At 39.3% G+C, this 1,075,161-nt stretch overlaps 5 protein-coding genes across 7 annotated transcripts; 3 read left to right on the top strand and 2 right to left on the bottom strand.

Annotated features, from left to right (window-relative positions):
* The first annotated feature begins 21,008 nt into the window (after positions 1-21,008).
* Positions 21,009-39,041, top strand: LOC127444124 (heparan-alpha-glucosaminide N-acetyltransferase-like). Of its 2 annotated transcripts, none has more exons than XM_051703332.1 (18): positions 21,009-21,195; positions 23,553-23,668; positions 23,943-24,079; positions 24,663-24,781; positions 24,955-25,024; positions 25,994-26,063; positions 27,136-27,233; positions 27,646-27,722; positions 28,448-28,478; positions 30,865-31,025; positions 32,160-32,275; positions 32,729-32,850; positions 34,185-34,311; positions 34,476-34,562; positions 34,732-34,809; positions 36,152-36,222; positions 36,516-36,628; positions 36,992-39,041. In XM_051703332.1, exons 1-18 carry the CDS (start codon positions 21,102-21,104, stop codon positions 37,171-37,173), a joined length of 1,869 nt encoding a protein of 622 aa, XP_051559292.1. In that variant the 5' UTR covers positions 21,009-21,101; the 3' UTR covers positions 37,174-39,041. The 2 variants fall into 2 exon arrangements, with proteins under 2 accessions (XP_051559292.1, XP_051559293.1); XM_051703333.1 differs by lacking the exon at positions 21,009-21,195 and adding an exon at positions 21,441-23,262.
* Positions 39,042-40,392: 1,351 nt separating this feature from the next.
* Positions 40,393-67,872, top strand: LOC127444125 (phosphatidylinositol 4-kinase type 2-beta-like). The gene is made up of 10 exons (XM_051703334.1): positions 40,393-40,897; positions 53,568-53,719; positions 55,680-55,880; positions 56,031-56,162; positions 56,345-56,498; positions 58,798-58,862; positions 59,201-59,300; positions 60,760-60,893; positions 62,244-62,303; positions 67,049-67,872. Exons 1-10 carry the CDS (start codon positions 40,564-40,566, stop codon positions 67,220-67,222), a joined length of 1,506 nt encoding a protein of 501 aa, XP_051559294.1. The 5' UTR covers positions 40,393-40,563; the 3' UTR covers positions 67,223-67,872.
* A 5,542-nt stretch (positions 67,873-73,414) lies between these two features.
* On the bottom strand, positions 73,415-238,907 carry LOC127444116 (rho GTPase-activating protein 7-like). Of its 2 annotated transcripts, XM_051703316.1 has the most exons (18): positions 238,759-238,907; positions 235,399-237,007; positions 202,957-203,112; positions 202,606-202,746; positions 184,938-184,971; positions 101,074-101,145; positions 98,562-98,643; positions 97,367-97,430; positions 93,926-95,499; positions 93,086-93,265; positions 87,108-87,267; positions 84,591-84,798; positions 81,503-81,716; positions 79,701-79,815; positions 77,453-77,665; positions 76,799-77,016; positions 76,481-76,654; positions 73,415-75,259 (listed from the first exon to the last, which is right to left on the bottom strand). In XM_051703316.1, the coding sequence occupies exons 2-18, from the start codon at positions 236,929-236,931 to the stop codon at positions 75,163-75,165; spliced, it is 5,235 nt and encodes a 1,744-aa protein (XP_051559276.1). In that variant the 5' UTR covers positions 236,932-237,007; positions 238,759-238,907; the 3' UTR covers positions 73,415-75,162. The 2 variants fall into 2 exon arrangements, with proteins under 2 accessions (XP_051559276.1, XP_051559278.1); XM_051703318.1 differs by lacking the exons at positions 184,938-184,971; positions 202,606-202,746; positions 202,957-203,112; positions 235,399-237,007; positions 238,759-238,907 and adding an exon at positions 110,440-110,745.
* A 166,407-nt stretch (positions 238,908-405,314) lies between these two features.
* Positions 405,315-879,207, bottom strand: LOC127444132 (zeta-sarcoglycan-like). Its single transcript, XM_051703346.1, has 9 exons — positions 879,148-879,207; positions 629,655-629,849; positions 561,357-561,458; positions 515,859-515,946; positions 491,945-492,067; positions 488,008-488,080; positions 451,738-451,861; positions 406,144-406,346; positions 405,315-405,813 (listed from the first exon to the last, which is right to left on the bottom strand). Exons 1-8 carry the CDS (start codon positions 879,184-879,186, stop codon positions 406,149-406,151), a joined length of 942 nt encoding a protein of 313 aa, XP_051559306.1. The 5' UTR covers positions 879,187-879,207; the 3' UTR covers positions 405,315-405,813; positions 406,144-406,148.
* A 4,368-nt stretch (positions 879,208-883,575) lies between these two features.
* Positions 883,576-1,045,896, top strand: LOC127444131 (tumor suppressor candidate 3-like). The gene is made up of 10 exons (XM_051703345.1): positions 883,576-883,688; positions 937,018-937,187; positions 949,242-949,359; positions 958,391-958,531; positions 966,820-966,960; positions 967,658-967,747; positions 1,017,944-1,018,007; positions 1,019,930-1,020,004; positions 1,044,175-1,044,265; positions 1,045,762-1,045,896. Exons 1-10 carry the CDS (start codon positions 883,584-883,586, stop codon positions 1,045,775-1,045,777), a joined length of 1,011 nt encoding a protein of 336 aa, XP_051559305.1. The 5' UTR covers positions 883,576-883,583; the 3' UTR covers positions 1,045,778-1,045,896.
* Positions 1,045,897-1,075,161: the final 29,265 nt, after the last annotated feature.

The raw sequence follows: 1,075,161 nt of genomic DNA, 5'->3' as shown, positions 1-1,075,161 counted from the left end.
ATGTCCCAAAATAGTCACATCCATGTGTTTAGCTCCCAAGACTAAACACACATCTCAATTTTGATGTAAATCACACATTGCACACAGAAGATATGAGACACTTTCTGTTTCCCATTTTTCTGTTCACAATTTAGCATCTTCAGTGTCTTGGCATAATGTTGTCTAAATGTGGTGACAGTCTCATGAATCCCTTAGAAGGAATATTTAAAAGTTCAGAGACTGCAATATAAAATATATCCAAAATGGCCAACTTCCTGTTGGGCGGACCTAAGGACTATAATTATGAAAGTTCTCCCACTTGATGAGAACTATATGTGTACCAATTTTTATGACCGTAGGTGAAAATGGGGGTGCTACAGAGGCCGTCTTACACGCCCATTTTAAACCTGTTAACTGTCACTGGCCAACAGGTGGGCCATTTGAGTGTGGCTAAAAAAAAAAATGCTTTGTTTTATATCAAAAATGTCATCAGTGTTCACATACTTGGTATGAAATTACATTTAAAAACTCACTTGCATCTTCTGCAGTCAATTTTGCAATTAGAACATTACAGTGAAAACTTGTTAAAACTATTTTAAATTGTTAAAAGAGTGGATTTTTAAAACATGCGACATGTGAGCGACAGTAGGCTACTTATGTTTCACATACTCTGTTTATAATCCACTCCAATGAAAAATCCCATTTGTTTAAGCCAAAGAGCATTAAGCTGTGTCGTCAGCCAGTCATTTCCAATGTGCTTGCAGTTTGCTCAACTCAGAAAAAGCAACTGCAGCCACCATTTTTTGACATACGTCTTCATGACATCACAGCAAGTTGGACAGATTTCTAACCGGCATGCACCTGCCGGTAATCAGTTCTGCGCAGAACTTGCTCATCACAAACGAGCCTATTGAGTCTGTCCTTGCTGCAGCCTGTAGCGTGATGACGTACTGGATTAAATCTAGTGCATTTAAAATTAATCTTGTATCTATTTCACTTCCTTAGAAATAACATGAAACTTTTCAGGAGTAGTGATGTCACTCTCCACCCCATGTGGTCCAAATCGCTCCAAACCGTTGTCATTCGTTTGTGCTCGATTTGTGCCATTAAAAAAAACATCATAAAATATTCCTTTCTTTGTATTTAACAAGATAGCTTTTGGGAGCCATGAAATTGTGCAGGCTAGACCCCATGTCAGTCACTCTCACCTGTCTTCATCATTTGTGCTCCCTTCTGGTTTGTGCCATGTTTGATATCATTGAAGCATTAATTTTCACCAAAAAATAAATGGTTTGATAGAGGTATAGTTTTAGTCAGTCAGCTGTTTAACTCTCAGGGATACCTAATGACCTATGACAAATTTATTTTGCACTTTAATCTTCCTGTGACTCCCAGGGAATTCTCTCTTGTATTTTCTGCCATTAATTATTGGGTAATTTCTTTAAGTAGAGAAGTAATAAAGCTGGCTGATATGCCCATAATTAATCCAACTGATACAGTATGTGGTAAAATTAGTTTTTTACAATCCAAAAACAACAAATCTATTCATTCATTGTTTTTACAGGAGGATGCCACCAAGTCTTACACTACTGCTTATTGGGCCAAATTTGTTAATAACCTTCATTGGGAAAGTGTTTGGTTATTGTCTCACAAGTTTTATGTTACAATAAGGTAAAAGAAAATGATTTTAGGATAATGCACAAATTCTACCCTGTTAAACATTTTCTTTGTAAGTTTAAGAAAGACATTGATGTTAACTGCTCTTTTTTCTCTTTGTACTTGGAAACAGTACCCCACATTTTATGGCATTGTAGTTATGTGAAAAAGTTATGGAAAGATGTGTCTGTTTATTAATGAAAAGATATTTTAAATAACCAAAATTAAAGAGTATGACAGCAGTGTTAATAGTGAAGCTTATTTAATTAATCTGTTTATTTTATTAGTCAAATTTCACATTTATAAATGTAAGTTTTCTAACAAAAAGCCCCCTTTTTCAGTAGTTTTTAAAGAAATTGAGAATTATATTTCTACTATTCAAAATAGTACAAAAGCTATAAAAACTGTTCACCTGTGCTCTGTCTTCAAAATCTTTGTATAAATCAAAGGTCAAGTGTCTTTGTGAATGTATGTATCTTTTTTTTTCTTGCTCCCCTGGCACAAAAATGTATGTTGTATTGTAGTAGTGTTTTGTTGTACAAAGTACAAAAAAAAATACAAAAAAATACAAATTCTAAGGAAGGGAAATAGATACAAGATTAATTTTAACGGCACAAATCAGTCACAAATGAACGACACCGGTTTGGTGCGATTAGGATGACAGGGGGTAGAGAGTGATGTCACTGCTCCCAAAAAGTTTCTTGCTATAGGCCTATCCAAGGAAGTTAAATAGTTACAGTGTTTCTTTTAATGGCACAAATCGAGCACAAATGAATGGTAACGGTTTGGAGCGATTTGGACTACATGGGGTGGAAAGTGACGTCACACAGCCAAAAAAATTATGTCTAATATCTCAAACACCAAACCAGTACAAACGTAAATTTTTGCGGCACAAATGCAGCACAAACGAATGGTATAGATTTGGTAATGATTTCATTATATGGGATGCCAACTTCACATGTGGTTTGTTTCATACTGGCTATTTATACACCACTAAGCACGTTAAAAATGACAAAAAATTTTACACACATTAAATCTACTAATTGCTAATGAATTTAATCACAAAATACATCGTCAACATTTATTTTTAGAGCACATTTAAAAAACAGAGTTACACCAAAGTGCTGTACAGCAATATTTAAAACATATAAAAGAAAAAAATCCAGGAGCAAATACGCAAGTGACAACATTAATAAACAACATGCAGCATACAAAATATACAGCGCAATAAACAGAATATAGTCTGTATAACTAAAACAAAAACACTTAAGCTAAGAATTATCAAAAGACAGAGTATACAGATAAGATTTAAGATCAGATTTAAAACTAGCTAGACAAGGAGCAGACCTCACGTGAAAGGGCTGGCTGTTCCAAAGTTTGGGAGCTGCAGCAGAGAAGGCCCGACCACCCTTAGTTTTACAGCGACAACGAGGGACAAATAAGAGAAGTTGATTACATGACCCAAATGCTCTTTGGGGAGAGTAAGGAATCAAAAGGTCACTGATATACTTCAGTGCGACACCAGATAAAGTCTTGTACACATAGACAGCAATTTTTAAATCAATTCTATAATTTACAGGAAGCCAAAGTTGCTAAAATGGGAGAAATATGATCCCTCTTTATTGTGCTGGTAAGAAGTCTAGCTGCTGCATTTTGAACAATTTGAAGATGAGAAATAGCAGTTTGAGGCAGACCGATGTACAGAGAATTACAGTAATCCAAACGTGATGTTATAAGAGCATGGATTACAGTCTCCAGATCTTTTGGAGAAATACATTTTAATTTAGCAACAGATCTTAGATGAAAGAAACTACCTTTTACCACTGCACTGATTTGTTTGTCAAAAATGAATGACGAATCAAAAATAACCCCAAGATTTCTCACTTGTGATTGAACGCTGGAGGAAAAAGAACCCAACTGCAAGGCAGATGGAGGCCTCGGGGGGCCTAAAATAAAAATGTCACTTTTACTTTCATTTAATTGCAAAAAATTATTTGCCATCCAACATTTAATATCCTCAAAACAGTCACAAAGCACTTCAAAAGGACAACCTCTGTCCGTTTTAACCGGTAGATAAAATTGTGTGTCATCAGCGTAGCAATGGTAAGAAATCTTGTATTTCTGAAAAATAGCACCCAGGGGGAGCATGTATAGCGAAAAGAGAAGAGGGCCCAAAATGGACCCTTGAGGCACACCGCACGATAAGGGAGACAATGAAGAAGAATACTACCCAATGCTCACTGAGAAAGTTCTGTCTTTGAGGTAGGAGGCCAAGCACTGCAGGGCGACACCCCGAATGCCCACCACACTACCCAAACAATGTAACAGAATGTTATAATCAATTGTATCAAATGCTGTGCTGAGATCCAACAAGACAAGCACAACATGCGATCCAGTATCGAGGGATTGTAACAGGTCATTACTGACCTTCAGCAGTTCAGTTTCAGTACTGTGCAAAGATCTGAAACCAGACTGAAATGTACCTAAAATATTAAACGCTCTAAGATAAGAATTCAACTGACAATACACAACTCTCTCCAAGAACTTTGAGATAAAAGGTAGTTTAGAAACGGGTCTAAAATTACTAAGGACAGATGGGTCAAGATGAGGTTTCTTAAGCAGAGGGTGAACAACAGCATGTTTAAAACTGGCAGGTACAACTCTATTTACTAGAGACCTGTTAATAATAGCCTTTACAGATGGGCGCCAGGTTTCAAAAACTTCCTTAACAAGATGAGCTGGAATAACATCTGTCTCACAGCTGGAACATTTTGCCTTAAAAACAATATCAGCTAGCTGGGCAGAAGTGACTGGTTGAAAACAAGTTAACAAACCTGTTGGTGAACATATCATAGGGGGATCAAATTTTGATGGCTTAATAGAAGCCTTGATCTCCAGGATTTTGTTGTCAAAAATTTTGAGAAAGTTCTTACAGGTTTCCAGACAAGGATCAGGACAAGGAACTGATAGGGGATTTAGCACCAAGTCAATTGTCTTAAACAATACTCTAGGCCTGTTTGCATTTTCAGTGAAAAGTTTGGAGAGGAAATTTGACTTTGCCTCTTTCACTGAACTTTGATAACTGGTTAAGCATGCAATTAGTGATTCATATGAGACCTGGAGTTTATCCTTTTTCCACTTTCGCTCAGCCTTACGGCACTCTTGTCTGAGACAACGGGTATTATCATTTAACCACGGCTGAGCAATGTTCATTCCCTTAACTTTCCTGGGCTTAAGGGGAGCAACAGAGTCTAAAGAAACAGAACAAGATTTAATAAAAACCTCCACCATCTCTTCAGTGTCTATACCATTAAAAACAGTGTCTGCAAAATTAGCTTGATAATACTCTGAGTATAAACTGTCAGTGGAAGAGTGAATGAAACGAGAATAGCTCACAGGCTGAGAGCTGGTAGGGATGGGAGAAGAACAGACAGATTCAAACACAATTGGCAAATGGTCTGAAATAGCAGCATCATTCACCCTCAGGTTGGTTACAGGAAAACCATGTGAAAACACCAGATGTAGTGTATGCCCCAAATTGTGATTCGGGCTAGAAACTAATTGTGAAAAGTTCAGGGATTCAATGAGGCATAAAAAATCTTTCACCAAAGGTTTGGATGGACAACAAAGGTGAATATTAAAGTCCCCAAGAATCAACAGTCTATCACAACAAGACACAATATTAGAGAGGATCTCAGAAAATTGATGAATAAAGACCTTGTTAAATTTAGGAGGCCTATATATCAGTGCACATAGTACAGGACCCCCAGTATCAGTCTTCATTAGCTGTACCTCAAAACTGGAATACACATCTGTGTGTAATTTTTTTTTTTTAAAAAACAGTAGCAACACCACCACCATGTCCAGAAAGTCTTGGAGTGTTAAGGAAAGCACAATCTGGGGGGAAAGTTCACCCAGAGATGAAAAATCACCCAGTTTCAGCCATGTTTCTGTCACAAATAAAAAATAAAAAAAATCAAGTGAGTGCGAAATGAAAAAGTCATTTAAAATGAAAGGTTTATTTGAAAGTGACCTAGCATTCACTAGGGCCATCCTTACTGTCAGTGGCTCTGACTATTCAGCAGTGGGAGATGAAAACTTCATTGATCAGATATTTAACAGATTTACTGACCATTTCTCAGTGCCAGGATTTAAAAAAAGACAACGAGATGAAATTACTGGAATGTAGTCACTGTCCATTGATGGAATCTATGCACTTTTACAGATCGAGGATGGCATAGGATTTCCAGGGAGGCACAGTGATTATTAATATCCACAGAAAGACGATATGAAGAATTTAGTCTATGCAGATCCAAGGATGAGTAGATAAAAGCCATGTTGTGACAAATATAATATCCAGAGACCGAAGCAGCACAGCGTGATTCCAGGTGCAGGAGGCAGAGTGCAATAATAAGACTGCAACACACAAGTGCAAAGGGCAAAAGGCACTTCATCCTTAGATCTTTTGTCCACGTTTGCCAGCACGCCTGCAAGCAGACGTGGCAGCGATATAGCAGCCAGTCGAGAGCAGTTTAACCAAGCCGCTGCAGGCACAGCCGGCCACAAGCAAGCAAGTGCCGAGTTACTTGCAGGGTAAACAGGTGTATTAATGAATGAAAGGCAGGCAGGTAGTCAAGGCGCTCCACGCAACTAGCAACCAAACATCCAGATAGAGGTTGCTCCAGAGTAAACATATACGCAGCATAAAAATAAACAAAGCATAAAATCATAAAATCCAAATCCAAAAGATCCAGTTTAAAAGGATCAAGCCGGAGAGCAGTGCAGACAAACACGCCAGTCATTAATCCAGACATAAACAGAGACAATTTTACCAAACAAAGACAACATGAGCGCTAAAAACACATACAATAACAGTTCATCGATGCCATTGAGTTAGCTCTTGTGTGTTCAAACAATCATGACATCACCAAAATCCACTCCGGCGCATGCATTACAACATCCAGTACATATTTGATCTAATCCAGTATGTCATTGCACTACAGGCTGCAGTGAGGACCTCATGGAGCTTGGCTGTAATAGCTTCTCTTCCACTATTCAACAGCAACAACAAACTGCAACACTAGGTAACATTATTTTAGAGATGGAATCCAGCAAACGTGTGGCTCCCAGCACAACTCCTATACACACACACAAAAACATTTATCTACTGAATCCAATCTGGCTAAGCGGAAACGTGATTGTGGTTGAGAGAAAACTGAAGTGAACATCGGCAGGGCATTTGATTCTTGGAGGGACCTTCGTTTGGGACAACACCGACTCCTATACACACACACAAAAACATTTATCTACTGAATCCAATCTGGCTAAGCGGAAACGTGATTGTGGTTGAGAGAAAACTGAAGTGAACATCGGCAGGGCATTTGATTCTTGGAGGGACCTTCGTTCGGTTTTGGGGATCAAAACCGACCCTGAATTGGCATTCTTCTTATTGAACAGGTAAGATTACATAACTGCAAAGCATGTGGAATATAGTGCCATAAGGATTGATATGTGTAATTTTAGCTAATTGATCTTGCCTGCACAGTAACTGTCATAAACAATGTTAATCTGTAATTATTCAGCAAGGTAAGCTACAATAACACATGAAATGAATGCTTGACATTGCTCAAGATAATTCAAAAAGACTCATTCATTAGTGTAATGTAACTTGGTTATACAGAAAATATATACAATCCATCATTATAAAACAATAGAGCATCGATATATCAAAATGACAGTTGTGATGGAATCACATCAATACTGAATTGTGTCAACATATTTATAATGTACAGTCTATTTTATAAACAGCTACTGTCATCATCCACCAAATTTAGCTAACAACTATTGATAAAGCTGGCTAGCTTGCTAACGCCGACATCTATAAGGCTATCATATAAATGCAGTCAATGTATCATGCTAAGAAAAGTGATTACGTCAAACTACAGTCTCGCATAGTCAGACCTATATCCACACTTTGTTTTAGCCCTGTTCCAGCACTGGAGATTCAAATATAATATACAGTCTCAAAGTTTGTAGTAAAACAATCATGACTGTGTAATTTTAATTATTACCTCATCTGTCAGCATGATGCCGGTGAATCACGTTGTGTCTTTTTACGTTACATTATTGTTTTGGTCGATGCTCACATCCCTATAGAGTGTGTGCATGAGCACGAGCACAAGCAACAGGTAGCTGGATGCAGTTCACTTAACGGCCACAGGTGTCATTAATAACAAGGGTTTCTGAATCTTACATACTGCACCTTTAACATTTGACATGTTAGAAAAAAAAAAGATTGTGTGTTAAAAACAAGATTATAAAGACCACATTCCAATAGAAGTGTAACAGTCAAACCCCAAACTTCCCCCCGAATCAAACAAACAGAAAAAAGAAAAGCATGCGCATTAACCCCGCGCACGACAGTGCCAACCGGCGTCCATCCCTCTAAACTCAAACAGTCCATGTACGCCTACGAAAGCCCCCATGACAACTTTGCCATTGGATTGCTCAATTCTGGTGCTTCTATAAAAATTTTGTGAGACAGAATTACACAGCAAAAAATAATCTATAAAACAAACTCCAGCCAATAAGCGGAATAAACATAAAAAAACATGTAGATTCATCCACATAACTGTCCCAAAGGTGTGTTCTTCCACAGAACAAGCTCCAGCCACTAGCTGTTCAGTTCTTCGGGCAGTCAAACGAATGTTCAGTATACCGGCCCATTCGGCTGATACATGAGTGCATCAAAAACCCATTCACTCCAATGTCCTGCAAGAGATATTCCACAAAACAAACTCCAGGCCACAGGAGCATAAGCACCACAAACGTGCAGATTCATCCTCAAGCTGTCCCGAAGAAATGATATTACACAAAACAAACTCCAGCCGCTAGGTGGAACCAATACAAAAAGTAACGAAAAAGGTGCCCAGCTTCCTCAGACAGTCAAGTGTATGTTCAGTGAGTCTAGGCAGCAACGTGAAAATCACCAAATGGCTTACTCACTCCATTGTCTTTATGTAGGACAATGCTTGCTGTGGGCATGTAAATTCTCTATGGCCATCCTTAGTATCTATTCTCAGTTTGACCGGAAAACATCAGAGCAAAAGTGAACTTCCGTTGATGTAAGAGATTCTTGCATTCCTTGAATCGTTCACGTTTCTCTCGTCGAATTCACAAAGTCTGGGAACAAGAAAATTCTGTGGTTCTTCCAAGAAAGCTTTCCTTTACTCCTCGCCTCGTGTAACACGAGATCTTTATCAGATGATGTGGCAGCAGGGACGTGGTCGAGCGTCCGTCTGAAGAGAGAGTAAGCGGTAAGGGCGCTGACACCTGAGCTAAATTATGTCTAACACCTGTCTCTAATTCCAGTGAGCATGGGGAGAGCGGCATATAAGCGGCCACGCTACCAGCAGACAGAGAGAGAGAGTCTGGCACAAGAAAGGCAATAGTGCTCGAGAAGTTGTGTTTAACCTATTGTGTTTGTGAAGCTAATGTGTTTAAGTGACTACGTGCCTGTGAAGCTGATGAGTTTGTGAAGTTGTAAAGTATTGAAGTGGCCAATTAAAAAGTCTTACCTGAGCCTGGAACCCGCTTCCCTGCGTCCTCCTTCCCTTCTGCTGTGAAGTCGTGTTACAGATGATCTCAGAAATTTGGCAAGAATCGATCAGGGCCTGACTTCCTCAGTGGATCTCCGAACCAGAACTCTGTGAGCTCGCTCAATTTCCAGCTTATGGCCTGTTATGTCAAGCAGACTTGGGAAGAGCCCGTCTAGGAATTTTACCATATCTCGGCCTTCCTCATGCTCAGGAATTCCATCAATTCAGACATTGTTTTGTCAATTACGATTCTCCAAATCCTCCAGTTTTTCCCAAATGCATTGCAAATCCACCTTGATTGCTAGCGGGTTAGCAGCTAATTCCCTCTCCGATGACTGCAGATAATCAATCCATTTCTCGATGTCCCCCATTCTTATAACCATCTCACTGAATTTCGTCTCCATGGCCGTAATCGATCGACGTATTACAGCAAGATCCTCCAAGTCTGCAATGACCTTCGCCAGCATCACCGACATACTCGACAGTTGACGCTGGATCTCTCCCGCCGCACCGTCCAAACTGAGTCCCTGGTCTACGGCCCTGTCTGGTGTATCAGCTTGAGCACATAAGTGTCTTTTAATATTTCCAGAGCCAGAGGATTTTGAATTCTTTTACATATTGTCAACATAGAACAGTTAAGAATCAGGGTGTATAGAATCTCACTGGTTTATGACAAAAATTGTCATAAAACTAGCAAAGTGCGCAGAGCTTGCTGTTCACATGTTTGACCCTCGCATGGTGCCACACGACTCAGAACAGAACCAACTTTGATTTTCTAGTATTTTTACATTTCAGCTCCCATTACCAAACAGAATTTTCATCAAAATCATACAATGCACACAAAATATATATATTTTGTGCCCTTAATTTATTGTGTCGCCATGGCAACACCATTCAATATCAAAAATCAGTTTGCAATTTATCATCTTCAATGTCTTGGCATAATATTTCCTAAGTTTGGTGCCAGTCACATGAATCCCTTAGAAGGTGTATTCAAATGTTCAGGGCCTGCAATAAAAAAAAGAAAATGCACATTCAATCTAAAATGGCCGACTTCCTGTTGGGCAAAGACTACTGTAATTTTGAAAGTTGTCCAGCTTGATGAGAACAATATATGTAGCAAGTTTGGTGACCGTAGAAGAAACTGACCCCACCACTTTTGTCAAAAGGTGGTGCTACAGAGCTCCCCAGCCATGCCCATGTGTTAACTTTTTCCCAGGTCTAATGACCGACATCGCTGATGTGTGTGCAAAAGATCATGAAGATGTAAGCATGCCAATTACCTCAAAAACATGTGAATATACATAAAAAGGAATAATGACATTTAATGTGTTGCCATAGCAACACTGTTTAAGATATCAAGAATCCCTTCAGAATTTAAAATCTTGACATTATTCTAAAAAAAAAAAAAAAAATTGAAGCAATTCAGGTAAACATAAGAGGGATATTTCAAAGTCTGTTAAAATTTCCACATTTCCTTCCGCCAGTTGGTGCTGCTACAACTGTGACCCACAATAGCCACATCAATGTGATCAGCCCGCATGGCCAAACATATGGCTTAATTTTGATGTAAGTCATACGATGCACGCAGAAGATATGAGACACTTCCTTTTTCCCATTTTTTGACGTAACGTTACCATGTCGCATGTTCGCGATTTAGCATCTTCAAGGTCTTGGCATGATGTCACCCACATTTGGTACCTGTAACATAAAAATCCCTAGGAGGAGTATTTTAAATTCCAGAGCAATTCCGACTTCCTGTTGGGTGGAGCTTATGACTGTCAGCATAAAAGCTGTCCGGCTTGATGAGATTTATATGAGTTCAAAGTTTGATGATGGTAGCTCAAAAAGGATGTGCTACAGAGCCCCCCGAACATGCCCACCTTCAAGGTTCTACAGAACCCCCCCTGCAACTTTGCCCAGCCCTAATGGCTGACGATTCTTATGTGTGTGTGAAAACTCTTGAAAGTTTGCACATGTTAAGTACCCTAAAAGTACCAAAAACCTTGAAAAGAAGAAGAATCTTTAGTGCCTTAGAAGAACAATAGGGCCTCCGCATTTTCAATGCTTGGGCCCTAAATAATCCTTAAAAGAACAATAGGGCCTCCACACTTTCAGTGCTTGGGCCTTAATAATAATCCTTAGAAGAACAATAGGGTCTCCGCACTTTCAGTACTTAGTCTTTAATAATAATCCTTAGAAGAACAATAGGGTCTCCGCCATAATAATAATAATAATCCTTAGAAGAAAAATAGGGCCTCTGCACTTTCAGTGCTTGGGCCCTAACTATGCAAAATGTCCTATGCTGAGGTCTTCCGGGGCACTCCAGACTAATTCAGTGATTCTTTTACAGAGGAGTTTGACCTTGGTTTTGTAACATTCAGAATTTTAACAGTTACAAAGCAGCCATGGTAATGTGTTCTGGGGTGAAGCCAAAAGGATGTAATACACAGTATGTGAGTATCACAAATTACAGAAATGTCTGGATGCTGCCTCTTCATATTAGGTTTTTACAAATTTCTGGCCAGTTTTGTGTGACTTATCTAATTACATATGTTTATTCCTGAGTATATATATATATATATATTACTATCTTTACATTTTTGTAATTTGCAGTATTGCACAGGTGGGAGTGAATACTTTGTTTATAAGTCTGTGTGGGCGATTTTCACCAGCTATGGATAGCAGGGAAAAATAGATGGGGTGCAGCTAAAGAGCTTATAGAAGAACTCCAGTTCAGTAAGCTGGAGAAGTGGATCTTGTAACAGATGGATCAAAAGGGACAGGAACAGCTGATGGCTTGACAATGTACTTTATTCTGTAGAACACAAAGATGGATATTATTAGGCAGAATGTTATAAGGATAAGTCATACTGTTTTTTGTTTAAAAAAAAAAAAACTTCATCACAATGCCCTATGAAAAATTACAACATAGCTGTTTTCATCATCAGTAATGCAAACTTAATGTAGGCTATGTGTTATCTATTGTATCAAAGAAACAGAGGATGACTGAAAAATCAATGCTGATAATAAAAACAATGAAAAATTTTAATATAGCCTACTAGAAGATGCGGAATTAGCAGAGATGCCATGGATGGTGAAAGCAGGTGCTGAGAGGACAGAAAAAGACAGAGTATTGTTATTATAACAGTGAATAAGAGAAAGTGTATTGTTAGTGTATAAGTCTACAAAGTATTAAGGTATCATTAGTAGACAAATAGGCACAAACTATTATTTATTTTAGTCTCACTCTCATACTGTATCTTTTGCTAGTGTTCCTAAACTTCAACATGAAAATGATTCATGCACGTCAACATTTATTCATATATTGAGTGTTTCAAAATGAACATGCTGATCACAAAATTCTATCATAAATTAGAGTTCATATTTGGGATATTTGTACTATAGAGGTTGACCCATAGTGGATTCTGCCATTAGCTATAATTATGGTGGTGGAAAAGGCTGATAACCGATTAAAGGTCGATTAGTTTTTAAAAATATTTGTTAGACTTTCCTTACTGTGACGGGAACAGATATTGAGGCTACAATAGTGCAAAATAAATAAAATCCCAAATGCAGTTTATTGTTCAACCAAAATCACAATAATAAACAGAAAAAATTAAGATTTGGTGCATAACATGAGACTCTTTTCTCTTAGTGTCTGTAGCTACAGACAGGCACAAAAAACTGCCAGGTCAGCATATTTTAGCAAACTTAGAAAATAACCACAACAATCCTAGGTGTTTATTCAGTACTGTGGCTAAATTGGTTAGGAATAAAGCCTCAACTGAACCAGATATTATGTCGCAGCACAATAGTAATGACATCATGAATTTCTTTACTGATAAAATTGAAATAATCAGAAATAAAATTGAAATTATGCAATCATCTGTCACAGTACCTCGGAAAACAGTGTCTTATAATTTTCCTCATGTACAGCTTCAATCCTTCGCTGTCATAGGGCATGAAGGGTTAACAAAACTTATCGAAACATCAAAAGCCACAACATGTGTCTTAGATCCAATACCAACTAAGCTCTTAAAAGACGTGTTCCCTGTAATCTTAGAACTTCTTCTTAATATTATTAACTCCTCGCTATCCTTAGGACATGTCCAAAGAAATTTTAAAATGGCAGTTATCAAACCACTTATTATGAAGCCACAACTTGATCCTGGAGAACTGGCTAATTATAGACCAATTTCAAATCTCCTGTTTATGTCGAAAATACTAGAAAATGTAATGTCCTCCCAACTATGTTCATTTCTACAGAGAAATAGTATATATTAACAATTTCATTCAGGATATAGGCTCCGTCACAGTACAGAGACTGCACTTATCAGAGTTACAAATGACTTGCTTTTATCATCTGATCGCGGCTGCATTTCACATCTAGTGCTTTTAGATCTTAGTGCTGCCTTCAACACAATAGATCATGACATTCTCTTGAATAGGCTAGAGAATTATGTTGGCATTTGTGGACTTGCATTAGCATGGTTTAAGTCCTATTTAGCAGACCGCTACCACTTTGTCTATGTAAATGAGGAATTGTCAAACCAAACCAAAGTTAAGTATGGAGTGCCACAGGGTTCAGTTTTAGGGCATCTGCTTTTCTCCTTGTATATGCTTCCCCTGAGAGATATTATCAGGAATCGTGAAATATGTTTCCACTGTTATGCCGACGATACCCAACTTTATATTTCTTCAAATCCTGATGAAATTTCACAATTCTCCAAATTAGCAGAGTGTATCAATGAAATCAAAGATTGGATGGCCAGAAATTTCCTTCTACTCAATCCAGACAAAACAGAGGTACTAATTATTGGACCAAAAACCTCTAAAAACAAGCCACTAAAATATAATTTGACTATCGATGGATGTACTGTTACATCGTCTTCTACAGCGAAAAATTTAGTTGTCCTTTGAAAATCAAATTACCAATGTTTGTAGAGCAGCATTCTTTCAGTTAAGAAATATTGCTAAATTACGACATATGCTCTCTGTTGCGGATACCGAAAGATGCGTTCATGACCTCAAGAATAGATTATTGTAATGCATTACAGGGAGGATGTCCAGCAAGATCAATAAATAAACTTCAATTGGTTCAAAATGCAGCAGCCAGAGTGCTGACTTGAACCAAGAAATATGATCATATTAGCCCCATTGGCTATCTGTTAAATTTCGTATTAATTTTAAAATTCTGTTAACTACGTACAAAGCTTTGAATGGTTTAGCTCCGCAGTACTTAAGTGACCTATAAGTGATCTATTTGTATCCCTGTCTCAACCTCGGGACTACTATCTTGAGGTCACCAGAGCCGACTGGATCCAGCTCCATTCCTGCTTCGTGTTTGACTCCACTGCTACGTGTCTTTGAGTGATGACGACTAAATGCAGCCGGTGCCAGCCAAACATCACTTCAGTCTATTACAATGGACTTCAGAGGATGAACTGATACCAACTCCAACTCTAAGACATGGGATACATCATATGCCATTGTCTGAACCTTGGAACTAGGATAGACCTCACTGAAATTACCGGCAGTTTGAACTGCGATGCACCTCACTGATCTCTGCCTGCATCACCTCGGTCTAATGACTACACTCTTATAATAGAATACATAGACTATCAATTAATTGCCAACAAAAGCCTTCATCAGCCAACTAACAAAGGACAATGCATCTATGTGAACTTCTGCAGTTAATCCAGGATGAACTTCAAAGACATTAGTCATTAATTTTACAGTTCTTACAAAATCTTTGTTTAAACACTGACCCTTAACACTTAATTAGTTTAATAATTTTAAACTATAACTTTCATAACTTGCATTATACATAATTAATTAATATTGGCATTATATTCATGATGTTAGCCAGAGGGGAACTGGCCCCCACAGTGAGTCTGGTTTCTCCCAAGGTTATTTTTCTCCATTAACAACATCTTATGGAGTTTTGTGCTCCTTGCCACAGTTGCCTTCGGCTTGCTCACTGGGTTTCTAAATACAATTATTATTAATTACTTATTTTTTAACACAATTCACAATCATATTTTATTAAACTACACAATGATGATATATATATCAAATCAAATAACTTTTATTGTCACACAACCATATACACAAGTGCAATAGTGTGTGAAATTCTTGGGTGCAGTTCCGAGCAACATAGCAGTCGTGACAGTGATGAGACATATACCAATCTACAATAAACATCAAATTTACACAACACAATTTAAAATCTAATATACACATAATTACACACAACACAATATACAAATAATAACATACAATGTACATTATACAATACACACAATATAGAATACACATTATACAATCAAAAAAAAATAGTATATATAAAATGTACAGTAGGTTGTATTGTACTGTATTGACATTCAGGCTGTTGATTGATAGTCAGTTGCCAGTGTGTTGTTAAGAGAGTAAAAATTTATGACAGTCCAGTGTGTGATAATAAGATTAATAAAGTGCAGTGCTGATGTATATTGATCGTGAGAGATCAAGAGTTCAAAAGTCTGATTGCTTGGGGGAAGAAGCTGTCATGAAGTCGGCTGGTGTGGATCCTGATGCTGCGATACCGCCTGCCTGATGGTAGCAGTGAGAGCAGCCCATGGCTCGGGTGGCTGGAGTCTCTGATGATCCTCTGAGCTTTTTTCACACATCGCCTGGTGTATATGTCCTGGAGGGAGGGAAGCTCACCTCCGATGATGTGTCTGGCAGTTCGCACCACCCTTTGCAGGGCTTTTCGGTTGCCGTACCAGGCGGAGATGCTGCCAGTCAGAATGCTCTCTACAGTGCTGGTGTAGAACTGTGTGAGGATGTGGCGGTTCATTCCAAACTTCCTCAGCCGTCTCAGGAAGAAGAAGTGATGATGAGCCTTCTTCACAATGGCCTCAGTGTGGACAGACCATGTGAGTTCCTCAGTGATGTGGACACCCAGGAACTTGAAGCTGCTGACTCTCTCCACTGGTGCTCCATTGATGGTGATGGGGCGGTGTTCTCTTTCTCTTCTCCTGAAGTCCACCACAAGCTCATTTGTGTAACTGACGCTGAGGGAGAGGTTGTGCTCCTGACACCAGCGTGTTAGAGTGTGTACCTCCTTTCTGTAGGCTGTTTCGTCATTGTCAGTGATCAGACCTACCACCGTCGTATCATCAGCAAATTTAATGATGGCATTGGAGCTATGTGTTGCCACACAGTCATGTGTGTACAGGGAATACAGGAGTGGGCTGAGAACGCAGCCCTGTGGGGCTCCAGTGTTGAGGGTCAGTGATGAGGAGATGTTAATGCCGATTCTAACCATGGTTCGAGGGAACAGAGCGAAATATATATACAAATATATATACAATTGAAGTCAGAAGTTCGAAGTCAGAAGTTCACATACACTTAGGTTGAAGTCCTTAAAACTAATTTAACCACTCCACATATTTAATATTAGCAAACTATAGTTTTGGCAAGTCATTTAGGACATCTACTTTGTGCATGACGCGAGTAATTTTTCCAACAATTGTTTACATACAGACTGTTTCACTTTTAATTGACTATATCAAAATTCCAGTGGGAATTTACATAAGCGTTTACTTCGTTTACATACACTAAGTTAACAGTGCCTTTAAGCAGCTTGGACAATTCCAGAAAATTATGTCAAGCCTTCAGAAAATTAGCCAATTAATTTCTGATAGGAGGTGTACTGAATTGGAGGTGTACCTGTGGATGTATTTTAAGGCCTACCTTCAAACTCAGTGCTTCTTTGCTTGACATCATGGGAAATTCAAAAGAAATCAGCCAAGACCTCAGAAAAAAAAAAAAAAAAAGAAAAAAAAAACATTTGGACCTTCACAAGTCTGGTTCATCCTTGGGAGAAATTTCCAAATATCAGGAACTGTGAAAAACTGAGTTTAAATGTATTTGGCAAAGGTGTATGTAAACTTCTGACTTCAAATGTATATATACACTGGCTGCCAAAAGTTTGGAATAATGTACAGATTTAGCTATTTTGGAAGGAAATTGGTAATTTAATTTCACAAAAGTGGCATTCAACTGATCACAAAGTATAGTCGGGACATTACTGATGTAAAAAACAACACCATCACTATTTGTAAAAAGTCATTTTTGATCAAATATAGACAGGCCCCATTTCCAGCAGCCATCACTCCAACACCTTATCTTTGAGTAATCATGCTAAATTGCTAATTTGGTACTAGAAAAATCACTTGCCATTATATCAAACACAGCTGAAAGCTATTTGGTTCATTAAATGAAGCTTAACATTGTTTTTGTGTTTGTTTTGGAGTTGCCACAGTATGCAATAGACTGGCATGTCTTAAGGTCAATATTAGGTCAAAAATGGCAAAAAAGAAACAGCTTTCTCTAGAAAATCAATTCAGTTCTCAAATCAATCATTGTTATGAGGAATGAAGGCTATACAATGCTTTAAATTGCCAAAACACTGAAGATTTCATACAAAGGCGTACACTACAGTCATCAAAGACAAAGGACAACTGGCTCTAACAAGGACAGAAAGAGATGTGGAAGGCCCAGATACAACTAAACAAGAGGATAAGTACATCAGAGTCTCTAGTTTGAGAAATAGACACCTCACATGTCCTCAGCTGACAGCTTCATTGAATTCTACCTGCTCAACACCAGTTTCATGTACAACAGTAAAGAGAAGACACAGGAGTACAGGCCTTATGGGAAGAATTGCAAAGAAAATGCCACCTTTGAAACAGAAAAACAAAAAGAAAAGGTTAGAGTGGGCAAAGAAACACAGACATTGGACAACAGATAATTGGAAAAGAGTGTTATGGATCATAACCCCATTGAGCTTTTGTGGGATCAGCTAGACTGTAAGGTGCGTAAGAAGTGTCCGACAAGACAGCCACATCTATGGCAAGAGCTTCAGGAAGCGTGGGGTGAAATGTTACCCGAGTATCTGGACAAACTGACAGCTAGAATGCCAAGGATCTGCAAAGCTGTCATTGCTGCAGGTGGAGTATTTTTGATGAGAACTCTTTGAAGTTCTGAACATTTTTTTATTGTAATAGTAAATTTAAGTTATTAATGTCCTGACTATAAATTGTGATCAGTTGAATGCCACTTTGGTGAATAAAAGTACCAATTTCTTTCCAGAAGAGCAAAATCTGTACATTATTCCAAACTTTTGGCTGCCAATGTATATATAGTGCATTCAGAAAGTATTCAGACCCCTTCATTTTTTCACATTTTATGTTGCAGCCTTATTCTAAAATGCTTTCAATTATTTATTTATTTTTCACATCAATCTACACTACATACCCCATAATGTCAAAGCAAAAAACAGATTTTTGATAACTTTGCAAATTTATTAAAAAATAAAAGACTGAAATATCACATTGACATATGTATTCAGACCCTTTGCTATGACATTTGAAATTTAGCTCAGGTGCATCACATTTCTCTGGATCATCTTTGAGATGTTTCTACACTTTGATTGGAGTCCACCTGTGGCAAATTTAATTGATTAGACATGATTTGGAAAGGCACACACCTGTCTATATAAGGTTTCACAGTTGAAAATGCATATCAGAGCAAAAACCAAGCCATGAGGTCAAAAGAACTGCCTGCAGAGCTCAGAGACAAGTGTGAAAGAAATTATAATAGTTAGGCATACTAGAACATTATTATTTATGTTTAAAATACTTTAAGCTAGAAAATGCAGTGTTGGAGCAGCCCTGTGTTGTGCTGAGGAGTTGAAATGGATGACCAGTCTGGCAGAAGACAATATCTCTTTGTTCTTACTGCTAAGGGTCTGATTGTGTGACAAATTGTTTGTTCAAGTATATACAATACATCCCTAACAAACATTTTGCTGAGTTCTTATCACATGAGAAATCTGCTGAGGTCAAATCACATATAACTTGTTAACAACCTATATAAGCCTGCCATGTATGTGCGTTCAAGAGAAGCCACAGGAGCTTCTCGCCCCGGTCAGGTGGTATGAATAAAGCGCTGAGGAAAAGACTGCGCTGTGTCCTGTAATGTGTTTGGAACACTCTCACTCGTGTGAATTCCAGGTGGAGAATTTCCATGTCACAGGATTGTGTCATGGCACAGATCTCAGGAATGCTACAAAAAAATGTCGGATACATTGAAGGTTCCCAAGAGCACAGTGGCCTCCATAATTCTTAAATGTAAGAAGTTTGGAACAACCAGGACTCTTCCTAGAGCTGGCCGCCTGGCCAAACTGGGGAATCGGGGGAGAAAGCCCTTAAGAGAAGTGACCAAGAACCCAATGGTCACTCTAATTGAGCTCCAGAGATCATGTGTGGATATGGGAGAAACTTGCAGAAGGACAACCATCACTGCAACACTCCACCGATCTGGGCTTTATGGCAGAGTGTTCAGATGGAAGCCTCTCAGTGCAAAACACATGAAAGCCATGGGGGGCGGGGGCGGCCAGTTGCGGCATCCTCCACCGTATTCTCCATTGTCGATGTTCTCGGGAAGGTGTGCATGAAAACATGTTCTGTGGGAGATGCTGATGTAAACACAGAGAAGGTGCACAATGGTTAATTCCGTCCGTGTAGCGCATGGTGATTGAGTGTGAACGTCTCTAATGACCCTAAGCACACAGCCAAGACAACACGAGTGGCTTAGGGACAACTCTGTGAATGTCCTTGAGTGGCCCAGCTAGAGCCTGGACTTGAACCCAATTGAACATCTCTGGAGAGACCTGAAAATGGCTGTCAACGGAAGGTCCTCATTCAACCTGACAGAGCTTGAGAGGATCTGCAGAGAAGAATGGCAGAAAATCCCCAAATCCAGGTGTGCAAAGCTTGTCACATCATACCCAACAGGACTTGAGGCTGTAATCGCTGCCAAAGGTGCTTCAACCAAGTACTGAGTTAAAGGTTGAATACTTATGTCAATGTGATATTTCAGTTTTTTCTTTTTAATAAATTTGTAAAGTTGTCAAAAATCAGGTTTTTGCTTTGTCTTTATGGGTTATGGAGTGTAGATTGATGTGGAAAAATAATAATAATAATTTAAAGCATTTTAGCATAAGGCTGCAACATAAAATGTGAAAAAAATGAAGGGGTCTGAATACTTTCTGAATGCACTGTATATAATATATAAACAGATGCAATTTCACTTTCATTTTAAAGCCTATCTTCTACGAAATCTACGATTTTGAATCTAAAAATAGTTTTTGAGCAGTGTATAAGGTCACATGCGATTTAGAAATGAATGACAGTATGACAGTTTTTCAACACCTAAGATTTATATTTAATGTAGGATTTATATTTAACATTTAGATTTAGATATACCATTTATATTTAGATTAATATTAAAGATTTATTTTTGAGTTTTACATTTAGAGTTACATTAGATTTACATTTAGTTGTAACATTTACATTTAACATTTAGATTTAACATTTAGATTTGATATTTGTTTTTAAGTATTTATTACACAATAAATTGATAAAAAAAAAAAAAAGACGAAAAAAAAATATCAAACGCTTATTTACGTAAATCTGGCCAAATTGAGCAGATTTAGTTGTTAAGTCTGACAAAATTTTAACGTTTTATTTTACAAACGGCACCCCATACATAGGCACGCAGTTTGTTCCGCTTTATGGACTTTCGGAACGTCCCAAACGCGTCTACGATGCAGAAATGCAGTCTAGGCACTGTACTGTAGGCAGCTCATTTGATTTTGAGAGACAGCCCATGAGTCTGTAGTTTGACCCTCTTCTCCTCCACTATTTCGCTGCTAGGAGGGAGGAGGGGTCGGACCCGGAAGTATGTTGTGATTAAAAAAGGAGAAATCTTTAGATCTAAAGAGGATAGAAAGCAGGAGGCAGTGAATCTAATGTTATGGCATCTGAAGGGGAATATAGGTGGACGGTTTGGGCTGTGATTGTACTCATGTTAGCTGCATGTGCAGCTCATAAGACAGACCGACCAGCCTGTGAGTGTCATTTACCGCAACACCAATGTTGTTCTCATCTCATCTCATCTCATTAATATTAAATATTAAACACATTTCTTAATGTGGAGGTTCATTTTGTTTGATGATTTTCTTATGTTAGCCAGCCAGTCAGCTAGCATCACTGTTAGCTGTTTTTATTATATGCCAACTATCCTGTATATACAGTTGAAGTCAGTTTACATACACTTATTGACAGTTAACTCATTTTTTAACCACTCCACAGATTTAATATTAGCAAACTATGGTTTTGGCAAGTCGTTAAGGACATCTACTTTGTGCATGACATGAGTAATTTTTCCAAAAATTGTTTACAGACAGATTGTTTCACTTTTAATTGACTATATCACAATTACAGTGGGTTAGATGTTTACATACACTAAGTTAACAGTGCCTTTAAGAAGCTTGGACAATTCCAGAAAATGATGTCAAGACTTTAAACAATTAGCCAATTAATTTCTGATAGGAGGTGTACTGAATTGGAGGTGTACCTGTGGATATATTTTAAGGCCTACCTTCAAACTCAGTGCCTCTTTGCTTGACATCATGGGAAAAACAAACGAAATCAGCAAAGACCTCAATTTTTATTTATTTATTTATTTTTTAAATGTGGACCTCCACAAGTCTGGTTCAACATTGGTAGCAATTTTCAAATGCCTGAAGGTACCACGTTCATCTGTTCAAACAATAGTACGCAAGTATAAACACCATGGGATCATGCTGCCATCATACGGCTCAGAATTCTGTCTCCTAGAGATTAACTTAGTTTGGTGTGAAAAGTGCAAATCAATCCCAGAACAACAGCAAAGGATCTTGTGAAGATGCTGGAGGAAAAAGGTAGACAAATATATATATACACACAGTAAAACAAGTCCTATATCGGCATAACCTGAAAGGCTGCTCACCATGGGAGAAGCCACTGCTCCAAAACTGCCATAAAAAAGCAAGACTACAGTTTGCAAGTGCACATGGTGACAAAAATATTTTTTATATTTCTGGTCTGATGAAACAAAAATCAAACTGTTTGGCCATAATGACCATCATTATGTTTGGAAGAAAAACGATGAGGCTTGCAAGCCAAAGAACACCATCCCAGACGTGAAGCATGCGGGTGGCAGCATAATGTTGTGGGGTGCTTTGCTGCAGGAGGGACTGGTGCACGTCACAAAATAGATGGCATCATGAGGAAGGGAAATTATGTGGATATATTGAAGCAACATCTCAAGACATCAGCCAGGAAGTTAAAGCTCTGTCACAAATGGGTCTTCCAAATGGACATTGACCCCAAGCATACCTCCAAAGTTGTGGCAAAATGGCTTAAGGACAACAAAGTCAAGGTATTGGAGTGGCCACCACAAAGGCTTGACCTCAGTCCGACAGAAAATTTGTGGGCAGAACTGAAAAAGCATGTGTGAGCAAGGAGGCCTACAAACCTGACTCAATTACACCAGTTCTGTCTGGAGGAATGGGCCAAAATTCCAGCATCTTATTGTGAGAAGCTTGTGGAAGGCTACCCAAAACGTTTGACCCAAGTTAAAAATGTAAAGGCAATGCTACCAAATATTAACAAAGTGTATGTAAACTTCTGACCCACTGGGTATGTGATGAAAGAAATAAAAGCTGAAATAAATAATTCTCCCTACTATTATTCTGACATTTCACATTCTTAAAGTAGTGATGTTTACTGAAAGTTTTCTAAGATTAAATGTTTGTTTTGACTCTGATTTGTTCGTTGTCAGCTAGATTCTTGGTTTTACACAGTATGATTCTCCAACAGTATTTGCGCGCAAAAAGCCACAACAACAGCATTTTACAAAATACTAGAGGTTTCATGGTTTCAAATGTCCCTTCTGAGACAGATCTGGGCAGTTTTGTGATGTTTCTTGTGAGGCAGATTAGTGAAGGCATGTGACTGCAGGAGAGACAGAGTCACTATTGTAATGTTGCAGAGAGTAGAGAGCGCCAAAGCAGCTGACCCTTTAGTTTCATTTAGGAAACCTTCAGTTAGGTTGAATTGAATTAGAGGCAGACACTGAAGTTTACAGAGTGGTGAGTATATTTGGAAATTGATTCTTACTGTTTTTCATAGAGAAACTATTCTGTCATTGCATAGCTAGACAGCGTTTTTTGGGCATTAAATGTGCATGTGATGTCTAAAATGTGGTCTAGGTTGACAGCTTTTGAGTGCTTGTAGTTGCAGTCTCTGATCAAATAGGGAATTATATATACAGTAAATAAATTGCTCTAGATCTTGCTGCAAGGTTAAATATAATGTATTTGTGTGCATTGCAAATGCTTCATAATGGTGAACATCTAGTGTTTTTTTTCTTTTCTTTTAGCATCTCCCACTCACCGCAAGTCTTATGTGCTAAAAATGGACGAGGCAGCCCTTTCAGTCATAAATGAAATCGAGAATGAGATGATGCTCTTCGTGCTGTCTGATCACTGCTATCAGGTATCAGATATGTGTGTTCTATAGATAGGTGTGAGTAAACTGTGTACTCATTTATGTCATGCATCCACAGTATATGTCTGATCTTGAAATTATACATAATACAGTAATGATACTGTAATGATACAATGTAGTTTGCTGTATTAGTAATGATAAAGTAATACCAAAATCCTAATCTCATAGTATTTCTCTCTCTCTCTCTCTCTCTGTCTCTCTCTCTCTCTCTCTCTGTCTCTCTCTCTCTCTCTGTCTCTCTGTGTGTGTGTGTGTGTGGTAGTGTTTGCTCCAGCCATTAGGGATAGTACCTGCTGGCCTGGGTCCTGGGACTCCGACTACAGTGGGGTTTGTTGTAGGCACACAGCACCCTTTGACATTGCAGTTAAACAGCACCCCTGCCAACCTAGAGCTGTGCAAGTAAGTCATGCATTTATACATTTAGTTCACCCAAAAGAAAATTCTCTCATCATTTACTCACCCTTATGCCATCCCAAACTCGTATGACTTTCTTTCTTCTACTGAACTCAAACGAAGATATTTTGAAGAGTGTATGAGGTGTTTTTGCCTATACAATGTCAATGGAGTCCAAAACTATAGTGCATTAACTATAATTATAGTGAATAAGGACTTACATTTTACAAAGGGACTTACAAAGCGATCATAATGCTTCAGAAGACATGGATTAAATGGATTACTTTTATGCTGCCTTTGTCTTTTTGGAGTTGTATGGACAAAAACACCTCATACATTCTTCAAAATAACATTCTTTGTGTTCCGCAGAAGATTGTCATACGAGTTTGGGATGGGATGAGGTTGAGTAAATGATGAGTGAATTTTCTTTTTTGGGTGAATTATCCCTTTAATACAGAACAATGCTGTCATATTTAATGTAAACTAGTGTACATACTGCTGTATTGTTTCTGTGTATGCATGTATTTGAGGAAGATATAATTTTTTTTAAGCTTTTTGTTTTTTGGCCTTGATGGTTTTGTGTTTGCAGAGTTCACTTCCACTTTGGAGAGCAGGGCAACTATTCTCTGTGGGTGAAGAACCTGAACAAGCCGTCCCAGGTCAGCTGCACAATGGTGACTGATTCAGAGCCTGTCAACAACTACCTGCGTGAGTCTGATTTATGTCTTCCTCATTCCGTAACTCAAAGGTGCATTTGTACACAATATTGACAGCGCTAGATAAAATTGCTGTGGAAACTGATCCGTTTGTTTATTCCGCTAAAAAGATCCAATAATTTGTTAAAGATCTGACTGAATGGTTTTCTCTTTTTGTTTTTTCAGCCATTTTGTTTGCGTTTCTGGTATTAGCTGGATTGGCAGCGTTAGCTACGATTTGGAACACTGTTAAAAGGTACACACATCTTGATATATCTGCCTTTTTTTCTTAAAGACCCCATGAAATTGCTTCATGAGCCCAGTTTCCTTTTTGGTTTTTACATACTTCCTAATCAAACAGGAAATTGGTTTGAGACATATTGAAGGGCTTGTGCTATTTTTAAAGAGCACACACTGACAAAACCATAATTTGCTATTGCTAGTCAGAAGTTGGTTGTATTAGAGGGAGGTGATGTTCTCACTCTAGAGAGTATTTTATTGGACATAAATTAAATTGTTAAATTGGGGGGGGGTTTCCCTTTTTCTCCCAATTTGGAATGCCCAATTCCCAATGTGCTTTTAAGTCCTCGTGGTCACGTAGTAATTCGCCGCAGTCCGGGTGGCAGAGGACGAATCCCAGTTGCCTCCGCGTCTGAGACCATCAACCTGCGCATCTTATCACGTGGCTTGTTGAGCGCGTTGCCACGGAAACATAGCGCGTGTGGAGGCTTCACGCCATCCACCGCGGCAACCATGCTCAACTCACCACGCGCCCCACCAAGAACGCACCACATTATAGCGACCACGAGGAGTTTACCCCATGTGACTCTACTCTCCCTAGCAACCGGGCCAATTTGGTTGCTTAGGAGACCTGGCTGGAGTCACTCAGCACGCCCTGGCTAGCGAGCTAGCGAACTCCATGGGTGGTAGCCAGCGTATTTTACCACTGAGTCTACCCAGGCCCCCACAACATAAATTAAATATTGATTTTTGGTCCATTTTCCCAGAAGAGAAAGACTGTAAATTTTGAATGTGCTAAAATGTAATTTTGTTAACTTTAAGATACACACTAGCATAAAGATGATCCCAGAACATTGACTAAAAACACCAAAACTCCCATTTTGATTTGCTTTTAAGGTGGAATAATTTTTTGGGTGAACTATTCCTTAAAGCATTTTCAGTAATGTGATGTGATGAACATTTGTACATTTATAACATTTTTAAGGCTGGATGTTGTGAGAAATCTACTTCTTCGCTTGGGGAGCACAGTGGAGACAGAGAGACTGATAAACTCGGTAAGAGCTTGTCACTAACACCTTTGGTTTTGCTCTCTTGATATTGTGAGTTGTCTCTGCATGATTTTCACATAATTTAAAGCAGATCTTCAAAGCAACAAATATAGCGTCTTTGTAGCAGTTCAAATACGGCATCATCTCTTTTTAAAGGAATAGTTCACCCAAAAATGAAAATTCTCTCATCATTTACTCACCCTCATGCCATCCCGGATGTGTATGTCTTTCTTTCTTCTGCAGAACACAAAGATTTTTAGAAGATTATCTCAGCTCTGTAGGTCCATACAATGCAAGTGAATGGTGACCAAAAAGCACATAAGGCAGAATAAAATTAATCCATTAGACTCCAGTGGTTTAATCCATGTCTTCTGAAGCAATCCAATCGGTTTTAAGTGAGAACAGACCAAAATGTAACTCATTTTTTACTCTACATCTTGTCATTGCAGTCTCTAGGAACAATCATGATTTCTAGCTTGATTACACTAGTGCTGTACAAATCCGCAGAACACTAGATGGTGCTAGGAAATGTAATCAAGCTTGAAATCATGATCACCAAGGAGATTGCAGATGTCAAGATTTATAGTGAAAAATAAGTTACATATTGGTCTGTTCTCACCTAAAACCGATTGGATAGCTTCAGAAGACATGGATTAAACCACTGGAGACTCATGGATTACTTTTATTCTGCCTTTATATGCCTTTCAGAGCTTTTAAGTTTTGGTCACCATTCACTTGCATTGTATGGACATACAGAGCTGAGATATTCTTCTAAAAATCTTTGTGTTCTGCAGAAGAAAGAAAGTCATACACATCTGGGATGGCATGAGGTTGAGTAAATGATGAAAGAATTTTCATTTTTGGGTGGAACTAATCCTTTAATTTACTGATTCTATGCTGAGTGTTTTATGCAAGGAAGAGCCATGATATCCAAGTGGTAAAAAATCATTGCCATGGAAAGGAATCTTAATGATCTTTTCTCTTCACTCTCATTAATTTGCTCTCTCTCTCTCTCTCTCTCTCTCTCCCTCTCCCTCTCTCTCTCTCTCTCTCTCTCTCTCTCTTTCATTGTCTTTAGGAGCTTGGCACTCCAAACAGATTGGTAGATGCCTCCACGGAATCAATAATTCCATCCACCACTGGACGGAGGCTTCGGTCTTTGGACACTTTCCGTGGGTATGTTGCTCTTTCGCTAATTATCTTAAAGATTGAGAAATTGAGATGAATATTATTATGCACAGAAAGGAAACTGCCATTATGCAAAGTGTGAAGCTGGTAGTCCACAGGTCATTTGCATTTTAGTATGTGTGCTATACTGAAACAGAGTGATTAAACTGATTGATATTGAGGCAAGTATTATAATTTTTTGTTAAAACATTGCTGGTTTATGTTGTTTAACAAAGTTGAGAGGTTTGCCAGTTAATCTTATGTAACAACTGGTACGTGACTGCAGTTTGCCTAATTATTCTGAGGATAGTTCTGATGGTGAATATTTGTGTGTGAAAGAGTGTATTTTCCCTTAAATATGTGTACTGTAATGATACATTATTGAATCCAATGACACAAATTCCCTCTGTTGTCTCCACAGCTTAGCTCTTGTCATTATGGTGTTTGTGAACTATGGAGGTGGACGTTACTGGTTCTTCAGGCATGAGAGTTGGAATGGTAAACTCCTATCCAAAATCATCATTACGAATGATGGAACTTCTACCTTGTTTGTTACTTTAACCAGTCTCAGAACCTCTATTTATAACTTTGAAGATCATTTAAAAAGCCTTTACATTTAATGTATGTATTTTACGGGTGCCTGAGTAGCTCAGCGAGTAAAGACGCTGACGCAAGTTCAAATCCAGGGCGTGCTGAGTGACTCCAGCCAGGTCTCCTAAGCAACCAAATTGACCTGGTTGCTAGGGAGGGTAGAGTCACATGGGGTAACCTCCTCGTGGTCGCTATAACGTGGTTCACTCTCGGTTGGACGCGCGGCGAGTTGTGCGTGGATGCCGCGGAGAATAGTGTGAAGCCTCCACACGCGCTGTGTCTCCGTGGTATCACGCTCAACAAGCCACGTGATAAGATGCGCGGATTGACGGTCTCAGACATGGAGGCAACTGAGATTAATCCTCCGCCACCCAGATTGAGGTGAGTCACTATGCCACCACGAGGACTTAGAGCGTATTGGGAATTGGGCATTCCAAACTGGGGAGAAAAAGGGGAGGAAAAAAAATTAAAAATAAAAATTTTATGAATTTAATTTTTTTATTTATTTATTTTACTTGTATCTTCAACTCAAATTTAGTTGAATATGTCTAACAAGTACTTCTCATGAAGTTGAGGTAAATGTAATAGTAATATGACAACAGGTAGTTAAATATGTGTTCTTTCTCTTGCAGGTCTCACAGTGGCTGATCTTGTGTTTCCTTGGTAAGCCAATGCACATGACTGATTCTTCTCAACAATGCATAAAGATGCTCTCCTACACTCTGCTAAATTTGAGTTGTTCTTTTATAGGGTGGCATATTGGGCTGCAACAACTAATTGATAAAATCGATAATGAAAATAATCGACAACAAATTTCATTATCCATTGGTTTAATATATGCTGTGTGCATGGAGAAACTCATTCGGTGACCTCACTTTACAGCTGTGAAAAATGTGTTTGCATGATAACTCACACAGGAGTACTTTATACACTTCAAAGATGAGCAAAAACATACAGTTTAATGTGGACCGCTTGCTGCATCAGGTGCATTGACAGAGTGCTTGTGTTGTTTCATGCGCTTGAGAGTTCTTTCCGCATAACTAACATTTACATTAAAACTTTTTGTATTTACCACAAGCGAGTATCTGTTAAACTTCACTGAGCAAGCACTTCTGCATCAGTTCAACTGATCGCAACTGAGAAATCATTTTGATTAAAATGTGCTTTGCAATTTCATGCAACGTCATATTGTTGCATTAGTTTCAGTGTTATAAATTGTGCAGCCTTCATGGATATCAAATCGATGTCTCAGAGGTCAGAGTCTGCAGGGGGTTTTTTTCTCCCCTTTTCTCCCCAATTTGGAATGGCCAATTCCCAATGCGCTCTAAGTCCTCATGGTGGTGTAGTGACTCGCCTCAATCCAGGTGGCGGAGGATGAATCTCAGTTGCCTCCACGTCTGAGACTGCCAATCTGATCATGTGGCTTGTTGAGCGCGTTACTGCGGAGATGTAGCACACGTGGAGGCTTCACGCTATTCTCTGCGGCATCCACGCACCCCACAGAGAGCGAGAACCACACATTATAGCGACAACGAGGAGGTTACCCCATGTGACTCTACCCTCCCTAGCAACCAGGCCAATTTGGTTGCTTAGGAGACCTGGCTGGAGTCACTCAGCACGCCCTGGATTCGAACTTGCGACTCCAGGTGTGGTAGTCAGTGTCAATACTCGCTGAGCTACCCAGGCCCCAAGTCTGCAGGTTTTGAAGCATTTTAGATGGTTTCTCCTCAAGCGCATTTTGTTAGTGCGAGAGAACCAGTGCCCGCATTGAAAACGAGAGTTTATGAAAGTTTACAGATGAATATACTATATTAAACTACTGAATATGTACATTAGTATATTCATCTGCAAACTTTCATTTTCTCTCTTGCTTTCAACACGGGCAATGCTGAGTATAATGTATAATAATGCTATGGGGAAATATTTCATGGTCCTGATAATGCCAAATGTCTGATTTCACCAGTAAAGTTATATTATGGCAAAAAATATTTTACTGGATAAGCATATACTGCCATTAAAAATATATTTTTAAAAATAATAGTTTTGAAATATGTAATCAGTGACAATATTATTTGCAAGCATATGTATCTAACATCATTTTCTATTTTCAGTTGAGCAGAATTATTAATATTTCTATTCAGGTGTGACCATTACCCTGTGCTGGGCTGATATTAACTCACACAACATCCCTGGTGGATCATTTTGCACTTTAATTAACAGTCTTTTTGTTAAGTTAAGAAAATTAGCTGTTTCGCATATTATGTCCTTAAAAGAAATAATAATAATTAAAAAACAAAAAACAAATCATTATATCCTTAATCATTTATGTTTTTTAATAAATGCATTTGAATAAATTACAGGACATACAATTTCATAAAAATTTAAAATAAATTTAAAAAAATTAATCAAAGAAATAATCAAAGATTAATCGATTATCAAAGTAATCATTAGTAGCAGCCTTAGTGGTATAGTTGTGAAACATTTTATGAGACTTTCAATGTTTTTATTTGATCTGCAAGCCACATCAGTGCTGGCATAAGTAATGGTGTACCTGAGCCAGTTGAGTTTAAATGGGTGGTTATTACTGTGGCTAAAATGAAGTGGCATAGTAAAAGCTAAAGAGCATACTAAGGTGATGTTTCACATCAACAGCAAACCCAATAATCTTTATTTCTGCTGTGCAGCTGAAGCAAGCATCTACTGCAGTACTACTCAGTTTAACTTAAGTCATGAGGCCTTTAATCTCATTTCATCCAAATTCATCAAAAAAAGAAAATCATTTACTCACTCTTATGTTGTTCCAAACCTGTATGATCTTCTTTCTTGCATGGAACAAAAAGGATATATTTAACCATTAAATAAAGGTTAATGGTGACTACCCACTTTTATTGTGTTGAAATAGCAGCATGAGGGTGAGTAAAGGACCGAATGTTCATTTTTGGATGAACTATCCATTTAATCTGTTTGTTGGAAATCACCACAGAAAATGCAGCATCTTAAAACAGGAATCTGAATTTCTGTCTCCTTTCTTTCTGTCTCTTTCTCACAGGTTTGTGTTCATTATGGGAACATCCATTGGTCTGTCCTTGAGCGGGTCATTGCGTAGAGGCGTCAAACACACTCATCTTCTGTGGAAGGTTTTCTGGAGGAGCTTACAACTCTTTCTCATCGGCGTCATCATCATTAATCCTAACTACTGCCAAGGACCCTGTGAGCAATAACACATTTTTCCACTTTTTCTTTTTTTCCTCTGTGCTCACAAATTGTATACTATGTACTCATTTATGAATTGTGTAAACTGCAGTAAGCCACATAATTAGCTTGAAACATGAAAGAAATGAAGTTCCTGTTCATTAGATTACATGCATGTAATCAGTGGAACGTCCCATTTACACACTAAAAGGTCCCCATGAAATCAGAATGTGAGTTTTGTGGCTTTTAGTGTTGAGGTCATCTATATGTTATTGTTCTCTTACAAGTTGACATACAGATTTAAAATGTACAGTCTTTGGCAGGCTGTGACATAAACTAAAGGCTTTTGGCTCTCTATAAAAGCACAAGCCCTTTCAAATGTCCCACCCCAACTTTCAAAAGGAAAGACATCAACACAGGAAAGAAATTTGTGTTTGCTAAGAAATTTCATGGGGTCCTTAATATTGTCATTTCATTATACACTCACTTAGCACTTATGGTCCTAATAAAGTGCCTGACGTGGTCTTCTGCTGTTGTATCCCATCCGCCTCAAGGTTCGACGTGTTGTGCATTCTGAGATGCTATTCTGCTTACTACAATTGTACAGAGGGGTTATCTGAGTTACCGTAGCCTTTCTGTCAGCTCGAACCAGTCTGGCCATTCTCCGTTGACCTCTCTCATCAACAAGGCATTTCTGTCCACAGAAGTGCCGCTAAATGGATGTTTTTTTGTTTTTGGCACCATTCTGAGTAAAGTCTAGAGACTGTTGCGCGTGAAAATCCCAGAAGAGCAGCAGTTACAGAAATACTCAAACCAGCCTATCTGGCACCAACAATCATGCCACAGTCGAAATCACTGAGATCACATTTTTTCCTCATTCTGATGGTTGATGTGAACATTAACTGAAGCTCCTGACCCATATCTGCATGATGTTATGCATTGCAATGCTGCCACACGATTGGCTGTTGAGATAATCGCATGAATAATTAGGTGTAATATTTCTAATAAAGTTCTCAGTGAGTTTGTTAAAGTTTAAGCAATGTAGACAATATGAAGATAGATAATATTATAAAATGAAGTATTACAATGAAACCATGTATTTAGGTGCTGAAGTCAGAGGTGTTTTATGCATGCATACATGTATCTGTACAGTGTCTTGGGATTCCCTGCGTATTCCTGGTGTATTACAGCGTCTGGGCTTCACCTACCTTGTTGTGGCTGTTTTGGACCTTGCTGTGGCAAAGGACCGATTCCCCAACCTGTCAAGTGTGAGTGATGATATCTTCTCCAGTCCAAACATACTGTATGCACACACACACACTCACAAACAAACTTTTTACACACATGTGCATTTATACAAGCTCTACAGGCCTTTGACTCTTAACATGGTTCCCATAGTCATATAAAACATGGAAACATTTACAAAATTATATAAAAAAAACCAATGGAAATTAATAAATATTTCTAATAGTGCTCAGCATAGTTTATCGGCTACAATTTGCTCTTTTTGAGCACAATCGCTATAAATTAATTTTGAAACATTCTTATCCAGTATTCTTGAATGACTAGAAAGGTCATGGAAATTCCATGGTTAAAAAGTGTGGGAACCTGATTTTTAATCATTAAAAATGTTTGATGTAAATTTGTAAAGTATAATAATTTGTTATTTTATTTGTTATAATAGTCATAATTTCAAATGTCTATCATCTTTTTGTTCCTAGGAGACATGCTGGTACTCGGTACATGATGTCTGCCTCTACTGGCCTGCATGGCTGTGTGTGATTGCTTTGGAGACAGTGTGGTTGTGTTTGACCTTTCTTCTCCCAGTGCCAGGCTGCCCAACGTTAGTAAAATATTTCTCATAATCTGAATGTATTATATACCCAAATTTCAGTCTCCACATCCCTTGCCGTCTTTCACAGTCACAAAGAGACAATCAAACAACTCTTGGCAGAATCTACTGTTTTGTGCCTTGTTAAATTTACAGGGCATTTGCATAAATGAGTGTGTGAAAATAGATTTGAGTGGTATTTATAAATGGAAAAACTGATGCTTAGCTTTTAAACAAATCCTAGTAAATCAGAAATAAAATAAATAAATGCACTAGTTTTCCTAATATATATTTACTTAAAAATAAAACATTGCTAGTCACTTGTAATGTTTACATTTAATGCATGAGTTACACTGTACAATAAGGTGCTATAATAATTTTGGATAATGTTAATTTATAAATATACAATTATTAGTTCATAATATATTAAAGTAAAAGTTCACCCAAAAATGAAAATTCTCTCATAATTTCTTTAACCTTGTGCCATTCCAGATGTGTATGACTTACTTTCTTCTGCATAACACAAATGAAGATTTTTAAATATCTCAGCTCTGTAGGTCCATTCCTTACGATGCACGTGAATGGTGGTCATAGCTTTGAAGCTCCAAAAATCTCATAAAGGCACCATAAATGTAATCCATATGACTCCAGTGGTTTAATTCATGTCTTCAGAAGCGAAATGATAGGTGTTGGTGAGAAACAGGTTAATATTGAAGTCCTTTTTTACTATAAATCTCTACTTTCACTTTCAGAAAGTGAAAGTTAAAGTGGAGATTTATAGTAAAAAAGAACTTAAATATTGATCGGTTTCACACCCACACTTATCATATCACCTGAAGACATGGATTAAACCACCGAATTACTTATATGCTGCCCTTATGTGTATTTGTAGCTTCAAAGTTCTGGCCACAATTCATTTGCATTGTAAGGAGCTGAGATTTTCTTCTAAAAATCTTTGTTTGTGTTCTGCAGAAGAAAGTCATACACATGTGGGATGGCATGAGGGTGAGTAAATAATGAGATCATTTTCATTTTTGGGTGGACTATCCCATTAATGTTAATGTACATTACTTCTAATGTACACAATCTATTAGTATATGTAGAAATCAACATTAACCAAGATTTATAAATGCTTTAAAGTATTGTTCATTGTTAATTGCTAACTAATGTTAATGTAAATATATAATTGTAAAGTGTCACCAATGCATGGCTGCTGCATACATCAAAATGAAATGCAGTTGAATTGCATGGCTTATGTCCATCTATCGTACAGGATTGTATCTTGCTTATTAAATTCATGATGCATACAATGCTATTTTTTTTCTCCTGATGTCTCTCTCCTGCAGTGGTTATTTGGGTCCAGGGGGCATTGGTGACTTTGGCCAGTTCCTAAACTGCACTGGGGGGGCTGCGGGTCATATTGACCGCTGGCTGCTCGGAGAGACCCATATTTACCAGACGCCTTCATCACGGGTAAACAGATAAAACACAATAACTGAGAAACACTTTGTAACCAGACAGGAGCAAGTGTCTGCAAGTCAGGCCTATTTAGTCACAACTTGCAAAAACCACACACTCGTTGTACCACTACTGTACTAGCTGATGCAATTTATTGTGTGTGCATGCATGCATCGCAGGTTGTGTACCAGTCTATTGTGCCATTTGACCCTGAGGGTGTTTTGGGAAGCATTAACTCCATATTGATGGCATTTTTGGGTCTTCAGGTGAGTTCAGTAGAAAGACACTTCTATTCTTACACCTCTTTAGAAATTGCATGCTTTTATTTGATGCACACAGCAAGAGACTGTTTTTGTTTTTAGTGATCTGAAATCACATGATTAGAGATCACATCCATTGCATTCAATAATTGTCCAGATCTAATGTGTGTTCCAGGCAGGAAAAATTCTGCTACATTACAGGGACCAACACAGACAAATAATCACACGATTTCTCATTTGGGGATCCATTTTGGTATGTAAACCATTTTGTTATTGTTTTTGTAACTTTTTACATTTTAAAGGAGCACTCAGTAATTATTCCTCATTAAAAAAGTTGAACTCCTAAAGACATGAATTGTAATTTTGCAATATATGTAGGAAATCATGACCACTCACATTAAAATAAAGACTCCAGTCATATCAGTAACCTTATAAAAGCTGTTTTATTCTACATGGGGAGGGTTCACACTTGGGGACTGCCATTTCAGAATCACATGACCAGCCGAATACTACTCGCTTAATCCCAGTAACTGCCCTGTTATTTGACACTTTCACTCATTGATTAAAGTAATCATGGCTGACTCTGAATACTAAATTTCTACAATGGCATCTGAAACTGAAAACTATCGATTTTAAATGATGCTGCATCCAAGCCGCTAGGTGTCAGTGTAAGTCAAAGATGACACAAAGACAAGTTATTGAATGCACCTTTAAAGGAATAGTTTTGAAAATTCTATGATCATTTACTCACCCCCATGCCGTTTTTATTATGTATGACTTCGTTCTTCTGCAGAACACAAAAGATGAAATTTTCAAGTATGTCGCTGTCGCTTATTTCCATACAATATCAGTTAATGGTGACTCACTTGAAAGCTTAAAAAAAGGACTCAAATGTTTATGTGACTTGTACATCATATTCCAAGTCTTCCTAAGAAACAACCCAACATTTTAGTTATTTTACAGTTCAGATCTTGACTTCCGCATTAGCTCTCCGTTGTGGGTTCATGGGTCCATGAGAGAAGCTTACATTAAGAATATAAATATGATGCTTTATGGCATTTCTACCTATTTGATTGTACATTAACAAATGTATTATATTATGTAATGTACTATTACAAGCCTATCATATAAAAATTACAAATAAGGGATAATGCAGAGTCAGCCGGTCATCATCGCAATATAAACCAAGAAAGAGTGATTGCCCTGAAGCGAAGTGGACTGGCTGACTGTACATTTTCCCGCTTATTACGCAGCTACTTTCCAAGCATATAAATAAATGTACATGATATATTGAATTGAGTAGAATTTATGTGAGAAGAGACCACAGAGTGATACGAGAGACATGAAAATAGCACAGCTAGTTATTGACTGCAGAATGCCATGATTGACCAATCACAATGCAGTATTCCAGACAGCCATGGAATAATGTTTGTTAATGTTATTAGTGAAAGTTAAGTGTTTTTTGTATTTTTCTTTTTTTAAGTACTCCAGTAGATCAGTCAGTAGATTAGATTAGTAAAATCTTTTATTCAGAAGCTTTGTTTGAAGCTTCTGAGTAATTGCGAAAACTTCATGCTGCCTGTCTTTACATTAAGGGGATCATCTCAGCTGTGCTGACCAAGTGCTCCAGAAACAATGGCTTCATTCCGGTTAACAAAAACTTGTGGTAAACCCAGTCTCCCTATAGATATATCACTGTATTTTTTTATTTCAACATTAGATATTATTAATATTACCATTGACGTTGTTACCTTTTTTGGTTAAAACTGTTCAAGATTAGTGCTTAAGAATGAAGCATTTCAGGTTTTGTTCATGCATGAAAGTATGTAGCTCATTTAGGAGCAGGAAGTAGCATACCAAATTTGCTTCCCCATTAGAACAGGAATGTGTGGCTTGTGCTGTGACATGTTTGCTGTGCTGATTGTAGGATTCTATCCTGTGAATTTTGTTTGATTTCAGGTCATTGTCCTATGTGACGACTCTCAGCAGTTTTGCTTTTGTGGTTTTGGTGTTTTTTTACTATATGGTGGATGTGAAGAAGTGGTGGTCTGGAGCGCCCTTCTTTTACCCTGGTAAGCATTTTAAAGCTCCCATTTCACAAACAGAATGAACGTACCTTGACCAAAGAATGCACCCTCTTCCAGCATCAGTTTATTGGATGCTTGCATTCACAATTTGACTTTTACAGCTGATTGTAGGACTAAAAATATAATCTATCCAAAAGGAGATGCAAATATTTGACCAACGCATTGTAAGCCACAGTCCCATTGTACATAATGTGTGTTCATCATTGTACATCGCTTGAGTAGCTAGAAGCCGTTGTGTTCACATTCTTGCAGAAAGCATGTTTTGGGCCTTAATATTTACGTGAACATGACAGAAGTATAAATAAAACAGTAATGTGACTGGATTGTATTTTACTTTTAATTTGTCAGGTATGAATTCCATCTTGGTGTATGTGGGCCATGAGGTGTTTGAGGAATACTTCCCCTTCCGTTGGAAGATGGCGAACAGCCAATCACACACCGAGCATCTGGCTCAGAACCTCCTGGCCACTTCTATATGGGTGTTTATAGCCTTCCTGCTCTACAGAAAGAAGATCTTCTGGAAGATTTAAGGGTGTATCTCTCTCTCTTCTGCAGATTTTCAAAGGACCTGCACTACATTGTGAATTCAATCATTGGGATTATTTTGAAGATCTCATAACATTAGTACCTCGTTTGCCAGTCGCAAACAGAAACACATGGTCTAGGAATAGATCTTGGATAAAATATGAGAAGAGCAGAAGTAAGAAGAGCACATGTGGCAGTGCCAAGACCCCTCTGTGGACTCAGTCAGGTTCTCAGTGGAGGACAGTGAATGCCATAGGAAGATTCTGATAAATTATAATTCAATTTACAGGTTTGGACTAATGTTTATCCTTATGCACAAAGAGACATCGTGATTGAATAATGAAATTTCTAAATGGTTCCTTATATGGGAGAATTCCTAGAGTCTGAGATGAAACGCAGATTATGTACTAGGTTATGAAATTTAGGTTTGATTAAAGGATTAGTTCACCCAAAAATGAAAATTCTCATCATTTTCTCACCCTCATGCCATCCCAGATTTGTATGACTTTCTTCTGCTGAACACAAATGAAGATTTTTAGAAGAATATCTCAGCTATGTAGGTCCATACAATGCAAGTGAATGGTGACCAGAACTCCAAAAGCTCCAAAAAGATAGTCAGCATAAAAGTAATCCATAAGACTCCAGTGGTTTAATCCATGTCTTCTGAAGCGATCCAGTTGGTTTTGTGTGAGAACATACCAAAATGAAACTCCTCTTTTACTGTACATCTTGACATCAGCAGTCTCCTTGGCGATCATGATTTCAAGCTCGATTACACTTCTTATAGTGCCATCTAGCATTCTGCGCATGCGTCAAGAACTAGGAAGTGTAATTGAGCTTGAAATCATGATTGTGCCTAGAGACTGCAATGACAAGTTGAAAAAGGGGACACATTTTGGTCTGTTATCACACAAAACCAATTAGATCACTTCAGGAGACATGGATTAAACCACTGGATTACTTATGGATTACTTTTATGCTGCCTTTATGTGCTTTTTGGTCACCATTCACTTGCATTGTATGGATCTACAGAGCTGAGATATTCTTTTAAAAATCTTCGTTTGTGTTCTGCAGAAGAAAGAAAGTCATACACATCTGGGATGGCATGAAGGTGAGTAAATTATGAGAGAACTTTCATTTTTGGGTGAACTATTGCATTAAGGTCCTCATGTATGCCATCGTGAAACAGAGAGCAAATGAGAATGAGAGAAAACCTCACAATGACAAAACATGCGAAAAGGTCCTTAAAACCTGCAGAAATGATGCACTCAAAGTAAAGTAAAATAAAATTACAGTTTTAATTTGAATGTCATTAACACTCTGGGGCTGCTTTTATAGGTTTGTCTTTTCTTTTTTACTCTGTGGACTTTTTTTTTCTTTGGATACTGTTGTTTTATTCTTCGTACAGTAGGATGAAAGTATCATGATTAAAAGGATGTGTGTTTGTGAGAGAGGAAAAGATAGAGGGTCCTACCTTCTCAAAAACTCAGGAGATTTGCACAACTTGGAGTGCCAAATATAGTATGCTTTACAAATGCATGGTTTCTCTGATAAAACAATATATGTTTACTACAGTTTATTACAGTTTACCAGTAACATGTTACCTCTACCAAAGAAATCAAATTACAGAAAAAAAATAACACTTATTACTGACATATTTTCCTTACACATTGCTGCTTGTAAAATTATTGTTCCTAGAGAAGGGAAAATATTGTTGCCAATTCACAAAATCAATTCCATCTTTATTCCATTGTTTTTTTTAAGTTTTAATTAATATATTACAGATTTATTCAATTTGTATTACACGTCCACATGTATAACTTTGTTTTATACTTTACAACATGGGACATGGTAGGAATAAAAAAAATGTTTTACCACAAAATCTTTTTATCTTATTTCTCCCTGCTTCAATAGACCTTGTTTACAGCAGCACCATCTTAAATTTTTCACAGGACTGACAAAGAGGCTGTGAGGGATAGACATGCAGTCTTTTCAGTGGGTTGTACAGTTTTTTTTGTGTGTGTTTTTGGATAGTTTTGCTGATGAAACATTGAAAAAATATAATTCCAAGAAATTTCAGTAGACAGAAAACTCCAAACAACATCTTTTTGATAGCTTTATACAGTGCAGATCCATCCCTCACAGCCTTGTTTTCATTCCCATCAAAGATGATGCTACAGTGAATATGGTCTATTGCTGTTTACTGACAAATCAGGTTGTGATGGCTAAAAACAATTCACAGAGGCTAGAAACAGAGATTGAGAAAGGTTGTTGTCCTTGCACTAGACTTTAAGTTCTCACCGTTGCCGGTGATGAATCCCAAGATTAGTGCTTTTTTTTTTTATATATATATATATTTTTATATTTGCTGATACAATATGCAAGCTAAACAGTTAAGGCCCGGGTATACTTCATATTTCCGCATTTATGATTGGATCTTCTGAATATACTTTTCTGATAGCGAACGAATAGGAACGCATTCGAGGCATATGCACTACAACTGCTTTGTGACACTCTTAGTACAGTCAGTGGCCAGCGCATGTGCAGACAAGTCAAGAAAATCTAGGTGGCGTGCGGTCAAGCTGTGCAGCTGTGCTGATGACACAATTTGCAATACACATACCGTGCGCAGAGTGATCCACAACGCGGACACCCGAAGTATCCTTTGGCCTTTAGACTCAATACACAGCCCACAATAGTTTTGCTGAGTGAATAAACACACGACATTCTGAACGCCCAATGGATGTCAATAATTTCAGCGAAAAATGACGTAAAGGGGTTGTTTCTCACCATCGCCTGTCTTCAGAAGACTTGGAATATGAAGCATGAGCTGCATGGGCAACTTTTATTATTGTGCACTCTTTTAAGCTTTGAAGTGAGTCAATATCAGCTGCCATTGTATTAAATAGACAGACCGGGATATACATTAGGCTTTTTCTGAAATGACGGTGTAAATATGACAGAATTTTCCTTCAACAGTATTAAAGGAACATTTTGATAGTTACATTTAACTAATATACAAATAATAAAATGCTATTATTATCAAGGGGAGTGAAATTATATGTGACGCAATCTTGTAACGATTATTTTGTGAGCTAAAATTACATCAACAATAAAATTCCGTCAACTGTTCGTTGATTAATAGGCAAGCGTTACTGTACCTTTAAGAAAGCTGCCCGACGGCGTGGATAAGAAGTGCGCATGCGTGAGAATAGAGGAAGTAGGTTATGGTGACGAAAGATGTGGACTTGAAACGACTCAGAGCATTAGCTCGTCTTTACGGGAAAAATACTCTCCTAAAGACAGACACCCGGCTATGAAGCGGGTTTCATAAGAGCTCTATCCGAGGTGTTTGAGTTTCTCTAGACAGAGACAGAATTAAGCCACTGCCCAAGATGATGGCAGAGTGCGATCCCACCGACGGCGAGCCGGAGAAAGGCGGCGGAGATTTAACTACGGAGACGAACTTTCCCCCTTCAGAGCTGCCCGCAGTGCTGTTTGAAAAGACCCGGGCCGCACCGTCACTGGGGCTGTCGCTGAACCCCGGGGCAGCGGTCCGGATCTCGGACTCGACGGAAAGCGTGCTGACGGAGCTGGAAGCGGACGGGTCTGGGGAAGAGGCGCTTCTGTTACCGGGACCGGCCGGAATTCTCTCACCCCGGGCAGGCAGAGAAAAGAGGACGCGAAGAAACAGACATAGCTCGTCATCTGAAAATCTGGCGTCTCCAGGTGAGAAATGTGAGCCGGGTATCACCATATATATCTGATCTTCATGTTTTCAAATTAAACCGAGGTCTCTTAACCCAGAGGTCTCTCTATCCACACTGTTCTCTCACACACTATACAGCTTTCCTAACAAAGTACATGTTTTTGGTCCTATTGTTATTGTGTATGATATATAATATGTACATGGAATTATATTTTTTTCAATTCAGTTTTAGAAGTGAAACTACTTTATTGCATTTGCCTTTACAACATTATTAATATAATCATTCAGTCAATCTTAAAATAAAAGGGAGGAAATCAAAGTTCAAAGTAGTGATAAATTAAACAATGACTGACCACGCCTTTATTTAGAGGCAACCACGCCCCCTCCGTAATGGCAGATACGCTTTTCGTAATTTTGTTGTATAATTCAGCGTGGACTAGAGACCAGGATCCATTAGTTTCCATAGCAACCGCGAGTGTTCCGATTATGTTGCGCGCGGCATTCCAAAAAGATCGGCTAATATACCTTGGGGCTCTTTCAAAGGAGTACAAAAAAAAAAAAAAAAAAAATTATACAGACGGGAGTTTTTGTGTGCGTGTGTGGTCTCCTCTCCTACACATACTGAACAAGTTTGCATGTGAAAGAGTATTAAATGCTCTAAGTTCACTCCCACACGTCTTGCATCCTGTGCTATTACCCCATCTGCTTATCTCTTGACTTGGAAAAAAAGAACTTTTGTTATGCAACCATTTCCACAGTTCAGTTTACATGCTCTTTGAACTCGGGGCACATGTGCAGGTGACACCAGAGCAGCTCTTGATATACATGCCTGGTTGTTTCTTATGTGCATGTTTGCTTGTGTGTGTCTTTTTTTTTTTTTTTTTTCCCCTCTCCTTCTGCATCATCTCCACAAAGCATGCAAACACTAGATGTAGTCTGTCAAGGAATAGTTACAACCCCTTTGCTAAACTCAAACATTTTATCTACCTATGGTATATTGATCTTTGTTATATTTATTGATATTGATTCTGTATATATTGTTATAACCCTGTATATCTATTTTGCTAATATCCAAATGAATGTTATATGACCATAGGGCTGGGTATTAATACAGATGTCCTGATTTGATTCCAATTCGTAAGCTCTCGATTTGGATTATTCTGATTTCTATACAATATTATTCTATTCTGATTCATCCTTTGGGTGTATTTCAGTTATAATATCCATTTTTCTTACATATGAAAGACATTTTCTCAGCTAATGCTGTAAATTATACAGGGAACCTTCTAACTTCTTGCATTATGAAACAGTGCCCAAACTATTCAGTTCAACTGCTATTTATTTAACTGATATAATTATCAACACAACCAAAACTGAAGCAAACTTTAAAGTAAAAAAATTCTTTCGAGTTTTAAGAATCGACAAATGAAGATGGCAATCTATCAGAAAATGTATCTTTTTACATGAGTCAGATTCACTTTAAAGGAATAGCCTAGTTCACCCAAAAAATGAAAATTCTCTCATTCACTTACCCTGATGGCATCCCAGATGTATATGACCGTCTTTCTTCAGCAGAACACAAATGAAGATTTTTAGAAGAAGATAGAGCTCTGTCAGGTCCTTATAATGGAAGTACATGGGTGCCAGCACTTTGATGGTCCAAAAGTCACATTTAGGCAGCATAAAAGTAATCTATGCGACTCCTGTCGATCAATGAGTGTGATGTAAAAAACAGCACCATCACTATTTGAAATAAGTAATCATTGATCAAATCTAGACAGGCCTCATTTCCAGCAGCCATCACTCCAACACCTTATCTTTGAGTAATCATGCTAAATTGGTACTAGAAAATCACTTGCCATTATATCAAACACAGCTGAAAGCTATTTGGTTCATTAAATGAAGCTTAATACAAGACTCACACACAAATTTTTACTATCAGGAGAAAATTCACCAAAGTATTCATCTTGTCAGAATCCACTATCCATTAAACATATTTTACTGGACTGTAATACTTATACACATTTGAGGAACTTGTATTATTCTGTTGATACATTTCAAAAGTGAATTAATATTTAGTTTTTTAGAAAAAATTAATCTAGAACACCTTTTAGTTCTATTCTTTAATAACTAAACCTGGCTCTCGCCATGAATATAGCCATAGAAGCTGGCATGGCGTAAAAAAAGAAAGAAATTAAGCTTAACATTTGTCTTTTGTGTTTGTTTTTGAGTTGCCACAGTATGCAATAGACTGGCATGTCTTAAGGTCAATATTAGGTAAAAAATGGCAAAAACAAAAAAGAAACGGCTTTCTCTAGAAACTCGTTAGTCAATCATTGTTTTGAGGACTGAAGGTTATACAATGCTTGAAATTGCCAAAAAACTGAAGATTTCTTACAAAGGTGTACACTATAGTCTTCAAAGACAAAGGACAACTGGCTCTAACAAGCGAAAGAGATGTGGAAGGCCCAGATACAACTAAACAAGAGGATAAGTACATCAGAGTCTCTAGTTTGAGAAATAGACACCTCACATGTCCTCAGCTGACAGCTTCATTGAATTCTACCCGCTCAACACCAGTTTCATGTACAACAGTAAAGAGAAGACTCAGGTGTACAGGCCTTATGGGAAGAATTGCAAAGAAAAGTCACTTTTGAAATGGAAAAATAAAAAGAAAAGGTTAGAGTGGGCAAAGAAACACAGACATTGGACAACAGATAATAGGAAAAGAGTGTTATGGATCATAATCCCACTGAGCATTTGTGGGATCAGCTAGACTGTAAGGTGCATGAGAAGTGCCCGACAAGACAGCCACATCTATGGTAAGTGCTACAGGAAGCGTGGGGTGAAATGTCACCTGAGTATCTGGACAAGCTGACAGCTAGAATGACAAGGATCCACAAAGCTCTCATTGCTGCACGTGGAGGATTTTTTGATGAACTCTTTGAAGTAGTTTAAGAAGTTCTGAATAATTTATTTATTTATTTATTTTCAAATTGTAATGGTAATTTTTCACGTTATTAATGTCCTGACTATACATTGTGATCAGTTGAATGCCACTTTGGTGAAAAAAGTACCAATTTCTTTCCATAAGAGCAAAATATGTACATTATTCCAAACTTTCAGCCGCCAGTGTATATCTTTAAGAAACCAGATATTTGTTCTAGTTCTGTACATTCAACACCCAGGGATTTTGAGGCACGAAAATAAGTTCACAAAACCTTTCAGAGAATATGCAGTGGATGAGTACAAGAACTAAAAATTCTGAATTGAAATTTCATACACACTTTTAGCAAAAAATTCCCAAGTTTAGAACATAATAATAGAATATGAAATTCCACAAAACAATAATTTAATAATTGTATTAAAATAATTAAGTGCTACTATATCAAAAGTACCATGTAAAAACATTAGATTTCATAAAAACCCTTGCATAGATGCTGCAAGAGCCTATTTGTCAAATTCTTCCATATTTACAATGTTTGTTGAAGTTAAAATATTTCACAATGAATGATTGTCCCTTTTTAAATATTTATATGTACATATTTATTACACTTCCTACATTACTACATTTTGTTACATGTTTGTTTATATGAACTTGTACAAGTAATTGCATTGATATGTATAGCAAGCGCTAAAATGGTACTGTCTCTAAGAGAACCGGCAGCTCCGCAAGCAAACGTTTATGGTTGAATTGGCGCAGGGCACATTAAAGAGAGGGATGTTGCATGGTGGTTTTTGCCTCATCCGTGCAATGTATGATTAGGATTAATGTTTATTTTTTACTTTTTGATCACCAACTGACTACAAATAACAGAATGGATTTTAAGAGAGATATTAAATGAAAATGGAGTGGATCTCATCTTTGGACACAAAATACATGGAACGAGCCAAAAGTAAACTTTTACTTGCATAAAGTATACTGACTTGCATGTACAAATATTTATTGTACAAGTTCTCTCATTCAAATCTAAAAGCTTGAGTTTTGCAACAATTTTACCCTCTAACAGACATCCAACAGGTGCATTACTGGTCTGTAGAAATGCTGTAAAATGGAGAATGTTGAGAAAACCGTCTGTGGAAAAGTTTAAGCAAAATCAGAGTTGTTGTTGTTGTTGTTAAATGCAATGTAAATGTAACCATGGCATATCATGGCTCAACTTAAGCGATGGTAACCGCGCGATTGGGACCCACTGCAGCCAAATAAGGTCAATTTCCTTCAGAGTGCACGCTCATGAGACGCGCGTAAAAATCGAGGCTGAATCTAGCTTCAACGCCACAGTTTGAATCGCTGTGCTTAAGTTCTTCACCACTACACATCTCAATTACTGGTGAGTGAAACCAGAACATTTACTTGCCAGTGGATAACAACAGACTTACTTGTATGTTAGTCGCACTGCGTGGAATTTGGTCTCATATGTGAGTGATTTACATGCAATGAAGAGGACTTCCAGCTTCCAGTAAGTTCTGGTTCCAGAATTAGACACTGTATTTATAACTAGTCATTTTATTTCAGTGTGGAAGCAGATCTGATGTATTAATACCACTGTTCAAAGAAGAAAACAATAGTATTTTCATTGTCAAATGTCTTTTAGTGAGCCTAAAATAGCTCGAGGAACTGGAGTCTTTGTGAACATTTGTGCGAATCTGGCAGTATGAGCTAAATACATTAGCACTTACAGTTGTTATTCACTTATCAGACTCTTTCAGGTCTACTTCTACTATTCAGATTGCCTCATTGTTAAAGCACACATGTCTGTTTTAAAGAGTTATAAAGACTAGCATTAATGTATTGTTTTTATCAGACACACACCACACGGTCTTCACAAGATCAGCTACAGAAACATTCAGATCGGGGATGAATTTAGGATATCCACAAGGTTAGATCATAATTCCGCACTGATTCTTGATTGTTTGCTCCATAGACTTAAGTAAAAAGCATGCCATGTCTTATGATAAATGACACTGGCTCAGCGGGACATGCTTTCTGAGATGTGTTCGTATGGGTGTGTATGTGTATATAAGAAGGGGAAAGTGTACTTGTCTTCTAAATGTTTAATGAGCATCAGAGAGCCTAATGGACTCCCTTTCACCCAGGGAAAGCTGCCCAGGCCATCAGCGGAGTGTGTATACTTGCTTTACCTTTTAGACCCTATGTAGGCAACTTAGTTTGTTTTACAGCTGTGTACATTCAGTGTAGATAATTGTGCACCTCAAAATAGTGAATGTGAATATTGGGGAAATCCTTGATGAAATACTTCCCTCCATGGATAGGGGTATCATGTGATACAGAGTAGGAGCGGGCAAGTGTGCGTGCTTTTTTGAGCAAGTTGTGATTTTAGTGATACGTGTTAATAAGAGACATACAGATTCTATCTACTTGAGTTTGGATAATCTGATCGGATCGTCTGCCGTCTCTATGCGGATCGTGTGTGTGTGTGTCCATAATCGGGTCCAGATGGAATCTGCGCACTCAGATTGGCAACAACTGTCATTCATACAAGGTCTATCCCTACTCCTAACATGTTGTTCAGTAAATATTTTGGCTAATTTCATGATGCTTTTTGCTACCAATATGAATGTAGTACTCTCATCTCCATTTAGGCTAATGCATTTTACTGTTCAAATCTCTCAGATTTTACCTTAAAATCCGTGCAGAAAATGTGAAAATGGTCTGCAGATTCCATCTGGACCTATCTACAACTTGGCTACATATGAAACACTGATACAGGTCTGAGCATTAGAAATCAGAAATTAGTCATTAGAGGTTGTATCATTAGAAATTTAATTTTACATGGTCTTTTGAAATAGGAGTACTAAATGCTATGAACACACATTGTACTTTTTAGACCTCAAAACCTCCTAGCCAGTCCAGAATGGCCATTTATAGAAACTAAAAAAAAAACGGCTTATTGACATCCACAAATTTCTCACATCAGCTGTATGTATAAATGTGCATGTGACTGACCACATTGACACATTTAAACGCCTATTCTGTGTTCAGAAACGTGGCACGCTCAGTCATGATGAGGTGATAATGAAGTGGCATAGATTCCTAAATACCAGAAGACCCAGTGATGAGAGTAAAATGTTTGAGAGTCCACCAGAACTTGTTCTGGCTGTGTTTAGCACCTGCGGCTTTTGCATATCCTCCAAAATGATATGTCCGATTTAGGGATGCACCAATATGGAATTTCTGGGCCGATACCGATAATTCACAGCTCATTGTGGCAGATACCAATAACTGATTTTTAAAAAAGTTCTTATTTTTAATCCTTTAACCTGGAACTGCTAGCTAATTCATTAAAAGCTTCTCATTTGAAAAATGTATCATTTAAAAACTTGGAATTTGGACTTCCTGCTATTTAAGGTTTGGCAGAAATATGCCTATTACAGATGAATGCTGATTTGAATGAGAAATGAATGATTACGCTTGCATAAATTGTATGGTGCCCATTTTATATGAGTGTTTACGGTAATCCTGATGTCTCGCTAACAGAGAATAATGAACTTCTAACAGCTGTAATAATGCATTAAACCAAAATGAGGCGATAAACGGCATGTAACGAAAATTAAACAACAAAACACAATACAAACCCTAAACTTTGTATACATGGTGTAATATTTATGAGAGCAGCCAAACTGCGTGTGCAGCGGTGTTTTGTGTGTAATGGGTGCATATGCGCGTCTCATTCACTGACTCTTACAGTGCTATCTGTGACCGTTCACTGTATAATTTATGAAATGTGAACACCACAATCATAATGGGAATAGGTAACATTATACAGATCGAATAGTCACGAGTCACGTTAGAAACGTTTCAACCCGTAAAATACAACAAGCAGATCGTTTCACTCACAAACTAAAGTTTTTAGCCATTTCAAGCCACTCTGTGAAACTTCAGTATCTTTGAACCATGTTAGGTTGTTTTGGGGCTTGTTTTAATCTCAATGATGCTGCAAGTAACGATGTGCAATTTCCCACATTCTGTTTGTTTCATGAAGTAATAAGCGAAAATGATCGCCCCCAAGTAACATGTTTTGTTTATTGCCTCAGTATAAACAGAATATGGGAAACGGCATGTCTTATAGCAGATGATCCCGAATTAAAACCAGACCCAAAACAACGTAACAAGGTGCAGAGATGTTCAAAATAATATCAAAATAATGCTGATGGAAACGCAAATTATCGCTAAATTTTCACGTGTCGACGTAATGTTTTTCCATTTGACTCTAGCGCATAAACTCTGTCGATACTTCAGATGTCATGAAAAAATGGTTTGGAAACACTTTGTCGAGAAAATTGCCATTAACGCAAAAATGTAGTGTCACATGACAGGCTAACGATTGGGGTAAATTCTGTGTTAATCATGATGACAATGTAGGCTATACATCCTTGAAAGCCAATTTATTGTACGTGATTATGGATTGATCTTAACGGCATAGCACAGATCTGATACTGCAAATGACACTTCCAGGAGTGCCAACACAAATATCTCATATCATGCACCTGTCATCAAGTGCACGGAGAACAAATTAATGGCGACTTTGTGATTTAATTTAATTACGATATCCATCCGTTTATTTATTAAAGCTGCTTTTCCACACCGTTCAAAATAATAGACGGTAGACATGGAATTAGCCCACAATACAAAAAAAAAACATAAATTATATCATAAATTAAAAATAAATGCACAATACTAGGAGAAAAGCTTCAATGTGCTTTTTTGTAACATTAACATATAGCCCAATTCTATAACATTATTGTTTAGCTTTTGAAAAAAATGCCGGCAAAATTCCCTGTATTAAATTAAATTAAATAAATTAGCCTTCCAAATGAAAAGCATTAAATAAAAATTAATTACCAAATTTAAAAAATGTTTAGACCTATATATGCCTTTTCTTTACACAAACTTAAATTAGCCTTACCCTGTTCTGTAGATGGAAAAAAGTCTGCTGAATGACATTCTCAGAATGTTCTACACTTTTTTTCAAGACTATAAACTATCAGAACTATTTGTCCAATGCTGAGTTTACATTCAGAAAATGAGCTTTTGAACATTTTAAATCTAACTTAAATCTAAAACAGAAAATTTAAATTGCATTATGTATCTAAAATTAATTTTACATGACAAAGTTCAGTTGGTCGTTAAAAGTTGCTGGACAAATATGCGGGACTTAATGCAGTTGTGATGGCAGTGCTTTAGATGATTGTTCAAAATAGCCTATTGAATATCAGGGATGTATCATATGTAAACCCTGATATTACACAGCATCAATTTTTTCTTTAACTGTGCACAGCATATACACATCAATGGATGGTCCTTATACTAAGACTGAAAGTTTGCTCCACACTTTGTGCAAGTTGCCAGCTTGAACAGCGCCATGACGATTCTTTCGGGTCGGAACCGGTGGCAACCTGTGATAGGTGCAACATCAGGACCAATATTACAGTCCTATCAGAAGGGCAACAGCTCCATTTTGATTGCAATTCCTCCTCTTCTGATTGCTTTTATTTGTGAAATTAAGGGTGTGTTCACACTTGGCAGGTTTGGTTCGATTAAAACGAACACTGGTTCTGTTAGTGCGGTTCGTTTGAACAAGTGTGAATGCTGCCATCCAAACCTTGGTGCGCACCAAACAAGTGGACCTACACTGCCTGAATTGTGGGTCTCGGTCCACTTCCAAACGAACTCTGGTGCGGTTAGATTGATATATGAACGCAACATGGACCAAAGACATCTAAACGGAGCAAAAACAGGAAGTAATTTGCCTAATACTGACCTCAAGCATACCTGGTTCTTCTCATCATAGGAGCTATGTTGCCCATTACAGTTCGCAGCATATCTTCGTTTGTGTGTGCAACGGAGGAATTCCTGGTACTGTTTTGACTCCTTTTACACATTTTATTAGCTCTTCGTTTGTTCTCAACTGGTAAAAATACCACCATATATACATGTATAAATCTAACGAGCGCATTTCGCCCAGCAGCCAGCATTGTTTTGGATGTTCGGCAAGTTCCATTGCAAAATATACGTCATAAAAGCTGTCCAATCAGGTTGTGACTTTTTCCTGATGCCTTTTGTTTTCGTATATTTAGGTTCGGTGTTAAAAATGCCAGTGTGAACGTTAAGCGAACCAGGACTAAATGTATCATTTTCTTTTTTGGTCCGGACCAAGAGGAGGACCAAGAGAACCAAACTACAAGTGTGAACACACCCTAAAATGACAGTAAGCTGGCTAATTTCAGTGAATTGACTCAATACTCTCCCCATTTTACCAAAACTTCAGAGGAAAAAAAATTAGGGACATCTGGAAGGCGAAAGGTACGCAATTAGCGATAAACACTCATTTCTGTATGGAAACGGCTTAAGGGCAGGTTTCTTTTGTGATAAACCAAAACGTGTGATTTATTTATATTTTTTTTTAAGGCATGACGTCATCACGCACACCATTTTTATCGATTAAAAGGCCATTTGAATGGAAACAGGCAGAAGACGGCAAATTTCCCAACCTTTTTTTTTTTTTTTTTTACACATTTTTACATTGTCGATAACAAAACAGTGCAAAAAGTGGATGGAAACTAGGCTGACACGTTGTGTGTGCATGCGCACTGTCACTTGAGACTGCCTGAGTCCCCTGTCTGACGGAAACATGCCGCAGGCAGTCAGAGATTCTCAGCCACAAGCAAATGAACCATAACATATTATCGGCGAACATATCACCAGTAATTCGATTATCGGCGCAATAATATTTTGATTTTCCCGATTATAGGCCAATAATATATCTGCTGCCGATCATGCATCCCTAGTCAGATTGGCTGAAGTTTATTTTCTTTCAAATGAGCCCTCACACAAGGTAGTCCGATGCATAGAGCATTAGATAATCCACACGAAGCACAATGTTACATATTGCCACCAGGAGATGGCGCCAAGTAAATGACACTGACTCGATGCAGACTCATTGAGTCAAAAGGCACTCATTCTGTGAAATCTCATATCTAAAATCATGTCTGCATGCTATGCAAGCCTCAAGTCATTGTGTTTGCATGTGTAATTAGTTCTTATGTATTATTATGATGTTTTATTTGTTTGGAGAGGCTTTTGGACACATCAAGACGTTTTTGGACACTGATAAATTATTTTTGTAATGCTATAACTTTTTTTGATTGCTTTTGTCATGTCAACACAAAATTTTAAAGGGTCCCAATTCATCCCAATTATCATAAGGAATGTGCAAAACTACCAATTTTCATAATGGACTAGTTGGTTGTTTGAACAAATCAAATCAAATCACCTTTATTGTCACACAACCATATACACAAGTGCAATAGTGTGTGAAATTCTTGGGTGCAGTTCCGAGCAACATAGTAGTCGTGACAGTGATGAGACACATACCAATTTACAATAAACATCAGATTTACACAACACAATTTAAAATCTAATATACACAATTAGACACAGCACAATATACAAATAATAACATACAATGTACAGTATACAATACACACAATATAGAATACACATTATACAATAAAAATAGTATATATAGTGTGTATATATAAAATATACAGTAGTTTGTATTGTACTGTATTGACATTCAGGCTGTCGGTTGATAGGTAAGTTGCCAGTGTGTTGTTAAGAGAGAATATAATTTATGACAGTCCGGTGTGAAATAATAAGATTAATAAAGTGCAATGCTGATGTATTTTGATCGTGAGAGATCAAGAGTTCAAAAGTCTGATTGCTTGGGGGAAGAAGCTGTCATGAAGTCGGCTGGTGCGGGTCCTGATGATGCGATACCGCCTACCTGATGGAAGCAGTGAGAGCAGCCCATGGCTTGGTGGCTGGAGACTACAGTTAGTCTGTATTAAGGATAAAGTACAGTACTGTGCAAAATTATCTGGCACATAAGATGTTTCACACAAGCATTTGTCTTAAGATGGTTATTTATATCTTCAGCTTTAGTGTGTCAATAGGAAATATTAATGTTAGACTCTAAAACATTAGTTTTGCAAATAGAAAGGATTAGAATTGAAGAACAGGGAGCCCTGCAACATGTCATGGCTCCCACAAAGCCCCCCACTGAACATAGTGTTAGTCTGAGATTACATATAGAGACAGAAACAACTGAGACAGCCTAAATAGATAGAAGAACTCTGGTGAATTCTCCAAGAAGCTTGGATCATCCTATCTGCCAACAACCAAGAAAAACTGTGTCCAGGTGCAAGTAGGATAATTGGTGCTGTTTTAAAGGCAAAGGTTGTCACACCGAATATTGATTTTAGCTTTTAGGTTTACTGGACTTTATATGATGTTAATTGATTAATGAAAACTATTTTAAGTTTACTTTTTAAGAAATCCTCACTTTAAAAGTTTTTCACAAATGCCTAAGACTTTTGCACAGTACTGTATAATTAGGCTCTTATGTTCATGTGACCCTGATTAGACGCATTTCAGAGGGATATATGGACGCTAAGCTCAGCACTTCAACATGGTAACTAAAAGATATTCAACAAATGAATAGGCTAAATAGCTATTACATAATTTTGCACAAAACCATCAAAGTAAGAAATAAGAGAGGCTCCAACACAGAGTGGCATGAAACTGCTCATGCACATCCTGAATGCAGAATGATACTCTTCAACATAACCAGAGTGCTTCAGGGTGATCCTAGTTGCCCATTCAAAAGCGCAGAACTGTGCTGGACAGAATCAGCAAAAGACTTTGTCTCCACAACACCTCACAAAAACGGTAACATTACTCACAGCAGAGGGTTTGATGTCCGACAGTGATCATCTTGTAATGTATTGTTGATGTGGCACTTTGATTGCTGTAACAGCAACTCATATAAGGGCTAAACCTAAATCATTAAGGAGACAAAACTTTGCTGAGGGTTTTACCGTGCTGACTGTTATTCCCTGTTAAGCACAGCAAGTTATCATGCAAAAACGCTCCAAGAAGTTGTCTCTTAATTGATTTAAAAAAATGTGTCTCCCATTTAAAACCACCACTAAAAATATAAATGTTAGTAGCCAACCCCACTAATCCACTACTCGGTTGTTGGACAATTAGTTGATTAGTTGACTATCCCTAGTAGCTTTTTTTTTTTTTTTTTTTTTTTTTTTTTTTAGCTTGCATGTATCTTTGCAGTGGGTTACAAAATAAACTAAACAGTGGTCAGAGCCCATTTGTAAGCTGTCAGTACCAAGTAAAGAAAATTAAGAAGCTACATTTGCTGGTCTTTAGATGCTTTGCTTTGATATCAAACCTTTCATCTGAGGCTTATGCATTTGTAGCTTTTTGCACCCTGTGATCACAAATGCCCAGTGCACTTTTAATTTGTATCTTTTTTTTTTTTAACAGATAAAACAGGCAAGCAAATACCAATGAGAGCTCCAGCACAGATTCTCCTGGTTTTTAATGTTTGAATAAATTGCATGGTCACTAGTGATTCAGCTTTGAAGCTACAGTTTCTAAGAGTACGTTTAATTTTTGTTCCAGATATTTGGCCTTGAGCCTGAATTTCATTCAGTGATGGAAATTGTTAAAAGAAAAGCAGTCCCCAGTATGTTTGCTGTTTCACTGTGTGACCTTTTTGAGATGAGGTGACTCATAGGAATACAGATTTACAGGAGTCTAATAAATTCACTGCGCCATATGCTTAAGTCACTATATTTGTGTGTATATAGGTAATAGCAGTGGAGAATTCAACCATTTCCCAGAAGACCCAGAGTTTGGAGAGATTATTCAAAGGGCGGAGCAGGCGATTGAAAACGGCGTCTTTCCTGAACGTATCTCGCAGGGATCCAGCGGAAGCTACTTTGTGAAGGATCCCAAAGGGGTGAGTCTTTTTGCATTCTTACTGTTGAAGCTATGCCTAATAGTAACTGTATAAACAAGATACAATGCAATTGAATGAATTGCAGTCGCTTTAAAATAAAAAAATAAAACTTTGAAACGAGACCAATCCAAAAACAAGTTAACCATCAGAGCTGAAGATACCAATTTGTGTTACTGTTAAATCTTTTTTTTTTTTTTTTTTTTTTTTACTGAAATAAAAATGAATAATGTATTCCAACGAAGTTTTTGTGGCATAACTTGGATCTTAAGGGCACCAGTGCAAAGAACCTGCAGGGCCCCTCTTTGGGGGGGGCTCTGTAATTTTTCATTGCCCGTCAAGCCCGCAGTAGTTTTTATGGATCTTTTTGGTCTATCTTCGTGGGCCCCCTCTGATTCTGGGCTATAGGGCGGCTGCCCACCCTGCCCTCCCTGTAGTTGCGCCCCTGTGGTTGCGCCCCTGTGGTGGGCTATTTTGTAAAATTTTAGACTTTTATAACTCTGCTTGATTAAACATGAAAGTGCCACTAGATTTGGAATTCTGAAAAACAAATTAGGGATTAGTTGTAATGTTAGGCACGTGACTGTATTCGACAGTACGGTATATTACTGTAATTAACATGCACAATATTGTTATTCTGGGCACTTCAAAATACTGTAAATAATTCTAAACCTTTTAGATTTTTCTTATTGCAAAGTAGTTTATCAATTAATCAAAATTCACAACATGGCTGGCACATGTGCAGTCTGATGTAAACGAAACCAAAGTGGATGAAAAGTGTGGATGGAGGAATGTAGCCGACCATTTATCTGACTTCAAAAATGGTTAAGTTGGAAGTGTGGAAGTACTTTGGGTTCAATAAAAATGCAGAGGGATTGTTGGATGAAGATGGTTTCCCTTTGTGTAAAACATGTGGCAGAAAAGTGGCAGTGAAACACTAAGCAATCCAGTATGTTCACTCATCTGCGGGAGAATCGCCCCGTGCATTTCATCAAGATAAATGTAAAGTTGTGACCGTTTTTCCAAACTGTTTTTGCAAACTGAGAGAGAACATTCTTAAGAGACAACTAGCTAAGTGACCGCTAAGATGACAAAGTGAACTGTTGTTGCTGTTTGCAGATAATATGTAAGAGTAATTTGCTAAAACTCCGCTAGCTGCACAGTAATGTTTTCGTCTTGTAGTTACAACTAAAATACAGTTGTAATCAGCTAATACTAAGTCCTGTAATTAATAATGGAAATGTGGCACAATGATGATTTCAATGTTAAGTTCAAGTTGGAACGCAACGCAATCATACATTGCCATACAGTGTGAGTGAATTTGCAGGTGTTAAATTGGTAGCTAGCACCTAGCTATATATTAGCAACTGGCTTGCTATCAAGAAAAAAACGTGCATACTATTGTTGTAGTCAATTAGCTTTTTAATGTTCAAAGTTCTTTTGTTAATTTAAAATGTCATTTTGTTATTGAAAAAAATCTAATAAAACTAAAAGTTTCTTTCAACCAGGTTTTTAATGTAGTTCAATACCGTAATACTATACCTTGATAAAATGCTTCAATTAATGTGATGTGAAAATTTGACACTGTCACATGCCTATGTAATATATAGGTGGATGAAATACCATCTTTGTTTCTTACTACACTACAGTGAGTAGTAGTTTGAGCAGTGGATGGATGCAGTTCACGCCATTGGTCAGTTTGCATACAATGTCCTGCTGCATTCTTTAGCGTAGGGTTATGCATGCGTGATCACCTCTCTCGTGTGAGTTCATAAAAGATACATAATGCATGTTACGAATGTTTATGTTGTACTCTTTGGATCCATTGTCTCAGAAAAGCAATGTTAATTTAGTAATTTTTATTTTCCCTATTACATTTATGATCTGCAGTAGTTATATCCAAAACTATAATACAAGTTTCTGTTGTAGTTGAGTTATTTTTCTTGTATCTTCTTTCCTGCAGAAAATCATTGGTGTGTTTAAACCAAAATCAGAGGAGCCTTATGGTCACTTAAACCCTAAATGGACCAAATACTTCCATAAACTCTGCTGCCCGTGCTGTTTTGGCCGTGGCTGCCTCATCCCTAACCAGGGCTACCTCTCTGAGGCAGCTGCCTCGCTTGTGGACCAAAAACTGGGATTGGGGATTGTACCCAAAACGAAGGTGAGAATGGCAAGGTAACTTACAAACTATAAAAGCTTAGGTATAACTAGAACTTCATTTCCCTCATGTGCAAGTTTTGCTGGAAGTAGACTAGAAGAATGGAATTTATCAATACTTTTTCAAAAAAAAACATCTGCTTTGCCTCTACAGGTTGTATTTTTGACCAGCGAGACATTTCATTACAATGCGATTGACCGTGCCAAATCACGTGGTAAGAAATATGCACTGGAGAAAGTACCCAAAGTCGGTCGGCGGTTTCACAGAGTTGGCCTTCCTCCAAAGGTAACAATTTACCTCATTATAATTATATCCCAATGTCAAAACCGCCAATATCGGCTACAATTTTAGTGTGTATTAGAACAAGCAATGAAAAATTTAACAAACTGCTCAATTGTTTTTAATTGTTTCTGTCTGAAATCAATATGGTGTCTTCGAAAGGTGTCAGTGGTTGTTCTGTCATCTAGGTGGGCTCATTTCAGATGTTTGTGGAGGGCTACCATGAAGCAGACTACTGGCTGAGGAAGTTTGAGGCAGAGCCTCTTCCGGAGAACATGAGGAAACAGCTTCAGTTTCAGTTTGAGAGGCTAGTGGTGCTGGATTATGTCATCAGAAACACAGGTATTGGATGTTCATGATCTTTTCATTAACCTCCTGAGACCCGAGCATGACTGCTGTGTGCATTTTCCATTTCCCTTTTAGATTTGTAACTAGTAGCACCTAATAAATATGCAAAACAAAAAACAATCTAGAGCAAATAGTTTTCCTAAAAATTGATGTCAGTATATGTGGACGGCGGGACCTAAGTTTTACAAATTTTAAATAATACCAAGCTATAGAAAATCAGATTATTTTAGTCAAATTGTTTGTTTCCAGGAGTGTTGGTTATTCATGTTTTTAAGACGTTGCTCTGCCAAACATGTTGAGTGGTCTAAACATCATCTGCAGCCTGAAACTGAACTTTTTTGTCAGATTTTAGGAGTGAAGGCACTTATCCACACAACAGGGAGCATCCTGTAGCTCTCTATGCAGCTGAGTTAACCTCCAGTGTGCTTTTTGACTGCACTGGTCTCAGAACAGTTTGAAATGCATCCTAACTCCATATAAAGCCAACATTTTTCACCACTGATTCTCAATGTGATAATTCACAGTAAATCTAGGATTTCTAAGGAAAAAATGCGTTAAAGTACACATTAGTGTACATTGTGTTTAGCAGCGTGGAGCTTCATGATAAATCGCAAACACTTAAAAAATGGCATATTGGATTAAACTAAAAAACTATTTTTTCGACTCAAACAGTTTTCAATGTATAAACTTAATTGGGTTTATTACCAGATGTAGTTTTGGTGCCATATCTCCCAAAGACAAACTCCGCTGTGATCGGCTTTCTGTGACTTTCGACGTGCAGACCAGAGTCGCATTAAACTGAGATCAGTCGGTTTAAATTAATTTAAATTATGTATTGCATATAGCAGAGCCAAAATACAATGTCCACCCATGTTTACGCGGGGTAGCACAAGGTTAGATGCATTTCCTTTGGGTAGCAAGCAGACTTCCTGAACGTCTTTCCATACAAAGATATATCAGGTTAACCATAGTTGTTGTCAAATCACATAGTTGCTAATACATTTATCTTTTCTAAATTAAAACTAAGGTAACTTGATTTTAGACACCATTTCATAATAAAATAAATTAAAGACTAGGTTCAATATAAGGAAGTTTTAAAATGTATGATTTCCAGGCCTGGAAAAGTCAAGGAAGTATGTAAAATCTTACAGTTATAAGTATAATTGTTAAAATCTTTCAATTTAAAAGATTGGGACCTGACATAAGATAAAAAATGCCAAGAAATCACTTTTATAATGATAATGATAATAATAATAAAAATCCTTATCTAGTGTAATAAACATCTGGGAAGGTTATGGGAAAGTCAAGGAAATTCATTGGTCAAAAAGTGTGGGAACACTTTACAGAAAAAGTCTTGAAGCTTCTATCAATGTTTGGAGGAGATCCAATATTTTATTTATGGCTTTACATTATTAACTGCATCTATGGTATTTTGGAGGAAACTATAGTTACCATGGTACATTTTTATAAGGACTTTCTTAGTCTAACTCTTGTTTGGGGATTCTCACGAAACCAGTCAAGTAAATGTCCTGGTTCTATTTTACTCCAAGATCAAAGGAAACAAACCAGAAATTATATTTTATATATATAAAAAACTAAGCCCATTTTTAGAACCATTAAGTTTTTTAACATTGTGACATTTGACAGTTACACATATTTTAACCTCCAATTCTCATTACCGTAATGTGGAAAGATGATGATGATATTCTGATTACCCGCATTTGGGGGGAGGAGATATTTGATTTTAATGTAAAGAATTTACACTTCATATAGTAGTATTCTCTTGGTTCTGCCTACCTTTTTTTTATTAATTTATAAACAAAATTGGACGATCATATTACATCAGCATCCTTTTTTTACTGTAATGACAATCCTCATTGAAAACAGTAGGAACTGTAAAAGTACGTGACATGTTACGGTAAGGAGAATTGGGAGGTTAAATGTGCTTAGGTGTTTGAATATAATGTCCTTATGCAAAAAAATCCTATTGCTTCTAAATGTAGGCTTCATTTACTTGATGGAGAGTATAATTTTATATTTCTTTCCATCGATGTTGGCTTAAATAAGACCAAGAACGTTTCTTGACAGGTTTCTGGAGAATCACTTTTTTTTTTTTTTAACTGACAGTGTTTTTTCCTTGTAGTTTACAGACAGGCTTCTTTCAGTTATCTGTCTTACCTAATTTCCTCCTCCCTTTTCTCTTCTTTCTCTCATTCTGCCTGTATGGAAAAAATGCTGATTGTTTTCTGTGCCTTTTGAAAAGGAAATCTGATCTCCCTTTTGGCTTCTTCAGACAGGGGGAATGATAACTGGTTGATCAAGTATGAGAAGCTGGGCGATGGAGAGTTGGCAGACAAGGTGAGCTGGAGGATATTTATAGAGCTGCTCTGTTTGCAGTGCTGGCCGGCATAAAGAGAAATGCCATGACTGAGAACCATGTGCCTGCGGTAATGGAGTTATAATTTTAGTAAACACATACAGGCAAATGGTTTCTTCCTACATGTACAGTAAATCTCTTTAAGCATTACACCACGTCAAACATAAGATTGCTTCAGGATTCAAAAAGAGACTGTGTACTGGTTCCTTCCACATGCTGCCTCTTGATCAAATTGCTGCAGGGTTTGTTATATTGGTGTAATGAAGATTGCTTCCCAGTCACAAGCAAATGCTGAGTTTAGCTTTCTTTATGTTCTTAGGAATCGGAATGGACCAACCGGAAAGACTCGGCCATAAAGATTGCAGCCATAGATAATGGTTTGGCCTTCCCTTTTAAACACCCTGATGAGTGGAGAGCATGTAAGGACTTTATTTTTTTATGCAGGACATATACACTGCCGTTCAAAAGTTTGGGGTCACTTACTCGTTCTTTATTATTTTTTTCTTCACATTTTAGAATAATAGTGGAGTCATCAAAACTATGGAATAACAAATGGAATTATGTTGTGACTAAAATCCAAAATAAATAAATGTTATATTTTAGCATCTTCAAAGTAGCCACTCTTTGCCTAGAATTTGCAGACATGTACTCTTGACATTTTCTCAACCAACTTCTTGAGGTATCACCCTGGGATGCTTTTAAAACTGTATTAAAGGAGTTCCCATCTATGTTGGGCACTTATTGGTTGCTTTTCTTTATTCGGTCCAAGTCATCCATTTCAAACATTTTAAATACAATTTTAGTTTTTTAATGAAATAAATTAATATGTTGGCACAATTATATTTTTGTCTACAAAACTAATTTCAAACATTTAAGCATACACCTTCAGATCAAAAGATTTTTAAGATCATGAGAAACATTTCAGTCAAGTGACCCCAAACTTTTGAATGGCAGTGTACATTGTCTCACATTGACATTGAGTTATAGTTTTGAAAATGTCAGTAGTTTCATAAGTCATTTTAATTATGTTTGTCTTTTGGAGATTGACTAGTTTTCATTTACACCTTGCAGTCAAATGCATCTACACTGTGATCGGAGAGAGATATGATCGAAGTTACCTGTGCAAAATGGAAAACGCTACTTGCATATTACATCTGAGGCTGTGTTAACTGAAAATCCTCCATCTTTTAGCAAATTTGAAAAACTTTGGATAATTCAAATACTTTGCATCACTTTGACAGTCAGGGTTTTTCCTTCCTTCATTTTTCTATGTCTGCCAAAGTTAAATTCCGGGTAGCCGAAGCAAATGTAATTTATATATATTTTGAGTTCATTGCTTTGTAAGAGCTAAATATGCTTCTCATCTGAAACGCGTTAGTGATGCCTGGTTTCACGTGAGTTTTGCATGCTAGAAAACAGGAGAAAGATGCGAACGATGAGATTTTGTGCATTCCAATGGAATAATTTATGGAATATTGTTCAGGTAACAAAATTTCCCAACGGCAATGTCTGTTGTAACAGAAAAAGGCAAGAAACCACATTGCAGCACTTTAACAATGGATTACTGTAGTGTAACCATCACATAATTACTTGCATACAGTAGTTGTATCTGGATAACATAAATGCATTTGCACCTTTTTTGAATGTGGTCAGAATCTGCCCCAGACCACCTCTGAATGTGGATTTAGTGATCCAATCACAATGCGTCTGGGGTGCATTTACACCTGTCATTTAATGTGGTTAAGTGTAACCCGATAGCGATTCGATCACCGAAAATACATGTTATTGCAAGGTGTAAATGGGGCCTTACATCACCATTGTTTTAAATAGTTGTGTTCGTAGTCAGTTAAGAACCTAGTGTGACTTTTGTTTTTGTAGATCCGTTCCACTGGGCATGGTTGCCTCAGGCTAAAGTGACCTTCTCCCAGGAAACTAGAGACCTTGTGCTCTCACGCATCTCTGACATGAACTTTGTACAGGACCTCTGTGAGGACCTTTATGAGATGTTTATGGTAGGAGATCTTGCCATCAAAAATCATTTTCTCTCTAACCAGGGCTGTGCTGAATGCATACTTACCATTATGCTTTTAACTTGTACAATTGTAATAAGGAATGTGCAAAACTAAAGTTCACAGACAAATATTCAACAAATAAATAGGCTAAATCACTATAACCTTTATTGCACAAATCTACCATAGTCCTCAAAAACAAATGGAGATGTATATAATATGCATAATAATGGAACAATTACTCCAAGCTGCTGATTTGAAATCCAAGATTTGATATGAAATAATTCTCTTGAAATATATTGTTGAATTTGTTACATAAGCATTGGTTTGATGGCTGTAGCAGTGGTGTTTTAAAGGGATGAATTTGGAGATTAAACTTCTCAGACAGGGTTTTAGCGTGCTGCTGACAGTCTTGTTACTCTTCTGACTGTTAGCATCCTGTCAGTACGCTAAAACTCTCTGTGAGTAGTTGCGTCTCTAAATTAATCCCTGTTAAAGGGATAGTTCACCCAAAAATGAAAATTCTCTCATTTATCCCAGATGTGTATGACTTTCTTCAGCAGAACACAAACAAAGATTTTTTTTTAGAGGAATATCTCCGCTCTGTCGGTACATATAATGCAAGTGAATGGTGACCTGACCTTTTTGTAGCTCCAAAAATCATAAAAGTAATCCATATGACTCCAGTGGTTACTTCTATATCTTCAGAAGTGTTATGATAGGTGTGGGTGAGAAACAGAATGATATTCAAGTCCTTTTTTACTCCAAATCTCCACTTTCAGATGTAAACGTGAAACTAAACAGACACCTCACGTGACTTTCAGATGTAAAAGTGGAAGTGGAGATTTAGAGTAAAAAATAGTTAACCACTGGAATCCTATGGGTTACTTTTTTGTTTCCTTTGTGATTTTTGGAGCTACAAAGGTCTGGATACCAATCACTTGCATTGTATGGACCTACAGAGCTGAGATTTTGTTTTATAAAAATCTTTGTTTTCAGCAGAAGGAAAGTCATACACATTTGGGATGGCATGAGGGTACGGGATGGTGAACTATCCCTTTAAAGCTAAACAAAACTAAGGAAAAAAAATGTAAGTGAAATCACTAGTTGGCCTCTCTAGCCAACTAGTTGTTTGTTGGATGTCTAGTGGACAATCCTGTCCCATTCCTAATTGTAACTGGTCAACAACAACAACACTGTTTTCAATTAAATCTGTGTGACCTTGATCATTTGTTTGCAGTGCAATATGTTGATAAATCATTAATTGAGCTGAAATGCTAAATATGGCCCATGGATATTCTTATTAGATAGATATAAATCAGTTGTTACATTAACCACTGTATGTGTTTTCAGGCGGATAAAGGATTTGACAAAACCATGTTTGAGAAGCAGATGTCTGTAATGAGAGGACAGGTAAGTTTGAATGCTTTGAGATTATTTTGCCCTCTGCTTTCTCTGTGAGGTCCAGATATAGCAATGTGTAATCACGTTTTTCATTCTCACTAAATTATGGAGCTCTGTCGCTATAAATAATTCACAGCTAACGTAGATTAATACTCGCAGCCAGATGGCTATTTTCAGCCTATCGCAGCCAAGACATAGACCCGGATTTAGACAACACGTTTTGCAGCGTCAGCAAGTAAATGATCTTGTTTGTAGCATTATGAGGCAAAGAATGTGTTGTGCGATTTTGTATGACAAGCTAATGGCAACAGCTTAATAAAGCAATAAGCCACTCAAGGCAGTGTGGTCCCAGGGGTAAACGTGGTAAAATGGCTTCGAAGGCGGCTCATCTAATCATAATTGAGAGGCAGAACTATCGTTTTCTAATGATGTTTACCACTGTCTTGCTTGAAACTGAAAGGTTTACACCAGGTCAAAGTTCTTTTTAAACTAAATTATTTGCCCCTCTATGGGAGAAACATTCATTAATGTTGCAACCATATTTGTACCTTTTAGAACTCTATCAAATCTCATTTAAGCTAGTATTGGCTCAGTGTATATACTGTAGATATAACTTGAAAATTGGGCCTGGTTTGAGCTAGAGACGTGGCATTAATTTGTCAAGTTCTTGTTTACCTAGTGTGTTAACCATTCCTGCGATGTGGTCATTGTTAAATCCAATCCCCTCTAAGCTCTCCAACGTAAACAGTGCTTTTAGCTCTCTTTTTCTGGGAATTTTGGATTCAGTTTGTACAAACATTTAGACGTTGGTCACGCTGAATACCATGGCCAACTAATAATGATCTGAACTTGCTTGCATACAGTTTTACAAGCAAACTGACTGAATGAATGACATTAGGACAATCGTAATTTTATGCTGTGTTGTAGAACTGTGGTTCTTGCCTAGTTTTGCTTCAGGACCCATATTTTACATTGGGCATTAAGTGGCGACCCAACATTGATCGGTATTTATTGTTGCCTGGAATGTATTTCTTTTACCTTGCGTAGTGTGTACATTTTGGCATCTGCCTTATTTGGCTAGAGTTGACTAAGGGACAGATTTGCTTTTGACATGAACAACAAAACATTTAGAAAAGCGCTGTCTCCTCCCTTAGAAGTTGTTAACCCTGTATGGTATGCATTGTTCTAACGATGGAATATATATATATATATATTAGAAAAATTAAGAGAAATGTTGCCATATGGCAACCCAGTACCAAAATGTAAAATGGCCCAATGTTTTTATTTATTTATTTATTTTTTTTTTTCTCCTTGAATTAAAATAAAATGTCTTTGATATATTTATAAACTTGGAACACCAACTAAAATTGAGTAAATCATTGTCATATGTTCTTAAATATTAGCGATTATTTTCACTAAAGCTTCGCTCATCCTCACTGGTTTAAACCAGAAGAGCTAACTGTGCTCTCTTTTTGCCCTTTCCATAAAACATTGCCATGTTAGTTTTTGTCTGAAAAGAAAAACAAATCATTAATGTATTTATGCTTAAATATAATTTATATTATGGTAAACATTTCCAAATAAAAGAAGTAATGCAATAATATAATAGTGGCTATTCTATTGTAATAACATCTATCTATAAAAATTCCCAATGGAAAAATGCATTAGTGCAGTTCCACAGTACTGAGTTGCCATATAGCAACATTGATATTTTCTACATTTTTTTGTAAAACTCTGTTTAGATAAAGTTGATCAGTTAACATCTAAAAACATACTTATCAAAGATGCAGCAAAAATTAAATAAGTTACAAAAATCATTGTGTGGAACAAACGCACCAAAATGTGTTTTAATAGAGCAATTTGTAGAGCACCTCAGCAGGTGTCTCTACAGTAAGGGTGACCCCAGGAAAAATAAAACAAAAATGTCTTCAAGACCAAATCAAATGTCATGTGGCTTGAAAACATTATATTATTGGTTACTTTAAAGACTGCCCTTTAGAGGTAGAGGTGGGGTCAGGGCCTCAGTAGCCTGCTAAGAACAGTTCTAGCACCTCTCTGCAGTGGGCGAGCACAACTCCTAATGACATGTATCGGTACCACTGAATTCGAAGTTTCAAACTGTATTTAACTTGGCACCGCATCCTAAAAATGAAGCATTTATGCACAAGACAGTTAAAAATCAGTGAAATGCAGCGCAATCACAGTTAGGCTGTCCAAAAGCATCTGTCTGACGCATGTGTACATAGATCAACTAGAATATATTACAGACGGACACAAGATTCCTTAGGTTAATGATAGGTGTAGTTGGCTTCCACGTGACTCATTCGGGCCTTAACACTCCACTCATAAAATTTATTATTATTCCATAATTCTTTATTTGGGGCCATTCTCAGCAAAATATTGATATGCAACTAATTTAGTTTTATTGTATTAATCAGCTTCTCATTTAATTTGATTCGATTGACTGCCCTGATTGTTAAAGGGATAGTTCACCAAAAATTGAGATTCTCATTTACTCACCCTCATGCCATTCCATATGTGTTGACTTTCTTTCTTCTGCTGTACACAAACGAAGATTTTTAGAATATCTCCACTATGTATGTCCATAAAATGCAAATTAATGGTGACTAAACCCTTGAAGCTCCAAAAAAAAATCACAAAAAGGCAGCATAAAATTAATCCATATGACTCCAGTGCTTAAATCCATATCTTCAGAAGCGATATGATATGTGTGGGTGAGAAACAGATAAATATTTAAGTCCTTTTTTATTATAAATCTCCACTTTCACTTTCTGGAAGGATTGAAATATTGATCTGTTTCTCACCCAAAGTGGTTGCATCGCTTCAGAAGACGTACTGTATATTAAACCACTGGAGTCTTATGGATTACTTTTTATGCTGCCTTTACAGTTGAAGTCAAAGGATTATATACACTTATGTTGAAGTCATTACCACTCCACAGATTTAGCAAACTAATGTTTTGGTAAGTCGTTTAGGACTTTTAATCACAATTCCAGTGGGTCAGACGTTTACATACACTAAGTTAACTGTGCCTTTTAAGCAGCTTGGAAAATTCCAAAAAATTATGTCAAGCCTTTAGACAATTAGCCAGTTAGCTTCTGATAGGCTAATTGGCTAATTGGTTGTGTACCTGTGGATGTATTTCAAGGCCTATCTTCAAACTCTTTGTGCCTCTTTGCTTGACATCATGGGAAAATCAAAAGAAATCAGCCAAGACCTAAGGAAAACAAATTGTGGACCTCCAAGTCTGGTTCATCCTTGGGAGCAATTTCCAAGCGCCTGAAGTTACCACGTTCATCTGTTCAAACAATAGTATGCAAGGATAAACACCATGGGACCATGCAGCCATAATACCATTCAGGGAGGAGACGCATTCTGTCTCCTAGAGATGAATGTAGTTTGGTGTGAAAAGTGCAAATCAATCCCAGAACAACAGCATAGGACCTCGTGAAGATGCTGGAGGAAACCGGTAGACAAGTATCTATATCCACAGTAAAACATGTCCTATATATCAACATAGCCTGAAAGGCTGTTCAGCAAGGAAGAAGCCACTGCTCTAAAACTGCCATAAAAAAAGAAAAAACAGACTACAATTTGCAAGTGCACATGGGGACAAAGATCTTAGATTTTGGAGAAATGTCCTCTGGAGGAAAAAGGGTGAGGCTTGCAAGCCGAAGAACACCATCCCAACCGTGAAGCAGGGGGTGGCAGTATCATGTTGTGGGGGTGCTTTGCTGCAGGAGGGACTGGTGCACCTTCACAAAATAGGTGGCATCATGAGGAAGGAAAATTATGTGGATATATTGAAGTAACATCTCAAGACATCAGCCAGGAAGTTAAAGCTTGGTCACAAATGGGTCTTCCAAATGGACATTGACCCCAAGCATACCTCCAAAATTTTAGCAAAATGGCTTAAGGACAACAAAGTCAAGGTACTGGAGTGGCCTTCAGAAAGCCCTGACCGCAATCCAATAGAAAATTTGTGGGCAGAACTGAAAGCACGTGCGAGCAAGGAGGCCTACAAACCCGTTACACCAGTTCTGTCTGGAGGAATGGGCCAAAATTCCAGCAACTTATTGTGAAAAGCTTGTGGAAGGCTACCCAAAACGTTTGACCCAAGTTAAACCATTTAAAGGCAATGCTACCAAATACTAACAAAGTGTATGCAAACTTCTGACCCACTGGGTATGTGATGAAAGAAATAAAAGCTGAAATAAATTCTCTCTACTACAATTCTGAAATTTCACATTCTTAAAAGAGTGATCCTAACTGACCTAAGACAGGGAAAGTTTTCTACGATTAAATGTCAAGAATTGTGAGAAACTGAGTTTAAATGTGTTTGGCTAAGGTGTATGTAAACTTCTGACTTCAGCTGTGGTCACCCATACATAGCTGAGATATTCTAAAAATATTTGTGTTCAGAAGAAAGTCATACACATCTGGGAGGGCATGAAAGCGAGTACGTGATGTGAGAATTTTCTTTTTTGGGTGAACTATCTCTTTTTAATATTACTTATTTTTGCTATCCTATCTATGCACCTTCATATAATTAGTTGCATTTTACATTTGTGTTTTGCAATGTTGTCTGCAACCCTATTAGAAGAAACTTGCGACACATTTTTGGGATGTGACTCACCAGATGAGAACCACTTGTTGTAGGATCTACGTAAAGCCTACACACACCCATGTGTCCTGTATATCTAAAATCAGTCTCGTCTGTTCTTGCCGTATAGATCCTGAATCTGACCCAGGCTTTGAAGGACGGGAAGAGCCCCATCCAACTAGTGCAGCTGCCTCGTGTGGTGGTGGAGAGGAGCCGCGGGGGAGGCCAGGGCCGCGTGGTCCAACTGGGCAACGCTTTTACCCAGACCTTTCACTGCAAGCGACCTTTCTTCACCTCCTGGTAATGGGGTCACACTGAGAGGAGGAGGACTGGAGTGATGAAGGACAGTGGTCCTTCGAAGGGGTTTAAGACACTGGATGGAGAACTTTTTGATAAAGACTTCCAGGGTGAATGTAGCAATGGAAAGGACTTGAGAGGCCTTTTGGTTTTTTTTTTTGTTTTTTTTGTTTTCTGAGCCTTTTCCCAGAATTCTCCTCCTTAGCTCACTATGGGTAGAGCAGCACCAAGTGGGAATGTCAAAAGGGAATTTTTGTGTGGCAACAGCCTTGCTAAACTGCCAATTATTTTATAAATATACTGTATATACAGATAATGTATTCATATAAACTTGATATGCTTGAATGTAACTTGCAAGTTTACATTTTACACTTTTCTCTTAAAGACATTTCATCACCAAGGATTACTGGTGACCGTGGTATTTAATATGATGAATGTATTTGTTGATTATGTAACTGGATGCTGACAACAGTATATATACATTGTTAAAGGTGGGTAATTTTGTAGATCCCATTAAAGGAATAAATTCCAAAATGTGTTTTTCTTCTCTCTCTACTGTATGCTTCTTGGACTTTTTATTCCAGCTGGATGGTTAAAGTAGAGCTGTATATTTAAAATAAAATGGAGGAAAAAATAAAGTTTTGGGATTGGTAAAAATTGATTTTGTTGTTTTTGCTACATGACTACACAGAAGTCTACCTTACCGCCATAGATGTAACACATGCTCAGTACACTTCTATACATTTAATGATACAGGCTGAGTTTTGAATAGCATATTGCTATACTTTTACTATTTCTAACGTATACTGCAGAAATGTAGTGTAGCAGTATGCTATTCTTAATTTAGCAACCTTTTTTCAAATTTATTATATCATGCGATTTATGCAATATGATAATTTATTATGTAATGAATCTGTGGCAGTATGTTCAGTTTATACAGCCCATGTTACACAGGACATGGTAATCAATGCTTTAATGCAGAAGAAAATTCCTTAACAGGATACTCTTTGTGTGTGTGTGTGTGTATATATATATATATATACATACAAATTATATATATGTATATATGTGTGTGTGTGTGTATATGTGTGTGTGTATATATATATATATGTATGTAAATGTGTGTTATAAGCATTTATTACTAACTGATTTGGCAACTTTCTAGTTTGTTTTTGTACATTTTGTTCAAACGGGTTACATAACTGCTGCATGTTGCAGCTGTTTATCAGCCTGATTCAGTCACTAATATTAATGCAAATCTGTCAGTTGTTTTAGGTACTTTGTAGTGAGTTTGTGAAGCCAACGTCTAGTCTGATTTTAAAGTTGGTAAGTCTACTGTTAGATCAGGCTGGCCCGATTTAGACTTGCATGCCTTTACCTTTTCTGAAATAAATTTTAATGGCTCAGATTTGGTCTTGCTATTGCTGAAGAGAATGTCGTGGCATGAAGTACGTGTCGATGTCTTTCTTCTGTCATTGTGCTGCCACCCTGTGGACATTTTTAGAATTGACACTGTAGAGTCCTAATGAGAAAAAAAAACATACTGTACCTTGCTTTGCATTTGTAGGGCACATGGCATGTTTAAAGTGTTAGTTGTTTTGTTTCTATCAGTGAATTTGGCAAAGTAGGCTACATGGTTGAACTGAAGGCAGATTAGCTGTTGAAAAAGTATGGCCATTATTTTAAATTATCATAGTATAATTTGCAATATAGCAAAATTACATGAGGTGAACGTAGTTTTAGTAGAGATAATTTTGTTCACAAAATTCCGTTGAACAACGCTGGAAGTTCTCATAATGACCATTAGGTGTCACTGTTCACCCACATTAGAGCTCGATCTCAGTGCCTGAGACAGAATCCCATTAAGTTTTTCCACTGCTGTCTCTCTCAAGCCAAAACAAGTCTGTGAAATGTATTAATCACCCCTTGCAGCTGGATCATAACAAATACGTAATTTGCTAGTCTACCGTGTTCTGTCAAACACACACAAATTCAGTAATGAGGGCCACTTGTTAATCTTTTATTCTGTATATGTATAATGATGCTGGGGAATTGACTGAAATAAAATCTCTTGTAAACTTAAGAAAAAGAAGAGCATCAAATTAAAACAAAGTTTAGTTACTTTTGGCTAGATTCTACCAGGCAATAAATGAAGACCTCCATAGACTTAAGGGATAAGTCACCCAAAAATGAAAATTCAGTCATTGTTTACTCACCCTATTGTCATCCCAGATGTGTACGACTTTCTTCTGCTAAACAAAACGAACATTTTTAGAAGAATATCTCCACTCTGTAGGTCCATCCAATGCGAGTGAATGGTGGCCAGAACTTTAAAGGTCCAAAAAGCACACAAAGACAGCATAAAAGTAATCCACAAGACTCCAGTAGTTAAATCCATATCTTCAGAAGCGATATAATAGGTCTGGGTGAGAAACAAGATAATATTTAAGTAATTTCTTACTATGAATTATCTTCCCTGCCTAGTAGGTGGTGACATGTACAAAGAATGCAAATCGCCAAAAAACAAAAGAGGAATGTGAAAGTGAAAGCGGAGATTTCTAGTAAGAAAGAACTTCAATTTTGATCTGTTTCTCAATCACACTTATATCGCTTCTGAAGGTATGGATTTAACCACTGGAGTCATATGGATTACTTTTATGCTGCCTATAAATGCTCGAAGTTCTGGCCACTATTCACTTGCATTGTGAGGACCTATAGAGCTGAGAAATTTTTCTAAAAATCTTCCTTTGTTTTCAGCAGAAGAAAGTCATACACATCTGGGATGGCATGAAGGGTGAGTAAATGATGAGAGATTTTTCATTTTTGGGTGAACTATCCCTTTAAGAGAATTATGTCCCTACCTTTTAGTTAGAAGAGCATGGATACAGTTAACACACAAAGCATTTATTTTCAGGATGCTTCTTTGGAAATTACAATTGTGATATGAGAACAAATCTTTGGTTACACTTTCTATAAAGTCTGTATAAAACTTTATAAATGTATTCTTGATACATTATAATGTATTCATAATGCCTAATGCATGATGTAACACTCCAAGAAGGATTTTGCTTAGGGCCCCCATATACTTAGAAACAGCCCTGTACAAGAGCCTAGGAAAAATAGGTTTACTGAAAGAAAGAAATGACACATTCAATCATTTATTAATGTTTCATTAGCCATTTTAGGGCTATTTAATGGAACGATTTCATACATGCCACTCTGATTTTCCCCTACTCTCTTTGGTGCATAGTTATTTTCTTGTCAGACCGCTTGCATTAAGTGCCAAACCATGCACACGCACATCGGTGTAACACAATCTTGAGGAATCTGTTTTCCCTCTTACACATTAAAGCGCTAACATTTATCAATGTGGGAACTCTCCTCCAGTTCATTCTCAGAAGAGAAAGGGAAAACTTTGGAATGTTCTACCTCTCTCTCTCTCTCTCTCTCTCTTATACTTCCACCCCAACTCTCTGTCTCACACACATATCTTATCTATCCTTTCCTGGCTTGTTTTTCAGTTCCCAGAAGAGCATTCCAACTGTATTTGTATATAGGTGTGTTTTCTGCTGAAATGGTTCATAAATGTGACCACATAAGGGGGTTATTTACACTTCATGGAAAACAGATTGCAGGAAAAGTGTTTAAGAGCATGTGTGTGTGTTTGTGAGTAAGAGGTATTTGGGATGGATTGGTATGGCTTTTGGTATGATTATGTGTCTATGAGTGGCCTCAGCTTGCAGGCTTTGTAATCACAATTCCCTTTTTGTTTGAGTGCTATTAGATGCATTATGTAAGCAGATAGTGAGATCACCAGCTACACAGCTGTTTCACTCCCTGCAGACAAATATGTAATGTGCCATTTTTCATTTCTTTCAATTTAGAAACATTTTTGCTTTTTGTAATCATCTATTGCTACAAAGCCTTTGGTGAAGCATAAAATGCATTTATTTTATTAAGATGAAGTTGATAGTAGTAACAATAGTAATGTCAATTTTTAGGGATTTCTATAATCAAATTGTCATTTTAACAAATTATCAAATAATCGTAAAAAGTTAATAGACACCAGATACTATAGACATGTAGCCAGTTTTTAACTACAATTTATATAAATGCCTAAGCATCCTCACAAATGGACATATTGGTATTTTTATCTATTAATACATTTTCAGATCACTTTATTTTAATGCATTTATTTTTAGTATCATTAATAATGTACACGGAAAATCAAAAAATTATTTCTTGTAAAAGATTTAAACAAATGGTATAAATTGTTTATTTAAATATGCTTAACTTTACTATGTATAACAATTAGTTTATTAAATGCAAAAGCAAATGTAGTTGTTTTTCCAAGTTGTACTGTTTAAAATGTATACATTTTGAAATGTTTAGAAATCAAATTTATTCTGAATTCATGATATGTACACTATTTAAAGATGACTCAGTACAGTTTGATGGAAATTTGTCATACAGTTGAAATGTGTACATATTTAATATAGACTGAAATATTTTTTGAGTGTAAATAGAGTTGCAAGAAAAAGGATGTGAACCCTTTGGAATTACCTGCATTTATGTATAAATTTGTCTTAAAAACAAGTTTAATCGTCATCTAAGTTACAATAATGAACAAACACAATTTGTTTGAACTAATAACACACAAATTATTGTATTGTTCTTGTACATATTGAATACATAATTCAAACATTCACAGTGTAAGTTGGAAAAAGTATGTGAACTCCAAGGCTAATGATGTCAACAAAAGTTAATTAGAGTCAGGAGAAGGCAAACCGAGCATCCAATTAATGAAACAAGATTGGAAGTGTTGGTTAGAGCTACTTTTGACTTTGATTTACAAGAAGCATCTCCTGACGTGGACCATGCCTCGCAAAAAAGAGATCTCAGAAGACCTACGATCAAGAATTGTTGCTTTGCATAAAGCTGGAAAGGGTTACAAAGATTTCTCAAAGAGCTTAGATATTTATCTGTCCACATTTAGACAAATTGTCTATAAATGGAGACAATTTAGTACTGTGGCTACTCTCCCTAGAAGTGGCAATCAATGCTCAATAGGTAAAAAAAGAACCCTAGAGTGACAACTAAAGACTTGAAGGAATCATTGGAACTGGTTAACATCTCTGTTCATGAGTCTCCTATACGGAAAGCATTAAACAGGCATGGTGTCCATGTCAGGACACCATGCAGGAAGCAGCTGCTTTCCTACAAAAACATTGCTGCATGCCTGAAGTTTGCCAAAGACCACCTTGACACTCCACAGTGTTACTGGGAAAATGTTTTGAGGACTGATGAAACTAAGGTTGAATTGTTTGGGAAGAACACGCAGCACTACATAAGGTGTAAAAGGGCACTGCATACCAACATGAAAACATAATCACAACTGGAGGGATCATCATGATTTGGGGCTGCTTTGCTGCTTCGGGGCCTGGACCAATTGCCATCATCAAGGGAAAAATTAATTTCCAAGTTTATCAAGATATCCTACAGGATAATGTCAGGGTGGCTGTGCACCAACTGAAGCTCAGTAGAAGTTGGGTGATGCAGCAGGACAATGACCCTAAACATCGAAGTAAATCCACTACAGAATGGTTTCAAAAAAAGAAAATCCATCTTTTGGAGTGGCCCAGTCAGAGCCCAGTCCTTAACCCAAAAGAGATGCTGTGGAATGACCAAGAGAGCCGTACACACCAGACATCCTAAAATATGGCTGAGCTGAAGCAGTTCTGTAAGGAAGAATGGTCAAAAATTCCTTCTGAAGATTGAGCAGGTCTAATCCGCAGCTACCGGAAGTGCTTGGTTGAAGAGGATTGACCAGTTATTAAATCCAAGGGTTCAGTTACTTTTTCCACAACACTGTGAATGTTTAATGGCATGTGTTCAATAATTACATTAAAGATTATAATTGTTTGTGTTGTTAGCTTACGCACATTGTGTTTGTCTATACTTGTGATGTTGATAAAGATGAGATCACATTTTATGACCAATTAATGCAGAAAACCAACTAACTCTAAAGTGTTCACCTACTTTTTCTTGCCACTGTAATACTAAACACATTTGTGCAGAAATTAACCAACAGTTGATAGTTTAATTAATAAAATTATTTATGACAAAGAATCAACTGTCGATTAATCAATAACACCCCTAGTTGTAAAGCTCAAAGAAACTATAAACAAAAAGCCATTCATATTTTTTAATACATTTAATAGTGCATTTTGACCATGATTAATCTGTACAGATATAGCATTAATAAAAAAGATAAACAGCTTTCTCAGTTCTGTAACTTAGAGTGTAACATTTACAATAAAATAAGATACATACAAAACACGATATGAGTGATATAAATACAGGGAATTTTAAATTAACTGTCATTGTCATGCGTTATTCTCCATTTGGCAGCATACACTTAACTTACACACGTTTATGATACACCGCTGTGTACAGGCACGGTAAGTAGTAGTAAATCTAGTATGGACATCAAACCCAGGGCCCAGTCAAACAGCATGTCATAATAGGAGTGCTGGGCTCAAATAAAACATGTCTATCTCTTTCTTCTACGCTAGCTTCTATCCAGCCACTTTGAGAACTTGGCAGTGTGATACTGCAGATATTGCTGACTTTTATTTGACAAATTGTTCCTCATTTGTAAGTCAAGGAAATCTGTTTGATGATCACAGCATTCCTACTCTGTTCTGCTGTGTGGCTATAACCCTGTGTGTAGTTATGAGTGTATATGCAAACTTTGTTATTATTTTAGACTTTTACTTCATTTCTGGTTAACACTGACATACAAACACAAACTCATTACTCATACATTCTCAACCATCTTCTGATCAGACAAAATTGCTGCCCCTGGTAGCCTTTTTTCACTTCTATTTCTTAAAGTCAAACATGTTATATCCAACCTAAACAAAACGCTCCTGAATTCTTTTCCTGTCCTTTGAGTTTTTCATAACTCACACCTTTCACAGATTGATATATAAAAATGGTTGAGCTCCTTGACTAGTCCTTAAGTTCTAAATACTTTGATTAGTCGACATTTCATCCAATCACAGGCCTCTGTGAGTAAATCATATTTACATAATGTTTTGGAGTCTTGGAGCTGACTCCTCTATTTTACTCTAAATATTGAAGAATTGGTCCATCGTTGTATTGGTCTCTGCTTTGGTTTAGGTGCTGTTGTCTACATGCACTAGTCTTTTCCTCTATCAAACACTTCCTGTCCTTCTTTTCATAGGTGATCCAGCCACCACCATCTGTTCTCAGTGTAGACAAACATCTGTTTGTCCATCCATCCATCTGCCCATTCACTCAGACATAACAAACATAACAAAAGCACTGTACACAGCTTTGCAGACACTTATATAACTGTGTAACAGTGACACACACACACATACACACACAAACAGAATAGTTAACACTATATTGCAGCAGGTTGCCAGTGCATGGAATATGTCTCATTTGTCAATAATTCATGCATACGTCACAAATCATACATACTGTGCGCACAAAACGTGTCATACCTACTACATGTAACTTATAATATCAAACACATGCTCACTTTCACATAGTCATTCACAAATACACATATATATAAGCTTCTCAGAAGCAATAGCACCTCTGGTGTCATGTTGTCACACTACGACATAATCAGTAACAAGGTCAAACATTGCAATGTCAATGATGATGTCATAGCAGCAGGCACGCCATTTCTAGTCTTTCAGGCTTGTCATTTGATGTATTGCCATGACAATCAAAATGGCAAGACCTTTGACTTTTGTAGCTTGTAGGTTTAGGTACAGTCACTTTCTGTCCATATCATTTAAAGGGCTCAGACCGTATGTTGTTGAGGGAGTTTAAAATCTTCCTCTTAAGCATAAAAGTTTGTTGTGAGGAAAAATTAACGGTCAAAGCACACTCTAGGTATGTGCATGTTTATTTGTCCAGGCAGGTAAAGGAGTCTCGTATCCGCACCACCTCAGAAGCACACAAGTGTCCATACAGCTTATTGTACCATTCAGGGCAACGACCCCTAAAACAAAACAAAAAATTGTGAGTTATATCATTTATATTTAAATGTACTTTATGTAAATAAAAACAATGACATTTAAATAAATAAATAAAATAAATTAAATTGAATTAAAAATATATTTATTTAATGATAATTATTATTTAAAGATATACTATTGTTTTGTTAAATACAAATATTACATTTAATTACAAATAAAAAATAAACATTTACACATATATTCAAATGTAAATATACATATATATTTAAAATTCAGTACATAAATGTTATTTATAGTGCTGTTAATCGATTACAATTTTGAATCACAATTAATCGCATAATTTTTTGTAGATAATCGTGATATCTCGCAGATTTTGAAAATGCTGAAATTTGACACCATTTATACTTCTTTTCCTGTCAAAATGCATTTATTTGCATCTTAAGAAAGAAAACAAAACAATATGTAACAATATAATGCTCTATTAACATTTTCCAAACAAAGCCTTCCACAGTATAAAGATAGAAATGCACTAAAACAGCACCAATTCAAGTAACATTAAACGTTTCCTAAAGTCTAAGTGGGAGTTTGACTGACTGAAAGAACAAGTCTCCCCATAGGTTGCATATTCATTGCAATGGGAATTAAATCTCGTAAACTTTCATCCTCCACAATATTAATCTGCCAGTAGACTGTGGCTATGCACTTTTCTACAACAATTATGAAGCTGCATTAATGACTCACGTCAGAGCGTCAGCGCCAGCGTAAAACTCCGCTTTGAACTCAACGCTTGCAGACAAAAACATCTTATTATGCATTTCAGTGGTTGTTAAGACTTGGCATGCTTCTGTGGTAGTTAAAATGTGCCTTACATAGGTCCCATCTTGGTTTGTTTTGTACATCAAATAGAGCTTAGAGGTCATCTCTCCATCTTATCACTGACAGTGAAGCGCTCATGTGTCACATTACAAAGATTCCGCCCTCACAACAAGTGTTAATACTGGTTTATGTTATATTAACGGTAATCACGATTAAGAAAAATGAACGTGTTAAACTTTTTAAATTAATATCATGCATTAACGCAATAATTCTGACAGCTCTAGTTATTTATAATTAATTAAATAAAAAATAATTGCATTTATTTGTACATCAATATATTTGTCATCGAGTAATACATAAATTACATACAAAGTGCAATAAAACAAATACATCTGTGGCAGATCCTGAGATTAATGTGCAGCTCTTACCTGCAATCTATTCTTGAGCTGTGCGTGAGTCGACTCTTGTTAGGTCCACAAGGTTCAATGTAATAGCGAGAGGTCAGAACATTAGCACGAACGCCCAACACTGCTGCACTCTCATGATCCACCGACATGCACACCAAAGCACACACTCCTTTAGGCAAGTCCGTTACCCACGATCTAAAGCACAACACAAGAACACACTCTTAGGATTTTTACATTTATAGCCCATGAACACAAATGGAAGCTTCTGAAATTAAAGTTGTGGCCTAAGAACCTGCATAATTCGTCAGTAGGAAGACGTGCATGTGTGTTTGTATTCACCTGAGCACTACATGGTCTCTGGGTGGATGGGGCGCCATTGAGTTCCTGACGTACTGATAGACTTCCACATTATGATCCAGTGTCTCCACAACCCTGCAATCTATCAAGTCCTCATCCCAGCGTTCCTGCTCTCGAAGGATACGCTGCAAGACTTCCTCTGCCGACGCAGGCACCTCTACACACACTTTCCACTGCCGTAGAGATGATCCGTCCTGAACCTACCATGAGAGGAGTTGATGCTACAATCATTAACAGTTCTAGCACAATAATCTCAGTACTTATGTGCATGAGTGTCAACATGATACTACTGCGGTTGTAAACATGATTTCAAGTAAAGATCTGTGAAGTTCTCCACGGGTAGCTCAGAAGAATTTGTTGTGGGTGTGTAGTGCTAGAACAGGCGACAAATTGATGTCATGGTGGGCTGTAGGACAAAGCAGAGCTGGGAATGGCATGTAACTGGCCACTTTCGCACAAAACAACCCGAGAGAAAGAAAAAGTAATGTAGGGACAAAAAGACATGACTTTTCCATTACAAGTGAGAGAGAAAGAACAAATCATCAAAGGAAGGAAGAGAGAATGAACATGAAATGGACAAAATGGGAAGTGTCTGAGTTACTGGAGAAGAGTGGTGTACATGTACAAATCCCCCACCTTCTTATATGCAAGTTCAGCATTTTCAGGAGTTGAGCAGCTGTCGTAACCCTTGAACTTGTCCTTGGCTTCTTTCAGCAGGGCATCTAGACTGTCTTTGAGCAGATTCTGGTAGCTACGAGAACCACAGTCTTTCGTCAACCCTTCTATCCGCATTGGACTCAAGCCCTGCTCCATGTAAGAGTTTCTATAGCTTGACATCTCCTCCGGAATCTGAAAGAAAAAAGATAGCAATAAATAAAAACATAATCCCCCAAAAAATTACAGAACAATCTACAATGGCAGCTCAGCAGAAAAGGCAGCAGCTAGGCGCAGTATGAATTTCTAAGATTTTTTTGGCTGGCTCATGCTGGTTATTGCTGGGCAGGCTTGTAGACCAACAGAACTTGGATAGAGAGACCAGCACACAATGGTAGCCCCACTGAAAAAAACAGCTTAGACCAGTGTAAATTCCTTGTCTAGACTGGTTTATACTGGTTTGATGGTGGTCTGGCTGGTAGACCAGCATTCCACATTGGGAACTAGCATTGAAAACACAACATACGCTATTTCATCAGCAGGGAGCTATTACAAATTAATTAAGGGACAATCTGTTATTAAAGAGACTAGATAATAACATGTATATAAGCACATTAACATTAGCATAAATAAGCTCAACTCACCCTAAGGGAACAGCCAGCAATGAGTGCACATTATAGGAGCTCCACATTACATTACCCATGACAAATCATGGTAATTTGGTTCTGGTGCACTAGTTTTGTCAAGCTCTTACAATAAAAAAGACTGCAATAAATAGTAGATGATTTACACTAATTGTACTAAATCAGAACAAATGGTGAAACTGCTCTCGGCTTAAGTATAAGTGAAATTAATAGTAAGGGAAGAGAAGTGACAAGGGTGATTCATTCCCAACTGGAAGTGGCTCATCCTGTTTGTGTGTGTGTGTGTGTGTGTGTGTGTTTGCCTGTCCTTATCCACTGTTAGTGTTTTTGTCCGTGTCCTGTTCTGCTCTCTCTCCTTTTCCTGCCTGACTGACGATGTTTATCATGTCATGGTGCTTGTCTCTTTCCAGTGTTGGTCCAGATAAATGTGTTATTTGTGTTCGGCAAACAGCATTAGTCTGATGGATACAGTGGGACCAGACCTTCCTCATCAGATCTGGGATGGAAGACCTTTAAAAAAAAGATGCAATCTAGCCGATCCTCTTTGTGAATTATTAACTCTCTATAAATAGTCTACTAAGAAGAAATAATTGTTGCTAACAGCAAGAGGTTGAGTTCTTTTCTTAAGTAATGGCTCCACATAATTAGCTAAATCTAATAAAGGATCCGCTCAGGAAAAGCTGGGGCATATGATATAACACTAAGAGTGAGTTTGTGTGCATGTGTGTGTAGGTGAACATTTTTACAACACAATGCTGCTTTGTCAACCTTCCTTTAAGTAAGATGAATAATTGAATTTATGTTTTTTGGGGTTATGTAAGGGGTTTATGTTGACTTTCAATATTTTATTCTTATCCACTTAAGAATTTCCATTCATACCCCAGAAGAGGTACTAGAACACTAAGTGTTTTCCTATGTGTGTTTACACCCTAAAAAACGGTTTATTTATGGTAAACGTGCAGTTTGCGGCACACAATGGAATTAGAATGCAGTCCTGCTCACCAAAGCTTTATTACAAATGTGAATTTTCATGTGAAAATATGAGTTTGCAGTTCATTTATGCCAATATTTGCCAAATGTTTACCACAGGGGTTTGCTATAACATTCCTACCTAGCTCAAACATGTCTTTGCCACTCAAAAAGTTGTATAGAGCACATATAGTACCAAACTGCATGACAAGGCATCTGTAAAAACCATGAACTAATCCTGGTCCTGTGTATGCATGTTTATGTGTGTTTGCATGGGCAATTAGGATGGTGACAGTATGCATAATGTAACCTTTGTCCAGACACACTGATGTGTTGGAGTGAAAGTGTATGCACATGTGAAACCAACGTGCATTTGTCCCTGTACCTGAGCTGAGAGCCTATGCTCCTGTGCACATGATAGAGTTAGACATCTGGTGTGGAGTGATAAGACTGCAGCTTTAAACTCTTACTGTCACGGTTTTGATAATGTTGATGTGCGTGAGAGATTTAGGTATGGTCTGTTTTGTTAAACAGAAGTGAAATGTTTGTGTGTTTACACTGGGAGTTGTATAAATGCACAAACAGTGTCAAGTGAAGACATGCTGTGGTTTACTCACCAGGAAGAGTTTTCGGCACTCCTGTATCATGTGCGCCAAGCCATGTGTGGCCGCCAGGTTCTCGTTTAAGTCCCTTTGGTCTGGTTTCCCCAGGGTGTTCTTTCTATTCATAACCCTGCGATAAGGTAAAACACATGAAAGAAAGTTCATTAGTGAGAAATAAATGCTAACAAGTGTAAAAAATTATGTTTGATGCAAATACTACAGTACTGAGCACAAAGACTGTTTTCCATTTTTTTTAAATATCTAAACATCCTTAAAACACAATTGTAAAGAATTGCTTTTAGAAAATATATCTTGAATTAATCATATTTTTCTTACAATAAAGGCATTTTGGTATTATGATATTTTTTCTTCTTGTTGTTTTAAGCATAAACCTCATTAAATTGTGTGTATAGTTAAAACAAGAAAAAATATATAAGAATTTTTTCTTCCGTGGAACACACCAGGATATGTTATGCAGAATAAGAGCTACCATGAAGTGAGGATGTCAGTCACTAACATTTTGCCTAACACTTCCTTTTGTGTTCCATGGAGGAAAGAATGTCATACGGGTTTGAAACAACATGATGCTGAGTAAACGATGACAGAATTTTTATTTTTGGGTGAACTATCCCTTTATATAGTTTTGATTCTCATGTAAATGTATCTGATTTAAAGTGCACCTATTATGGTTTTTAAACATGCCTAATTTTGTTTTAAAGGTCTCATCCAATAGATTTACATGCATCCAAGGTCAAAAAACACTTTAATTTGCTCATAATTTAAATTGCAGCATTACCTTTTTTTCCCAGTGTCAAAAACGACTCCTTCAATGATCCGTTCTAAAGGATTCATTCTAAACTCCTCCTTTCAGACAGCCTACTCTGCTCTGATTGGTCAGATGTCCCAGTCTGTTGTGATTGGTCTACCGCTTACAGCGCTTGTTGGAAAGGAAACGCCCACTACCATATCCGAGTTTCAGCTCCGTCTGAAAAAATGTCTGTTTTACCTTACCAATTTGAGCCCGAGTCCGATAGTGATACATCGGAAGATAAACCCGAACCACCATCGCAAGCACGACGAGAACAGGACGTTTCTCAGTGGTAAGTTTATATGTAGTTTGACAATAACGTGAGTTAGCCGGTTAGCAGAGGCTAACAGCTAACAGGCTAACAGCGTGCACTGGCTGTACATGTAAACAGACCAGAGGTGGGTTTTTTGTTACCAAATTAATTAGGTTAGTACAGGAAGTATGTCTGGAATTACTAACGCTCGTTTCAGGTGTTCAGAATCGGTTCTTTCTTTTGTGTGTCAATAACTCCATATTCCATGCACTTTGATTATTGAAACTTTGCAGACTTTTTTACATTCACAAACAGCTATATAACATACTACATGAAAGGTAATATTTGAAAAACCATAATAAGTGCTCTTTAAAGGCTGTTTAGAACTTTTTTGGTAAAACAAGACAAAGAAACTGATTAAGAATTGTATTGTATTTTTGCAGTATAAACTAATCTTGATGTGACGATTTAAAATCTAAAGCGTTTTCAATTGCAGCTGGATTTCAAAGCCTTATGTAAGTCAGTCCTCTCCCCTCCCTTTCTCTATTCTTTCACCTACCCTTTCCTTTTGCCCTTATGCCTGCCAGCTTTCCTGTTTTGATAGGGTTGTTATTCAAGCGTGATAGAGTATAATTGCATGGTTTAAGGTTTTGAAGTAGTTGCATTCCAATTATGATAGCACCCCAAGCAGTTTGCAATTAAGTAGATGAGAGGGTGAAGTGTGTTAACAGATGATTCAATAGCGTGCACACACACCTGGGTGAGGAGCTCTCTCTCCGCACTGTGTTGAGGTGGAAGAGAGATGGAGCCAGACACACAGCCAGGTTGGTACAGGTCATCTGATTCTCATCCACGCTGGCCGTAACATCGCTCAGGAAGCACAGCAGAGTCTGCAGGGCCTCACGGTTCTCGTCGGGTAACAGCAAAATAGCAGCCCTCACCGCCTGCAGACGCTGCTCTTTGGGAACATCTGAGAAAGACAGCGATGTTTCAGTAGTTTGCTCCAAATAGTGTGTATGCAGAATGAGGATCCAAACAGAAACTGTGGTGGTACAGCGGCATTGATACATAGAGCAGTGATGGTATTAGATGGAAATACTATAGTACTTTGCAATATACCTGAATGGTAATCCAAGCTACTATAAACAATACCATGGTACATGTCCAAAAAGCCATTATATTACCTACAGTAATTTGTAAGTAACAAGGGGGTATTAAGTAATAATAATAATACTAATAACTTTATTTGTAAAGCATATTTAAGCAATTTAGCACAAAGTGCTTCACAAAACATAAAATCAAAACACACTCAGTAAAACACTAGGTAAAAATTAAAATTCACAAAGTAGTAAAAGCAAGTCTATTGAAATTTGTATTTAAACGGACACAGATTCAGCAGATCTAATATCCCAGGGCAGGCTGTTCCATAATTGTGGGGCCTTCACTACAAAATCTCTATCACCTTTAGTTTTGTATCTGGAACAGCCAACAGTTCACAACAAGAAGATCTAAGAGTTCTAACTGTTTCGTAAGGTCTTAAAAGTTCTGTTAAATGATCTGGCGCCAAACCATGTAATGCAATTAAAATCAACCCTAAAATGAATTGGTAACCAATGCAAAGAATCTAAAATGGGAGTAATATGATTAAAAGACCTCATTTGTGTCAAAAGTCTAGCTGCAACATTCTGCACTGACTGTATAGCCGTGCTGAATACACGATGAAATACAAGCATGTATAAGCTTCTCTGTATCCCTAAAACTCAAAACATATCTCACCTTGGAAATGTTCCTAAACTGATAAAAACAAGACTGAACTAATTTCCTAACATGATATTTAAAATAAAAATTTGTATCAGTATTTAACATTTACATTAACATTTAAATTAGTTAGATCTTTGTGATTCACTGACAAATATAACTGTAGGTCATCTGCATAGCAATGAAAATGTATGTTGTATTTTCGAATCACAAAACCAAGCGGCAACATACAGTATATACAGAAAACTAAATTGGGAACACCACAACTTATTGTTGAAGAGGAGGACATCTCATCTCCAACAGACACTTAAAATATCCAACTATTCGACAAATAGGAAACAAACCAGTCTAAAGCCACCCCAGATATTCCCACCATCTCTTCAATGAATCAATTAAAACTGGATGATCAGCTGTATCAAACGCTGCAGTTAAATCAAGCAACAATAAAATGGAGCACTTTTCAGCATCCTCCACTATCAATAAGCCATTTGTCACCCTAAGAAGGGCAGTTTCTGTACTGTTTTCTCTAAAACCTGACTGAAATTTCTCAAAAATATTGCTATCCTTCAATACTTCCAACAGTTGCTTAGCTACTGCTTTCTCTAATATTTATGAGATGAAAGGTAAGTACATTCACAACACTATTTTTTATTAAGCCATGTTTTCAGAGAAGAAAGGAAGGTAGTCTGCCCAGATCAGGGAGGGGCAAGCAAATGTAGGAATTAATCATATAAACCAACAAAAGTGATACAATGTTGTTTTGTTACATACGTTTTTGACACTAATTCACTTAAGGACTTTTTCTATGATCTCACCAAGCCTCTTTTAAACAGTAAAGAATGGATTGATTTGAATTGAAATGTCATGTATGCAAGTATGCGTGTATGGATGATATGATGAATATGAAGGACCCTGACTGAACACATATACACACACACCCTATTTGTCTGTGTGGAATGCCGGGACCTCCTATGCGGTTGAGGTCAGCTATAGTCCTTGGGAGAACATACTTGTTGTTTTCTTCATAATTTTGGTTGTGGTAACAGACTGTTTTAGTCAGGCAACATGTTCCTCAGAGACAGGAATTATAATTATGCTTGTGTTTTAGAGTCAATAAATTAATCTGCAGTACAAGAAATCTAATTTTTAGCTCTAAAATATATATTGGCATGTCCAAGTAATAACAATTTATTATAATGTTATAATATTAATATAACATCATGTTCTGTTGGAATAATGGAAGAATTACTGTGAACTTTCGTCACATGGCCAAAAGACCTCAGGAATCACATTACAGTGGTCTGTTAAATCATATTCTACTTAATTTCCTTTTCAAATCCAAATGACTGCATGGAACATTGATCAATTTAAAACAATTTCAAATTAAACAAATTAAATTCTTCCAAAACAGAAGAAATCTCATGAGCATAAATCTCATCTTTATACGGATTTCCGAGTTACTGATGATTTAGATTGAGGTGAGCAAACACACAGAGTATGTATGCACTATATGTTTGTGTGGTGTGAAATAGCTGTGGTACCTACACACAAGGCTGCTTTTGAGTTACAGCTTGGTGCTGGCTCTGATTCACATACTGACTTATTGATGCCAAAATGTCATTTGACAGCTATTTCTTGAATTTGTTTAGATTTCTTTGCCCTTTCAAAATGATTCATGCATCCAAGAACAAGCATTTACAGCTCATTTTTGAATTACTAACGGAGGCTTGGATGCATCATTTGGTTTGAACTAGCATCGGCAGATTCTGATCCGTCGCGTAAGAAAGTGGCTCTGATTCACATACTGATTCACATAGCTATTTCCTGAATTTGTTTAGATTTCTTTGCCCTTTCAAAATGATTCATGCATCCAAGAACAAGCATTTACAGCTCTTTGTGTAGTTGCCCTCTGGAAAAAGCCTTGTTCTTTTTAGATGTGAGCTGAATCTGTGTGTTCTTGTTTCAAAAGTCAAGATATCAGTGTTTGTGTGCACAGTTTGTGCTGGCATCTGTCAGTGCAAGTGTGTGGTCTTCAACAAAGCATATCAAAAGTGCATGCGTGTATAAATTGTATGCATGTTCTTACATTGATATATCTGCAGAAAGGTATCAGACAGCTTGCTGGTAAGCAGAGGCTCTGGAAGATCTCGGAAATACTGCTTTAGCATGTCAGCCACGTCATAAGCTGATTGGACCTCGTAGTTAACTCCGCCCCCACCAGCACCGCATGATTCATTCATTTGGCGAAGGGCTTGGATGCGTGATTTCACTCCAGATTTCCTGAAGAGCCCAACCTGTAAAGAAATGTGGTTAGACACTTTTGTATTTAAGCAATATCACACGAGCAAGAGTGCGATATGGCCCTACATCAGCACTGCAGTGATGCGGCCTTAGGTAATCACAGCAGTGCTGATTTAGGGCCATATAGCACGATTGCGAGTGTGATATTGCTTGTATAAAACAGTTCAATGAACAAGTACATTTAAAAAATTTGGAAAAACTGAGTACGGTCACAAAAAACGCATTTGTGCATGGAACTACTTTCTTACGCGACGGATCAGAATCTGCCGTTGCTAGTTCAAACCAAATGATGCGTCCAAGCCTCCGTTAGTAATTAAAAATGTCACTTTAGAACTAGTATCATGGCTTGAGCTGTTTCTAACAAGTTATTGGAGAAACAAGGATGTGTGTGTGTGAGAGAAGGAGGGAGAGAGAGAGAGAAAGAGAGAGAGAGAGAGATGGAGCATGTGCAATCACCTGTCTCTGTTGACACTCTAAAGCAGGGATGCTGTAGTGTGTTAGTCAGCTTTCTGAAAATAATGTCTGAATAAACATTTTGGTCAAATTCATCCTATTTTCTCAGTGGAAAAATAGCCGTCCAAGCGGGGGTATTCCTCCCTATTTCACGGTAGCGCAAGAGTCATTCACTATAGAAATCGCAATCTCCTCCACCATTTTGAACAGTATGTCCTCTCCGGTAAGAGGTAAGTGCCTTGAGTTTGTGTAATTAATCAGTCTGTTGTGTCTCTCAGCTGTGATGGGCCTTAATGCTGAAGTTGTTAGTTTAAAGCCATTTAAAGGTATTTCCTAGTTTTAGAAGTGTAGTAGTAATACAAGCGATCACGTAGCGCTAATGAATGAAAACACTGACTGACGGTGACTCACTTCACGTCACCTAACTGGCTTATATTACTGACAAAAATGGTCTTTTGCCACCACCTGCTGGCTAAAATATGTAATGTCACAAAATTAAATGTAAAGAGACACATATAGCTCTTAACACATATGCACTGTTCTTACACTTTAGTTTAGAATGGCACGAACACAAGCGGAGTGATACAAACAGTGAAGCGTTGGAGTGCTGATGGTGTGAAACCATCAGTACTCATAGAATGTCTCTCATCCAATCAGATCTGAGGACTGGAATTAACTGCTGTATATATTAAACTATGATGGAAATGAACTCATATGTTAAAAATAGTAAAACCACTCATTACATTTAAGTTGCAGGTCAACTGTGCAATGTACCAATGTCTTAAATTGTTCCATTTCTTTTTTCGGAACTATTTCCCCTTATTTCAGCAAGTGATTTATTCCTTTGCTCTCTCTCTTTTTCAAACTGACAGCTAAATAGATGGATCACCTATGAGACCGTGAGTTTTCCAAACACAGGAAAAAATGTCTTAAAGGCGTCTCTAGGAAAACTCCCTACCACTCTTTACATAACTTAGTCACAAAGTAGCAACTGTAATGTCTAAAATTGTAGCTATTATGTAATTTGTCAAGTAGTCTTTCCATCTGACACCAGAGAGAGAGAGAGTATTCGTCTATAGTCCATAGATCATTTGCTCTCTCATAAACACTCTTGGAATGGAATGTCAACCATGTGTGTAAGTGTGGTAATATGTAACTAGAGGATGCATCCAAACAGGAAAGACTTTCAGGCCTTTTGCAGTTATTTTGCTACATGCAAACTGCAATGTGCATGCACTGAGAATGTTGATCTCAGGTATGCATGTGGTGCTAAAACAACAGATGTTCTGTGCTTGAATTTGGGTCCTGCTACTTATAATGACACAATAGGGAATGTGCAACTAAACAGCTGTTCAAATAGGGATATTTTAACTAGGTTATTTTTTCCCTCTAAAGAACAGTTTTTCACTAACTAATAACCAGACTTTTGCTTTTCTATATAGATCTGACTGTATCACACAATACTCCAAAGTTAAAAGGTTAGTTCATCATTTACTCACCCTCATATGGTTCCAAACCCGTATGACTTTCTTCCACAGAACACAAAAGGCAGAATGTTAGAGACTGAAAGCCTCCATCACCATTCACTTTCATGGTATGGAAAAAAGATGCAATGAAAGTGAACGGTGACTGAGGCTCCCAAACATTCTGCCTAACATCTGCTTTTGTGTTCCACATAAGAAAGAAAATCTTGAGTAAATCATGACAAAATCATGATATTTTCATTTTTGGGTGAACAATCCATTTAAGTACATTATGACATGTTTGTGCACATTTCTGTAAGCTTTGAAGTATATGTTTGGACATGTGGGTACTTGCAGGTATTTTCTGTGTGTTCATCATCTCTCACCTGGTCGAGGCATTGGCTCCGCAGGTAACGCATGGCTTGCTGTATACTCTGAGGCAGAGGCTGCCCACTCCTCTGAACTATGACCTGCAGTGGAACTCCAAACACGCTCCTGTCCTTATAGTCTCGTACCTTGATCCGCTTCATGAACTTGGGAACAACCCTATCATACACACAAACAAAAACATATTTTTATAAATACCCTTGTTTGAATAACAGAACAATTAATTGTCTCTTATCTGTCCCTCTGATACACAGAATAAAGAGCCACATGTGGATTGGTAATGTGGCAGTTTTCTTATGCAATAACAATGCAGCGATGTGGGTTTTCATGTCAGATCCAATGTAGACAATTTCATTAAATCCTAAGTGTATTATGATGTAAGAACATAAAAATCCACAGAGCTCTACTCACAGAATAAATTCAGTGTATTCAAAGCACTAATTTAATGCTTTTCCATTCTCAATTCTTTTCACTCAAGTCATACGGAGCAAATAGTCCATAAATAAATAGCAACGATAGCTCTGATTATATCCAAGGTCTTGCAGCGTGAGCTGTTCAATATTAAATAGGTGTTGAGAGGCACAAATGGGTACATTTGAGAACCATGTGTTGACAGGATGCTTGTATGCAAGTGTATAAGTGTGTAGGTCATTGTGTACTTAACAGGAAAGCTGATGGGCCACTAAACGCTGTTTCCACCTTTATAGGCAAAAGCATAAACACACAGACAGCGGGCAATAGCTTGAAGTAGGGCTGGGCGATATATATCGTGGCGACGATATAAAGTGTCATTCGACAAAGATTTTGCTATATCGTGTATATCGCGATATGTAAATATCCATGTGTGCAGCGTGACCATATCTATCAGTGGGCACACTTCACGTGAAACTGAAACCTGGCTTGAGCGGGGAATGAATTCACCAGTTATTTGCATGCGATGGTTTAACGCCAGATTCACTAAAGGAATTATGCAGATCAGGCAACGTCGCAAACATGCCCACAAACTCATGGCTGATTCTTTGCTATTCTGATTTTACGGGCTGGTTCTGAGCGCTCTACAGTGGAGGATGCAGAAGTTTACCATGATCTGACTGACACATGCTGCTGCGACAGCGTCACTGAGTCCAGACACTTGGATCATCTCTTTAACATGCCGAGGTGCGCTTGACTACACCGCACATCTGTACGTCTCCATCATTTGATAAATTTTTGCTGATGTGATCAAAAGAAAAGTTAAGAAAATAAAGGGGAGCTTTTAATTAAAACAGGTGCGACATCTGGTTCACAAAAGCTGACACAGATTAGAAAAATTTAATCTGCAAACTGTCACGCGACGATAATCACTTGTGGTAATATGAACAATCTGTTTTAGCACTTTAAAATGAAGCATGCTAAAGAATATTATGAAAGCCAAAAGATGCGATCCGCATTAATTCTGTCTTTTTAATTATTTCTTTTTTTGCAAGTGTTTATAAATACATTTAAATTTTATTTTCTGCAAGACGTGTTATTTTCGTTGTGTGAAAATGTATAGTAATACTGGTCAACAACATATCAGACTGAAATGTGGCATAATGTGCAATTGAGTATTATTGTAAGGTTGATTTAAAACTGTGTTTATTTTATTTTTAACTTTGTTTGCCAAGTTCTAAATAAAGAAAAAATTATATAACAGGAAGTAGCTTTCATTTAAAAAGTATTTATTTCACTGACTAGAGCAGGGGTCAGGAACCTATGGCTCGCGAGCCACAAGTGACTCTTTGTTAAAAATCAAATGGCTCGCCGGGTGTCTCACCATTCACCAACACATGATCCTTTAAAACTTTCTAGAGAAAATTTTCCTGCAGAAAGTGTGGGTGCGATTGCAAAGTTTTGATTTCCTTTCTTCCGAATTTGTCATACAGCCTACTTCTGGTGAATAAGTTTTGAAATGCTGATGTACCAGCCACTGTGGAAGGCGACCAGTAAGACTTCTCGGAGTGATATATTACAAGAAATTAGACACAAAGATGCGTGTTTGACGAAACGTGATTATATTTTGAAGAACAGACGAAAGAAAAGCCGCCAATGAGCATCTGATTTTATATGTGCGCAGCGAGCTCCGCTGTTCACGAGTGCAATGAAAGTGCTTCTCCTAGACATGTACATGTATAGAGTTCTGGACCTCCTTTCCCAATAACTATTGATCTTAGCTGTTAAGAGCATTTTCTACGAGCGATTTTATGAACGTTTGTTATTTTTTATGTGCACCCAGGCTCAATCCAGTTCGTGAGCCCAAATGTATTTCATGTACGAGTAATTTTGCTCATCTACCCACAACAGGTGGGTGACCTGTAAGATATCTCGGAGTGACACATGACGAGAAATGCTGTTAGTCAAAAAGACGCGCTTGAAGAAACAAGCTTTATTATATTTTTAAGAACAGACAAAAGAAAAGCCGTCAGTGCTCGTGTCTGATCCGCTGTTTGTTCAGAGGCGTGCAACGGGACCCTGTCTCGTGGAACAAGCGCATGTAAAGAGTTATCACTCCTTTTTCTCTGCTTCATTCAACTGAAAACTGTTTGGAAGAATAATATAATCTATGAGAATGCTGCAAATGATCTCCGATCATCTCGTGAGGCACTGTGAGTTTCGCTTTATTTCCACAGAGCAGTTCGCTCTTACACATTGTGAACACAACTCTGCAGATTCAGTAATATATACAGGTATCTTTGTATTAAAGAAACATTATTAAACATAGATCAAACATAGATTAAATCATAAAGTAATACAAGACACGTTCACCTCGAACCTAAAATGTAGTTCTATTTTCCTTTCTTTAGGCAGCATTAACTGTATTATCAAAACGCAATACAAACACAATTTTGATAAGAACACACATTTGGCAGCATTTTTTGGGAACACAAGAGAATTTATTAGGCTTATTTATTATGATGATTATTATAATTATCTTTACATTTATAATTGTCTTTAGTTCTTAATTTGTATGCTGTTAGTAATTTTTCACCTGTTGCCGCATACTGATGTTTGAGTAATGGCAAATGGAGCCGTTGGAGATGGTAAATGTTTGGATTTGGGGAGGTGGTTAAATAAGATGTTTTAATCACTTCATTATTTTAATTGCTTTTTTCGTTTCGTTTAAAGTGCAATCTGAATTTAGAAATGTCTTTTAAGTTTTTCATGTTTCAATAAATTAATGTAATTTTTAAAGCAAAATCAATAAAGCATGACCATATAATCGGATATCGCGATATTTTAAATGCGATTATCATTAAAATATATTTTACATATCGCCCAGCCCAAAAGGGAAGCTACATTTTTCATGAACAATTGTAAAATGAAGTAATTTTATGGAGACCTGCACAAACACATGTACTCAATTCCATATTGCAACGTTACCTATTAATTTTTGCATATTTGTTTGTTTTTGAGTAGTCTATGGTAAGTATAAACATTTTATTTTATTGAAAAACTTATTCATTTGTTGTATGGCTCTTTCGAAAAAATGCATCAACCAAAAATTTAAAAATTGGCTCCTTAGTGAAAAAAGGTTCCCGATTCCTGGACTAGAGGCATTACAATATGGTTATTTATTATGTTAACTGATTTTTATTGGTTTTCCAGAAAAAAAATTACTATATCGCAGTATATATCGTTATCATGATATAAAATTCCTCATATCATGATATAAGATTTTGGTCATATCACCCACCCCTAGCTTGAAGCCAATGGAGGAAATGGACCAAATGCACATCTGTGTACATCCATATGGCAGGGTGTTTGTCTTTCGGACCGACAATGTGTATGTGTGCATATTTGTGTGTGTATGCCCCTATGGTGCCAAACAGCTGTCTTGCAACTTACATGATGTATAGTGGTTTCTTAAGCACACATATTAAAATCTCTGGTCTACATGTGGGGATGTGGGGATGTGCAGATGTGTGCACACACACACAAAACAAGGGAATTCATTGGACTGCAAAGGCACACAACAGCTTTGTGTTGTAGAGGTCTGACATACAGTGCATTCATAAAGTATTCAGACCCATTCATATTTTTCACATTTTGTTGTTGCAGCCTTATGCTAAAATGCTTTAAATTATTTTTTTCACATCAATCTACACTCCATACCCCATAATGACAAAGCAAAAAAAAAATTTTGATAGCTTTGCAAATTTATTAAAAACAAAAAACTGAAATATCACACTGACATAAGTATTCAGACCCTTTGTTATGACACTTGAAATTTAGCTCAGGTGCATCCCATTTCTCTGGATCATCTTTGAGATGTTTCTGTACTTTGATTGGAGTTCACCTGTGGCAAATTCAATTGATTGGACATGATTTGGAAAGGCACACAACTGTCTATAAGGTTTCACAGCTGGAAATTTATATCAGAGCAAAAACCAAGCCATGAGGTCAAAGGAAATGCCTGCAGAGCTCAGAGACAGAATTATGTGGAGGCACAGATCTGGGGAAGGCTACAAAAAAATTTGGCTGCATTGAAGGTTCCCAAGAGCACAGTGGCCTCCATAATTCTTAAATGGAAGATGTTTGGAACAACCAGGACTCTTCCTAGAGCTGGCTGCCTGGCCAAACTGAGCAATCAAGGGAAAAGGGCCTTGGTAAGAGAGGTGACCAAGAACTCGATGGTCACTCTGGTTGAGCTCCAGAGATCATGTGTGGAGGTGGGGAAACTTGCAGAAGGACAACCATCACTGCAACACTCCACCAATCTGGGCTTTATGGCAGAGTGGCCCGACGGAAGGCTCTCCTCCGTGCAAGATACATAAAAAAAACTCCTAAAGGACTCTCAGACTGTGAGAAACAAGATTCTCTGGTCTGATGAAACGAAGATTGAACTGTTTGGCCTCAATTCCAAGCGTCATGTCTGGAGGAAACCAGGCACTGCACATCACCTGCGCAATACCACCCCAACGGTGAAGCATGGTGGTGGAAGCATCATGCTGTGAGGGTGTTTTTCAGCGGCAGGGACTGGGGGAATGGTCAGGGTTGTAGGAAAGCTGAATGCAGCAAAATACAGAGATATCCTTAATGGAAACCTGGTCCAGTTCTCTCAGGACCTCAGACTGGGCCAAAGGTTAACTTTCCAACAGGACAATGAACCTAAGCACACAGCCAAGACAATGCAAGAGTGGTTTAGGGACAACTCTGTGAATGTCCTTGAGTGGCCCAGCCTGAGCCAGGACTTGAACCCAATCGAACATCTCTGGAGAGACCTGAAAATAGCTGTCCACCGACGGTCCCCATCCAACTTGACAGAGCTTGAGAGGATCTGCAGAGAAGAATGGCAAAAAAAAAAAATCCCCAAATCCAGGTGTGCAAAGCTTGTCACATCATACCCAAAAGGACTTGAGGCTGTAATCGCTGCCAAAGGTGCTTTAACTAAGTACTGAGTTAAGGGTTGAATACTTATGTCAATGTGATATTTCAGTTTTTCTTTTTAATAAATTTGCAAAGTTATCAAAAATCTGTTTTTGCTTTGTCATTATGGGGTATGGAGTGTAGATTGATGTGAAAAAAATAAATAATTTAAAGCATTTTAGCATAAGGCTGCAATGTAAAAAAAAAAAAAAACAGAAAAAAATTAAGGGGTCTGAATACATTATGAACACACTGTAACCAGCCCCCAAGGGAGATAATGGAAGAGGGGAAAAAGGGGCAAGTGGAAAAATGCACCACAGGCTCTGTGTGAAAGAGTTCATAACCTGTGAGGTCTGCCTGTATTTGCATAGCCAAGATCCTGAAGCTTATTGAAAACAAGAAAGATAGATAGATAGATAGATAGATAGATAGATAGATAGATAGATAGATAGAGTGGTAGAACGACAGAGAGAGAGAGAGAGAGAGAGGGAGAGAGAAAGAGAGAGAGAAAAAAGAGAAAATAATCTGTGCCTACTTACAGTTGTTCAGAAGGGTGGTAAAACTGTAAGTTTATTTGTGCATGTGTCCTCACCAGCTGAAGCCGTGTTTGTTGGTGGGTGTGTATCTCTCCAGTAGAGCAGTAAGTTTGAGCAGGCTGTACTTCTGAAGGAGGTTCATCTGCAGAACTGACTGACATCCAACTTGTAACACTTTTGACGACAGACTTGGCCTGTGGGAACGCTGAAAGCTTGGCCAGCGCAGCTTTTGAGGTCTATAACATTCACATTTTTACAAACATTACACATTATATAAACCTTTTTTTTGTGGAGCTCTTAAAATCTGGTTTACAACAACTCACAAATTTTTCTTGGTTGCACAAAAATGGACAGATTAATATCTACTAACATTTATATGCCATGATGTGAACCACAGACCCAAAATACACATCCAATGAATGATAACAAAAAACACAAACTCACAAAAACACAGTAAACCTTGAAAGCAGAAGTACCTTGACGAACAAATATTATGCATACACATAGACACACACACAGACACACACAAACACACACAATATAAACATACATACAAGCACACAATCTAAACAATCAGCTGCAGATAACTGGTATTAATAAAAAGGCCTCTATCACCAGGTGGGGGCTGTTTGAATTCCTGTGCTACATTCCACTGGGATTCTGTATCCTACACGTATCACATATTATGTAAGGAGAGTCGTTCTGACATGCTCTCTCTCTCTTAATTTACTGTGTCATATTGGCATGAATGTTTTCCATACAACATTGCCAAAGCTCTTAATCACAACTGGAACAGTTTTGGCAGGATGGGTAATAAGAAAACATTGGACATATCTCTATCTCACTCTCTCTAAGACAATGTTTTATTAGAATTTGTGTGTGTGCTAGAGTTTTACCTGTTGGCTTGTGTAAGTGATGCTCCCACACCAGAGTCGCTTCTCTCGCGTCCACTGAGTGTTTCGTCCCTTTCTATTAGCGGGTTTCCAGTGCTGTCCTGATCACTGCCATTCTCTGTTTCTTCTAAGCGATTCTGCAGTGGGGATGATGGACAGGGAGATGCAGAATCAAGGGCTGAATCTGAATCCCCTTCCTCTTCATCTTCTTCCTCTTCCCCAGTTCCTGTTTCTGACCAGGCATTGACCAGTTGCTGCAGGCCACTTATTCGCTCTAACACATCCTCCAGTTTTGGCTCGTCCTCTCCTTCTGCTTCATCCTCTTCATCTCCTATTTCTGAGAAAGGAACATTGTCATAGATACTCATTCGACTGTTTAGTGAGGCAGCAGAGCCTATCCGGGGTGGGCGCCGACTTATGTTATCAGCACTACGGTAGGATCCCCCATCTGCAAGTGCTTTCGGAAAAGTGCCAGGCTTGTGGCCTTCTGGCAAATAGAAGAAAATTACACCTCCTTCATCTTCCCTATTCTCCTCTTCATCCATTTGTCTAGTATCTGACCTCTGACGGTTCCGTCGGTTATTCTCAGCAGTTGTACTGGGCTCCATTGTCTTATTCTGGTTCTGGTGGTTCTGCTTTTCTTCCTGGTCTTCTGAAGGTTGCAGAACAACAAAATTAAATGGGTCAAAGCCTTCCAGGTACATCCCACCCCTCTTGGTGGATCCAGCTGCCGTGCTGTGACTACGTGCTCTTGAGACCGGACTGGGCGTACTTACAGCACTCCCACTGCTGGCCTCTGATTGGCTACTCCCTGCACTCCCACTGCTTGTCTGTGTTGAATAGGAGATGCTTCGGTTTCGGTTCACATTGCAATCCAGAGTTGTGATGTCCACACAGTTAAGGCGCCGAAGTTTGTCTTCATCAAGACCCTCCTTCAGCACTGGCCCGCTGATCTCCAGTCTGCCTTGCCCGGCTGCACCCTTCTTCTTGCGCTTTGAGGCTGCATTGCTGCTGGTGCGTAGCCGCAAGCTTTCCATGCGCTTCAAGAAGCTCTTTGCTCTCGAACGTGTGCTTTTTTCAGCGCCACTACTTATCAAGCTGGGTGTTACATCGAACGCAAAGGTACCACGTTCTAGTGGTGATGGAAGCCCATCAGACATGGAGTCTTCATTGGCGCCTGAAGTTCCAGAGGAACAAATGCTAGCAACTGAGCTTGCCCTGGTTGTGGTGGCTGTGTTAGCATTGGGGATGGTTGTAGCAGGACTGGATGGTACAGTAGTACTCAGGGATATGCTTCGACCTCCACTACCAGCGCTGTGCAAAGAGGCCACCTCTGGTTGCTCACTAAGATCTGTTAAGACACTCTCAGCACTGGCATTAACTCCCTCTTTTAGAAGGGGGCCTCTGGTAAAACAGTCATCTTGGGGACGAAAAAGAGGGAAGGAGCCAGTATCTCCAGCTGGGGGAGAGAACACATCCATGTCCAGTTGGTCCAGGCGAGACCAACGCTTGCTGTCCCGCTGGAAAGTCCAACGGCCACTTATAGCACATGGCTCATCCTCATCAGAGTCCTCACTCTGAGAAAAGAGGTAAGAGAGTTACAGGTGCACAGAGAAGACTGTTATCATCACAAAAGTGAAGACAAAAAAGAAAAAAGTTAGAAAGGCTAACTCAAGTCAGCAACCTTTGTTTTCCTTGCAGGATACTGTCACAGGTGATTTAGGATCAAAAGTAATTTGAGGTATTTCATTAATTCCACTGATTTAGCATTGAGTGCTATTAGTGCAGCCAGTTTGTTTAATCTTGCAAGCTTTTTGGCTTGATAAGGTGTCAAATGTATTCAAGACCAGGGTCCACTTAAGGAAAAAATAACGCTGTTATTGTGTTTGGCTTAGCCATGTCACCAAACAGTCACATGTTCACCAGTCCCTCTCTCTCCGCTTTACTCGGGTTAATCTATCTCCTCCCTGAGGGTTGTAGGGACGGCAGGAAGGGGGTGGTGGACAGAAAATTCCAGGCCAGCTCTCAAGGTTCACACCCCAGCATGAGAAGGCAGGTCTGGCCCCATCCCCCCACAATGTAATCACCTCAAGCAGGCCTGAAGAACCATGTCTTCTGTGATAACTCTACTGAACAAAGGGATCTGGAGGACAGGTGAAAATATTTAGGAGCTCCACGTTTGTCCTGCAATGCCAGATCTCTATCATCAGATGCAGCTACAGATTTCTCTCTAGTTAAAATGGTTTTAAATAATTACATAATTTCCTGAATAGATTGGGAAGTTCAGAGTTTTTTTTAAATTCTATTTAATTGGAACAGAATTCTACAACCCTTAGATGAGTTGCGTGTTGACTGCAGTTTAGCTGTAGAGCGGACTATGTTCTTAGAGGCTTGACTAATCAGCGAAAGCAAAATTAGCTGGCCGGTTAACAGGGGGTCGCAGGATCCAGACATGTCTCCTTCATGGTTCATAATAATGATGGCGATGAAAGTCCGTAAAACTGGGGTCATTATTTTATAGCCCCTCAGGGCAAGCCTTTGATCAGCAAGAACGAAGACCTAGGGTGCAACGTTCTTTCATAACCCCCCCCCCCAAAAAAACATCTGTCTTATTTTAGAGTGCGAGCGCAGCTATGAATTCTAGTGTACTTTTTCACTTATTAATAAACTTCACGGACAGGAAAATGAGGAACAGAGAAAAACCCTAAAGAGGCCACCTGAACAGATCAATGCATTCCAGGCATGGTTAGGGCTTGTATGGCTGAAAAGGGCAGATCACTTCCTAAAGTAATCTCGTGACCTCTACCTTTGACTCCATCAACACAAGATGACTCTAAAGGGTCATTAGCTTTCTTAGCAGAACATGCACTTGACAAGATGTCCATTGTTTGGAGCCACAAGTTTTAGGAGCAGAAAAAGAAGCTGTGATCAGACATGACGGTTACCTTCTTAAGCTCCCTGTAGTGATTACATAGTTAGATTGTTTGTTGTCATGAGTCATAGCTTTGGGGCAGACTTAGACTATACATGCCTGCTCTGAAACCACTCTGACAGAGTGACCAACAACGTAGTGTAGTGTGCATTCTCCTCTATTTATGGTATGGAGGGGGGTTTTAGGAAGTGTATGGTGAGAAACAAATGACAAACAGGAGTGAAGGAGAGCAGAAGGAGGAGAGAAGCAAACGAAAACCCTTCATTTAGACATAAAAGCCACTCTGCCCTTGGGACCTTGAAAATGATAAGAAAACAAAACCTTCCTTCTAATTAACCTACACGCAGACACATTAGCAAACACAAGTTACACACACTAAAAAAAAAAACAAGCAAGTAGAGAGAACATGGAAGAAAGAACAAAAGAGAGGGTGAAAGAAAGATTAAGTGAGAGTTAGCATATGAAATGACTAAGCAAGATAAAGAGAAAGGGATATTTGACTGGACACTTACTCTTTTTCTTTGAGGAGTGATCACTAATCTCATAAGAGCGCACTTGTTTAGGGTGTTCAGTCTTCTGCAATACACACACACACACACACACGCACACATACATACACATATATGAGTGAAACAGTTACAGGCATTGTCAAGCAGACACCTTGAAAAGAACCATGGGGCTGCAAACAAAGGCTAAATCCAGTCATTAGCCAACAAACAGACTTCTGCAGAGTCAGAAAGAGAGGAGGGGGCAAAGAGGGGGTAAGCAAGAGATAGAGACTGAGATAGATGGAGAGAGACAGAAAAAGACGAGAAAAGGATGAGAGGTGGGAGCCAAGCACGATAATGAGCTGCTGAGGGATAAACTTCAGATTAAGGAGGAAGACAGATGGACAGACACTAAAAAAAGCAGAAAAGGAAAAAAGAGGCAGAAATTTAGAGTGGCGACAACAATACAACAATACAACAAAAGAGACAGAAAGCTTATCCCAGAAGCCACCTGGTCGGTGTCATGTGACCCTGAGTTTGGGGGGGGGGGGGGTGATGTGTGTTTGTCTGCATTGGGGGGGCTGGCACCAGAAAATGTCTTCCAGATGTCTGTGACCTCCAGCTGGGTCCTGATGGACCTTTCTCTTAGTGAGGACACTGAATCTTCACTTTCTTTCTTTCTATCTTGCTTGCTTCTGGAGATTATTCAAAACCGAATAATGTGAGATTTTTAAATTATAAAGGCATTAGTAGCAAAGCCAAATCCTGTTTTGTTTTAACCATTAATGACCTTGCTCTGATAAAATAATTAGGCATAATCAGTATGATATTATGCATGCCAATGCACTCATTGACTTCACAACAACCATATTTTTGAGAAAGTTTTATTTCCGCATTTTGTATACCTAATGTGAGCATAATTATCAAAATAGTGGTTCACCAACAATCTTCCTTATGGGTTGTTGAGCTATCATCTCTCTATTGCTTTGTTTTCTGTCTGAATTGCAGCATTTACCACCAGTAAATGTAGCATGTGTCTGGAATAATCAAGAAGAAAGGCAATGGGAACTATGCTGTGATGACAAAAGACAGAGAAAGAGACATAGATATGAAACTTATCCAACTGGTTTAAGAAACAGAGGGAAAACAAGAATCAAGCAGAGATTATGTTTTTGCCAGGTCTAATTACATTTTTATTTTTCTATTGTTTGTGTCTCACCTGCACAATGCCTCAATGGCATCCTGATCCAGGAAGTCATGATCTCTGGTAACTGAGGAAATCTCAATCGGGAACTGACCATCTGAGAAACAGATAGAAGGAGCAAAGATAGAAGAATTAATGGAAAAGAAATGCAATATAAAAATGGAGACCCAATAAACTTGTTAGTGTATGTGTGTGTTGAAAAGGGGTGTTGGCAGCAAGTGCAATGTGTGTCTGCCCTCTATCCTACATACAAACACACACAGAGAGACTTCCCCCTCCTCCGTTGTTGAAAAGGTAGAGGAAGTACGTCTTAGCCAGCCAAATAAACACAGCTGCAATACTGCAAAGCTCACCAGTGGGAGGTGTGCATGGGAAGGGGTGTTGGAATCACAATAGGCACTCGGCATCCCTCAGAGAGCCCAGACTGTCTTTATTAACTGAGATTTTAATAACTCACACACTCATTAATTAGAGTTTTTGGGAAAGACACACCTCTACACTTCCCAAGGCCAAATGACTTTCCAAGTTGCCAATGTGTGTGTACATGAGTCTGTGACAGCGATAACAGATGGTTTTATTGTTTTCCTGAGGATGCAAGACCTTTCCCATAGTGTACTTGATCTCTGTTATCTATAGTGGAGCAATCAAGACAGCTCGGTCACATAATTCAGATTCCTGTAACCGATAACACACCTCAAATGAGCAGGTGATGTCACAGCAGCCAGAGTCAGTAGGTCAAAAGTGTGCGGTGTCACACACCTGAGGTGGTGGTGTTATCTGATTCTTACTCCTGTAGAACAAACTTTGCATGTGTATGAGCTGGATTTAACACAATCTCAAGTGTTTTTACTTATAAAAACTGAACAACAATTCAAGTGCGCAATTAGGCGGGTGGAAGTATGGTATCTGGGCTTCCACTTGGGTTGGAAGAAAGAGAGAGAGAGAGTCAGAGATATAAAGCTGAATTAGAGGTAATGATAATGATAAAATAGCCAACAAATACATTTCAAGCTAGAGGTATACCATGTAAAATTATATTTTCTATTTACACTGTAAAGTGCAGGAACAATTGGGACTTTTTAGTGTTGAAGTGCAAGGTAAAACACTACCAAAACTGCTCAGTTTCGTCTCTATATAGACATTTTCACATTTCCTCCCAAAGAAGGATGAGTATTATTGTCATGGTCAATATATTGATAAAAACTGGACTAGTTTAGCTATGTAAATAACAAAGTGTAATATTATACAGATCTGATCCTTGATAACCAACCGTAATTGATTTCACCCTTAAATGCATGGGAATTTCATCATACACTCTTATATATTCTGGTATTTAGAGACCCGGCACATATATCTATAAAAAAATGGATCTACAAAATGCCCAGAGAGTGTAAAATTTTCAACATATTTTCAAGACAATTAGAAAATAATACAATAAAATATATTTTTAAATATTTTGATGTTTTACATTTCATATATAAAAGAGATAATGCAACAAATCAGGACAAATAAAGAACAGGATTTATTACTTTCACACTGAAATTTCATGAGACGCAACTGGTTGTCAAAAACATATTGAGATACAAATAACACATAATCTACATATAAGATACGCATAAGCTACACATAAGTATTTTCCCAGGCACTTACTGAATCTAAATATATGCACAAATTACATAGATTCAAAAGTACACCCAAATGACAATAGTCATATCATACTGTTCATCTGTTCTACTTGCTATAGTTAACTTCGATGTTGTTTCTTCATCAAAAAGAAATGTCAAATGTAAATCAAGTCAAGCACTGAAACAACAGCGCCACCTTTCTCTTGTAATAAACAAAGAAATAGATATCCTTTTATAGTAAACTTATATAGATATGAAATAACCATAAAAAATAGAATTTATTGAAGAATATAATTTATGGAGAAACAAAATGACACTATTACATACCTATGGTCTCTAATGACCCTATACACTTTTGGTACTTAAACCAGTATAAACAATTTATTTATTTATTTACTTCTGTGTTACACTGTTTATAAGAGAGAAATCGAGAAATACTAAAGAGGTGTGGGCACAACTCCAAAAAATGGATGAGGAACAGGGGATGAAAGGAGGTCTCAGATCTCTAAAGACCTGAGAAATGCATTTAAGGGTTAATAGAGCTCAGATGTGTTAAGACGTAAGAGACAAAAAGCTCAGTACTCAGTAACTCAGTCATGGTCTACTGTTGTTCATAGATTACCAGGAAAAATCTCCTCAGTGACATTTTAGGGAAAGCAACTAAACCAATGCAAACAATGTATTTGCTAAGGAATTACTAGGCCAACAGAATCTGGAGACTTACATTTTTTTTTAATCATTTTTTGCACAGATTTTGGGGGGAAATATAAATATGATTAAATATGTGTATCTGAGAGTAGCATTAGAAAATATATAAAACAGAACTGAAAACTTGCCTATGTGGCATGAACAAAATTTATTTTGGTCAGGGATCGATGAGGGCAGAGCGAGAAGGGACCTACCTTCATAGAGTTGGGCGTACTGTGGAAATCCTGCAGCCCTCAGCCATGTACACGCCTCCTTTGCCTCAATCTCTGCAAGAGAGAAGTAAAGTGTTTGAATTTAAAACTTTGCTTTGGAAAAACTGTGTAATTGAACATTTTTATTAAAAAAATCATATTGGCTCAATCACAATCCTAAACAGGAATATGACAAAAACATAAGATGTTGGTTTGTATTCTTCTGTCCATAATAATTCCCTTCTGAGTGGTCATCTTAACTTTTTGATCTGGCACTATGGTGTAATATTTAAGGCAGCTGTGCCAGGGCTCCAGACCGTGACAAAAATGGTCCCAAATGCGACCAAAAATAATTGATTGCGACAATAATTTAAAATCAAGTCGCCAGTGGCAACAGTCGGGTTGTGTGCATTCATATGCAGTTTCATCAGATATTGTCTTGTGAGTTATTGAAAACATATTTAGAACGTGCACAACCACTGTGTCTCGCGCCGCTTTTCACCCGTTCTGTTGTGATGACCTCGCTTAACCGCACGCAACAACAAACCCAGCATGAGAGAACAAATTGTTCTTTTGAACCGGGTCTTTTTCATTAATCACCTGAAAAGAACTGTGGATTTGAACTCAGGAGCTCAGGTTAGCAGTTTGAATCAGATTCACTTTCTCAGTGAAACAGCCATCAGTGAGCTGACAATGGGGAGCGCAGACATTTCAAAATAAGAGTCCCATGTGTATTTTGGGCTTCTTTATAATTAAAAGTCCCGTATTGTGTACCACTTTTTTCTTCTTCTGGTAATTATTGATTGGTATTGGAGTAGCCCAATAAACTGCATCAGCGATTTCTTTCAATTTGCACTCTTGTAGTCTCTGTATCTGGGCCATCCAGTAACAGTAAAGAAAGACCATGGCAATATTTTAAAACAGTTTAACACAAGGTGCAAACATTCATTGATACTCAAGTAGACAACACACTACTATATGCATGTAAATATCTGTAATGTAGATTCTGAAGAGCAGTACTAAATAACAAAAAATGTTATCTGTTATATTGGTATAAATTATGAAAGGGGTGTGAACATTTGAGACAAAATGGAATGCGAACTCAACTATATATACTGTTATTAGACCTCTGATTAATGGGTTATCAGCTGTCTTCCTTTTCTTCTGCTTTCTATCTTGTTTCTGAACAGCAATCTAATTCGAGCAATTCTATGATTTGGCGAATAAAATCAGCCATTTGGCTCCTTAATGTTTCAGTAAAGGAGCCAATGGCTCCCAGGTCATTTTTTTAGTCTGGAGCCCTGAGTGCTAAGTGGCCGCCCACAGAGGTCAGAGCTGTTGTTAGGGTGGTGGAGAACCACCACAACCCTCACTATTAGATGTGAACGGCCCTTTAGATGCTATATGCCAAATGGCAAACACCATTCAAAGCATCTTGGCTCTTTCTGGAGACCAGTTTCACACAGTGTGGTGTCAGAATTAGGAGTTTAACTGCAATTCTGTCACCAGAGATGCTTCTCATACTAGTAACACTGGCTCAGTGTAAATACTTGCTTAAAAATGTTCATATGAAGCCAAGGTATGCTTTAAAGTTTGAAAATCAGAGACTATTCTTGAAAGCACTCAACAAAGTTAATATACCAACCCAATGGTTTAATTTTTTTGGTGTTTATTGCACCATGTCATAGTGAATGGGCAGATAAGGATCTTCGTGCAAACTCCAAGATTGCAGAAATGAACTCAAGCAGGCATGACACAGGAACTGGTGAACTACTGAGATCCCAATCTTTTCTGATAACCATTGAGCCCTTGAGCGAGGCATTTAACCTCAGGTTACTCCAGGGAGATTGTCCAATGTGGTTAATGTCAGCTAAGTTGCTTTGGATAAAAGCTTCAACCCCTTGGGATTGGCATTTAAGTGCTACTGAGTCCCTTCTAGTGCCCTCTATGGGTTGAAAACAGGTAAAGCGACTGCTTTCTTGGCCTATCTACAAAATCTCCACAATTACAGCTCACAATGGGTTGTAATCAGCAGAGAGGGACCTCTCAGCTAATTGTGCAAATTCCCGACTCTTTAAATCCTAATTATTCTAACTGCGATTATTGCAATGATGCAGTGCACAATTGACAGACCACCTGAGATAGGTTGCATGTCATTTCAACAGAAAGAAAGAGAAAAAGAAGCCCTCTCTTCCATTAGGATAGGGATTAGGAGGGGCTAAGGGAAAGAGACGTGAGAGAGAGAGAAGTGTGTAAAAAGATACAGCTGACTTTGCCCAGAGGAAAGGACACAGACTCTGTCTCTACTAGCAGGGATACGTGACTCCCCATTCAAACGAGTGTGAGAGCGACGGCACGCGTGACAACAACAAAGGCACATGATAAGGGAGGTCCTCTGCCAGTGGAGAGAGCAGAAAGTGGGAGATGAAGAGTGAATGAGGGAGAGGGAGTATTTCAAAACATGCTTTGACAGCAAGAACACCAATGCAAAAATAACAGAAACAATCGGACTCAACCACACATGTACAAGAGTATCTCGATTCCATCTCTAATATGCCTATGCACATGACAGGGTTCCTTTCAAGCGTTGGGTTCCTTTCAAGAAAATTTTGCCCACAAGCACTTATTAGGAGTTCGTGAACTTTGAAGAATGTGCTACACTTAAAATAATGACACACTTTTCTAGAATGGGCTATAATGAGTGCTGTTGTTTCCTGTGTGTGTGTTGGTTTACTTAGCCTAGCTATATTTTGGGGACAAACTGTCCCCAGAAGTTTGCAAATCTGACAAAAACCTCCTTTTTTATTTTATTAAAGCATTTAAAAAGCTTTCTTTTAAGAGTAGGTTTAGTCTGTAGTAATTATAATTAGCTTTATATAACAACAGTAGAGTTCTAAGGTTAGTAAAGATGTGTGTGTATGTGTGTGGGTATTTGCAGTGGCTAGAAAACCATACAACTGGTAGACAGAATGCATTTAAATGTTAATGATGGACACACTCAGGCTCCACGGCAGTGTCTAGCAGGCTGGTCTTTTCTTTCATCGCCAAGGTGTTCCCCCGCCTGGTCACAATGGGCCACTATCACACAGGTGCCTGTCTGACACCAACAGTAAATAATCATAAGGTATTCTAACCAGAGACAGCATACCAAACACTCCAAATCTCACCGTCATTCATGGAAAACCAGCCAAAGAATGTTGCCATTCAAAAAAACAGGTAACAAACCCAAGACAATATGCAAAAACCCAGAGAAAAAGATATTGCTCAGAACATGCTCTTGAGTTTTTTTTTTTTTTTTTAGTTTCAACTTTAATTGATGTCTTACATGTTTATTCTAAAATGACCTCCTAAACATATACACACGCTAGACAATTGTTGACATAGAGTAAGAGTATAGAGCTGTAAATTAATGGGGATAGCAAGCATAGCTCAGAAAATCTCTGAAATCTCTAGCTTTTGATTACAGACTTTGGTATCTGAGCACTGTGACCTTGTTGAGATCTCTTCTGAAACGATAGAAGAGACACATGTGGAATTCCATGGGTCTTTTTCTCAGGGGGAAATCTGAGAAACCGGGAACTTCAACAAGTCTCCATTTGATCTCCATTTAATCTCATTGCTGTCCAGGAGAAAAAACTGAGAGATCTCATTTATGATTTTTCTTTCCTACACGCAAATTACTCACAGCTCTAGATGATACATCTATCACAGCAATAAACCGACAACACACTTAAATATACTGTCTTTATGAAGATATATTAAACACACTTGAGAAGTTGTTTCATACTCTCTCTGTCTCACACATATACACATACTGCTGGATATCACGCAGATGAGCGCAGGCTGTTGACATGCTCTTTTCAGCAGCATGCCATTTCAGCACTTAAAGCAGTAAACAAATTCAAGCTTAATGTTCAAATATGGGCCGTAAGCATAGAGTTTGTGTTTGTGTGCACACGTCGCATCCTGTGTTTTCCCCGCAAGTCTGTCCGGATCCCTGCGCCAGGCGGCGACCTCACTTCCCCTGCTTTTCCTAGGCTGATAGGAAGCCAATAATGGTTACCATGGTCACTTTGGAGGACACACCTCCTTTTGTTCAAGGAGAGATAATGGAGGCCTTCAGCGCCAACACAAACACAGAGAACGCCTTACATCCTGTAACACACACACGGAATGTCGAAAATTCTACCTCAGAGACAGGGAAATAGATTGAACTGCCTCTGTACAGTAAACAACCTTATATTTTCTACAATTGTACAGTACATGCATTTACATTTAAAGAAGACTGTAAATTCAAGTTACAGAAACATCCACATTGTGTTAAAAGACAAAGTTACTATCATTTCACTGAGTTGGACACACTAACAGTTTTCCATCTTGAATATTATGTTTAGTATATTCTCCACATCCAACCATATCCCAAAAGGCCTACATATGCCATCATTTCATATATGCAATGTTTCCAACACGTAACCTATTACGCAAGGGTTTGTGAAATAACAGTTGACTAAAAAAGTGATGATGGAATTAAAAAGCTCAGATGACTTTATCAAGAGTTCTACTCTTTAAACTAGTGGTTGATTTTGCAATGTCCGAAAACCGATACTGATATTTCAAAAGCAATATTTCAATATACTGTATGTGTACAACAATTTAAAGACAGCAAATGAGATGTACACACAATTGCTAATCAAATTTAATGTGTTCACTAATTTTACACAATATTTACTAAAAAAGAAAAAGAAAACTGAAATTGTGTATTACTGAAGAGCAGTGTTGGGTGTAACGTATTACAAAGTAACACATTACTGTAATCTAATTACGTTTCACTGTAATGCAGTAATGTAACATGTTACTTTGAAAATGAAGTAATCTGATTACAATTACAGACATGAATAAAATGACATTACTTGGATTACACATTTATTGCTAAGACAATAATATTAATTAAGTAGAATGCATTTTAAAATGTATTATGTTCCAATGTTAGTACTTTTATGTGTGTTGCTGTGTCAGCTAATGAGCATGCGCTCAAACAAACCACCGTGGCATAGAGGACACGTATCGAGGCGACGACAGATGAGTGAGCGGCATTACTATGGACGCAGCGGAGTGTAGTTGTTTATTCAAATTGAAAACAAAAGTGAAGTGTTTCAAGTTTTCATGCGCTCACAATCAATCTCAGCGAGTGCGTGTCAGCGTGCTCCCAGCCCTGGCTGGAGGAGAGAGGCACGCAAGGCTGGGCCGGCAACAAATCCTCCTCAAATCTCTGCACTCTACCCCATCCTCGCGCGCCTCCCTCGTGTGTCCCACTGCAGCTGCTGCGGGAGGAGATGGGATCGGATTTGAGCGTATATGGAAAACAGCGCTTGTTCCTGTCTGACAGAGGGATATATCGCTAACAAGGTGGAAACATTTGCGGAACGGCGTAAAACATTTGATTAAACACAATTTGATCATAACATTTAATTAAAACATTTAACATGGAATCCAGAAAAATTAAAACAGAAAAGGCATCATTTTTATCTATAAGACTTGATGCAGTTGTTTTTGTCAATAATTTTCTGTGTAATTTCATAAAAAATATGATTTTTTTCTTTTTTTATTTGTTGCTTAAGTATCGAGTTAGTATCGATACCGAGGTACCAGGGCTGGTATCGTACCGAAGCCAAAATTTTGGTATTGGAGCAACCCTATACTGTACACAATAAAACACAAACACAATGCAATAGCATTACAGATGCGCAAGTGATAAAGGATGCTCAATTTGTCCGAGCACAAGCAGGGAAGTAGAAATAACCCTCCTTTTTTTCGCTGTAAAGTTGTGTAAACACACACATGCTGCACATGTACACACACAAACAGACATACTGTACATGTACACATACACATGCATAATGCAACACACAAGCAAACCTGTATATGCACACCGAAAAGAAACAAGCATTCAAATACACAATGGTTTTACTATCAAAGCTGTTTTCAAATGTGTTTTCAGAAATTTTTTCAGTTCCTTAGTATTCTTTTTCTGTCTTTCACACCAACACAAACACAAAAATGCCATACACAGCTAAGAAAGTTGTCGGTAGCGGACACACACATACACACGCACACAAACATACACCTGAACATACTACTACAGTATAACTTGAGATAAAAAAAGTTGCTGCATTTTTAGAAATGCACTGGATCTCTTTAGCCAAATTGTTGTCTTTGTCATGTTGCTGTAATTTTGTTATTGTTTTCAGTCAATATTAAAGTACTAAAAGAGCTATTAGTGTCACGTTTGTATTTTTCGCAGGTTTGATTGGTATTAGAAAGTAACTTCAAAGTAAAATAATTAGTAATCTGATTACTTTCCATGAAGTAATCAGTAAAGTAATACGATTACAATTTTAGAGAAGTAATCAGTAATCTGTAGTGGATTACTTTTAAAGAAAGTAATTTACCCAACACTGCTGACCAGGCTGTTGGTAGATTTTGGCAGTGACACGAGGGAAATATAAATTTAGCTAATTATAAGTGAGCACTCAGCTCTCAAAATGAAATGACCAAAAACAGGCTGATTAATCGGCTTCTTTAAATAGTTTTCATGTTTTTAACAAATTATATTTTGTAAAACACAGTACAAATTTAAGATGTTGAAAAGGTCAGATCCACTACAATCAAAGTTGCCAAATTTAGCATTGCTTTTCCTTTCTTTTTTCCCCTTTGGAAAGCATATTCTTTCATCAAATTATTTGATTCAGTTGGTCTTGGAACAGCACTAATAAAATGGTTACCAATAGCCACTAACGCACCCTCCTGTCTCTCTTCCTCTCTCTTAATCTACAATCCATCTGCTTCATATCTTGCATGGTGCCAGTCTCCTAGTGGATGTATGACCTGTGACCTCTGCCACAGTGACCTGAGTCAAGCACACAGGATGTCTGGGTGGTATCCGTCACAGAGACATATATGTGTCTTTGTCTCCATCATTCATCAAAGCATCAAATATTCACTCCACCTTATATTTCCATTTCTATCAAATGAATGAATCTTTGATATATATGCTCACAGGTCAGCTGCAAATACAAAAAAATTGAGAGACAGACAAGACAAAAGGAAAGACAGCAGTCTCCAGACCCACTGAAAGACTGACGGATGTAATCTCTTGGGAGAACTTCCTATAAACTTTGCCAAAGTTGAATTCCTGTTAGAACCTTTTTTGCCACTTCTAAAATTACAATTTATTCTTCCTCTTCTCCTCTCTCTTCCTCTTCCTCATTTTCCTGTTGCAGGAAGTTCTCACAATCACTGGCCGATGGTCCCTCAGCATGAGAGGGTGGAGGTGGAACCAACTTTGTGTGCATGAATGTGTGTTTAGGCGACCTCTCTGCTATGAAAGCAAAATCCATCCCACTACCTGAATTTCAAAGCCCTGTTTTCAGTGTGCATAATCAAGGGAAATCAAGGGGTGTGCAAGTATATTTGGATTAATTTTAATAATAAGGTCTTCTGAAGCTGAAAATGTGGTTATTTTAGTTACATAGATGTTGTTTGAAATGACCAGAGCACTAACATCAATATCTGTCTTTCAGCAAAACTAGATGGTCTTTATTAGCGATTCATGTGACTTGATGTCATATTTGATAAATCACATCAAAGACACTGAGCTCTTTATCTGTGCAGTGTCTTTCTTTAAATGTGCAAATCACGAGAAGTCATACATCATTTGCTGGGGATCACGCATATCATATTTTGGCATGGTTTTTTACAGACATATGGAGGAAGAGTATGAAAATGAGACAATTCTGAAAATCAGATGATCCCCTCCATCTGGCCCTACATGCAAACACATGGGATGATGGTGTTACCCCATGGTTCATTACAGTTACCCAACACCGCAATGCTAGCCACACAAACATGCACTCTCTTTGGCCAGATGGGTCCATTAAAGTGCTTCTCTGACTTTCTGACAGATTTAAACATTCGCTATCGCTGACCTGGAGCCAGCTTGGCCAAGTCTGGTGACTGGCCACTTTGTGTAACGCAAGACTGATCTCAGGTCAGATGATTAGATATGCTCCCTGATATGCCATTCTATCCATTCCATATGATCAAAAGATTACTTAGAGGGGAAAGAAGTAAAGAAAGACAGACTCTCCTCTATTATCACAGCAAGCTTCTTATTACAGTGTCGTCTGATCCTAAAGCAACCGTAATCACTGTAGTCAAATGTTTACCCTTTAAATATATTTAAAGACAGAAATACTGTTTTCAGATGGCAATGACGAAGATTCACTATTGTGGACCAAAATCGGCACACACTTCGGAAAATTCTAAATGGGTTTGAAACAGTGTGGGTTTTTTGAGTGAGAGAGAGTGAGTGAGTGAATGAGTGTGTGTGTGCTCCTGTCTCAAGGCTTCGTGCTTATGACTCTATCACACTCAAAACTATGACCTTAGATTATCAGGTGGTGCTTGTATTATATCAACATCAAAGTAACGTGTTTTAAGTATGACATTCTTTTGCTTGACACCTAACTGGCCTGCTTATCACCTGGAGTTAACATGACCCCAAGTTCATCAACCTCTACTTAGAAAAAGAGGGGAAAGTCTGATCGCGCAAGCAACATCCTGCAACAACAGCATACATACTTTCTTTGAAACACTGTAGTCTTTTTCGCGTGCAGGAAAAAAAAGAGGTCTCTATTCTGAGCAATGTCAAAAGGTTCGTGTTTGAAGCAAAAGATTGCAGAGACCTAACTCGCACCTTTACACGACCGGTTTCACGACAAGGCATCATACAAAATAGAAGACATAAAAAGAGAGACAACTGTTGAGAACAATTTCACAACTGAGTGAAATTCTCTTGTAGCGCCGAAATATATAGCTGTAGGGCGCGAGACGTGGAAAGATGCACGAACGCGCCCTCAGCGTCAAAGCGGACACTCATCGCTCTCTTTTGTAATGCCAGGATATCACAAAAACCTCAGTCAACTCTCTGCTTTTAGTCTGACTGGGAGAGAACAGTAGACCACCACTGACGAAGCGCACAACTCTTATCCCGGAATTATGTGAAATCTAACTAAAACCGATGGAGACGAGACACGAATTGGAGAGCGCGAGAGGAGATTACACAGCCTGGAGGTCCGGTAGAGCGTGAGGTCTCACGCGCCACCAAAATAATTGCGCTCTTAAACATTAAACATGAGACAGATATATATACATTTGTTTCCAAGGTATAAATAAAATAGCGGTATTACGATGGGAGCATTATAATCATTACATATAGCATTCCATATTCACTTTATAACATTACAAAACCTCATAACATAAAAACAAGAGTCAAAGTAATTTTGACGAAAAGTAAACATAGATACTTACGAGTAAGGATCATGTTTGTGTTTTCGGTCAAGATAGTCCTGCTGCGCTATGCTTCACGAGTCCTCTTCGTCTTATTCCAACATTACAGCGAAGCTCGTTTAGTATTCCAACACCGAATAAAGTTGAATTCGCAAATTACATTTAAAGTCATTCCGTACTAAATAATAATAACAATAATAATATTTACAGCAGCTCCAAAGACCAACACGCAAGAAATAAATCCATGACTGATTTATTTTCCTGTCTGCTCAAGGAACAGAATTTCCTCACTCCTCCGGAAAGAGCTGTGTTTGAAACTCCAGTGAACGGGCTGGCCCGTGAATGTGAATGAACACTGATTCACTGTTTAGGAATGGCCGGTAGAGGGAAGACTCCACCTCCCCGCCTAGGGCAGCATCAGGTGGACTATTGTTCGCTGCTCAAGACGGGGAGGTGGAGCTACCACGAACTACGCTACTTGGAGCTAGAGAATGTCAGGTCAAAAAAATGAAGAAGAAAAAAAAATAAAAAAATGAATGAATTTATATCTGACATGCTACAATAACCTGCAGAATATACATGGCTACAATTTTGCATTTTGCAACTTTCATATTAGCCTGTGAATCAGAATTAAATTCGAAAAATCACATTCCAATTGACTTTTTAATTGTAAGTAACATTTGCCACCGCGCGCGCGTAATACGCGCGCATCAAGCAACGGTAAATTTGGACTTCTTAAAGTCCAATAAAAGTTTTTTTCTCGGTCAAACTGCTAGCCTATCTTAATTTTCTGTCTTTGGTCATTTAGTTCAATCTGAAGTCTGTTCTTTATGTTTTTCACGTCAAGTCCGAATCATTCTAAAAGTGAGAGTGATTTTCTCGAATATACTACTGCTCATTTGGGTGCATTACATTGTATGGGACTTAACCACTTCAAACCGTAATTAAAACGGCGCGCCGTTAGCATATCATTAGAGGTCTTCATTAAGTAGAAGGGCTGTTTGAAAGCAGCTATTGTTGAACATGATGTTGTGAAAACGGAAGACAATGAGACCGTTCTGCAATGGTAATTCCAACAAGCCGCATGATCAGGCGTCCCTGATCCTCGCCTTTTACACACATACACACACACACGTACACGTACACACACGTACAACAGTGCAACTAGCGTTTTACACAGGGCAGGACTTTTTATTGTGTCAGGAGTTCTTATTGAGATCAAACAAGCTTATGGTCCTCTCTGAAGCTTCCTGCTTTAGAAGTCAAAAGAAAGGCACATTCACCTCCTTCAGTTCAATTAAAATGATGCCAAAGCCTAAATGGAAACCACTAGAAATTATGCATGTCTGTCAGAGGTCAGTAGATGTTTTATGACTATAATTTGGCTGTGTTCGGAATGGAATAGCTGACTGCATTGAAAAAATAAGTAAATTAAATAGTATGTGAAACAAAAGACATGGTGCAATCAAAGCTTAAAACTGTGGAATGCTACTTTGTTGTTACATGATACAGTATATGCACACAGTAAATGCATAATGTGCTCTGTATATATTGCTGTAAAAGAGTAGTATGGAAGTATGATATTCTGAACACAACCTAAGTTTGTAATTAGTCTTGTCTGGCTCTGTAAAATAGTGTAGTGTGTCTGACTCACAAGGGAAAACTTTAACAGGAAAAAAAAATTCATCATTGGGGGAAATTGCCTTTACTTTTGGAAACTCTCTGCCCTTTTTCCTCACTCTCCATAAACCCAGCAACTCAGCATGTCTCATATTTGGTGAAGCATTGCTATGGTAACATCCAGATGATGCATGTGTGAGAATGAGAAAGTTGACGTTCTACATGAAACAAAGAGTAATGAGGGTGAAATCCTGATTTATAGAAACTTTTGTTTCCATTGCTTCTTAATTCAGACATGCCAGAGAGAATGAGTGAGAGATGTACGTGTGGTTTTGAAACTGACTCAGAGATTTTTCATCACTCTTTTCCACTCTCACGTGTCATTGTTATGTCAGCCCATTCTATTCTTTCTCTCCTAAACACAAATTTTATCACCCAGTATATAGTCTACCTTTGTTTACAAACTTTCTTGTTAGTGTATTATAATAATTAGGCTATTATTTGTATTATTAACTTCAAATCTCAAACATATTCTGCGGACTTCATAAATTGCATTTGTATATTGACCTTTTCACATCTTATTTTTTTTCCCCCTCCTATTTGTAAATTAAGCTAATGGGTGTGTGTATTTGTGTTTATGTATGCGGATGTGAGCATGCAAGGCCATACTAAAGATGATGAAGTTTACCCTCTTAAACACACACCCCTAAACCACACCAACCCTGTCACAGCTCATCGACTTTGTATGTGTGTTTGAGTAAAAGAGTTTTAAAGTGTATGCACTGTGTATAGAGGATTGGTTTGCACAGATAGCCATTAAGTTCTCCAGCAATGCATGATGAGTGCTTTGACTTTTAAGTGCTTTGACTACATTCATGGACCAAGCCAGTTGTGATTTAAGAAAACATTATTTTTAGGAATTAAAAACACTTTAAAAATCTGTAATTTAAGCATTCAAAAGTGCAAAATGTTTATACCTAAGCTTGAGTCAGCATCACTTACCAGAAAGTTTAAAATTAGAGAGAATGATTTCTATAATTTGCATAAGCAAGCTCGTTGACTGAATACTGCTGTACTGTCAGGAGATGTTATGCATGGGCCAGTTCTCATGATCTGAGAAAATGCAGCTAATATTTCTGTGCACTCCAATGTTGGTTGCAAGGGTTGTTTTGTGTGCGCATTTGCCAGGACAATGCCTCACTAAGCTAAAAATTTCACTCATGTTTTTAGCAAAAATTCAGACTGTTAAAAAATATGGCTCACGATAAAGGACAGTGGATATGGCCTGAACCAAAATTATATTTTGTAGACATTATATTTAGCAGGTTGACATTGCAAATTAAAGGAGCATATAAGAGACGCCACCCTAGCACTGTCTAAAGTTCACTTGATCCTGAAACTTCTATATGCCCAAAATGCAGCAAAAGAAAGTGCCAAAAGAGTCTGGGTTTATGTGTGTACAACTGGCATACCTATATTGCTATATTAATTATGTCTGGATGTCCAATTTGATTTTGTGGTAAACAGGTTTATGAATATGTATGTGTGTCTGTGATCCACAATAGGCCACTAAAACCCAAAGTAAGACAAAGGGGAACAACAGAAGAATAGAACCGTTGTTATCAGCTATTTATAACCCAGAACAGTCTCCAAATAATCAGAAATAGAACTAAGCAGGTGAGGATGGGTGTATTTCTACATGCCACATTATTAAGCTGTTTAAGTAAGCTGATGTAATTTTGTTTGTGATTGCGCATGCAAAACATGATCATCAGACCACATACGCTGGACGTGTATATACAGAATGTGCCAGCTTTGATATCCAGAGGATAAAAACAGAAAACAGAAAAAAAAAAAAAGAAAAAACCCACACACTCTGTAGATCCATACAATGCAAGTGAATGGTGGCCAGAACTTTGAAGCTCCAAAAAGCACATAAAGGCATCGTAAAATATTCCATAAGACTCCAGTGGTTAAATCCATCTCTTCAAAAGCGATATGAGGGTGAGAAACAGATCAATATTTAAGTCAGTTTCTACCATAAACTCTCCTTCCTACCCAGCAGGTTGCGAAATGCAGGAAGAATGCCAACCAGCAAAAACAAAACAAGAAAAATTTGAAAGTGGAGATTTATAGTTAAAAAGGACTTAAATATTGATCTGTTTCTCACCAACATCTATCATATCGCTTCTGAAGATATGGATTTAACCACTGGAGTTGTATGGATTACTTTTATGCTGCCTTTATATACTTCCGCAGAAGAAAGAAAGTCTTACACATCTGGGATGGCATTAGGGTGAGTAAATGATGAGCTAATTTTCATTTTTGGGTGAACTATCCCTTTAATAAGGAAACGAATTAAACTTAATTAGTGGTTAAACTAAGGACACTTTATTAGTAGTGCCTGCCAAGGCACCATGCATGAATGTTATGTCAGATTGTGTGGATTATTGAGGAGGGGTGTGTTAGTATTTTTTCAAGAGAACTGACTTAATTTTTATTTAAAAAGTATTTTTTATTTTTATTTTTTTTTACGATTGACAACAGTTGAAAAATCCCATAGACTTACATAAGGAGACTTATGGTTGAACTCCAGTGAGCAGCCACCTGGCAACCACCCAGAACACTCTAGTAGCATCCTAGCAACCACTCATAGAACCTTGGTAAGCACTCATAACACCCTTGCATAGTGGTCGCAATTTTTGCACAGGCAAACATTACTGTAAAATGTAAAATCTAGTTTATTATTTATGTAACATTAATTCATTTCTATATTCTACTCTCATTTATTTATAAGGGCAGATAGGAACAGATATTTGAAAATGTAATAAAAACAGTAAGGCCAATTTTTATCATAAACATTTCCTGCCCATCATTTTGTACAGCTACTTGATGATAGAACTGCTGACTTTGCAGAATTTCTGCACATTTTTGAAAGGTAATGCAATTTATAACTGGCTAGTTTGAAATGCTTAGGCAGTTCCCCAGCTCATTCCTGATTTTTCCATTAGCTAAAGTTTACGTGTATCAGAGGCATTAGTGTACACAGCTGTTATGGAGATATATACACAGAGTGGAGATGGAGGACTTCTGGCTCTCCTCAGATGCTGTCCAGAATCCGAGAGGCCCTGAGGGAGATGATTGAGATAGACTCTCTCTGAAACATGGACTCAATGGATTTGACAAGTCTGAGATTCTGAATATTTGCCCATGAGAAGGTTGAAAAGGTGACTGTACATGCTAGTGTGCATGTGAAAGATGATTTATGTGTATGTATTGCAATGCCACATCCACATCCAGAAAAAAGCAAACATAGGTATAGCGGTAAATGTGGATGAATCTTGATCTTCACAGGTCACGGCCATCAAGAGATGAGTCAGGTATGGTGTTTACTCAAGAAACATGCACTGTATGTGTGTGAAAAAAAGTAACTTTAGGTCACTCACATGTTACTTACTATTTCAATGAAGTAAATAACTGGATGGAAGAAAATGCATGTGAAAATGTATGTGTGTATGTGTATGTGTTTCTGTTTGTAGGCTTGTAGGAGAAACACATTATTCAGTTTAACAATTCATATAGTTGAATTTGTGTTTGAACAATATATCTTGGCACATGAGTCTACAACACCTAAAAAAAAAAAAAAAAAAAAGGGTCTGCTGAAGATGATGAAATTGGCGGAATTTCATTGAAAATAGTTCACACACACATGTTGTGGGTAGTTTACGCTCTGGGGTTTACTTGTAAACAAACAAGTTATGTTTACATTCATTCTTGAGGTCTAACAAACTTGTGGAATGCATTTCATTCCCCTTTAATGGTATGAAATGTACTGTGTATTGTGATAAATATCAATACTGAATGATTTGAAAAAAATATTGTGATAATATTTTTGGCCATATCGCCCAGCCCTAATTAGGGATTGGTGTAGGTCCAACATGATTACACAAGAAATCGACATGTTTCTTCCGAATCTTCATGTACCCCAAAAATCAACCCCATTCTGCCAAATTACTGACAAATGCCTTGCATTACCCATCAGACATTTTTGCATCAATTCAAATGTGTTCACCTTTTCTTGTGATGCTACTGAAACACAGGTACTGGTTCCATGGAAACCAGGAAGCAATCAAGTTCACATAAACAAGGGTGAGCACAATTTCGAGGTTGCATTTTCACTGTAAAAAAAATAATTTTTACTCCACTGACATTTAGGTTTAGAGTTGGGGTTTGGGTTAGAGGGTAGGGTTAATAAAATATGTTGAATGTATTAAATTATTTTCAACTAAATACACTACTTAGTTTACTGGAGCTCACACAAGTCTACAACATTTCCAGCTTCAGCCAATGGGGGCATTGGTTCGAATTTCAGTAAGCCGAAGTAGACCAATTTCAGCAGCAGATTTTTCGACCAACTTCTGCCGCATTCATAGTAAGACCAGTCAACAAAGAATGTTGATCCAAGAACCATCTTGATCCATGTCCTGCTTGTGTAAATCACATTATGTGTTAAAGCAGGGCTTTGTAGAATAATCCCTCTACATGAAGACAGACCTACATAGACAAAAAAACCTCTTGAACCCTGAAGCCGTACATAAGAAAGCCTACAATTAGCCAAAAAAGTCTCAGGAAAGGTCTGACACATTCTCCCCTTGGCCAACTTGATTGAAGCTCATCTATACCTCACTGACAGATCTGTAGATCCCTTATGTTGTTTTCTTCTTTGACTGGCAGAGTCAAAATTAAGCTCCAACATCCCTGAACATGCACATTTACACGTTCCATCTGTGACACACTTTGGTTCTCTTTTTCATCTCTTGTTCTTGCATTCCTTACGATATAAGGCTGGGACTTGAGCAGTTTCAGCTGTCCCAACGGCATAGTTTTCCTACAATGAGACTGACAGGGCTATTTGAAACTACAATAAATGTGCTGCTTTATGGATGGAATGGATGTGAGGTACTGAAGTTAACAAATGTCTCATTATCCCCTAAAGACAGCCATAGGTCTGCCATATGACCTTCAGTCTAAGAAGAGGAACCTAATGTTAAACCAAACCACATGCGTGTCACGAATACAGAGGGAGGACCCAATAGCAGAGTTCAAAAAAGGGAATTTATTGAATACAAAAAATAAAGGTAACTCGCACAAGGGGGAAAAACAATAAACATAAACTAACCCGAAGGGGGAAAAAGGGTATCCAGGCTGGGGTAGGGAAAACAGGGCACAGGATACAGGACCGCCTAGACCGGGTAGGGATGGGATGATAAACAGGACCAGCACGAGACATGAAACAAGACCGATTAACAAGACCAAGGAACAGGACCGACTGGAATACACACAAGATGAACTGGCACTGGACAACACACACGAGCAGGCTAAAATAGGGAGAGAAATCAAACTGGTTAACAGGGTACAGGTGAGGCAAATTAACTAATAATAAGCAAACAAGGAGGCGTAAGACAGAGAGGCACGTGGCGATACAGAAAAAAACAAAGCCACGTGCTCTCACAAGACAAGAAAACACCCGAATGGCATGAGCGCACATCGCCATGACAATAATGCAATATATGCCCATACCAACCGACAAACAAGATGAGAGAATGCGTAGCAACGCCAAACAAAGGGATGCCACGCATTCTCACACTAAACGAAACCTGAGCATACATCGTGAGGCAAACGACACACGATGTACGCAACAAGCGATAAAAACAAGACAGGACACCAGTGCGAGAGTTTGGCCACACACACACCCAATACCTTAGACCGAAGTGACCGAACCTCATCACAACATGAAGACAGCTTGCAACCCAGGCGCGCAACGCGAGGCACACCCGTGTTCGCGAGAGACAGACAAACTATTGACGTGAGTGCGTGCTGCCAAGATGACATAAGCGCGATGCACCCACGTCAATAACAGACAGACATGGAGCATGAGTGTTCGGATCCTGACACAGAACGAAACCGAACCAGACAGGAAGTCAGGATCCAGACACCATGCTCCCGACATGAAACAAGACAGGCCGAAGAGCGCACGGCAGGGAATATAACCAAAACCGTGCGCTCACACAAAGACAGACAATGAAACACAAGATAGACATGGGACAATGATGCCACGGTCCTGTCAGACAAAAACCCAGACTGACAGAATGATAGGACTGCGACACTGAGTGCATTTTATTGCTCCTAAAATTCTAAAGTCTAAAATTCATGTAAAGTTTTTAAATACCCAAGGGTAGAAGTATGTGGTGAGCGAAGTTTTGAAATGCAAACAGTTCTGTGTTTATGTTGTGGCCGGAATTGAGTATTAGGGAAGTTCATGGATAACATGTCCATGCATAGGCACTGACATCAAGATTTTAAGTTAAAATGTATATGAATTTTTAAGGGAAAGTGTATGTCTGGTTAACATTTATTTTAAAAGGAAAGTTCACCCAAAAGTGAAAATTCTGTCATCATTTACTCTCCCTCATATTGTTACAAACACGGATGACTTTCTTTCTTCCTACTTTATTTGAAATATTCCACATACCTGTGGTATGAAAAATACATTTTTTACAAACATTTTATGAGGTCTTTCTTTCATGTTAAATACCCATTAGTACTTAGTCTTGGATAATTACTTTCAAACAAAATATTTTTCTTATAAGAGAATAAATCTAGTGCGTTTCACTTATGCTGCTGTTTTTTCTTTATGAATAATGCTACATAATGTACAATGTTACATAATTTACAAACCTAAAAATAAATGAACAAATGTGCAGACATTTGTGTGTGCTGAAACAAACACTTTCAAACACATGCACACGGTGGGTTCAAATCATTGCTCATATTTTTTCAATTAGTCACACATAAAGAGAGGAGATTACAGATGGTTTGCTTTAGACGGCAGACAGAGACAATCATGTATTTTGTGTGTGTGTGTGTGTGTGTGTGTGGGCAAGAGCGCATGGAAGAGGCTGAAAAGAGATCAAGAATAGAGTTCAACAAGAGAACAAGCAATGAAGTAGCCACAGTAATGTTTACTTTTCCTCAGTTTAATTGACTTAGTCTCCTTTTATTTAACTCATATTACCGAGGGCAGTTTTTGGATCTTGCCTCTCATTGCCCTTCCCTCTCTCTCTTGCTGGGCTTTTGTTATAATTCCAAAACTTGTCATCAATCTTTCTCACTGTAGATGTGTGATTCTGCCCTCGTATAGATTCTCATCAACACTTTCAGCTGCTTGAGTTACCTTCCAGTCTTCAGCAGGCATGGCTTATTTCAGATAATTGATGTTTAATGAAGAAATTTGGCTTTGGAGAATCAAAATGGGAGAGCCTGGTATACCTTTCCAACCACTGCTCGCCTCCCTGAGCCAAATCATTCTAAATATGATTTTGAATTTCCTAATGACTCTGAACAGATCCTCTAACCCGTAGATCGTAAGCCACGGTCAATTTAAAGTCAGCGTTCAAAAAACAAACTCCAGTGTGAACTATAATGGTTTTTAAAAGAGGACTTATTTTAAAAGTGAGCTGCTCTGTTTCAAAGCCATGGTTAAAAATACTACATTCAAGTCTAGTCAGGAAACCACTGGCATACTTCTGCATGACTAATAAAATAAATAAATAAAATGACTTCGAAGTTAACAAAAAGGAATATTTCGGGCTCTAGTGTAATCCTTGGAAAATTCCAAAGGCCTGCGGTCTCGTGTCTACAAAGCTGTACTGATATTCAGTAAAACAGCATGATTGTAAGTGTGATTTTTTTTAGTCATCAGTTATATAAACAAGAAGTTAATATCGAGTAACTTATGTTTCAGATTAAATTTGGTCAGTTGGTTTGCATATTTTTTCTCCATCGACAAAAATACTTTCAAATGAAACCATAGCACAAAGCTTTGAAAGTCACAAAGCAACACCCAGTCTGGAACAGAGTATGTGATTGGACTGAGGCAACAGCAGTTTAGATATTTTAACTGGAAAGAAGGAAAAAATACTATCAGTGCAAGACTCTTGGAACATAGCTAGTCTTATGAAAAAAATATTTTTTTTAATCGATTAAAAAACTTAACTAAACTAATGTATAATTACAAATATGGCATCACTTTATCATTTGACACCATTTTTTTATCCATACCACAAGGAATATGGGGCAAATGATTGACAATCTCATCCTAATGATGCGGCTAACAAGCAGAGATCTGGACATCCTGTTGTTTACAGAGTTGTTTACTCAAGACTACAATGATCTATCAGATAAAATTCAGCAGTATACTGCCTTGGTAAATTTTGTTAATGTCAGTGAGCCAACAAAACATAGATTCACAATCACAACATTAACAATCTGCAGTTTGTTTGGTCTACATAAGCCAAAATGTAGTCAGTTGTGAGTTGTATAAAGGAATGTATCATCTGATTTATCTTTGTCTAGATTTTGTGTGACTAATGCTCTTTTATGAGATAGCATTCAAAGCAGATGCCATGCTTTAGAAGTGTTATATGGCAGACTGACACCAAGACAGATGGTACGCCCATATGGGATGGCTGTGATTTGACTGGATTTTGGAATTATTGTGCAGATTCCTATCATTGGCACAATAATATATTGCTCCAGTTCTGTGTAAACTTGGCACAGGTATGAACGAGTTTGCCAAGCATGTTCCATTCAGCTTACTGCAATCATCAATTGGTCTATGTTGCCTCAGGTGCAGAAATCTTCGAATATTGCTTAAGCAAATATCCACAAAGTAGTATGCACATGCGGGTACAAATTTGCAGTCTTGGCTCAAAAGGGCAGCTGTAAGTACACAGTGAAGAGTAGGCAGTGTAGACTGCTCAACAGTAAATGTCAAACCTCTCTAGAGTCTTCGGAATATGAGTCACTTCCACTAATATTAAATATTTATACTTTTGTTTACCTTTATTGATAAAAATAAAAATCTGAGACCATCCTAGGATTGTTTGCTGGTCTCCTAGCCTAGTCAAGCTGGTGCTCTGCTGGTCTAACTGGTTAGCCCAAAGTGCACAAAACAAGCATCCTAAAGTGTCCAAAAACCCTTTAAAAACAGCCAACAAACCAGCCTGACCAAGCTGGGAGACTAGCCAAGACCAGCAAACCATCTTAGGTGGGTTTAAGCAGGGAAATTATCCAAGTGGTCAGAGAATTGTGAAATACAAGCTGAATTCCACTTTCTGGGAATTCTGGGAACTTTTGGTACAGCAGATGGCTAAAGCCCTTACAGGTGAGGCAGCATATGGTCTGAGTCTCTGCACTGACAGTCAATGGATTACACTGCACCAGCACCTAACTGTACCTTACCTTTGACCCTGCACTCAACTCTATCCTCAGATGAAACATATTGCGCCACCAGCAGCCATGTCCAAACCATGTGGACACAAGAAAAGTGCATTTCCTGACCAGTTTAGTCCGGTATGAATGTCCATGCTGGCCCAAGCTGGTTTATGCTGCTCTGGTTCATGGACCAGCGTAGTCATGATGTTCATCAGCAAAAAATGCTGGTAAACCAGCATAGCCTTGGTGATGAAGCTGGTTGAGCAAGGGAGGCTTCAACTTAGAACGAATCCTCTGAGCTGTGAAAGAGCAATCTCTGAGCAATACAGTTTTGCTCAGGATGGAGTGTCCAAGTTGAGAGAGACAAAATTACTAAAGGTCTTTGAACATAAAACAACCAAGACCACAGAAAGGAAGAAAAACCAGTTGTGATACCACAAACAATTTGGAAACTCAACTTTTAGTTTTAGAAACATGAACAGCACCTGATAATGCCTTGGATGTTAGTCTGGTGTGTCAGACTTCACTGGTTTCCTGTGTCTTTTCTGTGGTGGTTAATAGATAACAATGTGGAGCTTCAGGCAGATAACAATGTGGAGCTTCAGAGTTGACAAATTGCATGAGGTTAGGTGATAAAACATGTCTTGTGCTGCTAACAGAATCAGCTAATTTATTTTCCAACACCCCTGACCTAGTTCACTCCAAAATGCTCCAAAAGAGAGAGTGAGGGCACAGGAACTCCTTTAGCGTTATCAATAGGACATAGACAAGCGAGTTATTTTCCTTAAAGTCTGTGTGTGTGTGCACGTGGATATGTGTGTTTATGTGTGTTGGGGGTTTTAGCTTCCTTGAGGGCATATGAATGCTCCTCTTTAACTAGAAGTGAGAGTTGGGTGGGATCCTAAAGTTTGGGTATTTTTTGGATTTTCTTAAGGGGTGGGGTCTGCCAAGGGGCACAGAGGGAGTCATTGAAGATTTTTTTAGCACCGTGCCACACATATTTGACCTGACTCCTCGGACAATTCCCCTTTGGTTCATTTTATGCGCCGCTGTCCCTCTCTCTCTCTCTCTCTCTCTCTCTCTCTCTCTCTCTGCGGGAGGTGTATGTGGATCTTAATATTTTGCGGCCCACGCCGTGCTGAGGACTCTTGGAAAGGAATCTATGGAATCCTATTGACTAAGAAGAATAAACAAACACATTATGTGCAAGAGGATTTGATTAAAGAAGAATGACGCAAGTCGACGCAGGTGCTTCGGCCCACTCTTTGCATTCTCTGAAAAACGTTTCCTAAAACCGCTAGTTTGAAACTTTCTCTTTCTCTCACTTTGCCAATTAGAAGGTTTCTATATATGCCTGAATTAGCACACAATGTATTCCCTGTAACTGTTGCTTTGTATGAGTTTTTTTGGGGGGGGGGGGGCTGGATATATTAATGTCTAATATTTGCTTAGCCACATGAGCAGCTCGTGCTAAACAGAGCTGAACATAGCTGAACAGTAATGGTCAGTTATTTAAAGGAATAGTTCATATGAAAAACTAAAATTCTGTCTTGATCCACTCACTTTCATGATGAACCAAACCCACATCACATTCTTTCTTCCATGGAAACAAAATGTTAAGGAATGTTCACTATGCTCTTTTCCATACAATGAAAGGATATCGTGAACAGGGACTATAAAACTCCAATAAGTACAAAAATGGACCATAGAAGCATCATAAAATGATAGTCTATATCAGTGGTTCCCAAACTGGGTGATGCGGTGCCGAGGAATCTCTGCTCAGTTCAATATTTTAATAGTCACTGGCAGTACCGAGAACTGACTCAGTCTATAGCACTATTTGACTACAGTATTAAGTGAGTGAAGAGAAGCAGAGGAAGCAGAAATACAATCTTATATCTCAAATTATCGGATCTATGCGATGTGTATAATAATATAATAATCACAGAATAATAATTTAGGTAGTTTAATTTAGCATGAAATTACTTTTTCATGTTTATTAGACTGCCTTTTTTAATGCTTAATTGCTGCTGCTAAAACATAAAGCACTGTTTTCTCGGTTCTTTATTTTATTACTCTATTTCATTACTGGCTTTAGATTAATTACTTGGAAAACTTGAAGCAATGGTTACTTAAACACTTGAAGGCTACATTTTTATTTAATTTGTTTTTAGTATTATGTTGTGAAAAAGGGGGGTATCTCATACCTTCAACAGTTTTGTCAGATTTTAAAATATTTTGTTGCTTCGAATCAAAGTTTGTAATGATCATGTGATTCACCTCAGAGCTGGCTGGTTTGGTTAATGGCTTACAACTCTTTTGTGAAGGATTAATGGTATCTGCTCACAACACTTCAAGCAGAGCTGAGATTCTTAAAACAGTTGGATTATGATTAATATTATTAATTATTAGACTAACAAACCAGTGGGTGGACAGCTACTCCTTAGGTACACTGGCTTATTGTGGTATTTTCCCTCCTCTCCAGTCTAGCTTTAAAAATTAGATCTCACAGAGTGCTGACACTCTTTACATCATGGTCTGAGAGACACTGGGATTATTTAAAACAAATAGCTGTGTCTTATACAGAAAAATGGCCTGTCCAAATGCTATGTCTCACACCGAGAGTAGATAAAGATGTAACTTGATTTGTTACTATCTCAGAACTGTCTCCAGAGCAAAACAATAAAATATCAGTGAGTGAAATGTCCTTTTCATAATTCCAAAATGTCAGATAACATACCAAAGCAGTTCTGAAGCAGTCAAATCAATATCACCCCCATAAGCCATTTCAAAGACATGGTGTGGATAAACATTTGAGGGTCCTAGCTCCCCTGACCTCTTGTATTAGTGGGGGAGTTGGTGAGCAGTTGTTGTTTGACGTGGACCGGGAGATGAGAAGTGAAACCATCAGAAGGCTTCTGAAATTGTAAGCTAGTTGAGGACTGTGGGCTTAAAGTTCAAAAACTGCAGTTTTATGGAGACATATAAGACCAATTGAATGTGTGGAGATCTAGAAGTTCCTCCATTTAGTTGAATTCTAGACCCCGGAGTTAGGCTTAGTGCTAATACCATCCATCTGCAGTCTTGAAGCTATGACAACATCTTCTAGTGATCTAGACCCCCACTTAAGTTCCCAGCCCTCAAAAGATTGAATTCCAAGAACATCTGGAGTGACGGACCCCAAGCTAAGACATTAGAGCTGTGCAGTAACCACCGCAATGCATGATCAGCCACTCCCAAATAAAGAAAAAGAGACAGAGAGAAAGAGAGAAACATTGAGATAATTTTCTCCATCTTTTCAGTAGAGAGTAGATCAATGATATTGTCACTGATGCATCACAAAAAGTGGCACATGCTGGAAATTTTGAATTGGAGTTTTTTTTCTTTTTTTAATAGGACTTATCTTTTTCAATTAAAGGTGCACTTTTTAAATCATTTTTGATTATGTTTCACAGTTGCTACTTTATGTTGACTCCTATCCCATACGTGTCACCAATGATGACCAATGCTTTGGTTCAGAAACCAAAAGTGTCTGATAGGGTTACCAAGATAAATTGTGAAGTATTTAGCTGGTCATGTGATCTCAACATGGTAGCCACCATGAGGTGTGACCACCCTTATGTAGACTAAAACAGCCTTTTCTAGGCCACTGATATGACTGTCTTTAGCTCATATGAGTGTATATAATTTTACAGGAATAGTTGACACAAAAATGAAAATTCTGTCAAATTTCCTTTCCCTCACTTGTTCCAAACTCATTTGATTCAGTGCATTTTCACACCTGGCTCATTTGGAGCATTTATTTCAAAATCTGGTTCATTTTCTCGCTCAGTTCAGTTAGTTTAGGCATATATGAACACAGCAATTGCACTCGTATCCTCACCAAAACAATCTGTCTGAGACCGCTTGGATGAGATTGTCTCGGTCCGATTGCAAACGAACTCTGGAGTGGTTCACTTGTGGAAGAATGCGATCTGACTCAACAGACCAACAATATCTCTATAAAAACCATGAGCATACCTGATGGATCTGCAGAAAAGAAATCTGCAGGTCAGAATGTCAATATAATTCATAATCAAAATGTGGATATAGCTTTTAGTGATTATATTCAATTTGATTGCACGTTTAAAGTAGGAGTGGCTGAATAATTCCTGAGGCAATTTTAATACGATCGCTTCTCTCTTTTGGATAGCGGCAGAACAGACACAGACAGGATGGCATTAGAAACTTTTTGTCAGATAAAAACCATCTTTATGTGACTTCACACTTTCTGCTCATTGTATGTGTGTGTGCATGCAAAAGAGAGAGAAAGAGAGCTCTGTGACCTTGAAATATGCACTAATGATGAATAAAAATAACCATGATATAAAATGTACAACTCAATTTATCAATCCAAGTGATGGGTAATGTTTATTTGCAGCGCAACCTCTGAATTGAATGCGCATTCTGTACCACACAGATGACGTTTTGCATAATTGTGATATTAACAATGCTCGAATATCTTTTACAACTTTCTCATAGGTATCATTTTAACTGGTGTATTGATGTCTGAGCTAAATCCCAGAACAGAGCACAAACATTCTGTCCAATAAGGGGACAGTTTGTGCACATTTGACTTTTATTAACACAGTTTTGGTCCATTCTGAAATGTTGCCTTGTGAAAGCGAACCGAACAAAGAAGAAAATGCAACATTGTAACAATTTTAGCCTCCCTTCAGGCGACATAAAACATGAGCATTGTTCTATCATCCAGGTGGATGCTGCACACTGGTGGTGGTTGAGGAGAGTCTCCTGTTCACTGTGTAAAGCGCTTCGAGTGTAGTGTCAGAAAAGCACTATATAAATATTCCCAGCACAAGGTGGTCTGAACAAATGAAGAAAAATGGCTCTGCAACATTTATGTCTTTGTAGAGTAACTTTAAGACGTTCAAATGATTATGATGTAGAAACGCAGGTAACCATGGTGAACATAAACAAATAATAAAATAAACAAATAACAACATGCGAAAACTTTATTAATGACTTTTGACTTGTATGCCTTGTATTCACCCAAAAATTTGAATTCTTCCTCATTTATTCACCCTCATGTCATTCCAAACCTGTGTCACTTTTTTCTTCTTCTGTGGAACACAAAAGGTGCATTTTTGAATATCCTGGTCAATTTTTTCCATGTAATTAAAGTACATTTTGGTATGTTCTTCACACAAAGCTATCGTATGGCTCCAGAAGACTTGGAATATAGCATTTGAGTTAGATTTATGAAATGGCGCTTGACAACCCTGCCACTATATTGATCTGTTTCTCACTCACACCTATCATATTACTTCTGAAGACATAGATTTAACCACTGGAATATTATGGATTTCTTTTATGCTGCCTTTATATGCATTTTGAAGCTTTAAAATATTGGTACCCATTCACTTGCATTGTGAGGACCTAAAGAGCTAAGATATTCTTTTAAAAATCTTTGTGTTCTGCAGAAGAAAAAAAGTCACACATCTGGGATGGCATGATTCAATGATGAAAGAATTTTCATTTTTGGGTGAACTATCCTTTTAAGTCATCTGAAATTTTGGTAAAATAGTAAAAAGAGCTATGTGTGTGTTAAGAGACACAAAGTGTTTATGAGCAAGACACATTCTATAAATGGCTGAGATAAGATTGCACCTCACTGGCCGTGCCTGTTCTTCAGTAATGGTTTAGAAACCCCCATCTTTCCCCAACTCACACATGGCCATTATTGGCCAACAACATTCACACACACACATACCTACACAGACACACGTTAAATAGTGTCAGCACTACATTCGGTTGCTCCATCGCCCCTATTATTAACCCATCATTACAGCACCGTTGAGGTCACATGTCAAAGTTCACCTGATAGGGTTCACGTCTTGGGGGTGACATTGCGCTGCGGTGGCCCTCTGAGCTGCTTGTCAGGACAACACTTAGTCTATGACCTCAAGGTCAGAGGTTAAAGGTGATGGTGACACCGCCCTTATCAGAAAGATTCAGATGCTGAGAGTCCACCCTGAGGAGCAGAAGAACTGCACTCGGACAGTAAGCATGTGTGGAGAGAGAGAGAGAGAGAGAGAGAGAGAGAGAGAGAGAGAGAGAGAGAGAGAGAGAGAGAGAGAGAGAGCGAGAGAGAGAGAGCGCGTGCGCGCACGCGCGCGCTATACACGAGATCAGGCAAATGGAGGCCTTAGGCTACAAAGAGCCTTGCTTTGGCACATAAATCATATATCTTTTATCTTTCTTTTTCTTCCATCCTTTCTTCCCTTTCCCTCTTTCTTTGAAAATAACAAGTCAAGGCAAGGCCAGTTTGTCTCTATTTAATTTGTTTCTGCTTACCAACCCTGACTTCCTGTTTGCTCTCTTTCTAGTACCACTTAAAGCAATAGTTCACCCAAAAATGAAAATTCTATCATCATTTACCCACCCCATGTTGTTCCAAACCCTTTATGATTGTCTTTTTTTCAATTAAACACAAAAGGAGAAGCTTATCAGAATGCTGAGGCTGCTCTTCCCAATACTGACTAAGGGCTGTCAAGCTCAATAAATGACATAAAGCACCATACAAGTGATCCGTACTTAGTCCATACCAAGCCATTTGTTAGTTTTGTGTGAGAAAAGGCCAAAATTTATATCGTTATTCACTGATAATCTTTTTCTCCACTGAAGCTCTCAAATGTCATGCATGTTCGCGTATATTCAAATATGGCAGACCACGACATGTCATCAATGATTTTCATTTTGGGGTGAACTATTCCTTTAATATCTTTTAAGCTGTGCTTTTATATCCCTCTCTCATTCTCTCTCTGACTATCTAATATTTATATCAAAAGTATATCCTTTGCCTCTAACCTAGCAATCTGTGTTCTCTTTCAGTCTTTCTGAGAATAGCTGGCCTCTGACTGTATCTACTTCCTCTCTGCAGCTCATGATGGAGTAGGTCAGACCCATCTGAGTAAATTACAAATTATTCACTGAAAGGTTATATGAGAGTGTGCAAATACAGTATGAGTAGTGCGTTCCAGCACTGGAACTTTAGGTATTTCATACATCTTTGCTTTGACAAAAATGCTGGAACTCCCATAACATAGCAAATACAGATTTGCTTTCTACTCACTGTTCTTTAAGTTACATCTTTCATCAAACTCTCAGCATTTTCAACAAGTTTGAAGAAACTTCTGACCCAGAAAGCATTCCTGTGGCATACCAAGTCAAAGGATAATCTGATCACTTTTTTACTGCCTTGTTTTGGCACATATTTACATATTTTGGCCAAATTAATGGTATGGGTTTTGAGAAGATGGGTTGGGTGTGGCAATAATTTAAGGAACGTATTTCAAACTTGCATAGAATGATCATTACCTCATGATTTCTACATTGGATTGGGAGGCATTTGTCAAAGTAAATCTGGTATAGATGGGCGTCTGTTTAGCCATAGCATAAAATATAATTTATCTTGTTTACAGATAACGTCCTGGTTACTTGCGTAACCTCCATTCCCTGATGGAGGGAACGAGACGTTGTGTCGATCTAGTGACACTAGGGGTCACTCTTGGCCCGAAACACCTCTGGTCTTTGATAAAAGGCAAATGAAAATTGGCGAGTGGTATTTGCATACCACTCCCCCGGACATACTGGTATAAAAGGAGCTGGTATGCAACCACTCATTCAGGTTTTGTGCTGAGGAGCCGAGACAAGGTCCCGGCTGTTTCAGCGGGTAGTTCAGCGTTGTGGCAGGATAGACACAATGTCTCATTCCCTCCATCAGGGAGGGACTGATACTCACTCGATGTTGTGTCGATGTAGTGACAATAGGGGTCCCTATACGAAACGCCACAACTGGCTGAACTGTGTTACGTGAACTGGCGGTGTGTGATGGGCAGACCACTGTGTGCCTCATAGCCAGTGCACCAGGCCAACACGTAAGCTCCCCCAACGCTGTTATGAGTGTCGAATGGCCCTTTGGGAACAAGTTGACTGCCCAAAAGATAGAGACAGGCTAGCCCAGTCATGGCCTCTTATCCTCTTTTTTTTCCTCTTCCCCCCAAAAAAAGGAATTAACCAACTGGGGCCACCAGGTGGGGGGGGGGGGGTGTCCCTCCCAAGGGGAAGACACTGTGGAGACCACAGTGGGGGGTATTTTGAGTGGAAATATGTCACATGGTCTTGCTGAGCTTTGTCGGAAGTATGTCATGTGGAGAAGTCCCATGGTAGGTCCTACCCTACGGGGGAGGAGTTTCTACAAGTATGGTGACTAGGGCAGAGGGGCCTCTGCCCAAGGAAGACGCAGTTTACCAACAGGGAAACAAATTAGCGGAAGATAACATGGGGTTACCTATGGGGAACCAACACATGCGGAGCACCTACCCCAGTACAGGGCTTAGTTAGCACATGTACTGAGCCAGCAGTGAGTTTCTCTGCGAACTTGTCTGCCACAGGGCTCGGAGGAAATCATCCAGGGAACACAGTTTGTGAACACTACTGGGAGTCAATAGCGCACGTCTTCAGCTCAGGGGAGGTGAAAGGTGCTATGCGTAAGTGATACACCCGGCCAGCTGTCCCGGACTTACCTGCTTGTGCCTGCCACTACACGGGACGAAACCAGTTCCACCCGGAGATTGTAGAACCTCGCAAGGTTGTTGGGTGTTGCCCAGCCCGCTGCTCTGCAAATGTCTGTTAGAGAGGTGCCACTGGTCTAGGCCCAGGAGGCCGCTACACTCCTGGTAGAATGGGCTCGTAGCCCTGTCCTGGGCGTCCTGGGTCCTCCTACCCTCTTTTTAGAAGTGAGCGCAGTCAGGAGGGCAGTCTTCAAAGAGAGTGCCTTAAGCTCAGCTGACTGCAGGGGCTCAAAGGGGGGCTCTCCGTAGACCCTGAAGAATTACAGAGAGGTCCCATGAGGGAATGAGGCACAGTCTGAAGGGATTCTCCTGGTGCCTCTCGGGAACCTGATGATCAGGTCGTGCTTCCCTAAGGACTTACCATCCACTGTGTCGTGGTGTGCCGCTATAGCGGCTACATACACCTTCAAGGTGGATGGGGACAGCTGCCCTTCCAACCTCTCCTGCAAGAAGGAAAGCACCGATCGGACTGCGCATCTCCGGGTGGTCTTCGCGTCGGGAAGAACACCACTTAGCGAATAGACGCCACTTCAAGGCATACAGGTGCCTCGTAGAGGGGGCCCTAGCCTGAGTGATTGTGTCTACCACCGCGGGTGGTAGGCTGCTTAAGTCTTCCACATCCCGTCCAGGGGCCAGACATGGAGATTCCAGAGGTCTGGTCGCGGGTGCCAGAGAAAGAAGGTCCTTCCTCAGGGGAATTCACCGGGGGGGGGAGGGGCATCTATCGCGAGGAGCGTGAGGTCCGAGAACCATGTCTGGGTGGGCCAGTAGGGTGCTACCAGGATAACCTGCTCCTCGTCTTCCCTGACCTTGCACAGAGTCTGTGCAAGTAGGCTCACTGGGGGAAACGCATATTAGGGAAGTCCAGGGGGCCAGCTGTGTGCCAGCGCGTCTATACTGAGAGGTGCCTCGGTCAGGGTGTACCAGAGCGGGCAGTGGGAGGATTCTTGGGAAGCGAACAGGTCTACCTGTGCCTGCCCGAATCGACTCCAAATCAGCAGGACCACCTAAGGGTGGAGACTCCACTCTCCCCTGAGGGTAACCTGCCATGACAGCGTGTCCGCTGCAGTGTTGAGGTCACCCGGGATGTGAGTGGCTCGCAATGACTTGAGGTGCTGCTGACTCCAGAGGAGGAGACAGCAGGTGAGTTGTGACATACAACAGGAGCGTAGACCGCCTTGACAGTTGATATATGCTACTGTTGCCATGTTGTCTGTCCGAACTAACACTTGCTTGCCCTGGATCAACGGCCGAAACCTCCGCAGGGTGAGCAGAATTGCCAGCAACTCGAGGCAGTTGATGTGCCAACGTAGCCGTGGGCCCATTCAGGAGACTTTCTTTGGTACAATGAAGTAGGGGCTGTAAAACCCCTTCTTCATCTCAGCCGGAGGGACAGGCTCTATTGCACCCTTCCGTAGGAGGGTAGCGAACTCTGCACGCAAGGTAGCGGCGTTCTCGCCCTTCACCAAGGTGAAGTAGACGCTGTTGAACCTGGGCGGATGCCTGGTGAACTGAATCGCGTAGCCGAGTCGGACGGTCCGCACCAGCCATCGCGACAGGTTGGAAAGCGCAAGCCACGCGTCCAAGCTCCGAGCGAGGGGGACCAAGGGGACAATCTTGTCGGACGTACCGGCAGTTGGGGCCTCATGGCGGGGTGGAGCCTGAGGTGCCACGCCGTGTCGTGGCCGTGCTGACTTCAGGGACATCGAAGCACTTACCTGGCTCCTTGTAACCACCCCCGTATCAGCCTGGGATGGGGGAGGAAGAGGCCTGTCCTCGTGACCCATGGAGACTGTCACATCGGGGGCGGATTTGTGCCACAGCTGGGTGTGCAGGAGCGGGGAGACCGCTGCTGGAGCGATAAACCTGCCAAAATGGAATGGTGGATGGTGGTCGTGATGATGGCCGTGCACACCGGGTATGTGACCCAGGGAACAAGGAAACCGCTCTTTTGCTGAACTCTTGGGTACCGCAGCCACTTGGGCATGTGGCGAAAATAAATTAAAAGGCAACAAAATATTCTGCTCCCGGCCCTCCACCGGGGGATGGAGTGGTCTTCTTACCAGCTCAAGAGCAGTGGGTTGTCCGTCTCAGGGGCACTTTGAAGCTTTTTACAGGTTCTTGGCAGCCGGCTGTGAGACGGGTGGCGTCTGCTTCCTGCGGTGTGCTCCACGCCGGGGCCGGGCCGCAGGGGACGCCCTTGGCAACGAGCAGGCGGGGTGCGGGATCTTGAGCAGCGCTGGGGCAGGATGTGCCGGATAGCCTCCGTCTGCTGCTAGCCTTCATCGCCAAACAGGCCAACCTGGGAAATGGGGGCACCAAGGAACCGTGCCTTGTCGTCCTCTCCCATCTCGACCAGGTTGAGCCAAAGGTGGTGCTCCTGGACCACCAAGGTGGACATCGCCCACCCGAGAGACCGTGCAGTGACCTTCATCGCCCGGAGAGCAAGGTCGGGAGCCGAGCGCAGCTCCTGCATCAATCCCGGGGCAGAACTACCCTTGTGCAGTTCCTTTAGCGCCTTGGCTTGGTGGACTTGCAGGAGAGCCATGGCGTGCAGGGCGGAGGCTTCTTGTCCAGCAGCACTGTAGGCCTTGGCCGTCAGGGACGACGTAAACCTACAGGCCTTGGATGGGAGCTTTGGGCGCCTGCACCAGGTGGTGGTGCTCTGCGGGCTTAGGTGCACCACGAGCGCCTTATCCACCGGGGGATTGCCGAATAGCCCCTGGCCGCCCCACCATCGAGGGTAGTGAGGGCGGGGAAGCTGAAAGATCAGGACCGGGCAGTAAAATGTGCCTCCCATGACCTTGTCAGCTCCTCCCACGACCTTGTCAACGTTGCCATGGTCATGTTCTCTCAATGAGTTCATGATCCATCCACGAATGCTGTCTCCGCGTGGGTAGTGACCAGACACGAAAGACAGCGATCATGACCATCAGAAGGCGAGAGATAACGACCGCAACCAGGAATAACACACAAACGGAAAGGCATCTTTAAAAAGACGCGTCTTTAAAAAGACGTTCCGTGTGTGCCGCTCTTTTAGAGAAATAGACACTTTTATTTCTGCCGAAGTGCCCCAGGGCATTCTCTGCAGTGCACCAGTGCAGAGGAGGGAGAAGCCGCTGAAATGCACCATCAGATCCAGCAGAGGTGAATGAACAGTCGTGGAATTCAGCTCAGTGAACATCGACCGTTCGGCTCCGAAGAGAAAATCTGAATGAGTGGTTGCATACCAACTCCTTTTATACCCATAGGTCTGGGGGAGTGGTATGCAAATACAACTCGCCAATTTTCATTGGCCTTTTATCAAAGACCAGAGGTGTTTCGGGCTCCCAAGAGTGACCCCTAGTGTCACTACATCGACACAACGTCGAGTGAGTGACAGATAGGGAACACAAACTACTGCCATATCTGAAATATTTTAAATACATTAAGAGGTTTTGGAGGCTATAAATTCTCCACAACCATTGAACACTCAAAATCTCTGTGGAATTCCAGTTAATTAGAATATGTGTAAATATGCTTAAAGAGCAACAAAACAAAACAAAACATTAATTGCATTTGTTTCAAGCGGCAAGCTTTTGTCCAGTCCCTAATTTACTATAGGCAATATTTAAGGCAAATTTTTAGAGCATTTTATTTTTTAATCAGGAGCTCAAGGATGGGTTGTATATAACATTATGGGTTTCATTCACTAACAGTGCGTATTCACGTATTTGTGCGTTGCGTGTGCAAATGTTTTCATGCACAAATGATAATTCATTAATAATTTCGCACTTACATTTTTGCTACATTTAGGATACATTTTAGAACCAACTCAAAACATGTTATGTTGAAGTGTTAGAATAACTAAGTAACCTTACAATAAATCGTAATTATTTCAGAGAAACAATAATTATACGTTCTGGATAAAAATGCAGATCACGTGTAATCTAGGCCCATATAAAAAGTGTTTACTGTGTTTATCTGGTAGCAAAATAAGAGTATACACAAAGCTTTAAAACTGCATGTCGAGGAAAATGAAAGATTTAGCATAAAAAAAAAAAAGAGGCTAATCTCATGTTTCATCAGTCTTTCACCAAGAAATTGGACAGAAACAACAGCAGTCTGCCCTATCAGCAGCCAGTGTAAACTGACTGTCAGTCACATTTATGGACTAACAAACTTGCCTTGAGATGTCAGCCAATATCTGGTTGGCAATGATTATCTGGTGAAAGCCAAATAATCATTAACATCTACGTCAACTTTAATACAAGAAACAATGCAAGAAAACACATCTCAAAGCTACGAAGGGAGAAAATATTGAAAACTATTTCTTGCCAAATAGCTTTTTTTGGCTGAGTGTCAGCAACACAAGTTATCCCTAAAACGCTACTGGCGCTGTTATAATTTTGACAGGTGTCAGTGATAACATCTTAAACATCTGACAGCTGTAACATTAGCCAAATATGCTAATTGTCTGGTGTCTGATGTAAAGGCCAATAGAAATTATAGATGAAAGGTTGTAAAGAATTGCAGTTTCCCAGAAATGTGCTCGCAATTACCTTCCATTAACTGTCACTTAGAGAGTAAAAATCTAATGTTGAAGTAGGCCAGGTCATCACATCAGCGGTAGGGTTCATGACCCATAACCAGATACAGGATCAGGCATGGCATCAGATCACACTTACATATATACACACACATACACAAATGTTTAAAAGAAGGCACATCTTGAACAAAACACAATTTCATCTATTAGTCTATCTGATGTCTTTCTCTCTGCTGCATGCATGAATAGCGATATTAGATCGTTGTGGAGACTGGGTTGGACCACTCTCAGAACTATAAGTGTGGTATGCATTATAAGAAACAATCTAATAAAGGTCCTCCAGGTTAGCGCATATGCCTGTGACCAGGGTTGGGGAGTAACAAAATACATTTAACGGGAATATGTATGTAAAATACTAAATATAAGTAACTGTATTCCACTACAGTTACAGTTTAAATCATTGGTATTTAGAATACAGTTACATTCAAAAAGTATTTTGATTACTGAAGAGATTACTTTGCATTTTATTGTCATTTGTTTCATTTAATATTTAGTCCTTTCAGATGGAAAACATTTATACATATAAATGATGCGATCCAAAGTGCATTTGAACAGCGGTGAAACACTTTCTTATGATGTGTTACATTCATACGAGCAGACAGAGGAGTAAGTTTGGAGTAGAAGAAATAGAAATAAAGCTTGTGTAAATTGTCAGCTTTATGCCATTTTACATGCACATGTTACCAGGCACGATTATATTTTTTGATCAAGAAAATTCACATTGGATCATAATTTATTTTTTTCTAGCAAGACCTTTGATGTTAGGGCAAAAATCATATTCTTGATGCTAATTTTTGTATTGTTTTCCAGTAAAAATATCAATTAGATTTATTTTCACAACACTGCATAAGATATTTAGGTTTTTCAGGTTTGGCAGAGTTTTTATAGTCAAAACAAATGAAAAAATCTACCAGTGCTGAAGAAGTATTTCAAAGTATTTAGAATATGTTACTGACCTTGGGTAATCTAACGGAATATGTTACAAATTACATTTTACAGCATGTAATCTGTAGTGGAATACATTTCAAAAGTAACCCTCCCAACCATGCCTGTGACCTGTTGAAACATGGTGATCATGCAGGTGACACACATTTGATTCTGGCCTGCAATGTTTCCTGATTCCATTCCCCCTTTCTTTCCATTTTCACTATCTACAATAAAAAAATAAAAATAAAACATTACATTAAAAATACATAATTAGAAAAACCTACTGTGGTGGTAACATGGTACAGTGAGTGATACATACCATGGTACTAAATGATTACCATATTCATATGTCATAGTATTTCTATGGTAATTTGAATAGTACCATGGAAAGCTGATATAAAAAATGGCTAAAAAATAAATTCAAACCAAATAAACCTTTTCTAAAAAGTACAGTAGTGGTACCATGGTTCAGTAATAGTATTAGATGTCATTACCAAGGTACTTTGATATATGCAAAGGGTACTGAATGGTTACCATTTTCTTATACTATAGTATTTACAGGGTACTCTAAGGTACTTCAAATAATCCCATGCTATTATTACTATGGTGCAGATTCACCACAAACCACAATATTGCCATGGGACATTTTCTAAAAAAACATGGTATGTCCATGGTAAATATATATATATATATTAATAATAATAATAATAATAATAATAATAATCAAACTAGGTAATACCAGTATACTTTTTGGAATTGTTTTGTTAGTGAAGGGCATCCAGTTCAAATGCCCCCACAAACATAAGATAACATAACATAGTGTGCAGAGAAAGAGAGAGAGAGAGAGAGAGAAAGAGAGAAAGAGAGAGGAAAAGAATGCTGGTCAGACAACAGGTTTAAGGCCATGTCTTTTAAAAGCAGAACTAGTGCAGCTACAACAACCACCCTAAGATGAAATGAAGCATGAACCACTTTAACCAAAACGACAAAGTACAAGATTATGATGTCTTTGATGAACAATAGAACAAAAATAGAATTAAAAAGCAGTGTGCTTATTAAAATCCTCTCATTATTTATAATAAGCCTTAAAAAACATCCTACAGTATGTTCCTCCCAGGAACTTGAGCCAAATATTCAACTCTTCTAAATCGAATTGATGCAACACTACATCACATTATGTGCATTCCAGAGAAGTTATGACTCTTTTGGTGAAATGCATGAGTAGATTCCAAAGAGAATTAATTGGGGTTAAGAGAGACTTGGGGAATGCATGCTCAAATGCCACTAAATAAATCAAGAGTGTTTAGTTCTGTTCATGAGTGATTGTAATAAAGAATGAAGGGAATGTGGCTCTCTTACATAGCCAGGGACCCCTAACCAGGCAGGGGCCATTGAGTCAGCAAGACGGAGCCCCTGATAACTGACTGTGGAGCTCCCACAGCTCCAGCCATCACCACAGGCAAACAAACACACCAGAACAGATGAAGGACTAAAGATAAGAGTGGGGCATGTAGCGTGGGCTCAAATCTACACAAAAACACTCAGTATTTCACGGATATAAGAAAGCCTAGAGATGCTCTTTGTGTATTCTGAAATGGCTAGCACATGTGTGTGCTATACTGTGACCACTGATAGGCTTAATTACTAACTATTACTTGTGAAAATATACACAAAGGGGGCCTTAATCTATTTTTTTTTTTTTTTTTTTCATTTCTGTTGAAATCTGGGCTTTGGTTTGCTAAAAAAAATAAGGTTGTCCGATATTATAAAAATAATAAATCTTAAAAAAATAAAAATAAATAAATTCTAGCTTAAAAACATAAGTATCAATAGGCAGAAATGTAATTCATTTGTAGAAATTGGTAGCACTTTACAATAAGTTTCCATTTGTTAACAACATTAGTTAACATGAACTAACAATGAACAATAATTTTACAGCATTTTCTTATATTGGTTAATGTTAATTTCAACATATAATAATACATTTTTACAAATCAAAAGTTGTATATATTAACATTACCCAGATAGCAAATGTACATCTATGAGATGTCTCGTTTAGATCTTTTCATCTGGAAAGCATAATGATATAATTAACATCTGATAAACATCTTAAAAAGATCAGATTTATAAACATTCTAAATCATAAACATCTCAAAGACATCTGCTGAATGTCTTATTGACATCCACGACATACTTATTGACATATATCTTAAAGATGTATTGCAGATGAACAAACAACGTAAAAATACGTGTTCCAGATGTAAACTCACACATCAAATGGACGTCTGAGTGATGTACATGTGCTCTCGGGGTAGTTAATGCACTATGAGCTAACATGAACTAACAATGAACAATTGTATTTTTATTAACTAACATTAGCAAAGATTAATACATACTGTAAATATATATATATATATATATATATATATATATACAGGGTTTGGAGGGTTACTTTTGAAATGTATTCCAATACAGATTACAGAATACATGCTGTAAAATGTAATTTGTAATGCATTCCGTTAGATTACTGTAAGACAAAATACATGTTAAAAATACATTCTTTGAAAAACCAAAATATCTTATGCAGTGTTGTTTTTAAAATAAGATAAATCAAATTGACCCTAATATCAAAGGTCTTGCTAGAAAAAAAGAAATTATGATCCAACATGAATTTTCTTGATTAAAAAAATAAGATCGTGTCTGGTAACATGTGCATGTAAAATGGCTAGAAATAGCATTTTAGCATAGCGCAAAGCTGATAATTTACACAAGGTTTATTTCTATTTCTTCTACTCCAAACTTACTTCAAACTTACTTCTCTGTCTGCTCGTATGAATGTATCACATCATAAGAAAATGTTTCACCGCTGTTCAAATGCACTTTGGATCGCATCATTTATGTGTATAAATGTTTTCCATCTGAAAGGACTAAATATTAAATGAAACAAATGACAATAAAATGCAAAGTAATCTCTTCAGTAATCAAAATACTTTTTGAATGTAACTGTATTCTAAATACCAATGATTTAAACTGTAACTGTAGTGGAATACAGTTACTAATATTTTGTATTTTAAATATGTAATCCCATTCCATGTATTTCGTTACTCCCCAACCCTGTATGTATATATATATATATATACAGTACTGTGCAAAAGTCTTAGGCACATAAGGTGTTTCACAAAAGCATTTGTCTTAAGATGGTTATTTATATCTTCAGCTTTAGTGTGTCAATAGGAAATATAATAATGTTAGACTCCCAAATATTACTTTGCAAATAGAAATGATTAGAATAGAAGAACAGGGAGCCCTGCAACAGATGTCATGGCCCCCACAAAGCCCCCCACTGAACATCATGTCAGTCTGAGATTACATAAAGAGACAGAAGCAATTGAGATAGAAGAACTGTGTCAAATTCTCCAAGAAGCTTGGAACATCCTATCCGCCAACAACCAAGAACAACTGTGTCCAGGTGTACCTAGGATAATTGGTGCTGTTTTAAAGGCAAAGGTAGTCTCACCGAATATTGATTTAGCTTTTTTATGTTTACTGGACTTTGTATGACATTAAGTGATAAATGAAAACTATTTATGTCATTATTTTTGAAGACATCCTCACTATGCAACATTTTTCACAAGTGCCTAAAACTTTTGAACAGTACTGTATATATATATATATATATATATATATATATATATATATATATATATATATATATATATATATGTTCTTTGCTAGTTCATGGTACTTAATGCATTAACTAACGTTATCAAGTGGAATCTTATTGTAGTGTTAAATGTTGTTAGTAATGTTAGTTTCATACATTCTACACACACCCACACACACAAAAAAATTATATATATATATTGTTCTTTGCTAGTTCATGGTACTTAATGCATTAACTAACGTTATCAAGTGGAATCTTATTGTAGTGTTAAATGTTGTTAGTAATGTTAGTTTCATACATTCTACACACACCCACACACACAAAAAAATTTCAATTACTTATAAAAAATGTCATATAACCTTTAAGTGAAAGGTATTAAAATACTATCCTTGCTATTTTAATACACAAGTACACAACATAATCATTCATTTAAAAAAAGTTTTCAAACATATTTTTATCATGTATAATATATAGATTATAAAGATATTATGAGTTTTATTAGGGTTACTACATTTGACCTGAAATGTCAAAATATTTGATTTTTTTTTTAAATCACGAGGGTCTAAAGGGGTCCTCTCTGTTAAAGGTGCAATAAGTAACAATTTTATGTAATATTCGCCTTTTTTTTTTTCTTTTTCTTTTTTTTGCAAATGTGAGAACGACTTGTAATGCAACTTAAAAAATGAGCCCTTCCTGGACTTCCTTGGTTGCCTATTAAAGCCTGTAGACTGATTTTCATGCGAAGGGAGCGGGTCACTTTTGCCGGGAAAATCTAAAGCATGTGACGTTTATGCACGCTCCCGAGAGCCTTGCCTCAGACAGTAGCTTCTCTTCAGCTATTCAACAGCGACAACAGTCTGCAACACTAGGTAACATTTCATTAGAGATGGAATCCATCAAACTGCTGGCTCCCAGCACAACAATGACTCCTACACAAACTCCAATTAAGTTAAAAAAATAATAATAATTATCTACTGAATCCTGTCTGGCTAAGCGGGAATGTGATCGTGGTCGAGCGAAAACTAGAGTGAACATCGGCAGGGCATTTGATTCCTGGAAGGACCTACGTTTGGTTTTGGACATCAAAACCGGTTTTGGGGATCAAAATCCACCCTGAATTGGTGTTCTTCTTATTAGACAGGTAAGCTTACACTGTAAAGCATGTGAAATATAGTGCCATAAGGATCTGTGTAATTTTACATAACTTGATCTTGCCTGTTAACGCTGACGAATTGCAAGCTACCTTGCTTCGTAACTTTCATATAATTTCAACGATCTTCTCTTAATATTAAAAGTCAGGTATACAGGATCAATTTAAGCAAATACGCTGGTTTCTTATTCGTAGTACAACAGATGACATACAAAACATACAATAGTGCAACATAACTGCAGTGCAACAGTAAACTGTCTGGTATAGTTCGGTATTATGTAGCTGTATGTGTGTATCAGTATACTGTGTTAGCTGATAAGTAGTTTTAGTTTAGTCTCGAAGTTTGTAGTAAAACAATCATAACTGTAATTTTAATTATGCTACCTCATCTGTCAGCATGATGCCGGTGAATCATGTTCAGCCTCTTTGTACTTTACGTCATTGTTTTGGTCTATGCTAGCTCACTCGCGTCCCTATGGAGTGTGTGCGCGAGCGCGAGCAACAGGTAGCTGGCTGCAGTTCACTTAATGGCCACAGGTGTCATTAATAACAAGGCTATCTTAATCTTACATACTGCACCTTTAATTATTTTTCTTGTCACATGACAACAAGGTTACACCACCTGACTATGATTTGGAAGACAAAAGTTTTTCAAAAAAAAAAAAAAAAATATATATATATATATATATATATATATATATATATATATATATATATATTTTTTTTTTTTTAACAAAATCGCTTCATTGCTTATTTTTTTAAAGAAAGAATAATACAAATATTATAATACACTCATATTTTCAACATTTCTTTTTCAAGAATTTCAGGTTTGTAACTAAACTTTTTTTTTATTTTATATTATTGTTTCTGGATGGTGACACCACTTTACTGACTTTAAACCCTAAAATAAAAATATCAAAATGACTTTAAACTCAGTAATTCAAAACATTTTTATCATTGTAATGGTGTATTCAAGTAATTGTTTTGTGTGAATTGCATTTTTTTAAACTCTGAAGCATTTTTATAAGCATGCAGTTTTGGTTCTGTTCACCCCATCTCCCTCCAAATAGTCCTATTTAATTCCACTAGAATAATTTTTTTTGCCTCTATCACCTTCCGTCACAAAATGGCAATCTGAACTGTAGGTGGCGCAATAACACATTTTAGCCATTACAGATGTGTTCATCCATAGACATTCAGTCTAATTTTAAGTTCTTGCACCACCCCCATTGAGAGCCCTCCCTTTGCGATGATTATATCATAATAATATAGCCTACAACATATATTTCTGGTGATTTTAGCATGCTTTTTTGTTCTGGACATCTAAGATATAACATTGGATTATTCACACAATACAAGCTCAAAGACAAGTAAACAATGGCTAATTTTTTAGAGAAATTCCTAAGATAAAAGCAGATATAACGTTTTTAGCTATTTGGGGCTTACAGCAACAGTTATTGGTGCATAAATTACACATATTTCACTTTGTGATTCTTTTGAAAATCTTTTAAACTCTGGTATTAGTGCAACATACACAAACTCTTTTTTGCTTTAATTTGATATATGATATGGTATTTAAGACTTTTATATTCATATTAATATTTCTACCACATAACCACTAGGTGGCGCTTGTTTGCGACATGGATATTTTCAGGCCTTATTTTGTTATTTTAAGTAACATAAATGCAGAAGTGATGGTTATCTATGAAAAGTTAAGATTCAAAGCTTTCAAACGATACCACATACAGTATGCCTGACTTACACTACCGGTCAAGCGTTTTGAAACACTTGACTGAAATGTTTCACGTGATCTTTAAAATCTTTTGATCTGAAGGCGTATGCTTAAATGTTTGAAATTAGTTTTGTAGACAAAAATATAATTGTGCCAACATATTAATTTATTTCATTATAAAACTAACATTTAATAAAAAAAAAAAAAGTTTTTGAAATTGATGACTTGGACCAAATAATAAAGAAAAGCAGTCAATAAGTGCCCAACATAGATGGGAACTACTTCAGTACTGATTAAAAAGCATCCCAGGTTGATACCTCAAGAAGTTGGTTGAGAAAATGTCGAGTACATGTCTGCAAATTCTAGGTAAAGGGTGACTACTTTGAAGATGCTAAAATATAACAGAGTTTTGATTTATTTTGGATTTTGTTTAGCCACAACATAATTCCCATAGTTCCATTTATGTTATTCCATAGTTTTGATGACTTTATTATTATTCTAAAATGTGAAAAGAAAACAAAAATAATTATAATAAAGAATGAGTGTTTAAAAAAAAAAACGGTAGTGTATGTATATGGGAACTTGAGCATTTTAAGCGTAAACCTTTTTCACAGAGTTTAAGAATCTTTATAGATCCAGACAAAAAAATGAGCACCATGACATTGACCCAAATATGTACAATATTTCAAAATTTAAGAACTACATAATATCTTGAAAACGATTTACAAAGAAAATCCTTCAGCATAGTTCTGGTAACAATGCCAAACACATTCTATAAACCTATAAAATTACAATGCCATCAAAATGTAGAAACAATTTCAATATTTATTGAGGCAGTTTACATTAAAAGGTGCTTATACCCCTGGACATTTTCCCTTGGATTTGTTTGGTCAGTTCAGCTCTATAAAAGGGTGCCATACTGCTGAGTTGGACTTTTTAGATAGGATGTAAAATCAGACATTGTTCAATAAAAGCACCCAACACAGTTTCCAAATATTTGTACATACCACAGAAACTTTTTCTGCATGAAAACACATATATTGGTTCCTTTCAGACAGGACTGGTTCTGAGAGGCTCTGATTGGAGTATTTGCGATGACTCACTGCTGTCTAAATGGTCTGACTATGTCTGGCTTTGTCTGTTGACAGAGCTCATCACTGACCACTGATGTCACCTTACGACTTGCTGTATTGGGGCTATTAATAGACTGAAGCTTATTGTTATTACAGATTTCAGTCCCTTGTACACATTTGGGGACAAAATCTAAGGTCAATAATAGTCAGAAAGTAGAAGTCAGAAATAATGTTAACTAGGTCACTTGTAAACTAGGTCTCTCAATCTATCATAAAGAAATCAAGGTGTGAACAGGCATTTTTGAGATTGAGAAGAGAAAAGCCACGCAAAAAGCAACAATCGAAGAAAAAAATATTTCTTTGACAAAATCAGTTGGACAGTAACAAGAAAATTAAATTATAACATTATTTGAATCAGTTGTGAATGTTGCCTGTGCAGAGTTCTTCACCATAATTCTAGGATGTTTTGGGTGGTTTCCAGGGCGTTGCAGTGTGGTCGCTAGGATGTTTTGGGTGGGTATTAACTGGCCCAAGTCAAAAGAAAGTAATATCACACCCCTTCGCGGCAAGCCACATTATTTGAGCTATCATTCATGTCTGTAGTTAAAATGGTTTGGGTAAGGGGTCTGTTCAAATCCCAAACCCCAAGTATGTTTCATGAATAAAATGGATTTTAAATGGAATTTCAGATTCACTGAGTCTAACTGAGGACTCTTTTAAGAAACATCTCTCTACGTATAGACATTAAACATATAGGCATATATATATATATATATATATATATATATATATATATATATATATATATATTCATACCAAATGCACTAATGTAAATACGGAAACTTGTAGGACTCACTACAACTGTGGAAGTGTATTCTTCAGTGATTTAGTTGATACAAATCTCTATGGAAACATGACAGTCATGACCAAGTGTCAAAAGGTTTCCAAACACAGTGAAAGTGAAAGAGAGAAATGGAAAAGTAAAAAAAAAAAAGGAATGAAAGAAAAGCAAATAACTTTTGGTGTAAGTTTCAAGGAGTCACTGGGTTCAGGAAAACATTCCTCTCACTCATCTCTAAAGTGTTTGTGTGTGTGTGTGTGTGTGTGTGTGTGTGTGTGTGTGTGTGTGTAGAGAGAGAGAGAGAGAGAGAGAGAGAGAGAGAAAGAGAGAGTGAGAGAGAGAGAGAGAGACTAAATGCATTAGTGTAGAATTAGAGTAACACACTCACAGTACTCCCTCACATACCATACTCTTGTTTGCTCACACATAAAACACTATGTTTTTTAAAAACGTGCTACCTAACTTAACAGCAACTTTATTTGGACAAATTATCAGGCTGTCAAACTTTACAAGTTTAAAACCAGTTATAGCAGGTCAGGTAGGCAAATTTTCTAAAAAATAAATAAATAAATATTATAAAAATATGTAAGATAATTGAAGACTGTGAAAGGGTCTCCAAAGAACAAAATGTGTATTTGAAAACTGAAAATGCCACAATGAATATTTACACCGATCATCCACAACATTAAAACCACCCGCCTAATATTGTGTAGGGCCCCTTCATGCCGCTAAAACAAGGCGTTTCTGTCCGCAGAACTGCCGCTCACTGGATGTTTTTTGTTTCTGGCACCGTTCGGAGTAAATACTAGAGACTGTTATCTGTGAAAATCCCATGAGATCAGCAGTTACAGAAATACTCAAATCAGCCTGTCTGACACCAACAATAATCCATGCGATTATCTAATCAGCCAATTTTGTGCCAGCAGTGCAGTGCATAAAATCATTTAGATATGGGTCAGGAACTTCAGTAAGATTCAAGATTCAAGAGAGCTTTATTGTCACACCAGCCATCTACAAGTATACAGAGGGAAAATACTGTTTCTCTAAGACCCCGTGGTGCTATATACAAATTAGGACAACATGAGAAGACAGACTGCAACATTTAAAGCACAAGTGCCACAAGGTGCTAACAAAACAAAAACAAAAATAACAAATATACATAAGTGAAATGCAATGTGCAAGAGAGCATGTAGATATTCTGTCTTCATGTAAACTGGCCCATGTATGTATTGTAAATATTGTAAACATGGCAGTAGATGTTTAAAATTAATGTTCACATCAACCATCAGAATGGGGAAAAATGTGATCTCAGTGATTTGGACTGTGGCACGGTTGTTGGTGCCAGATGGGCTGGTTTGAGTATTTCTGTAACTGCTGATCTTCTGGGGTTTTCACGCACAACAGCTTCTAGAATTTACTCCAAATGGTGCCAAAAAAAAAAAAAAAAATCCAGTGAGCGGCAGTTCTGTGGATGGAAAGACTTGTTGATGAGAGAGGTCAGCATAGAATGGCCAGACTGGTTTGAACCGACAAAGTCTATGGTAACTCAGATAACCGCTCTGTACAGTTGTGGTGAGAAGAATAGTTCCTCAGAATGCTTTTGTGAGATGCGGGTTGGAGCTGTTTTGGCATCACAAGGGGGACCTACACAATATTAGGCAGGTGGTTTTAATATTGTGGCTAATCAGTGTATCTGCAAAAATGACCTGAGGCAAAAATTTCAGATTTTTTCCCCCTCCTTTGTTGTCAAAAAAAGGGGAAGGAAACTAATAATAATATTTTATCTTTCAGACACGATAAAACAGTTTGACATACTAGCGAAGGTATTTTGCAAAGTCAGTGTTTTGCAAAGTAGCAGCTGCAAATTTCTTACCATCGTTGACAGAGAACACAGAAAACAGGAAGGAATGTTTTAAACCAAGGGTAAGATAAGAGAACTGTGAATATCAGCACTGGTGAGGAGGTGTAAAGATAGTCAAACACATAAACACACGCAAACACATAGGCACACAGTGCATTCCTAGACACACTCGCGCACACACTAAAACTCCTTTGAGATTGTGGTCTAAACTTTATCTTCTCTCTCTCTCCACAGTTTTATGAGATGGGCGTGCAGAATGTGTTTGAAGATGCTACATTGCTCAAGGCTGAGGACATTCTGAACACAGTGTGCCACAAACACACACATATAGGGTTCTATTGAAGGGTTTATCCCTTCAATATGACACATATGAAGATATTAAATACTTTCCAAACTGTCATACAAACATGTACATACAATATATAGGAACTTCATGAAGAATCTATGTAGACCTGGTCATAGTCTAAAAGCAATAGTTCACCCAAAAAAGGAAAATGCTCTCTTTATTTACACACCCGATGTTGATTAAAACTTGCATGAATTTCTTTCTTGTGCACAACACAAAATAAGAGAATGACCCTTTCTTTCATTTTATGGAAAAAAAGATGCAATGAAAGTGAATGGTGACTGGAGCTAACATTCTGCCTGACATTTTATCTGTTCCACGAATAAAGAAAGTCAAACGGATTTGGAACAGTATGAGGGTGAGTATATGATGACATAATTTTCATTTTTGGGTGAACTATTTATTTAAGGCTAAGTATGAACAATAGTTATACTGATGCTTGCATTAGCAAAATAATTAAATAAATTCAATTCAGTTCAATCACAGACAGAAAAAAGAGAAAGAAACATCATGGTTACTTGTGTAACCTCCGTTCCCTGATGGAGGGAACGAGACGTTGTGTCGATGTAGTGACACTAGGGGTCACTCTTGGGAGCCCGAGACACCTCTGGTCTTTGATAAAAGGCCAATGAAAATTGGCAAGTGGTATTTGCATGCCACTCCCCCGGACATACGGGTATAAAAGGAGCTGGTAGGCAACCACTCATTCAGGTTTTATGCTGAGGAGCCGATATAAGGTCCGGCCATTTCAGCGGGTAGTTCAGCGTTGAGGCAGGAGGGACACAACGTCTCGTTCCCTCCATCAGGGAACGGAGGTTACACAAGTAACCATGACGTTCCCTATCTGTCACTCACTCGACGTTGTGTCGATGTAGTGACACTAGGGGTCCCTATACGAAACGCCACAATTGGCTGAACTGTGTTACATGAACTGGCGGTGTGTGGTGGGCAGACTACTATGTACCTCATAGCCAGCACACCAAGTCGACACGTAACCTCCCCCAACATAGTTATGAGTGTCAAACGGCCCTTTGGGGACAAGTTGACTACCCAAAAGATAGAGACAGGCTAACCCAGTCGTGGCCTCTTTTCCCCTTCTTTTTTCCACTCCCTAAAAAAGAAGGGGGATTATCCAACTGGGCCGCCAGGTCTAGTCAGGGGGTGTCCCTCCCAAGGGGAAGACACTGCGGAGACCACACCTCGCCCAAAGAGAGGGGGGGATATTTAAGTGGAAAAATACGTCACATGGTCTTTCCAACCATGTGGAGAGTCTTCAAGGTAGATCCTACCCAATGGGGGAGGAGTTACTACAAACATGGAGACTGGGGCAGAGGGGCTCTGCCCAAGGAAGATGCAGTTTGCCAACAGGGAAATGTACTTGCGGAAGATATATATCTCATGGGGTTAGCCTTACAAGGAACCACCACATGCGGAGCACCTATCCCAGAACAGGACTCTTAGTTAGCGAGTCTCTCCAAAAACTCGACTGCCACAGGGCTCGGAGGAAGTCAACCAGGGAAAAAAAGTTTGTGAACACTACTGGGAATTAATGGCGCACGTCTTCAGCTCAAAAGGAGGTGGAAGGTGCTATGTGCAAGCGATACACACGGCCGGCTATCCCGGGCTTATCCGCTTGTATTGCGTGCCACTACCTGGGATGAAACCGGTTCCACCCGGAGGTTGTAGAACCTTGCAAAGGTGTTGGGTGTTGCCCAGACTGCTGCAAATGTCTGTTGGAGAGGCACCCCTGGCCAGGTCCCAGGAGGCCGCTACACCCCTGGTAGAATGGGCTTGTAGCCCTACTGGGGGTGGCATGTCCTGGGCGTGATATGCCATAGTTATGGTGTCAATGAGCCAGTGGGCGATCCTCTGTTTGGAGACAGCGCTTCCTTTCTGCTGTGCACCAGGGCAGACAAAGAGCTGCTCAGAGATCCTAAAGCTCTGTGTGCGATCCCAATAGATGCATAAAGCATGCACCGGCCACAGCAACGACAGGGCTGGGTCTGCCTCCTCCTGGGGCAGCGCTTGCAGGTTCACCACCTGGTCCCTAAAAGGGGTCGTGGGAACCTTGGGCACATAGCCCGGTCGGGGTTTCAGGATCACGTGAGAGTAGCCCAGACTGAACTCCAGGCACGTTTCGCTGACAGAGAACACTTGCAGGTCTCCTACCCTGAGCAAAGGCTCAAAGGGGGCTCTCTGTAGACCCTGAAGAACTACAGAGAGGTCTGATAAGGCAACGAGGCATGGTCTTGGGGGATTCAGCCTCCTGGCACCTCTTAGGAACCTGATGATCAGTTCATGCTTCCCTAAGGACTTACCGTTGACTGCGTTGTGGTGTGCTGCTATGGCAGCAATGTACACCTTCAAGGTGGAAGGGGACAGTCTCCCTTCCAACCTCTCCTGCAGAAAGGAAAGCACTGATCCAACTGCGCATCTCTGGGGGTCTTCCCGTCAGGAAGAACACCACTTAGGGAACAGGTGCCACTTAAAGGCATACAGGCGCCTCGTAGAGGGGGCCCTAGCCTGAATGATTGTGTCTAAGACCGCTTAGGTCTTCCGGGTCCCATCCAGGGGACAGACATGGAGATTCCAGAGGTCTGGTCGCGGGTGCCAGATGGTGCCCCGTCCCTGAGAAAGAAGGTCCTTCCTCAGGGGAATTTGCCTGGTTGCTGTCGTGAGGAGCGTGAGGTCCGAGAACCATGCCTGGGTGGGCCAGTAGGGTGCTATCAGGACGACCTGCTCCTCATCCTCCCTGACCTTGCACAGGGTCTGTGCAAGTAGGCTCACTGGGGGAAACGCATATTTGCGCATGCCAGGGGGCCAGCTGTGTGCCAGCGTGTTTATGCTGAGGGGGGCCTCGGTCAGGTTGTACCAGAGCGGGCAGTGGGGAGGATTCTTGGGAGGCGAACAGGTGCACCTGTGCACCTGTGCCGTCGTCCCTGGGTCACCCGTCTCAAGGGCGCTTTGAAGCCTTTCACGGGTTCTGGGTGGCCGCGAGATGGGTGGCGTCTGCTTCCTGCGGTGGGCTCCACACCGGGGCCAGGCCAAAGGGGCGGTGCAGTCACCACAGGGGGACGCACTTGGTGACGAGTAGATGGGGTGCAGAATCTTGAGCCGCACCGGGGCAGGATATGCCGGATAGCCTCCGTCTACTGCTCCACCGTCGAGAACTGCTGGGCAAAGTCCTTGATGGTGTCACCGAATAGGCCAGCCTGGGTGATGGGGGCAGCATGGAATCGTGTCCTGTTGGCCTCACCCATCTCGACAAAGTTGAGCCAAAGTTGGCGCTCCTGGACCACTAATGTGGACATTGTCTGCCCGAGAGACCGCGCTGTGACCTCTGTTGCTCGGAGAGCGAGGGCGGTCGCCGAGTGCAGTTCCTGCATCAATCCCGTGGCGGAACTACCTTCGTGCAGTTCCTTTAGCGCCTTGGCGAACTTGCATGAGAGCCATGGCATGCAGGGCGGAGGCGGCTTGTCCAGCGGCACCATAGGCCTTGGCCTGTACCAGGTGGCGGCGCTCTGTGGGCATAGGTGCACCGCGAGCCCCTTTATCCACCGGGGGATTGCCAAATAGCCCTTGGCCGCCCCACCATCGAGGGTAGTGAGGGCGGAGAAGCTGAAAAGATCTGGACAAGGCAATAAAAAGTGCCTCCCATGACCTTGTCAGCTCTTCATGCACTTCCGGGAAGAAAGGAAAGGGGGCAGGGTATGGCTTTGAGTGGCGCCGCGAGCCCAGGAACCAGTCATCGAGCCGCGAGGGTTCAGGGAAGAGCAGAGGGTTCCACTCTAGCCGACGCTCGCGGCTGCCCGGGAAAGCATGTCATCATCTCCGCGTCAGCCTGTGACTGGGCAATCGTCCCCGAAGGGAGGAGCCCGGCTGTGGCTTCCACGTCTGACTGGACGAGCCCACTCTCTGATGCTGCGCTCGAGAGCTCATCACTTTCGCGGGCTCCGAATAAGAGGTCGAACTCGCCATGAGACGAGCCGGCGGACTCATCCAGAAGCCCGATCGGGGCAGACGAGTGTGCTGGGGAATGGGAGGTCCGCGGGAGGATACCCGGCGGAGGCGGTCCCATTGGGGTCCCCAAATCACCCCCAGTGCTAGCTGTGCTGGCCTCATACCCGTGGGTAAAAGGACCGAGGCGGGAAGCCTCTGGGGTGGCTTGCTTTCTTACGAAGGCGAGGACCTCACAATGAGAACATGACCATCCACGGACGCTATCTCCACGTGAGCAGTGCCCAGACACGAAAGACAGTGATCGTGACCGTCAGAAGGCAAGAGATAACGAGCACAACCAGGAATAACACACAATCGGAAAGGCATCTTTAAAAAGACGCGTCTTTAAAAAGACGTTCCGTGTGTGCCGCTCTTTTAGAGAAATATACTCTTTTAGAGAAATATTCTCTTATTTCTACCGAAGCGCCCAGGGGCATTCTCTGCATTGCACCAGTGCAGAGGGGGGAGAAGCCGCTGAAATGCGCCGTCAGATCCATCAGAGGTGAATGAACAGTCGTGGGAATTCAGCACAGTGAGCATGAACGTTTGGCTCCGAAGAGAAAATCTGAATGAGTGGTTGCATACCAGCTCCTTTTATGCCCGTATGTCCGGGGGAGTGGCATGCAAATACCACTCGCCAATTTTCATTGGCCTTTTATCAAAGACCAGAGGTGTCTCGGGCTCCCAAGAATGACCCCTAGTGTCACTACATCGACACAATGTCGAGTGAGTGACAGATAGGGAATGGGGAATTGTTGTGTGTTTGTGTGTGTGAATGCTGGTATTTGTAATTGTATAATGATGTGTGAAACATATCTTGAGGCCATAACCGATGCCATACACTCATAAACAAGTTCAGTTGAAGTTGATTAGGCACAAACTCTTTTCAGTTGAAGAAGACTTCACAGATGTGGTTGTTATTGTCTAGGAACAGGCAAACCACTGTGTTTTAAAATGGAACATTCATCTGATTCCATTATATTGCTTTACCCAACATTAATCAGAGGTTTCTCAACCTAATCCACTTGGACCCCAAACGATTCCATGGAGGTTTCAGAATCATCATCACTCATAGCTGTGACAGCATTTAGCTTCTGTATTACTGGATACTCAGGGTCGGTATGGGCTGCAAGCCAGATGGAGAGCAGGTGGAAGGGTAAGAAGATGACCTTGAAGATCAGGCCTTCAAATTGGATCTCTACAGTCATAGCCAGCTGTAGGAATCAACCACATGCCATGGGAATTTGCAGAAAGAAGCTCTGTTCCAAAACCTAGATAGCTGTCAGCCTAGACAGTATTTTAAGGCAGCATAGACACATTCCAGACCTAAAGGTATATACCTAAGTTTGGCCAAATTCTAAGGCAACATTACATATATAATTCACAAAAAAGGCAAAGCCCAAATGGCTTTTTCTAAATATTAGAAATATTAAAATATAACCTTATAAAAAGAGTTTAAGCTAAAGTGTGCAATTTCTGCGACATTATGTCAAATTGCAAAAATAAACATTGTTTAAAAAAAGATTTCTAAATACACCTTTCCCTGTGGTGTGAATAACTGAAATTCAGCCATGTAGCTCTATATGGTGCAAGCTGGTAGATTCTTTGAACTTGTTATCTGTTAGCCAATCATCACACTTACATGCCAATCGGCTTGCATGGTGTAAGTTGATTGGTCCTTTGACATACAGTATAATCGTGTAGTTAATCAACTCGTGTCTCTCTCTTTGTCTATCATTTAAATAGCTCAGTTTTGCAGATAAGCCGGTTTCACTGCAGTGCTCTGTGAGAGTTTTTCTCTGAAAATGCTTGGGTTGCTGGGGCTTTTTTCCACCAGCTTGCACGTTAAGGTCTGCTTTTGGCCATGACACATAGACGAGTGTTTTTAACAAGGTAAGCCTTAGCAAGATCTGGCCTGGCACACATCACTATATAAGGTCATTAGTTTAAATAAATCCACACATAGCTAGCCTAAGTCACTAGTTAAATAAGCTCTGGGCTTTCCAGGTCCAGGTACACATTATGAGTATGGTCACTAGCCATGGGGATTGCATGTATGTTTGTTTGTGCAGCAGCATGTCTTACAGTACATGCTTGATGCAACATGTCTTGAGTCTTGTCTAATTGTGCAGCAGCAGCATGTCCACACACTTAATTCAGTATGTCTGTGTATGTTCTAGCAGTAGCAAGCCTCCATACTTGCTCTGCAGAAGTAGAAGTAGCAGTGTAGCAGATCTAATCCACCAAAACCAATATACTATCAACATGTCATACCTACATTAACATGCTAAATCTTTCCGAGAGTTGGCATGACTAAACTACAGGCAGTGCAGGGTGTGTAGCCCGAAGTGAAATGTCCAACATGTCCAACCCGTCGCACCCATAAAATACGCCTATGCTTACAAGGCCTATCCATGGTTTCCCTGACTCATCCCTGGGCAGCGCCTTGATGACTAACTGGACTGTTTTCTGGTTCAGAAACTACAAGCGTTCCAGATGGAGAACAACAACCATTTTAAGTGTTAGTTGGAGCAAAAACGAGTTCAGGCTCAACTTGTGCTATTGTTGACTTTCATAACAATTCGAAGTAGTTAATGATAATAACATAACTAACCTTTGTTCATGGCTTCACATCATCCACCCACTCTTTAAACTTTTTCGAGTAAAGCACTGTCAAAAAACTATAAATGCCACTCTCTAAAGTATCAGCACTATGGAGTCACTTGATTTTTTTCCGAAAATTTTTACCAATGTAATACGCTAAACATCACGTTATTACGCTGATGCGGGTGTAAACACTGGAGACCGGAAAATACAAACAGGCATCCATTATGAATTGTAGAACACTTCTGTGTTCAGAAAAAGGCTGATTAGCAGTAGAGAGCATGTCAGCTAGCTAGGTTTTGGAACAGCACTAGTCAGGGGCAGACTGGGAAGAAAATTCGGCCCGGGATTTTACATAGAAACTGGCCCAAAAGTTGTTGAGCAGGGTGGGGGCCAGTCCACCACTGGCACTAGTGTGTGAGTGTGCACATGTGAGAGAGTGTGTCTTTGTGTGAATGACTGTGAGAGAAAGAGAGAGGAGGGAAATGTAAAGATCAACCCAAAACGACTAATTTGACACTTCCGTGTGGCTTTGTTATTCTTAGCACTTAACAACTTAAAGGAACAATACCACACCCCAAGTCTTCATCCTCCAGTGACTTGCAGGCATGAACACACTTTCTGGGCCTTAGCAGGCATGTACCCAGCAGGCGGAGAGGGGGCTTTGGTCTGAGGGTAAAAAGCATGGCAAGGACTCTTTAAACTGGACAAACCAACAAAGCTCCCCATTAGTGATCTTTTCACTTGGAAAACAAAAGACTGACACCCATAAGCAAAAGCAGCAAAGTCACACTGCATGACAGCAGATGTACAAATGAAGCTGTTGAACCTGACTGAGACTAATTGAGACTTTGTGAAGCGAACATCTCTGTATTCTTCTTTTATATTAATAGAGATGATGTTTGTTGAGAATTGATCTTTTTTCCTGCTAAAATCTCTTGCTAATTAAATTAGTGCCACAAATAATGATTATATTGATATATGATCAATCTTTTAATTATTTCTTAAATTGGAAAGCCACATTTTATTTCCTGTATTTTATTAAAAAAAAATTTAAAATATTTTAAAAGTATACATTTATGATTGTATGCTATGCAGTGTGTAGAAAAGACTTAACTTTTTTTATATTAAACTATATATATATATATATTACAATAATATGTGCATAAATATACAGTACTGTATACGGTAAATACACTATATGCTTATAATCTTTGAGGAGTTTAACATAAAGTACTCCTGTGCATTGGACAACTTCAGCTTGTTTCAGCCATTTTTCAAATAAGTTTTATCATGGAAACGCATTTATCACTACTGTAAAGTGACGTCACTGATGGAGATTTCCGATGCATGGCACACATACGTATACGACTAAAGATAATGAAATTCATTGTCAATTATTTTCATTCTTGATTAATATCGATTTTCGAGTTATTGCAGTACTAAATTTAACAGTCATCATTATTTCTTTAATTAGTTTGAAATTATAGTGAAAAGTTTACATAATTCATGTATTAATATCATGTATTCAAATATTTACTGCTATTCAGCTGATATTCAGGTTTTCAATGTGATTTTATCCAATAAAAATCTGAAAATAAGATCCAAATGTAAGAATAAAGGGTCTCTTTTTCTAATGGTTTTGTTCAGTCTTGTTCAGTCTTATAATGGAAAGCATGTGTCCTAACTGCCATTCATAAGATTTTTTACTCTAATGATTAATGTCAGACAAAGCCATTTATACAAGCAGGTTATGTAATTCCATTAGTGGGTAAGCGCAAAGACCCTTGATTGCAGAGTTTGTCCTCTGGTTGCCTGGAAGCAAGAGAGGCAGACGTCACATAAACAGAACTCTGCAGCTGCGCAGGTGACCTTTGACCTTAAGGCAATCTGAGCTTTCATCAGCTGTTAGCCTGCTGGGTTATGACGCTAAATGCTTCAGCTAATCCAGTTAAAATCTATCAGAGGAGAAAAAAGCTGAGAAAATGTAACTAAAGTAATGATTAGTCTGTGCAGATGTGCACACAATTTTGTTATGAAAAAGCAGCTGGAACTATGGGACCAGCTATGTGAGACATTTTGCTGTCCTCGCTCGAGTGTTTTCGGTGTACAGAATGTCCCAGTTAATACTTGGCAACCCTAAGTTTAGTCAACCCTGCGTTGTTGAGGTGTGGCATTTCATGATATGTTTGTTTAAAAATGCCTTTAAGTATAAAAAAATAGAAAAGTGCTTGTTAAGAATCTGTTCGAATTTTGTCCCCAGTGTGTTTTGTAGTGTGGTTATCAGGACTTTTTGCATGCAGTTTGCAGGACATAATATGACATTTTTGTGCGATGTGTCAGGGATTTTGAGGATTTGACTAGAGGAATAGTTCACTTAAAAATTAAGATTCTTTCATAATTTATTCACTTTTGTGTCATTCCAAACCCGTATGACTTTCTTTCTGATGCGGATCACAACAGACACTGTTTTAATGAATGCACTGATGAATGTGCAATGGACGTCTAGATTTTCACTGAATAATTACTTATATGACGGGTTGCATATGCCTATAGAAGACTTGGAATAGGACATATGAGACACATTGACTACATTAATGACACTTTTTAAGATACATTTTAAAGGGTAAATAATGACAGAATTTTTTTGTTCTTGTTTTGGTGAACTTTTCCTTTAAGTGTTTAAGAATCCTCTAGCTCATTTTTAATGTGATGGATGCAATGGAGTCTTTGCCATTCTCTTTAGACATTATGATCTCCTCAGCTTGTTTACACACATATACACTTTTAAACACATACAAACAGCTCATCTACCATGTCTACACCCACACTCTGTAATCCAGTCATTTCCGATTCATTTGTATTTAATTACAAACATCCTGCTTATTAAAGCCACAGCATTCTTGACATTGCTTGGAAAGAGGGAAGAGTGTAATGGGTGTGATGAGGAGACAAGAACATTTTGAAAAACCTTTCATTTTGGAAAGAACATTTGAAAAACCTTTCATGGGCTGCTGTGACCCACCTCTCAATCTCGCTTTCATCTCTAGATTCTGAGGCCGGGGAAGATACGTTCACACTCTGCAGAAAAAGGGCATGGGAAGGCTAACATCCATCACCCCAGACCTGTCCACTTTTCCTGGGGGAAGGAGAGGAGAAGGTAGGCCTCTGACCTGGAATCCTCACCCTAAGGCCCTCCAAAGCTGGAGAAAGAGGACTTCAAGAGAAGGCAAAGATCTCCATGGCTGGTTTATGGCTAATGTGAGGAGATTTGCTAAGAGAGGAAGGTCAGCTGGTGTGATTTATGAGCAGACAGTAAGGTAATGGAAAATAACGCACTTTGAGGTATAGAGTGAGAGACGGAAGAGAAGAGAAGAGAGCACGGCATGAAAAAAAGATGAGTAAGTGATAGACTGTTCAGAAACAGGTGATAGTGCTAAAGTGGGAATCTCTAATTCCCAACAAAATGAAAGACAAGTGAAGTTGCTCAAACTGTAAATAGATCAGAACATCAGAACAGCATCCCAGATCAGTTATCATCACTGAAAGTGTGCTTTAGTGTTAAAAGATCTAGTCTAGTAACCAAAATGTTTCATGTTTAAATCATTCAATGAAAAATCCAGCATGATGCCTTTGACTGAATAACTTCAAACAAATCTATTGAATGGCTTTTAAAAACTTAACTATTATCCATGATTCAAATGGACCACTTGTATGGTACAGCCAGGAGCAGCTTGGAAATTCTCCTAAAACATCTCTTTTCACTTTCCACAGAAGAAACAGGTTAGTTTCTTCTGGAAGTTACACAGGTTTGCAACTGTATGATGCAACCTATTCCTTTTTAGCCTAGTGTGACCCTGCGTACACATGCATGTACATTGTATTTTGGCTTCACTATAAGCAACGCATAATTTAAATTAATTTAAACCAACTGAATACTGTTCACAACACTTTAGACTGTCATTTAAAGGTTAAACTTCTGCTGCACCGAGTCACGTATCACAACAGATTTCCGTGAAGTGGTTCTATGGGCGTAGAGCCAACAAAAGTTCTTCTGGTTAGAAACCTCTTTAAGTTTTTTTCACTGAAATCTGCTTGGGTGTAAAGAGTAGCGTCTCTAGTTTAGTTTGATATGCCACTTTAAAAAAATCAGTAATTTTTCGCATGTCAGCGCAATGATAAACATGATGTACACATACGTGTATTGTGGGACATTATTCCCACAAAAGTAAAAAAACAAAAAAACAAATTGCTTTCAGAGGCATGGAGTTAGGATGAAAATAAAGTGCATTTCAAACTGTTCGGAAACCAGTGCAGACAGACAGCACATTAGAGGTTAAGCCATTCACTAAATAAAAAGCAAGGGAGCAAGGGGTCATTCTATAGCATTCTATGCATCTAAGTCCATTCACTCCTAAAATCCGACCAAAAGTTCAGTTTCTGGCTGCAGATGATGTTTGGACCACTCAACATGTTTGACAGACATGGGACAATGGTAATCAGTACATAGATTCAGAATTTATAATGCTAAATTTTATTTTAACATGGTTGACAGTGATTGGATGATGCTGGCCATTTGAATCAGAATTATTTATTCAGCTTTACAGAACATGAGCTGTAATGTCTGTAAAGTCTCAAAAACATGAATAAGCACCACTCCTGGAAACATAATAAACAATTTGATGAAAAAAAAAAAAAAAAAAGACTTTCAATAGCTTGGTATTATTTGAAATTTAACAACTTAGTCCCACTGTCCACATATGTGGACATAAATTATTAGGGAAACTAATTGCTCTAGAATTATTATTATTATTTTGCTTGTATATTAGGTGCTACTAGTTACAAATCAAAAATGGAAATGGAAAATGCTCACAGCAGTCATGCTCGGGTCTCAGGAGGATAGAAATAAGAATACAAGAGAACTTGTGCTTTTTTAGTGCTAAACAAAGCAAATTATTGCACAAGGATGCCAGCCATAGTGAATGAGTTTGTCTCGTAGCGCTGTTGAACACACAACTGATGTCAAAATTTCCACTGAAAAGTGACTTAACTTTTTAGGTTTGTTTCTCCCCATAATCATCATATGCCTTCGAAAGACTTGATTTGAATGTGACGCAGGAGTTGTATGGACTACTTTTATGATACTTTTAATATATTTTTTTATGCTTTAAAGTGAGGCACTATCCATTGCCATTGTATTGAAAAGATGTGATATTCATTAAAAGATCTCCTTTTGTATTCCACAAAAGAGAGAAAGAAAGATGGGTCTGGAACAACATGAGTGTCAGTAAAATATGACAGAATTTGTATTTGGTTACTCTAAGTCGCTTTGTATTTACTACTTACAGATGATTCTAAGCCTCCAGTTGGTATAGCAGCTATCAAATTCTGCCAACCTAAAAAACTTTACTAACTATACATTGACTATATGAGTGATTTATCACCTAAACAGCTTTTGAATGCAAATACCAAAGGTGATTAGCAATTCTGTTTGATGCCAGCTAGCTTGTTTGGGTATGTTTGTGTTCCTCAACAGAGACGGCTTGTACCTCAGCTGGGCAGAATCTGCACTGAACATTCTGTACACAGATGCTCCAGATCCTCTTATCACTCAAATGCACCAGAGAACAAGGGGAGCCACTACTTCAAATTATTTTCATGAGATGCAAACACTTAGATGACACAGGGTACACCAAACAGCATCTGACATTGGAAGAAATTGAGGACTATTTGGGTTTAGTTGGTTTTAGTTGCTGTTCCACCAGGCTTTGTTGTTCATCTACTATAAATGAACTGAGGTTAAGTAAGTTTCACAACAACAGCACATAGAATGGATTAGGCAGAGAGAGAATGTGCTATCTAAAATTAAAGAAAGGAAGCTTTTGTCCTCAGTCATTGCCCTGCTGAAAAAGCTAAGATTGCAAGCAAAACTGATTTTTAGCATGCATTTCAGACTGGTTTATGCTGTTCAGTGCTGTTTTGCTCTAGCTGTTAGACAAGCAGCCATGTGCAGGTTTCCCACTCTTTTCAAGGCACAGCTTTTCAGGACATATTATGTTCCCAACGCATGTAATATTTAAGCAAAAAACACATGAAAGGGCATGATGTATATTGTGGTTATTGAATGGTTAATTTTTCTGAATTCATTACACACATTCATTTTGAAGTGCACAGCATATGCAGATTATATATCAATTTAATTAGATTGCAGCCTTTTGCAGTTTAATAATCACACTAGGACATACCACAATTTTAATTTTAATTATTTGTGCATTCAAACATTCTTTCTCATCCCAAATATGTCAAATTCCGAGACATCCACGTTTTTATAGCTAATTGCATTTTAATGACTGGATTCAGTGAAAGGACCCTGCATGTGGTAACCACGGTATAAGCGAATTCGGATCGTTCATTTATTATTGAAAATTAATTCACATCCCGTGGTGTAAAGGCCACATCACCACGCTACCACCTCGATTTGTGAACTCATTTTCATACAAATATGACCGTCGACTGTTGTCTAAGGTTTACATCTCAAATGTATTTATAGTTAACACAACAGAAATGTAAAAAATCGTATTTCTCACTATATCAATACTTAAACTATTTCATCAGAGCAAAGCTGAGATAACAGCAGATGAGCAGAGAATGTACGTGACGTGACTTCATTCATGACAGTCAGCCGTTGATGTTGTTTCACAATGTGCAGCTGGAAGCAGTGACAAAACTATACTAATTTGTGTATTTGACACCTATCCTGAGTCCTGATCGTTGTAACAAAAAAGTTAGCCACACAGTCAAACCATTTTATTATACCTAAATATTTTCCAGGACAAATAATTATTTTCCAGGACATTTAACTATTTTTCTCATTTTCCATGACTCTTAAGATGTCTGGAAAATTGCATGGCAAAATTCCAGGTTTTCCATGTTTTCCATATTTTCCAGGACCGGTGGGAAACCTGCATGTGGTTTACAAGCAAAACTTGGTGAAGCTGGTCAACCAAGGTAATCTTGCTGGTTAAGCAGCAGGGAAATCAGAACATCAGCATCCCATGCTGGGGAACAACACCCCAGTGGTCACCATGATTTTTCCAAGTTGGTCAACATTTTGATGGTCTTGGATAAACATTCTTAACTCTATCCTTAACTAGGGATGGGAATCGTAAGGAATTTAACGATTCTGGTTCCAATTCTGATTCTTTTTAACGATTCTGGTTCCATTAAAGATTGTTTTAGTACATTTGAATAAGAAATATTTGGAAATTATAAATGCAATTCTTACTGGAATTACTGCCCTCTGCAGCCTATACCAAATGATGAGATCAATACATATTTTAACAAAATACATTCTTGCAAAATGTGTTTACACAGAATTTTTATTAAGATATGTCATTAATTCATTCCTTTTTATTTATTTATTTATTTATTATTATTATAAAATACCACTAATTCCAACAAAACTCATAATATGTATCCTTAACTAAACATCAACAACCATCCAGTAGTAACTCTAATTTATGTTTGATTTAATTCGCAATGTAGATTCAAAAGCACAGACTCATAAGCGTCATTCATTCAGGAACTGGACTACACTGATCGCACTTTTTGTTTCACACTGTAGATTCAAAAGAACCAGCTCATTAAGGCCCCAGCACACTTATGGAGAAGTTCTTCGTTGTTCAGAGGTAAAAATTAGTTCAAAATAGCTGAGCAACATCATACTGTTCGTGAACGTTCAGACACCAGTCACACCACTGTAGGAAGTGTTTAGTGGAGCATTTAAATATGAGGACGCTCAAATCTACATGTAAAACATTAACTAATGTGACATTAAAATGTGTTATCAATGCCTTCATGCCTCATTCAATGAGTAGAATTCACATGAGATCGATAAAAGATGCTTTTTTTAACCACTCGATGATGATTTAAAGTAATATACAGTATATGCAGTAGAAAACGCGTAATTTCTCTTGTTTACATTCTGAATCTGAATTCATGGTGCTAACACATTATACGCGGCCATAATATGTGCTGATTACACTCTGTTATTCTGATTAATGATGACACTGATACTACTGCAAAATAGGTGTATAAAAGAGTGTTAATGGGCAGAATACAGACAAAATAATGAAGGTAGGCATATCTTACTTTGGGCAGATGTGTGAATGGCTTCGGCTGCAGATGGCACATTAGTGAATGGGCACTTGAGAGTATTGTAGTAGATTTGATTCCTTTTGTATACTAATTAAAATGGTCTTGGAAAATATCTCTATGCGAATGAGCATAGGTAAGTTTGCACCAGCTCGCTAATAACTGCATGCCGGTGTGTTCATGCTGACCGATCTTAACTGACTGAACAGAAATTAGCTGTCGCCCTCAAAGTAGGTGGAGCTCCAATTCACACCTACCAAGGACGTGGTTCAATGGCAGTAAGAAAGTGTTTAGCAGACGGTAAACAGTTTTCCTGAAAGTTTGCCCTGGCGAGTTGTTACTAACCACTGAAATGAATGCAAAAACACCTTCGTTTTGGCCAGATTTTGTTCTAAATGATGTCATACATGATTGTTCTTCAATTTCGTGGGAAGTGTGCTGGGGCCTTCAAAGTCTTTCGTTATTAGGGGTGTAAATCAGACGTTTCATCACAATACGATCTTGATTCTGTTACAGTTAACTGGGATAAATGTTATGGGGCTTTTCCACTGCACGGTACAGCTTGACTCGACTCTACTCGCTTTTTGGGGGTTTTCCATTGTGGATAGTACCTTGTACCTGGTACTTTTTTTAGAACCACCTCGGTCGAGGTTCCAATCGAGCTGCGCCGATACTAAATGTGACGTCAAAACCCTGCAGATCACAAATTGCTCAGAGAGAATCATCACTACCAGCATCACTGGATTTGCGATACGGGACATCAACCTGCTAGTTTTAAAGTTAGCAACAGCGATAGCAATATCATTTGGTCACACGACTTTCGAATTGTAAAAAGAAATGGCTGTGCGCAAAACCACGCCGTTGTCAGTAAATGAGGTGCAGACATTCCTCTCGTTAGCGACGAACAAAATGACGCTAAAGAAAAAGGTCTTTCAGGAAGTGTCTACCAACAGTGTAGAGAAAAGTTAAAAAACTTAAAAGTGACAACAGAACCATCAAGAACCACAACAGCCGGAGTGGTTCAAGCAGAAGAAAGTGGAAGTGGTTCGACCAAATGGACGCTATCTATGGCAATAGACCGGCGAGCAATGGGAGGGAGAGAGCCCTGGACTCGGCCACGGCGTTGTTGGAGTCCACGATGGAGGATGGTACGTTTTGTTACGTTAACTCTATATTCTGCTTGAAAACTTCACTTTATTTAGTTGACCAGCTACTGGAAAGCTTGCTTCTAAAACAACCAGGCCAATTTAACTGTTACACTTGTGTAAAATCACCATGCAACAACTGCTTTATGCAGCACAATGAGCTAGTAGCTAACAGCTAGCGTTCATGTTATTGTTTATGGTCAGTAATGTTTGTGTCGCGTTTAAGATGATGTCACGGCAGTAGAGGCGGCACAACTATGACGATCAGCCTATAATCCCACCCACGCTGAGGATGCACTAAACTGCAGTGGAAAAGCAAGCTCAGAAAAGTAAAGCGAGCAGAGTCGAGTCGAGTCGAACCATGACGTGCAGTGGAAAAGTGCCATTAGTAAAGGTGTTGTTGTGTAGATGTGTAAAGTCTTATAACTGATGCTGGAGCTGAGCAGGTGTTTCTCTTTCCCTCAATAGTGCTGTTCAGAAAGTCGGCATTGTCAAGATGTTTCACATGGTTGAACTTCTCCATGGTACTTTAAAACAGCAAATTCTCATGTAAAATTAAAATGGGTCGCATGCGAAACGATATCAACAGAAGACCGAATTAATCGCTCACGTGATCCGCTCTGCGTATGTCACGAGAGCTCACATTTTAAGGAGTGCCCAGTTGATGAGCTCGCATGGATCCTGTCAAAGGAGCTTGCATTTCATGGGAAGCCCATTTGTCACGCGCACACGCTGCATGGATAGCAGATTACAATTTGGCTTCAAAGACCCCGCGCACATCCGTGTCCCACATGAAAAGCATATTTAGCACTCATAGAGTCAGACGAATGTAATAAGTTTGCTTCATCGCCTGACAGAAATGTGTATGGACGTGGCTGACATGAGAATATTAAAATAAAGGTACATCTTAAAAACATTTCCATATCGATATTTACACGTTGTATCGAACATTGGATTGTTGGCCATTGGACTAATGCATTGATTCAGATCGATGGATCGTTACACCCCTATTCGTTACGGAATCACATTACAATGGTCACTCTGTATATTTTGTGCTGTATATTTAAAAGAACTGTCTCATAAGTGTCATTCGTTCAGGAGCTGGACTACATTGATTGCGCTGTATATTTTGCACTGTAGAGTCAAAAGAACTTATAAGAGTAATTCGTTCAGGAATCGCATTACACTGGCTGCGCTTTATGTTTTAAGCTGTTGATTCAGTAGCGGGATAGTGCTTCCGTTGAGGGGTAGCGCAGGACACACTGTCAAGAGAATTTTAGCACAGTGTCCCGTCTGCATCGGCAAAAGATTGCACATTCAAGAACCGTTAATGGAACCGAAAGACATGAACATTATTCGGCTGCAGTATTTTTGTAAAAATTGTGTTTCAACCCTATTTCTAACAGTCCAAACCCATATCCCAACCCTAACCATAAACAGCCCCTAAAATTAAATAGAAATTGTAGGTTATTACGCTACTTTTGACCAGGGTAGTTGTCGACATCTTTTAAACAAATGTTTTATTGAATAGCTCTTAGGAAACAAGGATTTGTCTTCCACTGCTTGTGTGACAATGAAGTTGAGAGTGTTTGCTTGTGCAGACCTGCCATGTATAAATAAACCCATATCCATGTAGCTATAGGTTACAATGTGTAGTGTAAGCCTTCACTACTGAATAAACCATTAGGCCACCCTGGAGTTGGTCATGAAAATGTAAGTGTTTGCTACATTCAAGGTGGGTCTCCTTATTTGCAGCTTCTTCTTTTAAGATAGCTGTAGAACTGTAAGAATAATTTCCATCTTATAAGCTAATGGCTCACTGTCCCACATATTTAATTCATGAGAAAAGGGCAGTGGGTGCATTCTAGCAAAGTCTTGGGTTAGTATAATAGAGCAGACCTTAGAGACACACTACATCTAAAACCACATGGCTATCTCTCTCTATATATTCCTCCTTCCATCCCTCTATTTCTCTCTCACACACACTAACACACACACTTAACTCACAATAAAATGCTTATGGTAAATGATTCCCGGACTTCTTTGATAGAATGCGAACATGACACTGCACTTGCTTCACTATAGCAAGATATTCACCTAACCACACACACACACACACACACACACACACACACACACACACACACACACACACACACACGCACAAACACACAGAGTAGCACCATGTACTAAGCCCCAAAAGGGTTGCAAGTAGCTAACAAGCCCCAAATTCAAGTTATGACATTTGTAAGATAATCTGAACACTTGGATTTATAGCAGTTGTCAAGAGATTTGTGTAAATGCTTGCTATACTTACAAAAAGTGCAGTGGTATTGCCATTATTATTTGTACATGGTACTATGGTAATGGAATGTTTTTTGACATGTACCACAATAATACCATGGTGTTCTTTGAAGTACATACCTTGGACAGTAATTGAAAGACCATGGTAAATGAATATGATAATCATTCAGTACTATAGTATAAATCTAAGTACTACTGTATTACCATCTGATCATGTATATCATCAGTGGACCATGGTACCACCATGTTTTTTTTAGTATAAATCCATTTAAGGGTTAATGCATTCAAATTTGATAACAGTTGTAAATACAGTATGAAATAATTTCAAGCACCACTTCTAGCATCAATAATGAACAGAGGCCATATTCCCTCTCAGAAACACTTTAAGATATTTTAGTCAATGGTGACTGAGGCTACCATTCTGCCTGACATCTCCTTTTGTGTTCCACAGAACATACAGAGAGTCCTACAGGTTTGAAACAACTTGAAGGTGCCCGAATGATGACATAATTATCATAATTTTTATTTTGGTGTGAACTATCCTTTAAAGAAGCTGCCAAAAATGTTACCACCACATGCACATATCCACACTCATGCTCAGTCACACACTCACCTGTCAGCCCCTCATCTTGTGTGTTTTTGTTAAACAGATCCAGAGCCCGGCAGGTGGAGTATCTAATTTGTTCACTCAAAGATCTCTGCAGAAGCAGCAGACGCATGGACCGTGACATCTCCTCTAGAGCCGCTCCTCTGCCGTTTCGGTTCTGCTCAGTTCTAGATTCTCGCCTAGATTCTCTGTAGATTTTCTACCATCACGTCTCTCATGGGTCTGTCATTCTCTACTTAATGCATTTTCTACGTCCAGTTCTGCATGCACTGGTGCAGTGTGCATTAGGGAGTTCCCACCACAATGCTCTCACATTCAAGTCTGCGCTAGTGTGTGTGTATGTGTGTAAGAGAGAGTGCTTTCAGAATCAGGCCTCAGCACCTAAGCAATGTGAATATTTGAAAAAGCTACATTTGTGTTATTTAAGTGCAATCTCTCTCTTTCTCTTTGTGCATCCTTTGAGCTGCTACTTGTCTTCATGTTGTCAATTTACATTTGGAACATCTAAGTGGCTGTTCTGATGGAGCTAAAGCATACGTCATCTGAATTCATCTTAGCACATTTATTAATTCTGCTTGAGCGAGCATGTACTTCTACATGAGAGGAAGTCTGCCACAAACAACCATCCGGTGCTAAGACTACATACAGTATGAGACCAAAGCATGAAAATGCAGTAACTACTCAAACACTGAATCTGATAAAAATGGCTTTAAAGGTCTTGTCAAATGTAGATCATTCTGTTTTGTGTGAATCTCAACAGAACTGAGCCAATCCTGTCTGTCATTTGACAGATCATAGTCTAAGAGATCAAATTTTGGTCATAATTCAGTTTTACCTAGACAGCATAGATTTCTATTGTTTTTATATGAAGCTAATTATAATTATCATAGTCTAACACTAACAATAGGCCTAAAAGAAAACGTTTTTATTTTTAGAATAAAAAATAAATAAATAATAATAATAATAATAATAATAATAATAATAATATTATTATTATATATATATATATATATATATATATATATATATATATATATATATATATATATATATTAATCTTTTTCTTTTATAAACAAGGACATCCTAAAATGTCCTGAAAAGCAGGTTTTGTCTGATTTAGCTAACTTTTTTTTTTTTTAAATGTTGTTCCCAAAGTGTACATTTAAACACACACACACCTCTAGGCTACAGTGCACTACCAGGGGCCAAATAGAAGGTTTTAGTGTTATGCAACGAGTAATGCGTAAAGTAACCGGATTTGGCCATCAAACATTAGATGTCATTCCACACAGCTGAGCTGTTAATACACACATGTGGCCTTTGGAAAGGAAAAGTCTTTCTGTTAATGCAAAATTAAACACAATAAAATAATGTGCAAGCAAAATGGGTGTTTAGATTTAGCTATTACATCACACCTCAGTTTTAGCAGCAGCTTTTATTCATTAGCATTCTCATTTACACACACACACACACACACACACTCTCTCTCCATTTGTTTATGCATTTAGAACAACAAAACTGTCACTGTGATTTATTCCTAATGAAATACTTCTGATTTAAAATAACTCAGTTTTTTTACAGCTGTAAAACAATAAAACACAACATCGACTTCATACCTATTTTTCACTAAATATTAGCACCCTGTCTTATAGAGAGGGAAAAAAAGAAGAGCGTTGTTGAAAAACAAACATAAACCAGACTAGAATTAAATCTGATTCACACCATGTAACTTTCACTATTGATTCACTGAATCTATTTTAAAAACTGTATAGGTTATCATTATAAAATAATGCATACACACTTAAACTCACACACAATATAATATATATGCACAATTTGAATAAGTTGTTGATAAAACATTAGTCTTTGAAAAGTAATGAGTGGGTAATTGCTCACCCTGAAGTAAAGAATGCTACAGCCCTGTCTGTGCGTGTGTGTAAAGGTGTGTGTTGGGGTGTGAAACGATCTAGTTTATGAGCATTCAATGATGGGCAAACATAAAAGTAGCAACTGTGTGTTTAGAATACTTTGTCAAGAGGACATCAATTTGGGATTTGTGCTTTTGCATTCCCAGTAATGCACCACTGAAGCGAGCAATCAGGGCTAATTGGCCAGTTAAAGGATGCACTACAATGAACGCTCAAGAATAGCACAGAAATCACACAAGCAAACAGAGCTGCTAATTTAGAGCTGAGATAAAGTTAGAGGAGATAGGCTTCATTTCACCCAGCCTTAGCCTCTTAAACATCCAGACCAAAAAAACAAACAGGCTTAGTCTTTGAGACTTTAAAATAGTCCTATGGTAAAAATAAATGAAAGCACTTCTAAAGTACTGTTATTGCTGAAATTGATTTTTAAGCAGCGGGACATTTTTCCTCATCAAAATAAAAGTTATGCTGTTATTTGTTCATCTATAGTAATAATCTAAGAACTGAACTATGCAATGACAAGATAAGGTTCCAAAATGAACACAACTCTCTTAGGACTTGCATGATAGTGCATGGTTAAATTGCAATCTAAAGGCTCTCTCACACAAAATATTAATTGTTAGCACATTCATAGTAATACAATAGTTGCTGCTAAATGACAGTCAATTTTACTCTGGTACAGATTCAGCTGACACACCCTCTGCCTATCACAGAGGAGAAGAACAATCAAAACTCGCTTGCTCAATTGCACTTCATCTTGTGATTCACAAGATGAAGTGCAATTGAGCAAGCGAGTTCTACTCTAGTGAGCTGACTGAAAAAAGAACATCAGTGATCATGGATCTCTTTACAAGCAGCAGCAGCAGCAGCAGTGAGGACGATTTAAAGAAAAAGAAGAAGAGTTGAACATGGGGGTTCCATAGATTGATTCTGGAGTTGAAGTTGCATCATGAGAAATTTTATCAAAACTTCAGGATGTATTGTGGGTGAATTTGAGAGTTTGCTTCAGCTGGTGGCACCCTCGTTGACGCGATCTGAAACAAAATTTCGCAAATCGATCAACCCCGAGCAGCGGTTGGCCATTTGTTTATGGTGAGTTTTTGATACATCTTATTATCAGCTTGTATTGTACACATTTATTTCTATGGAACATATTTTCTCATGGTAGATGGTCTAACAATGTGCATTTGTTTTATTGTTTTTTACAGTTTCCTTAGAACTTGCGACTCGTACACTATAATTGCTTCCAGCTTTTTACTAGGCATCTCGACTGTGGCAGGGATAGTTGGTGAGACCTGTGATGCAATTTGGCCGTGTCTCAAGAACGAACACATGCCAGAGCCCACACAAGGAGTGTGGAGGAGCACCGCCATAAGGTTTCAAGAAAAATTTAACTTCTCAAATTGTTTGGGAGCTTTGAATGGGAAACAAATTCTTATTCAAGCCGCTTCAAATTCTGGGGAGTGGTTTTGCTAGCCCTAGTAGATGCAGATTGCCGCTTCTTAGCGGTTGATGTGGAATGCTATGGGAGTGACAGTGATGAGGACGTCTTCTCCCATTCAGAGCTTGGAAAAGCACTCAAAGATGGAACTTTGAATGTTCCTCCACCAACTGAGCTTCTAGGTGCTCCTGAGCTAGGAAAAGTAAACCACGTCATAGCGGTGGATAAAGCTTTCCCAATTAAAACATACCTTCTCCGGCCATACCCTGGACGGCATCTCCCATTGGATAAGATCATTTTTAATTATCACTTGTCTCGAGCACATCTCATTTCTGAAAATTGCTTTGGCACTCTAAGTCAGTGGCTCAAAGTTTTCCAGCACCGTTTACAGGTCAGCCCATCTATTGTCGTTGTCAAAGCTGCCTGTATCCTCTGCAATAACGTGCAGTCATCTGAACACTCACAGAATGAGCCCCCAGTGGATGACAGCCGAAACTGTCAGGGCAAGCAACAAGCTCTTGGATGTTGGCAGGGAAATCGGTCAACTGGAGAGGCCCAAAACACTTTCAAGACACTTTCAAAAGCTATTTCAATTCAACTTCTGGACAAGTTGACTGGCAATATGAACATGGACATCACAGTCTAGAGGGTGAATGGAATAGAATCTTTTTTAGAATCTGACTGACAAAACAAATGTTGTCAACTACTTGTGTAATTTACATTTGTTTAATTCTGCATGTGACAACATAATCAAAAAGCTTCAAGAAGCGATAAAAATACATATAAACCCAAGCTCAGCAATAATGATGCGAAAACCTATGTTTTTGGTATACAAAGGCACTTTGATGCAACGAAAATGATGCAAGTATGAAGTGCACAAATAGGTCACAGCACTAGTACATACGTATTAATATATTTGGTAATGAAAAGCAACATAAAATCTCAAAAGATGTGTTTTTATAGAAGTGATGCAAAAGCAAAAATGCCACAGTATAATTAATTTTGTGAGGAGAAGCCATGGAGATTAACATTTTACAATACGAATCCATTTGTTAACTACATTAGTTAACATGAACTAAAAATGAACTATACTTTTACAGCATTTATTAATCATAGTTGTGTTAATTTTTAACTTATACATTTTTTAAATCAAAAGTTCTATATGTTGTTAACATTAGTTAATGCACTATGAGCTAACAATGAACAATTGTATTTTTATTAACAAGCATTAACAAAGAATAATAAATGCTGTAAAAATATATTGTTTATTGTTCGTTCATGATACCTAATTCATTAACTAATGCTAACGAATGGAAACATTTTAAATTGTTACCGGGATGCAGAGGCTAACATTATGATATTACAAGGTGAATAATGATAATTACATGATGAAGAAATCCCAGAGAAGATACCGTAAGCTTTTCAAAGGGTGAGCAAACGTGTCACAATATTGTTTACATCATAAAGAGAATCAGTGTAAGATCAGAAAAGTTTTTTTTTTTTTTTTTTTTTTTTTAAAGCCATGAAAGGTGCATCATTTAAAAATATATATATTTTTTGCAAAGAGAAATTTGCTGCAATATCATTTACATTTGAAGAGAGAAGCATAAGAAAAGTTTTATTTTTATTTTTTATTTTTTTATTATGTAAATGTGGTGAAGGAATGTTGATGGGTGGAATCTGGTGTAGTTAAGATGGGGCGGGAGTGTAAATGGCAGAACAGAGACAAAAGAATATTGATGATAAAATATATTATTATATGTCTCAAAAAGGACAGACGTGTGAATGTTTGTTGAGTGGAAACAAAAACACAACATGGCTGGCATAGAGCAAATGTGAGATTATGTGTAGTCGAGCCAAGTGACTTTTTAGCCTTCAGTTTGAAATTTCACCAGAGATAATGTAAGAAAATGTTTTTGTATTTTCATTTTGTATTCTAAGACTTTGCAAGCAAAAAAATGGAGTTATTACAAACAGATACATTGTTCGAGAACCCAAGAACAATAGCACTCGGATTTGCAGCAAACGTACCCATATGAAAACCACCTATACAAGAAACCACCTACAAGAAAATAATCTAAATTTGACAAATTGCTTTTACAAAAGAAAAATTATATTTCTTACACTTTCTATCTAACCCCTATTGACCTGTTTCAGTAATGTCACTTTTCCCCCACAGCCACCATATTTGTGACCATCAGCGGGAGAAAACAATGCCGGTGAATGGAAAAACCTCCCTAAAACGATCCCAAGAAAAACATTAAAAAATGCAAATTTGACTTTCGTGTACATTTAAATATATTTTATCCACGATTTATCTCTGAGTCTGATGTGTGACCGGCGAGTGCACACGCCTACATCACCGTGAACATCTCTCATTCAGAAGTTACAAATGTTTGTGTTGTTTTCTGATCTGATCTGGTTAAAATATTACAAAACATCTGTGATGATCCCATTTGTATGAATGTAAGTACCTATATTGCTTTTAACTCATGAAGAATATACAGAAAACAACCGAGGCATATTAGTGTTTTACATTGTGGTCTGATGGTGAGAATAAATTATGTGCTTCATGAGCTTATGATATGTTGTTTACTGACTGGCATTAGGATATACACATTAAATATATACTATATATTCACATTATAGTGCTTTTTATTTATTACAATGTGTTACAATTATGATATACCTTTTATACCATCTGGGTGTTATGAATAGCATCATCCTATGTGCATTTCCAGTTCAATTGTATCCAGCTAGATTATGTTATAAATATAGTAGACATGTGTATAGATAACTGATATGTCTGAATAAATGAGCAATGACCATGGTCTCCACCTTCATCGTTGCTTGATTTTGGCGAAATTAGGTTGTGACACTTAAAAGATAAAACTTTGTTGAAAGGAAAATTACAAATTTGTCTCTGGTAATTAAAGAGCAGAATCACCTTTTCAAGATTTATAAATAGAAACAACATTTTCACTGGCTTTTACCACACCCCATAGCGCAGCACATTAAAGGTATATGGAATTTTGGTGACAAACATGGTGGCGCAGTCATGCAGTGACATCACATGAAACAGGTAAATATGTTTTTGAGAAGCTTCCAGACTTCTTATATTCATCTTTCCTGAACATTCCATTCCTAGAATGATTGTATCAATAACATGAAATGTTAATCTTGTTGGTGGTGAATGAGCAGCCTTTGTTGTCATCTGAGAGGAGGAAAAAAATATCTTGCTCTGGCTGGCACACTGTGAGGATAATTAATGTGTCTGTCTCTTTTTGTTTCTTTTTGTTTTTCACCTATGACTGTGTTACAGAACAGATTGTAGAATGATGCTATAAAGATAGAGAGAGAGAGAGAGATCCATAAAAAGGAAAAAGAAGCTGGTAGATAATGATGATATTGTTTAACTGCCAAGCCAAGATACTTGTCAGACTCATCCTGATACACTTTACAGAGGGTTACATGGGTACGCACAATGACCTACAAACATGAAACAATGGGGAAAGAGTTATGAGAGGTAAAGATATTTTTTTTTTAAATTCTCAACCCAAGCACACAGATACCCACACAAAAGCAAACAAGCCAACATTACGGTATTTCCTGTTATATCATAAGACTTCTACATAGTCTTGTGTTGTTGAGTCATGGGACTGCCCAAAGGCCCACATATGGATCTAAAAGGGTTCTAAATAGACATTTAAAAATATAATTTCCTGTTCCAAAAAAAAAACAAAAACAAAACAAAAAAAAAACCTAAAGCTTCTCATTCCATTTACTCAACAAATAATAAGTAGTTTCCTGTCCAGTATATCTTAGCAAAGCCTGGGAATGACCTTAGGCATCTGCAATGGACATAACCAGTGAAATCAGCTTTCAAACCAACGACATATGACAGAGCGATTTCAACCAAAATATGTTTCACCATAGGATTTGTTTTTTTAATTCTACAAAGAACTGCATATTCTCTCAAGATCTTTAGAAAACCATTAATATACTGGTGTTTTAAAGAATCTAGAAACGAATACACCGATCTGAAGAACCTGTAATCTAACATCAATAAATGTTTAATCAACAGAGGAACTATTCAGTAAATACAACTCAAGAACAGCATAAAGGGAAAATTTTGTTCTGTGTTGTGAATGCTGCAAAGAAAGACAGTCTAGAAAAATGCCTTTACATTGAGACATCTTTAAACAATCTGCAAACACATGTCAACCAAAAAGTAAAACACAAATGAATTAAGTGCCTGCTCTCCATATCTGAACAGCTCATTCGGCAAGAGTTGGTTTTAGCTCTTTAAACCAAGAATGAAAAAAGCAGTAAAAGGGAAAAGAATGCAAGTCATAGGACACAGTAGGATGTTGAGAGAGAGAATGAAAATATGGTGTAAGCGCTGGAAAGAGTGCTAGACAGATTTAAAGTGATGAAGGGGCCAAGAATGCACCCTTGTGCAAACCCTATGTCTCCTCACCAGTAAGTCAAAGGCAATAAAATTGTGTGGGAAATAAAAGGGTGGAATTGAGAGGGAATTAAACGCTTAGAATCAAATAAGCATGACAGACAATCCTAAGAACACATTAGCTCTGAAACTCAGACTTTCATTAATGCCATGCTGCTATGGCCTCTGGGAACGAAGTAGACAAACATGACATCGGGACAGGATCTGTGTAGAGAGGAAGGTTGCTTTGGGTCAGTTGGGTCATTCCATGTGAAACCTAACCAATTTGGGCATAACCGTCTCGGAGAATTGACTTGGAAATGTACTCTGAGGCAGAACTACTGGATAGATAGAGACTCTAGGGACTCTAAGGACTCTTAGGTTCTTTGAGGTGATTCAGTGAATTAGACTATGAAAAGATCTTGTAATGTGAATATGTATTTATTGGGTTTACTGCTGTGGCACACATGTCTCTCACATCACTGTGGACTATCTGCCTCAGATAACTATTCCTGCTTAAAAGACCAGCTTAGACCAGCATGGATTTTCAGTATAGCCATGCTGTGTAGAGGCCAGTAGTATCCATCTGCAGAGTCGCAGAGCCATACCTCACAGCAGTTTCCGGACAGCAGCGTCAGGCCAGCAGTCTCCGGATGGAGGTTGGGGCGAAGCTAATTACAACAAAAAATTAATGGCGGAGAGCATGTTGAGTTACTGTCTTTGTAATGTTTGGTGAACAATTAATTTACATATTAAGCTACACTATATTGCCAAAAGTATTCGCTCATCTGCCTTTAGACGCATATGAACTTAAGTGACATCCCATCCTTAATCCATAGGGTTTAATATGACATCGGCCCACCCTTTGCAGCTATAACAGCTCCAACTCTTCTGGGAAGGCTTTCCACAAGGTTTAGGAGTGTGTTTATGGGAATTTTTGACCATTCTTCCAGAAGCGCATTTGTGAGGTCAGACACTGATGTTGGACGAGAAGGCCTGGCTCGCAGTCTTCGCTCTAATTCATCCCAAAGGTGCTCTATCGGGTTGAGGTCAGGACTCTGTGCAGGCCAGTCAAGTTCTTCCACACCAAACTCGCTCATCCATGTCTTTATGGACCTTGCTTTGTGCACTGGTGCGCAGTCATGTTGGAACAGGAAGGGGCCATCCCCAAACTGTTCCCACAAAGTTGGGAGCATGGAATTGTCCAAAATCTCTTGGTATGCTGAAGCATTCAGAGTTCCTTTCACTGGAACTAAGGGGCCAAGCCCAGCTCCTGAAAAACAACCCCACACCAAACTTCACAATTGGCACAATGCAGTCAGACAAGTACCGTTCTCCTGGCAGAGACCCAAACCCAGGCTCGTCCATCAGATTGCCATATGGAGAAGCGTGATTCGTCACTCCAGAGAACGCGTCTCCACTGCTCTAGAGTCCAGTGGCGGCGTGCTTTACACCACTGCATCCGACGCTTTGCATTGCACTTGGTGATGTATGGCTTGGATGCAGCTGCTTGGCCATGGAAACCCATTCCATGAAGCTCTCTAAGCACTGTTCTTGAGCTAATCTGTAGGCCACATGAATTTTGGAGGTCTGTAGCGATTGACTCTGCAGAAAGTTGGTGACCTCTGTGCACTATGCGCCTCAGCATCCGCTGACCCCGCTCTGTCATTTTACGTGGCCTACCACTTCGTGGCTGAGTTGCTGTCATTCCCAATCGCTTCCACTTTGTTATAATACCACTGACAGTTGACTGTGGAATATTTAGTAGCAAGGAAATTTCACGACTGGACTTGTTGCACAGGTGGCATCCTATCACAGTACCATGCTGGAATTCACTGAGCTCCTGAGAGCAGCCCATTCTTTCACAAATGTTTGTAGAAGCAGTCTGCATGCCTAGGTGCTTCATTTTATACACCTGTGGCCATGGAAGTGATTGGAACACCTGAATTCAATTATTTGGATGGGTGAGCGAATACTTTTGGCAATATAGTGTAAGTGTTTATCTTCTAAATACTGATTCTGTATTTCTCATTATTCTTATTGAAAGGTAAGCAAATGTACGGTACTTCCTAGATTCAACCAATCCTTGTGGCCTAATGAATGATATGTGAAAGTTTTCAGGTTGCACAAACAAATATAGATGTGAACATGTTCAAGGTTAGCTGTTCAGGGCTCACTGTTCAAGGTTTGCCATTCAGAGTGTGCTGTTCAAGGGTTTAAGAGGCTTGCTTAATGGTTATTTGCATGATGTTCTGATTTTGCATGATGTGACAATTATTTTATGCTCTGAAATATAATTGTTTTAAAACCCAGTTACTGGGGGATACTGTGTTTTAGCACAGATTCAGAGTTTCATATTTTTTTGTTTGGCACAGTGGAACTTGTTATATGTTAACAAAATCTGTATTCATTATCTGTATGTTTTAGTTGCAGCAAGCTGTCACATGGAAGCTACTGAAAAATGAGGTTGGTTATAAAGGGTCCAAATCAATATTTATGTCTATTTTTACCATAAATCTCCACTTTCACATTCACTCACACTTTGAAAGTAAAAGTGGAAATTTATTGTAAAAAAGGACTTAAATATTTTCTCACCTATCATATTGCTTCTGAAGATATGGATTTAACTACTGGAGTCATATGGATTACTTTTATGTGGGCTTTATGTGATTTTTGGAGCTTCATAGGTCTGTTCATCATTCACTTACATTGTATGGACATACAGAGCTGAGGTATTCTATTAAAAATCTTTGTTTGTGTTCAGCCGAAGAAAGAAAGTCATGAGGGTGAGTAAATGAGAGAATTTTTATGTTTGGGTGAAATATCACTATTTCTGCCAAACCCTGTAACATAAGTTCATGCAATATGAACTAACAAAGAACAATTGTGTTTTATCTATTACATTAACCAAGATAAATAAATGCTATTTAAAAATTGTTCATTGTTAGTTCATGATACATATTGCATTAAGTAATGTTAACAAATGGAACCAAATGCAAAAGTGTTACCATTAAATGTTTAAGATAGTAATCAAACAGGTAAGAAATCATGCTCCAAAACTGTAGGTGGCGCAAGTCTAGCAAGACAGCACCGGCTCCACCCAAAACATTTGCCTGGAGACTGCTGGCCTGGCACTGCTGTCCGGAAACTGCTGTGGCTCTGCTGCTCTCCAGATGGACATATCTCATAGGCTGGTCAGTAAGCAAGGTCTGTCTGATGAAGCTGGTTAACCAATGGAGGCTTGTTGGTTAAGCCAGTTAAAGGAATAGTTCACCCAAAAATGAAAACTGTCAGAATTTACTCACACCTACCATACAAGGTAATAAAGGACCCAAAAGTATCATAAAAGTAGTCCATGCTACTTGTGGGGTCATATTCCTAGTCTTCTGCATAAATTTGGTCAGAAACAATCCAAAATTAAAATAATTTTTCAGTGAAAATCTTGATGGATGTTGCACATTCATGAGTGCTATGAGAAGCATGATTTAACAATGGAAAACAATTAACGCTAGCACAGTTAGATAACAAAGAACCAGTTCCAGCCTGGTGAGAGGAAATGCAGGTAGCTAATCAATGCATCTATACTGAGAAAGAAACTGCTTTCAGTAACAAGCAACAAAAATAAATTGTTCTTCTCAGAATGTGACTCAACTATTTCCTTTTTCCAGACACAATTATGGCCTCTCAAAATTGATGACACCACAGTAATATATCTTAATCTCCCAGACTTATGACAACAAATATTGAAACTACAGTATGCTTAAAACTTGATGACCAAAGTGGAGTTTCCCAGGGTCATATGCTGGAATCAGACAATGGTAAAACCCCAGGATCATAGGTCCAGTTAGTGCACTTTGTCTTGGGAATTTTTCGGGAAATACAACTAATAATGAGACAAAGTTTGATCAGACATACTAACCAATGGAACAGCAAAATTAACTTGAGATTCTTGTAAAGGTAGTATTTTGAAAGCCAACTCCTATACCCCAAAATATCTTTTATTCTCATTGTTTTAACAAGTGAGACAGATTAAAATATCCTCCATTCACTGTGAACAGCTTTACTGAGCTGGTCAAGTAAAATGTCAACCAGTATCATTTCTACTGGATGGATGCCAGGAATGAGTGCTATTGATGTTTTCCCCATTTAATATTTATAGACAAAGCAGACATCCTGCTCTGATGACCCTCCACACTTCAGGGCAATTTATGAAAATTACATTCCTTCTTCCTGAAGGGTTAGACTTGAAATTAAAGGTGGCTCTAAAGGTTATGAATGACCCACCAAGATTGTATCACCAGCCATTATTTTAATAAACGAATGTATAAGTAAATATAATATAAAGTTATGATTATCTGTCAAGAGTGAAAATGGCTGAACTACTAAAACTCTTTTCCATCCATTTTGAAAGGTCAGCTTAGCTTCAGGGGTGTGTTTCCCAAAAGCACTGTTAGCCAACTATGGTCGCATGTTCCATTGTTACTAACATACACTCATCAAGCACTTTATAAGTAACACTATGGTCCTAATAAAGTGCCCGATGTGGTCTTCTGCTGTTGTACCCCATCCACTTTAAGGTTCAACCTGTTGTGCATTCTGAGGTGCTATTCTGCTCACTACAATTGTACAGAGTGGTTATCTGAGTTACCGTAGCGTTTCTGTCAGTTCAAATGAGTCTGGCCATTCTCTGTTGACCTCTCTCAACAACAAGATGCTTCCATCCACAGAACTGCTGCTCGATGGATATTTTTTGTTTCGGGCACCATTCTGAGTAAACTCTACAGACTGTTGTGCATGAAAATCCCAGGAGATCAGCAGTCACAGAAATACTCAAACCAGCCCGTCTGACACCAACAATCATGCCACAGTCGAAATCACTGCGATCACATTTTTTCCTCATTCTGACAGTTGATAACTGACATTAACTAAAGTTCCTGACCTGTACCTGCATGATTTTATGCATTGCACTGATGCCACACAATAGGCTGATTAGATAATCGCATGAATAAGTAGGTGCACAGGTCTTCCTAATAAAGTGCTTGGTGAGTGTATTTTGGTGTTACCTGAAACCATAGTTCCAACTAACATTAGCAAACAGCATCACAAAGTTGTGTTGTTTAAACTACAGCTCTCAGCTGGTGGTTAGAAGCAAAGTTTCTGACTAGTTTCTGGTGTCTGTGTTTTTTGAGTAATAGCTGCACAGACTTTTTCTTGTCAACATTTGTGACAGTATTTTTAAACATTGAGAATAGCTGTTGTTTATGATTTTCTATCTCCTCCAAAAGCACTTGGTTCCAAAAGTTCAGTCTTTGTAATTTCATTTCTAGTCACGTGTCTTTAGCAAGAATTCTATGACAAGTGGACATAACAGATAATGCTCTTGAGAAAAAAACTAAACAAAACAGGTGCACAACAATAAATCAATCACCTTCTCTGCCTTTTTATTTAAATTACTTTTAAACCAAAACAAACTTTTTTTTATCATTTCTTTTGAAACAGTCATGACTAGCTATAGTTAGTCTCTCCAACATTGTACTATGGAAGTTAAGTAGTGAGAAACTTAATTGTAGGGGAAATGGGAAAGGAATTGAATCTATTCTCCATATTTGAACAGTTCAGTCTAAAATGTAATTTAATTTGTATTTTATTTTTATTTTTTTTTACAATACATATTGTTTAAAGCAGCTTTACAGAACATAGAAAAATAAGAAAAAATTGTGCATTAAAGAGAATTGGTTCTAGTTCTGAATGCCAAGAAAGGATCAAAGCAGTAAAATGGAAAAGTATGCAGGTCAGGAGGTGTACTTGGATTAAAAAAAAAGATAAAAATTTGACAGACGACAAAATAAAATGCTATCAGTTCAACAATCCAGGCCTGTATGTGCATGTGTTTGGTGCTTGTATAGCCATGGATCTGAAGAAGCCGCTTGCAGGAAGTAGCAGGCATGTGTGGCCAATCCCAGCTTTGACAGTTCCTCAAGACACTCCAATAATGTTTCATCCCTTTCCTTTCTTCTCCTCCCTTCCCAGAGTCTCTGTACGTGGACTGACCCCTACCCAGCCGAGTCTCAATCCCAGATGCAGGTGAGCAAGAGACATCAAGAGGGAGCAATAGGCCCATTGTTTTGCACCCAGAGTCTGAGCCATGACAGGAGGAATGGGTGCAATAGGGGCAGGAATGCTCTAGGCTGAACGCACATCAAAGAACTACAGGCAAAAGGCTGGGAGAGGGAGGAGGTTTTCAGGCATGATTATAGGTGCCAAACTCAGTGGACATAAGAAAGCATGAAAGGTTAATGTTACAGGAGCATGCCCGTGATCATTTTTGTAGTCATACTTAATAATGGCTGATGTTAGTCTGTGAGTGAGGAGGGCAGGTCCCACATCAGCATTAAGGGGATTTCAATCAAGATAATGTGAGGGAGGGCATGCTATGAAACCACCTACTGTGTCTTTCATTTCCTCCGTTGCCTTTCTCTCGCCTTCTGGGTACTAACCTCCTCCTCATCCAATCTATTTTATTTCACTCTTTCAGAGAAAATCAATTCTTGTCTGTTTTCTGAAGAAGAACATCCTGTGTGTAACAATCAGGCTTGACAGGAAGAGGAAGTGGGGGTATGTACTGGCTAAAAGTAGCGTGCATGACAATATAAAAGTCATAAATTTAATGTGATTGCATTTTCACTTACATTTCAAAATGCAATGACATGTGAGAGTGAAGTTCAAAAGAAAATTGCATCTAAAATGATATCCTTGTCCATTGTGAATATTCAGTGTAGCTATGTAGGAAGCTGTAATGAGCAATAGTGAGAACAAACAGACCCAAGAGCGGAGAAACAGTTCAAAGGATTTATTTACAACAAATATGAGCAGTCACTGGGTTGTGGAATGTCGAAGCTCCCGGCACCGGCTGCAGCAGCGGGAAGTGATCTCCGATAGCTTGTGCGCCATGGCCGCGCAAGGGGCAATCCATGAAGAGTGTGTTCGTAGGATGAGTGTGTGTGTTATGGAAGTCAGGAACAGATTCGTAGGATCCTCCATTGAGGCTTAGTGAGGTATAGAACAAGGCCCAGATGAGATGGGCGATCTTTCTCCCGACACGCGGGCAGAGACAAGGTATCCTCTGTGGAAGACCAGCTGACACGCAGCAAAACTGGAAGGCAAACACGCACCTCACATGCGGGCAACCAACAGATACACAAGACAGGATCAACTAGGCAAAGAGAGTGAAGTTAGTGCTCAACCTCAAACAACAAGGCTCAAAATTAAAAATTCAACATTTAACAATCAAGCAAAGGACATGACACATGAGGGGATTAAAATAGGCATGAACAAACAAGGAAGAGGTGTCGCTCGCCAACTGAAAGTTGGCATGAACAGCGTTCCCATGGAAACAATCAGGGTTCTCATGGAAACGCTGATTCTGTGTGCCAACGGCACCTGAAATACATGAGGAACAAAACATCAACATGCTTGGAACAAAACAAACAGGGAACAATGATGCCACGGTCCTCATCAGACAAAAAGCCAACCTGACAAGGTGACAGTACCGTGACATCACCGGAGAGCTCACGCCAGTATCTTGCACACGGCGGTCACTAACAACCGGACCTGCACACTCACACAAGGAATGTGCACGAGACACGAGACAGACAGGGGATGATAATGCCACGGTCCCGTCAGACAGAAACGCATCTTGAACATAAAAAAAAAAAAAAAGGAAAACAAGACAAACAAAATGAGAACTAACAAAGAACAGAAAACACAACAGAAAGTGAGGGAACTAGGGAGGGAGTTTAAGTAAAGGGGCTTGGTCCAGAGGCCTGGGAGGAGGCTTCAGGTAAGAGGCAGGGTCTGGTGGTCTGGGAGGCAGCCTCAGGACAGAGGGGACAGTGAGCTGGAAAGCAGAGGGTGGACAGGGTTCAGGGGGGAGGGGCTCAGGGGGTGAAGCCATGGACGGCTCAGGCGTGGGCGCTGGTCACTGTTGGGAAATGGCCTCCATAGCCATGGACAATGGCAGCAACAGGGGAACGGCCTCTGCAGCCGTGAACACTGGGAGCTGCAACTGGGGAGTGGCCTCTGTGGCCGTGGGCACCGACAGAGGCTGGGGAATGGCCTCTGTGGCTGTGAACACTGACAGAATGGGGAATGGCCTCCGTGGCTGTGAAGACTGACAAGCATTGGGGAACAGCCTCCATGGCTGTGAGCACAGGCAGTGGCCAGGAAACGACCTCCATTGTCGTGGGCACTGGCAGCAGCAGGGGAACGGCCTCCATGGCCATGGACGCTGGCAGCGGCAGGGAAAAGGCCTCCATGGCCATGGATGCTGGCAACAGCAGGGGATCGGCCTCAGTGAACGTGGGTGCTGGCAGCAGTGGGGGAACGGCCTCAGTGACCGTGGGTGCTGGCAGCGGCAGCTGTGGGTGCTGGCAGCAGCAGGGGAATGGCCTCAGTGGCCGAGGGTGCTGGCAGCGGCAGGGGAACGGTCCTCGTGGATGCTGGCCGTGGCAGGGAAACGGCCTCTGTGGCCACTGGCCTCCTCCGTGTGGTGATAGGTTCATCACACTGCAGCAGGGCTGGATCAAACACTCAGCAGAGCTCCATGGCGAATGCTAAGAACAATGACCAACTGAGATGGGCGATCTTACGTGGACAGAGATGAGGTATCCTCTGTGGAAGACCAGCTGACACACAGCAAAACTGGAAGGCAACATCACACCCGACATGTAGGCAACCAACAGATACATGAGACAGAACAAACTAGGCAGAGAGAGTGAGGTTAGTATTCAACATCAAACAACAAGACTCAAACACTCAGTCAACACTGAGCAACATAAAAAATTCAACATTTAACAATCCAGCAAAGGACATTTTACGAGGGGATTAAAATAGGCATGAACAAACAAGGAACAGGTGCTGCTCTCCAGCTGAAAGTTGGCATGATCAACGTTCCCATGGAAACAATCAGGGTTCCCATGGAAACGCTGATTCTGCGTGCCAGCGGCACCTGAAACACATGAGGAAGAAAACATCAACACGCTTGGAATAAAACAAACAGGGAACAATGATGCCACGGTCCTCGTCAGACAAAAACCCAACCTGACAAGGGGACAGGACTGTGACATCACCGGAGAACGCACGGCAGTAACTCATGCATGGAGGTCACTAACAACTGGACCCGTGCGCTCACACAAAGAACATACACGAGACATGAGACAGACAGGGGACGATAATGCCAAGGTCCTGTCAGACAGAAACCCAACCTAACAAGGTGACAGGACTGTGACAGAAGCACTGCCCACACAGATGTAACTGCCAAACCAACCAACTTCCTATTGGTCAAGGCGACAAATTCGCCTGTCGATGTCTACCAAACTAGAACTCCACTCGAAATCCGCGAGGGGAAATTATTCGGCATCAGAAGTCCATTGTGCAAAATTCACGATCAGTCAGATTCCATTGAGATGACTGTATTTTGTCAGCAGAATTTTGCCATTAGAAGGTAAATGTGGCCACGCCTTTAAAACAGTCAATCCATCTATCAACAGAAACAGTCATTCTGTCAATACCAAAACATTTCATTGAGGTTGAGGCCAGCACTAAGATACAGAGATTATGCATGTAATCATAACAATTACAAAGCTAGATGAGCCTACTTCACAGTCAAATCCCACAAAATAATTATATTTTATCCACACAATAACAGTGGTATGACTGCATCATCTCATGTATTCTGCAATAAATGAGAATCCTGCTGTCTGGACCTCCTCTGTATCTGTAGTAAGTACACAAGCTCAGTAGAACAGACCTTTCAAGTTCTGACTAAACTGTACCTTCTTTAAAATAAACATTATTATCTACAGTCCTCATAACATGTCCAATCTTACAGCTGTGAAGGCACTGATAGGCTTCTGAGGTTTTCAGGTTAGCTTACTCATGTGTTCTCCATCGCTAGCCAAAGACTGAACAAAGTAACTAAAGTGCTTCTAGGTGTGATATTTGGCCACCCAACATCAAGAAGAGATGGGTGGGGAATAACAATGTTGCCTTGCTTCTGTTTTTGTTTGTTCTCAAGTTTTTTGTCATTTTCAATGTTGCTTTAGTACATAACATTATGCTTGTTTATGCTTAACTGTCCAGACAAATCTCTACGGTGCCCAGTCTGGGAGGGGATGCAACAGTAACGGTTTCTAGATGGGCATCAATCTTCTTCTACAACTTTAATATGGTTTGCGCTGTCCTGTCACATAGCAGTGATGGCATACTTTCGAGGCATAACCAGAACATGGGATGAGAACATTAACAGAGAGGGAAATAGGGGTAAGCATCTGGTGATGCTACCCCAAAGTACATTGCCATAACAATCCGAAAATTAACTATGCATGCTCTAAGTCTTGGGGCAAGGTTTGCGTGATGTAACCGGACTGTGCACCCCACATTCCTGGCTTGATACAGAGAAGATTTTGTGTGCTTAGGAACAGGGGGCCCTTGTGCTGCCATAAGGCCTGTGTTTTATCATCCATCACACACCAGCATACCAAGCCACAGAGCCACAGGGGGTCATTACATAATGCAAGTCGCCCACACACTCATCCTGAACTCAACAGGATACAAAACATATAAAAATTCTGTGGGCTTGCAACGAATGTCAAGAAGATCAACACAACCGAAATGTAACCAACAGACAAATATGAAACAATGCTTGGAAAATGCGTAATTGATCATGTCATCCCTTTTTCTCTTTAGCACACACACTACTTGCTCAGACTAGAATAGAGAAGCTCCAAGTAGGTGATGGAGACAGACACACACTCGTGCTTTGTCTCCTAGATCCTGTTACTTTCTGGTGTGTCTTCTGATTCCAGGGAGACAAAAGGGGTCAATATTGAATGATATCCCATTGTTTACCTGATATCCGATCAAAATGAATACAACAGATGTGATCAGACGTCTACATGTTGTATTGATGTTAGGTTATCTTATAATGTTTAGGTTGCTAGGGTGGTGGAAGCCCAGTAATTAAACATCTAGGCTGCCATCAAAATGGCTGCAGGTTCTATCCCAAGCAAGAGGACCCAGAACTATTGGATAAAAATGTCTGCTAAATAATCATAATTTGGCTTGATATTTGGAAGCTGCTCTTAGATTAGAATCTTTTATTCAGTGTCAGTCTTTGGGAGAACTTCTGAAAGCTGAGAGTTGCACCATGAAATATTTTACTGACAAAGAGTGACATACCTTCTGAATTTCCAGGTTAGTTTATGGTAGTTAGCACTTGTTTTGTGGTTAGCAATTGTAATTGTTTATGATAGTTAGCACTTGTTTTGTGGTTAGCACTTGTAATTGTTTATGGTAGTTAGCACTTGTATTTCTCTTAGAATATCACAGAATGCTAAAATATTATTATTTTATTTCCAGCTGACAAGTTCAAATTTCAGTGGGTGATGGCTCATCACCATGGCAGCTTAAAATTTACTTGTGGGCCTTACTTGCAGGCTACCGTAAGTTCAGTGAATTGAAGCCGACAAACGACTTTTAGTAAACAAATGGTAATCAAACAAATTACAAAAAGGCCAACAATATGTATCTGATCGTTGATAGACAGGGGTTAGCAAACACCAAACAACAACAGAATAATAATAATAATAATAATAATAATAATAATAATAATAATAATAATAATAATAGCTGCTATGCTAAGTTTGTCCTTACCCTAAGGGTGAGACTTACAGCAGGATAAGACTATGCTGAAGAGTTTTGCTATGTCCCCAACAAAGAATGCCTTTCAGTCTACAAATGGTCATATATCCATAAGGGAATAAATAGGTTTGTTATAGATGTATATCACACTAATAATAATCTTCCATTTCCAATTACCTCTACAGCTCTCTGTTATGATATCAGCAGCCTGATCGTCCAACTGGGCAAAATCTGCTATAGTTTAAAATAGATTCAGTGCCAGCAGTTGACATACTTTGGCCGAAACCCAAGCTTGTATGTATGGTTTGACTAGATATTAGGTAGGATTTGCAAAACCTCATAAACGTCTTTCCTTTTCAGGGCACCATAGGTCATAAGATTTTGCAGTTTTGCTTTCTATACTGTATCAAGCCTCCACCTATTTATCGCTTAGTTATATGTATTTAATGACAATAAAACTTTAGAACATGTGAACCTACCTGCTCTGTTATTCTCAGAAAGTACTGCAGAGGCCTGAAAATAATAGAAAGACAATAAAAAAAGATTAATATTTAGCAAACCATCAGGAAAATACAGTAAAGTAATAAAACTAAAAAATAGCTAAATATATGGCATATTTTGATATCCCTAAAATAGTTATAATGTTTGAAAGTAAACTTAGATTTCACAAAGTTATTTTTATGTTCTAAAATGGAATTCTGAATATGCTTTATGAGTTCATATTTTACTTTTCTTCAGCATCCATGGAGGATTAAAATAATTGAGTTTCACAATGTAACTCTATAACCATAGTTTACATTTCAAACCAAGCCAGAACAAACTAGTCTACCACCTGTCCCTGGGAATAAAACTGTGTGTGTGTGTGTGTGTGTGTGTGTGTTTAGATATATATGGTTTACAGGGATTATTCACTAGCACTATTCTAGATTATACACATGTAATTATGCTATAAACATTGTTTATGAGGACACCTCAAGTGTCCTCATAAACCAAAAGGCTTAAAAAACATACAATGTTTTTTATATTTTATTTTATTTTATTTTTTTATGTAAAAATGCAGAAAGTTTTCTGTGAGGGTTAGGTTTAGGGGTAGGGTTAGGGGATAGAATATATAGTTTGTACAGTATAAAATACATTATGGCTATGGAGAGTCCTCGTAAACCACAAATACTAATGTGTGTGTGTGTGTGTGTGTGTGTGTGTGTGTGTGTGTGTGTGTGTGCGTGTGTGTGCCCACCAAGTGCAGCTGGTCAAGAAATAAAGCCATTTGTGTAGTCTCTGCAACCTTCATACCCTACATACCCTACCACACATATACATATACATGTACATATATGGGTAACACTTTATAATAACTACACAGTATAAAGTATTTGTAAAGCATTATTTTATAGTTAATTGATCATATATAAATGATTGTTCCTACATTAATATGCTACATAAAAATAGTTTGTTATTTGTTTATATTCACAGTAGCAAATGATTTATTATTGTTTAATAAGTTTATAGGCAGTTTGATAATGTTTTTTTTTTTTTAACATGAACAAGGCATGAATTCACAGGAAATGAAGAAATTACATATGTAATTAATTGGATTTACATTGAAACGTAATTAATGTATTTGTTATTGTTTTAATAACACTTACTATAAAAGCAGTTATTACTTAATATATAGGTCGTAATAATGCATTGACTAATTGCTAACTAAGCATTTTACGTGACCTAATCTAAAGTGAGCACTGCATATGCCTATTTAAACATTTATTAATGATCCATTACTCTGAAAACTTGGATGTGAAATAACCATCTCCACAGCATTTCAGTCATAGAGGCTCAATCTTAAAAAAAAAAAAAAAAAAAAAAAAAAAAACAGACACAACACAAAATATACAGGAATAATAGTGAGAGAGGAAAACCCATTTTATTAAAAGAGATCCTCTTATTGCTCAAACGCAACTTTCGCATGTTCCATCCTATTAAACTTTATGAGCAGACTTGTTCTCATTATTGCCAATTAAAATTCAGTTTAAACAGTGGACCTACTATAAATATTTCAGTAAATTTAATCCTATTCCAGAGGGAAAGTCCAAAAATCTCGCTACAGTCTGTGCGTGCACTCTGGAAACAGCCAGCACGTCACCATGGTCACATGACAGTGATGACATGAAAAATAAAATAAAAAATAAAAAAAAAATTGTAAAGAGCATGTACTGTTGTATTATTTATGTTGTTTAAATTATATTTTGCCAATTCAGTGCCTATTAAACTTAGTGAAATTTCCTTACTACCAATCATTGTAGTAAAATGATACAAGCACAGTATTTAATGTACAAATGTCTGCAGTATGACAAAAACATCCTAAGATTTGAATGCTGATTAACGAGGAATTCAGCTTTCAGGATTCAGGCTCTGAGGTGCCCCCTTCACGAAGACACATTTGTCTCTCATAGAATTTTTTTTTTTTTTTTTTTTTGCCAAATAACCACTTTGATGACAAGTTTCAATGAGCAAAACTAGATATTCAATACATCAACAACTTTTATTACTTCAAAGAAAATGCAAATGTTTAAGTTTTCAAGGTATAAAAAAATCGGTCCTGATGAAATATTTTTTTCCCCAATTCTGCTTTGTTTTCCCAAATTCTGTTTTCCATTTGATTTGTCTGAATTCCGTGTTTAAAAGATATATATATATATATAAATCAAAAACATGGCTAATCAAATGAATTCATTAAGAGTTCATCAAATTAAATTATTTTATCAAATAAACTGCTTCAATAACATCTTCACAGCTGAATCTAAAACAATTATTTTTTTACCAGCAATGTGAGCACAACAGAGAATCACTTTATAAATGAGAAACTTACAGTACATTCAGTATATCAGCACACTTGCTTGTGAAATTTGCTAAAATATAATTATTCCTGATATAAAAGTATTAATAATAATATTTATAATAATAATAATAATAATAATAATAACAATAATAATAATTATTAAAATGAATATAACATTTTTACTATGCAGTAGTAATATATTTTTTGTCATAATTTCTTCAATTTCACGCGTCCATTTAAACCAAACTTTTATTTTGATGGATCACTGTGTCAGTTTCTATGTCTGTTTGACTGAAGTTTCACATTTCTGGATAAGCAGTTCGCTACATGGTCGTTTGATTGTTACACCGTAAGAGGCTGCAATTTCATTAAATAAATAGTCTGGAATGTGCTGCACGTGTTGCATTAAACGAGCGCTTTGCTTTCTGTAATCTAATACACAGATTACAGAAGTCATAATGTTATGTTTTAGCAGGTCAACGCCTTCACACATCATTTTGAAGCATGCAACACAAAAGAACTGGATATTTCTTAAATGAAATTGCAGCCTGCTGTGGTTTAATAATCATGTACAACACATTTACAAGATCAACGGAAGATTTGGTGACGACTGAAACTCTCACACTGTCCCAGGCCAGCTGGGCATACTTACTGTTGAACCATGTTAATAAATGTTTAATTAGGCATATATAGATTTCACTTTAGGTTAGGTCACGCAAAAGCCATTAGTAAGTGCTTTATTACCACCTTTATTACGCATTAACTGATTTAAAAATAAGTGTACCTAAAACATTAATATACACATTTATTAAGCAGAAATGTGTATCCTATTCATTACGTATTTAATATCTTTATTATCTATGAATTTATACTTTCTTAATGTTCTCATAAACACTTCTTTACCACTGGTTTGGTATTATAAAGTGTTACCCATATATGCTTACATACACTTTAAATAGTGTGTTTTTTTTATGTGTGTGTGATTATACACACATTGTTAGATCATGTGTGTTATTGCTGATAAGTGTTATTAAAAAAAACATTTCGATAAGAAGGAGGGTGTGCAACCAAAAGAACCCACTGCATATTTTTAACATGTCGACACGTCTCAAACTTCACTGGACAGTTCATTTAGGAAAATACAAAAATGAAAAATACCAAAAAAAATGAATATTTTAGCTACAGCATTTTTTTCTTTTTTTCTGGAAAAATGATTAATCTACTTGGCCAAGGCATTGATAAGGCTCCCATATTTAGCACAATGGGTCTTGTTTCCTGAAGCAGAGAAATTACTGTTAATAACTTGCTTTGTTCGCTATTGTTTATCATTTGCTTGGGTTGATTTTTTTAAACAGGAATTTCTGTGGTTCTCTGTTTGGCACGCCTAAGGAATGTCGGGGTCTATGTCTGCGGATGGCCTTCATCCACAGAACTCCTGGTCTGTCCACTGATCTTTGACCTTGTGTAATCCAGAGGTCGCTGGAACAGCTCACTCTGACAGAAACATCTCAATCGTCTGCCTCTTAAACAAACAATGCATCCTATTATATGAAGAGTATGTCTTTCTCTCATGCCAGACTCTTCTTTAAAACATCAGAGTGTATTCGTCCTCTTTATCTCTCTTGTTCTTGTTTTTTTATCATGTTCTATCTCTCACCCCCAATTCCTTTATTACCCCACTGTTATTGCATTCTCTCATTTTATCTACCCCTGTTTTTTCCACATTCTTTTGCTTTTGTTAACATACCCTTATCCTTGTGTCCACCCATCCTCCCCTCATGAAGTCAATGCATGCTGGGAAGTATATTCATGTATGTGAGGGGTAAGAATGGTTTATCAAAAATGTGTGACTTGACAAGAGGTTTGAATATTTTAGATGTTTGCATGCTTCACACAAATGTGTGTAGATCAGTGAAAATTGGAGTATGCCTATGGCATTTTGGGCATTTATAACAAGATAGCTGAATGATGGTAATCTTAATGGACAAAGAGTACCTCAGATGTTCTAAGAACAGAAAGCACGAAAATACCAGCTTTTGGTTTTGTGTTAGTATCTAAGGCCTGTTTCTTATTGCACGCATAAGCACGTGTAAGCGAAGCGGCGGCATAATTGCAACAGCAGGCTCACATTGTGCTTTTATACTGACAGCTTTTCTGCTGAATAACAGAGCTGCGGTTCTACACACACACACACACACACACACACACACACACACACAAATTTACGTTAAAAAATATGCAGTAACATCTAAATCCAGTTCGATTGTTTGTTTGTTTGATTTTCACTTTATTTATTTTTTACAGAAAATAAAGTAATAAAGTGATAAAGTGATTCTAAGTTATTACATTGATAATTTCCTCCAATAAAGGCTATACATTAAAAAAAAAAAAAAAAAAATGGTTATCAGTAGTGGGTGAATCATTAGAAACTTGATTGTACATTTTATATAGGTTGAATCAGATTTGCAGAATACAAAGTGTGTGGAACTTGCCCAACAGACATGTTTTTTTTTTTTTTTTTTTTAAACAATGGGTGATTAGTTAATTCCATTATTTTCTTTTGCTTTATAAAAGCATATACTGCAAAAGTCTGGGTCAATAAAAGGGTTTATAGGGCATTGAGTTCAGCGTGCAATGCTGCAAAAATAGGCCCAGTGCCAAAACTCTTGCAGCTGTTAATACAACAATCTACAGCATTTGTGGCATAAAGTTGATTGCCACAAAAAATAATTTCGACTAGTCTCTTCTTTTCTTAAAAAATGTATTCCATTGTAACCACCTCACTGTAACCCAGATTTTTTCTTTTTCTTTTTTTTTTTTAAATTAAAGAAAAGGAGGGACAAATTAAAATAACCTTTTAACATTATGCCACAAATACTTTTGATTGAGCTTAACTTGTATTGAACCCAGAATATTTCTTTAATAGCATCAGAAAGACTGAATTCAGACTGAAGATTTTTTGCCTTCTTAAAACATAATCTTCCCTACAGCTCCATATCTCCATAGCTGAGGACAAATCCACCCATTACATTCCACTCCTTGTTGATGGTGCTGCCAGTGATGTATGAATAAAACGTTGTCTTGCACCCAATCTGTCTATGCAAGGGAAAACACACAGACAACACACAACACAGACAACACTGGTGGTTCTCAGATTTACATCTAAATAATTACCTTAGCAAAGTCAGCAAACAGCAAAAAAAAAAAAAAGCCCCATGTTGGAACACTGTGAGTTATCACCAGTAAATCTTCTGCACACACTCTTACTCACACATATATGCATGCCAACACCAACATGATTCTAAACTATTGCTTAAAATATACCTCAATTGACATTAAAAAGTCAAAATCAAGACCCAGGCCCCTTGACTCAGAATACAGGGCAGCAGTTATCCCGAATTCTGAATTAGCAGTCCACAAATACTATGAAATTTGATGCAGTAGCGAGTTAACCATATTACTGAAGCATGACTGTGTCCACCACAGTAACACAGTCTTCATTCCTTTGTGTGTAGGTCTGTTGTTTTCTTAAATTCACAGAAACATCTCAAGGCCACCAACAGTTAAATACTATTAATACTTATGAGAGCTTCTGGCATACTCAAAATAACTACATTTGAGTCACAGAACTGTTATCATGTGCTATTCCAAACACACCACCCACCACTATACAAGTGGGAAGAAGTAAAAAATGGGCTCAAAACAAAAGAAGAGAAAATAAGAAAGAAGAAAATGACAACAATTTAGTGTTAGAAAAAGAAAAGGACTGAGAATGAATGGAGAAATAGAAAGAAAATCAAGAGGATCATATGGTGCTTGCTACGGCAAGTATCACTATTACTATTGTTCATACTTAAGGTTAGGGATTTCAACAACCCTCTGACCTTAAGTATTACACTTAGTAGGTCATGCATTAATGTTGCCTTAAATCACTTGGGATCATGTGAGGATAGGTGTGCTATTACATTTTAAGCGGTAAATAAAAATAAAAAATAAAATAAAAATAAAAAAAACATAGATTTATACTGAAGGAGGGACCTGAGCCATATCTAGGGACCAGTATATAATAGAGACTTGAGTTCTTTGGACTTTGGACCAGTTAGCAACCACCAATAACATCGTATAACACCTTAGCAACCATATAGCAACATGTTAAAAACATCTCAGAACACCAAGCAACTGCACAGCAATGCCCTGGCCATAATCCTACCACACCTTATCATCATTGTGGGGAGTTATGCACAGGCAAGCATTCTCATTTTCTTCAGAAAATGTATTTAAAATTCTACCTACTTAAAACTGAGTGTGGACTGAGAGGAATTGGTTATAATTTGGTAATTCTAAGCAATGGTAAATCTGTCACACTTGCTGGGCAGCAGTGGACCACCCAAGAACACATGTCATATGTTACATTTCAGTAATGAGAGTGAGAGGTTTTTTCAGCATGTGTGTGTGTGTGTGTGTGTGTTTAAGTATGTGAGTATGCGAGTGTGTGTGCAAGTGAGTGTCTCCAGTAATTTTAGGGCAGGATTGGGTCACATTGTTAGGCCTGTAAGGTCCCTGGGCACAGGTTGTCACGGCATTAGGGATCAGAGGTCGTATCAGGTGTCCAACGAAAAACACAGCAGTGTAGAGCACTTAATTACTCATTTAGTGTGTGTGAGTGTGTGTAAGTTTGAGTGAGTGAGTGAGTGAGTGAGTTAGTGAGAAAGACTGGATAAACAGCAAGCCGAAACACTTTAAACCAGTTAGTGCAGGGCAGCCTTATGCAGATACTCATTGATAATCAGTGTCCACTTAAAATACTGGGAATATCTGTGGTCAAAAATGTGATACATATATTATAAATTACAAATCCAATACCTCAATCTGTCCAACTCACCAACTCAGTGCCAACTAACACAAAACACTGGCAAAAGGACAGAATGCGATGAGAAGTTCATACATAATGATGCCAAAATGTACCAAAACAACCTTTTTTATTGATGTTTGTGATGCATTGTGGCCTGGAAAATTTAGTATTATTTTTTAAATTTAATTAGTGGTGCAGCTAAGGCAAGGATCACTTTTACTAGTGCTGTTTTACTATTTTTCAAAACCCCAAAGCAAAGTGTTTGTGTGTGCGTGTGTGTGTGTGTGTGTGTGTGTGTGTGTGTGTGTGTGTGTGTGTATATGTGTGTGTGTGTGTGTGTGTGTAAGCTGCGCAGGTTGAAGTGCAGAATTTACTCCTAGTCTGCTTAAGAATGTGGAGCTGGTAGGGGTCAGACTGGCCCACCCAAAGTCTGAGTGGGCAAGGTGTGTGTGAGTGTGCTTCTGTGAGCATCTGTGTCACCTTCAACAAAGAACCATTCTTACTGCACCTTCTTTTGGCAATACAAATGTGTTTCTGAAAGATAAATGTAGCGATCAAGAGGCGTGTATGCATATTATGGGCTTGTACACACAAATCAGATGCTTTTAGCGTCCGTTTCAGGTCTCAGAGAGCGATCGTATTTATTTAATGTGTTTATACTGAACATACTGTAAAAATATGCAGTTTTATAGATTGGGTAGACACACACAGATTCTATCTACACCATCCGAACCTCAAACATTTTCCACAACTAATGATGACATTTCAGCACATGTGCCGAGAAATGTGGGGAAAAAACGACCCTTCTCTTTTTTTCTTTCTTTCAAGAACGTTCTGCTCCACAGAGAGAAAACTGCTTTTCACCTCATAATAACCTCCATGTGTTTTATGTGAGCTGTTTTGGCAGGAAGTGATGTAAGTGGTCCCCCAAGGCATGTTACATGGTGTAAACTGTATCCCTGTCTCAGTGATCACTGTTGACATTGCAAGCTACATTTCCAGAGACATCCCAACCTAATAACAACCAGTTGCATAAGGAAATGGGCCAGTCATTTTAATGAATATCTGAACATGCACACAAAAAACCTGAAAATTAAATGGACCTTTGTCAGAGTAGCATACAATTCAATATGGTGTACTAACATCCATATATCCAGGCCACTAACCCAGGAGTTTTCAAACTTTTCACTGCCATGTACCCCCAAATATAATGGTAACGCGAGGGACCCAATGACATGGTATTACCATCATGGCAGTGTCCAAAACTGCGGAGTTACCATGGTAAAATGTTAAGGAAAAATGGTATTACCATTGTACCATTACCAAGCTCTTGTGTCTAAAACAAATATGGTAATATGATGGTAAGTGTTATGGTCTGAACAATGTGATGGTTAGGGACCCACAGGATATAAAAGTAATGAAATGAACAATGAGGGTACTAAAAGTACTAATTACAACAACACAGTGTTCCAATTCGAAGGACGAAGGATGCAAGGACAATGAAGGACAGACTTCTCTGGGTTATATCATCATCAGTTGGTCTAGGCCAGTGTTTCTAAATTGGGTCGCATAGCCAAACATGTTGAGTCGTGACGTTTAATTATTTCCTTAGTAAAAGTAGTGGAAATTGTTAACAGCAAATGCGCTCTGTTCAGTGAACTCTTTCATGCTGTTGTGCTGGCCGTGACTGTTTTTTGGCTGTTTTCCACAATAATTTGATAGACTCACATCGCGATATCAAGCGAGGCAGAGGCGTGATCAGGTGGGGAGGTGATGCGGCCAACAGGTCACTCCACTTGACATCACGACACACCACTGTTACTGTGCACACTTGCCAAACAGAAAGATGACAAAATATCAGAAAGTGAGAGGAGCGCCAACAAAGCGTTATGTAGGCAAGTTCAAAGTTTTGAGTCGCTCTTAATAAGATGACATGTCCTCACGCAGCACCCGAGGTTGAGAGAAAGCCGGAACAAGACAAAAATTTCAAGTCAGAAAAATAGTTAAGAATTGATGTGAAGATAAGCAGAAATATGCAAGTACTGTCAATCAAAGTGGCATAAGTAAGTTGCTTACAAACAATCGCTCTGTACTATTGTGTGTCATGCAGTTTTTTCACAGTCCAATCCTTAATAAATAGAAAGACATCAGTTCAGTATGACAAATAATGGTCAGCTTGACACTAATGTATTGATCATATCTGTTCTGTGGTAACTATTATTCACAAATGTATGAACCTTTTACCATGGCAACCAATATTTTCTGCCAAAATACCATAGTTAGGCTAATGCAATTATTATTACTATAAAATTTGAAATTCATATGGTATCACTTTCAAACTGGAAAAGGAAAATGTCTTTTCCTGACTAAAAGTTCCCAACAGGTTTGTTTATCTTTTTTAATTTATTTTTTTTATTTTTTTATTAACAATACCTGTAGAAACTATGGTATTGTTTGGCAGAACTATGGTTGTCATGGTACATGTTTGTAAGGTTTACAAAATATGATGCTTTCCAGTTCAAAATGGATGCAATTGACTTTATCAATATCAACATAATTATTTCTTTATTTATACAGTTTGAGGGTGCACGTTTGTGTGCATGTTTAAATGTTTAATTTTTGAGTCTGTGAAAGAATAATAATGATTTCTGTAAGAGTCTGTCTATATCACAATTGTTTTAGTTATAAGAGTGGGTCCCTGGTAAACACAAAATTTCTAATTTGGGTCCTGGGCCAAAAATGTTTAAGAACCCCTGGTCTAGGCAAGATATCTAGGCAAAATGAGGAACTACCTCTCATTTCTGGAGAGTATCTTACTCTTAGAGTGATACACATTCCCATCAAAAGTCACATACCCTCACAATGGTTGGTATTTTCCCCTTTTTCCGGCCCTAATTGACTCTGTGGATTAGAGAAAGAGATTCAGGATGCTAACCCCTGTAATCCAGCATAATCCAGGCTCCAATAACGATGGGGGACACTGAATTAAGTAGATAGCACTTTGGGGAAACAAGAAATGAGGCTAACCTATCGAGCAGGATTAGGGTGCCATGCAGAGGGACAAGAGGAGAGGGCCAATTACTCTGCTGGGCACAGTAGTGTGTGTGTGTGTGTGTGTGTGTGTGTGTGTGTGTGTGGGCAGGTTAAGTAGTTTACGAGGACTTTTTTTTTAGGTTACAAACTGGTAATTACAAGCGTATTATGCTTTAAATGTGGTTGATGAGGACATTTCTAGTGTCCCCATAATTTAAATCGCTTAAAAAACATACTAAACAATGTTTTAATTAAAATGTAAAAATGCAGAAAGATTTTTGTGAGGGTTAGGTTTAGGGGTAGGGTTAGGGTTAGGGGATAGAATCTATAGTTTGTACAGTATAAAAATCATTATGTCTATGGAGAGTCCTCATAATGATAGCTGCACCAACGTGTGTGTGTGTGTGTGTGTGTGTGTGTGTGTGTGTGTGTCTGAAAAAGAGACACAAGAAAAAGATAAAAATCAATGATACATTTTCATATGAAACTGGCAGAGTGTTTAATCTAAAAACTTACTAAAATTCAAATCACTGCCACTTAGTGACCGAAGCTGCAACTGTTTTTGAACATACAGGCACGTGTGAGCTTCAGTTTCCAGGTAAAATGTCAACAAGGTGGCGGCAAAAGTATGGAGTTATATATGTGCCACAATTCTGCGTGCGCAAAATTATATTTTGAGCTCGCAAGATTTTATTTTGAACACACAAAAATGTTCTGCGCACGCAAGATGATATTTTGAGTGCATTAGAAGGTATTTTGTATGCGTGTGAACTCGAAGAAACAATGTATCTTCTTGCAAAGATTAATTAATTTTGAGCAAACAATAATCTATTTTGCACTTGAATAAAAGTTCTTTGAATGTGAATTTGCACATATTTCTGAAAATGATGTAACTCCACTGTTTTTTGCGTGTGCAAAATCTCACTCGCTCTCTCCTGCGTGCCTTCAAAGCTTTCACTGCTTGCTTGCTCAATACGTTTACAGCATTATAATGTGCCAGAATTTCAGCCAATCAGAGATGAGGTGGTAAATTTTGATTGGCTGACTAGATCACAGATCAAACTGCTAATAAAAACAAGAGGAAGAGGAGAAGGGAATAGTTTTATTTTTTATTTATTTTATTTTTTTAAGAAAGGAAATGAATAACACACTATGACCACATGAAAGCAGCTCTTTTGTTAACTTAACTATTTTTATTTAATCTTAATAAAATATATTTTTTAGTTTGTACACTGCCAATAGGCTTACTAGCTAGCTAACTATCTGGCTAGCTCTCTTAGTTTGGTCTATATTAGTTTTTGGTTCTCTTGGCTAGTATATGGTTATCTAGGTTACCAAATTACAGTTACGTAGCTACTAGCTTGGGCATGTTAGCTACCACTTTTATCTGAAATTATATTAAATATAATCTATCCCATGTGTAAAACTACATTGTAAAACGTAATAGTGTAGTTTTGGGGGAACTTAATTTGACCTCTGTCTATCCCAAAGGATAATCTGAGAGAGCAGTTTATTAAAATAAATGTGACCAGATTACAGTCCACCATGGATATGCAACAACTGAATCTTCTTATTTTTTGTTATTATTACATGAAATATTATTTAATTTAATAAACATGTTATTTTGTCCACATTCTTTAGTATGTCCTCTCCCATTTGTTTGTCAGCCTTTTGTATTCTAAATAATATGAATATTCTAAATATTGCCTAAATTAACATATTCTGTTCTTGATAATAACTTAGAAAAGCTTTAGGGTGAGGGTGAGTAAATAATGACTACATTTTCATTTTTGGGTGAACTATCCCTTTAATGAGTATGAGTAGCTGAGCACAGTATCAGATCCAATACTGATACCAATATCGTTATTGGTGCATTCCTAGTTATGTGGACAGAGAATGCCATTTTCTATTTGAACAAATCTCTTTCTCTTTTCTATCCTTATACATTTAACTGTACCCAGAATCACTTTACACATGTGTCAGCTGTACATAACACCTGTTTCCACTACTCTTTTACCTGTGCGTATTTACATATTTATTTATGATTTACATGATTTATAGTTATCGATGCATTCATACACAGAAGACCCTGACATGCACATCAACGAATGGCATTTTGCACCTTTAAATTTATAGTCAACAAATGACTGTGCTTCCCTTTGGCCGCCGTCCTCTGTTTGATATAAAAATATGATGGCAGTTTTGAAGGATGAAACCCCCTTTAGACAGATTCTAGGTTCTTAAATGGAGACATCAGGGGCCTCAGACAAATATACTGAGCTCTGCCGATGCTGGGCCAATGAGCTATCAACACCACGCTGCTAGCCAAATACACTAAAAATCTTGTGCTCCTGACAGGCTTGAGTTAAGGGATGAAAGTGGGCCGAAGCATTCAGGTATTTGGCTCATGTGAGGGGAGAGAGACACCACACACACACACACACACACACACACACACACACACACATACACACACACACACACACACACACATGTTGGTATTTGTGGTTTACGAGGACTCTCCATAGACATAATGATTTTTATACTGTACGAACTATAGATTCTGTCCCCTAACCCTAATCCTACCCCTAAACCTAACCCTCATTTTTACATTTTCCAAAAAACATAATTTAGTATGTTTTTTAAGCGATTTGAATTATGGGGACACTAGAAATGTCCTCATAAACCACATTTATAGCATAATACCCTTTCAATTACCAGTTTGTAACCTAAAACAAAGTCCTCGTAAACCATTTAAACCTGCCCACACACACACACACACACACACACACACACACACGTAAAGACAACGCACCACAGATGTACTGTATGAATCATGTTTAGACTGGTGATAGGGAGCTCCACTGAGATAAATAAATGTTATTAGTCACTGACTGCTGTGAATACTCTCATCAGACTCTGTGGAAAAAAAATGAGAAAGGTGTGTTTTTCATGTACACACACTGGTTTCCATGTTTTACGGGGACTTTCCATAGACATAATGGTTTTTATACTGTACAAACTATAGATTCTATCCCCTAACCCTAACCCTAACCCTACCCCTAAACCTAACCCTCACAGAAAACTTTCTGTATTTTTACATTTTCAAAAAAACATAGTTTAGTGTGATTTATAAGCTGTTTTCCTCATGGGGACCGACAAAATGTCCCCACAAAGTCACAAATGTCGGGTTTTACTATCCTTATGGGGACATTTGGTCCCTACAAAGTGATAAATACCCGCATACTGAATGAAGACATATTTATAAGGCAGCTCAGAAGTTTTCCATGACTGTTGGCATCCCAAAAACACAACTATCTCTTTCTTTTCAATCCTCTTACATAAACCAAAAGGCCACACAGGCCTTTGTGATGAGTCAAATCAATGATATCATTCCATTTATGGATCAAGTCTGCTTTCTTTCCTTTCCAAGTTATTTTCTCTGAAAAGGAGAGAGATATAGTGACAAGTCCTTGTTTTGGGCTCTTAGAAAGTCTGATACAGCACACCCGACCTTGAACATTTCAGAAAAGAAGTTGAATTTTCCATATCCTTTTCTGAAAACATTCGGTTTTGGTCATTCAGTCTCTTTCGCTTTCAAGGCTACTTTCACTCATTAACAGGCATAAAATAAATAAATTTAAAAAAACATTCCATAGTTATATTGTTTTTCAGCTTTAAATGAAGAGCATACTGTCATATGCCATCTAAAAAACAAAAATCCGATTATAGCTCAGCTTCGTCCAGCATATAAGTTAATCATATACTTCGAAAGACAGAAGTGATGCGCGATTTATATTTATCAGTTCCTCAGCTAGCGTCCTTCCTTCAAATATTTAATCACGCATTGTGTCAGATATACAAAACCTGCTTTACCTTTATTATAACTGTTCATGTTAAATGTTCTGACTGATAAATGAATAAATCTATGAATCATCAACAAAGCAAAAAAGTCTAAACAAAGAAAATCTAAATGTATATATCAAACTTACTAACACTTGAGAGTGAGTACAATGATTACTGCCTCACTATTCCAATTGTAAGCCTGTGTACATCACATAATCCATGCAACAGTCTCATGACAACTAATAAAAACAGTTAGTAATAATTCATATGAGATTGTGAAATTTCAAGATATTGTATGACTTGGCCCATATGAAAAGGTATGTCTTTTATTCACACAGTTTTATAGCCTTCTATACAACACTTTATTTTAATAAAGGAAATGTCAGTGAAAAAATGTATTAATAACCTGATATTTATTATAAACTGTAATACATTTCAGAACCCTGGTGTTTTCTTTCTTCCATGGTTAACAAAAGTTATTTTCCTATTAAATTGATGGTTAGGTTTAGGGTTTGTGTAAGACTTTAGGGTTAGACTTTATGGTTAGATTTAGGCTGTTTGTTGGTAGTCAATTTTTCTCTATGGGAGTAAAAGATGTATGTTTTTTATACAAACCAACTTGTACGAGTTTTTACAATGTCACCACCTTGTACTAATTATTACTACTTGTCATGAAAAACAGTGATGAAGAATTTTGTCATGCCACACTGCTACTTGAAATAATTGTACATACACTACTTTGAAAACAGAATGGTTAAACCACTGTCACATTATTGGTTAATTCAGCTAAATTAGTAGCATCACATGCAATGGAAGGTGACTAACACAATGTATTCAGAGGCAATCCACTTCAAACGAGCCCCTATGAGTCGAATGTCCTCATCCATTTGTGATTAACACAGCTTCTCTGTCTTTCTCTCCACATCTATTTAACTTTCTGTCATTAACATTCTGTCACTTTCTCTCTGCTCTTGAAGAATGATGAATAGGTGGCATGTACACAGCGAATACCATCCAAGTACCAAGTATGCCTTTGCTTTGATATTTCTGATGTGTTAAACTATTATTTCAACATATATAAGGAAAGCAAAACACAAAGTATGAATATACATTGCAACTTCATTTTGGTCATTCACTATCACTGTTAGCGTACATACATTAGCAGCGAAGGGTAGCCGTGGCCTCTTAGATTGCAGTTCTCCATCAGTGTATAACATACCTTAACAACACCAAAGCGGTTTGCGTGCAAATGCTGCATTCATGCTAGTAGGCTTTTTGTATCTCAATGTGTGTATGCAAGTGTGTGTGTGTGTGTGTGTATCAAAAGGACTAATCTTTCCATGTTTACCTGGTACACTTATGTAATCCTGTGAGGAATGGCAGGAACAAACAGAAAGGTGTGCGATTGGGCACTCGCTTATACACACACACACACACACACACACACACACACACACACACACACACACAAATGGTCGCAGACATTCAATAAGTGTCAGTGTAAACAGTGGTTACTTCTGTAAACAGGATTGACTATATCCATGCTTCTGTTTGATGTCACACATGCTCCATGCTATGATGTCTGTGGGTACTTGCTTAAACATGTAAACTTGCATTCCATTTGCCATACATTATAGTCTTTTAATGATCCTCTATCTCTCTGTCTCTCTATCTAACTGTCTCCATCTCTCGTCTCCTTGATCTCTCTCTAAGCACTCTGCAATGTTGACCCATTAATCAAGATTAAATGGATACAACCATTGACTGAGCTTCATCCCCCCCCCCCACCCCCCCATTACCTTAGTCAAGATGGTAACATACTGAAAGATAAGACAAAAAGGATCAAATTAAGATAAGAAAGAAATCTGTATTGAATTTACCAACTGTGTCTGATTTTCAAAGTGTCTGATTTTAGGCTTATTATTATATTATCTTATATATATATGATTCTTATTCATATTTTAAATATTTATTATTATTATTATTTACAGAAGTAATGAGGATTTAATTTGTACTCAATTTTTATTTTTATAAATGAATAATACATTTGTGATACTAAGTGAATAACATGTTTATTAGAATGTTATAACAAATGTCTCTGAATTTTTTTGTGCATGTCATCTTGGACTTACACTGACACCTGACATGGATGCAGCATCATTCAAACGAAATAGTTTTCAGTTACTGGATGTCATGGTTACCCCATGAGGGGACAATCTCCATGTAGAATAAAATAGTGTTCTTATTTTATACATACTATTATACATATATACTATTCATCTCTTTAGAAGTAAATAAATAAATAAAAATATAATGAGGAAAAAATGACTGAGTGCACCTTTAATATTTAAACTATTAACTAATACTAATACCTATAACTAACACATGGTTTGCAGTTTAAAGTCACGGTAGAGGGTTAGCTTTTTATTGGTTTGAGGAGCACCGTTGCATACCAATAATGCTTTCCTGTAACCATGGAATTGGTCAAATATGTCAATCATCTCTTATGCACATTAAAGTTCTTCATTTAGTTAGACTGTAGATGAAACAGATTTTGAAAATGCATGTTTGCTGAAAGACAACGTAAACACTAAATTAAAGTGGAGTCGTAGTGCCAGCAACCACTTGAAATTTTACTGAGGAGTCTCTCTCTCTCTCTCTCTCTCTGAGTGGATAAAGCTACTGGAACATAGTAATGACAACCTATACTGCTGCCAACTTTCACCAGCTAAAACACACTGTGGAACATTCCACGTGATTGTATACCCGGATGCATGCACATGTCTTGGTGTGTGTGAGAGAGGCAGACACTGTGCATTATGTGTGAGTTTGCATCCTGAGGTGAGTATAAGAATCTTATACAATAGCAATAAAAAACAATAACAAAACATTTGAGCATACTCTGTGTGCTTATAAATTAAAAGTTGTGCTTATGATTTTTTTTTAGTTCACTAACACCAGTGCGAACACCTAAAGTAAGCATACAGCCCTGATTATTTGCTTGCTTATCATTGCTCTTGAGTGACTTAAATTGTTATCAATATGTTATTGGTATGTGACTGACTATGCACAACAATAATAATAATAATAATAATAATAATAATAATAATAATAATAATAAAAGTATTCTGGAATGTTTTACATGAGGAACGTTTCATGTATAAATTTTACATTTGTACGGCCTTTAACTTAAAGATCTATTGTATGGAATGTATGGCTCCACATTGCAGGAATCAATTTTAATGTTTTTATTTATTTATTTATTTATTATTTAAGGTATGAACGAGAACCATCTTTTAGACTTCGTAGCTTTACCCACCATGCCATTTTTGTCGATGTCAGAAATCATGATGCCTCCAATGGATCAGTCAATGATAAAAATTAAAATAAAAACTCTTGAGTGGTCAGTTAAAGATGTAATAGCATGTGCCTGAATAAACCCCATGTAGCTAACATGTACAACATTACTCAAACTATATGAATCCAGAAAACATGGAAATGAATGGAGAGCCATTCGCTAACATGTTAATTCCAGTCTTTGGTTAAACTATAAATGTTAATGATTCAGAGGTTGGCTAACCTCATTTTTTGGTCTAGCCCCAGAGGTTCCTGAGGGTCCTGATGAAGACAGTGATGATGAGGAGCGATAAAGAGGGATGTTTAAGGACAGGGAGGAGGCTGAAAGACTTTCTGCTGAATCCATCATTTCCAAACCCATATCCTTTTGAAAAAAAAATTAAACTTCCCTTAAAAACAATCACATATCAACCTTTTATGTCACATATAAAGACCTATATTTTACATATCCAATAATTTTAATGGAGGTCTAAAATAGTTGGCATCCATTATTTCATTGCAAGTCATAAACATTTTATTTAGAATTTAATTATATGTGTGTTGTCATTTGAATTGAAGCTGCTGGGCCACTCACAAAAATGATGCGCCTTTTTAGGTTGGGAGTGCCATTGAGGGAGGGGGTGGAGCTTAGAGCGTTCTCAATCTCCTGGTCCAACTGATCCAGCTTCATTATTAACAGAACCATTGAGTCCAAACGTGACCTCTCTTTTTCTCTCTCCTCTCGTGAGCTCTAAGAAGAGAAAAACAGTTTAATTAGACTCCATCTAAGAAAAGTAATCTTAAAACCAACTCTAGCATTAATCTAAACTGTCACAATGACATTTCTTAAAACATACAGCGCATCCGGAAAGTATTTACAGCGCTTCACTTTTCCACATTTTGTTATGTTACAGCCTTATTCCAAAATGGATTAAATTCATTATTTTCCTCAAAATTCTACAAACAATACCCCATAATGACAACGTGAAAGAAGTTTGTTTGAAATCTTTACAAATTTATTAAAAATAAAAAAAGAAAAAAAAAAAGAAAAAAAAAATCACATGTACATAAGTATTCACAGCCTTTGCCATGACACTCAAAATTGAGCTCAGGTGCATCCTGTTTCCACTGATCATCCTTGAGATGTTTCTACAACTTGATTGGAGTCCACCTGTGGTAAATTCAGTTGATTGGACATGATTTGGAAAGGCACACACCTGTCTATATAAGGTCCCACAGTTAACAGTGCATGTCAGAGCACAAACCAAGCCATGAAGTCCAAGGAATTGTCTGTAGACCTCCAAGACAGGATTGTATCAAGGTACAGATCTGGGGAAGAGTACAGAAAAATTTGTGCAGCATTGAAGGTCCCAATGAGCACAGTGGCCTCCATCATCCATAAATGGAAGAAGTTTGGAACCACCAGGACTCTTCCTAGAGCTGGCCACCTGGCCAAACTGAGCGATCGGGGGAGAAGGGCCTTGGTCAGGGAGGTGACCAAGAACCCGATGGTCACTCTGACAGAGCTCCAGCATTTCTCTGTGAAGAGAGGAGAACCTTCCAGAAGAACAACCATCTCTGCAGCACTCCACCAATCAGGCCTGTATGGTAGAGTAGCCAGATGGAAGCCACTCCTCAGTAAAAGGCACGACAGCCTGCCTGGAGTTTGCCAAAAGGCACCTGAAGGACTCTCAGACCATGAGAAACAAAGATTGAACTCTTTGGCTTGAATGGCAAGCGTCATGTCTGGAGGAAATTCAGCACCGCTCATCACCTGGCCAATACCATCCCTACAATGAAGCATGGTGGTGGCAGCATCATGCTGTGGGGATGTTTTTCAGCGGCAGGAACTGGGAGACTAGTCAGGATCGAGGGAAAGATGAATGCAGCAATGTACAGAGACATCCTTGATGAAAACCTGCTCCAGAGCGCTCTGGACCTCAGACTGGGGCGAAGGACAACGACCCTAAGGGTCTTCCAACAGGACAACGACCCTAAGCGCACAGCCAAGATAACAAAGGGGTGGCTCTGGGACAACTCTGTGAATGTCCTTGAGTGGCCCTGCCAGAGTACAGACTTGAACCCGATTGAACATCTCTGGAGAGATCTGAAAATGGCTGTGCACCGACGCTCCCCATCCAACCTGATGGAGCTTGAGAGGTCCTGCAGAGAAGAATGGGAGAAACTGCCCAAAAATAGGTGTGCCAAGCTTGTAGCATCATACTCAAAAAGACTTGAGGCTGTAATTGGTGCCAAAGGTGCTGCAACAAAGTATTGAGCAAAGGCTGTGGATACTTATGTACATGTGATTTTTTTTTTCTTCGTTTTTTATTTTTAATAAATTTGCAAAGATTTCAAACAAACTACTTTCATGTTGTCACTATGGGGTATTGTTTGTAGAATTTTGAGGAAAATAATGAATTTAATCCATTTTGGAATAAGGCTGTAACATAACAAAATGTGGAAAAAGTGAAGCGCTGTGAATACTTTCCGGATGCACTGTTTGTCACTGTGGACCAGGCGCCGACTTTGATGAAGTCAGGACTTTTCCATACAAACTGAGGCAAAACTTCATTAGTCTCTCTTTTTTTTTTTCTAGTCTTAGTATTAGCTATATTAAACAAGTAGTTCATCAAAAAGAAAAACTCTGCATCATTTACTCACCCGCATGTCATTTCAAACTCGTATGACTTTCTTTCTTCCTTCCATGGAAATCAAAATAAGTTATTTTTCAGAATGTCCCAGCTATTCTTTTCAAATCAAGAAAGGTGACCACTAGATGACAAACTAAGTAAAGGGCAAAAATGTACCATAAAAATAGTCCATACGACTTATGTGCTATATTTCAAGTCTTCTAAAGCCATATCATAGCTTTGTGGGAGAAGCAGACCCGAAATGTTGTTATTTGCAGAAAAGTTTCCCTCTCAAATCCCATTTGTGTTTACACACTTGGCACTTCAAGATGCATCGGTCCAGCTTTGCCATCTTTATTTACAAAGACGTTACATACTGATGCGCAAGGGAAGATTGTCAACAAATAGCAATTTGGTTGTGGTCTGTTCCTCACACAGACTATGAATATAGTGCATAAGTCATATGGACCACTTTAATGGTGATTTTATGTACTTTTTGGAGCTTGTCAGCCACTGTTCATTGTTTACTTTTAATTGTATGGAAAGGAACAGTTTGGACATTCCACAAAATGTCCATGAGGATAAGAAAATGATGCCAGAATTTTCAGTTTTGGGTGAACTATCCCTTTAATGTCCAACATAGAAAGCAAATAAGAAAAATTAAAGTTTAGAATGGTATACTTTTATTATCTTCATTATTTTACTTAACGTCTTTCATACGCTGGCTTGTAAAATCACTTTCTATGCACAATGGTGCACAATGGCAGAATGAGTAAAGGACTAAACCAGAGCTACACAACCAGATCAGAGAGGAGAAAGAGAATGAGTGTGAGTGGGAGACAGAAGTTGTAATGCTACTCAAGCATAGAGGAATGATGCTGGCTGGCACTTGCCCTGTGTCTGAACCAGGCCTGTGCAAACAGCCCCACACAAAGCAGCGCAGTGTGTAGAGGGCTTGCATAGCTTGTTCTGGTATTTACCCTTAATACACGCTTGTCTATCACATGCAAACAGCAGACAGAGCGAGCGATAGTGAGAAAGACTCTGTTAATAATGAGCTCACCAGAATACAATCCATTGTCCAAAGCACACATTTTCAGACACCTTGAAGGCCTTTTTTTAAGAGTTTGTTTTAGTTACACTGCAGTATTTCAAGAGAGCGTACAGGTCATGAACAGAAGTCATTTGGCTGACAGGCCTCTGTCATGACAGAGGGTCTAACCTGGAAAGCACACAGGCTATAGTTTGTACTCTGAGAGCATCATTACGGTACTTCTAGGGTCATTTTGGTAAATATCAATGTCCTGCTTTAAAGAAACCACTTATATCCATAAATAGGTGTACATTCCTGTAAGATAGGCCTATGGTTAGTTGGAGGATACAAAGATTTAGTTAATTTATGTTAAATACATTCAGCATGGCATTATTCATTACTTTGAAGTGATTATTGTTAAACCTAGGCTAAACATAACACATATGAAAAGTTATTTAAAGAACCATCCAACACACTCTCACGGTGAAATCGTCAGGATTCGTACGACTTTTCTAAATTTGACTAATTCGTATGATATCGTGCGACTGCATTCGTTTGAATTCCTACGACTTTCACTACAACCAGTGATGTCGCTGGACATGATTTCCATCTAATAAGCGACAATTACTTGCTTCTGTCACACACAACAGCTTCCTATCATGTTTACACACTCTACTGATTGGTTAAGTTTAGATAAGGGGTTAGGGCATAATATTATTAAGTATGTCCTTAACGCCTCGTGGGCGAAACTCGCGCTTACTTCCGCATTAGACATCCATGAATTTGTACGAGTTTATGTGAACAACATCATGCGAGACCATAGGAAATAGCCAACTCTTAAATTACGTATGACTTTTCATGAGATCGGGTTGGAACCATCTCTGTTGATTATACAGTTAACTGAAGAGTTCTTTGGTAAGCAGAAGGTCGGGTCAGGTCATAATGCCCAGGGGAAAAAAAGACATAATTAAATTTACTAAATGGGAAAGGGACATGATTCCCTGAAGAGACAGCAAGGCTGTTAACACAAGACAGCTGTGAACAAACAAAAAATGGACAAAAAACACATTCTCTATTGGCTGTCAGTATGATGACAGCACATGTCTGAGTGGAGACTATCCACACCTGGAAGTCAGTCCAAAACTTATCTTCAAAAAATTGCAGAAAGCACCATAAAATTAGTGCACATGAATCATGCTGTATCCCAAGTCTTCAAAAGCAGCATTTCCCAACCTTTTTTCTGCCACGGCACACTTTTTACGGCGAAAACATTCTACGGCACACCACTATCCCACATAGGCTAACCATCGTAAATATTTTTCCTTTTCAAGAACTTGTCCATGTTTTCTGTCCGTCTTAGTACCGTGTTTACTTGTAATGTTTGAAATTCAGCTATACAAAAAAACAGTCACATAGGTAGGCTATGCTGTGTGAGGTCACAGGTGGCAAGAGCGCTAAATGGGTAATGAAAAAACAACAAATTTGCTTATTTTCTAATTTGTAGATTTGTTCTTGCAATGCCACAACAAATTACAGGGATGCAAACTCATGAGGGGTGAAAAAGGTAAGACAATCACTGGTCCACGAACATTTTTTCTTGGTATATAAAAGAATATTTAAAGAATAAGCTAAAAGCACCAATTCCAGCTATTTTAGTGATTCAAGTTTATTCAAGTTTACAACTGTGCAGAATTAGTTCCAAAATAAAGAGTATTTTGGTGAGGTTTGCTTCTGTTTCACAAATTTGTTCAATTTTATTAACTGATTAGTTCAGTGACCCCTTCTGGAAATGTCACTAGGTGGCGACAAATAAGCGTCTTATGTGCTATGAGTGAGTCAGTGAATAATTTTGAGTCATTCATGACCGAAATCTATACCAACAGACTTTATAGTGTTTAAGCATTAAAAGAACAAAGCAGATCTATAGTCTTCCTTCAGTCTGAGCATTATTTTTTATCCAAAAAGACAACAATAATAGTCTAATAAATGTGAGTTTCAGTAACGTCCTTACCTTCTCCTTTATTAAAACTAGCATGGCTACAAATCTACTGACTTTATTATAAGAATTATAAACACAAAGCAGATCTAGGGTATCATTTTCCTACAGTAGCCTATTGAAACTGCTGAGCATGGCTTTTATCAGAAAAGACCACAATAATAGACAAATAATAATAATTTTGATTTAAATAATGTTCTTTCGTCATTGTAAATCGCATTTCACATGAGTTGAGTCGAGGCGTCAACGCTCCGTTCAACACCAGCGTCAAGCGCCGCATTGCCCTCCACATGACAAGAGTTGCAGAAAGCGTCACAGAGGGGCGATTTTAAGAGTTTGCCACGTAACAAAGTGGGAGGTGTGCACAATAAACAGTGAAAACATGTATTTGGAAGAGAGAAAAAAGCTTGCAGTTGCTTTGATAGCAGAAAGTAATAAAAGGACTCATTCATGTTTAGGTCTAAGCGTTTTCTTGGTGAATTTAAATTAGATCAATAACTGGGCTCTCTGATATTCGTAAATGATAAGGTAATATTTAATTAAAAGAAATTATGAGACATTCAATGTCTCTTCACAAATTTGGACAGTTTTTGAATATTTCTTGTTGCTTAGTACTCTCAAAGACATTATTGGTGAAGCAAAAACGTGTGTGTGAAAAACACTTTGGTGTAGAGTGACGTCACTTCATAGACTTCAATGTATTCTGCAGCACTTACGCGAGTCATGTGAAAGACCCTTAATGTGTATAAATATCAGTCACTTTTGCACATTAATCACTGACTCTTCACAATCACAAAAGTGACCGTTTAAGGTTTCAAAATGGCGAATTTCTCAGAAAGGTAAGGAGTTTGAATCCCTGAAATTATTATTTTTTTCATGCATTTATTTATTTTGTGGAATCTGATAATTTTCCACGGCACACCTGACAATCTTTCACGGCACACTAGTGTGCCATGGCACAGTGGTTGGGAAACACTGTTCTAAAGCATATGATAGCTTTGTATCAAAAACAGACCAAAATTTTAAGTCGCTATACACTGAACATTTTCTCCTCTGCAACGCACTTCCACTTATTTAAACTTGGTGCTTTTTTTTTTGGCACCAAACCACATTTGCTTCCAATGTATGAAAAAGAGCAGCATGAACAATCTCCTTTTGTGTTCCATAGAAGAACGAAAGTCATACGGGTTTGGAATGACATGAGGGTGAGAAAATGACAAATGACAGAATTTGTATTTTTAGGCTGCCTCACACACATTAATTACAGGCACAAGGCCATTGAGTGCTACTGATTAGATGTGACTGGAACAGGTGTTGATAAATTTAGCAATCCATCCCAAAGCATAGTGTGTTGTGTGTGTTTGTGTGTGTGTTTTTGTTGTTGTTTCAGCTTTCTTAAATCTAATTTGTCTAGATTGGTTTATAATCAGTGTGAAGTGTTGTTTTTATGCACAAACAAGTTACCACTTCCACAAGTTACACATTTCAACCTACAGGCATACGGACATTCTGTGCTTTCATGTGTAAACTTCTTTTTCCCTTCTAAAATAATCAATTAGTGAAATTAGGTCAGAAGCTCACACAATCCTGTCACTCATGACACATCAGTTTACATCAGGGCCAGAGAACAGGAAAAAGTCACACATTAAATCTGCACATAGTCTTGCAAATGTGTGGGTGTGTGTCTCCTGTGCTAATTTAGAGTACCTATAGCTAAAGAGAATGTATGTTTTGGCCTGTAGCAGTCAGGCAGTGCTGATTCAGCTACATTATTTGTCATTTCTTATTTACTTTTGGATATACATCCACTCTAATAAATGGTTTGAAAAAAAAAAAGAAAGTTGGTCACAAAAATAAATATTTAACTCAAATCCAATCAAAATATTAACACAATATTATTGCAGTTTCCCTATATGAAGTTTTGGGTTACACCAGGGTTTCTCAACCTTTTTCCCACTGCGACCCACTTATTTTGAATGCCAGTCATCCATGAACTACTGGGACCCACTTTGGTGCTGCTGGCTGAAGTTTTCAGATGGTCCCTTACCACATCCTCCACAGTTTTAGCACATTTTAGCACAGTGTGAGGACTTTTCAGACAGTCCCTTACCCACTGAAGGCACAATGTCCAACGAATATCAAGGTTAAATTAATTATCTTGAATGATTTCACGGTTTGACGCCATCGGACCAGTTTAAATATGGGACAAATCATTTCATCTTTAAATACAGGACGATCCCGTACTTTATGGGACGGGTGGCAACCCTACTTGAAACTGCCGCTCTAAAATGATGATGTCCAGAGATTGGATTGCAGTCAGACTAGCACAGTAACGCATGGAGCTAGCGCAAGCCATGCAACGCTACATAAAGAGACCTTGTCCAAAAAGAACAATTCATAGTACTGATGGATTATTGTGATTGGTATACAGCTAATAATTATATAATAACAGCGTTCATTGGATCTTGACTTGAAACTTATCATGCTTCTCTGTACTGTATTCACATGAATCCTTTTTGGAAACTGTTACACTCGTTTAGGACAAAATCAACCATGTTTACATGAACACTTAAAGTTCATAAATACATTTGACCGCTCAGGTGTGCACCCAATATATTGCAAATGCTCATCACATAGCAAACATTAACAGAAATCACACGTCTTCCTTTGATCAGACAGCACGCAAGACTAAATTGATCTCTCTTTTGCAGCTTAATGCTTTCTTAATAACTCTTCAACATCAACCACATCCTGCTCTGTATTTTCATAGTCATTCATCGTTCTCAGATGTTGCAAACTTCAGGCGGTCTTGCCCACTGAAAGGGGCACTGATATGTCTGCAAATTTTACATAACGTAATCATTTATAACACTGGCATATATCGTCATATCGCCCAGCCCTAAAACTGCTCACTGTAAATTATAAGGCATTAAAACATGTAATGATGCTTCTTTGGCTGCTCATGTTGCCGATAATGGGCTTGACCCTGGTATTGCTGCTTGCAGCTATATTTACTGATTATTACTAATTAACAACATGTACTTTCTATAGGTTTTGGGTTATGGTAAGGGTTTGGTTTAGGGTTAGTTGCTTGTAATTATGCAAAATTTACTTATTACAATAGTCAATATATGTAATATGTCTAACAAAGGACAAAATAAAGTGTTACAAAGTTTTGTTAAGATATAGTGCTCTAAATGTAATGATTTTTCAAATGTATTTTTAAATACAGCTAATTAGTGTGGATTTATATGGGAAAGAACAAACACAAAATAGATTTCTTTAATATCTAAATTGTTTCTCCAAGACAGCAATGAGACTAAATGGAACAAATGGAGACTTCTGCTTAAGTCTCCAGCTTCTAAGATTTTTCTCCTGAGAAAAAAACAACAACAAAGTCCATGTATTGCCTATAGACTTTCAAAAGAGATCTAAACAAACACAAACTGTACTCAGATTTGCCAAGATACCAAAATCTGCAATCAAATGTCAGATATTTCAATACGAATACAAATATTTCTTATTAGATACTTCCAAGACCAAATTATCTGAACTATTCTCAGTTCATCCTACTGTATGCAAGTATATTATGGGAGAAACCTGTGAGACAAAATTTAATCTTAACTAAAAGACAACTGAAATCTCATTAAGTCTCCTGAGCTACAAAAGCGCAACCTTTGAGCAATAAAAATTTTCATCTGTATATGTCGGAATGTTTGCTCTTAAAAACTAAAACAAAGAAGAAGAAAAAAAAGCTGTCATTGCAAAATTCTTCAGATATTCTAACATTTATTGTAAACACAGATTTCAGTGTAACACCTGAAATCACATACTGATATCAAATTGCTGTTGAGAGTTTCAAAATGATTTGGCTGCAGAACAATTTATTGCCATCATTCTCGCCTCTTCTCTGTCTTGTGTGTGAAATCAGTTGTTGCACTGACCTCAGGTGGTGTGAAGTGAGTAAGACACATGGACATTCTTCAAGAAACACACACACACACACACACACACACACACACACACACACACACACACACACACACACACAAATACTTGCAAGGTTGTACATTTACTGTTTTAGGGGCTTCCCATTCACATTCTTTGTTCGTAAAACAAGCCACTTCTAATTACTATGGACTAACTCTAACCTTAAAAGCAGTGTTTTCCAATTGGTTTCAGTTTTAGACCCAATTTCACTTTGGACATCAAATGGCGACCCAACAAAGTATCAGAATTGTATAGCAATAGTAAACAAAACTAAACAAAAATGTCCATGATAACATACAATTGATTTATATTTATTTGAACTTGCATTGTTCTGTTTGCTTTTGAGAGTTTCAACTAAGAATTATGTCATGTCATGCAACCCTTCAGTGTTGGCATCTAGCTAATTTGAAATGCTTCTATCAAGTGTAAGATGAATTTGCACAAATTGCTGTAGAGTTTGATTGGACGCACAGCCATTTGCACAAATTGCTATAGAGTTTGATTGGATGCACAGCCTTTGAGGACAACAACAAAATATATGGGAGGCATTTACTCCTCTCTTTAAAAGCCAATTACATGATTAGTTACATTTTTATTATTTGCATTTAGCATTGTTTATCCTTGGTATCCACAACCCTAACAAAACAGACATGTAATCCACCAGTTACATTTTAAAAACACGTCCACGCACGAAAGCCAGAACTTGAAACGACACTTAATGCTCAAGCAAGCCTAATTTTAACTGCAGCATGACTGTTCTGTGAAATGAACGTTTCCCGAACAGACATTCAAAAATCATAATTTTTCATATAAATCTACCAAGGAGGTCTATAATACCTGGAAAATATATCTAATAATATTTGCGATTTAAATGTTGCTTGAATCTGACAATCTGACTTTAGTTTCCCATTCATTTGCAAATGAGTGGAAAGCGATTAAAAATACATAGGCAAAAAGGTGACTGAGAATGAAAGGATGAAAAATATGTATTTATTTGGCATGTTAGGCCAGCAGAGAAGGTGCTAAAGTGCTAAAGTTGTTTTATTTTCAGTGCATACTTTACTGGAAGCATTTGCTCAATCTGTTGAAGTTATTTATTGTTCTTAATAATGTAGCTTTAATTTTATTTACATTGCATGTCCATCAAATGGAGTCATTGCATCACACTTCCAACTGATTCTTTTCAAAATAAGAAAAACCTGGTTTCAGCTAATTAAATTCTCTCATCACATTACAATTACACTTGTTTTAATGAAATTTCATTGTACTGTTGAAAGAGAACTTGAAACAGAATAAGGTTCAAGTGCCTAACCAAAGATAATACTAATCACTATAATGGTAAAAAAAATAAAAAAAATAACACAAAATCAGCAACACTAAATTAAGCTAAAGCTTTATCTTTTGCACACATGAAAAAAAAAAAAAAAAAAAAAATCCCAAAGTTACTTATAATAATAGAACATGGCAATGTTGTATTTTGAGCATTTTCAAGTTTCTCCCATGAGATGAGACATTTAATTTGTTTTTTGATAAGAGCATTTTTTTATATGCAGTTGATGTACATATATATGTATAAAATGTAATTATTTTTACTGAGGCCAATTATTCTGCAATAATGCTAAAATTATTTCAGGAGGGGAAAGGGGGTATGAGTCATTGAGTTTATTCTCAGTATTTAGCCTGTTTAGTCCTTGGACAGCTGTTGTTTTCTATGTATATCAGCATCTCTCTGTACTTTTTCAAGAAGACCAGCTAATTCCATATTTTTTATCATTTGGCCTCCACCACTCTCTTTCTCTTTCCCTTATATTGCAGTCTGGAAGGCAAGGCATTTGAATACTCAGCTCATTCTGTTTGTAGTCATTTTATGAGTCTGTGATATAATTTTGTGTGTGTCATTCAAAACCTCGGTCTGTGTACATTGAACAAAAGGACGAATATACAGTACAATAAATGTGTCTGTAGCAAAGAGTTTTCACAGTGGAAAAAAATGTGTGAAAGTGGGTCATAATTTAGCAGTTTTGGACAAAAAAATAAAATAAAATAAAAATGCTTACATGTTTGCTTAACAAGGCCTTATAGTATATTGACCACAATAAAAAGAACATTAAAAAGATTTATGTGTATGTGTGTGTGTGTGTGTGTGTGTGTGTGTGTACAAACACATACCTTATTGTCTCTCTATTATTACTAATGTCTTGTGACTGCCTTCCCATTTATTTTCCATTTAGCACTGAATTAGCCTGTCAGAGTCAGTGCTTTGCTGTTGGATTTGCTGAGGTGAGCCAGAACTCTGTGAGCGTGTGTTTGTGACAACCAGTTGCATGAATGCCTAAGCTTTTCCATGATACACACTGACTCAGAAACACACATAAACACATCATATACACACAAAGGCCTCTGTTTTTACTTGCTTGTGCTCAGTATTGATCCAATTCTGACACAAGGGATGTCTGTGCACGTCTGTGCACTAAATTCTTGTTTTAAAAAGTCTCTTTTGTGTCTTCTGTGTGTCAGATTCCTACAACCCTCTTCCTGTTTTGAGATGACAGAATTCCCACACTGTGTAATCTCCAAGAATCCTCCTCTCTTCCTCTTTCTCAGATATCTCTAGGGAATGCGCTTATGACCAATTCAAATCTGTCCTCAGTGACCCTGCCGATCTTTTCTGAAGGCTTCAACGCACATCTGAAATGTGTTCAGCTGAGTGACACATTACTGGTTTGCCAACCAGCTGCCAATATTAAACAGAAGATGTCAGTAGCCAACTACACTCTATAATCCTTCAGTAGATAGACAGGATTAAAGAGAGAGCTGGGAATTAAGACACATGGTAAGAAAGGTCTAGATGCTATGTCACAGTTTTAGACCTCTTTTACACTGTACTTAATTTGCAGATTTGGATTGTATAACTTCAGGAAGATCAGACTATCTGTGCTTGCTGTGCAACTCCTTGTCCAGGCTCTTGTCATCTCTAGACTGGACTACTGCAATGCTCTTCAAGCATGCACAATAAAACTTCAGCAAATGGTCCAGAATGTATTGCATTTAGTTTGCAACGAGCCCAAAAGACGTAAATTAAACCTCTCGTTGTCTCACTTCATCGAGTTCAAGGCAGTGACACTTGCATATCCACAGTTTTCCTGACCAAACACAGGGCGCTGCCATGATGATTCTAATTCCGCTGGACTGGTTTCTGGTTCCAAACTCCTTAAGAAGCAATGTAAAAACTACAGGAGTCTTTGACTGGTGAATGGGCACAGTTTGTATAATACCAACGCAAAAAGGAGCAAAATCACTTTCACTTGGAATGATCTGCCCAACTCACAGCGGCAGGGGAACGGCCTCTGTAGCGTTCCTCACTATTTTCAATAAATGTCTAACACAACTTTTCCATTAGCACAACTGTTAATGCACTTCAGCCCATACAATATGGAAACATCACACACTGACCTCTTTTTTGCTATTTTTGATTTACTGTATTATTAATTAAATCCTTTTAATTTAGCATGCTCAAAGCCTAATGTGACCACCCCTTAACTTTTAAAACTAGGGCTTTCGATATAACACGTTAATTCTGTGCAATTAATTATACAAAAAATAATATGTTAAAAAAAATATGCAATTAATCATGTCCCCGGACCAAGCAATTCATGCTTGTAGTACCACCTGTTTTCTCAAGAGGATAGTAAGCGAAACTCCTGCTGGCAACGTGCAGCTTGCACAGACAGAGGCTTTGTTCCATTTCACTTTAAACATCCACTCGCTAACTTCCCTAAGCAATTCCCCTCGGGGGAATCCCAGCCTCCATTTTTTAATTCCACTGAATTAAGTGAGTGAGGGAAGTTTCTGCTGACGGACCCTCAACCCCTCGATTTTGGCTGAGGGACCTGCCTTAAGCATACATCTGTGTAGCTCACTCCCTCAGCCAAAACCCTAGGGGTTGAGCAATTCGATTGTGACTTCACAGCACAGATCGTGCTAAAACTACCCCACCCCGAAACAACTCTATTGTGTGATGAAAGTAAAGTTACAGTAGGTCGATTAAGCAGTTTAGAACAGTTAAACTGAGAGTTAACAGCATAATACTAGTAGCTACCTTAAACTGACTGTTTGTTACACAGCCATAGCCTATATGTTCATTGTATTGTTACCATTTTAATTTTTGTAAAACTTGATTAATCCTCCTTTCTAACAATTAATTCAAACAAATAAATATAAAAAAATCTTAACAAATAAGATTTATACATAAGCCTCTGAAATTACAACTAAACTTTCCCTGAATTTGTGATTGCTTCAATCTCTGAAAACTTTGTCTTCTCAGGTGCAAAAATCACTAAATAATTCCACAAATTGACATCAGCATTCAACATGTTCCAAGTGATCAAGGGCTTAGGGAGTACCAGTGAAACCCATTGTACGGGTTCCGCCAGTAGTGGGCACTCGCGCAACGTAAACAATGACGTACATCCGAGTCTACGAGATGGAGGGAAGTTGGGTTCCATTCAAGTCGGATGTGGGATATTTCTACTTGATATCTCCAATCTCCGACCATAAAAGCATTCCATTGCCAGATGCTAGGAAGATGACGTGTAAGGAAACAAAACTGCAATGCTCCCATTAGCTTATCAGGTATTTGACTAGAGGCGTTTCCTAGCAACCCATATGATAAACAATGCTGCAACGCTAGCATTTGTGCTATAGATGTAAGGTTATCAAAAGAGATTTTATTTTACTGTGTTTTGAACACCTGTCTCTGCAAACGTTGGTTAAAGTAGCTGTAATATCATGTAATGTAGGAACTTTAACTCATTTATCAATATTACTTAATAAAAGTGAATGTTTATCACTTATTTTGTATATCTCCCTGGGTGCCGACATGCTTGTGTGATGTCATGCGGCTGCATCTTGGAGAAATCAGAATTAAACATTTTCGCACAAGTTTTCCAGTTGGATTTCCGACTTCAAGTGGCATTCCATTGCACTTTTCCTACTAGGAAGCTAGAAAATCCGACTTTCTGTGTTGAATGGAACGCAGCTAGCAAGAGATGGGGATACAATTTTGAAGTAGAATGCAGCCAGAGAACAAATCGCACTTACCGAGGACTTTTGTCTGACAGGACCGTGGCATCATCGTCCCATGTCTGTCTTGTGTTTCATTGTCTGTCTTTGTGTGAGTGCACAGTTTCGGTTGTATTCCCTGCCGTGCGCTCTTCAGTCTGTCTTGTTTCATGTCTGGAGTATGGTGTCTGGGTCCTGACTTCCTGTCTGGTTAGGGTTCGGCCTGTGTCGGGATCCAGACACTCATGCACCATATCTGTCTGTTCTGTCTGTCATCTTGGCAGCATGCACTTTGCGTTGCATGCCCGGGTCGCGAGCTGTCTTCATGTTATGCTGAAGTTCGGTCACTTCGGTCTAAGGTGTCGGGTGTGTGGCCGAACTCTCGCACAGGTGTCCTGTCTTGTTTTTGTCACCTGTTCAGGTTTCACTTTGTGTGAGAATGCATGGCATCGCTTTGTTTGCCGTTGCTATGCATTCTCTTGTCTTGTAGGTTGGTTGGCATATTGCCTTATTTTTTGGTGATATGCGCTCATGCCATTTGGGCATTTTGTTGTCTTGTGAGAGCACGTGGCTTTGTTTTGTTTCTGTATCACCATGTGTCTTTCAGTCTTAAGTCATACCCTGCCTCCTTGTTTGCTTATTAGTAGTTAATTTGCCTCACCTGTCCCCTGTTAACCCATTTGATTTCTCTCTCTATTTTATTCTCCTCGTGTGTGCTGTCCGATGCCAGTTCGTCTTGTTTCCATTCTTGTGTGTATTCCAGTCAGTCCTGTTCATTGGTCTTGTTAATCGTCTTGTTTCCAGTCTTGTGTTTTCAGTCTTCTCTGTTGGTCCTGTTTCCCCCACCTGGTTCCTACCCGGTCCGGTCGGTCCTGTTCCGCACTGCCTTCTGCCCCAGCCCTGTATTACCTTTTTTCCCCACAGGGTAGTTTATGTTTTTTCATTCTGCATTTGGTCCTGCCTCTGACATTTTCTGACATTACGAACTGGCCAGAATGGACCAAGCAGAGTTTTTTTTTTTCAAACTGGCATCTAAGGAGACTTCGCAGGGTACGGCAGGAGGGCAAGTCTGTGTGGGGGTATGCCCTTGAGTTTATCAGACCTACCTAATCGATCTCTTTTGGGCCAGTCTGAATGAACATTTTAGATCTTGGGTCTCAGATTGGGTTGAGGATGGAGGTTTTCTCAAGGCAGTCAGGCAGGCTATGAAATGGGAGAAGTTTGTTTCAGCCTGCACCTCAGAGGACTTCCATTCCTCATCCCAACCCAAGGACGAGGGCACCCCCCAACCCCCCACCCCCACCCCCCCACAGAGGTGGACACCTCGGCCGAGCCCACTGCTGCTGACTGCCAGGAGGTGGAGGCTGTCACTGCAGCAGTACTTCCCTCTGCCTGGAAGAGGAGGAGGAGGGCACCCACTCCTCAGACGCTGGCCACGGATAAGGAGGCCATTCCCCTGCATCTGACAGCACCCACAGCCATAGAGGCCATTCCCCTTCTGTGCCCATGCCTGCCACGATCAACGAGCCAGTACCCACGCCTGCCACGGTCAACGAGCCAACGCCTATGCCTGCCACGGTCAACGAGCCAGTTCCTGAAGCCTCATCCATACCAGAGCCAGCACCTGAAGCCTCGTCTATCCCAGAGCCGGCATCTGAAGCCTCTTCCATCCCAGAGCCATTGTCTGAAGCCTCATCTGTCCCAGTCACTGCCAGCGCTCCCAGCCATGGAGGCCGTTCCCCAGTCGCTGCCAGCGCTCCCAGCCACAGAGGCTGTTCCCCAGTCGCTGCCAGCACTCCCTGCCACAGAGGCCATTCCTCAGTCACTGCCAGCGCTCCCGGCCACGGAGGCTGTTCCCCAGTCGCTGCCAGCACTCCTGGCCACAGAGTCCATTCCCCAGTCGCTGCCAGTGCTCCCAGCCACGGAGGCTGTTCCCCAGATGCTGCCTGTGATCACAGCCATTAAAGCTCTTTTGCTCGTGTTCCGTTGCACGCCCAGGTTGTGAGCTATCTTCATATTGTGCTGAGGTTCAGTCACTTTGGTCTAAGGTGGCGGGTTTGTGTGTCTGTGGCTGAACTCTCATACAGGTGTTTTTGTTGCCTGTTGTGTGCATCGCGTGGCATTTGTCTATGCTCAGGTTTTGTTTTGTGTGAGAATACGTGGCATCATTTTGTTTGCCGTTGCTATGCATTCTCTCATCTTGTTTGTCGGTTGGCATAGCCATATATTGCCTTATAGTCTTGGCAATGTGAGCTCATGCCATTCAAGCATTCAGAGCACGTGGCTTTGTTTTGTTTCTGTATCACTGTGTGTCTCTCTGTGTTACATCATACCCTGCCGTCTTGTTTGCTTTTTAGTTTATTTGCCTCACCTCTCCCCTGTTAACCCGTTTGCTTTCTCTCCCTATTTTAGTCTCCTTGTGTGTGCTGTCCGGTGCCATTTCTTCTTGTTTCCAGTCTTGTGTGTATTCCAGTCAGTCCTGTTCGTTGGTCTTGTTAATTGGTCTTGTTTCCAGTCTTGTATTTTCAGTCTTCCCTGTCAGTCCTGTTTCCCCCACCTGGTTCCTACCTGTTCTGGTCGGTCCTGTTCCCCGCTGCCTTCTGCCCCAGCCCTGGATTAACTTTTTCTGCTATGGGGTAGTTTATGTTTGTTTTTCCCACTTGTGGGAGTTTTGGTTTGTGTTTTGCCCTTGTTGTTAGTATATAAATTACCTTTATTTTTCAACTCTAACGTTTGGGTCCTGCCTCAGACATTTTATGACAATAACAATATATTGCATTCTAAAGCCACTTTTTGTATTGTCTTTTTAATACTTTAATTGTGTGCCAAAATAATGTAATGCATTTTAATGATCTGTATTATTATTATTTTTTAATAATATATATATATATATATATATATATATATATATATATATATATATATATATAGAATTTAAATATAACTATTTATTATTTTTTAATCATTAAATATTGAATTATTGTTACTTGAGGGTCTTTCAAATATTTATGTATGAGATTAATTGCGATTAATTCGATTAATTAATTGGCACTCCATGATGTCTCATTTAGTATCCAAAACAAGATTACTTGGGAAAAGTTAGCTTGCAGAGTAACAATTTTACCTATGATGAACCATCAAAAACAGAAACACACCCAGCTATACACGGATGAAAATTAATGTATGCACGATCTATGCAGTAAATTTGACAACTTTCTATTTTCCCCTTGATTAAAAAGGTATGATCACAATAGCCCAGAACCAACAACAGATTAAAAACAATACAACTAAAGTCTAAACTTATGTTTGCAAACACAAACATAACCTCATCAGAGATTTTCAGGAAATGGCATCCGATAAAAACATTCCTTAGGTAAATTAATTTACTTCAGTATCTGAACTATTTTGCTATGCATTTGGCCTAGGTCTTGGACATGACATTACTGCATCATGTGACTGGAGCAGATGTCCATGTGAAGTGGGCCAGAGAGTCTGAGTGCATTGAGTGCATTATGGGAAAAAGCCTCAGCATTTCCTTCCAATTATTAAGTAGGGTATTATAGAATAAGGTCAGTCAGAGATGGACTGTTGTGAGGCACACAGATAAATCCTTCAATCTGCTTTACCTCACTTCAGCTCTGTAGACACACCAGATGAAAAAAATAAACGTATAGTGGTCCAGGGACTGCAAGGTCCCTGGAGGTCTCGAATTCTACAAAATTTGGATAAACATGTACAGTGCATTCAGAAAGTATTCAGACCACTTCATTTTTTTTTAAACATTTTATGTTGCAGCCTTATGCTAAAATGCTTTAAATTGTGTTTTTTTCCCACATCAATCTACACTCCATACCCCATAATGATAAAGCAAAAAACAGATTTTTGATAACTTTGCAAATTTATTAAAAAGAAAAAACTGAAAATCACATTGACATAAGTATTCAGACCCTTTGCTATGACACTTGAAATTTAGCTCAGGTGAATCTCATTTCTCTGGATCATCTTTGATATGTTTATACACTTTGATTTGGAGTCCACCTGTGGCAAATTCATTTGATTGGTCATGATTTGAAAAGGCACACACCTGTCTATATTAGGTCTCACAGCTGAAAATTTACATCAGAGTATAAACCAAGCCATGAGGTCAAAGGAACTGCCTGCAGAGCTCAGAAACATGATTGTGTCGAGGCACAGATCTGGGGAAGGCTACTTAAAAAAATTAGTCATAATTCTTAAATGGAAGTTGTTTGGAACAATGAGGACTCTTCCTAGAGCTGGCCACCCAGCCAAACTGAGCAACTGGGGGAGAAGGGCCTTGGTAAGAGACCTCCGTGAAGTTGGCAACCCATATAATTAATCACCAAAACTATTTGTAACAGATCTCTTAGCTCAGGCAATGGAGGAGTCAGGAGACAACAAAGCAGGTTCAAGGTCAGTCCTTTTATTCTCTCTTAAACACAATCGACGGTAATAAAGAAAAATGTTTTAAATAAATGAAAAGCACTCTAGCTAACATTCTCTCAGTTCAGGGCTGTCATGCTTTCTGGTCACTATCTCTCTCTCTCTCTCTCTCTCTCTCTCTCTCTGATGCGCCGGTGTGCCTTTTCAAGTCTCCCTCTGCCATATCTATAATGAGAGACAGGTGTTAGATATAATTATGAACCAGGTGACAAGCCTTACCGCTCTCTCTCTCTCCTGCAGACCAACACATGACCACGCCCCCCATGCCACAAGCCCCCACCGCTGACTCAGGCCGGGGCATCATCCGGCCTACCTACTCTCCCCCCATTTTTGGAGAGAAAGTCATCCACAACCATCTGCGCCCCTGGTCTGTGGACCACCTTGAATTTAAAGGGCTGGAGAGCCAGGTACCAACGGGTGATCCGCGCATTAGTATTCTTCATGCGGTGGAGCCACTGCAGAGGAGCGTGATCGGAACAGAGGGTGAAGGCTTGCCCCAACAGGTAGTAGCGGAGGGTCAGAACAGCCCACTTAATTGCAAGACACTCCTTCTCGATGGTACTATATTTTGTCTCCCTGAAGGAGAGCTTACGACTAATAAATAGCACTGGCCGTTCCTCGCCTCCCACCTCCTGCAAGAGCACCACGCCCAGCCCCCTGTCAGATGCATCAGTCTGTAAAATAAAGGGGAGAGAGAAATCAGGTGCATGTAGAAGCGGCCCCCCACACAGTGCAGACTTTACCTTAAGGAAGGCCTGTTGGCACAACTCTCTCCACTGGACTGGATCGGGAGCCCCCTTTTTAGTAAGGTCAGTCAGTGGGCTGGTGACATCAGAATAACTAGGCATAAACCTTTGGTAGTAGCCAGCCAGCCCAAAAAACTGTCTTACCCCCTTTTTGGTCTTGGGCGCTGGGCAGGCTGCGATCGCTGCGGTTTTGTCAACCTGTGGATGCACCTGCACGTGATCCAAGTGGAACCCCAGATACCTAACTTCCACCCACCCAATTGCGCACTTCTTTGTGTTGGCCATGAGTTCTGCCTGTCTCAGCGCTCTCAGGACCGCCCTCAGATGTTGCATATGTTGCTGCCAATCATTACTGTAAATGATGATGTCATCTAGATATGCAGTGGTATATGCCATGTGCGTTCTGAGGACCTTGTCTATAAGGCGCTGAAACATGGCAGGAACTCCGAACAAACCGAATGGAAGAGTCACAAACTGGTGTAATCCGAACGGTGTGGAAAAATCCATCTTTTCTCGGGACATTGGCGTTAAAGGGATCTACCTATAACATTTCGTTAATCCAGCATCGAGTAAAATTGAGCCGCGCCCAACCGATCGAGTAACCCGTCAATTTGCGGCATTGGATAAGCGTCAAATTTGGACACCGTGTTCACTTTTCGGTAGTCAACACAGAAGCGGATCGAGCCGTCGCTCTTCGGTACCAAAACTACCGGGCTGGGCCAATCTCTGTGCGACTCTTTTATTACACTCATTTCAAGCATTGCCTCTAATTCTTCCTGAACAATCTTTTTCTCGTGTTCAGGAAGACGATGGGGCGACTATGAACCACCGCCCCTGGGGTGGTCTCAGTGTGGTGCTCTATGATGTTCGTGCGACCGGGTAGGGGTGAAAACACGTCTGCAAACTCCGCTTGCAACCGGGCAATATCTGTAAGCTGCGACAGTGAGAGGTGGTCTCTGTACGGGACCGGGGTGAATGAACTTGATTTAGGGAATACCTCTGGCCCGAGCTCCACCCTCTCCGGCACTACCATCGCCAAGGCTACAGGTACCGCCTCCCTCCATGGTTAGAGGAGGTTGAGGTGGTAGGTTTGACGTGCGAATCGACTTAATGCTTAATAATTCGTATAGTTCGCATAGTGTACGTGACATGAATGTTGTGCCTTGATCAGTGAGGATTTTCTTTGGAATCCCCACTCGGGAGATAATTTTGAAGAGTGCCTCCGCAACACTATGTGCTGAGATGTTGCTTAGAGGCACTGCTTCCGGTTATCACATTGCATAGTCCACTAGAACTAATACAAAGCGATGTCTGCATGCAGTCCGTTCTAATGGCCCAACGAGATCCATGGCAATTCTCTCTAAGGGGATCTCGATCAATGGCAACAGACGCAATGTCGCTTTTGGGGTGGCCGGTGGATTTACCAACTGACATTCACGGCACGCCACACACCACTTGCGAAAGTCCCCGTGAATGCCCAGCCAAAAGAAACGGACCATTATACGGTTCAAAGTCTTTTCATGACCTAAGTGGCCAGCCATTGGATTATAGTGAGCCGCCTGGAAAAGTGTTTCCCGATGGCTCTTTGGTACTAACAGCTGAGTTGTATTCACTTTGGTTTGAGTGTCCCGCGTCAATCGATACAACCGCTCTTTGATAATAGAAAAGTACGGGTATGTGAGTGCAACACTGGGCTGGAGCTGTTGACCATCAATTACTTTCACTTGGTCGAAGGCGTGCTTGAGGGACTCGTCACACGACTGCTCCAGAGGGAAATCCCCCTCAGGGAAGCCCCTGAGAACGGGAATTCCATCATCTGTGTCATCCTGACGCAGAGCCGCCTCACCAGCCATAGTATCACACATCACACCCCACGCCACTACTTTGCAGGACCCATCCACACATATTACCCTCAATAGATTTTTAAAACTGGGCCAATTGGTTCCCAGAATTAGTGGATGGGTGAGCCGGGGATTAACCATGGCCTCGACTCTATGCCTTTTTCCCCTGAATCGTATCTCAATGGTAACCACCAGATACCTGTGAACGTCACCATGCACACACCTCGCACAAAAACAAATGGGTGGCCGTCCTTCCCGATGCTCAACGAGGGGAAGAGTTGCCGACTGTGCTCTGGGGTCCGACCGACCCATTGCTGGATGGCCTTCTTCAGGTGATTTTAGTCCAGGAGGCTGGTGGCGGGGAGTTGTTATGCCACCAGTGGTGCCTCCCCGGAGAGCAGGGGCAACAGGCGGGCCACCCACTGATCGGTAGGCCAACTCCAAACCTCTGCAGTTTTCTCAAAGAGGTCAAGGAAGGCCTCCGGATCGTCGTTTGGCCCCATTTTCGTAAGGGCCACTGGTGGGACGGGCTCCGAGGAGGTCGCAGCACCAACCCCTTCCCTGGCGATTAAGCTCCGGAGCACCTGCCAGTCCTCCGATTGTGCTTGGAGTAGGACTTGGAAATGTTGTTCCTGCTCCCAGTGTATCTCCATGAGGGCATGGTGTTGTGACTGCTGGATGCTGGTGAGGGTCTTGAAGACTTCGCCCAGCGGTGAAGACTCCATAGCAGCGTTCTCCTCCAAAGTCAGGTTCTTGTCACCACTGTAACAGATCTCTTAGCTCAGGCAATGGAGGAGTCAGGAGACAACAAAGCAGGTTCAAGGTCAGTCCTTTTATTCTCTCTTAAACACAATCGACGTTAACCATCGATAATAAAGAAAAACGTTTTAAATAAATGAAAAGCACTCTAGCTAACACTCTCTCGGTTCAGGGCTGTCGTGCTTCTGGTCACTCTCTCTCTCCCTCTCTGATGCTCTGGCGTGCCTTTTCAAGTCTCCCTCCGCCATCACTATAATGAGAGACAGGTGTTAGAGATAATTATGAACCAGGTGACAAGCCTTAACGCTCTCTCTCTCCCGCAGACCGACACATGACCACGCCCCCCATGCCACACTATTCCATTCCTTTGTGCTGTGTCTGTGCTGATTTGTGCGGCATAAATGAACGTTTGTGCTGGTTTGGTGTTTGAGATATTTAGCATTCTTTTATGGGCTGTGTGACGTCACTCCCACCCCATCTTGCTCAAATCACTCCTAATCAGCGCTGTTCGTTTGTGTTCGGTTTGTGTTGTTAAAAAAAATGCTGTAACTATTTCCCTTCCTTAGATATAGCAAGAATGTTTTCGTGAGCGGTGACGTCATTCTCCACCTCATGTTGTCTAAATCACTCCAAACCGGTGTCATTCATTTGTGCTAGATTTGTGCTGTTGAAGAAAAAAACAATCTAACTAATTCCCTTGCATAGAAATAACTTAACTGGTCTGCCAGCCTTGTCTTTCGGCTGGCTTTAAAGGGGTTTGTGCACTTTTCAAATGGTCAGACTGGGAAACCAGGTTAAACCAGCTAAGACTAGAAAACCAGCATAGGTTGATTTCATATGGTTGGCATTTATTCATCAAACTTATTATTATTACTTTTGGCAGGTAACTAAAACAGGTTCCGGACCCATTGCTTTAAAATATTTGAAACATAATAAAACACACACCTCACCTGTCCTTGCTTCACTGTTTATGCAGGTTTCTCTGAGAACTGCAAGCAGAGACAACCCAAATTTGAAGATAAAAAGCTTCAACTGTCTCAATTTCTTATGAAACTGTTTATCCTATCCAATCATTCCATCATCATCGTTGCATAATGCAATAACCATTTTGAATATAAACTGCACTTATATCAAGATACATACTAACTAATCAAGCAAACCGTTATTATAATGCAGTGGCTACTTTTTTAGGTTACTTTTTACATTGAATAAACTCCTAAAACATAATGGTAATACACGAGATGCAATACTTGGTTCAGCGATGAACCAGAACACAAACAACATTATATTAAGTACCAATATACACGGTGGTGAATTAAAACAAGTGCCACACGCGCACAAATACAGGGCATATGTGATTTGGATTTGAAGCTTGAAGTTACTGCCAATGATCAAACTGTCAATATTAAAAGAAAAGAAAAAAAAACAATGACATCAACAGTAACAAACCTGCACCGAGCGAACACAAATGAACGAGTCAGAAAATGAGTGAATTGGACACGATGGGGTTAAATGCATGACTGACGTCACAGATCCGGGAGATAGAAATAATAAAATTATCTAAGGGAATTAGTTTTTTTTTTTTGTTTTTTTTTACAGCACAAATCGAGCACAAATGAATGGTACCGGTTTGGAAGGATTCGGACGACATGGGGTGGAAAGTGACGTCACAGCCCCGAATCATATTTTTAATTTCTAAAGAATGGAAATAGATAAAATGTTCATTTTAAAGGCACAAACCGGCACAATCGAGCACAAACGAATGACACCGGTTTGGAACGATTCGGACGACATGGGGTGGAGAATGACATCACCGCTCCCAAAAACTTTCTTGCTATATCTAAGGAAGGGGAAATAGTTACAACATTTGTTTTAACGGCACAAACCGAGCACAAATGAACGCCGCCGATTAGGAGCGATTTGAGTGAGATGGGATGGAGTGTGACGTCACACAACCCAAAAAAGAATGCTTAATATCTCAAACACCAAACCAGCACAAACGTTCATTTTTGCAGCACAAATCAGCACAGACACAGCACAAAGGAATGGTATATTTTTGGTGATTATTTAATTATATGGGGTGCCGACTTCATGGAGGTTGGTAAGAGTGGTGACCAAGAACCTGATGGTCACTCTGGTTGAGCTCCAGAAATGTGGAGATGGGAGAAACTTGCAGAAGGACAACCATCACTGCAACACTCCACCGATCTGGGCTTTATGGCAGAGTGGCCAGATGAAAGCCTCTCCTCAGTTCAAGACACATAAAAAAACAAGTTTCTCTGGTCTGATGAAACAAAGATTTTACTATTTGGCCTCAGTTTCAAGCATTATGTCTGTAGGAAACCAGGCACCGCTCATCACCTGTGCAATACCATCCCAGCTGTGAAGTATGGTGGTGGTAGCATCATGTTGTGGGGGTGTTTTTCAGCAGCAGGGACTGGGGGACTGGTCAGGGTTGAAGGAATGCTGAACACCGCAAAATACAGAGATATCCTTAATGAAAACCTGGTCCAGAGCGCTCAGGACCTCAGACTGGGCCGAAGGTTCACCTTCCAACAGGACAATGACCCTAAGCACACAGCCAAGACAACACAACAGTGGCTTAGGGACAACTCTGTGAATGTTCTTGAGTGGCCCAGCCAGAGCCCAGACTTTAACCCAATCGAACATCTCTAGACCTGAAAATGGCTGTCCACTGACAGTCCCCATACAACCTGACAGAGCTTGAGAGGATCTGCTGAGAAGAATGGCAGAAAATCCCCAAATCCAGGTGTGCAAAACTTGTCGCATCATACACAAAAAGACTTGAGTCTGTAATCGCTGCCAAAGGTGTTTCAACTAAGTACTGAGTTAAGGGTCTGAATATTTATGTCAATGTGATTACTTCAGATTTTTCTTTTTAATAAATTTGCAAAGTTAGCAAAAATCAGTTTTTTGCTTTGTCATTATGGGGTATGGAGTGTAAATTGTGATGTGAAAAGAAAAATAATTTAAAGCATTTTAGCATAAGGCTGCAACATAACAAAATGTGAAAAGGCGTCTGAATACTTTCTGAATGCACTGTACATCTAAAGCAAAGCATTTAAACCCATATATGTTCACTCTCCCCTCTGGCGGTACTACTGTACCAGATGGGTAATACCAGTGCCAAAAGTACAGTATTTTGGCACCTACTGTAACCTACACTTAAACGTCTTTGCATTATATAACAAAATAGCTAACCAAGGGGCATTCAATTCAAAGAAATATAGCATTAACATAATTTTCGATCAAAACTTTTTTTTAAAAAAGGGGGTTTGCTAGGTTTCAAATAATAAGATAATAGATATATAGATCTAAAAAAAGGCCTAGCCTCATTTATTTGCAAATGCAACTTGATTTGTTCGACTTTTTTTAATGCAACAAAATTAATATACATTTTAAAGTGTGACTAAACATGCTATTTACATGGTACTCCAGTGTATTTTAAATAATATTTCCATGGTACCATGTCCAAAACACATGACAATGCCACATAACTTGTTGGTGTCATGTCAGAGAACATATTCAACCAGACTCACTGTCTCTTCTGACTGAAAGCAGCAAGTGAAGAGCATCATAAGACACTGCCACACACAGAGATAAACACTGGTATGGTCAAATAAGAGAAGGCAGCACTACAATTAGAAGACTAAATTGCACTAAGTTTTTTTTTTTTTTTTTTCACATGCTGCTCCTGTGTCAAGTCACATGTCCTGTTTTAATAGCTGCCGGCACATATTTCTAAACTTGTACTGGCAGATATTTCTGAAATAAAGCTTTTCATAACAGAACAGAGTTCTGAACTCTTGGCCTAGTTTTGAGTTCCCACTTTAATCATTTATTGAGAGTTGTTGCGATTGAAAATAAAAGGCACAGGAACTAGAGTGAGGTACAAGGGGCATAGATGCTTTATGTACACAGCCTTTAGTAGAGTGTTTGACCTCTTCCACAGATGTTAAAACAGATGAGTTTGGCTCTGTTTAACATTACTGAGCTTGAGGGAAATGAACATGCTGAAATGCACCTTGCACCTTGATAAGGAGAGGAACGCAGGATAGATTACTGCTACATCTTCTGGTAGCAGTACACAAAAGCCGCCCATCTGCCCGACCCCAAAGCGGAGGGGTCTTGTATCACCCTGAAGGGGTTTATTTTGCAATAATAACCTGCTGACTGAACATTATCCCACTTATAACATGGCTACTAATAAAATAAATAAATACATGGACATAAAATATTGATTTGCATTGAAATTATGTAATTTGAGAAGAAATAAAATGCTGAACAGCTGAAATTAACCTCCAGTTTATGAGTTCTGTTGGTGTATATTTTGTGAAAATGGCCGACTGCCTCCTCAATATCAAGGCTATTATAAGACTACTTGCCAAATAAACAAATAAATGGACATGAAACATTGATTTGAGTTGAAAATATTTTATTACCTTACTTGAAGAGATCACACAGTGATCAAAGAAACGGGAGAGATGGCTCGCAAGGACCCAGATGAGCGGTCTGATATGTGGAGCTGCGGTTGTTAAAGAGCAATAACAGACCACTAGATGGCGCCATTTACCAATTAGAATAGAGGATTCCAGGCTGCCATGTAATAATAAGCTCTAACTGGTCTTGTCTCATTTAAGAATACTGCACAATCCAGAAACGTGCTGTGGGCTTTGAGACTGGGCAATAATTTTTAATACACATTATTAAACACTGTGCTCAAAACACATTATACGGGTGAGTGTAATGTTGCAGAAATGCCATTGATTTAAATTGAAAATTCAGGACAGTAATATTGCTCATGTCACACAAATTAAAGATTGTCATATATTGAGCCGACCATGTTTATGTCCATTAAATCATACAATGAACCATAGTGCCAGAAGAGCTTGTTTTGACATACAACAAAAAGAAAAAGAAAAGATTGCCAGTTACTAGCTAGCTATATGTTTCAACATTACAGGCCTAACACGTCACTCTTCCCACAGTTTAGATACACTGGAATGGACAGGGGCAATTAACTAATCTGATCACCTAAGACAACAATCTTAACCTGAATGCACAAGGCAAATGTAACATTGACACAGCAGTCTACATACCTCAATACATTTTTTCAAACAGACACTGCTCCCTAATGTTAGATCTATAAAACAGACAGAGCTTAACACAACAAGAACATGATTGCCAGATCACCACTTCATAGCCTCAGACTAAACAGAAACAATGACCTACCTAGTATCTATGACCTAGTATAAATAACACATATTTTTAATAAATATATTTACTTACCTTTAGTTGAACACAAAGTCCATGTGTCTCTCCTTGTGAATGAACATTTTGCACTTTGTTGTAACTGTCGCACGACTGCTGATAGTTTCCATAGCCTCTCAACTTTTCGTTTTCCCCGTAGGTCGCCGTTGCTTACACTACATCAGTTTTAGTGCTTAATAATGCATTAGTTATGTGAACTTGAACATGTCAGACTGAAGGAAGGAGCTTCTGACTGGCTTGCACATTTTGGTAAGCATGCTTACCTTGGCCATTCGTAGTAGCGGGCGTGATTCAATTTGAATGAACGTTCAGTTCTGAATGAAAGGGCGGTAAACTATGCTTTGAATCAGAGAAAGCATAACATTAAGTGCTTATACCTGAGGGTGGCGCCAAAGCGAATAAATTAATAACTGTCTGTGCTGCTCAACTGAGATGAAAGATGACAAATTTGAACGAAAACAGTCGTTTATATTAACAATTATATTTAAATATCTCATAGTGCCATTTTTCTATTCACCCTTCTGTTAAGTAAGCACTGCTTACCTTACTGATATAGATGGCACGTCCCTGACACAATCAGGTCTTTAAAGAATAATAATAATAATAATAAAAAAGCTTACCTGTGCTTTGACACCTCACATCATACGGCTTGTTAAAGAGATCTTTTCTATTACTTTTCTAAGAAGTCAGATTTATGGTTTTGGCATTGCAGACTATAAAACTGGTAAAAAAAATTTTTTTTTAAAAAAAACTCAGACTGATCGCACTGTGAATTCGGAAACAGTAGGTTGAAATGTCTGCAACTGAAATAGGGCTGTGCTTACTGAAACTTGCTTACTGGCTACTGCCCCCAGTAATCAAAGTTAGAAGTGTTGTTGAATGTATAGGCATGTGTAAGCTTCAGTTTCTGGGTGAAATGTCCTCATAGTGGTGCCAAAAGCAAGGCATATTTTTAGTTGTAAATTATGTCATACAGTCAACAGGAATGCATATTTTATTAACTCTACCCCCTAACCCAAACTCCAACCATAAACCTAACCGTCAGTGAAGTAAAATATTTATTTGACAGCAATCATGCAACCTCCTGATTGTCCATTTTTTATGTGAACTTAATTACTTCTTGGTTCCCACAGGACCAGAACCTGTGTTTCCATGTTTTCATCAGTAGTGCTAGAGAGAAAGGTGTTTGTATTGATGAAAAAAATGTCTGATGGGGGATACCTCCTATCAGTAATTCAGCAGAATGGGTTTGATTGCAGGGTACATGAACTTTTGGAAGCAAAATGTTGATTTACAGTGTGATCATGTTGGAAACATTACCATAGACTAACAATGAAGGAGGGACCCAAGCCCTAAAGGCTGAGGACCCAAGCATGTTGGCTCCAAAACATCAAACAGACTTGGTGGAGGGCACTTTTGACTTCGGCAAGTAAGCTTTTACCTATAGCGACCAACCAAGAACACCCTAGTAACTGCAACACAAGGTAGTAAAACCACTTAGAACACATTAAGAAATGCTAAGCCATATTCTGGTAACCATCTCATAGCATTTTGATGGCAATGAGCAAGCGTCACTCACCACTTTTCTTAAAAATTCTTAAATGGCATCCCCACCAAGTTTTTAGCTAGTCTTACCAGCAGGATTTCCTTGGTCAACCAGCTTCACCAGCTGGTGAACAGCATGGCTATGGTCGCCCTATACATTACCAACCCTGCTTAAAAACAAAAAACAAAAACAGCTTAGATCTGCAAGAATTTCCATGCTGATCCAGACTGGTTGATGCTGTTCTAGCTGGTGGACCAGTACAGCCATACAGTTCACCAGCAAAACTTGGCCAGTGAAGCTCTTCGATCAGAATGGTCATTTTGGTAAAGCTGGTTAACCAAGGAAGTATTGCTGGTTAAGTAAAGAAGTGTGGTGAGAATACCATCACACCAGCATCTAATGCTAGAGAACAGCAGACAAACTACAACATATACTGGTTGCAAAACATTCTTCATTCATATAGTAGATTGTTGGAACAAGTAGAATACTTTCTGTCCACATTCTAATTCTATGTCAAACATATTTTCCCACACTTAAGGACTTCCATTGCTCACTCTATCCTTGAACTCCTAATAGGTCACGTTTCCTTTTGCAGTAGAATAGAGTTGTTTAGGCCCTTAAATGGTTTACATTCACTCAACAAATACAAATCCCCACAAGAACTCCGGCAGCCACCAGCCCTGGATTTTAGCCTCACAAATAAGTGACAATTACACAGCATGGCTTGTTGTGCTTGGGCTCGTTCCTGACTAATGGATCTTGCTGTATAAATAATGACTGTGGTTTGGAAGACGCCTCCAGGGTCTTGTGGAACAGGGCAATTTTGAATAAACAGAGAATGCTATGAAAGACTTTACCTAAGGGACAGAGGGACTGAGGTTGGCAATGTGGGCTGCTGTCAATCATCCACAAACATGTACGTAAATAAAGATGAATATACATAAAAGCACTCCCACAACAGGTTACACACATAGATACACCTCTCACACATCAGCAAACATACAATAATATGCCCATAGAAATGGGCACACATTCTCACACTCTATTCATGCCCTTTTAGGTCTTGTGTGACGGCAGTTTCTTGGACTGTGGGACATTCCACAGATGCCTATGGCCAGAGATGTAAGATGGTGTTTGATGTCATTGTTTTCAAAAGAATGTGGCAGAAAGCTGGCATAATTATTTAGGATGTGGTTTTTGAAAAGCATAGAACTGTGTTTACAAGCAATCAAGAACATGGAGCAGAAAGAAAGGTAAGTGTCTGGAGAAAGAATATGCTCGATTTTCTTTTACCAATCTCTTTTTATATGGAAAAGAGCATGGTTGTGTGTGTGTGTTCAGGTATATATGGTTTACGAGGACTATTCACTAGCACTATTCTAGATTATACACATGTAATTATGCTATAAACATGATTTATGAGAACACCTCAAGTGTCCTCATAAACCAAAAGGCTTAAAAAAACATACTAAAATATGCTTTTTTGAAAATGTAAAAATGCAGAAAGTTTTCTGTGAGGGTTAGGTTTAGGGGTAGGGTTAAGGGATAGAATATATAGTTTTTACAGAATAAAATACATTATGGCTATGGAGAGTCCTCGTAAACCACAAATACCAACGCGCGCGCGTGTGAGTGTGTGTGTGTGTAAAAGCCAGCATGCGTACTGACAACTTATGAGGAGTTGTGCTATATTGAATGAGCATTTGCACAATAATGAGAAAGTTAATTTTTACATTTTAACCCACAAGTCTCTATGATTTTCTAGTCCCTAGGTATGGTTTGGGTCCTTCATTCATTGTAGGTCTAATGCCGCCTTTTTTACTCTCTCTGACACACGTATTTCTCCCCCTAGTGGCAGTCATAATAAACTGTCAATTTTCTTGCAATGGATTGCATTCGTTGCATGGGAGAAGGCACTCGTGAATTGCGATGTCAGAGCACCCAGACCCTAGAGACATATTGAAAGATAAACATTTTTAAATTAAGCTTTGAAGAAAGTTAGACTTTTTGTTTAAAATATTCAATCAGTATTTTTTATTATTGTTGTGGTTTATATATACAGTATTATGATGATAATTAATAATAGCCTAACAACAGCAATAATAATAATAATAATAATAGTAATAATAATAATAATAATAATAATTCAGCAAATATGGCGTAGAAATTCATAGATTTGATTTAAATATGAAGGATTTGCAAGTGCAGAAATAAATAACATGAACACATTTAATTAAAAATACCTTTTATGATACATTTGCAACGTGAATGATCATATTTGACATTTACATTAATAACCCTCCAATCTGCCAAAGCAGCAGGTGTTTAGAATAAAGTTTAGGACAAAAAAACTTTAGAGGGGTCAAGAATCACATTTTCCTTGATCTTTTGGCAAATAAGAGGTCATTGTACTATGAAGCAACACCAAAACCGACCATGTTAAAATAAAATTATACATTATAAATTCTGAATCTATGCACTGTTTACCATTGTCCCATGTCTGCCAAACATGTTGAGTGGTCCAAACATCATCTGCAGCCTGAAACTGAACTTTTGGTTGGATGTTAGGAGTGAATGCATAGGCAAGCTATAGTATGCTCCCTTGCTCCCTATTTAGTGATTGACTTAACCTCCAGTGTGCTGTCTGTCTGCACTGGTCTCAGAACAGTTCAAAATGCACCTTATTTTTTATCATAACTCCATATAAAGCCTCTGAAAGCAAAATTGTTTCCGTTTTTGGATGAACCCAGGATAATGCATTAGTTATGTGAATTAGGATTTCTAAGGAAAAAATATGCTAAAGTACACATTAGTGTGCATTGTGTTTAGCAGCATGGCGTTTTGTGATAAATCACTCACATTTTAAAAATGGCATATCGGATGAAACTAGAGACTCTTGAATCTTTTGAGTCAAACAGGTTTCAATATAAAAACTTTGTTAGGTTTCGTACCAGATGTAGTTTTGTTGCCGTTTCTCCCAAAGACAAACTCCGCTGTGATCAGTGCCATGTTGTTTTGTCACATGACTCAGTGTGCCAAAAGTTTATCCCTTTACTGACAGCACAGTCTTCTGAACTGAGATCAGTTGGTTTAAATTAATTTAAATTATGCTTTGTGTATAGTGAAGCCAAAATATAACGTCCATGCTGTCGCATGACGTTAGAGACTTTTTGCAAGGTTCTATCGAGAAAAAAAAAACAAAAACAAAACATAGGGCCCGGTTTACACCTGGTATTAAGATGCATTTTGGATGATATGATCACAAGTAGACAGGAGAGACATATTACTTGCCATTCAGTATGCTACTCTTTTGACCACTTGTGTTCAGATTTCTAGGGGAGGGTCTCTGATTTCATGACGACATACATGAATCACTTTATCACTGTATTACGGCATGATAATAAAGTTAAAAAGTAAAAGAAGTTGAAGTTGAAATCTAATACCGGAAACATTCTCGTGGGGAAAAGGATTTCTTCATATACTGTGTATATGTACCACATTTTTCATCTCTGTTCTCTTTTCTTTGAGTATAAATAAAACTGTGGACCAAAAAGTTATTAAACCCTGTCATAACACACTATTTTTCAAGATGTTGACTATTATAGGACAGTCAAAACAATACTTATTGATGTATTGATTACTGACAAACTGCCAGACTAGTTCATCGAAAACATCTTACCTTCCTTCTACGAAGTTTGACGAGGGAACCCTCAGCTTTTAGGACAATTTCAGGGTCTTTGGATGTATTTGTATTTTGATTTGTTTGATGTTCCTTGTAGAGTCCCTCAGGTTGAGAGCATCCTCTAGTTGAGCCTGGCTCTGCCCTGATTCCATGATTTGTTGAAGATGTTTCATTGGTCGATAGGTGTTCTACGGGTTTGGACCCATGTTCCATTCTTCTTGAGCTTTGATCCTCAGAATCCTCAGAATGGGTTGTCAGATTCTCACCAAACCTTGGGTTTCTTAACTCTGTAGATATTGTATGTTCTGGCATTTCTGCTGTGATCTTAGCAGAAGTATTATCTCCCGACTCAGGTAAGGATCCCTCATGGATGGTTTGGAGTTTTGAGGAGTAATTATGCCATGTTTCCACGGTGCCAGTTTTTTCATGTGTTTCCAAAAGAGAAGTTTCACCAACAGGTTGACCAAGGCTTCCATCCTTTAACATTTCATGATCAAAACTCTCAAAATGGCCATTAGCCTCTTGGTTTCCATTGTGTTTTAGACCCTGTGTGATATCATGAAGCTCCAAGGTTGGTTCTGGAATGTTAGTATCAGTACCTTGAGTAGTTGATGGTAAACCCACATTTGTACAGTTCTGGACCATAGTTTCATCTTTGTATGTGCATTCAACTTTGCTACTTATTAAACTATTCTGTTCAGAAGTTTCACATTTCCCTTGCACAATATTGTGTGGGTCAGCAGTTTTATGTTGTGAATCAGTGGTTGGAGGTTGATTCGTTATGTCTATGATCGGGCTTGTGACACTCATGTGTTCTTGTAATAACTTCTGACTACCCTCAGTGACCTTCACCATTGTTTCAGTGTTTTCAAGTAATTCTACAGAAGTTCCACTTTTGTAAGTTAGTTCAGAAGAGTCTTTAACATAGTTATTTAAAGATATATTGTCCTTAGTCTTCAACTCATTTGATAAATCCCCCATTTCCTCTATTTGAGCCAATACTGTGTTAGGAAGCATAAAAAGTGACAGTTTTGGGGAAGCAGACATATTATTCTTGTTTAGATCCATATTATCATGATCTTCATGGTGAGTTTGCAAATTTCCCAAAGCGGAATGTTGCAATTCATCATGATCTGCCACACTATCTAAAGATAGCTTGCCATCTTGGCCACTCTTGTGCCTTGCTGCCTCATTTAGACCATCTCCAGTGTTTCTCTCAGGCATCAATGGTCGGTCCTTTTCGCCTTCATTGTTATGGGGATTTCCATCCTTAAAATTATGTACTATTGTCTTAATCCTTCTTGTACCCTCTCCAACATCATCCTTGGGGCAGGTTAACATCCAAGGCTGGTGATGACCACACTCAGGCATTGAGACACACCTGACCCTACCACGCTGCCCAAAAGGTGTCTCTTTGTCCCCATAATTGGCATGGCAGCAGACCAAGTCTAGGTCATCATAACTGTACTGAAGTCCTGAACGAAGGGTCACATGGTCCTCCCAGCTTTTCTTACGTATGGCAACAGGCATGGCCAGATCCCTCTGCTAGCCCATAGAGTCTTATTACAACAGCCCACGAAAAGCACAAAACCAGACACAAGTCCTTCTGCAGCAAAGAGAGAGAGACAGAATATCTTTCTTTAATATCTCTCACTTGTGATTAATGATGTATCTTCACCAGTGACACAAACATAGAAAATAAACCTCTAAAGGCTAATGAATGCAACTGACATTGAGCCTCAAGTGCTCTTAAACTTGTTTACTCTGAAAAATCTGGTTTGTGTCATACTTAGTGTATATGATGCACGTTTGACAACTTATGATGCCACTAACCTCCTAAAGATAATAAATATACTTGTAGGTCTTGAAGTACAAAGTAAAAATTAACCAACATTGAATTGTCCATTGTCCACTGGTTTCGACATCAGTAATACTTAAAGAATTTGTTCACCAAAAAAAAAAAAAAAAAAGTATTTCATAATTTACATATGATCATATCATGACATGCCAAACCTGTATGCCTTTCTTTAATACGTGGAACACAAAAGGAGATTAATTCATATTAAAGCTTAAAAAGTACCCAAAATTATAATAAAGGTGACTTGTGTATCATATTTTCCAAGTCTTCTGAAGGCATATGAAACAACCCATAAATTACGTCAATATTCAATGAAAATCTTGATGTCTCTTACGCATTCATGAGTGCATGAGATAAGCTCATTCAGAGTGGCATGCATATTCATGCGAAAACCTGCATTGTTTTTAGCACTAAACAATGCAGGTTATTGCCTGAACATACAAACCACAGTAAACAGGCTTCTCTCATAGTACTCATGAATAGGCCACGGATGTCAAGATTTTCACTGAAAAGCCAGAAGTGGGGCACTATAGCCACTGACTTTGTATTGAAAAGAACAACCGTGATATTCAATTAAAACATCTCCTTTTCTGGTTCTGCATTATAAAGCATGTCATAAAGGTTTGGAATGACACGAAGGTGAGTATATTGTGACAGAAGTGTTATTTTTGATGGAACTATATTTATATTGGATTATACTTAGAGATTATTCCCGCAACATCAAGAAACATAAGACACATTATATAAAAGCAGATTTTAAAGGCAGTGCTTTCAAACACAGTTGTATAACTCAATTCTGCCACAAAAAAGAAATCACATTTAACCTTGCGCCAACCATTGAGTCATCCAAGCATTTCACCAGATCCTCCACCCACTCAAAAGTACATTAAGACTTCTACTTTTTGCCCAATACTATTCTTCAGTGATTAGCCACCAAGGGCTGACTTCTCTTTAAAATTAGACCAGAAGGAAAGTTCCAAAATGGAACGAAGTGCCATAATAAAAGTCAGTTGGGAAACCGCACAGCATGGTGAAATGTCAGAAGCTCTTATAGTCCCTTAGGTCTTATAGATCTTCTTGATGTCTATGTGAAGTTAGCGGTTAGTGGCTAGCTTTTAGAGAATGACCTTAACCAGGACATTCCTTACACATCTGGCCAGAAGTTACTCCCTCTGTGGAACATCTGGTCCTAGGGTCCAGAGAGAGAGAGAGACTGGACAGCTCAGTTTCCTTTGGCAGACTCTTTTCACAGATTATTTGTTTTTGATAAAGACACTTATCTTGTCTTAAAGTAAGATTATTATTAGTTGATTACGTCACTGACATCCTGAACTTGCTTTGTGCTTGTTTGGTAATGTTTGAGTCTGTTTATGTGCTGACATGAATATGTAGAGCTTATTAGAGTAACTAAATGTTAACTAATGTTAACATGACAGTATGTCATGCACAGGAAATTAAAAAGCATTAGCAGATGGTAAGTCTAAGCATTAGTACTGTACCTGGATGGTTCTCCTAATCTTGTCTTCTAAATCTTCCTCTCCACTCCTCCTGGCCTTTTGAGTGTGTCACTTGTGAGCTTGCACTGACGGTCTGTGGCGATGGAGCAACCAGTTACCCGCTTTCCCTGCCGTGCGGTGAGCTCACCCTCTGACACAGCTGGCTCTGTTCTCCAGTCAGCCAGGACATTGAGGTCATGTGTCTCCAGGGGTCAAAAACTTTTCTATGGTCACATGCAATTAAAGTCCAATAAATACAATCCCAGCATCCACAAGAAGGGAAATGTGGAAAGACAAGAAAATCTAAGAACACTAAGTACTAAATTATTCTCATAAGTGAGAAAAAAGCATGAATCCATGCTTGCACTGTCTTGATTGGCACTTCAGCACTGTTCTGTTAATAGATCAAGCGTTCGACAGCACTCCAATATAGTTACGATCCCTAATTGGTTTTGCTACTAATTTGCGTTTTTCTTCACTGAAGCAGCTGGACAGACCTAATGCAAGAGCTCCAGGGTTAGAGAGGAGGAAGCCGCTGTCTTCTCCCAATCTCTCCAGGGCAGACGTCTGGGGCGATCACTGATTCTGGTCATTTCCTGCTGGAGCTTTTTCCCCTTAGTAGAAATGAGGAGGAGGAGAAGGAAACAGAGAGATGAGCAGAGCTTGAAACGTGGAGAGCATGTCGCCTGTTGTCATGTTAATGGCATTCAAGGTCTTTCTCTGACGTAGAGTGGTCATGCCTAGAGGGATTACTGTCAATTTTTTTAATGTCTTGAGTCATTATTTCTCTTCTGCTCTCTTTTTGTTCATTTCTCAAGTCTCTGTTTAGAAACCAGGCTCTTCATACCATCTTTAATGTGCAATACTTCTTAAAGCTGACAGTTGTATACTTTTTTCGCTTCCTAGCCACTCTCTTTTTTCTTCTGGTTTTCTTTTTGCTCTCTCTTTTCCTACTGTTTCATTATGGTTAATTCTTCCTATAAAACCGGCATGCCACATTCCCTTTCCTCTCACTGACATTTACACATACACACTCTCTCTCTTTCCACGCCACTGCATGTGTGTGTGTGTGTGTGTGTGTGTGTGTGTGTGTGTGTATCAGTGTGTGTTAGATGGAAACAGTGCTCTCCAGTTGGTTTTGATTAGAAGCAGACAGAGTGCTGTGTAAAGGTTTAGGTCTGAGGGCCAAGTTAGATTACAATAATGCTTTGGCATACATTATTTTACTATTATTTTAAATGATTATTTTTTAAGAAATAACTTAATCTTGTTAATAGGAGAAAACAAATATATGCCATGGCCAGTGGCCAGTATGACTTGAGGGACATTTTTCTACACATCTTGGCAAAGGGCCATATCAGAACTCTTTGACAGTGGCTTGCTTGTTCTTGGGCAGCTTCAAAGGAAAACAAGGTATAGTGTAATTTTTGGTGTGTGAGCAGCCTATTCATTGCCTAATATAGACATGCTGCTTGACAGTCACCATCTCTCGCACTCTTACTTTCCATTGTTTAAAGGAAAAGGACCTAGAATCCTTACAGACTAAACAACAGAAAGTAACCAGTTGCAAAATTCTGCAGATGTTATAGGCAAATAATATGCATTATTATTATTATTATTATTTGTTAGTTTATGAAAAAAAATATTTATTAAGCTATTATTATTTATTTTTTTACTCTATCAATCTCCCTAGGACCTAGAATTAATAAGGTCTAAACAACAGGAATGAACCATTTGCAAAATTCTGCAGATGTTATAACCAAATAATAATAATAATAATAATAATAATTATTATTATTATTATTATTATCATTAAAATTATTATTATTATTATTATTATTATTATTATGCAATTTATATAATATATAATTAATATTTTTTATTAAGTTATTTATTGCTTTTTATCTTACTTTGTCTATATGCCTAGGACCTAGAATCCATACAAAGTAAACGACAGGAAGAACCCATTTGCAAAATTCTGCAGATGTTATAACCCATTATTGTTGTTGTTATTATTATTATTATTATTATTATTATTATTATTATTATTATTATTATATAATTAATGTTATTTATTACTTTTTTAGCTTTGTTTATCTCCCTAGGACATACAATCTTTATAGACTAAACGACAGGAAGGAATCAATCGAATGTTATAGGCAAATAATATTTATAATAATAATAATTATTATTATTATTATTATGCAATTTATATATATAATATAATTAACATTATTTATTAAGTTATTTATTACTTATTTATCTTTGTCTATCTCCCTAGGGCCTAGAATCCATACAAAGTAAACAATAGGAAGGAACCAATGGCACAGTTCTGCATATGTTATAACCAAATATTATTACTATTATTACTATTATTATTATTATTATTATTTTGTAAATGATATACAATATAATTAATGTTATTTAGTACTTTTCTTATCTTACGTTGTCTGTCTCACTAGGATATTATATAATCTATATAGACTAAATGACAGGAATGAACCAATCAAATGTTATAGGAAAATAATATTTCTAATAATAATAATAATAATAATAATAATAATAATACATATTATTTATTAAGTTATTTATTATTAAGTTATTTATTTGTCCACCACTCTCCTACATGTCTCTCTCTTTTCTCTATCACATTTTGTCTGTTTCAGAGAAATGTGAATAGATTTTTTTTTTTTATTAATAAAAAAGGCCAAATATGACATGAACTCAAGAAAACACACTGTAGGTTTAAATCGGACTGTTTTAACTGACCATTTAAAACCATATGGATTGTGTTTTAAAAAAAATAAAAATAAAATAAAATAAAAATGTTTCAGAAAGTTGATTTCTGATGTCCTCAATTGGAAAATGGATTAACAAATGCAAATACTTTTTACTGTGTATGTGTACTATTAAATGCAAAAAGTTATATTAAAATGCTAAATGTTTACCTTTAGGGTTGGTGTGTGGGCTAGGGTTAGTCTATATTATTTGTAATAAGCTTTATATAGAAACAATAGAACTCTATGGAATGTCCCCATTTTAGACAGCCATGTGAACAGTGTGTGTGTGTGTGGGGGGGGGGGGGGGGGGGCAGGTTTAAGTGGTTTATGAGGCCTTTTTTTTAGGTTACAAACTGGTAATTACAAGGGTATTATGCTATAAATGTTGTTAATGAGGACATTTCTAGTGTCCCCATAATTTAAATCACTTACTAAACGATGTTTTATTGAAAATGTAAAAATGCAGAACGTTTTTTGTGAGGGTTAGGTTTAGGGGTAGGGTTAGGGTTAGGGGATAGAATCTATAGTTTGTACAGTATAAAAATAATTATGTCTATGGAGAGTCCTCATAATGATAGCTGCACCAACATGTGTGTGTGTGTGTGTGTGTGTTTCAGGATTACTTACATTATAGGAACAAAATGTTGGAAAACCTGACATAAACTATACATTATGAGGATGTCCCCAATGGTCTACTAAACAATGTCTTAATAAAAATGTAAAAATGCAAGATGAAAAACCTTGTAAAGAAAGCAATACCAACAATTTCTCCACTTTCTCCAAAGTTTCTCCATTAATTACATTTACAGTGTTTAGCTTCACAGTGCAATTTTATGATCTTCTCAAAAAGAACTGCTAAATGAACAGCACAGGAGGTATTTTCATCTTTAATATAATATGCTCAAACATATCCACATACGTACGGGCCACCAAAATGGAAGCATGACCATTTAGGACCATGAGAGTTCCTCTCTCACATAACAGCATCATGTATCACGTCTCATGATGCTAAAGAATAAGCCAGTCATGAATTAGACAGAAGACCCATCTGGTTTGCCCTGTGCTCCATGAGCTTTGCTCAGAGAGTCCAGAGGAAGTGCTTACACATTCCTCTGTCGTATAGTTTATTATTGGCGGAAGACCAGTTTAAGTGGAGAGTGTGACGATGGCACACACGAGTAATTTTTGCTCACTTGATAGTGAGTTAAAAAGTAGTCAACTCCAAATCTGATGCAAATGTTAGACAAGAGCTTAGATAGAGGAAAGACAAACTGTTTATTTGAAAGTGAGAATAGGTACCTATATCAGGTACAAGTGCACTAAATCTTTTTTGTGCAAAAATGTTGCAGCCTTCAGTAAACTGATTACTGTTTGCTAAGCCAGACAAGGAAAGGAAAACTATGATATATAATGATATTATGCTACTTCATAATAAAGTGTCCTTGTATATCATTTCAATTCAGTACCAATAAGATAATTACCTTACAAAAAAAAAAAGTAATGTGGCAGTAACATGATACAGTGAACACAGCAGAAGGTAAAATTATGTTACTTTGCTGTTCACCATGCTGCTAAATGATTACCATGTTAAAAAAAAAAAAAAAAAAAAAAAAAAAAACATGGTATTTCCATGATACATTTTGGTACCTTTTTTTGGTAGTGTTTAAGCAAATAGATAAGACATTAATAAAAGACTGTTCCATGAAGACTCATATGAATTGACTTTATCTCATTGGTCAAGTTAGTTCATGATACCTAATACATTAATTAATTAACAGAACCTTATTGTTACCCTCTTATTATCTGAGTGTGTACTGTATCTGTGTGTTTTCCGGCAGGAGAGCTTGTATACAGTATATGTACAGTGATCTTTAACTGTCCAGTCAAGTTTGTTTAAGGTGTGTTTAATATGTTAAACTGCAAACTTACTATTTAATTAAGTGTGAAATCCTTCATTATATATACATCATTGAGCAGATGACAGTAAAGATTGGCCAGGGAGTGAAGCCAATCCCAGAGCTTAATAATATATTCTTCTGCAATATGGACCCCCTACATAAGCTTAAGACTGATAGAGCCTGGACATTAGGCCCAGAACTATATGCAATAACCGCTATTTCCCGTTCCCACGATCTCTAGTTACGCATGCCAAAACACATACATGGGTTTTTGATAAAGCACTTGGTTAAGCACTGACATTTTCTCTGCCTGTACTACTGCTATCATAGTGTAAATAGATGACAATCTATTGTCAAGTATTTGTAAGATGATGTTAAACATCACTTATATCTGAGTCATGCAAGGTTAATGGTGATTCTGCTTGACTTTTGGATGCTTAGAATTATTCCAGAGTTATACTCTCTTCTGTTCTGCCTGTGTGATAGATTTCAGTGCCCTCCCCTTACTGATTATGTGATCTTTTTTTCAAAACCATTACCAACTTTGATTAAATCACTCTGTCCTCTTTGATTAATTATGTTTTTAATGGAAATTTAAATTGAGTTAAAATTGTTCATCCCCTTGAATGTTTCTCATTATTCAGCTTTAATTATTTATTTTTTTTCAAGGTTTTTTTTTAAATTATTATTATTATTATTATTATTTTTTTTACTTTTTTGTACTTTGTTTTCTGTCTCCACCAATTTACATGATTATACTTTAATTTGCCTTCAAAACACTCTGTAGCTTTACAAATGCTTTACCAAATATGACAATCTATGTGCACACTGAACACAATTTTTGGTTGATTTATTCATCTACATTAGTATATTAGACTATTTGTTTCAATTTGAAATACATATAGATTCAGTCATAAAACTAAAGCCTGTACATAATAAAATGTTTTAAATCAAATCAAATATGAAATTATTGTTTTGTGTAATGCAAGGTTTTCAGAGTTTGATATAAAGTTATTGAGAAGGAACAGATTGAAGATGCCTCATTAATCATAAACCACAGACTTAATTTTTCATTTGAGATGGAATTTTGTAGAGGCCTTTTCTGTAAAGTAAAACCATCCAGAACACCACCCACAACATCCCCTTGCATCATGGTGGCGAGATCTGCACTGGCAAGAACAACTCACATTTCTTCAGACAATAATAATAATAATAATAATAATAATAATAATAATAATACGATTATCTCTAAAGTTGCTGAGGTTTGAACCTTTAGTTGGTGGAAGAGTCACTAAAATGTTCTCTACCATTTATCATCATTACTGCTTGAATGTTTGTGAGAAAGAAAGAGTGACATTGTGTGTGAGTGAGTGACTGATGTTATGGTGAGTGATGGAATGAGAGAGAGGAAAGAACATGTCAGTAAAATGTCAGTGTTTTCGTGCGTTGTGTGGAAAGGGGCATCATTGGTCATTAGATGTGGGCAGCTCTCCTCCAGCTCATTAACCACTATAACACCTCTAAAAGGTTCGTTTTTTTAAACAAGTTTGTTTCAAATAGGACTGGTCTTGTTTTTTAAACAAGTCTGTTTCAATTAGGACTGGTCTCTCTCTCTCTCTCTCTCTCTCTCTCTCTCTCTCTCTCTCTCTCTCTCTCTCTCTCTCTCTCTCATATATACATATACATACATATATATATATATATATATATATATATATATATATATATATATATATATATACACACACACTACCGGTCAAACGTTTTGAAACACTTACTCATTTTTTATTACATATATATATATATATATATATATATATATATATATATATATATATATATTATTTTTTTTCACATTTAGAATAATAGTAAAGTCATCAAAACTATGGAATAACATAAATGGAACTATGGGAATTATGTTGTGACTAAACAAATCAAAACTGTGTTATATTTTAGCATCTTCAAAGTAGTCACCCTTTGCCTAGAATTTGCAGACATGTACTCTTGACATTTTCTCAACCAACTTCTTGAGTTATCACCCTGGGATGCTTTTTAAACAGTATAGGAGTTCCCATCTATGTTGGGCACTTATTGGCTGCTTTTCTTTATTATTTGGTCCAAGTCATCAATTTCAAAAACTTTTTTTTATTTTATTTTTTTTTACATTTTAGTTTTATAATGAAATAAATTAATATGGTGGCACAATTATATTTTTGTCTACAAAACTAATTTCAAACATTTAAGCATATGCCTTCAGATCAAAAGATTTTTAAGATCATGTGAAACATTTCAGTCAAGTGTTTCAAAACTTTTGACCAGTAGTGTATATACTCAAAGATAAGGTGTTGGAGTGATGGCTGCTGGAAATGGGGCCTGTCTAGATTTGATAATTTTTTTTTTTTTACATCAGTAATGTCCTGACTACATATATATATATATATATATATATATATATATATATATGTGTGTGTGTGTGTGTGTGTGTGTGTGTGTGTGTGTGTACAGAATATATACACTGGTGGCCAAAAATTTGGAATAATGTACAGATTTTGCTGTTTTGGAAAGAAATTGGTACTTTAATTCACCAAAGTGGCATTCAACTGATCACAAAGTATAGTCAGGACATTACTGATGTAAAAAAGAGCACAATCACTGTTTGATAAAAAAGTAATTTTTGATCAAATCTAGACAGGCCCCATTTAAAGCAGCCATCACTCCAACAACTATCCTTGAGTAATCATGCTAAATTGATAATTTAGTACTAGAAAATCACTTGCCATTATATCAAACACAGTTGAAAGCTATTTGGTTCATTAAATGAAGCTTAACATTGTCTTTGTGATTGTTTTTGAGTTGCCACAGTAAGGTCAATATTAGGTCACAAATGGCAAACAAAGAAACAGCTTTCTCTAGAAACTCGTCAGTCAACCATTGTTTTGAGGAATGAAGGCTATACAATGCTTGAAATTGCAGATGTACAACTAAACAAGAGGATGAGTACATCAGAGTCTCTAGTTTGAGAAATAAATGCCTCACATGTCCTCAATTGACAGCTTCATTGAATTCTACCTGCTCAACACCAGTTTCATGTACAACAGTAAAGAGAAGACTCAGGGGTGCAGGCCTTATGGGAAAGAAAAATTGCAAAGGAAAAGCCACTTTTGAAACAGAAACACAAAAAGAAAAGGTTAGAGTGGGCAAAGAAACACAGACATTGGACAACAGATAATTGGAAAAGAGTTTTATGGATCTTAACCTCATTGAGCTTTTGTGGGATCAGCTAGACTGTAAGGTGCGTGAGAAGTGCCCGATAAGACAGCCACATCTATGGCAAGTGCTACAGGAAGCGTGGGGTATCTGAGTATCTGGACAAACTGACAGCTAGAATGCCAAGGATCTGCAAAGCTGTCATTGCTGCATGTGGAGGATTTTTGGATGAGAACACTTTGAAGTAGTTTAAGAAGTTCTGAAAATTGTTTTCAAATTGTAATAGTAATTTTTCATGTTATTAATGTCCTGACTATACATTGTGATTAGTTGAATGCCACTTTGGTGAAAAAAAGTACCAATTTCTTTCCATAAGAGCAAAATCTGTATTTTATTCCAAACTTCTGGCCGCCATTGTGTGTGTGTATATATATATATATATATATATATATATATATATATATATATATATATTTGTATCTTTAAAATAAGGCTGCATGAATATTATAGTTTAGAAAAAAATGCTATGCTATGGCAGAAATTTCTGTCTGTCTGTCTAAATAAATAAATGAATAAATAAATAAACTTAAACTAAATAATTTTTTCCCCCTTTGGTCATGGACTCCACTGTTGCCCCCTCAAAAAAAAAAAAAAAATAATAATAATAATAATAATAAAAATAATAATAATAATAATAATATAACTGTGTGTGTGTGTGTGTATATATATATATATATATATATATATGTATATAAGATGGCCACTTGAAGCTACCAGGATTAATTGACCCAGAGCAGAAGCAAGTGCCATGTTGTCTTTGCAGAAAAGGCTTTTAGATGCCCACAAACCTCGTCTGAATAATTGTGAAAGCACTGTGACAAACAGGTGCAGCACATAAATAAATATACATTTGTTTTCAGATTACAAAGCCTGACCAGCAAAAGGAAACTTTAATAGAATAATATATTAAGTCACAAAGTAACTGTCCTTGCATATGTTTTTCATGATCTGCTAACATTCAATTCTGACCTAAAAAGAAGAAAAACAAAAAAACAAATCTAGTTTGATGTAAGGTGTGGTCTGTGGCCTGTTGAGACAGGGCATGGAGCCTGGTCTGGTGAAAACATAGCATGGAGCGTGAGACCAGGGTGGAGCCCGTGGGGGGTGGAGCCATGAGAGGCTCGAGGGGTGAAACCATGGAGAAATGGATACTCGGAGAGTAGCCAATGACACGAAGTGCCAGGGTGGGACCAGAGGCAGGGAGGACCAAGGCGGCGCTGGAGGCTCGTAGGAGCAAGGTGGGGCTGGGGGATCGGAAGACTGAGGCGGAACAGGTGGAGCTGAGGACCAAGGTGGAGCCGTAGAGATGGAGGTCCCCGGTGGAGCTAAAGGATTGGAGAGACGAGGCGTAGCCAAAGGATCGGAGGTGTCCGACAGAACAAGGAGGAGTAGGAGGGAAGAGGGACCCCGGTAAAGCCAACAGTCTGAAGGACCACGGTGGAGCCGAGGGAACGCAGAGCTGAGGTGATGTCGAGGGATCAACAGGCCAAGGCAGAGTCCAGGGCTCGGAGGGTCTAGGCAGAGTTGGAGGTTCGAATGTTCTCCATGTCTGGGATATCTCAGAGGGCGATGATCGAGCCGGTGGCTTGGGGGGAACCGGCTGATCAGGAGAACTCAGGGTGGGCACATGGGCGGGAACCAATTCCAACTCAAATAGCCCAGTGAGAGATGGCTCTGGAATGGACGAGGCTGGCAACGCTGGCTCTGGGATGGACGAGGCTTGCAATGCTGGTTCATTGGCCGTGGCAGACGTGGGTGTTGGCTCATTGACCATGGCAGGCTTGGGCGTTGGCTCGTTGACCAGAGGTGAGCCTGAGACATTGCATAGAGCAGACTGGAGCTTGGCTGTGACATGGCGTGGAGCAAACTGAGGTTCGGCTGTGATATGGCGTGAAGCAGACTGAGGCGTTATTATGATGGGCTCAGGCGTTGCTGTGACATGGCATGGAGCAGGCTCAGGTGTGGCTGTGACAAGGCATGGAGCAGGCTCAGGCATAGCTGTGACATGGTATGGATCAGGCTCAGGCATGGCTGTGACACGGCATGGAGCAGGCTCAGGCGTGGCTGTGACATGGCATGGAGCAGGCTCAAGCGTGGCTGTGACATGGCATGGAGCAGAAACAAGCATGGCTGTGACATGGCATGGAGCAGGCTCAAGCGTGGCTGTGACATGGCATGGAGCAGGCTCAGGATCCACGACCATGACATGGAACTCTGGCTTGGCGGCCATGACGTGGAACTCTGGCTTGGCGGCCACCTCCCCCACAGTGAACGATGAACCACATATTAGTAGGGCAAGGTCGATATACTGAGCCAGGCTGTGGGTACTCTGACTGCCTGGCATCAAGGAAGAGATTGGCTCATTCAGTCCAAAGCGAAAACAGTCCTTGTGGGCAATCTCATTCAAATCGACCCTACAGGCCAGTGCACAAAAGTTCTCAACATATTCCTCAATGGAAACTTTTTCTTGGCGTAGGCGATGTAACTGAACCGCTGGGTTCATTTTGGTGGGTCGAGTATTCTGTAACGTTGGCTGGCAACAGGTAGACACAGAGACGATGAAGTGCGATGAACCCAAGTGCAGTTTAATAACAAAAGTGAGATCCAATAAACCCTAACTCCAAACGTGACTACAAAACATAAACATGAACGACTTAACTAAACTTGACTTGACTATGAAACAAGACTTGACTATCAAACAAGACTTGACTTGACTTGACCATAGAACCAACATTACACAAACAATACTCGACGATGGCAAACATGAGGGTTAAATACTTCGACTAGGGAGAACACATGACAATGAAAACCAATGAACACTAAGAACTCTAAACAAGATAACAAGACTGCTAGTAACCTAATGAAACAATGAACCAATGGGGGCAAGACACAAGAACATGGGAAACATATGACAAGATCAAATGACAAGGAAACAGGAACTAACATGGCATGCAACTAATTTAAAGTAAAAAACATGAACAAAAACACATACAATCCTGACACAAACCTAGACATGACATGTATTATAATGGGCTTGTGTGATGATTTTTACAGGTTTATTTAAATTCAGAGTTGTTAAAACATTGATAATGATCTGTAATCCTCATTAATAAATGATACCCTCATGAAAACTAACCATGGATTTACTGTAGTAATATTGTAGTAACCATGACTGTAGTACTGTATTTTATGACTGGAATTTATTTTTTATTTTTTATTTTTTTTATACAATGTACTATGGTTTTACTACAGCATTACTGTAGTATCCATATTGTAACTTGGTTTTAGTAATAGTAACCATATAATAATATCTATGGTTAATTATGTGGTTTTATATTTGGCTTATACTTACTAATTTTTAAAGAGTAAACAAAGAAGTCTAATAATTTTCTGTTTAGGCCTATAAATATATACAAAATGTAAGTAATAATTTAAGTTACTAATTTTATCCAAATAATTCGTAAAAATTCAATTTATTAAAGGTATCTGTATTGGTATCGATATCAGTGATACTGGCCTAAAAGTACTTGGTATCGGATCGAAAAGAAAATAAGTGATATCGCCCATCCCTAGAAAGCAATATATATAATGTGCCTCATGTACCTGTTCTCATCCTAAACTCAAGCTCCACTCTTCACCATAATGGTAACCACCAACACTCCAACATAACAGAAACTCTTCTAAATCTCAACATAACAAAACAAAACACTAACAAGTATCTTCCTTTCTATTGTATAATAACCTTGCAAAGTATGCTGGGTTCTTGAAATCCCCTGCCCAGTTTCAGTTAACCAAACAAAAAATATTAATGTTATTCAAACACAAATGTATCTAAGTAAACTTTTTTTCTATTGAAACAACTGAGTTAAATTAAAGGGATAATTCACCCAAAATGAAAATTATCTCATCATTTACTTAACCTCGTGCCATCAAAGATGTTTATGACTTTCTTCTGCTGAACACAAACAAAGATTTTTAGAAGAATATCTCGGCTCTGTAGGTCCATATAATGCAAGTGAATGGTGATCAGGCCTTTGAAGCTCCAAAAATCAGATATAGTCAGCATAAACATACAGGTGCATCTCAATAAATTAGAATGTCATGGAAAAGTTCATTTATTTCAGTAATTCAACTAAAATTGTGAAACTCGTGTATTAAACAAATTCAATGCACACAGGCTGAAGTAGTTTAAGTCTTTGGTTCTTTTAATTGTGATGATTTTGGCTCACATTTAACAAAAACCCACCAATTCACTATCTCAAAAAATTAGAATATGGTGACATGCCAATCAGCTAATCAACTCAAAACATCTGCAAAGGTTTCCTGAGCCTTCAAAATGGTCTCTCAGTTTGGTTCACTAGGCTACACAATCATGGGGAAAACTGCTGATCTGACAGTTGTCCAGAAGACAATCATTGACACCCTTCACAAGGAGGGTAAGCCACAAACATTCATTGCCAAAGAAGCTGGCTGTTCACAGAGTGCTGTATCCAAGCATGTTAACAGAAAGTTGAGTGGAAGTAAAAAGTGTGGAAGAAAAAGATGCACAACCAACCGAGAGAACCGCAGCCTTAAGATTGTCAAGCAAAATCGATTCAAGAATTTGGGTGAACTTCACAAGAAATGGACTGAGGCTGGGGTCAAGGCATCAAGAGCCACCACACACAGACATGTCAAGGAATTTGGCTACAGTTGTCGTATTCCTCTTGTTAAGCCACTCCTGAACCACAGACAACGTCAGAGGCGTCTTACCTGGGCTAAGGAGAAGAAGAACTGGACTGTTGCCCAGTGTTCCAAAGTCCTCTTTTCAGATGAGAGCAAGTTTTGTATTTAATTTGGAAACCAAGGTCCTAGAGTCTGGAGGAAGGGTGGAGAAGCTCATAGCCCAAGTTGCTTGAAGTCCAGTGTTAAGTTTCCACAGTCTGTGATGATTTGAGGTGCAATGTCATCTGCTGGTGTTGGTCCATTGTGTTTTTTGAAAACCAAAGTCACTGCACCCGTTTACCAAGAAATTTTGGAGCACTTCATGCTTCCTTCTGCTGACCAGCTTTTTAAAGATGCTGATTTCATTTTCCAGCAGGATTTGGCACCTGCCCACACTGCCAAAAGCACCAAAAGTTGGTTAAATGACCATGGTGTTGGTGTGCTTGACTGGCCAGCAAACTCACCAGACCTGAACCCCATAGAGAATCTATGGGGTATTGTCAAGAGGAAAATGAGAAACAAGAGACCAAAAAATGCAGATGAGCTGAAGGCCACTGTCAAAGAAACCTGGGCTTCCATACCACCTCGGCAGTGCCACAAACTGATCACCTCCATGCCACGCCAAATTAAGGCAGTAATTAAAGCAAAAGGAGCCCCTACCAAGTATTGAGTACATATACAGTAAATGAACATACTTTCCAGAAGGCCAACAATTCACTAAAAATGTTTTTTTTATTGGTCTTATGATGTATTATAATTTTTTGAGATAGTGAATTGGTGGGTTTTTGTTAAATGTGAGCTAAAATCATCACAATTAAAAGAACCAAAGACTTAAACTACTTTAGTCTGTGCGCATTGAATTTATTTAATACATGAGTTTCACAATTTGAGTTGAATTACTGAAATAAATGAACTTTTCCACGACATTCTAATTTATTGAGATGCACCTGTAATCCATCAGACTTCAATGTCTTCTGGAGTGAACCAGTTGGTTTTGGGTGAGGACAGACCAAAATATGCATTCTTTTTTCACTGTACATCATGACAGCAGTCTCCTTGGCGATCATGATTTCAAGCTTGAAATCATGATCATGCCTAAAGACTGCAATGGCAAGATGTACAGTGAAAAATGAGTTATATTTTGGTCTGTACTCACCCAAAATCAACTGGATCGCTTCAGGAGACATCGATTTAACCACTGGGGTCTTATGCATTACTTTTATTCTGACTTTATCTCCTTTTTGGAACTTCAAAGGCCTGTTCAACATTCACTTGCATTGTATGGACCTACAGAGTTAAGATATTCTTTTAAAAATCTTCGTTTGTGTTAAGCAGAAGAAATGAACTCACATCTTGTATGACATGGGGGTAAGTAAATGATGAGAGAATTTTCATTTTTGGGTGAACTATTCCTTTAAGTTTACTTGATAACATGCATTTTTGGAGTAATATGAACAAGGGAGGATTCTGTAAACCCAACAATAATGAAAGTTCATTTTTTGTGTGCATGTCAGTCGTGTGTTAATTTGTGTTACACATTGTGCTACACCCAAGTTTGCGTCTGTAGGAGGTTTCACTCAAAGGACACTAATTGGCTCTAGCTACAACATGAACATAACTTATTCAGGTGGCATGTGTAACGCTGTTGTATTTGTGCTCATCCACCTCCATGAACAGTACACCTGTCTGTCCAAGGATATATTCATCTGTAGTTCCGTCACTCTATTAATTCATTTTGTGTTCATCTCATTCACTCTTTCCATCCATTGCATTATATGAAACACAATTACCAGACACTCAAGCCTTCCAAAGTTCTTCTAAAAAGAGCCAAGGAGCTTGTGGTTGCTTATATTCCTCCCCAATATAGGCAGTAAGCTCCAGGATAGCAACTGATGAGCAGAACAAACCAACCAGATTGCTGCAAATCGTGACTGGCAGGAGTGGGCATGTGTTGCTGGACTGGGGCATATATCTGTAAGGAATCCTGCCTTCTAATAACTTACTCCACAAAATAAAGACAATAAGAAGAATACAATATGAAAACTGCAAAACAAAAAAAGCAATAAATAAATTAGAATACCAAAAATAAGTTGTTTATGATTAAGTCTGTCTGTACACACTATGTAGGTCAGTAGGAAGTCTGTTTGCCAACAGTGTGCCTCATTAACATGCTGTGGGTTTGTCTCTTAGACTGGTTGAACTCATTATATTCAACGGTAAGAGGGCCTTATGCTGTGAAAAACACAAAACAGATGGCTTGATCTGTTTGTGCTCGCTGGGTGCATATATAGTTATATACAGTACATACTGTATACAGGTTAGTCTAAAGTCTCTTTATTAGATACAGCATATTGAAAGGTATACTAGTAAAATATCTAAGTAAATGCAATATATCATCCTAAGTATGTAATGTTGTTATCTCCAACAGTAGAACAATATGTTCCAACTGTGCTACACATCACATTTTGTAGTATGTGCACAGTAATGGTCATTTACAGTGGCTAATAGATATTTATGACGAGAATTAAATGGGTCTGGCTTCACCTTAGTCATCCAGTAGGTGGCAGTGTGGTTTCTTTATTTTTAGTGCCTCCTGCTGAGGGTTAGCTCAGGTCAGTGCTGGCAGTATTGTTGCAGTGCTGTTGCCTCAGCGTGTGTATGGGTATGTTTAGTGGCTGGGTATATGAGTGTATGGAGACAGAAATAAAATAAGATTAGGCCTTTCTAACACAAATAGGTTAAAAATTACAGACATTAACAGTATAACAGACATTTAAAATAACCCTAATATGTCTTCACAGCAGGACATATCACATGATGTTTGTTGTTACTTTGCATCACATAATTCAATGAATATAATCTGCATGCCATTGTAAAACTGTTTGTATAAATAATACAAAGTTTCACATGATCTCTGTATTGTACAACATCTTGAAAAAAACATTTAAATTCACACCATACCTGAAGTATTGTTAGACCAATTTCCTTATTCATGAACGCAAAATATAAAACAAACTACTTTATCTTTTGGAATATTCAAAATTCAGCGCATTAATCAGCACACAGCCAAACATGTTCCACACCAAACACTTTCAAAACACTGCGGTGAAGCTCTGTGGATGCAAACCTACCAAACAAATCAAACTTAGAATAATGGTACACCAAAACAGATCCTGTCCAGCACATCTCCCCACAGCATGCATATCTTTCTATTGTTGCCACATTATTGCATCAGTGTTCTGGCTATCCGGGGTGCAGTCAGCGAAATTAAAGCCATCTGACCCACAGCCCAAATGAAATGCGATGAGTATGGAAGCATGAGAGCAGCAACAAGGGTGCTGTATGTGAGACAGAGACGGTAAAGAAGCTCTCAAGAGCCTTGAATCATGTTTATTTTTATAAAAGTCAAATTATCCACAAAAAAATAAAGAAAGAGCTTTATGTGTGTTACGGCTTATGAATGTTTTATCTTATTCACTAAAAAAGAAAGACTGATCCATCCCTCATCAAAATGGAGATTTGCAATGTCTATTTCATGGTTGAAAATACTTGTATATTTTTCCCAGACTGTAGTCATCCTTGGGTATTGTCATACTTCAGGCCAGATGGGCTATTGGACAGCCAGAGCATATGTAAGCGAGTGAGTGTATTCCTGGAAACTGTCAGCTTTGGCATGGTTGCCTCAGAACAGGTCCAAGCAACAGTGCTATCCCTAGATACGGTTGCCACAGCAGCATCAGAAGAAAGTAGCTCAAAGAAAGACTCCAGGCTGTGAACGTGAGGAGTGTGCATGAGATATTGAGTTAAATGAGAGCTTGTAAGGAGAGAGCAGTGTACACAAGTTCAACGGCCTACACAATGTTTCATTAGCTTCCACAACAAAGGAGTTTAGCCACAGTGGTAGCAGGTTTATGAAAATCATGTTCAAAGATCTCAATGCTTTGCATGAATACAAAGAAGACACATACTTTATGTAAATCACACAGACACACACACTTTCACAAAGACAAAAAAGATCTGCCATGGAAAGTAAACTCTTACACCGTGTCCTAACCAGGCACAACAGTTTTGTCACTATCCATAATGAAAGCGAAAATGCTGCGAGAACATTTTTTATGTTTTATATACACTTATGTGGAATGGGATTTTGGAGCACTGAGATTTCACAGAAGACAGAGTTACCTGGCATGACACCACAGAAATAGAAACAAAGCGATCAATAGAATGTCCTGTCGCTCATTGCTTGTCATGGTTAGGACAAAAACACATATTTACATGGAAGAGATTCATCGCTTGTTACTGTTTCACACCTCTATTTTCGTATCTGCATTAGCCATATCTCTTTGCGCTATGACTGTGCGCTATGTCTTTTCCAATTGTCGAGAGAGTGCTAAATCTAAGTACAATTTTAGTGCCAGTGCAAAGCTGTGCATGGGTGGGAGTGTTTGTACTATCTGTGGCCGTATGAACGCAAACAGTCAGCCTGGTCTCATGAAAATTATGTGACCATCGCTAATTTTCTGCCCAGTGGGGGGCACTAAAAGCAAGTGAAATGGTGTCATAATCAGACAAGGTTTTTAAGGTGAATATTAGATGGAGGTTTTAATGAGTAAATGTACCTCCCTAACTTAAAACTTTAATCAGAATCTAACCAATAGTGATCTAAAAATAAATGAGAGGTTGACACAAAAGATGCATCCTTACCCAAGCCTAAACCTAACCAAAAGTGTCCAAAAACAAAATGAGAATGAAAAAGCTGATTTTCTGAAGCAACCACATCATGTCCCTTCTATGACTCTCTCGTCTCACGTGTCAGCTTGTGTGCTTGACTAGTCTCGAACCGTGGTCTTCTGAGGTCAAAATCCAACACTTAATGAGGTGAGCTACCATGGAAGCAAATCACTTTGAATTAAGTGTGTAAATGTAAGTCTGTAATAAAAGCGTTAAAATGTAGAATTTTTCAAATGATGTGTTATAGAAAAAGTGTTTTGATATCATAATATAGCAGTGTGTGAGTAATTGTGCAAAAATTAAGTGTTTATAAAATCAAAATCAGCCTTTGTAGTTGTGATTTGTGTGAAAGTGAATAAAACGCACAGATGTTGTTGCACCACTAGTGTTAATTTCACCAGGAAACTGCAGTGAAACGTAGAACACGGCACATAGATGTCAGTTTGCAAAAATTTAGTTATATTAACATTCATTCTGTGAGACTAGGCTGCAAACAATGGGTGTATTTAGAAAAAAAAAAAAGTGAGGTCCATGTAAACAAAGTGGCGCAAAGCTTAATTTGTTATTTTTGTGAGAAATAAGTAACTGGGCTTGAAACATCTGAGAACCACGTCTAATCTCAGTATAAACTCAGGCTGTGCATTTGCAGTTTGGGGATTTGTCCAGCAGGTGTTATCAAGTGCATGTCTCTGGAATTACAGTGGAACATAAACGTATATCCCTGACAATTAAAGTTAATCCTTGCCTTGGTATTGTGTGTCAGTAGAGCAATATGATTAAATTTATGATGAGCACCACATTTTCCATCTTGTATAAAGAAAGTGTCATAGATGTATACCTGACATTTAAGAAGGATGTAGTATACTGTATGTTTCTGATTTCAGCAGGACAGAGAGTCGGTTTTTCCATAGTCTAATATATATGTCTGTGCTTTGTGTTTGATCGATTGCTGTTCATTTCCAGTGGTGCTGAAATGCTGCTCTTGATGACTTACTTCATCTTTACTCTCTCCTTCATTTATGTTTGCTGAAAACTGCAGATGCAGTGAGCTTTTTAATCTTAATTTTAAACTTTTTATTTCAGTCTGAATCCTCCTCCAGTCATAAAAAACTTTAAACTTCTTGCCACATTAAATATTATCCTTCATTAGTCATTAGGTATCGGATCCTGGTTCTTCTCGATGGTTCTTCCCACTTACTCCTAGACTTAGCGCATGCTTGCAGGAAAAAAAAAAAAAAAAAACAGACCTCCTTGGCCATACCCACTGACGTATCACATAACACTGCACATGTAGTGGTCTTAAAATAGTGCTCACAATGTTAGAAGTGGATTCTAACTGTGGTAATTTCATAATACTGGCTAAAAATTTATATCTCCTTGAGTTCTCCCACTCGAAATCAATGGTGTGTTTGGTGTAAGAGTGGGTGAATTAAACAAATGTTTTCCTCCTTTTTACAGGAAACAACACAGCACTCCAACCCACACAGGAAGTACAGGTCTACAGGAAAGAGACATAAGCTTTGTTCCAGAACATAGAGAGCTGCCCACTTAGAGAACATCATTAGGCATCATATTTGCTCCCAACTTGAAGGCTGTTAAAATAGGCTATAAGATACTAGTGCTACATGGAATAAACATAAATGCAACAGAAAATAGTTTAATGTACTACAGCCTATGCCCAACAGATCAGACAAAACTAAGGCTGTGGATTTAACACTTTAATTATGCAATTAATCATATAATTAATCATGATATGTAATACCGTATTTTCTTACCAGTGGAGCACTTCAAACTTCTAGTACCACCGTCATGTCTTTGCGACTTGAAGTCAGCTGGGGGCAGTCAGCACAACTCCAGCTGTACAGGTAATGTGCAGCTGTATACAATAGGCAATAAACTGATAGGTGTTCAAAGATAGCTGGACGGAGCACAGCAGAATGCAGGGGTCTCGAGACGCATTTTTTAATGTTTCAAACTACATTTAGCTTGGCACAGCGTCATGAAAACACACAGTTTGTGACGTGACGCGTGAGACATTGAAAACCACAGTAAGACCATTGACAATGCATCATGTGAAAACAACCCAAGTGGGACAGATCGACAAAACTCAATTGCAAAATGGATTGCTGTGGACTTTAGGCCAGTGAAAGTCTTATGTTCAATGATATAGAAATAATACAAACAACATACTGACTTTTAAAGCCACTCTTTGCATTGTCTAATCAATGCTTTACTCATCTTCCATAATAATGTAATGTCTTTGAATGATATCAATTATTATATTTATTATAGGCATATATATGGAGTTTTATAAACTAGGTTCGGGAGGAGCCAGGTCATTTAATCCGACCAATCACATCACCAGAGTATGCGTATATAAACAGCCGCTTACCTCTGGCATCGAGTCTTCTGGCATTCGGCTCCGCCCATTGCCCACGAACAGACCCAGGCAGTGACTCTGATCATTGGTTGCAACTCTGCTGCAAAGCATTCAGCTTCATCAGAACAGCTCTTCCATCCAAACAACCTCGTTATTCAACAGAAGCTGCCATGGCAGCCCATTTGTTTTTGCAATATTGACCGCTACACGTTAAGTGCTATATTTTTATTGTCTTTCTTTCTATGCTCCATTTGCCGAAGCAGTTTATAGCGTGAAGTTGCTTCAGCAAACTGGCTGCTTAGGCACTGTATACACGTGAAACAGCTCCCTACAACTGCTCATATGTTCTCCTATATGGCGGGAACTCCGTGCCTAAACGAAGTGTCCGACTGACCAACCGAACGCCTAATCGAATGTGTAACCGAACGTTTTGTGCTTTGAGCGTCTAACACAGCGGGTGACCCACGTGACGACCTGACGTGAAATCAACATCTTGAAATTAGCTTGTTTTTAACTAGGTATGGAGCCAAGCTGTTGTTTAAAGACTATAAATGGACAACACAGGCACTTGATATACATATTTTATACCTAAAACAATACTCAACCATTTTTCCTGCATCCTGCTGTACTTCCCTCAATAAGCATTCAAAGAAAGGTGTTGTAGGATATTCTAAGTCAATTTGAGTGATGAACTGATAGCTATAAAAAAGCTACCACCTGTCTATCATGACTTTCTCTGATAATTTTGAAAGAAATGTATCACTTAACACATTCCATGACAGAAGGATCTAAAGTTCTGTTTTCATTCTTCAAAGGCAATGTGGGTTTGTGAGTCTGTGTGTGCTTGTGAGTTACTTTGATGTTGTGAAGAAGTAATTGTCCATTGACTTTGCATGGTATAGTAACACTTGTTGAATTTGTGCTGGTCAGACAAAGTCAGACTGAGAATTGAGAAAGACGCAATTAAGATTATTCAATAAACTCTGCTCATTTTTACCATCACTTCGTCTCCTGCCTTCTGCTGTATTCCCCCTGCTGATTCTTGGGCTGGTAGGAGAGTTTGTTAACATAACAAGATGTTGATGTTGACTGGTTTTGTATATCAAACAGAACCCTGATATATGGATATTTTCTGAGAGAGAGAGAGAGAGAGAGAGAGAGAGAGGTCTTGTGAATATTGACTGTAACATACATTTTCACTGCCACATGTTTTCATATTCTAAGCATATCATTGCATACCGTGCATGGCATCACATCTCTGTCTATAGGCTATATACATAGGCGGTGGGTGAATTAATTGCAGGATAAGGGTACGTAAATAAAATTAAATAAATAAATAGATAACATTTAAAATGCAAATAAAATTTTCTCGTCTGAATCCATACATTAATTAATTTCAAGATTTTTAAATTGCAGGTTCTGCCTACTATACAATGTTCACACTCCATACTAAACACTCCAAATGAATACATTTTTGATTATTGTTATTTGCACAGACACCAGTATTCATATTGATAATTATACTTCTCAAATTGATGCCTATCAATCCATCATTCTTTATATAGTCAGTCTCGGTATCCCTCTTTCTAGGAAATCTAGAGAATCTCCAGATGATGTCATGTGCAGCTTTAAGAGAGCCTTTAGAGCCTTCTTTCACAGTTTCTTGGCCAGACAACCTTTCTTTCTCCTGGATCTCTTCTGAGCTTACAAAGTTTTGTCTGTAAAACATATTTACATATACCTCCATTTTCTGATGAATATTTCTGTTTTCTTCCCAATAATAAACGTTTCTGTCATTGTTTACATTTACAGTACTGTGCAAAAGGCACATTAGATGGTTCACAAAATCATTTGTCTTAAGATGGTTATTTTCTATCTTTTGCTTTAGTGTGTCAGTAGGAAATATTAATTTTAGATTTTAACATCCTTAGCACATAGAATTGAATAGAAGAAGAACAATAAACCATATTATAAATCTGGGATTATATGAAGAGAATGAAGGAATCAAGGCAACTAAATCCAAAGAAGAACTGTGTCAAGTTGTTCATTAATTTGGGAACAGCCTACTTGCCAACACTGTTGAAAAACTTTGTGCAAGTGTACCTAGGATAATTTATGTGGTTTTAAAGGCAAAGGATGGTCACAGCAAATATTGATTTAGCTTTTTAATGTTCACTGCACTTTGTATGAAGTTAATTAATAAATTAATTAATTGGTTATAACCAATTCACAACGTCGTCTTTACGTCCTCCTTATGTCCCAAGCTTACCCAGAATGGTCCAGTTACATAATGTATTTGTAATATTTGGGTAATTCTGTGACTTATTGGCAACGAAACTGCAATGTCATAGGTCAGTAATATAATTACCACTTCACCTTCCAATTTCAATTCCACTTTTTCCAATAAACAAAACAAAAAGAAGTCCAGTCACAACACAGGACAATTGCATTTCTATGACAGATTTGTGTTGTAGCAGTTTAATAATTGCTACTGTATCGTTCAAAGTTCAACAACCACATCAGATTGGTTAGGTAAAATAATTACATTCTAAGTTCTGTTAATATTTTTGCATCTGTGATTATTTGGCAGGCTTATTCACCTGAAATGTCCGCTAACATTATGCCAAATGTTTATAATGGAAGTGTCCAGGATAATGCTATTTGATGCTATTTGTATACATAATATAATATAAATGAATATATATACAGTATATATATATATATATATATATATACAATACTTTTTGCTAACATATTAATGTTTCTGATTTCCTCGGGACAGTCAATATATTTATAATAATATAAGTCAAATATATGTCTGTGTGTTTTGTTTGTTATAAATCTGTTGTTTATTTGTTGTGGTACTGAAATACATGCTTTTGACTAAATTTGCTGTGTCTTTACAGTGCCGGGTATAAACCATAGGCGATTCACAAACTTTCTTGTGAGTGTCAGGGCTTATTAAGTCAAGTCAAGTCATTTTTATTTGTTTAGTGCTTTTCACAATGTATTGTCTCAAAGCAGCTTTACAGAAAATTATGCTGTAACAACTGGAATTTTAATTTCAAAAAGTCTTAAAGTCATCTTTATGCTGTTTGGATAAATAGTGTCTTTCTACGTAGATTCTTCATTTTAATAAAAAGTTACTTGTCTTCAGGTCCCAAAAACATTAAATCTTCTTTTGAAATGCCTATGGAGAAAATTAATGGGGAATATCTCGTGCTTTTCCGTGGGTGCTTGTGCTTTTCCGTGGATGCTCAGTCATTCCTGTGGGTGTTTGAGCTGGGATGTCCGGAGTGCTCGTTGGTTCACTCATTCAGATCTCTTGAGCTTAGATGATAAAAATGTCCTGCCAGGACTTAATTTATGAGCAAATTAGCTGTCAAAGCAGTCCCATGGTTTGTTAATAAAGAAGCCGCATATGCAGTATTACACTTTTTATTACTTAAATAATACTACACATAAATTGTTAAATCAGCCACTGCAATAATCAAATGTGGACTACAGTTGAAGCATACAAAGTTAAATGAAGGTAAGAAAAACACAAACGTGTTACTACGTGTCTTCATATGTTGACAACACATTGGAAAGACAATTGGTTACTCACACTTCTGACCAGATGCCATAGGTACATGTTAGCAATGCATAAGCACATGTAGGAACATGTTGCATATGATTTTATTAAAAATATCTCTAATTTTGTTTTGGCTCATTGTTTGTTTGTCGCCAACATGAAAATTAATGAATATAATTTAGGATTTAATAAATGTTATAATATTAAGGATATTTTATTCTACAATTTACTTTTAGAGTTTTTAAAGCATGTGAAATTTTAAAGCAATTGCAATATTAATTAATGATAAAATTTAGCCTGTCTGTGCGCACACTCTTCTTGGTATAGAAATCAGATTCAGCTGATTGTAGGCCTAAATGTAAAATTAGAATGCTAAGAAAGAGTTGTTTTTAGTCAACTTTATCACTTTGGCATTCATGAGGTTCATTTGTGAAAGATTATGTTATATAGTAATTGTATTAAGATTCATTCGGTGTCAGTACTTCTCTTTAGTTCTTGAAATAAAAGATCATGCTTAGATTTATTCACTTTTTATTAGTTTGTAGTTATGTATTTGATATTATGTATTTATATGCTGTTATGTATTTTTATATATATATATATATATATATATATATATATATATATATATATATATATATATATATATATATATATTCATGAATAATGAGAAAAATGCAAGGAAGGCAATAATATAAGATTTGGTTTAATAGAAAGCTTCAAATATTTTCCTTATAAACTGACAAGTTTATAATATTTTATCTTATGATATTATAACATTTATGACTTACAAGTTTGCTGTAGTAGTTTACCTTAATTGAAATACTTATAATATAGTACCTTTGAGTGTCCAGAAGATGGTGTCAATTTGTTAATTTGTAGAATAATACTGAAACGGAGAACTAACCTTGAAAACTGGGCCTTTGTTGGTGAAACAAGATGCTTCCACATACAGGTTTTTTTTTTTTTTTTTTTTTTTGTAATCCCAAAAGATAAAAGTGTAAACAGTGTTTGGAATGCTTTAAACTGTTTATTATATACCTGTTTTAGAATATAAAAATATATACTTAGAATAGAAAAGTTTAACAGAAATGTAACCAATAATGGAAACATGTAGTAAACATAAATATACAACAGACAATGGGGGAATGTATGAATATTTTTTACAAACAAAACTTCGGAGGCTCAGAAGAAAGAGGTCCAGGAGAAGGAAAGGTTGTCTGGCCAATAAACTGTGAAAGAGGGCTATAAAGTCTCTCTTAAAGCTGTACATGACATCATCTGGAGAATCTCTAGATTTCCTGGAAACAGGGGTAAAGAGTACGGCTGTGCCAATACAATAAAATATCAATATATCCTACTATATTTTTCTCATGCTATTGAATCGATCACAGTATCAATATTTGTATTCACATTTTTTTTGTTTTTTTTTTTTTGTTTTTTTTGTGCATTTATATCATGTCCAACAGTTCAATAAAGATGAAGCAGATTGTCTAAATAAGAGTGGCATTCCTCATTTCTTTCATATTTGAGCAAATATGGACATTATAACTGAAATACACCCAAATTAATTGGAATTTAATCATAACTAAATTTAATCATGATATTGTGATGTATCGTGTTATATCGGATCGTGACATATGTATGGTGATACGCATCATATCGTAAGGTGCCTGGCGATACCCAGCCCTAATAAAGAGACTGAATATATAAAGAATGATGGATTGATAGGCATCAGTTTGAGATGTATAATTATCAATATGAATACTGGTGTCTGTGCAAATAACAATAATCAACAATTTATTAATTTGAAGTGCACAGTAAGCAGAACCTGCAATTTGAAAATCTTGAAATTAATGAATGGATTCAGATGGGAAAATTTTATTTGTATTTTAAATGTTATTTATTTATTGACTTAATTTGATTTTATGTACCCTTACCCTGCAATTCGTTCACCAACTGCCTATGTATATAGCCTATAGACAGAGATGCGATGCCATGTCCAGTATTCAGTGATATGCTTTGAATATGAAAACATGAGAGGCAGAGAAAATGCATGTTAGATCCAGTGTACACAAGAACTCTCTCTCTGTCAGATGATATCCATATAGCCATATAGTTCTGTCTGATATCCAAAACCAGTTAACATCAACAGCTTGTTATATTAACTCACTCTCCTACCAGCCCAAGAATCAGCAGGGGGAATGCAGCAGAAGGGAGGAGACGAAGTGATGGTAAAAATGAGCAGAGTTTATTGAATAATCTTAATTGTGTCTTTCTCAATTCTCAGTCTGACTTTGTCTGACCAGCACAAATTCAACAAGTGTTACTATACCATGCAAAGTCAATGGACAATTACTTCTTCACAACATCAAAGTAACTCACAAGCACACACAGACTCACAAACCCACATTGCCTTTGAAGAATGAAAACAGAACTTTAGATCCTTCTGTCATGGAATGTGTTAAGTGATACATTTCTTTCAAAATTATCAGAGAAAGTCATGATAGACAGGTGGTAGCTTTTTTATAGCTATCAGTTCATCACTCAAATTGACTTAGAATATCCTACAACACCTTTCTTTGAATGCTTATTGAGGGAAGTACAGCAGGATGCAGGAAAAATGGTTGAGTATTGTTTTAGGTATAAAATATGTATATCAAGTGCCTGTGTTGTCCATTTATAGTCTTTAAACAACAGCTTGGCTCCATACCTAGTTAAAAACAAGCTAATTTCAAGATGTTGATTTCACGTCAGGTCGTCACGTGGGTCACCCGCCGTGTTAGACGCTCAAAGCACAAAACGTTCGGTTACACATTCGATTAGGCGTTCGGTTGGTCAGTTACACTTCGTTTAGGCACGGAGTTCCCGCCATATAGGAGAACATATGAGCAGTTGTAGGGAGCTGTTTCACATGTATACAGTGCCTAAGCAGCCAGTTTGCTGAAGCAACTTCACGCTATAAACTGCTTCCGCGAATGGAGCATAGAAAGAAAGACAATAAAAATATAGCACTTAACGTGTAGCGGTCAATATTGCAAAAACAAATGGGCTGCCATGGCAGCTTCTGTTGAATAACGAGGTTGTTTGGATGGAAGAGCTGTTCTGATGAAGGTGAATGCTTTGCAGCAGAGTTGCAACCAATGATCGGAGTCACTGCCTGGGTCTGTTCGTGGGCAATGGGCGGAGCCGAATGCCAGAAGACTCGATGCCAGAGGTAAGCGGCTGTTTATATACGCATACTCTGGTGATGTGATTGGTCGGATTAAATGACCTGGCTCCTCCCGAACCTAGTTTATAAAACTCCATATATATGCCTATAATAAATATAATAATTGATATCATTCAAAGACATTACATTATTGTGGAAGATGAGTAAAGCATTGATTAGACAATGCAAAGAGTGGCTTTAAAAGTCAGTATGTTGTTTGTATTATTTCTATATCATTGAACATAAGACTTTCACTGGCCTAAAGTCCACAGCAATCCATTTTGCAATTGAGTTTTGTCGATCTGTCCCACTTGGGTTGTTTTCACATGATGCATTGTCAATGGTCTTACTGTGGTTTTCAATGTCTCACGCGTCACGTCACAAACTGTGTGTTTTCATGACGCTGTGCCAAGCTAAATGTAGTTCGAAACATTAAAAAATGCGTCTCGAGACCCCTGCATTCTGCTGTGCTCCGTCCAGCTGTCTTTGAACACCTATCAGTTTATTGCCTACTGTATACAGCTGCACATTACCTGTACAGCTGGAGATGTGCTGACTGCCCCCAGCTGACTTCAAGTCGCAAAGACATGACGGTGGTACTAGAAGTTTGAAGTGCTCCACTGGTAAGAAAATACGGTATTACATATCATGATTAATTATATGATTAATAGCGTAATTAAAGTGTTAAATCCACAGCCTTAGTTTTGTCTGATCTGTTGGGCATAGGCTGTAGTACATTAAACTATTTTCTGTTGCATTTATGTTTATTCCATGTAGCACTAGTATCTTATAGCCTATTTTAACAGCCTTCAAGTTGGGAGCAAATATGATGCCTAATGATGTTCTCTAAGTGGGCAGCTCTCTATGTTCTGGAACAAAGCTTATGTCTCTTTCCTGTAGACCTGTATTTCCTGTGTGGGTTGGAGTGCTGTGTTGTTTCCTGTAAAAAGGAGGAAAACATTTGTTTAATTCACCCACTCTTACACCAAACACACCATTGATTTCGAGTGGGAGAACTCAAGGAGATTTACATTTTTAGCCAGTATTATGAAATTACCCCAGTTAGAATCCACTTCTAACATTGTGAGCACTATTTTAAGACCACTACGTGTGCAGTGTTATGTGATACGAGTTTATTGAAGCACTAATTCAACAAGTGTTACTATACCATGCAAAGCCAATGGAAAATTACTTCTTCACAACATCGTCCCATGACATTGAAGACCTTGAAATTGAAACTCTTTTTCTCTAACCTGTGAGACAATATAGCACACAACATAAAATTAAACAATTTGACAAATAACAATGTGAAAAATGAGTTAAAAAATGATAATAAAAAATTATATGAAAAAATAGAAAGACATGAATTAAAACTTTGTATGTATGTATGTATGTAAGTGTGTACAGTATGTTTGCTTTCTTTAAGTAACACACTCTCAAGCACAAACACACACACACACACATACACACACACATGTTGCCTTTGAAAAATGAAAAGAAAACTTTAGATCCTTGTCATGGAATGTGGTATGTAAGTTTCTTTCAAAATTATCAGAGAAAGTCATGATAGACAGGTGGTAGCTTTTTTATAGCTATCAGTTCATCACTCAGAATGACTTAGAATAGCCTACAACACTTTTTTTCTGAATGCTTATTGAGGGAAGTACAGCAGGATGCAGGAAAAATGGTTGAGTATTGTTTTATGTATAACATATCTACATCTAATGCCTGTATTGTCCATTTATAGTCTTTTAACAACAGCTTGGCTCCTTACCTAGTTAAAAACAAGCTAATTTCAAGACTTTGACATCACGTGGGTCACCTGCTGTGTAAGACTCTCAAAGCACAAGACGTTCGGTTAGGCATTCAGTAGGTCGGACGCTTGGTTTTGGCACGGAGTTCCCGCCATACGCCATATTTCTATTTAAATTTCCCATCCGGAGCGGCCGACTATGTGAAGCAGCTTCTGCAAACTGGCTGCTTTGGCTCTGTATACATGTCAAACAGCTCTCTATGACTGCTCATATGTTCGATTCAGATGGGAAAAACGTATTTGTATTTTAAATGTTATTTTTTTAATTAGATTTTATGTACCCTTACCCTGCAATTTGTTCACCCACTGCCTATGTATATAGCCTATAGACAGAGATGCATTGCCCTGTCCAGTATTCAGTGATATGCTTAGAATATGAAAACATGAGAGGCAGTGAAAATGCATGTTAGATCCAGTGTACACAAGACCTCTCTGTCCATCAGAAGATATCCATATATCCATATAGTTCTGTCTGATATCCAAAACCAGTCAACATCAACAGCTTGTTATATTAACTCACTCTCCTACCAGCCCAAGAATCAGCAGGGGGAATGCAGCAGAAGGCAGGAGACGAAGTGATGGAAAAATGAGCAGAGTTTATTGAATAATCTTAATTGCGTCTTTCTCAATGCTCAGTCTGACTTTGTCTGACCAGCACTAATTTAACAAGTGTTACTATACCATGCAAAGCCAATGGACAATTACTTCTTCACAACATTGTCCCATGACATTGAAGACCTTGAAATTGAAACTCTTTATCTCTAACCTGTGAGATAATATAGCACACAACATAAAATTAAACAATTTGACAAATAACAATATGAAAAATGACTAAAAAAAAAAAAAAAAAAAAAGATTATATAAAAATGATATATTTGACAGTAAAAAAATATATGAAAAAATAGAAAGACATGAATTAAAACTTTGTATGTATGTATGTATGCATGTACAGTATGTTTGCTTTCTTTAAGTAACACTCTCAAGCACAAACACACACACACACACACACACACATATACACACGTTGCCTTTGAAAAACGAAAACAGAACTTTAGATCCTTGTCATGGAATGTGGTATGTAAGTTTCTTTCAAAATTATCAGAGAAAGTCATGATAGACAGTAGTAGCTTTTTTATAGCTATCAGTTCATCACTCAGAATGACTTAGAATAACCTACAACACCTTTCTCTGAATGCTTATTGAGGGAAGTATAGCAGGAAAAATGGTTGAGTATTGTTTTAGGTATAACATATCTACATCTAATGCCTGTATTGTCCATTTATAGTCTTTAAACAACAGCCTGGCTCCTTACCTAGTTAAAAACAAGCTAATTTAAAGATGTTGACGTCACATGGGTCACCCGCCGTGTAAGACACTCAAAGCACAAGATGTTCGGTTAGGCATTCGGTAGGTCAGACACTTGGTTTTGGCACAGAGTCCCCGCCATACTCCCATCTAAATTTCCCACCCGGAGTGGCCGACTGTGTGAAGCAGCTTCTGCAAACTGGCTGCTTTGGCTCTGTATACATATCAAACAGCTCTCTACGACTACTCATATGTTCTCTTATTTAAACTTTCCACACCTCTCAAGTTCTATTACAGCTTCATTTGAACGTGAGGGAAGCAAAAGATTAACTATTTAATTCAAGCATCATTCCAATGCTCCCCAGCGTTTTAATTTGGTTCCCTATCTGTCACTCACTTGACGTTGTGTCAATGTAGTGACACTAGGGGTCACTCTTGGGAGCCCCAAACACCTCTACTTTTTGAAAAAGGCCAGTGGGAATTGGCGAGTGGAATTTGCATGCCCACTCCCCCGGACATACGGATATAAAAGGAGCTGGTATGCAATCATTCAGATTTTCTCAGTGAGCTGAATTCATCCGCCGAGTTCATTCACCTCATCTGCTGGATTTACGGCACACACGGAATGTCTTTTTAAAGATGCCTTTCTGCTTGTGTGTTATTCCTGGTTGCGGTCGTTATCTCTCCACTTCTGATGGCCACGATCGCTGTCTTACATGTCTGGGCGCTGCCCACGCAGAGACTTCGTTCGTGGATTGGTCTTGTCCTCATTGCAAGAACATGACCATGGTAACGTTGCGGTTGCGGCTTGCCTTCGTAAGAAAGCAAGCCACCCCAGCAGCTCCCCACCTCAGTCCTTCTACCTACGGGCATGAGGCCACATCGGTTAGCACTGGGGGCGATTTGGGGACTCCAATGGGACCACCTCCGCCAGGTAACCCCCCACGGACCTCCCATTCCTCAGCACACTCGCTTGCCCCGGTCGGGCTCTCGTCTCAGGGCGAGTTCGACCTCTTCGGGCCTGTAGGTTTACATCGTCTCTGATGGCTAAGGAATATGGTGCCGCTGGACAAGCTGCCTCCGCCCTGCATGCCATGGCTCTCCTACAGGCTACCTTGCGTGCGGAGATCACTACCTTCTACGGAAGGGTGCGATAGAGCCTGTCCCTCCAGCCGAGATGAAGAAGGGGTTTTACAGCCCCTACTTCATTGTACCGAAGAAAGGTGCGAGTACGAACCGGGCCTTGCACAGACTCCCATTCAAGATGCTGATGCAAAAACACATTTTAGCGAGCGTCTGGCATCAAGATTGGTTCATGGTGGTGGACCTGAAGGATGCTTACTTCCACGTCTCGGTCTTACCTCAACACAGACTCTTCCTGCGGTTTGCTTTCGAGGGCCGGGCATACCAGTATAAGCTCCTCCCCTTTGGCCGGTCCTTGTCCCCTCGTGTCTTCACAAAGGTCGCAGAGGCAGCCCTTGCCCCGCTAAGGGAAGTGGGCGTCCGCACCCTTTCTCTCCTCTCCGTATACTCCTTCACCTCACAACTCAACAAAACCAAAAACCTTCACCCCGGTACTATTAAAGGTACCTAAGTAGCATCCATTTCTTCCACAAATTAATAAAAAAATAAATAAATTAAAAAAAAACATTCCCCCACAATAAGCCATTCCCAGATCTCACTCCTAGTCAAGGGCATTCACAATCCCAACCCACCAGAACCGATATTAGGCTACCCCTCACCATTGACCTGCTCATCCGATGTCAAAATACATTCTGCCAGGGCTACATATCTCCAAACACCTCAAAAACACTAGATGCAATGTTCATCCCTGCCTTTTTCGTCTTCCTCCGATGTTCAGAATTCACTACCATGGCAAAAATTTACCCAAGAATCCATCCCACCATTTGGACCTCCATATCATAGACCACAAGACAATTAGATACCTTATCAAACAGAGTAAAACAAATCAGACCAAAAGAGGGCATCCAATTTTCATTTGCATCCTGCCCACTCCCATCCAGCCCTTTATCAATCGCTAGAACTTTACCTTCACTACAGAGGTGCACAATAAAAAATCCCTCTCAACCCATTCTTCGTAGATGACAAAAAACAAGCAGTTTCCCGATTCTGGATCCAAAAACATCAAAAAAATCCGTTACAATTAAATCCGGCATCTCAGAAAAAACTATATTCAAGCCATTCTTTCCATATTGGCACCACAACCACCGCAGCCCAAAAAGGCCTGCCCGAGCTTAAAATTCATTTACTAGGCCGTTGGTCATCCAACGCTTACCTTAGCTACATTCGTACCAACCGTCTTCACATCAAAAACGCTCAACAAACCCTCATTAGCTAACCACAATTCATTCCCGATCAGGGTCAGGAGGACGTATGATTTATCCTTGTCAGACCACCTGGCCGCCCCACCATTTAGGCACTGCAGGGGCCTCTTCGGCCAGCCCGGGACCCCCCCCCCCCACCATCTCATATTGCTGGATAGGCCCACTTAAAAACTCAAGGGCTCTCCCTTCCACAGTGCAGCAGGGGGTTCTCCCGTTTCTAATGTGTGCAAACTAACTCATGTTTATTCATATCATGGGCTCCCCCTTCGAAGCACAGCGAGGACTCCACAGTTCCAGATGCAGTGAGGGCCCCCACATTGCGTCTGGAGGGGGGGCCAGGTCGCCTCCATTCGGAGCGATCCTGCCAGGGCGTTGCAGACCCCTCGAACACAATCATGCCAAGGGCTCTCCTCGTTCGATCTGCGGCAAGTGATCCCCTGTCCGAACGCAGCGTGAGCCTTTCACATTCATTTGTATCATGGGCTACCTCATTTGCGGCTCGGGATGATACTCCGGGGTGACTCTGCCCTTCTGCAGGGGTGTCCCCCACGTTAGGGTGTAATGATCCCTCCTGCACATTTCCCTGTGGCCAATACCACCACTGTCCTTTCAGTGCTTCAACCTGAATTCACTCTCCAATCTCCTCCTATCCTACACCTCCCAATTTTCTATCCCCGACGCGGACCCTAGCGCGAAGCTGCCTCAGCTAGCGGTCCCACTCAAGTCTATCTTCTTTGGCACATCTGCCCACCTAACACAGCATAAGCAAGCGAATAGTTTTTACACTCTTTTGGGGGGCACAAGAGACTTTGCAATATATTTCATCTCATCTCAAACACAAGGATCTGTAGACAACAGCTTGCTGTCCCATCTTGCTGGCATCTTTTGGGGGGTTTTCCAGCTCAGGTCAAGCCTCGAGCCTTTCACCCAGGACAGCAAGCCATACATGTTTACATTATCCTCTAAGCAGGATTACATTAACTTGCGAACTACTGAAATGGAGTTTTATAAACTAGGTTCGGGAGGAGCAAGGTAATTTAATCTGACCAATCACATCACCAGAGTAAACATATATAAACAGCCACTTACCTCTACATGGTGCAGAGTCTTCCGGCATCCCTTCACCTCCCCTTTCTCCTCCTATATATTTATTAATAACTAATCTAAGTCCAGGTGGGTATTTTAGCTCAGGTCAAGCCTCGAGCCTTAAGCAATTCGCCCAGTACAGCAAGCCACACACATTTACACTATCCTCTAAACAGGATTACATTAACTTGAGAACTACTGAAATAATTATATCATAAATAATTTATGATTATTTTGATTATAAGATATTGAATTATCTTTATTTGGGGGCCCATTTTCAGCAAATAATGATATATGCAATTAATTTAGATTAATTTGATTAATTGGCATTTCATGTTATTAATTTGATTAAAATTGATTGACAGCCCTTCAAAACACAAGAGGAAGTATGACAAGGTAAAGTATGACAGTGATCTTGAACAGAGTGGAAGTAAAACAAATTTGTAGTTTAATAGTGTAGTTTGTATTTACATCAGCCATTTGTATATTTATATAATTAGGTATCAGCTTTTTATTTTGTGCTAAATCATGTTTAAGGTACAGTATATGGCAGCCTAGGAGTGCCTATTAAAGATATAAGAGAATCAATGTATTACTTACTAATTTTTTTTGTTCTCCCAATTTGGAATGGCCAGTTCCCAATGTGCTTTTAAGTCCTCGTGGTCACGTAGTGATTCACCTCAGTCCGGGTGGCGGAGGACGAATCCCAGTTGCCTCCGCGTCTGAGATCGTCAACCTGTGTATCTTATCATGTGGCTTGTTGAGCGTGTTGCCACGGAGACATAGCATGCGTGGAGGCTTCATGCCACCCACCGCGGCATCCACGCTCAACTCAACACGCGCCCCACCGAGAACGAACCACATTATAGTGAACACGAGGAGGTTACCCCATGTGACTCTACCCTCCCTAGCAACCAGGCCAATTTTGGTTGCTTAGGAGACCTGGCTGGAGTCACTCAGCACACCCTGGGATTCAAACTAGCAAACTAGTGAACTCCAGGGGTGGTAGCCAGCATCTTTACCACTGAGCTACCCAGGCCCCCTATTACTAATTTAGACCAAAACATTTTGTAAGTAAATATTGTATACAAATAAATTGTATTCAAACAAAAGCTGTTTAGGCATGCGGTGGCTGGGCATGCAGGCTACATGGCCCAGCCAACGCAGCCTTGCCTTCTGGAGGAGCTCACCGATGGGACTTTGTCCAGATCTTTCAAAGATTTGTGAGCTCCTCACACAATCCAGCCTGGTTAAACCCAGGATGGATCGTAGGCAGGTCAGCCTAAATGTTTGAGAAGGGAGGGAACAACCGTGGCCGAGAAGACCTGAAGCTTCGTGCAGAGAGACAGACCAGGTAGCTTCCACACAGCATTATGCAACCGATGAAAAGATAATGCCACTCGACTGATTCGGAGTGAGACCTCCGCTGCTAAACCGGAGCCGGTCATGAGCACACTGCCCAGGTATGGGAAACTCTCCACTCTCTCCACAACTAATCTATCACCAATTGGGAGTTGGGGGGTGGAGTGTCCGATGGTACAAAATACCCAAGCAGGTGCTTAGTTTTGGTGGGGCTGATGGTAAGGCCCCACCTCTTAGTGGCAAGCTCCAGGTTCAGCAGCAGCACCCCCAACTCCTACTCTGAGTGAGCAGCAATTACCAGATCATCGGCATACATAACATGGTTGAGCAATAGGGAGACATCCCTTGACCGCACCCGGGCATCGATCAGCCACCCATTGTATCTGTACCAGATGGAAATTCCTCCGGTACAGCTATTGAAGGCTTCACAAACTACATGGTCAAAATAGATGTTAAATAATGTGGGAGCAAGAGGACATCCCTGTCGCACCCCAAGGTGTACAGGTAATGGCTCTGACTCCTGGCCACGTAGTTTTACCCAGGCCCGTTCACCATCATAAAGGTCCTTAATGATCATGAGCAGAGGGTCAGGGACTCCAAAAGCACGAAGAACAACCCAGAGCCCAGGCCTACTGATGGTATCATAGGCCTTGACCAGGTAAATAAAGCAGAGATGTAGGTCTTGTTGGAATTCCCTACACCTCTGCTGTAGCAGACGGACAGAAAATATGGCATCTGTGCAGGACCACCCTTTCCTGATGTTGGGCCTCATGTATTCAGATAGAAGACAAAGGCAGGCCTAACACAGCCGTAAAACCTAACTCAGGCCCCCACATAACTCATAAATCTTACTGATAAAAACTGCGCCAAAATCAAACAAAGGGAGTCCAAAACAGACTACAAATCCCATGAAGCCTTGCTCACTAAAGGATCGAACTCTCAACTCCTATTGGATGAGGCACACGACAGAACGCACCTCAATCATGACATCATCAGGAGTAGAAATACCTCTGAAATGCTTCTGGGATTTGCTTCCAGCAACTTTACTCGCCGTGTGTAGACGCAGCTCATCACTGCTCTCAGGTGCAGCCTCGTGGCACAAGGAAGTAACGTCCAACTTGAAACTGTGGCCATACAATCTCCATCTCGCTGGACGAGTTGAGATTACTCTGTGTTCCAACGAACACTCTAACGGATCCGAAGGAGACCACCGAGCAATCCGCATCTTCATCTGTTTGCCTGCAGAAGTGAAAAGATTTCTCTTCCCTCTTCAATCAAGTCAATGTCGCTGATTTTTCCGCCAGCCCGCCGAGAATCAGCAGCCGTACCGCCCGCCGACAGAGTGAGGAAACGGCCTCCCGTCATCACACGAGCCTCGAGGAACCGAGTCTGAGTTAAAGGATGGATGAACACACATTCTGCATCCTCATGCGATTCAAGTAAGAGGTTTACGTCTGGGCAGAGATAGAATATTATAGTGTGTTATTCTTGTGTATCAAGGTTATTGCTTGTACAGTTTACGGACCGCCATGTCTGCTCATTATTAATACTCAGGGTATTAATTATCACAAATTTGATTTGCTGTATTGTAGTCCAACCACATTGGGCTGTTGTGCATTTCCGCCATCGCGGGTGAGACCGGCAAACTGAGTTTATCCATTAAAGAATCAAAGAATGCGGGACGGTTTACGAGCCGTCCACTGCGTCTCTGAGTGATAAACTAACAACTGCTTTCTCTCCCACGATCGCGAAATCGGCTTTGGGGCCATCACTTAATCTCTCTCTCTCTCTCTCTCTCTCGTACTAACCACACACACATACACACACACACGCACGACCCCTCACAAACATTCTGGCACACATTTTTGGCTAGTAGATAGCTTTGTGGTAAAGCTCAGCTTTGTCCCTAAGCTACCATTGACTGATTTCTCTCCGCCCACATTCGTGGCCAAATTCCCTGGCTGGAAGTCTCGCGTGACATACTCTCCACGAGAGTCACCTCCGCCATTTTGTGCGTGTCCCTGATTACACACACACACACACTCTCACACACACACCTTATGTGTTATAGGATTATTTTAGTTTCCATATCTAATCATATAACTGTTTAGTTTGTAGTTGTAAGTCGGAAGTTTATTGACTGCATTGTATTAATTATTAATTGATATTACTGCATAAATAAACTTTGTTATATTACAAAGAGAAGTGTTTTGGTTTGTTTTGCATACACCTGTGTCATGCTGACGGGATGTCAGTGCTCAGATTCAAGCCTTCATTCATTGTTTTTTTCCCCGAAAATCGATATTCTTCGGATGTCGATTTTCCTAAGAAAACAATCTAATATTGAGACTGTTATACTATCTGGTTATTAGTCCCTGATTCCAGGGTGGTGCCCCGTCAATGTTAATCCTTATTAATATTCTATTGATTTTTGATAATTGATAATTATCTTTGACGATTGTTGATTTTGAAGGATCAATAAGCTAGTGTTAATTTTAATTAATGTATCATATATGTTAATGATTGATGATTATCTTTGATAATTGTTGATTTGAAGGATTACAAAAGCTAACATTGATTCTCATCAATGTTCTATTGATTTTAATAATTAATAATTATCTTTGATAATTATTAATTATTGCTGATAACCAAACCCGCTCCTAAACGTAGCACACTACATTTACTGGAGCCCCATATGAAGTTTTAATGAGTTAGATTCAATTAATTAAATTAAATTTTAATTAATAACTAAAGAAATAATTATTAATGATTTCTGATAGTAACACTGATCTAAACAACCAGTAAAGCCCTACACTGAAATCGCACTGGGGCTCCGCAAGCCTCTCCTCAGCGAGCCTAGCAAGGCGATATTGAATAATCCTTGCCAGGACCTTTCCTGGCACACTGAGGAGTGAGTTGCCCCTGTAGTTGTTACAGTCTGTGCGGTCCCCTTTCTTAAAGGGGGGGACCACCAGGGCATCCTTCCAATCCTGCAGAACCCGTCCAGTGGTCCAGACTTTTGATATGATGTCATGTAGGGCAGTCTGTGCACAAACGCCACCCTCCCTCAGCATTCTGCCTGGGAGATCTTCTCTGCCTTTCCCGGTCTCAGACTCTGGATCGCCTTCAGTACTTCCTCAACAGATGGCACCTCAGCCAACCACTCACAGGGGGTGACTTCTTCCTCCAATATTTGAGGCACCGCAGCCTCGGCAGTGTCATCCCCACTTTGTCCCATGTTGTTTTCCTGGTTGAGGGATTTCTCCTCCCCCAGGACCTCACAGAAATGTTCAGCAAATCTGAAAACCTGTTCCTGGGGGTCGAAGATTGGATCACTGTTCTTTTCCCTAATGATGGTAATAGGTGTGGCGCTGCAGGTTACTTTTTTAATGTAATTAAAGAGCGATTTGTGATCACGGGCCGCTGAGGCAGACTCCATCTCCTCAGCAACCCGTGACCACCACCCATCCTTGCAGCACCTCACGACTCTCTGAACCTCCGAGCGAAGGCTGCGGTAAGCCTCCTCATTCTCCGATGTGGGATGCTGTAGCCGATGAGAGTGGGCCTGTTGCTTTTTCTCAGCCAGCTTTAACACCTCCTCTGTCAGCCAGGGTCTCCGGGGAGGTCTGGACCATGTACCCAAAGCAGCCATTGCAGCTGTATGAGCCACAGTCCTAAACATCGCCCATTTCCCCTCGACATCTGGAGGATTGGGGGAAGATGCAAAACCCAGCCACAAGCAATGATGAAATTCTCGGTTGCAATTTTCATCAGCTAGCTGAGACCATGCCACTAAGTGTTTGAATAGGGACCTGGGTGTACACCCACCACCAGAGTGGAAGAATGGCAGGCACGTCTTACAGATGACAAGTCGATGGTCAGTGGTCAGATCAGCTCCACGCTAGGTCCTGGTGTCAAGGACATGTACCCGCAACCGCTGTTCTGTCACTATATAGTCCAGCAGATGTTCTTGCTTGGACCCGGCATGCATCCATGATGTAGTGTGGATGCGCCGATGCCGGAACAGCGTGTTGGTAATTACAAGCCCATGGGCTGCACAAAAATATAGCAGCCTCCTGCCGTTGTTATTGAGCTGATCTGGCCCATGCCTTCCAATCACTCCGGACCAGGTGCCACCCTGGCCAACTCAGGCATTGAAGTCACCCAACAAGATGAATCTATCCCGAGGGGCCACATTAGATAGCACCTGTGACAGGAGGTCATAGAAGGCATCTGACTCATCGGCCTTGCTTGCATCCCTCCATGGATGTTCGTCCTCAGTGGGGGCATAAGCAACCATGACCACCACTCCTCGCCTCTGGCTGATTGGAAGGCGAGCCCAAAGTATCCTGGGGCTTACAGCTTCCCACACCTTACTGCCATGCTCCCATGCCCCCTTCATTCGTTTGTTCAGAAGAAGAGCCACTCCACCGGACCTCCTGAATACCACAGAGATCCAGGCGGTACCGGTCCAGCTCCCGACAGAGGAGTGGCAGCCTCTCCTCCTCAGTGAGCGTTCTAACATTCCACGTGGCCATCCAAAGTGGTTTTTTGTTGTTTCTTGAGGAGCCCTGAGGGTAAGAATTCAGTCTTCTGGCTCCGCCTAATGGGGTTTGGCCAGGAGACGTTATAGACGCCTGTCCCCCCGGGGCCTCCGGCACAAGCTTAATGAGTTTTTTACATCGTAGTTTAGTGGTAGTTAATTGAAGATGGAGGGGTTACCAGCCCCTCGCACCCATCCAGAGCCCCCATTTGGCCGCTTTTGTGGTTACAAACGCCATGAGGGGAAAGGCCAATCGGAATTGGACCTCCCCCCACAGCATTGTCCACGACAGCGTTGCCCGTCCCGCACCACGAGGAGGTAGGGGGTTGTTTGAAAGAACACACACACACACACACACACACACACACACACACACACATGTTGGTGCGGCTATTCTTATGACGACTCTCCATAGACGTTATTATTTATATACTGTACGAACTATAGATTATGTCTCCTAACCCTATCCCTAAAGCTAACCCTTACAAAAAACTTTCTGCATTTTTACATAATCAAAAAAACATCTTTTAGTATGTTTTTTTAAGTGATTTGAATTATGGGGACACTAGAAATTTCCTCATTAACCACATTTATAGCACAATACCCTTGTAATTACCAGTTTGTAACCTAAAATATGTCCTCCTCAGCCACCCAAACCTGCACACAAAAACACAAAGACAGTTAAATAAATGTGTCTGTTAAAGAAAAGTTAAATCAGAATTGGAGTTGAGGCATTTAGTCCTGTACAACAAACCTACACTTACATACAATGGTGATTATTACCACAGAGAGAAGGTGTAAAACTCCTATATACGATCACAAGGACATGATGACATACTACAGAGAAGACTGCACACACAAACTTTGATTATATTCTTAAATAAATAAGGAAAGGAATCTCTTCAAACAGAAACACATTTCAGCAAAAGATGCACAGGCCCTTTAAATTGCATAGGACAAACACACATCAGGTCACAGTGCTCCAGGTGAATTGAACGGTTTCTCTCAGACAACCCCAATGGGTCTGGAGACATCACACCTGTCTGTCCTGGTTAATCCTGGAGATGCACACACACACACACACACACACACACACACACACACACACACACACACACACACAGAGACTTGTTTTTATATAATTGTGGGGACTCTCCATAGACTTCCATGCATTCTATGGATTTTATACAGACCTAATGATAATTTCTATCCCCTAACCCTACCCCTAAACCTAACCCTCACAGAAACCTTTTTGCATTTTACATTTTACAAAAAAATAAAAAATAAATAAAAAATAAATCATCGTTTAGTATGTTTACTAAGCCACTTCCCTCGTGGGGACTGCTGGCTGGGCCCCACAAGGTAGGTGATCTCAGGTTTTATTATCCTTGTGGGGACATTTGGTCCCCACAGTGTAGGACAAACATGTACACACATACACAGACACACATGGTGTTCTGCCCCACAGCACTTACCCAGATGAGAAGACCAGTCTCTGGGCCACTACACTTGGCTCAGGGCCAACAGGGAGGGAACAGTCTGACTGTGACTCACATACACACATACACACAAACAAACAATTACTTTTTTCTTCACTTACTATAGATGTATGAAATTAAAGGAATAGTTCACCCAAAAAGGAAAATTTGCTGATAATTTACTCACCCTCAGGCCAACCAAGATGTATCTGAGTTTATTTCTTCATCAAAACAGAATTTAAGACTTTTAGGATTTCATTTCAGGCCTCCTCTTTTAAACAATTCAAGTGAATGTACTCCATTTTTTGATGGTCCAAAATGCATATTTAGGGTGCATCAAAATAATCCACACGACTCCAGTTGACAAATAAAGTTCTTCTGAATCCAAATAATTGATTATTTTTAGAAACAAAACAATACTTATATACTTTTGAACTACAAATGTTCACTTCCATACATCTCTGTGATGCGCACTCATGAGAGGAATGACGTAAGCTCGTTGGTAAGGTCACGCGTCACGTGGAGGAGGAGGCAGGAAGACAACATTTTTATCCCTGATTCCTGAGCTCACGCCGAGTTGAATACATACCTTGGTTTCGATTTCCGCCCGACTAGATTTTCCACCATTTTGAATTTTAAGGAAACAAGTTTTTTCACTACTCCTCCTACAATTTGTTTCATTGATTTTTGTTTGAAATCGATCCTGAGAAATGGCTTCACGAAGTTGACAGTGAGCACGCCAAAATGGACTACATGCTGTATCTCCGCAACACTTTGATGGATTGTGACAAAACTTGGTATGTGTCATCGCCATCATGCCTTGAGGTCACCTGCAGCGTTTCGCCACACTGCCCCCTACTGGTCAGGAGATAGCAAAAACGGCTATTTTGGCTTATAACTCCAAAAATTATAAAACTGCTTTCTTTAGATTCAGTGAAACATTCTGAGTCAAACGGGCATCGGCCATTTTGAATTTTGTTGCAAAATGCTGTATTTTATGAACGCATTGGCGTATCATTACAAAACTTTGTTTGTGTCATCAGGACCATGCCCTGAAGGTGCCTGAGATGTTTGGGTCCAGTAGAAGTTTCCACCTAGTGGTGGAAAAATGAATTTATGTAACTTTGTGAGCTTATAACTTTTAGTGACGTTGGTCTACTTTCACAGGACTGGTCTCTTTAAGTTCCGGAGGACTTGCTGAGTGCAATGATACCATATTTGCTATGGTTCGACTTATGGCCTGTTGCCGAAAACTACTTTAGCGAATTGCTTCAAAGCCGTTCATCCGATCAGAACGAAACCACCAAAATAAGAAGCGTCATTAGCACATTTCTTAAAATAAAAGAGAACATGGCAAAATTTTGCTCATAAATGCCAACAACAGGCTGATACATTTTAAAAGTGGTCTCTATTTTTACATAAATTGATATAAGTCTTAAGTGAAATGAGATATTTTCACCAAACTTGACACACTTATATGAGGTCTAAACCTGAGAACACACAGAAAAAGATGCAAGGTTTGGCCATTTGGTGGCACTATAACAGGGAACAATATGAAAGTGGCTCTATATATAGAAACATTGGTCCGATTAATTAAAAAATGTGCATGCAGTGTCTGCATTCAGTGTCTTTGTGGGAGCTGCCATCATTGATCATAAGGACAGTTGCATATATTGTGAAACATGGCAGCCATTGACCAATCATCAACAAATTTGACATTGAGCAAACCAAAATGGACTTGAGGCTGTATGTTTGCATTTTTGTGAGACTGGTCTTGTTAGATTGTGTGGGTCATGCAGACAACAATGATACCATGGTTGGCCATGATTTGATTTTATGTAAATGTTTTGTTGTTGCTATTACTCCTAAAACATTTGTCCAATCAACATGAAATTGAAATCTGATGATTATCTGCAGACCATGCCTGAAAATATTAGCAAACAGATTTTTGTTGTTTAGAATTGTTTCACAAACAAATTTGAAAGTACCAAATTTATAAACAAATAAATAAAATACCAAAGAGGAATTAAGGCTGTTGCATTTGCTTAGTAAAATGAAAATATTTTAGGATCTTGCCCTGGGGGGTCATTGTGAATTCTGGATGCCCTGTAGTAAACAATGGCTAAATGTGCTTGCTTGAAATATTTCAATCAATTAAACAAATACATTTTTTTTTATTCTTTTCAATTAAAAAAAATAAATAAATAAAAATACAAGTGTCATGGAAATAATCAAAAAAAATTATTTATTTTTTTATTATTGGATTAAACTAAATATTGCATAGATGTCTATAAATGTATTGCATATAACTCTATGGATGTAAAAACTGACTTTCCACTTTGTGACTGACTGAATTTTTTCCAAAAAATCCTACAAAGTGCTTGAGAATACACAAAACAATGTATAGTATACAATGTTGCACTTAACACCCTCTGCACAACCTTGAGTAAATGCTCTTTATCAATGTACTAATAGCCAAAAGAGCAAGCACTTTTGTTCTACCGATGATAGAGATTTTAATGTGGAACTAGTACATGCAAATAGAACAGTAGTGCATCTTGAGAAACATGGACACACATGTTTATTTATTTATTTATTTATTTATTTATTTATCTTTAATGGACACACATGTTTATTTATTTATTTATTTATTTATTTATCTTTAACTCCTACAGCATTCATCAGAATTCTAACATAAAATGTGTCACGATGCTTCTTTCGCTGCTCATGCTGCTGATAATTGGCTTGACCCCGGTATTGCTGCTTGCAGCTATATTGTTTACTTATTTTCTTAAATGAAATATATTTCCCTATATTGAGCTATTGCTCTGCTGAATTAAATTAGTGGTAGATTAGAATTGTTCCACCCTCGCTTATCTTTTGCAGATAATATCTAGATTTATTCTTGCTACTTCATGTGATGAATGAAGTCTTATTGTGCTCCTGATGATTTATTATATCAGACTGTGAAGTCAGTGTCCTGTGATCGTCCCATTAATCACAGAACTGTGTACTTTCATTAGTTGGTTGCTGCTAATTAAGAAATATCTCACCAAAAATATTTGCACAGAAAAAGAAGAAAAAAACATATTTGTGCACACAGTATTTAGTGACCATTAACTGCATATTTGTCAAGTTGCAGGGCTTTAATTGTAAATGCTCAATTAGTATGTTTCCTAGACAAATGCAAATTAACACACACATCAAAGGTGAGGTGTGAAAAGTAATTATTCACTGCTTCATCAGATTAAAAAAATAAATAAATGAAAAGACAAATACAACCACAAGAGCTACTCATATGTGCATATTGACATATTTAAATATGTGTAATAGGCTGTGATGTTCTTTATACAGTAGTTGTGATGTTCTTTATAGCTTTTTGATGCTAAAATTATCTCCCATATTCCAGCTTAATATGTAAAGTCAACTATAAGTAAGTTGTTTGTAGGTTTATTTAACCTTACTGTGGTTCTGTGGCACTATTACAACATTCCTCAGTTTGTCTGAGCGGCCTTTCCAGCTTGACACAGCAAGGAGTTTTCTAGAATAAGTTTGAAAACAGGGATTATATTTTTAATTCCGTATGGTGATGCTAGTAGTGCAGAAATAAAATGTGTCTCAGAAAGGCATGGTTTTTTACCCAAAGAACCAATGCTGATGCCTCTAGCTGCTTTACCTGTTGTGTGTCTGTAAGTGTTAGTTTTAGGCATGCATATATTTTGCATAAATAGATTTGACCTTCAGATGTTTGTCTCTCTCTCCAACCCTCCCTGTTTCACACTATTATGTTTAATGATTTGGCCATGGTGATGGAGATTAGCCCGGAGAGAAAAAAAAGTCTCCATCTGAGCACTTCATAAAAGGATTACCACTATTATGTCTTTAGGCTGGGGAGCACATACACCAACTAAATGCACCTCTCCCACACACATATACACATAGTTTGCTATCCAATGACTCAAAAAGGCTTGGTGTTGAAAGAAAGTAATCACTCCAAGCATCAACACTGATCCTGCCCATTCATTAACTAAGATTAATAATTTAGGTATTGTAAAAACTGAGATGCATACAGTACACAGCTGTGGTATATAGACAGGTCTGAGTATAGTATGGAGTGGGTAATTCATTCTATTACTCCCAAAAATATTCAAATCGAGTCTATTTCATTCGGATAAAATAGGTTTTTGGAGTCAGTTGTGGCTTACTGTTGCCCTTTCAACATGATCACACAGGAAGTCGGCATGTTGTGTCAGAGACTTCCAGTACCCTAGGATCAGACACATTATGCCGACCTATTGACAAGCAGCATCTCCCATTAGACATTTTTGTATCGGTTCAAGTGTATTTGCGTTCCCTTGCAGTGTGACCAAAAGCATGTTGCGCAACAGCATGTGAGGCCCAGGTTAAGTTCCCATGTAAAAAAAAAAAAAAAAAAAAAAAAAGAAAGTAATGTGATCACATAATAAGCGACGAGCACAATTCGGAGGTTGCATTTTTACTCCACTGATTGTTAGATTTGGGTCTACGTTTTGGGTTGGGGGGTTCAGTTTATGAAATATACATTCCTCTTCAGTGGTGACATGCTCTTTTTTTCTGGTGGGGCACAAACGATCACTTTACACAAACATACAAATCACTTTAACAAACATGTCAGGGATTGCGTTAACCAATAATTATCTGTTACATCATACCGATTTTTAAAACATCGACAGATAATTCCAAATGTTATCCGTCATTTTGACAGATAAAAAAGAAACAAGAAAATTTATTTTAATCTAGTGCCAACACTCCCGATTTTCCAGGTTTCTCCCGTTTTCCACCCCTCCTCCGCTGTACTCCTAATTTATAATTTCTCCCGTAAAACTCACGAATTTCCGCATCCACACTTTGCTCATGAGAATGTTTTAGACCTCTAGGTAGAGTTGCCACCCATCCCGTAAAATACGGGATTGACCCGTATTTAAATATGAAATGATGCATCCCATATCGAATCAATACGGGATACGATTTGTATCATAAAGATACACGGCGAAATTGTTCCAGATTGTTAATTTAAATTGATATAAGTTGGAAATTTTTCATACGGTGGGGGGGGGGGGGGGTCATCTGAAAAGTCCACACATTGTGCTAAAACAGTGGATATTTTTATTGAAAAACAGAAGGTCATATGTTCAATAAGATTACACAGTACAGTACAAAATTACACAGATCCAACAATGAATGAATACAGTCACTGAGTCATAAAGACAAGAAGTACAGGTAAAGGAATAAAATAAAAACAAATGCACATAAAAATACATATAAACCAACACAGATGTATACATAAATAAGATAAATAATCAAAGAAATAAAAATCATTTTATTTTTTATATAATGGTCAGGAAAGTTCTCAGCATTTAAGAAAGGATATTGTCACAATCTGTCTCCCTCATGTTTTCCAAGGACTCTTATTTTGAAGTTTTCCCCCGGACTACATCTCCCATAGTTTACTGCCCTCATCACTTCCATCTGTTCATCATCATCCACACCTGCCTTCATTTCCCTCATTAGTTCCTTGTGTATATATACCCTCTAGTTTTGTTCATTCAATTGTCAGTCCTTGATGTGTTACATTGAGTTATGTTATGATGTTAAGCTTTATTGTTTGTTCCACTCCAGCAATTGTTATTAAAAGATTTAAATTATCTACTCCTGCGTCTCCTCTCTTCCACCCCTAGAACCCAGCATTACAGAAGGACTGACCTAACAAAGAATACAGATTCTCTGCGATTCCTCTCCACCTTATACTCCAGCGACCCCTCTAATCCTCCTCTCCTACACGTCCAGACCAACAAGAGTCATGCAGCTGACCAGTTCACTTTTATTTTGACAAGACCTTCCTCTCCTGGATTACACCATCAAGTTCTGCCAACTCATCACTTCCACCACTGCCTTGGACCCCTACCTCTGTGCCATTTATGGAATGGGCTTAAACTTCCCACAGCCCTTCCGCAAGTGGAGAATCTTCCCTTTTTAGAATATGTCTGAGCCACTCTGTCCCTATATCTCCTCTCCCCTCTACCGACCCACAAGGAAGACCCTCACCAAGTCACGGTGGTAGATCCCCCATACGCTGTGAATTATGGTGGGAACCCCGGGCCACAACCAGCGCCTGCGCCTGCCACGGTCAACGAGCCAACGCCCATGCCTGCCACGGTCAACGAGCCAGAGCCTGTAGCCTCGACCATCCCAGAGCCAGAGCCTGTAGCCTCGACCATCCCAGAGCCAGAGCCTGTAGCCTCGACCATCCCAAAGCCAGAGCCTGTAGCCTCGACCATCCCAAAGCCAGAGCCTGTAGCCTCGACCATCCCAAAGCCAGAGCCTGTAGCCTCGACCATCCCAAAGCCAGAGCCTGTAGCCTCGACCATCCCAAAGCCAGAGCCTGTAGCCTCGACCATCCCAAAGCCAGAGCCTGTAGCCTCGACCGTCCCAAAGCCAGAGCCTGTAGCCTCGACCGTCCCAGAGCCTGTAGCCTCGACCGTCCCAGAGCCTGTAGCCTCGACCGTCCCAGAGCCTGTAGCCTCGACCGTCCCAGAGCCAGAGCCTGTAGCCTCGACCGTCCCAGAGCCAGAGCCTGTAGCCTCGACCGTCCCAGAGCCAGAGCCTGTAGCCTCGACCGTCCCAGAGCCAGAGCCTGTAGCCTCGACCGTCCCAGAGCCAGAGCCTGTAGCCTCGACCGTCCCAGAGCCAGAGCCTGTAGCCTCGACCGTCCCAGAGCCAGAGCCTGTAGCCTCGACCGTCCCAGAGCCAGTAGCCTGTAGCCCCATCTGTCCCAGAGCCTGCTTACATGGAGCTTATTGTTCTAGATTCCATTCCCACCCATATGCCCACCCATTGTACTCATCCGCTGGCTCTACCCAACATCATGGACACACTAGTTCCATCCAGTACCCTGGTCCTTCCACCTCTGCTGGCTAAATAATACTTTTTTAAGAGTAAATAACAGAATTTTGATTTATGGGTGAACTATTCCTTTAAATGCACACATAACAAAGTTAATAGTTTAATATGACTTAAGAAAATACACTTTAACTTGATTTGTCTTTAACTTGATTTATGATCTAGTTCTTGTATTCGCTAAAACCATGTTTCCCTCTCTAAACCAAATTTGATCCAAAATCATATTCAAAGCTGAATTGTTTTCAGTTTATTCAAAAACCCTTCATGTTGTTTAATTGCATTGCAGAATTATGTGATTTATTGGTCTGATAAAGTGAATCTAATGAAAAGTTGTCTAGGCCTGGTTAAATCTGCTCCAAACTCTTTGCTATTACTGTAGGTGAAAGTTTCTAAACTTCGATGATCTGGCCTGCATGTCCCAACAGTGTTGCCATCCATGACCTCAACACCATACAGCCAACTGGGAACGTCAGATCAACAGCAACCCAGCTTAACTAATTGGGCTGCTGTGGGTAGAATGGGCAGCTTCGGGATTTTTATTGGCTCTCCAGGGGAGAACAACAGTCCTGATTTATTTAGCTGCCCATGGAAATGGCAGGGTGGCTTATAATGGGTGCATGGTGTGTCAAAGGAGAGGCTGGTGCAGACAAGAATTGTGGTAACAGCACAGAGTATTAGAGAGTGACAGAATATTAAAGATGTAACCATTCTTTCAGACCACATTTATATGTGGTTACAGGAAAGAAAAGTCCCCTCCACTCAGAACTGATGACTTTCTGTTGAGGATTCTCCAATTCACTATGGATTTGTAAAAAAAACAAACAAATAAATCTGGAAAGTAGGGCTGCACAATTAATCGAAATAAAAAAGGGCTGCAATTTAATTACTGTAAATAAATAAATAGTCTACTTGCTTTCAAATTTATGCACGCTGCTCAGTCCTGTCTGTATTGTGTTACAGTGCATTATTACAGTGTTTTCAGTGGTTACAGTGCGATTCTGTGCCACACAACTCTCTGAGCAAATCATTTTTAAGGTGTTCCAGATTCACTTTAATTTCACATTTGTGTAATTCCAAATATTTTTGGCCCTACAAGTTAATGTACAAATACAAATAATACACCCCATGGAACTGGGTATTTGTGGACACAGGGAGAAGATGTTAAAATGAGGAGCACAATATATATTTGTTGTGAATTCTGCTACACAGGAACTCTTAGAGCGCAAAGGTTTAGAACTGGCCCACATAGAAATTCCCTTTGCAAGTTAAGATTTTATTACAGAAATATATTACTATTGTATAATAATTATAAAAAAATGATGATGATGATAATAATAAATATAAATATAAATATAATATAATATTATAATATTTAAGTTAACTGGGTTCCAGAAAATAATGTTGATGAATAGTGGGCTGAGACCCTATAACAATGTGGACCAAAACCAGGTACACAGTGGACAGCTACAGTTGTGTTCAAATAAACAGCAGTGTGTTAATAGAAGTGAATAAAGTGCAAATATTTTTTAATAGCTTTTATTTTCATATTTCAAATGTAGTGGAAACATTATACATTCAATTCCAAATCAAAGCATTAACAAATTTGATCAAGTCTGCGTTATTCTTTTACAGGAAGCAAAGAAAAGGATATTAATCTGTTCAAAAAAATAGCAGTCGACATTTTACCATTGTTTTTGATAACTGTTGCGCATCTGCGTTGCATCGAGTCAACCAACTTCTAGCACCTAGAAACAGGTATTTCAGCCCAGGATGAACGAACTACATTCCACAGTTCCTGTGAATTTTTGGGTTTTGCTTCAGAAACTGCATTTTTAATGTCACCCCACAAGTTTTCAATGGGGTTGAGGTCAGGGGATTGAGCTGGACACTCCATTACCTCAATCCTTTTTGTCTGGAACCAAGATGTTGCTCGCTTACTCGTGTGTGTTTGGGGTCGTTGTCTTGTTGAAACATCCATTTCAGGGGCATTTCCTCTTCGGCATAGGGCAACATAATCTCTTCAAGTATTTTGATGTATTCAAACTGATCCATGATCCCTGGTATATGATAAATAGGCCCAACACTGTAGTATGAAAAACATCCCCATACCATGATTTTTGCACCACTATGCTTCACTGTCTTCACAGTGTACTGTGGCTTGAATTCAGTACCTGGAGGTCGCCTGACATACTGTCAACGACCACTAGACCCGAAAAAAAAAAAAACTATTTTACTTTCATCAGTCCACAGAATGTTACCCCATTTCTCTTTGGGCCAATCGATGTGTTCCTTGGCAAATTTTAACTGATTCTGCACATGCCATTTTTTCAACAATGGTGCTTTACGGGGTCTTCTTGCTGATAGCTTAGCTTCAATCAAACGTCTTCTGACTGTTACAGTACTTACAGGTAATTTTAGATCATCTTTGATCTTTCTGGAGCTGATGATTGGCTGAATATTTGCCATTCTGACTATTCTTCAATCCATTTTAACAGTAGTTGTTTGTTTTCTTCCATGTGTTTTGGGTTTTTGTAGCCATTTTAAAGCATTTGAGATTATTTTAGCTGAGAATCCTATAATTTGCTGCACTTCTTTATATGTTTCCCCTCTCCAATCAACTTTTGAATCAAATTACGTTGTTCCTCCAAACATTGTTTGGAATGGCCCATTTTACTTAGCAATTCAGAAAGAAATATATTTTATAACAATGTGTGAAACATTTGCTAATTAAACTCCACACTGCTATTATTTTGAACATGCCCCTTTCAGTGAATGAGTCAATTACTCAGAACAAGCAGCATGCCTGCCATGACAGCTGGGTCTGTTGTTTTTCTGTTACACTACTACATCTACAAGTAAATTATTTGCGTGCAGAAATATCACTACTACTAATAACACTGGTTCATCATGTTACTGATGTTGTACTGCTCTTTGTTTGAACAGAACTGTACAATGTGAATATGAAGAAAGCAGTGTTTCACTGTTTTATTTATTATTTGTTTGTTAGTTTGTGGCTGAAGTAAAAAATGTTAGGTTAAAATCCACGCCAGCAGCCTCCTAGATCTAGCCCCAAGTGTCCAGCATTAATAATTAAAAAAATATATAATTTATATTTTTAGGGGGCTCTTGGCTTCTGGTCACACAGGACCCCTCGAGGTGCTACCCCTCCCTGAACACCCAAAACACTCCTACAACACTAGAAGAAACTTTAACTGACAATACTTCCAAAAGGGGGCCCTGACAAACCAGAGTGAATGAGAGGGTGCCAGAAGGTAGTCTAGGTGTTACAATAGGAGGTCAGGGGTAATTATACAGAATTTGGTAGGAGGACAATTGGTGTATGTGGAGGGAGGCAGGCACAGTGCACTCTTATTTTACCATGTGGTAAACGTGTGGTGTCTGCAAGGCCAAAGGAGGAGATGTCAGCAGGTTTTAAATCACTTTCTTTGCATCCCTCCATTGGCAGTTAATTGTGGAATTGGAGATAATCTGCGGTTTGTGGAAGGTGGGGTACTGTTCGCTAGGTCTGCAGAGGGAAAGAGAGCTGTCTGACCAGACTTGGACACATGCTGACTGACGAAACCTGACCTGTCATTTAATGTATATTTATCTTCCCTGTAAAGACCAGTATGGATTTCCACTTTGGCACAGGTTGGTGTATGCTGGTTAGTGCTGATTTGGTGCAAATGGCCATGCTTTTGACCAGCAAAACTTTGTTGAGAAAGCTGGTTGACTAAAGTGATCTTGCATTAAGTAGCAATTTAGTTAACTTATTACCAGGACAAGCCATGAGTTTATGGGTAACTTCTTACAGGGCTTGAATCTGAAACCTATTGCTTACCAGCCTTAAACTTTAACCACTATGGTATAAACAGACAGGGTTGGGGAGTAACGGAATACATGTAATGGGATTACGTATTTAAAATACAAACTGTATTCCACTACAGTTACAACTGAAATAAATGGTAATTAGAATACAGTTACATTCAAAAAGTATTTTGATTACTGAAGAGATTACTTTGCATTTTATTGTCATTTGTTTCATTTTATATTTAGTCCTTTCAGATGGAAAACATTTATACATATAAATGATGCAATCCAATTTCTTATGACGTGTTACATTCATACGAGCAGACAGAGAAGTAAGTTTGAAGTTTGGAGCAGAAGAAATAGAAATAAACCTTGTGTAAATTGTCAGCTTTACGTTAAGCTAAAACGCTATTTCTAGCCATTTTACATGCACGTTACCAGGCACGATCATATTTTTTTATCAAGAAAATTCACGTTGGATCATAATTTCTTTTTTTCTAGTAAGACCTTTGATATTAGGGCAACAATCGTATGCTTGATAATAATAATTGTATTGTTTTCCTGTAAAAATATCAAAAAATCCTTAAAACAAGATCAATTTGATTTATCTTGTTTTAGAAACAACACTGCATAAGATAATTAAGTTTTTCAGAGAATGGATTTTTAACATGTGTATTTTGTCTTACTGTACTGGCAGAGTTTCTATAGTCAAAACAAGTGAAAAAAATCTACCAGTGTTGAAGAAGTAATCCAAAGTATTTAGAATACGTTACTGACCTTGAGTAATCTAACGGAATATGTTACAAATGACATTTTACAGCATGTATTCTGTAATCTGTAGTGGAATACATTTAAAAAGTAACCCTCCCAACCCTGTAAACAGGGGTGTAAAGTAACAAATTACAAATACTCATGTTACTGTAATTAAGTAGTTTTTCCCAGGAATTGTAATTTTTTTTAAGTAGTTTTAAAATTGTATACTTTTACTTGAGTATATTTTAAGTGCTGTAACTGTTCACTAGTTCCCTGTCCTGATTTTATTTTTATCTATCAACATGATTGGCTAGGGAGAGTCTTGTGACTCCCATCAAATCAAATCACACGTAAAAAACTTGAAAGGCAGCTGTAGATCAGGCTCCAACTGCTATGGATGTGGAGGATGCCTCAAACACATTTTCAACACCTGAACATCACGGCCACACCTAAAATGGCTTTTCGCAGTGAAAAAGGCCAATTGCTTGACTGTGTCATGTGAGTTTAACTTGCTCAAGCCAGATATCAGTATTAATCCTGCCTCTAATTTGAAAAAACATTTCGAGGTAAATTTCATATTTCTGTTTACTAGATTCTGTGTGTCTATAATGTAGCCTGTAAATTAGCTTTCTATCACTGAGATTATTGGGTTGATGTGAGAGATTAAGGCAATGTTATCAATAGGGCTGGGCGATAAAACAATTTTGATGTTTATCTTAAAAAAAAAAAGAAAAAGAAAAAAGAAGAGATGTCCTCGATATTGATGATAAAGTTTTTACTAATTTTCTATACTTAGCCTATGTTCTACAACTGGACCAGGGGTGTTCATTACATCGATTGCGGTTGCAAGACAACCACTTGTTTGATTGACAGGTGGCTAATGTTTGTACGCTTTACATGCAGGTGTGCTCCGAGAGCGCTATTGCGGGTATACGCGACTAAACGGTCAAATACACTTTATAATTCCGCCAATGCCCGTCTTGGTGAGGCATTAATGTAAACGCAGTCGGTTTGGTCTAAAGTGAACATAAACAGTGGGACAAAAAGCGTATTTGCATCAAAATGTTGGACTTGAAGTGTGTAACCGAATAGAGCACTGTCTAGTAGGCTATGTCATATAAAGGCTATTAATCAAACAACAATAACGAGGAAACAAGAAAACCACTCACTACTTTTGGCTGAATAACTTGAGTAGCTTTAAAATATTAATGTAACAGAATAAAACAGTGACATTTTTAATAATAATATTCATTATTACTTTTAATAATAATAATACTAAAATTAATTAATAATATTGTTAGTTTTTTTAATAATACCGGCCCCTGATTGTGTTAATTTGTATAATAAATTACAAGGAAAGTAGAGATGATAAAATAATTTATAATTATACTTAGCCTTTATCAAGTTTTTTTCTAATGCCTGATAGAAAAGTATCAACCTTTGTAGAGCAATACTTCAGGCAGAACATTCCACCAGTCACAAACTTCAGAAAATTGTGCATCATGCATTAGAATGAGAGCACAACTGGGCTTTAAATTGCTGGGCTTAAAAGATACAATAACTAAATCATTGTGGAACATTGTATCTCAAAAGGAGTACAATGTGGCCCCCCATGTGCTACTTAAAGAAATAGTTCACTCAAAAATGAAAATTCTCACATAATTTACTCACCCTCATGCCATCCCAGATGTGTATGACTCTCTTTCTTCAGAACACAAATTAAGATTTTCAGAAGAATATTTCAGCTCTCTAGGTCCATACAGTACAAGTCAATAGATGCCAAAATGTTGCCGCTCCAAAAAGCACACAAATGTAGAACAAAAGTAATCCAGATGGCTCCAGTGGTTAAATTCATGACTTCAGGAGTGATATGATAGGTGTGGGTGAGAAACAGATACATATTTAAGTCCATTTTTGCTAGAAATTCTTCTCCCTGCCCAGAAGATGGTGATATGCATGCAGAATAGCATTCATAACAATCTTCTCTGAAGCATGAGTAATGATGATTCAATGAAGAAGAACAGATGTGATTTCAATTGTTTTCCCTTGATCTCTATGCTACAATCAGTCATTCTTACGTAACAAGATATCAGACAGCAGAAGCCAATCCTGAGTCATCAAATTGTTGTGGCTCTCTTTAAAGAGATAAATTGCCATAACTAGGTTAAAGAAGCATGTCTGCCCTCTAAATGAAGCTTAGACCAGTGATGGCAGTGCAGAGGAAAGACACAATCAGGTGATTTAGCAGCCTAAATAAAGCAATCCTGATCAAAGGCCGCCTCGACTTTGGAGACTCAAGAATCCTTGCCATTGTGGTGCTACAGATGTAACAAATGAACTGTTTCCTGTGCTAATTTCCTTCATGGCAATTCTGCTCTGCATCATATACTCTAAATAGTGGTTGCCCGTTGACCTTGTTCTAAGACCAGATTTAGTCTTACCCATTTGAGAACGAAACTGCAAATCTTGCACTTCATTTACGCACAGTTAGCTCATGCATCTCGGGCATAAATACAGCCAAGATGCATTAAAGCACTCCGGACTGCAATCAGATTGCTCAAACTACATCAGGAGGTGGTTTGAAATGCATTATGGTAGAGGCATACAGTAAGTGGCTAATGGTAAATGGGGCCTTAGATACATTACAGGGCCAAAAATTTGTGCACACCTTAACAGCACATGTACTATATATGCACTTTAACTTCCAAATCCAGACTGATCACACTATGGGTGCTCCTCATTTCTGAAATTATGCATCCTCATTTCCTTTCCCTGTTTACTTTCCTTGCATCCTTTCTCCACCCTCTTAAGAAAGTATGCAAGGAAAGGAAACAAGGATGGATGAAGATGTATTTATAATATATCGAATGTCCTAGCTCATTCAAACGTCACTTCAGAGCGCTGTCTTTGTGCAGCTGCGTTATATGTGCAGCATCATTATCTGTATCTGGCCCAAAGCGGCCCACCAAACCCGGCCCACAACACACCACACCATAACACTAGCTCATTGATTTCATTTTCTGGCTCAATTTAAAAATTTTGTGTTGAAAAAAAAAAAAAAGAAGACATTTCTATTGACTGCTAGTCATGACAACGGGCCCCACCAGTGTAAAAATTTTCATAACTTTAAAACATATAAAACCACTGTAAATGTGATGAGTAGATTTTTTAGAGAAAGCACTAAAATAAGCACTTTATAGCAAACATGTCCGAAAACTTTTTCCCAACATACAGATGTTAGGTTAAAATGTACATTAAATTACAAGGGAAAGTGTGTATTTTAGGTGCTGTGACAAGTCAGCATTTCTTCAAAGTTTTTAAAGATCTTAAATCACCTTTAAATTTTTTTCTAGAAGTGCAAATAAACTGTCTTAATATGAGGTTGTGGAAACGTTTAGTATAAATCATAGTATACATTACCGGTCAAAAATTTTGAAACACTTCACTGAAATGTTTCTAATGATCTTAAAAATCTTTTGATCTGAAGGCATATGCCTAAATGTTTTAAATTAGTTTTGTAGACAAAAATATAATTGTGCTACCATATTAATTTATTTGATTATAAAACTAAAATGTAATTAAAAAAAAAAATAATTTTTGAAATTGATGACTTGGACCAAATATTAAAGAAAAGCAGCCAATAAAGTGCCCAACATAGATGGGAACTCCTTCAATACTGTTTAAAAGCATCTCAGGGTGATACCTCAAGAAGTTGGTTGAGAAAATGTCAAGAGAACATGTCTGCAAATTTTAGGCAAAGGGTAACTACTTTGAAGATGCTAAATAACACAGTTTTGATTTATTTTGGATTTTGTTTAGTCACAACATAATTCCCATAGTTCCATTTATGTTATTCCATAGTTTTGATGACTTTACTATTATTCTAAAATGTGAAAAATAAAAATAAATAAATAATAAAAAAAAAAAAATATATATATATATATAATAAAGAATGAGTAAGTTTTTCAAAACTTTTGACCGGTAGTGTATGTAAACTCAGCAAAAAAAGAAAAATCCTCTCACTTTCAACTGCTTTTATTTTCAGCAAACTTAACATGTGTAAATATTTGTATGAACATAAAAAGATTCAACAACTAAGACATAAACTGAACAAGTTTCACAGACATGTGACTAACAGAAATTGAATAATGTGTCCCTTAACAAAGGGCGGGGGGTGGGGGGGGGGCGTCAAAATCAAAAGTAACAGTCAGTATCTGGTGTGGCCACCAGCTGCATTAAGTACTGCAGTGCATCTCCTCCTCATGGACTGCACTAGATTTTCCAGTTCTTGCTGTGATATGGTACCCCACTCTTCCACCAATGCACTTGAAAGTTCCTGGACATTTCTGGGGGGGAATGGCCCTAGCCCTCACCCTCTGATCCAACAGGTCCCAGATGTGCTCAATGGGATTGAGATCCAGGCTCTTCACTGGCCATGGCAGAACACTGACATTCCTGTCTTGCAGGAAATCACGCACAGAACGAGCAGTATGGCTGGTGGCGTTGTCATGCTGGAGGGTCATGTCAGGATGAGCCTGCAGGAAGGGTACCACATGAGGGAGGAGGATGTCTTCCCTGTAACGCACAGCATTGAGGTTGCCTGCAATGACAACAAGCTCAGTCCGATGATGCTGTGACACACTGTCCCAGACCATGACGGACCCTCCACCTCCAAATCGATCCCGCTTCAGAGTACAGGCCTTGGTGTAATGCTCATTGCTTCGATGATAAACGTGAGTCCGACCATCACCCCTGGTGAGACAAAACCGTGACTCGTCAGTGAAGAGCACTTTTTTGCCAGTCCTGTCTGGTCCAGCGTAGGTGGGTTTGTGCCCATAGGCAACGTTGTTGCCAATGATGTCTGGTAAGGACCTGCCTTACATCAGGCCTACAAGCCCTCAGTCCAGCCTCTCTCAGCCTATTGTGGACAGTCTGAGCACTGATGGAGGGATTGTGCATTCCAGGTGTAACTTGGGCAGTTGTTGTTGCCATCCTGTACCTGTCCCGCAGGTGTGATATTCAGATGTACCGATCCTGTGCAGGTGTTGTTATACATGGTCTGCCACTGCGAGGACGATCAGCTGTCCTTCCTGTCTCCCTGTAGCGCTGTCTTAGGCATCTCATAGTACAGACATTGCAATTTATTGCCCTGGCCACATCTGCAGTCCTCATGCCTCCATGCAGCATGCCTATGACACGTTTATGCAGATGAGCAGGGACCCTAGGGATCTTTCTTTTGGTGTTTTTCAGAGTCAGTAGAAAGGTCTCTTTAGTGTCCGAAGTTTTTATAAATGTGACCTTAATTACTTGTAAGCTGTTAGTGTCTTAACGACCGTTCCACAGGTGCATGTTCATTAATTGTTTATGGTTCATTGAACAAGCATGGAAAACATTGATTAAACCCTTTACAATAAAGATCTGTAAAGTTATTTGGATTTTTACAAAATGATCTTTAAAATACAGTGTCCTGAAAAAGGGACGTTTCTTTTTTTGCTGAGTTTATATATAGCTATACAAGATCATAAAATGTTGTTTAAAATAGTTAGATGAAGAAAGTGTCACACAGCAGGACACTGATGACTATGCTTAAAATTTCATGTCAATAACTATATAGTCATAACTATGTGTAAATGTTTATTTAAAATAAAAAATAAAATAAAATATCAGTGAAAACAAAGTTGGCCAGAATATGTACATATGTACACTGAGGGCCAAAAGTTTGGAATAATGTACAGATTTTGCTGTTATGGAAAGAAATTGGTACTTTTATTCACCAAGTGGCATTCAGCTGATCACAATGTATAGTCAGGACATTAATAATGTGAAAATTACTATTACAATTTGAAAAAAAAATAAAAATTCAGAACTTCTTAAAATATTTCAAAGAGTTCTCATCAAAACATCCTCCACATGCAGCAATGACAGCTTTGCAGATCCTTGGCATTCTAGCTGTCAGTTTGTCCAGATACTCAGGTGACATTTCACCCCACACTTCCTGTAGCACTTGCCATAGATGTAGCTGGCTTGTCAGGCACTTCTCACACACCTTACAGTCTAGCTGATCCCACAAAACCTCAACGGGGTTAAGATCAGGCGACTGTGCTGGCCAATCCATCATCGTCAGTACTCCTGAGGACTGCTTCGTCCCCAATAACTTAGAAGTATGCTTATGATCATTATCCTGCTGCATTATGAAATTGGCCCCTATTAATTTCTGACCACAGGGGATGGCATGGCATTGGAGAATGGAACGATATCCATCCTTGTTTAGGGTTCCTTGCACTCTGTATAAATCTTCAACTTTTCCAGCACCAAAGCACCCCCATACCATTACATTTCCTCCACCATGCTTGACTGAAGGTGTTAAGCATTCCTACAACATCTTTTCGTGCACCCTTCGTCTCACATTCCTTGTCCTGTTTGAGCCAAAAACATCAAACTTAGATTCATCAGTCCATAACACTCTTTCCAATTATCTGTTGTCCAATGTCTGTGTTTCTTTGCCCACTCTAACCTTTTCTTTTTGTTTTTCTGTTTCAAAAGTGGCTTTTTCTTTGCAATTCTTCACATAAGGCCTGCACCCCTGAGTCTTCTCTTTACTGTTGTACATGAAATTGGTGTTGAGTGGGTGGATTTCAATGAAGCTGTCAGCTGAGGACATGTGAGGCGTCTATTCTCAAACTAGAGACTCTGATGTACTTATCCTCTTGTTAGTTGTACATCTGGGCCTTCCACATCTCTTTCGGTCCTTGTTCGAACCAGTTGTGCTTTGTCTTTGAAGACTGTAGTGTACACCTTTGTATGAAATCTTCAGTTTTTTGCCAATTTCAAGCATTGTATAGCCTTCATTCCTCAAAACAATGATTGGCTGATGAGTTTCTAGAGAAAGCTTTTTCTTTTTTGTAATTTTTGACCTAATATTGACCTTAAGACCTGCCAGTCTATTGCATACTGTGGCAACTTAAAAACAAACACAAAGACAATGTTAAGCATCATTTAACGAACCAAATATCTTTCAGCTGTGTTTGATATAATGGCAAGTGATTTCTAATACCAAATTAGCAATTTAGCATGATTATTCAAGGATAAGGAGTTGGATTGATGGCTGCTGGAAATGGGGCCTGTATAGATTTGATCAAAAATGACTTTTTTCAAATAGTGATGGTGCTGTTTTTTACATCAGTAATGCTCTGACTATACTTTGTGATCAGTGCCACTTTCGTGAATTAAAGTACCAATTTTCTTCTGAAACAGCAAAATCTGTACATTATCCCAAACCTTTGGCCCCCAGTGTAAATATAAACAAATATATATACATGTAATAATAGGTTCAGAGATATTGCGCAGATATGGAATGCTTTACGATGTGTAAGTAATTTCAAAATAAAAGTCTTTCCAGTTTTTCAAAATAAAAGCCATTGTTTTGGCTTTTATATTCATTCAATATTCATTCTGTAATAGAGTCCACATGGTCATGTTGAAGCCCAGGGCAGCTACCAATATCGCCTGTAGGATGGGCCGGTACTTGCGCAGCAATGGGCTGGCCCAATTACCCAGTGGCCCACAGGGAAAATGCCCGGTACTCCTGACAGCCAGTCCACCCCCGGAGTGCTTGCTGTTATGTTGTTGAAACTTGATTAATTCATATATTTATAATAAATACTAATTGAAGATGCACAAGATGTTGAAATCTGTGGGAATTTTTTTTTAATTTGAACTGAAAAGGTGAAACATGAGTTAAAACTGTTGTGCCAGACGTGAAGAGGGAGGAGAATTTATGTGTGTGTTAAGTGCTTCAATAAGAAAGACTTCCGCATAGGATCCCCCTGTGAATATTATAAAAAATGATTAGATAGAATACAGCATAGAGCTCTTAGGATATGTTTAGGAGCAGTTAAAACAACGCTGATTAATGCTCTACTGGTTGAGGAGAATGAAATACCGTTGAATGTGTGCAGAGTGAAACTGTCCCTGGTATACTGGACATCTATGAAGAGTTATGCTGAAATTCATATTGCTTCTGATGCATTAAATAACTGCTGGGAATATGTAAATAAAAAAGAAAGTGGATTTGGATGGAGCATAAGCTCCTTAACAGAAAGGTATCAGATTGCAGAGACTGATCTGTCACCTATATGGGGAGATGTAGCGTTTTGAACTTTACCTGATGTAGAAATTAATTGGGAGATAGTAGAGAAGATAAGGGAATGGGAGGAAATGGGTAAATCTAAATATAATTTAAATTAGCATATTCAGGGAAGATTTTATTCAAATACACAAGTATATTCAGCTGGATCGAAAGACCCAAATATAGGAATTACACGAGTGGAAATGTATATTCCAGATCTTGGTATAGCAATGTCAAAAAGATTAACATCTGAGTTATCAATATATTCTGTAGAAATTGTTGCCATTATAATAGGTTTAACATGGGTAGGGGAAATAAGACCTGACAGGGTAGTGATATGTTCTGATTCAGCATCCGCGTTAACAAAGTTATCTACCTGGAAGACATCCAGAGAGGATTTAATGAATGAGATATTCATGTTGTTGTACCGTATACAAAGAACAGGAGAGGCAGTAGGTTTCTGTTGGGTACCAGCGCAAATGAAGTTGCTGATGAGCTATCAAAAAAGGCTCTAAAAAGGAATAAAGTGGAAGTTAGGGTTCCTTTGGTTAAGGGTGAATTAAAATCTATTATTAAGAAAAATATTAAGAAAAAATGGCAAGATATTTGGAATGAGGATATTAAGGGTAGACATTTGTACAAAATTCAAAAACTGGTAGATGTGAAAAACAAAACAAAACTATTTGTGGCAGAAACAGGAAGGACGAAGTTATAATAACCAGATTAAGGCTTGGTCATTCAGGATTTAATTCATCATTGGCTTTAATATGAATTCTTGAAAATGTATTGTAAGGTTTATGTGAGTATTGTGGGGAAAAAGAAACTGTAGAGCATGTCATATTTTGTTGTAGAAGGTATGTTGGGGAGAGAAGGGAATTAATGCAGTGTCTAAATAAAAGTGGTCGCAAAGATAAGGATTTGGAGTATTTATTAGGAATGGAGTTTTATAGAGATCAGGTAGGATATAAGATTTTAATTCAATACATACTGCACATAGTACAGGTTTAAGTAGGATAATTTAAATGTATTATAGAACATATTTATGATGTATTCAATCTGGATCAAGAGGGACTCTGTGTGGAAGCTAGAGGTGCTGAACACGCAGCACCAGCTGAAGCCTGAGTCCTGATGGATCTAGACATTTTTTGATGGAAAAGGAAATAGTATAAAAGGATAAAGATTGCACAAGCAGCCCAGTAGGTGGCGACATGCACATGGAATGCGAGATGGCAAAAAACAAAAGAAGAAGAAGAAGATCCCCCTGTGCATTCTCTCTCAAGCCTCCTCATTAAGCTTCCACTGTCCTCCGTCCTTGCCTCCTCATGGTACATTTAGAGAATTGCTATGTCCTTAATGATGGCAGATCAGTTTCCAGATCACAGGCTCAAGGACAGAGGATCTAGGAAACAAGGATTCTCAATATAAGAAATGAGAAGCACCCTGTGAATTTGCCATTTCTGAATCACTTCCTCCCAGTTGGGGGGGGGGGGGGGGGGTGGGGGCTCCGTGCCGCCCTCGGCAGGCACCCATGCCTAAATCCGGCACTGGTTACCATGCACATCCCTAGCTCTCAGTTATTCTGATTCATCTCAATGGTGTGAAGTGGTTTCAAGTCTGGGCTTTGTGCAGGCCTGTCAAGCTCTTCTTCACCAGACTCAGTAAAACATTTCTTTATTGACCTATCTTTGTGTACAGGGGCATTGTCATGCTAGAATATAAATTGTACACCCCATTCTATTAAAAAAAGGAGATTGCATGTCTGTATGTTTGATTTTATGCACCTCCTAGTAATGGGTGTAGCTGAAATAGCTAAATCTGTTATTTAGACAGGGGTTTCCACATAATTTTGGCCACATCATGTAAGCGTAAAGGCAAAATGGCATCTGACATCTGAAAGTAGTAGTAGTCACAACCATAAGAGGGCAGTGTAGATACAGCACCACTTTCCAAAACAACTTAGAGAAGCCTTCCGGTGGAACTGTTGACACTGCCAGTGGGACCAATGGCGCTCAGAGGGAAATCCCTGGTAAACAGAACCTCTCTTCTCTTCTCTTCTCTTCTCTTCTCTTCTCTTCTCTTCTCTTCTCTTCTCTTCTCTTCTCTTCTTCCTTCCTCTTCTCTTTTCTTCTCTCCTCTTCTCTTCATTCCTTCCTTCCTACCTACCTACAGGTTTTGTGTTAATCAGACCTGTAAACATATTCTTATTGTCTCATTTCAGGGTCTTGAGCCTTTTATTCAGAGCTATTTAAAGAGAAAAAAATGAAATAAAAACACCCATGCCTGCTTGAGTCAAGTTGAGATGAGAGGTGATGGGGAGAGAAAAACTGAACAACCAACAAATTCTTAAAATAAGTGATTAAATTCTCATCAGCTTGAGGCATTCAGCGAGTTTATCAAGTTTTAAAACATATCATGTCCTTTTCTTGCTTAGGGTTTCTCCCTTTACAATGCCCCAATCCATTGTTTAGCTTCATACTGTTTGTGTGTGTATGTGGGGGTTTTGCCATGAGGGTGGGCCTGGTGATTTAAAGAGATGAGACAGACACTCTCAGACTCAGTGAAGATTGAAAGATTTGTGAATTTGTGTGCGTTTGTGTGCCACACAATACCCACTTGAGGAAAAATCCAAAGCACATTAACTATAGAGATCCATAAATCGAACTGTCTTCAGAAAAAGCTGTCAGAGCTGGTATATAACAAAAATAGATTCCTCTGATAGCAGGGCAGTCGATAATGAATGAGGTGTTCTCTTTGTGCTGGGACTCGAAATAGACACAAGCCACGTGAGTTACCTTTGCTTCAAGGGATAGTTCACCAAAAAAAAAAAAAAAAAAAGTTATTTTTAAGTTAATTTACATGCTGTTCCAATCACTTATGTCTTTCTATCTTGCATGTCATGCAAGAAAACTCCCATAATGGCATCTCACTGTATGCCAACTGGATGACCTGCTGTCACTTGTTAAAGGTGCAGTATGTAACAATTTTCATATAATATTTGCCTTTATTTTGCCAATGTGTGAACGGCCTGTAACGCAACTTAAAAAATGAGCCCTTCCCGGACTTCCTAGGTTGCCTATTAAAGCCTGTAGACTGATTTTCATGCAAAGGGAACAGGTCGGTTTTGCCGGGAAAATCCAAAGGATGTGACGTTTATGTGTGCTCCTGAGAGCCTTGCCTCTGCTTCTCTTCCGCTATTCAACAGCAACAACAAACTGCAACACTAGGTAACGTTATCTTAGAGATGAAACCCAGCAAACGGCCGGCTCCCAGCACAACACCAACTCCTACACAAACTCTGAGTAAGCCAAAAAAAAAAAAAAAAACATTTATCTACTGAATCCTGTCTGGCTAAGCGGGAACGTGATCACGGTTGAGCGAAAACTAGAGTGAACATCGGCAGGGCATTTGATTCCTGGAGGGAACTTAGTTCATTTTTGGGGATCAAAACCGACCCTGAATTGGCATTTTTCTTACTGAACAGGGAAGCTAACATAACTGCAAAGCTTGTAAAATATAGTGCCATAAGGATTGATCTGTGTAATTTTAGCTAACTGGATCTTGCCTGCTAACACTGACGAATTGCAAGCTACCTTGCTTCGCATCTTTCAAATAATTTCATCGATCTTCTCTTTATACTAAAAGTCAGGTATACAGGATCAGTTTATGTAAATACGCTGGTTTCTTATTCGTAGTACAACATATGACATACAAAACATACAATAGTGCAAAATAACAGTGCAGTGCAACAGTAAACTGTCTGGTATAGTTCGGTAGTATGTAGCTGTATGCTATGTTAGCTGATAAGTAGTTTTAGTTTAGTCTCAAAATTTGTAGAATAACAATCATAACTGTGTAATTTTAATTATGCTACCTCATCTGTCAGCATGATGCCGGCGAATCACGCTTAGTCTCTTTGTACATTACGTCATTGTTTTGGCCGATGCTAGCTCGCTCACATCCCTATGGTGTGTGTGCACGAGCGCGAGCACGAGCAACAGGTAGCTGGTTGCAGTTCACTTAATGGCCAAAGGTGTCATTAATAACAAGGGTTTCTGAATCTTACATACTGCACCTTTAAAAAAACAGAAATATACACACAATATCTCACTGATGAAAGGATTTCCTGTCATTAAAATATGTGAAACATATTTTTCATATGCAAAAGAATGTAAATGTGAGACAAGATGTTACAGTCTTAACAATAGACCCAACACTAATTAATGATAATTAATAATGAAGCTGTTTTTTTGGGTCTCCTCTGGAAACTGGCTGTCCTTCTTCTGCAACACTCGACGCTACACTGGCAATAAGTGGCTTAACATTTAGCCTTGCATGATTGTTGGTGAGGTGTGTTTTTGCTAAGTGTGTATAGCATATATTATGCTCTAAAACTGTGATTTACACACAAAAGATTAGGTTGTTGACGTGGGGAGAATTGCTAATAAAATCCAGCTAAACATATAATTGTGCATTAGGATAGCAAAATAGGTTTAACAACTTTTAAAAGGGAGAAACCACTTCCTATATCTTTTGACAATGACATAGTTGTTTGATGACAGACAGTACTGAACTTCCTAACACAGCAGCTGTACTGCAACAGGTTGATCTCACAAAAATTCCCAAGAGGAGGTTGAATGTTTTGTCTTCTAAAATCGGTGTATGCTTTCCATATGTCTGAACTGCCCCTCCCAGTGGCCGAAGATGGAACTACAGTTATGACGAACTGTGCAATAGTGATGGGCATTCCGGCTCTTTTCAGTGAGCCGGCTCGTTCGGCTCAACTCACCAAAAAGCGCCTGCTCTTTTGGCTCCCAAACGGCTCTTTAAAAACATTTTTTTATTTTTTATTTTTTTCAAGTCAAACAGTTTGCGATAGTTTGACTATTATTCGTGTTAAAATGATTCTAATTAAATTATTAAATGAAATCATACTCTACCTTAACCACAATGTATTTAATGGTTTGCATTTGCATTTAAAGTATAACTTTTTAATGTATGTAAACAAAGTGCAAATAAATCTAACCATTCAAAACTAATGCAATCTGAACAGCATAACAGAATATTGCACCATATCAAAGAAAAATAAATAACAATTTGCAAAACTTCAGCATCCTACAAATTGAACTAAATGTAAAAAAGAAGGATGCTATTACACATGTGCATTTAAAGTATAACTTTTTTAATGTATATAAACAAAGTACATATAAATGTAACAATTCAAAACGAATACAATCTGAACAACATAATAAGTTGCCTCTGCCTCTTTGGTTCATTGGTTGATACTGTGTGTCTGATGGGTGTGCGCTTGAGCATTTAGGCCTATATTATTTTATTTCTTTTTTCGTTCTTTGAATTCATTAATTCTATTCATTTAAATCTTTTGATTATTCATATCTTAATTTTTTTATATTTTTGTAAATAGTTTTGGCTCTTCTGATATGCGAGCTGGCTCCCAACGTTCACCTACAAGAGCCGGCTCTTAGAGCCGACTCGTTCGTGAACAACCCATCACTACTGTGCAAGTGCAATAACTTAATTCTTTGAATCTACATAATGTGAAAGGCATAGCTTGTACAATTTTCTTAAATACACTTAAAAATTAGCTCTTTGGCTGAATTTGATTCAGTCGTGGACAGTGGTTCCAGATGTTTGAAATGAGTTTCCTTAACTTAAAATTACTTTGTAATCTCAACACAAACACCTTGTGTAGACATAACCTAGTTCAATTGGGTAAACCCAACAAAATTAAATGTGTCAATGTAACTCATATAAATCTATTTTATGTCTTTATGTATTAGCTAGAGAAAGTGATTGTTAGCATGCTAAATACATGCTAGCTGGAAACAGTACAGAGTGAAGTTTAATAACTATGCCATGGTAAGCACAGCATATTCTCAACGAAGCAAAAAAAACAAAATAAATAAAATACAAAAAAAAATAAATAAAAAAAACAATGTTGTGCGATACCTACCTGTCCTTATCCAAGCTCCACTCTTCTTGATAATGGTAACCCTCAAAACTCCAACATAACAGAAACTATTCTAAATCTCAACACAACAAACATTAAACAGTAACAAGTATCTCCTTAATATTCATCTTGAACAAAAACACATAAAATAACACTTAATTTAAAAATGTTCTCTCCCTATTGATTCCCATGCAAAGCAAGATGAGAAATGGAAATCCTCTGCCTAGTTTCATCAATGCTACATTAAGACAAAAAGTATTTATGTAGTCCCAACTCAGATGGATTAAGTAAACTTCCATTTTACATATTAAAATGGATAGAATGCAATGTTTTGACAAAATGTTCTAGAATTGTGTTGCTTTAGTTAATTAAGTTGAACAAGCAGCAAAAATCCTTTTTTTACAAATGTTTTTTTTGTGTGTGTGTGTGTGTGTGTGTGTGTGTGTGTGTGTGTATTAAAGTAATTCAATTAATACTCTCCTAAACCTAACCCAAAAACTAAACCTAACCCAAACCATAACTGAGACCAAAACAGCATTCTTTCCGACCTGGTCCAGACTTCCTGTTACGGTTGCTGATGGCACACTGCACGAGTGTTTGTAGCCTGCTTAGCATTGCTTATTCTTATTCTCATACGTTGATCGTTTTATCCTTTAGCATTTTACCGCTTGTTTCAGGTTTTTCCACTTTTCTACTGTTTCATTTGTGTGTATTTTACCTGTTGCTGCTAGCGCCTAGCTCGAGTCTGTGTTTGTAGCCTGCTGACTTTTTTAGCATCACTTATCTATCTGGTTTCAGCTTTTAATCCTTAACATCTGCCATTTTTCAGCGTGCATCGGGTTTCCCCCCACATTATTATCTTATTGCGATTCAACTGCGTGCATCTTCCACATGCATCCGCTTTCTATTTTTATCACGATTAAACTGCGCACATTTTACAGCGTGCACCCGTTTTTCTCCTCTGTGTCACATGGATTATTGCATTGATCTCAAAGCACCGCTTATCAAGAACAACCATAACAACAAACAATTGCATGAGGGATTCACATCAATCTCAATCCCTCACCACTCAGCAACAACCAAAAACAACAACAATCAACTGTCATGGCAACCGCTCATGTTATTTGTTCCTGCATTGCATGTCACTTGTTTACTATAGCTTCTTCTGTCAGCAGTGAGGGATTCACATGTGATAAATGTAAGGAATTAGTCAGGCTGACGGAGAAGGTTAATGAGTCAGAGACACGCATCCGAACGCTAGTGGAGGTCAGTGAGAAAGAGAAGCCGGTAGACACTGTTTCAGATGCGGGTAGAACAGCGAGCAACACACACATTTTGGTTCCAGATCTAGAGCCCCCACAGCAGGGCATTTGGGTGACGTCTTGGGACATACTCGCTCAGCAAAGCAACACCACTCTCCCATTCTTGTTAGGGTTTCCAATCGATTATCCCCACTCAGTGATGCACCCACTGAGAATCATCTTGAAAGAGCCTGTAACACAGTTCAATGGAAAGGAGGAGGTGAGAACCGGCTTAACAATATAAATAATAGTTTAATAATAAACATAACCAAAAAGATACAAACATAAACTGGTGTTGGACAGCTGCCCGTAACTCTCTCTCTGTCGCACTACCGTCTCCGGTCGCCCTTATCCCTCTCAGGCTTAATAAGCCTAATTAGGGGCCGGGTGTGTGGAATCATGAACTGTCTCCGCCCTCCGCCCTGCCACAGAGCCCTAATAATTGGTGATTCTGTTGTCAGGAACGTGGAAATAGAGACTCCAGCCACTATTGTTAAATGCATTTCCAAGGCTCAGGCGTCTGATATCAGATAAAATTTACAAGTGCTGGCTAATGCTAAACGTAGATTTTCTAAAATTGTTATTCATGTCGACACTAATGATGTCCAGCTTCGCCAGTCGGAGATCACTAGAAATAATGTTAAAGAGGTGTGTGAACTTGAAAAAACGATGTCAGACACTGTAATATGCTCTGGCCCACCTCCCTGCTTGTCGTGGTGACTAGATTTATAGTAGATTAGTGTCACTGAATGGCTGGATGTCTGAGTGGTGTCTGGAGAATAGCATAGGATTTATAGACAATTGGAAGAGTTTTTGGGGCAGGCCTAACCTGCTAAAGAGAGACAGGCTCCATCCCTCCAGGTAAGGTGCTGCTCTCCTTTCAAGTAATTTGGCTCATAGTCTTAATAATGATAGTATTTGACTAACTGGGGCCCAGGTCAGGAAGAAGACAGACTGGCTAATCCGAACGTCTACTAGCTGTCTTGAGATGTCACACAGGTCACATAAACTACAACACATAGAGACTGTATCACCTAGATATCACATAGAGACTGTGTCTGTTCCCCGAACTACCAAACACAAAACTTTCATTAAATCATTTAGAATTTTTTTTTATTAAGGTCAAACTTGAAAAAAAAAAAAAATGAAAAAAATAAATAAATAAAGATAAACATCATATGAAGGTAAGCTACTAAACATTAGATCTCTTTCTACCAAAGCACTAATTGTAAATTAAATTGATCTATATAGTTTGGAAGTGCTCTACTGAAACCTGGCTTAAACCTGATGAATATATTAGTTTAAATGAATCTACTTCCCCAGGTTATTGTTATAAAAAAGAGCCTCATCTGAAGGGTCGAGGAGGAGGTGTTGCTACAATTTACAGTGAAGTTTTTGATGTTACTCAGAGGACAGGATAAGTTTAAGTCTTTTGAACTATTACTGCTTAATTTGGCACCGTCAGATATAAATAAAAAAAACTTTGTCATCTTTTGCCCTTGCTACAGTATATTAATCACTTGGGCCTTATTCTGATTTCCTTAGTGAATTAGCAAATTTTTTATCAGATCTTGTAGTTACTGTAGATAGAGCTTTAATTGTTGGTGACTTCAACATTCACATAGATAATGAAAATGACAAATTGGGATTAGCATTTATCGATATTCTCAACTCTCTTGGAGTCAGACAAAATGTGACAGGACCAACTCATCGCCATAATCATACACTAGATTTAATTCTGTCATATGGAGTTGATGTTGATACTATAGAAATTCTGCCGCAGAGCGATGACATCTCAGATCATTACCTCGTCTCTTGTATGCTGTGATCAGCTAATGTCACTCAATCTACACCATGCTATCGTTCAGGTAGAACTATTCTTTTGACCACTAAAGATAACTTCACTAATAATATTCCAGATCTATATCACACACTCAATAAGCCCCAAAGTCTAGAAGAACTTGATGAAATAACAGAAAATATAATACAGACTTCTCTAGCACTCTTGATAGTGTCGCCCCCCTTCGATTAAATAAAATTTAAGAAAAAAGCCCCACACCATGGTACAATGATCACACTCATGCTCTCAAGACAGCAGCTCTGAAAACAGAGCGCGAATGGAAGAATACAAAATTAGAGGTATTTCGTGGTGCATGGAAGGATAGTGTCTGTAGCTACAGACAGGCAATAAAAGCTGCCAGGTCAGCATATTTTAGCAAACTTATAGAAAATAACCACAACAATCCTAGGTGTTTATTCAGTACTGTGGCTAAATTGGTTCGGCATAAAGCCTCAACTGAACCAGATATTCCATCACAGCACAACTGCACAATTTGCTGTCATAGGTAATGAAAAGCAAACAAAACAAAACGAAACAAAACGAAACATCAAAAGCCACAACACGTATGTTAGATCCAATACCAACTAAAAGAGGTATTCCCTGTAATATCAGAACCTCTTCTTAACATTATTAACTCCTCTCTATCCTTAGGACATCTCAAGAAACTTTAAAATGGCAGTTATCAAACTGCTTATTAAGAAGCCACAACTTGATCCTGGAGAACTGGCTAATTATAGACCGATCTCCCATTTATGTTGAAAATACACGAAAGGTAGTGTCCTCCCAACTATGTTCATTTTTACAGAGAAATAGTATATATGAACAATTTCAGTCAGGATTTAGGCCCCATCACAGTACAGAGACTGCACTTATTAGAGTTACAAATGACTTGCTCTTATCATCTGATCACGGCTGCATTTCACTTCTAGTGCTTTTAGATCTTAGTGCTGCCTTCGACACGATAGATCACGACATTCTCTTGAATAGGCTAGAGAATTATGTTGGCATTTGTAGACTTGCATTAGCATGGTTTAGGTCCTATTAAGCAGACTGCTACCACTTTGTCTATGTAAATGAGGAATTGTCAAACCAAACAAAAGTTAAGTATGGAGTGCCACAGGGATCAGTTTTAGGGCTTCTGCTTTTCTCCTTGTATATGTTTCCCCTGGGAGATATTGTCAGGAATTATGGAATAAGTTTCCACTTTTATGCAGACGATACCCAATTTTATATTTCTTCAAAACCTGATGAAATTTCACAATTCTCCAAATTAGCAGAATGTATCAATGAAATCAAAGATTGGATGGCCAGAAATGTCCTTCTACTCAATTCCAACAAAACAGAGGTACTAATTATTGGAACAAAAACCTCTAAAAACAAGCCGCTAAAATATAATTTGACTATCGATGGATGTACTGTTACATCGTCTTCTTCAGCAAAGAACTTAGGTGTTATATTTGATACCAATCTGTCCTTTGAAAATAAAATTATCAATGTTTGTAGAACAGCATTCTTCCACCTAAGAAATATTGCTAAATTATGACACATGCTCTCTGTTGCTGATGCCGAATACTAATTCATGCATTCATGACCTCAAGACTAGATTATTGTAATGCATTACTAGAAGAATGTCCAGCAAGATCAATAAATGAACTTCAATTGGTTCAAAATGCAGCTGCCAGAGTGCTGACTAGAACCAAAAAATATGATTATATTAGCCCCATTTTATCGTCGTTACATTGGCTACCTGTTAAATTTCGAATTAGTTAACAGAATTTTAAAATTATGTACAACGCTTTGAATGGTCTAGCTCCGCAGTACTTAAGTGACCTTCTACCATGCTATATACCATCACGTTCATTACGATCGCAAAATTCTGGCCTGTTAATAGTTCCTAGAAAATCAAAATCCACAACAGGAGGTAGATCCTTTTCATATTTGGCTCCTAAACTATGGAAAAGTCTCCCTAACACTATTCGAGATGCAGACACACTCACTCAGTTTAAGTCTAGACTAAAGACTCATCTATTTAGCCAGACATACACCTAATTTATCCTTCAACTCACAATTAGACTGCTTTAGTTAGGTCTGCCGGAACCAGAAACCAGAAACATTGATCATGATCTATAACTCTGCAATATATTGAATGGCATCTATGCTAATATTATTCTATTTGTATCTCTGTCTCAACCTCAGGACTCCTATCTTGAGGTCACCAGAACCGGCGGGATCCAGCTCCATTCCTGCTTCGTGTTGGACTCCACTGCTACGTGTCTCTGAGTGATGACGACCAACTGCAGCCGGTGCCAGCTAAACATCACTTTAGTCTATTATGATGGGCTTCAGAGGATGAACTGATGCCAACTCCAACCATAAGACATGGGATACATCATAATGCCATTGCCTGAACCTTGGACTTCACCGAAATTACCAGCCGGATGAACTGCAATGCATCTCACTGATCTCTGCCTGCATCACCTCGGTCTAATGATGGACTACACTCTTATAATGGAATACACAGACTATCCATTAATTGCCAACAAAACCCTTCATCAGCCAACTAACAAAGGACAATGCATCTATGTGAACTTCTGCAGTTAATCCAGGATAAACTTCAAAGACATTAGTCATTAATCTTACAGTTCTTACAAAATCTTTGTTTAAACACTGACCCTTAACACTTACTTAGTTTAATAATTTTAAACCATGACTTGTACTATACATAATTAAGTAATATTGGCATTATATTCATGACGTTAGACAGAGGGGAACTGACCCCACAGTGAGCCTTGGTTTCTCCCAAGGTTATTTTTCTCCATTAAGCAACATCTTATGGAGTTTTGTGTTCCTTGCCACAGTCGCCTTTGGCTTGCTCACTGGGTTTCTAAATACAATTATTATTTAATTACTTATTTTTAAACACAATTCACAATCATATTTATCAAACTACACAATGATGAATCTAAGACATTATAGATATTACAGTTTCATTTTCTGTTAATGAATGATTTTCTGTAAAGCTGCTTTGAAACGATATGTGTTGTGAAAGGCGCTATACAAATAGAAATGACTTGACTTGGTCTCAGAGAATCAGGTTAATATACTGTACCTTACTTTTCACTCTGTTCCTGACACAATGCTATATTATGGCAACAGACAAAACATAATCATATGTTTAACAAAAGCATAACTTTTCAGGCGATACATTTTAACATTTGCAGAAAAAAATCTCAACTGACAATTAGCAGCACTCATAAGGTTAACCTCTGCACCCTTAGCTATAATCTATGCAAATATAAGAAAATCCATTACATTACGGACGTTCTAGGTGAGGAGAGGTGAAGGAGACAAAGACAGACATGCACTCATACATACACAAAATGTTTATACCTACATCTCTAGACAGAGACAGAATCAGAGAGAAAGGGAGACAGTAGTCTTTACTACAGGTGCTCCATTAGCCCACAGTTTGTGGAAAAGAGCCAAGGCCTCATTCCCCATCGCTGCCTAACACTGAAATAAGATAGATGATTTATGAGGGTACTCACGTAAACCATAAATTAAAAACTGCTTAAGATTAGAGGAGACATATTGTTAAAAATGTGATTATGAATTGTTTTGCATACTGAGATATTGAGCCAACAGAAGTGAAAACTTCAATTATGTGCTTAATCACTGTTTGTCCAGTGTTCTGGCTTGTAAAAATGGATGTCCTTTCTTTAAAGGAGTAAACAACTTCACTTCTCATTTATTTCTAAATAAGGTTAAATTTCAATATCTAACTTCCCTTGTATTTTTATATTTTCATAAGCTCTGTTCCAAAACCTAGGGAGCTGCCTTGTTGCCTACTGCCTACATAGGCAGCACCATAACCACCATGAAACTCATAAGTTACCGATTTGGAATGCACTTCAAAGACAGCAACTCCACACAAAGAGCGCTCAGCACAAGTGGGATACTTTAAAATGCATTAACATACACTATATTGCCAAAACTATTCGTTCATCTGCCTTTAGACGCATATGAACTTAAGTGACATCCCATTCTTAATCCATAGGGTTTAATATGACGTCGGCCCACCCTTTGCAGCTATAACAGCTTCAATTCTTCTAGGAAGGCTTTCCACAAGGTTTAGGAGTGTGTTTATGGGAATTTTTGATCATTCTTCCAGAAGCGCATTTGTGAGGTCAGACACTGATGTTGGACGAGAAGGCCTGGCTCGCAGTCTTCGCTCTAATTCATCCCAAAGGTGCTCTATCGGGTTGAGGTCAGGACTCTGTGCAGGCCAGTCAAGTTCCTCCACACCAAACTCGCTCATCCATGTCTTTATGGACCTTGCTTTGTGCACTGGTGCGCAGTCACGTTGGAACAGGAAGGGGCCATCCCCAAACTGTTCCCACAAAGTTGGGAGCATGGAATTGTCCAAAATCTCTTGGTATGCTGAAGCATTCAGGGTTCCTTTCACTGGAACTAAGGGGCCAAGCCCAGCTCCTGAAAAACAACCCCACACCATAATCCCCCCTCCACCAAACTTCACAGTTGACACAATGCAGTCAGACAAGTACCGTTCTCCTGGCAACCGCCAAACCCAGACTCATCCATCAGATTGCCAGATGGAGAAGCGTGATTCGTCACTCCAGAGAACACGTCTCCACTGCTCTAGAGTCCAGTGGCGACGTGCTTTACACCACTGCATCCGACGCTTTGCATTGCACTTGGTGATGTATGGCTTGGATGCAGCTGCTCGGCCATGGAAACCCATTCCATGAAGCTCTCTACGCACTGTTCTTGAGCTAATCTGAAGGCCACATGAACTTTGGAGGTCTGTAGCGATTGACTCTGCAGAAAGTTGGTGACCTCTGCGCACTATGCGCCTCAGCATCCGCTGACCCCGCTCTGTCATTTTATGTGGCCTACCACTCCGTGGCTGAGTTGCTGTCATTCCCAATCGCTTCCACTTTGTTATAATACCACTGACAGTTGACTGTGGAATATTTAGTAGCGAGGAAATTTCACGACTGGACCTGTTGCACAGGTGGCATCCTATCACAGTACCACGCTGGAATTCACTGAGCTCCTGAGAGCGGCCCATTCTTTTACAAATGTTTGTAGAAGCAGTCTGCATGCCTAGGTGCTTCATTTTATACACCTGTGGCCATGGAAGTGATTGGAACACCTGAATTCAATTATTTGGATGGGTAAGTGAATACTTTTGGCAATATAGTGTACATAGAACACACAAATATAGGGTACGATTGTTTTTTTTTTTTTTGTGTGTGTGTGTTTTTTTTTTAATAACTGTGCAATTTTTTTCCAAACCTATTAGTATTGGGTCTGAAATAATAAGTTTATACCAGTGGCGATTTTTCAGGGCCAGCAAAGCCTTCTCTGCTGGCATAACATGCATAATAAATACATATTTTTTCATCCTTTCATGTATTTTCAATCACTTTCCACTCCTAATTCATCTACAAACGAATAGCAAAAAACAAAAAGTTTATCCAATCAGAATTTATTCCTCGATGCTTACAAACAAAGTGTGACAACTATTTCACAATTTGCATGCCCAAAGCCATGCTCCTTAGCCAAAACAGCACGTGAGTCTGAGCTCCACCCTGTCAGGCCTTCAGAATTTTTCCAGTCCAGGCTTTCTAGCTGGCCTTGAGTGACGCAATCACACTTTAAGTGATGTACGTAATTTGAAAGCGAAGAGCACGAGATCTTGCTGATGAGTCGGCTGTCACTGCCACATCACCATTGAGAAAGAGATCCTTATGGATTTAAAAACCTGAGATGTTCTGCATGATCATGCGATTGATTAATTAAACAGGAAAGGAGGACTGATTTTCACTTCAAGCAAATTGGTAAGTGCTTTTTGCATTGTTATAGCAACATCAGGAGTTTTCTAAGAGTAAATTAGGCTGCTTGAGCATTCAGTGTTGGATCAAGTTTTGAAAAGTAACCGTGTACCCTGATGAAACAAAATTAATTGCAAGCAAAAATTAAATTTCAAATATTATTAGAGAGCTTTTTCTTGGTATTAGACCTCCTTGGTTCTGGCTTTCATGCGTGGACGTGTTTTTAAAATGTCAATTGGTATTATTAGTTGACTGCCACGTAATGTATGTTAGCATATGGTGTCTTATTCATTGTGAAACTGTGTTTTCTTAATGGCATGAATCACACTGAAGGCTTAAAATGCACGGGCATGGCTGGTTTATACTATAAGTTCCGTAGGCAGTTTACTTGGTTTTGAAATGTTTACTAGACCTACTTGACCAGTTCATCTCACAAACTATGAGGAACTGGTATGGTGTCATTTTTATATCACCAGAACTTGAATTTGAAAAAGCCTCCGAATTCATGATCTTGAAAAAAGACTGAATGTAATTTTATGTTATTTTTAAATATTTTAAAATATTTTGTGTGAATTCACCTAAAAAAAAATCAGGTTGTGAAATTCAAGTTTTTATTATTCAAGACGTGGATTTCAGGTCGTGAAATTCAGGTCTCAATATTCGGGTTGTTCAATACAGGTTGAGAAATTCAGGTGGCAAAATTCAAGGATGATATCTGGGAATGCAAGGAAGAGCAAACGAGCGTCACTGTAACACATCTCTCTCTTGGACAATTGCAAAACGATGGAAACAGCTCAAAAGTGATGAAAAACATATCTCCAAAAAACAAATTTTTCAAGAGCATGGAAAAACTATTTTTCTCACAAACAATCTTAAAGGATACTTGTTAAACATATTTTCATTGGTCATTTAGATGCACAATTCAAACAGTAGGAAGAGGTCATTTGGTGCATTCCATCTATAGTAAAAACTTTCCAAAAGTGGAGATTTGTGTTTTCCATCGGACAGTGACGATATATATATATATATATATATATATATATTCACACACAACAGTTAGTTCTGGTCCTCGAATCTAATTGGACAAGAGACGATCCATGAGTACTGATGGTCTCACACCATCATCACTCGGACGCTTCACTGTGTGTCACTCCGCTTGTGTTCGTGCCGTTCTAAACTAAAGTGTAAGAGCAGTGAAGATATGTTAAGAGCTACTCTATATGTGTCTCTTTACATGTAATTTTTTGACATTACATATGTTAGCCAGCAGGTGTTGGCAAAAGATCATTTTTGTGTGTAATATGAGCCAGTTAGCTGATGTGAAGCAAGTCAGGGTCAGTCAGGGTTTACATACAACAGCACTACGTGATCGCTCGTATTACTACTACATTACTAAAGCTAGGGAACGACTTTAAACAGCTTTTAATGAACAACTTCAGCATTATGGCTCATCACAGCTGAGAGACAGAACAGACTGATTAATTACACAAACTCAAGGTGCTTACTTCTTACCAGACTTTCCACATTGGAGAGGACATACTGTACAAAATGTTGGATGAAATTGCGGTTTCTATAGTGAATGACTCTTGCGCACCGGCTACCACAAAATAGGAAGAAATACCCCCCCTTGGACGGCTATTTTTCCACTGAGAAAGCTGATCTTCAGAGAGCTGACAGCATCTCTGCTTGGGAGTGGCAACTTGTGATAGCACACGCTCCATCTCTATCTCTTTCTCTCTCTCTCTCTCACACACACACACACACACACACACACATCCATCTATGTTTATCCAATAACTTGGTAGAAACAGCACAAGCCGTGATACTATTTCTGAAGTGACATTTTTTAATTACTAACGGAGGCATGGACGCATCATTTGGTTTGAACCAGCAACGGCAGATTCTGATCCGTTGTGTAAGAATGTAGTTCCATGCACAAATGTGTTTTTATGACCATACTCAGTTTTTCCTAATTTTTACAAATGTACTTGTTCATTGAACTGTTGTATATAAGTGTAGTGCAGTTAAAAAGAGGTAGTTTGATTATTCGTTTCCACTGGTAAATGTCTTTTGCCCATATCATTATGAAATAAGGTTCTTGATGAAACTTGCTGTTAGGTGAAGGATCCAATTTACTGATTAAGTTCTCTGATCTTTTCTTTAAAACACATTAATGAAACATTTAAATAAGTATCCCTAAAGTATACCTTTTTTGTTTTTTCACAATGTTGTTGTCACAGTTACTTTTGAGCTGTTTCCATCACTTTGCGATTGTCCAAGAGAGAGATGGATTACATCGACGCTCGTTTGCTCTTCCTGCTTTCCCGGATATCATCCTCAAATTTTGCTACCTGAATTTCTCAACCCATATTCAACAATCTGAATATTAAGACCTGAATTTCATGACCTGAAATCCACAACTTGAATAATTAAAACTTGAATTTTACAACCTGATTTTTTTTTTAGGTGAATTCACACAAAATGTTTTCAGATATTTAAAATTAACAGCAAAAGTTTTTGATAACATCAAATTATACAGTCTTTTTTCAAGATCATGAATTCTGAAGCTTTTTCAAATTCAAGTTCTGGTGATATAAAAATGACACCATAAACTTGACAAGAATTAAGACAGAGTGCACAAGAGTCTGAGTGAGTGTTTTTTTTATTCAAATGTATAGCAATGCTGCAAGCTGAATCATAGAGTATATATAAGAGCTAAGAAGAGATAACTAAATGAATTGCAAACATCCTTAAATTTAGCATCCGTACATTAGAATTGCAATGCACAACCACATTTTTATCTCTGACAACTGCAAAGAACCAGCCAAGATACACAATTACCATGAGTTTTTAACTGAATCAGTTCCAAGAAACTCTTCTTGGTGGAAAGATTGTGAACGGCAAATTTGTAGGACCTAATTTTTTTACATGCTTTCTGTGGCTGTGTTTTAAGGGCTCTGGGGTGTGAATGCTCTCTGGCTCCATGGTGATACAAGGGAAGACTCACACAGTGAGCTGATTAGTACCCGTGCATGAACGAAGTCTAATTAAACCCAAGAAACATCACGGACTGTTCCATAAGGCTCATTAAACCACAGACGCCCATATTAAATGCAACCACTCTTTTTATTTGATGGATATGTTTATCAAATTTTCAGATAAATTGGCCACAATACATCTTGGCGCAGAATTAAAGAATGTTAATTAAAGACTATGTTGCAGTTCCAATTATTCATCACAACACAGTGTTTGTTTTTAATCTCCTCTTGCCTGTCCAGAAGTTGTGTTGCTTGTCAATGTGCACCACCACAAAATCAATTAATATTACAAAGAATGGGCTATATGGGGATAACTCCATGGAATTAATATTTAGTTTGATGGGATATAATTATAAGAAAGTCTCTAAAGCATTTCATTTATTATGCATGAACTTTTAGGTATTTTACTCTTAATCAATAATTTTCATATAGGTGTGCACATAAATATGTATGTATTCCATGTAGGATACATTACTATGTTTTTAAGATGCACCCTTTTGGGTATGTATACTTTTATATAATTTTATATCATCATATAAATGGCTTATGGTTACATGTATTTTTATCTGCATCTGATAAGGATTTCCATTAATTAAAGTAACACGTTGCATTATTGAGTTACTTTTTAGGGTCCTGTGTAGGGCTCAGGGTTGGCTGAGTTACTCAAAAAAGTTATTCACTATAAATGACAATTTACTTAAAATTGTAATCATATTGCTGTACTGATTCCTTCATAAGAAAAGTAATCATTAATAATTACTTTAAAGGGATAATTCACCCCAAAATTAAAATTCTCTCATCATTTACTCACCTTCATACCATCCCAGATGTGTATGACTTTCTTTGTGTAAAACTTTTTTAGTGTGTATGACCAGATGTGTGACTTTATATATATGTCAATATATATATATATATATATATATATATAAAAATTGTTCGTTAATTTTTGCTAATCTGATAATGCTTTCAGCTAACAGTAAGAGTGTAGTAGGCTACTCTTAGCTCTCCCAAAAAATTCTGACCATATTGAAACACTGAAAATATATATGTAATTAAAGTGAATGGTGACTGAGGCAGTCAGTCCCTAACATTCTGCCAAACATCTCCTCAACAGAAGAAATGAAGTCAAAGGTGTTTGGAACAAAATGAGGGTGATGGAATTTTCATTTTGGGTGAACTTTCACTTTAACACATTTACCGTATTTACATCCATTATTTTCTCCCAAAATCAGCACAGAAAATGTGCCAAAAAGTCAGCATATTCCTACTGCTGGACCTCTGACCAACTGATGCTTAATGGGCAGAAACACTAACTTGTCCTCTTGGAACACAGTGTACATTTACTGAATGCAGTAACAGTCAACCCATATCCGGAGACATTGTTGGATGCAAGCATTTCCTGAAGGCTCTCAAGTGAACTATGAGGGCACCGTAAAGAATAATAAGCACTAACGATATGAGGATTCACTATTAAGAAGACACACAGTTATACACACTGCTATGTGCTGTCTACAGTATATGTGTGTATACTGTATGCAGTATGTATGTGTGTGTGTGTGTGTGTGTGTGTGTGTGTGTGTGTGTGTGTGTGTGTGTGCGTGTGTGCTGTCTATGTGCTGTCTACAGTATATGTGTGTGTCTGAATGTGTGTGTGTGTGTGTGTGTGTGTGTGTGTGTGTGTATAAGAGCTTTTCATGGTCTCTGACTAAACTATGTGAAGGTGAGAGAGATAAAAGATGGAAGGCTGCTGTTAACCACACTCACTATCTGTCAGCGCTGATAAGAGACAGAAGACTACTGTATCCACCTGAGCAGGGAGACAGGGAAAAGTGAAAGTTAGAGAGACATAGAGAGTCAGAAACGGAAAAATAAAAAAGCTTTGCTACACAGCAGAGTGGAATATTCCAGAAAGAATTTCTGCTGAGAGAATCCAGTGGATATGGGCAGCTCTCTAAATCTCATGCATTGCTTTGGTTACTAATAAACCCATCTACCCAACTCTCCACAATCTATAGCGATTTGACACAGCCCTCTCTCTTCCTGTATAGACTAAAAGTGTGATGTCAAGTCACAGAGGGATGTGATTAGTTATCATGTATGTTGTTATTCACTGGCACTGTCTTTGTCATTATTTACTTTTGTTTCTGATTTAAAAGAAAAAAAAAAAAAAAAATATGGGTATGCTATATTTGACTACACAGTAATAAGAGACATGGGCATGCTATCCTACTAAAATAAAGGCAGTAAAATGAAAAAATAAAGGCCAACAATTCAGTATCAGATATGCATATTTAAAATGCGTTATATTCACTTCTATACAAATAATATAGGGGTCAATGTTTCTCCATTAATGGCAATGTCAAAAGCAGACAGCAACATATAAATCGCACACACACACACAAAAAATAAAAAAAAAAATAAAGAAAGAAATAATTATATTTTAGATGTTTCACCAGTGACGAATATTTCGGAGGGCTATTAAAAGCATAAAAAGACTTATGTTTTTTCCTGTCTGCTGCATGGAGTGCTAATTAAGTAATATCACATGTGCAAGAGTGCTGTTGTGTGACAGCATGACTGTGATTCATCAGTAGGAAATGTTGAAACAACAGGAACACACAGGAAGTCGGCATGTTGTTTCCGAGAGTTCCAGTACCCTAGGATCGGACACATTTTGACAACTCACTGACAAGCGTATCTCCCATCAGACATTTTTGCATTGGCTCAAGCATGTTTACCTTCCCCTGTGGTGCAACCTGAAGTGTGTTGCATCAAGAGCATGGGAAACACTTACAGCTTTCACCACTGGGGGCAGTGTTTAGAATTTCGTGAAGCACAGACCAATTTTAGCTTAAAGTGATAGTTCACCCAAAAATGAAAATTCTCTGATAATTTACTCATCCTCATGCCATCTGAGATGTGTATGACTTTCTTTCTTCTGCAAAACACTTTTGAAGATTTGTAGAAAAAAAGATCAAGGCTCAGCATTTCCTTAGAATGAGAGAGAATGGTGATTAGGTACAGTATTTGTAGGTCCAAAAAGCACAGATAGTCAGCATAAAAGTAATACATCCTGTCTCCAGCAGTGACGTTAATGTCTTCTAAAGTAAACTGATCACTTTGTGTGCAAAAAAAAAAACAAACAAAAAAAATATTTAAGCATTTTTTTAACTATAAAAGTTCACTTCCAGTCAGGTGTTGACGAATGGCCGAATTTACCTGAGTGCTCCTGTGACGTAAGTGCGATGGCACGTGAACTGACGAGTGACAGACACAACCAGTGAGTCGAAGGAACATGTCAATGCGCTTGCGTCACAGGAGCACTCGGGTAAATTCAGCCATTCGTCAATGCCTGACTGGAAGCGATCTTTTATAGTTAAAAAGTGCTTAAATATCATTCTTTTTCACAAACAAAGTGATCGATTCGCTTTAGAAGACATTAATGTCACCGCTGGAAATAGGATGGATTTATTTTATGCTGACTATCTGTGCTTTTTGGACCTACAAATATCTAATCACAATCCTCTCCCTTTCTAAGGAACTGCTGAGCATGGATCTTTTTCTACAAATCTTCAAAAGTGTTTTGCAGAAGAAAGAAAGTCATACACATCTCAGATGGCATGAGGGTGAGTAAATTATCAGAGAATTAAAATTTTTGGGTAACTATCCCTTTAAGAAAAGTCAATCTACTGTTTTCGATTTCACTGAGAGATCAGTCTGGATGAAACTACAAATATTATTTACTAGTGCTGTTAAAAACTTGGAACACCACTTGGCCAATCAAATTTGAAGACTGGAACAAACTGTTGTATAATATAGAGTTTTCTATTCATCTGTTTCAGTCATGTGACATTTTCCTCACAGCCGCCATATTTATGACCATTCACAAAGGAAAGCATTAGCAAAAATGTGAATGGAAAAACACCCGAGATACAATATCAAGAAAAACAACAGTCGTTGCTTTTGGTCCATGACAAGTGTCAGGAAAATTTTATATAGACATGAGGTTTGCACAAATATTGCCAAATTTGCCATTTGCGGATATTTATAGAAATTTTTATCCAAGATTCATCTCTGTACACAGATGAGTCATCATAGCAAACATCTCTCTTTCAAAAGTTACGAGTGTTTTTGTGTGGTTTTCTCAGTACTGCCGCTTCCTATACACTGTCTGCGTAGGGCACCAGCTCCCTAGGGGGGCACCATCAAACCCTAGGGGGGTACCAGAAACTCCACCGGCTCTCGCACGTTGTATGTTATTCAAAGACCCAATATCAATTACGCAACACAGGCGATCACCTCACAGCTCGCACCACGCCTCGCAAAAGTTTTGTCACATCCCACAGCACAGCACATTAAAGCTATATGGGGTTTTGGTCACAATATGGTGGCATGGTCATACAGTGAATATACAGAATACTGGAATGCATGCACCAGCCGAGCAATTGCCATTGAGATAAATTGGAATACTAACAGATAGCTCTATCCATGTATATTGGAACTCCTTGGTTCTTAAACACACATACAGTACAAGGGAATGCCAATTGTAAGCGCTAAATTATATCTGTAATCAGCAAATTACCTAATCAGAAAACACTTTACTCTCACAGTCTAAATGTGCATTTGGATGTTTATTTACATCTGAGAATTTTAATGGGTCAGTTGTTTCTGTTTTTGCTAAATGCAAACATATGCTGATTACATTTACACAACCTAAACTTCTCATTCAATGCTAGTTCATTCATTTCTGTGGTTGGATGCATATTTGTGCTTTCGACTGTGTTTTCAAATGCCATCTCTCCAAGATGTGGACAACAGTCTGATGCAGGATGCATGTTAATTCATGGTTTAGCTCCACACCGTAATCCATCTCATACTCAGTAAGACATCTCTACACACAGAGATGAAGCGGAGGGGAGATAGAATTCTGCTTATTCCAAAATGTCTTGCTGTTAATTAACAAACTATTGCTAGGCTTGCAGAAAAGCAACCCTAAAAATAATTCTCAGGCATTAGTACAACAGTGTAGTTGCTTAGCCATACATCTTGTTCGCAAGAGGTGCATTCGTGGTTATAAATATAAAGAAAACGTGATGAACCTCTGAGCTGTTTTCCCACAGGCCTTTAAGGAATTCTTCAAGGTGACCTAGCAGATAGGGGAGTTAGCCTCTTAGTCAAAGCTAAAGTAAAAAGACCTAAGAAATCAACAAGATGCAACTCACTGACAGGCGAAAGAGACAGAAATCTGATGTCGGCCAGCAAAATCTGAAACACCCAGAGAGGATTTGTTTAAAGAGTGATTATTTCACACTTCCAGAATTGCAAAAATGAAGACATGTGGTGGAAGATAAGTGGACAATTGACCACAGTTTAAAATTATAAAGTGAAAGTACCGAGCATCATCACATGTCGATAAGCCGCAGGCCAGTTCACCTCTCCAGTGTGCCAGAACCCTTAAGGGAATGCACTAGACTCCAAAAGAATGGCCTGTCACTTCTATAATAACCTGAAATAAGTAGCAGGTTGGTTAAAACAGCACTAGCACCTGAACACTTCAGATTAGATGCTATATTGCCTTTGTCCTCACTCCATTTATGGCCATTTTTACTCATTTGTTAGTATAAATCAAGCTAAGGTCCTCTTTGTGTCCTCTGGAATGTAGAAGCTATGGGCACAGAATCATAATATTTAATACATTTTTGTCGGCCTTAGTTTGAGAAGTATTTTTCTTATTAATTTTCTTCATAGGCATTTTAAAAAAAATTGCTTCAATAAAGAGTTCTAAGCCATGAACCAAACCAACAAGCTCCAAGATGAATCACAACATTAATACAATTTATTTAAAACAATGAACTATTTGAAAATCAGAAAAAAAAGACTAAGGTTGAAGACTTACCCCATGAAGCATTGTAAATGGCAAAATCAAATAAAAATTACGGTACAATATACAGTGGCAAGAAAAAGTATGTGAACCTGTAGGATCTTATGGGCAGAAGAATTATCAATTTCCACACTCAGAGGCCAACAGGCACACCGAACATTCCTCAAAGTCATAAATTAAAGACTCTGCTCTGCTGGCGCCAAGGAGTCTAGCAAAAACCCGCATCTGGCTAACCTTAACTGTCTTGAGAACAAAGAGAGTTCTGTGGATACAACAAGATTCATTCTTGTCCAGAAGAGCACAGACCAGAAACCCCATGTAATAATCATTCACATGACTTAAAAGCCATCTTCTGAAGAAACCCCCATGGAAAGCTAAGACACTCCTTTGTCCTTTGATTTCACAAATTTGACACACTTAAAGTGAGCCATTTTCTGTGCCACATGCTAAAGTTCTGTACGAGATGAGAGAGCTTGAAAACGGTCTTACTGTCTTTGGAAGGATCCCTTTAAACTCTTTTAAAGACAAAGCCTCTCTCTTCTTCTGCTGCTTCTTCAGCTCTCTTCATGCTCTCTTCTTGTCTTCCTGGCTCTTAGCCTTCTCCTGCGCCCTTCTGTCTTCGCATGATGTAGAGTCCAGGAAAGTTCAGAACGCAAAGTTCCAAGGAAGCTTTTCTCTCTCTCTGCTCTACGACTCACACACATGTCGGGAGTCGCGAGTCTTCCTTGCTAAAGGCCTCGCTTCAAAGCTGCCTCATCATCCCAGCAACAAACTATCCACGATCTTAACAGAGGTCCAAAACATTGACAGAACAACTAGAACTTTCTACAAAGAGCCAAAGATCCAAAGCAATGCAAGGAAATGCAAGGAAATCTCCAGACTTAAAGTGCTGGTCTCTCTTTAATATAATTTGAGTTACCCAACTGCAAATCGAGTTAGACTAAAAGAAGTATTGAATGGTTCTCAAGGCATTGTTTATAGACACCATGAAGTTCAATTTCCTCTGTACCGATCATTTCCATTCACCTTCTGTTACAACTCACTTACCAACCTGTTTATGTTTGTCTATATTTGTTAGTTAGTGTTATGTTATATTAGCAATAAAGTCTTGTTTGTATTCAAAGCTAATTTTGACTGTGGTATATTTTGAAAAATAATCTCGTCACTTGATTTTTCAAAGATCTGCACTCTGAAGCTCGAACCATATCTAAACATATTTGTGATATTATTTTCAATAAGCCATAAGGATAATATTACTCCAATAAGTTAATTAATAATAATTCCCTTATTAAAGCTAATTTCTTACATAGAAATTGTGAGCAGATACAACGAGCTGTTTTATTACATTTTAAAGGTGGAGAATTTATTCAGATCTCTAATCTGATCATTTGTCATTTATCCTACAAATTATGGTGGAGGTACATGGGCACTTTAATCCATACCGTGTGCATTTATACTACCAAAATTCCTACAACCCTTTGGAATTACCTTCATAATGTGTAACATGTATACATTTGTTCTAATTTACAATAATGAACAAACACCATCTGCTTTAGCTAATAAAACACAAATTACTGTATTTTTCTTGTACATATTGAATACATCATTCAAACATTAACAGTGTAGTTTAGGAAAAGTATGTGAACCCCTAGGCTAATGATGTCAACAAAAGTTAATTAGAGTCAGGAGTTGGCAAACCTGGCATCCAATTAATGAAACGAGATCGGAGGTGTGTGTTACAGCAACTTTGACTTCTAAAAAGCACTCAAACATTTTTAGTGTGCTATTCACAAGAAGCATCTGCTGATGTGGACCATGCCTCGCAAAAAAGAGATCTCAGAAGACCTACGATCAAGAACTGTTGCTTTGCATGATGCTGGAAAGGGTTGCAAAGTTATTTCGAAGAGCTTAGATATTCATCTGTCCACAGTTAGACAAATTGTCTACAAATGGAGACAATTTAGTTCTGTGTCTACTCTCCCTTGAAGTGGCCGTTACTTTTGCAGTCTGATAAAATATGAAATACATAAAACCAATCACCAGCATGAAATTTCTCTTGACTGCATCAAGGTGCTAAACCTATGGTGATGGTCTACCTTTACAATTGTCATGCGCGATCAATTTTGTGAGCACACAAAGTAGTTTCCGGACTACTTTAAGAGTAAGCAGGCAAGATACATTAATCCCACAAGTTCAAACAACTCTCTACCGACACTTCAACATTATCAGGGTTTGTGTAGGTGAGTGAGAGGATCCAAATGCAGCTCTTTTAATGATCAACAAACAGAAGGAGATGACTCAACACAGAAGGTAAACATAAACTCAACAGCATTATGCTTGCTTACAACACTCTACATACAAACAAGAACAGACCCTTGAACAAGGAACAAGAGGATATATATATATATATATATACACACAACAGTTAGTTCCAGTCCTCGAATCTGATTGGACGAGAGACGTTCCATGAGTACTGATGGTCTCACAACATCAGCACTCGGATGCTTCACTGTGTGTATCACTCCGCTTGTGTTCGTGCCGTTCTAAACTAAAGTGTAAGAGCAGTGCATATGTGTTAAGAGCTACTGTATGTGTGTCTCTTTACACTTATTTTTTCTTTATATATTTTTTTTTTGAGCCAGCAGGTGGTGCAAAAGATCATTTTTATGTGTAATATGAGCCAGTTTGGTGACATGAAGTGAATCCGTGTCAGCCAGTGTTTACATACAACATCGCTTCATGATTGCTTGTATTAGTACTACACTACTAAAGCTAGGAAATAGCTTTAAACGGCTTTAAACGAACAACTTCAGCATTACGGCTCATCACAGCTGAGAGACAAAACAGACTGATTAATTAAACAACTCAAGGCGCTTACCTCTTACCGGACTTTCCACATTGGAGAGGACGTGCTGTATAAAATGGCGGAGGACATTGAGGTTTCTATAGTGAATGACTTTTGTGCACCGGCTACCGTGAAATAAGGAGAAATACCCCACTTGGACAGCTGTTTTTCCACTGAGAAAGCTGATATTCAGAAAGCTGACAGCATCTCTGCTTGGGAGTGGCAACAGGTGATCGCACATGCTCCATCTCTCTCTCTCTCTCTCTCTCTCTCTCTCTCTCACACACACACACACACAAACATACACACACACATCCATCCTTGTTTATCCAATAACTTGTTAGAAACAGCACAAGCCGTGATACTATTTCTGAAGAGACATTTTTGAATTACTAACGAAGGTTTGGACGCATCATTTGGTTTGAACCTGCAATAGCAGATTCTGATCCGTCACGTAAGAAAGTAGTTCCATGCACAAATGCATTTTTATGACCGTACTCAGTTTTTCCAATTTTTTTTTAATTGACTTGTTCATTGAATTGTTGTATAAACGCAATATCACACTCGTAATCGTGCTATATGGCCCTAAATCAGCACCGCTGTGATTACCTATGGCACTCAGCCTGCGGCCGAATCACAACAGTGCTGATGTAGGGCCATATCGCACTCTTGCTCATGTGATATTGCTTAAATATATATACATATATACTTGGGATAACAAAGAGACGAGGAACACCTGGGATACAATTAGGGCAAAGAACAGGAAGACAGACATAAGAGGAAGATGCAAAACTTCAAAATAAGAGTCTCTTCAAACTTTCAACATAAAAGTCCTTGGGGAAAACATAAGAATGATGTGATGTGACGTAACATGACAAACATAGAGTTCTGATGCAGTTTTGGAGGATGCAAGCACATCAGAGTCTCCCCCTCAGGTGCTCCCCTCCATCTCCGTTCTTTCTACATCCAGTACAGCCTAAATGCACTGTTCAAGTGAATGCTGCAGGAATCTTATAAGCTAATCAACTAATAATAAAGGTAATGTTGTTGTCTTTAATGAAATTGAAGAAAACTTGTGTCTCCTCATCAGTCCAAGTGTTCCTCTCCACTATGCTTTTTGTTGTGTGGACAGATGGGATGTAAATTCTGGCATGTGACACTACATTTTTTGCGTTAATGCCTTTTTTAACTAGTTTTTAACAAAACTTTTTTTCTTAAGTATGGTTTTATGTTTTCTTAGTCTACGTAATGTGTGATATGTCTGTCTCTGTATATGTGAAATGTAATGGTCTGGTGGGTTAAAATGATCGGGTCCCCCCTTGTTTTGATGCATTCCGTGATCTATGAAAGGAACACAAAACATTGAGAACCGAATTCAAACTTGCATCACCAACATGAGCACCACGGCATTAACTGCGAGGCCAGAGCTCCAATAGTCTCCTAAACATTTAAACATGTATTTATTCTCACATTCAACTCTATTTTTACTATGCAATCTTTGTTTTTCACAGCAGTTCATAGCCTAATGAGCTTTGCTGACACCTTCTAACCCCCTGATGATTAAAGAATCACTCGTAACGAGATAAATCACAAACCAAAACAGTTATGAAATGGGTTGAGTTTCAGATTGGACATCCTGATGTTGTGCCTATCGCAGGTTGCCACCGGTTCCGACCCGAAAGCGAATCGTCATGGCCCTGTTTAAGCTGGCAACCTGCACCAAGTAGTGGGGGAAACTTTCAGTCTTAGTATAAGGACCATCCATGAATGTGTATATGCTGTGTGCACAGCGATTAAAGAAAAAAATTGATGCTGTGTAATATCAGGGTTTACATATATGATACATTCCTGATATTCAATAGGCTATTTTGAACAATCATCTAATATAAAGCATTGCCATCACAACTGCATTATGTCCCGCATATTTGCAACTTTTATCCAGCAACTTTTAACGACCAACTGACCTTGAATGTCATCTAAAATGTATTTTAGTGTCATAATGCAATTTACATTTTATGAAGAAGCTCAGCAAATGCGATCTGAGGTAAAGAGGGTTAGCTTTAAAATACTTAACAGTTTTAAAATGTTCAAAAGCTAGTTTTCTGAAAGTGAACTCAGCATTAATAGTTCTGATCGTTTATAGTCTTGAAAAAAGTGTAGAACATTCTGAGAATGTCATTCAGACGACTTTTTTCATCTACAGAACAGGGTAAGGCTAATTTAAGTTTGTGTGAAGAAAAGGCAATTATATTGGCCTAACAGTATTATTTTTTCATTTGGTAATTAATTTTGTCAATTTAATGCTTTATTCATTTGGTAATTTTTAATTAAATACAGGGAATTTTGCCTGCATTTTTTCAAAAGTTATATATGGGCTATATGTTAGTGTTCTAAAAAAGCACACTGAAGCTTTTCTCCTAGTATTGTGTATTTATTTTTAATTTAAAACATATTTGTGCATGCACAGAAATTATATGTTTTTTTGTATTGTGTGGAAAAGCAACTTTAATAAATAAACAGATGGCTACCATGATTAAATTAATCGCAAAGAGAGGCCATTCATTTTTTTCTCTGTGCATTTGTCGGTGACAGGTGCATGATATGAGATATTTGTGTTGGCACTCCTGGAAGTGTCATGACGCAGATATGTTTGCAGCATTGGATCTGTGCAGGTATGCCGTTAAGACCGATCCATAACAGTGCAAGTAATGCAATAAATTGGCTTTCAAGGATGTATTCCTTGTCGTCATGATTAACACAGTCTAATGATTGGGGTAAATTCTGTCATGTCACAATTTTTACATCAATGCCAATTTTCTCAACAAAAAGTGTTTCCAAACCAGTTTTTTGCGACATTTGAAGTAGCAACATAGAGTTTATGTGCTAGGGTTAAACGGAAAAATATTATGTTGACACTTGTCAAATTTTAGCGATAATTTGCGTTTCCATCAGCTATATCGATAAACTTTTTGATGGGCTACACTTTTTGGAAAAGTGTATGTTTTATGGAAACGTAATTAGTGTGAGATAAAAAGCTTTTACAAACTGCCAGAGGGACTAGGGCATTAAATATGTATGTGTTAACACCAACACACTCTCACGGCAAAATAGTCAGGATTCGTACGACTTTTCTAAAGTTGGCTAATTTGTATGATATCGTGCGACTGCACTCGTTTGAATTCCTATGACTTTCACAACAGCCAATGACGTCACTGGACATCGTTTCCATCTAACACGCGACAATTACTTGTTTCTGTCACACACAACAGCTTCCTATCATGTATACACACTGTACTGATTGGTTAAGTTTAGATAAGGGATTAGGGTTAGGGCGTAATATTAATAAGTATGTCCTTAACGCCTCGTGCGTGGAACTCATGCTTACTTCCACATTAGACATCCAGGAATTTGCACGTGATGAAGTCGTACGAGTTTATGCGAACAACATCATGCGAGACCATACGAAATAGCCAACTCATAAATGATGTATGACTTTTCATGAGATCAGGTTGGTTAGCACATATTTCCAAACTAGTTCTCATTCCTCTAGCTCCAGTGCAACTGTTTGGACTTTTTTCGTCTGCTTCACTCCTACAAAAGTTTGGAATGAGTAGATGCTGAAAATAAGGTTGAGAAATTCTGGCTGCATTCAGCGCCAGCACACTATGAGGCCATGTAATGAGCTGCAGTTTCCAGAGTGCCATCACAACAAGAGGTAAATGGCATAATTTGGATTGGAAGTAATGCAAGTTTAAGGCCATTCTGAACTAAATGGGCATACACAAAGCAGAGGTAAAAAAGGAAAGGACGTGGGTAGGAAGGACAAACAACTGTTCACACTGGATTTGACAGGAGAATGTATAATAAAAACACAAAGCAAAGATGACCAGCATGTTTACAGCTCAGCAGGAGAGAGGCTGTAATTTCAGTCTTTTCTTTTGTTTTAATAGACCTGTAATCAGTCTAAATCCAGCTCCTTGGCTCTGCGGGCATCCTGCGGTCTATGTTTATGTGCTTTCGTCCATGTGCCTTTGTGTTGTAACAGACTATAGGATGCCACAGTTATGTTTAAGCACAGCAGGATGTAACTGCACTAATTTTCTCTCTTTGTCCATTCTTCTAAAAAGGTCTGCAGTTTTCTGCCTTTCTGTGTATGTTTACTTTGTTCTCTTTCTTTGTCCCCATCATTCTCCTCCTATCATCATTAGTGGATATATTTAGGGTAATGTGTCTATCATACTGAAGGTCAAAACCGGTGTTGGGGAAGCAGCTTTTAAGCTACAGCTTTTCATCCTAATTTTTTTTTTTTTTTTTTTTTTTTTTTTAAAGTCAGTAGTGTTGCTACTTTTAGTTATTCCCTAAAAGGGGTGGAAAGAGTACTGAAAAATCATACTCAAGTAAAAGTACTGTTACTTTACAAAAAAATGTAGTGTGAGTAGAGTAAAAATACCTGTTCTAAAAACTACTCAAGTAAGAGTAAAAGAGTAGCTCATTTAAAAGTACTAGAACAGTGAGCATTGAGTAGCAAAAGCTATGCTGCCTTATAATACACACAGTATGCTGCAATTTCAAAATGTGGCATACATACTGTAATTCACATTCCCTTTTATGGCTTTTTGTCAGAAAGTATGAAAAATATTGCTTAGCCTTATCAATAATAAACAACACTACATGTATCTGCATCCAGATAATAAAAGGGAGACATGATTACAGAGATGAAAAGGTTATTTTCAATACACTGATTTTAAATTGTAATGTATGAAACAATTACATTAAAGTCAGTTTATGTGTAGGATCTTAAAGGGATAGTTCACCCAAAAATGTACATTCTCATTTACAAACCCTTATGCCATTCCAGATGTGTATGACTTTCTTTCTTCTGCAGAACACATACAAATATTTTTAGAAGAATATTTAAGCTCTGTAGGTCCTTACAATGCAAGTGAATGGTGACCAGAACTTTGAAGCTCCAAAAAGGACATAAAGGCAGCATAAAAGTAATCCATAAGACTCCAGTGATTAAATCCATATCTTCAGAAGTGATATGATAGGTGTGGTTGAGAAACAGAACAATATTTAAGTCCTTTTTTTTCTTTAAATCTCCACTTTAACAGGCATTTTGGCAGAATTTTGAAGTGTCTTTGACCATTTAGGCGCATCTCCGCATTAAGGTGGTTTTACACGGTATGCGGTCACCGCACGTTCCCTGTTCATTTTCAGTGAGAGGCGGCAAATAATGCAATTTGGTTTAAACAGCAGGTAACACGTCTCCACAGTAGACTATGCTGTGAGATACGTGCGATTTTAAAGTAATTTTAAAGTTTTAACATATGAAGCTGCACTTATTACTGTAAAATACTTAATTTTGATGGAGTGTATTGTTGTAACGCTAAGTGATCATGTACACTGTGTGTGTGTGTGTGTGTGTGTGTGTTTTTTGCCTCGGGGCTTGCCGTAGGCGGATTGTAAATGCATGCGCGCCAGATACGTGGCGGGCAGTTCAGTTGAGAGTTGCAACGTGCAGCATCAAATAAATGCGGGAGAAGTTCTGTTCAAACTGTAACTTGTCTCAGTTTCTTATTTTATTACATAGAGTACAAGTGTTTAGGTGAACCTGATACGATCGCTCGGTTATATTAAATTTCTCGTCACGGAGGAGTCAAAACAAAAGGAAAAAAGTTAAGAATCAAATTAGATAACAACACATTTACTTAAAAATGATTTAATGTTGTTACATAAAGTATGTTGAGGCAAAATGCTTGTTAAATGAGCTGACTTATAAATGTATGATGAGCCATGTATTGCAAGTATACATTTTGTTAATACTAGACCTGCCATAAATCAATGATTACCTGCCACTTGAGTTGCAAGCAATATAATTTTGCTTGAATTTTATATTAATTTAGTCAAAGAGCTTAGTTGTGGACTTATTGATATAGCTGTTTGTTCTCTGTCATTTGGATTAATAATATGCTGTTCTTGTCTGTGTTTGTGTCAATGGTTTAGAAATGCAGATGTAAAAGAAACAGTGTATGTTGTACGTAGGAATGGGCAATAACACTCATTTTCTTTTTGATCCAATACCAAGTACTTTTAGGCCAATATCACAGATATCGATACCAATACCGATACCTCTATTAAATTGAATTTTCACAAATTCTTTGGATAAAATGAGTAACTTTATTGTTAATTATTTTATATATATATATATATATATATACAGTATTTATGGGCCTTAACAGAAAAATTATTATGGTTCTTTGTTTACCCTTTAAAAGTTAGTTAGTGTAAGCCATATATAAAACCTCAAAATTTACCATAGATATTATTATATGGTTACTATTACTAAAACCAAGTTACCATATGGATACTACAGTAATGCTGTAGTAAAACCATGGTTAATTGTATTAAAACCTTGCTTTCTGAAAAAAAAAAAAAAAAGAAAGAAAAGAAAAGAGGATTACAGATCATTATCAATGTTTTAACAATGTTTGACAAATATTGTCAAACAAGCCCATTATAATACATGTCACTTCTAGGTTTGTCATTACTTAGTGTGAATAACCCCAGATGCTGTTTTTCTCTCATTAAGTATGGAATAATGTTGCTCTTATGGAAAGAAATTGGTACTTTTATTCACCATAGCATTCAACTTATCACAATGTACAGTATAGTCAGGACATTAATAACTTGAAAAATTACTATTACAATCTTTTTTTTTTTTTTTTTTTTTTTTTTTTTCAGAACTTCCTAAACTACTCCAAAGAGTTCTCATCAAAAAATCCACCATGTACAGCAATGACAGCTTTGCAGATCTTTGGAATTCTAGCTGTCAGTTTGTCCAGATACTCAGGTGACATTTCACACCACGCTTCCTGTAACACTTGCCATAGATGTGGCAGTCTTGTTGGGCAATTCTCATGCACCTTACAGTCTAGCTGATCCACAAAAGCTCTATGGGGTTAAGATCCATAACTCTTTTTTCCAATTATCTGTTGTCCAATGTCTGTGTTTCTTTGCCCACTCTTACCTTACCTTTTGTTTTTGTTTTTCTGTTTCAAATGTGTCTCTTTCATAAGGCCTGCAACCATGAGTCTTCTCTTTATTGTTGTACATGAAACTGGTGTTGAGCGGGTAGATTTCAACGAAGCTGTCAGCTGAGGACATGTGAGGCATCTATTTCTCAAACTAGAGACTCAGATGTACTTATCCTCTTGTTTAGTTATACATCTGGCCTTCCACATCTCTTTCTGTCCTTGTTAGAGCCAGCTGTCCTTTGTCTTTGAAGACTGTAGTGTACACCTTTGTATGAAATCTTCAGTTTCTTTGGCAATTTCAAGCAATGTATAGCCTTCATTCATCGACTGATGAGTTTCTAGAGAAAGCTGTTTCTTTTTTGCCATTTTTGACCTAATATTGACCTTAAGACATGCCAGTCTATTGCATACTGTGGCAACTCAAAAACAAACACAAAGACAATGTTAAGCTTCATTTAACGAACCAAATAGCTTTCAACTGTGTTTGATATAATGGCAAGTGATTTTCTAGTACCAAATTAGCAATTTAGCATGATTACTCAAGGATAAGGTGTTGGAGTGATGGCTGCTGGAATGGGCCCTGTCTAGATTTTATCAAAGATGACTTTTTTCAAATAGTGATGGTGCTGTTTTTTACATCAGTAATGTCCTGACTATACTTTGTGATCAGTTGAATGCCACTTTGGTGAATTAAAGTACCAATTTCCTTCCGAAACAGCAAAATCTGTTCATTATTCCAAACTTTTGGCCGCCAGTGTATACCGCGTAACAAATAAAACATTTGTGAAGGCTGAACCGTGCGAGAGATGGATGCCGTTGGGGACCTGTAAGTGTAAGTACTTCTTTAATCTTTTTTAATAATTTTACATAAGCTATATTTGATGACGGACCAACACACCACTGTTTGTTGTGCATTCAATGGTCTGGAATCAATAATTTCGCTCATCCAAAGATTATCATATACATTTATTTTAGCACATCTTTCAGATTTTTTTTTCCCACGATGCTCTTTTCTTCAGGGTTTTACTAGAGTAACATTAATTGTACTATCCATGACTTTAGTGTCTTTTATTTTTTTTTTTTTTTGGCTGAAATTATTATTATTTTTTTACTATAGTAAAATTGTAACAACAATGATTTTACAGTAATACTGCAGTATCCTTATAGTAACCATGGTTTTAATAAAATAATATTGTAGTAACTATGACTGTAGTAATCATGGTTAATTTTGTGGTTCTGGTTTTACCTCAAATACCATGGTTTAAATATGCTAAGTAAAACCTTGGGTAGTTTTTGTAAATATATGATAGTGTTTGTCTTTTTTTTCTTTACTTTAATAAAACTTCTCAGTTTTGAATCCTGACTCCACTTCAAAGCTCAAAGAGAACTTGGTGCCTGTGTTTAAGGACTAGATCCTGCACTTTGCCGACAGAAAGAAGTGGCTCTTCATCTGCTTTCCAATGTGGAAACTATGACAGCAGGTATTGAGGATAAAGAACATTATCTGTATTTAAGAGAACAGCAAGACTGTGCTGTCATTCAGGTTTAACTATTTAAATAACATAAGGAAATAGTTTACCCCAAAATTAAAATTGTCATTACTTACACTCATGCCATTACACACAAAAAGAGAAACTGCATTTATGTCCATTTTGGTGGTTGACAGATTGGTCACTATGTCCTGACATCTTATGGAAAAAATAAATAAATAATAATAATAATTTGAAGAACATTCAAAATGTTTACATTTTTTGTTACATTGGAAAACGTTATGGTTACTTGTGTCGATGTAGTGACACTAGGGGTCACTCTTGGGAGCCCGAGACACCTCTGGTCTTTGATAAAAGGCCAATGAAAATTGGCGAGTGGTATTTGCATGCCACTCCCCCGAACATACGGGTATAAAAGGAGCTGGTATGCAACAACTCATTCAGGTTTTATGCTGAGGAGCCGAGACAAGGTCCCGGCCATTTCAGCGGGTAGTTCAGCGTTGTGGCAGGAGGGACACAACGCCTCGTTCCCTCCATCAGGGAACGGAGGTTACACAAGTAACCATGACGTTCCCTATCTGTCACTCACTCGACGTTGTGTTGATGTAGTGACACTAGGGGTCCCTATACAAAACGCTGCAACTGGCTGAACTGTGTTACGTGAACTGGCGGTGTGTGACGGGCAGACAACTGTGTGCCTCATAGCCAGGGCACCAGGCTGACACGTAACCTCCCACAACATAGTTATGAGTGTCGAACGGCCCTTTGGGGACAAGTCGACTATCCAAAAGATAGAGACAGGCTAGCCCAGTCGTGGCCTCTTTTCCTCTTCTTTTTTTTTCCCTCCCTAAAAAAAGGGGGATTAACCGACTGGGCCGACCAAGTCTAGTCGGGGGGTGTCCCTCCCAAGGGGAGGATACCGCGGAGACCAAACCTCGCCCAGAGAGAGGGGGAATACATCACATGGCCTTTCCGAGCTATGTCGGAAGTATGTCATGTCATGGTAGGTCCTACCCAACAGGGGAGGAGTTACTACAAACATGGAGACTGTGGCAGAGGGGCCTCTGCCCAAGGAAGACACAGTTTGCCAACAGGGAAATGAATTAGCGGAAAATATATATTGCATGGGGTTACCTAGAGGGAACCGCCACATGCGGAGCACCTACCCCAGAACAGGGCTTTTAGTTAGCATGTGTAATAGGCCGGCAGCGAGTCTCTCCGAACACTCGACTGCCACAGGGCTCGGAGGAAGTCAACCAGGGAACATAGTTTGTGAACACTACTGGGAGTTAATGGCGCACGTCTTCAGCTCAGAGGAGGTGAATGGCACTATATGCAAGCGATACACCGGCTATCCCGGACTTATCCGCTTGTATTGCGTGCCACTACATGGGACGAAACCGGTTCCACCCGGAGGTTGTAGAGCCTCGCAAAGGTGTGGGTGTTACCCAGCCTGCTGCTCTGCAAATGTCTGTTAGAGAGGCACCCCTGGCCAGGGCCCAGGAGGCTGCTACACCGCTGGTAGAATGGGCTCATAGCCCTACCGGGGGCGGCACATCCTGGGCTATGGCGTCAATGAGCCAGTAGGAGATCCTCTGCTTGGAGACAGTGCTTCCTTTCCGCTGTGCACCAAAGCAGACAAAGAGCTGCTCGGAGATCCTAAAGCTCTGTGTGCGATCCAAATAGATGCGTAAAGCGCGCACCAGACACAGCAACGACAGGGCTGGCTCTGCCTCCTCCTGGGTCAGCGCTTGCAGGTTCACCACCTGGTCCCTAAAAGGGGTCATGGGAACCTTGGGCACATAACCCGGTCGGGGTCTCAATATCACATGAGAGTAGCCCGGACCGAACTCCAGGCACGTTTCGCTGACAGAGAACGCTTGCAGGTCTCCTACCCTCTTGATGGAAGTGAGTGCAGTCAGGAGGGCAGTCTTCAAGGAGAGTGCCTTAAGCTCATCTGACTGAAAAGGCTCAAAGGGGGATCTCAGTAGACCCTGAAGAACTACAGAGAGGTCCCATGAGGGAATGAGGCGCGGTCTGGAGGGATTCAGCCTCCTGGCGCCTCTCAGGAACCTGATGATCAGGTCATGCTTCCCTAAGGACTTACCGTCCACTGTGTAGTACTGGTGTGCCGCTATAGCGGTTACATACACCTTCAAGGTGGAATGGGACAGCCGCCCTTCCCACCTCTCCTGCAGGAAGGAAAGCACCGTTCTGACTGCACATCTCTGGGGGACTTCCCATTGGGAAGAACACCACTTAGCGAACAGACGCCACTTAAAGGCATACAGGCGCATCGCAGAGGGGGCCCTAGCCTGAGTGATCATGTCTACCACCGCAGGTGGTAGACCGCTTAGGTCTTCCGTATCCCGTCCAGGGGCCAGACATAGAAATTCCAGAGGTCTGGTCACGGGTGCCAGATGGTGCCCCATCCCTGAGAAAGAAGGTCCTTCCTCAGGGGAATTCGCCGGGGGGGCTGTCACAAGGTGCGTGAGGTCTGAGAACCATGTCTGGGTGGGCCAGTAGGGTGCTACCAGGATGACCTGCTCCTCATCCTCCCTGACCTTGCACAGGGTGTGTGCAAGTAGGCTTACTGGGGGAAACGCATATTTGCGCAGTCCAGGGGGCCAGCTGTGTGCTAGCGCATCTATACCGAGAGGTGCCTCGGTCAGGGCGTACCAGAGCGGGCAGTGGGGGGATTCCTGGGAGGCGAACAGGTCTACCTGTGCCTATCCGAATCTACTCCAGATCAGCTGGACCACCTGAGGGTGGAGTCTCCACTCTCCCCTGAGTGTAACCTGCTGTGACAGTGCGTAAACCGCAGGAAGGGTGTGTGTCGAGGTAGAATCGAGACGTGGAAGTACATGTCCATCAGGTCTACCACCGCGAACCAATCTTGATGCTGGACGCTCGCTAGAGTGTGTCTTTGCGTCAGCATCTAGGACGGGAGTCTGTGTAAAGCCCGGTTCAGTACTCGCAGGTCCAAGATTGGCCGCAACCCACTGCCTTTTTTTGGTACAATGAAGTAGGGGCTGTAAAACCACTTCTTCATCTCAGCCAGAGGGACAATCTCGTCAAACGTACTGGCGGGTGGGGCCTCCTGGCGGGACATCGAAGTACTTACCTGGCTCCTTGTGACCACCCCCGGAGAGACCGCCGCTGGAGCGCCAAACCTGCCAAATAGAGTGGTGGACGGAGGTCGTGATGAAGGCCGTGCACACCGGATATGTGACCCAGGGAACAAGGAAACCGCTCTTGCTGAACTCTTGGGTACTGCAGCACAATTAAATGCAAAGGTAACAAAAGATTCTCCTCCCGGCCCTCGACCGGGAGATGGAGTGGTCTGCTTTCCAGCTCCAGAGCACCAGGTATCGTCATCCCTGGGTCACCCGTCTCAGGGGCGCTTTGAAGCTTTTCGTGGGTTCTTAGCGGCCGCGAGACGGGTGGCATCTGCCTCCTGCGGTGGGCTCCACGCTGGGGCCAGGCCGCAGGGGTGGGCTGCGGAGGAGCTGGTGCAGTCACCGCAGGGGGACGCCCTTGGCGATGAGCAGACAGGGTGCGGGATCTTGAGCCGCGCCGGGGCAGGATGTGCCGGATAACCTCCATCTGCTGCTTCACCACTGAGAACTGCTGGGCAAAGTCCTCGGTGTCGCCGGACTGACCAACTTGGGAAATGGGGGCAGCAAGGAACCGTGCCTTGTCGGCCTCTCCCATCTCGACCAGGTTGAGCCAAAGGTGGCGTTCCTGGACAACCAAGGTGGACATCACCAGCCTGAGAGTCCGCGCCGTGACCTTCGTCGCCCGGAGAGTGAGGTCGGTCACCGAACGCAGCTACTGCATCAATCCCAGGACGGAACTACCCTCGTGCTGTTCCTTTAGTGCCTTGGCGGACTTGCAGGAGAGCCATGGCGTGCAGGGTGGAGGCGGCTTGTCCAGTGGCACCATAGGCCTTGGCCGTCAGAGACGACATAAATCTACAGGCCTTGGACAGAAGCTTTGGGCGCCCGTGCCAGGTGGCGGCGCTCTGTGGGCAGAGGTGCACCGCGAGCGCCTTTATCCACTGGGGGGATTGCCGAATAGCCCTTGGCCGCCCCACCATCGAGGGTAGTGAGGGTGGGGAAGCTGAAAGATCAGGACCGGGCAGTAAAAAGTGCTTCCCACGACCTTGTCAGCTCTTCATGCACTTCCGGGAAGAAAGGAACGGGGGCGGGGCGTGGCTTTGAGTGGCGCCGCGAGCCCAGGAACCAATCATCGAGCCGCGAGTGTTCAGGGGAGAGTGGAGGGTTCGACTCTAGCCCGATGCTCGCGGCTGCCCGGGAAAGCATGTCGTCATCTCCGCGTCAGCCTGTGACTGGGTGACCGCACCCAAACGGAGGAGCCCAGCTGAGGCTTCCGATGCTACGCTCGAGAGCTCATCACCTTCGCGGGCTCCGAATAAGAGGTCGAACTCGCCGTGAGATAAGCCAGTGGACTCATCCGGGTGCTGGGGAATGGGAGGTCCGTGGGGGGATACCTGGTGGAGGTGGTCCCATTGGGGTCCCCAAATCGCCCCCAGTGCTAGCCGCGCTGGCCTCATACCCGTGGGTAGAAGGACCGAGGCGGGGAGCCTCTGGGGTGGCTTGCATTCTTACGAAGATAAGCCGCGACCGCATTGTTGCCATGGACATGTTGTCGCAATGAGTACATGACCCACCCACGAACGCTGTCCCAGATACGAAAGACAGTGATCGTGACCGTCAGAAGGCGAGAGATAACAAGCGCAACCAGGAATAACACACAAAGGAAAGGCATCTTTAAAAAGACGTTCCGTGTGTGCAACTCTTTTAGAGATATATACTCTTTTAGAGAAATATACTTTTTTAGAGAAATATACTCTTTTATTTCTGCCGAAGTGCCCAGGGGCATTCTCTGCAGTGCACCAGTGCAGAGGGGGGAGAAGCCGCTGAAATGCGCCATCAGATCCAGCAGAGGTGAATGAACAGTCGTGGGAATTCAGCTCAGTGAGCATGACTGTTCGGCTCTGAAGAGAAAATCTGAATGAGTGGTTGCATACCAGCTCCTTTTATACCCGTATGTTCGGGGGAGTGGCATGCAAATACCACTTGCCAATTTTCATTGTTTATTTATCAAAGACCAGAGGTGCCTCGGGCTCCCAAGTGTGACCCCTAGTGTCACTACATCGACACAACGTCGAGTGAGTGACAGATAGGGAAATAACAACATATGAGTTTAGTATAGCATGAGGTTAAAGTAAATAATAACTAATCAAGAGTAGGATTCATACAAAGAGTAAGTGATGATAGAATTTTCATTTTGGGGTGAACTATTCTTTAAGAAACTTTACATAAACTAATTTCACATCATACATCCAAATGTCATAGCAGTCAAATTTGCTTAAGACTTCAACTTTTTTAGATTACATTGAACAATTGTATGTTCTCCTTTTATTTTAGACAAACAAGTTGACATCGCGTTTCTGGTCCCTATTGTGCTTTCAACATTGATACACTTGACCCATCTGCAGAGCACTGTACATATACACTATTCATGTACACATGCTGTATAAATGACGAGAGAATTATAATTTTTTGGGTGAACGATTTTAACCACTGTGTGTTAACATTAATGCATTATGAAATAACAATGAACACATTTAATACATTTACATTAACCCAAAATATTGTTTATTGCTACTTTAATGTAGTTAAGTAATACAAAGTTATTGAAAAGTGTTACTGAAAATATTAAATACTTTAGAAGAAGCACTTGTAAGTCATGAGTACTGTGTCAGATGCATAATGATTTTACTGCTCCTAAAGATGTTTACTTTAAGGTTTTAAAGTTAGTCTTCATGTGTTGATGCACAGTCATTTCTGTTTTTACAGGTTGGTACCAGTGGCTGATTTCCTGCACCGTGCAAAAGATGCCATTTTTCCATACACACCAATGCTTGGAGAAAATAATCAGTGCTTTCAAGCATTTGTTGTCATTCACTGAGAAGCACGTCAACAAAATACAGCTGATGCAGATAGTTGCCTCAATTTTTTGGAGTAAAACCAGCACAATATATTTTACAGTGTACAAAGATGAAATAACAAAGTCTAATGCTTTAAGCACTAGTTAAAGTAAATGTTGAAATCACTTGAGACACGGAATACAATATTTGTTGTAATCGCCTCAGAGACGCAGTATCTTAGTGCTCGCTAGCATTGTTTGAACTGAAACAGTAGGGGGCATCAGTATGCTTGTGCTGGGGTGTTTCGCACCACCTTTCACGTAAATGAAAAACGCCTATACACACGGGAGGCAGCAAGATCGCAAACAAAGCCTGCCGCCCACCGCGTCCCATGTAAAACCTCCTTTAGTATGAGCGCTCTCGGAACACACGCGAATGTAAAGAACACACACCTGTCAGTCAAACAGCACACAGCTACAGAAGTGAGGAAATAAAAAGTAAATCTTTTAGATTTTATTGAGATCAACCAGTGGTTGTCTTGCTGTCGTGATCAATGAAATGAGCACCCCTGGTCTAGATGTATTATATAGGCTAAATATAGAAAATTACTCAAAATTTATCATCGATATCGAGGATTTTTTCCCCCCGATAAATATCGAGATTGTTTTATCACCCAGCCCTGTTGCTGACATTGCAGAAATCTCTTACAGAGGCACAATAATCTCAGTGATAGATAATTTACAGGCTACATTATAGTTACAGAGTATCTAGTAGCAGGAACATGAAATTTACCTCTATATGTTTCTTCAAATTAGAGGTAGAATTTATCTGATATCTCGACTGGCTAGAGCAAGCTAAACTTGCATGACACGATCAAGCAATTGTTCTTCTTCATCACGAAAAGCCCTTTCAGGTGGGGCCATATATGTTCAGGTGTTGAACTGCTGCTTGACACATCCTCTACAGCTGTTGCTGAAGTTTTCTATGCGTGATTTGATTTGACGGGAGTCACGAGACACTCGTAGCCAATCACATTGATAGATAGAAATAAAAATCAGGAAAGGGAAGTAGCGAACACAAACAGAGGGAAAATAGCACAGTAAAAGTACAGTTACAGCACTTAAAATGTACTCAAGTAAAAGTATAAAAAAAAACTAAAACTACTTAAAAAATTACAATTCCTGAGTAAAAAGTAATCAGTTATTGTAATGAGAGTATTTGGAATTCATTACTTTACACCCCTGCTCCCTAAAAACAGTCAACACTGCTCTTCAAATGTTCTCTCTCTGCTGCTCATTTTCTATCTCTTTCTACATATATGATATTTCATAAAATAATTTAATTACTGTTTATAGCAGTCTGATTAAACAGCTTTGTTATAATACAGTAAATGTACTCTGTTTTTGGCTCATTGTGCGTTATGTGACCTTTTATGAACAGACTAATTTTATTCTCAAGTTACTGTATGCAAGTGAATCATGTCTATGCCAGGACATGCCAAGTCATGTGGCCACACAGTGATTAATTAGAGCTTCAACTGCTGTTATAACCGGTAGCATGTTTATGGCAGTTCAGTGATAGAGGGTGCAAATAATAGCTAGACGTAGACACATCAGGACTTACAGCAGGCAGTAATCTTTCATTTCAGCTATGTGTTTTCAGTCTCAGCTATGGAAATTTCTCCTGAGATGATTGCTTATTGCTGTACAGTATGTCTTTTTTGGTTTAAAAGAAGGTTTTATTGCCAATTCTCTTGCCTTATCTCATCCCATGAATGTCAGATCCTTCGAAACGATAATAAAATGGAACATACAGAGTTTGATCAAGAATTAATGACAATCTCAAGAGTTATTTCAATAGCTATAAGCTGCCAGCTGAGATTGAAATCACAAATCATATAGTTTGCTGTTAATGTTGTTACATCCTCATGTGATGTTAATGTGTTGTTTCTTTTGGAGTGCTCTTTTATTCTTTCACTCTGGTTTCTGTCTTTCACTTTTATTTTCGCAGGTTTAACATTCTGGTTGGATTTCTCCACTGCCAATCATCCGGAGAAGTCCGACGTGATGACGTCACCGTGAGATCTACGCCCGTAACCGGAAGCCCGCGAAGATATAAAAAGGCACGCCAATGCCAACACCGGAAGCTCGCTCCACATTCTGATTTTTTGGTATGCTTAGATATTTTAAAGACTCGTTTTAATATCTTGTTTGGTTGTTTTTTTTTTTATATTCATCAAACTGTTTATCTTTGCCAGTGTGTCACTGTTTTGTTACATAATATTATCTTACTGTCCATTGTGTTCATTCCTTCACATCTCTGAATTATTGGATTATATCGTTGTGTTTGTGCTGGCTGGAGGAAAAGGGACAGGTAAGTTATGTCACGTGATATACATTATGTACACTTAGAACATTTTGCTGTATAAACACACTAGGTCAGGGGCAAGTGCCACCTGCTGTATTTTTTGTTTGGTTAGTAGTATAGTTTAGATACAACGTCACGGACGTTGAAGATTTTTGTTTCTACATTTTCTTTTTGCTTTAGGTAGGTTTATTAGATCAAAAAGATTAGGAAGATTGGATGTTTTGGTTTGATTAATTTCTTTGATTTGGCACTGTACAATTCCTCCTCGGCTTCAGTGTGGATGTACATGGTGTAAATATTTTATTGTAATTAATACTTATCTTTGGATTGTTTGGACACTTTTGGGTCACGGTTGTGAATTGTAAATAAACCCATGTATATATTTCACTACACTGTTTTCTGTCTGCCTCATTTCTCTCTCCCAGTGTGTAAACGGTGTGATTTGTACTTCAGGTGGACTAATGTTGCCCTCCCCACTCCCTAGACAACAATAAACAGGGGAGGGTTGTAACAATGTGAACCAGCCACGACCATCCGACACCCAAATCCTTACCTTGCTACTGTAAACTAAATATTATAGTCAGTTCACACATTTAAAAATAAAGGTTCCAGTTAAAACATTTCTTCTTTTTTACCAGTTGTATGGCCTGACACAATAGGCTAATTGTTTTAAAGAATATCTTCACCAACACATTGTCATTATTTATTCATCCTTGCTCGTCGTTCCAAACTCCAAACTTATTTGTATTATGAGAGAGGAGTGGACTCTAAAATAAATCTAATCAGGTTTGTGTTGCTTGTTTTATGACACACACAGCTCTGAACATTCTTCAAATACCCCCCATAATCTGTTGTAAACATTCACATGTTTAAAACAGCCCAACACTTTCAGTGACGTCACTACATGTTTCTGTTTGTAGCTTGCTAGTCTGTTTAGCATTGCTTATTCTTATTCTTATACATTCATAATTTCTCTTTTGCCATTTTACCGCGTGCTTCGGGTTTTCCACTTTTCTACTGTTTCATCTGTGTGTATTATACCGCTCGCACCGGTTCTCTCGTTTTCCTCTTTTTTCTGCTTGTCTACATCTCTTGTCTCGACTGCATGCATTCGTTTTCTCCACTGTGTTTTACATGGATTATAGCATCAATCTCAAACATCTGCTGATTAAGAACCACATCGATCTCAAACCCTCGCCGCTCAAGAACAACCATAACAACAATAACAACACACAATTGTGGGAAGTCATGGCATCTGCTCATGTTATTGCTTCCTGCATTACATGCCACATGTTTACTATAGCTTCTTCCGTCAGCAGTGAGGGATTCACATGTGATAAATGTAAGGAATTAGTCAGGCTGACGGAGAAGGTTAATGAGCTAGCTGCACGCATCTGAACATTAGTGGAGGTCAGTGAGAAAGAGAAGCCAGAAGATACTGTTTCGGATGCGGGTAGAACAGCGAGCAACACACACATTTTGATTCTGGCTCTAGAGCCCCCGCAGAAGGGCGATTGGGTGTCGTCTCGGCGGCATACTCGCTTAGCAAAACGACACCACTCTCCCATTCCAGTTAGGGTTTCCAATCAGTTCTCCCCACTCAGTGATGCACCCACTGAGGATCATGTTGAAAGAGCCCTAATAATTGGTGATTTTATTTTAAGGAACGTGAAAATAGAGACTCCAGCCAACACTGTTAAATGCATTTTGGGGGCTCGGGCATCTGACATCAGATCAAATTTACAAGTGCTGGCTAATGCTAAATGTAGATTTTCTAAAATTGATATTCACGTCGGCACTAATGATGTCCGGCTTTGCCAGTCAGAGATCATGAGATAATGTTAAAGAGGTGTGTGAACTTTCAAAAAACAATATCAGACACTGTGATATACACGGGCCCCCTCCTTACTCGTTGTGCTGATGAGGTTTATAGTAGATTAGTGTCACTGAACAGCTGGATGTCTGAGTGGTGTCTGGAGAATAGTATAGGATTTATAGATAATTGAAAGAGTTTTTGGGATAGACCTCACCTGCTACACAGAGAAGGACTCCATCCCTCCAGGGAAGGTGCCGCTCTCCTCTCTAGTAATTTGGCTCATAGTCTTAATAATGATAGTATTCGACTAACTGGAGCCCAGGTCAGGAAGCAGACAAACTGGTATATCCGAACATCTGCTAGCTGCCTTGAGAAGTCACATAGAGACTGTATCACTTAGATATCATATAGAGACTGTGTCTGTTCCCTGAACTATGAAACACAAAACTCTCAATAAATCATTTAGAAAAAAATTTGATTAAGGTCAAACTTGATGAACATCATATAAAGGTAGGGCTATTGAACATTAGATCTCTTCTACCAAAGCACTAATTGTAATGAAACTGATCTATATAGTTTGGATGTGCTCTACTGAAACCTGGCTTAAACCAGATGAATTTATTAGTTTAAATGAACCTACTCCCCCAGGTTATTGTTATAAAAAAGAGCCTCGTCTGAAGGGTCGAGGAGGAGGTGTTGCTACAATTTACAGTGAAGTTTTTGGTGTAACTCAGAGGACAGGATATAAGTTTAAGTCTTTTTAATTAATAATGCTTTATATGACACCATCATATATAAATAAAAAAAAATCTCTGTTGTCTTTTACATAGATCACACGGGCCTTACTCTGGTTTCCTTGGTTAATGTTGAAAATACTAGAAAAGTTTGTGTCCTCCCAACTATGTTCATTTCTACAGAGAAATGGAATTTATGAACAATTTCAGTCAGGATTTAGGCCCCATCACAGTTCAGAGACTGCACTTATCAGAGCTACAAATGACTTGCTCTTATCATCTGATCGTGGCTGCATTTCTCTTCTAGTGCTTTTAGATCTTAGTGCTGCCTTCGACATGATAGATTATGACATTCTCTTGAATAGGCTGGAGAATTATGTTGGCATTAGTGGACTTGCATTAGCATGGTTTAGGTCCTATTTATCAGACCGCTACCACTTTGTATGTGTAAACGAGCAATTGTCAAATCAAACAAAAGTTAAGTATGGAGTGCCATAGGGATCAGTATTAGGACCTCTGCTTTTCTCCTTATACATGCTTCCCCTGGGAGATATTATCAGGAATCATGGAAAAGGTTTCCACTGTTATGCCGACAATACCCAACTTTATATTTCTTTTAAACCCAATGAAAATTCACAATTCTCCAAATTAGCAGAGTGTATCAATGAAATCAAAGATTGGATGGCCAGAAATTTCATTCTACTCAATACTGACAAAACAGAGGTACTAATGATTGGACCAAAAACCTCTAAAAATAAGCCTTTAAAATATAATTTGACTATCGATGGATGTACTGTTATATCGTCTTCTTCAGCAAAGAACTTAGGTGTTATATTTGATACCAATCTGTCCTTTGAAAATCAAATTTCCAATGTTTGTAGAACAGCATTCTTCCACCTGAGACATTTGCTAAATTATGACACATGCTCTCTGTTGCTGATGTCGAAAAATTAATTCATGCGTTCATGACCTCAAGACTAGATTATTGTAATGCATTACTGGGAGGATGTCCAGCAAGTTCAATAAATAAACTTCAATTGGGTCAAAATGCAGCTGCCAGAGTGCTGACTAGAACTAAGTAATATGATCATATTAGCCCAATTTTATCGTCATTACATTGGCTACCTGTTAAATTTCGTATTCATTTTACAATTCTGTTAACTACATACAAAGCTTTGAATGGTCTAGCTCCACAGTACTTCTGACACGCTATATTCCGTCATGTCCATTATGATCACAAAATTCTGTCTGGTTAAGAAGTCCAAGAATACCAAAATCCACAAAAGAAGGTAGATCCTTTTCATACTTGGCTCCTAAACTATGGAATAGTCTCCCTAACACTGTTCGGGATGCAGACACACTCACTCAGTTTAAGTCTAGACTAAAGACTCATCTATTTAGCCAGGCATACACCTTATTTATACTTCAACTCACAATTAGGCTGCTTTAGCTAGGTCTGCCAGAACTAGAAACATCCATCATGATCTATAACTCTGCATAAAATTGAATGGCATCTAGGCTAATATTATTCTATCTGTTTCCATGCATCAGGTTACCAGAGCCTGCCAGATCCAGCTCCGTTCCTGCTTGTTGTCGGACTCCACTGCTAAGTGTCGCTGAGAGATGATTACGATCTACAGCCAGTGCTAGCCAGACATCACTTCAGTTTTTTGACTTCAGAGGATGAACTGATGCCAACTCCAACTGTAAGACATCGGATACTTCATATGCCACTGCCTGAACCTTGGATGGTTAGGATGGACCCCACCAAACCTCACCGAAATGACCTGCAGGTTGAACTGCATTGCAGCTTATCATTTATCTCTGCATGCATCACCTTTGTCTATTGATGGACTACACTCTTGAAATGGAATACATAGACTATAATTAATTGCCAACAAAAGACTTCATCAGCCAACTAACAAAGGACAATGCATCTATGTTGACTTCTGCAGTTAATCCAGGATGGACTTTAAAGACATTAGTCATCAATCTTAAAGTTCATAAAAAATATTTAATTTTTATTTTTTAAACACTGGACCTCAACATTTTAACAATTTAAAATCATGACTTGCACTGCACACAAAGAACTAATATTGGCAGTATATTCATGTTGTTTAGCCAGAGGGGAACTAGCCCCCACAGTGAGCCTGGTTTCTCCTAAGGTTATTTTTCTCCATTAACCAACATCTTATGGAGTTTTGTGTTCCTTGCCACAGTTACCTTCAGCTTGCTCATAGGGGTTCTAAATTCAATTATTATTCAATTATTTAATTTCTATACACCTTTTACAATCATATTTAATCAAACTACACAATAATGACATTATAGATATTACAGTTGTCAAAACGAGGTTCAATGTTTACATTTCCACACCCTGAATTTTCAAACAGGATGCCATTTCATGTCATGAATAATGTATACCATAAAACCACATACATCTGTTTTGGTAGTAAGCTTTTCTTTCCAGTTTGTTGATTCAGCAAGCTGGATCTCCTTTCATATCTAGGTTACAACGTAGTTCTTTTGTGAAAGCAAATCCCCATTATGTGTGTACTGACTGGCTTGCAGTTTAGCAGGTGTATACAAGCCTCTATATCACTATCCAACATCAGCTGAGGCTGTTAAACATGCTGAGCCTAGATAATCTGATCTCTCCAATGCTCCAAAAGCACATCCTAAATTTAAAACATCCTATGTGTGTAGAAGAGGAGGGGAAGTGGTATGTATTCCCTCTCTATCTTCCTCTGTAATGCTCTGGGCCATTCTGTTCTGATGCAATTTGTTTCCTTTCATATTAACAGGCCATCTGTGAGTATCTATTATGAAGTGGTGCAGGGGTTCCTCAATGGTTCTTTGCAGCAGCTTAGATTTAGCAATGAACTGAAAACCATTTTCCACTTAAGTTTTTATTTGGCTTTATGGTTCTATGGAGATTAAAAAGCTATTGATGTTATTGGTTCTTTATATCAGTATAATAGTTTATGGGTTCTAAAGCACCAGTATGTAGTTGCAACACCAAGGTTTTGGTTTAGATTCCCAGGGAACACACATACTGATAGAAAAATTACCTTAAATGCACCGTAAGTCACTTTGGATGAAAGCATCTGCTGAATGCATACACATTAATTTAAATTCTGTCATTCAAAAACCATATTGTTTTTCTTTCCTTTACCGAACACAAAATGAGCTATTTTGTAGAATACCTCATCTGCTCAAAGTAGTCTATCTATCTAGTAGTCTAGTGCAGGGGTTTTCAAACTGGGGTCCGTGTATCCCCAGGAGTGGCCCACAAGGGGGTGCTAGGGAGCCTGCATAAAATTTCAGGAAAAAAAAATAAAGCAAGGAAAAAAGCAGGTTATTGTCACAGTTTGTCACCTTTCTGTTCATAAGGACTCTTATTTTGACATAGTTATTGTCTTCTGTTGTTAGTTTGCCCCATACTACATTTATCATGTTGCACTTCCCTCATCATAGCCATCTGTTCCCCATCTTCCTCACCTGTTCCCTGTTCCCTCATCAATCATCTGTTTGTATATATACCCTCTAGTTTCACTCACTTATGGTCAGTTCTTATGTTTCCTGGTATGTTCTTGTGATCGTGTTCTTTATTTATGAATGTTACCATTTGCTTCTTTGCATTACTCCACGTCGTTTGTATCATCTTCATCATCTCCATTAAAAAGACTGCATTTAGATCCATCGTCTCTCATCTCTGCTTAATTGTTACAGAAGAACTGACCTCACAAATGGATCTAGTGGCTGTTCGAATTCTCCTCCTCACCCAAGGGGACCGGCCATTGGAAGATCATGTCCGTGAGTTCCTGCAGCTGGCAAATGTTGTGCATTATGATGACTGCGCTCTGATAGCCTTCTTCAGAGCCGGTCTGAATGGAGCATTGAAGGCACAGCTACCTCTGGTGGACCCTCACTGGACATTATGCGAGTTCGTGGAATTGGCTCTTAATCTAAGTGGCTCACCTTTTACTGTAGGGTAAGAGGAATAGGACGTTAATTCACCCCCCCACAGAGAATGCCACATGGCCTTCCACGGCTCCTTGCTCCTGGCCTTCCACGGCTCCTTGCTCCTGGCCTTCCACGGCTCCTTGCTCCTGGCCTTCCATGGCTCCTTGCTCCTGGCCTTCCATGGCTCCTTGCTCCAAGCCTTCCACGGCTCCTTGCTCAAGCCTCTCACGGCCAACAAGCCAGTGCCCACGCATGCTACGTCCAAGGAGCCAACGTTGCAAGCCTTGTCCGTCCCAGAGCCAGCTCTCGCTGAGCTATTAGACCTGGAGTTGTTTCCCGCCCTTGTGCCCACCCCAAGTACCCTTCCTCATCTGCTGGTTCTGTCCGGCATCATGGACTCCCTGGTTCCGTCCAGCACCCTAGCCCTTCCTCCTCTGCTAGTTCCGTTCAGCATGATGGCCCTTCCTCCTCCACTGGTTCTTTCCAGCACGATGGCCCTTTGTCCTCCTCTGGTTCCATCCAGCATGATGGCCCTTCCTCCTCCATTGGTTCCGCCCAGGACATTAGCTGCTCCTCCACCTCCTCCTCCTGATCAGCCGGTTCTCCCCAAGTCACCGGCTCGACCATTGCCCCCTGTGACATCACAGACGATGGGAACTTTCGACCCTCTGACTCCGCCTAGGCCCTCCGAGCCCTGGACTCCACCTTGGCCCTCCGATCCCTCGACATCACCTCGGCTGTATGACCCCTCGGCTCCACCATGGTCCTCCAGCCTATTGCCTTCACCAGGGTTCCTCATCGCTCCAGCTCCGCCTTGGTCTGTTGGTCACCTGGCTCTATCTTGGCTCTCCAATCCTCTGGCTACGCCTTGGCTCTCGGCTCCACTGGGGACCTCCATCCCTATGGCTCTGCCTTGGTCCTCAGTCCCACTGGCTCCACCTCAGTCCTCTGAGCCTCCGGCGCTGCCTTGGTCCTTCGAGCCTCCGGCTCCACCCTGGTCCTTCGAGCCTTCGGCTGCACTCCGTTCTCCATGTTCTCCAGTTCTGCCCCTCGAGCCTCTCATTGCTCTGCATTCCATGCCTCCGCCCTTGAGCCTCTCACGGCTCCACCTGCCTTCGTCGAGCTTCCCTCGGCTCCACCTGCCTTCATCGTGCCTTTCTCGGCTCCACCCTCAGAGTATTCCACGGCTCCGCCCTCACCCTGTCCCTGCCCTGTGGCCAGTCTCCCAGGCCTCCTGACCCTGTCCCTGCCCTGTGGCCATCTCCCAGGCCTCCTGACCCTGTCCCTGCCCTTTGGCCGCCTCCCAGGCCTTCTGACCCTGTCCCTGCCCTGTGGCCATCTCCCAGGCCCCCTGACCCTGTCCCTGCTCTGTGGCTGCCTCCCAGTCCTCCTGAAACAATCCCTGCCCTGAGGCCATCTCCCAGGCCCCCTGACAGAATCCCTGCCCTGAAGACTCCTCCCTGGCCACCTGATCATGTGCCAATTCCTCCTTGGCCTCATAATCGACCCCTGGAGGGGGGGGGTTCTGTCACAGTTTGTCACCTTTCTGTTCATAAGGACTCTTATTTTGACATGGTTATTGTTTTCTGTTGTTAATTTGCCCCATACTACAATTCCCATGTTGCACTGCCCTCATCACAGCCATCTGTTCCCCATCTTCCTCACCTGTTCCCTCATCAATCATCAGTTTGTATATACACCCTCTAGTTTCTCTCACTTATTGTCAGCTCTTATGTTTCCTGGTATGTTCCTGTGATCATTGTTCTTTATTTATGAATGTTACTATTTGGGTCCTTGCATTACTCCACTTTGTTTGTATCATCTTCATCATCTCCATTAAAAAGCCTGCGTTTAGATCCACCGTCTCTCATCTCATCTCTGCTTAGCGTGACAGTTATATAGGGCTTCACAATTAAACGTATTTGAACCGCGATCATGGTTTCTGCCTCTCACAGTTAATTAAGCATAACAGTTTGTGATATAAGTGAGCTAGCATACAGAAATGATCAGCCAGGTAAAGTTGCAAATTGTTAGTCATTTTTATAATAGGCTGTGTCTACGTATGACAAACCAAATCACAAGCTCTTTTGAACTCTATTTTAACTTAACAGACCTATCACGCTCACTTCAGAGGTTTGCCACTGACCAATCACTGGCTTACTTTTGAACACGCACTGAAATACGGAGTGGCAGAAGTTTGAGTATCATATGTCTTGTATGTGTGCCGCTTTGATTACACAATTCTTGCATCAGAAAGATGGAAAATGCTGCCTTCGGAGACTGTATACAGAGGTACGATGAAAATCAGGTGCCTTTCAAATTATTCTGAGAGCAGTTTCCTTAAGAGTTCCACTCATTCAACAACAAAGTCTGTTAAAAGCCCTTAAGATTAGGCAGCAAATAAGCTGAATAAACTTCAGTTGCAGCACGGTATTACAGTGGTTCTGTGCTCGATAAACATGAATTCCATCTCGTGCGGTCATATTATACACAGAAGTTCAGAACAGCTGTGCTCTGGTTCGGTTCATGTGCGTTGTTAACGTGTGCTGACTGCGTTAAAAAGCACTTCAGATTTAATTCAATTGCACATTTGCGTTATTTCAAGTATGTTTGGCCATTACAGTTGTCTAAAAAATCTAAAGTAAACCCATGGCACTGGGGTTTTGTGGGCCGATGAGGAGATGGGAGCATTTTACCATGTTTGGAAGGAACACCAGAGCCTGTAAAAGCTGTTGTCAACAGAAACACACACTTCCACTTTCAAAACATAGACAGATATCTGCACCCTGGTGCAAATAAAGATAGATGCTATTTACACCCCAGTGCAAATAGTGGCAGATACTATTTGGACCTAATTTAAATACCAACGTATATAGGGCCATCACTGCAGCAAGTTTATGGTGTTATTTATATGTGTTTATTGTATTTTGAGTCCCACAGAAACCCTAAACAAAACCCTACCCCAAAACCTAAACCTAACATTTTACCATATACATGGTATTTGTAGTAAAACCATAGTAACCACAACATTTACCATGGTTACTACATTAATGGTTACTACAATTTTACTTTAGTAAAACCATGGTTAATTTCAGTTAGGGCATATGTAACTGTAGAGGGTTTAGAATAGGAAGGACACGGAAGCGGGTTTCACAGTCCATGTGAGTCAACTTTTAATGCAGTTGTCTTCAGCTTCACAACAAAGTATTGGCTTTTTAGCTTCACAACAAAGTATTGGCTTTTTAGCTTCACAACAAAGTATTTATAAAAACACACATAGCATCTCTGGTCTCTCTCTGCCGGTCTGTCACTCCGGCAGCCTTTTAAAGCCCATCACCGTCATCACTGAAACAAGACTCAGGTGTTTAATGTTAACAATCACCAGGAATCACCGCTTCCTTTCTCCCCAGTGACAGACACATGACCACGTCCCGCTCCACAGTAACCCAGTCTAAATGTTCAAACTCATAAAAATATACAATAGTGAATGCAAATGCATAAAATTAAAAAGAGAAACACTAATATGACATTCTGGGCTACTAAACAAAGTTTAGTAAATTAAATTATTAAGTCTTTAATATAGTTGTAGCATAAATGAGAAAAAAAAGTGTGCTCAACGTATGTGTGAAGCACTCGCACAGGGCATAACAAATGCAAGGACTGTTCCTCATCCAAAATAAATGGAGGAGGGAAAAAGGCTTGAAGGTGAACCACCTGCACTCTAAAGGGCATGGTTAAAACCTTAGGCACATACAGTAGCCTTTTCTGGGTTTGACATTGGCTTTTGAAAGACCCGGACCAAACTCCAGACATGAATTGTCAACTGACAGTGCTTGCAAATCACCGACCCATTTTACTGAGGCCAAAGGCAGCAGTAATGCGGTCTTAAGAGAAAGCACATGCAAATCAACAGAGTCCAAAGGCTTGAAGGAGGGCCCCACAAGAGCTTTTAGGACCAAAGTTAGGTCCCAAGTTGGGACTGTAGCCGGGCGAGGGGGATTTAGCCACTTAGCGCTCTGGCCAGTAAAATGGTGTTCATAACCGACTGAGTCAATTCTGGCACGTTTAGCATGTTCTGTTCAGGGGCCACATATGCAGGTTTTACAGCTTGGGCTGGGGATGCCAGATTGTGCCCTGCGCTTGAGAGAGGAGATCCCTCTTCAGCGATATTTTCCATGGAAGGCCGTCCAGAATCTCTATCATTTCTGGAAACCAGGACTGATTGAGCAATCTGCATAACCAATAGAATAGTTTCCTTATCCTCTTGGACTTTGCATATGACAGAGTGAAAGAGGTACACCGGGGGAAGCATGTATTTACGTTTTACAGGCCATTTGTTGGCCATTGTGTCCACTCCTAGCAGAGCCTTGGACTTGGAGCACCAGAGGGTACAGTAGGCATTCTCCACAGAGTCAAATAGATCGATCTCCACTTTGCCGAATATTTCCCAAATCCTCAGGACAGTCTGAGGATGAAGTCTCCATTCACCCGGCATCGCTTCTTGGCATGATGATGGGTCCACACCGTAATTCAGACGGCCTGGGACATATGTCGCCTGCAGGGAGAAGTGATGGTGCTCACTCCACAGGAGGAGGCAACATGTAAGTCTCATCATTGGCAGGGAACGAATTCCGCCTAGGTGGTTTATGTACGCCACAACTGTCGTGTTGTCCAAGCGAATCAGAACATGATAATTCGCTATTTCAGACTGAAAAGCTTTCAAGGAAAGGAAAACATCCGACAGTTCCAAGCAGTTGATGTGCCACACCCTCCTGGCATCTGTCCCCAACCCCAACCTGCATTGGAAGCATCCGTGGTCACCACTTTCCACCTGAAAATCTGTCCCAGCCAGCATGACACATTGCTGGTAGAAGGCAGGAGCTGTCCAAGGTGCTAAAGCAGCTAGACAGCGGCAAGATATAATGATGTGCATGCGCCCTTGGTGCCAGGCATGTCGTGGCACAAGGTGCTTGAGCCAGTACTGAAGAGGTCTCATGTGTAAAAGACCTAATGGAATTATGGCGGATGCCGCTGCCATAAGCCCCAATGCTTTTTGAGCCAGTACTGACGAGGTCTCATGTGTAAAAGACCTAATGGAATTATGGCGGATGCCGCTGCCATAAGCCCCAGTGCTTTTTGAAACAGCTTCAGTGGAAGTGCTCTCCCCAGTTTGAACTGAGACAGACACTGGGGAATGGCCTGAACACACTCGCTCATGAGATGTGTATGCTCGCTCATGGAGTCAAGATGGACTCCCAAAAAGGAGATTTCTTGGCAGAGGGAGAGTGTGCTCTTCACCTAGTTGACATTGAGACCCAGGATGTTCAGATGTTGGAGCAATAAGTCCCTGTGCTGGCATAACAGAGCCTCTGATTGGGCCAGTAATTGCCAATCATTGAGGTAGATCAAAATGCACATGCCGCTCAGTTTCAGAGGGGCAAGTGCCGCATTGATGCACTTTGTGAACGTGTGAGGTCTAAACAATCTCTATCGAGTTTTCTGTGAAGAGATTATGAATTTTCTGCACACTGCATTATCACAGGCCATTTATAATGGGACTGTGGATGATAGGACACAACTGGTCAATATGACCCTTTTGGCATTCCATATTGGAGCATGTAGAAGAATATGTGTGCAACTCATGCAGTGAGTACTCTGCTCTTTTGTGAGAATGTTCTTATTGAATGCAATACACAGAAACAACATTTTGAGTAACATCCCGGTCCCGGAGAAAGGAAAATAATTAGGATGTCACAGACCACAAAGGGTGGTGATAGTATCCAATACGCACCTCAATTGTGATAAGTAATGATTAATTTACCTACTTAGTGAATTCGGGAGGGAAGATTAACATCAAACTGAAAGCAAGGTGGCCGGCGTTCGAACTGAATCGTGCAGTCGTGTCCGACTGTCTTTAAAGGGCTTCTAGACGAGAGAGATACTCGCAGTCTTGAAGGAAGAAAATTCTGAGGAATAGTGTTTGCACTCCCGCTTTTATACCGGACAGCTTCGTGCCTAAAAGGGTGGGGCTAAAACATTATAGCCAATCTTAGAATTTGTGTAATTGGGAGGCTCGAGGAAGGAAGGCAGAGCCATGGGAGGCTCGAGGGGCAGATCCATGGAAGGCTCGAGGGTCGAAGCCTTGGGTGGCTTGAGGGGCAGAGCCATGGAAGGCTCGAAGGGCAGAGCCATGGGATGTTAGAAGGGTGGAGCCATGGTGGACCCCCCCCCCCAGCTTGCAACGCTGTCTCTGGGATGGACGAGGCTTGCAACACTGCCTTTGGAACAGACGAGGCTTGCAACACTGGCTCTGGGATGGACGAGGCTTCAAGAACTAGCTCACTGGCCATGGCAGGCATGGGCGTTGGCTCGTTGGCCATGGCAGGCATGGTCGTTGGCTCGTTGGCCGTGGCAGGCATGGGCATTGGCTCATTGGCCATGGTAGGCTTGGTGCAAGGAGCCGAGAAAGGTTTGGAGCAAGGAGCCATGGAAGGCTTGGTGCAAGGAGCCGTGGAAGTGACGGCCACCCGGGAGGCATTCACTGTAGAGGGAGGATTAACCCTCTGGGGTCGACGGACGCACCGGCGCATCCTGCTGGATTTTTTCCACATAACAGCGGAAACAACATAAAATACTCCATCATTTTTGGGCATACAGATAAGTGTAAGACATCATTAGAAACCATAAAGGGTCTAATTTTATTTGTGTACACACAATAACAACAAAACCTTGTGCATTTGTAAAATAAAGAAAATAAACAAGGTGCGCTTTCAGCTGACTCTGTATCTATGAGTATCTTTCTGAAACACGTCACAAAAAGGAAGTGAAACTCCATGAATATTTATCACACAAACATGAAACATATGTCTAAAGAAAACTTAAAATGTCTACTTTTAAATAAAACCATTCAAATTTAAAACAAATATTCTCCTGCAATGTAATCTGTATGAAACAAAGCGATGTACAGTTTCTCCTGGCTCAGCTCATTATCTCTAATGAGATCACACCCACCAGCAGAGCGCACTATTCATACAGTAATGTGCTGAGGTGATCAATGCAAATGGTAAACGCCCCCAACAGTGCCTTAAAAAACATCAAATTCGTCATCAGATTCATTCACTTTCCTGCGCGTTTGGAAGATGGCACGCTACACAGGTGAGGAAGCTCTACAGATGGTCCTAGATAGTGATGAAGAGTTCACATTTTCCTCAGAAGAAGACTGGGACTCCAACGAGGAACGTTTGCATTTTGAAGAGCGTCTTGATCCAGCCGAGGATACAATTCTGGATGAGTAAGTCATTTAGTTTTACTTACATTAGTTGAAATGCTATTTTATATAAACATGTACATATTTTACTAGTTGGACTATTTCCAGACTTGCCAGCCAGTATTCAAAGTATTGACATTTGAAATATATCCTAATAGGCACGTTTTAGTTACATTTAAATGTTGTTTCGGCTAAAGCAGGTATTTAAATTGTATGCTGTATGATATTAATATGATATGTAATATGATATAAAAATAATATGAATGTTTAGATTATATTTTAACTAGTGTTTATGCTGCCTCATTATCATCAATGAAGCTTGTGCTTGCAAATATCTGTTTGGGTGTAAATATGTAAAATGTGCTGTAAATATGCCCTTATTAGAAAATCAGCATATTAGAATGATTTCTGAAGAATCATGTGACACTGAAGATTGCAGTAATGATGCTCAAAATTCAGCTTTGATCATAGGAATGAATTACATTTGACAATATTTTCAAATAGAAAAGTTATTTTAAATTGTAAAAATATTTCACAATATCATTTAAAAAATATCAAAAAAGCTGTATTTTGGATCAAATAAATGCAGCCTTGGTGAGCAGAAGAGACTTCTTTTAAAAACATTTAAAAAATCTTACAGATCTAAAACTTTTAAATGGTAGTGTAGGTCTAAAGTAAAGTCTTTATGTAAAGAAAATGTATAGTCAGATAATACATTCAATCATTAGGTCTCCTCACATTCATTCTCTCTCAGGGGAGGGGTCTTTGTCTCCTCAGGTGTGAATCACATCAATATTCATTATCATCCACGCCTCCTCGCATATGGCCTTTCTAACACTAAAATGTCTTACAAAAGTTAAATGACTATATTGTTTTGTATGAATGAGTGATCAGGATGGTTTTCACATCATTTTGTAGCAAAAACTCTAGGCTACAAGATCCAGTCCTCAAAAGTGAACAAATGTTTAGTATGTGTTATATGGCCTTATTTCAGTGACTTAAAAGTTTTGTTTTTTCAAAAACCACGCATAAACGTTATTTTCTCAAAATACAAACATATGCATACATGTTGCTCACATATTATTGTAGCCCTGTTTGTGCTGAATACAGTGTTATCTTTAGCTATTAATATGTTTTTAAACAACTGAAAAAAAGCACAAATGTCAAGGCATGCCAAAACTTCTCCAGGGCCCAAAACACCCTCAGACCCCAGAGAGCTAATGTCTTCTTCCTCTTCCCCTACTTTATATACATTTTTATTTTATTATGATAAGTAGAAATAAAGGAGAAATGGAGAGTGGAGACAGAAAACATGATGGGTAAGACTGGGACAAAAGGCGAATCTGAACTCGGTTGCTTGCGCATAAAAGCATATTCGTCTTTAATATCCACACCACTAAAGCATCTTCTACGGTGTACTTTGTTTTACATTTTGATGGTTCCACCAGACTGGTCTGCTGCTACAGTAATTAGACCTGGGTACAAGTAGTCACTGTGTAAAAAAGATCTGTACATTTATGTGTACACACACAGCGTATCTCCCCGTTTTACTTATGTGCTCAGACAAAATCCTCCTCAGGTGGACTAATCCATGATAAACTAATCCAGGACCTTTTATACAATCCCACTGCTGGGTCCAAAATCAGACAGGAGTGCAACTGCAGGTCCCTTTCTGAAAGTTTATTGTGTGGTGCATAGAGTCAACCTTTGATTTAAAAGTATGTGACTTGTGTGTTTCATGTGGCATATGAAAGTGTTTAGTGAGAAAAAATCCTAAATTTAAGTTAAACAAAATTATGTCTGTTACACATTCATGAGCGCTATGAAAATACTTTGTTCACAGTAGCACACGTGTTCACGCAAGAAATTGCGCTCTTGAACAGACATCAAGATTTTCACTGAAAAAAATTACTTAATTTGGGTTGTTTTTCATACAGTATGCCTTCAGAAGACTTGGAATATGACACAGGAGTCACATGGATAGTCTCAAACTATGACAGAATTTAAATGTTTGGGTGAACTATTCCTTCAACTAGGGTATGCATCGAATACAGAACATGCCTACTAGACCATTTAGCTAAAACTAGCAAGTTCAGGTGGTTGACAAGCTTGACTATGAGCTGCTGGGCCAGGGTTTACCTGGTTAGAGCTGGTAGACAACCTTGGGTGAGCAGGCTGGTTGAGTAGGGTAACTACGTTCTCAAACAGAGCTTGAATTGGTTGAGCAAAGTGTATACAAATAAAAGTGTATTTAAAAGCAGTTCCATAACTTGTTGCATATTAAATGTATTGGTAAAATCTATTACTCATTAGTTACAAATGTATTGCATGTAATTACATTGTAACAATAACACTAAGGTGTGACCCTCAAATATACTGGCTTTGACCAAACAGTTTCACAAAAGTGGAAATTAATTTAAGAGAAGTAGAAGGTAAAGTATCCTGGGAATCCAAACTAATAAGCATGTAAAACCCTTTAACCCTTGGTTACTGTTCTTTACAGGCTGACACCTTTACTGTTCCTGGTCAGATTTTACCAGCATATGGTAATCATATATCAGATTGATTTTTTTTTTTTTTTTTTTTTATAAAGGAAATAAAACTTGGCCCAGAACAGTAAGTGTATCAAAATGTTTTTGCAACCGCTTAGACTCATAAAATTGGTGTGTGTGTGTGTGTGTGTGTGTGTGTGTGTGTGTGTGTGTGTGTTTGTGTGTGTTTAGATGGCAAATAGAGAAAATGTCACCAAGCCTGCTCTAATGAAGGAAACCATTTTTAATTTTAAAAAGAAAAGTCAGATGGGTCAAAAATGACCCAAACAACAGCGGAGGGTTAAAATCAAAACAAATTCCAAGACAGTAGATATCAAACTTGCATAATCTTTCCTAATTAACCTATCAAGTCTCATAAGCTCTGTAGGTATATTGGAAGACATTCTGTTGAAATATATTTTAATAAAAAGAGAAATTCTGCAGCATCACTGCTGTTGAAATTTGTTTGATCACATGCCGTTGAAATGCTGTACAATGCCTCCTTCTGACTACTAAGCTCAAGATCTCTTCCTCTCTCTTTTATCTGGGATAAGAGAAGTTCTGGATGGGATCCCTGTTCCCGCTCCAGGAAAATTTATATCTATTTTCATAGGCATATAAAGCGCCTGAGGAATGCAGGCCTGTTCTTATTGGACTCAACGAGCAGCACTTTAGCATTGGGCAGGGGCGCAACTACACATTACTAAGCGGGTTTGCAAAACTACATTTTGTGCCCCATATATCTGTCAAGCAAGTGGGGGAGTGTCATCCATTATAAACATTGAGCAGGGGCCTGCACCACCTTTAGTGAGCCACTGGTGCCCCCCTTTACATGGTGCCCCTATGTAATGCATACCTTGCATACATGATTTTTGCACCTCTAGCATTGGGTAGAAGGTTGAAAGCATTTTTTCCTTGTTTATTTCAAGACACTCACTGGATCTGTCAATCTGTCTGGCTGTGCATTTCACAAGACGGTGAGAAAATTAAAGTTATAAAAGTAGAGTGGAGTTTGAGCCTGTATAATGGCTGTCAGAGCTACTACCACACACACACTACACACACACACACACACACACACACACACATATGTTGAAATATAGATCAAAGGTGAAAAATCTTGACACCATGCAGACTTTAATGTGGTCTCGATCCCTGAAGCACATCTGTCCAAGAATGACAGATTTCATAAGAGAAACCTCACTGTGTTCTGGAAAGAGACAGAGCTCGGTTAAAATGATGGTCTTGAACATTAATCATCATTATCATTATTATCATACCATCATTATCTGATAATAGTCATTGCTTTCACATATATTCACTAATGCACATTGAGAAGGGTGTCATCACATCGTTACCATTTCTGACAAATAGCATTTCATATGTGTCATCATTCCATCACTGTTATATGTTTCTGCCTGGTGATACTGGTCTTCAGCAGAAGATATATAAAGTACAAATTCATGAATCATTACCCTAATCCTGAAAACATTTAAACCACATCACAGTCAACAGCCACTGTTGAATATTTAATAAACAATCTGGAAGACTACATAAAAATAGTAAAATGTCACATTTTCAAAACAGTGTGTGGTGTGTTTAACTTTGCTGGTTGCTAAACATTAATCATTAACTACACCATATGGTTGATGTTGATCCAAACCCCTAAATCAGATGGATGACTGTTAATATCAGTATGACAAAAAAAGGGATAGCACCAAATGTTAAATAGAAGCACAATTCAGTATGCGCACAGATTCATGGTGAACAAAGAAAGCAGAGCTTTATGGATTCTTTTTTTACTCTGCCATGAATCTCTCTCTCCCCCTTCTGTTTCTCTGCTAAACAGAGGTAACATCAAAGAGAAGGGAACGGTAGCACCATCAAGTAATCTATATATAAACTAGAAATTTTAAGGCATATTTAATATGGTAAAAATCTGCAGTGAACATGTTTTTAAAGTCAACATTAAATCAAAATGTACCCTATTAACTTACTTAATACCTGTTCTTGGTCTTATTGTGTACAGTTCATTGGTGCACAATATTCCAAATAACAAATTATGTCTTTGGATTATTTTAATAAAATATAATAATATAAAATAAAAATGCCTGCCTTTGAAACTACTTTTTGGCAGATGTCCCAAATTCCCCTTACTCTTCAACCATACACTGTAAACAATGTCTGTAGTATTTTTACAGTCTTTTACCATTAAAATTACAGTTAATTGATTAACGAGTATTAACTGTAAAATATACAGTAATTTAAAAAAAGATATATACTTTAAAAGACAATACAGTAGTTTTTACAATAAAATGTTGTAAAAATTAAATTTTTTAGATGTAAAAAGTATGATTTTCCTGTATAATTAATGGTAAAAATTTACATTATGTTTAACAAGAGAGTACAAGTATTTTTTACAGTAAATTGTTAAAATTACAGTAAAAAAACAATAATCGGGCATTCCCACAAGTCCCTGCATGACCCATCATATTTCATTATATTTTATGGGAATAGTTATATTTCTTCTTATTTTTAATATCAGTTACATACATTGGGGTGATTTGTTTTATATTTAATGTAGTTTAGTTAATGTTTACTGCATTATTTAAATTTCCCATGTGTTACCCTGATGGTGTTTAGTGTTTGTGTGAGTGCAACTGAGCACTGACTCTGCATGATTATAGGTCATTGCTCCTGGAAGAGAAACCACTAATGATGAACTTCTTGTTATCATGTGCTCTTCTGTAATTTTTACAGTGAATAACAATACCTTATAAAGTAAAAAGCAGATATTTACAGTTTCTGAATGTTAATATAAAGTTTTTTTTTTTTTTTTTTTTTTTTTTACGCCAGCATGGTCATGTAAATTACAACAATTTTAAACTGTAAAATTTACAGGTTGTTCTGTAAAGTTGTTTACATTTTTACTGTATATTTTACATAATTATTCTGGCAACCACAGCTGCCAGTTTTTTTTTTTTTTTTAATTTTTTTTATTGGTCTATCAGGTATTTTATTTTATTTATTATTATTATTATTATTTTTAAATATCTGTGCAGTAGATTGATTTTTCCTCCTCCATCCACTGAAATATATATATATATATATATATATATATATATATATATATATATATATATATATATATTATTATTATTATTATTATTATATATTATTATATATAATAATAATAATAATAATAATAATAATAATAAAATACCTGATAGACCAATAAGTTATAAGCTTTTGGGTTAAGCATTTGCTTGGAACTATCACGGCATTAAATTGAGTGAAATTTGTCTTATCAGGTTTGCTTTTTGTATGGCTTGAATCTTAAGGTAAAGCAGATGAATGACTGCTCTTTAATTTTTCCTGAGATGAATCTGCCATTCACCAGCAATTAATTTAGGTTTTGTTTTGTTTTTGCTATGCATCGGTGTCAGTGAATTAGGCAAAAAATAATATGAGTCCATATTTCACATAGACACATGACAGGTTAAATTCTAGACCTTTATAAGTGTGAGAATCTTGGTAGATCTGTAACAAATAAGTTACCACTACTTACCGTCATGTAGGGTTAATTCAGGTAAATTGGGATAAATGGCAAAGGTGCTCCAATTTACCTGAATTCTCCTTAGCTTAGATGATTTTACTCAAATTGTAAATTTTAAGCATTTCTCTTAAGATATTCTCAAGCATTGTTGTTGCAATACAAGCATTGAACTAATAACTGTGCAATTAAAACATGTAATTAAATGCAGAGCAAAAATAACAATAAATTGGATTGACACGAAGAGGCCGGTGATTAGGTGTGTATAGCTGCATGAATATGAGCTTTCATAAACATTAATCTGACTTCTTTTCATTCCTAGGTTGTGTATTGAGAAAGGTAAAAGTATAAAAATTGTAAAGAGAAAGGTTGGAACTTATGTCACTTGGCCAAAAAAAAACCCAATCAGCATTGCTTTTGTGAACAGATTAGAGCAGCCCTAATTCATCATTTGTACTTTTGAGGAGAAACAAGTTGTTTCAAAAGCCTGTTCTCTGAACTGAATGAACCAATCAGAAATTTGATTTGATATAGAATGTTGCATATATGACAGAAATTGCACAAAGGCATGAATCAATACTGAAATAAACAGCAAGAGAATAATTCTGCTTTTATTACTCAGGCTTCTGAATCGCACTTTGTTCCACTTATCTAAGTGTTCGCATTTTACGTCTCTGTGATCTCTCTTTCTCTCTCTGCTCTTGGAGCTACAAGAGCTGTGAGTAAATTCAGGCCGGGTATGCAGCGTACCTGCACTTCAGATTGATTTAAAATCATAAGGGTTCGTCAAGTATTTCAGCTTAATAATGCAGGTAATTCAACCGGGACTGCCAGTCTAGAGACTGTTGCTTTTAAATGGGCTACTTAAAACAGCATTTTATGAATACAAATCCTCCAAATAATAAGCCTCCATCCCCTGTTATTCCTTCTTAAAACCCCAAAGGTACACGTAAAATAACAGCGCTATTTTCTAGTCAAAGCCTCCTAGACATTGCATGCTCTAACAACCATCTTTGTATAGCCTCCAAGATCCCTCACTTTATAAAAGAAAGGAGGAGAGAGTGAAAAAAGAGGGTGGACACACAATAGAAAAAAGGGATCTCATTAGTATTTGGGTGTTTGTACATACAGTGTGGTTGCAGCACACATCCATTTTCGTACGCTTTCGTAGACACTAAAATTTACAAAATCAACCTATTAATAGCGTCTAAAGCGTAAGCCCTTTTATATGAACACTTTTAGAGATGTTCAACTGTTTGAGGTTTAAAGAATATTGAATTCATGGAACTTATAAGTTCATTGTATTGTATTTATAATTAAATACATTAAAGGTCATCACAATTGTTTACAAAGTTAACACATTTACCTAATTTGACATTATAACCTTTTTATTTGGTTCTGTTTGATTTCTAAACATACGTTAATGTTACACTGTAACATCAACAGTGTTTCACTTAAATGATAAGATATCATCCGACTTTCTTCATATGAAAAGGTTCAATGTTTATTCCCATAGAGACCAATAAATCAACAAACACAATTTAAAATCAATACAACTCACTTATAACTAATATATAACAAATTTGGTCACTCAATCCATAATTATTAATGCAATGCAAACCACTGATGTCAATAACATGTATATGTTTTCTTCATCTCGTTCCAAACCCTGATGTTTTCTATCTTGTGTGGTACACAACAGTTATTTTCCTATTAAAATCATTGTTAGGTTAGGATTTGGGATAGGGGTTACTTAAAATTTATTTTTCTTAATGGGAGTAAAAGTCATACTTTTTTGTATGAGCCAACCCATCCGATTTCTTATGACTTTGCCATCTCTTAGTATTAATATGACTTGTCATGAGACCGGGTTGGTCCCATCGGGGCTTCATTTATAAATAAATTTGCCATTTAAAAAGGCCTTTCTTTGATAAGGTTTCTCTATAAATCAATGATAAATAAATGGATTGTACAGGATTGTGTCTGAATATTGACAGTCACATGCAGTGGTACTCAGAAAGGTTCTGAAAATTTCTGTTCAGACCAGCCATCAGAGGATCCGTAAAGATTTATAAAAGTCAAAAGTTTTACATTTGTGAAAGCATTTACATTTAAGATGCAGTCAATGCTTTGATATAGTACACTTGATATACAGTTCTTTCAGTGTCTATCCAAAGATACAAAATTGTGTTAATGTTTAATTCATCTACTTACAAATACTAAAGAGATCACCCTGAATAGAGAAGTTGAAAGAGAGGGAAAGGAAAATTAAGTGAACGAAGGTTGTGAAGGACTTGTCTTGGTATTGGTAATTAGAAAGAAAGGGTAATGAACCAGAATCAGAACACAGAACACAGATTAAATCATTTACCATCAGGTTATGAGGCCCCAATGTTCCCATCAGCTATTTCCAGGGAGTTTGGCTTGATAACAAACACATACGCACAATAATAGAGTTAATTTACTCCTCCCTAGCTCAATCACAGCAGCAAGGCGAGACAAGCAAACTCATTACAGTAGCCCTCAGTGAGATGGATCCATGGATGGAAGTGGGCAAGATGAACAGCGAGGGTATTAGGCCAGTAAAGGCAGGGTTAAACATTGCCTTAAAACCTTTAATACCTCCTCTCTCTGTTCATAAAATCTGAAAGAACTGTGTTCTGAAGGGCAACTTTTTTCCCTTCATGTACATGTCTCCATCAATGGAGCATGATGAAAGATGCAATGAAGGTTTGATTATCATTATTCAAAATCTCCCCAACAACCTCCAACCCCTCAACACCCCCCAGTGCAATAAACCTGCAGGAGCCCTTGATCCCTACAGCAAGAAATCATAAGGGCAATTTCAGGGACAGCAGATCATAATTCAATTTCCCCTAATCTTGCTTGATGCTGAGGTTGATGCATTCAGTTAGGTGATGATGAAAATTGCAGTCACTCAGTAGGATGAGCCACACACCTCCTTTATTTCTTCCAGGAAATAAAATAGCAACAACAATGGGTCGGTCGACTGGACTGGGGAACAGCTCAGCAAGAATGCAGGGTTGTTCTGAGAGAACATCAGCTGGACTGAATGTATTGAGCAGCAGTACACTGTGTTTAATTGACAATGCTGGGTTCATTCAAATGTAAATGAAAAAAACATGTAAATGGGTTTGAGAAATAAATGCAGTTTGTAGAGGTAATGCTAACAAGGTCTTGTTTGGCTTGCGCACAAGAGCTCAACGGTGTGTGGAAATTCTCTCGTGTTGCCACTGAAATGAATGCAGATTTGTAAGAGAAATCTCGAGACAAGAAATATTATAGTACACTATCACAGGTTAAAAAAATATTGCCACAGTCAAGGTCATTGGTAAAGCGGTTGCAAGCTTGGTAGTGATTAACTTGCTCAACTGCCTTTAGATGGGTCACTGCTTAGGTTTATACCATTAGTTCTCAAGCAACTGACTGATGTTTAACTGGATTTTGTGATAAAATCTCAATGTTGGAGTGATCATTTTGTCATCAGTCATTCTTCAGCTTGACAAAGGTCTGAGACCGAAACATTGCAAAGTCAGTATACAGTATATTGAGAATTCTTTACAAGTTACAGCAGTGAATGGGACCTTTTCTTGTTTGTTCTGAAATCAAACTGTTAAAAGGTTAGTTTACCCACAAATCAAAATTATTTTAAAATAATATTCATGGTTCCATTGAAGTTAAGCTTAATTGACAGCATATGTGGTATAATTTTTTTTTTACCACAAAAATGTAATTAGACTCATTCCTACTTTTCTGGGTTACAGTGATTCACTTACAATAGAAGTGTATGGGGCCAATCTGTAAACGTTAAAATACTCACTGTTTCAAAAGTAAACTCAAAAGACGTGAACGATATTAACATAATTTTCTGTGTAAAGTTATCCAATTTTACAACTTTTTTGCCATGACGATGTAATGCCGTAAACCCTGTAATCCCAGTAAATGACGATTTAAACAACTTTACAGCTCAAAAGTTTTACCAGAAGAATTAATGTTAAGACCTTTTATAAAATTATAAACTTCACATTTCTGCCTTTAAACTCTCCAAAACTGGCTAATTACATCAACAAAAACTAATTAGAATCAGGTGTTTCAACTAATGAAACAAGACTGGATGTGTGGGTTAGAGCTACTTTGACTTATAAAAAGCACTCAAACATTTTGAGTTTTCTATTCAAAAGAAGCATCTACTGACGTGGACCATGCCTTGCCAAAAAAAAATCTCAGAAGACCCATGATCAAGAATTGTTGCTTTGCATTAAGCTGAAAAGGGTTACAAAGTTGTCTCAAAGAGCTTAGATATTCACCTGTCCACAGTTAGACAAATTGTCTATAAATGGATACGATTTAGTACAGTGGCTACTCTCCCAAGAAGTGGTCATCCACCCAAGATGACTCAAAGGGCACACCGCAGAATTCTCAATGAAGTAAAAATAAAAAAAAAGAACCCTAGAGTGACAGCTAAAGACTTGAAGGAATCATTGAAACTGGTTAACATCTGAATCTACTATATGGAAAACATTATACAGGCATGGTGTCCATGGCAGTACACCACAAAGGAAACTGCTGCTTTCCAACAAAAACATTGCTTTGTGCCTGAAGTTTGCCAAAGACCACCATGACACTCCACAACACTACAGGGAAAACGTTTTGTGGACTGATGAAACTAAGGTTGAGTTGTTTGGGAAGAACACACAGCACTACTTATGGCATTTCTGAAGCCAATTTAAAGTCAAAATGTAAGTCAATATTCAATTGAAAATTCAATATTTCCCTTCGCTATAGTTCTTAAATCTCACTTTTGCATATTCGAGTTTGGCACACTGTGATAAGTAATGCGACATGCAAGAACCAATGGCATTTGGTGTCACTAGTCATGTTTCCATCCAAGTTATGAATTTAGCTTATGCGAAAAATTGGAATATAGCAAAAACAATTTGTGAATAAAGCAACGTTTCCATTAACACTTAATTGCATGGTAATTTTCCTACTCTTACATATTCTGGTCTTTAGAGACCCAGCACTTACAGTATATCTATAAAAAATGGATGTACAAAATGCCCAGATAGTGTACAATTTTTAACATATTTTCAAGACAATTAGAAAACAATAAAATAAAATATATTTTTATATATTTTGATGATTTTATTTTTCATAAATTAAAGAGATAATGCAACAAATCAGGACAAATCAAGAACAAGATACATAAGTTTTACACTGAAGGTTCATGAGATGCAGTTGGCTGTCAAATATATATTGAGCTACACATAACACAATCTACACAAGTGCAAGATATGTGTAACTGATGTGTAGCTTATGTGTATTTTCTCAGGCACTTGTTGAGTCTAAATAGATGCACAACTTACATTCTTTCAGTAGTACACCCAAATAACAATAGTCATATCATACCGTTTATGTGTTGTACTTGCTATAAGTTTACTTCAATGTTGTTTTTTCATCAATTAGCAATGTCAAATGTAAATCAAGTCAATCACTGACACATCAGTGCCACCTTGAGTAAGAAATAACATGTTGTAGAGCCGAGGAGGGCGGGGCCGGGTTGGAATGTCCCCAATCAGCCTGATGGGGCGCGCGAGGGATAAAGGCGGCTGGGGACGACAGTTCGAGAGAGAGAGAGAATTACAGACAGCTGTGCTGTGTTTTTGGTTGTGTGTTTTTGGTTGGGTTTTTGTTTAATAAATTGTTATTTAAGTTGTCAAGCCGGTTCTCGCCTCCTCCTTTCCTCTAAACCCCCTTACACATGTATATTATGTATGTGTATATGCATATAAAATACTGATAATTCACCATTGTTGATAGTTCATTGTTGCACAGAAAGTCAATGTGATATTGTATTTATTTGTATGAATATAGTACTAATTTCTCTTGTAATACACAAATAAATAAATATCCTGTGATAGTAAACTTAAATAGATATGAAATAATTATACAAATAGAATTTATGGAAGTTACAAATATATTTATTTATTTTTTGTTATTATTATTTTTTTTATTTTTTTGTTGCAATTTTGACTTTTTCTTTTTTATTTTATTTTTTTTTACACTATTTATAAGAGCTAGATTGAGGAATTCTAAAGAGAAGTGGGCACAACTCCAAAAAAATAAAATAAATGATGAGGTCCCTGGTCTCTAAAGACCCAAGGTACATATGTGTTAAGAGTAAATGTGTTTAAGAGAACAAAATCATCCCTTCTGGGGAAATTGATGCAAAATAGAAATACAAATGCAAGTTGAAGACACCGTCTGTTTTATTAATTTCCTACTTGCGGTTTGGAGCATACATGCAAAACACTCTGAGAAATTTCATGTTTGCTAGTGCGTAGCAGCAGATGTGTGCCTCATGCTTGGCAGCGAAAGGGTGTTCTGGGAGATAATAGTATCCAATCATTTTGATGACAGGCTTTGACATTTCAGTATAACTAGATCAACATTTGAGATGCTGAGCGATGATATTCTCTAAATAAATTCTGTATACACATGGCTTGTTGAGGAAAGTCACATGGCTTATCTATTTTTTTCTGTATACTTAAATTATATAGGAATATATCTGGTAAATGTGCTTCTATCATAGTTTATGCACATATCTTCTTATCAAATAAAAAATTCATCCTCCTCTAGCAAGCTTATACATTTTTTATGCACACTTTGGAAATTTTATTTGCATCTTGGTGTTCCCATCTAAAAAAAATAAATAACAAGAAATCCCAAAATTCACATATAAATATGTGGATGGAAACCCAGCTATTGATGTCAAACCTGATGCTAAGTGTCTTGATGCACCAAGTTTGAGTACTATTATGGTACTTTTTTGTAATTTGTAATTTTAGCGCTTGACAGCCCTTTTTCCCAATTACTTTAATTGTAAGGAAATGAGCAGCATGAACATTCTTCAAAACATCTCCTTTTGTGTGTCATCAAAGACAGAAAGTCATACGGGTTTGGAATGAGATGAGGGTGAGCAAATTATGACATCATTTTCATTTTTTGGAGCTTTGCTAGAATAGATTGATCAAGGTAAAAAGTAGGGCAAGCCAAAAACTGGTTCTGCAGAATCCTCTGTTTAAACAATCCCCATGTCAGGATGATGATGGAAATGATCAAAAGCCATACATCACTTCCTTCTGGATGTGATAATCCAACATAGATTTGAAACTGCACCATTTCTAAAGACTAACTGAGCTCAAAAGTTTTCGTTTCTCACTTCAAGAATTTTTTTATGTCAAGAACAAAAGCAAAAGAGAGCTGTTTTAGTAAAGATATTAAGCACATTGCAAAGTGCCAGTCAGTCTATAACACATGCCAACTTCATGCTGGGCACAACAAATATTGTCTGGTATTGAGCCTCCAATCTTTCAACTTGCAGGTAAGATTTTCTAATGGACTAAAACTTTCTGAGGGTAACACACTAAAAGTGCACTTAAAATGGTAATAAACTCAATATCAGCCAACTGATGAGGCAATGTTAGTGAGTTTAGTTAAAATAATTATCTCTAATCAGCAGACAAATGAGACTGTGAGGGACTCACAAATCTCCAAGACATCTTGTGCTATGTCTAAACTTGAAAATAGAAAGTGAATGAGAAAAGATTGCTTAAGGAACCTAAAGAAAATGAAGAAATAATAAGACAGAGTAACTTTCTCTTAGAGAAACATATTTGTTCTGTTTCAAACCTTTTTGTTATAACATTCATGTTTTATGAATGACTTTTATGTCTCTTTAATTAATTAATTAATTAATTTATTGTTAATTTCATCCGTTTTGTTGGCAAAAAGACTGACCTATTTATGGAAAATTAAGCAAAAGAATCTAGAATCTAGAAAATTGTTCTAGAATACAAACTAACAGGTTGGATGTACAGAGATGTTTACACAAAGTGTGTGTGTGTGTGTGTGTGTGTGTGTGTGTGTGTGTGTGTGTGTGTGTGTGTGTGTGTGTGTGTGCGGTATGTGTGCGGGTCAATGCATTACCCTGTTGGGTGTTTGGACAGAATGGGCATGGCAAGCTGACTCTTAAGGCATGTTTCAAAGCTTGTCTTTTGTGTAGAGATGAGAGAGAGAGAGAGAGTGTTATAACGCATTCTAAGAGTTAAAACTTTTCACATGTAGTTTACCACATAAAAACATTTGTACACTAGTAAATAATATATTCAAAATGAGATGGATTTGGACACATGGTAGTTTGATTTGACTTGGCTGCTTGACTTGGCTTAACGGTTTGACTTGACTTGACATGGTGGCTTGATTAGTGTAGGACATTAACAACTTTGTGGCAGCATATATTTACAACAGCCAGCATTCATCACCAATAATATGTAAGAATTGTATAATGGAATTAGTTTAGGAAAAGTTCAACCAACATTACGTGAAGGATAAATTACAAATGATCAGAATAGAAATCATAATAAAAATTCTCCATCATTAAAAATGTAATACAACAGGCTTGTTTTATCTGTTCACAATTTATATAAAAGGGATATTATCTCAAGAAGGGAATTATGATTAATTCTGGGAATATTGAAAGATTTAAGGTGTACGTCTAATCACTCTGCCATGCGGAGTTGATGTGTCACATCTGTTAACTCTTTAGAGTATTACTATTTTCATGGTCATTGAAAATAATATCACATATGTTGACATATTGTTCGAGCATGGAGCGCAGATCTTTTAAGAATCAATTGATGAGATTTTTTATCAAAATATACCACAGTCAAATTATCCTGGAATACAGACAAGACTTTATTGCTAATCTAAAACATCAAACTAAACTAACACAGACAAATATGAAAAACAGATGGGTGAGTGATCTGTAACAGAGAAAATTAAACTTTATGGAGTCTATAGACAATGCCTTGAGAACCATCGATACTTAATTTAGGATACCTCGATTTGCAATTGGGTTACTCAGATATTAAAGAAACACCAGTACTTTCAGCAAACATTTGGAGATGTACTTGCGTTTCCTTGCATTGATTTGGTTCTTTGGCTGGGTAAGTAGAAAGTTCTGGTTGTTCCGTCGATGTTTTGGACCTCTGTTAAGATCATGGATGCTGGATAGTTCGGTGCTGGAATGATGAGGTGGGGCTTTTAAGTGAGGCCTCCTACAAGGGAGACTCGCAACTCCCCATCATGTGTGTGAGTCGTAGCGCAGAGAGGAGGCCTCTTTTTGGAACTTTGTGTTCCGAGCTTTCCTGAACTCTACATGGTGCGGAACCTGGACAGAGGGGCACCGAAGTAAAGCGAAGCCATCCGAAGAAGGGCTAAGAGCCATGAGGGAAGAGAAGAGAGGAAGAGGCAAGAGAGTGAAGTGAGGGTTAGTCCTAGGAAGGGAGGTTTTGTTGAGTTGAGGTTGGCTGCACCCCAAAGGTGTCTTAACCCTCAGGGGTCGATGGATGCGCCGACACGTCCTGCTGGATTTTTCCTCATAACAGCGGACACAACTTAAAATACTCCCATCATTTTTGGGCATACAGATAAGTGTAAGACATCATTAGAGACTATAAAGGGTCTACTTTTATTTGTGTACACTCACAATAACAACAAAACCTTGTGTTTTGTAAAATAAAGAAAATAAACAGGGTGCACTTTCAGCCGTCTCTGTCTCCGCGAGCATCTTTCTGAAACATGTCACAAAAATGTGAAACTCAGCAAATACTTATCAGACAAACAAGAAACATGTCTAAAGAAAGCTTAAAATGTCTACTTAAAAAAAATAAATAATAATAAATATTCCTGCAATGTAATCTGTATTAAACTTAAGAGATGTACAGTTTCTCCTGGCTCAGCTAATTATCGCTAATGTGATCCCACCCACATGGAGAGGGCGCTATTCATACGGTATTGTGCTGAGACAATCTATGCAAATGGTAAATGCCCCCGGCAGTGCCTTAAAAGCATCAAGTTCATTCACTTTCCTGCGCATTTGGAAGATGGCACACTAAACGGGTGAGGAAGCTCCTGGATAGTGATGAAGAGTTCACATTTTCCTCAGAAGAAGAGCGGGAACGTTTGCATTTTGAAGAGCGAATTGATCCAGCCGAGGTTACAATTTCAGATGAGTAAGTCTTTACTTACATTAGTTGACATGCTATTTTATATAAACATGTACATATTTTACTAGATGGACTATTTCAAGACTTGACAGCCAGTATTCAGAGTATTGAAATTTGAAATATGTCCTAATAGTCGAGTTTTAGTTACATTTAAATGTTGTTTCGGCTAAAGCAGGTATTTAAATTGTATGCTGTATGATATAAATATGATATGTAATATAATATAAAAATAATATGAATGTTTAGTTTAGATTTTAACTAGTGTTTATGCTGCCTCATTATCATCAATGAAGCTTGTGCTTGCAAATATCTGTTTGGGTGTAAATATGTAAAATGTGCTGTAAATATGCCCTTATTAGAAAATCAGCATATTAGAATGATTTCTGAAGAATCATGTGACACTGAAGACTGCAGTAATGATGCTGAAAAATTCAGCTTTGATCACAGGAATAAATTGCATTTTACAATAAAGGTGCATCTCAATAAATTAGAATGTCGTGGAAAAGTTCATTTATTTCAGTAATTCAACTCAAATTGTGAAACTCATGTATTAAATAAATTCAATGCACACAGACTGAAGTAGTTTAAGTCTTTGGTTCTTTTAATTGTGATGATTTTGGCTCACATTTAACAAAAACCCACCAATTCACTATCTCAAAAAATTAGAATACATCATAAGACCAATAAAAAAAAACATTTTTAGTGAATTGTTGGCCTTCTGGAAAGTATGTTCATTTACTGTATATGTACTCAATACTTGGTAGGGGCTCCTTTTGCTTTAATTACTGCCTCAATTCGGCGTGGCATGGAGGTGATCAGTTTGTGGCACTGCCGAGGTGGTATGGAAGCCCAGGTTTCTTTGACAGTGGCCTTCAGCTCATCTGCATTTTTTGGTCTCTTGTTTCTCATTTTCCTCTTGACAATACCCCATAGATTCTCTATGGGGTTCAGGTCTGGTGAGTTTGCTGGCCAGTCAAGCACACCAACACCATGGTCATTTAACCAACTTTTGGTGCTTTTGGCAGTGTGGGCAGGTGCCAAATCCTGCTGGAAAATGAAATCAGCATCTTTAAAAAGCTGGTCAGCAGAAGGAAGCATGAAGTGCTCCAAAATTTCTTGGTAAACGGGTGCAGTGACTTTGGTTTTCAAAAAACACAATGGACCAACACCAGCAGATGACATTGCACCTCAAATCATCACAGACTGTGGAAACTTAACACTGGACTTCAAGCAACTTGGGCTATGAGCTTCTCCACCCTTCCTCCAGACTCTAGGACCTTGGTTTCCAAATTAAATACAAAACTTGCTCTCATCTGAAAAGAGGACTTTGGAACACTGGGCAACAGTCCAGTTCTTCTTCTCCTTAGCCCAGGTAAGACGCCTCTGACGTTGTCTGTGGTTCAGGAGTGGCTAAACAAGAGGAATACGACAACTGTAGCCAAATTCCTTGACACGTCTGTGTGTGGTGGCTCTTGATGCCTTGACCCCAGCCTCAGTCCATTCCTTGTGAAGTTCACCCAAATTCTTGAATCGATTTTGCTTGACAATCATAAGGCTGCGGTTCTCTTGGTTGGTTGTGCATCTTTTTCTTTCACACTTTTTCCTTCCACTCAACTTTCTGTTAACATGCTTGGATACAGCACTCTGTGAACAGCCAGCTTCTTTGGCAATGAATGTTTGTGGCTTACCCTCCTTGTGAAGGGTGTCAATGATTGTCTTCTGGACAACTGTCAGATCAGCAGTCTTCCCCATGATTGTGTAGCCTAGTGAACCAAACTGAGAGACCATTTTGAAGGCTCAGGAGACCTTTGCAGGTGTTTTGAGTTGATTAGCTGATTGGCATGTCACCATATTCTAATTTTTTGAGATAGTGAATTGGTAGGTTTTTGTTAAATGTGAGCCAAAATCATCACAATTAAAAGAACCAAAGACTTAAACTACTTCAGTCTGTGTGCATTGAATTTATTTAATACACGAGTTTCACAATTTGAGTTGAATTACTGAAATAAATGAACTTTTCCACGACATTCTAATTTATTGAGATGCACCTGTATATTCAAATAGAAAACAGTTATTTTAAATTGTAAAAATATTTCATGATATCACTGTTTTTGCTGTATTTTGGATCAAATAAATGCAGCCTTGGGGAGCAGAAGAGACTTATTTTAAAAACATTTAAAAATCTTACCAATCTATAACTTTTAAATGGTAGTGTAGGTATAAAATTTTTAAGTAAAGTCTTTATGTAAAGAAAATGTATAGTCAGATTACTCCTTTTAACTTGAACTTGATTTTGTGAATAAACTACAAACAATACATTCAATCATTAAGTCTCCTCACATTCATTCTCTCTCAGTCACATTCCTCATTGATAGGCCCAGGGGACCCCCTCAGATGTGAATCACATCAATATTCATGATCATCCACGCCTCCTCGCATATGGTCTTTCTAACACTAAAAGTGTCTTACAAAAGTTAAATGACTATATTGTTTTGTATGAATGAGTGATCAGGATGGTTTTCACATCATTTTATAGCAAAAACTCTAGGCTACAAGATCCAGTTCTCAAACGTCTTGTGAACAAATGTTTAGTATGTGTTATATGGCCTTATTTCAGTGACTTTTAAATTTTTGCTTTTTTTTTAAAACCACGCATAAACATTATTTTCTCAAAAATACAAACATGTACATACATGTTGCAAACATATTATTGTAGCCCTGTTTGTGCTGAATACAGTGTTATCAGACTTTAGCCATTAATATGTTTTTAAGCAACTGAAAAAAGCACAAATGTCAAGGCATGTCAAAACTTCTTCAGGGCCCAAAACACCCTCAGACCCCAGAGGGTTAAGCCAATCAGAAGTGTCTTTTGCTGGGTCACATTGTCATTTCTGTCCTCCCCTCAAGATAATTAATTTATGGCCTTTGTCTTAGAGTTTGTCAGTTTTCCCGCTCATAAATGTAACATTTTAATCATGAATTTCATAAGAAAATATATAACTGGTTTAACACCACCAACTCTAGAAGCATGTGGCAGGGAAATAATATCATCACGGACTTTAAAGGGAATAAAAACTCTGCCATGAACACTGCTGCCTCTCTCCCGGATGAGCTAAATACATTTTATGCTCGTTTCGAGGGAAATAACACCACCCTCGTGGAAGAGCTCTCGTGGCCGAAACTACAGAGTTTAGTTCGCTCTCCGTCTCTGTAGTGTATGTAACCCGATCCTTCTGACAGGTGAATATCCGTAAAGCCGCGGGTCCAGATGGCATTCCGGGCTGCGTCATCAGAGCACGCGCGAACCAACTGGCTGGTGTTTTTACGGACATTTTCAACCTTTCCCTCTCCTTGTCTGTGGTCCCCACATGCTTTAAAATGTCCACCATTGTGCCTGTACCATAGCAATCCAAAATCACTTGCTTAAATGACTGGCATCCTGTTGCTCTGACCCCCATCATCAGCAAATGCTTTGAGAGACTAATCAGAGATTACATCTGCTCTGTGCTGCCTCCATCACTGGTCCCTTTGCAGTTCGCATATCGCAACATCCACTCCACTGATGATGCCATTGCATCTACAATACACACTGCTCTCTCCCACCTGGAAAAAAGGAACACTTATGTGAGAATGCTGTTTGTAGACTACAGCTCAGCATTCAACACCATAGTGCCCTCCAAGCTTGATGAGGAGAAACATCTCCTCATCACTGACCCTCAACATTGGAGCCGCGCAGGGCTGTGTTATCAGCCCACTCCTGTATTCCCTGTACAAACATGACTGTGTGGCAACACATAACTCCAATGCCATCATTAAGTTTGCTGATGATACGACGGTAGTAGGTCTGATCACTGACAATGATGAAATGGCCTACAGTGAGGAGGTGCTCACTCTGACACTCTGATGTCAGGAACACAACCTCTCCCTCAACGTCAGCAAGACAAATGAGCTTATGGTGGACTTCAGGAGAAAAGACAGAGAACACAGTCCCATCACCATCAATGAAGCACCGGTGGAGAGAGTCAGCAGCTTCAAGTTCCTCGGTGTCCACATCACTGAGGAACTCACATGGTCCGTCCACACTGAGGCCATTGTGAAGAAGGCTCATCAGTGCCTCTTCTCCCTGAGATGGCTGAGGAAGTTTGGAATGAACTGCCACATCCTCACACGGTTCTACATCAGCACTGTAGAGAGCATCCTGACTGGCTGCATCACTGCCTGGTATGGCAATAGCACCACCCACAACCGCAAAGCCCTGCAAAGGGTGGTGCAAATTGCCAGACACATCATCGGAGGTGAGCTTCCCTCCCTCCAGGACATATATATCAGGAGGTGTATGAAAAAAGCTCGGAGGATCATCAGAGACTCCAGCCACCCAAGCCATGGGCTGCTCTCACTGCTACCATCAGGCAGGCGGTATTGCAGCATCAGGACCCGCACCAGCCGAATTCGTGACAGCTTCTTCCCCCAAGAAATCAGACTTCTGAACTCTTGATCTCTCACGATCAATATACATCAACACTGCACTTTATTAATCTTATTATCTCACACTGGAATGTCTTAAATTATATTCTCTCTTAACAACACACTGGCAACTGACTATCAACCAACAGCCTGAATGTCAATACAGTACAATACAACCTACTGTATATTTTATATATACTATATATACTTTTTTTAAATTGTATAATGTGTATTCTATATTGTGTGTATGTGTATTCTATATTGTGTGTATTGTATAGTGTACAATATTCTATATTGTGTGTATTGTATACTGTATATTGTATATTATTATTTGTATATTGTGTTGTGTGTAATTATGTGTGTATTAGATATGTAAATTGTGATGTGTAAATATGTTTATTGTAAATTGGTATATGTCTCATCTATGTCTCATCACTGTCACGACTGCTATGTTGATCGGAACTGCACCCAAGACTTTCACCCACTATTGCACTTGTGTATATGGTTGTGTGACAATAAAAGTGAAGTGAAGTGAACTGCAAATAACCTGAATATACTTCACAGCATCATTCTGGAATTTAAGGGACAATCAATTACATAGCAAACACTTGTACTTTCTTATTAGATTACAGTTATAATTCATTTATAATGCATGATAAAAATTCCTACTAATTAGTTTGTTAGTTAGTTTTAAGCACAAATAATACATAACACATTATTAAAAACATAATTGTCAAGGTTATTATCAGGTTAAACCTTGAATGAGAGTTCTAGGCACTTTGGAAGATTATGTGCAGGATAAAATTACAGTAAAGTACATTTTGCCATTGTGTCAAAATTCCTGGATTAAGATGAGATGTCTTGATATGTGTATACACTTGAAAAGTTCATTTTGTACATTTGAAGTTATAAGCAGCGCATTAGTTTTGTGTCCTGCAAAAAAGAGTTTTCAAAAGTTCGGATCCAGTAAGAGTCTTCGCATGTGAGGGTTATACTGATCATCTCCTCTGCCCTTTAGGGTGAGGTCTCCTTGCTGAGATGGCTGTAACAGTCATGTGACGACCATTAACATGAGGGTTTTCTGGTCTTACCACAGGAAATAGAAGGGGGTGTAAAAGGCAGCACTGTGCTATCCTGGACAAGTCTCCTTTGTCTGTTGACAGTTTTATTGGTCTGATGCAGGTCAGTTCAGACTCCTTGGTGCCAGTCTGCATTCCTGGCTTCTTAATGCTTAGAGGAATTTTTAGGGCCTCTCTGAGTCTTAGTTTTAATAACTTGGAAGGAAGTATCAGCGTAGCTCCTGGATTCAAGCGATTTCTTCTTAATTTCCTTTTGCCTGGTTAGTCAGATCCTAAATTAGACTAGGCTGGGCGGCTTGACTTGGCTTGATAGCTATACTTGGCTTGGATGCTTGGCTAGGTTTAGCAACTTGACTTGATGTGGTGACTTGACATAGCAACTTGACTTGGTGTGTCAGTTTGACTAGGCGTGATTGACCCTGGAGATAGATTACTGAATGAGCGGGATCAGGTGTCTATAGGATGGGAGTGAGGACAGGTGGCTCCAGGATGGGAGCAAGGACAGATGGCTCCAGGATGGAAGTGAGAACAGATGGCTGCAGGATGGGAGAGAGGACAGACAGCTCCAGGATGGAAGTGAGGATAGGCGGCTTCAGGACAGGAGTGAGGACAGACAGCTCCAGGACAGGAGCAAAATCAGACAGGGAAACGGCCTCTGTAGCCATGGGTGCTGGCAGCGGCAGGGGAATGGCCTCTGAGGCTGTGGGCACTGGCAGACACACGTGAACAGCCTCCGTGGCCATGGGCACTGGCAGCGACAGTGGAAAGGCCTCAGTGTTCGTGAGAACTGGCAGCGGCAGCAGAACAGCCTTCATGGCCATGGGCTCTGGCAGCGGCAGGGGACAGGCCTCAGTGGCCTTGAGTGCTGGCAGCTGCAGGAGAATGGCTTCCGTGAGCACTGGCAACAGAAGGGGAATGGCCTCCATGGCCATGGGAATGGCCTCCATGGCCATGGGTGCTGACAGCAACAGGGGAAAGGCCTCAGTGAAGATGAAGGCTATTCCATGCATTACTGTTTTTCTCATTCACGTATGTGCGAGGAACCGGATGGCAGGAAAAAAAAAATATGTTCAGTGAAAAGTCAAAAGAAGTTCACAATGTATGTAATTGTTACTATATCAGATATTATTACAGTTTTCCTCGATTGCTTAAACACTATAACCAGGCTTTTGAACTAAAATCAAAACCATAACGCCGTTTATCAAAAAGCACACTCATTTCCCTAAACTATAAGCACTATTCCCCTGTTTTGACACATGAGTCAGATTTGTTGAACTGTCACTTCAAAACTCTACACACAAATCCCTTCATTTCTCATTGCCTACACCATGTGGTCATTTAGAAAGCACTAGCATTCAATATTGTTCACTCAAGTCAGCACAGCTTGAGCTCAATTAGCACACAATTACCCAGGTCGAAACACTAAGAGTCAAAATTGATCACACACCAATCAGAACCTTCAATAGATAGATAAAAGGGCCCGAGTCAGTTCATTCAGTTTTGGAACAATGGATCCAGAGAAACGTGAAGGAAGAGGTCGAGGACACCAGAGAGGAGGAGGAGGAAGAGCAGTAGGGAGTGGAGGAAGAGGTGAAGGAAGAGGAAGAGTAGAAGATGGAGGAAGAGGAGGAGGAGGATGACAAGGAAGAGGAAGGGGAAGGGCAAGGGAAAGGAGACAAGCAGTCTCGGATGAAATTCGTGCCACTCTAGTTGACCATGTCCTTGTCCATGGTATGACTATGAGGGACGCTGGGCAACGAGTACAGCCAAACTTGAGTCGCTTCACCGTTGCCTCGATCCTAAGAACCTTCAGTGAGGAAAACAGGTAGGTGTACTTCAGACTGCTCTCTACTGTAACTTTTGAGTGCTGTACTCTGTGCTGTTACAACACATACATGTACTGTAGCTGTTGCTCTATACTAATAAAAAGAAATGCATCAAATTGCCTCACATACATATAGAGTTTATGTATGCTTCCATTTTGTAAAAAGGATGTGTTACAGTTACAGTAATCAGTACTTCTATTTTTGTAGGACACATAGATGACCACCTAGTGTAGGAAGGCTAAGGCTTTTGTTGGTGGAGCAAGAGAGGGAGCTGGTAAATATGGTCATTGCCAACAATGTAATCCGCCTGCGAGAGATTCAAAGGAGTGTGATTGAAGACAATCACCAATTTCAAGGGATAAATGCCATCAGCCTCTCCACAATTGATTGCATCCTCCGAAAGCACAGGTTCCGGATGAAACAGGCCTACCGCATCCCTTTCGAACGAAACTCTGGCAGAGTGAAAGACGAACATCTGGAATATGTTCAAGTATGAGTTTTTATATTGTATGAAGTATTGTGTACCGTCACAGTATAGCAGTACAGCAGTTTATACTGTAGCACAAAGTACATATGGTGGTCTGCCATTTGTGCCCTCTTGAACTGTGTTTCAGGGTAGTAATTTACTCTACTGTGTTTCATGTGTTTTGCAGAGAATCTTTGAGATTGAAGGCTGGCCTGTTCCCTATGAGCTTATCTTTGTTGATGAGGCTGGTTTGACACAGTTAAAACATTGCCTACCTTAAAAACAAGTGAAGTTTGATCAGTGGTTAAACATGTTCAGATGGTTCCCTCAAAACTGAATGAACTATTCCTTTCCAGAATAAAATGAAATATGTAGAAAATCACTGTATTACAGTTCTTGTATAGTGACAGGCAGGGGCATAGATTCCAGGGGGGATGGGGGGTAGGTACCCCAATAATCAAAACAAGCAAGCACAACCCTCCCAATATTTATACCATGATCAATGGAAACATGAAAATGCTTCACGCTGCAACCCCCAATGTTCAAGCCAAATCTACGCCCTTGGTGACAGGGTAGAAAGTCTTGGAGAAGCTAAAGAAGAGAGGACACCAGCGACAGTTTATGCAATCTGCTGCTGTGCTCATGATGCTGTGCCCTGTGGGCTTCCATCGTTCTGTGCACAGCATGTTTTAGTTTATAACAGATTTAGCACTTAGAACTTTCTTCTTCCCAAAAATCCAGAAATATTATGTATTTTTTTGTACTTTGTAATTGTGGTGAAAAATAATTGTAGTGAAGTTGAATTTTTCATTATTAATAAACTCAAGTAAAAGTACTATTATTTATTTATACTTAAAGTTGAAAAATGTGAAAAATTTACTCAAGTACTGTAACGAGAGTAGTTGTAATTCATTACAACTGAATGTCAATTCATTCAAGGACGGCAGTGGAGAGGGTCAACAGCTTTTAGCTCAATGGTTAACTCAAACCAAGGCTGTCATGAAGAAAGGACATCAGTGCCTCTTCTTGCTCAGATGGTTGAGGAAATTTGGACCGCATCCCCGCATCCTAAAATCCTTTTACACTTTTAGCTTGGAGAGCATCCTGACTGGCTGCATCACTGCCTAGTATGGAAACAGCACCACCCTTAATCGCAAAGCTCTGCAGAGGGTGGTGCTAATAGCCCAGCATTTCATTAGAGGTGAGCTTCTGTAAACCCTAAAGTTATCATTACTGGAAATGTCAAGTTGTCTTAAGTATTACTTGAAATGTCAGGTTTTGGGCTCTTAACTCAAATATTTAAGTTCATTGAATTTATTTATCTTAAAAATCCACAAAGATGAGATTTTAAGAGTTAATAACTGAAACTTTTGAAAACATAATTGAGGCATTGAGGAATACTCATAATGCTTCGCACTTGAATTATTTAATTATGTTTTCTTGTTCAAAGGGATGTTATGGGGGCATTTAAATAGTTGTAATTACACATTTACAGAGTTTAAGCTCATTTGGAGTATTATTTCTGTTGTTTTGTTGCAAATAGTTGTTTTGAGTGATTTAACCATTTGGGTGATCAGTGTCCCTTTTGTTCAAGCTGGACCCTGTTGACTAATTCTCTTTGTGCATGTGAAGTTAAAGTGCAGGTATATGTGCATTTATTTGAAGAATAAAGTTTATTTAATGACTGACCAATAATCAGTTATGATCTTTATTTGAGCTGTGCTATTGTTAGATCTAAAATTGAATCAATTCAATTAAAATTATTAACAACAGTAGAAACAACAATGTTTACTGTAAATACTCAAATCTGAGTTAAGTCTACTTGGATCTAGTTAATTTAACCTAAATAGTTAAGTTCACTCTATATGAACACCAAGCTAACTGAACTTAATTACATAAGTTTTTTATTTGATTTGAATTGGAATGCTAATATATCTCTCTAGATAGTATAGTCCTCCTAGGTTTTATATGGGAGAAGCAATCGTAAATCATCATAAATAATTCAGAATTTCAAAAGAAAAAAAATAAATAAAAAGAATTCCTAATAAATGTAATAGACCTGAAATGCTTCCTGTGGAACAAGTATTAGCCTCTGCTGCATACTGACAGCAGAGGCTAAAAAACTTCCTATAACAGTTAAAAAGGTAAATCTTGAAATGTACATTAGAGAGAATGGTAAGCGCAAGAACAGTGCATGATAAAGTAATTTGTATTACAATGGCAATGTCACAGTGATGAAGATGGAACATCAAAGACAAAGTAAATGCACATTTCAATCTGAAAGCACTCAGCAGAACATTATTTCTGAAACTCTTTTGCCCTTGAGCTTGCGTGCGGCTTTGTGATCTGATTTTTAAGTACCTTTGTTGCTATAAATGAACCAAGTAAACAGAACAAACTTAAAGAGAGTGACTTCTTTAAGCAAAAGACCGGAAAACCTTGATTAAGTGGCTGTTGGACATAATCAGAACATGACGGCTGACTTCAATAGTATACCATTTTAGATATCCATTGAACAATTCTCAATTGTTGTATAATGCCAAATTGCTGCTATTAACCATGTAGACAGTCTGAAATGTTACCCAGGAAACAGATTGTACACTGACAAATCCAAAAAAAAAAAAAAACCCCTAACGAAATTGTGTTAACTTTTTTTTTTGGTTTAAACATGATGAATGCCACTTGTCTACGTAATAATATTATGCCATTCTGACTTATCTTTAGTTACCATATGTGTTCACACACACACACATGACTGGCAAACACCCCAGAGGAGAACACTGTGGGTGTTAAAGGGACACCTGGGTGTTTTGACTGAGCAATATCAGATTCAGACCTTCAGCACGAAGGGATGAAAAGTTGGATGTTGACCCATACAAGCCTTTCTCTTTATTTCTTTCTCTTTAAACATAGAAATAGGTTTTTTAAAGGTAATTTTGCAAACTGCGTGCCTTCTGTGTCACTCATTAACATGTAATAATGATCTGGCTGACACCAACTTTTAATACGTGTTATTATGAGCATTTTTCTAAACATATGAACACAAATTCTGTAAAATTATTTTATTTTTAACTGTGTTATAGTATTTTAAAAGTCCTCAGCCATGTGCTTATGTACCTTATTTGGAAAGGCACGAATAATGGATTTATCCGAATAATATAACAAATAATTGTATTACTGATTATCCAAGAGGCAAAATTTCTAAGGTGTAAACCATATGAATGAAAATGCGCACGGTGTGATTTCAGGTCAGATGGGCGCAGTCTGAACTCCATTTGTGTTCTCTGTTACAGTTTTTTTTTTTTACAATTGCTAGGATCCATTTCTCAATACTTAGGTCACTTTTTCAAAACTCTTCACACAGTCGGCACAACAGCAGTCTATGTGGGCTAAACTGTGGATAATTGTTCATTGCTTTGGCACAAAATGCATTCAATGATCACATCTTTCAAATTACATGAATTCTTTTCTCACTCAGACACAACCACCACTAAAACTCTATGGACCTACAGGCCAATTTGCACAAGTTTACATACTCAAAACTGTTAAACTTAAGTTCAAATCCTAACATAACACAAAACTGAATGAGACAACAAATGAAAAAAATGAAATACTATCAAAACAATTAGACCAACCACAGCTGATTCCCATTGTAGCAGAACACCTACCCAAGTGTTAGTATTTCAGTTTCATTACCATATATACAAAAGGGGACATCTTAGGAATAATTTTGTACTGTAATGTAACAATCTACCAGCTAGAAACAGAGAAGTGGCTGACAGAGGAAGAAGAATGGCTGGGAGAGGGAGAGGAGTACGTATGCGTGGTGGAAGAAGACTGAGAGGGAGATCAAGAGCTGTAGTCTCAGATGAGATTAGGGCTACTATAATTGATCATGTAATAAATCATGGTCTATCAATGAGAGAGGCTGGTCTGAGAATGCAGCCAAATCTGCAGTGGCATCTATTGTTAGAAATATACCCGGCAAAACAACAGGTAAGATGTGCATTCTGCAAGGGCATCTGAGTGAACTGTATATTACAGAAGTAAATTTAGCAAAGCCTCCAAACCCACTTGTGTGTAATTATTTTTGTATTTCTGCTTAGGACCCACAGACGGGGAGAGGTAGGATTTTCACTGCTGTACCGGAAACTGCAATCGTTGATATGGTCATCAGAAACAATGGCATAAAACTCACAGAGATTTGGGACAGAGTGTTGACTGACAACATTACTGTGAAAGTTCCAAGTTCGGGAGCAATGGAGGAGTCGGGAGACAGTGAACAGTTGAGGTTGGTATTTATTTCCTTCACACACAAACAGATGAAAACAAAAAAACGGCTCTCAGTGGCCAACTCAAAATAGGGCTCATGGAACTGTGAGATGCAGTCTTTTCTATTGCTGCCAGTCCTCCAGACATTAGTTCCTTGCCATTCTCTCTCCTTCTCTGACGCTCTGGCGAGCCTTATCAGGTCTCCCTCTGCCATCACTATAATGAGAGACAGGTGTTAGAGTAATTACTACCCAGATGACGAGTCTTACTGCTTTCCCTCTCCCGCAGACAGACACATGACCACGCCCCCCCATGCCACAATTACATTTGGAAATATTCACAATTTAAGCATAACAACTATTTCTACAGTCCTGAAACAACATCAAATCAGGATGAAGCAGTTGTACACTGTCCCCTTTGAGAGGAGCTCTGAATGAGTCAAGCAACTCAGGAACCAAAATGTCCAGGTAAGATGACTATAAAATACAGAACTGGTTTTGAACAAAACCAAACCGGGCAGAGGCAGACAAAGGCACGTTTTAGGTATAATGTAAACTACCATAATAGCCTAACTCTTATGTTGCCTTGTGGATATATTTTACAGAGTCATGGAGATTGAAGCCAGGCAAACACCCCACGTATTCATCTTTGTGGATGAGGCTGGTTTCAACTTGGCCAAAACACGGCGGCGAGGAAGGGATGTGAGGCAAGCAGGGCGGGGCCGAGTGGTGTCTGGTCAGAGCGAGGCCAGGAAGATAAGTGGTGAATAAGCTCCACATGTGTGCCACACCAGTCTCATGTTCCAGTGAGGGGCGGCGGGAGTATTTGAAGAGAGGAGACGAGCGGCAGACGAGAGAGAGAGAGACACACATGAAGCTGTCTGTCTGTGTATCAGTGTTGTTAATGTAATGCTGAAAAGCAATATGTGTTGGAGCTGCTGAAAAGCAGCTGTGTTGTAGTGTTTAATGTCCACTGAAAAGTGTCAAATTAAAGTGTCTTACGTGTTAGTCAAGCTGGTCCCAGCTTCCTCCTTGCCCATCTTGTGTACTTTATTACACTGGTGCTGAAACCCAGGAAGGAGGAAGGATGCACTGTCAAGGAGTCCTCGCCGCTGACTGAGGATTGCGATGCCAAAGGAGTGCTCGATCCCGTTTTCGCTGGAGCTCTGCATCAACCGGCAACCAAAAGGGACAGCCGAGGAGTCCAGTGCCATTGACCGGTGTCACAGACAGAAGCACAACAGTAAACTGAGGGCCAGTCAATGGCCAGCAAGCCCATCTCTCTCTCCTCTCTCCTCTCTGCTTTCTCCTCTCTCTCTATATATATTCTCCCCCTCCCCCTCTCCTCTCCCTCGTCCCGTTCCCACTCCCAAGCACATGCGGGACGGATCTGGAGACCATCACGACACATCAATGCTCCCTCCCTAGAAATGGGGAGGAGGGAGTATGTCACAGGCCGGAGAATTCCCCGACTTTTTTTTTCTTCTTCTTTAAACTGTGCTACCTTTGGTAAGGCACAATATAAATTTAACATTATTATTATTATTATTTAACTAAATAATGGTGTCTTAATGTAAAAATTCCTGATAGACTTATGGGACTTTCACCTGTTTGTAGGCTATACTGATTTTATTTTCATTTCTTTTAATGTTTGAATTTGTATTTATTATTCACTGCAAAATGTGTGCTTTACATTTCACATTTTGCTTGACACCTCCTGCCTCCAGAATAATATGAATATTCTGTTTCATGCAGATATTAATATCAGAAATACCAGGAGAAATCACAGTTAACAACATACTCCACAGTTAATGTAGCCTACATATTCAGCTTCATCTGGTAAGATTTTTTTTTTTTTAATAATATTTTTTAAAAGAACTGTATTATAATAATAATAATAATAATAATAATAATAATAATAATAATAATAATAATATTCTTTTTATTAGGCTATTATTATGAAAGGCATATTTTATTATAGTTTTTCTGAATTGCTAAAACACTAAACCCCATTCTCTGAACCAAATGCTCAGTGGCCTAAACCCATTTGTTGAATCAATCTCTCTTTTGGCAAAACTCTAAACACATTCTCTCTCTCACTAAAACACATTTCACACTGTGAGCACTTGTGTTGCAAAAGGGTAAACAAGGGCAGTAAAAGTTAAACACAACTACAACACAGTTGTCATCGTTTACACACAACGACTCAAAATTGTTAACACTTGTTTCTAATGATGTGAAAACATGATGCTGAGGCAGAATGAATCTCTCATTGACTTTGATTTTGCAGTTGCACAACATTTTTGAGTGATTGTACTGTAATGTGTTTTTCATTTAGAGTGTTCTTTCGGGTTTTGCAGTTGGATTACTGAATTTGTACAGTATGCAAGTGCCGAATATACAGACATTCAATACTGTATTACTTGCAGTAATTACAGTATACAATATATTCACTATACTACTGTAAGTTGTGATTACTATACTTTTTTGACAGTAATTGCAAAATGCATTTACTGTATACATTAAACATTCTTTTTCTGTAACTACATGTCCTGTACGCTGTGTTATCTATTTTCTGATGTAGTGTCTAAAGAATGCTCTGTAGTGTTTATATATTGACTTGCTGTGTGTATGATCTGAAAGCATTGTTTGATTTTGAGCACAGATTTAATGGTTTTGAGGCAATTGTTTGATTTTGCCAGAAGAGTCAGGGGTTTTGTGAATGTAGTTTGAAGATTTGGTTTTGTGATTAAAGTTGTGAGAAATGGGTGAAGGATTCAATAAATGTGTTTTGGCAATTCAGAAAACTGTAATTCACATTCCATAAATCTAAAAAAAAAGAAAAGAAAAAAAAAAAGAAAACTTTCATTATGACATCATCATTCTTTTAGAAAGTGAACTCTGCAAATAAATAGTAAAATTGTCAAAACTGTTACGGTCAACTTAAGGGACAATTGTATAAAATCATAGCTTGAGATTGCACAATGCAATTAATTAATACTTACACTTTCTTTGTCATATAGAACATTACTGTAAAAATCTCCTTAAGGTAATGAAAAAGGCACTCTTTTCATGAAATGACCCTTAAAACTGTAGTCTTTGTACACCTTGAAAAAGTGAAAGAGAGCAAACTTTTAAACATGGAGAAAATTCATTATTTGACTCAATTAATCTTTCACACCCCTTTGGATTCAGCCCCCTCAGTTTAATCTCAGGACCCCAGGATAAATATGTTCTTATGGGGACTGCAATACTCTGGGAGAGTGGAAAATAGGATGATGGATGCATCAATACTTTGTTGACCTTATAATCTCTAATCAAATTGAAACTAAAGTCAAAAAGTTTAAAGCTGAAGTGAGTTCCATTTGCACCACCAAACAAAATTGCAAAAACAAACATTGTTTTCAAACAGTTTTCTGAAAACACTGGTAGAACTAACAAATAGTCCCACCCCAAACTTGAATGTTAAAAAATTAAATTAAAAGATAAAATAAAATAAAATAAAATAATAATAATAATAATAATAATAATAATAATAATAATAATAATAAAATGAATAAATAAATAAATAAATAAATACACAAATCAGATTTTATGCTTTAGTGTATATCTTTACCTTGTCTACCCATTTATTTATTTATTTTACGGAATATATGAGAATAGGCATATAGGCACATGGACACAAATACTTGTTTTTCTATGATAAGTTTCACAGAGAATGTAAGTATTTTGGCTAGCTTAAGGGAGCTTTTATTTGAATTCTATGGCTCCCTATCTGTCACTCACTCGACGTTGTGTCGATGTAGTGACACTAGGGGTCACTCTTGGGAGCCCCAAAAACCTCTGATCTTTGAGAAAAGGCCAATGGGAATTTGCATGCCACTCCCCCGGACTTACGGGTATAAAAGGTGCTGGCTCGCAACCACTTATTCAGATTTTCTCTTCGGAGCTGAGCGGTTGTATTTCAGCGAGCTGAATTCCTCCGCCAATCCATTCACCTCTACAAAAGCTGTTGGATTTACACCGCATCACAGCGGCTTCTCCCCCTCTTGCACCGATGGAGTGCAAAGAACACCCCTGGCCGCTTCAGCAGATTAAAAGAGTATATTCTTCCTCTGAAAGCGTATATTTTCCTTCTAAAAGAGTGGCACTCACGGAGAGCGTCTTTTTAAAGATGCCTTTCTGTTTGTGCATAATTCCTGGTTACGGTTGTTACCTCTCCACTTCCGATGGCCATGATCACTGCCTCACGTGCTTGGGCGCTGCCTACACGGAGGTGCCGTTCATGGACGGGTCATGTTCTCACATGACCATGGCAATGTTGCGGTCGCGGCTTTCCTTCCTCAGAGGGAAAGCCACCCCAGCGGCTTCCTGCTGCAGTCCTTCTACCTACAGGTTTGAGGCCGCGTCGGTTAGCACTGGGAGTGATTTGGGGATTCCAATGGGAGCCGCTCTGCCGGGTAACCCCCCACGGACCTCCCAATCCCCAGCACGCTCATTTGCCCCAGTCGAGTTCTACGATGGGATCGCCATCTCAGGGCGAGTTCACGATCTCTTTCGGGTGCGGTCGCCCCGTCGCAGGCCGACACGGAGATTACAATGCAACGGGTTTGAGGCCACGTTGGTTAGCACTAGGAGCGATTTGGGTTTTCCAATCTTATCATGTCATCACTGGTGACTAGGGCCTGCAGTGCCGCTGAACAGGCAGCCTCTGCCCTGCATGCCATGGCTCACCTGCAAGTGCACCAAGCCAAGGCACTGAAGAACTGCACGAGGCCCCACCCGCCAGTACGTCTGACGTGATAGTCTCCTTGGTCCCACTCGCCCGGAACTTGGGGGCGTGGCTTGTGCTCCCCAACCTGTCACGATGGCTGACCGGGACCGTCCGACTCGGCTATGCGATTCAGTTCGGCAGGCACCCGCCTGGGTTCAGCAGCATATGTTTTACCTCAAATGTAGGGCAAGAATGCCGCTGTCCTCCCCGTGGAGATCACGTCCCTTCTGCGGAAGGTCGCGGTAGAGCCTGTCCCTCCAGCCGAGATGAAGAAGGAGTTCTACAGCCCCTTCTTCATCGTACCAAGGAAAGGCAGTGGGTTGCGGCCAATCCCGGACCTGCGAGTTCTATACCGGGCATTGCACAGACTCCCATTCAAGATGCTGATGTGGAAACGCATTTTAGCGAGCATCCGGCATCAGGATTGGTTCACGGTGGTAGACCTGAAGGACGCGTACTCAACGTCTCGGCCCTTTCTTTGGTTCGCCTTCGAGGGTCAAGCGCACATCTGGCCCCGGGGGCCGCGCTAGTATGCGTTCCCCCCAGTGAGCCTACTTGCACAGACCCTGTGCAAGGTCAGGGAGGACAAGGAGCAGGTCATCCTAGTGGCACCCTACTGGCCCACCCAGACTTGGGTCTCAGACCTCACACTCCTCGTGACAGCCCCTCCCTGGTGAATTCCCCTGAGTAGGGTTCTCCTTTCTCAGGGATGGGGCACCATCTGGCACCCACGACCAGACCTCTGGAATGTTCATGTCTGGCCCTTGGACGGGACGCGGAAGACCTAAGTGGCCTACCACCCGCGGTGGTAGACATGATCACTCAGGCTAGGGCTCCCTCTATGAGGCGCCTGTATGCCTTGAAGTGGCATCTGTTCACCAAGTGGTGTTCTTCCTCACACGAAGACCCCCAGAGATGTGCAGTCGGTGCTTTCCTTCCTGCAGAAGAGGCTGGTGGGGTGGCTGTCCCCTTCCACCTTGAAGGCGCAGGTGGCCGTTATGGCGGCGCACCACAATGCAGTTGACAGTAAGTATTTAGGGAAGCATAACCTGATCATCAGTTTCCTTAGAGGCACGAGGAGGTTGAATCCTCCCAGACCGCACCTCATTCCCTCATGGGATCTCTCTGTGGTCCTACAGGGTCTACAGGGAGCACCGTTTGAGCCCCTGGAGTCAGTTGAGCTAAAGGCGGTCTCTATAAAGACTGCCCTCCTGACTGCACTCACGTCCATCAAGAGGGTAGGGGAATTGCAGGTGTTCTCTGTCAGCAACACGTGCCTAGAGTTCGGTCTGGAATACTCTCAAGTGGTCCTGAGACCCCGACCGGGCTATGTGCCTAAGGTTCCCACGACCCCATTTAGGGATCAGGTGGTGAACCTGCAAGCGCTGCTCCAGGAGGAGGCAGACCCAGCCTTGTCGTTGCTGTGTCCGGTGAGTACTTTACACATCTATTTGGATCACATGCAGAGCTTTAGATGCTCTGAGCAGCTCTTTGTCTGCTTTGGAGGACAGCGGAAAGGGAGCGCCCACTGGGTCCAAACAGAGGATTGCCCACTGGGTCATTGATGCCATCGCTTTGGCATATCACTCCCAGGATGTGCCGCCCCCCTTGGGGCTACGAGCACACTCTACTAGGAGTGTGACAGCCTCCTGTGCTCTGACCAATGGCGCCTCTTTAGCAGACTTCTGCAGAGCAGCGTGCTGGGCAACACCCAACACCTTTGCGAGGTTCTACAATCTCCGGGTTGAGCCGGTTTCGTCCCGTGTGTTGTCAGGTATGAACAGGTAAGTTTGCGGGACAAGTGGCCGGGTGTACTGCTTGCGCATAGTGCCTTCCCCCTCCTGGAGGCGGAGATGTGCACTTTTAACACCCCAGCCGTGTTCACAAAGTCGTGGAACCTGGATGTCCTTCCTCCTTACCCCTGTGGCAGGCAAGTTTGCAGAGAAACTCTATGCCAGCTCAGCACATGTGCAAATAGGCCCTGTGCTGGGGTAGGTGCTCCACATGTGCTGGTTGCCTGTATGTAACCCCGTGTGATGTATCTTCTGCAAGACGGTTTCCCCATTGGTAAACCCACGTCTTCTTGGGCAGAGGTCCCTCTGCCACCGGTCGCCGTTTTGTAGAGCTCCTCCCCTCTGGGTTTGATGTACCACGGGGACATCTCCACGTGCGACAATGACGACAAGCTCGGATGTATTTCCACACAATTACCTCCCCTTCGGGTAGGGTGTGGTCTTCGCGGTGTCTTCCCCTTGGGAAGGGACACCTCCCCGACATGGACATTTATGCCCCCCCCCCCAGCTGAACAAGATTTCCATTCTTTTTTGGTGAGAAAAAGAGAAGAGGCCATGGCTGGGGCAGCCTGTCCCCATTTTTTTTGGGCAGTCAACTTGTCCCCAGGATGCGGGGGACTGTACGGTGCTCGTAGGTGCATTGGGGGAGGTTACGTGATGGCCGAGTGTGCTGGCTACAAGGCACGCAAAAGCTTGCCCGTCTTGCACCGCCAGTCCATGTATCACAGTTCAGCTAGTTATGGCGTTTCGTATAGGGACCCCTAGTGTCACTACATCGACACAACATCGAGTGAGTGACAGATAGGGAACGTCTTGGTTACTTTCGTTCCCTGATGGAGGGAATGAGACATTGTGAACCTCCTGCCACAACACTGAACTACCTGCTGAAACGGCCAGGACCTTGTCTCTTGCAAAATACCTGAATGAGTGGTTGCGAGCCAGCTTCTTTTATACCCGTATGTCCGGGGGAGTGGCATGCGAATTCCACTCGCCAATTCCCATTGGCCTTTTCTCAAAGATCAGAGGTGTTTGGGGCTCCCAAGAGTGACCCTTAGTGTCACTACATCGACACAACGTCTCGTTCCCTCTATCAGGGAACGGAATTTACGAAAGTAACCAAAATGTTACTCATGACCTACACATAAGTTAAATGTTGAAAATTCATTAAAAATATATATAAAAAATACATCAGGGTGTGTTCACATTTGTAGTTCGGTTCTCTTGGTCCTCTTGGTCTGGACCAAAAAAGAAAATGATACATTTAGTCCTGGTTCGCTTAGCGTTCACGCTGGCATTTTTAGCACCGAACCTAAAGATATAAAACTAAAGGAACTTGCCGAACATCCAAAACAATGCTGGCTGCTGGGCGAAATGCACTCGTTAGATTTATATATGTATATATGGTGGTATTTTTACCAGCTGAGAACAAATGAAGAGCTAATAAAATATGTAAAAGAGTCAAAACAGCGCCGGGAATTCCTCCATTGCACACACAAACGAAGATATGCTGCAAGGACGGCTGACGGCGGTTCTGACGTCTGTACCGAACTGTAATGAGCAACATAGCGTCTATGATGAGAAGAACCAGGTATGCTTGAGGTCAGTATTAGGCAAATTACTTCCTGTTTTTGGTCCGTTTAGATGTCTTTGGTCCATGTTGCGTTCATATATCAATCGAACCGCACCAGAGTTTGTTTGGAAGCGGAACCGAGGCCCACTATTGTTTGGTGCGCACCAAGGTTCATATGGCAGCGTTCACACTTGTTCAAATGAACCGCACTAACAGAGCAATCGCACCAGAGTTCGTTTTAATCTAACCAAACCTGCCAAGTGTGAACACACCCTTAATCCATAAAATCTTGATCTTTTTATTTGTTTACTTAATTGTACATCCTTTATTGTCTCCCTTCTACATACTGTGGTTAAATGAGAAAAGAAGAGAAAAAAGAAAAGGTCCTGTCTGGAATTCCAGGCATGTCTTCAGAATTCCGTGATTCATCCAGATGTGAGCCTTATCCGTAAACATGAAGCAAGCAGTCAGGCAAATATTACTGACAGTACCCGTCTGATTTTCCCTTTGGGATCACTGATGTTCCTACAGTATAATACAATTAATCATTCTAAATTACAGTCTGAATTACATTCTATTACATTAAATAAATGGTGGCAGTTGAATGGCTCTGATGGGGCAGTGTGGCCCTTGGCTAGACACATTGTTTCAGGTGATTGCCTGCCTAATCTGATTTAATATGCCTGAGAGCATCATATTAGCTTTTGTGCTACGGTGTGCCATTATGGGAGATGTGCACCAGAAATCATGTAACACTAGACATCAAAGATTTTTCTTGACTTAAAAGTGCTACAGCCAAGACTTTACAGATGAATAATAATAATGATAATAATCCTAGTACTATGAGCAAATCTGAAATAATGTGGTATCTTTATGGTATGTAATCAGACATCAATGTGATGAAAACAGAATAAAATAATATAGTTTCTAATAATTTTTGCCTGATAAATAAATGGCTATACACTTAATAGCCAGATTATAATAATTAGGGCTGTCAATTTAACAGAGTAATTTAGTGCAATAAAAAAAAAAAAAAAAAACACAGTTAATGATGCTCCCAACCCCTATGTAAATTCGGATTGTTTTTAAAAATGTGGTGCTCATTGTGAAAGACACTGAAAAACATACGCAGTGGCCAAAGACATCATTCTGCATGTTTGTATACACAAACTATTTAAAAAATAGCACAGACTGAATGCAAGAACAAGTTCTGTGAAAAAGGCAGCCGGATGTCATGAACATTACATGACCGCGGCAAAATTTTTGCAAAATGAATTGGCGTGCTTCAGTACACATTTTACTGTAGTTTCCCAGTGAAATGTCTAGCGGGGGGTGCTAAAAGCGAATGAAATGGTGTCATAATCAGATGAGATTTTAGGGTGAATATTAAATGGTTTTAATGAGCAAAACGTACCTCCCTAACCTTAAATAGGAACATAAATTTAACAAAGTGTTCTAAAATGTGAGGTGAACAAAACAGATATCCTTACCCTAAACCAATGCCTAAACCTAACCAGTGGTGTGGAAAAATCTAATGCGACATGAAAAGCACATTTTAGGAAGCAACCACACTTATTTGTGTTGGTTCTATGACACTTTCATCTCACAAGTCAGTTTGCGTGTTTGGCTGGGCTCAAACCCCGGTCTTCTGAGTCTAAAGACCAATACTGTACCAGGAGAGCTACCACATAAGCAAATCACATTGAAATGCATGTTTTAATGTAGGTGGGTCTATAATACAAGTGTTTTTCAAATGATGCGTTATAGTAAAAGTGCTTCATCATTATATATCATTGTGTGAGTTATAGTGCGAAAAATAAGTGTTAAAGTTATTATCAGCTGTTGTAGCCGTGATTTGTAAGAAAGTGAATAAAACGCACTGTTATTGTAGCGCCTGCGGCAAAACGTGGAACATGGCACATAAAATTCAGTGTAATAGACTTCACAACAAGAGGGAAGGAGGACACAGGGAATCGGATTGCTCCACTCACAGTAAAGGCTTTTTTAATTGACAACTTTCCGGACTTTACCGCTTCACGATAAATTGGCTTCACAATTACACATCAGCTTCACAATTGCACATCAGTTATACAATAGCACATCAGCTACTTGGCAGAACTCTTTATCCCTGACTCTCTCTCAGGTGTTAATTGTTATCTGGCTCAGGTGAATACACCCTTACCGCTTTCTCTCTCTCCGGACGAACGCTCGACCACGCCCCCGCTGCCAAATTCAGCTTGCAAAAATGTATAGTAAAGTTCATTCTATGAGACTAGGTTGGTGAAAGTCCCCTAAGTCTACCTTGGATTGCTGCAGATAGGCAAGTGATAGGCTGGATCAGCATTCAATGATATGGAAAAAAACATGTCTATTAAATGCTTTCTTAAGCAACATTAAGTAATTATAGTCTTACTTTATCACCTTCTTTTGGGGGCTTTTTTCAGCGAAGACTGATATAAGCGATTAATTGCATTTATTTTTATTTATTAATCGGCCAATCATGTAAATAATTAATGTTTTTTTTTTTTTTTTCGATTGACATTGATTTTGAGAATAGATTGTCCTAAAAAAAAAAAAAAAAAAAAAAAATAGCACTTATTATTGTTTTCCACTTTTTCTTTCTTTGACATCTTTTTCTGGTTCCTGTCCTCAAAAAACCGAATACTGCACTCACACTTTTTATAAAGGAAAACAGAAAGTATACTGATTGACTGCACTGTAAATGTTGTTCTTATCATGTTGCGTCTCCTGGTGTGACACACACACACACACACACACACACACACACACACACACACACACACACACAGATGAGTAGAGAAATGAAAAGAGCAGACAAAGGTGGGAATGAGAGTGAGAGTATACAAAATAAAAACTATTAAGACAAAATGGAGTGAAGAATGTATTTGTAAGTGTTTGTGTGTGTGTGTGTGTGTGTGTGTGTGTGTGTGTACTGTATTGTATGTGTGTGTGTGATTTGAGTTATTTCCCACTTGGGGCCTTGAGTTATCTGCCTCTCCATTGATTATGCAGTGCTTTTGTCCCTTCCGAATGCCAATGAGTCATTTCATTAACAGTATTTACATTATTTAGAGTGGAATACAACTTCAACTTCAAACATGCCATTGTTACCTTAAGGAGATATTTCTACCTGATCTGACCCTTAAAAATTACTTTAGTTTGTGTAACCATGCAGGTGCATAACCACCATACAGTACAGATATTGAGGGGGATTAGTGGTTGATTAATAGTAGTTTTTCAATTGTTGATTCTTAAACATTGGAAATGTTGAATATTGAATATTTTTGATGACATCCTTGGTGTAACCTAATTAAGTGAGGTTAATTCAGTCATATTAAATAATATTTTCACTTGAACAAAACCAGTTAATTTAGATGTTACCACATGAAGGTAACCTGGCAAAAGAATATCAAACTTCAGATTTAAAACACTGAAGTAGAGATGGAATTAAACACTAAGTATGAAACTCACAATGCATTTATAATGAATCTGCATCTCAAGACTCAACAAGATTGTTTCAAAGCCCTTGGAAAATATATTTAATCACATTTCACCATCACATTTCCTTTCAAAACACATACAAAAAGGTAAATAAAGTGCAACAACCTAAAATGGGTGTATATATATATATATATATATATATATATATAAACAAAACCTAAAATTTATTTGTTTTACACTCAACACATGTTTTAATAGTGGGCCATTATTAAAGGTGCACACAAAACAGACAGAAGAATGAAAAGGCTTGTAACGGCCCCACAGAAATATAGATTTGGCCCTCTTTCTCCTCTGATGTTTAGCTCCTCACACAGAGTTCTTAAGCTTTATAAGACCCCTCTGCTTTTCCAAATGATAGTGGAGGTGCCAGAGGAGCATGTCCTCACCAAAGCACTGACCTTATCCTTTTATGAAGATGTTCTATTTCATGGTAAATTTGATCTGAAAGCCTCAAAGACTGCCTCTCCCTGCCTCTATACATTCTAGTCAAACATTTATAGAAAATGAACAGGAAAAAAGAAGATATATAAAGAAACACAAGTCCTTACTTTTCTTCTTAGAAAATAAATAATTGGTAATACTTTATAATAATGGCCCATCGTTTCTAGGTAATTATGCAGGAATTAATGCAGGACAAATGAGTAGTACTACATTAAAACTTTAGTTACTACTATTAACTAATATGGAAACATGATTAACCAATCAATAAGTAATAGCAAACTGATGACTGAAGTAGTTCACTGTTAGGTAATCAATAATTACTTAATTTGATCTGCCTCATTGAGAACTATTAACTAACTATGACTAGTTTAAAATAACTACTAATTAATTACTAATCAAAACATAATCATGTGTCTAAAATGTGAATTGTTATGTTTTTATTGTGACATGCATGGGTTCTTTGTGGGAATTAATTTATGAATGTAACAGGTCGCTAAATCAAGGCTACAGTGTCTGGTAGAGTATCATAGTCAAGGATGTAACCACATATTCAGGATTGATGGGGATCAAATTTAATAATGTAATAATTAATCTGGGGGAAGGGGGGGTGGGTTGCATGTCCACCTCAATGTCTATGGTGGTTACGACCATGATCATAGTCAGTTTACCTTACAGAAATATAGGGATGTATGTGCCCAACATGTGTATTCCTTGGGATATATCTTCTGTTCATTACAAATTATTAACTTCTGCATGTTAGATATTGCTGAAGGTCTTTTTTTGAATAATTCTGGTAAACCATAAATAATGAGTCAAGTGTTACCACATACACATGAAGGAATTACTTATTATTTTAAAGTGAGGGTCATGGTAACGCATTATTTATTAATGAGATCTTACCGTTTCCTTCCTTGGTAGTTAAAGATTATCTGGACCATTATTCTAAAGTGAGGGTCATGGTAATGCATTATTCATTAATGAGATCTTACTGTTTACTTTCTTGCTAGTTAAAGATTATCTGGACCATTATTCTAAAGTGAGGGTCATGGTAACACATTATCAATTGATGAGATCTTACCATGCGTTCAGACCAGAGGAGGCGAGAGTGTCAAAATTCGCTCTGGCTGCTCTGCCAACAACGCTATCGAAGATTTGTGGACACTCTGACGTAGTTGAAATAGGTGGCAACGTTCATTCGCAATGCTTGGTTTTGTGAACTATATTTAAAGGGGCCGCAAAACATCCAGACAAGTCGACCGGTATCTTTTTGCTGACCTATCACAAGTAGCGTATATCGTCATGAAATCTTTTAAATGTGAAAGTAAGAAATCGATCGATGGCAGAAAGTAATTAAATATAAAAAGACAAATGCTGATGGTATAAATGTGTTACCGATTGATCAGGCAGTATGGTTTGCATGCTATGGTGCCAAAATTAGCATGCAATATATTATATATAATATTATATAAACCATAATATCCACTTCATCAACACCTGGCACATCAACAATTTCAGACACCTTTGTCCACGCATCGTTTTTTTTTATTTATATCCCTGTAAGCAAACAGGGACAGATCGTACATTACGGGAAAACATGCCACGGCAATAATTAGTTTCTCCTCCATTTTGTCTTCGGAACTATTGTTTGGTAGGAACCAAAGTTTACACTGTTGTGTTCTCTAGACTTCACTAGAGCGGAGCACTTCTATATTCCAATAGGTTGCCACTGAACCACGTCAAAGCTCATTACCATAATGTTGCCCGCACTTGAACTTTCCTCTGACGCCCACAACGCCCAAGACGCGCCGGCCACGGAAGCGCCACTTCTCGCTGCCGAGAGACGCTGGCTGCCATAGAAAATTAATGACTTCCAGTCGATTTGACGCTCTCGACGCCTCTGGTCTGAAAGCACCATTAATGTTTCCTTCCTTGTGAGTTAAATGTTATCTGGAACATTATTCTAAAGTGAAAACACACTGGAAACCATAAATAGTAACTGAGGTGTTACTTGTCAGTTAGTAATGAATACTCAAGTGTTTTTTTGTTTGTTTGTTTTTTCTACATTTTATTCATTTAATCAATCAGATAGTTTACAAATATTCACAGATATTCAAATAATAATAATAATAATAATAATAATAATAATAATAATAAATAAATAAATAAATAAATAAATTCTGGCACTGAATTATGAATCAATGAAATAATTGAACATAATAGCATAGGCTACAAACCTTTAGCAGGATAATGCTTTTAATTGCTGGTGCTCACAGTTACTACATGTTTTAAAAGTATTATCTGTTAACATAAAGTAAAATAATAAATTATGTTTCTAAAGGACAAGTGTGTTGATCTCCACAAGACTTCAACAGAAAACGGAGAGAAAACCAGTGTGCAGCATGAGGCCAATTCCACCTGTATATTTCCGCCCTAGACAGCCCACTCTGTAAATACGTACAGTTTTTATCAAATTAATTTGACGTTTCCTCCTTTGCCTATGTTCGGTCTGAACAGAACAGAACTTATGTTAAAGTTTACCGCATGCAGGCGGATCGACGGAAGGGCAGAGCAAAATCGCACTCGCTCTTCTTTCAGTTTCAGCGCGAGCATTGAATATGGTGAACCCTGATTGGATTAGAAGCTTGGTGGACGTGACACTCATTCTTTTTTTTCATTGGATCCATTAAGTTAAAAAATACACTTCACATAAAATTAAACACTTCTTGTAAGATTAACCTGCAGTATCTATAAATAAAAAAATTCATTTCAAAAATGTTTTGTAAAAAAAATAAATATAAAAAAAAAAAACGTGTGTATTCAAGTGTGTATTCGTTAATTAATAATGCGTTACCATAAACCTCACTTTAAAATAATAAGTAATTCCTTCATGTTTATGTAGTAACACTTGACCCATTACTTATGGGTTACCAAAATTATTTTAAAAAGACCACCAGCAATGTCAAACCTGCAGAAGTTAATAATTTGTAATGAACAGAAGAGATATCCCAAGGAATACACATACATCCGTAAACTGGCTATGATACTCTACCAGACACCATAGCCATGATTTAGAGGGCTGTTATATGCATAAATGAATTCCAGCAAAGAACACACGTGAGGCACATGTTTCTCTGAAGGTGCATTTCATTATCATGTTCACAATAAAAACATAATCATTCACATTTTAGACATGTTAATCTTTTGATGAGTAATTAATTAGTAGTTACTTTAAATTAGCCATAGTTAGTTGATAGTTCTCAATGAGGAAAATCAAATTCAGTCATTATTGATTACCTAACAGTCATCAGTTCACTATTACTTACTGATTGGTTAATCATGTTTCCATATTCATTAATAGTAGTAACTAAAGTGTTAATGTAGTACTACTCATTAATCCTGCATTAATTCCTGCATAGTTACCTATTAATAAAAAATCATTATTATAAAGTGTTACCTAATAATTTTTGAAAATCTCTCAGCCAAAATACGTCAAACACGAGTCACTAAAAATTTGTCTGAAATAAAAAAACATTAAAAAGTAAAGAAAGGGAATGACAGTTATTGGGTTTCATCTCCCAAATAAAGTTATTTAATTTCCCAATTAAACATATTTGCATTTGTTCATCAATTTCATATTTATTTTATATTATTTAAATGCTCATAATTTATATGAGTCTGCTTAATATGAGTGTTGTAATACTGGCGTTGTAATGAAAAAAAAATCTAGAACATTAATTTGTTTTTCTCTTATGTAACTGAATAATATTACAACCTCTCAGCAAGCACATTGCATAGAATTTTTAAATATATATATATATATATATATATATATATATATATATATATATATATATATATATTTGATTGAGTTTAAGAAAACTCTCTCTTACAGAATGTAAACATAAAATGAATAAATAATGATTTTTGACATGAAGCACCTCATGCTACTGCACGCTATCCTGTCTGATGTTATTGGGTTCACTTTCTAGAATTCTGTAAGATTCCATTAATGTGGTCAACTCTCATGAGCTCCAATTTACTGACCATTAAAGGAATTATTTACCAAAAAATATAAATTCTGTCATAATTTACTCACTCTCATGTTGTTCAAACCTGCATGACTTTCTTCTTTCTTCCGTGGAACACAAATTGAGATGTTTGGCAGAATATTGGCCTGAGTCAACATTTACTTTTATTTTCACTTTCTTTGGTCAAACCTCTCCTTTTGTGTTCCAAGTCATATGGGTCTGGAAAAAATATGAGGGTGACAGAATTTTCACATTTGGGGTAACCTTTCATGAATGGCTTGAATACATTTTACCAGGGGTGGTGAATTACAGTTAGCAGGTAAGAAAAACAAAACAAAATAACAAAGAAGCTTGGTGTAGTGTTTTTAGACAAAAAGGTATGCCTTAGTAATAACAGGCTTGATCCCTTTATTGTTCAACTTTTTTTTTTTTCAACCTTTGTCCCAAAACCTTCTCTCTCTCTCTCTCTCTCTCTCTCTCTCTCTCTCTCTCTCTCTCTCTCTCTCTCTCTCTCTCTCTCTCTCTCTCATGTAACAAAAGAACTGCTGTCATAATGTTGTGTCATAATGAGGTTGATGACAGCCACAAGTGGTATTTGACTACTGATGTACAATAAGTTTCTTAACCTTTTTGGAATTCGATTTTTTTATATGAATAGCTCCTAAATTTGTCCATGTTGTTTGTGAAATACACTCACTAAGCACTTTATCAGGAACACTTGTACTTATTCATTAGATTATCTAACCAGCCAATTGTGTGGCAGCAGTGTAATGCATAAAATCAATCAGATACAGGTCAGGAGTTTCAGTTAATGTTCACATCAACCATAAGAATGGTGGAACAAATGTGATTTCAGTGATTTCGACCGTGACATGATTGTTGGTGCCAGATGGGCTGGTTTGAGTATTTCTGTAACTGCCTATCTCCTGAGATTATCTCTAGTGTTACTCAAAAAATAAAAAATAATAATAAAAAATAAAAAAAATTCAGTGAGCAGCAGTTCTGCAGATTTAAATGCCTTGTTGATGAGAGAGGTAAACAGAGAATGACCAGACTGGTTCGAGCTGACAGAAAGTCTACGCTAACTCAGATAACCACTCTGTACAATTGTAGTGAGCAAAATAGCATCTCAGAATGCACAACACATCGAACTTGAGGCAGATGGGCTATAACAGCAAAAGACCACATTGGGGACTTTATTAAAACTATAGTGTTCCTAATAAAGTGCTCAGTGAGTGTATAACTATTATGTTAATAATTATTTACTGATTGTTGTTATGAAATTATATTTAAGGAGTCATTCTTGCATAAATGCATACAGTGGTGGCCAAAAATATTAGCACCTTCGGTAATATGAGAAATATTATCCTTTTGGTCTTTCATTCAAAATATTCACAAAAATCTATTCTCAAATAGATATGAAACAATTCCAAACACAAGACAAGTTTTATAAAAAAAATAAAAAAATAATTTTATATATATATATATATGTCAAATATATGTGTGGCACAATTATTGTCACCCTTTTATTCAATCATTTGTGCAACCTCCCTTTGCCAAGATAACAGCTCTGAGTCTTCTCCTATAATTGCCTAATGAGGTTGGAGAACACATGGCATGTGATCTGAGATCATTCCTAAATACAGAATCTCTCCAGATCCTTCAAATTCAAGGTCCATGCTGGTGGACTCTCCTCTTCAGTTCGCCACACAGGTTTTCTATGGGGTTCAGGTCAGGGGACTGGGATGGCCATGGCAGAACCTTGATTTTGTGGTCAGTGAACTATTTTTGTGTTGATTTTGATGTGTGTTTTGGATAATTGTCCTGCTGGAATATCCAACCACAGCCCATTTTAAGCTTTCTGGCAGAGGTAATGAGGTTTGATTTTTATCTGTTGGTATTTGAGTCCATAATGCCATGTATCTGAACAAGATGTCCAGAGGCCGGATTCACGAAACGTTCTTAAGAAGAAATTTCTTCTTAACTACCATTTTCTTCTTAATTTGTAACTTGTAACTTAATTTGTAAAAAAAGTTAAGAATATTTTGTATTCCTGAATAAACTTCTTAAGAAAGTTCTTATATTTTTTCTTAAGATTGTTCTTAATAAAAAACGTAAGAAGCATTCAAATTCTTGAAAAAAATCTTTTATTAAATATCGTCGTAAATAACATCTTAAAGTTAGGATAACCTCACAGTTGTCTTAAATCCTAAAAGGTAAGGTGTTTAATGAATTTATTGGGTTTTTCATGTTGAGTCTGAAGTCGCAGTGGGCTGTTTACTTAGAAATGTGATTTTAGACCAAAAAAACCTTTTTGACTGTTTTGTGTTTAATTATAATTTTATTTTCAGCTTGTAAACCATGTAAATGTTATCAACAATTTCAAACAATAAATGTTGTTTTGAAGCTTCTTAATTTGGTGACCAATCATGCTTATTCAAACGGATGCGCTACATATAGTGCTCTCTCTCCGCGATATTTAGAGCTCATAGAAACATAATAATTATAACATTAGAAAGCTCAGATTCTTTTTTTTTTTTTTTTTTTTTCACCCCCATCCACATCTCGATTGGAGTTGGGCATAGCGGAGACAGCATCCATCACCCTTTCCCATTTAATTTCCAACATGATATTATTATCAAGCTTCCCAAGGAGAACTTTTTCCTTGCAGTAATTTCCTCAACAAGAACCTCTTGTTTACTAAAGTTTTTGCTCCTTTTCCTCCGTCAAATTAAAATGTATCAAATGGTTAGCAGCAATTAAATTCTCCTTTGACAGTTAATGTCATTAAACTAACACATCTCACGCACTTTACATACGCGAAGTGCTTGCTACTTAAAAAAAAAAAAAAAAAAGAAAGGGTTAATAGATGTGTTGAAGTATTGAATTTGTTGTAGGCTATTAGACAAGCCAACTCCATTAGCAGGCTGATCAGACAATGTTATAGCCTGTCATTTTATTCTTAAGAAAAAAAATTAGATGTTCTCAAGAAAATATTTGAGAACGTCTTATGAAGTTTTCAAGAACTGCACTTAGGAACGTTCTAACGAACTTCTTATAATTTATCCTAAGACTTTACTTAATTATTTCTTAAGAAGATTTTCGTGAATCAGGCCCCAGGACCTCTGGCATAAAACAGCCCAACAACATTAAAGATCCACCACCATATTTACCCGTGGGCATGAGGTACCTTTCCATATGGCTACCTCTCTATGTGTGCCAAACTCATCTCTGGTGTTTACAGGCCAAAAGCTCTATTTTTGTTTTGTCTGACCATAGAACCCGGTTCCATTTGAAGTTCCAGTAGTGTCTGGCAAATAGACGCTTGAGTTTGTTGTTGGATAAGAGCAAAGGCTTTTTTTCTTGAAACCATCCCAAACAACTTGTTGTGGAGTATGTGATGTCTGATTGTAGTTTTGGAGACTTTCTGACCCCAAGACCCAACTAATTCCTGCAATTCTCCAGCTGTGACCCTTGGAGAACTTTTTTGCCACTCGAACCATCCTCCTCACCGTGCGTGGAGACAATATAGACACACGTCCTCTTTTAGGCCGATTCGTAACATCTCAAGTTGACTGACACTTCTTAATTATTGCCATGATGGTGGAAATGGGTATTTTCAATGCTTTAGCAATTTTTTATAGCTACTTCCCATTTTGTGAAGCTCAACAACCTTTTGTTGCACATCATAACTTTATTCTTTGGTCTTACCCATTGTGATGGATGACTAAGAGAATTTGGCCTGAGTTTTACCTCATATTTATACCCATGTGAAACAGGAAGTCATGGCTGAACAATTTCATGTTCCTTGTAATCCAGGTGTACAAAAAAAATATGAATGGGAATATACTTCAGATATATTTTACTCATAAGATTTCTAGGGGTGCCAATAATTGTGGCAAACGTGTTTTGGAGAAAAATATTTATTTAATTATAAGATTTCCCCCCCTTTCAATTAGTTTACTTCAATTAAAGGTTACATTTTTGTGAATATTTTGAATGAAAGATCAAAAGGATAAACAATAAAAACATATTTTTCACAGCCGCCTTTGTTCATATTTAGCAAGGGTACCAATATTTTTGGCCACAACTATATAATTCAAAATGTGTCACAAACTGTTTTTCATAACTATATAATGCTCGGTATCACTGTATAGTTTTCCCCCACAGAACATGGTAATGGGTTTTCTATACTGACAGTTGTCTTTTCATTCACTTGGAGATCTAAATTATATTTTAATGTAACCAAGTTCATTTGTCAATAGCCCTAAACACTAAAAATAGAACTGTAAATAAGGTAACAATGAATATTATTATCAAACTTGCTGTATTTTTGCAATACATCATGTGAAGGGAGTAATTAAGACACTAAAAGCTAACACAAAAAAATAGATAAAAATAGTTAAATAAATAACCACAGAGTTTGGAAAAGATTACGGAACCTATTTTTTTTTTTTTTTTGACTGGCAGGATCAATTTAGTCTGGACCTAAACACAATTCAAAACTAGTTAGTTATGTTGATAACAAGAAAGTGTATTAAAATAAAATAGCAATTCTTCTAAACATTAGCAAACTCACCATAGCACATGTAAACATGTCCATGAGACCTAAACAATAAAAAAGAAATATTATCAAGCATTCTTGAATACAAAATTCTTAAAATAAATGTTCTCTTTTTATTATTATTTGTTAATGTTGTTATATACATGGCATAATCTTGTGCTTTTTTCCAAAAAAGAAACATCCAAGGGGAAATACGTTTTTTTTTTTTTTGTTTGTTTGTTTTTTTTCCTCTCTCTCCATCTCTGTTTATCGTAGTATCTCTTTGACCAAAAAAAAATAAAATAAATAAATACATTTTTTCTGTCCATTTTCGTAGCAGAGGTTTGTCTTACTGCACATGGCGGGACAGTAGCAGGTGATGTGCTTTACTAACAGTAGCAAAGGCACCTTTGTAACTTCTTTAGAAAACACACTTGTTTGTGGTTCGCTGTGTGTGTGCTCATTCACAAGTGCAGTCCAGCGTCCCAGCACACATTCACAATCCTCCGCTGAGTCAGAAGTTCATACAAAAATAAGAACAACAAAACAAGAAAAGACAAGAGTTTCTGCTCCATTTACAGATTGGGAAGATGTGGCTTCAACCGAGCCAAGATACGTCTAATGATTCCTGATTTCTGTTTGAGAGAAAGGAGAAAGAAGAAGAGGAAGGGGAAGATGAAGAGAAATTGGAAGAGCAAAAATGGAAAGAGAACAATGGAAAGATAGAAAAAGGGAAGGAAAAACAATCTGAAGTCAATGTGGAAAAAGGATGGATGGATGGTGTAGATAGATAGATAGATAGATAGATAGATAGATAGATAGAAAGATAGATAGATAGATAGATAGATAGATAGAAAGGAAACAGTGTTCAGTGGAGAGAGGAAGTAGAAAGAGTAAGAAAAGGAATGAGAGAGGAAAGGTGAAGGAAGGCCTTTCTGGTGCTGGGTGGTCCATGGCCCACCCACCTTTCTCAGCTCCAGAGACACACACTATTGGTGGTCTGGCAGGTAGAAGAGCTCTCTGCTGGGGACAGATAGAGCCTCCCGCTGGGACACACACACACCTCGTACACAGTCTGTTTGGGGTACGTGGTCCCTGGACCAAGCAAAGGGTCCACACTTCCATGTGGAAGATTTCCGAGACGTATTGAGTTTGCGTTTAGAAAGATCTGAGGAAAGAAGAGAGAAGTAAACGATAGACAGACATAATAAGTGGTGTCAGATAAATCAATATAATAATAGTCATTTAGTTTAATAAACAAAAAAATTATGAAGAAAAATTACGAATGACAGTACACAGTGTTGTTGCAACTATCTGTACACATTCTGTTAACTAAATTATCTGGTGAATACTGCACACTAAATGGCAAGCACTTTCCCGATTCAGCAAGGTCTAATCTGATTGGCTAGCTTTATGCAACGTCTGGAAGTCAGGGTGCAGAATTTACCGGCTGCTACAATGAGTGCTTACGATGAAGTGCTTACAAATCAGTGGATTTGTCAAAGTTTCCCAGGTAGGTACTCAGGTGTGAAAATTATAATTCTCTCATCATTTACTTACCCCCATACCATCCCAGATGTTTATGGTTTATTTTCTTCTGCTGCACACAAAATATTTTTAGAATCATATTTTAACTCTGTAGGTCCTCACAATGCAAGTGAATTGGGTACCAACATTTTGAAGGTCCAAAAAGTATATAAATTAGTGTAAAAGTAATCCATAGGATTCCAGTGGTTAAATCCATACCTTCAGAAGTGATATGATAAGTGTGGGTGAGAAACAGATCAATATTTAAGTCCATTTTTACAAGCATCCGCATGAATCCTCATATCACCTCCTACTAGGCAAGGAGGATAATTTATAGTAAACAAAAATACTTAAATATTGGCTGCATCCCAAACCAAGCAAATGCTGCCTACGGAGGCTGTATATGGAGGTAGGAATCCCACAATCCTGTGCATGTGGATCCACAGCAGTTGAGCTGAAAAAAGAAAATGTTGGCCAAAGAGGCAGTTGATAGCCAATTTGTGTATAACTGTAAGTTGTTTTTTTTTTTTCCACTTTTTGATTCCATTTCTACTGAAAAAGTAGTACTGTAATTATTTAATATATGCTTAGTTATCGCCAAAACTCGATTTTGTTCTAGATTATTAGACAATTGTGGTTCGGTTGGACAGAATGAATGCTGGTATCCTAGCAACGATGTGACGTTGAGCTGCCTAGGAAGCCTATCTGAAACCAGTTTCCAGAGGTACCTTCGTATGCAAACGCTGTCCGTAAAGTCATTGACTGATAGGTCAGCGAGGGAACAAGGCAGCTATCTTTACATTTCGGATGCAGCCAAAGATTTGTTTCTCACCCACACCTATCATATTGCTTCTGAAGCTATAGATTTAACCACTGGAGTCTTATGGATTACTTTTATGCTGCCTTTATGTGCTTTTTGGACCTTCAAAATTTTGGAACACAACTTCTTGCATTGTGAGGACCTACAGAGCTGAGATATTTTTCAAAAAGAAAGAAAGAAAGAAAGAAAGAAAGTCATAAACATCTGGGATGGCATAAGGATGAGTAAATAATGAGATAATTTTCATTTTTGGGTGAACTATCCCTTTAAGTAGATGCAGTCAGCACTGGAATAGCAGTGTGTCTTGAGTATTTACTTTAAATTAAGTCATTGCAATTCCTTTTCACACAAGCATGCCTCCTTTCTATGAAAATTAGGTTATAGATGGCACTTCGTTCACAAAACTCCATTCTGTCTGCACGGCACCATTAATATCGCACTATTACTGCCCTAGAAAAGCAGGTGGTAAATGGAATTTTATTTAAAAGAGATGTTTGTGTACATTTTTTATTGATCATGGCAGTAGTAATTCATCAAATGATTGATGGAGAACAGCGTTATAACCACTTATATCCAGATGCACGGTGTAGTGAAGTGCACTTTCTACATTTTTTTTTCTCCCCTTTTCTCCCCAATTTGGAATGCCCAATTCCCAATGCGCTCTAAGTCCTCGTGGTGGCGTAATGACTCGCCTCAATCTGGGTGGCGGAGGACGAATCTCAGTTGCCTCCGCATCTGAGACTGTCAATCTGCACATCTTATCACGTGGCTTGTTGAGCATGTTACCGTGGAGACGTAGTGCATGTGGAGGCTTCATGCTATTCTCACATCCATGCACAACTCACCACGCGCCCCACCGAGAGCGAGAATCACACATTATAGTGACCACGAGGAGTTTATGTGACTCTACCCTCCCTAGCAACCGGGCCAACTTGGTTGCTTAGGAGTCCTGGCTGGAGTCACTCAGCACGCCCTGGATTCGAACTCGTGACTCCAGGGGTGGTAGTCAGTGTCTTTACTTGCTGAGCTACCCAGGCCCCCACACTTTCTGCATTTTAAAAAGATTATTCAGGTGTCAGGATCTCAGTAGAGGAGTGATGCCAGATTTTGGTAGTCTGCTGCACTCTTCACTATATAGCGCTCAGAACCAGCCTGCAAGATCAGAACTATGGCATGCAAATGTTTCAGCACAGATTTTTTGGGCGCGTTTGCACTGTTACCTGCTCTGCATTTCCATTAGTGAATTGGTTGCTAAACCAGTGCAGACAGCACATGGAAAGAAATGCCCCTTTTATTATCATTATTTTATTATCATTCTTAGTGAAATCCCCCTGAAGAGTTTTGTTTAAGGCAATTAGTAAAGTAAACCAGACTCATAAGCAGAATTGCATATTTCACCTTTTTTGAGACTTATGTTTATGAAATAATCAGTACTTATTTCTTTTGGACAGACAGAAATTCTGATCACAAAGTCCGCTATTTAACTTTTATTTTTCCTTCTGTATAGTCGATCATGGTCCAACTATTGCAGATTAACCTGCCCCTAAATGACACGTAAAAACAAAATGAACTGTGGTTGATCACTTTACATGCTGGTCAGGCTGTCGCTTCTTGTCTAAGTGACCGGTTCTTGGCCAGAATAAACTGCAAAGTGGACCAGACTTTATGCTGATAGTCAAAAGTCTGGTTAGTATGCAGGACTACCTTGACCTTGACACAAACCTGGCGTATTAGTTACCTTTGAAGGACAAGCATTTGATCTCCAAATTTGGACAAGGAGAAAGGACATCAGCAAAAACATGAACTACATTTCATTAAAGTTTCATCTGTTTGCTCTTTGATTTATGAATTTGTTCATTCTTGTATTTATCAGTTCCAAAATGTCTGTCGGCTCTGACAGCTAGGAAAGGAATGATCTTTTACCATAACTCACACACTGTGGATGAGTGACAAAAACAAAGAGGAGAGAGAGAGAGAGAAATAAAAAGAGAGAAGACTGATATGCCAACAAGGAAGAACTAATTAATGTAAGTAATGGTATCTGAGGTGTTGACAGGGCATATCTCTACAAACATTTGCACAAACAAGCCCCCGCGATTCTTTGCTGTCAGCAGGACAGCGCATTGCCACTTTCCCTATCTGTCTTTCGCTTTGTCTATCATTGCTTGTCTGGTTCGCCTTTTGCTGTGTTTATTTCCATCTTGTAAAGTTCCCTGCGATTTCAGTGAAACAATGTGAACTTGATTTTCGTACCATCAGCACGCAAAGACGGACCTCAGAGTGAGTTTTACACATCCTCACAAGAACTGCCCTACCCGAAGGGCCTCGGAATGCAAGAATCTGGTATTACGGTGAAGTGAGTGAAACTGTGAATGTTTAATTCCTACGACCAACATTAAATATACCCAAATATATTTTAAGAACATCTGTTTGTTTGTTCCTCTACAAATAAAGTGTGTTTAGGACAGTTTGTATGAAGATGAAAGCATATCAATGAGTGCAATGTAAAAGAAAAGCCTTCAAGGACAAATAAAAACTTCAAGAAATTTTGAGATGCATGTATATGAAGAGCAGCATGCAAATGCTAACATAATGCTAACTAAAATGAATATTGAGTATGTGAGAGGGGCCAAGGACTATGTGCCAAATCAGTCATGCTTTCTGCTACTTGAGGCTTTAGTAACACTAGAAGTATTTTCGCAGCGTACAGAGTGAGGAAAATGTGTTTTCCGGTTACACTTAAGCTTACTTAAGGTCGACTTGAGTAATCTACAGCTCAAAGGCAGAACATTATGCTTTCACTTCAGTCTTTACCCTCAAGGTGTTGATGAGCATTCATATAGACTTCCTGTTCCGTAAATTTCTCTATATTCCTAGAATTAAATGAACATTCCCAACTGTCCTCTCCTGACAGATATCGCACAAGCCTCTGTTATGACCAACTTTTTTGGATTCACAAAATCATGAGTTTTCTTCAATGGGATAGTTCACCCTAAAATGAAAAATCTCTCATGATTTTACTCACCCTCATGCCATCCCAGATGTGTATGACTTTCTATCTTCTGCAGAAAACAAATGAAGATCTCAGCTCTGTAGGTCCATACAATGTAAGTGAATGGTGACTATAACTTTGAAGATCCAAAAAGCATATAAAGGCAGCATACTGTAAAAATAATCCATAAGACTCCAATGGTTAAATCAATTTCTTCAGAAGCGATATGATAGGTGTGGGTGAGAAACAGATCAATATTTAAGTCCTTTTATACTATAAATCTCCACTTTCACTTTCACTTCTACAGTCTTCTTTTGTTTTGGTGATTTACATTCTTCATGCACATCACTACCTACTGGGCAGGGATGAGAATTCACAGTAAAAAAGGACTTAAAAATGTACCTGTTTTTCACCCACACCTATCATATTGCTTCTGAAGATATAGATTTAACCACTGCTGCCTTTCTATGCTTTTTGAACCTTCAAAGTTCTGGTCACCATTCACTTGCATTGTATGGACCTTCAGAGCTGAGATATTCTTCTAAAATTGTATTTGTGTTCAGCAGAAGAAAGGCAGGCATACACATTTGGGATGGCATGAGGGTGAGTAAATGATGAGATAATTTAGATTTTTGGGTAAACTATTCCTTTAAGATGTTTTTCAGTTCAGTGAAAGTCTGTCCCTGTTGTTTCTTCCTGTGTCTGTTCTCCTTAAAACTGCTTTGTAAAATTTTTTTTCCAATATTAAAATACTTTCTTCTATCCGAGTTTGAAACATGCAGAGACATTCATTAATTTGGAGGGGGATTTCTCTGGAGTGTAACACTGTTGCTCTGAGGTGCTATCAGATCTTTGCTCTGTTTGTTTTAACTAGCAACACTGGCTCAACCAATGGCACAATTTTTCCTATTCACTTTTTCCATAGGGATTTCATAAAGTACAGTATGAAAAAAGGATGCTGGAAAAATAGGCAATAACATGTTTTTATAAATATATATTATTATACATTTCATAAATTATTACATTGCAATCATAAACTAGATTTGATTTAATTAAATAGATTTTAAAATCATAACAAAACTTCTTAATAAAGTAAAACAAATGCCAGGGCAAATGGAGAAGTTATGTAGAAAAAAACATTTTATGCCATTTTGTAGAAAAACTAAACAAAACAAAACAAAACAAAACAAAAAACAATGGAAAGATGACTGGAAAAGCCCCGCCATCTTGTTCTCCCCCGTTATGACAGCACTTGAATTATTATTATTATTATTATTTTTTAACTACTCGTTCTCTACTGTTTTACACTTATACCTCTATACTCTTTGCTTTTACACAATATACAGATTTGTATTCAAACTAAATTTTTATCATTTTTAAGACACACCGTTTGTCTCACACATTTTCAAGTGTCTGACAGGCAAACCGCTAAAATTTTTTACTATTTAGAAGATTTTGAACGCATTAGGCCTACCACTTCACTGGTGTTCACGTTTCATGAGGTTGTTCAGCTTCTATGATTAATTCCACCATTCAAAGTGTGCAACTGACATGTTCAATGTCCCGTTCCTCGCACATGTGCGCCCATGTGTGAGTGAGTGAGCAAGGGAGAGAGAGAGAGGCTGAGGGAGAGGGAGGGAGCAACGCTGCTGCTCCGATCTGATCAGCTTTGACTCCGGTAGAAAATCCCACTGAACAGAAAGAAACCCTTTGATGTCAAATTAAATATATGCACTAATACAGCATAAATAATAATAATAATAATAATAATAATAATAATAAAATAAAAAATAAAAAAATAAACTGCATTAAACAACGTATTTAATTAATGGCATGATTTTAAATGAGACCCCCAAGAATGTGCAAATTAGCTTTCCAGGGGGTCTCCACTTGTATTTATGGGGTCTGAGACCCCCCTTGAACCCCGTAATTCGTCCCATGCCTTTAAAGATGTTGTATTTGTCCTCTAAATACTTTTATTACTTTATCCCTTCATTGCCAAATGAATGAAATTCTATTTTACATTGAGGACATTAGTCAACATGTACTCAATGACAGTATTACTTAATACCTGTGAGTGCCACCTTGGCCCAAAACGGACCCTCAAATCCTATTCCATTTTAAACACTCCCTCGTATTCTGCCAAGAGACATAATTCTAGAATTTTCTAAAATGTGGTATGGCTAATGACACCTCCCACAGACAGGGTATGAAACGGAAGTCATTTAGGCCATCTTATGAGCGGAATAAAGATAGCACTCTCCTGAAATGAAAGTGTCTGTACGAATTACTGTCAGTCAACCATGGAATAAAAAACAAACCCTTTCTGTTTTTATAACCGCCATCGCAGTTTGTCTATATGTGTATGTTTGCATGTTTATATGTGTAGGGACAGCTAATTATAGCCAGTCCAAACATTTTTTCATGCATGATAACTCCCATACTACAGCTGGAGGCGAGAAGGCAGCAAATGAGAGCTAGCAGTTCGGGAAACGAGAAGACAGCCAAAGGTGGGAAGGTTAGGAAGGTTTTCAGAAATGCAACTGATGTGAAGAGGTAAATGAAGGGCGGGAAATAGAAATGCACACACTCACACGTACGTACACACACAAAGGTGGCAGAATTCATGAGGTCATCTGTGTGTATTGCACACTCCATTAAGCTCTGGAGATGGGTAGAGTCTCCAGTCACAAACTATAAAACAGAAACAGAGTACATGTGCTGCGATCTCCACTCTCTCTTTTGTTCTTATCTATATGACAGTGATAATCACACACTTCTGTGGAATCTGCTCACATTTCATTTACCTCCATGTTTACTAAAACAAATTTATGGTTGGAATTGGAACCAAATGATAAAAGACCCTCATAGTGGTTTTTCCTATCATTCCAGAACTCTGGGGCAGCCTGATCTCATGAATATTTTGTGACTGTGGCAACATTTTTGCAAAACAAAATTACATGCTTCATTATGCGTTTCGCTGCAGTTTCCAAGTTAAATGTCCAGCAGGGGGGAGCCAAAAGTGAGAGAAATTATGTCGTAATAAGATGAGGTTTTTATGGTGATTTTAAGGTGAATATTAGTTTGAGGTTTTAATGAGTTAAATGTACCTCCCTAATCTAAAACTTTAACCTAAACCTAACCAATAGTAAAAAATGCAAAAGAGAGGTGAAAAAACAGACATCCTTACCCTTTACCAATGCCTAAACCTAACCGATAACTGTGTCATAAATGCAAATGAGTAAACCAACAAAACAGTGAACCTAATTCTAATCCTAAACCAATACCTAAACCTAACCGATAGTGTGGAAAACGCAAATGCGACAGGTCAAGCACATTTTCTGAAGCAACCACATCATTTTATGTCACTTCAAGGGGGTCACAATTATGATATTTGGCTGATTAATTGTCAAACAAATATTTGCAATTATAACGCTTAATTGTCTGTTTTAGGGCATTCATGATTATGACGATTAATTGTCTGTTTTAGGGCTTTTAGGATTATGACGATTCATTAGTCATACAAATAGTCAAACTTCTTAAGGTGTCTTAAGTTGAGATGCTTGGAGTTCATTTGGAGTGCTCACATAATGCAGTAACATTGGAAAATGAGACACAAATGCACCGTTCATAAAATGTATATATTCGCTTAAAATTCCCTAATTTGGACAGCAAAATGTGATTGAAATTTTAAATGCACAATAATTGTGGTTCTCTAAAATAACTGCGATTATCTCAAATAACCACAATCAGATGGTTATTTAATAAATCACGACAGGCCTAGTCGCTTCTATGACACTTTCAGCTCACCTGTCAGCTTACGTGCTTGGCTGAGCTTGAGTTTTTGAGCCCAAAGTCCAACACTCTATCAGATGAGCTACCGCAAAAGCTAATCACATTGGAATATGTGCAAAAATATTGTTGGGTTTGTAATACATGCGTTAAAATGTATCTTTTTTCAAATGATGCGTTATAGTAAATGTGTTTCGATGTCATAACATTGCAGTGTATGAGCAATAGTGTGAAAAATAAGTGTTTACAGTATAAAGTCATTATCAGTCATTGTAGTCATGATTTGTGTGAAAGTTAATAAAATGCACAGTTGTTGTAAACTGTAGTGAAACGTGGAATGCGGCACATAAAAGTCACTTCGCAAATATATAGTTATAGTAACGTTCATTCTATGAGACCAGGTTGAAATTGTCACAAACAGGGTATTGGCTTTATGCCACACCACAAAAGTAGCAGTGGAAGTAAAAAAACAAACAAAAAAACAAATCTGTAATATTATGGTCTATACCATAATACATATACCATTAGATTTCAATTGAATATAAAGAAAGAAACAAATCAGTTCACACATTTTACTTTTGCTGAAGTCTAACTTTGAGCCTACAGCTGATTGGTACATTGTTAGTAAACATTCTGAGATGACATGCAGCTTTGACATTTCCATAGACATATTGTGTATGAGAAATAATGCCACATTCCAGCTGGGATGTGCAGAAATGTAGAAAACTGCCTGTCCTCACTCACCAGATTAGCCTGAAGCCATTTGATTGTGCAGAAACAGAACATTAAGTCCCACTATGCAAAACAGGGCCCTCACAAAAGTAAAAGTGATGATAATAAAAATAAAAGTTGGAATAAGAAGGGGTTGTTATGAATCTTGAATACGATTCATTCATTTTTAAAGCTTTAAGCTTTATGAAGCATTTAGACATCTGTCCTAGTGAAGATTTTTTTTTTCTTTTTCACAATTCATAATTTATCTTCTCTCTTTGCGATTGTACAGGTGCATATCAATAAATTAGAATGTCGTGGAAAAGTTCATTTATTTCAGTAATACAACTCAAATTGTGAAACTCGTGTATTAAATAAATTCAATGCACACAGACTGAAGTAGTTTAAGTCTTTGGTTCTTTTAATTGTGATGATTTTGGCTCACATTTAACAAAAACCCACCAATTCACTATCTCAACAAATTAGAATACATCATAAGACCAATAAAAAAAAACATTTTTAGTGAATTGTTGGCCTTCTGGAAAGTATGTTAATTTACTGTATATGTACTCAATACTTGGTAGGGGCTCCTTTTGCTTTAATTACTGCCTCAATTCGGCGTGGCATGGAGGTGATCAGTTTGTGGCACTGCTGAGGTGGTATGGAAGCCCAGGTTTCTTTGACAGTGGCCTTCAGCTCATCTGCATTTTTTGGTCTCTTGTTTCTCATTTTCCTCTTGACAATACCCCATAGATTCTCTATGGGGTTCAGGTCTGGTGAGTTTGCTGGCCAGTCAAGCACACCAACACCATGGTCATTTAACCAACTTTTGGTGCTTTTGGCAGTGTGGGCAGGTGCCAAATCCTGCTGGAAAATGAAATCAGCATTTTAAAAAGCTGGTCAGCAGAAGGAAGCATGAAGTGCTCCAAAATTTCTTGGTAAACGGGTGCAGTGACTTTGGTTTTCAAAAAACACAATGGACTAACACCAGCAGATGACATTGCACCCCAAATCATCACAGACTGTGGAAACTTAACACTGGACTTCAAGCAACTTGGGCTATGAGCTTCTCCACCCTTCCTCCAGACTCTAGGATCTTGGTTTCCAAATGAAATACAAAACTTGCTCTCATCTGAAAAGAGGACTTTGGACCACTGGGCAACAGTCCAGTTCTTCTTCTCCTTAGCCCAGGTAAGACGCCTCTGACGTTGTCTATGGTTCAGGAATGGCTTAACAAGAGGAATACGACAACTGTAGCCAAATTCCTTGACACGTCTGTGTGTGGTGGCTCTTGATGCCTTGACCCCAGCCTCAGTCCATTCCTTGTGAAGTTCACCCAAATTCTTGAATCGATTTTGCTTGACAATCCTCATAAGGCTGCGGTTCTCTCGGTTGGTTGTGCATCTTTTTCTTCCACACTTTTTCCTTCCACTCAACTTTCTATTAACATGCTTGGATACAGCACTCTGTGAACAGCCAGCTTCTTTGGCAATGAATGTTTGTGGCTTACCCTCCTTGTGAAGGGTGTCAGTGATTGTCTTCTGGACAACTGTCAGATCAGCAGTCTTCCCCATGATTGTGTAGCCTAGTGAACCAAACTGAGAGACCATTTTGAAGGCTCAGGAAACCTTTGCAGGTGTTTTGAGTTGATTAGCTGATTGGCATGTCACCATATTCTAATTTTTTGAGATAGTGAATTGGTGGGTTTTTGTTAAATGTGAGCCAAAATCATCACAATTAAAAGAACCAAAGACTTAAACTACTTCAGTCTGTGTGCATTGAATTTATTTAATACACGAGTTTCACAATTTGAGTTGAATTACTGAAATAAATGAACTTTTCCACGACATTCTAATTTATTGAGATGCACCTGTATATACAAGATGAGCTAGATCGTTCTCACCATATTGACTGTTTATGTCCCGGGAGCGCAAAATCCAGCCAGCACTGTGTTGGAAAGACCCTCTTTGGTAAGTAATCCAAAACGTACAAAAACTCCTAGAGACAATAAAAGTTCTCTATCATCCAACATCCAAGCTTCAATGTGCAATCCTTTGAGCCATCGATCGTTAATCCCAACCGTGAATGCCAAACACCACCCCTCAACACCGCTATACCGGCTTCTTTCATGACCATGTTTACGTCCGTATTCATGGCTTAGTCCTTCGGGAATTATAATATCTAGCCTGTCTTCCCTAGATTTATTTCCATCCGTCAGGTGAGTGATGGTGTTGTCATTGTGTTGGGCTTGTGAAATTTCATATAGAGTATGGGGTAAGTCAGATGAAAACATAGAGGGTGTGATGACTAAACATGGTTCATCCTTAGTTCCCTGTCTGTCACTCACTCGACGTTGTGTCGATGTAGTGACACTAGGGGTTCAATCTTGAGACATACAGGTATAAAATGAGATGGCATGCATCACTCATTCAGATTTTTTCTTCGGAACCGAATGCATGTGTGTTCATCCCTGTCACCAACGCTTACGCTGCTGGATTTCAGGCGCATATCAGCAGTCACCCTCACGCGGTTGAGTGTTGTGCGTCTCCTGGGCACTTCGGCAGCCGAGTCTGCAGGTGCTAAAAGAGTATATTCTAAAGAGTATATTTTCTTCTAAAAGAGCTCGAACAACTGATTGGCATCTTTTTAAAGATGACCTTTCGCCGTTGTGCTAGTGGATGAGGCCGTTATCTCTCCCCTCTGGATTCCCATGAGATCTGTCTCGAGTGCCTGGGGTGCCAGCATGCCGAGGCAGCTTTCATGGAGGGGTCATGTTCTCATTGCGAGAACATGCCCATGAGAACGTTGCGGTCGCGTCTCACCTTCTTCTTCGTGAAGCAGGCGGCTGATACTCAGACTAAGAAGTGGATGAATGTTATGAGCTCCTGCCCACAGGCGGTAGAACTCAGGATGAGGCGGACGCTAAGATTGCAGCCGTGCTTGCCCGAGCGGCTGAGAACATTGGGCTAAAGTGGAACCCTCCACCCTGCCCTGAGCGTTTGCGGCTGGATGATTGGTTTCTGGGCACCCGGTGCCTTTCTTCCTGGAAGTGAACGAGGAGCTAACAATGTTGTGGAAGGCACCTTTTTCTGCCCGTACATGCTTCACGGGCTTGACAATCCTGACAACCCTCGACAGCGGAGCGGCTAAGGGATATGTTGAGCTTTCCCAGGTGGAGCATGCCGTAGCAGTGCATTTATGCCTGCAGGCACCTGGAGGGACCGACCAAGGCTCCCTTCCAAGGCCTGTAAGTTCTCTTCCTCATTCATGATGAAGGCTTACAAGGCAGCGGGTCAGGCTCTTCTGTCCTGCATACCATGGCCATCCTGCAGGTCCACCAGGCCAAGGCGTTGAAAGATCTGAACGAGGGTAGAACTGACCTGAGGCTTATGCAGGATCTGCGTACCATGACTGACCTAACCCTACAGGTGACGAAGGTCACGGCACGTGCCCTGGGCCGGACGATGTCCACTCTTGTGGTCCAAGAGTGGCACCTGTGGCTCAACCTTGCGGAGATGCGTGATGGCGAGAAGGTTTGCTTTCTCGATGCACCCATCTTCCAAGGGGGGCTTTTTGTTGACACTGTTGCATAACAGTTCTCGACGGTGAGGAAGCAGACAGAGGCCACCTTCAGGCCTCCAAAGTCCCACGCCCCATCTGCCTCTCGCCAGGGCCATCCTCCTGCAGCACCGGCCCCGGCTCCTGTACCATTGGAGCCCGTACGCCAGTCTTTGAGAAGAAGATCTTCCCGTGGGAAGGTGGCTCCACCCGCCCGTCAGCCGGCCCCCAAGAACCCCGGATGGGCTTCGAGGCGGCCCTGACACAGGCGACCCAGGGGTGAGATGTCTGACTCTGACCGGTCTGGCCCAGGTGAACCTACCAGCCCCACCATCGCCCCTGGGCCAGCGTGTGGTGAGTATAACATCACCGGGTGCCCTCTGGGCCTCGGCACCCACATGGTCAATAAAAGAGCAGTTTTCTCATTCCCTGGGTCATCGCGCTTGCTACGGTCTTTCCGGTCAACCAGTCGGACACGAATACCTCACGTTCCCTCATTCTCTGTCGAGAGACGGCCGGCGAACAGGTAAGAGTGCTGGTCTCTGGGGCCATGTGCCGGCCTCAGCCACCGGCCTCCGTTGCGGGGTTGTGGAGCAGCAGGTCCCCCCTGGGTTGTCTTCCAGGTGGGGTGCCTGTTCTGCCTTGCCAGGAACCACCCTTCCAGGGCACAATAAATCCAGTTGTCCCCTTGGTACCGCTGGTGTGGAGTCTGGAGGCCAGACTAGAGCTCCCCAGCTCCTCGTCGTGGCTCGTCAGGATGATTCGCCTCGGCTACGTGATCTAATTCACCAGACGCCCACCCAGGTTCAGTGGCATCCTCTTCACTGCAGTGTGGGGTGAGGGTGCCTCCATCCTCCGGGCAGAGTTTGCCACCCTTCTGGCAAAGGGAGCAATAGAACCCGTCCCCGTATCAGAGTCACACAAAGGCTTTTACAGCCCTTATTTTATTGTGCCCAAGAGAGGGGGAGGGTCGTGCACAATATTGGACCTGAGTGCCTTGAACAAGGCCTTACACAGGCTTCCGTTAAGGATGTTAACGCAGAAGTGCATCCTGGCATCAGTACAACATCAGGATTGGTTCGCGGTCATCGGCCTGAAGGACGCATACTTTCACGTATCGATCCTTAGGTTTGCCTTTGAGGAATGAGCATACTAGTACAAGGTCCTCCCCTTCGGTTTGTACCTGTCTCCTGCATCTTTACCAAGGTCGCAGAGGCTGCCCTGGTGCTGTTAAGGGAGAAGGGCATACGCACACTCAATTATCTCGATGACTGGCTAATCCTAGCTAGTAGGGATCTATTGTGTGTGCACAGGGAACTTGTGCTTCAGAACCTCCACCGACTCGGGCTTCATGTCAACTGGGAGAAGAGCGAGCTCTCCCCTGTGCAGAGCATCTCTTTTCTCTATATGGAGTTGGACTCGGTCACTCTCATGGCACTCCTCTCGACCAAGTGTGCACGGTCAGTGCTGACCTGCCTGAAAAGCTTCAGGCAAAAGGTAGCGGCACCAGTGAAACAATTTCAGAGGCTACTGGGACAGCATGTTGCTGTCAGTTTCGCTGGCCCTGCGGAGGCTTCGGCCATTGATTCAGGGCAAGCATTTGTTGGTCCGGACCGACAACATGGCAACCGTGGCGTACATAAACCGCCAAGGTTGCATTGAAGTCTCTGTGAGCCACTCACCTTCCGGGCGTCCACAACCATGCAGCGGATGCACTCTCACGGCAGGTAATGCTCCGCGGGGAGTGGAGACTCCACCCCCATATAGTCCAGCTGATTTGGGAGAGATTCGGGGAGATGCAGGTAGACCTGTTTGCCTCCCGAGAGTCCTCTCATTGCCCCCTTTGGTACTCCCTGTCCGAGGCTTCCCTCGGCATGGATGCCCTGGCACACAGCTGACCTTGGGGGCTACACAACTATGCGTTTCCTCCAGTGAGCCTCATTGCACAGACACTGTGCAAAGTCAGGGAGGATGAGCAGCAAGTCCTGTTCGTTGCGCCATACTGGCCCAACCAGACGTGGTTCTCAGACCTGATGCTCCTGTCAGTAGCCCCTCCCTGGCACATTCCCCTGAGGCAGGACCTTCTCACTTAGGGGCAGGGCACGCTCCGGCACCCATGGCCAGACCTCTGGAATCTCCACATCTGGCTCCTGGACGGGATGCAGAAGACCTAACGAATCTTCCCCCAGCAGTGGTAAATATGATCACTCCTCTACGAGGTGGCTGTATGTCTTGAAATGGTGTCTCTTCGTGAACTGGTGTTCTTCCCGTTCTACAGGTGAGGACCACGGCAAGAAAGAGGGCTCTATGATGTGGTCTTGTAACATCTGATCTACCTGGTCTTCAATTATCTTTTTCTTTAAGGGTGATACTCTGGTAGCCCTTGATTTGAAAGGAATGTCATCTGATAATAAGATTTTGCGTTGTTCCACAGATGTTTTCCCCAGAATATTGGAGGTAGTGCGTGGGCAGGTGGAAATCAACCTCTGCATCTCCTCCTGATTGTCTGAGTCCCAGACAGGAATGACTTCTGTGGACATGGCAGGGGGTTGTGAAAGTTCCAATGTTGGTGGTAAGGCATAGTAAAGATTCCATGTAGCCGGCTGGAGAGAGTTATCACCTGCATCAGATGTAGTTGGTTCTGGGTTGATTGAAGACTGAAGGAAAGTGTGTATCCTTTTCTGTGGCCCCAGTGACACCCAGAAAGTCCAAACCCGCTATAAGGGGTAATGTCAGGTGAGTATCCTTCGTTATATAAGTGTCCACCTTACATTCTTTACCCTGACATTTAGAGTTGATCATCTTCTGGGCTTTAGCTTGGTGAATCTTTCCATCAGCCATGATGAAACATTGTGATGAGTGAGTAGTGAGTAACGAGTCCTTTTCCTCTAGCTGTCTCCACAAGTTCTCCTGCATCAGTGTGTAGGTACTTCCTGTGTCCAATACAGCTTTCACCTCTTTCCCTTTCACCCTTACAGGCACCAGGAGCAACAACGTCACGTTGTGTGATTGGGCTATAGATACTCCACCAGATTTTTGGAGAAACTACAGTCAGCAGGTCTTTTGTTGGTTTTCTCTTTGTTGTTTTGCCCGTTGACTTTCTGCCAGTAGTCTTTTGCTCCCAAACAGTCTTTCTCCACCATAGACCCGACTTTCACTAGTTGTTCCACTGTATTCACCATCCCTCTCAGACAGCCAGCAACCCTGGTGTTGACGTTGTTGAGGGTGCTGCTCACCAGTCCTTCCTCCGAGATATTAGGCTTCCACTTCAGGCAGAGAGCCCGGTAGTCATACGCAAAATCTTGCAGGCGTTGACCGGGACGTTGCACCAGCGACCTCAGCTTATCCTCCACTTCGGTAAGATAAACCTCAGAAAGGAAAGCAGCCATAAATGCCTCTTTGAAAGATTTACAATCCTTTACCTTGGCCTTTTCTGCCTTCCACCAGCTCAGAGCAGGTCCTTTCAGCACTGTACTCAGGGTTCCGACGAGCTCTACACTGGGGAGTGGCCTGATCTCAAAGTAGTTTTCACCCTGCTCGATGAAGTTAAGCACCTCTGCAGTCTCACAGGAGTCACCAAAAGAGGGAAATTCTAGATGGATGGGAAGGCGAGCACAGAATGATGATGCACCAGCCACTGCTGCATAATTAATCACATTAGGTGGTTGAATGGCACCAGTGGGGGAAAAGATGTCATAAGTAACACTGAGAGATGTAGGTGGTGATATTGTTACTCTAGATACTGGCGCTAGAGTATTAGGACCCTGTACTGATTAAATGTTAGATGTAACTGGAGCATAGTCTTGTAGTCTAGAGAGTGTGGGAGTACTAGTGAGTCTGTGTTTTTTCATTTGACTCTCCCATTTTGCATCTCTCCTCAGAAAACAATCGATGATGGCCTTCTCCAACTTCTCAAGCGACCTTTGGAAGTAATCCTCCAACCCCGTTAAGATAGCATCCACAGCCTCCCTAAAACTGGTTTCCTGGTTTACTGTAATGGCCATGAAATGTTTGAATCCCTGATCTATTGTGTTTACTTTCATACTCAGGGCCAATAAATCCACCTTAATTTGCTCAACATCAGCTTGCATTGTTTGTATCACACCAACATTCAACATACAACTTTCATCATCAGATAGTTCATTATCAGAAATATACAAGGAACTAATCATAGATTACGTCTTGTTACAAATGGGCCTGCAAATTCCAGATCAGTATCATTGGTGTTACCCCTTTGTGTATTGGTAAAAGGGACATTGAAATCAGTATTTACAACAGCAACTTGGGTGCTTGTGCCTATAACCTCCATATTTTCATGAAAAATAATAAATAAATAAGTAAATATACTCAAACACAGCAACAGAAAAGTCCCCATATGGGCCACCACTATGTAAGACTTTGCTCTAGAGTGTGAGATACATAAAAAAGGAGACTTGTCTTTCCTACTATGAATGAATGCTTGACTGGAAAAATAGCATAATCATACACAAGCTGTACAAAAAACCCAAGTTATATTATACCTCTCAATCAAATAGTACATACAGTGATCACAAAATAACCAGCTCCATACATAAAGTGTGTGTGGGTGTGTGTGTAAAAACTTTCAAAGTCCCAATGTATAATATATTGACTGTTTGTGTCCTGGGAGCACAAAATCCAACCAGCGCTGTGTTGGAAAGACCCTCTTTGGTAAGTAATCCAAAACATACAAAAACTCCTCAAAGAGACAATAAAAGTTCTCTATCATCCAACATCCAAGCACCAATGAGTAATACTTTGAGCGATCAATCGTTAATCCCAACCGTGAATGCCAAACACCACCCCTCAACGCCACTATACCGGCTTCTTTTATGACCATGTTTACTTCCGTATTCGTGGCTTAATCCGTCACTTGATTGCACGTAACTGAAGTATCGCGATCTGTTATATTAGGAACCAATCACCATAACAGGGTAAACAGACAGACAAAGGGAAAACAGTAACAATTATGACCACTAACAGCCACATATATTGCAGTGGCATGCAAAAGTTTGGGCACCCCTGATCAAAATTTCTGTTGCTGTGAATAGCTAAGCGAGCAAAAGATAGCCTGATTTCCAAAAGGCATAAAGTTAAAGATGACACATTTCTTTAACATTTTAAGCAATTTTACTTTTTTATTCCCATCTTTTACAGTTTCAAAAAAACAAAAAAGGAAAAGGGCCCGAAGCAAAAAATTGTGCCCCTGCATGGTCAGTATTTATTAACACCCACTTTGGCAAGTATCACAGCTTGTAAACGCTTTTCGTGGCCAGCTAAGAGTCTTTCAATTCTTGCTTGGGGGATTTTCACCCATTCTTCCTTGAAAAAGGCTTCTAGTTCTGTGATACTTGGGACGTCTTGCATGCACTGCTCTTTTGAGGTCTATCCACAGAATTTCGATGTTTAGGTCGGGGGACTGTGAGCGCCTCTTGAGGTCGTCCATTGTGGATTTTGAGGTGTGTTTAGGATTGTTATACTGTAGTAGAAACCATCCTCTTTTCATCTTCAGCTTTTTAACAGGTGGTGTGATGTTTGCTTCCAGAATTTGCTGGTATTTAATTGAATCCATTCTTCTTTCCCCATGAATGTTCCCCATGCCGCTAGCTGCAACACAAGCCCAAAGCATGATTGAACCACCCCTGTGCTTAACAGTAGGAGAGGTGTTTTTTTTTCATGAAATTCTGCACCGTTGTTTCTCCAAGCATACCTTTGCTCATTGCAGCCAAAAAGTTAAATTTTAACTTCAGTCCACAGGACTTAATTCCAGAATGCATCAAGCTTGTTTAGATGTTCATTTGCAAACTTCTGTCACTGAATTTTGTGGTGAGGATGCAGGAAAGGTTTTCTTCTCATGACTCTTCCATGAAGGTCATATTTGTGCAGGTGTCGCTGCACAGTAGAACAGTGCACCACTACTCGAGTCTGCTAAATTTTCCTTAAGGTCTATTGCAGTAAAACATGGGTTTTGATTTGCCTTTCTAGCAATCCTACGAGCAGTTTTCTCTGAAAGTTTTCTTGGTCCTCCAGACCTCAACTTGACCTCCACCATTCCTGTTAACTACCATTTCTTAATTACATTAAGAACTGAGGAAACTGCTACCTGAAAATGCTTTGCTATCTTCTTATAGCATTCTCCTGCTTTGTGGGCATCAATTATTTTAATTTTCAGAGTGCTAGGCAGCTGCTTGGAGGAGCCCATGTCTGCTGATTGTTGGGACAAGGTTTGAGGAGTCAGAGTATTTGTAAATCTTTGAAATTTGCATCACCTGGCCTTTCCAAACAATGATTGTGAACAAGCCATAGCCCTAACATGCTAATTAAGGTCTGAGACCTTGGTAAAAGTTATCTGAGAGCTAAAATCTCTTGGGGTGCCCAAACTTTTGCATGGTGCTCCTTTCTTTTTTTTCACTCTAAAATTGTGCAAAACAAAAATAATACACTTATCTTGCTTAAAATCTTGAATAGAATGTTTCATCTTTAACTTTATGCCTTTTGGAGATCAATTCAACTTCTACTCAACTATTCACAGTAACAGAAATTTTGGTCAGGGGTGCCCAAACTTTTGCATGCCACTGTACATGTAGCTCACCTTATGTGGCCCCACTACATAGATATTTTGGATATTAGAAACTGTTGTATTGATCAAGTCGTGGGGGGTGCAGTTCTATTTGTTGGTCGCAACTCGAGTCTCAATGTGTGTGTGTGTGTGTGGGTGAGACGAGAGCAAAAGAGAGAGAGAGAGCCCAAGGATGCTTTTCAATTGAAATTGAAACACATTTAGGATATTAAAGACATTGTTTTTCATTCTTATCCGATGTACTCAACCAATGTCTTTGTTTTAATTGGTTATTTTGTTGTGGTAGCCTGTAGGGCTCTTTGAAATAACTGAAATAATTTGGCGAAGTGATATGTAACAGTTATGTAGTCAACACCTGGAACTACTTCATTGCCGTGCGTTTACTTGAAAAATAAATGCATATCTTAGAATGTCCGTCAACCAATCAGAATCAAGCATTCAACAGACCCGGGGTATAAGGCATGATATACTTCATACGAAATAGAAGAATGAATGGGTGTGATGCCATTTCAAACAAAATCTGGTCAAAAAGAAGGCGTTTTTAGTTTTTTTCGGTGGTTCGTAACAGCTTGCCTGGGTAAACTTTTAGAAAAAAATCTTAAAGCCTGCTAAACACCTTCAAACTGCCATTAGTCCACATCATCAGTAGGTGTAACCTGAAGCTCTACCTACTTTGAGGCTGACAGCTAATTCTGTTTACGTTGTTCAGTCAGTCAAGATCAGTCAACATGAACACACCAGTGTGCAGAGTTATTAGCAAGCTGGTGCAAATATACCTACATCAGTACGATTGTTCGTGTAGAGACATTTTTTTTTAAAACCATGTCATGCAATTTTTTTGTTTGTTTAATTAGTCAACAAAAGGAATCAAATCTACTCAAATACTCTAAAAGTGCCCATTCACTTATGTGTCATCTGTAGCTAAAGCCATTCACACATCTGCCTAAAGTAAGATATGCCTCTCTTATCATCATTCTTTTGTCTGTATTCTGCCCATTAACACTCTTTTATACACCATCTGTGCAGTAGTTTTAGTGTCATCATAAATTACAAATACAGAGTTGGCGCATACTATGGCCGCATATAGTGTGTTAGCTCAATAGCTCCATGAATTCAGAATGCAAACAAGACTAATTAAAGATTATCTACTGCATATATATTACTTTAAATCATCATCAAGTGGTTAAACAGTTTATTTCACTGATCTCATGTGAATTCTACTTATAAAATGAGGCACAAAGTCATTGACAACACATTTTACTGTCACATTAGTTAAGGTTTTACATATAGTCTTGAGCGTCCTCATATTTCAATGTACTTTTAAATGCCTCCCACAGTGGTGTGGCAGGTGTCTGAATGTTTGCAAACAGTATACCATTGCTCAGCTGTTTCAAATTTATTTTTACCCCTGAACGAAGAACGGAACTTATCCAGAAGTATATCAGGGGCCTTTACAGTGCATTCAAGTTTCACATTTTATCAGTATATGTGTTCTCTGGGAATCAAATCCATGACCATGGCATTGCTAGTGGCATGTTTTACCAGTTGAGCACAGGAACAGGGCCACATTAGTATTTGTAGATATTTGTATGTAACCTACCACCTTTTTCACACCTTGTGTGTGTTTGTGTTGTGCTGCCAAAATTGTTCCGAAACTTCTGATTTTTTAAACCCCAAATGATACATAAACATTTGTACGTTCAAACATAAAAGGCTTTACATTTCAGCTGCTGTGTGTCAGTATTGTATGTATCACTGTCTATGCAAATGTATGAAATTGTACATGTGTACGAATACTCATCAGATCATGATGAAAGGATTCACAATAGAAGACTGATCAACTGAAATGGAACTGCCACAAATAAAAACAAACTTTTCTTCCTGACTTTTAGAGTCACACTTTAAAACAAGGCGCCACTAAGCATGGCAGGGAAAAGTGCCATGGGACTCCATACACTGGAATAATAGAAAATAAAACCTCGCCACCATCACACAGAATCAACCCAGGGGTAAAACAAACCACTGGCAGTAATTAGGCTATTGGATTATTAACCTCATAGGATCTACCCTATTTCTCCTGCACCATGGGGCTTCTAATAGATTTGTCCACTGACAGATGAGTCTGTTTCAGTGGCAGAGCTAGTTTTAAAGCGTTTCTCTCATTATTTTGGCCCTATCACACACCCTATTGGCTTTATTAAGATGCATGGGCTTAGGGGCAAGTCTCAAATGGACACCATATTGGTGCTTTGCACAAACAAATGAAACATTAGTGTACATATGCCTGCTTCAGCTCCCCTGTCTCCTCAGCTTGCCGGCACCATATGTATCTATATCCATCGCCTCATTGGCTGGTTGAAGTGAGAGGGAGTGTTCAGGTGGAGAGAATGGTGGATTTAATTGGATTCACAGCTGCCATGTAACACATTTGAAACAACAAAATGGGCACTTAATTTCATGGATGATGATGTGATGGTGTTTAGCAGTAATGAAAACTGATTTAGTTATGGGCTTTGCTGTGGTTTGCATTGTAGTGCCTTTTTCCTTTCTTTTTTTTCTAGCCATTCAGTTGTTAAATTAGTCACTCTTATTTTCAACATTTTCATATAACTCACATATCATATTTAATTCTTATTTTTATTTTTTTATTGCCTGATCTTTAATGTATGATTTTTTTTTTGTTTTTTTTTTTTTTTTTTAACCATGTTAGTCATCTTTCTTGACAATTAATTTCAAAATCCATGTATACAAATACATATTTTATGTATAAAAATATAGTTTTGATACAGGAAGACGTATAAACTAGGGGACGTTAAAGCTGTGGTGCAGCGGGATAATGCTCCTGTTGGGTTCCTGATTGCATTCCTCCTTCTCTTTTCCCAATAATTCCCTGTTATAATGTACTTTAATGTCTTAGAAAAAGCCTAATAGGACCTTGTTTAAAAACCTGAAGGGCATGATATAACAGAGCTAAGTGTTTTTGCTATAGAGAAGTAGCTTTTTTTGTTTAGTTAAAATTGTTTTTCATATTCTGTGTTACTGACATGAACTGGTTAACTCTAAATGTTAGAGTAAACAAAAATAAATTATTTATGCCACATTCTGTCTTTGTCTGAGCTAACCTGCACACCTCAATTGCAGAAATCGATGAACTCTGTTACATCTGCATGTACTAATTAGAAATGAGAAAGGGCTAATAATTTTTTGAAGGTCACTCCTTATTCTCATTAGCATTAGCTATGCCCAGCATTGGGGAAGCTACTTTGAAACTGTAGTTTGCCAAGCCATAGGCTACTCATTGTAAGTAGTTAAACTACAGTCAATCTACTCTCTTGAAACAGTAGTTAGCTACACTACAAGTTACTAACAAAAAACTACAATAAAGCTAGTTAAGAGGGCACAAACACAATAAGGGTTTTTAATGGTCTTACTGAGGGTAACAGTATTAAATTTGAACAGACAAATTTACACTAAATACATCTACAAATCTAAAATGCAAAAACATAGTAATGAACAGCAGCATTTAGCTAATTTTTTCGCTATTAAAAACGACCTAAAATGATGCCCAGGGTCAAGGGACCCAAATCGGTAAATAATTTTTAAAAAGTGTTCACTTACATAAACTGTACGAATGATCCAATGCAAGCTAGTAACTTTCCAACCCTACATACAGTATGGGAGAGAGGACATTTAGGATGAACCAGTTCACTAGAATGGTCAAATGCTGCATATGAAAGTGAGAGTGGACCACTTAGGTTGAATCACTAGATTGAATCAGGCTTTACAGTGCCACATGTATGAGAAAGAGAACAATTTAGGACAAACAGATTCACTAGAATGGTTAGACTTTTCCACGGTACATATGAGAGAGAGAGAGAGAGAGAGAGAGAGAGAGAGAGAGAGAGAGAGAGAGAGAGAGAGAGAGAGACTTTTTGACTTTTAAGCTCTTCTTTATTTAATAATAATATAGTGAATACAACCATAAACAATAAAAACATTTTTACCAACAAACTTTTACATATTAAACTGGCAAAGAAACAACTAGACAAACGAAAACAAACAAGATAAAAACAAAAAAACAAAACAAAGTTACAAATAAATGCCAATATTTATGTTGTTCCATATGCAGTAAACTTAATTGCATTACGAATATGATCAATTGTACATATACCAGACAAGTGCTTTCTAAATAAACACAATAGAGGTTCCACTACTAATGCATACAATTGACCAGACAGAGGACACCCCTGTCTGATACCCCTTTGCAATTTAATTAGTGGACTTATACCTCCACCAATTTTTACTAAACAGGAAGCATTTGTATACAGTATCTTAATCCAAGAGAGACCCTTTCAGTGTTTTGAACAGATATCCATGATCTACTCGATCAAAAGCCTTCTCCTGATCTAGAGATAGAAGACCTAGATTAATTCTATTTAATTTACAAAAATCAAGTAAATCTCTTACAAGAAAAATATGATCATAAATAGTTCTATCGGGGATACAATGAGATTGATATTTGTGTATAATATCACCCAAAACACATTTCAACCTATTGGCCAATACTTTTTGCAAGCAGTTTATAGTCAGTTGTGAGAATGGCAACAGGCCAGCAGTTCTTTAGAAGACTCAAGTCTCCCTTTTTTTGGTAAAAGTGTAAGAACAGCCTGCTGACAGCTTTTGGGAAGATTTTGTTTTTCTTCATAGCATTTCTGTAGGACTTCAAAAAAGTCTTTGCCTATAATTCCCCACATGGCTTTGTACAAGTCCACTGGCAAACCATCAATACCTAGTGCATGTCCAAATTTCATCTGTTGTACAGCCTACAGTTTCTTTCTGAGAGTAGGAAGTTGTTCTAACAAGTCCGAAACACACTGGGAATCAGAACCCTCAGCTCTAAAAAGATCTGAATAAAAATCCACTGTAATTTTCCTCATCTTTTTTGGGTCAGAAGTTCTAGACCCATCTGGGGATGTCAAACAATGTGTCACACTTTGTTGTTTTGAGACTTTTACAAGATTAAAAAAATATGCAGTGGGTGCATCCATATCATGAATTGCAAAAAAACGGGACCTTATAAGTGCGCCTGCCTTTAGCTTGCACTTGTAATAGAGAATCAAGCATCTTCTTTTTCTCATGAACATTTGAAGCTATTAAGATGTCAAATTGCTGTACCATTTTATATATAATCTGTGAAATTTCTTTTTGTAATTCATTCATTTTCTGTTTAATTTTTGTGGTAGAGAACGAAGTAAACTGTTGACAAAAAATTCTAATTTGTGTTTTACATATCTTCCACCACTGTATTAGGTTCTCATAATAATTTTTCTGAGAGGCCCAAAGTCCCCAAAACATTTTACATTTCTCATAGAAATCTTTATCATGTAGTAAATGTTTGTGACAGAAAAAGTATAAAAATGATGATCTGATAAACAACAAGGTAAGATGTTAGCTGCTATAATCCTATTATTGTTCACATTTCTAATATAAAATCTAATCTGGCTACACTAATTCTCCCTTGTGAAACTGTAATCCAGGTGTGTTGTTTAATATCTAAATTTCTCTCTCTCCACGCATCCAGCAAATCATGTTGGTGAAATCAACTGTAAAAATCACCTCCTAAAATTAAAAATTCATCCAGGTGTATAATTTTCACATAGTCTCACAATTTTCTTTTTTTATAAATAAGGCAACTCTGTCTACAGTTCTATTAGGGGCGTAAATATTTACAAATATGAAAACATGATCATTAATATTAGCTCTTACAATAAGCAGGTGACCTTTTTCTAATTCTATCTTTGACAAAATATTTACATTAAGGAAAGCTGAAAATAAAATAGTACACCAGCACTTAGATTTGCTCCATGGCTAAGAGAAAAATTTCCATCCCAGCATAATCCCCATGTAATATTTCCCATCACTGTGGGTTTCTTGTTAAAAGATTACATATGTATCTTAAAGCTTAAGCAACTCAGATAATAAAGGTCGCTTTTCCCTCGCACCATTGACGTTTAAAGAGCTGACTCTTAAAACTTGCATGTCAAAAGAGGGAAAAGGAAACAAGAAAGAAAACAGAGGAAAAAATAGCAAACAGCAGGACCCATAACCATGTGAACCTATAATTTTCTTTTTAGACATTTTTAACTGCCCTTTTTTACTTTTACAGACTACCGTTAGAAACATTTTCAAATGAAAACGTTTTTGCTTCGATATAACATCATAGCCTACACTCATCTATACACTCATCACCGTCTTCAAAAATGTAACAGCATCAGGAAAGTACTTTAGAACATCAACTTTCTGACCTTTAGTTTGATCCATAAATTCATTTATTTCTTCCACAGTGTACAAATCTCCTGATGACTGACTAAAGTCAAATTCGGAAACATCTGTAAGACTGTCACAATCATCCCTCACATCTTCAATACTCACTTCATCATCAATTTTGCCAGACTGTAAACCACTACCACTTGCTTTTTCAATTTCCATTTCATTGCTATTCAAAACAACATGACCTGCACCCTCTTCTGAATTGTCAAAAATTTTCGGAACAAAAAGGTCACTCACCTCTGGAGTCAAAACTGATCCTTTCTTCTCAGATTCAGCTTGACCTTCTGAAACATCAATCTGGGATTTCTTAAGGGAACGAGAAGTGCAACCAATATTAGAAGAGCTTTCATCTTGTGACTTCATTTTGAGCTTCACATTGTGTTCGCTGTTTTTTTTTTCAGCGGAACAGACATTTCTTTTACCGGCGTAGATCTTTTTTCCGTCTCTAGTTTTTCACTAGTTTCGCCATGCTCTGCCTGAGTTAACACTTCATTCTCACCAATTTCTACATTTTTTTCCTCAGTTTGTTTTTTTGTGTGGACAAGAAAACTTCTTATGTCCTATAACACCACATTCAAAACATTGCATACACCCGTAGTTGCGAAGATCATGTAAGAGCTATCACCATGTTGTATATGGAAAGAAACCTCCAACAATTTAGATGGCGCACACAAAAACACGAAAACCTGTCTCCGAAAAGACATAACATGTTTCAGCGCAGTACATTTACAGCCAAGTGGAACCGTTTTAATTGAATTAGCAAATTTTCTGAAGTGACTAAGTTCTTTTGTAATCACTTCATTTGTAATGAAGGGAGGCACATTAGAGATTATTACTTTTGTTGCAGGTAGACGCAAAGGTGTCACCTGCACACAAGTTTCCCCTAATTCAATTCCGTTTTCCACAAGCGTATTCATGAAATTTTCCTCCTTCAAAAACACAACGACTGCCTTGTTCATTCTAGATGCTGAAACAATTTTATCGTGCCCAACCACATTTCCCATAGCTAGAAGAACATCTTCCACAGTACAAGTTTGTCCAGGAAAGCACCTGCACCCATTTCTGACGGAGAAAACTGGTGCACACTCATCAGAGAGTGACACCATGGCTCTCCACCACAAATGGCTGCAAACAACAAACAAATGGCCAGATGTTTTACAAATTCACAAATACTCACTTACCTAGCTAAAGTGATAAAACAAAGGATAAACATATTCCCATAAGTGTAGAAAAGAAAATGGTTGTAAGAACAAAAAGTTGGCTCTCACACCTTCCACCACACCAAACAACTCTCACTTCCCAGCAAGCAACACTCACACAAGAGAGAGAGAGAGAGAGAGAGAGAGAGAGAGAGAGAGAGAGAGAGAGGTTTGAGGTTTAACAAATGCTTTATTATTTTGTTACACTTAAGAAACTTACATCACCACTAGCAAATGTTTTCTAAAAAATACAATAATAAATGCATTACATTTAAAAGTTCAGAACAAACTGATCATCATAAACTGTACATAATACCTTATTAACACACCATACATCACAGAAACCCAACACATTTTTTGTAAGCCTATAATAAGAAAATTCTATTTTTAGTCTTCCTTCAACCAAATATTTGACCTTCATTTCAGGGTCTATTGTAGCAAGTTTCTTTTAATTTATTCTTCCTTGTTTTCCACACTGCCAATTTTGCTGTCCCAATCAGATAATTTAATTAACACATTTTCCTCCTTACAGAAAATGTATATTTCATTCCCCCAACAAATACTTTATCCAAAAATTCCTTGTCAAATCTTCTAAACCAGCTATTAAGAAATTTAAGGAGACCTTTTAATCTGCTACACTTTAAAAACAAATCTTCCAAATCTTCCTGTTTCCCCACAAAATGGACATTCCCCTCCCATTTCTGGATTTAGGTGCGCCACATGTCCCCTTCCTCCAGTTTCATTAAAAATAAGTGTCTATATAATTACACTTGCAGTCTTAGCCTATGCCACATCTTTATTGTAAAGAAGTCTGAAACAGGGTTCACAGGACGGGCAAGGAGGAGGCGGGAACCGGCAGAACAGTCAACAAAACTGTAATGACATAAATCAACTTAAACAAACAAAAACACACAGACACACACACAGCGGCTGCATGTGTGTCTCTCTCTCTCTCTCTCGAACTGGTGCCTCTGGCTCGTCTTTATCGTCAGTCTGCCGGCAGGTCTTCCCCGCCTTTCTAGAGCCCTGTGAGAGGGGAGGGAGAGAGGAGAGTGAAAGAGCAAGGGGGAGAGACACAGAGAGAGGAGAGAGAAAAACTCAGTCCCCGGTCCCCAGACATGCCATCACCTGGTCCTCAGCCAGTCCTCCGCCCTCTGGCGGACAACAGCCGCTCCTCCCCAGGCGGATGTCAGCGAGTCCTCTGACTCCTGGCAGATGGTAACGGCTCCTCCCCTTCTTGGTGGACAGCAGCGGTTTCTCTGACTCCTGGAGGCTGGCAGCGACTCCTCCGTCCCCTGGTGGACAGCTGCGGCTCCTCCGCTTCCCAGCGGATGGAAGCAGTAAGGACTCCACGATAGCGCATCCCTCCTCCTTCCCAGGTTTGGCACCAGTGTAACGGGGTTCACAGGTTGGGCAACATAACTTTAATGACATAAATCAACTGAAACATAACATAAAACACACAGACACACACACAGCGGCCACGTGTATCTCTCTCTCTCTCTCGTACTGGTGCCTCCAGCTCGTCTTTATCCCCCTCCTGGCTGATTAGGACAATTCAGTGCTGGCCGTGCATCCTCAAGGCCTGGCCATGCCCTCCTCCTTGTCACAGTCCTCCACCACCCGATTCAGGCCGGGGAAACTTCCGGCATGACGTACTCCCCTCCCTTCCTTGAGGGGAGATGCTGCCCTTCCGGCCTTCCTTCTGCAGGCAGGTCTTCCCCGCCTCACTGGAGCCCTGGGAGAGATGAGGTTAGGGAGAGGGGAGAGGGAAAGAGTTAGAAGGAGAGACAGAGAGAGAGAGAGGAGAGAGAGAGAAAAACTTGCTTGCTGGTACCCAGACATGCCGTTGCCTGGTCCTCATCCACTCCTCCCCTGGTGGATGTCAGCGGTTCCTCCGTCTCCTGGCGGCTGGCAGCGACTCCTCCATCCCCGGGCAGACAGCCGCGGCTCCTCCTCTTCCAGGCGGGTGGAAGCGGAGAGGACTCCACGACAGCTCTTCCCTCCTTCTTTCTGGGTTTGGCACCAGTGTAAAGTGATTCACAGGACAGGCAAGGAGGAGTCGTGAACCGGCAGAACAGTCAACACAACTTTAATGACATAAATCAACTTAAACAAACAAACACGCAGACACACACAGCGGCCGCGTGTGTCTCTCTCTTTCTCTCTCGAACTGGCGCCTCCGGCCACACCCTCCTCCTCATCACAAAGTCTTTGCACAGCTTGTATCCTAAAGCCTTGACCACCCTCCTGGACTGGTAAATAAAGTGTGGCTGTACGAATCTAGTGCTGTCCACTCCAGAAGAAATTAACAATTGTCCTTTGTATATTAGAAATAAGTTCCTCAGGTGGCTCCATAACAATGCCCTTATGCCACAACATAGATGCAGCCAGATTATTTACAACCAGAACTCTCCCTCTTTATGACAACTGTGGTAATAGCCATTTCCATTTTGACAATCTGACAGACACCTTTTTCAGCAAACCCTCCCAATTTTTCTTTTGAAATAGATCATTCCCCCAAAAAAACTCCTAAAGTTATCAATCTATCCTGTCCCCACTGTAAACCACCCGGGAGTTTCGGAAAACCCAATACCTTCCCACCTGCCAATGATAAACCACTTTTTGCCCAATTAAGTCTAGCAGAGGAAGCTTTTTCAAATATCCCATTAGTTTGAATTAATGCAGTAATATCCTCTTGGCTTCTAATAAAAACAGTAATGTCATCTGCATAAGCTGATAAAAAAAAAAAAAAATTGTCATTTAATTCATTTTAGGTTCCTCCTTAACCTACACAACAAAGGTTCAATAATCAAACTATATAACTGCCCAGAAAGTGGACAGCCTTGCCTAATGCCTCTTAACACCAGTATTGGTGCACTTAATCCACCACCTGCTTTGACCATAACAAAAACATTAGAATACAACAACAGAATGTAAGATATAAAACTGTCACCAAACCCAACACATTAAAAAAAATATTTGTGATCGACTTGATCAAATGTTTCTTGATCTAGTGACAGAACTCCAATATTGGCATTATTAAACTGATTAAATTAAATTACATCCTGTAGTAAAAAGAGATTGTTCATTATAGATCTTTCAGGTATACAGTATGATTTATAATTTTGAACCAATAAATCTAAAAAATGCTATTTTTAGAGTCTTGTAGGATAATGGATGCAGAAGAGCGAACAATTGCTGCAATATGACTTGAATCTAGAAAACCCAACCTTTTAATCCTGGAATTCCTCAACATCATAAATTAAAAGATTCTGCTTGACTAGGCACCAAGAAGTCTAGGTGAAGCTCATATCTGGCCAGTAAAACGAACAAAAGAAACTTGTCCAGATAGCACATGACTTAAGAACTTCATGCCTCTGAGGAAATACCCACACATTTAATGGTTATCGCCTGACACTGCCATCAAGACCATCTCTGCAAAGTGACCATAAGGGCAGAGGTTACGGGCAATAAAAGACAGAGAACACACTCCCTGGAAACCCTGGGAAAGGCTTAAAACACACTCTGTTTTGTCCTTCAATATAAACCAATTTGCTACACTTAAACTAGACTCATCAGATCATGAGACATTGTGATCATTATTCTGCAAACAGCAGCTAAAAAGGAATCCATGAACATTTCACACAAAGTTACTGTACTTCACTGTATTAACCCTCTAAAATGTACAGAATGCATTTGAACCCAAAATGTACACAATCCCTAGCCTTGCTAGATAATTCTGAAAATTACTTTGACCTGTGATTACTTTTATAACTGACAAATTAATGATTATAGCCTGATGTACCTTTTAAAATATGTGTAATAAAAAAATACTGACAAATCGATGATTATTATCCTTAATCTTGTGTTATTCATGTCATTTTTACTAAGAATGGTAACTATTCAGGATAAAACACCTCATGTTTACTATTGTTGAAATTCTTTCTGCATTTCAGGAAATGTTTGTTAATTAGTTTTTGATATATTTAGTTGTATCCAGGATATAAAAGTTCATGATTAAAACATGCACTTTTATGAGTGGAAAGTTTGTAAGAATCCTCCACACAATGGATTGTAAATCAACTTTGAAAAGGACAGACCAGTTGACCATGTGACTCTGAAAAGCCACTTCTGATTGGCTCAGGACACCTTTGGGGTGCGGCCAATTTCAGCTCAAAAGTTTCCTATCAAGAAAGGTGGTGGTGGTCTCCTCTCTTCTTTGGCTCTCTTGGTCTTCACTTCCTCTGCAGCTCCTCATCCTCCACGCTCTTGCCCTCATGCCATGTAGAGTCCAATGAAACTTGGGACCCGGAGTCCCGAGGAAGCCTCTCACTCTCTGCTCTATGGGTCACACAAACATAACGGGAGTTGCGAGTCCTCTTTGCGGAGGGCCTCGCTTCAAAGCTCGCCTCATCATCCATCGAGACAATAACTATACACGATCATAACAGAGTCCAAGACATAGACGGAATGAACTTTCTACAAAGAGCCAAAGAACCAAGCAACACAAGGAAATGCAACAACACGCAAGTACATCTCCAGACTTTTGCTGAAAGTGCTGGTGTATTATTTAAATACTTTGGGTTATCCGATTGTAAATCGATTTAGACTCAAAGAAGGATAAATGGTTCTTAAGGCATTGTCTACAGACTCCATTAATTTCATTTTCTCTGTATTGATCATTTCTGTCACTTTACTCACCAACCTGTTTCATGTTGTATGTGTTAGATTAGTTTTTGTTTAGAATAGCAATAAAGTTTGTTTGTATTCAAAGATAATTTGACTGTGGTATATTTTGATCAGTAATCTCGTCACTTGATTTTAAAAGATCTGCTTCAAAACTATGCCTAAAATATGTGTGATATTATTTTCAATGAGCCATGAGAATAATATAACTCCAATAAGTGAATTAATCATAATTCCCTTATTAAAGCTAATTCCTTACAATAGAAATTGTGAGCAGATACAACGAGACATTGCATTATGATTTTAATGGTGGAGAATTTTATTCAGACAAATAATGTTATTATTTGTCATTTATCTTTCTTATAATGGTTGTCGAAAGTGACTAATTCCATTATAAATGTCCTTACATAATAATGACATAGAATAAGGACAGTTTAAATTAATTCCTAACACATACTATTCCTACAGTCTATTTGCTAAACGTTTGTAGAATATTTTATAATCCAAACACAACAAAGATACTGGTCTCCAATTTTTGAGAAATCCTAAGTCCCCTTTCTTTGGAAGCAAAGACAAGACTGCTCAACGACAACTTGTGGGAAGTGATTTGCTTCTGATGCATTCTAACAGCACTTCATAAAAGACTTATCCTATTATATCCCAGAACTGTTTATATACTGTAACTCTACAGGTAATCCATCAATTCCAGGAGAACGGCCAATGGATAACTGACCCATCGCCTCTGTGAGTTCTTTAAATGTAATTATACTGTCCAGCGCCTTTTACTGCTCATCCCCAATTTGAGGTAAATCTTTAAGCAAAGCATCAGCAGTTCCTGTATAACAGCTCTCAGCACTATATAACTGTGTATAAAAGTCTCTTGTCAACTTCCTCATTTCATCATTTGATGTTACAGATCCATCAGGGCAGGTCAAGATGACACATCTGTTTTTGCTGGAAAGTTTTTCTTTCAAGATTGTACTGGGAGCATCCATATCCTTGATAGTGCAAAACCTTGCCCTTATCAATGCTCCTTTCGCTTGCTTTTGTAAAAATTAATTAAATTCTTGTTTTTTTTTTTCTTATTTAAAACATCACAATGTACACCTTCATTACTATTTACAATATTTCTCTCCAATAACCCAGTGTCTTGTTAATTATTTTCACTGTTGTTTTTACCAATGTTGATGTATAGAAAGTATAATTCTGACAAAATAATCTTATATTGACCCACATCCCACCACTGACAAAGGCTCTAAAATGAATCCTTCCTCAACTTCCAATTGCTCCAAAACACTTACATTTTTTCACAGAAAAAAGTGTCCTGTAATAATTTATCATTCAGATAATTAATAATAATTAAATTTTGATGTCTTCATTTAAATCCAGAGTGACCATATGATGGTCTGAAAACCCATTATGAGAAATGCACACATCAATTACTTTATTATTCCATGTCTTCTTCAAATAAAATCTATCCAACCTTGCAACACAAACTCTATTGTCAGACACTTTAAGCCATGCATACTGTCTGATTCCTATATTTCTTGTTCTCCACACATCTATTAGTTGAAATTCTTGCATTATTTTTAATAGTGTGACACCTGAATGACTATGAGACTCCTCCCCATTCCTGTCAGTTGTAAAGTCTGTTGTAGAATTGCAGTCCCCCCACCCCTGCCGCTCTGAACCACTATTAGGGGCATAAACATTAACAAACACAAACTTGTTTACCTCAAACTCAAGTTGTGTTAATAATAATCTTCCTTCTACAATCTCTTCTACATTCATATTTGCAGAAAACAAAATAGCTACCCCAGCATTGTTATGTGTCCCATGGCTCAAAACGAACTTCCCATCCCACCACATACCCCATTTAATTTCATTATCCTTATTAGTGTGTTTCTTGTAAAAAAGAAATGCTGACCTTTTTAATTCTAAGAAATTCTGAAATGATTGCTAATTTACCCCTGTCTCTGCCCCCATTTATATTTAGAGAACCCACCCTTAAAATATCCATATAAAAATAAAAATATAGAGTGGATAGAAACAGAAAGAAACAGCAAAGTATGAAAGACACTGTGTAAAATGTATTCATTTTGATGTTTTTGTGAAACAAGTTTATCCTTCTGTAGTTTTGTTACCATCTTCTTCAGATGGAACCTCTTCTTCTTATCTAACACCTCATAACTGACTGTTTTTCTCTGTGTCCGGAAAAAAAGTCTCTCACATCAACAGTTTTACCAAATGTTGTGTCTAGGAATTTGTTTATTTCCTGTAATGTTTACGTGTCTTCCAGTGCCTGTGACCCAATGTCAGAAATCTCAGAAAGCATATCATCATCTTTCATCTCGGTATCACTAATTTCTTCACCTTTTGATGTATCAGCATATTGAACACTTGCCGTTTAACCAGGAACACTGTCACTCACATCATCATTCAATATACATGGTTCGTACAAGGTGCTTGAAGTGATTGAAGTACCTGAATTTGGCTTTTTCAAATTTAAGTCCTGGAAAACCCTTGAAAATAGCAAATTTTACCAAGAGGTGCTTAAAAAGTTCTTAAATTATAAAAAGAATCTTAAAATACGTTGCTTAAATCATTTAATAAATGAAATGTATTTATTTATTTTCGGAAAAACACGATGACAGACTAGTGGAACACTGCTGAAGCATATAGACGGCTGGCATGTGGCACCTGTTACTTTTGGCAGCGCTGTTCAGAATGGGCCAATCACAATAAATTGTTACTGGATGATTTAAAAATATATATATATATATTTTTATAGATACTGCTGTGGTGGATTTACAAGTATGAATTCTTGCAACTATCAGTTTTAATTAAAAATTACACTCCAGAGTGAAAAAATTATATGAGATGAAAAACGTTTTGAATGATTTGAATGCAGATCAATGGAGGATTCAGTTTTGTGAGCCATCTAGTGCCCTCTTGTGTAAAGAAAGCTTTGTGTCTCACAAAATACTTTATTTCTGACAACATTTGGGTCAGTATCAAAATATGTTGACAAAATCATGTCCCTTGACTTTTTTAATGAGAATTTGTATAATTTTATAACCTAACCTTTAATGATATGAAATGGCTTGACTCTGTTTTGCAAATGTTTTAGAAAATATATTTGAAATTGTTAATTGTCAGAAAAAAAAACCTTGACCCCTTCATCTAGTATACCACTTCTGTGGCATGTAAAGTTATTTGTGTATTTATTTTGTACTTATTTTTAATAAAAGCATTAGTGCAAGGCCAAAAAAAAAAAAATGTGTAAAAAAGCAGAAGAAAATTATTATTAATAATTTAAAAAGAATGTTTGTCCCTTGATTTCATGGCATTGGTGTTATCAATGTTAAAACCTTTATTTATTTATTTATTTATTTTTATACAAAAAGTAGTGGAAAATAATTTTTAAGGTTAAAGTTCAGAGGCTGCTAAAATATGCATATAGGGATTTTTCCCAGCATGTTAAAAAGTTATTAATTCACATTTTAACTAATATTTTCACACAAAAAATATTTGGTGTTGTACCCCATTGAACCCTCGTTAGTGTTAGCTTCGTTTGTGAAACAAAATTAATTAATAAAAGAAAGAACAACAGCCAAGTTGACTTTTATGAATAAAAATTAATGCCAACATGTTACAAAATGTTTACTCTCAGTGTTTATAGGCAAAAACAGAACTAATGGAAAATGTCAATATTTTGTAAGTTGGAAAGTCAATTTTTTTTGAGAATGACCCATTTTTAATTTCGGTCAGTTCCTCACATAAATCTGTTGTCTGACTTTAGAAAACATTAAACACAGCACATGAGCCATATGGACTACTGTTTACGGACCCAGTTATTCACTTTTGTTGGAAAGCGAAGTGCGTTTTAAGGGAGCACACAACAATTGCACGTCAATTTCATCATGAATGAACCAAGAATTGTTACTGAGAGAATATGTAGTTAAAGATGCTCGTTGTACTTGTAATAAGTGGTGTTTTATAAAAATAAATTAACTGAATGGTTAAAATATTTGTATTTAAATTGAACAAATAAAGAATTTGTTTTAATGACATCTCGAGCATAGTCCTTGAAAACAAATAAAAATGTGCTTGAAAAGTCCTTGAAAGTCCTTGAATTTAACTTTGAAACATCTGTACGAAATCCCTGATTATACGATTTTCAATTGATTCTGATTCGACAACAGTTTTCTCATTTTGATCATTATTATCAGTAACGATGTCAGCCTGTTCAACAGTTTGAATGTTGCGCTTCTCCACAACTGGAAGTAGCGTGTCCTCTGACTCATTCACAACCACAGCTGCAGAACTCGGATCGGCAGTCTCCTTACTTGCCCTGGCCTTATGTTGGCATACTAACCTCTTATGTCCAACATCCCCACGCTCAAAATATTTCATGTTTCCAGTGTTCACATAAATTATATATACCTTTCCTTCATGCCACACTCTAAAAGACACACCTAAATCCGGGTCATTTAAAAACATGAATACCTGTCTTCTGAAAGACATTACATGTTTTAACACTTCATTTTTATAGCCTAGTGGGACCTTTTTTATCACACTAGCACACATTCCGTAACGCGAAAGCCCTCGCTCAATTTCATCATTCTAAATAAATGGAGGTACATTTGATACAGTTAACCTGGTTGTTGGAGCAACCAGTGGTGACAAAATCTCCACTTACCACAATTCCATTGCTTATAGGCAATTCACTTGAATCTCTTCCTTAACAAAAAACACCACAGCTTTGTTCATATGAGAGGCAGACGAAATGTTGTCATACCCGATCTCCTCCCCAACAGCCAGTAGCACATCCTCCACAGTCACACCGGTCGCAGGAACAAACCTGAAGCCGTGATGAAGAGAAACGACGCTACCCCTACGGAGAGGGACGTCATCCTGATCTCACACCAAACTCCACTACTAATTCACAAAAAGTAATACTTTTGCTAAAAATAACTCCAGATTCTTAGTTTAATTCAACCTAGTTCCTTTTTTTTTCTTTTTTTTTTTTTTTAATGAAAGTATAGTATATAGACAGAAAAGGCCCAATCAGTCACCCTCTCCCCATGACCACCCTCACATGTACCCAAACGCTCCCAGCATGCACCGTGAGAGAGAGAGGACCGTTTAGGATGGACTGATTCACTAGATTGAATTGGACTTTACAGATCTACATATAAGAGAGAGATGACCATTTAGGACGAACCAATTCACTACAATGACTCAGATGTTCCCGTGGTACATATGACAGAGAGGATTGTTTAGGATTGAATCAGACTTTCCAGTGCTACATATGAGAGAGAGAGAGGATTGTTTATGATGAACCAATTCACTAGATTCAATAAGATTTTACCACACTACATGAGAGAGAGAGAACAGTTTAGAAGATGAAAGTTGATTATTCCCTCTCCTCATGAAAAAATTTGACATTTTAATCAGAGATGTAGTGTTTAGTCGCACAACACCACAACTTGTAGGGCTGGGTATTGATTAGGGATGTGCCCGAAGCTGAAAACCTTATTTGGAAAGGCATGAATAATGACATCAAAACAAATAAGAAAAGACACAAGGATAAAGCGACATTTTAAATAAATATATAAAAAATTGCAAATAATTTATGAATCTGTGCAGCTACTATTTCTAAAGTCTAAACCTTATGAATGGAAATGCGCTCATTGTGATTTCAGATCGGATGGGCATGGTCTCGACTCTGTTTGTGGTCTCTGTTAATTGTGCGCCTCTGGAGCTTGTCAACTAAGATACGACATCATGTACACTTTCCGCTTCTTGAAATGTCTATGTTAATGTATCACAGGATTCACAGGTGATTCCCATGTATTCATTTATAGCATAACCCTAAGCACGATGTTAAATTCCTGACCTGAATTGATGATTTCACTCAGCTCTTCACAAAGCTTTCCTCTTTAAGTGGACCACATTTATATCCACATCAGCGATTAAGGTAATTAACTGGTTAAGACTTTATTCTGAAAAAAGTTAAAATGCTCCATAAAGGTTTAAAAGCTCCATAGAATTTTCATCTATTAGGAATATTCCTCCTTATGTAAAACGAAGAAACTGAAACATGCTCAGTCTTTTTTTCTTCTTCTTCTTTAAACTGTGCTACCTCTGGTAAGGCGCTATATAAACTGAATATTATTATTATTATTATTATTATTATTATTATTATTATTATTATTTAACTAAATAATTGTGTCTTATCATAAAGATTGCTGATAGATTTACGGGACTTTCACCTGTATGTAGGCTAAATTGATTTCATTTTATTTTATTTTAATGTTTGAATTTTTATTATTATTCACTGAAAAATGTGTGCTTGACATTTCATATTTTGCTTGACACCTCCTGCCTCCAGAATACTGCTGTTGTTCATGCAGATATTAATCAGAAATACCAGGAGAAACCACAGTTAACAACATATTCCACAGATAATGTAGCCTACAAATTTGGCTTAATCTGGTAAGAAAAAAAAGAGAATAAAATCATATTTTTTTAAAATAATAGTTGAATAGTAATAATGCTAATAATAATACTAATAATAATACTACTACTAATAATAATTATTATTATTATTATTATTATTATTATTATTATTATTATTATTAGGCTATTATTATGAAAATGCATATACAAGGCATATTGTATTAATAGAAACTATAAATGTAAGAGTAACATTTAAAAATGGGCATTTCATTTAGTTTTGGCACACTTCTGATTTAAGCCCCGCCCACACCCTATCTGGGTTCTATCTGGACACAGAGACAGATAAAGATAATTTTGTCATATGAACAGGGCTTGGAGAACATCTCCGTCTGCTGCTTCACCGTCGCGAACTGCTGGGCAAAGTCCTCGACGGTGTCGCCGAATAGGCCAACCTGGGAAATGGGGGCCATGCCTTGTTGGCCTCACCCATCTCGACCAGGTTGAGCCAAAGGTGGCACTCCTGGACTACTAAGGTGTACATCGCCTGCTCAAGAGACCGCGCCTTGACCTTCGTCGCCCAGAGAGTGAGGTCGGTCGCCGAGCACAGCTCCTGCATCAAATCTGGGGCAGAACAACCCTCGTGCAGTTCCTTTAGCACCTTGGCTTGATGGACTTGCAGGAGAGCCATGGCGTGCAGGGCGGAGGTGGCTTGTCCAGCGGCACTGTAGGCTTTGGCCGTCAGGGACGACGTGAACCTACAGGCCTTGGACGGATGCTTTGGGCATCCACGCCAGGTGGCAGCGCTCTGCGGGCATAGGTGCACCGCGAGCGCCTTATCCACCGGGGGAATCGCCGAATAGCCCCTGGCCACCCTGCCATCGAGGGTAGTGAGGGCAGGGGAGCTGAAGGATCGGGACCGGGCAGTAAAAGGTGCCTCCCACAATCTTGTCAGCTCCTCATGCACTTCCGGGAAGAAAGGGACTGGAGTGGGGCGTGGCTGCTTTGAGCAGCGCCGCGAGCCCAGGAACCAATCATCGAGCTGCGAGGGTTCAGGGGAGAGCGGAGGGTTCCACTCTAGCCCGACGCTCGCAGCTGCCCGGGAAAGCATGTCCATCATTTCCACATCAGCCTGTGACTGAGCATCCACACCCGAGGGGGGGAGCCCAGCTGAGGCTTCTGCGTCCGACTGGACGAGCCTGCTCTCCGATGCTGCGCTCGAGAGCTCATCAGCTTCGCGGGCTCCGAACAAGAGGTCGAACTCGCCATGAGACGAGCCGGCTGACTCATCCGGAAGCCCGATTGGGGTAGACGAGCATGCTGGGGAATGGGAGGTCCGTAGGGGATACCCGGCAGAGGTGGTCCCATTAGGGTCTTATGAAAGCAAGCCACAACCGCAACGTTTCCATGGTCATGTTCTCGCAGTGAGTACAAGATCCATCCACGAATGCTGTCTCCACGTGGGTCGCGCCCAGACACGAAAGACAGCGATCTTGACTGTCAGAAGTTGAGGGGTAACGACCGCAACCAGGAATAACACACAAACGGAAAGGCATCTTTAAAAAGATGCGTCTTTAAAAAGACGTTCCGTGTGTGCCGCTCTTTTAGAGAAATATACTCTTTTAGGAAAATATACTCTCTTTTTTCTGCCAAAGCGCCCAGGGGCGTTCTCTGCAGTGCACCAGTGCAGAGGAGGGAGAAGCTGCTGAAATGCGCCGTCAGATCCAGCAGAGGTGAATGAACAGTCAGCTCAGTAAACATCGACCGTTCGGCTCCGAAGAGAAAATCTGAATGGTGGTTGCATACCAGCTCCTTTTATATCCGTATGTCCAGGGGAGTGGTATGCAAATACCACTCGCCAATTTTCATTGGCCTTTTATCAAAGACCAGAGGTGTCTCGGGCTCCCAAGACTGACCCCTAGTGTCACAACATCGACACAACGTCGAGTGAGTGACAGATAGGGAACTGTGGTTTCTCCTGGTATTTCGGACATTAAAGGAATAGTTCACCCAGAAATGAAAATTTGCTGATAATTTACTCACTCTCAGGCCATCTAAGATGTATCTGAGTTTCTTTCTTCATCAAAACAGAATTTAAGATTTTTAGGATTTCATTTCAGGCCTCCTCCTTTAAACAATGCAAGTGAATGTACTCCATTTTTTGACGGTCCAAAATGCATATTTAGGGTGCATCAAAATAATCCACACGACTTATAACTATAAATGTTCACTTCCGTACATCTCTGTGATGGGCACTCATGAGAGGGATAACGTAAGCTCGTTGGTAAGGTCCCGCGTCACATGGAGGAGGAGTCAGGAAGCACGTCATTTTTTACAAGAGAAACTAGCACAGACCACAGACCAAGTGCCATTTCAAACCAAAACAGTCCAAACCAATTTCAAAACAATATAAAATAAAATTAAAAATAATTTCCAAATAATAATAATAAAAAAAACATTACTGCAGTAAATAACCATCCTTTTTTTCAGAGCCGTTGTGTTATATACTTGTACTTTTTATTTAGCAGAAATATATAGGCTACTATATGACTGTCAGGAATTCAAGCCACACAAGTTGTAGTTAGTGAAACCAAGTGTCCTTTGTGTGAGACTTCACAGTAAAGTGGCGTGAAGGTGAGTTATTTATGCAGGCAGTGATGAGCGAGTGAAATGAGTGCAGGTGCGGTGAATTAGAAATCTGGTGATGAGGAGCGGAGCGCTGAGGGAGGTGCAGAACCCAAGAGAGGCGTGACAATGAAAACCAAAGCTTTCACACATTCCTGAGTTTGCTGGAAAACAGCATGGGCACAGCCGATGAATTCAGATATCGACACTTTGTTTCTTTCAATGGTCTGAAATCCTCAGGGGTAAAATGTTCACTGCACACCCTCTAGTATTTGAGAGAATGTAGGAGTGTACTGATATCCAGGTTCAGCGTGATAAGCCAGAGCTTCAATCGCTCATGAACATGTATAGGCAATTGATGAAAGTTCATATTTTTCCCGGCATGCATTTTTTTTTTTTTTGTGGTTTCTGAAGGTTGAAGCATCCAGGATACACATGCCAAACGACCATTTTGAACAATACACTTATACAAATACAAATCTACAGCAAAGACAATTAAACTTTTGTACAGCGCTCCTTCTCTTGTAAACAATGACATGCTTCCTGCCTCCTCTTCCACGTGACGTGTGACCTTACCAACGAGCTTGATGTACATCTCACAGAGATGTACGGAAGCAAACATTTATAATTAAAAAGTATATAAGTATTGTTTTGTTTCTAAAAATAATCAATAGTTTTGGTTCAGAAGAACTTTATTTGTCGACTGGAGTCGTGTGGATTATTTTGATGCACCCTACATATGCATTTTGGACCGTCAAAAAAATGAAGTACATTCACTTGCATTGTTTAAAGGAGGAGGACTGAAATGAAATCCTAAAAATCTTAAATTCTATTATGATGAAGAAAGAAACTGGATGGCCTAAGGGTGAGTAAATTATCTGCAAATTTTCATTTTTGGGTGAACTATTCCTTTAATATCTGCTGAAACAACATTTTTGTTTATGTTTGTGCAGTGTGCAAGTAACAATGTTATTCTGGAGGCACGAGGTGTCAAGCAATTTTAAAATGTCAAGTACACATTTTGCAGTGAATATTAAATACAAATACGAATTTTAAAAGAAATGAGAATAAATTAATATAGCCTACAAACTGAAAGCACCGTAATTCTCTATCAAGGTTTAATGATACATTTGAGGCTTATTTGTGTTCACATGTTTTTTGTGGAGTATATAATTAATTAGTTACTTTACATGTGCAGAATTAGTGAAAAGCAGTGGAATGAATTGCAAGATCGAGCCTCTAAATATTTCTAGATAAAAAAATTGCTTTTTTTAAAACAAAATGTATCCTCCGTGTGCAGGAATATTCTGGACAGATTTACACTCTATGAAGTATTTAAACTTCTATGCAGTATTTAAACATTTATAGAATAAAGGATTAACCAGATAATTACCTTAATGTGGATATAAATGTGGTCAACTTACAGTCGAGCTCCACTATAAAATCATCACTTCTTTGATCAGGAATTATAGGAATTAGAAGAATTGGAAAATGTGTATGATATAGTTAATACTCTTTACAAACTTAGATTTCTAAGACGTGCACAATTAACGGAGACTTCAAACAGAGTCGAGAATGCGGCCATCCGATCTGAATTTAAAATCACAATGTACATTTTCATTCATAAGGTTTACACTGTAGTAATATTGGCTTCACAGACTCATCATTACTTTGTAATTTTCTATATGTTTATTTAAAATATTGCTTTATGCCTGTGCTCGTTGGAAGATCAGTCTGCCGAATATTTTTTCTATTATTTGGATGAATTCGTTATTCGTTTTTAAGTCATTATTCGTGCCTTTCCAAATAAGGTATTTGGCTTCGGGCACATCCCTACTCTCAACACGCAGTGACAGGATCTCACTACTGAATACTCTACCGCTATACTACACAGTTACTGGTGAGTGAAATGTAAACATTTATCAGCCAATTACCAAAGATATACATTTAAATCGCATAGTGTGAAATTTGGTTGCTAATGTGAGTGATTTCCTCTCATTGAAGTAGAAGGTTGCATCTCTCTCTCTCTCTCTCTCTCTCTCTCTCTCTCTCTCTCTCAGGAGAGCTATCAGAGCACCTACACAAGTCACTTTTCATCACCCTTGATCTTAATAAGCAGCAGGGAGAGAAATGGCAATAGGACCTGGACCCAGCCAGCCATTTGCCTTTAATTCTCTCTCACCCAAAACTTTTTAACTTAGCCTCTTAAGAGTCAGCAATGATTTGATTTTTCGTCTGAGCTGTCTAATGCATTTGATTCTCTTATCCAAATTGACAGAGGCATCTATTTTCTGCACAGTGTCTATTCTCTCATGAAAATTAAAGTGAGAAAGGGGGAAATAGGGATTGCGAGATTGTGTCGCTGTCCTTTTCTGCATATTGCGGTCCCCTTCAGCATATCACGGCGCCGTTTTCCGGCCTTCTTCAGCCAGTCGCGGCCCGTTCCACATAACGCGGCGGCCCACCGGGAAAAGTCCCAGTCTCCCTATGGCCAGTCCGCCCCTGCAAGCTGGGGATGGAGGAGGGTGTTATGTGCAGCTTGCATCCATGCGATAGAAAGACAGCTAAGCAATGAATGAATGAATGAATGGAGGACTTATATAGGACCGCTCTGATAAGCGTCTGAATTGTATTGGTAGTAGACGTCATGACATTACATAGTAAACAAACAGGTGATTGGCTATTTTACATGTAATGCAGGACATCCATTCCTACAGCCACCATATTGAGCATTGCAATGCCTCTATCAAAAATGTGATTGGCTCTTAAAACTGTAAGGCGGAACTAAAGCCAGCATGCAGTATCTAACGTTTTTATTGACTTATATGTGAATCATCTGTTTCAACTTCTTATAACATCTTCGAAGTGACTCAAAAAAACCTGTATGCTTAATAAAAAGTAATTCCTTTTTTTTTTTTTTTTTTTTTGCACTGTGTGTATGGCACAGACATAGATAAAGGTCAGGTGATGAGAGGAGAGAGAACTGTAAAAACTAACAAATGAAACAAGTTTCATAAGTGGTCTCATTGTGCATCAGCCACTTTGTCTCTTACATCAGTCCTCTCAGCACCAACCTGCTATCTCAGGCACAGAAGAGAGAGAAAAAAAAATAAAAATAAAAGCCTTCTTTTTTTCCAAAAGAGTTGACAGGACAGCATGATATATGACTTGGACTCATGGAAGTTAATTAAATAGCCTGGGCAGTTACTAAAGCAAGATAATAGAAAGAGAGAAAGAGACAAAGGAAGAGAGAAAGAGAGGAAGAAAGAGAGCTATACAGCTCAACATGGAAGCACTAATTTGAATGAGGGGGAGGGGGGTAAATGTCACTAGGTGAGCATGGATAGTCTAAACATGTTCAAGGTGCTGGTGGAATTATACTATACTGCAATTACCAGACAGTGAATCAGGTTTGTAGCAGATGATGGGAAACAGAAAGATAACGAACAGAGAAAGAATAAGAACAGTGACAACGAGAGGAAAGAAATAAAGTTGTTAGAAGGTGTTTGTTTGAAGTAATTCCTGAGGACAAGGACTGCATGATATTGTGTGAAGTCACATCTTTTGTTCTTAAAAAAAGGAAAATGTAACACATTTAAAAAAAAAAAAAAAAAAAAAAAAAACTGTGAATATTAGATAACCCTTTAGTGATTGCACATGACCTAATTAGAAAGCAGACTTCTGTCATTCTTAATGTGTCTACATGCTCTACCTATGCACTTGTGTCACAATGGCAAATTAGTTACTAAACATCTCAAGCACTGTAAAGTCCACTAATAGCAAGTGTGGCATCCCTGAAACAGTTGGGGATATTAAAAAAAATAAATAAAAAAAAAACAGTCACAAGCACATGTGTTTGGATGCTGGTTCCTAGCGTGGGATGTCAGTGTGCTGGTATTTCAACAAAGCTTCTTGCCTAGTGTAACCAGCTTCCAGAAAAAAAATAAAAAAATAAAAATAAATTATATATATATATATATATATTAAAATCATTCAGGTCAACTAAATTTGCAATTCATGAGGATATTTTTATTTTATTTTTTTAATAGTATACAATGTAGACCCAAAAATGACAATTATGTTATCATCTTCTCATCATTATTTACAGTATAATTTATTTTTATTTATTATTATTATTATTATTATTATTATTATTATTATTTTATTTTATTTTTCAGAACACAAAAGGTCTAAGCCAGTGTTTCCAATATAATTATGTTTTCAAAACACTACAATTTTCAGAAACATCTTTTAGGTTTATTATTATAATTTATTATATTATTTTATATTCTATTCTATTCATATATTTTTATATATGTTTTTTATTATTATTAATTTAATGAATATGTAAGCAGCAATGTATAGTCAGTCACTCGTTATTGCAAAATAAACTCTAACAGGGTCAGGTATCACTGCGCTTATTACACAGCTTTCCAAATATTAATTTGTGTTGAAACTATGTTTCCAGAAACATTTAATTCCATCTTGGGTTTGCATCAGAGTTCTGATAAACCTGTTGCTGTTTATTTTGTTAAAATGACTGTCATTATAAGACTGCTTGCTAAATAAATAAAAAATGTACATGAAATATTAATTTGAAATGTATTAGCTTATTTGTAGTAATTGCAGAATGATACAAGAAGTAGGACAGATGAATACCCTGATGACCGGTGAAATATAACCTTATCCTCGGATGTGAGGTCATTATTCAGAAACATCAGACTGCTGACTGGCAGGATTGACCAATCAGAATTGAGTATTCCAGAGACTACATTTTGTCATATAAATATCGGACTACACTAGTCAAGCTGTATGTTTGTTTTTAAGTCCAGCCAGCAAATACAATGCAATAGATGTGTTGTCTATTTATTGTCTTTGCATTATTTCACATTGCCTTGTTTTTTATTTTTTTTTTATTTTATTTTTATTTTTTTTATCTCATACAATTCAGACTGCAAACTCACAATTTGGGTAAAATATAGATTAAGCAATGACACAGCGCCACCATGGAATAGTGGCGCAGGAAACACAGGTAAAAGCTGATCTTTTCCATACTACTAAAGTAGATTGTAACTTGGTCTGTCAATCTCTATAAAGGACAGCCAAAGTTTGTAATATCAATAACTCAGCAGTTATTGTGTCATCCCATTTAGGATTGAACCTCCCACCTTTTTACCCACCACAAAGACAATCCTAACTATACTACTGCATTGAACCATGACATACACATAGTTCCACCAATACACAAATACACACCTCTCCTTCTGAAGACTCTAAAGTGAGATCTTTCCTACAGGAAGCTTTGAATTCCCCAACTCCTGCATTCACTTCAACACCTTTGGGGGCCTCCAGTGTCAGCGTCCTCGTCGGGGACTCTAGCCTGAAGGAGGAAGACCAAAAATCACTTCTTAGAAAATGCATTTAAACAGACTGATTATGGGCTTCATATTCAAGCTTTATTTCATATATGAGACTTGTGAGAGAGAATGATGAGCAGATTGAAAGGGAGGAGAGAATGAGAAGCCAGAAATCAACATGAGTCTAAGATCTGCCAGGGAATGGGATAACTGAATAAGGTTGTCCACTCTTGAGTATCCACTGCCTTAAAAAACACTGGACAAGAAACAATATCAATTAGATGAAAAAGAGAGATGTTGTAAGAGAAAAAAATAAATAACAAATAGGCTTATGATATGTTTGCAAGTAAGTTCTAAAAAGTGACCCCATTTTCACCTGGTATTAACAACCATCTTGGGCAATCTGACTACAAACTCTCAGCACTAAATTAAGGTGTAAAAACGTTTTATGATCGGATCACTCAAACCACATGTGAAAAGTTTTTTACCTCATTGTTTTTGTAGTGTAAATTGTCCTGGGCAAGAGAGAAGGACCGCCTACTCACCTATCAATCATCCATTGTGCTAAAACTAAAGTATTAAACTTTGCCAGTAATGTGCAGCATAAAAAAAAAAAATAAATAACAACCATAAAATCTAAAAATATTTGGAAAAGCACATACAGTATACATGCACAAGAATTTACTAAACTTGTTCAGTGTGTCTGATATCAGAGACAACGTTTACATGCACTTAAGAAAACGGTTTATTCCAGGGTTTTTGCAGAAAGTGTCGTTCTGAAATGTCATGTAAATGAGAACGGCGATTTCCTTACATCGTTTAAGGGATTAAGAGAAAGCGCTTTAACAAACTTAAGTTTCTCCCGGGGAATGCGGCTTACTGTGGCCATGTAAACACCGTTCTAACAGGTTTTTGAAGAGTGCGCATGTGCGTGGAACAGATCGGAGAACATACATCATAGGATGGAGCCAAAACAACAAGTCAACACAGCAGAAAGAATTCAACATTTCTGGAACTACAGTGGAAAAAGCACATACACACAAACTATACCCATTTATACACACCAATGTAAAATATTGACGGTCCCTTACCTCTGCATATATGTGCTCATACACTGAGGGACCAATAATTCAGTTCAATTAAATTTATTTTATAAAGCACAAATTAAAACAACAGATGTTGGCCAAAGTGCTGTACAATACAAAAGGGTAAAAAATAGCAATATAATACACATAGAACACACAAATAATACAGAAATACAAAGCACAGCCTCTATTGATTAAAAGCCAAGGTGAACAAATATGTTTTCAACTTAGTTTTAAAATCATGTATTGTTGATGCTGATCTAATATAAATGGGTAAACTGTTCCACAGTTTAGGGGCAGCTACCGTAAAAACGCGGTTGCCCCTCATCTTCAATTTAGTCCTAGGGACTATCAAGAGCTTCTGATCAGATGATCTGAGGGATCTCTGAGGATTGTGCATATGCAACAAGTCAGCAAGGTAGGGAGGTACTAGTCCATTTAGGGATATAAAAACGAAAATAAGTATTTTATAATCAATTCTAAATCGAACTGGCAGCCAGTGAAGAGAGCGTAGAATAGGAATAATATGGTCACGTTTACGGGCCCCTGTCAGCAGTCTGGCTGCAGCATTCTGGACCATTTGCAGTCTTGCAAGGGAAGCCACTATCTGGTGTCCATGCAAAATGTAGAAAACGTAGTCAGTGATGCAGAGACACAGCTCACCGTATGACATTCAATAAAGGTACTCGACTAAAATAACTGATAATTGTGCTTGAAATGTCATGTTTGTGGTAAGACTAAAATAAATTATACTTGGGAGAAAAGATGTACCAAATTTTGGAGATTTCCCCTTTTTATTGCGTTTTATCAATATACGGTAACACACTGACTAAGTAATGTATGTGGTTACAAAGTCAGAAACCGTTCCCTCAAAATCTGATTACAAGTGGTCAAAGGAGACACATTTAAGACACATTACAACCAGCGATCTGTCTCGCCTGACCAAGTGTGATTGGATCACCCAAGCTGGTTTTTAAAAACAGGTGTTAACAGAGCCGATGTATAAAAAAAAAAAAAGAAAAAGAAATACCCATCAGTGCCAACGGCGAGTTGGGTGAATTCAGAACACCAGTCAGTGGAAAATTAATGACCTGACAGAAACAAATATATTGACTTAATGGTTTCCTCTTTTTTACTCTTCACTTTCCTTCCTTGTTCTATCCTTCTCTCACCCAATATCTGTGAGATCCCCTGTCCTCTGAAAAGAAAAACTCAATCAGAGCATTGATTTTCTGTTCCAACATGCTCCAAAACAATTCAGCAGGGAAACAAAATATCTTAAGTGTGCAAAGAGTCGACTTGATTGTATATGGAAGATAAGAGAGGCCTGCTTTAGTCTCTTATCAGCCTGATTCATTAGTCCGCCAGCAAATTTGCCCATTCAAATATCCATCTGGACCTTTTCTGCCACTCTTGCAAATTTATGTTGTGGAATATTTGTTACCACCCTGATAAGCAATAAATAAATTGCCCATTTAGAATTTTATATTATTATCAAATTCATTCTTCTTTTCCTGAATTTCTCCCTCACTTTTTTTTCTTTATTCAACAAAAGGTGAGTTGAGTTGATTTTTTCAAGCACAACAAACATTTATAAGGCACTGTGCTGACTTGGGCAGTTTTCAGCTTTACTGAGCTAAAAGGCCAAGAGAGTTCTAAAAAAGTTGAACATAACAGTGAATGTTGCTGTGATAAATATGTATTCTGTCTGCCAGATTCCCATTGTGAATGTGTAGATCAATAGGAGACTGACAGCAAGACTCAAATGCTTTGCATGTATGCCAAATGAATACATATGTAAACTCACTAGAGAAAGCTCTGATGGAGCGTTTGATGGAAAGGAATGTGTAAAATCCATTTTGAGGGTGTGGGAAGAGCCAGATCAGTGAGAAAAAGAAAGGGAATGCAGCAAATTTGATTTCTGAAAGCATAACTGGACCTGCCTCTCTGAGTTCTCATTAGTCAACAAATGCCTACGTGTGAGTGCACTCAAACTGCTTGTTCAATTTACTTAAAATCAACTAAAGCAACACAATTTTAGAAAACTGTCACAAGTTGATTTTGTGTTCTATCCATTTAAATCAGAAAAATATAAGTTTACTTTGAGTTGGTACTACATGAATACTTTTTTGTAGTGTTAATGTAGCATTGATGACACTGAGCAGGGTATTTCTATTTCCCAGCGTGCTTTATATGCGTAACATTCAGGCAAGGCAGGACAGGCTGAAAACAGGAACAGATGAGGACAAGACAATGGTGAAGTGAGAAGCCAAGAGAAGTTTTATTTTAATAAGTGCAATAAATCCAAAACAACCTGACAACATTACATCAACAATACTCAACCAAGGACTAGAGAACATGAGGGCTATAAATACACAGAATAGGTAAACAAGTTAACAAGACAACCAATGAAAACACAAAACTGATAACAAGACAATGAAACATGAACCAATAACAAGGCTAAACTAATAACAAGATAACAAGACTATAAACCAATGAGAACAAGGCACATGAACAAGAAGGAAACAGGATAATCACATGACTAGACAAGGAAGTGAACTAATTTCAAAATAAAAGACCTGTCAAACAAAATATGAACAAAAACACATTTAAACGTGACAACATGGGGCTCGATTAGGAGAGTAAATGTTAAAATTAAGTGTTATTTTATGTGTTTTTGTGCAAGATGAATATAAAGGGGGATACTTGTTAGTGTTTAATGTTTTGTTAAGCTGAGATTCAGAATAGTTTATTTTATGTTTCAGTGTTGGGGGTTACCATTATGTGGAGTGGAGCTTGAGTTAAAGGTGAGGATAGGTAAAAATCACTTATGAAATGTATTGCTCACTTTATTGAACAAATGCTGTGCTAACAGTAGCATAGTTGCTAAACTCTACTCTGTAGTGCTTCCAACCAGCATGTATATAGTATGTTAACATTCACTTTCACTAGTTAATACATAAAGAGATTTGAGATACACTGACATGTCTAATTTTGTTGGGTTTACCTAATTCAACTAGATTCTTTCTACACAGTGTTTGTGTTGATATTACATAATATAAATTAATAATTTACTAAGTTAAGAAAACTCATTTCAAACACATGGGACCACTGTCCGTGACTGAATCAAGTTCAGCCAACAAGTGTATGTTGCAGCAAAAAAGTTAAAATTTTCTCAACTTTTGGTCATAAGATGGCCCATTAAAAGAATACAGTTTTTCAAACCCTTGCATTTTTACAACAGCACTGGGACACATTATTCAAGACACAAGTTTTCTTACCACTGCTACGCCGATGACACACAGCTCTACTTGTCTTTCCAGCCTGAGGACCACACAGTGACTGCTTGTAGACATATCGGCCTGAATGAAGAAACGCCACTTACAACTCCTAGGGAAGACCAAGCTCCTCGTCTTTCCAGCCAACCCTGCTATTGAGCACAACATCACCATTCAGCTGGGTTCATCTACAGTACAATAACACCATCCGATATGGTCAGAAATCTAGGGATAACCATTGACAACCAACACAGTTTCACCTACCACATCTCAAAAACAGCCTGATCATGAAGATTTGCTTTCTACAACCCCAGGAAGATAAGACACTTCCTCTGATCATGCCACACAACTCCTGGTTCAATCTCTTTTCATATCTAGACTGGATTACTGTAATTCTCATTTAGCCGGCCTTCCAGCATGCGCAATTAGGCCTCTGCAAATGATCCAGAATGCAGCAACACGGCTGGTCTTCAACGAACCCAAGAGAGCACATGTTACACCCTTCCTTGTCTCTACACTGGCTGCTGGTTGCTGCAAGTATCAAGTTCAAGGCTCTGATGCTGGCATACAGAACAGTCACTGGGTCTGTCCAGCTTACCTAAAATCATTCCTGCAGAGCTACTTTCCCACCAGAAGGATGCGGTCCGCCAATGAGTGGCACCTTGTGGTACCAGCACGAAGAGGTACAAATCTCTTTCCCAGACTTTCGACTTCACTGTACCTCAATGGTGGAACGACCTTCCCAAATCCATCCGTGAAGCAGACTCCTTCTGTGTCTTCAAAAAACGGCTTAAGACACATTTTTTTCATGAGCACCATCATTTGAACTTACACTAAAATTAAGAATACATAAAAAATAAAAATAAAAATAAAAATCTTATTGCACTCTAATCTCTGTCTTGGCTAGTACTTTTCTAATACAACTGAAACTTTGCAATGCAGCACTTTCGAGTAACTGTGTTCTGAATATGAATCGCTTATGTTGTCTCTTTCCTCATTTTGTACGTCACTTTGGATAAATGCATCTGCTAAATTAATAAATATAAATGTATCTTTCCCATTCGCCTTTGTGATGCACTATCCCAATTGAAATCAATGGACTCTCGCAGCATTCTCTGACACAGCGTCAACTCTAGTGTGTAGGCGCCCTTAGTTATCTGTACAGGTTGAATTCAAATTACAAGCTTACGATTTGTAAATCATATGCTACTCCAAAGTTGCCTTTTATGGTTTGACCTTGGCTGCCACAACTTGTCAGGCAATTACTACAATGTGCTTTTGATGTGACTGGTAATAAGCCTTTGACATTTGAATACCTTGAACTATGCACATTGATACACTGGGTGTCTTTGCAGCTGATCATGTTGAAATCTCAGTACAGTTTGCAATTTCAGCTTGAGATGTGCATGTAATCATAATAATACTGATATCAATGCTGGCACAGTGCCATTTCTTTGCATTTGTCATTTGTGTATGTCAGGAAACAAAACCCCATATGATGTCTTCACTATATAATTCTTTGTAGCTTAAGTAACTACTTTAATAAGCTGAACTTCTGTGGCTTCAAGTGGAGTCAGAAATATTACAATTACAGAGTTACAAGCACATGAATGAGCAAACAAAGTCATATTTACCAGTTGTTTGCATTGCACCCTAGATTTTGCTTGTCTTTTAATTGGAATATAGTAAATTCAGTCTTATGAATTATTGAAATTAAATTAAAATTCCAACATCCCGTGAGGCATGGCCAATTCCATTCAAATTCAAATTCATTTATTGTAAGGAAATTAATTATTGAAATTAAATATTTCATTAACCTCCTCCTTAAAATATAAATAATAATAATTCATTTGTGGAGGCTCAACTGTTAGGTAATATTAGACGCTTTTGAGTTTTTTATGTATTAGGTTCTTTTGGAACACATTTGTGTTTCATTATTTTATATTGTTTCCAACTTCTGCTAACTCTTCTCTCTAGAGATTTGTGTGTTTGGTCTTACCATTTATCACTGTGTCTCCAACATGCTCATGGTTACTGAAGCTGGCTTCTGACTTTTGACTTTGGAGAATAACACCAATCAGGGAGCTCAATACCAGCCGCTAACCTTTGACTCCTGGTTCTTCTATGTGTACTCAAGTTTGGTTGCAGCCTTTCAGATTGATGAATGACACTGTACCATGGATAGATGAACATCAGCCAATGCCAAAGATGAGAAAACTGCTGGATTTGACATTTTCAAGCATGCCTGAGTTTTGATGTTTCTTTCTATGAGTTTCTCACTTGCTGCACTTACTGGGTTCCATAACAAAACCAAGGGGACACTTGAAAAGTAATTTATAAAGTTGGAAAAGTTGTATTTGATGTGGTGGTACAAAAAACAAACAAACAAACAAACAAACAAACAAACAAAAACAAAAACAAACACTGAAACATCACCTTGCTAAATAGCTTAAACTGTTTAAAATGGTTTGCAGGCCTAGTTTGTTTATGCTGGACTAGCTGGTCTCCAAGCCTGTGGTGCTATTCTTGACGTAACAATGTAACTCACGCTTAACCACCATAGTATGATGCATCATTGGTGAAATTAACTATCAAGTCACAACTGTTTCCCGAAACCGTAGTAACTATGTCTTACATCCATCGTTCAAACCACATAGTTTCAACAACATAGAGCTGTTGTTAATGACGTCACGCAGTGGTTGGAGTAAAAATTTCTGGTAAAAATTGTATTACAATAGCTCATTTACACGTACACCAGAAAGAGGTTTAATGCGAAAAAGCTGCTGAAGACAAAATCGGCATGCACTACGAAATGAGATGCATTGTGCTGCAATAGATGGGTTTCCCTTTACATCAGACATCGGGGTTCCCCGACACGCTTGAGCACATATGCACATGCGCACTCTTCAAATAGGTGCATTCCATTCAGAAGTGATATTCCCTATGCCCTATTCCTACGTCTTTATCATCCACCGTAAGAGCAGTGAAGGGCTGAAAGATGTGGGGCACCAAAATAACAATCATTTGGAACTGACTTTTTAAGCCATTTTTATTGAAAATTCAGTTTGAAACTATCTTACAGCATACCTATTATAATTTATCTCCCTTTGAAGTGCTTTTCGGAGGCTGATTTATCACATTTGGAAAGCAGCCGATGCCACTTGTGCGTTAATAAGGACACAAGAGACGTGTTCTCTAACAAAAACCGTGTGTGTTAGAGCTTTTCTTAACAGCCTTTAATTCCTTAAACGGTTACAGTTTTGGGAAATACCAATTCGTTGAACTATGCTGTTAATGATGGAACTTGCGACCACAGTTGGCTAACAATGCTTTTGGGAAACGCACCCCTGGTCAAGCTGCTCTTCAGATGGTCTCCTGCCTAGCCAAGCTAACAAGTGCCAAAACCCCCTCTGAAACCAAAAAACAGACAAGAGGTAAAGAGCTGTAGGTCCAAACACACAACTTTGCGATGCTGTTTGTGAACGTTCATTGGAACAATGGTTTCAGGAAACACCACATCGTTGAAATATATTGGTAACAATGGAACTTGTGGGGAAATGCACCCCAGGAAGGGTGACCAGTTAAGACCAGCTTAAGACCAGCTGGTTTAAGCAGGTTTTTTTCTTTTTTTCTTTTTTTTTTTTTTCCAGCAGGGTCGTGATTATTATTGCAAATATTTCAAACTTAAGGTGCTAAAATCTGAATCACATCATTGCAGAGAATGGTGATGAAAAAAGGGCTTTCAAGAAAGTTTACCGGAGCTGTTGACCATGTGAGTGGGTTTTCTTTATAGCTCAGTGAGCTTTTGGCCCAATGGTCCATTCCTTGTCCTCAACATTCCCTGACAAATCCTTAAATCGGTCAAAAATGACTTTTGCAGCCTAGCCATCTGCTATGTGAAATGTAGCTAGGGAAATTGTGGCTGGCAGCAAGACCCTGTGAGAAAATGTAAAGCAATTTCATGGCCGTGAGTATCCATCGCTGATAATTTAATCGATAGTGATAGAGCTAGGGGACCATCATTGTCAAAGTGGGAAGCAAGAATAAGGTAGAGCCACTAGGTCCCTAAACCAATGCTGAAGAGAAGAAGGAATAATATTGTATCTTATTTCGCACCTGTTGAAGAATATCATTCACCTTGTGTCTTGTGAAGTCACCACTTCAGGGCCACTTTAAACTAAGGTGTTAGAGTAAAAGTAAAATGGAATGTGAGTGAGAAAGATAGGGAGACAGAGAGTAATTTAATATACAGTCCTGTTCTCTTAAAATGAACAAACAAAGACATAGTTGGAGAATTTAAAAATATACTTTGATGAATATATAAAAACAACATGCAATCATTCATACAATGCACTTTAAGGAACCTTTCACCCAGAAATTTAAATTATGTCATCATTTACTCAATCTCATGTCATTCCAAACATGTGTGAATTTCTTTCCTCTATGGAACAGAAGAAAAATTTTCATGCGTTTCCTTTCCATCCAATAAAATGGAATGTTGAACAGGGGCTATTATGCTCCAAAAATTACAAAAAGCACAATAAAATTAGTCTATACATAGTCCATCAGTCGTGTCAGTGCTTAAATGATGGAGAAAGGAGCTGTTGATGCTATCTGTTGCACAAAACAAGCCCAGATTGGACTTGTGACAGAAATCAAGTATTTTTCAGCCTAAGTAAGGCATATTTGAATTACCACAGAATCACATCAAGTCTTAACTATCACCAAAACACAGAATGAGATGTTTTTTGTCTGCACGCGCTTTTCATGTGTAGTTCAAAGCGGTGCTGACGCCCTGACGCGCATCATGAACGCGGCTTCACAATTGCTGTAGCAAAGCAGATAGCCACAGTCCACCATCAGATTAATATTGTGAATGATGAGAGTTTAATATATTTAATAACTATTGCAATGAAAATGCAACCCATGAGGAGACTAGTTCTTTCAAGTAGTCAACCTCCCACTTAGACTTTGGGAAATGTTTAATGTTACTTGACTTGGTGCTATTTTAGTGTATTTTTATCTTTATACTGTGTAAGGCTTTGTTTTTAAAATTTTAACAAAGCATTATATTGTTACATTTTTTGACAGGAAAAGAAGTAAATTTAGAGTCCAAGTTCACTTTCAAAATCTGCAATTAATCACAATTAACTATGAAAAATTATGCGATTAATCACTATTAAAATTCAAATCTACTGTCAGCTCTAAAAAAAAAAAAAAGTTATTCACTGCTACTCTCCTCAGCTGCAGCTCACAAATCTCTTCCATGTTCACGTATTAAAACACTAAAACGTTAAAGTAAAAAATGTGGCGCACTAGGTTTGACGTCAACAATGCCTAATGTTATTGGTCCTCATGTGTTTCATAACAAATCTCAATGCACCAAATTTAAATAAGTGCATATTCAAATCGAAATGAGATTTCAAAGCTATGACAGAGGGGATGATTTACAGTCAATTATGACAATTTTGGTCTTTTCCCCAAAACAAATCTACAGTATAATTTAATATTTAAAAGACTTGGAATATAGCACCAAGTCATATGGACCACTTTTATGTTACTTTTATTGTGTGTGTGTTTTTTTTTTTTTTTTTTTTTTTTTTGTCACCCTTAATTTTCACTGAGTGGAAAAGAGCTACACGAACATCCTACCTAACATCTCCCTTTGTGTTCGACAGAAAAAAAGAAAGTCATACGGGTTTGGAATGAGTGTTAATAAATGATGATTAACTATTTCTTTAAGAATTATTATAAAATATTGAATGGAGAGTATTCAGGATTCCTTCAATGAAATGATACAGTTGTGTTCAGATAAACAGCAGTGCATTAATAAAAGTGAATAAAGTGCAAATATTTTTTAATAGCTTTTATTTCCATGTTTCAAATGTAGTGGAAACATTACACATTCAATTCCAAATCAAAGCATTAACAAATTTGATCAAGTCTGCGTTATTCTTTTACAGGAAGCAAAGAAAAGAAATATTAATCTGATCAAAAAAATTGCAGAGTTGACATTTTTCTCTTCAAACTCAATATTTAGTTGCATAACCATTGTTTTTGATAACTGCTGCACATCTGCTTTGCATTGAGTCAATCAACTTCTGGCACCTAGAAACAGGTATTTCAGCCCAGGATGAACAAACTACATTTCACAGTTCTTGTGAATTTTTGGGTTTTGCTTCAGAAACTGCATTTTTAATGTCACCCCACAAGTTTTCAACGGGGTTGTGGTCAGGGGATTGAGCTGGACACTCCATTACCTCAATCCTTTTTGTCTGGAACCAAGATGTTGCTCACTTACTCATGTGTTTGAGGTCGTTGTCTTGTTGAAACACCCATTTCAGGGGCATTTCCTCTTTGGCATAGGGCAACATAATCTCTTCAAATATTTTGATATATTCAAACTGATCCATGATCCCTGGTATACGATAAATAGACCCAACACCGTAGTATGAAAAACATCCCCATCCCATAATTTTTGTGCCACCATGCTTCACTGTCTTCACAGTGTACTGTTGCTTGAATTCAGTAGCCAGGGGTCGCTTGACGTACTGTCGATGACCACTAGACCCGAAAAGAACAATTTTACTCTCATCAGTCCACAGAATGTTACCCCATTTCTCTTTGGGCCAATCGATGTGTTCCTTGGCAAATTTTAACGGATTCTGCACATTCTGTTTTTTCAACAATGGGGGCTACTTGCTGATAGCTTAGCTTCGATCAAACGTCTTTTGACTGTAACAGTACTTACAGGTAATTTTAGATCATCTTTGATCTTTCTGGAGTTGAATCTTTGCCATTCTGACTATTCTTCAATCCATTTTAACAGTAGTTGCTCATTTTCTTCCACGTGTTTTGGGGTTTTGTTGCCATTTTAAAGCATTTGAGATCATCCTATGCTTTGCTGCACTTCTTTATACGTTTTCCCCTCTCCAATCAACTTTTGAATCAAATTACGTTGTTCCTCCAAACAATGTTTGGAACAGCCCATTTTACTTAGCAATTCAGAAGGAAATATATTTTATAACAATGTGTGAAACATTTGCTTCCCTTCTTCCTTAATAAAGGACAATTAATGACACCTGTTTTTTCACAGAATTAATGAATTCTCTAATTAAACTCCACACTGCTATTATTTTGAACACGCCCATTTCAATGAATAAGTCAATTACTCAGAACAAGCAGTGTGCATGTCATTTGTTGGGTCTCTTGTTTTTCTATCACACTACTACATCTACAAGTAAATTATTTGCAATGCAGAAATATCACTACTACTAATAACACTGGTTCATCAGGTTACTTATGTTGTATTGCTATTTTTTTTTTTTTTTAACACAACTGTACATACTGTATACCCAAGTTAAAGTGACTTTTGTGTGGAAAAGACAGATGACAACAGGGAGAGTTTACTGAACTGCTCAATAAATGTGAAGGTCACATTACAGATCGATATGACCTCAAAACCACATACATCTTTGGGCTCAAAGCATCTAAATATTAAGTTTATGCTCTTATGGAAGAAACTAAAAAAAATAAAATAATAAAAAAACAGATTGCTCATTCATACAGACAGTATTAAGAATGATCAAGAGGTACAGCACTGTAGAATGCCACAATAATCCCTGTGTGATAAGGTAATCAATGCATTTGAAGGTCAAGTCCAAGAGGTGAATGTTCTCGATGTCCTTATGAGTGGAAGGTAATTTAATGTGGATTTGAGAAGGCTGCAGTGACGTGATTACAGCTAGAATCTCAAGTATTGCGTATAATCATATACTACATATGCGACTGGCACTCATATATGGTTGACTTCCATTGAGAAGTTCAAACTTATAGTACTCAGCAAGATAATTGAAGCACCTCATTCTTATGTTCTCAAGCCTTACAAACTCTCACGTCAATCAAATTGAATTTCAAGGCATGATCTTGCCCAATCAGTCACTCATGGGCTCAGTGTAGCAGTTACACATTTGGTATTTAGAACTATCTTTCATCTAGCCAAACTTTTACCCCAACCATTATAAGAGAAATAAAGAATCTCGAATGAAAGCTGGAAAATCCAGGTATGAGGCAATTTTTGTTAGACACTTGACAGATGAGTCTAAGTGTGGCCTTTAGCTGAAGAGATTGAGAGAGATAAGAACCTATGGTTAATGTCACTGACTGGCTGAGATATGATCTTCATGTTGTTAAAAAAAAAAAGTTGATGGCATTTGAAAAAGAGGCTTACTTGAGTGGTTTGAGACACTTTCTTTGGTTTACAATAATAGAGTCCAGGTAGAGAGGGAAAAAAAACCTTAAAAGAGGGTGTGGAGGCAGGGGTGTGATCAAGTGCTGATCTGTGGAGAGTGAAGTCTGGGAAAACTGAGTGGTTAAGGATTTACACCAGTGCTAACACCTGTTTGTGTTCCCAGTGAGCTGTGACACAGATATAAAAGGGGAGGAGATGGCAGCAGATGAGAGAGAAAGCAAAGCTTCATGTGAGTGTGCGTGCGTGCGTGCGTGCGTGCGCGCGCGCGCGCGCGCATTGCAAAATGTTCTGCTGAAAAGCAAAAGATTTTGTTTGTGAATAAATACTGTATTTTGGCACAAAGAATGCCATCTCCTGCCTCCTCATTCCAGAGAACTATGGGATTTGCTACAGAGGGGTATAATCTATCTCCCTGTATTGATTTATCTATCTAGTATCTATACAAGATAGATAGATATATGGATGACAGACAGACAGATTATTTTCTAGAAAAGACCTTAACCTAATGTGCTTTTGGTAATTTAACATCCACCTGCTCAGTCATCGCTATTGTATGCCACTCAACCTCTAGCTTTAATCTCTTTTGAGAAAAGCAAAAACAAAACATGACTTTGATATGAGCAATTGGGCATTAATTGGTGTCTACAAATGGTCATAAAAAATAGCATAATATCAATCAGTGAATGTACTTTCACAATGCATTTCCATGGAAGCAAACATTCACTTTGTATCATAATAAAACAATGAGGCTCACTGAATGAATGATAGCCATTGTATTATTTTGACACAGTATAATTTTTAAATGTGGCAAAGAAGACACACATTTTTACGAAGCTATCTAAATGAAAAAAAATATCACAAGTTGTATTGTTTTTATATAAAGCTAATTAATTATATAGATTAACCCTAACCCTAAAATAAAACACTGCATTTTAAGAAAACAAAATTTCCTCAAATGTCCCTGATTTTGCTAACCTCTAGTTAACGTCTGGGGACACATTTGTCCCTAAACCATAGCTAAGATCATACACACACATACACAAACACACAGAGGTAATTTGCATCAATATGTCAAAATGGTCGAAGGTACAAACCATTTCGATTGGCCTTGCAGATTCAGGTGTGCAATAAATCTACCAAAGCCACTTATACAACTCTCTCTCTCTTTCGGTCTTTCACAATCCATAATTATGTTCTGAAGAGGGAAAGGGCATACTGTCTCATCTGGATTAAGCTCCACACAACTGTAATTCAGTCTCACGTCTTCAAGTAAGCACCCATCTCTCTTGGTGCTTTTAACTCATTATAGATACTAGTTAGCAGACACAGAAGCAGATGTTAGCTGAGACATTTTACAACTCTCTGAAGGGATTCAGGTCTTGATCTTTGATCACTTTTAAAGCACTCTAATCTAATCTAACAGGAATGTGGTTCAGCTAAGACCATGTACGTACTGTACCACTGTGTCCTAACCAGATGTAAACAAAGATGTTCTTGAATGTTAACACACTAGCTTTGAAAAGGTGAAGATATTCAGTGAAGTATTTTTTTTTTTTTTTCTAATAGCTCTGTTCCAATTCCCATGAGGGCCCTCGTGTCATTCCAAACACATTTTTGGGAATCACAGGTGTACTCCTAATTCCAAAGTCTGTTCCAAACATTAGGCAGCAAATTTAGGTTGCCTTAAATAATAACTGCTTTTAGCCTAATTGTTGAGTTGAGGTTTATTTTAAAAATAATGTTTTATTCAGTTGTGACGAGGAGGAGGGCGGGGCTGGACCGTGACTACGCACACCCGGCCCCCAATCGGGCTAATCAGCCGAGGAGAGGGATAAATCGAAATTCACACTATGATTTTTTACAAATGTTTTTGTAACACATGTTAAGGTTCGGGTATGGAAGGAGGAAACGGGGAGCAGTGGCATGCTTCAGGTAGGCTTTTATTTCTGCCTTATTTATACTTGAGTGCAGCCTTCTCGGTGCTTTTCTTAGTTCAGTCAGTTCAATGTAACAAAACTCTCAGTTAACATCAACTTATGTTTTGGCTGCTTTTGAGGTCTCTCCCTGCTATCACCGTAACAAGAAACAGCTGTTAAAAATTATGCCAACCAGCTTGACAAGCCACACCAATCCCTCTCTCCTTCAAACAGACACATGACCATGCCCCATCCCCACATACTCCCACCACCCGACTCAGGCCGGGGCAACATCTGAAAACACAGTTTTTTTCTCAGGAGATTGGCGTTAAGGGGATCTGTGTGTGTGTGTTCAGGAAGGCGATAGGAGAGGCTACGAACCACCACCCCCAGGGTGCTCTCGATGTGGTGCTCTATGAGGTTTGTGTGACTGGGGAGAGGTGAGAACACATCTGTAAATTCCGCTTGCAACTTTGCTATCTCTGTGAGCTGCGATGGTGAGAGGTGGTCTCCACACGGGACCGAGGTGAACTGATTAGGTTTGAGCGTCACCTCTGGCCCGAGCTCCGCCCTCTACAAGCTTTTAGGAGATTGAGGTGGTAAACCTGACGTGCCCCACCCCATACGTTCACTTAACCTCACAATCAAGATCTCCAACTCACCGTGTGACCTCAAAGGGCCCTTGCCACTTGTCAAGTAATTTAGAGCTTGAGGTGGTAATACAAGCACTTTATCTCCCAGTGTGAAATCCTGTAGTCGAGTGCCCTTGTCATACAGCTGGCTTTGACGTTCCTGAGCTTGGAGCAAATTCCTCTCTGTTAATTGAGCCAAAATATGTGGTTTTTCTCTAAGATCAAGAATATTCTGAATTTTGTTTTTACTGTTTGAAGGTCCCTCCTACCAAGCTTCCCATATAACGTCAAGCACAGCACGCTGCTGATGCCCATACAGCAGCTCGAATGGGGAAAACCCTGTGGAGGCTTGTGGGACCTCTCGCACCGCAAATAACAGGGGTTCGAGCCATTTATCCCAATTTCTAGCATCCTCGTGTATGAACTTACAAATCAAATTTTTCAGGGTTTTATTAAATCGTTCCACCAACCCATCCGTTTGTGGGTGGTAAACACTGGTGTGAATTGATTTAATACCTAATCATTCGTACAGTTTGCGTAGTGTTCGTGACATAAATGTAGTCCCCTGATCAGTGAGGATTTCTTTCGGAATCCCCACTCGGGAGATTATTCTGAAGAACACCTCCGCAACACTATGTGCTGAGATGTTGCGTAGAGGCGCTGCTTCTGGTTATCACATTGCATAGTCTACCAGAACTAATGCTAAGCGATGCCTACATGTGGTCCGTTCTAATGGCCCGACGAGGTCTATAACAATTCTTTCAAAGGGTACCTCGATTAGTGGTAGAGGGCGCAATGGCGCTTTTGGGGTGGACTGTGGATTCACCAACTTCACGGCACTCGATACAACCGATCTTTAATAATTAAAAAATATGGGTATGTGAGCGCGACGTTAGGCTGGAGCTGCAGACCATCGATTACTCTCACTTGGTCAAATGCGTGTTTGAGGTACTCAGCACGTGAATGCTCTAAGGGGAAATCCCCTTCAGGGAATTCCCTGAGGGCGGGGACTTCCTCCCTTGCATCACTTTGATGCAGAGCAGACACAGAAGGCACTGCCTCTCCAGACATAGCATCGTACGTGACACACCGAGACACCGCAAACAGACACATGACCACGCCCCCATACCCACAGTTTTACCTTGTAATTTAGGTCAATAATCATAATTAAAGCTCAGTCTTTGTCCCTTATTCTCCTGATTACGGTGTTCATTGTGAGCAAATTTGACTATTCAACAATGAATTTTAAGCGAAAATGAAAAATATAATTGCTGCTCAAAGTTCTATTAAGTCAGCACACAGTCAAATGAAGATGCTTCGCTGGACGAAATAATTAAATGCAAAGCGAAGGGGCTGGAGGAGTTTGATGTGTTGCCCTCAGTCAAGACATGACTCTTGGTTGCTGCCCACCAGTATTGAACCAAACGACTGGAACATGTGCACTCGAGACATCAAGATGCTTTAAGGTTACCAGTCTGTGTCCATTCTAACATCCTCATTTACATAAGACGTTTAAATGATACAGCACAAACCCATGCAAGCCCATGATCTCAAGTTGCCAGTATATACCTGGACCTGAATCAATCAATAAAAAATACATTTATAAATAAATAAAATCTAAACTAATCAATCACTCAGTTTTATGTGATTAATCATGAATAATTTCGATGAATCATATTAGGTGTGATTAGAGCTGTCACGATTACAAAATTAGGCTAAAGATGAATTGCCACACAAACACTTTACAATAAGGTTCCATTTGTTAACATTAGTTAACATGAACTATCAATGAACAATAATTTTACAATATTTATTCATATTGGTTAATGTTGATTTCAACATATACTAATACATTTTTAAAAACAAAAGTTGTATATGTTAACATTTGTGAATGCACTTTAAACTAACATGGACTAACATTGAACAATTGTTAAATTAAAATCTACAAGGATTAATTAATGCTGTAATTATGTATATTGTCCTCTCAGTTCATTATATCTAATTGATTTACTAATGTTAACAAATGGAACCATATTGTAAAGTGTTACCCTTAATCTTTAAGATGATTTATTCATATGTTTATTCATACATTTATTCATACCTAGCTTCCTATACTGTAGGCCCTACCATATCAATTTAACTTCATAATAACATAATGAAATAGGCCTATGACTTTTTTAAGGCTTTGAAATCATTACACAAGAGTAGCGTAACATGAATAATAACTTATATATAAAAAGGCTACAGATATGCAAAATATTTCTCTTTTTGGTCAAGGTTTAAACCAAGACTAATGTTGACCAAAAAGAGAAATATTTTGCAAATCTGTAGCCTTTTTAAACTGATGTGTTTGGAACCCAGCCAACAATTATACTATAGTATGTCAATTATTATTATTTTATTGAATATTGTTATGCAGTAGTAAAATAATTTGTTCTTAAATTCACTTTCACACATTATGTAAATGCAGTCCGGTATGACAGAAATAGAGTAAGAGGCTCATCTACTCATGTCACTGCAAGTCATAATCTTTGTATGATCCTGTAAGTCCAAGAATATTTGCCATCTTGCAAAATGTTACATTAAAGTAAAACCAGAGTGCTATGCGTTTACATGCACATTAATCTGTTTACTTTTGTGTGAGTTTGGTGCAAACCACCACAGACTTCACATCAGGTGCTTCAGAAGCGTTTAATCTTCAAATGTTCTTTTGGTCCAAACTAAACCTAACAAAAAACAAAACAAAACAGAACGTCATGGTTACTTTCATAACCTCCGTTCCCTGATGGAGGGAACGAGATGTTGTGTTGATGTAGTGACACTAGGGGTCACTCTTGGGAGCCCCAAACACCTCTGCTTTTAAAAAAAAGGCCAATGAGAAGTGGAATTTGGCGAGTGGCGAGTGGAATTTGCATGTCACTCCCCCGGACATACGGGTATAAAAGGAGCTGGTATGCAACCACTCATTCAGGTTTTGTGCTGAGGAGCCGAGACAAGGTCCTGGCCATTTCAGCGGGTAGTTCAGCGTTGTGGCAAGATGGACACAACGTCTCGTTCCCTCCATCAGGGAACGGAGGTTACAAAAGTAACCATGACGTTTCCTATCTGTCACTCACTCGACGTTGTGTCGATGTAGTGACACTAGGTGTCCCTATACAAAATGCCACAACTATCTGAACTGTTACGTGAACTGGTGGTGTGTGACAGGCAGACTGCTGTGTGCCTCGTAGCCAGTGCACCAGGCCATCACGTAACCTCCCCCAACGCTCTTATGAGTGTCGAACGGTCCTTCAAGAACAAGTCAACTGCCCAACGATAGGGACGGGCTAGCCCAGCCGAGGCCTCTTTCCCTCTCTTTTCTCCCCAAAAAGAGTGGAATTTGTTAACGGACTGGGAGCCATAAGTATCTGCGTCGGGGGGTGTACCTCCCAAGGGGAAGACACCGTGGAGACCACACCCCGCCCAAAAAGAGGGGGGGGGGATTTTGAGTGGAATATGTCACATGGTCTTACCGAGTCTTGTCGGAAGTATGTCATGTGGTGAGTTCCCATGGTAGGTCCTACCTGAAGGGGGAGGAGTTTCTACAGAGCATGGCAACTGGGGGCAGAGGGGCCTCTGTCCAAGGAAGATGCAGTTTACCGACAGGGAAACGATTTTGCGGAAGATATCACATGGGGTCACCTTCAGGGAACCAGCACATGTGGAGCACCAACCTTGGTACAGGGTCTCATTAGCGAACGTACTGGGCCGGCAGCGAGTTTCTCCACAAATTCAACTGCGAGAGGGCTAAGGAGGAAAGTCATCCAGGGATCACAGTCTGTGAACACGACTGGGAGTCAAGAGCGCACATCTTCACCTCAAGGGAGGGAAAGGCGCTATGCGCAAGCGGTACACCGCAACCAGGAATAACACACAAACGGAAAGGCATCTTTAAAAAGACGTTCTGTGTGTGCCGCTCTTTTAGAATATACTCTTTTTGTTGTTCTGCCGAAGCGCCCAGGGGCGTTCTCTGCACTCCACGGGTGCAGAGGGGGAGAAGCCGCTGAAATGCACCGTAGAATCCAGCAGATGAGGTGAATGAACTCACGGATGAATTCAGCTTCAATGAATAGAACCGCTTGGCTCCGAAGAGAAAATCTGAATGAATGGTTGCATACCAGCTCCTTTTATACCCGTATGTCCCGGGGAGTGGCATGCAAATTCCACTCTGCAATAATCATTGGCCTTTTTTCAAAAAAGCAGTGGTGTCTGGGGCTCGCAAGAGTGACCCCTAGTGTCACTTCATCGACACAACGTCAAGTGAGTGACAGATAGGGAACGACTGATTGCCATTGTTATCACTCATTGTTCAAACACCCTTGAACTGGTGATTCTGTACTGAGTATAATTTTTAATCTGAAACCAGGCTTCGAATTCCGCTATGGCTATAATAAACACCAAACAAGCCTCCCACATCACACAAAAAAAAAAAAAAAAAAAAAAAAAATGATGAAATGAATATCTCTTGTGTTGGTGCAAAAGTTGTTTTCTGTGACAAGAAAGTGATATGGCGATTTTGAGAAATGTATTTCTTTCTTAGGTGTGTACTTTAGATGAATGTGAACTCGAAGAGTGAAATTCTTAGACTCTCTCATGAGCTCTGAGGCAGCTAGATCAATTTTCATCTTATTATATTTCACATTAGCTGGCAGAGTTAACTGATTGCTAATGGCACAACTTTGTGCATTCTCACCTTAATACCCACAAAGCCGGTAGGCTATTAAGAAGCGTGACCGAACCTTAAAGTAGAGCAGACGGAGGTGGATAACAACTGTGAAGCTATTACTGTGTGCTTAAACTTAGTCTATGGCCTTAAAGGGTTAGTTAACCCAAAAATGAAAATTCTGTCATCATTCACTCACTCTGTATGATTTTTTTTATTCTTTTTTTATTTTATTTTTTTGCTTCTGTGTAAGCACATTTTACCCAAACTCTCATTTTGATACACATCGGATGTTTCACTTTTACTTTCCTATTGTTTTGATGATTTTCATTGTCCCATTGTGTTGATGATGCTCATTATCCCATTGTCATTATGATTCTCATTAAAGTAACGGTTTTTTTTTTTAGTTTTGTTTTTTTTACAGTTAAAAAAGATAGTGCTTTGCAATGGCTTTTTCTTTAAAATAAGTGAAAATGAAAGGCAGTACCAAAGAAGTACTACTTTGATGTATAAATACTTAAATAACTAAATAATGTATAATTTGTTTTATTATTTTTTTTTTTTTATTTTATTTATTTTTTTTTCACATTGTGGTAATAAGAAAACCATAATGATCATTTTCTTTTTTTTTTTTTTTTTTTTTTTTTTGCATTGCGGCAATGAGAATTATGGGGACAAATGTGTGTAACTGTCATGAAAATAATGCTATAATGACAAAATGGCCCTAAAGATGGGTATCATTTTCCATATGCAAAGATAATTTTTTATTTGTTTCTTTTAATTTTGGAGTAAAATAGGACCAGGACATTTTCTAGACAGGTTTCGTGAGAATCCACAAATGGTGACTGAGGCTAACATTCTGCCTAACATCTCCTTTTGTGTTCCACAAAAGACAGAAAGTCATATGGGTTGGAGCAACAGGATTGTGAGTGAATGATGACAGAATCATAATTTTTGGGTGAACAATAATATTCTCTAAACAAGGTCTTAGGTCCAACACCAACTGAGCTGACAGTGGCAACACAAAGGTCTGAAAAAGAAAATAATGTGAGGCGGATGAGAGTAAGAAATGGAGGAAAATGGCCATCTCAAATTGTGGTAATGTTTCTTTGTCAGAGATTTGCTTTTTAATTAATGAGAGCCTAAGGCAAGTTCAAACCTCAGTGATGAGAGGGGAGCACTGAACTAAACAAATGAAAGCAAATGGCCAGAAGCATGCCAAGAAGCATAAAAGATGGAAAGTCTGTAGACGTTGATTGGAATTGCGGTTAGTTTTGCAGGAATGTAGAGCCAAGTTTTAATACCTGGCAATCAAAACATTTTACAGTTGTCTTTCTCTCTGATGTGGATGCTGTTATCCATAAAAATATGAATCAATATGAAACTGCCCCACACTAATTATGATTTACAGTTTAGTGATGAAATGTCACTAATCCCATTATTTAAACAATTACAGCACACAGAGCAAACAATCAGGCACACAGAGTTAATAAAATAATTAATCTTTTTTTAAAGGATCTTTAAAGTACAGCTCTACTATTTCAGCTCATTTATAAGCCATTTGTGAAATATTCATTGGACCACCGGAGTATCCCGTTATCCCTGGTAATTTTGAAATGACCTTTTTTAACGCTTTCCAAACAAGATACAGTGCATCCGGAAAGTATTCACCGCGCTTCACTTTTTCCACATTTTGTTATGTTACAGCCTTATTCCAAAATGGATTAAATTCATTATTTTCCTCAAAATTCTACAAACAATACCCCATAATGACAACGTGAAAGAAGTTTGTTTGAAATCTTTGCAAATTTATTAAAAATTAAAAAAAAAATAAAATCACATGTGTATAAGTATTCACAGCCTTTGCCATGAAATTCAAAATTGAGCTCAGGTGCATCCTGTTTCCACTGATCATCCATGAGATGTTTCTACAACTTGATTGGAGTCCACCTGTGGTAAATTCAGTTGATTGGACATGATTTGGAAAGGCACACACCTGTCTATATAAGGTCGCACAGTTAACAGTGCATGTCAGAGCACAAACCAAGCCATGAAGTCCAAGGAATTGTCTGTAGATCTCTGAGACAGGATTGTATTGAGGCACAGATCTGGGGAAGGGTACAGAAAAAATTTCTGCAGCATTGAAGGTCCCAATGAGCACAGTGGCCTCCATCATCCGTAAATGGAAGAAGTTTGGAACCACCAGGACTCTTCCTAGAGCTGGCCGCCTGGCCAAACTGAGCGATTGGGGGAGAAGGGCCTTAGTCAGGGAGGTGACCAAGAACCTGATGGTCACTCTGATAGAGCTCCAGCATTTCTCTGTGGAGAGAGGAGAATCTTCCAGAAGAACAACCATCTCTGCAGCACTCCACCAATCAGGCCTGTATGGTAGGGTGGCCAGACGGAAGCCACTCCTCAGTAAAAGGCACATGACAGCCTGCCTGGAGTTTGCCAAAAGGCACCTGAAGGACTCTCAGACCATAAGAAATAAAGATTGAACTCTTTGGCCTGAATGGTAAGCATCATGTCTGGAGGAAACCAGGCACCGCTCATCACCTGGCCAATACCATCCCTACAGTGAAGCATGGTGGTGGCAGCATCATGCTGCTGGGATTTTTTTTTTTTTCAGCGGTAGGAACTGAGAGACTAGTCAGGATCGAGGGAAAGATGAATGCAGCAATGTACAGAGACATCCTTGATGAAAACCTGCTCCAGAGCGCTCTGGACCTCAGACTGGGGCGAAGGTTCATCTTCCAATAGGACAACAACCCTAAGCACACAGCCAAAATAACAAAGGAGTGGCTCCGGGACAACTCTGTGAATGTCCTTGAGTGGCCCAGCCAGAGCCCAGACTTGAACCCGATTGAACATCTCTGGAGAGATCTGAAAATGATTGTGCACCGACGCTCCCCTTCCAACCTGATGGAGCTTGAGAGGTCCTGCAAAGAAGAATGGGAGAAACTGCCCAAAAATATGAGTGCCAAGCTTGTAGCATCATACTCAAAAAGACTTGAGGCTGTAATTGGTGCCAAAGGTGCTGCAACAAAGTACTGAGCAAAGGCTGTGAATACTTATGTGATTTTTCTTTTTTTTCGTTTTTTTTATTTTTTTTTAATAAATTTACAAAGATTTCAAACAAGCTTCTTTCACGTTGTCATTATGGGGTATTGTTTGTAGAATTTTGAGGAAAATAATGAATTTAATCCATTTTGGAATAAGGCTGTAACATAACAAAATGTGGAAAAAGTGATGCGCTGTGAATACATTCCGGATGCACTGTATTCCTACAAACAACTTTGAACTTACCATTAAAGGGGTCATGATACACCCTTTTTTATTATTTTAAAATGCCCCTTAAGGTTAAAAAGTAAATTTGTAAAGTTAAAAAAAAAATAAATAAAACTGTCATGTATTTGTAAAACATAATCATTGTACACCCTTATTCTGACCATCTGTCAGAAACACTCAGTTTTGGTGCTGCTTCTCTTAAGACTTGACAGTAAACGCCTACTGTTATGCTTGACTCTCTGCTCTTGACTGATGTGTTGTTGTGGAGGCAGTCATATGCAAATTTATACCACAATGTGGAGGAAGTAGAGAACAAGTCATTTTGGCAGCTTGGTTTCAAGAAATGCTCTTTTTGCAGTGAGGAGAAAGTTTTGAGTTCTGAAACTTACTGTATTAATAGTACAGTGCCCTCTAACATTTTAAAAAGATCAAGGGAAATTTTATGACCCCTTTATGGGCCATTAAAGGAGAGAAAATGCTGGATATTTATTTAGCATCATATCATACGTAATCAGCTGTTTCATAAGCATAATTAATTCCTGAAAACATGTTTGTGAAGTCAAGCCACTTAAGTCATTAAGAAGGTAATGATAAATTACCATTACATTATGATAAACAATTGCATTAAGCACAGGTAACAAATAGATTTGTCCTGAAGATAAGAATACTACCAAACCAGGCATCTCTATTGATTTCATTATTTGACACATTAAGAACAGTGTGGATGTAGTATAATTTGTTATTTGTAAACAAATCACATGCCAGAATTTTTATTAATCATTGACACAGATCACTATTTCAGTCCTTTTTTACTATAAATCTTCACTTTCACTTTCAGAATGTTATAGTGAAAGTGTATATGTATAGTACAAAAATGACTTAAATATTGATCTGTTACTCGCCCACACCTAGTATATCGCTTCTGAAGACATACATTTAACTACTGGAGTCATATGGATTACTTTTATGCTGTATTTATGTGATTTTGGGGGCTTGAAAGGACTAGTCACCATTCACTTGTATTGTATGGACCTACAGAGCTGAGATATTCTTCTAAAAAAACCTTTGTTTGTGTTCAGCAGAAGAAATAAAGTCATACACATCTGGGATGGCATAAGGGTGAGTTAATGATGAAAGAATTTATTTTTGGGTGAACTATCCCTTTAAGTCTTCAAGGTGATCTGACCAACTCATGCTAAGGAACCAGTGAGAAGGTATTTCAACAGAACGCAATTGAACTCTGTCTATGAGACCACATCATAAGACATTACCCTTTAATAGACTCTATTAAGTCATTACATGTTCCATTTACTTTAACTGCATAATTCTGACTAGCCGAGGGTCAGAGACACTGAGACAGAAGGAGAGAGAGTCGGAAATGAGACAAACACAGGACAAACATTTGTTTACAAAAGTTTCACACACCAAGGACAACAGAGAGCTAGCTCATAACTCATTAAGTAGGCTCATTTCAGTTGGCTGTTAAGCATGGCAATAATGAACACACTTCAAGAAAACAATAATTAGGAGAAAGTGAACTTGATTTATATGTTTCCTTTTTCGATTTACAAATTAATGAGGGCGAGAGCAGAGTGAAACATGCAAAGCGTGTAATAAGGTATTAATCCCCACAAAGTGGTGAGGGAATGTTTATACAGACAGGTCAGCCAAGGATGCAGGCTTCTATCCGAGGACAACCATCTAAAACTTATATTAATTGTGAAACTTGAGGAGGAGGAGGTAGTCATGATGAGGATACTCATTCTCTGCAGAAAATTGCCCATATGCTCTGGATCTCAAAAATACTTAGATGACAGAACTGAGAACTGGAAAAAAAAAAAAAAAAATCTTCAAAATAGATTTATTAGTCTAACTTCCAAACTACTAAATATGATTTACTTATGTAAACCTTCATTACATCATGGACGGATACAAACTCAGATTAAGGCTGTTTTCAGACCTGTAGCTCATTTGATTTGTTTCAAAAACAGGGGCTGAAATTGTTACTATGTTGCATTCTCTTCTTTGTTTGTTTGGTTTCCATCCAAGGATTTTTTGCAAAAAAAGTGTCGACATAATATTTTTTCGTTTAACTCTAGCGCATAAACTCTAAGTCGATACTTCAAATGTCACGAAAAACTGGTTTGGAAACACTTTGTCGAGAAATTTGGCATTAATGCAAAAATATAGTGTCACGTGACAGAATTTGCCCCAATCGTTAGCATGTGTTAATCATGATGACAGTATACATTCTTGAAAGCTAATTTATTGTACATGATTATGGATTGATCTTAACAGCATATAGGGCCTAGATCCGATGCTGCAAACATGACATTTCCAGGAGTGCCAGCACAAATATCTCGTATCATGCACATTGACAAGTGCATGGAGAACAAATGAATGGCCACTGTTTGAGATTAATTTAATCATGGTAGACATCCGTTTATTTATTAAAGTTGCTTTTACACACCATTCAAAATAATAGACGGCAGTCACGGAATTAGCCCACAATACAAAAAATATATAATTTCTATGCGCAAAGATGTTTTAAATTAAGAATAAATACACAATACTAGGAGAAAAGCATAAGTGTGCTTTTTTGGAACACTAACATTCTATTAAATTATTGTTTAGCTTACTTTTGAAAAAATGCCGGCAAAATTCCCTGTATTAAATTAAATAAATTACCAAATGAAAAATAAATAAATAAATAAATATTTAGACCTATATCTTTGTCTACCTATACCTATGTCTTTTCTTTACACAAATTTAAATGAGCCTTTCCCTGTTCTGTAGACACAAAAAAAAGTCTGATGAATGACTATTCAAGACTATAAACTATCAGAACTATTTGTCCAATGCTGTGATCACTTTCAGAAAATGAGCTTTGGAACATTTTAAAATGTTTAAATAGTTTAAATCTAACCCTCTTTACCTTGGATCGCATTTGCTGAGCTTCTTCAGAAAATGTAAATTGCATTATGACACTAAAATAAATTTTAGATGATAGTCTAAAGTTGCTGGAGAAATATGCGGGACATAATGCAGTTGTGATGGCAATGCTTTAGACTAGATGATTGTTCAAAATAGCATATTGAATATCAGGAATGTACCATATATGCAAACCCTGATATTACACCGCATCAATTTTTCTTTAATAGTTGTGCACACGGCATATAGAGACATTGATGGATGGTCCTTATATTAAGACCAAAAGTTTCCTCCGCTACTTGGTGCAGGTTGCCAGCTTGAACAGGGCCATGATGATTTGCTTTTGGGTCGGAACCGGTGGCAACCTGTGATAGGCGCAACATCAGGACCAATATTACAGTCCTATCAGAAGGGCAACTGCTCCCTTCTGATTGCAATTCCTCCTCTTCTGATTGCTTTTATTTGTGAAATTAAAATGACAGTAAGCTGTCTAATTTCAATTAATTGTCTCAATACTCTCCCCATTTTACCAAAACTTCAGAGGAAAAAAATAGGGACCTCTGGGAGGCGAATTAGTGATAAACACACATTTTTGTATGGAAACGGCTTAAGGGCAGATTTCTTTTGTGATAAACCAAAACTTATGCGACTGTTTTTTTTATTTTTATTATTATTTTATTTTTTTTATTTTTTTAAGGCATGACATCAGCACGCACACCATTTTTATCGATAAAAGGCCATTTGAATGGAAACGGGCAGAAGAGGGCAAATGTCTTTTTTTTTTTTTTTTTTTTTTTTTTTTACGCATTTTCACTTTGCCAATGACAAAATAGCACAAAAGGTGGATGGAAACTATGCTATTTTAAAACTAACCAAAATTGTGTTAATAAAGGTTACATGTAAACTGTGTACGCTGTTCCGGGATTTAGCTCTTTCATCGATATACCGGTTAATATCAAAAACTTATACATCTTTCAGCCAGTACAAATATTCAAGTATTGTTTATGTCACAGTTATGCAAAACTTTGTTGTGTGGTACAGAATGTGCATTCCAGTCAGAGGTTGCGCACAAATAAACATACATGTGTACACATTACACAACATGTAAGCAACACTTCAATATGTATAAATGCAATTGCACTGGATTTCAAAATATCTAGCCAAATGGCATCTGCAAACAAATGATGCTAGACCTTTTTCTCAAAACAGTTTAGGGAATTGGGTAATTGACATATAATATATTTGGGACGTTGACATTTCCTGCGGTGTGGTATGCCATATTCCATCTGAAAATATTTTTAACTGAGAGACTACATGGAATATGCTAAATGTAATGCATTGAACAGTTCATTTGTCACACTGCAAGAGCATTTAAAATGAAATAGTGAGGGCAAAAAGTTCTTAAATATGGTGACTAGTTATAGGACCTAAGACGTACACTTTACCTTTTACATTCATATATAATTTAACCAAAAATTTCAATGCTGATTAAAAAGTCCATCGACATGTTATGCGTGAATAAGGCTTGGGATCGATGCCCTTTTCATGCATCGATAATCAGAAGATTTTCCTGATGATTATCGATATATATCAGGATTTCTTTCAGAAAAAATTGGGTTGCTCGATGCATAATAGCCTTTATAGCCTGCGTTCTAAAATTCGTAACAATTATTGTCTAGAAAGGTACGCACACACCACCAATGTTCAGCATCAAAATTCTGCAGTGCCACAGAGCGCACTTGTATAGTTTATTAATTCTAGCCATTGCTGGATGATATATTGCGTATATATACATATCTTCCAAATACCCTACATAATGTATTTTCAGTTACAAGTATGTCGTTTTGTGATTTGACAGCTTGAATGAAAGACCTATGCAAGGCTACATACAGTACAGAGAAACGTCGCCATTTCTAATCGTTCAGTTTGCGCAGTTAGACCAGTTTCATACACTAACCTGCAAACTCATCAACGTCACTGTTCATTCTTGAAGAAATACAAAAACCTTTGTAACTTTGGACTGCCATCACCTGTGCCACATCAGCTCGTTGTGTGTGTGTGTATGTGTGTGATCATGACCATGGCTGGCTTCAGTAAATGGTAAAATCACCCTCTTGTGGTCTCCCAACGCAATTACGCCAGACTGTTAAACAGAGGCCAACTGAGTGAAATGGAAAGTACGTAAATTAGGCTTCTAATTTAAATGTGGGCTAATTTTAATATATTGATGCCTCAAAAATATGTAGATAAAATGACATGCCGATCAATAATCGATACGTCAATATTTATGACATCCCTAGTGTGAACTCTTAACCAACAGTTTTAGTTAATTTTGTGACATTATGCACCAATAGAGGGCATGTAGTGTGTGTGTTTTTGTGTGATGCCTTCACCATCACAATCACTAATTAACAGTAAACATAATGTTTTAATGTCAAACTTAACTTAAAACAAACATAAACAAACACAGACACACATGCAATGTGGCCATGTCTGTCTCTCTCTCTCTCTCTCTCTCTCTCTCTCTCAAACTGGCGCCTCCGGCTCCCCTTTATCTTGCTCTCCTGCTGATCAGCTGATTCAGCGCCGGCCGTACTCCATCATGGCCTGGCCACGCCCTGCTCATCACACTCCTCCCCTGCCCGATTCAGGCCGGGGCGCCACCGGTCTGACTAACTGCCCGTCAGCCGGTGGTCCACCCCACCTACTGTGAACCTGGGGAAGAGATGAGGGGAGGCATGGGGAGAGGAAAAGGGCGAGCGGAGACACCGAGAGAGAGGAGAGAGAGAAAAGAACTTGCTCATCGGCTCCCGGATGCGCTGTCACCCGGTCCTCAACCGCTCCCCCTCGCTCTGGCGGACACCAGCTCTCTCCTTCCCCTGCAGATGGCAGTGAGTCCTTTGGCCCCTGGTGGACGGCAGCAGTTCCTCCGGCTCTCACCGGCTGGCAGCGACCCATCCATCCCCAGGCAGAAGGCTGCGGCTGCTCCCCTGGCAGATGGCAGCGGTGAGGACTCCACGACAGCGCATCACTCCTCCCTCCCAGGTTTCAGCACCACTGTAACAGTTCAAGGATGGGCAAGGAGGAGACGGGAACCAGCTGAACAATAAACATAAAGTTTTAATATCAAACTTAACTTAAAACATCTCTCTCTCCCTTGAACTGGTGCCTCTGGCTCGTCTTTATCCCCCTCTCTGCTGATTAGCCCGATTCAGGGCCGGCCACGTGTCCTCATGGCCCGGCCACGCCCTCTTCCTCGTTACACTCCTCCCCCGCCCAATTCAGGCCGGGGCGCCACCAACTCCCTCCCCCCATCTCTGGAGGAGAGACACTGCCCTTCCAGCCATTCTGTCAACCGGTGGTCCACCCCGCCTCCTGTGAACCTGGGGGAGAGATGAGGGAAGACATGGGGAGAGGGAAAGGGTGAGCAGAGACACAGAGAGGGAGAGAGAGAGACGCATGCGGCCGTGCTGTATATGTGTCCGTTCATTTATGTTTTGTTGTTTTAAGTTAATTTATATCATTAAACATTATGTTGACTGTTCAGCTGGTTCCCGCCTCCTCCTTGCCCATCTTTATACTGTTACAGTGATGCTGAAGCACAGGAGGGAGAAGAGATGTGCTGTCATGGAGTCCTTGCCACTGCCATCCGCCAGTGGAGCAGCGGTGGCCATCTGCCTGGGGATGGAGGGGTTGCTGCCGGCCACCAAAAGCCAGAGGAACTGCTGCTGTCTGCCAAAGAAAGGGAGGAGTGGTTCCGTCCACCAGGGGCCAGAGGACTCGCTGCCATCTGCCGGGCTGTTGTCCACCAGAGGGCGGAGGAGCGGCTGAGGACCGGGTGACAACGTGTCCAGGAAACAGCAAACAAGTTTTTTTTTTCTCACTCTCCTCTCTCTCTGTCACTCCGCCTCACACTTTCCCTCTCCCTTTTACCTCCCCTCATCTCTCCCAGGGCTCCAGAAAGGCAAGGGAGACCTGCAGGCAGGCATGGCCGGAAGGGCATTGCCCCCCACTCCAGGAAGGGAGGGGAGTGCGTCATGCTGGGGGTTTCCCCAGCCTGAGTTGGGCGATGGAGGAGTGTGACCAGGAGAAGGGCAGGGATGGGACATGAGGACACATAGCCACCCCCAAATCGGGCTAATCAGCCAGGAGGGGGATAAAGACGAGCCAGAGGTGCCAGTTCGAGAGAGAGAGAGAGATACGCACGTGGCTGCGCTGCGTTTATATTTTATGTTGTTTTAAGTTCATTTATATCATTAAACCTTTATGTTGACTGTTCAGCCGGTTCCTGCCTCCTCCTTGCCCATCCTTGAACTGTTACAAGCCTACTATAGGCTGTTCAGCAAAATTTAAAAAATAAAACAATTGAGGCAAAACATGATTTATTAAATGGCAAAAATGTTAAAAGTAACATACAAAATTTCCAAAAATGTTTTGGAAACAAATATTTTAATTAATAAATTGTAAAAATAATGACATTTAAAACACCTGACAACCTGTCATGATAAAAATGTGACAGTATATCCAAATTGACATTCATGAAAATTACCTTTGCCCTAAGAACACATTTAAACTTTTCAGTAAACATATGTGGCCCCTGAAATAATGTTTTGTTTGGTTTTATTATGTTCACTTAAGAGGGTTTTGAAAAAAAGTTGTTTAAAAAAAAAAAAAATAAAAATAAATATATATATATATATATATATATATATATATATACACTGTGTAATAACTGCACATAATGTAATATGTATTACATTATAGATGTAATAAAATGTTCATTATGTAATAATTTTCTCAAAACATAAAATCTTGAGCTTGTAAAGTAATAATATTTTTTGCATAATGTAATAGGTGTTAATGTGAGAATTATGAGAAATGTATTAAATTATAAACACACTGTAGCAACTTATAATATAATCACAGTTCATAATGTAATAGCAGCACATAATGTATAAGTGAAACAATGTTTACAATATAATAATTTTCTTTTGCAATAATTATTTGTATTTATTTATTTTTATGGATTATTACATTAAAATAAATGTAGGCTTATTAGGCTACATCGTGAACTCAAACATTTTCATCAAAATGTTAAAAATTTTGTAATTATGACCTGCTGCATCATTTTGAGTCGCTTTGACCCAGAAACACATTTTAAGTTTTATGCACTAAATGAAAAAAAAATACGTTTCCGCTTTCTAATTATGTAGTTATTATGTTTCTAATCATTGTTGAGATATAATTATTTAAATGGCTGTCATAAAAAGAATGCATATATATATATATATATATATATATATATATATATATATATATATATATATATATATGCATTTATAATTTTTGCGATATGCTTCTCTATAGAGAAGCTTTTTATTTTTTCTAACTAAAAAATATTTTTTGCAAACTAACAAACTAAGGACATTACTGGCTAAATCTTCTTGAGGTAAAGTTAGATGACAAGTTCTTTATAAGCTGTTATACTGATGTCTTCCCACGGCTGAAACAGCATGGGCGCATACACGATAGACGATGCGTGAATGTAAGTTGTACTGTACTTTCAACATGCCCTCAGATGTACATTCATGTTTTGTTTCGTGTTATAACTTGTATTAAAGTGAAGAAAATTATCTGTTCACTCTAGGGTGGCCAGATGTCCTGTTTTGTTTCCCAACTTATTCTGAAAAAAATCGTGTTTTGTCCCCTATTTCCCCTCTCCTAAAATGTCTCTATCGCCTAAGCAGCTTTCTCAGTCACGTGAGTGTGATAGTTCGTGGGCAATGGAGGAATCAGGAGACAGCGATCAGTCAATGTGAGTATTTTTATTACTCTTTCAGCGTCACACAAAATGTAAACCAAAAGGGCTCTTGGTGGCCAAAATACACACAAACGAGTCATTGGGGCTTCACACTGTAAAGGCACATACAGCCAACTTTCTCTGTGGCCTTTCTCTCCCACTCTGATGCTCTGGCGTGCCTTATCAGGTCTCCCTCCTCTACCAATATAATGAGAGACAGGTGTTAGAGTAATTACAACTCAGGTGACGAGCCTTACCGCTCACCCTCTCCCACACGCTGTGTCTCGTTTCAAAGGCTGTGTGCTAGGTAGGACATGTCCTTTGAAGGCTGCAGTATACAGAGCGTCCTCCTTTAAACAAATCTCATTTAAACGAGACGGCCTTCGTAAGACAAACAGAAACGGAACGTAACATGGTTGCTATGACAGCACGCCACTCTTTAACAAGCGCGAGAGTGAGAAGGTAACAAAGTCCCTTTAGAAGGGAATGTATGAGGTACATTTTAGGAGAGTTATAATGATGTAAAGAGAAAAGAAAATGTATTTTACAGGTGTACTTTTAGTCTAATACTTTATTTTAATTATATATTAATATAATTATACATATTATATACTCTGCACCCATCTACTGAGGTACTTCAACTTGGGAATTAACATTACTTGCGTTTGAACATCATATTTACAGGCAAATTGGCATTATTTTTTTTAGACATTTCCATTGAAGCAAAGAATTGTGGGTTGTGAGTGCCCACAAAGGATACACCTCATGCATCCTCCGAATACCCGTGAAAGAAGGTCACATTTGAAGGCTGCATTCGAAGTATCCTACTCGCTTTTCTGAAATGAGACAGCCTAGATGACATATGCGGCCAACAAATGTGACCTCCGGAGGACGCAGCCTTCCAAACGAGACATATGACAACGCCCCCCATGCTACAGTGAGTATTCTAATCAAAGGTAACCAAGGATACGGCTTGTAAAACCAATAAAATCACACCGTGTTATTTGAAGTACATGATTGGATTAAACTATCCAATCACAATCTCCTATTAACAGATATCCAATTAGTGAACTGATTGAAGAGTCAGTTTGAAAGAGCACACAGATTAAATTGTGGCTGGAAAAATGTCAAGGAAGCGTGCATGTACATTGATTGAGGATCTTCAAAAGGAGTTTACATTTCTAAAAAAAATAAGTCACAGACAGAGCCTAGTAAAGTGAGGTGTGAGATTTATAGAGCTCGCTTTTCCATCGCCCATGGAGGCCGCACCGACATCGCGCAGCATGTTCATGCAAAAAAGCATGTGGATGCTGCTAAAATTAAGTGTGCCACACTAAGTGTGTGATTTTATTTCTTTTTTTATTTCTTTTTTTTTTTTTTTTGTGAAGCAAAGTTCCAAATCTGACAAGGTGCACACAAGTGAATTACTTTTTGCTTATCATTCTGTTGTGCACGGCCATAGCTTTGCACATTCATGACCTGAGAAAAGTCTTGCAGGCCAGCCTGGAGGAATCATTCATACCCTCTGACATTAAAAAGCAGTTGGATGCCCTGGTTGAAGCTGATGACATGCGAGCGGATGATTTCTTTTGTGCAGTGAGAAACTTTTATTCAGCATTGGTGGATTACCTCCAAAATTGGAGCCACTCATTGGAGAACACAGAAAAACTTGAGTGGGCCCTACTGAGAGACATCCCAGAGTGGAAAGACATTCAGAGCAGCCTCGAACACTTCTACTCCAGAATCCCCACTCTCAGTTTGGTTGAGGAAACCACGCTCTATGATGAGTGGGATTATGCAAAAAACATTGTCACTCATCGCATCACTGAGTGGAACATGAACAAGACGGCCGTGTCTGAGAGATGAACAGATATTTTTCGTGAGCTGGAGAGCAAGACCATAAACTTTGGAGTCTTAGCCAAGGTCGCGGAGTTTGTTTTATGCCTGCCTGGGACATCTGCATCTGTGGAGCGTGTGTTCTCATTAATGAACGCAGCATGGACACTGGATAAATCTCGACTCGAGTGTAAGAGTCATGAAGGCAATGCTTTTCATATGCCTTAATTTTGGACTGGACTGCTCTGCATTTTACGATAAACTCTTGAAAGACAAACGCACACTGAGAAAAATTGCTGCCAGCGAAAAGTACAAGGTGACAACAGTTACAGATGCACCCTCTACTTTGCATTGATCTGCGCCTAGGTAAGGATACATCAATTTCATTTTTGCTGGAAGGGGGCTGTCCCGTTTCCCACAAGCAGGAATCTGGTCACCCTAGTTCACTCGCCCTAGTTCACTCGCGCTCTGTGCTGCCATTTAAACTGAGGCAGATACTGCGATCTGTCACACACCGCATTAAAGAATAAGAACATTAATTCTTTGGACTTTGTGATAAAATTGACAGTTTGAATGCTGAGACTTATTTTAATCGAATAGATGCATCCTAAATTTGTGGATTTACTTGTTTTTGATTGGTGGCTGTTTAAACTGTCCAAGTGTTATTTATTTATTTATTTTATTGCTATATATTTGTTTTTTTTTTTTTTAAGTTTGGCTTTTGCAATGAGAAGTTGTGCTACTCTCTAACAACTCTTGGAAATTTGTGCTGAAATCCAATATATATACCGTATATAAATATTGATATGGTGGGTTATTTTTTTTACAATGTAGGCTTTACTTTGTACACGTTGTAATAATCGCACACTATTTTTCATTGATCAATATGTATACCTTTTCGTTGTAAAATTGAAAAGCATTTAATATCCTTTTTTAACTGAAGACTACAAGTTTCTTTGGCTTATATATATATATATATATATATATATATATATATATATATATATATATATATATATATATATATATTAGAAGTAATGTACAGTAATAGTAATAATAATAATAATAATAATAAATGCATGAACATTTCAATCTGGAGCATTTTGTGGGTAGTTTAAGACTAGATTTCAAATTTAAAAATGTACTGTTAAGGAATACCAATGTTTTATTTTTTTTAATGCCTTAAAAAGGATACTATTGTTTTGTTTTGGAAATTATTACAATATGACAAAATTATAACATTTTAATTGAAATATTTTTGATGAGTCCTTAATATTATACATTTATCATAATGTAAAAAACTTTATTACAATATGAGCTCAAGATTTATTGTTTTGAGAAAATTATTACATTATGAACATTTTATAACATTAATAATGTTATATTTATTACATTATGTGTTGTTATTACATTATGACTTGCTACACACTGCTAGAGAAAACACATTTGTGCAGTTGGCCTTTCGACTGGAAATCTTATTGATACTGAGATATAGCCCCTGTGACAACTTCCCCGTTTTGCAACTAGCCCCGATCTCCTGTATATTTTATTATATTTATTTATTCATTTATTTTTGTGAAATGTTTTGCTTAACAAGTGTGGAACTGCTTTCTCTCTTTTAAATAAATTCCACTCTGTTTGATATTTTGTTATCTGATGCAGTGGCAATCATACATTTTAAAATGTGACTTAAGTGTCCAAATACCTTTTGGGTCCACTGCAACTATGAGTACCATCAAAAAAGGAGTAAGATCTGACAACTTTGGACTCACACATTTAAACTTTAATATTGCTTGCCATTAAGATAAGAGATGGTTCTGAAAAGGGTCAACACTCCTGCTGAAAGATAAAAGTCACATATGTGATGTCACTCTCCCTCCATTATGTCGAAAGTAGATATGATCCTGGTGCATTCACATTAAGTGAATGATTGGACAGCACCCAGCAGTGCTCTATCAAACCACACTGAACTGTAAAAGCTCTCGATTCCCTTAGTAACCTGCCAACTTACACAGACAGTGACTTCATCCATCAAGCCACTACATAATTTCCTGTAGTGATAGTGTATATGTTGGAGAGGTTGGGAGAGTGGGAAGCTTTGAGATGTGTTAGTGACCTACTGGACATCCAATCAGATATTGACAAATGCAGTCAGGAGAGATTAGATCAACCTGATTAACCGATCCACCGGTGATGGATTGGGGAGTGTCAGAGAGGTTGTGTCCTCTATCTCAGGACCGAGTGTGAATGGGACAGTTTGTCATTGAATATTGAGGTTATAAAGCTTCTATGGACAATTAAGAATTGGATATTCATTAAGGTTCATGTTTTATGACTTCATACAGTACTTTCTCTATCCTTGTCTTTTTATGTTCACTTAATTTCCTTCATTCATTCTCTCTCTCTGTGTAAATCACACAATGAATGATAATGTGAAAGCCATGTCTTACTTTAGGTCTTGGAATGGTTCGGCTCGAACATGTGGCGTCTCCACTGAATGACTAAACACAACTCCTTCATTGCCTAGAGAGATAAAGATACAAACAGAGAGAGAGAGAGAGAGAGAGAGAGAGAGAGAGAGAGAGAGAGTGAAGAGTCATACTACTAAATTAGAACACAGGAACAGTAATTAATCTGTGGGGTAAAACTACGACCGGTACCAAACCAGCATAAACCAGCATAAGCCATCCTAGACCAGCATGGGAATTGGTGAATATCTGAAGCCAGCTGACCACATGATAAAATAGACCAAGATGCAGACGTTATTGACAATCTACGTCTTCTTCCTGAGACAGAAAAACAAAAGTGCCCGAGGAGCTGCTTCCGACAATATCTCTAGCACTTTCATCACACAAATGTTAGAATAGTGTTTATGGTTCTAGGTTTCTATGTTCCATAGCCCCGACTACACTTTGTAATAACATCTGGGATGTTCTTGGATGAGGCGTTCGCAATGGAACAACGCTAGATACAGGCTTTTGGGGGGAATTAAATAACAGGTATATTGGGTGATTTGTTCATCATATTCATTTTCATTTAGAAGCAGCGGAATTTAAATTGCAACCACTTTTTCAATAACAAAGCACATGAACACGAATCACGCAATATCTGTTTTTGATCTCGTAGGTGGCTGATCCACTAAGAAAAGTGAGAACTGTCTGACTTGACAGCACTAATTTCACTCCTCCCCTGACTGCAGCCAGCTACTCTCATCTACTTTCAAGGTGAGGAGTTTGGCATCTCAAATAATCCTATTCTTATAAAGGTACATCATGTTTTAATTTGCTGTTTATAAATTTTCTCTTACACAAACCATTCTGTTTACTGCTCAATCATGTCAGTTTTGGTCCATCTTCTCCTCAAAAACAGTTATATTAAGGTACTCACATGACACCAGATTTAGTTGTTTGTGTATACTCGTAAATAGGTGCACCAGTGGTGTATTCGGGGCCATACGCAAGTATACGCCATGTGCTTACTTTTTTCCAAAGACTATTTAGCAGAGACGGGCCACTTCTATTAAAATGAATGGGAGAAATTGGAATGCCCAACGGTCAATGGATCTAGAAAGGAAGTCCTGCCTTACAGGTAAAAGAGCCAGTTACCTTTTATATATAGATGTCGCCTGCACATCAACTCGAGAACGCATATGAGCATTAGATATACAAGATATACATATTTTTTTGCGTAATCTGAGGTAAAGAAGCACAACTTATGATACCAGAGTTGACCAACCTTTTTGGATATTTCGGTCTTTCCCCATTCAAGTAGATAGGAGCTGCACTTTCATGACTGAAAATAGCTTCCCGGGAGCATTCCAAATATGGCCGCCAGTGGACTGACTTACTAGAAAGACTTTTGTTTTTCCCAGTGCCGTTTGCGTATAATGACTTTTAAGGATCAGTATTTTCGTATACCCTCGGTATACTTACTTGTTTTGCTGATTCAGAAGTCCATAATCTACTGTAGTGTTAGCTTCCTTTTAACTGTATTTTTATATACTATAACTGTAATAAAAGGAAAATAAATGTCAGCAACCATCCTGTATAATATGGAATCACCCCGTATTTAAATGAAACATTGCTTTTCATATGAAATCCATACGGGACGCTGCTTGCACCGTATTTTAGCGTTATGCACCCAAACTGCTGAGAATGTTTCACAAATTAAGAGAAATGGACCTGAAACATGAGTTGTGTAAGATATCGGCTGTTGCTTTACAGGGACGCCACACTTGACAGAAGTGGCTGGGGAAAGCTTTGTGTTTTCTGTCAGAAGCAGGAGAATTTTGTCAAAAATATAGCATTCAAATGCTTGTTAACAGTTTCCCACCATCGTGATTTTAAAACACTACTAAATGCACCTTTTCATGACATGGCATTACATTTTATTGCATATGTCAGTGCTCATTCTGGAAGAGCAAGAGACTCAACTAAATGACAGTGAAAAAAACTGCAGCACTTTTAATACAAAAGAACAGAACAGTACAGGTTTAGTTAAAACACTTAATGTGATTTTCTTACATTTCCCTAGTTAAACACTATTTACTGCCAAAAAAACGACACTAATCCAAGGAGAAATACACTATTTTCATGTTAAGTCTTTTCTCTCCCTTCCTGTTCATTGTATTAAAGCATTTTTCATTTTAAGTGTAGTAGGGGGTGTTCACACTGAATACGTTTTTGCATCCGTCGGTGCTGTTTTTCAAAGTAAACAAGCAAGATGGATGTCAACCTGCAGTGACACACTGTTATAAAGTGATGTGGTCATGAAATCAGAGACCATTTCTTCAACAAAATCCAATCCCAATTGGTCACAGGAGGCGTATTTGAGATGTTAATGTTGTGTTAATACTAGGTATAAATGGCAATCTGTCTCAGCTGACCACTTCTGATCGCATCATCTAAAACAAATGGTTATTCCAGGTGTAAATGGGGCTCTTGTGAAAGCAAAGTCACTGCACTTTCCTTAAGCATCAGAAAAGTTACACCACACACATAAACACACATAGAGTCCATGGTGGAATTTATAAACCAGGTCTGTTCTTTACCAAATCCTTTTATCCACTGACAGGTAGCCTGTTATAGCTTCTATACTAATAAGGTAACAAAAATTTAGACACTGTACCTCATACTCAGCAGTATGAATCACAAAATTATAAATTAAAAGTACTGTGGAATTGTACTTTAGTGATTTTCCCCACATTTGTACTTTTTGAACTTTTGAAATATTCCCCATTTCGAGAATATAATTTTCCAGAAAATGTGCCTGTTAAGTGAAGTTAAGTCTCATAAGACTTTCGTTCTTTTTTATTTGTTCTGTCTGTCCTTGTTTCTTTAATTCCCCTAGTTTTTTCCACAATAATGTTTGTAAAAGATTCAAGCAGCTGATGTAATTTGGGTCAGTGAAATAACAAATAATTGCTCAAAATTTATCACTTTATGCTCTCTCTACTTGGATTCTGCCCTCCAGATGGTCTCTCTTCCTTTATCTCTCTCTCTACAGATTATCTTTGTCTCCCCAGGGCAGTCCTTTTTCCTGACACGTTCGTAGCCTTTTAGTCTCACCTATAAAGAACCACTGTATTTCATATATGCAAGATATGTCTATCTCTCTTGTTCCTTCTCTCTCTGTCTCTACCGATATATTTTTGTGAAAAGAGTTAATGGGCAGATCTGCTCAATTACTGAGCATGTGCCCTCTCTGTCCCTGACCTCTAGCTATTCCACTTGACCTCCCAGCATGCTTTGTTTTAGACAGACAGAGCAAATGTGAACTCTATTTGAAATCATCTATTTGCATCTCAGTGTAAGGTTCCTAGTACATTACGTGCCTCCCAAACATATTTAGTACCTTAGAAGTTAAGGCTGTACAAAAGGCGTAACACTGAATACTTCTACTTTATAAAATGTTAATTATGTTTGATGTTTATTAAACACATAAACCACAGTGAATACACTTCTCTCGTAGCACTCATGAAGACACACTGGACATCGAGATTTTTACTAAAAAATAACTTTTTAGGTTGAAATTCCAGGTTGTTCCTCAACAAAACCTCTCGTTTGTCTTCAGAAGACTTGGAATATGGCACACAAATGCATGGACTACATTTATAATACTGTTGGGACCCTTTTTAAGCTATAAAGTGAAGCACTATCCACTGCCATTATTGAAAAGATGGAAGGGGATCGTTGTTAAAACATCTTCTTTTGTGTTTTGCATAAGGGTTTGGAACAACAATGAGGGGGGTGAATGATGACAGAATTTACATTTTGTGGTGAACTATATCTTTAAGGGTTTGAATGCTTTTTTCAAGCACTGTATATGACCTTTATGTGCATGCACATGTATGGAAATGTGGGATGAATGCATGTGCTCTAGTGTTACCTGTGACCCTCAATTTATCTGTGCCAATACTGATCTCCTCTTCATCAGCGGAAAAGAGAACTCTCTCTCCATCACTACTCCTCACCTCGAACCGCTGACACTGGGCCTCCACCATCTCTGCACCTACAGAGAGAGAGAGAAAGAATAAATAAGGCATTGAGACACAAGATTATATTATTACATAAGCCAGATTCAAATAGCAATGGTCCTCTTGAAATGAGCACTTAAAAAAAAAAAAAAAAAGGCAATATAATTATCCATGTTGTTAAAGACAACACAGTGTCACATTCTTTGTACCATGTGGTCAATTAACAAATAAATGCATACAAGTGCTACACCAGGAACCATGATTGCAACCATTCTATACAATCAGCAATCTGAAAAAAAACTATTCTCTTAAAAATTGAAAAGTCATGAAAATCGTATGGGGGCCAATATGTTTTGTCCATTAAATATTATTTGCAAAGAGGACAAAAATCATTTGAGATCCATTTCATGTGTCCTGTCTTAATTTGTCATTATCTGTTCTGAAATTTAAAGTCAGAACATGTGAAAAAGGGTTTAGAATTCTGGACAGTCCTATGGGAAAACCACCTAATATGCACAAATAGGCATGTGAAGCAAAGTTGACTGTACAATAGGACTCACAATAAGACTCAGTAAGACTGTATGTGAAAAGAACTCACTGGAATAGTTCTTACACTGCAATACATAAATGTTTTAAAAAAAAGCTATATACTGTGTATGTGTGTGTGTGTGTGTGTGTGTGTGTGTGTATGTATATATATATATATATATATATATATATATATATATATATATATATATATATATAACCCTCAAAAATATTTATGAAGCAGAAAAAAAAAAAAAAATACTAATACAGAGAGCTGATGTGAATGAAACTGATCTTGGCTTTATTCACCTAGAGCAACTCTGCCCCAAAACTACATGCACTGTCACTGCAATCTCAGCTCCTTTTAATCCACTGCCCCAAACAAACAAACACACACACACACACACACACACACTACAATGGCTTCACTGACCATATTATTAATCACAGATATCATATCTTTCACGACTTGATTGGAGAGCAAATTCTGTTTGTTTGCATGCATATATGAGGGATAACGTAAACTACTCTTTTATCCTTAAGCCCACTCTCCTTTCCTCTGCCACATTTTCTTTCTAACCCTCTTAATGCATACATTTCCTTTCCTCTCAGTGTTTTCTCTATAAACAAAATCCACCTTTTCTTAAAGCCACCTATGGCAAAGATAGTAGCACATGAATGTAGTCCACAACAATGAATCAGTTTAGCCTGTTCATTTTAGGATATATTTTAGGATATGTCTTATATTTATTATTATTTTATTTTGTTACGTTATGTATGGATTTTCATGCTTTTATTGGATAGTTTATTGGACAGTGACACAGTCCATGTTCAAACGTCCATCCTCCAGTCCATCCACTAGTAACTTAATTACATTTTTCAGTAGTGTGGCAGTAGCTCAGTTATTTTCACATTGTCGACAGCATTTGTAACCAAAATAATCAAACTCACTAACATAAACTGTTCTCTGTCTTATACACTGTATGTAGTGCTGTTGAATCTCAATAATAAAAAAATAATCTGTTCTTTCATGTAAATGAACCATCCAAATAAATGATTTACTTATTTAGCGTTGGGACTCCCATTCATTGTAATTAGTCGGTTCATTTGGACGGTTCATGCAAAAACAAGTTCTCTAATCCTCATGAGTCCCTGCACAGCTTACAGGGACTTTCCCAGAAGTCAGGCTTCTTTTTTGAACCAAGTATTTGATTAATTACTGCTTTTAATTAGTATACAGTATTTCAACTAGTTGAGTTACATAAAACAGGGGGTGTTCTAGTTGTGCTGGTTTGTATGTAGTGTAAATGTATATATTAAATTTAATGTTGTCACCCTAATTGTTTAATGTAATTAAATAAAATCATCTGATTGTTATATATTTAAAATATACTGTCTTCTTTAAATAGCTTAAATGTAGCTAATTCTTTTTAGTAGCTTAACTAACTACTTTTTTCAACATGATGGTAGTTTAAATACTTTAAGTTATGAGTAGCTTGCAGTTTGAGAGACTGCTGTTTCAAAGTAACCCATGGCTCCTGTTGCAAGCAGGTGCACTATTACTGTGACACGAATCCAGCAAAAAATCCTTTTGATCCTTCTTTTTATGATGCGATTTGAGGTTGCTTCTTCACACTGATACCAGTTTTTGCAGTTTTAATGATTTAAATATTTGGGTATTGAAAGAAGCAGATCCCCAGATTTGCATGAATGAGTTCTTTTAACCAGCAGGAAGTCACGTTTCATGCTGGGCTGCTGGAGGTTTCAAACATATTTTTTGCAGACCTAAAGCAACCAATGTACAACACATCCTAAGATCTTTAAGTTACTTAGTTCAATAAAATGTAGCTTGTGAAATGCTGAGGTTCAGTGGAGGATGATTTTAAATGTAAATATAGCTACAAGTAGCAATTACGGGGCCAAGCACATCATTGGCAAACAGTTTAATTGAATTTAGAATTCCAGTAATGATTTTAATCAGAGTGGTGAAAAAAGACATTAGTTTAATGACTTGTAGTGTAATACAATTGCCTATAACTTTTGACCAATAGGTGGAGCTGTTACCAAATTGATATGGTATTGTCAGGGGTTGGTCGCAATGTAACATATAAAGCTTTGTGTCAAAACGCCAAAGCGTTAATGGGATACAGCCTCAGATCCTTATTGGCATCTTGCCATACAGTTGGTTTATGCGTTACATGAAAACGGTTTGGTCTATCAGAAAGCTCAGCTTTTTGTCATGAGTGTCCCTAGATGATACAATGCAATTATTATTTTTTTTATTTTATTTTATTTGGCTACTCGGATGTAAGGCCAAGGAGGAGTTTGAAAAAGTAGGTTTTCAATTAAATTCAAAATGGCAGACAGGAAACGGTTGATCCGATATATGGGAAAGGTTTGGTCTATCATCACAAATTTCATAACTTTTTGTCATTAGTATCTCTAGATGATACATGCAAAATTTCAAGCAAATTAGACATATGGTCTAGAAGGAGTTCGAAAAGGTAAGTTTCATGGCAAATCCAAAACAGAGGAAAATCTAGTGGGTGGCGCTTAAAAATGATGCAACAAACGGTCAAGGAGGATTTTCAAACGGTAACTTTCTCTGAAAATCCAAAATGACAGAAAGTCTAGTGGGTAAAGTCCCAGTTGCATCATGTTTAAGCTCCGCCCACTAGATTTTCAGCCATTTTGGATTTTCTGAGGAACCTACCTTTTCAAACTCCTCCTAGACCGTATGTCACATTGTTTTGAAGCTCCGTCCACTAGATTTTCTGCCATTTCAGATTTTCTCAGAAACTTACCTTTGATGCCAATGAATCAAAGAGAAAAATAATTTTGTTTCTAGGACTTATGGTTCAAAAGTTATAAGCTGAAACATAAGTGAAACTTTGAGGGTAGTCTCCCTTACAAAAATCGAGAGTTCATGGCAAATTTGCGTAAACTTTCCACCAATTCACCACTAATAATTTTCACATGCAAATGAGCTCAACTTGCGGCAAATTGTTCATTGTTGCCAAAGGTTTGCCGGAGGTTCACCACTTCCGGTGAAAAGCTTCAAACTTCGTGCAAACATTTGCAGCAAATCAAAAGCTTATTTGCATATGAAAATAATGCGCTGAAAATTTGCGGAAAGTTTGTGGCTAGTTTAGATTTTTTTGTTAGACCACCCATATCAGTGTGCCAAATTTCAGCATTTTCCCACAAACTGCCATATGGGCTGCCACAGAATGCAAGAGCAAATGCAGAATAATAAGAAAACTAACAGAGACAATACTTAGCACATTCGGTGCTTGGCCCCTAAAAAGGAGCTATTCACTATTTCAATGCTTATTTTTTTTCTCTTCTAATTATGAAAATGTGGTTTCATCTTTTGATAAAAAAAAATAAATAAATAAAATAATAAATTAAAAAAAAAAAGATAAATGAAATAAAATTTAAAGAGATAAAAGGAAAAGTTGAATCTAAATTAATTATGATGGATAGTGATTAAAGACGTCCATTAGAAAAAAAAAAAAAAAAAAAACAAGGCTAATTTTGATTATGCTGATGAGACCAAGAGGAGAGAATGCTAATAAAGTGTTAATTTCTACATGTATTCTTTCCTTCTTTGTTTCTTTCCTGCTTTTCCTTCATTTGTATTTCCTTCCCTTAAAAAAATAAAATAAAAATATTCTTACAGTGTTGTAATAATTTCAAGAAAAAACACCCTTGGCAAAATCCCTGTAATGCAAAATATTTGATTGTTCAATAAACAGTTCATTGTTTTAAAATATAGAATTTAGAATATAATTAGAATTAAGGGGAATCTGGGGTTGATTGGCACATGTTTGGGTTGGTTTTCATTCTTTGGTGAATATTCATGGTGGACCAAACATTATGATAAGAGACTTACGACCTCATGATCAGAGACTATAATGATGCGTTTCCACCTTATTTAACAGTGTAAATCTAGCTAACATTTAAATATATATTTTTTTATTTATATTAATTTAGTATTATATAATTTCGTATACATTTATAACATTATTCTTTGTGTTATATTATCCATGAATCAATAAAATAAAATAAAATAAAAAAGCCACCACAGATGTGATAGGGTTTCAAATACAGCTGCTGAGGGAGTGACAGTATATTTGGAAACTTTTTCTCTTCTGACTATCTCAAACTATCTATCTATCATATTTTTTTTTAATTTTTTTTTTTTATTATTATTATTATTTTTTTGCTGTTGGAGCAAATGGTAATGGAAAAATTATATTTGCTTTGATCTCCCATTTACCACTTTAGAAGCTTACTCCGCCACTATTCCAAACCTACGCTCTTAAATATTTTCCCATCAAAAAACAGTAAAGAACTGGCAGCAGGGTTGCCAGCATGTTACTGTAAAATTAACGGTGTCTTGCTGTTGCTGAAATTAACAGCTATATACTGTTTTTACAGCTACAGTATTCAACTGTAATTTAGCAGCATATAGCTGTCAAATTACATACTATCTACTGTTGCTGAAATTTACAGCTATGTTCCCAGCATGCACTGCGGCATGAAGAAATTACTTTGATTTTTTAATATGTACTAGTTTATTTTGATGTTGTTTTTGTTGTAGTCTAAGTTACTTGGATTTTAATGTTCAGCTCTTACTTATTTACATAAAAGTATGTTTGTTAATTGTCACCACTGTTGCGTTTTGTATGCCGAGAGTTAATATCTGTGTGTCTTGATAACAGCTTGAGTCATGCTGTAACTTCATCAAACTCGAGTTATGCTGTAAATTCATCAAAAAGATCAAACACTCAATTTGCTGATATAATTTTGCTGAAATATTGTTTTTGTTTTTATGTGTAATGCATTACTATTCCCACATATAGTGCCATTTGCAAGGTAGGATCAGACATTCAGGCTACCCTTAGGTTTTGTCTTCCAAGTAGCACAGTGCAACAACTTGTCTTTTAATTAAACATAAATTGACTGGCTGGAAGAACATAATATAATAATAAAGAAGGTCCAAGGTGCCAACTCAAGAGATCACTAATCATCATAATGGTGAATTCAATCAAAACACAACTATTGATAACAAAACAACAAAACTATTAAACTAAGACTTCTATTAAGTCTGAAAAAATAATTTTGTACGTGTTTTTTTATTTTGCATAAAAAAATGCATTTGCCAAAGCATACATACTTATTCAAGTGCAAAGGCGTGTTGGTATTTCACCATTATAACCCACAATGCAGTGTTATACTGTTATTTTACTGTGTACAGATGGTTGTTGTTTTGTTTTTGTTTTTTCAAAAAAAAAAAAAAAAAAAAAAAAAAAATACACTGTTCAATCCTGGCAAAATTGTTCATTTAATATGTACATTGCTTCTAAGGTTGATTTTTTTTTTATTATTTGACTTCTCATTAGACAGACAAGTGAAGGCTGATGTGAGATGATAAAGAACAGAGTTGTTGGTCAGAAATATCATGAACACTAACCATGTTCCACAAACTAAAATGTTTATGGGTGGGGGTTAAAATATACACTTCAAAATGTCACTATAGCTTTCACCAAAATGATATCATGATTTTAAATGTTCATATTCCCCTAATGCCTTGCACAGAACAGCTATTTACCGTAAAACTAGTCACTTCACAGTGAGCCTGCTCTTGATCTCCCAGAATGCAACATTTTTAACAGCAAACTACTGTATTTAAGAATCACAGTAGATTGCTGTAGGAATTTGGCCGTAAATTTACAGCAATTTTTTACAGTGTAGAAATGTGAAAATGGTCCAGATGGAGCAAATGAAATCTTAAATTCCTGGATAAAATCAGACACATTCAATCACCAAATATTTCCTGAATTGTTGTGTACAGCATGGGCTTAGTATATACAGGTTGTGGGGTTGGTAGTTGGCTTCATATTTGTTTGCTTCACGTTTATCTAGATGTTTGCAGGACTCGAAAGTTGGAGTTGCGAGTGCTTGATCACTTCAGTGATTGTTCTCCAAGAACGTACATATAAGGAGCAAACACTCATTACTTGGGCAAAGACATCCTCACTTTCATAAAGCCAGGCAGACTGCAACAGCTCACGAATCTCCTCTCCTTCCACTCATTCAGGTGATTTTAATGAGAAATGATATGCGACGGATATTAACGACCTGCTCTTGAATATTAATTAATACAGATTTACCCCTCATTAAAACTGAGGATTGATGATTAATTGTTGTTTTGAGGTTAGAGGAAATGAAAGCTTTCTCTCAAAGTGAAGTGGCAAGAATAAATGACCTTACTGTGGAAAATCCAGATGGTGGGTTGAAATGAAGAGATACATAATACAAATATTGAGGCTGCAACATATTTACACATGAAGTCGGCATGATGTTTCCAATAGTTTCAGTACCCTAGGATCGCGACTGTATGCCGACGTACTGAGCTGACATGTAACATTGTTATCAGACATTTTTGCAGTGGTTTCCAGTTGTCTATCTTTCCACCTGACGCGATTGGTAGCACGTTGCATCAGCTGTGTGGGAGACTAGGGTTCAAAGCCAGGCAGTAACCACATTTGAATAATCAATGATAAGCATGATTGAAGGTTACACTTTTCCCTCTAACATCACTTTTTTACTCCACTAACGCTTTTTCTCTTCATTGTATAACGTCCTGTAAAGATGAAAACAACTTGCTTCACTACTAGCTTTTGGCGACCTCTCCTGGACATAAATTGAGCTCACATGTGCCCATATGCCCTACAACACTTACCGCTTTGGCCACGGGGGGCAGTGTTTCAAAATTCCGGTCAACGTATACCGATTTTGCCGAAAGAAAAATCGGTCTGCTCTTTCAGATTTCACTGTGAGATCAGGCTGAAATATTAGTATGCAACAATCTGAAGAAAACAAAAACGTGACATTTGTTATTTAAACCCTCATGTTCTGTTTGGGGTCTGAGACAACCCAAGGCCATTTTAATAGCTCAGCATACCTATCAATTAAGTATCAGGTTGATAATTCATGACTTCTCCAAATCTTATGACAACTTATTATAAACAACATTTTAGCTTGATAATGCACATCAAATGCCACCTTTAAAGTGTTACATTACTTATATTTGAGGTTTCAAAGTCCTCATATATAAAACATGAATAAATGCAAAGAATTTTCACATACTACCATTCTCTGATTGTTTTAAACAGTAGTGCATTTCTGCCAGTTGTTTGTTCTTATTTATTTATTTACTTTTAATTATTATTGCTGGAATCAAATTGATCAGAAACAGAAACAGCCTTTCTTTACTGGATATAACAGTAACATTTCTGAATAATACATTTTTTTTTGTTTTTTTTTTTTGTGATACAACAGAAAGGATAAATTTTCAGTAATATCTAATTATTCATGTAATATAATGGGATTTAATTCAATTGTTTTAATATGTTCCTCTGACTTAAAGGTTAAGAAAAAGATATCTAATTATTCTGTTCTACACATACAGCTTTTGGGGTCTCTGGGATCCCAAATATAAAGAACATAAAGCCAATCTCAACAGAAGATGAGGGTTAAATTTGTCGGTTCAATTAAAAAATTACCTTGAGCTGAAAGCATTGTGAAAGTGCATATACTGCCTATCAGTCAAGGCTTTTGCAGGTTTAGAATTAAATTGCAAAATAAAGGTTGAGTGACAAGGTGGGTCACAAGAGCATTCTTTACAATACCCTGTACAGCAAAATAATAATGTGCCATACATATTCTGCTCTATTATCAAAAAGATTCTGAAAGAACGCTGTTGATATAACACAGCGTTTCTGATTCTGAATCACTTTGACCATATTGAGTAAACAACCTGTGCTGATGCAAGCCAAAGAAATGTCCATATCTGTCCCTCTTTTTATTTCTGTGAAAAGGCATAAAAATATAGGGCCTTTAATAAAATAAATAATTCAATCCTTTGAATGTACCTGTATCACAAAAAATGGCTTGTGGAGAATTGCTGCATAAAAAAAGGAAAACTGAAAGGGCCAGAAAAAACATTATAAGCAAGTAAAGATAAAATATGTATCTAAACTTGATGACTATCATAAATAAAAGGTGAAACATGTGAATTTTGATCACCTGCATTAATCGGTAAGTGTGACTTCATGTGTCTGGGTGTGGTTTGAGGACAGTGTAAAGAGACGAATAATCAAAACTGTTGTCAAAATCGGCAAACACATCAGAGAAGACTGATGTGTGCATTTATACACATTAATCTCCATACGCATTTACGTACTTTCTCTCTCTCTCTCTCCATATTCTTGGAAGGCTGTGTTTAAGCTCACTGCCTCTAAGCGGCAATGTGTTATTGCAAATGATGATATTAATTTAAAACTAGCAATTTATTATGGCTAAACTACACAACATAAAACAGCACATTTAATTTCTAAACGGTCCTCAAAATGCACACATCCTTTGCAATGTATTCTTACTCTGATTAATTACTTGGAACTAATCACTGAAATCATTGGGTTTTTGGTGCCACAGAACTCTTTACTGGTGGCTCCCATATGTGTTTCGAGTACTTTGAGGCTGCAGTTTTGACATTTTCAGGTATTTCTGCTTTTAAATGTATTCCCCTATGCCCTGCAGTGGATGCAATGAAATAAAAACTCTTGATATAATAATAAATACTGCTCTCATTGAAGGTACTGTATTAAATGATCTTCAATTTACCTTTAACTCTCTAAATCCTTTATGCACCAAAACAGCTAAAGACCCCATGAAATCCAAATTGGAGTTTTGTGGCTTTTAGTCCATGTGTGTTAGCTTTGAGGTCATCTACATGCTAGTGTTTAAATTTATAACATTAACTTTTAGCAGATACACAGATACAAAATCATTTATTTATTTATTTATTTTTTTTTTTTTTTTGTGTAAATGGACCGAAAGTCTGGTGCTTGCCCTTATTTTTCCCAATAAAATGCTCTCCAGATTGAGAATGTCCATTCCACCATAAGAGCCCTTCAATATCTCCTACCCCAACTTCCTGTTTCAATAATACTTCAACACTTGGTCGCTAGGTTGCTGAACTGTTGGTTGCTAGTAGGTGTTACTATTTAAGTGCAGTGCCCGTACCATAAGGCAGATCACATGAGCACCCTATCTGCACTCCCATTTGGCATTTACCGTCACATTGCTGCTATTTTGCCACAAGTCACCTCAAATCCCTAACTCTCATGAAAAATGAATGACACTTTGTCGCTGCAAATCGCTGTCAGTGTCAACACCCTTATAGTGTCATGTCAATGTAAAGTGGTAAGTAGCAACATAATTTTTTTTTTTTTTTTTTTTTTTAATTACAAATTACTTAGAGCAGAGCAGTAGCAAGGAATTCTGGCCCCCTGACAGTAAATTTGTCTGGGCTCCTAACATAATTCTACTGGAATTGTTGAGCAGGAGTATTCATTCGATCAGTGATTTGGTCAGTTACCATTTCAAATTATGCTTTTTCCCCAGCAGGTGGCGACAAATTATATGTTTTTAGCAGTTAATTGAACCAAAGGCACCAAACAGTTAAAACATTTATTATCCTTTATTACAATTTCTGTGTCTACAAATTTTCTTGGAGACTTTAGGATAGTGTTAAGCATCATATTTTTGTTTCTTCCAAATTACAATAATGTATGTCTTCTAAAAATCTCCACTTTCACTTTCAGAATGAGAAAGTGAAAGTTAAGATTTATAATAAAAAATGACTTCAATATTGATCCGTCTCTCACCCACACCTATCATGTTGCCTCTAAGTACATACAGTAGATTTAACCACTGAAGTCATATAGATTACTTTTATGCTGCCTTTATGTGATTTTTGGAGCTTGAAAGGTCTAGCCACCATTCACTTGCATTGTATGGACCTACATAGCTGAAATATTCTACTAAAAATATTTGTTTGTGTTCCACAGAAGAAAGAAAGTCAAACACATCTTGGATGGTATGAGGGTGAGTAAATGATGAAAGAAATTTCATTTTTGGGTGAACTTCCCCTTTAAAAATTATCAGAAAGAATGTAGAAAGTTACATTTGATGTTTGCATTTCTGAGCATGTGTGCGTGGCACATCTGAGTCCTTACCATCACACGTCTCTTCCTGTAGTCCTTGACCACCCCCCAGAGCATGTTTTTATCCTCGCTCATGTCCTCTCTGTCACCCAGTGCTAATGAAATCATCTCCCACTCTCTCAAAAGTGAGAAGCCATTCATTATGCCATCTACACTTATAAAAATGAAGTCAATAAGATGATGGGGGAAAAACAGATGCTATGTTCCTATAGGGTCCTCTCAGTTGTTGGGCCTCTCCGAAGGAGGCGTTTGGACGAGAGGAGAGATCACAGCTGGAGTCGGAGCATGAGAACAGCCCATGCACAGATTATATTCATGTCCCTGATTTCAATCATCCACACAGGGACCTTGCGGAAAACAGTAGAGCACCGCAAGGTTAGGGGGAAATGATGGAGGGATGGAGAGAAAGAATGAAAGCAAGATCTGACAGCACACCTTTAACCATATCCTGGTTCTTTCAGGGTTTCCACACTTTTCACCCAATTAATTTCTGTGATTTTTCCATGACATTCACAGTTATACTGTTGTCACTGGAAGGGTTTTTATCCCTCCTGCTGTTTTCAGGTAATTTTCTGTGCAAATAAAAAAAAAGAAATCTTAATCTTGTTTTTCTTTAAAATGCAATTGGATTCTCCACAAAAATGAATAAGTAAAACAAACTGTATTGCATTTTTTTGTGATACTTGGTAAGCGTGTTTGGGTACACTAGGCGTTTGATAGCCTAGGTGATTGCTAGTGCATAGGGCAATAGTTACAAGATCAATCTATGACATGCTGTTCCCTTTTTGTTTAAGTTTATCATTAAACTATAATTTATATTGTCAAGCCAGTTCTTGCCTCTTCCTTTCCCTTATAATCCCTTTACATTGGCTGATTGGTGTCCGGACGTGCGTCATTCCGGCCCGGCCCCGCCCCGCCCTCCTCCACGCTACACTGCCAAAACACAAAACATTCAGTGAGCAGCAGTTCTGTGGATGGAAATGCCTTGTTGATGAGAGAGGTTAACAGAGAATGGCCAAACTGGTTCAAACTGACAAAATCTATGGTAACTCAGATAACCACTCTGTACAACTGTGGTGAGAAGAATAGCATCTCAGAATGCTATTGTGAGATGCGAGTTGGCGCTGATTTGGTGGCACAAGGGGAACCTACACAATATTAAGCAAGTAGTTTTAATGTTGTGGCTGATCGGTGTAAGGTTGTCCGAAATAATAAAAAATGGGAAATTGTATTATTTATTTTATTTTTTTTATTAAACACGCATGTCAAGTTTGTAGAAATGTAATCTTTGAATCTAATTTGGTTTCATACATTTTGAAATTGTCCACATTATTTAAAGCTTTACTTCTATACAAATTTACCACATTCAACAATAAATGTAAATTTTAGTAATTATTGGACTTTAAATTGCCTGCTCTGTGCAATGTTCCCATTATTATGCATAGTCCAGAGGTTTATTTGTAATGTCCTGTGGACAGTAATTTTATAGAGTCTGTTACCGATTCTTTATGTTCGGGTGTTTGACAGACAAAGGATTGCTTTAATAAACTGATGCAGAAGAAACAACTATTGGATGCTTTGAACTATGCTACACGTTGCACACCCACAATAATCTTAAATTTACACACTTTTGAAACTATCCGGTTACATTGAAGCACATCACTGAGCTCGGGTGTCATGCCCTAGATTGGAGCGTTTCTTATTAAATACCTCCTATTTATTTTTTGGGTATTTATCAGTTCCCTATATGTCATTCACTTGAGGTTGTGTCGATGTAGTGACACTAGGGGTCACTCTTGGGTGCCCCAAACACCTCTGCTTTTTTGAAAAAAGGCCAATAAGAATTGGCGAGTTGAATTTGCATGCCAATCTCCCGGACATATGGATATAAAAGGAGCTGGTATGCAACCACTCATTCAGATTTTCTCTTCGGAGCCAAGCGGTTGTATTCAGTGCAATGAATTCAATTCCCTCCAAAGACACACCTCAAAACTGCTGGATTTACGGCGCATTTCAGCGGCAACTTTTACTCCCCGGTCCCAGTCTTTCAGCTCCTCCACTCTCACTACCCTCGATGGTGGAGTGGCCAGGGAGTATTTGCTGATCCCCCAGGTGGATAAGGTGCTCATGGTGCACTTGTGCTCACTTCCGTAGCTCCCGTCCAGGGCCTGTAGGTTTACGTCATCCCTGACAACTGTGTCCTTCAGTGCCACTGGACAAGCCACCTCCGCCCTGCACACCATGGCTCTCCTGCAAGTACACCAATCCAAGGAGCTAAAAGAACAGCACGAGGGTAGTTCTGACCCGGGATTGATGCAGGAAATGCTCTCGGTGACCGACTTCGCTCTCCAGGCGATGGTCACAGCGCTGTCTCTGGCAGGTGATGTCCACCCTGGTGGTCCAGGAGCGCAACCTTTGGCTCAACTTGGTCGAGATAGGAGAGGCGGACAAGGCACGGTTCCTTGACGCCCCCATTTCCCAGGTTGGCCTGTTTGACGACACCATCAAGGACTTTGCCCAGCAGTTCTCAGCAGTGAAGAAGTAGACGGAGGCCTTACAACATATCCTGACCTGGCACGGCTTAAGACCCCGCACCCTGTCTGCTCGTCACCAAGAGCGTCCTCCTGCAGCAACAACACCGGCTCCACCGCAGCCCACCCCGTGGCCCGGCTCCGGCGTGGAGCCCTCCGTAGGAAGCAGACACCACCCGTCTCACAGCAGGCCGCTAAGAACCCGAGGAAGGCTTTGAAGTGCCCCCGAGACAGGCGACCCAGGGGCGAGGAGGCCCGCTTCTCTGGAGCTGGTCGACAGACCACTCCTTCCCCGGTGGAGGGCCGGGAGGAGAATCTTTTATTGCCACATGCCCAGGAGGCTGCGGCACCCAAAAGCTTGACAAAAGAATGGTTTCCTCGTCTCCTGGGTCACATGTCCAGTGCACACGGCCATCGTCACGACCACCGTCCATTGTTCCATTTTGGCAGGTATGGCGCTCCAGCGGCAGACCCCCTGCCCATGTGCGCCCAGCTGTGGCACAAACACACCCACATGGGATTGGTTCCAGTGGACTACGGGGACGAGATTCCTCCTCCCCCCTCCTCGGCCAATCTTATGGTGGGCGGCAGGAGCCAGGTACAACACAGTGACGGTAGCGTACCTCAACCGTCAAGGTGGTCTGCGCTCCAGTTGCATGTCACAACTCGCCCGCTGTCTCCTCCTCTGGAGTCAGCAGCACCTCAAGTCACTATGAGCCACTCACATCCTGGGCGACCTCAACACCACAGTGGATGTGCTGTCACATCAGGTTACCCTGAGGGGAGAGTGGAGATTCCATCCTCAGGTGGTCCAGCTGATTTGGAGTTGATTCGGTTGAGCACAGGTAGACCTGTTTGCTTCCTGGGATCCTCCCACTGCCCGCTTTGGTATGCCCTGACCGAGGCACCCCTCGGTATAGATGCGCTGGCACACAGCTGGCCCCCTAGACTACGCAAATACGCGTTTCCACCAGTGAGCCTACTTGCACAGCACCCTACAGGCCCACACAGACATGTTTCTTGGATGTCACGCTCCTCGTGACAGCACCCCCCCGGCGAATTCCCCTGAGGAAGAACCTTCTTTTTCAGGGACGGGGCACCATCTGGCACCCACGACCAGACCTCTGGAATCTCCACATCTGGCCCTTGGACGGGACGCGGAAGACCTAAGTGGCCTACCACCTGCGGTGGTAGACACGATCACTCAGTCTAGGGCTCCCTCTACGAGGCGCCTGTATGCCTTGAAGTGGTGTCTGTTTGCTAAGTGGTGTTCTTCCTGACGCGAAGACACCCAGAGATGTGCAGTCGGATCAGTGCTTTCCTTCCTGCAGGAGAGGCTGGAGGGGTGGCTGTCCCTCTCCATCTTGAAGGTGTATGTAGCCGCTATTTCGGCTCATCACGGTGCAGTAGATGGTAAGTACTTGGGGAAGCATGACTTGATCATCAGGTTCCTGAGAGGCGCTAGGAGGTTGAATCCCTCCAGACTGCATTTCGTCCCCATGTTGGACCTCTCTGTAGTCCTTCAGGGTCTACAGGGAGCTCCCTTTGAGTCCTTGGAGTCAGCTGAGCTTAAGGCACTCTCTTTGAAGACTGCCCTCTTGACTGCACTCACTTCCATCAAGAGGGTAGGGGACCTGCAGGTGTTCTCTGTCAGCGAATCATGCCTGGAGTTCGGTCCAAGTTACTCTCACGTGATCCTGAGACCCCGACCGGGCTATGTGCCCAAGGTTTCCACGACCCCTTTTAGGGATCAGGTGGTGAACCTGCAAGCGCTGCCCCAGGAGGAAGCAGACCCAGCCTTGGCATTGCTGTGTCCTGTGCAAGCTTTAAGCATCTATTTGTATCACACGCAGAAGCTCCGAGCAGCTCTTTGTCTGCTTTGGTGAACAGCGGAAAGGAAGCGCTGTCTCCAAACAGAGGATCACCCACTGGGTCATTGATGCCATCACGGTGGCATATCAGGCTCAGGATATGCCACCCCCTGCGGGGTTACGAGCCCACTCTACCAGGAGTGTGGCGGCCTCCTGGTACCTGGCCAGTGGCGCCTTTGGCAGACATCTGCAGAGCAGCGGGCTGGGCAGCACCCAACACATTTGCGAGGTTCTATAATCTCCAGGTTGAGCCGGTCTCATCCCGTGTATCGGCAGGCACGAGCGGGTAAGTTCCGGGACAGCTGGCCGGGTGTACCACTTGCGCATAGCGCCTTTCCCCTCCCTCACACTGTGGCATCCCTACAAGTTTTACTCAATAAAAGCTCTACTCAAGATCACGGCCGTATCTATGTCTTGAACAATGGGGAGGACCAAACCATTTTGAGGGTGGGGGGTCGCGGATGTCCTTAGTCCTTTAAAATAGAAAAAGCGGTAAACGCAATAATTTTCTGAATAAAGGCTTTAAATGCATATTTTTTTTTTTTTTTTTTTTTTTTAAATGCGACCAAAATTTTTGGTTTTAAATTATATGTTTATTTTTATTTTTTTAATTCACACAATACAAGACAAACATTGCTAGCAATTTGCCTGTTTCAGTCATCTTTTCTTTTTTTTTTCTTTTTTTTTTTTTTTTGGCTGTATCAAAGAAAAGACAAATATAATTTGAATTTCTTTCCATCACTGATGTACACCGACCAGCCACAACTTCAAAACCGCCTGCCTAATATTGTGTAGGTCTCCATCCTACCACAAAAACAGCGCCAACCCGTACAGAGGGGTTATCTGAGTTACAGTAAAATTTGTCAGTTCGAACCAGTCTGGCCATTCTCTGTTGACCTCCCTCATCAACAGGTAATTTCTGTCTGCAGTTGTGCACTGCCACTCACTGGATGCTTTTTTTTTTTTTTTTTTTTTGCCACCATTCGGAGTAAATTCTAGAGACTGTTGTGCATGAAAATCCCAGGAGATCAGCAGTTACAGAAATACTCAAACCAGCCCATCTGGCACCAACAATCATCCATGCAATTATCTAATCAGCCTGTCATGTGGCAGCAGTGCGGTGCATAAAATTATGCAGATATGGGTCAGGAGCTTCAGTTAATGTTCACATCAACCATCAGAATGGGGAAAAAATGTTATCTCAGTGATTTGGACTGTGGCATGATTGTTGATGCCAGATGGGTTGGTTTGAGTCTTTCTATAACTGCTGATCTCCTGGGATTTTCATGCACAACAGTCTCTAGAATTTACTCACAATGGTGCCAAAAACAAAACAAAAAAACATCCAGTGAGTGGCAGTTCTACAGACAGAAATGCCTTGTTGATGAGAGAGGTCAACAGAGAATGGCCAGACTGGTTCAAACTGACAAAGTCTATGGTAACTCAGATAACCGCTCTGTACAATTGTGGTGAGAATAATAGCATCTCAGAATACAGGTTGGTGCTGTTTTGGCAGCACGATGGAGACCTACACAATATTAGGCAGGCGGTTTTAATGTTGTGGCTGACTGGTGTATCTGTAAAATGACATGTCATCAAAATAAAAATGCACAAAATTATTTTCTGTCCTTAAGTTGTCCCTACTTTGAGTTATAGATTTCTAAGACAAAATCACTTGAATTTTCTAAAAAGGTACTTCAGAAACTTACCAGATAACCACATTTATTCAATTTCTTTACAATATAATGTACACACATTCGCTCTTTGTCTTAAGCCTAATATGCTGAAAATGGCTCCGTTAATGTTTCACATTCACAATTTTTAATGGCATCCTAATCGCGTACTGTACGTGACATATTTTCAATTCAAAATGGCAAATTTTGCAAAATGGAAAATACTTTGCACCCTTGGAAATTACCTTCAGTTGGTACTTTTTTTTAAACCTTTATGTTATTCCTGCAACAACTTACAACAATTACACAGCAGCACATAATGGACTGCAGCAGAACAGCAACAAGGATATCAATTATTGGGGGGGGTACTTGTCCCCCTCAATGTATGGCCCTATGGCCCTATGGGGCAGAGACATTAAACTGGTTAACAGGTTAGACATTTAGTGGATTAAGAGATTGGATAACTAAATGACTATTTGCGCTCCGATATTCTGATGGAAACACAGGATTTTACAACAAACTGCACCCCCAAATGCAGCTGTAGTAGCTCAGGGTGTAATGATGGCATGTGTATGTGTTGTCACGCTGGACATCTGGGTTCAAATCCCATACCTTAATATACTTTTTCCCATCTCTATACTCTTAATATTTCCTATAATCCTACTTATAGTAATAAATAAAAAAGATTCCTCGCAGTGATTTGGTCATAGTGAAGGTCGGGGAGTTGAGAGAAGGATTTGATCTGGATAAAATTACCCATGGTTTTACTGCAGTAATATTGTAGTAACCATCTGTTTTGTTGGAAACTATGTAGTTCTGATGTACCATGGTGTTACTACAGTAACATGTTGTTAATAGTAGTTAATAGTAACCATGTTTAATATTGTGGTTACTATGATTTTACTAGAAAAATACCATGGTGATACTATGGTTACTGTAGTGAAACCATGGTTAATTTTTGTAAGGTAGGGTTAGGGGTTGGTGTTGGGTGTCTGTGGGACTCCAAATAAACACAATACAAATGCTGCAGTGATGCCACTATACTGTATGTTAGTATTTAAACAGGGATGTAAGAGTATCTGCCACTATTTGCACTTGAGTGTTTGGCAGCGGGGCCGTGGTCAAGCGTCCGTCCGGAGAGAAAGAAAGCGGTAAGGGCGCTTGCACCTGAGCTAAATTATGTCTAACACCTGTCTCTAATTACAGTGAGCACGGGGAGAGAGGCATAAAAGAGCCACACCGCCAGCAGACGGGAGAGAGAGCCTGGGTCCCCAAAGTCATTATTGTGAAGCTGATTATTACTGTGACACTGAAAACACTATTATTGTGAAGCTAAGAATTTATTATTGTGAACTGAAGAGACTATTATTGTGAATCTAAAAACTGATTATTGTGAAGCTGAAAAGATCAGTGTGGTCATTAAAAGCCTTACCTGTGAGTGGAGCAACCTGCCTCCCGTGTCCTCCTTATTGACTGTCCTTTACACTGGTGCCGAAACCCGGGAAAAAAATTCTTGATTGAAGATGGACGGAAGTCGCCCCGTAGAGTCCTCCCAGTTGGTGGAGATCCTTCAATCCCTCGCTGGCCTACATCAGAACCACCAGCAAACCCTGCTTGAGCTCTGGCAAGACCAAGATCGCCGGTTTGTGGAGATCCTACGGGCTCAAGCAGAGGACAGGCATGCGATCCGGAGCCTCCTCAGCCAAGAGGTGTCCCCAGCCGCAACCCCGGACACCCACACGCCGTTACCCCTGCCTGCGTTACAGAAGATGGGGACGGCAGATAACCCTGAAGAGTTCCTGAATCTGTTCGAGCGCACCACCGAGATCTGGGGCTGGCCGCTCGGCCAGTGGGCGGCCCGACTTATTCCACTGTTGTCCGGGGAAACCCAACTTGTGGCTCAACAACTGCCGGCGACGAGCCTTCTGGCTTATGGTGACCTGAAAAAGCCAAGCTGGTGAAGTCCGACCCCCCGTTTGCCTTCGCCCAACAGCTCTGCAACACCTGCCGGAGATGGCTGCTAGCAAGGGACCGTGGCGTCGATGGGATCATCGACCAGGTGGTACTGGAACAGTCAATACATCAACTGCCAAAAGGGACAGCAGAGTGGGTCCAGTGCCACTGCCCGGCGTCGCTGGAGGAAGCCGTCCGGCTTGCGGAGGACCACATGGCGGCGATCCCGAGGGCGGAAGAGCCCTCCTACTCTCTCTCCCCTCTCCCTGTGTTTTCCCCCTTCCCTCTCTCCTCTCGCTCTGCTCTCTCCCCAAGGCCCGTTCCTGCTCCACGCAGGCTAGGAGGACTTCAGCCACCGAGACCAGCTCCCCAGGCATGGGAGGCGACACCTTCTCCTGCCCCGATGCCCCACTGCTCTCCCTCTCATGTGCGGGCATAGTGCCTGGGCCAGCATGCTGGAGGTGCGGAGACCCGGGCCACTTCCGGGATCAGTGCCCTCTGATGGAGCTGGGGATGGAGGTACGGGTCTCCGACCTCCCGCAGGCTGCCCCCGACTGGGCCGGAGCGTACCGGATACTGGTAAGTGTCAAGGGGGGTACTCACCGGTTGTAATCAAACCACTATCCACCAACGCTTGGTTCAACCCGAGGCTTTGGGCATGGCTAAAATGGCGAGGTTGAAGTGTGTACATGGAGAAATTCACAAGTATCCTGTGGTGACGCTTACGATTAAATTCCAGGGGAAAAAGCATAGATTGGAGGCCGCGGTTAGTTCCCGCCTCACCTATCCGCTGATTTTGGGGACGGATTGGCTTGATTTTAGAAATGTATTGAAGGGAATTTGTGCGGATGGGTCCTGCACTAAATTAGGGAGATGTGAAATGTGCGATACTCTGGCAGGGGAGGCGGAACCGGGGCCGTCCTCGACAGCTCCAAGTCATAATGACGAGAGAGGGGGAGAGGCTGTAGCCCCTCCCCTTAGGGAATTCCCTGAGGGAGATTTCCCTTTGAAGCAGTCGTGAGACGAAACCCTCAAACACGCCTTCGACCAAGTGAGAGTCATCGATGGTCAATGACTCCAGCCAGACATCGCCCTTTCATACCCCTTTAGTGATCTCACTAAAAAGGGAGCTCCAGACCCGGTCCAGTGGACGGAGCAGTGTCAGCAGGCGTTCACGCAAGTTAAAGCCGCACTTTGCGGGGGGCCGCTTTTACATTCACCCGATTTCTCTCTCCCTTTTTTTTACAGATGGACGCTTCAGACAGAGGGCTGGGGGCCATACTCTCGCAGGTTGTGGAGGGGGAGGAGCGCCCGGTGCTGTACATTAGCCACAAGCTCTCATTGAGGGAAACTAAGTACAGCACCGTAGAAAAAGAATGTCTTGCCAAGTGGGCGATCCTCACTCTCCGATACTACCTTTTGGGGCAGGCCTTCACCCTCTGTTCGGATCATGCCCCACTCCAATGGCTCCACCGCATGAAAGACACCAATGCGAGGATGACCCGTTGGTATCTGGCTCTTCAGCCATTTAAATTCAAGGTGGTCCACAGACCGGGAGCGCAGATGGCTGCCACCGATTTCCTTTTCCGAAATGGGAGGGGAGTGGTAGGCAGGCCGGATGCCTCCCTGGCCTGAGTCGGGCGGTGGGGATATGTCGCAGTGGGGGCGTGGTCAAGCATCTGTCCGGAGAGAGAGAAAGCGGTAAGGGTGCTTGCACCTGAGCTAAATTATGTCTAACACCTGTCTCTAATTACAGTGTGCACGGGGAGAGCGGCATAAAAGAGCCACACCGCCAGCAGAAGGGAGAGAGAGCCTGGGTCCCTAAAGTCATTATTGTAAAGCTGATTATTATTGTGACGCTGAAGAGACTATTATTGTGAATCTAAGAACTGATTATTGTGAAGCTGATGAGATCAGTGTGGTCATTAAAAGCCTTACCTGTGAGTGGAGCACCCTGCCTCCCGTGTCCTCCTTATAGACTGTCCTTTACAGAGTGCAAATAGCTAATGCTATTTGCACTTAGTGCAAAGAAGGTGCTTTTTGTTGCTTTTTACACTTAGTGAAACTTGCATCTGCCTTATTTTAAGATTGTATTCATTTCCATGACTTTTCCAGTCCTGCAAAACACAACCAAATATTCCCTGATATATCCAGGTTTTTCATGGCCATGGGATCTTTTCTGACCACTGTTTTCCAGATGAACACAATACTGGAGGGTCACAAGGTGAACATACCCAAAAAAGGTCATCCTAAAGCCACGAGGACCATGACATATTACCGCTCTAAAACATTAAGCGACTCCCTTATGAACACAGGATAAAGTCATGATCGCAGTACTCTCCACTCCTTGCTCACAACAACACAATGGCGCATCAATCATCAGAACTTATGGGACATATTATAAAAACAGAGACCTCTGCACACCTGGGGAAAGCTATCATAGGACAACCCAGCTCTCTGGATCCCAGCACTCCATACAATTTCTATTTGAAGATTAATGTTCTTGCAGTGAGTGGGTTCAGGGACAGAGAGAACAGGAGAGATGGGAGAAGTAGAAAAAAAACAGTAAACAAAAGTGAGGATGTGAGAGGTGATACAGTAGAACGTTGCTATCTGTTTGGGAGTAAATCCTTTCCATAAAATTGCCTAAATGTTCTGACAATGTCGAGAGAGCAGTGCTAGCCTGAGGGCAATGGCACAGCAGACTCGTGTGTAATGTCAACACGGATATAAAGGGCACGAGAACTTACCTACTACAAATAGGTAACACACCCTCAGTGCATAAGTAAATTTACTCTCTACTCTTTACTCTGTGTACTTATTATAGATCCACCCATGGGACACACATAGCCTGATATGCAATATAAAATATTTGCATTTTTCATAATAAAGACCATCCGGGTCAGAAAATGCTTGCTGTTGTTGTCTTAACAGCAAATAGAACAGAGCTAACTATTCTGTATTCCAAATCTGACTACTCAATTTCTAAAAGCAGATCCTATAATACAAATGGTTAAGTAATACAGATGCATACAGTTCTGTCCATGAATACAGTGTATCCCTGCTGAAAAGGTTAGTGCTGGTTTGGTGCTGGTGGACCAGCATAGCCATGTTGTTCACCAGCAACACTTAGCTGGTGAAGTTGGTTGACCAGCATGATATTTTTGATGAGGCTGGTTAGCCAAGGAAGTCTTGTTGGTTAAGTATATATATATATATATATAGTCTTATTGTGTATTTCTTTATATACTTTATTTTCTATCCACTTTTTTTTTTATTTTTTTTTTATTTTTTTATTTTTTTATTTTTTATTATCTATGTCTTGTTGCTGTATTGTTTGTGCAATGGAAGCTTCTGTCACCAAGACAAATTCCTTGTATGTGTAAGCATACGTGGCAATAAAGCTCATTCTGATTCTGATGTGTACCGCTTTGGTAAATAAACAAGTCACATATGGAACCTGTTTGCAAAATCACCACCAGGTGGTGCAAAGGGACATGTTTTTTTGTACCTTTGTTAAATAAAAAAAAAAAGAAATTGCTTTGAGGCGTTCAGCTCCCGTCTACAGACGTTATATGGTTATAGCGGCACTTAGTGGTTTATAGCTGCAAATGCATAATTGCAGCAGCAACCATGGTGGTAAAATGACAATTTAGGGGTGTGTTTCCTGTACAACGTCATAAACCTCTCAACCACAACATTACGATGAATAGTTGGTGAAATTATCTAGCTAGTCACAACATCCATTGTCGAACCACGTTGGTTCGATAATAACTACTGCGAAAATTGAATGGATGTCAAATTATAATAGCTCATTCAAATGGACACCAGAAAGCCATTTATTACATGAAAGCTGTTTGAAACACGAAACTGGCATTTGCGTTTACATACACTGTGTAAGCAGCAGGGGCATTGTGCTGCAACAGTGGGGTTTCCCTCTTATGTCATGCTCCGTAACATAAATGCATGCACACTTTTCAAAAAGCGATAAGGATGGCGCTTATGCTTATGCATTTACATGTACACCAGTGTGTTACACTGCTTTCTTTTCTCATAATCCCGTAAACGGCATAAGGAACATGGCATTCAAAATCACATGACGTATCAGAGTATAGTTTTCTTCAAAATCTATGGAATAAACTGGAATAAGTGCATGTAAACGAGGTCAAAAGTTTTGACAGAATGAAAGACATGTATGGAATGACAGATATATAAGCCTCAGCAAAGTCGACACTGCAAACTAACAATTAACTAAGCTTCTGACCACAAGTGGAGAGCTGCAGTTCCAATTACACAACTTTGCGACTGTAGTGAGAAGAATAGCATCTCAGAATGCTATTGCGAAATGCTTGTTGGTGCTGTTTTGGCGGCACGAGGGGGACCTACAAAATATTAGGCAGGTGGTTTTAATGTTGTGGCTGATCGGTGTAAATAGATTTGTGACTGGGCTTCGGAATTAGCTAACCCAGCAAGACTTCATGGTTAACATGTTTTCCAGACTGGCCATGCTGGTCCATCAGTTTAGACTAGCACCGAACCATCATAAACCAGCCTGGACCAGAACGGAAATTCATGCTGGTTACATTCATCCATGTCAGCAGGGAAACTACCAAAGTTGTGCACTCCTTTGCTGCCTGATAACAATACCGCCTGAATTGTAGATCACATGTGAGGCCGTTGCCTTCTCTGTTCTACTATATACAGCAAAGATTTTATTTGATCTCTTTTCAAATTCAGCACTAGTCCATAAAAATAAAGTAGTGGAGAGCATCTAGTCAACTACTTGTTTTAGGGGTGGTTGCTTATGTTCTGATCTACTGTGGCAACTAGCTAGAAGCAGGTAGCTCCTTCAAAATACACACAAACATAAACACTCTGCCTTGCATAACCTAGGGTGAAAAAAAGAATCCCTGACAAGGGAAGCGGATTCACTGGAAAACAACAAAAATCTCCAGAAACCCCCATGGCTTCTTTGAGATAGAGTAGTAATTGATGGAGGTCTTAAACCCAGCAGGCAGCTGGCCCCACAATGCAGCCTGGAAATCATGGAAATATTGCAGTAGCAGAATGAATACAGGGAAAATAAATGTGTATGAAAAACCATAAATGAAATACCCTGCTGTGAAATTAGATTGTGTGAACTCAGGTGACATGTCCATAAAAATAGAGTTGGTTTAAAAATGCCACTCACCCACAGTGAGCTGTCCTGTCAGCTGGCCAATGTTATTTCGTGCATTCACCGTCACATTGCGGTCTGATTGTAGGATCAAAGGGCTGTCCTGAAATACACAGAGAAGAAAGAATCTGGTTATGGGTGCATTATAAAAGAAGTTGCAGTTCATAATTTTTAGTTTACTAATACTTTCTCCTATTCTAGTTCAGTGTGCAGAATTAACAATATGGTTCTATCAAAACATTGAACTGTTTGCTTGTTTGTTTGTTTGTTTGTTTGTTTGTTTGAGAATCCCGACCAGTACAAACGAGCATAAGCTGACAACGTATGTGGTCATGTAAACGCCTTAAACAGCTTTCCGCTTAAGGATAAATCGATCAACACGGGTAGATTTTTGCACATTATTCCGATTTGCATTGCAAATAAACACCTTTACTGGCATTCTTACTGGCTTATCCAATGTATGCAAGTGTTGTGTGTAAGGCTCTTCACAGTTTTACATCAAAAGCAGAGAATAACTCGACTATTTCAAATCTCATGTAAACATGGTTTTCTTACTCTGTCCAATTTTTTACTCAAGCTGATTTAGGGAATTATCAGCTTATTGGTTTGCATGTAAACAGGCTCTATCTGTTTTGTGACCAATGGGAGATGGGAACTTTTTGAGAAATCATTTTTAAAACAGTGACTATTTTTCAATTGCATTTGTTACCCCTCAGATTTCTGAGCCAAGTGGATTTGGGTTGCAACTTCCCACAAAAAATATATTAAATTAAAATTATTATTATTATTATTATTATTATTATTATTATTATTAATAATAATACAAAAATATATAAATAATGTGTTAAAAATAAAATTTAAGAATCACAATGTAAAAAAAGGAAAATATTTGTAACTTTTAAAATTAAGATACAACGAGCATAAACTGAGGACGATATTTGTAAAGGAAAGGTAAAAAAAAAAAAAAAAAGAGCAAATAACAGACTGGTGCAGGCTTAGAGGACAATGATAGGATGATTCTGTTTGATATGCTATGGTGCATGAAGGGTGTTCCAAAGGTAGGCAAATTCATGCTGTCTCTTAAGATACCTCTTAGGGAAATTCTAAGCAGAGAAGGCAATCCCATGTTGATTGTTGATTATATCAACATATATAAACAAACATAACATTATTTTTTATAATGTAGATAATAAATTAATATATTTCATTCAATCCTGAAAGGTGTTCATAAAAATTGTTCTGTGTAATAAAAAAATTATTATGTTAACCAATATTTATATCTGTCTGTTTTTTGTTTTGTTTTTTGTATGTGTGTGCTTATTAGAGTGTGGCACTGTTACATCAACAACATGCTAAGGTTGAATTCAATTGTGAGTCGAGTCTCCTGTACTAAGTAATATCTGTGTAGCACATGGAGTTGCTGCCTATGTAGCGTGAGATGCTAAAAAAAAAAAAATTAAAAAAAAGAAGAAAAAAAAAAGCACAACAGTCAAAGATTTCCATCTAGCACATTTAAATACAAAACAAAGGGGTGTGTGTATATGTGTTCATGCATGCAGGGGTACATGCTGTGGATCACTGCTGCCAGTGTCCTCTCTGTTCTGTGCAACTCTTATCCAACTGACCTGGACATTCCCTCCCACATCAGAGCCTCTGCTGTGGAGTAAATCAAACACAAGCCCCACTGAACACTCACACACACACACACACACACACACACACACACACACACACACACACACTGTACCCCAGTGGTGGACTCAGGCTGTCTGTGGGGCAGGGGTGAAAAATAAAATAAAAAGGGCACCAGCTGCATACAGTGGGGCACCAGCACGCAGAAATTTGTGATACATTTATGGTGAAACATTTCCAAACCCTGGTAAAGATTAAAATTGTTTTATTATCTGACTCAGATTTTAAATATAAGTACTACACCTCTGTAATAAAAACACACAAGGAACTATTAACTATTTAACCATTTATTTCACACACACACACACACACACACACACACACACACACACACACACACACACACTGAGAATGTGTCACTGAGAATGAGCTGTATATTGAGGAGCCTAGTCAGGGTTAGGTTTAGGGTTGGGGTATGTGTTAGTGGGTAGAGTTAATAAAATATGCCATGGCACCAAAGCAATGTAGTACCCTCTTAACCGCTGTAAACCGCTGTAACACATGGCCTCGAGTGACTTATTGCTTTAATACAAGGTAGGTAACGGCAATTCGATATAAAAACATCTCTGTATTTATTAACAGTAATAATCATAATACAACATTTTCCACCAAGCAATGTAGTTCAGTAGGCTGTTTATTTTTGATGAGCAATACAATGATTAAAAATCATTCTATGAAGTCGAATAAATAATTGTCACATTTAATATAGAATTTAATAGATTTTTCAATTGTATATTGGCTATTTTGCAGTGGCCTCAAACATATCCAATCATAATTTTGATTATGAAATTCATTTTATAAATCAGATTGAAAAAGATTAAGCTGAAACATACTGTACACACTTTAATGATTGCAAGATCACAAAGCCTTTTTAATTAGAAAAGTATTCTGTCACCACATGTTCATAAGTTGATGTTTTTTTTCTTCACACAAGAAGGCTTATGCCACACACTAAACACAGCAAAAACCTGAGAAAGCGAAGAAATGGGGAGCCTGCTCTTGTGGACTTTCACTTCACTGTACTTGTCAGAATATTGATCTGGTTAGTTGGCAGGTAGATCAATGCTGTGTTTTGAAGCTAATCTTGGGGTTGAATTCTCATGCCCAGATAAAAAAAAAAAAGAAAGAATAAAAAAAAAAAGAAATCTAGTCTCAGATCTGCTTTAAAAAAGTAACACATAAAAATACTCTAAATAATATATAGACATTATATATGTCAAGATGATTTCAGAATTCAATACCCTCATGAATCTGAATGGAGTATTTAGACCTGGGTAAGATGCATCATTTGTGGTCAGTACAGTGCACTGGTGGACAGCAAAAGTGCCCTCTTGGATGCCCTTATGGTAGATAAAACATGATAAAGTGCCCACTGCGGTGGCCCAGTGTTCAAGAAAACATGATGAAGTGCCATCTAGGGTGTCCTTCCAGTGAAGAAAATGTGATGCAGTGCCCTCTAGGGTGCCCCAACGTTCGAGAAAACGTGATGCTATGCCCTAATGGTCGCTCTTCCATTGGAACAATTTTGATGCAGTGCCCACTAGGGTGCCCCTATGTGCAAAAAAACTTGATGAAGTGCCCTCTGGGTGCCCTTCCAGTGGAGAAAACGTGATGAAGTGTCCTCTGGGTGCCCTTAGAGTGGAGAAAATGTGATGCAGTGCACTAATGGGTGCCCTTCCAGTGGAAACATTTTGATGCAGTGCCCTCATGGGTGCCCCTATATGTGAGGAAATCTGATTAAGTGTCCCAGTGGGTGCCCTTCCAATGGAGATAATGTGATGCAGTGCCATGTAGGCTACCCTACATGCTAGAAAATGTGTTGGCCTCTACGTGCTCCTACATGCGAGACAATGTGCCCTAATGGGATGCCTCTATAGTGGAAAATGCCCTCCTGGTGCACCTGTTTTTTTTTGTTTTTTTTTATATATATCCTTTTAAAAAACAGTTTAGTGGCAGCATGATTCTACCTCAATTTTATTTCTGTTTGGAGCCAATAAACTCATACAGACAGTTTTTAGAATTGTTAGCATGTAGAAGTTAAAAAGTTAGCATGGAGAAGTTATACATATCTTTAGAAGAAAAAAAAAAAGAAAAGAAAAACTGTCTGGATGATATTATTGGTTCCAAAAGAGAGTGCAAATGAGGTAGAATCATCTCTTGGGTGGAGTACCCCTTTATTTTTGGTACAATCCTCACACACACACTCAGCCACACCCCCTTTAGAATGTTCAGGTGTCAGTGGGTTTAGTGCAGTCTGAGCTGTAACCTTCACATCCCACTACAGTGTGTGAGGTAGGTTAGATAGCAATATGATTTACATTTAAACCAACGTAAAGATTGCAGCTTACTAAAGACGCATTACTAATGTGTGTAGACTTTATTTTCTGGTTTGTTTTGTTTTTTAAGCTGTACATCATGTGATGCCCAGATGCTCTTGCATAACACAGATTTTGAATTTATTCTATGCATGGAGATTGCGACACCTGTCTTCACTGAGACTGCCATTGCTTCTTCTGTACTCCAGAGAAAGGACCTTGATCTGTTAGTGTCATGCACCATTGTGGAAGGGGTCATGGGAAGGGTGAAAGTAATGAGGAATCAAGGTCCTCTTTTCAAAAGCAAAAGAACAAGCAGGGGCAGCTGACATTGAGGTCCATGATGAAATACTTGGACAAGCCAGACACAGAAACGTACCTCAGAGGTACAAGTACAGCTCCCAATCTTCTACAGAGGACCATCAAGCCCAGAACTTGGAGGAGCACTACCGGGGAAAGGTGTCCTTTACTTTTATTGACATCCTCTCCAAGGAGCTAGACAGGAGATTCAAGGGGAAGGATGACACCCCAACTGGGGCAATCCTATAGGGTCTTCACTGCCTTACCATCTCAAGTCACTGGAAAGGCAAGACAGATGACAGAGCTGTTCTATCTGTTAGAGATGTTTGCCAGCTTTATGACATGGAGGAAGAAAATCTTGTCACTAAACTCAAGGTGTTCTACTTATCCTATGCTCTTCCAAATAACAATGTGCAAGCTATGCTAAGGTGCCTTAAAGTCAACGATGTGGACACCATTTTCCCAACACTGACTAAGCTCCTATAAATATATGCCATATTGCCAGTGACAACCGCTTTAGTAGAGCAGTCATTCTCTAAACTGAAGCTGATCAAGACCCAGCTCACCCAGGACATCCCAACTGACCCATACTAGGTCATTGATATTTACAAACACATGGCCAAAAGAAGAATACTACTCTGATTCCACCACCCTGATCTCCCTACCGTCAGTGGGGCTGCAATTTAATTTTACAGCAAAAATTTAACATTCAAGTCACTCTTACCATTGTTTGGTGATTACTTTCTGGTTACTACGGGACAAGAACCTAAGTTACGGAGGTCAGACATGCCACAGGGAAAGGCGGCAAAAATGTCTGATAGCAGATGCTGCTTGTCAGTAATTCAGCATTATGGGGTTGATTTCAGGATACATGAACTTTCAGAAACTACTTTTCAATTTCCCATGTGATATTTTTGGCTATTTGTGCATGTGAATGTGTGTAATCCTGTGAATGTGTAGTTTGTACTACTCACATCCGTATCACACATGACACATTGATGCATTACAGTAAGTAGTATGTAGCCATATTCAAGCACGTAGTTAATCACTTCCATATACAGCAGAAAAAAAGAAAAGAAAAAAAAAAGACATTTAGAACAGCAATATCTGTGCATCCTTTCTCACAATGCATAATTAGATCCAGATGATATCACTCTAAGGGAGTAAAACACCATCATGTCTAATTACCACAGAAACACCCACCTACCCAACACTATATATGGGGCCACCAGCTGTGGCATGTTGAAGGGTGAAACAGAGAGTGTTATTTTCTGATGATGGTACATGTGAAGGCAGATGTGCAAGACAGGTCAAACCAGTTCCCTAAAGGAGCATAGAGAACTACAACCCTCTAATTTCACTAAAATGAGAGCAATAAGAAAGTTCTCATGGTTTACTCATATGATACAATAGCAATGCAAGCTCATTTTTAATTTTAATTGCACTACATTGTTGCAGCCCTCAACACAATGTTGAACACTCCTTTTGTCAAAATCCAACATGACCAGCTTGTGAAATTAGTCACCTGTTGAATCAGCAGCTCAGAGCTGACACATGCAAATAAACTCATGCTTGCATAGCTATGTTTCCCAAAGTGTTATACTTTAATCTGATCTTTATTTCCATTCATATCAAACAAATCCAAAATCTTTGTTGACACCTTGTTGTTCTTGTCCTTCCATCCTTACACAATGCAAGAAAAGGATACACACAGAGCAGGGCACAGAGAGAGAGAGAGAGTGAGAGAGAGCTCTAAAATTTGCTCTAACTTTCAACAACTGCCCTTCAACAACATAGTCAGCTTCATAAGAAATTGGTTTAAAATGCCTATTAAAAAGCACTGCAACACTACAACTACAATAATAATAGTAATGGTTATGACTCATAATAATCTCTCCTTCCCATTCCATCAACCAATCAGTTTCATTCTGCTTATCACTCTGCGTTTCTTGATGCATCATTACATTACATTTTCTTTTCTTTTATTACTTCAAACAACATAACCCTTTTCTTACAATCACGTGCACCATTCATTTTAAGAGTTCCTAATCTTAATCTATTTATAAAAGTATGAATAAAAAATTGAAAGAAACACATAATACATAAATACTTGAAAACAAAAAGGAAAAGATTAGCTGTTTCAAATTCATCATTCAGCAGTTGTAATTTCAATTTCTGGACAATTTTCTTTAATCTGAAAACTTACTGGTCTGTAAATCCACCCACACCTGTCTCCTTCAGTAATGTTCTAACAGAGTTCACAAATAATTCCAGATCAGGAAAAAAGCCTTCCACTTTCACCCCTTACATTGCTTTTGTTGACTGCTAAAACATCCTATTTTTTTCTAGAGTGTAAGTACTCCGAACAGACCTTTTCTGTGAGACTGAATATATGGAGTCAGACGACTTGCTTCCACTTCTCGGAGCAAACTCATCAAAGTCATTTGGCGTTTTGGATCATTCTCCACCAGCCCGGGCGGCTGACCGCCATACCCAGTCCACTGTTCCGGCCAGACCATCGGAGTCATGGTCCAAGGCAGAGCCCATGCAGATCGGGAGGACTATGCTTTCTCCGCAGTAGAAGCAGTGACACCTCACCCAAGAACTCTGTTTATATTGTGCCCATCCTGGCCATGTCTCCATCTCCTGTCCAGTAAAGGCCACCGCTCTTCAGTAGAACTCAGTAGAGCTACAGTAGAGCTCTTCTGACCATCGTCACCCATTCCACTAAGCCAGTTTCTTTTGTCTCTGGCAATCATTCAGAATAGATATCCTTCTACCTGGTCCAATCTCCATTGGTTCTGGTAGTGTTGGGGCATCCTTGGTTGGTCACGCACAACCCACACATAGACTGGTCAACCAATACTGTTCTTGCTTGGAGTTCGTACTATTTGTCTCACTGTCTTAACTCTGCTGTCTCCCTTGTCCAGTCTTGTGTTTCATTTCAGGATGAATCGGTGGATTTATCCGGAGAACCATTGGCATACCATGACTTGAGGGTGGTGTTCAGCTGGTCCCACACCACGACCCTTCTTCCTCATCGCCTATATGATTGTGCTATTGATTTGCTCCCTGGCACTTCTCCTTCACGAGGATGGCTGTTTTTGCTCTCTACTCCTGAGAGGGAGGCCATGATCAGGTACATCAATGATTTTCTGGCAGTCGGTCTCATCCACCATTTATCTTCTCCAACAGGGGTGGGTTTCTTCTTCGTGGAGAAGAAGGACGGCTCGCTTAGACCTTCCATAGATTATTGGGGGCTGAATGACATCAGGGTGAAGAGTTGTTATCCTTTGCCATTGATGTCTTCAGGTTTCGAACTATTGCAGGGAGCATTCGTCTTTACGAAGTTGGACTTATGCAATGCTTATCACCGGATCAGGGAGGGGTATGAGTGAAAGATGGCTTTTAACACTCATAGGGGGCACTTTGAATATTTGGTTATGCCTTTCGGATTGGTCAATGCCCCAGCTGTCTTCCACGGGTTTGTGAATGACGTGCTCAGAGACCTGGTCAACAGTTTTATGTATGTCTTTCTAGATGATTTTCTGATCTTTTCCCAGAATATCCAGGACCATGTCCAGCACATCAGGAAGGTGCTTAAGCATCTTCTAGAGAATCAGCTGTTCGAGAAGTGTGCTTTTCATGCACAGTTGGTTACGTTTCTGGGGTTCATCTTTTCATCCGATAGAGTGCGCATGGACCCTGCCAAGGTCAGATCCATCTCCGATTGGCCAACCCCAGATTTCTGCAAGCCTTGCAGAGGTTTCTGGGGTTCACTACTTTTTATCGTAGGTTTATTCGCAACTACAGCCAACTCGCCGTACCTCTTACGGATCTCAACTCCACCCGCATTGACTTTTGTTGGTCTCTGCGGGCCGAAGCCACATTTATAAATTAAAGAAGCGGTTTACCATCGTCCCTATTCTTAATACTCCTGACCCTTCATGTCAGTTTGTGGTGGATGTGGATGCATCAGAGGTTGGGGTCAGAGCGGTTCTGTTGCAGCGCTCTTCCTCGGATGGAAAGGTGCATCTGTGTGCTTTTTTCTCGCACCGCTTATCTCCAGCTGAACGTAATTACTATGTCGGTAACAGAGAATTGCTGGTGGTCTGGCTGGCTTTGGGAGAATGGCATCACTGGTTAGAGGGTTCGGGGGTACCTTTCATGGTCTGGACTGATCATAAGAACCTAGAGTACATCCATAGCACTAAGCGCCTTAATTCTAGACAGGCTCGCTGAGCACTGTTTTTTCACCAGGTTCAATTTTGTTCTCTTGTATCGTCCGGGCTCAAAGAACATTAAACCTGATTCCTTATCTTGATGTTTCAAAGTCGAGACCTCTGCCATCCCACCAGATACCATTCTACCTGCCACTCGGGTGGTGGGCATGGTATCCTGGGATGTGGAGGCCAAAGACTGTGCTGCGCTATGTAACACCGCTCCTCTCGCTACATGCCCAGCAAGTCTGTTATTTGTTGTGTGATCAGTTCTGACACACGTCCTACAGTGGGGCCACTCATCCAATGTCACTTGTCATTCAGGGGTGGCTCGCACCCATGTGCTCATTAGACAGAGATTCTGATGGCAATCGCTAGCACAGGACGAATGATGTTCGTAGCCGCTTGCTCCAATTGCACTTCAAATAAATCCTCCAGTCAACCCCCGGATGGGCTCCTCCAACCATTGTCAGTCCCTTCGAGACCCTGGTCTGACATAGCCATGGATTTTTTACCGGTCCCCCCTCCCCTCCTATGGCAGCACAGTCGTTTTGACTGTTCCGGACCAGTTCTCAAAGGTGGCTCACTTCATCCCCTCCCCAAATTAACCACAGTGAGGGAGACAGTGGTGGCAGTCATTAACCATGTCTTCCGCATTCATGGCCTCACGGTTGATTTGGTTTCTGACAGAGGCCCTCAATTCGTGTCATGTTTTTGGGCAGAATTCTGCCGACAGCTAGAGGCTACTTTGAGTTTGTCCTCTGGGTTCCATCCCCAGACATTGGGCAGGCAGAGTGGGCTAATCATGAACTTGAGAAGACCCTGCATTTAGTCTGGGTCGAGTATGCCCACAACTCTTTGCAGTCGTCATCTATGGGGTTATCACCATTCCAGTGTAGCCTCAGTTACCAGCCCCCTTTGTTCCCCGCCCAAGAGCCCGAAATTCAGGTCCCATCTGCTCACGCCTTCATTCAAAGGTTGCACCTGGAAAGCTGCTAGAGAAGCCCTCATACAGACTGGCACTCGTATTAAGAGGTCGGCGAACCGGCACCAGTCTAAGCCCCCAGCTTACGTGTGTGGTCAGACATTTCAACTGTCACGGTCCCGGTGAATTTGCCGGTTTGTTATGTTTGTTTTGTTTTTCTCTCCCTCATGTGTCTCAGGTGCTGCCGGTATGCGTGATCGATATTTCCATGGGAGCACTGATTGTTCCATGGTAACGCTGATCATGCCACTAATTAGCGTGCTGACAGCACCTGTTCTCTGTTGATTCTCTGACTACTTAAACCCTTCATTGTGTCATGATCTTTGCTAGATTGTTGTTGTGTGTTCAAGCAACTCACCTCACTCTCTCTGCTCAGTTGGTCCTGTCTCGTGTATCTGTATTGGTTGCCCGTCTCTGCCCGTGTGTCTGGAGTGTGGATAACTTCCAGTTTTCTGCTGCGCTTATCCTTCTGTCCACACATTCTTCAATGGAAGATTCTTCAAGGATCTGTTCCCTACTACCACAATGCAAACACGCCTATGAGAACACTCTTCACGGAGGATTCCTCACAGACCTGCTCTCTACATGACCACGGTGCACACACATCTACAAACACACTCACTGCTTTCCTGTGGCAGTCGGTGCCGTGTTCCCCACTCTTCACCAGCCCTGCTGTGTTCTAATTTATTGTCAATGAATCCTGTGAATTGTTTATCTGCTCTTGGGTCTCTTGCTTTATGACAATCCGAATCAATCTCCTGATTTCCAGTACTTGCAGTAGCAGTTTCCTTTCCTATTACCGTTTTTGCTCTTTTCCTTTGTCCCTTTTTTCTCAGTTTTCCTTTTAATCGCTGGTATTTTGAAAACACTTTCATCTTCTGCCATATCGATATCTCCCCCTTCAAGAGTATGAAGAAGTTCAGCAGCTACTACTACATTTCTTTCTTCCACTATTTTTCAGCTATTTACATTCTCCGCATCCTCCAAACTCTCCTCACCATTGTTACTATAACTTCTATTATCCCCTTTTTCATTTTTGTCTGTCACTTTGATCTCTGACACATCACTAGTCTCTTGAACCATTGCTTGTTCTCTTTGTTCACTCTCTTCTGTAATCATCTGCCCCTCACCTGTGCTCTCACTCTGAGCCACCTACTTTTCTCCCTTCTCCGAGCACGCACAGATCATGTGCCCTTCTTGTCCACAACCAAAAAATTTTATGGTCTCTGACATTGCATAAATTGCACAATTGAATCTATCAATTCTAAACTTCAGAGCTAAGTTCAATTCCACATTCTCATTATTCAGAATCATATGCACTTGCCTTCTGAAGGATATTACATGTTTCAATTGTGGGGCCTACACCCTAAAGAAATCTTTCTAACAGAGGACACAACCTTTCCATGTCTCGATAATTCCCTCAGAATCACTATATCCTTAATGAATGGTGGGACATTCGATAAAATTATATTTTTCGCCGGTTGCACAAATGGCAGCACTGGCGTAAAAGAGTCACTAATGACAATCCCTTGCGAAACAATTTCATTCACCTTTTCCACACTTTCCAGGAAAAACACCACAGCACTGTTCATCTTTGAAGCTGACAAAATACTGTTACATCCAACAAACTCCACTACTGCGATACTACATTTCTCCAATGAGCAGCGTTCCACAGGGATGACCTTAATGCCATGCCTCCGTATTTGCATCTCCAAACACTTTAAGGTTTCAGACGTTGCCATACTGATCAGCAAATCGCTGATCAACAGCATTTTTATAAGTATTGTACCAACTATTTACCAACCAAAACAACATCACAACCAATTGCAAAAAGATAGAGAAAAAATAGAAAAAACTCACTCACACTGTAGAACACACTATCACTCACACGACAACTCTGCCTACTCACTCCCAGCAGAGAGAGAGAGAGAGAGCGAGAGAGAGAAAGAGAGTCTGTGTGAATGCCATTCAGGCATGACAATTGTGTGTTCATCCCATATGTCCACCTGTTCTTTAATATCTAACAATTATTGTTTTTCCTCTTGTTTAATGACATACTGTACTCCAATGCTTTAATCGCATAACGCTGCTGAGATCCTAAATTTAGACTCCCTTTGCCTCTCCTTTGGCAGCCCCAATGGTGTCTTTTACAGAATGAATTCTGTTTGATGGTTAATCACAAAATCATCCAATGTATTATATTCGTTTAGGACTTGTTTTTCAGAGGAACTTTAATAAAAGGATGAGGCTTAATATGGCTTTGTGTACAGATTGAACACGTTTTTTTTTTTATTTTTTTATTTTTTTTTTGGGGTCGATTTATTAAACACAGTTTGAAGGAATTGGTCACCCAAAAAAGAAATTTCCTGTCATCATTTTATCACCATCATGCAAGTTTCTTTCTTTTTTTTTTTTTTTTTTTTTTGTGGAACACAAACAGAGATGTTTTGAAGGATGTTTATGCTGTTATTTTACATACATACAACAAAAGCAGTAATCTCCAATAAGCTTGAATGTGAGCAAGAAAGAATGATATTGAAAGATAGGCTCATATTGGCAGCACATTTTAATTACTAATAAATTAAGATTTTAATACAAGTCTTTTCCTCATGCAAAATTATTGTATGGCTTTAGAAGACTTAGAATATACTGCATGAGTTGTATGGACTAGTTTTTATAGTAATTTTATGGTGCTTTTTTGTCCTCTTTGGAGCTTGACAGCCCCTGATCACTGTATGGTTTCACTGTATAAAAAGAGCAGCATGGACATTCTTCCAAACATCTCCTTTTGGGTCCCATAGAAGAAAGAAACTCATGTGGGTTTGGAACAGCATGATAGTGACTAAATTATAACATAATTTTATTTATTTATTGGACCAGCTGTTCCTTTTGTTAACTGGGTAATGTAATTAAATATCTTCCTATTAATTATATGTTTGAGAAAAAAATCCTGTATGGCATTTTTAAAGACGTTTAGGTCTATTTAGGCATTTTTCATGTCATTTTTTTATGTTGGATTCTCTGTTGTTGTTTTCATTCAATTCTACTTGCTCTAGAAGTTAAAGCTCTTCTTTTGCTCTGTTCAAATTACCAACAAACCTTCAGCACCAGCACCAGTTGAGCACATGCCCTGAAAACAAAAAAACAGAGAGAATTGCTAATGGCACACAGCGAGGCACAGCTGATGATGCAAGAGGTTTCAGGCAAGTCTAGAAAAGAACCTCTGTTTCCAAGAATGATAAGTAAGCTTTGGGTTAAAGCACTCATACTTTTGTTCCCTCTCGTCCCTGTCTGGAATTGGGGAGGAATTAACTAAGGTATCCCTCATTAGGAGTAGGTGCGAGGTGTCTGTCTTTTAAGTTTAAGGTACTATCTTACAACCAGACTAAAATTGCATCAAGGAGAGGCATTTCAAACTTCAAGTGTCCTTTTTATATCTTTTCTCAGTAATGTAATGAGATATTGATGTCTTGTCTTATACGATACAATCAAATGAGTATGTCTCTTGTGACTAGTCCTTTTCCTGCTGAAGAAAGACATTTTCCAACTCCTTATGGACCATGGTTTTCCATGGTCTTTGTTCAGATGATCAGTGGTAATTTTTTAACCAGTATCTCTCACTGCTTTTGTTAAGTATTTGCACTACAAAAAATTTTGTTCTTATTTACTTATAATTGTGTCTGTCTGTCTATCTATCTATCTATCTATCTATCTATCTATCTATCTATCTATCTGTCTGTCTGTCTGTCTGTCTCTCTTTATACAGTATATATATATATATATATATATATATATATATATATATATATATATATACTGAGTTACCGTAGACTTTGTCAGTTCGAAACAGTCTGGCCATTCTCTGTTGACCTCTCACTTCAACAAGGCGTTTCCGTCCGCAAAACTGCCGCTCACTGGATGTTTTTTGTTTTTTTTTGTTTTTGGCACCATTCTGAGTAAATTCTAGAGACTGTTGTGTGTGAAAATCCAAGGAGATCAGTAGTTACACAAATACTCAAACCAGCCCATCTGGCACCAACACTTATCCATGTGATTATCTAATCAGCCAATCTTGTGACAGCAGTGCAGTGCATAAAGTCATGCAGATATGGGTTAGGAGTTTAATTGAATTTTCACATCAACCATCAAATGGGGAAAAATGTGAACTCAGTGATTTGGAGCATGGCATTATTGTTGGTGCCAGACAGGCTGGTTTGAGTATTTCCGTAACTGCTGATCTGCTGGGATTTTCACGCACAACAGTCTCTAGAATTTACTCAGAATGCACCGTGCACTTGCAATGTGTTTGCCAAGCATTCACTATCATGTATCCCCTGTTTGTGCCTAAAATTGAATGTTGAAATTATTGTTGCTTAGTTCCTCATTCCTGTTTCCTGTGCTAGTTTTGTAGTCCTTTGTAGTTTAATTTTATGATTGGTTTACCCAGATTGTTTCCCCAGATGTTCCTCGTTCCCTTGTTTTCCCTTGTGTATTTAAGCCCTTGTTTCCCCTGGTTTCTTTGTCAGTCTTTGCATGTGTTACGTTATGCTCTGCGCCTTGTTCCCTGTGTTTATTTCTTTATATTCTGAGTTACTTTGGTTTACCTTATTGTTTGATTAAAATCTGCATTTAGATCCTTAATCCTCGCCTGCCTCGTTACATTCACATCTGTGTAAAAAATGTTTTAGGCCTATCACGCCTATTATTGCAGGATTAACACATACAGTATGTGCATAGTTGTTGTTGTTTGAAATGATAATGGTCCCCTACATAATTATCAGATAATTATCATAAACCAAATCTAAATTAGACTCAGGTGTGTTTGGAAGCCAAGGCAGACTCCACAACAGATGTGCAGATAGATAAGACTGTTCCTTATCCAGGACTTAATTAACCCAGGAGAGAATCTTAATTTCATTCAGTCTCTTGATTTCAAAGCTTCCTTTATTTCCTAATAATGCTTTTATTGTTTTCATATCTTAAACCCCATATAATGCTGTTGTGTTATTTTGTTAAAATCATATAGCCAAAGGCAAGGAAGTCAGGTAGCATGTGGCAAAATAGTATTAACTTTACTTCAAAAAGTCATATTTGTTTTACCTTAATAAAGATATTTCTTTATCTTAGTCTAGATTACCAGTTCAAATGCATAGCCTAAAACTAAACAATTTTACATGAGAAGTGAAATTGGCATATGGTATTAAAATGCGATTTCAGTGAATGCCTATTAAATATAAATATTTGATCTTCTTCCAATTAGAAGATTTTATTTTATTTTATTATTATTTTTATTTTTTTCGTTTGTTTTAAAAGGAATAGTTGACCCAAAAATTTAAATTCGATCATAACTGACTCACCCTCATGTTGTTCCAAAGCCATGTGACTTTCTTTCTTATGCGGAACACAAAAGAAGATGTTTTAAGAAATATATTTCTGTCCCTCACTTTAAAGGTTGAAAAGGTATTCAAATATATATTAAAAGTAGTCAATGCCATTTGTGATGCAATATTCCTAGTCTTCTGAAGGCATATGATAGGTTTTTGTAAAAAAAAAAAAAAAAAAAATCTTGAGAAAAGATTGTTCACAGTGAAAAGCAAAATGTTCAAAATGTTTACACAAAAACTTGCAATTTCTCCAAAGAAAGAGTGACGTTCCGTAAAGCATACCTTACTAATGTATTATGAGAACAAAATGTATGAGAACTAAGCATTAAATGCAGCCTAATGATTAGTGCCAGTCTGAAATGTCCTTCCCTTGGTATGCTTCCCAAGACACTCTTAGCAAAAGCATTCATAAAGTTTGATATTTCTTGGTAAACTTTCTTAAGTTGGCAATTGTGTGGTAAAACGGACATTGTAAAAAATGTATTTGCTACTGTCCTTTACATAAAGTTACCACAGAGAAAGGTTTAATGTCTGATTGGTAGTAGGTTATTGATTAGTGAGTTCAATCCTGAGGTTTGTTAGTAGTCTTGGTGCAACTGGCCAACTTGTTAAGATAGCAATGAACAAAATAAAACTTTCACAAAAGCAACCCGAGGACAAATAAAATAAAAAATAATGTTGAAAAATGCTTATTTATTAATACTCAATCTCACCACTATCGTTTTCCTATTTCTTCTCTCAATTATTCAACAAGCTTGAATGTCTGTCAATTGATTCAAAATTGTAATACAATCACACGATAAACTGTTTCATTTATCATGATTATTTGATGATTCTAAAAAAAAATCACTTACAGTATAGCACCATTCATTGAATTAATATTTATTTCACAAATTACACGTTATAAACCTAAAGATATTTAATTGTGATGCATGAACAGATTCATACACTTGGAAATTAAAAATATTGTCATCTTTCAGGCCCACACTCTTGTTAATTATGAGCAAGCTTTCTAAAGATTCAATTTAGATGGCTTAACAGAAACATAAAATAATGCATCACGTTCCCCAGAGTATTTCTCACGCTCATGGCTAGATCTCCACTCTGATCTCAGCGTGAGCACAGCACAAGGACAATCTGTCACTGTATTACTGATCAAACCCTTCCTCTTTAAAACTGCTAATCTTTCCCTATTGATCTTCATTTCACTGCCTGGCCATTAATATCAGGATGCTGTAAATGAGTAATCTATATAAAATCTTTTGATCTTCAAAGGTTTCTCATGCAGGAAATGATTCATGAGGTGGACCATGCACCACTGATTTGTTGCCTCGTCATTTGTATGGAGAGATCTGGAGATCTGGGATGCTTTTCTATAATGGTAGTGCTAGCATACTCATGTTATATACTGTAAACATAAGTGGGGATGAGAAAGCAATAAAAGTATGGGTCATAGGGCAAAATATGTGAAATATCGAACACACAGTGATGAGGGAACGTTTGTGATTCTTTTCATTTATTCCTATTTCATTAATAGGTTACAACATAGTAATCGATAAGGGCATTTGTAATATCATAACAGGAAACTAGGAGTTACTAGGGGAGAAAGAGAGAGAATGAAATCATGATATGACAAAGGTCAGATTCAGAATTGTATTTCCCATGTAAGCATCATGGCTCAACATTTCAGGAGCATGTGAGGTAACCATTAAGCCTTGGCTGCAATTTCATACTTTAATTTAACATATGGGTAACATTGTGGACCCTATTTTAAGACTGCTGTCTTAAGCACAGTGATATGGGATATGTCATATGCACAATTTAAGTCAGTGGGTTTGGCAATGAAGATATGGTATTTATGTGCAAGTGTGCGTTAAGTCTTAGGCTTTAGTGGGTTGGCAACAAAGTAAGTGCAAAGTGTGAATGGGTTTGGTCAAGTGCAATTTAATTCTGAGGTTTTTCTCCAGTTGTTGCACCATCTGCGTCCTATTATACAGTATTTTCCATTGCCTGTCAAGCAACGTCAATATAAATGAAGACAGCCCATTCATTATTTACTAGTGTAAATGGGCTGTATGCAATGGCACACTCATGCCATCCCAGATGTGTATGACATTTTTACTTCTGCTGAACACAAATTAAGATTTCTAGAAGAATATCTCAGCTCTGTGGGTCCATACAATGCAAATGAATGGTGGTGATAGGCACAAAGAATGTGAATCGCCCAAAACAAAAGAAGAAGAATCTGAAAGTAAAAGTGGAGATTTATAGAAAAAAAAAAAGATTACTTTTATGCTGCCTTTATGTACTTTTTTGGACCTTAAAAGATCTGGCCACCATTCACTTGCACTGTATGGACCTACAGTGCTGAGATAAAGTGTTTTCTAAAAATCTGTGTTTGTGTTCAGCAGAAGAAAGAAAGTCATACACACCTGAGATAGCATGACGATGAGTAAATGATGAGAGAATTTTATTTTTTTGATGAACTATCCCTTTAACTGTGTCCTTGCTGAATGTCAAGCAAATCTCCATAACAGTGACACGCTCCTTACATATGCAAAGGTGGTGCTTGTTAGGACTGATTGGATGTAGGCTAAATAAATTAAAAACGTTAAATTATAGAGAATGTATTCACAATAATCTACTGGCATACAACATCATTGCTAATATTTACTGTAATTGTCAGGGACGTAATTTAATGTTCCACTTCATTTTCAGAGTTTGAACATGAACTTTATTACCATTGCTGGTTGAATCCCCAAACTGCAAATGCGGGAACTGAGTTTAGATTTTGCACCAAGAATAGAAGTGATTCTCAGACGTCTTGGCACAATTACCTATTTGCACCTCTTCATTATACCCACAGTCTGCGTGGATACGTCCACACTCATGCCAACTTGCATGTTACACTGGCACAAAAATTGACCTTAGATTAAGTGTTGTAAACTTGTAGGACAACAGACTTGAAGCAGGAATTTATATGATACAGATGTTCCTACCAATAAGATGAAAATTTAGGGAGTTATCCCTAATCATGCCCATATCAGAAATAGACGTCAAGTGTCTGAAAAGGACATGTTCAGACAAAAAAAAATAAAACCATTTTAAACATTTACGATAAAATATTCCGAGATTCTGAGAAAATTCAAGTCTTCAGAGTTGCTGTCAAGTTAAAATCATCTCAGAGATAGGTAAGGTAATTAGTACTTTGGGAGCTCACAAATAACCCCAGGAGTCACAGCTGTGCACTTCCTGCACTGGCTAATGACAGTCTTCGTTAATCCACCATATAGAAAACGCTAAGCAAAAGAGCTGTTTTGCAAGATGGAAATCATTGCTTTCCACAAAGAACACTGCTGCCCATTCAAGTTTGTCAATCAGAGTGGGCATTCAGGAAACTCAATAGCTACACTTTACGGTGAATAAAAATGATCCTTAAGACATGTGTAGAGCTAAAGCCAAATGGCTGAAGCAAAATTAAATTTTACATGAGGAGACAGTGAAATCCTTATAATCATTTGAAATTAGGTGACATGATATTAATGTGTGATTTGAATATTCCCAGTATATCAAAGCAGCTTAATGGGAATTGAGCCAACACACCTTGATGTTGTTCGGACTAGCATACTACCACACTACTTGTATTATTTCGTCAGTATGCAGTATACATTGATGAGCAAAACATTATGACCACTCGCAGGTGAAGCAAATAATGTTGATCGTCTCCTAACAAGGGCCACATCTCGGGGTAGATTAGATGGTAAGTGAACAACCAGTTCTCATAGTCAATGTGTTGAATGCAAAATAAATGGGCAGGAGTAAAGACCTGAATGACTTTGACAAGGGCCAAATTGTTATGGCCAGATGACTGGGTCAGAGCATCTCTGAAACAGCAAGGCTTGTGGGGTGCTCCCAGTCATCAGTGATGAGTACCTACCAACAGTGGTCCAAGGAAGGACCCCCAAGGCTCATTGAAGGGAGAGGGCAACGAAGGCTATTCCGTCTGGTCCAAACCAACAGAAGGTCTACTGTGGCACAAGTCACAGAAAATTGTAATGATGGTTACAGGAGGAATGTGTCACAACACACAGTGCATCGCACCCTGCTGTGTATGGGGCTGCATAGCCGCAGATTGGTCAGAGTGCCCATCATGATCCTTGTCCATTGTCGAAAGCACCTACATTGGGTACGCGAGCGTCGAAACTGGACCTTGGAGGAGTGGAAGAAGTTCATTTGGTCCGATGAGTCCCATTTTCTTTTACATCACGTGAACAGCCGTGTACATGTGCAGTGTTTACCTAGGGAGTGATGGCACCAAGATGCACTGTGGGAAGATGACAAGCCAGTGGAGGGTGTGTGATGTTCTGGGAAATGTTCTTCTGGGAAACCCTGGGTCTGGCCAATCATGTGGATGTCAATTTGACAAGTGCCACCTACCTAAACATCATTGCAGACCAGGTACATCCCTTCATGACAATGGTATTCCATGATGACATTGGCCCTCTTTTAGCAGGATAATGCGCCCTGCCACACTGCACACATAGTTCGGGAATGGTTTGAGGAACATGATGAAGAGTTCAAGGTGTTGCCCTGGACACCAAATTCCCCAGATCTCAATCCGATTGAGCATCTGTGGGATGTGCTGGTCCAACAAGTCCGATCCATAGTGGCTCCACCTTGCAACTTACAGGACTTGAAGCATGTGGAGGACCAACAGCATATTAGGCAGGTGGTAATAATGTTTTGACTCAGCAAAGTATATACTATGTGCAGTATGTGAATTATCTGTACATATACCCAGAGGACCTACTTTATTTGCCAAAAATGTCAATAGACAACAGAGCACACTACCTGGAATATGCAACTAACTTCCATTTCCAGGGTGACAAATGAACAGGAAGTAATATTAGGAATTGTTAACATCACCTCTTGACTGACAAGATTTAAGATATTTCTACACAAAACAAGATAAAACAAAAATGCAAAGTGACCATATTTAATTACAACATGAAAAATGGCATATAATTTTAGTCGAAAAATCAAACTGATTATAATGTGCAAAATAAATAAATAAATAAATAAAAAAACATGTATCAAACTGTACCAAACAAACTTAATATTTCAGTAGTTTGCAGTTAATGTAATCCTGTATTAAGGATAGTGTAAACATGTGTGGCTTGCTGTCTGGGGCGAAGGGCTCGAGGCTTGAGACTTGACCCGAGCTTGAATACCCCCCCGGACAGGATTAGTATTGATGGAATAGATAGGAGGAGATGGGGAGTTGGTGGGATGCCAGAAACTTTCAGAGGTACGTAGAGATAAGCATCTGTTTATATACTCTTAATCTGGCTGTGTGATTGGTCAGATTAAATGAATTTACTCCTCCTGAAACTTGTTAATAAAACTACATTTCACTTGCCTGTCCTTATGGTGTGCCAAAGAATATAGAATCGAGCTGGGCCACTAGTGAAGGTAGCCTCATGCTAGGGTCCATGTCGGGGGATAGGAAACTGGGAGATGTAGGATAGGGTAAGGCAAGCGAGTTGAAACAATGAAGGGACAGTGGCAGTATTGGCCACAAATGGGCGATCCCATGATACAAATAAATGTGGATAGCTCGCGCTGCATTTGGGCGGGTGATCCTGCTCCTGATCGAACAGGAGAGCCCTGGAATAGATTGTGTTGGAGGGTATCGGTCTGAGCGGAGGCGTGGATCCTAGCCACTCGAGACCGCCCTAGCTCCCCCCTCAGGCACAATGGAGGGGCCCTCCTAGCATTTAAAATGGGGGAGTCCTCCTAACATTCCAAATGGGGACCCCACAGTACAAAAAAATGTGAGTTAGCATGTGCACTTCCGAACATGAGAACCCCCTGCTGCGATTCAAACAGGAGAGCCCTTGACTGTAGTGGCGGGCCCGACTAGCATTTTGAGACGGGGTGCCCCCGGTCTTGCCGGAGAGACCCCCGCTGCATCCAAACGGCGGGGCCAGTGGATAAGTGAGATCTGGGGATGGTTTATTGTGGAGGAGTTTTGACCAAAATTAATTGTAGAAGAAATGGATGCCACTTAGGTATCCTTTGATGGTTCCTGAATGGATTTATATTGATTGAGATGTGAGGTGGAGGAGGAAGTGGAGGGAAGGGAAAATCTGGGAATGGTAGGCTGTAGATATGGTGACATTTTTTAAAGCATTCCCATGCTGTCCAGTAGGTTTGAAGAGTTCGAGGGGAAACGGCATGAAGGATGGCATTGAAGGAAGCTTGGTAGATGAGTCTGAGAGGCTGGTTAATATAAATTTCAGTTCTGAACAGGGAGGGGTTGGTGTTGGGTTAGCTTCTGGGGCCAAAACTCTGAATCTCTGCAAGTATTTGAGAGCAGAGGTGGTTGGAGACTGGCGGAGGTTCTGAGACTGCAACGTTTGAGGGAACGGCGAGAGGTATTGTGGAGTGAAGTTGAGAAGGCAAGCTGGAAAGTCTGGATTCGGAACCGGATTCACTTGCTGAGGCAGCCTCGCACAAGGAATGCCACGGAGTGGTGGAGATTAGGATGATAGAAGAAAGAGGGATAAAGTTGGGGAGGGAATGGGTTTGGGGCTGAGTTCTCCAGCGGAGGCAGCCTCACATGGGAATCCGCTCTAGAGGTCCATGGATAGGAAGAGAAAATAGGTTGCATGAAAACTAAGGCGTCTGGAACATGTGCAAGGCAATGTCAGGATATGTGCTTGCATGGCATTTGTGATATGAATGGGCTGAATCCTCGGGCGCAGAACCACACAGTGTTCAATGGGAGAGCATACGATTCGTGTGAGAATGTTTATGCTGAATTTTTACTGAACTTGCTCGATGCTGCTTAGGAATGTGTTGAACCAATAGAAAACATGGTAATGTGGTAAATATAGTGTCTGCGGATGCCTGGACGCAATAGTATAGATTAAATGTTGGGAACATGAGTAAGACAATGCCAGGAAACATGCTTGCTTGTGCATACGAACGACATCATTTAAAGTTGGTTTGTCATGAAATTAGAAAGCACCTGAAACTGAGTGCCCAGATGAATACCATATTCTGATGTTTATAAACTTAAGCCAATGGTTTGGAGCTTTGAAGATTGTTTTCCTACATAATGCAAGTCATTTCATATCTCTATATTATTGGCATGGGGTGACTCGTCTCGTTTGACGAGGACGTATGAAATCATAGTGCCTGTGTTTGTGCCTGAGAGTTGGATATAATAGATACTATAAGAGCACTGCTTGCAGTAGTGTGGTGAATAAAACGACTTGTTTATATTGATGATTTGTAATAAATTCTACAAAAAAATTGAAATATTGGAGTATAAAGCAAGGTGCCAAGCTGAATCGTTCAGCATCGATTTAAACTGGTTACTTTCAACTTGGGTGGAGTGTAAAGGATATGACAGATTGTTGAACACTTTAGAAACATGCAGCAATTAAGTTGTATGGTCGCGTTTGTAAATAAAATCATTTGGGCAAAAGTAGAGAAAACTGTCTGTAAAATAAAGTGATAGATCGATTTTACCTGCGTGAAGCATTTTTCCTGACAGGAGGAGGGAAAATGATGTTATTGTGTAGAGATACGTGGAAGTTGTAGCAGCGCTTGCTTCGTGTTATCGGGGCTGTGTGGTGAGCTCGAATGCTGAGAGGAGGCTAGGCGAGTTTGCGAAACGATTATGAATGAGTTGGGATGCAGGGCATGATCCGCCTCTTGTCGAGGTGAATTCGGCTCATGTCTGTTCAGACAAAGGCTGTGTATAGCTGCAGTGTGCTGTGGAATGGTCCAAGCGAGTGCTGTGTGGCAGTGAGCTTGTGTTAAAATTTCTGCGTTGGTTTGAAAAGAAGTTGTAATTAGTGTATTGGTCGACTGGAAGGAGTTCGCTGTTGCATGATTGCCCCTGTGTTCCGAATGGAATAAATCGAACACCGAAGGGCACTTTGAAGGGAGAATGATCGTGATATTCATGTTAGAAGTTGAAAAACAGAATCGTTGAATGGCACACGCCCTAAACGGGCTGTGCGGCGAAGTAATGAGGCTGACAGGAATTAGTGATGGGTCGTTCATGAACGATTCGTTCATTTTGAACTAATCTTGTATGTGACTCAGAAGAACGAGTAGTCTCAGAGAGTGATTAATTCATTTTGTGTTGGCCGCACATATGCATTGCACAACCTCCGTTCGTTTGTTACATGAAAACCACATAGGCGCTGTACAGGAAACAGAAATGATTAGTTCACCTCTCGAGTCTTCTGGTCCGAGTCGTTCGTTCTTTTGTCACGTGACAGCCGTATATGCTATGCATTGCTCAACAGGAGGCAGAAATGATTAGTTCACCTCTCGAGTCTTCTGGTCCGAGTCGTTTGTTCTTTTGTCACATGACAGCCGTACACGCTATGCATTGCTCACACAGGAAACAGAAATGATTCGTTCACCTCTCGAGTCTTCTGGTATGAGTCGTTCATTCTTTTGTCACGTGACAGCCGTATACGCAATGCATTGCTCACAGAGGAAACAGAAATGATTAGTTCACCTCTCGAATCTTCTGGTCCGAGTCGTTCATTCTTTTGTCATGTGACAGCCGTATACACTATGCAGTGACAAAAGAACGAACGACTCCGACAAGAAGATTCCAGAGGTGAACTAATGTTTCTGTTTCTCATAATTTGTCCTTGGCTGCATTATCAATTTTTCCTTATTGGGACTATAATCAAAGTTTGCGTAAGTAGATGTGTTGGGGGCTGGGGGGATTTGGCTATTGAAAATGTATCATTTTAATTTAATTCTGCTCAAATGAACGAAATGACTTGAATAAAGATTCGTTCATTTTGCTGAACGAGACTCAAAGTTTCAAGTCAGTAAAATGATCCGATCTTCCCATCACTAACAGGAATCACCTGTGTGGGAGAACCAGATTTAAATGCTAGGGAGCGTTGGAATCGTGATTGAATTAAATAGTTAATCTTTGTTTCACTCGCATTCAAATGAAGCTGTAATAGAACTCGAGTGGCGTGAGCTGGATCAGTGCCCGTTCGCAGAGGCAGGCTTACGTGATGAACCGCTCTGGGTGTAAATTTTAGAATTAGAGAACATATGAGCAGTCTTAGAGAGCTGTTTCACACGTACACAGTGCCAAAGCAGCCAGTTTGCAGGAGCAACTTCACGCTATAAACTGCTCAGTGAATGGAGCATGGAAAGAAAGACAGTGTAAGAATATAACACTTAACTTGGTAGCGGTCAACACTGCAAAAACAAATGTGCTGCTGTGGCAGCATCTGTTGAATAGCGAGATTGTTTGGATGGAAGGGCTGTTCTGGTGTAAGCGAATGCTTTGCAATGAAGTTGTGTCCGATGATCCGAGTCATTTGTATGGGTCTGTTCGTGGGCAATGGGCGGGGCCGAATGCTGGAAACTCTCAAGAGCTACGTAGAGGTAAGCAGCTGTTTATATTCTCTTACTCTGGCTGTGTGATTGGTCAGATTAAATAAACTTGCTCCTCCTAAACCTTGTTAATAAAACTACATTTAAAATAACGTCTTCATTCTATGAACGGAATATTACAATAAATTCTTTTTAGGTTTTATTTTTTTTTAAAGTGCATTGTTAATATCTTTTATTCTATATTTCTCGTCATATTAACGTCAAAAGAATGTTTTAATTAAAACTGTTTAATTATCGTCATAATACATGTTTTTCGTCTTCATTATTGTTGAATTCAAAAAACACTTCATCAACAATTATTTTCTACATTAATTTCCATGATTAGATTAGCACTGTTGGCTAACAGCAATAGAACACTGACAGCAATACAAAGTATTGCTTAAAATGTTTACCAATGCATCATTGCATATTGCATACTAGATTTTAAAAATAGTATGCAGTAGTATAAAGTGTGTAGTGTGCTTGTATTCCATTCTGAACATACCTCCCAAAGAAAGACCCTCCAGTTTGTTACAAATGTAAAACTACAGGAAAATATGCTTAACAAGATACAATACAAGAAAAGAACCATTTTGGGGGCCCTCTCAGTCACATAGTTTTACTTACTCTAAAGTGTTCTCAGGACATATATTCTCAATAAAGCATTAATGTTCCTTTGTGCCCAGGGTCAAACTAAATCTCCAATGTTTGTATCATTCAAGGTTGTGCATCACTTTCTAAATCATTAAAACTCAAAGATTCTTTGGATTTATCGTTGTTAGCAGTCTTTAGATTTCCTGTCCAGACTTCATTTCTCCTCTGTCCTGCATACACACTCGAATCACCTTTAACATTTACCTTCAAAGTCCAGGTTCTACCCTGGGCTCTGCTAGCTAAACACCCAACGGCCAGCCTGCCCTTTTACACATGCTACATAGCCCCTGGCTAAATGTCATTAGTCGCCGATGAGGATCAAAACTAAAATGACCCACCAGCTTGTGTAATGTCAACGTGTAGCATTAATTAAAAGCATGTCTGTTTTTAATTAATTTCACAAATGGAGAGGGTAGAATTGATTCTGCATCTCCGTTGGTGTTAACATCCATGTCACGGTGCAGTACAAGGCAAGGTTGTCGGTTTGCGCTGAAGAGGTGAACGTAAGTAACTTGCCGAAGATGTTGGCGAATTGACGGAGATATTAAGATGCAGGTAGTGTTTATTTGCTTAATGAACTGCATCTAGTTGTTATGGAGACAGTATCCTCTATTAGCTACATCCCATATTTACCAATTTTGGTATACATAAGATCATTTGGTCATGTTCCATCGAGCACTAATCGTGTAATACACAATACCATTATCATAACAATGTACTCTCCAAGTACTTTTAATGTATCAAGACTATATAGAACATTTGAAGTCATATAATAGTACTGCAGAGGAAACTCTGTAGTGCCACACACTCACTGTGAGTTCTATTACATGTCACTAGCAGTTGATGTCATCTCTGCATCTGTCAAATAATATCACGTCGCTATCATGTGCCATCGTAAACACAGATCCCACCCCACAATATGAAAAAAACTAAAAAACAAAACAATAATAACATGCTTTGACAGAACAGATTGCACTACACTAATATAAATAAAGAGACTATCACTCTTCATTATGTTAGCTGCTCTCTGATGACACATCTATCTTGAGCTTAGATCTAGGATTATATCTAAGTGATCACATTTCATGGCATAAATGTTTTGTGCATTTATCAAATCACAATATGCATATAGGAAACATGGCTTGTGCATTGAGCCAATCAAAAAGAGAGATAAGGATGACATAGCTCAGAGATGAGAAGCAATTGCATTCTTAGTCTTTTAAGAATCCCTGTTTGTCTGAAAGCATGTGTGTGTGTGTGTGTGTGTGTGTGAGTGAGAGAGAGAGAGAGAGAGAGAGAGAGAGAGAGAGAGAGAGAGAGCAGGGACATTAATATGCTCCATCATTCTCAGTTCCTGAAGGCCTGAATGGTCTCCACATTTTATCATCCTGAAATGTTGTTAAATGTTAATGGGAACCTATTTTTACATGGGCCATTCCACCACACACACCAGCCCCCCTTGCCTTGGTCTGAATAAAACATGAATACCAACATGCTTTCAAATACTTCTAAATGCCTTTGCTCTCTTTTCACACCTGTCATATTTACAGTGATAACAAGAGAAGTTCTGTAACATAATCATGATGCTTTCAGTGGCAACAAACGATCAGCAAACATTAACTAGGTCTACCCGAGGGCTCAAAGTATGACGGGTTAGAATGACCCAGTTAGCCTCTGCCTAACAGCATAACTACACCATCTAACTAAGGCATATTTCTCCTTTGACAGCCTTTCAAAAGTAGACATGCAGACATTACAGGCGTGCTTCAATGGGAGTCTATGGCATAGACCTGTACCATTAGATTCCAGTGAATGTTGATTGGATGAGAGGCTCTAAATACAGCATTTTGTGTCACACCAGGACGCTGAGCTTCTCTGGGAGTCTATAAATGTTATTTGCATTAGATCTGCCTCTGATGGCCTTTTAGACATTGCGCTTTCAATCAATGTACTTTTGTCCCGTCTGGAAGCTTGGCTCCTCTATATGATGATTGGTCGAGCTCTCAAATGGGCGGAACTTTGCAGCAAATGGGCAATAATTGAAACCGTGATGTGACTGACAACATATGAAATGTAAAAGCACCATAGTGATCTAGAAAGAATTTTCGGTGGCTCGGAGATACATGCACATACATTTGCAAACTGACATATAAAATATTATTTCAGCTTTCATAATCAGATATTTTGCTGCCATAACAGTTTTGAGCTTATTTAATTATTTTCGTTAAGAAACTGAACTATTTAAGTAGTAGTTTGAGAAGCTTTTGGGAGCAACATTGCTGACACCAAAACAATGGTCTAAATTATCCCACTCTTGAAAAGCACCAGCCATCAATGAATGCTACAAATACAGTAGCTCTCTCCAGGTATTATAGACCTCCTTGGTTCTTCTATGCAAAGATGTGTTTGGATTGTGTATTCAGACTGCTGTGGGGGAAATACAATCATTGCAACCATTCCTAGAAATTGTCTCTGACTTTTTTTTTCCCCCTTGTCCCGACGCTTGTTTAAATATGGAAGAAAGGCGATATTACTAAGGGAAGGAGAACGAGAGAAAGCATAATATTCTTCCTACATCATACAGAGTGTGGAAATAATACCTACAATATGAAAGTTTTGTCTCATTTTAGCAACTCCCAACACAGGCATTCTAGAAAGAAGGCCACAAGGGACTAGAAGAGACAGATCATGCTTTAGAGAGAGAGAGAGAGAGAGAGAGAGAGAGAGAGAGAGAGAGAGAGAGAGAGAGAGAGTGAGAGAGAGAGAGAGATGGAAGATGATAGAGGGAAGAGAGTGCATGGGGAGATAATGGTTGTGCAACATACACAAGAGGGAGCAACAGAGGCAGGGAGGTAAAAATAAACATTTTGTCTTCTGTGCCTACAGTGATGTACTCTTATGACTTGATAGGGACAATTATACAAAGTGTCCGCAAGTTTGTTAGTCACCAGGTGTTCAGCATGAAAAAAAAAAAAAAAAAAAACATGTAAACATGCAAACACACATTCCAGGCCTTTAATGAATTATCTTGTCCTAGGCAATGACAGCCACTGTAACCTAAGTCAGATTTTTATACAAAGCACAGAGGAATATATGCTGAAACTTTACTACCAATGGCAGGGGATTTCATAGATATAAATATCCTGTTTTACCCTGTATCTCCTGTATTGTCATGTTCTGAATCTTGGAATTTTTTTTTGTTTTACTTTTATATGAAATACTTATTGGTGAACTCAGTGATTTTTTGCTCATTGCTAAACTTTTAAAAATAATTTTTTTTTTTTTTTTTTTTATTTTTATTTTGCTACTTTTTTTAAAATGATGTACATTCCACATGAGATGAAGACTCTAGACTAGATATTAGTCTTATAAGAAAAGCTGCTTTATTCTACATATGGTGCTAGGCACACATGCGTGAGTACTGCCATGTTAAGATCATAGGAACATCCACATATTATTTGCTTTACATCGAAGTCACCTGTAATTAGACACTTTTAACTTTCACCGTAATAAACTGATCATGGCTAATTGCAAAAAAGCACATTTCCACAATGGCATCGGACAGCTCTAAAATACAGCAATGTGTAAGTGATAAAATACATTTTACAAAAATATTAAAACAAAAATACAATAAGACTAGATAAATCACATAAAACATGGGATCCAGAGGTGCTTTTCAAAAACATACAAAGGGCAAACCGATGTGCACAAAACGATTGACAGGCAGAGAGTGATTTGGATTGGCAAAGTTTTCTGACTGACACCCAATAATCAGGAAGACCCAAAGTGATCACAAGACATTTTGAGGCTCATAGTATAAGACATTCCACTTGTGTGCATGTACACGCATGTGTTAGAAAGGGAGGCATCTGACAATTATTTCATGTCTCAAAAATAAATCTTTCAAGATCTTCAGCACAGGTTACTGTACAGAACAGTGGTGCTCCTGAGGTGGTTTCTAGGCTATTTTAAGTCTGATTCGGGTCTTATTCATTAATAATTGTATACAAGTGTTCTTAATTATGAGCACAGAAAATCACGCAACATTTCTGCTGGATTGACAAAAGCTGCGTACGCTAATACATTTGTTAGTAATGATTATGAATCTGGATTAATGAGTGATTGCTTCCCTGCAAGGAGGCCGTGCCCACTTGAGCTGGGAGAGAGAAGCCCTGTTACCATAATTACATGGGTTAATTTCGTAAACTAAAACTAAAACTAAGATGAAAACTATTGATTTAAAAACATTTTCATAAACTGAAATAAAATAAATAGTGCAAATAAATGAAAAACTAAAACTAAACAAAACTAACAACAGTAATTGAAAAACGAACTAAAATAATAATCATCAAAACTAAATTATTGTTTTCACAATCATCAAGCACTCACTCATTGCATAGCGGAATTATTTACCTATGTGGCTGTGTATGTGAAGATCACAGATGGTGATATGGCGTGTGATGCATGTGAGGTTAGCTGATACTGATACTGATAAAGAAGACTGGGACATGAATGATGGCTTGTAGGAAATGACAGAGCTCTGTGTTGGACTATTTCGAGTTTAATTATGAAAGTGGAAAAAAACAAATGCATTGTCAAGTCCAATCACACGATTTGTGGTGTTGAAATTAGGGGGAAAAAATCCCACAAACTGGGAAGTGCATTTGCAAAGCAACCATCAGAAGGAGTGCAAATTATTCATGACTGAAAATGCGGAAAGGAAGAGTACCATCGATAGTGATGAAGCCTGTGCTAGTAGCCCTCAAAGTGGAAAACGTGTACATCAGTGGTCAGTTATGTTATTGTTGCTGCATTGTTCAGCTAAAAAAGTATGTCAAAAAGTCAAATTTACCAAGATTATATATTTAACGGAAATTTAATTTGAACACACACATAAATATGTAACATGGAGTATGCTTTTGATTCTTTTTATAATAAACTTAACTTTTAATATAACTTTTGTTTAGCAATTGTTCGGTTCTTGGCAGAATCTCAAACCATTTCTTATGTTATAGTTATTATGCACAAATATGCTGAGAAACTGTGCAAATATAAAACTGTTTCCTCTTGGTTCAAGTGTATTGAAAAATTTGCCAATCTTAAATTCGAAGGTCAACAAAATAAAAACGTAACTGTAATTAGCAAAAAACATTAATTAAATTAACTAAACCTATACTGAAATTTATAGCAAATTTGAAAACAGTTATAAAAAAAAAAAAAAATGTAATTGTTTTTTTTTTTTTTGAAAATGCTAAACTATAATAACCTTGATAGTTACTCATTCATTCCTATGAGAAAAAAAGGGTGAAATAAGACTTGGCTATTTTAACAACAAAAAACTTGCCAAAAAACTGCACTTCAGACCAAGCCAAAATCCCCAAAAATGTATGTGTAAGCGTAGTTCTAGCAGGAAGATCTAGAGATTCATTCTATCAGGCATCTCATCCAATCACAATACAGTCTCCGGTTTATAAGCCCGCTCAACTGTCTCTCATTGTTAGCATACTTTCATTATTTTCACCCCCCTCCACCACATCATCACCAGTTTAGGTCTCGTACTGGGCGGGGCTAAGCTCTGCTCACCTGCTGTCATCGCATACGAAAGGATCTGACAGTTCAAGCAAGTATCCAAGCGCTGAACCATAGGACGGGGCTTATGCCAAATGATATAAGTATGTCTAGGTTCATATTAATCCCAATAATCTTGATTTTTTTTTTTTTTTTTCTGATAGAACTGAATTTGTATCGCTCACCAACCGACAAACATACAGTAGAAGCCAAAAGAAGATTGTTGTGGCTCCAAGCTGTTGAGCCAATCAGCAGTTTACATTTATGATTCCCACTATATATATAATTAAATTAAGCCAACTATCGCAATCAGTTTTCCTATTAAATTCTACCTTAAATTTAGTTTTTGTTTGGCAGTAAAGACTAATGAAGAGTATACATTCGTACCTAGTACTCTGTACCTAAACATTTTACAGCAACTTTACCAGAAACACTTTTTATTAAACGTTTCACCAGACCAAACTTACTGAGAAATCCCATGAGAAATGTTTGATTCATTAAAGCATGAAAAACAATATAAGCAACACTTTTCTCAAATATCTTGTCTTGTTATCTGGTTTAAACTCATCATTATGTTTCTGCTGGAACCGCTATTGTGATATGATGATCGATTTATTCTTGAATCCGATCTGAAGTTTTCCAAACACTCTAAGCCATGCATCCAGCATATGCCCGACTGCTCTCATAGTGTTCTTCTTTTGGATTCTATTTTTGTTGGTGCAAGTGATTAAAAATTCAGTTCTGGCTTAATTCGACTTTGGCTGAAGTGCAACAAACTACACAGCAACTTTTCGTCATATATTTTGTTGTTAAAATAGCAAAGTCTATCAGCTATTTGTCTTCGTTTCTCACATAGGAATGAATGCGTAACTATGGTAGTAGGGATTCACTTTCCCCCATGCTAAACCACGCCCCCAGTGTATGATGTGGTCCCAACTTTATCTGTATCTGCAAACGTATCCTTATGCCAGCTTAAGATGTGCTCTTATCTGTGAGTTTGCGCAGCAAGATCTTTGAGTAAAGCCAAGTGTGCCATTCTCAAACCAGTTGAAACACAACAAACACTTTTTATGTAGGCCTAGTCTACACATGATTACCTGCATTGCTATGTTAAACCTATCCCAGATATTGTAGCTTTATAACAGAAATAATTTTTGTTACTCTGAAAAAAGACGTACCCAAGAGTCACTTAGGCTACATCCACATTAATCCAGATCCTTTTGAAAAAAGTGTTTTTGTTTTCGAAACGTCTCTGTCCACACTGCCATTTTCAAGCATTTTCAAAATGTTTCTCATCCACATTGAAACTTATGAAAATGCTTAAATCCCCTACCTGCGCATGCACAATTTTGCAGTTTCATGTACCGTCTGAAACGCAACTGTCATTGTGTTCTGTCACCAGACAGCAATTCCGAGTAAACTTCCCATCGCCTTTGAAGGAATGTAATGTGAAGGTTGTACAAAGTAAAATGTATCTTTAACAGCGCTGTCAAAGTCGGTAGCAGGCACAACGCCACTACAACATGGGTCGCCATCTTGACTGTTTTGGGTTGAAACGGATCACATAACTGCCTCACATGATAACAAATACATTATAATTTTCAGATAACTCCATTTTCCCTGTCCACACTACACCGCAAAGATGGCATTTCAAATTTATCCAGGGTTTTCAAAAAGCCATCTCAATGTTTAGGGAAGGCCAAAACTTGGTGAAAAAGATGCGTTTTTAAATGAAAATATATAAGTGTGGACGTGGCCTTAGTTGTTCAACTTCTAATAATAATATTAAATTATATATTATCTCTATGTTAATTAAGTAAATAATAATAATAATAATAATAATAATAATATATATATATATATATATAAACATTTTGGCTCAGCACTATGTTTAATTTTGTTTAATTATCTTAAATTGATTTTTTTTATTTTTTTATTTTTTTTATTTAAATTTGTTTAAATTGGTTCTAAATTGTATCCTAAATTTGTATAAGAGCACACTTATTAATAAATAATTATTTATGTGTCAAAACATTCACAAACAGGTTCATGCATGTTTAGTGAATGAGACCGAGTGTGTCACACAGCATCGGTGGCCCTGTATAAGCTGAGGGTCAATCCAGGCCATGGCACAATCACCATGTATGCGATGCCAAAACAGCTCGTCGGCAGAATACAGCTTTATAGCCCAAGGCTTCTTCCCAGCCCAAGGCCACCATGCCCCCTACCCCTGGCCCAGGATTCTGCTGCACTACAATAGCTAGATTAATAGTAATTTCCACTGTTGCACCCTCACAGTCATCTATAGTAGGGTTATTGTAGCTTTGTTATAGTTGTTATTTCTATTGTATTTTCAATTTGTCCTTTCAATTTAGTTTAGTGTTTTTTCAGTGTTTTCTAGTTTTTTTTATTATGTTTATCAATAGTCTATATTAAGTATTTAGCTTAGTTTTGCATTTAGTTAATTTTACATTTATGCAATTATGTATTTTTTTGTTGACAAAAGGTGTTTTTATTAAGTTTTTAGTTTTAGATAGCCTTAGTTTTCTTTAATCACAAAACTGATCATGGCTGATATACGGTGAATGATCAAAAATGGCTGCCGTGTCACTGCGAGGGTGCATTGAGATCTGCGGTTCTGTGTTCTCTGTGGGGTGCTGAAAGGAAATGCCAGGGCCTCTCGAAGGCCTTTGATGTGTGCAGGTGATTACTGAGGCTAATCAGGGGTGCCATCAGCGAGCTAGTAGCAAGTCAGCACTTTGTTTGTGTTCTTTAATGCTAATCACTGTGGCTAACACATTAGGCATTTTGATTTATTGGCTAAAGGACAAAGCTCCTTTATAAGTTTATCTGAGCAGTGGTAAAGGGTTTTATTGTTATTCATTAATGTGGACTCCATGCAGGCTGAGGCCAATGCTTCTACACACAGTGTATCAGCATAAAAAAAGAGGCTGCAGCACCTCTATTAAAATGAGTTTCACTAGTGCTCTTCCTATATACCAACCCTGCTGAACAAATTTGCTGAGTTGGTCACTAGCATGTAGTTTTGCAGTCAGACATTTGACTCTCGACATGAAGTCTACTTTGCATCTTATTCTGGCCAGGAACTGCCCACTTACAGAGAAAGAGTGAATAATATGTAAGTCTAACAAATATGTAAAAAAAAAAAAAACAAAATATATATATATATATATATATATATATATATATATATATATATACACATACAACAGTTAGTTCCGGTCCTCTAATCTGATCGGATGAGAGACATTCCTTGAGTGCTGATGTCTCAGAACAGCAGTAGTCAGATGCTTCACTTTTGTTTCATTTCGCTTTTGTTCACGGCATTCTAGCTAGATATGTCTTTTCACTTTTCCCTGTGACATTAAAGATTTTAGCCAGCAGGTGGTGACAAAAGACCATTTTTGTGTATTATGAGCTAGGTGAGCAGTTTCTTTTAAGTCATTGGCAATTGCCTCTCACTCCATGATCGCTCTGATTATTACTAGACTATATCTGGGAAATACAGCTTCAGCATTAAGACTTATCACATCTGATAGACACAACAGACAAAGTAATAACACATGCTCAAGGTGCATACCTACCGGAGTTTCCGCATTGGGAGCAGAATTCAGATGTAAACAACATTCAACATGGCGGAGGACTACCGGCTACCACGAAATACTCAGGGAAGACCCACTCCGACGGCTATTTTTTACACAGAGAAAATTATCTTCAGCAAGCTGACTAACACTAAAGATGAAGAATAGAGTTTTTTTTTTTTTTCTCCCCTTTTCTCCCCAATTTGGAATGCCCAATTCCCAATGCACTCTAAGTCCTCATTGTGGCGTAGTGACTCACCTCAATCTGGGTGGCGGAGGACGAATCTCAGTTGCCTCCGTGTCTGAGACCGTCAATCCGCGTATCTTATCACGTGGCTTACCTGATTCTACTGGACCTTTCTGCAGCCTTTGACACAGTCAACCATCAAATCTTACTCTCCACCCTCTCTTCGCTGGACATCACAGGAACTGTGCTTGAATGGTTTAAATCCTATCTCTCAGGTAGGTCCTTCAAGGTAGCCTGGAGAGGTGAGGTGTCCAAGGCACATCAGCTACTTACTGGGGTACCTCAGGGTACGTTCAGTGCTTAGGCCATTTCTCTTCTCTATATACACAACATCAATGGGACCCATCATTCAGGCACATGGTTTCTCTTACCATTGCTACGCTGATGACACATAACTCTACTTGTCTTTCCAGCCCAATGACACCACAGTGACTGCTCAAATCTCTGCCTGTCTGGCAGACATCTCGGCCTGGATGAAGGAACACCACCTGCAACTTAACCCAGCCAAGACCGAACTCCTTGTCTTTCCAACCAACCCTGCTGTTGAACACAACATCACCATGCAGCTGTGTGCAACTACAGTAACACCTTCAAAAATGGTCAGAAATCTATAGGTAACCATCGATAACAAACTAAATTTCACAGACCACATCTCAAAGACCGCAAGATCATGTAGATTTACACTCTACAATATCAGGAAGATAAGACCCTTCCTCTCTGAACATGCCACACAACTTCTTGTTCAGTCACTTGTCATAATTAGACTGGACTACTGTAATGCTCTCATTGCAGGCCTCCTTGCATGTGCAGTTAGACCCCTGCAAATGATCCAGAATGCAGCAGCACGTCTGGTCTTTAATCAACCAAAGAGAGCGCATGTTACACCACTCCTTGTCTCTCATCACCCTCTGCCGGTTGATGCATGTATCAAGTTCAAGGCTCTGATGCTGGCATACAAAACAGTCACTGGGTCTGCTCCAGCATACCTAAAATCATTTATGCAGAGCTACGCGTCCACTAGAAGCCTGCGGTCGGCTAAGGAACGTCACCTTGTTGTACCAACACAAAGAGGCACCAAAACACTTTCCCGGACTTTCGGCTTCATCATACCACGTTGGTGGAATGATCTTCCAAACTCCATCCGTGAAGCTGACTCACTTTCTGTCTTCAAAAAACGGCTAAAAACACATCTTTTCCATGAGCACTTAACCAGTCACTAAAAAAAAAAAAAAAAATCCTTGTTGCACTTTAATCTGTTTTGAATGCTATTCTGATGCTGAGTTTTTTTTTTTTTTTTTTTTTTTTTTTGTGACATTCCTTAGTTTGTTCCTCATTGTTTCATTTACTTGTTCGTTGAACTGTTGTATATAAGAAATATCACACTCACAGTCTTGCTGTATGGCCCTAAATCAGCATGGCTGTGATTACCTATGGCACTCGGACTGCAGCCTCGTGCCAGCGTCCAAATCACTGCCGTGCTGATGTAGGGTCATAATAATAATAATAATAATAATAACACAATTCACTCAACAGTGCAGTATTAGATTGAAAAAGTTCCAGGTCAAAAGATAACACGTTGAACTGGCGGCCATATGTATCATCACTTATTTTAGGTGGGCATCTGCAAAATCCTAAGAAAGATAGGTGGGCATATTCTTGCTCATGTGATATTGCTTAAATATATACATATAACAATAAATAAATAAATACATTAAAATTAAATTAAATTAAATTAAATTAAATTAAATTAAATTAAATTAAATTAAATTAGCAAATCCAGTGATTAGTTCTTCCTGAAAAGTCTTTATTGTAGCAGCCCAGTACCTTGTAAACATGACTTTTTTTTAGATGGACAGGTAAAAACCTGTGTACCCTGACTCCCAGAAATCAGTTTATGCAGATTATTACAAACATAATATTATTAGAACCAGTGAATAAGATTAGAGCTCACCATTTTGAGAAAGTGCTTGCCATTTCCGTGTACAATTAGCTTTTATCTACCACTAAACAACAAGACTTCCATGGCCATGCATGATCTAGTTTGTTTTATTCAGCAGGGAAAATACGATGGATTATGAATGCAGCAGTGACAACACAGCCACAGTGTGTTAAAGAGAGCAAGAAAGACATGAGAAAGAGAGAGGGAGAGAGAAAATCGATCAACAATGCTGTGTTTGTAATTGGATATTAAAGGTCAACAGAGGCCAAACATAAATGAACCAGAACATGATGCATACATACAGCTCCAGCAGGAATTTTTGGCACCACTCGACCTCTCTCTGCATGTGTGCTTGACAAAGAATGTGTGCTCATGCATATGCCCCACTTAGTGATTTATACTGGCTCCTGTCACATATGTCAAGAGTTCACAGTAGAATCCCTGTGCACCATGCTCACTCCACAATCATAGCTGGTATCAGAACCATGAAGTCTGAAGTCATGCCAGTTTCCACTTCCTGACAGCATGGTTGGTGTTTTTGCATTTGATGGGAACTTTTGTTGGGTACCTTGACATATAAATGTTTCTAATATTCATAACTTGTTGTTTAACACATCTTATAAAACAAATTGTTCTGACTAGTGTTGTCACAGTACCAAAATGTCAGTAGTCGGTACCGATACCAGTGAAATTTCACAGTTCTCGATATAAGTTTCGCTACCACAGCATAAAGATGCTAATATGACAATGTGCTATTAAACACGCGTTTAGCCTATTTAAAAAGTTACATTTCAATGTAAATAATGAATTAAAAGAAATGCATGTTTCCTTCAAGTGTTTCTCAATCAAGGATGCATTGCTTAAGTGTTTTTAGATAGCGCCCTACTGAAATCTGTTTTATTCTTAACCAAATTATGTTTTCCTTTTTGTTGTTATTATTATTCTCCAGAACTCCATGTTTTAGTTTAATTTAATTTCATCATCAAAATGGTGTCTAATCAATTCATTCTTAAAACATTTAACAAGTGGAAATATGTCATTGCATTTTTTTTTTTTTTTTGCCAAGTTTTTATTCAACAGCAGTCTTGTTTGTGATATATTGCTTAATTATTATTATTATTATTATTATTATTATTATTATTATTATTATTATTTATCTCTACAGAGAATATTACATTTTCTTTGTTCACAGAGGATGGATTAAATTGACTGAAAATACTTGAAATATTACAGTAACACATTTATAATGTTACAATTGACTATTTCTTTTAAAATAAATGATGTATTCTTCAAACTTTCTGTTAATCTAAGAATCCTCTACTTGCAGCAATTCAACTGTTCAGCATATACTGTTAATTAAAGCTGCTAGTTTAAGACCTGTGAGGAGTCTTTTTCTCAAATTAAAGACTCTGATGTAATTGTATTCTTGTTGTTGTTCATCTGGGTTGTCAACTTCTCTCTCTGTCCTGGTTAGATCAAGACTGTTTTATTCTTTCAAAACAGAAGTGCATGGAATAGCCTACGTCTCTCAAAAGAACAATGAATTTGATGGAGAAATATGTTTATTTTAGGTTATTTTTTTAAATTGAAATTTGATTTGCAATTGTAAAGTAACTTATTGTACAGTAATTTAAAAAATGCAATACCTCAGCTGCAAAAATACACTATTTTGTGATTTCCACACATTCATTAAGTAGCACAACCATTTTAACCATTCTAACAAAAAGAAATTTTACTTTAGTACTAAGTTAACATATTAAATGATTTCCTAAGGATTATGTGACACATTATTTTCTTAGAAGACAGGAGTAATGGTAGCTGAAAATGGGGCTTTGCCATCATGGATAAAATTTGAATTTTATTATAAATAAAAAAATAAAACATTTCAGATTATAGAGATTATATCTCCGTAATCTATAACCACATCACACTTGAAAAATGAAAATTCTTGGTTGAACATTCTGAACAAATTTTTTTCTATTCTTTTTTCTTTTTGTTCTTAAAAAAAAAAAAATAATAGCCAAATCTACTGGATATTTCCCTTCATTTTAATAAATGGGCATTTGCTTTCAACCACGCTAAACCATGCCCCCAGCATTGCTTGTGTGAATGTCAAGACTGCAGAACAAACATTCTCGAAAAAGAATACCAATACAAATGGCTCAGTATTTATTTGTGCATTAAATTACACATTCACTTAAGTACTTTCGGATGGTATTCTGAGCAAAGAAACCCATATATTTGTGCATTCTTCTGATGCGTGGATTTGTAAATTGAGTGCGTGTGGATCTGTTGCCTGCATGTTTGGATCAGTTGCCCATGGATTCCCTTGTGCATTTGTCTATCTGTTGCATGAATGTGTTGTAGTCACTCACGATGGTCAACACTGCACAGCCATAGATGCAGAAGATCCCACGCATTTATGTGCGGAACCCGCATAGCTTTTGTAGGCTATTTAGTAAAGAAAATATATAAATACTCTTTATTCCCCTTACAAATGTAGCCAGTTTAAACAGGAACGTCGTTCCCCCACAAAATTCACTCCGAGAGCTCCATTCCCCCACGTTCCCCCCATTTCCAGCCCTGGATACAATGTGTTGTGAATGATTCTCAGTGTTTGTGGAGTTTCCAGTCTATGAGCGGTCGGATTTATACATTCAAAGTACGCATCTCTTCCACACTAAGATTGCAGCCTTTAGGGGTTTAATAAATCACACTAGGACATGTCACAATTTTAATTTGATTAACTGTCCATTTCAGTGAAAGGAGTAACAGAGCATGCGCTCAAAATTAGCATTTTAAAGCAGTCGTGTGTCAGTCATACTGCTCGCTGGTACTGGATTGAGTCGGTGCTCGTTACTATCGGTAATGCAAAAGCACTGGTGTTGTTACATCTTTTTTTTAACTTTAGTATCGATTTGGTACCGAAGTACCGGTACTTTTGACAACACTAGTTCTGACTATAAATTCTGATTGGATGAGTCATGTTCGAACACATTGTAAAATGACAATACATTAAATGCACACTTATAACTGCATATTTGATATAGAGCCCAACATTTGGGTTCCCAAAGTAAAAATACCATTCATTTTGTCCATAGGCGAATTAATTTTTAACTATAAATTATAAACATTTTAACACAGACCTATGGTCTTATCAGCCCACTTTATTTTAATGTATTTTTTAGAAATCATGTTTTATAGTGGAATTCCTGGTGAAGAACTACACTACCAATAATCCTGAAGCAAAACGCTCGACCAATCAGAGAATCCTGACCAACAAAGCACGACCACACAAGCGCTGCAGCAACTGGCCACTCGCAAGGAGCACTGTGAATGACACAATCAAGTCGGTCTTCCTACACTCTCAAACTACTTTTAAATACATTAATATTTTGCTATAAAATTTAAATACACTGCCTGGCCAAAAATCCTGTTTGGATTTAAATAAGCAGATACTTAAGAGTCTATGATTGGATCATTGTTGCAGTGATTAATATGTTTCAGCTGGCAACTATTATTTTAACCCTGACTGATGCAGTGTGTAGCTTCTCATTTCTTAAACAACCATGTCAGAAGATGTAACTCGTGGTCGTGGAAAATATGTTACGGTGTTTCAGAAGGGGCAAATTATTGGCCTGCATCAAGCAAAGAAAGCAGCTAAGGAGATAATTGGAATTGGATTAAGAACTGTCCAACGCATTATTAAAACCTGGAAGGATAGTGGTGAAAGTAAGGTCATTTACACATGCACAATGCAACAAGAACTTACAGTATTGGGACTAAACAGCTGTGTGGCCACAAGAAAGCCACTTGTTAGTGAGGCTAATCTGAAAAACTTAAATTTGCTAGGGAGCATAACGATTGGACTGTGAAGCAATGGAAAAAGGTAATGTGGTCTGATGAGTCCAGATTTACCCTATTCCAAAGTGATGAGCATGTCAGGGTAAGAAGGGAAGCGCATAACGCGATGCCCCCATCATGCATAGTGCCCACTGTACAAGCCTCTGGAGGCAGTGTTATGATCTGGGGTTGCTTCAATTGGTCAGGTCTCAGCTCAGCAACATTATCCTGCAATAAAATGAAGTCAGCTGTCTACCTGAATGTACTGAATTACCAGGTTATCCCATCAATGGATTTTTTCTTCCCTGACAGCACAGGCATATTCCAGGACGACAATGCCAAGATTCATCGTGCTCAAATTGTGAAAGAGTGGTTCAGGGAGCATGAGGAATAATTTTCACACATGAATTGGGCACCACAGAATCCTGACCTTAACCCCATTGAAAGTCTTTGGAATGTACTGGAGAAGGCTTTATGGAGCGGTTCGAATCTCGGCCAAAAATTAATGCAACTTTGGATGGAATTAAATGTTCTGATGTTGCATCAGGTTTTCGAAACAATGCTACGACGAATGCATGCCGTAATAAAATATATATATATATATATACACACTATATTGCCAAATGTATTCGCTCATCTGCCTTTAGACGCATATGAACTTAAGTGACATCCCATTCTTAATCCATAGGGTTTAATATGACGTCGGCCCACCCTTTGCAGCTATAACAGCTTCAACTCTTCTGGGAAGGCTTTCCACAAGGTTTAGGAGTGTGTTTATGGGAATTTTTGACCATTCTTCCAGAAGCGCATTTGTGAGGTCAGACACTGATGTTGGACGAGAAGGCCTGGCTCGCAGTCTTCGCTCTAATTCATCCCAAAGGTGCTCTATTGGGTTGAGGTCAGGACTCTGTGCAGGCCAGTCAAGTTCTTCCACACCAAACTCGCTCATCCATGTCTTTATGGACCTTGCTTTGTGCACTGGTGCGCAGTCATGTTGGAACAGGAAGGGGCCATCCCCAAACTGTTCCCACAAAGTTGGGAGCATGGAATTGTCCAAAATCTCTTGGTATGCTGAAGCATTCAGAGTTCCTTTCACTGGAACTAAGGGGCCAAGCCCAGCTCCTGAAAAACAACCCCACACCATAATCCCCCCTCCACCAAACTTCACAGTTGGCACAATGCAGTCAGACAAGTACCGTTCTCCTGGCAACCACCAAACCCAGACTCATCCATCAGATTGCCAGATGGAGAAGCGTGATTCGTCACTCCAGAGAATGCATCTCCACTGCTCTAGAGTCCAGTGGCGGCGTGCTTTACACCACTGCATCCGACGCTTTGCATTGCACTTGGTGATGTATGGCTTGGATGCAGCTGCTCAGCCATGGAAACCCATTCCATGAAGCTCTCTACGCATTGTTCTTGAGCTAATCTGAAGGCCACATGAACTTTGGAGGTCTATAGCAATTGACTCTGCAGAAAGTTGGTGACCTCTGCGCACTATGCACCTCAGCATCCGCTGACCCCGCTCTGTCATTTTACGTGACCTACCACTTCGTGGCTGAGTTGCTGTCATTCCCAATCGCTTCCACTTTGTTATAATACCACTAACAGTTGACTGTGGAATATTTAGTAGTGAGGAAATTTCACGACTGGACATCCTATCACAGTACCACGCTGGAATTCACTGAGCTCCTGAGAGCGGCCCATTTTTGTTTTTTTGTTTTTTGTTTTTTTTGGCCAGGCAGTGTATTTTGCTTACATATTTATAATCAACATCGTTAAATGAATAGTTTTTTTTATATGATTATGTTATTTGCAGTGCTTAAAGGTGCAATATGTAAAATTGTTCATGTAATATTCGCCTTTTTTTTTTTTTGCCAATGTGTGAATGGCTTGTAATGCAACTTAAAAATGAGCCCTTCCCAGACTTCCTAAGTTGCCTATTAAAGCCTGTAGACTGATTTTCATGTGAAGGGAGCGGGTCGCTTTTGCCAGGAAAATCCAAAGGATGTGACATTTATGCACGCTCCCGAGAGCCTTGCCTCAGTGCTTCCGCTATTCAACAGTTTCAACAGACAGTCTGCAACACTAGGTAGCGTTATCTTAGTGATGGAATCCAGCAAACATCCGGCTCCAAACACAACACCGACTCCTACACAAACTCTGAGTAAGCCAAAAAAAAAAAAACATTTACTGAATCCCATCTGGCTAAGCGGGAACATGATCGTGGTCGAGCAAAAACTAGAGTGAACACCGGGAGGGCATTTGATTCCTGGAGGGACCTTCGTTTGGTTTTGGGGATCAAAACCGACCCTGAATTGGCATTCTTCTTATTGGACAGGTAAGCTTACATAACTGCAAAGCATGTGAAATATAGTGCCATAAGGATTGATCTGTGTAATTTTAGATAACTTGATCTTGCCTGCTAACACTGACAAATTGCAAGCTACCTTGCTTCGTAACTTTCAAATAATTTCAACGATCTTCTCTTTATACTAAAATCAGGTATACTGATTCACAGTAACTGACATAATGTTAATCTGTAATTATTCAGCAAGGTAAACTACAATAACACATGAAATGAATGCTAGACAATGTTCAAGATATTGCAAAAAGACCCATTCATTAGTGTAACGTAACTTGGTTATACAGAAAATATATACATTCTATTATTATAAAACAATAGTGCATCGATATATCAAAATGACAGTTGTGATGGAATCACATCAATACTGAATTGTGCCAACATATTTATAATGTACATTCTATTGTATAAACAGCTACTGTCATCATCCACCAAATTTAGCTAACTGCTATTGATAAAGCTGGCTAGCTAGCTAACGCCGCCATAGGCTATCGTATAAATGCAGTCAATGTACCATGCAAAGAAAAGTGATTACTTCAAACTACAGTCTCGCATAGTCAAACCTAGATCCACACTTTGTTTTAGCCCTGTTCCAGCACTGGAGAGTCAAATATAATATACAGACTCAAAGTTTGTATTAAAACAATCATAACTGTGTAATTTTAAATATGCTACCTTATCTGTCATCATGATGACGGTGAATCACGTTCAGTCTATTTGGAGTTTGTGCGCGATCACGAGCAACTGGCTGCAGTTCACTTAACGGCCACAGGTGTCATTAATAACAAGGGTTTCTGAATCTTACATACTGCACCTTTAATATGATTGTAGTTAATGCCCTCATGAAAGATGTTAAGAATGTACATTTTTATGATTTTCAAATATGTTATTGCTTCAAATCGAAGTCCGTAATGGTGTGATTCACCATGGAGCTTGTTGTTTTGGTTCATGGCTAAGAACTCTTTTATGAAATTTCTATGGAAGAAATGAATTGAAAAATACTTCCGAAACTCAGATGGCTGAAAAAGTGGGTGGGCACTGTTGCTCTCTATTAATGCAATGAGTTGTTTTATTGCTTGGCAACTGCTCATACAGTTCAGTTAATTAAATATATTACTTGGTGGAAGAACTGTTTATTCCAATAATTATTAATAATAAATGTAACTGTGATGAGGAGGAGGGCGTGGCCGGGCCGTGAGGATGCACATCTGGCACTGAGTTGCCCCAATTAGCAGGACAGAGAGATAAGGAGGAGCCAGAGACGCCAGAGAGAGGGAGAGAGAGACGCACACAGCCTCTCTCTCTCTCTCTCTCTCTCTCTCTCTCTCTCTCTCGCTCTCTCTCTCTCTCTGTCCTGCTGATTGGGGCAACTCAGAACCAGATGTGCATCGTCACGGCCCGGCCACACCCTCTTCCTTGTCACAGTAACTATTTAAAAATGTTTTTTGATCATATTGCTGTTTCTGCTATTGTATAAATGGCACAGCCTCTCAAGCTTATTGCTTAAGTGAATGGGGCGTTACATGTAAAACTAAGTGTGCTGCAATCAACTGGCTGGTGTAGCCTGAACAAGCATTTAATGATGGAGTTTTCAAATGTTAAATCCACATTCAGGGTTAATATGGGTACACATGTACATAAAATATGCATATTAAATGTGAATCTACATCATAAATCTAAGCCCAAATCTAAATTTAAATGTCCAATCTAATTTTCAGCTAAATATTTAGCTAATATGCAAATTGTTGATGCCACTGGACAGCATCAACAAGTGGCACCTAAAGCTGAGTGAATGAGCTAAACATGCTACATGCTGCAGAGACAGATCAGCCAGCTTCACTAAATGCCAGCAGAGAGTAAAATAAGTTTAGTGAGGGATTTAGTGTGAAGTTCAGCAGGTTGTGGAAGCTGCTTAACATGGATTCAGTGCTGAGCCTGTTCCTGTGACCTGTTGCACTTGTGAGGTGAACAGAAGAAAAATCCTTCTAAGAGGATCAAACCTGAAAGCATAATAACTTTGATGACTGCATAGACAAAAAAGTACCATGGTTTTACAGTGTTTTTGGACATATTCTTATTCTTTGATATTTTTAGGAGTACCCTTTAAAAACCACAGCATATTAATATGGTAATCATATAATACTACAGTATATATCATGAGCACCTGCAGGATTTAATTTCATGGCACGCACAGAAATCTGACCATGCCCCCATAGCCTCTCTTACATAATAAATGTAAATGACAAATATAATTGATAGAAAAAAAAAGAAAAAAAAAAAATCATATATAAGATATTGTAAAAAAAAGAAAAAAAAAAGAAAAAGAAATGGTGTATAGGTATAATAAGGTAGCTTAAAAAAACAGGTCGTTAGTTAACTGAAGAAGTTTTCAGTATAGACAGATTGGTTTATTATAAGAGAAATCACATTTTGTCAAGTCTAGACATGCTGGTGTAGTAGACGTGGTGTTATGTTTTGACACCCCTCGACACAGATCTCTCTCTTGTGTGTATTGTGGAGTGTACACAAATTGGGAATTAATTGAACTGCAAGAATGATATAATAATAATAATAATAACACTAATAAACAAGTGTTCATGATACACACTGCACATACAGCCGTACAGCTTCAGGCGCTGCTGGTATATATTAAAGTGCCACGGTATTACCATCTGAATTGCTTAGGTAGATCCATTCCTCATTTGTATGTAGGTTTGAATAAAAGCATCTGCTAACTGAATGAATGTAAATCTGATCCAGTCACTGTACTATGTATGGTACCGACATCATACTTTTTGGTAAGGCAGAACTGAGGTTACGCTTAAACAATTATACAATGGTGGTTTATTTTTCAGCAAAATATGTATGTACCCCAAAGCGTCAAAAATGTATTATCAACCTCAGATGGATAAAATTTACACTACGATTTGTGTGCCCCACAGATTCAGAAAAAAGTGAATGTCTTACCCGTCTTGATTTAATTTCTTTCACATAAAGTGGAAGTAGGAACTCCGAAACTCCCTCTAATCTGATGCCCTCTTTGGTTACACGGAGATTGCCCATGCCATCCTGAGTGAAAGACAAAAAGAGAGTTTGTGATGCAAATGGGATGTTGACAAAGACACATTTCTTTAATTTTCTAAAACACCAAGATTTTGAGTTAAAATGTATATATTTGCATGAGGGGAAAGTGTATGCTTTTAAATACTGTACTTTTTATTTATTTTTTTTTATTTATTTTTTTTACCAAATTTCATAAACATTTTGATTTTACTTTGTTTTAATGTCCTGCGGTGTGACCAATATTCCATGTTAAATGTACACATATACCATGTAGTCTCTCAATTAATATGAGTCCATAAAAATACAACTTGAAAAATGCTGTTTAACCCTTATGTTGTGTTCATTTGTGATGACACCTTTTGTGTTCCCGGTCAAAAATCACCGGCCCACTAAGATTGTTAATAAATCTCTCTTACTGTATATATTATCCCAAGATATTGCATAATATATTTTTGTTAACTTATTTTTTAGTAATTATGACAGGTGTTGTACTTCTTTTTTGGACATATGAAGAAAAAAAAAAACAAAACAAAAAAAAACATTTATTGATAAAATGATTTATTAAACTGAGCTTATACCTGGCTAGTGGGAGGACTCCTTGCAGAAATAACCACTTGCTTGATCTAAACAAAATAGGTGTCATTTTAAAGCTTAGAATCTGTCATTTACAATGCATATAGCTGATCCTACCATTTCTAAAATAATGTTTTTTCTTTAAATTGTTCTGTTCTCATAATTTGCAAATTTGTTATCACAACAATAATATTCAGAGTTGGTAAAAAGAGATAGCCATGTGTTATATATCATGTATATTGGAAAGTTCTCAATTATTAAAATACAATGAGATTGTTTTTGTTTTTTTTTTCTCTCAGAGGCCAAACTGCAGTGAGTATTAGTGCATGAAATTCCCACTGACACACATAAATATAATAAACAGGAGTGTCTTTTTGTCACGTTTTTCCATATTACTTCCTAAAACATACATAAAACATACACAATGTCTGCTGTAAATAATATTGTAATTTACAGCAGACTATCAAATAAGCCCAAACACAACATAATATGATAAGTAGATGTTGAAATATTCCTCAAAGAGTGCACATGGAAAGACAGTGCACAAAAGGGTGCTCAACAAGTTTTGTGTGTGTGTGTGTGTGTGTGTGTGTGTGTGTGTGTGTGTGTGTGTGTGTGTGTGTGCACATGCACACATGTCCGAGGACTTTGTGTGTGCAAACATACATCCATATATGTGCTCATCTAAAATACTGGGATGCTCCTGAACACTTAATATTTCTGTATTTTGTAGTCTAATCCATTCATTCCCAATGGCCAGTCACTTTAGATGGGGAACACCACAGTTGTAACAAAGAGAAATAAAATCAATATCACTTTATAAAAAATTATCTAAAAAATAATTTGTGTGTTCAGATGCCCTGTGCGGACAAAGTCATGGAATTTTATTCCAACTGGATGAAATAAACTACAGTTTTCAGAAAAAAAAAAACTTTAATCGTCAGTTTTGACTGAGATATAGTATAAGGGATAAAGCAGTTTTATATTTAGAGTAGTTTAGCATGTCACACCACAGAACAGTTCCAAATGAGCGGCCATTTTTAGGTTTAAAGCTAACAATGGCCCTGTCCCAAATGGCACACTCTGCACTTGCTGTCTTCCTCTGAGTGCAGACTTTGGTGACATAAGCGAGTGCAGAACGATGGGGCGCCAGTCAGCAAGTCCATGAGGGGCATGAGTGATAAAAGTGTGCATTTGGGACAGACTTCGAGGCATTATGTTTTTATATATATTCAGTTTTACAAATTATTATTTGAATAAGGCATGACATTGATAGATAGTGTAAAGGAACACACTTTAAACTCAAATTTTTTTATTTTTTTATCCCCTTTTCTCCCCAATTTGGAATGCCCAATTCCCAGTGTACTCTAAGTCCTTGTGGACTTGCCTTAATCCGGGTGGCGGAGGACGAATCTCAGTTGCCTCCGCATCTGAGACAGTCAATCCACGCATCTTATCATGTGGCTTGTTGAGCGCGTTACCGTGGAGACATAGCGCGTGTGGAGGCTTAACGCTGTTCTCCGCAGCATCCATGCACAACTCACCATACGCCTCACCGAGAGCAATAACCACATTATGGCGACCACGAGGAGGTTACCCCATGTGACTCTACCCTCCCTAGCAACCTGGCCAATTTGGTTGCTTAGGAGACCTGGCTAGAGTCACTCAGCATGTCCTGGATTCGAACTCATGACTCCAGGCATGGTAGTCAGCATATTTACTCGCTGAGCTACCCAGGCCCCCACTTTAAACTCACTATTGAATATTTGTATTTATTAAATAATTTCAAGCAACACACTGATAATAAGCATTAGATAATTTAATCTAGAACCTCTGAAAAGCAAAGCGCACATAAAACTAAAGCAAAAAAAAAAAAAAAAAAAAAAAACATAATTGTAAATCTTTAGAGAACAAATAAACATGATTCAGACACATGGATGGTTACAGACAGGTGCTTAGAACACAGTAAAATGTATCAAAAGAACATACCATCATATATTTGCAAAAATAGTTATAAAATATACACAGCCACACTTCTGCAGCTATAAATATCACTGTTAGACCGAATGTTGCTATATCAATAAATATAAGCAATCTTATAAACTACAGCCATGTGTATTAAATTATTCTCACTTATCTTGATATTTTAGAGACTCAATATAATTCTAAAATCCTCTTTGAAACAATATCAAAGGTTTAATGTTAGGTTACTTACTTTTACTTCCCCAAGAAAAAACTATTCATTAAACTGAATAGGAGTTATTCCATATCTCTGTAAAATTAAATAAATCAAAGTTTTGAACCAGTTCTACATATCAGACTTAAAAGTGATACTATATGCACATGATAAGCAAGTGATCCGCCACTGACAGTCAGTAAAAAAACGATTATTAAAATACAATTTTAATCCGCGATTGACAGTGCCTCGCCTGACATGTTTTTTCCTCCAGCTCGGAAACTCCAGTCTGCTGTGATTGGTCGAGAGGATCAGTAGCGGTGACTGCTGGGTAATAATCCGCTGTGGAGCCCACACTAATGCGCATCGAGGGGGCAAAGGGGGCACTCGCGAGCACCCCTCGGAGCGCTAAAATGTCAAACGGGACCCTACGGTCTCGTGGACTTCACGGGAACATGCAAATGTAGGCCATGAGACTGCAAGTCCACATCAAGTGTGCCATTAGGGACAGGACCAATTATGATTTACAAAAGGTTTGCGTGTATAAAAACACAACTTTATAGCATGTGCAAAAAGGTTCAAGTTTATCTGCTAATGTAGTTGTAGAGCCGAGGAGGGCGGGGCTGGGCTGGAATGATGCACGCCCGGTCCCCAATCAGCCTGATGGGGCGCGCGAGGGATAAAGGCGGCCGAGGACGACAGTTCGAGAGAGAGAGAATTGCAGGCAGATGTACTGTGTGTTTATGGTTGTGTGTTTTTGGTTAAGTTTATTATTAAACTATTATTTATATTCTTAAGCCGGTTCTCGCCTCCTCCTTTCCACTGAACCCCCTTACACTGGTGCCGAAACCCGGGAAGGAGGAGGGATTCCCGTCGCAGAGTCCTTGACACTGCCGTCCACCCAGGGGAGTGCCGTCCAACGGGGGACGGAGTAGCCTGACCACCCGGACACGGGGAACGGCCGCCGTCCACGAGGCGAGCGGGGACGGGACTCCACGACCGCCTTGAGCGAAGGAGCCGCTGCCGGGGGCGGAGGAGTGCCCTGCCATCCCTCGGGAACACAGAGGGGTCGAGAGAAGACCGCCGTCTGCGGGGGGAGGAGGGTAGTGACTCCCCGACCACCTGGAGTGGTAGGGCCGCTGCCAGGGGCGGAGGAGTGTCCCCACGGGACACCGGGAATGCGGAGGGGCGTTCTGTCTGCTGGGGGTCGGAGGTCTGACTCCGGTCCGCCTGGGGAGGAGCGGCTGCTGTCCGCCTGAGAGGGTGGATGAGTGATCGAGGACCACGCGACGGCGCATCAGAGAACCGGTGAGTTTCTTTTTCTCTCTGTCCTCTCTCTCTCTCTGTTGTTCCGCGTTGGCTTTTCCCTCGCCTATTTTGTTTTGTTGTTGTTTTTTCCCTCCTGTCTCCTCCCAGGTCGAGGAAGGCAGGGATGACCCGCCAGCAGTCGAGGCGCAAGGCATGCCCCCCAGAGAGGAAGGGGGGATGTACGTCATGCAGGGGGCTCCCCGGCCTGAGGCAATGCCGGGAGGAGGGTAGAGCCGAGGAGGGCGGGGCCGGGCTGGAATGACACACGACCGGTCCCCAATCAGCCTGATGGGGTGCGCGAGGGATAAAGGCGGCCGGGGACGACAGTTCGAGAGAGAGAGAATTGCAGGCAGCTGTACTGTGTGTTTATGGTTGTGTGTTTTTGGTTAAGTTTATTATTAAACTGCTATTTATATTCTTAAGCCGGTTCTCACCTCCTTTCCACTCTACCCCCTTACAGTAGTCTTCTGAGGATTGCAATTTTTGCAAGTTTTCCCAAAATTAATGTGCAATTTAGAGGTATGCTTCCAAATGCACAAAATAAAGGGCAGTGTTGATGCAAATGGATTAAATTGCACTGGCAATGTGATTTATCATGCCAGAAAGTCTTTTAAGAATTGAAACTTGTGAGAGCCAATTAATACAACTGAAAGGCAGGTATGTATCTGATTTGCGCTGTGCATCATGCTGTCATTGTGGTAAAACAGAGTTTAAGAAAAGGGAATACATAGAATACCCATTGATGACACTAATTAATGCACATTAAAGTGATATTAAATTATTTCTAATGAAAATTATATTTGGTTATTTTATAACTTGAAAGTATAACTGATAATGACTGATGATCATACAACTCTTACAGCTCTAAGAACAAATAGCCTACTAACAATTTATGTCCAAATTATGTCGTATTTCAATGTTTTAAACATGTTTTTTAACTGGCTTAGTATTGTGGAACCTTTTAAGAGGCAGTTCTCTCCACTGCTTGAAGCAGGCAGGTACGCACAGGTACGCCGAATAGCTGTGTCTTGCTTCCGCAAAACGATCAGTGGTTCTCTCCCTAGCAGCCTCCCATTTCTCTCTCTAGTGCAACTAACTTTACAGTGGTCAAGATAATTATGGTTTAAAATATCGTTTTAATATACATCTGTGGTGCGATGGCTTAACATATACATAATACTGTCTTTTTGTCCTCCACAATCATTGTGAAACATTTTAAAAGAAGAGTGCCATACTTGTGTTCTGATCAACTGATCTCAAAACTTATTTTTAAATAGCAGGAATTTATGATGATCTCATATAATTCTATACATAAATATATTTATATTGATAACAATTAGGGATGTCAATCAATAAAAAATAGTACATGCATTACATTAATTACATTAATACATTCATTAATCAAATTAATCACCAGGAATCACATATATTGTGATATTACTTGTTGAGAAAGTCTACAATATAAAGTTAAATATAAACAATACATAAAAATTTAAATAATCAAATTTAAATATATTGCATTATTGTTGTTTTTTATATAATTAATTGCACTAAATTAACATGTTAAACTGACAGCCCCAATTAAAATAAAATAGCATTATTTATCCGTACTGTAAGTGAATGTGTATTTAGTACAGTTACCACATGCAAAAGCCTCCTTTTGGTGGATGTGTTCAACATATTTGCACGTACATTTATTTGCACAGTTTTTCTTAGTAAATCACCCAAAATAAGCCCATGACACACAAATGCAATTTGAAAGTTTGCAGAAGCAAATTATTACCCGTTATTTGGGATCTAAGCAAATCAGGGCCTTAATGTTCAATCCAAGGCAAAAACACAGCTTCTTACAGAAAGTTATTCTCAGAATTGCCCTGGACGTCTTTGCTTAAAACCCAAGTCAAATTATGTAGGTGTCTAAAAATAAGGCCTGGTAGACTTTTACTCAAAGATACTTTGGAGACAATTTAAAATGAACAGCATTATTGTTTTCTATAAATCATATTTAAACAAGCGCATCTTTGAAACAAAAAACCCCAGTGATATAATGCCAGATGCTTTTTCATTTGATTTTAACAAAATCAATATCAGTGTAATAAGATTCGTATTTGCTATTCATTGGGGGCATACTAAGGAAGGCTATATATCCACTTCAAATTGCATAATGAAATTTAGAGAAAGTTCATAACTAATGATAATACACACACACACACACACACACACACACACACATATATATATATATATATATATATATATATATATATATATATATATATATATATATATATATATATATATATAGTGTCTTTTATTTAAGGATAGTGATCATATGAAGCCATTTATTATAACATAGTTGTTTGGCTCCTTTTTAAATCATAATAATAACAGAAATCACCCAAATGGCCCTGGTCAAAAGTTTACATACCCTTGAATGTTTGGCCTTGTTACAGACACACAAGGTGACACACACAAGTTTATATGGCAATTAAAGTTTAATTTCCCACACCTGTGGCTTTTTAAATTGCAATTAGTGTCTGTGTATAAATAGTCAGTGAGTTTGTTAGCTCTTACGTGGATGCACTGAGCAGGCTAGATACTGAACCATGGGAAGCAGAAAAGAACTGTCAAAAGACCTGCGTAACAAGGTAATGGAACTTAATAAAGATGGAAAAGGATATAAAAAGATATCCAAAGCCTTGAAAATGCCAGTCAGTACTGTTCAATTACTTATTAAGAAGTGGAAAATTCGGGGATCTCTTGATACCAAGCCAAGGTCAGGTAGACCAAGAAAGATTTCAGCCACAACTGCCAGAAGAATTGTTCGGGATACAAAGAAAAACCCAGAGGTAACCTCAGGAGAAATACAGGCTTCTCTGGAAAAAGACAGTGTGGTTGTTTCAAGGAGCACAATACGATGATACTTGAACAAAAATGAGCTGCATGGTCGAGTTGCCAGAAAGAAGCCAATGCCACAAAAAAGTCTGGTTACAATATGCCCGACAATACCTTAACATGCCTCACAGCTTCTGGCACACTGTAATTTGGAGTGACAAGACCAAAATAGAGCTTTATGGTCACAACCATAAGCGCTATGTTTGGAGAGGGGTCAACAAGTATTGTGCTCCTTGAAACAACCACGCCCCTGGCACACACAGAACGTGTTTTTAAAGATGCCTTTCCGTTTGTGTATTATTCCTTGTTGCGGTCATTATCTCTCCGCTTCTGACGGCCACGATCACTGTTTTACGTGTCTGGGCACTGCCCACGTGGAGAAATCGTTCATGGGTGAGTCATGTCCTCATTGCGAGAACATGACCATAGCAACTTTGCGTCACCTCAGTGGCTCCCCGCACCGGTCCTTCTACTTACGGGTTTGAGGCCGCGTCGGTTAGCACTGGGGGCGATTTGGGGACATCAATGGGACCACCCCCACCGGGTATCCCCCCACGGACCTCCCATTCCCCAGCACGCTCGCTCTCGCACGAGACCGCCGGGTCGTCTCAGCGCGAGTTCGACTTCTTGTTCGGAGCTTGGGAAGACGATGAGTTATCGAGTGCAGCATCGGAGAGCGGGCTTGTCCAGTCTGATGCAGAGGCTTCGGCTGGGCATCCTCCTTCGGGAATGGTCAACCAGTCTCACGCCTACGCGAAAATGACGGACATGCTTTCCTGGGCAGCCACGAGCGTTGAGCTAGAGTGGAACCCTCCACTCTCCCCTGAACCCTTGCAGCTTGACAATTGGTTCCTAGGCTCAGGGCGCCGCCCACGGCCATGCTCCATCCCCTTTCTTTCCGGAAGTGCATGAGGAGCTGACAAGATCGTGGGAGGCACCTTTTACTGCCCAGTCCCGTTCTTTCAGCTCCCCCGCTCTCACTACCCTCGATGGTGGAGCGGCCAGGGGGTATTTGGTGATCCCCAGGTGGATAAGTTGCTCACGGTGCACTTGTGTCCGCAGAGCGCCGCCACCTGGCGTGGGCACACAAAGCTCCCGTCCAGGACCTGTAGGTTTACGTTGACCCTGATGACCGTGGCCTGCGGTGCCGCTGGACAAGCCGCCTCCGCCCTGCATGCCATGGCTCTCCTGCAAGTACACCAAGCCAAGGCACTAAAAGAACTGCACGAAGGTAGGTATGACCCGGGATTGATGCAGGAACTGCACTCGGCGACTGACCTCGCTCTCCGGGTGAAGAAGGTCACGGCGCGGTCTCTCGGGCAGGTGATGTCCACCCTGGTGGTCCAGGAGCGCCACCTTTGGCTCAACTTGGTCGAGATGGGAGAGGCGGACAAGGCATGTTTCCTTGACACCCCCATTTCCCAGGTTGGCTTGTTTGGTGATGCCGTCGAGGACTTAGCCCAGCAGTTCTTAGTGGTGAAGAAGCAGACGGAGGCCTTACAACATATTCTACCCCGGCACGGCTTAAGACCCCACACCCTGTCTGATCGTCACCAAGGGCATCCTCCTGCAGCAACAATACCGGCTCCGCCACAGCCCGACCCTGGCTCCGGTGTGGAGCCCTCCGCAGGAAGCAGACACCACCCGTCTCGCGGCAACGCCTCTGACCCAGAGGCGAGGAGACCCACTTCTCTGGAGCTGGTCGACAGACTACTCCATCCCCCGGTGGAGGGCTGGGAGGATAATCTTTTGTCGCTGCATGCCCAGGAGGCTGCGGCACCCAAAAGCCTGACAAAAGAACAGTTTACTTGTCTCCTGGGTCACATGTCCGGTGCGCATGGCCGTCATCACGATCACCGTCCACCGTCCCATTTTGGCAGGTATGGCGCTCCAGTGGCGGACCCCCCACACCTGTGCACCCAGCTGTGGCACAAACATGCCCACACGGGATTGGTTCCAGTGGATTACGGGGACGAGATTCCTCCTCCCCCCTCCTCGGCCAATCTTATGGTGGGTGACAGGAGCCAGGTAAGTGCTTCGATATCCCTGGACTCAGCACGGCCACAGGGCTAGAGTCCCCTCGATATGGCACCTCGAGCTCCGCCCTGCAGCAAGGCCCCACCCGCCGGTATGTCCAACGTGATCATTCCCTTGGTCCCCCATTTTGGGCACGTGGCTCACGCTTTCCAACCCGTTGCGATGGCTGACCCGGACCGTCCAACTTGGCTACATGATTCAGTTCACCAAGGGCCCACCCAGGTTCAGCAGCGTCCGCCTCACCTCAGTGAAGGGCGAGAACATCGCTACCTTATGTGCGGAGATCGCTACCCTTCTGCGCAAGGGTGCAATAGAGCCTGTCCCTCCAGCTGAGATGAAGAAAGGGTTCTACAGCCCTCACTTCATCGTACTGAAGAAAGGCGGTGGGTTGCGACCAATCCTGGACCTGTGAGTACTGCATCAAGATTGGTTCGTAGCGGTAGACCTGAAGGACATGTACTTCCACATCTTGGTCTTACCTCAACACAGACCCTTCCTGCGGTTTGCCTTCGAAGGCCAGGCATAACAATACAAGGTCCTCCCCTTCAGCCTGTCCTTGTCCCCTCGCATCTTCACGAAGGTTGCAGAGGCAGCCCTTGCCCCGCTAAGGGAAGTGGGCATCCGCATCCTCAACTATCTCGACGACTGGCTAATCCTAGCTCACTCTCGAGAGTTGCTGTGTGCACACAGGGACCTCGTGCTCCGGCACCTCAAGCTCTCCCCGGGTCAGAGAATCTCTTTTCTGGGTTTGGAGATGGACTCAGTCTCGATGACAGCGTGCCTCAGGAACGAGCACGTGCAGTCAGTGATAAACTGTCTAATGGCATTCAGATGGAGGACAGCAGTTCCACTGAAAACTTTTCAGAGGCTCCTGGGGCATATGGCATCCTCAGTGGTGGCCACACCGCTTGGGTTAATGCATATGCGACCGCTTCAGACTTGAGTCCCAAGATGGGCATGGCGCAGTGGGACACATCGCGTGGCCATCACGCTGATCTATCGCCGCTTCTTCAGTCCTTGGACCGACCTTGCATTTCTATGGGCAGGGGTTCCCCTAGAACAGGTCTCCAGGTGTGTCGTGGTTACAACAGACGCCTCCAAGATGGGCTGGGGCACCGTATGCAACAGGCACACAGCTGCCGGCTCCTGAACTGGCCTGTGGCTACGTTGACACATCAACTGCCTAGAGTTGTTGGCAATACTGCTTGCTCTGCAGAGGTTCCGGCCATTGAGCCAGGGCAAGCATGTGTTGGTCCTCCTCTGGAGTCAGCAGTGCTTCAAGTCGCTACGAGCCACTCACATCCCAGGCGACCTCGACAACTCAGTGATGCGCTGTCACATCAGGTTACCCTCAGGGGAGAGTGGAGACTCCACCCTCAGGTGGTCCAGCTGATTTGGAGTCAATTCGGTCAAGTACAGGTAGACCTGTTTGCTTCCCGGGAATCCTCCCACTGCCCGCTTTGGTACACCCTGACCAAGGCACCCCTCGGTATAGATGCGCTGGCACACAGCTAGCCCCCCAGACTACGCAAATATGTGTTTCCCCCAGTGAGCCTATTTGCACAGACCCTGTGCAAGGTCAGGGAGGAGGAGGAGCAGGTCAGCCTAGTAGCAACCTACTAGCCCACCCAGACATGGTTCTCGGATCTCACCCTCCACCGCGACAGTCCGCCCCCCCCAACAAATTCCCCTGAGGAAGGACCTTCTTTCTCAGGGATGGGGCACCATCTGGCACCCGTGACCAGACCTCTGGAATCTCCACATCTGGCCCCTGGACAGGACACAGAAAACCTAAGTGGCCTACCATCCGTGGTGGTAGACACGATCACTCAGGCTAGGGCTCCCTCTACGAGGTGCCTGTATGCCTTGAAGTGGCATCTGTTCACTAAGTGGTGTTCTTCCCGATGCAAAACCCCAGAGATGCACAGTCGTATTGGTGCTTTCCTTCCTGCAGGAGAGGCTGGAGGGGCAGCTGTCCCCCTCCACCCTGAAGGTGTATGTATCTGCTATTTTGGATCATCATGATGCAGTAGATGGTAAATACTTGGGGAAGCACGACTTAATCATCAGGTTCCTGAAAGCACTAGGATGTTGAATCCCTCCAGACCGCACCTCGTCCCCTCGTGGGACCTCTCTGTAGTCCTTCGGGGTCTACAGGGAGCTCCCTTTGAGCCCTTGGAGTCAGCTGAGCTTAAGGCACTCTCTTTGAAGACTGCCCTCCTGACTGCGCTCACTTCCATCAAAAGGGTAGGGGACCTGCAGGCGTTCCCTGTCAGTGAATCGTGCCTGGAGTTTGGTCCTGGTTACTCTCACGTGATCCTGAGACCCCGACCGGGCTATGTGCCCAAGGTTCCCACGACCCCTTTTAGGGATCAGGTGGTGAACCTGCAAGTGCTGCCCCAGGAGGAGGCAGACCCAGCCTTGGCATTTCTGTGTCTGGTGCGAGCTTTACGCATCTATCTGGATCGCACGCAGAGCTTTAGAAGCTCCGAGCAGCTCTTTGTCAGCTTTGGTGGACAGCGGAAAGGAAACTCTGTCTCCAAACAGAGGATCTCCCACTGGGTCATTGACGCCATCGCGATGGCATATCAGGCTTAGGATATGCCGCCCCTGAGGGGTTACGAGCCCACTCTACCAGGAGTGTGGCGGCCTCCTGGGCCCTGGCCAGTGGCGCCTTTTTTGGAGACATCTGCAGAGCAGCGGGCTGGGCAACACCCAACACCTTTGCGAGGTTCTACAATCTCCAGGTTGAAAAATCGTTTCCCTGTCGGCAAACTGTGTCTTCCTTGGGCAGAGGCCCCTCTGCCCCCGGTCTCCATGCTCTGTAGAACCTCCTCCCCCTTCGGGTAGGACCTACCATGGGACCTCTCCACATGACATGCTTCTGACAAGACTCGGTAGACCATGTGATGTATTCCACTCAAAATACCCCCCACCCCTCTTTTTGGGTAGGGTGTGGTCTCCGCGGTGTCTTCCCCTTGGGAGGGACACCCCCGATGCAGACACTTATGGCTCCCAGTCGGTTAACAAATCCCACTCTTTTTTGGGAGAAAAGAGAGGAAAAGAGGCCTCGGCTGGGCTAGCCTGTCCCTATTGTTGGGCAGTCGACTTGTTTCTGTAGGACCGTTCGACGCTCATAAGAGCATTGGGGGAGGTTACATGATGGCCTGGTGCGCTGGCTACGAGGCACACAGCTGTCTGCCCGTCACACTCTGCCAGTTCACGTAACACAGTTCAGATAGTTGTGGCATTTTGTATAGGGACCTAGTGTCACTATATCGACACAATGTCGGGTGAGTGACAGATAGGGAATGTCATGGTTACTTTCGTAACCTCCGTTACCTGATGGAGGGAATGAGACATTCTGTCCCGCTTGCCACAATGTTGAACTACCCGCTGAAATGGCCGGGACCTGGTCTCGGCTCCTCAGCACAAAACCTGAATGAGTGGTTGCATACCAGCTGCTTTTATACCTGTATTCTGGGGGAGTGGCATGCAAATTCCACTCGCCAATTCTCATTGGCCTTTTTTTCAGTTTGGGGCTCCCAAGAGTGACCCCTAGTGTCACTACATAGACACAACGTCTCATTCCCTCCATCATGGAATGGAGGTTACGAAAGTAACCATGACATTGTGGCTGAAATCTTTCTTGGTCTACCTGAATTTGGCTTGGTATCAAGAGATCCCCGAATTTTCCACTTTTTAATAAGTAATTGAACAGTACTGTCTGGCATTTTCAAGGCTTTGGATATCTTTTTATATCCTTTTCCATCTTTATAAAGTTCCATTACCTTGTTACGCAGGTCTTTTGACAGTTCTTTTCTGCTCCCCAAGGCACAGTATCTAGCCTGCTCAGTGCATCCATGTAAGAGCTAACAAACTCATTGACTATTTATACATAGACACTAATTGCAATTTAAAAAGCCACAGGTGTGGGAAATTAACCTTTAATTGCCATTTAAACCTGTGTGTGTCACCTTGTGTGTCTGTAACAAGGCCAAACATTCAAGGGTATGTAAACTTTTGATCAGGGCCATTTGGGTGATTTCTGTTATCATTATGATTTAAAAAGGAGCCAAACAACTATATGATAATAAATGGCTTTATATTATCACTATCCTTAAATAAAAGACTTTTTACAATTTCTGCCAGGGTATGCAAACTTTTGAGCACAACTGTATATATATACACACACACACACACACACACACACAGTACATGAACATGAACCGGAACTAACCGCTATATATATATATATATATATATATATATATATATATATATATATATATATATATATATATATATATATATATACACACACTACCGGTCAAAAGTTTTGAAACACTTACTCATTCTTTATTATTATTATTATTCACATTTTAGAATAATAGTAAAGTCAGCACAACTATGGAATACATAAATGGAACTATGGGAATTGTGTTGTGACTAAACAAAATCCAAAAAATTCAAAACTCTGTTATATTTTAGCATCTTCAAAGTAGTCACACTTTGCCTAGAATTTGCAGACATGTACTCTTGACATTTTCTCAACCAGCTTCTTGAGGTATCACCCTGGGATGCTTTTTAAACAGTACTGAAGGAGTTCCCATCTATGTTGGGCACCTATTGGCTGCTTTTCTTTATTATTTGGTCCAAGTCATCAATTTCAAGAACATTTTTTTTTATTTTATTAAATTTTAGTTTTATAATGAAATAAATTAATATGGTGGCACAATTATATTTTTGTCTACAAAACTAATTTCAAACATTTAAGCATACGCCTTCAGATCAAAAGATTTTTAAGATCATGAGAAACATTTCAGTCAAGTGTTTCGAAACTTTTGACCGGTAGTGTATATGCCAGTTCAGGTGACGTGAAGTGAGTCAGCGTCAGTCAGTCTTTTCATTCATCAGCACTACATGATAGCTCGGATTACTACTACACTACCAAAACTAGGAAATAGCTTTAAACAGCTTTAAACTAACAACTTCAGCATTAAGGCTCATCACAGCTGAGAGACACAACAGATTGATTATTACACAAACTAAAGGTGCTTACCTCTTACTGGAGTTTCCACATCGAGAGGACATACTGTTCAAAAAGGCAGAGGACATTGCGGTTTCTATAGTAGTGAATGACTCTTGCACACCGGCTACCACATAGTAGGGAGGAATACCCTTACATGGATGGTTTTTTTTTCCACTGAGAAAATAGGATTAATTTGACCAAAATGACATTATCTGTCAAAAAATTTGCACACAAGAACCCATTACTGAGACTGAAAAGCAAACAAACAATGGTTCAGAAAATGATATGCAGCCGGTTTCGAGAACTGTATGCGGCGATGATGGCATTGAAATGGAGCAGATTGTGTTTAAAGTTCCATTGAAATGGAAGAAACATGTTAAAACTCAGGATGTCAGACAAGCAAAGAAGGCAGATGTGGAAGAGTTTAATGATCATTATGAAACAGAAAGTGACAGCGAGTTATCTGACTCCAACGTTAGTTTTTCTCGGAGCAACGTTTTCAGTCATAATTATAATGCGGATGATATTAAGATTTTTCTCAGATCCACCAAAAATAAAAGAGGGGTGTGTGTTAGTGAATATTTTCCAGACAAAAAACTGGTTGTTGAGAAAACTAGGTGTCTGATTATGGAGGGATGTTTCACAAATAAGGAAGTGTATCGTCTGAAGATAGTGAGAAAACATAATTCTGAATTAATCAATGATGGCAGTGAGAAAGTTTAATTGCATGAACTTTAATGGAGTGGCAGTTTTTTGGGGAGTGTGCTTGTTATTATTATCTTTATTTTAAAGTATGAGTGAAGTGAATATAGCAACCTTGAATTTGAATTGTGGAAGAGAAATGTGAAAAAGGGCAGAGCTGTTTGAAGTGATTCAACAAAAAAAAAAAAAAAAATAGACAGTGTTTTGTTACAAGAGACACACAGTGACTTAAGGAATGCTATTGATTGGGAATGGGATGGAATTTCTGTTTTAAGTCACAACACTTCACTTAGTGGGGGAGTTGCCATTCAATTTGCTAAAAGTTTTAGCCCATGTTCTTACCAGGTTGAAGAAGTCATAAAAGGCAGACTTCTGAAAGTGAAAGCTGTTTTTATTTATTTATTTATTTTTTATCTGTGTGTATATTCCAACCTCAGCAGTTTAAAGAATGCATTTTTTAGATACACTGTGTTCTGTTTTGCAAAATTGTTGTTCTGAAGAATACTTATTTTTGGGTGGTGATTTTACTTGCACAGAATCGATTTTGGATAGGAATCGCATTGAGCCTCATTTGCCTTCCCACAAACGTCTTACCCAGCTCATTAAGACACATGAGCTAAGTGATGTCTGGAGGCAATTCAATGGGAGACAAAAGCAATATACTTGGGTTCATGTTCGTGATTTCGCTAGCAAGACTAGATAGGTTTTATATTTTTAAACACCATTGTAGTATTGTATGAAGATGTTTTATTACCTCATCGAGCCTTTCAGATCATAGCATGGTGCAGTGTTCTGTCTTTTTAAGTTCCATTAAGCCAAAGAGTGCATATTGGCAATTTAATACCACTTTACTAAGTGACAAGTATTTTAAAGACACTTTTAAACTTTTTTGGGATGAATTTAGAACCATAAAGACAAATTTTAAATCACTGCAACAGTGGTATGATTTTGGGAAGGCTCAGATAAAGCAATTTTGTCAACAATATACTCAAAATGTCACTAAAGTGTTAACCCTGTCTATGAATGCCTTGGAGACTGATATTATAAAATTGCAGGAGTTACAGGAGATGAAGGTTACATGGAGTCTCTTCTAAATGAAAAGACTCAGTTGGCTGACCTATTGGGGGTTAAAACACAGGGGGCTCTGGTCCAGTCACGGTTTCAGAGCATGGATCAGATGGATGCACCATACAGATTTCTCTTTAATCTGGAGAAAAAAAATGGCCAGAATAGGGTCATCCATGCTTTGCGCTCTGAGTCTGGAGTGCTACTAGCAGACCCGACAGACATTCGTAGGAGAGCAGTTTGTTTTTTACGAGAATTTATATAAAAGTGAACTCGGATCAGAGTACAAGGGTGAAAGTGTCTTCTTTGACAAATTATCCCAGGTGTCGGAGGAAGCCAATGTGAAATTCTCAGGTATTTTGAGTATGGGAGAATTGTACAAGGCCCTCCAAGGCATGTAGTCTGGAAAGGCACCGGGGATCGATGGTCTTCCAGTTGACTTTTACAAGTCATTCTGGTCAGAGGTAGGAGAGGATTTACTTGGCTGGTGGGCAGCTGCTATTGAGTTGCCATAGAGCAGTCCTTACTCTCTTGCCTAAAAAAGGTGACCTTACCTACATTAACCCTCTGGGGTCGACGGACGCGCTGGCACGTCCTGCTGGATTTTTTCCGCATAACAGCGGAAACAACTTAAAATACTCCATCATTTTTGGGCATCCAGATAAGTGTAAGACATCATTACAAACTATAAAGGGTCTACTTTTATTTGTGTACACTCACAATACAACAAAACCTTGTGCGTTTGTAAAATAAAGAAAATAAACAGGGTGCGCTTTCAGCCGTCTCTGTCTCCGCGAGCATCTTTCTGAAACACGTCACAAAAATGAACTGAAACTCCGTGAATACTTATCACACAAACATGAAACATATGTCAAAAGAAAGCTTAAAATGTCTACTTTTAAATAAAACAATTCAAATTTAAAACAAATATTCTCCTGCAATGTAATCTGTATGAAACAAAGCAATGTACAGTTTCTCCAGGCTCAGCTCATTATCCCTAATGCGATCCATCCCACCAGCAGAGCGCGCTATTCATACGGTAATGTGCTGAGGCGATCAATGCAAATGGTAAATGCCCCCAACAGTGCCTTAAAAAACATCAAGTTCATCATCCGATTCATTCACTTTCCTGCGCGTTTGGAAGATGGTACGCTACACAGGTGAGGAAGCTCTACAGATGGTCCTGGATAGTGAGGAAGAGTTCACATTTTCCTCAGAATAAGAGCGGGAATCCGACGAGGAATGTTTGCATTTTGAAGAGCGACTTGATCCAACTGAGGATACAATTTCCGATGAGTAAGTCTTTACTTACATTAGTTGACATGCTATTTTATATAAACATGTACATATTTTACTAGATGGACTATTTCCAGACTTGACAGCCAGTATTCAGAGTATTGAAATTTGAAATATGTCCTAATAGGCGAGTTTTAGTTACATTTAAATATTGTTTCAGCTAAAGCAGGTATTTAAATTGTATGCTGTATGATATAAATATGATATGTAATATGATATATTTTAACTAGTGTTTATGCTGCCTCATTATCATCAATGAAGCTTGTGCTTGCAAATATCTGTTCGGGTGTAAATGTGTAAAATGTGCTGTAAATATGCCCTTATTAGAAAATCAGCATATTAGAATGATTTCTGAAGGATCATGTGACACGGAAGACTGCAGTAATGATGCTGAAAATTCAGCTTTGATCACAGGAATAAATTGCATTTTACAATATATTCAACTAGAAAAGTTATTTTAAATTGTAAAAATATTTCACAATATCACTGTTTTTGCTGTATTTTGGATCAAATAAATGCAGCTTTGGTGAGCAGAAGAGACTTCTTTTAAAAACACTAAAAAAATCTTACTGATCTAAAACTATTAAACGGTAGTGCAGGTCTAAAGTTTTTAAGTAAAGTCTTTATGTAAAGAAAATGTATAGTCAAATTACTTTTAACTTAAACTTGATTTTGTGAATAAGCTACAAACATTCATTCTCTCTCAGGGGAGGGGTCTTTGTCTCCTCAGGTGTGAATCACATCAGTATTCATGATCATCCACGCCTCCTCGCATATGGCCTTTCTAACACTAAAAGTGTCTTACAAAAGTTAAATGACTATATTGTTTTGTATGAATGAGTGATCAGGATGGTTTCCACATCATTCTATAGCAAAACTCTAGACTACAAGATCCAGTCCTCAAAAGTCTTGTGAACAAATGTATAGTATGTGTTATATGGCCTTATTTCAGTGACTTAAAATGTTTGTTTTCTCAAAAACCATGCATAAACTTTATTTTCTTAAAAATACAAACATGTACATACATGTTGTTCACATATTATTGTAGCCCAGTTTGTGCTGAATACAGTGTTATCAGACTTTAGCCATTAATATGTTTTAAGCAACTGAAAAAAGCACAAATGTCAAGGCATGTCAAAACTTCTCCAGGGCCCAAAACACCCTCAGACCCCAGAGGGTTAAGAGTTGGCGCCCTGTTTCACTCTTCTGCAGTGACTACAAACTGTTCTCCAAAGTTTTAGCTAATAGGCTGGCTGGAGTGTTGGATCAAGTCATCCATCCTGACCAGACCAATTTTTTATGATATTTCCCTGATTAAGGATGTTTTAGATATCTCCAGGTTGTTAAATTTAGATTCTGGTTTAGTTTTGTTAGATCAAGAAAAAACTTTTGACCGTGTTGAGCATCCTTACTTAGGGAGAGTTTTAGCGGCTTTTGGTTTTTGCCAAAATTTTATAGATTAGCTAAGGGTCCTCTATAGTAATGTTGAGATTATACTCAAGGTGAACGGTGATTTATGTGCTCCTTTTAGGGCTAAAAGAGGTGTTAGGCAGGGGTGTTCTTTGTCTGGAATGCTTTATTCTTTGGCCATAGAACCATTATTGCAACAAATCAAAGTTAATTGTATATGTTTGCCAAATTGTAAAAGCAGTTTTCATTTGCCAGCTTATGCTTAAAATTACTTAAAGTTTTCAAGGTTTTATCTTCTGCAAAGGTAAATTGGAATAAAAGTGAAACACTGCTGCTAGGAAAGTGGACAGATGGGAAACCAAAACTTAATGATGGTTTATTTTGGGGAAAAGAAGGTTTTAAATATTTAGGAGTGTTTTTGTGTGATGAGATGACTGTACAAAGAAATTGGGAAGGAGCTGTTGAAAAGGTCAAAGGTCACCTGGAAAAAAAAGTGGTTAACTCCAAAAATATAGAGGGCGCACACTAATTGTAAATAATTTAGTGGCATCTTCTCTATGGCACAGGCTTGCCTGTGTAGACCCTCCTCCACACCTGCTGGAGAAAATTCAGGCTGTCTTTGTGGACTTTTTCTGGGATAAATTACACTGGGTCCCACAGAGTGTTCTGTTTCTGCCTAAAGAAGAGGGCGGCCATGGACTGATACATCTGCAAAGCAGAACGGCAGCTTTTGGTGCAGTTTGCAGTTGGTGCAAAGACTTCTGGATGGATCATCCGATCTTATTTGGTGAGCTGTTGCGTGTGTCATATTACGCAGCCTTGGGGGACTGGGATTAGACAAATCGCTTTTTCTGTTGGACCCCCTTAAATTGGATACTTCTGATATGCCAGTATTTTATCGGAACCTCTTTAAAGTTTGGAGTCTTTTTATTGTTCAAAAGGCAGAGACCTCACAATCTCTTCACTGGTTACTAGTGGAGCCTTTAATCCATGGAGCTCGGCTGGATTTAACAAATAGCGGTATTTTCCCAGGACTCAGTAAGTTACTTACTGATTACAAGATCATCACTTGGGGTCAGCTTCTGGAAATAGCAGGGCCAGACTTTAAGAATGAAGAGGCAACAGCTCGGCACCTGAGAATCAGATCCATTTGTCTAGTTACTCAATTGCTAGTGAAATGGCAGTCTGCTCTTAAAACAAGAGAGATAACACTGTTGGCGGAGTACTGTGCAGGAGTATATACCCTAGATCCTGAGGACCCTTTTCCTTGTTTGTTCCTTTCACTGAACTTAGAAGGGAATACAGGGATATTTTTAGAAGCTGTGAAATTTAGATTTCTTCTCAGTTACAGGCAAATCTTTGTATAGGTTTTGTGTTGTGGTTTTTAACATGGCGTGCTGTTTTTAATCTGAATAACAACACAAAAACTGAGTGGAGGGCTCTATATAAACCACTGTTGACCAAGAGAGCAGGTGATTTGCAGTTCTTCATGTTTTAAAAGAGAAACTGTTTTTCATGCATTTACGCATTGTATTAGATTAGAACCTTTATTTTTTTATTTTAAGAAGTATTTTAAAGAGTTTTAATGAAACATTTTCTTTGGAGACTTTTATCTTGGGGTTTAAATATGTGCAGAAAAAAAAAAAAAAAACTATTTGTATGTCAGTTGTTCAACTTTGTTTTGGGACAGGCAAAATTGGCAATTTATAATTACAAGTAGGAAAAATAAAGTTGAACAAACGTCGGGCCAGAATGTATGTTATCTAATTTAATTTTCAAATCTGGTGCAGTCAAGAGTGATAATCAATTTTTATTTTTATAATTCCATGGAAGATCTTGTTACCTTTGAATGTATTTGGTACAGTAATGAGGAATTGTGCTCTGTGTTTGAAGGTGAACTGTTTTTTTTATGTTTTATGTTGTCTTGTAATTTGTTTACTGTAATTTGCATAATGTAATATAAATTAAAATATTGTAATGTGACTTGGTGACTGTAATTTTTTTTTTTTGTTGTTTTTTTTTTTGTGATGTAATAAAAGTTTGTTTAAAATTCAAATTCTCACTCTTTCTCTCTCTCTATCTCTTCTCCCCCCCCCCCCCCCACACACACACACACACACACACACATCCTTGTTTCTCCAATAACTTGTTAGAAACAGCCCAATCCGTGATACTAATTCTAAAGTGACATTTTTGAATTACCAATGGAGGCTTGGACGCATCATTTGGTTTGAACTAGCAATGGCAGATTCTGATCTGTCATGTAAGAAAGTAGTTCCATGTACAAATGCGGTTTTTCATAATTTTTTTAAATGTACTTGTTCATTGAACTGTTGTATAAGCAATATTACACTCACAATCATGCTGTATAGCCCTAAATCAGCACTGATGTAATTGCCTGTGGCCTCGTGTCTGCAGCCAAATCACAGCAGTGCTGATGTTGGGCCATATCACAATCTTGTTTGTGTGATATTGCTTAAATATATATATATATATATATATATATATAGTATAAAGTCACCTGTCACTGATACTGGGGTTAGGCACATGCATACATGATTATGTGTATACACAATTACAGACCCACAGTCAACCATTCAGCATTGTAATCCAAGGAATTTACATAATATTACATTTAGTGCTGGTGTCTTTATACTATGTAGCATGAATAGATATTAAGAAAAGGTACAAAAACAAAAAGCTGAATAATCATGGGATTATTATTAATTAAAAAGCCTTTATTATCACATGGCTTAATACAAAAGTTAAAACAGCTCTCCTACGCGTTTCGGCATGAGCCTTCCTCAGGGAGAATAACAAACAAGCTTCACACAGGTGAGAGTAATATTACTCATTTAGTAAGTCACATGATTAACTAGTTAATTATAATGTTAAATATTTGTTTATTAAATATTTGTTCATTGTTTTTGTACTCAAAGAGAATATTAAAAATAATACACACAGACTAAAATCCAAATCCTCATTCAGTCCAGGATATTTCATAGCATTTAGCTTGTATATCCAAAAAGTCTCTCTTTGGGGAGGCGGAACCGGGGCCGTCCTCGACAGCTCCAAGTCATAATGACGAGAGAGGGGGAGAGGCTGCAGCCCCTCCCCTTCTCAGGGAATTCCCTGAGGGGGATTTCCCTTTGGAGCAGTCGCGAGACGAAACCCTCAAACACGCCTTCGACCAAGTGAGAGTCATCGACGGTCAACGTCTCCAGTCGGACATCGCCCTTTCATACCCCTATTTTGCAATTATAAATGAGCGGTTGTACAGAGTGACACAGGATGCTCAGACTAAAGAGGATACAACCCAACTTTTGATTCCAAGGAGCCGTCAGGAAATGGTATTCCAGGCGGCTCATTATAATCCCATGGCGGGTCAATTAGGAGAAAGGCAAACACTGAACCGTCTAATAGCCCGTTTCTATTGGCCGGGCATTGGTGGCAATGTCCGCAGGTGGTGTGCGGCATGCCACGAATTCCAGCTGGTTAACCCACCGGCCACCCCATAAGCGCCATTGCGCCCTCTCCCTTTGATCGAGGTCCCCTTTGAGAGAATTGGAATGGACCTCGTCGGGCCATTAGAGCGGTCAGCACGCGGACATCGCTTTGTGTTGGTCCTAGTGGACTATGCAACGCGATATCCGGAAGCAGTGCCTCTTCGCAACATCTCAGCACGCAGTGTTGCGGAGGCACTCTTCAAAATAATCTCCCGGGTGGGGATTCCGAAAGAAATCCTCACCGATCAGGGCACAACGTTTATGTCACGTACACTACGCGAACTGTATGAGTTGTTAAGTATTAAATCAATTCACACCAGCGTATCCCATCCTCAAACGGATGGGCTGGTGGAACGATTTAATAAAACCCTCAAAAACATGATTCGTAAGTTCGTGCACGACAATGCTAGAAATTGGGATAAATGGCTCGACCCCCTGTTATTTGCAGTACGAGAGGTCCCGCAAGCCTCCACTGGCTTCTCCCCATTCGAGCTCCTGTATGGGCGACGCCCACATGGTGTGCTTGATGTATTGCGAGAGGCCTGGCAGGAGGGACCTTCAAACAGTAAAAATGAAATTCAATACGTTCTTGATCTTAGAGCAAAACTCTACACTTTGGGGCAGCTAACACAGGAGAATTTGCTCCAAGCTCAAGAACGACAGTGCCGACTGTATGACAGGGGAACTCAGCTAAGGGAATTTGCACTGGGAGATAAAATGCTTGTATGGCTTCCCACATCGAGCTCTAAATTACTCGCCAAGTGGCAAGGACCCTTTGAGGTCACACGACGAGTGGGAGATTTTGATTATGAGGTTAAACGAACCGATAGAGGGGGCGCACATCAAATATACCACCTCAGTCTCCTGAAATTGTGGAGGGAGGCGGTTCCCGTGACGTTGGCTACGGTAGTTCCCAAGAAGGCGGAGCTTGAACCGGAGGTGAGTTACATTTACATTTATGCATTTGGCAGACGCTTTTATCCAAAGTGACTTACAGTGCCCTGATTACAGGGACAATCCCCCTGGAGCAATCTGGAGTTAAGTGCCTTGCTCAAGGACACAATGGTGGTGACTGTGGGGATTGAACCAACAACCTTCCACTTACCAGTTCAGTGCTTTAGTCCACTACACCACCACCACTCCAGTGTTCAAAACATAAACAGTTCACCCCGGTCACTTGCGGAGACCACCTCTCACCGAGTCAACTCGCGGAGGTTGCTAGGTTGCAACAGGAGTTTGCGGATGTGTTCTCCCCTCTACCGGGACGTACAAACCTCATCCATCACCACATCAAGACCGAGCCAGGGGTCATGGTACGTAGCCACCCCATTGATTACCCGAACACAAGAAGAAAATCGTTCGAGAAGAATTGGATGCAATGCTCGATATGGGGGTAATAGAAGAATCCCACAGCGATTGGTCCAGCCTATTTGTTCTAGTGCCTAAGAGCGATGGGTCTGTACAGTTCTGTGTGGATTATAGGAAAGTCAATGCGGTGTCTAAATTTGATGCGTATCCAATGCCTCGCGTTGATGAGTTGCTCGATCGGTTGGGCACTGCTCGATTTTATTCGACATTGGATTTGATGAAGGGTTACTGGCAGATCCCCTTGACACCAATTTCCCGTGAGAAAACTGCCTTCTCCACACCGTTTGGATTACACCAATTTGTGACACTTCCGTTCGGTTTGTTTGGAGCCCCAGCTACGTTTCAGCGTCTCATGGACCGAATCCTCAGACCGCATTCAGCTTACACCGCTGCCTATTTAGATGACATCATCATTTATAGCAATGATTGGCAGCGGCACATGCAACATCTGAGGGCGGTTCTGAGATCGCTGCGCCGAGCGGGACTCACAGCGAACCCAAAGAAGTGCACGATTGGGCGGGTGGAGGTACGGTATCTGGGGTTCCACTTGGGCCATGGGCAGGTGCGTCCCCAAATTGACAAGACAGCGGTGATTGCGACCTGCCCGAGGCCCAAGACCAAAAAGGGGGTGAGACAGTTCCTGGGGCTGGCTGGCTATTATAGAAGGTTCGTACCTAATTATTCAGACGTCACCAGCCTGCTGACTGATCTCACTAAAAAGGGAGCTCCAGACCCAGTCCAGTGGACGGAGCAGTGTCAGCGGGCGTTCACGCAAGTTAAAGCCACACTTTGCGGGGGGCCACTTTTACATTCACCTGACTTCTCTCTCCCTTTTGTTTTACAGACAGATGCTTCAGACAGGGGGCTGGGGGCCGTACTCTCGCAGGTGGTGGAAGGGGAGGAGCGCCCGGTGCTGTATATTAGCCGTAAGCTCTCGTTGAGGGAAACTAAGTACAGCACCGTGGAAAAGGAGTGTCTCGCCATCAAGTGGGCGTTCCTCACTCTCCGATACTACCTGTTGGGGCGGGCCTTCATCCTCTGTTCCGATCACACCCCACTCCAGTGGCTCCACTGCATGAAAGATACCAATGCCCGGATCACCCATTGGTATCTGGCTCTTGAGCCATTTAAGTCCACAGACCGGGAGCGCAGATGGCTGTCGCCGACTTCCTTTCCAGGAATGGGGGGGTGGTAGGCAGGCAGGATGCCGCCCCGGCCTGAGTCGGGCGGTGGGGATATGTGGCAGCGGGGGCGTGGTCAAGCATCTCTCTGGAGAGAGAGAAAGCGGTAAGGGCGCTTACACATTAAATTATGTCTAACACCTGTCTCTAATTTCAGTGAGCACGGGGAGAGCGGCATAAATCGAGCCACACTGCAGGTAGATGAGAGAGAGAGCCTGGGCACCAGAGACCCAATTGTGAAGCCAAGAGTTTATCATTGCAAAGTTGAGAGTTTATTTATGTGAAGTAGTTTGTGTATTTTTAGACTGAGTTATTGAACAGTGTGAAAGCCCTGAAAGAGTGTATTTGCTGCAGTGAGGAGAATAAAACGCTTACCTGAACCAGGAAATCTGCTTCTCGCCTCCTCCTTTCACTGAGAAGTGTTACAACAACATCACTGGGACCCATCATTCAGGCACATGGTTTCTCTTACCACAGTTATGCTGATGACATGCAACTCTACTTGTCTTTCCAGCCCAACGACACTACAGTGACTGCTCGAATTTCTGCCTGCCTGGCAGACATCTCGGCCTGGATGAAGGAGCACCACCTGCAACTCAACCCAGCCAAGACTGAACTCCTTGTTTTTCCAGCCAACCCTGCTGTTGAACACAACATCAACGTGCAGCTGGGTGCAACTACAGTAACATCTTCCAAATCAGTCAGAAATCTAGGGGTAACCATTAACAACAGACTAAATTTCATAGACCACATCTCAAAGACCGCAAGATCATGTAGATTTACACTCTACAATATCAGGAAGATAAGACCCTTCCTCTCTTAACATGCCACACAACTGCTTGTCCAGTCACTTGTCATAACTAGACTGGACTACTGTAATGCTCTCATTGCAGGTCTCCCTGCATGTGCAATTAGACCCCTGCAAATGATCCAGAATGTAGCAGCACGTCTGGTCTTTAATGAACCAAAGAGAGCACATGTTACACCACTCCTTATCTCTCTCCACTGGCTGCCGGTTGATGCACGTATCAAATTCAAGGCTCTGATGCTGGCATACAGAACACTCACTGGGTCTGCTCCAGCATACCTAAAATCATTTATGCAGAGCTGTGCACCCACTAGAAGCCTGTGGTCGGCTAAGGAACGTCACCTTGTTGTACCAACACAAAGAGGCACCAAAACACTTCCCGGACTTTCAGCTTCATCATATCATGTTGGTGGAATGACCTTCCCAACTCCATCCGTAAAGCTGACTCACTCTCTGTCTTCAAAAAATGACTAAAACACATCTTTTCCATGAACACTTAACCGGTTGTTAAAAAAAAAAAAAAAAATTCCTGTTGCACATTATTCTGTTTTGAATACTATTATGATGCTAGTGAAACTTTGTAATACAGCACTTTTCATACCACTGTCTCCTTAAGATGATTCACTTATGTTTTCCTCTTTTGTAAGTCGCTTTGGATAAAAGCGTATGCCAAATGAATAAATGTAAATGTAAATGATCAGGCCACATATAACTTGCAGTTTGAGCAGTCGATTTTAAATAAATAAATTAAAAAAAATATATATATATATATATATATACTGCGTGCACAATTATTAGGCAAGTGAGTATTCTAATCTTATCATTATTTCCATGCACATTTTCCAACTCCAAACCATATAAACTTGAATGCTTATTGGATTCAATCATTTTCAGGTGATATTTATTTGTGTAATGAGGGAGGGTGTGCGAAAGTGACTAACACTTTATATCAAGGTGTGCATAATAATTAGGCAGCTTCATTACCTCAGGTAAAATGGGCCAAAAAAGAGATTTAACTGACACTGAAAAGTCAAAAATTGTAAAATGCCTCTCAGATGGATACAACACTCTTGAAATAGCTAAACTATTGACCACCGGACAATCAAACGTTTTGTTGTGAATAGTCAAATGGGCGCAAAAAATGCATGGAGAAGAAAAGGCACAAATTAACTGCAAAAGACTTGAGGAGAATTAAACGTGAAGCTAACAGGAACCCATTATCCTCCAGTGCCACCATATTCCAGAACTGCAACCTACCTGGAGTGTCCAGAAGTACAAGGTGTCAAGTGCTCAGAGATATGGCCAAGGTCAAGAAGGCTGAAAGTTAAAGCATCAAGATTGGGCAAAGAAATACCTGAAGACAGATTTTTCAAAGGTTTTATGGACAGATGAAATGAGAGAGAGTCTTGATGGACCAGATGGATGGACCCATGGCTGGATCACTAATGGACATAGGGCACCACTTCGAGTCAGGCACCAGCAAGGTGGAGGAGGGGTACTGGTATAGGCTGCTTTCATTAAGGATGAGGTAGTTGGACCTTTTCAAGTTGAAGATGGACTGAAACTCAACTCCCAAACCTACTGCCTGTTTCTGGAAAGTACTTTCTTCAAGCAGTGGTATAGGAAGAAGTCCTCAGCATTCCATGATCTTTGTGCAGGACAATGCTCCATCACATGCATCCAAGTACTCCACTGCTTGGCTAGCCAGCAAGGGCCTCAAATATGCCCAAATAATGACTTGTCCCCTCCCTCACCTGACTTAAATCCTACTGAAAACTTATGGGCCCTTCTCAAATGTGAGATTTACAGTGAGGGAAGACAATACACCTCTTTGAACAGCATTTGGGAGGCTGTGGTTGCTGCTTCAGTGAAAGTTGATTGTGAACAGATCAAGAAACTGACAGACTTCATGGATGGAAGGCTCATGGTAGTTATTGAAAAGAAGGGTGGTTATACTGGTCACTGAATATTTTTGAAAGGCCAAAAATGTTATTTAATTGTCATTTTGTGTTACTTATTTGTTGCACTTACTATAAAAATTTAGAATAAGCAATTGAGTTGGGAGAAATTATTTTTGTAATTTAGTTGCCTAATAATTGTGCACACTAATAGTTGCCTAATAATTGTGCACTCTTATATATCCCCCTGAGAAAGACAAAACTCACTTTTCCTTTGTTAAACATTCAGGTTTGAGGTTCAATATCATTTTGAATTGACTGAGAGCATTGTGTTTGTTCAACAATAAAATTAATCCTGATGAATACAATTTACCTAATAATTGTGCACGCAGTGTATATATCGTATTGCAGTGTGAACAAAGCCTTGGATGTCATAGCGTTAGAGTTAGGGTGAGGGTTAGGTTAGGACAGGATATTTTGAGGTAGGTTTTATATTTCTTTCATGTTACTTCAAATCTGTTTCATTCTCTTCACATTTCCAGAGTGAATGTACATTTCTGAGAGCTAGAGAATGAGGCAAACATGTTGGTCTTTTTCTGAGCAACACATTAGTAAAAAAAAAAAAAGGCAATTCATCAAATTGTTCTACCTTTCTTTCCATTTGACCTTTCTCCAATTCATCTATTCTTTTTGTCTCTCAAGAGCACATTAAGTTCTTGGGCAACACTAATGAGTTAATTTTGTGAAAAGTGTCTTTTCTGGCTCTAAAAACATTGTTTCAGAATTAGTGCGTAGAACATTACAATTACCAAATGTGAAAGCACTGCCAGATGTTCTGGATTTTCAAGTCCTGTTCCACCATGATTTCAGATAAACTAAAAGCTGGTAGATGTGGACTTTTGAACCTTCAGTTATTCTCTGGGAAACTGGACCATGGTACTGCTGGAAAATAAGAGCTTCAAAAGAGGACAACACCTGCAGCCTAAAAGTGACAGTTTTTTTTTTTTTTTTTTCCAGGTTTGGACCTTTCCATTTTCAAAGTTGGACACATGCACGCATGCACGCACGCACACACATGCACACACACATCCTTATGGACTCTCCATAGACATAATGATTTTTATACTGTACAAATTATAGATAATATCCCCTAACCCTAACCCTACCCCTAAACCTAACCCTCATGAAAAACTTTCTTCATTTTTACATTTTCAAACAAATATTGTTTAGTATGTTTTTTTTTTTTTTTTTAAAGTGATTTGAATTATAGGGACACTAGAAATGTCCCCATAAACCACATTTATAGCATAATACCCTTGTAATTACCAGTTTGTAACCTAAAAAAAAATGTCCTCGTAAACCACCCAAACCTGCCCACACACAAAGAATTCCATTCTTACACCATCAACAGTTCAGTGAAAATAGTCTGGTCCAGCTCAATAACAAGACATTTTGTCAATCAGTGGGCATTTGAGGTGATTCAGTGGGTGACAACAGTGTCAGGGAGACATTAAATGCTGTAACATTCTCTTCTTTTAGTACCATTACAGTGTGGTTCTGCTTCAAAGGATGTGACAATGGTTTGTCAACCTCTTTGGCAGCAAGGCTATTGGAACTACTCTTCTCTCAGCTAGCATTTCAAATTTCAGTACTTCTCATGTCATGATCAACTGAACAACTTCAACTGATCTCACTGGACTGATCTAGTAAAGACCAAATGTCTCAGGGCAAGACTGAAGGCATTAAAGGGAAAATAGAGTCTATTAAATCAAGATGTACATGTGTGCAACATCTCATATTTTACAGATGCTTGTATCTCCATTCATGACAGAAATTACATTCCTATTGGATCATTCATCTATTCTTCTGTTCTGCAGATACAGATAAAGAGTAATTGGTTTTCAAATACAGCACAAGTGTAAGTCAACCATTTCCAAGAGTGCAATCATGTGAACAGACATACAATCAGCACTATATGTGCTGTCTACATGACATTTTATTTCAGTACAGTGCATTTGAACCTGGAAAATCTTTATGGGGGGCTGACCCAATGTAACACTACTACAATAAAATTGGCTTAGTGTAATGAGATACACTAAATGGCCAAATGTAAATGTATGTGGACACCCAAACACCACAGTGGAGTATGGCTCACACTCTGTTTTCCAATTTATCCCAAAGGTGTTCAATGGAATTCAGGCCAGGGGTTTGTGCAGGTCAGACAAATTCTACCACACCAGATTCAGTGAATCGTTTCTTTATGGACCTTGCTTTGTGCACAGGGGCACTGTCATGCTGGAACAGAAAAGGGCCCTCCCCAAACTGTTAGCAAAAAGGTGGAAGCACACAATTCTCTAGAATGACATTATATTCCACAACATTAAGATTGGTCTTCAGTGGAATTAAGGGGCCAAGCCAAACCTGTTAATTAGAAGGGATGTCCACATTTTGACCATGTAGTGTAATTTCCCCTAGTTTAATCTCTTTAGTGTCTTGCTGCTAGAACAAAAGTAACCACAATGGGACAAAAATAACCTCTCAAAATATAAATAACGCCAGGGGGTTACAATCTTTGCTTTGAAATACTAATAAAGGTCTTTATTGAATTTTAATTTAGCATGGAGTTGACTCTGGAGTTCCAATAATAATAAACCATTACAGGGTCAAGGCTTTATTTCAACTCACTTTGTAAATTTAACAATGCTTTGCAAGGCACCGGTGTACTATGGATCAATGTCTTATTGGATTTAAACAACCTTTGCTGGGCGCTGTTTTTTAATGTTGCAGAAAAGCGGCAAATAATGCAAACCAGCAGTTGTGTTTCACATGCACACACAGTCCCCTCCCAATCACTAACCTGTGAGGTGCAATAATGTAAGTCCTTGTGATCGAATTGATGTGGTAGCCTTGCACAAATTACCAAATAATAAAGCTGATTGGGCTATGATTAGCTAAAGATCTTGGTGAGGAGGAGTATCAGAACAGGGCCACGGTTAGATTTCTAAATTAGGGTACTTTACATGCTATCATACCAGATGTTTTTTTTTTTTTTTAAAGTCACTAAGTCCACTTATTTAGAGGATAATCCCAATAGACCAATCTGTTTAAACGCCACTGATGTCAAACCTGGTTCAACAAGCTTTAATATGTACCAATGTGAATGAGGTTTGAGTGCTACTACAGAAGGCACACTCTTCAGTGAATAACAGGAAGGAAGGAAAGTAAGAAGGAAGTTAAGAAGACAGTATGGGAGTTTTAATATGCACAAATGCAAATGGTATTTGAGTGCTATGGAAGGAAAGATTTTCAGTGAATAACAAGAATAATTTGTTACATTTATATAGGAAGGATGGAGGGAAAGTAGGAAGGAAGGAAGAAAATAACGAAGGACAGAAGGAAGAAAAGAAGGAAGGAAGGAAGGAACGGGGGAAGGTAGGTAGGTAGGTAGGTAGGAAGGAAGGTAGGTAGGTAGGAAGGAAGGACAAAAAGGAAGGAATTAGGAAGGAAGGAATAAGACAGTATGGAAAAGTTGGCTTAGTTTTCTTGTCCAGTGTGAAAAGTAACACATTCTTTTATATATATATATTCTGCAAGGCTAATTTATGACTGTGTTTGCTGTAAAAGTTCTGCGGTCTTTTTGGCTGAAGTTATTGTCAAAGTCTTTACCCACAGACACTGAGTGCCACAGAGCAAGAGTTTCCCCTCACAGAATTATTATAAACGTAAACATAAAATCTGAAAAAAATAAGCAAAAGACAAAGACAGAAATAACAAAACAAACATGAAAGGCTGAACAAGTTGGGCAGCATGGGTATGTGGGGCAAGCCTGCTGAGAGAGGCAGATATGTATCTGTCCCACGCATTGTGCTCTGCATACAACCTGACATCTTCCTTTAATGAGCCTCTAATACACTGCTGTGTCAAGGTAATGATCCTTTGTTGCTGGGCTAATTGGACAAACACATCATAGTCCCTCCCACTGTGCATGTGTGTGTTTGAATGTGTTCGTGTGGAAACATGAAAACACAAAGGCAGGCAAACACAGAGTGTGGAAGAAATTGCTGAATCAGTCTTCTAAACTAAGAGATAAGGAGTCAAAAACTGCAGTCAAATTCAAAAGTCTGTGATATGAACTTTTATCAGTGCAGGAACAAGGGGGTGGGGGTGGGGGTAGGTCATCTTCTGACACAAATGACATCATGCTCAGTAACATCAACTAGCCTTCAAACGCAACAGTGTCTGGGATGCAAACTTCTATAAAACTCTAATCTGGCAAGCAATAAGATACTCATAATTAACCAGTGGTGGGCCATGCATTGAAAGTCTAGGCCTTCAGTATGATTCATGCCATTAAGAAAACACAGTTTCACAGTGAATAAGACACCCTATGCCTTTGGGCATCATACATTATGTCGCAGCTAACTAGTAATACCAATTGACATTTTAAAAACACATCCACGCATGAAAGCCAGATCTTGAAACAACACTTAATGCTCAAGCAAGCCTAATTTTAACTGCAGCATGACTGTTTTGTGAAATGAATCAAAAATCATAATTTTTCATATGAATCTACCAAGGAGGTCTATAATACTTGGAAAAATCTATCTAATAATATTTGTGATTTAAATGTTGCTTGCAATAAATTTGGTTTAATCAGGGTACAAGGTTATGCTGCGTTCCTTTGAAGTTGGATGTGGGATATTCTTACTTGATATCTCTGACCATAAATGCAGAAATTCCATTCCCCAATATTCGGAACTGCAACACTCCCGTTAGCTTAGCAGGGGTTTGACTCTCATTAGAGATGTCTCCTAGCAACCCAACTGATAAACAATGCTGTAGCACTAGCATTTGTGCTTCAGGTGTACGATTATCAAAAAAGATTATAATTTACTATGTTTTATACACCTGTTTCTGCAAGCGTTTGTTAAACAAGCTTTAATATCATGTAATGTGGAAACAAACTCACTTATCAATATTACTTAAAGTGAATGTTTATCACTTACTTTGTATATCTCCCTGAGTGTTGACATGTTTGTGTGACATCATGCCCCTGCATCTCGGCGAAATCAGAGTTGAAAATTTCTGCACGAGCCTACAAGTTGTAATTCTGACTTAAAGATGCATTTCATTGCTCTTTTCCTAGTAGGAAGTTGTAAAATCTGACTTTCCGAGTTGAATGGAACGCAGCACTACTTTTCAAAACTTGATATGACACTGAATGCTTAAACAGCCTAATTTACACTTAGAAAACTCCTGATGTTGCTATAACAATGCAAAAAGCACTTATCAATTTACTTCAAGTGAAAATCAGCCCTCCTTTCCTGTTTAATAAATTAAGCAATCACATTGTCATGCAGAACATCTCGTGTTTTTAAATCAATAAGGATCTCTTTCTCAACAGTAATACCAGCAATGACAGCTGACTCATCAGAAAGATCTCGCGCTTTTCGCTCTTGAATTACGTACATCACTTAAAGAATGATTGCGTCACTCAAGGCCAGCTAGAAGGCCTCGACTGGGACATATCCTAAAGATCACACCCACCAAGAACAAATAAATCAGTCTGATTGGCTGATGAATCTGACAATCTGACTTTAGTTACTCATTCATTTGCACTGTTGAGGGATTCTGTGGAAATTCTGGTGCAATTATATTCCAGACTATTTCAGATATAGCTAAATAAATACTGAACATAAAAAAATAAAAAATAAAAAAAAGGTTACAGTACTGTGAATAGGAACTGAATGGAGTTGATATGAGTTTAATACTTAGCTGTTTAAGGCTTTTGAAAAGGGCCTGTGTGATTCTGAAGAGGGTTGCCATGAGGTGAGAGGAAGGTAGAGAGAATATCAAGGGCTTTTTTGTATACTTTATACTGTTCATACAGTAAACAACTCACTCAGACTTGCACGCAAATGGGAATGATACCAAAACAGCCTGCTGAATGGACGCACACATTTAATTGATCTTTCTTAACACAAAAAACACAGACACGCAATAAAATATATAAAATAAGACCAGATCAAATGACACTGCATCCCAGATGTTTTTTAAATCATCTCGGTTACGTGAAGCATAACCCTAGTTCCCTTAGTGGGAACAAGATGCTGCATAATAGCATTGGGACACACCGTGAGTGTCATGTGGTCTGAAACCCTTATACAGTCAAGGCAATTTATTGGCTGATGGCAACGTCATGAACTCCATAAAGGCGCTCACTTCGCACCATCAAGTCAGATTTTCTACATGAAGGCACAAGCTATTCAGCTGCTAGATAGTATGGCCAGCTTACAAAGCATCTTGTTCCCACTGAGGGAACCAGGGTTACGCTTCACATAACCAAGACATTTCCTTTCGTAGGAACTCAAGCTTTGTAATCACACTGGAAACGATATACATTCACACTATGCGAACAGTAGCTACCAACAGTCTATGCCTGTGTGGCAAGCATATAGCGGTGCACAAGTGAGCTAAAGCATCTGAATAAAACAGAGGGAAATATGAGTTTATTGCTGTTCTAACAGAGAGAACCTGGGAAGCAGGAGTCAAACCCTCGTCCAGATTATAAAATCTAACAAATATATGCGAAGAGGACCATCCTGCCACCATACAAATGTCCTCCAAGGATGCACCTCTAGCCACAGCCCATGAGGATGCCATGTTCCTTGTAGAATGAGCTCGAATACCCGAAGGCGAAGGTAAACCGCACGCTTCGTAAGCACTTGAAATTGGATCAACTAGCCAATGAAACAGTCATTGCTGTGACACGGAAGCACCCCTATTGCGGTCACCAAACACTTATGTCACTGGCTAGTACAGTCAACATAAACTTGCAGTGCCCGAACTGGTCAAAGCATATGCAATCTTTCATGCTCCTCTGACTCAAATGTGGGAGTATAGGAGGCCTGAAAATTAATGGTCTGTGAACAAAATGATCTAGAAACGACCTTGGGCAAATAGCTCAAATGAGTTCTTAATTCCACCCTTGAACACCCTGGTGCAAAATCCATACATAAGGGATTAATCAACAAGGCATGCAAACCACCAACTGTCAGGTAAAGGTGGGCAAGGAGGAGGCGGGAACCGGCTGAACAGTAAACATAAACTTTAATGATATAAATTAACTTAAAACAACATAAAACATAAGGACACAGACACACGTGCAACGCGGCCGCATGCGTCTCTCTCGAACTGGCGCCTCCTGCTCCCCTTTATCTCGCTCTCCCGTTGATCAGCTGATTCAGCTCCGGCCATGCATTGTCACGGCCTGGCCATGCCCTCCTCCTCATCACACTCCTCCCCCACCCGATTCAGGACATGGCGCCACCGGTCTGACCAACTACACCCCCATTTCTGGAGGGGAGATGCTACCCTTCTAGCCATTCTGTCAGCCGGTCCACCCCACCGCCAGGGGAGGCATGGGGAGAGGGAAAGTGTGAGCGGACACACACAGAGTGAGAGAAAGAGAGAGAAGTACTTGCTTGCCGGCTCCCGGACGTGCTGTCGCCCGGTCCTCAACCGTTTCTCCACCCTCTGGCGGATGCCAGCTCGCTCCACCCACGGCAGAGGGCAGCGAGTCATCCTGGCGGATGGAACCACTCCTTCCTTTCTTCGTCATACGGCAGCGGTTCCTCCGGCTCTCGCCAGCCGGCAGCGACCCTCCATCCCCAGGCAGACGACCGTAGCTGCTCCCCTGGCAGATGGCAGTGACGAGGACTCCGTGACAGTGCATCCCCCCTCCCCCTCTGGTTTCAGCACCACTGTAACAGGTAAAGGTTGGCAAGGAGGAGGCAGGAACTAGCTGAACAGTAAACATAAACTTTAATGATATAAATGAACTTAAAACAACATAAAACATAAGGACACAGACACACATGCAACGCAGCCGTGTGCATCTCTGTCTCTTGAACTGCCACCTCCAGCTCCCCTTTATCTCGCTTTCCCCCTGATCAGCTGATTCAGTGCCGGCCGAGCATCGTCATGGCCCGGCCACACCCTCCTCCTCATCACACCAACCCTTTTGAATGATGCCAATGCCACCAGCAGGGCTGTTTTAAGAGTCAGAATCTTATCAGCAAATTCTTATCAGCATTCAGAATGGTATCAACCACAGTGGGAGATAACCCATCATTCAAAAGTGCGCTCCACTGAGGGACCATACCCATAACTTCCACAAGTCTGGCCGGGGGTGCCAAATGCTGCCCAGAGCCTGAGACAACATGTCTGTTCTGACTGGAATCTCCCAAGGCACTTTCTCCAGGACAGAGACCAGAGTTGAAAACCATATTTGAGATGGCCAAAAAGGCGCCACTAACAGAAGCCAAACCTGATCTTCCCGAACTCTCTGCTGAACTGCGTGCAGCAGACTGATCGGTGGAAATGTGTAGAGACACGTTGTCGGCCACTGATGCGCCAACGCATCAATGCCCAGCAGAGAGGGAAAACCAGAGGGGACAGTGTGACATCTCGATCGTAGTGAAAAGATCCGCTTCTGCTCTGCCAAACCTTCTCCAGATTTGTAATATCCACTCTCCGGGCATCTAGCCCTGTCTGGACAGGAGATCCGCCCCAAAATTCAACCAGCCCGAAACATGCACGGCTCGTAGAGACAGCACATTGTCCTGTGCACACAGAAGAATGCGACATGCCAGCCTCAGCATGGCATGCGAACGCACTTCTCCCTGGTGATTGATGTAGGAAACCACCGTCCTATTGTCCGACTGGATAAGGACATAACTGCCCTGACTGCCCATGACTGTCCTGAGAATATGGTGGAAAAATGAGGGAAATTCCAAACGGAGCCGATATTAGCTCAAAGCCATAATGCAATGCACTTGGTTGGACTGCAAAACCATCGTGTGTAGATCCAACAGCTGACTGAAAAGAGTGACACTCATGCTGCCACCGAAAAATCAAGATAGCAGTGTGCATCTCTTGTCTCATCAGAACACCCTCATGGTCCACGAATGGGCGAAAGACAAAAAAAAAAAAAAGGATTAAAATACCTTGCATCTCTTGATAGCATCCCGAAAGAATAATGACACCGACGAAGCACTCATTCCGTTGGGGAATATTCTTTTGTTCCAGCCCCCTCTTTCTGCAGCCGGACATGATCCCCACCATCGTGAGCAGTTCTCTTCGAACAAGGAGAGGAGAGAGAAAGGCAGAGGCCGCTCCTCCATTGTTTATTCATGTTAATTCTCCCAGAACAACACAGAAAAAGACAATAGATAAAAAGTGGCCAATTTGTTTCCTTACCTATATGAATTTAGATATGCTGGAGCAGACCAAGTGACTGTTCTGTATGCCAGCATCAGAGCATTGAATTTGATACGTGCATCAACCGGCAGCCAGTGGAGAGAGACAAGGGATGGTGTAACATGTGCTCTCTTTGGTTCATTAAAGACCAGACATGCTGCTGCATTCTGGATCATTTGCAGGGGTCTAATTGCACATGCAGGGAGGCCTGCAATGAGAGTGTTACAGTGGTCTAGTCTAGTTATGACAAGTGACTGGACAAGCAGTTGTGTGGCATGTTCAGAGAGGAAGGGTCTTATCTTCCTGATATTGTAGAGTGTAAATCTACATGATCTTGCGGTCTTTGAGATCTGTGAAATTTAGTCTGTTGTCGATGGTTACCCCTAGATTTCTGACTGATTTGGAAGGCGTTACTGTAGTTGCACCCAGCTGCACGGTGATGTTGTGTTCAACAGCAGGGTTGGCTGGAAAGACAAGGAGTTCAGTCTTGGCTGGGTTGAGTTGCAGGTGGTGCTCCTTCATCTAGGCCGAGATGTCTGCCAGGCAGGCAGAAATTCGAGCAGTCACTGTGGTGTCATTGGGCTGGAAAGACAAGTAGAGTTGCGTGTCATCAGCGTAGCAGTGGTAAGAGAAACCATGTGCCTGAATGATGGGTCCCAGTGATGTTGTGTATATAGAGAAGAGCAGTGGCCCAAGCACTGATCCCTGAGGTATCCCAGTAAGTAGCTGATGTGGCTTGGATACCTCACCTCTCCAGGCTACCTTGAAAGACCTACCTGAGAGATATGAATTAAACCAGTCAAGCACAGTTCCTGTGATGCCCAGCGAGGAGAGGGTAGAGAGTAAGATCTGATGGTTGACTGTGTCAAAGGCTGCAGAAAGGTCCAGTAGAATCAGGACGGATGATCTGGATTCAGCTTTCGCCCGTCTCAGCGACTCAGTGACAGACAGCAGGGCAGTCTTGGTAGAGTGTCCACTTTTGAAGCCTGACTGATTGTCATCCAGCAGCTTGTTCTGTGAGAGATAGGCAGAGATTTGATTGAAAACTGCCCTTTCAAGTGTTTTTGCCATGAATGGGATGAGAGAGACTGGTCTGTAGTGTTCTATTTGTGTGGGATTAAGTGCGGGTTTCTTCAGCAGCGGGGTTACTCGAGCCTGCTTAAATGTAGTGGTAGCGACGGCTCAAGATGCACATGGTAACTTTTGTACAATTGTTTGTCAGAAAATGGCTGCCGAGCTAGGCCTCAAAGCATGTCCAACAAGCCTCGTGGTTTCACTCAAGGGGAGGACGACAAACATGAGGAAGAATTTGATGTCCGTTCGCACTCCAATCTTCTCAGACACAAAGCTGAAATCCCAAACTGCCCCCGCACACGGAGCTCCAATCTGGAGGCCATGGAACTGGAACAAGTGGGGATAACACCTCGTGGTTGTGAGCCTCAAATAGTGCCGCTGTCCCCGTCCCCTTGTAATGTTTGGCAAAAAACACATTCAAATTGTTCTGAAATTATGCTGTATACAATGATGTGAGTTGCTTCTTAAATGCCATCCTGTGTTGCAACTCAAAAGGGAGAAAATTATGATCCTCGCTTTGACGTGAGTTTATGGAACATCATGGGCCAGATGAGATTGTGCACTGAAGTACAGAAAATCTGACTCGATGGCATGAAGCAAGCGCATTTATGGAGCCCATTGCATAGCTCTCTAGGGGCGTCACTTAAGCGCCATCAGCCAATACATTGGCGTAATTGTATAAGGGCTTCAGACCATGTGACACTCAGAACGTGTCCCAATGCAATTACGCAGCTCGAGTTCCTATGAAAGGGAATCACATTTTTGTAGTGTTTTACTTTTATTCATGAAGATGAATTATAATGTAAGTCAAGGTTCCTTGCACCAAAAGCATTCATCATTTAGTTTTACAAGGCCAATTTCCACTCTCAATGACCTTAGCCCCACTTTATACCAGGCATTAGCAGGCAATAAAATCACAATCTGATTGTATGCAATCTGATCACATCAGAGGCACTGTTAACTCATTTATTTTGTATTTTTTTTATTTTGACCGATAATTCTAAATGCTTAGTAGACGCGGGAATGTTTGGACATTTTTGGCGGTGGAGCACGACAAGAGGAAAACTCAGCTGACTAAAATGCGACAGAGCTGGCCCAATGTCCCGGAGTGAGGTAAGATTACTGTCCCTCAGTGTCACACACACACACACACACACACACACACACGAAGAAAATACTGATGACCACGTTAATCGCACACACTTATTACGAATGGGACCCGCAGTAGTGTAAGGACCCCAAGATGACAGGCAGGTAGGTGAAATATAACTTTTACCTGTTTGATTCCCATGAGCCTCGGTTTGTAACAATTGGGGGCTCATACTGGATTTGTATGTGTTGTATTTAACATTGGTGTCAAAGATGGATAATGAACCAGGCCAATGGTGTCAGTGCCCCAGGCCTATGACTACCTGGGGCCTTGGGGGGCCACAGGCTGAGAGGCCTGCGGTGGCGTGACAAATGCAAAATTTATATAAATAGACATAAGTGCTTGAATGTGTGACAGCCATGTTATCTCTCCCTGGGCCCATAATCAGAGGTCCTAATAAAAAATAAAAATACAGTGCTGTGGAAAAGTATCTGCCCCCATCCTGATTTCTTATGTTTTTGTGTAAATCTCATACTAAATATTTTCAAAAATTCTAACAAAATCAAACATAAAACAAAGGCAGTCTGAGTAAACACAAAATACAGTTTTTAAATGATAATGTTATTTATTGAAGCAAAAAAGTTATCCAATACCAACTGGGCCTGTGTGAAAAAGTATTTGCCCTTAGTTACTAAATCCCCAAATCTATGAAAATGCATTCATAATGGGGTTCAGCTGCACTAGACACACCCAGGCCTGATTACTGCCAGTCTTGTTCAATTAAATCAACACCTAAATAGAATTTTGCCAAAACACACCTTGATGATCCTCAAACCTTTTGGGAGAATGTTCTGTGGAATAATGAGTCGAAAGTGGAACTGTTTGGAAAATAAGGGTCCCGTTACATCTGGCGTAAATCAAACAGAATTCCACAAAAAAGAACATCATACGTACTGTCAATCATGGTGGTTGTAGTGTGATGGTGTGGGGATGCTTTGCTGCTTTAGGGCCAGGGCGACTTGCAATAATTGAGGGAAACCTGAATTCTGCTCTCTACCAGAAAATCCTAAAGGAGAACATCCGGTCATCAGTCCATGAGTTGAAGCTCAAGCGCAACTGGATTATGCAGCAAGACAATGATCCAAAGCATAGGAGTAAGTCCACCTCCGAATGACTCAACAGAAGCAAAATTAAAGTTTTGGAGTGGCCTAGTCAAAGTTCTGACTTGAACCCGATTGAGATGCTGTGGCAGGACCTTAAACGGGCAGTGCATGCTCATAAACCCTCCAATGTGACTGAACTAAAGCAGTTCTGCAAAGAAGAGTGGGCCAAAATTCCACCATAGCATTGTGAAAGACTGATCTCCAGTTTTCAGAAGCGTTTAGTTGCAGTTGTTGCTGCTAAAGGTGGCACAACCAGCTCTTAAGTATAAGGGGGCAGTTAGTTTTTCATATTAGTGATACAGGTGTTGGATAACTTTTTTCCTTCAATTAAAAAAAAAAAAAAACGAATATTTGAAAACTGTATTTTGTGTTTACTCAGTTTGCCTTTGTTTTATGTTATATATCGTTTGAAGATATTAAACAATTTAGTATGGTAAATACACAAAAACAGAAGAAATCAGGAAGGGGGCAAATACTTTCCCACAGCACTGTAATTATATAATACTATTATATACATCAAATGTTATTATTATGTATTTTAGCATATCTGCACTTGGCTTCCTTACATGTTTGACACTTATGCATGTAAGAAAGCCAAGAGCAGATATGCTAAAATATGTTCATGTGTGTCTGTGTTGTTTTGTCATGTATGATGACACTTCTTTGTGATTATTTTAAATACTGGTCTCAGTCTCGACTCGGACTCGACCTACTGGACGTGGACTCAGATGAGCTCGTTCCCTATCTGTCACTCACTCGACGTTGTGTCGATGTAGTGACACTAGGGGTCACTCTTGGGAGCCCGAGACACCTCTGATCTTTGATAAAAGGCCAATGAAAATTGGTGAGTGGTATTTGCATGCCACTCCCCCGGACATACAGGTATAAAAGGAGCTGGTATGCAACCACTCATTCAGATTTTCTCTTTGGAGCCGAACTGTCATGCTCACTGAGCTGAATTCCCACGACTGTTCATTCACCTCTGCTGGATCTGACGGCGCATTTCAGCGGCTTCTCCCCCCTCTGCACTGGTGCAATGCAGAGAATGCCCCTGGGCGCTTCGGCAGAAATAATAGTATATTTCTCTAAAAGAGTATATTTCTCTAAAAGTGTGGCACATACGGAACATCTTTTTAAAGAAGCATCTTTTTAAAGATGCCTTTCCGATTGTGTGTTATTCCTGGTTGCGCTCGTTATCTCTCGCCTTCTGACAGACACGATCGCTGTCTTTCGTGTCTGGGCACTGCTCACGCGGAGACAGCTTCGTGGATGGTCATGTTCTCATTGCGAGGACATGTCCATGGCAATGATGCGGTCATGGCTCGCACACCCCTAAAACATCAGTGAGCCACCACCATGCTTCACAGTGGGGATGGTATTCTTTTCACTATAGGCCTTGTTGACCCCTCTCCAAACATAGCGCTTATGGTTAAAGCTCTATTTTGGTCTCGTCACTCCAAATTACAGTGTGCCAGAAGCTGTGAGGCATGTCAAGGTGTTGTCGGGCATATTGTAACAGGGCTTTTTTGTGGCATTGGCACAGTAAAGGTTTCTTTCTGGCATATCGACCATGCAGCTCATTTTTGTTCAAGTATCATCGTATTGTGCTCCTTGAAACAACCACACCATCTTTTTCCAGAGCAGCCTGTATTTCTCCTGAGGTTACCTGTGGGTTTTTCTTTGTATCTCAAACAATTCTTCTGGCAGTTGTGGCTGAAATCTTTCTGAATTTTCCACTTCTTAATAAGTTATTGAACAGTACTGACTGGTATTTGCAAGGCTTTGGATATCTTTTTATATCCTTTTCCATCTTTATAAAGTTCCATTACCTTGTTACACAGGTCTTTTGACAGTTCTTTTCTGCTCCCCATGGCTCAGTATCTAGCCTGCTCAGTGCATCCACATAAGAGCTAACAAACTCATTGTCTATTTATACACAGACACTAATTGCAATTTTAAAAGCCACAGGTGTGGGAAATTAACCTTTAATTGCATGTCACCTTGTGTGTCTGTAACAAGGCCATACGTTCAAGGGTATGTAAACTTTCAATCAGGGCCATTTGGGTGATTTCTGTTATCATTATGATTTAAAAATGATCCAAACAACTATGTGATAATAAATGGCTTCATATGATCACTATCCTTAAATAAAAGGCAGTTCCCTATCTGTCACTCACTCGACGTTGGTGTCGATGTAGTGACACTAGGGGTCACTCTTGGGAGCCCGAGACACCTCTGGTCTTTGATAAAAGGCCAATGAAAATTGGCGAGTGGTATTTGCATGCCACTCCCCCGAACATACGGGTATAAAAGGAGCTGGTATGCAACCACTCATTCAGATTTTCTCTTCAGAGCCGAACGGTCATGCTCATTGAGCTGAATACTACTGTTCATTCACCTGCTGGATCTGACGGCGCATTTCAGCGGCTTCTCCCTCCTCTGCACTGGTGCACTGCAGAGAACGCCCCTGGGCGCTTCGGCAGAAAAACTAGAGAGTATATTTTCTGAAAGAGCATTTTTCCCCTCTAAAAGAGTATATATTTCTCTAAAAGAGCACACACACGGAACGTCTTTTTAAAGACGCGTCTTTTTAAAGATGCTTTTCCGATTGTGTGTTATTCCTGGTTGTGCTCGTTATCTCTCGCCTTCTAACGGTCACGATCACTGTCTTTCGTGTCTGGGCACTGCTCACGCGGAGACAGCGTTCGTGGATGGTCACATTCTCATTGCGAGAATGTGTCCATGGCAACGTTGCGGTCGCGGCTCGCCTTCGTAAGGAAGCGAGCCACCCCAGAGGCTCCCGCCTCGGTCCTTTTACCCACGGGTTTGAGGCCAGCGCGGCTAGCACTGGGGGCGATTTGGGGACCCCAATGGGACCGCCTCCGCCGGGTATCCCCCCGCGGAACTCCCATTCCCCAGCACGCTCGTCTGCCCCGATCGGGCTTCCGGGTGAGTCCGCCGGCTCGTCTCACGGCGAGTTCGACCTCTTATTCGGAGCCCGCGAAAGTGATGAGCTCTCGAGCACAGCATCGGAGAGCGGGCTCGTCCAGTCGGAAGCCTCGGCTGGGCTCCTCCCTTCGGGGTCGATCGCCCAGTCACAGGCTGACGCGGAGGTGACGACATGCTTTCCCGGACAGCCGCGAGCGTCGGTTAGAGTGGATTTCACCGCTCTTCCCTGAACCCTCGCGGCTCTGTGATTGGTTCCGGGGCTCGCGGCGCCGCTCAAAGCCACGCCCCGCCCCGTTCCTTTCTTCCCGGAAGTGCATGAAGAGCTGACAAGATCGCGGGAGGCACCTTTTACTGCCCGGTCCCGATCTTTTCAGCTTCCCCGCTCTCACTACCCTCGATGGTGGGGCGGCCAAGGGTTATTCGGCAATCCCCCGGTGGATAAAGGCGCTCGCGGTGCACCTATGCCCGCAGAGCGCCGCCACCTGGCGTGGGTGCCCAAAGCCCCCGTCCAAGGCCTGTAGGTTTACGTCGTCTCTGACGGTCAAAGCCTACGGCGCTGCTGGACAAGCCGCCTCCGCCCTGCACGCCATGGCTCTCCTGCAAGTCCGCCAAGGCGCTAAAGGAACTGCACGAGGGTAGTTCCGCCCCGGGATTGATGCAGGAACTGCGCTCGGCGACCGACCTCGCTCTCCGAGCGACGGAGGTCACGGCGCGGTCTCCCGGGCGGACGATGGCCACACTAGCGGTCCAGGAGCGCCACCTTTGGCTCAACCTGGTCGAGATGGGTGAGGCCGACAGGACACGACTCCTTGCTGCCCCCATTTTCCAGGCGGGCCTATTCGGCGACACTGTCGAGGACTTTGCCCAGCAGTTCTCGATGGTAGAGCAGTAGATGGATGTTAGCCGGCTTGTCCTGCCCCGGCGTGGCTCAAGATCCCCCCATCTACTCATCGCCGAGGGCGTCCCCCTGCGGTGACTGCACCGGCTCCGCCGCAGCCCGCCCCTCCGGCCCGGCCCCGGCGTGGAGCCCACCGCAGGAAGCCGACGCCACCCGTCTCACAGCCGGCACCGAAGAACCCACGGAGGTCTTCGAAGCGCCCCTGAGACGGGCGACCCAGGGACAACGAAACCCGCTGCTCTGGAGCTGGTAAGCAGATCTTCTTTTTGTTACCTTTTGCATTTAATTGCGCTGCATGCCCAAGTGGCTGCAGTACTCAAGAGCTCCGCAAGAGTGGTTTCCTTGTTCCCTGGGTCACATATTCGGTGTGTACGGCTGGCATCACGACCACCGTCCACCACTCCATTTGGCAGGTTGGCGCTCCAGCGGCGGTCTCCCGCCCTGAGCGCCCAGCTGTGGCACAAATCCGCCCCCGATGTGACAGTCTCCACGGGTCATGAGGACAGGCCTCTTCCTCCCCCGTCCCAGGCTGTTCCGGGGGTGGTCACAAGGAGCCAGGTAAGTGCTTCGATGTCCTCGGACTCAGCACGGCCACGATGTGGTGTGGCACCTCAAGCTCCGCCCTGCCGCGAGGCCCCACCCGCCGGTACATCCGATGACGTTGTCCCTTTGGTCCCCCTTGCGCGGAACTCGGGTGCATGGCTTGCGCTTTCCAGTACGTCGCGAGGGCTGGTCCGGACCGTCCGACTCGGCTGCACGATTCACTTCACTGGGCATCCGCCCAGGTCCAGCGGTGTCCACTTCACCTTGGTGAAAGATGGAAACGCTGCTACCTTGCGCGGAGATCGCTACCCTCCTACGGAAGAACGCGATAGAACCTGTCCCTCCAGCCGAGATGAAGAGGAGGTTTTACAGCCCCTACTTCATTGTACCGGAAAAAAGGCGGTGGGTTGCGGCCAATCTTGGACCTGCGAGTACTGAACCGGGCCTTACACAGACTCCCGTTCAAGATGCTGACGCAAAGACGCATTCTAGCGAGCGTCCGGCATCAAGATTGGTTCGCGGCGGTAGACCCGAAGGATGCGTACTTTCACGTCTCGATCCTTCCTCGACACAGACCCTTCCTGCGGTTTGCGTTCGAGGGTCAGGCGTATCGGTACAAGTCCTCCCTTTCGGCCTGTCCCTGTCTCCTCGCGTCTTTACGAAGATCGCGAAGCTGCCCTTGCCCCGTTAAGGGAGGTGGGCATTCGCATTCTCAACTATCTCGATGACTGGCTAATCCTAGCTCACTCTCGAGACGGGTTATGCGCACACAGGGACCTGGGGCTCTCGCACCTCAGCCGACTAGGGCTTCGGGTCAGCTGGGAAAAGAGCAAGCTCCTCCCGGTTCAGAGCATCTCTTTTCTTGGTTTGGAGTTGGACTCAGTCTCCTTGACGGCGCACCTTGCGAACGAGCGCGCCCAGTCGGTGCTGGCCTGTTTGAAGGCGTTCAAACAGAAAACAGCGGTTCCACTGAAACATTTTCAGAGGCTCCTGGGGCATATGGCGTCCTCGGCGGTGGCCACCCCGCTCGGGTTGATGCATATGAGGCCGCTTCAGCACTGGCTCCAGACTCGAGTCCCGAGACGGGCATGGCGCCACGGGACACACCGCGTGGCCATTACGTCGGTCTGTCACCGTCTTTTCAGCCCTTGGACCGACCTCTCGTTTCCACGAGCAGGTGTTCCGCTAGAACTGGTCTCCAGGCGCGTCGTGGTCACGACAGACGCCTCCAAAATGGGCCGGGGCGCTGTTGGCAACGGGCACGCAGCTGCCGGCCTCTAGACGGGTCCGCAGCTGCGTTGGCACATCAACTGCCTCAAGTTACTGGCAATTCTGCTCGCCCTGCGGAGGTTCCGGCCGTTGATCCAGGGCAAGCACGTGCTAGTTCGGACAGACAGCACGGCAGCGGTAGCATATGTCAACCGCCAAGGCGGTCTGCGCTCCCGCTGTATGTCATAACTCGCCCGCCGTCTCCTCCAACGGAGTTAGCAGCACCAAGTCGCTGCAAGCCACTCACATCCCGGGCAACCTCAACACTTCGGCGGACGCGCCGTAAAAACAGGTTACCCTCAAGGGAGAGTGGAGACTCCACCTTCAGGTGGTCCAGCTGATTTGGAGTCGATTCAGTCAGGCACAGGTGCACCTGTTCGCCTCCCAAGAATCCTCCCACTGCCCGCTCTGGTACGCCCTCACCGAGGCCTTCCTCGGCATAGACGCGCTGGCACACAGCTGGTCCCCTGGCATTCGCAAATATGCGTTTTCCCCAGTGAGCCTGCTCGCACAGACCCTGTGCAAGGTCAGGGAGGACGAGGAGAAGGTCGTCCTGGTAAGCACCCTACTGGCCCGCCCAGACGTGGTGCTTGGACCTCACGCTCCTCGTGACAGCTCCCCCGGGCAAATTCCCCTGAGAAAGGCCCTTCTTTCTCAGGGAAGGGGCACCATCCGGCACCCGCGCCCAGACCTCTGGAATCTCCATGTCTGGCCCCTGGACGGGACGCGGAAGACCTAAGCTGTCTCCCACCTGCGTTGGTAGACACATTCACTCAGGCTAGGGCTCCCTCTACGAGGCGCCTGTATGCCTTTAAGTGGTGTCTGTTCGCTAAGTAGTGTTCTTCCCATCAGGAAGACCCCCAGAGGTGCGCAGTCAGATCAGTGCTTTCCTTCCTGCAAGAGAGGTTGGAAGGGAGGCTGTCCCCTTCCACCTTGAAGGTGTACATTGCTGCCATAGCAGCACACCATGACGCAGTCGACGGTGAGTCCTTAGGGAAGCATGATCTGATCATCAGGTTCCTAAGAGGTGCCAGGAGGCTGAATCCCTCCAGGCCACGCCTTGTTCCCTCATCAGACCTCTGTAGTTTTTCAGGGTCTACAGAGAGCCCCCTTTGAGTTTTGCAGTCAGCCGGGCTTAAGGCACTCTCCTTGAAGACTGCCCTCCTGACTGCGCTCACTTCCATCAAGAGGGTAGGTGACCTGCAAGCGTTCTCTGTCAGCAAAACGTGCCTGGAGTTCGGTCCGGGCTATTCTCACGTGATCCTGAGACCCCCGACCGGGCTATGTGCCCAAGGTTCCCACCACTCCTTTTAGAGACCAGGTGGTGAACCTGCAAGTGCTGCCCCAGGAGGAGGCAGACCCAGCCCTGGCGTTGCTGTGTCCGGTGCGCGCTTTGCGCATCTATTTGGATCGCACGCAGAGCTTTAGACTCTCTGAGCAGCTCTTTGTCTGCTTCGGTGCACAGCGGAAAGGAAGCGCTGTCTCCAAGCAGAGGATCGCCCACTGGCTCATTGACACCATAACTATGGCATGTCTCGCCCAAAACATGCCACCCCCGGTAGGGCTACGAGCCCATTCTACTCGTGGTGTAGCGGCTTCTTGGGCCCTGGCCAGAGGTGCCTCTCTAACAGACATTGCAGAGCAGCGGGCTGGGCAACACCCAACACCTTTGCAAGGTTCTACAACCTCCGGGTGGAACCGGTTTCGTCCCAGGTAGTGGCACGCAACACAAGCGGATAAGCCCGGGATAGCCAGCCGGGTGTATCGCTTGCACATAGCGCCTTCCACCTCCTTTTGAGCTGAAGACGTGCGCTGTTAATTCCCAGTAGTGTTCACAAAGGTTGTTCCCTGGTTGACTTCCTCCGAGCCCTGTGGCAGTCGAGTTTTCGGAGAGACTCGCTGCCGGCCCAGTACACGCGCTAACTAAGAGCCCGGTTCTGGGGTAGGTGCTCCGCATGTGGCGGTTCCCTGTAAGGCTAACCCCATGCGATCTATATCTTCCGCTAGTTCGTTTCCCTACTGGCAAACTGCGTCTTCCTTGGGCAGAGCCCCTCAGTCTCCATGTTGTAGTAACTCCTCCCCCATTGGGCAGGATCTACCTTGAAGGCTCTCCACATGGTTGGAAAGACCATGTGATGTATTCTTCCACTTAAATATCCCCCCTCTCTTGGGGCGAGGTGTGGTCTCCGCGGTGTCCTCCCCTTGGGAGGGACACCCCCCGACTAGACCTGGCGGCCCAGTCGGATAATCCCCCTTCTTTTTTAGGGAGTGGAAAAAGAGAAGGGGAAAGAGGCCATGACTGGGTTAAGCCTGTCTCTATCTCTGGGTAGTCGACTTGTCCCCAAAAAGGGCCGTTCGACACTCATAACTGTGTTGGGGGAGGTTACGTGTCGACCTGGTGTGCTGGCTATGAGGCACACAGCAAGTCTGCCCACCACACACCGCCAGTTCACGTAACACAGTTCAGCCTTGTGGCGTTTTGTATAGGGACCCCTAGTGTCACTACATCGACACCAACGTCGAGTGAGTGACAGATAGGGAACGTCATGGTTACTGGTGTAACCTCCGTTCCCTGATGGAGGGAACGAGACGTTGGTCCCTCCTGCCACAACGCTGAACTACCCGCTGAAATGGCCGGACCTTATATCGGCTCCTCAGCGTAAAACCTGAATGAGTGGTTGCATACCAGCTCCTTTTATACCCGTATGTTCGGGGGAGTGGCATGCAAATACCACTCGCCAATTTTCATTGGCCTTTTATCAAAGACCAGAGGTGTCTCGGGCTCCCAAGAGTGACCCCTAGTGTCACTACATCGACACCAACGTCTCGTTCCCTCCATCAGGGAACAGAGGTTACACCAGTAACCATGACGTTTTTTTGCATGATCAGTCATATTTTCAAAATCAATGCCAAAATTTCACAATTTCTGCCAGGGTATGCAAACTTTTGAGTACAACTGTATACTGTATATCAGCACTGATTTTTTCAGAAAGCTGATAGTTAAAAACACGCAAATATTGGCGCCAATATGGTAAAACCGATATGTCGGTCGGACCCTAGTCCTAATAATAGACTATATTTTCTCAATGCAAAATAAAATTGATTTCTTTTTTTGTTTTTTATTTGTTTTGGTTTTGGAGTGACATGTTTCGTAAGGTTTACCCAAGACATTGGTTTACAGAAAACGTTTCATCATATGCCGCCTTAAAAACAAAAACGATAAGTTTAACAAAAACTCATACTCAATCGATGGCTGTCTTTCAATTTATTTCTAAAACTTACTAAAACAGCACAAATACTCAAGTCATTTGCTGACCGTCTGAACCCTTCAGGGAGCAGTAAAGCCTGATGGGTAGGTGAAATACTGCAGCAATGAGGTGAGACAACTCAGGTGAGCCTTTAGTAAAAGTGCTGATTGGTGTTTCTTAAAACAATATTGAAACAGCTCTTGCTGCCATTATTCACTTTTCAGTGGATTAGCTGTCAAAAGAGGCAGCAAACAACAGCCTGCTCTGAATACCTCCCTCTCTCCAGACCTCTTCTCACTACAAATGCAGATCAGTGCAGTCAGCACTCTTTAGCTTCCTTGCTCACTCTATCTTTCTCTCTAACACACACATACACACTCACAAACATGCATTACTGTGGATCTGCACCATATTTGTCCGAAATATTGGACTAAACGGGCAAAGCAACATTAGATGTGCAAAGCACACATTTATTTATAAAAAGAGCATGCCTCTCTGTGACAGATCAGTGATTATGAGAGCCATATTGTCTCAGCATCTGTCTCGGGTTTTGTCATACCTCAGGACTGAATCAACATACTGTCATCACCACTAGATGGGAAAACAGACACGTCAGGATGAAGTTTAATCTATCAACTGGTGATAAAACAACAAACACACATGCATACACACAAACATATGCCAGTGGTTTATGCTGGATGAACTCTAAACACTCTCAGTCCATGTACATCATTGCTCAGTCAGCTTTTATTTGATAATTTAGTATTTGCATAATTACAAATGTATAGTTTAATAACAGAATTGTATAACCAACTCAAATTATTATTTGTCAGCGCATGACCAGGGCCGGTGGAATTTGTTTCTGCAACTTTCATGATATTATAGGGATGCTATTCCCTTGCACTAGAGCAATCTGTTTTTAAAGTCAACATCAAATCAAAAATCCTTAAGGCCAATTCACACTGCCCTAACAATTGCTAACAAATGGCAACATCACCAAAATAAAACACTTGCTGGGTTTTGTTGGATCAGTGAGATCACTCTGTTGGCGTTTGTTAGTGTCTTTTTTCAACAATTCAACATGTTCAATCAGTGTTTGTCAAGTCTTGGAATGTTTGAGCAATCTGGTATGATTATCCAACAAACTCTGACATAATCTGACTTTACGTCGCAACCGCACCTGCACTGATAGGGTAGGAGAAACACAGTCAATCACGATTTGATCAAATTTTTGTAGCAAACATGTGAAAGCATTCCGTTCCTTTCTATGATAACAAAATGTTATGTTAGTGTTGGGTTCAGCAGTTTGTGTGGATGACACACGTGAGGAAATAGGTACAAATAGGCAAGACATGGAAAGAGATTCATTTGTGCTGAAGCGCTCTGCACTCGCATGAAAAACACAGATCCTTTATTTCTCAAACGGCGTCTTATCACACAGAAATTGCAAACACTGAAATAAATGCAGGTCTGCAATAATATTAACTTATATCTGCAATAATATAAAATATTAACTTTCCCCACATTTTGTGGACAGACCTCATGTGTATTTAATTATTTATTTTTTGTCACTTAAGACAATAACAATTTTCACAGCACTGGCTTTCAGGTCATTTAAACAAAAAGAAGAAAAAATAGTGCCCATGCACACCAGCATTCTGCTAACTCTGTCCTTTTACTGCTGCGACCAATGACATTGAAACTTAATAAACAATCAGGAAGCAATAATTCAAAAGTGGAACCTTATTCATCAAATCTCTAATAAGCAGACCAAACAGGAAGCATGCAAAAATGATTGCCTTGCCCTTTATATCAAAAACAGCTTGCACTGTAATATACCATTTAGAAATAATGGGGGGAAACTGCTATCAACAGACTATACGCTTGGGTGGATCTCCTCAGTTACTGGTTCAAACTCATTTCAGGCTAATGTCCATTTCACAGTTTGAATAAATCAATATATCTATAAATATGGTGCAAAATGAGCAGGATACATGATACAGAAATATCTGAACTAAACGCATGCTCATAATCCATAGGAAATTTCCACCATGTTTCCAGTCTAGTGAAAAAAAAAAAAAAAAAAAAAGAAGTGCTCTGCTGGAAAAGATTAGTGTTGAGACTTCAAACAAACACACACACACACACACGCACGCACACACACACACACACACACGTTGGTGCGGCTGTCCTTATGAGGACTCTCCATAGACATAATTATTTTTATACTATACAAACAATAGATTCTATCCCCTAACCCTTACCCTACCCCTAAACCTAACGTTTCAAAAAAACATAGTTTAGTATGTTTTTTAAGTGATTTGAATTATGGGGACACTACAAATGTCCTCATACATATATATATATATATATATATATATATATATATATATATAAACACAAGGAGGTCATTTCAAGGCACAACATTTAAACACACCCATTCAAACAAACCATCATACACACTGACTCATGCTCAGCATCAAGAACACACACAAACACACACTCAAAGCTCAATACAGAGAAATCAATGAAATATCTCTGTGTTTATGATGCACCAACTTTCAAAACCTTTCAAGTCAACCTCATAAACTGAGAGAGAGAGAGAGAGAGAGATCAGTTGCATTCACAAAAACTAAGAGCAAGGAAAACACTGATGGAAAGGAACAAAAGATGTCTGATAAGGGGATAGAAGGCTCTGTGACAACCTCTGTGCACTGCCTCTGAAAAGAGGCCAAATACATTATTTGACTCCACTCAAGTTCAAAGATCTCAAGTTCTTTGGCCCACTTTCTCTGACTCTCTACATAAACCCACTCTCTTGTCACCTACAAAGGCAAAACTCAGAAAAAAGTATGCACTAGGGTTGGGAATGAAATATGACATGGTACCTGGCAATACCATATTATATTGATATATAGGTCGCAATACAGTAATATTGCAATCCTTTATGTTTAGTATATTAAGATTCGAAACTGATGTATTATTGCAATCTTTTACTCACTTGTTTTTAATTCATCTTCATTGGACTTAAGTGCTTTGTGCAAGAAGTGCTGAACTTTCAGCTTTACTTCATCATAGAGCCACATAAGTAACACAGAGCATAGGCCCATTTTTTAAAAAAAATATTAATTTGAAAAAAAAAAAATAATAATAATCTTGACATTATTTTCTACTGTTTCATCTGTGTGTATTTTACCGGTTGCTGCTGGCGCCTAGCTCGAGTCTGTGTTTGTAGCCTGCTAGCTTTTTTAGCATCGCTTATTTATCTGTTTTCAGCTTTTAATCCTTAACATCTGCCATTTTTTAGCACGCATCAGGTTTCCCCCGCATTATTCTCTTATCGCGATTCAACTGTGTTCATGTTGGCACTAATGATATCTGGCTTCGCCAGTCGGAGATCACTTGAGATAATGTTAAAGAGGTGTGTGAACTTGCAAAAACGATATCAGACACTGTAATATGCTCTGGCCTCCTCCCTGCTCGTCGTGGTGATGAGGTTTATAGTAGATTAGTGTCACTGAATGGCTGGATGTCTGAGTGGTGTCTGGAGAACAGCATAGGATTTATAGATAATTGGAGTATTTATAGATAATTTTTGGGGTAGACCTGACCTGCTAAAGAGAGATGGACTCCATCCCTCCAGGGAAGGTGCCACTCTCCTCTCTAGAAATTTGGTTCATATTCTTAATAATGATAGTATCTGACTAACTGGGCCCAGGTCAAGAAGCAGATAAACTGGTTAATCCGAACTTCTGCTAGCTGCCTTGAGATGTCACACAGGTCACATAAACTACAACACATAGAGACTGTATCACTTAGATTTCACATAGAGACTGTGTCTGTTCCCCGAACTACCAAACACAAAACTCTCACTAAATCATTTAAAAAAAAAAAAATAAGTTCAAACTTGAACAAAACAATAAATAAAAAATTTAAGATAAACATCATATGATGGTAGGGCTACTATATATTAGATCTCTTTCTAACAAAGCACTAATTGTAAATGAAATTATTACAGATCATAGTTTGGATGCACGCTGTTTGTCTGAAACCTGGCTTAAACCTGATGAATATATTAGTTTAAATGAATCTACTCCCCCAGGTTATTGTTATAAACATGAGCCTTGTCTGAAGGGTCGAGGAGGAGGTGTTGCTACAATTTACAGTGAAGTTTTTGGTGTTACTCAGAGGACAGGATATAAGTTTAAGTCTTTTGAACTAATAATGCTTAATGTGACACCGTCAGATATAAATAAAAAAACTCTGTCGTCTTTTGCCCTTGCTACAGTATATAGATCACCTGGGCCTTATTCTGATTTCCTTGTTGAATTTGCTAATTTTTTATGAGATTTTGTAGTTACTGTAGATAATGAAAATGACACATTGGGATTAGCATTTATCGATATTCTCAACTCTCTTGGAGTCAGACAAAATGTGACAAGACCAACACATCACCATAATCAAATGCTAGATTTAATTCTGTCATATGGAGTTGATGTTGATACTATAGAAATTCTACGGCAGAGCGATGACATCACAGATCATTACCTCGTCTCTTGTATGCTGCGATCAGCTAATGTTACTCAATCTTCACCATGCTATTGTTCAGGTAGAACTATTCTTTCGACCACTAAAGATAGCTTCATTAATAATCTTCCAGATCTATCTCATACACTCAGTAAGCCCAAAAGCCTAGAAGAACTTGATGAAATAACAGAAAATATAAATACAGTCTTCTCTAGCACTCTTGATAGTGTCACCCCCCCCTTCGATTAAAGAAAATTAAAGAAAAAAGCCCTGCACCATGGTACAATGATCACACTCATGCTCTCAAGAGAGCAGCTCAGAAAATGGAGTGCAAGTGGAAGAATACAAAATTAGAGGTATTTTGCGGTGCATGGAAGGATAGTGTCTGTAGCTACAGACAGGCACTAAAAGCTGCCAGGTCAGCATATTTTAGCAAACTCATAGAAAATAACCACAACAATCCTAGGTGTTTATTCAGTACTGAGTCTAAATTGGTTAGGAATAAAGCCTCAACTGAACCAGATGTTCTGTCGCAGCACAAGAGTAATAACGTCACGTATTTCTTTACTGATAAAATTGAAATAATCGGAAATAAAATTGGAATTATGCAATCATCTGTCACAGTACCTCAGAAAACAGTGTCTCATAATTTTCCTAACATGCAACTTCAATACTTCGCTGTCATAGGTCATGAAGAGCTAGCAAAACTTATCAAAACATCAAAAGCCACAACATGTATCTTAGATCTAATACCAACTAAACTCTTAAAAGAGGTATTCCCTGTAATCTCAGAACCTCTTCTTAATATTATTAACTCCTTGCTATCCTTAGGACATGTCCCAAGAAACTTTAAAATGGCAGTTATCAAATCGCTTATTAAAAAGCCACAACTTGATCCTGGAGAATTGGCTAATTATAGACTAATTTCAAATCTCCCGTTTATGTAAAAAATACTAGAAAAGGTAGTGTCCTCCCAACTATGTTTATTTCTACAGAGAAATAGTATATATTAACAATTTCAGTCAGGATTTAGGCCCCTTCACAGTACAAAGACTGCACTTATAAAAGTTACAAATTACTTGCTCTTATCATCTGATCGTGGCTCCATTTCTCTTCTAATGCTGTTAGATCTTAGTGCTGCCTTCGGCACCATAGATCACGACATTCTCTTAAATAGGCTTGAGAATTATGTTGGCATTTGTGAACTTGCATTAGCATGGTTTAGGTCCTATTTAGCAGACCTCAAGACCAGATTATTGTAATGCATTATGGGGAGGATGTCCAGCAAGATCAATAAATAAACTTCAATTGGTTCAAAATGCAGTAGTCAGATGGCTGACTAGAACCAAATAATATGATCATATTAGCCCCATTTTATCGTTGTTACATTGGCTACCTGTTAAATTTTGTATTCATTTAAAAATTCTGTTATCTATGTACAAAGCTTTGAATGGTCTAGCTCCGCAGTACTTAAGTGACCTTCTACCACACTATATTTCATCATGTTCATTACAATCGCAAAATTCTGGCCTGTTAATTGTTCCTATAATATCAAAATCCACAAAAGGAGGTAGATCCTTTTCATATTTGGCTCCTAAACTATGGAATAGTCTCCTTAACACTGTTTGAGATGCAGACACACTCACTCAGTTTAGACTAAAGACTCATCTATTTAGCCAGGCATACACCTAATTTATCCTTCAACTCACAATTAGGCTGCTTAAGTTAGGTCTGCCTGAACCAGAAACCAGAAACATTGATCATGATCTATAACTCTGCAATAAATTGAATGGCATCTATGCTAATATTATTTTATTTGTTTCCCTGTCTCAACCTCTGGACTCCTGTCCTGAGGTCACCAGAACCAGATGGATCAAGCTCCATTGCTTCGTGTTGGACTCCACTTCTACGTGTCTCTGAGTGATGACGACTGATTGCAGCCGGTGCCAGCCAAACATCACTTCAGTCTATTACGATGGACTTCAGAGGATGAACTGATGCCAACTCCAACCATAAGACATGGGATACATCATATGCCATTGCCTGAACCTTGGAATTAGGATAGACCTCACCGAAATTACCGGCCGGTTGAACTGCGATGCACCTCACTGTTCTCTGCCTGCATCACCTCGGTCTAAAGACATTACTCATTAAACTTACAGTTCATACAAAATCTTTGTTTAAACACTGACCCTTAACACTTACTTAGTTTAATAATTTTAAACCGTGACTTGCACTATACCTAAGAAATATTGGCATTATATTCATGATGTTAGCCAGAGGGGAACTGGCCCCCACAGTGAGCCTGGTTTCTCCCAAGGTTATTTTTCTCAATTAACCAATATCTTATGGAGTTTTTTGTTCCTTGCTACAGTCGCCTTCGGCTTGCTCACTGGGTTTCTAAATACAATTATTATTTAATTACTTATTTTTAAACACAATTCACAATTATATTTTATCAAACTACACAATGATGAATCTAAGACATTATAGATATTACAGTTTCATTTGCTGTTAATGCATGATTTTCTGTAAAGCTGCTTTGAAATGATGTGTGTTCTGAAAGGCGCTATACAAATAAAAATGACTTGACTTGACATTATAATATCAATTTAGTATACAGCTTTACAGTTGGGTTCTGGAAGTCAAAATCCCATATTTTTTTGTTTTCCATAAGCAAATGAATTATTAATGCTATATTAAAAACCTTTAAAGACAGACCTACCATAAGCTCAGAGGTTGTAAATTCATAGTATATTCTTCTCTTGAAGCTATGAGTCTGAATATTTTTTTACTCATATATATATATATATATATATATATATATATATATATATATATATATATATATATATACACAGTTGTTCTCAAAAGTTTGCATACCCTGGCAGAAATTGTGAAATTTTGGCATTGATTTGAAAATATGACTGATCATGCAAAAAACCCTGTCTTTTATTTAAGGATAGTGATCATATAAAGCCATTAATTATCACATAGTTGTTTGGCTCCTTTTTAAATCATAATGATAACAGAAATCACCCAAATGACCCTGATTGAAAGTTTACATACCCTTGAATGTTTGGCCTTGTTACAGACACACAAGGTGACACACACAGGTTTAAATGGCAATTAAAGATTAATTTCCCACACCTGTGGGTTTTTAAATTGCAATTAATGTCTGTGTATAAACAGACAATGAGTTTGTTAGCTCTCACGTGGATGCACCGAGCAGGCTAGATACTGAGCCACGGGGAGCAGAACAGAACTGTCAAAAGACCTGCGTGACAAGGTAATGGAACTTTATAAAGATGGAAAAGGATATAAAAAGATATCCAAAGCCTTGAAAATACCAGTCAGTACTGTTCAGTCACTTATTAAGAAGTGGAAAATTCGGGGATCTCTTGATACCAAGCCAAGGTCAGGTAGACCAAGAAAGATTTCAGCCACAACTGCCAGAAGAATTGTTCGGGATACAAAGAAAAACCCACAGGTAACCTCAGGAGAACTACAGGCTGCTCTGGAAAAAGACGGTGTGGTTGTTTCAAGGAGCACAATACGACGATACTTGAACAAAAATTAGCTGCATGGTCGAGTTGCCAGAAAGAAACCTTTACTGCTCCGATGCCACAAAAAAGCCTGGTTACAATATGCCTGACAACACCTTGACATGCCTCACAGCTTCTGGCACACTGTAATTTGGAGTGACGAGACCAAAATAGAGCTTTATGGTCACAACCATAAGCGCTATGTTTGGAGAGGGGTCAACATGGCCTATAGTGAAAAGAATATCATCCCCACTGTGAAGCATGGTGGTGGCTCACTGATGTTTTAGGGTTGTGTGAGCTCTAAAGGCACAGGGAATCTTGTGAAAATTGATGGCAAGATGAATGCAGTATGTTATCAGAAAACACTGGCAGACAATTTGCATTCTTCTGCACGAAATCTGCGCATGGGACGCTCTTGGACTTTCCAGCACGACAATGACCCTAAGCACAAGGCCAAGTTGACCCTCCAGTGGTTACAGCAGAAAAAGGTGAAGGTTCTGGAGTGGCCATCACAGTCTCCTGACCTCAATATCATCGAGCCACTCTGGGAAGATCTCAAATGTGCGGTTCATGCAAGACGACCAAAGACTTTGCATGACCTGGAGGCATTTTGCCAAGACGAATGGGCAGCTATACCACCTGCAAGAATTTAGGGCCTCATAGACAACTATTACAAAAGACTGCACACTGTCATTGATGCTAAAGGGGGCGATACACAGTATTAAGAACTAAGGGTATGCAGACTTTTGAACAGGGGTCATTTCATTTTTTTCTTTGTTGCCATGTTTTGTTTTATGATTGTGCCATTCTGTTATAACCTACAGTTGAATATGAATCCCATAAGAAATAAAAGGAATGTTTTTTGCCAGCTCACTCATGTTTTCTTTAAAAATGGTACATATATTACCAGTTCTCCAAGGGTATGCAAAATTTTGAGCACAAGTGTATATATATATATATATATATATATATATATATATATATATATATATATATATATATATATATATATTAATCTAGTTTAATAGTGGAATTCCTGGTGAAGAACTACTCAATCCATGAACCTGAAGAAAAAGAAAACTCCTCCAACAGCCAACAAAGCACTGAAATGGCCACCCATTTGCATGATGTACTGTGAATGATGCAACTGAGTCTGTCTTCCTACGCTTTAAAATACTTATTTAATTGTAAATATCTAAATATTTTGCAATAAAATTCAAATATATTTTTTAAATCAGTAGTTATATTTTTCCACCATTTTTGTTTCGATTATGTCATTTGCAATGCCCCCCATGAAAGATGTTAAGTACACAGTCTTGTACCTTTGTCTTTTTGTACAAATTTTCAAATAATGTAATGCCGTTATTTACCTCGGAGCTTGTTGGTGTGGTTCATGGATTAGAACTCTTTTAAGAAGGATTATATGAAGTACATATGGAACAAATAAATGGTAAAAAGAAAATACTTCCTGAACCCTGAAGGCTGAACAACTGGGTGGGCACTGTTGTGCTCTATTGTGAGGTAAAATATCAGAATACTTTGATGTATACATTTTCCCCCAAGTTTTGTTTAGAAACACATACACATTTCACCCAGCTGTGGCCACTTGCTGTGTTCACAACTCACACACCCACAGAATTACAACTTGTGTGATATTTATCACGGTGAGGGATTTGACTAATATCAGTGGAATATCCTGCTTTATGGGTAAACGGGAAAGAAATTCATCTGCACAATTGGATTTAGTAACAGCAGAATCCGTCAACCCCCGAGACTTGCTAACAGCTCCTGTGAAATTACCCATCTGCCTTTTTCCCTTTCCCCAAGTTTGATGTTCACTCTCATTCCTTCACTCTCTCACTCCCTCTCTTTCAACCCCCCCCCACCCCACCCCACCCATTGTTGTTTTGGGCTAGCTTATTGGAAATTTGATTGTTGGGGGCCATTTATGAAAACAGTAGGGGAGGATTGACTTGACCAAGAAGATCTGCATACATATATATCCTGTCCAAGCAGTGGCCCCTTAGGGGATTGTGGAATATTACAGCTCAAATGGTTGGTGACTATGCAGGTAAATTGAGTTGGAAAAGACACATTTTGCAGAAATTGGGGAAAATGGATAGATATGTAACTTATGACGGGTTTATCAAGCTCTGGTTGCCTTGGCAACAGATGCATATTATTATGGGCTGTTATGCTGAAGCAGTGGCCCCTAAAATGCAGTGATTTACTCTCATCTTCAATTTTAGCAATTTTGGTGGGATCAGTAGGGGGAGATATGTCAGTAATCACATGACAGAGCATACAATCCGCTACAGCTATTATGACTGTCATTTTACAGCACTATATATTATAAGTACATTAAAAAGTGTGCTCTGTGATGACACTATAAATGTATTTAGATGACCGTTATGGCGTAAGATAGTCTATGCATAAAAGCACTTGAGGTTTCTTTCACTAGTTCCCATGTTTAAATAATGCGGATTGAGCATAAGGGATGTTTTTGAGGGGGATTCTGTCACTTTATTTTCATATAGACAGTGAAGATATGGCAGGAAAATGGGGTGAGAAGGAATGGGATGGGAACATGATGCAGGCCAGACTCGAACTCAGATCTTCACATTAGCATGGGCTCGATGTGTCATTGCCTATGCACTAACTTTTAGGCTACAGCCCTGTCAAAACAGTAATATGACGTTAACAGGTATGGCTCATAGTTTTGTATGTAAGGATTCCAAGGTTACCCCACGGAACCACCCAGACATTAAATATTGATTAAAAATAAATAAATAAATAAAAACTAGCAAGTACACCTATTAAATGGACATTCTGCCTGGAGCAATCTGAACTTTAAGTGTTTTGCTTAAGGGCGCAATGGTGTTGGAGCATGGATCATCCCTTATGAGGTTTGAAACTCCAGCCTTTTGGTTCCCAGCCCTATGGTACATCATCCAGAGAAGCCAGAAAAAAAATAAAAAATAAATAAATAAATAAAAAAGAATAAGAAAAGCTGTTTATATACATGCAGCATTGTGATTTACAAAAACCTATGATCTTCATTTCATTAGTTTAATTATTTATCACATTATAAGCATTCAGGATGTAATGATGAACCACTAGGTTTAGCAATATCTGCCTTTGAAGTTAGAGGATAGACCCACCTGAGAGGCACTATACAAGTCAAACTATTCAAGGTTTGTTTTGCCTTCAAGACAATGGAAATTCTAGAATTCTGAGCAAGGTTTAGACCCTTTCGCAGTCACCTGGGAACTTTGCCCTTAGGAAATTTCTTGAGGAGAACGCGTATGATGAACTGGACACCCGAACACACAAAAGTAACCCCTTTAGGGATGTCATCTAGTGTTGACCATTTTTCTTCTGACATTGTTTGCATGCGCAATTCAATAGCAACAACAACAACTAAATCAACAACACCATTGTAGGACGCCATGATCTGAGCTACACTTGTTAACACAGCACACACTAAACTCAATGGAAAACATGTTGAAAATGCAATCTAAACCTATTTAATAACACAATATTTAACAATAAAGGCTTTTATGACTCTTTATAACTTTTTTTTTTAGTTTTCTTAAAAATAGCCATTTTTAATATCCTGGTTACTTGCGTAACCTCCGTTCCCTGATGGAGGGAACGAGATGTTGTGTTGATGTAGTGACACTAGGGGTCACTCTTGGGAGCCCAAGACACCTCTGGTCTTTGATAAAAGGCCAATGAAAATTGGCATATCGTATTTGCATGCCACTCCCCCGGACATACGGGTATAAAAGGAGCTGGTATGCAACCACTCATTCAGGTTTTATGCTGAAGAGCCGAGACAAGGTCCGTCCATTTCAGCGGGTAGTTCAGCATTGTGGCAGGAGGGACACAACGTCTCATTCCCTCCGTCAGGGAACGGAGGTTACGCAAGTAACCAGGATGTTCCCTATCTGTCACTCACTCGACGTTGTGTCGATGTAGTGACACTAGGGGTCCCAATACAAAACGCTGGAACTGGCTGAACTGTGTTACGTGAACTGGTGGTGTGTGCCTCATAGCCAGCGCACTAGGCTGACACGTAACATCCCCCAACATAGTTATGAGTGTCGAACGGCCCTTTGGGGACAAGTCGACTACCCAAAAGATAGAGAAAGGCTAGCCCAGTCGTGGCCTCTTTTCCCCTTCTTTTTTTCCACTCTCTAAAAAACAAGGGGGATTATCTGACTGGGCCGCCAGGTCTATTCGGGGGGTGTCCCTCCCAAGTGGAGGACACCGCAGAGACCACACCTCGCCCAAAGTGAGGGGGATATTTAAGTGGAAAATACATCACAGGGTCTGCCGACCATGTGGAGAAGTCTCATGGTAGATCCTGCCCAACGGGGGAGGAGTTACTACAAACATGGAGACTGTGGCAGAGGGGCTCTGCCCAAGGAAGATGTAGTTTGTCAACGGGGAAACGAATTAGCGGAAGATATACATCGCATGGGGTTACCTTACAGGGAACCGCCACATGAGGAGCACCTACCCCAGAACAGGGCTCTTAGTTAGCACGTGTACTGGCTGGCAGCGAGTCTCTCCGAAAACTCGACTGCCACAGGGCTCGGAGGAAGTCAACCAGGGAACATAGTTTGTGAACACTACTGGGAATTAATGGCGCACGTATTCAGCTCAGAGGAGGTGAAAGGCACTATGTGCAAGCGATACACACTGCCGGCTATCCTGGGCTTATCTGCTTGTATTGCCTGCCACTACCTGGGACGAAACCGGTTCCACCTGGAGGTTGTAGAACCTTGCAACGGTGTTGGGTGTTGCCCAGCCCCCTGCTCTGCAAATGTCTGTTAGAGAGGCACCCCTGGCCAGGGCCCAGGAGGCCGCTATACCCCTGGTAGAATGGGCTCGTAGCCCTACCGAGGGCGGCACTTCCTGGGCGTGATATGCCATAGCTATTGCATCAATGAGCTAGTGGGCGATCCTCTGTTTGGAGACGGCGCTTCTTTTCCGCTGTGCACCAGGGCAGACAAAGAGCTGTTCAGAGGTCCTAAAGCTCTGCATGCGATCCAAATAGATGCGTAAAGCTCGCACCGGACACAGCAACGACAGGGCTGGGTCTGCCTCCTCCTGGGGCAGTGCTCGCAGGTTCACCACCTGGTCCCTAAAAGGGATCGTGGGAACCTTGGGCACATAGCCCAGTCGGGGTCTCTAAATCACATGAGAGTAGCCTGGACCAAACTCCAGGCACGTTTCGCTGACAGAGAACGCTTACAGGTCACCTACCCTCTTGATGGAAGTGAGCGCAGTCAGGAGGGCAGTCTTCAAGGAGAGTGCCTTAAGCTCAGCTGACTGCAAAGGCTCAAAGGGGGCACTCCGTAGACCCTGAAAAACTACAGAGAGGTCCCATGAGGGAATGAGGTGGGGTCTGGAGGGGTTCAGCCTCCTGGCACCTCTCAGGAACCTGATGATCAGGTCGCGCTTCCTTACCGTCCACTGTGTCGTGGAGTGCTGCTTTAGCAGCAATGTACACCTTCAAGGTGGAAGGGGACAGCCGCCCTTCCAACCTCTCCTGAAGGAAGGAAAGCACTGATCCGACTGCCAATCTCTGGGGGTCTTCCCATTGGGAAGAACACCACTTAGTGAACAGACGCCACTTAAAGGCATACAGGCGCCTCGTAGAGGGGGCCCTAGCCTGAGTGATCGTGTCTACCACTGCGGGTGATAGACTGCTTAGGTCTTCTGCGTCCTGTCCTGGGACCAGACATGGAGATTCCAGAGGTCTGGTCATGGGTGCCAGATGGTGCCCCGTCCCTGAGAAAGAAGGTCCTTGCTCAGTGGAATTCACTGGGGGGGGGGCTGTCGTGAGGAGCGTGGGGTCCGAGAACCATGTCTGGGTGGGCCAGTAGGGTGCTACCAGGACGACCTGCTCCTCGTCCTCCCTGACCTTGCACAGAGTCTGTGCAAGTAGGCTCCCTGGGGGAAATGCATGTTTGCATAGGCCAGGAGGCCAGCTGTGTGCCAGCGTGTCTATGCCGAGAGGTGCCTCGGTCAGGGAGTACCAGAGCGGACAGTGGGAGGATTCTTGGGAGGTGAACAGGTCTACCTGTGCCTGTCCGAATCGACTCCAAATCAGCTGGACCACCTGAGGGTGGAGTCTCCACTCTCCCCTGAGGGTAACCTGCCATGACAGCGCGTCTGCTGCAGTGTTGAGGTCGCCTGGGATGTGAGTGGCTCGCAGTGACTTGAAGTACTGCTGACTCCAGAGCAGGAGACGGCGGGCGAGTTGTGACATACAACGAGAGCACAGACCGCCTTGGCAGTTGAAATATGCTACCATTGCCGTCTTGTCTGTCCGAACTAACACGTGCTTGCCCTGGATCAACGGCTGGAACCTCCGCAGGGCGAGCAGAATTGCCAACAACTCGAGGCAGTTGATGTGTCAACGCAGCCGCGGGCCCGTTCATAAGCCGGTGGCTGCGTGCCCATTGTAAACAGCGCCCCAGCCTGTTTTGGAGGCGTCTGTCATGACCACGACCCGCCTGGAGACCTGCTCTAGGGGAACACCTGCCCGTAGAAATGAGAGGTCGGTCCAAGGGCTGAAGAGATGGTGACAGACCGGCGTGATGGCCACGCGATGTGTCCCGCGGCACCATTCCCATCTCGGGCTCGAGTCTGAAGCCAGTGCTGAAGCGGTCTCATATGCACCAACATGAGCGGGGTGACCACCGCTGAGGATGCCATATGCCCCAGGAGCCTCTGAAAGAGTTTCAGTGGAATCACTGTTTTCTGTTTGAACACCTTCAAACAGGTCAGCACCAACTGTGCGCGCTCATTCATGAGGCGCGCTGTCAATGAGACTGAGTCCAACTCCAAACCAAGAAAAGAGATGCTCTGAATCGGGAGGAGCTTGCTCTTTTCCCAGTTGACCCAAAGCCCTAATCGGCTGAGGTGCGAGAGCACCAAGTCCCTAGAGTGAGCTAGGATTAGCCAATCGTCAAAATAATTGAGAATGCGATTGCCCACCTCCTTTAACAGGGAAAGAGCTGCCTCTGTGACCTTCATGAAGACTCGAGGGGACAAGGACAGGCCAAAAGGGAGGACCTTGTACTGATATGCCTGACCCTCGAATGCAAACCGCAGGAAGGGTCTGTGTCGAGGTAGAATCGAGATGTGAAAGTACACGTCCTTCAGGTCTACCACCGTGAACCAATCTTGATGCCAGACACTCACCAGAATGCGTTTTTGCATCAGCATCTTGAACAGGAGTCTGTGTAAAGCCCGGTTCAATACTCGCAGGTCCAAGATTGGCCGCAACCCACCGCCTTTTTTCGGTACGATGAAGTAGGGGCTGTAAAACCCCTTTTTCATCTCGGATGGAGGGACAGGTCCTATCACACCCTTCCGTAGGAGGTTGGCGATCTCCACGCAAAAGGTAGCAGCATTTTCGTCCTTCACCAAGGTGAAGTGGATACCGCTGAACCTGGGCAGATGCCTGGTGAACTGAATCGCGTAGCTGAGTCAGACGGTCTGGACCAGCCATCGCGACGGATTGGAAAGCGCAAGACATGAATCCAAGTTCTGCACGAGGTGGACCAAAGGGACAATGTCGTCAGACATACCGGCAGGTGGGGCCTTGCAGCGAGGTGGAGCTCGAGTCTAGGGACATCGAAGCACTTACCTGGCTCCTTGTGACCACCCCCGGAACAGCCTGGGATGGGGAGGAAGAGGCCTCTCCTCACAACCCATGGAGACTGTCACATCGGGGGCGGATGTGTGCCACAGCTTGGTGCGCAGGGGCGGGGAAACCGCTGCTGGAGCACCAATCCTGCAAGGGAAAAAAGGTGGACGATGGTCGTGATGATGACCGTGCACACCGGGTATTTGACCCAGGGAAGGAGGAAACCACTCTTTTGCTGAACTGTTGGGTATCGCAGCCACTTGGGCATGCGGCAAAATCATATGAAAAGGCAACAAAAGATTCTCCACCCGGCCCTCCACCGGGGGATGGAGTGGTCTTACTACCAGCTCCAATGCAGAGGGTTTCGTCGACGCTGGGTCGCCCCTCTTAGGGGCGCTTTGTCGACCTTCGTGGGTTCTTGGCGGCCGGCCTTGAGACGGGTGGCATCTGCTTCCTGTGGTGGGCTCCACACCGGGGCTAGGCCGAAGGGGCGGGTTGCGGCAGAGCCGGTGCAGTCACCGCAGGGGGATGCCCTTGGCGATGAACAGATGGGGTGCAGGATCTTGAGCCGTGCCGGGGCAGGATATGCCAGATAGCCTCCGTATGCTGCTTCACCATTGAGAACTGCTGGGAAAAGTCCTCGACGGTGTCGCCGAATAGGCCAGCCTGGGAGATGGGGCAGCAAGGAACCGTGTCTTGTCGGCCTCACCCATCTCGACCAGGTTGAGCCAAAGTTGGTGCTCCTGGACCACTAGTGTGGACATCGTCTGCCCGAGAGACTGCGCCGTGACCGTCGCTCAGAGAGTGAGGTCGGTTGCCGAGCGCAGTTCCTGTATCAGATCTGGGGCAGAACTACCCTCGTGCAGTTCTTTTAGTGCCTTGGCTTGGTGGACCTGCAGGAGAGCCATGGCATGCAGGGCAGAGGCGGCTTGTCCAGCAGCGCTGTAGGCTTTGGCCGTCAGGACGACGTGAGCCTACAGGGCTTGGACAGGAGCTTTGGGCATATTTATTTCTGCGTGCATAGGTGCACCACGAGCGCCTTATCCACCGGGGGAATCGCCGTATAGTCCCTGGCTGCCCCACCATCGAGGGTAGTGAGGGCGGCGGAACTGAGAAATCGGGACCGGGCAGTAAAAGGTGCCTCCCACGATTTTGTCAGCTCCTCGTGCACTTCCGGGAAGAAAGGCACTGGAGTGGGGCGTGGCTGCTTTGAGCGGCGCCGCGAGCCCAGGAACCAATCATCAAGCCACAAGTGTTCAGGGGAGAGCAGAGGGTTCCACTCTAGCCCTATGCTCGTGGCCGCCCGGGAAAACATGTCCATCATCTCTGCATCAGCCTGTGACTGGGCAATCGTCCCCGAAGGGGGGAGCCCAGCTGAGGCTTCTGCGTCCGACTGGACAAGCCTGCTCTCCGATGCTGTGCTCGAGAGCTCATCAGCCCCCAAATCGCCCCCAGTGCTAGCCGCGCTGGCCTCAAACCCGTAGGTAGAAGGACCAAGTGGGGAGCCGCAACGTTGCCATGGTCAGATCCAGCAGAGGTGAATGAACAGTCATGAGAATTCAGCTCAGTGAGCATGACCGTTCAGCTCCGAAGAGAAAATCTGAATGAGTGGTTGCATACCAGCTCCTTTTATACCCGTATGTCCGGGGGAGTAGCATGCAAATACCACTTGCCAATTTTCATTGGCTTTTTATCAAAGACCAGAGGTGTCTTGGGCTCCCAAGAGTGACCCCTAGTGTCACTACATCGACACAACGTCGAGTGAGTGAAAGATAGGGAACTTGTCTGTGAGCTTGCTTGTGTGAATAATCCAAAGTTATATCTTAAATGTCCAGAACAAAATATGCGGTCTTGCATGCTAAACAAATCATCGGAAATATATGTTATCGGCTACTGTTGATAAAATGTTATACATCATTGCAAAGGGGAGGATCTCAGCTTTCTAATGACAGATCAAATCTAGATTGAGATTCTGGTCCACTCAGAGGTATTCGATGAAACAAATGGGAAACAAAGGGGGTTGTGTATGAACTGAAAATTAGACTGAATGTCTATAGATGAGCACATCTGTGAGGGCTAATATGTGTTACCTACATTTCAGAACGGCATTTTGAGGAAATAGAGGACAAAATCTTGCTGTCATCTAGTGGAATACAATAAGACTTTTTGGAGGGAGATGGAGTGAACAGAACCAGAATTACATGCTTACAAAATCTAAAAAAGATCTATTCATCATTAGATTGTAAACATACAATACTAATTATTAATAATTAGAGTGTTTTTAAATAAGTAACATTTTGTAAATTAGTCCACAGTATGTTTGAATGGTGAGCTTTTACATTTGCGTATGAAAAATTGCAGGCGGCAGCCCAAAAATGCCCCAGAGTTGGAGAGGTTAAACAACTTTACAGCTTAAATAATACATGAGTTTTAACAGAATCAGTACTGTAAGTGCTTTTATAAATTATAAGCTTCACATTTCTTCCTTTAAACTCTCCAAAAATGTCCCCATTCACTTCCATTGTAAGTGCTTCACTGAAACCTCGATTTTAATTTTTAATTTTAATTTTTTTTTTTTTTAAGAAACAGAGGGATGAGTTAAAATTATTATTATTATATATATTTTTTGTTTTATAATATTATTATTTTTTTTGGTACTCAGCTTATGGGGACAGTTGGCTGGTTCTCACAATGTCAAAAATTTCAGCTTTTTCTATTCTTGTTGGGAAATTTTAGTACCCACAATGTAAACAAAACCTAAACCACACACATAGAGGTTTTATGAGCCTGTAATGTGTGTTTCAATAACACACTCAAACCCACACTAACTCTACAAAGAGGTATTTAAGTTAACAATTCTTGCTTACCACTATTAATTTATCACACACACAGGCACACACTTTGGCAAAAAATCCTCTAATTTCTTCTCGCTGTCTCGGCAGACAAACCAAAAAATGTTAATTTTTGAGTAGGATGAAAGGTTGACAACTCTGCTGATCCAGGCAGCCCATGCTTTGTACTTCTGTATAACCAGCATGTGTGTCAGATGCTGTTAAACAAGGACAAGTCAGCTGGGTAAATAAAGTGCTGTAGCCAGTCACACAGACAGACAAAAAAATAATTTAGAAAGATGACAGAAGATGCCAAAATGAGCAAAGTTATCACAGATGGAACTACAAAAAAACCTGTAAAATTTGTCTCCATGATTCTATGGCGTGGTAGGTAGTTTTTACAGTGTGGCTCTGTGGCTACTATGGTGTTGTGGGTGGTTACTAGGGCATTACTAGTTGGTTTCTAGGAGTAATATTGCCAGGTGGTTGCTTCCTGGTCCAAGTCATAAGATGTTTTGGTCCCTATATATATCCCAGGTCCCTCCTTCAAAATAAGTCATCAGGCAAAAATCATAAGTCTAATAGCTTAGAAAAGTAATAGCACACCTCTCCTCAACAAGCCAGACAAACTAAGGGAATATTCATGTGTGTAGCACAAATGGTATGGGACAAGTTACGTGCTGAATTTTAATACTCAAGGTTAGGTTTTGTTCAAATCCCTATCCCTTAATATGTGCAATAGTGATAGTAGCACCACAAATAAGATACAAACTCAGCCTTAAAAAGCTGAGAGTGACAGCAAAGTACCACACCTGGAAGAGGAAAGGATCTGTGAAGATGATGTAAAGAGGAGGACATGAAAACATAGCAAGGTACTCACCACGGTGAAGTTCATGACCTTTAGGATCCAGATGGTCAAGGCTAGGTTGACGATCATGGTGACAAGGAGGAGGAGAATGAAGAAATAGAGGCAGCGCTTTCGCCAACCGTAAATCCCCACCGGGTACGCCGTAGCACAGCCCGGTTGCTGGAGGGGGTTGGGCTGAGATGCCAGGATGTATTGCTCCTGAGTCATCTTCACAGAAAGAAGAAAAAGAGAGAAATTTATTTCAGATTTCATGATTTTCTCATGTTTTCATACTCTCACGCAGTGTTCTCTTTTCTTTGTGGTCATGTGCAAAAAAATTATAATAATAATTTGAATATTCTATATATATATATGTGTGTGTGTGTGCGTGGGTGTGTGTGTGTGTGTGTGTAAATTATATTCACCCTTTGCTAAATTGAAAACATTATAACTACACATTATATGATGTTTTTTTTTTTTTTTTTTTTTTTTTGTATGTATAGTAATTTCAAATCAGATGATTGCAACACACTCCAAAAAAGTTGAGACAGGGGCAATTTAAGACTAATAACAATTTGACAACTTGTTAAAATAACAAGGCAATGTGAAACAGGAGATGTTAAATAGGTGAGGCAATCGTGTCATAGTATATAAGGAGCCTCCAGAAACAACCTAGACATTCGAGAGCAAGGATAATTCGAGACTTGTCAATTTGCCAACAGATGCTTCTACAAATAATCCAGCACTTTGAGAACAATGTTCCCCAAAAACAAATTGGAAGGATTTTGGGCATTTCACCCTCTACATTGCACAATGCAATAAAAAGATTCAAGGAATCAAATCTCGGTGCATAAAGGGCAAGACGAAACAACTTCTGAATGCGCATGATCTCAGATCCCTCAGACATCACTGTCTTAAAAAATCATTCATATTTAATGGATATCATTAACATGGGCTTGGTATTACTTTAGTAAACCTTTGTTCATCAACACCATGCATCCACAGATGCAAGTTAAGACTTTACTATGCAAAGCAGAAGCCCTACATCAACACTGTCCAGAAGCGCTGCCGACTTCTCTTGGCTCGGTATCATCTTAGATGGAAAGTAGAACAGTGGAACCGTGTTTTTTGGTCTGTGTTGTGTTGTGTCTGTGGCTGTGTTTCAAAAAACGATTTGAAATAAAAGCAAATTGGGGGAAGGAAAAGCCAAGATGAAGATACTGTATAGAACAGTAACAGAAGGAGAGAAAGAGCAACATTGCAATAAAACGTAAGTGAGAAGTAGTACTAGGCAAAGAAAGATGTGGGATGAGCTCCATCTCTCAGTCACATCTTCTTTTCATTTTTTAATTTTCAATCTCTACAATCTCAGCTCAACTAGATACCTTAAGTATATCCTTTCAGACAACTCTCCAAACTCTTAGTAACCGAAAAGTCTCAAAACTTCATTAGCAATCTCTTTACCAGTCTTCTGCAGTCTGTTTGCAGAGAACGCCCCTGGGCGCTTTGGCAGAACATTTAAAAGAGTATATTCTAAAAGAGTATATTTTCTTTCTGAAAGAGCGGCACACACGGAACGTCTTTTTAAAGACGCGTCTTTTTAAAGATGCCTTTCCATTTGTGTTGTTCCTGGTTGCGGTCGTTATCTCTCCGCTTCTGATGGCCACAATCGCTGTCTTACGTGTCTGGGCACTGCCCATGCGGAGACATCGTTTGTGGAATGGTCGCCCAGCCTCACACTGACGTGGAAATGACGGACGTGCTTTCCCAGGCAGCCACGAGCGTCGGGCTAGAGTGGAACCCTCCACTCTCCCCTGAACACTCGCGGCTCGACAATCGGTTCCTGGGCACGGGGCGCCAACCACGGCCACTTCCGGCCCCCGTTCCTTTCTTCCCGGAAGTGCATGAGGAGCTGAAAAGATTGTGGGAGGCACCTTTTACTGCCCGGCCCCGGTCTTTCAGCTCCCCCGCTCTCGCTACCCTCTTTTGTGTCCGCAGAGTGCCACCACCTGGCGTGGGCACCCGAGACTCCCGTCCAGGGCCTGTAGGTTTACGTCGTCCCTGACGGCAAGAGCCTATGGTGCTGCTGGACAAGCCGCCTCCGCCCTGCATGCCATGGCTCTCCTGCAAGTACACCAAGCCAAGGCACTAAAAGAACTGCACGAGGGTAGTTCTGACCTGGGATTGATGCAGGAACTGCGCTCGGCGACCAACCTCGCTCTCCGGGCAACGATGGTCACAGCGTGGTCTCTCGGGCAGGCGATATCCATCCTGGTGGTCCAGGAGCGCCACCTATGGCTCAACTTGGTCGAGATGGGAGAAGCGGACAAGGCACGGTTCCTTGACACCCATTTCCCAGTTTGGCCTGTTTGGCAATGCCATCGAGGACTTTGCCCAGCATTTCTCGGCGGTGAAGAAGCAGACGGACGTTTTACAGCATATCCTGCCCGGCGCGGCTTAAGACCCCGCACCCTGTCTGCTCGTCACCAAGGGCGTCCTCCTGCGGTAACAACACCGGCTCCACCACAGCCCACCCCCATGGCCCGGCTCCGGTGTGGAGCCCTCCGCAGGAAGCAGACGCCACCCGTCACACGGCCGGCCGCTAAGAACCCGAGGAAGGCTTCGAAGCACCCCCAAGATGGGCGACCCAGGGGCGAGGAGATCTACTTCTCTGGGGCTGGTCGACAGACCACTCCATCCGCTGGTGGAGGGCCGAGAGGAGAATCTTTTGTCGCTGAATGCCCAAGAGTCTGCGGCACCAAAAAGCCTGACAAAAGAATGGTTGCCTAGTCTCCTGGGTCACATATCCGGTGCGCGCGGCCGTCGTCACGTCCACGTCCCATTTTGGCAGATATGGCGCTCCAGTGGCGGACCCCCCGCCCCTGTGCGCCCAGCTGTGGCACAAACACACCCACACGGGATTGGTTCCTGTGGACTACGGGGACGAGATTCCTCCTCCCCCCTCCTCGGCCAATCTTATGGTGGGCGGCAGGAGCCAGGTAAGTGCTTCGATGTCCCTGGACTCAGCACGGCCACAGGGCTCGAGTCCCCTCGACATGGCACCTCGAGATCCGCCCCGCCGCGAGGCCCCACCCACCGGTACATCCGACTTGATCATTCCCTTGGTCCCTCTCGCCCAGAATTTGGGCGCATGGCTCGTGCTTTCCAACCCATCGTGTTGGCTGACCTGGATCATCCGACTCGGCTACGCGATTCAGTTCGCCAGGCGCCCGCCCAGGTTCAGCGGCATCAGCTTCACCTCGGTGAAGGGTGAGAATGCCGCTACCTTGCGTGCAGAGATTGCTACTCTTCTGCGCAAGGGCGCGATAACCTGTCCCTCCAGCCGAGATGAAGAAAGGGTTCTAAAGCCCTTACTTCATCGTACCGAAGAAAGGCAGTGGGTTGCAACCAATCCTGGACCTGTGAGTACTGAACCGGCTTCGCACAGACTCCCGTTCAAGATGCTCAAGATGCTGATGCATTCTAGCGTGTGTCCGACGTCTAGATTGGTTCGCGGCAGTAGACCTGAAGGACGCATACTTCCACGTCTCGGTCCTACCTCGACACAGACCTTTCCTGCGGTTTGCCTTCAAGGGCCAGGCGTACCAATACAAGGTCCTCCCACTCGGCCTGATCTTGTCCCTCACATCTCCATGAAGGTCGCGGAGGCAGCCCTTACCTCGCTAAGGGAAGTGGGCATCCGCATTCTCAACTATCTTGACGACTGGCTGATCTTAGCTCACTCTCTAGAGTTGCTATGCGCACACAGGGACCTCGTCCTCTGGCACCTCAGCCGACTGGGGCTTCGAGTCAACTGGGAAAAGAGCAAGCTCTCCCCGGTTCAGAGCATCTCTTTTCTCGGTCTGGAGTTGGACTCAGTCTTGATGACAGTGTGCCTCACGAACGAGCGTGCACTGTCGGTGCTGAACTGTCTGAAGGCGTTCAGACGGAGAACAGTGGTTCCACTGAAACACTTTCAGAGGCTCCTGGGGCATATGGCATCCTCAGCAGGGGCCACACCAGCAGGGGGTTGATGCATATAAGACCGCTTCAGCACTGGGTTTGGAATCGAGTCCCGAGATGGGCATGACACTGCGGGACACATCGCGTGATCATTACGCCGGTCTGTCACCGCCTCTTCAGCCCTTGGACCAACCTGGCATTTCTACAGGCAGGGGTTCCCCTAGAGCAGGTGTCCAGGCACGTCGTGGTTACAACGGATGCCTCCAAGACGGGCTGGGGCACCGTTTGCAATGGGCACACAGCCGCCGGCTCTTGGACTGGCCTGCAGCTGTGTTGGCACATTAACTGCCTAGAATTATTGGCAGTACTGCTCGCCTTGCGGAGGTTTCTGCCGTTGATTCTGGGCAAGCACGTGTTGGTCCGGATGGACAACAAAGCGACGGTAGCTTACATCAACCGCCAAGGCGGTCTACGCTCCCATTGCATGTCACAACTCGCCCACCATCTCCTCCTCTGGAGTCAGCAGCGACTCAATTCGCTACAAGCCACTCACATCCCGGGCGACCTCAACACCATCAGGTTACCCTCAGGGGAGAGTGGAGACTCCACCCTCAGGTGGTCCAGCTGATTTGGAGTCGATTTGGTCGAGCACAGTTAGACCTGTTTGCTTCCTGGGAATCCTCCCACTGCCTGCTTTGGTACGCCCTGACCGAGGCACCTCTCAGTGTAGACGCATTGGCACACAGCTGGCCCCCTGGACTATGCAAGTATGCGTTTCCCCCAGTGAGCCTACTTGCACAGACCCTGTGCAAGGTCAGGGAGGACAGGGAGCAAGTCATCCTAGTAGCACCCTACAGGCCCACACAGACATGGTTCTTGGATGTCACACTCCTCGTGACAGCACCCCCCCCCCTGGCAAATTCCCCTGAGGAAGGACCTTCTTTCTCAGGGACGGGGCACCATCTGGCACCCGCGACCAGACCTCTGGAATCTCCACATCTGGCCCTTGGACGGGACGTGGAGTACTTAAGTGGCCTACCGCCCACGATGGTAGACACGATCACTCAGGCTAGGGCTTCCTCTACGAGGCGCCTGTATGCCTTGAAGTGGCGTCTGTTCGCTAAGTGGTGTTCTTCCCAATGCGAAGACCCCCAGAGATGTGCAGTCGGATCGGTGCTTTCCTTCCTGCAGGAGATGTTGGAGGGGCGGCTGTCCCCCTCCACCTTGAAGGTGTATGTAGCCACTATTTCGGCTCATCGCGATGCAGTATATGGTACTTGGGGAAGCACGACTTGATCATCAGGTTCCTGAGAGGCGCTGGGAGGTTTTACCCCTCTAGACCGGGCCTCGTTCCCCCAGGGGACCTCTCTATAGTCCTTCACGATCTACGGGGATCTCCCTTTGAGCCCTTGGAGTCAGCTGAGCTTAAGGCACTCTCTTTCAAGACTGCCCTCCTGACTGCGCTCACTTCCATCAAGAGAGTAGGTGACCTGCAAGCGTTCTCTGTCAGCGAATTGTGCCTGGAATTCGGTCTGGGTTACTCTCACGTGATACTGAGACCCTGACCGGGCTATGTGACCAAGATTCTCATGACCCCTTTTAGGGATCAGGTGGTGAACCTGCAAGCGCTGCCCCAGGAGGAGGCAGACCCAGCCTTCGCGTTCCTGTGTCTGGTGCGAGCTTTACGCATCTATTTGGATCGTACTCAGAGCTTTAGAAGCTCTGAGCAGCTTTTTGTCTGCTTTGGTGGACAGCGGAAAGGAAGCGCTGTCTCCAAACAGAGGATCGCCCACTGGGTCATTGACGGCATCACTATGGCATATCAATCTCAGGACATGCCACCCACTGCAGGGTTATGAGCCCACTCTACCAGGAGTGTGGCGGCCTCCTAGGCCCTGGCCAGTGGCACCTCTTTGGCAGACATCTGCAGAGCAGCGGGTTGGGCAACACCCAAGACCTTTGCGAGGTTCTACAATCTCTGGGTTGAGTCGGTTGAGTCCCATGTAGTGGCAGGCACAAGCAGGTAAGTTCCAGGACAACTGGCTGGATGTTCCGCTTGAGCATAGCACCTTTCCCCTCCCTTGAGGGGAAGACATGCGCACTTGACTCCCAGTAGTGTTCACAGCCTATGATCCCTGGATGACTTTCTCCTTAGCCCTGTGGCAGTCGAGTTTGCAGAGAAACTCGCTGCCAGCTTAGTAAGTGTGCTGGTAAGGCCCTGTACTGAAGTAGGTGCTCCACATGCGGTGGTTCCCCATAGGTAACCCCATGTGTTATATCTTCCATAAAATTGTTTCCCTCTTGGTAAACTACGTCTTCCTTGAGCAGAGGGCCCTCTGCTCTGGTTGCCATGCTTGTAGAAACTCCTCCCCCCTTGGGTAGGACCTACCATGCGACTCTCCACATGACATGCTTCCGACAAGACTCGGTAAGACCATGTGATGTATTTCCACTTGAAGTACCCCCCTCCCCCACTTTCTTCGGGCAGGGTGTGGTCTCCGTGGTGTCTTCCCCTTGGGAGTGACCCCCCCAACCCCCCGACGTGGACACTCTCGGATCCCAGTCCGTTAACAAATTCCACTCTTTTTGGGGAGAAAAGAGCGGGAAAAGTGGCTTCGGCTGGGCTAGCCTGTCCCTATAGTTGGGCAGCGACTTGTTCTTGATGGACCGTTCGACGCTCATAAGAGCGTTGGGGGAGATTACGTGACGGCCTGGTGCGCTGGCTACAAGGCACACAGCAGTCTGCCCGTCACACACCGCCAGTTTACGCAACACAGTTCAGCTAGTTGTGGCGTTTTGTATAGGGACCCCTAGTGTCACTACATCGACACAACATCGAGTGAGTGACAGATAGGGAACATCCTGGTTATTTTTGTAAACTCCGTTCCCTGATGGAGGGAACGAGACGTTGTGTCCCTCTTGCCACAATGCTGAACAAAACCTGAATGAGTGGTTGCATACCGGGGGAGTGGCATGTAAATTCCACTCGCCAATTCTCATTGGCCTTTTTTCAAAAAAGCAGAGGTGTTTGGGGCTCCCAAGAGTGACCCCTAGTGTCACTACATCGACACAATGTCTCTTTCCCTCCATCAGGGAACGGAGGTTACAAAAGTAACCAGGACGTTTTGTGTATTTTTCATATTAAATTATTTTAGTTCTTCAAACGAGATATAACATAAAACAAAGGCAACCTGAGTAAACATAAAATACAGTTTTAAACTCAATAGCTGGTTGTGCCACCAACAACTTATTTGCAGAACTGCTTTAGTTCAGCCACATTGGAGGGATTTTGAGCATGAACTGCCCGTTTAAGGTCCTGCCACAGCATCTCAATCGGGTTCAAGACAGGATTTTGTCTAGGCCACGCCAAAACTTTAATTTTGCTTCTTTTAAGCCATTCAAAGGTGGACTAACTCCTATGCTTTGGATCATTGTCTTGCTGCAAAATCCAGTTGCGCTTGATCTTCAACTCATGGACTGATAACCAGACAGTCTCCTTTAGGATTTTCTGGTAGAGAGCAGAATTCATGTTTCCCTCAATTAAGTCACCCTGGCCCTGAAGCAGCAAAGCATCCCCAGACCATCACACTACCACCACCATGCTTGACCATAGGTAGATGTTCTTTTTGTGGAATTCTGTGTTTGATTTACACCAGATGTTACGGGATGCCTGTCTTCCAAACAGTTCCACTTTCGACTCATCAGTCCACAGAACATTCTCCCAAAAGCTTTGAGGAACATCAATGTGTGTTTTGGCTAAATTTAGATAAGACTTAATGTTCTTCTGGGTTAGCAGTGGTTTTTGCCTAGCCATTCTTCCATGGATACCATTTTTGGCCAGTGTCTTTCTGATAGTGGAGTCATGAACATTAACCTTTATTGATGCGAGAGAGGCCTTGGATGTGGTCCTTGGCTTTTTTGTGACTTCCTGGATGAGTCATCGCTGTGCTCTTGGAGGAATTTTGGAAGGTCAGCCACTTCTGGGAAGGTTCACTACTGTGCCAAGTTTTCTCCATTTGGAGATAATGGCACTCACTGTGGTTCTTTGGCGTCCCAGAGCCTTTGAAATAGCTTTGTAACCCTTCCCAGACTGATGTATTTCAATCATCTTTTTCCCCTTAATTTCTGGAATTTCTTTCGACCTTAGCATAGTGTGCCACTGGGTGAGACCTTTAGCCAACATTATGCTGCTGAAAAAATTCTATTTAGGTGTTGATTTGATTGAACAGGGCTGACAGTAATCAGGCCTGGGTGTGTCTATTCCAGCTGAACCCCATTTCGAATGCAGCTTCATAGATTTGGGGATTAAGTAATTTAGGGCAAATACTTTTCCACAGCACTGTATATTATTAGGTATACAAGATATAGTGATACAATAATGCTATCTTAAGCTGAGAACAGTGAAAATAGTTAATATTAACACATGCTGAGAATGTGAAGGGTTAATAAATATTTATCCAGCTGTAATGGACAGTCAACCCTGGTGTTTGCCTTTGTAGTGTGGCCCTTTCGATATGCACCACGTGCAATGGGAAATACGGGATTGCCCTCGACTGTTTCATTGCTAAACAGGCGATAATGGGTGTTCCACTGCGTTAATTTTGGCCAAAATACAGGACTTCCTTGCTAAAACTCCACGTTGGAGTCCTGATCATGGTTTGATTTTCAATTAAAAACAGCTGACTATAAAATCCCTTACATATCAAACAAACACAGATAGAAACAGTAGTATCAAATTTGTTACTCACCAGCTTTATTGTTGTGTCCAATATAGTTGACACTACTCCATCTTTTAATATAAGTGTCTTTGCACAGTCTGAATCATAATAGCTCTCAAAAGAATCCTTAATCCTAGCAAATATGCTGAATAAAACATATAATCCCACATTGATGCATTCAGAAATTTTGTTTAAATAAGCCACTCATTCCTAACATTGGGATCCTTCAGTTTTTTTCACAACCAGGAACACAACAACCTCTGGGGACCTTACTTGACATCCTAATCTGGTTAAAAGCAAACTACAGTAACAACAGTAACACCTTCAGGGTTGAAGTACATAGGCCACTCTATCAGTTCACCGTGACAAATATGTATGTTGTGGAGGTGGGGCTATTCACAATGTAGCCAATTTCAAAATGAGTCATTTTGCAGAGTAGAAACAACAAAGGCTTTTTACGGACTGAAGAGTAAGTTTTGAGTTCTGAAACGTATAGTATGTTTTTATAGTACAATCACATCTTATTTGTCAAAATATCAAGGGACATTTGATTCCTCATGACATGACCCCTTTAAAGAACCCAGAAACAAATATGTTGATCTGAAAAAACTTTTTTTAGTCTCCTCAGAACCATAAAGCCAACTCAAGAACCCTTTACAGGACACCAAGAACTTCAGTATTATTACCTCTATATCACCATCACAGATATTTAAACCTCTCTGAGCATTTTTTTTTCTCTTTAGCATCACACACAAGCATTCATAACCTTTACAGCTCCTATTGTGGTGAAGAGTGTGTATGTGTGGATTTTCTACATATTTGTGGTGTGCCAATCGATGAATGTGGGTTTTACTCTGTGCAGAGGAGTGTAGTTAATAGTCAGTTTCCACTAGTTTCAATACATGGGTGAAAGAGACCATTATTTTTCTGTAGTCTCAAGTCCTCAGCTGCTATATATATATATATATATATATCGAGGGTCATGGAGAGAGAGAGAGAGAGAGAGATTGGATTGTTGTTGCTTACTCTTTATTTGTACCTTTCAGTCACCCACACATTCTCTAGCTATACCGTTTTAGCCTATCGTTGTTTCTCACTTTGTTCCTGCCATCTTCCCATGGCGGTTTTGTCTTTATGTGCTAGCACTACTATTATGTGCTACTGTGTCAGATTGAATTTCTCCTGTGGGAATTAATAAAAGTATATTGTATTGTATTGTATTGTATTGTATTGTATATCTCTCACTCCCTGTGTCTCTATATGTCCTCCCTTTTATATCGCTTGGTGTGGTTCCATACCAGCTTTACTCCACCCCTGACCAGTCTTCCCTATCCTTCCATGTTTTGCTTGCTCGTTCTCTCTTTGTCTCCCTGGTTCAAATCCATTTCTAAAATGTATCTGACAGCAGAGTGATCCATCAAACACATGTGCAGCCAAGCTGGACCAGAACGGCACCCTGCCTACAACCTAACACTATTAACACGCTCACCAACTACGCACTCAGAGAAAGAGAGATGACAGTTCCGATGGCAGTTGGCAGTAACTTAAATTTTTGCCAGATAATGTATATTTTTATGACTTAAACACTACTTAAATGATTGGAAACTAAACTAAGAACAAAAGAGGCAGAAGATTTTTAAGGTAAGACCTCTAAGAAACTTAAAGATCACATAACAAATTACATATAACCTAAACATCAAGCTAACTGCTAGCCAAGCTAGATTCCATGGCAGTTAAAACTGTTGATCACAGCTTGGGCCTGCCTAAGGCAGTAGCATTTTTCAAAAAAGAAGAGGAGCTGAAGATAATATATCCAGCAGAAGTTAAATAAAACAAAGATAAGATGAAAGAGATGATCCTGAAAAAGAACACAGGGATGCTGCTGTCTGACTACAATGAACCAGAACCCAACAGAGTCTGGTGTAACCTGCTCTTCTTCACTGATCAGCCATCAGCCTGGCACAGCACTCTCATAACTGCCATAAACTGCAGCAGAAATGGTGGCATCAGTAAAGGTAGACTAATCATTCTGGAAGGTGAAAAAGATACATAGTTGACTGTAAACTTGTATCACAATGGTTCCAGAAGAATTTCATTAACTAATCAACTTTGAAATGGAGGTTCAGAAGTTAAAGAAAGACCCTGAGGTGAAGAGCAGTAAAGTCCTGCATCACAATAGTCACAAATGGAGTGCTCAGCTCAAGCACCCCTGTAGCACACAGACACCCTGTCTCTCCTGCATCTCCAAAGATCAAGGCCTTGAGAGACAACATCGCTGAGCTGGAGCAGGACAACTTCCTGTTTAAAGAGGAAACTACCAACAACCTCTGCCAGCTCCAAAACCAGACCAGCCACCTCAGCACACAGCAACTTCAACAGCTCTGCTCTTCTGTCAGACAGCTGGAAGAGAACAACAAGGAGACGCGAGAGGAGCTGAGGAAGGTGAGAGAGGAGCTGATCAAGAGAGATCAACACAGCAATATGCTGGAGAAACAACTGGAGCAGATGAGACAACAGCTACAAACACTGAAGACATCACAACCACAGAACAACAGCAACAGTGTGCCAGCACAGAAACACTCAACACCTCTCCTCCTGAACACATCAGATAAACAACACAACACCAGCAGTATGTCAACACAAACACATGCCATCCCATCCCCTGCAACCCAGTAGGTTTCTCAGGTCTCTTAAACTTCACAGAACCCCAAGAAGAAAGACATCAGCAACATACAGAGATATCCACAGACCACAACAACATCTGTATCAGCAACAACAGAGAAAAGAAGAGACAACACAACATCATCATCCTCTGTGACTCTAACGACAACCACCTGGACCAGAGACGACTGTTCCCCAGGAGAACTGTAAGGAAGCTCTCACCTCTCACTCTGCTTTGAAGCTGCTGAGAGAGAATGTTTTGGGAACACCATCACACATTATACTGCACACTGGAACAAATGACCTCAGCACCAAGAGAGTCGATGTCGCCAAAGCTCACATCAATGTGGTGAAATCAGCTAGTGGAATCTACCCCAGTGCCAAAATCATCATCTCTACACTGCTGCCTCGCGTTCCACAAAACGTCACCTATGCCATTAATTCAGAGATAGCTTATGTGTGTGCACTCATGCCAAATGTACATATATAGCAAATTATCAGCGTATCACTCATGATCACCTTTAAGACCATCTCCACATTCATCAAGAGGGCATGAGAATATTTGCTAAAACAATCAAGGATGTAACATCAGTGGAAAGATGAGGATACTTACCTGTGTGCTATCTACATCCTCCCCCCCACATGAGTCACCCTATTATAATGAGGAGATATTTAACACATAAAATCTGAGATAATTCAGTTTCAGTCTCTTGGCTCAGTCCTGATAATGGGGGATCTGAATGCAAGAACTGGGAAAGAACTGGATTATATTAGTTTAGTTGGAGATAAGTATATTATTAACAATACAAATATAAATCAAAATAAGTGTTCCACTAAACCACATCAGAACTATGACAACACTATAAACAGAAATGGAAAAAAAAAGTTCTGCAGCTCTGTAAAAGCCTAGGTCTCTACATAGTGAATGGAAGAACAAAGGGTGATTCTCTGGGTCGATTTACCTATAGCTCATCTTTAAGTAGTAGCACAGTGGACTACGCCATCACAGATCTAGATCAAAACAAGATCAGTTACTTCACAATGATACCACAGCTACCTCTCTCAGACCACTGTCACATTGTCATTAGTCTGAACAAGTCAGCCAGTCTTCTACCATCTTCAAATCAGAAGTCTAAACTACATCCCCTCCCAACCAGATTCTTCTGGAGAAAAGACAGTCCAGCCCAGTATGAAGTTGAACTCCACATCATTTATGCTGAGAACATGATTGATGCTTTTCTCCTATCCACATTTGGAAAAGACATGAAAAGCATCAATTTGGCAACAAAACAATTGACTAAAATTTTTTTTTCACAGTTGCCAGCAAATCATTGAATAAATTAAAACTGAACAGGAGAAAAAATGAAATCACGAAAGCTGACTGGTTTGATAAAGGATGACAAATGTTTAGAAAATAACTACGATTGTTATCAAGTAAAAAAACACAGAGACCCAGCAAATAAACGAATGTGTGCCATATATCAATAAATGCTTAAAAAGTACAAGTCACTGCTAAAAAGCAAAAGAGCCAAACATATGACAACATAGCTCAACAAAATAGAAGAAGCAGTTAATCAAAATTAATTCTGGGAATAATGGAACAATTTAAATAAGTAAAAAAAGAAGAACAAATTCCCATCTGTAACCCTAACACCTGTACAGAACATTTTGGAAACCTTTATACACAAAATAAACAAAATCCCACCCCCAAAAAAAATCAGAATTCCCAACTATGCACAATATAATCTGGAATGCACAATAAAGGGTAAATTAAATCATTTGGACAACCCCATATCACTGAAGGAACTCAATGAAATCCCTCAAAAATAAAAAACAAAAATCTTGCAGATAGAATATGCAATGAGATGTTGAAAAATGGCTGCCCCAAACTGAATGAGGCCATTCTCAAATGATTCAATTTGCTCTTAAAATCAGGACACTTTCTTGAGAATTGGAAAGAAAATCAAATCACTCCAATCTTCAAACAAAGTGACAAGTTTAACCCGAACAACTACAGGGGCAGCAACATTGGCAAACTATTCTTTTGCATTATAAATGAGAGATTAACCCAATATCTCCAAGAAAACAAGGCTTTACACAACTGTCAAATTGGATTCATGCCAAAACAGAGAACAACTAATCATATATACACACTGAACATACTTATACATGTCCACCAAACAAAACAAGGGAAAATATTTGACTGCTTTATTGATTTAAAATAAAGCCTTTGATTTGGTTTGGCATGGTGTATTGTTCTTAAACTAATTCAGAGTGGAATAGGAGGAAAGATTTATGATTTAATAAAGGACATGTACAATTACAACAAATGCTGTATTCAAATAAACAACAGACGAACTGATTATTTCAGCCAGAATAATGGAGTTCGTCAAGGCTGCAGCCTAACGCCAACTTTATTTAATATTTATATCAATGAATTGGCCACAATGCTTCAAAATTCATGTAGCCCTGGACTTACATTAGAGGACAGAGAAATTAAATGTCTTCTGTATGCAGACGACCTGCTGCTGCTCTCACCTACTGAAGAAGGGTTACATGAAAGCCTTTCAATTCTAGAAAATTACTGCAGTAATTGGGCATTACCAATCAACATGGACAAGTCAAAAGTGATAATTTTTCAAAATAAAAATTGTCTTCAAGGCAAAAGTATGTTTTTACACTAGGGGGAACAATTCTTAACCATGTTACTGTTACAGTTATTTAGGTCTGACTATCTCAGCTTCTGGACAATTTGACTTGGCAATAAAAGACCTAACAGACAAGGTTCTTAGGGCATAATATAGTATAAGAAAAGCACTATTTAAATTTAACCTCCCTATTAAACTGTGGCTGAAATTGTTTGACAGTGTCATCAAGTCCATACTTATGTATGGCAGTGAAATCTGGGGCCCCAAATATAAACTTAATTATGAATCCTGGGACAAAAGTCCAGTTGAAATTTTCCACCTTGAATTCTGTAAAAATAAATATCCTGGGAGTTCACAGAAGTGCTTCTAACTTGGGCTGCAGGGCAAAACTGGGCAGATTCCCTCTTTTGAATGATATTCAAAAGAAAGCCAGTAAGATTTGTTTCCACCTGTCAGACTCTTCCCCAGAAAATCACCACCACTGTGCATTTATACACAGAGCAGAACACCCAGAGAATGACCCATTACAGCATTTAGTGGACACACATCAGCTGAATGTATCAATTCAAAACACAACTCAAAGAGTTAACTTTTTTTCCAAAATTTAATACAGAATATAAATTGGTATCATATCTGGCCAAAACAAAAGACATCACAGGAAGCTCCTTATGAAGTATCGTGTGAGTGAGCACAGTCTGGTGGTAGAGACGGGTCGACACAGACAGATCTGGAGATCCAGAGATAACAGACTGTGTTCACACTGCACTCAAGGAGTAATAGAGGATGAACTACACTTCCTCACTGAGTGCAGTAAATATGAGAGCATTAGAAACACACATGTTTAATTTACTGTTACTCATTGTTCTCTGAAGTTACTTCTCTTTACAATTTGTGCACTTACCTGTTTGTTGTTTTAAGTACGTAATATTTTTATTATTATTATTTATTTATTTATACATTCTACAATGCATGCAGTCATGCCAGTATAGCTAATTTGAATTTGAGAGAGAGAGAGAGAGAGAGAGAGAGATAGCTATGTAGAGGTTCAGTGCAAGATAGGTGAATCAAAATGGGAGGGAGTGAAAATAAAGAACAGGGCAGGCAATGGCAGTTCTAATGGGGGCCAGCTTTTGTCAACAAACTACAAGTTTGTGCAAAACCTGATGATCTATGTTATCTCAGCATGATTTGAGAGATTTTTTTTTTTTTTTTTTTTTTTGTAATTAAATAAATTAATATGTTGGCACAATTATATTTTTGTCTACAAAACTAATTTCAAACATTTAAGCATACGCCTTCAGATCAAAAGGTTTTTAAGATCATGAGAAACATTTCAGGCAAGTGACCCCAAACTTTTGAATGGTAGTGTGTATATATATATATACACACACATACACACACACACACACACACATCACACACTGATCAGCCACAACATTAAAACCACCTGTCTAATATTGTATAGGTCCCCCTTGTGCTGCCAAATTAGCACCAACCCGCATCTCAGAATAGCATTCTGAGATGCTATCCTTCTCACCTGAGTTACTGTAGACTCGAACTAGTCTGGCCATTCTCTGTTGACCTCTCTCATTAACAAGGCCTTTCCGTCTGCAGAAATGCCGCTCACTGGATGTTTTTTTTTTTTTTTTTTGGCACCATTGTGAGTAAATTCTAGAGACTGTTGTGTGTGAAAATCCCATGAGATCAGCAGTTACAGAAATACTCAAACCAGCCCATCTAGCACCAACAACCATCCATGCGATTATCTAATCAGCCAATCATGTGGCAGCAGTGCATAAAATCATTCAGATATGGGTCAGGAGCTTCAGTTAAAGTTCACATCAACCATAAGAATGGGGAAAAATGTGATCTCAGTGATTTGGACTGTGGCAAAAACATCCAGTGAGCTGCAGTTCTGTGGACTGAAATGCCTTGTTGATGAGAGAGGTCAACAGAGAATGGCCACACTGTTTCAAACTCTCTCTCTCTCTCTCTCTCTCTCTCTCTCTCTCTCTCTCTCTCTATATATATATATATATATATATATATATATAAACACACACAGTATTTGTATTTAAACAAAAAGCTAAATAGTCAAGTACACCTCCTGGGTAATGTTAATTTCAACATATAGAAATACATTTTTAAAATCAAAAGTTGTATATGTTAACATTAGTTAATGCACTATGATCTAACATGAACTGTCAATGAAAAATTGTATTTTTATTAACTAATATTAACAAAGATTTATGTATGCTGAAAAAAAGAATATTTTGTTCATTGTTAGTTCATGAAACCTAATGCAGTAACCAATGTTAACGAATGGAAACTTATGGTAAAGTTTAACCTTGAGGACCTTGTTGATCATCAAAAACAACTTGCATGTTTTTTTTGTTTTTTTTTGTTGACGAGCACATATTCATCCTTTGTTGGTGCAATGATACGAACGTGCATCTTGTCTATTGCACCAACTACACCAGGTAGCCTAGCAATGACCATGAATGCCACCTTATTTACCTGCAGCGAGCATCCACAGGGAAACATGAATTGATGGACAATGAGAGATCTGGAAAAGGTTCTGTGGGGTCTGGAGAAGGTTATGATTCTGCTGACAGATGACCGATAAATTCACAATTCATCCGCGGTGCACAGTTGCATTTTGCCTGTTGTTTCTATGAATTTTCATGTTTGATCTGATCTACTGTACATATGCGCATAGACAAAAACAAGCCTTGTTAGCCAATGTGTACAGTAGCCTATCACCTATTTCAAAGACACTTCTGAAACCCTGCTATACCAGCAACACACCAGCCGACTGTGCTAACTGGCCCTGCTATTGACTAGACAAGACTGTACACAGTCTGCAGAGACTTCAAAGAGCAGACGGTCCTAATTTAGAGTTTTGTGAAACAGAAAGAAAGCACTTCATACTGTTCTACAGAAAGGGAGTACTGTTTTCAAATGCCTCCTATTTTTATTTAAATATTATTTTCCTTTTGTATAATTTTCTACAAATAATCCATATTCAGGTGCTTATATTTATAACAAATTTTTGGAGCAATAATAAAAGCATAAAATAGACTGATTGGAATGATCATTTAAAATTTTCCATGCTGATATCAGCCAATCCATAATGTTCCATTTTTCATTTCAAATTAATTTTTATCATGTCTGTTACGTGTTGTTGATAATTTATTCTTCAAGTACTATAAATCACAAATAGTGCCTGACCGATATATCGGTCAGCTGATATTAGCCTTTCACTGATATATTGGTATCGGCGTATATGTTTACCGATATGTGCCGATATGAAAACTTTTTTCAGAACATATAATCCAGAAAACAATGCTTTATAATTGGTGTCATAGCATAGTTTGTCCAGCAGAGTCCGCTCCGACTCCATTATTTACAGAGCTGACTCTGAACTGATGGTGGCTCTGCAGACAGGGCGGAGTTAAGCTGTGTGTCTTCACGGTAAGTTGCTAACTAGTTTGTGAAATACATACTGGAAAGTTAATAAACAATGACCCCATCATTTCCCCTTTTCAACATTACTAATATAACATTAACCCTGTCCCTGACAACCATGTCACTCACGTTTATCACATGTGTTTGCTGTTAGCCAGCTATTGTTTGTCAATGCAGTCAGTAATGTAGCAGATTGAAAGGTAAACATCAAAGCATCTTTTTGCAGCTCAGCAGACAACGGTGCGGTGGTGGATTGTGTTTGTTGAGTGTTGATTTCACGCTATATTATTACCTAGTTGGTGAGACACAATGCTGGAAAGTAAAATAAACAACGTCCGTCTTTTACTTTCCGTGAAAATGAGCTTATAGCTAACTAGCTAATCACGTAGCTACTTTCATTGTTGTCAGCTGAGTGGAAGCTAATGAGTAAACATGTATTCACAAAACTGTTTTGTTCAGGATTCACAGTGTGGTACCCCCTTCAACCGAACAATTCCAGTCATTGCATTTACAAAATGTAATATTTAAAAGTCCGGTTTTCCACCGTTGAAAGTTTCCCCTGAACTTGCATAGCAGAATACGGTGTAACACCGCTACCGCTGTTTATCTTGACTTGGCAGTATTATTATAGTCAGCATTTGACTGATACTAAACAGTAATACTGATGTTTATTTAGCTATTTATTTTATTTTTATTTATTCTTTATTTTAATGCTCAGCATTTGACTGATACTAAACAGTAATACTGATGTTTATTTAGCTATTTATTTTATTTTTATTTATTCTTTATTTTAATGCTCAGCATTTGACTGATACTAAACAGTAATACTGATGTTTATTTAGCTATTTATTTTATTTTTATTTATTCTTTATTTTAATGCTCAGCATTTGACTGATACTAAACAGTAATACTGATGTTTATTTAGCTATTTATTTTATTTTTATTTATTCTTTATTTTAATGCTCAGCATTTAAATGACACTAAACAGTACTGATGTTTATTTAGCTATTAATTTTATTTTTATTTATTCTTTATTTTAATGGTCAGCAATTGATATACTAAATATACAGTACTGCTGTTTATTAAGCTATTTATTGTATTTTTATTTATTCTTTATTTTCTCAGTGTTCATTTCTAGAATTTGTTGACAATGCATAATAATAATGTCAAATATTCTTTGATAAAAATATTTGTTTAAGAAAGCAGCCTTCTGATTACCTTTGCATAGTCATATAGGTGCAAAATCGGTGAAAAATCCACATAGAAAAGGTTTGTTTTCATTCCAGCTCAAAAATTAACTATATCGGCCACCATATAGTAATCGGTGAATTTTCCTTCTCTAAAATCGGTATTGTGTCGGTCTCAAAAATCCCATATCGGTCAGGCTTTAATCACAAACTGTCTCAGTTAATTACTACAAAAGTGTGTGTTTGCGTGTGTGTGAATGAGAGAGAGAGAGAGAGAGAGAGAGAGAGAGAGAGAGAGAGAGAGAGAGTTATGTCAACCCAGCAGGAAAGAAGAATCCACTAAGCAAACACGAAAATATCACATCGTCTTGCGCATTTTCACTGAATCAATACAAGCAAATATTACTTCAATTTTGTGCAATGACATCGTGGCTTCGAGGTGCGAACGCTAAGCAGTATTAACAAATCGATACATCATTTAAAAAGGTCATATCAGTCAAGGATGTAATTTAATGCCAGACAGCAGACAGCACAGATTTGCAGCTAATTAAATGTTGCCATCTCTGTACAAGCTCTCTAGCTTTCCAAAGGTGAATCAAGGCAGAGGTATCGACAGTTCGAGCTCTGTATAAGCATGGGGTGCATTCTTTCTGAAGCAAAGTTCCTCTGCTGTTAATCTGCTCCCGTTACTTCAACTTCAGCTCTTTTTGAGCTTTGCTCAAGGGTATCTCCTTAGCCGTGCTCAATCTTAATCAGCATCTTACACTTTTAATTAGTGCCTTCCACTGGAACTGAGCACCGAGGCCAAGATTTAGAGTCTAACGCAGTTTGTCAACCTTCAAAGACGTGTGCTCAGTCGTATTGCGAAATCACTCCATCTAAAATGTTGAGTATTAGATTAGAAAGCTTGAACTAGCATGGAGACATGGAAACAGAGCAGGTGTCCTGTGCAATATATACACAATTATGACATCTTTCGTGGCGTGCGTTTCACGAGTGAGCGGCGTGCAGTTAAAACATTACATGCCTGAACGCCCAAAGCTTTCCACGAAAAAACCCTCGTCATCAGAGTAGGAGAATGAGAATACATCTGACAGCTGTGTGTGTTTGTGGCACACTTCACACATGAAATCACAGCAGGGAATACATTAAATCATTAGTTAGCAAATCACATATTAGGACAACGGATGGTGTGATTTTCTCAAAATATTTGTTCATTGAGGTTTTAAAGAGCATCAGGATGCAAATCATGCTTTACGTTTGGTAATATCCTATACAAGCTCAGGGTGATGGTGCAGTGGTATAAGAACAAAATACAAATTAAACCTGGTAGGTGGAATTGTGGTGGGTGGATGATGCGTGTTTTCATTCAAGGATTTATGCCACGTTCCAGACAAAGTCGGAGGTAGGAATACTTAAGTTGAAACTTCTTTGAAAAACATTTCAGTTAATTATATGTCACGGTCAAATGTAAACAAATTGTAAGACAATTTCATTCCTGCATGCTAACAACAATCTTGTCTTTTCTCAAAAAAATAAAAATAAACATTAAACAAAAAGCCAATTGCAATTACAATTCTACTGAACTTAATGCCTTTGATAAATAATGTTAGTCGCCGTCATCTTGGAAATGACGTCCAATGGGGTGGATCGATCTGTCTGACTTTGAACGCAAACAAAGTTGTTCTAAATGCCACACTATATTTAAAGGCCCTATTAAATCAAAGTTCAAAATCAAAATGAGAGCTTTATGGCTTTAAATCCATGTCTCAAAAATACTGATGGCTCATATTGCACCCACATATTTTGTCCAATAAAAAGATCTCTACAATGAGAATGCCCCTTCCCCTTATACCACCTACTTCTGAAAAGCAAAAGCAAACAGCAAATCATGTTGATGGCTGTGACATAAACTAAAGGCCATTGGCCACTGTAAACCCTAATAAATTAGCAGAATTGAAAAAAAAAAAATTGAGGCAATCAGTTACATAATTTAAGTTAATAAACTTCCAGGTTTAAGTTGATAGAACTTTTAGATTTCATTTTTTTTTTTTTTTTTTTTTATTTTGGTAGTACACATACATGCTATTTGCTCTTAACTTGAAATATTGAGTAAGTTAACTCACATATTTTAATGCCACTTAACTTTAACTCTTTAGCTGAACTAAAATAATAATAAAAAATAAATAAATAAAAAAATACCATGTATGCTCAACTTAAATACTGCTAGTAAAAATAAACTATTTAACTAGAATAAGTAGATCCGGCAAACACAGTAACTGCTAGCATGCTAAATGCATGTTAGTTGGATGCATTTTGATCAGCATTGTAAATACTTACTGAGCAATGATCTGTCTCAAACAGCCTAAAATTGTACCTTTCCTCAACCTAAGCTCAAGCTCCACTATTCACCATAATGGTAACTCCAAAAAAATGTTAATAGAAAGTCTTCTAAACAACAAAACATTAAACACTAACAAGTCTCCCCCATTCTTCTTGCACAAAGACACAATATATAACACTTTTAACATTAACTCTCCCTGTTGAGTGCCATGCAAAGCAAGCTGGGAAATAGAAATAGCCTACCAAGGTCAAGATAAATTTAAGTTCTGTAAATTTAAAGAGACAAGTTCATTAAACTCAAAACAATAAAACAATTCAGGTTACTTCAAAGATGTCAGTTTTATGAACACAAAAGTAAGAGAAAGTTCTAAATATTTATCAAGGTTCATTTATTTGACCTAATGATTAATTTGCCCTACTCAAAACAATTAATTATTTTGAAAATTAGGGTTTACAGTGCATCTTAAAAAAAAAAAAAAGGCCCTTTGATATTTCACGCCCCAACTTCCTGTTGCAATAGGAAATACATCAACACAGGAAAGAAAACTGTTCACGTCAAGCGATTAGATGTGCTTTTTACAGAAGTGAGGGAATTTCCCAAAGTAAGGAAGAACAAAAAATGAGAGTAAAATTATGTTCCATGGTCTCTCACTATGCCCAGGGGTCTTTCATCAATTACCTGAACATTCTGCCACTCAAGAGAGGATGTAATATCAACCTGTTTGGGCTGCACTGCCAAAGTGCAAAAAGAGAATCCAACTTTAACTAGGGAAATATTTACAAGTGCTCCACCAGGATGTAGCTACCTGCGGTCGTACATCAAATAGGCCTAGAGGTACCAGTGCCCGAGTTTTCCTCATGTGACCCAGTATGACGAGCCAAAATTGGAGTTTTCTGGCAGAAGCACCCTGACGTTTAAACAGTGGGTTTCTCCTCCCTGTAGTCACCCACCCACGCATGCTGCTTTATTTGTGCACACGGCACCATGTGTGTTGACAAGGAGCCAGATATTGTCTTCTGTTCTCCCTTCACACCTGGGGAAGCTAATTAGGCTTCTATTTCAGAGGCTGTTAAGGGACAGGGACAACGAGAAAAAAAGAATGCTAATGCAAAATACAGCAACACAGTACTGTCTGTCAGCTATGTAGAAGTGTAATAAAAAAGCCTACATATTAGTCCAGATTGAACTACAAACACTTTTGCAAACAAAGTTTTTTTGTTGTTGCACTGTAAATTTGTTTGCTGACATTTATATAATAGTCATGCATAGCCAGACCTTTTACTAACGCTGCATCTGAAATAGTGTACTGTCAGATTATGTACTTTATTTGATGAAAAAATTGCATTCTTTATGTATGCAGATGAGTAGTATGAATACATTCCCTTACATACTTCATCCAGGAATGTGAGCATTGTCCCGTGACCCGAATGTTTGATGTAACCCCAACAGTAAATTAATCTTGTTTTAAGCCAGTAAAATTCAACTTCGTAGTATATAAGATGCCCAAATCTCCAGTGTTTTTTTTTTTTATTTTATTTTTTTATTTGTATTATTATTATTATTATTATTTTTATTTTTTTTTATTCAGCATTTTGAATGTGACGTCTCATATGGTCTTATGGGTTAGTAAAGTGTTCAGTGAATGCGCACTTCAAATTCTCAGTGGATGCAGTAGGTCATCCGGGTATTGCTCGTCAACTGTTTTAATAATACTGATGTTAATAATAAGACATACTGCACAATTTTGGACATACTGTGGGAATACTACTGTAGGGAAGTGTGCATATTGAGACATGGGGTAACTGGAAAAAGGCCTTGTCCAGAATGCAGCTTATTCTGTCCAAGAACTGGCCACTTAAATGGGAAGAGATATTTTTAAACAGCATTTAAATGGACTAAACAAAAAACAAAAAACAAAAACAAAGGTGCGGCAGTCTATTCTACACAAATAGTAAAAAAAAAAAAAAAATAAATAAATAAATAAATACAGCAGCAAATGTGACCCTAATTTCCTATTCAGTAATAAGTCCTGATTATTTCACACCTATAACTCAAAAAGATAAACTACTAAGTATACAATTGAATATCTAGTGAATATCTTTCAAATACTGAATGCCACTAACATAGGGAACTTCCGTTGATTATTTTATTCAGAATCAGTCATTGTGTCAACTCGGTACCTTATAAACACAATTTTGTTTCCTGTCACACTGAAAAAACAAAAATAATCCTGTGTTTAGTTATCCCCCGAAGCTGTGTAAAGTCACCCAATCAGATTAGAGCTTGCCAAATCCAGAAAGTATTTTCCTATTTTATATACAATACACATCAGACCAGCCCAATAAATTACGAGACTCTGGCGACATTTCTGCAAAATGATATTACATGGTTCCTTACACATATCTCGACAGTTCCAATGTGAAACGTCCACTGTGTGGCACTAAAAGTGATTTACATTTTCACCCAAACAGATGAGATTTTTAAGGTTAATGCTTTATCGAGTTCAACAAAACTTTCCTCCCTACCGTAAACCTCAAACCTAAACTAACCAAAAGTGTCATACAAAATGAAAATGTGAGATGAAAAACAGATGAGGTTTTTAAGATTAATGCTCTAACCAGCTTTTAATCAGTATTTAGATGTCATTAGATAGCATTGTGTGAGGAACAGGGCAAAAAGTAAGTGTTTATGAATGATAATCTGCTGATGTACCTGTGATTTGTGTGAAAGGGAATAAAAGTAAGTGCTATTGTAACGCCTTTAGGGTTCATTTAACCATTATTTTGCAAAAATGTAGGAATAGTATCACGATTCTATAAGACCTGGTTGCATCAGATGATCAGTGAACTAACTGTGGGCAGTCCACAGGCAAAGTGTCTGAGGCTGAGACTAAAATTCTGCTAACACTACATCGCCCAGGTCAGCAGGCTCTTTCCCCAGGCCAGTTTGTGACGTTATCTGTGACAGCATAAGCCTTAGTAACTGCCTCAAATGCCTAGTGCTGACAAGCTTCATCCCCTTACCAGACTGTCAATCAAATCTGTCGCCTGCCTGACACTTGATAGATCTCCACTCTGTTTCTCCAAGCTAAGGTAAAAGGTTGGTGGCATTCACTTAAGTACAAACTCCCATAAGAGAGGTAAACATTACATGCTCCAGGAGAGACCACCTGCCACAGCTGTGAATTGTTTCAGGTTCACACACTTTGTTGTCTTAACACACAACAGTTCTGTGTATATCTGTGGAACACAACAAAAACAGCCTCAGGCCTTTTTTCTTTTTAACTAAACCCCAAGAGTGAATCAAAACCTTACATAAAAGCCTTAATTGATTAAAGCAAAAGCTGTTTTGTATTAAGAGCCCATAGTAAAGGTATGTGTTAAAGGTGAAGTACTTTCTCCTATCCAAGCTTAATATGCAGCGATATGCAGTGACTGAAAAATGTAAACACCCCTTACAAAAAAATCTAAACTTGCAGCTAGTTTGCCACTTGTTATTTTCACATGCAAATGAGCTTATGATTCATCAAAAATGTTTGCCAGAAATTTGCAGCTCTTCACCAGTAGTGGTGAACCTCCAGCAAACCTTTGGCAACAATGGACAATTTGCCGCAAGTTTGCCAATAAAGCTCACTTGCATGTGAAAATGATCAGTGGCAAATTTGTTGCAAGTTTGCGGGAAGTTTGCCATAAACTCTCAATTTGTCGTAAGGGACTGTGCCGCTTTCAAAACACTGCTATGTTTGAGCACCAGACCAACCTGGCATAGCAACAGTTGTTCAACCAATTGCAAGAGTTCAATATCTGTTCTTGATCTATGGAAGACAAAGGGAGATTTTGAGAAACCTGTTGATAAGTCGTGGTGCATAAATTACACACTTCAACTTTAAGTCAAATCTTCACAGACCTCACACAAGTCAAACTATGTGATAGGTTTTAAAGAGCACCTATTATGGTTTTTAAACATTCCTAATTTTGTTTTAAAGGTCTCATACAATAGATTTACATGCATCCAAGGTAAAAAAATAAATAAAATAAAATAAAAAACACTTTAAGTTGCTCATAATTTAAATTGCAGCATTACCTTTTTTTTCCCAGTGTCAAAAACGACTCATTCAATGATCCATTCTAAAAGATTCATTCTAAACTCCTCCTTTCAGAGAGCCTACTCTGCTCTGATTGGTCAGATGTCCCAGTCTGTTGTGATTGGTCTACCACTTAGTGTAGTGTTTGAGGGTGGGTCAAAGCTGTTCGCAAGCAGCCAATGAAGACCAGAGGCGGGTTTTTGTTACCAAATTACGTAGGTTAGTACAGGAAGTGTTCAGAATTGGTTCTTTCTTTTGGGAGTCAATAACTCCATTTGTCATGCACTTTGATTTTTGAAACTTTGCAGACTTTTATACATTCACAAACAGCTATATAACACACTACATGAAAGGTAATATTTGAAAAACCATAATAGGTGCTCTTTAAAAGGTCTTCTCTTTACCAGTGCATATATGCTACAGTTTGACCTTATTCGTAACAGAGCAGCTGTAAGAGTTTTGGTCCAGCGCAGGGACATGCTGTCAAAACAAGGAACCTCAAGGGGCAAAGCAGAAAAGGCCATCACGCAGTATTAATGAGAGTAAGCTGATTTCAGAACTCTCTGTTCAGTTCAAACGGAAGTTAGCTGTGATAAGTTAGCACTCAGATAAGAAGAGTCTAAAACAAAGAGCCAAAAGGACACAGCTAAATAACTTAATGATAAGATAGAACAATAGTGCTGTTTTGTTGTTAGCTGCAGACACTACACTTGTTTGAACTGAGAGCTATCGGGCTCAGCACGTGTATATGAGTGCACCAGGCAAGTAGAAGGCATGCACAAAGCTCTTTAAAAAGATCCAGTGTTTTTAGGAATTCTCCTCTTTGTTCACTCAAGGGAAGCTGGATGGTTACAAACAGATACACACACACTATCAATCTAATAGCATGTCCTGTCATTCAATAGTTCATCTTGTTGTTAGTTTGTTTCCTCGCTGAGGTTTTTGATTGAGCCTCATTTAGAAAAGAATATAGCAGGCTGTACAAACAAACCCAATGTGACCTTCGCCGAGTCATTAATCCAGCAAGTGTGAGTTTATGTGTTTATGTCTGTGTTATGACGTTAGGGTTGTGTTCAGATGTAATCAGGTGACCAGAAAGGCGTGCTGCTTTAAGCTTTAGAGAAAGACATGAAATCAATGTGATGCCAGTGCAGCCTCTACAGGGAGGGGAATTATAGATTGTGAGAGTTAGGGGGGTTTAGGCCCAACTGAAGCCAGGTAAGCGAAAGATGTATGTATAAATCTTGAGTGCTGACAGAATCAATGCTCACTCTTTATGATACTGTTGAACATACAGACACTTTCTAGCAAGTGGTTATATGTAAAGAGCAATGGTATCAATGCTAAATATGCTGATGCCCACAGCATTTCACACTATTTCTGCTTATAAATCACTGTGCAAGTCTGCGTGTGGATCTTGGCAAATCTAGCTAAAATAGCTTTATAAAGATTCTAGTTGGTCCAAGCTGCTCATTTATGGCCATTAGCTGGTCTAAGCTGGCCTAAATGGTTGATCAGCTGCACTAAAAGCTGAAGGACCTACCCTTAGCTTGGTAGATCATCTTGGCCATGGTGGTCAAAAAAAAAAAAAAAAAAAAAAAAAAAAATCACCATGTTCCTAACCTCATCTTGACCAACTTAAAATGATATTTCCTGTTTACCTTTTTCCCCAACCAAGATTATTAACTATCTTATCCAGCAAGGCTTCATTATTTAAGCAGCTTCTTCAAAAAGACCATGCTGGTCAAACAATTTAAAACACATCTGATATTGTCCACCATTTAGACCAGCAACAATTTAACAAACATAAACCAGCCTGGGCTGTGTTTCCCAAAAGCATTGCAAGCTTTAGTTGATCGTAGAGACCATTGGGGCCAATGGTTTTTAAGATCTTCTTAGGCTTACAATGATTTTGGGTAATGCAGCCCTGGAAATTCATGGAGGTCTAAGCAGGGTAGTGTTTGTGGAATTCATGTTTGGTTTGGGACTTTAAATTGAGGTGGAGCCATACCTTAATAAATGCTGATTGAGATTCTAGGGTCTGTCTTTCAGCAGGAGGTCCAGGTGACTGCAGGATTGACTAAAACTTGCCACCTGTTTACCACTGTGGGGTGGATATCTGCAGAGAACTTGGCAGCTAGGCTTAGTGTCAGGTCTGTCCACCTGGCACAGTGGCTGTTGACTGGACTGTGAAAACATACGTCATTCTACAAGCATTCACTGCAGACCCCCAAAGGTAGATGAAGGATTGACCTTCAAAAAACATAGCTCAAACCTCAACACAGTATTTGTGAAGGATACTGATATTGCAGAAAGCAAAACACAATTTTCGCTTTTAAATCGTGAAAGTAACAATCAAGATTGGTCATTGTTATCAAATCTAAAAGGTGGTGTGACAAGCTGAGGAATGTATTTATTACCAATGTTTTCTATTTATGGCCCAAATTTATTCTATGGGGAAAAGGCAGGAATGGTGATACAGGTTGATCTTAAACGGTAGTGACAGTATTGGTAACAACCTTTATAGTTTTGGTTGTGAGGGCTTTAATATCTCCTTAGTTGAAAATTGAATCTGCATGCTTCCCAGTTCCACATCTAGTTGGGTCTCTTATGAACTTCAAGAGTAAGTAGGAAATTAACAAGTGTCAGGTGGAAGTGTGAGTGTAAGGTGAAGTGTCATGTTCACAAATTCACTGGTGAACAATGTTGTATTGCTGGTTGATTGGTTTTCTGTATAATAATAATAATAATATATTATTATTATTATTATTATTAATTATTGTATTTATTTTTTTAATAGCAAATAAGCTTGAATTGTGTGAAAGCAAAGTGTGTGCAAGACTGTATTTTGTTAAAGCTACATTATGTAACTTTTGGCCCTCTTGCGGTTAAAGCATAAAACTGCAAGTTACTTGCGGAGGAACACTTTACATCAGTTGTGATTAGGCACTGCTCATCTGGTGGATGAATCTCATGGTTTGAGGACTCAGAGATGACTTGCAGAGAGGAGTCATGAGGAGCTATTTTCATGTTGATATTATGTTATTCACTTAAAAATGTATAACCGATATATTACTTTCTTTGAGGAAGATAAACAACATCCAGTTATATTTTAATATGATTATTAAAGTGTTTTATCCACTACACATTGCACATTAATGTTTGTATTGTACTACACATATCACTTTAAGAGGTGAATGGATAACAAGAGTCCAACTGAAGACACTCTATTTTTATATTACAATCTACTGCTCAGCTGACCATGCAAGTGAACCGTCATACTACAATAATAGGTCTATGCACAGCAAACAATAAAAGACTGTAATATAAAAATGCAAAATGAGGATTTAATAATGATGACATAAGTTTATTGAACATGGAAATAATAAGCAGAAATATTGTATGCAATATAACAATTACAATAATATATTTTTTTGTTGTTAATTTGGAAGTTACAACAGAGAGATGGTTACATGCTAAACAAATTAATAAGCATTACTGTGTCTTTTTAGATCTGTTTAAACATCTGCTAAAAGGATAAAATGGCAAGTGCTCCAAAAATGTTTATTGGCTTACACTTGCTTGTAGCGTTTAGACCATTAGGTCTAAAAAAAAAAAAAAAAAAATCTGCTAAAAGGACAATGTAAAGTGACAACAGCAGTGCATTTCTGAGACTGAGGTAAAAAATAAATAAATAATAGCCTAATTTCTTAGGCTATTATTATTATTATTAAATAAAAATTATTTATTTACAGCGGCACACACATTTAGAGACACACAATTTGGGAATCTCAAAACTGCATCAGTATTATAAAATACTCAGAATTCATGAATATTAGTAAACATGTAACAGTAACTTCACTGAAAAAAGCTAAACTTATAAACACATTGCGATCGGTACACATAAGTAATGTTTGATTCATTAATGTAGTGTTGGTTTCGAGTCCACCTTAGTTGAGTCTGAGTCTTTAAAAATCAAGTCCGAGTCTTTAACCCTCTGGGGTCTGAGGGTGTTTTGGGCCCTGGAGAAGTTTTGACATGCCTTGACATTTGTGCTTTTTTCAGTTGCTTAAAAACATATTATTGGCTGAAGTCTGATAACACTGTATTCAGCACAAACTGGGCTACAATAATATGTGAGCAACATGTATGTACATGTTTGTATTTTTGAGAAAATAACGTTTATGCGTGTATATTAAAACTAAAATTTTAAGTCACTGAAATAAGGCCATATAACACATACTAAACATTTGTTCACAAGACTTTTGAGAACTGGATCTTGTAGCCAAGAGTTTTTGCTACAAATTGATGTGAAAACCATCCTGATCACTCATATACAAAACAATATAGTCATTTAACTTTTGTAATACACTTTTAGTGTTAGAAAGGCCATATGCGAGGAGGTGTGAATGATCATGAATATTGATGTGATTCACACCTGAGGAGACAAAGACCCCTCCCCTGGGAACAGAATAAAATGTAATATCTGATATAGGGCATATACACAATATATAAAAAAATTTTTTCAGGATTCTTTGATGAATATAAAGTTAAAAATAACAGCATTTATCTGAAATAGAAAGCTTTTGTAACATTATAAATGTCTTTACTGTCACTTTTGATCAATATAATGCATCCTTGCTGAATAAAAATATGAATTTCTTTCCAAAACAATTTAAATAAATAAAAAATAAATACTTACTGACCCCAAACTTTTGAACGGTAGTGTATAATGTTACAAAAGCTTTCTATTTCAGATAAATACTGCTATTTTTAACTTTATATTCATCAAAGAATCCTGAAAAAAAATTGTACACAACTGTTTTCAACATTGATAATAATAATAAATCTTTCTTGAGCAAATGAGCATATTAGAATGATTTCTGAAGGATCATGTGACACTGAAGACTGGAGTAATGATGCTGAAAATTCAGCTTTAGATCACAGGAATAAATTGCATTTTAAAATATATATATATTACACTAGGCTATTTCGGAAAACGCAACGGACCAGGATGTGATGTCACACAGGAGAACACTTCACAAATAACAAAAAATATGATAAAACAATGCTAAAATATACTATCTACTCACTTTCCAGCAACGGTAAAAACACACAGCTTTGAAATATGTATCCTTTGAATTGAGCCAAGAGGTCAGTGTGTGACAGTGTTTCGATCTTCTATTGGTCACGCATCCTCTCTTCATGCAGATTTGCAGTTCAGGGTTCACCAAGCTTGCACTTTGGTACGCAGCGGCGTATAAAATTTCTTTTCATGAGCTTGCATTTCCGGTCTCCCACGTTCAGATGCATTTAAATGGGAGTGAATGGAGCATGAAGTGTATTGTGACCACCCCTTAAAAGTACAGTTACAGCATTTAAACTATCAAGTCCGAGTCGAGTTTGAGTCCTAAAGACTCAAGATCAAGACCATAACAGGCCGAGTCCGAGTTAAAATTGTAACTGTAAACTCAACATCAATATTTTAAGCATATTTTAACTTTCACAACTTAGAAAAACAATTGTCAATACAAATGTAACAAAAACACCTCTATATTTTATGATTAGTTTCCTGCTGAACAGACTTCAAAGTGTTTTCAGAATGAAAGCATATGCTTTAGGTCCTTCAACACACTTGTGTTCTGTTGACATTTCAGTTATTTTTTGCTTTTTCCTCTCCACACAAACATAGACTAAAGAATGTGAAATCTTTTTTTCTACTTCATTTTCAATTTGTCCTTTCAATTTAGTTTAGTTTTTTCTAAAATGATCCCTATCTAAAGAAATAATATATACTGAGATTTCTTTTTTGTCTCTATCTGCCGACTGGTTTGGGGAAATAATGAGTCAACACAGCAGTAATTAGCACTCGCTGAGAAGTTACATCTCACGACTTGACTGCAAATGCTACATTCGAAAACACTGGTAAAGCCCACTGATAATATTAGGGCCAGTTAACACGGACATGATTGTTAATTTGCGGAAAACTTGGGGCAGTTCTACGCACTGCTTGTGCACCTAATACCCTGATGCATCCGTGTGTTACCGTTAAAAACAAAAATATGAGGTATCATAAAAATGTATTTTGAAGAAGCTATTTGACAACAGATACTCACATATATTCCACAAGACAAAATAGTAACTGAATTTAAACAAATGATCCAGTTCAAAGGTGTACATTCCCTTGGTTCTAAAAGGATTAATTAATCCAAAAATGAAAATTCAGTAATTGTTGACTCATCCCTGTGTTGTTATAACTCCATAAAAAAAAAAATTATAAAAATTTGCTCAGTGATGTCACACAATGGCAGTTTATGGTGACCACTTCTTCAAGCTTCAAAAGCACACAAAAGTATAATTCAGAAGTCTAATAAATTATTGTATGTGACTCATGTCTTGTTCTGAAAGAATACGATAAGGTTTGGTGAGAAACAAATCGAATCTGATGTATTATTAAGTGAAACTCTTCACCGACAATTGATCTCCTGTTCACGTTCATGACTGCACGCAAGCTTTAGAGCTACTGGCACGAGAGCAAACCCTTTAATATGGTGTTTTGCTTTCTCCATAATTAATGACTGTTTGTGTAATAATTGTCCATGTGTCCCTGCTTTGTCCTGAGCTGTGAAGCTGCCCACGTTTCTTAAGAAAAATACTGTACATTCTTTGGTTTCCCAGAATCTTCTGCACATTTGAGTTCTTCCCAACAGTGGCTCAATGATATAGACATCCAGCTTTTGACACTTAGGACAATTGATGGACACATACACGCATTTGTGGCATAATATTGATTATCACAAAAATTATTTTTGACTCGTCTCTCCTTTTCTTTAAAAAAAGCACTACACTGAGGAACTTACAATGGAAGTAAATGGGGAAAATGAAAGTGAATGTGGCCAATTTTTGGAGAGTTTAAACAAAGAAATGTGAAGCTTATAATTTTATAAAAGCACTTGCATTCATTCTTCTGTTAAAACTTGTGTATTACTTGAGTTGTAAAGTTGTTTAAATAGTCATTTTTACAGTCGTTTTAGGGTTTGTTGACATTATATCATCATGGCAAAGAAGTTGTAAAATTGGATATAACTTTACACAGAAAAGGTTAGTAAGTGATTTTATCACACTAAAATCATGTTTACATGCATATCCCTTATGTCTTGTGGCTATACTTTTGAAACAGTGAGTATTTTAACATATACAGATTGGTCCCCATTCACTTCCATTGTAAGTGCCTCACTGTAATCTAGATTTTTGCTTTTTTAAGAAAAGAAGGGAGAAATCAACATTTATTTTTGTGGTAATCAACATTATGCCACAAACTTGTATCGAACCCAGAATATTCCTTTAAGTGCTTGTACTATGTAAAACGTGCAATGTAGCTGTCTGAATGTGACACTTGTCTGATTTACTTCTGTGCTCAGACTCAGAAAACACCCCGCTTACAATTTCACATGTTGCGCGAATGGATCGGCTTCTTTCAGCTCATTGTTGAAAATGCATTTTTGCATTATTTTGGGCATTTGCGCTAACTGACAGGATGACATAGAGCGTGAGCGCTAAGCGCATGGCGTCATTGCTATGGTAACCAGACACATTTCAGCTGACTTGCTGAAGACTAGAATGAATGTATCTCAAATCAACCTGTGACGCAGCAAAATTGATTTTCTTCTCTGCAAACGATACCAGAGACAATAGCGAGAAGGACAATGAGGAGATTTAATTTAAGAAGGAAAAAAATCAGTGACCCTACCAAAAACTGGGACCGTCCTGTGTAATAAACCGGGACGTCTGGTCACCCAATCTATAATTAAATTATAAACAAAAAATTTCGCTGCCCAAAATAACTTCTTATTTCATTGTGCATTTTATTGTGGAAAAAACTGTAAAAGAACATATTTTAAGCAGCTCGTCAATGCTTTTAAAATTAAAAAAAATCAGAGTTGCAGTCTGCTTTAGCAATAAAAAATTTTTTTCCAAACTATTTAAAAAGTTACAGTAAATTCATCAAGGACCAGTTTAAATTGACAACACTGCGTGGACCACAAGAGACTACAAATGCCTGCATTTGTGAATACATTATGCCTAAAAAGACTTAATAGCCCAATATTAATAATATTTTTCAGAATTTTTCAGTTGTTTTAGTAAACTGTGAGAGACATGGTGTGGGTGACTTGACTTTATGAAGTTCTTGATTTTAAGTTTTTAACCACGATGAAACCGCGATGTGAGCACCATCATGGCTGCACAAACGCCGCATGCGATTTTACCAGTTTTCAGGTCCCGTGCCGTGTGAAACTGCTTTGTAGTTTCTATTACATTGGATACATACCCGTCTTTATGTATTTTTCATGCCAGCCACCTCGGTGTTATACAGCAGTCTCCGTAGTAACATTCAAGCATATTGGTTGACTGAGTGTGCCACTCTGCAGGTGTGTTTGCTCAACGTGGTGAAACAAACTCTTGCTATGTCTACGACATCAGGGGGTGCTACAACTGCTTGCAGTGTCCATTTATTTCTGTTTTGTTATTTCATTGCATAACAAATCAAATGCCATGGACTTGGCTGGACTTGGCAAAAAATCCTGAGTTCCAAAGGCTCGAGTCCAAGTCAAGTCTGAGTAAAAATGCATCCGAGTCCGTGATAAGTCCAAGTCCATTAAAACTGGACTCGAGTCCGAGTCCGAACTCAAGTACCCCAACTCTACATTAATGCATGACAAACAATATAAGATTTAACAACCCTACAAGAAAACATGTCCAAGCAGTATAGCAGGTAAACAATTTCGCCAAACAGTAAAAAACTGTTAAATCCATTAGGAGAGTGATTTCATTCCGCTAGTGTCCTGACTCATGAAACCCCTACTGGACTGACTGAACAGCTGTCACACTCACTTCTCATGTCACAGCTGGATCTTCTTTCTCAGTTTATGGACATGACGTAAACACACAAGGAAGAACGACATATGCCTACGATTTCGGGCCAAATCCGACCCAACAGCTCAAATTCCCTCAAAATAATAATCATTATTGTAGGCTTACTGTAGTGAATCGGGATAAGGACATGGTTTTGAACATGGATTTACATGATTTACTTACTCAATAATTAACTTTTGTGAATTGTAACCAAAGAAATCTTTGAGTGTTTAAAAAAGGGCAAAATACTCTTTTAGTACTTCATTCTTTTACACCCTAATTTACTCACAAGGGAATGTGACATGAAACAGTTGGCTTTTGCATTACATAATTCCTTATTCGTTTCATACCACTTTCTACATTGTTTTCAGTAAGGCCACGTATGTGGAATGTCGAGGCCAACATACACTCAATCACATGCACACACGTGTTTTTGTTTCATGGTGGGGACTTTTCATTGGCATCAGTTGTTTTTATTACTGAGCTAAATGTTCTGTTCTTGCCAGTAACCCAACCCCTAACCCTTAACCTCACAGAAGCATTTTTGCATTTTTAGATTTTCATTAAGACATCTAAGGGATAGTTCACCCAAAAAGGAACATTCTGTCATATCTTACTCAACATTATGTTGTTACAAACCTGTATGACTTTCTTTCTTGTGAACCTGTCTTTTCAATAAAATGGCAGTAGATATGGCCTCACTTTATAGCTTAAAAATAGAACACAAAATATCATAAATTATTCCATGTGACTCCTGCATCATATTCCAAGCCTTGGTTTTATTAAAATATTTGGGTGACCAGTGTTTTTCCTGTATTGAAAATGTTTTGGTGGCTGCTAATGCAAAATTTTGGGCTGCTAAAACAAAATTAATTATATTCATCTCATGTTTGGCACTTCTTAAGCACTAAATATGCTTGTCATCTGAGACATACATTTGTGCAGTGTGACTGGCACCTAGTTTTTGTGTGAGTGTGGCGCGACTTGCTTGAGCCATCACAGAAGGGATTTGCTCTGCTAGATTAGTTTGAAATGCGGCAAAATAAAGGTTTTTCACATACACATCACCCTTATCACGATTTTAGGGCTGAGGTATTTTGACAAAAATCTTGCAGTTTCATATGCTAATGTATTAGGTGGACTCTATTAGACTTTTTTTTTTTTTTTTATTACAACTGAGGCAGTTTTAGTGAAAGTTTCTAAATGTGTGTATGCTACTATTTTTCATAAATATTTTTTCAGCTAAATAAATATTTTTCATAAATAAATTCAGAATGACTAGTTATAATATTTTGACTGTTTCCATGAGTAGAACACTTTACTGAGTTGGGATTTGCTAGTGAAAATGTTTTCCTTTCATCGGGCTCCTAAAATTTTAAGTAATCTTTAGGAAAATCTAAAGACTAACCAGACCAGTTTATTTCCTAATATTAAACATCATTCGAGTATTAGATAGGAGGAAAACTTTGTCCATAAATTGTCGATAAGTCTTGGTGGTACAGACTTTAAACCCCTTTGCCCTTACCTTTACAGTGCAATGCCATAAGGATATCCAAGGTAAACATGAAATGCAATTAAGTAAATATGTTATATATTAATAAAATCCCATTATGTAATAAACTAACTTTATGCATGTGAATGGCCATATATATCAGTCACCACTTTTAACCCAGGAAATACCCTGGCAACAATTCCTTTAAGCCACTGTCCTTGTAGGAACCATTGGCTGGTTCCCACAATTTCAGTGATTTCAGGAGATACTATCATTCTGGAGAAAAAAAAGCAAATCCTAAACCACACACACACACACACACTTTCTTTACTCAAGAATTCACACTATTCCCGGCAATTTTAACAGTGATGTGTTGCTGTGTTAGAGTGGAAATTAACTCGCCCTTACATCTGACTTCAGTACAGAATCAGTCCAGGATGGGCATCTCTTTCTTTCTTCTTCCTTTCTCTTAACCTCTTACATGAGAGAGAGAGAGAGAGAGAGAGAGAGAGAGAGAGGGGGGGGGGGGGGGGTCATATAGTATAGAATCACCCTCTCTTCACCTCCCTCTAAACATACAAAAACATACTCTCTTAAACATTTAGACGAAGAGTATATCGTTCTACTGAAGTATCATACACTACAGTGGAGTTAATTTTTGCTGCATCTCTCTAAACAAAATTATATTTTGAATAATTGTTACACCTCTTGATTAGATACGTCAGCTGCAACCAGCATCTCTGCTGAAGTAAATAATTGACCTACAGTACATATGAAATGTTAGTTGCAAAGATTGCAGGTAAGATTCTCAAATTGAATGCAAACCAGACAGCTGAAGACCTTATAAAGTGTAATGTCATCATCTTGACACTGCAGTTCAAACAGATAAAAATATGATGCTCTTAAAACAAAATGAGGTTATGGGAAGCCATAACACAGCATACAGTTATTTGACCTCTTCAGAACCCAGAACCATAGCTCTGTTTTAAAAAATAGTAAGTTGCATAGTTAGACTGCATTTTAAGGCATCTAAGGAAATTTGTGAATTTATTTTTATTTAATTTTTTAATTTTTTTACACAAGAACGTGTTCAGTCTGAACAGTTCCTATGCTTCTTTTATTTACAAACAAAGCTATTATACCAGTTATGGCTAGTTAGCCAAATGAACTTTTAGCAAAAATGATTCATCTCAGTTGGTGCAACTTGGAATAGTTTTCGCTTTACGTAGCATTGTCGTTTTCATTGCCCCCCTTTCATCCCGGGCCTCAGTGTGGCTGCCCACCCTGCACTGCCAGTAGTTACACAACCGCTCATCTTGCATTCACAGGCATACAAACATTTTTGCCCATTATAATAATTTATGTAAAGAAAATATCCCCTCCCCTTCATAACACCTGCCTCTGACTAGAAATAGCAAGTAGCAATTGGTAGTTCATGGCAGTGACAATACCAAAGGCTATTGGCTATTTAAAAAGGGGCCCCTTTTTCTTGATATGTCCCACCAAATTCTGGTTCAATAGGAAAAACGTCAACCCAGAAAAGAAAACAGCCCCAGGCAAGCCATTCCATGGGGTCTTTAAATTTGCTTCCCTCAATTGAAACATGCTTGACACCAACGTTCATGAGGGCATTACAGAGTACTGGCTGTCAGACATATAGCAACCACATAACAGGGAGATTTGTTCACATGAATAAAACTGAAATGGCTTTCTGGTTAATGTGCAAATCCCCCATCAAGGTAACCTGAACCTCATAACTCAAAGTTCTTTGGTGTGTGTGTGTGTGTGTGTGTGAGAGAGAGAGAGAAAGAGAGAGAGACAGAGAGGTCGAGTTTATGCTGGCAAACCATTCATTACAGCATTTGCATAATTTATCTGCTCACCTTGTCTTGTTACACAAACTTTAATATCCAACATTGTGTGTGTGTGTGTGTGTGTGTGTGTGTGTGTGTGTGTGTACTCACATGTAGGTAGTAAGCAATAATGCAGATTGTGTCACAAGCACTGTCAGAGAAAACATAATTCTTCACCCCATTTTGTCCATAAATTTAGCTTCAGTACATCTTTATAGCATTTTACGACTGCGGTTTTAACAACCAATGGCAAGAACTGTGTCCCTGCATCTAGTTCCCTCTTTCATTCCAATAATATTGAGCAAACTATTTTATCCTGGTAATAAGCAAACCAAATACCAATTAGTAGTAGCACAGTAAATTAACACCATACAGCACTATACTACACTATACCATACAGTATTAACAGTATTACTTATACTGTCTGCCTTTTCAAAATCCTACATTAAATGCTGGCCACGTTCAAGCTGCTATCTGAAATACATATCATCGTGTATGCCATCAATGCATAAAACTGATCTGAATATGAATGTGTGCACGTGTACAGTACAGCTCTGTGCCTGCTGCATATTTAAAGAGCTTGCTCAGGGCGTGTGAATTTGTGTATGTGATTTCTTCAATGGAAAAGACAGTGACTGCTGTTTATTTATGATAATGCAATATTCGTAACCTTCATAGGAAGCAGGTCACATTCTCTATGCATCAGTGATTAAGCTGCATGCACCTCCCACCAGCCACAGCAAAATTTCATAAAACATGCAATATGAGAGCATCAAACATCCATGATGGAATTTTTCTGAGGTTATGGAGGGGAAAGGACAATGGTGTCATCTATTCACCATGTATAAACATTACTAAACTGAATAGTAATTGTTTGAATAATGATAATTGCTGTGCATGATGAAGTTCTCTGGTTATACAAGAATTATTGTGACGCGTGCAACTGACATGCATAGATACAATGCATTCCATTTTATTAAAAGCTAAATTGTTTCTTTTTTATCCTGCTAAAAATAAAATATTTTCTGTTCTCCTGACTAGGGTTGCTCCGAAACCAAAATGTTGGCTTTGGTATGATACCAGCCTTGGTACCACTGTATCAATACTAAATCAATACTTCGGCAACAAATAAATAGCCTCAGATTACTGATGAAGTCACACAGAAAAGGACTTGATTAAAACTGCAAAAAGTCATGCAGTTGCAACTTCTGCATTTTCCATAAAAAAATTTCTGGATTCCATGTTTTATGTTTGAAATAAATGTTATTATCAAAACAGTGTTTAATCAAATTAATACATAAAGTTTTAATAAAATAAAATATAATATATTTTTTCAACAAAAAATAGCTTTTTTTTTAATTTCTTTTCTTTTATTTTTTTTACACTTTTTACCTGTAGCACAAGGCTGCTATAACTGAATCACAGTTTGCTGATATTCGGTACACTTGTTTTTTGTGAAATTACTTACATGTAATAATAATAATAATAATAATCATAATAATACAACATTTCTTATTAAATTATTGTTATTAGTAGTATTATTGCTATTTCTTTGAATATTATTATTTTTTTTCTGTCAAAATGTCTTCAAATTCACGCATCCAGTTAAACAAAGCTTTTGCGGAATGCACCTATTTAGTTGATTTGCAGCCTGCCAGTAAACTCACAGAAGAAGAACATTGTTTTAATAAGGTCTGCATTCTAAATTGAATGCTGAAATACTCGTGAGCTGAGATCTCCTCAGTTTGTGTAAGTGTTCACAGCTGCTCATACAGTAAAAACACATTGCATTATGTGCATCAAGTGCTATCTGTTTGTGTGTATGTGTGTGAAGTAAATGGAAGAGAGCGGCACCTCTTGTTCATTCTGAAGCATGCAGCATGTTAAGACTGCATATTATTTAATTAAATGACATCCTTCCGCTGTTTAATGATCACACTTGGCTATATCAAGGTTTGAATTTGATTAATTGCCAAATTGTCATTGATTTCATCAAAAACATTTGGCATCCCGTAAAATTTTGCTGTTAGCACCATACTGTACTATGGTACCAAAATTAGTAACAAGATGATATCGTACTGTTTTACATTTATTTGGTATTTCGATATTTCGATAATACCAGTATACCGCATAACCCTGTTCCTGGCAATATTTGCAATATTGCAGTTCAACACATAACACTTTATCTTGACTGTTTCACAAACTCACACACACACTTCTTCGGAATGCTGTCCCGACAATAGCATCAATCAGCATTTAGCTGCATAATAAGTTCTATTAATTTGCCTTTTGTTTGATATTCTCATTAACCCGCAATGCTAACGAACACAAACACTGCATGCTGAGTTATGCAAATGGACCCTAATCCTCCCCAACACTAAGAGAGTTTTCTCATTTAAGAGGCCAGAGGTCACTGTCTTCTTGTATCACCAACACCATCTGACAAGGGGGCACGACCTGCTGTTCTCTTACAAATTAACAGAGAGAAAAGCTCGGCCAGAGGGACGCTTCTCTATTTAATTAAAGTAACAATTTTATTATCAATCACAATTGCCAATTGAGAATGTTACACACTCTTAATTAAACACAACATTTCTTACGGAATTTGCTTCCTCACACAAGAGATGTGTTTTCTCTCTTTCTCTCTCTCTCTTTTTTTTTTAATTTAATTTAATTTAATAAAACAATATATTAAAAATTATCAATAACTTTATAAATAATTATTTTCACACCAATGTTGCATGTTCTTCCCAAACAATTGAATCTTAGTTTCATCAGTCCACAAAACATTTTTCCAGTAGCACTGTGGAGTGTCAAGGTTGTCTTTGGCAAACTTCAGGTGCACAGCAATGTTTGGGTTGGAAAGCAACAGCTTTCTTGGCCTGCCATGGACACCATGCTTGTTTAATGTTTTCCATATACTAAACTCATGAAAAGAGATTTTAACCAGTTCCAATGATTCCTTCAAGTCTTTAGCTGTCACTCTAGGGTCCTTTTTTCCCCTTATTGAGCATTCTGGGGTGTGCCCTTTGAGTCATCTTGGCTCTACGGCCACTTATAGGGAGAGCAGCCACAGTACTAAATTGTCTCCATTTATAGACATTTTATCTAACTGTGGACAGATGAATATCTAAGCTCTTTGAGATAACTTTGTAACTCTAATTTTTAATCGTAGGTCTTCTGAGATCTATTTTGCAAGGCATTGTCCATGTCAGCAGATGCTTCTTGTGAATAGCAAACTCAAAATGTTTGTCAAAGTAGCTCTAACCCACACCTCAAATCTCATTTCATTAATTGGATGCCAGGTTTGCCAACTCCTGACTCTTATTAGTTGACATCATTAGCCTAGGGTTCACATACTTTTTCCAACCTGCACTGTGAATGTATTCAGTATGTACAAGAACAATACAATAATTTGTGTGTTATTAGTTGAAACAGATTTTGTTTGTTCATTATTATGACTTAGATGAAGATCAAACCAGATTTTAATACAAATTTATCCATAAATGCAGGTAATTCCAAAAGGTTCACATACATTTTCTTGCCCGTGTATGTAATGAAATATAGCATTAATTGCATAAAATGTAATGGAATATATGCATAACTAATGGAAAAGGATGGATGGATGGATGGATGGATGAATGGATGGATATAATTACACTTACTCCATACATGCATTTGACACAAGAAATCTCAAAGTTATAAAAATGGTAGTTCACTTTTTGTGGAATAAAACAATAGGGAGTTTATCAGAGAGATAAACTCTACCATTTTTTACAACCTTGAATTAAAAGAGCAGCAGGACGTCATCCTGTGCGCAGCTTTTGGGATAAAATACAGACTCACTCTTCACACAGTTATCAGCTCTTTGTGAACTGCAGGGAACTGCACTAATAACGTCCAGCAAGGCAGTCATAGTTCCTAATTAAAACACTCCCTAGTGGGAGTACAAATAATTGGACTTCTGGGACAAAAAGAGATAAAGAGTGATAAAAAGAGATAAATAGAGAGCAGGATCGGATTAGTGAGGAACAAGGGACACATAAAGAGGTGGAGCTACAGCCAGAACGGTCATGTTGCCAGGAAAGTGATGAATTGTGTAAAGATGGAGCAGAAAAGAGGAGAAATGTAAAAGGTTGTACTGTATGCCTGTAAAATTAATGCCATTTTTCCATTTAGAGGCTATTTCCCAGAATGAGAAGTTGTAACATTACTAGAAAAGTTTTGATGCTATGTGTAAACAATCTGCAAGATTAGCAGTTTGAGCATGTATGAGGCCAGGATGCACATAACAAGCATGCATTGGGCTAATCACAATGTTCAAATGGAAATTACGCAATTGCTCCGCACCGTTTAACACGTGATACAGGAGTCAAAAAACATGTTGTCTAATTAGTCAAATAGTGAAACTAAAGTTATTCTCTTCATCCGGGTGGATGAAAATATTTGTCAACAGTTTACAGGAACAGTAAGTGATTCCATTACTTCTGATAAACTAACTAGCCTTCTTGGGGGGAAAAGCCAGGTGACTGGCTTAAAATCTTGACAGTTTAAACACAAAGTTCAAAAGCATTTTGGTATAATCTGAATGGCAGCAAAACAGATACAAGACAGAAACTGGTTTCATGTATGAAAGTGGCTATTGTTCAGTTTTTTTCTGAAATGCGAGAAGAGATGTGAGATTACTTGTGTCTTTTTCTCAGGAGAAATATCTGAGAAGCATTTATGCCTAGGGGAAACAATTGAGATATTAAAGAGATCTCAGATGTGAGTTTTATGTGCCCTGCCATGTAAGCCTTATATTCCTCTGGGACCATATACAGTATGTGTGTGTGTGTGTGATCTACAAGGACAGCAGATGTGTTGATAAATGTGCTGCCTTTAAGGCTGAAGTTTGATGTGTGTCATTGAAGGGCTAATGAACAAACGTCCTCTCTCTCTCTTACTCATATACACATAAACTGGTACACGTGAGCATGCAAACATACACACATACACATTTGCATTGTCATTCCTGACACATAATTTCAAACTAAATGACATAAAACAAATTAAAAGTAAGACACCCAGATCTCAGCCAAAAGAATTTTTTTTATATATTATAGCCTTTTCATTATACACCCTAACACACACATCTATAAAGTCCAAACCCTGAGACTACTAGTGAAAATGCTTCTGTTTTGCATTCTTTTCCAATTTCATGCAAAATGTTTAATTACAAATTATACAGTATTATTAGCATAACCTTTTGAAAGAACATTTAGGATGGAAAAATTAGGGTAATATGACTTTCAGAATGTCCCCCTCTTGCTTTAATGACAGCGTGCCACTTGAGCTGGCATGGACTCAAGTTTTTACAAAAACTGATGATCCATGTCATCTGATCCAAGAATGATTTATGAATATTCCAAAGAGCATATTGTGTGCTTTAGTGGAAGCACGGAAATCTGACCTTTTGCACAAATAAGCATGGTCAGTGTCATGAATGTGATTAAAATATCTGATTAGTGACCTAGAAATAGTCAGAATCTTAAATATTGTTTTATTTGTAAAAAATAATTTTTACATAACATTTTACATTGTAACAGCACATGATAGCATTCTTTATTTCCATACCAATCCCTGCACCATTGTTGAATAAAAAGCCACACACCGAGAAAGAAGGCAAAAAACTAATAAAACAAACAAACAAACAAAAACTAATTTGATTTGTTCACTGTAGGTGATCTTCATTAAATTATGTAGCCCGTTAACAACAGAGTACTAGATCCTGTTTGGACAATTCCAGTGCATTTGAAGGCCATTAGAGCTCTGCGCTGTGTGGAGAGGATATCGCTAATGAACAGAGAGCTATATTAGTCTCTTAATAACCGTGTATATCCGTGTAGCAGCCAGTCCTGCTGCAGTCATTTGCAGCCATTTTCTCGTATACAGAAGCAGCCTGGACTCACAATTTCTCTTCTTCATGATCACGTCCTGTCGAACATGAGGTTTCCCTGATTCAAATTAAGGCCTATAGTGTCCCACCAGAGGCTGAACACAGTTCTTGGATCAGTTTAAAAAGGCAGATTCAGCATCCATTTAGAGATCTGCTGGTGCCCTTTTAGTGTGCAGTGGAGCTGGAATGGATATTAAGCGGCAGTTAGCTCCCCTTAGCATTTGCATGATGACCTTGATGGGTCAGTAGAATGAGAGGTGTATAATCTCAGAATTTTTTACCAGATTTCACCATCTCGCTGGACAATGAGCTGTTTAATTCACAGGTAAAGGATGCTAGTGTGTGTGAGGAGATGAATTGAATGATACAGAGAAAGAATGAAAGAAAGATTGAGAGAGGGGAAAGATATAGGGGAGGAGAGGGTGTAACTGTGTGTGTGTAGGGGGGATTAAATTGCAGATGCAGTTATCGATATCACTTTCGTAACCTCCATTCCCTGTTGGAGGGAACGAGACATTGTGTCGATGTAGTGACACTAGGGGTCACTCTTGGGAGCCCCAAACACCTCTGCTTTTTTGAAAAAGGCCAATGAGAATTGGCGAGTGGAATCTGCATGCCACTCCCCCGGACATACGGGTATAAAAGGAGCTGGTATGCAATCACTCATTCAGGTTTTGTGCTGAGGAGCTGAGAGCAGGTCCCGGCCATTTCAGCAGGTAGTTCAGCATTGTGGCAAGAGGGACACAACGTCTCGTTCCCTCCATCAGGGAACGGAGGTTACGAAAGTAACCAGGACGTTCCCTATCTGTCACTCACTCAACGTTGTGTTGATGTAGTGACACTAGGGGTCCCTATACAAAACGCCACAACTTTCTGAACTGCGTTACGTGAACTGGTGGTGTGTGAAGAGCAGACCGCTGTGTGCCTCGTAGCAGCACACCAGGCCATCACGTAACCTTCCCCAATGCACTTATGAGCATCGAACGGTCCATCAGGAACAAGTCGACTGCTCAACTATAGGGACAGGCTAGCCCAGCCGAGGCTTCTCTCCCTCTCTTTGCTCCCCAAAAAGTGGAATTTGTAAATAATTGGGAGCCATAAGTCAAGGAACCGTGCCTTGTCCGCTCCTCCTATCTCGACCAAGTTGAGCCAAAGGTGGCGCTCCTGGACCACCAGGGTGGACATCGCCTGCCCACGAGACCACGCCGTGACCTTCATTGCCTGGAGAGCAAGGTCGGTCGCCGGGCGCAGTTCCTGCATCAATCCTGGGTCAGAACTACCCTCGTGCAGTTCTTTTAGCGCCTTGGCTTGGTGTACTTGCAGGAGAGCCATGGCATGCAGGGCGGATGCGGCTTGTCCAGCGGCACCACAGGCCACAGTCGTCAGGGACGACGTAAACCTACAGGCCCTGGATGGGAGTTTCGGGCACCCGCGCCAGGTGGCGGCGCTCTGTGGACACAAGTGCACCGCGAGCACCTTATCCACCTGGGGGATCACCGAATACCCCCTGGCCACTCCACCATCGAGGGTAGTGAGAGCGGTGGAGCTGAAAGACCGAGACTGGGCAGTAAAAGGTGCCTCCCACGATCTTGTTAGCTCCTCATGCACTTCAGGGAAGAAAGAAACAGGGGCAGGGCGTGGCCGTGGGTGGTGCCCCGAGCCCCGGAACCAATCGTCGAGCCACAAGGGTTCAGGGGAGAGCGGAGGGTTCCACTCTTGCCCGACGCTCGCGGCCGCCCTGGAAAGCATGTCCATCATTTCTGTGTCGGCCTGAGACTGGGCGACCATTCCTGAAGGAGGAAGCCCAGCCGAGGCCCCAACATCAGGCTGGACAAGCAATGTTTAGGTTTAGGGTTGAGGTTAGGAAGTAGGGTTTATAAAATATGCATTCCTTTTGACTGTTTTACATCACTTACAAATACAAATACAACTAGCTTTTGGCGCCACCCTGTGGACATTTCACCTCAACAACACTTCCAGCTTTGGCCACTGGGGGCAGTGGTTTGAATTTTGGTAAGCACAGACCGATTTCAGCAGCAGAACTTTCTCCTATTGTTGCCGAATTTACAGTGTGATCAGTCTGCCAATACAACCCACAGTTGGAAATCCTGGTATTAGAGGGAAGAGACATAACCTAGTTTCCATCCACTTTTCGTGCTGTTTTGTTATCGACAAAGTGAAAATTCGCAAAAAAAATTTGGCGAAATTTGACATCTTCTGCCTGTTTCCATTCAAATGGCCTTTTATCAATAAAAATGGTGTGCATGATGATGTCATACTTAAAACAAAAAACACTGTGCCGCATAAGTTTTGGTTCATCGCAAAAGAAATCTGACCAAGCTGTTTCCATACAGAAATTTGTGTATATTGCTAATTGTGTACCTTTCACCTCCAAGATGTCCCTAATTTTTTTTTTTTGGGGGGGGGGGGGGATGTTTTGGTAAAATGGGGAGGGTGTTGAGACAATTCATTGAAATTAGCCAGCTTACTGTCATTTTAATTTCACAAATAAATGCAATCAGAAGAGGAGGATTTGCAGTTGCCCTTCTGATAGGTCTGTAATATTGGTCCTGATGTTGCGCCTATCGCAGGTTGCCACCGGTTCTGACTCGAAAGCGAATCATCATGGCCCTGTTCAAGCTGGCAACCTGCATCAAGTAGTGGGGGAAACTTTCAGTCTTAGTATAAGGACCATCCATCAATGTGTATATGCTGTGTGTACAGCTACTTATTTTTGGTCGCGGGGTGGAGCCTGAGGCACCACGCTGGGGGGGCTCGAGCCCCGAACTCATGGCCGTGCTGAGTCTGGGGACATCAAATCACTTACCTGGCTCTGTATACCCACCATAGGACCGGTCCAGGATGGGGGAGGAGGGAAATCGTCCTCACGGCCTGTCGCAACCATCCTGGCGTGGGTGCAATTGTGCCACAGCTGGGCGTGTGGGGGCTGGGGGCCCTCCCCTGGAGCACCATACCTGCAATAAAGGTGCGGTGCCTGGCGGTCGTGATAATTCGACGGTGTCGCCGAATAGGCCAACCTGGGAGATGGGGGCATCAAGGAATTGTACCTTGTCAGCCCCCTTCATCTCGACCAGGTTGAGCCAAAGGTGGTGCTCCTGGACCACCAGGGTGGACATCACCTGCCTAAGAGACCACTCCGTGACCTTCGTCACCCAGAGGGTGAGATCGGTCACTGAGCGCAGCTCCTGCATCAATCCCAGGTCAGAACTACCTTCGTGCAGTTCTCTCAGCACCTTGGCTTGGTGCACTTGCAGGAGAGCCATGGCGTGCAGGGTAGAGGCGGCCTGTCCAGCGGCACTGGAGGCCTTAGTCGCCAGTGATGACGTAAGCCTACAGGCCTTGAACGGGAGTTTCAGACGGTTCCACCAGGTGGCGGCATTTCGCGGGCACAAGTGCACCGCAACCACCTTATCCACCTGGGGAATCGCAGAGTACCCCATGGCAGCCCCACGGTCGAGGGTAGTGAGAGCAAAGGAGCCCATAAATCGGGTCCGGGAAGAAAAAGAAAGGGGCACGGCCATGAGCGGCGCTCTGAGCCCAGGAACTCGCAGCCGCCCAGGCAAGCATGGCCGCCAGCTCCGCATCAGCCTGCGACTGGGCGACCGCACCCGAGGGTGGGAGTCCAGTCGAGTCCTCGGCGTCAGACTGGACAAGCCCGCTCTCTGATGCTGTGATAGAGAGCTCATCCTCTTCCTGAGCCCCAAATGAGATCGCGAACTCGCCCTGAGACGAGCCGGCGGTCTCATCCCAGAACTCGACCAGGGCACACGAGCATACTGGGGAATGGGAGGTCCGTGGGGTGTTTCCTGGCAGAGAAGCTCCCACTGAGGTCCCCAAATCGCCCCCAGTGCTAACTGCCGTGGCCTCATACCCGTAGGTAGAAGGACTGAGGCAGGGAGCTGAACGTGTCCTCTGACGAAGGACAGCCGCGACCGCAACGTTGCCATGGTTATGTTCTCACAATGAGTACATAACCCATCCATGAACGATGTCTCCACATGGGCAGCGCCCAAGCACGTGAGACAACGATCGTGGCCGTCAGAAGCAGAGAGATAGCGACCGCAACCAGGAATTATACACAGATGGAAAGACATCTTTAGAAAGACGCTCCGCTCCGTCTGTGCCACTCTTTTAGTAGGAAAATATACTCTTTTATTAGGAAGAATATACTCTTTTAGCTGCTGAAGCATCCAGGGGCGTTCTCTGCACAACACCGTTGCAAGAGGGGGAGAAACCGCTGTAATGTGCCATAAATCCAACAGCTTTCAAGGTGAATGGCTCGGCCGAGGAATTCAGCACGTTGAAACACAATCGCTCAGCTCCAAAGAAAAAATCTGAATGAGTGGTTGCAAGCCAACTCCTTTTATACTCATATGTCCGGGGAGTGGCATGCAAATTCTACTCACCAATTCCCATTGGCCTTTTCTCAAAGATCAGAGGTGTTTGGGGTTCCCAAGGGCGACTCCTAATGTCATTACATTGACACAACTTCGAATGAGTGACAGATAGGGAAACAGGTATTTGGTCATTTAGCATATTGTAGGCTGCAGTATGATGCTCTCGGCTAAACGTGCAAACACAAACACACACATACAGAAAAAAGTTAAATATGGCTGTGAGGATTTGACTAAACGGGCTGAGTGGCTAAAAGGGATCATGGCAGACATCCATCCCACGAGTTGTGTGCGTATACTAGGACATTCATCTGGCAGCAAATCTAGATTCAAGCCTGAATAACTAGCATCAGTCCTCAGTTTTCATGTGATGTGCATACTGTGCTTTGTTGCATTTCAGTCTCACAAATAAACAATATTTGAGTTACACTCTTAGAAAATAATGGCTTAAAACCTTCATTATATCAGATGCCACTGACCATCAATCAGAGGCTCTAACATTTAATGTAGGGATCGACCAATATGTTGTTTTTTTGTTGTTTGTTTGTTTGTTTGTTTGTTTGTTTAGGGCCGATACCGATAACGGTTATTAGTAATCAAAGAGACCGATAATTTTATATTTGATATTTGGGGCCGATATACAATTGCAGTAAAAATTTTAATTTTAAATCAACAGTCAAAAAGTATCTTAAGAACTGGGCAAGAATGAGAACATTGTGGCCTGATGACAACCAAATTGTGGACTATAGGGGATCTTCTACTGTTTATATATAGATAGGAAACATACTGTGGGGGTTCAGGGGTAACCCCTGAGAGAAAATGTAAGTAAAAGTCTTAATGAACCAATTTTATATTTTAAAATACAAATCTACCAAAAACAAACAAACAATGTACATCTAAATAGTGCAGTTTAAAAACACTGCTTGCTATTGTTAAGTATAAAGGTTTTGGTTGTCATTCTTGCCATCCATGCCAGAGATGATGTTATCTCTGATTAATTTTCACAATATTGATGTTTATTATCAATAGGCTCGAAGCATGTTGATTACTACTGCTACTTTTAGACGGGAAAAAAATTATTTCTAGTCTAAAGGCACTCTAGAACCACGATAAATTGTCCTGTCACAAATCTTGCTTAGCTGAAACGTCAGAGTCGTATCAAACACATGAAGATGAAAATGTTTTGGCAATCAGATCAGACAAAATAAAGATTCCAATAATTCGAAAAATTATGAATATCGGCCAGGACGATAATCGGTCGACCCCTAATTTAATGTACATCTGGCATGCGTTGAGATAATAGCATAATGTACAACTCCAAGACACAAACACAGACACAATAAGACTTGTGCACTGTTGAACCTGACTATGACCTAACAAATGTATGCACATGCAAAAAAAGTCACACAAACACACTGAAGATGAGGTAGAGCAAGAAGCGTGGCAGGTGGCAGTTGTGTGAGATTGGTGTTAATGCCTCACCTGGCACAGGGCACAGGGCACATGCCCTACCCTCACCCCCCCGCCCCCCCCCAAACACTCACATACATACAGATAGGTGGTGAGATGCCAGCTGTTACCCTGGCGACCTGCATGGCTGCAAGGAGCCATGAAAAGAGAGGGATAGCAAAAGACGTGTGTGTCTGCAGGTGGGCTGGGCTGCCCAGGGGGAGAGCCATGGCAGGCATACTAATCACACTTAGAGATGGAGCTGGAGATCAGTATGTGTGTGGCTCGCTAAAGCCAGAGATCACAAACAGCTTTAAATCAAATTCAATCCACAGCCAATGAACATCCACACAGAGGGACAAGACTGATCAGGAATGTGTCTGCCACAGGACACTAAAGGGGGAATTCACTAAGAATGAATTGTGCTTGCTGAAAGCATTGCTTATTTGCACATACTGTCTTGTTTTAGCACCTGATTCACTAATGGAATTATGCAAATCAGGTAACAGTGAAAATACTTTTTTGTGCTGAACGCAATTTGAATGGCACAACTGCCCATCTTGCATGCCGGTTCTGAATGTTTGGTTGTGGAGGATACAGCAGACTACCTTTACCTGGCATACTCTCCCACTGCAGTCCATGCACCTAAATCGCTTTAAAATCTAGATAATGCGCTCATCTACATGGCACATCTGAATATACACTCACTGAGCAACAAGTGCCCGAAGTGGTCATCTGCTGTTGCCCATTTGCTTCAAGATTCGACATGTTGTGTATTCTGATGATGCTATTCTGCTCACTACAATTATACAGAGTTGTTCTCTGAGATATCGCAGCCTTTCTGTCATGTCGAACCAGTCTGGCCATTCTCCGTTGACCTCTCTCATCAACAAGGCATTTCCATCCAGCAGAACTGCCGCTCACTGGATGTTTTTTGTTTTTGGCACAATTCTGAGTAAATTCAAGAGACTGTTGTGTGTGAAAATCCCTGGAGATCAGCAGTTACAGAAATCCTCAAACTGGCCCATTTGGCACCAACAATCATGCCACGGTCTAAATCACTGAGATGACAAATTTTCCCCATTCTGATGGTTGATGTGAACATTAAGAGGCCCTATTATGCTTTTTGAGATTTTACCTTTCCTTTAGTGTGTAACATAGCTCTTTGTGCATGTAAAAGATCTGCAAAGTTTCTAAGCACAAAGTCCACGCAAAAGGGAGTTATTCTTTCCCACAGACAACACAGCTCAAGAACTACAAGAAACGGCTGGATTGTAGTCCAGTCATTTCTTCCGTAAAGTATCTATGTCACTATGTAACACATTTGCATAATGCCCGACTAAGGGCTACTTTGGCCCACCCTCAAACAAACGTAGTTATACCCAAGGCCAGGATGAGTTGGGTTAGTGTTGTCGTGATGTCGAAAAGATGCTGTTTTCTTCACTGCAAAAGCAAAACCTGTTTGTTTTAACTTCCAATGGCAGACAAATTGAAGAATCAGTGGTTAAAATTTATTTGAATTATTTAGCAGTACAACCACAACCAATGCAGGATTTTTAAGATGGTTACTCCTGAAAGATGGTGCAATTCCCACTTTGTTGGGACAATCTGGTGCTTCAGAATCACAGCCTGTTAGTATGTTTGATTATTTGTGGATTAACAAACCGAGAGTTCAAATGCAGTGTTTTCTGTTGTAGCTATGGTGTATACCCAGTGCACAGCAGTAGGCCTCTGCTAACCTGTTAGCTAATGTTATTGTGTTGAAATAGTTTTGTTAATCAGCTGTGGCACCACTTTTACCTACAATTCTGTAGAATTATGCAGATTGTTTGTCGTTCTTACTATCATGAATAATGATCAAGTGTGGAGATGGATTTATTTTTTACAAACAGTAATTTTACGTCTGTAATCCATGGTAGTGCTCGGCTAACTAGATTTGTAATGTTATTGTTTTGGTAAGGGTTTACTATTCAGCTGTGGGATGGCTTTTATCTAAAACTGTGTAACAAAATGGTCAATCTCAAGAGTCTTATATAATTATATAATTACAAGCTGTAATGTTACGGCCACTATCCATGGTAGTCCACGGCTTACTTGCTCACTAACCGGGAGTAAGCCTCTGTTCTCCATTCATATCTCGGGCGAAAAAAGTTCGGCTACAACCATTCCAGCAGAAAATAATTAACTTATATGCATTACATGTCTTTTACTTGAAGCTTTGTTAGGTTCACAATAATCAACAGAGTACTTGCAAGAAAGCTACAAAAGTCAAACTTACCACTGTGAAACATCCTGCTCAAGTTGTGGTTCAGGTCGATTAGCTTGTTCTTCCAAACTTTTATTATCAGACTCAAACTGGTACGGCAAAAACCGACGGCATTGTTACCATAGTTACAATAGTGTTTACAGCTGTTAAGGAAGCCTGAAACTCAGTTATGGTAAGGGACGTTACATTTCCGACACATGCTCTGTGTGGTTGACCAATCACAACAGACTAGGACAGCTGGCCAATTAGAGCAGATTGGGCTTTTTGGAAAGGGGAGATTTAAAGAGACAGGAGGTAAATCAGAGCATTTGAGCCAGAGGATGAAAATATGTTTAGAAATGTACAGTATGAGAAAAATAATGTGTTTTTTTTTTTAACATTAAAGCATGTAAACCTATTTTAGTAGACCCCCAAAATCATGAACCCGAAAATTAGCATAATATAGGCTCTTAACTAAATCTCCTAACCCGTATCTGCATGTTTTTATGCATTGCACTGCTGCCACACGATTGGCTGATTAGCTAATCAGCCAATTGTGAATACAGGTGTTTCTAATAAAGTGCTAAGTGAGTGTATGGTTTTTATGTTTGGTTTGAATGCTCTCCATAATTTGATGAGTAGGCTTCTGTATAACGTTGCCATGATAATAGAAAATGTATACAAACATTTCTTTTTTTTTTTTTAAATTCCATTGACCACCTGCCTTCCGTGGGCAGTAATATTGCAACAGTAATTGCAGCTAGCAATTATTGATAACGTTTGTGAATAAGGTGCTATCTATAATAAACCATATTTATAGCAAGGAGGTGTGTTTGCACTGAAAAAAATAACATGAATTAAATTTGCATGGCACAGCACTATACCAGTGCATTTAGCGCCTGCTTTAGCTGGATTGTGAATGGTTTGCAAGTCGTAGAATTTTAACTAAAATACAATTTACAAAACTGCCACAATTTTTGTAAATTCACCACTGAAACTTCAGAATTTGGAGGAGACATTCTTACTGAAGGTTAGTTACCCAGAACAAATTGCTCAGAAGTTGCTCTTTCATTGCTCAGGAAACTTAATGTTTCTTAATGAGTTCTGAGGAGTTCTTAGAATTGTATTTTCAAGATGATATAAGTATCAAGATATTTCTACTGAAACTTCTTATAATAAATACAAATAGGAACAAATTAGGCAATTGCTGACATGGTGACATAACCAGGTGCGATGCAACAGTGACAAGAAATTTTTGAAAATGCTTGACATATTTGATGTTTTATATATGCTATGTGGAGTACAATCAGTTCCCTATCTGTCACTCACTCGACGTTGTGTCGATGTAGTGACACTAGGGGTCACTCTTGGGAGCCCGAGACACCTCTGGTGTTTGATAAAAGGCCAATGAAAATTGGCGAGTGGTATTTGCATGCCACTCCCCCGGACATATGGGTATAAAACGAGCTGGTATGCAACCACTCATTCAGATTTTCTCTTCGGAGCCGAACGGCCATGCTCACTGAGCTGAATTCCCATGACTGTTCATTCACCTCTGCTGGATCTGACGGCGCATTTCAGCGGCTTCTCCCCCCTCTGCACTGGTGCACTGCAGAGAACGCACCTGGGCACTTCAGCAGAAATAAGAGTATATTTCTCTAAAAGAGCATATTTCTCTAAAAGAGCGGCACACACGGAACGTCTTTTTAAAGACGCGTCTTTTTAAAGATGCCTTTCCGATTGTGTGTTATTCCTGGTTGCGCTCGTTATCTCTCGCCTTCTGACGGTCACGATCACTGTCTTTCATGTCTGGGCACTGCTCACGCGGAGACAGCATTCGTGGATGGTCATGTACTCATTGCGAGGACATGTCCATGGCAACGATGCGGTCGCGGCTCGCCTTCGTAAGAAAGCAAGCCACCCTAGAAGCTTCCCGCCTCGGTCCTTTTACCCATGGGTATGAGGCCAGCGCAGCTAGCACTGGGGGTGATTTGGGGACTCCAATGGGACCGCCTCCACCAGGTATCCCCCCGCGGACCTCCCATTGAGTTCGACCTCTTATTCGGAGCACGCGAAAGTGATGAGCTCTCGAGCGCAGCATCGGAGAGTGGGCTCGTCCAGTTGGATGCGGAAGCCTTAGCTGGGCTCCTCCCTTCGGGACGACTGCCCAGTCACAGGCTGAAGCAGAGATGACAACATGCTTTCCTGGGCAGCCGTAAGCGTCGGCTAGAGTGGAACCCTCCACTCTTCCCTGAACCCTCACGGCTCGATGATTGGTTCCTGGGCTCGTGGTGCCGCTCAAAGCCACGCTCCGCCCCCGTTCCTTTCTTCCTGGAAGTGCATGAAGAGCTGACAAGGTCGTGGGATGCACTTTTTCACTGCCCGGTCCCGATCTTTTCAGCTTCCCCGCCCTCACTACCCTCGATGGTGGGGCGGCCAAGGGCTATTCGACAATCCCCTGGTGGATAAAGGCGCTCACGGTGCACCTATGCCCGCAGAGCGCCACCACCTGGCATGGGTGCCCAAAGCCCCCATCCAAGGCCTGTAGGTTTACGTCGTCTCTGACGGACAAGGCCTACAGTGCCACTGGACAAGCCGCCTCCGCCCTGCACGCCATGGCTCTCCTGCAAGTCTGCCAAGGCGCTAAAGGAACTGCACGAGGGTAGTTCCACCCCGGCATTGATGCAGGAACTGCGCTTAGCGACCGACCTCACTCTCCGACCGATGGAGGTCATGGCACGGTCTCTTGGGCGGACGATGTCCACATTAGTGGTCCAGCAGCGCCACCTTGGGTTCAACCTGGTCGAGATGGGTGAGGACGACAGGACATGATTCCTTGCTGCCCCCATCTCCCAGGCTGGCCTATTCGGTGACACCGTCAGGGACTTTGCCCAGCAGTTCTCGACGGTGGAGCAGTAGACAGAGGCTATCCGGCATATCCTGCCCTGGCGCTGCTCAAGATCCCGCACCCCGTCTGCTCGTCACCAAGGGTGTCCCCCTGCAGTGACTGCACCAGCTCTGCCGCAGCCCGCCCCTTCAGCCCGGCCCCGGCGTGGAGCCCACCGCAGGAAGCAGATGCCACCCGTCGGGCGACCCAGGGACGATGAAACACGCTGCTCTGGAGATAGTAAGCAGATCTCTCCATCTTTTTGTTACCTTTGCATTTAATTGCGCTGCATGCCCAAGTGGCTGCAGTACTCAAGAGTTCAGCCAGAGCGGTTTCCTTGTTCTCTGGGTCACATATCCAGTGTGCACAGCCATCATCACGACCACTGTCCACCACTCTATTTGGCAGGTTTGGCGCTCCAACGGCGGTCTCCCGCCCCTGAGCGCCCAGCTATGGCACAAATCCGCCCCAGATGTGACAGTCTCCACGGGTCACCAGGACAGGCCTCTTCCTCCCCCATCCCAGGCTGTTCCGGTGGTGGTCACAAGGAGCCAGGTAAGTGCTTCGATGTCCCTAGACTCAGCACGGCCACGACATGGTGTGGCACCTCGAGCTCTGGCCTGGCGCGAGGCCCCACCTGCCAGTACGTCCGACGACGTTGTCCCTTTGGTCCCCTTTGCGCGGAACTTGGACGCGTGGCTTGCGCTTTCCAATCCGTCACGATGGCTGGTCCGGACCGTCTGACTCGGCTACACGATTCAGTTCACCAGGCACCCGCCCAGGTTCAGCGGTGTCCACTTCACCTTGGTGAAGGACAAAAACGCTGCTACCTTGCGCGGAGATCGCTACCCTCCTACGGAAGGGCGCGATAGAACCTGTCCCTCCGGCCGAGATGAAGAAGGGGTTTTTCAGCCCCTACTTCATCGTACAGAAAAAAGGTGGTGGGTTGCGTTCAATCTTGGACCTGCGAGTACTGAACCGGGCTTTACACAGACTCCCGTTCAAGATGCGGATGCAAAAACGCATTCTGGCGAGCGTCCAGCATCAAGATTGGTTCGCGGTGGTAGACCTGAAGGACGCGTACTTCCATGTCTCGATCCTTCCATGACACAGACCCTTCCTGCGGTTTGCATTCGAAGGTCAGGCATATCAGTACAAGGTCCTCCCTTTCGGCCTGTCCCTGTCTTCTCACGTCTTCATGAAGGTCGCAGAGGCAGCCCTTGCCCCGCTAAGGGAGGTGGGCATTCGCATTCTCAACTATTTCGATGACTGGCTAATCTTAGCTCACTCTCAGGACATGTTGTGTGCACACAGGGACTTGGTGCTCTCACACCTCAGCCGACTAGGGCTTCGGGTCAACTGGGAAAAGAGCAAGCTCCTCCCGGTTCAGAGCATCACTTTTTTCGGTTTGGAGTTGGTCTCAGTCTCTTTGGCAGCGTGCGTCACGAATGAGCATGCCCAGTCGGTGTTGGTCTGTTTGAAGGCGTTCAAACAGAAAACAGCGGTTCCACTGAAACTTTTTTGGCATCCTCAGCGGTGGCCACCCCGCTCGGGTTGATGCATATGAGACCGCTTCAGCACTGGCTACAGACTCGAGTCCCGAGATGGGCATGGCACCACGGGACACATCGCGTGGTCATCACGCCGGTCTTTCACCATCTTTTCAGCCCTTGGACTGACCTCTTGTTTCTACGGGCAGGTGTTCCCCTAGAACTGGTCTCCAGGCACGTCATGGTCATGACGGATGCCTCCAAAACAGGCTGGGGCACTGTTTGCAACGGGCACGCAGCCACAGCTTGTGGACGGGCCCGCGACTGCATTGGCACATCAACTGCCTCGAGTTGTTGGCAATTCTGCTCACCTTGCTGAGGTTTCGGCCATTGATCCGGGGCAAGCACGTGTTAGTTCAGACAGACAACACGGCAACGGTAGCATATGTCAACCGCCAATGCGGTCTGCACTCTCGTTGTATGTCACAACTCGTCCGCTGTCTCCTTCTCTGGAGTCAGCAGCACTTCAAGTTGCTGCGAGCCACTTGCATCCTGGGCAACCTCATCACTACAGCGGACGCACTGTCACGACAGGTTACCCTCAGGGGAGAGTGGAGACTCCACCCTCAGGTGGTCCAGCTGATTTGGAGTCGATTCCTCCCAAGAATACTCCCCACTGCCCGCTCTGGTATGCCCTGACCGAGGCCCCCTTCGGCATAAACGCGCTGGCACACAGCTGGCCCCCTGGCATGAGCAAATATGCGTTTCCCCCAGTGAGCCTACTTGCACAGACCCTGTGCAAGGTTAGGGAGGATGAGGAGCAGGTCATCCTGGTAGCACCCTACTGGCCCACCCAGACGTGGTTCTCGGACCTCACACTCCTTGCGACAGCCCCCCCCCCCCGGTGAATTCCCCTGAGGAAGGACCTTCTTTCTCAGAGACGGGGCACCATCTGGCACCCGTGAGCAGACCTCTGGAATCTCCATGTCTGGCCACCGGGATGCGGTGGTAGACACGATCACTCAGGCTGGGGCCCCCTCTACGAGGCACCTGTATGCCTTTAAGTGGCGTCTGTTCGCTAAGTGGTGTTCTTCCCGATGGGAAGACCCCAGAAATGCGCAGTCGGATCAGTGCTTTCCTTCCTGCAGGAGAGGTTGGAAAGGAGGCTGTCCCCTTCCACCTTGAAGGTGTACGTTGCCGCCATAGCAGCACACCACGACGCAGTCGACGGTAAGTCCTTTGGGAAGCACGACCTGATCATCAGGTTCCTAAGAGGCGCCAGGAGGCTGAATCCCCCCAGACCGTGCCTCGTTCCCTCATCGGACCTCTCTGTAGTTCTTCAGGGTCTACAGAGAGCCCCCTTTGAGCCTTTGCAGTCAGCCAAGCTTAAGGCACTCTCCTTGAAGACTGACCTCCTGACTGCGCTCACTTCCATCAAGAGGGTAGGAGACCTGCAAGCATTCCCTGTCAGCGAAACATGCCTGGAGTTTGGTCCGGGCTACTCTCACGTGATCCTGAGACCCCGACCGGGCTATGTGCCCAAGGGGCTACAAGCCCAGTCTACCAGGGGTGTAGCAGCCTCCTGGACCCTGGCCAGGGGTGCCTCTCTAACAGACATTTGCAGAGCAGCAGCCTGGGCAACACCCAACACCTTTGCAAGGTTCTACAACCTCCAGGTGGAACCGGTATCGTCCCAGGTAGTGGCACGCAATACAAGCGGATAAGCCTGGGATAGCCGGCCGGGTGTATTGCTTGCACATAGCGCCTTCCACCTCCTTTTGAGCTGAAGACGTGCGCCATTAATTCCCAGTAGTGTTCACAAAATTTGTTCCCTGGTTGACTTCCTCCGAGCCCTGTGGCAGTCGAGTTTTCAAGCTTTCAAACTCACTGCCGGCCCAGTACACGTGCTAACTAAGAGCCCTGTTCTGGGGTAGGTGCTCCACATGTGGCGGTTCCCTGTAAGGCTAACCCCATGCGATATATATCTTCCACTAATTTGTTTCCCTGTTGGCAAACTGCGTCTTCCTTGGGCAGAGCCCCTCTGCCCCAGTCTCCATGTTTGTAGTAACTCCTCCCCCATTGGGTAGGATCTACCTTGAAGACTCTCCACATGGCCGGAAAGACCATGTGACGTATTCTTTCACTTAAATATCCCCCCCTCTCTTTGGGCGAGGTGTGGTCTCCGCGGTGTCTTCCCCTTGGGAGGGACGCCCCCCCGACTAGACCTGGTGGCCCAGTCGGATAATCCCCCTTCTTTTTTAGGGAGTGGAATAAGAGAAGGGGAAAAGAGGCCACGACTGGGTTAAGCCTGTCTCTATCTCTTGAGTAGTCGACTTGTCCCCAAAGGGCCATTCGACACTCATAACTATGTTGGGGGAGGTTACGTGTCGACCTGGTGTGCTGGCTATGAGGCACACAGTAGTCTGCCCACCACACACCGCCAGTTCACGTAACAGTTCAGCCAACTGTGGTGCCTGGTTAGGGCGCACTGTGAGTATGCTGTAAAGTTAATGTAGATAGCATAGCTCGGATCATTTGGTTTTGGAGGAATTTGATTAGAAATGTTTGAGTTAGCATTTGAAACTCTGAATTTGGATTACAGTCAAAGAGATCTATAACTCTAGAGGAGACACATGTCTGAGGCCATAAGACAGCCTTGTGTCAATTGATAGTTTCTCAAGTAGGGTGTTTTGTCACTATTTTTTTCCATTCTTTGTAATAGCATGAAAAAGAGCAACCATAAAAGTATTCAAAATGTCTTTATTTTCCTTTTACAAAAAAAAGAAAGTCATATGAGTTTGAAACAAATAATGACAGAATTTTGATTTTTGGTTGAACTATTTCTTGTATACTAATGTACATCTTACAATGTTTATGTTATTTAGGCCATTTTTCCTGCATAAATATTAGTTTAGTATTACTGTACATGCTGATGTTTCCTCTCAGAAATCAAGCTCAGGGCAAACAAATTTGTTTACTGCTTCACACACATAAACGCACAATCAAAGTTGGATGGCGTTCGCAGATAATAGCATGTAACATCTGGCCAGCAGCAGGTCTGCAGATCTAAACATGCAGCTGTGTCTGTGTAAAGTGTATGTGTGTTTTAGAATATATAGAAGATATGCTGTTAAACCTTCAGGTCTTTTTAAATATGATCCACGAGGCTCCACCGGGAGAAGCACGACTCTGTGTACTTATGCTAATTAACCATGGGCACCCGAGATGAATAACCCCCAGGACCATGCTGGCTTTTACAAGACTCAATATAAGTGAAGGAAAACAGCACAGTTGTTTGTGAGTTGTAAGCCCTCATACATTAAACTGAATTAGAATGAAATAGATCAAATGAAAACATAACATGTTGATGTGTTAATACCACCCTGCTATGAAAAAAATACAAAAATAATTCAATCAGCCTAAGGTGGTTTGCTGGTTTAGCTTGTCTCCTAGTCTGGAAAAGCTGATGTTAAACTGGTTGGCCAGCTGGCCTCCAAGCCTGACCAGCTGACAAGTGCCCAAAGCGCCTCTAAAACTATCAAAACAGATCAGTCTATCCAGCTTGGCCAGGCTGTGAGACCAGCTAACCACCAAAGGCTGATTTTAGCTGTTTTTCTGTAGCAGGACAGTTTTTATGTTGTTCCTCAGTCAAAACACACTGTAGTGATGTTACTAATGCTGTGTTCACACTAGAGATTTTTTTTTGGTGCTGACCTGGGATCAATTGACCATTAAGTTCAGTTAATTGTATTAATGTGAACGCCATTTTCTAAACTCATTGAACCCCAAGAAAATGCACAAGTTTGCTTGAACAGTAGAGTATGTGGTTCGATTCATGTGAAGCACTGTATGTTTTGTGGTTTATGTGAAACTAAGCAACCCCAACATTGAACTGCCATCGGTGATGTATATTCTGCATTGTTGCTCACCAACAATTTGGTACTAATTAAGGATGATAACCATAAGGAATTTAATCATTCCAATTCTGATTCCAACTCCTCTAAACTTTCATCTAAAGTTTTTTTTTTTTTTTTTTTTTTTTGCATTTTGTGGCCTCAGCAGTCTGTTGCCAAATTATGAGATCATAATGAAATCAGAGATCATTTTAATACAAATCTTGCAAAAGACATGTTTACACAGACTTTTTAATGACTTCTTAGAGACATACATACTATCCAATAATTGGTCCTATAAATTAAATAAAAATAAACATTTTATTCATCAATATTTATACACTACCGGTCAAATGTTTTGAAACACTTGACTGAAATGTTTCTCATGATCTTAAAAATCTTTTGATCTGAAGGCGTATGCTTAAATTTTTAAAATTAGTTTTGTAGACAAAAAATATAATTGTGCCAACATATTAATGTATTTAATTATAAAACTAAAATTTTATTAAAAAAAAAAAAAAAAAAAAAGTTTTTGAAATTGATGACTTGGACCGAATAATAAAGAAAGGCATCCAATAAGTGCCCAACATATAGATGGGAACTCCTTCAATACTGTTTTAAAAGCATCCCAGGGTGATACCTCAAGAAGTTGGTTGAGAAAATGTCTGCAAATTCTAGGCAAAGGGTGACTATGAAGATGCTAAAATATAACACAGTTTTGATTTATTTTTGGATTTTGTTTAGTCACAACATAACTCCCATAGTTCCATTTATGTTATCCCATAGTTTTGATGACTTTACTATTATTCTAAAATGTAAAAAAAAAAAAATTAAAAAAAAAAAAAAAATATATATATATATATATATATATATATATATATATATATATATATATATATAATAAAGAATGAGTAAGTGTTTCAAAACTTTTGACCGGTAGTGTGTATATATATATATATATATATATATGAGAGAGAGAGAGAGAGAGAGAGAGAGAGAGAGAGAGAGAGAGAGAGAGAGAGAGAGAGAATTCGGCTGAATACATCTTTATCTACATATCTTTATCTACACATATGAACATCCAGTCACTAACTGCACTGTCTGATTTAATTATTAGGAGCTTAAAGTACAACATAACTTTTTGAAAATTAATAAAAAAAAAAAGAAATACTGAAATGTGTGTGTACAGAAAAGGATTAAGGACTTAAGTACACATGTGTACATGGCTGTAGGGTTCCAGAATTTTTTAGAAAATGGAAGTTCTTGGTTCCCAACCCTATAGTACTAACACTAGTCTATTAGTGAACAATAGCCATGTTGCCAGTAAACAGTGAGAAATAGCTTCCAGTGGTGACAAAATTGGTTTGCAAATGTAACATGGTTCGGATTCAAGCAACCTAACACTTTGTCAAAGTACTGTAGACCACATAGGACAGGGGTAGGGAGGACAATCCAACTTGGTATCGTACAATGTATTAAAACTCCATAAGAAAAGTTTCTAATATATTCTCTTTCGAAAAGATTCTACAAATCAGAAAAAAATTTGACATTTTGCGTGCAACTTGGTAAAGATTTACATCCATTTTGTTTTACACCTGACTATAAAAAGATCCTCCCCATTTAAAAATAGGATGAGACCAGACCAGAGGGCCGTAAATGCTAACGAACAACGCATGTAAAGACTTTGGCTTGGAGTGCAAGTGCTAGGCTTTTATTACCAAATGCTGTCTGTAACAGTCCAATAAATAATGAATGATGGAAGGAGGCTTCCAAAGCACCTGCTCCCTTTATAACAATAGCAAAGGATTAGAATGGATTGAGGAAAATTGCAAAACCTATTAGCCAGAGAGCTGAGAGAGGTAGAGCTACAGAAAGACAGAGAATAAGAAGAGAGAGAGAGAGAGAGAGAGAGAGAGAGAGAGATAGAGATTAAAGTGATAACATTAAAAAAGTGAGAGACAGTGGGAGGATGAAGAAGAAAGAGTAAGCCCACCTGCTGGTATAACAGGGTCCCAATTGTCGATCCATGGCTGATATTTGTATGAGCTTATCTGGCACCACTCATTCCCAATACAAACCTATGAACAAACAGCTCTGCCAGAATAAAACATGGTAGAAATGGAGCCACAAATGCTGCGTAAATAACAATGCAGCTCCAGGTCAGCTGGGACCAAAGGGAAGGCAGTGTTTCCATGGAAATGACAGGACAGAGAGTCTGCTGTATTGCATGGGCACGTGCATGTACTTGACTCAAACTCAAACTCAATGCGAACTTACTTTTCAACACTCAAGGCCCAACAGGAATAAAACAGCTCCTCATTAATACTGCTAATTACAAACACTAGAGATATGTGTGCATTCTGTGCCCTTGGCACCTGGAGACATTATGTGGCGGACACTAAAGCTAATCAGTATTCAGACAGGGTGGCACAGGAACATGCCTGAAGCAGCTCAGGCATTAACTGATTTGTTTGCAGCATGGCCAGGACAGCTCCATCTACAGACAGGGGAATATGCTTTTCGGTCAGTCACAGAGCTCTATTGACAGAACCACGGAGAGTCTTCGCTTTAAGGTCAAATTATGCACAAAATAACGTTTTTTTGCAAGTTACTTGGCACAAGAAAAAATTTATTAGACAAGGTACTGAATGGGTATAATCAAGCATGGCTTGTTGTTAGACCTCTAAACAGGCACCATTTGGTTGCTCTGGGGCCGTTTTAACCTCTTTTCAGGGGTTTGCATGAAGCCTCGGTTATCCTCAGATGTCTTCGATGCCTGTGGCTTTTCACATGATTTGTTTTGAATTTTCATGAGAAATTAAATGTACTGTACACTGTAAAAATGAAAAGACACTTGAGGCACCGCTTGGGGTTCCTTTTGATTGCCACAGTGACGGAACCCTCTGGAGAACCTTTCATATATAATTCCAGTGACTCAAATGGGGTCGCACATAAGATGCATCAGGCGGATGACAAATAGCATCCTAAAATTAAAAACCATTGTTTTCTATGAATGTACACACACCTGCGCCACTGTTCGTTGTCCATTGACAGCACCCAGCTGTGACTTCAGGGGGTTTCTCAAAAAAGCCACACCACTTACATTGTTTTCCATTAAATTTCATTAGATTTTTTTTCCCAAATCATTAACAAGGGACATACAGACTTTAGCCTAGGCTATAAAATAAATCATCACATACTGTAATAAATGTCACCAGTACTAATCTTTCAGTTTGCACAGTTGCATATTTTTTTTTTCCATGCACCAATCTACAAACTCATCAATGTCACATCATTGTTCATTCTTGAAGAAGTGCAGAAACCTTTGTATGCAACTTTTGTCTGTACAGTGATTAGATTCACTCTTTCAGCATGGTGCTTCCCGTCCGGTGTATGACTTGCTAAAGCATTTCTTTAAAATATAAAACTCGTTACTAACCTGGCAAACTTTGACAAATCTGGTGATTATTTTGTCCTCAGAAGCACTCATTGTGAACAAGACCCCAGGTTTCCAGGCGGACTATTGAAAAGTCCTGTGTATTTCTTCTGGCAGAAGTTCCATCAAATCCATCAAATGGCCAATAAGATTTGAGTGGTTTGAGATATCGTTTTCCAACTTTGTGTGCTATGTGCATTAGACAGTTAGAACACGGATTGTGGGCGCTCCGTGGGTGTGCCGTCTGAGCCTGCGACTAGTGTAGACATGGCCTCAGATAGCTACCCATTTTAAAAGCATTTCTAGAGGTTCAGAAGGGTTCTGCCAATTTGACAGTCAAATGGTATATTTTAGTTTGTACAGTGGTTATTGACATTTTATGTTATTATTTTACTTTTCCTTTATTTTCCCCTTCATGTCTTCATTTACTTCACCATATTTATTGTCTGTGTTGCCTTGTTCTGTACAGTAAGCACTTTTTTGGTAAATTTTAACAATCAGGGCAGTTCCAATCACAGTCTGGGGAATATCCTATTCAGTTTTTCATGGAGGGCTTTTTGATGGCACCATGGAGTGACTTTACTTTGAGGTAAAATGATGCACAAAACAAAGACTTCTTGTAAGTTACTTGGCACAAGACAAAATGTATTAGACAAGGTTTTGAATAGGTATAATCCAGCATGGCGTCTTGTAAGGCCTCTAAACAGTCGGGTTTGTTTAGAGGCCTTTTTAAGTCTCTTTTGAGGGACCAGCGGGAGTCTTGTAGCGTGCGTGAGTGTTTGAGTAACTGGGACGGAAACCCTCTGTGCAAAAACCTGTGCTTCTCTGTCGCTGTGTTATGTGTTCTGTTGTGTCCTTCCTCTAGAGGATATTGGGAGCATATGGACCAGTTCATTAGAACTAATGTGCCATAATAGTGCATTGCTCACGAGGCTTTTGCACAAAGAGTTGCCAGTGATAACAAAGCAATCACTTTTAACAAGCTGCATTAGCACAGAATCAGCTGTGAGCATCCCAGCGGTGAGCTAGATATCCCACCTTTTTACAAAAAAAGCAGCAAAGGTGCAATCTTTCATTTCCCCCCTCTCTCTCTCTTATATCCACTCCCTCCATCTTTTTGTCTCACACCCTCAATGGGTTTACACCTAGTTTAACATCTGTCTCAGGTGATCTGTTCTGTGGACAGTAGACAGTGCTAAATACAGATGAAATCCAATCTGTCTTGAATGCAATCAGATTACTCAAAGCACTTGTTTATGTAGTAAGTTATATGTTTGCCATTTTTCCTATTAATTAAATACATAAGAGGAGAGGGAGACAGGAAAGGAAAGGGTAAAAGAGAAGAGCATCTACATGCAGTGACACACTGACACAGTTAAGTGATGTAGTCATGATATCAGTGATCCTGAACAAAATCCAATCACAAGTAGTCACAGGAAATGCATTGGAGATACATGGTAATACCAGGTGTAAACAGTAATCTGTCTGGGCTGACCACTTATGAGCATATAACACGAAACGGATGCTAATATCAAGAGTAAACAGGGCCTTTGTGGCCTATGGATTCCGCAAGAGCATCTACAGTTTTGGGTGCAACTGTTAAACTGAAGCTGAACTCATTCCATATGCAAAAAAACAAAAAAAACAAAACAAAAACAAAACGAGATTAGCTGTCAAGCGCACTTGCAAATTAATTAGGCCTTTCTAGTTTCTCATGTGACATGCCAACGTACATATAATTTTTTACCTCTGATCCTGTATGTTCACTACAGTAGTAAAACAGTGCCCACGTGAAAGGTCTCAGCCGTTCTTTGCCTGCACAAGATACATTCTCATGTCCCTGCTGAAGAGACTAGCTTAGACCAGCATTAATTTACATGCTGGTTTGGTGTTGGTCTAACTAGTGAACCATTCCAAAACACACCTTGTTAAGCTGGTCAGCTGGCATGGTCTTTCTCGTAATGCAGCTTGACCAAATCTTATGATTAAACTAGCGAAGTGGCCTGGTGGGGACACCAGCTCACCACCACCCAAAACACCACATGTTCTGGTTACCAGCTATGTTGGTCTTTTCAGCAAAGGTTTAGTTGTATAATTTCTTCTAAAGCTTCAGGAAGTGGTGGAAGTCAAACTCATTCAAAATGCCTAAACCTCCCTAGCCTTCCTGGCTGTGGCTAACTTGCTCTGACAGAGCTGCTTTGCTTTCTATGCAGGTCCTTTAATTTCCACTTCCTCGTCCAAACTTGTGTGCTTTACAGTAACAAAGAAACTGTTCTTTGGAATCGGCACACGTGAATGATCAGCAGTGTCACACAGGCAGCACAGAACTTTCCGAAAGCAGATCTGAGAGACGAAAGGTGGTGATGAGTGATAGATTCACTCCAATATGTTTTTCTCTAGGTTGAGTGTGAGAATGGTCTGGTATCATCCCTAGTCATCCTTAAATTAACCACAAGGTCCCCACAGGAGACACCTGCACTAGATGAAAGACTGACAGAGAAAGAGAGAAAGAAGCAGAAGAATGAGTTAATTGGATGCAGTGGAGAAATCTGTCCAAATAAAAGTAGAATAAAAGTGATTCAACTAACACACCAGCAAAATGTTGCTCTGAGGCTTTTTTAATCTCGTTTTGGAGGATTCTGTGTGGCCTCAAATATCTTTCTCAACTGTCTCTGTGGATTGCTGGTCTTAGATAGTGAGGTGAACACCATTAGTTGTTCTGTGGCCTAACTAACTATGATACAGTCTAGTCCAAGCTGGTGTTTAGCCAGTCAGCCAGCAGGTCTCCCAGGTTTGAAATGCCCCAAAATACACAAAACTATCAAAACACTTTGGCTGTTTAAGCTGTTTTTCAGTTTCAGCAGGCATGGATTTTCATATGATTTGGTTTTATTTTTAATGAGAAATCCCAAATATTAAAGTCACTGCCTGTTATCTTTTATATATGACTTCTGTTGCATGGTATCATGTATGTTAGCTTGCTTACTGCAAATGTGTGGGTTGTATTACGTGGGTTAATGCTATTTTTAACTGTGTGCAGTACACAGCAATCAAACGTATTAAAAAAGTACTGTAAAAATATCCCAAAATATTGCTATTGTGACTACTTTGACTAATTCTGCAAGTTTCAAACACATGATAACATCCAAAGATAACCGAAGCCTTAGGGGCCATTAAAAAATGTGTTATTGCACTAAAATCTAGATGCAGCACAATGACTGCAGAATGCTACTGTGCAAGACGCTGTCAAAAGAGAAAGACACTGAGCAAAGGTCAAAGATGTCCATCTAGCATCTGTTTACACAGAAAAAGCAAACAGTGAGATGGATGCAGAATTAAATTGTTATCCATATTTCAGATTTGGACGTGTGAACGACCCATTATGGAATCTCTGAAACAAGGTTAAAATATCTCAGAGTGACGTTGAGTTGGTGCATGGATAATGTCGCTGGAGTAATGTTTCGCTTGTGAGACTAGGTTGGACCCAACTATGAAACAAGAGCCCAAGATCAGCGGACCATGACTTTGGAAATCCACTTGAATCTGCTCACCTGTGGCTATGGAGGGTGATTTTATGGAAGATGAGAGTTGGGAAAAGCTCGTGCAAATCTGCACATATACATGCAAGAGCCATTTCTCAGTGATTATACTGTGTTGATGGAGCCATCCTGAGAGACATGGAGTGAAAGGGAGGGGGAGTTGGAGCCCTGCTGAGGGAATTCTAATCAAGCCAACCCTTAATCACTAGTTGTGAATGAGGAGTGGGTTTCTTTAGAAGCATAGCTCTCTTAGTAGTATTGCACAGGGATTGATTGAAGGAGAGATTTACAGCCGCACCAAAGCACCTTTTTACTCATACACCACCATAAACCACAGCAGACCTGCTGAGAAGCCATGGCAACCAAGTCCAGCACGTACGCACATCCCGCCGACCGCAGCTTCGGCTGGGAGAGGATGGGACCACAACAGTGAGAGATGGAGGGATAGAAGAGAGGAAAAGAGACAACGAAGAGTTTGCAAAGGAAGCCAGCAATTAACTGTTGCAAAAAGGATATGCTCACATTCATCCAAATGCTTTACGATTCATTTTGATGATGTCTTAATGAACATTTTGTACGTCCCACTTTTTCCCATCCCATGAATAAATTATAGGCTGCTTTTTTAAGAGATAAACATCAACATTTTTGAGATAGCAGGGGTGCAGAAGAGTAAAACCTAACCCAGGAGGACTGGGAGGGTGCTGTAATCACAGTTTGCATTTAATGAATTCAGCCTCCAACAAGATAAACATTCTTTGTGGATCACCTACGGACGCTTAGTACACATCAGAGGCCTTTAAATTTAAAGAATTATGCCGTGTGCAGATTAATACCTCTCTCCTGGTCTCAGTCCTGCCTTAAATCTATTGATATCCGAGTCCTACTACAAGAACAAAACCTAGACTCATCAGCACATGCCTGTTTTAACTTCTGCACACTATTCCTGAGTTACTGTAGCTCAACTGGTAGAACATGGCATTAGGTCATGGGTTCAATTCCCAAAGAACACACAGAGTATGTTTTGCATGGAATCAGTGTAATTAACTTTGCATGTAATGTAAATGTTCCACGGTCATAAATTAACAAGGGCTCGGAAAAATGCCTGAGATTAAAAAAAATAAATAAATAATAATAATAATAATAATGTATATATATATATATATATATATATATATATGCTCAAATCGTGAATTCCTGGGATTAGTGTCTCGGCAGACAATGCTGTGACCTGTAACTCTCAGATTAGTCCTGTATTCGCTGTCTCACAGAGTCTTTCAACATTCTTGCAAAACGAAACTACGTGCTTCATTAAACACTTCGCTCCAGTTTCCTAGTGAAATGTCAAGTGGGGGGCACAAAAAACGAGTGAAATGGTGTCGTAATCAGACAAGGTTTTTAAGGTGAATATTAGATGGAGGTTTTAATGAGTAAACGTATCTCCATAACCTAAACCTAACCAATAGTGTTTTAAATGCAAATGAATGGTGAAGAAAACAGACATCTTTATCCTAAATCAATACCTAAACCTAACCGATAGTGAGGAAAAAGCAAAAAAGCAAATTTTCTGTAGCAACCACGTTATTTTGTGTCTAATTCTATGACACTTTAGTTTGGCTGGGCTTGAGCTTTGGTCTTCTGAGTCCAAAGTCCAGCACTCTTTCAGGTGAGCTACCGATTAAGCTAATCACATTGGAATACATGTGTAAATGTAGGTGGGTCTGTAATACATGTTTTAAAATGTATCGCTTTTCAAATGATGCCTTAGATTAAAAGAGTTTCGATATCATAACATACAGTAGCAGTGTGTGAATAACAGCACGCAAATTAAGTATTTATAAAGTTATAATCAGTCATTGAAGTTGTGTAGAATTAAACGCACAGTTGTTGTAGCACCTCTAGTGTTAATTTCTGCAGCGAAACATAGAACAAGACACGTAAAAGTCACTTTGCAAAAATGTAGTTATAGAAACGTTCATTCTATGAGATTAGGTTGGAGTTGACAAAATAAATAAAAAATGCACCCAACAATTCAGTTAACATCTACTTTGAAAGGAGACATAGAGTCCAGTATAATCTAACACAGGGACCAGCCAATTATTTAAAACATATTCTATTAGAGCATTTGTGTTATGAAATCTTGCATATTACAGTATGCACAGCTAGTTTGTATGTGACGTTGATTAAATTTTATCATTATAATAACCACTTTTATTTCAAATGATTTATTCAATGAAATTATTTGATATAATAGGGCAGCATGCTGTGTGTTTTTATAAGGTCAGAAATCAATAAGCCCTCATAGAAGTAAAAAAATACCATGAATATCAATTCCAAGGGGCAAATGTTGCCCCTTAAAGCTGAAGTGTTATTTCTGCACTACTAGTGTTACCAAACAGCACTGCAAAAATTATTTAGGTTTTCCAGACAGTCTTGGCAATGGTCGGACAAAATGATAGTCCCACCTAGCTAGGATAGGTAAAAACATTTCTGACACTGTTTCTAACATCTTAAAAACATTGAAAATTCACGTTAATTTATTTCCCCCAGCAAAGCGAAGGTGAGACAACTCCCAAACTTCCAATCAAACTCCAAAAGATAAAGAGGAGGAACCCTGATGCATTTTTGATGAACTGGCACACTGATGTTAGAGATCCACCACTATGGCTATTTGTCGAGGGAGGTTGCTATAGCCATGGTAACATTAATAGATGAAAAGGCACAAATTTGCAGGTTTTTACATACCATTCATCCATGGCATACCTCTATATACTCTTATACCTCCCTTTTGTCCACATTCAAGTGACCCACAAATGTGTGAAGGCATTTTACAGTCTAAGAGGAATCTTAAAATTAGACCCTGCTTTTGAGGCATCTAAAGGAAGCCTGATCCGGCAGATTGCTGTGTGGCTGTCTAATGGGTCTGACTCAGCTGACTGGATATTCAACTCTTCACACAGACACAAGTGCTTGTCAGGATCTGAGGGGACTCATCATAAAAAGAGAGCCAGACAGGAAGTTTCAATAAAAAGAAGTTAGGAAAAAGAGCAGGGACATGATTGAGATGGCTTTAGTAATTAAAGTTCAGTCACGATTGAAGATTATAGTGGAACTGTCAATTAATTAGAAAATGTAACCAAATCAATCACATAATGCGATGATAATAAATCAAATTAATACAAAAAATTCACATATAACAATATTTGGAGAGAAAAGTCTCCAAATGAAGATACTTACAATACATTATAGTGGCGGACGAGTAAAATATTATTGTGTTCTTATAGCTCAAACAGTAATAGTAATTCCATGATTCTGGGTTCGATTTCCAGGTGAAGCAGATACTGATAGAATGTATAGCTAAAATGCACTGTAAATCACTTTGGATTAAAGTGTCTGCCAAATGTGTTAATATCAAAGGTGGCTTTAGAAGTCAATATATTAGGACATTTTTCAATACAATATGTTTTTGGCTGTTGCATTGTATCCACTGTTTTGTCAGTGTTTTGCCATGAGCTTTGCGGTTTTAAGTTGCTGTGTCCAGTTAAAAGAGAAAATGCATTTGGTTTCATTATATTGTACTCCTTGCAGTTTTTGAACACAAGAACATGTCCTGTGTGAACGGCTAATTATTTATTCTGTAATGCCAACTCTCACTAAGTGTGCTTTGGCGGGTCATGGGGCACGATTAAATGTTAATTTTTTTTATCACATTATTTTAATAAAAATCACATTATTATTAACATGTTAAATGTTAATACATGACAGCCCTAGTATTTATTTCCAGTTTGTGAATTATGCTCCTTTCTGTTGCCAAATAATTATTTGGATTTTTTTTTTTTTTTTTTTTTTTTTTAAGTCTTCCTGACTAAGGTATGACAATTAACTTACACTGTAAAGTTCAATTTATCTTTTACTATTGTAGTGATGGCCCTACTGGAGTAAATGAACCTTAGCCAAACTGCTCACCTTTGTCTTGAAGTCATATTATCTGCTCTATATAGAGTAGAGAGTAATTAGAGTTAATGTTCAAGAGTAGACTCTCCATTCACACAGCACGATACTATAGTCAAACTGTCAGGAAATTTACACATGGCTATACACACTGAATAATGATATGGACCCACAAGAATCAATGAAGGTCTTGTGAACCGGGATGAGGTTCATTCTTTGTTGTAGGTGACTTAATTGTTTTACTTTATTTTGCTTGTGTAAGATGTAAAATAAAGTAAATACAAGAAGTGGAGCCAATGGAATTTTTATAAGTGATTATTCCACAGATACACAGTGGATAAACTGTTATTTTGTGGTCATGCCTGACAACTGATCAATAGGCTAGTGTCTAATGAAAATGTCATACAAATTGTTAATTTAGCTTTGAAAGACAGTAATGATTATATTGATATTTAGCATGCAGTTATGCAGTTCCAAATAAGCCCTTTGATCCAGCTTAATATAGCCATTTTGCAATTTAGCGAACACTTTGTCTAGTGTAGCATTTCTGGTAGTAACTGTGAACTACATCAGCACATGCTAAGTGGGTGACATGTTCGTCGTCACTTAGGCTTAGCAGGATTGCTAAGGCAGGAACTCAAGCACTTGAGATAAAAATAACAATATGTCAACCTAATTCCATCCCCAAGAGTTTATAACAGCTCCTCTTTTCTCCTCCAATGAGGTTTTATGTATACTGAATTAGCCTATATTTGTTTTTGTTTTTTTGTTTTTTTTTGTTTTTTTTAATGTGCAGACTATCTTTAAAAGAGAGAAAGAGGTTCAGTCGTTACTGTGCATAAAGGAGGAGCTGAGAGTAGATTCTCAGTTGAATCAAGAGCTTGGAGGAGGAGGGGGACAGTATTTCAAAAACAAATTCCAAGGCATTTTGAAATTAAAAAAACAAAAAAACAATAAAAAAACACATGTAGACCCACAAACAGTAACAAAAGTGCATTAACAGCTGACTCAAAGTGTGTCAATAGCTCTAAGGCTCATTGGACTAAAGTCAAAGTAACTGCTAACATTCTGGTAACCATTACTTTTCTACAGTTCTGCCACATCTGAAAAAGTGTTGAACACACTAAACAAAGACACATTTAAAATCAAACGTACACTGAATGTGACCGCAATGTGAAAAGGATAACACGTAGAGGATACAAAAAATTAACACTAGAAATGCAAAGAAACAAAAAAAAAAAAAAAAAAAACGACTTAATATCTGTATCTAAAGACACAAGTGTGTCATTAACCAAGATATTAATCAACATAAGAGATGCCAAAGTTATTCACCAGTAGTCTAGTCAGTGTTCTCAGGAATATCAATTAGTCCATGCTGACATTGCTAGGTAACCTTCCTGGACTGCCTATTCACATAAACTTGATAATACTGAGCCAAACTTTCAAATCTACTTTTTTTGAGAACTTTGAGATTTAAGTTTGAAAAACTTCCATTGACTTTCAAAATGCAACCAATGAATTACATCATTGAAATATCTGCATATCAATTGGTACACCCCCCCCCCTCCCCCCAAAAAAACAAAACAAAAACAAAACAAGATGTGCTTTGACGTGTGCAATAAATGTCAGATGTGGCAATTAATTTACCCAGGACCAAAGACTTAAACCTTGCAAAAAGCCTTACCAGTATTCCTTTCAAGCACAGGCAAATCTAGTTACTAACTACTATAAAAGCATATAGTAATATTCTCTCCTGCATCCATTGTACTAGTGCAGTAACTTCCTACACACTACTATCTGGATCAAATCCAGTCTACCTTACAGATACGCAAAGCACATTTGTTTCAAAAGTAATAATCTTTCAAATCTAAAATTAATTGTGTAACACCTGCATATGCTGCTGCCAGGGGTGAATTCACATGTTGCAGAGTTTCAAGAAAGTGTACAAATACTTCACAAAATGCCTCAAAATCTACGATGCTGTTTTAGTGTCATGCTAAAATAAAGTAAGATTTCAAGAATAAAATGTTAATGTTTAAGAATAATCTCATAATTGGCATTTTATGAGAATAAATTTATGATAATAAAGTCATAATATTATGAGATTTAAATAGTAATATTTAGAGAATAATGTCAAAATTACAAGAATAAAGTTGTAGTATTATGAGTTATTGTAATTACAAGATTATTTGCACCTTTTTACTATAAATTATTAATTATCTTGCCAGTAGTTGGCGATATATGCACGAAATATGCAAATTGTCAAAAACAAAAGAAGATTGTGAAAGTGAAAGTAAAAGTGGGGATTGATCATAAAAAAAGGACTTAAATATTGATCTGTAATGTAAGTGAACTGGTTATAAAAACTGATTAACCAATCCACTTGGACATAGCAATGGGAAGTCCAATTAAGTTTAGTGAATCGGTTCTTTTGGACAGTTCATGTAAAAGAACCACTTCAAATAAACAGTTCATTGATTCGCTTGAGCCCATGCATATAGAAGTCACTGCGACTTAAGAAAAATATTTAGGTAGTTGCAGCTGTTTATCACTGTTTTTCTGCATTGTTAAAAGTTCATTAGTTGTTGTAAGCATAAATTAATTTATGCTCAATTTAGTATTTTTTATTTAGTAATTAAAACATTTCTTTGGCTGTTATCTGGCAGATAACAGACAGGCCAAGTTAATCCAATTGTTTTTTTTTTGTTTTTGTTTTTTTTGTGATGTGAGGTCGGCTCATGTCTGAAGTCACCTAGGACACCATGTAAGTCAGGTCTGCCACTTGTAGTAGAATTATAAGTCGCAGCATTACGAGATTAAAGTAATAATATTATGAATATTAAGTTGAAAGGATAGTAACATCAAAGTGATGTGGTGAAAAACAGCAAAGTGAAGCAGATGTAGATGCATGTAACCATCAATATCGAAAACTGGTTACTATTTCAGATTGCACAAAAGAGGTGATTTCCTCAATGTCTGTCTGCTACTTTCTCCTGAATAAATTACATTTCCTACTTATGATTTATCTAAATCCTCCACACCCATTTCTTGATAATGCTGCTCAGCCTCTACAGGCTATTTGTATTGTGATCATAACTTTCTTGTAATATGGCAATTTTATTTATTTATTTGTTTATTTTTTTTTTTCTTGAAATATCTCTACTTTATTCACACAATATCACTATTAATTATAATTTTACAACTTCATTCTAATTACTTTACAACTTTATTCGCAATAGTAGGCTAATTTAATCTTAGAATGTTACAACTTCATTCTCAAAACTTTAACATTATTCTTGTAAAAAAGGCTTATTATGAGAATATTCTCAAAACATTAGGACTTTATTATGTAATGTTACAACTTTATTTTATTTTAACATGGCACTAAAAAGCCATCATAAAAATATGCCGGTATTATTAGATCCAATTCAGATGCTCAAATGTAAACAAGTGTTAGATAAATCTAGACTCACTCTTAAATCCTTCCCTTTCTTATTATACACATTACTGACTTTCAGTTCTTAAAAGGAACTACCCACAATCCTCCTCTCACTCCAAGCACAATTAATCTATCTTATTAAAGATAGCACGGGGCAAGACAATCACATTATTCCTTATCAACAATTCAAACTCAGCAAGAACCACACAGAGTGATGAGCTATAGATCTTTGTCATATCCAGCCTACATTGCCCTACATACATCTGCTCAAGGATATCTGCCTAATGAAACAAACACCACGACGTAACGATCGAATGGACTCGGGAATAATACCTGAGAAAATCTGACTGTAATGCTCATATATGAGTCGAGCAAACATTGAAAATACAGTCATCATATTGTCTACTTGACCAGAGACCAATTATAGAAATAGAGCAAATAGATGCAAGTGAATGGAGGAGTGAGACAGGAGGGTGGACAGGTGGGGAGGGTTAGCCCTGGAGGATGGCAGCAACACATACCAACATTTCTTCCCCTCATATCACACATTATTGCAGCATTGATTAATTGTCATTGATCAGTGATGTCCATGTTGAGTTCTTTTCTTTAGTGTGTGTGTGATCTGCACAAGTAGGAAATGAAACACGTGTTCATTAATTCAGATGGAAAACACAGGACGTTGACCTCACTGTTTGGTCCATGTCGGAAGGCCTGATTTTCTAACTCACATTCTCTCTCCCGCTCTCTCTCTCTGGGAGTCATTAACATCCTTAAGAACTCCATTAATGATACTGATAACCCTCTGCATCATAGAGACAGCTAGAGTGCAGCACCCCACTAACACACACACACACACACACACACACACACACACACACACACACAGGCAAATTAATGTGTGTGTGTGTGTGTGTGTGTGTGTGTGTGTGTGTGTGTTACCTTCATATCCGTACAATGTTCTTGCTGCTTCAGCCTTTGCCAATAGTATCAACAAACACAACACTGAGTTCATAGCCTAAACGTATTTATAAAAGTTTCTTTGCTGCTTGCATTTATTTTTTCAAAGTATATTTTTTCACCAACTCTGTTTATATGCTGATAACATATGGTCAGTGCTAATGTTGTTAAATCCATAAATAAACACATCACAGACAGGTGCGTACACAATGCAACAGGAAAAATAGAAAACGCCCACATAATGTCATATAGCTTGCAAATCAGTAATATCATGTAGCGTTTCAGTCAAAGAACTTCTTCAGGCATTCTATTAATTTCTCTGAAGATTCTTCCAGTTGTAAGTATATCACTGTTACCATAAGGATTTAACCAAAGTTTCACGAATGATGCTGGCGATGCGCTGCCAACTGAACCTGAGAAGGTTAATGGTGGTTGATATCCTCCTGCCGGCATGAACTGATTTTTTTTAACCCTCATGTCAAACCATTTTTACTGACTTCTTGAACTGTTTGATTCACAAAAGAGCCTCCGATGACAGCAAAAACGTGATTAATTGTAAGTCCTCACTTTCTTTGAGACGCTGTTGTGTTTGCTAATGTGAGTGCACTTCATTCATAAAAACAATTCAATTACTTTTCCGCACAGATGTTAACAGCATTTACTAGTAAATCCGGTGCCTTCCTTATATGGCGTTGCCATGGGCGTGGATAAGGATAATTGTGAAAGAACATGCACATGCCCCCTATTTACGAATGTTTGGAATTCACTAACACACACACGTTTTACTAAAAAATCTAGGGAGTACGAAACGTTCATGAATCCGGAGGAAAGTTTTCGGGAAGGTCCATTTTACATGCAAATTATTCAGAATTTACTCATATATTTATGAAAGTTTCTTAAATGAGGCACATTGAGGTTTTCTCTTGTTTTGATGTCAAAGCATAAACAGGCATGCACACAACACTTGTGCAGACTGGATAAGCCAGTAAGAACCCCAGTGTAGGTGTTTACATGCAGTACAAAATCAGGATAATCGGCAAAAATCTATGTTTCCAGACTGTTTTTTGCTTAAACCGTTTATAACATTACCCCAATAAAAGAAAGCCATTTAAGGTTTTAACATGACCTTGCACATTGCCAACTTATTAAGCATAATCATGCAAATTTGTGCATGTAAACAAGCCCATTGTAAAGCCAACACTGGAGCTCTTGTGTCTGTTGGGGAATCTCCTTTTATAAAACCACCACAGACTGAAACGGTCCACTTTGCAGCTCATTTTGGGCAAGGGACATGGTCATATGATCAACATGTAGGCGACTGTGATTTTGCCAAGTAGGACACGTTACTGAAGAAACATCCTTGTTGGTACTGGCACATAATTTCTATGAACCTATCAATATTTCCTAAAAGGGTTGGGTAAATTTTATTGCTGGTGTTAGTCCTGAACATTCTTATCATTCATTCAAATCATTTTCCTCTAATTTTAAGGGTAGTTTGGTTAGGGTTGTGGTGAAGGACAGCGTTAGGACAAAATGTGTTGTTCCAAGACCGACAAAAGATTCAGGAACATGTCATACTTGGTTAAAATTCCTTTTTTTTTTCTTTGACATTAAGGGCGGGTAAATCGTCATGGTTACTGGTGTAAACTCCGTTCCCTGATGGAACTAGTGACACTAGGGGTCACTCTTGGGAGCCCGAGACACCTCTGGTCTTTGATAAAAGGCCAATGAAAATTGGCGAGTGGTATTTGCATGCCATTCCCCCGGACATACGGGTATAAAAGGAGCTGGTATGCAACCACTCATTCAGGTTTTACGCTGAGGAGCCGATATAAGGTCCGGCCATTTCAGCGGGTAGTTCAGCGTTGTGGCAGGAGGGACCAACGTCTCGTTCCCTCCATCAGGGAACGGAGGTTACACCAGTAACCATGACGTTCCCTATCTGTCTCTCACTCAACGTTGGTGTCGATGTAGTGACACTAGAGGTCCCTATACAAAACGCCACAAGGCTGAACTGTGTTACATGAACTGGCAGTGTGTGGTGGGCAGACTTGCTGTGTGCCTCATAGCCAGCACAACAGGTCGACACATAACCTCCCCCAACACAGTTATGAGTGTCGAACGGCCCTTTTTCGGGACAAGTCGACTACCCAAAGATAGAGACAGGCTTAGCCCAGTCGTGGCCTCTTTTCCCCTACTTTTTTTCCACTCCCTAAAAAACAAGGGGGATTATCTGACTGGGCCGCCAGGTCTATTCGGGGGGTGTCCCTCCCAAATGGAGGACACTGCGGAGACCACACCTTGCCCAAAGTGAGGGGGGATATTTAAGTGGAAAATACATCACATTGTCTTGCCGACCATGTGGAGAAGTCTCATGGTAGATCCTACCCAACGGGGGAGGAGTTATTACAAACATGGAGACTGGGGCAGAGGGGCTCTGCCCAAGGAAGATGCAGTTTGCCAGCAGGGAAACGAACTAGCGGAGGATATAGATCGCATGGGGTTTAGCCTTACAAGGAACCACCACATGCGGAGCACCTACCCCAGAACAGGGCTCTTAGTTAGCGCGTGTACTGGGCCGGCAGTGAGTCTCTCCGAAAACTCGACTGCCACAGGTCTCGGAGGAAGTCAACCAAGGAACAAATTTTGTGAACACTACTGGGAATTAACGGAGCACGTCTTCAGCTCAAAAGGAGGTGGAAGGCGCTATGTGCAAGCGATACACCCGGCCGGCTATCCCGGGCTTATCAGCTTGTGTTGCATGCCACTACCTGGGATGAAACGGGTTCCACCCGGAGGTTGTAGAACCTTGCATAGGTGTTGGGTGTTGCTCAGCCCGCTGCTCTGCAAATGTCTATTAGAGAGGCACCTCTGGCCAGGGCCCAAGAAGCCGCTACACCACGGGTAGAATGGGCTCGTAGCCCTACCAGGGGCGGCATGTTTTGGGGACAATGCCATAGTTATGGCGTCAACGAGCCAGTGGGTGATCCTCTGCTTGGAGACAGCGCTTCCTTTCCGCTGTGCACCAAAGCAGACAAAGAGCTGCTCAGTGACTCTAAAGCTCTGCGTGCGATCCAAATAGATGCGTAAAGCACGCACCGGACACAGCAACGACAGGGCTGGGTCTGCCTCCTCCTGGGGCAGCGCTTGCAGGTTCACCACCTGGTCCCTAAAAGGGGTCGTGGGAACCTTGGGCACATAACCCGGTCGGGGTCTCAGGATCACGTGAGAATAACCCAGACCGAATTCTAGGCACGTTTCGCTGACAGAGAACGCTTGCAGGTCACCTACCCTCTTGATGGAAGTGAGCACAGTCAGGAGGGCAGTCTTCAAGGAGAGTGCCTTAAGCTCGGCTGACTGCAAAGGCTCAAAGGGGGCTCTCTGTAGACCCTGAAGAACTACGGAGAGATCCCATGAGGGAACGAGGCGCGGTCTGGAGGGATTCAGCCTCCTGGTGCCTCTTAGGAACCTGATGATCAGGTCGTGCTTCCCTAAGGACTTACCGTCAACTGCATCGTGGTGTGCTGCTATGGCAGCAACGTACACCTTCAAGGTGGAAGGGGACAGCCTCCCTTCCAGCCTCTCCTGCAGGAAGGAAAGCACTGATCCGACTGCGCATCTCTGGGGGTCTTCGTGTCGGGAAGAACACCACTTAGCGAATAGATGCCACTTAAAGGCATAGAGGCGCCTCGTAGAGGGGGCCCTAGCCTGAGTAATCGTGTCTGCCACCGCAGGTGGTAGACCACTTAGGTCTTCCGCGTCCCGTCCAGGGACCAGACATGGAGATTCCAGAGGTCTGGGCGTGGGTGCCAGAGGGTGCCCCGTCCCTGAGAAAGAAGGTCCTTCCTCAGGGGAATTCGCCAGGGGGGAGCTGTCACGAGGAGCGTGAGGTCTGAGAACCACGTCTGGGTGGGCCAGTAGGGTGCTACCAAGATGACCTGCTCCTCGTCCTCCCTGACCTTGCACAGAGTCTGTGCAAGCAGGCTCACTGGGGGAAATGCATATTTGCGTAGTCTGGGGGGCTAGCTGTGTGCCAGCGCGTCTATGCCGAGGGGAGCCTCGGTGAGGGCGTACCAGAGCGGCAGTGGGATTCTTGCAAGGTGAACAGGTCCACCTGTGCCTGTCCAAATCGACTCCAAATCAGCTGGACCACCTGAGGGTGGAGACTCCACTCTCCCCTGAGGGAAACCTGCCATGACAGCGCGTCCGCTGTAGTGTTGAGGTTGCCCGGGATGTGAGTGGCTCGCAGCGACTTGAGGTGCTGCCGACTCCGGAGGAGTTGTGACATACAGCAAGAGCGCAGACCACCTTGGCGGTTGACATATGCTACCGCTGCCCTGCTGTCCGTCCGAACTAACACGTGCTTGCCCTGGACCAACGGCAGGAACCTCCGCAGGGCGAGCAGAATTGCCAGTAACTCGAGGCAGTTGATGTGCCAATGCAGTCACGGACCCATCCAGAGGCCGGCAGCTGCGTGCCTATTGCAAACAGCGCCCCAGCCCATTTTGGAGGTGTCTGTCGTGACCATGACGCGCCTGAAGACCAGTTCTAGTGGAACACCTGCTCGTAGAAATGAGAGGTCAGTCCAAGGGCTGAAAAGACGGTGACACACCGACGTAATGGCCACGCGGTGTGTCCCGTGGCACCATGCCCGTCTCGGGACTCGAGTCTGGAGCCAGTGCTGAAGCGGCCTCATATGCATCAACCCGAGCGGGGTGGCCACCGCCGAGGATGCCATATGCCCCAGGAGCCTCTGAAAAAGTTTCAGTGGAACCGCTGTTCCCTGCTTGAATGCCTTCAAACAGGCCAGCACCGACTGGGCACGCTCGTTCATAAGGCGTGCCGTCAAGGAGACTGTGTCCAACTCCAAACCAAGAAAAGAGATGCTCTGAACCGGGAGGAGCTTGCTCTTTTCCCAGTTGACCCGAAGCCCTAGTCGGCTGAGGTGTGAGAGCACGAGGTCCCTGTGTGCGCATAACACATCTCGAGAGTGAGCTAAGATTAGCCAGTCGTCGAGATAGTTGAGAATGCGAATGCCCACCTCCCTTAACGGGGCAAGGGCAGCCTCTGCGATCTTCGTAAAGATGCGAGGAGACAGGGACAGGCCGAAAGTGAGGACTTTGTACTGATACGCCTGACCCTCAAATGCGAACCGCAGGAAGTGTCTGTGTCGAGGAAGGATCGAGACGTGAAAGTATGCATCCTTCAGGTCTACCGCCGCGAACCAATCTTGATGCCGGACGCTCGCTAGAATGCGTCTTTGCATCAGCATCTTGAACGGGAGTCTGTGTAAAGCCTGGTTCAGTACTCGCAGGTCCAAGATTGGCCGCAACCCACCGCCTTTTTTCGGTACGATGAAGTAGGTGCTGTAAAACCCTTTCTTCATCTCGGCTGGAGGGACAGGTTCTATCGCGTCCTTCCGTAGGAGGGTAGCGATCTCCGTGCGCAGAGTGACAGCGTTTTCGCCTTTGACCAAGGTGAAGTGAATACTGCTGAACCTGGGCGGGCGCCTGGTGAACTGAATCGCATAGCCGAGTCGGACGGTCCGGACCAGCCACCGCGACGGATTGGAAAGTGCAAGCCATACGTCCAAATTCCGTGCGAGGGGGACCAAAGGGACAACGTCATCGGACGTACTGGCAGGTGGGGCCTCGCGGCGGGGTGGAGCGCGAGGTGCCACAGCACATCATGGCCGTGCTGAGTCTAGGGACATCGAAGCACTTACCTGGCTCCTTGTGACCACCCCCGGAACAGCCTGAGACGGGGGAGAAGGAGGCCTGTCCTTGTAACCCGTGGAGGCTGCCACATCGGGGGCGCTCAGGGGCAGAAAGGGCACCGCTGGAGCACCAATCCTGCAAGAAAAAGCCCGTGGACAGTAATCGTGGTGACGAACGTACACACCGGGTACGTGACCCAGGGAGGAAGGAAGCCGCTCTTTTGTTGAACTGTTGGGTACCGCAGCCACTTGGGTGTGCGGCAAAATCAAACAAAAAGGCAACAAAAGATTTTCCACCCGGCCCTCCACCAGGGGATGGAGTGGTCTTCCTACCAGCTCCACGTGAGTTGGTTCCCTCATCCCTGGGTTGCCCGTCTCAGGGGCGCTTCGAGGACCTCCGTGGGTTCTTCGGCGCCGGCTGTGAGACGGGTGGCGTCGGCTTTCTGCGGTGGGCTCTGCGCCGGGGCCGGGCCTAAGGGGCGGGCTGCGGCGGAGCCGATGCAGTCACCACAGGGGGACACCCTTGGCGACGAGCAGACAGGGTGCGGGATCTTGAGCCGCGCTCAAGATTCCCCAGACGAGCGTGCTGGGGAATGGGAGGTCCGCGGAGGGATACCCAGCGGAGACGATCCCATTGAGGTCCCCAAATCGCCCCCAGTGCTAGCCACGCTGACCTCATACCCGTAGGTAGAAGGACCGAGGCCGGGAGCAGCTGGGGTGGCTTGCTTTCTTACGAAAGCAAGCCGCGACCGCAACGTTGCCATGGTCATGTTCTCGCAGTGAGAACATGAACCATTCATAAAGGCTGCCTCCGTGTGGGTCGCGCCCAGACACGAAAGACAGCGATCATGACCATCTGAAGTTGAGAGAAAACGATCGCAACCAGGAATAACACACGATCGGAAAGGCATCTTTAGAAAGACGCGTCTTTAAAAAGACGTTCCGTGTGTGCGCTCTTTTAGAGAAATATACTCTTTTAGAGGGGAAAAATGCTCTTTCAGAAAATATACTCTCTAGTTTTTCTGCCGAAGCGCCCAGGGGTGTTCTCTGCAGTGCACCAGTGCAGAGGAGGGAGAAGCCACTGAAATGCGCCGTCAGATCCAGCAGAGGTGAATGAACAGTGCTATTCAGCTCAATGAGCATGACCGTTCAGCTCCGAAGAGAAAATCTGAATGAGTGGTTGCATACCAGCTCCTTTTATACCCGTATGTCCGGGGGAGTGGCATGCAAATACCACTCGCCAATTTTCATTGGCCTTTTATCAAAGACCAGAGGTGTCTCGGGCTCCCAAGAGTGACCCCTAGTGTCACTACATCGACACCAACGTCGAGTGAGTGACAGATAGGGAACTGAAATTGAATATAACTCTGAGGAGACAGTTGAATATATCATTATGCTTAAGGATAACTTGTTTTCTTGCTACTATGACCATATCCACAATAATATGTTTTCAGTTGAGTTTCTGAAGTTTCTGAGTGCAATATAGACGAGGATGCTGCAGACTACCGTATTTGACCTACCCTGTTGGGACTGAACAGCATCACTCATCTCTTAACGTGTGCTTGACGACACCATGCATCTGGACATATGCCAGGATATAATGCTCTTCTACACCATTTGATGATTTGAAGATTTCAAGTCTTACGGATTCGGAAGTGCAGATCGACTGGACACTTTACTATCCCATAATCCAATGGGAGCTAATTTAAAAAAAAAAAAAAAAAAAAACAGCTGAGAACTGCTGAGGAGTGCTTCCTTGTGCTTAAATGGTGCTTGTTTAACAAGACCAGAATAGATTATTTTTGCATTTGTTGTTATTACATCAAATATTCGAGGCACCAGAAAATGTCCACATTCCAGAATGAAGTACCCTTTGTCTGGAATCTATTCATACTACTAACCAGCATACCTAAAGAACATACTTTTTTGCCAGCCCAGAAGTGTGTCCTTCATCAAATGCAGTACATGTCAGTATGCTATTTTGGATGCAGTTTTTTGTTTCCTGGTGGCTAATAAAAACCTATGCAGCTTGATATTATGTAGCAGCCATCCAAACACTGCAGATTTGTGCCAGCTCTTGGCATTGTTTAATGCAATACTGTATGCATCAGACAGTCCATGAATGGACTGTTAGCTCATTTTAGGGAACAATCTGCAAAAAGAATTGAAACATGGTACAATGTGCTAAATTGAGCTGGGAGCACTACACTCACATTGGTAGTTGAAAGCATCATTGTGCAGGTACAGTTTCTGTGAGGGCTTGCTTATTAGACATATTCTGTCCGAGAGCATGCATAACATGCATATGTTACTTGCTATATGTATATGACAGCCTAGATCCTAATCAAATATTCATATGTTACGGAACAACTCGTGCCAATGAATTGCTCAGCTTTGTTTCTCTGGAGCATTGGGCGCATGGGCTTCCCTCGATATCGCAGCACAGACCACAAAACTGATGCGACCCATTTGAATTCTAGTATGAATTTTCTATTTTTAAGTGTTATGGAGGAAGTAAAACCTCTAAAACAGCTAGAAAGCCCTGACATGCTAAACAGCACCGAGTAGAAAAAGAGCAACACTGTGCTATGCGCCAAGATAAAGGGTTTATCAAATTACATATCATCATCCTTACTAACAATTTATCATGATTTTACAGTAGTAACAGTAACTGTGAAATTTTTACAAACATGTTATATTGTTTTATATTAAGTAATCTATTAGCTAGAATCTATTAGAAATCATTTTTATTACAACTGTGGCTGTTGTAGTTAAAGTTTCTAAATGTGTTTAGGCTACTATTTATATGACAAATATTATTATTATCATAATTTTAGAAAGACAAGCTACAGTGACCTAAACACAGTAATGGGGAGCATCTATGGTTTACATTGATGTCCAATATAAAATCTGGGTCCTGAAGAAAAACGAGTTGAAAAACACTGGTGTAATAATTCAGAAGTGGTAATAGTTGTTATATGTGTTAAAAAGGTTTAGATTATCTATTTGTATTTATGTTTAATACAAATAGTGCAAGTAATTGTCTGCATTGAAGCATTTTATTATTTGACAGTTATTACTACAGCTATCTGGGCTTCCAGAGCCCTTCAAGTGTCAAAAGCTCCCAGTATAGAAACACACACATGACAGTAACCTGTAGTTATAGAGCCATATGTGTGTTTGGAGTATCTGTGTGAATGTGTTTGTGAAGGAGCATTGAAATCAGAAATCCTGTCTCTTTTCCACCTGTGTATGATTGGAGAGTATGGTAGCATGTGAAGTGCTCTCTCTGGCCTGTCCATGCAAGCTCAGCTGATGTGGAAATGACACACCTGAGCTCTGTGGTTAGCACGAATGTGCTTATTTAAGGGCTGTATGGAGAATAATTAAGATGATTTTTCAGGCAGAAAAGCGGCCGCTTTTACCAGCCAGCGTGATCATATCTTACTGAAATAGCACAGTGAGAACGAGACAGAGAGAGAAAGAAAGACAAGAGAGGGAAGGGGCGGCTGAGATTGGGTATGTGTATATGTGTGTGTCACCCTGTCTACACCAAAGAAAGCAAATTGTTTCTTTATATTCAATGAAGCTGTATATACTGGAAGCGCCTTCAGTTGGTGGAAGCCTCAACAACATCTATATTTATAGGCACCAGAGCTACTCCAGCCACATTATTTCTGCCATTCACCTGAAAAAAATAAAATAAAAATGATTTCACTTATTAGTATTATACGTGCAAATTAATTGCTATAATTTAATTTGTTAATCTCTAAATATTACAGTAACTTCTTACCATTATTTAAAAGCCAGCTTGTGATGGTATTTGGTCTACTAGATTAAAGCTGAAGTGTGTCATTTCTGTGCTACTATAATACTCCATGTCTTTCATTGGTCAAACAAACACATAGATTTATGGTTTCAGAAATGTTAGAAAACATTATAGCAAAAAAAAAAAAAAAAAAAAAGGTCCCTTGCAACTTATTTGTATGTGAATGTACACAACAAGATTTCAAACATGTTTTTCAATGCAAATATATATATATATATATTTGTAAATTCACACAGTCATGGGGGTCTAAAAGGACCTCTTAATTTTATGCTTTTTTTTTTTTTGTTTGTTTTTTGTCACACAATTAATTAAAAATATTTAGATTAATTAAAGATTACTCAATTAAATGTGATGGAATTTTGTTATGAAATTAAAATGTGTAAAAAATATTTTGGGATTGTGTGTGTGTGTGTGTGTGTGTGTGTGTGTGTACAGGTTTAACATACAGCATTATTTACTTATTCTGGCCCTAAGCAGTTTTCTTGAGTTTATGGTTAACACTGAACATTTAAATGTTTTAAAATGTATAAAATATGTATGTATAAGGTGTAAAGTTATGTATAAAGTAAGAAAAATCCATTTAAACCAAAGGAAATCAAATAAATGTACATAAACATTTAATCAAAAATAATATTTTCAGGATTTACAGTATGAATTTCAAGATTTAAGATTTCAAGTTTCAATTTCATAATAAATTTTCCATCAAACAGAATTGAGTAGTCTTTAACAAAATGAAGTAAAAAAAAAAAAACCTTTTAAGTTTTACTAACTTAGTTTTGTTAAAGATCACAAAATTCTTAAAAATTGATTAATTTTTAATCATTTATTTATTTACTTCATTCCCTTTTTTTTTTTTTTTTTTTTGACATGTTTTCCAGAACATTAAAGCATTATAGAAAGTAGACTAAAGTTTAAAGGATTGTTCACACATAAGTAAAAAATCTAAATCATCCATATAAACCAGCTCACTAAAATGAATCGGACTTTCTTATGATTCATATAAGACTGCGTTTGATTCTCCTCCTTGCATTGTCTGCTTATAATCAAGGGTTCATATGTGTGAACGTGTCGGGAAAATATTGATATTCTGCGTCCCGGAATGGAATTGAATTTTTCCAGGACAGATGGCCAAAAACCTGATCGATCCTGGAAATTCCTGGATGGGTAGCAACCCTTTTGGCTTTCGACGCTTCCTAAATAGAAATTATGTTTGTGTGTGATGGATTTGGGATAAGGCCTGTCATATTTTCAATGCACCTGAGTCATTTCCACCCCCAGTGTTTCTCCACAGCCAGAATAATCAGGACAGAATGTCACAGTTCCCTAGTATCATCCAGTGTGTGTCTGAGTGTTTGTGAGTGTATGTCTCTGAGCAAGGGAAAATGGAAATAGAAGCACACACAAACACCTCCACACATGCAGGCATCATTGCTTGCCCATATCATGACAATGTGAGTGCCAAGGGGCAGGGAAAGCATGAGCTAACCCAGGCAGCTAACAGCCTCTTCAAAAGCCCTGCGGCACAATATAATACAGTAACTAGCATTGCTCTGCACCCACAATGGGGGGCTGAGCCTGTCTTTCACCTTTTCAATCTCTCTCTCTCTCAAGCACACATAAACATACATACACATTCAGGTTTTATGGGTCTGAGCTCTCTCAATGACAGGCTGTCTCCACACACTGGACTGAATTGTTCTCACAGGAGGGAAAAACATGCTCTTTACATGAATATAGAAAAAAGCCATTCTGCCCACTGGTTTAGTAGAGTCTCTACTGGCTTGTAATATATTGTACTGTATAAAGTAGAACTATTTTTGTATAATGCTTAATAGTTGAAAACTAATCTAACGTGTACCACTCTGTAAAAGACCAGAACCCTAATTATTGTCAGCATGATTATAGAAAGCAGCCAAGAAATTATTCATAAAATGGAAATATCATGTAAGAACCAACCACTTTAAAGCATTCACAGTATTATTAAATCATAATCATAAAATCATGAAGATACACCAAACATACAAGATATGCTAACTTTGGTGTAATTATATTTACAGTCTGTGGACACTATCACAAAACGTCCAGCAAGAAACATTCAAACCAGCACAATTTTGTCCATGACTACAATTTTGCTTGTTTACATGATTATATTTAAGTAAACATTTCCGAAAGGAGGCATTTTTGGCTGTGAGGAACAGGAGCTAGCCGCAACCGAAAAAAAGATTTTCCACATGAGAAAGCAAGAAAGCGAGGAAAAGGCAAGACAGAGAGATGAGAGAGAGAGAGAGAGAGAAATGAAAACATGCTGGAAGGATTCGAAAGCTCCACAGCGGATTAGTGAGCAAAGTAGTTGTGAGCGGCAGAGAGTGAAAGAAACAGTGCTCTCTTTACGTGTTTTTAATTTCATTAAAAATGTATAATGGCTTTGTATAATATGCAGCATTTGGGAGAGCAGTGCAGCACAGAGCTCAGGGCTTCATCTAATCAAAGGAGGCAGAAAGAGGCAGAGAGACAGGCTGCCTCATCTGCTTTTTTCAGCAGTAGTAGATAAACATGCACTTCACATACGGTCAAAACCTCCCTTGTCCAACGCAACAGTTCTCAAATCTCACATTCTGCTCAGGATTTACTTGTTTATTTTTAAAAATCTGCTTCCACGAGAGTATTACAACTAGGTATACTTTCACGCGAGAGCTTTTGGTGCAATCCGAATCTCTAGGATGTCAAAATTTGGTCTATTTGGTTGATTTCAAATCAGTTTTCTGAACTCAGATGTACACCAGTGAACCACATCCAACTTATAAAAGCAATCCATCCTTAAGGTCAATTTATACTTCTGCGTCGAAACTACGGCATAGGCTCTTTTGCATTTATAGTTCCGCATTGATGTGTATTGAGAGAAAATGCCTTAATTCCTGAAGTAATTATAAATTTCATGAATAAACAAAAGCAATGTGATTTGTGGATTCAAAAGTACTTATTAAATTACTGTATAATTAAAAACAAGTTCATCAAAGTATGTGAACGTGTTGAGCTTCAGATTCAGATTTTGTCTGCCATGTGAGAAAATAAATCATGGATATACTGTATTATTGCTCTTGAGTCCCTTAAATAATTTAAATAAATATTTTAGTGTTCTTTGACACTCCGCACTGCAATAAAACATAAAAAAAAAAAAAAAACATCAAATGAATTAACAACTACTCACTTGACCAACACAAAATGGGTCATATTAAAGCTTTAAAGCTGGAATTTACAATGCATAACAGCAATATAAACAACTCTAACAGGTGCTTTTTAATTTGCTGACAAATTAGAAGTGTTCTGAATTCATAACTTATCAAAAATGACTATTTACTGTACACCATACTGTCAAACATACGGTCAAAACATCAAACAGATCGGAAAGGTCTCAAGTAGAATACAAAAAATATTGTTTAACTCACAGACCAAATATACACTCACTTCACACTTTATTAGGAATAAACACCCATGTTTCATGCAATTATTTAATCAGCCAATCATGTGGCAGCAATGCAATACATAAAATCATGCAGATATGGGTCAGGAGCTTCAGTTAATGTTCACATCAACCATTAGAATGGGGGGGGGGGGGGGGAATGTGATCTCAGTGGTTTGTATATGGTATGATTGCTGGTGCCAGATGGGCTGGTTTGAGTATTTCTGTAATTGCTGATCTTCTGGGATATTCACAGACAACAGTTTCTAGAGATTACTCAGAATGGTACAAAAAACAAAAAACATCCAGTGAGTGGCAGTTTTGCGGACAGAAACGCCTTGCTGATGAGAGAGGTCAACAGAGAATGGCCGGACTGGTTTGAGCTGACAGAAATGCTACGGTAACATAGATAACCACTCTGTACAAATGGAGTGAGGCGGATGGGCTACCACAGCAGAAGACTACATCGGGCACTTTATTATCAAGTAAATGCCCTGAGAAAACAGCAAAGAGTTTTAAGTTTTGGCGTTATTGCTTGTAATTTCATGAAACCTAAAGAACAGCAGATGCTCCCGATTAAAACAAGTCCAATACAATATATAATGTGACCTACCTGAGATATCTTTTTATCATCCTGGGTGAGGGTCTCTGGTTACAAAGCGGACTGATATCAGCTGTTGTGGTCTGAGTTGGCGCTATGCGTTGTTACATTTTTGGAGAGGTGCATGTAAGGCTAAACCTAACGTAGGTTTTACGCAGATGAATAAATTGGCCTTAAATCACAGAAGTGAAGCACTACAGATGACATATAATTCGCATATTTGCATACTCCCTGTTACAGTCATTTTAATTATATTAAAATTAATTAAATTTGCTTTGGAGGGCAGCTTGCATTCTTCACATCTCTTGCAATGCTTTCTCAGGTGACAAAATTTTGTTTTGAGTGTGTTAAGTTTTGGTGGTAAACCCAAATTGATAAGGACACCAATAAAAAGGGTGATCTCATTAGTATTCGTAGATATTAGTAAATTTTTTGATAGAATTTGGAATGTACAATATCAACATATTATCTAAAAATGGAAGCACTGACATATTGCATATGTACAGCCTTTGAGAAGTACAAATCTTTATGAATCCTCTGACAGTTGGTCACAACATAAATTCTGTGAATCTTTATGAGGATACCGCTGCAGATGAACAAATTCAATAGTGGGACTTTTTTTCAGTGAATGTTGGAGAAACTTTGTTAGAGAAAGACATTTTAATGATATATTTACATATACATGACATCAAGATAGGACTAATATAAGTAAAATCATTTCCACTTTTTATGGCTTAAATTACTTATCGTCAATCCTCAACATGTATGAAATATACACTACCGGTCAAAAGTTTTGAAACACTTACTCATTCTTTATTATAATTTTTTTTTTTTTTTTTTTTTCTTCTTCACATTTTAGAATAATAGTAAAGTCATCACAACTATGGAATAACATAAATGGAACTATGGGAATTATGTTGTGACTAAACAAAATCCAAAATAAATCAAAACTGTGTTATATTTTAGCATCTTCAAAGTAGTCACCCTTTGCCTAGAATTTGCAGACATGTACTCTTGACATTTTCTCAACCAACTTCTTGAGGTATCACCCTGGGATGCTTTTTAAACAGTATTGAAGGAGTTTCCATCTATGTTGGACAGTTATTGGCTGCTTTTCTTTATTATTTGGTCCAAGTCATCAATTTCAAAAACTTTTTTTAAAATTTTTTATTAAATTTAGTTTTATAATGAAATAAATTAAAATGGTGGCACAATTCTATTTTTGTCTACAAAACTAATTTCAAACATTTAAGCATACGCCTTCAGATCAAAAGATTTTTAAGATCATGAGAAACATTTCAGTCAAGTGTTTCAAAACTTTTGACCAGTAGTATACGTATAACATTTGGTGTAACAATGATCTTCTGATTCTTTGAACCCCAAAGGATTCGTAAACATTTGTACGTCTCTAAAGTTCTTCAAACATACAAGGGCTTGTGTTTTAGATGCTGTCAATACGTCAGTATTGTACGTTTCGGTTTCTGTGCAAATGTACTAAAATGTACGAGTGATAGAACTGCACTTTACGTACAAAGTTCAATGAGATCACATTGGAATAAATAAGTGAATCATTTTCTCACATTGATTATGCAAAGACGCAAACATACCGAGCTTTGAATCCAAAACTGCAATAATAAAAAAAAAAAGACCAGGGCAGGGGGATTGAGATAGAATTGAGCTTGGATTTGGACCAAGCAATCGAACCAAGTGTGGAAATAGCCCAAAAAACACAAAAAGTTTATAGCACATATACAGTGTCTCTTGGTAAAGGCATGTCCCTGTTCAGCTAAGTATAACCAGAAGAAATGGCCAAGAGTTCAGAACTGCAGTTTTTATTGAATGATTTATTCAATATCTTCAACATTTAATAGTCGGTGGGTTTAGATCTCAAATGCAATAGCAGAATTGCGAGGCTAATGTGAGGATTGGGAAAACAAATCCACAGGAGTTTATTCACTAGAGGCAACATCTTATTGAAATGAACTGCAAAAAGCATTATCTCCATGTTACCTTGAAGCTGACATTAGAGTGATGTTTCGTTGAAAAACTGACTATTTCATTTATTCGACGATACCACTTTGAACTAGGACGTCCTATTTATTCTAAAATGCACCACATGTTTTGTGCATTACGTTATTAAATTATTCAGCCTCACTGAATGTACTTCAGTGAGAACAATGACCAATATCAATGTGGGTTTGTAGTTTTCTAGTGGGTTTCCAAGTCATTCAATCAGGCTATGCATGGGAATCCATGTTGGAAAATCCAGCTTAAACGATTGTATGGTATGTTTTGGAACATAGTGGCTGTTTTCTACCTGGTCCAGCCAGCTCATTAGCTGGTCTAAGCTCGTGCAAGCTGGTTAAGGTGGTCTAGGTAAGATGGTTAAGGAAGACTACCAGCTGGTGGGTACCTGACTAAGATGGTAGACCATTTTGGTCAAGAGTCTTGTTGGAAAACCAAGCCATACCAGCCTAAGATGGTCAAGCTAGTTTTTGTGGCATGGTAGCTGGTTTGTTGCTGATTAAAGAACTACCTAAACCAGCTTGGACCAGCTAGAAACCAACTACTGTGTTCCTAAACACAGGTACCACTGGGTTTTCCATCACTGATGTCTTTGTTATTAGGCTTTTCTTTGTTGAAAATACCAGCATAGTTGGTTACCAACATATGTTGCATTTTTGATGCTGGGCTCCAGCATGGGATGCTGGTGTGTTGGTTTTCCCATTGGGTAGCTTGACTAGCTTACCCAGCAAGATCACTTTGGTCATGTTTTGCTGGTTAATGCAATGGCAATACTGGACCACCAGCTAGACCAGCAAAACCAGCATAACCCTGCTTGGACTAGCACAGAAGCAATGTGCTTCTCTCTGTTTCTCTCTCTTACTAAAACACATACACAAATGCACATAGTAAAGTTAAGCTAAAGTGATAAAGCTTCTTCTCGCTTTCTCTCTCTCTAGCAGTTTGGCACAGTTGAAATGAATTAGCTACAGCAGTCCAATCCCATCATGCTCCAGCTCCTTGTGAAAGAAAAACAAATAATACATGAATACATAAATCAATTCAAACGATTGCACACTGGCACATGAATAACTGTACACAACCTTCAGACCCTCCCTCCCATACTCCACTCCTCTGCAAAAACTACACCAGTAAACAGGGCAAACATTTGAATAATTATGCATATTCCCATCCAGAAAAGTGTAAAAATAATTATCAATAGCCTATGAAAAATGAATCAGGACAAGACGAAGCATCACTGTTAGCTTTCTCTCTGTCTCTTTCTCTCTCTCTCTCTCTCTCTCTCTCTCTCTCTCTCTCTCTCTCTCACACACACACACTCACTCACTCACTTTCTGTGAGTTCAAAAAGATTGAGAGTTAAGTAAATAAACATATAATTAAAGCAAATATACAAATACATGAATTACCAGCAGTGAAGCAAAGAGGACACCTTTGCGAGTTGCCATTTAAAGAGCTTGTTTTCAGAGTTTATATTTACCCAGCAACTGCCCTCGAGCTTTTGATATAAACATTTACTGTTATTATTTTCAAACATAATTATAGGTCAGAATATCAAATGTATTCAGATCAACGAGGTCTATAATACCTGGAGAAAGCTATCCGTCAGCATTCCCATTTATCTCAATGGCAGTTGCTCGGCTGGCGAATGCAAAGTAAGTACAGGTGCTCTATCTCTCCTGCATACACACAGAACCACTGGCTAACATTTTCATAATCTCTTATAGTGTGGCCATCCTGTTGGCAAACATTTCGAAATGTGACAGGGATAATGTAGCGCTGTTGCTTTAAGGGGGTGAGGCAAAGTGCGTCTATGAGTAGGTCTCGCGAGTCAAACTATCGTTTGTTCTCGTGTCCTGTATCAGTAGTTTGGAAGAGCTGTGCTGCATTCGAATCTGTGTATTATTCATTCATTTCATATTCAATTATGTATTAAAAATCAGAAAAACAAAAAATGACTTATTTCATTATTAGTTTACAAAACCAATATTGTTCAACATGTTGCAAAAGGCTGTATTTTATGTAAGCATTGTAGGCAACATTCGTAGCAGTATTGTAACAGCAAACTAGAGCAGGAGGGGGAAAAAACACTGCCATTTATCAAGCGTTGAAAATTTGCTTGGTGCAGAACAATCTGGAATAATGTTAAACATTGTAACAGTCACCTCTTTGCAACCTGAACTTGTTCAGAACGTTAAATCTTTGTGACACCTGTGCTAAAAACAACCTAGATGCAGCACAACGAATGAAACAGAACGCAGGTGTCTCGACATGCGTTTTTGAGACCTGAAGTTCTTTTTAAGTTGACACAGAGTCTAAAAATGTGCCAGTCCTGCATGAGACACTGAAGAAATAATGAGACGTGGTGCAGCAGGTATGAATGTTCATCCAGTGTGTGTTTACAAAGGAAAACAATGGAAAAACAGAGCAGACGCATGTAAAAACAAGTTTGGTGTGAACAGCCCCTAACACATCCATTTGCGTGTATGTGAGTGAGAGCGTGTGGGCGAAACAAGTTTGGAAGGACTACAATTTTTTCATAAAATAGAAACCTGAACTCAAAGTCCTACTTGAAAAACTGACTTAAAAACCAAGCGGACCTCTAACGTGAACCACTCTGAGAGCGCTGACAACAGCGTATTCGCGCGTCTACCCAGAACAACATGTCACACCCCTAACGATGTTTGCTGAGCTTTCCTACTGGGGCGGGGGCCCCGATGTGTGGGGCCCCACGCAATTGCGTGGTTTGCGTGGTGGTTAAAACCGCTACTGGATGCACCCTATGTTAAGTCTGTAAAGTCTGTATATTCCCTGAACCACATCTTGCTTTGTTCATTGCACTGTAATATGTAAAAATTAAAATAAACTGATTCCTTCCTTACTCTTTGATGATTTCTCTTTTCAGAAGTGCACTATACACTGATGTCAATTTAAAACGCTTATTTAAAGCAATCAAACTATAGCTGCCTTAGACTAATTACAGTATTAGGACAAAAGGTGCCCCGACTGTAAGTCCACCGTGACGTGGTACATGACTTGTAAAATCGGGACTGTCCCCGGTTTTAAAGTGATGTCAGGTCACCCTAACTGCGAATGCCAGCCAATTCTCCAGTGCAGTGTGGACCACCAGTGCCCAGCTGATCAACTGCACTGCATGGTACCACTTAGAAATGAATAAAACAAGTTATGTGGCACGAAAAAGGTTAACTGTGAGAAGACATTTGGCATACAGAGCGAGGCATTAATCTTAATAAACACCTTAATATGTGTGTGTGTGTGTGTGTGTGTGTGTGTGTGTGTGTGTGTGTGTGTGTGTGTCGGTCTTATCAATTGCTTCATGTGTAAATGATTGTCCTAATGCTGAATCACATGAAGGCAAAACCCTGTCTGCATTCAGTGAACATTTTACAGTTATGTGTAGGCACTATGTCTGACTATTTGATGAGAGAGATAGCTCAGCTGCAATAAACGTGGCAAGTTTTTGATAATAAATGGTAAAAAATGTAATATTAACTGAGACAAATTTATCTGAACAATCAAACAGCAGAGAATTTTTATTCTGTCTCACAGCATTGAGGAAGACGATGGTGCAGGTTGACCAATCAGAAGAAAGGGGTGTTTCAGGTCCACCTAGATGTGCAAATCAAACATTCAAGCCATGTATTAGTGAAATCAAATAATCAAAAACGCACAGTGTCCCGTGGCTATTTTTCCAATTTCCTTTTGTTGAGCATTAAATTGAAATTACGAAAAACAAGTCATTATTTGTTTTTTTTTTTAATATTGGTTTTGTACACGAATAATGAAATAAGTCTTTTTTACTTTTTTTTTTCGATTTTGAATTCCTAATTGAATATTAAATGAACGAATGATACACGGATTCATTCGGTATGTGTTTTATACATGTTTTTGTTAGGGCTCAGAATTGAATGAATGGGGGTTTTCTTTGCTGTTTTAACCCTGAGTGACTAACATTAGGAAATATAGGGTGGTGAGGTTGTTGTTTTTTAAAGAAGTTTAGCCATATTTTGTTTTGAGTACGTAGTTCCAGCTGTGTTGAGGAGTATTTAGCAATGTGATTTTATTTAATCCTCTGTAGAAGACGCTGTTGATGCCGCAAACATGTGAGTTGTTTTAGAACAAATGCTGAGTTGGAAAACATCCCTCAGGAAAACATTGGTGGCTATGTCATGCCTTCAGTACTGTTAAAAAGTTAATGTGTAAATTTCAAAAGTTGTTACAAACTGTTTGCTCATTTGTGCAACTAAGAGTGTTTGGTGTTGTCAGCTTTTAAGGCCCATGTACATATGTACACTACCATTCAAATGTTTAGGGTCACTTACTCATTCTTTATTTGTTATTTTTTTCACATTTTAGAATAATAGTGAAGTCATCACAACTATGGAATAATAGAAATGGAAAATGGGAATTATGTTGTGACTAAAAAAATCCAAAATAAATCAAAACTGTGTTATATTTTAGCATCTTCAAAATGGCCATCCTTTGCCTAGGTTTTGCAGACATGTACTCTTGACATTTTCTCAACCAACTTCTTGAGGTATCACCCTGGGATGCTTTTAAACAGTATTGAAGGAGTTCCCATCTATATGCTGGGCACTTATTGGCTGCTTTTCTTTATTATTTGGTCCAAGTCATCCATTTAAAAAAATATATTTTTTTTTTATTTTTTATAAAATTTAATTTTGTAATTAAATATATTAATATGTTGGCACAATTACATTTTTGTTTACAAAACTAATTTCAAACATTTAAGCATACGCCTTCAGATCAAAAGGTTTTTAAGATCATGAGAAACTTTTCAGGCAAGTGACCCCAAACTTTTGAACGGTAGTGTATGTATTACAGTTATTTGGGAGCTGGTTTCTAATCCTTGCTGTGCTTAACAAAGCAGAGTATAACCAGTGCAAGGCATGTACGTTACAGTTTAGTTTTTGTCTTTTCTTTTAATGTGTCAATTCTGTTTATCAAGTGTTTCATGTTAAACTATGTTTGCTCTTAGAAGTTCATTCAGTTGCTGCTCTAGGCAACCACAGTTTTTCCCTTATAATAGTTTATCAGAGCTTGGTTTATCATGTTAAACTTTCCTTTGTCAATCCAAGTGTTTTTGCTCATATTTATAATAACAGCAGGTAGTGGTTAGCGTTGTGGTGGGGCCTCTTTGTATTACCAACTGTGTTAGGGAATTGGATTAAGTGGGGTTTTTTTTGTTTGTTTTTTTTTTTGTTTGTTCTTGCAGTGTGGTGTGTAGGCCTTGGCCCTTATTTGGTGTGAACATGTATTTTCTTATTTATTTATTTTTTCTTATTATTATTATTTTTTGGTGTGTAACTATATAATTGGTTTGTGAATAAGAAATTGTTTTATTATTTTTGTTTGTTCTTCATTTATGGTTTTCCCCGATACACAAAATAGGTAATGTTAGAGCCATGTTGGCCAGTTGAAACATGTGTATTCTCCAGGCCCAGCTATAGTGTTTTTAAATAAAATGCATATCTTGTTTTGTACTCCTGCTTCTGCATTCAGAATTATGGGGAAAAGTTGCCTTATAGGGATCTCCTACCCTTTAAAGGGGAGTGGCGTAGTTTACAGCCTGTTTTTTTACAACTGATTGGGGCCACATAAACATTAAATACATTTCATAATGGCTGAATGACCTGAATGAAAGCATGACTGAATTAACAAATTAATTAGTGCATGGATGGATGAATAAGGAAGATTACATAGGACATATTCAATATATGAATATATAAATCAAGAGACAACAATGCAAATAAGAATGATTGATTCGGGGGTATATGGGGGATTTCTCTAAGAATAAATCACACCGGTTTAAGTCATGTTTAAATTGCACACACTGGCAGTACTTGTTTTAGTGATCCAGTCACTCAGGAATTATGCAAATCAGGCAACAAATAAACACCCCAAAAATGTAGCGCAAGTTGGTTCTGAGTGCTAGGTTATGGAGGATAAAGTAGGCTACCAAAATTTGGCATACATTACTGGAACTGTACAGCATCACTCCACCACTGCGATCCACACACCTGCATCTACTTTTTAAACGCTGAAATTGGCATATTTTTGCATATTAAGCAGATTGCAGGTGATTGATGGAACAAGAATTTACACTGGTTTTGTTCACAAGTACAATTAAACCACAAGGAACAACTTTCTTGACATATATAGGCCTAACACTTACAGTCGAAAAGAGCCCCAGGACTTGCAGTTCTCCATTGTTTTGTGTGTGTGTGTGTGTGTGTGTGTGTGTGTTTTGAATCTGATGGCTTCTCAGCTCATGTGTTTTTATTGGACAGTAAAGTGTCCAGTGGATGCGAATCTCAGCAGATGCAGAAGGTCATTCGGGTATTTTTCTGTTTTATGAATATTGAGAATTCTGACATCCTACTCATTTGACATACTAATTATTATTCTAATCGAATATAATTTTATAACATTATAAATACTATTTTTGCTAGTTTCTGTTCAATGGCTGCTGATATCTGAATAAAATGGAGTTTACTCTCATGGCTATTATGAACATATATGAACATACAGGTCAAATTAACACAACATACACATCACCTTATCACATTAGAGTACATGCATGCCAATCTTAAAACATACTCATTAAACAATGCATGAACATATATTATCACTTCAAAGTAGCCCACATTTGTCAAACACCTACACTCCCACTGTTGCCATGTCATGGATAGCACTGCTCAAATAGAAGAGTTCTCCAGAGTCCACATGGTTAGCATATAGATTGCCTGCATGACTACTCAGCCTATAGAATGTAACGTATAGCAAGCTGAGTGTCGACACAGTCGGCTCTCTGTAATATTAATCTACATTAAGTCAATGCTAATCCAACATGAGTCATACAGAGTTAAAGCAAGGTTTGCTGTGTAGGCAAATTTTTCCTCAAACGAAAATGATTACTGCAAAAGTATACTAGTGCATGGCAGGATGTTAAAGTAAAAGAATGCAATGAAGAGGGTTCAGTATAATGATTAAATACATTTTAAAAAATGAGGATAATATTGGCAAGTCTGTAAAAGTGGGTTTAGAATGCACAAAAATACACTCAGGGAAAGTACATGTATTAAACCCCACACAGTTTAAACTGTTTAAACTTTAATGTTCACACTCCCATACACCCATCGACACATAATATTTTTTTGATATTATATATATATATATATATATATATATATACTGTATCCGACACATAGCCTATACTTATATATCATATATCTAACACCATATAGCCTGTATATTGTATATCCGACACCATACAGCCTATATATATATATATATAGGCTATATGGTGTCGGATATACAATATACAGGCTATGGTGTTGGTTTTATGGTGTCAGATATATGATATACATATATAGGCTGTGTGTGTCGGATATATGATATGTAGGCTATATGGTGTCGGACATACACTACCGGTCAAAAGTTTTGAAACACTTATTCATTCTTTACATATATAGGATATATGGTGTCAGATATACAATATACAGGCTATATGGTGTTGGTTTTATAGTGTCGGATATATGATATATGTATATAGCTTTTTGTGTCAGACAACATAAATGGAACTATAGGAATTATGTTTATTAATGTATATTAAACCAAACCAAAATTTTCTCAAACAACTTCTTGAGGTATCACCCTGGGATGCTTTTAAACAGTTTTGAAGGAGTTCCCTTCTATGTTGGGCACTTATTGGCTGCTTTTCTTTATTATTTGGTCCAAATCATCAATTTCAAAAACTTTTTATTTTATTTTATTTTTTTATTATTTTGTATAAAATTTTAGTTTTATAATGAAATAAATTAATATGGTGGCACAATTATATTTGTGTCTACAAAACTAATTTCAAACATTTAAGCATACACCTTCAGATCAAAAGATTTTTAAGATAATGAGAAACATTTCAGTCAAGTGTTTCAAAACTTTTGACCGGTAGTGTATATATCATATATCTGACACCATATAGCATTATATATATATATATATATATATATATATATATATATATATATATATATATATATATATATAATATATATATATATATACAGGTGCATCTCAATAAATTAGAATGTCGTGGAAAAGTTCATTTATTTCAGTAATTCAATTGTGAAACTCGTGTATTAAATAAATTCAATGCACACAGACTGAAGTAGTTTAAGTCTTTGGTTCTTTTAATTGTGATGATTTTGGCTCACATTTAACAAAAACCCACCAATTCACTATCTCAAAAAATTAGAATATGGTGACATGCCAATCAGCTAATCAACTCAAAACACCTGCAAAGGTTTCCTGAGATTGAGGTTTCCACAATCATGGGGAAGACTGCTGATCTGACAGTTGTCCAGAAGACAATCACTGACACCCTTCACAAGGAGGGTAAGCCACAAACATTCATTGCCAAAGAAGCTGGCTGTTCACAGAGTGCTGTATCCAAGCATGTTAACAGAAAGTTGAGTGGAAGGAAAAAGTGTGGAAGAAAAAGATGCACAACCAACCGAGAGAACCGCAGCCGTATGATTGTCAAGCAAAATCGATTCAAGAATTTGGGTGAACTTCACAAGGAATGGACTGAGGCTGGGGTCAAGGCATCAAGAGCCACCACACACAGACATGTCAAGGAATTTGGCTACAGTTGTCGTATTCCTCTTGTTAAGCCACTCCTGAACCACAGACAACGTCAGAGGCGTCTTACCTGGGCTAAGGAGAAGAAGAACTGGACTGTTGCCCAGTGGTCCAAAGTCCTCTTTTCAGATGAGAGCAAGTTTTGTATTTCATTTGGAAACCAAGGTCCTAGAGTCTGGAGGAAGGGTGGAGAAGCTCATAGCCCAAGTTGCTTGAAGTCCAGTGTTAAGTTTCCACAGTCTGTGATGATTTGGGGTGCAATGTCATCTGCTGGTGTTGGTCCATTGTGTTCTTTGAAAACCAAAGTCACTGCACCCGTTTACCAAGAAATTTTGGAGCACTTCATGCTTCCTTCTGCTGACCAGCTTTTTAAAGATGCTGATTTCATTTTCCAGCAGGATTTGGCACCTGCCCACACTGCCAAAAGCACCAAAAGTTGGTTAAATGACCATGGTGTTGGTGTGCTTGACTGGCCAGCAAACTCACCAGACCTGAACCCCATAGAGAATCTATGGGGTATTGTCAAGAGGAAAATGAGAAACAAGAGACCAAAAAATGCAGATGAGCTGAAGGCCACTGTCAAAGAAACCTGGGCTTCCATACCACCTCAGCAGTGCCACAAACTGATCACCTCCATGCCATGCCAAATTGAGGCAGTAATTAAAGCAATAGGAGCCCCTACCAAGTATTGAGTACATATACAGTAAATGAACATACTTTCCAGAAGGCCAACAATTCACTAAAAATGTTTTTTTTATTGGTCTTATGATGTATTCTAATTTTTTGAGATAGTGAATTGGTGGGTTTTTGTTAAATGTGAGCCAAAATCATCACAATTAAAAGAACCAAAGACTTAAACTACTTCAGTCTGTGTGCACTGAATTTATTTAATACACGAGTTTCACAATTTGAGTTGAATTACTGAAATAAATGAACTTTTCCACGACATTCTAATTTATTGAGATGCACCTGTATATATATATATATATATATATATATATATATATATATATATATATATATATATATATCCAACACCATATAGCCTATATAATATATCGGATACCATATAGCCCATATATATCATATATCTGACACCATATAGCATTTAAATATATCATATTTCCGCCACCATATCATTGTCAAAAGTACCGGTACTTTGGTACCAAGTCGATACTAAAATTAAAAAGATGTAAGGATACCAGTGTTTCTGCAGTACCGGTAGTACCGAGCACCGACTTAATCGGGTCATTTGTGACACACGACTGCTTTCAAATGCTCACACACAAATCTGAGCATGTGCTTTGTTACTCCCTTTACACTGAAATGCACAATTAATAAAATTACAATTGTTATATGTCCTACTGTGATTATTAAACCACGAAAGGCAACAATCTTAATCTGTATCCGCTGCATGCTTTAAATTAATTTATTAAGCAGACCGCTCATTCACTGGAAAATCCACAGACATTGAGAATCATTTGCGTTTTAGAGATGACAGAGCAGCCCATGTAAACTATACATTTATTTTTACATTAAAATTACATTGATATGTATGTCATTATAATCAGAGCATCTGCGCATTAATGAGCACACTCAGCCCTGTAGCAAACTTCCGTCAAAGACGTAATAAAAATAAAAGCATGATTGAAAAAACATAGACGGTTGAAATAGAAGAAATTGCAACAGAAATATAATACAATTGTTTACTTAAATATAATATTCACTGTAGTAACATTAATAATAATAATGACTAATAAATAATAATAATAATAGCACTATATCACAAGCCAGAGTGCTGCTGTACTTAATAAAATTTGTAAAAAAAAAAAAAAAAAAAGCAATGGTACGTTGAAAAATAATTTTGTTAAAAGATTGAATAATTAATTTGATTAGATACCATTTTGATGGTTAAATTAAATTGAGAACATGAAAAAAAATTAAACAATATTTGGGAAAAAATAAAACAGATTTTTATAGGGCCCTACTTAAAAACATTTAAGCTATGCATTCATCATTGAGAAACACTTGAGGGGAACATGCATTTCTTTTATTTATTATTTAGATTGAAATGCAACTTTAAAAAGGCTAAAGGAGTGTGTTCATTAGCACATTACCATATCAGCATATTTTTGTTGTAGTATCAAAATTGGTATCGAGAACCATTAATTTTCACTTGTATCTGTACTGACTACTGAAATTTTGGTATCGTGACAACACTACGACCCCATATACAGTATACTACAACTTAAAATCTGAGCTCTTTTGATGGATGGAGGGATGGATTGATGGACGGACAGCATGCATACAGATATGCACACACATCCAGATCATGTTCTTTTGCTCTCACACACATCATTTATAAAACACTATCGCTGGTGTGGGATTTGCATATACATTTTTCCTTTCTAAAGGGTTTAAAGAGTAGCACTAATCTGACCTCACATCAAAATTATTCCCTGCTGAACATAGAGATAAAAAGAGACAGCGATGAATGAAGAACAAGGCTGAAGGAGAGGGGAGGAAAAACATAGCATCTTTTCATTGAGCTGGGGCACTTAAGATGCACACAAGAGCTGTTTAGAAGCAAGCGTGATCAGTATTCCGAGGCAAGAGTCAGGGTGCAATATTCACTCGTAGAGGCAGTTGTTTATTGGACTTTCTCATTTGCAATACTGTGCATGTCAATTGATGTGCTATGATGCTTTGGATTAATTTTTCCTTCCTCTATCCTTCTGCCCGGTTCTGCAATTCATCTTTCTCTCTTCTCTCTCCCTATCTGGCATGTCTCGGGAGATACTCAGTACCTTCTAATGAGTTTAGCTCTTGGACCTGTCTGGTCATTCTGTATCGCACCTCATGGATTGTCACATCATGGAGATGAACTGTGGTGTGGAGTGTATCAGTGGGAGGAAGTGGGCTCTGTGAGTCATGATACAGTGGCTCATGCCTTTATATTCACATACTGGGAGAGCTCTTTAAAGTAAAAATGGGCCCTGTTTACTTTAATGAAAATTCCTGGGGCCTGATGTATAAATGTTGCTTAAGCATAAAATGGGCATTGGAATGGGCAATTTCCCACACACACGTCGGGATTTATCAAAAGTAAACTTGCCGTAAATATGTGCGCACTGTCAGCAAATTCTCGACTGTGCGTACACACTATTTTACTGGTGTGTGAGAATTTGTGACTACAACTGGGCAAGTAATGAACTCAACAGAATGATTACTTTTCATTTAATATAACACATTTAGAATAAAAAAGTATGGAATTAAGAACTCGATTCAAAAGTAATATTTATCCAGCTGATTTTAGGCTATATTAATTTTACGCAACTAATTAAAAAGGCATTTAAATATAAGCTGTAAAAAATTTTACATAAGTTAGGTTTAGGTTTACACTTAAACTCTAAAATAAGACTTAAGTAATATAATAATAACATATTTTCTAGATTGAATAAGATGTTAACAAGTCTTAATTAGGGGTGGGCGATATGACCAAAATCCTATATCACGATATAAGTAATTTTATATCATGATAACGGTATATATCACAATATAGTTATTTTTTCTGAAAAATCAATACAATTTTATTATATATTAATCCATGTCTCAGTGTGTAATTTTGAGTAATCCAGTCAGTGAATTAAATAATTTATAAATGAAAACTTCTTCATTTTATATAATTTTCTCTTTATTTCGAACTTGACAAAGTAAAAAAAAAAAAAAAAAAAAAAAAATGCCACATTTCAGTCTGATGGTGTGCACCAATTTTCTTCTTCTTTTTATTATAATTATTATTATTATTATTAGTAGTAGTAGTAGTATTGTTGTTATTGTTATTGATATTGTTATTATTATGATTATTGTTATAACTTTCCTCAAACTTAACATATTCTCAAAATAATGCAAAAAGTAAAATAACATGGTAAAAAAAAAAAAAAAAAATCCATAATAAAACACTTAATTACGCTTTGTGCACTTAGTGTTTTTAATAATTTCTTTAATAAGTTATTTTTCCTGATATCAAACATCATTTGAACAGAATTTTAGAAAGGGATTTCATGTGTATTTTAAAAACCCACTTGACATCGAGAGAATCCAGAAAGAGTAGCGGGTGTGATCTGCACTTTTTCTGTCATGGGAGCACAAATTAAGGGGCTGGAATGACTTCAATACTCGTGTGCACTTGCGTGTTTCAGACTGTGTGCACAACACTCACACAAATTAACACAGTTGTGCGTGCTTGGATAGGAGGCATGTTTGGAGCATGGGATAAATGTCACTGAATTTGCTTTGACGGTGGCTCAAGTGAAATTTCATGTCGCAGAAGCGGATTCAGTGTAATTTTTTCTCCCGTTCTAGACAAGCTTTTCATCTAATGACAAGTGCAGCTGTCAGTGAAAAACTACATTTCTTTATTTCTATTAGTCTCACGTGAAGCCCTGACCACTGATACTGTATATACACGCACATGGATATACTGACATACAAACCTTGCAAATCACTGTTTTCTGCTTGATATTCTAAAGCCAAACCAATTCCACACCAGAGAGGACACACTTTTTCCTTCATAATCTCCTCTCAACTTCTCATTCAAATGAATTTGAGGAATGAACAGTACCTCTGCGTTCCTCGAATTGTCCGACAAAGTGTGTAATGCGTACATGTTATGTGCTGTAGACCTTTCTCATGTGGCAATTTTGCGTTACTGCGATAGAGACAATAATCCAAAATGTGTACCGGTTAGCAAATTTCTACCGGTATATCGCCCACCCCTAGTCTTAATATACAATTAAGTTTCTGAGGTTAATTGGTCTTGTTTAAATGATGTTTAGATATTTTTATACTAAAAAAAGACAAAGATTAAGAATAGTTTTTTTAGCAGCATCATCTATTCACATGCAGCATGTAGGCTTCAGTCTGTATTATTTTCTGTTTTCCTGGTTTCTCGTAATGTTAAACACAGTAGTGTCAGGTGTGGATGGCAATTTGCAGATAATTAGATAAGGTAATAAGTAGTAAAAATAGCTGTTGTACGCTCCATTTATGGTTATTTTGGGGTGGAGACGGGGAGGGGAATAAAGCATGTGCATGTATGCACAATCTTCCACTAACTGGAATTTATAGAGATAAGTTTGTGCAGGTTCTGGCATATGTACGTGTAAAAGGTATCTTCTTAATGGAAAGGAGGAAGCGGGAGTCGGCGAATTCAACAAAAACAACATTTATTTTTATAAACAAACAAACTCTCTTTTCACCTCCGGATCGTCTTGGGGGCCCATCTTGACTTTCGGAACATGGGGTGGGGCAGTCACAGGGACCGGGGTCACGGCAGCAGCACCCTCCTTGTGCAGCAAGCTCCGGATCACCAGCCAGTCCTCCTCTTGGACCTGGAGGAGTGCAATAAACCACTGCTCCTGTTCGGTGTGCAGCTCAAGAAGGGCCTGATGTTGTGTCTGGTGGATGCTGGCGAGGGTCTTGAAAACGTCATCCAGAGGTGAGGCATCCATGGCGGCATTCTTCCTCCCTTAAATCCTGGGTTTCAGGCAACAGTGTAAAAGGTCTCTTCTTAATGGAAAGGAGGAAGCAGGAGTATATAAATATAAATATAAACACAAATTATATTTATTTTTATAAACAAAATCGCTTTTCAGCGTAATCTTAAAGGGGCTCACAGGCACAGCACACTTTACTGGCGTTTGGCTCGCTCCTAAATCCATCTCCAACTCTCACTGCTTTGACAAAGAGCTGTTAGAGACAGTCATTGCCAGGTGATAATCCTTACTGTTCTCATCTCCCGATCTCGCTCTCCATTCACAAGCCAGCGCTCAACCCTACCACCACAGTACGGTTTTATAAATCTGAAAACGTTTGTGCATATGCAAAATCCGATTTTTTACACTTTTAGTATAAAATCTATGCCAAGTTTTATACATGTTATTCTGAGTAATAAAAGTTTGTTCTCCATTTGATTTTTTTAATAAAAATTTAATAAATAGGTCAACCTCTGAAAAAACTTTGCTTTTCAGCTGACATCACAAAACTCTTTTACTTTTTAACCCTTCTAACCACCTGGCGGCATTCTGGTATGAAAGGCGTACTTTTGATGATCCAATAAATTTTTGATGAATAAAATCAAGTCCCGTCCTACATTTTTTCCCATAGAATATCTTGCTTCACTCTGAAATATGTCAAGTAATGCTAGTGTAATAGGTTGTGAAAGGCATTTAACATTGAATTTGACATGTTCCAGATTTAAACACAAAATTGCCATGGCATGTTTTTTGGACATATACCATGGTATTACCATCTAATTCCATCACTGTACCATGGCACTTTTTATTGTAAGTGTACTGGCAGAGAACAGAAAGAATTCGAGAATCGGAGAAGGACTGGCAAATAGAGGATGAGGTTTTTAGGCTTCTGACGAGTTCTCCATGCCTACCTCTCACGCTCTCTTACTTTTTCCAAAGAGGTGCTGGAAGAAAAGGGGGATGCATGAAAGTTGGGTGGACAAAAATTCTGAAAAATGCTGCAGTCCGCTCTGCTTGCCTGAGCAGGGCACTCCACTGCTATTTTGAAGCTTCTGTTGCTATGGATAACTCTCTCTCTCTTTTTCTCTCTCTAATTTCTATGGCAACCCAATGTTCCCTTGGCTGGGTGAGCTCATGACTTCTTCCTCCGCTGTTTTCTTTCTCTCTGCCACATTTAATGTATACAATATGCTAGCATATGGAACAGTGAGACATCTGTCACAATCACAGGGACACACACATGCAAAGATTTTATTTCTGTGTTATAGTCAGGTATCCAAGGTGATTCCTCTTGAGGTCGGCATGACACACTTAATGCCCTGAAACAAGTGCTTGTTGATTAGTGTGCTGGTTAAGTCGACTGTGTTTAGTCAAGGCATGGAGCAAAAAATAATTCTGTTAGAAGATCTTTTAAAATCAAAGTATTTATTTGATGCTGGTCTAGGTTGCTTAATGCTGGTTTGGTGGTGTACTAGCTGGTGGACCAACATCATGCTGTTCACCAGTAAAATTGAGCTGGTAAAGCTGGTTAACCAGCACGATACTTTTGGTGGTGCTGGTTGATTAATAATCTTTGCTGTTAAGCTAGTTAAGCAGCCTGCCATACAGTATGCTGATATTTTCAAACAGTTAATGCTGGTTAAGTACTGGTTTAGCAAGTGGACCAGTATAGCCATGCTGTTCAACAGCAAATTTTAAGACTACACCATTTTACCTTTACAGTGTGAAATTCCGCAGGTAAAGAATGCGTAGGTGGATGTTAAGTGCGTGTGAAAACTGCAAATACTACTTGTCAAGCAGCCTCTTTTTTATGCTGCACTTTATACTCTGGGAAGTTATAAAGAAATTTACAGCAAACTGTCAATATTCAGTGTAAATATGTACAAAACACTGCCCACACAAAGGTCTCTTCCAAACCAAGCAACTTCCTACTGGTCAACACTGCAATTTGCGTGTCAAAGTTGAACCAATTTGAGCCCAAAGCTAAATTTGCATAGGGACATTTTTCACCACCGTAAGTCCATCAGGCAAAATTCCTGATCGTGCGGAATCACATTGAGAAGAAAAAGTCTTAGGCACTTTAAATGTTTCACAAAAGCATTTGCACTAAGATGGCTATTTAATATATTCATGTTTTAGTGGTTCAATAGGAAATATAAATTTAAAATTTCCCAACATTCCTTTTGCATATAGAATAGATGTTGAGCAAGGAGCTCGATTTTATGTTTAAATTTTTTATGAAATTGATTGATAAATAAATATTATTCATGGCATTATTTTTGAAAACATCCTTACTATATAAAATTTTTCACAATTGTCTAACAATTTTGGACAATACAGTAATTTCACAGTGCAAAGGTAAATTTGACTGAGCCTTTAGTCAGTAAAGCTGGTCAACTACAACATGATAACACGGGAAATTGACATGATGCAACCGAATGTTCCAGAACCCTGACGTTGACCCCATTCTGCTGAGTTACTTACAAGCTCCAGCTCTCATCAGACATTGTTGCATTAATTCAAACGTGTTTACTTTTTCCTGTGGCGCAATTGATATTAGCTTGTTGTGTTAGCTTCAGAGACATGGGTTCTGGTCCCATGGAAACCAGAAAGTAACAGTGTTCACATAATCAATGTTGAGTGTGTTTTGGAGGTTGCATTTTCGCTCTAAAATTACTTTTTTACTCCACTAATAGTTATGTTAAAAAATATGCATTCCTGTTAACTGTATTACATTATTTACAGATAAAAAATTCAACTCACTTTTGGCACCACTCTGTGGACATTTCACACCAAAACTTGATCTCACATGTGCCTATGCATTCTTCAACACATCCAGCTTCGGCTATTGGGGGCAGTGGTTCATATTTCAATAAGCACAGACCAATTTCAGCAGCAGATCTTTCAACCTACCATTGCTGAATTCACAGCATGATCAGTCTTAAGGAACTTGAGGGTGGGCTCTTTTGAAATTGGCCTGTAATCAATCACCTAGCAACTACCCAGAACACTCTACCAACCACATGGCAATATGCTAAAAAAAAAATATAAATAAATAAAAACTCTCAAAACACAAAAAATAACACTAAAGTAATCACCTACAACACCCTAGCATAAAGGATGGGCAATCCCCACTCACATTTGTACATGCAGAAATTTTGCATTCGCTAAACACACTCACATACACAAAACATGACACTGTCTGATTTGTGGTTAACAAATAGTGGCTTATGTTTGTGTACACTCCCAGGGAACCAGCAGTGGCATGAATAGAATTATGGGCATTTGTGCTAACATATTTGGACCTCAATAATAGCTTGGTGCACTAAAAGCCTATCTAAAGCCTATTTAGCTCTCATTGTAACGCATATAAATAACTCTCTATAACAAACTCCAGTGTAGAACTTTTAAAACACATCCTTGTGGTGTGCAAGTGTATGACCAAATGAATGTGTCAGAGTGTGTGCATGGGTTTCTGACCTTTTGTATTACCGTAGCTCAGATTTCAATTACCAAGCTATACCTTAGCAGTTGTAAACACACTTACACACAGACAAACAACAGAACCAGGTTAAAGAACAAATGCTAAAATGTATTTCCCTCCCAGTCTCTTCCTGTCTAAGGGTGTTAGGGTCTGTTTCTCCATGCTCGTCTGTTCCTCCCTCTGTGCTATGTTATTCATTCAGCCATGTGATGCCATTAAATATACAGAGTGCAGCATATTTTAGTGCAATGCCTGACTTTGTTTAAAACAGCTACTAACAGCAGAGTATTATGATGGGCTTTTAAGTAATAAAAGAACCAGAAGTGCCTGGGGTGGATGGCAGGGGACACATACTTGTACTTCTTGAACATGCTGATGTAGAAAGCAGACAGAAACTTGTTCTGAGTGTTTTCTTTACTCTTTTCAGTATTCACGGCATTTTCCCCCAATAATTCTTTCAGAATTTCGTTCATTATTCTGAAGAGCTCCAACTTCAAATAAACACTAAGCTTTTGAGTCAAGGAATTTTCAAAAGATTATATAAAAGTGTACGTTTTGAACATAACAATAAATAAAATGTTTTTTTTTTTTTTTTTAAGATCTTTCTCTTTCTTTTAACCCTGATTATCTCCAGCAAACTGAATTGTATCTATTTCTTGGTAACAAATACATTTTAAACATCGCTTAACAAAAACAAAGTTATCACTCAGATTTGGAAGAACAGTCAGCAAGCTCAATTTCTCTCATAATTCTTTGAAATGACAGAGATTGGAGATTAGGTCTAGACTGTAGTTAAAAGAATCCATCTCTCTATGTCTGAGTGCCAGAGTCTTTGAACGTGACCATCATTCATGTGGCAGAGCAGTAATGTTAAGTACAGTTGGAGAAAGATGTATGATGAAGGACATTTCTATGTACTCAACACACAGAAATATTCAATCATTTAGAGGGATCTTATTCAATATGGATTCACACATACACTGTTAAAAATAAAGGTTGTTTTATTGTTCTCTGCACCACTTTCTCTTCACAAACCCTCTTTTTGCTATATGGAGATGGGGATTTCTTCATATGGAGATGTTCTTGATGTTCAAGTTGTCCAGATCAGCATTTTATTTGTATTTTTTTATTTTATTTATTTATTTATTTATTACAGCTCCAATACATACACGTAAATGGTTTTCTAAAGAAGTATTGAATAAAAAGTTATTTGTACAACTTTAAAAGAGTTGTGAAATTGTGAATTGCTGTACACATTCTGTTCTAAAAGAGCTTAAAAACATGTTTTGGTTCAAAGTGGAACCTGCTTTTATCCTTAAAAAAATGTACTCCAATAAATGTCTTTAAATGTATAGTTCACCAAAAATGATAATGGTTTCACAACCTCATGTTGTTTGAAACCCATAGGACATTCTCTCATGTGCTGAACACAAAAGGAACTGTAAGGCAGACTGTTATCCTTAGTTTTACCAAAAAAAACAAAAAAAAAGTCATACAGGTTTGGAACAACATAAGTTTGAGTAAATGATGACATAATTTTGTGCGACTACCCTGCAAGTATTTTCACTGCATTTATGATGTATTAATGAAAGTCTACTGGTGAATAATGAATAAATTGCATTAAAAAAAATAGTAATAAAAAATAAATAAAAATGGCGCCATATTGTTTTGTTTACATTTGATGCAAGATTAATTTCAACTTGTGTATTCCCCCTTGAGAAAAAGACTGCTGATATCATCATTCTACCTAGCCAGTGATGTCAATCTATGTGACTTCCTGGCAAATTGTGGGATATGAGATGCCAAATGATGACTGGTAGTGAATGATTCATTCTTCTTTGTATGACAGCTAGCGTTTGAGTTTTGTAGTTTGAGTGACAATCTGAGGTGAAACATGAGATTGTCAGCTGTGTAACTGTGCATATCTTCTATCAACACACACGCTGTTTAATCAACAATCTTTTATTAGCCATGTCACATCCATCTTTTCCCTTATCCTGCTTCTGTAGGAACAGCGAAGGAAAAAGTGTGATTATTTCACAAATCTCTAAGCAGACGATTCAATTATTTAACTTCACTAAGCATGGCTTGTTCAGAGCAATCAAGATTAGGTTAATGTCCCGTCATCCTTACCGATGCAATAAAGGAGCTAAGCCTGTTCTTTTTTAACCTTATTTTTCTATTGTAATGTAAAAAATGGCACATAATATAATCATAATTTGTTCAGTGGAATGTAAACTAATTACCCTAGTAATTTTCAGAGACATGAACGACATATTGGCTAGATAATATGTTTTATTGAATTGTAGAAGGCCATAATGTATGTGTAGAAGAGCAATTGCATGTGTACCGGTGTATACCTTAAAGGGACAGTTCACCCAAAAATATAAATTCTCTCAGAAAACTTTTCCCATCTTCCATTGATTGTATAAACAGGTGTTCTGCTATAAATTCTCCTCACTGCCCAGTAGGTGGCGATATGCACGAAGCATATGTGAATCGGCAAAAAAAAAAAGATGAAAAATGTGAAAGTGGATATTTATAGTAAACTTAAAGTAGACATAAATATTGATCTGTTTCTTACCCACACCTATCATAATGCTTCTGAAGATATGGATTTAACCACTGGAGTATTATGGATAACTGTCATGCTGCCTTTATATGCTTTTTGGACCACCATTCTCGACCACCATTCACTTGCGTTGTATGGACCTACTGAGCTGAGCTATTTTTTCTAGTTTCAGTTTCAGGAATCTGTTTGAAAACACTGATTATTTTTTCAATTCTGTTTGTTGACACTAGGGGCGCAGAAATGACAAATTTCAGCTTTAAAATGAAATATGAAATGGGTATTTTCTTACCTCACAATTTCTCACATTTGAAAAAAATAACAACTAGCTTATTCATTGTGACTCAGCTACAAATATAAAACAGTGTTATGTAAATTATTGGGATTTTATGCATCACTTTTTAGGCTAAATCTTGTTAACTACTTAGCTAACAAGACAAATAAATGTGCTCAGCTTGTTATAAGTCAAAAAATTAGTTCCCTTAATTTATTTATTTTAATAAACTTAAACCTTTTTTTAGTTTTTCAGTGTGTCTGTGTTTCAAAACTAGTTGACACTTAGGTTTCCTACAGGAAAGTTATATCTCCAAAACATACAATGGAGGCTGATTGAATAAAGTGCTGCTCTGGGGGTGAAGGCCTGACTCCTAGCAACATTACTAACAAACACTTAAGCACTTTAAACTACATTGTGGGGAGAGTGGAGACTAGAATCAGGACTGACAGAAGCTCTTTGAGTAAATGTTAAAAAGGTGTGGTGGTGGTACAGCACAAAATCAAATCATGATAGTCTGAAATATGTTTGAATCATTCTATTATACTGAATCAAATTACATGCATATAGAATTTTATTTGAGGGTGCCCAGTCTGAAATTACTTTAGACCCTGCAACGCATATCACAATCACACTTTATGGATTCCCTTTTTAAAGCTAAATTGTGTAATTTCTGCACACTAACAAAACACAACTGCAAAAATAAAGATTGTTTTCAAACAGCTATCAATCTTCCGTTGATAGAACAAACAGATAGTCTCGCCCCATATTCACGCCATAGTTTGAGTCAATGGCCCCATTTACATCTTGCATTAACATGCGTTTTCGGTGATCCGATTGCATTTGACAGCATTAAATGACAGGTGTAAATGCACCCAAGGTGCATTGCGATCAGAATGTGATCGGATCACTGAAACTCCATTCGGAGGTTGTCAGGGACGGATTTTAACCACTTTCAAAAAAGTTGTGAATGCAAATGTGTTTTCCTTATCCGGATACAACTACGTAAGTAATTAATTATGTGATGAGGTTATGCTACTGCATACTTGCCAACACTCCCGATTTTACCGAGTTTCTCCCATTTGTCCACCCCTCCTCCCGTTGTACTCCTGATTTACAATAGGCTCAGTTGAGATGAGCAGGTTCTGTGCAGATCCGGTCAACAGTAGGTGCACGCCAGTTAGAAATCTGTCTGACTTGCTGTGATGTCATGGTGACGTATGCCAAAAATGTATTGTGAGAGAGAGGCATGTGCAGTTGTAAGAGTCAGGCAGCACAGCTGGATTTTTCTAGCTGAGCAAACTGAAAGAATAGGTGTGTTCGACATGAACTGCATCTCGATTTACTGATTGGCGAGATTTGGCGATTGCAGTGGGGGGAGGAGTTCATGGGTGCCTGCAGGATTTAATCTGAGGGTACGCACAGAAATCTGCCTATTAAACCTTATATGTAGGGGGGTCGGGGGGCATGCTCCACTGTGAGATTTTTTTTTGTTGTTGCAAAAAACAACACCAATGCGTTCAATTCTGGTGACTTTGAGATAAGCATTTGTTTTCTTTTCTTGAGTATGAGTAGCATTCATGTAACTTATTGGCTAAAGCATTTCTTCCAGTAACCGTTCAGACAGATGCGTTTTCGCACTAAAAAGCAAAGTTGAAGAAGTTCTTTTTAACCTGACTAAAAATGCTGACTAAAAATGCAGCGCTCCCGTAAGAGACACTAAAAACAGTGAAACAGAATCAGAAACAGAATCAGCTTTATTGCCAAGTATGCTTACACATACAAGGAATTTGTCTTGGTGACAGGGGCTTCCAGTGTACAACAATACATAAACAATACAAAAACAGCAGCAAGACATAGATAATGATAAAAAATAATTAAACACATACAGTACGTACATATACACACAGACACACATACACATACGTAATGCAAATCTAATACAGATCTGTTATCTGTTATGTACAGTGCAAAATACAAATCTGTTATGTACAGTGTAAATGTTTTTTTTTTTTAGAGGAATGAAATGGCAGAAGAGGTTGGATGTGTTGGATAAATATAAAAAAGAATAAACTGTGTATTGTACATAGTTATTGCTCAATGAGGCAATTTAACTGTTCATGAGATGGATAGCCTGAGGGGAAAAAACTGTTCTTGTGCCTGACGGTTCTGGTGCTCAGAGCTCTGAAGCGTCGGCCAGGAGGCAACAGTTCAAAAAGGTAATGGGCAGGGTGAGTTTGGTCCAGAGTGATTTTTCCAGCCTTTTTCATCACTTTGGAAGTGTATAGTTCTTGAAGGGGGGCAGGGGGCAACCAATAATCCTCTCAGCAGTCCGAACTGTCCTTTGTAGTTTTCTGATATCTGATTTCATAGCTGAACCAAACCAGACAGTTACTGAAGTGCAGAGGACAGACTCAATGACTGCTGAGTAGAACTGTATCAGCAGCGCCTGTGGCAGGTTGAACTTCCTCAGCTGGCGAAGGAAGTACAACCTCTGCTGGGCCTTTTTCACAATGGAGTCAATGTGTGTCTCCCACTTCAGGTCCTGTGAGATGGTAGTGCCCAGGAACCTGAATGACTCCACTGCTGCCACAGTGCTGTTTAGAATGGTGAGGGGGGTCAGTGTTGGGGTGTTCCTCCTAAAGTCCACAATCATCTCCACCGTTTTGAGCGTGTTCAGCTCAAAGTTGTTTTGACTGCACCAGACAGCCAGCTGTTCAACCTCCCTTCTGTATGCAGACTCATCATCATCTCGGATGAGCCCGATGACAGTGGTGTCATCTGCAAACTTCAGGAGCTTGACAGAGGGGTCCATGGCGATGCAGTCATTTGTGTAGAGGGAGAAGAGTAGTGGGGAGAGCACACATCCCTGGGGGGGCACCAGTGCTGATTGTACAGGTTCTGGAAGTGAGTTTCCCCTGTCTCACAATCTGCTGCCTGTCCATCAGAAAACTGGTAATCCACTGACAGATAGACATGGGTACAGAGAGTTGGTGTAATTTATTCTGGAGTATAGCTGGGATGATGGTGTTGAAAGCTGAACTGAAGTCCACAACAATGATCCTTGCATATGTCCCTGGTCTGTCCAGATGTTGCAGGATATGATGCAATCCCACAGTGATGTTCTTCAGGTGGGCCAACACCAGTCTCTCAAATGATTTCATGACCACAGACGTCAGGGCGACAGGTCTGTAGTCATTAAGTCCTGTGATTTTTGGTTTCTTTGGGACAGGAATAATGATTGAGAGTTTGAAGCAGCATGGGACTTCACACTGCTGCAGTGATCTATTGAAGATCTGTGTGAAGATGGGGGCCAGCTGGTTAGCACAGGATGAAAGACACGCTGGTGAGACGCCATCTGGGCCTGAAGCTTTTCTCGTCTTTTGTTTCCGAAAGACCCGGCACATCATCTTCACAGATCTTAAGTGCAGGTTGAGCAGCAGGAGGGGGGAGGAGGGGGGTTGCAGGAAGTGTTGGTATTTGTGCGAAGTGAAGGTCAGAGTGGGTGTGGAGTGTGAGATTGGGCCTTTCAAATCTGCAGTAGAACACATTCAGGTCGTCAGCCAGTTGTTGGTCCACCACAGGGTTGGGGGTAGGAGTCCTGTAATTTGTGAGTTGTTTCATGCCACTCCACACTGATGCAGGGTTGTTAGCTGAAAACCTGTTTTTCAGCTTCTCAGAGTATCTTCTTTTAGCCAATCTGATTTCCTTGTTCAGTGTGTTCCTGGCCTGATTGTACAAGACTTAATCCCCACCCCTGTAAGCATCCTCTTTGGCCTGACGAAGCTGCCTGTGCTCTGCTGTAAACCACGGTTTGTCATTGTTAAATATTAAATAAGTCCTTGTAGGAATGCACATATCCTCACAGAAACTGATATATGATGTAACAGTATCTGTGAGCTCGTCCAGGTCTGTGGCTGCAGCCTCAAAAACACTCCAATCCATGCAATCGTAGCAGGCTTGTAGTTCCAGCTCTGCTTCATTGGTCCATCTCTTTACAGTCCTTACTACTGGCTTGGTTGATTTTAATTTCTGCCTGTAGGTTGGAAGAAGATGAACCAGACAGTGAACAGAGAGTCCCAAAGCTGCTCTAGGGACAGAGCGATATGCATCCTTTATTGTTGTGTAACAGTGATCATGTATGTTCCTGTCTCTGGTGGGGCATGTAATGTGCTGTTTGTATTTGGGCAGTTCACGTGTGAGATTTGCTTTGTTAAAATACCCAAGAATAATAATAACTGAGTCCGGGTATTGTTGTTCTGTGTCTGTGATTTGATCAGTCAGCTGTTGGAGCGCTGTGTTAACACACGCGTTTGGCGTGATATACACACTCACCAGAATAAACGAGGAAAACTCCCGCAGCGAGTAGAAAGGCTTACAGTTAATAAAGAGTGCTTCCAAATTAGGACAGCACATCCTCTTTAACGTTGTTACATCTGTACACCAACTTTCATTGATGTAAAAGCATGTTCCACCACCTCCCGTTTTCCCCGTTAACTCCGCGATGCGATCCACTCTGAACAGCTGAAAGCCCGGCAGATGTAACGCTGTCTGGATGGCTTCACTCAGCCAGGTTTCTGTGAAGCACAAGGCAGTAGAGTTTGAAAAGTCCTTGTTTGTACAGGTGAGGAGATGTAGTTCGTCCGTTTTGTTAGGAAGAGAGCGGAGATTCGCTAGATGAATGCTCGGCAGCATTGTTCGAAAGCCGCGCCAACGGAGCCTGACCAGCGTGCCTGCTCATCTCCCTCGCCTGCATCTCATAGCGCGTTTAAACAACACAGCTGCGCCTCCGACTAAAATGTCCAGCAAAACGTCCGAATATTCAAAAACCGGGAAAAGGTTGTTTGGTATATGCTGCCGAATGTTCAGCAGTTCGTCCCTGGTAAAACTGACTGGAAAAATATTACTAAACACAGGACAAACAAACAAAAACAACAAAAGAACTGAAGAGCTACACACCGAGGTGGCCATTCATGGTGCCATCTTGATGATTACATCATATGCAAACATGATGCAGTTGTCAAAAGACATCCATCTAGCGAATGTTTACATGGAAAACGGTTTAAAAACAGCATAAGCAGACACAAAAACACGTTCAGTTTGAACAGCCCCTTGTTCACATGACACAGCACTAGCTGAAGTTTCTCAAAGTTACCTCTCAAAAAGACAGCTTTTTGTTTCAGTTGGTTGTAGGTACATTTACACTGTATCCAGCGCTGTTTGTTCTCTGTATTCGTAAATATCCCGATACTGTTTAACTGTGTGAGAAACTGCTCCAAACAATTCAGTGAGAGAGTGCTCTGAATGAATTGTACTGAACATGAATCGATTCAGACCATTTTGCAAGCCCATTTGGCCAATTCACTGAAAAGGACAGACTCAAAAGCGAATTGGGCATTGCTAGTTCTTTTAAAAAGCCAACAGACATACGGGACACATTTCATGATTGGTGAAATATTCTGAGAGTAAATATTTCTCAGGTCAGTTAGATCCCTCATGGTACGCACAGTGTGTGCGGCCGTACAGCTGCAGGCGCCACTGGAGGAGTTGAAAAGAGAGCAGCCAAGCTGGACACTTTGCTCTTCCCATCGTTTGCTGAACTTACATAAGTCACAGAAGATCACGGAATGTTTGCAGATCAAACGTGATTCAGATAGACAGATGCTTGAATTTTACACAAAATAATCAGACACATTGTTCATTTGAAATGTTTATGTGCTGCTTAATATAGTGTCTGTTGTTTGTACAAGAAAGTCCAATAAAAGTGTTATTTTAATACCAATAAAGGAGCCAGTATTTGTAATCTTTTTTTTTTCTTTTTTTTAATAAAAATTGTATTACTATGACAAACATAATATAGCATGATATAAACATGATGCATTGTTATAAAAACATGGGAGTTGTGAGAGTTTTCGCTAAACTGAAATAAACAGTGGATAAACAACTGGAGTTAACAGAATAAACACCATGGTAATGGTATACTACCACACTACTATTATTTCTGCCAGATTCACATAGCAGAAGTTGTAAGAGTAGTATGTGAAGTATGCAATTGCGAAAGCAGCCCATGAAACAAGTGTAACCGTTGTCATGCTGTGAGTCTGGCCAACCGTGAATGAGCTGTGTCGTCATCAGAGCTAGTGCAGTTCCTCTTGAACAACTGCAAAGGCTGCACCACAGAGATGGGTGATACCACTTATTTTCTTTTCGATCTGATACCAAGTACTTTTAGGCCAATATCGCTGATATCGATACCAATACCTATACCTATACCTCTATTAAATTGGATAAAATTAGTAACGTTATTATTACTTTTATATATATATATATATATATATATATATATATATATATATATATATATATATATATAAATGTATGAGCCTAAACAGAAAATTATTAGGCTGCTTTGTTTACCCTTTAGAAATTAGTTAGTGTAAGCCACATATAAAACCTAAAAATGAACCATAGATATTATTATATGGTTACTATTACTAAAACCAAGTTACCACATGGATACTACAGTAATGCTGTAGTCAAACCATGGTTAATTGTATCAAAACCTTGGTTACTGCCAATAAAAAAATAAAATAAAATAAAAAAACATGGTTACTACAGTCGTGGTTACTAATACAATATAACTACAGTAAAGCCATGGTAAGTTTTCATAAGGGTATTGTGATGTATTAACTAGAAAATAATACACACGAGACGCTTGTCTGAACTTAGTGCCACGCTTTTTAGTATGTCGTTTCCTGACAATATATCCCAGCATGCACCAACACACTACAACAATGGAATCTCTAATGTCCCAAAAATCTATAAGCACCATCATCGTGATACATTACATTTCCCCCTTTTTAAACAATAGTACACTCCATTGTTTTCATCAACAATCTGAACAGAAACACCAATGTGAAAACATTATTAACAACCCATAACTAACACATTGTTTTTTTTTCTTTTTTTTAACACACACACACACACACACACACACATATATATATATATATATATATATATATATATATATATATATATATATATATATATATATATATATATATATATATACAGTTCAATGCTATTGGTACTGATTCAATGGATTCTTATCTCTTATGAGTATCAAAGATCAAAACGTTTTGGTGACTTCCTAATCCTGGATGAACAGCAAGGGCTTGGTACCTCCAGTGTCCTCCTGAGCTGGCTCAGGCATTGTTTGATTATCCCCTTCTGGTACAGAGGGTTGAATTGTGGTCCCAGTCACTGGACAGTCTGTCTCTTTGACAAGCTCATCCTCTGTAACCCGGGCTTTCAACTGGTCACCATGTCTCCTGAAAATGTCATCTGTGTCTCGTCCCTGAACCTTATAGGATACCTTATAGGGATCACTCCCGGAATCCATTTGTTTCCCTTTCCAGTGGACGCATGTATACTGCATCTTTTTCAGAAAAGGACCTCTCCACAGCCCGTTTGTCATGATAGAACTTTTGCATGTATTGCTTTCTCCGAACCTTAACAGCAACAGATGAAATCCAGGTGAGTGCGAACATGCCTGTTCAGAAACAGATCTGCTGGTGATTGACCTGATGTGCAGTTTGGGGTAGTGCGATATTGCATTAAGAAGAGAGAGATCCGATCTTCCAAATCCATTGTCGAGTGTGCGAGTCTCTTCATTCCACTCTTAAAAGTTTATACATACCTTTCCGCAAGGCCATTGGTAGCAGGATGCCCTGGGGTGCTTGTAGAATGACGAATGCCATTTTGCTTTATGAACACTCTAAACTCCTCAGACATGAATTGAGTTCCGTTGTCTGTAACAAAGTGCTCAGGCAGCCTATAAGCTGCAAACAGCCTCCTCAGCCTCGTGACGGTGGCTTGTGAAGTGAGGTTTGGCATTCTGAACACCTCTAACCACTTAGAATATGCATCTACTATTATCAGGAATGTGTGTCCTAGGAAAGGCCCAGCAAAGTCTATATGCAGTCTTTACCAGCACTGGCCAGGGAATTCCCAAGGATGTAGAGGGACCTGGTTTGGAGCTTTTTGTTCCATCTGACATGTCTCACATGCTTTGCTAACCTGCTCCAAATCTGCATCCACTTTAGGCCACCACACATACTTGCGAGCAAGTGCTTTCATCTTGACTATTCTCATGTGACCTACATGCAATTCCTTCAGCACTGTCTTCCTCAGTTTATCAGGAATTATCACTCTGGTACCCCAGAGAATACATTCTCTCTCTGCAGACAATTCATATCTGCGTGAGTGAAAAGTTTTCAAACTTTCATCCACCTCCATTGGCCACCCCTCCATGACATACTTTAGCACCTTTGATAGCACCTTGTCCGTGCACGTCGCACGTGCTACCTGATCTGCATTCAAGGGAGCCTGTTCAAAATGTTCAGTTAACAACACATTAATGTTCTCTGACAGGGCTGCTGAACCCACATCACTCGTGTCAGCCTGGGGCACCCTCAAAAGACCATCTGCATTACCTTGTTTCTCTGAGGGACAGTATTCAATAACATACTGTAGTCATAAGCTGAAAGAATGATTGCCCATCTCTGAATACTGGCTGCTGCCATTGTGGGTAGACTTTTATGTTCCCCAGACAAAGTCAATAAGGGCTTATGATCAGTCACCATTCTGAATTTCCTTCCCCACAGATATTGGTGAAACTTTTTAACTCCGAAAATGAGTGCCAACCCTTCTTTTTCAATTTGGGAGTATTTTTTTCAGCGGGCGCCAGCGTCCGCGAGGCATAAGCAATGGGACTTTCCTCTCCAGTGGGCATTGTATGTTGCAAAACAGCCCCAATTCCGTAAGCTGATGAGTCACAAGCTAAGGTGAGTGGTAACTTTGGATCATAGTGTACAAGGACCTTTTCATTTGTCAGCAAGTCTTTACAGTTATCAAAGGCTCTTTGCTCTGCCTTTTTCCACTCCCATGGAACATTATCCCTCAGAAGTCTGTATAAGGCAGCAACCACGGTACTTTGGTTTTGCAAAAAACATCCATAATAGTTCACCAGCCCCAGAAAAGCTCTCAGCTCCTTTACACATGTGGGTGCTGGTGCCTGCTTGATTGCTGTAACTTTGTTTGGAGACGGATGAAGGCCTTGGCTGTCTAGCACATATCCCATATATGCAATCTGTCATTTCCCAAACTCACATTTTGACTGTTTCACTCTTAAGCCATTCTCTTGCAATCTCTGCAGCACTTCCTGCAATTTCTGCAAATGCTCTTGTTCTGTTCTCCCAGTCACCAGCAGGTCATCCAAGTACACTACAACATCAAGACCTTTCATGATGTTTTCCATAATTCTCTGGAATATAGATGGTACTGCACTGACACCAAAAGGCAGTCTATTATAAATGAATAACCCTCTGTGTGTGTTGATAGTTACCAGCCGTTTTGACTCATCATCCAGCAGGACCTGTTGGTATGCTGAAGCCAGGTCAATTTTAATCACGGTTCCTTCACTCAGTGTCGCCATCAATTCCTCAATCTGCAGTAGTGGGTAAGTCTCAGTAGCAGCTGCTTGATTTACAGTCAATTTGTAATCTCCACATAGTCTTATGGTTTTGTCCTTCACTTCTGGTACTATGGGTGCTGCCCATTCACTGTGTTTCACTGGAGTTATTATTTGGGCCTTTTCTAAATGGTCCATTTCCACATCAACCTGTGCCTTCATTGCAAAAGGCAATGGACGACTCTTATAGAAACGTGGAGCAACATTAGGGTTCACCAGTATCTTTGCTTTGACCCCACGGAGCATTACAAATTCATCTTTAAACACCTCAGAGCACGAGTCCAGCACCTCTTCAAGGGACTTTGCTTGGCGCACTTGACTGACATGTTTTATTTTTTCCCAATTTAATGTGAGATTTTGCAGCCAATTCCTGCCACGCAAGGCTGGCCCCTCCCCTTTAACTACAATCAAGGATAGCTGCTTGCTCTGGTTTTCATAATTAGCAGTAGCTTGAAACTGTCCTACGACAGGCATGATCTCTCCAGTGTACGTTTTAAGCTTGATGCCTGCGACATATAGTGGCTCTACTGAGAATGCATCTTGAAACAGTTTCTCAGATATGATACTCACTGCAGTACCAGTATCAATTTTCATAAGAATATTTTTGCCATTTACTCTAAAAGTCTCAGTGAATGACTTTTTCCTGTCTTCATTAGTAAGCAGCGAAAACATGGTTAACTCCGTTTCTTCCGCCCCCACATATCTAGTGTTTTTCTCAGTTTGCCGTTTACTTTTGCTGCTTCCCTTTTTGCTCTACACGCTCTTTTGATATGGCCCGTCTTTCCACAGTTATGACATTTGGCATCTCTAAAGTTGCATACCTGTAGGCTGTGTTTTTTTCCATGACATCTATAGCATATTTTCCCTCTTTTTTTCAGAATGTTGCGCCTCCACTTTATGCACAATTCCCTAGCGTGAGTCATGCCCTCTCAACTGCTACGTATCTTTCTCCGCAGTCTCCATACTCAATGCGATCGCAAACGCACGTGCAAATGTCAAATTGGACTCCGACAATAGTTGTCTTTGGCAGGCTTCATTGCAGATACCACTTACGAAATGGTCACGTAGTGCCTCATCCAACGTAGCCCCAAACTCACAGCTCACAGCACACCGTTTCAGCTCCGCTGCATATTCCGTCACCGACTCATCAGCTCTTTGATTGCTATGATTAAAACGGAATCTCTCTGTAATCAGTAGCAGCTTAGGCTCAAAATGACTCTTTAAAGTGACCACAATGTCATTGTAAGACTTATCTTTCGGCTTCTCAGGTTGTACCAAATTTCTTAGTAACTCATAGGTAGTAGCTCCCATCACACTCAGTAGGGTTGCAACCTGCCTCTCCTCCTTTATGTCATTCGCCATAAAGAATCGTTCCAGCCGTTCAATGTAAGCCGACCAAGACTCTGCCTTTGGAGCAAACTCTCCTATACTTCCTATGACAGCCATATTTGTACACCTTTATCCTCATCGCCAATTATTTCACTGTGATGTATTAACTAGAAAAGAATACATACGAGACGCTTGTCCGAACTTAGTGCCACGTTTTTTACTATGTCGCTTCCTGACAACATTTCCCAGCATGCACCAACACACTACAACAATGGAATCTCTAACATCCCAAAAATCTATAAGCACCATCATCGTGTTACATTACAGGTATCATTTATTAACGAGGATTAAAGATCTTTATAAATGTTTTTACAACTCTGAATTTAAATAAACCTATAAACTTGTTAAACAAGCCCATTATAATACGTCACATCTAGGTTTGTCATTACTTAGTGTGAATAACTCCAGATGCTGTTTTTCTGTAATTACCTGACTGCTAGTGTATTTTAGCATTTCTGTGCGTCAAGATGAGCGGAAGAAAAATAGTTCCGATGCCATGCAACAATTTGCTCGTTTAATTCTTTTTTTTTTTACTTCAAAGCTTATGAGATGCATTAATATTCATGTAATCTAAATAAGATAACTTATATATAGAAATAATAATAAAAAAACTTTAATTGGCAAAAGAACTTCAGAATCGATATTTTTATGTGAGGATCGATATTCTTGTTACCACATCTGTATCGGAAGCATCGACACTTCGATCCGCCCATCCCTACTGCACCAGGCCACTGCAAGCAAATCGTTCTCACGGTACTTTGATGGCATACTTGACAGTGACATGGCCGTGGCTCTGGTTCAAGTCGGGCAAAATTTCTAACAGACATACACCGCTTCCAGTCCAGAGCTGATCGGTCTGCACAGCACTGCAAGAAGTCAAACACACATAATGATGGGAAAGGACTTGCTGACAACACAGCATAATCCTCATTGGATTAAACAACTGTGATGTTTCGTTCTCTTCTTTTTTTTATTTTTTTTTTTATCTCTAATATCATGTTTTATGTGTATAAATTATATGTGAATATTCCCAACACTCTGACAGTTCAATCTCCTATTAAACTAAAAATGGATGGAAAGACATGTCTTATTGGCAAAATTAAATAACAGGTACATCGAATGTCTTTTTTCATCATATTTATTTTCATTTTAAAGCAACATAATTTAAATCATATCCACTTTATCAGTAACAGCGAATGAACGTGAATCCCGCGATATCTGCCTCGTAGTTGTCTGATCCACTACAAGAAGTGAGAACTGTCCGACTTGACAGCAAGTATTTCACTCCTCCCCTGACTGCAGCTGTCTACTCTCGTCTACTTTCAAGGCGAGGCGTTTGGCATCTCAAACGAGCTTAATTTCTCCCGATAAACTCACGCTTTTCCGCATTTTCTCATGAGAATGTAATAGACCTGTAGGTTGGGTTGCCACCATTCCCGTAAAATATGGGATCATCCTGTATTTAAATATAAAATGATGCGTCCCTTATCGAATCAATACGGGACGAAATTTTTACCGTAAGCAGGTCAGATGGCGTCAAGGCAAAATCATTCCAGATTGTTAATTTAACACTGATATAAGTTAGACATTTTTCAGATGGTGGGTAAGGGGTCGTCTGAAAAGTCCACACATCATGCTGGAACATGCTAATACTGTGGAGGTTGTGTTAAGGGACCGTCTTAAAAGTCCACACATAAAGTAAAACTCTAAATGTTCAATAAAATGTACAAACTTACACAGATCCAACAATGTATGAATACTATCAATGAGTCATAAAGACAAAAAGTCTTTGGTGACAAAATTATTATTATTTTTTTAAATAAAGTAAATAAAAAAACAAATACATATTAACTAACACAGATGTATATATAAATAAGATAAATAATCAAAGAAATAAAAATAGTTATATTTTTATAAGTCATGGGTCAAGAAATTTCTCAGCATATAAGAAAGTATATTCACTTTTTATTATTAATAAATCAAAAAGCATTTATTGCTAAAACTGTGTAGAATGTGGTAAGGGACCATCTGAATACATTTCTTAGTATTATTCATCTTCAATGTAGAATTATTGACCGGTAGTGCCGCTCCCTATAATGTCACCCGAACAATGAACACTATCCCATGAATTATTCCATTGGAATACACTTGGAATATCTCGTCTCTCCTGAAATCTCCACTCGCTATTGGGTCTCATGCTTTCTAATCACTCTGTTGCTCGCAAGAAATTCAAGTGAAACCAAGCTTCACTCACGCGTTTCAGATGAGAAGCATATTCAGCACTTACAAAGCGCCGAACGCAAGATGATTATCATTCAATTTGCTTCAGCAACCCCAAATTTAGCTTTGATGGTCACCAAAAAATTTTAAATAAAGAATTATCCATTAATATATATATATTTTTTTTAATTCCCTAAAAAGACAGAGAATTATAAGTTACCACAGCCTCTGATGTAATATGTAGGTAGTGTTTTCCATTTTGCACAGGTAACTTTGATCAGATCACTATCCGATCACAGTCTAGACACATTTGACTGCCAGGTTTAAATACAATCCAGCTAAAGAATATCCAGATACTATTTGGATATGTTATCTATAGTATATATACTATCCAGACAGTTGCTATGTCAGCTGGAGAGGATGATTAAACAAATAGAGGAACTTTTAACGCCACAGAGACACAATATTTACAGTTTTCAAGGAAATCACCCTACAAATGGCTTACTCATAGTTGTCTCTGCATATTAAGCTGGGATAGAAGAAAATAATTAAACTTAAATGGAATACTGTCCAGGATAATCAAAAGGTGTCAAAGAGTGTTAAATTCATCCCCAGTGTGTGTTTGTGTGCATTAGGCCAAGGAAACCACGGAAAACTACTGAAATGAGAAGGGAAATCATCAGAGCAAACATAACACTACAGTATCTGTTGTTTAATAAAAGTTTACCTCTGGGCCTTTAGAGCTATACCTAACCAAAAAGAGCTACTGCATTAGCATAAGCCACCAGACTGACAAAATAACACTTGTTCAGCCAAGAACATCTAACAGCTCTTCAAAAGCAGTAAAGCTCTGGAATTACACACACAAATATATGTCTCTGCTGGCATGAATGTATGTTGACATCTGACAAGTGCAAAAATGCTCACAGGAACTGTAGAATATGGTTATGCTTTTTCCATTCGCTGGCTACGTTAAGGTAAATCAAGAATTGCTGGGGCAGCCCAAAGTAATGTCAAATTCATCAAATTCAGCTGTAACATTTAAAATCACAAGGCTATCAAATTATCCCTTTACATAAAAAATCTGCTTTTGAAACTAAAGAATATGGGTTTGAATGGGTAACCCGTCTGAATAAAAATAGCGTTTTTTTTTGTTTTTTGTTTTTTTTTATTATTTGTTTTATCTTTTAGCAATAATCCAGAGAGATCTTTATAAATGAGTAAGTAAAATTCATGCAAGAATGCAGTATTGACATGCTTTCTAGCTTTTTGAAATTGAATGTTATGATTTGACCTCAGTGGATAAGGGGAAACTGCACTCCATGTAATTGTGTAAGTGAATTTGGACAGGACAATCAATACAAATGTGTATATAAAATATTTATGAAGAAATGTTTTTTCTCAGATTAATTTACAGGGCAGTTCTGGAATATTACTTTGAGTAAAGCCGTATTGACTGCAATTCTAATTATGTTTTTGTTTAGATTTACTATTTGGAGCATAGAAATAAGGTAATTTTGCCAAGGTTATTGTAAAACAGTGGCCTCCACGAGTGATGGATCTTGGGTAAATAAATCTTAAATAGCTGCCCCTTACCCCTCCCATTACGCTCCCTTACATTAACTTATTCATTTTTTAGTCCATCCTTTCTTTCTCTTTGCTAATAAAGATGTTACTTCTTCCTTGCAAAGAGCCCTGGTGAAGAATCTACCTGTCGGAATCCTGTCAAAACAAAGCAAAATGTGCAAAGGGGTTTAGTCCTGTGGATTTCAACTTGTGGGTCGGAAGTCTGTTCTAGGCTCATGGACAGCAGGAAAATGCTAAATAATTCAATAATAATTAAATTAAGCTAACAAAATGATTGTGCATAGTTAGTCAAAATAAATAGGCTTAATCTAATTTTAAAAGGAAGGAGAAAACTTTTTCCATAATTTTAGTTGTTGATATTAAGGGTTGTATAAAGGCGTGCAGTCAAACTACAGTATTTTTGCACAAATTCATCGTCACTTGGGAATATGGGTAACACTTTACAATAAGGTTCCATTTGTTAACAACATCAGTTAACATGAACTAACAATGAACAATACTTATTAAGCATTTATTAATCTTAGTTCATGTTAATGTCAACATATACAAATATTTTTTTAATCAAAAGTTGCATTAGTTAACATTAGTTAATTCACTATGAACAAACATGAACTATCAATGAACAGTTGGGGATGGTATTCTTTTCACTATAGGCCTTGTTGACCCCTCTTCAAACATAGCACTTATGGTTGTGACCATAATGCTCTATTTTGGTCTCGTCACTCCAAATTACAGTGTGCCAGAAGCTGTGAGGCATGTCAAGATGTTATTGGGCATATTGTAACCGGGCTTTTTGTGGCATTGGCGCAGTAAAGGCTTCTTTCTGGCAACTTGACCATGCAGCTCATGTTTGTTCAAGTATCGTCGTATTGTGCTCCTTGAAACAACCACACCGTCTTTTTCCAGAGCTTTTTCCACTTCTTAATAAGTGATTGAAATGTACTGACTGGCATTTTCAAGGCTTTGGATATCTTTTTATATCCTTTTCCATCTTTATAAAGTTCCATTACCTTGTTACGCAGGTCTTTTTACAGTTATTTTCTGCTCCCCATGGCTCAGTATCTAGCCTGCTCAGTGCATCCACGTGAGAGCTAACAAACTCACTGACTATTTATACACAGGCACTAATTGCAATTTAAAAAGCCACAGGTGTGGGAAATGAACCTTTAATTAAACTTTAATTGCCATTTAAACCTGTGTGTGTCACCTTGTGTGTCTGTAACAAGGCCAAATATTCAAGGGTATGTAGACTTTTGATCAGGGCCATTTGGGTGATTTCTGTTATCATTATGATTTAAAAAGGAGCCAAACAACTATGTGATGATAAATGGCTTCATATGATCACTATCCTTAAATAAAAGAGGTTTTTTATTTTTATTTTTTATTTTTTTTTGCATGATCAGTCATATTGTCAAAATCAATGCCAAAATTTCACAATTTCTACCAGGGTATGCAAACTTTTGAGCACAACTGTACTATGCCATTGTATTGAAAAGATGGTACAACATTCATTTAGACATCTCCTTTTGTGTTCTGCATGATTAGGAAATTAATTCAGGCTTAGAGCAACTTGAAGGTGAGTAAACTAATACTGAGGAATATTTTCAGAAATTAAAACCTTAAGTTTTACTTTGTTCCTCACACAGAGCTATTATATGGTTTCAAAAGACTTTAAATGTAGTAGGGGTGGGGGTTAGGTGCTCAAAAAAATCTATAGTGTAATGTAAATACAATTATTGTGACTACATTTACCTGCCTGTTACATGTTTTATATTGCTGGTAACTGGTTAGGTTTAGGAATGGGGTTGGGTTAAGGGATCAAAACTAATATATTATAAGTATAATAAAACATATTGTGGTTAAAAGCACAATAAATCTGAAGTTTGCAGAGTTTGTGACAGAATCCCTCAAACTGTGGTGAGAACCGAATGACAATGATGTTTTCATGATGCAGGCAAAAAGTTGCTACGGATACATCTTCCCCATGAGTCTTGCCTGGTTGGTTAACAAAACCAGTTTTGCCCTGGTCTAGTCTGTATATACAATAAAAATTCTCCTACAATACAGCAATGATTCATATCATTTTCATTGTGAATATTTACTCCCTATGGCATCTGAGAAATGTACACACAAATTTGAAACAAATTTCTGTATCCACTAGTAAGTATGTGAGATATTCACAGCTGGTATGATAATCCTTTAATTGGCAAATGCTCTGGTTCATTGGTCCTGTGCACAGCATGCCATTTTCTACCACTCAAATATAGAAGGTATCAGAAAAAAATGTTCAGAACAATTATGAGAAAGCACTGTCTGTACACTGTAAAAAATGCCTGTAATTTTAACGATAAAAGACTGTAAAAATGCAACAGAAAAAAAATAACAACATTAATTTATTAACGAGTATTAACTGTAAAATATACAGTAACATTTTTTAATATATTTAAAAGACAATACAGTAGTTTTTACAATAAAAATGTTGTCAAAAATTACATTTTGTTAGATGTAAAAAGTATGATTTTCCTTTATAATGGTAAAAATGTACATTGTTTAACAAGAGAGCACATGTTAAAATTACAGTAAAAATAAAACAAAAAAACAAAACAAAACTATAATCGGGCGTTCCCACTATTCCCTGCATGACTCATCATATTTCATTATTTTTTTATGGGAATAGTTATGATTCTTCTTATTTTTAATATCAGTTACGTACATTGGGGTGTTCTGTTTTATATTTGATGTAGTTGAATGTTTACTGCATTATTAAATTACACATGTGTTACCCTGATGGTGTTTAGTGTTTGTCTGAGTGACACTGAGCACTGTCTCTATATGTTTATTGGTCATGTATTGGTCTACATATTTATCGGTGACGCTACGGACTATTACGCCTATTTGCGGGTACTGACAAAAGCAATTGATTGTGACAACTTACTACCTGTGGATTGCTCATGGTCAACGATATAAGGTCTGATGAGAAGCAGCACACTACAAACACTATTGTAGCAACAGCAGTGCTGGTCAATGCACGTTCTGTTTCAAATAAGACTTTTATCTTGAATGACTTTTTTAATCTGCGTGAACTAGATTTTTTATTTATCACAGAGACTTGGCTCAACAGTGATGATTTAAGTCCTATTTCAGAACTTTAACTTGCAAACTGTGCATATTTTAACACACCAAGTTCTAGTGGACGAGGTGGTGGTATAGCTGTAGTGTTTAAAAATCAACATAAATGTTGATAATTACCATCTGAAGGGTATCAAAGTTTTGAGGCCCAACTGTTTGTGATAGATCTGCCTTCTCCCATTTTATGTATTCTGGTATATAGACCGCCAAAGTATAATGCATCTTTTATTCAAGATTTCTGATTTATTACCTATGGTTGTTCCTTCATTTGACAATATTTTAGTACTTGGTGATTTTAATATTCATGTTTGTTGTCCTTTGAAGCCTTTAGCTCAGGAATTTTTTAATCTTATTGATTCATTAAATTTTATTCAATGTGTTTCTGGGCCCACTAATCAGCATGGCCACTCTTTAGACCAGATCCGGTGTATGGGTGTACCGGTTTCAAATGTAGAAATCACAGATAATTGTTTTTCTGACCATAGTACTATTATTTTTAATCTGTTGATGAATGATAACCTTCCAAAACAGAAAACTTATGCACAGTATTCCCGTGTCATTAACTCTGTCACAACTAAGGATTTTTCTATTGCGTTTAATGACCATGTTACAAGGAGTACTATTGAATGTGTATCTTCTGAAATGGGTGTGGAGGAGCCACACCCATTTGTTTAATTTGTTTGATTTTGTCTGCACTGACATACTGGATCATATTGCACCATTCAAAATAAGAAAGTGCAAAGCTAGATTTCAACCTTGGTTGAATGAAAACACACAATCGGTGAGACATGAGTGTAGAAGGGCAGAACAAAAATGGAGAAAGGATAAATTGCAGGTATCCTATGAGATTTTTAAAGATTGTTTATCCAAGTACCAAGAATCAGTGAAATTAGCTATAGCCAACTATTTTTCAAATATCATTACACAAAATTCTCATAACTCTCAGGTGTTATTTAACACCATTAATTATATTTTAAAACCGATGGACACAGTTGGGCTCCATCCATCAATAGCAGTGGCGATTTCTCAGGGCCAGCAAAGCCTTCTCTGCTGGCCTAACATGCCAAATAAAAAAATATTTTTCATCCTTTCATTCTCAATCACCTTTTTGCCTATGTATTTTTAATCGCTTTCCACTCTTAATTAATCTACAAACAAATAGAGAAAAATGAAAATTTTATCCAGTCAGAATTTTTTCATTGATGCTTACAAGTAAAGTGTGACAACTATTTCACAAATCGCATGCCCGAAGAGCACGTGAGTCTGAGCTCCACCCCCTCAGGCCTTCAGAATTTCCACAGAATCCCTCAACAGTGCAAATGAATGAGCAACTAAAGTCATATTGTGAGATTCATCAGCCAATCAGATTGATTTATTTGTTCTTGGTGGGTGTGATCTTTAGGATATGTCCCAATCGAGGCCTTCTAGCTGGCCTTGAGTGACGCAATCACGCTTTAAGTGATGTACGTAATTCAAGAGCGAAAAGCACAAGATCTTGCTGACGAGTCGGCTGTCATCACTGCTGGTATTTAAAAACACGAGATGTTCTGCATGACCGTGTGATTGCTTAATTTATTAAACAGGAAAGGAGGACTGATTTTCACTTCAAGTAAATTGATAAGTGTTTTTTGCATTGTTATAGCAACATCAGGAGTTTTCTAAATGTATATAGGCTGCTTGAGCATTCAGTGTCAAATCAAGTTTTGAAAAGAAGTGCTGCTTTCCATTCAACTCGGAAAGTTGGATTTTACAACTTCCTACTAGGAAAAGTGCAATGGAATGCATCTTTAAGTCAGAATTACAACTTGTAGGTTCATGCAGAAATTATCAACTCTGATTTCGCCGAGATGCAGGTGCATGATGTCACACAAACCTTTCAACACTCAGGGAGCTATACAAAGTAAGTGATAAACATTCACTTTATTAAGTAATATCGATAAATGAGTTTGTCTCCACATTACATGATATTAAAGCTTTTTTAATAAATGCCTGCAGAAACAGGTGTATAAAACATGGTAAATTATAATCTCTTTTGATAATCGTACACCTGAAGCACAAATGCTAGCGCTGCAGCATTGTTTATCAGTTGGGTTGCAAGGAGACATATCTAATGAGAGTCAAACCGCTGCTAAGCTAACGGGAGCGTTGCAGTTCCGAATATCGGGGAATGGAATGCATTTATGGTCGGACATCGGAGATATCAAGTAGGAATATCCTTCAATCAACTTGAATCGAACGCAGCATAACCGTGCACCCTGACGAAATGAAATTTACTGCAAGCAACATTTAAATCACAAATATTATTAGATTGATTTTTCCAGGTATTATAGACCTCCTTGGTTGATTCATAAGAAAAATTATGATTTTTGAATGTCTGTTCGGGAGACATTCATTTCACAAAACAGTCATGCTGCAGTTAAAATTAGGCTTGCTTGAGCATTAAGTGTCATTTCAAGTTCTGGCTTTCATGCGTGGACGTGTTTTTAAAATGTCAACTGGTATTACTAGTTAGCTTCGACATAATGTATGATGCCCAAAGGCATAGGGTGTCTTATTCATTGTGAAACTGTGTTTTCTTAATGGCATGAATCACACTGAAGGCCTAGACTTTAAATGCATGGCCCACCACTGATCATCGCTTTTTTACGGCTAAGATTATTGGAATATGATCTGCGATTATATCTTCTTAGCCAGTCCCAATCTGTATGCCAACTGTATCTGGGACTTTTGAGGAGTTCGAGCCGGTCTCACTGCCCTGCATTGTAGATGTTGTGGGTGCATTGAAAGCCACTTTTTCAAGAGATGTGATACTTCTCAAACTGTTTATTGAGTTGAAGGGTACTATTGGCCCAAGTATACAATCTATCATAAACTGTAGTCTAATGAATTTTATTGGGCAAATTTAGACCCTTTGGATTCAAATAACTTTCTGTCTATTTCGCAGTTGCCGTTCTTATCTAAAATTTTGGAAAGGATCGTTTTTAAGCAGTTAAATCAGCTTTTAATGTAGAATAAAGTACTGGACAAATTTCAGTCGGGTTTTAGAGCATGTCACAGCACAGAATCAGCCATTATTAGGATTTTAAATGATATTTTTATAGGTCTTGATTCTGGAAATAACATGGGCTTAGTTCTATTAGACCTTAGTGCTTCATTCAACACTATTGATCACACCATTTTGATCGAGCACATTAGACAATGTGTCGGTATTCAAGGAAAAGCGCTAAAATGGTTTATGTCTTATTTGCAGCATAGGACATTTTCAGTTAAGGTGGGAAATCTATTATCATCCTCTGCCCAGGTTTTATATGGGGTCCCACAAGGTACAGTCTTAGGACTGCTATTGTTTTCTTTGTACATGATACCACTCGGAGAAATCTTCAGAAAGCACACCATTTCATGTCACTTTTAAGCGGATGATACGCAAATGCGCCGGCGCGTCCTGCTGGATTTTTTCCTCATAACAACGTAAACAACTTAAAATATTCAGTCATTTTTGGGCATACAGATAAGTGTAAGACATTATTAGAGACTATAAAGGGTCTACTTTTATTTGTGTACACTCACAATAACAACAAAACCTTGTGCATTTGTAAAATAAAGAAAATAAACAGGGTGCGCTTTCAGCTGTCTCTGTCTCCGCGAGCATCTTTCTGAAACACGTCTCAAAAATTAACTGAAACTCCGCAAATACTTATCAGAAAAACATGAAACATATGTCTAAAGAAAGCTTAAAATGTCTATTTTTAAATAAAACAATTCAAATTTAAAACAAATATTCTCCTGCAATATGATCTGTATGAAACAAAGCGATGTACAGTTTCTCCTGGCTCAGCTAATTATCGCTAATGTAATCACACCCACCAGCAGAGCACACTATTCATACGGTAATGTGCTGAGGCGAATGGATCAATGCAAATGGTAAACGCCCCCAACAGTGCCTTAAAAAGCTCATCATCAGATTCATTCACTTTCCTTCGCATTTGGAAGATGTCATGCTACACAGGTGAGGAAGCTCTACAGATGGTCCTGGATAGTGACGAAGAGTGCTCGCAAATATCTGTTTGAGTATAAATGTTTAAAATGTGCTGTAAATATACCCGGTTGATGAAGGACACGAATGAGTAAATGTGGTAATGGACCATTGACAGACATATACAGCACGCGTCTATACCCATTAATTTTCCGTCATTTATGCATATAGGCTACTGGTATTATACTTTGGAATATATATGTAATAATAGTTTTCAAATTTTTTAGGAATGTGGCTGCATCACTCTCATTGTAAAGTTTACAATGCTTATGTGCAATACTATGTGAGCGAGTAGGCTACGCATAGGTGGATGAGTGGGCTCATACAAACCATCCACCTTCGGTGATACTCTCATCTCTCCCTATGTGCACTGGACACTTTAATTATTTTTCTTTCATCTTGCACTGTCCCTGTTTGCACTTTTGCCCTGAATGTCTCTTTTGCACTGTCTTTTGTACCACTGCTCTGTGTTGTGCTATGTGTTGTTTCATGTGTAAATCTGTTCATCAAAGAATCCTGAAAAAAAAAAAAAATCGTACACAACAGTTTTTAACATTGATAATAGTAAATGTTTCTTGAGCAGTAAATCAGCATATTAGAATGATTTCTGAAGGATCATGTGACACTAAAGACTGCAGTAATGATGCTGAAAATTCAGCTTTCATCCCAGGAATAAATTGCATTTTACAGTATATTCAAATAGAAAACAGTTATTTTAAATTGTAAAAATATTTCACAATATCACTGTTTTTGCATCAAATAAATGCAGCTTTGGTGAGCAGTAGAGACGTCTTTTAAAAACATTACAAAATATTACCGATCTAAAACTCTTAAACGGTAATGTAGGTCTAAAGTTTTTAAGTCTTTATGTAAAGAAAATGTATAGTCAGATTACTTATTTTAACTTAAACTTGATTTTGTGAATAAGCTACAAACAATACATTCAATCATTACATCTCACATTCATTCTCTCTCAGTCACATTCCTCATAAGCCCAGGGTCTTTGTCTCCTCAGGTGTGAATCACATTAATGTTCATGATCATTCACGCCTCTTCGTATATGGCCTTTCTAACACTAAAAGTGTCTACAAAAGTTTAATAACTATACTGTTTCATATGGATGAGTGATCAGGGTGGTTTTCACATCATTTTGTAGCAAAAACTCTAGGCTACATGATCAAGTTCTCAAAAGTCTTGTGAACAAATGTTTAGTATGTGTTATATGGCCTTATTTCAGTGACTTAAAATTGTTGTTTTTTTTTCAAAAACCACGCATAAATGTTATTTTCTCAAAAATACAAACATGTACATACATGTTGCTCACATATTATTGTAGCCCAGTTTGTGCTGAACAGTGTTATCAGACTTTAGCCATTAATATGTTTTTAAGCAACTGAAAAAAGCACAAATATCAAGGCATGTCAAAACTTCTCCAGGGCCCAAAACACCCTCAGACCCCAGAGGGTTAATGATAAGAAAACTGAAATTATAATTTTTGGCAGTAGTGACTGTGCTAAAACATATAAATATAGTTTCAGGCCCTTATCTTCTTATGTGAGGAACCAAGTGAGAAATCTGGGTTTTATTGTTGATTCTGATCTTAAATTTGATAGGCAAATGAACTCTGTGGTGAAGAGTATCTTTTTTCAGCTTAGGAACATTGCCGAACTGAAATCGGTCCTAGCTTTTAAGGACCTTGAAAAAGTTATTCATGCTTTTGTGTCCTCGCGATTGGATTATTGTAATGCACTGTATCTGGGGGTCTGTCAGTCCTCTTTGTCATGACTGCAGTTGGTACAATATGCTGCAGCAAGGCTGCTAACCAATACCAGAAAGAGAGATCATATTACTCTGATCTCAGCCTCTCTTCACTGGCTGCCCATTAAACAGAGAGTAGAATTTAAGGTTCTGATGTATGTGTTTAAAGCAATACATCTGAAATTATTAATAAATTATAAATTATAAATTATAATTATAATTATAATTAAAAATAAATAATTATTAATAATTATTAAATTATAATTATAATTATAAATGATAATTTATTAATCTTCCATGAGACCTCTTAAATCTAATAAGCAATTGATGCTTAATATTCCACAGGCACGTTTTAAGGGTAAGGGAGATCGTGCATTTGCTGTGGCGGCACCGAGATTGTGGAATGCTCTGCCACTGTCCATTAGATCATAGGGCACGAAAGGAGTATTTAAGACACGTTTGAAAACACATTTAATTTCTGTGGCAAATGAGAGTTGATAGAATGTTATTAGCTAGACAGCATAGACATAGAGTATGGCCTTGTCTGTAGTATGGTGGTGTACTGTGTGTTTATTGATGCATTGTTTTTAGCATGTTTGATTATGTTTTTAACTGTACAGCACTTTGGTATGACTTTGTAGTCTTTAAAGTGCTTTATAAATAAAATTGTATCGTATTGTAATTGTAACAATTTTCAGAATGTCAATATCAAGTTTATGACTTTTTTACTGTAAATGTAACATATTTTTTTTTTTTTTTTTTTTTTTTTTACAGTGTACTGTGAAGATTTTTAAAGCGAACTAATTAGAATAATTTTTATTGGGCATTATTAATGTGACAGTATCAGTATCAAACTCTACTTTTCATATCATGCAGCTCTAATATGTAAATGAATTATCTATAGGTGTCTTGGGGGATCCCATTTATTATTGAGCTCCCTGCAGTTTTTGCTATAGTATTTAGCTAGAATTTTATCACTAGAAAAGTGGTGAAATTTGGTACACTAATAGGGGAGAGTCTGAGCATAAATCTTACCAATTTTGTTGCTGATATCTCAGACCCTCTAACGCCACCATCAGCTCAAATTTGATCTTACATTTCTGCTTCTAACTTTTGAACTGACTGGGCAAGAAAGAAAAATTACTCTTTGGGTCATGCGGAGTTGATATTTCAAGCTAGACATTTTTGCTATTTTGAATTTAGTCAAAAACTTCTTAAGAATAATCAGAACTTGTTAGTCGAAAGTTATTCAAAGATTTTTGATATTCCAAACTGTTTTAATGTAATGAGCCATCAAAGGTTATGACGAAAGTTACGCTTAAATTACAATGTCTGTCACTGTCATGCTAAGCCCTGTTATTGCTGCTAGAACACATTTTCTATATGCCTTCGATAGGAGCCCACGTTGCATTAATATGTCCATTCATAGGAACATGAAAAAGTGTGGTATGTCAATAATTTGACATATTAAATAATGCAAGAAGAGCCTCACAAAAGCAATGCAATGACTTGTTAAATACGGTTAGCCTTTTTTTATTTATTTTTTTGCTAATCTTTTTTTACTGTCATTCACACTATTGCAATCAGACTTTAGTGCTATAAGTCATTTAGACTAAATGAACACATATCAAGGTCATCTTGTCACTCCTTTACCACAATGTTGCTTTCAGAAGACCTCAAACCACTGGGAAATTGCTGGTATGTTAAAAGCCCCTCATAACATGCATTGAATAGTCACAATTTAACCGTGATTTACTTTAAGTTTGGGCACAGCAGAATTGTTTGCTTGTCTCTCTATATTTAATGGCATCAATTGGATGAATGGGCAAAAAGAGCAAAAGCTGTGCACACAGACTAGTCTGAAAGATACTCTAAAAGTCTCATGGTGGAAGAAGAGAGAAGCTTTAGATTTATTTTCTTAAAACTACTTCTGGTGGGTGTGGGGGGGTTGTGCGTGTCTTCCAAAGCATTGGTTTATCCACTCCAGTCTCCAGTAAAGTCAAGGAATCTTCAATATCAAGCCAGCAGGGGCCCAACGAGTCTGTCAGTCATATGCTTTACTCACATCTTACAGGACAGAATGAAGAACAGAAAGGTACCATAAGTAGGGGAAATAAGGAAGAAACAGATACAAATCCAGCAAAAATACGCCTGAGGAATGAAATTTCATAAATACAGAAAAGTGTGCACAAAAACAACCTGATTTCCTGTCCACAAGTCAGCTGTACTAATGCATGACAGCATTTACAATGAAGTTTAAGGTTACAACTTCAGGCACTGTAAACGTATGACATATAGATCAGGAGGAAACTCGAGTTGTCATCCACCAACATTACCCACATTATGGCACTATGTAATTGATTATAATTGATTTTCTGATTAATCTCACTATTCATTTGAACGATTCCGCTATTGATTCTTTAAAAATCCAAAGATTGATCTTTTATGTTTACTGTAAAGTTTACGTATTTTGGCCCTATTGTTAATTATATATATATATATATATATATATATTTTATTTTTTTAATTTTTTTTTTTATTTTATTTTATTTTTTATTTTTTTTATTTTTTTTTTTACGTAATGTACCAAGTTAGAAGGTTCCCTGTATAATTAACAACATTAGCTAAGAGAGAATTTCTTTCATATATTAGCAAAATGGACATAACTACAATTTACCCAAATGATTCAGAATCAAATCAAATAGAAATCAGAATCAAATCAAGAGCTTGTGAATCAGAATCTGGAAATCTGAATCAATACTCAGCCCTACCAACAGACAAGTTGATTAATGAGGTTTACTATGAGACAGTTATTTTTTTCCCCCCTTATTTTGTTTTAGTCTTCTTTGTAGTTGTGGTGCTTTAAAAAAAGGAATAATTTGGAGACGCATGTTCCTGGAGACAATTTTAACATGCTCAAGTGTGTGTCACACTTTAGCGTGCTGTTAGAGAGTCAGCATGGAATAACTTTTCTAAAAATTGTATATTCTTTTAAAGAACCGTCGCTACAGCCATCAAAGTACCACTAATTTTTGGGCAATAAAACGTTATGGATAATTAGCCTATTACTGAATATCTGTCAGTAAAATAAAATGTGTTATTGTTATTGTATTATGAAATGTATTATTATTATCAGCAAGTGTACGGGAGAGGGCCAAAAAAGTTTAGTTCAGGGCCCAGTGAATTCCAATACTGCAAAAAAGTAAATAAAATATTTTGTCAAAAACTAAAAAGGTTCATGAGATCTTCATTATTGTGTTTTAAATGTTCATATTTCAAACTCACTTCAGTATTCAGATGTATTAAACTGAACATTTAATTTTTACAGAGAGAAAAAGAAGGAGATGAAAGACATGAAGTATAAAATAAATGATATGAATTGTGTGATTCGTTGCAGTGACTCAGCGCAGAGCTAATTGAGCTGCCTGGGAAAGTGGTAATTACACAATTGTGTTAGTGAGCGAAACAGACAGACGCAGTGAAAAATAATCTACAATATCTCTCACACGATTTCTCTCTTGCTAGAGGGAGAACAAATAGAGAGATCGAGAGAACAAGAGTGAGAGATGAGGAGCAAATGGAAAGAGAGTAGAGTGAAAGATGAGTCCGTCGGCTAACAATGATAATTAAACAGGTTGACAAAACTAATACTGCAACAACGAATCAATAAAATCCATAAAAATCAATGTGATTATAATCAACAACAAATTTCATTATCGATTAGTCGGATATGTGTGGCATGCATGGAGAAACTCTGTCAGTGACGTCATTTTACATTAGTAAAAAATGCATTTGCATGATAAAACTTGTTTGAGACAAGCTGAAGCAGAAAACAAACAAACAAACAAACACTACACAAGTTGTCCAGTGCATGGGAGCACTTTAAGTTCAACACTTAAAGAAACATATGCATTCGGTTTAATGTGAGCTGGTTGCCGTGTGTGGCAAAGAATTTTAGCACTGAGATGGCTCAACAGGCCGGTGTCCATTATTAAGATCCACAATATAATTTCTATAATTTACTTCATTTGTTGCTCTAAAAGTAAAAAGAAAGTAATTCTAAGTCACACAAAGCATGAATGCGGTAAAGAAACCGTGGCTGCATCCGAAACTAGGAAAATGCTGCCTCCGGAGGCTGAATATGGAGGCAGGAAGGGATCAAGGCATGTCCAAATCCCATGATCGTGTCACATCCTGTCTACTGAGATACCTACATCTGATCGATTTTTGAAGGCAGCATAAATGTATCCTTCACTGCCTATCAAATCCCATAATCCTGTGTGTGCAGATCCACAACGGTTGAGCTGGAAAACAAAAAAATGCTGACCGAAGAGGCAGTTGATAGACAATTTGTGTATAAATGTAAGTTTTTATTCACTTTTTCCAAATTTTGATTCCATTTCTACCGAGAAAGTAGTATTGTATCATTAAATATACACTTGGTTATCCTCAAAACTCTCTTGATTTTGTTCTAGATTATTTGACCATTGTGGTTCAGTTGGACTGAATGAAGCAGACACATTACCTTTAGTGGACACCATATGGCTATAATCAGTTGCTGGTATCCTAGCAACAATGTGATGTTATGCTGCCTCCGTAGCCTGTCCAAAACAAGTTTCTGGAGGTACCTTCTCTGGTGATGTGGCCGTGGCCGAGCAACGTCTGTGGAGAGCGAGGCCAGGAGAAGGAGAACGGTAAAGATTGACACCTGTGGGAAAGTATCTCTAACAGCTGTTTTGTGTTTCAGTGAGAGCTGGAGGGGGTTAAAAAGGGTGTCCAGACTGCCGGAGGTGGGAGAGAGAGAGACACATGAAGCTAACTGTGTGCTCAATTTTTTTTTGTTGTGCTGAAAAGCAGTTTGTTGACTGATGCTGAAAATGTAGAAAAAAAACTCATGTTGGATTGTTCACCCGGCTCCCTCTTCCTCCTTCAAGAAAGCCAAAGACTTTGTCACACCTTCGTATGCAAACTCTGTCTGTTGAGTCATTGACTGATTGGGCAGTGAGGCAACAAGACAGCTACCTTTGGTTTCGGATGCAGTCCCTGCAACTTCTCTCTCCTTACTGTGCTCACACTTTTGTGTGACATTTTTAAAGAGACAGTATCATTTTAGTGCCTGTTACATGTATCAATGTAAACTCAATAGAAATACTTGTAAATAGCACAAATGATGCATATAAACAACAAAAAATTATCAATATGTGTAATACATGTGTAAATACTGTATTACTGCAGTACTGTGTACTAATGGTGAAATAGAATAGAATGTGGAATATTTTGAAAAGCTAAAATGTGACAAATTATAAGAAAGTATATAAAATATACAACTGCACATACAATAACCTATATATTCAGCACCTGAAGTCTTGTATAAAGACTTTATAATATATATATATATATATATATATATATATATATATATATATATATATATATATATATATATATATATATATATAAAATAGTACATGAAATTTATATTGTACATTTATATTTTAAACATTTTATGTAACTGTATAGCATACAACCATTTATGTTGTCTTTTTAATAAATACATTTTAATGAATAAAATACAGGGAAATAAAATGTGCCTCTTTAATCCAATTAATCAAATAAATAATTGAAGATTAATCGATAATCAAAATAATCTTTAATTGCAGCCCTAGACAAAACACAGTGCCAGAAATTGGGTAGCGTAAAATAATCTGAGTTGTAATCACTGTGCAATGTTGTGGAAGCTACTTTGAAGCGGTTGCTTGTGCAAACTACAGGCTACTCATAATTTCAAGTAATTCAACATGCAAGCAATTCTTTTAGAAAAAGTCGTAAACTACACTACAGACTACTAACAAAAAGTAGCTTACAACTTTGAAGCTATTTTTGGGGCAATATATTTTAAAATTTAATCAGCATAGTATTTCTATGGCTTAGATAATGAGGATTTCTGAATAAAAGTCAAACTATAAATTTACATATAACGAGGTTATAAAGGTGGGCAAGGAGGAGGCGGGAACCAGCTGAACAGTCAATGTAAAACTTTAATAACAAACTGAACTTAAACATAACATAAACTGCAAAGACGCACACACACACAGCTTTGTCTCTCTCTCTCTCTCTCTCTCTCTCAAACTGGCATCTCCAGCCCCCCTTATCTCTCTCCCACTGATTAGTCAACTCAGCGCCAGGCGTGCGTCATCACGGCCCGGCCACGCAGGGACAGGGACTTTTACTCAGAGACTTAGGCTGTGTCTCATTTGGAAGGCCGAGTCCTCCGGAGGTCGCATTTCTCGGCTGCATACGTCAACGAGGCTGTCTCGTTTCATAAAAGCGAGTAGGATACTTCAAATGCAGCCTTCGAATGCAACCTTCTTTCACGGGAATTCGGAGGATGCATGAGGTGTATCCTTTGTGGGCACTCACAACCCACAATTCTTTGCTTCAAAGGAAATGTCTAAAAAAATAACGCCAATTTGCCCATAAATATGATGTTCAAACACAATTAATGTTAATTCCCAAGTTGAAGTACCTCAATAGATGGGTGCAGAGTATATAATATGTATTATTATATTAATATATCATTAAAATAAAGTATTAGATTAAAAGTACACCTGTAAAATCTATATTCTTTTCTCTTTACATCTTTATAACTCTCCTAAAATTTACCTCATATATTCCCTTCTAAAGGGACTTTGTTCCCTTCTCATTCGAAGCGCTCGCACTTGTTAAAGAGTGGCGTGCTGTCATAGCAACCATGTTACGTTCCGTTTCCGTTTGTCCTACGAAGGCTGTCTCGTTTATACTGCAGCCTTCAAAGGACACATCCTACCTAGCACGCAGCCTTCAAAACGAGACATAGCCTTCAAATCCGTGATTTGTTTCTTTTTGAACTGGTTTATTTACATTAATCTTTTGAATGAACTATAAAATTAATCAGACTTTCAGACATTACATGAAAAAGAGAGCACCATATGGCACCATATTTGCTTATAGCTAATTATTTTGCAATACAATGTGACAAAAATAGCATTGTAACGTTTTGTCACACAACACCACTACTTCATAGAAAAAGTAGCTTGCTAATAGAAAAGCTACGATTATGAACTATATACAATTATATAAAACTATTACATAAAATATAGTAGCATCACTACTAACAACACTACTGCAGCAAAAGTTTTCTAATCTCCCCCTCTGGTTTTTCGTCATCTCTCTGTCTCTCCCTCTCTGTCTTCCAGTTTCTCTTCCTCCTACTCAAAACCTCGCAACTACAAAGCCAGCTGCTAGACTTTCACCAGAAGAAGGTGAAAATAAATTCAAAACATTTTATTACCATACCTTAATGCTTCAAACTCATTTTTCTACACTCCTATACTCCCAAAGAGGTGTTTAAGGAAATTCCTAAATGGGCCTATGTGTGGAAGCACCCTAAATTGCCCAGATGTGTGTAAAGTTATGCAATATTGCAGATATGCTGGCAATAGAGATGTCTCGAGGCTGTTGAAACAGTGCCGTTGGTGTTATAGTGAAATGTGGGCAGAATTTCCAGCCTGCCCTGTGTAGACCTACTCAGCATACATGATAAAGAGTGAGAGATGAAAATGAGCAGTGTTATACAGACAATCTTATCTGTAACATAGTCAGCACATATCAGGGAAAAACAGTACTACTGGTAAAACCAAATGTATGTGTTTCTGATCAAACAAAAGCAAAAATGACAGAGCAATATGTGTGACCATGTGTGTTTAGGTATATGTGTTTGTGAAGACTTGGCAGATTCCAAGTGTAACTCAGTATGCCAACTAATCGTGCTAATTTCAGACTTAATCTGTCAATATGCATGTCACGTAACCAAGTGATAACATAAAAACTATGGTTAGGGCTCTGTTACCATGTTTCGGGCTTAGTATAGTTAAGTATTAGTGATGCACCAATATATCAGCCAATCATCTGTATTGGCCAATAAAAGCATCGTTAGATTGTTTAAAAACAACTGATGATCAGGTCCATTTGTATCCTGTCAATCAAAAAGGGGCGGAAAAGCGCATCAGACAATTAACCTACAACACATTCTGTGTGAAAGAAAATGCCTTTTGTGGTTTTATTTTTGAATTGGGTGACAATGACAGCAGAGTTGCAATATTTTAAGCTTTGCATTGGTAGGATTTCACACAGCAAGGAACATGGCAAGTTTGTAAAAGATAAAGTGGAGGCTGCTTAAGAATTCAGTTAATGTAGGTTAAGAAATGTCAAATAATTAAGGAATCTTACCAATATAATGTAAGCTTAATAAGAGGCTATTCAGAATTCATTTAATGTAAGTTAAGAATGCTAATGTGAGTTAATAACATGTTTTGTTTATAACTAAGACCAGTTACTCTGAAACATGAAAAACATGTAGTTTCATAGAGAATAATGTTATTATTTATATTTCTATTAAAGTTGTGTAATTATCTGTGAAATAAGGTAGCATTAAAAAAAGCAGAACCACCAAACTATCTGATATCAGCAACTGTTGTTTAAAATAATCAGATATCGGTATCACTACACGAGTTTTGTATTGGTGCATCTTCATACAGTATATTATACAATAGTTAGTTTCCGGACCTCGAATCTGATTGGACGAGAGGCTTTCTAACACCCTGTGCTAGAAAGTTCTAATGCTATGCTCTGATACTCAATGCTATGCTATCTTATGCTGCATTATTGCACAGGGCTTTTGAATGCTTGATTCTGATTGGTTAAAGGATGTTCTATGGTGTGTAATTATTTTAATAAAGCAGCTGTGTACTGACGAACACAGCTGAAGAGAGCTGCAGCAGACGCAGGTAATTTCACACGTCCGAGTGCTCTCTCTCTCTCTCTCTCTCTCTAACACACACACAAACGCACACACATACTGCCTTGTTACTCCAATAAGTGCTTAAAAGCAGCCCAAGCCTCCGTTACTAGTTCTCAAGTGACGCTTTCGAACTAGCAATGAAAGGCTTGGGCTGTATCAAAGCAAGACAATGAATCTGTGGCGAAAGAAAATAGCTCTACTCACAAGAGTGTTTTAGGGAGGAAAACCTGAATATGTCTTGAAATAAAAAAAAAATAAAACTGAAAAATGTCTTGAGGTGTGTTAACCATGGTATAAGCGAAATATTTGACTCCAGCCTGTTGAATTTTTGAAAATTAAAGCACACCAGAGGTGTTACAGATACTCCGTTTCGCATCGTGGTCTCATCACCACCACCACCAATTATTTTTCAATAATTCAACAGTCTGGTATCAATTATTCTTTACTCATACTATACTATAAGATACACATGGGCAATAAAGCTTTGTGAAGCACATCATTCTGAGACAGGGCTGAGGAGACTTATCACAGGAGCGCAGACATTAAGCATCGTTTTAACCAAAAAAGCGAAGGTCATTATTAAATCATTATATATTTATTATATAATTAATTAATTATATATATAAAAAAAATATTTTTCTACCTAACTAAGGGTTCTAACTAAGGTCAGAGAAAAGAATAGTGAGAATTAATTATTACACATCATGGGCTGGGGATGAGGAGTGCTTCAAGGTTCTCAGTTTTCCGTATATCTGTGCAAATCCAGGTTACAACATGAAAAATCTCAAGCGTTTTAAGAAAAGAATGAGCTGTAAACACTACTGAGACAGAAGGGGGATACGAAAGTCCAAGAAAAGGAAACAATACAGAGAGAAGGCAGAAAGCAAATTACTCATCATTCCAAATGCTCCTGAGTAATCATTTGTATGTACATCACTGATACAGCAAGTACTCCAGATCTAAGTCGAGCACTTGATTCAATGCATGTGGACCGGGTCTGTGTCTCCACTGGGTCACTCTGACTTGACCAGCTCCATTGGGTTCTCCACAATCACAAATATCCAAGTAAAACTTACTCCAAAGCCCCAGGAAAAGGCTCCCCCTGTTGATCTAACCAATTGCTGGTCTTTAACTGACACTTCACGCTGTGACATCATTGCTGCTCTGGTTGTCATGTTTTGCACCCATCTGCTGGTCCACTGGGCATTGGCAAGGATCTAGCACCACCGTTGAGCTGTGTTCTCAATGTCTAGCTGACTACTTGGCAACATGCGAAGAGCAAATAGACCTACAGACCAAACACAACATGAACATAGGCGCAAACACACAAGATTGTAGTGTTTTTCTGTGGACTAATGTGGGCCTATGGGATCAGCAATTGGCATTGTGCCTAGAAGATAACAGTCATACATTAACATGCTGTGTATACAAGAGAGCATAGTCACAAAATACACATTTATCATCTAGAGTGCTCCATGACTAGACTCATATTTTACTGTCTATTCTAAATATATATATATATTAGTTGTAAGCCTGAGCAAACTTGGTTGACACACAATGTGTTGGGTTAAAGAACCACAAGGATCAAAGTCCATTAATATATACACTATTTTCCACAATCCAAAATAAAGCAATGGTCATAATGCACTTAAAATATAATTTATTTATAGGTTTATCTCAAATTATGTACTGAATATGCAATAAAACCATACACTAAGCACTGTTTTTCCATTGAAAGAAGTGACATTTCAAACACATATGATGTATTGCCACATGCTTTTGCGTGTTAACCAACCCCAGTTCAACACTTATATCTCAAATTATGTACATATTCACCCAACGTGGGTTGATAGTAAAGCATTTGTCTTAAATTTGTAAGGTGATGTCTTCTCTACGGGTAGTTTCCACATCAGTCACATGAGCTTTTGTCAGGCAAGCATCGAAGGCATTTGCAGTACACTGTACGCATTTGTTAGTGTGAACACATCACTTGCACTACTCATACTGCAAATGCCATATAATAGAGGAGTATGCAGATTGGGATGTAGCTTCAGTTTAGTTGGCTCTTATTTGTCTTTCAAAACAAACAACATTACAGAGATCTTGGACTCTATACAGACATCTATAGGGAGGATACAGCATTACACAAAGTTACCAGTGACAGCTGAAAAACCTTAATCACAAACCAAAAAGTTAATTATTATTGAAAGTGTCCAATAATAGGAGGGGATAAGCAGGGGGAGAAAACTAGAACCCTTTGATCTTTCTCATTCTTAAAGGTAAAAATTCACCCAAAAATGTCATAATTCCAAAACTGTATGACATTCTTCCTTTCGTGGAACTCAAAAGGAGATGTTAGGTAGAATGACAGCCACAGTCACCATTCACTTTCAGTGCATGGAAAATCATGGTGATGAAACTATCACACTGCCAGACATCTCCTTTTGTGCTCCACGGAAAATAAGGGTGAGTAAATGATCACATAATTTCCATTTGTGTGTCCCCTCTAACACATTCCTGTATGAACAACTTTAGGGTGTGACATACATAAACATGCTCAAATGCTGGTGTAATAGGGGTTTGAAGTGTTAATGGCCTGGGGCACACTAAAAGCAGTGATCAATATTTGACCTTTTGCTAACATTGTAAAATGAATGTATTGATTTTGATTTTCGAAGACAATGTCCATCTTAAGAGGTTTTCTGAATGTCAACTGCTTGTTAAATATGAGCAACCCCTTGCTTAGTTACTGGCAACCACAGATACTGGCGCCAGTTGATTTAATGCATTTGTTAGAAATATAGCCACATCCCTGTCAACATCTGTCTCTCTTTCCCTCTCTGTCTTCCCTCTTCCTCCTCATTTCCTTTCCTCTTTCAGAAAGTCGAGCAGTTAGTACCAATTATGTCCCATTGAACTGACTTTATTGGTTATTGATTGGTTCGCTATGCTATCCAAGACTATGAGCCACATAGAGACCTCTGTACAGTACCATGGTATGCTCAGCTTTCCCAGTATGCATCAGTACCTACTTGTACAAAAGGAATTTCTGTTGAGAAAACCCCACTGCAGCTTAACATTCCAGTCTCATTAAATCTTTAGACAGATCAAGAACACCTGCAACCCCATTAATGCAAAGAACAAGAGGGGGAAATCAAAGAGCGAATGTGTGTGTATGTGTTCGTTTGTGTCAACCTAAGGAAAGATTAATGAACTTCAGTGTCTCTTTGGCAACCTCTCTCATTTGAAGACAAACACAACCCAAATGAGGGTATAAACACACTTGCTGAAGAATCAAATGGGAGGGGGGGTTGCCATAGAAACGCTTTTGGCAACTTTTACATGCTGAATTCAAAGACTTGCACAAATGTACTCTACTGTAGGGCAAACACAGACACAAAAACAAATAAAATCAGTAAACAACACAGTATTGGAACTAAATATTATGTTGAAATTATGGTTTCCTCTCATCCAAAGACATATTACATATAGTAAGTACAGCTGTCTGGAAAATTATGTTGTAAATTAATTCATTTGTACAAATGATGTAACTTGCATTTGAGAAGCATGCATTATTGAGTTATAAATGGTGCTTGCTAAGGCAAGCATATTACTACTACTCTTAATTGGTATTTGAACAAACCCCTAAGTATTAAACTTCGGCGCATAACACATTATACCTCATATTATCCAGCAGTAATGTGTACAGACCTTAGCAGGGGCAATTGGACAAGGACAGAGTTCTGTGCATGTCAGTGTCATCTAGCATGTTGAGGAGAAGTGTGCTGTTCCTTTTCTAAGCAACTGGACTCATGACTTTGTGACCAGAATATCATAGGAACTTGATCACACAGGAAATCGATATGTTGAAATCAACCCCATTCTGCCAAATTACTGAAAAGCTCAATCCCCATCAGACATTTTTTCAAGTTTTTCTAATGTGAACACATTTTTACTACTAATAGTGCGGTGCACGGTTCTGGGTCCCGCATAATCACATTCATAAACAATGGTGAGTGCAATTCAGAGGTTGCTTTCTCCACTGAGAGTTAGGTTTAGGCTTGGGGTCTGGGTTAGTGGGTAAAGTATATAGAATATGCATTTCTGTTGACTGTATTACACCATTAAAGGTGCTATATGTAAGACTGATAACAAGCATTTGAAATGGGTACTGCAGTCCAAATTAAAAATATTGGAGAGTTGTCTTCCCCACCCCAGACTTGAAGCTCATGCAGGTTGCCAGAATGTTGACATGCAAATTATTCTACAGAAAAGTGGTGGCATCTTTTGCACAAACAAGCACCACACACAATTTTCTAAAGAAAATTAAAACATCTTGTTGATTTATTTATCTTATGTATAGCCCTTTTATGTACAAATTCTATAGTTTTTCATTTTTTTAAATCAGACCTCAAGTAAATAGACCTCATTGTCAAGCGCTCTTCGATAATTGTTCTAATTTCAGACTTGGAGCTTTTAATAAACTGTTCAGAATCACTGGAGCTGTAATGATGCTAAAAATGGTGTTACTGCTCATCTTATGAAATATCTGTCTCAATGGTACATGGATTTAGTCAGGTGATGCTGTAAAGGTCAGGGGGTGTTAAAGGTAGAGGATTACATCCTCTAATGAGGCCTCAACACTGTTAAGGAGAACTCACATTCCTCTTTCCATTACCTAACATTGCAAATCATGAGAGCCCTAGCAGTCATTATGGCCCTTCCCAACAGCCAGTCCTCCTTCTGCGTATGTGTGAATCCAGTCTCTGCCATTTACTTACTGAGAGAAAGTCTGAATATTGAGATCTACCTATTTCTCTGCCTCAATCTGCACTAAAAACAGCCCAAAATGAGGAGACATTTGGAATTATGAACTAGCGGTAATTCCCCCAGAATGTGGTGTTGTAATGTCTTTGAGTGTGTCTCTGACTCTCTCTTTCTGTCTTTCTCTCGCTCTGTCTTTGTCGTTCTCACAGCCAGATATCACAGTCCTTCATCTTATCATTCTGTTGAAGAATTTTGCACCTAAAATGCAGAGGCAGGCCTTGACTAACCCATTCAATTTTTTTTATTATTCAATTTGCTCACCCTGCATCTGCTAAACTACATAATAAATACCCATAACCAAAAATCACCACGAGTTTATGTTATGGCAACAATAGCACACTGTGAGCGGAAAGGAGGAGATCAGGGTGGTGCGCTAAGAAGACAACATTGCCACCACGTTCAACAAGCCCTGCTCCAAAACATCTCATAAACAGATTACACCACTAAGGCTGGAAAAGAAGTAAGAGACTAAATGACTGAAAGCAAAACAAGCTTCTTTTAACATACAGAAATAGTACTGAGAGATAAGGAAACAATGCCAGATCAAATACTGGGCTGCGGCTTACAAATCTGATGTGACACTCTCTTCGATTAAGCTTGTGTGGACACAAAGCAAAAACAAATCTTGATTTATATACATAATATATTGCTTTTCCCCCCAGAAGCAACAGAGACCTTCAGGGCCAGAGAGGGGTTACTTTCTATCTGTCCTCTGATGAAATTAGCTTGTTGGATCATGCGCAATCCAATCTGATAGCTGATTCTTAAGGTGCTGTGTTCAGGTTTATGTGTGACTTGTTTACAGGCTTCATAAAAGCTTTTATGGGGTTATGAAGGATAATAATGCCCAGAAAAGACACAGAGAGTCATGTGCCCTCTCAGCAACTTCCTCGGGTGATCCAAGATTGAGTTTCCTCTGTTGCAATGATCTACACCGTGGTGTAAGTTTTTGCCAGAGTCCTTGTATTTAAACCTTAAGGCCTGTTCACATCAAGAGTAAATATATAGTATGCTGTGAAAATGCTGCGAACAAAATATTGAATTGAAATAATGCATTAATATGGACCACCATATACATTTTTTATTACACCACATTATTACAGCAGCTATACATTTCTATATAATGCTACACCTCTATTATTGTCATTATACCACAATATATTCCAATACTATGTCACTGCATTAAAGCGAGTGAAATTTCCATATCGAATGGCTTGTAATTTGCATCAGAGTGAGAAAATATCACTTATTGTCTGGTAAGTAATACAACTTTTAAATCAGATCTTGGTTAAAAACATCTTTTTAGCTTGGCTCTTTGGTGTGAATATACATTTCTTATTTGATTTGTTTCTCTTTTTCGTTTCGATCTTGGTATGAATAGCCATTTACTCTATACCAAATTCGAAACAATGCCACCAGGAACCAATAAATCTCAGTGTCCCTACCTCTCTCTTGCTGTTTGCACTGAGCTGGAACAATATTCTGACAAAACATGTTTTAGATGTGTTTTACATTGAGTTTTACAGTATCAATCTATCTGCAAAACTTAATTTAACTTAAATAAATGTATATACTAAATTATCAGACAGAACAATATCACAAAGCCAATGTGCAGAATAGAATATTAGCCTACTGCTTATTCCACACAACTGTTGGCAGTCCAATCAAATCATTAATCAAGTATAATAGGTTGAAAATCATGTCTGTTATTACTTCCAGTTTTATCATGAAGCTGGAAATGAAAGGTCAGGCCAAGCATTGTGCTTAAGTATTTCGTACAGTTTGCTCTGTTGTATACAGCTCATTTTGGCAATGTAGCAGTAGGTAATAGAGAAGGGTTTTGATACAGATTTCCTGATTCGATTTGATTCCAATTCACAAGCTCTCGATTCGATTTGATTCCGTTTTCAATTTGATTAGATTCATAAGGGTATATTTCCATTATACTGTCTCTTTTGCTTAAATATGATATAAATTCTCTCCAAGCTACTGCTGTTAATTATACAGGGGAACTTCTAACTATGTACATTATGAAAATATTAATTTGACTATTTATATTTTATTAATTGTTCATCATTTTGGTCACATTTCAGCTTTTAAAAATGAACAAATCCATATATTCAATCAATAAGTATGATATTGCAGATTATATTTTGTTACATGTTTATTGCATGATTTGTACTATTTACAGGTATTTACATTGATATGTTGAACATGTGCTAAAATTGGTACTGTCTCTTTAACCCTTTCGCACGTACAATTAAACCAGTGTGATTACACTAGGCTGGGCTCAGACACGTGTGATCAAACCGGTTTGATCTGCATTAATTCTCCTGTTTACTAGCAAAAGAAGGACTGAAGTGGTTGTCATAATGAAACAGCTGCTCAAATAGTCTTTTTAACATCACAATATCTTTATTTTTATGTTACAAACATTCAAACACTTACTAAATGAAAGATAAAGCCGTTACCGTCGGAGCGCACTGTTTTGATGCAGCTCTGCAGCCACGTTTTCTGACATCAAACATACAAACTAGTCAGTCCACTCGAGCCTTCTCCCATTCCATCCATTACTAATTCTAACCACTTCTGAGGCTGGGAAAGTGGAAGGGCTAGTTTTTAGAACCTTCTATGCTTCTCCTTGTATGCATCTATGACGAGACGAACTCCGAATCCCATCTTGCATTGGAATTACAATATGGTGGCGTGCATAGCCGGCAAGTGTGTTCGCGATCACATCTCATCTATCATAATCAATCATTATTAACATCTAAAAACCACATTATATGTTTGATAATATATAATCTGACCTTCAGTGAACCTGCTGTGATATAATCTTAACTCCAGTGCATCTGCTAAGTAGTATATGGTAAGAATAGTTTATTTATTTATTTATTTATTTATTTATTTTTTATTACAGCGTGCATTAAAGAAATCACACTGGGAGATCCATCAGTTAAGGAAACCTGGCATTTCAGTAAACAGCATCTGTAAATATGCACATGATAACAAGAGACTCGAATGGCTTTATCTTATCTGTGCTATGCCTGATTAGAATTAAATGTTTCTTTTTTTTTTTTTTTTTTTTATCAACAACTGACTGTAAAGAATAGAACAGGTATTACAAGAGACATTATTCAATGACGAATGGGTCGCGTGGATCTCGTCTTTGGACACACATTACACGGAACAACTATTCCTCGCAACACACGGTGAAAGGATCTCGCTGCTGAATAATCCATCACTATACTACACAATTACTGGTGAGTGAAATGTAAACATGTACCAGCCAGTTGCCAAATATATAATTTTTTAGTCGCATAGAGCGAAATTTGGTTGCAAATGTGAGTGATTTCCTCTCATTGTAGTAGGGGGTTGCGCATAGAGTAAAAGATTAATCTTGGGATTTAAGAATCGATATCAAGATCATTCAAATGAAGATCCTAATACATTGGGAAATCAATATTTTTACCCACCCCTAGTAGGTAACAGTATTTTATACTGTATTAGTACTCTGCAGTTTAAAGTAGTATATACTGCAAAAATAGAAAGAGTAGTATAGTAGCATGCTATTCCAAACATAGCTAAACAGTTACAAAGCTTGCAAAAGCTTTAACAGCACGACATAAAAATAGCTAAGCAGATTTCAAAGGTTTCAGCACTAAAGTCCAAACAGCAGCAGTCTGCCTCTGAGCCGCTCCTAAGAGCAGTGAGACGGGGGAATATATGTTGTTCTTTCCTTGTCAAGCCCAGAGTACTCTCGGGGGAGTCACAGTCTTTGGCTCATAATTGGCTCCAAGCTTCCACAAAACAACCCTTATCCCGCCTTTCTCCACAAAACTCCATACAGCTTGGTTACTGGGCTATCTGACAATATTGTCTCAGTGTTTGCACATCACTGGCCCTGCAAATCAGTATCAGCCACCTGTTTTTCCCTAGAAGAGGTGGAGTGAGTCTCAGTGGATCTCGAGCCCACAAAGCATTTGTTTCTCTGGGCAACAGCCAGTGGAAGCACTGAGGATGACCAATTACCTGGGATAACTTTGCTGTGTGGGGTATCATGAAGCAAAGGCCACGATTTTAAATACAAGTCAAGTGATTTCACTATGAGGTTTTGTTATGTCTGACTTCAGATGTAACAGCATTTGCACTTTTATATTCCATGGATTAATAACCATTCTGTTCTGTTTTTAAAGACCCAATAAAATAAACATTTTGAGTTTGTGGCTTTTTTTCTGTGTATCTTAGCTTTGAGGTTATGTGCAAGTGTACTACTGAAAGATGATAAAATAAATGTTTAGTTCATTGGACCAAAAATATTGATTTCTTATCTTGATCACAAATATTTTCTCAATAAAAAGCTCTCTAGAGTGAGAATGCCCCATCCTCCTAATTCCACCTGCCATTGACTAGCATTAGCATACTGTATATTAGTTTTGCCAGGCTCTGACAGGAAGCTCTTCGATATATCCAGCCCTAAACTTCCTATTCCAATAGGAAACATCGGAAATACAACTGTATTTGTCAATCCATTTCATGGAGTCTTTCTGTTTGTTAACCACAGTGTTTGTGTATTCACACTTTTGAGAAGTCAGAATTATTGGGGAAGTGTATAAAAAAAAACAAAAAAATGACCCATGTCCCTTCTCCCTCAAGAGACGTCCTTCACTGCGTCATTGTATAGAGTACTGTAATTTGACCTCAGTCACTCCACGAGACAGTAATAGACCCTTTTCTTGGGAGACTGGTAAAATAGCAACATCTGGTAGAGAAATCACCTAAATGCCATCAGATAAAAAAGTGTCCTTCCATAACCAGATGTATTTCTGGATTTATTTTTGTTTTTAATTTATTTATTTTTTTTACAGAATGCTTGTCATCCCTGCTTAAAAAAAAATAAATTAAAAAAAATCCAGAAATGCGTGCCTAAAAACCTTCTTAAACCATCAAAAACAGCTTTACCAGTTTGGCCTGGCTGGAAGAATAGCTAACCTCCTAAAGGGACTGTTCACCCAAAAATGAAAATTCTCTTATCATTTACTCACCCTCATGCCATCCCAGATATGTATGACTTTATTTATTTTGCTGAACACAAATATTTTTGGAGGAATATTTCAGCTCTATAGTTCCTCACAATGCAAATGAATGGGCACCAAAATTTTAAGGTCAAAAAGGACATAAAGGCAGCATAAAAATAATCCATAATCCTCCAGTGGTTAAATCCATGTCTTCTGAAGAGATATGATAGGTGTGGGTGAGAAACAGATCAGTATTTTTTTTTTTGTTGTTGTTTGTTTTTTTTTTGACTATCAATCTCCACTTTCACTTTAACATTCTTCTTCTTTTGTTTTTTGGCGATTTGTATTATTTGTGCATATCACTACCTACTGGGCAGGGAGGAGAATTTATAGTAAAAAAAAAAAATAAATAAAAAATAAAAATTGACTTAAACATTGATCTGTTTCTCTCACACACTTGTCATATTGCTTCTAAAGACATGGATCTAACCACTGGAGTCTTATGGATTACTTTTGTGCTGTGTTTATTTGCATTTTGGAGCTTCAAAATTTTGGTACCCATTCACTTGCATTGTGAGGACCTACATGAACGGAACTGAGATAGTCTTCTAGAAATCGTTGTTTGAGTTCTGCAGAAGAAAGAAAGTCATGCACATCTAAGATGAGAGATGAGAGAATTTAAATTTTTGGGTGAACTATCCCTTTAAGGCTGGTTAAAGTTGTTTTATTTTTTAATTATTAGCTTGAATCTCACCAATCAAGCAATGATGTTACTGCATGAGAACAGGTTTTTAATCCAACCACTCAAATATTTGACTATTTAAGAATAGTTAACATGTTACCCTCGCTGGGTGTCTCCACATGAATGATATATGATTTTGACATTAATTATTCATTGAGAAGAAAGGGTGAATGCAAACTTTGTATATACAGGATATTGGGAGGACCAAAAGTCATGCAATGTTGGTGGAGAAGGATTTTATAGGGTTTTGAAGGGTGAAGGACCAGGCGACACTTGAAAGCGTGAGGAGATTACATAACTGCCATTCAGGTAGGCAGTAAAACCTAACCTTGTCCGTATAGGAAGACAAGGCGGAGAGGAATATACTGTTTTGCCCTTGCATTTTGTTTGTACTTTTGACTAGTGCTGGATTGTTTAAAAAAAGTCTTTTAGAAAGTTACCAAGCAGCGATGGGTATGTTACTCAAAAAAGTAGTTCACTACAAATGACTAATTATTACTCAACAATTGTAATAACATTACTGACTTTACTGATTACTTTATTGGAAAGTAATCCCATTACTAATTACTTGAAAGTTCCATTCTAAAACACTTTTCACAGAAAAGCTTTTATTTTCCACTCAACAAATTGAAAATAATGTCTTTATTTCTTCCTTGTTCCTTCCTAACTCATTAGAGGGTGCAAGCCAATGCCAAAAGATGTACATATTAACATAATACAAGTTTTAAATGTGTTCTACATATTATTTTAGAAATATGTGTAGCCCAATTAAAGTAATTAAAAATAATATGTTTTTAATTCAAAGTCAGTAACTGCAATATGATAAGAATTTGAAATGTAATGCGCTATTTTGTACTAAAAAAAAAACAAACAAAAAAAAAAACAATAGACTGCAGTAATTAATTACTTACCCAACCCTGCTCACAACCAGGTGCAATGGAAAACGTTTCCACAGTCAAGAAAGTTGCTTGTCCATTGAAAATTACATTAAGGATATCTATAATGCCCGGAGAGAGTTATTGGTTAGCTTTCCCATTCACATTAATGCCAGTTGCTCTGCTGGCACATGCATTTAACTTATTTATTTACTCAAAAGACAGCACTGGTAAAATATCTACTACAATATAAAGACATATTTGTGATCTGATGCTGATTACAAAATTGTATTTTGTCAGAATAAATGGCTACATTTGAATGGCCGTCAAAAGAGAAAGCATAATGGCAGCATAATGATGTAGTTACGGCATCTAGCAGCGGAGGTTAACTTTTAAACATCAAAGTCAAACATCAAAGTTAAACATGGTCATGTAACATATTCAAAAGAAAAATATATAACTGCACCCTCCCTTACAAGTTTATTTTATTACCAACGTTTCGGCAACAAGCCTTTATCAAGGTACCAGTTGCATCTTCGAACTTAAGTTGTGCATTTGCTCTAGTGTTTCTCTAAAATACGTAACATATTCAAACATATTTGATCTTTAATTTACAGCGGTGTTATGATGAAGTGACATAGACACCCAACACCAGTGCTCTCAAATGAATGTGTTCTGTTTAGTCACTAATAGAGGCTGAGGAAAAATCGATGATAAGTAGAGCTCCAGTTAGACCCACTTAAAAGTTATCAACCACCTCGAGAGAGCCGTAACATTTGCATAAAGTTTGATTTTGTGTCTCAAAGTTGAAATTGAACAAGAGTGTCTCAGTGTGGATTTAAGGGGCCTGTGCGGTCACTTAGCATTTGATTGGCTTGATTAAGAGCCTGTGGAGTGAGCGAAAGGGCAAGAAGTGCAACAATCATGTAACACTGTGTGGGGGGTGCCGTTGATTCAACAAAAGTCACCAGAAGCAATAAAAAATGGTCATCTTAGACCAGCATGAATTCCCATGTTTGTTAATACTGGTCTGGCGCTATTTTAGGTAGTGTGCCAACTCTCACAGTGTTTCCTGCACTACCATTCACTGCAACATTGCTACTAAATCAGCATAATGAAACCTACAGTGCGCCCAGTGTCACCTGATTCCCCACCCAATAACTTTATGAGTCGTTTCTTTTGAATCTACACCACAAAACATATCAAACTTCGAACTTATGACTCTTTTCAGCCGGTTCTTTTTAGTGAGTCAAAAACTAACTGAATTCATCATGTTCGACTCAGAATGAATCAAGAATTGTTACTGTGTCAAGTGTTACTTACATTTCTTATTTCTAAATATTTCTTCCTCAAAAATACTTAAAGAATCTTTAATGGAACTGTTAAGGAACCGGAATCATTAAAGGGTTAGTTCACCCAAAAATAAAAATAAAAATCTCATCATTTACTCACCCTCATGTCATCCCAGATGTGTATGACTTTTGTTCTTCTGTGGAACACAAACAAAGATTTTTAGAAGAATATTTCAGCTCTGTAGGTCCAAACAATGCAAGTGAATGGTGGTCAAGACTTTGAAGCTCCAAAAATCACATAAAGGCCACATAAAAGTAATCCATCAGACTTAGTGGTTTAATTAATACCTTCTGAAGCGATCCAGTTGGTTTTGGGTGAGAACAAAACAAAATGTAAATCCTTTTTCACTGTACATTTTGACAGCAGTCTCTGTGGCGATCATGATTTCAAGCTCAATTACACTAATCGCGTAATCGTGCTTGAAATCATGATCGTGCCTAGAGACTGCAATGGCAAGTTGTACAGTGAAAAATGAGTTATATTTTGGTCTGTTCACAACCAAAAACCAGCTGGATTACTTCTAATCTAAGATTGAGTCTTATGGAGTCTAATGGATTACTTTTATATGTATTTATTTATTTGTAAGGAAATAAAGAGCTGAAATATTCTTCAAAAAATCTTTGTTGATGATCAGCAGAATATACAAAATCATACAAATCTTAGATGGCATGAGAGTGAGTAAATGATTAGAGAATTTACATTTTTGGGTTAACTATCCCTTTAAGGGGAATAGAAATCGGAACTGAAATCATTAAATTCTTCACAATTGCCATCCCTAATAAACACTAGGGATGTGCCCAAAGCCAAATACCTTATTCGGAAAGCCATGAATAATGAATTCAAAACAAATAACGAAATCGTCTGAATAATATAGAAAAAATATTCAGACTGATCATCCAATGAGCACAGGCAAAAAGCGATATTTTAAATAAACATATAGAAAATTACAAAGCAATGATGAATCTGTGAAGCCAGTATTACTATAATGTAAACCTTATGAATGAATATGAGCATGGTAATAAGTTCAGATCAGATGACCGCATTCTCGACTCTGTTTTGCAGTCTCCGTTAATTGTGCGTGTCTTAGGAATCTAAGCTTGTAAAGAATATTAACTATATCATACACATTTTACACTTCTTGAAATGTCTGTTTGAAATGTCTAATCACTTTAACAATAAATGTTTCGGGGGCCTGGGTAGCTCAGTGGTAAAAGACACTGATTACCACCCCTGGAGTTCACTAGTTCGAATCCCAGGGTGTGCTGAGTGACTCCAGCCAGGTCTCCTAAGCAACCAAATTGGCCCAGTTGCTAGGGAGGGTAGAGTCACATGGGTAACCTCCTCTTGGTCACTATAACATGGTTCACTCTCGGTGGGGCACATGGTGAGTTGAGCGTAGTTGCCACGGTGGATGGCGTGAAGCCTATGTCTCCGTTGCAACGCGCCTATCAAGCCACGTGATAAGATGCGCGGGTTGACGGTCTCAGACGCGGAGGCAGCTGGGAAAAAGGAAAATAAATAAATAAATAAATGTTTCACACAATTCACCAACCTGAGCTCGATGTTTAATTCCTGATCAAAGAAGTGATGATTTTATAGTGGAGCTCGACTGTGAGTTGACAAAATTTATATCCATATTAAGGTAATTATCTGGTTAATCCTTTATTCCAAAAATGTTTAAACACCACATAGAGGTTTAAATACTTCATAGAGTGTAAATCTATTCAGAATATTCCTGCACACGGATGATAAAAAAATAAAATAAAATAAAAAAACGCTTTTAATTTCTAGAAGTATATAGAGGCTTGATTTATTCCACTGTATTTCGCAAATTTTGCACATGTAATTTAACTAATGAATTATGTCCACCACAAAAAATATGTGGACACAAAATAAGCCTCAAGTGTATAATAAAACTTTCTAATACAGATGTACAGTACTTTCAGTTTGTAGGCTATATTAATTTATTCTCATTTCTTTTAATATTCGTATTTGTATTTAATATTTGCTGCAAAATGTGTGCTTGACATTTTACAATTGCTTGTCACCTCGTGTCTCCTGAATGACATTAGTACTTGCACACTGCACAGACATAAATGAAAATGTTGTATCAGCACATATTAATGTCCAAAATACCATATTCCACAGTTTATGTAGCCTACATATTCAGCTTCATCTGGTGAGAAAAAATAAAGAATACATCAATAATATAATTAAATAATAATAATAAGAATACAATAATAATAATAGTTATTATTATTATTACTATTATTATCACTATTATTATTATTATTTTTAAATAGGCCTATCCGAGGCATACTTTATATATAGAAGCTATAGCCCAAATGTAAGAGAGTTACATTAAAATAACTATTTATAATAGTTTAATATATTAAACTTCCAGTTTAAACCACACCCACATCCGATTCTATCCGAATACAGATACAGTTATAGATAATTTTGTCATAGTAACAGATACAGATACAGATAATGTCTTTGCTGCACACCCCTAATAAACACTTATTGTGTACACCAATATGCCTATTTTGTCTGTCACAAACATGAAAAATCCAGAATGCATGTCTTGTGCCTGCCTTAAACCAGCAAAGTGTTTCCTGTCCCATGCCATGCGGTAACAGTCTCTCCCAATAATACACTTATACACACCAACTCAAAAAAAGCCCAAGCCAGTCAATGCATCCAACATCTATGTTCTGTAGCCATTGCAGGCCTATTCATAGCTCCTCTGAGAAAACCATATGGGAAGCTGCTGGTCTCCCCCTCTCTCAACAGACACCAATTAAGCTCCATTACATACACCAACACAGCACTAACAAAGAACACAAGCCAGAGAGAGTGAGTGAGCAAGAGAGAGAGAGCTGGACAGAGATGGAATTACACAGACGGAGAGAGAGGTAAATAGAGATAGACAGAGGCGACATAAAAGAATGAGACGACTGGGTCTGAGTAAAAGCTAATGTTGTATGAAGCATATTGAATTATCCCAGCAGCTGATTTGCGGGAAGACTGGAGGCTGGAAGAGTGGTGGCGCTGATGCATGGGGCCGGCGTAACATAATCGCTTTTATCGATGTGCGCGGCTCGTACAGTCATTTAAAAACAGCTGATCCAGACAACCGGGTTAAGAGGCGCACAACAGCAACATGCAGATACTCTGGCTGTGTCTCATTATGAACTCTAGTTCCCTATGTCGTGAATCAGTATATCGTAGACACGAATTCGGGCAGTAGCAAGGGCCTTGATTCACTAAACATTGGGACATCTCTCTCTCTCTCTCTCTCTCTCTCTCTCTCTCTGTCTCTATGTCATGTCTCTGCTAACACAATTATTGCCTGTTGGATCATCTGTAATGATAACATTCAGCATTTGTCCAGTTTAAGAGTTAGTCATCGTGTTATTTGTCCAACTGACAGCATTAAACGGAGGCCAGCTGCAGTAATTGAGTGAGCCTCTGATGATAAAGTATGTTTTAGGATTAAATTAATCCCTGAACCTCCTGGACTCCACCGCCATAAACAAGCCTTGTATTCAAAACAAAGTGCTTTGTTCCTGTTTCATCTGCAATGTAGTGTGCAGGGGTATGGGAAGCTATATATATATATACACACTACCGCTCAAAAGTTTTGAAACACTTGACTGAAATGTTTCTCATGATTTTAAAAATCTTTTGATCTGAAGGTGTATGCTTAAATGTTTGAACTTATTTTTGTAGACAAAAATATAATTGTGCCACCATATTAATTTATTTCATTATAAAACTAAAATTAATTAAAAAAAAAAAAAAAAAAAAAAAAAAGTTTTGAAATTGATGCCTTGGACCAAATAATAAAGAAAAGCATCCAATAAGTGCCCAACATAGATGGGAACTCCTTCAATACTGTTTAAAAAGCATCCCAGGGTGATACCTCAAGAAGTTGGTTGAGAAAATGTCAAGAGTACATGTCTGCAAATTCTAGGCAAAGGGTGACTACTTTGAAGATGCTAAAATATAACACAGTTTTGATTTATTTTGGATTTTGTTTAGTCACAACATAATTCCCATAGTTCCATTTATGTTATTCCATAGTTTTAATGACTTTACTATTATTCTAAAATGTAAAAAATAAATAAATAAATAAATAAATATATATATATATATATATATATATATATATATATATATATATATATATATATATATATCATATATATATATATTATAAAAAATAAAGAATGTGTAAGTGTTTCATAACTTTTGACTGGTAGTGTATATATAAATCTTAAATACATATTCAGCTGTAGATGTTTAGGGCAATGAATGTAAAATAAAGCATGTGGAAATAAACAACTATTTCTTCAAATGTATCTACATAAGCTAAAAGGGTACAAAATTGATGTTGATGTTGATTGATGAATTTAAAATAACCTTAAAAAACATAAAAAGCCTCTTAATCTCGACATCATGTATTAGACTTGGAATAAGCTTACAAATCAAATGGACTATTTTATGGTACTTTTTGTAACATAAATGACAATTTTGTCATTAATTACTCACCCTTGTGTTGTTCCAAATTCATATGACTTTCTTTCTTTCATGGAACAAAAAAGGAGATTTTAGGTAGAATGTTAGGGACTGACAGCCTGACAGTCACCATCCATTTTCATTATATGTAAAAAATTATGCAATAAAAGTGAATGGTGACTGAGTCTAACATTCTGCCTAACATCTCTTTTTGTGTTGCACAGAAGAAAGACAGTCATACAGGCTGCGAACAACATGATTTTGAGGTGAAGTATCCCTTTAAATGTATAATTACAAAAGTATACTTCATTATGGGATACTTTAACAAAGCAATAATCCACTACAGGGTACCAGATGCATTTCAGTTCACATCGTGCTTAGACCAAGGCTTTTTGAGTTTCAGCCTCAGACTGTAAATTATGTTTTTTTGCTTTGCCCTGTTTTCTCTTTTGGGAAGAAAAAATATATTTGTTTGGTTGTTTGTTTGTTTGTTTTTTGTTTTTGTTTTTTTGATGAACCAACATGTCACTGTTTTATGGGTTTGCATAATGCTTTTCATGTATCATGCTCTAAATTCTCCATGTTGCTAGTAATTTTTAAGCAAGTGTTTTTATGCCTGTATTTTACTTCTTAAGATTTTATTTGATTTATATACATTTGGTATCAACTGAACATTGAAAATCTGGCATTCAAAGTTTAATTTATATGTGGAAATAAACAGGAAGTTAATGTAAAAAATACTAAAACAGGAAAGTTATGATGTAAAATGAATTAGACATATTTTAAATTATGCATTATTTCAAGGTCAGTAATCAAATAAACAATTCGTGACCTTGACCATTTTTTTTATTTTTTTATCCAATTTTCTCCCCAAATTGGCATGCCCAATTTCCAATGCTCTCTAATTCCTCGTGGTGGTGCAGTGACTCGGCTCGATTCGAGTGGTGGAAGATAAATCTTATTTGCCACCGCTTCTGAGATAGTCAGCCCATGCATCTTATCATGTGGCTTGCTGAGCACGTTACTGCAGAGACTTAGTGCGTGTGGTGGCTCACGCTATTCACCTCGGCATCCACTCACAACTCACCATGCGCCCCACTGAGAGCGAGAACCACCTTATAGCGACCACAAGGAAGATAACCCACGTGACTCTACCCACCCTAGCAACCGGGCCAATAGACCTTTTTCACAGACTGTGATGACATGTTTCCACCTTATTTAGCAGCTTAAATCTCGCAAACATTTTCATATTATAAATGTTTTAAATATTGAGTTTAAATTTATAACATTATGCTTTGTGTTATATTACTCTGGAATTAGTTTTAAAAAACTAATTACTACAGCTGTGAGGGGGTTTCTATTACAGCTGCTGAGAGAGTGACAGTAAATTTGGCATCTTCTCCCACTTTACTGTCTTAATCCATCGCTCTCTATTTTTTTCCTCTTCCGGAAAGTCATTAAAATGTAATAGTGGATTTTTTTCTTTTGCTCTTGGAGCAATAAGTAAGTGAAAATAATATTTTCTGTGATCTCCCATTCACTTCCATTCATTGCTGTCAAAGTTTACCCTGAAAACGTTTACTTCCGTGTTCCAAAACCCGGAGTGTGAAAAAGGTCAATTGGTTGCTGTGGAAGCCTGGCTGGAGTCACTCAGCACACCCTGGATTCGAAATTGCTGACCTTGACCATTTTAACTTAATTGTATGTAAGGCCAGATTTACTTATTTCCATTAAAGCACAAAATATGCTCTTGGTAACATTCTCAAATAATGCAGGGATAAAATGGTTCATCAGGTTTTGCACAAACTTGTGGAGTTCATGACAATTCAAGTGTGTTATATCATTAGAGCAAAAGAGAGACATATCAAATACAAAGAAATTCTGAAATATATGTACATTTTTCAATTCAACTGTTCACTCAAATTGTTATGATGATAATATAACTTGTAATGAAAAACAAAAAAGGTGAAATATAATCATTTTCACAAGTAGATTCCCACTGTAAATCAAGAGTTGTATGTGAAGTACGGAGGAATTCAGCAATACTGCACAACAGCAAATGGCTTTGCAGATGTCGAGGGCCTATGCTGTAGTAAAATAAGAGGTGTAGTGATCGAATGCCACCTCAGCAGCCTGACTGAGAAAATACAGTGGTCATTTCATGCTAAATCTTTAAAAACCATTCTGAGCCACACAAAAATGTAAGTAAGTCCAAGTCAGTGCTGCAACTTCTGATCTCTTTCCTGTGTCCACATTTGGCCAGGTGCACACAAATGATTGCTCTCAGCACCTGGGCTTGCTCTAATTGGCTGATGTTGCTGAAGTCAACAGAGCCCTCTTGTCTTCATTTCACCCTATTTAAGAGATTCTGCTGATGCTCAACATTACCGCAGGTCCACTGTTAACCGAGAAGGTAGCAAACTCAAAAAAAAGTTGAAAAGCAGGTGAAGGGAAGTGTTGCCGCAGTCGAATGGTCTGTAACACCAGGGGATCCATTCTTTATAAAACTAAGGTCAGACCTATTAGATTGTAAGGCTATTTCTTCACCGTCTAATATACTACATATTCCTTTGGCTGGATAATCAAGAGCATGGAAAGATTAGAGAAATATTTCAAGGCTCCTGTGCAGTAAAAGCCATTCTATTCTTCCTAATGTTCGCTTGTTAAAAGTGCAGTGTAAGCCAGGAATATACCTGTGAATTAAATGAAAGGAAACTGATAGATAGCTCTGATGAAGGGGAAGCCAAGAAACAGAGATAAAATCATAAACCTCTCGCTTCTTTACAGAGCAATCGATATGCCCAATTCCTTAAAGATTTATCAGGAGGAATTTGAATAGCCAAAGTTTTCCTCTTTTTTTTAGTGAATATAGTTGACTGTCAACTCTTAACTATTCAGCAAAAATATAAGGGCAATATCATAGGCGAAGGTTTGAGGTGTGCTGGGTAAGCACTGCAGCCCCAGTAGGGGTATGCAGTGAAGCCATTATCTGTATCTGTATTTGTATTTGTTCATATGACAAAATCATCAGTATCTGTCTCTGTATTCGAATAGAACCAAGTGTGGGCAGGCTTAAACCAGAAGTGCATTAAAACTAAATGAAACACCCATTTTTAAATGTTACTCTTACGTTTATAGTTTCTATTAATAAAATATGCCTTGTGAGTGCCTTTTCATAATAATAGCCTAATAAAAATATTAATAATAATAATTATTAGTAGTAGTAGTATTTTATAATTATTATTTAATTAAATTATATATATATATATATATATATATATATATATATATATATATATATATATATATATATATATATTTATTTTTTATTTTGTATTTTTTTTATTTTTTATTTTTTTATTTACTTACCAAATGAGGCTGAATTTGTAGGCCATGTTAACTGTGGAATATGTGGTTTCTCCTGGTATTTCTGATATTAACATCTGCATGAAACAGAATTTTCGTTTGTCTGTGCATGTATAACAACATTATTCTGGAGGCAGGAGGTGTCAAGCAAAATGTGAAATGTCAAGCACACATTTTGCAGTGAATAATAAATACAAATTCAAGCATTAAAAGAAATACAATAAATCAATATAGTCTACAAACAGGTGAAAGTCCCATAAGTCTATCAGGAATTTTTACAATAGGACACCATTATTTGGTTAAATAGTAATAATAATAATAATAATAATAATTATTATTATTATTATTATTATTATTATTATTATAATGTTACATTTATACAGCGCCTTTTCAGAACTCAACAACACTTAACTTTCTCAAATTTAGCACGGTTTAAAGAAGAACAAGAAGAAAAAAGACAGAGCAAGTTTCAGATTCTTTGTTTTACATAAGCAGGAATATTCCGAATAGATGAATACTATATGGAGTATTTAAACCTTTATGGAGCATTTTAATGATAATTACCTTAATAGCTGATGTGAACATAAATGTGGTCAACTTTAAGAGATGGCTAGATGAACTCCGATATGAAATCATCACTTCAGGTCAGGAATTTAACATCGCGCTCAAGTTTAGGCTATAAATAAATACATAGGAATCACATGTGAATCGTGTGATACATTAACATAGACATTTCAAGAAGTGGAAAGTGTACATGATGTCTGAAATCACACTGTGCGCATTTTAATTCATAAGATTTACACTTTAGAAATACTGGCTGCAGAGTGACTCCAGCCAGTTGGCCCGGTTGCTAGGGAGGGTAGAGTCACATGGGGTAACCTCCTCATGGTCGCGATTAGTGGTTCTCGCTCTCAATGGGGCACGTGGTAAGTTGTGCATGGATCGCGGAGATTAGCATGAGCCTCCACATGCGGGGTAACCGCGCCACCATGAGGACCTACTAAGTAGTGGGAATTGGGCATTCCAAATTGGGAGAAAAGGGGATAAAAAAAAGAAGAAAAAAGAAATATTAGCCACACAGATTCATAAATTTGTTGTAATTTAGAATATGTTAATTTTTCAATGTCGCTTTATGCTTGTGTTTCTTGGATTATCAGTCAAACGAATATTTTTTATATAATTCGGATGAATTCGTTATTCATTTTGAAGTCATATTGGTGCCTTTCCGATTAGGGTATTCGGCTTCTGGAACATCCCTAAGTCCCAGTGGGCAGAACTGGCACCGCATTCGCTGTTAAAGCATTTAAATAAAACAAATAAATAGTAATCATTATTATTACTATTTTGTGGGTAGAATGATGCAGAAGTAAAGGAAATGTGTTTAAATTTGTCTTTGTTATAAAAAAAATGTATCCTATCCAAACTTAATATGCAGAGACAACTTTAAATAAGCCTTTTAGGTTTTATAGGCTGATTACCCCAAAATGTTTATACACCATGTTCCTTAAAAAGTCTGTAAACACTTGTTTTCATATTATATTGTATATGCCGCTACTGATGTGGCTTCTGTGCCTCTTTAAGCACAAAAGTGAAACTCTATCTATGGTCAATCTACAGAATGTGTGTGAGTGTGTATTTGTGTATGAAACCAGTATTTTTGTATGTAATTAATGTGAAAAATATGACAAATTAATATTGACAAAAGAGGTATCCAAATGTTTTAGCCCCCCAGAAACATATGTACGTGTTCAATGAAAAATTGAAAAACTGGTCAATGGAGTATTTTTTTATTTATTTTTTTTAAAAAAAAATTTTCATTACATTTTTCAAAGAGTTCAAGGAAATCATTAGTGACATCTGCAAATTACATTAAAATATTTTCTCTGACAAAATGTATTATATACTTCGTTGTCTCTGCCAGGCCGTAAAAATGTCTGTTTAAATAAAAAATGTTAATTAAGAGAAAAACAGTAGCAAAATGATTGACAAATTGCTATCGATCTGTTTGATACACAGAGACTGCTTAATTCTCAACAAAAGGCAGACAGCTATTTGCATTTATTAGTTGGAAAATTACTTGGAGACTTTTCAGGATGTTACTTATGACTAACAAAGGAAATCAAAGATGTTTCTTGAGTACAAAATATAAAATAACTTTCAGGGGGGTCAACTAAAATAGCTATTTTTAAGGAATTTTTATAATTTTTGAGAGGCTCAATTTGTTAAAGTCCATCACAGAAGCATAATGTGCTAAGCTTAAAGACTTATCTTAAAGACTAACAAACTTTATTTTTTTTTATTACATTTTTAGACTTTTAACAAAACACATTCTATACAGTACAAATGTGCCAAGTTGCTCATTCTATATAAATGTGCATGTTCCTTGCTAATCTTTAACAGCTATCCGACTACTGAACTACACTCACTGAGCACTTTATTAGGAACACTATGGTCCTTATAAAGTGCTAGACATGGTCTTCTGCTGTTGTAGCCCATCCGCCTCAAGGTTCAATGTGTTGTGCATTCCGAGATACTGTTCTGCTCACTAAAGTTGTACAGAGTGGTTATCTTAGTTATCGTAGCCTTTCTATCAGCTCGAAACAGTATGGCCATTCTCCATTGACCTCTTTCGACATCATTAAGGCATTTCTGTCCGCAGAACTGACACTCACTGGATGATTTTTTGTTTTTGGCACCATTCTGAGTAAACTCTAGAGACTGTTGTGTGTCAAAATCATAGGAGATTAGCAGTTACAGAAATTCTCAAACCAGCCCATCTGGCACCAACAATCATGCCATGGTAAAAATCACTGAGATAATTTTATTTTCCCCATTCTGATGGTTGATGTGAACATTAACTGAAGCTCCTGACTCGTATTTGCATGATTTTATGCATTACACTGCTGCCACACGATTGGTTGATTAGATAATCACATGAATAAGTAGGTGTACAGGTGTTCCTAATAAAGTGCTCAGTAAGTGTATATTACTTGATGGAAGAATTGATTATTCTGATTATTATTAATAAATGTAATTAGTATGAATTGAAAATTGGTGTATTTTATCATAATGCTGTTGCCGCCAATATGTGAAAGCAATAAGCCACTCAATAAGTCTACTGTCTTGACAAAGAACCCCCTTAAATGTGATGAAAATTGTTCCCTAAAGCTTCAGCTGCTCAAATTGAAATGGGCACAAAACAAGCCAACTCTGCTATGTTGAAAATTTATTTTACTTAAGACTCATGTGTCTTTGTGACTTCAGTCTGTAGTGTTGGTTCAAGCTGAACAAAGGGAAGACTGTTACTGGACATTTATGCCATGTGAGTGACTCATCTATCAAAGAAACGGAAAAAGAGGAGGAACGACTTGAATTGGGTCTTTTCAAATGACTGAAGCACAGGGCTATGCGATCAAGAAAAAAAAACAAAAACAAAAAAAACAACAACAACAACAACAGGGTTTTAAACATACACACAATCACACACACTCAATGTGAATCTAGGTCACTGTCAAAAAGAACAAAACATATGGCAGAAGGGCAAAATCAACAATCACAACACAACATGCACACATAAACCCACACACGTGCCCATGCTACCACACATTCTGATGGCTCCAGTAATGACCTTACTGTCTCACCTGTCACTCCCATCTGTCTTTCTCTCTCTCTCTCTCTCTCTCTCTCTCTCTCTCTCTCTCTCTCTCTCTCTCTCTCTCTCTCCCTATAACAGTACGGCTCCTTTTCCCTTCATCACTGTCCAGTTCTCTCGGCAAGCTATTCAATCTTCTGACTGCCACCTTTGGCATCTCTGCTCCTATTTTTTTTTTTTTTTCGCAAGTATTTTTTCTTCTTCTCTCCACTACTATGAACGGTGTGACAACGTACTCAACAACAGGTGCTTGTACGTACAAGGTCATGAGGGACGGAGCCTTGATTTACAACCTCTGCCTCTTCTGCATCTTTATCTGTGTGCTTCTCCTTTTCTAGCAAACTCTCCACTCCCATTGTGATAAAGAACTGAGCTGTTGCTGTGGCCGACAGCAGGTGTGAGCTGGATCAGAGAGGTATCATAAGGTAGTGAATACCAGATGAGGAAGGCAAGGACACACCTCGTGAATCAAGCCGGAGAGTCCTCGCTCGTGTTCACGCAGGACTAAAACATCGGCAAGGACAGAGCTCTTAGACTGTTGGATTTCCTCCAAGTTCAAATATGAGAGAATATTTAAGGGCAAAAAGTGTTTTGGTTGCAGTGTGGTCTGTTGGTAGCAGGATCTGTTATCAGCAGGATAAAAATCTTAAACTTTATTGCAACAAATGACGGTCTGTTTGGGTTGATCTTCATTTTGTTCAGTCCAGGAAACGTTCCAACTCATTTTCCAAAGACTAAGTTTTTGACATGTTCATCTCAGAAATGTCCAACAAATCCTCCTCTCAACTAAAATATTGGTTTTCTTCAACTGCGGGCATGTTTACTGTGTGTCTCAGGGGATCATTAATAAAAAAATAAATAAATAAATAAAACACTTAAGTGTTCACATTAAAGGTCACATTAAAACTCAAATAAATGTTATGGGTAACCTTAACCATGTCTTCATTATTTATTTATTTATTTTTCTCTACTTTTCAAAAGCATTTTATATATAGGTTTTATTGTTTTACACTCATCAAAGAACCAGACTTTCAATCTTAAAATATGAAAATCCATCTTAAAAATATTAATAATTACATTTCTAAAACTATGATAGTCTAAACTAAGAGTCAAATAAATAAACAAACTATTGCAGTATTTATTGTGTGAATCTGTAATGTGGTCAAATTATGCAAAAATGTGATAATATTATAATGTGCATTTAGGATATATAAAATGATAGCTATAAAATTAACCTTTAGAAATTTGCAAAACCAAAGGGAGTCTGTTATAAAAAAACAATTTTTTACGTAATTTCCACCACACAATGAATGGTGATTTGAGATGTAGAGGAAATTGGATTTGATCATGATGGAAAAAAAAAACAAAAATAAAAAAAAAAAAAAAAAAAAACACAAAACATGCATCACAAAATTCTCCTGTAATGCATTTACTGTATATTCACAGTTGAAACTGTTAATCAGACAAATAAAATTTACTTAAATTTGAAAAGTGTTTAATAGGAGTTCACAGGGCCAAAAGTGCACTAAGTTGAGGAAACACCCATATGTCTAAAAAAAATTGCTTTTAGCAGAAATACATTAGATTTCAGGACTTGTACATGTGCCTGCATGTGTGTGTGGGTGGGGTTTTGTGGTTTACAAGGACATTGTTTTAGTTTACAAACTGGTAATTACAAGGGTATTATGCTATAAATGTGCTTTATGAGGACATTTCTAGTGTCTCCATAATTCAAATCGCTTAAAAAACATACTAAATTATTTTACTTTTTTTTTATTTTATTTTTTTTTATGTAAAAATGCAGAAAGTTGTTTTTGTGAGGGTTAGGTTTAGGGGTAGGGTAAGAGTTTGGGGATAGAATCTATAGTTTGTACAGTATAAAAATCAATATGTCTATGGAGAGTCCTCATAAGGATAGCCGCACCAACATGTGTGTGTGTGTGTGTGTGTGTGTGTGTATACACATGCAAGTTGCTGACCCACACACACCACCATAAAGGTTATCCTTAATACTATGATCCTGCTTTATCCATTTTATCAAATATTTCCATGAATGTCAGACAAGTTGTCTCTGTAACATTTTAATGACATCAAATAATACTGGAGGTGTTTACAGTTTTGTTTATATAAATCATTTGCCAGGAAAGATTAGGAGTTATCTCAGAAGATCCTGTTGGAACATTTTGTATTTACACATGGAGATTTAGAGGAAGGCCTCACAAGCTCTGTGAAAAGGAAATGGATTAGAAAAGCATTTGGATTCTTATTAAGATCCAAGAGATGGAGTTTTAGATTCAGCCTGGGTAATTTGAGAGTCGATTTGATGCACTGGGGGCAGAATTATAGGGAAGAAGGGAATAAACGCCTTTTCTTTTTTCCCCTCTCTGAAATCTCACTTTCTACAAGTCCAGGCTCCGGGGAAATAAAAGAAGTATGTGTTGTGAATAAAGAAAAAAAAAAAAAAGAAATAACTGATAAAAAGCAGAGGTGGCATCAAATCAAATCAAATCTCTCCCACACCCACTCTTTCATCCTTAAATCATCTCATTCTGGATGAGACGGGAATTGGGCACCGTCTGGGGGCCTGCAATGATCACAGCATGCATGTGTATGCATATGAATTGCAACATGGCAATAGGACTTCAAGGGTGCTTTCACACTACAGCTTTTGGAAAGTTGGCAAACCACTCCCAAGTACGGTAGTCCAGGGTACAGTTAAAGTGAACTCCGTTTCACAATTGGTATGAAAGCAAACCAAACAAACTCATGCAAGTGAACAGCTATGAATGATAAATAATTATAAATTTGCATGCTTTTGGTCAAATTGATTACAGTAGAATGCATTTATCATAGCTGCTTGTCTCTGAATAAATTGCCTTTGGAGAGCAGCTCGCATTCTTTGCGTCTCTTGAAATGCATCCATGCAGACAGGCGCAAGTGCCAATCTGTGCGTGTAAATAATAATAATAATAATAATAATAATAATAATAATAATTCCTTACATTAATATAGCGCTTTTCTAGGCACTCAAAGTGCTTTACATAGTATAGGGGGAATCTCATCAACCACCACCAGTGTGCAGCATCCACCTGGATGATGCGCTGGCAGCCATAGTGCGCCAGAATGCCCACCACACACTAGCTATTGCTGGAGAGGAGAGTAGAGTGATGTAGCCAATTCAGGGATGGAGATTATTAGGAGGCCATGATAGATAAGAGCCAATGGGGGGAATTTGGCCAGGACACCAGGGTTATACCCCTACTCTTTACGAAAAGTGCCCTGGGATTTTTCATGACCACAGAGAGTCAGGACCTCGGTTTAACATCTCATCCAAAAGATGGATGAAAAGTTTTGGTTGTAAATCCAAAGAGAGAAATACTTCAATAACACAGTGAAACATCTTCTCCTCTGGAGTTGCTAACATGCTACAGAGGTAAACAGATGCTGCCAGAACTCAAAGTGGTATTCAAGTTGATGATGCAAATGTACCTTGGTATGGATCCAAATAATACATTGTGAAAAGTGACCTGCGGGGGCAAAGGGAGGGGTGAGTACTCAGGTTCGGACCAATTTATCACAATTAGGGGCAGATTCACTAAACATTTTCCCCACTTTTGGGCGTGGTATTTCAGCGCAAATACCTGCATCATATTCACTAACCACCCTCAATCACGTTTAACAGATGCAATCATCGCTGAATCTGCGCTGCATCTTCAATATTTAAATGAAGATATTGTCATTCCTTTCTGTGCAAACACGCCTCCTTTCTATGTAAATTAGGCTATTTAAAAGATTGCACTTCATTCACAAAACTCCGTGCAATTTGCCATGCGCAATTTTCATTGCGCTATTACTGCCAAATTAAAGTAGGCGGTGAAATGAACTTGATTTAAAAGAGATTTTTTCAACCAATCATTTCAGCAGTAATTAATCAAATACCCATCTAATGATGAAGAGCGTTATAACCTAGCATATATCCAGATGCATGGTGTAGTCATGTGCACGTTCTCTTTTTAATGTTGCAATTTAAACTCATGGAGAGTGAAGTTAAAAAGAAACTCATCACTTAAATGACATCCTTGTCCATTGTGAATATTCAGTGTAGCTGTGTACGAAGCACTGCACACACAGAGGTCACTTAAACCAAACAACTCCCTGTTGGTCAATGCTGCAAATTCACCTGTCAGAGTTAACCAAACTTGAACTCTACATGAAATCCGTGAGGGAAAAGTCTTTGCCACCGGAAATCCATCATGCAAAATTCTATTGAGATGACTGTATTTTGTCCACGGAAATTTGCCGTGCAAAGGCAAACGTGACCGTGCCTTAACAGGTGCTAAGATATGCATTCCAGGAAATGTGGCTAATTTGGTCTTTTAAATTTTAAATCTTAAGTATGGAGCCATAATGTGTAAAGAGAAGGAAATGTGCTTTCCAATGTTTTCCTATTGGACAAACATCGCATTTTCATAAAGGTTAAGAGTTCTGCCTGGGGTTCTGCCTCTTTAATGACATTTTAGCACTTTTAATAAAAAAAAGGAGAAAAAATTTGGGGAAATTAATGAAACAAATGGATTATATATAATTTGATATATGGATGCTGCATTTTACTGTTTTTCATTTATAGGACTGGGACAGACGGTAGTGTTACTGCCTCCACCTCCTTCAACAACACTTGTGTGCTTTTGCAGTTTTAAGAGCACGTTTAAAAACCTTGAGACGTGTCTGGTAATTTATCGGGGGGAACATTCATAAATGATCAGTGCTTTTATCTTGGTCTTAAAGTCCAAATTATGAGAGTGCTGTTCGTTTACATCTGCACTAGGCAAACACTCAAAAAATTAAAATTTCACACTGTGAACACAGTGTTGTTCCACTTCTGACATCTTATTTTTGGAGTTTGAGAGGCATTAGAGATATGTGTGAAAATATTTCACTCACTAATATAACAAGCCAACGAGGCCCAGATTTCCATCCTGCGGTTTGAAGTGGTGTGAGTCAGAGACTTAAAGTGCTTCCCATAATCCCTTTACAAAGAGGCACGTCATGTCCTTCATGATATTTGGTTGAATTTATTGTCTAAAATAGGTGCCAGACAAATAGTTTGAGAAGGGGGTCAGGAGATATGTTAAAAAACTGCCTCGCTGCATACTGCCTGCATAGGCAACTGCTTTCTAAGGCAGCACCCTAATAGAGATGGAAACGCTCTTCTAAAAAACGCCCAGCTGGAAGCGCTCAGTGTGGAATAGACGCTCAGCGCCTCGTCACGCTTGCTGGCTTTTTTAAATACGTGACGCTCCCATTGCAAACAATTGAAAAAATACGCTGGCCTCAGGAAAAACGCTTTGGTGGACACACGACCTCAGAATTTGACTAAAATTATTTCTTAAAAAGGCAGCATAATGAAGTGACCTACATTATGAAACAGCCATCGCATCAGGAGCATGCTTATGATGGCTTAAAATGCTGCCTCTGCAGCACTGCAAAATATAATTTTCATAAGTATTCAGTATTTTTGACTTGTTGTCCAGTAAAAGTATCTATATCTTATCTTATCTTTAAAACAAGGTACATTTAAAACAAGGAGTCCCTACTTCATAAGTATTAAATATATCTTAATATTTATTTACATTCTGGTTCAGAACTATTGTTCAATTTTATTCATTTTCAGTGGTCAAAAACCAAACGTGGGTCACATATTATGAAGCTATTGAGCTCACTAGAACAGAACTATGGTTTAGATATTCTTCAAATGGACACCAATGGACTCACACATCTCTTCATTGCTCTCCATTTTGAAGGTGAACAGGATGACCTCGTTCATCTTCTAGAAGATGTTCTACAAATTGGTTCATCTGAACACATAGCAGTGTCAGAGAGCAAGGGCAGTGAGAACCTAGCGATAAACAGATCTTGAATGAGGAAGGATGAAGGAGGGCAGGGAGCAAAGAACTGGAGTTATTATATGTGTTATACATCAAAACTGCAATTCTCTTGAGATAAACGTATTGGCTGAGATGAGAGTTGTTGAACTTTGGAGCTGAGTTGCACAACAGGTAATGATATGTGTCTATTAAACCATCTTCTCATTTACTTAGACAAGGGTATTTGGTACAAAAGCAACCACACACACACACACACACACACACACACACAGGAAAAGCTCACCCCTCAATATTTTATCTTAACAAAACCACTATAGTTTGATTCAGTCACACACACATTCACCCATTCACTTCCTCTCAGTTACTCACTCACTCATTCCCTCCAATCCTCTGTGGACACATTGGAGAAAGAATTGCCATTGGCTATTACACTATCCCAACCGTGAAGCATGGGGGTGGCAGCATCATGTTGTGGGGGTGCTTTGCTGCAGGAGGGACTGGTGCACTTCACAAAATAGATGGCAACATGAGGAAAAGAAATTATGTGGATATATTGAAGCAACATCCCAAGACATCAGCCAGGAAGTTAAAGCTTGGTCACAAATGGGTCTTCCAAACTATGACCCCAAGCATACCTCGAAAGTTGTGGCAAAATGACTTAAGAACAACATAGTCAAGGTATTGGAGTGGCCATCACAAAGCCCTGACCTCAATCTGATTTTTTGGGCAGAACTGAAGTGTGTGTGAGCAAGAAGGCCAACAAACATGATTCAGTTACACCAGTTCTGTCTGGAGGAATGGCCCAAAATTCCAGAAACATATTGTGAGAATCTTGTGGAAGACTACCCAAAAAGTTTGACCCTAGTTAAACAATTTAAAGGCAATGCTACCAAATACTAACAAATTGTATGTAAAATTCTGACTCACTGGGAATGTGATAAAATATAAGCTGAAATAAATAATTCTCTCTACTATTATTCTAACATTTCACATTCTTAAAATAAAGCAGTGGTCCTAACTGACCTAAGACAGGGAATGTTTTCTATGATGTCAGGAATTGTGAAAAACTGAGTTTATATGTATTTGGCTAAGGTGTATGTAAACTTCTGACTTCAACTGTATGCCACCAAAGCAGGTAATTAAGGATTTGCTGTGACACAGCCACTGTGTTTGAAAATAACCGTGTATGAGTGTGTAGTGTGTGTGTGTGTGTGTGTGTGTGTGTGTGTGTGTTTGTGCGTGCGTGCATGCATGTGTGTACAAAGGCAGTGTTAAGGCCCTGTGTGATGCTGTCCTGACCAAAAGAGAAAGAGAGAGGCATGTAACCCCAAGACTCTCTCATTGCTCTAAAGGCCTATTCACACCAAGAACTGAATCACACGCAGAAATTCACACCAAAGCTTTTCACACCAATGAGTGAAGTGCAAATTTTTGTTAGCCTCAGAGAAATGTTTCCATATGAATGTATTTTATTTATGTGCATTTTGTGCTTGATTTAGGTTGTTGCCCTGCCTGGCCAAGCTGAATAGTGTCCAAAACCATCAAAACAGACCAGCTTAATGAAATAGTTCACCCAAAATTGATAATTCTCTCAATATTCACTTACCCTGATGCCATCCCATATATATATATATATAAAACTGGATTGCTCATGACATCAAATCAGTGAAGCCACTGTGCCGACATATTGTTATGCCCAAACATTCCAATGTCCCTATTGACTTAATAGGAAATCATCTAATTTCAGTGAGTAAACATTAGTCATTCAGTCACCGATTTTATATCTGAAATGTGCATGTACATCTCTACAACGCAAACATCCTACACATGTAATTATTTATTTATTTAAAGTTGGGAATTTTTCCTGTTTCTTGAAAGCCAGAGCAAGTTATGTATATCTACTGTATATCAAACAGTATCCACCTCTTACAAACTTCATCAGCAAACAGATCAGCTGAATGCAAGCAAGTTCACTGAAACTGAGCTAAGATACAATCAGACACTTTCAGACTTATTTATTGTGAACATCGTAGTGTTTGTACAGAGTTACTTGTTTTATGTTTTTATCAAAAAGTGCCTTGTTCTCACGGCCACTTGAATAAGTGTGCGCGCTCTCGCTCCCTCTATCACATGCACAGTGGGCACTGAGATTGATGGAGACGAGCAAAGCAAAGCTGGTTAAAATTAAACTGATATGGGTTCAACTGGAGGACAATTAATTAAACTGACATCAGAGAGCACTTCAATGTGAAAACTAGCAAATCCTGGGCATTTAAGGCAATTTAGAAATCCCGGTCTGACTTTTTTAAGGTCCCTTTCTGGGGTAAGGACATATTGTCATCCTAAACAAGCAGATATTACAACTTTTCCTACTTACATTACAACTTGTGGACAGTTCCCTATCTGTCACTCACTCGACATTGTGTCAATGTAGTGACACTAGGGGTCACTCTTGGGAGCCCGAGACACCTCTGGTCTTTGATAAAAGGCCAATGAAAATTGGCAAGTGGTATTTGCATGCCACTCCCCCAGACATATGGGTATAAAAGGGGCTGGTATGCAACCACTCATTCAGATTTTCTCTTCGGAGCCGAACGGTCATGCTCATTGAGCTGAATTTCTACTGTTCATTCACCTCTGCTGGATCTGACGCCGCATTTCAGCGGCTTCTCCCTCCTCTGCACTGGTGCACTGCAGAGAACGCCCCTGGGCACTTCGGCAGAAAAAAGAGAGTATATTTTCTGAAAGAGTTTATTTCTCTAAAAGAGTATATTTCTCTAAAAAAGCGGCACACACGGAACGTCTTTTTAAAGATGCGTCTTTTTAAAGATGCCTTTCCAATTGTGTGTTATTCCTGGTTGCGGTCGTTATCTCTTAACTTCGGATGGTCATGATCGCTGTCTTTCGTGTCTGGGCACGACCCACATGGAGGCAGCATTCGTTGATGGTTCATGTTCTCACTGCAAGAACATGATCATGGCAATGTTACGGGCGCGGCTTGCTTTCGTAAGAAATGCGTGGCTTGTGCTTTCCATTCCGTCGCGATGGCTGGTCCGGACCGTCCGACTCGGCTACGGTTCCCCGCCTCGGTCCTTCTACCTACGGGTATGAGGCCAGAGCGGCTAGCACTGGGGGCAATTTGGGGACACCAATGGTATCGCCTCCGTCGGGTATCCCCCCGCGGACCTCCCATTCCCCAGCACGCTCGTCTGCCCCAGTCGGGCTTACGGATGAGTCCGCCAGCTCATCTAATGGCGAGTCTGGCCTCTTGTTCGGAGCACGCAAAGATGATGTGCTCTCGAGCGTAGCATTGGAGAGCAGGCTTGTCCAGTCGGATGCAGAAGCCTCAGCTGGGCTCCCCCCTTTGGGGACGATTGCCCAGTCACAGGCTGATGCAGAGATGACGGACATGCTTTCCCGGCCGGCCGCGAGTGTCGGGCTAGAGTGGAACCCTCCGCTCTCCCATGAACCCTCGCGGCTCGATGATTGGCTCCTGGGCTCACGGCGCCGCTCAAAGCAGCCCCGCTCCAGTGCCTTTCTTCCCACAAGTGCACGAGGAGCTTACGAAATCGTGGGGGGCACCTTTTACGGCCCGGTCCCGATTGCTTAGTTCCCCCGCCCTCACTACCCTCGATGGCACGGCAGCCAGGGGCTATACGGCAATTCCCCCAGTGGATAAGGCACTCGTTGTGCACCTATGGTCCCGTCCAAGCCCTGTAGGTTCCCTGTAGGTGTATCACTTGCACATAGCACCTTCCACCTCTTCTGAGCTAAAGACGTGCGCCATTAATTCCCAGTAGTGTTCACAAACTATGTTCCCTGGTTGACTTCCTCTGAGCCCTGTGGCAGTCGAGTTTTCAGAGAGACTCACTGCCGGCCCAGTACATGTGCTAACTAAGAGCTCTGTTTTGGGGTAGGTGCTCCGCATGTGGCGGTTTCCTGTAAGGTAACCCCATGCGATATATATCTTCCGCTAATTTATTTCCCTGTTGGCAAACTGCGTCTTCCTTGGTCAGAGCCCCTCTGCCCCAGTCTCCATGTTTGTAGTAACTCCTCCCCCATTGGGTAGGATCTACCTTGAGACTCTTCACATGGTCATCAAGACCATGTGACATATTTTTTCCACTTAATATCCCCCCTCTCTTTGGGCGAGGTGTGATCTCCACGGTGTCCTTCCCTTGGGAGGGACACCCCCCGACTAGACCTGGTGGCCCAGTCAGATAATCCCCCTTCTTTTTTAGGGAGTGGAAAAAAAGAAGAGGAAAAGAGGCCATGACTGGGTTAGCCTGTCTCTATCTTTTGGGTAGTCGACTTGTCCCCAAAGGGCCGTTCGACACTATGTTGGGGGAGGTTATGTGTTGGCCTGGTGCACTGGCTATGAGGCACACAGTGGTCTGCCCATCACACGCCGCCAGTTCACGTAACACAGTTCAGCCAGTTGTGGCGCTTCGTATAGGGACCCATAGTGTCACTACATCGACACAACGTCGAGTGAGTGACAGATAGGGAACGTCCTGGTTGCTTGCATAACCTCCGTTCCCTGTTGGAGGGAACGAGACATTGTGTCCCTCCTGCCACAATGCTGAACTACCTGCTGAAATGGCCGGACCTAGTCTTGGCTTCTCAGCATAAAACCTGAATGAGTGGTTGCATACCAGCTCCTTTTATACCCATATGTCCGGGGGAGTGGCATGCAAATACCACTCGCCAATTTTCATTGGCCTTTTATCAAAGACCAGAGGTGTCTCGGGCTCCCAAGAGTGACCCCTAGTGTCACTACATTGACACAACGTCTCGTTCCCTCCATCAGGGAATGGAGGTTATGTAAGTATCCAGGATGTTTCCTGCTTCTTTTGGTGATTGTTGTGCTGCACTGATTCACACCGGGGCAGGTGAATGCTCTGACTTCGTGATCCGCATATATCTTCTCCCTCGTAACGAATATTATCCATAACAAGCAAATCAAACATTAAACATGATTGTCACTAGAGGTCGAAATGCAACTGTCGTATCCACAGGTTGGAGGCGGTGAAACGGGGGTGTTTTCTCCTGTCAGTCATTAGCTGTGTCTTGTTTCGAAGGCTGCATGCTAGGTAGGACGCATCCTTTGAAGGCTGCAGTATACCGAGCCTCCTCCTTTTATCAAGTCTCGTTTAAACGAGATGGCCTTCGTAGGACAAACGGAAACGAAACGTAACATGGTTGCTATGACAGCACACCATTATTTAACAAGCGCGAGCACTTTGAGTGAGACGGTAACAAAGTCCCTTTAGAAGGGAATGTATGAGGTAAATTTTAGGAGCATTATAATGATGTAAAGAGAAAAGAAATTAGATTTTACAGGTGTACTTTTAGTCTAATACTTCATTTTAATTATATATTAATATAATTATACATATTATATACTCTGTACCCATCTACTGAGGTACTTCAACTTGGGAAATAACATTACTTGCATGTGAACATCATATTTATGGGCAAATTGGCGTTATTTTTTTAGACATTTCCTTTGAAGCAAAGAATTGTGGGTTGTGAGTGCCCACGAAGGATACACCTCATGCATCCTCCGAATTCCCGTGAAAGAAGGTCGCATTCGAAGGCTGCATTCGAAGTGTCCTACTCGCGTTTCTGAAACATGACAGCCTCGATGACGTATGCGGCCGAAAATTGCAGCCTTCCAAACGAGACAGCCATTGATGCTCTATGAGAGGTTGGGCATACTAAGATGGCCACTCGAACACTTCCGGTGGCTTCAACTCCTGCTGGCAGTTTAACATTGCGTCAGCGATTAGTTCTATTTATATATCAGTGATTCCATTGCCAGATGCTCGGAAGATGACATTTAAGGAAACAAAACTGCAACATTCCCGTTAGCTTAGCAGGTGTTTGACTGTCACTAGAGATATCTCCTAGCAACCCAATTCATAAACAAATTGCAATGCTAGCATTCGTGCTACAGATGTACGATTATCAAAAGAGAGTATAATTTACCATGTTTTGAACACCTGCTACTCTGCTAACGTTTGTTAAACACGCTTTAATATCATGTAATGTAGGAACTTTGTCTCATTTATCACTAGTATGTAATACAAGTGAATGTTTATCACTTATTTGTATATCTTCCTGGGTGCCGACATGATTGTGTGACGTCACGCATCTGCATCTTGGCGAAATCTGAGTTTAAAATTTCTACACGACTTTCCAAATTGGAATTATGACTTCAATTGCCGTTCCATTGCACTATTCCCAGTAGGAAGTTGGAAAATCATTGTCATAATTCATCGACAGTAGATTATCAGCGATCGCTTGTCACAAATGTCCAGTATTCATTGATTGCGAAAAGCTCTGAAGCCACAGGATACATTGAATCTCAAATTCCCCACATGCTTTTCACTTTGAAGCCCACCACACATGCAGATGATTTGTTTATTAGATTAAATCGTACACTTTTAAAGTTTAAAAATCCCATTAGGTCCATATCGCCATTCTGTTTTTTACAACCACAAATTTAAAACATTTTTAAATTATAATTAAGACTTTTGGTATACCATTTAAGACTTTTTATTACCTTAAATTTTAGAAAACATAATTTAAGACATTTTAAGACTTTCTAAGGACCCGCAGGAACCCTGTCTCACCCACACCTATTGTATTGCTTATGAAGATATGAATTAAACATTGGAGTCATATAGATTACATTTATGCTGCTTGTATGTGCTTTTTGGACCACCATTCACTTGCATTGTATGGACATACAGAAAGCCAAGATATATTTCAAAAAATCTTAATTTGTTTTCAGCAGAAGAAAGAAAGTCATGCACATCTGGGATGGGATGAGGGTGAGTACATGATGAGGGATTTTCTTTTTTTCTGAACTACCACTTTAACCTGAATTAAAAGAGGAACTAGCCAGTTAAGGCTTCAAAAGAGATTAGTTACTGAGAAGAGAGAGTGTGTGTGTGTGCGTGAGTGCGTGCGTGTGTTATACTGTAGTAAGGGAGCAGTAACAAATAAAATTATCTAACAATAAAATAATCACAATAAAGACAAAAACATTTGTGGAAAGAACTTGGCCCCTGCAGCTGCTGGGGAACCAAGTTGTCATCATCTAATCCATTTTTAGCACTCTGGAGATTAAAGAGAGAGACAGACAGTGAGAGAGCTTGGCGAGCCCCATCAAACACAAACCAACACACACCGGTGTTTATTACTGTATTAATGAAAACCTGTCTCTCTGTGCCGTGTTTGTAGTGTGACTGACCGACTTTGTTCCCTCAGATCTACAATAGGTATAACATAAGGGTGCCTCCAATCATAACAGACCACTTTGAGTTCCCATGGCTACCAGAATATTCCACCATCAAAGAGCCATCACATATCATGAGTGCACACCGAAACAGTGCCATATTCTCATTCTCCCTGTCTGTATGTGGTCACAGCTTTTTCAATTACAAAAGCTCCATTTAAAGTTATTCTGATGTTTAATTAGTGGTAAATTTGATCTTGGCAGCCATTGTTTTGAATGTCTTTTGGTACCTGCTAATGAAGACGGAAAGGTAAATGAGTGGAATGTGTCTTGGCGCATTATTCAAACTTTTTTCTGTACTGGCCATAAATAAGTTAAAAGCGCACACACATGAGTAGTCTCACTTCTTTGATGTGTACTGTACATAACAACCAAGCCGAATCACACAAAATAAAGTGAACTCGAACGAGCAGTGGCTACAGGAAAATCAAGTTTTCACATTAAATTAAAAAAAGAAAGAGACACAAATCAAAAGGAATAAGGAAGTGAATAATATATTAGAATGAGAAGAGAGGAAGGGGTTAAATGAATTCAGAGGTAAAGAGTTGAACAGGTTGAAGATCGTCTTCAAGCACACAGCTTAACGTTTGTTTAATCAAACCTGCATGGCAAAGAGATGACCGAGACGTAACCTCTGCCAAAGTACACATCGACCTGCAGAATAAAATAAGTGTCTCCAAACAAAAAGGTAGACTGGGTTAGAGCTACTGAGTTAAAAATCTGACTTCATCTAGGACAGCCCTGCTTAAACAAAAGCAGCTAAAAACAGCTAAAGTAAGTTAGCTGGTCTTCAAGTCACCTTCATGGGTGCATGAGAGAAGCTTGTTCAGAGTGCCATACATGTTCATGTGAGAACAATGCACATTCTCACAAGAACATGTGTGCCGCTATGAACAAGCCTCTCTCATGCACTTATGAACATGCAATGGACATCAAGATTTCAACTAAAACAATGACACATTCTGTAACAAAGAGTGATATGGGTTTGGAATGTTGTGAGGGTGAATTATTGCAGGATTTTCATTTTCTGGTGAACTTATATGCTCATGGTGATATTAGTTTATGGTATTCTAAAAAAAAAAGAAAAGAAAAAAAAGAAAGAAATTTCTCTGCTTCTGAAACTTAACACCTTTTCTGCTGATGTTACCAAGGTCGCCACGGAGGACAAAAAGTGAGGCATTGTGAATGACATAATAAAATTAATAACAATGGAAAAATCTAAAACTATTGATAAAAAAAATGTATTGCAAATTTTTGCTTAAAGAGTACCTATTATGGTTTTTCAAATATTACCTTTCATGTAGTGTGTTATATAGCTGTTTGTGAATGTAAAAAAAAAGTCTGTGAAGTTTCAAAAATCAAAGTGCATGACAAATGGAGTTATTGGCTGTGTCTCGTTTGGAAGGCTGCATGCTAGGTAGGACGCATCCTTTGAAGGCTGCAGTATACCGAGTGTCCTCCTTTAAACAAGTCTCATTTAAACGAGACAGCCTTCTTAGGACAAACGGAAATGGAACGTAACATGGGCTGTGTCTCGTTTGGAAGGCTGCATGCTAGGTAGGACGCATCCTTTGAAGGCTGCAGTATACCGAGTGTCCTCCTTTAAACAAGTCTTGTTTAAACGAGACGGCCTTCTTAGGACAAATGGAAATGGAACGTAACATGGGCTGTGTCTCGTTTGGAAGGCTACATGCTAGGTAGGACGCGTCCTTTGAAGGCTGTGGTATACCGAGCGTCCTCCTTTAAACAAGTCTCGTTTAAATGAGACAGCCTTCGTAGGACAAACGGAAACGGAATGTAACATGGTTGCTATGACAGCAGGCCACTCTTTAACAAGCACGAGTGCTTTGAGTGAGAAGAGAACAAAGTTCCTTATAACGGAATGTATGAGGTACATTTTAGGAGAGTTATAATGATGTAAAGAGAAAAGAAAATAGATTTTACAGGAGTACTTTTAGTCTAATACTTTATTTTAATGATATATTAATGTAATAATACATATTATACTCTGCACCCATCTACTGAGGTACTTCAACTTGGTAATTAACATTACTTGCATTTGAACATCATATTTACGGGGAGATTGGCATCATTTTGTTTAGACATTTCTGTTGAAGCAAAGAATTGTGGGTTGTGAGTGCCCACGAAGGATACACCTCATGCATCCTCCGAATTCCCGTGAAAGAAGGTTGCATTCGAAGGCTGCATTCGAAGTGTCCTACTCCCTTTTCTGAAAGAAGACATCCTCAATGACGTATGCGGCCGACAAATGCGACCTTCGGAGGACGCATCCTTCCAAACGAGACACAGCCATTGACTCCCAAAAGAAAGAACCGATTCTGAACACCTGAAACGAGTCGTTAGTAATTCCAGACTTACTTCCTATACTAACCTATGTAATTTGGTAACAAAAAACCCGCCTCTGGTCTTCATTGGCTGCTCGCGAACAGCTTTGATCCGCCCTCAAACACTACACTAAGGGGTAGACCAATCACAACAGACTGGGACATCTGACCAATCAGAGCAGAGTAGGCTCTCTGAAAGGAGGAGTTTAGAATGAATCTTTTAGAACGGATCATTGAATGAGTCGTTTTTGACACTGGGGAAAAAAAGGTAATGCTGCAATTTAAATTATGAGGAAATTGAAGTGTTTTTTGACCTTGGATGCATGTAAATCTATTGGATGAGACCTTTAAAACAAAATTAGGCACGTTTAAAAACCATAATAGGTGCTCTTTAAAAAACGTATTGCAAAAAAAACAAAAAACATATTGCAATAAGTTTTATAATTCTTGCAAATATTCAGATATACTGTATGCAAATTAGGCTTAGGATTAATGCCTTTTTCATGCATCGATAATCAGAATATCAGATATATGTTGCCATTTTTCAGATATAAATAGGGCTGCTCGTTGCACAATAGTCAGTTGCTTCAAACATATTTCTCAACACAACTTTGGTAAAGTGTGAGCGGAAGGGTAAATTAAAGGGGGTAGCACACTGGACGCATCTGGTGGACGACAAAGCATGTTCTGAATTTAGAAACAATTATTTTGGAATGCACACCACCGCTCGGCATCTGTTGGCGGTGCCCAGCTACGACTCCAGAGGCTGCTCAATATTCTGCAGTGCCACAGAGTGAAACTTGCATAGTTTTCCATTAAATTCGACCCAAATCAATATCAAAGAGCATAGATTATTTACTCTAGCCATCACTGAATGATATATTGTGTATATGCATCTTTCAAAGCCTACACAATGTATTTTCAGTTAAAAGTATGTCTTTTTGTAGTTTGACAGCTTGAATGAAAAACGTATTCAAGGCTATATACAGACAGGGTTGGGGAGTAATGAATACATATTTAAAATACAAAATATAAGTAACTGTATTCCACTACAGTTACAATTTAAATCATTGGTATTTAGAATGCAATTACATTCAAAAAGTATTTTGATTACTGAAGAGATTACTTTGCATTTTATTGTCATTTGTTTCATTTAAAATGTAGTCCTTTCAGATGGAAAAATGTATACATATAAATGATGTGATCCAAAGTGCATTTGAACAGCGGTGAAACACTATGATGTGTTACATTTATATGAGCAGACAGAGAAGTACATTTGAAGTAAGTTTGGAGCAGAAGAAATAGAAATAAATCTTGTGTAAATTGTCAGCTTTATGCTAAGCTAAAATGCTATTTCTAGCCATTTTACATGCACATGTTACCAGGCACGATAATATTTTTTTATCAAGATAATTCACTTTGGATCATAATTTCTTTTTTCTAGTAAGACCTTTGATATTAGGGCAAAAATCATATTCTTGATGATAATTTTTTAATTGTTTTCGTGTAAAAATATCTAAAAATCCTTAAAACAAGATAAATTAGATTGATCTTGTTTTAGAAACAACACTGCATAAGATATTTAGATTTTTCAGAGAAGGTATTTTTAACGTGTATTTTGAGTTTTTATAGTCAAAACAATTACAAAAATCTACCAGTGCTGAAGAAGTAATCCAAGTATTTAGAATATGTTACTGACCTTGAGTAATCTAAATATGTTACAAATTAAATTTTACAGCATGTATTCTGTAATCTGTAATGGAATACATTTCAAAAGTAACCCTCCCGACCCTGCATGCAGAGAAATTGCTAAATAAATGTTGCCAATTCTAATAGTCCAGTTTGCGCAGTTACACCGATTTCATACACTAACCTGAAAACTCATCAATGTCATTGTTCATTCTTGAAGAAGTACAAAAACTCTCACAACTTTTGTGTGTAGGGTGACTAGATTCACAACATTGGAATGCCACCTGCACAGCATCGACGCGTCCTGTGTGCGATCCCTGTGATTTGTTCTACCCACGACAGGCTCCAGTAAGTGTTATTTCACTCTCGTCTGGTGTCCCAAAGCTACCACGCCAGACTACATTAAATGGAAGGCCAACTGACAGTGAATTGGAAAGCACACAAATTAGGCTTCAAATTTAAATGTCAGCCAATATTAATAAATTGATTGCTTAAAATGATCGAAAAATAATATGCTGCTCAATAATCGATATATCGATATTTTATGACATTCCTAATGCAAATATGTTAGTAGTTTGAGAATGATGGGAGACCAACTCAATTGCATCATTCACAGTGCTTTATGCGAGTGGTTGCTCACTACAGGGTTTGTTTGGCACGCTTTGTTCGCCGTGATTCTCTGATTGGTGAATGGTAATTTCCTTTCGATATCACTATTAAACAAGTTATTTTTTTTAAAGTGAAGATTAAATAATGTGGACTGATGGCTTCAACAGAGGCATATACCAGTGATTAACAACCTCGCAGCTCAAGGTAGGTCTGTTTTTATAGGTTTATAAGTTATTGTTAAAAATCTATTCCCCTATGTTAAAAAAAAACAATGGGATTTTTACTTCCGGAACCAGACTGTTGCGCTCTATTGTGGTTCACTCTGAGATACGTCACATTATGGAAGTTAAATTTGTAGTGAATGCCATTTGATGTCTTTAAAGCTGCCAGAATGCATTTCCAGTCACTGCTAAACCTGCTTTAACATTAGTACACTAACGCTGATCTGCTGCTTTGTCTTGTTTTGGCTCTGTTCTTATGCAGGCTGACAAGCTGACAAGGGATTTCCTCATGCCACATCAGATCCACAGCTGCTGTCCTCTCATCTAAAACCATGAAGGTCCCAGAGGTTTGCAGACCCCTCTCTCTTTCCTTTATCATTTCATTATCCATCTTCCTCTTCATTCATATGTGTTTCTTTGCCAGTCTCTCTGAGAAAGCAAGGAAACTAAGGTTGTTTGACTCCAGGGCAAAGAGAACATGGCTGCCATCTGCATGAAACTGAAGAATGGGAGTATGCTGAGTCATATCGAGGAAACAGTTTATAATTAACTGTCACACAGCTTGGAGGGAAGAGATCAGCACACTGGGAGCCCGTGGAGCCAAATACATTACAGAAATGTGTGTGTTTTGTGTTTGCAGATGTGAAGGGTGATCACGCCATGTATTGTCTGCATAATGAGGCAATGTGCCACAAACAATCCGGGGTTAGCTGAATGTTTTGTTTCGGTGTATCAGAAGCTTTTGCAGTGTGTGTAAACAGTGCTGTTTGGATCTTTTCTTTTTATGGTCATTTTCCCATGAGCACACACTGCCTAAATTAATAATTGCATAATACCAGTACTACTTTCTATTTCTGCCATCACTGCAGTATGCGATTCTGCCTTTACAACAGAAATAGAGAAAGTAGTATGGTAGTATGCCTCTCTAAAGTAGTACAATAGTATGCAATTCTGCTGTTACTACTTCCAACACCAGAGCTCGGTGTCAATTTTTCGCCGATCATTTTACTTGACTGTCCAACTTTCACATTAATACATCATTACAGGAAAGAACATTGCCTTGGCGATTTGTATATTTGTTGTCAATAAGACTTCCTTGCACTTCATCAATTTATCCAGGCTCATCATTGCTTTCCTTCCCAGGAGTAGCCATCTTCTGATTTTAGCACTGCAATTGCCGTATTGACTTAACTGAGATCCCAGAAAAATAAAATATTTGTTGGTTTCTAGTTCTTCATCGCCAATCCTAAAGCTTTGTAAGGAACCTGTTGACATGGATATCATCTTTTTTAAATTCAGCTTTAGTCCAGCTGCAGCACTATTCTCTTTGATCTTAACAATCATTGCTTTGAGATCTTCTGCACTTCCTGCAATTAGAGTTGTGTCATGTGCATACCGCAGGTTGATGATTCTTTCTCCAATTTTGATTCCCCTTTGAGCAATGTCAAGTTCAGGTTTTCGTACTATGTGATCAGCTTAAAGGTTAAACAAGTATGGCGATAGTATACAGTCTTGTCGGATGCCTTTTGTAACTCCAACACTAAAAAACGTCTCCAGCTTCTGCATTGGCTAGTGCACTATCAAACAGAGATGCTGCGAAAGAACCTTGGGGACAGCAGCAGGGTTTCTGTTAGCCAGTAATCAGTACCGCCACTCCCTATATGCATAGGGCACCAACTCCCTAGGGGAGCACCAGAAACTCCATCAGCTGTCCTTACTCGCACGTTATATGTTATTCAAGGACCCGGTAACAGTCGTGGAACACAGACAATTGCCTCGCACTTTCACTTCGCGCTCGCACCGTGCCTCGCAACTTTTGCCTCCGTGACTCGCAGTGCAAGGCTGGTGTTCAAATGGCAGCTGTCTTGCTTCTGCAATGATGTTACGATGTTAGGAGCTCTACCTGTGCTTTGTGGGCATGTTCTACTGCTGTGCTACATTGATAAAATGCTTGGTGCAAGTAAAAAAGAAATAGTGGTGTTAAGTGAAATGTGCGTTAACGTATTAAAAACATGTTACTTCGACAGCACTAGTCTGGACACATCGGCATCTGAAAGTCCTTTTGCCTTAGGTTCAGACGCATCACAAATTCCAGTACTGATTGTAGTGATCCTTGGCTCTTCCCCAGTAGTATTTTGGGCACCTTCTGACCTGGGGCACTCATCTTCCAGCGCTATGTCTTGAAATGTTTTTGGTCTTCTAGCCACTGGATTTTCTTGGCAAAAAAACTGAAGTGTAGTCCAAAAATGTTGGTTTGCCAGATGATTTGCTGATACCGCTGATGCCTAGTATCGACCATTTTTGTGGGCTTGAGACCGTCTAGCTGTGATTTAAAATCTGAGTTAGGCTGGGTTGATTTAATAGTATGTAGATGGTATTATGCGATTCTGCTGTTACATCAGAAACGGTAAAACTAGTATGGAAGTATGTGATTCTGAATTTAGGCACTAAACAGTTCCTGCCCTGTCCCTGAATATCACACACACACACACACACACACACACACACACACACACATGTGGGGACTTTTCCTTGACTTCTATTTTTTTTATACTGAGCTAATAATATTCTCCAAACCCTGCTACCATAAAACCTAAACCATAAGGTTTTTGCATTTTTGTTTAGACATTATTTCATGTTTTTAAGCCATTATCCTTGTGTGGACCGTTGGCTGGTCCCCACTATATCAGAGATTTCAGGTTTAACTGTCATGTGGGGAAATTTGGTTCACACAATGTAGGCAAATCCTGGCACACACACACACACACACACACACACACACACACACACACACACACACTTTAACACATAGTCCTCTGCCCTGATGTAAATACTCAAACACTGCCCTACCCAAACTTTGCTCAAACACACACACACACACAAATACACACACACACAAACACACACACACACACACACACACTGAGAGAGAGAGAGAGAGAGATAGCCTTGGTCACACATCCCTTGCAATGCTGGCTGGTTTCTGGGGATTTTGCAAGGATTACAGCAGCGAGTACACAGCTGATAATAACAAATACAAACACACACACACACACACACACAAACATACAAGGAAATACACACAAACAGAAAGTGTTTAGCTGATAACAGCCCCCCACCCTGGTTGTTTATGCCATAGGCTGTGCATTGCCATTGCGATGTATTTTTTTTTTATAAGTAGGAAAATAACTTTTGACTTTCCTCTACTACAGTGGTTCCCAAGGTTTTTCCTTGAAGTCCTCCCAACTTAATTACAAGAAAGTCTGCATCCTAATATTTATATTGCACATCATTACTATATATACAGTATACACTGGCGGCCAAAAGTTTTAAATAATGTACAGACTTTGATCTTATGGAAAGAAATTGGTACTTTTATTCAGCAAAGTAGCATTCAACTGATCACAATGTATAGTAAGGACATTACAGTTTTTCTCAATTGCTTAAACAATATAACCAGGCTTTTGAACTAGAATTTCAAAACCATAATGCCATTTATCAAAAAGCACACCCATTTCCCTAAACTATAAACACTATTCCCCTGTTTTGACATGAGTGAGATTTGTTGAACTGTCACTGCAAAACTCTACACACAAATCCCTTCATTTCTCATTGCCTACACCATGTGGTCATTTAGAAAGCACTAGCATTCAATATTGTTCACTCAAGTCAGCACAGCTTGAGCTCAGTTGGCACACAATTACCCAGGTGGAAACACTAATACTGTTAATTTTGCTGCTACGTTATCCAGTATACTAGTTAACAAAGTTTTTCTTAAGCTATACATTTATATTGAAATAATTTGTAGTTAGACGTTTGTGTTTCTTTACATATTAAAGAGCACACCCAATTAGTTCCACACAATAATGTAAAGATATTCTAAACTGATTATGCAAAAAAACAACACTGGTATCAGATCGGGATCGGTAACGGCCGATACTGAGATTTCCGATATCGGAATCGGATCGGAAGAGAAAAAGTGGTATCGGTACATCCCTAATTCTAGCTGTCAGTTTGTCCAGATACTCATGTGACATAATGCGTTAACACATCAACAAAGTATGCAGTTTTAATACGTTTTTGCAGTCTTGCAGTGCGTGGTTATGATGTTGCAGTTATTCCAAAATCCAAGAAAAGTAAACTCAAAAGCACTTGGCCATGCGACCTCCGCAGAATATATTTGATGCGCTTCATCCTCATGCAGTTTTGTAAAGAGGCACTGGTTGGTTGAGTGACATTTCATGAAGTTTTGCTACAGTTGCCAGGATGTCAAGTCTTTGCACGTTTTTGATATTGAGATATTGCTTATCACGTTGAGTTAGACGAGGAAGCTTACTGGTATTGCGCATTTTATCGATCTTTGACCACATCAAAGTGCGGAAGGTTCCGTGCCCCCCTGTGAAATCTGGCGCCCCCCTATCAAGTGAATATAACAGGTCATGTAAAGGCAGTGTATTCATTTTATAACTAAGGTTTATGGTTCTCATTTATTTATTTATTTATGGCATTTTTCACCTTTACCACTGGGAGAAGAGGGTAATCAGGATCGGGAAAGCACCTCAAGCTAGGACTCAAACTCGGGTCACCCGTAATGCTACTGCACCATATGCCAGAGCACTTGCCCAAGAAGCTACGGCTGTGACATGGTTCTCATTTCTGTTTTCCTGAATTTCTCTTTCTGTCTAGCTCTGTTCCAAAACTTAGTGAGCTGCCTCGTAAGTGTCTGATTTTGAACCCTCAACATATGTAACAACTCTGTATTTACCACTTACAATTGATTCCAATATGTTTGACGTTTGGCGTTAGCATATTGCTAAGCTAACAAAGTAAAACTCTAATAAGCATAAAACATTGCATGCATTCCAAAATCTAGAGAGCTGCTTATCAAGACAACATTGCGTTTGCAACAAGCTCAGTGAAAAGATGTTGGATGAGTTGAGAGAAATGCTGATTTAATTTTATATAAAATGCTGTCTTGATAAGCAGCTCCCTAGATTTTGGAATGCAGCTTCTGTCTCATAATCAGCTGACCTCCATACCCTCTATGTAAATGTTTGACTGACAGCAAAATAACAACCTATGGCAGTTTGCAAGGGACAGTCCATTAACCACTACACAAAATCATAAAAGGACTGTGTATCACAACAAATCAAGTTTTTCCAAACAGGCTGGTTGTGTGAGGTGGCCCAGTTGGAATTGGAAGATAATAGGGTAGGTAACGCTGTGGGTATGTATTCACAGCACACCACACAGCCTGAACAGAACTGAAACACAGCTTCACACTGTCAGAACTGTGAGTGCATAAATGTGTATAGAAAAAGCCATTGTATGTGGACAGAGAGGTACGAGTGTGTCTGTGTGTGTATGGAGTAGGTGTTGAGGTGTTGCCTAAAGAAGGTGAGGAAATTAGAGGTGAGGAAAACACCTTAACATATTGACGCCTGAGTATAACAAGTGTGTTGGAGTTCTAGTCTGTAGTGTGTGTTCATGAGAGTGAGAGATTTAGTGTCTGTTACCCATGCTGGAAAAAAGCCTGAGCTGCTTTAAGCTGGTCTCCCAGATTGAAAATGCTTTTATTCAGCAGGTTTAGCTAGTTAGGGGGTAGTGGTGGCTCAGCCTTTAAGGCTCTGGGTTACTGATCAGAAGATTGGGGGTTCAAGCCCCAGCACTGCCAAGATGCCACTGTTGGGCCCTTGAGCAAGGCCCTTGACCCTATCTGCTCCAGGGGTGCTGTATCACAGCTGACCCTGCACTCTGACTCCAGCTTAGCTGGGATATGTGGAAAAAAAAGAATTTCACTGTATGTGTGCAAACATATAATGTGTGATAAATAAATACAATTAAAAATTATTATTATTATAATTATAGTCAGCCAGCTGGTCTCCCAGCCTGACCAGCTGACAAATGAGCCACACTCCTCTATAAGCAGAAACCCAGACAAACCTCACTAGGCTGGGAGACCAGCTAAGTAGCTTAGGCAGGTTTAATAATAATAATAATAATAATAATAATAATTAAATGCAGGGACTGTGAAGCTCATGATGTCAGTGTGTGTCTTTAAAGACAACATTAAATTAAAATGGACTCTGTTTACATTCTTAAAGGGATAGTTCACCCAAAAATAATGCCATCACAGATGTACGACTTTCTTTCTTCTGCAGAACACAAAGATTTTTGAAGAATATTTCAGATCTGTAGGTCCATACAATGCAAGTGAATGGTGACCAGACCTTTCAAGCTTCAAAAATTACATAAAGCAGCATAAAAGTAATCCATATGACTCCAGTGGTTAAATCTTTGTCTTTAGAAGCGGTGTATAATAGGTGCGGGTGATAAACAGATCAATATTTCAATCCTTTTTAACTATAAATCTCCACTTTCACTTTCATAATAGTACTGAGCATCAGTGCATGATTATTCTAAAGAGAAAATAAAAATATAATAGCTTTCTCTGCCTCTTAAACCACTTTTCTTTTCTGCTGATGTATTCAAGGGTGGGAAAATTATATATTAAATTATATTAACCAATAACATATACTAATGTTTGATCCAATCAAAAACCAATGCACACCATCAAGTACCACTCTACATAGTACACTCCACTGATTATTCAGTTTCACTTGAAAATGCATCACAGTACAAAATTTAAATGCATTGTGAATGTCATTTCAGACAAATTGCATATTAGTTAAATGATTGTGAGTGTTCGGTTTATATCAGTGTGCCAGTGAATAGTCATTAGACTAAAATCACAGCTATCAAAGTTCCTGCCCTTTTCACCTGGAATGAGCAAAATCAGGAAAGAGAAAAGGTCTCTGAGCTCACATTCTTAAAAGTGACCTTTATGGAGAGAGACAGTATGTGTGTGTGTGTGTGTGTGTGTGTGTGTGTGTGTGTGTGTGTGTGTGTGTTATGAGTTTAACTGTCTAGTAGTCTTCTATTTGATTAGTTCTACTACTATTCAGTGCCTCTGCTTGAGTCGGCTATGGATCACATGACTTTAAATTTGTTTTGTTTTTTTCTATAGAGGCCAACATAACAACATTACGTATAATTACAGTAAGTATAATTCAAGCTGAGTAACCCTTTGCACCAGGTGTAAATAGGACTTGCCACATGCAGCTTTTCATTTGAACAATGAAACTGCTTCTTAAAATACCTAGATAGAACTTTTATTTTTAATTAAAATTTTACTTCAGTTTAGGTTTTGTCGATTATTAACAAAAAAAAAATAAATAGCAATTTAACTGCACAGTTTGGGCCCTGTTGTTATTTATTTTATTTTTTTTTCATAATATTTTTGTAATGTACCAATTAAGAAGATTCCCTGTATGATTTACATCATTTGCTGAAAAATAATTTCTTTCATATGTAAGCTGAAATACTGAATACACCCAAATGAATCAGAATCTAATCAAATTGTATCTGAATTGATATCAGATCAAAACAGGAAATCTGTATCAATACCTAGCCCTAACTGAAAGTGTGAGAAGTGACTTACACTGGTATATCTGCACAGCCGACCCAAGTTTGAATCCAGGTTGTGACATTCTCCGACCCCCACTCTTTTCCTCATTGTTTCCTGTCTCCACTCTCAAATAGCATATACCTTCCTGTACACTTAGAGTAGCCCGTCAAAATCAAGTCTTGAGTTTTTAGTCCACAAACGTAATGGTGAAGAAATACACTTCTCTGAAAATCACCCTGTGGCTGAGAGAAACTATAAGTGAGTAGGACATGACTGGTTCATGACAATTCGAAGAGCATTAATTTGACTGGAGAAATGCGAGCTGTATGGGACATGCTCTCGTTTCTGCGTGTCTACACTGGAAGAGTGTGATATTGCAAAATAGCAAAGAAATCCCAGTATCGGTGCATGGCTTTTGTCACTGCCAGTGGAGGCCAAAGATTGAGGATGCATCCTGCTGCAATAAAATGTCACTGTTCTAACATAAAATTTGTTATTGAAAAAGAGAGCAGAGACTTCAAGTGGCTTTTCACCAATCATTACGCTATGTAAAGAAAAAGAATCTAAAAATACCCTAATGTCTACTGGAATGATATAGCCTGTCTGGTTTTGAATGGAATAAACATTTGGATTGAGAAAACTCTGTAATATTTAGAGCAAAGTGAGAAAGAAAGGGAAAAATAAAGGGATGGAGAAATCTAGAAATGAAGAGTGAGAGAGAGAGCGAGAGAGAGAGAGAGAGAGAGAGAGAGAGAAATGGAGGAGGCTTTGACACTGCAGTCTATCAGTTTAATGTGGTGCCAGCAGGAGTTTCACATCTGTTAGGGACGAGGCCACGCTCTCTCTCTATGTCTCTGTCTGTCTCTCACCCTCTCTCTCTCTCCCTCTCCATTCCTCTCTTTTAGTCTGTTCCTCTCTCTCTCTCTCTCTCTCTCTCTCTCTCTCTCTCTCTCTCTCTCTCTCGCTCTCTCTGACAGGAGCAGGACTCATTATGCTTTTATTAGGATGGAGGGACGTGCGTGCATGTGCGTTTGTGTGTCTACCGTCACGATGACATCGCAGAGCCAAACTGTCATTTTTCCAGTGGGAATTGACTGGCTACTGTTTTTCTCTAGCTGTACTTGTTCTTTTTGCCTTTCTCTTGTACTTGCTGGTTTTGACACTGCCAAACAACACTGTGACAAGCTGCTCTTTTGCCCCACACTGAGCCATTGTAAAATATGCATGCATGCATGCATAAGAGAGAGAGATAGAGATCCAGAGACAAACATGTCCATCAGTTCTTGTGTACTATGTGTAGTTCAACAAATGCCAAGGTCATGAGTTCGACTGCCAGGTAATGTACATGTAGGCCTACTGATAAAACGTTTGAATGCTATGCATTCACAATAAAACTGTCTGCCAAATGCATAAATGTAAAGCTTTGGTATGTTACAATTACAAACTGTTCCCATCCTTGATATCACATGGCGTGAGAAATGTGCTGGTGGGACGACTTTAGTGATGCGTATTGTTCACTTGCCAAGTCAGTCCATTCTAAGCCTGATCTCGCAGCACCACAATGGAAAAATAAACCTTAACTGTGTAAGCAAGGACAGATAAGTATAAGTCAACCAACTGTAAAGTGATAGTGGTAAAATGCCTTTAAGTGGCTTTCACAAGATGTGGTTCAGGGTGTCAAACAGCCTGATCTCATGAACATTACATGATGGTGGCGATTTTTGCAAAATTAAGTCACATGGTTCATTGCACGTATTTGTAAGGATGTTGGCTTCTCCATTCTGTGTTTTCTTGTATGTCTGTGTCTCCCCCTGTGTGTTTGTGAGTTGGTCTGTTCCGGTGGCGTGGCAGCTCTCCCCACTGATTACTTCTCACCTGTAAGTCATCTTCTCATCATCAGGCTGCTCTATTTAAACCTGGAGATCTCAGTCATTCATCGCCAGATTGTTCTGTCTACTAGAGTGGTACTAATGCTAGGCCAACTTAGATTTTAGTTTCTTAGCTTTCTAAGGTCATTATTTGTTCTTGTTCTCCTGTGCTTCAGATCCACCATCTAACCTGCCAACCTGTATTCATCACTTACCTCTTCAGATCCACTCTTAAGCCTGCCACGCCAAACTGTCCAGCTCACTGCTCCACTCTGCCATTAACCCCTGCCTGCCTAGTCCTCAGCCTCCAGTGGCAGATTAGTCACCTGTCTGCTTTCATCTCATTCCAGTTTGTAAATAAGTACTATTTTATCAAACTTTGTTTCTGTTCAGCATTTGGGTTCTAACCATTGTTCAGGCATAACTGTATTGTAGCAGTTCTGAGGTGAAATTTGAGCTAAAAGTGAGTTAAATGTTCTCCCAAACATGATTTTAAGGTTAATGCTATATTGAGTTTTAAATCAACAAAACCTCCCTCCCATAAACCTAACCTACAGCATAATAAAAGCAAATGTGAGATGAAAAATGCAGTTTCTGAAGCAACCGTGTAATTTTGTAGTGCTTACTGTATATGACACTTGCAGCTCAAGTGTTGACTTGCATGCTCTTCAGGACTTATTCCCTGGCCCTTTGCAACACATGTGCAATGCTTTATCACTTGAGCTCTGCACAATTTTATCATGTTTGACAAAGCTTTTAAAATGTAGTTGGTTATGCAAACACTAAGATGTATCACTTGACAAGTAATGCACTATTGTAAAATTTTTTTGATGCCCTAAAATAGCATTGTGTGAGAAACAGGGAACATGTATGTATCTATGAACTGATAATCTGCTCTTTTACTCGTTATTTGTGTGGAAATAAGTCATTGTTGTAGCACCTCTAGCGTTTTACACCAGGGAACTGCCGCAATTTGTACAATGAGCAACGTTAAAAAAAAAAAAAGTGCAAAAATTTAGGTATAGTAACATGAGACCAGGTTGGCCTCAGCGCCAGCATCAAGTGGTGCTTTGACCTCCACATGAAAAGCACTGCAAACATCTTGTTTTGATTTTAACGATGACATCATCGCCCGCTTAAAGAAATAGTTCACCCAAAAATGATAATTATTTTTTAGATGTTTACATCTATATAATGCAAGTCAATGGGGTCCAACACATTCAAGCTCCAAAAAGGACATCCGTAAAGGTAGCTTAAATGTAATCCATACAACTCGAGCGGTTAATCTATTTCTTCTGAAGCGATAATCGGTAAACCCCATTGACTTGCATTGTACGGACAAAAACACCTCATATCTCCATCAAAATATCTTCGCAGAAGAAAGACATTTAAAAGTGAGGTGGCATATAAGTATGCAACACCAGGGGTAGCGCTGACATTTATGCCACAGAATTCAATGTATTTGGCAACATCGCAGGGTGCAATGGATAGAACCAGCAACCCTCTAGTTTTCAGTCCTTAAACCACTACACCACATTTAAAGAAGAGTTTGTGCCCATGTACAAACAGCATAGTTTGGGAGCAACAGCCAGTATTTAAAAGTGGGAGTGAATACCCTACAAATTTAGACAGTTTATCCTGTTTTGTATTCACTTTTTGACTAAATATTAGCTACTAGAGACACATTGTCTGGCAATTTTTAGTATACCACCTTTGTCAGAGGTGCAGTGTTTCGCGTATTTGTCGACGTGGCCAATGAATAAAATCAAAATTGCCATCTCAACACAATTAACAGTTACAATCTTAAATCCCAATCACTTGTTTTGCATGAGGTATTGTGGGCATGAATATTACTTTTAATTACCTTTTCTCCTCTTTATTTTGCCTTTCTCATTTCTCTATGTCTCTGTATCTCCCTCTTTTTCTCTACCATTCTCACCTTTTAGATTGAGCTCTAAGGGGCCTTCAGACAGAATAAAAAGGTGACAAGACATCATCATTTTTCAGACAGGTTTGAAAGAGGACAGGATCAGAAAGAGAACAGCCTCTTACTTTAGTCCGTAGAGAAATGACTGAGACCTTTTTATCCGGTCTCCAACTCTCTCTCCCTTTCAGTTTGTGAAAGACTAAATCCATGACCACTACACAGAAAATGTCTACAATGGAAAAAGTTAAAACTCCCAATCACAAAATGCTCCAACTCTTAAAGCCAGGCTCTCTTGTCTCCACAAGAGACAAAGTGACACATTTCTATTTTTCACGCTCTATAGATAAAGAATACCTGCTCTCTTTTTCCTCTCCTCAGCCGTTCATGGTGAGATGAAAGCCCTGAGATCAAATACTTCATGTACGTGATAGAAGGAATGTAAGGACAAGAAAAAGGAGCACCTTTGCCATTCTTTCTTTCCTTCGTCCTGCTTTCCCTTTCAAGCCTTTGTACTTGAAATGCCTCACTTGACTCCCAGTGAGTGTGTGGAATACAGTACCATGGACAGCAACTGACCAAGGACCGGGAGTGAATGATTGAGAGGTTTGGACAAAACTGATGGCTGGATTTTAATCAGGGGGTTGACAGGTAGGGCCACAGGGCACATGAAGTAAGCAGTACCAAGTAGTCATTTAGCGCTTTTGCTAGATTTCACTACACATCACAATTCCTTCTTGAGCAACCTGTGGTTAAGTGTCTTACTATGGGGCACAATAGTGATAGCCCAGGTGACCACAAGGATGCAGGTTCAAACCCTGTAAAAAATGGTCACTTCAACAATGTATATTTAGACCTTTGTTTTGCTGGATAAGAAAAACTAGCATCATACCATTTGGTTTTTGGCCATTGAAAATGAGTAAAATTTTCAGATGGAGACACATTGAGGGCCCAATATCTCTGGGATTTATCCATACAGGGCCTTACAAATGATGATATAAAAAGAAAAGTTTGTTCAGAACAAGAATTTAAAAGGATATTAAGATATATTTAATACCTCTTGAGTTATAGGCACTCCAACTTTGGACAAACAACCCAAAAATGGTTTTCCCCATTTTTGGACTCACACTATTGGCATATGCAACACAGGGTGCTGAAGTCAACTGAGTTTACTAATAGACCTACATATCTCTGTGTAGAAAAAATAAATAAGGTGCTACCACCTTTATAAGGTTATTTGTGTGGGGGTGGGGGGTCTGTAGATTTGCTCCAAAATCATAAGTGAAAATTGTCATTTTGATTCCTCTGCCACCTTTAAATTAATTGATTACTCAGTAAATATTGATCCATGGCATTTCATATTTTGGCTTTCATCATTTATGTGTATCTTTCACCAGTGGAAAAAGTTATAAAAAATTAAGCTGGGGACCTCTAGTTGAGTTGACATGAAACAACCCCATTTCTATTTTCACATCTTCCTCTGCTACTTCAGAGACAAAGAGAAAAAAAGAAAAAAATATATTATATATCCTCAGCCACTGCTAATTTACACCTGTAAATGTATATATTTTTGTAATCAATCATTTTGAGACATTTTTCACCACAAGGCAGCAACAAAAACAGATACACCAAATACTGAGGGCAGCAGACAGTCTCTGTTTGAGGCCAATGCAGCATGCCTATCATTCAGTTTCCTACTGCCTGCTGAGAAATAGATTTTGATGTTTTGAGGGCAGTTGACAGTGATAAAAAGAACAAGAGAATGAGATAGATCTTTGAATGTAAGATGTGCATTTAGTGGTCTGGGAGTTTTTGTGAGACCAGATGGTCCACACAGAATCAAGGCTAGTAACACACACACACACACATATATATACAGGTGCATCTCAATAAATTAGAATGTCATGGAAAAGTTCATTTATTTCAGTAATTCAACTCAAATTGTGAAACTCGTGTATTAAATAAATTCAACACACACAGACTGAAGTAGTTTAAGTCTTTGGTTCTTTTAATTGTGATGATTTTGGCTCACATTTAACAAAAACCCACCAATTCACTATCTCAAAAAATTAGAATATGGTGACATGCCAATCAGCTAATCAACACAAAACACCTGCAAAGGTTTCCTGAGCCTTCAAACTGGTCTCTCAGTTTGGTTCACTAGGCTACACAATCATGGGGAAGACTGCTGATCTGACAGTTGTCCAGAAGACAATCATTGACACCCTTCACAAGGAGGGTAAGCCACAAACATTCATTGCCAAAGAAGCTGGCTGTTCACAGAGTGCTGTATCCAAGCATGTTAACAGAAAGTTGAGTGGAAGGAAAAAGTGTGGAAGAAAAAGATGCACAACCAACCAAGAGAACCGCAGCCTTATGATTGTCAAGCAAAATCGATTCAAGAATTTGAGTGAACTTCACAAGGAATGGACTGAGGCTGGGGTCAAGGCATCAAGAGCCACCACACACAGATATGTCAAGGAATTTGGCTACAGTTGTCGTATTGCTCTTGTTAAGCCACTCCTGAACCACAGACAACGTCAGAGGCGTCTTACCTGGGCTAAGGAGAAGAAGAACTGGACTGTTGCCCAGTGTTCCAAAGTCCTCTTTTCAGATGAGAGCAAGTTTCGTATTTCATTTGGAAACCAAGGTCCTAGAGTCTGGAGGAAGGGTGGAGAAGCTCATAGCCCAAGTTGCTTGAAGTCCAGTGTTAAGTTTCCACAGTCTGTGATGATTTGGGGTGCAATGTCATCTGCTGGTGTTGGTCCATTGTGTTTTTTGAAAACCAAAGTCACTGCACCCGTTTACCAAGAAATTTTGGAGCACTTCATGCTTCCTTCTGCTGACCAGCTTTTTAAAGATGCTGATTTCATTTTCCAGCAGGATTTGGCACCTGCCCACACTGCCAAAAGCACCAAAAGTTGGTTAAATGACCATGGTGTTGGTGTGCTTGACTGGCCAGCAAACTCACCAGACCTGAACCCCATAGAGAATCTATGGGGTATTGTCAAGAGGAAAATGAGAAACAAGAGACCAAAAAATGCAGATGAGCTGAAGGCCACTGTCAAAGAAACCTGGGCTTCCATACCACCTCAGCAGTGCCACAAACTGATCACCTCCATGCCACGCCGAATTGAGGCAGTAATTAAAGCAAAAGGAGCCCCTACCAAGTATTGAGTACATATACAGTAAATTACCATACTTTCCAGAAGGCCAACAATTCACTAAAAATGTTTTTTTTATTGGTCTTATGATGTATTCTAATTTTTTGAGATAGTGAATTGGTGGGTTTTTGTTAAATGTGAGCCAAAATCATCACAATTAAAAGAACCAAAGACTTAAACTACTTCAGTCTGTGTGTGTTGAATTTATTTAATACACGAGTTTCACAATTTGAGTTGAATTACTGAAATAAATGAACTTTTCCACGACATTCTAATTTATTGAGATGCACCTGTATATATATATATATATATATATATATATATATATATATACATACTGTTCAATATTTTAACTCAGTTTTAAAAGTTCAAACTCTTAATTAATTTAAAAACTGTCAAAAAATAAATAAATAAAAAAATCATATGTAAGCCATTTAAGATTGCTTAATTCAATTTGATACTAATTTTTTTTCATATAATTAAAATGCATACGCTATCATTGGAAAAGTTTGGAATCACTGTGAAATAAAAATAAAAAAATATATATATATTTTTTTAAGGAACATTATGATTTTATCCACAGAATGTTTTCATTTTATTGAGGATTACAGCAAAGACATTTACAATTTTCAAATGGCTATTTATTTTTAAATAAATGCTGTTTTCTTTTTTTTTACTATCTGTTCAACCAAGAATCCTCTACTTGCAGCAATGACACCTTAGGCATTCTAGCTATCAGTTTATTCTAAATATTCAAGTGAAGTTTCATCACGTTCTTTCTGCAGCATTTCCCAAAGATTTATTGGCTTGTTGGACACTACCCATTAACCTTACAATCAAACTTTTCTATCAACAGCTCAAAGCCTCAAACTCAGACCCATCTATCCATAATACTAATTTTTAATAATTTACCATCCAAGTTCTTTTGCACATTCCACACTTTTCTTCTTATTTGCTAGTTACAGATGTGGCTTTTTCTTTGAAACTCTGTCTAAAATGCCAACATCCCAGAGTCTTCGCTTTGCTGTTGCATATAAAATATATTTGTCATGTACTGGTCATTGAAACCTTCAGTTTAGGAACTGTGAGTAGTCTGTTTAAAAAGACTCTGATGTACATGTACTCTTGTTGTTTGCATCTGGGCTGTCCACTTCCCTCTCTATCCTGGTTATATCCACTGTGCTTTTTTCTCTAAAGGCAGTTGTGCATGGAATATTCTTCATCTCTCAAAAGAACAATAGGCTGTTGATTTTCTAGTAAAATTTGTTTATTTTTGTCCATTTAAAAAAATAAATAAAAAAAAATCATCTTTCAATATTGTAAAGTATCTTGCAAGAAATGCAAGTGTCTCTCATCAACAAGGCATTTCCGTCCACAGAACTGCCACTCATTGGATGTTTTTTTGTTTTTGGCACCATTCTGAGTAAATTATAGGGACTGTTGTATGTGAAAATCACAGAAGATCAGCAGATACAGAAATACTCATACCAACCTGTTTGGCACCAACAAACATACCACGGTCGAAATCACTGAGATCACATTTTTTCCCCATTGTGATGGTTGATGTGAACATTTACTGAAACTCCTGATCTGTATCAGCATAATGTTATGCACTGCACTGCTGCCACACGATTTGCTGATTAGATGATTGCATGAATAAGTAGGTGTACAGGTGCTCGGTGAGTTTATTTGTATAAAACAGTCATTTCAAACAGTAATGAGAATTTTTTTTGATCAATTTATGGCATCCTTGGTGAACAGAAGCACCAATTTGTTTCAAGAACAAAAATACTGTAGTGATTCCAAACTTTTGTACAGTAGTGTACATCTTTAAAAACAGACTGAAATATTTTTTGTGTAGCCAATTATCCATGTGTAACAGTGTTTTCATAATTTTAATGGAAACCCCGCTCTAAAAAGCAGTCCTACTCCTTGGCCTTGTGTCTGGCTTATGATTCTCACAAATCACCTCTGACTGTTGAGCAGGTTGGAAATAGTGACCATACCTCAGTAGTAATTTCCTCAAGGAAAACTTTCCTCCCACAGACGTTGCCATGTCATCCCCTACTGACCACATACATCTGGCACCACTGCAGAGTGGTGGGTAGGAGCTTTTGCTCCAGCATGATATGTAAGTGTATAAATGTAGGTAGCCAGAACTGGGATGCAGGGAGCCATCTAAAACAGGCTTTCTCTGGGGGGACAGCATTCAGACCCATTGGAACAGGGTCATATTGACCGTGAGGTTTGGGCTAAGGCCCAGTGGATTTCAATGAAGTCCCAGATGTGCCAAAACTGCCCATATGACGTAGTTGCTGCTCCCCCCCCCCCCCCCACGCTGTTATAACACCTTGACCATCTGAAAATTTCTGCAGCCACTAAGCTGCAGACTATTTCAGGGTCAAATCATATGAATCATTTCAAAAGCTGCTTTGATATACTGGTGGGCAATTCAGTACAGCAATTTCTCTCTAGCTTGTAGGCCTAGTTCAAGTTCTGTCATATTCCCCTCTTTCTCAATTCCTTCACTTTCTTGCAGTTCAAGTATGAAGGTTCAAGTAGGTTCAATCCATTGATGCTGTAGTAGACAGCTAATAACTTGATGATCTGTCAGTATGCAGGCAAGAGAAACGTCTGTGTTAACTCAATTTCATATAGCTTTTATTAAAAAATGACAAATGATCGATGATATTCATGCCATAGGCAAATGTGTCATCTGTTCAGCTCAGGTCTTTGTCTCTCAGGTTTTACCTCAACCCTGAGAATGAATTTGCTTCATAATAATTTGTAGACAAAGCACACACACACTACCACACAAGAGCCTATAAACCACTGGTCTTCTTTGCCAAAGGCTTGTCTTGTTGAAATTTCCAGGCTGTGGATCAATGATCAGACTATGGAGGAAACTCAAGACTATGTTCCTCTCAACCTGGTCTTACTGAATCACATTATTATCTCTATATTTTTTTCGAAATTATTTTTACAAGGCTTGTTGTATGTATTGCGACAGTTTCATACTGAAATAAACTCTAGAGGCGCAAAAACAACAATTACTTTTATTCCCTTTCATGCAAGTATCATGAGTAAAATGGCAGATGCATTATAACATCAAAAACTTTTACTATAGCGTATGGCTTTTTAAAGTTTGCATTACGTTACGTTACATTTAAAACATAATTTACAAGCTTGTTGGTGCATGATCAATTTACGCGGTAACTCTGATTGCTGACAGTGTCGCACTAGCTATGGGAAGGACAGGGGTGCGAGTCCAGAAGAGTGTCATTGAATCACCACAAAATGACGTGGTTGCATCAGCAATTGTGTTTTTCATCTTACATTTGCTTTTATGACACCATCGGTTTTTAGGTTTAAGGTTTAAGTCTGGGATGTCAGTTTTATTTGTTTAAAACTCAGAGCATTAACCTTAAAAACCTCATCTGTTAGTGCAACACAGTAAATATTTCACCTCAAGACCACCACAATATATGTCATGAATCCACCCTTTTGCAAATATTTTTCCATTGTTACTTAATTTTCATGAGATCAGGCTGGTTGCTATGGAGAGCTTCCAAAAAATGATAGCACTCAAAGATAAACATATAAGTTACTATGGTTGCTCCGATACCAAAATTTTGGCTTCGGTACGATACCACCCCTGGTACCTCAGTATCAATACTAACTTGATACTTAGGCAACAAATAAAAAAAAGAAAAACTCAGATTTTTAATAAAATTTTCGCTTACATTTTTCTGAATTCCATGTTAAACATTACGGTCAAATTGTGTTTAATCAAATGCATACTGTATAGCTTAAATCAAATGAAAATATAATCATTTTCAACAACAAAAAAACATATATTTTATTTTTGGTAAAATACAAAATAGATGCACTACAGAGCTTGCTGATATTCAGTACACTTGCTTTTGTGATATTGCTTACAGATAATAATACTAATAACATAACCATTTAATATTATATTATTGTTATTATGAATATTATTGCAACTACTTTGTATATTACACATTTATACAGTAGTAATATTTTTCTGTCATAATGTCTTCAATTTCAGGAATCCAGATGAATAGAGCTCTCATTTCAGCAGGACTTTTATTTTTAAAGACCTTTGAAGTTCTTCCTGTTTTTGAAGGGTTCGTTATATCAAGCTTCACACAGCTCGCGAGCTGAAATCTCAGAGCTGCAACACTGAAAAATGTAATTTGGGAGTTCACAGCCATCTATGCACTTAACAGATGGATCCTACTGGACACACTGCATGAAAATCAAGCATAAGTAGTGTGTGTTGTGTTTGTGTGTGCGCCTGTGTGCCTGTTTGTGTGATGGAGATGACAGAGCAGAGCTCTCATTCGTTCTGTGGCGCGCATGTAATATTGTTCCATTAAATGACATCCTTCTGCTGTGTAATGATCACATTTTGCCATATCAAGACTTGTTTGTATTATTTTCAAATGGTCTTTGATTTCATCTCAAAACTCTCACATTACATTACGCTAATGGCAGCATACTTTAATATGGTACCGAAATTAACAACAAGATGATATCATAATAAATGTAAAAAAAAATAAAAATGGTATTGCGATATTTTGTTAGTACTGATACACCGGGCAACCCAATAAGCTACACATATAAGCTAAAGATGAGAGTTGTATCTTCAGATTTTGTTAGAGTGAACAGAAAATGAATAGAACTTATATTGTGATGTTTGTGGTGTGGCAGACCATTTCCTGATTTTTCAAGTCGCTTTAGTCTTTGTTCACTGCTCAAAGAGGCAGTCCCTCTTTCTTCCAACCACAAATGAAAATTATTAACCCCAAAATATTTTTATTATTGTTATTGCATTGGGGCAGTGAGTTTTGCACTGGGAAGCACCACTGCATTTTTCAGAAATTGTAAAAATCTAGTTTTTTTTTTTTTTATCCTTTTTTATTTTAAGTTTTATTAGACACTCGTGAATAAAGGGCAGGAAGTTATTGGGTAGAAAGTGAGGAATGGGATTATGATATGTCACAGTCTAGACTCAGAGTCTCCCACTTGAGCAATACAGCTCTAATGTGTCAAAAACACACAGGCCTATCGCTGGATCACAACTCTGACTACCTAAATCACTTTTGACCTCACAATATATTAAGTTGTCATATCACACCACTCTCAGCACAATCAGATAGGCCTGATCCTAAGGAAGTGCCTTAGCTCTTATTTCATCCCTCCTTGTTTTATACACCTTGTTGTGGACGACATTACAGCCGTCATTCATCCGCAGTTTGCTGCCTTCCATTTCTCCCATTCACCCCAGTGTATATTTTGTCTACTTTCCATTGTACATTGAACAATGAAAATTATTTATTTGCTTGTTTTGTATCTGTCTTATTTAAAGGATACTATTGTATCTCTCTCGGTCCACTGATTTATTCCCACTGACAGTGCTGTTCTCCTGTGATATCTTAGTGAGAGAACAAGAGATTTAATGGCACATGGAATTCCTTTGATCAAATAATCCATGATCTTCAAACCCTTCAAAGAACAGAATTCTCTCTGACAACCTGATTGGAGGAGACTTTAGCTATAGGGTTGTGCTGAAAATGTAATCTCATTAGTATTTTGTAGGTATTTGTATGTAAAATATGGTTGAAGCACACACATACTTTTCATATAGTTGGATAGACAGTGAAATGCACACTATCAACACATTGACATCATCTATAAGGTAAATCCTTTTATGTATGAATAACTTTAGAGATGCACAAATCCTTGAGGTCCATACAATATTGTGATTTCATTGTATTTATAATAAATTAGATTAAAAAAAAATATATTTATTGCAATCATAGTTATTAAATGAAGAAAACACATTTACATTGACATTATAATGGTTTCATTATAATGGTTCATTCATTATAAAGAGTGCATATGACATTTATGAATACATTTGCCATATTAAAAGGTGTTTCTTGGACAGATTTTTCCACGATTTACTAATAAATGATGATACTGAGTGTCCTGCTATCAGATTGAATCTGAGAATTAAAATCAGTCACCTGCGGCAATACCTTTTTAAAGGTTCTGGTTAATTTCAGTTCTCTATTCAACCTTCTGTGGGTTTTTAAATATGTTTATCTAAAGTTGTACATGCGTACGGTTGTATGTTTAAGATGCTGTCAATATGTTGATATTTTATCCAAACATAAGAAAATGTATATGTACTCTTAATGTATGAATACCTAGTATAAATACTAATGAGATTATTCTGGACTAAAGGTGCATCCCCACTGGAGGGCTTTGTTCCAACTCCAACTCTTATTGATGCGCAACCTCTTCCACTCTGTGTGTGTGTGAGTTGGGTTGGCAGTACGAGTATGAATTAGAGTGCTCTTTGGTATATTCCCCCTGTGATCCGCCTGCATTCTAATTACCATTCCAGTCTGGCAGTGAAAGCACTGACCTCAACTTAAGCAGCAACTCGAAATAGAATCTGCACTGCTCGATGGCAGCTCGAAGCTTCAGCCCACAGTTCTCTCTAGCTCTCTCTTTTTCCATCTCTCTCTTGTCCCCTCTTCCTCTCTTTCTGTTTTGTTATCGTCTTTTCTGAATCATCCATTCCTCCTTTCTTTCAAGCTGCCTCATTTCCACACTCCATACACCTCTCTTTCAACCCTTCCCTTTATCCCCCCTACACTTGTCTTAGTCTTCCAATTCCCTCCTACAGAAGAACATTATTGTGTACTCTCTGTATTAAAATAGAGGATGTGTAAGAGAGAGTTAGAAAGAGAATGGGAGAAAGCAGCAGAAAAGAACAGCATACTCCCCCAGTCTCTGCTCTAGCAGTGACAGGAAGATGAGTGGCTTTGTCAAGAAAATAAAGGTGCATAAGAACCACTGTTGATCACCCTTGCTCCCTTCCCACTTCGCTGTCTCCCTTACAACCCTGACTCAGTGAGCTATCACGGTCTCAACCTTTGCCTGCTGAGGCAGTGCAGTGCTAACAACCAGAAACAAACAGAGTCCTCTGAAGGCAGGTCAAACCGAGTAGGCTGCCATTACAGCCAAATGTTTGGGAAACCTTGGCCACAGCAATATTATGAGGGACAAACTTGTTCTGTGAAAGTACCTTCAGCGATTCTATAATTTTTTCATCCTCCTTCGTCTTTCTGTAGTAATTTTTCTATAGTCCATGCTGAAGAGCTTAAACCAGCCTAACATTCAAGGATGCTCCAATTGATCATGTGCAAAAGATGCGCGGCTCCTTTAAGATTTCAGCAGCACTGTCATGGCATTACAGAGTGTGGGGAATACTGGCATAGTGTTGTAGGACAATAAACTTGATTCAGCAGTTAATAACGATGCAGTGGGAGATGTATGGCGAATATGAAAAATGTTGTACAGTACTGTTAATGTGGCGTATCACATGCGACAAAGCAAAGGGAAAACAGTGCGAATTGTGAAACGGCCCTTATTATCGTTCATTGCGGCAGCTTCTCAGTCTCTACCGGTCATTGGCATCCAAAAAATATATATATATATATATAAAAAATGCCACATTAAGTTTAATAGTCAGTTTGTCTTCAGTTTGACACCAAGCTTCATTCTTTATAGGGATATCTATCTTAATATAGAGAATATTTTTTAGCTTATACTAACAAAACTAAAGCTTTTTTTAATTAGCCTTTTAAACTTTTTTTTGTCAGCAAAAACTAGGCAAATTGATATTACTGGGAAGAGGAAAATTCAATTAATAGTGACAGTGTGCAGAAAGCTTACATATAGCCAGTTATGACAGAGATCCTGATAAAAGGTGAAATGATCTGGATCGGTAACGGCCGATCAGGTGACAAGAAGGTCAGTGATTGATAAACTCCTGATTGGAGCATCCCTACTAACATGGTTTACTGGTATTAGCTGGTTTAAGCTGGTCTCATAGCCTGAACAATCTGATGCTTGGTTTGGATGGGAATTGTAAGGAATTTAATAATTCTGATTCCCCTTAATGATTCCGGTTCCTTAACTGTTCCATTTACGATTATTTTGGTGCTTTTGAGGATGTACTCTCACAAAGTATTTTATTAGGAACACCTGTACACCTACTTATTCGTGCGATTATATAATCAGCCAATCGTGTGGCAGCAATGAAGTGCATAAAATCATACAGATACAGGTCAGGAGCTTCAGTTAATGTTCACATCAACCATCAGAATGGGGTAAAAATGTGATTTCGACCATGGCATGATTGTTGGTGTCAGACGGGCTGGTTTGAGTATTTCTGTAACTGCTTCTCCTGGGATTTTCATGCACAACAGTCTCTAGAGCAGGGGTACTCAATTAAAGTTCCAAGAGGTCCGGTCTCTACATTTACTTCCAAGCAAAGGTCTGGATAATAATATGTAGCTTATATGGTGTCAGTAGTTATATGGCTAGGAAATTATGTATCTTTTTTTAATAGTTTTTATAACTTTCCACATTGGCAGCAATAGTACTTTGTAAAAAACAACAACCAAAAAATAAAAAATAAATAAATAAATATCCTAAACAGTCAAAATAATCTCTTCAGAACTATGCAGGGATGAGGACATTGGGGGCCCAGAGACAGCTAAATTAGTGGGGTCTGAGGGATATTTTCTACCAAATGATTAAAATATTTTATCAAGACTTGGATATGGATATGAATATTAGAATATAAGATCAACAGTTTGTTTTGAAGCTGAATGACAGCAGTCCAGTTTTTGTGTTAATTTTTTTTTACATTCAGAATCTATACCTATGTATAGGACATAGGAGGCCTTTTGACCGATAAAAATACTGTTATGTTGGTTCAGGGGTGTCCCTTGTGAGAGAATTTATAAAAATGAGAGTCTGGATGGACCATTTTTATATTTTCCTTCAAGTGATAATTTTCTAACAACAAATAAACCATTTACATGACAACAGGGAAGCATTAAATAGCTGTTTGCTTAATTTAAGTATAAATAGGCTTGCCTTGCCATCATGCCAAGATGACATCTCTTATTAATTTTCACAAAATTAGAACAAAAATCTGTTTATAATGAAAGGATCATAACATGCTGATTAATAAATGTATATTTAGACGTTATAGTCTAAAGGGGCCACGTTAACTTGTCCTGACAGAAACCTGGCTTAACTGAACCACCTGAATCACATATCAGACAGATGAAAATAGTTTCACTTTGCTTAATTTAGTGATCAGTATCTGTAGTGGTGTCTCTGCTGCTGTTGTTAAAATAACCGTACCTGCAACTCGTACATACAGTAAATCAGGCTTTATGCAGTGCCTTATGTCTTTAGTGGGGAGAGAGGTAACGTGTGCAGAGGGGGAATAATGTGCGTTGAGCATTCAGTCTCTAGAGCGGGAATAAAGCGCGTAGCGCTGGATGTGCTTTATTCCCGCTATAGAGGCTGAATGCTATTTATTCCCGCTCCTCGTGCGTATACACGCTTACACAATCACTTAGCCATGTGTCAGATAACTAACACAAAGATTCAGAGCTCGGTCCAATTTAAGGGTGTGTTCACACTTGTAGTTCGGTTCTCTTGGTTCTCTTGGTCCGGACCAAAAAAGGAAATGATACATTTAGTCCTGGTTCGCTTAGCATTCACACTGGCACACTGGCTCATATGATGAGAAGAACCAGGTATGCTTGAGGTCAGTATTAAAGGCAAATTCCTGTTATTTGTCCATTTATATGTCTTTGGTCCATCACTATTCAGGGGGTCTTTGTCCGCTTGTTTTGTGCGCACCAAGGTTAGGATGGCAGCATTCACACTTGTTCAAATGAACCGCACTAACAGAGCAATCGCACCAGAGTTCATTTTAATCGAACCAAACCTGCCAAGTGTGAACACACCCTAATTACCCTTCAGTACGGATCCGGACTGAAGTCCACCAATTGAGTACCCCACTCAGGCACTTTATTAGGACCATAGTGTTCCTGATAAAGTGTAGTTCCAATATTTTTATTTTTTATTTATTTTTTTGGAACCAGTTCTGAATTAGAACTGGTTTTCAATACCAAACCCTACCCAAAACCACTATAAAACCAGCCAACTGAGATCAGGCTGGGAAACCAGCTAAGACCAGCTTAGGCTGCATTCTTGCAGACAGGATTCTCTTTGTTTACCAACGGTTTGCTAGTAGAGTAGCTCAGCCATCATCTGATAAAGCAGGGATCAGCTTTAGAGACTTAAGGAGTTTGTGTTTCGTACCAAACATAGCCTACGTGCTGCTTTTTGACGACAGTATACATGTGAGTCGATATCTTGATGCAACTCAGGCACTTAAGTGAGGATTTGGTGGAATCGATCTGTAAGCCTTTCTGATGATAATACCAGCAAGCCAGTGTAGACAGTGTAGTCTTTTTTCTTAAAATCAGGGAGGTTCATTAGGAAGAAAAAGTCACAAATAAGATCTATTTGATATCTCAGTGGTTTCTCCTAGCCAGCAATGAGAATAAATAAAGAGCAAATGGAGAAGTCTCCTACTTTCAGATTTTTCTCTTTAGAAATAGACCCATAGTAATCTCACTTATGTCAACAATCATCTAATTTTGTCTATTTTTATTTTACCTAGGAAATACAATAATTTTATGAGAAACATCAAGGAATATATTGATACTTTAATTCAGGGGTCGGCAACCTTTTTGACATGGAGTGCCATTTTTTATTTTCCTGGTCAATGGCTGTGCCAACGCACCTGTGCACCTGCATTCCAGTCTACATCTTGATGTAATCCTTCCTCATGATCACACAGCGTGTTTTCATTAGCTGAATGGGATGCTAAACACTATTAAAGTGTGACAGGACTCGCGCTGCGCGTGCAAGCCATTTGTGCATCACAAGCCGATCAACTATTTAGCCCTTTTCGGTAAATCGCACCAGCAAAATCCTTAAACTTTATTTCCAGGTTTAATTTATATTTTGAATAGACTTAAAAATAATTTTTATCCCCACGACATGGGTTTATGCTTTCTCTTTTAATCGTTTAATGTAATTTTGAATGTGACCATGGTTTAAGGAGGGTGTACCTGTATGCTGAGTTGGAAATCTCAAAGATTAATAGTGGTGTTTTCCTTATAACATCATGTGTTGTTCTGAAAGTAAAAAGAAACAAATGAAACACAGAATGTAGGCTGTCATCTGCGCAGCCTGACCGAAGCAAAGCTGGCATGTTTACTCGCGCGATTAACCAAACGTGAAGCGCTGTCGGCTCGTGATGCGCGAATGGCTTGCACATGCCCGTCACATTTGAACTTTTTGTTTAGCTTCCCATTCAGCTCATGAAAACACGCTGCATGATCATGAGGAAGGATTACATCAAGATGTAGATTGGAATGCAGGTGTGGAATTTATATAAATAAAATAGTCTACTCCTCTCTTGCTGTTGCTGGCGTGCCAGTGATTACCCCTCCATAGTTTGCCGACCCCTGCTTTTAATGAAACGCAACAGAGAACTCAATGTCTCCTGAGAGAAAGAGAAAGATCTGAGCGATAAAAATGCTTTTCTGGGTTGTTTTTGTTGTGAAATCCTTCTTCAAGTCCATCAATAATGGAAGTCTACTAATATGTCTGCTGCAATACAGACATTCATCTGTAACCAATCGTAATAGTTCAGGGAAATTGAGCAAATTTCATTAGTCATGCTTTTCTGTACTGACCTCATTTATGTCACTGTTACAGTCCCAATTGAGTGAGTACAAGTTGGAAGGAGTCTTTCTTACGGGTTTCTGTTTTTGGATGACTAAATTCATGACGTTGTGTAGCAATAAAAAGCTTGTCATTATTCTTCTCCTAAACCTCACTCACAAGTAAGTGAGGGCTGTTGGAGGGGGTACAGCCTAATTCTCTCTCTCGCTCTATGTACCCTACCTCAATCATTTTAAGAGACCAAGAGGTTCTCCTCTGTCTGAATCAATTATTGAATTGCCACCTCTTGAGATGCGTCCAACCCTAGAAGGTATAAATCTGAAACAATCTGGGCCATTACAAGATTGTACTCAATTCTGATGTATTGTGACCCTACAACCACTCACACATGCACAAAATGCACTGAGCTGCTTTGAATTAGCAGCAAGACAGAAATCAAGGCATACAGACCTTTGATGTGCTAGTGTGGTTTAATCTACTCTCAAAAGCCTGAGAGGAAGGAGAGAGAGAGAGAGAGAGAGAGAGAGAGAGAGAGAGAGAGAGAGAGAGAGAGAGAGAGAGAGAGAGATAAAATGCATGGGTGAGTGTGTTTGTATGGCTCAAAGAAGACTTTAACTAGATGCTTGGGCCGTCCTATCTACTTCTCCTCTAAGAGCTAATTACCAGTTAATAGCATCCCTATTGCCAGTGGTTTTTTGTATGTATGTGTGAGTCAGGGTGTATACATTTATATTGTGTGTGATTTTTTCCAAACACATTAGCTCTATTCTAAAACCTTATGAGCTGCATTGCTGTCTACCTTTAACGTAGCATCCTAACTGAAATGAAACCTCATAGGTGACAGATTTGGAAAGCTTTTTATAGGGAGCATCATTGAGTGCCATGCAAAAAACGCTCTTGTCACGCAATGAAGTCTCGACACCACTGACTTCAATAGAGTTTGCCATTAGCATGCTGCTAAACTAGCAATATCATATTCTAATAAGCATAAAAATACAAAGTGCACAAATGTCCACCATCTTGTCTGGTCCTTGTCACTGAAATTGTCACAAGCATTAATTTATTGCAAATTCATTGTAGCGAATTTATATGTAAATAATTAATTAATTAATTAATTTACGAATCTTGGCCGCATTCGACCACCAATATATGTTGGAAATTTGGTACATGGGGTGGGTTAAAGTGCCCGCGTACCCCCACCATTATATGTAGGGAAACAGTATGTGTGAGCTAGGAATTAAATTAAACTGTCCCTATTCTACATTATTATGTAAGGAAATTTATAATGGAATTAGTCGCGTTCCACAACCATTATAAATTAGATAAATGACAAATAACTAGATTATTTGTCTTTATAAAATTCTCCACCATTAAAATCGTAATACAACGTCTCGTTGTATCCGCTCACAATTTCCATTATAAGGAATTAGCTTTAATAAGGGAATTATGATTAATTCACTTATTGGAGTAATATTATTCTCATGGCTTATTGAAAATAATATTACACATATTTAGGTACAACTTTGAAGTGAAATCTTTTAAAAACAGGGATGAGATTATTTATCAAAATATACCACAGTCAAATTATCTTTGAATACAGACAAACTTTATTGCTATTCTAAACATAAACTAATCTAATACATAAATCATGAAACAGGTTGGTGAGTAGTGACAGAATGTGAAATAAATGATCAATACAGAGAAAATTAATTTATGGAGTCTGGTGACAATGCCTTAAGAACCACTTATCCTTCTTTGAGTCTACATCGATTTGCAATCGGATTACCCAAAGTATTTAATTAATACACCAGCACTTTGAGCAAAAGTCTTGAGATGTACTTGTGTGTCGTTGCGTTTCCTTGTATTGCGTTCTTTGTGTTGCTTGGTTCTTTGGCTCTTCGTAGAATGTTCGTTCTGTCGATGTTTTGGACTTCTGTTATGATCAGATAGTTATTGTCTGGATGAAGCGAGGCCTTCTGCAAGAAGGACTCGTGACTTCCATTGGATGTCTGAACCGTAGAGCAGAGAGTGAGAGGCTTCCTCGGGACTTTTGTGTCCCGAGTTTTCCTTGGACTCTACGTGGCACGGAGGATTAGGAAGAAGCAAGAGAGCCAAAGAGAGGAGACCAAGCGAAGGTTCCATGAGAGGATTCCAAGAGAGCAGAAACAAGAGAGAAGAAGCACATTCTTCCTGTTTTGGAAACATTTGAACTGAAATTGGCCACACCCCAAAAGGTATCCTGAGCCAATCAGAAATTACTTTTCAGAGTCACATGGTCAACTGGTCTGTCCTTTTCAGAGTTGATTTACGATCCTTTGTGTGCAAAATTCCCACTCAAAGATAGTGAATGTTTAATCATGAACTTTTATATCTTGAAAGCGTTGCTAGAGACATGACATTCGTTGTCATCAACATTCTCTATGTAAATAAGCAAGCATTTACATACTAAATGTTACATACTTTCATAAATATTACATGTGTAAGTAACAAAACATGAAAATCCCTGATTACCAATCATACTGGTTAATTCATTGGTTTTACAACATGGATAATATATTACACATTATGAGAAACCTGATTGTTGGGGTATTTTAACAGGTGAAGCCTTGAATAGTACAAGGTTTAAAGATTATAATCATCGATTTGTTAGTTAGAAGTGACTACAAATCACTACACATTTAAAAAGGTACATCGGCTATAATCATTAATTTGTCAGTTATAAAAGTAATCACAGGTATTTTCAGAATTATCTAGCAAGGCTAGGTATTGTGTACACTGTGGATCTAAATGCATTCTGTACATTTTACAGGGTTGAATCAGTGAAAGTACAACGTTCATGGATTCCTTCACGAGACTCCGTTTCCTGATATGGCCGCGGATTTATGCATTTAAGGTCACAAGGTCTTACTTGGCCATTTGGTCTTACAAAGGGTTTAAGTTTGTGGAACAAAGAAGGGTTGTCCATATGGGTTAGCTCTGTCATTACAAACCCTAGTTTGAGATTAAGCAGGAATGGTAGAGACGGTCTCCTTCAGCAATTTAGGTGCCATGGATTTGTTTTATGACTCTCTAATGGCTTGGTGGGGGCTCTCTCTGATCTGTGGAATTTGGTGTTGTGTTCATTTGATGGCTTCATTCGTGCATAATCCTACACCATGAAGGAAACATGATGGTGCCTTACAATTTGCCAAAAATTAGGTAGATTATAGCTAAATCAGCATTATTTTGCTGTCTACCTCTTGGCCTTCATGTCATGACTCACGTATAATGACTTCAAATGATGTCTACAGGCATCTTATTTTGGAACAGAGCCAATGCTTTTGTTTTTGAGAAAATGTTTTTTATGTTCTCTAGATCTGTTTTTCCATGTATTTAAATATGTGTAAATGTAAAAATTAATTGGGTCATTGTGTCTTTGTTTAACCTTTAAATATAACATGGAATTGTAATTCTTATGTTGTTGGTCTCCAACTGTGTTGAGTTCTAAAGCTCTAAATCTTGATGAGGATGAATCAGACTCCATGTGTACCAATCACTCTCAAACACACATGGTCTGTGCATGTCAGCATGATTTTGGGGGGTTGTTTGCTTCCTTTATTTCTTCTCTCTCCTTCCTTTCTTCTCTCTCCTTCCAAACCCCTAAAACCAAACACATTTTCCCAAAGAACGATGGTGTTTACTTTAAAGTCAGCATTAATCATTTGAATTTTTAAACAGTATGGATCAATATGGGCCGTAAAAATGCTGTTTGAGGGGGAGTGGTGTTACAAACCTGCTGCTTCTATAATACTGCAAAGAGGTTAGTATACTCAACGGCAATGCATATGCAATAAGTATACTTATAAAGCTTCAATATCTTTTTTAAAACTGGGATATGCTGCATTCAATCCTCCTTAGAAGTTTCTACTTACGGGTTCAGAAGTCGTAATTGCAATGTGATAAGTGCTGAAGTGATTTTGTGTCGGTATAAAATGTCCTCACTGGGCCAATTCTTTCTATCTCTCTTTTCTTTTTTTTTTTTACTTCCCAAAAAGACAAGAAGCATTTTAGTGCTAAAGCAACAAAATAAAGAGTATATAATGCACAGTAGGTATGTATTAGATTTTATCATTATTTATTAAAAATAATTTTCTTTATTCATTATAAATTTGACATTATTTATCATTCAGTTATATTATGGCAAATTTTACCATATTCTACATCAGTTTTGAATTATTTAATTTGTTTAATCAGTTGATTATTCAAATATTCCTTCAATCAGATGTCATTGACATTTGCAGGGTCAATACAATATTATCCCTCTTCAAGGTCATCTGTAGCCCTGACTTATGTCTAATCCTACAATTTAAAAAGATAATATTTTTGTCTTTTTATATATATATATATATATATATATATATATATATATATATATATATATATATATATATATATATATATTCACATCCTTAAAGCAAGATTAATTTACTTGAGAAGCAAAATGGCATAAAATATTATGTCTTGAAAAGAAAAACAAAATATTCTTCAATTTAGTAAGAAAAATGTACTTCTTTTCTATTTGAATTAAGTTTATTTTTCTCAACACATTGGTAAATAGTTCTTTCTTGTTTTAAGCATAAATCTCAAAAATGTTTGTTAGAGTTCCCTGAAAACAAGACTTAATATATTATGCCATTTTGGTTCTCAAGTAAATTTATATTGTTTTAAAGATGTTTAGATATTTTATATAAAAACAAGAGAAAAATACAAATTAAGAAAATTATTGTTTTGGCAGTATAAAGCATGATGGAAAGATGCAGGATGATTGAAAATGGAGGATAAAAAATGTGGACGTCAATGTCTCTGTTTTTGATGCTTTAAAATAAGAATCAGGTTAATCCCCAGTGATCAGCTAGCTTCCTTCCTCTGTACCTTTACTGTAGTACTTCTTTATTTCCTGTAGACTAAGCTTTATTTCATTTAGATGGAGGATAATGTGGTGCAAAATATTTACCATTTCACAAGCTGAGCTCTACTAAAGGACAGTGAATTGCAGGGACAATTGTACTGTAAATGTGTATATTATTGAAATGGGTGCACTAACCCGTTTACACTGCTGAAACTCATACCGCTCCATTATGTGAGTGTTCTATGCCAGGTCATTGAGGAAATAGTCTGAATGCAGAAATACTGCAATTTAATAACTGAATTCATAGGTCCAGTCTTCTAGACACAGATCTTAGTTACAGGATCACAGCCAGATCCTTGTCCTGGGCTAAATTACTTTTTTAATGAATATTCTCAATGTAAATTGCATCTTAGCCTAGAACAAATCTGGCACACTGTCTTAAGGAATGTAAAATCATTCAGAGTAATACTGCCATTTCCTAGATTGTGACACACACTTAATGGCTCATGCGTTTGATAAATCACTGCAGGCCCATGCTAAACATCAACATTTCCAGTTAACTCAACATATGTGTACGGCATATGTGATATGTGTGCAGAAATTATTTTCTTTTCTTATCTTTTTTTTTTTCTTTGTCGCTTCCATCTTGTAATATTACTAGTCAAAATAGCATAGAGATGGTCATATTTCAATTTGAATTTCAGAGACATTCAGAGACTGGAGGCAAAGGCTGTGGTGCATTGGGTTTCACAGGCCTTTTCTTAAATCTGAATCCACAGCAATAACAAACAAATAAATAAATAATCAAACTAGATTTTAAATTGCGTTCAGTTGAATTGGCTAAACCCTATTTTCCACACTTCCCGTCACTGTGGCGCCTCATTTTTCTATAATGTGCCAAAGATGCACTTACCTCAGACCTCTCTCTCTCTCTCTCTCTCTCTCTCTCTCTCTCTGTTGCTCACTCGCTCTTTCTAGAGCATAACTACCTTTCTCCATATGCCACTTCAACATGTTTTCTTTCAAGTTATAATTAAAGCCAACCAGATTATTCAAGCATGAATTCAGGTTAGCAAAAGCAGGCGTTGATTAAAAATGTACCATTTCAATTCATTTCCCATTTCCCCATGTAATAGTACTCATGCCATTACAAATCTTTCAAATCATGTGTAACAGTTAAAGGATGGGCAAGGAGGAGGCGTGAACCGGCTGAACAGTCAGCGTAAAGTTTTAATGTAAAACTCAACTTAAAACAACATAAAACAAACATGGACACACACACACATGCAGCGCGGCCGCGTGCGTCGCTCTCTCTAACTGGCGTCTTCGGCCCCCCTTTATCTTACTCTCCCACTGATCATCTGATTCAGCGCCGGCCGTGCAAACTCATGGCCCGGCCACGCCCTCCTCTTCGTCACATCATGTATCTTCTTTTTATTAATTGTTGTTTTTTTAAGTAATAATTCATTTCAAAATGACAATTTTGCCCTGATTAACTCCCCCTCATGTTGTTTCCATTGCAGTATTATTTTCTTTTTATCAGTAGAGTTCAAAAGGAGATACTAGAGAGAATATTCATGCTGCTTTTGTGTTTAAAATCAAAGTGAATGGGTACACAATTGTGTAAATTAAAATATCGGTGCCAAGACTTAATGTATGGTTCCAGGTCTGGTATGGCTTCAAAATACTGAAATATAGTGTATTTTTATGGTTCTTTGTTCTTGACAACACTCAGAGAAATAGCTCTTTGGCTGAACTTCATTCAATCGTGGACAGTGGTTCCACGTGTTTAAAATTAGTTTTCTTAACTTAAAATGACTATGTAATCTTGACACAAATGCTTTTTGTAGAGAAAAACCTAGCTGAATTAGGTAAACCTAACAAAAATATGTGTCAATGTAACATAAATAAATCTCTCTTATTTCTTTATGTACTAACTAGTGAAAGTGAATGCTAGCATGCTAAATAAACACTGGTTGATAGCACTACAGAGTGTAGTTTAGTAACTATGCTATGATTAGCAGCACACATTTGCTCAACGAAGCAAACAGTCAATTTTGTGTGTGACATCTACTTGTACTCATTGTTAGCTCAAGCTCCACTCTTCACCATAATGATAATCCCAAAACTCCAAAATAACAGACACTCTTCCAGATCTTAACATAACAAAACATTAAACACTAACAAGTATTCCCCTATATGGTCATCTTGCACAAAACCATATCAAATTACACTTAATTTTAACATATACTCTCCCTATCAAGTCCCATGCAAAAGCATACTGGGGAATTGAAATCTCCTTCCCAGTTTCATCAATGCTACATTAAAACCACAAGAAGTATTCATGTAGTCCCAACTCAAATGGATTACGTATACTTCCATTTTACACATTTAAATAGATAGAAAACAATGAAATCAAGTTGTGACTAAATGTTCCAGAATATTGTCACTTTAGTTCATTTTAATTAGGTAAACTGAACAAGCAGCACAAATCCTTTTTTTTTTTTTTTTTTTTTTTTGTGAGCCCTCGTCCCCATTCATTTCATTGTATGGAAAACAGGATATTCTACAAAATATGTTAGTCTGTGTCCAATGAAAAAAAAGAGCTTATCTGATAACAAGCACACTGTGTTTGTGTCCACAGTTAAATTAAAAGAAAAGAATAACAACAATAGCCATGATAAAAATCAGTAATACAAGTGAAGTTTGGCATTGGTTCAAATCTGTCTGGAGAAAGGAACAACTTTAATAGCAGGAATTGTTTGCATTCATCACAATTTAGACTTTAACTACATCCAAACTGTTGCCTTGAGTGAAATTTTCGATAGAACTGGGCATAAAACGACCATTAAAACAAGACTTCCTGCTAACCTCCCAAGATGCTTAGCATTTTGAAAATGGGTCTGAGAGCCTTAACGATTCAGTCATAAACTACTGGTAAATTATCAGCTGTACGTTCTGTAAAATTTCAATGTATAATCTGACTGCCTCATGACCTGATTATAGGGACCTTTAATCTTATCACAGGCTTGACTGTAATTCTGAAAATTCTGTCTTTTGACTGCAAAATTTGTGTTTGAGTGAGAAATGGGGTTACCATCATAAGGTTTACCAGCTCAGCGATAATGAAATCTCAGTCTACAGTCCCCCACCCCAACACTGACACACACAGCATTCTCTCTCCAGGCCTCCTTAATTACATTTTGCCTCATAAACCTCTAAACCTGCCAAATAAACACTCTCTCAGAGTTGCGGAGCAGCTTTAAATAGTCTTCTGTGAAATTCAGACTATATGAATTGCTATGTCCGATGAGTGCCTCTCTTTTACGCTAATCCTCTCAGCTTGTGCCAAAAACATCAATAATCATCTTAATGGTATGTGTGGAATCATTATGAAGTATTTAAACAGATTCTTTTATGGCATTTTAGTGAACCAAAACTTAAATAGACCTGAGGAAAATTAGGTACCGGAATGTGAAAGAGAGATAGTTACGCAATCATGGAAAAACCGTGGATGATGTGTCGCTGTTAAAGTGAGTGCTTTGAAGAACATATAGGTTGATTTAACACGCTGAGTGAGTTTCAGAATAGATATCATGGCATGTGTATTCATGGGTTGTTAACATTAGCGTGTGCCGGATTAGAGTTCTAGATAGCGTCAGTAACCCGTCTGTCTGGCTTCAGATCTTCCTTTTGTGAACATTTGGTTTGTATAGTAAGTGTACTCTGAATATTGTGGATGGAGAGAAAAAATATGATTGTGACTGTTTGTGTACATTGGTGTTTTAAATAAAATGCATGGCTGTTTGTGTGTTCTAGAATGTTTATCATATATACTGTATGAATTTAAATGTGTGCACCTTGTATGTTTTTTGGTGTGTTTTGGAGAGAGTTGGTGTGAGAGAGAGGGTGTATGTGTATGTGTATGTGTAAAAGATGAAAGAGATTCGGATGCTGCATTCTGAAGACCAAGAATCTCCTCACAACACTCAACAAATTGTGTGCCTCTTTCCCAGTATCAGAGCATAAGTGTCAACCATTAATCAAACCAAAACTTTCCAAGAGCTGTAATTATGCTAATGAACCTTACTCATCTCCGTCTCCACACTAACTCATTGGCCCTCCCTGGGGTCAGAGCGTGTTTTTTTTTGTTGTTTGTTTTTTTTGGGTGCGGGGGGGGGGGGGGCGGGTTTCACTGTGTGGTCTTTCTCAATTGTCATTCCTGAGACATCAGGTGCACTGGATCAGACACTCCTAATGGGGATGTTTTCTGACAGAATTTATATGGACACAAGGTTAATGCGGACACCATGTTATGTTATATAATACAGAACAGGGTTTAAAAAAATCATCTGTCTCAACCAAAAACAATGAGAAACAATGTGGATTGCCTGTCAAGAACATGTCTGGGTCATATTCCACCCTGAAAATGAAAAGAATAAAAAAATCAATTATATTTTGTTTAAAGAAAATAAGCGTATTTTGCATTTATGTTTAATGTAAAGCAATTTACATTGCATTCAAGGTATACCTTGGTACCAGTATGTGTGTTCTCTGGGAATCAAACCCATGTCCTTGGCATTGCTAGCACCATGCTCTGCCATTTGAGCCACATTGCCACAATTCCGATAAAAAAATAAAAAAATAAATTAAAAAAAAATGAAAAAATAAAAAGTATTGTTCTAATGTGAAAAAGACAATGGTGTATTATTTAAAATGCAACACACTCTTTAATTGTGCTGATTCAAACAGTAAAAAATAAATCCTAAAATTTATACAATTTCATATTTTTATCATTTGATTTTAGGATAAAATGTGACATGAACAAGTTTTTGTGAGATTCACAGAAGTATGTGTGACAGAGATTCGGGGGAGTTCACTAAGAATTAATTGCATCTGGTAAAAGCAATGTGGGGGCTTGAGTAGCTCAGCGAGCACTGACTACCACTACTGGAGTCACGAGTTTGAATCCAGGGCGTGCTAAGTGACTCCAGCCAGGTCTCCTAAGCAACCAAATTGGCCTGGTTACTAGGGAGGGTACAGTCACATGGGGTAATCTCCACGTGGTCACTATAATGTGTGGTTCTTGCTCTCGGTGGGGCACGTGGTAAGTTGCACATGGATGCGTGGATAGCGTGGGCCTCCAAACGTGCTACGTCTCTGCGGTTACGCGCTCAACAAGCCACTTGATAAGATGCGCGGATTGACAGTCTCAGACGCGGAGGCAACTGAGATTCGTCCTCCGCCACCCGGATTGAGGCGAGTCGCTACGCCACCACGAGGACCAAATTCATATCTTCTGAAGTAATATAATAGATTTGGCTGAGAAACATATCAATATTTAATTCATTTTTTATTGTAAATCTCCACTTTAACTTTCACTTTTACATTCTTCTTCATTTGTTTTTGGCGATACGCATTCTTTGTGCATATTGCCACCTACTGGGCAGGGAGGAGAATTTATAGTAAAAAAAAAAAAAAGGTACTTAAATATTGATATGTTTCACAACCACACCTATCATATCACTTCTGAATATATAGATTTAAACATTGAAGTCATATGGATTACTTTTATGCTGCCTTTATGTGCTTTTTGGACCTTCAGAGTTCTGGAAACCATTCACTTGCATTGTAAGGACCAACATAGCTAAGATATTCTTATAAAAATCTTTGTTTGTGTGCAGCAGAAGAAAGAAAGTAATTTGATCATTGACTGATGAATAACAGCAATGATTGAAAAAAAAAAATCTACAGAAACATGTCTTTTAAATAAAATTATGTTTACTGCCTGCATTCCTCAAGCGGTAATAGCACATTGCTAATTGCACCTGGCAAATAGCAGTGGTTATTTAAATACTCAATATGTAGCGCTATTTCTGCACGGATTGCACCTGTTAAAAACTAGAATGCAGGTTAGTGAAAAAGACATGTGTTTTTGCGCTAAATTACTACATGCAAAAGTGGCGCAACTGTTTAGTGAATTTGCCACTTAACAGCTGAAAATAGATCCTTTCTCAAAGAAAGTTTGGAGAATTATCTTGGGGATCTTTGTGAAGCTTTTATCTGTCAAGTAATTTCTGGCCTACGGTTACTGATTAAACTGAATCCAGGAATCATGGGCCTTGGAGAACAGTGTACTGTTTATCTGTCACCGCTACCCAACATCTAAACACCCGGGGCTGTACTCTCTCCTCCTGAGAGACATCCATCTCTCTATCCACATAGCACCATGAATGTGTCTGATGTCTGTACACCCTTTCCCCTTTTCTCCTGTCCTTACTGAAATTATTTTTAACTTGCTGACTATTGAGTGGCCATTAATGTAACACACATGCACTGACTTACACACAGACAAACAACTTCCCCTACTCAGAATCCTTACTGTAGACTCCCTGCAGATACAAGTGTTCTAGACCAAAAATCAATAGTTAAGAATTGTCCCAGTATTCTTTAGAGAGTCCTCTGCTGCCAAGTAGGGGTCTGGTTCATGGAAGACTTGGCGAATTCTCACTTCCAGATACTTCTAGTCTCTGGGGGCCCCTTCTAACAGCGCTGCCTCCTCTTTTTCTTTATGTTTTTGGCACATTGTTTATTCTATATTTGCTATATAAAAGTGGTTCTTAATTTGTTTTCCTTTATCAGCCAGATTTTACATTAGACATCAAGTGGTGGCCCAGCACAATAACCCGTAGCCTATTTTAACCCTCGTGTTCTATTGAGATTGACTAAACTATTTTTATGATTGAGGTCGCAGAAGCTCCTATGAGATATATGTGTAATTGAAATTAGAAGAATAGTTCACCAAACATTTTAGTTGTAATAATTTTCTCACCTTCATGTTGTTCCAAACTCATCTTTTCAATACAATGTCTGTTGATAGAGACTCACTTTAAAGCTTAAAAATAAGGACCCAAACTTATCATAGAAATAGTCCAGAAGACTTTTCCGTCATACTCCAAGTCTTCTAAAGACACACAATAAGTTTTGGCTTCTCTCATAGCACTCACGTACATGCAAAGCACGTCAACATTCTCACTAAAAATTACTTACATTTCTGATTGTTTCTCACCAAAACTTATTATATGCCTTCAGAAGACTTAAAGTATGATGCATGAGCCACATGTATTACTTTGATAAGCTTTAAAGTGAGTCCCTATCAAATGCTATTATACTGAAAAAACATACCGGAATATTCATTAAAATTTTTCCTTTTCTGTTTTGTGTAAGAATGAAAGTGAAACAAGTTTGGAACATCATGAGGGTGAAATTCTGACAAACTTTTCATTTTTGGGTGAACTATTCCTTAATTCCTTATCCCATAACAGATACATTTCAGTGAATATAGTTGTGTTAATTTTTATATCCTTAATACATGATCGTTAATTATTTACATTTTATTATTTGCACTTAGCATAGTTTTTCTCTCCTGTCCGAACCCGAATAGAACAGACCTGCAACCCATTTTGTGGTGTTATGCAGAATAACACGTGTGTGTGTGTGTGTGTGTGTGTGTGTGTGTGTGTGTGTGTGTGTGTGTGTGTGTGTGTGTGTCAGTCAGCTAGCTGCCCAGTGGGGGAAAGTATTACCTTAATTAAAATTTTGGAGTGCTGAGAGAAAGACCTTATGAGACGGAGAAGATTAGCCTAAATGAGGGAAATTGAGTTTGACATTCAGTGTGCGTTTTTGTTTGAGAAAAATGATGGGTGTGTGTTTGGGAGAGATGTCGAACCTTTGCTGGTGGAACAACTCCTGTTCCAGATGTGTCTCAGCAGGACAGTGGCCTGCTCTGTGAAATGGTGCCTGCTGGACAGAGAGTGATATCTGTCCAAAGGGAATGTCCCCATATGTGCCCTTAAACTGCAGCCATCTATATAAGCCTAAAGTCAACATGAAATCAAAATGTATTCTATTTACTTCATAAAATATTTAATACATACTGGGACTTATTTATAAAACATGAGCGAAACAAATATCTGTATAAACTGTAAAATGTAGGGCTGTCAACCAGTTAAAAATTTTAATGAAATTAATAGCATGATTTGCTAATTAATTAATTGAATTAATTATAATTAATCACATACCAATATTTATTGAGAAGGGCCCCCAAACAAAGGTAATGTAGAATAAATCAAATTAATTATATATATATATATATATATATATATATATATATATATATATATATATATATATATATATATATAGGCCTAATAACTTTATAATTTATATAATTAAAATATATTACATCATATTGTGGCAACAAACAAGTAAAGCATTTAGACAATACAAAAAGTGGCTTTAAAAGTGAAAATATCATTTGTTTTATGTCCATCTCATTGAACAAAGGCCTAGCCATAATATTGGCTTACTTCTCTCTGCCCTTTTTTTAATTGTTGGTCTTCGTACTCATGCGTCAGATGGACAATTTTGGAGCATCTCATTTTGGTTGCATCACGTTCCACTAGTTTTCAGCATCTCTAGACATAAAAGAGCTGTGTTTTTAGGATGCTGTATCAAGTTAAGTTTAGTTTGAAACTTTGAAAAAAGTATTGTGATCCCTGGATTCTGTTGTGCTCAGTCCAGCTGTCATTTACTACATTTGCATGGACACCAGAAAGCGGCTTATTGCAAGAAAGAGGAATATTGTGAGATAGCAGTGTTTCGGTTTACATGCACTGTACAAGTGGTGTACGCTTTACTCCCGTATACATGCGGCTCGGTAATTAAGCAGCTTTGTGTAAATAACAAACATGGTATCCAAGGAAGACTTCCCTATTTTATTCTCCAATACTTCGCTTCACTGGAAGCTTCTGTCACCAAGACAAATTCCTTGTATGTGTAAGCATACTTGGCAATAAAGCTCATTCTGATTCTGATTCTGATTTATTCCCTGATATTCTATTATTGTTGTTATGTTTTTTCCTTAACTTTCTATTGCGACCTGCAGTGGAATTGTGGGGTATCCCTTTTACATAAAACTCTTGGATTCCCCCAAAGTAAAAGCACATATACTCGAACATGAGGAACCATCGACATTTTACATTGGTGTGTATAGAAGGGTATAGTTTAAAGTGTCTGTGCTTTTCCCATTGTACTCCTATAAATGTTGAATTCTTTCCGCTGCGCTGACTTGTTGTTGGGCTTCAGCCTGTGACATTTGTTCTCCAGTCTGTTCATGCACATGCGTGCTCCTCAAAAACCTATTAGAACGCTGCTTATGTGTTTACATAACCACATTAAGCCGTGTTCTCCTGGAGAAACCTGAATGCGTTAAGCCGCATTCTCTTAATCCTTTAAATGGCGTAAGGAAATCAGCATTCCTGTTTACTTGATGTTTCAGAATGCTGGAAGGCTAAGCTGCATGCTCGTTGGTTTGACGAGGTGTGTTGACTGCACAGCTGGAGCGCTGACTGCCCCCTGCTGCATCAAGGTGGTACATCTAGCTTGAATTGCTCAGATGGTAGTTACGGAATTTAAATACAAGTTAGGGGTGTTATTTTTTTATATAATTAATCACACTAAATTAACGTGCTGGTTTGTTTTCCTGTTCTTGTTCCTCTTTCCTTCAGTAGACTCTGCTTGTTAACATCAGGTGTCATCACTAATGATCAATCATCACTCAGAGAGTGTACCTACTTTACTTAATTATCTGCTGTAGATTCAACACTGCTTCAGTGATAGTTTTTAACACCAGCAAGTGAGAAACATATAAACACCAGTAGTGTACATTTAACACCGGGGATTTTGCTGTGCAGGAACTACACTTCTATCAACAACCAGTCAGATTTTAGGTTTTGGTGTCAGGTTAGGTTTAGGGTAAAGATCAGGTTTAGGGGTAAGGATAGATGTAGGGTTTCTTTGAGACCTTAAATGCAATACATATGTTGTATGAATGTTGCATGCGACCCAGCATGATGGTTCCCTTGTAGGCACCACCCTGGGTGTTAGGGGCTTAAATAACATTTTTATCATCTATCATTTTCATCTGATTTTAGTGGAAATTTAGAGATAGATTTAGGCCTATGATTGCTTTGATAGGAGTGTTGTTCCAGTACCAACAAAGGGCATTAAATGTCCTCCTTGGCTAATTCATGCCATGCATCTACTGTATGTAATATACCCATACTTTAGCCCTCCAATGCCTTCTCTCCCTTTGTTTCTCAGTAATGGATGTATCATAGCACTGGTGCGTGATGTGGGTGGGAGTGGAGTGGGTTGGAGGGAATGAACACATCATCGCTCAGAGCGGGGAGTAGGCTTGACCTCTTAGATTTGCAAAAATACAACACGCTAAAACTCCCATACAGATGTGGGATCTAAATGAAATTAGATGTGAGCTAATACTCTTGAACACTGCCGCACATTTGTCCCCTGTGTGTTGAAGCCTGGGTGGCTAATAGTCTGGAGATTGGCGATACATTCACACGTTAGCACCTGTGGGACAGCTAAGTTGAGTTCAATAGCTGCTGTCAAGGTCAAATAACAAACAATTGACCAATAGTGGTGGAAGGCATCATTTGGCTATGCAATGAGTGTCTTCCATTCTCTGTCTCTCTTGGGGTCTTTCTGAAAGAGGGGGGCTATCTCAGGCATCATCACAATCTCTTTCTCTCTCTTATCTATTTCCTCTGGATGACGAGATAAAAGGGAGGAATTTTAATGAAGTATAGCATTGTGGGCTGGTCGAAAAAAGGATCCAGCAATTAGAGTTGTGGTCGGAGAGAAAGTACTGCTCTTGTAGACAGTTAGTGCCTAATTATGTCCTGCATCAGCATAAGACAAGCTCTGCTAATGAAATAACCCATACACTTTATCTCTCACTCTTTCTGACACTCAACATCTAGGAAAATATCCCAGCAAGTTCAAAGGCCACAGGCAGAGGTCCACGCATTCCAATAACACGGTTGGTATCGGTGGCAATGATCTGATTTTGCCCCGATGTCTATATATGAATGTGAATACAGCAAGAGGGATTTCACTAGACCACATGAGAAGCTGTAATTGATAGGGCTGTTGCTTTAATGAATTTCATAACCACACTGTACATTTCGTGAAAACTAGTGTGGATGCATTGATAACCTCGGTCTATCTTTTAAAGGTGACACCTACTCAAACTTGCTGCTACTTTTTTCTACTCATAAAAAACAAAAAACAAAGGCAGACAGCCATTTTATATCCTCTCCATACTCTCACTCTTGCCATTTTGAGCTTATCTTTACAGCCTGTGTAGTCATTCGTCCTTTGGACTGTTTCACTCCCTCGTTCGCTTACTCCTTCACTCCTGAGGGGGGAGTGTGGGACATGTAATTAAAGTAAATTGCTGCGTTTCTTTAATCTAATTGCTCACAACATGGGTCAGAGCTTTGTTCCTGACTAGTCAACTCATTACTCATCCTCATAAAGATGATGTCTCTGTCTGTGGTGTCTGTGATGGGGTGCCTAGTGTTCCTTGTGCCTTTCACTGCATATTTGCGAGTGTACGTGCATAAGTGTTTCAAGGGGATTTTGAGAAGTCATTCTGAAAAAGTGATTCAAAATGTGATATACTTAACTAAATGTGAAAGAATCAGGGTAATCGTGGAAATAAATCAATTCCCACAACATTATTTGTGTCTCTTGCCTCTATAATGTACATAAATGCATTTGGAAGACACTTTTATCCAAAGCAATTTAAAGTGCATTCAAGGTATATGTTTTATCCGTCTGTCTGTTTCCTTGGACTTGACTCCATGGCCTTAGCATTGCTAGCACTATGCTCTATCAGTTGAGCTACAGGAACACAAACCATGTTCCCTGACTTGAAATTGAACCTGAGCCGTAGCAGTGTGAGTGGAGAGTCCTAACCACTTAGCAACCTGGGAAGGGCTGATTTACCATAAACATATGGATGACCAATTTAGAAATTAAACGTGCTGGACCACAATCTGAATTTGACATTGGTGAAGGCAAAACATGTATTTATTTTTTTTTAAATCAGTATTAATATTGTGTGTTCAACCCTTGATAGCTGACCTTCAGTTCTTGTACTGTATGACAACATAGGTTTATCTGGAATTTGATTAATATGCCATATGTTCATTTCCAGAGTCACATTAGAATAGGATTATGAGGGATAATAATCATGACATCATTGATTGTCACACATTTAAATTACCCTTTACTCTGTGTGTGTGTGTGTGTGTGTGTGTGTGTGTGTGTGTGTGCGCGCGTGCGTGCGTGCGTGCGTGCGTGCGTGCGTGTGTGTGTGTGTGTGTGTGTGTGTGTGGGCGGGTTTGGGTGGTTTATGAGGAAATTACAAACTGGTAATTACAAGGGTATTATGCTATAAATGTTGTTTATGAGGACATTTCTAGTGTCCCCATAATTCAAATCACTTAAAAAAACATACTAAACTATGTTTTTTTGAAAATGAAAAAATGCAGAAAGTTTTTTGTGAGGTTTAGGGGTAGGATCTATAGTTCGTACAGTATCATTATGTCTATGTGTGTATGTGTGTGTGTGTGCGTGTGTGCGTGTGTGCGTGTGTGTGTGTGTTTTCTATTGTGTATTAGGTTTTGAATTGAGATGTCACTTTAGAATAAACAATCTATTTTTTGTGAGAATAGAACAGGATTGGTTTATAATATCAGCCATCTGTTATCTGTCATAATATAACAAGAAAATTGTATCTCAATATTATTCACTATTTTCTGATGCATGGGTATACAGTCCAGATATCTGCTGACAACCTGTTGCACTACCTGTAAAATGACACAGTAACTACATTTCCATCCAAGGATTTTTTTGCGAAAAAAGTTTTAGCGCATCAAAATAAAGCTGCTGGAAATGCAAATTATGGCTAAAAGTGTCAACGTAATATTTTTCTGTTTAACTCTAGCGCATAAACTCTATGTCGATACATCAAATGTTGCGAAAAACTGGTTTGGAAACACTTTTTGTCAAAAAAATTGCCATTAATGCAAAAATGTAGTGTCACATGACAGAATTTACCCCAATCGTTAGCCTGTGTTAATCATGACAAGGTATACATCCATAAAAGCCCATTTAGAATTAGAATTAGAATGAGCTTTATTGCCAAGTATGCTTACACATACAAGGAATTTGTCTTGGTGACAGGAGCTTCCTGTACACAACAATAAAAAAAACAGCAACAAGACTTTCAAAAAATAATTAAAATTGAATACAAAATAGATAAATATTGAAAAGAAAAAAGTATATATAGAATACACAATAGACAATATATATATATATATATATATATATATATATATATATATATATATATATATACATACATATACATACATATACATATACATACATACATACATACACACACACATACACATACGTAGTGCAAATCTAAATACAAATCGGTTATGTACAGTGCAAGGGAATGTAGTGGCAGAAGAGGTAGGATGTGTTGGATAATATAAAAAGACTAAGCTGTGTATTGCACATTAATTATTGCTCAAAGGGGCAGTTTTAACTGTTCATGAGATGGACAGCCTGGGGGGAAAAACTGTTCCTGTGCCTGATGGTTCTAGTTCTCAGAGCTCTGAAGCATCGGCCAGAAGGCAACAGTTCAAAAAGGTAGTGGGCAGGGTGAGTGGGGTCCAGAGTGATTTTTCCAGCCTTTTTCCTCACTCTGGAAGTGTATAGTTCTTGAAGGGGGGGGGGGGGTCAGCAGTCAGAACTGTCCTTTGAAGTCTTCTGATGTCTGATTCCGTAGCTGAACCAAACCAGACAGTTATTGAAGTACAAAGGACAGACTCAATGACCGCTGAGTAGAACTGTATCAGCAGCGCCTGTGGCAGGTTGAACTTCCTCAGCTGGCGAAGGAAGTACAACCTCTGCTGGGCCTTTTTCGCAATGGAGTCAATGTAGGTCTCCCACTTCAGGTCCTGTGAGATGGTAGTGCCCAGGAACCTGAATGACTCCACTGTTGCCACAGTGCTGTTTAGAATGTTGAGGGGGGACAGTGTTGGGGGGTTCCTCCTAAAGTCCACAATCATTTCCACTGTTTTGAGCGTGTTCAGCTCAAGGTTTTTTGACTCCACCAGACAGCCAGCTATTTAACTGCCCTTATGTATGCAGACTCATCGTCATCTCGGATGAGGCCAATGACAGTGGTGTCGTCTGCAAACTTCAGGAGCTTGACAGAGGGGTCCTTGGCGATGCAGTCATTGGTGTAGAGGGAGAAGAGTAGTGGGGAGAGCACACATCCCTGGGGGGCACCAGTGCTGATTGTACAGGTGCTGGAAGTGAATTTCCCCTGTCTCACAAGCTGCTGCCTGTCTGTCAGAAAGCTGGTAATCCACTGACAGATAGACGTGGGAACAGAGAGTTGGTGTAATTTAGTCCGGAGAATAGCTGGGATGATGGTGTTGAAAGCCGAACTGAAGTCCACAAAAAGGATCCTTGCATATGTCCCTGGTCTGTCCAGATGTTGCAGGATATGATGCAATCCCATGTTGACTGAATCATCCACAGACCTGTTTGCTCGATAAGCAAATTGAAGGGGATATAGAATGGGTCCAGTGATGTCCTTCAGGTGGGCCAACACCAGTCTCTCAAATGACTTCATGACCACAGTTGTCAGGGTGACAGGTCTGTAGTCATTAAGTCCTGTGATTTTTGTTTTTTTTGGGATGGGGATGATAGTGGAACATTTGAAGCAGCATGGGACTTCACACTGCTCCAGTGATCTATTGAAGATCTGTGTGAAGATGGGGGCCAGCTGGTTAGCACAGGATCTAAGACATGCAGGTGAAACGCCATCTGGGCCCTGTGCTTTCCTTATCCTTTGTTTTCGAAAGATATGGCTCACATCATCTGCACAGATCTTAAGTGCAGGTTGAGTAGCAGGAGGGGGGAGGAAGGGGGTTGCAGGAGGTGTTGGTGTTTGTGTGAAGTGAAGGTCAGAGTGGGTGTGGGATGTGAAATTGGGCCTTTCAATTCTACAGTAGAACATATTCAGGTCGTTAGCCACTTGCTGGTCCACCACAGGGTTGGGGGTAGGAGTCCTGTAATTCATAAGTTGTTTCATGCCACTCCACACCGATGTAGGGTCGTTAGCTGAAAACTTGTTTTTCAGCTTCTCAGAGTATCTTCTTTTAGCCACTCCGATTCCCTTATTCGGTATGTTCCTGGCCTGATTGTACAAGACTTTATCCCCAACTCTGTAAGCATCCTCTTTGGCCTGACGAAGCTGCCTGAGTTCCGCTGTAAACCATAGTTTGTCGTTGTTAAATGTTAAATAAGTCCTAGTAGGAATGCACATATCCTCACAGAAACTGATATATGATGTAACAGTATCTGTGAGCTCGTACAGGTCTGTGGCTGCAGCCTCAAAAACACTCCAATCAGTGCATTCAAAGCAGGCTTGTAGTTCCAGCTCTGCTTCATTGGTCCATCTCTTTACAGTCCCTACTACAGGCTTAGCAGATTTTAATTTCTGTCTGTAGGTTAGAAGAAGATGAACCAGACAGTGATCAGATAGTCCCAAAGCTGCTCTAGGGATAGAGCGATATGCATCCTTATTGTTGTGTAGCAGTGATCCAGTATATTTCTGTCTCTGGTTGGGCATGTAATGTGCTGTTTGTATTTGGGCAGTTCATGTGTGAGGTTTGCTTTGTTAAAATCCCCAAGAATAATAATAACTGGGTATATATGAGTCTGGGTATTGTTGTTCCGTGTCTGTGATTTGATCAGCCAGCTATTGCAGTGCGGCATTCAAACACGCATTTGGCACGATATACACACTCACCAGAATAAACGAGGAAAACTCCCGCGGCGAGCAGAAAGGCTTACAGTTAATAAAGAGCGCTTCGAAATTAGGACAGCAAGTCTTCTTTAATGTTGTTACATCTGTACACCAACTTTCACTGATGTAAAAGCATGTTCCACCGCCTCTCGTTTTCCCCGTTAACTCCGCAATGCGATTCGCTGTGAACAGCTGAAAGCCTGGCAGATGAAACGCGCTGTCCGGAATGGCTTCACTCAGCCAGGTTTCTGTGAAGCACAAGGCAGCAGAGGTTGAAAAGTCCTTGTTTGTGTGGGTGAGGAGATGTAGTTCGTCCGTTTTGTTAGGGAGAGAGCGGAGATTCGCTAGATGAATGCTCGGCAGCATTGTTCGAAAGCCGCGCCGACAGAGTTTGACCAGCGCGCCTGCTCGTCTCCCTCGCCTGCGTCTCATAGCGCGTTTAAACAACACAGCCGCGCCTCTGACTAAAATGTCAAACAAAATGTCCGAATATTCAAAATCCGGGAAAAGATTGACTGGTACATGCTGTCGAATGTTCAGCAGTTCGTCTCTGGTAAAACTGACTGGAAAAAGATGACTAAACACAGGACAAACAAACAAAAACAACAAAACAATAGAAGCGCTCCACACTGAGGCGGCCATCCGCGGCACCATCATGTTGTAATCTATGTAACACACAATTTATTGTACGTGATTATGGATTGATCTGAACGGCATAAAGATCCGATCACTGCAAACATGACACTTCCAGGAGTGCCAACACAAATATCTCTTATCATTCACATCAACAAGTGCAGGGAGAACAAATGAATGGCCGCTGTTTGTGATTAATTTAATCGCAGTAGACATCTGTTTATTTATTAAAGTTACTTTTTCACACCATTCAAAATAATAGATGGCAGTCACGGAATTAGTCCACGATACAAAAACATATAATTTCTGTGCACAAAGATGTTTTAAATGAAAAATAAATACACAATACTAGGAGAAAAGCTTCAGTGTGCATTTTTGGAACACTAACACAGCCCAATTCTATAAAATTATTGTTTAGGTTTTGAAAAAATGCCAGCAAAGTTCCCTATATTAAATTAAATAAATTACCAAATGAAAAACACATTAAATTAAAAAAATTAATTACCAAACTAAATTGTTTTATTTTATTTTTAGACCTATATATGCCTTTTCTTTATACAAACTTAAATGAGCCGTACCCTGTTCTGTACACGAATAAAGTCAGCTGAATGACATTTTCTACACTTCAAGACTATAAACTATCTGAACTATTTGTCCAATGCGGAGTCCAATGCAGAGTCTTCAGCGGAGTGCTGAAGTTTCACTTCAGAAAATGAGCTTTTGAACCTTTTAAAACTTTGAAATATTTTAAATCTAACCCTCTTTACCTCAGATCGCATTTGCTGAGCTTCTTCAGAAAGTGTAAATTGCATTATGACGCTAAAATTAATTTTAAATAATCAAGTTCAGTTGGTCTTTAAAAGTTGCTGGACAAATATACTGGACTTAATGCAGTTGTGATGCATTTGATTAGATGATTGTTCAAAATAGCCTATTGAATACCAGGAATGTATCATATGTAAACCCTGAAATTACACAGCATCAGTTTTTCTTTAATAGCTGTGCACACAGCATATACACATGGATGGATAGTCCTTATACTAAGACTGAAAGTTTCCCCCATTACTTGGTGCAGGTTGCCAGCTTGTACAGTGCCATGACGATTCGTTTTCGGGTCGGAACCGATGGCAACTTGCAATAGGCGCAACATCAGGACCAATATTACAGTCCTATCAGAAGAGCAACTGCTCCCTTTTGATTGCAATTCCTCCTCTTCTGATTGCATTTATTTGTGAAATTAAAATGACAGTAAGCTGTCTAATGTCAATGAATTGTCCCAATACTCTCCCCATTTTACCAAAACTTAGGAGGAAAAAATTAGGGACATCTGGGAGGCAAATTAGCAATAAACACACACTTCTGTATGGAAACGGCTTAAGGGCAGATGTCTTTTGCGATAAACCAAAACTTATGCGACAAAGTGTTTTTTTTTTTTTTTTTAGCATGACATCATTACGCACACCATTTTTATCGACAAAAGGCCATTTGAATGGAAACAGGCAGAAAATTTTGCAAAAAATTATTTACGCATTTTCACTTTGTCGATAAAAAAATAGCACGAAAAGTGGATGGAAACTAGGCTACAGTTACAATGAAGTACAGGGAGAGCGCTCTGTACCGATCTCACATACAGACAGTGGCGGCCCGTGCATTTTAGGTCTAGGCTTTCAGTGCGATTCACGGCATTAAGAAAACACAATGAATTACGTAATCATATATTACGTCGCAGCCAACTAATAATACCAATTGACATTTTAAAAACACGTCCACGCATGAAAGCCAGAACCAAGGAGGTCTAATACCAAGAAAAAGCTCTCTAATAATATTTGCGATTTAAATGTTTCTTGCAATAAACTTTGTTTCGTAAGGTTTCACAGTTACTTTTCAAAACTTGTTCCGATACTGAATGCTCAAGTAGCCTAATTTACACTTAGAAAACTCCTGATGTTGCTATAACAATGCAAGAAGCACTTACGAATTTGCTTGAAGTGAAAATCAGCCCTCCTTTCCTGTTTAATTAATCAATCGCACGATCATGCAGAACATCTTGGATTTTTAAATCCATAAGGATCTCTTTCTCTATGGCAATAGCGGCAGTGATGACAGCCGACTCGTCAGCAAGATCTTGCACTCTTCGCTTTCAAATTACGTACATCACTTAAAGTATGATTGCGTCACTCAAGGCCAGCTGGAAGGCCTGGACTGGGACATATCCTAAAGACCACACCCACCAAGAACAAACAATTCAATCTGATTGGCTGATGAATCTGACAATCTGACTTTAGATACCCATTAATTTGCACTGTTGAGGGATTCTGCAGAAATTCTGAAGGCCTGACGGGGTGGAGCTTAGACTCACACAGTGCTTCGGCTAAAGAGCCTGCGATTTGTGAAACAGCAGACACACTTTGCTTATAAACACCGAGGGATTAATTCTGATTGGATAAACTTTTTGTTTTTTTGCTATTCGTTTGTAGAATGAAAGGATGAAAAAATATTTATTTAATAGGCATGTTATGTCAGCAGAGAAGGCTTTGCTGGCCCTGAGAAATCGCCACTGCATACAGATTACAATGCACAAGTGGCAGACATGGAGCGAGTCAGTTAAACTACATCTGCATTGGAAATACAAAGGCTCTGTTATCTGTCATGCCTATAAACCTCACTGCAATTGCAAATAAAACAAATCTGTACCCTCATCTTGACCATTACATATTCACAAATCTGGACCCTAATTGATCATATTGATTTATGGGACTAATATAGACGTACTGTGTTAGGTTATTGATTTGGCAATTACTTTACTGCTGGGTAAGTGACCCGTGACCAATCTTTAAACATCCCCGCAAACACATGTGCCGTGGCTGTGCACTGATGTTTATGCTATTTATTTGAACATACAATATCTACTGATTATCTGTTGTTTGTCTCAGTCTTTCTGTCTCCACTGAAAAGCAGATTGCAACAAAGAGCAAAAGACTGACTGATAACAACCCAAAATAAATTTGGGTTTCATGTCTTCTCATGGGCTACATTTAAGCAAGGTCTAGATCCTTTAACATACACACAAATAATATTCAATCACTTCTGAAATGAACACATGGAAGATTAATAGTCCAGAGAGTAGTGCAGGGTGCACACAAGATCACACAATAACAAGCAATTTTATCGACAATGTGAATGATCACACTGCTAGTGTGCAGGCCTAATCACCTCATAGTGCTGATAGTTACCAATAGTTACTAGGATTTTTGGGGCCAACACAAGACATTAGGCTTAACCAGGGCTCAAGTTGAGGGGGATGCAAGGGGACGCCATCCCCCTTGTTGCAAGAAATACACAAAAAGCATCCCCCTTGTAAAACCACCATCCCCTTTAGATCAGTTGTGTCGTGTATTACTTAGAACTAATCATGCCAGTAAAATATTTACTATTTCATTTTAATACGTTTAATAACAGACTTTAAATAAGGGCAATTAGCCGGTCAGAATTAGATTTTGATGTGTGAGGTTGCCAGATTTCTATAGGTGAAATCCCCCAAACAGATCTGGACACTTGTAGAGTTTGGATATATGCTGCCTGGGTGACACTTTAGTCCCGCAATCTGGCAACCTTGAATGTGCGAGCTCTGGTTTTCTTAAAACACTATGTCAGCGTTTGCAATGGGTTGACTTGTCCTTCCTAGTGTTCACATGAAACTTACGCCACAAGTTTTCAAATGTTTCATGTCCTTAAAAAAAAAATTACAAATCAACCACTGGGCTTAAAAATCAGATTCTAAGGCCGACCTCAAAAATTTAAATGTACAAATTGTGCAGAGGCACGATAGCTTTTCAGGACAAAATCTGAACATTATGCTTTAAAGAGACACAAATGGATAAAATAATTAGCTTGAGAGTGCATGCATCCATTAGCCTACCCTACTCTGATAGATAAATTATAGAAAAACTGAACCCAGTTACAAAAGCATAAACATCTGTTCCAGGAGGAGATATGAACAAAATGCACTTCTCACCCTCATGCCAAGTTGTTCCTAACTCCTGTTTTTCTTCTTCCATGGAACAAAAAAGTAGCCATAATGAATGTCCAAGCTGCTTTTTTCCAACAAAAGTGAATAACTGGTACTGTCATTCTCCAAGCACCAAATAGTCCAGTCTCTTGTGCTATATTCCTTGTTTTCTAAGGTCATAAAATAGCTTTGTGAGGAACAGACTGAAATTGCTAATGCTGTCATTTACTGTTTCCTATGAGACACAAATTATTGTTTTCTTCCTCAAGGGGGCGCTTAATGATTCAGAAAATGTTTCCTCCAGTGATCCACATTCAAACCTCAGGATGTTTTATGTCTCACTGAAAAAAAAAAAAAGAAGAAAAACGTGAAAGTTTTTTTTTTTTTTCTGTTAATGGAAATTCGCCCCAGTATCTATAAAATTATTATAAAAAAAAAAAAAAAATTCCCATTCAGTAGCCATAAATGATGCTGACAAGCGCTGAAAAAAGTAACTCAGGTACCAAGTGACAACATCGTCTACATCTGGAAATATTTTCCACCATAATAATTTTGGGAAAACCTTTAACAACCATTGAATTAAAAATTTAAAGTGCTGCATTGTGTGGTTAACTTACCAGATTTGCCCATATGGTTAATCTGGCGCTTTAAGCAAGTGTGCTGGAATTCCAATAGGCATGAATCTGTGTTTTGTGTTGTGTTGAATACATTGTTCTTTGCTCCTTGATGTTATCTTTACTGCTCTGCTCTGTCTGGACTTTATGACAAAAGCATCAAACACAAGGGCTTTGTTGGGGAACCTTTCATGCACCATAGAAATCAATGCCAAAGCAGATGAAGAAAAAAAAAAAGTGTATTATTTGGAAGGCCAATCAGAGAAACCTATCAAAAAGCTATTATACATCAAAAATCATGACTTGACAAAGAACAAGAATGGCATCTTTGTCTGATTTCAAAAGACAACGATTTTCTATATTTCAAATTTAAGCTTGCGTGACTAGAGAAGATGTCCCACAAGCAGCCACTTCAATTAATTACACTAAGTCACTTAGGTTAAACCCTGAAATTCTTCAAAACCTGACTTTGCTCTTAGCAACTAAACTATTCTAAAGAAAGACATATTTGTGGGTGTGTTATTTACTAGATATGCCCTTTTGGATCCAACTCTAAAGACTGCATGGAAGAAACAAATTCAGATTCAGACTTTAGATTTATATATATACTGTAGCACCTTTAGTGCCAATACTGCCATAAAAATTGCTTAACAAGAATAACACAGCATAATAAAAATACAAACAAAATAAATGGAAATTAAAGTAATACAGTTATGAATAAAAGAGTCACAGTGATAAACAAATGTGTTCTTAATTTTAGCACTGGTTATATACTATACAATACTGTATATGTATATGTATACTCAATATGAAGAATTGGATTCAACACCACTGAAATACCGCAAAATAAAATATGATAAACACACATTTTCTACAGCCACCAGAAGTCTTGTGGAATGCTCCCTCACCTTATAAAAGAACAAAAATAAACGGATTTTCCTAGAAAATATATTATTTTTCACTCCCTCATCAAAAACTATTTATAATGGGATTCTGCACCAGATATTTGTTAATTTCAACCAGAAAAAAAAAAAAAAAAAAAAAAAAGTACACTGAAACCTGTTTAAAGTAAAAAAAGGATGAATTAAAAAGTATTAAAACATTACTAAACAACTAAACTGTCAGAAGTAGTTTCTGGTTTTATCCTTCATTCATCTTTCAGAACTGCCTACAGGATTTTCTGTCTGAGAAGCCATCCTATCTGAATGTCTTTGCGATTTTCAAAATGGCATTCTCTTTGTGGCTGGTCTCAGCTCCAAGATGCGCTATATCTCTTTGTTGTTGTCATTGTTCTTTGGGTGTTTTTGCTTGCTTGTTTGTTTTTGTTTTGATTTTTCAAAAACATAATTCAAATTTTGAACATCAAATGGAGGCTTTTCAAGGCGGATAAAATAATCTTAAGCTGGACATTAGTTGTGGAAGAAAAGCCGAGGCGGACTGCCTCACCACAGAGATCAAACAGATACATCAAAGGCCCTTAGAAAAACACATCCAAAAAACAGAACATCTGAAGCCCCCAAATATCAGATAGGACCACAACAAATGCAGCACAAAACAAACCCGCATGCAAGCCGTACCTGGGACAAAAAGGTGCCCCATAACAACAAAGTTTCTTTTAAGCCTAGAGATAGAAAAACAGCGCAGAGAAAAGGGTTGTTTGATAAACACCAAAGGACAAGGAATCTTTTGGCAGTCAATAAAAGTTATAACTTCTAAAGTTAAAGACAACCAAAACACAGACAAGAAAAGAAAAGAAACAAAACATATCTAACATACAGTGTTTAATTACTTTCTTCTCTAGATACTTAAGCATGATTTGCTCTCTTTGCTATTACCATGGTTACTGTCAGCTAAAGCTAGAATGTGAGAAAACCAGACTCAAACAACATTACAGTGGGTGAACACAGACTCCAACAGAGCAAAACATAATTTTAGTTTGCCACATCCACAGGTTGGTAACAAGTGCACCATGGGAGATGTACTAAATAAATCTATAAAATAATCTCCTCACAGGTTTGCCATGCATGATTGCTTACTATTCCAGACAACATTTATAAATTCATCAAGGTCATTGATAAAGTTATTACCCTCCCAAATAAGCCAAGAAAATTATAAATAAAGACTATTTATGTCCTAAATACCAAATGGGCTATAATAAAACAATGATTCTGTCTCTAAATTGGCACTGTATAATGACTATATAAGGACACCTATGACTGCACATTCTATATTATCCCCAAAGTTGCTCCATTGCTTGGAAACCACAGCCTAAAGTAAGAATATGACTTGGCAGAAATATTGTTCATTATAAAAATGATTAATAATACATGTATTATTTTATAACATTGCTCTTTCCCCATAAAGCTTTTAGCATGGTAGTGATTTTACCATGGGCCAAGGGGCTTTAGGCACAATGCAAAGAGCATTACCTATGGTAAAATTACTGTAACACACATCCTCTTGTGGCTTATTGCTTTATTTCAAAATCGGATGCAAATTGCTCAAACAAGCTAATAAATTAACAATTTTCCTTCAATTATAACACATTTCCCATCTAAACAGCCTGACATTATGCCGAGGGTGTAATAATGACTGACAAACTCACAACACATTGCCCAAATTTGATTGTCATCCCACAACCATTTGTGCTCTGTCAACATGGCACTGCAGTTTTAACAAGGAAATGAAAGAGTAATGGTAATGAAGAGTCATGGCAGAGTTACGGTATTGTAAACACCTCTCAGCTCTCTGAGGAACCATGTGTGAATTTACAGCAGATGAATTCCGCAACAGTCAGTGTGTAATGATTGTGTGTAATAGTGAGTGAATTTGGCATGCTCAGCGTGCTAGTGGCCTCAATGAGATAATTGCATCGGAGCATTAACTCCTCTTGTACAACTGTAGAGCTAAATCTCAGGTTTTCACTCAGTTCCGTCTCCTCTTGCTCCTTGACAATAAAGATCTACAAGATCTGTTTGTTAATGCCCGCAGAGGGAGGCTCCATTTATTTTTTGTAGAAGAATTAAATGTAATGTGCCTGCAGTCTTGCATTTACAATCAGCAACTGCCATTGAGATAAAAGAGCTAACAGATAGTTCTTAGGACACTACTCAGGTGCAGAATCTAGCTGAACCATTTATTCAGTTCTACAGTTCTCTGTAAATATTTGCCAAGTTATCTAGGAATACCCATTCCCTCATCTATCTAGAGGACAAAAGGATATACTGCAGGTTCTGGGACGTGCTACATGTATGCCGTCTTATCTTTTCAAGGCATGAACTGTACTGACAGACCCATTGAGCGTGGGTTTGTACTGCTATAATGACTCAAATGAACTATATATGCAAATACAAGTATGTACGACTGGTGTGAGGAATGAACTAAGCTTATGCAGATGAAACCTAAAGAGAGTGAATTTACTCACTGAATATGCAGGCCAATTGCATTGGCACCCTGCATTTTGATATGTATCTTTGTTATTCCCTTAATTAATTATTTGAAATAGGAATGACCTAAGACCTGTGCTACTGGCAGGTGCTCTCCAGAGGGGTCAAGGCAGATGTAGAGTCAAGAAACCAGAGAGAAAGAGGAGTGAGTTATGGGGCATTTTTACATCAATTCAAACATGTTCAAACGTTGTTGCAATACTAATACATTGTGTGAGCAATCTCTGAGGTGCGGGTTCTGGTGCTGTGGAAACCAGGAAGTAATCTTGTTCAAATAAACAATAGTGAGCACAATTCAGAGGTTAAATTTTCGCTATAAAATTTAACTTTTACTCCACTGACAGTTAGGTTTAGGGGTAGGGTTTGGGTTTGGGAGTAGAGTTAATAAAATATGCATTTCTGTTGACTGTTTACATCAATTACACCTAAAAATACAACTCTCTTTTGGCACCATCCTTTGGAAATAACACCTAAATGACACTTCTACTTTCAGCCACTGGGAGCAGTGGTTCAAATTTCAATAAGCATAGACTGATTTTAGCAGCAGAACTTTTGACCTCCCGTTTCCGCATTCACAGTCTGATTCTGGTGACCCATTACTTTCAACGAGAAACCTTTAAAGTTAATACACTGACGTGAATGGAGAATGTTTACTGTCATGAAAATAATGTCTAATAATATTTTTGATAATTTTGTTGACTAAAATGTGTTCTGAGCATGTCATTTTATTTCTGAATAAAGTTTTGTACATTGATTATGCATTTAATTTTGTGCATTTAATTAGCTGTTCCTGTATCTGACAAATTAGGACTGGTGATATATTGGGGCATCATTTTTAATATCTACACAATTTCTGCAGAGAACAGCAGATTATATTTCAAGCTAATAAAGATTGCTGAGTTAAAATTGAAAATTACACCCCCACATCATTCCTGCTTTTACAGATACAAGAGCAGCTGATTAAATGTGTAGAAAAGTGCTTAACATACAATACAGGTTTTTTGGGGTTTTTTTTTTTTTTTTTTTTTTTTTTTTGTGGAAATCTACTCTGAAAAAACAAACAAACTGTGCTACATAAATATTACTCAACACTGAATCAATATGAATAAATGGTAACGCAGGTAAGAATTGCAGGTTACTACTTTTTACAGTGTTAGACTTTTTAGTAAAATTATCAGTAGAGACATTTATTAAATTATATGATCAAATTTAGATGCCCTTTGAGTGAAAGCAATGGGGTTAACGGCCATGTTGCTATAAAAATTTTAAGGGGCACAATTGGCATCAGCATAGTGATGTTGTGTGTTCCTGCCCAAGTGGCAGTATTTGATGCCTTTGGAATGAGAACCTTTCTAGATCGAAGAAAAAAATGAAGAGATTGGCCTCAGGTGTTCTCTGTCATTTGTACTCTGTAATGCTGCTGGTTTTACGGCAGGCATACGGCCCATCTCACCGTGCCACTCACTTCATTTGACTCATGATGTGGCCCATCAGCCTCGAACCTAGAGTGGGCATTTCTCTCATTCTGTCTTTCTCCTCTCTTACTTCCCAGCCCTTTCTATGGCCATTCCAAGCTGCTATTATCATGTCATTGCCCAGCTGTAGCCTCACATTGGGAGATCATTGCAACAAAGCTGTCCATCTCCTCTCATCTCGTCTTCTCTCATCTCGTCTTGTCTCCTCTTGTCTCATCTCCTCTCTAGGGGTGGAGATATGGGCTGGGCTGCCTTGTCACTCTATTGACCCTGACGACAAAAGCTTTCTGACCAGAGTGAGGACAAATCACTACCCTCAGGTAATTAGAGTGTATTGTGGATCAGCTGTGACAGAAAGCTGTCTGCAATTGAGAAACTCGGACAATATATACTCTACACCAGAACCGATTGCTGTCAAAAAGAATTACATGTGGTCATGTCTTGGGAATATGTCAGGTTTAGTATGATGGATGCTTTAATACATGCAAAGATGGCTTCCTCATACAGTCCACCTTACCAAGCGTGAGTGGTTTGGTTACCATGGCCACCAATTAGAAAAACAAAGCTAGCAATTAACAGAGCTTTTCTGGTAGATCACAGTTATAATTATGTGTGCAGTAATAGATTAAGAGCAGTGATTTATGGTGTAAATTAAACCGCAATTAAAGCAGAGTTCATTTTCTTCTTTGTAATATCAGAGGAAATATGTTAAATTGAATATCAAATTGAAACAATAGATTTGAACTGGTGTAATGTCTGGACCATGCCCCCTCCTTCAAAAGGGAAATTATGAACCAGTCGACCAGTTAATCATCTGTGCTACGTTTTCTTCTTTAGTGATGTTAACCTTTAGTGATCACCTGTTCGGTACTCCTCCACACAATGAAGTGCCTCCTTCTCTGCTATATGCTGAAGGCTATCTGGGGAAAATTTTTAACACAACTCTTTCAATCCTCTCCTCCTTCATATATATATATATATATATATATATATATATATATATATATATATATATATATATATATATATATATATACAGGGTTGGGAGGGTTACTTTTTAAATGTATTACACTACAGATTACAGAAAACATGCTGTAAAATGTCATTTGTAACGTATTTTGTTAGATTACTCAACGTATTCTAAATATTTTGGATTACTTCTTCAGCACTGGTAGAATTTTTCACTTGTTTTGACTATAAAAACTCTGCTGTACAGTAAGACAAAATACACATGTTAAAAATACATTCTCTGAAAAACCTAAATATCTTATGCAGTGTTGTTTCTAAAACAAGATAAATCAAATTTATCTTGTTTTAAGGATTTTAGATATTTTTACAGGAAAACAATATAAAAATGATTATCAAGAATATGACGTTTGCCCTAATTTCAAAAGTCTTACTAGAAAAAAAGTAATTATGATCTAACATGAAAATCGTGCCTGGTTACATGTGCATGTAAAATGTCTAGAAATAGCATTTTAGCTTAGCATAAAGCTGACAATTTACACCAGGTATATTTCTATTTCTTCTGCTCCAAACTTACTTCAAACTTACTTCTCTGTCTGCACATATGAATGTAACACATCATAGTGTTTCACTGCTGTTCAAATGCACTTTGGATCGCATCATTTATATGTATAAATGTTTTCCATCTGAAAGGACTAAATATTAAATGAAACAAATGACAATAAAATGCAAAGTAATTTCTTCAGTAATCAAAATACTTTTTGAATGTAACTGTATTCTAATTAACAATGATTTAAATTGTAACTGTAGTGGAATACAGTTACTTATATTTTGTATTTTAAACACGTATTCCCGTTACATGTTTTCCGTTACTCCCCAACCCAGTATATATATATATATATATATATATATATATATATATATATATATATTAATCATTTGATACTGCTGTTGCTGAGAGTTTTGTTGTAATCGGACTGCCCTTTTCCACTGGCAGAGTTAATTAAGTGTAAAATGGATTGGGGGGGGGGGTTATGGGAAGGAAAGCTTGGCTAGGACCCCGATACTCGAACAATGAGTCTAGCGAGGGGATCAGGACACCAATGGGGCCTTCATCTGCCTCTCACACTCAAACCAGTGCAGCAAACTTATGAGAAGATGGATTATGACCATTTGTGATGCTATTAGTGTTATTGATTGGGTCCGTTGCTCGCAGCAGCTTTTTACTGGCTGGTTTAGGATCAGCGTGAGTACATAGTGCTGACATTGAAGACCAAAGCAAACTGTCCATATTCCTAGTTTCCAGATTAGAACATGGACAGTTGTTGAGGTAAATATGGAAAATGTGTTCATTGCAATATGAAAGTAAGATGACTAAAACATCACTTGAAAGGCATTAGGATCATTCACAAAAATACCTCTCTTTAAATAAATATTTCGGGTTCAATACAAGTCAAAGGAAAATTCTGGGTTCAGTACAAGTTAAGCTCAATCAACAGCGTTTGTGGCATAATGTTGATTACCACAAAAAATAATTTTGACTCGTCCCTCTTTTTCGAGGTAACAGTGAGGCACTTACAATGGAAGTGAATGGGGCCAATTTTTTTAGGGTATAATGGCAGAAATGTGAAGCTTATAACTTTATAAAAGCAGGGCAATTCCAGCATTATGGATGTGACATTTGCAGTGAAAATGTGACATTTTAATTTAACTTCATATATATAGCATTCATTACCAGCATATGAATATGAAAAATGTATAATCATAGACCCCAGCGGATAAAGTCCAGATATTATAAAAGTTTCAGTCTAGACACTTTTTTTTTTTTTTTTAGATTGGGAAGTTTTTGGGAGACCACGCACTTTGGAAAAACTCTGTTAATTGAAATGCACAATCCAGAAATAATAATATCCATCGAATGTATAAGGGTTGGCACTCCTAAGAACAAGTTATATTTAGTTTTTATTTATTGTTGTTTTCACATAAATGGGGAAAAACCGGCGTTAAGGACGTGACATGTCTTCGTTACGGACATGACGGTTGTGAAAGCGGCAATTACATTAAGAGGGGAAATCATCCAAAACGCTTTGAAATCTGCAGACTTCGACCTATAAAACATTTTATATTATGTTATAATACCCATCAAGGCTGCATGATGAATTGAAATAAGATTGAAATCATCATTTTTTCCATGGTATGTTTGACATTTTTGTGGAATTGCCCAGCATATACATTAATTCTTCTGTTCAAACTCATATATTATTTGAGATGTAAAGTTGTTTAAATCATCATTTTTACAGTCATTTAAGGGTTTTAGGGTTTGTTGACATTACATTGTCATGGCAACAAAGTTTTAAAATTAGCTATAACTTTACACAGAAATGGTTAGTAATTGATTTTATCACACTAAAATCATGTTAACACACATATTGTTTGCATCTTGAGGATATACGTTTGAAAGCGTGAGTATTTTAAAGTTTACAGATTACCTCCATTGACTTCCATTGTATGTGCCTCACTGTAACCCAGATTTTTGCTTTTTTAAAGAAAAGGAGGGGCAAGTCAGTATTATTTTTTGTGGATTTGTGGCATAATGTTGATAGCCACAAAAAATAATGAATGGGGCAGTGCATGGGGCCAGTTTTTGGAGGGTTTAAAGGCAAAAATGTGAAGCTTATAATTATATGAAAGCATTTACATTAATTCTTCTATTCAAATATGTGTATTATTTGAGCTGTAAAGTTGTTCAAATCATAATTTTTACAGTAATTTTAGAGTTTTAGGGTTTACGGTGTTATGTCGTCATGCCAACAAAGTTTTAAAATTGGAAATAATTTTACACAGAAATAGGTTATTTTTATCACACTAAAATCATGTTAATGCAGATATTGTTTACATCTTGTGGCTATACTTTTAAAAAAGTGAGTATTTTTACCATAACAGATTGGCCACATTCACTTACATTGTAAGTGCTAAACCGTGATTTTTGCTCTTTTTTTTTTTTTTTGAAGTGCAGTCAGGACACACTGGCAAGAATGTTCTAATCAACTTTAAAAAAACTAAACAAAAAAATAATTTTGTGAGTTTGAGGTTTTAGGAATTTAAAAAAACAAGAAGTTCATGAAATATTAAACATCTTTCTTAGGGTTATGTTTTTCCTGTTCATACAGAACTGCAATGAGCTTATGTAAAACCAATGAAGTGAAAATTTGCATACTCTGAAAAGCATTATTAATGTATTTCTTACTTTAGTTTTAAATCTCTCATCAAAGTTTGTTATCCCACCCAAGCATTTTTACGGTCCCTCCATAGGAACTTTAAGGGAGGTGGTAAAGGATTGGAAGTAAATTGAAATGACACTCCAAAGGATTAAGAAAGGCATTTCATCAGCCTCTGATTCACATGGGACACATATGCCTCCAGATAAGAGTCGATCCAGAGATGCCAGTTTAATTAAATATATCACTGAACATCCCCTGTTAAGGCAGAGCACTGTTTGCCTCATCACCACTGTTTAAAATGACTCCTCTATCTCTAAATCAATTCTTGCCCTGTTGTCTAACAAACAAGTATTGCTGTTAACACTTATAGTGTTATATTCTATAATATTCCATAATATTCCATGTTATCAGAAATAGTTCGAATAGTTATAACAAGAAGAACATGCAATTACAAACAGCCCGACAAAGCAATTACATATTAAGTACATGTTGTTCATTAGAAGTACCCTACTTATTTAATTACACAGTAATATGAGCACTGTAAGTGTGACTTGCTTTACAAAAGAGTCACTGTTTTTAATGAGCTCTTGATAGATTTGATGCAAATTACAAATGCTAATTCAATAGATTCCATGTTCCTGGATTCTGATTCTGATTCTGTGATGCTGCAACAGTATCGTTCCCATACAGTTAAAAAAGAAGGGTCCGGTACTCCCTCCTGTGTTGCAAATACAAAAGGTCAGTTAATAAAAAATAAAAAAGTCAGCATGTGTCACTCTTTACACAATTAAATTATAACAGAAACACTTATGCAATTATTGTAGGCTCTAGATTGGGAAACACGTGGTCTTGCCTCCTCTATTTGTGAAGATGATTAAAAAATAATTTTTCAATCACCCTGATGAGTTGACAACTACTGAACCAGACATTGAGCGAGGAACCAGATATTAGTTGCTCTCATCTGTATTTGATAGATCTAGTCTTTAAACTGATCAGCTGTCAATTGCATTTGGTTTTCCTATTATAATCTAGTGTTTTCCTAGTTATATGCTTTTCTATGTAAGATTGAATACAGGATGTAGGGTTATTTGGTGTCTTGGTGTCTAGCGTGTTTTATATTGTATTTTAGAGCCCAGGATACAGAATTGTTGGTGTCGTTCGGTGCTTTTGGGCATAAGTAATAATAAGAAAAATAAAGACACTTGCCAGGTTAAGCGTTGATCCTTTCAAATAATAATACCCCGACTAAATACAATACAAAAACAAATGCCTATACACTCTCAGATAAAAAAAAGGGTACTGTTTAAAGTACAAGGGCCGTCACTGGAGTGTTACACTCAAGGGGGCCTTTTTTGAACCTCTAGTTACCCTAAGGACCTATTGTGTATCTTTAAAGGTACATATATGTTTTATTCCTCTGGGAACAAAACTATGTACCTTTTTGTCTCCGTATTGGTACAAATATGTACCCAAAACAAAGGTACCACCACCCCAGTGACAGCTTTGAAGGGTAGCCTACACTTTTTTTTTTCTTTTTTCTTTTTTTTTTTTTTTTCTGAGAGTGTAGGGAGCTAAGCACATCTCTTGACAACAGATGGCAATCAAAGAAACCTTTTTGTAATACTGTTGGCATATGTGCTCAGAAGATGTGTTCACTTGTTGTTTTTGTGGTTGTGTGTATAGAGAGAGAGAGAGAGAGAGAGAGAGAGAGAGAGAGAGAGAGAGAGAGAGAGAGAGATCACAATCACAACCGAACCTGGCCATACAAATTTCCCTTCCAGCACTTCTTCTCCAGTTGAACTCTGGAGCTGTCCACTGCCAGTGGTGCTGAAACAGAACCAATAGTTTGCAAATCGGGACTGGTGTGTGTGTGTGTATATATATATATATTGATAATTGAGAAATTAATGCCCGAAAGTTAGAAAGTTATCTTACATCGAACTGAAATATTTCAAAAATCCCATTGCATATAGTAGAAGAATATTATAGATGCACGCATAGGCAAGGGAAATGTTACTAGAGGGAGGGGTTGAACGGGGAATACTCGTTTTTTGCAGGTATTCATAATGCATATAAGATTTGCTAAAGAAAATCATACATGCGAAATACTTGTGTTTTGACATCAGATGGTCATTATGTTTCAGGAGATTCCACAGATATCGGCAGCTGTGCCTTTAATAGCCGATGGCCGCAGATTGAACGTGGGTTATTGAAATGCACTCCACGCACAAAATCCAGCATCCCACCACCACCGCACTGTATAACAAGCATCGAGCCCCTAACACACACACACACACACACACACACACACACACACACACACTATACGAAAACTAAAAAAACCCTGACAACACGTCAAATCAGCAACTCACCTTCAGCGCCTCAATGTCCAGCGATTCCGATCGGTCCATATGGAAAGATAAAGTCTTAAAACAAAAGTTGTATCTTTAGCCTTGTAGTTCCCGAGCGAGAGCCAGCCCAGTTCTCCGAGCCGCGGCGGATTTCCTCAGTCTCATTCCCGCAGATCACGACTGCCGGTGTAACACACAGGGACAACAATTAACTCAGAGTGTCCCAACAGCAGTGATATGAAATAAACAGACTTGCTTGTTATCGCCGTCCCTATCCCTCTCCAAAAGGCAAAAGTGTTTCCGTCAGTCAGAGACCATGCTGTCACTGAGAGCATTGAATGCGCGACTGGCACATTTGCAGTGAGCCTGGTGGATCAGTTCCCTTAAATTCGATTCGATTCGCGCAGGTGGATGAGAAGGAGGATGTCAGCTCCCTGCCGTTATCAGGTTGACTGATTGATTATTGATTGATTAACTGATTAGACGTGGCGCACTCCGCTATTTCCCTACTTGGTGATCTCCAGGAACCTCCCGTTTCCAAACGCGCTCCTTCAGCCGAGTCCCGGTGCTCTGAATACGGAGTCTGTGTCTGGGAGAGGGAGTCTGTGGAGGGAGGGGAAGAAAAGGGGGAGATCTTCCTAGAGTGTAGCGTGATTTGTGAGGGAAACGTGTGGATTTTTCTTCTCTTTGGCGGAGCGCGGTGACTATCCGGTTTCGCTTTTTCACGCTCCTTCACAACAAGGTGACTGCACAGCCTCTTTAGTCTTCTGCCTGAAGATACGAGCAGGTTCTTTTCATCAGTCAAAAAACAAACTGTCCTGCAGTTCGGGGGTGGGGGTGGGGGGTGGGGGGAGACTCCGTATCTTGCCCGCTGAGCTGATCCGCAATGCTATTTAAGTTTTAATTCGCATGCGTGTGTGTTGCATCTTAAGTGCATGCTATTGACTTGTCCTTTTACACGATTGCAAATGCATTTGCAAGTGTAAATTTCAATGCAGATTAACCACACATGGTTAAAAATGAAAAACGAGAAAGACTCGCTCTAAATCATAGATCAAAATTGCTTAGATACTTTGAAAATAACCTACAAAGTGAAATCATTGTTCCAAATGCAGGGCTTGCATTGTGGATCTTTTTTTCATTGTGCAACTTCGTAATTAATCATTTCTTGGTATGGATGCGCACCTGACCTCAGCTGGGTATGGTGTGCCAGCTCCAGCTTCAGTGACGTCAACTCACAGTCTACGACCCAAATGAACAGCCCGCCGTAAAGTGAGGTGGCGCGACAGGTTTCAAGTGGAACATTTCAACATGGATCGTGTGTTTCGCGCATCCGTGCAGGTGTCTGAGAACGATACGCGCGCGCGCATACACACGAACACACACACACGAACACACACACACACACACACACACACACACACGAAGGTGTAGATTTAAGTGTTGTGTCCTAGATAAATGGGAATCGTACATCATCTTCTGTCTTGCAAATTTTGGCCTGTTATTCCTGGATGAGGATCAGCTTTAATGCTCTCGTTCAGCCATTACTGTCTGTCTCACCTCCTGCGTGTCTGTGTATTAATCAGAAATTAACTTATACAACCTTATGTTCAAACTTACACTGAAAAATTTTAACCCCCCAAAAAATTGCTTTATGTGGTATCATTTAAATGAACTGGTTTGATTCATATCGAAATATAATTTACATTACTAAATCAACCTAAATAGGCTACATTAGGTTACAACAAGAAAACTATTATTTATTGATTTATAAAACAGAATTGTGATTACTACAGATATTTATTTTGACTTGTCCCTCCTTTTCTTTTAAAAAAAAAAAAAAAAAAAAGCAAAAATCTGGGTTACAGCGTGGCACTTACAGTACAATGAAAGTGAACTGGGCCAATTTAATTCAGTAATTAATGTTAGTTTTAATTATAAGCTTCATATTTCAGCCTTTAAACCCTCCCAAAAAATGTCTCCATTCACTTCGATTGTAAGAGCCTTTACCTCAATTTTTGCTTTTATTTTAAAAGAAAATTTATTATTATTATTATTATTATTATTATTATTATTATTATTATTTTATTTGTTTATTATATATATTTTTTTTGGTAATTTAGTTGAACTTGTATTGAACCTGGAATATTCCTTTAAGGTAAAATCAGGTTACCACATTTTTGTATTTTATTTATTTATTTATTTATTTTTTACAGTGCAGCAAGATAAAAACTCCTGCCCACTTTTGTTTCTATTATATTGACTGAACATTGTCAGTAATACCTCAACACTATTTGATTTAACACTCTCCACATAATCTTCACATGGTAAAAATGTTTGGTCAGGTAACCTAAAAAATATGTTTCATGTGGTAAAATCTTAATTAAATGGTTTTATTCAAGTCAAAATATTATTTTATATGACCAAATCAGTCTGAATACATTAGGTCACACCAACAAAAGTCATTGGTAACAGTTTACAACAAGGTTCCTTTCGTTAACAATAGTTAATGCATTAGGTATCATGAACTAACAATTAACAATATATTTTTTACTTGACATATTAATATTTGTTAATGTTAGTTAATAAAATACTATTGTTCTTTGTTAGTTCATGTTAGTTCATAGTGCATTAACTAATGTTAACTTTTGATTTTAAAAATGTATTACTACAGTATATATTGAAATGAACATGAACTTAGGTAAATGCTTAAGTAATGTTCATTGTTAGTTCATGTTAACTAATGTTGTTAGCTAATGTTAACAAATGGAACCTTATTGTAAAGTGTTACCAAGTCATTTTAAAGGGTGAGGTTAGGTAGAAATGGCTTTTTAAGGTAACAACTGTGCATTTAACATTTTTACAGTGCAGCCAGTAGATGTTGTTCTACATCAACCATTTAATAATAGATCATAATAAAACAACAGCTTCAACCAGCTGTACAGGCAATTAAGTGACTTAGTCTGACATTTGCCACATGCATTTGTTCAGTGAATGACATCTGTGTTTACCAATGTCTGACCTTATATTCATCCTGCATACAGACGCATGCTGGCCAAATGAAGGACATAATTTGCTATAGTCAGTCAGGTCCTTAGGGGGACAAGGAACAGACCAACTAAACTGATAGTACTTAGCTTGAATGTGAGCTAATACAAATTATGACAGAATAACTTTATATGTCTGATGTGTTATTTATGCGATTATAGAACATGTTTTTGGGTTATCATAAAGCTATTCTTTCAGAATCTTTTAAAGACAGGAAATGATAATGTCCTGTTTTGCATAGAAATTTAATTGCAATAGACATGCATCTGTTTTCTGACCTACTGGCTTTAATATATTCATGCACATTCATTTTATCACCTGTTCAAATGCATTTATAAATGCACAAACAATCAGAGTATGCGAGACCACCATAGCAGAAGTTATACAGTGCCATTTAACCTCTGGGCATTTTGTGTATAAGGGACATAATTTCTCTCACAATCAGATGCAGTCATGAGGCTGTAAATAGCTTTGCTCCCCCTTTTAATACTTTCTATTACCCTACTGACCTCTCAGCTGCTATAGTAAAACAACTTAAAGATGTAGCACTAGGCAGCAAATAAATCCAGGAAACTAAATGTCATAATGCAATACATTAAAGGCATGTTACTGCATTTACAATGTAATTATTTGATCTTCACAAGATACATTCAGGAGACACTTCATTTTCTTTCATCTTACATTATGCAGGAAATAAATGACAATAAACCAATAGACACTGACTTTGATATACCACTGTACAAAGATCAAGAGATTTGTAGGGTTTACTGCAAGAGATTAATGTAAATACTTAGGTTTGCCACTGTTTTGAGTGAATAAATGTTTTGGCTTTATTTAGGTGTATAATAATAATAATAATAATAATAATAATAGCAATAATATAAAAATTAATACTAATAAAAATATTAATTATAATTATTAATAATACATATAATTATATAATTTATACACTGTAATTTTATAAAGAGCAATTTATTTAACTCTAAGAAACATTGTTTAATAGTTTCAAATGCCGTAATTTCTCGTTTTTGCCAAGTCATGCATTCTCCATGTCCAATATCAGCAAACACTTTTCGGGTTTGCCCCCCATTGGCAGGAACTGGAGGTACAGCAGGGCTATATCTAAACACGTACATCTTCTCTGACCGCAAAGGCTGTGACAAAATAATGCATATCTGCAATATAAGAAAAACATCTATCATTTCTTAATTATGAGGCTATTCTTAAACTTATTCTTAAAGTATCCATACAGATTTTTTTTTATGGGTTTCTCTAATTATTTCTTGTTTTTAAAATCCAGAAAATAAAAACTACATATCCCACAAACAGATCAAGTTGATTCTGATTGGAGATTATTGTAGCCAATCAAATCCCGCAACCGTACTGATGCAATTACAGCATCTTCCATCATGGCGGCTGTATTCAAGGGATTCCCATTCAAACTGCCGTTTGCATCCATTCTGGTGATTTTGCTGCTATGTATCCAGTCCGGGGGAGGTCAAAAGAAAAAGGAGGTACTGATACATTCATGAAACTACCTTTCTTTGCATCCTGCGATTTTTGTTTCTGATAAAAGACCCGAAGTCAGTGTGCAACCCTTGAATCTGTATCACCGTAGTTAAATTATGTTTAAAGTATATGACCCTAGATGGTTATTTACGTGATGCATACAAAGAATAGAAAGTATTTTTTTTTAATAGTGTAGTATTTTACATTACAGGTATGACAGGTTTCTTCTTTAGGTGTATCCGTGCGTGTGTCAGTTCTTTTGTAAAGGCAGCTGAGTGCCAGTGCCTGTGTGACGATTGCGCGTGCCCGTAAACATGATAAGTCATTCTGTTTCATATTTCTAAGGGCACGTTGAACTGAAATAGTTAAAATAACGCTATTTATTTCATATACATGTCTTATGTGTATGTTGATTGGTTGTTTGCATATTTTATTATTCGTTTATTTAATATTGTGAATAAATGAGTGTTTTATTTGAAAATTGATTAACTTAGCAGTCTACTCTGCAGTTCTAATATTCCAGTACTAATGGCAATATTTAAGTTTAATAATGTATGGCTACTGGGATTTGATTAGGTCAGAGCAACTTCTGGGGAAGGGTAAATAATAATAATAATAATAATAATAATAATAATAATAATAATTATTATTATTATTAGCTTGTTATTATTATGATTGTTATCATTATTTCCTAAATGAGTGTTGCATGGTCCTAAAAAGAGATTCAATCTTAACAAAACATGAGGCTTATTAATAATTGACATGAACACAGATAAATTAAATACTTAATATTGTTTTTATAAAAAAGAAAAAAAAAAGTGATAATTCCGAATACCCTTATCATCATTTGTATTAAAGAAAAATCCTACACTAATATTAAGATGTATTTGTTGGTTTCTGACTCTTTATTCATTGCTTATAAGGGCCCAAACATACTTCACGTAAGTACGCAAACGCAGACGCAAGCGCTTCGCCAACGCGTGATCCTGTTGTACATACATTATGTGAGGTCTTGCGTTGCTCTGGTAGTTACAAACCTTGGACCACAAGGGGGCGAAATAGTTTTTTAGGCACCACGAAACCGGATGTGGTGGAGTCAACATGTTGACAGTTGTGGAGTGTGCTTTTATTATTTGCTAAAAAGGTGATTGAAAAACATGTTTGTATAATCTAACTTGTTCGGCAAGACTCTCCTCAAATTGCTGCTCCGCCATAACAGTTGTTGATTGAAAAAAGAAAATCTGCTGTAGCACCCCTTGCTGTAATCTGAGAATACAGTGCGTACTTGCGTTAGGTTATGAATTGCGCTCTGAAACATTTCACAACGCAACAACGAGTGAAATCGAGCTTGCGTAGCAAGATGCATCTGCGTTCACATACTTGCGTATGTTTGGGCCTTAATGCATTGTTCATAATGTCAGGTGAATTATCAGATAGAGTCTCTCTATCTCTCTCTGTGTCTGTTCAGATCCTGAGAAAATATAATGAGTATTTGACCTTCACTCTCCCCTGTAGCAGAGGAGCAGGAAAATGATCATATTGAGCACAATTCACGCAATGTGGTGAAACAGCAACTTTCTGCATTTTTAAATTCATTTCCTCATATTTCCTCTTCCTCTTTTGTCTTTTCCTCCCTCTTTTTCCTCCCTGGTGCTCTATGGGTGATGAGAAAGGCAGTATTTGGGGTGACTGTTTTTAAGCCTTAATATTTCTGTTATGATTTGCGCTGCCCTCTGTGAGCATGGGAAGAAAAACGGAGAATGTGTAGGGTGTGAGGAATATTATTTTGTTTTCCTGCCAAGCTACTCGTTCATCATCACAGTTTCGTTTTTGGGTTTGACTAATGGGAGAAGGTGAGAAAAGATGGAGTAAGCAGTTTTAGGCTGCTTGAGTTCCAGAGTCTTTGTTTTGCCTTTATTTCTCCTCAGATTCAGGCTAAGTTGGACTTTTTATAGGCTTTAAAGATGACATCACCTTTTGTGTCATTCTCATGCTGTCCTTTATTTGTTTACTCTCTGGGTGGGGCATAAGGTTTGCATGTGGTTACTGTCTTCTATGTTTTTGGCATTTTGTGGATTCAGGTGCAAAATTGTGATACTGTTGAGCCGTGTTTTCAGCTTAAATGTAAAGATAGACCAAATATATAATTCAACAATGTCAATTAATTGGCCAATATTTGGATATTTCAAGATCATTTGCATTTCATCTGCAAATAAGTTTTAGTTCACCCTTGTTTTAGGGGGAAACAAACAAACTATATATATATATATATATATATATATATATATATATATATATATATATATATATATATATATATATATATATAGTACTGTGCAATAGTCTTAGGCACATAAGATGTTTCACAAAAGCATTTGTCTTAAGATGGTTATTTATATCTTCAGCTTTAGTGTGTCAATAGGAAATATAAATGTTATACTCCTAAACATTACTTTTGCAAATACAAAAGATTAGAACAGAAGAACAGGGCACTCTGCAATAGATGTCATGGCCCCCACAAAGCCCCCCACTGAACATCGTGTCAGTCTGAGATTACATAAAGAGACAGAAGCAATTGATACAGCCTAAATAGATAGAAGAACTGTGGCGAATTCTCCAAGAAGCTTGGAAAATCCTGTCTGCCAACAACCAAGAAAAACTGTGTCCAGGTGTACCTAGGAGAATTGGTGCTGTTTTAAAGGCAAAGGTGGTCACACCAAATATTGATATAGCTTTTTTATGTTTACTGGACTTTGTATGACATTAAGTGATAAATGAAAATTATTTATGTCATTATTTTTGAAGACATCCTCACTATGCAACATATTTCACAAGTGCCTAAAACTTTTGCACAGTACTGTATATATACTGTATAACCCAGAATATAGGCACCTTTTTTGAAGACATGTGTGTCAAACACTTTTTTGCTGTTGCTGACATTAGCAGCAAAATCCTGTAGGCAGCAATGAATCATTAGCTAAGAATGAGTCGATAGTTTTTTTGCCTTTAAGTTATTTTTGTCTGAATGGTATGCTCTTTTTAGTGTTGGAGAACATCAGAGTAGGTTTTGCATCTTGTCATCTTTAGGGCCCTATGAAATTCATTTGATTTTTTCCCAAATTCCGTGTTTTCCTTTCAGTTTTCTCTGAATTTCTCTGAATTTCAAGTTTAATCAAAGTAAGTAATTAATAGAATTTTAATAAAATGAAAAGAGAACAATTGGTTTTCAACATACCATTGCATTATTTTTTATTAAACGAAGAGCATCTATACTGATCCTCACAGCATAATCCAAAACCCCAACTATACTACAACTAGAGCTATTTTATTATTTTATTATTAATTTGTTCTAATACAGTGCTGCACAGTAGAGCGGCACAGTATTAATTAAAGCAGTGATAAAACTCTTGCTTGAGATATTGCTTTAATATAATGTAATTATTATTGATATATTATTATCATTACTACTACTACTACTACTACTACCACTACTACATTTATAATAAAATGTTACTATACAGAAATAATATATTTCTGTCACATTTTTTCAATTTCTCGCGACTAGTTAAATGCTTTTATTTTTTGCCTTTTTGGTGGAAAACTGGATGTTTTTGATGGCTTCACTTCTCACCTCCGGAAAAGCAGTTCACTATATGGGCTAATGTGCTTATTAATCCGCAAAAGGCTATGATTTTATTATATAAATATATGGTCTGCATGTGCTATGCGCTTCACATTGAATAAAGTGCTCTGCTTAATACACACAGAGCACATGTGATGTTAATGATGCGGTTTCTCACATTCACTTACTGTAGAAGCATGCAGCTCATGCAAACCATATATTTGTTAAATGAAATCTCAGCCTTTTGTTGTTTAAGCATAACAATAGGACATCACGCAGATTTTAATTTGATTAATTGTGCATTTATACGTTAATTTCATCCCAAATATGTCAAATTCCTTGACATTCTGTGTTTTATAGTTAATTCCGTTTTTATGACTGGATACTTGAATAAATAATAAGATTTATAAATGATTGTAATTTAACAATTTTGAAGCAAAATTGCATCTGGTCTGTTGTTTTGCCATTGTAGCACCAATATGGAAATGTTCAGACTGTTATGTTTCCTGTTTCTGATCTGTTATTTTTATTTAGATTTTATTATTTTTTACTTTTAACAAAGGGTACACTTTAAAAGCTACAATATAAAATTTTACATGCTTCAAGTGAAATCATAACATTATGATTTATAGTAGAAAAGATAAATAACTATGAAGCACTGTTAATTAAAAAATAGCCCTGATATTAAAAGCTTCTTATATCAGCCTTAATAGACGGGTGCAGATGAAAATGCTAAAATTTGTCAATACCAATATGGTAAGGGCACTAAAAATACCAATATTTATAATAGTGATCCATCAATATGTTTTTTTCATGAGCCAATTCTAAAACATTAACATTTTCCTGCTTTTTTACATTTGGTTACATCCTTGGATATGGTTTTTCTAGTTCTTTACACTTAAGCTGTATGACTCCCACACTCTTCTGCCATGTCTATTCCTCATAGTCTTGTAATGTCTGCAGCAGTAATAGTGTTATCTGAGTCAGGCCCATGATAGCTCCATCCTGACTGCAGCAGCTGGAGCTGAATATCAGTGTGATCCCTTCTCCCTTCAGCTCTCAAACGACGGCTCTACTCATTACTGCTCAGACTGGCACTGGGGCAAAAGGTTTGAAAGACAGCAAGGCAATTTTATGTTCTGAAACGACTGAAATGTTTGAAGTCTTAAAGCCTCACTCATGCTGGGGTGAACAGTGCGAAGAGGGCCACCCCGCTGAGTGTTTGATGAAAGCAGTTTAATTCTAAAAGCTTAGAGACATAATGATGCATACATGTAGTCATCCACGGATAGGAAAAGAGCATCATGCTGCTCTGCCTCTTTCATTCTTTCCCCCTTTCTATATTTCTCTTTCTCTCTCTTTCTTCAACCCATCGTGATGGACTACTCTCGAGAAGCATTGATCTCTCAGACTGGGGACACAGTTGCATCGTGCAGACCTGCATATATGCATTTCCATAATGAGTCTCAAGACTCAGCAAGATTCAAATTCTAAATACAACATGGCTCACTGCAAATTAATCTCCCTGTCTTCTGTTGGTAGAGATGATGATGTCTCTAGAGCATCAAGAGGTAGTTTTATTTTTTTTCCTCACTAAGAGAGGACAGGAAATGATGGGGAAAAGGAATTGGGAAATTATGTGCGCACCACGGCTCAACAAGCTGAGGAATGTGCACCAACCGCTAGGCAATGTCTCTCAAAACTTACGCACAATTCGACATATGTAACATTGCAGTCTGCCTCTACATTTTTTGTGTGTATTTATTTTAATATTAAAATACTTACTTCTGTCTCAGTTTAATATGCTGAGACAACTCTGAAGTAATCCAATCGAAAGTTGACTTCCTGAAGAGTATAAGCACTGTAGCACGTGGTCCGATATCTCAGCCTCTGTCTTAACCAATAGTATGAGTTTGGGTTGGAACTACATGGCCAAAAGGATGTGGACAGTGGACATCCAAACACTTTCACATGCTTGTTGAACAATTTCAAAACCATGGGAATTAATAGGGAGTTTTTCCTCACTTTGCTATAGCACTCTTCTGGGAAGGCTTTCCTCTGGATGGTGGAACATGGCTGAAGGAATTTCCTCCCATTCAGACACAAGAGCATCATTAAGGCCAAGCACAGATTTTGGGTGATGGGGTCAGGCTCAGTCAGTGTTCCTATTCATCCCAAAAGTGTTTATTAGGGTTCAGGTCTGGGCTTTGAGCAGGTCAGTCAAGTTCCTCCATGCCAGACTGATCTCACTGTGAATTTGGCGACAGTAGGTGAAAAGTTCTACTGCTGAAATTGATCTGTACTTAGTGCTGGGTGATATGGACAAAAATGTTTATCACACTATACATTTCATACCATTAATGGGGAAGGAAATGCATTCCTCATGTTTGTTAGACCTCAAGAATGAATGTAAACATAACTTGCTTGTTTACAAGTAAACCCCAGAGGTTAAGCTTTATCTTTATCTTTAACGTATACTCATTTTAGGATTTAATCCTACATAAGGTGTGTGACCTCTTTTTGATTAAGTTTTGCCAATGACGTATGACTCCACTGAAAGACTTTCTGTCGCTCCACACTCCAGCTCAGCAGGTGGCGTTAATGCACCATAAGCTGGATTGCCAACTGGCAATAAACTTCACAAGAAGAAGAAACACTTTCTTGCCTGTGACTGCACAATGAATAATGAAAAATCGTTTAACTAAATAAAAAATAAATAAACAGCAATGGAGTTGATGTCTGAGTTGCTGTTGTGTTCAGTCAATAGCTGTATTGCATTGTCAGTGCTGTCTTGTTCGGTGCACAACGATTTCATATTAGCCGGTTAGCTAGCTAGCGACTACCGAGACTCATTACCAGTTTCCATGACAGCAGAGCTATGTAGCCGCTAGACTGCTAGCTAGTTATGTGTATAACTTTGCCTAACTGCTTGCATGTTTAGTGAGATGTACCTGATCCGATTGTCTAGATATAAGACATAGGCTAAATATTAATGCTGTCTGTCAATTAAATTTTTAAATCACGATTAACTGCATAATTTTTTTTTAGTTAATTGCGATTAATCGCAGATTTTGAAAGTCCTGAAATTTGACACTATATATACTTCTTTTCCTGTCAAAACTTAGGAAAGAAAACAAAACATAATGTAACAATATAATATAATGCTTTATTAACCAAACAAAGATTTCCACAGTATAAAGATAGAAATGCACTAAAATGGCACTAAGTAACATTAAAGTAACATTCAAGTAACATTAAACATTTCCCTAAGTCTAAGTGGTATTTTGACAAAGGGTATGTTTACACGACAACGTTTTCAACTAAAAACTGAAAACTTCTTATGGGTTTTGGCTGTTCGTTTACACGACAATGGCGTTTTGAGGCCTGAAAGCACAAACTTTGAAAACGGGTTTCAAAGTGCACGTTTTTGAAAAACGATGGCGTTATCATCTCCGTGTAAATGTACAAAAACAAGAATTTGTGAAAATGATGACGTCATGCGTGCGCATATTACGTGTTCAGTTTATAGGCATGCGTGTGAGTACTTCAAAACAACGTGCGAGACATTCAAAACTACAATGGCGGCCTACAGGACTGTGTTTATGCTGCTCAAGATTTTGAGTTTATTGACACTTCATCACTACTACGACCAGCGATCGCCATCTTCATTGTTTGTATTCACCGCTCTGTGGAAGAATGCTTATGTGCACAGGCGCGTAGTGTTTCTTTACAAAGTGACATTGGCAACTACTGGCCTGGCATGCATAATACAGCGTTTTTAGTCATTTTTGCGGATCCGTGCGAACGGGGATCGTTTTGACAACGTTGTCGTCCGTACGTGAAACTTTTCAAAAACGCAAAGGAAAAACTTTTCCATTTTTAGTACATCGTTTTCGTGTAAACGTACCCTAATTGGAAGAACTAGTCTCCCCATAGGTTGCATATTCATTGCAATGGGCATTAAATCTCTTAAACTCTCATCCTTCACAATATTAATCTGCCGATAGACTATGACTATCTACTTTGTTACAGCAATCATGAAGCTGCGTTCATGATTCACGTCATGACATCAAGCTTTGTACATCAAATGGTGTTAAGAGGTCCTTTCTCCATCATTTTATCACTGAAGTGCTGTTGTATGTGTGTGCAGAGATTCTTCTATTTACTGAGATAACAACCTCCATGGCTATATCATAGTCGAGAGTGTAATGGTCAACTAGTGTGTTACAACAATATTGGCCATAGAATGTCTACGGGACCGCCGCGATAAGCTATTTTTACTAATCTTGTAGGTTCTGGTGTGTGTGTTGTGAAGTGTGCATCAGTGTAATGACTTGGGGCGGACACATTACAAAGGTTCCACCTTTTATATTGTATTAATTGTTATGCGTTAATCACAATTAAGAAAAAAATAACACGTTAAGCTTTTTAAATTAATCGCATGCTTAATTAGCTCTACTAAATATAGAAAATTACTCAAAAGTTTATCATCGATATCAACATTTTTTTTGTTGATAAATATCAAAATATCGTTTTATCATTTAGCCCTATCTGTGCTTACCAAAATTCGAAACACTACCCCCAGTGGCTGAAGCTGTAAGCATTGTTGAACGGATGGGCACGTATGAGCTCCAGTTTCCAGGTGAAATGTCCACAGATTGGTGGAAAATGCGTGATGTTTTTAGTTGTTAATTATGGAACACAGTCAAGAGGAATGTATATTTTATTAGTTCCCCAAACCCCAACCCTAAACCTAAATGTCAGTGGAGTAAAAATGTGCAAAATGCAACCTCCAAATCGCTCTTACCATTGGTTATGTGAATGCGATTACTTCCTGGTTTCCATGGGACCAGATCCAAAAACAGTCATTATTTTTGCAATTCTGTTTGGTGCCACTAGTGGAGCAAAATGTACACAATTTACACAGTGATACAAAGAAACACAAAGTGATATCTGGTATCTTATACAGAAAGAGAAGAGAGCAAGGAATGAAAGCACAAAGGAGCGTGAGCCCATAGCACAAGTGCATGGCTTTCGCTCCCATGTCTGGGTAGAGAGACTTGCGAGCCGTGTTTAAGGCCCAGTGTACTGGATTTGTGAAATGATTTGCATTGTGCTTGAGAAGCATTACTAAATATGATTTTCCCTACCATCCAGACAGACGTAGTGCCCCAGCCGCTGGTAGACTGTGATATATTAACATTAGACCCTGGGCCATTGCACATGCATTGCTTATAGAGAATCATTCTACAAATTGAGCGACCTAGCCTTCAAACCCCTACTCTCTTCTCCAATACGCATGCTTTGGCCATTCTTTCACTTTGCATTTTAAAATGCAAAATAAGGCTTTAAAAGATAAACAAAAAAGAGACATGAATATTTAGCAGGCCCCGGTACCCTCTGGTCTGCTCTGATGTCAGTTCCAGGTCTGCTGGTGTAATTCCATTTCCCTTGTACATTTTATTCAATATTCAAGAGATTTGTAGGCCATTTGTATCAAGTGCATTGATATTCTTACCTTCTTGCCTATAGGGAGGAAATAGAAAAAGAGGTCTAACTGACAAATGGTGTATGTTCAGTGCACTCACTGCAGTGAATAAATGGTATAGCCTAAGTATATATATGCAACACTGTAAAAAAAGTTGCATTTACAGTTAATATTCCAGGTTCAATACAAGCATTTGTGTCATAATGTTGATTAACACAAAAAAAAGAATTTAAACTCTTTCCTACTCAAAAAGCAAAAATCTGGATTACAGTGAGGCACTTGAAATGGAATGAATGGGGCCAAAACTTAAACCTTAAAATACTCACTGTTTCAAAAGTATATAGCCACAAGACGTAAATAATATGTGTGGTAACATGATTTTAGTGTGATGAAATCACTTATTAACATTTCTGTGTAAAGTTATATCCAATTTTACAACTTTGTTGCCATGACAACATTTTGCCGTAAACCTTGTAATCTGTAACCTCGATTTTTTTATTCAAAATAAATTTTTGTGATAATCAAAAAATATTATGGCATAAATGCTGTCGACTTTTCTTACATTGTATTAAACCAAGAGTATTCTTTTTAAAAACTGGAATCTGTGTTTGCTAGAACTGATAAAATACAGTGGCATAATGAAATGTCATTTTGTGTCTGTATATATTTTACATTTCATTACTGTATATTTCATTAAAGTATATAATAGTAGTATAACAAGTGACTACACAACTCTCATTATTAGTACTTTAAAATGTAGGCTAATGATAACCACCATAAAACACATGGTAAAACAGAAAACAAGGTCACATGATGACTAAGTTCATCAACATTGGTTTAATTAAATATTATTTAAATAAACTAAAACATTTCATATAAAAATTACACCTATTGTCTTGTTAAATATAAATGATCAGTATACGGTATATGGTTAGGTAACTAACCATTAACAGCCTCTTACTGTAGCTTTCTTACATTTATTTTCCATTAAAATTACTAATTTGGGTCAGGCCTTATTTTTACAGTAAACAATATGAAAAAAGTTTCTGATCAAATTATGTGACACCGGATAATTCTATTTCTGTATTTTAATGTTTTGCACTAGAAGGCAGCAGCCCTGTTGAATGAATGATAATAGCTTGTGTGGCAGAGCTGTCTGTTTGATGGATGCTTTCTGTTCCAGAGACGTCGCCCTGCCTAGTTTTTGACATTTTGGTCAGAAATTGGGCATAATCAGAGGACAGTTATTTTGGAAAGGGAAAGGGAGGGTATGTCAGACTGACCACAAGGAAATCAGATGTTTTCTGTTTTAAATTAGTAAGAGGCACAATGTGTCTGTGTTTGAATGGCAACACACAAATAGTACAGTGACCCCAAAGAGTATATTAAGTCACACTCAAAATGTATGAATATCATTGCCTTAGATAACAACATTTTAATTTTACTGTCAAGTTCACAGGTGTTCTGGCAGAGTAATCACAGGTGTAGTTCATTACTTTAACTAACGTTTCTCTAACGTTTGACAACCAAAAAGTGTTTAAAGATTTTTGTGAAATAATCTGTCTAAAAAGTATCATTGTGCGTTCTGTGTTTGAAATAAATGACTCTAGTTTAGATCATTTGTTATCTAATGCAATGATGTTCATACATTCAAATTATTTTTCAAGCCATTGTAGATTATACAATTACTGTTGTGAATACACCGTATCTATTCTAATCTTTTACATTTACAATCATCTTTTTGCCACCAGTGAAATGTGACCGGAAACGATAGGGGAAGGTAACTAGAATTAAATTAAAACTGGGATCGCCTGTGTAAAAGCCAGTATGCAACATATCAGAGAATTTACGCTTGTCACCAGGCCACATTTCCAACCATTTGTTTAATATCAGTTTACTAGGCTTTTACACAGTGTCAGAGCAGAGCACTAATCCACTGTGAACTATGCAACACATGTACACTATATATTTATATAATTAAATCACAGCATTTGCGCTTTAATCTCAACTCAACTTTATTTATATAGCATTTAAAACAACAGAGCTGACTAAAGTTCTTCACAGTAATATCATTTAAAGCATAACATTTTATGAAAATTACCACATACACAAACACCAGTAGTCTAAAATACAAACACTCCAAAACTGTGTCCTACATTTCATTTGTCAGACCCAATGGCCAGTGTAAAGAGATGAGATTTCAGACGTGACTTAAAAGTGACGTGGAATGGAATAAAACAAGATGCGTCTTTAGAAGTTAAACTTGTTCCGCTCTTAAAACATGGTGCACATCGCCGGAAATAAATCAAAAAGGTCAAAGACGTCCATCTAGTACATGTTTACATAGACGAACAATAAAAAATAGCACAGATGGCCGCAAGAACGTGTCCATAACATGTTTATACTGAAAACACCAAGATCGCAACGCAGCAGAATAAAACAGAATGAGTACATTGTTTTTTTAAAAGCAGCGCAAGATGCATTACAACTGCCAAAGAAGTCTGTGTAGTAGTGTTGTCAAAAGTACCAGTACTTCGGTACCAAGTCGATACAAAAATAGAAAAGATGTAATGATACCAGTGTTTCTGCTGTACAGGTAGTACCGTGTACCGACTCTATCCGGTACTAGCGCGCAATATGACTGACACACGACCGCTTTAAAATGCTCACAGGCTTATTTTGAACACGTGCTCTGTTACTCCTTTTACACTGAAATGGACAATTAATCCAAATGACATGTCCTAGTGTGATTTATTAAACCGCTAAAGGCTGCAATCTTAGTGTGGATGAGCTGCGTACTTTAAATGAATGTATAAATCTGACGGCTCATACTCTGAAAACTCCACAGACATTGAGAAACATTCACGTTGTTTGAGATGACAGAGCAGAGCACTAATCCACTGTGAACTATGCAACACATGTATACTATATATTTATATAATTAAATCACAGCATTTGCGCTTTAATCTCAACTCAACTTTATTTATATAGCATTTAAAACAACAGAGTTGACTAAAGTGCTTCACAGTAATATCATTTAAAGCATAACATTTTATGAAAATTACCACATACACAAACACCAGTAGTCTAAAATACAAACACTCCAAAACTGTGTCCTACATTTCATTTGTCAGACTCAATGGCCAGTGTAAAGAGATGAGATTTCAGACGTGACTTAAAAGTCTTCAGAGATCACACTGGAGTGTGGTTTATCCGGAAAAGTGAAGCTTCTGGCAAAAAAAACACACGTCATTATAAAAGCACGATTAAAAATAAAAGCTAGATGCTTGAAATTGAAGAAATGAAATAAAAACAAATTAATAGAAATATATTACAACTTTATAGTAAAATGTAATATTATCTATAATAATAATAATAACAATAATTAATCAATTTATCACAAGCAAGACAGCTGTTGAATAAAAGTTTTGCAAAAAAAATAAAAAATAAAAATGCAGTGACAGTGTTCACCTATTAAAAGTTTGAAGAATTAAAACCATTTTGATGATTAAATTAAATTAAACTTTAAAACATGTTCTGGAAAATAATAATAATTATTAACCTGTAATTATTAAAATAATTATAATAACTAAACTTATGTGTTAAACAGCACATTATCATATTAGCATATTTTTGCTGTGGTATCGAAATATGAAATTTCACTGGTATTGGTACAGACTGCTGAAAGTTTGGTACCGTGACAACACTACAGTCTAGCATATGTTTAGTTTAGGATGCAGCTTGGTTTCAATAAATGCTTTTTTGCATAGGGGAAGATGTTTTGAGTTCTGAAACTTGCAGTATGTTTTTATAGTACAATGAGCTCTTATATGTCAAAAGATCAACCCCTTTAAGGCATCAAGAGAAAAATTATCATGTTTTCTTACTTTGAATCACAGTACAAGGTAATAACTTTCAGTTCTTCTTTATTTTCATTTCTTCATTTTATCCCTCCTAGTCCTGTGTATCATCCATCTGTCCCTCCCATAGCTTGTGTCATCTTTGATTGTCCTTTATCAGTGCTGTCATAGCAGGCACATCCAGCGTGCCTGAGGATGATCCGGGGGAGATGCAGTAGGCGGGAGGCCGGCGTGGCCGAGTCAGCCTGTCGAACCGGATAACGCAGGAAGCCTTATCAGCGCCATGCCAGCCGTCCATGGCAAAGCCTTAAACATGTATTAAAGAGTGAATCAGAGAGAGTCGTTCATTAGGGAGAGTAGTAACAGGGGAGGAGAGGGAGCGAGAATCTCTTCAGCACATCTTTCCATCTGTTTCTCTTTTTCTTTTATTAATTCTCGTCTTGGTTCTGCTCTTTATCACTCTCACTTTTTTTCTGATTACAGCCGCTGATTCGAACAGTTGCCTCTTGGAGATGTTTGCATTTTTATCAGTGTCCTTTATGTGTTTCGGTTCAGACTCCAAAAGGTGCCATTGTTGTGATGTAACTGGATGCTTTGTTGCTTTTAAGGGCAAACGCCTCATCACATTTCACAGAGCAAAGAGACAAAGCAAAATTACTGGCAGCCGCTTGGACACCAAGACCCACCTGAGCACATTAGCGGCATTAGCTATTTTATTTTTAAAAGGTACACACACCAAGATATGCCAATCTATTAGTGAAATGGCCAAATTCCTTTAACGGTACTGGCTCTGTGATTTTCGGCTTATATTGAGCTGCCATATTAATCTTTTTCTGAAGATTGTTTTCAAAATGTATTTTTCATTCAGTTGAGGTGGTGTAAGCACTTAGTGCCTATCAAAGAACTAATCCCATCTCAAGATCTAATATCCCTTCACCTGTGGCCATCACGATTCATTTCCCAGTCACCGTCTAATTGACAGGAAAATTTGATCCGCGTCTCTCTCCCTTTTAAAATGGAGTATGGAGAAAGAACAGCATTCAAGAAAGAGAGAATAGGCCAAACTCCCAAATTGAGCTGCTTTGTCTTTTAATACACTTCGGCCTGACTCAAATCCTTGAGTAAATTATACTCAGTAATTAGTAATGATAATCCTGAATCCTGAGGAAATATTTGAGCTTTTTGTTGTTGTTGAGGACAGACTGTAATTATTGCGACTTTTCAACTTCTAGTAGCTGTCTTTAAGGAAAACACGAAAGGGCTATATTCATACAGTTAGTGTTGGGGAATTATAACTGAATTTACTGACAGGTTTGATGCTCAAATTGTACTTTAGAAACAACAGGATACAGACAATGATAAGTCTGTATGGACAAGGAACCAAACTTTCTTTGACTCATTATAGACTTGAGTAATGCCTTTAACCATAGTGACAGATAGGCATAGTGAATACACAACCCGCCAAAAGTCTGGACATGCCTATTTCCAGTTACTGTTTTCCACATTTTAGATTAACAAGTTCATCAAAACTATGAAAACACAAATGGAAGAATATTCCAGTTAGGTTGTGACCAAAAGTGTTAAACAAATTAAAACTATCTTATATTGACACTCTGGGCATTCTCTCAACCAGCTTCATAAGATATCCACATGGGATGCTTTTAAACACCATTTAAAAGGATAGTACAGCCCAAAAAATTATCTCATCATTTACTCATCCTTATGCCATCCCAGATGTGTATGACTTTCTTTGCTCTGCTGAACACAAATGAAGATTTTAAGAATAATAAATCATCTCTTTCATTGAACATGGTATAAATAATGGTCCCAGTTAGAACTAGCCACAATCATGATAAGAGTCAGAGAGTCTTAAACTAGTCTCCAAACCACAAGGAGAGCAACTTCTACCAACATTAAAGGGATGGTTTGTCCAAAAATGAAAAATCTGCCATCACTTAAAAATAAAAAATCAGCTTTTATTGGATCTTTTTTCCATACAGTGAAAGTGAATGGTGACTGATACTGTAATTCTACATCTCCTTTTGTGTTCCACAGAAGAAAGAAAGATATAAGATGTGTAAGTAAATGACAGAATTTAAGTCTTTAAGTCACTACAAGTCACTCTGCAGGTGTAGACCTAGAATCTTTCATGATTGGTTTATGGATAGATCGGCAGACTAGCTGCTGTCTGACATCGCGCTCCCATCAAACAGACTTGGACATGGAGTTGCTGTGTCAGCAAGCCCCACCCGCTCCCATTGGTAGCTCCACGTCCCCTGCCAGCTTTCTGTTTATTGAACTAAAGCACTGTTTGATTTTGTTATAAACAGAGCATAATATAAGCAACCGTGTGGCTTTCACTGCATTATTCTCCCAGCAGAAATATTGCCTGCCTTTGCAGTGAGAGAAATGAAAAGAAATGTGTTCCAGAGGGTGTGGTGGTGTAGCCTAGTTGTTAAAGATCTGGGTAGGATACCAAAAGGTTGCAGGTTTGAACCCTGCAAGGGGCGATTCTTGTATTATTGCCACTGGGCTCTTGACTAAGGCACTTAATGTAACGTTAAAACTTGCCATCACAATGATAGGGTGTAATTGGTGGTTTCGGAGCATTGCTATGTATTTGTAGTTTGTTTTGTCATCTACTAAGCAAAAATAATAAGTCTGAAGGCGCGGTCACATTCACCTTTGTACAGCAAAATTAGCAGGCATGGGTAGATGTTGAGCACATGTGAAATCAGGAAAAAAACGTATTGCCAAGCAGCCTCTTTGTAATGCTACACTTTATAGGCTGGGAGAGTGAAGTTAAAAAGCAACTCGCCGCTAAATTGATATCCTAGTTCATTTTTACATATTCAGCCTGCATCTGAAATCACGTACTGTCAGAGTATGTACTGTATTTGATGTAGGACGCACTTCTCGGCCTGTAAAACAGTACGCTCTTTAGGTATTCATGTGAGTAGTATGAATAGATTCCGGACATACTTCATCTGGGGATGTGGATATTGACCCATGACCCGAATATATGACGTAATGACAACAACCACAGAAATGACCTATCTCTGGTTTTGTTAAAGAAGCACCATTTAAGCACAAAAAACAACTTTCTCTGTATATACACTCACAGAGCACTTTATTAGGAACACCATGGTCCTAATAAAATGCCCAATGTGGTCTTCTGCTGTTGTAGCTCATCTGCCTCAATGTTCAACATGTTGTGCATTCTGAGATGCTATTATGCACAAGTGGTTATCTTGGTTACCGTAGGCTTTCTGTCATCTCGAACCAGTCTGGCCATTCTCTGTTGACCTCTCTAATCAACAAGGCCTTTCCGTTTTCAGAACTGCCGCTCACTGGATGTTTTTTTGTTTTTGGAACCATTCTGAGTAAACTCTAGAGACTGTTGTGCGTGAAAAACCCAGGAGATCAACAGTTACAGAAATACTCAAACCAATATGTCTGGTTGATGTGAACATTAACTGAAGCTCCTGAACTGTATCTGCATGATTTTATACAGTGCACTGCTGCCACACGATTGGCTGATTAGATAATCGCATGAATAAGTAGGTGTACAGGTGTTCCTAATAAAGTGTTCAGTGAGTGTAGATCACCTACAATTGAAAAGAGCCATCCGACTTCTGGTTCAACACCATTCTTTTAAATCCAGCATTTTGAACGTGACGTCTCCTCAGCTCCCGAGGGATTATGGGATTTTAAACTGTCCAGTCAATCTGCACTTCAGAATCTCGCCAGAAATAGTAGGTCATCTGGTTATGTCTTGCTTACTGTTTTATAAAGACTGAGGATTCAGACATATTACACCATTGGCATTCTGTTTTTGGCATTTTTGGCATAAAGTAGTATGGATATTTGGATGCAGCGTCAGTGTAGCTACTAGCTGTGTACGAAGCATCGCCCACACAGAGGTTGCTGCCAGACCAAGCAACTTCCTAATTTGCCTGTCAAAGTTCACCACACTTAAACTCTACGCGAAATCCGTGAGGGAAACTTCTTTGCCACTGGAAGTACGTCTGTATTTTGCTTGTGGAATTTCAGCATGTGAAGGTAAATGTGACCGTGCCTTGATTGCTTTGAAAAAATAATAGGACAAATTTTCTGCAACACACAAAAAATAAAGAATTTCAATGTATCTACTCACATGGTCTAAAAACATTAAACCTCTGTCACACTTTTTCACATTTAAGTTGATGTAGAGGAGAAGTGTACGGTGTATATCATCTATTAAGTGCACTCCAGCCCTGCTGAGTCTTACCTGACAAGAGAGCAAACACCATCGGAAGCCAAGACTAGCAGAACTTGCTAATGACGTTTTGATATATTTTTCAGAGAGTGTGTCTGTTTGTATGGATGTGTGATGGAGATATTTGCATGTTTCTGTGAGCGTATGCAACACTGTACAGCCACTGATAGCATTCTGTCTCTTCAAGCCTGAGGAGAGTAACATGAAATGCACAGGCACGTTTTAATTGAAGTTCACTTTGTCAATTTGAAGTCACTTTGCGGGCTTCATCGTTCGACATATATGGGAATTCATCAAGGTGATTGGAGCTGAAAGATTCTCTTATTTTGCTTGCCCAACAGAGCATAGTGATGTGCTTTTATCTGACACTCTCTGTAATTAAAGATAATAACTTAAATATTAAAACCACCCAGAGAAGCCAATCTTGTCCAAACCCCAACTTTACAGTAGGGATGTGCTGAACGACAAATTTCACTGATGTTTAAATGGAAATTTTGAAGCCGACTAGTCTAAAAGAAACCAACCTACAGAAAACATTAAAAAAAATGTGTTTATGCGACCCATTTAATATACTTAATGGATTCCAAATCCGAAGCTAAATTCCACTGAAAAGGGGCATTTATTTGCGACCTGCTCACCTTGCATTATGATCATTTTACATTAAATATAGAACATGACACACATTCACAGAGTCAATTTTAGCAAATATTTAACAGGCATATTTATTGAAAACAATTGAATGAATAGTGCAGGCCCAATAGATCCACCCAGCCTGTTCTAAACGGAATTCACCATGTAAGAGTTACTTAACATATTAAAACAGTCAGGACATTGTTAAAAATAATTAACAGGTAGACTAAGCCAAATCTACAAGAGAAAACATTTTGCGTATTTCACAACATGCAGTTGTGCATTAGCCATTGATCTAATATGACAGCTGTTCGGTAAAGAACGTTAACCAATAAAAGTTACGATGTAAAAAAAAAAAAAGTAGCCAAAGGATAGAAAAAAATAGGCTTGTGATGTAGCCTACAATAAACCTGATGTATTCTAAACATGACGTGCACACAGAATAAAAATATAATTTAATCCGTTAAGCAGTCGGCACATCGTTGAAAATAGCCTTTTTAATCAGCAGATTAAAAAAATGGCATACCTAGCCATTTACTCAAAAGCATACATTTTTTGATGAGCAAAATTAACACGTTGACATGGTCCGGTGAAAGATGGGACTCGACTTACCTGAGGCTGCTATCCTGTGCTTGAAAAAGCCTGCACAGCGGAAAAATAATGTACAAGCATCCACAGATATAAAGAAGACTCAAATGTGGAAACATCCATAGGGACTTTCAAACGTTTGGAAATCCAATTCCTGCACCACCACCGAAGTGATTTCATAACTACTTTGCTGAGTTTGCTTGTCAGCGAGAGGACATTTTCCTGCGCGGGCCGTGAGTGAGAGAGGGAAGAAGCATGCACAGCCTGAGGTGAAATTAAACTTTCCACATATCCTCTTTTAAAATTATATTTGTTTTATTAATTCTATTTAAAATATGTAACATTAATATGACAGTAATTTAAGCACAGCCTCTGTAAAAAAAATATAAAGCCAAATGTAAATGTGTAAAAATGATTATCAGTTTAATGGCGGAAATAACAACTGACTAGTAATTCCAGTGTCGACTAGCAGCATCAGAACCGTTTAGTCGACTAGTCGACTAGTCTTGCACATCACTACTTTACAGCTCCTGCAAGCCGTAAGAGTTTGAATGTAACTGCTTAAAATGTATGCTTGTGAAATAATTCCTGTAATGGAGGGAGATTGTTTCATCAGTAGAAAAGATGAAAATGGTATAACATTGGAATTCTTAGTTGTCATATTAAGCTGGGATAAATTACAAATTCCATTGACCTTTTAATGAACTTGCTCTGCCTCTGAAAAGACGGCCCTTTTAACCTGACATCACCTAGGCCTTGCATGCTATTGGATAATGTTAATCAATAGCCAAATGCTTTCAGGCTGCAAATTTGCATTCACATCTGGCTCCATTATGGTAAAGAAAGCTCACTTTTTTCTTGTTGAATATCTTGTTTCATTCAAAATGATGAACCACATTCATACTCACACATGGATCATCCTTGAGCTGAAATTTACAGCAGTCGAGCTGACGTCCCCCATCCATTTATTTTTAACTGCTGTGCTTTTACTGGATCATGTCAGAGTTTATGCTTACATTGTGAAGATCAAATTGAACCGAGGTGTGCAGATCATAGATAAGCTACTCCACCCATGAAAGCCAAGAGCAGGGCACACAGGAGGAGTATTATATCATCCACAATGTCTGAGCCTGCCAAATGGCTGGAGCATAATGAGACTGATGAGTTTTTCTCCAAGCTTTGTAATCAGACTTTGGAAGTACAACAGAAAATAGGTGATGTTTAGAGTGGAGTTTGGATTGCAGGGTGAACGAGCAAACTCAAACTGAAGTTAGAAGTCAGGGAAGAAAAGACAGGAATCAGGATAACGAGGGGGTTTACAGTGCTCCAGACTACAAACAATGACAAAAATCATCACAAATGTGACAAATAAAAAAGAAAGAATTAAAAATATAAATATTTTGAAATGTATTTGCCATTAGGTGTGACTGTTGTTAAACTGTTGGCATACTGAGATGATTGACTAGTCTAGCAACCGACTAGCTAGGTTAGCGAGGTTGCCTGATTTGGTTTTTTTCTTAACCAGCTGTGACCGTGATGAAAGGACATTTTCTTGATTGCATGGTTTCCAAAGCCACATCCACACAAATACCTTTTTGTTTGAAAAAGCATATTTTTCTCTACGCTTTGGCCATCCGTCTACATCAGGGGTGTCAAACTCAGTTCCTGGAGGGCCGCAGCCCTGCAGAGTTTAGTTCCAGCCCTGCTCCAAAATGCCTCCTTGTAATCTTCAAGCACTCCTGAAGACCTTGATTAGCTGCTTCAGGTGTGTTTAATTAGGGTTGGAGCTAAACTCTGCTGGACTGTGGCCCTCCAGGAACCGAGTTTGACACCCCTGGTCTACACTGAGCTTTTGACAGCGAAAACTTTTCGAAAACACTCTCCCAAGTGGATAAATTTGAAAACGTCATCTTCACGTTGTGTGGACAGGAGAAATATCTGAAAACCATGACATCCATCCATTCAACCCAAAACAATCAAGATGGCGCCCTCATGCATTGTTGTGCCTGCTATTCACTTTAATAGCGTTGTTAAAGATAAATGTTACTTTGAACAACCTTCACATTGCATTCCTTCAAAGGCGACAGGAAGTTAAATCGGAATTGCTGTACGGCAACGGAACACAAGGAAAATTGCGATTCAGACCGTACATGGAAAAGCTATTTTGCGCATGCACAGTAAGGGGATTTAAGAGTTTTAATATGTTTTAGTGTGGACGAGCAACTTTTGGAAAACACTTGAAAACGACAGTGTTGACAGAAGGCATTTCGAAAACGCCATTTTCACATGTATCCGGATGAATGTGGACGTAGCCTTAATCTGTGGCGTCTCGCTGGGTAGCCCTGCCCACTATAAACTCTTGTTTTCCAAAATCCCACTTCTTAAATCTGTACATAAAATATCAAAATCTCCTAGGCTGTGATTGTCATGTCACACAGCAATTTCATGTTCAGTTTGGACAGACAAGTTACTCGTCACTGTAATCTTTAACGCATTACGTGTTGGATACGGTGTCACAATGGCCAAGCTAAAAATAACTTTTTAAAGAGTTTGATGCATTTCCCAGTTGATCTTTCACTTAGCATCAGCATTGGTGGCAGTGCATGGATCAACATTCTAAATCGAGCTATCCATCCATTATGTACAATTTTAATTATGTAATTTGGTGACCAGAAAAGTCATTTCTCTCCTGAAGTTTTATTTTCTGAGCCATGGGTCCCAAGAAATGATTTTTGTCTGGAGCCCTGTTTTACCAGAATAAAGCGGTTGTATGTTTATATTATAGAGCATTTTTATAGAACAGCAAAAAAAAAAAAAAAAAAATGTATCAAAGAAAAGCTTGCGCTAGCTGTTAGATAGGACAAAACAACAATAGATAAAACTTCAGTACCAAAGTTTCTGTTGAAAAACTGATCTTAGTAAATCCATTGATTGTAGACACCCTGCTGTTTACTTTTTATATACAGGTGCATCTCAATAAATTAGAATGTCGTGGAAAAGTTCATTTATTTCAGTAATTCAGCTCAAATTGTGAAACTCGTGTATTAAATAAATTCAATGCACACAGACTGAAGTAGTTTAAGTCTTTGGTTCTTTTAATTGTGATGATTTTGGCTCACATTTAACAAAAACCCACCAATTCACTATCTCAAAAAATTAGAATATGGTGACATGCCAATCAGCTAATCAACTCAAAACACCTGCAAAGGTTTCCTGAGCCTTCAAAATGGTCTCTCAGTTTGGTTCACTAGGCTACACAATCATGGGGAAGACTGCTGATTTGACAGTTGTCCAGAAGACAATCATTGACACCCTTCACAAGGAGGGTAAGCCACAAACATTCATTGCCAAAGAAGCTGGCTGTTCACAGAGTGCTGTATCCAAGCATGTTAACAGAAAGTTGAGTGGAAGGAAAAAGTATGGAAGAAAAAGATGCACAACCAGCCGAGAGAACCACAGCCTTATGAGGATTGTCAAGCAAAATCGATTCAAGAATTTGGGTGAACTTCACAAGGAATGGACTGAGGCTGGGGTAAAGGCATCAAGAGCCACCACACACAGATGTGTCAAGAAATTTGGCTACAGTTGTCGTATTCCTCTTGTTAAGCCACTCCTGAACCACAGACAATGTCAGAGGCATCTTACCTGGGCTAAGGAGAAGAAGAACTGGACTGTTGCCCAGTGGTCCAAAGTCCTCTTTTCAGATGAGAGCAAGTTTTGTATTTCATTTGAAAACCAAGGTCCTAGAGTCTGGAGGAAGGTTGGAGAAGCTCATAGCCCAAGTTGCTTGAAGTCCAGTGTTAAGTTTCCACAGTCTGTGATGATTTGGGTTGCAATGTCATCTGCTGGTGTTGGTCCATTGTGTTTTTTGAAAACCAAAGTCACTGCACCCGTTTACCAAGAAATTTTGGAGCACTTCATGCTTCCTTCTGCTGACCAGCTTTTTAAAGATGCTGATTTCATTTTCCAGCAGGATCTGGCATCTGCCCACACTGCCAAAAGCACCAAAAGTTGGTTAAATGACCATGGTGTTGGTGTGCTTGACTGGCCAGCAAACTCACCAGACCTGAACCCCATAGAAAATCTATGGGGTATTGTCAAGAGGAAAATGAGAAACAAGAGACCAAAAAATGCAGATGAGCTGAAGGCCACTGTCAAAGAAACCTGGGCCTCCATACCACCTCAGCAGTGCCACAAACTGATCACCTCCATGCCATGCTGAATTGAGGCAGTAATTAAAGCAAAAGGAGCCCCTACCAAGTATTGAGTACATATACAGTAAATGAACATACTTTCCAGAAGGCCAACAATTCACTAAAAATGTTTTTTTTATTGGTCTTATGATGTATTCTAATTTTTTGAGATGGTGAATTGGTGGGTTTTTGTTAAATGTGAGCCAAAATCATCACAATTAAAAGAACCAAAGACTTAAACTACTTCAGTCTGTGTGCATTGAATTTATTTAATACACGAGTTTCACAATTTGAGTTGAATTACTGAAATAAATTAACTTTTCCACGACATTCTAATTTATTGAGATGCACCTGTATTTTTATTTAATAAGAGCAGCTGGAGTTGGCAAATCAATTACCATGCAAGCCATTTATCTGAAAAGCACTGTTGCAACTACTTGTTAGTGATTGCACACAACTTTCTTCTCCAGTGAAAGTTTTGAAAGTGCAGAGCTGGATGCCCATTTACTCCCCACTAAGTGACTGAAACAACTCATTTCCATTACCTCAATTTCAAGGAGAGAGTTTGGAGAAAAGATTTGTTAATGTCAGCTTAAAGAATAGCACAACCAAAAATAAAAATGTTGTCATAATTTTCTCGCCTCATGTTGTTCCAAACCCATACGACTTTCTATCTTCTGTGGAACACAAAAGGAGATGTTTTAATGAATATCACGGTCGATCTTTTTAATACAGTTTTAGTGGAAAGTCCCTCACTTTAAAGCTTAAAAAGGACCCAAAAGTATCATAAAAGCAGTCCATTCATTTGTGTGTCATATACCAAGTTTTCAGAAACATACGGTTGGTTTTAGTGATAAAATCACAACATGTAAGTCATTTTTCAGTGAAAATCTTGTAGTTCGTTGTGCGTTTTTGAGCGCTATGAGAGAAGCTTGATCATAGTTGACAAAAGAGCTTGAGTTGTTTTTAACGCCAAACATTGCATGTCACTCTGAGCAAGCTTCAGATTTTCACTGAAAAATTACTTAAGTTTACATTTACACATTACATTTATTCATTTAGCAGATTCTTTTATACAAAGTGACTTACAAAATGAGGAATGATACAACATAAGCGATTCATCTTAAGGAGACAGTAACATAAAAAGTGCTGCAATACAAAGCTCTAACTGTATTAGAAAAATATGAGCCAAGACAGAGATTTTTTATAAATATTTATATTTGGTACATTTTTGACAGATTTCAGGGTGTTTCTTTTCAAATCCTACTGTGTCTTTAGACAACTTGGAATATGACACATAAGTCACAGCTACTTTTATGATACTTTTGGATACTTTTTAAGCTTAAAAATGAGGCACTATCCACTGCCATTGCATTGAGGAGACTGGCTGTGACATTCATAAAAACATATTTATTTTTGTGTTACGCTTAAGAAAGAATCGATATGAGGATGTTTATATTATGTGAAAATTTTTAAGTGAACTATTCCTTTAAATAATATAGAGGAAAGATTTGATGGTTAGTGAACTAGTAGAGTCAGGTGTTGTATGAAAACACCATGTCCTCCATTATGCTGACACTATCTCAGTGGATAGAGAGTGCAAGACTATCTTTTTTTTCTCTCTCTCCGTAGGGACGAATGGAGAGAGGGATGAAATGGGGGTTGTGCTCTCTGTGGAAAGACAACATGTCGAATTGTTTCATTTAGCCTTCGACCCTACCACAGGCCCCTTAGAGAAAGCCCGTGTGTATATTTTGTGTGTTTGTAATGGCACAGATTTGATCTTCCATCACACTGGTTTGGTCAAAGTGATGGAATCTCTCTTCCTTATTGCATTTCTCTTCATCCATCCCTCTAAACTCTAGTGTGTGTGTTCTCTAAGTATGCTGCTCTTTGGTCATGTGGACGTATTCTATGCCAATGTGAAAATGCCCTCATTCAGAGGGGAATTCTAAAGCCATGATCAGGCTCTTTTCATTCCCTCCACTCGTGCTATGGAAACAAAAATGAAGGAAAATAGCCTCCGGTTCTCCAGCGCCACTCTTTCATCACCGCTGGTCTTCAGCGGCCTCTGTTTATGAAATTTAGATTCTTCTGCACCATGATCAGGATCCACCCCCCAAATTCAGCCTTGAACTATCATACCAGCATCTGCAAAACTGCTCTGTGATCAGTCGTACAAAAGCAACTTTTATGAAACTCCATGGAGCTTCCATACAAGAGTCCTTCATTGGTATTCAATGTGGATCTCTTCCCACTGTCCTGGCAAACTCTCACACCAGGTTCGTCCTGCATCTGCTACATATTCATGAGCCCAGGTTCTGGTACCAATGGCCCAAAGCACATTTTGAGTCATGTCTTGAGGAGCTGTGATGATTATAGATTGGATATACACAGCATTGGGGAGTGAAGTGTGTGTGTGGAGGGTTGAAAAAGCAGACGGTAAGTGTTGTGAATAGAGAGAGATTAATGAGACAGACTCGGTCTCATTCGATGACAGCAGGTATACAGATGTCCCAGCACAGTATGTGGCGACTGAACAAACTACTGGAGCTACAGAAAGAGAGAGAGAGAGAGAGAGAGAGAGAGAGAAGAGAGAGAAAGAGAGAGAGGGAGGAAGGAAAAATTTATTTTGGAGAAAGTTAGAAAGAGGCAGAGGAAATGGTTACATTTTAAGGACAGTTTGATTAATGCAGGAAGATGAATCTCAGCTGTCAAGAAATGTCCAGGTCAGCTGTAAATCAAAAGAATATAATGGAATATTACAGATTGCATTAAGGAAACAAAGTCTGTTTTTGGGCCATTAAGATTTTGTTATATTGTGAAAATTTTTTTTTGTAGCCTAACAATTAAGCACACTTCCAGTATTCTCCCCAGTATTCAATAATCTTTAATGTAAAAAAAAAAAAAATCATTCTCTTTACAGTAAGGCTAAAAATGTTCAGTTTAATACAAAAATAAAATACAAAATAAATATATATTTTAAAGTGCAATTTTAACAGAATTTAATTTTAGATGATTTTTATTTCAAACATCCAGTGCTTGTTACTGTAATAATAATGAGTAATGAGATTTAGAATCTTTTTTCACATTATTTTGGGGAAAACTGTGTGCTTAACTGCCATGAAAACAGTGTCAAAGCAAAAAAAAAAAAAAAAAATCTTAATGGTCCAAAAATCAGGCTTTATTCATATATTTTGCTTTCTTTTGCAAAAAACAACTTCTTTTTTCTCTATGATTTTGGGGTGAAATTCGACAATGACATTACTTTGTGAGATTCGTCCCGGCAAAACAGTAGATGTGCATGCTACTCTTAATATTTAACATTCCTTATTATGGCTCTCTGGAATACTTGATTCTGATTTGGTCAATCGTGCCATCATTTATTAGCTTACTTGTAGAGATGACTCTCTTCCCCCCGGATGTGTGGTTGTTATATAGAAATATCAGACCAGTCATCCAGTTATTGCGAGTCATCTCTACAAGTAAGCTAATAAAAAATAAGTAAGCAAAAAAATTATTTCAACTCAAATCAGTGTTTCATGTCCATTTATTTATTTATTTGGAAAATGGTTGTGTAATAAACAAGATAAAAGCTTGAATTGAGCTGTTTCTAGAGCGATTTCTTTCTTCTCACATAATTCTATAAATTCAATGCAAATTAGTATTTAATACCAATTTATTTATTTTTTGGTAGATAGTTTATCACAAAATAAGCCTCAGTTTCACGTTGGGGTCTTGATCACCCTGTCTGGGTTTATTTTTTGATAACTACCAGCTGACTGTATGTAATCCCTTACTTATCATTCTATTGATGCCAGTGTTTACAAAACATGATCACACAGGAAATCGTCATGTGGGAACCATGAAGTAATTGCGTTCACATAATGGTAAGTGTGATTCGGAAGTTGCTTTTTTGCTCTAAAATTATATTTTTACTTGACTGACGGTTAGGTTTAGGGTTGGTGTTAGGGGGTATAACTAATAAAATATGCATTACTGTTGACTCTTAAATCATTAAAAAACGCTTTTCATGCCACTCTGTGGACATTTCACCCAGAAACTGGAGCTCACACGTGGCCATATGTTAAACAAGTCTTCCAACTTCGGCCACTGGGGTAGTGATTTGAACTTTGGTAAGCACAGACCGATTTCAGCATTGATTGATGGTTCTGTTGTAAATTACATTTGATGGACACCAACAGACCGATGGGGTCATCTTTGCTAAATGACACGTTGTATATTCTGAGATGATGTTCTGCTCACTACAATTGTACAGAGTGGTTACCTCAGTTACCGCAGCCTTTCTGTCAGCTCGAACCAGTCTGGCCATTCTCCGTTGACCTCTCTCATCAACAAGGCATTTCTGTCCACAGAACTGATGCTCACTGGATGTTTTTGGCACCATTTTGAGTAAACTTTAGAGACTGTTGTGCGTGAAGATCCCAGGAGATCAGCAGTTACAGAAATACACAAACCAGCCAGTCTGTCACCAGCAATCATGCCATGGTCGAAATCAATTAGATTACATATTTTCCTCATTCTGATGGTTGATGTGGAAATTAACTGAAGCTCCTGATCTGTATCTGCATGCATTGCACTGCTGTCAAATGATTGGCTGATTACATAATTGCATGAATAAGTAGATGTACAAGTGTTCCTATAAGAAAGTGCTCAGTGAGAGTATATAACAAGTCTTAATTTATATGCTGTGTTTGTGTGAGGAACAGACTGAAATTTTAATATTTATTCACTGAAAATCTTGATTTTTAAATGTTGCCATTTAAAAGTCTTTAAGATTTGGTAATTCTGTCGATGTTTTGAATTCCACAATTCTTTGTGAAATATCTGTTTGCAAGGATTCAGTATACATTTCTTTATGAAAATTAGTAAAAACAAAACAGAAGGGTCTCTGCTTGCCAAGACACACTCAAAAAATGCCACCTATAGAAGGTGCTTTGTCTCCTTCAGCAGAGCCCACCACAGGGACAAGTTGTCAACAGCATCCATCACATTACCTAAACAAAACACCTGCTGAAGGAGAGACTGAGAGAGAATGAGAAGAAGATTAAAATAAAAGACCTCAATGTCACAAATTTGGAGGAAAGACCCAAGCGCTGGAGATGAATAAATGTTTATTTAACAAAACAAAATACAAACAAAAGCTCTCATGAGGGAGAAATAAACATGAAGCAAGACAAAATGGAGAAGATAACAAGCCAATAATAAAACGGGAACTCACAGGAACTGACTGACTAACAGGGGAACAGAATGAAACACAACGATCTGACAGGGCAGACAAGACAAAGGAGAAACTAAATAGAAAATAGAACATTGAAGACAGGTGCCGCCAATAATACTAAGGAGCAGCGCGAATTAGTGCTGCCGTGACAATGCTGATTGCGCTGCTCAGCAGCACCTGTGAGAAACACGAGGGAGAGAGGAAAACACAAGCACATGGGACAACCTGACAGATGGGCGGAGGAAACTGCCACAATCCTGCCACAACAAGAATAAAATTAAACCAAAGTAGCAGGATCATGACAGTTCCACCCCCCCCAAGGGATGACTCACAGGTGTCCCATGAACATGACAGAACAAAACTAGACAAATAACCAGTCAACGGGAAGGGAGGGTGGGGGAAACATGTGGGCGGCACAAAATAACACAGGATAGACAAGAAAAAACATGAGATCAAACAAAATATACAGGGAGTAAGGTAAGGTCCAGGGCAGAACCGGCAGGACAGACAAGGGTAGCGCCAGAGGAATGGAACAGGGTGGCACCAACGGGACGAACCAGGGAGACACTGACAGGACATACCAAGTAGTGCCGGCGAGATGGACCAGGGAGGAGCCAGTGGGTTGGATCATGGTGGCGCCAACGGGACAGACCAGGATAGTGCTGGTGAGATAGACCAGGGTGGTGCCAAAGGGATGGACCAGGAAGACACCTACAGGAAAGACCAGGATAGCACCGGTGAGGTGGACCAGGGAGGAGCCGGCGGGTCAAACCAGAGCAACGCCAGCAGGATAGACAAGGGTATAGCAGCTTGACAGGATTTGGCAGCTGAACTATGCTTGGCTGCTGGACTTGCTTTGGCTGCTGGACTTGGCTTGGCTGCTGGACTAGTCAAGATGACTTGACTTGCCGTGGCAGTGATGACTTGATGGCACGACTTGACGTGTCGGTTTGACTTGGTGTGGTGGCTTGGTTTGTCATGATGGTTTGTCTTGAAGTGGCTGATTGACTAGGTATAGTGATTTGACTAGGTGTGGTGGTTTGGCTAGGTGTATCAGCTTGACAATGTGTGGTAACTAGACTTGGCAACTTGTCTTGATGTGACAGCTTGACTGGACGAAAAGACTTGACTGGACACTGGGACTTGAACAGGCTCATCGACAGTTACATGGAACTGGACAGACACATCGACGACCACAGGAAACTGGACTTGCTCGTCGACAGCCTCAGGGGACTGAAAAGGCTTGACGACAGCCACAGGGAACAGGACGGCTTGATGACCACAGGGAAATGGACAGGCTCATCGACAGCCTCAGGGAACTGGACAGGCTCAGGGAACTGGACGGACTCATCGACAGCCACAGGGAACTGGACAGACAGCTCCAGAATGGGAGCAAGGAAAGATGGCTCCAGGATGGGAGCGAGGACAGACTTGATCACAACAGCGAACTGGACAGACTCGTCAACAGCCAAAGGGAACTGTACAGGCTGTGCAGCATTCGCTGTGGTTGAGAGCGCTGGCAGCGACTGGGGATGGCCTTCGTGGCCATGAGCGCTGACAGGGTCAGGGGAATGGCCTCCGTGGCCGTGAGCGCTGACAGGGTCAGGGGTACGGCCTCCGTGGCTGTGAGCACTGACAGGGGCAGGGGAACGACCTCCGTGGCTGTAGGCGCTGGCAGCGGGAAGGGAACTGACTCTGTGGCCATGTACACTGGTAGCAACAGGGGCTGCATCCTGGTGATTGGAAGGGGGATCAGGCGGGAAGGCTGCAGCGAGCTCAACTGACGGGCTAGGCTTCTTTCTCATCCTCCAAGACTTGGAGGAAATGGATGAGATGTCTGCCTGAGGTGGGGGAATGACATTGTCCTCGGACTGGGATGAATACTGGGAACCTCCCGAGACACAGGCTGAAATGACCGCCTCCCATTTCATGGCTAGCCTAATAGTCTCGTGAAAGTCTTCATTCTCACCCTCATCTGGGACACAGGACCTAATGGGCTCATTGAGACCCTCCCTAAAACACTCAATCAGGCAGGCCTGACTGTATCCCAGATCCAAGGACAACGGCAAAAACTCAAAAGCATACCCCCACGCTTATCTTCCTGCCGTAACACGTAGAGCTTATTGACCCGTGCCACTCTCTGACGAACAGAAAAAATGGGATTGGGGGAAAAACAAAAATTAGTCTCCGCTGGGTCCATAATTGGTCAGATCGTTCTGTCACGAATTTTGAGGAAAGACCAAAGTGCTGGAGATGAATAAATGTTTAACAAAACAAAACAAAATACAAACAAAAGCTCTCACAAGGGAGAAATAAACATAAAGCAAGACAAAATGGAAAAGATAAGCCAATAATTAAACGAGAACTCGCATGAAACGACTGACTAGACAGGGCAACAGAATGAAAAACAATGATCTGGCAGGGCAGACAAGACAAAGGAGAAACTAAATAGAAAAAAAAAACATTGAAGACAGGTGCCGCCAATAATACTAACGAGCAGCGTGAACCAGCGCTGCCATGACAACGCTGATTGCACTGCTGAGCTGCACCTGTGAGAAACACGAAGGAGAAAGGAAAAAACAAGCACATAGGACAACCTGACAGATGGGCGGAGGAGACTGCCACAATCCTGCCGCAACAAGAATAAAGCGAGACCAAAGTAGCAGGATCATGACTCTCAGTGGTGAGATTTGTTCATTAGACACTAGACACATTTGGCAATTCCTGTTCTAGACAACGAGGACATCAGTGTTTTTTGTCTTTTCTTTTTCGGCACTGAGAAACTAAAGGAGCCCTTTGAAAATAAGAGAGCTTAAAGAAATAGTTCACCCAAAAATGAAAATTCTGTCATGATTTACTAACCCTCATGTTGTTCCAAACCTGTACGACTTTCATTTTTTCACCTATTTAACACCAGAGATGTTTTATCGAAGAAAGCCCTCCGTGAATGAGAGAAGCTTATTCACAGTGGCTTGTGTTCATGTGAGAATGTGTTGTTTAGCACTAAAAACAATGCAAACCCACTGTGAATGAGCTTTTCTTATAGCGCTCATGAACGTGCAATGGAGGTCAAGATACAGTATTTGCTAAAAATGACTTGAATTCTGGGTTGTTTCTCACCAAAACCTATTGTATGCCTACATAATGCTTGGATTATGATGCATGAGTTGCATGGACTACTTTTATAATACTTTTGGGTCCTTTCTTAAGCTTTTAAGAGAGGCACTATGTATTGATATTGTATTGGAAGACGTAGAGCTATCTTTATTACAACATATTTTTTTTGTGTTCCGCTTAAGGGAATATTCCAGCTTCAATACAAGGTAAGAACAGTCGACAGCATTTGTGGCATAATGTTGATTACCACAAAATAAGTTATTTGGACTTGCCCCTTCTTTTCTTTAAAAAAAGCAAAAAGGCACTCACAATGGAAGTGAATGGGGCCAATCTGTAAATGTTGAAATATTTACTATTTCAAAAGAATAACCACAAGACATTAACAATATGCATCTTAACATTATTTTAGTGTGATAAAATTGCTTACTAACCACTTCATTGCCATGATGATGTAATGTGAAAAAAAAAAAAAAAAAAAATTACATTTTAAACAACTTTACAGCTCAAATAATACATGAATTTTAACAAAAGAATTAATGAAAGTGCTTTTATAAATTTATAAGCTTCACATTTCTGCCTCAAAACCATCCAAATATTGGAGGGGGAAAAAGGAAAAAAAGGGGGAAAAATAAAAAGTTGAGATCAGAGGTATCAAACATGTGGAAACAGGCTGTTTCATTCTTGTTTGTAGTTTGGGGAGCATTTCATCTCCTCTACGCACTGCTGGTTCCTCACATCCTGGTCAGTACAGCACATCATTAATGCCTGTCTGATTGACAGCTAAACTGACAGCTGGGATGTTTGGACATTGTGGGTAGAAACCCCTTTTTTTTCTCATTTTCCTAAAGAAGACTGACAAGCTCACAAAGGAGACAGGAGAGAAAATGACATGGTTAGACTGGTGTGTGTTTTTATGAATTCACCACTAGAGCACTTTTTAATTATGTGTTTCCATAAGGATTCATATCTTTTTACAATCCTGGACGAGCCCCCATTTCTTAAGTGTCCAGGTCGAATTCCAGAAGTAACATAAGAAAAATAACTTGTGGACTATTGCTCTATTGCTCTGGTCTGCTGAAATGCCAGCTTAAACAAGCCTTAGGGTGTTTGCTGATTTAGGCTGGCCACCAAAGCTGGTTTCCACTTGTTAGGCTTATTATTTGTTATGGTTTTTATTGGGATTTTAGGCCCTTGTCAGCTGCTCAGGCTGAGGGACCAGCTAGACCAGCTGAACATCAGCTTGCCCAGGGTTTTTCCTTGGTCAAAATGGTCTTCGGTGGTGACATACGGTCATCCACATGCTCGAAAATAGTTTATTACATAATTGCGTTTAATTAATATATAACATAATTACTTTATTGCTTCTCATGTTTACATTGGATATTAGTTATTTTTCACCATCTTATTATATGGAACTTTTTGAATTCAGTGCAGAATTTGTTTACTTTAAGGTGCTATGTGAAATCAAACTTAACTTAATATAATTAACACATTATTTAAAAAAAAGACTAGCTACATTGATCTAACCACAGAAATGAGGAGCCATCCATACTTGCATATGCTTATGGCATTGCACTGTAAACATAAGGGCAAGTACATAAAGGGCTCTGGAGTAGGAAATGTCCTGGTTATTGCGTAACCTCCATTCCCTGATGGAGAAGTTGTGTCGATATAGTGACACTAGGGGTCACTCTTGGGAGCCCGAGACACCTCTGGTCTTTGATAAGAGGCCAATGAAAATTGGCGAGTGGTATTTGTATGCCACTCTCCCGGACATACGGGTATAAAAGGAGCTGGTATGCAACCACTCATTCAGGTCCTACCCAACGGGGGAGGAGTTACTACAAACAAGGAGACTGTGGCAGAGGGGCCTCTGCCCAAGGAAGACAGAGTTTGCCAACAGGGAAACTAATTAGTGGAAGATATACATCACATGGGGTTACCTTACAGGGAACCGCCACATGCGGAGTACCTACCCCAGAACAGGGCTCTTAGTTAGCATGTCTACTGGGCCGGCAGTGAGTCTCTCCGAATACTCGATTGCCACAGGGCTTGGAGGAAGTCAGCCAGGGAACATAGTTTGTGAACACTACTGGGAATTAATGACGCACGTCTTCAGCTCAGATGAGGTGAAAGGCGCTATGTGCAAGCGATACACCTTGCCGGCTATCCCGGGCTTATCCACTTTTATTGCGTGCCACTACCTGGGACGAATCAGGTTCCACCTGGAGGTTGTAGAACCTTGCAAAGGTGTTGCCCAGCCTGCTGCTCTGCAAATGTCTGTTAGAGAGGCACCACTGGCTAGGGCCCAGTAGGCCGCTACACCCCTGGTAGAATGAGCTCGTCCTGGGCGTGATATGCCATAGCTTATCCTTTCCGCTGTGCACCAAAGCAGACAAAGAGCTCAGAGATCCTAAAGCTCTGCGTGCGATCCAAATAGATACGTAAAGTGCACACCGGACACAGCAATGACAGGGCTGGGTCTGCCTCCTCCTGGGGCAGCACTCGCAGGTTCACCACCTGGTCCCTAAAAGGGGTTGTGGGAACCTTGGGCACATAGCCCGGTCGGGGTCTCAGGATCACGTGAGAGTAGCCTGGACCGAACTCCAGGCATGTTTCGCTGACAGAGAATGCCTGCCGGTCTCCTATCCTCTTGATGGAAGTGAGCGCAGTCAGGAGGGCAGTCTTCAAGGAGAGTGCCTTAAGCTCAGCTGACTGCAAAGGCTCAAAGGGGGCTCTCTGTAGACCCTGAAGAACTACAGAGAGGTCCCATGAGGGAACGAGGCACGGTCTGGAGGGGTTCAGCCTCCTGGCACCTCTCAGGAACCTAATGATCAGGTCGTGCTTCCCTAAGGACTTACCGTCCACTGTGTCATGGAGTGCTGCTATAGCAGCAACGTACATCAAGGTGGAAGGGGACAACCGCCCTTTCAACCTCTCCTGCAGGAAGGAAAGCACCGATCCGACTGCGCATCTCTGGGGTCTTCCTGTCGGGAAGAACAACACTTAGTGAACAGACGCCACTTAAAGGCATACAGGCGCCTCATAGAGGGGGCCCTAGCCTGAGTGATCGTGTCTACCACCGCGGGTGGTAGACCGCTTAGGTCTTCTGCGTCCCATCCAGCTGCCAGACATGGAGATCCCAGAGGTCTCGTCCTCCCTGATCTTGTACAGAGTCTGTGCAAGTAGGCTCTCTGGGGGAAATGCATATTTGCGTAGGCCAAGAGGCCAGCTGTGTGCCAGCGCGTCTATGCCGAGAGGTGCCTCGGTCAGTGCGTACCAAAGCGGGCATTGGTAGGATTCTTGGGAGGCGAACAGGTCTACCTGTGCCTGTCCGAATCAACTCCAAATCAGCTGGATCATCTGAGGGTGGAGTCTCCACTCTCCCCTGAGGGTAACCTGCCATGACAGCGCGTCCGCTGCAGTGTTGAGATTGCCCGGGATGTGAGTGGCTCGCAGCGACTTGAAGTGCTGCTGACTCCAGAGGAGGAGACGGCAGGCAAGTTGTGACATACAACGAGTGCGCAGACCGCCTTGGCGGTTGATATATGCTACCGTTGCCGTGTTGTCTGTCCGAATTAACACATGCTTGCCCTGGATCAACGGCCGGAACCTCCGCAGGGTGAGCAGAATTGCCAGCAACTCGAGTCAGTTGATGTGCCAACGCAGCCGCAGGCCCGTCCATAAGCCATAAGCCATAAGCGAGGGAACAAGGACAGGCCGAAAGGGAGGACCTTGTACTGATACGCCTGACCTTCGAATGCAAACCGCAGGAAGGGTCTGCGCTGAGGTAGAATCGAGATGTGAAAGTACGTGTCCTTTAGGTCTACCGCCGCGAACCAATCTTGATGCCGGACGCTCGCCAGAATGCGTTTTTGCGTCAGCATCTTGAAAGGGAGTCTGTTTAAAGCCTGGTTCAGTACTCTCAGGTCCAAGATTGGCCGCAACCCACTGCCTTTTTTCAGTACGATGTAGTAGGGTCTGTAAAACCCCTTCTTCATCTCGGCCAGAGGGACAGGTTCTATCGCACCCTTCCGTAGGAGGGTGGCAATCTCCGCGTGCAAGGTAGCAGCGTTTTTGTCCTTCACCAAGGTGAAGTGGATACCGCTGAACCTGGGCGGACACCTGGCGAACTGAATCGCATAGCCGAGTCGGACAGTCCGGACCAGCCATCGCGACGGATTGGAAAGTGCAAGCCACGCATCCAAGTTCCGCACATGAGGGACCAAAGGGACAACGTTGTCGGACGTACCGGCAGGTGGGGCCTCGTGGTGCCACGCCATGTCGTGGCCGTGCTGAGTCTAGGGACATTGAAGCACTTACCTGGCTCCTTTTGACCACCCTTGGAACAGCCTGGGAAGGGGGAGGAAGAGGCCTGTCCTCGCAACCCGTGGAGACTGTCACATCGGGGGCGGATGTGTGCCACAGCTGGGCGCGCAGGGGCGGGGAGACCGCCGCTGTAGTGCCAATCCTTTAAGGGAAAAAGATGGACAGTGGTTGTGATGACGACCGTGCACACTGGGTATGTGACCCAGGGAAGAAGGGAACCGCTCTTTTGCTGAACTGTTGGGTACCGCAGCCGCTTGGGCATGCGGCAAAATCAAATGAAAAGGCAACAAAAGATTCTCCACCGAGGGGTGGAGCGGTCTTACTACCAGCTCCAGTGCAGTGGGTTCCTTTGACCCTGGGTCGCCCGTCTCAGGGGTGCTTTGACGACCTTCGTGGGTTCTTGGCAGCCAGCCGTGAGACAGGTGGCGTCTGCTTCCTGCGGTGGGCTCCACGTCGGGGCCTTGCCGAAGGGGTGGGATCCGGCGGAGCCGGTGTAGTCACCGTAGGGGGATGCCCTTGGCGATGAGCAGACAAGGTGCGGGATCTTGAGCCACGGCAGGATATGCCGGATAGCCTCCATCTGCTGCTTCACGTCGAGAACTGTTGGGCAAAGTCCTCGACAGTGTCCCCGAATAGGCCAGCCTGGGAGATGGGGGCAGCAGGGAACCATGTCTTGTCGGCCTCACCCATCTCGACCAGGTTGAGCCAAATGTGGACCACTAATGTGGACATTGTCCACCCGAGAGACCGTGCTTTGACCTTCGTCGCTCGGAGAGCGAGGTTGGTCGCTGAGCGCAGTTCCTGCATCAAATCTGGGGCAGAACTACCCTTGTGCAGTTATTTTAGTGCCTTGGCTTGGTGGACCTGCAAGAGAGCCATGGTGTGCAGGGCAGAGACGTCTTGTCCAGCAGCACTGTAGGCTTTGGCCGTCAGGGACGACATGAACCTACAGGGCTTGGATGGGAGCTTTGGCCGTCCGCGCCAGGTGGCAGCGCTTCTGCAGGCATAGGTGCACCGCGAGCGCCTTATCCACCGGGGGAATCGCCATACAGCCCCTGGCCGCCCTGCCATTGAGGGTAGTGAGGGTGGGGGAACTGACAAATCAGGACTGGGCAGTAAAAGGTGCCTCCCACGATTTTGTCAGCTCCTTGTGCACTTCCGGGAAGAAAGGCACTGGAGCGGGGCGCAGCTTTTTTGAGCATCGCCGTGAGCCCAGGAACCAATCATCGAGCCGCGAGGGTTCAGGGGAGAGCGGAGGGTTCCACTCTACCCCGACGCTCGCGGCCGCCCAGGAAAGCATGTCTGTCATCTCTGCATCAGCCTGTGACTGGGCAATCGTCCCTGAAGGGGGGAGCCCAGCTGAAGCTTCCGCGTCCGACTGGACAAGCCCGCTCATCAGCTTCGCGGGCTCCGAACAAGAGGTCGAACTCGCCTTGAGACGAGCCGGCGGACTCATCCGGAAGCCCGATCGGGGCAGACAAGCGTACTGGTGAATGGGAGGTCCGCAGGGAGATACCCGGCGGAGGCGATCCCATTGGGGTCCCCAAATCGCCCCAAGTGCTAGCCACGCTGGCCTCAAACCCGTAGGTAGAAGGACCGAGGCGGGGAGCCGCTGGGGTGGCTTGCTTTCTTACGAAAGCAAGCCGCGACCGCAATGTTGCCATGTTCATGTTCTCGCAGTGAGAACATGAACCATCCACGAACGCTGCCTCCGTGTGGGTCATGCCCAGACATGAAAGACAGCGATCGTGACCGTCTGAACCAGGAATAACACACAATCGGAAAGGCATCTTTAAAAAGACGTTCCGTGTGTGCCTCTCTTTTAGAGAAATATACTCTTTCAGGAAAATATACTCTCTTTTTTCTGCCAAAGCGCCCATGGGCGTTCTCTGCAGTGCACCAGTGCAGAGAAGGGAGAAACCGCTGAAATGCGGCGTCAGATCCAGCAGAGGTGAATGAACAGTCGTGAGAATTCAGCTCAGTGAGCATGAACGTTCGGCTCCGAAGAGAAAATCTGAATGAGTGGTTGCATACCAGCTCCTTTTATACCTGTATGTCTGGGGGAGTGGCATGCAAATACCACTCGCCAATTTTCATTGGCCTTTTATCAAAGTCCATAGGTGTCTCGGGCTCCCAAGAGTGACCCCTAGTGTCACTACATCGACACAACGTCGAGTGAGTGACAAATAGGGAACAAAGATTTTCACTAGCACAGTCCCAACGCAGTAAAGTGTTCTTTTCATGGGAACAGTCAGAATATTATAGCTAGTCTTGCTTAATTGGTTTAGTTATAAATTTACATAAGTATATTGTATTTATGTTGCTGAAAATTATTTATGAAAAAAAGTAGCCTAAACGCATTTGAAACTTTTTAACCTTAAACAAGTCTAATAGATTCCACCTTATATATAAGCACACTTAATATAAAACTGCAACACTCTTGTCAAAATACCACAGTTACTGTTACACCTGTAAAATTGTGATACATTTTAGTAAGGGTGATGATGTGTATGTAGCGAATTTGTATGTAAATAATTAATTAATTTGTTTACGAATCTTGGCCGCATTCGACCACCAATATATGTTGGAAATTTGGTAGTTTAAATGTACACGGGATTAAAGTGCCCGCTTACCCCCACCATTATATGTAGGGAAACAGTGTGTGTGAGCTAGGAATTAAATAAAACTGTCCCTATTCTACATTACTATGTAAGGAAATTTATAATGGAATTAGTCGCGTTCGACAACCATTATAAATGAGATAAATGACAAATAACTAGATTGTTTGTCTTTATAAAATTCTCCACCATTAAAATCGTAATACAATGTCTCGTTGTATCCGCTCACAATTTCTATTGTAAGGAATTAGCTTTAATAAGGGAATTATGATTAATTCACTTATTGGAGTAATATTATTCTCATGGCTTATTGAAAATAATATTACACATATTTAGGTACAGCTTTGAAGCGAAATCTTTTAAAAACAGGGACGAGATTATTTATCAAAATATACCACAGTCAAATTATCCTTGAATACAGACAAACTTTATTGCTATTCTAAGCATAAACTAATCTAACAGATAAAACATGAAACAGGTTGGTGAGTAGTGACAGAATGCGAAATAAATTATCAATACAGAGAAAATTAACTTTATGGAGTCTGGTGACAATGCCTTAAGAACCACTTATCCTTCTTTGAGTCTACATCGATTTGCAATCGGATTACCCAAAGTATTTAATTAATACACCAGCACTTTGAGCAAAAGTCTGGAGATGTACTTGCATGTCGTTGCGTTTCCTTGCGTTGCGTTCTTTGTGTTGCTTGGTTCTTTGGCTCTTTGTAGAAAGTTCGTTCTGTCGATGTTTTGGACTTCTGTTATGATCGGGTAGTTATTGTCTGGATGAAGCGAGGCCTTCTGCAAGAAGAACTTGTGACTCCCGTTGGATGTCTGAACTGTAGAGCATAGAGTGAGAGGCTTCCTCAGGAATTTTGTGTCCCGAGTTTTCCTTGGACTCTACATGGCATGGAGGATTATGAAGAAGCAAGAGAGCCGAAGAGAGGAGACCAAGCGACGGTTCCAAGAGAGGATTCCAAGAGAGCAGAAGCAAGAGAGAAGAAGCACATTCTTCCTGTTTTGGAAACATTTGAACTGAAATTGGCCGCACCCAAAAAGGTGTCCTGAGCCATTCAGAAATTACTTTTCAGAGTCACATGGTCGACTGGTCTGTCCTTTTCAGAGTTGATTTATGATCCTTTGTGTGCAAAATTCCCGCTCAAAAATAGTGAATGTTTAATCATGAACTTTTATATATTGAAAGCATTGCAAGAGACATGACATTCGTTGTCATCAACATTCTCCACGTAAACAAGCAAGCATTTACATACTAAATGTGACATACTTTCGTAAATATTACACGTGTAAGTAACAAAACATGAAAATCCCTGATTACCAATCATACTGGTTAATTCATTGGTTTTACAACATGGATAATGCATTACACATTATGAGAAACCTGATTGTCGGAGTATTTTAACAGGTGAAGCCTTGAATAGTACAAGATTTAAAGATTATAATCATCGATTTGTTAGTTAGAAGTGATTACAAATCACTACACATTTTAAAAGGTACATCGGTTATAATCATTAATTTGTCAGTTATAAAAGTAATCACAGTTCAAAGTAATTTGTGTACATTGTGGATCTAAATGCATTCTGTGCATTTCACAGGGTTGAAAGTACAACGTTCATGGATTCCTTCACGAGACTCCGTTTCCTGATATGGCCGCGGATTTATGCATTTAAGGTCACAAGGTCTTACTTGGCCATTTGGTCTTACAGAGGGTTTAAGTTTGTGGAACAATGAAGGGTTGTCCTTATGGGTTAGCTCTGTCATTACAAACCCTAGTTTGAGATTAAGCAGGAATGGTAGAGACGGTCTCCTTCAGCAATTTAGGTGACATGGATTCGTTTTATGACTCTCTAATGGCTTGGTGGGGGCTCTCTCTCTGATCTGTGGATTTTGGTGTTGTTCATTTGATGGCTTTGTTCGTGGACAGTCCTACATGTATTTTAAAAACCTTTATTTTGGCAAGTTTTTTTTTTTATTTTTATTTGTCTTCTTTTTTCAGTAGGGTGCTGCAAAGTTATTTACAGTATATTGCCAAACAAATGCAGGACATACTGTATACAGCAAAGTGAACCTCAACAGTTCGACTGTAGATCCATTAGTGTGTAGCATAATCATCGAACAACAAAAAAGGACGAGGCAGAAGAAGTTGAAGTCACCCAAAAAAGCTTGAAAAGAAGCAAAACTAACGAACAGCTATCTGTTCAGGCCTGAGTGTGACCTCCGCACAATGTTTCAATTTGGGCCCTTTGACAGAGCCATCACTTGCCTGCCTTCTGTCAGACTCTTCCTGTCCACAACAAATGCAGCTAAATAATTCAGCATGCCCTTGAGTTTACACACACTCACAAACTATGATCATCCTTTTAAACAAACGAGTGCCGAAAGCTACAGCATCTTATGTGTTGTTAACTTTGAGGAAAAACAGGATTGAAATAAATAAATGGCAGGTTACTTATAATGATAGGGAGGGAGGATGGAGAAAGAGAAATGAGAAAAAACAGGGTGTTGGGGCGCAGAGGGTGTTAGAGGAAGTGGTGTCCATAAAAAGAAAGAGGGCAGAAGAAGGGTAGGAATACAAGGTGATAGAGTGTGTATCTATGCTGAAGTGGAAATAACTGGGAATAACACACTAATGTGCTATTGGTCCACCCCTGCTGAGTCTCAAATCTATAGCCAAAGTCACTATTGAAAATGAAAAGTTTGAACTTATTTAAAATAAATTATTCTTAATTATATAAATTAAGTTTTCTGAGTAAAGAGTTAAGAGCCACAAGTATTTTAAACTGGTTTACTGAGTTAACATTTTACAGTTTACAAGTCTCAGTGGGTTGGGAAACCCTAAGAGCATTTACATGCACATTCTTACACAGATTCTGATTACTAAGAGGTTTTGTAAACCACTTAAACAGTGTTCCTTTATCGATTTAAGAATAAACTGATTGGCACACATATCATTTTTCTCATCACCCCGATTTTGTGTTTCACCTTTGTTGCCGTTCTTACTGGCTTATACAAAGTGTTGTGTGTATGCTTGTTTATGTTTTGACATCAAAAGCAGAGAATAATACAATGATTTCAAATCTCATGTAAACACAAGTGTCTTACATTGTCATTTTTTTATTTTTATATATACACTATATTGCCAAAAGTTGAAGTTGAAAATTGAATCCAGGTGTTCCAATCACTTCCATGGCCACAGGTGTATAAAATGAAGCACCTAGGCATGCAGACTGCTTCTACAAACATTTGTGAAAGAATGGGCCGCTCTCAGGAGCTCAGTGAATTCCAGCGTGGTACTGTGATAGGATGCCACCTGTGCAACAAGTCCAGTCGTGAAATTTCCTCGCTACTAAATATTCCACAGTCAACTGTCAGTGGTATTATAACAAAGTGGAAGCAATTGGGAATGACAGCAACTCAGCCACGAAGTGGTAGGCCACGTAAAATGACAGAGCGGGGTCAGCGGATGCTGAGGCGCATAGTGCGCAGAGGTCGCCAACTTTCTGCAGAGTCAATCGCTACAGACCTCCAAAGTTCATGTGGCCTTCAGATTAGCTCAAGAACAGTGCATAGAGAGCTTCATGGAATGGGTTTCCATGGCCGAGCAGCTGCATCCAAGGCATACATCACCAAGTGCAATGCAAAGCGTCGGATGCAGTGGTGTAAAGCACACCGCCACTGGACTCTAGAGCAGTGGAGACGTGTTCTCTGGAGTGACGAATCACGCTTCTCCATCTGGCAATCTGATGGATGAGTCTGAGTTTGGCGGTTGCCAGGAGAACGGTACTTGTCTGACTGCATTGTGCCAACTGTGAAGTTTGGTGGAGGGGGGATTATGGTGTGGGGTTGTTTTTCAGGAGCTGGGCTTGGCCCCTTAGTTCCAGTGAAAGGAACTCTGAATGCTTCAGCATACCAATAGATTTTGGACAATTTCATGCTCCCAACTTTGTGGGAACAGTTTGGGGATGGCCCCTTCCTGTTCCAACATGACTGCGCACCAGTGCACAAAGCAAGGTCCATAAAGACATGGATGAGCGAGTTTGGTGTGGAAGAACTTGACTGGCCTGCACAGAGTCCTGACCTCAACCCGATAGAGCACCTTTGGGATGAATTAGAGCGAAGACTGCGAGCCAGGCCTTCTCGTCCAACATCAGGGTCTGACCTCACAAATGCGCTTCTGGAAGAATGGTCAAAAATTCCCATAAACACACTCCTAAACCTTGCGGAAAGCCTTCCCAGAAGAGTTGAAGCTGTTATAGCTGCAAAGGGTGGGCCGACGTCATATTAAACCCTATGGATTAAGAATGGGATGTCACTTAAGTTCATATGTGTCTAAAGGCAGATGAGCGAATACTTTTGGCAATATAGTGTATATATATATATATATATATATATATATATATATATATATATATATATATATATATATAATAATAAAATGATTTGATAGTTATGAGCAGATTGCTTTGCATGTAAACCTGTTTATTGTTAAAGTCCCTTTATGGTTTGGGTCCCTGCCTTAATGTAAGATACAATGCCTATAGAAAATCATTAAATCCCTTTGGAGTAGTCAATTTTTGTCTTACAACCTGAAATCAAAATTCATAAAAAAAAAAAAATAATAATAAAAAATAAAGAAAATCCAGCTTTATTTACAAATTATGCCTTACAGCATTCAAGTAACAAAAAAAGGCATCAATTCCAAAATTGTATACAAGATAAAAAACTAGAATAACAGGGTTTAAAAAGTGACCCCTGGATTAAATACTTTGTAGAGCTACCTTTTGCTTTAATGACAGCCATCAGTCTGTTTGGATATGTCTCTACTAGCTTCGCGCACCTAGATTTGGGAATATTTCCCCATTCTTCCTTGCAGAATTGTTCTAGTTCTGTCAAATTGTGGGGTGAGTGGCAATGGACTGCTCTCTTCAAGTCCATCCACAGGTTTTCTATTGGATTTAGGTCAGGGCTCTTACTTGGCCTCTCAAGGACTTTGGTTTTCTCCAAATATAGCGCTTGAAGTTCAGTCCAAAAAGTTCAGTTTTTGTCTCATCTGACCATGGAGGTTTCTGACAGATGAGACAAAAAAAAATAACGTTTTGGACTGAACTCAAAGCGCTAACATACCATACATACTGTAAAGCATTATGGTGGCAAAATTATGTTGTGGGGATGTTTCTCTTCAGCGGGGACTGGGCAGTTGGTCAGGATTGAAGGGAAAATGGATGCTACTATGTACAGCCAAATTCTTTTTTTTTTTTATCCCCTTTTCTCCCCAATTTGGAATGCCCAATTCCCACTATTAGTAGGTCCTCATGGTGGCATGGTTACTCACCTCAATCCGGGTGGCGGAGGACAAGTCTCAGTTGCCTCCGCTTCTGAGACAGTCAGTCCGTGTATCTTATCACGTGGCTCATTGTGCATGACACTGCGGAGACTTCCAGCATGTGGAGGCTCATGCTACTCTCCGCGATCCATGCGCAACTTACCACATGCCCCATTGAGAGCGAGAACCACTAATCACGACCACGAGGAGGTTACCCCATGTGACTCTACCCTCCCTAGAAATTTGGTTGCTTAGGAGACCTGGCTGGAGTCACTCAGTAACCCTAGATCTGAACTCGCGACTCCAGGAGTGGTAGTCAGCGTCAATACTCACTGAGCTACAGCCAAATTCTTGAGGAAAATCTGTGGCCCTCTTCTCAACAACTGAAGATGGGAGGTGATTCACCTTTCAGCACAACAATGACCATAAACACACCACCACCACCAAAAAAAACAAAAAAAACAACAACAAAAAAAAAACAGTGTCTTAACGATAGGTAGGCTTGTGTGGCCAAGTCAGAGCCCTGACCTAAATCCAATAGAAAATCTGTGGATAGACTTGAAGAGAGCAGTTAATCTCCGCTCACACCACAATTTGACTGAACTCAAACAATTCTGCAAGGAAGAATGGGCAAATATTCCCCAATCTAGGTTTGCAAAGCTAGTAGAGACATATCCAAAAAGACTGATGGCTGTCATTGAAGCAAAAGGTAGCTCTACAAAGTATTAAATCCAGGGGTGTGATCACTTCCAAACCCTGTTAATCTAGTTTTTCATCTTTTATAAATTTTTGGGACTGTTGCCTTTTTTCGTTACTTGTATGTTGTAAGGCAGAATTTGTAAATAACACTGGAATTTTTTTTAATGGGTTTTTATTTTTTTACTTTTTTTTAATGGGTCTTTTAATTTGCACATCAACACAAACCTTTGCTTTAAAAAGAAGCCAAAGATCCCTAATTTACTGATTCCTTTTTAGTTATTTCAATCTGCTCTTCAAATGGTAAGTGACAGTATGTGCAGAGTGCTGATAGAGGTAAAAATCTCTAATAATAAACCTGTTCTGGCTTCTTTTAGCATGGACATACATTTTATTCAAAATTATTACAGTATGGTATTGCTGAATGCAATTCTAATAAAGACAAATTCTATTTTGTTATACGTAGCGCTGTTCAAGATCATTACAAATAGCGAATTCTGAAGGCTGTGACTAAATAATAAATAAAGAAAATACACTTCTATTGATGTTCTTTGTATTGTGAGATTTTCTTATTTTCACACCTGTGTGTGAGAATGAAAACAAACTCATGAAGGAGAGAACTGATTTCACACTTAAAACATTAAAACATTTCCAATTTTATGTGAAATGCCCTTAATATCAGCATGTGCTCACGTTCTGCTTTCACATATACATTCTTTCCAATTTCATTATTCAAAAGACTTTTCAATGTTGGGAAAATAAATTGATTATTCAAATTATGCATGACTGCAAAATTATACCTTTTTATTTTTTAAATTGTTCTGCAAAAATGATTTATGTGTAACTGAACATTAATATTAATATGGTAACAGACACATCAGTGTTAAAGTGAAATATGAAATTGAAGTGAAAAGCAGAAAAAAAAAACTACAGTATTTACTATTTAGTACTTGAGTCCAAGGCAAGTGGAGGATACATTCCTTGTTCATGATAGAGACTTTTTTAAAGCTTTTATACAGAGCTGTCAGTTAATGCATGCGATTAATTTAATAAATGCTTTCATTTTTCTTAATCGCGATTAACGCATTTACCATTAATAAAACATAAACCAGCATAAACACTGGTCGGAGTTGGAAGGAACCTTTGCGATGTGTCCGCCTGGACTCATTACAGCGACGCACACACTACAAACACACACAACAGCTGTGTCAGTGGTAAAATGATGGAGAAAGGACCTCTTAACACTATTTATTGTACAAAACAAGCCCAGATGGGACTTGTGATTGAAATCAAGTACTTTGCTGCTAGGGATGTGCGGAACGACTAATTTCACGGAGTCGAAATGTGTGGAGTCGACTAGTTGACTAGTCTAAAAGAAAGAAACCCTTAGAAAACAGTCAAAAACTATTGTGTTTTTAAGCGAACCATTTAAAATACTTCCAACTGCCAAATCTGACACTAAATTCCACTGAAAAAGGGGCATTTATCTGCGATGTGCTTGACTTGCATTATCATCATTGTAGGCTACATGCAGGGTTGGGGAGTAATGGAAAACATGTAATGGGATTACGTAATTAAAATACAAACTATAAGTAACTGTATTCCACTGCAGTTACAATTTAAATATTTGGTAATTAGAATACAGTTACATTCAAAAGTATTTTGATTACTGAAGAGATTACTTTGCATTTTATTGTCATTTGTTTCATTTAATTTTAGTCCTTTCAGATGTAAAACATTTATACATATAAATGATGCGATCCAAAGTGCATTTGAACAGTGGTGAAACACTTTCTTATGATGTGTTACATTCATACGAGCAGACAGAAAAGTAAGTTTGAAGTAAGTTTGGAGCAGAAGAAATAGAAATAAACCTTGTGTAAATTGTCAGCTTTACGCTAAGCTAAAATGCTATTTCTAGCCATTTTACATGCACGTTACCAGGCACGATCATATTTTTTTTATCAAGAAAATTCACATTAGATCATAATTTCTTTTTTTTTCTAGTAAGACATTTGATATTAGGGCAAAAATCATATTCTTGATAATAATTTTTGTATTGTTTTCCTGTAAAAATATCTAAAAATCCTTCAAACAAGAACAATTTGATTTATCTTGTTTTAGAAACAACACTGCATAAGATATTTAGGTTTTTCAGATAATGTATTTTTAACATGTGTATTTTGTCTTACTGTACTGGCAGAGTTTTTATAGTCAAAACAAGTGAAAAAATCTACCAGTGCTGAAGAAATAATCCAAAGTATTTAGAATACATTGACCTTGAGTAATTTAACAAAATACGTTACAAATTACATTTTCAGCATGTATTCTGTAATCTGTAGTGGAATACATTTCAGAAGTAACTCCCCCAACCCTGGCTACATGAAATATAGGACATGACGTGCATGTAATGAATACAGGCATAATTATTGAAAATAATTGAGTGAATAGTGCAGGACCAATAGAGCAACCCTAATAGCCTGTTCTAAACAGAAATCACCAAGTAAAAGTAACTTAATCTATTAAAACAGTCAGGACATTTTTGAAAATAATTCACAGGTAAGCCAAATCTACGAGAGAGAAAAAAAAGTGCCAAAAAGATTTTTCATGTATTTCATGACATGCATTAGCATATTATCTAATATAACAGCTATTCGGTTAAAAATGTTAACCAATAACGGTTACGATGTAAAAAATAGCTAGGATTGAAAAAAATTGGTCTGTGAGAAATATACAATAACACAAATGTATTGTTCTAAACATGACGTGCACACAATAAAAGGGTTTATCCCATAGATGCAGTCGGCACATCGTAGAATTCTTGATCAGTAGGGTAAAAATAATTTGAATACCCAGCCTAAAATTGTCATTTTCTAGGCTACTTACTAAAAAGCTTACATTTTAGATGAACAAAATTAACGTCAACATGGTAGGGTGAAAAATGCGACCTGACTCACCTGAAGTGATTATCATGTGTTTGAAAAAGCCCGCTCGGCGGGAAAAAAACTTGTAAGCACGCACAGATTTAATTTTGACAGGAAAATAAGTTGGGGTGTAACGGTTCAAATTTCTCACGGTTCGGTTTGTATCACGGTTTTAGGGTCACGGTTTCGGTACAGTTCGGGATTTGCTATGTCCAGAAAAATAAATCTAAATTATTTCCAAATCCAAATTAAGAATACTGTATTTGGTAACACTTCAGCAGGTTTGCCCTTAATAAAAATCATGGTTTTACTACAGTACCCATAATCATGGTATTTGTAGTAAAATCATAGTAACCACAAGTTCAGCATGATTAATCTCATGGTTGTAATATATAGAAAAACCATGGTTACTATATGGAAACTACAGTATTATTGTTGTAAAATCATGGTTAATTCTATCAAAACCATGATTTCTGCAAAGAAAACCCTGGTGACAGCAGTCATGGCTACTTCAGTCATGATTACTGCAGTATTACTATAGGTTAATTTTCTTTAGGGACCTGACCTATAAAAAAACCCTTTTCTCTAATTACTAAATCAATATTTTACCTTAATACCAGTGTAGCAGCAGGGGCGTGGTCAAGCGTCCGTCCGGAGAGAGAGAAAGCGGTAAGGGCGCTTGCACCTGAGCTAGATTATGTCTAACACCTGTCTCTAATTCCAGTGAGCATGGGGAGAGCGGCAAAGCCACCAGCAGAGAGAGAGAGAGAGCCTGGCACAAGGAAGTCCATGGTGTCTGTGAAGCTGACGAGTTTATGAGTGTTCAAATCTGTGAAGCTAATGAGTTTGTGAAACTACGTACCTGTGAAGCTAATGAGTTTTGTGAAGCTGTAAGCATTGAAGTTGCCAATTAAAAGTCTTACCTGTGCCAGGAGAAGCCCATTTCCCTGTGTCCTCCTTTCATTCTGCTGTGGACCCTTTCACACTGGTGCTGAAACCCGGGAATTGAAGTTGGAGGAAGTACGCCCCATGGAGTCCTCCCATTTGGCAGAGATCCTCAAGTCCCTCGTTGGCCTACGCCAGTCCCACCAACAATCCCTGCTTGAGCTCCGGCAAGATCAAGATCGCCGGTTTTTTGAGGTCCTTCGAGCTCAAGCAGAGGACCGGGATGCGATCCGGAGCCTTCTCAGCCAGGAAAGAGCCCCGGCTGCGTCCCCGGACAACCACAGCCCCATGCCCCCGCCCACGTTCTTGAAGATGGGGGTGGAAGATAACCCAGAAGCGTTCCTCGATCTTTTTGAGCACACCGTTGAGATCTGGGGCCGTTGCTGTCCGGGGAAGCCCAGCTCGCAGCACAACAACTGCAAGCGGCTAACCTCCTGGCTTATGAAGATCTGAAGAAGATCATCCTGCAGCGGGTTGGCCGCAGTCCGGAGCAGCATTGCCAGCTCTTCCGCATGATGAAGTTGGAGACAACCAGCTGCCCATTTGCCTTCACCCAACGGCTCCGAGATGCCTGCCGGAGATGGCTGCTGGCGGGGGATCGCGATGTCGAGGGAGTGATCGATCAGGTGGTACTGGAGCAGCTCCTCCATCGGCTACTGCGAGGAATGGTGGAATGGGTCCAGTGCCAACGCCCGACATCGCTGGATGAGGCTGTCCGATTGGCGGAGGACCATATGGTGGCGTACCCAAGGGCGGAAGAGCCCTCCCATTCTCTCTCCCCTCCCCCTATGTTTTCCCCGTTCTCTTCCCACTCCCGTCTTCTCTCTCACTCTGCTCTCACCCCAGAGCCTGTTCCTGCCCCGCGGAGGCGAGTCTCACCGCCGAAGCCAGTTTCCCACGCGAAGTTCGCACTGCCCACAACATCTACAGTGCCCCGCCGCTCTCCCCCTCAAGTGGAAGTGTCCACCGATGCAGGTGCGGGTGTGGCGCCTGGGCCGGCCTGCTGGAGTTGCAGGGATCTGGGACACTTCCTGGATCAATGCCCTGTGATGGAGCTGGGGACGGTGGTCTGGATCCCTGACACTCCGCAGGCTGCCCCCGATTGGGCCAGAATGTACCGGATACCGGTAAGAGTCAAAGGGGGTACTCACCAAGCATTTGTGGACACGGGTTGTAATCAAACCACTATCCACCAATGCTTGGTTCAACGTGAGGCTTTGGGCACAACCAGAAGGTTGAGGGTGAAGTGTGTGCATATGGATATTCACAATTACCCCATGGTGACCCTTGTGATAAAATTTTGGAGAACAAAACATAGAGTGGAGGCCGCAGGTAGTTCCCGCTTACCCATCTGCTGATTTTGGGGACTAATTGGCCTGAATTCAGAAATGTGTTAAAGGGAAAATGCGCGGATGGGTCCTGCATAAAAGCGATGAGATGTGATATGTGCGATGCTCTGGCAGGGGACACTAAGCCGGGGCCATCTTCATCAGCTCCACGTCAGGATGATGTGGGGGGGTGGGGGGTGAGGCTGCAGCCCCGCCCATCCTCAGGGGATTTCCCTTTGGAGCAGTCGCGAGTGAGAGTGATCGATGGTCAACAACTCTGGCCGAATGTCGCTCTTTCATATCCCTATTTTGCAATTATAAATGAGCGGTTGTATAGAGTGACACAGGATGCTCAAACAAAGGAAAATACAACCCAGCTCTTAATACCACGGAGCCGTCGGGAAATGGTGTTCCAGGCTGCTCATTATAATCCCATGGCGGGTCATCTAGGGGAAAAAAAACACTGAACCATCTAATAGCCCGTTTTTATTGGCCGGGCATTGGTGGCGATGTCCGCAGGTGGTGTGTGACTTGCCGTGAATGTCAGCTGGTGAACCCGCCGGCCACCCCAAAAGCGCTATTGTGCCCCCTTCCGCCGATCGAGGTCCCCTTCGAGAGAATTGGCATGGACTTTGTCGGGCCATTAGAGCGATCAGCATGCAGACATCACTTTGTATTGGTCCTAGTGGACTATACAACGTGATATCTGGAAGCAGTGCCCCTGCGCAACATCTCAGCATGCAGTGTTGCGGAGGCACTCTTCAAAATAATCTCCCGGGTGGGGATTCCGAAAGAGATCTTCACCTATCAGGGCACAATCTTTATGTCACGGACACTACGCAAGCTTTATGAATTATTGGGCATTAAGTCAATTCGCACCAGCGTTTACCATCCATAAACAGATGGCCTGGTGGAGCGATTTAATAAAAATCCTTAAGAACGTGATTCGTAAGTTGGTGCATGAGGATGCTAGAAACTGGGACAAATGGCTCGATCCACTGTTATTCGCAGTACAAGAGGTCCCGCAAGCCTCCACTGGGTTTTCCCCATTCGAGCTGCTGTATGGGCGGCGCCCGCGTGGCGTGCTTGATATCATACGTGAAGCTTGGGAGGAGGGACCATCAAACAGTGAGAATGAAATTCAATATGTTCTTGATCTTAGAAAAAAACTCCACACCTTGGGGCAACTAACACAGGATAATTTGCTCCAAGCTCAAGAATGACAGAGCCGACTGTATAACAGGGGAACTCGGCTACGGGAATTTGCACCGGGAGATAAGGTACTCGTATTACTCCTCACATCGTATAGCTCCAAATTACTCGCCAAGTGGCAAGGGCCCTTTGAGGTCACACTCGTCGTGGGGGATCTCGATTATGAGGTAAAACTAACCGATAGAGGGGGTGCACGTCAAATATATCACCTTAACTTCCTGAAATTATGGAGTGAGGCGGTCCCTGTGACGTTGGCTACGGTAGTTCCAGAGAGAGGGGAGCTCGGGCCGGAGGTGAATACAAAACACAATCATATCACCCTGGTCACTTGCAGAACCCACCTCTCACCGTATCAACTTGCAGAGGTTGCCAAGTTGCAACAGGAATTTGCAGATGTGTTTTCCCCTCTACCGGGTCATACAAACCTCATCCAGCACCACATTGAGACTCGTCCCTACCGATTGCCCAAGCACAAAAAGAAAATTGTCCAGGAAGAATTGGATGCAATGCTTGATATGGGGGTAATAGAGGAATCCCACAGCAATTTGTCCAGCCCGGTTGTTCTAGTTCCTAAGAGCGACGGGTCTGTACGGTTTTGTGTGGATTATAGAGAAGTCAACGCGGTGTCTAAATTTGATGCACACCCAATGCCTGTTTAGATGACATCATCAATTACAGCAATGATTGGCAGTGGCACATGCACATGCACCGTCTGAGTCGGGCGGTGGGGATATGTGGCAGTGGGGGCGTGATCAAGCGTCGATCCGGAGAGAGAGAAAGGTGTTTACACCTGAGCTAGATTATGTCTAACACCTGTATCTAATTCCAGTGAGCATGGGGAGAGTGGCATATAAGCAGCCAAGCCACCAGCCAAGAGAGAGAGAGCCTGGCACAAGGAAGTCCATGGTGTCTGTGAAGCTGACGAGTTTATGAGTGTTCATATCTGTGAAACTAATGAGTTTGTGAAACTATGTACCTAATGAGAAAGCTGTAAGCATTGAAGTTGCCAATTAAAAGTCTTACCTGTGCCAGTAGAAGCCCGTTTCCCTGTGTCCTCCTTTCATTCTGCTGTGGACCCTTCCACACCCTGCACTATTACGCTACATGCATCAACATAAAGTGCATTTCAAACTCAACTCAACATATATTCAACATTCGGAAGCTGTACATCACTATAGAAGGAACCTTGCTATTAATATGGATACGAGAAGGGTCCGGGATATCGTGGCTCAAGTGTTTGAAATCATATGCTGAAATCCCACATCTCCATCAACGGAGAATGGCAACATAACTTCATGGCAATGAACACCACAAGCATTTTAGTTACTGTTTCATGTCTGTCTGAATTAACACTGAGTGACTGCTTAAAAATGGAAGGGAGTGTGTGCAGTTTTGGCTCACCTGTGGCTCTGTGTTTCTCCGGGTGATATCGGCATACATGATTAATCATATATCGATGTATTACCAGTATACGGCACTCGCGTCGAGCAGTGTTTGTAAACAGTGTCTGTTTTGTAAACTTTATTGACCATCGCTGTTGTAATTGACTGCAAAAAGAAAATGTTCCCAGACAGGAGACTTGAATAACGCAGGGGTCTTCTCTATCTATCTCGTTTTCTCCGCTTGGCGCTTGCCATTTTAAACTACACCCAATTAGTGCAGAACTGTGCTGTCATCAAGTTGACCCATGTGAAACACAGGCAGAGTGTATCCATTTACAGGTCCATTCAGGTGCCTTACCGGTGGTTGTAAATGTGCGTGTCTATTTGACGCTTTGTTTTCTTCGCCAAACCTTGTGCTCCAGATGCGTCATTAAACTTGAGGTGAACCGCAGTGCCAATGCTTACAGAACCGTGGGTGGCGAACCGTATGGTTTGTTTTTTTACCGAGAACCATTACAACCCTAAAAGTATAAATAGAGTAAAACTTCAGGACTTTCAAAATCTGTGTTTAATCGCAATTAACTATGAAAAATTATGCGCTTAATCTTGATTAGAAATTGTAATCGACTGACAGCACTGCCTTTATAAATTTCAGAAAACTAACAACTAAATATATTTCATCAAATACATCAGCAGATATTGTTTTACTAAAAAAAGAAAAAGTTTTAGGATTTTGAAAAATATAAAACAATGAAATGTTTAAGGTTCTGCACTTTTTAACATTTATTAATTTAATAGGAAAATTTGTGACATTGGAATCATGCTGGGATAACATGGTTCATCAGTATTGCGCAAGCTTGAGGAGTCCGGTCCATGCCATCAAATAAAAATATATATATATATATATATATATATATATATATATATTTTTTTTTTTTTTTTATTTATTTATTTTTTTTTTTTATGAAATCAGAAAAATGCTAAATGAAGCATATACACTAGGTGCCTCTGACTTTTAGTACCCACTGTGTGTAGTTTTCTCTGTCATTTTGAGATGGTGATTTTATCATATTTATCGAGTTCTAATAGATAGATGCTTGGTCTTTTTATAGACTGTGTAAGTTGTGCTACAGCTAGAGGCTGCTCTTGTGTACAATACTAAGAATTACTGAAGGCTGCCTGGTATTTCCTTTAGCCATAACTGTTTTGTATTTTTTCTCTCGCCAGGAAGCAATCTTTTTTGGTGACATTTACAAAATATCTTTGTAAACAATACAAAAATAGGCTGTTCAATTTTGCAGTTACAGATCAGTACAGCTTTCTAGGCTCTTTAATATTCTATTTTTGTTTTATAAAGGAACACTTAATTATTTTTTTCTTGTTTGCTTGGAAAAATTAGTGTTACATCTTTTATAATGTAACATTTTATTCAATTATGAAACTGTACACATGAACTGCTGGAATTCCATTCTGCTCCCTGTCTTGCTCCCTGTAACACTTTTACATTTACTCCCAATGAAACTTTATCTCCATTTCTCTGGTTCTCTCCATCTATTTGTTCTAGAACATGCTGGCAGAGAAGGTGGAGCAGATGATGGAGTGGAGTTCCCGGCGTTCCGTGATCCGTATGAACGGAGATAAGTTCCGCCGGTTCGTCAAAGCCCCGCCCCGGAACTATTCCGTCATTGTAATGTTCACTGCACTGCAGCCTCAGAGACAATGTTCCGTCTGCAGGTGAGCCACACACATCCATCTTTCAATGCCTGTCCATAGGTATAATACTGTGTTTACTGCAGTCATGCATACACTGCGCTTAGATAAACATTTGATATGCCCCAGAGCACCACCAAAAAACAATCTACATCTGTCTATTTTGAAGCAGCCTCCACCCTAGACATTCTTCCCATCTATTTAAACCACGACAGCTACTTACCCTCTATCCACCCACCCTCACATCCATCTCTCCCATCATTATTACTCCATCATCAGGTAAAATGACTCATGCTCATACTCTCATGTTTCTCAGCTAAATATCAAGCCTTGGAAAGTGAAGTATTCCCACTAGACCTATGCAGAATTCTGAGACATCATCTGCTGTCTTTAATGAATAAAGATAACGGACTGGAACAGTCATGTGTGCTACCAAAATAGAGGAAGTTAATTTAAAGCAGAATGACCTTTAAACGCCAAGTCACCCTTTCACATCGATGTTACCCATAATGCTTTTTTAATTATCTGCTCTCTACTCAAAGCGCTTGTTTATGTACAGTGGGGTTCAAAAGTCCACATTGAAAATCTGTGTCTCAAAATCTAATTTAAACTGGAAATAAACAAAAAATGTAAATATTTTGACAATTTTAAAACAAAGCAATGTTAAAATGACAAAATAATATGAAATATTAAGATTGTACACTATTTTTAGGTCACTAATCAATAAAGCAAATTTGTGACATCGACTAGGTTAACTCTTTTGTACGAAAGGTCAGATTTTCTTGCTTTCTTGATGCACACAAGATACTCTGGGAACATTCTCAAATTATGTTGCAATAACACGGATCATCAGGTTTTGCACAAACCTATGGAGTCCAGTCCAATGCATGTAGTCATTAAAGCAAAAGGGGTACTGATCAGATACTATGTAATTTTGAAATTCATTTAAACTTTTCCTTCAAATTTTGACATAACTTAATTTTTGAAAAACTGTCTTAAATTAGAAAAAAAATACTAAATAGAAGCTTTTTTTATTATTGGTTTCAAACTTTTGGACTCCATTGTAATCCCCCACCCCCTCTCTCTGCACCTAATTATCTTCTCGCTCCATTGTTTTGTCCAGACGGACTTTGCTCTTAACAGCTTTAATTGTAGAAGGGTCTAAATGATGGAACATCAACTCAGCCCTTGCTTTTTTTAAAAACTGGATACTCAGCATAACATGAAACATTAATGTGTTCTGTATAAGCGTGCATATTTAAGCTTTTTACCCCCTGCAGAGTGTTTGAGTGTCCTTGTTTATTAATGTTTATGGGTATAATTGGTTTCTTGATGCATAATTGTCTTTGTGAAATGCAGACACTTTTCATCTAAACAGACATGTTTATATGTGTGGATAGGTCTGGATATTTATTTATCTGATATATCTGTTATATCTGAGTGTATATTATGTGAGGAAAATGTGAGTCTCAGTCAAAAAAAATATTAAATATATTTGTTCTTTCTTACCCTTGTTCTAATATTGATAAATCTAGATTATGGTAAATGAGGGAGCGTACGCCCAAGGGTTGTAAAGTAACAAATTACAAATACTCTTGTTACTGTAATTAAGTTATTTTTTTATTTTTTTTTTCGAGAATGATACTTTATTAAGCAGTTCAAAATGTTATACTTGAGTACATTTTAAGTGCTGTAACTGTACTTTTAAGGAGTGGTCACAATACACTTTGCACTCCATTCACTCCCATTTAAACGCATCTGAACGTGGGAGACCAGAAACGCAAGCTCATGCAAAGAAGTTTCATACGCCGCTGCGTTCCAAAGTGCAAGCTTGGTGAACTCTGAACTGCAACTCTGCATGAAGAGAGGATGCGTGACCAATAGAAGATCGAAACGTCACACACTGACCTCTTGGCTCAATTCAAAGGATACATATTTCAAAGCTGTGTGTTTTTACCGTTGCTGGAAAGTGAGTAGATAGTATATTTTAGCATTTGTTTTTATCATATTTTTTGTTATTTGTGAAGTGTTATTTACTAAAACCAGAAGCTCTCCCATATGACATCACATCCTGGTCCGTTGCGTTTTCCGAAAAAAAAAAAAAAAAACATTTGCATGCTCAAAGCCTAGTGTGATCACCCTATTACTTCGCTATTTTCCCTCTGTCTGTGTTCACTACATCCCTGTTCCGATTCCGAGTCTCGTGACTCCTGTCAAAACAAATTGTGCATAGAAAATTAAATGGCAGTAATAGACTTGGTGCCAACTGCTATTATGGAGGAGGTGGGGGGTAATGTGGAGGATGCCTCAAGCAGCAGTACAACACCTGATTGGCCGTACATGAAAGGGCTTTTCACAATGAAGACTAAGAAGGGCGATTGTGTGATCATGACATGTAAGCTTTGCTTTTCTAAGCCTGTCGAGATATCGGCATTCAAAACCTCTTATTTGAAGAAACATATTGAGGTAAAAATCTGATTTTTGCTTTCTGGATTATGTATATACTGTATATAATCTAGCCTGTAAATTAGCCATCACTGATAATATTGGGTTGCTGTGTGAGAAGGGCAATGTTAGTGATCTATTTTATGAAACTGCAATGTAATTAGCATTGTAATTAGTATGGATAACATACCGATGTCTCAGAAGTCAAAGTCTGCTTGTTTTAAAGGGGTCCAATGATAATGTTATAAAATATTTTTTACACCAAAAAAGTCACAATTTAGTAATATATGATCATTTTCCACCCTGTTTTTGGCCCTCTGTCTGAAACACTCGTTTTCCTCCTTAAAACTTCAATGTAAACACCCAATGTTATGATTGGCTAACATCATGCAGCCCTTCCAATTCAGCAAACTCAATCAGAAGAAAATGAACCTTGACATTATAAAACAAAATTGCAGGGTTTACACATAACGCACATCCTATTAAACTGTTCATCTCAAGCACAACTCTGGTGCAAGTATTGGCAGAGGCAGAACTGGCGGAGGCTGTGTTTCTTACGGCACGAGCACCAGCAGCCTTCCACAACCCTCATGCAAGATTATGGCAGGCTAAATGTGCTGATGGCGGAGACACCGAGGAGGTGTGTCAGGTGGTGGCAGCTACCCCGTGGACTGCTACTGCTGTGGAGAGATGGGACACATGGCTCGTGAATGTCCTGCCCCTGCGCCCTGGCCCCACATCCCTCCACTGTCGGAAAACTAAAGGCTGGTGGCATGGCGGATGGACTGCCACTCCCACCGCTTTCTACTCCTCTCCATGATAAGTGCTCTCTGGTGGGCCACAGTCAGGGCTTGTACATACTCTGTGTCCTCGATGTCCACCCCTGCCAAGCCCTGATTGACACAGGATCAACCATCACCATCGTCCGCCCTGGGGACCATCCAGGCACCTTGGGTCTGAGACTGCCTGGCTGGTCAGCTACGTCAATGCAGATGAGGACAGTGACCGGGGACGGGCAGCCATAAGGGGAAGAAAGCTCCTGCAAGTGACTGTTGGCACTGATAACATCACCCATGAGTTCTGGTTGGCTGACTTTGAGGATGCCTGCATTATGCGGCTGGACTTCCTGACACACTGTGGAGCATGTGTAGATGTAGCAGGGACTCATCTCTGAGTAGGCACGGACATTGCGCCCTTGCAGAGGGGTCGGAGAACAGCTGGAGTGTCCCACGCCCACCTACGGAAGAAATCAACCAGCCAGCAAACCCGGGAGCCACCCCAGGAAACTACGCCCCTGGATGTCCAGACCATACCACACCAGGACTCCCCACAATTGCCGCCCCACACTGGCAGTTTGTTGCAGTGGGAAACCCCATCAGCAGAGACCATCCAGGCTGTCCATGAACTATGGCAGCGCAGTAGTGGAGGACTCACCACTAATCAAGGTCAGCTCTGGGAGCTGCTTGACAAAAGCTAGGACACCTTTGCAGCACAAGATGAGAAGTGTAGGCGGACGGGGCAGGTAAAACACGAAATTGACCGGCACTGCTCCACCCATATGCCTGTGGCCCAATGACTGTCTCTGGCCAAGCAGTCGGCGGTGGAGCAGAAGATCCTGGAGATGGAAAAGGTGGGAGTCACTGAGACGTCAAACAGTCCATGGGTGGCTCCTGCTGTGCTTGTTAGGAAAAAGGACTCCTCCTGGCGATTCTGTGTTGACTACCGATGCCTCAACGTAGTCACAAGGAAAGACTCCTATCTGCTGACACCCTGGATTACATTGCCGGGTCTAGTTGGCTCAGCTACCTTGACCTATGAAGCAGGCATTGGCAGGTGGAACTGGCCCCAGAGGCAAAGCCCAAGACCGCTTTTTCCATTGGTCAAGGGCTTTGCCTGTTCCGGGTGATGCCATTTGGATTTGCAATGCCTCTGCCACTTTGAGCATTTGATGGAGCGGGTGCTTATGGGCATCTCTCGTCGCTGCTCTGTGGTATACTTGGATGACCTGTTAGTACACACCCCAGACTTTGGAGGGGCTCTGCAACACCTCCAGGAAGTTTTTGCTACCGGTCTGTGCCTTAACCCCAAGAAACATCATTTGTTACGCCGAGAAACATTTCTTCTGGGGCACGTAATAAGCACCGTGGGAGTAGCCACTGACCCGGTAAAAATGACAGCAGTATGGGACAGGCTCATGCCAAAGGACACTACTGAACTGAGCAGTTTCTTGGGTCTAGCATCTTACTACCTGTGATTTGTGCAGAACTTCGCCACCATCGCAAGTCCACTGTACCGAAAGGCCGCCCCTTTAATTGGGATAACGTCTGCGAGGAAGCCTTCCATCGGCTGCGGGAGGCTCTGTCTGGGGCTCCAGTGCTGGCATATCCTGACCCAGGGTATTCATTCATCATTGACACTGATGCAATCAACATGGTTTTCAGAGCAGTGTTGTATCAGGCAGGCAACAATGGGGAGCACATTGTCGCTTACTACTGCCAAGCCTCAAGTAAAGCTGAGAGGAACTATTGCGTCACCCGTCAAGAGTTGTTGGCAGTGGTGCGGGCGCTCTGCCACTTCCGGCCATACCTCTATGGCCAAAGGTTCCAGCTGTAGACTGACCACGTTTCTATTACCTTGAAGGGGAAAAATTCTAATCCCTCTTTGCTCTTGAAATGTATTTCTTATATTTCATAATCCTCACTTATTCTTATTATATTAATCAACGTTCTGTTCTCTTTTCTTAAAAGGTACAAGCAATATTTATGTAATCTGAGGGGTGACTGAGGGTCTGGCTCATGCCAGGAGTGCAGTAACTGTGATTACTCATTTAGCCCGGCTTCCGGAGAATGTGCATTTTCAAATCACATTTTTTGTCACACAGCCATATACACAAGTGCAATGGTGTGTGAAATTCTTGGGTGCAGTTCCGATCAATATAGCAGTCGTGACAGTGATGAGACATATACCAATTTACAATAACATCAAATTAACACAACACAATTTAAGTCTAATATACACATAATTACACACAACACAATATACAAATAATAACATACACTGTACAGTATACAATACGCACAATATAGATACACATTAATCAATAAAAATAAAAAAAGTATATATAGTAGTATATATAAAATGTACAGTAGGTTGTATTGTACTGTATTGACATTCAGGCTGTCGGTTGATAGTAAGTTGTTAAGAGAGAATATAATATAATAATAATATAATTTATGACAGTCCGGTGTGAGATATAAGAGTAAGAGTAATAAAGTGCAGTGCTGTTGTATTTTGATCGTGGGAGATCAAGAGTTCAAAAGTCTGATTGCTTGGGGGAAGAAGCTATCATGGAGTCGGCTGGTGCGGGTCCTGATGCTGTGATACCGCCTGCCTGATGGTAGCAGTGAGAACAGCCCATGGCTCGGGTAGCTGGAGTCTCTGATGATCCTCCGAGCTTTTTTCACACACCGCCTGGTATATATTTTCTGGAGGGAGGGAAGCTCACCTCCGATGATGTGTCTGGCAGTTCGCACCACCCTTTGCAGTGCTTTGCGGTTGTGGGCTGTGCTATTGCCGTACCAGGCGGAGATGCAGCCAGTCAGGATGCTCTCTACAGTGCAGGTGTAGAACCATGTGAGGATGTGGCGGTTCATTCCAAACTTCCTCAGCCGTCTCAGGAAGAAGAGGCGCTGATGAGCCTTCTTCACAACGACTTCAGTGTGGATGGACCATGTGAGTTCCTCAGTGATGTGGACACCCATAAACTTGAAGCTGCTGACTCTCTCCACTGGTGCTCCATTGATGGTGATGGGACTGTGTTCTCTGTCTTTTCTTCTGAAGTCCACCACAAGCTCCTTTGTCTTACTGACATTGAGGGAGAGGTTGTGCTCCTGACACCAGTGTGTCAGAGTGTGCACCTCCTCTCTGTAGGCTGTTTCATCATTGTCAGTGATCAGACCTACCACCGTCGTGTCATCAGCAAACTTAATGATGGCATTGGAGCTATGTGTTGCCACACAGTCATGTGTGTACAGGGAATACAGGAGTGGGCTGAGAACACAGCCCTGCGTGATGAGGAGATTTTATGTTGTATTGCATTTATTCCATTTCTATTTCTATTTTTATTACATAATAAATCATATACCCTATTTAACCATTTGATTATATTGAGGATTGATTAATCACAAGTAGTAATTTAAGAGAGAGAGGGATAGTAGTTATGATTTTTTGTTATTATCTTTGTTTTATGGTAACCATGACTGGACAACACATCTACCTCATTATGATCTACCTCATGTCTTCAATGAATTGAAACATTAATTTACTTCCTGACTTTACTATAGTAGTAGGCAACTAGATGCAGCAATGGTGAGGCCTGGCATTCCATCAAGGTTGGGGAGAAGGATATAACACCTATACGTTGCATGTCTAAAAAACTCATGTCTCTGAATTATTTACGGTTATTGTGCCCTCTCAAATGTGACTTTGCCATAGTCAAAAACAACTTCCAATGATTTTAATTGCTCTCCTTGGTACCCCTATGACGTAAAGAATTAAGGAATAGCCATAACTGATAGCTAATCTTTGATATCTGATCCCTCGATTCATGTTGTGGCTAACAATTATTGTTTGCACGAAGACGGAAATAATTTGTAATATGTTAAAATGTTTGAAGTAATTGACCTACCAGAATGCTAGAAATTTTGGTAAGATGACACCCTTAATGTAATTTGCATATGACTGTAATTGCTTTGGAAAGTTTGTAAAACTTCACTTCGACTTCCTGTCTTTCTGACTGTTGTATCTCATCGACTTGTGATGCCTATTGAACCTACAGAGAACAATCAGTAAACTCTCTCATTTTATTATTGCAAAACCTGACTCTAAATTTTTATTCTTCAATATCCATATTGAGGACCCAGCTGTCACCCTCTACAACCTGGTTGCTGAGTTTCTGAAATACAGAGGGTCAGGTGGCCCGGCGGCTGGAGGTCCTTCAGGATTACTGCATGTCACATGTTTATGATAGCGTCTTCCATCAGCATTGGGGGATTCACATGTGATAAATGTAAGGAATTAGTCAGGCTGACGAAGAAGATTAATGAGTTAGACACACACATCCGAACACTAGTGGAGGTCAGTGAGAAAGAGAAGCCGGTAGATAATGTTTTGGATGTGGGTAGTACAGCGAGCAAAACACACACTTTGGTTCCAGCTCTAGAGCCCCTGCAATAGGGTGTTTGGGTGACATCTCGGTGGCATACTCGCTCAGCAAAGCGACACCACTCTCCCGTTCTTGTTAGGGTTTCCAATCGATTCTCCCCACTCAGTGATGCACCCACTGAGAATCATGTTGAAAGAGCCCTAATAATTGGTGATTCTGATTGGTGAATGATTGGTGAATAGAGACTCCAGCCACTATTGTTAAGTGCATTTCTGTGGTTCGTGTGTCTGACATCTGATCAAATTTACAAGTGCTGGCTAATGCTAAACATAGATTTTCTAAAAATGTTATTTATGTCGGAACTAATGCTGTCTGGCTTCGCCAGTCGAAGATCACTAGAGATAATGTTAAAGAGGTGTGTGAACTTGCAAAAATGATGTCAGACACTGTAATATGCTCTTGCCCCCTCCCTGCTCATCATGGTGACGAGGTTTAGAGTAGATTAGTGTCACTGAATGGCTGGATGTCTGAGTGGTGTCTGGAGAATAGCATAGAATTTATAGACAATTGGAAGAGTTTTTGGGGTAGACCTGACCTGCTAAAGAGAGACAGTCTCCATCCCTCCAGGGAAGGTGCCACTCTCCTCTCTAGTACTTTGGCTCATAGTCTTAATAATGATAGTATCTGACTAACTGGGGCCCAGGTCAGGAAGCAGACAAACTGGTTAACCTGAACCTCTGCTAGCTGCCTTGAGACGTCACACAGGTCACATAAACTACAACACATAGAGACTGTATCACCTAGATATTTCATAGAGACTGTGTCTGTTCCCCGAACTACCAAACACAAAACTCTCACTAAATCATTTAGGAAAGAATTGATTAAGGTCAAACTTGAAAAAATAAATAAATAAATAAATATAAACATCATATGAAGGTAGGGCTACTAAACATTAGATCTCTTTCTACCAAAGCACTAATTGTAAATGCAATTATTACAGATCATAATTTGGATGCACTCTGTTTGACCGAAACCTGGCTTAAACCGGATGAATATATTAGTTTAAATGAATCTACTCCCCCAACTTATTGTTATAAACATGAGCCTCATCTGAAGGGTCGAGGAGGAGGTGTTGCTACAATTTACAGTGATGTTTTAGGTGTTACTCAGAGGACAGGATATAAGTTTAAGTCTTTTGAACTAATAATGCTTAATGTGACACCGTCAGATATAAATTTAAAAAAAAAAACTGTCATCTTTTGCACTTTGCTACAGTATATAGATCGCTTGGGACTTATTCTGATTTCCTTGGTGAAATGTTTTATCAGATCTTGTTGTTACTGTAGATTTAATTGTTGGAGACTTCAGCATTCACATATATAATGAAAATGACACATTGAGATTAGCATTTATCGATATTCTCAACTCTCTTGGAGTCAGACAAAATGTGACAGGAGTAACTCATCGCCATAATCATACACTAGATTTAATTCTGTCAGAGTTGATGTTGATACTATAGAAATTCTTCCACAGAGTGATGACATCTCAGATCATTACCTCGTCTCTTGTATGCTGCGATAAGCTAATGTTACTCGATCTACACCACGCTATCGTTCAGGTAGAACTATTCTTTTGACCACTAAAGATAGCATCACTAATAATCTTCCAGATCTATCTCATACACTCACTAAGCCCCAAAGTCTAGAAGAACTTGATGAAATAACAGAAAATATAAATACAGTCTTCTCTAGCACTCTTGATATTATCACCCCCCTTCTATTAAAGAAAATAGCCCCACACCATGGTAAAATGATCACACTCATGCTCTCAAGAGAGCAGCTCGGAAAATGGAGCGCAAGTGGAAGAATACAAAATTAGAGATATTTTGCAGTGCGCTGAAGGATAGTGTCTGTAGCTACAGACAGGCACTAAAAGCTGCCAGGTCAGCATATTTTAGCAAACTCAAAAAAAAATAACCACAACAATCCTAAGTGTTTATTCAGTACTGTGGCTAAATTGGTTAGGGATAAAGCCTCAACTGAACCAGATATTATGTTGCAGCACAGTAGTAATGACTTCATGAATTTCTTTACTGATAAAATTTAAATAATCAAAAATAAAATTGGAATTATGCAATCATCTGTCACAGTACCTCAGAAAACAGTGTCTCATAACTTCAATCCTTCGCTGTCATAGGTCATGAAGAGCTAACAAAACTTATTGAAACATCAAAAGCCAAAACATGTATGTTAGATCCAATACCACCTAAGCTCTTAAAAGAGGTATTGCCTGTAATCTCAGAACCTCTTCTAAATATTATTAACTCCTTGCTATTCTTAGGACATGTCCCAAGAAACTTTAAAATGGCAGTTATTAAACCGCTTATTGAGAAGCCAAAACATTATCCTGGAGAATTGGCTAAATATAGACTGATTTCAAATCTCCCGTTTATGTCGAAAATACTAGAAAAGGTAGTGTCCTCCCATCTATGTTCATTTCTATAGAGAAATAGTATATATAAACAATTTCAGTAAGGATTTAGGCCTCATCACAGTACAGAGACTGCACTTATTAGAGTTACAAATGACTTACTCTTATCATCTGATCGTGGCTGCATTTCACTTCTAGTGCTTTTAGATCTTAGTGCTACCTTCGAACCGATAGATCACAACATTCTCTTGAATAGGCTAGATAATTATATTGGCATTTGTGGACTTGCATTAGCATGGTTTAGGTCCTATTTAGCAGACTGCTACCACTTTGTCTATGTAAATGAGGAATTGTCAAACCAAACAAAAGTTAAGTATGGAGAGCCACGGTTTTAGATATTATCAGGAATTGTGGAATAAATTTCCACTGTTATGCTGACAAAACCCAACTTTATATTTCTTAAAAATCTGACGAAATTTCACAATTCTCCAAATTAGCAGAGTGTATCAATGAAATCAAAGATTGGATGGCCAGGAATTTCCTTCTACTAAATTCCAACAAAACAGAGGTACTAATTATTGGACCAAAAACCTCTAAAACAAGCCGCTAAAATATAATTTGACTCTCGATGGATGTACTGTTAGTGTAACAGCAAAGAACTTAGGCGATATATTTGATACCAATCTATCCTTTGAAAATCAAATTACCAGTGTTTGTAGAACAGCATTCTTCCACCTAAGAAATATTGCTAAATTATGACACATGCTCTCTGTTGCTGATGCCAAAAATCTAATTCATGTGTTCATGACCTCAAGACTTGATTATTGTAATGCATTACTGGGAGGATGTCCAGCAAGATCAAAAAATAAACTTCAATTGGTTCAAAATGCAGCAGCCAGAGTGCTGATCATATTAGCCCCATTTTATTGTCGTTACATTGGCTACCTGTTAAATTTCGTATGAATTTTAAAATTCTGTTAACTACGTACAAAGCTTTGAGTGGTCTAGCTCCGCAGTACTTAAGTGACCTTCTACCATGCTATATTCCATCACGTTCATTACGATCGCAAAATTCTGGCCTGTTAATAGTTCCTAGAATATCAAAATCCACAAAAGGAGGTAGATCCTTTCAATATTTGGCTCCTAAACTATGGAATAGTCTCCCTAACACTGTTCGGGACACAGACACACTCACTCAGTTTAAGTCTAGACTAAAGACTCATCTATTTAGCCAGGCATACACCTAATTTATCCTTCAGCTCACAATTAGGGCTACTTTAGTTAGGTCTGCCGGAACCAGAAACATTGATCTTGATCTATAACTCTGCAATAAATTGAATGGCATCTATGCTAATATTGTTCTATTTGTATCCCTGTCTCAACCTTGGGACTCCTATCCTGAGGTCACCAGAATCGGCTCGATCCAGCTCCATTCCTGCTTTGTGTTGGACTTCATTAACCAACATCTTATGGAGTTTTGTGTTCCTTGCCACAGTCACCTTCGGCTTGCTCACTGGGTTTCTAAATAAAATTATTATTTAATTACTTATTTTTAAACACAATTCGCAATCTTATTTTATCAAACTACACAATGATGACTCTAAGACATTATAGATGTTAATTTTCTGTTAATGCATGATTTTCTGTAAAGCTGCTTTGAAACGATGTGTGTTGTGAAAGGTGCTATACAAATAAAAATGACTCGACTTGAAATGATCTAAGTACTTGTGATCCAACGTCATCTGTGCTCATTTCATGTATATATTTATTTATGGGGGCGTCACAATGACGATTTCCAAGAACTGGCAGGTGGATGTCTGTGTTGCATATATGGAAGTGTAGTTAGCTACTGTAATTAGCTCTTTTTTTGCTCTATGCTGCCCACCCAGTATGGAGTAAACAGCAATCAATGTAATAAGTAACAGAGAGATGAAACTCCTGTAATGAAGTCCTTCTTGCCACATTATTTTTGTTTGCTAGCTAGCTTTCTTCTAATGAGTAATTTCTCTCTCTCTACTTCTGAAATGTCTCTCTAATAGGCAGGCTAATGAAGAATATCAAGTGCTGGCTAATTCATGGCGGTACTCTTCATCCTTCTCTAACAAACTCTTCTTCACTGTTGTGGATTATGATGAGGGGGCTGATGTCTTTCAGCAGGTAACCAACCCACTCCTCTTCTTTCTTTCTTCCTCATTTGCATGAATTTTGTCAGGTCTGTCTAGTGATTTGCTTCATGCAGGGTTCCCACGGTCATGGAAAACCTGGAAATATCAGGGAATTATACAATTGTGATTGCCAGACCTTGAAGAGTCTTAAGGTTGGATTACACTACACAAATTTTAAATTCTGAACAGACTTTATAATTCTAGGTATGACTCACTTACTGAATTCGAAAAACGCTACAGACAAAAACTGGGCATCACACACCAAATGACTGGGGATCACACACTACCCAACTGTTGATCCGATCCAATCCGATCACAAACTCATGTGGAAACAGTTTTGCCAAATTAGTTTGATGTTTTCCAGCCCAGTGATGGTTCAAACCCAGCCCAAATGTATAAAACTGCACAAATAATGTCACGAGCTGGGCTAGAACCCTGGTCGCTGGTGTGGTGGTTGAGAGATCTACCACTGAGCCATGGGAGTGGTAATGTTTGACCCAAATGAAACACTTAAGGCAGTATTCCAGGAGATGTAGATTTATTAAAAAAAAAGTCCTTGCAAAAATGAATCAACAAAAGTTCTTCTCGGACCGAGGTATAACCCACATAAACAAAAAACAACGGGCAAAACCAAAGGAGAAAATAAAACTCCACGAGGGGAGAAAACAAAGCCAGTGAACAATTACAATCAGTGAAAGGAACTCAGGATATCTTACTTGGGGTAGCTAGAGAGGCTTTAGCGAGACAAGGCAGGAAACACAGGGCAGAGACTCAAAACCAGAGTGAGGAACCAAGGGAAAAAAACAACTTAAATACACTGGGGGAAACGAGGCACAGGTGAGCTGGATAACGCTAACAAGGCCACACGAGGAAGAACTAAGGTAGAGGAGAACACAGGGGACCTCTAGAGGCATGGAGACAAAGTACAGGAGGTAGGATGCTGACAAAATAGTATATGAAATTTGAGCGCATTTCAACCACAATACCAAAGCACAGTCTTTACACAACCTTAACCACTCAATTAAGCAATGAAACAATAAAGTTTCCAAAAACCTTTACATTTACCCCCATTTTTTCTTATTCACCTAAATAGATGAACATGCACTGAAAAAGAACAAATATGCTCCCCTGGCCCATCAGGAAGCCAAATAATGTACAGTATGTCATTGTGCTACGATTAAAGTTATGTTTTTGCCATTCAGTATTTTTGAGGTAATATAAATAATATAATCTGTCCTACCTTTTAATGCTGTTATGGTTTAAACTGTACATCTTTGTACAGTTAGTTGAATTGGCTAATACACAGATCCGTCAAAGTTCCAGTAGGACTGGGTATTGATACAGATTTGCAGATTAGATTCAGTTCCGATCCACAAGCTCTCAATTAGATTTCTGATTTCAATGCGATTCGATTAATTATCGATTCATGAGAATATATTTCAGTTATAATGTACCTTTTGCTTACATATGAAAGAAATTCTCTCCCAGCTAATGCTACTAATTGTATACAGGGGACCTTCTAACTAGGTACATTACAAAAATATTAATTTTACTAATTATATTTTAGTTTTTCATCTTTTTGGTTACATTTTGGCTTTTTAAAAATGTATTCAATCAATAAATAAGATATTATATTGCATTTTTTGTAAAATGTTTATTGTTTAATTGCACAATCGATGCTATTTACAAGTGTTTACATTGATCTGTTGAACACGTACTAAAACCAGTAAAAAGGCATTTCTGTAAAGAGCGTCTATAAATGATTGAATTTTAACAAGAGAGGACTAGAATGACTTTATCTCATCTGTGCCATGCATGATTCGATTTAAATGTGTATTATTATAATTTTTTTATTTTTTTTTATCAACAACTGACTGTAAAGAACAGAGAGGGTATTAAAAGAGACTTCATTAAATGACAAATGAGTCACGTGGATCTCGTAATTGGACATGCATTACATGGAACAACTTACTCTTAACACACAGTAAAAAGGATCTCGCTTCTGAATACTCCACCACTATACTACACAATTACTGTTGAGTGAAATGTATACATTTACCAACCAGCTGTCAAATATATACATTTTAGTCACATAGCACAAAATTTTGTTGCAAATGCGAATGATTTCCTCTCATGTAGTAGAGGGTTGCTGCATAGAGTAAAATATCGATCTTGGGATTTCGAGAAATTCTCAGGTGCAATTTATTTGTGGAGCCATGACTCCATACCAGGATTGTGTATGGAGCCATTTTCTTTATTTTAAGTGCATGAACAATGGAATTTCTTAATTGTATAATTTTTTTAACCTGCCCAAATCATTCCAAACTAGCCCAAATTTTGTCCACCCGTGAACATTCTTCCTCACACAATTTATCGGCCAACACTGTATGGAAATACACGCTGTCCCGTTTTTGAAGACACATGACAGATGTAAACAAACATGGATAAGGAAATATCTGCTGCTTTTGTTGCTGCTCCTCTGTGTTCATGAAATGGGCTGAGCACATTTGGGTGTGAATATGAGGCCAGAATGGCCTCTAGAGATGGTAATGGGAGTTGAGGTGAGTGAGTGTCATTAAAAGTTAAACTCCACTTTTGTGCTTGTTTGCCATCACTGTTTCTTGAGCTTCGTGGACCCGTGCACTCGATTTGCATTGGTTGCTCACCGTCTTCAGATTTGAATCATCATGGAGCATCATACACTATTAGATTTCTTCTGTAGTTGAGGATAGTCAGCTAAAAATATCAAACATGTTTGATATCCTCTGACTAGATGGAATCATAGTTGGAGTCTGTACCAATCATAAACTATGCAATTTATGACAGACTGAAAATCGGTATTAAAGTAATGTGGTGTAATCCAGCCTGTAATCCAATATGTATTTTTGTCTTGTTTTACAGTAAATGTATCTGAACCTTTTCAAAACACAATAAATTAACTTTACTTTGATTAGAAGTAAAATTGCATAGTGTTTTAGAGAATCTATCTTTGATTTATAATTGGAATAAAGTAAAATTTCCACTTTGCCAAATTTCCACTATTAATAATAACTAATACAATAAAATGAAAAACAATTATCTAAAGATATATTCTCTGAAAACAACTATAATTTTCTTACACAGTTTCTTATTTTAAAGATGTTTAGATAATTTTGCTGGAAAAAACAAGACAAAAATACAGATTACAGAAATTATTGTTGGCTGTGAAATGAATATCAATGTTATAGTTATGCTCTAAAATATTTCATGGGCTAGAATTTGCGCTTTGGTCTCTTAGCGACTGGAAAAGTCATGGAGATTAATTAATCGATAGGTCTGGGAACCCTGTTGTTAATAAGCATAATAACCCCACAAAATATTAAAATACTAAAACCTTCTCAGAAAAGTAGAGAGTTTTCCTGACCACATTCTGCTACATGTTGATCTATTCTTCCATATGCATGCACACAGGCTCTCAACTTCTAATTTGTGTGAGCCTGACAACTTCAGGAATTACATTTTAAAAAGCAGCAAGAACAATCAAATGGAAAATAGCTACTTGTCTATTTTCAACATAATGAAATGACATGTCACCCTTCTTTGAAGCAAATTATAGAGAAGAAAATCTTTACAACACAGAACATGCACATTAATTTAGCACACGCTGATACGTAGCTGTTTCGCTGCAATTTTCATGCTAAAGAGGCATGAGTCTGCATAAATGTGTTTGTGTAAAAGAAGATTTATCATAAACTCACAAATGCTGTACATTTATGCCTATAGACCCCCGCAGAGCAGTTTTTAGGAGAACAATTATCAGTTAGATTAGCACTGCTGATGTTGATTTGCTGTTTCGAGAAACATGTTTCCTAAGGTTTTGATTTGTTTTATGGGTGATGAACTGTGTTGTGATGATATTATAGATGTCCTGTGAATTCGTATAGCTCAAAAAGTTTGACCAACATAGGATCTAAATTTCACAGATTGACATTTTTTGTTTTTACTTTTATTTTGGCAGTTTCACATCAATACTAGTTTAACTGAATACAACTTTAAATTAATAGAAATGTTGCAGGAAACAACAGTAGATGGTCATATTAGTAAGTTGTTATTATACACTGATGAGCCAAAATATTATGATCACCTTCCTAATATGTTGTTGGTCCTCCGCGTTTGAGGCCAGGGCACCTTGAACACCTTGAACTCTTCCTCAAACCATTCCCGAACAATGTGTGCAGTGTGGAGGGGCGCATTATCCTGCTGAAAGAGGCCACTGCCATCAGGGTATACCATTGCCATGAAGGGATGTACCTGGTCTGCAACGATGTTTAGGTAATTGGCACGTGTCAAATTGGCATCCACATGAATGGCCGGACCCAGGGTTTCCCAGAAGAATATTGCCCAGAGCATCACACTCCCTCCAGCAGCTTGTCGTCTTCCCACATTGCATCCTGGTGACATCACTTCCCCAGGTGAACAATCCACACATACACGGCCATCCACGTGATGTAAAAGAAAACTGGACTCATCGGACAAGGCGACCTTCTTCCACTGCTCCAAGGTCCAGTTCCGACAGTCACTTGCCCATTGTAGGCACTTTCAACGGTGGACAGGGGTCATCATGAGCACTCTGACCAGTCTGCGGCTACGCAGACCCGTACACAGCAGGGTGTGATGCACTGTGTGTTGTTACACATTCCTCTCGTAACCATCATTAAAATTTTCTGTGACTTGTGCCACAGCAGACCTTCTGTTTGTTTGGACCAGATGGGATAGCCTTCGTTGCCTTCGCACATCAATGAGCCTCGGGCACCCAACACACCGTCGCCGGTTTGTCCCTCCTCGGACCACTGTCTGTAGGAACTCACCACTGCTGACTGGGAGCACCCCACAAGCCTTGCCGTTTTAGAGACGCTCTGACCCAGTCGTCAGGCCATAACAATTTGGCCCTTGTCGCTCAGGTCTTTACTCCTGCCCATTTCTCCTACATTCAACATGTTGACTATGAGAACTGATTGTTCGCTTACCATCTAATCTACCCAGACCTTGACATGTGGCCTTGTTAGGAGATGATCAATGTTATTCGCTTCACCCGTGAGTGGTTATAATATTTTGGCTCATCAGTGTATATTCAAAACATAGTGCCTGAAGTGGGACATTATATCCCTTTGGCCATATTTGTTGTGGGGTTTGAAATAATTTTGCATGCTTAAAGTCTGGTGTGACGGCCGTTTAACATCTCTAGAAAGCTGAAACAGCTTTTGTTCACCCACAGTCCTACACATACAATATCCAGCTAACCCATTTCTTGGAGGACATGTGGGTTAATGTTGATTTGATGTGTTTTAATCCAGAGCATGGGGACAGCAGTATTAGTCAGTCCATTAGCATGCTAATAAACAGATGCATACTAGAGGTACTGGTTATTAATGTCCCCTTGTGTTTTTTTAAAAGATGAGTTTTCACCAGCCATTACAAGATTATGCTCCATGATTGAAATTACAGATGAAGTCAGAAATTTACATACACTTAGGTTGAAGTCATTAAAACTCATTTTTTAACCTCTCCACAGATTTAATATTAGCAAACTATAGTTTTGGCAAGTCATTTAAGATATCTACTTTGTGCATGACACAAGTAATTTTTCCAAAAATTGTTTACAGACAGATCGTTTCACTTTTAATTGACTATATCACAATGCAGTGGGTCATAAGTTTACATACACTAAGTTACTGTATATGTAATTACATGAATATCACTTGATCACCAGATTTCCTCTTTGTATTCTTTAAAGGAATAGTTCACCCATAAATGACATTTTTTCCATGATTTACTCGCCTTCAAGTTGTTCTGTCTGTGGATTATTTTTAACGATATGTTTGCAGAATATCCAAACTGCTTTTTTTCCATACAACAAAAGTGGATGGTGATTTATACCATCAAGCTCCAAAAAAGGAAGCTCCAAAAAGTTCTTCTGAAGCAATACAATAGCTTTGTGTGGGAAACAGATCTAAATTAAAGCTACTATTCAGTGATAATCTTCCCTTCTGCAGGAGCTCACAAATATAATTTGTATGTTCAGTTAAAAAATAACATCTTAATACTAGGGCTGAAACGATTATTCGACATTATCGACGTTGACAATAAAAAAAAAAAAAAATTGTCTACAAAATTTTTTGTTGTCGAATAGTCGTTTGATCTCATTTAACATAACGAGATCACATTAAACTCTAATGATGACATGCGTGAGCAGCACTGCAGTTTGTGCCTGACTGAGGAGAGGAAGAATTACACAGCTCAGAGTCCAGATGCATTCTAAACTTTCCAAACAGCTTCAGGTGATGTAGATCGCAAATTATGAAGGAATTATAATGCAAAAATACCAAATAATTAAATACAGAAGCACTCTCATTTTGGAATAAGCATAGCTGGTGCTCTTTAAAGGAAACACACCAGCGTTACATCTTAAATACAGTTATATTTAATACATTATAGCTTTATTAAAGTTCAAATAATATGGAGGCAGGTCATGTAAATAACTACAAACTCTGAAACTGGCATTTCTCTGTGTGGTCAGCGCCTCTTCTATGTGTTCCGCGAAGTGTCCTGATCTAAGGGGGAGAGATTGAAACTGCATCCGGCTGATGCACACTCTGGTGCGGGGACCCTCATCCCTCGAGCGCGCAAGCTTAATGCAGCTAGATTATAACATGATGTCTCGCAACTTATTGAGTCATAATATATGTGTCACTGTGCATTTCTTATCGTGAAGAGAATTGGCAATATGCAGCTTTATTAATGTGAGAGAGTTTGCTTTTTTGTGAGTTAAAGATGGATTGAAGTGAACAAAAAGGTAAGAGAGGGTAGTCTTCGCCCCATTATACACTGCAACAAAATACATTTTTGATTTGTTTTTGTTTTGGCTTGTTTTCCAATATAACTATCTAAAACTCCTTTAAAACAACCTACATTTTCTTTAGCAGCTATACTACAGAATTATCTGAGAATTTTGAATATAATATTTAAAATACAAATATTTTAAAATATCTAAAAATCCTTTAAAAAAGATGCATTCACCTGAGAAGCAGCATATAAGATATTTAGACTTGCTTTTAGAGAATAGATCATAAATATAAGTATATTTTGTCTTTACTCGCAGAAGTATAACCAAATGGAAAAATACACTTATATACAAAATACACATATATTTAAGATACATTATCATAAAGCAAGTCTAAATATCTTATATGTTGCTTCTCAAGTAAATGTGTCTCGTTTTAAGGATTTTTAGACCATTTTAAATGGAAAACAAGACAAAAACATTCGATAACAATAGGATTTTTTTGCAGTGAATTTCTTTAATGAATTAAACTTAATAAAAAGTATTTTTTTCCCCTTTAATTCAGTAAATGTCATTTAGAGATATTTTTAAAAGATGATTTTGTCCTCTTTATTGTTAGTAAGCACGTTTAATACAACCTTTTAAGTCGGGGCACAAGCTGAATGATCGGTTAAGAGCTAATGATTAAATGTTGCAATAATCACCGAATAGTCGATAATCGTTCTAATAATCATTAGATTAATCGATTATCAAAATAATTGTTAGTTGCAGGCTGCAGCCCAATTTAATACAGGTTACATCAGGTTTGACAGTAAATGGCATATTATATATATATATATATACACTGGCGGCCAAAAGTTTGGGATATTGTACAGATTTTGCTCTTATGGAAAGAAATTGGTACTTTTATTCAAAGTGGCATTCAACTGATCACAATGTATAGTCAGGACATTAATAACGTAAAAAATTACTATTACTATTACAAAGAGTTCTCATCAAAAAATCCTCCATTTGCAGCAATGACAGCTTTGCAGATCCTTGGCATTCTAGCTGTCAGTTTGTCCAGATACTCAAACTAGAGACTCTGATGTACTTATCCTCTTGTTTATTTTTACATCTGGGCCTTCCACATGTCTTTCTGTCCTTGTTAGAGCCAGTTGTCCTTTGTCTTTGAAGGCTGTAGTGTACACCTTTGTATGAAATCTTCAGTTTTTTTTTTTTTGGGCAATTACAAGCATTGTATAGCCTTCATTCCTCAAAACAATGATTGACTGATGAGTTTCTAGAGAAAGCTGTTGCTTTTTTCCCATTTTTGACCTAATATTGACCTTAAGACATGCCAGTCTATTGCATACTGTGGCAACACACAAACAAACACAAAGACAATGTTAAGCATCATTTAACGAACCAAATAGCTTTCAATTGTGTTGATATAATGGCAAGTGATTTTCTAGTACCAAATTAGCAATTTATATATATATATATATATATATATAGTGTAATAAGTAAACTTATATTATATAATAATATTATTATAGTTATAATATTATTATAACACAATTCATTAATAAATAATAATTTATACAAAATAGTAGTATATAAATTTGTGTATATTTGTGTATAAATTATTATGATATATTATACATAATATTATAGTATTATTAATATAGTGCATGAGTCACTACTTTTATGGTACTTTTTGTCTTTTTTTGAGCTTGGCAGTATAAATCACTATCCACTTTCCTTGTATGGAAAAGAGTAAATGTGAGCAAATGATAACAGAATTTTTCATTTTTTAGTGAACTATGCCTTTAAGTCTTTCTATATCTGCTGTACACTTTGTTCTCCTCTGCTCTGTCTTTCAATACTTGTTTCTCTCTCTCTCTCTCTCTCTCTCTCTCTCTCTCTCTCTCCCCCTCAGATAGTCATTAATGTAGTAAGTAATTCACCTCCCTCTCGAGGCTCTTGAATTGCTCCTGTCCGATTATTAAAATAAATATCAGTAATACGCTTCACATTGTTCCTGCTGCTTTAATGATTTATTAGTAGATATGAATGTTTTTGTGCTCTTGTTTCTCTTCTGTTCATCACTCCTCTCTCTTCCTCTCCTTCATCCTGTGTTTATTACTGCTCTCTGTTCATCTCTCTTCTCTGTTCATCTGATCTTCTGCCCTTACATCCTCAACACTCTCCTCTCCTCCAGTTGAACATGAACTCTGCCCCCACCTTCATGCATTTCCCAGCTAAAGGAAAGCCTAAGAGGGCCGACACCTTTGACCTTCAGCGGATTGGCTTCGCATCTGAGCAACTGGCCAAGTGGATCGCAGACCGCACTGATGTGCAGGTACGTCTGCAATCAGTCAACACGATATACTGCAATTATGACATCAAGGATGGTTATTGCCATTTAGGCCTCTCAGCACTCCTGCACGAGATGCTGAATAAACAACATAATGTGGTGAAACTATCAAAAACATTTGTGTAGTGCATATTTAAAAAAAAAAAAAAAAAGTAAACTGGGTAGCTTCAAAAGCGTTGTGTGAACAGCCCCTTAGGTGGAGGTCTTTGGCCGTTGTGCCTTGCTCTCTTATCAGTTTATCCCAGATTAAACAATGGGTTTTAAAAGTCTTTGTCAGGAAAGGAGTTCAATTTGGAAATGTGTGTCTCGAGATACTTGTGTTTTGTTCCTTTCTGTTCTGCTTCGTCTGTTTGAACAACCCCTTGGCATGTAGTCTGAGACCCTTCACCACCGAGTTCAGCCGAATACCACTACTATCTGGAAATGTTGCAACTGTAATGAATGACAAACATTGTGGTATTGCTCATATTATGATGCTTGAGTCTGGGGTAGTCCTGTTGCACTAGTTTAACTCCATGTTAACATATAGTACAACTGTCTATTGAAGTGTTTTTCACATCTTGTTTTACTTTTTACTTAACATTTTAGAATATGAAGAAGCTAAATCATTTTATATATTACATAATTTGTTATGCACGTTTTAATAGCCTGGAATGTTCAGTGCAATAATATAACACAGTGCTGTATGGTTTATATGTATTCATTGTGCCCTGTTGTGGACTAAGCAAACAACGTTAATTTAAAAATCTGTTGATTTTAAAATTCAAATTTAATTCAAAGTTTTGAATTATTTAAGGTAAAATTTCAAATTCAGTTTCTCAGCCCTGTTGACAGCCCTAATATATACAGAGGGGTTCAAAAGTTTCTTTGTTTTAAATGTTTCAAAATCCTAAAATATCCTGTAACGGGGTGGGGGCAGAGGTAGGACCCAAACGCAGAGTCAAAAACAAATTAATTTATTAATATAAAAAACAAAGGCAAGGCCAGCATAAAAACTCCCACGAGGGGGAACAAAAACATAAACAACCCCGAAGGGGACAAAGGAACAAGGCTGTATAAAATAGTCTGTCTTTTCAAACATATTTCTGGACACAACTTTGGTAAAGTGTGAGTGGCAGGGTAAATTAAAGGGGGTCGCACACTGGACATGTCTGACGGATGACATGGCGCATTCTAAAATTCAAAACAATTATTTTCCATGAAGGCACACGCTCACCATGGGCTCGCCGTCTCTCAAGGCATTTCAAAAATCTTCAGCACCACGGAGCGTTACTCGCATAGTTTTCCATTAAATTAGATAAAAATCATCATCAAAGGACACAGATTATTTACTCTAGCCATCAGTGTACATTGTGTATATGCATCTTTCATATAGCCTACTAATTTACTGTATTTCTCAGGTATAATTAGATGTCTGACATGCTTTACAATTATCAAATTTTAACCTGGTCTGAGGATAAATATAAAGCTGACAGTCTGTTCATATTTCTTCTGTGCTGTCAACAGTTACAGTGCCAACAATTTAAATATGGCTTCTGTAATCCTCGCTTTGTCTTGTTTTTCTGGAAAAGTGAACACTGTTCCTGTTAATTCTGCTTGCTTGGTAAATCAAGCTGTATGTCACCCAAAAATGAAAATTGTTATAATTTACTCACACTCATGCTGTTCCAAACACATATGACTTATTTTCTACCGTGGAACACAAATTAAGATATGTTAACATTTTGAGGATATTCCAAGTATTCCAAGTCTTCTGAAACAGAAATTTTTGTTGCTATTCTCAACATAAAATCTTGCCCTGACAACTTCATGAGGGAAGTAGCAATGTCTGATTCAAGAAGGATAATTCTTTTAAGTTGAATCTTGTCAATGAATCGGTTGTTCCGGTTCACAAAATCAGTCGGAATGATTTGTTCACAAATCAGACTGATCTGATTCTCAAGTTCAACTCTTACTCAATGATCCAGTCACAGCAGTTAACAGCTTAAAATAGTGGAAGATTATTAGTGAATAATAACTTACATTTCTGTTTCTCACCCCAGGTTATATATATATATATATATATATATATATATATATATATATATATATATATATATATATATATATTTTATTTTATTTATTTATTTATTTACTTTTTACCACATTTATGAGACTTTTGTGGAGCGTTAGTGTCCTTTGTGAAGTTTGAAAGCTTCAGTTCCCATTCATTGTAATTGAATGAAAAAAAAAAAGGTTGATAGATTTTTTTTTGGGAATTTCTCTTTTTTTGTTCCACAGAAGAAAGTCATACAGGTTTTAAACAACATTAGAGTGAGTAAATTATTTCATAATTTACATTTTTGAGTGAACTATTCCTTTAATACTGTTCAGTTCCAAACAAACACCTGATCATTCAGTAATAGTGCAAATGAAGAGATTCACAAAGTCTACAAGGTAAAATTGTCACCTTCATATGCAAGCAGACTCAGGTATGGGATTTTCGTCCAAGAAATAGAGACAGATAACATCTGATTTCCCCATAATGTTAACATAGATTTTTCCCTCCAGAGAACCTCTTGGTTGAAAAATATTACCAGTACCTTAATGCATTTACAGATGACTGCCTTGGAGCGCTCACACTAATTCAGTCACCTTATTAAGACTCTACCTCAGGTTCAGCTTTAATACTTTTCAATAAGTCACTTAAGGTATATATCGCCTCAAGGGAAGGCCTGAGTTATGTTGGAGTCGATAAAAAGCAAATTTTTAAGGCTGATTTTCTTCAGTCGGAGCACTCGCCGATTAAGAAGGGGTACATAGATTACGGCAGGTGTCATAAGTCAGTGACCAGCTTCGCTCTGCACAGTCGGACTCATTATGTTTGATTCATCTCCAATTCACATATGCATAAAGGCACCAAAACAACTATGAGAACTGCAATCTTTTATTCTGGCTGATGGAAGAACTCTAAAATCTCATTCTTTTTTAAAGAGTCTGCCTAATTGTCATTCATCTTAAACAATAGGGTAGAGTAGGGAGAATGCAAGGATAATGAATACATCAAATTTTTTTATTTTTTTTACTCTGTTTACTTCATTACCATAACATTAGCTAAAGTAGCTATTAGTCTTTGTCGGCCGATCCGTGCTTATTGGAGCATTGCTGCTACACCCCCTGCAGGAGACTGAATTATAGGTGAAGCCCCCCATTTTTATCCCAGATTAATCTGATCTGATTTGGAGGGGAAGAGAGCGCAGCAGAGGCTGTTGTACACATCTTGAAGGGAAACATTAAGACCTTGAACGACAGGCACTAAACGTGTTTACAACCCTCTGGGTCTCGTGTCACATCGCTCATAAATAAAGCATCTTAGACTTACTGGCCCTTTGGGTCTGCTTTTGGCTCAAGGCTTTGAGGAACGAGAAGAAAAGAGAATAAAAGGGAAGGGAGGTACGGCCAAGCTGAGCAGGATAGAATGCAGTCAGCTGACACTAGGGCTTGAAGTGGAAACCAATTGATGTAGTACATCCCTTGTTTGAGTAATTTGTTATAATACTATATAATAATTATTATTATTTACATATACGTAATTATAAGTATAAATATAAAATATAATTTAAGTTAGTTAACGCAGTAAATAAAAACTAATTTGGCATAAAAACTGTTTTTAAAACATCTTTCATTAACCTCCTGAGACCTGAGCATGATTGCTGTGTGCATTTTCCATTTCCCTTTTTGATTTGTAACTAGAAGCACCTAATAAACATGCAAAAAAAAAAAAAAAAAATAGTTTTCCTAAAAATTGATGTCAACATATGTGGACAGTGGGACTAAGTTTAAATAATACCAAGCTATAGAAAGTATTTTTTTATCAAATTATTTTATTATGTTTCCAAGACCGTTGGTTATTCATGTTTTTAAGACGTCACAGACATTACAGCATAAATAATTCTGATTCAAAGTAATGTCCAGCATTATCCAATCACTGCCAATGATGTTAAAAAAATGTATACATTATAAATTGTAAATCTATGTATTGATTACCATTGTCCCATGTTTTCCAAACATGTTGAGTGATCCAAACATCATCTGTAGCCTGAATCTGAACTTATGGTTGGATTTTAGGAGTGAATGCACTTATTTGTATAGGAAAGCAATAGGATGCTCCCTTGCTCCCATGTTCCCTATTTAGTGAATGACTTAACCTCCAGTGTGCTGTCTGTCTGCACTGGTCTCAGAATAGTTGGAAATGCACTCATCCTAACTCCATATAATGCTTCTGTGAGCAAATTTTTCAGCTTTTGGATGAACCCATTGATTCTCAATTCTGAAGTACACATTAGTGCACATTGTGTTTTGCAGCGTGGCGACGACTCTAATCTTTCCGTATGTCGAAAGTTTAACTCTTTACTGACAGCACAGAGTTGTCTGAACTGAGATCAGTCGGTTTAAATGAATTTCAATTATGTGTTGCATATAGCGAAGCCAAATAACAACATCCACGCATGTGTACGCGGAGTTGCACAATGTTAAAATGGAACTGGATGCATAGGAAAACAATTTATATATATATATATATATATATATATGTATATAATGGTGATTGTATTTTGATTTATTGACAGCCCTAATATACGCCTATATTGACCTGCCAAGGGAAACAGTGGTCAGTTTACAAGGTTACTGCAACAATGAGCAATTGTGAAACTACTCACTCAATTTTTGAAAGTTTATAAGATTAATGACTTTGACTAAATGAAAGATATTCAAGAATTGCTTGTATTGTGTTCCAGTGACTACCATCTCACTTCAAGCTCTAACTGAAACAGATTTTGACTTTAGAAGCTGTCGGGTGATGGTGACCAAGGTTGTCCTTGAGATTGCAGGGCTTTATCAATTGAACCCAAGCTTTAATTCATCTCCAATTCATCTTTCCTTATGACCCTCTTCAAATGCTGACCCTGACTTTTAGCCATGTTCTCGTTTGCTCTCTAAATCTTAACAAAGCAATGTTTACTTTTAAAGATGGCTGTGGTCATGGTGAGCATGGAGTGAAGATCATGGATGTTCCATGACATTTCCTTTTTTTATGCATTTCCTACAAAGACATAAGATTGCTTCAGAATTGCTGTAACTTGTATAGTATATTATGGCAGAAGAACGAACAATTGCTATGCAAAATGACTTGTATCCAGGAGCAACACTTTACTTTCCAAGTATTAAAACTAAGACACAGAGAGAGGCCCCCAAAATTCCTCAACGTCATAAATTAAAGACTCTCCTCTTCTGGTGCAAAGGGAGTCTGAGATGACCCACATCTGGCCAATAAAACTAACAAAGGAGACTTGTCCAGATAGCACATACCCAAAAACACTCATGTTAATAATTATTCACATGACTTGAAGACTACTCTTCTGAAGAAACCCCCCATGCCATGAAATCTAAGACACTCTCCTTTTGTCCTTCGATATAAACAATTTGCTACACTTAAATTAGGCCAATATGGGAGCATAAGACATTTCCCGCAGAGCGCCTGACCGTCCTTAATGTCCAGAAATCCAAAAGAAGCTCCTTGGTTACATTAATTCAGTAACACACGAACACTTAAAATTATATACTGAATGACCACCATGAGACATTTCCTGTGTCACATGCTAAAATTCTGTACAAGACGAGAGAGCTTGAAAACTGTCTTACTTTCTTTGAAAATTATCTTTTTAGCAGGACACGAAACTAATGCTCTGTTCATAACTTCAAATGTGCAAAATTGACTTTTTAAGTGTATACACATATCAGGACATCTCATCTTAATCCAGGAACTTTGACACTGTTGCAAATCTTACTTTACTGTAATTTTATTCTGTACATAATCTGCCAAAGTGCCTAGAATTCTCGTTCAAGGTTTAACCTGATAATATACCCTGACAATTTTGTTTTTCATAATGTGTAATTATTATCCATGTTGTAAAAGTATTAACCATTATGATTTTTAATCAGGTATTTTCATGTTTTGTAACTTGCATGTTGAATATTCATGAAGGTATGTCATATTTACTATTGATGAGTTTAATTTTGTAAGTCTCGAATGCTAATGAAGGGTATTTTCTTATATTTCTTAGCGATTTCATTATATAAAAGTTCATGCTTAAACATTGCACAATTTTGAGCAGGAAACAGAAACCTTAGGAACAAAGACTCATTCACTAGATCTATGCCTTGCCTCCATAGAATTATTAATTCCTTTTCTAAGTTCTCAGGATACAGAGTTAATTGGTCTAAATCCGAAGCTTTGGCTCTGACAGTGTACTGCCCTGTAACAGCTTTTCAGCCGGGCACCTTCCAGTGGCCCAAACAGGGCATTAAGTATGTGGGTATTTTATTCCCAGCAAATTTGTGTGATTTAGAAAAAAGGTTTTCGATCCATGCGGGCAGGTGGGCTTCATCACATTTATCTATGATTGGGAAGGTTAATGTTATTAAAATGAATTGTATTCCAAAATTCAACTACCAGCTTCAATCTCTCCCTATAGATGTCCCCCTCTCTTATTTCATGCAATTTGATAGCATAGCGAAGTCCTTTTGGAATGGTAAACGTCCCAGATTTCTTTTCAGTAAGTTGCACAGGCCAATTGACAAAGGTGGGCTAGGCCTACCCAAGATTTTGTTTTATTATTATGCATTCAGTCTCAGACATTTGGCTCATTGGTCGCTTCCACCTGAGAGAGCCCCTCCCTGGTTTTGTATTGAACAGGAAGTTCTTGCCCGTATTTTGCCATTGCAAATCCTTTCTGTTAAACTAACTGGAGAAGTTAAGTTATACCCCGTTATCTCGCATTTGCACTCGGTATGGACAAAAGCTTCCAGAGTGTTTAATTCGGACATTTATTTAAATGTAGCCTCGAGCATATGGCTGAACCCAAAATTATATAATAATAAGTCCCCCTTCTGCTGGACAGTGTGGATTGAGAGGGAGGTTAATACGCTCGGTGACCTATATGATAGTGGAGTGTTGAGATCGTTTGAAAATATGGTTCAACATTTTTGGATTCCCAGGTCTCAGTTCTTTAGGTATTTACAGCTGTGCCACCTGCTCTGTACTATTTTTGAGAGTAGCATACACCCCCCTAAAGTGGCAGATTCTCTGAGAGTGGTGTTTATAGCTTTTGGAAAAGGTCACGAGACATCAGTGTATTACTCCCTGCTAATTCAGATCCTGGGGGATGGAGATTCAGCTTCTCTCAAGAGATTATGGGAGAAAGATCTAAACTTGGTATTGCATTTATTCATTTGGCATTGTATTGGAGGAGGGAGTGTGGGCTAGGATTCTAAAAAAATGTCAAGTCTACATCTAGAGATGCAAGGGTGCTAATTCCATTATACAATTTCCTATGTATTATTGTTGGAGATATGCAAAGTCACTAATTTTCCTACATAATGGCATGGATATGTGGACAGTTTAATTTAATTCCTAACACACATCATTTCTACACTTATTTTCAGTATTTTTACCACAGTATAATGTGGACATGTGTTGAGAATGTAAAGAACAGTGTGCTTTATGTTATCATCATTGTAATTAGGACAATTTTATGACATTGCTTAGTTTTATATCAGCTTCCTAGCTGTCTTTATTATGCTGTATCATTCTGGAAATGGTCTGCCTTGACAGTTTATGTCTGAATGGTATATTGTTTAGTCCACCTTTAACTTGTTTTAAATTACAGAATGGACAAATCTGTGAAACAATAATCTAAATTTTGATTAAAAGAATAACAGCCAAATGCTGTGTTATTGTTAACAAAACCGAAAACTTAAACAAAAAATCTGCTTAAACGCTTTAACTTAAATAAAAATAAAAACTATGGTAACAGAATTGGAAAAAACTGAAATGCATTTTCATGACTGCAAAACTAATTTAAAAATGAAACAGTATATTATAAAATGTTAAACCTTTACAACTCGCCTTCATTAAACATTAAATTTAGATAGCGATACTCTAGGCGACCATGAGAAATGTAACTTAATTTAACATGGCAGCCCTAAAATACTTAAAGCTAAAATAAAAACTAAATATACAATACAGTCACAAAGTGAAAACTAACAAAAAATTAAAAGGACAAATTGAAAATAAAATAGAAATATAAACAAAATAAAAAATTCAAAACTAATAACCCTGCTTGAATGTACTGCTAAAAAGAAGTGCTAAGAAGCGTCTAAGTAATTGTTTCTCAGATGTAAGTGGACAGTCAAAAGTAAAACTCCATTATTATTTGTTTTTTTCCTGTCACTAGATTCGAGTGTTCCGGCCACCCAACTACTCTGGTACGATTGCTCTGGCTCTGCTGGTGTCTCTGGTCGGTGGGCTTCTGTACCTGCGGAGAAACAACCTGGAGTTCATCTACAACAAGACTGGCTGGGCAATGGCCGCACTGGTGCCTAATGTTAATTATTAAGCCTTAATTCAAAACTAAACTATTGGAGCCATTTTTTCATTTGAAAACCTGCCAGATCAAACAAAAATGCATATCTTGGCAGCAGTACAACGGTCAGCTCAGGCCGTTGAACCATTCAAGTACTTCAAGAACAACTTGAACACTTTGCTTTATAAGCTTTATAAAGTCATTTAATAATATCAGATCAGCTGACCATGGAGTAAACCTAGATTAAAAATTATTTATAGAGTTTTTAGTCATAAAATATGCTTTTTATTGAATCTAAACCTAAGATGACATAATAAAAACAGAAAGCAACAGCTCAAGGGGACAAAGCAAGCTAAAAACATTGTGTTACTGCACCTCTAAACCACCGAAGGCCAAAAATATTGTGCATGGAAGTTTGATTTGCATGCTTTTTTCCAGTCTAGTGAGGGTGCTGTCTTTAAATTGTAGAAACGTGCTTTAAATATCTCTTCACTGAAGTCTATAATGTGCTGACCTTTACTGCTCCAATGGATAAAGTTTGATATCCACCATATTGATTGTAAGGGCAGTTTAAGCAAAGTTTTCTGCAGGCTGTAAGGTTGTAATCCATCTTTATTGTTCCAGCTCTCCATTTGTCATTCTCACTGTTTTACCATATCATTCACCTAATATGCACACTCACAATTTCTCCCTCTCTCTTCTTCCGCAGTGTGTGGTGTTTGCTATGACCTCAGGTCAAATGTGGAATCATATTCGTGGTCCTCCGTACGCCCACAAAAACCCACAAAATGGTCAGGTGGTAAGTACTGCTTATAGACCCTTCTTCCTACCTCAGAGCTTCATATGCAGTATGCCAGTGTTTTTTACAGGATTTTGTACCCCATGAAATTTAACTATGAAATCGGGCCTAACAACTTGTTAAACAATAATAAGTTAGATAAATATTAGAGCTGTCAGAATTTTTCCCAAAGTCTAATTGGGAGGTTGACTAATTGAAAGCCCTAGTCCCCACATAGGTTGCAAATTCTTTGCAGTGGGCATTAAATCCCTTAAAATGTCATCCTCCACAATATTAATTTGTAAGTAGACTGGGGCTATACGCTTTGTTACAGCAATCTTGAAGTTGTGTTCATGATTCGCATCAAAGCGGCAACGCCAGCGTCGTTCGCCACTTTGAACTCACCCTGAAAAGTGCTTGCAAACAAAAACTTCTCATTCTGCGTTTGGGTGATAGTTTATGAATGAATGAATGTTACATTTACATAGTGCTTTTTCTGACAGTACACTCAAAGTGCTTTACACAGTGAACAGGGGACTCTCCTCTACAGCCACCAGTGTGCAGCATCCACCTGGATGAAGCAACAGCAGCCATAGTGCGCCAGTATGCTCACCACACACCAGCTGTTGGTGGAGAGGAGAGAGTGGAGTGATGGAGATAATTAATGGATGGGGATTATTAGGAAGCCATGATTGATAAGGTCCAATGGGGGAATTTGGCCAGGACACCAGGGTTACACCCCTACTCTTTTCGAGAAATGTCCTGGGATTTTTAATGACCATAGAGAGTCAGGACCTCGGTTTAACGTCTCATCCGAAGGACGGTGCCTTTTTACAGTATTGTGTCTCCATCACTATACTGGGGCATTAGGGCCTACACAGTCCACAGGGTGAGAACCCCCTGCTGGACTCCCCAATACCTCTTCCAGCAGCAACCTTAGTTTCCCCAGGAGGTCTCCCATCCAGGTACTGACCAGGCTCAGCCCTGCTTTGCTTCAGTAGGCAACCAGTCTTCAGCTACAGGGTGATATGGCTGCTGGTGTTTAGATAGTTTAGATTTGGTGTGCTTCTGTGGTAATTAAAAGTGCCATACATAGGCTTAAAAATACTTGATTTCTATCACAAGTCCCATCTGGGATTGTTTTGTACATCAAATAGTGTTAAGAGCTCCTTTCTCCACCATTTTATCACTGATAGGGAAGCACTGTCAGAGATTATTTTATTTATCGAGATAACAACCTCTGTGGCTCCATCATAGGGGAGAGCGTAATGGTCAACTAGTGTGTTAAGACAGTTCCGCCCATAGAATATCTATGCGTTATGCTATTTTATGCTAAGCTTGTAGGCTCTCCAAGGTAAAAGGGCTCTGGCGCTGTGGCGTGCATCAGAGTAATGACTCCTGGTGGACACATTACAGAGGTTCCACCCTTCACAGCAGTGTTTATGCTGTATTAAATGTCAATGCGTTAATTGCGATTAAGAAAAATTAACGCGTTAAACTTTTTTTATTAATTGCATGCGTTAATGCGTTAATTTTTCTTAATCCTGATTAATGCATTGATGGTTAATACAGCATAAACACTGGTGTGAAGGGCAGTGTTTTTGCAGTTTGGCAGCTGCCATGCACTCTCTATCATGGCCAGCATTACGTTTTTTAGCAATTTGTGCTACAGTAGCTCTTCTGTGGGATCGGACCAGACGGCTAGCCTTCGCTCCCCACACGCATCAATGAGCCTTGGGCGACCATGACCATGTCGCCAGTTCACCAGTTGTCCTTTCTTGGACCATTTTTGGTAGGTACTAACCACTGCATACCAGGAACACCCCACAAGACCTGCCGTTTTGGTTATGCTCTAACCCAGTCTTCTATCCATCACAATTCGGCCCATGTCAAAGTCGCTCAGATCACATGAAATTCAAGAACAGACTGTTCATGTGTCCACTAAGAAATTTTTGTGATGGCCAGCATAACCGGGAAAGATAAAGTTCTCACTGTGGGCACGCGTTACAGGAATAATGCAAGCTGCTTTTGCCAGTGTGTGGGATATATACTGTATATTGCAACAAATCTCTGAAACTGTTGCAGATATCTGCATCTTGAGCTACATGTTGTCATATGAACAACCAGTCAGTATAGAGTGATTTAAGTTTCACAAACGTAACATTTTTTATTTTTAGTGTTGTGGTCAAAATGTACTCAACACAATAACTTTCTTGGCTGACATAAAAACCTACGTCTCAGTAAGTGAATTAACTGATTTAGTTTGAAAAGTGAGTTGAGTCTGATAGACTCAGTCCATGATTCAGACCGTTGTTGACTCCTGTGATCGATTCAGTCTTACTCACCATTCAGTTTCGACTCATTAATTAAAAAGAACCTCTCCAATCTAGCAATTTATTTGCAAATCAGACAGCACTGCTGTTGAATAACGGTGCAAGAAACACTGTATGCCATACCACTCCTCTATGCTCAAAACCTCTACTGTCTCAAATATTTTTTGTTCTCTCCTCACTTGGTTTCCTTTATTTCAATTCTTTTTTTTTTTTAATTCATTATATTAGGTTTTTCAAGCTAACAAAACAAATACCAATTCAAGCCCTGCTTAGGATAACCAGGATCTCCTCAATGCCAAGGCAATTACTCCTGTGGAATATTAATTTTCCTTGGGGAAAAAAAAAAATGGCAAAAGATATCCCTTTAATATCTCAGTTGTTTCTCCCAGACAGCAATGAGATTAAATGAGCAACAAATGGAGATTGTTGCTTACTTTAAGTCTCCTTCTCAGATTTTTCTCCAGAGAAATGGACCGTAGCAATTTTACAATGAAAAAGCAATCTCTGAGCAATATATATATATATATATATATATATATATATATATATATATATATATTTTTTTTTTTTTTTTTTTTTTTTTTTTTCTGGTTTCCTACATGTTTCAATTTTTTTACAATTAGCTTATCAATTTATATCAAAAAGTGTTAATATGGCTTAGCCTTGAGTATAGTCCTTTTATTTATACATGAGCAATCAAAAGTAGCTTCACTCACATTATCTTTTGCATCAATCTCTTATTGGCTTCTATGGGATCTCTCCAGTCAATAACACAATAAATCTCAAATGAATTAAGACCTTTTAATTATTAAAACATAAATAAGCAGATAAACCTCTTTCAGTGCATAATCCTTCCCAGTACATCTTCATCACCGTTTTTCAATAAGCTCCAGGCAGGAAGTAGAAGCTGTGTTCCTTCATCTAATAGCCATCTGAGGCAAGGTAAAATGAAAACACTGATGACATAAGGAAATTAAAGGCATTGAGGTGAAGTTGCAACATCTAACCCATGCTATACAAAAGATACCATTGGTGCTATTTTAAAATTATACCCTTAATTCCATGAGCACTTAACCAGTCACTAAAATACATAGATATATATTCTTGTTGCACTTGAATCTGTCTTGAATACTACTATTCTGATGCTAGTGAAACTTTGTAATACAGCACTTTTCGTACCACTGTCTCCTTAAGATGATTCACTTATAATGTATTCTTCTTTTGTAAGTCGCTTTGGATAAAAGTGCCTGCCAAATAAATAAATGTAAATGAAGATGTTCATTATAAGCCCTTCTTAATTTCGACTTGTTATATTTATTAGTCCTCGCAGAGCAAAAATATATAGGACTTTCAGAATAATGCCAAGTGTTTATCAATGTTTCTGTCTCCTGTTTACATTTACTTAAGACATAACTTACTGTGTTTTTCAGTAGTAGCTCTAAAAGAGTGGTATTTTGACAAGAAAAAATGTTATTTGAACATTCACATAACCGCAAGGCGTGAAACTTTGTCACAAAGTATGTGCAAACATGCATCTGAGCATTCAAAGCAGCTCCTGTCATTCAAAAAGTATGCAGCTTTACTGAATTAAGTTGGTACTCTGTTCTACCGATAGTGTGAAAAGACACTTATACACGCATTGAATTGATACCAAAGAGCAGGTAGTTTTACATCCCTACCAGTCACACACGAGACATTTTGACCATCTGCTCTTTTACAGCCCAGTTTTAGGATGATGTGTCTTGGAAAACTAGTGCTGTTTTAGCCCCCACCTGGACCTACAAGTCTTTATGTACTGTAACTTGGGTCCAGCTGCTCTCAGAGTTGGATGGATACATCTGTATTTTCAGACTAGATATGGTGTGAGATAGGGAAGTTGTTTGTGAATCCGTGCACTGAATGTTTTAACCTCTAGAGTGTGTAGCCACAGGGTTAAGAAAAGTTGCAGAGCAAGCAAGTCTTCCTTAGTAAAAAAATGTGGTTCTCTCGGTTGGTTGTGCATCTTTTTCGTCCACACTTTTTCCTTCCACTCAACTTTCTGTTAACATGCTTGGATACAGCAGTCTGTGAACAGCCAGCTTCTTTGGCAATTAATGTTTGTGGCTTACCCTCCTTGTGAAGAGTGTCAATTATTGTCTTCTGGACAACTGTCAGATCAGCAGTCTTCCCCATGATTGTGTAGCCTAGTGAACCAAACTGAGAGACCATTTTGAAGGCTCAGGAAACCTTTGCAGGTGTTTTGAGTTGATTAGCTGATTGGCATGTCACCATATTCTAATTTTTTGAGATAGTGAATTGATGGGTTTTTGTTAAATGTGAGCCAAAATCATCACAATTAAAAGAACCAAAGACTTAAACTACTTCAGTCTGTGTGCATTGAATTTATTTAATACACAAGTTTCACAATTTGAGTAGAATTACTGAAGTAAATGAACTTTTCCATGACATTCTAATTTATTGAGATGCACCTGTAAGTCTATGTGTCTACTGTACATTAATGGAGTAGCAGCTATATTTCTCATTCCTTTGTTTTCTTTGTAGATTCAGTCTCAACAATTAGATAATCTTCCATTAATGGGTAGGAAAACCTCTGCCCAAATACAGAAGACAGAATTCCAAAGAGCAGAAAAGCATCTCCAAACAATGATTAATGCAGATCCACATCAGCTAATGTACGATACATTGTTAAAAAGGCTCATCGCTTGTCTCATTTGTTGTACGGGTTGGAATTGTAAATGATGGTTCATTTGTTTGGAGGATGTGATGGTGAAGGGAAGGAGAGGGGGATTGTTGATTCTCTTGCTCTGGTTTATTGTCTTATGACTCTGAATCCCCTTATTCTAAGAATGTGGCCTGAAGACAGCCTTTATGAAATATTCAAGCCTGAACATTGATCCAGAGACGTAAACACACTGCTATAACAATGCTATGAATCCCAGACTCCAAGCACTGAACATCTGTAGCTCCCAACACTGAGAGTTCACTGAGAGTAGTACTTCTTGATCTGCTGTTCTCTGTCCGCAAGCTGGACCTGAAGGGGTCACTTCTGTTAACATCTGTTAATGTCTCAATGCTTAAAAAAATTATTTACCCAAATATATTTGTACTAAAAGCTTTTATTTTTTTTCAGTGTGATTGTTCGTTATGAACAAGCTTTTGAACGGGAACAATGCTTTCCTATGGCGCTATTCACATTGGGTCCGATAAAATCGCTCGCAGACAATCCGAACTCCTCGTCACACTCCTTCCTCCTTTGCCTCAGGCCTGCCCACCTTCCTCATGACCTGGGAGGGAGAAAGGGGAGTGAAAAGGGGAGAGGGAAAGAGCGAGGCAGAGCGACAGTGAGTGAGAGAAGAGAGAAAAAAAAATGTGCTCGCCGGTTCCTAGACACGCCGTCGCCTGGTCCTCGACCACTCCTCCTCCCTCTGGCAGATGACAGCCGCTCCTCCCCAGGCGGACAGCAGTGAGTCATCCGACCCCTGGCGGGTGGAACAACCCTCTGCATTCTGGCAGCCAATAGCGGATCCCTCTGCCCTTGGCAGCGGCTCCACCGCTCCAGGCAGCTGGCAGCGAGCCCCTCCTCCCCTCATTGACGGCGGCTGTTCCTCCACATCCAGGTGGCCGGCAGCAACTCCTCCATCCCCCGGCGGACGGCCACGGTTGCTCCTTTGGGCAGACGGCAGTGGTGAGGACTCCACGACAGCGCATCCCTCCTCCTTCCCAGGTTTCAGCACCAATGTAACAGGGTTAAAATGGGAAAAGAGGAGGCGGGAACCGGATGAACAGTCAAAGTAATATTTAATGTAAAAATTAAAACATAAAGACAAAATACAAACGCACACACAGCAGCTGCGTGTGGCTCTCTCGAACTGCCTCATCCGGCTGCCTTTATCCCTCTCCTTGGCTGATTAGCCCGATTGGAGACTGGGTTTGTGTAGTCACGGCCCGGCCCCGCCCTCCTCCTCATCACAGTACTCAATACTTAAAAGTTTTGGCTGGTAATTGATCAAAGAGATAATGCTATTCAATTGTTGTAGACTTATTTTTTTACTATATTAAGACTGGTCTAGCCAAATTGAGTGATCAAACCATCCTCTGTTGTGCAAAACAATATTCAAAGGCTCATCGTCCTCCCCCTCCCCATTCCACGCTATGATTATGTTTAAAATGAGCTGAGCTTATTGTGTTGACTGTCACTATATAAAATAATTCTACAGTACTACATTAGGTTGCACCAGCGTCACGTAAATACGTTGTCATGATGATCAAGTTTATTATACTTATCAATAGCTCACTCCTGATAACCACTTGTTTGCTGCTTAAGTTTCCTGACGTGCTGCTTCGGTGCTGCTTCAGCATGCTGTGCAACAGGCTTAACACTGTTTTTGCTAAGTGCAGAGAACTATTAAAACATACTTAATCTGTCCTAACATACTTGCAAGTTGCGATAAATTGAGGGTCAATAAATTAGTCTAATGTCACACTTTTTTTGGAAAAATAATGGCACAAAAAAGCAAGTTAAAATCATTGCGATATTCAGGATGTTGCTTAATTGTTTTATCACCAGCAAAATCATCGTTAGTACTGCATATCTTGACTATTGGAGTATCATATTTGTTGTAATGAACAACATTGTGCAACACTAGGGGAATCTGTGCAACAGGTAACAATATTTCTAAGATAAATGGCACCTAAAAAGGCACCAGGAGCAAAGTTTTGAAAATCATCTACTGTGTGGGATATAGCTGATGTTTAAGACTGTGTTTGTTATAGCTGATATTCTGTAAATAAATTACTCTTCATTCCTGTAATGTTTAGCTTAATATTTTATGCAACATGTCCAAAGCGTACATACAATTATTATTCTTCGCTAAAAGGCCTCAATGGTACACAAATCTATAGCATGTTACTGAAATCGATTTTTGGTCATTGCTTATAGTTGTGCATTGAAGTGTGAAATTAAAAAAAAAAAAGTGGAAAGAGGTTGCGCGAGAGAAAGTGGTAGGGGAAAAAACATTATCCTGATTTTCTAAACTAAACACTACATTTGCATGAAATTATATTTCTCTTGTCAGACTCCGAAAGTGCCATTTCCACATTTTTGCTGGCTTCATCCTGCAGCCCAAAGCAAAACCCATTTAGAGAGTTGAAGGTTGTTTTGATAATGAAAGTGTATGGCTGCTTACAGATGAAATGGCTAGACAATGTGAGGTGAAGCTATACACAACAAATTGTGGTTCGCACATTAGGACAGATCACATACATAAACACCTCGCTGTGTTGATAGTCAGGATGAACGTACTCCGGGCCAAAAACAATTCTGAAACATTTCCCTGGCTTTTATGTTGTAATATAAAGCCATTTATTTCTTCCACTTTTCTGCCTTTGGGCTGTGTTGCCATTCTAATAATTTCCTAAAAAAGCCAACTGAGTCCAGGTGGAGAGGATTGTGGGTTATTTGTTTTGAGATAAATGGTCCTCCTGAAATTGAGCTTGCTCTAGTGTGTATCCAAGATCCATGAAGCTAAAGCGTGAAATGGATGACAATCCAATTGGAAATAAAAACTAGAAAGCATAGAAATGTATGGTTATTGTTTTATCCAATAAACAAATAGAGTAACTACAGTATGCATATCTAAACTTAGAAATGTGTTTTTGTATAATTAAGGCTTTAATTATTACTCGAAAATAGCTGCGTAAAGCCAATTTCATTGATTCACAAGGCCATCAAGAGGTCTGTTGAGACTTTTCTCTTTCAAAGTATCATTTCCTAAAGTCCAAGCTAAAGGCTAATGATCTTGTGTTTGGCCTGAACTTTGTTTTTCTGGCATTAATCCACTTAAAAAGTTAGTCTCTTGAACTTTCTTTGAGGAGTTTAATATTCACATTTATTTGTAGTGCTCTTTCAAAGTCACCTTAAGATGCCAGCTACTCTGTCTGCATTAGCCTTGCTTCACTTAACCATTTTCATTTCATTTCCCACAATTCTCTAATGAACTCTCGTAGGCTCTCTGTGTCGTCTACCTCTGAGAGCCAATGCAAGGTAAATCATCAGCTCTTCCCTTCCAGCAATGTTGTCACTTTTATTACATCCCTGCAAATATTCTGGCTTTTAGCTTGTGCACAACTTTGCTGGGGAGTCTTTATTAACTGAATTGAACTGCAAACTGAAGCTTTAAATAAATGGTGCACTTGAGGCAAAGATTTTTCAAGATCTCATCCTGGCGATTTGTGTTTTTCTCTTGTTTTCTCCTTGCTCACTGATGTTGAGGGAGTGAAGAAATAAAAATGAATCTGTATAGCAAATGGGAGCTTTAATTACAGCTGAATCAAGAGACCTGTGGAGGAGAATAGAGAGAAAAAAGAAAGCCAAAAGGAATAAAACAAACAGAAGGCTGATTAACTGTGAATTAATCACACTGATGCCAGTCTTCTATTTCACCACCAGGACCTTCTGGCTTAAGAAGTTTTGGTAAAACAATGATGTCCTATATGTTATAATCAGTTAATACATTAAGTGTCATAAGTATACACTACCGGCCAAAAGTTTTGAAACACTTACACATTCTTTATTTTATATATATATATATATATATATATATATTTTTTTTTTTCTCACATTTTAGAATAATAGTAAAGTCATCAAAACTATGGAATAACATAAATGGAACTATGGGAATTATGTTGTGACTAAACAAAATCCAAACTGTGTTATATTTTAGCATCTTCAAAGTAGTCACCCTTTGCCTAGAATTTGCAGACATGTACTCTTGACATTTTCTCAACCAACTTCTTGAGGTATCACCCTGGGATGCTTTTTAAACAGTATTGAAGGAGTTCCCATCTATGTTGGGCACTTATTGGCTGCTTTTCGTTATTATTTGGTCCGTCATCCATTTCAATTTTTTTTATTTTTATTTTTTTATTAAATTTTAGTTTTATAATGAAATAAATTAATATCATTGCACAATTATATATTTTGTCTACAAAACTAATTTCAAACATTTAAGCATATGCCTTCAGATCAAAAGATTTTTAAGATCATGAGAAACATTTCAGTCAAGTGTTTCAAAACTTTTGACCGGTAGTGTGTGTATATATATATATATATATATATATATATATATATATAAATTTCCCCGCAAATATTCCCACCGTCTTCCATTGGTCGAACAAACAGATAGTGTTGCTGCGTCTGGACACCATCAATGGTAACTCCGATAACTACTCTGTACAATTGTAGTGAGCAGAATAGCATCTCACAATGCACAACACGTCAAACCTTGAGGCGGATGGGCTACAACAGCAGAAGACCACGTCGGGCACTTTATTAGGACTTAGTGTTCCTTTATTAGGTCTTAGTGTTCCTAATAAAGTGCATGTGTGTAGAAATGACCATTAACTAAGATAAAAAAATGTGGTGCAGATATTGTTTGTCAGTATTTCAGAGTTTTTATCCTTATAGCCTTTGTAAATAACTGTGGCAGGGCGGAGGGTGGGGCCGGGTCATGATTCTATACACCCAGCCCCTAATCAGGCTGATTAGCCCGAGAGGGATAAAGGCCGACTGGAGACAGCAGTGCGACAGAGAAAGAGTTACGGACAGCTGTCCGACACCTGTGTGTGTGTGTTTGTGTCTTTTGGTTTAAGTTCATTATTAAAATATTATTTATATTGTTAAGCCGGTTCTTGCCTCCTCCTTTCCATTGACGTGTTACACTGGTGCCAAAATCCGGGAAGGAGGAGGGATGTGCTGTAGTAGAGAAAGCGGAGGAACAGCCGCCGACCGAGAGGGGAGGAAGGGCTCCTAACCGACCGCCTGGAGCGGTCAGGGCCGCTGCCAGGGGTGGAGGAGACACCTACCAGCTGCTGAAACGCGGCGGGGTCTGAGACCGCCGACCGCGAGCGGGGAGGGGCTCCTGGCTGACCACTTGGAGCGGGAGAACCGCTGCCAGGGGCGGGGGAGACCTCTTCTGTCCACCGAAAACGCAGCGGGGCGTTCCGTCTGCCAGGGGCCGGAGGACTGCCTCCGATCCGCCCAGAGAGGTGCGGCTGTCATCTGCCAGAGAGTGGAGGAGTGGCCGAGGACCAGGCTATGGCATATCGAAGAACCGGCAAGTAAATTTTTTTTTTTTCTCTCCTCTCTCTCACCTGCTGGCACTCCGTGTTGGCCTTTTGCCTCTCTTTTTAAATGTTTTTGTTAATTTGGCACGATCGCCGTTACGGCATGTAGGTGCAAAAAAAATTTTTGTTTCCCTCCCCTTGTCCCCTCCCCTGATCCAGGTAGACAGGGATGACCTGCCGGCAGACGGGGCGGAAGGCACCCCCCCCTCCCCAGGGAAAGGCGCGGGGGGGGGGGTGTGTACGTCATGCCGGGGTCTCCCCGGCCTGAGAGAACGGGGGAGGAATGTGGCAGGGCAGAGGGTGGGGCCGACACCTGTGTGTGTTTGTGACTTTTGGTTTAAGTTCATTATTAAAATATTATTTATATTGTTAAGCCGGTTCTCTCCTCCTCCTTTCCATTGATGTGTTACAATAACCAAAAAAGATTTGTAATAAAAGTGTTTTTTTTAAATCTGAATAAGCAGCCTTAGCATGTGTATTACTTATTTGTAAGGCAGCACTGTTTCCCTTGTTGTCCCTCATTGTTGTTTTTTTATTTTTCCATTGGTATCAGCTCAAGCTGTCAGTTAAAATTCAACCAAGAAGCCTCCAGACTGTCTGCCACTACGACCTCTTGCAGTTGGACAGTTTCCAGCAATCCCCCTCACTTTATTTTTTATTTATTTTTTTTTTTTGGCATTCATCGATTCCAATTCAGTGCACTACAGCGTTCCAGTGGTGTGTTTATATTCCTGCCAGTATTCTGCTAGATTTTATGGCATATGTAAGCAGTGTCCTGTTTATTTTGTGATTCTATTATAAGGTAACATTTTGAGGTATTATAATGGCATGTTAAACATTTATTCTTGGTTTGGCGGAAAACTATAGGGTTACGAGGTGGAAATAATCAGGGTTGGGGAGTAACAGAATACATGTAATGGGATTACATATTTAAAATACAAAATATAAATAACTGTATTCCACTACAGTTACAATTTAAATCATTGGCAATTAGAATGCAGTTACATTCAAAAAGTATTTTGATTACTGAAGAGATTAATTTGCATTTGTTTCATTTAATATTTAGTCCTTTCAGATGGAAAACATTTATACATATAAATGATGCAATCCAAAGTGCATTTGAACAGCGGTGAAACACTTTCTTATGATGTGTTACATTCATACGAGCAGACAGAGAAGTAAGTTTGAAGCAAGTTTGGAGCAGAAGAAATAGAAATAAGTTGTGTAAATTGTCAGCTTTACGCTAAGCTAAAATGCTATTTCTAGCCATGCACGTTACCAGGCACATGCACATTTTATCAGGCACAATCATATTTTTTATCAAGAAAATTCACGTTGTATCATAATTTCTATTTTTCTAGTAAGACCTTTGATATTAGAGCAAAAATGTTATTCTTGATGATAATTTTTGTATTATTTTCCTGTAAAAATATCTAAAAATCCTTCAAACAAGATCAATTTGATTGATCTTGTTTTAGAAACAACACTGCATAATATATTTAGGTTTTTCAGAGAATGCATTTTTAACATGTGTATTTTGTCTTACTGTACTGGCAGAGTTTTTATAGTCAAAACAATTGAAAAAATCTACTAGTGCTGAAGAAGTAATCCAAAGTATTTAGAATACATTACTGACCTTGAGTAATCTAACAAAATACGTTACAAATTATATTTTACAGCATGTATTCTGTAATCTGTAGTGGAATACATTTCAAAAGTAAACCTCCCAACCCTGGAAATAACACAAGATGCTAATATATTAGTAAAAAAATATTTAAAGGAATAGTCTACCCTAACAGAAGATTCTGCCATTTTCTAACCTTCATGAAATCACGATGATTTCATGAAGACTGTCCTAGTCACTCTTTTCCATATGATGAAACTGAAAAAGTAATGGGGTTGTCAATCTCCAAACTGACAGAAAAAATAAATATATATATATATATATATATACCATAAAAGTATCATAAAAATGACCAAACTACTCGTGCGCTACATTCCAAGTCTTCTAAAACCATAAAATTGCTTTGTGTGATGAACACACCGAAATTGTATTTGTTATTCATATTGCTTTAAGTAATTATTTTAACCTTTTTATTTTATTTTTTGTCATATTTGTCATGGTTTTGATGGTCTAATCAAGCGTGTGACTATAGTGTAATTCCTGTCAAGTTGGTTGAACTGTGTTTACTTATCTTAAGTCATTTGTCTAGAAGTGGTGCATATGTTTTGGAAACATAAATTGATTAATAGTGTTAATTAGCAAGTAGAAAACAGTGATATGCTTAGTCATGCCTTTGGCAGTAATATGCAGAGAACAACGGATTTGTTGCAAGCCAACCCAGATGTCTCAACTGGTCTGTCGTCTACTGGCATCTAATTGCTTTGTGCTATATGATGAAATCACCACCCTCTCGTCCTGTCTAGAAGTCCATATCTTCCTCCATGCAGAGCCACTTTTTCTGAGCTTGTTAGGCACCATACAGTAGTGCTGAAGGGTTGCTGTTGGGAGTTTCGGTATCGTCTTGTCCACAAGCCTGAGAATTATTTTGACAGGCTTGAAAACTCTATCTCTAACTTGTGCTGGCACCCTTATTTTACACACTCAGAATCCGACTGGCCAGAGAAGACGTGGGGAAAGAATGACTGAATGTTTTTGAGTGTTTTGAATGTCCTGATTATTTGTTTTGTTTGTGTGAGCATGTGTTGAAGGACGAATCAGTGTGAATCCGTTTCTCTGAAAGTGGTTGTATTGTGCTGGTTGGACAAGGACTAAGGGTGTACAAATGCATCAATGCATTGATCTGCCACTGTAAATACTGTACTAATGCTTTCATAATACCCAATGAATTATGCCTTCATTCTTATCCAAGATACAATTCTTGACCTATTTTCAGTTGTAAAAATCCACCAAATACAGAACCTCAATCTATTTCTGTCGTAGACATGTCCCTTCAGTTGCTGTACATTTTGGTTGCATATTTAAAAAAAAAAAAATAAAATGTAACAGTGTTTATCTTTTAGGCAAGCTTACCTTACAGGCTTTGGATCTATGTAAAAACCACCGAAACAAGTGATCCAGATGGATCCAACTGTTAATTGGAATAAAAATGAGTTCAGGCTTAACTTGTGCAGTTGTTGGCTGTCATCACAACAGTAGGAATGATATCAGTGTAACTAAGCTTGGGCCAGCGTTTCATGTCAATTACCCATTCATTAAAATTTGCACTGTCAAAAGATGGTCATCACGACTCTGTAAAGTATTGTCACTATGAAGCCATGACTATGAAAACTATGAAGTTTTTTTATATGCCAATGTTTACATTTTTTTACGCTGAACATTATATTATCCGCTAAAACATCCGCAGATGCAAGTGAAAACACTGGAGACCGGAAAACGAAAACAGACTTCCGTTATGAATCGTGGAACACTTCTGCATTCAGGAAAAAGTTGGATATTACTACATTAAATGTCCTGAAATATCAAACATGACTCTGTGACTAGAGCACTACTCTATATAAACAGCAAACAAAAATGTAGGTGCAGACCACAGTCAGATTTGTTTATCCAATCAGAAGACATTTAAGCACTTTCTGCCTGTCAATCATTTTGCACATTCACAGGCCAGCCCTTATATAGGAAGCAGGAAGCTGAGAGTGTGGTAGTTGAAGCGAATCATTCAAGTTTAACACCATATTCAGCTTCATAAATAGTTGTCAGTTGTTTGTCTTTGATTACAGCAGTCATGATATAGGCACTTTTCCACCATCGGGCCGAATGTTTATTGTTGTTTTATCGTGCTGTTCTGTATAGATCCGGGCTCATTGTTACAGTTTCTTTTTCCGTTGTTGTGCTGTGAAATCCGGTTTAGGATGGACTGACTGGGCAAGTGACCAATCTTGAGTTGCCATGTCAATAAAGCCATTCCAACAGCATGGTTCTTTGCCCTGACTACAATTAGCTAACCATGCTGAGAAATCAGGGCTGGGAGTGGTTTGCAATCATACCGTACCGAACTGTGTTCAAGTGGAAATGCTAATGGAATCTTTTCTCATCGTGCTCAGAACCCATCGTCCCAATGGTGGAAAAGTGGCTAATGTTACAATGGTATCTTTATAGGCCATGGTTTTGGAAAGAGGGGGCTTGTCTAATTCATTGTCCAAGTCTGGCAGAAGTTCCAGAACAGTTGGAAACCTTTGAAGGAATCAAGACTCATCTGGGGATGACCACCTCCTAAGGCTGACACATATTTAAACAAATTTACACAAAGCATACATACATACATACATGAATGCATATATACAAATATTTTAGTTTGAACAGAAGTGAGCCAGCTGCATAGTATTAATAAAAATACTGACTGATTTTTTTGTTTAATAAAATATGATTATAATGACTTTGAACAGAATAGGAATCCATGGTGTACGCAAATAAGAGGGATGTTGGCTGTGCAAAACAGGCACTGGTTATATAAGGCTTGCTTTGGATGAGACTCTGCAATAGCTAAAGGGGCACAGGTGTGGTGTTAATGGTGGGCCAGGGGTGGATCTGGGCATGACATGACCTTGTAAACATTGGGATCGGCATCCCAAGACATCTAAAGTTGTCTGTAAACACATTAAATCCGCCAACAACATTGATTAAGCACCCAACCAGTGTCTTCTAAAACAGACTTATCTTAAAACCAGGCTAGGTCTCATTGGAAAGAGTGACAGGCCTAAGGGGGTACTGAGGCCATAGCAATGCCAACACTGAGCTACTGTGGGGTCAGCTCGTCGCCAACACATTAGTATGTGGAGACATAATGCTTGATGACAGTGAAGGGGTAATGAAAGGTTGCTCCCACACCAACAAAGCATTCAAACCATCCAGACTCATAGATGCTCCGGCTGCTTACTGCGTATTTAAACCAGAGTGAATCCAATTATGTCCTTTAACAAATACAGAACCTTTCCTTTTTAATGTGTTTTTGTTTTTTTATTACAAAATTCTTTGGGAAGAACTCAGCACTCTTAGCAAGCGCTTCAGTCGTTGGCACGATCTCACCAGTAGTATAAAACTGATGATGCAAGAAATGTCAAAAAAAAAAATACCCTGACCTTTTCTGGGGCTATTTAACATGCACACGCACATCCACACAGTTGTTGCAAGGACTCAACTGTGTATGCGATACAAGTTTTTTTAATGGCTTTTTTGCTATATAGTGTTATAGGGATAGTGTTTCTATTTTTATTTTATTTTTTTACGTCCTGTGGCAAGCAGGGCGGGGCCAAAAGCCGTGGGAATGGAGTGAGGCCGCTGGCGCGATTGCTAATGAGCATCACCTGCACGCCGCACCGGCCTCGTGTCTCACGGAGGAGCACCGGGAGGATAAAAGGAGGAGGGACGACAGTGAAGGATGAGAGAGGACCAGGCCTGGGCTATTTACGTTGTGTTTTGTTTATGTTTGTGTGGCAGTTGTCCATGAGGGGCGTCGTGCCGCTTTCGTTTTGTGTTTATTTTATAATTAAAGTATGTTTGAACATTCACTGGTTCCCGGCTTCTTCCCTGAACTACTAACCTTGTTACACGCTCACTGGCATCATTAAAAATAGAAAATGAATGGGTTCTTTGTGAATTTTGCTGAACTCCCTCCATAAAGGTGCTATAAGTAATTGTTTTATTAAATGCCAGAAAACGGTTCTTTTACCCGTCAGATATCACTGAAATAGGCACCATGAAATAGAGCTGTTCAGCCATGTAGGAATTTTGGTAATATAAATGCACATGGTATGGATTAAAGTGTCCACGTACCTTCACCATAATATGTAAGGAATTTTATAATGGAATTAGCTGTGTTCGACCACCATTATAAGAAGGATAAATGACAAATAATTTGATTATTTGTCTATATAAAATGATCCACCATTAAAATGTAATACAACGGCTCGTTGTATCCACTCACAATTTCTATTGTAAGGAATTAGCTTTAATAAGGGAATTATGATTAATTCACTTATTGGAGTAATAATATTCACGTGGCTTATTGAAAATAATATCACATATGTTTAGATATGGTTCGAGCTTCAGAGCACAGATCTTATAAAAATCCAGTGATGAGAATATTTATCAAAATATACCACAGTCAATTCATCTTTGAATATAAACAAGACTTTATTGCTAATCTACAACATAAAACTAACTATTACAAATAGAAGAACATAAACAGGTTGGTAAGTGAGTTGTACAGAAAGTAAATGATCAGTACAGATAAAATTGAACTTCATGGAGTCTGTAGACAATGCCTTGAGAACCACTGGTACTTAATTCAGTCTAACTGGACTTGCAGTTGGGTAACTCGAATTATATTAGAGAGACACCAGTACTTTCAGCAAAGTCTGGAGATGTACTTGCGTTTCCTTGCGTTGCTTGATTCTTTGGCTCTTTGTAGACAGTTCTGGTTGTTCCGTCGATGTTTTGGGCCTCTGTTAAGATTGTGGATATCGGGTTGTTGCTGGAATGATGAAGTGGGCTTTGAAGCAAGGCCCTTCCACCAGGAAGACTCGTGACTCAAGTCACGTGTCTGAGTCATAGAGCAGAGAGTGTGAAGAGTTTCCTCGGAACTTTGCGTTCCGAGCTTTCTTGGACTCTACATTGTACGGGACTCGAGGGGCGCCAGAGAAGGCTACAAGCCACAAGGACAAGAGCACGGAGGATGAAGAGAGCTGAAGAGCAAGAAGAGCTGAAGAGAGAGAGAGAGAAAGCTGAAGAGAGGCGAGAAGGCTTTTGTACTGTTGAGATTGGTCACATCCCAGAGGTGTCCTGAGCCAGTCAGAAATGTCTTCTGCGGGGTCACATGGTCATTTCTGACCCTCCTTCTGAAGGTGATTGATGAGCCTTTGTCTGTGAAGACTCCCGTTTCCTGCTCAAAAAGTACATGTTTTAATCATACATTTTATATATCTCGGGAACAACTGAATTGATCAAAAATTAATTAACATAAACATTCCTGAAATGCCAAAAGAATCTCAACGATAGTAATCATGAATGGTTACCATTCTAGTAATATGTCAATTATATCTATCAATTTGTCAGTTATAAGTGATTACAAATCACTACACATGGCAGAGTCACATGACGCCATGCGAGGATCGGACGTGTGAATGGCGAGCTCTGCGCACTTTGCTAGTTTTAACACTTTTAATGATATAAACCGGTGAGATTCAATACACTCTGTTCCATAACTGTTTGAGGAGGACAATATGTCAAAGAATTCAAAATCCTTGGGCTCTGGAGACATTAAAAGACACTTATGTGCTCAAGCTGATACCCACGAGTGGGCCACGAGCCAGGGAGTCGATTTGGTCGGAGAGATGCGGGAAATGCAGCAAGAGATACTGGGCATGTCGGCAGTGCTGACGAGGGTCGTTGCTGACTTGGAGGATCTTGCTGTGATAAGTCGATCGATCACTGCCATGATGGCAAAGTTCTCTGAGATGGTTACAAGTGTGGGGGATGTCGAGAAACGGATAGATTATCTGGAGTCATCCAGATAATCGTGTTAAGCAAGGCGAGGAGTAAAGGAAGGCTTTCTTGGAAAAACCACAGCATTTTCTTGTTCCTAGACTTTGCGAATTCGACGAGAGAAACGTGATCGATTCAAGGAATGCAAGAAACGTTTACATCAACAGAAGGTTGCTTTTGCACTAACATTCCCGGCCAAATTGAGAATAGATGCTAAGGAGAGCTGTAAATCATTCACATGCCCAGAGCAAATATTCTTCATAAAGTCAATGGAGTGAGTAAGTAATTTTGTGGTACTCGCGTTGCAGCCGAGTGGACCGGCTCACTGATCATTCACTTGACTGTTTGAGGAAACGGAGTGTTTTTTATTTTGTTTTGTTTTTCTGGTTCAGCCTAGCGGCTGGAGTTATTTTGCAGAGTGGCACACATTCAGGACAGTTTTGTGGATGAATCTACACACCCTTTGAGTGAGTTCCACCTATTGGCTGGAGTTTGTTTTATAGATTATATTTTGCTGTGTAATTCTGTCTCACACAATTTGTGTAGAAACACCGGACTTGAGCAATCCGATGGCAACGTTGTCACAGGGGTCCTCGTAGGCATACATAGACTGTTTGAGTTTGGAGGGATGGACACCAGTTGGCGCTGTCGTGCACGGGGTTAATGCGCATGTTTTTCTTTTTCTGTTTATTTTGTTCCGGGGGATGTTCGGGTTTTAATGGTCGCACCAATGTTGGAATGTGATTTTATAATCTTGTTTTTGACACACAACCTATTTTTTTCTTGTATGTCAAAATGTCAAATGTTAATATGAGTGGATTGTCTCTCTCCACGTGGAATGTGAATGGGTTAGGGCACCCCATAAAAAGAAGAAAGGTTATTTCTCTTCTTAAGCGTAAGAAATATGATATAGTGTTTCTTCAAGAAATGCACCTTTCTCCGCAGGAAGCGGATAAATTTGGAAAGATATGGGGTGGGCATTTTTTTATAGTGCTGGCTCGAGTAAGATCAGGGGAGTCATTACACTGATAAGTAAACATCTACAATTCAAATGTCTTAGAGTAAAGATTATAAATGTGGAGTTTTGTCTATTCAGGGCAAGACAGTCATACTTTGAATTCGGGGGACAAAGCGGAGAAGCTTCTGGCTAGATATATAAAACAGAGAGAGTCTTTTTCTACCATTCCCTCAGTGAAATCTGCTGTTGGTGAAATATTTACCTCAGCCATTGATATTAATAATTATTTTAAAGAATTCTATCTTGATCTCTATAGCTCCACATCTTCATTTACTGAAGAGGATATTAGAAACTTTGTGGAACCATTATAACTTCCTAAACTGACGATTGAGCAAAACAATTCTCTTGATTCTGAGATAACCTTGGAAGAGCTTGGCGAGGTAATTAAGGCCTTGCCTACAGGCAAGGCTCCGGGGCCAGATGGCTTTCCCACTGAATTTTTTTAGATCTTATGCTACAGAACTGACTCCACTTTTGCTAGAAGTTTATACGGAATCATTAAAGAATGGAAAGCTTCCACCAACCATGACACAAGCCCGGTTCAGTCTGATTATTAAAAAGGACAAAGATCCAAGCGAGTATAAGAGTTACCGTCCAATTTCCCTGATCCAGCCAGAAGTTAAAATATTGTCAAAAATTTTGGCTAACCGATTAAATAAAGTTATGACAACTCATATACATATAGATCAGGTGGGTTTTATTCGGGGCCGCAGCTCTTCTGATAACATTAGGCGTTTCATCAATATCATGTGGCCAGTGGCGAATGATCAGACTCTTGTCACTGCCATCTCACTTGATGCCGAAAAGGCATTTTATATGGTAGAATGGGATTGTCTTTTTAAGATTTTGGAAAAGTACAGGTTCGGGAATACTGTTATTGGGTGGATTAAGTTAATTTATAGACACCCGGTAGCGGTGGTTCAAACGAATGGATTATTTTCAGATTATTTTACTCTGGATAGGGGCACCCGGCATGGTTGCCCTCTTTCCCCCTTATTGTTCTGTCTTGCCCTGGAACCATTAGAAGCCACGATAAGAAAGGAAGATGATTTCCAGGGATGGTGGCTGGTGGTGTGTTGCATAAGCTTTTGCTTTACGCAGATTGTATTTTATTATTTGTCTCCGACCCTACTAGATCTATGCCTTGCCTCCACAGAATTATTAATTCCTTGTCTAAGCTCTCAGGATACAGAATGAATTGGTCTAAATTCGAAGCTTTGGCTCTGACAGCATACTGCCCGGTAATGGCTTTTCAGCCATGTGCCTTCCAGTGGCCCAAACAGGGCATTAAGTATTTGGGTATTTTATTTCCAGCAAATTTGTGTGATTTAGTTAATTTTGACCCTTTAATAAAAAGGTTTTCGAGTGATGTGGGCAGGTGGGCTTCTTTGCATTTATCTATGATTGGGAAGGGTAATGTTGTTAAAATGAATTGTATTCTAAAATTCAACTACCTGCTACAATCTCTCCCTATAGATGTCCCCCTGTCTTATTTCAAGCAATTTGATAGCATAGCAAAGTCCTTCATTTGGAATGGTAAACATCCCAGATTACATTTCAATAAACTACATCGACAAAGGTGGGCTAGGCCTACGCAAGATTTTGTTTTATTATTATGCATTCAGTCTCAGATATTTGGCTTATTGGTCATTTCCACCTGAGAGCCCCTCCATGGTTTTGTGTTGAACAGGAAGTTTCTTGCCCCTATTTCGCCATTGCAAAGCCTTTCTGTTAAACTAACAGGAGAAGTTAAGTTAAACCCCGTTATCGCGCATTTGCACGAGCATATGGCTAAACACAAAATTATGTATTAATAAGTCCCCTTTCTGCTGGTCAGAGTGGATTGTGAGGGAGGTTAATGCGCTCATTGACCTATATGAGAGTAGAGTGTTGAGATCCTTTGAAAATATGGTTCAACATTTTGGGATTCCCAGATCTCCGTTCTTTAGGTATTTACAGCTGCACCTGATCTGTACTATTTTTGGGAGTAGCATACACCCCCCTAAAGTGGCAGATACTCTGGGAGTGGTGATTACTGCTTTTGGAAAAGGTCATGAGGCATCAGTGTATTACTCCCTGCTAAGTCTTGGGGACGGAGTCTGGGGGACAGAGCTTCAACTTCTCTCAAGAGATTATGGGAGAAAGATTTAAACTTGGTATTGGAGGAGGGAGTGTGGGCTAGGATTCTAAAAAATGTCAAGTCTACATCTAGAGATGCAAGGGTGTGCCTTATGCAATTTAAGATTTTACATCGATTCTGTTGGACCCCCTCTAGATTGTATAGGCTTGGTCTTAAAGACACACCCACCTGCTGGCGATGCCAATTAGAAGATGTGAACACAACCCATGTTTTTTGGTGGTGTGTTAAGATCCAAGAATTTTGAGTTTTATGTGTATGTATTGGACACTCAATTTTTATTTTGCTCCAGACTCTGTATTTTAGGTGATGGGGCGGTCATTAATATAAGGGATAGATGTATAAAAAGTTGGGTCCTAGCCGGAGTTATGATCAGCAGATGGATCATTCTAAGGGGATGGAAGTCGGCTGGAGCACCCTAATTTCTGGAGTGGTGCACAGAGATGGGCGGGGTGGCGGCATTCGAGGAGGTGACATATAGAAGGCTGGGAAAATGGGATTTGTTTAATAGGAAGTTGGGAAGATATTTGGCCTTTTTGGAGGGTTCTCTGAGGGTCAGTGGAGAGGGATTTGTAGTTTTAAATGTGTGTGTGTGCATTCTTATTGTTTTTTGAAAGTATGTTTTTTTTAATGTTTTTTTTTATGTTCTAAATAATTATGTTTTGGGGGAGGGATTTAATTTATATAAGTTGATTACATATTTTATGTTATGTTTATTTAATTTGTGAATGGAATAAATACAAATTGTTAATAATAAACAAATCACTACACATATTTTAAAGGTTACTTAAAGCTACAATTATTTGTGTAAGATAAAATTTTACTATCAAAAATAGATGTGTTGAAACAATACAATGAAGTCTTCTGATAGCGTTATAGCCCATAATACATGTATTTGCATTGTTAAAACCCAAGAAAAGTTAGTTTTGCCTGGATTTGATAAGAGTTCAAAGGGATCCTTTCAAAGACAGTAAGACAGTTTTCAAGCTCTCTCTTGTCTTATACAGAGTTTTAGCATGTGACACAGGAAATGCCTCATGCTCCCTTATTGGCCTAATTTAAGTGTAGCAAATTGTTTATATCGAAGGACAAAAGGAGTGTGTCTTAGATTTCATGGCATGGGGGGTTTCTTCAGAAAAGTAGTCTTCAATTCATGTGAATAATTATTAACATGAGTGTTTTCGTGTATGTGCTGTCTGGACAAGTCTCCTTTGTTCATTTTATTGGCCAGATGTGGGTCATCTCAGGCTCCTTGGCACCAGCAGAGCAGAGTCTTTCATTTATGATGTTGAGGAATTTTGGGTTAAACAGGTGGGTTTTCCTGGACCCTCTCCCTTGTTTTATGAGAGTTATATTTTAGGCAGATGTAACAAACTTCTCATTTAGCTGGGCCATGCCAGACTTTAGGGTGCCATTTTGGTAGTCTCTTAGTTTTATGGCTTTGAGGAATTTCCTGCCTTCAGTCACTACATAATCCCCCCTTCGATCGCTGAAGGTTGAAGTGGAGACAATCATCTGTGATCACTGGAAAACAGGCCGAAGAATAAGACAAACACAAACAAACAACAAGACAACACCTCCATCAAAACTAAAGCATTGGTGCAGAGTAATGAACTTATTCATTAGGTGTTCTAGCGTTCGTATGAATCTTGAGATGTTTTGGTGCTATTTGGACTTGTTTACGATTATTTGGGTTTTAGAGTCATCATTAATCATCCTTAGTGGTTCGGAAACTAGTAAAGGGTAATTTCGATTTGATTGGGGTGAATCGTTGTGAATACGAGTGATTGTTTGTTAAATTGAATCGATTAGAGTCAGTTTAGCTAGGTGAATTCCTTCCACCTTGTTTCTGTCGTGATTGAGAACCAAGGGTGAAGGAGTACCCATTTAAACCAGAAGGATTGAGCTTAGTTTGACACTCTTCACTCGGAAGTACTGAAAGGCGAAGTCATTAAAATGAAGGATTGCGTTCTTATGGGGATTGATCCACATGGTTCAATGGTGTAGCATAACGCGGTAAGTTCCTTCAATTTAGTTGGGACTGTTTCTTGTACACACTGTCATGGCATATCACTGATAAATGTCTTATCCGCAGGAGGCTTTCTGAACGCTCTATGAATTCATGGTGGCTTGTGAACGAAAAGCATATGGAGTCAATCCTGATATAGTACCATTGACTTTCTTGCTGGCTAATTGGATTAGCTTTAGCAATTTCCTACTGAAGTGGAATCTGAGTGTTTCCTATCATAATGTGTGGTAGGTTAACATAACCAGTGTTGAGTATTTGTGTGTACTTTATGAACTTAGTGTAGGGTAGCTAGGGTTTTCAGGTACCTTAAAGGAATGTTGGGTGCTTTATCTATGAGGAAAACAGATTGATATTTCCTATAGTGGTTGGATGTATTAGTGGTGTATTGTAAGAACAGTTCGAACTATGTCAGACTGTTTTAGCTGTGTAAGACTGTTTTAAACTGTGAAAGACTGTTTCAAGCCCCCCTCCTTTTAGGAATTAATAATTCTGTGGAGGCAAGGCATAGATCTAGTAGGGTCGGAGACAAATAATAAAATATAATCTGCGTAAAGCAAAAGCTTATGCAACACACCACCAGCCACCATCCCTGGAAATCATCTTCCTTTCTTATGTAATTCAATATGTCTTAAAAATTCATGTTTGAGTCATGACTGTAATTTATGTTGTAGAACAAAATGTCCACATATCATCAAGTGATGTTTCCTACAGACCTTTTCTTACTTATAAGTTCAAAAACCTCATTATAAAAACCTGTAGGAAAATCCAGATGGAACCCATGGCGAATTCTCTTCTGGGTTTTTGGACTACAAGCTGAACAGCTCTATAACAGCCATCAGCAGCAGAAAAGACGTCCTTGGGCAGATCATTTGTTTAGCCAGTCAGAAGACTTTCTGCCTGTTGTGCACATTGTGCTTGTTCACAGGGCACAAGCCCCCCATCTGCTCAAACACAATGGTCTCAAGTGTGTTTGTGTGTGTGCGCGTCTTTGGAGTGTGGGGTTTTGGAAAGAGGGGTGTGGCTAATTCAACAGCTTGTTCCAGAATGGCTAAAATATTATACAGCACCTTTAAGCAGTAATGTATAATTAATACCCCACTTGTTCTCCAACCCCCCAACCTCTTTCACCTACTATAAGATCTCTTTCTCTCACTCTCTTTTCCTCTTTTTCTGCTTTGTTGACTTTTCATACATCTCCATCACTGACTCATTCTTTTGACCTTTAACAGTGAAGCCTTAAAAACATTGAGAAAAAAAATGAACAGAATTATTTTTAAAGGTTACTACATCAAAACTATTAGGTAACTACGTCACCAGAATGGAGAATATGTCTTTTTTCAATTAGAAATTTAAATTGAATGATCCATCATCAGGAGAATTTGGATTGCTAATGCTCGGTGTGCCATTAAAGCAATTAAGTGTGATTTTTTTTAAAGTTTAAACAACAGGACTTGTTCTGAATCCCAAACTGTATTGCGTGCAATGTTAATTTCAGTGTACGTGAGGCTGAAAAGAGAAATCTCATGCATATTTCCCAGGAGAAAGGGAAATGGATTTTTCATCGGAGAGAGGATAAAAACATCCATAATGGCTTTTACTACGCAGCAAATAGTAAAATTATTTGTATAACTCCACTTGTTTTTTCATAGTTTTCCAGACAGGCTGTCAGTCTTTGCGTTGCTCTGCAATACGCAGTGGTTGATCCTGTTTTGTCTTTGTTTGGTGCTATTTTCATTAGCAAAAATTGACCAAATAAATGTTAGTTGCTTGATATTAACTGTTTTTTTATAGAACTGTTGAATTAATCACACCTGTAATTACCTAAATCACAGCTGTGCTTATATTGAGTTCAACAGCACTTGTGTACCCGAGTGATATTTCTTAAAGGAATAGTTCACCCAAAAATGACAATTTTAGTATTTTCTCTTCTTTTTTTTTTTATTTTCTCCCCTTTTTCTCCCAATTTGGAATGCCCAATTCCCACTACTTAGTAGGTCCTCATGGTGGCGCGGTTGCTCACCTCAATCCGGGTGGCGGAGGACAAGTCTCAGTTGCCTCCGCTTCTGAGACAGTCAATCCACGCATCTTATCACGTGGCTCGCTGTGCATGACACCGCGGAGACTCACAGCATGGGAGGCTTATGCTACGCTCCGCGATCCATGCACAATTTACCACACGCCCCATTGAGAGCAAGAACCCCTAATCGTGGCTATGAGGAGGTTACCCCATGTGACTCTACCCTCCCTAGCAATCGGGCCAATTTGTTTGCTTAGGAGACCTGGCTGGAGTCACTCAGCATGCCCTGGTTTCGAACTCGCGACTCCAGGGGTGGTAGTCAGCATCAATACTCGCTGAGCTACCCAGGCCCCAGTATTTTCTCTTCTTATAATTTACTCACACTTATATCGCTCCAAACCCATGTGATTTTTTTTTATTTTATGAAACACAAAAGGAAATATTTTAATAAATGTCCCGTTGACAGGATTCAATAAAATGGCAGTACATAGTGACTCAATTTAATGCAAAATAAAGCATCCAAAAGTGTCAAAAGTAGTCCATGCATCTTATTCAGTTTTAACAATCACTTTGTATGATGAACAGACCGCTATTTAAGTAGTTTTTCACACTCAGAAAAAAAAAAAATGAGTCTGTAAACAGAGCTGAAATCCAATATGTATTGCATATCATCAAACCTTATAGGTTCTTGCGTGTCTCGTGTCCAAACTTTTGGTTTGCATACTTTATAAATTATTTGATTTGATTTGAAAGTGAATAATGACTTAAATAATGGTCTGTTCATTATACAAAGTGATCGTTTGCCTTTAAAAGACTTGGTATATGATACCCCAGTTTCATGGACTACTTTCATGATGCTTTTGGGCATTACTTCATTAAGTGTTAAAGCAAGTCACTATGTACGACCATTGTATTGAATTCAGCCAATGAGACATTCATTAAATTAATCCTTTTTGTTCCACAGAAAAAATAAAAAAATACATAATGTGGCTTTGGAACAGTCTGGTTAGCTTTGGTTTGCCCTCAACTCCCTGTGTAGCAATCATGTTCAGTCATGATCAAGAATTAAATCTGACAAAATCATATTTTATGCAAATTCAAATTATCCACTAACTTTTATGGAAGCTCTACAAGAGTTCTAACTGTTCTGACATATATATATATATATATACTCATTATAGTGCTGAACGTTGAACTTTATGGATTCTAACAGTATGTTTTATTCCTCCCTTCTCTCACTAAGTAACCTGCAACTATTTTCCTTGTCTGAGAAAGAGGGAAAACATAAAGCTCAATTCATCAGATCAATTGAAAGTGCCACAGAGAGTATTACAGTATTTGTCATTGCAACTGTCGAGCACGACTGCAATTTGCAATTCGGATTTATGTTGTCGCCCTAATGTGCCTTGCATGTTCCTCTGGCTTTTTGAGTAAAAGCTTTGCATTGTTTCACAGATTGAAAGCAGCATTAAAATAAGCCATTCGAGTGGAAAAAGAAGGGCATGAAAAAAGGGAAAAAAAAACATCTGCTGTGATGAAATAATATGGACTGTTGTTTATTGGGAACACTTGCATGGGTCGTAGGGAAACGTTATTATGTTCTTTCGTACTGGGAGGAGCTTGTTAAAAAGGCATCAATAGTACATGAGCTAGACAAATAGCTGTTCAATAAGAGAAATTCAAAGCGATGGGCTCAGATGAAACTCAACGCAAATGAAAGTGATTACTGTGACAATCTTAACCCCTCTACAAAGGAATGTTCATGAAGTGGGGTGTCTTGAGTTGTTTAGCACTCTAATGATCTTGATTAGATAATTCCAAATTAATTCAGTGTATTTTATATGGAGATATTCCACTAGGATCAAAATCATCTCTATGTGCTGCTGGTGGCATTGTATACACATTTTAATGTAAAGTCCAATTGCATATGTATATTTTGATTGCTTAGTTTTATTTTGTGTAGAACATAGCAAAATTCATACATTTTTCTCTGTAATTAGATTCTCTGGTTGGTAAATAAAATGATTGCCCATGTTATCTACTGTAAAATACTATGAAAAACTGTAAAAAAAAATAAATAAATAAATAATAAAAAAAAAAACAAATTATAACAGTAAACTGTTATAGTAGTCTCTTTACCAGGTACTAGGCACACAAGTACATTGGATGTGTATTCTGGAAAGCCTTGCTCTTAGGGACTTAGAATAAAAAAAATATTCTGGTAAAGCATAATAAAGTCACCTGCTGGCACTCGTGTCTTTAACCACAGAAGTGTTGCTGCTGATTAATTCTCCTGATGGAACTACAGTCTGTTGTTCTCTGGAGGAAATTAGTGGCATTATTGAGAGTCCAAGACACATTAAACCATTATTGAAGTGTCCCCAGGTGTTTTTGACTGTGTCTTTTTCATTGAATTCAAGTCTAAACCTAAAGACCCACTATGTGTATGGAGAGGATTTTATTGAATTTGTTTTAATTTCTCTCCCTCTCTCTCTCTCCCTCTCTGTGTGTGTGTGGTTTCTACTTTATTTTATATTCTCAGCACATCTTTAATTGCTTCTCCTTTGATACACACCACCATTAATGCGTTCATAGGCTAATGTATCCTGACCTCATACTTAGTGAAATTATTAATGAAATATGCAAATTACATATAAACATTGATTTTACATAAGAAGAGTTCTCTTAAAGGAGATAGTTCACCCAAAAATAAAAATTATGCCATTATCCACTCACCCTTATGTTGTTCCAAACCTTTTGACTTTATTTCTTCTGCGGAATGCAAAAGATGATGTTTTATGAGAGAATGTGAGGAGCTGACAGCCTCAGTCAACATTCACTTTCATTATATACACTGATGAGCGAAAACATTATGACCACCTACCTAAATGCTGTTGGTCCTCCGCGTGCCGCCAAAACAGCACCGACCCACAAAGGCATGGACTCTACAAGACTCTTGAAGGTGTCCTGTGCTATCTCGCACCTAGACATTAGCAGCAGATCCTTCAAGTCCTGTAAGTTGTGAGGTGGAGCCACCGTGGATCGGACTTGTTGGGCCAGCACTTCCCACAAATGCTCAATCGGATTGAGATCTGGGGTATTTGGAGGCCAGGTCAACACTTTGAACTCTTCATCATGTTCCTCAAACCATTCCTGAACAATGTGTGCAGTGTGGCAGGGTGCATTATCCTGCTGAAAGAGGCCACTGCCATCAGGGAATACCATTTCCATGAAGGGGTGTACATGGCCTGCAACGATGTTTAGGTAGTTGGCACGTGTCAAATTGATGTCCACATGAATGGCCACACCCAGGGTTACCCAGCAGAACATTGCCCAGGGCATCACACTCCCTCCACTGGCTTGTTGTCTTCCCACAGTGCATCCTGGTACGATCACTTCCCCAGGTAAACAGCGCACATGTAAACAACAGTGCATGTGATGTAAAAGAAAACAGGACTCATAGGACCAGTTGACCTTTTCTACTGCTCCAAGGACCAATTCTGACGCTTGCGTGCTTATTGTAGGTGCTTTCAAAGGTGGACAGGAGTCATCATGGGCACTCTGATCGATCTGTGGCTACACAGCTCCATACGCAGCAGGGTGCAATGCACTGTGTGTTGTGAGACATTCCTCCCGTAACCATCATTAAAATTTTTGGTTCGGACTAGACGAGATAGCCTTCGTTGCCCTCGCGCATTGCTGAGCCTTTGGTGCCCAACACCCTGTCACTGGTTTGTGGTTTATCCCCCCTCAGACCACTGTCGGTAGGTACTCGCCACTGCTGACCTGGAGCACACCACAAGCCTTGCCATTTCAGATGCATGGTTTAGAGTTTAAAACAGCCTCAGACAGTGCACTTCTCTAAAATGTAGGAGTGGAGTTTTCACGAGTCAAAAATAATGCTTTTTGTATTCAAATGCATCTAGGTGTTCACAGTGATGAAATTCAGTGATTTATGCTTCTACACAAACACTAAATATGATTTCTGATGGTTCATTGAATGGTGACGTCAGTCTGAGTGTAAAGTAGGCATATGTAACTCTGGTGTACCATGGGTCAGCACTTCAGTGCACTGCTTAAAAGCACAGAGCAGAAGTCAGCTCTGTATATATGAACAGTGTTAGTGCATGAGTTTATCTGCCTACACAATGACACCAACACTTGTCCTTCTAGCTACTGAATCACTCGCTCAGTTTATTACACATCTTCATTCATCCCTCTGTTTTTCTGTGTTTTACCCTCTTCTGGTCACTCCATCAACTAAAGGTTGGTGCATTTGTGTGTGATGAAATAAGCTATTGTTGCCAGGCACTAACTGAACATACACTATATTGCCAAAAGTATTCGCTCATCTGCCTTTAGATGCATATGAACTTAAGTGACATCCCATTCTTAATCCATAGGGTTTAATATGACGTCGGCCCACCCTTTGCAGCTATAACAGCTTCAACTCTTCTGGGAAGGCTTTCCACAAGGTTTAGGAGTGTGTTTATGGGAATTTTTGACCATTCTTCCAGAAGCGCATTTGTGAGGTCAGACACTGATGTTGGACGAGAAGGCCTGGCTCGCAGTCTTCGCTCTAATTCATCCCAAAGGTGCTCTTTCAGGTTGAGGTCAGGACTCTGTGCAGGCCAGTCAAGTTCTTCCACACCAAACTCGCTCATCCATGTCTTTATGGACCTTGCTTTGTGCACTGGTGCGCAGTCATGTTGGAACAGGAAGGGGCCATCCCCAAACTGTTCCCACAAAGTTGGGAGCATGAAATTGTCCAAAATCTATTGGTATGCTGAAGCATTCAGAGTTCCTTTCACTGGAACTAAGGGGCCAAGCCCAGCTCCTGAAAAACAACCCCACACCATAATCCCCCCTCCACCAAACTTCATAGTTGGCACAATGCAGTCAGACATGTACCATTCTCCTTGCAACCGCCAAACCCAGACTCGTCCATCAGATTGCCAGATGGAGAAGCGTGATTCGTCAATCCAGAGAATGCGTCTCCACTGCTCTAGAGTCCAGTGGCGGTGTGCTTTACACCACTGCATCCGACGCTTTGCATTGCACTTGGTGATGTATGGCTTGGATGCAGCTGCTCGGCCATGGAAACCCATTCCATGAAGCTCTCTACGCACTGTTCTTGAGCTAATCTGAAGGCCACATGAACTTTGGAGGTCTGTAGCGATTGACTCTGCAGAAAGTTGGCGACCTCTGCGCACTATGCGCCTCAGCATCTGCTGACCCCGCTCTGTCATTTTAGGTGGCCTATCACTTCGTGGCTGAGTTGCTGTCATTCCCAGTCGCTTCCACTTTGTTATAATACCACTGACAGTTGACTGTGGAATATTTAGTAGCGAGGAAATTTCACGACTGGACTTGTTGCACAGGTGGCATCCTATCACAGTACCATGCTGGAATTCATTGAGCTCCTGAGAGTGGCCCATTCTTTCACAAATGTTTGTAGAAGCAGTCTGCATGCCTAGGTGCTTCATTTTATACACCTGTGACCATGGAAGCGATTGGAACACCTGAATTCAATTATTTGGATGGGAGAGCGAATACTTTTGGCAATATAGTGTACAAATGTCACTGTGAAATAAAATAAAATGTGTTTTTAGTTGGAGATGCATTGCCTTGTGGCACTTATGGTTATTATTTGTAGTTATTCAGTATTAAATATATACAGTATACATGTATATACATACATATATATACTGTGTGTGTGTGTGTGTGTGTATATATATATATATATATATATATATATATATACATACACCTACATACACACACACACACTGGCGGACAAAAGTTTGGAATAATGTACAAATTTTGCTGTTTCGGAAGGAAATTGGTACTTTAATTCACCAAAGCGGCATTCAGCTGATCACAAAGTATAGTCAGGACATTACTGGTGTAAAAAACAGCACCATCACTATTTGAAAAAAGTCACCTTTGATCAAATCTAGACAGGCCCCATTTACAGCAGCCATCACTCCAACTCCTTATCCTTGAGTAATCATGATAAATTGCTAATTTGGTACTAGAAAATCACTTGCCAGTATATCAAACACAACTGAAAGCTATTTGGTTCATTAAATGAAGCTTAACATTGTCTTTGTGTTGGTTTTTAAGTTGCCACAGTATGCAATATACTGGCATGTCTTAAGGTCAATATTTGGTCACAAATGGCAAAAAAGAAACAGCTTTCTCTAGAAACTCATCAGTCAATCATTGTTTTGAGGAATGAAGGCTATACACTACTTGAAATTGCCAAAAAAAAAAAAAACCTGAAGATTTCATACAAAGGTGTAAACTACAGCCTTCAAAGACAAAGGGCAATTGGCTCTAACAAGGACAGAAAGAGATGTGGAAGGCCAGATGTATAACTAAACAAGAGGATAAGTACATCAGAGTCTCTAGTTTGAGAAATGAATGCCTCACATGTCCTCAGCTGACAGCTTCATTGAATTCTTCCCGCTCAATCCCAGTTTCATGTACAACAGTAAAGATAAGACTCAGGAGTGCAGGCCTTATGGGAAGAATTGCAAAGAAAAAGCCACCTTTGAAACAGAAAAACAAAAAGAAAATGTTAGAGTGGGCAAAGAAACACAGACATTGGACAACAGATAATTGGAAAAGAGTGTTATGGATCTTAACCCCATTGAGCTTTTGTGGGATCAGCTAGACTGTAAGGTGCGTGAGAAGTGCCCGACAAGACAGCCACATCTATGGCAAGTGCTACAGGAAGCGTGGGATGAAATGTCACCTGAGAATCTGGAAAAAACTGACAGCTAGAATGCCAAGGATCTGCAAAGCTGTCATTGCTGCATGTGGAGGATTTTTTGATGAGAAATCTTGGAAGTAGTTTAAGTTCTGATCATTTTTTTTTTTTTTTTTTTTTTCCAATTTGTAATATTAATTTTTCACATTATTAATGTCCTGACTATACATTGTGATCAGTTGAATGCCACTTTGGTGAATAAAACGACCAATTTCTTTCCTTAAGAGCAAAATCTGTAAATTGTTCCGAACTTTTGGCCGCCAGTGTATATGTAAGGAATAATTGACGATGGACCATTGAATTGTTGAAATATAATGCACACCTGAGGTGGTAATGTGGTCACGACATGCAGCGGAGTGACTGTTACCCAATTATTCCGCTTATACCACAGTTACGACACCTTGAGACATCGTTCATGGTTTTATCTCAAGACATTTTCTGGTTTTCATCCCTAAAATGCTCTTATGAGAGGAACTACTTTCTTTCGCCACAGATTCAGAGTCTTGCTTTAATACAGCTCAAGCCTTCATTGCTAATTCAAAAATGTCACGTTAGAACTAACAACAGAGGATAGCACTGCTTTACTGGAGCACTTACTGGAGTAATAAGGTTGTGCATTTGTGCATGTGTGTGTTTGTATTTGAGGGATCGAAAGAGAGAAACTCAGAAAATGAGAGAGATCGCTACTGGGATTACCTTCATTTGTTGCAGCTCTCATCAGAAGTAACATAGCTTCAAAATCGCCATTGTAAACCTTAATAACTTTTTTTTTTTCATCCCCACTGAGATGCAAGAGTGTGCTGACCTGATGACTGTGTTTCTCTCATGAGTATGTATGGGCCTTAAGTGTGTGTGTTACGCGTATAATGTGTGTGTGTGTCCACGAGTGTGTGTGAGAGAGGGGGAGCTCGAGGGTGTTTCCCAGAGATATTTCAGATAATATAGAAACTGTTGTATTGATCAAGTCGCGGGGGTGCGGCTCTGTTTGTCAGTCGCGACTCGAGTCTCAGTGTGTGTGTTTGTGTGTGTGTGTGTGTGTGAAAGTGTGGGGGAGATGAGGGAGCATGAGGACACTTCCGAAATTGAAATAAATGTAGGATATTTTAGACATTGTTTGATGTTCTTAACCAGTTTACTTTAACCAGTGACTTTGTTTTAATTGGTTATTTTGTTGTGGTAGCCTAGGGCTCTTTGAAATAACTGAATTTGGCAAAGTAATATGGAACCGTTATGCGGTCAAGACCTGGAATTACTTTATATCTGTGCGTTTACTTGAAAAATAATTGCACACCTTAGAACATCCATGAACCAATCAGAATCAAGCATTCAACAGACCTGTGGTGTGTATGTATATATATATATATATATATATCTCACACACACACACAGTACTGTGCAAAAGTCATAAGATGTTTCACAAAAGCATTTGTCTTAAGATGGTTATTTATATCTTCAGCTTTAGTGTGTCAATAGGAAATATAAATGTTAGAGTCCAAAACATTACTTTTGCAAATAGAAAAGATTAGAACAGAAGAACAGGGAGCCCTGCAACAGATGTCATGGCCCCCACAAAGCCCCCCACTGAACATCGTGTCAGTCTGTGATTACATAAAGAGACAGAAGCAGTTGAGACAGCCTAAATAGATGGAGAATTTGCCACAGTTCTTCTAAGAAGCTTGGAACATCCTGTCTGCCAACAACCAAGAAAAACTGTGTCCAGGCGTACCTAGGAGAATTGGTGCTGTTTTAAAAGCAAAGGTGGTCACACCGAATATTGATTTAGCTTTTTTTTTTTTTTTTTTTTTAATGTTTACTGGACTTTGTATGACATTAAGTGATAAATGAAAACTATTTATTTCATTATTTTTGAAGACATCCTCACTATGCAACATTTTTCACAAGTGCCTAAAACTTTTGCACAGTACTGTGTGTGTGTGTGTGTGTGTGTGTGTGTGTGTATATATATATATATATATACATACACACACACACACACACACACACACACACATATACACACAGTTGTGCTCAAAAGTTTGCATACCCTTGGAGAATTTGTAATATATGGACCATTTTTAAAGAAAACATGAGTGAGAAGGCAAAACATTTCTTTTATTTCTTATGGGATTCATATTTAACTGTAGGTTATAACAGAATGGCACAATCATAAAACATAACATGGCAACAAAGAAAAAAATGAAATGACCCCTGTTCAAAAGTATGCACACACTTAATACTGTGTATTGCCCCCTTTAGCATCAATGACAGCATGCAGTCTTTTGTAATAGTTGTCTATGAGGCCCCAAATTCTTGCAGTGGTATAGCTGCCCATTCGTCTTGGCAAAATGCCTCCAGGTCATGCAAAGTCTTTGGTGGTCTTACATGAACCGCACGTTTGATATCTCCCCAGAGTGGCACGATGATATTAAGGTCAGGAGACTGTGATGGCCACTCCAGAACCTTCAACTTTTTCTGCTGTAACCACTGGAGGGTCAACTTGGCCTTGTGCTTAGGGTCATTGTCGTGCTGGGAAGTCCAAGAGCGTCCCATGCGCAGCTTTCATGCAGAAGAATGCAAATTGTCTGCCAGTATTTTTGGATAACATGCTGCATTCATCTTGCCATCAATTTTCACAAGATTACCCGTGCCTTTAGAGCTCACACACCCCCAAAACATCAGTGAGCCACCACCATGCTTCACAGTGGGGATGGTATTCTTTTCACTATAGGCCTTGTTGACACCTCTCCAAACATAGTGCTTATGGTTGTGACCATAAAGCTCTATTTTGGTTTCGTCACTCCAAATTACAGTGTGCCAGAAGATGTGAGGCGTGTCAAGGTGTTGTCGGGCATATTGTAACCAGGCTTTTTTGTGGCATTGGCGCAGTAAAGGCTTTTTTCTGACAACTCGACCATGCAGCTCATTTTTTTCAAATATCATCGTATTGTGCTCCTTGAAACAACCACACTGTCTTTTTCCAGAGCAGCCTGTATTTCTCCTGAGGTTAACTGTGGGTTTTTCTTTGTATCCCGAACAATTCTTCTGGCAGTTGTGGCTGAAATCTTTCTAGGTCTACCTGACCTTGGCTTGGTATCAAGAGATCCCCGAATTTTCCACTTCTTAATAAGTGATTGAACAGTACTGACTGGCATTTTCAAGGCTTTGGATATCTTTTTATATCCTTTTCCATCTTTATAAAGTTCCATTACCTTGTTACGCAGGTCTTTTGACAGTTATTTTCTGCTCCCCATGGCTCAGTATCTAGCCTGCTCAGTGCATCCACGTGAGAGCTAACAAACTCATTGACTATTTAAACACAGACACTAATTGCAATTTAAAAAGCCACAGGTGTGGGAAATTAACCTTTAATTGCCATTTAAACCTGTGTGTGTCACCTTGTGTGTTTGTAACAAGGCCAAACATTCAAGGGTATGTAAACTTTTGATCAGGGCCATTTGGGTGATTTCTGTTATCATTATGATTTAAAAAGGAGCCAAACAACTATGTGATAATAAATGGCTTCATATGATCACTATCCTTAAATAAAAGACAGTATTTTTGCATGATCAGTCATATTTTCAAAATCAATGCCAAAATTTCACAATTTCTGCCAGGGTATGCAAACTTTTGAGCACAACTGTGTACATATATATATATATATATGTATTAGGGCTGTCGATTTAATGCGTTAATTCAGTGCGATTAATTATATAAATAATAACGCGTAAAAAAAAGTAATCATGTCCCCGGTCCGTGATTAGGAATATTCGTTCAATCTGAGCAATTCAAGCTTCAAGTACCACCTGTTTTCTCCAGGGTGCAGTAAGCAAAATTTCAGCTGTATGGGCAATGTGGTTATCAGAATCAGAATCAGCTTTACTGCCAAGTATGCTTACGCATACAAGGAATTTGTCTTGGTGACAGGAGCTTCCAGTGTACAACAATACAAAAACAGTAGCAAGACATAGATAATAATAAAAAATAAAAAATAGTTATACACAGACACACACATACATACATACATACACACATACACATACGTAGTGCAATCTAATACAAACCTGTTATCTGTTATGTACAGTGCAAATACAAATCTGTTATGTACAGTGCAAATGTTTTTTTTGTTTTTTTTCCCAGAGGAATGAAATGGCAGAAGAGGTTGGATGTGTTGGATAAATATAAAAAGACTAAGCTGTGTATTGCACATAGTTATTGCTCAATGGGGCAATTTAACTGTTCATGAGATGGATAGCCTGAGAGAAAAAACTGGGGGGGGGGGGGGGCGTTAGGGAGCAACCAATAATCCTCTGAGCAGTCCGAACTGTCCTTTGTGGTCTTCTGATGTCTGATTTCGTAGCTGAACCAAACCAGACAGTTATTAAAGTGTAGAGGACAGACTCAATGACTGCTGAGTGGAACTGTATCAGCAGCGCCTGTGGCAGGTTGAACTTCCTCAGCTGGCGAAGGAAGTACAAACTCTGCTGGGCCTTTCTCACAATGGAGTCAATGTGTGTCTCCCACTTCAGGTCCTGTGAGATGGTAGTGCCCAGGAACCTGAATGACTCCACTGCTGCCACAGTGCTGTTTAGAATGGTGAGGGGGTCAGTGTTGGGGTGTTCCTCCTAAAGTCCACAATCATCTCCACCGTTTTGAGCGTGTTCAGCTCAAGGTTGTTTTGACTGCACCAGACAGCCAGCTGTTCAACCTCCCTTCTGTATGCAGACTCATCTTCATCTCGGATGAGGCCGATGACAGTAGTGTCGTCTGCAAACTTCAGGAGCTTGACAGAGGGGTCCTTGGCGATGCAGTAATTGGTGTAGAGTGAGAAGAGTAGTGGGGAGAGCACACATCCCTGGGAGGCACCAGTGCTGATTGTACAGGTGCTGGAAGTGAGTTTCCCCTGTCTCACAAACTGCTGCCTGTTCGTCAGAAAGCTGGTAATCCACTGACAGATAGACATGGGAACAGAGAGTTGGTGTAAATTATTCTGGAGTATAGCTGGGATGATGGTGTTGAAAGCCGAACTGAAGTCCACAAAAAGGATCCTTGCATATGTCCCTGGTCTGTCCAGATGTTGCAGGATATGATGCAATCCCATGTTGAATGCATCATCCACAGACCTGTTTGCTCTAAGCAAATTGAAGTGGATCTAGAAAGGGTCCAGTGATGTTCTTCAGGTGGGCCAACACCAGTCTCTCAAATGATTTCATGACCACAGACATCAGGGCGACAGGTCTGTAGTCATTAAGTCCTGTGATTTTTGGTTTCTTTGGGACAGGAATAATGATTGAGCGTTTGAAGCAGCATGGGACTTCACACTGCTCCAGTGATCTATTGAAGATCTGTGAGAAGATGGGGGCCAGCTGGTTAGCACAGGATCGAAGACACGCTGGTGAGACGCCATCTGGGCCTGAAGCTTTCCTCGTCTTTTATTTCCGAAAGCCGCGGCTCACATCATCTTCACAGATCTTAAATGCAGGTTGAGTAGGAGGGGGGGGTTGCAGAAAGTGTTGGTGTTTGTGTGAAGTGAAGGTCAGAGTGGGTGTGGGGTGTGAGATTGGGCCTTTCAAATCCACAGTAGAACACAATCAGGTCGTCAGCCAGTTGTTGGTCCACCACAGGGTTGGGGGTAGGAGTCCTGTAATTTGTGAGTTGTTTCATGCCACTCCACATTGATGCAGGGTCGTTAGCTGAAAACTTGTTTTTCTGCTTCTCAGAGCATCTTCTTTTAGCCACTCTGATTTCCTTGTTCAGTGTGTTCCTGGCCTGATTGTACAAGACTTTATCCCCACCCCTGTAAGCATCCTCTTTGGCCTGACGAAGCTGCCCGAGCTCTGCTGTAAACCACATTTTGTCATTGTTGAACTTTAAATAAGTCCTAGTAGGAATGCACATATCCTCACAGAAACTGATATATGATGTAACAGTATATGTGAGCTTGTCCAGGTCTGTGTCTGCAGCCTCAAAACACTCCAATCCATGCAGTCGACGCAGGCTTGTAGTTCCCGCTCTGCTTCATTGGTCCATCTCTTTACAGTCCTTACTGCTGGCTTGGTTGATTTTAATTTCTGCCTGTAGGTTGGAAGAAGATGAACCAGGCAGTGATCAGAGATCCCAAAGCTGCTCTAGGGATATGCATCCTTTATTGTTGTGTACCAATGATCCAGTATATTTTTGTCTCTGGTGGGGCATGTAATGTGCTGTTTGTATTTGGGCAGTTCACGTGTGAGATTTGCTTTGTTAAAATCCCCAAGAATAATAATAACTGAGACCGGGTATTGTTGTTCCGTGTCTGTGATTTGATCAGTCAGCTGTTGCAGAGCCGCATTCAAACACACGTTTGGGGCAAAATACACACTCACCAGAATAAACGACGAAGACTCCCACAGCGAGTAGAAATGCTTACAGTTAATAGAGTGCTTCCAAATTAGGACAGCACATCCTCTTTAATGTTGTTACATCTGTACACCAACTTTCATTGATGTAACCGCCTCTCGTTTTCCCCGTTAACTCCGCAATGCGATCCACTCTGAACAGCTGAAAGCCCGGCAGATGTAATGCGCTGTCCGGAATGGCTTCACTCAGCCAGGTTTTTATGAAGCACAAGGCAGCAGAGGTTGAAAAGTCCTTGTTTGTGTGGGTGAGGAGATGTAGTTCATCCGTTTTGTTAGGAAGAGAGCGGAGATTCGCAAGATGAATGCTCAGCAGGGCTGTTCGAAAGCCACGCCAACGGAGTTTGACCAGTGCACCGGCTCGTCTCCCTCGCCTGCGTCTCCTCGCGCATTTAAACAACACAGCCGCGCACCGACTAAAATGTCCAGCAAAACGTCTGAATATTCAAAAACCGGGAAAAGACTGTCTGGTATAAGCTGTCGAATGTTCAGCATTCTGAGATGCTATTTTTGTCACCACAGTGTGTATATATATGACTTTTTCCATCAGGAGTCTGTGTGGTGAAAGTTGGATAAAAATGTTATGTTAAATTGTATCCTAAATTTAGAAACAAAATATAGCAAACTTGATGGACCAAAAAAGTATGCATGTATGTATGTATGGTTAGTAAATGAGATTTTTATTAGACAAAAAAGTTGCCAAATAACAAAAAATACTTGCGGGTGTTTTCAAAAGTAGGAATGACTGTTTATAAGCATACCATCCAGGCCCAAAAACAGATACAGCACGCAAGTATAATAATACTATTATGTCTCTGTGTTAGTGCTGGAAGTGCCTCTAATTTGAATGCTGTTTTCTTTCATATGAAAATATGCTGTGGTATGGCTGTGTTTAAATGTTAGAAGATGCGTTAACCCACAGGCGACAGGTGACATGACAGTGATAAATGCACTTGCCTATTTGCTCATATCCTCTCCTTAATGGCCCCCTCCTTTTCAAAATCCCTCCCTATCTCTTGCTTTTTTTGTCTCGATGTGAAATACCGCAAGTGACGACAGCCTTAAATATTGAGGAGCTGCTTCTGGCAGTGTTTAGGTCCTTCATCCTTTGTTATTGTCAGGTTCGAATAGAGTTTTTAGGGCTTTTTATTTTTTTTCTGTCACACTGAACTTAAAAATATTTCTGTGATTTCTGCTCAAATCAAATGAGATGTGTTTTTGTTATATCTATTTTTAAAAAGTATTTACAGTAGGCTTACATGTCTTCATGTAGGTGTTATTCAAAGTAAAATAAAATCCAGTTATCATATTTAAATTACATGAATTGTATCCAGGTAGTGCAGTGATTTTATAATAATCAAGAATTTTCTTGAACTAAAAGATACATAATTCTTAAGGTATTCATCTCACCTTGAAACGAGTTTTTCCACTTTGAATTAAGCTAATACATTATCATTATAATACAACATTCCTTCATAATTCCTATATAAATACGTAACCTTCAAGGGATCAGATACATTGTTTCCTTTTATAAACTTCCTTGCAAAAATATTGACAAGCTTTTGATATAATCTGTTAAAACTGTGCACTGACAGATTTTATCAGGCAAAGTTATAGTTCACCCAAAAATTTTTATTCTGTTATCATCTCTGTCTTTTATAGCAGGATGTCTTTTATAGCAGGATGTCCAAACTATTTCCCATACAACATAAACCTATCACACAACTTTAAAAGATTTGGAATATAGTGAATAGACTACTTTTATTGTACTTTTTGCTTGACAGCCCTCCTATTGTACTATTCACTTTCATTGTATGTCAAAGTGTAGCTTGGAATTCTGCTAAATAACTTATTTAGTGTTCTACGGACACAGAAAATTATTTAGGGTTTCCAACAATATTGAGGGTGAGTAAATGATGACAGCAATTTCATTTTTGCGTGATCTTCAGTTTTGATTTTTTCATTTAAAACCATGCACTGACAGACGTTTTATAGGAAGATTTCAAGGCTGGAAACTCTGCATTGCATTCACGGTTCAACCACAGAATAAGGAAAGTCTTGCTAAGAGTGGGAGGGACCTGAGGCCTGTACCATGAAGCCAGTTCCCTATCTGTCACTCACTCGACATTGTGTCGATGTAGTGACACTAGGGGTCACTCTTGGGAGCCCGAGATACCTCTGGTCTTTGATAAAAGGTCAATGAAAATTAGCGAGTGGTATTTGCATGCCATTCCCCCAGACATACGGGTATAAAAGGAGCTGGTATGCAACCACTCATTCAGATTTTCTCTTCAGAGCCGAACGGTCATGCTCATTGAACTGAATTCCTACCGTTCATTCACCTCTTCTGGATCTGATGGCACATTTCAGTGGCTTCTCCCTCCTCTGCACTGGTGCACTGCAGAGAACGCCCCTGGGCGCTTTGGCAGAAAAAAGAGAGTATATTTTCTGAAAGAGTTTTTTTTTTCTCTAAAAGAGTACATTTCTCTAAAAGAGCGGCACACACGGAACGTCTTTTTGAAGACGCGTCTGTTTAAAGATGCCTTTCTGATTGTGTGTTATTCCTGGTTGCGGTCGTTACCTCTCAACTTCAGATGGTCATGATCACTGTCTTTCGTGTCTGGGTGCGACCCACACGGAGGTAGAGTTCATTGATGGTTCATTTTCTCACTGCGAGAACATGACCATGGCAACGTTACAGTCGCGGCTTGCTTTCGTAAGAAAGCAAGCCACCCCAGCGGCTCCCCGCCTCGGTCCTTCTACCTACGGGTTTGAGGCCAGCGCGTCTAGCACTGGGGGCGATTTGGGGACCCCAATGGGATCACCTCCGCCGGGTATCCCCGCGGACCTCCCATTCCCCAGCACGCTCGTCTGCCCCGATCGGGCTTCCAGATGAGTCCGCCGGCTCGTCTCACGGCGAGTCTGGCCTCTTGTTCGGAGCCCGCAAAACTGATGAGCTCTCGAGCGCAGCATCGGAGAGTGGGCTTGTCCAGCTGGATGCAGAAGCCTCAGCTGGGCTCCCCCCTTCGGGGACCATTGCCCAGTCACACGCTGATGCAGAAGCCTCAGCTGGGCTCCCCCCTTCGGGGACCATTGCCCAGTCACACGCTGATGCAGAGATGACGGACATGCTTTCCCGGGCGGCCGCGAGCGTCGAGCTAGAGTGGAAACCTCCGCACTCCCCTGAACCCTCGCAGCTTGATGATTGGTTCCTGGGCTCGTAGCGCTGCTCAAAGCAGCCACGCCCCGATCCAGTGCCTTTCTTCCTGGAAGTGCACGAGGAGCTGACGAAATCGTGGGGGGCACCTTTTACTGCCCGGTCCCGATTCCTCAGTTCCCCTGCCCTCACTACCCTCGATGGTGGGGCGGCCAGGGGCTATACGGCGATTCCCCCGGTGGATAAGGCGCTCACGGTGCACCTATGCCCGCAGAGCACCGCCACATGGCGCGGATGCCCAAAGGTCCTGTCCAAGCCCTGTAGGTTCACGTCATCCGTGACGGCCAAAGCCTACAGCACTGCTGGACAAGCCGCCTCTGCCCTGCACGCCATGGCTGTCCTGCAGGTCCACCAAGCCAAGGCGTTAAAAGAACTGCACGAGGGTAGTTCTGCCCCAGATCTGATGCAGGAACTGCGCTCGGTGACCGAACTCGCTCTCCGAGCGACGAAGGTCATGGCGCGGTCTCTCGGGCGGACGATGTCCACATTAGTGGTCCAGGAGCGCCACCTTTGGCTCAACCTGGTCGAGATGGGTGAGGCCGACAAGACACGGTTCCTTGCTGCCCCCATTTCCCAGGCTGGCCTATTTGGCGACACCGTCGAGGACTTTGCCCAGCAGTTCTCGACGGTGAAGCAGCAGACGGAGGCTATCCGGCATATCCTGCCCCGGCGCGGCTCAAGATCCCGCACCCCGTCTGCTCTTCACCAAGGACATCCCCCTGCGGTGACTGTACTGCCCCTTCGGCCCGGCCCCGGCGTGGAGCCCACCGCAGGAAGCAGACGCCACCCGTCTCACAGTCGGCCGCTAAGAACCCACGGAGGTTGTCAAAGTGCCTCTGAGACGGGCGAACCAGGGTCAAAGAAACCCACTCATCTGGAGCTGGTAGGAAGACCACTCCATCCCCCAGTGGAGGGCCAGGTGGAGAATATTTTGTTGCCTTTTTGTTTGATTTCGCCGCATGCCCAAGTGGCTGCGGTACCCAACAGTTCAGCAAAAGAGCGGTTTCCTCCTTCCCTGGGTCACATACCCAGTGTGCACGGTCGTCATCACAACTACCGTCCACGGGTTTTTCCTTGCAGGATTGGCGCTTCAGCGGCGGTCTTCCCGCCCCTGAGCGCCCAGCTGTGGCACACATCTGCCCCCGATGTGACAGTCTCCATGGGTCACGAGGACAGGCCTCTACCTCCCTCATCCCAGGCTGTTCTGGGAGTGGTCACATGGAGCCAGGTATGTGCTTCAATGTCCCTGGACTCAGCACGGCCACGACATGGTGTGGCACCTTGAGCTCTGCCCCGCTGCGAGGCCCCACCTGCCGGTACGTCCGACAACGTTGTCCCCTTGGTCCCCCTTGCACGGAACTTGGATGCGTGGCTTGCGCTTTCCAATCCGTCGCGATGGCTGGTCCGGACCGTCCGACTCGGCTACGCGATCCAGTTCTGCAGGCGCCCGCCCAGGTTCAGCGGTATCCACTTCACCTTGGTGAAGGACGAAAACGCTGCTACCTTGCGCGCAGAGATTGCTATCCTCCTACGGAAGGGCATGATAGAACCTGTCCCTCCGGCCGAGATGAAGAAGGGGTTTTACAGCTCCTACTTCATCGTACCAAAAAAAAGCGGTCCCTTTCAGCCTGTCCTTGTCTCCTCGCGTCTTCACAAAGGTCGCAGAGGCAGCCCTTGCCCCGTTAAGGGAAGTGGGCATTCGCTTTCTCAACTATCTCGACGACTGGCTAATCCTAGTTCACTCTCGGGACATGTTGTGTGCACACAGGGACTTGGTGCTCTCACACCTCAGCCGACTAGGACTTCGGGTCAACTGGGAAAAGAGCAAGCACCTCTCGGTTTGGAGTTGGACTCAGTCTCTTTTACAGCGTGCCTCATGAACGAGCACGCTCAGTCGGTGCTGGCCTGTTTGAAGGTGTTCAAACAGAAAACAGCAGTTCCACTGAAACTCTTTCAGAGGCTCCTTGGGCATATGGCATCCTCAGCGGTGGCCACCCCGCTCGGGTTGATGCATATGAGACTGCTTCAGCATTGGCTTCAGACTCGAGTCCCGAGATGGGCATGGCGCCGCGGGTCACATCACGTGGTCATCACGCCGGTCTGCTGCCATCTTTTCAGCCCTTAGACAGACCTCTCGTTTCTACGGGCAGGTGTTCCCCTAGAACAGGTCTCCAGGCACATCATGGTCACGACAGACGCCTCCAAAACGGGTTGGGGCACTGTTTGCAACAGGCACGCAGCCGCCGGCTTGTGGACGGGCCCGCGACTGCATTGGCACATCAACTGCCTCAAGTTGTTGGCAATTCTGCTCGCCCTGCGGAGGTTTCAGCCGTTGATCCAGGGCATGCATGTGTTAGTTCGGACAGACAACATGGCAACGGTAGCATATGTCAACCGCCAAGACGGTCTGCGCTCTTGTTGTATGTCACAACTTGCCCACTGTCTCCTCCTCTGGAGCCAGCAGCACTTCAAGTAGCTGCGAGCCACTCACATCCCGGGCAACCTCAACACTACAGCTGACGCGCTGTCACGGCAGGTTACCCTCAGGGGAGAGTGGAGACTCTACCCTCAGGTGGTCCAGCTGATTTTGAGTCGATTCGGACAGGCAGAGGTGGACCTGTTTGCCTCCCAAGAATCCTCCCACTGCCCGCTCTGGTACGCCCTGACCAAGGCCTCCCTCGGCATAGACGTGCTGGCACACAGCTGGCCCCCTGGCCTGCGCAAATATGCGTTTCCCCCAGTGAGCCTACTTGCACAGACTCTGTGCAAGGTCAGGGAGGATGAGGAGCAGGCCATCCTGGTAGCACCCTACTGGCCCACCCAGATGTGGTTCTCGGACCTCACGCTCATTCGCAACAGCCCCCCGGTGAATTCCCCTGAGGAAGGACCTTCTTTCTTAGAGACGGGGCACCATCTGGCACCCACGAACAGACTTCTGTAATCACCATGTCTGGCCCCTGGACGGGACGCGGAAGACCTAAGCGGTGGTAGACACGATCACTCAGTCTAGGGCCCCCTCTACAAGGTGCCTGTATGCCTTTAAGTGGCGTCTGTTTGCTAAGTGGTGTTCTTCCCGACGGGAAGACCCCCAGAGATGCGCAGTTGGATTGGTGCTTTCCTTCCTGCAGGAGAGATTGGAAGGGCGGCTGTCCCATTCCACCTTGAAGGTGTACGTTGCTGCTATAGCAGCACACCACGACACAGTGGACGGTAAGTCCTTAGGGAAGCACAACCTGATTATCAGGTTCCTGAGAGGCCCAGGAGGCTGAATCCCTCCAGACCTCACCTCTTTCCCTCATGGGACCTCTCTGTAGTTCTTCAGGGTCTACAGAGAGCCCCCTTTGAGCCTTTGCAGTCAGCTGAGCTTAAGGCACTCTCCTTGAAGACTGCCCTCCTGACTGCGCTCACTTCCATCAAGAGGGTAGGAGACCTGCAAGCGTTCTCTGTCAGCAAAACGTGCCTGGAATTCGGTCCAGGCTACTCTCACGTGATCCTGAGACCCCGACCGGGCTATGTGCCCAAGGTTCCCACAACCCCTTTTAGGGACCAGGTGGTGAACCTGCGAGCGCTGCCCCAGGAGGAGGCAGACCCAGCCCTATCGTTGCTGTGTCCGGTGCACGCTTTACGCATCTATTTGGATCGCACACAGAGCTTTAGGATCTCTGAGCAGCTCTTTGTCTGCTTTGGTGCACAGCGGAAAGGAAGCGCTGTCTCCAAGCAGAGGATCGGCCACTAGCTCATTGACGCCATAGTTATGGCATATCATGCCCAGGACAAGCCGCCCCCGGTAGGGCTGCGAGCCCATTCTACCAGGGGTGTAGCAGCCTCCTGGGCCCTGGCCAGGGGTGCCTCTTTAACAGACATTTGCAGAGCAGCAGGCTGGGCAACACCTGACACCTTTGCAAGGTTCTACAACCTCCGGGTGGAACCGGTTTCATCCTAGGTAGTGGCACACAATACAAGTGGATAAGCCTGGGATAGCCTGCCGGGTGTATCGCTTGCACATAGCGCCTTTCACCTCTCCTGAGCTGAAGATGTGCGTCATTAATTCCCAGTAGTGTTCACAAACTATGTTCCCTGGTTGACTTCCACTGAGCCCTGTGGCAGTCGAGTTTTCAGAGAGACTCGCTGCCGGCCCAGTATACATACTAACTAAGAGCCCTGTTCTGGGGTAGGTGCTCCGCATGTGGCGGTTCCCTGTAAGGTAACCCCATGCGATATATATCTTCCGCTAATTTGTTTCCCTGTTGGCAAACTGCATCTTCTTTGGCAGAGCTCCTCTGCCCCAGTCTCCATGTTTGTAGTAACTCCTCCCCCGTTGGGTAGGATCTACCTTGAGACTCTCCACATGGTCGTCAAGACCATGTGATATATTTTTCCACTTAAATACCCCCCCTTTGGGTGAGGTGTGGTCTCTGCGGGGACACCCCCCAACTAGACCTGGCGGCCCAGTCGGATATTCCCCCTTCTTTTTGGGGAGTGGAAAAAAAGAAGGGGAAAAGAGGACACGACTGGGTTAGCCTGTCTCTATCTTTTGGGTAGTCCACTTGTCCCCAAAGGGCCGTTCGACACTCATAACTATGTTGGGGGAGGTTACGTCTCGGCCTGGTGAGCTAGCTACGAGGCACACAGTAGTCTGCCCACCACACACCACCAGTTCACGTAACACAGTTCAGCCAGTTGTGGCGTTTCGTATAGGGACCCCTAGTGTCATTACATCGACACAACGTTGAGTGAGTGACAGATAGGGAACGTCCTGGTTACTTGTGTAACCTCCGTTCCCTGATGGAGGGAACGAGACGTTGTGTCGATGTAGTGACACAATGCTGAACTACCCGCTGAAATGGCCGGACCTTGTCTCGGCTCCTCAGCATAAAACCTGAATGAGTGGTTGCATACCAGCTCCTTTTATGCCCGTAAGTCCAGGTGAAGTGGCATGCAAATACCACTCGCCAATTTTCATTGGCCTTTTATCAAAGACCAGAGGTGTCTCGGGCTCCCAAGAGTGACCCCTAGTGTCACTACATCGACACAACTTCTCGTTCCCTCCGTCAGGGAACGAAGGTTACGCAAGTAACCAGGACGTTTTGGTGGCTTGCCAGGTAAGTTTAAGTTTAGTTTGCCTCAACTTCAGGTTTTAGGTACCATGAAAGTTGGTCGGCTTATAGCGGTGTTCATTGTCATAGCAACTTACGCTACAAGGCTAACCTGCTCCGTAGCAGGTTTCGTTCTGGATTACAGATCACCAACATGCTGAACCAATCAGCTGTGAGTAAAATGATATCTCTGACGCAATCAAGTCACTCCCCTGTGTCTCTTAAAGCACACTTTACATAAAATCTTAGAAATCCACAAAATCGACTCTTCATGATAAATTATTTATTTCAGAATCTAAATGTAGATTTTCAGCAGATAGAGTGTTGTATTTTATTTAAAATTTAGCTCTTTAGCCATAGCAAAAAATATCTTTGAAAATATAAACATAATATATTAGGATATATATAAAACAGCCATTAAGACGGATTAATATGATACCTGCAAAAAATAATTGTTTTTAAAATATTAAAAGCTCAAGCTTTCTATGGAAAGGGGTGAATGCCACCCAAATCCCTTCTTTCTTTCTTGGACTTGAGATGAACATACAGTATTTTACTTGAAGTTATAAAGCAGTACACAAAATACGTATTTTATTAAAAGAACAAATGTGTCTTATTATTGCATACCAATTTTTTGCATACAAGATTCCAAGTGCTCACTTTTTAATTAATCAGTAGTAGCCTTTTTTTCTTATATATATATATATATACACACACACACACACACACACACATATTATATATATATATATATATATATATATATATATATATATATATATATATATACACATACATATATATATATATACACATACATATATATATATAAGGCAATGTACAAATTGTACAAGAAAGAGAAATAAATAAACATAATGTTACTTTGAATAACCATATCAAATAACCATTCACAACATATTCTATAAATGGCATGTGTAATTCATTAATTTACATGTTATATTTCATTTCAAATAAAGTGGAAAGAAAGTTAAGGCATCACCTACTTTTTTTTAAATATTAAATGAGATAGGACATCATACCTCATATTTTAACTAATTTTGTTCAAAAATCAAGAATCTGAAGGAAACAATCTATCTAAATTAATTTAAAATATTTTTAAGCGAATCCCATTTATGTTAACATCCCAGACTTTTATTAATAATTTTAAATGTTACTTTCCCCATTTGGTATATTTCCGAAATCTTTTCTCTCCATCTTTGAGATTGATGGGGTTCTGGTTTAAGCCATTTTTTTTGTCTTTTTCAAAGCTGCTATTCTGATTACTCTAAATATTTTTTGTTCAGTTCTTAAGGACAATGGCATTTTACCCAAAAATATGTTTTCTGGATGTATTTCTATTGTGCAGTTAAATATTAAATTAACTTCATTCCAATAAGTTGTCCATTTAGAGCACTCGTATAGAATTTGACTGTAATGAGCCTTTTTTTCTCCACAATTTCTCCAACTATCCCCTTTTACCATGCTATTGTATTTACTTTGAATAACGTGTTATAAAAAATCTAATTTTTATCTTCCAAGAATATTCCCTCCAAACACTGGATTGAGTATGGAATGTATTATATGATATTTCTTCCCAGTCTTGCTGACTAATTTTTATTTTAATTCATACTCCCACCTAGTACATATATTTTTATTCAGAGTGTCCTGTATATCTCTTTCATGTGTACTCTTTAAAATTCCTAAAATTTTTATTGGATTAGTTGTATTGTACAGTATGTATCAATTAGATAATTTATTAATGAATGCATTTCCTTTTTTATTTATTTTACTTAACTTCTGTTAGTAAATATCTTCTTACCTGTAAATAATTAAAATTGTGAATTTGGAAGCTCATACTTTTTTGCTAGGTTTGAAAAGGTGTCCAAACTTTTTTGCTAGGTTTGAAAAGGTGTCCATTCCAATTATTCAGTGAACAGTTGCTGATATCTTTTCAGACCTCTATCTGCCCAAAACTTCAATGTATTATCTAATCTATTTGGCATGAAATCAGGATCTTCAGCAGTTTCTTGTAAATTAACTATATCTTTCTTAAGTTTACTATTTTTATTTTTTTTCTAATCAAATTCTAAAAGTACTATTAATACAAATATTATCTATTGATTTAAATGTGTTGCTTTGTTTGGGTAGGAACAATGATATATACTAATAGGTTGATAAATTTCCATCTTCCTTCATTTCACTTTATTATAAAGTGGATGAACGTAGAATTTAATTTATTACATTTGTGAATTCTAGTCCTCCAAGACTTTTTGACAACTTAAGAATGTTAATACTAATTCTAGGTTTCCTATTACCCCCTATATATTTACAGTGTAGAATATTCCATTGTCTAAAAACACATTTTGATATACTAACTGGTAGATTTTGAAAAAGGAAAATAAACGTATTCATCTTTATAGTCTCTATTTGTTTTTTAATCAATAGTAGCCTATATTTATTTGTAATATTTTTGAATGATAAAGTTTTCAATTCAAATAAATGTAAGCTTTTAAAATTAATAAGCATGTATGTTCTTGTGGTGGGCCTTTATGAATTCATTACACATTGATATACCAGCTGTTTTATATATATTTTTTTATCACATTAAGAATTTGTTTGCAACAGTCCTCTTGAGCTCTCATAGCAGCCGCTGTTTCTTCTTGTGTAAATTTATTTATTGCTTCATAATTTTACAGTTATCCCTTGTACTGTGTACATCATGTATTTTAAGTCTCATGATTTCATGCTAAACTTTTGAGCAGTGTAAATGCCTTTTATTTCATTTTTTTATATTTTTAAAACAATGTGTTGTGCTCAGTTTAATTGAATTTTAATTCTTATTTTCATAATCATCAGCTTTCAGCAGAGAGGTAAATCCTGCAGTCTCTCGCGAGAAGTGAATCACGTTCTCTCACACGATTGGTTGTGCGCTGCAAACATCACTCATTCATGTGCATGAACGCGTAATCTAATCTTAAAGTCAGGATCGAATCCTGAGTTGACAGAGAAAGTTGATGAGCTGCATCATGGTACCAATTAAACCTGATTGGATTGGTTTGAATTTGTCAACTTGAAACCAGTCCTGAAACCCTGAGTTCGTTCAGCGACCTTCATGGTACAGGCCTCAGTACATACATTTGTTTGTGCTGTATCTAGAATGGTTTTATACTTCTGTCATGACATGATAAAAGCACTTTCATGTCATGAAAGTGCTTTTATCGTTTACAAGTACTTTTCTTTACATTTTGTTTTAGGTTTTCCTTTCATCTTTCCATATACAGTATATGCCTTGCCCTTGTTATGGATTTTTTTTTATTGTCTTTTGACTATTTGACTTTTTTACTTCGAAGAATCATGATTTTATTTATTTATTTGTTTAAAGGAAAAGTCAGTTGTACTAGTGGTGGTGGTGGAATGTGTGTTTGTGGTATTATAAATACAAAGCATTACTTGTCATAGAGACACGGTGTTGTACAGTACATCCATGGTTCCAGTGATAGGACTGTGTGAAAGCCAAGCTTGAAAGGTCTTTTGTCTGCTTGTCTGTCTTCTTATTCTCCCTCTTTCTCTTTCAGAGTTACATCCATGGCAGCAGTCAAGCTCAATTTGTGGCTGAATCTCACATTATTCTTCTGTTGAGTATCCTTTCAGAATAAAAGAAAAACTCACTCTGCACAATGAACTTGTCACATTGTTCTTTAAAGGAAGTGAACTTTTATAACGCTCTGCCACGTTTTCCTTACAGATCCGTTTACCATTCTTTGTACCATTGTTTTAAATTGTTTAAATGTTTAAAGTAAGGTCAGACATGTGTTTAAGGAATAGTTCACCCAATAATGAAAATGCTATCATCATTTACTCACCCTCATGTCATTTGAAACCCAGATGGTTTTCTTCCATGGAACACAAAATTAGATATTTTGCAGAAAATCCATTTTCCACACAGCAGAAATTGACAATAATTCATATCGTTGGACTCCAAAAAGGACTGCACAACATACGTGTGTTCTGCAGGAAATACTTTTATGTTCATAGAAAGAAAATCATGTGGGATTCAAATTATGTGGTTAAGTAAATGATGACAGAATTTGTATAGGCTATAACTCCTTTAATCTTGTCTGCCAAATTACTGACAGATGTTTGTTAAAGTTTTTTTTGTTTACTGTTCTGTTTTTTGTCATCTTGTTTGACAAAAAAAAACAAAAAAACAAAATAAAAACAATGATAACAAAAACGAGAAAAATAAATGTATGCATCATAATGATAATGATGTTATTTGAAACATTTGATGTGTTTTTTTTTATTTTTTATGTTTGTGTGTGTGTGTGTGTTTGGCAAAGCTAAAAAAAAAAAAATAGATTAAAAGTTTGCATCAAGACAATGTTGGTGTAATTCTAAACAGTTGGTGTTTGTTTTGGTGTGTGGTTTTGTTTTGTTTTGACCACTAACAAAAACATGTTGAGAAGTATATATCATGACAGTAATGACTTGATTTTAAATAGTTCGTGTTTGTTTTGTTTTGTTTGTCAACGCTAACAAAAACGAGATGAAAAGCATGCATCATGACAGTAATGTTGTGATTTTAAAGAGTTGATGAAAATACAAAAATCATATAATCACACTAACTAATACTTTAGTGTACTCATTGTTAGACTTATTTCCAGACCTCAGGTTCAACTGTAAGATTTCTGTCATCATGGAGTACTCAAGACTATGACCTACAGGTTGTATAGTTTAGCACGACAGCTTCAAGAATGTTGCGGCAGGTCCTTGAATGTGGATACCATGAGAAGAAAATTTGAGTAAACGGCAACACTTCCAATTTGTATAATTTCGCACAGCTTTGTCTACTAAAATGTTATTATTTGTCATATAAAATCATATGTTATTGTACTCAGTACAATGATATTACTTTACATATGTAAAGGATGTTTTAGATAAAGGACTAAAAACAGTCTTAAAATGGACATTGACATGTGCCAGTTATGTCAACTAAATGTCTGTAGTTGTCAAACGCCATCAAGTTGCTTCAGTAAGAAATGTTCTTACACATTTCTAGGGTCATACTTTTTTTTTTTTAAAAAGCTCTCAAACATACATCCACTCACTCAGTCAGCTGGCCATGTTGGTATGTTCTCTTTTCAGCATCAGTCTCTGCTTGAACTTCCACTGTAATTACGGGGAATTGTTGACTGTGCCTGATGGGTAATGGGCAGACCGACAAAGACCCTCTGCTACAATCTGGCTCAGCTAGTGGGGAAGAGAGGAGCTTCTAGCTACTGGCTGGACACCTAGTGTTTGTCTGTCTTCCACCTACACCCAGCTTTTCCCACAGGCTACAGAGACCTCCCAGCTGAATAGAGTGTGCTCAGAGATGAAGAGTGTCTTGCTTCCATTGTGCTCACAGTTATTGAAATTTCCAAGTATGCTAGAGCAAAGTTTTTCCAGCACGATTGGTAATTTTACAGTAATTCTGTAAGCATATAAGGTTCTTATTGTAAAAACCAATCACATCCAGCTTGGAGGCCACTACCTTGTCATTTCCTTGACTTCCATCACAGATGCGGCCATCACCATGGGAATGGTTCTTCTGAATGAAGCCGCCACCTCCAAGGGAGACGTTGGCAAGCGAAGGAGTAAGTTCATTATATGTATACTTCTTTCTCTCTTTTTAGTGGTGCTGGTTAAGGCAAGCATTACTATTACTATAGCCAAGGGCGTAGATTTGGCTTGAACATTGGGGGGTTGCAGTTCTTGTCAAAAATAGCATTTTGAATTTGTTTTGAAAAGTTAATTAGTTTTAAGCTTTTTTTTGTAGTCATGGTTTCAGTATCATTTATGAAGCATAAAATAATCAAAAGGGGCATATTTTTATTTCACATATTTGATAGTGTGTCTTTTACTTTTGTGTGTGTATTTTAAGTGTGTGTTTGTCTGCTAATAACTGAGAATGAGTATGTGTCTTGCATATGTGTGGCCCCGAATCACCTCCTGCTGGAGTCTCTTTCCCATTTACTGGATTTTGTTACATGAGTCATGTAGCATGACTGCCTCTTTTTTTCTCTGAGCTTCTAACGTCACACCCGCTCTCACTCCCCCATTCAAAGTGCTTTTCAGGAGTTCCTATAAAGAGAAGAATCGCCTCCAAACTCTGACATATGAATGGTTTTCCATGTATTATCACTGCTTTAGCTGTGGAGACCACTTAATGTGATGGCCTCCATCCCACCTCCATGGAGTCATGCCCAGCTTTGATATGCTAATAGCACGAATTATGGGTAATATGTAAATGAGTTATTTTTGCCTCGGTTTTAAATTCACCTCGATGACAAACAAGGAAAATGTTTTGCTTTTCTGATTTTAGACCATTTAGAAAGAGAGGAGAGAAATGGTTGTAATTACTATATGTGTGTGTCAGCATAAGTGTATAATTATGGTAATTTCCATTTATGTGTGTGTGGGAGTCTATGTGTAATCCAAGAGTTTCAGCATATATGTATGTGTATCATTTTTATTTAGTGTACAGGTCATTTTTAACCATACTTGTGTTATACACTCCCATTAAATACTACTCAAATTCACGAATCAGCTCAAATTGAGAAGTGATACAGTTTTAGAATTGGAACATAATGGTGAAATAACTTGCCGAATGTGAACCCATTCAAATTGTGGATAGAATTAAATCTTGGTGTGTATTACTCTTTTGAAACAATACAGTAGGCTGGGATTTAAACAATATGAACATGTCAAGTTACCTTATTAATGTATTTTAGAGTAAACACTCTGTTCTATTGTAATATGCAAAAGAATAAAGTTTTATTCTTGTATCTGCATAATTGAAATGCCGCATCAGAGCATGCATCTTGTTTTTGACAACTGGTCAATGCATAAAGCGAAACCATGATTGCAATGTAAAGGTGGTTTGGCATGCAAATTAATGCAAGAAATAAGACTAATCACAATTCAGCATGCAAATATTACATCATTGTCGTTGGTTAGATTTTAAATAGCGAACGTTCTAACAATGCAAGTCAATGGGATATTTTCAAACTGTGAACTAGTCGTTAAAAAAATAGGCTGAAATTAATTACAGTAAAAAGTTAGAATGGAGTCTGTATTTTAAGCAACAATTACTTGTTAACGGAATATTCCAGGTTCAATACAAGTTAAGCTCAATCGACAGCATTTGTGGCATAATTTTGATTACCACAAAAAATTCTTTCAACATCCCTCGTTAAAAAAAAAAAAAAAAAAAAAAGCAAACATCTGGGTTACAGTGAGGCACTTAGAGTGTAAATGAAGGGGGCCAATCTGTAAACGTTAAAATACTCACCGTTTCAAAAGTATAGCCACAAGACAAACAATATGCCTGTAAACATGATTTTAGTGTGATAAAATTGCTTACTAGCCTTTTCTGTGTAAAGTTATAGCCAATTTTACAACTTCATTGCCATGACAATGTAGCCAACGAACATTAAAATGACTGTAAAAATGAGGATTTAAACAACTTTACAGCTCAAATGATACATGAGTTTTAACATAAGAATTAATGTAAGTGGGGGCCTGGGTAGCTCAGCGAGTATTGATGCTGACTACCACCCCTGGAGTCGCGAGTTCGAATCCAGGGTGTGCTGAGTGACTCTAGCCAGGTCTCCTAAGCAACCAGATTGGCCCAGTTGCTAGGGTTGCCGGTATCCTCCTCATGGTTGTTATAATGTGGTTCTCGCTCTCGGTGTGGTGTGTGGCGAGTTGTGCGTGGAAGCCGCAGAATAGCGTGAAGCCTCCACATGCGCTATGTCTCCACGGTAACTAGTTCTTGATAGTCTCAGACGCGGAGGCAACTGAGATTCATCCTCCTCCACCCGGATTGAGGCAAGTCACTACAAGGACCTAGAGCACATTGGGAATTGGGCATACCAAATTGGGGAGAAAAGGGGAGAAAAAAAAAGCCATATATACAGGTGCATCTCAATAAATTAGAATGTTGTGGAAAAGTTCATTTATTTCAGTAATACAACTCAAATTGTGAAACTTGTGTATTAAATAAATTCAATGCACACAGACAGAAGTAGTTTAAGTCTTTGGTTCTTTTAATTGTGATGATTTTGGCTCACATTTAACAAAAACCCACCAATTCACTCTCTCAACAAATTAGAATACATCATAAGACCAATAAAAAAAAAAACATTTTTAGTGAATTGTTGGCCTTCTGGAAAGTATGTTCATTTACTGTATATGTACTCAATACTTGGTAGGGGCTCCTTTTGCTTTACTTACTGCCTCAATTCGGCGTGGCATGGAGGTGATCAGTTTGTGGCACTGCTGAGGTGGTATGGAAGCCCAGGTTTCTTTGACAGTGGCCTTCAGCTCATCTGCATTTTTTGGTCTCTTGTTCCTCATTTTCCTCTTGACAATACCCCATAGATTCTCTATGGGGTTCAGGTCTGGTGAGTTTGCTGGCCAGTCAAGCACACCAACACCATGGTCATTTAACCAACTTTTGGTGCTTTTGGCAGTGTGGGCAGGTGCCAGCATCTTTAAAAAGCTGGTCAGCAGAAGGAAGCATGAAGTGCTCCAAACTTTCTTGGTAAACGGGTGCAGTGACTTTGGTTTTCAAAAAACACAATGGACCAACACTAGCAGATGACATTGCACCCCAAATCATCACAGACTGTGGAAACTTAACACTGGACTTCAAGCAACTTGGGCTATGAGCTTCTCCACCCTTCCTCCAGACTCTAGGACCTTGGTTTCCAAATGAAATACAAAACTTGCTCTCATCTGAAAAGAGGACTTTGGACCACTGGGCAACAGTCCAGTTCTTCTTCTCCTTAGCCCAGGTAAGACACCTCTGACGTTGTCTGTGGTTCAGGAGTGGCTTAACAAGAGGAATACGACAACTGTAGCCAAATTCCTTGACACGTCTGTGTGTGGTGGCTCTTGATGCCTTGACCCCAGCCTCAGTCCATTCCTTGTGAAGTTCACCCAAATTCTTGAATCGATTTTGCTTGACAATCCTCATAAGGCTGCGGTTCTCTCGGTTGGTTGTGCATCTTTTTCTTCCACACTTTTTCCCTTCCACTCAACTTTCTGTTAACATGCTTGGATACAGCACTCTGTGAACAGCCAGCTTCTTTGGCAATGAATGTTTGTGGCTTACCCTCCTTGTGAAGGGTGTCAGTGATTGTCTTCTGGACAACTGTCAGATCAGCAGTCTTCCCCATGATTGTGTAGCCTAGTGAACCAAACTGAGAGACCATTTTGAAGGCTCAGGAAACCTTTGCAGGTGTTTTGAGTTGATTAGCTGATTGGCATGTCACCATATTCTAATTTTTTGAGATAGTGAATTGGTGGGTTTTTGTTAAATGTGAGCCAAAATCATCACAATTAAAAGAACCAAAGACTTAAACTACTTCAGTCTGTGTGCATTGAATTTATTTAATACACGAGTTTCACAATTTGAGTTGAATTACTGAAATAAATGAACTTTTCCACGACATTCTAATTTATTGAGATGCACCTGTATATATATATATATATATATGTATTAATGTAAGTGCTTTTTTTAAAAAGCTTCATATTTCTGTCTTTAAAACCTCCAAAAATTGGCCCAATTCTCTTCCAATGTAAGTGCCTCACTGCAACTTACATTTTTGCTTTTTTTGTGGCAATCAATATGATGCCACAAATGCTGTCAACTGAGCTTAACTCCTATTGAACACAGAATATTCCTTTAACAAGTAATTGTTGCTTAAAATACAGTCTCCATTCTAACTTTTTACTGTAATTAATTTCAGTCTATTTTTTAATGACTAGTTTTCAGTTTGAAAATCTCCCATTGACTTGCATTGTTAGAACGTTCGCTATTCAAAATCTAACCAACGACAATGACGTAATATTTGCATGCTGAATTGTGATTAGTCTTATTTCTTGCATTAATTTGCATGCCAAACCACCTTTACATTACAATCATGGTTTTGGTTTATGCATTGACTATTTTTTGTGGCAATCAATATTATGTCACAAATGCTGTCGACTGAGCTTAACTTGTATTGAACACAGAATATTCCTTTAGGCTGAATTAATTGCAGAAAATTGTGATCAAGAAAAAAGATGGAATGTTTGAAGAATATTAATAGTGCTGTCATGGAAGCACTGTAGGACTATATATATATATATTAGTTTTTTCTTGCTGCTTTTCCACATTTTTATTGATAGAGACAGAATAGAGGGGATAGAAACTTTTTGGGAGGAGAGAGAGAGAGGAAGAATGGAACTGAGACTTGATGCAGGCTGGAATGAAATCTGTATCTCCCACTTGAACACCACAACTCAACATGCAGTATATGGAGCACATGCAGCTTACAACTAGACCACAGTTCTCATAACATTTCAATCTAATGTTTCAATGAAAAATGTTTTATACAAAGGTTATATTTAATCTATGCAGTCAGATGTAGTAAAATAATTTCATATTCTTTATAAAGCTCATATTAGTGGGTGCTTTAGCAACACACTCCTTCTTGACTTGCTCTCTCTAGAGGTTGTGTCTCACATTTTCCCAATTGCCACCCGAATTTGCTGCTGCCATCATCCACCACACCAGGGCTGTGGCACAAAAGTCAGAGGTCACCTTAGCTCTGTGGATAATTAAACCAGCAATGGCACCTCGTCTGCCCGGAGCTGGCTTTTCTTACACCTGTCACTGTTAATTGACCGTTAGGCGCATTTGAGTCTACATTATTATAATCTTATCAGCCTCTGAAAAAGTTTCAAGCACTTTGGTCAGAAGCAAGTCATTTTACAGAGATAGACAGTGAAGAATGAATAGACAGGGTTCCCACAGTCATGGAAAATGTGGAAATATCAGGGATTTAAAAATTATGAAAATGAATGCAACCATAAAAGTCATGGACATTTTTATAATGAATATACAGTTAAAAAAAAAAAAAAAAAAAAAAAAAAATTGTTTTTTTGCTCCACTCTAATAATGTTTTATTGGCTAAATAGTACTCTTGCTGTCAAAAAAAAAAAAAAAAAAAAACTTGCTCACAAGCCATAGTGATGTCACAAAAAAATATGTTTAGCAGAATTATTTTTAGTTACCATTCTCTTTATAAAAGGTGCGTCTAAAAAAGACGCAATGGAAATTAATGGTTACTGAGGCTGTCAGTCCCTAATATTCTGCTTCATCCTTTAAAAACTAATCCTATATCCTTATAATCACAAATAAGTGGAAAAAATTGAGAAATTCATAGAATTTATTCATAGAGATTCATTGCTAATAAAGTATTGGAACCCTGATAGATTATACGCAGACAGAGAAGGAAGAGAGGAGGGTAGCGTGCCCTTTTTGAAGCATTTTCTCTGGGGTGTGAGAGGAGGAGGAAGGCCCTGCAGCGGAGGCAGATGTTTGCTCTGTAGGCACTGCTGGGTGACCCTCTGTCAGCCACTGGAGGTACATGAGACAGGCACTCTGACTAATTTATGTGATGGCATTAGAGTAATAAATTCTGACTAATGGGCTGTGCCTGTGTGTATCATATGCATGCATGCATGCACGCACATGTGTTTGTGTGCATGTCACATAGATGCAATTTGTGTATGCTTTGGTAATTTGTCTTTTATTCTTACATTTATTGTGTAGTTTTTATGCACCAAGGACTGTCAACCACATCTTTTTCCAGTCTATTGTCATTCTTCCTTTTTTAATGTACGGTTAGCCTCTACGTTCTTCTCTTTAACTTGTTCATTGCAGTATGTCTTGGGTTCTAGGAAAGTAAGCAACACTATGTCTACACAGGGTGCATGTAGCGCGTTGTGGTGCGATAACTTGTGATATGATTGCTCCCGTTCTAATCAACAAAGCTGTTTACATTGCAATCACTCAATGTAGCATGTTGTGTGAACCCCGTTCCTGTTTTTTTACACACTCCACAAGTACTCCTGCAATTTTGTTTTTACCATCCATCTGAAATAGCATTATTTTTTAATAACTTGAATAACTTTGTTACATCATTGCTAACTCATGTTTCCTTTTCTCAGGCCTTCTAATTTAATTTAATTTAATTGTGTTTCTAAACTTATAAGCAGCAGTTACATTGTGTATCAAACTGTTTTATATACCGTTTATATGTTTTGCAATACACTTATCAACAAATTTAAATCAATCGTTTTATATTTTTTCCCCATTTTACTTCATTCAGAATCCTTCATGGGATTGTAGTTAACTCTCATTAAAGATGTTAAGTACACAGTTGTGTACCTTTTTGTCTTTTGGTCCGATTTTAAAATAATTTTTTTGCTTCAAATCAAGGTTTGTAATGTTGTGTTTCACCTCTAAGGTGGTTGGTTTGGTTCATGTCATGAACTCATTAAACTCTTCAACTCTGCATACCCGCCAGTTGGTCCAAAAGGGGGTGCCATGTTGTGAAAAAAGTTTATGCTTAGAATGTTCAAGTCTCTGAAAACATAAGTCAGGCATATGGGATATTGTTTGAAAGCTTAAAGTCTGAACGTTTCATAGATAAGCATCACTTCTGCATTTATGTTACATATAATGACAAAATAAGGCCTGAAAACATTTGCGTCGCATGAGATCATGTGGTAGAAATATTAATATGAATATAAAAGTCTTTCAAATAGCACTTAAATCATATATAAAATGAAATCTTTCATTCTCAGGAATACGGCTGTACAGTTTATTTTGTTGCCCTAACACCACAGTTTGAAAGATTTTCAAAAGAATCACATAGTAAAATATGATGTCTGTAAGACATCAAATACAAACGTCTCTTTTATGCTCCAATCACTGCTGCTGTAAGCCCCAAATAGCTAAAAACTTTACATCTGCTTTTACCTTAGGCAGTTTTCTAAAAAAAAAAAATTAAATTTTTACTTGTCCGTGAGCTTGCTTGTGTGAATAACCCAATGCTATATATTAGATGTCCTGAAAGAAATATGCAGTCCAGCATGAAAATTATCCTAAACAAATCATTGGAAATATATGTTATCGACTACTGATTATACATCATCACAAAGGGGAGGATCTCAGCTTTCTAATGACACCTGAGCTTCCAGTCCACTCAGAGGCTGAGATATTCAGTGAAACAGTGGGGGTGGTGCATGAACTGAAAATTAGACTGAATGTCTATGGATGAGCACATCTTTGAGAGCTGAAATGCATTAATGCACCACCTACATTTCAAATCAGCATTTTTTGACGGAAGGTGATAGAGGAGAAATTCTTTTTGCCATCTAGTGGGGAAAAAAAAAATACTTTTTGGAGGGTGTTGGCATGAACAAAACCAAAATTACATGCTTACAAAATTAGGACAACAAAAAGTTTGAAAAAAAAAAAAAAAAAATTATATTATATTATATATATTCATAAGATTGAAAACATATACAATATTATTTATGAATAATTGGAGTCTTTTTTCTTTTTTTTGGGGTGGGGGTTCTTAAATTCTTAAATTTTGCAATTAGTCCACAGTATGTGTAAATTGTGAGTTTTTAAATTTCAGTGTGAAAAAACTCTGGGGAAAATACTTTGTGAACCAAGACAACAACAAAAATGGGTTGGCACTCTTGTGCTTTGTTACCACCAGAAGTTTGCCATAGTGGTTTGCCAGAATATTTTTTAAGAGTAAAATTGTGTGGCTATTCTAAAATAGCCCATGCAAAGTAAATATGTATGTCAATTAATTTCACTGGGATATGGTGAAAAATAAATACAAATATTGTATACAACTGGGATACAAAGTCTCTCATTGTACTGATCAAGTCTAACCTAGAGCTTAAAGGAATAGTTCACACAAAAATGAACATTTGCTGATAATTTATTCACCCTCAGGCCATCCAAGATGTATCAGAGTTTCTTTCTTCATCAAAACAGAATTTAAGACTTTAAGGATTTCATTTCAGGCCTCCTACTTTAAACAATGCAAGTGAATGTTCTCCATTTTTTGATGGTCCAAAATGCATATGTAGGGTGCATCAAAATAATCCACACGACTCCAGTCAACAAATAAAGCTCTTCTGAACCCAAACAATTGATTATTTTTAGAAACAAAACAATACTTATATACTTTTTAACTACAAATGTTCGCTTCTGTACATCTCTGTGATGCGTGCTCATGAGAGGGATGACGTATGCTTGTTGGTAAGGTCACGCATCACGTGGAGGGGGAGGCAGAAAGCACATCATTGTTTACAACAGAAACTTGCACAGAGCACAGTCCAAAACAATTTCAAAACAATATAAAATCAAATAAAAAATCATTTCCAAATGATAATTAAAAAAAAAAAGTAAACGACGCGCTTCCTGACTCCTCCACGTGACGCGTGACCTTACCAACGAGCTTACATCATCCCATCTCATGAGCGCACATTACAAAGAATATTTGTAGTTAAAAAGTATATAAGTATTGTTTTGTTTCTCAAAATAATCAATTGTTTGCATTCAGAAGGACTTTATTTGTTGACTGGAATCATGTGGATTATTTTGATGCACCCTAAATATGCATTTTGGACCGTCAAAAAATGGAGTACATTCACTTGCATTGTTTAGAGGAGGCGGCCTGAAATGAAATCCTAAAAGTCTTAAATTCTGTTTTGATGAAGAAAGAAACTCTGATACATCTTGGATGGCCTGAGGGTGAGTATATTATCAGCTTAATTTTCATATTTGGGTGAACTATTCCTTTAAAGTTGATAGTAGTTGGTGAACATTCTGAGGTAACGTGCAGCCTCAACACTTGCACTTTAGACAATCTCAAGTCATTGTGGTACGACTTGACACATCTTGTCACATGTCAGGTTCATCCAGAAGCTATAATGTGACACAAACTAGAGATTTTTCCCATTGGGAACAGCATCTGCAAAAGCATGAGCTGACATTTAAACATAAGTCTGTTTGACTATATATTTGAAGCACTGCAAAATTATAAAACATTACAACACTCTGACGGACTCTCTTCAAGGTAGTGAGCTTGATTATGGGTGCTTACTTAACAGAAAACATTCCACTATTTGTATGCAATCATACCAATGTGCTGTTGAATACCTGGGTAATACAACACCATTTGTGAGAATAATGGATATTGATTTTTCTAACATGGTTAGAGGGGTCTACCTGTATGGAGAAAAATAATGTGCACTGCCCTAAAAAAACATGGAATATTCCTTTAATGTATGTAAAATCATAATTTTGTAAGGCAAATTATTATGTTTGGGATAGTTTAAAAGGCATAACACATCAAAAGCATTTTTAAAGAAAGCTGATGGAGGATCTTATTTGGCTTATCATAAAAAATATATTTAATTCATAGCCAAAGGCAAACCATTGTATGCTGTGCCATTAGGGGGAAATAAAATAACTGAGCTCATGAAAATGGTCAAAGTGACAATCTATTATTCCAGCACAAAGATTATGAATGATCTGTCCAGAAGCAAAGATATATTAAGGATAAAAATAAGGAGAAGGGTGTGCTTCAAAACTGCTCACAACAGAAGGTTAGTGGATTTGTAGAAGACTGGTGGTACAGATGTTTGGTGCATGAAACCAAAAAGCAGCAATATATTAAGCCCACATATTATGATCATGAACAATGACCATAGACCTCAACCACTTAATGAACTCATAGTGTATGCATAAACGGTATGTTTCATGTGGCTTTAATTTACATTATCCAACTACAATCTGTTCCAAGTTTCATTTAATTGGGCCTGACAATCTGTCAGTTACAATTTCATTGTCAATTGAGTAGTTCCCATCTTGGATGCTTATTGGTTAATGCAGTGTTCCAGCTGTGCTATGTACAATGTACAATTTAATAATGGCTACAATGTGAAAAATTGGTTCCCCTGGTTATCCGTTTAAGCTCTGAATGTGTTTTTAAAGATTTGCTGTTTCAATGGTATACCCAAAATTAAAGGCTTATTAAAAAAAAAAAAAGACATGGTCAAGTGTTTGGTATCATTGTAAAAAAATTTCACATTTTTGAATGATATAGATTGATACATTCTGAGACTCCCAGCCTAAGAAACTGCTGAAAAATCATAAAAAAAATAAAATAAAAAAAAAACTTTACCAAAACAAAACGGTTTGGTGCAAATGACACACCCAAAATGTCATGTCAATACCCAGAAAGTTTCAAGTCTCTAGGCCTTACGGTTTGGTCTGCACAATCAGTTTTAAGGCAGAATAATAATAATAATAATAAAATAGCTGTGAGCAGCGATTAACAGGGTTCAAGCAGCAAAGGGCATTTAAGTGCATGTGTCATGTTGTTAAAGCATTATTCAGATACCTTGTAAGCACATAAAATAGAGATAAAGCATTATAATTTTACTTGTTTATTTTTTATTTATTTTATGATATTTATGATGGTTTTGTCGGCATAAATAAAAATAACAAGCAGCAATAACATGGCCAAGCAAACCATCAGCATATAAGGAAATATGATTGATATTACTGATAATAATTTTAAGAAAAGCTGTAAAAAAAAAATGTAATAAATAGAAATGGTTATATAGAAATTCATTTCATTATAACTTTTGACCAATAGGTGGCATTGTCACTGTTTTTTTCTTATTTTCTGATTTGACATTATATATCTCTCGGTGTAAATAAGGTGGCTCCGAAAAACTTAAGCTTTTATTTAGTTCCCAATAATGTCAACTGTAACTGAGAAAGATTTGTGTTGATATGACAAAGCAATCAAAAGTTATAGCTTTACAAAAATAATTATCATAGTGTCCAAAAACTTCTCCAAGTGTCCAAAAGCTAATAATTGTACATAAGAACTAATTACATATCCAAACACAACAGTGACTAAAGGTTTTCATAGTATGCAGACATAAAATTGCTTACTGAGATTTTGCAGAATGAGTGCTTTTTTACTCAGTGAGTGTGCATCTCCTGGTGGCCATATGTAACACTGCTTCGTGTGGATTATCTAATGATTTAATCATCCGATTACCTTGTGTGTGGGATAGTTTGAAAGATAATTGCCTCAGTATTTTTGTGTGATATTTTATTTTCCGTTTATTTTTCATGAAGTTATAAGCAGAAATGCGGCATATAAGCAACACCTGTTCACATGAAACATAAATGTCAAAGACATATGCGTAGCTATTACATATGCTTAGCTAAAATCGATCAAGATGGCGCCACAGATGGCAGCCTCGGTGTGGGGCTCTCCAGTTCTTTTTTGGTTTTGTTTTTGTTTGTTTGTCCTGTATTTAGTAATTTGTTTCCAATCAGTTTTACCAGGGACGAACTGCTGAACATTCGGCAGCACATACCAGACAATCTTATCCTGGTTTTTGACTATTCGGATGTTTTGCTGGACATTTTAGTCAGAGGCGCAGCTGTGTTGTTTAAACACGCTATGAGACACAGGCGAGGGAAACGAGCCGGTGCGCTGGTCAGGCTTTGTCAGCGCATCTTTTGAACAGCACTGCTGAGTATTCATCTAGTGAATCTCCGGTCTCTTCCTAATAAAATGGACAAACTACATCTCCTCACCCATGCAAACAAGGATCTTTTCAAACTCTGCTGCCTTGTGCTTCACAGAAACCTGTCTGAGTGAAGCCATTCTGGACAGCGTGTTACATCTGCTGGGCTTTCAGCAGTTCAGAGTGGATCGCATTGTGGAGTTAATGTGGAAAATGAGAGGCGGCGGAACATACTTTTACATCAATGGAAGTTGGTTTACAGATGTAACAACGTTAAAGAAGATGTGCTGTCCTAATTTGGAAGTGCTCTTCATCAACTATAATCCTTTATACTCACTGCGGGAATTTTCCTACTTTATTCTGGTGAGTGTTTATATTCCTCCACACGCATGCATGAATGCAGCGCTGCAACAGCTGGCTGATGACACAGACACGGAACAACAATACCCAGACTCATATATACCCAGTTATTATTATTCTTGGGGATTTTAACAAAGCAAACCTCACACATGAACTGCCCAAATACAAACAGCACATTACATGCCCAACCAGAGACAGAAATATACTGGATCATTGCTACCCAACAATAAAGCATGCATATTTCTCTGTCCCTAGAGCAGCTTTGGGACTCTCTGATCACTGTGTGGTTCATCATCTTCCAACCTACAGGCAGAAACTAAAATCAGCTAAACCCGTAGGAAAGACTGTAAAAAGATGGACCAATGAAGCAGAGCTGGAACTACAAGCCTGCTTTGACTGCACTGATTGGAGTGTTTTTGAAGCTGCAGACACCAATCTGGATGAGCTCACAGATACTGTGACATCATATATCAATTTCTGTGAGGATATGTGCATTGCTACTAGGACTTATTTAACATACAGCAATGACAAACCATGGTTTACAGCAGAACTCAGGCAGCTTCATCAGGCCAAAGAGGATGCTTACAAAAGTGGGGATAAAATCTTGTACAATCAGGCAAGGAACACACTGAATAAGGAAATCAGAGTGGCTAAAAGAAGCTATTCTGATAAGCTGAAAAATGAGTTTTCAGCTAATGACCCTGTATCAGTGTGCAGCAGTTTGAAAGACATTACTAACTTCACGAGACCTTGCCCCAACACTGTAGGGAACCAACAACTGGCTGACGACTTGAATGTGTTCTACTGTAGATTTAAAAGGCCCAGTCTCACACCCTATACCCACTCTGACCTTCACTTTGAACATCAACACCTTCTGCAACTTCCCTTCTCCCCCCTCCTGCTACTTAACCTGCACTTAAGATCTGTGAAGTGGTGTGCTGTGTCTTCCGGAAAAAAAAAAAGACAAAAAGGAAAGCAAAGAGTCCAGACAGTATTTCACCAACTTGCCTAAAATCATGTGCTGACCAGCTGGCCCCCATCTTCACACAGATCTTCAATAGATCACTGGAGCAGTGTGAAGTTCTCTGCTGTTTCAAATGCTCCACCATCATTCCTGTCCCAAAGAAACCCAAAATCACAGGACTCAATGACTACAAACTTGTCGCTCTGACGTCTGTGATCATGAAGTCATTTGAGAGACTGGTGTTGGCCCACCTGAAAGACATCACTGGCCCTTTCTAGCTCCCTTTCAATTTGCCTATTGAGCAAATAGGTCTTTGGATGATGCAGTCAACATGGGATTGCATCATATCCTGCTACATCTGGACAGACCAGGGACATATGCAAGGATCCTTTTTGTGGACTTCAGTTAGGCTTTCAACACCATTATCCCAGCTATTCTCCAGACTAAATTACACCAACTCTCTGTTCCCACGTCTATCTGTCAGTGGATCACCAGCTTTCTGACGGACAGGCAGCAGCTAGTGAGACTGGGGGAATTCACTTCCAGCACATGTACAATCAGCACTGGTGCCCTCCATGGATGTGTACTCTCCCCACTACTCTTCTCCCTGTACACAAATGACTGCACCGCCAAGGACCCCTCTGTCAAGCTCCTGAAGTTTGCAGATGACACTACTGTCATCAGCCTCATCCAAGATGACGATGAGTCTCTATACAGAAGGGAGGTTGAATGGTTGGCTCACTTGTGCAGTCAAAACAACCTGGAGCTGAACACGCTCAAAGCAGTGGAGATGATAGTGGACTTTGAGGAACGCCCCAACATTGACCCCGCTCACCATTCTAAACAGCACTGTGGCAGCAGTGGAGTCATTCAGGTACCTGGGCACTACCATCTCACAGGATCTGAAGTGGGACACCCACATTGACTCCATTTTGAAAAAGGCCCAGCAGAGGTTGTACTTCCTTAATCAGCTGAGGAAGTTCAACCTGCCACAGGCGCTGCTGATACAGTTCTACTCAGCAGTCATTGAGTCTGTCCTCTGCACTTAACTGTCTGGTTTGGTTCAGCTACGATATCGGACATCAGAAAACTACAAAAAGGACAGTTCCGACTGTTGAGAGGATTATTGGTTGCCCCCTACCCTTCCTTCAAGGACTGGACACTTCCACAGTAAGGAAAAGGGCTGAAAAAAAAAATCACTGTGGACCCCACTCACCCAGCCCACTTTTTAAATTGTTGTCTTCTGGATGGCGCTACAGAGCACTGAGCACCAGAACCATCAGGCACAAGAACAGTTTTTTCCCATAGGCTATCCATCTCAAGAACAGTTAAAACTGCCCCATTGAGCAATAATTATGTGTAATACAAAGCTTAGTCTATTTATATTCATCCAACATATCCTACCTCTTCTGCCATACATTCCCTTGTATCTGTATATAACAGATTTGTATTTGTACATACGTGTGTGTTAGGGGTGTAACGGTTCTCGGTAAAAAAAACGAACCATATGGTTTGCTACCCACAGTTCGGTAAGCATTGGCACCACGGTTCACCTCAAGTTTAATTACGCATCTGGAGCACAAGGTTTGGTGGAGGAAACAAAGCCTCAAATATACAGGCACAGTTACAACCTCCGCTAATGCATCTGTATGGCTCTGTAGATAAACAAGCTCTGCCTGTGTTTCATGTGGGTCAACTTGATGACATCGCAGTTCTGCACACGTTGCGTGTAGTTGAAAATGGCAAGTGGAGAAAACGATTAGCTGAAAGAGAAGCCCCATGCGTTTCTCCTTTCTGGAAACATTTTCTTTTTGCAGTCAATTACAACAGCGATGGTCAAAACATGTTTACAAAAAGGCACTGTTTGCCGACATCGCTCGACGCGAGTGCCGTATACTGGTAATTTATGTGAAAAATGCGGGCGAGGGTTTAAAATGTGCACGCGAGTTCTTCGTGTTTCCTTGTGCGGCTGTAATCTATCGAGCATGCGAGCATCAATAATGCGCTTTGATTAATGGCATTAAAATGCCGTTATAGTAATACATTGATACATGATTAATCATTTAGGCCAATATTACCCAGAGAAAGAAAGAGCCGCAGGTGAGCTGAAACTGCACACTCTCCCTTCTGTTTTTAAGCAGGCACTCAGTGCTAATTCAGACAGACATGAATCAATAATTAAAGCGCCATATGTGGGATTCCACGTATGATTAAAACACCCAAGCCACATTACAACATCCCTTCTTGTATCCATTTTAATAGCAAGGTTATTCCTTTTATAGTGATGTACAGATTCTGAATGTTGAACATATTTAAAATGCACTTTATGTTGATGCATGTAACATTAAATTCCAGGTATTAAATGTTGATTCAGTAATTAGAGAAATATTTATTTAAGTTAAGGACCCTGATGAAAATTAACCATGGTTTTACTATAGCAATATTGTAGTAACCATGAACCAGAAGTAACTATCCGAGCAGAAATCATGTTTTTGATACAATTAACCATGGTTTTATAACAGTAATACTGCAGTTTTCATATAGCAATCATGATTTTACTATATATTGTAACCATGACAGCAACCATGTTGATTTTGTGGTTACTATGGTTTTACTACAAATACCATGATTAAACTATAGTAACTGTTAATATAACTATAAAACAATGATTTTTATTAAGGGCAAACCTGTTGAAGTGTTTACCAAATAGAGTATTATTTGGATTTTGAAGTAATATAATTTATTTTATTTTTTTTCTGAACATAACAAATACTGAACCATACCGAAACCGAACCATGAGAAATTTGAACCGTTATACACCTTACACACACGACACACACACACACACACACACACACACCTTATTGTGTATTTCTATATATACTTATATTTTCTATTCACTTTATATTTTTATTCTATTTTTTATTTTATTTATTATCTGTCTTGTCGTTGTACTGTTTGTGCACTAGAAGCTCTGTCACCAAGACAAATTCCTTGTATGTGTAAGCATACTTGGCAATAAAGCTCATTCTGATTATGCCAACGGGCCCATCGGAGCTTAAAGGATTACTGTGTACATCACTGCACATCACTCATAGTATAACATTCTGATATTGTTTATATGACAGCCTATATCTTCTAGTGGCACTTAAGGTATTTGCTTAGTAAAATAACTTTATGACCTTTTCTGTCCATAGTGTCTAAACTCCATCTAAAACTAATTTAAATGGCATGATCATTATTTTAAAATAATTATCCATGCAGATTTGATCACAAATTAATTGAGGGATTACATGGAACATTTGTACTTTTTTTTTCTCTCCCATTTTCTCTGGGCATCTTATCATGTTGCTTGTTGAGGCTTCACGCTATTCTCCGCGGCATCCACGCACAGCTCACCACACACCCCACTGAGAGCGAGAACCACACATTATAGCGACCACGAGGAGGTTAACCCATGTGACTCTACCCTCCCTAGCAGCCGAGCCAGTTTGGTTGCTTAGCAGACCTGGCTGGAGTCACTCAGCATGCCCTGGATTCAAATTTGCGACTCCAGGGGAGGTAGTCAGTGTCTTACTCGTACTCACCGAGCTACCCAGGCCCCCAAACATTTGTACTTTTAAAAATATATTTGTCACAATAAATTAATGAAGGCAAAAATGTGATTTAAAAAAAAATAAAAAAAAAAGTGAAAACTTAAAAAGAAATGGTTACTAGTTACAAGACCTAAGATATACACTTTCTGATATACATTCAAATTTATATGAATCTAAAATATTGATATTGCTAAATAAATAAATAAATAAATAAATAAATAGGATTATGCATCAGTGTGGGTAGATTACTTTAGAAATGTAATCTGATACTGATTCCAAATTATACAATTAAAATTGTTATCAATACTTTTAGGTAATCTAACCTGATTACTTTTGGATTATTGATTGCATTTGTTTATTAAAATCTAATTTTAAATCCCATTTTAGACTCCTTTAGTAAACATGAGATCAAACAACAATGTCATTTGAAAGTGAAAGTCATCTGCTACATAATCTAGATTACATGTAGTCTACTACCCAACTCTGTGCATAAACTACCCAAATATTGTTTTTTGATTACAATTTCAAATTAGTTTCGCATGTTTATTTTGATTAAAAGCAGTCACACACACTTGCTATGTGGTGCTTCTTTGTTAATTGCTACAATTGTATGGTGCTTCTATCTCTACATTAATTGCTACTATGCAAAATAAGATTTTCACAGTCAGTAGTTGATCAAACCTAGCAGTTGTCATGGAAACACAAAGCATTTTAAGAAAGGCAGATGCTAGAGTAAATGAGGATTGTCAGAGTAGCAAAGCTTAGTTTCAAACATCACTTCTTCCACATAAACATTTACAGCAAGCTGTTCTATCCAGTAATAGGAAGTGAGCCAAATGTGATTGCACCAATCCACCATTATTCTGCAAAAATCACATTAGTTACCCCATGAAACAGACGACCCTGAAAATAAAGGTTTAGCTGCTTTTAAATGTCACATCTCAGCGATTCTTCTTTGTATAATGCAAAATCCTTTAGCAAATAAAGGCTACTATGTCCATCTTATTGGAAAGCTTTTGTAATGGTTCATTGAAATTAGTACAGACTTGAGCATCAGTGTCTCAGTGTAAACACTGTCGTATGGAGCCTTAAAAACAAGTCTTTAGAGAAGTTCAGTAGATAGTAAAACTTTAAATTAAAAGCTGCATACAACTGCCATGGTTTGTGTGGCTGAGTGTGTGTATTTTGAGGGTGTGATCTCAGTATAAGAGTGTGTTTCTGGATGACTAAACTGGAGAGCACCAGTGCTGGCAGTATGGTGTAATTGGAGGTGCCCCCCTTTTGAGGAGGTTAACACACTTTGATTAAGCTCTTATTAGCTTCTCATTCAGCAAAACAACAGCTGCCACTGCCTCACTCTATGTTTACTCTTTACACACTGACTCTCATCTACACACACACACACACACATTGCCTTTTGCACCATCTTGAGGAGCTTTGGCTAACAAAAAAGGCTTATGGTATCACAAAGTTTTTTGGTCACAGTACCATGGTAATACCATACAATACTAATAATTATTATAAAACAGAGAAAATGTGGGTTAGAGCTACATATTAAAGGTGCTTTTTAAAAATTGGCAGTAGCCTTTAGGTAACGTCACAGCCATAAACACAGCAGATTTGAAGGGGACATTCTCATTCTAGAAAATTTTAAGGGACAACAAAATTGTTTGGGTTTTGATAGATTTTTGACAAATTGAGAGAAAATAGTGGGGTTTACATAAAAAAAAAAAAAAATTAAACCTAGGAAACTGAAAACTGAAATTGCAACAGGACTAAATTGAATAGGCCAGGTAGCACTGAAGCCATCCATGTTTTTAAAAGTGTACTACACTGTAAAAGAAAACAAAAGTAATATAAATGGTAAATGCATTGCAGCACAGGTTACCAAAAATTTACCATAAACTGAAATAATAGTTTTAGACCATGAAGTGAATTAACATGTTTAGACTACAAAATAAAATGGGTGTTTCAACCATATAATACATTTTTTAAATTGTAAATTAAAATATACTGTTATCACTGTAAGTTGAAATTACGTTTCAACTACAAAATTTAATTATATGTTTTGACAGTTAATAAAAAAAATAAAATAAAAAAAACCCCACATATGTAGACCATTAAAAAACATGTTTTTACTGTAAATAGAAATAACATTGTTAGACCATTCATTACAAAAAACAACATTTTCTTAATGTAATTACTGTGCCTCGCCAAAAAAACAAGTTTCATTTTTTTTAACCCTAAGCGTTAAAGTAGGTTAACTCCACTATGCATTTTAAACTTATGTAGACTTATTATTTTAAGATTTAGAAACTTTACATTTCAGGAGCTTTTAAGCTCAAGCTCGACTCTTCAAAACACTGGTAACCCCCAAAACTCCAACATTACAGAAACTCTGCTAAATCTTAACATACATACTTACAAATCTCTTGCACAAAAACACATAAAATAGCTCTTAAGTTTAACATGTACTCTCCCAATCAAGACTCAAGCGAAGCATGCTGGGAAAAAAAATCTATGGTCAAATACTGTAAATTTACACTTCACTACCATTTATATTATTAAATGTTATAAACTTAATATATTAGCCTTATGGAACTACACTTCATCTGCTTCTATCTAAAAAAATTAGAATATGGTGACATGCCAATCAGCTAATCAACTCAAAACACCTGCAAAGGTTTCCTGAGCCTTCAAAATGGTCTCTCAGTTTGGTTCACTAGGCTACACAGTCATGGGGAAGACTGCTGATCTGACAGTTGTCCAGAAGACAATCATTGACACCCTTCACAAGGAGGGTAAGCCACAAACATTCATTGCCAAAGAAGCTGGCTGTTCACAGAGTGCTGTATTCAAGCATGTTAACAGAAAGTTGAGTGGAAGGAAAAAGTGTGGAAGAAAAAGATGCACAACCAACCGAGAGAACCACAGCCTTATGATTGTCAAGCAAAATCGATTCAAGAATTTGGGTGAACTTCACAAGGAATGGACTGAGGCTGGGGTCAAGGCATCAAGAGCCACCACACACAGACATGTCAAGGAATTTGGCTACAGTTGTCGTATTCCTCTTGTTAAGCCACTCCTGAACCACAGACAACGTCAGAGGCGTCTTACCTGGGCTAAGGAGAAGAAGAACTGGACTGTTGCCCAGTGTTCCAAAGTCCTCTTTTCAGATGAGAGTAAGTTTTGTATTTCATTTGGAAACCAAGGTCCTAGAGTCTGGAGGAAGGGTGGAGAAGCTCATAGCCCAAGTTGCTTGAAGTCCAGTGTTAAGTTTCCACAGTCTGTGATGATTTGGGGTGCAATGTCATCTGCTGGTGTTGGTCCATTGTGTTTTTAGAAAACCAAAGTCACTGCACCCGTTTACCAAGAAATTTTGGAGCACTTCATGCTTCCTTCTGCTGACCAGCTTTTTAAAGATGCTGATTTCATTTTCCAGCAAGATTTGGCACCTGCCCACACTGCCAAAAGCACCAAAAGTTGGTTAAATGACCATGGTGTTGGTGTGCTTGACTGGCCAGCAAACTCACCAGACCTGAACCCCATAGAGAATCTATGGGGTATTGTCAAGAGGAAAATGAGAAACAAGAGACCAAAAAATGCAGATGAGCTGAAGGCCACTGTCAAAGAAACCTGGGCTTCCATACCACCTCAGCAGTGCCACAAACTGATCACCTCCATGCCACGCCGAATTGAGGCAGTAAGTAAAGCAAAAGGAGCCCCTACCAAGTATTGAGTACATATACAGTAAATGAACATAATTTCCAGAAGGCCAACAATTCACTAAAAATGTTTGTTTTATTGGTCTTATGATGTATTCAAATTTGTTGAGAGTGAATTGGTGGGTTTTTGTTAAATGTGAGCCAAAATCATCACAATTAAAAGAATCAAAGACTTAAACTATTTCAGTCTGTGTGCATTGAATTTATTTAATACACGAGTTTCACAATTTGAATTGAATTACTGAAATAAATGAACTTTTCCACAACATTCTAATTTATTGAGATGCACCTGTAGAGACAGTGCACAGTGTCACACACAAACACAAAACACCATCAGGGTAACACGTTACACTAAAATAATGCAATAAACATTAAACTACATAAAATACAACATAGAACACCCCAAATGTACATAACTGAAAAAAAATAAAAATAAATCCATTTCCATAAAATATATTGAAATGTGATGGCTCATGCAGGGACTTCTGGGAATGCACAAATACTGTCACTGTAATTTTAACAATAGTTTACCGTAAAAGTACATGTTCTTGTTAGACATAATATACATTTTTACCATTAATTATATTGTACTTTTATATCCAATTTTATGTATTTTATTTTATTTATTTTTTTACAGTACTTGTGAAATTACATGTATTGATTTAAATATATACATTTTAACTGTATATGTTGAGGTTATTACATGTTTAGCATTTTTTTTTTTTTACTGTAGTATTGTTACATTCTTTTCTGTCAAATTACGGACATTTTGTACAGTTATAGAAATCACAACACAAATGGATTAAGTAAACTACATTTTACATTTCTACAGTAAGTGTATTTCAGTGTAATTGTGTTGCTGTCATTAATGCAGTAAACTGAACTAGCAGTTTACTAAACTCCAGATTAAATTATTTGTTGAGTTTTGTCATATTAGGAGTACAGCATAAAATCAAAATCTTGTGCAAATGTAGTGTTAACGTTCAATACTAAATTTAATTATTTATTTTTTAATGAGTAATATTTGCTGAAAATGTAAATTTGATGTAAATACATTTATTTTAAGGGAATTTAACACTTATTAAAAAAATGTGAAGTTACTGTTAAATTATACTGCATTTTCTCAGAATTATTACTATTTTTTTATTTTATTTTTTACGAACATATTTTTGCAGACATCTCAGGTTAAAATGACATTTTCACATGTGAAAATCATGACATTTACCTTCATTTAAAAGGAGAAAGGCTGGTTTTTTTTTTATTTATTTTTTTTTATTTTTTTTTAATAAATGCATATAAGTTAAATAACAGGGAAAGTTATAATTTGGTGTGAATAAATGTATAAAGGGAATTTAACACTTATTGATAGATGGGGAATGAATGCTAAATTATGCTGTGTTTTCTCTGTAAAAATATATTTTATTTTTTACAGTATAGCATCTCATTTATTTCTTAACATACCTAGTCATCTACCACATGACACAGAAGCCTTCCACTGGAAAACTTACTGTATGCTATGTAGTCTATTAGACAACGTCGCCTTGCTTTAAATGTGATAGAAACAAGATCCAGAGCTGCGCACGCAGACCTGAACACCTAAATACTTGCACAAAAAACATGATGGTAACAATTAACAGATGCGTTTTTTGATCATGAATTGGTAATTGAGAAGAAAATGAAGGTAACACTTTATTTTACAGTGTCCTTTTCATGCATACTACATATATTGACTGTAGTAATAACAGTAAATATGCATGATTACAAGTAGCTAACCCTAATCCAAACTCTAACCCTAAACCTATTGCAAGAACATGTTGAACTTCATCCTGCCCTTTCACATGAGGTCTGCTTTTTTCAAATCTGTTCTTAAATCTTATCTGTATTCTCTCTCTTTTGATAATTCTTACCTTAAGTGTTTTATGGTTTAGTTACACAGACTGTATTCTTTTTATTGCGCTGCATATTTTGTATGCTGCATGTTTATGAATGTTGTCACTTGCATATTTGCACCTGGATTTTTAGTTTTATATGTTTTATATTTTATTGTACAGCACTTTGGTGCAACTCTGTTGTTTTTAAATGTGCTCTAGAAATAAATCTAGACTTGACTTCACAAAACAAGTAGTTACCAAACGTAACAACAAAATCAACAATATAAATGATGTAAAACCATGCAAGCTCATTAATTATTCAAGCCCAGTTAAATGTTTTATATTATATATATGTTTTGTATCTCCTTGTTATTGTATGATTTAATAAAACATGTTAATTACAAAAAATAATAACAATAATAATAATGATAATAATCTGCCTGTCTATATCACAATTATTTTAGTAAAAAAAAAAAAAAAAAACACAATTACAAATTAACAAATACAGCAAAAACAGCATATTGCATGGTTTTGTAAGTGTGAGTCTCAAACACAAATTGTCATATTTGGGACCTGGGCTGACAAAGTTTGAGAATCCCTGCACTAGTATTTAGAACAAAGTTCACACAATAATGGAAACTTGAAATGTATGTTTTCCAAGCCTAAAAAAGTAAATGGAAATTAAAAAATAAATAAAATAAAAACTTCTTAAGTACATACACTATTTAAAAATGAAAATTCTCATCATTTACTCACCCTCATGCCATCCCAGATGTGTATGACTTTCTTTCTTCTACTGAACACAAAGATATTTAGAAGAGTATTTCAGCTCTGTAGGTCCATACAATGCAAGTGAATGGTGACCAGAAATTTGAAGCTCCAAAGATCAAATAAAGACCACATAAAATTAATCCATAAGATTCCAGTGAATAAATCTATATCTTCAGAAGTGATAAGTGTTGGTGAGAAACGGATCAATATTCAAGTCATTTTATACTATAAATCTCCACTTTCACATTTTGATTCATTTTCAATTTGGTCTGAATTAAAATGATTTTAAAAAATCTGTATCCAGTTATCACAAATGCCTTGAAAGGTCATGGGAAAGTCATGGAAAATTCATTGGTCAAAATGGTGGGAACCCTAGATGCCCTCAAAGCTAACAAATATGGACTAAAAGCCACAAAATATTAAATGAGTTTAATGGGTTTTTAATGTGCTAAGTTGTCGTTGCTTGGCAACTACTTGCACTTGCTGGAAGTACTGTTTATTCTTATTATTACTATATAAAGTAATCTTGAACTTTGGTGTCTTTTATCGTATTGCTTTTGCTGATTGGTTAAAGAGACAATGTTGTGCTTAAGAATACCCCTTGCCCATGAAAAATCACTGTAACGTGCAACCTCGTGATTGTTTTATTTTATTTCCCTTGATAAAATCAGCTGCTGATTAAGTACTGTGCTTTGCTGAAATAGCACAATGTTTAAGGCATTATTGTCTAATCTTTAAAGTCACCTTATAATGTGATGTAGCAGGTTATCAAATTGTGGGTGCTATTTCATCTCAGGGAGAAAGAAGCTGATGTAGCACATTTTATAAACATTTAAGTAGTGATTGTTTCATTCATTAGTAATGGCTTAATTTAAGATGGCTGTTTGGAATTAGCTCGTAGATCAAAGTTCATGAAAAACGATTTTCACCAACGGATTAATCCCGTTATAGAAGACCATTGCAGCAGAATACTAATTGAGTTTCATCAGTGTAAGCATTTGTTAGCTAATCAAGAGAGTGACGCTGTGTTTTTCTCTTCTCCATTTTTCTTTACAGTTATCTGTCTTGTTGGGCTCGGTTTAGTGGTGTTCTTCTTTAGCTTCCTTCTCTCCATCTTCAGATCAAAATACCATGGTTATCCTTACAGGTAAGACTTAACGGAAATGTAGATCCTTAAATGAATAGTTCACCCAAAAATGAAAATTCTCTCACCTTTAAGCCATCCTAGATGTGTATGTCTTTCCTTCTTTAGCAGAACCGAAGTGAAGATTTTTATAAGCACATTTCAGCTCTGTATGCCCATACAATGCAGGTGAATGGTTGCCATCAGGCTGCTGGCTGTTTGACAGTCCAAAAGGCATAATTAGGAAGCATAAAAGTAATCCACATGACTCCATTCAAGCAATTAATGTCTTCTGAAGCAAATCGATAGGTTTATTTTTTACACAAACCTATCAATTTGCTAAACCTATCGATTTTACCCAAGCGTTAAAAAATGCTTCCTGCTAGCAGTCGATGCATCACGGAGCTGATGCGTGACATAAGCATGATGGCACGTTCATGCAAGAAGTTGGAAGCACGTGTTTTGTTTACAACAGAGGAATGTACGTCACACGAGAGTCATTTCAAACAGCACTGGTTGTAAGTAACGAATTAAGTTAAAAACGTTTTAAATTATCGATTTGCTTCAGAAGACATTAATTGATCGACTGGAGTCGTGTGGATACATTTATGCTGCCTAAATATGCCTTTTGGACCATTGTACAGCCAGCAGCCTGATGGCACCCATTCACTTGCATTGTAAGGGCATACAGAGCTGAAATGTGCTTATAAAAATATTTACTTTGGTTCTGCTGAAGAAGGAAAGACATACACATCTAGGATGGCTTAAGGTGAGTAAATCATGAGAGAATTTTCATTTTTGGGTCAACTAATCCTTTAACCATAACTGTAAAAAAAAAAAAAAAAAAACCCTACTCCGAGTTGCACTGTTGGTCAAGGAAGGGGTAATGTACAATAAGTCGGTCATTAATCGCAAAATATTGAAGGGGTTTATTTAGCTATTATTACCAGCTGACTGTGCATTTCCTTCTTATTGTATAGCTACATACCAAATAAATAAATGGACATGAAAAATCGATTTGATTTGAAATTATTTCATTCTGTGGCAAGAAAGAGACCATGGAGTGATATTACAGAAATTACATTTTATGAAAAATGTAGGTTGCCGGGGACTGTTTAATTAAACAGTTTAGCAGTCATTATACAAAAATATTAGACTGCAGAATGCTGTGTTTGTATAAAGTATTACAGCAAGCAAAGAATTATGAAAAATTTAAGTAGACATTTATTGCATGTAACAATTTTACAGCTGGATAGATGCTCTTAATCTTTGCTAAGTCTTTTAAATTAAACATTACATTTTTGTGGTAATCAATATAGTCACAAATGCTGTCGATTGAGTTTAAATTGTATTTAACCCAGAATAAGTTAATTTATTAAATAATATACATCTATAGTGCCGGAGGAATAATTGTGTGACTCAAGTGCACGACCTTTATTCAGTGTTTAGAAACCTTCTCATAATAATTGTATGATGAACACTTTATCATTAACATTATTCTCTTTTTATTTGTCTCTCAGCTTCCTGATTAAGTAAGATCATGCCCTGAAAGAACAAATCTGCTGTTCTTCAGGAGTTTCAGGCAGCTGCTGATACTGTTCATACTGTAATGCAATGCATGTGTAACTGAAGAGAAATAAATTGAACAATTACACACCACTGTGCACTGTGTGGTCTGTCTGCATGTACATTGAAGTTAGACAAATTGAATGCTTGCTTATTTTGCCAGTTTTCGTTTCTAAATGCAAATTGAGAACTGCGATTTATGTCCTCAAGGTTTTTCTGTGCATGTGCATCTATGTGAGTCTGAGGCTGTTATTTGATACCTCTCGAGGCCATTGTGCGAGTCTCAGCAGATTGTGTCCTCTTTTCGTCCTCTCAGTCAGTTTTCTCTCTTCCTCCCCCTGCTTAACACTCCCTTTCATGCTCTTTTGACATTTAGTTCATCGAAAACCGGGAAATATGAGGAAACTTTAAAATTGTTATTTTCAGGCCTGGAAAAGTTAGGTAATGGTAAAGTCAGTGAATAGAAATGTTCGTAGTTATGCTTATCTCTAGAATATTTAATTGGGTACATATATATATATATATATATATACACACACACACACACACACACACACACACACACACACACATATATATATACATATATATGTATGTATGTATGTATGTATGTATGTATGTATGTATGTATATATATATATATATATATTTTTTTTTTTTTTTTTTTTTTTTGTGTGTGTGTGTGTAATTCCTATAAAATTACTCTTATTGTTAAACTTGTCCAAATGAAAAGGGAAAATACTGGAAATTCATTAGTCAAAAAGTTTAGGAGCCCTGTCTGTGAAGGAATATTCAAGTTACGGGTGATTCTTTGGTGAATAAGTGGTGAAAGGGGCTTGCAATATCCATTATTAAAACCAGTCGGCTACCAGTGATCCAATTAAATTCAGTCCAATATCAGAACTAACATATTTATTTAACTTTTCAAACAAGAGAACTGAGTGATAACAGCCATGACATTTTTCTTGGAAGCAAAGATTTTTGAAAGGGTGTTATCAAAATTAGCTCTCATTTTTGACAATAATGTCAACCCTGCCTGCAAGCTTCTAATGTACTTTTATTGGTAAGCTTACTTAAGAGGTAACTACTTTTTTAGTGGTTGTCAGAGCTTTCAATCAGTGATGGGAGCAAACAATTTATTTCAGCATTTGACATCTAATTTAACCACTTCAGAAACCATGTTTACCTTAACTGCACAAATACTTTCACTTATCTTGATGTGCTGTAACTATACTAAAAGCTAAATTAATATGAAAGCATAAAGAGATCAGGGTTTATTTAAAATGTCTGCTAATGAACATGTATTGGTTGTATTTTTTTACATATAATTAAGAGGTAAATTGGCCAGGAATTATACAAGGAATAATGTACAGTCCTAATCGCAAAATAAAAAGGGTGATCAGGACCCCAACCCAAAGCAGATATGAAATATTGATTCGAGTTTAAATTATTTTATTATGTGAGAAGATAATGACTGTGGAGTTATACAAGACACGTTGAACTAACACAGCTATGTAGAAATTTTTTTTGTCAATTATACAGTTTTGCGCTCAATATACAATAAATGTTTAATGTTGTGAATGACCCATCAGAATAAAGTATTTCAGAACAGTGTGTAATAACACCAAATGTGCATGTTTTTATAATGATTTTCAATCATTCAGCACATGGCCCTTCATACTACTGCATTATGGTGATGATAGCAGTGTTGTTGTTACATTTGTCGATGCTAGATTGAATTAGGGCTTCAAGCAAATATGAAAAGAGGGTATTTGGCATCAAATCAAACCCAAAAGCAGCATTACAATTGAGAAAATTCAAGCTGGCAGTAATTCCTCTTTAGCTGTCGAAGGACATTAGTGGCTGCCACTCCATCCTTCATTTGTGCAGAGAAGAGATGGCAATCCAATTTGTATTTTTTTTTCTTTCCCTTCTCTGATGCCTGCAAGCCAACCCCCCTCCCTCTCCTCACTCTCTCTCTATTTGTTAGACCAGTGGATTTCAAAGAATGAATATAGAGATTGATGAAGGGACTAAACTCACGGGTAACTGACTGACCATGTGAACATGCCAAAATCAGAAATGCTTACAGCCAAATTATCTCTCCGATTAGCATTACTCTAATTAGAGTCCTGACCAAGCGCAATACAACAAGTTCCCTGTCTGTCACTCACTCGATGTTGTGTCGATGCAGTGACACTAGGGGTTCGATCTTGAGAGCCCCAATCACCGTTACTGGATGTGGCCATTATCTCTCCCCTCCGGACAGCCATGAAATCTGTCTCGAGTGCTTGGGGCTCCAGCACACCGAGGCAGCTTTTGTGGAAGGGTCATGTTCTCATTGCGAGAACATGTCCATGAGAACGTTGTGATCGCGGCTCACTTCCTTCATGAAGCAAGGAGCCACTGCAGTTGCTCCCTGCCGGCTCAGCCCCCGCGGACCTCCCATCCCCCAGCACACTCATTCTACCCAGAAGAGCTGTGGAGCGATGCAGGCGGCCTGCCTCGGTGCGGGTTTAAAGTGTCGTTCGCAGCTCGACGAGGATGAGCTTTCAGTCACGCCATCGGAGGGTGGGCATCTGAGCTCCCGCCAATGGGCGGTAGAGCACAGGATGAGGTGGACGCTGAGATGGCAGCTGTGCTTGCCCGGGTGGCTGCGAACATCGGGCTAAAGTGGAACCCTCCACCCTGCCGAGCGTTCACGGCTGGATGATTGGTTTCTGGGCTCGGAGCGCAACTCACGGCTGCGCCCCGCCCTGGTGTCTTTCTTCCCGGAAGTGCACGAGGAGCTAACGAAGTCGTGGAAGCACATTTTTCTGCCCATAAACGCTTCGCGGGCTCGTCCACTCTGGCTACCCTCGACGGCGGAGCGGCTAAGGGATATGTCGAGCTTCCCCAGGTAGAGCGCGCCGGAGCGGTGCATTAACCGACCAAGGCTCCCTTCCAAAGCCTGTAAGTTCTCTTCCTCTTTAATGACGAAGGCTTACAAGGCCGCGGGTCAGGCCACTTCCACCCTGCATGCCATGGCCATCCTGCAGATCCACCAGGTCAAGGCGCTGAAAGATCTGCACGAGGGTAGTACCGACCCGGGGCTGATGCAGGAACTGTGTACTGCAACTGACCTCGCCTTACGTGCGATGAAAGGTCACCGTGCGCGCCCTGGGCCAGACGATGTCCACTCTTGTGGTCCAAGAATGGCACCTGTGGCTCAACCTTGCGGAGATGCATGATGCCGAGAAAGTCCGCTTTCTCAATGCGGCCATCTCCCAAGGGGGGGGCTTTTTGGCGACACCGAGGATTTTGCCCATCAGTTCTTGACGGTGAGGAAACAGACCAAGGCGATTAAGCACATCCTGCCACGGTGCGACTCAGCCGCCTTCAGGCCTCCAAAGTCCCGCGCCTCGTCTGCTTCTCGCCAGAGCAGTTCCCCTGTGGTGCCGGCCCCGGCTCCTGTACCGTCGGAGCCCGTACACCGCCTCAGAGGAAGAGATCCTCCCACGGGAAGTCGGCTCCACCTGCCTGTCAGCCGGCCCCCAAGAACCCCAGATGGGCTTCGAGGTGGTCCTGATATGGGCAGCCCAGGGATGAGGCAACTACTTCTGACCGGTCTGGCCCGGGTAATCTCTTCTGCCCCATTATCGCCCTTGGGCCAGCGTGTGGCGAGTATTCCATCGCTGAGTGCCCTCTGGGCCTCGGCACCCACATGGTCAATAAAAGAGCAGTTTCCTCATTCCCTGGGCCAACGCACTTGCGACGGCCAGGCACTGGAAGTCTTTCCGGTCAATCAGACGAACGCAAGTACCTCCTGTTCCCTCGTTCTCCATTGAGAGATGCCCATCCCAGTCACCGGCCACCATTGCGGGCTTGCGGAGCAGCGCATCTCCCCTTGGTGCCGCTGTTGCGGAGGCTGGATGCCTGGTTAGCACTCTCCAGTCCCTCGCGGTGGCTTATCAGGACAATTCGCCTCGGCTACGCAATCCAGTTCGCCAGACGCTTGCCCAGGTTCAGTGGCATCCTCTCCACTACAGTGTGGGGAGAGGGTGACTCCGTCCTCCGGGTGGAGGTTGCCACCCATCTGGCGAAGGGAGCAATAGAGCCTGTCCTTGTAGCAGAGTTGTGCAAGGGCTTTTACAGCCCTTATTTTATCATGCCCAATAGTGGGGGAGGGTCACGCCCAGTCTTGGATCTGCGTGCCTAGAACAAAGCCTTACACAGGCTTCAGTTCAGGATGTTAACGCAGAAGCGCATCCTGGCATCAGCACGACATCAGGATTGGTTTGCGGCCATCGACCTGAAAAGACGCGTACTTTCACATATCGATCCTTCCTTGACACAGACCCTTTCTTTGGTTTGCCTTCGAGGGACGAGCATACCAATACAAGTTCCTCCCCTTCGGTCTGTCCCCTCGCATCTTTACCAAGGTCGCAGAGGCTGCCCTGGCCCCGCTGAGGGAAAAAGGAATACGCATTCACAGTTATCTCGATGACTGGCTAATCCTAGATCACTCGTGAGATCTATTGTGTGCACACAGGGACCTGTGCTTCAGCACCTTTACCAACTCGGGCTTCAGATCAACTGGGAGAAGAGGAACTGGACAGGCTCATTGATGGCTGCAGGGATCAAGACAGGCTCATCAACAGTCTCAGAGAATTGGACAGGCTTGTCTTCAGTTTCAGTGGTCAGGAGCACTAACAGCGCCTGAGGAACGACCTCCGTGGCCGTGAGCACTGACAGGGAAGGGTGAACAGCTTCCGTGGATGTTGGCAGTGGCAGGTGAATGGCCACCATGGCCATGGATGCTGGCAGCAGTGGGCACTGGCAGCAACTGAGGAGTGGGAATCCTTCTCCTCTTCCGGGCGGTGAGAAGCGGTGGGCTCAGCTGATGGATTGGGCTTTCTTCTCTGCTTCCTCCTTTGGGGTGCGGAGGCAGTGGCCGAGGCATCCATTTCCATGTGGGGGGTGTCCTCATCCTTGGGTTGGGATGAGGAATAGAAGTCCTCCGAGGCACATGCTGAGATAAGCTCCTCCCATCTCATAGAGAGCCTGACTTCCTCAAGAAAATTCCACCCTCACCCCGATCTGGGACACAAGATTTAAAGGGCTCGTTAAGACCTGCCCAAAAGAGATCAGTTAGACAGGCCTCATCATATCCCAGACCCGAGGACAATAACAAAAATTCTAAGGCATACACCCACACGGACTTGGCGAGCAGGAGAACTAGTATTTTTCAAAACAAATCTCTGCTGGGTCCATCTATGGCCAGTTCGTTCTGTCACAGGTTGAGCAGAGAATTGGAGGCAGGACCCAAATGCAGATTAAAAACAAAAAGGCAAAACAAAACTACCCTGAAGGGGGAAAACCAGGTACTGGGTGGTAATGACAAAAATGGGTTGGACTGGATAATGGGGCAAAACAAAGGACCGACCGGAACTGGGAAGAACACAACACCGACATGGACACCAAACAAGACGAACTGGCACTGGACAGCACACATGAAGAGACTAAAATAGGGAAGGAAATCAAACAGGTTAACAAAAAGGGCAGGTGAGACAAATGAACTAATAATGGACAAACAAGGAGGCGGGGTATGATGCAATACAGAAACAAAAAGCCATGTGCTCTCACAAAACACAAACACCCGAATGGCATGAGCGCACATCGCCAAGACAATAAAGGCAATATACACTCATGCCAACCAGCAGACAACATGAAATAATGCATAGCAACGGCAAACAAAGCAATGTCACACATTCCCACACTAGACAGAGCATACATCGCGAGGCAAACAACATGCAATGAACACAACAGGTGACAAAATGAGACAGGACACCTTTGCGAGAGTTTGGCCACACACAAACCCAACACCTCAGACCAAAGTGACTGAACCTCAGCACAACATGAAGACAGCTCGCGCCCAGGGCACACAGCGCAACGCGACTGCAATGCAAAGCACGCCCATGGTCGCGAGAGACAGACAAACGACTGATGTTCGTGCATGCCGCCAAGACAGAAGCGCAATCATGGTTGGGGAGTAATGAAATACATGTAACATATTTAAAATACAAAATATAAGTAACTGTATTCTAAATACCAATGATTTAAATTGTAACTGTAGTGGAATACAGTTACTTTCAAAAAGTATTTTGATTACCGAAGAGATTACTTTGCATTTTATTGTCATTAGTTTGATTTAATATTTAGTCCTTTCAGATGGAAAAATGTATACATATAAATGATGCGATCCAAATTGCATTTGAACAGCGGTGAAACACTCTTATGATGTGTTACATTCATATGAGCAGACAGAGAAGTACATTTGAAGTAAGTTTGGAGCACAAGAAATAGAAATAAACCTGTCAACTTTATGCTAAGCCAAAATGCTATTTCTAGCCATTTTACGTGCACATGTTAAAATTCAAATTGGATCATGATTTCTTTTTTCTAGTAAGACCTTTGATATTAAGGCAAAATTTGCATTCTTGATCATTTTTGTATTGTTTTCCTGTAAAAATATCTAAATATCTTTAAAACAAGATCAATTTGATGCATCTTGTTTTAGAAACAACAATGCATAAAATATTTAGGTTTTTCAGAGAGTGTATTTTTAACGTGTATTTTGTCTTACTGTACTGGCAGAGATTTTATAGTCAAAACAAGTGAAAAAAATCTACCAGTGCTAAAGTAGTAATACAAAGTATTTAGAATACGTTACTGACCTTGAGTAGTCTAACTGAATACATTAAAAATGACATTTTACAGCATGTATTCTGTAATCTGTAGTGGAATACATTTCAAAAGTGACCCTCCCAACCCCGAGCGTAATGCACTCACACCAATAACAGACAGAACATGAAGCATGAGTGTCCGAATCCCGACACAAACCAAAACCGAACCTGACGGAAGTCAGGATCCAGACACCATGTTCCGAACTTGAAACATGAGACCAATCGAGGAGTGCACAGCAGGGAAATAACAACCGAAGCTGTGCGTTCACACAAAGACAGAAACGAAGCACAAGAGAGACACAGAACAAGATGCCACGACCCTATCACCCTATGCCAGACTGACAGAGTGACAGGATCATGACAACTTTTATTGCTATTGTCACATCTAGAGGTGTTCATGTTCCCATGTCATGTTTTGTGTTAATGTCTTTTATTTTGTAATGTAGTTCCATGTCATGTTATTTCCGGTTTCATTGTCATGTGATCTTGTCATGTGTTTTGTTCCTATTGGTTCATAGTCTTATTATTAGTTCTGTTATGTCATTGCTTCATAGTCATTGTCTTGTTATCTTGTTTATAGCTCTGTCTGTTCATTGGTTGATGTTTCCCTTGTCCATGTATTTAAGTCATGTTTCCATTGTATCAGGGTCAGGTATTGTTTGTTTGTGCTGGCATGCTCAGGTCAAGTCAAGTCCATGCTCATGCTTAAAGTCAAGTCAAATTTGTTTGGTTTCATGTTTCTGGATTTACCACATATATAAGGAATAAACTGCACTTGGGTTCTTACTCGTCATCGTCTGTTCATGCTCTTCATGTCTAAGCTACATTCCACCACAGACCCACGTTACAGAGACAACGTTACAGCTATGTTTATATGTATTATTGTTCTTGTATATTTAGAATTGCATTTATGATTTAATTTTGACAAGTAATTTTCCACCTGTCTTTAAGTTAAGTCACTGCAAAAGGGGCCGGTGGAAGAAGTTGAAGAGAGTAAAATGTTTGGTTTTAGTATGATGTTTTTGACCACTTCATTATTTTGATAATATTTGTTTAGTTTGAAGTGTACTTTGATTTTAAACAATTCAATTCATTTATTGAAACACAAAATTAAACCAAAAATATTTCTAAATTCAAATGTCGACCGGTAGAAGTGAAGTGCGCGCTGATACCGTTTATACTAGCCATGATTTGTGTGTTATTAGATGAAAATGATTAATAAATATTTTACGGCACATACATCCAAATTCTTATGAGACTCACGTTTTCCTTGCATATAAACGGAACGTGTCGCTGTCATAGAAATATGCCTGACATCCATCAAGGACACAGTTAATGCACAGAAGAATGTAATTGCCTCCATGGCTGTGGGCGCTGACAATGAAAGAGAAACGTTGGCAGCGACTGAGGAGTAGGTATCCTTCTCCTCCTCTTCCGGGCAGTGAGAAGCACTGCTGAGATAATGGCCACTGCCTCCTTGCAGTCAGCAGCAGGATCCTCTGCCTCCTGGAGGTCAGCAGCGGGTCCTCCACCTCCAGTTCTTATAATTCATTGCATAGTCCATTTACACTTCTTATTAATGTGCTGTCTTTGTTTAAATTGTTGATGCTTGAGGGAATGGATAATATAATAGGATGCAGACATTGAATAACTGGAGAAGAACCTCAGAATTAAATGGTACTTGGTCATGACTTTTGCGCATTGCGCGAAATTTCACCAAACCCATTTGCGCCTAGACTTAGCGCATGCTTGTACGAAAATACCAAAACTACATGGCCATGTCCATTGACTTTGCGCTTATAACTTAAGGCATTGTATTTCACATAACACTTGTGCTTTTAAAATAGGGCCCAACATTTTTTTTTTATTTATATCATATAGAACAGGGAAATTGCTCACAGTAACATCTTCCATCTTCAGAATACTCTCATATGAAAATCAGCAATTTCTCTGTCTTCCAAAATCGGTCTATGCTTTCCAAATTTCCAAAATGCCCCACAGAGCTCTAAGCTGGAAATACAGTCTTACGTATGCACACCATCACATGATACACTGCGCAAGACATCAGAAAAATTATACAAATTAAACATTTCAATGGATATGACCTGAAAGGCACAGCACGTCTAATTTTTGAAACTGTCCAGAATACGGCATACTAGGTATGAGTTTTTGTGGAAAAAATGTGGAATTAACACAATATTCCATTGGATCATCTTGCCTACACTTGACAACAATACAGTGGTAAGAATAAGTATGTGAACATGTATATTTGTCTTAAAATCTGGTTTGATCTTCATCCAAGTTACAATAATGAACAAACACAATCTGTTTTAACTAATAACAAACAAATTATTGTGTTGTTCTTGTAAATATTGAATACATCATTCAAAAATTCACAGTGTAGGTTGGAAAAAATATGTGAACCTCTATGTCAATGACGTCAACAAAAGCTTAAGAGTCAGGAGTTGGCAAACCTGGCATTCAAATAATGAAACGAGATTGGAGGTGTGGGTTAACCTTCTCGCACGTATGATCAAACCGGTGTGATTACACTAGGCTGGGCTCAGATGCATATGATCAAACTGGTGTGATCTGCATTCATGCAGCTGTTTACCAGCCAAATCGGTTGTCATAATGAACCAGCAGCTCAAATAGTCTTCATCACAATATCTTTATATGTTACAAACTTAAAACAATCACTAAATAAAACTATAAAGCCATTATTGTCGTAGCGCACTTTTTAGATGCAGCGCTGCGGCCATGTTTTCTGACATCAAAGAAAATACAAACTAGTCAGTCTACTCAAGCTTTCTCCCATTCCGTCTGTCACAACCACTTCCGGGGCTGGGAGAGTGGAAGGGCTAGGTTTTTAGAACCTCTAATGCTCCTCCTTTTGTATGCTTCTATAACGATATAAACTCAGAATCCCATCTTGCATTGCAATGAAAATATGGTGGCGTGCATAGCTAGCAAATGCATACGCGATCACATCTTTTCTATCATAATCAATCATTATAAACATCTAAAAACCACATTATATATTTGATAATATATAATCTGACCTTAAGTGCATCTGCTGTGAAGTGTGAGGTAAGATTTATTTTAATTACAGTGTGCATTAAAGAACTCACACTGGGAGGTCCGTTAGTACAGGAGAATCTCACATGCGAAAAAGGTTAAAGCTACTTTAAAAGCACTCAAACATTTTGAGTTTGCTATTCAAAAGCAGCATCAGCTGACGTGGACCATGCCTTGCAGAAAGGGAGATCTCAGAAGACCTATGATCAAGAATTGTTACTTTGCATAAAGCTGGAAAGGGTTACAAAGATTTCTCGAAGAGATTAGATATTAATCTGTCCATAGTCAGACAAATTGTCTATAAATGGGGAAAATGTATTACTGTGGTTACTCTCCCTAGAAGGACAAAGGGCATACCGAATAATGCTCAATGAGGTAAAAAAGAACCCTAAAGTGATGGCTAGAGACTTGAAGGAATCATTGAAACAAGTTAACATCTGTTCATGAGTCTACTACATGGAAAACATTAAACAGGCATGGTGTCCATGGAAGGACACCATAAAGGAAGCCACTGCTTTCCAAAAAAAACATTGCTGCGCGCCTGGAAACCTTGACAATCCACAACACTTCTGGGAAAATGTTTTGTGGACTGACGAATCTAAAGTTGTATTGTTTGGGAAGAACACCGCATATCAACATGATATCATCATAACAACAATGAAGTACGGTGGAGGGAGCATCATGATTTGGGGCAGCTTTGCTGCTTCAGGGCTTGGACTGCTTGCCATCATCAAGGGAAATATGAATTCCCAATTTTATCAAGATGTCTTACAAGATAATGTCAGGGTGACTTTGCACCAGCTGAAGCTCAGTAGAAGTTGGGTGATGCAGCAGAACAATGAGCCTAAACATCAAAGTACTACAGAATGGATACAGAATGCTTTCGACACAGTGAACCACAAGATTCTCCTGTCCACCCCCTCTGATCTGGGCATCACAAGAACTGCGTTTGGATGGGCTGAATCATGCCTCACTGGCGCTCTACAACTTCAGGAAAATCAGACCTTTTTTTGTCTGAATATGCTGCACATCTCCTGGTCCAAGCTCTGGTCATTTCAAGACTAGACTACTGTAATGCTTTTTCGGCTGGCCTCCCAGCTAACACAATTAAGCCACAGCAGATGATCCAGAATGCAGCAGTGCATCTGGTCTTCAATCAGCCATAAAGGGCTCATGTCACTCCACTCTTGATTTCACTTCACTGGCTACCTGTAGCTGCCCTCATCAAATTCAAGGCTTTGACTCTGGTCTCCAGGACAGCCAATAGAACTGCAGCCTCTTACTTCAATTCACTTCTCCAGGTCTATGCTCCAACTCACTCTCTGCAATCTATGAATGAGCAGCACCTGGTGGTCCCATCACAAAGAGGCTCAAAGTTTATTTCATTATATTTCACCTTCTCTTCTTGAGGAACACCGGTGGTCAGCTGGTGTGACTTGGACACCTCTCATCTCCAGGAGGCCTTTAAAAATCACATTGCACTGTGGTAGAATGAGCTTCCAACAGCCACACGATCTGCGGATAGCATCTCAACGTTCAAGAACCAGCTGAAAAACATATCCTTTACTACTGAAATTAACTTGCACTTACTGTACACGCACAAAACATTTGATAGCAATTGTGTCTCTTTCTGTATCTTTCTTCTGTTCTAGCATGTATACTACTCCAGCCACCTTGAGAGCTTGGCAGTACAACACTGTAGATGTTGTTGAACTTTGTATGACAAATTGCTTGCTATGTTCCTCATTTGTAAGTCGCTTTGGATAAAAGTGGCTGCTAAATGACTAAAATGTAAAGAATGGCTTCAAAAAAAGAAAATCCACCATTTGGACTGGCCCAGACAGAGCACAGAGATACCCAATAGAGATGCTGTAGAATGACCTCAAGAGAGCTGTTCACTGCTTCAACTCAGCCTAAGAATATGGATGAGTTGAAGCAGTTCTGTAAGGAAGAATGGTCCAAAAGTTCCTTCTAAACCTTGTGCATGTCTAATCCGCAGCTACCGGAAATGCTTGGTTGAGGTTATTGCTGCAAAAGGAGGATCGACCTGTGTGCTGCAATGGCTTCACTCCGATTAGCAGTTACTGTGTTGCATCACTTCTCATTTGCATAAAGTTAAACATGAGTGGCTGGACATGGTCACATTGCATATGACCACTGTAGCTCATGTCACCAGAAAAGGACAACTTTCAATGAAACTATCATTTCTGGTTGCTTTTTTAGCTACAAATCACTGTTCTGTATGTGTACACAGTCCCCTTGAAGAGATAGGATTTAACATTTGTTGCTTTATCACTGACAAAAAGACCAGTTCAGACACAGTTTTAGGACGTTGCATCATATGAACATGATGATGCAGGTGACTCCTTACCAAAATAAAAGTGTGATAGAATTAAACTGTAATGAGTTAATATCGGTCACAGTATGTGGTGTCAAACGGCAGAGAGGAACTCTGTCACTTGGATGAAATTCTAATAGCTGCCAGCACACCGTCATTTTACTTTCAGTACTTATCCTTTAGGGGATTACTGGATTTAAAAAAAACATAATTGCGGGACTCATAAACACAATTTGCATTTTCCTCTCATGTCCTCTAAAAATAACTTTAAGAAGTAACATTTAATTGCGAGGCTTGTAATTTATTTATATATTTCCCTTTTTTTGCTGTGAATAACAGGATGTTTTGAAGTTTCTGGGAGTGTAATTATATAGGTACACAAACTTTTCTTTCCAGAATCAAAGGGGACTCTAGACACTTAGACCCTTGGCTCACTGATGTTGTGCTGGACCAATAAATGATAATCCTCACTCTATGCAGCACTGCATAGCCTTGCAGCGTGAAGCCTTTACCCAGGTTTCCATTGATCATGTTATAAATAACACGCGCGCGCACACACACACACACACACACACACACACACACACACACACACACACACACACACACACACACCTAATGCCTTCCGCTGTTATAACACCATTATAAGGTCATAAGCATTAAATTGACCAGTCTAGTCATGTTAAAAGGACACAAATATTTAGCTGTTTTTTTCCACAGAACCCAAAAAAATAAAAAATAAAATGCTTCCTCCATTTCTCTCACACACACACACACACACTCAAGGTCAAGACATGTGAAATCAACGAACGGGCCTCACTTCCAAACCTGGATTTAATTTACTGTAAAATCAACACTAATTAATCATTAAAGTGCTTAGCCGGAACAAACCACTTTCATGATCCATGAAGTCTCTGGGGAAAATATTTTTCCTCCCCTTCTCTTGGCACATGAAAGCACTCTACTGGTCTCCTTCTCAGCAGATGTGCATGTTTCCACTGACAAAATCATCAATAGTGCAAAATCATCATGGAAAATCAGTTTTTCATCCTATACTAGGGATAGAGTGCCTGAATGCTTGAGTAATCGGAAGTGATAGCAATTATCAATCATGGAAACAATTATTGTGTGACTTGATTTTTGTTTTTACAACCTAAATGCATTTAATTTGTAATTCTGTGATTGGTTACAATGGCATTTTGGCTGGAACCTTGCCAATTGGTTGAGACGGCAACTATACTTGGTGACTTTCTCTCTGGGGCAGCAACAGCTCTTAAGAACACGTCAAGTATAACCCAGCAACATAAGTACACCGACGTGAATGCTTGGCCAATGCATTGCAAGCATCCAGTTCTATTGTACATTATGCGCATTCTTGAGTTGCTTGGGGGTAACAAATCGTAGTACTCAAGGGGGCGACAGGGTAACCTTTAAATGTCTATGCCATTAAACTTAACTTAAACTAATTATTAAAGGGGTAGCTCATCATTAACTCACCCTCATGCCTTCCCAGTTGTTAATGACTTTCTTCTGCTGAACACAAAGATTTTGTGAAAAACATCTCAGCTCTATACAATGCCAGTTGTATGAATGGTGGCCAAAAGTTTGTAGCTCTAAAAGCATATAAAAAGGCAGCATAAAAGTAATCCATACGACTCCAGTGGTTATATCCATATATTCAGAAGCTATATGAAAGGTGTGGGTGATAAACGGATACATATTTAAGTCCTTTTTTACTATTAATCTCCACTTTCACATTCTTTTTTGTTGTTGGCAATTTGCATTCTTTCTGCATATCACCACCTACTGGGCAGGGAGGAGACTTTATAGTAAAAAAAGGATATATATATATATATATATATTGATTCTGAAGAAAGGGGATTAAAACATTGGAGTTGTGTGGATTACTTTTGTGCGTTTGTGTTATTTGGACCTTTAAAGTTCTGGCCACCATTCACTTGCATTGAATGGACCTAAAGAGCAGAGATATTCTTCTAAAAATCTTTATTTGTGTTCAGCAGAAGAAAGTAAGTCATACACATCTGGGATGGCATGAGGGTGAGTAAATAATGAAAGAATTTTCATTTGTTCAACTATCCCTTTATGGTAGCTAATTTTAAACATATGGTAGTAATTATATATATATATATATATATTTTACACACACATACATGTACACACACACACACACACACACACACACAATCAAACATCAATCTGCATCATATGTACACAAATCAACTTGCCTCCCATCCCAACCAGAGTATACATCTTGAGCAGGCAAATTATTAAACAGACTTTGCCAAAATACTGTACAAATTTAATTGATCTGGGCACGTTTAATTGATTAACTCCGCCCATGCAATTTTAGGATGCAATGCAAGATAGATAGATGACTAATTGTTTAAAATTAATATGTTCATTTTAAAAGGTATCAGCAGCTTGTGTCCTTGGAGACTAATGCTAACGGCAACCGTATATGAGACAGTCAGTAACGTTTGCTGAGCTGAGGGACCCAATCACACATACTTAGTGTAGAGATGCTTCAGTGATAACCAAAGAGACAGGCTGCTCTGGAGCTAGCATTGTGATGACATGTTTTATAGGTAATCGTAATGGCACACACATATCATTGGACCTGTTGGTTAGGCAGCAAAGAAGTTGCCACAATTATAGGATGCCTGGAAAACTCAAATGATTTTGGACTGTTATTTGCATCTTTTCTCTGTAGCCGTCACATTTGGGCCCAGAGTTTTCCCGCTGATCGACTGGAATTGCATATAGAGGAGAAACAATTGAGATTACTTTCACAGATCCAAGAAAACATGACCTCACTGGCAGGAACCTCGAGTATGGAGATAGAATTGCTGCATATTAACATACAAATGGAAAGAGATTTACAATTAGAAAGTTGGTTCACAAATAAATTGAATGAGATCCACAAATAAATGTAAGGCATTTCACAAAAATAAAGTGAATTCACAAATAAATAAAATGAGATTTGCAAATAAATGTTTTTTACAAATATATTTAACTCAAAACATATCTTGGTCCAGCATTCATTTGTGAATCTCACGCATTTTTTTGTGGATCGCTTCCTGTGCATTTGCGGATCGCTACACGCATTTGTTGATTTTGAAACAAATCTAGCGTCAAGACGTGCACATAAATCTACAAAATAGGTGGACTCCACCCATCGTCTTCTCAAGCCAGTCAGATAACAGCCACATTATTCGGACCAATCGTAGCATGTACTATCTTCAACCAATCACACTTTGTTTTGCTATCAGGGCAGGACCAGAGTCACCGTGCTCTCATGAGCATGGAATCAATTACATACAGATAAGCTCCAAGGCCGCAAATTTTAAAGATACAGATGCCAGAGGAATACTGTGATTTAAGGTTCGTATAATTTTCTCTCAGTTATAAACATGTGTAGTGTCTTGTTAAATGTCGACAGCTGAAAATTGCCCATTTATAGAGTGTCCTGATCATTAGCTTTATAGCTAACCTGGCTGACTGTAGGAGTCTGCTATTTTAATTTTAACCAAGTTTCTTGACTGAAATGTGTCATCAAAACCTTTACTCAATGTTATATGGCAGATCCAAACAGACACACTACTAGACACTACAAAAGATCAGTAGTACAGATAGTGTCTTTATAAAACATGAATCATATTAGATGATCTTAGGAGCACAAACCATAAATGAATACCCTATATTACACAGTGTACAAGATCTGCTATGCAAATAATTTGGTTTCACATTATGTTAATTTATTTAATAAAAGCAGTTGTAAGGTAATATTTATTATAATTTTGCATTTTAGCACATTTGTGTGAATGTTTTAGGAGGTACTATTACGGGGTCCCTTTCTAAAATTCAGCATCATGTTCTGACAGTGATTGGCTCATTTATTGCCATCTTTTTCAGATGTTTCTCCTGTGTACTGCCCATCAATTTTGAGCATTTGACTCACCTGCTCCAAAACACAGTGGCTCCAGCTTCAATGCAGGGCACCTTTTAAAATGTGTAATATGAGATTGTTTAATTTTCCGTTATGTCAGATTTCTTTTAAGTTACAATGTCATGTCTTGAAATTAAAGTGCAATACAAAATTTTAATAAACCATAACATTGTATTTGGGTTGACTTGCTTAAATGAAAAATCTGTCATTTACTCACCCTCATGTTTTTTTTTGTTTTTTTTTTAAACTGTACTATTTAGTTTAGTCTGTGGAATATGAGAATACATTGTAAAATGTAGATGCTGCTAGTGAGGCTGAAATGAAAGCAAGGCTGTCAGTCCCTATCATAATTCCTGACATCTCCTTTTGAGTTCCTCCCACAGAAGAAAGTCAGTCATTTTGGTTTGGAACAACATGAATAGGAGTATAAATGATGACATCTCATTTGACAATATTTTTTTTCATTTAGTTGACAAATTTTTTTATTGAGTTCCATCAAGGCATTTTGAGGTAAATAGGTTTTAAAGAGTGTGTTGTAATGGTGACGGCCCAGAGAAAACATTTAAATAAATAACTCAATTAAATAATAATTGAACAAATAAATTCAGGCACCAGACAGGTTTAGGCCTGTCACCAAGTGTAATTTGACCTTGGATATCTCTAAGCCACCTGCTACACATATGTTAAAATGAACACAGTTTTGTTTGAAATCAAAGCATACACATACAAAAAAATAAAAAACAAATAATTTCAAGAATGAAAGGGTGCTGGTTAAGAGAGTTCACATGTACCTTGGTGTGGTTTGAGGCTTCAAGGACGCAGAGGGAATCACAAACGAGGGTATGGAGTAGGTCAGCAAACCTAGCTGATCACCTGGCACTTCAGACACTTGTATCCAACTTAACTCTGCTGCAAAGCACTTCAGTGGGTCAGCAATCCTCTGCTACTCACACTACTCCATTTTAAACGTTCAGTCAATCGTTAGATGGTTTGGTTCATTCTTTGTATCCAGGCAAACAATGTTAAGCACTAGTTAGTTCATTTTTGTAGTCCTCTTTGTTCTTTTCTCACTCCAGTGGCACTCCTGAAATCACACGTACACTGGGCAATCTTTCTCCAAGCACTAACTCTGTTCACCTCACACTTCTGTCTCACACACCTGGTGCACTCAAATGAGCAGCCATTTTATACTCTCAGGTTTGGGATTGGTGGCACATCCTTAATGTGACAGGGCACATTTTCTCTCCACCACACTGTTTTTTTAACAATTTAAAGCAAGTCTGTTGGCTAAAAGGTATGATTTTTTGGTTGCAAATTACAGGATGTCATGCATGTAACTACAAAAGACAATACATGTATTTACACACACAAACACTGGAATTGAACATAACTGGAGTGCTTGCAGTTCGCTCAAGTTTGTTGTACATGAACATCCTCATTGCCACGTCATGGTGTTGTATCGGTTGACTGGGACTGACAATCCTAGTCAGGGTAAGAGCATTCTGCACAAATGATTGGAAAAAACAACAGTTACATGTTAAAAACAAGTCCAACAATGTCTAATTTTTTGAGATAGTGAATTGGTGGGTTTTTGTTAAATGTGAGCCAAAATCATCACAATTAAAAGAACCAAAGACTTAAACTACTTCAGTCTGTGTGCACTGAATTTATTTAATACACAAGTTTCACAATTTGAGTTGAATTACTGAAATAAATGAACTTTTCCGCGACATTCTAATTTATTGAGATGCACCTGTAAATATATATATATATATATATATATATATATATATATATGTGAAACCAAATTATTGGCATTGCAGATCTTGTACACAGTGTAATATAGGGTATTAATTTATGGTTTGTGCTCCTAAGATCATCTTATATGATTCATGTTTTATAAAGACACTATCTGTACTACTGATCTTTTGTAGTGTCTAGTTGTGTGTCTGTTTGGATCTGCCATGTAACATTAAGAGTAAAAGGTTTTGATGACATATTTCAGTCAAGAAACTTTAAAATAGCAGACTCATACAGCCAGCCAGGTTAACAATAAAGCTAATGATCAGGACACTCTATAAATGGGCAATTTTCAGCTGTCGACATTTAACAAGACACTACACATGTTTATAACTGAGAGAAAATTATACGAACTTTAAATCACAGTATCCCTCTGATGGCATCCGTTTATTTAAAAGTTTGTGGCCTTGGAGCTTATCTGTAATGTAATTGATTCATGTTCATGAGAGCACTGTGACTCTGGTCCCACCCTGATAGTAAAACAAAGTGTGATTGGTTGAAGATAGAACGTGCTACGATTGGTCTGAGTAATGTAACCGTTATCTGATTGGCTTGAGTAAACGATGGGTGGAGTCCACCTATTTGTAGAATGGTGAGCACGTCTTGACACTAGATTTGTTTCAAAATCGACAAATGCTTGTATCGATCCGCAAATGAACAGGAAGCGATCCACAAATAAATGCGCACGATTCACAAATGAATGCTGGACAGAGTTGTGTTTGTGAGTTAAAAAGATATTTGTAAATAATATTTTTATTTGCAAATCTCATTTTATTTATTTGTGAATTATTTCATTTTTTTGAAACTCCTTACATTTATTTGTGGATCTGATTCAATTTATTTGTGAACCAACTTTTTATTTGTAAATCTCTTTCCATTTGTATGTTAATATGAAAGAAAAATAACCCCATACTCTGATTAGGTGACTCAGCGCTGGCCATGCACCCTCAGGGCCCGGCCACACCCTCCTCCTCGTCACACTCCTCCACCGCCCGATTCAGGCCGGGGAAACCTCTGGCATGACGTACTCCCCTCCCTTCCTGGAGAGACAGAGAGAAAGGAGAAAGAGAGAAAAACCTCACTTGCTGGTCTCCGGACACGCTGTTGGCTGGTCCTCAGCCACTCTTCCGCCCTCTAGCGGACAACAGCCGCTTCTCCCCGGCAGATGGCAGCGAGTCTTCCAACCCCTAGCGGACGGAACGGCTCCTCCCCTTCCTGGCAGATGGAGCGGTTCCTCCGACTCCCGGCGGCCGGCAGTGACTTCTCTGTCTCCTGGTGGATGGCAGCATGAGGACTCCACAACAGCCATCCCTCCTCCTTCCCAGGTTTCAGCACCAGTGTAATGGGTTCAGGATGGGCAAGGAGGAGGCAGGAACCGGCAGAACAGTCAACATAACTTTAATGACATAAAAGAACTGAAACATATTTACTGTACTGAAACATAACATAAAACACAGACACATACACACACACACACAGCAGTCCGCATGTCTCTCTCTCTCTCTCTCTCTCTCTCTCTCTACAGTGTGAAGAATTTACATGTTTCCATTGATCATGGTATAAATATATGGGGTGGGGGCAGGGGTGGGGGCAAGGGTGGGGGGGTTGTACTTGCTTGTGTTTGTTATCCAGGTTGGACGGGTCAACCAAACTAATAGAGGACATTTTTGTAGCGATAAAGAGACATATTTTTTTTCCCTTTAGGTGAAATCAGCCTACAATTGGCATGCGTTTAGCTGACTCTTTATATTAAGCTTGGAAACTAGTACGAATTTTAACTTTAAAAAAAATTGCACACATCAGATTAAATACAATGTGTAAACTGGGTCTTAGAGGCATGCAGGTTTGAATCTGGTCTACATCATATCCCAATCCTATTCCCGTTTTCTGTCCCTCCCATTTGCTTTCTCTACACTATCCTATAAAGCCATAAAGCTCATAAATAAAAAAAGAAATATTTTATGAGCATTGCTGCAGGGCTTGAAAGCTGAATAGAAACGTAGGCTTATATGCTATTCACTACTGTATTAAATTTACTGTAAATCCAAAAAACAGACATTAGCATCTAACAGCAGAATTTAAAGCAAAGTTGTTTGTAATTCATGCATGAAATGAATTTCACATGGGTTCAACCCTTTACTAAATTTGCAGATGTGCATAATTGAGAATTTAGCATGCTAATTGATGCCTACCATCATTCATGAGTTAATTTCAAAGAGACTTTTCTCAGCTGATGAGAAAGTTTGCTACCTACTGACTGAGACAGATCGATCTTTATTGTCAATGCCTTCATCTGCTGTCCAATTCAATAGGAAGGTACAAGTGGAACAGCAAGAACATCAATACTGACCCCATCTCAAAGGTTTCTGAAGGAAAAGACTTGTGTCCTGGTTTGTTTTCTCAAGCACGCTGTAACTTATCTTTCCGTGTGGCATCAAAATGGAAAAATTTATTTCAACATGATTTCACAGGAAACTGCCGTGTTAGATTTGCTTTTGCACCCAAATTTGGTCCAAATGTGCCAGACTGTAAACCAGCGCCACCATGCAGCGAATGTTAATGCCCCGAAAATAACTCATGTTGTGCCTTTGAAGCCACATTTTGATCTTTGGCTAGTGAAATACTACTGTACATTTGCGAAAATATTTAAAAGAACGCAGTTTTGGTCTCAGTACTGTTAGGATTAGGTTTAGGGTTTTGATTAGAGCTGGGAGTATATTAATATAACCACAACTCAAACGTTTTATTCAGACAAAGTTTGGTCATGGCTTGGGCTTGCATTTTGTGTGAAAATGCGCATAAGTTCAACTGTAATTCCTGCTTCGGCCACTGGGGAGCAGCTTGGAAATTTGGACAGCCAAAATTCAATATGGCTGACAGAAGTAGTGATGCACCAAGTACCATTATCTTCTACGGTAGATAACATTAAAGGGTTCATGATATGCCGTTTTTAATTATTTTAATCTCCTGAGACACCCGCTTAACTGTTGTGTGCATTTTCCGCTTCCCTTTTTGATTTGTAACTAGTAGCACCTAATAAACAAGCAAAAAACAAAAAACAAAAAAACAAAAAAAAAAAAAAATGTTGTTGGTTATTCATGTTTTTTTTAGATGTTACAGATATTACAGCATATTTTCTGTAAAGCTGAATAAATTCTTCTTCTTCAAAGTAATGTCCAGCATCATCCAATCACTCCAAACCATGTTAAAATAAAAATTCTGAATCTATGTTTTGGATTACAGATTATGGATTACCATTATCCCATATCCTCCAAACATGTTGTGTGGTCCAAACATCATCTGCAGACTGAAATTGAACTTTTGGTTGGATTTTATTTTTTGAATGCACTTAGCTGCATAGAAAGCTATAGGATGCTCCCTTGCTCCCTATTTAGAGAATGATTTAACCTCCAGTGTGCTGTCTGTCTTCCCTGGTCTCAGAACAGTTTGAAATGCACCTAATTTTCATTCTAAATCCATATAAAGCCTCTCAAAGCAACGTTTTTCATCTTTTGGATGAACCCATTTATTCTCAATGTGAAAATGCATAGTAAATATATAGGCAGGGTTGGGAGGGTTACTTTTAAAATGTATTCCACTACAGATTACATAATACATGCTGTTAAATGTAATTTGTAACATATTCCGTTAGATTACTCAAGGTCAGTAAAGTATTTTAAATACTTTGGATTACTTTTTCAGCACTGGTAGATTTTTTCCACTTGTTTTGACTATAAAAACTCTGCCCATCCAGCACGACAAAATACACATGTTAAAAATACATTCTCTGAAAAACTTAAATATCTTATGCAGTGTTGTTTCTAAAACAAGATCAATCAAACTGATCTTGTTTTAAGGATTTTTAGATATGTTTTACAGAAAAACAATACAAAAATTATTATCAAGAATAAGATTTTTACCCTAATATTAATGGTCGCACATTTGATTACGGTGCACATTCGAGATGGCATTGTTTCGTCACAACATTTATTTCCATCCAGAGTTGCATTAATCTTTGGCTGTGATCTTGTATTGATGATGGGAGAGTCGAACCACTTCATAAAGTCTTCTCCAGCACATCCCAAAGACTTTCGATGGGGATAAGGTCAGGACTGTGTGGTTGCCAATTCATGTGTGAAAGTTATTCCTCATGCTCCCCTGAACCACTCTTTCAAAATTTGAGCCCGATGAATCTTGGCATTGTCATTCTGGAATATGCCTGTGCCATCAGGGAAGAAAAAAAAAATCAGTTGATGGGATAACCTGGTCATTCAGTACATTAAGGTACTCAGCTGACTTCATTTTATTGCCACAAGACATTGCTGAGCCTAGACCTGACCAACTGAATCAACCCCAGATCATAACACTGCCTTTAGAGGTTTGTACAGTGGGCACTATGCATGATGGGTGCACCGCTTCATGCGCTTCCCTTCTTACCCTGACGTGCCCATCGCTTTGGAATAGGGTAAATCATAAGACCACATGAACCTTTTCCGTTGCTCCACAGACCAATCTTTACACTCCCTACCAAATTGAAGTTGTTTTTTTGTTTTTGTTTTTGTTGTTCAGATTAGCCTCACTAACAAGTGGCTTTCTTGTGGCCACACAGCTGTTTAGTCCCAATCCTGTAAGTTTTTGTCGGATTGTGCGTGTGGAAATGCTCTTAATTTCACTATAAAACATAGCCATGAGCTCTAGTGTCGATTTTTTTATGATGTGACTTCACCAAGCATTTAAGAAATCTCCAATTACGATCATTCAAGATTCCATGAAGCTGATGGTTCACCACTATCCTTCCAGGTTTTAATAATGCATTGGTCAGTTCTTAACTCAATTCCAGTGATTTCAGCAATCTCCTTAGTTGTTTTCTTTGTTTGATGCAGGCTAAAAATTTGCCCCTTTTGAAACACAGTAACGTCTCAGGTTACTTGACTGTAACCCTTGTTCCCTGAAAAAGCGGAACGAGATGCTGCGCTTGATTAAGCGGTTATGGGAATGTCTTTAGAAGTGACCAGCTGTGAATATGTGTGCAACACATCAATGAAATTGACTAGAACCTTTATAGCCTCTGTTGGTGACATCATCAGAATGCACCAGTACCAAGGGCTATAAATAGATGTGCCACAGGTGCATCATCAGGTATATTTGTCTGAAGAGCAGTCCTGGGACATCCTCAGTGCGGCAATGAAGCGCAGCATCTTGTTCCGCTTTTTCAGGGAACAAGGGTTACAGTCAAGTAACCCAAGACGTTCCTGTCAAAAGCTACACTTAATGCTGCGCTTGATTAAGCGCTTATGGGAACGAGAATATCCACGCCACTGCACTGTGGGTGTCTGGACCCCTTATGGTTGTGTAGTGTGTGCTCACAAGAACACAAAAAGTCTCAGACATGAGCTTGTGACGTTGACTCAAGGACGTGATAGCCCGGAGTGGCATGAACATCCAAACTATAAAATCTTATGAATGTGTGCGGAGAGGACCAGCCTGCCGCATTACAAACATGCTGCAGAGGGGCACCCCCCGCCAAAGCTTTAGAAGAAGCGACCCCCCTGGTAGAATGAGCCACAGTCTGTGAAGTCTCTCCTGATCCGGCGCTGTGAACGGCGGAGAACAGAAGGCCTCAAGAGTGACCAGATGTACGGTCGAGAAAGGAACCTTAGGCAGGTAGTCAGGATGAGGATGCAATATCGCTTTCACCATTCCAGGGGCAAAGTCTAAGCAAGATGGCAAGACAGACAGAGCCTGCAAATCCCCAATTCTTTTTAAAGAAGTAATAGCCATAAGAAAAACCATCTTTAGAGTCAGGAGCTTGTCAGACACCGACTCTAGAGGTTCAAAGGGGGTCTCAACCAGACCCTCAAGGACTATAGCTAAGTCCCATGAAGGGATCCTGGTTCTAACGGGAGGCCTCAGTCGCATGGCCCCACAGACGAAGCGAGTGAGCAAAGGATGTTCCCCCAGTGGCACCCCGTCAATCAAGGCGTGGCAAGCCGACAGAGTGGCCACATAAACCCTGAGAGTGGCGGAGCATGTGCCTACTGATAATTTCTCCTGCAGGAAGTCCAGAACTGAAGCAATCTGGCAATTAACTGGATCTACATTATGTGCAGTGCACCACCTTTCAAAGACACCCCATTTATTGGCATAACTTTTTCTAGTGGAAGGAGCCCTAGCACTCAGAATGGTCTCAATAACTTCAGGTGAAAACCCAGTGTTCCTCAGTTGGTACCCTTCAGGGGCCAAACATGAAGGTTCCACAGCTCGGGCTGGGGATGAAATATTGTCCCCTGTGCTTGAGACAGGAGGTTCCTCCTCTCCTGTATCGCCCAAGGTGAGCCGTCAAGGAGAAATATTATCTTCGAGAACCATACTCTGTTTGGCCAATGCGGCGCTATCAGTAAGAGGCAAGATCCTTGTTGACAAACTCTGGCTAGAACTCCCGGGAGCAGAGAAACCGGAGGAAACACATACAGGCGCATTTTGGGCCATGTATGCACCATCGCGTCCAGACCCAGGGGGGCTGGGTGACTCAGAGAGAAGTAGAGAGGACATTGCGCTGTCTGTTGGGAGGGGAAGAGGTCCACCTCTGCTTCGTAAAATCTTAACCAGATTTGTTTCACTACATCGGGGTGGAGTTTCCATTCTCACGTCGGCATTTTCTGTCTGGACAGTAAATCTGCTCCCACATTCAGGCATCCGGGATATATACTGCTTTGAGTGACAGGAGCTTGCCCTGGGCCCAAAGAAAAATCTGCTGTGCTAGTCTGTTTAGCTGGCGTGACCGCAGACCTCCTTGGTGATTTATGAAAGAGACTGCTGCTGTGTTGTCCACCCGCACCAGGACATGGCAGCCTCTCAGATGCTGGAGGAAGTACTTCAAGGCCAGAAATACAGCCATCAACTCAAGACAGTTGATGTGCCAATCGAGCTGATGACCCTCCCATTCCCCTTGAGCTGGATGACCACTTAAGACCGCTCCCCAGCCCGACAGGGAGGTGTCTGATGTTAGCAATATGCGACGGCAAGATGCACCTAGAGTGGGACCCAAGGTGAGGAACCGGGGTCTGAGCCACATCGAGAGGGTACATAGCCCGTGGTGCGTACCCCTTATCTGCCTTCGGGGATTGGCCCTTGGATGAAATCCCCTGGCTTTGAGCCACAACTGAAACGTTCTCATATGGAAAAGGCCCATAGGTGCCATGAGACCTAACATTCAGTGATACTGAAGAACAGTATGATCTTGGCCTAGCCTGACTTTGCTCAGGGTATTCTGAATGGTCTCGATTCGAGCGGGAGACAGCTGTGCCCACATCGTAATCAAATTCCATACGATCCCTAAATATGTCGTTCTCTGGGCAAGAGAAATAACGCTTTTCTTGTCATTGAGTCTCAACCCCAGAGAAACTAGATGAGCTAAGATGACATTTCTGTGCTGTAATGCCAGTTCTTGCAATTGTGCTAGTATCAGCCAGTCATCTATGTAATTCAAAATGTGGATGCCCTGAAGTCGCAATGGAGCTAGTGCTGCATCCATGTACTTTGTATATGTGCGAGGTGATAAGGCTAGGCTGAATAGAAGAACCCGATATCGGTAAGCTTTGCCCCCGAAAGCAAACCTCAGGAACTTCCTGTGTTGTGGCAGTATTTCTATATGAAAGTATGTGTCCATGACATCGATCGTGACTAACCAATCGCGATGTTGAATTTGTGACACGATCATCTTGACAGTTAGCATCTTGAACTTGAGCGCCTTGACTGAGCGGTTCAGGCCTCGAAGATCTAAAATCGGACGCAATCCCCCATCCTTCTTGGGAACCAGGAAGTATCTGCTGTAGTAACCTGACTCTCTCTCTGGAAGGGGAACATGTTCTATAGCCCCCTTTACCAGAAGAGATTGCAGCTCTTGTGACAGTAAATGTGCTTGTTCCGGTTTCACGGTAGTGGGGACCATGCCGTTGAAACGCGGAGGACGGCGAACAAATTGAATTCTGTTGCCCTTTTCTACTGTCTTTAGGACCACATAGAAATACCTGGCAGTAGCTTCCACGCTGCCAGGTTCTCTGAAATGGATACCAACTTTGATACTTCTCGTTGAGGGGATGTTGGGTGTTCTGTGTCCTGGGCGACAACAGGAAGCATCAGAACACTCAACATTTCGCTGGAAACCGCTGCCCCCCAAAACACCAGAGGCGGTGGGGATGGAGATGTTTCGTGGGGGTGTCGGAAAGGAGCGGGTAGATGTTTTGCTTGCCCCGTCCCGAGGGGGGCTACCCCCACAATGCTGAGCGCAAGACCGCCAGGACTTCTTCTTTTTGGAAATAATGGTCCTGAGGTCTTGCTTTGGAGGATGCTGAGGGCAAAGAGCCGGTCCCCAGTCTTTACAAGGGGGAGTGTGACTCACCACACTTTGTTTTTGAGCCTCACTTCTAGAAGGACCGGGGCGAGGCTGGGTGGCCATTAGCCCCTCCCCCTGAATGCAGCGAGCAAGGAATTGCACAAAGGCTTCCTCGTGTTTTTTCTCCTCCCAAAACCTGGTGACAACTGTAGTCACCGAATCGCCAAACAGGCCAGAAGGTGAGATCGGGGCATCAAGTAGGAATACTCTGTCCTTATCCTTGATGCCCGTGAGATATGGCCACAGATGCCTCTCCATGCTGACCAAAGCAGCCAATGAATGGCCGATAGCACGAGCCGTCTGCTTGGTTGCACGGAGAGATAAATCTGTGGCTCGACGAAGCTCTGAGAATGCTTCCTCGTTGATTGTACTACCCGCACTCAGGTCCTTCAGCAGATCAATCTGGTATGTCTGTAACACCACCATGGTGTGTAGCGCATCACCAGCCTGACCTGCTGCTTGATAAGCTTTCCCCACAAGCGTTGAGGCAGTTCTACATGGCTTTGTGGGGAGAGTTGGTCTTTTTAATGATGATATCGAACCAGGCGAGAGATAGCCCATGAGCGTCTCTTCTACCTGTGGCATCATCGTATACCCCCGTGCCTTAGCACCCACGATGGTCGAATATGTCGATGTCGAAGGCACAAAGATACGGGAAGTATAAGGTTTCCCCCATGAACGAGTTAACTCGTCATGGAGATCTTCAAAGAAGGGGAGAGACTGATTTTGTGTTCCCTTCCCCTGGCCACCAGACAGAAATCTGTCTTCTAGTTTCAATCATTTGGGGGTCTCTTGTTCGCGTGGCCAGTCTATCTGTAATCTGGCCATCGCACGAGTAACCACCTCGAGTAATTCCTCAACCACTTTGTCATCACGTGGGACGGACCCGTCTCTCGCTCCTCAGCCAGATCCATACGTGATCCCCACAATGGAATGGTGGGTGCTAGCTCTTGGAAGTAAGCGAGACGAGAGCGCAGTGTCTTCAATGTGACCAGCTCACAATGCTCACACTCGCCTCGCTCCAATGTAAGAGCAGCGTGCTCTTCCCCCAAACGAACAAAACAAAACTGGCGTGTGTCCGATTCAGCCATAGGACATAAGCATGGAAACACACACTGTTTGCTTTGTTGATCGCTCATTTTGTCTTTTCCACACTTGAATGACAGAGAGCTGAGAAGCTGTAGAAGCACAAACACAACACAGAGTGGTCTGAAGACAAAAGATCTGATGATGCACCTGTGGCACATCTATTTATAGCCCCTGGTACTGGCGCATTCTGATGATGTCACCAGCAGAGGCTATAAAGGTTCTAGTCAATTTCATTGATGTGTTGCACACATATTCACAGCTGGTCACTTCTAAAGACGTTGTCATAAGCTCTTAATCAAGCGCAGCATTAACTGTAGATTTTGACAGGGAACATCTTTTCCACGACCATGGGATACATCTTCTGACATGGTTGTTTAAGAAATGAGAAGCTACACACTGCATCAGTTAGGGTTAAAAGAATTGTTGAGAGCTGAAACATAATAATCACTGTAATAATGATCCAATCATAGGCTCTTAAGTATCTGCTTATTTAAATCCAACCGGCAACTTTTATTGGCCAGGCAGTGTATAAAACATAATATTAAAATTAAGCAAAATAACCTATAGATGTGTTAGAGTTGAACGTTTTTCAAAATAACTAACGTTTTTTTTTTTTTTTTTACTGGTCATATGTTTATCAGGGTGCATATAAAACGAAACTTAAAGAGATTTCTTAGCAGAGGCACTATTGTTGGTGCTGCGTCCATAGAAGCGATTCAAGGAAATCGACATGTTGTTGTGTCACATGACTTGGTGTGGCAGAAAAGGTAAAATAGGCATTGATGTGTTTTTGTGGAGGTGGTCAGATGCAAATGTCTACCGCAGTGTGACATCACAACGTGGAGGAAGTAGATAATGAGTCATTTTGGCAGCTTGGTTTCAAACAATGCACTTTTTGCAGTGAGGAGGATGTTTTGAGTTATGAAATTTACAGTATGTTTTTATAGTACAATGACCTTTTAAATGTCAAAAGATCAAGGAAAATTTCTCATGTCATGACCCTTTAAGATACTTTTTTCCTTTATTTAATAATTCAAGCATCAGAGGTTTAAATAATCATATTTACAAATTCCAGGTATAGCCCTTAGACTCATTTTAGTTAACAAAATTACTTGCATTAGCTAAATGCAGAATGAATACATAAGTCTTTCAATTTATCTTTGCATAGCACTGCATAACACATTCATGGACAGAGTAAATTTATCCGTTCTGTGATTTTGAAAGGTTTTTTGATTTGTTTCTTGTTTTTTGTCTGAAAAAAATATAATATGCCTCTTCTAATTTGAGTGCCGTGCTTTTACAATGCAACAACAGACAGCATGCATATTTTCATTAGCTGCTCTCAAATACCAGCAGTAAGAAAAGTGTGCCAATTATAGCTGCCTTGAATGCAACCTTTTTATTTTTTTAGGTACGATGAACAGTAAACTGAAGGACAGTTGTGGCATAAATTGAAAACTCATTCACAATGTAGCAACCTGTAAATAAATCAAATACCAAAGATATTTTGCCAGTTGCGATTATTTTGAGTAATGCTACATCTAATTGAATTTGAAGAGGCAGGCTGCAAGAGACTTCGCTCCAAAATGAGTTAATTAGTTTGGAGCTGGCAGTGGAAACAGCAGAAAACCATAACCAAAAACACACCTTGATTATTGTCTTGATTCATTGTCTGTGAAACATTACCATAAATGTTATTCTCCATTTCCTTCTCAAACCATTCTGTGTTTGAACATTTCCTGTGCATAACAGCCTTTCTTATCAGTATTCTAGAAGAAGTTGCTGTAATTTGAATCAGATATAATAAATTACAAATCTTGGGGAAGAATATAACTAGCTGGCATTTGCATTTGCATTTGCTTGATATTGTGTTTATCATTCACAAAGTGTTTAATTCAAAGTAAAGTTACATGTTTACCAATATTCATGAGTTCTTAGCATAGCATAGCACTGCTGTAGTTT

Source organism: Myxocyprinus asiaticus, chromosome 7 (genome assembly GCF_019703515.2).
Source record: "Myxocyprinus asiaticus isolate MX2 ecotype Aquarium Trade chromosome 7, UBuf_Myxa_2, whole genome shotgun sequence".
Classification (NCBI taxonomy): Eukaryota; Metazoa; Chordata; class Actinopteri; order Cypriniformes; family Catostomidae; genus Myxocyprinus; species Myxocyprinus asiaticus.
The sequence above is the reverse complement of the archived record's forward strand: the minus strand, read 5'-3'. Positions and strand labels throughout refer to the sequence as shown.

Coding starts and splice junctions, on each gene's coding strand:
- LOC127444124 (XM_051703332.1), top strand. CDS start 21,102: ATGGCATCTGAAGGGGAATATAGGTGGACGGTTTGGGCTGTGATTGTA. Junction 21,196..23,552: donor TAAGACAGACCGACCAGCCT/GTGAGTGTCATT, acceptor CTTTTCTTTTAG/CATCTCCCACTCACCGCAAG. Junction 34,312..34,475: donor ACCAGACGCCTTCATCACGG/GTAAACAGATAA, acceptor CATGCATCGCAG/GTTGTGTACCAGTCTATTGT.
- LOC127444125 (XM_051703334.1), top strand. CDS start 40,564: ATGATGGCAGAGTGCGATCCCACCGACGGCGAGCCGGAGAAAGGCGGC. Junction 55,881..56,030: donor GGATTGTACCCAAAACGAAG/GTGAGAATGGCA, acceptor TTGCCTCTACAG/GTTGTATTTTTGACCAGCGA. Junction 56,499..58,797: donor TTATGTCATCAGAAACACAG/GTATTGGATGTT, acceptor TGGCTTCTTCAG/ACAGGGGGAATGATAACTGG.
- LOC127444116 (XM_051703316.1), bottom strand. CDS start 236,931: ATGCCTGTTGCCATACGTAAGAAAAGCTGGGAGGACCATGTGACCCTT. Junction 97,431..98,561: donor GCCATTGAGGCATTGTGCAG/GTGAGACACAAA, acceptor TGTGTATTGCAG/AAGACTGAACACCCTAAACA. Junction 84,799..87,107: donor GGAGCCAATGCCTCGACCAG/GTGAGAGATGAT, acceptor ATTTCTTTACAG/GTTGGGCTCTTCAGGAAATC.
- LOC127444132 (XM_051703346.1), bottom strand. CDS start 879,186: ATGGACCGATCGGAATCGCTGGACATTGAGGCGCTGAAG. Junction 492,068..515,858: donor GACAGGACAGCTCACTGTGG/GTGAGTGGCATT, acceptor CTCTCTCTGTAG/GTGCAGAGATGGTGGAGGCC. Junction 451,862..488,007: donor GAACCATTCCAAGACCTAAA/GTAAGACATGGC, acceptor TTCCTCCTTCAG/GCTAGAGTCCCCGACGAGGA.
- LOC127444131 (XM_051703345.1), top strand. CDS start 883,584: ATGGCGGCTGTATTCAAGGGATTCCCATTCAAACTGCCGTTTGCATCC. Junction 883,689..937,017: donor GAGGTCAAAAGAAAAAGGAG/GTACTGATACAT, acceptor TATTTGTTCTAG/AACATGCTGGCAGAGAAGGT. Junction 937,188..949,241: donor AGACAATGTTCCGTCTGCAG/GTGAGCCACACA, acceptor TCTCTCTAATAG/GCAGGCTAATGAAGAATATC.